We start from the raw sequence: 926,675 nt of genomic DNA, 5'->3' as shown, positions 1-926,675 counted from the left end.
TGGGTTGGAAACAGTTTATATTCAAGTCCAGCATTCCCCTGCAATGTGAAAATGCCAGCTCTGTGTTGCCAAATATTCAGATTTTAAAAGAGAAGCTAGAAATGAGAACTTCTGCATGAAATGTCCCATCATGTATAAACATTGGCATATTTTTAAAATATTTAAAAACTATGTTGGTCCAACAAAATGCATCTGTGGCTGATGTGTTTTTTTCAGACCCTACTTTTTAAAATTTATCTAGATATAAAGTTGCACAGAGCCCTGGAACCACCTCGAGGTTCAGTTTAGTTCAGTTCAGTCGCTCAGTCATGTTCAGCTCTTTGCAATCCCATGGACTGCTGCATGCCAGGCTTCCCTGTCCATCACCAGCTCCCAGAGCTTACTCAAACTCATGTCCATTGAGTTAGTGATGCATCCAACCATCTCATTCTCTGTCGTCCCCTTCTCCTCCTGCCTTCAATCTTTCCCAGCATCAGGTCTTTCCCAATGAGTAAGTTCTTCACATCAGGTGGCCAAAGTATTGGTGTTTCAGCTTCGGCATCAGTCCTTCCAATGAGTATGCAGGGCTGATTTCCTTTAGGATGGACTGGTTGGATCTCCTTGCAGTCCGAGGGACTCTCAAAAGTCTTCTCCAACACCACTCATGGGTACACTCTATCCTAGGAATGTAAAACTTGACATAACCTTGAACTTCAACTGGCCTACTCTCTCCTTTGACAGTGGAGGTCCTGAGGAAGGAACTCCTTAAAAGCCAAACTGAGTTGGTGGCAGAACTCTGTAGAAATTTACTTTATATTGCTAGCTCCTTATGAAAACTTGTTTGAGAGAGGAGCATATGATGTAGCTGAACATTTAAAGTGGAATTTTGGTCAATTTCCAAAACAGGACAATCCAATTTAGGAAAAAAAAATTTTTTTTAAGAATTTATTTTGGAGGAGGGCATGTTATTTTTAAGGCACAAATCAGACACCTGACTGAAAATACATTGTTTTTATATAACATCTGGTAGTTTCCAAAATACTTTTGTCTTCATGGCATTAGAGGGGCAGTACAAACTTATTGGACCTATATTATTATCAGCCTCTCTCCACTAGGAGATAACAATATCCATTTTATCACTGAGAAAACTGGCGTTGCAACAAAGTGGGCTGAGACTAGAACGGAAGTCTCTGGAAGCCGCTTTTAGGGTGACAGTTAGTATAATGAGCTTTGGAGTTTCCAGTTTTAGTAAAGGGCGTAAAGCTCATTTTTATCAGCTCTGATTGATGGAGGATTAAATGAAATAATATATATAAAGCAGCATAGTATTCTTGCCTGGGGACTCTCATGGACAGAGGAACCTGGCAGGCTACAGTCCATGGGTTGGAAAGAATTGGACATGACTGAGTGTCCAAGCACAAGGAACACAGTAAGCACTCAGAAACCGGCCACCTTACGGCTGTCGTTTTCATTAGCAGGCTGCCAGATTCGGCCCCAGTACGGTTTGGATATCTTTTGGCTTCCTGTGTGATGCAGTGGTAGGGAAGGTCCCTTGGAGCAGAAATGGCAGCCCACTCCAGGATTCGTGCCTGGAAAATTTCATGGAGAGAGGAGCCTAGGGTGCTACAATCCATGTGGTTGCAAAGAGTTGGACACGATGGAGCACACATGGTTTGTAAATATTTTTTTTGTCAGAACAGTAACTTTTTCTTAAAACTACTCATCGGTCCTAATGTATTTAGTCATGTAAAGGCTTGGCATACCCTGGGTTTTATAGAAAAAATATTGATCCTTATTCTTGTTTCAAATGCAGACCTGTTTCAAAGAGCTGATTGTGTTTTAACCTTTTCTTTACCCATTCACTCATATTCTCTTGTCCTTATTCCTATCTTAAAGCTGTTTAAGGAGACTGCCATTAAGCAGTTACTCGAGAGACTAACCTAGCCAGATACTTTTATGATCTTTGGAGCCCTCTCGTGGATAGGAGAATGAAGTGACCAGTAAACCAGTGAGGAAGTCTTGTCCAGACAGATTCCCAGAATTTTAAAAAAAATTTTTTTTTATTATTATTGTGGTAAAAGTCACATACTATAAAATATACTGTTTTAACCATATTTAAGTATTCATTTCATTGGCACTAAATACATGGACATTATTGTACAACTCTCACATCCTCCTCCTTAATTTTTCCTAAACTGAAGCTCTCTCCCCATTAAACATTAAGTCCCCATTCCCCCTCCCCACCATCCTCCCACGCCAGACCCCTGGCATCCTCCAGTATATTTCTGACTTTCTGAACTTGACTATTCTATTCTAGGTACATTGTATAAGTTAGATATCCAGAATTTTAAAAAAAAAATGCTTTTTTTGAGTCATGGCTTACAGCACAAATGCTAATACTGCACCAACCCAACCATGACATTTTTGGCTTGAAGCTGTCCACTGGGTTCCACCACATTGATAATAGAGTGACACTTTTTTTCACCAGTAGGTAAAACCTTATTACACTCATCTTACACGCTAGTAAAGTAATGCTCAAAATTCTCCAAGCCAGGCTTCAACAATACATGAACTGTGAACTTCCAGATGTTCAAGCTGGTTTTAGAAAAGGCAGAGGAACCAGAGATCAAATTGCCAACTACCTCTGGATCATCAAAAAAGCAAGAGAGTTCCAGAAAAACATCTATTTCTGCTTTATTGGCTATGCCAAAGCCTTTGACTACATGGATCACCACAAACTGTGGAAAATTCTTCAACAGATGGGAATGCCAGACTACATGACCTGCCTCTTGCTTCCTGTATGCAGGTCAGGAAGCAACAGTTAGAACTAGACATGGAACACCAAGACTGGTCCCAAATAGGAAAAGGAGTACGTCAAGGCTCTATATTGTCACCCTGCTTATTTAACTTATATGCAGAGTACATCATGAGAAATGCTGGACTGGATGAAGCACAAGCTGGAATCAAGATTGCCGGGAGAAATATCAATAACCTCAGATATGCAGATGACAACACTCTTATGGCAGAAAGTAAAGAAAAACTAAAGAGCCTCTTGATGAAAGTGAAAGAGGAGAGTGGAAATGTTGGCTTAAAGCTCAACATTCAGAAAACTGAGATCATGGCATCCGGTCCCATCACTTCATGGGAAATAGATGAGGTAACCATGGAAACAGTGTCAGACTTTATTTTTTGGGCTCCAAAATCACTGCAGATGGTGATTGCAGCCATGAAATTAAAAGACGCTTACTCCTTGGAAGAAAAGTTATGACCAACCTAGACAGCATATTAAAAAGCACAGACATTACTTTGCCAACAAAGGTCTATCTAGTCAAGGCTGTGGTTTTTCCAGTGGTCATGTATGGATGGGAGAGTTGGACTATAAAGAAAGCTGAGTGCCAAAGAATTGATGCTTTTGAACTGTGGTGTTGGAGAAGACTCTTGAGAGTCCCTTGGACTGCAAGGAGATCCAACCAGTCCATTCTAAAGGAGATCAGTCCTGAGTGTTCATTGGAAGGACTGATATTGAAGCTGAAACTCCAATACTTTGGCTATCTGATGTGAAGAGCTAACTCTTTGGAAAAGACCCTGATGCTGGGAAAGATTGAAGGCAGGAGGAGAAGGGGATGACAAAGAATGAGATGTTTGGATGGTGTCACTGACTCAATGGACATGAGTTTGGGTAAACTCCTGGAGTCGGTGACGGACAGGGAGGCCTGGTGTGCTGTGGTCCATGGGGTTGCAGAGTCGGACACGACTGAATGACTGAACTGAACTGAAAACCTTATACTTTCCTTTCCCTGTCAATTGGTTGAACTTCATCTAGGGCCAGTCACTCCAGTGATCATGGCTTTCTGTAACACATGCTGAGATTGTCCCCACCAGGACACTTGAACGGCCCTTGTTCGTGCATGGACATGGTTCTGAATTCCTTATCAGTCAGCTGTCATCTTAGTTCACCTTTCTCTAATTGAGAGAAACCTTCCCCCAACTTCTTACCTGAAGTTGTTTCCCTGCCACTTTCTCCATTCCCCACCACACTAATTTCTTCCATCTTGTCACTTATCATAACCTATAATTAATTTGCTCATGTAAATTCTTTGCTATGGTTTCCCCCATTGAACCCAGGCCCTGTAAGGGAAAGAATAATATCTGTCTTATTTACTTATTTACCATTATACATCAAATGCTGAACTAGTGTTTGATAAATAGATTATATTTAATTATATACTTGAATTTTTATCATTCTTTTTATTAATTTTTCTTAATAAATGCTCATTTAAACAATTTTTATGCTCTACAGTGTTGTGTTGGTTTCTGCCAAACAACAGTGTAAATCAGCCCTAAGTATACATATGTCCCCTTCCTCTACAGCCTCCTCCCTCCCCCACCCCATTCCACCCCTCTAGGTTGTCAGAGAGCATCAGGTTGAGCTCTGGGTGTTACAGAGCAACTTCTCAATAGCTATCTATTTTTGTAATAGTAATACACATGGTTCAATTCATCATTCTTTTTATTTCTTAGTCCAGGAGGAAAATATAAAAAAGATAGATTACACATCAAAGCAGTAACCATTCAGGATGTAAATGGACCTTTCAGTTCAGTTCAGTCACTCAGTTGTGTCCAACTCTTTGTGACCCCATGAACCGCAGCACACCAGGCCTCCCTGTCCATCACCATCTCCAGGAGTTCACGCAAACCCATGTCCATTGAGTCAGTGATGCCATCCAACCATCTCATACTCTCATCCCGTTCTCCTCCTGCCCTCAGTCTTTCCCAGCATCAGGGTCTTTTCCAATGAGTCAGCTCTTTGCATCAGGTGGTCAAAGTATTGGGAGTTTCAGCTTCAACATCAGTCCTTCCAATGAACACCCAGGACTGATCTCCTTTAGGATGGACTGGCTGGATCTCCTTGCAGTCCAAGGGACTCTCAATAGTCTTTTCCAACACCATACTTCAAAAGCATCAATTCTTTGGCACTCAGCTTTCTTCACAGTCCAACTCTCATATCCATACATGACTACTGGAAAAACCATAGCCTTGACTAGAGGGACTTTTGGAGCCATATTTAAAAACAACAAAGACAAGCAAGACATGACAGCTGGACATGAGGATTTTGTGGTTTGAATGGAAGTGTAGCCACAACTTGAGATTGATAGGTGTCCAGTGGGAGCCCCTGGAGAGCACTGGTTACCTCTGCCTGAAGGTGCCAGAAGGTTCTATAACATTTGATCAGTTTCTTGAAGGATGAATGGAGCATTGTTAGAGGGAGAGCAAGGCATTTCAGATCTGCAGACTGGAGGCATAAAAAGCATAGTTTTATGGGATACATGGAAAAGATTTAGTGTGACTGGTGAGTAAGGAGTAAATAAGTATAGTGGGAGTAAGAGGGGATGGAAGAAAGTTCTGAAGAACCAAATACACTGTGCAAAAGAGCTTGAGGTTTAAACATAATGAGTGTGGAAAGCCCTCAGATGTGTTAGGCAGGAAAATGGACCTCTTTAGAGTTGAATTTTAGTATGATTGCTCTACCCTCTCCACATAAGACAAAACTTGATTTTCTTTTGTCCTGATATGCAAATTATTCTGCTACTAAAAGGATAAGTTCTCTCTTGTAACAATAAGAAAATTTTCGTTAGGTTTCAAATAAATCATCAGATCTTAGCATATTGCCTCAAATTTCGGGAGTTCTCAAATATTTGTTGAATGCCATTTAATGTTCAGTTTTTCCTGGTTTGTCCACTGCTACCAATTTAATTACGTGTAGAAACTGCAGTAGCCTGAAGTTTTCTTTTAGCTACTATTTTTGCAAAGACCCTCCATTTTATTTCTCAGTTTCATGAAATGAGTGACATTTGTAGTTTCTAAATGGCCTTTACAAATTCTGTTACCTCAAGTTCACAATTTCTTTTCACAGCCCATTTCTGCAGGTTTTATCATTTGTGTGCAGTGGGACCAGCATCATGCCAGCAGCTGGAGACACAGAGCTAAGCAGGGCACCCCTGTTCTTGAGGAGCAAGCCCTCAGGTGAGTGAGTGCGCGATACGTATCACAGTCTTCACCACTCTGCCTGCGAGCATGGCATAGTTTAACTGAGGTAGAGGGAAATGATAGGATGTAATGGGAACATTTTATATGTATTGTCCTAAATAAAAAGATAGACATAGTATCAAATAGTTCCCTCATATGTGCTCACTTGAAACTAAATAACTGAAAAAGAGAAAGAGAGGGAAAATGGGTGAGTTCAAATACATAAGAAATAAATAGTTGTGGTGCCTACTCTGTATCCTCATTTGTGGGCTCATTTATTCCACAGCATTCACTGAGGCATGAATAATTTAACTGTCCTCCAGAGAACATGCACAGGAGAGTGCTGTTGATGAAAAACAAATTTTGTTAGTGTCTGGAAGATCTGGGTTTGTGTCTTGAGTTCACCATCTAAAGCTTCATCCCTGTGCAGTTGTTTAGACTCAGAGTCTTTGTTTCTTGATCTGTACAATATAGATGCTTGTAGAACATATTCCCAGTGAGGACGGCAATGAATAGGTGAGATAATGTATGAAAGCACTTTTTGCCATGCTTAGTGCAGAGAAATACCTAATAACTATATTACTATTATTATTACTACACCAAATGTCTCTCTTTGTACAAAAAGTGTGAAGAATGCCCATCTCACTCCACTCTCCTCAGCACTGTTGGTTTGGAAAGATCATTGCGGGGAGACCTGGTTACAAAACTGAACGTAATAGATACGTATTCTTAGGAGCTCATCATCTACTCAAACTTCGGGCAAATGAGTCGGCAACTTCAAGTCTAGGGTAATTGGGACATGGTAACAGAAGTTAGGGTGCTTTGTGAGAATAATAAATGAAGTACATGGTCTAATCTAGGTGTGGCGACAAAGCTGTCGCAAGAGTGTAGTAGTCAAGTTCAGTCCTGAAGGCAGAGTACACAGTGGTTGTGCAAAGGGAAGGGGAAAAGAGTGCTTCAGCCCAGGAGAACAGCATGTGCAAAGCTCTGTGGGCAAGAGAGGGTGGGCTGTGTTCAAGGAAACCAAGGAGCTTTGGTGTGGCCAGGTTGCGAAGGAAGGAAACAGAGAAAGTAACAAGTGCAGTCCCCTGCCTGTGGCAGAGGCAGCGTGCACTGTGTCAGTCACCTAGTCTGCACGACAGATGCGTAAATCTGTGCTGCTGCATTCTGTCTTCAGAAAACAGAAGCTCAAACTGTTTCAGTAAGTTTCCCAAACTCCCAGCTCTGGTTTACTACAAAGTCAGTGTCCTTCCCACTACACCATAGGCACTATAGGCGTCTTCTCTGTATGGCGTGGGTGTATGTGTGTCTGCGTAGATACCTCTGTGTGACACAATTGTGATCCCTTCTTCTGTATCATAAATACAATAATCAAAAATGTAACCTTAAAGAGAGTGCCTGCCCATAAAGTTGCTTTTAAGCCAGAAGATTTCAACCTGGCTTTTCTTTCTTTAAAAATAAGTTTATTTTTAATTGGAGGATAATTGCTTTACAAAATTGTGTTGGTTTCTGCCACACACCAACATGAATCAGCCATAGGTATCTTTGGAAGGAATGATGCTAAAGCTGAAACTCCAGTACTTTGGCCACCTGATGCAAAGAGTTGACTCATTGGAAAAGACTCTGATGTTGGGAGGGATTGGGGGCAGGAGGAGAAGGGGACGACAGAGGATGAGATGGCTGGATGGCATCACTGACTCGATGGATGTGAGTCTGAGTGAACTCCGGGAGTTGGTGATGGACAGGGAGGCCTGGCGTGCTGTGATTCATGGGGTCGCAAAGAGTCGGACATGACTGAGCGACTGAACTGAGCTGATACATATGTTCCTTCGTTTTGAACCTCACTTCCACCTCCCACACCATCCTGCCCCTCTAGGTTGTCACAGAACACCAGGTTTGAGCTCCCTGTGGCTTTTCTGATGTCAGGTAAATGATCAACCAAATGATCTATGACTGACAGCTCATAATATACAGAGTTTTTAATTTCTCAAACCATCTCTGTGTATTATAATAAAGAAATGAGACAGTCACAACTTGACTTTGTTCTCTACCTCATTAGTTTATACCTGACTCTTATGAAAGGTTAGATAAAATTGTGACCATGGGGCAAGGAATTTACCTTACTCACCTATAAACAGTTTGACTCCTTAAGTCACTGGTTCCTTCCTCAGTCCTCTCCTCTCACACGCTCTCTCAATAGTGTTTTGGAGCCTGGTGGGCTGCCGTCTACGGGGTCGCACAGAGTCGGACACGACTGACGTGACTTAGAAGAAGGATACCCAAGAGCATGCAGACTTGGTATTTACCTATCAATAGATAACATAGCAAACTAATAAGTGGTTGCCTACCATCTGCTCTTTCCCTTCTTTTTCTCGGTGTTTTTCTTGTTTTTCTCAGATGGCTTTGCAATGAACTGACCTCCCATATGACCCATATGAGCTGGCCCTCCGTATGACATGGAGTTGTGTTCGGACAATGGAAAATACATATGATGAAATCACATTTCTTTTTTTTTTAATTGCCTAGGGACTTATTTAAAAATCTACAAATTTATAAATACATATTTTTCATGCTGAGGATGAATGTTAGGTGTCATTGGATCGGTTGCTGTGTTTGTCTTGGACTCTTCTGTGTACCTTTGTGAATTTCTGAGGATAGTGTTTTTTCCCCCCTAAAAATTACCCTCTTTAGATACAAATGTTTCTCAGTTTCACCTATCCATGCTGGAATTAGAGATGTTTTCTCCTAGAGTTCTTTTGAATTTTTCTATTTTTGGAGGCTATTTCAATGAGAAGTTTGAAAAAGGCAAATATGAAACAATCCAGGATATAAATCAAACCAAGAAAGAGTGAAATATCTTCAGGTATCTCTGAAATTAAGGATAAAATGCTATCCTTTACTTCTCTCAAAGCTGATCTCCATTCAGTACATGGTTTCTGTAGGGAATAGTGTAGGACCTAGGGTTGGTGGTGCAGACTGGGTACTTTGAAAGGAAACTTTAGATGAACTACATGGAGTACTGTAGGTACTATATTGAAGGTAAATTACTAAATCAATTTCAATGTATTTGTCCTAGCCAAAGAAGTATCTTTTCCAAAAGTGTCTGTAAGTTGTTCAGGTCAGCATGACACAAGTTCACAATGATGTATTTCAGGTGAATTCCAAGTGTGAACTACATGAATACTTAAAGTTTGTATGGTTTCAGTGAAAATCCAAGAAAGGGCCTTATTATCCTTTGTTGCATATCCCTTGTTGTAAGGAACAAGAAATAAAGATAATGATGATGCTAATGAAAGAAAAGAAGAAAAATGGATTAAAACTACTACTGGGAATTGCCTGGAGGTCCAGTGGTTAAGATTTCACCTTCCAGTACAGGGTGTGTGGATTCAGTTCTTGATAGTGGAACTAAGATCCCACATGCCCCACCCCCCAAAAAACCAAAGCATAAAAGAGAAACAATATTGTAACAAATTCAATAAAGACTTAGAAAAGTGGTTCACAGTAAAAATATATCTTCGAAAAATAAACTAAAACTAATAATAAATATTTATTTATCATTTCTTATGTGCCAAGCACTGAGCTCAGTACTTTATTTGCATCCCCTCAGTGCTACCAAGGCCAATTTTCAGTCACAAACACTAGGGCTTTAAAAGGTCAGAGAGTTGGCCCAGAGTCACAGGACAGAAGCCAAGTAGTCTGACCTCAAGGTCTGTGCCTTTCACCACTGTAGATGTTTTTTTTCTGTGTGTGTGTGTGTGTGTGTGTGTGTGTGTGTGTGTTCAGCCACTAAGCTAAGTCATGTCCAGCTCTGTGACCCTGTGGAAGATAGCCCACCAGGCTCCTTTGTCCATGGAATTTTCTAGGCAAGAATACTGGAGTGGGTTGCTATTTCCTTCTCCAGGGAATCTTCCTGACGCAGGGATCGAACCCATGTCTCTTGCATCTCCTGCATTGCCAGTGGGGTTCTTTACCGCTGCGCAACCTGAGAATCCTTTCTTCTTCTGTATGACACTCTTAAATCTGGATTTAGCATACTGCAGCTCCCTTGTCTCCTGAAACACTAATTGGGTTTAGCTCTGTATCTGTGGAGACATCATCAGCCCCTACCTCAGATCAGACTTCCCATCTGTGAAATGAAGACGTTGGACTGAGTTGTTTCTGTGGTCCCTTCTAGTCCTGTTTGTTATTCTGTGATTGTGGAACATGTCCCATGACCCAACTGGAGCAACCAATGAACACTGCCCAGGACTGAACGTGTTATTGAGATGTGGAAATTTCAGTCTAGGGCAAACCTGGACTGTTGATCACATATTACAGTGCCTGCTGCTTTGACCTCGCTATTCTGGGCACAAACAGTTTTTGAAGAGTTCTCTGAAGTCCTTTGAACTGGGACTTCCTGTTTCTTAGATAAGGTCTTGAAGAACTGGAGAGGAGAGTAGATTATTCAAAAGGTCAGGGCCTGCTTTCTCCCAGGCATCCTATGCTTGAGTTGTTGGGATAGTTTCACCTTCTTTTCCTTTTACTTCAAAATAGTGCGTTAGTTTGTTTTGCAAATTTCCCTTTGCACTGGCATTTTAGGAGTGCACATTGACAAGATTCAGTTCAGGTCAGTCGCTCAGTCATGTCCGACTCTTTGCAACCCCATGAACCGCACCACGCCAGGCCTCCCTGTCCATCACCAACTCACGGAGTACACCCAAACCCATGTTCATTGAGTTGGTGATGCCATCCAACCATTTCATTCTCTGTTGTCCCCTTCTCCTCCTGCCCTCAATCTTCCCCAGCATTAGGGTCTTTTCAAATGAGTCAGTTCTTTGCATCAGGTGGCCAAAGTATTGGAGTTTTAGCTTCAACATCAGTCCTTCCAATGAACACCCAGAACTGATCTCCTTTAGGTTGGACTGGTTGAATCTCCTTGCAGTCCAAGGGACTCTCAAGAGTCTTCTCCAACACCACAGTTCAAAAGTATCAATTCTTTAGTGCTCAGCTTTCTTTATAACTCTCACCTCCATACATGACTACTGGAAAAACCATAGCCTTGACTAGACAGACCTTTGTTGGCAAAGTAATGTCTCTGCTTTTGAATATGTTGTCTAGGTTGGTCATAACTTTCCTTCCAAGGAGTAAGCGTCTTTTAATATCATGGCTGCAATCACCATCTGTAGTGATTTTGGAGCCCAGAAAAATAAAGTCAGCCACTGTTTCCATGGTTTCCCCATCTATTTCCCATGAAGTGATGGGACCGGATGCCATGATCTTTGTTTTCTGAATGTTGAGCTTTAAGCCAACTTTTTCACTCTCCTCTTTCACTTTCGTCAAGAGGCTTTTTAGTTCTTCTTCACTTTCTGCCATAAGGGTGGTGTCATCTGCATATCTGAGGTGATTGACATTTCTCCCAGCAATCTTGATTCTAGCTTGTGCTTCCTCCAGCCCAGTGTTTCTCATGATGTACTCTGCATAGAAGTTAAATAAGCAGGGTGACAGTATACAGTCTTGATGTACTCCTTTTCCTATTTGGAACCAGTCTGTTGTTCCATGTCCAGTTCTAACTGTTGCTTCCTGACCTGCATACAGGTTTCTCCAGAGGCAGGTCAGGTGGTCTGGTATTCCCATCTCTTTCAGAATTTTCCACAGTTTATTGTGATCCACACAGTCAAAGGCTTTGGCATAGTCAATAAAGTAGAAATAGATGTTTTTCTGGAACTCTCTTGCTTTTTCCATGATCCAGCGGATGTTGGCAATTTGATCTCTGGTTCCTGTGCCTTTTCTAAAACCAGCTTGAACATCTGGAAGTTCACAGTTCACGTATTGTTGAAGCCTGCCTTGGAGAATTTTGAGCATTACTTTACTAGCGTGTGAGATGAGTGCAATTGTGCGGTAGTTTGAGCATTCTTTGGCATTGCCTTTCTTTGGGATTGGAATGAAAACTGACCTTTTCCAGTCCTATGGCCATTGCTGAGTTTTCCAAATTTGCTGGCATATTGAGTGGAGCACTTTGACAGCATCATCTTTCAGGATTTGGAATAGCTCAACTGGAATTCTATCACCTCCACTAGCTTGTTCATAGTGATGCTTCCTAAGGCCCATTTGACTTCCCATTCCAGGATGGCTGGCTCTAGGTGAGTGATCACATCATTATGATTATTTGGGTCATGAAGCTCTTTTTTGTACAGTTCTTCTATGTATTCTTGCCACCTCTTCTTAATATCTTCTACTTCTGTTAGGTCCATACCGTCTCTGTCCTTTATTGAGCAACATCTTTGCATGAAATGTTCCCTTGGTATCTCTAATTTTTTTGATTACAGCACTGCTATTCCATTTGAAGAAAGAAATGGCAACCCACTCCAGTATTCTTGCCTGGAGAATCCCATGGACGGAGGAACCTGGCGGCCTACCATCTATGGGGTCACAAAGAGTTGGGCACGACTGAGTAACTAAACAACAACAAACGATTCCATTTAAAATGACCTCCACGGATGAAAGGAAATGGTTATGTGGAACACTAACTCCATTTTATTAAGCACCTGCTCTTCTAAAGGCACTTTGTGTACACTAAATGAATTGTGACAACAGTGATTCCATATAGCTATTATTATCCACACTTTAACAGCAAGGAACCTGAGACTCAGAGAAGCTGAGTAACTTACTGAAATAAACAACTGAATCTAAACTAGAATTTGAACACTGGTCAGAGTCCCTGTTTTTCCAAATTCAGAGTCCCTGTTTTTCCCGTGCAAGTGGTGACTTCTGCTGTGCAAAACAGCTACAGTTTCTAGTTTATTTGAAAATGGGTGCTACTTATGTTCTTGAAGATTCCAAGTGAACTACATTTAGACATCCGGCTTCTTGCTTTTAAACCCTGACTTTCCCATGCAGAATGACGGGATCATTTCTTCAACAGATAAGAAGCAAGTGTCTTAGAGATTGCTGTATTTTCCCCCTTCTTTGTAAATTCTGTTTCATTAGAACAGAGTTGCATTTCCACTTATTGTAAGAGTAAGTAAAGATGTATTTTAATCATTAGGATAAACAGACAGTATCAATAGAAAGTTAAAAAAAATACTATTTCCATGGAATTCAGGCAATAAGAAATAACATTTCAATGAATCCCAGCGTTTAAAAGAATTTACTTATTAAACTTCAGTTTTGAATAATATAAATCCCAAAATGTGTCTGTTTAAATCCAGTATATAATACTAGAATGCCTGGAGAATCCCAGTGACGGGGGAGCCTGTGGGCTGCCGTCTATGGGGTTGCACAGATTTGGACACGACTGAAGTGACTTAGCAGCAGCAGTAAGTATAAAAAAAAGATGAAAATATAGTTTTGAAATCTAATCATCAATCAGCATTAGCACTCTTTTTGCAGTATCTAAACAAACAAAATCACAAAATTATGGCAGTGTTGCAAACATTTATTGTATGCTTACTCTGTGAATTTAATCCTCACAAAAGCCTATAGATAAATAACTTTTCCTATTGTACTAACACAGACTCTGAAGTTCAGCCAGATTAATTTATGTGACTAAGAAATATGAGAGAAAATATTAGAAACCATATTGGAACCTTAGTCAACCTAATATCACTAGGATGAATTATTCCAGAAATTTCTTTATTTTTGAATTCTTTCTCTGGGATGTTCTATTGTATATTATAGTAAGCCTAAATAACTCAGGCAAGGTTACTTCTCATGACTATATTTAAATTATTCAATATATTTTAATGCATCCATTGTTAATCTGATCCTATAATGTATGTGTGTATATGATTGCAAACACCCTGGCTATTCTTATGCAGCTTAGAATTTGGAAAAAATGTTGAAATATTAATTCCATTTTTCTAACTTTTTCTGGACTATAGCCTCTTTTAAATATGGTCTCTTTTTCCACATTCTACCTTTACTGAAAAGCTGTCTTTTTCCCAACCAAGAAGAGTTAGATAAACTTTTCAGTGTGGCATTTTTCTTAATTGTAATTTTAACATTTCACTCTCATGAGACACTCAGTATGTTTCCTCTGCTGTCCAGTTATTTCCTCCTTATATGTTATTTGTTCTTTTCAGGAACAGGAAGTGAATGTTATCCAAATACTAATGAGAGTTAAACTGCAAATTGTATTTCAGCAAATGAGATGTTTCTTTTCTCATATATGGAGAAATTAACAGCTCCAAAATCCTTTAAAAGAAGAAAAATTTCATTAGTAAAGATTATAGAAAGCAATTAGGTTCTGAACTAATAAAATGTTGACTTCCATTTATTTGTTGTCATTCAGTTGCTAAGTCATCTCTGACTCTTTGCAGCCCCATGGACTGCAGTGTGCTAGGCTCCTCTGTCCTCTGCTCAAATTCATGTTCATTGAGTTGATGATGCTATCTAACCATCTTATCCTCTACCACCCTCTTCTCCTTTTGTCTTCAATCCTTCTCAGCATCAAGGAGTCGGCTAATATCCAGTGAGTCGGCTTTTTACATCAGGTGGCCAAAGTATTAGAGCTTCAGCATCAGTCCTTCCATTGAATATTCAAGATTGATTTCTTTTAGCATTGACTGGTTTGATCTCCTTGCTGTCCAAGAAACTCTCAAGAGTCTTTTCCAGCACCACAATTCTATTCCTCAGTGCTCAGATCTTCTTTATGGTCCAACTCTCACACCTGTTCATGACTACTGAAAAACCATCACTTTGACTGTATGGACCTTTGTTGGCAAAGTGATATCTCTGCTTTTGAATATGCTGTCTAAGTTTGTCATAGCTTTTCTTCCGAGGAGCAAGAGTCTTTTAATTTCATGGCTGCAGTCTTCATCCACAGTGATTTTGGAGCCCCCCAAAGTAAAATCTGTCACTGCTTCCACTTTTCCCCTTCTATTTGCCGTGAAGTGATGGGACCAGATTCCATGATATTAGTTTTTTGAATGTTGAGTTTAAGCCAGCTTTTTCACTGTCCTCCTTCACCCTCATCAAGAGGCTCTTTAGTTCTTTGCTTTCTGCCATTAGAGTTGTATAATCTGCATATCTGAGGTTGTTGATGTTTCTCCTGGAAATCTTGTGATTCATCCAGCCTGGCATTTCGCACTATGTAGTCTGCATTGAAGTTGAGTAAGCAGTATGACAACATACATCCTTGTCTTACTCCTTTCTCAATTTTGAACCAGTCAGTTGTTGCATGTCCAGTTCTGACTATTGCTTCTTGTCCCACATGCTTATATTGATAGTTAATATTAAATAGTTTTCAGTTTGCATAAACCAAAGTTTAATCAGAAGCAAAATTCTACTTAAGTTTGCATGATTTATTGCAGACTCAAACACTTGTAAGCATATCATTAATCAATTAAAAAGGATTATCGTATTAACGTGAAATATAAATATCACTGGGCATGCTTTTATTTAGAGTATTTTTCCCAATTCCTCTGCCATTCCTATGAGAGAAGAAGGAACTTATTTTGGCTTCTGAACAGAAGATTAAATAGGTTATTTGTTTTATACAACTTAAAAATGTGACTAGTAAATAGTGAACAATTTGAAAAATAGAATGCATTCTGCCAAGACCCCAATAGTGTTCACTGAACTTATTTCTTAGCTGGATTATAAAATATAAATCTCATGTTAAATTTACATTTCAGTGGCTTCTTTCAGAGCCCCTAATTTCATGTCAAATTCTCTGTAGTCCCCAATAAATTCCAGGTCTTTTTTATTTTTATGTTTGGTATTCTTTTCTTATGACAAAATTTTATTGCCAAATAATAAATGTAACAAAACTTTTATAATAAAATTCGCCCTTTTAAAGTATGTCATGAGACAAGTTTTTGACAAATACATGCAGTCATGTTATGTTGCTTGCTCTTATCACCTCTGCTGTTAATACCAATTCTTTGACTTGACATTCAACCCACAATTTTCTCACCATACTTTAGTTTACATATTTTTTTTTACAAAGGATCAATTAGTAATTATTTTAAATTTTGTGGGATGTATACTCTCTGATACAACTGCAACTCTGTAGTGTAAAACATAGATGAAAATGTAAACAAATAACAGTGACTATTTTCCAATGAAACTTTACTTATGAGTACAAATATTAATTCCATATAATTTTACATTTCACAAAATATTATTATTATTATTTGATTTTTTGGTGATTTAAATGTGTAAAATCCATTTTTATCTCTCAAGCTATACAAAAACAGGTGATGAGGTGGATTTGATCAATAGGCCTTAATTGTCCGATCCCTGCTGTAATCTGCTGTTGTTGTTCAGCCACTAAGTCATATCTGACTCTTTGTGACCCTATGGACTAGAATCCTCTGTCCTCTACTATCTCCTGGAGTTTACTCAAATTCATGTCCATTGAGTCGGTGATGCTATCTAACTATCTCATCCTTTACTACCCTCTTCTTTTCCTTCAGTCTTTCCCAGTATCAAGGTCTTTTCCAATGAGTTGGCTCTTTGAGTCAGAATTGGAGTTTCAGCATCAGTCCTTCCAATGAATATTCAGGGTTGATTTCCTTTAGGATTGACTGGTTTGATCTCCTTGCTGTCCAAGGGACTCTCAAGAGTCTTCTCCAACACGTAATCTAATGGGTCATAATATCAGAATTCAGTGTAAGGTCTAGTAAACATCTCATCTGGTGCTTTCTTTCTTAAAATCATATACAAAATGAAACTAAAAAACAGTAATGTAATCTAAGGTGTTTAAAAACATTCTATGGAATGTCAGAGAATTTGTGCTGGTTACCTGTAGTGGCTGTCTGGAGTGCTGTGTTGGGAAGAACTTTGAGGTCCGGTCTTGGTCAAATGAGAGAAAAATCATGTTGTGAATGATTGATTATGTCTGCCTTGAGTACTACGGTAGAATCACATCAGAGGGATATTTAATGTAAGCAAAAATTCTCCTGTTTGTGCTCTGCTAAAGAAGAGGGTCTCCCGCACTGCAGGCAGACGCTTTACCATCTGAGCCACCAGGGAAGCCCGATAAAGAAGAGGGAGGAGAAAAGGTGGGCCAAAAAGATAGAAGTCAAGGTTGTGTGAATGAATGGTAGCTTGAGGATGAAGGTGAGAACAAATAAATGAACAACAGAAATACCGCAAGCTCTTCTGATTAGCTTCCACTCAGGGAGTATGTTCCTCTTTGTTTGAGAAGATGGGTAGGAAAGTCTTGTTCTCTGTCAGGAATATTCACCATACAGAGACACGCTAGGGTTTAAAATACTTTATTTAAAAATTGCAATGTCCCAAATGTAAGCCACTTACATAATCTAGTGTTCAATCAGAAAAATAAAAGAAATATGTTTCAAGAGAGGAAAATTTGGCTGTGTTGGATGTTTTGAAACATCCAACATAGAACTTTGGGTCTATGTTTAAATCCAACATAGAACTTTCCCAAATGCAATTTTGACTTGCTGCGTTTTTACCTTATGTGATGTACTTAACAACCCAACCTTCTTGAAAGATGTGTTTCTGCTGTAGGTCACAAATTTGACATTCTATGTTAAGCCCAAGACAGCACTGAACATTAAAACTCAATTTTTAACTTTCTTGGTATCCTAACCCCCATTGGTATAAGTGTCTGAAGAACAGTCCAGTGCTTAAGGAAGGATGCTGCCTTGTCACACTTAGGAGAAACTGAGTCAATTCATCCTACTCTTTTGAAGTTAAGAACGACTTTCTAGAATGGTGTCTTTACTCATGTCTTTACTCATTCTTCTCAGGCTTTTTATATCTGGAGTAAATACATAGCAGGGCCAGAGACTATTCTTTACCTTTCTAATAACTTTATTGGGTGATCAATCCATGAGTTTACCTTAATCATTCAAGTATCTATACTAACTGTTCACCCTTGCAGCCTTCCTACAGAACAAATGGGATCGGACAAACAAGTGTTCAAGCAGTGATACTGAACTCCAGTAATATAAGCTCAGGCCCTGGCTCAGGGTCAACCTTGGCCTCTGCCTGATTGGCAGCCCAGGACCATACTGATAGCAATTTACATAATCATGAGTCACGGCTGCCATTTTCCCATGCTCAACACTGCTTCTATTATAGGGAAGTTGGTTACAGACAGAAAGGGCAAACACAAGCAAGAATTCTAAACATCATTCCTGCCTCCAGTGCAAGGGGTGTGGGTTTGATCTTGGTCAGGAAACTAAGATCCCACATACTGCACAGAGTGGCAAAAAAAAAACAAAAACATTCCTTTCTTTGTTCTCAATTTATAGATACTTCTGTAAATCCTTTGGAAAGTATAGAAGTGGCATATTCCAAGTACAGACTGAAGTGTTGATCAGAGATTAAAGATACTCGATTTCTATGCATCCTCTGCCTTGTTTGCTGGTTCTATTCAACATCTCTTATCTTTGGAATAAAGGAAGTACTGTATTTAGCTCTTTTGGCACAAGGGAGCTATTGAGGATGAATGGTATACTCTGCTTCAGTGTAATTCATCAGTTAATTATATTACCATGTAAAAATTATGATAATAAACATTATTGCTCTAAGCATTATTTGTGGTTTATGACAGATAGGCTTATTTTCCCCCAATTAGTTCTAATTTACCAGCAGATACCCTTTTTTTCTTACAGACTATAACTATCTGCTAAGTACACTCTTCCAAATGACTGGTTAGGCAAGAACAAAAAACCATTGCCTTTGCTGTATATTAACTAGATAATTGGCACAAATAATCCTTGTATTATAAATAGTTCTCTTTCATCCCAGATGCAACTAGAAAGTCAAAGAGAATAATGTGATAGATGAAGAGAAGGATTCTTTCCATTTTCTGGAGGGAACACAGTGCTGCCAGTGTTCACTTTTTTCCCCCTTTCATGATTTCTACTGACACAGCCCGATTGTGTGGCCCTGATAATTTTCCAAATATGTGAAAGATCATATTTTGTGTTGATAAAGTGACATGACAGCTCTCTTTTACAAACTTGAAAATTCAGTACTTCCTAATTTTTGGAGGAAAGTCAATGCTATACAGGTCAAATTAAATGTCTTTCTAAAATCTTAGTGTTAAGATAATGCTTTCTTATTGTGGTAAAAAAAAAAAACCACACACTATATGAGACCCCCTCTTAACAAAATTTTAAGTGGAAATACAGTATTGATCAGTGGAAGCACAATGTACAGTGGCTCTCTAGAACATTTACATCCCTCATGACTGAAACTTCATGCACACTGCGTAGCTACTCTGCACTTTTCCCACCCAGTACGTGGCAACAAGTATTTTATTTTCTGATTCTGAGTTTAGCTACTTGAGATACTTTATATTAGTGAAATCATGCAATATTTGTCCTCTGTGTCCTTATTTCACTTAACATAATGTCTTTAAAGTTCACTCATTTTGTAATATATGACAACATTTCTATGATTGAATAATATTCCAGGAAATGCACTTTTTAAAAATCCATTAATCTGTCAGTGGACATTAGGTTGCATTCATGTCCTGCCTATTTTGTATAATGCTGCAATGTACATGAGGGGGCAAATATCTCTTCAGGATCCTGATTTCAGTTCCTCTGGATAAATACCCATAAATTGGAATTGTTGAATCATATAATAATTCTGTTTTTAGTTTTTTTGAGGAAACACTGTACTGTTTTCCATAGTGGCTACTCTATTTTGTATTGCTATCAATAGTAAGGAATTCCAGTTTTTCCACATCCTTATCAACACAGTATTTTCTGGATTCTTTTAGTCAAGTAGGCCTTAGGAAGCATCACTATGAACAAAACTAGTGGAGGTGATGGAATTCCAGTTGAGATATTTCAAATCCAAAAAGATGAGGCTGTTAAACAATGGAAACAGTGAGGGACTTTATATTTTCCTGGGCTTCAAAATCACTGCAGATGGTGACTGCAACCATGAAATTAAAAGACGCTTGCTCCTTGGAAGAAAAGCTTTGACCAACCTAGACAGCATATTGAAAAGCAGAGATGTTACTTTGCCAACAAAGGTCCATTTAGTCGAAGCTATGGTTTTTCCAGTAGTCATGTATGGATGTGAGAGTTGGACTACAAAGAAGAGTTGGACGCTGAAGAACTGACGCTTTTGATCCTTGGTGTTGGAGAAGAGTCGAGAGTCCCTTGGGCCACAAGGAGATCCAACCAGTCCATCCTAAAGCAATTCAGTCCTGAATATTCATTGGAAGGACTGATTCTGAGGCTCCATTACTTTGATCACTTGATGTGAAGAACTGACTCATTGGAAAAGACCCTGATGCTGGGAAAGATTGAAGGCGGGAGGACAAGGGGATGACAGAGAATGAGATGGTTGGATGGCATCACCAACCCGATGGACATGAGTTTGAGCAAGTTCCGGGAGCTGGTGATGGACAGGGAAGCCTGGTGTGCTGCAGTCCATTGGGTCGCAAAGAGTCAGACTGGACTGAGTGACTGAACTGAACTGATCCCAGCAGGTATGAGGTGCTAACTCATTGTGTTTTGTGTGTGTGCTCCGTGGTTTCTGACTCGTTGTGACCCACCAGGCTGCTCTCTCCATGGGATTATCCATGCAAGAATAGGGGAGTGGGTTGCCATTCCCTTCTCTATTGCAGTTTGGATTTGCATTTTTCTGATGATTAGTGGTATTGGTCCTGGACTTCTCTTTGTTGAGAGATTTTGATTACTGACTCAATACCTGTTTTAGTTATAGGTGTGTTTACATGTTTTATTTCTTTGTGATTCAGTCTTGACAGATTGTGTGTTTCTAGAAATTTATCCATATCTTCCAGACTATCTAGTTTCTTGATATGTGATTGTTCACCACAGTCTTTTAGAATTCTTTTCATTTCTATGGCATCAGGTATCATGTCTCCACTTTTATTTCTGACATTTTTTGAGTCTTCTCTCTGTCTTAGTCTAGCTAAGGATTTGTCCATTTTGTTGTTATTTAAAAAATTAATACAAAGGCTTGCTTACAGCCAGTTTAGTGATCTCAGGTAACAAGAAAAGGGGAGAGGAAGACTTTGAAGACTGGAGAAGAGAAAAAAGGGAGGATAACAGAAGACGGGATTATTAAACTGGCCTTACTGTAGCCAACTGAGGCTAACCTTGTAGGAACCGTCTGAAGAGCCTATAGGATATTCCTTGGAATAGTCTACCTGAGGATGGATGAGAAGAGTATTCACTGCTACATGTCTCTTTAGGATATTGTAATTCCTAGTAACTTTATCCCACTCTTGACTGTTCCTTAAGAATACAGTCCACATTCTATATCCCCAGTGTCTACTACAATACTTTGTACATAGAAGGTATTTTATTCATAAATACTGAATTAATCAATGAATGTGCTTGCCTCAGTAGTTATTCTGAGCCAAGAAAGGGGCTACGGAAATGCACAGGGTAAATTTAAACTTTCCCTTAAGCAAAGATGATGAATATTAACCCAGAGTCCATTTGAACTGCTAAAATATTAATAAAATATCATGCTGGCCAGAGAGTTCTTTTGGATTTTTCTATAAGATGTTTCAGAAAAACTTGAATGAACTGTTTGGCTAACCCAATACCACAGACGAGGTGGCTTACAAACAACACACATTTACAGGTCACAGTGCTGAATGCTGGGAAGTCCACGATCAGGGTGTCCTGTGGAACCTTCTGGTGAGGCTCCTCTTGGTGGTTCTCAGCCTGTACCTCCTCACTGTGTCCTCATGGCAGGAGGGGCTGGAGATCTTTCTGGAACTGCTTTGTCAGATGCTAGAGATCCCTCTGGAGCCTCTTTGTCAGGTGCTAATTCCATTCATGAGGGTTATACCTACTAATAACATCACACCAGACATTAGATTTTCAATGTATCAACTTTGTGTGGGACACAAATATTCAGACCACGGCATTAACCTATGTCTCTGAATAAGTGCTCAACTTATTCTCTACCTCTTGACCAAGGGTGCTACTGGTGGGGTGGAAGTTTTAATATCCTTCATATTTTTAAAATTTAAGAATATATATCATTGTTCTATAGTTCCTTGTTTATTTTAAACACATCTACAGATGTAGGCAGACACATAGACAGACACACATAAAACTTGCTCCAGAGTTAGACTACCTGGGTTTGAGCCCTGATATATCTATTGTCTAGATATATCAGACAGCTTTGGGAAAGTTGCTTAACCTCTTTGTTCCTTTGATTCTACACTGAGAAAATAACAATGATTCTAATACCTACCTCATGGGAGAATTATAGGTGATAAACCATGTAACCTGCTTTATAAATAGGTACAAGTCCCCCCAAATGAGGAATTTTACTGATAGTGTGTAGTAATAAAATCAGTTTGGGCCAGGGAAGTATATTCTGGGTATCTCTGACATCATCAGAATACACATTATCAGGGGCAATGTTGAAAGTTTTTAACAGTTGTCTGGCATGAGCATCAACCAGAGTGGTCACTAGTCATTAACGATCATTATGGCCCTGCTGGTATATTGTTGTTCTTGTTCAGTTGCTAAGTCATGTCCAATTCTCTATGACCCCATGGACTGCAGCCTGCCAGTTGGCATCTGTCATTCACTTTCTCCCAGAGTTTGCTCAAACTCATATCCATTGAATCTGTGATGCTATCTAACCATCTTATTGTTTGCTGCCCCCTTCTTTTGCTTTCATTCCTTCCCAGCCTCAGGGTCTCTTCCAATGAGTCTGCTCTTGGCCAGAATATTGGAGCCTCAGTTTCAGCATCAGTCCTTCCAATGAATATTCAGGGTCAATTTCCTTCAGGATTGACCCGTTTGATCTTGCAATCCGAGAAACTGGTATGTACATGCCAAATACAAGTGTGCACTGCTCTTAGAACTTTTCCAATGCAGAGGGTTCCTCTGATACTTCCTGACTCCACTCACTCCCAATTTGCCAGTTTCCTGTATCCTGGAGTGGTCCAGGATTGTGCATGAGTCTGTGCAGGCAGAGTCAGATGGGAGATAGGCTGCTGAGAGGTGAGGAGCTGTTGCCTCTGGGCAAGGGTATTGATTGTGGTGAGGAAGAGCCCTCCCATGCAACTCTCAGACATTCTTGCTGCAGTTTTAGAAAATCAGGTGTGCTCTGCTGTGGGGGAGGACCCTACATGTCTTTGTCCACGCATAGCACCAGAGCCACCTGGGGTCCCCTTGCCCACTCCCCTCTCTCAGCATCTAAGGGCACCAGCAAGCCCAAACTTCCATCTACCTATGGTGTAAGAGCCGCGGTTGCAGGCAGCTCTCAGACAACTGCCGTTTGTCTGCCTCTGCGTGGTTGTGCACTAAAGAGGAAATGTTCACCTTTATTCATCAAAATAGTGACTAGAACAGAAAGCTTACAGCCACCTGATTTCTGAAGAGGGGTAAAGGTTTATCCACTGCCTCAGTTTATCAAGCCAAACAGCTAAAGTGTAATTACTTCCCACTCTGTCATTGTGGGATACATGGATGCTTTTGAAAAAGGAAAGAGGCAAACTGGTTTACATGCTCTTTTTGCATCACATAACCTTATAGATTGCCGTTCAACACGTAAAAGCTAGAGACATGAACTGATAGGCGTGAATCCCCAGAGACTCTTGGGATCTGTGTCGCTGGATTATTTTTTAACTTATTGCATCAAGAGAAGGAACGAAAAGCAGTGAAAAGAATAGGCGACTATAAGGGCTGGTTTGGTCTCTGACCTGCTATATTCTAACTCTGGGGAAATCAGAAAGTTATTGTCCCCATTCTGAGAGCATCTGGTTCTTCATCTGTATCAAGGTCTTCCTTGTGGACTGTATAGCCTCATCGCTGTGACGCTCTTGAACATAGTCATGAAGGGGTTGAATACATTGCAATGTGTTCCCATCCCCACTCCCACTCCTCAAGTCCTCTGGGTCAGGTCTCGGATGGACAAAACCTCAAGACTGATTACCTCTGGCTGCCAGCTGTCTTCTTCGGGTACAACCTTTCCTTGCGACAAAGGACAAATGGGGCTGCTACAGGAATCTGTATTCTAGTTGTCCGAAGAGCACATCACAATGCCCAAAATGTGGTTAGTAGAGTCAGACATCCTGGAATGTGAAGTCAAGTGGGCCTTAGAGCATCACTATGAACAAAGCTACTGGAGGTGATGATATTCCAGTTGAGCTGTTTCAAATCCTGAAAGATGATGCTGTCAAAGTGCTCCACTCAATATGCCAGCAAATTTGGAAAACTCAGTAGTGGCCACAGGACTGGAAAAGGTCAGTTTTCATTCCAATTCCAAAGAAAGGCAATGCCAAAGAATGATCAAACTACCGCACAACTGCACTCATCTCACACGCTAGTAAAGTAATGCTCAAAATTCTCCAAGCCAGGCTTCAGCAATACGTGAACCATGAACTTCCAGATGTTCAAGCTGGTTTTAGAAAAGGCACAGGAACCCGAGATCAAATTGCCAACATCCGCAGGATCATGGGAAAAGCAAGAGAGTTCCAGAAAAACATCTGTTTCTGCTTTACTGACTATGCCAAAGCCTTTGACTGTGTGGATCACAATAAACTGTGGGAAATTCTTCAAGGGATGTGAATACCAGACCACCTGACCTGCCTCTTGAGAAACCTATATGCAGGTCAGGAAGCAACATTTAGAAATGGACATGGAACAACAGACTGGTTCCAAATAGGAAAAGGAGTACATCAAGGCTGTATATTGTCACCCTGCTTATTTAACTTATATGCAGAGTAGATCATGAGACACGCTGGGCTGGAAGAAGCACAAGCTGGAATCAAGATTGCCAGGAGAAATGTCAATCACCTCAGATATGCAGATGACATTACCCTTATGGCAGAAAGTGAAGAGGAACTCAAAAGCCTCTTGATGAAAGTGAAAGAGGAGAGCGAAAAAGTTGGCTTAAAGCTCAACATTCAGAAAATGAAGATCATGGCATCTGGTCCCATCACTTCATGGGAAATAGGTGGGGAAACAGTGTCAGACTTTATTTTTCTGGGCTCCAAAATCACTGCAGATGGTGACTGCAGCCATGAAATTAAAAGACGCTTACTCCTTGGAAGAAAAGTTATGACCAACCTAGATAGTATATTCAAAAGCAGAGACATTACTTTGCCAACTAAGGTCCTTCTAGTCAAGGCTATGGTTTTTCCTTTGGTCATGTATGGATGTGAGAGTTGGACTGTGAAGAAGGCTGAGCACTGAAGAATTGATGCTTTTGAACTGTGGTGTTGGAGAAGACTCTTGAGAGTCCCTTGGACTGCAAGGAGATCCAACCAGTCCAACCTAAAGGAGATCAGCCCTGGGATTTCTTTGGAAGGAATGATGCTAAAGCTGAAACTCCAGTACTTTGGCCACCTCATGTGAAGAGTTGACTCATTGGAAAAGACTCTGACTCTGGGAGGGATTAGGGGCAGGAGGAGAAGGGGACGACAGAGGATGAGATGGCTGGATGGCATCCCTGACTCGACGGATGTGAGTCTGAGTGAACTCTGGGAGTTGGTGATGGACAGGGAGGCTTGGTGTGCTGCGATTCATGGGGTCGCAAAGAGTCGGACACGACTGAGTGACTGAACTGAACTGAAAGGAGAGTAAATTCAAATCTGGACAGGGGACCTGGGAGATGCAGTTGTGTTTAGATACCCAAATCTGTCTTCCCATGCACGCAGCATGTCTGTTCTTCAGCAGTATACATGCCCTTTTAGTGCTAGCCAGACTGGCTTCCCAGGTGGCGCCAGTGTTAAAGAAACTGCCTGCCAATGCAAGAGACATAAGAGACGCAGGTTCAATACCTGTGTCAGGAAGATCCCCTGGAGAAGAGCATGGCAACCCACTCTAGTATTCTTGCCTGGAGAAGTCCCATGGACAGAGGAGCCTGGCGGGCTACAGTCCATAGGGTTGCAAAGAGCTGGACATAACTGAAGCAATTTAGCGTGCACACACACACACACACACACACAAACTTGCTTTAGTTTCTCTGAACAAGTATGTGAATTCTATAAATTAAAGTTCCGTCACTGTTTTGAAGCAATAAGAAAAAGATGATGAGATTAAAAAGTTTATTTTTGTTATCAAGATGTTTGTCAACAAAAGATAGAGGAACTATTGGTGCTTTTAGACAAAATAAATTTTTTTGAATATGTGAATACTGAAAATTATCTTCATTGTTTCACCACATTCTTGAGCAAATAGTTATTTTGTGGATAATGTCTAAGTTGAATTTGAAGGGCTTATCATTCAAAAGTCTAGATCAAGCTATTATTTGAAAGTTATACAAATTGAATGTTTAGAATAAACTATAATGTTTTGTACTTTATTTTTATAGTGATATGGAAATTTCCAAGCACAAACACACTAATATCTCTCAGTTAACTCCTGCATTCTGTATCAATGTCTTGATTTTCTGTGTACTGACTTATGGGGTGAGCTTGGAGCTCTTCAGAGAAAATTTGTAAGAATATGCTCACACACACACAATTCTTATTCAAAATACCAGGGAAACTGGAATATTTCAGAATTGAATAAACAGAAAGCAACTTCTATCTACTGCTCCAAAAGACATGGTCTCCAATTTCCACATATCAAAGCCTGAACAAATACAACTGCTCCTTTAATTTATAATCCTTTTAAAACTTTTTGTGGCCAACATGTTTATTGAATTTTTTCTTTCTGTAAATGTGCTTTGTTTTAGCTCTTAAGGCCCTAGAGAGCAGAAGCATGTTTCAGAACTCTAGACAGATGCGTGTATTCTTTGGATGATGTAAATGTTAGCACTTTGTGCCATCAGAGCCAAATAATGTACTCTCGCTCTTCTGGGTCTCAATGAAGCAGGCAAGGAAACAGGGCAATGTAATCCTTATCTCCATTTTTAAACTGAGAGCATTAAGACACTGAAGGATAACACTTCACAATGGTTCTGGTCATCCTAGTTCTAGATCATGTACCGACTCCGTTCACTTCCCTCTAATTTCATTCTCTCCACCTTCTCTTGTGTAACCTCAGTCTAAGCTGCCATCATCTGTTACCGGGACCATGCTAATAGACTTCTAACTGGTTTCCCTCTCCTTATTTTCCCTCCCTCCTTACAATGTATTCCCCACACAGCAGTCCAATCCTATCACTTTCCCCAGGGTGGAATTCTTCAATGATTTCCAGTCGCACTTGAAATAGAATCCAAACTCCATTCAGTTATGACCTAAATCAAACCCCTTACAGTGGAAGTGACAAATAGATTCAAGGAATTAGATATGACAGAGTGCCTGAAGAACTATGGATGGAGGCTCGTGACATTGTACAGGAGGGAGTGATCAAGACCATCCCCATGAAAAAGAAATGCAAAAAGGCAAAATGGCTGTCTGGGGAGGCCTTCAAATAGTTGTGAAAAGAAGAGAAGTGAAAGGCAAAGGAGAAAAAAAGATATTCCCATCTGAATGCAGAGCTTCAAAGAATAGCAAGGAGAAATAAGAAAGCCTTCCTCAGCAATCAGTGCAAAGAAATAGAGGAAAACAATAGAATGGGAAAGACTAGAGATCAATTCAAGAAAATCAGAGATACCAAGGGAATATTTCATGCAAAGATGGGCACAATAAAGGATAGAAATGGTATGGATCTAACAGAAGCAGAAGATATTAAGAATAGGTGGCAAGAATACACAGAAGAACTATACAAAAAAGATCTGCATGACCCAGATAACCATGATGGTATGATCACTCACCTAGAGCCAGACATCCTGGAATGCGAAGTCAGGTGGGCCTTGGGAAGCATCACTACGAACAAAGCTAGTGGAGGTGAAGACATTCCAGCTGTGCTATTTCAAATCCTAAAAGATGATGCTGTGAAAGTGCTGAACTTAATATGCTAGCAAATTTGGAGAACTCAGCAGTGGCCACAGGACTGGAAAAGGTCAGTTTTCATTCCAATCCCAAAGAAAGGCAAGACCAAAGAATGCTCAGACTACCGCACAATTGCACTCATCTCACATGCAAGTAAAGTAATGCTCAAAGTCCTCTAAGCTAGCCTTCATTAGTACACGAACTGTGAACTTCCAGATGTTCAAGGTGGATTTAGAAAAGGCAGAGGAACCAGAGATCAAATTGCCAACATCCACTGGATCATCGCAAACGCAAGAGAGTTCCAGAAAAAAAAAATCTGCTTTATTGACTATGCCAAAGCCTTTGACTGTGTGGATCACAACAAAGCGTTAAAAATTTTTCAAGAGATGGGAATACCAGACCACCTGACCTGCCTCCTGAGAAATCTGTATGCAGTTCAAGAGGCAACAGTTAGAACTGGACATGGAACAACAGACTGGTTCCAAATCGGGAAAGGAGTATGTCAAGGCTGTATATTGTCACCCTGCTTATTTAACTTATATGCAGAGTACATCGTAAGAAACGCTGGGCTGGATGAAGCACAAGCTGGAATCAAGGTTGCCGGGAGAAATATCAATAATCTCAGATATGCAGATGATACCATCCTTATGGCAGAAAGTGAAGAGGAACTAAAGAGCCTCTTGATGAAAGTGAAAGAGGAGATTGAAAAAGTTGGCTTAAAACCCCACATTCAGAAAGCTAAGATCATGGCATCTAGTACCATTGCTTCATTGCAAATAGATGGGGAAACAATGACAGACTATTTTTTGGGGCTTCAAAATCACGGTAGATGGTGACTGCAACCATGAAATTATTATTTTTTTTATTTTCACATATTGTATATATTTATAATAAGAAGTTTTACCATCTTCGGATAAATGTCAGTTTTAGCATTATATGCATTTGTTTTTTGTAGAAACCACATTTCTTTTATTTATTTTTAAAATATAAATTTATTTATTTTAATTGGAGGCTAATTACTTTACAATATTGTATTGGTTTTGCCATACATCAACATGAATCCACCACAAGTGTGGACATGTTCCCCATCCTGAACCCCACTCCCACTTCCCTCTCGTACCACCCCTCTGGGCCATGCCAGTGCACCAGCCCTGAGCACCCTGTATCATGCATCGAACCTGGACTGGTGATTCGTTTCTCATATGATATTATACATGTTTCAATGCCATTCTCCCAAATCATCCCACCCTTGCCCTCTCCCTCAGAGTCCAAAAGACTGTTCTATACATCTGTGTCTCTTTTGCTGTCTCGCATACAGGGTTATCATTACCATCTTTCTAAATTCCATATATATATGCGTTAGTATACTGTATTGGTGTGTTTCTTTCTAGCTTACTTCAGTCTTTATAATAGGCTCCAGTTTCATTCACCTCATTAGAACTGATTCAAATGTATTCTTTTTAATGGCTGAGTAATACTCCATTGTGTATATATACCACAGCTTTCTTATCCATTCATCTGCTGATGGACATCTAGGTTGCTTCCATGTCCTGGCTATTATAAACATTGGGGTACACATGTCTCTTTCAATTCTGTGCAACCATGAAATTAAAAGGCGCTTGCTCCTCGGAAGAAGCTATGACCAACCCAGACAGCATATTAAAAAGCAGAGACATCAGTTTGCCAACAAAGGTCTATCTAGCCAAAGCTATGGTTTTTCCAGTAGTCATGTATGGATGTGAGAGTTGGACTATAAAGAAAGCAGAGCACTGAAGAATTGATGGTTTTGAACCGTGGTGTTGGAGAAGACTCTTGAGAGTCCCTTGGACTGCAAGGAGATACAACTAGTCCATTCTAAAGGAAATCAGTCCTGAATATTCATTGGAAGGACTGATGCTGAAGCTGAAACTCCAATACTTTGGCCACCTGATGGGAAGAACTGATTCATATGAAAAGACCCTGATGCTGGGAAAGATTGAAGGCAGGAGGAGAAGGGGATGACAGAGGATGAGATGGTTGGATGGCATCACTGACTCAATGGACAAGAGTCTGAGCAAGCTCTGGGAGTAGGTGATGGACAGGGAAGCCTGGCATGCTGCAGTCCATGGGTGGCAAAGAGTTGGATGTGACTGAACTGAACTGAACTGTAGCTTACTTGATCGGATGTGATCTGACTCACTCAGATCATCTCCTCCTGAGTTACCTGACTTAATGTGCCTCAGCCACCATATAGACTGATCCTTGATTTTGCCCAAGCTCCTTCATCACAGCTTCTACATTTGCAATTCCCTCTGTGTAGGATCTCTTTGCTCAGATCTTCACGGCCAGCAGCTTCTTATTCTTCAACTCTTGACTTCCCTAACTAGTGAGAACTTCTATGGCCATGATGATTAAAGTAGCCTTCCAGTGGAGACCCCAGTCTCTGTTTATGGACTAGGTTTGTTAGCATCATGCTCAGCACCCATTCAGATCTGAATTTATCTTGCTTAACTATTTGTTTCTATATTTATTTTCCACTTTCCAGTGAAAGACAGACTCCTTGAGAGCAGGCAACTTGTCTCCTTTTCCCACCAGTAAATTCCAGGCACTATTAGAGTACATGGCAAATAGCAATTGATCAGTTATTATTTGCCAAAGAAAAAATATATGAATGAGTGAAATGTACCATGTCAAGTACTCTGAAATAACTTCAGCAGGTTACTGGATCAGAAGTTCCTTCTGAGAAGGTAGAAGGAAAAGAAGTAGAAATTGCTAAAATTTATGCAATCAAAATGGTATTTCCTTGTCAGTTGGAAATTGAGCTATCAAATAAAAGCAAAAATAAACAAATGGGATCTAATTAAAATTAAAAGCTTCTGCACAACAAAGGAAACTATAAGCAAGGTGAATAGACAGTCTTCGGAATGGGAGAAAATAATAGCAAATGAAGCAACTGACAAGCAACTAACCTCAAAAATATACAAGCAACTTATGCAGCTCAATTCCAGAAAAATAAACGACCCAATCAAAAAATGGGCCAAAGAACTAAATAGACATTTCTCCAAAGAAGACATACAGATGGCTAACAAACACATGAAAAGATGCTCAACATCAATCGTTATCAGAGAAATGCAAATCAAGACCACAATGAGGTACCATTTCACATCAGTCAGAATGGCTGTGATCCAAAAGTCTGCAAGCAATAAATGCTGGAGAGGGTGTGGAGAAAAGGGAACCCTCTTACACTATTGGTGGGAATGCAAACTAGTGTAGTGACTATGGAGAACAGTGTGGAGATTCCTTTAAAAATTGCAAATAGAACTGCCTTATGACCCAGCAATCCCACTGCTGGGCATACACACCGAGGAAACCAGAACTGAAAGAGACACATGTACCCCAATGTTCATTGCAGCACTGTTTATAATAGCCAGGACATGGAAACAACCTAGATGTCTATCAGTAGATGAATGGATAAGAAAGTTGTGGTACATATACACAATGAAGTATTACTCAGCCATTAAAAAGAATACATTTGAATCAGTTCTAATGAGGTGAATGAAACTGGAGCCTATTATACAGAGTGAAGTACTCCAGAAAGAAAAACACCAGTACAGTATACTAACACGTATATGGAATTTAGAAAGATGGTAATGATGACCCTGTATGCGAGACAGCAAAAGAGACACAGATGTATAGAAAGGACTTTTGGACTCAGAGGGAGAGGGAGAGGGTGGTATGATTTGGGAGAAGGGCATTGAAACACGTGTACTGTCATGTAAGAAACGAATTGCCAGTCTATGTTCGATACAGGATACAGGATGCTTGGGGCTGGTGCACGGGGATGATCCAGAGAGAAGATATGGGGTGGGAGGTAGGAGGGGGGTTCACGATTGGGAACTCATGTACACCCGTGGTGGATTCACATCAATGTATGGCAAAACCAATACAGTATTGTAAAGTGAAATAAAGTAAAAAAATAAAATAAAATAAATTTTAAAAATTAAAAAAAGAAAAAGGAGGTAAAGAATTTTTTTTCAGGTTCACTCTACTAACAGTCAGGCTAGGATTCAAAACTAAAACTATCTAAGTCTAAAATGCATGGCCTTCTTACTGCACAGCACTGGCAATAAGTGGCTAGGTTTCTTTCACTTAAGACATTGTCCACTGGCATAGTGGTTAATATTATTACATAATTTTTGAAACTGTCATCATCTCAATCAAATATTTACGATGTTTTAGAATCACATTGTTTCTTATAAATATTATTTTTATTCCTCTGAAATTGTTGCAGGATGCTGATTCTCTAATGAAATAAAGTGATATTGGCAGTAAATTTCCTCTATTCTGGACCACAAAGACATGCAAAGAGAAGATGAGTTTTAAAAGAGTGCATTTAGTTGGAAATAAGAAACTAATTCTGGGAAACGGATCTAATTGCCTGACTGGAAGCAATCCCAGAGTTTTGAGAGTTACTCTTGAAAATAAAAGGGAAATGTTCTAAGAAATTAAATGGCTGCCTATAAACCACAGTGACTGCACCTCTCATCTCATGAGCGACAGGCTCTGCTGTACAAGAAGTGAATTCTCTCCTTCTAACGAGTGAATTCTCAACTCAGGATCACAGTCAGGCGAACCACGCAGCCAAGTCTACAAATGAAGCCATTTACTCTCTGGGCAATTATATCTGTGGGTTCTACTGTCCACATTATCAGTTATAGTCAGTTCTGTTGTGCTAAGTACAACTACTTACTGTATCATTTTGTTCTCACAGCAATCCGATTTCTCCTGTTTAATCAATTATGTAACTGAATCTTAGAGAGAAGTGACTTGTCCAAGGTTACACATCTCCTAGGTATTAGAGCTGAAACTCAGTCACATAGGGTAACTTTAGAACCCAAACCCTAAACCATTCCATTATGTTCCATGTTCTTACAATTGAGAAAGAAGCTGACTCTTTTTAAGTGGAAAAAAAAAAATCTTAGCTGGTTTACTTTTTTATTGCAATGTTGCTTACTATAAGTGAAAGCATAAAATCTGCATTTTTTTTAATGCTTGAGTGCATGCATGCTTAGTTATTCAGTCCTGTCGAACTCTTTGTGACCGCATGGACTGTAGCCTGCCAGGCTCCTCTGTCCATGGGATTATCCAGGCAAGAATACTAGAGAGGATTGCCATTTCCTCCTCCAGGGCATCTTCCCAACCCAGAAATGGAACCCATGTCTCCTGCATTGGCAAGTGAATTCTTTATCACTTAGCCACCAGGGAAGCCCCCTATTTTTATGCTTAGAGCGTAGATAAAACCATAAAGCCAAAATGCAGTTGGAAGTTAATTATAAAAAAGAATGGTATTCAAATTAACACAGTTTTATGGGGGAAATGGATCTTGCTTTACTGAAACAAAGGCAGGATATATGGTAGTGATTCTGGGGTGGGGATCCTTTTTGATTTTGCGTGCCTCCCATACTGTGGGCCATGATGTCTACCACCGCTTTTCTTTTCCATTGATAATACCAAGGCACCTTGGTTTTGTGATGTTGTTTGTCCTTCCCGTGGCTTGAGCTTGACATTAGCGTATTGGCTCCTCTTTTATTTTCTTGTTAGCCTGTGACAATTGAAATGGTGCAACCAGGTGCCAAGGTAAGCATAAGCACAGGTGTGAATGCAGGCACAAAAACCATGCAGTAATGAAAGTGAAAGTCGCTCAGTCATGTCCAACTGTTTGCAACCCCATGGACTACACAGTCCATGGAATTCTCCAGGCCAGAATACTGGAGTGGGTAGTCTTTCCCTTCTCCAGGGGATCTTCCTGATCCAGGAATAAAACTGGGGTCTCCTGCATTGCAGGTGGATTCTTTACCAACTGAGCTATCAAGGAAGACCTGAGCTATACTTTTAGAGTAATCAGTTTGTTCAGTTGCTCAGTCGTGTCTGCCTCTTTGTGACCCCATGGACTGCAGCACACCAGGCGTCCCTGTCCATCACCAACTCCCGGAGTTTACTCAAACTCATGTCCATTGAGTTGGTGATGTCATCCAACCATCTGATCCTCTGTCATCTCCTTCTCCTCCTGCTTTCAATCTTTCCCAGCATCAGGGTCTCTTCAAATGAGTCAGATTTTCCCATCAGGTGGCCAAAGTGTTGGAGTTTCAGCTTCAGCATCAGTCCTTCCAATGAATATTCAGGACTGATTTCCTTTAGGATGGATTGTTTGGATCTCCTTGTGGTCCAAGGGACTCTCAAGGGTCTTCTCCAACACCGCAGTTCAAAAGCATCAGTTCTTCAGCACTCAGCTTTCTTTATAGTCCAACTCTCACATCCATACATGACTACTGGAAAAACCATAGCTTTGACTAGACGGACCTTTGTTGGCAAAGTAATATCTTTGCTTTTTAATATGCTGTCTACGTTGATCATAACTTTTCTTCCAAAGAGCAAGCGTCTTTTAATTTCATGACTGCAGTCACCATCTACAGTGATTTTGGAACCCCCAAATATAAAGCCTGTCACTGTTTCCATTGTTTCTCCATCTATTTGCATTGAAGCGATGGAACCAGGTGCCATGATCTTATATATAGTAATACTTGTGTAGAAAGTATTATACTGTAATACTTGTGTAGGAGTATTATACAGTAATGTAAAAGTATTATACAATAAATATTACTTATACAGAACCATTACAGAAGTATTATACAGTAATATTTGCATAGAAAGGGGTCATCCAGGTAGTCAAGAAGAGCTGGAAGTCAGTGTTTTAGGATAACCAAACTGAACATGAAATTTAAAAAATTTAGAGATGACTGTGAAAACCTGAAGAGTATGTCCCTGAATACCCTCAAGGGTCTGCAGATCCCAGTTTGAGTAGCCATGCTTGCAGTTGATCAATTTGAGTTCAAATGATGATGTTACCAATTTGCCAACTGCGGAAACTGGGTACAAGTTACTCAATTGTTGAGCTCAGTTTCTCCAACTATAGAATAGAAATAGAAGGCTGTTTGATATAGTTGTCATGAGTGTTAATGGATACAGTGCACAAAAATTGCTCAACTTATATAATAAAGGATAAAAGCTTTGTAAATATTTTCTAGTATTGTTAATATTATAATCAGGGTATAATAAGGAAAGTAGATATGCATACAATGAATAAGACCCAGAGAAAAACTGCTTTGTGTCTTTATATGTAGAGCGCACAGTTAGCATAGATAAGTTTGCTATGCAAATTTGCATGGCTGGTAAGTGATAAGGCTGGGATTTCAACCTGAACAGTCTGGCTCTGAGTTGTGCTTTTGAGTTCTTGAAAGAGATTTAAAATTAATAAGTAAAACAGAAGAACGCTGGTAAGCAGCAGAGTCAGTCCATCTGATGCTCAGATCCATGCACAAATTACTGAGATCCAGGCCTCCTGTAGCAAATGCCACAAAAGATGGAATTTGATGAGCCCTATTCAGTCTTGAGGCACTTCCCCTCACCCTTCCTGGCAAGTATAGCTATTGCTCTGGGGTTCCTCCTACACTGTACATCATACATTTTAATTTTTTGTAAGTTGTTTTTTAATTGAATGAAAGATTCTTTAAATTTTATAGTTTACAATTTTCAAAAGTTTCTCACGTGATTTTGTAGTATCCCGTAATAATCCTTTTCTTTTCCCATATACTGCTCCCTCCCCAGCCCTTTCCCACTGGTAACCACTAATTTGTTCTCTGTATCTGTGAGTCTGCTTCTTTTTCATTTTATTCACTATTTTGTATTTTTTTAGATTCTGCATAGAAGTGACATCATACAGTATTTGTCCTCTGACTTATTTCACTTAGCATAAAGTGTTCGAAATCAATCCATCTGTTCTTGCAGATTATAAGATTTCATTCCTTTTTTATGACTGAGTATTATTCCATTGTGTGTGTGTGCATGTGTATATACACACCACATCATTATCCATTCTGTTGATGGACGTTTAGATTGCTTTCTTATCTTGGCAATTATAAATAATTCTGCTATGAACATTGGAGTGCATGTATCTTTTTGAATGAGTGTTTTTCAGATATATACTCAAGAGTGGAATTGCTGGGCCACATGGTAGCTCTATTTTTTGTTTGTTGAGAAACTTGCATACTGTTTTCCATAGTTTACATTGTTTATATAGTTTGCATTCCCATCAGTGATGTATAAGAATTTCCTTTTCTCCACAACCTTGTCAAAATATGTTATTTGTGGGATTTTTTTGGGGGGGGTGATAGTCATCCTTTCTGACTAGTGATTAAGTATTAGGTGATATCTGGTGGTTTTGATTTGCATTTCCCTGATTATTAGCAATGTTGAGCATCTTTTCATGTGCCTGTTGGACATCTGCATTTATTCTTTTGAAAAATGTCTGTTTAGTTCTGCCCATTTTTTAATCAGACTTTTTTTTTTGATGTTGAGTTGTGTCAGCAAATTATGTATGTTGCATCATACATTTTAAAAAGAAGAGAGTGCTCCCAAGTCCATACTGACATAAATCACTTAGTTCCAGCAGGAAAGAGTCAAGGACACCATCTGATCTTCCCCAACCCCTAGAGAATGTACTTGCTTCTGCACAGAGTTTAAGAAATTCAGTTAGTTTTCAGCACTTAAATGTCAGATTTTATATAAAAATCCAGGTTTCTTGCATCTGTGGAACAATAAGAATATCTAGAAACATTGAGCCCATGTTTCCAATGAAGGCAACTGAATGGTGTTTAGCTGCAAAATAGGGACTTGAGCCTTTTACTTTTTTTGTCTTAGTCTCCTCCCTAAAATAATCTTCTCATACCATTAGTGGTAGCCTGGTCCCATAGACACCGATGTGGGAGATGCCTGGAAAGCACTCAGAGTATGTCTGCTACTACCACTGAAGCTGTGTGGTTTTTGTCGGCTGGCTTAGATGCCCAGTACTCTCAGAGCCTGGGACTTGGGCACTGTGGCAGTTGGCAAAAAGTGTCCACAAATTTCTCCTAGCCTGTACACACACCCGTTTATAGTACAGTAATCACCTATGTCGGAGAAGACAATGGCGACCCACTCCAGTACTCTTGCCTGGAGAATCCCAGGGACGGAGGAGCCTGGTGGGCTGCCATCTATGGGGTCACACAGGGTTGGACACAACTGAGCGACTTCTCGTTCACTTTTCACTTTCATGCATTGGAGAAGGAAATGGCAACCCACTCCAGTGTTCTTGCCTGGAGAATCCCAGGGACAGGGGAGCCTGGTGGGCTGCCGTCTATGGGGTCGCACAGAGTCAGACACGACTGAAGCGACTTAGCAGCAGCAGCAGCAGCAAGCCCCTATGTACAAAACTTCAAGTTGTGAACTTTCAAAGATGCCAACGAGCATCTGGTTCCAGCAAGGAACCAGAACCTGTGCCACCAACACCAGATGTGAGTGACATTGCAGCTTGCCCTCCATCTGTTCTGACTATCCTTCAGTTCTGCCATCTCCCACCTCTCTCCCTCCTTCAGTCAGTACCTCTTCTTGCCTGTTCACTCCACGCCAGGCCCTATATGCCAGCTGTTGTACTACTGTACTTTTCACGGTACTGTACTGTAAGATTGTTTGCTTTATTTTTTGTTTTTTTTTAATGTATTATTTGTGCAAAAAGTATTATAAACTTATTGCAGTAGAGTGCTATATAGCTGATTGTGTTAGTTGGGGACCAAGGCTAAATTTGTTGGACTTATGAACAAATTGGACTTTCAAACATGCTTTCAGAACAGAACTCATTTGTATGTAGGGGACTTACTGAGTAACTTTGCCACTTTCCCTCTCTGCCCTGGAAACCTGGGCCTGGGCTTGGCTCTGTGACTTGCTTTGGCAGATGGGCATTGGCAGGCTGTGCTTATGTCTTGGGGTTTGCCCTCACTGGCTGTTAGGAAACCTTTGCCACCATGTGACAAGCCCAGCGCACCCACTGGAGGATGTGTGACCACGTGGAGAGATGGGCCTGGCCCTGGGAACAAGGTTACCTGAGGAGTGGGTCAGAACTGACCCCCAGATCAGGAGAAGTAAGAAATCACTGTTGTGTTAATGTGGGTTGACTTTTATTTATTTATTTATTTATTTTTTAAATTTTTAGTTTTTTATTTTTTAAATTTTAAAATCTTTAATTCTTACATGCATTCCCAAACATGAACCCCCCTCCCACCTCCCTCCCCAGAACATCTTTCTGGGTCATCCCCATGCACCAGCGTGGGTTGACTTTTAGACAGCTGACTCAGAAGAAGGCAAAGACTTAGAACATCTCCCACGTGACACATACTCCAGCATAAACTCTGATACTCTTGAGGGTCTTCTCAGGAAAGAGAATGAGGCATTCTCTCTACGTTTTAAAGCAAATGACTCATCTGCTTTAGTTTTTAGTGAAAAAGGAGAGCATTAAAATCACTGGTGAGAGGATATTTAAGGTGTGTTTATAATTGGGAAATGAATGTTAAGGTATACATACAGAAAACCAAGGTTAAGGTGATTTTTTTAATTTAAATTTTTATTTTTACTTTATTTTACATTACAATACTGTATTGGTTTAAGGTTAAGGTAATTTAATCAGCTTATAGATGTCAAAGAACACGCAAAGCAGTGTACATAAACCATTCTAAGACAATTCCTTGATAATTTTTCTAATTATCAAGATTCTATTCATGTGCATACAAATTTATTCTTTGAAAATATATCAAAGTGATAATAAAATCAACAATAAGAATAAATTCTATATTGAGCTCTTAGGTATCCAACACTTTTGTAAGGACTCATGTAGATTTTCTCCTTTAAATAGAACACCCTATATGGGAGGTCCTATTGTTACTATTATTGAAAGTATAACTTACTTAAAATATTGTGTTAGTTTCAGGGCAATAGCAAGCAGAGTGCTTTGGTTATATATATATATATGTATATATAAAGCTCACTTAATTTGCTAATAGAATAGCAGGATTGACTGGAGGCATTTTTGTTCCAGTCCACCAGAGGGCAGTATGAGGCAGCGTTTGCTTTGGAATAAAAGCAGCCTCCACTTTCATTTCTATCGCCGGCTTTTTGCGTTGTTGGCTTTTTTCATTTTAAAATATTTGGAGACGCCCTTAATTTTTAGAACACTGTTCTTTTCCAGCTAAGCACCCTGTGGCTGTGGAAACAGTGCTGGATGAAATGCCTGGGTGCTTCTTTGCTCGTGGTCCTGCATTTGTGATTTTTGAAATCACATAGCTTCCTGGATCAGATTCATTATCAGTCAGTCAGTACTCTGTCTTGTCTGACTCTTCTGTGACCCCATGGGCTGTAGTCCTCCAGGCTCCTCTGACCATGGGATTTTTCAGGCAAGAATACTGCAGCAGGTTGCCATTTCCTCCTCCAGGGGATCTTCCTGACACTGGGATCGAACCTGAGTCTCCTGAATTGGCAGGTGGATTTTTCACCACACCAGTTCTTACATTCTACAATTTCTAATGTAGAAGGTTCTATGAGTCTTTTTTTAGCACTGTGCAAACAAGGGTATGTAAAAAGTGTCCCATTTGTTTTCATTGTTATTAATAAATAAAATTCAATAGAACTGAGTTTCCACCCTACCAGGTTGATAAAAAATGCAATCTGTAATTATTGGGGCTCCCTACAATTCTCATCAACCCCACTTGCCTTGTGAGTGTTACAGTGTCCAAGGATCAGGGTGGAGGCTGCTTTTGTGTTTCCTGAGGTCAAGCAATGGCTTGGGAAACTTCAGCTCTGTCCATCTGTCTACCTGTTTAGAGCTCTTGGCCTACATCTGCTCCTGGCCCTCTGTAGAGCTCTGTGGATTCATGCTCTTCTGGACACTCTACACTGGACCCTCCCAGGTGGCGCTAGTGGTAAAGAGCCTGCCTGCCAAAGCAGGAGACATTAGAGATGCTGGTTTGATCCCTGGGTCAGGAAGATCCCCTGGCGGAGGAAATGGCAACCCACTCCAGTATCTTGGCTGGAGAATTCCCTGGACAGAGGAGCCTGGCGGGCTACAGCCATAGGGTTGCACAGGATTCGACACGACTGAAACGACTGAGCGCGCACTCTTTATTGCAGCGTTTTTCATCTCCTTTGTTGCTCATTCTGTAAACAGATCCTGCTCCAGGTTCAAGACCGTAAGCCAGATCCACAGCCCCACAACCCGACAACCCTAGGCCCCCCAGCAATGATCCATTAAGTGCAACAAAGCAAGGTCTATTGTACCAAAATAGCTCTACCGCATACCTTGTCATAGCAGAGCACAAGGGTTAACCACTGTCCCATCCTCACCAGCATTCCGTCTCCACAGACTTCCATTATTTGCCTCTTTTCTGCTGCTTTCCATTGTTTGTTGTTAATTTTAGTAAAAATATATGACATGAAATATACCCTCTTAAACTTCTGAGCATATAGAGCATTTTCTTGTGTTTTTATCCTGTATACCCTAATGACTAAGAAAATTAAGCATTTTTAAACAGGTTGCTGTGTTGACACTTTTGTGAGTGGTCTCTTAAAACTCTTGAAAAACTTTAGCCCATGTCTCTGTTATTGTTTTTGTTGTTGTTTTGCTCTTTTTAGAAATTAATTTGAGTTCTTTACATACCATTTATGTTAGACCTTTGTTAAATATATGTGTGATGAATGTATATTCTAAGTCTAAAGGTGATCTTTTCATTTTGTTCATAGTGCCTCCTGATGAAGTTTAATGTGCTAAATCTATCAATTGGGCTCTCTGTATTTTGTTTAAGAAATCTACACTGAAAAAATGGCTGGGGTCAAATTTTAATGAACTGTTGCTTGCCTAACCTCAAAAAACCTTTCTAAGATCTCTTTTAAAAATCCCCAAATTGAAAATGTCCACTTTAAGGATATTAGTTGGTTAAATACCGTTGATTCAACTAGTTTGCTCATATGAAAGACAATAATGACAGATTCCTACTTTACATGAAAATCAAGGCTAAGGACTTAAAAAACCTATGAAAAGAAAAACTTTTAGAAAAACATATAGGAAAAGAACTTATTTTATTAAAAAGCCTTTCTTTCAAAATTCAGCCCTGCTCTATTTTGTCAGAGACCCATCACAGTGACTGCAATGAGCAAGTTGTAGTGCAGCAGAGAGACATTCCTGGAGCGGCCAGCCACATGGCTGTTCATGCATTAGCACCAGATCCTCAAGGGTCTTGACACCAGGCCATAAAGTTGGAATTTTACCTGGATGATAAGACAGCTGTTGAGAGGTTTCACATAGGAATTTTACATCAGATTTGCCTTTTAGAAAGATATTTCCAGCAGGAATAAGGCATAGACACTGTAAGAGGGAGAAATAGGGTGGAGTAGAAAATGATGAGAAGGCTGTTGAGTAATCTAGGTGACAGCGTAGGGGCTTTAGATGGAATAGCAGGTGTTATGATGAATAAAAGAAGGGGTGGATTTAAGAGCATTTAAGGAGACAATTTGCTAGAAGCTAGTTATTGGAAATTAGCTTTTTCCTGGTTCCAAGTAAGGTTAATAGGCCACCTAGGAAATACAAAACTGGAAAGAGGCACAAAAGAGAAATCTGAGTACTATGTGAGGGCCAGTTCTGGAGTTGAGGAAACATACCTGTTTCATTTCCTTCATCTCAAAACTCCTCTTTTAAGGAGATGGAAAAAATATCTTTCCTTGGTGAGTTCAGTTCTTTTACAATAACATTTTCATACTAAAAAGCACGTTATTTGATTTTGATCACATTTTTTATTTTACAAGGAAAAAAATAGAGGCTTCCAGAGTGGTGCTTCCTGGTGAAAGAAAGGATTCTTGAAAATCACAGAGCAAGATGAAATTTAGAACAAATTGATGGGAGGAAATTATGCTTAATAAATGTTCAATTGTGAAATACATGTTATTCACCTGCAGTCCGTGCCTTTTCTGAGTGTAAACACAACGAGGAGCTCATTACTTATGCTAGGAAATGCCTCCCTACCCCACCACTGCCCACGAAAGCCATAAAATGTTAGTGCTTTAGAAAAATGAGACAGTAATGGGGGTTGAAAGAAGGGAGGGAGGAGATTGCTTTTTAAAACAAATTAGTTGGATGAAATAATACTTGTGACTTCTATAGCAAGGATGAATTGGAGACTATATATGCTAATTTGAATGAAGTTGTCCTGAAAATACTTACCTATGAGAAGGGTATAGAAAGTTTATTTGCTCCCAATGGCAGTTGGGTTTTTTTTGTCTTTGTATGCAGAATTTGCCCCCAACTGTTCACGCACACAGTTGTTTTTTTGTCTAATACAATTTCTTTGCACTTATTTTTATTTTTTTATTGAAGGGTAATTGCTTCACAGAATTTTGTTTTCTTCCAAATCTCAGCATGAATCAGCCATCAGTATACATATATCCCCTCCCTCTTGAACCTCCCTCCCATCTCCCTCCCCATCCCATCCCTCTAGGTTGATCCCCTGTTTGAGTTTCCTGAGCCATACAGCAAATTCCTATTGGCTATCTATTTTACGTATGGTAATATAAGTTTCCATGTTACTCTTTCCATATATCTCACCCTCTCCTCTCCTCTCCCCATGTCCATAGGTCTATTCTCTGTCTTTCTCCACTGCTGCCCTTCAGCAATAAATTCTTCAGTACCATTTTTCTAGATTCCATATATGTGCATTAGAATATGTTATTTTATCTTTCTCTGACTCACTTCACTCTGTATAATAGGTTCTGGGTTCATCCGCCTCATCAGAACTGACTCTAATGTGTTCCTTTTTATGGCTGAGTAATATTCCATGGTGTACATGTACCACAATTTCTTTAGCCATTCATCTGTCCATGGACAGCTAGGTTGCTTCCATGTTCTAGCTATTGTAAATAGTCCTGCAGTGAACAATGGGATATGTGTGTCTTTTTCAATTTTGGTTTCCTCAGGGTATATGCCAAGGAGGGGGATTGCTGGTCATATTATGGTTTTATCCCTAGTTTTTTAAGGAATCTTAATACCATCTTCCGTAGTGGCTGTGATAGTTTCTTTGTATTTTGTTGCTTGAGGAGAGGTGTGTCCAAGTGCAAGCTTTGCAGAGTTGCAGGTAAGAGTCCCAGGTCCCAGGTCTGTCTCATTTCCACTTGTGATGACATTAGCACTGTGGTGGACAATGGCAACCCTGGTTTCCCACTTCACATCTGGCTACCATGTCATCAGGACACATTCATCAGCCCATATTTATTTAATTCCCCTAGTCAGAGGAATGAATGTGCTGCTTGCCTTAAGCCAAAGTTAACAGAAGGAATCACTATGTCCAGGGGACTGAGATGATTTTGATTGACTTTGGGCTATCAGAGTCCACCCTGGAACCTGGAGATAAAGTCAGCTTAGCTTCAAAGTACTGGAGAAGGCGATGGCACCCCACTCCAGTACTCTTGCCTGGAAAATCCCATGGACAGAGGAGCCTGGTGGGCTGCAGTCCATGGGGTCACTAGGAGTCTGACATGACTGAGCAACTTCACTTTCACTTTTCACTTTCATGCATTGGAGAAGGAAATGGGAACCCACTCCAGTGTTCTTGCCTGGAGAATCCCAGGGACGGGGGAGCCTGGTGGGCTGCCGTCTATGGGGTCACACGGAGTCGGACACAACTGAAGCGACTTAGCAGCAGCAGCAGCAGCAGCTTCAAAGTACAGGACTATTTAGGAAAAGGCTGGATAATGGAATAATCTTATGAGTTCTGCTGTGAACAGAGAAGATGCATTGTGTTATTACTCATGGCATTCTAAATATCAATGGGAGAGATATGGTATTTTCTAATTGTTTATACTTGATAAAGAAACTTAGCTGAAGTATGGGTGCAAATTTGAGTCCTTATACTTTTCAAAGTCCTTTTACACTGAATCTCTTTTGATCTCTGTAAAAGCCATTAAGATTTTCAAGGTAGGCAATGGATTCTCTTTCTTCTGCAGATGGAGAAACCAAGGAAGGAAGGACTTGGAGGAGAGACTGAATCTTGGTTGTGAATCTGTGAGAGAGAGTGTGATCTAGTGTTCAATGCTTAGGTTTTGAAGTAGGAGACCTCTGGTTGTTTGGGCAGGTTCTTAGATCTCTCAGAGACTCAGTTATTTCAGCAGTAAACAGGGATTAAAATGTCCACCACTAATGACTATAGGAGGAGAATTAAAAGGGGTTATATAGGTGAGGCATGGACTCTCTGGATGGTTCTGAGGACAGGTGTTGAGAGGTTAAGGGTTCAGGTATGAGATAGGCTATCTGGTTCCAATCCCAACTCCATCATCTACTAGTTTCAGGACCTTGACAAGTCATTTCCTTCCCTCTGACCTTCAGCTTCTTGATCTACAACATGGGCTGATAAGATAAAATCTTACTAATAGAGTTTCTAGGAAAACAAATTGAAATGATGACTGTAAAACATTTAACACAGTATCGAGCACCAAGTGAGCATCAAATAAGATTTGGGTGTGATATTTTGATCATACGTTAGCTAGGACCCTCAATACAGGTGGTGTGGATTATCTGAGGGTCCTGGCCTTCATCTGTAATATGACCAACCAGACCAACAACTGATCCTATAACTCCAGAACCCTTTCCTTTACATGACCTGGGATATACCTTCGTTTCTTTGGTAGGAGTCAGTTGGTGCATGGATGCATACAGTATTTTTATTTATTTATTTTTTTGACTATTAGGAACTTTTATTATTTTTTAAATAAATTTATTTAATTGGAGTCTAATTACTTTACAATATTGTATTGGTTTTGCCATACATCAACATGAATCTGCCACGGGTGTACACATGTTACCCATCCTGAACCCCCCTCCCATCCTCCCCATACCATCCCTCTGGATCATCCCAGTGCACCAGCGCCAAGCATCCTGTATCACGCATCGAACCTGGACTGGTGATTCGTTTCACATATGATATCATACATGTTTCAATGCCATTCTCCCAAATCATCCCACCCTTGCCCTCTCCCACAGAGTCTAAAAGACTGTTCTATACATCTGTGTCTCTTTTGCTGTCTCGCATACAGGGTTATCATTACCATCTTTCTAAATTCCATATATATGCGTTAGTATACTGTATTGGTGTTTTTCTTTCTGGCTTACTTCACTCTGTATAATTGGCTCCAGTTTCATCCACCTCATTAGACTGATTCAAATGTATTCTTTTTAATGGCTGAGTAATACTCCATTGTGTATATGTACCACAGCTTTCTTACCCATTCATCTGCTGATGGACATCTAGGTTGCTTCCATGTCCTGGCTATTGTAAACAGTGCTGCAATGAACATTGGGGTACATGTGTCTCTTTCAATTCTGGTTTCCTCGGTGTGTATGCCCAGCAGTGAGATTGCTGTGTCATAAGGCAGTTCTGTTTCTAGTTTTTTAAGGAATCTCCACACTGTTCTCCATAGTGGCTGTACTAGTTTGCATTCCCACCAACAGTGTAAGAGGGTTCCCTTTTCTCCACACCCTCTCCAGCATTTATTGCGTGTAGACTTTTGGAGCACAGCCATTCTGACTGGTGTGAAATGGTACCTCATTGTGGTTTTGATTTGCATTTCTCTGATAATGAGTGACACTGAGCATCTCTTCATGTGTTTATTAGCCATCTGTATGTCTTCTTTGGAGAAATGTCTGTTTAGTTCTTTGGCCCATTTTTTGATTGAGTTGTTTATTTTTCTGGAATTGAGCTGCAGGAGTTGCTTGTATATTTTTGAGATGAGTTGTTTGTCAGTTGCTTCATTTGCTATTATTTTCTCCCATTCAGAAGGCTGTCTTTTCACCTTGCTTATAGTTTCCTTTGTTGTGCAGAAGCTTTTAATTTTAATTAGATCCCATTTGTTTATTTTTGCTTTTATTTCCAATATTCTGGGAGGTGGGTCATAGAGGATCCTGCTGTGTTTTATGTCGGAGAGTGTTTTGCCTATGTTCTCCTCTAGGAGTTTTATAGTTTCTGGTCTTATGTTTAGATCTTTAATCCATTTTGAGTTTATTTTTGTGTATGGTGTTAGAAAGTGTTCTAGTTTCACTCTTTTACAAGTAGTTGACCAGTTTTCCCAGCACCCCTTGTTAAAGAGATTTTCTTTTCTCCGTTGCATATTCTTGCCTCCTTTGTCAAAGATAAAGGTGTCCATAGGTGTGTGGATTTATCTCTGGGCTTTCTATTTTGTTCCATTGATCTATATTTCTGTCTTTGTGCCAGTACCATACCGTCTTGATCGTAGAGCCTGAAGTCAGGCAGGTTGATTCCGCCAGTTCTATTCTTCTTTCTCAAGATTGCTTTGGCTATTTGAGATTTTTTTGTATTTCCATACAAATCTTGAAATTATTTGTTCTAGCTCTGTGAAAAATACCGTTGGTAGCTTGATAGGGCTTGCATTGAATCTACAGATTGCTTTGGGTAGTATACTCATTTTCACTATATTGATTCTTCCAATCCATGAACACGGTATATTTCTCCATCTATTAGTGTCCTCTTTGATTTCTTTCACCAGTTTTTTATAGTTTTCTATATATAGGTCTTTAGTTTCTTTAGGTAGATATATTCCTAAGTATTTTATTCTTTTTGTTGCAATGGTGAATGAAATTATTTCCTTAATTTCTCTATTTTCTCATTATTAGTGTATAGGAATTCAAGGGATTTCTGTGTGTTGATTTTATATCCTTCAACTTTACTATATTCATTGATTAGCTCTAGTAATTTTCTGGTGGAGTCTTGGGGTTTTCTATGTAGAGGATCATGTCATCTGCAAACAGTGAGAGTTTTACTTCTTTTCCAATTTGGATTCCTTTTATTTCTTTTTCTGCTTTGACTGCTGTGGCCAAAACTTCCAAAACTATGTTGAATAGTAGTGGTGAAAGTGGGCACCGTTGTCTTGTTCCTGACTGTAATGGAAATGCTTTAAATTTTTCACCATTGAGGATAATCTTTGCTGTGGGTTTGTCATATATAGCTTGTATTATGTTGAGGTATGTTCCTTCTATTCATGCTTTCTGGAGAGGTTTTTTTTTTTTTTATCATAAATGGATGTTGAATTTCGTCAAAGGCTTTCTGTGCATCTATTGAGATAATCATATGGCTCTTATTTTTCAATTTGTTAATGTGGTGTATTACACTGATTGATTTGTGGATATTGAAGAATCCTTGCATCCCTGGGATAAAGCCCACTTGGTCATGGTGTATGATCTTTTTAGTGTGTTGTTGGATTCTGATTGCTAGAATTTTGTTAAGGATGTTTGCATCTATGTTCATCAGTGATATTGGCCTGTAGTTTTCTTTTTTTGTGACATCTTTGTCAGGTTTTGGTATTAGGGTGATGGTGGCCTCATAGAATGAGTTTGGAAGTTTACCTTCCTCTGCAATTTTCTAGAAGAGTTTGAGTAGGATAGGTGTTAGCTCTTCTCTGAATTTTTGGTAGAATTCAGCTGTGAAGCCGTCTGGACCTGGGCTTTTGTTTGCTGGAAGATTTCTGATTACAGTTTCAATTTCTGTGCTTGTGATGGGTCTGTTAAGATTTTCTATTTCTTCCTGGTTCACTTTTGGAAAGTTGTACTTTTCTAAGAATTTGTCCATTTCTTCCAAGTTGTCCATTTTATTGGCATATAATTGTCATATAGTATTTTTTATTATTTCTGCTTTATCACAGGCTAGGCTGGGTAGAAAAATATGGGAGCCCTGCACCCACACCCAGCTTCTGCTCTGAGGAGATGAGGCATCTTCACTGAGGAGGTGAGTTAAAAACTTAGCCCTAGTGCAAATCATGCTTCAGTTATATCCATTTCCCAGATTCAAGGGAAGACTGCAGTGCCAACTTATCTTTGTGTGAAAAAGAAGCAGAACATTTGATGTGAAAAAGGCATGCTTTGACAGTGATTTCACACTCCAATGAAAGGCATTAGCTCTTCCCCTAGAACTGAAAAGGCAGAGTGGAGACAGACCACGTGTGTAAAGTGTCAGAGAGCACGGCAAGTCAATTGCAGTATTTTAGTGCTTCATATATAGGCCTGTTTCACTTCCTGACATCTGTTTTTAATCCAGAAGCTTACGGAGAAATAGGGTATTGTCCTGGTGAAGAGTTATTTTCTCAACTAAGTCAAAATATTTTATGGAGAAGTGTTGTTGTGAAGCATTTTTCTGATTGTTTGACATTTCAGCACAAGTGTATTGATTATCATTTATTATAACTGTGACATTAAACATGTTTATTAATTAATTTTAATAGAGTTGTTAAGAGCCAGTTATGCTCACGAGAAAAAATGAAGTAGCAAACACAAATAAAAACAACCATAATCCAGCAAGTGCTATGGATTCTTGATATTACTTTGCATTTATGTTTTCATGCATTAAAAAAAAATCTATGGTGCATATTGTGGATGTTTATATATATTTCACTCTGTTTCCCTGTAATAGGACTTCCCTGGTGGCTCAGATGGTAAAGCGTCTGTCTACAGTGCAAGAGACCCGGGTTTGATCCCTGGGTTGGGAAGATACCATGGAGAAGGAAATGGCAATCCACTCCAGTACTATTGCCTGGAAAATCCCATGGACAGAGGAGCTTGGTAGGCTACAGTCCATGGGGTCGCAAAGAGTCAGACGACTGAGTGACTTCACTTCACTTCACTTCCCTGTAATATATTCAAAACATCTCTCATGATCATGATATTTTCCTCTCTTTTAAAATTTTTAATTCTTATGAAATATTTTGGACACACAAAAAGGTGTAGAGAATAGCAGAACAAATACTAAGTACCTCTAAACACACACAAAAAATCACAAGCAATTCAGTTGAATCTCTTATCACACTGGCAAAATTAACTGTGCATTGGACTTTGGTGTTTATCGTTTTCATAAATTGTATGTTCTTTTATGGTACATTTAGGTAGCTTTAATATTTTTAGTACTGTTTCATGTAGTTCAGATTTTCATCTAAGTGATGTCAGAGAGTAATTGTTCTGTAAATTGCCTTTTATATTTCCTCTGTGATGTTCTTTATTTTTCAGTTTCATCTATGTTGATACTTGTAGTCCTAGTCATTTTTATTTGAATCATATTCCATTTTATAAATATGACACAAGTTATTTGTCCACTCATCAGATGATGGGCATAGTTATGCATGTTCATAGGTATGAATGCAGCTCTATATGCCTAGAAAGGGAATTGAAGGGTATGAATATCCTCAAATTAGTTAGATGTTGTTAAATATTCCCAAAGGGGTTGTATCAGTTCATACACATTAACATGTTAAGCATCCCATTTCTTTATTTTTTTTATTTTTTTTAATTAGTTTTTTATTTTTTAAATTTTAATATCTTTAATTCTTACATGCGTTCCCAAATATGAACCCCCCTCCCACCTCCCTCCCCATAACATCTCTCTGGGTCATCCCCATGCACCAGCCCCAAGCATGCTGTATCCTGCGTCAGACATAGACTGGCGATTCAATTCTTACATGATAGTATACATGTTAGAATGTCATTCTCCCAAATCATCCCATCCTCTCCCTCTCCCTCTGAGTCCAAAGGTCCGTTATACACATCTGTGTCTCTTTCCCTGTCTTGCATACAGGGTCGTCATTGCCATCTTCCTAAATTCCATATATATGTGTTAGTATACTGTATTGGTGTTTTTCTTTCTGGCTTACTTCACTCTGTATAATCGGCTCCAGTTTCATGCATCTCATCAGAACTGATTCAAATGAATTCTTTTTTATGGCTGAGTAATACTCCATTGTGTATATGTACCACAGCTTTCTTATCCATTCATCTGCTGATGGACATCTAGGTTGTTTCCATGTCCTAGCTATTATAAACAGTGTTGCAATGAACATTGGGGTACATGTGTCTCTTTCCATTCTGGTTTCCTCAGTGTGTATGCCCAGCAGTGAGATTGCTGGGTCATAAGGTAGTTCTATTTGCAATTTTTTAAGGAATCTCCACACTGTTCTCCATAGTGGCTGTACTAGTTTGCATTCCCACCAACAGTGTAGGAGGGTTCCCTTTTCTCCACACCCTCTCCAGCATTTATTGCTTGCAGATTTTTGGATCGCAGCCATTCTGACTGGTGTGAAGTGGTACCTCATTATGTTGAGCATCTTTTCATGTGTTTGTTAGCCATCCGTATGTCTTCTTTGGAGAAATGTCTATTTAGTTCTTTGGCCCATTTTTTGATTGGGTAGTTTATTTTTCTGGAATTGAGCTGCATAAGTTGCTTGTATATTTTTGAGATTAGTTGTTTGTCAGTTGCTTCATCTGCTATTATTTTCTCCCATTCAGAAGGCTGTCTTTTCACCTTGCTTATATTTTCCTTTGTTGTGCAGAAGCTTTTAATTTTAATTAGATCCCATTTGTTTATTTTTGCTTTTATTTCCAGAATTCTGGGAGGTGGGTCATAGAGGATCCTGCTGTGATTTATGTCGGAGAGTGTTTTGCCTATGTTCTCCTCTAGGAGTTTTATAGTTTCTGATCTTACATTTAGGTCTTTAATCCATTTTGAGTTTATTTTTGTGTGCAGTGTTAGAAAGTGATCTAGTTTCATTCTTTTACAAGTGGTTGACCAGTTTTCCCAGCACCACTTGTTAAAGAGATTGTCTTTACTCCATTGTATATTCTTGCCTCCTTTGTCAAAGATAAGGTGTCCATATGTGTGTGGATTTATCTCTGGGCTTTCTATTTTGTTCCATTGATCTATATGTCTGTCTTTGTGCCAGTACCATACTGTCTTGATGACTGTGGCTTTGTAGTAGAGCCTGAAGTCAGGCAAGGTGATTCCTCCAGTTCCATTCTTCTTTCTCAAGATTGCTTTGGTTATTCGAGGTTTTTTGTATTTCCATACAAATCTTGAAATTATTTGTTCTAGTTCTGTGAAAAATGTGGCTGGTAGCTTGATAGGGATTGCATTGAATTTGTACATTGCTTTGGGTAGTATACTCATTTTCACTATATTGATTCTTCCGATCCATGAACATGGTATATTTCTCCATCTATTAGTGTCCTCTTTGATTTCTTTCATCAGTGTTTTATAGTTTTCTATATATAGGTCTTTAGTTTCTTTGGGTAGATATATTCCTAAGTATTTTATTCTTTTCGTTGCAATGGTGAATGGAATTGTTTCCTTAATTTCTTTTTCTACTTTCTCATTATTCGTGTATAGGAATGCAAGGGATTTCTGTGTGTTGATTTTATATCCTGCAACTTTACTATATTCATTGATTAGCTCTAGTAATTTTCTGGTGGAGTCTTTAGGGTTTTCCATGTAGAGGATCATGTCATCTGTAAACAGTGAGAGTTTTACTTCTTCTTTTCCAATTTGGATTCCTTTTATTTCTTTTTCTGCTCTGATTGCTGTGGCCAAAACTTCCAGAACTATGTTGAATAGTAGTGGTGAAAGTGGACACCCTTGTCTTGTTCCTGACTTTAGGGGAAATGCTTTCAATTTTTCACCATTGAGGATAATGTTTGCTGTGGGTTTGTCATAGATAGCTTTTATTATGTTGAGGTATGTTCCTTCTATTCCTGCTTTCTGGAGAGTTTTTATCATAAATGGATGTTGAATTTTGTCAAAGGCCTTCTCTGCATCTATTGAGATAATCATATGGTTTTTATTTTTCAATTTGTTAATGTGGTGAATTACATTGATTGATTTGCGGATACTGAAGAATCCTTGCATCCCTGGGATAAAGCCCACTTGGTCATGGTGTATGATCTTTTTAATGTGTTGTTGGATTCTGATTGCTAGAATTTTGTTGAGGATTTTTGCATCTATGTTCATCAGTGATATTGGCCTGTAGTTTTCTTTTTTTGTGACATCTTTGTCAGGTTTTGGTATTAGGGTGATGGTGGCCTCATAGAATGAGTTTGGAAATTTACCTTCCTCTGCCATTTTCTGGAAGAGTTTGAGGAGGATAGGTGTTAGCTCTTCTCTGAATTTTTGGTAGAATTCAGCTGTGAAGCCGTCTGGACCTGGGCTTTTGTTTGCTGGAAGATTTCTGATTACAGTTTCAATTTCTGTGCTTGTGATGGGTCTGTTAAGATTTTCTATTTCTTCCTGGTTCACTTTTGGAAAATTGTACTTTTCTAAGAATTTGTCCATTTCTTCCATGTTGTCCATTTTATTGGCATACAACTGCTGATAGTAGTCTCTTATGATCCTTTGTATTTCTGTGTTGTCTGTTGTGATCTCTCCATTTTCATTTCTAATTTTATTGATTTGATTTTTCTCTCTTTGCTTCTTGATGAGTCTGGCTAATGGTTTGTCAATTTTATTTATCCTTTCAAAGAACCAGCTTTTGGCTTTGTTGATCTTTGCTATGGTCTCTTTTGTTTCTTTTGCATTTATTTCTGCCCTAATTTTTAAGATTTCTTTCCTTCTACTAACTCTGGGGTTCTCCAACTCTTCCTTTTCTAGTTGCTTTAGTTGTAGAGTTAGGTTTTTATTTGACTTTTTTCTTGTTTCTTGAGGTATGCCTGTATTGCTATGAACTTTCCTCTTAGCACTGCTTTTATAGTGTCCCACAGGTTTTGGGTTGTTGTGTTTTCATTTTCATTAGTTTCTATGCATATTTTGATTTCTTTTTTGATTTCTTCTGTGATTTGTTGGTTATTCAGAAGTGTGTTGTTCATCCTCCATATGTTGGAATTTTTAATAGTTTTTCTCCTGTAATTGAGATCTAATCTTAATGCATTATGGTCAGAAAAGATGCTTGGAATGATTTCGATTTTTTTGAATTTATCAAGTTTAGATTTATGGCCCAGGATGTGATCTATCCTGGAGAAGGTTCCATGAGCACTTGAAGAAAAGGTGAAATTCATTGTTTTGGGGTGAAATGTCCTATAGATATCAATTAGGTCTAACTGATCTAATGTATCATTTAAAGTTTGCGTTTCTTTGTTAATTTTCTGTTTAGTTGATCTGTCCATAGGTGTGAGTGGGGTATTAAAGTCTCCCACTCTTATTGTGTTATTGTTGATTTCCCCTTTCATACTTGTTAGCATTTGTCTTACATATTGCGGTGCTCCTATATTGGGTGCATATATATTTATAATTGTTATATCTTCTTCTTGGATTGTTCCTTTGATCATTATGTAGTGGCCTTCTTTGTCTCTTTTTACAGCCTTTGTTTTAAAGTCTATTTTATCGGATATGAGTATTGCCACTCCTGCTTTCTTTTGGTCTCTATTTGAGTGGTATATCTTTTTCCAGCCCTTCACTTTCAGTCTGTATGTGTCCCTTGTTTTGAGGTGGGTCTCTTGTAAGCAGCATATAGAGGGGTCTTGTTTTTGTATCCATTCAGCCAGTCTTTGTCTTTTGGTTGGGGCGTTCAACCCATTTACGTTTAAGGTAATTATTGATAAGTATGATCCCATTACCATTTACTTTATTGTTTTGGGTTCGGGTTTATACACCCTTTTTGTGTTTCCTGTCTAGAGAATATCCTTTAGAATGTGTTGGAGAGCTGGTTTGGTGGTGCTGAATTCTCTCAGCTTTTGCTTGTCTGTAAAGCTTTTGATTTCTCCTTCGTATTTGAATGAGATCTGCCGGAAGCCAGTGTGAGGAATCCCGCCCGTGACAAGGTCATGAGGAAGGAAGCTGACATACGCAAGGCGTGCTCAGACTTCAGGGACCCCTCTGGAAATTCCTAAGCATGTACCCCAACAAAAATCTGCCGGCTTTTGTGCTCTGCTTTTCTACTCTTCTGACATTTTCTGGAAAAAGTCAATTCAGCGCTTTAGTCTTCTGCATTTAAAAGAGTGTTTCAATCCAAAAAACCCTCTGATGGCTTTCTAGCCTGCCTGCAGGACTCGTACAGCTGCGCGTGTGATTGTTTGAGGCCTCCTGACCGCAGGAGGCACAGGAAGCTTAAAACATCCTAGGAATGTAGGAGCTTCCGAGGAGTCAAAATCTTTAGAATAGGACTGATTAAAGGTTTCATTTGTTAAGTCAATATTTGCTGCCAAATCTTCACATCCTTTAGTTGTAGATATAGTTAGAAAAACAAGTAGTAGACCTTGTATTAGCAACATTAGATCTTTGAGTTAAGTACCTTCTTTGTTGTGTCCCACTGCACCTTTGTTCTATAGAGATGTAACTTTAATGTTAATGCTTTAAGGAGATGTAGATTAAAGAAAAACACTTCAGGGGAAACAAGATTAACATTCATTAAGGAAGAGAGCCAAAAAGTGTTAACAAGCCTCTTGGCCAGAAGATAATGTAAATCACCTGAGACCTTTTGTATACCAAATGATGTATAGAAAGAACCTGAGCTGTGAACACTACATAATCTTGTGTTACCCATTGATCTCTGTGTTTTATCAAAAGTATAAAAGGCCTTCTGAACAATAAAGGAGGGGGCCAGCTCCGGGGGCCAGCTCCGGGGGCCAGCTCCCGGGGCCAGCCCCAGGGGTCAGCTTCTTGGACCAGCTTCTCTAACTAGTCTCCCGGCCTGGTTTCTTGGCACTCTGGCTCCCCTCGTGTCTCTCTCTCTCTTTTTTCTCCTCTCTCTCTTTCCCTCTCTCTGCTCTTTACTTTAATTTCGGGTTGAATTTCCACCTGGAGCGCGGAGGCTCACCAGGTCTACTTACTTGCCCCGGCTGTTAAGACCCGTGAGAAAGGGAGCTTAAGGCGAGGCACCCTTAGATATTCAAGCGGGCGCCGGTGGCCCAACGTAGATTGGGTGCAAATTCCTTGTCTGGAATTTTATTGGCCTTCCGCATAAACCAAGCTATTCAGCCCTCTTCCTCCACTTAATCTTCTTACTACACTATAGTTTCTTAATCTAATCTTTCATTAATAAATAAACAAGTCTTTCCACGCCGACTCCGTCCACCCTTCGAATTCCCTGGATCCACCGGGGCTGGACCCCGGCAGAGATCCTTGCTGGGTACAGTAATCTGGGCTGTAGGTTATTGTCTTTCATCACTTTAAGTATGTTTTGCCATTCCCTCCTGGCCTGAAGAGTTTCTATTGAAAGATCAGCTGTTATCCTTATGGGAATCCCCTTGTGTGTTATTTGTTTTTCCCTTGCTGCTTTTAATATTTGTTCTTTGTGTTTGAACTTTGTTAATTTGATTAATATGTGTCTTGCGGTGTTTCGCCTTGGGTTTATCCTATTTGGAACTCTCTGTGTTTCTTGGACTTGGGTGATTATTTCCTTCCCCATTTTAGGGAAGTTTTCAACTATTATCTCCTCAAGGATTTTCTCATGATCTTTCTTTCTGTCTTCTTCTTCTGGGACTCCTATAATTCGAATGTTGGAGCGTTTCATATTATCCTGGAGGTCTCTGAGATTGTCCTCGTTTCTTTTAATTTGTTTTTCTTGTTTCCTCTCTGATTCATTTATTTCTACCATTCTATCTTCTATTTCACTAATCCTATCTTCTGCCTCCGTTATTCTACTATTTGTTGCCTCCAGAGTGTTTCTGATCTCATTTATTGTGTTATTCATTATATTTTGACTCTTTTTTATTTCTTCTAGGTCCTTGTTAAACCTTTCTTGCATCTTCTCAATCCTTGTCTCTAGGCTATTTATCTGTGTTTCCATTTTGATTTCAAGATTTTGGATCATTTTCACTATCAATATTCAGAATTCCTTCTCCGGTAGGTTCCCTACTTCTTCCTCTTTTGTTTGGTTTGGTGCGCAACTCTCCTGTTCCTTTGCCTGCTGAGTATTCCTCTGTCTCTTCATTTTGGTTATATTGCTGCGTTTGGGGTGGCCTTTTTATATTCTGGTAATTTGTGGAGTTCTCTTTATTATGGAGTTTCCTCACTTTGGGTGGGGTCCTATCAGTGGCTTGTCAAGGTTTCCTGGTTAGGGAGGCTTGTGTTGGAGTTTTGGTGGGTGGAGCTGGGTTTCTTCTCTCTGGAGTGCAGTGGAGTGACCCGTAATGGGTTATGAGACATCAAAGGTTTTGGGATAATTTTGAGCTGCCTGTATATTGAAGCTCAGGGGAGTGTTCCTGTGTTGCTGGAGAATTTGCGTGGTATGTCTTGTTTTGGAACTTGTTGGCCCTTGGGTGGAGCTTGGTTTCGGTGTAGGTATGAAGGCATTTGATGAGCTCCTATTGCTTAATGTTCCCTGAATTCAAGAGTTCTCTAATGTTTTCAGGCTTTGGATTTAAGCTTCCTGCTTCTGGTTTTCAGTTTTATTTTTACAGTAGCCTCTAGACTTCTCCATCTATACAGCACCGATGATAAAACATCTAGGTTAAAGATGAAAAGTTTCTCCACATTGAGGGACACTCAGAGAGGCTCACTGAGTTACAAGGAGAAGAGAAGATGGAGAGGGTAGTTAGAGGTAACTGGAATGAGATGCGGTGAGATCAAAAGAGGAGAGAGCAAGCTAGCCAGTAGTCACTTCCTTATGTGTGCTCTATAGTCTGGACCGCTCAGAGGTATTTACAGAGTTATACAGGGAAGAGGAGAGGGAGGAAGTAGACAGAGGTGACCAGGAGGATAAGAGAGAGGGATGAGTAGGAGAGAGACAAATCCTGCCAGTAACCAGTTCCTTAGGTGTTCTCTACCGTCTGGAACACACAGAGATTCACAGAGTTGGATAGAGAAGAGATGGGGGAGAAAAGAGACAGAGGCCACCTGGTGGAGAAAAAGGAGAGTCCAGAGGAGGAGAGAGTGGTCAAGCCAGTAATCTCACTCTCAGGTAAACTTGGGTAGTAAAGTTTGGGTTTTTAAATGTACAAAATTGACAACAAAAACCTAAGAGCAAAGATCAAAAATCTAGAGTAGCGGTTGGATTTTCAAAGGTACAATATTAAAGAAAAGCAGAAGGAAAAAGGAAGAAAGAAAAAAAAAGAATTATTAAAAAAAAAAACAAAAAACACCAACAACCATCCAAAGAGTATATATGGTGTTTGCCTTAAAAAAAAAAAAAAGTCTTTTTTTTTAAAAATAGTAATAATAGGTTTTAGAAATAAAAATTAGAGAAATAGAAGACTTAACAATTTAAAAAAAGCTAGAAAAAAAAACAAAAAAGCGAAAAGCAAAAAAAAAAAAAAGGAATGATTTTTAAAATATTAAAAATATATCTGGCCATTCTCTGATGTTATGGGCCGTGTGGGCTCACTTCCAAGGTGGTTCCCTCTGTTTAACTTCTTCTGTTTGCTGGTTTTTTAGGATCACTAGTTCAGTCGCGCTGTGGGGAGGGAGGATGCTGCAAACAAATAGCACTGTCGTGTGCACACAGTATCTCTGCTCTGCTTGACCTGTCCTTTCTCGCGGCGCACAAACCGCTCCGACTCTACGATGCTCAGCCGGGAACCGTCTGGGGCCGGCCCTAGGCTGCGTGCACTTCCCTGGTCCAAGCCACTCAGGTTCGGCGCTCAGGCAGCCCTCAGAGGCACAAATGCTGCTGGGACTCTGCTTTGTGCCCTTCCCAGGTCCGAGTAGCTCAGGAGTTTGGCGAGCGCGATCGCCGCGGCTTGTCACCTTTTCCGCTGCTGCCGTTCAGCTCTCTGGGTGGACCGCTGGCGCCCCCCGTGAGGCAGACTGTGACTGTCCAGCACCCCCAGAAGTCTTAGCAAAGGAGCCTGTTTGCAGTTAGGTACATAAAGTCTCTCCGGGTCTGCAATTGCCCCTTTCCAGTCCTTACGGCTCTGGCTGCCTGTCCCCGGTGGGGGATGGTCTGTAGCCGGCTTTTTCCGTTCCGTCCCTTGTTCTGTGCTCGGTCCTGGCGGTGTCTTATGTTTGAGCTTTTCGCGTGGTAGCTATCCCACAGTCTGGTTTGCTAGCCCAAGTTAGATCGTTCTGGTTGCGCGTGGGGCGTTCCTGCCCGATTCTTGCAAAGCACTACAGCCCGCGCCTCCCGCGCGTCCCTGCCCTGCCCCCACTTCCCAATGGCGGATGCAGGCGTCTGTGCTGCTTTTCTGCTGGGGGAGTTACTGTTGGGCTTGTAATCTGTTGGTTTTAATTATTTATCTATTTTTCCTTCCTGTTATGTTGCCCTCTGTGTTTCCAAGGCTCGCCACAGACTCGGCAGGGAGAGTGTTTCCTGGTGTTTGGAAACCTCTCTTCTTAAAATTCTCTTCCCGGGACGGGCTTCCCTTCACGGGACGGAGCTCCCTCCCCACCTCCTTTGTCTCCTTTTTCGTCTTTTATATTTTTTCCTACCTGTTTTTGAAGACAATGGTCTGCTTTTCTGGTTGCCTGATGTCCTCTGCCAGCCTACAGAAGTTGTTTTGTGGAGTTTGCTCGGCGTTGAAATGTTCTTTTGAGGAATTTGTGAGGGAGAAAGTGATCTTCCCATCCTATTCCTCCGCCATCTTTCCCTCCCCTCCCATTTCTTTATTTTTTTAAATTTTTTTATTTTCAAACTTTCTTCTTTATTCTTTTCCTTATTTGGACAGTGTTCTTTATAAACATGAGTGTGTACCATTTACAAAAATATATATATGGAAGCAAATTTCTTTGTTGTTTGTTTTCTTTTTTTTTAATTTTTATTTTTACTTTATTTTACTTTACAATACTGTATTGATTTTGCCATACATTGACATGAATCCACCATGGGTGTACATGCATTCCCAAACATGAACCTCCCTCCCACCTCCCTCCCCATAACATCTCTCTGGGTCATCCCCGTGCACCAGCCCCAAGCATCCTGTATCCTGCATCAGACATAGACTGGCAATTCATTTCTTACATGATAGTATACATGTTTCAATGCCCTTCTCCCAAATCATCCCACCCTCTCCCTCTCCCTCAGAGTCCAAAAGTCCACTCTACACATCTGTGTCTCTTTTGCTGTCTTGCATACAGGGTCATCATTACCATCTTTCTAAATTCCATATATATGTGTTAGTATACTGTATTGGTGTTTTTCTTTCTAGCTTACTTTACTCTTTATAATCGGCTCCAGTTTCATCCATCTCATTAGAACTGATTCAAATGTATTCCTTTTAATGACTGAGTAATACTCCATTGTGTATATGTACCACAGCTTTCTTATCCATTCATCTGCTGATGGACATCTAGGTTGCTTCCACATCCTGGCTATTATAAACAGTGCTGCGATGAACATTGGGGTACATGTGTCTCTTTCAATTCTGGTTTCCTCAGTGTGTATGCCCAACAGTGGGATTGCTGGGTCATTTCTTCAAATCTTCCTCAAGTCTTTAAATATTTTTGCCTATGACACAGGTGTGAAATAGTTTTCCATTGTGCTTTTAATGATTGCTTTTATGATTGTGCATGAGAGTGAACAGATTTCATCTGCTTTTTTAATCTGAGTTTCTTTTATAATATTGGCTTCATATGCTTTATTAATGTTTTAAATGTATTACTTATTTTATAGGTATGTGGAAAATATATGTCTATGGGAGTGAATACACACGCGCACACACACACACATATACACATATGCTAATCTTTTATCATAGTAACAAAATCTTTAGTTTCTGATATGTGTGGCATATGTTTTTGGTGTCTTTTGATGAACAGAAGCTTTTAATATAGTTGAATTTGTTAATTTTTATTTATGCTTTTTGTGTTTTATTAACACTTTTCGTGTCAGAAAGCTGATTTGAGTATTCTCCAGGTTTTAAGGATTTTGCTTTTCACTTTTAGATCTCTACCACACCAAAAGTTGATTTTTGGTTTCAGTATGTAGTAAGTTTTTATCCCCCATATATGTCCCAGCACCATTTGTAGACAGCTTGTCGTCTGTGCTCTAATCTTCAACATCTTCTCTGACTTAGATGGCTCCTGCATATGCATGGATCTGGTTTTGAGCTCTCTGTTTTGTTCCATTGGCTAATTTATCTAAGTATACCAATGTGTTGTTACCATATTACAATAGCTTTCTAATGTATTTTGATATCTGGTGGTAAAAATCTTCAACTTTAATTTTCTCTAAAGTTCTCTGAGCTATTACTGGACCTTTGCAATACACATTAATTTTAAAACTGACTTTTTACATTCCATGAAAAACATATTAGTATTTTGAGTGGCATGAATTTATAAATTTATTTTGGAAGAATTGACATCTTTGCTATGTTAATTCTCAATTATTTCTTCATTTATTTAAATTTATTTAATTTAAAAATGAAGTTTTCTGATTTTTCTGTAGAAACATTACATATCTTTTATTAAATCTATTTCTAACATAGTACAATGTACTGCTAAAAATTCATTTGCTAAATTTTATTTATAGTTAAATGAGAATAAAATAAAGAATAAAAATGCAATTGAACACTGAGTTAACAAAATGGGTTCATGTATTATCTTTTATTTTTAATGTAGATAATCATATCATATCTAAATGATGAGGATTTTATTTCTTGCCTTTAATATGAAGTACTATGAAAGTAGATTTAGAGGCATGTCCTTAAACAAATTAAGACAGTTCCCTTCTATTTTTTCTGTGCTAATTGCTTTATTGTTAGTGAGTGTTGATAAAATTTTCTTTAATGCCTGGTTTTGCTCCATCTATTGAGATGAACTGTGTTGTTCTCTTTCAATCTCTTAATATTATGAAATACATTAATTTTCTACTATTAAACTATTTCTGTATTACTGGAAAAAATGTAACTTGGTCATAATAAGACAATAATTTTACATAGTGCTGCGGTTATGTAGTGCTAATATATTCTTAGGATATTTGCATTTATAGTCATAAGTTCACCTAATTGTTAATTTTCCTTATTCTCATGGTCCTCAGGTTTATCCTAGTTTCATGAAATGAGTTTGGAAATGTTTTGTTTTTTCCTGTTTTCTGGAAGCCTGATGTTTCTCTGTGTGATTGGTATAATTTCTTTAATGAGTAAAGTCTATTCTCATTTTCTGTTGCCTTTAGTGTTACTTTGGTAAGCTATTCTTTCCTAAAAATATGTGTTTCTAAAATTTATTTTAAATTGACTTGTTATGAAATTTAAAGTTTATGCTTTAAATTTAGGCATAGGCTATGTGGGCTCATGGTAACATTATTGTCTGAATTCTTATATTTTGGTTGTTTTTTGCCTTTATGTTTGAAAGTTGACTGAATATAAAATCTTCAGCTCACATTTACTTTAGTGTCTTAAATATGTTACTCCATTGTCTTCTGATATAAAACATTAATATTGATACTTCTGATGATGATTTGATTTTTTTCTTACAGTCACTTTGTCTTTTTGCTTATATACCCCAATATTTTTTTCTTTTTCTTTGAAGTCAATAATTATGGCAAAAATATATCTTGTCCAATAAACAGAGAAAAACATTTACAAAAATCCAGTATCTTCCTCTAATAAATAAAAGAAGCTCAACAAACAAGGAATAAAATAGAACTTCCTCATTCTGATAAAAGACATCTACAAAAAACTCACAGCTAACATCATGCTTAATGGTGAAAGACTTATTTCTCTCCTCCTAAGATCAGGAACAATAAAAGAATGACGGTTCTCACACTTTCTACCCAACATTATACTGAGGATTCTACCCAAAATAAAAAGGCAAGAAAAATAAGTAGAGACATTGAAATTGGAAAGCAAGAAATAAAGCTATTTCCATCTCAGATGATACAAACTTGTATACAGTAGTCCCCCCTTATTCACAGGGGATACATTCTAAGATGCACAGTGGATGTGTGAAACTGTGAAAAGTACCAAACCCTATATACATTGTGTTTTTCCTATATATAGATACATAGGATAAAATTTAATTTATAAATTAGGTGCAATAAGAAATAAATAATAACAAATCATAAAATAGAACAATTACAACAATACACTGTAAAAAAAAAGTTATGGGCATGTGGTCTCTCTCTTGCTCTCTCAAAATATCTTACTGTATAAATTTAATATATTTTCCATCTTATTTAAATAAATTTATATTAAAAACAAAACAACAAAAAAGGAATGTTTAGAATCAAGTAGAAACAAAAAACATTCAAAACCAAAAAATAAATAAATAAATACTTACCATGCACAGGGACTGTAACTTCTGCAGGCTGAGTTGTAAAAGCAAAACCAGCATGGACTTCTTTTTCTTTCTTCACAGTTTTGTGGATAGAGTACGTTTTCTTACTATAGATGTTAGTAACTGTATCATATAATTTTTTTTTCTTAAGTCAAGAACTTTCACCTTTTCACTTAAAGGAAGTACTTTAGAGATTCTCTTTAGCATATCTGAATCACCAGCATCATTACTTTTCAGCTTTGGGATCATTATTAAGTAAAATAAGAATTATTTGAACATAAGCACTGGAACACCATAGCCGTCTGATAACCAAATGGCTACTAAATGACTGACAGGTGGGATATCCTGGACAAAGACATAATTCTCGTTCCAGGTGGGATATAGCAGGATGGTGTGAGATTTTATCATACTTCTTAGAATGGTGCACAATTTTAAATTTATGAATTTTTTGTTCCTAGAAGTTTCCATTTAATAGTTTTAGATCTTGGTTAATTGCAGGTAACTGAAACCATGAAAAGTGGACTCGTTATTGTCACAAGGTAAAGAAACAAAAGTAAAATTCACTTGAAAAGTTGAAATTATCAACTGCAAGATATATTTTTATTTTAAAGGCATTTGTAACCAGGTATTCTTATCATCAATTTTACCTGTCTCTTGTCTCTGCTGTTTTCCTCTACAGTCGTCTTTCGTAGGCATTTCTTTACTTGTTGTTGCCCTGTAGTGTTTTTTTTTTTTTCATTTGACCTATACTGACTTAACAGCTCCACTGGAAAGAAAGCTTCTCTTTCATGTTTCCTGTGACTCATAGGATTTATTTGATTGAACCAGGTGGTCATCTATGAACCTAAATGGGACATGTGCTTAGTCCTGCAGTGTGTAATATGGACATGGCTCAATAGTGTTCTGATTGGTCAGACCAAGATAATATGAAGTGAAGTAAGGAAGAAAAAAGAAGTGTTCTTTTAACAATGAGTCAGTCAGTCAGTTCAGTCTCTCAGTCATGTCCAACTCTTTGTGACCCCATAGACTGCAGCAATCAGGCCTCCCTGTCCATCACCAACTCCTGGAGCTTACTCAGACTCATGTCCATTGAGTTGATGATGCCATCAGACCATCTCATCCTCTGTTGTCCCCTTTTCCTGCCTTCAATCTTTCCCAGCATCAGGGTCTTTTCATAAGGGTCAGTTCTTCGCATCAGGTGGCCAAAGTATTGGAGTTTCAGCTTCAGCATCAGTATTTCCAATGAATAATCAGGACAGATTTCCCTTAGGATGGACTGGTTGGCTCTCTTTAATGTCCAAGGTATTCTCAAGAGTTTTCTCCAACACCACAATTCAAAAGTCTCAATTCTTCAGTGCTTAGCTTTTTTACAGTCCAACTCTCACATCCATACATGACTACTAGAAAAATCATAGCTTTGACTAGACGGACATTTGTTGGCAAAGCAATGTCTCTGCTTTTTAATATGCTGTCTAGGTTGGTCATAACTTTTCTTCCAAGGAGCAAGCATCTTTTAATTTCATGGCTGCAATCACCATCTGCAGTGATTTTGGAGTCCCCCAAAATAAACTTTCTCTCTGTTTCCACTATTTCCCCATCTATTTCCCATGAAGTGATGGGGCCAGATGCCATGATCTTCATTTTCTGAATGTTGAGTTTTAAGCCAGCTTTTTCACTCTCTTCTTTTAATCTCATCAAAAGGCTCTTTAATTCTTCTTCGCTTTCTGCCATAAGGGTGGTGTCATTTGCATATCTGAGGCTATTGATATTTCTCCCAGCAATCTTGATTCTAGCTTGTGCTTCATCCAGTCCAGCATTTCTCATGATGTACTCTGCATATAAGTTAAATAAGCAGGGTGACAATAAACAGCCTTGACATACTCCTTTCCTGAGTTGCAGCCAGTCTGTTGTTCCATGTCCAGTTCTAATGGTTGCTTCTTGACTTTCATACAGGTGTCTCAGGAGGCAGGTCAGGTGGTCTGGTATTCCCATCTCTTGAAGAATTTTCCACAGTTTGTGGTGATCCACACAGTCAAAGGGTTTGGCTTAGTCAATGAAGCAGAAGTAGATGTTTTTCTGGAACTCTCCTGCTTTTTTGATGATCCAACAGATGTTGGCAATTTGATTTCTGGTTCCTCTGCCTTTTTTAAATCCAGCTTGAACATCTGAAAGTTCACGGTTCACGTGTTTTGAAGCCTGGCTTGGAGAATTTTGAGCATTACTGTGCTAGCATGTGAGATAAATGCAATTGTGTGGTAGTCTGAACATTTTTTGGCATTGCCTTTCTTTGGGATTAACAGTGGCAAAGAAAGTTAGCTAATTAAAAGTAACCTCTGTCCACAAAAGGATCTCTGCTTATACCATCATTATGATTTTCCCAGCAGCTTTCTGAGATAGGCAGAAGTATCATGTAGTCTTGAGTGATTCCACGGTCTTGAGGATCAGTGAATAAATTGTTCTCAGTCTCCCAAGTGGTAAAATGTAGAGCTTGGGCTAGATTTTTTTTTTTTTAAGCGGTAAATTCCACTTGGCTTGGATAAAAGGCTCCATAATAATTTAAAAAATTCCCGAGTTTGATCTTCTACAGTTGTTTCCTGAACTCTTTGGGTAATTAGCTAGATTCCCAGTTAGCCCAAGATTTCCAGAGACTCTAGTGCTTGAAATTCAATACAGTTTTCACAACTGTGTTAGCTAGAAACTTCAGAAATCTGCCATTTTCTGTCTCATAATTTATAGCCAGAATGTGACACTGCTAGTTAGTCTTCTGCACATCTTTCCTATCTTTGTGCTTTGGCCCTGGGAGTTCTCTCTCACTGGGATGTTGCCTTCTTTATGAGTCTAACTATTACCCCTTTTTGTAGATGCATTGCTGTTTCCTCCTAGAGTCTTTCTTATCTACCCCAGACAGGATTAAATACCCACCCCCATATTCCTCTCTGTAGGCCTCTGGCTTAACATCCACCACTTTCTGTTGACATTTTCTTTCTCCACCAGGCACTGAGGTAGGTTCTTGGTGGAGGAATTGTAACTTGTTTTTCACTGAATCCCTGGAGTCCATCATAATGCCTCATACATAGTAGGCCCTTCAGTTCAGTTCAGTTCAGTTGCTCAGTTGTGTCCAACTCTTTGCAACCCCATGAATCGCAGCATGCCAGGCCTCCCTGTCCATCACCAACTCCTGGAGTTTACCCAAACTCATGTCCATCGAGTTGGTGATGCCATCCAGCCATCTCATCCTCTGTTGTCCCCTTCTCTTCTTGCCCCCAATCCCTCCCCGCATCAGAATTTTTTCAAATGAGTCAACTCTTCACATGAGATGGAAAAAGTATTGGAGTTTTAGCTTGAGCATCAGTCCTTCCAATGAACACCCAGGGCTGATCTCCTTTAGGATGGACTGGTTGGATCTCCTTGAAGTCCAAGGGACTCTCAAGAGTCTTCTCCAACACCGCAGTTGAACAGCATCAATTCTTTGGCGCTAAGCTTTCTTCACAGTCCAACTCTCACATCCATACATGACCACAGGAAAAGCCATAGCCTTGACTAGATGGACCTTTGTTGGCAAAGTAATATCTCTGCTTTTGAATATGCTATCTAGATTGGTCATAACTTTCCTTCCAAGGAGTAAGTGTCTTTTAATTTCATGGCTGCAGTCACCATCTGCAGTAATTTTGGAGCCCAGAAAAATAAAGTCTGACACTGTTTCCACTGTTTCCCCATCTATTTCCCGTGAAGTGATGGGACCAGATGCCATGATCTTAGTTTTCTGGATGTTGAGCTTTAAGCCAACTTTTCCACTCTCCTCTTTCACTTTCATCAAGAGGCTCTTTAGCTCCTCTTCACTTTCTGCCATAAGGGTGGTGTCATCTGCGTATCTGAGGTTATTCATATTTCTCCCGGCAATCTTGATTCCAGCTTGTGTTTCTTCCAGCCCAGCGTGTCTCATGATCTACTCTGCATATAAGTTAAATAAGCAGGGTGACAATTTACAGCCTTGATGTACTCCTTTTCCTATTTGGAACCAGTCTGTTGTTCCATGTTCAGTTCGAACTGTTGCTTCCTGACCTGCATATAGGCCCTTAGGTACTTAGAAAATATATACTGAATAAATAGAAGACTACTTTAAGAAAATAAGTACTGCGTCAGGAAAATTAGATGATATGAATGCGACATAGAGAAAAGTTGGCCTGATTAAACAGGTCCCTGGAAAGATGACTTGTTGGTAAAATCTGGAGAACAGTGATCCAAGTAATAAAGTACAAGCAAGTAGATGTCACTAGTACTTAAGCTGGAGAAAGAAAGAAAAAAAAATTTTTTAATAATTTTTTTAACAGTCAAATGGGTTACCCATTTAGAATTTGTCAGGCAGAAAACTATCACTAGAAGCTATTACATTTTCCTCAATAAAAGGCTTACTTATCTTGTAAATAATGACAAGCTTTGTTTGAATAGCACTTTAACATTTGAAAAGCTCTCTGGCTCTATAATCTAATTCTGTCATTTGGCAAATATGTCCTGAAGCTCTATGAAAGACAGTATGTGAAGCATAGAGGCAAATAAGAATTTTGTCCCTGCCTTCAAGGAGCAAAGGCTATTGATAGAGACAGAGGTAAAGAGTTATAACACATCAGGAAAAAAGCTTTATTATAGGGGTTGTGTCCCCAGCATATGGCCCTCTCTCGAAGCAGAGGGGAAAGTAGGAGCTTTGCAGTGAGGGTATGCCTTGGGAGAGGGGAGTTAGGTACAAAGACAAAGAAGATGTAAAGGTTATTCTGCTGCTGCTGCTAAGTCGCTTCAGTCATGTCCGACTCTGTGTGACCCCATAGACGGCAGCCCACCGGGCTCCCCCATCCCTGGGATTCTCCAGGCAAGAACACTGCAGTGGGTTGCCATTTCCTTCTCCAAAAGGATATTCTAGACAGACAGAAATGCATCCAGAAAGGCAAATATTGTTGACATGATAGGAATATGTTCATAAAACAATAGAAAATGATTGTGGCTACAAATTATTTCATATTCCTCTTTTTAAACTTGTTTTCTGTTCAGAATGTTCTCATTTTTTTCTTTTTTTAAATTTATGTTTTATTTATTTTTGGCCTACTGCACAGCATGTGGGATCTTAGTTCCCTAACCAGGGATCAAACCCACACCCCCTGCATTGGAAGCAGGGAGTCTTGATCACTGGACCATCAGTGAAGTCCTTGATACTCCTCTTATACCAAGATGTGGTCCATGGCCCTTCCTCTTGAATCTGGGAAGCCTTGTAATCAATAGAACCCAGAAAAGTGACATGGCCTGGCTTCTGAGGCTAGGTCAGAAAAGGTGATGTGGCTTTTTTTTGCTGTACTGCCAGGGTACCAAACCCTGGGTTACTGTGTAAGAAGCCCATCCCCTTGGAGGTGGATTTCCAAGCTGAGGGGCCATGTGTAGGCACTCAGTTGATGGTCCAGCTGAGCTCCCATCAGGCAGCACTGTAGTCATCTTGTGAAAGAGCTGTCTTGAACATTCAACCCAGGCGAGTCCTCAGATGTCTGTAGCTCCAGCTTACATCTCACTGCATCCACAAGGGAGACCCCAAGCAGGAACTAAGCCCTTTCTGAATTCCTGACCTCCAGAAAATCATGAATAAAACAAAATAATTTTAAGCCACTAAATTTTAGAGCCTAGAGTGGGAGAGACATTCTTATGGGTGAGGACAATAAAATAGCTATTGTTTCTGCCAGGCTAGCATTATTTCGGTGATAGCAGTCTGATTTCTGTGGATAACTCTACTGTTCAGTCATGGATTTCAGGCAGGATTGTGCCAGCCAGGCCTCTTGGATGACCCTGTCTTGTGACCATTTCCCTCCTAGTCACAGTGTCTAGTTAAGGGCTTGTGATCCATGACCCAAGGCAGACTATTGTGGCTTTGCCTTGTGACTTGTTAAAATTAGTGAGAAGATGATGTTCTCTTTCCAGAGAATTACTAAATAAGGACTAGGCAACCCTGATACTTCTGGGGGTAAACTTGTTATTGAGTGGGAAGAGCCTAAACCAGAAAAAAGTCACTATGAGAATAGCAAAGCAGAGGATGATGAAAAACAGCTTTTTAATGTGACTGTTTGAGCCTTTAGACCCTGTTGTACCTGATCTGCCCTATGCTTTTTTAGTTCCCTAAGTGAGTAAGTTCTCCTCTGTGGGTAAGCCTATTGGAGAGGTGATTCTGTCACTTGCATCTGAAGATACCTAACTCTTAAAGTATGTAAGATCAAGGTCATAGAGGGCTTTGTATCAAGCCCTCTGGCAAGTTTGCATTTTATTCTCAAGTGATGGAGAGTCATATAATACTTTTAGTCAGGATCAGCATGATGAGATGTGTACTTTAGCACAACAACCAGCTGCTGTACAAGAGAGGATTGATGATGGTGCTGAACTAGGAACAGAGGGATTGGTCAGAAGGACCTGGTATTAGTCTAGTGAGGATATCCAAATGCCTGAACTAATGTAGCTGGTGGGAATGAAGACAGGGAGATTTGGGAGGTACGTAAGATATGGAAACAACAGAATTCAGAAATAGATGGGGTCTTGGGGGGAAAAAAGAAACAAGGATGACTTGTAGATTTCTGACTTATATTCACATGGATTGTGTACCATTGAAGAAAGAATGTTAGCTCCATTTTATGTCTGAGGACACTGAGACTCAGGGAAGTTAACTGACCTACCCAAGGTTGTGCACCTCATAAAAAACGGAGCCAACCAGATCTTTAGGCTTTAGGATCGCTGCTCCTTCAGCCTGTGTTCAGGCTGCTACGGGCATTGCATTCCTAGGAAACACACAATGAATGTGGGGTTGCTTGTTTTCCAACCCATCACAAGGAAAATGATCTTATTAATGATTTATTTGGGGCCCCTTGCAGTGTCTGTCTCACCACCAAACAAACCCTGCAGGCATTTGTAGCACTCGGGCTTCCCTGGATGACTTAACAGTGTTCATGGGCGGTAAAGCAACTCTGGTCCCAGCCTCTCTGCATTCCAATTTCTGAAGCAGATTATAGACACAGAAGTCTCAAGGGAGAGGAAATCTATTCTCCAAAATGGACTATTGATTTGTACTAAAGACCAAAAGGGTGTGACTTTTCAATAGGTACTCTGGAGGAGGAGAAAGGCAAATAGTAAGGAAGTGATTGAGTGGGAGCAAAGGCCTTGTTAAGAAGAAAAATGTGGAAGAAAAACTAGATCAATTTGGTTTTAAGGCAGATATAAAGAGGTTTTGAACTTTCTGGAAAGAGCATCAGAGGAAGAGAGGAAGCAAGCTGAGTGGTGGGTACTGGTTCTCATACTTTTCTTTGCTGCTGGGTGAGAGGGATGGGGGTGCCTTCAGCTCAGTCCATCTCTCTTGAGCTGGGCTTCACACCTGAAGGGGAGGCTGGGTAGCATGATGGTTAAAGTTCAGGCTCTACACTTGAATTTGACATGAATTCACATTCCAGATCTGTAATTCATTAGAGGTATGAACTTAGGCAAGTTGTTGCACATCTCAAAGACTCATTTTCCTCATCTGTAATATGGAAATGGCAACCCACTCCAGTACTCTTCCCTGGAAAATTCCATGGACTGAGGAGCCTGGTAGACTACAGTCCATGGGGTCGCAAAGAGTTGGACATGAACGAGCAGCTTCACTAATATATAGGTAATAATAGCATAAACCTCAAGAGATCTGCCCTGTATAGTGCCCTTAACCAGACAATATTATCCCCTTAGAACCCAGAGTAGGGAGAAAAAGAAAAAATGTGCACAAAAAATACTTTTCATGATTCTTTGGCTAATAAATTTTAGCCATTAGTGTTGTGATCAGTTTCTTCATTCCTATGAATTATCTTAATAACTCATGGCTTCCAAGAATATAATTTTGTTTTTATTGTATGGATTCTGATATTAATAATAACATCAGTAATATTAACATCCTCCTCCTCAGAGGTCAGTCGCATGGATCCTCTGTGTTGGATCTTGTGTTTGCAATGTAGAGTGGCTGAAATGTTAATGACAGTGTTATCTTTCCCCGTGCCCAAGAAGATTCCATTTGATTCAGTTCATTTCTATTAGATTCAGTTCAGGCGCCACATCAGGCGCTGGGGGGAGAGCAAGGTGCAAACTATATTTTATGCTACAGGACCTCCCAGTGCAATGTGATTCCTAGATCTTTAAGTAGTAGGAGGTGATCAAATGCTGTCATTTTATACTGAAAGCTATTTATGCAATTCATGAGAGTAGCATGTGATTTTTGGTACATGTCTAGTGTAATGTATGGTTCTTAGCTTTTGGAAGGAATTTATGATCTGAAGGAGATCTGATAGTATACCACTTCAGAAACCCATTCATGCATTCACTTGAAATTTCTGGGTCTCATTCATCACAATTTTAAAGACATTTTTATCTATTTTGTTCATATTTAAGGAATAGCTGCTTCTTTAGTTATGTTATATTGTCCAAGTCCTTTACTATCTTGGGGCCACAATGATCTCATCAGTAATACTTTTTACCATCAAGTTTGTTGTGAGTGTCAAAAAAATAACAGTCTGAATGTGCATGGCTATGTATTTGTTAGGTGGAATCTACACACCTGATGCTTTTGCCTATAGAATTTCCTATTCTCCTCTGTAAGCTTTTATTGATAAATGCAATTAGGATAGGGAAACTTCTGCTAAAATGATCCATGTATATTTCATGGATGTTGAGTAGACAAAACAGCCAACATTCATTTGTAGAAAAAATACCTAAGGCTTACAGAGGTTTGACAGCTTGTTCAGCTGTCAAAGGACCTCAGGTGGGTTTTTCTCAGAGGTGCCGGGTAAGATGCACTGGTGTGACCTGGGGGCAGTGGCAGCAGCAGCCACAACAGCCTCCTTCTGGCCTTCACTTTACATGGTGGCTTTTATCAGAGGAGAAAGTTGACACCCTGGACTGGAGAGAATGCTGTAAAGGTCAGGGCATCTCAAGCAGGGAAGGAAGAAGTTCTGAATGAAGCTGGGAAGTTTCAAATATGATGGTGAGGTCGTGAGTCAGGGAAAGGTCGCAAGTGGGGAGGGTGCTTGTAGACTAGCACAAGGTCTTCAAGTTTTGGATCCAGTGAATTTGTGCTCAAATATTCACTCCTTTGCCTACATCCTGTTTGACTTCATGCAAGTGCCTTAACTTCTCTAAGCCTGTTTTCTCCAACTCTAAAATGGAAGAATAAGGCCTTAGTTAACCATCATTATTAGTATTAAATATGATATGTTTTGTAAAGCCCCCGCTCAGTCTACTTACTTAGGAGATGTTCAAAAAGTCTAGTGATGGTTAAGGCTAGCTATGGTTGCTGCTGCTGCTAAGTCGCTCCAGGCATGTCCGACTCTATGCGAACCCATTGACAGCAGCCCCCCAGGCTCCCCTGTCCCTGGGATTCTTCAGGCAAGAACACTGGAGTGGGTTGCCATTTCCTTCTCCAATGCATGAAAGTGAAAAGTGAAAGTTAAGTCGCTCAGTCGTGTCCGACTCTTAGCGACCCCGTGGACTGCAGCCTACCAGGTTCCTCTGTCCATGGGATTTTCCAGGCAAGAGTACTGGAGTGTGTTGCCATTGCCTTCTCCGAGTTATGGTTAGTTATGGTTAATTATGGTTAGTGACTTGTTAGATATTGGTAATGACTTTTCATTGTGGACTAAGCCTCAAGTAAATATATCACCTGTGGAGTAAGACTGACTGACTGTTACCCGATTCAGATGGGTTTATTACATGGCCAAAAATTAGGCAATGTAATAAAACTAGGGAGAGTTTGACAAAGTCTGAAAATCAATTCATTAAATTTTCAGCTTTTTAATTTTTAAACTGAAGTGTAGTTGATTTGCAATATTGTGTTATCTGGTGTTTTGAAAGCAGAAATTAATAGCAGCCCATCCCCAGTCCTGTTTCAGTTTGAAGTCAAGGCCAAGGCTTGAAGTGAGAGATGGAAATAGGCTAGTTGGTCACTAAGATTCAGAGATGGGAGAGAGGTCAGAAATATTTGTTGTAAATTAATGGATTAAAAAGATCAATCAGTGTAGACATGTTTTACTTTTTGAACAACTGCCTCCTAATTTGTCTGGAGGGTTCTAAGTTAAGATTCATCATTGGAGGTAAACAGGCAACTCATCATTTTATGCTCACTGAATTTTATGTCCAACTTTCTGTGTAGTGGGTGAGGGCCATTTGCTAAATTTCATTTTTACTTGGCCCTGGATACAACTAGCTGGTTACAGGTCAATGTGTGACCTTGCAGAAGTCACTGAAATTGTCTGTGGTCCCTTTTTCTCACCTATGAAGTGGGGATACTATTAGTACCTTGTTTGTAGCCTATGTGTGAAGATTATGTGGAATCGCTTTATAAAGTGTTTAGACTGATGTTTGGCTTTGAATATGTGCTTAGTAAATATTGGGTCACTTTTATAAGTTACTGTCTCAGAAAGAGAATCAAGCTTTAGAGTAAGCCTGTGTAAAAATCCCCCACTGATTGTGTTGATTATTCGCTTTCTGCTTCCCCAAACATTTTAAATGGAAAGATGTGACTTGTAGAGGTGAATATTGTTCACAGTAGCTAGGAGAGGAAAAGCTATTGACAGGGAAAGACTTTCAGGGGGCAGGACTTCACAGCAGGACAAGGAGGATGGAACCCACTGAGAAAATAGAATTAGGTCAGTGAAGTTGGGCCTGTGGGCTGCTCAGTGGGAAAATGATCCCACATTAGATCCGTGTTGGATCAGAGGTTGTAAAGTCCGCTTTCTGCCCCTTCTCCCTTCTGATGTGTGAAGAGCCATTTGAAACATCCTTTGTACACTTAATACCGGCCTCTTTTGTTTATTTATTAAATAAACTTTAAACCAGTTTTTTTTTTTTTTATTTTGCAACATTTGGTAACTTATTTTTAAATTCTATAGTGCTTTACAATTTTTAAAAGTTTCACACATATGATTTCATATAATCCCATAAGAACCCTTTTTTTCTCCTTACCCCTATATTGCCCATCCCTCTCCCTCTTCCTTCTGGTAACGACTAGTTTGTTCTCTGTATCTGTGAGCTGCTGCTTTTTTTATTCACTAGTTTACTGTATTTTTTAGATTCCACATATAAGTGGTATTATATAGTATTTGTCTTTCTCTGTCTGATTTCACTTAGCATAATGGCCTCCAAGTGCATCCATGTTGCTGCAAATAGGAAAAATATATCCTTTTTATGACTGAATAGTATTCCATTGTATGTATGGACTATACCTTCTTTATCCATTCACCTGGGTTGCTTGCATACCTTGGCAGTTGTAAATAATGCTACTATAAACATTGAGGTGCATGTGTCTTTTCAAGTTACTGGTTTTGATTTTTTTTTTTTCAGATATATATAGCCAGAAGTGAAATTGCTGAGTCACATGGTAGTTCTGTTTTCAGGCTTTTGAGAAACCCCTATACTCGTTTCCATAGTGGCTGCTTCAATTTATATTACCACCAACAGTGTACAAGGGTCTCCTTTTCTCCACATCCTCACCAGCATTTGTAATTGGTCTTTTTGATGATGGCCATTCTGACAGAAGTGAGGTGATATCTCACTGTGGTTCTGATTTGCATTCCCCTGACCATTAGCAATGCTGAGCATCATTTCATGTGCCTGTGGGTAAATAAACTTTTTTTTTAAAGAAGAGTTTACAGAATAGTTGCCAAGATCATACAGAGAGTTTCTGTACACCTTTCACTCAGTTTCCCCTACTGTTAACATCTTGCTTTAGCATTTAGCATTTTGCTTTAGTGTAGTACCTGGGCCAAAACTTATGAACCCATATTGATACACTGTTACTGACTAAACATCATACTTTATTTGGATTTCATCATTTTCCCGTCATGTCCCTGATTGTCTGCCCCAGGATCCCATTCAGGATACATATTATATTCAGTTGTCACATCTCCTTAGACTCCTCTGGGCTATTTCTTAGACTTTCCTAGTTTTTGGTGAGTTTGACAATTTTGAGGAGTACTGGTCTGGTATTTTACAGGATGGCCCTCTCTCTGAAGGGTTGTCTGATTGGTTAGACTGGAGTTATGGATATTTTGGAAGAATACCAGAGGTCACAGAATACTACAGAGCCGTTTCATGATATCACATCAAGGGTACATATGATGAACATGACTTATCACTGTGGATGTTGACCTTGATCGCTGGGCTGAGATAATGTTTATCAAGATCTACATTGAAAGATGATTCATTTCTCCCTTTTGCATACCAAACTCTCTAGAAGTCATTATGTGTAGCTCATGCTTAAGGAATGGGAAAATTTTTGAAATGAGATGGCAATAGTATCAGCGACAACAACAATAATATTTGTAAACAGGTTTTAAGGGCTTATCACATGCCAATAGCCTTGTTAAAGCTTTCTTCTGTATTAACTCATTTCATCCTCATAGCAGTTATTAGAAATCAAGGCTCCGAATATGATGTGTCTGATATGACCCGGCTACTCACTGCAAAGGCTTCATCTTCAAAGCCAGCCTCTTTGATCAGCTCCCTCCTGCCCACCAGTAGGATTTCTAAATGCTTTGCTGTGGTCTGTGCAGTCTGATATATCCTATCTGATGAGTGAAAGAGTCTCTTATATTCTCAATACCTAGGCGTTATTCTTTTCATGTCCCGCTGTAAGTTTGGTATACATCCTTGCCCACTCTCCAGGCCTGTGGTGCCCATGATATAGCCTCTCAGATATTCAAGGGTGAGCCTGAGCCCTGCCACTCCCTGGGCCCATCCTCATGACTCAACATGTTGCGTGACCTTGCCCTTCAGTCATGCTGTTCACAAAGGCTCATCCTTCCTAAGCTTCCAAATTACAATAGCCTCATCTTTCATCAGATTTTATCTTTCTTCTCTCTCTGGTATTCTTTTGCAGTAAGGAATATTTGGCAGCTTTACGTTTTGTAAAAAAAAAAAACCAGAACTGATTCAAATGAATTCTTTTTAATGGCTGAGTAATACTCCATTGTGTATATGTACCACAGCTTGCTTATCCATTCATCTGCTGATGGACATCTAGGTTGTTTCCATGTCCTAGCTATTATAAACAGTGCTGCAATGAACATTGGGGTACATGTGTCTCTTTCCATTCTGGTTTCCTCAGTGTGTATGCCCAGAAGTGGGATTGCTGGGTCATAAGGGAGTTCTATTTGCAATTTTTTAAGGAATCTCCACACTGTTCTCCATAGTGGCTGTACTAGTTTGCATTCCCACCAACAGTGTAGGAGGGTTCCCTTTTCTCCACACCCTCTCCAGCATTTATTGCTTGCAGATTTTTGGATCGCAGCCATTCTGACTGGTGTGAAGTGGTACCTCATTGTGGTTTTGATTTGCATTTCTCTAATAATGAGTGATGTTGAGCATCTTTTCATGTGTTTGTTAGCCATCCGTATGTCTTCTTTGGAGAAATGTCTATTTAGTTCTTTGGCCCATTTTTTGATTGGGTTGTTTATTTTTCTGGAATTGAGCTGCATAAGTTGCTTGTATATTTTTGAGATTAGTTGTTTGTCAGTTGCTTCATTTGCTATTATTTTCTCCCATTCAGAAGGCTGTCTTTTCACCTTGCTTATATTTTCCTTTGTTGTGCAGAAGCTTTTAATTTTAATTAGATCCCATTTGTTTATTTTTGCTTTTATTTCCAGAATTCTGAGAGGTGGATCATAGAGGATCCTGCTGTGATTTATGTCTGAGAGTGTTTTGCCTATGTTCTCCTCTAGGAGTTTTATAGTTTCTGATCTTACATTTAGATCTTTAATCCATTTTGAGTTTATTTTTGTGTGCGGTGTTAGGAAGTGATCTAGTTTCATTCTTTTACAAGTGGTTGACCAGTTTTCCCAGCACCACTTGTTGAATCAGTTCTGATGAGATGGATGAAACTGGAGCCGATTATACAGAGTAAAGTAAGCCAGAAAGAAAAACACCAATACAGTATACTAACACATATATATGGAATTTAGGAAGATGGCAATGACGACCCAGTATGCAAGACAGGGAAAGAGACACAGATGTGTATAACGGACTTTTGGACTCAGAGGGAGAGGGAGAGGGTGGGATGATTTGGGAGAATGACAGTCTAACATGTATACTATCATGTAAGAATTGAATCGCCAGTCTATGTCTGACGCAGGATGCAGCATGCTTGGGGCTGGTGCATGGGGATGACCCAGAGAGATGTTATGGGGAGGGAGGTGGGAGGGGGGTTCATGTTTGGGAACGCATGTAAGAATTAAAGATTTTAAAATTTAAAAAATAGCTTTTCCTCCCGCGCGGCGGCGGCGGTTGTTGTCTCCAGTCTTTCTTTCGGGGTGCTATGGTCGGGTAGGTTGCTGTCCGCAGCAGAGGTCCGTGCCGAGCCGGCGCAGGAAAGTACACCACATTTACCAGATTTTATATGGTCAGAAATCTATTGAAAGCAAAAGATAATTGAGAGGGACTTGGTTCAAGAATGGATTCTCTTAACTATACAACGGCATCTGATTTAGCTGTGGAAACTGAGAATCAAAGTGACAGCTCTTCCTCTGGTAGCAGCTTATTTAAAACTCAATGTGTTCCTGTCCCACCTAAACGGAGGCAAAGAAACACTATCAGAAAATTCGTTCACATACCCAAAAGTACACAGGCAACAGAGACATCTAGTGACTCATCTATAGAGCCAAGACCACTGACTTTAAAGGCTATTTTTGAAAGATTCAAAAATAAGAAACATAAACGTAAAAAGAGGAAATACAAGCCAACAGGAAGATCAGTGGGAAGACCAAAAGGAAGGAGAACCACTAGATACTCACAAATTACTGAGAAACAATTTAAAGACAAAAGACCTGGTTTCCCATTTTTAGAATCAAAAAATGGAAGAAAACCATTACCTTGGAGAAAAATTTTAACCTTTGAGCAAGCAGTGGCAAGAGGATTTTTTAACTACCTTGAAAAACTGAAGTATGAATACTACCTCAAGGAATCCTTGAAACAGATGAATGTTGCTGAAGATTTAGAAAAAGAAGACCTTGATAGTCGAAGATACAGATACTTGGATGATGATGGATCTCTCTCTCCTATTGAAGAGTCAGCAGCAGAGGAGGAGATTGCAGCAAACCTTGAACATGATGAATGTGATATTAAGTTAGTGGAGAATAGTTATTTCATAATAAGCTCTGAATTTCCAAAGAAGAAGAATGTATATCTGGATCAAGAGGAATATACTGAAGAAACTGCTTTGCTTAAAAAGAGAGTATCAAAATCTAAACACTGGACAGAGGACAAAATGGCCTGAAGAGAGATAGGATTATAAATACCAGACAAGGTAAACAGAATAAAAGCGAAGATAAAGTGTCTATATATTGCCAGCCTTGGAAAAAAACAACCCTGTAAGAAAATAAAGAATACTTAAACAGATTTGTGAAACTCTTGAAGTAATAAGAAAAATTATGTAGAAAAAATTGAAGCTGTTACTGCAGAGATTGACTTGACAAATAATAAAAGTCCCTACTGTGAAAAAAAAAAAAATTTAAAAAATAAAAAACTAAAAAAAAAATTAAAAAAAAAAAAAACCAACAACAACAAAAAAAATAAATAAAAACTGCCTGCCTTTCATCATGAATGTTTTATTCTATTTAGTTGGGAAATCTCGTGAGAGAAAAGAGCCATTTTCCTTGTGAAAATGTGACAGTGAACATCCTTGGAGACAAATCATTGTGCACAATTAATGACTTTGTGATTAACTTGTGCTTTTCTTCTCTGCTCCCCTCCATTTAATGTGGGTAATCAAGAATCAACCCAGCCTTAACTATTGCAAAGACAGTTGCTCACTGAAGAACAGTGATTCCATCTGTCCTGGGTTCAGAATCTTTCAGAGCCTCAAAGAACACATCATCTCAAAAGACCCACAACGTGTTTTTATCAGAAAATCAGAATGGCCGATGACCATGGAGGTTGCCAGGCACGGAGTGAGTAAGTCAAGTAGCCTGGGTCCTGGGATCATACCTCTGTTCTCAGAGCAGTGATGCACTCTGTGACTTCAGCGAAGCTGCTTCTCTGTTCCTGCACCTTCAGGTGTGACCCCGCATCCCTTCCTGGGAGAGGGGACCAGGATGAATGAAACCAGCTTTCCAAGACATCGTGTGGCCCTTTTGTGAGTTAAGTCCTCAGAGGTGAAAGTATCAATTGTTGCCACACTTTCAGTGACGATTCAGATGGTTCAGGAACAAAAACATGCTTTGAAGGTCCTAAGTTGCCTTACTTAGGGATAAAAGAGAGGGAGAATCAATAGCTGTAGCTTCCTCTCAAAAAGTGCAGTCTGTTTATTACTGTGATTCTGTTTTCAGGTCTGACCCAGGTTATTACATTAGGGCAGGATTTATCCTGTATTTCCCAGAAAACTAAGAAGTCTTGTAAAAACTGTGGAGCAAAGGCCACAGAGCTCACAGATTCATGCTGGGAAGTCAGAGCTGCCCAGCCAAAACTGCCCTTAATTGCTACAGCTCCAAGAAGTGAAAGCTGCAGTTTCTAGGGAAATTAATGTTTAATGAAAAGCCAAGTGCTTGAAAGAGTTCAAGATGCAGTAAATACTCCAGGGAGGCAAGTTTATCCCCCTGCCCACCTGCCCCCCCCCCCAATTTTTGCTTCCATTTCAGAGATATCCACTAAAGTCGGATGAACTGTTTATTTTTTTCCAGAGTCTTCTTTCATTCACAAACTTTGCAATCAGTGGTTGAGAGATAACTTTGATCCCTTCTGTTGGTTATTCTACTATGATTTCAGTCTTGGTGAGATGATGTCATTCATGTGTGTGAATGTGCTCCTATAGGTGGCTCATTTGTAACGACAGCTGTGTAACACACTAATGACTTCACACTTAGACCACTCATGTGCTTCACATGCCTTGACGGTTATTGCATAGTGTTCCAAAAGTCTTAAGAGAAAATGTATATATTCAAGAGAGCAGAGCAGTGGAAGTTAGGAGGGAAATGGGAAGAAAGAGAAAAAGCTCCTTTTCAATATAGGGATCAGATTTTGAGTCAACCCCCAAAGGGTTTTAAGACCCAGACTTTGATTTTGTTGTTCCAAAAAGCTGACTTCTTAACTGTTTAGTAGTCAATCTCAAATGCTTCTGCCAGGTTCACTTGTTATAAATGGAAAAGGTGGAGGAGAAATGACTGGCCCAAAGTCTGACAAGTCATCAGACTCCAGACCAGAAAGCCATGGTTTCCCTGGTGGCTGGTGCCGTGTGAACATCTCTGCTCTGGAGCACCAGGGCTACCTCACTAAATGAAACCATGTCCTTGCCCATCTGTGTGGGAGGCCACCTGGTGAGGCACTTCCAACACACAGAGGATGGGCCTGAGCGCAAGAAGGATGGACGTTCAGATCCCAGCTTTGCCACTTTGATAGCAACCTGAGATGCCATCAAAGTTCTCTGAATTTCTGGTGGATAATGAGGCCAGCCTTGCACAGGTACTGTGAGTGGGCCAGAGTCAAGTGTGACTTATAGAGACAATTATATAGATTACCTTTGGGGCTTTTTACTTTGGCGACTGGAGTATGACATCTGTTAACAAGAGGAAGATATGAATTGCTGGGGCAAAACAAAAGGGCCCTTTTAGAGGCTGCAGGGAGATGGACATGAGGAGAGAGAGAGCAGCAGGGAGGGTGTGTGGAGAAAATTTGAAGCGAAGACTGACATGCTTAGTGGTGGACTTAGTTTAAATTTTGTTGTGTGGAATAGGGTGTTATGCTGTCCTCTGTTCTGTGTGATACCTTTAGTTAAAAAAAAATCATTACTAAGCTTTTTAAATCAGATGTGTGTGTGTGTGTGTCTGTGCGCGTGTGCATGTATGTATTAGTAAGGAAAGCAGTGATGTTTTGGGATAGGCCAGGGCTCTAGGCAGGCAAGAGGCCAGTGTCAGAACACAGGAAGTTTGCTGCGGCATGTACAACGTATGCAGCGACCCTGACACAGTGTCATGTCCCATGCGTGGTCCTGAATCAAGACCTATTCTGTACCTGTAGAGATTCTCTGATTATCATTTAATAGACTCAGATAAAGAATAAATCAAATATTTATTACATTTACCAGGCGCCTGGTACTGTGTTAGGCCCAACAGTGGGTGTGACTCAGTATATGCTTGCTGCTGTTCTTCAGTCACTAAGTCACATCTGACTGCAACCTCACGGACTGCAGCATGTCGGGCTCCTCTGTCCTCGACTATCTCCTGGAGTTTGCTCAAATGCATGTTCATTGAGTCAGTGATGCCATCCAGTCATCTCATCCTCTGTCACCCCTTTTTCCTCCTGCCCTCAATCTTTCCCAGCATCAGGGTCTTTTCCAATGATTCAGCTCTCCGCATCGGGTGGCCAAAGGATTGGAGCTTCAGCTTCAGGATTAGTCCTTCCAATGAATATTCAAGGTTGATTTCCTTTAGGATTGACTGGTTTGATCTCCTTGCAGTCCAAGGAACTCTCAAGCATCTTCTGCAGCACCACAATTTGAAAGCATCCATTTTTCAGCACTCGGCCTTCTTTATAGTCCAGCTCTCACATCTGTACACGACTACTGGAAAAACCACAGCTTTGACTATATGGACTATACTATCTGTTTCTACACCAGTCTTTCTCTGTAGCCACACTCTTACACACAAACCTAAATTCCCTGATATAGAGAGGCTTATGCTATAGAGGGGAGGCAATGAAAATCACACGAGGATATTGAGATCCCAAGTGTCTCAGACAGACAAGAATTTCTAGTGGCTATTATTTTCGGTTCAGTTGGGCAACCTTCTGAAGGCTCCTCATCTCACACTTTAATTAAAGTTAAATTCCTTTCCACAGAATACAAGGCCTGTGACACCTGGCCCTTGATGACCTTTATGATTTCATCTCCAAGCCCTCTTCACTTCCTCAGCCACCCTGATCTCTTCCTTATTCTGTTTTCAGGAACAGAAACAGAGGAAGTCCCCTACAGTAAGTTCCCTACATACAAATGAGTTCTGTTTCAGGAGCACATTTGTTAAGTCCAGTGTGTTCGTAAGTCCAATGGTTAGCCTAGGTGCCTAATTAACACAATGGGTTATATAAATACTGTAATAGGCTTATAATACTTTCACACAAATAATACATAAAAAGAAAACAGTTTTACAGTATGGTCCCTTGAAAAGTACGGTAGTACCGTCCTGGCATCCTGGGGCTGGCATCCAGTGAACAGGCAAGAAGAGTTACTGACTGGAGAAGGGTGAGGAGGTGGGAGAGCTGAAGAATAGTCAGCAATAGGGGGTGGAGAGCAAACTTCAATTTCACTCACACCTGGTGCTGATGAAACGTATGTCTGCATCTTTAAACAATAACAACTTGAAGGTTCATATGTAAGGGATTTACTGTATTATCTCTGCCTCAGGACCTTTGCACTTGCTGATCCTTGCTTAGAACATCTTTCCCTCCCTATCCGAATAGCTTAGTCTCTCAGTTCTTTCAAGAGTCTACTCATGTGCTATCTTATCAGAGACTCCTTCCTTGACCACTAACTACATCAACAACCCTCGGCTCCATCGCTCGACACCTTATCCTGCAAGTTTTCTTCACAGCTCCTGGCATCACATTATTATCTAAAGCAAGGAAAGAGGAGGGAGGGGGGCAGTTATAAAATTGTTTGGAGGGCAGAGTTTATCCAGAATTCTCCAGCAGATTTCCACATTTACTTAAATGGCGAGAAATCTAACTATATCCCCTGGTAAATCTTAGCAGCAAGAGTTGCTACAAAAGTAACTGTTTAAGCTTCCCACCTCACAAAGGGCTTCCCAGGTGGTGCTCATGTAAAAACCCACTTGCCATTGCGGGAGACATAAGAGATGCGGGTTCGATCCCTGGGTCGGGAAGATTCCCTGGAGGAGGGCATGGCAATCCAACTCTAGTATTCTTGCCTGGAGAATCCCATGGATAGAGGAGCCTAGTGGGCTTCAGTTCATAGGGTTGCAAAGAGTCAGACATGACTGAAGGGACTTAGCGCACACACACCTCACATAGGTATGGGTGTTGATTTTAGAAATGTACAACATGAGAGTTAAGTTTTATTTGGGGCAAAATGAAGACAGCAGCCTGGGAGACAGCACCTTGGATAGCTTCGAGAAACTGCTCTAAGAAAGAGAGGGGAAGGTCAGTATATATAAGATTTTGGTGAAAGGGGAGTACATGCAATCAGGCATAAATTTTTCCAGAAGGTTTCTGATAGTCACAAGGAACAGTCATCACTATGAAAAATTTTAATGTTTATTTTAGATATAAGGAGATACAAGAATTGGGCTCATAAGCCAGCTCCTGATAATATACTAACTATCTGAAGATCTGTCCTGCCAGATTTCCCCACTGCCTGAGCACAGAGTGCCTCATTCCTGATCTCCACCCTGAACTCCTTTCAGGAGGTACTGAAAATCAGCAGCTGCAGCAGCACATGATTGAATTCTTGTAGAGCTAGATGGCAAGTGCCCGTGGCAAGTGCCAATTTGTAGTTGACATGAGCAAGGGACAAAGAGGTTTGAAAGAAAAGCTGTATTAGGTGACCAACTTGTCCATCATGGTCAATACTATTTTTTTAGACTACATTTTGCAGATGGAGAAATGGAAGCCTTAGGGTGTGTTGCTTTTCCACAGGCCCACATACAGTGGTGGCAGAGCCAACATTTGCTCGTGTGTTCTGCTCTCTGAGCCTAGAGTCTGAGGTGTTAACTGTTGTAGTGGTCTATGTCATTATACCGATGATAACCATTTATACAAGTTTGTTCAGTTGAGTTCAGTTCAGTCACTCAGTCTTGCCCAACTCTTTGCAACTCCATAGACTGCAGCATTCCAGTCCATCATCAACTCCCAGAGCTTACTCAAACTCATGTCTGTTGAGTCGGTGATGCCATCCAACCATCTCATCCTCTGTTGTCCCCTTCTCCTCCCACCTTCAGTCTTTCCCAGCATCAGGGTCTTTTTTCATGAATCAGGTCTTTGCATCAGGTGGCCAAAGCATTGGAGTTTCAGCTTCAACATCAGTCCTTTCAACAAATATTCAGGACTTATTTCCTTTAGGATGGACTCGTTGGATCTTCAGGAATCTCAAGAGTCTTCTCCAACACCACAGTTAAAAGTATCAGGTCTTCAGTGCTCAGCTTTATTTATAGTCCAGTTCTCACATCTATACAAGACTACTGGAAAAACCATACCTTTGACTAGCTGGACCTTCATTGTCAAAGTAATGGCTCTGCTTTTTAATATGCTGTCTAGGTTGGTCATAACTTTTCTACCAACTCATTTCTTCCAAGGAGCAAGCGTCTTTTAATTCTATGGCTGAAGTAACCATCTTCAGTGATTTTGGAGCCCACAAAAATAAAGTCTCTCCCTGTTTCCATTGTTTCCCCATCTATTTGCCATGAAGTGATGGGACCAGATGCCATGATCTTAGTTTTCTGAATGTGGAGTTTTAAGCCAACTTTTTCACTCTCCTCTTTTACTTTCACCAAGAGGCTCTTTACTTCTTCTTTGCTTTCTGCCATAAGGATGGTGTCATCTGCATATCTGAGGTTATTGCTATTTCTCCCAGCCATCTTGATTACAGCTTGTGCTTCATCCAGTCCAGCATTTCTCATGATGTACTCTGCATAGAAGTTACATAAGCAGGATGACAATATACAGCCTTTATGTACTCCTTTTCCTATTTGGAACTGGTCTGTTGTTCTATGTCCAGTTCTAATTGTTGCTTCTTGACCTGCATACAGATGTCTCAGGAGGATGGTCAGGTGGTCTGGTATTCCCATCTCTTTCAGAATTGTCCACAGTTTGTTGTGATCCACACAATCAAAGGCTTTGGCATAGTCAATAAAGCAGAAGTAGATTTTTTCTGGAACTCTCTCACTTTTTCAATTATCCAACAGATGTTGGCAATTTAATCTGGTTCCTTAGTCAGTTCAGTTCAGTCACTCAGTCATGTCTGACTCTTCGTGACCCCATGGACTGCAGCATGCCAGGCCTCCCTGTCCATCACCAACTCCTAGAGTTTTGCTCAAACTCATGTCCGTTGAGTCAGTGATGCCATCCAACCATCTCATCCTCTGTTGTCCCCTTCTCCTCCCACCTTCAATCTTTCCCAGCATCAGGGTCTTTTTCCAGTGAGTCAGGTCTTTGCATCAGGTAGCCAAGTATTGGAGTTTCAGCTTTAGCATTAGTCCTTCCAATGAACACCCAGGACTGATCTCCTTTAGGATGGACTGGTTGGATCTCCTTGCAGTCCAAGGGACTCTTAAGAGTCTTCTCCAACACCACAGTTCAAAAGCATAAATTCTTTGGCATTCAGCTATCTATACAGTCCAACTCTCACATCCATACATGACCACTGGAAAAACCATAGCCTCGACTAGATAGACCTTTGTTGACAAAGTAATGTGTCTACTTTTGAATATGCTCTCTAGGTTGATCATAACTTTCCTTCCAAGGAGTAAGCGTCTTTTAATTTCATGGCTGCAGTCACCATCTGCAGTGATTTTGGAGACGTCATCAAACCTTGATATAAGTTCACTATGGAGTCATTTCCATCTTAAAGGTAGATGCTTAAGAAAAGCATTACATACTGATTTGCTCAGTTTTTCCCTCTCCTGTCCATCCTTCAATAATTTGCTTAAAAGCTGTGAAATATTCAAAAGAGTATAGATGATGAGAGAAACAAATCATAATCTAGGAATTTGATATATGTACAACAAAGACATTATTATTTTAGGACAATATATGGTTCAAGCTTCATGATAAAAATGGAAGTGCCTTTGTATTCTTCCTAAACATATGGTAAAAGTAAACCTACTGGTCTTGTGGATAAATAAGTTGACTTGATAGTATGCATAGAATAGATAACTAATGAGAACCTACTGTAGACCTCAGGGAACCCTACTCGGTGCTCTATGGTGACCTAAATGGAAAGGAAATCCAAAAAAGAGGGGATATATGTATACTTATAGCTGATCCACTTTGCTGTACAGTAGAAAATAACTACCCATATATTATCTGAAAGATAGGACTCTAGCCAGGGTTAGGGATAACGGGAATAATAAATAATGAAAAAAACCCTGAAGCAAGGTCCATTGTAAAGCATTGTAAAGCACCTATACTCCAATAAAAGTTAATTCAAAATTAATAATAAAGTTAAAAAAATGATTATTGATGGAGGGAAGGAGGAGAGAGGGTGAGAAGAAGGAAAGAGGGAAGAAGGGAAAGAGAGAGAGGTGAGGCCTAAAGGTGGTGACTCATCTTTTAAAATTAATTTTTATTGGAGTATAATTGCTTTACAATGTGTTAGGTTTTACTGTACAGCAAGGAGAATCAGCTATATGTATATATATATATAGTTGTGTGTGTATATATATATATCCTCCCTTCTTTGAATTTCCTTCCCATTTAGGTCACCACAGGACATTGAGCAGAGTTTCTTGTGCTGTACAGCAGGTTTTCATTAGTTATCTATTTTGTATATCATATCAATAGCATATACATGTCAATCCCAATCTGCTGATTCTTCCCACCTCCCTACGTCCCACCTTTCCCCCTTGGTATCTGTAAATTTGTTTTCTGTGTCCTCACTGAATGAAAATTTCTGCTCATCCAGGGTAATTTGCAAGCCAAAAAGCCAAGAAATCTAAGTCCTCCATTTTGTTAAAAAAAAAAAATGTAGTGAGTCATATTTCTTTTGTCTCATGCTCTTTTTCCCCTAAAGCCTGGTATGAGGCATCAGCTAAGTTGTCAGGGCATCTCAACCCCTAGCCCAGTTATATCTGTGGCTAGAATAGGACCAAGCTGCTGGCATTTGATGCTAACTTAGGAGCTGTTTTGATAGAACATCTTTCACTACCCATATATTATCTGAAAGATAGGACTCTAGCCAGGGTTAGGGATAATGGGAATAATAAATAATGAAAAAAAACCACACTGAAGCAGGGTCCATTAAGGCTTGGGTGCCATCTCCATCACTGTGACCTAAAATAAAAAGAAGAACATAGAAAAGGACTCTTTCAATCTCTGGGCATGAGTTTCTTCATCTCTAAAATAGGGGAGTTAGGAAAAATGATATTGAAGATGCATTCCATCAGTTAGGGTTGTTTGTTTTCAGGCAACAGAAACCAATGGAAAACTCAAACAACTGAAGAGAAAGCTCAAGAACCTGTCTTGGAAGGGATGAAAGTGACAGATGCTTTGTAACATGGGAGTAGTAACTGATATGCTTTCTATTCCCAGGCTATTTTCAGGGCTATGCTTACTGTCTAGCCAGTAAGCATCAGATTGGCCTATGCTAGGTCTTTAAGGCCTCTGGTAAAGAATCCACCTGCAATGCAGGAGACCTAGGTTTGATCCCTGGGTTGGGAAGATCCCCTGGAGAAGGGAAAAGCTACCCACTCCAGTATTCTGGCCTGGAGAATTCCATATACTGTATGGTCCATGGGGGCGCAAAGTGTCGGACACGACTGAGCGACTTTCACTTTCACTGCAGTGGAAGAACAAGAACCTCCCTGATATTCTCCCAAAATAACATCATTGGGAAGGAATCATTATTCCAAAAGCTTGTGTTGGCATCTGTACATACTTTGATATGATGTGTGTATATATGAGCATACATGCATTGAATATCAATTGTTCTTTCAGTTCAGTCACTCAGTTGTGTCTGACTCTTTGTGACCCCATGAATTGCAGCACACCAGGCCTCCCTGTCCCTCATCAACTCCTAGAGTTCACCCTAACTCATGTCCACTGAGTCCGCGATGCCATCCAGCCATCTCATCCTCTGTTGTCCCCTTCTCCTCCTGTCCCCAATCCTCCCAGCATCAGAGTCTTTTCCAGTGAGTCAACTCTTTGCACGTGGTGGCCAAAGTACTGGAGTTTCAGCTTTAGCATCATTCCTTCCAAAGAACACCCAGGGCTGATCTCCTTTAGAATGGACTGGTTGGATCTCTTTGCAGCCCAAGGGACTCTCAAGAGTCTTCTCCAACACCACAGTTCAAAAGCATCAATTCTTTGGCACTCAGCTTTTTTATAGTCCAACTCTCACATCCATACATTACTACTGGAAAAACCATAGCCTTGACTAGATGGACCTTTGTTGGCAAAGTAATGTCTCTGCTTTTGAATATGCTGTCTAGGTTGCTCATAGCTTTCCTTCCAAGGAGTAAGCATCTTTTAATTTCATGGCTGCAATCACCATCTGCAGTGATTTTGGAGCCCCCCAAAATAAAGTCTGACACTGTTTGCACTGTTTTCCCATCTGTTTCCCATGAAGTGATGGGACCAGATGCCATGATCTTCGTTTTCTGAATGTTGAGCTTTAAGTCAACTTTTTCACTCTCCTCTTTCACTTTCATCAAGAGGCTTCTTAGTTCCTCTTCACTTTCTGCCATAAAGGTGGTGTCATCTGCATAGCTGAGGTTTCTGATATTTCTCTCAGCAGTCTTGATTCCAGCTTGTGCTTCTTCCAGCCCAGCGTTTTTCATGATGTACTCTGCATAGAAGTTAAATAAGCAGGGTGACAATATACAGCCTTGATGTACTCCTTTTCCTATTTGGATCCAGTCTGTTGTTCCATGTTCAGTTCTAACTGTTGCTTCCTGACCTGCATATAGATTTCTCAAGAGGCAGGTTAGGTGGTCTGGTATTCCATCTCTTTCAGAATTTTCCACAGTTTATTGTGATCTACACAGTCAAAGGCTTTGGCATAGTCAATAAAGCAGAAATAGATGTTTTTCTGGAACTCTCTTGCTTTTTCAATGATCCAGTGAATGCTGGAAATTTATCTCTGGTTCCTCTACCTTTTCTAAAACCAGCTTGAACATCTGGAAGTTCACAGTTCAAGTATTGCTGAAGCCTGGCTTGGAGAATTTTGAGCATGACTTTACTAACGTATGAGATGAGTGCAATTGTGCAGTAGTTTGAGCATTCTTTGGCATTGCCTTTCTTTGGGATTGGAATGAAAATTGACCTTTTCCAGTCCTGTACCCACTGCTGAGTTTTCCAAATTTGGTGGCATATTGAGTGCAGCACTTTCACAGCATCATCTTCCAGGATTTGAAACAGCTCCACTGGAATTCCATCACCTCCACTAGCTTTGTTCGTAGTGATGCTTTCTAAGGCCCACTTTTTTAGTACAGCTCTAATCCATGACTTGGAAATGGCGGTGGATTTGGATAGTGGGTAAGGGTCAGTTGCAGATCTGTTCATTTATACTGTGAAATTAGCAGCAGGAGGAGGATTAGGCATTGGGCAAACAAAAGCAAGACAGTCTTGATCTGAGTCTGGCTCCTGGTTTAGCAACTTTGGTTCATCAATAAGAATAAAAATTTCCATTTATTGTGTACCTATGATATGCTGGAAATTTTGTGGGATACTCTAAGCCCATTTGTCTTCAATCTTCACAAATTAGGTGTCTGTTGTCCACATTCTTCAGAGAAGCAAATGAGCTTAATTTACATGCACATATCTAGGGGGCATTAATCAGCAAGTCATTTCTTGGCAGCTCTGAAGTGGCTTCCCACGCCCCATTCTTCTTCCAGGAATCCTCTTTTGTTGAAATGTTTTTCTTTAATGTCATATGTTTAGAGTGTCAGGATAGCATTTCTTGGGGGAAATTGATGACATTATGTCTTCAAGGAATAAAGTCATTGACACAAACTCTAATGCCTCTTTGTCCTCCACCTATTTCTAAAAACCCTCAGTGGCAATATTTAACTGACATATTACCATTCCAATTTCCATACAATGTAATTCAATGAAGACAATGATAGCAACTCTGAAAGGCGGGGGATAACTAGAAATTTTATTGTTTAGTCCTGAAGTAAATCTCTATTAACAATGAATTCCAGTTAATTGATGTTCAAATGCAATAGTGCACAGTTTAAATGTACATTGTTTTAATAAATCACTGAAGTTCTCAGGTGCTTTGTCCATGAGAATAACTTAACATCTGCATCTATGCACCTGGCAATCCTTGCCCATTGCATTCTGACTGGAAATGTGAAAGTGCATTTCCTTGTGTTCCTTGCCAGTGCAGTTCTGTGAAACACGTCTGTAGGATTCCAGTCTTGGCTAACATCAGCCTCTGAGGATCTTCTTCACTCTTCTTGCAGGTTACAGTGGCAATGTTCTGTGTTGTTTCCAAGGGTCTCAGAAAACAATTTATTGTTTCACCTCTAAGGCTGTCCTGTCTCCATTACTTTCCACTTTCTTATAGAACAGGATGAGACTGAAAAAGAATGTAATTAAATGTTAAACTCATCAATGATTTTGGCTTGGTAGTGTAGCCCTGCCAAAGAGAAGCTCCTGCCAAACTGAATGACTTATTATTCCTATGTACCACCATCTCTTTCATCTTGATCTTTGCTTAAACTTGTTCTCTGCCTGTCATGACTTCCCTCATTTCACTGGAGACCTTGTTAAAACCCAAATTCCTGAACCTGATACAGTAGGTCTAGAATGGAACTGAAGCATTTGCATTTCTAACAAGCTGCTTGGTGATGCTGAGGATCCTGGTCCAAAATCATAAATTTGAGTAGCCTTGTTCTTGTATCCATTATGATAAGAATAATTAAAGTGCTTGTGGAAGTCAATTCTGTATTATGATTTTAAGAAGAGGATTTTAAAAATGAGATGTAGCCATTCTCAAGGTGCAGATGAACATGTATGCACACATGCAAATGTGCAATATATCACTTCCTCCTCTGGAGTAACTGCAAGTGAACTACAGACCATACATCAGGAGGAAACATGAAGTTAAAAATGAGTCTGCCTAGAAGGCCTCTCCAGATAAACAGTGACTCTGAGCTTCCATTATGAACGCTGCATGAGGGGGCAGGTGGTGGAGCGTACAACTCTTCCAAAGTGGGACCTTGATATGAGATCTCTACTCTCGGGATCCCTAAAGGGCCATAGCTTCAAACTAAGAGGAAACCAGAAATGAACCCAGTGCTCAGGAAGGAACAACACTGAATGATAGGAAAACTGGAATACACGAATATTTCCTTATGGCAACCCACTCCAGTAGTCTTGCCTGGAGAATCCCATGGACAGAGGAGCTTGGTAGGCTACAGTCCACGGGGTCACAAAGAGTTGGACACGACGGAGTGACTTCACTTTCATAACTGTAAGTTCATCCTTGTGTGGTTTTGCAACTGAATCACATTGTCTATAGGATATGAAATTCTTCCAGAGGAAAATTTGATTATGGGAAGTCCCAAACTGTTAGTATCCCCAGGTGGTTGCAAGAAGAACTGCAGTTTTTGTCTAAGGAATGAAGCCTTGAGTCAAGCTCTCCAAAATTGCTGGAAGTGAATTTGCAAGGAATCTGAATTCACAAGCAGGCACACGCACATAAATGTACCCGCAGGCAATACACATGGAAATAGGCAGCATGGAAAAGAATGAGAAACAGTAGTCAGCAAAACAGTAAAAAGACCTGTATGATTTTGGAATTACCAATAAGGTAAATAAAGGGGCATCCCTGGTGGTCCAGTGTTTAAGAATCCACCTGCCAATGCAGGGGACATAGGTTCAATCCCTGGTGTGAGAACTAAGATTCTACATGTCTCAGGGTGACTAAGCCTATGCGCGACAGCTCCTGAGCCCTTGTGCTGCAACTACGGAAGCCCGCGTGCCTGAAGCCTATGTTCCACAACAAGAGAAGCCACCGCAGTGAGAAGCCTCTGTAATGAGCTGGAGAGTAGCCCCTGCTTGCCGCAGCTAGACAAAGCCTTCACATAGCAGTGAAGATGCAGCGCAGCCAAAAATAAATAAATACTTAAAAAAATTGGAAGACATTTTTAAAAAATGAGGGAAATAAAAAAATAACTCTTTGTAGTATGTTTAAAGAAAAAGTGATTACATGAATCATCGTTGTATTTCCCTGTTACTTGCAAATAGTAATTTTTCAAACAATATTAGTTGACTGAATGAAGAAAACAGATAACTGCTTCTTTAATAGAGATGATCAAAATCCAGGGTTTAAACAGTGCTAGAAGACAGTAGTCAGTTATGTTCTCCCAGCAACAATCAGTTGACATCAAGGAGTCAGTTACCCCTAGAAGTTCCTAGGTTAGTAATCCTATACCTTCTCTGAGCCTGGTAGAGCATTTTGTCTCACTCAAAGTGTTAACCTTTCACAAACTTAAATATTTAAGGGAACTTCTGAAGTGTCTAGGCTCTTTGTTGGTCCTGGGTACACATCTTTTCATTCTACAGATATTTAGAATTCTGAAATAAGCTGCTAAGTCACTTGACAGTAGAACAGGAATGAGGGGCTGCTTTGGCATATAAGAAATCTAAAACTTCATGATTGTTGAAAATAACACAACATTTTTACCTGAAATTGAATTTAGAGATAAATTAGACTAAAGTCGTTGAACTTGGAATTCATAGACATTTGGGAGCCCATTACAGGGTGGTGGTTGTTCAGTTGCTCAGTTGTGTCTAACTCTTGGCGACCCCATGGACTGCAGCACACCAGGCTTATCTGTCCTTCACTATCTCCCGGAGCTTGCTCAGATTCACGTCCATTGAGTCTGTGATGCCATCCAACCATCTCATCCTCTGTCGTCCCTTCTCCTCTTGCCTTCAATCTTTCCCAGCATCAAGGTCTTTTCTAATGAGTCATCTTTTCGCATCAGGTGGCCAAAGTATTGGAGCCTTAGCTTCAGCATCAGTCCTTCCAATTTATATTCAGGGTTGATTTCCTTTAGGATTGACTGGTTTGATCTCCTTGTAGTCCAAGGGACTCTCAAGAGTCTTCTCCATCACCACAATTCAAAAACATCAGTTCTTCAGTGCTTAACCTTCTTTATGGTCCAACTCTCACTTCTGTACATGACCCCTGGAAAAACCATAGCTTTTACTGGGTTTCAAGGTGTCTTTGAACTTATGGATCATAAAATTTGCATTTTTCTGAAGAACAGATCCACAAACATCATTATATTCTCAAAAGGATCTGTGATCTCAACAAAGGATATAGAAAGATTTTTTTCTATGTTTTTCCAAGATGATGGATCCACTGTCACAATTTCACAGGTACGTCTTTATTTTGAGTGTCAAGCACAGCCCAGGAGAAAAGCTTATCCATTCAAAAATCCCTTCTTTAGTCAAGGCACCCAAAGAGTGAACAGGAGTTTGAGCAAACTCCGGGAGTTGGTGAAGGACAGGGAAGCCTGGCATGCTGCAGTCCATGGGGTTGCAAAGAGTCAGACAGGACTGAATGACTGAACTGAAGTTCTCAATTAGTACTATTTTTATTGTGACTGTCTACTAAAAAAAAAAGCACATCCTGAGAGTTGTGAATTAAACTTTATTTGGGGCAAAATGAGGACACAGTCTGAAAGACGGCACCTCAGATAACTCTGAGGAACTGCTTCAAAGAGGTAAGGGAAGGTCAATGTTATACATGATTTTAGTGATGGCATGTGCGGTCAAACATACATTTTGGCAGAAGCTTGCAGCTAGTCATGAGAAGCAGATGTCACTAATAATAATGTTAGTGCTTTTCTAGATATGAGGAGATGTAGGAATTGAGCTCATAAAATCGTCTCCTGAAAATATCTCATATCTAAAGACTTGTTCTGGTTTTTCCCTGAGCACAGAGTGCCTCATTCCTGATCTTCTCCCTAAAATCTGGGTGTGCGGAAATCAGTGGCCTCAGTGGCTAGTGACTTAATCCTTCTAGAGGCAGATGGCAAGTGCCCACATTTTTGTTGGCATGACCATTATGATTCATGCTCATCAGGCTTATTAGAGGTTTTGAGATTTACGGATGATCAGTGGTATTTTAAAAATTAATTTCTATTGAACAACCAGATTGGCACCCAGCACAGAACAGGTGCTCAGTTCTGATTGAGTGAATCCCCTGTTTCATACAAGGCAGGCTCTTGAAAGCTTTGAAGTGAAGTGAAAGTGTTAGTGGCTCAGTTGTGTCTGACTCTTTGCAACCTGATAGTCTGTCCATGAAATTTTGTAGGCAGAAATACCGAAGTGGGTTGTCATTCCCTTCTCCAGGGTATCTTCCCAACCCAGGGATCAAACTGGAGTCTCCTGCATTGCAGGTAGATTCTTTACTGTGTGAGCTACCGGCCTTAGGTGGCTTTGAATATCCTGGAGGTTCTGATGGCCCTGGCTCCTCCCCACCACCCTTTGTCATCTAATCATCTTGCAAAGGGAGAGGGGATATAAGAGTCTTGAAAACTACCACGGTGACTCTGCTGTCAGCCCTGCCTTCATCAGTGAGAAAGCTTTTGGCAGGATGAAAGAGCACAGCTGCGGGAAACAGAGAAGAGGAACCTGATGCATGCTCCCAAAGGGGAAAAGGGAAGCTATCCCTGAGGTGTCAGCAGCCACAGACCTGGAATGACAGATGCTGGCAGACGTGGGCTTGTTCAGGTTTGCTGACAGCAGAAGAGGGTTAGATACCACGTGCATGCTCAGTTGTGTCTGGCTGTTTTTGGATACAGGGAGCTGGTAATACGAGTGGCAATAAGTGCTGGTTGTCATTAATACCATCCTGCTCAGGACATAGGATCTTTGGGCATAGTTTGGGAACAGATGGCAATTGTACAGCCTCTCACTGCTGAATGGTTTTCATAGCTCACACCTTGGAGTGAAAAGTGCCAGGTTGTTCATTCTACTTACCAGCGAAATAACTTTGGTCAAGTGGATACCTTGTATGAATTCCAGTGTCCCCATTCTCCCTTGGCTAAGCCACCACCTCCCTTCCCAGCTTGGCCCTGTGAGAACTACATCAGACAGTGGCTGACAGGCACTTTCCACACTGTGGAGGGCTAGACTGATGGTACTGCTGTGACCCAAGGGTTGGGCCTTCTCCAGATACCTCTGCCTCTTCATTCAGGGGAAATGCTGGCTAGTGATTCAGTAAGGAAGACCTACATCAGTGGTCTCTCAGTCCACTTCAGTTCAGTCGCTCAGTCCTGTCCAACTCTTTGCGATCCCATGGACTGCAGCACGTCAGGCTTCCCTGTCCACCATCAGCTTCTGGAGTCCACCCAAATTCATGTCCATTGAGTCGGTGATGCCATCCAACCATCACATCCTCTGTCGTCCCCTTCTCCTCCTGCCTTCAATCTTTCCAGCATCAGGGTCTTTTCCAATGAGTCAGTTCTTTGTATTAGGTGGCCAAAGTATTGGAGTTTCAGCTTCGGCATCAGTCCTTCCAATGAATGTTCAGGACTGATTTCCTTTAAGATGGACTGGTTAGATCTCCTTGCAGCCCAAGGGACTTTCAAGAGTCTTCTCTAACATCACAGTTCAAAAGCTTCAATTCTTCGGCACTCAGCTTTCTTTACAGTTCAACTCTCACATCCATACATGACCACTGGAAAAACCATAGCCTTGACTAGATGGACCTTTGTTGACAAAGTAATGTCTCTACTTTTTAATATGCTGTCTGGATTGGTCATAACTTTTCTTCCAAGGAGCAAGCATCTTTTAATTTCATGGCTGCAGTGACCATCTGCAGTGATTTTGGAGCCCAGAAAAATAAAGTCTCTCACTGTTTCCACTGTTTCACCATCTATTTGCCACGAAGTGATGGGACCAGATGCCATGATCTTAGTTTTCTGGATTTTGAGCTTTAAGCCAACTTTTTCGCTCTCCTCTTTCACTTTCATCAAGAGGCTTTTCAGTTTTTCTTCGCATTCTGCCATAAGGGTGGTGTCATCTGCCTATCTGAGGTGATTGATATTTCTCCCAGCAATCTTGATCCCAGCTTGTGCCTCATCCAGCCCAGCATTTCTCATGATGTAATCTGTACTTAAGTTAAATAAGCAGGGTGACAATATATAGGCCTGACGTACTCCTTTTCCTATTTGGAACCAGTCTGTTGTTCCATGTCTAGTTCTAACTGTTGCTTCCTGACCTGCACACAGGTCTCTCAAAAGGCAGATCAGGTGGTATGGTATGCCCATCTCTTTCAGAATTTTCCACAGTTTATTGTGATCCATACAGTCAAAGGCTTTGGCATAGTCAATAAAGCAGAAATAGATGTTTCTCTGGAACTCTCTTGCTTTTCAATGATCCAGTGGATGTTGGCAATTTGATCTTTGGTTCCTCTGCCTTTTCTAAAACCAACTGGAACACCTGGAAGTTCATGGTTCAAGTATTGCTGAAGCCTGGCTTGGAGAATTTTGAGCATTACTTTACTAGCATGCGAGATGAGTACCCTTGTGCAGTAGTTTGAGCATTGTAGTTTGGCATTGCCTTTCTTAGGGACTGGAATGAAAACTGACCTTTTCCAGTCCTGTGGCCATTGCTGAGTTTTCCAAATATGCTGGCATATTGAGTACAGCACTTTCACAGCATCCTCTTTAAGGATTTGAAATAGCTCAACTGGCATTCCATCACCTCCACTAGCTTTGTTTGTAGTGATGCTTCCTAAGGCCCACTTGACTTCACATTCCAGAATGTCTGGCTCTAGGTAAGTGATCAGACCGTCGTGATTATCTGGGTCATGAAGATTTTTTGGTACAGTTCTTCTGTGTATTCTTGCCACCTCTTCTTAATATCTTCTGCTTCTGTTAGGTCCGTACCCTTTCCCTCCTTTATTAAGCACATCTTTGCATGAAATGTTCCCTCGGTATCTCTAATTTTCTTGAGATCTCTAATCTTTCCTGTTCTATTGTTTTCCTCTATTTCTTTGCACTGATCACTGAGGAACCCTTTCTTATCTCTCCTTGCTATTCTTTGGAACTCTGCACTCAAATGGGTATATCTTTCCTTTTCTCTTTGCCTTTCACTTCTTTCTCTTCATAGCTGTTTGTCAGTGGTCCCTCACAACCCTCTCATTCTGAGGATTAACTCAGCTCTGGGCTGGATGTCTTTACCAGAGTCTTAGCAAGCAGTAGTAGCCTGACTGGGTTCAGTTTAGTTCAGTTCAGTCGCTCAGTCATGTCTGACTCTCTGCAACCCCATGAATCGCAGCACGCCAGGCCTCCCTGTCCATCACCAACTCCCAGAGTTCACTCAGACTCACGTCCATCGAGTCAGGGATGCCATCCTGCCATCTCATCCTCTGTCGTCCCCTTCTCCTCCTGCCCTCAATCCCTCCCAGCATCAGAGTCTTTTCCAATGAGTCAACTTTTTGCATGAGGTGGCCAAAGTACTGGAGCTTCAGCTTTAGCATCATTCCTTCCAAAGAAATTCCAGGGCTGATCTCCTTCAGAATGGATTGGTTGGATCTCCTTGCAGTCCAAGGGACTCTCAAGAGTCTTCTCCAACACCACAGTTCAAAAGCATCAATTCTTCGGCGCTCTGCCTTCTTCACAGTCCAACTCTCACATCCATACATGACTACTGGAAAAACCATAGCCTTGACTAGATGGACCTTAGTCGGCAAAGTAATGTGTCTGCTTTTGAATATACTATCTAGGTTGGTCATAACTTTCCTTCCAAGGAGGAAGCGTCTTTTAATTTCATGGCTGCAGTCACCATCTGCAGTGATTTTGGAGCCCCCCAAAATAAAGTCTGACACTGTTTGCACTGTTTCCCCATCTATTTCCCATGAAGTGATGGGACCAGATGCCATGATCTTCGTTTTCTGAATGTTGAGCTTTAAGTCAACTTTTTCACTCTCCTCTTTCACTTTCATCAAGAGGCTTTTTAGCTCCTCTTCACTTTCTGCCATAAAGGTGGTGTCATCTGCATATCTAAGCTTATTGATATTGGTTAGGGGTCATTATTTTCTTTAAAGAATCACTTTACTGGTCTCAGAATCATATCCTCTTGGATTGGCTCATAACATGGATCACATTAAAGGATCCATTAACGGCAAAGGATCACATTAAATCTTGTGCTTTAACAGCAACAGAATCTGACTTATCCACACATTCTGTGTGTCAGGCACCACTTTGGGTACTAAAGATTCAGAGGTTCCTGATTTCATTGGACTCAGCTTCTCTTTGAAACTCCTTCATCTCAAAGGGGAAGAAACTGGGGCTAGCAGCTCAGAGGTGAAAGCACCTAGGGTGGCCTCTGCCTACAGCAGCTGGAAGCAGGATTTCAGTTCCTGGCCAGAGGTTTAGGTCAGTAAATGGAGTGACTCCTAGCCACCAGACCAATAGTCAGTGACAAGGCCTTGGCTCTTCAGCTTTGCAGAAAAAGAATTCCCACAGAGGTAGAGATTTGTGAATAAATAAAGTGTTTATTAGGAAAAATGAGTATAGTACGTGTGGATAGACACATGGACGGGCTCAGAGAGAGTCATGCCCGTGTGGTAATTTGAATCACTTTTATGGGGCATTTCTTCTGGGTTTCCTTTGGCCAATCATCTTGCCTTGCATGGTTCTTATCTGTATTAGGTATATCTTAGGGACCTCCCATGTGTGCACATGCATCTCTTAGGCAAGATGGATTCTAGTGAAGAGGCCTATGGGTAGTTGACATTACTTACCTGGGGTGATGCCCCCTCCCTTTCTGACCTCCAAGGAGCCTTTCTCCACATGTGTAGTCAGGGAGGTCTCCTTAACTTTGAGAATGAGGAATATTTGATCTTTTATCTCTTATCTTTGTCCATCATCCTGCTTTTATGGAGTTTCTGTCTATAGGGAAGATAGATGGCCTGAACCCATCTATCTTGGGCCTCAAAGGGACTTGGGAGCATCCTGTTTTGATATTATAGCTGAACTGTATCCTCAGCCCAAGGTCTCACTTGTACTCCAGGCTTATTCCCTAAGTATAATCTGACAGACTGAGCAAGTTCTTCTTTTTTTCCCTTCCCTCTGAAGTTACCTGTTAACTCCCAGCCTCAAAAGAATATGGTATGCTATGTCTGTAGAGGATCAGGCATCTTTAGGAGGAGAATGAAATCACTGTTTTACACTGGGCTTTCTTCCCTCTGCATTTTGCTGATGGCATTGTTTTTGCCATACAGCTTATTAACAAGAGAAAAGATGCCAGGGGCACAGCAAATAAAACTCCTGAAAACTTGCTGAGCCTTAGGGGTGACTCCACAGCCTCTTGGGCCTTCTTTCCCTTTGCTATTTTCAGTTGCATCCCTTGCTCTGGCTTGATGCCATATATTAGAAAATTGCTAGACAGCCAGGGGCTTTGTGAGGTTGCCGGTGCCAATTTCCATGGCAAGGGGTGATTCTGGGCCTGGGAAATGCTCCTGCCATTGAAATTACCGAGGTTCCCCAGTGCAGGCACCAAGTCCTCTGTGTCGCCCCTCCCTGGGCATCGTCAAAGTCCTTCAGCAAAACATGGAGCAAACAGAAAAAATAAATCCACATGGGCCATTTTACTCCTTCAATTTTAATTCTTAGCTCTTAATGTTTATTTAGTAGGTGTATGTGTTTAGATATCCCAGTTGAAACCATTCCTATGTGAAGGACATTTCTCTCAGTAACAGTTAACACCACTGGATGCTTTCCATGACCCAGACATAGTGGCCAGTGGCTCACTGCATTGACTCATTTAATCCTCTTAGACTCCTGTGAGATAAACACCATTACCCCCATTTTACAGATAAGAAAATAGAGGCCCAAGAGCTTAAGCACAGGCGGCTGCGAGCCGGCTCAATAAGCATGGCAGAGAGGAGCTACCCCACGTCCAAGGTCAGGGGCAGTGGCCTCGAGTGCCGGGCTGCGACAGCACAGGGACGGCCGAGAGGAGCTGCCCTGCATCCGAGGTCAGGGGCAGCGGCCGAGAGGAGCTACCCCGTGTCCGAGGCCAGTGGCGGCCGGGAGGAGACACCCTGCGTCCGAGATCAGGGGCGGCCAGGAGAAGCCACCTCGCGCCCGAGGCCAGGGGCAGCAGCTTGGAGGAGCAACCCACGACCGAGGCCAGGGCCGGCGGCCGGGAGGAGCAACCTGAGGAGTGGTGGCTGCAAAGGCACAGGAGGGCCTAGAGGAGCTATTCCACGTTGAAGGTCAGGAACACTGGCAGTCCAGAAAGAATGAAGGGATGGAGCCAAAGCAAAAACAATACCCAGCTGTGGATGTGACTGGTGATAGAAGCAAGATCCGATGCTGTAAAGAGCAATATTGCATAGGAACCTGGAATGTCAGGTCCATGAATCAAGGCAAATTGGAAGTGGTCAAACAAGAGATGGCAAGGGTGAACGTCGACATTCTAGGAATCAGCAAACTAAAATGGACTAGAATGGGTGAATTTAACTCAGATGACCATTATATCTACTACTGCGGGCAGGAATCCCTCAGAAGAAATGGAGTAGCCATCATGGTCAACAAGAGAGTCTGAAATGCAGTACTTGGGTGCAATCTCAAAAACGACAGAATGATCTCTGTTCGTCTCCAAGGCAAACCATTCAATATCACAGTAATCCAAGTCTATGCCCCAATCAGTAACGCCGAAGAAACTGAAGTTGAATGATTTAATGAAGACCTACAAGATCTTTTAAAACTAATACCCCAAAAACGTCTTTTCATTATAGGGGACTGGAATGCAAAAGTAGGAAGTCAAGAAACACCTGGAATAACAGGCAAATTTGGCCTTGGAATGCGGAATGAAGCAGGGCAAAGACTAATTGAGTTTTGCCAAGAAAATGCACTAGTCATAGCAAACACCCTCTTCCAACAACACAAGAGAAGACTCTACACATGGACATCACCAGATGGTCAACACCGAAAGCAGATTGATTATATTCTTTGCAGCCAAAGATGGAGAAGCTCTATACAGTCAACAGAAACAAGACCAGGAACTGACTGTGGCTCACTTAAATTGAAGAAAGTAGGGAAAACCACTAGACCATTCAGGTATGACATAAATCAAATCCCTTATGATTATACAGTGGAAGTTAGAAATAGATTTAAGGGACTAGATCTGATAGATAGAGTGCCTGATGAACTATGGACTGAGGTTTGTGACATTGTACAGGAGAGAGGGATCAAGACCATCCCCATGGAAAAGAAATGCAAAAAAGCAAAATGGCTGTCTGGGGAGGCCTTACAAATAGCTGTCAAAAGAAGAGAGGTGAAAAGCAAAGGAGAAAAGGAAAGATACAGCACCTGAATACAGAGTTCCAAAGAATAGCAAGAAGAGATAAGAAAGCCTTCTTCAGCGATCAATGTAAAGAAATAGAGGGAAACAACAGAATGGGAAAGACTAGAGATCTCTTCAAGAAAATTAGAGATACCAAGGGAACATTTCATGTAAAGATGGGCTCAATAAAGGACAGAAATGGTATGGACCTAACAGAAGCAGAAGATATTAAGAAGAGGTGGCAAGAATACACAGAAGAACTGTACAAAAAAGATCTTCACGACCCGGATAATCATGATGATGTGATCACTCATCTAGAGCCAGACATCTTGGAATGTGAAGTCAAGTGGGCCTTAGAAAGCATGGGGATGACCCAGAGAGATGTTATGGGGAGGGAGGTGGGAGGGGGATTCATGTTTGGGAACACAGGTAAGAATTAAAGATTTTAAAATTAAAAAAATAAAATTAAATTTAAAAAAAATCCCCCCCCCAAAAAAAGAAAGCATCACTACGAACAAAGCTAGTGGAGGCGATGGAATTCCAGTGGAGCTATTTCAAATCCTGAAAGATGATGCTGTGAAAGGGCTGCACTCAATATGCCAGCAAATTTGGAAAACTCAGCAGTGGCCACAGGACTAGAAAAGGTCAGTTTTCATTCCAATCCCAAAGAAAGGCAATGCCAAAGAATGCTCAAACTACCACACAATTGCACTCATCTCATATGCTAGCTAGTAAAGTAATGCTCAAAATTCTCCAAGCCAGACTTCAGCAATACGTGAACCGTGAACTTCCAGATGTTCAAGCTGGTTTTAGAAAAGGCAGAGGAACCAGAGATCAAATTGCCAACATCTGCTGGATCATGGAAAATGCAAGAGAGTTGCAGAAAAATATCTATTTCTGCTTTATTGACTATGCCAAAGCCTTTGACTGTGTGGATCACAATAAACTGTGGAAAATTCTGAAAGAGATGGGAATACCAGACCACCTAACCTGCCTCTTGAGAAATCTGTATGCAGGTCAGGAAGCAACATTTAGAACTGGACATGGAACAACAGACTGGTTCCAAGTAGGAAAAGGAGTACATCAAGGCTGTATATTGTCACCCTGCTTATTTAACTTCTATGCAGAGTACATCATGAGAAATGCTGGGCTGGAAGAAGCACAAGCTGGAATCAAGATTGCCGGGAGAAATATCAATCACCTCAGATACGCAGATGACACCACCCTTATGGCAGAAAGTGAAGAGGAGCTAAAAAGCCTCTTGATGAAAGTGAAAGAGGAGAGTGAAAAAGTTGACTTAAAGCTCCACATTCAGAAAACGAAGATCATGGCATCTGGTCCCATCACTTCATGGGAAATAGATGGGGAGACAGTAGAGACAGTGTCAGACTTTATTTTGGGGGGCTCCAAAATCACTGCAGATGGTGATTGCAGCCATGAAATTAAAAGACGCTTACTCCTTGGAAGAAAAGCTATGACCAACCTAGATAGTATATTCAAAAGCAGAGACATACTTTGCCAACTAAGGTCCATCTAGTCAAGGCTATGGTTTTTCTAGTGGTCATGTATGGATGTGAGAGTTGGACTGTGAAGAAGGCTGAGCACCGAAGAATTGATGCTTTTGAACTGTGGTGTTGGAGAAGACTCTTGAGGGTCCCTTGGACTGCAAGGAGATCCAACCAGTCCATTCTGAAGGAGATCAGTCCTGGGATTTCTTTGGAAGGAATGATGCTAAAGCTGAAGCTCCAGTACTTTGGCCACCTCATGCAAAGTGTTGACTCATTGGAAAAGACTCTGATGCTGGGAGGGATTGGGGGCAGGAGGAGAAGGGGACGACAGAGGATGAGATGGCTGGATGGCATCACTGACTCAATGGACGTGAGTCTGGGTGAACTCCGGGAGATGGTGATGGACAGAGAGGCCTGTCGTGCTGTGATTCATGGGGTCGCAAAGAGTCAGACACGACTGAGGGACTGAACTGAACTGAACTGAAGAGCTTAAACCTTTGTCCAAGACTGTATGCTCAGTATGTGTTGAGCCTGGGACTGGAACACAGATCTACCAAACTCCATAGCCCATGTTCTTTTTTCTTAAATTCTTATTGAAATGCATCATTGATTTACAGTGTTGTGTTTCAGGTATACAGCAAAGTTACTCAGATATTTTTTTTGCAGGTTCTTTTCCATAATAGGGTATTACAAGATATTGAGTTTAGTTCCCTGCATAATGCAATAGGTCCTTGTCATTTATCTATTTTGTATGTTGTAGTGTGTATCTGTTAATCCCAAACTCCTAATTTATCCCTCCCCCTCTCTTCCTCTTTGGTAACGATAAGTTTGTTTTCTGTGCTTCTGAGTTTATTTCTGTTTTGTATTTCAGTTCAGTTCAGTGCAGTCACTCAGTCGTGTCTGACTGTTTGCAATCCCATGAATTGCAGCCTCCCTGTTTATCACCAACTCTTGGAGTTCACTCAGACTCATGTCCATCGAGTCAGGGATGCCTCCAGCCATCTCATCCTCTGTCATCCCCTTCTCCTCCTGCCCCCAATCCCTCCCAGCAACAGGGTCTTTTCCAGTGAATCAACTCTTCGCATGAGGTGGCCAAAGTACTGGAGCTTCAGCTTTAGCATCATTCCTTCCAAAGAAATCCCAGGGCTAATCTCCTTCAGAATGGACTGGTTGGAACTCCTTGCAGTCCAAGGGACTCTCAAGAATCTTCTCCAACACCACAGTTCAAAAGCATCAATTCTTCAGTGCTCAGCCTTCTTCACAGTCCAACTCTCACATCCATACATGACCACAGGAAAAACCATACCCTTGATTTAAGCTCATATAAATTCATTTTTATCATTTTTTTAGACTCCACGTATAAGTGATATCATATGATATTTGTCTTTCTCTGTCTGGCTTACTTCACTTAGTAAGATGCTCTCTAGGTCCATCCACATTGCCTCAAATGGCAGTATTTTGTTCTTCTTTATGGCTGAGTAGTATTCCATTGTATATGTGTACATCATCATCTTTCTTAGTCATTAAATGGGACTGCCACTCCACAGATTTCTCCTTGGAGGCAGGCAACAAGAACACAGCAGCCTGACACCTTAAGGCAAGGCGTCTTCATGCTGCTTGAGCCTTGTGAGTCAGCTTATTCACTGGGTTTCTATTCCACTCTGTTTCTGGAGTTTAGTTTTTCTAATAGAATGAATATCTAGTACAAGGAAATTGCATTAATTCCTATTTCATGAGAAGCTCAAGTTATATTAGTGAAATATAGGCTAAATATGAGACTACTATAAGAAGAATAATGATATCTAAAAATTTTTTATTTCTCCTGGTTTATAGGAGGGTCACTACCTATATGTGTGTAATCTTACTAAGAATCCACGGAGGTTCTAAGGGTGGAGTCCAAGGTTGCTTCACTCTGAACCAGTAGCTTAGGGTTATGTTTTGCAGGCAGGACTTCCCTTGTAGCTCAGTTGGTAAAGAATCCTCCTATAGTGCAGGAGACCTGGGTTTGATTCCTAGGTTGGGAAGATCCCCTGGAGAAGGAAATGGTAACCCACTCCAGTGTTCTTGCCTGGAGAATCCCATGGACTGTAGCCTGCCAGGCTCCTCTGCCCATGGGATCGCAAGAGTTGGACACAACTTATTAACTCAACCACCACCACCAAAAATGAATCCAGTTTTCCTACATGTATGAACCCTGAGTGAGTTATTTAACTTACCTGAGCCTCAGTTTCTTTATCTGTAAGATGGGCACAATAGCCCCTTTTGCCTATATATCCTATGAATCCATTGTATTTGGTATAACCCTACCAAATAATAAAATTATTATAGTGGTAATAGTAACAATAATAATACAAAATCACTAGTTCAGTGTCTTCAAATAACAACAATGAAAATAATCAATGTCTGGTTGAACATTTGCTAAAATCCAGTCTCTGTACTAAATATATAATTCCAGCAAGGAATTGCTGACTCCAACATGTAAGATGATCATCATAACAGCTAACATTTACTAAGCCTCTACATATTTTGGAAGCTAAAAATAATAGGTCTACTTTTTATTTGTCTCTCTTTTGTAGATACTTTGAAGGAGCAAAGCACACGTATTCTATGCAATAGGATAAAATCCTACCGTACCTTGCCCCCATCACTCTTTACTCATTTGGTTTTGACACTGATCTAGCTAGTAAGCTTGCTGTGGAGACTCAAAGAGCTTGCATCATAGAACTACTCATTTTAACTGTTATTGTAATCATCATAATTTTTATTATAATCATGAAAAAATTATATGGAGCAGAAATTCAGATTATTGAATGTTCTCATTCCTTCTTTGTCTTTATAGATATAACCTAAGAAAAAAAGTAAAATGAAAACCATTAAAACTAGGCAAATGTCATTGTTGAGGTGGTTTTAAATGCCCCCAATACATCATGTTACTCCCCCTTTTCAGCAGTTAAATCCTTCTTGGCTGAAGCACTTCTGTATTAATGTTCAGGTTCACTCAGACTAAATTCATTTCCACTCTGAATAGAATTAAATGATGTGAAAATTCTCTCATCTCTATTTTCCTTATTAGTTATATAATTGGAAATTTTTAAAGAGTGAGGACTGGAATTTTTTTACATTTCATTTTGTGCATTTCAAAATTAAACAGAATGAGTATTTGTGCCTCGACTATGAAACTTTTAATGGCTCAGAATATTTGTGAAATATTGAAAGCATGTCAGCAGTAACAGGATTTTAAGTTCCATCAAGTCAGCCCTGGAAAAGCCTTTCTTCCCTTTGTCTAGAGGCTGGTATAGCTTTATGTATTCAAAAGAGGCTTGATAAATGTATAAATACAGAGTTTGTAGCTGAAAAACTGAAAAAATAAAAGAACTCATCTGGGTACTCAATAATGAGGTCTTAGCACTAACTGGGCAGAGCTCTAAAAATTCCAAGCTTACTATGATTATTTGTAGAAGCTGTGATTCTTTGTAGGATCCTACTACTGGTTTATTACTATTATTGTTAGCAACAAACAGAGGACAAGAGCTACCATGTTTGAGCCTCTACTACTGTGCCTGGGGCATGCTAGAAGAGTTACATACATAATCTCATTTATTCCTCATACACATTCTGTGAGGTTGTTATTAGTGCATCCATTTGACAGCTGAGAAAACTAAGGCTTAAAAAGTGTCTTCTGTGGTTACACAGCTGGTCAGGGATAGGGCTGGTATTTTTATACCAGGTCCCCCTGATTTTGAAACCATGTTCTTTTCAAGAACAGCACAGCTTTTTGCCTGTGTTGGCTGGACCTTTTCTGTGCTGAAGTTGCATTCAGAACTGAAAATCTCTAGGAATGTAGAAAGGCTAAAAATACCCAACTGTTCTACTCTGTGACCTGCCTGGGGACTGCCTTCAGGAATCTGAGCTAGCAATGAGTGCCAGAAAATATCATTACAACCCCATCAGTCCCCTGGAACACTCAAGTATGAAGACAGATTTGATGTTGGAAAAGCTCCTTATAGATCTGAATGGAAAGGCATTTAATTTGCAAGCCCAGGCCATGTTACATGAGATCAAAGAAAGAGGGGGTTCCCTGGTGGGTTTGAAGATGCATTAAACACACATGGAGCCAAATTTAGCTCCCTTCCCTTTGTCTTGGCTTATGGGTCAAGGATCAGTGTTACATAGTCACATTGTGGAAACTCTACTGAAGGCATAGTCCCTAAATGAGGTTTCTGAATTATATGTGTGACCTCTAGTGCCTTCTGCATTTTAATTAGGAAGTTTGGAAGTAAAGACCATTATTTCTTCCTCTGAGTTCCCCTTGCTTCAAGTTAATTAAGTTTGCTGCTCTCCAGATGCTCGGCTCGCAGTGCCCTGAGGAAAGGAGACTGTGTGTGAAGGCCCAGAGCTGACAGGAAGTGTCGCCAGATTGCTATGCAGCCAGAGGAGGGCCTGGCCTCCTAAGACCTTGCCGCTGTCCCCGCAGCTTGCCACTGAGAAGCGTCTAGCTGCCAAGGACACAGAGACAGTAAATCTCTACTCTGGCCTTCCGGAGAATGAGACAGATCACTGAAGGAGGTGTTCTCGCCACATTTCCCTCCAGGATCCATGCAGCTATGGCATGAATAATAAAGCTAATGTGTGCTGAGTGTTCATCGCGCATCAGGCAGTGTTTGTTCTGTGAAATGACTCAGGAAATTAACTCATTATATCCCTTCAACATTTCTATAAAGTAGACTTCACAATCAGCCTCATTGTGCCCTTGAGAAAATGAGGCACAGAGAGGTTAGTACCCTGCCCATGGTAACACAGCTAGTAGAACATCTTTCCGTTAACCCAACCAACTACCCATCAGTATCCCAAACTGCAGTACAAGCACACATGGAAATGCAAACCAGTTTATCTCTCTCATCTCTGTTAGAGGCCTGTCCAAAGTTAATAGAATCAGCAAAAGCATCCCAGTAAAGAGGCTTTTGTAGTACTCCTTCAAATCATTTAACTGATTTCAGAGGCTTACTTAGAACTTTGTGACAGAATCCTTGAGCACTACTATCCAAAAGAAATATATGTCATTAAAAAAAAAAAAGAAATATATGTCATTTTAAATTATCTAGTTTAGTTCAGTCCACTTCAGTCACTCAGTCGTGTCTGACTCTTTGCAACCCCATGAATCGCAGCATGCCAGGCCTCCCTGTCCATTACCAACTCCTGGAGTTCACTCAGACTCACGTCCATCGAGTCAGTGATGCCATCCAGCCATCTCATCCTCGGTCGTCCCCTTCTCCTCCTACCCCCAATCCCTCCCAGCATCAGGGTCTTTTCCAATGAGTCAACTCTTCGCATGAGGTGGCCAAAGTACTGGAGTTTCAGCTTCAGCATCATTCCTTCCAAAGAAATCCCAGGGTTGATCTCCTTCAGAATGGACTGGTTGGATCTCCTTGCAGTCCAAGGAACTCTCAAGAGTCTTCTCCAACACTGCAGTTCAAAAGCATCAATTCTTCGGCACTCAGCTTTCTTCACAGTCCAACTCTCACATCCATACATGACCACAGGAAAAACCATAGCCTTGACTAGATGGACCTTTATTGGCAAAGTAATGTCTCTGCTTTTGAATATGCTATCTAGGTTGGTCATAACTTTTCTTCCAAGGAGTAAGCATCTTTTAATTTCATGGTTGCAATCACCATCTGCAGTGATTTTGGAGTCCCAAAAAATAAAATCTGACACTGTTTCCCCATCTATTTCCCATGAAGTGATGGGACCAGATGCCATGATCTGTGTTTACAGAATGTTGAGCTTTAAGCCAACTTTTTCACTCTCCTCTTTCACTTTCATCAAGAGGCTTTTTAGTTCCTCTTTACTTTCTGCCATAAGGGTGGTGTCATCTGCATATCTGAGGTTATTGATATTTCTCCCAGAAATCTTGATTCCAGCTTGTGTTTCTTCCAGTCCAGCGTTTCTCATGATGTACTCTGCATGTAAGTTAAATAAGTACAATATACAGCCTTGACATACTCCTTATCCTATTTGGAACCAGTCTGTTGTTCCATGTCCAGTTCTAACTGTTGCTTCCTGACTTGCATATAGGTTTCTCAAGAGGCAGGTTAGGTGGTCTGGTATTTCCATCTCTCTCAGAATTTTCCACAGTTTAAATTATTTAAAAAGTAGGAAGAAGCAGACATGAATAGTTTTAATCATATATTTTAAACTAGTAGATCCAAAATCTTACCATTTCAAAGAACATTTTTTTATTTGGCTGCGTGGGGTGTGGCATGTGAGATCATGGATGTGCTGCGTTGAGCAGTCTTCTCTCGTGTTGTGGTGTATGGGTTCCAGAGCACGTGGATACAGTGGTGGCATGGCGCATGGACTTATTTGCCCTGTGGCATATGGAATTTTAGTTCCCTCACCAGGGATCCAACCTGCGTCCCCTGCACTAGAAGATGGATTCTTAACAATCGGACCTCCAAGGAATTCCCCCAAATCTTATCATCTTATCATTTTGATATGTATTTCATATTAAAAACTGTTAATGAAATATTTTGCATTCTTATTCATCTAAGGCTTTAAAATTCAATGTATTTTACAGCACATCTCAATTCTGACTAGCCACCTTTCAGATGATCAGTAGAAAAATGTGGTCAGTGGCTGTCATAGTAGACAGCTCGGCTCTGGAAAGTTGCAGGGTGGTGGTAGGGGTGATGAGGGGTGGGCAGGGAATAAATAAGGTGTCCATCCTCAAGGAAGCAATAGTACCAGAGGCCAGGAACACAGGGCAATGATTATAGTGCAATGTGGAAAGTAAAATCGTAATGAAGGCACATTGACAGGACATAAGAGGAGCCACAATCCAACCTGTAAAATGGGAAAAATAGAAAAGTCTTCTGGAGGACATGTCATTTGAGCTGACTCAAATGACGAGTAAGAGTAAACTAAGTAAAGTTAGAGAAAGTGTTTCAGGAAAGAGGGTATGTTTTTGTGCAAAAGTCTGAGAGGGCATGAGCTGCTCAAGGAAACAAAAATAGCTGAGTGGGATTGGAGGTCTGAGGGGAAGCACTGTGGCATGATGACAATGGATACATATTTGGATCATAACTCTATCACTTAGCTGGACAAGTGACTTTACGTCTGTAAACTTAATTTCCTCTTCTGCAAACTTAATTTCCTCTTCTGCAAAATGAGAATGATACCATCTACATAAATATTCTTTTAAAGATTGCATAAACTATATACTACAGAGCTACAGTAATCAAAACAGCATAGTATTGGCCCCAAAACAGACATATAGGTTAATAGAACAGAATAGAGAGCCCAGAAATAAACCCACACACCCACAGTCAATCTATGACAAAGGAGGCAGAAATATGCATGGAGAAGAGACAGTCCCTTCAGCAAGTGGTTTTGGGAAAACTGGACAACTGCACGTAAATCAAAGAAAGTAGAGCCCTCCCTCAGACTATATTAAAACTATAAATGCAAAATGGTTCAAAGACCTAAATACAAGACCTAAATACATGGCACCACAAAACTCCTAGAAAAGAACATAGGTAAACCATTCTCAAACATAAACCATAGCAACATTTTCTTAGATCATCTCCCAAAGCAAAAGAAATAAATGCAAAAATAAACAGATGGGGCCTAATCAAACTTAAAAGCTTTTGCACAGCAAAGAGAACCATCACCAAAACAGAAAAGACAACCTTCAGAATGAGAGGAAATATTTGCAAATGATTCAAGTGACAGGGGATTAATACCTGAAACAAACAAATAAGTCATACAACTCAATATTTAAAAAACCAAACAATCCAATCAATAAATGGGCGGAAAACCTAAATAGATATTTCTCCAAAGAAGACATACAGATGGCCCATGGTGCCCATGGGCACATGGAAAGATGCTTAACACTGCTAATCATTGAAGAAACGCAAATCAAAACTGCTAATCATTAAAGAAATGCAAATCAAAACCATGAGATTTTATCTCACACCCATGAGAATGGCCATCATCAAAAAGTCTACAAACAATAAATGCTGGAGAGGTTGTTAAAAAGAAGGCAGCCCTCCTACACTGTTGATGGGAATGTAAATTGCTACAGCCACTGTGGAAAACAGTATGGAGATCCCTTAAAAAACTAGACATAGAGCTTCCATATGATCCTGCAGTCCTACAATTCCACTCTTGGGTACATACCCAGAAAAAATGAAAACTCTAATTTGAAAAGATTTACATACCCTGATGTTCATAGTAGCATTATTTACGATAGCCAGGACATGGAAACAACCCAAATATTCATCAACAAGCAACTAATTTAAGATGTGGTGTGTATGTGTGTATAAATATATATGTACACACAATGGAACATTACTCTGCCATCAAGCAATGAAATACTGCCATTTGCAGCAGCATAGATGGACCTAGAGAACATTATACTTGGTAAAGTAAGATGGAGAAAGACAAATATTATATGGTATCACTTATATGTGGACTGTAAAAAACAATGCAAATGAATCTATACACAAAGCAGAAACAGACTTAGCAGAAGAACTTTTGGTAAAGGGGGGAGGGAATGGGGGAGGGATAAATTAGCAGCATGGGATATACAAAGTACTATATATAAAATAGATAAGCAACAAGGATTTACTATATAGCACAGGAACTATATTCAATAGCTTGTAATCTTGTAAAGGAAAAGAATCTGAAAAAAGTTATATATAACTGAATCACTTTGCTGTACACCTGAAACTAACACAATATTGTAAATCAACTCTATTTCAATTAAAAATAAAGAAGTCAAATGGCACAATGACTTTAGAAATGTTGCATGGCCTCTTATCCTCTAGGGAATGAAAACAAGTTCATAAAAGTCTTGTGCTATAATTTCTAACAGCCTTAAACTTAATTGCCTAAACTGGAAACACCCTGTGGTTAGTCAGTTGGGAAAAAAAAAAAAAAAAAAAAACCTTTTAAAACTCAAACAGTGGAATACCATATAGCGATTAAAAACCAATGATACATGCAACAGCACAGATGACTCTCAGATACAATATGTTACATAGAATAAGGCTTAGATAAGAGTACATACTATATAATTCGGTTTATAGAAAATTCTAGACTAGACAATGCTAGTCTAAGGTGGAAAAAATCAGAATAATGGTCACTTCTGTTTGGGAGGTGGGAGTGGCGGCTGATGGAAAAGGACAAGGGGAAGTATTTTGAGGTGACAGGTCATGTTATCTTGATAGGAATCTAGGTTATAAGGGTGTATGATTTTGTCAAAATTCAAGCAAATGCACAGTTAAGATCTTTGCATTTTATTGTATGCAAAATTTGCCTCAAAAGAAAAATCAGCAAACACATACTGAATTGTAGCTAAAGATATGCATACTAAGGTATTTCGGAAAAAGTGTTCTGATGTTGGCAATGTATTTTAAAATGTGTTTAAAATGAGATGGAGGGATGAATAGTTGGAGGTTAGATAAGTTGAAGCAAATGTAGTGCAGTGTTAATGTTGTTCGGGTAGATGTGGGTGTTTACTGTAAAATTCTTTCAACTCTTCTGTTTGAAAATTGTTATATTATTGGGAAACAAAGCTGTGTTTGAAATCTAGTGATAGTACTACCTGTTTTTGTCACTGTCATTGTTGACTTACTAGTCTATGCCTTAGTTTTTACAACATAAAACTGGAGATGTTAACTCTGAGCAAGGAGTATAGAGTACTGACTGTATGTGACCCTGCAAGCTCTGCTATAAACGGACAGTAAATGTCTTCTGTTTTAACTCCTAAAGCCACTCAGTGCATTTTTACTTCAGGAATTATAGGCTGTTCAGTTCACTTCAGTCACTCAGTCGCGTCTGACTCTTTGCGACCCCATGAATCGCAGCACGCCAGGCTTCCCTGTCCATCACCAACTCCCGGAGTTCACTCAGACTCACGTCCATCGAGTCAGGGATGCCATCCAGCCATCTCATCCTCTGTCGTCCCCTTCTCCTCCTACCCCCAATCCCTCCCTCTTTTCCAATGAGTCAACTCTCCCCATGAGGAGGCCAAAGTCCTGGAGTTTCAGCTTTAGCATCATTCCTTCCAAAGAAATCCCAGGGTTGATCTCCTTCAGAATGGACTGGTTGGATCTCCTTGCAGTCCAAGGGACTCTCAAGAGTCTTCTCCAACACCACAGTTCAAAAGCATCAATTCTTCGGCGCTCAGCCTTCTTCACAGTCCAACTCTCACATCCATACATGACCACAGGAAAAACCATAGCTTGACTAAACAGACCTTTGTTGGCAAAGTAATGTCTCTGCTTTTGAATATGCTATCTAGGTTGGTCATAATTTTTCTTTCAAGGAGTAAGCGTCTTTTAATTTCATGGCTCCTAAAGCCACTCAGTACATTTTTACTTCAGGAATTATAGGCTGTAGTAGAATAATTCATACTGAATAGCTCCTGCAAGTCACCTCACCTCCTGTCTGCCCTTCTTTCAGTCAGGGATAATAACATATACACTAACAGTATCTTAGGCTTGGTGAAAGTCAAATATGTCTGGGTAAAAAAAAAGTAAAATAGAGCCAATTATCAGAATTATGTAAATTCTGATAAATGAGGGATTTATTTCTTTATTTCAGATTTCCTTCATTCTCTGTCCTGGAGACCTTGGTGTATTCTTACACATCAAAAGGGCACTACCAATTCAATCCTACAAGGAATCTCTTCTCGAAGAGGAAAAGAGTTGGGCTGCCTCAACTCAGAATTGTGCTAAGTGTGTGAATAAGGATAGCAAAGTTCTACGTAAATCCTCTTTCCTGGATCACTGTAGAGTTGTTGAGAAAGGAATAAGGTTCCTCTCTGCATTTTCTGAGGTGAAACAGGCATTCTGATGAGCGGCCATCTCTAGCCATCCTTTGTTTGAGCTCTTGGCTATCTGCTGCTGAGGTAAGTTCAGTATGGCCATAGGCAGCCCTGATGGAGGGGAGTGAATGTAATCTCCTCACTTAGGATCTCCAAGGAAAGCATTTGCTTATGCAAATTAGCACCCAGTCCTTCAGGTACATCCATTATTGAACAATCATGTCTATGGAGATTTTTCCTGGTAAAAGATCTTTCAGGAGGAACACTTCTTTGCAAGCTGTTAATCAGTTCATCAGACTGGATGTAAAATATCATGGCAGCCAGTATCTCAGTCCCATGGATTTTTCAAGTGGAGAATTCCAAAGCTTTCTAAGGCTGTGAATTTTAAAATTCCCATTTCTTAGTACACTAAGCAGTCATTAAAATGTTTTCAAAATGAATAAATGGATGGATGAATGCAAGAATTTGGAAGCATCCCAATGATTGAGAGCATATATTAAAATGAGGTTTCATTTGAGGATGGCCAACTTGACCAGTGAAGAAGAAGTCATTACTGTATGAAGAAGCTGAATGATTCTTTTCCTTTAAATGATATTGCCTTAAGGTATCAATTGTACTGAATTAACTTTGCAAGTGCTTATTTAATCCATCCATCCATTTTAATTTCACTTTAGGCTTCATAAAGAAATAATATTACTTTTGATTTTAACATTTAAAAAAACAGTTAAAATTTTCTCTTATTTCTGCTTCAAAGTCTACAAATTATAATTTTTTATTATTCATAGCTTTTGGAAAAAGCAGTCATTTTTAGTTTAAAAATAAGGCCAACATTGGTACCTAATATATACTCTCAGAACAGAAGATAATTGGCAGCGAAATATTGGGTGGATCACCTGAGACACCAAGTCTTTTCATATCCTAGGGATTCTGAAATTCCTGGGGTAAATAATACTTCACTCACAAATATCTTTTCAAAATTTATTGATTGGCTTCTTGATAATAAACCTCATTTTAATATCTGTTCTTATTCATTGAGATTTTTACAAATTCTTGCATTCATCCATTCATTTAGATACTCATTTTGCAAACATTTATTGCTTGCTTGATATACTAAGCTCTGTGCTATGAAATGGGTTTTTAAAAATGCGTATGATATTGCTTCTATCCCCAAGGAGTTCCACTGGGTAGATGACTCACAAATAGTTAACAATAGTAAAATATGAGATTTATAAATTAAATGTAGCCATTTAAAAAAAAATGTTATACGGCAACCAAGGAAGCAATTTCTAGTCCCACTTTATAAATGGATAACACACAGAGACCCAGATGTGTGACTTCCCCATAGTCATACAGCTAGTTAAGCTAAAACCGGATGCAGAACTCAGACCTTTTCTTTGCTAACCCAGGCCTTTTTCTATGAAAGCCTACTTTCTATATTTAGTGATTATGCTTGTTGCTTTAGTTAACTTTGCATATCTACTTGGTGCTTAAAAAAGAAACAAAAATCACTTTTTCTTCAAGAAAAAAAAGCTGACTTCCCTAATTGCAAGCTTAACCAAGTACTAGGGTATGTATGCATGGTGCATAGATTATTACCGATTAAAATTTGTAGAAAGAAGCAGCTGATGTAGCTAAACTTACAAGAAGCAATATGGCAAAATTGAAGCTCTCCTGCCCTGGGTGTTCACACATATGCCTAGAAAAGTAGCCAGTGTGTCTTGATAGAGAAGGGCCCACAGAGTTTCTTGACACATCTGTGAGTTTGTCAACACTTTTTATGAGTACATTCCCAGGGTAGAAACATTTTGGTTTCATTCTCTAGGAAAGAGCTTGGCAAGAACCATCCTTCAGACCGAATCCAGCCCACCTCTGTTTTTATAAATAAAACTTTATTGCAAACAACCATGTCCCTTTTTCTATAAATTTTCTGTGGTTTCTTTCACTTTTAAACAGCAGAGTTCAGTAGTTATAACAGAATCACATAGCCCACAAAGCCTGAATAGTTACTGTCTGGCCCAGTACAGGAAGTTTGTCAAGCCTTGCTCTTGAATAAAAAGTTTTTTCAACTATTAATTTACCCTACAGATGAGTGTAAACTGGTGCATACTTTCTGGAAAGCACTTTAATCATCTTTATTAAGAAAGTAAAAATGTACATCCTCTTTAATGCAGTAATTCCTCTTCTGTGCCACAGAGCCTGGGTTGAAGTAAAAGGGTGAAGTAATTATTGCTTAGCACTTACTGCCTGCTAGGCATAGGACTAAGCACTACATGCATAATCTCATTTCAGTCTTCCAACTCAATAAAGTAAGTATACCAATAAGAAAACTCAGTTTTCAAGAGTTTAATTTCCCAAGGTCACATCATTAGTAACTTACAGAGAGTTTTGGTACCCCGATTCTAAAGCCAACTGATTTTAAATACCATACATCACTGTCCATAAGTTAAAAAAAGAAACAGATATAATGGTTAGCTATTGCTGTGTAACCAACAAGCCTATATTTAGTGATACCAACAACCATTTTATTGTGCTAATGATGTTATGATTTGGGAATTTGGGCAGAGTACAGAGGGAATGGCTTATTTTTGCTTTACAGTGGCTTTAGCTAGGTTTCTCAGATTTCTTGAATTGTCTCAGAAGGCTTCAGTGGTAGCATATATCCAGACTCTTGATTCTGACTGTTGGCTTGTTTCCTTGGTTTTACGCCACTTGCTTCTGTTGGGGTTAAAATTTCCAAGATTTCATTGTTCTTACATCTAATGCCTGAGTTGGGCTTACAGGAAGAGCTGGGGCTGGCTAAGCATCTCCCTCTTTTCACACAGTCTCTCCTTTGGCTAGCTCAGGCTCCAGGACAGTTACAGGGTATTCAGGCCTCTTACATGGCTGCTAGGTTCTCCTAAATGGAGTCTTCTGAGAGAAAGAAAGTGGAATGTGCTGATTTCTTAAAAGTTTGTGCTCAGAAACTGGTACAGCATTTCCACTGAATTCTACTAATCAAAACAGTCATAGCAGTCATAGAGCCCACCCAGTGAGGGATATAAAGTCAAAGAATTGGCAGTCATATATTTAATCTATTATGCATTTTTCAAGAGAAAATGCCTTTTGGGGAGAAACATTGATCATATTGATGCCCTTGGGTGATTCTCAATGTATTTTGTCTATTAAAAGACTACGAGAATACCCAGAATGAACAAAGCTGCTTCCCAAATATATTTAACCAAAGAACATTATTTTTGTATTACAACTGTTGATATACTACAGCACTCACTTTATGAAATATTTTTCTAAGGAAATACCCTGAAATGGGATAGTTTCATGTACAGTGATCTTTTTTGCATTCTTATTTGTAATAAGTTCATGTTTATACAGCTCTATGTTAAATATCTGATACTATTCAAGAACTGGTAAGACAAATAATGTTTCTATAACAGGATATTATAAAGGCATTAAAATTATGTTTACAGAGCGATTTCCTATCTAAAATTATATTTACATGGTAAAATGCTTATGCCAGATTTGCTTTGCTTTAACTGTTCATTTTAAGATAACTGTAGACTCATGTGCAGTTATAAGAAATAATACAGCAAGATCCTGTACATCCTTCACTCAGTTCCCCCAAGGGCCATATCTTGCACACCTGCAGTCCAATATCACAACCGAGAAACTGATATTGATGCAATCCACTGATCTTATTCAGGTTTTATATGCATGTGTGTGTGTGTATTTAGTTCTGTGCAGTTTTATGTTTACTTTCGTGTAACCACCACCCCAGTCAAGGTTCTGAGCAGTTTCATCACAAAAGCCCCTCATGCCAGGCTTTTGCGGGCACAGACACCTCTTTGCCCCACTTATCCTGGCAATCTCTGCTGTGTTTTCCATCTCTATATAATCTTATCACTTCGAGAATGTTCTGTATATATATACAATATGTAGTATTTTAAGATTGGTTTTTATTACTCAGCATAATTTTCTTGTGGTTCATCCAAGTTTTGCACATATAAATAGTTCTTCCTTTTGGTGCTAAGTAGTATTCCATGAAATCCTTCCTCAGAGACCAGTGCGAAGAAATAGAGGAAAACAACAGAATGGGAAAGACTAGAGATCTCTTCAAGAAAATTAGAGATGCCAAGGGAATATTTCATGCAAAGATGGGCTCAATAAAGGACAGAAATGGTATGGACCTAACAGAAGCAGATGATATTAAGAAGAGGTGGCAAGAATACACAGAAGAACTATACAAAAAAGTTCTTCATGACCCAGATAATCACAGTGATGTGATCACTCACCTAGAGCCAGACATCCTGGAATGTGAAGTCAAGTGGGCCTTAGGAAGCATCACTACGAACAAAGGTAGTGGAGGTGATGGAATTCCAGTTGAGCTATTTCAAATCCTAAAAGATGATGCTGTGAAAGTGCTGTACTCAATATGCCAGCAAGTTTGGAAAACTCAGCAATGGCCACAGGACTGGAAAAGGTCAGTTTTCATTCCAATCCCAAAGAAAGGCAATGCCAAAGAATGCTCAAACTACCGCACAATTGCACTCATCTCACACGCTAGTAAAGAAAATGCTCCAAATTCTCCAAGCCAGGCTTCAAGAACATGTGAACCATAAAATTCCAGATGTTCAAGCTGGTTTTAGCAAAGGCAGAAGAACCAGAGATCAAATTGCCAACATCTGCTGGATCATGGAAAAGCAAGAGTGTTCCAGAAAAGCATCTATTTCTGCTTTATTGACTATGCCAAAGCCTTTGACTATGTGGATCACAATAAACTATGGAAAATTCTGAAAGAGAAGGGAATACCAGACCACCTGACCTGCCTCTTGAGAAATCTGTATGCAGGTTAAGAACCAACAATTAGAACTGGACATGGAACAACAGACTGGTTCCAAATAGGAAAAGGAGTACATCCAGGCTGTATATTGTGACCCTGCTTATTTAACTTCTATGCAGAGTACATTATGAGACATGCTGGGCTGGATGAAGCACAAGCTGGAATCAAGATTGCCGGGAGAAATATCAATAACCTCAGATATGCAGATGATACCACCCTTATGGCAGAAAGTGAAGAAGAACTAAAAAGCCTCTTGATGAAAGTGAAAGAGGAGAGTGAAAAAGTTATCTTAAAACTCAGCATTCAGAAAACAAAGTTCATGACATCCGGTTCCATCACTTTATGGCAAATAGATAGAGAAACAGTGGAAACAGTGTCAGACTTTATTTTGGGGGGCTCCAAAATCACTGCAGATGGTGACTGCAGCCATGGAATAAAACGGCACTTACTCCTTGGAAGAAAAGTTATGACCAACCTAGAGAGCATATTAAAAAGCAGAGACATTACTTTGTCAACAAAGGTCCATCTAGTCAAGGCTATGGTTTTTCCAGTAATCATGTATGGATGTTAGAGTTGGACTATAAAGAAAACTGAGCACCAGAGAATTGATGCTTTTGAACTGTGGTGTTGGAGAAGACTCTTGAGAGTCCCTTGGACTGCAAGGAGATACAGTCAGTCCATCTCAAATGAAATCAGTCCTGGGTGTTCACTGGAAGGACTGATGCTGAAGCTGAAACTCAAATACTTTGGCCACCTAATGCAAAGAGCTGACTCATTGGAAAAGACCCTGATGCTGGGAAAGATTGAAGGCAGGAGGAGAAGGGGACAACAGAGGATGAGATGGTTGGATGGCATCAATGACTCAGTGGGCATGAATTTGGGTAAACCCCGGGAGTTAGTGATGGACAGTGAAGCCTGATGTGCTACAATCCATGAGGTCGCAGAATCCAACAAGACTGAGCGACTGCTGAAGTATTCCATGATGTGAATGTCCCACTGTTGGTTTGCCTATTGAGTCATTGGAAAACATGGCATTATGTCCAGCTTTGGGCTTTTACAAATGAAACTGCTATAAACATTTTTATACAGGTTTTTTAAAAATTGAAGTTTAATTGATTTACAATGTTTTGTTTCAAGTATACAACAAAGTAATTCACACACACACACATACATATATGTGTGTATATGTATTCTTTTTCCAATTATTTCCTCTTATAGGTTATTACAAAGTATTGAGTATATTTCCCTGTGCTATACACTAGGTCTTTGTTGAGTATCTTTTATATACAGTAGGGTGTATAGTATTGGAGAAGGAAATGGCAACCCACTCCAATGTTCTTGCCTGGAGAATCCCAGGGATGGCTGAGCCTGGTGGGCTGCCGTCTATGGGGTCGCACAGGGTCAAACACGACTGACGCAATTTAGCAGCAGCAGGGTGTATAGTATAATCGGGTATATATTAATCCGAAACTCCTCATTTATCCTTCCCCCACCTTACCACTTTGGTAACTAGAAGTTTGTTTTCTGTGTTTGTGAGTCTATTTCTGTTTTGTATACAAATTCATTTGTATCATTTTTTGTAAGGTTACACATATAAGTGATATCTCATGCTATTTATCTTTGTCTGGATTGCTTCACTTGGTATAATATCTCTAGGTCCATCCAGTGTTGCTGCAGATGGCATTCCCTTCTTCTTCATGGCTGAGTTGTATTCCATTGTATATATGTGCCTCATCTTCATTCATTCATTTGTCAATGGACGTTTGGGTTGCTTCCGTGTCACCACTGCAGTAAATAATGCTGCAACGAACATTGGAGTACAGGTATCTTTTCAAATTAGGTTTTTCTCCATATATATACCCAGGAGTGACATTGCAGAATCACATGGTAGCTCTACTTTTAGTTCTTTAAGGAACTTCCATACTGTTCTCTGTAGTGTCTGCCCAGTTTACATTTCCACCAACAGTGTAGGAGAGTTCCCTGTTCTCCACACCCTCTCCAACATTTATTGTTTGTAGACTTTTTGATGATGTCCATTCTGGTTTGAGGTGATCCCTCATTGTGGTTTTTATATGAATATAAGTTTTCATTTCTCTAGTATAAATGCCCAGGAGTGAAGTTGTTAAGCTGTACGGTTATAATTTTAAGTGCAAATATCCCCAGCAGAATTGTATTGAAAACTATGTAAAAATATATAGTAAAAAACTAGAAATGAATATCTCTAAAATATTAATGATGGTTACTGCTTGCTGACAGATTTATAAATTTTAAAAACCATTTTATATTTCTCTATCTAATTTTTCCTAACAAATAGAAATTATTTTAAATATAGAAAAAAATTTTTTTTGAAAAATAAGAAACATAAACATGGGAGGGAAAGGGCTAGACTACTTAAATAACTCTAAATAATGAGACTAGATAATTTTAATCTTCTTTAAAATGTTAAGAATTTTCTAAAATTTGAGCATTTATTACCCTTAAAATTGGGATAATATGGTACATTTTAAATGATGAAATTATTCTTGTTACTATCTTTAGATCTTAGTCTCTATTTTTCTATAGATCCATATTTTTAAAGCAATTTTCACAACCTGAGACTTTTTAAAATACTTATCTTATTTCCTACTGAATCTTGAAACTTCTCTTTTGATGGACGTCTCATGGTACACATTTACCTTTCCTAAATTCTCTACATCAAGTCAGAAATAAACTTCAGATCTCCTGAAAATTAGCTCCAGTTGTTTGGGCCAAGCTTCTGCCCCCTTAATATTTATTACAAAGTTTGAATCTTGCCAAAAACCATATTGGCATACAATATCTTAGCACAGAGTGAAGATGTACATCTAATGGAATTAAGCTAAAAAATGGATCAACAGCCAGTAACTTTCTCTGGGTCTTTTTCTGCCATATTTCATTCTCCCAGCTTCCCACCTGTTTCTCTTTTGTAACCAAATAAAATAGACAGGTCATTCTCTTTACTTGGGACCCTATCACCAATCCATTTAGTAACTGTTAATAATTTGATAGTTACCTTGAAATAAAAATGCCCAAATTTTGATGTTCCCATGGTTGAGTTTCTGTAATTGAGTTTTTATCGTACTTACGGAATATTTTACCTACCAGTATTATTTCATTCTGAAGCACATGTTTGTTGAATCTTCTGTAATATGCCTTCTCCTCACTTCCAACTTCCAATGAATTAGATAGAATTCATTCAAGATAATTTTCATTTACCTATATGCTGAAAAGTATACAGTACACTGAACACAGGCCATTAGTTTCTCTTTATTAAAGACTCCTAGACTCATCTTGCCTGTGAGTGTCCAGGAGTCTCCAGCAGAGGTGTGGGTTGGTGCTGGCCTGCTGCAGGGTTGGGGGCATTGAGTGAAGCATGGGACCTTTTGAAGGAGGTTGCCATTATCTTCATTACCTCCACCAGAGTTTGGCCTCAGGTCAAACAGCAGGGAGGGAACACAGCCCCGCCCATCAGTAGAAAATTGGATTAAAGATTTACTGAACATGGCCCTGCCCATCAGAACAAGACCCAGACTCCCCCTCAGTCTGTCTCTCCCATCAGGAAGCTTCCATAAGCCTCTTATCTTTATCCATCAGAGGGCAGACAGAATGAAAACCACAAACACAGAAAACTAATCAAACTGATCACAGGGACCACAGCCTTGTCTAATTCAATGAAACAATCAGCCATGCCATGTCGGGCCACTCAAGATAGTCATGGTGGAGAGTTCTGACAAAACATGGTCCACTGGAGAAGGGAATGCCAAACCACTTCAGTATTCTTGCCTCGAGAACCCCATAAACAGTATGAAAAGGCAAAAAGATAGAACACTGAAGATGAACTCCCCGGTCAGTAGGTGCCCAATATGCTACTGGAGAACAGTGGAGAAATAACTCCAGAAAAAATGAAGAGATGGAGCCAAAGCAAAAACAACCTCCAGGTGTGGATGTGACTGGTGATGGAGGTAACCTAATGCTGCAAATAACAATATTGCATAGGAACCTGGAATGTTAGATCCATGAATCAAGGTAAATAGAAAGTGGTGAAACAGGAGACGGCCAGACTGAACATCAACTTTTTAGGAATCAATGAACTAAAATGGACTAGAATAGGTGAATTTAGCTCAGATGACCATTATATTGACTACTGCAGGCAAGAATCCCTTAGAAGAAATGGAGTAGCCCTCATAGTCAACAAGAGACTCTGAAATGCGGCACTTGGGTGCAATCTCAAAAACGAGAGAATGATCTCTGTTCATTTCCAAGGCAACCCATTCAGTATCACAGTAATCGAAGTCTATGCCCCAACCAGTAATGCTGAAGAAGCTGAAGACCTACAAGACCTTCTAGAACTAATACCCCCAAAGAGATGTTCTTTTCATTATAGGGGACTGGAATGCAAAAGTAAGAGTCAAGAAAATACCTGGAGTAATAGGCAATTTGCCTTGGAGTACAGGATGAAGCAGGGCAAAGGCTAATAAGAGTTTTGCCAAGAGACTGCACGGGTCATAGCAAACACTCTTCCAACAAACAACAGAAGACTTTATACATGGACATCACCAGATGGTCTATATTCTTTGCAGCCAAAGATGGAGAAGCTCTATACAGTCAGCAAAAACAAGACTGGGAGCTGACAGTGGCTGGGATCATGAAGTCCTTATTGCCAAATTCAGACTTAAACTGAAGAAAATAGGGAAAACCACTAGGCCACTGAGGTATGACCTAAATCAAATCCCTTGCCATTATACAGTGGAAGTGGCAAATAGATTCAAGGGATTAGATCTGATAGACAGAGCGCCTGCAGAACTGTGGATGGAGGTTCCTGACATGTACAGGAGGCAGTGATCAAGACCATCCCCAAGAAAAAGAAATGCAAAAAGGCAGAATGGTTGTCTGAGGAGGCCTTACAAATAACTGAGAAAAGAAGAGAAGCTAAAGGCAAAGGAGAAAAGGAAAGATATACTCATTTGAGTGCAGAGTTCCAAAGAATAGCAAGGAGAGATAAGAAAGGCTTCCTCAGTGATAATGCAAAGAAATAGAGGAAAACAACAGAATGGGAAAGACTAGAGATCTTTTGAAGAAAATCAGAGATACCAAGGGAACATTTCATGCAAAGATGGGCTCGATAAAGGACAGAAATGGTATGGACCTAACAGAAGCAGAAGATATTAAGAAGAGGTGGCAGGAATACACAGAATTGTCCCAAAAAATCTTCACAACCAAGATAATCACGATGGTGTGATCACTCAACTAAAGCCAGACATCCTGGAATGTGAAGTCAAGTGGGCCTTGGAAAGCATCAGTATGAACAAAGCTAGTGGAGGTGATGGAATTCCAGTGGAGCTATTTCAAATCCTGAAAGATGATGCTGTGAAAGTGCTGCACTCAATATGCCAGCAAATTTGGAAAACTCAGCAGTGGCCACAGGACTGGAAAAGGTCAGTTTTCATTCCAATCCCAAAGAAAGGCAGTGCCAAAGAATGCTCAAACTACCGCACAATTGCACTCATCTCACATGCTAGTAAAGTAATGCTCAAAAGTCTCCAAGCCAGGCTTCAGCAATATGTGAACCGTGAACTTCCTGATGTTCAAGCTGGTTTTAGAAAAGGCAGAGGAACCAAAGTTCAAATTGCCAACATCTGCTGGATCATGGAAAAAGCAAGAGAATTCCAGAAAAACATCTATTTCTGCTTTATTGACTATGCCAAAGCCTTTGACTGTGTGGATCACAATAAACTGTGGGAAATTCTTCAAGAGATGGGAATACCATACCACCTGACCTGCCTCTTGAGAGATTTGTGTGCAGGTCAGGAAGCAACAGTTAGAACTGGACCTGGAACAACAGACTGGTTCCAATAAGGAAAAGGAGTACATCAAGGCTGTATATTGTCACCCTGCTTATTTAACTTCTATGCAGAGTACATCATGAGAAATGCTGGGCTGGAAGAAGCACAAGCTAGAATCAAGATTTCCGGGAGAAATATCAATAACCTCAGATATGCAGATGACACTACCCTTATGGCAGAAAGTGAAGAGGAATTCAAAAGCCTCTTGATGAAAGTGAAAGTGGAGGGTGAAAAAGTTGGCTTAAAGCTCAACATTCAGAAAACGAAGATCATGGCATCTGGTCCCATCACTTCATGGGAAATAGATGGGGAAACAGTGGAAACAGTCGCTGACTTTATTTTTCTGGGGTCCAAAATCACTGCAGATGGTGACTGCAGCCATGAAATTAAAAGACGCTTACTCGTTGGAAGAAAAGTTATGACCAACCTAGATAGCATATTAAAAAGCAGAGATATTACTTTGCCAACAAAGGTCCGTCTAGTCAAGGCTATGGTTTTTCCAGTAGTCATGTATGGATGTGAGAGTTGGACTGTGAAGAAAGTTGAGTGCCGAAGAATTGATGCTTTTGAACTGTGGTGTTGGAGAAGACTCTTGAGAATCCCTTGGACTGCAAGGAGATCCAACCTTTAGGATCCAGTCCATCCTAAAGGAAATCAGTGCTGAATATTCACTGGAAATACTAATGCTGGAGCTGAAACTCCAATACTTTAGCCACCTGATATGAAGGACTGACTCAGTTGAAAGGATTCTGATGCTGGGAAAGATTGAATTCAGGAGGAGAAGGGGATGACAGAGGATGAGATGGTTGGGTGGCATCACTGACTCAATAGATATGAATTTGAGTAAACTCTGGGAGTTGGTGATGGACAGGGAAGCCTGGCGTGTTGCAGTCCATGGTGTTGGATACGACTGAGTGACTGAACTGAACTGAAACTCATCTCCCATTTTAGCTAATGGAAGAGATGAGCAGTGTGGGGAAGGGCCAAGAGAATTAAGTGCCTTCAACAGGGGCACAAGAAAATCAGTGATTCTGAGTTTGTAATTTCCAATTTCCACATTCGTGCTCAGAGAGGCTGGTCATTGAGGGCAGGTGGAAAAAGGACATGGCCCCATCTTGTACCAGTGGAATCTACTTTGAGGAAGTAACACTGAATCTGCTTTAGTTTCTATTTTCATCCTATAATTGACCCCTTTGCAAAGAAATCATTATTATTGAACCCTCATTGGGCCAAATGTGAAGAGTTGCTCAAAAAGCGAGGTAAACTACTTCTTCAAGGCAGATTCTGCTAAGTCAGTTTTCCAACCAATTTTGTAAGTGGCAGTAGTTCCGTCATATGACTCCAGATCACAATAAGAAGTTTCAGGGTACGAAAGGTAAGAATTCAGCCTCATTAAGACATGAATTATTTTTTTCTCTAGTGTAATTACCAAGAAATAGGCTTCCCTTGTGGCTTAGCTGGCAAAGAATCCACCTGCAATGTGAGAGACCTTGGTTCGATCCCTGGGTTGGGAAGCTCCCCTGGAGAAGGGAAAGGCTACCCACTCAAGTATTCTGGCCTGGAGAATTCCATGGACTATACTGTCCATGGGGTTGCAAAGAGTTGGACACAACTGAGCAACTTTAACTTCATTACCAAGAAATATTTCAAATAAGGGAGTAAACAGCTAATGCTTATGGAAAGTTTTAGTTGGCACAAGCTGGAGCTAATCAAACTGATGAATAACTTTGTATTCCCACATTTCAAGTCCCATGTCAAACATACATTCCCAAGAAAGACAGTATTGTCCAAAACACTGTGAATATGTTAGAAATGTCTAATCAGTGGTTTATCCCATCTTTTCTTCCTCCCTCCCTCTAGTAAATATTTGTTAATCACCCTGTCATTCACTGTACTGGGCATTATGGCCAAGAGAATGAATGAATACCTAATCTAAAAGAAAATCCATGTGTCACCTGGCTTCTGTAAACAGTTTCCTTCTGATTCCAAACTGAATATTGCTTTGAGAATGATTCCTCCCCCATTGTTAGACTTGGTTACTACTTAGCACCGAGCCGAGGCATGGAGCATATGACCTAGATCTAAACCAGTTTGCTTCAGGCAGTGATTGATTCAGTAATAGGCATAGTGAAAGGGAAGTCACTCAGTCGTGTCCAACTCTTTGTGACCCCATAGACTGTAGCCTACCAGGCTCCTCTGTCCATGGGATTTTCCAGGCAATAGTACTGGAGTGGATTGCCCATGAGAAGCAATGGCATTATCATGGGAGTTTTAAGAAAGAACTTCTTTCTCTTTCCATTAGAAGTAAGCAAGAGACAAAGGCTGGAGCTGTGGCAGCCATATTGCAAGCAGTGGGCCTGAGAGTGAAGTAAATATTAAAGATGAGGTCAAGAAACAAAGTAAAATCCTGGTGACATTATATGAATCTTGAATCAAATGATTTCTATAAAAGATCTATCCCTAAACTGTTCAGTTTTGTGAGCCAATAATCAAATTGTTTTCCCTTTCTGAAGCTTTTTGTGGAGAGGATTTCTAGCCTTTAAACAGATTCTTGACTAATATACATAAGAACAAAGAAAACATATGGCAAGTGCCACAGCAGATGTGTGGGCTAAGTCAAACTGAAGTTCAGGGGACAGAAGGATTACTTCTGCCCGGGGCATGAGAGAAAGGGAGTTCTAAGGAGACACCTGCCACCTCTGAATTAATCTAAATGTTGTAAGGATGTTGATTTTGAGTGAAACATTTCCACATTTTTAGAATCTGGCCACAAAGTATCCACAGGCAGAAGGAAAGGCAGATTAGGATTTAGGTTGGAAGCCTAATGCATAAAAATCCATCAATCTTAAAACTTATTTTGAGTATCTACTATGGCTTTTTACTGTGTTTAGAGCTAAGGTAGTTGCAAAAGACGAGTGAGATCTTTATAAAGGCTTCTCCCCATCCAAAGCTCATTCCTCTTATTCTAAAATTTCTTTGGGGTAAACTTTTACTTCTATTCCATTGGGTTAGGTGCTTGGATGGGGCAAACTACATATCTGCAGCTCCAAGGCGTACATGTAACTGAAGCTGGTCCAATGCAGAGTCCCATCTCCTGGGATGTACATAGGAGTGGCTGGAGAGAGGCACTCTATATTCCTTTGGGCTGACTACTGTGAGGGTGTGAACATGGTACTCCCAGCATTGGGGGTGAGCCTCCAAGGAAACAGTACAGATGGAAGCAGATCTGAGAGGCCCAGAGAGACTGGACTGGTGGTATCCTTTGAGCCTCTGGATCCAGCTGTACTTGACCTGACTCTGGACTCTGGGCTACATGAACAATTAAATATCTTGGTTTATTCAATATCATTTTCATATATTAGTATTTTGGGAATGCCTACCATGCTAATGGTACTAAACACTGACTTCAGAGAGCTTATTAAGTGAGGAGATAAGTCTTACAATGATGAAAGAATTTGAGAACACAGTGACAACTGTTTCAGAGAAAGGAGACATTAGTGTGAGTGAAAGGCTTTTGGAAGGAGGTGAGATGTGAGCTGAAATATGAATTTATGTATAACTCATACTTCATTTTGTCATGAAGTATGTTAGCAGAACATACTGGGACCTTTTCTTCAGAGCAACATTGACACACATATGTTCAAATAAATTAATGTTCCAATTCTCAAGCTACTCATTTGGCAAGAAAAATAGTTTCATTCCCATTATAAATAGAAGGAGTTAAAGAACACAAGAAAGAGAAAGGGTGAACAGTAAAAACATTTTAAAAATTTTATTGAAATACTGTAGTTGTAGTAATAGAACAGTTTTGATAGCAGTAGTAGAAGTATGGTAGTTGGAAGAGGAGGAGGAAGAGTAATGGTAATTATTGTTCAGTCGCTCAGTTGTATCCAATTCTTTGTGACCCCATGGACTGCAGCACACCAGGCTTCCCTGTCCATCACCATTTCCTGGAGCTTGCTCAAACTCATGTCCATCAAGTCGATGATGCCATCCAACCGTCTCATCCTCTGTTATCCCCTTCTCCTCCCACCTTCTATCTTTCTCAGCATCAGGGTCTTTGCAAATGAGTCAGTTCATTTCAGGTGGCAAAAGTATTGGAGTTTCAGCTTCAGCATCCATTGTTCTAATGAATGTTCAGGACTGATTTCCTTTAGGATGAACTGGTTGGATCTCCTGGCAGTCCAAGGGACTCTCAAGAGTCTTCTCCAACACCACAGTTCAAAAGCATCATTTCTTTGGTGCTCAACCTTCTTTATGGTCCAACTCTCACATCCATACATGACTACTGGAAAAACCATAGCTTTAACTATATAGATTTTTGTTGGCAAAGTAATGGTAATAGTAGTACTAATAATGGTAGTAGTAATATGGTGATAGTGGTGACAGAAATAATAGTACTAGTTCTTATTCAGTTTTTCACTATCTCTTTGCACATGATATATATATGTGTGTGTGTGTGTGTTTCCTTACACAATCCTCACAACAAACCTGAGTGAGTGAAAGTCACTCAGTTGTGTCTGACTCTTTGCGACCCCATGGATTGTGGCCTGCCAGGCTTCTTGTCCATGGAATTCTCCAGGCCAGAATACTGGAGTGGGTTGCCATTCCCTTCTCCAGGGGATCTTCCCAACCCAGGGATCAAACCCAGGTCTTCTGCATCGCAGGCGGATTCTTTACCATCTGAGCCACTAGGGAAGCCCCACAACAAACCTAGGATGAGGCTATCATCATTATCTTTATTCTATATATGGAACCAAGACTTACAGTCAAGGTCACAGAGCCTAAATTTAAGTCCACATCTATCTAATCTCAGAACTTGTGTATTTAACCGCTAGTTATTCATTCCCTTTTCTAATCCAAAAGAGTGAGTGTTCGGCATTTGTATTGATACTGATAAAGATGCATAGAATATTTCAGGCCTCAACTTCAAACCAGCTGAAATGCCTTCTAAATGCACATCTGAAGCAGCTACTAGACCAGCCACCAGTCATGGTCCTGGGGCCACTGGCAGTAGGTCCTGCAGATGGAAATATGCTAATGACAAGCTGGGCCATCCTCTTGGGGAATGGGTTTATTTTTTCAGCCTTAATTCCTTCATCTTACTATATGCATTTAATACTACATGAGAATTTTATATGTAAGTGAAGTTCAGGTACAAATGCCAGAGAAACAGTTCATCTTTCCCCCTCTAAATCTGAAGGCTTACTTGAGGGCAGTTTATGCTTTTTACTTGGTAAATAAACATTGAGCAGGTGTTTTAGAAAAATCTCTTGCTAAACCATGTTTATGTAATATAATTAACTTCCATCTTTCGGACTTTATTTTAGATCTCCTGCTTATTGAGCTTTTCTAATTTTAATGTGTTTTTAAAGTTCTGAGTTCAGTCAATTCTAGCATGTGACAAGGAAAATCAGAGAGAGTATATTATTAATAAATTGAATCTGTGATTGCCCAGGCTTCTCAGTGGTTCTCTCTTGAAATAAGTCTTAATCCTGTCAGTCATGAGACCTTGTCTGGAGGAGAAAATGGCAGTATTCTTGCCTGGAGAATCCCATGGACAGAGAAGCCTGGACAGTCCCTGGGGTTGCAAAGAGTTGGACACAATTGGTGACTTAGCACACACAGCACTGAGACCTTGGTCTGGGGATCTGTTTCACTGTAGACTGAGGATGGTGAGGTTTTCATATCGACTGACATACCCTGTTTACCTCTTGTATATCTGCACCACCTCCAGGATGGGGAAAATTTAGCCAATGAGACACCCTATTTCACAGACAAGGTGTTAGAAGAATTCAACCTAAGAGAACATTTCAGGAGATCCAAATACTCTGAGCAGAAGCTGAGATAGGAAAGTGCATGACTAATTGGCTCCCAAATTTATGGGCCTGGGATGACCTTAGGCAACATACTCAGCTTTCCTAAGCCTCAGTTTCCATTTCTTCAGAATAGGGGATACCAGTACCTATCGCTTAGGGTTGCCATGAGGACTAAATGAAATCATGCTTAGCACATAGTAAGTCATTAATGAAAATTAGTTGCTATCATCATCATTATGTTTTTAATTGTAAGAACATGGAGATGTGAATCTTTCAGCTCATCACTTAAGACAAAAATGCTGCCTTTTTGCTTCTGCTTAAGTACATGAAGGCCAGAGCTGACTGATGACTCAGTCGTGTCCCCAGCAACAAAATCTGGGAGGGCTGGGAAGAGAGAGAGACTGAGGAATGAAAGCTAGAACCACGGGGGGCAGGTACCACAGTTGCACGAATGATTATGACAACTGGGGCAGCGTAAACAAGCATTGGGAAGATGGCCCTGTTTTCTGTAGCCTGTGGAGTGATGTGTCCTTGTCAGTGTTTCCTGTGATGGTCTTAACTTTCCAGAAGCCATCATATTTTTTTTTTTTTGAAAGCAGACCAAGTATAAATAATGAATAAATAAATAAATTGTCCTTTGGGTACCATGCCCAGGGAACAAGTGCTCAGCCAGTATCTTTTAATTCTTTTAAAAGACTATTGCTGATGAAGTAGAATAGAAAGGGCCAATATCTTAAACTAATCAGGAAGGTGCTGTAGACTGAATGATGGTTCCCTGCCCTCCCATCCAATCTCATCTGTTGAAGGCTAACCCCAGGTGTGATGTATTTGGAGATAGGGCCTTTGAAAGGTAATTAGGTTTTGAGAAGGTCATAAAGGTGAGGCCCCTGTGATTGGATTCGTGCCCTTTTAAGAAGAGATACCACAGAGCTTGCACATTCTCCCCATCACATGAAGACACAACCAGAACGTGGCTACATACAAGCCAGGAAAAGGGCTCTCACCAGAATCCAACCATGGTGGCTTCTTGATCTTGGACTTCAAGCCTCCAGAATTATGAAGTGTACATTCCTGGAGCTTAAGCTGCTCAGTCTATGGTATTTTGTTGTGGCAGCCCAGCTTACCTAAGATAGGAGGGTTCTCTGCAGTCACTGAGGACTGATGTGTTTCCTCCCACAGGAGGGTGGGGAGGGGACCTGGGGAATGAGGTGATGCATGGGCTGGAGCAGGGGCTGCCAGTCTGGCCCCGCAACAGCCCAGTTTGGGGATGCGGACAAAGACGCTAGAGTGTAAACAAGTTACCCAGCTGCTTCTGATATGTGACCAGTTATGACAGTCCCTGGTCAGGTGGAAAGCGTTGTCAGGCTTTGGAGGGAAGCTGACCCAGAGTACAGACTCTGCCAGGCTTATGGCCTCAGGCTGTTCACCCATTTCTCTGTAAGACTTAGTTTCTTCATCTTGTAGAAATGGAACAAAAGTACTGCTAATACATATTGGGGCCTGCCACCTTCTGAGTATTGTGTAAATGTTCACTGTACATTATTTTTCATAGAAAATTTTATTTTTAAAGTGATGAAAATTAGGGAGAGAGAGAGAGGCTAAATGCCTTATTGAAAATCCCACAGCTGGTAAATGCAAAGTTAGACACCAGATCTGTGGTTTCTATGAGAGATTGTTAGTTAATTTTCAAGAACTTCAAGAGACTCATAGCTGACATATAGTATTTGTCCACTAAATTATAGTGGCTGTTATTATCTCTGTTGAATCAGTATCATTTATCTTCGTCATTGTTATTTAGGACAGACCTGGGATTCAAGTCTGGGTTTCAATACAAGTTGTCATGTAGAGATGTCATCAAGACCAAAGTATTTTGCCGGAAAACAGGTACCTCTGCTTTTCTCAGATTGAAATGAACTCTTGCAAAAGATAACAGAGCAGTCTATTAAGGTTACTGGTTTTGGAATCAGAAGACTATCAGCTATTAGTTGTGTAATCTGGTCAGGTCACTTAACCTCTCTGTGCCTGCTTCCTCATCTGCAAAGTGGGCTTACATGACAATTTTATGAGTCAGCTTGGCTGGGCTAAGGGGTTGCCTGGATTGCTCATAAACATTATTTCCGAGTGTCCATGAGGGTGGCTCTGAAAGAGAGTCCATTTGAACCGGTGGACTGTGTGAAGAAGATCACCCTTCCCAATGTGGTGGGCTGTTGTGGTCCTTTAATGGACAGGAACCTGGTGGTCCAGAGTCAACAATAAGAAAGTGAAAGAGAGAAAGAAGCTAATATTCCCTGGTTTACGCAGAGAACCAACAAAACCCTAGAACAGGGCTTGCACCACTCACGAAGGCACAGGGCTTCCTCTCAAGGAGGTCTTGAAAGCCAGGGCAGGAGAGTGAGTTCGGTGGGTTTCCACACTCCAGAGAATTAGCCAGAGCTGGAGTGGGGGAGGGGGGGGCGGGTGGTGGGGGGAGAGAGAGAGAGAGACAGGGACCCTAGTCTCTGGTGGAGCAAGGGTGCTTTAATGATCTTTCTGTGAGTATATATAGGCTGTTATACAAGGAATTTCTTTTGACAATGATAAAGATCAGAAAACCAGCTGTACAGCAACCATTATCAAGGAAACAAGGAATTAGCAATGGTCATAAGGTCAGAAGGCAATCCATATCTCAAGAAAGAGGGTCGTGACTAAGCAGTTTTGTCATAAGGAGAATGTTTACTGAAGGAAGTGCATGCATGCGTTTTATCTCATGACCTCAGTCCTGGGAGCAGCATGCAGCTCTACTCATTACCAGGAACTGATAAGGAACAAAGGACTTATGAGAGACAAAAGCAGCACACAGGAATCCTCCTGTTAAACGTTCCCTGACAATTCCCCCTTATTTATTATATTTGTAAAAAGGGTCCTGATCATTTGAGTTTGTTCAGTTAGGCAGTGGTAAACAACAAATATAATTGTCAAGACAATCATCAAAGTCATAGTTCCAGACCCGACCTTATGAGTAATGTTCTGAAACCATCTGTGTGGGTCTAGCCCAGATAGTTGATCAGCTAGTTGTTTAGCTAAAGTTTCCAAATTAGTGGAAGAGGACAAACTTTTAGAAAAGGTTTCAAAGATTTCTTTTTGTAATAATTGTACATTCAGAGAGGCATTATCGTGTATGTTTTGTAAATGAAATTTGATTTGTTCCCAGTTGTAGGCACTATGATTGAATTGAACAGGAGTCATGCAAAATTGAGTAGAATTCAAATCACATTTTAGTATCACTTGTTTTTGTACATCTATTAATTGATCTCCAACCCATCTGATGGCTGTTTTTAGTCCCTGTATTTCATCTTGAATATCCTCATCTATCTAAGCCTGAGTGGCCCACATAGTATGAGCATCTTTAGTCCAATTTTGGATAAAATTATGTGTTTGAATTGAGGTTTGTAAAGCAACACCAGTGATAGCAGCAGTGGTGCAAATAGCTATTAATCCCAAAATGTCAAGAATCAGCCATCCAATGAATCGTTTAGATCACCAGAGCAGTTTAGTAAGTAACTTGGAAGCAAGTCCAGCCGTGGGACCTTCTTCCCAGGGCTGCTGGAGATTTATTGGTAACCACAGACTACGTCAAGATCGAAGAATCAAAAGGGATTCATTTCTTAAAGAAACAGAAGCATTAAGACAAGTATATAATTTACAATTTATACAAGTTACAGAACATAAAGTCTTATTGAATTGTAAACTCCCTATAGCTATAACAAAAGGAAGGGGAACACAAGCTTGTATGAAATATGATTGATTATAATGAAAAAAATAGTTATTATGACTACAATTGGTCCCTGTGAAATGTCCTGTCTAAGTTCCAAGTTCTTCGGTGCTTGCAGCTAGTTTTCAGATGTCCCTTTGTTCAGGCCCAATTCGTTTATTGAGGACAATTTGAGGGCGAGAAGGTGTCATTTCACTGTCAAGCCAGCCAAGAAGTTCTTTTCATGGAAGTGTTTCATTGAACTGTTGGTAATCTTCTTGAGTAACATAATCACATATAGTACTGTTAATATCACTTGAGCAGTTAGATAACCAGATACCACGGGGTCCCCAATCGACAAAGGTGTGATTAGCCATAAACATTAAATTTTCTGATTTAGCTTGACATCTATCTCAATAAATAGGAGTATATTTAAAGTCTTTATAAGTAAACCCCTTACATTTTAACTTTTGTTCTTTTCCTAGAGTTTTGGTAGTATCGATACGGTTTTCATAAAAGGACAAGGCAGTAAACAATTTAAGCAATGTGTGGAAGTTCTTTTTTGGAGGCAGGACGAAAGCCCATGTTTGTTGACTAACATTAATACATAATTTTGTTGGGTCCATGCATAAAGGAAGGATTTCATAGCCTAGAGAAATGTTAATTAGTTTTCTTTCTTCCTCAGGATGAGAGGGCCCCTCCAAGCTCCAAGGAGGGGGCATATGTGTTGAATCATTGGTGGATACTATTGGTCTTATATCTGTCCATTCTACAACCTACAATAAAAGGGGGGTTAGGTATATAGGCCCAATAAATGTGATCAATCAAGTCAGCCTGAACGGGGGAAGCAGAAGCAAGCAAAGCAAGCATAGTAACAATAATATTTTCAGGATTCCGAGGCAGTCCCTATTGAGAAATCAGATTTTCAGCTTGATTAGTAAGGGTTTTTATCTGTCTCCAAGTAGGTAGATCATAAGGTTGATGACATTGAGTGTGGCCTTTCTTGGAAATTTTTTAAGCCACCATGGCTTGCACTGGAAATTTCTCTTCCTGGGGAAGAATGAAAAGGCAGAGGAGGGGCCAGTTTGCTTTATCTGCTTGAACTGAGACATCCAACTTCATCTACCCTCAGACGTCAATGCCCCCGGTCCTTGGGCCTTCAGATGCATACTGTTACTTACCCAATGGGCCCCTTGATTCTCAAACCTTCTGATTGAATTACACCACCACCTTTCCTGAGTTTCACCCTTGCAAACAGCAGACTGTGGGACTTCTTGGCCTCCATAACCATGTGAATCAATTCCTACAATAAATCTTCTCTTATCTACATCTCTATACATCCTTTTGGTTCAATTTCTCTGAAGAGCCCTGACAGCTTAATAATGATTCCCCTCTGAGAGGATGAGTGTAGGAATTAAATAAGATAATTCCTGTAAAACATCCAGCATGGTGCCTGATATATTAAGTACTCAGTATGTGGACATTATTAATATTTTTTATTATCATTCAGGAAAGGTCTTTGACCTTTCTGGGTGACCCCATCACACAGATGAGAAAATCTTAGACTATGCACTTTCCAAATTTGCTTTGACTTCTGTTTTAGAAGAGCAGAAAATCTGAAGCACAATTGGCATGACCTTGGGTTGTACATTATGTCCCCCTGAACTCAGGCAGGATGACATCCAGGAAAGAAAGGGCAGAGTGGGCTCACTGCTCTCCCACCCAGACAGCTGTCTGTTTCCACTGTAGAGGTCTGATGGAGGTGTGTGGCCTCCCCAGCTACCTACACATCCTGTTGGGCAGGAATGGAACTAGATTCTTACTGCATTTTGTGTAACGGGTCCCAAACACCATGTGACAGTCTCCTGTATGTAGCTGTATTTAAAGGTGTAGAAGGGATGGAGCCAAAGCAAAAACAATACGCAGCTGTGGATGTGACTGGTGATAGAAGCAAGGTTCGATGCTGTAAAGAGCAATATTGCATAGGAACATGGAATGTCAGGTCCATGAAACAAGGCAAACTGGAAGTGGTCAAACAAGAGATGGCAAAAGTGAATGTCGACATTCTAGGAATCAGCGAACTAAAATGGACTGGAAGGGGTGAATTTAACTCAGATGACCATTATATCTACTACTGAGGGCAGGAATCCCTCAGAAGAAATGGAGTAGCCATCATGGTCAACAAAAGAGTATGAAATGCAGTGCTTGGATGCAATCTCAAAAATGACAGAATGATCTCCGTTCGTCTCCAAGGCAAACCATTCAATATCACGGTAATCCAAGTCTATGCCCCAACCAGTAATGCTGAAGAAGCTGAAGTTGAATAGTTTTATGAATACCTACAAGACCTTTTAGAACTAACACCTAAAAAAGATCTCCTTTTCATTATAGGAGACTGGAATGCAAAAGTAGGAAGTCAAGGAACACCTGAAGTAACCGGCAAATTTGGCCTTGGAATGCAGAATGAGGCAGGGCAAAGGCTAATAGAGTTTTGCCAAGAAAATGCACTTGTCATAGCAAACACACTCTTCTAACAACACAAGAGAAGACTCTACACATGGACATCACCAGATGGTCAACACCGAAATCAGATTGATTATATTCTTTGCAGCCAAAGATGGAGAAGGTCTATACAGTCAACAAAAACGAGACCAGGAGCTAACTGTGGCTCAGATCATGAACTCCTTATTACCAAATTCAGACTTAAATTGAAGAAAGTAGAGAAAACCGCTAGGCCATTCAGGTATGCCCTAAATCAAATCCCTTATGATTACACAGTGGAAGTGAGAAATAGATTTAAGGGCCTAGATCTGATAGATAGAGTGCCTGATGAGCTATGGAATGAGGTTCGTGACATTGTACAGGAGACAGGGATCAAGACCACCCCCATGGAAAAGAAATGCAAAAAAAAACCAAAGTGGCTGTCTGGGGAGGCCTTACAAATAGCTGTGAAAAGAAGAGAAGCAAAAAGCAAAGGAGAAAAAGAAAGATATAAGCATCTGAATGCAGAGTTCCAAAGAATAGCAAGAAGAGATAAGAAAGCCTTCTTCAGTGATCAATGCAAAGAAATAGAGGAAAAGAACAGAATAGGAAAGACTAGAGATCTCTTCAAGAAAGTTAGAGATACCAAGGGAACATTTCATGCAAAGATGGGCTCAATAAAGGACAGAAATGGTGTGGACCTAACAGAAGCAGAAGATGTTACGAAGAGGTGGCAAGAATACACAGAAGAACTGTACAAAAAAGATCTTCACAGCCCGGATAATGATGATGGTGTGATCACTCACCTAGAGCCAGACATCCTGGAATGTGAAGTCAAGTGGGCCTTAGAAAGCATCACTACAAACACAGCTAGTGGAGGTGATGGAATTCCAGTTGAGCTGTTTCAAATCCTGAAAGATGATGCTGTGAAAGTGCTGCACTCAATATGCCAGCAAATTTGGAAAACTCAGCAGTGGCCACAGGACTGGAAAAGGTCAGTTTTCATTCCAATTCCAAAGAAAGGCAATGCCGAAGAATGCTCAGACTACCACACAATTGCACTCATCTCACATGCTAGTAAAGTAATGCTCAAAATTCTCCAAGCCAGACTTCAGCAATACGTGAACCGTGAACTCCCTGATGTGCAGCTGGTTTTAGAAAAGGCAGAGGAACCAGAGATCAAATTGCCAACATCTGCTGGATCATGGAAAAAGCAAGAGAGTTCCAGAAAAACATCTATTTCTGCTTTATTGACTATGCCAAAGCCTTTGACTGTGTGGATCACAATAAACTGTGGGAAATTCTGAGAGAGATGGGAATACCAGACCACCTGACCTGCCTCTTGAGAAATCTGTATGCAGGTCAGGAAGCAACATTTAGAACTGGACATGGAACAACAGATTGGTTCCAAATAAGAAAAGGAGTACATCAAGGCTGTATATTGTGACCCTGCTTATTTAACTTCTATGCAGAGTACATCATGAGAAACACTGGAAGAAGCACAAGCTAGAATCAAGATTGCTGGGAGAAATATCAATCATCTCAGATACGCAGATGACACCACCCTTATGGCAGAAAGTGAAGAGGAACTAAAAAGCCTCTTGATGAAAGTGAAAGAGGAGAGTGAAAAAGTTGGCCTAAAGCTCAACATTCAGAAAACGAAGATCATGGCATCAGGTCCCATCACTTCATGGGAAATAGATGGGGAAACAGTGGAAACAGTGACAGACTTAATTTTTTCGGGCTCCAAAATCACTGCAAATGGTGATTGCAGCCATGAAATTAAAAGACACTTACTCCTTGGAAGAAAAGTTATGACCAACCTAGATAGCATATTGAAAAGCAGAGACATTACTTTGCCAACTAAAGTCCATCTAGTGAAGGCTATGGTTTTTCCAGTGGTCATGCATGGATGTGAGAGTTGGACTATAAAGAAAGCTGACCACTGAAGAATTGATGCTTTTGAACTGTGGTATTGGAGAAGACTCTTGAGAGTCCTTGGACTGCAAGGAGATCCAACTAGTCCATTCTGAAGGAGATCAGTCCTGGGATTTCTTTGGAAGGAATGATGCTAAAGCTGAAACTGCAGTACTTTGGCCACCTCATGTGAAGAGTTGACTCATTGGAAAAGACTCTGATGCTGGGAGGAATTGGGGGCAGGAGAAGAAGGGGACAACAGAGGATGAGATGGCTGGATGGCATCCCTGACTTGATGGACGTGAGTCTGAGGGAACTCCGGGAGCTGGTGATGGACAGGGAGGCCTGGCATGCTGCAATTCATGGGGTCGCAAAGAGTCAGACACAACTGAGTGACTGAACTGAACTGAACTGAGAGGTATACTTCTCAGTGAGCACAAATGTGCACCAGAGATTTTGAAATTAAAGAAATCTGTGGTTGATCCAGAAAAATAAAAGCTCAAAACCCAGTGAACAAGAGGCCCTGAGCTGCCATCATCTGGGGTTTGGGCCTTTCCATCTTTAGCTTTTATAACCAGAAACAGGTCAATTTGTTAATAATTCATTAATAACATCATTTATTATATACTTTTATGATAACATAATAAATGATCATTTATTGGGAATTTACTATGTGGCAGACACCAGGCTAAGTCCGAAATATACATCACTCCTTTTTTTTAAATTGAAGTGTAGTTGCCTTAAATATTTCAGGTGTAAAGCAAACTGATTCAGTTGTTTTATATATAGATATACATATATAAAATACATATGATGAGATGGTTGGATGGCATCACCAACTCGATGGACATGAGTTTGAACAAGCTCTGGGAATTGGTTATGGACAAGGAAGCCTGGCGTGCTGTAGTCCATGAGGTCGCAAAGAGACACGACTAAACTGAATTTATACATACATATACATGTATATATTTACATATATATTCTTTTTTATATTTTTATAGGTCATTATGCAATATTAAGTGTAGTTCTTTTTGCTATGTAGTAGGCCCTTGTTTCTTTTATATATAGCAGTGTGCATATGTTAATCACCAATTCCCAATGTACCCACCCTCACCCCTACCCTTTTCCTTTGGTAACCATAGATTTGTTTTCTATGCCTTTGAGTCTGTTTCTGTTTGTGTATAAAATCATCTGTATCAGTTTTTCAGACTCCATGTATAAGTGATCACATATCATATTTGTTTTTCTCTGTCTGACTTACTTCCCTTAGTATGATAATCTCTTTGCACATGACTCTTTGATCCTCATCACTCAATGAGTGAGCTGTCATTTTCAGCAGGGAGACCAGGAAACTGAGACTCAGAGACAAAGTAATTTATACTAAGTCACACATGTACGGCAGAGCCTGGAATTCAACAGAGGTAGTTTGGCTCAATATCTGTAAAACCTGAATTAGCGTTTTTTCAGAAAGTTTTCAAATACGTGATTTTAAAAGTATGCTTCATTTTAAAGTGTTATTTCTTATCACATCCAGAGACCCTTTTCCCCTCAACTCCTACAACACCTCTTGGTTATCATGGGAACCAATGAACTGATTGGAGTCAGCTAACTAAAATTTGCTGTATAGAGGCTCCTTGCCCAAACACATCTCTTCCTGCTGGGGAAGGCTACCTGTAGTGCCAATATCTAAGAAAGTATCATTTCTCTGCATGGGCAAACTAATGGGAGCACTGAGCAATTATCTGGAAAATGCAATCGCTGCCAGCAGGCAATAAGAATAATTTAAACCAATAAACTCTTTTCCCTCAACCGCAAGGCTCAGTGTAGGGTTTTCTTTGCTTGTCTTGTTTTGTTTTCCATTGGCTGAGCTTTCCAAATAATTGTTCCATCTGTCCACTTCACTTTGTCTGAGTAGTTGCAGCCCGAGGGGAGTTAGAAGTCAAACGTCAGACATGCAGGGAAAGCTAATGCGTGGGAGGCTGTGGGAAGAGAAATCATTGTCTGTTCTCCTTCCCTGCAGCTGGCCCAGGGATCTGAAAGTAAATTATAAGCACCAGTTGCCCCAGGGAGGAAGCTAGATTTTTGGGAAGGGGGGTGGGGGTACTATTTGGAAGATCCCATTGTCAGGAGTGTCAACTACCAGGAAGGAGCGCTCTTAGCAATAGGGTTAAGGAGGGAGGTCATAGCTGAGCCAGAGATGAAAAGTGCAGAGACAGGAAATAACAACCAGAACCCTTGTAACAGCTATTTACTGTGCCCTTTACTCTGAGCTGAGCCCTTGGCTGGACACTCTATGTAGAGTATAAACTAAACTGTATTATTTTGATCCTTCCAACAGCTCTGTTTCACAAATAAGCTGAGGCCCAGAGAGGTCAAGTAACTTGCACAAGAACACACAGCTAGTCAATCAGAGTCAGGATCTGAACTGAGTTTTAATTGAGAACCCTTGCTCTTACCCACTGCTCCTGGCTGCTGTAACCCAGAGGTGCCAACCAGAGATGGAAGTAGAGTTCTGTAGAGGACACAAATAAGATTATAAAAGCCTAGGTACTCTTTATTTTGCATCAATATATTTTACAGGCATTAGAAATAAAATGCCTAGATATTCTGTAATAACCAATATAGGAAAGGAATTCTGAAAAAAATGAATATATGTACATGTACAACTGCATCACTATGTCGTACACCTGAAACTAACATTGTAAATCAACTAGTCTCTAACAAAAATTTTTAAGATAAATTAAAAAAAAAAAAGAAAATGCTTAGAAGTAAAAACAGATTAGATTTTCAATTTACAAAGGCACAGAGAGGTTAAGTAACTCAACTGAGGCCACAAAGTCAATAAATAGGTTAGTGGAGGATTTAAATCAGAGTCTCTGAACCCAAAGACTGTGCTTTTCAGTATATTAGACAGCCTCCCTTCTTTCTTATGATCAACTTCCAGGTAAAGCAAATGAGCTCTTTCTCTTATAAATAGAATATGCTATTTCTCAAGACACTGAGCAACAAATTAACATATGTTTGCAAAAATGCTATGTTAAAGAAGGTTAAAAAGATTTATAAAATTTAACACTTCTCCCAACATCTGACTTGCTGATGTCCACTGTAAATATCTAAGACTGGGAAATGATAAGCAGAATATCTCTAATCTGTTTGAGGAACCATTTTTTTCATTGTTCAAGATAAAGCTTGGACAATGGTTGACCAATGTATCCACCATAGATATGGCTTTGCTCCTGTGCTTGTGCCTCTGTCTAGCAGAATGGAGGCTTTTTAAAACACCAGCACTCACACTCTTTGCTGCCTAATACCTGAATCTTATATTGGCTGAGTTGCCAATTGCAAATATGGTAAGGTCTCTCCAAATTTCTATCTTAAATGCTCTTATGTGACCCTTCCCCTGTGGGGTGCAGTGAACCACAAAGAGATCATTCTATGCTGATAAAATATTAATAAAAAATAATGACTTCATTTCTTGAAATATCTTATGGAAGGATCCCTGAAAGGAAATGTCAGTGCAAAGACATGCCTCTTAGTAGTGGAATTTTAAGCACAAAGATCTGCTTATGCCTTGAGGAATGGATTGTAGGGTCTTTCTGATACTAAAATGTAGGCTATGGCAATCTCTCTGAAGATAAAGGTAATATGAGGATAAGAGTTTCAGAGTGATGTTGGAGGTACAGATTGTATGAGTAGGATGTTCTGGTGGGTTGAGTAAGACCACAGAGGAATCCTAGAATAAAATTTCCAATTACCGTGGATGGAAAACTTAAAATTAGGCAGCCATATTGCCATTTATAATCAAGAAAATAGATCGTCAATATTTATTTTGTGAATACATATATATATAATGTCTTTTTAACCAATTTTTATTCTTAGAGGATAATTGTTTTACAGTGTTGTGGTGGTCTCTGCCATACATCAACACAAGTAATAATTATATATATATATCCTTTCCTTCTTGAGCCTTCCATCCTCACCCCACTCTACCCATCGAGGTTGTCACACAGCACCAGGCTGGGCTACCTGTGTTATATATCAGCTTTCCGCTGGTTATCTATTTAACACAAGATAGTATATATACGTCAGTCTACTTTCTCAATTTGTCCTACCCTTCCTTCCCCAACTGTGATGACCAGTCTATTCTCTACATCTGCATCTCCATTTCTTTTCTATAAATAGGTTCATCAGTACTATTTTTCTAGATTCCATATATATGCATTAATACACAGTATTTGTTTTTCTCTGACTTATTTCACTTTGTATAACAGGCAAGAGGTTCATCCATTTCACTACAACTGTTTCAAATTTGTTCCTTTTTATGGCTAAGTAATATTCTATTGTGGGCTTCCCTGTTGACTCAGTGGTAAAGAATCTGCCTTCCAATGCAGGGGATGTGGGTTCAATCCCTGGTTCAGGAAGATTGTCTGAAGGAGGAAATGGCAACCCACTCTAGTATTCTTGCTTGGGAAATTCCATGGACAGAGGAGCCTGACGGGCTATAGTCCATGGGGTTGCAAAGAGTCATATACAACTTAGCAACTAAACAACAACAATATTCCATTGTCTATATGTACCAGAACGTCTTTATCCGTTCTGCTGATGGACATCTAGGCTGTTTCCATGTCCTGGCTATTGTAAATAGTGCTGCAGTGAACATTGGGGTACATGTGTCTTTTTGAATTGTGGTTTTCTCAGGGTATATGCCCAGTGGTGGGATTGCTGGTGATGGTGATTGTTCAGTTGCTAAATCATGTTCTACTCTTTGCTGGGTCATATGGTAGTTTTATTTCTAGTTTGTTAAGGAATCTCCATACTGTTCTCTATAGTGGCTAAAACAAATTACATTCCTACCAGCAGCACAATAGGGTTCCCTTTCTCCACATCCCCTCCAGCAGTTATTCTTTGTAGTTTTTTTCATGATAGCCATTCTTTATTGAAAGATAGCTGACTTACAGTGTTGTTAGTTTTAGGCATATAGCAATTGTGATTCAGTCATATGTATGTATATGTGGTGGTGGTGGTTTAGTCACTAAGTCGTATCCGACTCTTGTGACTCCACAGACTGTAAACTGCCAGGCTCCTCCATCCATGGGAGTCTCCAATCAAGAATACTGGAGTGGGTTGCCATTTCCTTCTCCAGGGGATCTTCCCAACCCAGGGATCAAACACAGGTCTCCTGCATTGCAGGCAGATTCTTTACTGACTGAGCTACAAGGGAAGCCCCTTATATGTGTGTGTATGTGTGTGTGTAAAAATATGGGCTTCCCTGGTGGCTCAATGGTAAAGCATCCTCCTGCCAATACAGGAGAGGCAGGTTCAATCCCTGGGTTGGGGAGATACTCTGGAGAAAGAAAAGGCAACCCACTCTAGCATTCTTGCCTGGAGAATTCTTGCATGGAAATTCCATGGACAGAGGAGCCTGGTGGGCTATATACACTCCATGGGGGTTGCAAAGAGGCAGACATGACTTAGCAACCAAATAGTCCCCTGTGCTATACAGTAGGACCTTGTTCTTTATCTGTTTCATATATACTAGTTGCTATCTGTTAATCCTTAACTCATAATTTATCTCTTGCCCCTCTTTTCTCTTTGGTCACTATATGTTTGCTTTTGTATGTCTATGAATCTATTTCTGTTTTATAAATAAGTTCATTTGTATTCTTAGATTCCACATATAAGCAATAAATACATTTTCTTTGTCAGTTCAGTCGCTCAGTCATATCTGACTCTTTGTGACCCCATGGACTGCAGCATACAAGGCTTCTCCGTCCATCACCAACTCCTGAAGCTTGCTCAAACTCATGTCCATAGAGTCAGCGATGCCATCCAACTCTCTTATCCTCTGCTGTCCCCTTCTCTTCCCACCTTCAATCTTTCCCAGCATCAGGGTCTTTTCTAATGAGTCAGTTCTTCACATCAGGTGGACAAAGTATTGGAGTTTCAGCTTCAGCATCAGCCCTTCCAATGAATATTCAGGGCTGATTTCCTTTAGGATGGACTGGTTGGATCTCCTTGGAGTCCAAGGGACTCTCAACAGTCTTCTCCTACACCACAGTTCAAAAGCATCAATTCTTTGGAGCTCAGCTTTTTTTATAGTCCAACTCTCACATCCATACTTGACTGCTGGAAAAACCAAGCTTTGACTAGACAGAACTTTGTTGGCAAGGTAATGTCTCTTCTTTTTAATATGCTGTCTAGGCTGGTCATGGCTTTCCTTCCAAGGAGCAAGTGTCTTTTAATTTCATGGCTGCAGTCACCATCTGCACTGATTTCGAAGCCCCAAAATATAAAATTTCTCACTGTTTCCCCATCTATTTGCCATGAAATAATGGGACCAGATGTGATGATCCTAGTTTCCTGAATGTTGAGTTTTAAGCCAACTTTTTCACTCTCCTCTTTCACTTTCATCAAAAGGCTCTTTAGTTCCTCTTCTCTTTCTCCCATAAGGGTGGTGTCATCTGCATATCTGAGGTTATTGATATTTCTCCCAGCAATCTTGATTCCAGCTTGTGTTTCATCCAGCCTGGCATTTCGGATGATGTACTCTGCATATAAGTCAAATAAGCAGGGTGACAATATATAGCCCTGAAGTACTCCTTTCCCAATTTGGAACCAGTCGGTTGTTCCATGTCAGGTTCTAACTGTTGCTTCTTGACCAGCATACAGATTTCTTAGGAGGCAGGCAAATTTTGTAATTCTAAAATAGCATCAGCATTTAATACCCTTGAATTAAACTGGAGGTATGACCTGAATTAAAGGGAAAGAGAAGATGCCACTCCAGTGGCCTCTGTGCGGGTCATTCCACTGATGTGGCTCTGCTCTCTGACCTGGTCCAGGCAGGCTATGGAAGCAGATTTCAGTTGGCCCAGTTCCTTGCACAGGAGTCATTAGGAGTAATCACTCCTTTGCATTGTTTTCATTCACTCATTCACCAGTAACTGAGTGCCAGCTACAAGCCAGGAACTGTGGGAGGTGTACAACGGAGAGAGTTAGACCTAGTCACTGCCTTCAGGGGACTGCACTCCACGGAAGATGATGGATGTCAATCCACTTCATGTGTGTGTGCATGTTAAGTTGCTTCAGTTGTATCCGACTCTTTGTGACCCCATGGACTATACCCCATCAGGCTCCTCTTTCCATGGCATTCTCCAGGCAAGAATACTGGAGTGGGTTGCCATTCCTTTCTCCAGGGAATCTTCCCAACCCAGCAACTGAACCCAGGTCTCCTGCATGGTCGACAGACTCTTCACTGCCTGAGCTACCAGGGAAGCCTGGAGTGGGTAGCCATTCCCTTCTCCAGGGGATCTTCCTGACCCAGGGATTGAACCTACTTCACTTGTGTCTCCTGTATTGGCAGGCGGGTTTTTTACCACTAGCATCACCTGGGAAGTCCAGTCCAATTCACACATCATAGTAAATAAGGTAGCTTTGACACCGAGTAAGGAGACATAGTGAAGGAAGGTGATGGTATGTAATGCCTACTTAATATGTAATGGGCATCTGAGGATAACATAGACACAGCACCTCCTAGCCTGCTTCCCGCCCCAATCTCAGCTCACGATGACTCAATTTTCCCAGTCATTTGGGCCAAGTTCATCTTGGCATCACCCTTCACATCTGTCTTTCTTGCATATCCAACATTCGACACTCCTTAATACCTGCACTTCTACCATTCCAGTCTATTTCTTGCTTGGTTATTCCATTAGCCTCCTAACAGAATTCTTCTTTTTTAAAATTTGTTCTTGCTCTTGTTACTTTCTGTACCACAGCCAAGTGCTCCAGTAACTTTTTGTTTAGGGTCTAAGGTAAAAGTCCTTGTAGTGTCCTAAGTGTTCAGCCCTAATGATCTGCCTGCTGCCACACCCTCTTTGTCCCTGTTGCCTTCTGTTCCCCTCCTTCCCCTTCGGCAGCCACACTAGTTTCCATAGTGTTCCCAGGACACAAAGCACTTACTAACTCTGGGGATTTTGCAAAGGCTGTCCTCTCTCCCTGGAATGACTTCTCCTTGCTATCTGGTTCACTTACTCATTTTGGCCTGTTCAAATGTCACTTTGTTCAAGGGACCTATCTGACCTTCTTATGTAAACTAATGCCCTGTGTAGATTTTTATGCCCTTTAACCAGCTTCTTTGTGCTTCATAGAACTTGTTGTTGCTGTTCATTTGCTAGGTCACATTTGACTCTTTGTGACCCCATGGACTGCAGCAGGCCAGGCTTCCCTGTCCTTCACTATCTCCTGGAGTTTGCCCAAATTCTTGTCCATTGAACTGGTGATGCCATCCACACATCTCATCCTCTGCTGCCTTCTTCTCCTTTTGCCTTCAATCTTTCCCAGCATCAAGGTCTTTTCCAATGAGTTGGTTATTCGCATCAGGTGGCCAAAGTACTGAAGCTTCAGCTTCAGCATCAGTCCTTCCAATGAGTATTCAGGGTTGAGTCCCTTTAGGATTAACTGCTTTTTTTTTTTTTTAATTGTCTGTCTTCCCATCTCTTTCCATCTCTATAAGTTTCATGAGAACAGCAGCCTTATTTTCCATATCCCCACAACCCTGGACATAGATGACCTTCAATAAATATTTGCTGAACAGTTTATTGGATGAACAAATGATGTAATGAGAAACGTAACCCACTAGCCCTAAAGCTTGGGGAAGGGGCCCAATTCCAGTAACATTCAGCTCACGTCGTCTCTCCTGCCATTTTGTGTCCTTCCTACTGTTTATTAATCAGACATCATTTTTTCGCACACAGCTGCAAGAGGTTGGCTACTCACGCCCCTCAGAGCTGCGTTTCCCTCAGTAGTTCTCTCCCTATTGATGATAGTCCTGAGTATAGTCCAGTGGGGTTAGTTCAGCTGGTGAGCCATGTGTGTCTAGTCATCTGGGGACTCTAAGCGCCTGATTATTTCAGGAGACCCTCCGTCTCACATCCTGGGCTCCAGCCAATGAGTTCTTCCCCTGTGACAGAACTGTGTGACCTAAAAGAAGCATGAGAGGGAGAAAATTTAGATCATCCAAAAGCAAACCACAGCATTTCCTCTTTTATGCCCTTCTTGACTATCACCTTTGGTACTTAGCATGCATGTAGAGTTTTAAGAAAGGTCTGAATTTACTAATTGACCATTACTAATGGATGCTCCATTTACCAAAAGTACCTTGAGGTTCCTCTTTGAGGTTCCTTTTAACCAGCAAGCTTCCCTCATACCTGTAGGCAAGAATTTAGGTCACAGAAATTCCATCTGCCTTTTATAAAAGAGACATTTGATGGAGATGTGATGAGCAGGGAGGCCTGACTTCTGAATCCAGGTTTGTCTTGCTTAGCCACATGCTCTTGGGCAAACTCCTTCACCTCTCTGTGCTTTCATGTCTTTGCTTGTAATCATTTAATTTATGGGGCTGTTGTGAGGACTCTTTGAGTTCTGCTTGTCTTGGTACCCAGCATACAACAAAACCTCAACATATAATAGTTACAGAGAGCATCTAATCTGTAAGCGGTTTTCAGTATCTTATTCCTGTATTTCTGCATGCATGTTCTATTATGCTAGGTTGATGGCTGTTGTCATATACATCAGTGACGGTTTGTAGCTTCAGTTTACAAGAAGCCCATGTTGACGTGCTTACCTACTATGAGTGGCTGTCAGGGGCTCCTCCGTGATCCTGGAACAGATTTTATTATATATTTTTAAAATATTTCATGGTTGTGGTGGTGGTTTAGTCATTAAGTCGTGTCCAGCTCTTGTGACCCCATGGACTGCAGCCTGTCAGGCTCCTCTGTCCATGGGATTCTCCAGGCAAGAACACTGAAGTGGGTTGCCATTTCCTTCTCCAGGGGATCTTCCTGACTCAGGAATCGAACCCAGGTCTCCTGCATGGCAGGCAGATTCTTTACTGACTGAGCTGTGAGTCTTATAATAGGATAAGAGAATTCAGAATTTGAGTCCTGTGGAAACTCAGAAAATTAAACATTCATGTTGATGTATGGCAAAACCAATACAGTATTGTAAAGTAAATTAAAGCAAAATTAAAATAAACATTTAGATAATTTTTTTTTATATGATAGAAAGCAAAACCTCGTGGAGCAGGCATTAATGAACTTGACTTAGGGCAGTGTTCTCAGTCATGCCTCTCCAAATGGCTTGGAACACATTTTGAATGACCATCCCTTGCAGTATTTTTCATGCCTGCAGATTCTGAGATTTGTTTTCTGTTTCTGTTTGCTGTCAGTGAATTATTTTAGCTTCTAAATTTGCAGATCCTAATTGCTTATACTTTTTTTTTTTTTAATAAAGCAAAAAAAGCCTGTGGATAAAGGGAGTGAAGGACAAGGGTACCAAATCCGGCTGTACCTGCTTAGCTGGCTGGATTTCCTTCCTTCCTATTTTGATGCGGCATTGTTTGATTTCCCTGTTTGCAAATGTGCTCATTGCTTCCCATCTTGCCAACCTCTTGATCATTTTCTTCCTTCAGGAGGAAAAAAAACCCAGCTACCACCAAAACTTCATTTGCCATACAGTTTAATTGAATTTATGGCAGCTGTCACAAAATAAAACAAAAACCTCACAAATACGAATAGGGCAACTACTAGGATTAAGTAACCTCTGAAGTTTTAAAAGAATTCTTCAAGGCATTTATTTGCAAATTGGACTCTATTTGCATATTTCATAAGCACAATGCAAATGTATTATTTATCAGGTGGTCTAGGCATGCCTGTTCAAATGAATGGTAGCAAATCCAACCTTCATATAAAAAATCCTTGTTATAAATTTATTCCCCCAACTTGCAGGACAAAAGGGCTTTTCAACCCTGACTTTCCTATTTTTTTTTTTCAAAATACTCCAGACTCCACACTAAGAATGACCTTTCTCAGGATTATAGGCCTGTGGATTTGAAAGAATGGCCTCCAGTATATAAAATTACAAGGTAATTTACAATGTCAAAATTGCCCATTCGCATTGAGTTGCATCTATCACAATACCCATTCCAAAAATGATCTTGCAAGGCTTTAGGCAGAAGTACAACCTGCTCACACTTAAGCAACTTCAGTTGTGAATGACTCAGGAGTTGGGTGTTTCATGCATTAATAACTTATCTAACCTTCATGGGCAGGCTTGAGAAGAAACTGATTTTGAGCTAGTGCTGGTTCCTGCTCGTCTCAGACCCCATGGGCCAGAGAAAACCACACTTCTCAGTTCCAGGCAAACTAATGAGTGAATAATCTGCACAGGAGAAAATAAGATTCAATAAGCAGGTCGTTGTTTGGCTTTTTGCCACTTGTGCTTTATGAAGTCACCATCCATTTTAAGTGAAGCAAGTAGGAGAGCTTTTTTTTTTAAAATATGATTGCTGTCTTTGGTGAAAAATAATTACAGGCAGAAAATGCTGAACATAGAGGAGTATTTGCTAAAGCATCTATCAGGGCTTCATTTTTTGCACGTTTCCCTGCACCCGCTGCCCCCCACCGCCCCGGATGCTGAAGGCATTTTCATCCTTGTAGAGATGCACAGTGTTCTCTGTATGAAGAGACTGAGACACTGGTTTAGTGACAGAGAGCTGGCCCTATATCCTGACTCCTTTCTGCTTGCCTGTCATATCATGTTTCTGAGCACTGGTTTTTATCCTGTGGCAACAGCTTCCACCCTAGGATTAAAGAGCTTCTTCTCCTGCTAGTCTAAATAAATTAAACACTTATTTCCTGACCTTTTAATAAGTGCCAAGAGATGTTTTAGGTTCTAAAGGTGAAAGGATAAATAAGACATAGGTCCTGCCCTTAAATAATTTAGAGTCTATAAACAGATGTAAATAAAGAATTATAATGTAATACTATTTGTACTTTGATACTTGACATTTTGGCTAAAGGTTGAATGCAGAGAGCCAGAAGATGGGTAAAATGTATTGTTCTGAAATGATATACCTCTTAAAATCTAAAAATGGCTGGTTTTTCTTGTGGAAGAATTAAAAATGATTGTATAATTATGCAAAGATAATATCCGCTTTTTCCATTTGTGTATGGGGGACTAGATTCAGCTGTAACTGAATAAAGAGTGGCTTCAACATATTAAGTTGGGCATTTTTTCTGCCCTGAAAAGCCAGAGGTAGGCCATTGCTATGTTGGTTCAGTGGCTTAAATATATCAGGGTCAAGGTCTCTGTGGTTCTTTTTCTTTGGAATACCAGGAGACTGTGATAGCTCCTGTCACCACATATTATTCCAGAAAGCACAAAGGGGAACAATGGGATATGGAGGAAAAGTGGCATCTGTATCACAAGACAAAAGATGCTCCAGATACTCCTAGGAGGAGCAGATATGAGTCACATGACCATTCCTAGCTGCAAGAGAGTCTATGATTCCAAGATTTTTGTTTAAACAAGACAGTGGGTAGTAATGAACAAAATCAAGAATCTGTTAGTAAGAAATAAAGAAAGGATGGATAATGCATTAGGCAGCCAGGAGTTTCTGACTGCCCAAAAGTACAAAGTAAGAGGACAATATGGAAGACAGAATAACCATCTGAGGACACAGAGTCTGCTGCAGGAGCTGGGGTTTGATATGAAAACAATAACCTTATTAGAAACCAGAACTATATCATAAAATTGTTTTGATTATGTATAAAATTTCAAAGTTAATTTCACATGAGCAAAGATTCTGATCATCTATGTGATATGACAAAAAAAGTATTCATTGTGTCTAGAAATGGTCTTCTATGGTGACTTATATTTCTACTCTCAGGAATTTTGTAAGAACTTTTCAAAGAATCTCTTATAGTGCTATTAGTTATAGATAATAAAATAGTAACTCAAGGTTTAGAATAATTGGTTTCTCTGGTTAACCCTACCTTTTGCAGGAAACATGGTCTGAGGGAGTGTTATGGATAAACACACTGAGGCCACAGGGATGATGGGATGCCATGGTGGGAAGCTAGGAACTTCTTAAGGCAAATGAATGTTTTCATTGGATGGAAACATAAACAGGCAAAAATAACTGAAGATACTTGAGGGCAAAGAGTTATGGAACATAAACATAGCTTAGTAGATTTCTACCTTCCTTTTTTCCTTCCTTTCTTCCAGGCCAGATGACCTAGCTGGTGAAAGCTACCACACATTTAAGGAAGATATAGTACCAACTACATACAAACTCTTCCAGAAAATTGAAGAGAGGTGAGCAATTCCCAACTTATTCTGTGAGGTTAGCAGTCTTTGATCCCAATTTCTCTCATGTATAATTGCAAAAACTATAAACAAAATTTTAGTGATCAAAATCTAACAATATACAGAGATATAGTGCATCATGACCAAATGCAAGCTTACTTTAACATTAAAAATTGGTGCAATTCACCACATAATAAAATATTAAAAGAAAAATATCACCACAATAGATGAAGAAAAAATATTTCACAAAATCTAACATCCCTGATAAAATCTCTCAGCAAAGTAGAAATAGAATGGAACTTCCTTAACCTGGTAAAAAGGTAAATCAATCTGTGAAAAATCTACAATTAATATTATAGTTAATGGTGAAAAACTTAAAGGATTCCCTTTTCAGTTTAGAAATAAGACAAGCATACCTAATTTCACTTCTTCTGTTAAAATTTTTATAGGAGGTTTTAGCCAATGGAGCAAGGCAAGAAAAATAAGACATATACATAACAAATAAGCACCAGAAAAGATACGTATTTAGGAAAGTGCACATTTAATACACAATAAGCTACTAGATTCCCAGTAGAATGGCTAAAATATCTGCCTATACAGTGGGCTGGTGTGGATGTGGGTTAACTGAAATTCTCAGATCTGTTGGTGATAACAATCACTTCAGAAAAAAAATCAGTTTAGATTGGCATTTCTTATTATTAAAAACAATTGCACATACCATAATACTCAACTATTCCATTCCTAGGTATTTACCCAAGAGAAATAAAAGCATATGCAAATACCTATACATGAATGTTTCTAACAGCTTTACTTGTAATAACAAAAAGTTGGAAACAGCTCAAATTCAGATAATGGGTCAGCAAACTGTCCTCTATCCATATAATGCAATGCTAGTCAGCAATACAAAGGTATGAACTCTTAACACAAAGATGTGGATTAATCTTAATTTCCTGAGTGAAGGAAATCAAAAGGAGAAAAGTATATATAATAGACTTTCATTTATATAAATTATAGAGGATACAAGTGAGTGAATAGTAACAGTGAACTGATCAGAGGTGCCTGAGATGGGAGGTTGAGGAAGGTAGGGGGTGGTGAGCAAGAGCTGGAAAGAATGATTATAAAGGAGCAGGAGAAATATTCTGAGGGTGTTGGCTGTATGTATTATATTGATTTGAGTGATGTTTGGAAGTGGTTCAGTTCAGTTCAGTTGCTCAGTCATGTCTGACTCTTTGCGACCCCATGAATCGCAGCATGCCAGGCCTCCCTGTCCATCACCAACTCCCAGAGTTCACTCGGACTCATGTCTATCAAATCGGTGATGCCATCCAGCCATCTCATCCTCAGTCTTCCCCTTCTCCTCCTGCCCCCAATCCCTCCCAGCATCAGAATCTTTTCGAATGAGTCAACTCTTCGCACGAGGTGGCCAAAGTATTGGAGTTTCAGCTTCAGCAGCAGTCCTTCCAATGAACACCCAGGACTGATCTCCTTTAGGATGGACTGGTTGGATCTCCTTGCAGTCCAAGGGACTCTCAAGAGTCTTCTCCAATCACCACAGTTCAAGAGCATCAATTCGTCGGCACTCAGCTTTCTTTATAGTCCAACTCTCACATCCATACATGACCACTGGAAAAACCATAGCCTTGACTAGACGGACCTTTGTTGGCAAAGTAATGTCTCTGCTTTTCAATATGATATCTAGGTTGAAAGTGGTAGCATATCTCAATACATGTCAAAACTTATCAAATTTTATACTCTACATATGTCCAGTTGAATACATGTCAAGTTTACCTCCAGAAGCTTTTTTTAAAGAATATAAAGGACTACAATAACCATCTGTTAAGACCTTATGATAAATAATAGAAAATCATTACAAAATAATCATTGTGTATAGGGAAAACTTTCAGAAAAATAATGCTTTGATATATGCTACTTTTTAATCCTATTCCCAAGTGACATGCTAGGATGCATTGGGGGAAGAATAGCTGTCTTCTCATTTTCTCAATATCTAACACACAAAAATTTACATCTGTCTTTTTAAAGTTCTTAGGCACCTCCATTTTCTTTGATTAGTAAACTGGAGTGAGATTACCAGTCAGGCACATTGCTATGTTATTACTTCTTTGAGAGTATAAAAACTTTTTCTTTTGTTCAGCAAATAAATCCTTAGGATGTAGGAACAAAAGAAAAATTAAAATGAGTGGCTCCACTGTCTCACCCACAGCCCCAGATTTTGTCCCCTTGTCCCTTCCTCACTCATACATCCAGTCATCTTGAGTTCTTCTGGATTCTTCTCTCTTAACAATCAGTCAATATAGCCACTATCTCTCACCCTCTTGTCCTTCCTCCCATCAGATGGTTTGAAAGTCAGTTTAGCCAATTAACAATTTGCTTGTTGATTAACCTCTTACAGTGAATAGTTGATGTTCAGTCTCTCAGTCATGTCCAACTCTCTGAGACCCCACGGACTGCAGCAAACCAGACTTCCCTATCTTCACCATCTCCCAGAGCTTGTTCAAACTCATGTCCATTGAGTTGGTGATGCCATCTAACCATCTTGTTCTTGGCTTTCCCCTTCTCCTCCTGCCTTCATCTTTCCCGGCATCAGGGTCTTTTCTAATGAGTTGGCTGTTTGCATCAGGTGGCCAAAGTATTGGAGCCTCAGCCTCAGCATCAGTCCCACCAATGAATATTCAGGATTGATTTCCTTTAGGATTGACTGGTTTGATCTCCTTGAAGTCCAAGGGACTCTCAAGTCTTTTCTAACACTACAGTTCAAAAGCATCAATTCTGCAGCACTCAGCTTTCTTTATGGTCCAACTCTCAGATCCATACATGAAAAATTTAAAACTATAGCTTTGACTATACAGATCTTTATCAGCAAAGTATTATCTCTGCTTTAAAATATACTGTCTAGGTTTGCCATAGGTTTTCTTACCAAGGAGCAAGCATCTTTTAATTTCACGGCTGCAGTCACCATCCAGAGTGATTTTGGAGCCTAAGAAAATAAAGTCTCTCACTATTTCCATTGTTTCCCCATCTGTTTGCCATGATGTGATGGGACCAGATGCCATGACCTTCATTTTTTGAATGTTAAGTTTTAAGCCAGCTTTATCACTCTTGTCTTTCACTTTCATCAAGAGGCTCTTTAGTTTCTTCTTTGCTTTCTGCTATAGGGTAGTGTCATCTGAATATCTGAGGTTATTGATATTTTTTCTGGCAATCTTGATTCCATCTTGTGCTTCATCCAGCCTGGCACTTCACTTGATGTATTCTGCATAAAAGTTAAATAAACAGGGTGACAATATACAGCTTTGGTGTACTCCTTTCCCAGTTTTGAACCAGTTCATTGTTTCATGTCTGGTTCTAACTGTTGCTTCTTGTCCTGCATACAGGTTTCTCAGGAGGCAGGTAAGATGGTTTGGTATTCCCATCTCTTTAAGAATTTTCCACATTTTGTCGTGACCCACATCAGTTCAGTTCAGTCACTCAGTCATTTCTGGCTCTTTGTGACCCCCATGGACTGCAGCAGGTCAGGCTTTCCTGTCCATCACCAACTCTCAGAGCTTGCTCAAACTCATGTCCATCAAGTTGGTGATGCCATCCAACAATCTCATCCTCTGTCATCCCCTTCTCCTCCTACCTTCAATCTTTCCCAGCATCAGGATCTTTTCTACAGAGTCAGTTCTTCCCATCAGGTGGCAAAAGCACTGGAGCTTCAATTTCAGCATCAGTCCTTTAGAAGTTCTTTGTTCATGTACTGATGAAGCATGGCTTGGAGAATGTTGAGCATTGCTTTGCTAGCATGTGAGATGAGTGCAGTTATTTATTTATTTTAAATGTTTATTTTTACTTTATTTTGCTTTACAATACTGTATTGGTTTTGCCATACATTGACATGAATCAGCCACGGGTGTACATGAGTTCCCAATCCTGAACCCTCCTCCCACCTCCCACCCCATATAATCTCTCTGGATCATCCCCATGCACCAGCCCCAAGCATCCTGTATCCTGTATTGAACATAGACTGGCGATTCATTTCTTACCTGATAGTATACATGTTTCAATGCCATTCTCCCAAATCATCCCACCCTCTCCTTCTCCCTCAGAGTCCAAAAGTCCACTCTACACATCTGTGTCTCTTTTGCTGTCTCACATAGAGGGTTATCATTACCATCTTTCTAAATTCCATATATATGTGTTAGTATACTGTATTGGTGTTTTTCTTTCTGGCTTACTTCACTCTGTATAATAGGTTCCAGTTTCATCCATCTCATTAGAACTGATTCAAATGTATTCTTTTTAATGGCTGAGTAATACTCCATTGTGTATATGTACCACAGCTTTCTTATCCATTCATCTGCTGATGGACATCTAGGTTGTTTCCATGTCCTGGCTATTATAAACAGTGCTGCGATGAACATTGGGGTACATGTGTCTCTTCCAATTCTGGTTTCCTCAGTGTGTATGCCCATACACACCAAGTGCAGTTATTTAGTAGTTTGAACATTCTTTGGCATTGCCCTTCTTTGGGATTGGAATGAAAACTGACCTTTTCCAGTCCTGTGGCCACTGCTGAGTTTTCCAAATTTGCTGGCATATTGAGTGCAGCACCTTCACAGCATTATCTTTTAGGATTTGAAATAGCTCAGCTGGAATTCCATCACCTCCACTAGTTTTGTTTGTAGTAATGCTTCCTAAGGCCCACTTGACTTCACACTCCCAAGATGTCTGGCTCTAGGTGAGTGATCACACCATCATAGTTATCTGTATCATTAAGATCTTTTTCATACAGTTCTTCTGTGTCTTCTTGCTACCTCTTCTTAATATCTTCTGCTTCTGTTAGGTCTCTACTATTTCTGTCCTTTATCGAGCCCGTCTTTTCATGAAATGCTCCCTTGGTATCTCTAATTTTCTTGAAGAGATCTCTAGTCTTTCGAAATCTATTTTCTTCCTATATTTCTCTGCATTGTTCACTTAGGAAGGCTTTCTCATCTCTCCTGGCTGTTCTTTGGTACTCTGCATTCAGATGGGTATATCTTTCCTTTTCTGTTTTGCTTTTACTTCTCTGCTTTTCTCAGCTATTTGTAAGACCTCCTCAGACAACCATTTTGCCTTTTTGAATTTCTTTTTCTTGAGGATGATTTTGATCACTGCTTTCTGTACAGTGTTACAAACCTCCATCCATAATTCTTCAGACACTGTGTCAGATCTAACCCCCAGAATTTATTTGTCACTTGCACTGTATAATCATAAGGGATTTGATTTAGGTCATACCTCAATGAACTATTGATTTTCTCTACTTTCTTCAATTTAAGTCTGAATTTGGCATAAGGAGTTCATGATCTAAGCCACAGTCAGCTCCCAGTCTTGTTTTTGCTGACCCTATAGAGCCTCTCCATCTTCAGCTTCAGAGAATGTAATCAATCTGATTTCAGTATTGACCATCAGGTGGTGTCCATGTGTAGAGTCTTCTCTTGTGTTGTTGGAAGAGGGTGTTTGCTATGACCAGTGTGTTCACTTGGCAAAACTCTGTTAGTCTTTGCCCTGCTTCATTCTGTACTCCAAGGTCAAATTTGCCTGTTACTCCAGCTATCTCTTGTCTTCCTTCTTTTGCATGCCAGTCCCCTATGATAAAAAGGACATCTTCTTTTGGTGTTAGTTCTAGAAGGTCTTGTAAGTCTTCATAGAACTGTTCAACTTCAGCTTCTTTGGCATTAGTGATTGGGGCATAGACTTGGATTACTGTGATATTGAATGGTTTGCCTTAGAAACAAGCAGAGATCATTCTGTCATTTTTGAGGTTGCACCCAAGAACTGTATTTCAGACTCTTGTTGACTATGAGGGTTACTCCATTTCTTCTAATGGATTTTTGCCCATGACAGTAGATATAATGCTTATTTGAATTAAATTCACCATTGGTGGTGTTGTGGCTCAGATGGTAAAGCGTCTGTCTACAATGTGAGAGACACGGGTTCGAGCCTTGGGTTGGGAAGATCCCCTGGAGAAGGAAATGGCAATCCACTTCAGTACTATTGCCTGGAAAATCCCATGGACAGAGGACCCTGGTAGGCTACAGTCTATGTGGTCCCAAAGAGTCGGACATGACTGAGCAACTTCACTTTCACTTTCACCCATTCTGGTCCATTTTAGTTCAGTGATTCCTAAAATGTCGATGTTCACTCTTGCCATCTCCTATTTGACCACTTCCAATTTACCCTGATTCATGGATCTAACATTCCAGGTTCCTATGCAATATTGTTCTTTACAGCATCTGACTTTACTTTCACCACCAGACACATCCACAACTGGGTGTTGTTTCCACTTTGGCTCAGCCTCTTCATTCCTTCTGGAGCTATTTCTCTGCTCTTCTCCAATAGCATATTGGGCACCTATTGACCTGGGGAGTTCATCTTTCAGTGGCATATCTTTTTGCCTTTGCAGTGAATTGAACCCAACAAAATCAATCCAATAATGATTTCAGTGTAATATCAGTGTAATGGTTACTTCAATTCGATGCAAAGGAAAAGTTTGACTTAAAAAATCTAACATATTGAGACTTCCCTTGTGGTCCTGTGGCTGAGAATCTGCACTCCCAATGTAGGGGGCCTTGTTTGATCCCTGTTCCTGGAATTAAGGGCTTCCCAGGTGGTGTAGTGGTAAAGAATCCTCCTGCTAATGCAGGAGACTTGGGTTTGGTCCCTGAGTCAAGAAGAGCCCCTGGAGGAGGAAACAACAATCCAATCCAGTATTCTTGCCTGAAAAAACCCTATAGACGGAGGAGCCTGGAGGGCTGCAGTCCATGGGGTTGCAAAGAGTCAGTCATGACTGAGCAGGCACACATGCATGCAGGGAATTAGATCCCACATGCTGCAATTATGACTCAGTGCAGCCAAATAAATATAAATAAGTAAAATTTTTTAATTAAAAAATAAAAATATGATAATATTTGTTAATACCTTTGCTGTTTTTGTTCATATGTTCCTGTTCTTCATGAGCTCACTGGTAAGCTGGGTATGTAGAAATGACCTATTTTTCCTAAACACAGTGGCAATTGCTAAAATGGAGCAATATGTAAGATGTTAAGGTACCAAGTTTTAAATAAAAATAAAAGCCTGCCTTCTATTAGTCTAAGTCTAGAGTCCTCTTTTTAAAATTATAGTATAAATATAAAATTATAGTATAATACACTTTTTTAAAATTTAAAATATAGATGATTTACAATGTTATGTTAATTTCTGCTGTACAGCAAATGACTCAGTAATACACAAATATACATTCCTTTTTATTTTTAACTCTCTCTGATGTGGCAGTCTCTCCTCTTGGAGATCCAGCATCCTAGATAGAAAAGTTTTTATACTAAGTTGTGGCTGTTGTGTTAGCAAGACATACATTCACAGTGAGAGCCTTTTTTAAGTCATCTTGGTCTCCTCATGACAACACAGAATCGCACAATTGTAGGCTGTCTCTATGTAGTTGAATATACATCTACAGCTGTCTCATAGCCAACTGCAAAATAGATTCTTCTCAAAGAAAATTTTTCTGGGCAAGAATCAAGTCCTTCTCTTGCCTCTGTCTCTGTCTCTTTCTACAGAAAGAAGCATGCTGCTGATGCCAAGCCCCTGAAAGTAACTCTTTACAGCAGTCTCCCAATCAACAAGGAGCTTTATTGGCTGCATATCACACCCTCTGTTCATTGTATTCCCGCAGCCAAGTTGGCACAGAAGAGGCAGCACAAAGGCTGACCCCCAACTCCGAAAGGGCCCCGCCAGGGCAGCGCAAGAAGAGAGCCAGTGCTGGGCATAGGAACACTGGCATCTAGCTCCAACTCTGCTGTGAACTCACTGTGTGTCCCCTCTGGGCCCCAGGTTCCTCTGATTTTAATGAGGCAATTGGACCACATGCTCTCTAAAGGCTGATCAAATTCAGAAATCAGCTCTTGCATGAACCTAGAAAGAAGACAGGTGCATGCCTCTGTGGGCTCTCCTCCTGGCCTTCCAGTAAGTGACACTCAGACCTTCCTGAGCCATATTTGTGAGAAGAGAGGAATAAGCATCTTCTGGGATGTGTAGCTATGTGATCTGGTAGAGAATGGCTTATTGACCACATTACCATAGCAACTGGAGTGCCATTTGGTACCAAGGTTCAGGAAAAGGCTCAAGGTGGATAGTTTAAGAGAAACACAATTTCCTTTCTCACCTATGTCAACTTCTTTCTCCCAGCCCATCCACTTTAGAAATTAATATACTTCCCTAAAGAACCTAACAGAAGCAGTAGATATTAAGAAGAGGTGGCAAGAATACATGGAAGAACTGTACAAAAAAGATCTTCAGGACCCAGATAATCATGATTATGTGATCACTAATCTAGAGCCAGACATCTTGGAATGTGAAGTCAAGTGGGCCTTGGAAAGCATCACTACGAACAAAGCTAGTGGAGGTGATGGAATTCCAATTGAGCTATTTCAAATCCTGAAAGATGATGCTGTGAAAGTGCTGCACTCAATATGCCAGCAAATTTGGAAAACTCAGCAGTGGCCACAGGACTGGAAAAGGTCAGTTTTCATTCCAATTCCAAAGAAAGGCAATGCCGAAGAATGCTCAGACTACCACACAATTGCACTCATCTCACATGCTAGTAAAGTAATGCTCAAAATTCTCCAAGCCAGACTTCAGCAATACGTGAACCGTGAACTCCCTGATGTGCAGCTGGTTTTAGAAAAGGCAGAGGAACCAGAGATCAAATTGCCAACATCTGCTGGATCATGGAAAAAGCAAGAGAGTTCCAGAAAAACATCTATTTCTGCTTTATTGACTATGCCAAAGCCTTTGACTGTGTGGATCACAATAAACTGTGGGAAATTCTGAGAGAGATGGGAATACCAGACCACCTGACCTGCCTCTTGAGAAATCTGTATGCAGGTCAGGAAGCAACATTTAGAACTGGACATGGAACAACAGATTGGTTCCAAATAAGAAAAGGAGTACGTCAAGGCTGTATATTGTCACCCTGCTTATTTAACTTCTATGCAGAGTACATCATGAGAAATGCTGGGCTGGATGAGGCACAAGCTGAAATCAAATGGCCGGGAGAAATATCAATCACCTCAGATATGCAGATGACACCACCCTTATGGCAGAAAGTAAAGAGGAGCTGAAAAGCCTCTTGATGAAAGTGAAAGAGGAGAGTGAAAAAGTTGGCTTAAAGCTCAACATTCAGAAAATGAAGATCATGGCATCTGGTCCCATCACTTCATGGGAAATAGATGGGGAAACAGTTAAAACAGTGTCAGACTTTATTTTTTGGGGGGCTCCAAAATCACTGCAGATGGTGATTGCAGCCATGAAATTAAAAGACGCTTACTCCTTGGAAGAAAAGCTATGAGCAACCTAGATAGCATATTCAAAAGCAGAGACATTATTTGCTGACTAAGGTCTGTCTAGTCAAGGCTATGGTTTTTCCTGTGGTCATGTATGGATGTTAGAGTTGGACTGTGAAGAAGGCAGAGCGCCGAAGAATTGATGCTTTTGAACTGTTGTGTTGGAGAAGACTCTTGAGAGTCCCTTGGACTACAAGGAGATCCAACCAATCCATTCTGAAGATCAACCCTGGGATTTCTTTGGAAGGAATGATGCTAAAGCTGAAGCTCCAGTACTTTGGCCACCTCATGCGAAGAGTTGACTCATTGGAAAAGACTCTGATGCTGGGAGGGATTGGGGGCAGGAGGAGAAGGGGACAACCGAGGATGAGATGGCTGGATGGCATCACGGACTCGATAGACGTGAGTCTGAGTGAACTCCAGGAGATGGTGATGGACAGGGAGGCCTGGCGTGCTGCGATTCATGGGATCGCAAGGAGTCAGACATGACTGAGCGACTGAACTGAACTGAACTGAAAGAACATTCACTAAACCAGACAGGTATCTTACTAAATCATCACCATAAGAGGGAGCCTGGTGGTAAAAGAAAAATCTGGTATCAGAAATGAAGCTGTCGCTTATAGAGTACTAGGTCTACAACAGTACCCTTGCTGTATTGAGTCCTCTCCCCTGTTGGGGTCTTGCTTCCTAATCTGCCAAGTGGAAAGAATCAGTCTAGGTATTATCTAAGGTGTCATTCGGTTCAGATCTTCTAGCCTGAGGTTTGCAAATTGGTGACCTAGAGATCATACTCAATGTGCAGATGTGATGTGTTTGCCCTGTGTTAGCTCAGACACACAGTGTTCAAATTTGAATTGATTGACTACATTTAAAAATTTTGAGTTTATGCATAATAATCCAGATTTCCCGCTTCTTGTGAAAATTAAAATCCAGGCAATCTAGTAACACTGGACTGAAATCTTTCATGGCAGCGATTAGCTGGTACTGAGTAGCTGCTGCCCCCTTTGTACAGTTCCCACCGTCCCTGCCATTTCTGAGGTGATCACTGACTCAGGTCACATATCAACTCTTCTGAACATCTGACAGCTAGCCAGCCTTTCCCATCCTAATTGATCAAGGCATTTGTGTTTTTAGCTGCTGTCTAGCTCTTTTAGGATAGAGAGGTCATGATCCAAACTCTCTTTTCATCACTAATGCCATCACTAGGCAATGATTTTAGTGGAAGACAGAAACTGAGTCTGAAGACGTCCTTGGATGAGAAAACTGGCAGTAACATTGGCTGCTTTGACCTCTCATACTAATCAACAGAGCTCATGAGCCTAGGCAATCATATCTGTGGGTGATGGTTGGAAATGTCACTGACATCCCTTGCTCTGTAATTCTCAGCAATTTAGGAATTTTCTATGAGTTGGTCTTTTCACTTGTGAAACAAGTTGATTGACAATAAGCAAGCTTCTATCTAAAGCTAAAATTTCATGAAGGAAAATGAATACTCATACAAAGGCCCGTATTTTTTTTAATTGTTGAAGTATAGATTTATAATATGTAAATCAACATATACAGTCTGCTGTATAGCAAACTGATTCAGTTACATATATATGCATATATGTGTACATTCTTTTTCTTATTTTTCCCATTATGGTTTAACAGATTATTAAATGTAGTTCTCAGTGCTACCCAGTAGAACCTTGTTGTTTATCCATCCTATATATGGTGGTCTGTTTCTGTTAATCCCAAGCTCCCGATCCATCCCTCCCCCTACCGCCTCCCCCTTGGCAACTACGAGTCTGTTCTCTGAATAGATAGGTTCATTTGTGTCATATTTTAGGTTATACATAGAAGTGACATCATTTAATAGTCTTTCTGTTCTGACTTACTTCACTTAGAATGGTAATCTCTAGGTTCATCCATGTTGCTCAAATGGAAAGGCCCATATTTAAATCTGCCTCTGTATGTGTGTGTTTCAGAGTTATACATGTCTGCTTATTTTAAAGCGCTTTTTTGGTGAGATAACAGATGCAGAGTCTACACTTAGAGTCCAAGTTAGGAGTTAGACTCAACTGCTATAGGACTTGCACCAGGACAAACATCAGGAAGAGCTTTATCTGTAACTCGTGTTCCCTAAGAGATAGAAGCAGTCCAGACCCAACAGCAGAACTGGCAGTTTAGACAGGACTAGCATGACTCACAAAAGAAGAGTAGAAACTTATCAAAGAAAGCCTAACATTGAAATCCAAGGCCAGAGCTAGAAATACAAGCTAGAAATCCACATTGCAGGTGGATTCTTCACCAGCTGAGCTACCAGGGAAGCCCCAGAAATATAAAAAAGTATCAGCAATAGGCCTGTGGGTTGTGGCCTCTCTATACCCTAATAAATGCTGTGAAATGCCTTTTGTATTTTCTCCCAGAAGCTAATTTTATAGAGAAATTATAGCCCTGCGTAGTCTTAGAGGAGAGACAGGTATTTTCATTACTGACATCTGGAACTGTATTCTAGCTCAGCTTTCCAAATGAGACTTTAGTTCAAGCTGTGTGGTCTGTCTGGGCCTAAGGACTCTATTAGATGGGCAGACTGACCTGGACACACTGGGAATATTGGAATTTCATGGGTAGGATGACTTTGGCAAAGAGGGAATACTGGAATTCAGACAGCCAGAGTGGAAATCCCAGCTCAGCCACGTCCTAGGTATGGTCTCAGATGAGTTCTGAAAACTTCCTGGGTCTCAGGTTCTTCACCTGTAAAGTGGGGTTCTAGTAGTATCCTCCTTGTAGTAAGAGGAGATGTGAGAATGGGCTAATGCATTTAAAGTATTTAGCGCAGTGTGTACTTCATAGCTACTAACTGAAATTTGCTCAGCTTAAGTTCTTCTTCTTTTTATTAACTAGTGAACATTTTAGGTCCTTCACCAATTATAATATTCCTTATTAAATTGCTTGATTGTGCTAAGTGCCTTCAAAATGGACAACTCTAAGAGATGGGTACTGTATTATTACTGTCATTTTTAAAATGGAAAACACAGACTCATCATGTCTGGGGACTTGTGTCAGGTCAGAGCCAAACTACAAACCCCAGCTGACTGCAGAGTGTATCCTCTGCGTGATGACCCTGTGCAGCTTCCATCCAGGGTGCCATCAGCAACAGTGAGAAAAGCAGATGGGCAACAACTCCACTCTCAAGTGATAATGTGAGCGAGGGTTTCCATGTAGGAGTCCAGGAAAAGTCTGTCATGGGTGATGAGGGTGGCTGCTTAGCTCTCTGTGTGTTTTCAAAAGGTCAATTTGGTTTCAATGTTTGATTTTTTTTTTCTGCTAATGTAATCCTTCTTAAATGGATAGACTCTGCCAAAATTTGATGATGCAATATTCCCCTTAATTGTAAAACATAGTGGAATTGAAAGGAACATCCATGCTGTTGATAAGTATTCTGCCACTGCTGCCATCCAAAAATGTTCTGAAAAGGGCCATTTTGACTTGAATGTGTGTGTGTGTGTGTGTGTGTGTGTGTGTATAAATATATATATAAGTATATGCATTAGTATTGGATACATATATTTTGGGGAATTGGAAGTCATAGTAAGTCAGAAAATCTAACCCTACCAAAGGTCCAGTTCGAATTTGAAATAGAAATCCACACCGGCCAAAACAGGCACCACATTCGCCAGAACTGAATGCCCAGCCCTGTGTCAGCCACCCCCCCGCCGCATCACCAGCCCTGTCTCACTCGCCTCTACTCTTCAGTCAGCTTCGACTTTGGCAAGCAGTCAAGAAGGGAACAAGAGAGGTGGGAGTTGTCTGAGTATCTGACCCCTTACTGGCCATTCAGCCATGCACGCTGTGAGACCAGTTTAAAAAAAAAAAAGCAAAACGTCGCCTTTCTTTTCCTCTCTCCCCTCTGACAAACTGCCTCTTTCTCCCTCCACCATCGGCTGGGAAACAATGGCCAGCCTTAGCATTCCCATGAAAAGGGGCAGTCACCCAGGGTGTGGCCGCAGGCCGGCTGTAACTGCTCCAGGACACTGCCAGGGGCCGAGAAGGGACAGCTCGGGTTGCTCCAGCTCAGACTGGTCCTGGCACAGTCAGATGGAGGGGCCAGAGCTGTGATTTGCTGCAGGACGCCATACTTGCAGACCGGGCATCCTTCTAGGAACCACGAGGTTCTCCTCTCCCCAAGATGATACCTGGTGTGCAAGTCGTCTTCTAGAAGTGCATAGATTACACTCTGTGTTTCTTTCCTTGTTGGTCTCTTCAGGACAATTGGGGGCCCTCACCTAACCCCAAGTGTCTCCTTGTGTTGCTTTCAGGACTTGGGGCACTCACCCAGGACACACTATGGTGCTTCAGCCAGCTGAAAGGCACTGTGGAGATTGGAGCCACAGAAGGTAGGAGAAAGCTCCTGCTCCCCCTTTTCCTTGCCTCCTTGTGGTTTGAGTTGGTTCCAGATCTGAAATGTTCATCTCTGTGTCCATGAATGTAAGTCCCCACACATCCCAGAATAGCATTCTGAGCTAGAAATGGATTTAATCATCTCTTTCTACCCCACCTCCTTTTTTTTCTGTTGAAGCTTATTTTATTCCCACTAATGAGGCAGCGCTGAAAGAAACTTTCAGTGGAATTGGTTGGCAGAGAGAGGCTAAACCAGGCAAGTCTTGTTTCAGAATGAGCTGTTAGTTCTATAGGATTCTCAAAGCAAACATTTCAGGGTGGTCAGACGTTCATCTCATCCTTTCATTCCATGTTGAAGATGACTTGCCACTGTACCTAAAACACATGGGAAGAAAGAGGAATTCAAATCTGACTTGAATACAAACGGTGGGTACATTGATTCCCCATCTCAGTGTGTAGTTTCCTTTCTGGCTCTCAGGAGATGATCCTATTCCAGGTTCTTTACCTGGGATATTGCATTCCTTTTCCTCCTCCTGAAGAACTTGCATTTAATTCTCTTCACTTTCCTCCCTTATAAGCCTGAGCTTGGAGACCTTTAAGACTTTCCCATAAGATGTCTGTGTTTCAAAACAGCTTAAAGTGAAAGTGAAAGTGCAGTCACTCAGTCGTGTCTGACTCTTTGCAACCCCATGGACTGTAGCCTACCAGGCTTCTCAGTCCATGGGATTTTCCAGGCAACAGTACTGGAGTGGGTTGCCATTTCCTTCTCCAGGGGATCTTCCCCACCCAGGGATAGAACCCCGGTCTCCCACATTGTAGGCAGTCGCTTTACGCTCTGAGCCACCGGGGAAGCCCTAACAGCTTAGTGATAGGCAATTGGAAGGAACTAGAATGGCACTTCTGGGTGTTTTAAATCAAGGTTTACCTGTCATGGCAGAATGTAGTAAGGGTTTCCTGAAGCAGACTATGGAGAAGAAAATGGCAACCCACTCCAGTGTTCTTGCCTGGAGAATCCCAGGGACGGGGGAGCCTGGTGGGCTGCCGTCTATGGAGTCGCATAGAGTCGGACACGACTGAAGCGACTCAGCAGCAGCAGCAGCAGCAGCAGCAGCAGAAGCAGACTATACTGCATGGATGGGAAGTATAGATGCCAGGTGTGGTATAAGACAGATCTGAAACTAGTTATCAGTGAGTGAGGATGTGAATAGTTTGACAGAGTTGAACCAGAATATGGAAACTAACATGCATAAACACATGGAAACTTTGGGGTCATTCTATAGCATTTTAATTCTGAGTAAAAAATTGGTTAAGTAAAAATGCTTTTGAGTAATTTGGAGGAGGTGTTTTATCAGCAATCTTGCTTTAATTCATTTCTAGAAGCACAGCATAATTAACGGTGGATATCTTAAAACCAAGCAATTTATGAGTAAAGAGTGAGAGAAAGCACTCTAAGATAAATTAATGACTAAATCTATAGAATTATAGTTTTCTATAGCATTTGCTGTTTTTTCAATGTACAATTAAATGAAGCTTTACAAACAATTCTTACAAAGCCCCTATGACATATACAGAGCAGATTTTAGTAGGCTGATTTATGTTCATCTAATCAAAAATATTTGAGTCTTCTATATAGCAGCATTGACCTAAGCGCTAGGAAAAAAGGGAAGGGAAAAAATGCCTTACTCCCTAACCTTATGAATCTTAAGAATACTGAAGCTCAAGTTAATCAGTTGTTTTAATTCTTGGTTGTGATTCCAAATCACTTGTGCTTTTTAAATAAGAGAAACTTCCAGGTCTTGGAGATATTGACTTAGGGGTTAGATGACCAGGGTGACACAATGTATTTTAATGAGCTCATCAGATAATTCTGATGATGTGGACTGGCTTTCGGGATCACCAGGCTAGATGACTTGTTCCAGATTATCCATTACTCTCAGACTCTGGACTTAAATCTTGTCTGTGTGACTGTCTCCCCACCTATTATGAGGACTACGAGTGTCTACTCAAGGTACAATCAGTGGAGGACTTACTATGTAGTGTTACTCTAATAAGTGGATAAAACATTTTTCTTTTTTTTTTGAAAACCAAGGTTGTAGAATTCCAAAGTGTTTTTCAACCTTGGAACCTTAAGTAGGATGCCCTCAAGTGGACTGATTTTAGTCCTTAGAGAGTCAGTGTGTGTGTTGCTGCTTATTTAAATACAGTTCAGTTGGAGCCTCAAGAGTGCCAAGGTCCTCTCTACCCTTCCAGATGCCGCCTTCTTCCTAAAACCAGGAGAGGTGAACACCTGAGCAGGGGATCTCAGGTGATGTAATTTAGTCCACCAGTGCCTGCTCTGTTGAAGAGCTCGGTGTCCTTGAAGAAACAAACTTGTGGAAGGGCATGTTTTCTTATTATATACTAAAAACTTCTTATACTAATTTGTACCGACATCTCCTTGATTGTGACTTACGCCGAGTAATTATGAAGATTTTTTTTTTCTTCTGAGTATTGCACGAAGGCTACCAAGTTGGAACAGGCAAGTCCTGGATGTGAAAGCTTTAATTTATCTACCTCATTCATGTGTTGTTTTTGTAGCTATAGTCTCTATTTTCCTATTGGATGACCGCTGAAGTATTCCTAGACCCTATCGTAAACCTAAGAGTTGATGTGTTGGTGGGAGCAGCTGGAAGTTCAAGATGTTGTGATTCTTTTTTTCCTTCTTCTTAATCCCCCTTCTGTATATGTGCTATTAAGAAGACGATGAAGCGTTCCTCTTGAAGATTTAACAAGCAAGGAGAAAGATCCACATTTCTGGGTGAGAAGTCTTTGCCCCTCTGTCTGGAAGAGTAGATTGTGGCTTTTCTCAAGTCTGTTTCTTGGTAATTGCACCTGACTTTAGGACTCCCCACCATAAATTTTTTTGTTTTGTTTTGCCAAGTTGTGCCTTTCCTTCTGAAATTGTAAGTGAACACAATGATAGTACCTGTTTACACTGTGAAGCGGATATTGTTCAGAAGATAGACCAGAGGCTTTCTCACTTGTTAAGCTTAATAACGCCTTGTGAATGTATGATCTGCGGAGAAACCCCTGTAGTTTTTACCTGCTGATGCTGTCTGTCTGTTGGAGAACAAATTTTGAATGGTTCTTTTTTTTTAAAAAAAAAAAAAGAATGTAGGTATAGCATTTGCACAGTGCTTTACACTTTGTGAGTACTCAATATTTGTAAGCAATTATTACAAATATTATAATTAGATCTTCATTCTAATTTTAACCCTCACCAAAACCTTGTAGGTGGTAGATGTTTTTATTCCCACTTAACTTATAAAGATATTACAGCTAAACAAATAAATAATGAACAAGATCTTTGCCAAAGGCTCCCTAGCTAATCAACGGGTGAGCTGGGTTTCAGCGCCTTCTACAGGACCCCAACCCCTGCTCTTTAAACACTGTTGTGAACATAGAGACTGGCACATAGTAGGTTGGAATAAGGCACAGGAATTGGCATTTTTCACATATGCCCTTATAATCATCATGGCAGGTGAACAGAAGATGGGTTTAAATATCTGCTGCTCATAAGTGAGTACTGTAACTCACTTGAACTAACCGTTAATTGAGTCATAGAGTCAGAGTCAGAATGACGATCACTCTTAACTTTGATCTTAAAAAAAAATCACTCTAAAGTGGTGGAAAAATGGAGAATCGCTCTTTAAGAGGAGAACCAGATTGGACCCTAACATGTCCAACTAATACTACCTCAGTGGCAGTTGAATATTTGTTAAGTGAATTAATGAGTGACCTTCAATTAATAAAAATTAAGGTTCTTAAAAATTAGGGTTTTTACAGTTGGACTGCAATATCCAAGTTGGTTTTCTGCAATGTTCAAAGTCAATAAAAATTATTCAGCTTTTTTCTTTTTGCTTAATGAATTTCCTTTTTTAAAAATTGAGGTATCATTGACTTAGAATATTGTGTTAGTTTAAGGTGTACTTAAATTAATCACAGAAAGTGAGTCAGTGTTATACACTTTTCTTCAGATTATATTTCCATTATAAGTTGTTACAAGATATTGAATATAATAGGTTGTTATGAGATATTGAATATAATGTACTGTACAGTAAATCCTTGTTGTTTATCTATTTTATGAATGCTAGTTTGTATCTATTTTGTACATAGATTCATTTGAATTATTTTTAGATTCCACATATAAATAATATCATATAATATTTCCCTCCCACTTTACTTATTTCTATGAATGACTTTTCTGTTCTATTTTTACTGCTTTCTAGCAGGTAACCTTGGCCAAGTCACTTAATGTCCCTGTGCTTAAGTTCCCTTGTCTGCAAAATGAAGATAATAATATAGGTATCAATTATGATGGTGTGAGGGCTAGGTGATTATTGTTGTTATAAGATGCTCAGATCACATTACCTACTATTGCTGCTGCTAAGTCACTTCAGTCATGTCCGACTCTGTGCGACCCCATAGACGGCAGCCCATCAGGCTCCCCCGGCCCTGGGATTCTCCAGGCAAGAACACTGGAGTGGGTTGCCATTTCCTTCTCCAAGGCATGAAAGTGAAGAGTGAAAGTGAAGTCACTCAGTCGTGTCCGACTCTTAGTGACTCCATGGACTGCAGCCCACCAGGCTCCTCCATCCATGGGATTTTCCAGGCGAGAGTACTGGAGTGGGGTGCCATTGCCTTCTCTTTACCTGCTATTACTGTATTATAAAGGAAGGGCTGAGACTAGGTGAAGTGACAAAAATACAGATAAATATTTTAATTCAATATTTTTTAAAAAGCAAAATTACTGAGAAGAATCCATGATGAACAAAATATCAAAATGTTTAATAAAGAAAGGATCAGTATTACTAATTTATTTTTCCAAGATCAATATGGCTCAGTTTGGCACTGTTGCTGCTGATTTAATTAAATGTATATCATGAGTATGAACTAGTAGGATAGATTTTTTTCACATTCCAAATTATTTAGTAGGATATTAGATGATTGATACTTTGGCCACCTGATGTGAAGAACCAACTCATTGGAAGAGACCCTGATGCTGGGAAAGATTGAAGGTGGGAGGAGAAGGGGACGACAGAGGATGAGATGGTTGGATGGCATCACCAACTCGATGGACAGAAGTTTGAGTAGGCTCTGGGAGTTGGTGATGGACAGGGAAACCTGGCGTGCTGCAGTCTATGGGGTCACAAAGAGTTGGACGTGACTGAGTGACTGAACTGAACTACAAATCCAACAATGAATTTAGTGAGAACTCATTAGACCTAAAGCACTACCCCAGAAACTAAAAGTGTTATAAAGATAAATATAGTCCAAGCTTTCAATGACTGCACCATTTAAGGGGAAACAGGCATTGGTACAGGAGAATAAGGCATTACATCAACAAATATGATTCACTCAGTCGTGTCTGGACTCTTTGCGACCCCGTGGACTGTAGCCTACTAGGTTCTTCCATTCATGGGATTTTCCAGGCAGGAATACTGGAGTGGGTTGCCATTTCCTTCTCCAGGAGATCTTCCCGACCCAGGGATTGGACCCAGGTCTCCTGCATTGTAGGCAGACGCTTTACCATCTGAGCCACCAGGGAAGTCACCATGATAAGGGCAAGGTGAGCTAAAGACAAAGTACTTTGACTAAAGACTAAAGTGCTTTGAATACAAGAGACTGAAATCTCTTATATTTGAGGTTACTATTGAAATAGTTCTTATCAGAATTCTGATGAGAGGCAATGTGGCTTTATTAGCGAGGAAAAGTTGTAGATGATGAGAAAAGAAGAGACTCAGTATATATTCTGGGGGTAAGAAAGTGGGCTTTAAGGGAGAGATAATGTAGGGAATTAAGAGAGCTCCCGGGTTTTGGCCTTGAGCAATTGGATGGTTTGTGGCACAAGTTATTGAGACTGTGAGAAATGTGGAAATGAAGCATGTTTGGGGGTTCCCACCGCTCTCTAATGTTCATCATCTGTGAAATAAACTAGCAACAGGGAGATCAACAGAAGAAAACATACACAGATGCATGAACTTTGACTATGTGCATGAAGGCAACCCAGGTGAAAAAGTGAATACTAAACAGCCAGTGAGATTTGAGGTTACCTACCACCTTATTGCCTCATACTGTTCATGGGGTTCTTGTTGCAAGAATACAGGAGTGGTTTGCCATTCCCTCCTCCAGTGGACCACGTTTTGTCAAAACTCTCCACTATGACCAGTCATGGGTAGCCCTGCACGGCGTGGCTTATAGCTTCATTGAGTTATGCAAGCCCCTTCGCCATATCAGATCCATGAAGGATCATGGTTTATATACCATCTTAATAGTGAAGAACAGAGGAGCCTGGCATACTGCAGTCCATGGGGTTGCAAAGAGTCAGACACAACTTAGCGACAATAACAAATACCATCTTGACAGGGGAAGGGGAAATGATGTAGGCCTCTTAGAGGAGAATGAATAATTTTTAGGAAAGATGATTTCTTAGAAGAAAAGATGGAAGAGATGAGAGTTTGTGACAAAGTTTCTGTACAGTGGTGTCCCCTAATCTTCTCTCCTGTAGTTAGTCCATCTGTGATAAGTCAATCTTCCCTGGTTGACAAGATTCCCAGGGAGGGGACTTATAACATGACCATGAGTTCCTTTTGGAGAATCTGTCTTCAGGTAGATAAAGAGAATTCAGAGAACACCTCTTCCTACATGTGCTGTTTTTCAAATGACTTCAGCTCAAAATAATCAGTAATCAAAATATCAAAGTAGCATGCTTTTAGGTTGCATGTCCGAAATTCCTTTCTGGAGAGATATCAAGAGCTTCCCTTTGAGCATAAGTGTGAAATGGTTGTAAGACACTCAGGGGTAGATACTAAGAAGGAAATTGTATGTGAATGTGGCTCTTTGGAGAGAGAATGGAAGATGGAGCTGGGAGGCAGGGTGGCATCAGCAACTAGATGGTATTTGGAACCATTGAGCTGGAGCAGACCAGCTCCATACACATCATTTGACATGCAGTCACCCAACAACTTGTCTGTGGCCTGAAGCTTTCCCTCTTGCTGGTGGTTGCTGTCTACATGTTGTTCACTTACTTTAGTTTTTGGAAGATTCAGAGTTTCTGATTCCCCATGTGCAATTCTTGTGTTTGACTTGCCTAGGATGCACATTTCGTATGTTAATACCTCATTTCATCTCATGCAGTTTTATACTACATCATCCTAGGAACACTTTACATGCTGGAAATTGGCTACACTGGACATGAGACAATTTCTTGAGATTTTGTGTATGAGTCTGTGTGTGAGAAATCAGAAATATCTGGTGGGATTTCTTGGTTTTCTTCTTAGCTGTCATATATAATCATTTTCTTTCTGCCACTACAATTCTAGAATTCTTTTTATTTCTTCCTCATTCTACAGTTCTTTAACACCTGTCAGTATAGGTCATTTCATCTTATTCACGAGAAATAAACGTGGTGTTCTGATTTTCTGCATGACAATAACCTCCTTTCCTGCCCCTTCCAAAAAAGACAAGTCATAGAGGGAAGGATGAGGCAGTCTATTGATTCAGTTGCCTTCAGTTCAGTTCAGTTCAGTCCCTCGGTCATGTCTGACTTTTTGCAACCCCACAAACCACAGCACGCCAGGCTTGTCCATTACCAACTCCCAGAGTTTACTCAAACTCATGTCCTTTGAGTCAGTGATGCCATCCAACCATCTCATCTTCTGTCTTTCCCTTCTCCTCCTGCCCCCAATCCCTCCCAGCATTAGGGTCTTTTCCAATGAGTCAACTATTTGCACGAGGTGGCCAAAGTATTGGAGTTTCAGCTTCAGCATCAGTCCTTCCAATGAACACCCAGGACTGATCTCCTTTAGGATGAACTGGTTGGATCTCCTTGCAGTCCAAGGGACTCTCAAGAGTCTTCTCCAACACCACAGTTCAAAAGCATCAATTCTTCAGTGCTCAGCTTTCTTCACAGTCCAACTGTCACATCCATACATGACTACTGGAAAAACCATAGCCTTGACAAGACGGACCTTTGTTGACAAAGTAATGTCTCTGCTTCTTAATATGCTGTCTAGGCTTGTCATAACTTTTCTTCCAAGGAGTAAGCGTCTTTTAATTTCATGGCTGCAGTCACCATCTGCAGTGATTTTGGAACCCAGAAAAATAAAGTTAGCTACTATTTCCACTGTTTCTCCATCTATTTGCCATGAAGTGACAGGACCAGGTGCCATGATTTTCGTTTTCTGAATGTTGAGCTTTAAACCAACTTTTTCACTCTCCTCTTTCACTTTCGTCAAGAGGCTCTTTAGTTCTTCTTCACTTTCTGCCATAAGGGTGGTGTCATCTGCGTATCTGAGGTGATTGATATGTCTCCCGGCAATCTTGATTCCAGCTTGTGTTTCTTCCAGTCCAGCGTTTCTCATGATGCACTCTACATATAAGTTAAATAAGCAGAATGACAATATATAGCCTTGACGTATTCCTTTTCCTATTTGGAACCAGTCTGTTGTTCCAGGTCCAGTTCTAACTGCTGCTTCCTGACCTGCATACAGATTTCTCAAGAGGCACGTCAGGTGGTCTGGTATTCCCATCTCTTTCAGAATTTTCCACAGTTTATTGTGATCCACAAAGTCAAAAGCTTTGGCATAGTCAATGAAGCAGAAATAGTTGTTTTTCTGGAACTCTCTTGCTTTTTTGATGATCCAGAAGATGTTGGCAATTTGATCTCTGGTTCCTCTGCCTTTCCTAAAACCAGCTTTAACATCTCAAAGTTCACGGTTCATGTATTGCTAAAGCCTGGCTTGGAGAATTTTGAGCATTACTTTACTAGCATGTTAGTTGCCTAATGAGAGAAAAATATCAATTTGGCTACCAATGTATGCCATATAGCCTAAACTAAAAATTGATGATAGCGAGGACTTTTCTAGCAAACAGGACTCCTCTACCTAGAAGATTCGCAAGAATGTCAGATCTTTGCTTTGATGTTTGAGAAATGTGGGGATCATAGGAATGATTTTTCAGGTTCCCTTCAGACATCGTGACTCTCTGCTGTCACCCAGAAAGAAAAAGACTGATTGGGTTATCTCAAAGCAGTGTAAAGACTGGGACCCTCTTATTTTATGGAAAGAAGTCTGTGATTGACAGATAACCTTTCTTAAATATTTATGCCACATAAATGGCACAGGGTGATTGTTGTGTTACCTCACAAATCTTAGCCTAAATGATATAGAGCCTTTCTGGCCTCATTCCTCCCACTTCTGGATGTAGGGTGCAGTGGCAGCTGTGTGATTAAAACCCCTGCTTTGGGGAAGGAGAACTCTTGTTTTTGGACAGACACTTTCTGGCTCAACAACTTCAAGCCACCAATATAAGGTTATGAATCAAGTTGTAATTTGAAGTCAGTTATCTTTAACTTTATGCTGGGTGAAGCTACTCAGTTAGTGACCTTAGGTCACTGAATGATTTTCAAACATTATTGTGCATATGAATCACCTGATCTGCATGCATGCTTGCATGCTCAGTCATGTCTGACTCTGATAGCCCACCAGGCTCCTCTGTCCATTGGATTCTTCAGGCAAGAATTCTGGAGTGGATTTCCATTTCCTCCTCCCAAGGATCTTCTTGACCCAGGGATCGATCTTGCATCTCCTGCGTCAGCAGGCAGATTCTTTACCACTGAGCCACATGGAAAGCCCATGTAAATCACCTGAGGATGGTGTTAAAATGCATATTTCAAGGTCCCACCCTTACCGATTCTGGTTCAGAATGTCTGAGATGACAAACCTTGCAAATTTCACAGGCATCTCAAGTAACTTTACCATAGGTCATTTCTGGTGGCTCAGATGGTAAAGAATCTGCTTGCAATGCAGGAGACCCAGGTTCAATTCCTGCATCAAGGAAGATCCCCTGGAGAAGGGAATGGCTACCCACTCCAATATTCTTGACTGAGAAATCCCATGGACAGAGGAGCCTGGTGGGCTACAGTCCATGGGGTTGCATGGGGTCGCAGAGTCAGACACAACTGAGTGACTAACACTAAATTATACAAGAGACACACCAAGAAATTCTATTTGTTCTTTCCTGACATCAGGGGACTATTGTGAGAGCAAAGCAGATAGCATATGTGAGTGTATTTTGAATGCTTTTTAGAGGAAGGCAGAGTGCCAATAAATACAAGGTTACTGTGCAGCCAGTTTTCTCCCCCAGGCACTGAAGGAAGTAAGAACCTCTCCTCTGTGAGTCAAAAGGAAGCCCGGAATCTCCTCTCTGCATCCAGTCATCTACAAAGAGATTTCCTACACAACTGTACTTTGTACTGGGCTCCAATCCGCTGGAAGCAAAATTGGTCTGATTGTGAACAAGTTGACATGAGATGAAAGCATTTTTCTCCGCTCTGATGGAGGATGTCTTTTTGCAAGAGAGCTGCGGGTTTGCTATGCTCTGAGGGCGCCTTGGTGAGAAGTGGACTCGCAGGAAGTTTGCAAGGCTATGCGGGGGAAGGGAAGCAGATCCTGCACACAGCACTGAGATCAGACATCGTGTTGTCTCTGTAAGCATTAGGTAACGAAACCTTTCTGAGCCATGAAAGAGAAAAAGCTCCATCGCTGTCCATTTCACCCCTGCCCAGATGTCAGTCACTTTGAATGTGTTCCTCAGCAAATATTTATGGAGAACACACTATATGTCTTCTCCACACAACAGTTCAAAAGCATCAATTCTTCAGCACTCAGGTTTCTTTGTAGTCCAACTCTCACATCCATACATGACCACTGGAAAAACCATAGCCTTGACTAGATGGACCTTTGTTGGCCAAGTAATGTCTCTGCTTTTTAACATGTTGCCTAGGTTGATCATAACTTTTCTTCCAAGTAGCAAGCATCTTTTAATTTCATGGCTGCAGTCACCATCTGCAGTGATTTTGGAGCCCCCCCAAATAAAGTATCTCACTGTTTCCACTGTATCCCCATCTATTTGCCATGAAGTGATGTGACCAGATACCATGATCTCAGTTTTCTGAATGTTGAGTTTTAAACCAACTTTTTCACTCTCCTCTTTCACTTTCATCAAGAGGCTCTTTAGTTCTTCCTCTTTCTGCCATAGGGTGGTGTTAAAGAAGACTCTTGAAAGTCCCTTGGACTGCAGGGAGATCCAGTCAGTCCATCCTAAAGGAAATCAGTCCCGAATATTCATTGGAAGGACTGATGTTGAAGCTGAAACTCAAATACTTTGGCCACCTGATGCAAAGAACTGACTCATTTGAAAAGACCCTGATGCTGGGAAAGATTGAAGGCGGGAGGAGAAGGGGATGACAGGGGATGAGATGGTTGGATGGCATCACCCACTCAATGGACATGAGTTTGAGTAACCTCCAGGAGTTGGTGATAGACAGGGAGGCCTGGCGTGCTGTGGCCCATGGAATTTGCAAGAGCTGGACACGACTGAGCAACTGAGCTGAACTGAACACCATGTGTCAGCTACCAACTTAGGGAATAAGACACCATTGCTCCCCTACTGTGAGCCATTAACACTCTCCTGAGGGATAGCAACAAGTTGTTGTCAATTGCAATCCATGTGAGTGTGGAATAGATTAGAGAAATAGTAAGCCACCTAGTTCAACCTACGGTGGAGTGGCAGAGAGTGGCAGGGGAGGGTTGCTATGGTAACTGCCAGCCAATCTTAGATCAAAGAAAGGAATAGGAATTAGCCAGGCTTTTTAAACACACAGATGCAAGTTTTATTTAGGTTTAACTAAGGGGCTTTCCTAGTGGCTCAGACAATAAAGGATCTGCCTGCAATGCAGGAGACCCAGGTTCAATCCCTGAGTCAGGAAGATTGCCTGGAGAAGTGAATGGCTACCCATTCCAGTATTCTTTCCTGGAGAATTCCATTGTCAGAGGAGCCTGGAGGGCTACAGTCCATGGAGTCTCAGCCCATTCCTTACCCCCAACCCCTGAAGCTTTGTTAACAAGATCTTGAAAAGTATTGCACAATACTTGGCCACAGTAGAGTACTAATAATGATAGTTCTATTTAATCAGACTTCACTGGGCCAGGTTCTATAATAACTTTAAATATACTATTTAATTTTTGCCACAACAGTAAGATACAAGACAACTTAATCTCATCTTAGAGGGAAGGAAATTGAGACTCTGAAAATTTAAAGATCTGGAGCTTCCCTGGTGGCTAAATGGTAAAGAATCCACCTGTCAAGGCTGGAGACGCAGATTCGATCCCTGGGTCAGGAAGATCCCTTGGAGAAGGAAATGGCAACCCACTCCAGTATTCTTGCCTGGGAAATCACATGGACAGAGGAGCCTGGTGGGCTACAGTCCATAGGGTTGCAAAGAATTCAAGTTGGGCACAACTTAGCAACTAAACAACAACAACAAAAAGTTTAATAACCTACTCCAGTAGCACACCTTTCTGACCTCAGAGTTTGTGTTCTTAACCATGATGATAGTGCATCCCTGGAAAATAGCCTGGTACCAAGAAGGGGCTCAGTGACTACCTAATGAATAGGGCCTTCAGCAAATAATAAATATCAACAAAGCAAAAAAAAGAAAATTCATGGTTACCATTAATACAACACTAATGAATGTTTACAGGAGAATGAAATAGCTCATTTGAAACAACTCATCATTATATACATAGCACTTTTCTGCTTATAACATGTATGAGTTATTTATTTCTTAAAATCCCCATGGGAGATAACTAGAGTAGGTTTTATAATCTCACATTACATAGATAAAAAGAGATAGCATAGATATTACTTGTCCAAGGTAAGGAGCAGCGGCTGTGCTTTGCTGGAGCAGCCGTGAAGAGATACCCCACGCCCAAGGTAAGACAAACCCAAGTAAGATGGTAGGTGTTGCAAGAGGGCATCAGAGGGCAGACACACTGAAATCATACTCAGAGGAAACTAGTCAATCTAATCACACTAGGACCACAGCCTTGTCTAATACAATGAAACCAAGCCATGCCTGTGGGGTAACACAAGACGGGCGGGTCATGGTGGAGATGTCTGACAGAATGTGGTCCATTGGAGAAGGGAATGGCAAGCCACTTCAGTATTCTTGCCTTGAGAACCCCATGAACAGTAGGAAAAGGCAAAATGATAGGATACCAAAAGAGGAACTCCCCAGGTTATTAGGTGCCCAATATGCTACTGGAGATCAGTGGAGAAATCACTCCAGAAAGAATGAAGGGATGGAGCCAAAGCAAAAACAATACCCAGCTGTGGATGTGACTGGTGATAGAAGCAAGATCCGATGCTGTAAAGACCAATATTGCATAGGAACCTGGAATGTCAGGTCCATGAAACAAGGCAAATTGGAAGTGGTCAAACAAGAGATGGCAAAAGTGAATGTCGACATTCTAGGAATCAGCGAACTAAAATGGACTGGAATGGGTGAATTTAACTCAGATGACCATTATATCTACTACTGCGGGCAGGAATCCCTCAGAAGAAATGGAGTAGCCATCATGGTCAACAAAAGAGTCAGAAATGCAGTTCTTGGATGTAATCTCAAAAATGACAGAATGATCTCTGTTCGTCTCCAAGGCAAACCATTCAATATCACAGTTATCCAAGTCTATGCCCCAACCAGTAATGCTGAAGAAGCTGAAGTTGAATGGTTTTATGAAGACCTACAAGACCTTCTAGAACTAACACCCAAAAAAGATGTGCTTTCATTATAGGGGACTGGAATGCAAAAGTAGGAAGTCAAGAAACACCTGGAATAACAGGCAAATTTGGCCTTGGAATGTGGAATGAGGCAGGGCAAAGACTAATAGAGTTTTGCCAAGAAAATGCACTGGTCATAGCAAACACCCTCTTCCAACAACACAAGAGAAGACTCTACACATGGACATCACCAGATGGTCAACAACAAAATCAGATTGATTATATTCTTTGCAGCCAAAGATGGAGAAGCTCTATACAGTCAACAAAAACGAGACCAGGAGCTGACTGTGGCTCAGATCATGAACTCCTTATTACCAAATTCAGACTCAAATTGAGGAAAGTAGGGAAAACCGCTAGACCATTCAGGTATGACCTAAATCAAATCCCTTATGATTATACAGTGGAAGTAAGAAATAGATTTAAGGGCCTAGATCTGATAGATAGAGTGCCTGATGAACTATGGAATGAGGTTCATGACACTGTACAGGAGACAGGGATCAAGACCATCTCCATGGAAAAGAAATGCGAAAAAGCAAAATGGCTGTCTGGGGAGGCCTTACAAATAGCTGTGTAAAGAAGAGAAGTGAAAAGCAAAGGAGAAAAAGAAAGATATAAGCACCTGAATGCAGAGTTCCAAAGAATAGCAAGAAGAGATAAGAAAGCCTTCTTCAGCGATCAATGTAAAGAAATAGAGGAAAACAACAGAATGGGAAAGACTAGAGATCTCTTCAGGAAAATTAGAGATACCAAGGGAACATTTGATGCAAAGATGGGCTCGATAAAGGACAGAAATGGTATGGACCTAGCAGAAGCAGAAGATATTAAGAAGAGGTGGCAAGAATACATGGAAGAACTGTACAAAAAAGATCTTCATGACCCAGATAATCATGATGATGTGATCACTAATCTAGAGCCAGACATCTTGGAATGTGAAGTCAAGTGGGCCTTAGAAAGCATCACTACGAACAAAGCTAGTGGAGGTGATGGAATTCCAGTTGAGCTGTTTCAAATCCTGAAAGATGATGCTGTGAAAGTGCTGCACTCAATATGTCAGCAAATTTGGAAAACTCAGCAGTGGCCACAGGACTGGAAAAGGTCAGTTTTCATTCCAATCCCAAAGAAAGGCAATGCCAAAGAATGCTCAAACTACCACACAATTGCACTCATCTTATATGCTAGTAAGTAATGCTCAAAATTCTCCAAGCCAGACTTCAGCAATATGTGAACCGTGAACTTCCTGATGTTCAAGCTGGTTTTAGAAAAGGCAGAGGAACCAGAGATCAAATTGCCAACATCTGCTGGATCATGGAAAAAGCAAGAGAGTTCCAGAAAAACATCTATTTCTGCTTTATTGACTATGCCAAACCCTTTGACTGTGTGGATCACAATAAACTGTGGAAAATTCTGAAAGAGATGGGAATCCCGGACCACCTGACCTGCCTCTTGAGAAATGTGTATGCAGGTCAGGAAGCAACAGTTAGAACTGGACATGGAACAACAGACTGATTCCAAATAGGATAAGGAATACATCAAGGCTGTATATTGTCACCCTGCTTATTTAACTTATATGCAGAGTACATCATGAAAAACGCTGGGCTGGAAGAAGCACAAGCTGGAATCAAGATTGCTGGGAGAAATATCAATCATCTCAGATATGCAGATGACACCACCCTTATGGCAGAAAGTGAAGAGGAACTAAAAAGCCTCTTGATGAAAGTGAAAGAGGAGAGCGAAAAAGTTGACTTAAAGCTCAACATTCAGAAAATGAAGATTATGGCATATGGTCCCATCACTTCATGGGAAATAGATGGGGAAACAGTGGAAACAGTGACAGACTTAATTTTTTCGGGCTCCAAAATCACTGCAGATGGTGACTGCAGCCATGAAATTAAAAGACGCTTCCTCCTTGGAAGAAAAGTTATGACCAACCTAAATTGTATATTCAAAAGCAGAGACATTACTTTGCCGACTAAGGTCCGTCTATCAAGGCTATGGTTTTTCCAGTGGTCATGTATGGATGTGAGAGTTGGACTGTGAAGAAGGCTGAGTGCCGAAGAATTGATGCGTTTGAACTGTGGTGTTGGAGAAGACTCTTGAGAGTCCCTTGGACTGCAAGGAGATCCAACCAGTCCATTCTGAAGGAGATCAACCTTGGGATTTCTTTGGAAGGAATGATGTTAAAGCTGAAGCTCCAGTACTTTGGCCACCTCATGCGAAGAGTTGATTCATTGGAAGAGTCTGATGCTGGGAGGGATTGGGGGCTGGAGGGGAAGGGGACGACAGAGGATGAGATGGCTGGATGGCATCACGGACTCAATGGACGTGAGTCTGAGTGAATTCCGGGAGTTGGTGATGGACAGGGAGGCCTGGTATGCTGCGATTCACGGTGTTGCAAAGAGTCGGACACAACTGAGCGACTGAACTGAACTGAACTGATAGTAGATAGATTATTCCTCATAGAGATGAAAAGATTAAGACAGATACAAATAAATTTTAAATTGCCCATGGTCTCATAGAGACAAGAAAGCAAACTTTTGAATCCCATACCAGAGATTTTTCCTCTGCTCAATATATAGAGCAATCTAGATTCCCCAGTATACTCAGTATAGGTTGATAGTGGCTTTGGGGTTGAGAGCACTGTGTTCTAGAAGTGCTAACTTTGAATTTAAAACATGTTTGACAGCCTTGAGAATTCAGGGCACTGGTCACATGGCAGCTCAAAGGAAATTCTTCCCTTAAGATGCTTTTCCCTGCGACAGGAAAATTCATCTCAAAACTAATGGAACAGTGAAAGAGTTATTACCTCTTTAGTTCCAATATACCTACTCATTACCTTCTGCGTTGTAGGCATTCTAGGCCTTGGAGATTCAGTAGCAGAAGGGATAGACAATACATAAAGCAAGTGGAATATAAGCTATAAAGTTATAAGGGCAATTGTGGAAAGTGAAACAATTGAGGGTCTAGGGATGTGGGTGTTCACTTTTAAATAGGATGATCAAGAAGTCATGCGAAAGGTAACATTTTGGCAATGAGATGAAGAAGGTGAGAGAGTAAGTCATGAGGATGTCTGCAGAAGCATAAATGCCCTGGGGCAAAAACTCGTCTGGTATGTTCAAGGACTAGACATGAGGCTTTGTTGTTGTTCAGTCATTCAGTCGTGTCCAACTCTTTGCGACCCCATGGATAGTAGCACGCCAGGCTTCCCTGTCCTTCACTATCTCCCGGAGTTTGCTCAGACTAATGTCCCTTGAGTATCCATTGATGCCATCCAACCATCTCATCATCCGTCGCCCTCTTCTCATCCTGCTTTCACTCTTTCCCAGCATCAGGGTCTTTTCCAATGAATCAGTTCTTCGCATCAGGTGGCCAAAGTATTGGAGTTTCAGCTGCAGCATCTGTCCTTCCAATGAATATTCAGGGTTGATTTCCCTTAAGATGGACTGGTTGGATCTCCTTGCAGTCCAAGGGACTCTCAAGAGTCTTCTCCAGCCACCACAAGTTGAAAGCATCAGTTCTTCAGAGTTTAGACTTTATGGTCCAACTCTCACATTTGAATATGACTACTGAAAAAACCATAGCTTTGACCACATGGATCTTTGTCAGCAAAGTGATATCTCTGCTTTTTTAATATGCTGTCTAGGTTGGTCATAACTTTTCTTCCAAGGAGTAAGTGTCTTTTAATTTCATGGCTGCAGTCACCATCGGCAGTGATTTTGGAGTTCAAGAAAATAAAGCCTGACACTGTTTCCATTTTTTCCCCCATCTATTTGCATTAACTGATGGGACCAGATGCCATGGTCTTAGTTTTATGAATGTTGAGTGTTAAGCCAGCTTTTTCACTCTCCTCTTTCACTTTCATCAAGAGGCTCTTTAGCACCTCTTCACTTTCTGCCATGAGGGTGGTGTCATCTGCATATCTGAGGTTATTGATATTTCTCCCAGCAATCTTGTTTCCAGCTTGTGCTTCATCCAGCCTGGGATTTCACATGATGTGCTCTGCATATAAGTGAAATAAGCAGAGTCACAATATACAGCCTTGATGTACTGCTTTCTTGATTTGGAACCAGTTTGTTGTTCCATGTCCAGTTCTAACTGTTGCTTCCTGACCTGCGTACAGATTTCTTAAAAGGCGGGTCAGGTGGTCTGGTATTCCCATATCTTGAGGAATCTTCCACAGTTGTGATCCGCACAGTCAAAGGGTTTAGAGTAGTGGGGCTGGAGTTGAGTGACCAAAGGGAGAAGTTGTGGGAGGTGGAGACAGAGATAAGGAAAAGCAGGTGCAAGTAGGGGGCCTTAGAGACCATTTTAAAGACCTGAACTTCTGCTTGAATTAGATAGAGAACTACTAGTCACAAAATGCTCATTTAAATAGTAGGTCAATAATAAATGGTAAAGTGCCAAGGTCAGAAGCAAAGAGCACAGTTGAGCTTAGGTTAATGTCATAAGTCAGTTTTTCACAAAATAAGCCCTGAGTCAGGTGTCCTGCAGAGCTGATTAATTCCCTGGCTGGAGTACAGCATGCAGAACTCAGATTCTCTCCATCTCCCTGCTTTGCTGCCCTTGGAATGTCAGCTTTGTCCCAAGACAACTGTAGGCATTCAGGGCGTCAGATTCAGACACAACTAATTCTGGTGTAAAGACATTGTTGTGGGTTTTTGTTGTTGTTGTTTTTACAATTGTTTTGCAGTGTCCCTAACAATTTCTTATGATGGCCCTTTGGCCTTAGTCTGAGTCATATACTCACTTCTCAACCAACATTAACAAGGAAAATGGGATTAGCCTAGCTGCCCTATGCAGATCAGGCTTGCACAGGAACTTGAAACGGCATGATCATCTCCAAGTAGAAGATACTGTGATAAAATCTGGGCTTTCCAGCAGGAACCATGCCAACTACAGGAAGCAGAGGCAGACGATTTCTATTGCTGAATGCATGCTAAGTCACTTCAGTCATGTCTGACTCTGCAATGCCATGGACTATAGCCGGCAAGAATCCTCTGTCCATGGGATTCTCCAGGCAAGAATACTGGATTGGGTTGCCATGCCCTCCTCCAGGGGATCTTCCTGATCCAGAGATCAAGCCTGTGTCTCTTATGGTTCCTGCATTGACAGGCAGCTTCTTTACTACCAGTGTCACCACTGGGCAAGGGGTAGAAGTTCACTGGCTAGTTCTTTGTAGAACATTCAGTTCAGTTCAGTCGCTCAGTCGTGTCCCACTCTTTGTGACCCCATGGATTGCAGCACACCAGGCCTCCCTGTCCATCACCAACTCCCAGAGTTTAGACACTTTGGGCTCCAGTAAATCCAAAGGCCAAGCTTCCGTGGGCTGACTTCCTTAAAGCTGGTATCTGGATGTATGAGACAATAACTTGCCTTTTGTTTTCTTTTTGTGTTACTAATTAAGCAGGCTCAGCATCATGCAAGCTTATTCCCTGTGTTATTTGTCAATGGAATTTAAAAGCTGAGAATAAATAATTAAGCACATAGACACTGTGGAGTGGTACCTGGTTTTGTGCTCAAGGTTTCAAGGAAGAATTGTGGCTTTTTCTTCAGTGTTTATTTTTAATTTATTAGGTAGAGCTTCTTTTTTCAAAAAAAAAAAAGAGTGTAGGTACCTTTATAATAGTATGATTAGGGGTAAGAATATTGAATTTCACTCAGCTACTTGTTTGGTAAATATTGAGTACTAGCTGTTGAAAATACAGCAGTACTTGACATAATCAAGGTCTTTTGTGTTATGGGGCTTTCATTGTAGTGAGTGAGAAAGATGACGTATAAAGGAAGCTTTTGGAAGCACAGGTAATTTCAGATGCTGACAAGCTATAAAGAATATACAATGTGATACTGGGGTTGTGGTCGCATGAGGTGATGGGGAACACAACCTCGAATGGTTGTTCTGTGAGGCTTTTTTTAAAGAGGTGAGACCCAAATAATGAGCAGAGTTCAGTTCAGTCGCTCAGTTGTGTCTGACTCTTTGCGACCCCATGAATTGCAGCACGCCAGGCCTCCCTGTCCATCACCAACTCCCGGAGTTTACCCAGACTCATGTCCATCGAGTCAGTGATGCCATCCAGCCATCTCATCCTCTGTCATCCCCTTCTCCTCCTGCCCCCAATCCCTCCCAGCATCAGAGTCTTTTCCAATGAGTCAACTCTTCGCATGAGGTGGCCAAAGTACTGGAGTTTCAGCTTTAGCATCATTCCTTCCAAAGAAATCCCAGGACTAATCTCCTTCAGAATGGACTGGTTGGATCTCCTTGTGACTCTCAAGAGTCTTCTCCAACACCACAGTTCAAAAGCATCAATTCTTCAGCGCTCAGCCTTCTTCACAGTCCAACTCTCACATCCATACATGACCACTGGAAAAACCATAGCCTTGACTAGATGGACCTTTGTTGGCAAAGTAATGTCTCTGCTTTTGAATATGCTATCTAGGTTGGTCATAACTTTTCTTCCAAGGAGTAAGCATCTTTTAATTTCATGGCTGCAGTCACCATCTGCAGTGATTTTGGAGCCCCAAAAAGATAAAGTCTGACACTGTTTCCACTGTTTCCACTGTTTCCACTGTTTCCCCATCTATTTCCCATGAAGTGATGGAACCAGATGCCATGATCTTCATTTTCTGAATGTTGAGCTTTAAGCCAACTTTTTCACTCTCCTCTTTCACTTTCATCAAGAGGCTTTTTAGCTCCTCTTCACTTTCTGCCATAAAGGTGGTATCATCTGCATATCTGAGGTTATTGATATTTCTCCCGGCCATCTTGATTCCAGCTTGTGTTTCTTCCAGTCCAGCGTTTCTCATGATGTACTCTGCATAGAAGTTAAATAAGCAGGGTGACAATATACAGCCTTGATGTACTCCTTTTCCTATTTGGAACCAGTCTGTTGTTCCATGTCCAGTTCTAACTGTTGCTTCCTGACCTGCATACAGATTTCTCAAGAGGCAGGTCAGGTGGTCTGGTATTCCCATCTCTTTCAGAATTTTCCACAGTTTATTGTGATCTACACAGTCAAAGGCGGTTTAAAAGATGTGCTGGGCTACTGTTTTGACCCAGGGAACAGTAAGTGCAAAGGTCCTGTGGCAGAAGCAAACTTAGCATGACCAGAAGGAAGACCAGAATGGTGGGATGGTGGGTGGGGGGAGGATGAGGTCATGAAGGAGCAGCAGCAGGTTCAGGTGAGGCCTGGAAATCTGTGGCAACCACTTTGTGTCTTGTTCTGGATATTGCAGCCACTGGAGGTTTTTAAGTATGGGAGTACCCTGATGTTTTCAGAACTAGTAATAAAATGGAGAATTGGTCATTTGACCTCCCAACAAGGCCTAGGTCATTTCACCCCAATGGAGAACTATAGTAATGTAACTTTCCCTAAAGTTGTATTGAGGAAGTTAAATCTCGTCTCTAAACTCAGACTTTTTTGTCACATGCTTTTTTGTTTTGCATTCAACTCAGAGGTCTTCATACTCGCCTCTCAGAATTCAACCTGTGGTCTGGAGCTCACTGTGGCTTCCTTGCCGAAGACCACAGTAGGAACTAGTAAAATTTAATTTTAGTCAGTGCCTAGAATTTGACTTTCAAGGCATTGTTGAGATCACTTTAATTGGGGAGTCCACAGAACTGAGGCGTCCTTGGTTTATATATAGTTCAGGGAATGGAGGGATCTTTTTTTTTTTTAAATTTTACTCTTTACCATGCTGGGCATTTCCGAACTTTTGTCAGCTTTTTCTTTAAGAATCATGATAACTTGTTTTTCAGGAGTGATTCTTCTGATCACGGTTTAAAACAACCTTTCCCCACATTATGGCGGAAGTCAGTTCTTGATGTGAACCTACTCTACTCCATTCATCAAATATATCAGGCAATTTCAGTGCTGACAGTTCTATGCAAACAGTATTCAACCAGTAATGATTTCCAAATATTGATACCAAGTGCCTATTTTCTAAGGAAAATGGATGCTAATTTTCTACAACTTACCATTCACACATGGGTAAGAATTTACATTCTTCCTTTTTATTAGTCTATGATTGATGTAAAGTGCAGCTTCTCATGGGATGTATCTGAGAGAGAATGTATTTCAATAAGTAATTTACAACTTGCTAAAGATAAGCTGTCTTTACAAAATATTTTATTTAATAGCACCTTAAACCAATTCATGAAGCTAAAACTGAAAAAGTAATTCACAAACTCTACCTTCCCCATGCAAATAAAGAAAAACAAACAGCAACAGCAAAATACCAATCAGCTTTCACTTTTAAAATATTCGATTCAGTTCAGTTGCTCAGTCGTGTTTGACTCTTTGTGACCCCATGGACTGACTGCAGCTCACCAGCTCAGACTCATGTCCATCGAGTCGGTGATGCCATCCAACCATCTCATCCTCTGCCATCCCCTTTTTCTCGGGCCTTCAATCTTTCCCAGCATCAGGGTCTTTTGCAATGAGTTAGTTCTTTTCATCAGGTGGCCAAAGTATTGGAGTTTCAGCTTTAGCATCAGTCTTTCCAATGAATATCCAGGACTGATTTCCTGTAGGATTGACTGATTTAATCTTACAGTCCAAGGGACTCTCAAGAGTATTCTCCAATACCACAGTTCAAAAGCATCAATTCTTTGGTGCTCAGCTTTCTTTATAGTTCAACTCTCATATCCATACATGACTACTGGAAAAACCACAGCTTTGACTAGATGGACTTTTGTTGATAAAGTAATATCTCTGCTTTTTAATATGCTGCCTAGGTTGGTCATAACTTTTCTTCCAAGGAGCAAGCACCTTTTAAATTCATGGCTGCAGTCATCATCTTCAGTGATTTTGGAGCCCAAAAATATAAAGTCTCTCACTGTTTCCATTGTTTCCCCATCTATTTGCCATGAAGCAATGGGATGCCATGATCTTAGTTTTCTGAATGTTGAGCTTTAAGTCAAGTTTTTCACTCTTCTCTTTCACTTTCATCAAGAGGCTCTGTAGTTCTTCACCTTCTGCCATGAGGGTGATGTCATCCGCATATCTGAAGTCATTGATATTTGTCCCGGCAGTCTTGATTCTAGCTTGTGCTTCATCCAGCCTGGGATTTCATATTATGTACTATGCATATAAGTTAAATAAGCAGAGTGACAATATACAGCCTTGATGTACTGCTTTCCTGATTTGGAACCAGTTTGTTGTTCCATGTCCAGTTCTTACTGTTGCTTCTTGACCTGCATACAGATTTCTCAAGAGGCAGGTCAGGTGGTCTGGTATTCCCATCTCTTTCAGAATTTTCCACAGTTTGTGGTGATCTATACAGTCAAAGGCTTTGGCATAGCCAATAAAGCAGAAATAGATGTTTTTCTGGAACTCTCTTGCTTTTTTGATGATCCAATGGATGTTGGCAATTTGATCTCTGGTTCCTCTGCCTTTTCTAAATCCACTTTAAACAGCTGGAAGTTCACAATTCATGTACTGTTGGAATTTTAAATATTGGGTTGGTCAAAAAGTTCATTTGAGTTTTTCCATTATATCTCACAGAAAAAGTCAAACAAACTTTTTGGCCAACTCAATAGTTGCATTTCTTTTCAAATAAAATGATACTCAGTATCCCTAATACAGACTTGAGGAATGAGGAAGAATGGATTTATCAGAGTTAAAAGCATGAACTCTAAAGAGATAGCCTGGGATTGAATCCCAGTGGCACCCCATTCTATGTCCCTTTAAATAAGTTACATAAGCTTTTTTGACTGAACTTTACTTTTCTCCTCAGTAAAATGAGGATGGGGGGGTGGGGGCCGGGTAATAGTTTTCTCCTTTATAGACTTGTCATGAGCAGTAAATCAACCATGTATAGCACAGAACCTGACACCAAGTAATTACTAAGTGAATGTTAGCTATTATGCTAATGAGAGAGCACAGATTATACAAAAATAAAAATAACCTGTCATCCCACCATCCAGGTAATTATTTCTTTAATATTTAATATTTGGTAAATTTGATACATTTTTTTCAACATGAATTTAAAATGTTCATCAGTCTCATGTGTTTACTAAAAGGATTACTTACACATGGGTGCAAACACAAGCCTTATCTTTGGGAAGAGCAATAAAGGTCTATAGATGATTCTGGGCTCAGTTTCTACCTACATAATGCCATAACAGTGGGAAGGCGATTGTAGATAGCCAATAGCCTCTATATTATTAACAGACATGAGCAATCTGTTAATACTCATTGTGCTGTGCTGTGCTTAGTCACTCAGTGGTGGCCGACTCTTCACCACCCCCTGGATTGTAGCCTGCCAGGCTCCTCCGTCCATGAGGATTCTCTAGACAAGAATACTGGAGTGGATTGCTATGCTTTCCTCCAATGGATCTTTCCAACCCAGGGATCAAACCCAGGTCTCCCGCATTGCAGGTGGATTCTTTATCATCTGAGCCACCAGGGAAACTATAATACTCATTCAGTTCAGTTCAGTCACTCAGTCATGTCCAACTCTTTGCGACCCCATGAACTGCAGCACGCCAGGCCTCCTGTCCATCACCAGCTCCTGGAGTTCACCCAAACTCATGTCCATCAAGTTGGTGATGCCATCCAGACATCTCATCCTCTGTCGTCCCCTTCTCCTCCTGCCCCCAACCCCTCCCAGCATCAGAGTCTTTTCCAATGAGTCTACTCTTTGCATGAGGTGGCCAAAGTACTGGAGTTTCAGCCTCAGCATCAGTCCTTCCAATGAACACCCAGGACTGATCTCATTTAGGATGAACTGGTTGGATCTCCTTGCAGTCCAAGGGCCTTTCAAGAGTCTTTTCCAACACCACAGTTCAAAAGCATCAATTCCTCAGTGCTCAGATTTCTTCACAGTCCAACTCTCACATCTATACATGACCACTGGAAAAACCATAGCCTTGACTAGATGGACCTTAGTTGGCAAAGTAATGTCTCTGCTTTTGAATATGCTATCTAGGTTGGTCATAACTTTTCTTCCAAGGAGTAAGCGTCTTTTAATTTCATGGCTGTGGTCACCATCTGCAGTGATTTTGGAGCCCCCCAAAATAAAGTCTGACACTATTTTCACTGTTTCCCCATCTATTTCCCATGAAGTGATGGGACCGGATGCCATGATCTTCATTTTCTGAATGTTGAGCGTTAAGCCAACTTTTTCACTTTCCTCTTTCACTTTCATTAAGAGGCTTTTTAGCTCCTCTTCACTCTCTGCCATAAGGGTGGTGTCATCTGCATATCTGAGGTTATTGATATTTCTCCCGGCAATCTTGATTCCAGCTTGTGCTTCTTCCAGCCCAGCGTTTCTCATGATGTACTCCATTACTCATAATCGAAGTATTATTTGTCCATATTATGTTCGTGAGCAAATAGGTAACTGTGATTTGAACACTTCGATTCATACCATACTGTAGTATGAAGGGAGGTTGACAGTCACATCTTATTTCCACATTGTATAGATATGGGAGCCAGGGTGCAGAAAGAAAACAAAACATAAACAAAGCTACAAGTTTCCATCTCCAAGTTACCCCTGAATGTATCCACCACTCAGGTTCCCCTGTCACACTATGGGGTTAGATTAGCACTCTAATCTCCTTTCCAGTTTAAAAATTCCAGGAATCTGTGGTCCCTGACATCTGGCCACCAAACGTCTGTGAGGTTTCTGACTCCTCTCGGAGCCAGTTGTTTTCTTTCACCTAGACACTGAAATACTGGCTCCTTGCCTCACAAAGGTGCATAAAGATGGGGAGAAGCAGGTCAGCAGCCCCTCCAAGGGTCTCTGTGGGGTCTTTGGGGCGACAGTCAGATTAATCACATCAGAAGTTTGGCTCAGCACTCTGGATTTAGCTTCTGATGAAGCCCGGATCCCTCAGCCTCCTCTGAACCTTCCTCATAAAACACTGACATCTCCCAACTTCATCTGGACAGCAGTGGCCTGACAATGGAAAAACAGTTGACTAGAAATGACTTTCCAGAAACCTAACACAGGCATTAAGACAGGAGCCATGCCTATTTTGTCTACCTAAAACAGTACCTGGCACTTATCAGAAATGTGATAAACTTTAAGTTGATTAGAAATTGTATCCGGCACCAAGCAACATTTCCCAGATACTAGGCTCTTGGCCTGTCAAGTACTTTCTAAGATCTGACTTTTTAGTGGAGGCAGCTTGACACAGCAGTGAAGAACACAGGCTTCAGAAATGCATGAGAATGTTTGCATCCCAGTTACTTAGCTCAGAGTATGCATTTAATCTGTCTGGGCCTCTGTTTCCTCATCTACAATATAGAGACAAAGAAGCTACTTCAAGGGACCTTGTGAAGATGAAACTAGATAATACATTTAAAGTATTCATAATACAGCATGGAATATAGTCACTATCAATAAATGCTTGCTCTCTCATTATTAGGGCTAATTGAATCATTATACCTGGAGAAAGGCATGGCAACCCACTCCAGTATTCTTGCCTGGAGACTCCCATGGACAAAGGAGCCTGATGTGCTACAAGTCCATAGGGTTGCAAACAGTCAGAATGACTGAAGCAACTTAGCATACATGCACGAACGCAATCATTATACCAACTCTGTGAAGGAGGTATTTCTAATATCCAGATTATGGCTGAAGAAACTGAGATTCAAAGAGTTTAAGTGAGGCAGTGATTCTTCTAGAACTTTCTAGTGACCAGAAGACCTATGATTTAAACCTAGACGTGAACAACTCAAGTGAATTAGTAATGCTGATATGTGGTGGTTCAGACAGTGGGCACTGGAGTCAGGAAGCTGAGTCTGAATCTTGGCTTCATCATTTTCAGTTGTGTGTCCTTGAGCACTTACTAAGAATAATACATCCTGTATCCCAGGGATGTTGCCAGACCTAAATGAGATAATGCTTATTATTCGTTAGCTCAGGGACCTGTACTTAGCAGGAGCCCCATAAATGTTCTTTCATTTTTTTTTGTTATGATCAGCAATGGCCTTAGTCAAGTCCACTTCCTCCAAAAGCCCACCCACACTTTAGAGTCCCCTGTGACTCTGTCTTCCTGACTTCCCGGAAAACACACTTGCTTGTGTAGTCTTCGTCCTATGTCATCCTTCCTTCAGAATATCTCAGCTACAGTCTCTGAAATCTCTTGGTCTCTCCCACCCCATTGCCACGATCCCAATTTGGGTACCATCTTTCCTCCTCTGGATGCTGAAACACTCTCCTTGGTTTTCTCCATCCTCCTTGTCTTGACCACCTCCAACCTGTTCTTCCCCCTGTACCTGCAGTACTATTAATCATTTCTTGTGTGCACGCATGTCACTTGACTCCCTAAGTCCCTCAGTGGGCTCCACTGTTCTCAGAATACTTCCAGCCTCACTCGTCGTTTTTCCTTGTGCCCCACATGCTCCATATCCCTCCCCCTCCAGCATGCTGCACAGCTGTCCTCTTTGCCAAAAATGTTGTTCACCTTCTTTTCCCCTGGTGCACCCCTACTTATCATTCAGATCTCCCCTTGATTTTGCTTTTCCCAGTAAGCCTTTCCTAACCCTGAACTCTCAGCTTGATGGCCCTTCTAGGAGGTCCTGAATGTGTGTGTGCTCAGTCATTCAGTCGTGTCAGACTCTTTGAGACCCCATGGACTGTAGCCCACCAGGCTCCTCTGTCCATGGGATTCTCCAGGCAAGAATATTGGAGTGGGTTACCATTTCCTCCTCCAGGGATTCTTCCCGGCGCTGGGATGGAACTCACATCTCCTGCATCTCCTGCAGCGGCAGGCAGATTCTTTACCACTGAGCCAGCGGGGAAGCTGTTTTATTTCATAGCGCTTCCCAAATGCTTTATAATTTTCTTACTCCTTGCATGCTTGCTCTACTAGATCTTAACCCCTGTGGAGACACAGCCATGTATACTATGTCTACTACCTCTACAAGTCATATAAACAGCCCTAATGCCCAGCACAGGGCCTGGCACGTAGTGTACTGAACAAATATTACTGAATAAACGCATGCATGAAATTGGCAAAGTGCAACAAGACAGAAGAAGCTAAGAAAATTCATCCTACTGGCAAGAGTGAGGTTTCTTATTACTAGTTCAATGCCCTGTCAGGCAAATTGGTGGATGGGATTCCTTCAAACTTGAATAATTTATCACAGAATAGAGATTCCATTTTTCAATGTACCAGTATCAGTGGCTGCCTAAAGACCCAGATTAGACCAAATGGCATCAATGATATATTTTGAAACTGTGAAAAAAATTCATGAATATTGTTTAATAGGATTTATACACCAGATCTGTGTGAAAATGAGGTGAAGACTGAGACACGAATAAGTACAGTTAGAGCTCAGTTCTCCTTATTTCTAATCAATGTATTACTTACCCACATTATGCTGCCTGATGTACAATCTAGGAGACCATGACCCTAGACCTGTTCTCTGAAACCATGTTGCTATAAATCAGTGATTGTCATTGTGGGGGTGGTTACGGGAGGGGGGTTGCTCTTCATGTGGATATTCAGCAGTACCTGAAAACAATTTTTTTTATTGTTACAACAATCAAAAAGGTGGGGAAGGCTCGATACTGGCATCTAGTAGGTAGCAGATGCTACTAAACTTACAACGCACAGCATAGACCTCCTCCCCCATCCTTCAGGCCCTGCACCCCCAACCTCTCTGCCACCACCAACAGGGAATTATCCAGCCCCAAATGACAACAGTGCTGAAGCTGAGGAGCCCTGCTGGAAAGCAAAGCTTATAGACAGAAACAGAAAGGAATATAAAAGTGTAAATCTCCAAAGATGCAGAGAGACTTGTGGGTGAACGGCCCATTTAAAGGCATGAAGTTTGCATTAAAATATAAAATACTCCGCAGGCCAAACAGAGCTCCTCGCAGGCTGCATGTGCAGTGAGGACTCTCTGGGGAAGTCTTGGCTGAATGAACAAGTCTTGGTCTGTGCCTCAAGAGCAACAAGTGGAACATTTTCTCCCCTGTTACGTCCTGAAAGATTTACTATTATGGCCTCTCAGAATCAAGGGAAAACTTGAATTAAAAGTGTTTTCCAGAGAAGGCATTAAGCCTGATCACTCAAATGCCTTTTCTTGCAAAGGGTGGCCTAAAGGTCAGAAAACTGTCTCACCACCAGGCTCATGTGCCGGTTGCCTTAAAATCCTCTCACGTTCTCATCCCACCAAAGGGAAATCGGGCTGCTGAATACCGGGGCGTTCGGCCAGAATGGACATTGTCGTCAGAAAAATCCTTATGAGATATGTTGTTGTTATCTTAGCATATTATTGCTTTTCCTACTGTTCACGGTTTAATTAAAACCCAGAACTGCACAGGAGAAAAGCAGACAAGGCAATTCCTTTTGAGGAACTGGAAACACATCCTGGATTTACATTGGAATGCTTTCTTCTTACAAAGGCTTTAAGACATTACACAGACTGAATAACTGGGTTGTTCTTTACCCAGCTTGGATAAGGGAGATTGAAGTCCACTGTTTCTGAATGCAAGCCAGTGAGTGCACAGACCCAGCTTAGAAGTTGGAATCTTTATAAATTTAAAGCACATTTTATAATTCCATTGATTTACAGTAAATAGGGGAAAGAGTGAATTTGAGTTGTAAATATATATTAAAATTTTTACTGATATTATTATTTTCATGTTCATAAAGTAGCATTAAGAAATGTCTTACAATAGAATGACTGATAGAAGCACTTATTATTCCCCTATATAATTCCTGAGGTTCCTTGTCTTCAAACTTTTGCTCTCATTATTGCTGCCTATCAGAATGTTCTTACCACTCACATCTCTACAGATTCAGCTTCTCCCCTTCTTTTAAGGGCTATCTCAAATGCCACCACCTCCAGGAAGTCTTCTTGGAATCTGACTCCATGTCCCAATTAGGTATGAGTTTCCTGCTTTGCACTTTACCTGTTACTGTATTGTGGCCTTTCTGTAATTTTTAATATATTCATATTTTTCATATCTTTATACTCTGTTTTTTATTCATCCCCCCACTTTGCCTGCCAGTGCAGGAGACATAAGAGACTTGGGTTCAATCCCTGGATCAGGAAGATTCCCTGGAGAAGGAAATGGCTACCCACTCCAGTGTTCTTGCCTGGAGAATCCCACAGATAGCCCGGCGGGCACAGTCCATGGGGTCGCAGAGTCTAACATGGCTGATGCGGCTTAGCAGGCACACATTCCTACTGTCTTTGGCACTGTATCTTAGAAACAGTAAACCTTCAGTGCATATTGGCTCTCTGGGGTCAGTGATAGGTGGATGCATGGATTTGGTTAGATTCCCCAGCATGATCATGCTAGGCATTAGCGAACCCTTGCTTTAAATAGGTCAGAAGTAAACTTGACTGCTGCTGCTGCTGCTAAGTTGCTTCAGTCGTGTCCAACTCCGTGCGACCCCAAAGATGGCAGCCCACCAGGCTCCGCCATCCCTGGGATTCTCCAGGCAGGGACACTGGAGTGGGTTGCCATTTCCTTCTCCAATGCATGAAAGTGAAAAGTGAAAGTGAAGTCGCTCAGTTGTGTCCAACTCTTCATGACCCCATGGACTGCAGCCTACCAGGCTCCTCTGTCCATGGGATTTTCCAGGCAAGAGTACTGTAGTGGGGTGCCATTGCCTTCTCCGAGTAAACTTGACTAGCCCTGATCAAATGTTCACAAATTCCAAACAATTAGACAGAGGAGTTTAGTCTGATTCTAGGTGTTCTGTCCTACATCAGACCACACAGGAGAAAACGTCAAGACCATAGAGTCCAAGTAGCAGCATGGCACCTATACAGCAAGGGGGGAGGAGTGAAAAGTCCGGGCCGGAATCGAAACTCTTCTACCTGCTTGCACTTGGCAGGTTACTTAGCATCTCTGTGCAAATTTCCTCATGTGTAAACAGATGAAAACATTTACTTTATTATAATTTTTAAGATTAAATGAGATCTTCTAGGTGTAGTGGTTAACCTAGTGGCTAAACCTAGTAAGAACTCAGATTTGGTGGTTTTGTAATGACGATTCTTATCCTCATCTATTAAAATCAAGTCATGTTTCTATGGTTTAGATTTTATATATGGACTTCCCTGGTGGCTTAGTGGTAGAGAATCCTCCTGCAATGCAGGAGATGTGGGTTGGATCCCTGGGTCAGAAAGATCCCCTAGACGAGGAGATGACAGTCATGGCAATCCTCTCCAGTATTCTTGCCTGGGAAATTCCATGGACAGAGGAACCTGGTGGGCTACAGTCCATGAGATCACAAAAGAATTGGACACAACTGAGTGGCTGAACACACATGCATATTTGCATATATATATATATATATATATATAGAGAGAGAGAGAGAGAGAGAGAGAGAAAGAGAGAGAGAGAGCACATATCTTTATATATCTTTATTTCATGTACCTATCCATCAATGACCCCCAAACAATGCCAAGGACTATGGTGGTGGAGGTGAGGGAGAAGGATAAGGCACAGAGTGTAACGTTGAGTAGGGAGGTAAGAAATAAGCAAGTTGGCTATTTGCTCCAATGTCTCTTGATAAATTGGGAGAAGTTACTTGTCTATTTTTGTAGGTACTGTAAGAATTAAAATAAAAAATTTAGTGGGAAATGTGCTTGGTTTTATTATGCTTTTTATTCTACAGTCTTTTCAATGAGAGCCAAAATCTTCTGTTCTAAGTGACTACATTTTGTCTCTTTCTTTGCTGCATGCTAGCAGCTGCTCTAAATTGAGCCCGTCCTCCATCTCCAGAATCCTCTTTAGTCTTATCTGTGGTTGCCCACCTCTCACTCGCTTTAGTCATTTGCCAAGACAGCTGGCTCAGCAGACGATCCAGACTGCCAGTCAGAAAAGTGGATCAGGTCTCCACTGACTTCTCAGCTTGGTCTGGGGGGGATGCCACAATGATGGAGAGAGCACACCCTGTGTCCCCACCAAACTTATAGTAATGCAGTGAGTCAAACACTATATAATTTATTACTTTATTTTTTGGAACATATATTGTATTTTTATTTTTTTTAAATTGCCATATAGATGATTTTGCTTCTTTAATCAAATACTTCAGCCATTAAATTAGAAGAACAAATTGCTCTGAAGGTAAATTGGAGGCTTCAGAGGGAAAGAGAGGACCAAAACCCTTCTTGGCCAGCACCTTGTCTTTCAGTCTCAGCTGAAAATGTCATCTCCTCAGAGAAGCCTTCCATGACCATTTAAGCAAATTAGCCACTCTAACTGCATCCCTCAATTTATTTTACACAGTCTACATTTTAAAAAATGAAGTATAACTGACAAATAACGTTAGTTGTAGGCATATGTATTAATAGTTCTGTTCAGTTCAGTTCAGTCACTCAGTTGTGTCCAGCTCTTTGCAACTCCATGAACTGCTGCATGCCAGGCTTTCCTGTCCGTCACCAACCCCCAGAGTCTGCTCAAACTCATGTTCATTGAGTCAGTGATGCCATTCAACCATCTCATCCTCTATTGTCCCCTTCTCCTCCCGCCATCAATCTTTCCCAGCTTTAGGGACTTTTCAAATAAGTCAGCTCTTCACAACAGGTGGCCAAAGTATTGGAGTCTCAGTTTTAACATCAGTCCTTCCAATGAATATTCAGGACTGATTTCCTTTAGAATGGACTGGTTGGATCTCCGTGCAGTCCAAGGGACTCTCAAGAGTCTTCTCCAACACCACAGTTCAAAAGCATCAATTCTTCGGCACTCAGCTTTCTTCACAGTCCAACTCTCACAGCTGTACATGGAAAAACCATAGCTTTGACCAGACAGACATTCGTAGGCAAAGTAATGTCTTTTCTTTTTAATATGCTGTCTAGGTTGGTCATAACTTTTCTTCCAAGGAGTAAGCATCTTTTAATTTCATGGCTACAATCACCATCTGCAGTGATTTTGGAGCCCCCCAAAATAAAGTCAGCCACTGTTTCCACTGTTTCCCCATCTATTTGCCGTGAAGTGATGGAACCAGATGTCATAATCTTAGATTTATGAATATTGAGCTTTAAGCCAACTTCTTCACTCTTTTCTTTCACTTTCATCAAGAAGTGTTTTAGTTCTTTTTCTGGTGTCATCACTTTCTGGTGTCATCTGCATATCTGAGGTTATTGATATTTCTCCCAGCAATCTTGATTCCAGCTTGTGTTTCATTCAGCCCAGCATTTCTCATATAAGTTAAATAAGCAGGGTGACAATATACAGCCTTGATGTACTCCTTTTCCTATTTGGAACCAGTCTGTTGTTCCATGTCCAGTTCTAACCATTGCCTCCTGACCTGCATACAGATTTCTCAGGGGCAGATCAGGTGGTCTGGTATTCCCACCTCTTTCAGAATTTTCCACAGTTTGTGGTGATCCACACAGTCAAAGGCCTTGGCATAGTCAATAAAGCAGAAATAGATGTTATTCTGGAATTCTTGCTTGTTTGATGATCCAACGGATGTTGGCAATTTGATCTCTGGTTCCTCTGCCTTTTCTAAAACCAGCACAAACATCTGGAAGTCCATGGTTCACTTATTGTTGAAGCCTGGCTTGGAGAATTTTGAGCTTTACTATACTAGCGTGTGAGATGAGTACAATTGTGTGGTAGTCTGAGCATTCTTTGGCATTGCCTTTTTTGGGATTCGAATGAAAACTGATTTTTCCAGTCCTGTGGCCATTGCTGAGTTTTCCAAATTTGCTGGCATATTGAGTGCAGCACTTTCACAGCATCCTTTTTTAGGATTTAAAATAGCTCACTGGAATTCCATTGCCTCCACTAACTTTGTTCATAGTGATTCTTCCTAAGGCCCACTTGACTTCACATTCCAGGATGTCTGGCTCTAGGTGAGTGATCACACCACCATAATTATCTGCGTTATGAAGATCTTTTTCATATAGTTCTGTGTATTCTTGCCACCTTTTCTTAATATCTTTTTCTTCTGTTAGATACATACAATTTCTGTCCTTTATTGAGCCCATCTTTGCATGTAATGTTCCCTTACTATCTCTAATTTTCTTGAAGAGACCTCTAGTCTTTCCCATTCTATTGTTTTCCTCTATTTCTTTGCACTGATCACTGAGGAAAGCTTTCTTATCTCTCTTTGCTATTCTTTGGAACTCTGCTCCCTTAGTTACTTTCAAATATGCAATAGTTTTATTAACTATAGTCACCATACTTTGCTTCTTTATGACTTACTTATTTTTTAACTAGAATTTTGTTCTTTTGATCTCTTTCAACTCATTTTGCCTCCCCCTGCCTCTGGCAACCACCAATCTGTTCTCTGTATCTATGAGCTTGGGGTGAGGATTTTTTGCTGGTGATTTTTAGATTCCACATATAAGTGAGACCATGGTCCTTATTTTTTTCTGTCTGACTTAGTTCACCTAGCATAATGCTATCAAGTCCCATGCAAGTAGTCACAAATGGTACAATATCCTTCTTTTTAGGGATGAGTAATATTCCATTGAGTGTGTGTGTATGTGTGTGTGTGAGTGTGTGTGTTTACAAAACATATCTTCTTTATCCATTCATCTGCCAGTGGACACTTAGGTTGTCTCGACATCTCGGCTATTGTAAATCGTGCTGCAGTGAACATGGGGGTGTGTGTCTTTTGGAGTTAGCGGTTTCATTTTCCCTGGATAAATACCTAAAAGTGGAATTGCTGGATCACTATTCTTCTTTTCGCCGTCTGAAATAACCTTGTTGATCTAATGTTGACTTGTTTATTGTCTCTCTCCTTCTTCTAAAATATAAACTCAATGAGCTAAACCTTAATACATTATTCACTGCTGCACCTCCAACATTCAGAGGCGTGCCTAGAGTTTAATAGTTACTAAAAATATTACCTTGTATCAGTGCATGAATGAACTAACCAAAAAGAGGTTCCTCTTCCTTGCAGATCAGAAGGTACCAGGTTATAAAATTCAGGCACTGACTGGAGAGAGTGGAGAGGATGATGGCAGTTATGTCAGAATTCCCTGCGTTTGGTTCAACTCAATTCAGTCCTGCACATATTTATTGAATTCCTTTTATGGGCCAGGCAGTGAACTTCACACTCAGGATTCAGCAAAGAAAAGTCAAAGCCCTACCCTCACTTAGAGCCTGGCAAGGGAGATAGACACTTCATAGCAATTATAGAAGTAATTGAATAGCTTTTACTTTGGACCAGGTAGAATTCTAAGCACTTTCATGAGTTACCTCATTTAATCCTTACCATGGCTCTGTATGTTAGGAGCAATGATGATACCCAAAGAAGAGAGCAGGTATTTTTATCTGTCTACTGACTTCTTAGCACCATGTACAATGCCTGGCATATACAGATGCTGGACAAATAGGATCAGTAAAACATGTGTGTTTTTAAAGGGGAGCATGGTATTTGAGAGCCAGTAGCAGATGGATTTGACCCTGTCTGAGGCATTAAGAAACCTCTCTCTGATGTGATATTTAAGGACTTGATGAATGAGTAGGAATTTGCTCTGCTTTGACTTGAGAGTAAAAACCTGGGCAGACTTAGCCTGACTGACATTAAATAAGCTAATTTCCTCTCTTACCTACCTCCACCCAGAATTTAATTTTCTTAGCAAAATGAAAGACCATGATAATGCAACTTGCCCAAAGGAGGTTGTGGAAACATGCTGAAAGAGACTGATCAGGGTAGCTTTCCCTTAGGAGTTGGGCTTCAGTGAGAGAAGGCAGCAGAACTGGCACTGATGGGCATGGATTGCTTAGGGACCCCCAGCTCCACTGACTCCAAGGCAAAAGTTCCAGTTGAGACTTTGCAGGACAAAGTCGCTTGTTGAGCTCCCATGAGTTCAGTTTAAGAAAGTTTGGAACAGCCTGATCCATAGTGCAGCACTCAACAGTCTCCCAATTAATTACTTTTTTTGTTTTGGCCATTTGATGTCAGAACCTGGCATTTAGAAGTCATCTGGGGCATTTGTTGTCCCTGGGCCAGACTCCAGGCCCTTCTCGCATGGCACCTAAAATGGGTCACCTTTATCTTTCCTTCCTCCTAGGCTTCTCATTTCCCTTTCTCTCTGCGCATGGGCCTTCCCTTCAGGCATCTCTGCCACTGCCTTGGAGCCTCCCTTTGCCATAGAAAGATTCCATCCTCCGCTGGCAGCTATGCTCTGATCTGTGATGACATGAGGCACATCAGAGTCTAGTTGAACTTATGGAATAAATGACTGCTAACTCTTTATTTTCTGGGTTTCCAGTAAGACCATTTCCTTTTAATGGGAACCTTTCATAAATAATACCTAATGCAAATTATGGATCTCTTTATGGGCAAATACCATATTATCATCGTTCCTCATACTGGGTTGCTGACACTTGGACAGAATATCAGAGATGGAAGCCAGTCTGTCCTTTGCCAGTGGACTAGACACTCAAAATGTAAAGATGAACATGGTAGGTTGACCAAAACTGCCTAGCACTGGGTGGCCTTGGATGACCCTGTGTGGCTCTAGGTGACTCTGGGTGGCACTGGGTGATCTTGAGTGATGTGAGGTGACCCTGGGAGATTCTCGGTGAACTTGAGTGGCCTGGGTGATCCTGAATGACCTTGAAGAAAAGCATGGATCTTTAATGTTGACCTTTGGGGCTCCATAATCCCAAAGAAACTTTTCAGAACCTCTACTTGCTGTCACCTCTATCGTGCTGTATATGATAGTTTATTAGTTCTTTTTTCTGGAAAACATACTCCATTAGAGCAAGGATGGTATCTTATATCCTGTATCCCCATTGCTCAGTCTGATGGCTGATATAAAGTCAAGTAGAACTAATTGTTGGGCAAAAGTGATATGACAAACAATTTATGAGAACGATGTTTGAAAAACTTGCGCTGTTACCCTGACCCTTCAAGTCAAAGCATGAAATGAAATACCTTACTCCAGAGGTTCTCAAATTTTAAGAATCACATGGATGGCTAAATACTCAGATTCCTTGTCTATCCCCAGAGAGTCTGAATCAATAGGCTTGAGAGCTACTGTGATCTTCACAAGATCATCCAGTGATTGTGATGCAGAAACACTGGATCTCCTGGTTTGGCGGGGCATGGGATCAGGGTCTGTTTGTCTCTGGATAAACTATTATATCCTCTCATCCTGTTTTTACTTCCATAAAATGGAGTTGTTCAGAGAATCAAAGAGAGAAAGACACAAAAGCACATTGAGGAGTTTGAATAGTGCAGTGCAAACCACCCACCTGGGAATCACCTATCCGAGGATATTTCAAATCTGGTTTTCCTGTTCCTTGCCCGTTCTGCAGATGGGTAGGTAGGGTCCATAGGCCTGGCACTAAATCAGTCATTTTAAACTGGGACTGGAGAAGACATTTATTTTATGACTGAGGTTATGAGGTTCTGACTGGTTGCGAGCGCCCTGTGTCCCGTTAATGTTCATTTACTTATTTAGTTCTTTAAGGAACATTATGGGCAGCACCGTCAGTAAGTATTTTTTCAGCCAGGAAGTACTTACTGAAGGTCCACCAGTGACTCCGAAGGTATTTACTAAATGCCTACTGTGTATATCTAAGACTGAGATATGCAAAGTTGAAGCATGTCTCTCCATGCATTCCATAATCTCTTTGCTTAAATAATATATTCCAGCTTTATGATGGACTCAAATTCACTTCATTTGTGGAGGGCACTCCACAAAAATTATAAAATTATAAAATATCTTTCAGAAGCTTTCTCCCTTATATATGGATTCATTCACTCACTCATTAGCTTATTCATTCAACTAATACTGATTGAGTACCTACTTCATTCAGGCAATGGGTGAGGCACTAGGAGTACAGAGATGAATTAGACATTGATATCTCCCCTGAGAAGTTTACAGTTTCATTGTTTAGATAAGATAGGTAAGTAAATGCCATAAGATACTGTGACTAAGGGCTGATATTACTGTTATAGACAATAGCAATTAAACTTATGAAGCACTTACAAAATTCTAGGCGCTGTGTGTAACCCTTCTATAAGCCATCCTGTTTAGCCCTCATGCTATCCTGTAACATTCTATTATTATTCTATTACTATCCTTATTAGCTCTGTAATAAGACTTGCTCTTGTTGTTTAGTTGCTCAGTTGTGTCTGACTCCTTGTGACTCCACGGACTACAGCACACCAGGCTTCCCTGTCCCTCACTATCTCCCACAGTTTGCTCAGACTCATGTCCATTGAGTCAATGATGCTACCCGACCATCTCATCCTCTGTCACCCGCTTCTCCTCCTGCCCTTAATCTTTCCCAGCGTCAGGGTCCATTCCAATGAGTCAGCTCTTCACATCAGGTGGCCAAAGTACTGGAGCTTCAGCTTTAGCATCAGTCCTTCCAATGAATATTCAGGGTCAATTTCCATCAGGGTTGACTGGTTGGATCTCCTTGCTGTCTAAGAGACTCTCAAGAGTCTTAGAGATGTTAAGTATGTTGCCCAAGATCACACAGTAAGTCAATATAAAAGGTTGGCTTAAACCTAAGTGGTGTAATGGCAGCACCACTCTCTTAACCACACCCACTCTTTCATTACTCTGACGGTGTTTGTGGCCGCAGGAGCTCAGAGAAAGCTGATGAGAACAGCAAGAACAGTAAGAACAGCCTTGGCAGCGACAGTTTGGCAAGTGTCTATAATGAACAGGGTGCATCCCGTGCTTATTATCTCCTTTCACTCAAGAAAGTGGGAGGAAAACCTTGTTGTTCCCATTTTATAGATCTGGAAACTGAGGCTAACAAGTGTTAAAGCTGTGTTTATATCTTCCCAGCCAATAAGTGAATGCACTGGGATTCAAACTCAGGTCAGGTTGGTCCCAAAGCCTCCTTCCATTTGACTTATTACTGATCAGGGATTAGATTTCTGTATCTCGCAGGAAGATGCCTCCGGATTTGCTCATCTGTTGTGAATTTGACATTATCCACACAACTAATCCAGACCATTTAGGCATTATCTAAACAGCACCTTATTTGGGATGGCCCAACCATACCAGGTCTCAAGGTCTAAGGAAGTGATCGATAACATGATTATCAAAGGGTTAATGTTCCGTCCCCAGAAGTAGTTTGTCATCATGTTGCAGTGGTCAAGAAATCAGGGAGAGAGCATGTCGGTGGAAGAGTGAACTTACATCCTGGCCTGCGCTGACTCTATAATTACCTACAGCTCTAAGTCTTTGCTCTTGTGGGCAGACCAGCACATTTCTCCAATGCTAAATTAAGGATTTTTTCATAGAGAGGAGAGCCCATAAAGGCTCAAAAATTATCCTATCAGATTTCAAGGCAAACTTTACATTAAATCTTATTTTTAAAACTTTCACTCAGGGGAATACTGGTTTTCCTTTATGGGCCATTTAAATCATTTCCTGTGCCTCTGAATTCAGTACAGAAAATATTCACCTGTTTCTCTTTATCATACTCAATAGTGTATTTGACGGAACTTATAAATCCCAAACTGATGATGTCTTGTGCTTACCTTCCAGCAGTAAGATTTCCAAAATTATTACCATTTCCTGGGTCGTAACCAAACCAACTCCCAAATCTAAATCGTTTGTATTTGGCAATTGGTCCTTTCCTTTAATATTCTCTCTCTCTGTCTCTGCAATCTCAGTGAGAGTTTTGGTAAAGTTGTGTAATCCTTGCATCAAGTTCCTTGTTCCAGATTTTCGTATGCCATCAGGGCACACAGGTTGGTGAAAGGCCATTTCCCTTGGGTTTAGCCTCTATTCTTGTGTTGTGGCTTTAAATTTGTACAGCAAATAACTCAGAACCAAGTTATTGCCTCGGCGTGAGTGCTGGCAGGAAAAAACAGCCATAGTGGAGCCCAGAATCTGTCTGTGTTAGCCCTCTGTCACCGACTACTCAACCCAGCGTTTGGCTTCACCTAAATGATAAATGGTCCTATTGTCTGGGTTTCGTATTAAAAAACTAGAACTCAATCTAGATTAAGCAAGGACAGAGACCCATTTCATTGCTGTACTTTAATATTCCTGAGACCCATGGCTTTACGGCTGGCTCCTTTTAACAATCATCTCTCTCCAGGGCAGAACACTATGCTGTCTTTGTTTCATCTGATCTTTCAGCTAAATAAGAGATGGTCACTTATCCTCACGCCTCCCATATCCTGCTGGATTTCTCTTGCTAAAAGAGAAACTGACCACACGGGAAAAGAGAGAGGTTTCAGGCAGGGCATTTCAGCGTGTGTTTACAGGCAAGACTGACTTACTCAGCAAATCCTGCTCAGAGGAGCTGCAGCCAATGAAGAGGCTATATCGCGGCTTGCTTAGGGGCTTCTGAGTTTGAGCTGCATGCAGAAATGTAAGGCAGTGCTCCCTGGCGCTGATGGCAACATGGGATCCAGCTTCAGTTATTCCTCAGGCTCCCCAGCTCTGCAACACGGGGAGAGAGCCTCCGTAAACATGTGGGTGATGTAGCCAGCTTTAAAGGCCGAGAGAATCCTGATGGATTCAGGACACTGTTTTTTTATTTAGATTTTTTCTTTTGCCTTCTTTTTTGGAAGATGAAATGCTTCTCTCGTTACCTGCCTTACATCTTCAGACCTCCGAACACCATCCTCTCTTCCAGCTGCCACACGGAAGGTACAGACCAGAGAGGGAGAGTGTCTGGGTGGGTGGGAAAAAGTGGGCTGGTGTCTGACTTCCCACAGGCTCTACCGAGACTGCCTTCTGCAGCTCCTAGAAGACTCTCATGCCTGGCAAAAGCGTCTATCTCACAGACTCAGATCTGCTTCTAAAATCAGTCTGTTTTCTACGAGGAAAGTCTTTTCTGAAGAGCAGGATAACAATTGCAAAGGTGGTCTCAGCACTGATGCAGCTGAGTAGAAAATAATTTAGAAATGTTTTGCCAATCTCCTTGTTCTCTTTCACATGCAAACAAGTAACTGGAACTAACGTTAAGGCGAAAACAAATTGCTGTAGGTGCCGCCACATACATTTATCCAAGCTCTCTTGTTTTGTCACTGTCCTTTTAATAACTTGGTGCATGCCCAAGAAAGCAATTAGCAAAATAGAATGGGCTTATTACTGTATGATGATAGAGCCTCTGTTGGTTGTTGGGTTGATTTGCTCAGAGTCTGTACTTGGGGTGCAGGGCAGGAAGATCGCAGCTGAGTTTCAGTGCTTGCTGGCAATGTGGTCTGTGGGGTCCTATGTCGATGCCTTAAGGCAAGGCTGAGCCGAGTCTTGTACAAACAGTTCCTGGTCCTTTGGGGGACCTTCTCTGCACCCTCTAACCTAGCGTGCTATGCCTACGTGAGGGGGACTTTCTACATGCACGTGCGCAACGCCTTGTAAACATATTGGCAATTCCCCATCAACTAAGCACTGCAGCTTTCAACATTGCTGGAGTCAGTAGCTGGTCTTGCATCTTCTCTGTGTGATTTGCCTGTTTCTTTTGATCTGATACATCCTAGGAAAAGAGCAATTTCAAGAACAGTCAGTGACTGGCTGTTTTTCAGCTGTAGGGGTTGTCCTACAAGCAGTCCTTGATAGAGGGTTAAGGCTGGTGAGGAACAACAACTCTGCCTCAGGTCTAGACACACTCTTCTGGAAGTGAGCTGGTGAGCAGCCTGTTCTGAAAACCCATGCTCGTTTCTTATCCTCACAGGAAGAGCCTTGGACTAGGGGCTGTGTATTTAAAATAAGAGAAGTGTATATTGTACCATAAAGATGCTTTTTAATCAGTATTCTCAGGAAATGGGAGTAGAAGTTTGGAACTGAAATTGAGGGTGGTATTTTCCATAGGCATTGATAATTCATAGATTTTTGTTTTTAATTTGGATACTTTAAAATGTTACTGGTGGCTAAAGGAGATGGCCTACTGAGAAGTCTTTCTTCCCTCATAGAGACTTAGCAAGTCCCTATATATACTGGGGATAGACAAAGAGTAGCATGGATAGAAATCTCCATGAGGGGAACTTTCCAATTACAGAAGACTTAAACTCATATAGGAAGCTGCCTCAGTGATTTCTAATTGGTGCCCTGCCTCTCCTCCCAGCTTAAACTTTGAGAACTCAAACACTCTGTCTGTTCAGTTGCTGTTTTGTATATGAATCAGACTAAAGACCGTTCCTTGGGCAGACAGACCACCACCATGAGAACTTTCTTGAAGTGTTTTTTTACATCAAATTTAACTGATTAATTCCATCAAAATGGAAAACTCATTTTATTCATGTCAAAGCAAACGATCTCTGAATCACCACCTATCATCAGATTTTAGTGTGTGTGTGGCAGGGGTAGAAAGACTATAAATTTCTTGTAAACCTATTAAAGACGATGGTCAAGGGGAATAGCATCTGCCAAACATTAAGATCATGGATAAGGCTCTGGGGCAGAGTAGAAAAGGCAGGGGTTAAATATCAAGAGGTCAAGGCCAAGGCCCTTAATTGCTTTATGCCCAACTTCATCTCTAAAATGGAAATAAAGAGACCTACTTCCAAGATATTGGACTGGCTAGGTAGATCAGTGGTAAAGAATCTGCTTGCCAATTCAGGAGACACGGGTTCAATCCCTGGATTGGGAAGATCCCCTGGAGAAAAAAATGGCAACCCACTCCAATATTCTTATTTGAGCAATCCCATGGACAGAGGAGCCTGGCAGGCTGTAGTCCCCAGGGTTGCAAAAGAGTTGGACACAACTTAGCCACTAAACAACAGCTGCTGCTGCTGCTAAGTTGCTTCAGTAGTATGCGACTCTGTGCAACCCCAGAGACGGCAGCCCACCAGGCTCCCCCATCCCTGGGATTCTCCAGGCAAGAACACTGGAGTGGGTTGCCATTTCCTTCTCCAATGCATGAAAGTGAAAAGTGAAAGTGAAGTCGCTCGGTTGTGTCTGACTCTTAGCGACCCCATGGACTGCGGCCCACCAGGCTCCTCCATCCATGGGATTTTCCAGGTAAGCGTGCTGGAGTGGGCTGCCATTGCCACCAGGATGTTAAAAATTAAGTGTGATAATTAAAGTTCTTCATAAAACTTACTATATGATACATGCCCTCCATTTTTTAGTCCTATACCCTATGTGCTTTCTTAGATATTCAAGTCTCTGTTATCATACTCTCTTAAGCAATGAAGTGGTTTCCCCCGATGCAGCACAGTGTCACTAGAAACTTGTTACACTTATATAGAGTTTGAGGAGAAAAAGATGTCAGAAGGAATCTGAGTTTATGTTTCTACATTGTTAGCTATCATGTTACTCTATAGTCTATTCTGGAAAAGTTATGACTGGGAACATTTATTTAATTGAAAAAGACAGTAATGATTAACTTGTGTCTATCCCTGTGAAAGTCAAATAAATCCACACGGTCTAGACAATCCCCTTAAGAGTAACTCTAGAACAACTTTAAGAGTGTTAACAATTCCTGGGCTGCTTCAGGGATGGAACCATCCTACTGAGATGACTAGTATTATCCTCCCAGCTTTGCTTTGACTTTGTTCTCTCAACATAGGAAGATCCTGGGCACTGAATACTAGCTCTACCACTTGCCAACTGGGTGATGTTGGGTAGTTCCTTTACCTCTCTTAGCCTGTTGTTTAGTTGCTAAGACATGTCTGGCTCTTTTGCAACCCCATGGAACTGCAGCCTGCCAGGCTTCTCTGTCCATGGGATTTCCCAGGCAACAATACTGGAGTGGGTTGCCATGTCCTTCTCCAGGGGATCTTCCCAACCCAGGAATCAGGCCTGCATCCTGCATTGGCAGGCAGGTTCTTTACCACTGAGCCCCCGGGAAGCGATTTCTTTTATCCTAAGTTCCCTCGTTTGTAAAACATGCAAAGAAATACATTCAGAATGCCATACGCAGTGTGATGATAATGGTAACCAGCCTGTACTTCTATTTAGTGCATCCAAGGCGTTACCTAACACATTATATACAGCAACACATTGCACATAGGGTAAATCTATAATATGTAGTCAATAAATAGTTCCTTTTTCCTTCACTTTCTCATTCTCATCCCTCAAGCCTGTTTCTTCATCCATCATATAGAGAGTTGGTTCATATATTGCAGTCAAAATTCTTGTTTGAAACATGATTCCACCCCACCACCTCAAACACAGACACACTTGCACTTAACCTGTCAATGACCTCCCCAGGCCTGTGAGGTCCTGCATATTCTGACCCCTGCCTGACTTTCCTGAGTGACCCCAAACATGCCTTCTTGTTGGCTCTCCAGCCATAAGCTGTCTGTCTCCATATTCTCCCTCTGATCACAGATTTGGGGGATGGTTCTCTCTCCCCTCTGCCCCATTCTTTAATTCAAGCCATCAATTCTCAACTGAAGCTGAGAAGCCATCTTTGACCCTCAGCTGATCTTAGCTCTTTTTTAAAGAAATGTATTTACTTATTTGGCTCTGCTGGGTGTTAGTGGCAACATGTGGGATCTTCGATCATCACTGAAGCATGTGGGATCTTTGTTGTGGAATGCAAACTGTTAGTTGCAGCATGTGGGATCTAGTTCCCTGACCAGGGATTGTACCCAGGCCCCCTGCATTGAAGGTGTGGAGTCTTAGCCACTGAACCACCAGAGAAACCTCTGATCATAGCTCTTTAAGAACTGGGTTTCTTTCCTTCAGAGCACCTATCCTAGCTTGCCATTATGAATAGACTGATACAACTGATTTGTTAGTATTTGTTTCCTTACTGGATTGAAAGCTTTAGGAGCAAGACTCTTATATAATTCTGCTCTCTGTTTTAACCTCATCACTAGAACAATACCAAGTACACAATAGGTGCTCAATTTTTATTGAAGATTACAAATACCAATATTGTTGTATAGGTAAGTCTTAAAAACATGTGTACAATATTCTGCAAAGAATTACCTTTTATGGGAATGCTAGTTGTTTTAAGCATGGTGGATTGGGGAGTTTTTGGTGGCCATATTTGATTTTATTACCATATTCTAGTAATACTGTAACTTGAAATAAGACACATCCAGAAAAAAAGGACAGCTAAATAGTGCTGATGCAAGAATACAGGTAGGGTTTTGAGAAGACAACTGGATGGTATTCCCTTCTCTGTGAATCCATCAAGTGAGCACATAACTCCCTCCTCCTGATAGGGAAGGATTCATACAGCAAAATGGCTTCAGGAGCAGAGAAGCAAAATTCCAACTGCAATCAAAAGGAAATCATTCCAGACAGGACAGAGGGGCCTAGGAGACCCACAGAATGAGGGAACCAGGAAGGTATGAGGAAACTTGCCTAATATTCTCTGATGGGCCTGATTTGGTACCTGACATGAAGAGCTTTTATTTGGATTATCTTACAAATTGGTGCAGGTGCTTTCTTTAAGCAAAGGGTGATGTGCTGAGCCAGAGACGGTATCCTTTCCCTGAGTTGCCTGGTCATCATTTCATGCTGCAAACCCCATCCATCCTTTAAAACTCAGTCTGAGTCACATCTTTCTAGGAAGACTTCCTCAACAAGTCCGAAGACAGAAGTGTTTTCATGAGTCACATAAACCACAATAACAACAGAAGAGGAAATGAGAGAGAAGCAGCCATAGCACCGCAAAGCCTGTGGGCCTTTGGCTGTGTGCTGGGGGCCATGGCTGTATGATCGCATTGGCCCCTCACGCAACCTCTTGTGTCAGATGCCGTCATCTCCATTTTACAGATGAGGACACTGATGCTCACCACCTTGCCCAGAGCCTTAGTTAGGAAAGTGGCAGAGCCAAGACTCAGGTCCAAACAATCTGAATCAAAACTTGGTGCTCTTCAGGGAACTCTGCTCAATGTTACGTGGCAGCCTGAATGGGAGGGGAGTTTGTGGGGACCAGGGGAATGGATATAGGTATATCCATGGTTGAGTCACTCTGCTGAGTACCTGAAACTGTCACAACATTGTTAATCGGTAATGAAATTATTAGTTGCTCAGTTGTGTCCAATTCTTTGTGACCCCACAAACTGTAGCCCAGCAGGCTCCTCATTCCATGGAATTCTCCAGGCAAGAATACTGGAGTGGGTTGCCATTCCCTTCTCCAGAGGATCTTCCTGACCCAAGGATCGAACCCAGTTCTCCTGCATTGGCAGGCAAATTCTTTAGAGTCTGAGCCACCAGGCAAGCTAATTGGTTATACTTTGATACAAAATAAAAAGTTTAAATAATAGTAATAAAACCCTAGTAGCCATATATCACATGGGATTGTGTGGGTCTGGTGACTCTTTGGTCTCTTTCTCTAGGCTGTTTGATCCTTGAAGGCTGGTAGATAATAAATTACTGTTGAATAAGACAAAGCAAAAACTCAGCGCTCTTGCCCCTTACATTGCATATTTCCTCCTTAAGATCTGCATGAGAATAGCCTTCAGGCTATATGAAACAGTTTAAGTCTGCTGCTATCTCCTGGTGACCAGGAGCAGCTTGGGCACAGGAACCCTGCCCTAGTTGTCCTCGGTCTCTGCAACCTGGTCGGTACAGAGCCAGACTGGGTAGATGCTCAAGAAATCCTTCTAGAATGAAGGACTGAATGACAGAGTGAGTGAACAAACTTATCTGTCTTCTTTCAATCATGCTCCTTCAAGACGAGGAAGGTTCTTTTCTCTCTTTGACTTTTTAAAAATTGGAGTATAATTGCTTTACAACGTTATGTTAGTTTCTGCTGTACAATGAAGTGAATCAGCTATATGTATACATATATCCCCTCACTCTTGGACTTCCCACCCATCCCCCCATACCCTCACTCTAGGTCATCACGGAGCACCGAGCTGAGCTCCTTGTTCTGTAAAGTTCTTGCAGCAGAATATCTTCCAATGATACCCAAAAGCAGGACTGCTGGAAGTACACACACACACAGAGGAAAAATACACTTTTTTTTTTTCAAACTCTTTACTTGTAGAAGTAAACCAAGCAGTGTTCTCTGCTTTCTAGGCACAGTTCCACTCTGTGTGTATATGGATGTAGGTACAGTTACCTGTTTGTATTCCTCACAACAATCCTATGAAGTAGGTACAGTTACTATCCCTGTGAGTTAAACATGGGGAAACCAGAGCACAGAGAAGTCAGGTATCTTGTCCAAGGTCACACAACTATTCACGCAGTTCAGTTCCAAAGTACCTGCCAAGAAAGGATTTTGCTCTATTTTGTGCCTTTTTACATATTTATAGAATTCTTATATGTATTTGGAATTCTTGTCTCGGCCCCTTTCACGTATTTAGAACCAACCCACTCTTTGGGTCCAAATCAAACGCACTTCCACCTACAGCGTTCCCTGACTACTCATTTTCTCATTGTTACAAATACGCAACTACATTGAAAATCTTTCCCAAGTCACATTGTGATTCTCTGTAACACAGAAATAATATTCCACCACATGAAGGGGTTATTATAAGGATTAAGTGAGACAAAACCTTACATTGTTTGACTCTGCTTTGCATTTCCAGTCTGTTTTCCATTTTTATGTGCAGTAGATGAACAGCCCCTGCTTTCATCTGCAACCAGTCCTCCCCTGTGAGCTGAATCCTACCCCTGAGCCCCACTCAAGCCCCTCACACCTGCACTCAGCCCCTCTCCCTCTGCTCTGTCTGGCCTCTCTACAGGATCCTATGGGGCTGTATGGGGACTCACAGACACGCTGTAAATCAGCTCACTTAAAGTAATCATCTCCTGACCCTGTATCCCCCTCAGCTGCTGCCTCACTCTCCACTCCCCTTTCCAGAAAAAAAAAAAAAAGAGCCTTGAAAGGGTCCTCCACACTGTCACCGTGTCTTTTCCTCCAGTTTGCTCTTTCCATCCCTCCACCAAAACAGCTCTCGTGAGAGTCACCAGTAACCCTCTCATTCATGAATCCTGTCATCCTCTGCTGCAGCCCTCACTAGTTTTGGCCCGCGCAATCGCTGCTTCCTTCTTGAGAGAGCTTCTTGTCTTGGCCTCAAGGCCACACTTTCTGTTTCCCTCTCCCTCACTGGCAAGTCCTTCTCTGCCTCCCTAGCTGGTTCCTCATCATCTTCCCGACCTATAAATATTGGGGCCCCGGGCTCAGTCATCTTCTTAATCTATACTTGCTCCTAGGTGATCTCATGGTTTGAAATCTCTTCTATTCAGTTTATATTTCTAGCTCCAGCTTCTCCCTACAATACAGACTTGTATATCTATCTGCCTACCTAGTATTTCCACTTGGATGCACAACAGAGATCTCAAAACAGAACTCCTGATTTCCTCTCAAGAAAAACCTCCTTGTCCAGCATTTTTCTCCAGCTCACTAAGTGAGAATTTCATTCTCCTAGTTACTCAAGTCAAGCACTTTGAAATTGTCTTTTATTTCCTTCTGTCTCATATCCTTCTAATTCTACAATAAATCCTCGGGCTTAAACTCCTAAAACTTACCCAGAATCCGAACACATCTTATCATGTCCATCACTCAAATGTTTCTTTATCAGAAGCATTTCTTGGCCTTCCTGTCTAAAATAGGGACATCCTGGGTAGCTCAAAAGGTAAAGAATCTGGCTGTAATGTGAGAGAGCTGGTTTCAATCCTTGGGTTGGGAAGATCCCTGGGGGAAGGACATGGCAACCCGTTCCACTCTTCTTGCCTAGAGAATTCCATAGACAGAGGAGCCTGATTGGCTCCCGTCCGTGGAGTCCCAAAGAGTTGGACACGACTGAGTCTCACTCCAATGTTAATAGCAGCATTATTTACAATTGCCAAGATACGGAAGAAATCTAAGCATCTATCAACAGATCAGTGGATAAAGATGTGGTACGTATATACACAATTGAATAGTACTCAGCCATAAAAAGGAGTGAAATCTTGTTATTTGCAACAACATGAATGAACTTGGAGGGTATTATGCTAAGTGAAATAAGTCAGACAGAGAAAGATAAATATTGTATAATATCAGGACATATGTAGAATCCCCCCCCCCTAAAAAATACAACCAAGTAGTGAAAATATAAAAGAAACAGACTCACAGGTATAGAGAACAAACTAGTGATTAAGTGGGGAGAGGAAAGAGGGCAGGGGCAAGATAGGAGTATAAGATTAAGAGGTACAAGCTATTATGTATAAAATAAGCTACAAGGATATATTGTACAATACACAGTTGCTCAGTTGTGTCAACTCTTTGCAACCCCATGGATGTAGCCCACCATGCTCCTCTGTCCACGGGAATTTTCCAGGCAAGAATATGTGAGTGGGTTGCCATACCGTCCTTCAGGAGATCTTCCCAACCCAGGGATCAAACCCAGGTCTCCCACATTGCAGGCAGAGTCTTTACCGTCTGAACCACTAGGGAAGCCCAATATTTTATAATAGCTATAAATGGAGTATAATCTTTAAAAGTTGTGAATCACTATATTGTATACCTGTAACTTTTGTGCATCAACTGTACTTCAATAAAAAAAAAAAGAAAAATAAGATTGCATTATAGCCAAATGGAAAAAAAATTCTCACACACACGCATATACACAAATATATACCCCCTCAGTTACCTGTACCCTGCTTTATTTTTCCTCTGTAGCACTTACCTTGACCTGACACGTTATATATCCATTTACTTACTTGTCACCAGTCTTTTTGTGTTCTAGAATCTAAACTGCATGAAAGCAGAGACATTCTCTGTTTGGTTCGTTTCTGTGTGTCCAGTACTTAGAACAGTTTCTAGCACATAGCAAGCATGGCAAAGACGCTTATTGATTGAATATGAATCAACATTTATATGAAATTTTAGTGATAAAGTAGAAAGAGTAAGATCTGAAGCCAGATGAATCTGAGTTCCAATCTCAGACTGATAATTACTTGCTGGTGACCTTCAGTTACTTACCTGGTATATTTCTTTTTCTAATAATATGTCAAAGTATTATCATGAAGGTGAAAAAAATTATTGATAAAACTCCTAGCATAAGGCCTGTGAACATTCAGGGACTTGGACTTATTATTTTTTTGTATCCCCACTGCATTTACCACAGCTGTTACATAGAGGCATTAAGGTTGCATGTTGATTGAATTTTTTGCCTATCTGCATAGCTAGCATTGATTGTGGGTTTGTTATGTGTCAGACCTTGCATTAAATACTTTATAGTTACTTCCTCCCATAAATCTCACAAAAACATCACAAGTATTGATGAATGTTATCACTTTACAGATAAGGGAACGAGGCATTGAATTGTATAGCAGTACTTACTCAAAACCACACAGCTAATATGTGGTAGATGAGGGTTCACATCCAAACTGCCTGACTCCAGCATCCAGGCTCTTAGCTGCCCCCTGCTACTGCCTACAATATTCAGGCATTGTTCTCAGCACATGGAAACTGAAAAAATAGAAAAGATTCATTCCCTTTTTAAGAAACTATGGTCTACCAGGAGAGAGAGAGGCATGGGCACTCAGCTCTAACAGTATGTCTTCACCCTGGCTGTGTATGAGAATCAGCTGTGGAAGGGCACAGGGCTGTCTCCGCCCCATTCTCCATGGAAATTGGCCCCAGGAATCCTGGTTTTTAAGATCCCTCAGGTGCATTTTAGGAGTAATCAGAGGCTAGAAGCTGAGTCTGTGATAAGCAGCAGCCATGACTGACGAATATCTTCAGAGCTCCAGGGAAGAGCTCTGGGAGAAAGTGACTGATCGGTTGTGGATCCCTTTGAAATGACAGACTAAAATCCTGCTGCTGACAGAGGCTGCTTTTGGTCAAGATGTCTGGCAGAGAGGTGCCTGTCCTGAAAGGATTCAAGGTCAGTGCCGTCCTCTTAAACATTCAGTGAACCTCTATTGTGCATTTGTCTGCTTCCCAGTAGCTATGAATTTGCTTCCTGATGTTTTATTCAAGTACTGGCTAAACTATCTACCTAACATAGAGAAAATCACTCAAGTTTTGTTATCTATCAAAAGGGGGATAAAAATGATTCACATACCAAATGTGCATTTGTTCAGCAAATGTGATCATTCATACAAAGAGAGTAGTGTGGTTCCAGGTGCAAATAAAGAGTTCGCTGTTGTTTTTATTAATGTGATTCTTATTAGGGAAGCGCCTGGAAATCAACTCCTGCCCTGTGCATTTTGACATGATGTGGTGGTGGAAAATATTCCGGCCCAGCAGTCTGGACTGGGATCAAGTTCTCTTCTGACATTGGTGTCTCAGGAAAATGGCTAATCCTGCTGTGCCTCGTCAAACAATGATATAGCATCAGTAAAACTTGGTGGGATTGGTGTGAAATTGAGGGGTGCTTTGTGCAGTATTTGTCTTGAATATTTGACTATTAAATCATCTGTCTGGGAGTGGTAACCCTATTTTAGGAATTTCTAATAAAAATCCATAACGAATTCAACAGTGGGTAAGAAATAAGAAGGACAGAAAATAATGTTTAAGTAGAAGCCAATAAGGCTCCAGGTACTCTGCATGTATTACTATCACCTGGAGATAATCCTGCCTGGTCGTATCCACACTTTGCAGGTGAAGATACTGATGGAGGACTGATGAGATGAAATACTGGGTTGACCAAAAAGTTTGTGTTCAGGTTTTTCCATGACAGCTAACAGAAAAATTCAAACGGACTTTCTGGCCAACCCAATATTTAGTTGGAAACACTTTGGCTTTGGAATCTGATAAACCAGAGTTCCAAACATGACCTCAAGTTATGTATCCTCGGAGTGTCTGTTTTTTCTGCTGTGAAATGAAAGTAAATGATGCCTCCTTTTCATATTTATTATAAGGCTAAAGACATTGAACGGCATGTGCCTGGTCGCCACTTAATATACTGTCTCTGCTCTTGCTGTGATGGAATGTTTGTCCAGGTCTCACCAGTGAGTCTGGTCGCAGATCCTGAATTCCCTGTATTTCATCCCACTCCCATCAAAAAAGCTTCCTTTTTTTTTTTTTTACCTTTCTTTGATTCTTTCAACCTCCATCACCTTTCCTGGTGCTTGCCTGTAATATACATTGGTCAGTGTTGTTCTGAATTGTGTTTCTGAATTCATTACTTGTCTCTGGTAGTTGTGCCCCAAGGCAGTGCCTACATTTTGACTCAATTTTAGAAATCTAATAGAGAAATCAACAGTGGTGAAATCATCATTGTTATTAGAGAGTCTGGCCCATTAGTTTTCTGAGTCATTGTTTCTTCACTGGCAGACTGAGCTGGGAGGAGAGAGAGGCTGAGATGGCCAAGGGCTTTGCCTTTCCAAGTGTCTATAACAGCCCAGTCAGTAAGAAAAGCGAAGAGGAGGCAAATTAATTCAAAGATCTGCATGAAAGCCCTATCTGAATCATATACATGGGAATGTCACTTACCTGAATATGTTTGGAGCAAATTCATTAGGGAACCTCCTTGCAAGAGAAGTTATTAATGTATTTATTCACTTATTTTAAAAATACAAAGAACATCTCCATTCTTAATGTCAAATATTGGCTAGGCAGTGGGTTCCCTCGTGGTAAAAATAGATATGGTTCAAACCCTGTTGGAAGAAAAATGAATCAAATGAACATAAATTGTGGTAAACGCTGCAATGGAGAGGACATGGAGTTAGGACAGGGCCTCAGAGGGGTTTGCAATGCACAGGGCGATCAGTATACTTTCCTTGGAGAAGTGTCAGAGCTGAGATCTGGCGAATGAGTAAAACTTAAGGAGGCAGGATAAGAGAGAATCTTCCATCAAAGATCTTGTCACCAGAGGGTCATGGTGAACATGAGGTCCTGAAGGAAGGCCAGTGAGGCTGGTGCACAGAGGCCAAAAAGGAGTTTGGAGGAGATTGAGGCTATGAATGCTATGACCCTATGTGTCTCTGTGGTGTGGCTGATGGAACTGGTCTTGATCCAAAGACCAACTGGAAATTATGGAAGTATATGAACTTGGGGAAAGAAGCCTAAAGACCCTTCTGACTGCTGTGACAATAGAGTAGAGAGGCTAAGAGGGACTGGGCATATTTTAAAATGTTGGCTGCTCAGATGTGTGGTTGCTTTCCTAGAAGCAGTCCTTATTGTTGAGGTGCAGGAGACTTGTATTAATAGATAGTTCTTTGTACTCCCCAAATTCCTCAAGGTGCATTTGCGTATTATTAAAACAGTCTTACAAACACAGAAACCTGGCCACTGTCTTGACATTCAGACAAGGAAATTGTTATTCTAGATGAGCAGTGGCAGGAACACACCAGGTTGTGTTTTGAAGAGGCAATAAACACTGAGCAATGAAAAAAAGAGTGTGTTCACTCTTGCAGATAGAGCACTTGCAAAGCACAATATTTAGAAAGAAGAGAATGGCCGTCTTAGGGTAAAACCATTAAAAACGTCGTCATATCTTGTTTGTTCAACAAGAAATAGCTGCTACATCCAAGCCTCTGGAGAGAATGGTACATATGCTCAGCTGTGTATCTTTATTTATAAACAGCAAGGTGGCCCTCTGAGGGGACTGCTGGCCAAAGGTCACTCTTTTAGGAGCAAAGGTTAGGAAGCCATGTCCTACCTTAATTGTAAACTCATCCTCTCATAGACCTGTAACCCAGATAGCATATCTAAGCATGCAATGGGAGCCCCAAACATCCTGCAGGAGCCAAGCAGGTAGCAATTACCAGAAAGACATGATATTGGCATCATGTGTGTACAATCTGTTCCAGCCCTGACAAAAGGCAACACTAGTTAGATAGAGCCCCACCCCCAACCCCACCCAGCCAAAAAAAAAAAAAACACTACTGAGAAAGGAAAGCAAATCCAACCCATGTGCCCAGGCCTTTAGGCCACCTGTTTCCATCCCACAGAAAAATGTTATAGAATTTTCATTTGGGAGATGACCTCTGATTCAGGGACCTTTGCAGGGTCCGTGAACCACCTCACAAAATTCCTGGTAAGATAATGGTGAAGAGCTAGCTTTCTGCCCAAGTAGGCCATTCAACTTCAGGACAGTGCTGACCATGCCTCCATCTTTAAGTTGTGCTGAAATCTATTTCTTAGAACCATCAAGACAGTTCTGCATGTGCACAAAAATGCTTTGCGTTCCCCTCTACAAGTTAAAGATCGTTATTCCCTCTTACTGGAATGTTCTCCCAACCCTACAATCCTTTCTTTTACTTCTTTTAAGGCTTAGTACAGATGTCATCCTTCAAATAGGCCTTCTTGCCTACCTTCTCTGAAAGGACACACCTCCCTAGCACTTAACCTTGGTTTTACATCATATTTTCTCACTGCTTCACATGTTAGATGTTTGCATTTGTTTATCATTGCTTCCGCTCACTAGACCGTAAACTCTCTGAGAGAGCAGGTACTTTGAGCCTTTCTGCCCACTGTACCTGGTACACAGAACATGCTTGCATGCTCAGTCACAAAGTCAGGTCCAGCTCTTTGCGACCTCATGGACTGTAGCCCACCAAGCTCCTCTGTCCATGGAATTCTCCAGCCAAGGATACTGAACTGGGTTGCTGTTTCCTTCTCCGGGGGATCTTCCCAACCCAGTCTCCTGCACTGGCAGGTGGATTCTTTACCACTAAGTCATCTGAGAAGCCCATACTTGGCACATAGCAGGTGAAATATATGATGGTGGAAAAACAGATGATGAATCTTCATGTTGGCAGCAGAGTAGGCAAGTGGAGTGACCCGCGTTATGTTTGCCTTCCTTCTTCTAGGACAATGGTCCCCAAAGGCTAGCCTAAATAAGATTAACTAGAATGCTTAGTTTAAAATGCAGATTTGGGGGCTCCCAGACTCTGCTGAAATTCTGAATCAGTGAAGCCAGAGTGGAGTCCAAGAGCTTCCATTCTTAAGCTGCACTCCAGCATCTGTTGAGGAAGGAACCTCAAGTGCAATAATTCAAGAGGCACTGTCCTAGGTTAACAGGAAAGAAAAGAAAAGCAACACTACTAAATGTTGCCTGGTTTCCTTCCTCCCTCCCTCCATATCTAGCCCAAGATGTGGAAACTGCAGAGATAGAGTCAGAGAGCAATGTTGCTCAAGGGAAGGGGTTAGGGGAACCCATTTGTAAACACCCTGATTCTAAATCTCATTTGGGAGATGGCATGATTGCAGACCTCCAAAGATGGGTGAACTTAGAAGCAAAGGGTTAACATCATTTCCTTCCCTACCTGAACACAGAGTATTTTTCTGAATGGCTGCTGCAGCTGGTGAGTGGGGCAGGGCATCACCTTGGTCCTGACAATTTGCATCAAACCAGATGCATAGCCAGAGCTGGAAGAGACAAGGCAACCAACCATGTTCAAAGCCCCGCCCTCCACCATGCAGAGAGATGAAGTGAACCATCTAAAAGCACACAGCTAATTAGTGTCCGGGGCTTCCCGGGTGGCTCAGCAGTAAAGAATCTGCCTGCCAATGCAGGAGATGTGGGTTCAGTCCCTGGGTTGGGAAAATCCCTTGGAGGAGGAAACAGCAACCCATTCTAGTATCCTGGCATGGGAGATCCCATGGACAGAGGGGCCTGGAAGGCTATAGTCCATGGGGTTGCAAAGAGTTGGACATGATTTAGCAACTAAACAGCAACAACAATTAGTATCACAGAGAGAAGAGAGAAAGTCGCTCAGTCGTGTCCAACTCTTTGCGAACACTTGGACTATACGGTCCACGGAATTCTCCAGGCCAGAATACTGAGTGAGTAGCCTTTCCTTTCTCCAGGATATCTTCCAAACCCAGGGATCGAACCCACGTTTCCTGCATTGCAGGCAGATTCCCACAGCTGGGGCTGAAAGCCAGCCCGTGGTTTCACTGTAGTGTTTCGGCCTCAGTACTCCTTTGTTATTGGTTTGACAGTTCCTGACAATCTTGTGGATACATTAGGATGATAGGCTGGCCCGAGTAGAGACTCTATGTGGAAGAGAGGCAGGGAAAGCCCTCCAAGATACCCTGTAAAGACTTTCCTTCCTTTCCCATGGCAGGCTTGGGTCCTGATAAGCCCTCAAGAGAGAACCAGTTTTGAGGTAATTTTAAATAACCGAGTGAGGTATGTGTAATGATATTATTATTTTAAAGTTTTTTTTAATAAAAGGAAGCTTATTTTTCTTTGAAATTGGCCCTATATACACACAGAATCAGCTGAACAGACTATTATCTGGTATTAAACTTTCGGGAATTTTCTTGTAAGTGCTATCTTCCCCATTTTGTGTACCTAATAACGTGGCTTGGACCAGGGTATGGAACACGGGTTTCTCCATAATTGCACCTCTCCAGTGCCGCTAAGCGATGGGCTGAACTTGATGGTGTAGAGCTCAGGACTGGGGCTATGGGGCAGTCAGATATTACCCAAACAAATTCTCCTCCAACATCTCCTGCTCCAATCTCAGACATGCCACTGCGCCAACTTGCACTTTTCTCTTCCCTGTCTAACTGCCTGATGTGAAGCTTGCTGTGCATGCTGGGAACAGCCTCCTTCAAATTCACTTCATTTGCACTCATTTCCAGTGTTATTTTGGAAATTGTATTTTTGGCTCCAATTCAGATCAAGTCAAAGTGAGATGATAAATGGAAACGATCCTCTGGGTGAAGCACTGGCCAAGGCTTTAGTTATAATTTTCTATTGATCCTCAGACATGCTCTGGGCATCACACAAAATTATTATTATTTTTTTTAATACAGCACTATCAGATATAGGCTTCCCAAGTGGCACAGTTATAAAGAATCCACAGGTCAATGCAGAAGACACAAGAGCTCAGTTTCCATCCCTGAGTCAGAAATATTCCCTGGAGTAAGAAATGGCAACCTGCTCCAGTATTCTTGCCTGGAAAATTCCATGGACAAAGGAGCCTGGCAGACTGCAGTCCTTGGGATCACGGAGAGTCGGACATGATGGAGCACACGCACACAACAGATATTGGTGCAGACCTCAGTGAACTGGTTAAAGTCTGAAGATCCAGGGATACCCAACCTTCATTTTAAAGAACCACTTCCCTAGCCAGATGTGGTTTTGATATCTGAAAGAAGAAAGGCATCTTCCACTCTCTATATTTAACTCCTTAAAAGGTTGACTGTGCGGATCACAACAAACTGTGGAAAATTCTTCAAGAGATGGGAGTACCAGACCACCTGACCTGCCTCTTGAGAAATCCGTATGCAGGTCAGGAAGCAGCAGTTAACAACACGGAACAACAGACTGCTTCCAAATAGGAAAAGGGGTACGTCAAGGCTGAATATTGTCACCCTGCTTATTTAACTTATATGCAGAGTACATCATGAGAAATGCTGGGCTGGAAGAAGCACAAGCTGGAAACAAGATTGCTGGGAGAAATATCAATAACCTCAGATATGCAGATGACACCACCCTTATGGCAGAAAGTGAAGAGGAACTAAAAAGCCTCTTGATGAAAGTGAAGGAGGAGAGTGAAAAGTTGGCTTAAAGCTCAACATTCAGAAAACGAAGATCATGGCATCTGTTCCTATCACTTCATGGGAAATAGATGGGAAAATAATGGAAAGTGTCAAACTTTATTTTTTTGGGCTCCAAAATTACTGCAGATGGTGACTGCAGCCATGAAATTAACAGATGCTTACTCCTTGGAAGGACAGTTATGACCAACCTAGATAACATATTAAAAAGCAGAGACATTACTTTGCCAACCAATGTCTGTCTAGTCAAGGCTATGGTTTTTCCGGTGGCCATGAATGGATGTGAGAGTTGGACTGTAAAGAAAGCTGAGCGCCGAAGAATTGATGCTTTTGAACCGTGGTGTTGAAGACTATTGAGAGTCCCTTGGACTGCAAGGATATCCAACCAGTCCATCCTAAAGGAGATCAGTCCTAAGTGTTCATTGGAAAGACTGATGCTAAAGCTGAAACTCCAATACTTTGACCACCTCATGCAAAGAGCTGACTCATTTGAAAAGACCCTGATGCTGGGAAAGATTGAAGGTGGGAGGAGAAGGGGACGACAGAGGATGAGATGGTTGGATGGCATCCCCGACTCAATGGACATGAGTTTGAGTAAACTCCAGAAGTTGGTGATGGACAGGAAAGCCTGGTGTGCTGCAGTCCATGGGGTTGCAAAGAGCTGGACACGACTGAGTGATTGAACTGAACTGAAAAGGTGGACTCCCAAAGCTTCTAATTTAACAGGTAAATAACTGAAGTAAGATACGTTCCAGAACAGTGCCTGGGACTTAGTGGGGACTCAGTAAACATTGCCTTCATTGTGGTATTCCACCTGCCTTTCTCTACAGACACAACCAAGTGTTGGCTCATTTATTGGTCCTTTTATTAAATGTTTCTTGTGCACCTACAATGTTTGTCATGGTTCTAGACACTGAATGTGTTTTCAGTCACTCAGTCATGTCTGATTCTTTGTGATTCCATGGACATCAGGTTCCTGTGACAATGGGATTTCCCAGGCAAGAGGACTGGAGTGGGTTGTCTTTTCCTTCTCCAGGGGATCTTCCCAACCCAGGGACTGAACCCGAATCTCCTGTGGCTCCTGAATTGGCAGGCAGATCCTTGACCACCGAGCCACTCGAGACGCCCTAAGGCATTGAACATCTAGGAGTATAAAGATAGTTAGATCTCTGTTCTCATGGCCTAAAGTTCTGTAGAGGAGACAGGTGATAAACCATCACAGCCATTTGATCTCAAGTAAGAAGGGAACCAAGACAAAACAAGACCAAATTTAAAGTGATGACCTTGCATATCATCTAACTATAGAAATACCCTCCAAATTGGTCTTCTGGCAAATAAGTTTCATACCTGGTGGCCTTGGCAGCCTTCAGAGAACTCACAGCTCCTTTTGGGTGCTTATTGGACGGTATTTCTCAGGTCTCTGAAAACACTTCTCCTTTCCCACCTGGCACACCGAATGGTGGGCAGGTGTTGTCAGTAGCATGCTCTTCCATAAAAGTAATGCTCTCTGAGAGCTGAGGCTGCAGATCCCAGGGAGAGCGTAAATTCATCATATGTTTTTAAAGCCTCCGTGAGGGACCAGGCAAGGTTCCGTCTCTAAGGAAATTTAAGGAAGGAAGCAAAGCAGCTGCTACCCCTAACCTTGTGGTGCTTACATTCTGGTTGGGGAAAAAGATGACCACAAGTAGACATCAACATCCAGGAACTTTCAAACAGTCATCAGGGCTGGGAAGAAATTAAAAACAGGATAAATGGAATAGCGAGTGACTCAAGAATGGTGGCCAGCTAGGCATAGGGTGGACAGGAAGAAATATGTTTGAGCTGAGGCCTGTCTGATAAGAAGGAGCCAGCCATGCAAAGAGCCCGGGGAAGAGATTTGAGGTAGTTAGTGTTAGTCGCTCAGTTGTGCCCGACTCTGCGACCCCATGGACTGCTGTCCACCAGGCTCCTCTGTCTGTAAGATTTTCCAGGCAAGGATACTGGAGTGGGTTGCCATTTCCTTCTCCAGGGGATCTTTCCAACCCAGGGATCGAACCTGGGTCTCCTGCACTGCAGGCAGATTCTTTACCGACTGAGCTACAAGGGAAGCTTTGAGGTAGAGGTACCTGCAAATACAAAGACCGGAAGGCTGAAATAAATTGGCAGTCTTGCTGAAATACTGTACTGTCTTTTGTAGTAGACTTGATAGCTTTGTTTAAAAATATTCTTCTCATATATTCATTATACACTTCAAAGAAGCAGAGTATACTAGTAGTTTAAAAACCTTGGATTCTAGAGACACTGTGCTTAAATTCTACAATGGAGTAACTTAATAATTTACCCTTAGAGTCAGACTGCCTGGATCCACTGCTAGATTTTTCCATCCACTAGCTGAGAGACTTCTGTGCCTTGTTTGCCATCAAAAGGTGATAAGACTAGAGCCTGTTGCATGGGAATCTTTTGGTAATAAATTAAGGTAATAAACATACAGTGCTTACCAACACAGGGCAAGTACTCAAAGTGTGTCAGCTATGGTAAACCCTCCATTCTTTTCCCTAGGAGTGCATTTTCTTGATCACTGTTGCCATTCTTTTTATCTTACCGATCACTCATTGAATAGATTTCTGAACAATCAAGTGGAAAATAATTTCCCCTAATCTCCAAGACTTGGACACCATTACGGAACTGGATAAATGCAAAGCTCTATGTTTAATTTCTTCAAAATGTATATATTTAGCACTTTGTCTTATGGTTCTTTGAAATACCTCATTTGTGAAAATAATTAGCTATTAAATGATGAAAAAAATTGTTACAGGATAACAGCTATATTTCCCTGTGCTATACAACACAACCTTGTTGCTTATCCATTTTATACATGTTGTTGTTGTTAAGTTGCTAAGTCATGTCCAACTCTTCGCAACCCCACAGACTATAGGCTGCCAGGGTCCTCTGTCCATGGGATTGTTCAGGCAAGAGTACCGGGGTGGGTTGCCATGGGTTCTTCCTCCAGGGTATCTTCCTGATCCAGAGATTGAACATGCATCCCCTGCATTGGCAGGCAGATTCTTTATCACTGAGCTATCTGGGAAGCATTTTATACACAGTAGTTTGTGTTTCCTAATTCCATACCCCTAGTTTCACTCAGATGGTAAAGAATCTCCCTGCAATGCAGGAGACCGGGGTTCAGTCCCTGGGTTGGGCAGATCCCCTGGAGGAGGGCATGGCAACTCACTCCAGTATTCTTGCCTGGAGAATCCCCATGGAAGGAGGAGCCTGTTAGGATACCTACACCCCATGGATTGCAAAAAGTCAGACACACTGAGTGACTAGGCACAGCACAATTTATTTACCCCTTCTCCCATCTCTCTCCCCACCTTTGGTAAATTACCCCTTCTCCCATCTCTCTCCCCACCTTTGGCAATCGTTAGTTTGTTTTTTATATTTGTGAGTCTGCTTCTTCCAACTGTGTGTAAGTCTTCAACTATCTCAAAGTTAAAGCTTAATTTTAAACATTAGAGAAAAAAGACTTGGGCATCATCGATATTCTTGAATGGTTTTCAGTGCAGTTTCTTAGAGGTGGACCTCATGAACACCTCATTAAGTTGGTTCTAGGTCCTGGACCATGTTTTCCTCAGGAGAGACAGTTGGGAATACTATATATTAATAGTATTTGTCCATAATTCTTTTTCTCATTTCCTTGCTTTTTCATAGCATTTATTACCATCAATCAATTATCCTAGGTTTTATTATTATGCTTAACCTACAAGAAGAGAACCTCTAAGAGAACTAAGACTTGTTTGCCTTGATCAGTGTACCATCCCCAGTTCCTCTAACAGTTCCTCTACTGAGTAGAGCTTAGTAACAGCTTGTTGATTGAACTGATATCTACATACCCCTAGGAAAAATACTAGGGTTGCTAATAGGTTGAGGACCCTTGCTTCTAAAATCATTCAATGTATTTCATGCAGTCAGAGCTGCCAGCTTCTTAGTGACCCAGGAGAGCAATGATTCACAGGGAGGATCTGATCCAATAAATACAAAATATTGCATTCATTTATTATTCATTTATTCGTGCAACAAATACTTATTAGGTCCTGACTTCATGCCAGGATGTTGGTACACAATGGTGAACAGAAAAGACATGGTCCCTGCCCTCAGGAGATTAGAGTCTTGTAATTAATGAAACTAGTTATTATAAAAAGCATCTTATCACCAGATTTGGCAATATCATCTTTTCATATGAAACTGAAGATTAGAACCTACAGGGGAGGGAGGTGGGAGGGGGGTTCATGTTTGGGAATGCATGTAAGAATTAAAGATTTTAAAATTTAAAAAATAAAAAACTAAAATTTAAAAAAAAAAAAAAAAAGAACCTACAGAAGAAAATAAAACCTTCTGGCAATGTGCCAGTGAGTGGGCAGTCAGGAAATGCTATTCTTGGCCTGACTCATCCCTCTTCACATCGCTCCTGGGGGACTGGTTGTTTTCAGGGCTGTCTCCAGATGGCACACGTGTACATTTCCCCATGGCACACCACAGTTCCTCTCTCACCCTATACACACGTGCAAACACACGCCACCCAGTATGAAATGCTCATCAGCACCAAAAACCCATCCTGAGGAACTAGAAATAAAATTCAAAGTGGCACAAAAGCGTAAGCATTTGCCAGTCTGAATACCTCTTTACAGCATGTAATATCACACCCTCGATTTGCCAGCTGCCTGTTGGTAAGACAAACTGGATCATGCAGAGGAAAACTTTCTTTTAGCAAAGAAGCAAAGGCAAATATTGCACAGGAAATCTCAGAGAATTTGCTGTTTGTTGGCAGAGAATCCAAGTCCATATATATAATCTCCAAGTCAAGGGTGAGACCCCATCTTACTTTCTATCCCCAGGTTACTGACTTGGAGCTCAGTTTCCCTTAGATCATGATGTCAGGAGTCACTCTGTCTTGAGTCTTGTCTGCTTTTTTTTTTCTTTTTATTGAAGTATAGTTTGACTTACTACGTCATGTTAATTTCAGGTGTATAGCAGTGTTTCAGTTATATATCTCTCTATATATATATGTATATAAAAATGTATGTATATATTGTGTGTGTGTGTGTGTGTGTGTGTACTTAGTTGCTCAGTTGTGTCCAACTCTTTGTGACTTCATGGACTGTAGCCTGCCAGGCTCCTCTGTCCATGGGATTCTCCAAGCAAGAATACTGGAGTGGGTTGCTATGCCCTTCTCCAGGGGATCTCCCCAACCCAGGGATTGAATCCTCCCACAATGCAGGCATATTCTTTACCGTCTGAGTCACCATATGTATATGTATGTGTGTGTACATACATATATATGAATATATATATTCAGGTTCTTTTCCCTCTTAGGTTATCAGAAAGTATTGAGTAGAGTTCCTTGTGCTCTATAGTAAGTCCTTGTTGGTTATCTACCATATATACAGTAGTGTGTCTCTGTTATCCCAACCTCCCTCTCATCTGCTATTAACACTGTGGTGAGCTTGTGGTTTTGCCTCATCCGTAGACCATTTATCCCGTAACTCCTTTTGTTGTGATTTAACTGTTTCATTCATATGATTATATTTTACCCCCAAAAGCTGTAGATTCCTTGAAGAGTTGCATGTAGGTATGTTTGGATTCTCAGGTTAGATTGTCTGGATTCACATGACCCTACGGCACGCTAACCTCACTAACATATAGTTTGCTCATCTGTAAAGCTATGTTTATAACAATATCTTTCTCAAAGGCTTAATATAAAGTTAAATAGGCTAATTCACAGGAACTGCTTAACAAAATTCCTGACACATTTAATTTGCTTAATAATATTTGCTAAGTATCTCTTTAATATTTTGCACCCCCACCACTGACTGATCTAGACATAAAGGAAGCCACCACTGAAATGTGACTGATTTGAAAAACAACCTTCCTAACAATATGATTGTGTGACTATATTTAACGGATTTCACATCAAGGCTGATTATCCATATACAAAAAGATAATCACTTTTTATACCTCAAGATATTAATACAGAAAATTAAAATTCTAAGAAAGTTTGTTGAATAGAAGCAAAAATTTAAAAAAATACTTTTTTAAACAATTTTTAAAAACAATTAAAATCACGTTCCAAGTGCTTTAACACAATTCTACCTTCGTGATGCCAAATAACCAGATAGAAAAATAATTAAAAATTTAGCCAATTATCTAAACTCTCCTTTTCCATTAGTTTTCACCAAGACATTTGCAGTTGCAGACAGGCTCTGGGTCCATGAGGTCTCCTATCATCCTAAGATTTGCCTCAACTATTTTTCTCTCTTCATAGTCTTTTCTACTTCAAACTGTACACTTCTTGGTATTTAAATGCATTTCTATGTTGCATGTAATTTTGCTTCTGGCTAACAGAATGAATTGGCCGAGCTAATCCCTAAGATTAATTGACTGAGCAAAGTCAGCCTTTCTGATTTTCTTGAACTCAAAACCTTGAGAGTCCACTAATTAGACAGTTGTTCTAATAGAAGAAAAAATTCACAGTCAGTGATCTGACTTTGGTTTGTCTTTCCTTCTGGAGAAAACGCTAAGTTAGCTGAGTTCAGAGTTTGCTATCAAAGTTTTATTTGGTCACTATGATACAAATTTCTGTCTCTCTCTATCCTACTATCATTGATAACCAAAAGGATTCTTGGGTGGGGCGAGTCAAAGTGATGCAAATTCCTCCTTATCCTCCATGATTCCTCAGTTCCTGAGGTTCACTTGAGAAAGCAAAATGGAATATTGGTTAGCTTTGTGGCCTTGAGAGAGTAATTGAAATATCACAAACTTCAGAGTTATATAATAGGATCTAATGCGGAGGATTGGTGTAATAAATAAATGAGATAATTGAGCATATTGTCTGGCATAAATAAGAGACTGAAAAGTGAAAGTGAAGTCGCTTGGTTGTGTCTGACTCTTTGCAACCCCATGAGCTGTAGCCAGCCAGGTTCCTCCATCCATGGGGATTCTCCAGGCAAGAAAACTGGACTGGGTTGCCATTTCCTTCTCCAGGCGATTGAGACTAATAAATGTTAAATCATTTTAGTTCCATAAGGAAAGAATATAGGTGGGGGAAAAATATGGATTTTAAGCTTATTTGGGAGTTTGGTGATGGACAGGGAGGCCTGGCGTGCTGCAATTCATGGGGTCGCAAAGAGTCGGACACAACTGAGCAACTGAAGCTTATTCTATTTTTTTATTCTTAAGTAAAGGAAGAATAAATGAGCAAGAGTGGTGGGAATTACCTGGCAGGTCAGTGGTTAGGGTTTGGTGCTTTCACTGCCAGAGCCCAGCTTCAATTCCTGGTTGGGGAACTAACATCCCACAAGCCACACTGTCTGGGTGGTGGGGGGCGAGGGGGGGCCAAAAAACAACAAACAAACAACAAAAAACAACTATAGAGCAACAATGGTGTGAGAGACCGCTTCTCCCTTCATTTCACTCATCCATCTGTGTATTCCACAAAAAGTAGTATCTATTGTGTGTCATATTATTTTTAGATGCTGGGGAGATGGTAGGCAGTAAGATAATCAAAAGAAAACACATCAATAAATAAGACAACTTCAGCTGGTTAAAAGAGCTGTGAAGAAAATAATACATGACAATGTCATAATGAAAAATTATGTGTCCATAGATGGGATGGTCAGGGAAGCGCCAGGCTTGAAGGGTGTGAGGTCATCATTAACACAAAGACTAGGTAACAGGATCCTCCAGACAAAGGGTAAAAGGGACCTCAGGCATCAGTGAGCTTGCTTTGTTAACATAAAAGGAAGCAGGGCAATATGGCCAGAGCTCAGTTAGCAAGTTGGCTTTATTATTAATTGTAGTAGGAAGCTTGGGTGGTTTAAAACAGGATAGGGACATAGTATTTTATGTTTTTCTAAATGCCACTTTGACTTCTGTGTAGAGAATCAGTTCAGTTCAGTCTCTCAGTAGTGTCCAATTCTTTGTGACCCCATGGACTGCAGCATGTTAGGTTTCCCTGTCCATCACCAACTCCAGGAGCTTACTCAAACTCATGCCCATTGACTCAGTGATCACCTTCAATCTTTGCCAGCATCAGAGTCTTTTCCAAGGGGTCAGTTCTTTGCATCAGGTGGCCAAAGTATTATAGTTTGAGCTTCAGCATCAGTCCTTCCAATGAATATTCAGGGTTGATTTCCTTTAGGATTGACTGGTTGGATCTCCTTGCAGTCCAAGGGACTCTCAAGAGTCTTCTCCAACACCACAGTTCAAAAGCATCAGTTCTTTGGTTCTCAACTATTTTTGTAGTCCAACTCTCACATCCATACATAACTACTAGAAAAACCATAGCTTTGACTAGATGGACCTTTGTTGGCAACATAATGTCTCTGCTTTTTAGTAGGCTGTCTAGGTTGGTCATATCTTTTCTTCCAAGGAGCAAGTGTCTTTTAATTTAATGGCTGCAGTCACCATCTGCAGTGATTTTGGAGCACCTCAAAATAGTTTGTCACTGTTTCCATTGTTTCCTCATCTATTTCCCATGAAGTGATGGGACCAGATGCCATGATCTTAGTTTTCTGAATGTTGAGCTTTAAGCCAGCTTTTTCACTCTTCTCTTTCACTTTCATCAAGAGACTCTTCTTCAGCTTCTGCCACAAGGGTGGTGTCATCTGCATATCTGAGGTTATTGATATTTCTCCCGGCAATCTTGATTCCAGCTTGTGCTTCATCTAGTCCGGCATTGACTCAGAGGATAAAGCATCTGCCTGCAATGCAGGAGACCCAGGTTCGATCCCTGGGTTGAGAAGATCCCCTGGAGAAGGAAATGGCAACCCACTCCAGTATTCTTGCCTGGAGAATCCCATGGACAGAGGAGCCTGGTGGGCTACAGTCCACAGGGTCACAAAGAGTCGGACACGACTGACTGACTTCACTTTCTGTCGTTCTTTCTTTTACTCTGCTTATAAGTTAAATAAACAGGGTGACAATACACAGCCTTGACATACTCCTTTCCTGATTTGGAACCAGTCTGTTGTTCCATATCCAGTTCTAACATTGCTTCTTTACCTGCATACTGATTTCTCAGGAATCAGGTGGTGGTCTGGTATTCCCATCTCTTTCAGAATTTTCCACAGTTTGTGGTGATCCACACAGTCAAAGGCTTTGGCATGCTCGATAAAGCAGAAGTAGATGTTTTTCTGGAACTCTCTTGCTTTTTCGATGATCCACCAGATGTTGGCAATTTGATCTCTGATTCCTTTGCCTTTTCTAAATCCAGCTTGAATATCTGAAAGTTCATGATTCACATACTGTTGAAGCCTGGCTTGGAGAATTTTGAGCATTATTTTGCTAGCATGCAGAGAATAGAGGGAGTCTATCAGAGTTGATGGGAAAAAGAGGAGAGGCTTGGACAAGGAGGCAGCAGAGGTGATGGAGAATGGTTTTGGGTAACTTATTTTGGAGGCAGAATCAATAGGATTGCTAATGGATTGGATAAGGAAGTGTGGGGTTAATAGAGGGATGTGAGTGACATCCCCATAATGAAGGCTGACTTTGTATGTAGGATTACAGTTTACAAAGAATGAGGATGAGGCCTCAAACCATCCACATCCCTCCCAACTCTACTCCAGCCAAAAGTCATTTCAGAAGAGAAAGTTCAGTCTTCTCACATTTGTTCCACAAATAATCACTCAGTTTCCTTTACTGTGTTCTGGAATAAGTTATGAGTACTGGTCAAACAGTAGGAAGCAAAAAAAGACATACCTCTGTTCTAATGGAAGTTATATTCTAAGGGTATGAAATAGAGTATAAATTATAAATAATGAAAAATCAGACACCTTTGGTCCCTACTGATAAAAATAAGAGCAGAATGACATGTTAGTAGTTGGTGGGTTGCTATATTAGAATATTTGTTAAGGAGGGCCTGTGTAAACAGTTTTTTCAAGCAAAATGACTTTGAGTTATGTATTAAACGGCTTTCCTAACAGCTCCGTTGGTAAAGAATCCACCTGCAATGCAGGAGACCCAGGTTTGATCACTGGGTCGGGAAGATCCCCTGGAGAAGGAAATGGAAACACACTCCAGTACTCTTGCCTGGAGAATTCCATGGATGGAGGAGCCTGGGGGGCTACAGTCCATGGGATCACAAAGAGTCAGACATGACTGTGTGACTAACTTTCACTTTTCGTATTAAGCATCTATCAGGGACATCAAATAGATCATTATTAGATGTCTGTGTCTAGAATATCAGGACGAGAACAGTTAGAAGTAGAGGTGGTATTTAAAGCCATGGGCCTGGGTTATCATTAAAATAAAAAAGAGAATAGGAGGAGGCCCAAGACCAAGCTCTTGGAATTCTCCAGTATTTATAGGGTACATATGAACCAGCACAGATTGGAGCATCCAGACTTATAGCAGCAAAATCAAGGGACTGTGGCATTAGAACTATATATGCTGAACCTTGTCCCCCATCTTCCTCCACTAGCCTTTCATCCTCAGGGAATTTCAGATAATGATGACTTATTTAACACACATAATGGGATTTGGGTAGGGCCCAGCATTGACATCCTGCTTCTCATTAATGTAGGGTGGTACCCACTCAATCAGAATTCATCTGGCCCAAGTGTAGATGAGTAATTGTTTTGCTGTTGGAGGAAAGACAAGGCCTTGCATTGTGGAAACTGACATCAATCTGACCTTCCTCCTTTTAAGCTCATAGGCTTTTGAATCAGTGATGCTCTCCAAGGCTGGCAGAGAGGTATCTGATATACAAACAATATTTAATTACTTCAACCAGGCAACATAATGGGTTCTTTTCTAGGGGAACACAAACAACAAGAGAAATCTTAGAACACTACAGCTCTATAGAATCCAGCCACTGTTGCACTTCTTGAAACAGCAGGCAGATGCCACAGGATAACCAGGAAGATAGCTTGGTGGAGGTTGAGAGGTATCAGGGAGAAGAAAGGTAAATTCTGGGGCCATGTCATAACAATATATGAAAGTCTTAAGCTAAGAAAATAAAAAAGTTCAACAACTCAAATTAAGAACTCAATCAATGTATTTAAGAGCTGCAGTAGAGATTACTGACCAGGAAAGCAGGTTGATAAAATATATCCAGACTGAAACAATTGAGTGAAAAATAAGAGAAATAAGAAAAGAGCCTAAAAGTTACACAGAACAAAGTAAATAAGTCTAACTTTACATCAAAAGTCCAAGAAAAAGAGGAAGAGAGGTAACAGGCAAAATCAATACTTGAGAAGACTTGCTGAAATTTTTCTAAAAGTGATGAAAATCACTGGGCTACAATTAAAGAATTGCTGTAAATGCCACTTGAGATAAATAAAATCATCATTAGATCTATCATAGTATTACTACTAAAAATTAAAAACGAAGAAAATCTTAAGAACAGAGACAAAGTCATGTTACCATTAAGCAATTGCATAGCTGAGTTTTCAATAAAAATTATGGGATCCACAAGACAATGGCATGACAGTTTTAAAAATACTGAAAGAAAATGCCGCTACTCTAGAATTCTAAGGCTTCCTCGGTGGCTCTGCAATAAAGAATCCTCCTGCCAATGCAAGGGAGGCAAGTTCGATCGCTGGGTCAGGAAGATCCCCTGGTAGAGGAAATGGCAACCCTCTCCAGTATTCTTGCCTGGAAAATCCCATGGCCAGAGCAGCCTGGCACACTACAGTCCATAGGGTTACAAAAGAGTCAGACAAGACTTAGTGATTAAACAACAGCTGGGATTCTATATCCTCTGAAAATATCCTTCAAATATAAAGGCAGAATAAAGATGCTTTCAAGTAAATAAAATCTGGGATGAATTATTACAAGGAGACGTGTGTGTGTGTGTGTGTGTGTGTTTGTGTGTGTTTAATGAAAAATACATGGGCATCAACCCAAATCACACAGAAATCTGGGCAGAGCTAGGCATGACCACTAGTGGTACCAGTTGTCAAGCTGTGGTCCCTCCCACTGTGGTACAGGTGTAGCTACCTGGCACTGCTCTATTGACCATCTCTGCTAGTTCCAGATTGGCAAGGCCCAACCAGGAGTCACTGTCAAGCTGTTACAGAGATCATCTTTGGAAACTGGTGTAAAACTCAAATCTTTGAAGTGTTTAAAGTGGCAGCCCAAATGGGAGACCCTTTTCATCAAACCAGCTTCTCTTATGGCAGTGGGATCATATTCCACTCCTTTTCATTTCTGTTCTCATGAGAGTGGGGCTTCAATGATAGCTGCAGAGTAGACATTTTTCCTTAGGATGGAGTGCACTTGTGTCTGGAGGGGATATAAGTGGTTGCTCCTCAGGGACATGATGGACAGCATGGGACATAGACAAGTGAGAGCCAGGCAGACATGTGTTTTAAAATTCAGAAATGAATGAAAATCAGTGAGAAGCACTGACTATTGATGAAAAATTAAAAATGATAGCTTTATGTGTTGTTTAAAATACAGGTGAAAATAACATAAAAGGCTGAAGGGAGAGGTGAATAGAGTAAGGTATTCAAAATGTTTAAGGCTTTATGTTTTGGGAAAGAATAGTAAAATTGTTAGCATACATTACATATATCTAATAATTATTAGGTAAATATCATAATCTCTAGTGTAACCATTATTTTAAAAGAATAAAATAATCCAAAAGTAACCAACTGAGAGAAGAGAAAATTTTAAAGTTAAAAGAACAGTTATCCAAAAGAAGGCAAAAAAGGAGAGGAGAAAAATATAAAACAAGTGGGGCAAGTAAAATAAAAATAATCATGTGTTCAATTAATTACAGTAATTATAAATGGACTAAAATCTCCTAAGAAGCAAAGGTTCTCAGACTGAATTTTAAAAATCTGTACTGTATATATAACAAAATCTCTTAGCAACTTTATGTGGAAGAGAGCATTTTAACGTGATGAAGGGTACTACAGAAATCTTCTCTCAAATTCCATACTTACTGGGAAAATGGTGAAAGTGTGCTTACTGGCCATTTTTTAATGGCCAATCTTTTTAATTTTAGCCATTCTAATAGGTGTATAGTGGTAACTATCGTGAATTTAATTTGCATTTCTCTAATACCTAATGAAGGGCTTCCCAGTTGGCACAGGGGTAAAGAATCCACCCCCTGACACAGGAGATGCAAGTTTGATCCCTGGGTGGGGAAGATTCCCTGGAGGAGGAAATGGCAACCCACTCCAGTAATCTTGCTTGGAGAAACCCATGGACAGAGGAGCCTGGCAGGCTACAGTCCGTGGGGTCGCAAAGAGTCGGACACAACTGAGCATGCATGCAGTAACCAATGCAGCTGGGCAATTTTGCATGTTCATGTTCTTATTTTTTATCTGTATTTCTTCTTTGAAGTACCTGTTAACATCTTTTGCCTATTTTTCACTGGGTCGTTTGTTTTCCTACAATTGAATTTTGAGTTCTTTATCCTAGTTATAAGTCATTTATCAGATACATGAATTGCAAATATTTTCTCATAGCCTATGGGTTTTCTTTTTTCTCTCTTCATTTGTATTAATTACTTTTAGCATATTATCTCCTCTATTGATTTATTATCTACACCTTTTTTATTTTGTGTGTGTGTGTGTGTGGTTGCTATAGAATTTGTAGTATAAATTTAATTTATTATAGTCTGAGTATTATACCAGGCTATAATAAATGTATAATATATATAGCATTATTCCTTTGTGTTTGTGATCTTTATGCTACTATTTCCACATAGGAAATAGGTGTACATATATACAATATATGTACATATGATAAAACAATTCATTCTTACTCTATTTTGTTTAATAAGTTAGATATTTGCTCACGTCACTTTTTAAAAATATATATATATAATGAGAAAAGAAGTCTTTTACAGTTATGCAGCTCTGAAAAAGCATTGGCCAAATTAATCGAAGCCCTAAAGCAAAGATGGTCAGGAATGGACAGCTCTAACACCCATGCGTCATTTATTTCATTACTTTTGAGCATCCTATGGAGAATAGAGCCTTGACGTTGACGCTATGGTGAATCCTGAAAGGGTGGCAGCTGGAAGATTCAGTTAACAACACTCCTTATAGCACATAGTCCCTGAAGGAAGATCCAAACAGAGTGCTCCCATAGCTGTTATACAGGATAATTGAACTTAGCCTGGGAATTGGAGGAAGGATTATCTAGGACATATGTAAAACAATGACTAAGTGATTAACATCTTTTACATTGGACAGTGGAAAGGCTAGGTATTCAGGCCACATATGAGAACATTTATTTGACTAGTTGTTAAGGCAAGGGCCACTTTGTTGTATTTTGGTGATATACCCTATATTTAAAACACTCTGATTTCCAACTATAACCTTTCAGACTAATGGATATTAAAAAGCAAAGTAAAAATACTTAGCTTGCATTAGCTCTCACTTCTCTATATTTTCATAGTTACATCATTTTATTCATTTCGAAAGCTAAAAATCTTCCTTCTAACCCACCCCCATGTTAGTCAAAGATACCTTTATGCATATATCTCATTCTAAAAATATTTATTGAACACCTAATATACTACAAGCATTACCTTATGAACTTTCTCTTATTTTGACTACTAACAGTATCAAGAAATAATTTACACTGAATCTTTTTTACTTAACTTACTTTCCTTGACCTCAGTAGATCACATTTGTATTTTTAAACAGCTACTGTTGTGAATAGCTTTGATTGTTGAAGAGCAGTTATTTAAATATTTATGGTCAATCTGTTCCAAAATAATATTGAAAGCAGCAGTGCACAGTTTAAGAAATACATAAAAATCAATGGGGCAAATTTATGTATCAGAAGATCTACATTTCTAACTATGTGCCAGATTTTCCATTTATAATTCTTGCAAATGAAACACTTCGGGTAGTCATAAATACTAACCTCTCTGAACCTTTCTCTGTGAATTATGGTCTTGCAGTAATAAACAAAGAGTAGGATTTGATTTGTAGGCTGAACTATACAAAGCAAAAACTCAATGCTAATGCCTTTGATAATTCTTGTTCATTTTAACTGGCCAAGAGGGAGATGGCAAGAAGTCTTTGATAACATCATCACCTTCTGTTCTAAGTGTACCTAGTGTCTGTCTTGACACATTTTCTGCACAGTAGCTGTCCCTAACTTTGTGTTTGGCATGGAGAGGACATTGTTAAATATTGTTTATAAATTTGATAGTCTAAAGTCAACATTGCTGCTGCTGCTGCTGCTGCTAAGTCGCTTCAGTCGTGTCTGACTCTGTGACCCCATAGACGGCAGCCCACCAGGCTCCCCTGTCCCTGGGATTCTCCAGGCAAGAACACTGGAGGGGGTTGCCATTTCCTTCTCCAATGCATGAAAGTGAAAAGTGAAAGTGAAGTCGCTCAGTCGTGTCCGACTTCCAGCGACCTAATGGACTGCAGCCTACCAGGCTCCCCCCGTCCATGGGATTTTCCAGGCAAGAGTACTGGAGTGGGGTGCCATTGCCTTCTCCGTGTCAGCATTGAATGCTGCTTAATTCATCTTGGACCTTGGTTTCCCTGCAAAAGTTCCCATGAGAAGCACAGCCTTACGACACCAATCCCTGTACTGTTGGTCCCAAATAATTTAGTTAACTAGGCTTTCTTTTTTTTTATTATCTTTTCAACATTTACTCTAGGAACTATATTTACTGTAGTTTCTAGAATCTAGATAAATGAGATTTTCTATTTAGAAGGGTCTTTAGGGATAATATAATCCAGGAATAAAAAATGTAATTTATTTTAGTTTCTCATCTTAATAGGAAGTGATAAATGATGTCTTAAATGGGACTTAAGGCAGGAGCACCAGATAATGGGATTTGAAACTGAGTCCAACTATCCATCCTGACAGGTGACCATCAACCTCAGCCCAGATGCTTTTAAGGCAGTAATACAGTGCTTTTCAAGGTGGCTCATGTTGTTACTAAATGATAGAAGTCCTAGTTAATTAGCTGAAATCTTCATGTCTACAGCTTACACACTTTGAGTTCTGCTTTTTTGAGTCACATGAAAATCAATATACTTTTATTCTATGTGATAGTACTTTATATATTTGACACAATTTTTTTGAGCTCCTTTTTCTGTTTCTTAGTCTCCAGTTTTCAGCATCTTTGACATTGTATTTATGATGCTGAAACTTTTCCAAAAGAAGTTCTGAAATAACTGCAAGGTGTCTGTGTATGTGCATGTGTGTGTCCTAGATTATAATTCTTTCAGGCCTGGAAGACTTCCTCACATGAAAAGCAACACTGTTCTGTTTTGAGTATATTCTAATTCATCTTGGGCTTTAATTCCCTCTTAAAGACATTGGTGCTACCTTTCCATTTTGAAGATCGTTCCCCTTGATAGGATAGATAAGCAATGGAAATGCTAGATGCTTCTCTTCTCTCTGTCATCTGTTAACATTACATCATCTTTTCCAAGCAGCAGGCTTAACCTTTTCTTGTTTTTCTCCTTGCTCCAAATCTAATTTAAAATGTCTCTGCCAAATCTAAGAAACCTTTCAGTCCATATCTTATTTTGCATGGAAGCTGTGTTGGACACTGTTGATCCATCCCCTCTTCTTTAAAAGCTCTGCTCCTTTGACCTTAGCAATTTATTTTCATTTGATTCTCCTCTTCTTTTTCTCTGTGTGTTCCTAATTTACTTCCCCTGTGGCCTCCTCCTCCTCTGCTTTATCTACTGTGTTTACCAGGATTCTGGTCTCTACATAAACTCTACACTTGAGTGAGTTTCTACACTCTCATGTTTAACCACCCTGTATCCTGATATGGATGAGATGGTTGGATGGCATCACTGACTCAATGGACATGAGTCTGAGCAAGCTCCAAGAATTGGTGATGGACAGGGAAGCCTGGTGTGCTGCAGTCCATGGGGTCACAAAGAATCGGACACTACTGAACTGAACTGATCCTGATGACAGTGAAACCTTATCTTCCTTCCCTGTTGAGGACTCTGAGTACTGATGTTCCAGTTTGAATGGAAACTAACTTGTCATCATCTTCCCATGCGCCCAGCCCCTCCTCCGCTTCTTCTCATCAATATCCTTTCTTGGTGATTGGCATTCCTTTCTGCACAGTCATCCAAACAGAACCCTAAGTTCCTCTTTTCTCCCATCTAGTTCATTACCAAATCCTGTTGATTTTGTTGCCATTAGTTCTTTTTTAAAAATAATTATTATTGGAATATAGTTGTTTTACAAAGTTGTGTTAGTTTTTATTCCAGCAAAGTGAATCAGCCATACATATATACCCTCATTTCTGGATTTCCTTCCCATTTAGGTCACCACAGATCATGCCTACAGTTCTTGATTTCATCTCTCCACCTCTTACTGTATTTCCCTGGTTAGCATTTCATTTTTATAGCTTGGAGCTGTTCAGTAGTCTCCAGACCTGTTTTTGTATTGTTGCTATTTGTTTGTTGGTTGCTTTGATTCTAATGTTCCTCAGGTCTAGCTGCTGCACGTAGCCACAGGAATCTATAAAACAAAAATATGATCATATCCCTATTCCATTTAAAATTCTTCAGGTTTCCCCTTTCCCTGCAGAATTGCACTGAGTATGCTCTATGACTTGCCTACAACTCTCTCTTCAAATTCACATGCTCATGTTCTTTGCTCTGGAACAGAAGCTGCAGTCACACCACATGCCTGTAATACCCAGCGTGTATCATGCCGTTTCAAGCCTTCTTGCCTTTGCTTATGCCATGTCTTTTGCCTGGATGAAATGCCTATTCTACTCTTGTTCTTTTGACTGATTCTCACTCATCTCAAATAGTTGAGCTCAGATATCACCTCCTCTAGGAAATACTTCCCAAACAACCCATAATGGCGGAATATGCTCCGATGTTCCCATAACACCCTGGGCTTGCTTCCATTCAATCACTTACTGTGGATATTGACTCTCCAGGGAACCTGTATATAGTGCTCTCTCCTCAGTGACAGGGACCACGTCTTGTTGAATTTTATTTTTGTTCCTTGACTTTCTTTCCTGACCTTACATTTCCTTGGGACTCTTTTATAATGATTTAGGTTGATATTTTCTTATATAATGAATTCTTCTTGTACACTTGGAAACAGAATTTTAAAAACCCTAATGTTAGCAGTTTTCATATTCTATGCTAACAATATCTGAGAACTAAAAGTCAGATAAGAATGGATTTACTTGCTAGAGGATGATTGCCAAGAAAAAAAAAAGCTCTTATCTTTTTAGCAAGTAATCTTTTTAGCAAGTATCTTTAACTTAGAGGAAAAACTCTTGGTCTTAATTCTCCAATTTACTCAGTAAAAGTTTACTGAGTACCTAGGTATATAGAGAAGTAATTTATATACTTATCTACTTTCAAAAAGCTTACAACTAGCAGGAAAATAACATATCAAGGAAGAAATGATATTGGTGATAATAGTGTAATAGGTAATGTTTATTGAGATCAGACTTATGTCTATTATCTTGTTTAACTTCATAGTTATATTGTAAGTAACCTACTACCATCCTCATTATCAGAGAATGAAGACTTAGAGAATTACTAATACACTCAAGGTCACATGCTTAGATTCGTGGGTTCTTTACCACTAGAGCCACCTGGGAAATCAAAACCCTTAGCCCTGTGCTGTACTCTCTGCAATACTATGGTATGCTATGAAGGTGAGTCAGCTAACAGTAAGGCTCAGAGAGAAGCGAGCCAGACGGCTTCCTGCTGGAGGGCTCAGAGAAGGCTCCATGGAGGAGGTGGCATTTGATCTAGGCCACGCATGTTGAAAAGTGATAAAAATTTAGACCTTCAGAGAGGCAAGGAAAGGACATTGCAGACAGAGCATATAGCTTCAATATAGGCATGGAGGTGGGACACTGTGTAGCACGTGTGCTCAGTTGCTTCAGCTGTGGCCAGCTCTTTGCAGTCGTATGGACTGTAGCCCGCCAGGCTCTTCTGTCCATGGAATTTTCCAGGGAAAGATACTGGAGTGGATTGCTGTGCCCCCTTCCAAGGGAATCTTCCCGACCCAGGGATCGAACCCAGGCATCTCCTGCGTCGCAGGCAGATTCTCTACCACTGAGCAACCAGGAATATATAATGTAAAGCAAGGGAGACTGGTTTGGATGAAGCAGGGGAAAAAAGAAACACTAGAACACAAATTGAAATATTTGTAGGTCATTCTATCTTACTGAGTCATATGAATTTCCTTCTAGAGTCACAGAAAAGCAATGAGAATTTCAGAACAGGGCAATGATATATGAAGATTAATCCCACCAAAGCCTGTGAAATTGATGAGAGAAAAGAAACTGTGTTCTGTGCAGGGGCAACATTAGTGAACCAAACAAAAATCCCTGCTCTCACGGAAGTCTTCTCATTGTAGGAGACAGATAATTAACAAGTAAACAACACACACACACACACATTCATATGAACTCATGTATATACATGAATGCTGCGTTAATTATTTATATTATATGTGGGCTTCCCTGGTGGCAGTGGTAAAGAATCTGCCTTCCAGTGCAGGAGATGCAAGAGACATGGGTTCGATCCCTGGTCAGGAAGATCCCCTGGAGAAGGGAATGGCAACCCACTCTAGTATTTTTGCCTGGAAGATTCCATGGTTGGAGGAGCCTGGTGGACCACAGTCCATGGGGTCGCAAACAGTTGGACGCAACTGAGCACATGCGCACACACACACATATATAGTATTCTATATTATATACACACACTGTGTCTCTGTTATGATACATTTTATTTTATATATGTAATATATATTATGTGCATAATAATATATACATATATATTTACAAGGCATGTGTCTGTTAGAAGATGATAAATGTTATGGACGAAAACTAAACAAGGGAAGAAGATAGAAAGTTCCTGGATAGGAACAAGAGGGCATTTACAATTTCGTATAGGACGGTGGTTAAAGGGCTTACTGAGAAGGTGCCACATGGACAAAAGCATAAAGCAGGTGAGAAAATGAGCCATGTGGAAATCTGAGTAAGGGTATTGGAGGCTGTGAGCATGGCGATCACTCATATTTAAAGCACAGCAAAGGATGCTCTGGTTTCTCCTCAGATTATATAGATCTTCTACTTTCACTAAAGACAGTGAAGAAGCCATGGGGCTGGAGTGGGCTGGGGAGGGGACAGTGGAAGGAAAAGTGTGCTGAGAAGTTGCATGGATAAGGAGCACTGCGAGGACTTCAGCTTTTTCTGTGAGTGAAATGGAAGCCACTGAAGGGTGCTGAGTCATCGTGTGGTCTGGTCAGACTTGCGTTCGTAAAGGAGAATTCTGGTCCTTGGTGGAGAATCTGTACGGACGAGAGAAATAGGTGGGGACTGAGCCGGGAGGTTATTCCAGTGTGGAGGACGGTGCCAGCTGTGGACCTGGAGGGTGGTTGCGGATGTGCTGACCAGTTACATGTGGCGTGGGTTAGAAAGGTGCAGAGAATGACTCCAATAGTCCCTGTTCTCAGCAATGACGCCTGAATGTGTTTGTCTTGCTGGGTTTGTGTTGGATAGGTACACTTTTTATACATTATGTTTTTAGCCCTTTCATTTTAAGCCACAAAATTGGAATTTCCTTTTTGACAAATAAATGATATCCCTACAAAGTATGTGCTTATGAAGAAATACATAGCATACTGCTTTTGATTAAGACTTTATAAAGTGCTTTCTCATCTCATTTTCTACTGACAACATTTCTGTATTAGGATGCCCATAGTTGTACTAAAAATGCATTAAATTACCTCCAGATAAAATATCTTGAACCAAAAAAGGACATAAACAAGCTTCAGAAAGTTAAGGAATAATTGCTTTAATAATAATTTGGTACTTGGGATAGTTGGTAAATTGGTAGCTATGTCTATATATGCCAAATATCTGGATATAACCTATAAAAATGATCTGTATGATATTAAAATTGGTTGGAACCATGTAGAACAGTACCTTTAGAAGTTCAGATGTTCTAAAATATTTGGTGCATCTTGCATGTCCTAAAAATTTGAGTTTTTTCCACTCTTCAACTACATGTCTTAGTAGGATATAGAAACTTTTACCACCAACTTTAATTTTTCCTTCCCCCTTATTATTCTTCCTCTTTCCTTTTTCTTTTAAAAAAGAAATTTATGTGTATGTATAAATGATTCACTGTGCTATACAGTGGAAAGTAATATACCATTATAAACCAATTATATGCCAATAAAAATTAAAAATAAATAGAAAAGAAATTTGACTGCACTGGCCTTAGCTGTGGCATGTAGGCTCGAACTGCCTGACCACGGATCAAACCCAGACCCCTCTACACTGGCTGGGAGCATGAAGTCTTAGTAGATCACCAGAGAAGTCCCGTTCTTCTTTCCCGTTCAAAACACATATAAACTTTCTAAGGTCCAAGTTAAGTATTGGAAATTCAAAGAAAATAAGATATATCTACCTTCAATGAAATATTAATTAGGAATCTATCTCTTAACCTCTTTTATAAAGAATTCAAAGTGTTTTAAAGGAGTACATAAGCAAAAAAAAAATACATAAATGACTGAAAAGACTGATAAGCAAAAAGTTAAAAAGGTAAGACTAAAGAGCAAAGTTAGAAAAATAACGTGAAGCCAGAAATAGTAACAATATAACAAGAATGCACATCAAAACATTCTATAAAGTGTTCACTTGGAATTTTCTCCTAACTAGGGAAAAAGAGAAAACAGGACAGGATTCATTGCTATCAACAAGATTAAAGCTCACCAGTTCCTTAAAAGAAGTACATTTTTTTCCTGGTCCTCAACCAGGCAGACAATTTCCCCAGTGAGTAATAAGGCATACTGCGGGTTTTTTATAAAAATTTTCTGACATTAACATAGCAATGGGTTTTATAGGATCGTTCTTACAATATTACTTAATTCAGGGAGATTGTATGTGGAAGCATAGCACAATAACGAGGCCCAACAGCGGGAGGAAAGGACACATCCCCTTATGTTCTGATGCATGAATACTGCTTACCTTGAGAACTGAGTGGCAAAAACAAAAGTCAAGTTCAATTCCCTGAATAGAACTTAGGGTTCTGTTATTTTGGTTCTTGGTTAAAGCTTGACAGTCAACCAAAGCAACTTTGACAACCAGCTGAACTGAGACTAGAATTGATTGCCCCGCATAAGGATAAACTGCTTACGGAGGATAGTGGGACAGAATGGAAACCCCTGAGATTTCCGAGGTGTGCTTGGATGGCGTGACAGTAACAAATCACAGGGGTGCGCCATGGCTGACACTTGAGTCTGATCTCAAGGGCTGGACATGATTTTCTTTTTTTTAGTTTTTATTTTTGTACAATTTTTAAAGATTACTTTCCATTTATAGTTACTACAAAATACTGGCTACATTCTGCATGTTGTATAGTACGCCCTTGAGCCTATCTTACACTCAACAGGTTGTACCTTTTAATCCCTTACCTCTGCATTACCCCTCTTTGCTTCCCTGTCCCCAGTGGTAACCACTAGTTTGTTCTCCATAGCTGTGAGTTTGCTGCTGCTTTGTTATATTCACTGGTTTGTTATATTTTTCAGATTTCATAGATAAGTGAAATTATACAGTATTTGTCTTTCTCTGCCTGATGGATTTCACTTAGCATAATGCCCTCCAAGTTCATCCATATTGCCATATTGCTGCAAATGGCAAAATTTAGTCCTTTTATGGCTGAGTAGTATTCCATTGTATGAGTATGTGCTTTTATGCCACACTTTCTTAAAGGATGGATGTGATTTTGATATGAGAGGAGAGGCCATTCCAGGCAGATGAGTTTAGGAAAGGAGTTAGTTTACACAGGATGTTAACAAACAGTAGAAACTCCTACTTAGTGAGGACTAATGCCAGCAAATTTGGAAAACTCAGCAGTGGCCACAGGACTGGAAAAGGTCAGTTTTCATTCCAGTCCCAAAGAAAGGCAATGCCAAAGAATGCTCAAACTACTGCACAACTGCACTCATCTCACATGCTAGTAAAGTAATGCTCAAAATTCTCCAAGCCAGACTTCAGCAATATGTGAACCGTGAACTTCCTGATGTTCAAGCTGGTTTTAGAAAAGGCAGAGGAATCAGAGATCAAATTGCCAACATCCACTGGATCATGGAAAAAGCAAGAGAGTTCCAGAAAAACATCTATTTCTGCTTGATTGACTATGCCAAAGCCTTTGACTGTGTGGATCACAATAAACTGTGGAAAATTCTGAAAGAGATGGGAATACCAGACCACCTGACCTGCCTCTTGAGAAACCTGGATGCAGGTCAGGAAGCAACAGTTAGAACTGGACATGGAACAACAGACTGGTTCCAAATAGGAAAAGAAGTACATCAAGGCTGTATATTGTCACCCTGCTTATTTAACTTCTATGCAGAGGACATCATAAGAAATGCTGGGCTGGAAGAAGCACAAGCTAGAATCAAGATTGCTGGGAGAAATATCAATAACCTCAGATATGCAGATGATACCACCCTTACGGCTGAAAGTGAAGAGGAACTAAAAAGCCTCTTGATGAAAGTGAAAGAGAAGAGTGAAAAAGTTGGCTTAAGGCTCAACATTCAGAAAACGAAGATCATGACATCTGGTCCCATCACTTCATGGGAAATAGATGGGGAAACAGTGGAAACAGTGTCAGACTTTATTTGGGGGGGCTCCAAAATCACTGCAGATGGTGATTGCAGCCATGAAATTAAAAGATGCTTACTTCTTGGAAGGAAAGTTACGACCAACCTAGATAGCATGTTGGAAAGCAGAGACATTACTTTGCCAACAAAGGTCCATCTAGTCAAGGCTATGGTTTTTCCAGTGGTCATGTATGGATGTGAGAGTTGGACTGTGAAGAAAGCTGAGTGCTGAAGAATTGATGCTTTTGAACCGTGGTGTTGGAGAAGACTCTTCAGAGTCTCTTGGACTGCAAGGAGGTCCAACCAGTCTATCCTAAAGGAGATCAGTCCTAGGTGTTCATTGAAAGGACTGATGCTGAAGCTGAAACTCCAGTACTTTGGCCACCTCATGCGAAGAGTTGACTCATTGGAAAAGATTCTGATGCTGGGAGGGATTGGGGGCAGGAGGAGAAGGGGACGACATAGGATGAGATGGCTGGATGGCATTGCCGACTCGATGGACATGGGTTTGAGTGAACTCCGGGGGTTGGTGATGGACAGGGAGGCCTGGAGTGCTGTGATTCATGGGGTCGAAAAGAGTCGGACACAACTGAGTGCCTGAACTGAACTGAAATAATGATTATCAGTCCAAAAGGTTTGTCTTGATCTTTCTAAAGACTTTCATTTAAGATGCTGCATTTCATGTTTCTAACCTTACATACTGCATCTTTGGAATAAAGGTAGTGCAAATCCACAAGGGACAAACTGGAAAATTGTGAACAAGTTATATGACTTGATAAACTATAGGAAGCCTTGGTGAGGGGGGAGAACGGTTTATTCTCAGGTCTCAAAGAAGTCAGGGTATACGTAATCAGAAGGGAACCTTCAGAGATGACGGAAACAAGAGGTATTTGCTGATGACACTGACTGCTTACAATATTCAGCCCACACTCTGCTTTATGTGTGTTACTATAAACTATACTCAGTTACTATAAACGTATGTGATCAGTATTATTATCATGACTTCATGGCTAAGGAAAAACGAAGGCCCAGAGAGGTTTAGCAATTTCCCTAACGTTACACAGCTTGTAAATAGCAGAGCACTTGAACATAGCAGCTTGGCTCCAGAATGCCTTCTCTTTAGCACCACCCCTCCTGCCTCTCTGTTTTAAGGAAATGTTAGAGCTGGAAGGGTCTTTGAAGTCATAGAGCTCAGTGATTATTGCCAGTGGCCCTTGGCCTGGAGGGATTAGAGTCAGGTGAATTCACCTTTAGGTCCAAAATGTCATGGGGCTCTAAAAACACTCAGTGATCAAATGAATTGTATTTTAATAAAATAGTTCTTAAAAATCAAAATAATGTAAAACCATATGAATAAAATATCAAAATTTAAATAAAGATAGGATCTCTGTCCACAATAAACAATGGATCCTTCTGGAGTTCTTTCTCTGTTAATGGCACCTCAGCCCGGCTCCTGAAGCAGCATCAATATCACCTGGGAAGATGTTAGTAATTCAGATTCCCAGGTGCCACCCTAGGCCTATTCAGTCACACACTCTTGAGTGCAGGGGCAGCAATCCGTGTTTGAACCAGGCCCCCAGATGACACTGATGTGAGTTCAAGTTTGAGAACCACTGGTCTAGTCCAGTGCCTTCATTGGACAGAATGGCGAAAGTTGCCTGTTAGTGGCAGAGCTTGCAACTTCTCTTAAGTTTAGGGCCCTTTCTAGCCTACTGTGTTGCTTCCCCTTCCCTTGATTGGGTATAGCTGGTCACTTCTTAGTCTGTTCTATCTTATATGCCAGGATTTCTGTGTATTTCTTTTCAGTAGGCAAGTCAATTTGCAACTGACGCATTCTCTGTTGATGATGACACTCAATCAGATAGAGAAGGAGCCACGTAAGGTCCTCTGGGAGATGGTTTAGAATAGCGGTTGTTAACCATGGTGGCAAATTGGAAGCAGCCTAGGAGCTGGGGGAAAGTACCTCAGACCTCACTCAAGCAAGTCAGCCAGAATCTCCGGGGATAGGGCTTGAATACTAGTATGTTTTTTCTGTGTGATTGTAATGTACATCCAGGGTTGAGAACCACTGGGTTGGCAAATGAGAGAGGAGCCACGTCCGGTGTTTACTCTCTGTGCACTAGTCATACACTGGATGTCATCCTCACCGTCTTCCTTGTCGTCATCCCCTGCCCACCTCCACTCCAGAATCCTGTCCGCATTAATGCATTTCTTGCTCCTCAGTTCATCCACTTCTCCATCCCAGTCGCCATCATTCTGGAACAAGCCATCCTCGTCTCTGCCCTCCGAAGAGTGCTTTCTGCCTGGCCTCAGGCACTTCTTCAATCTCTGCTTCACCCTGGAAGCACAAAAATCATTTCAAAACAATAGTCTGACTGCAGAAGTTGCTCGTTCCCCAACTTTAAAATTTCTCACGGCCTTTCATTGCTCTCAGGATAAGAGAGCCTTCTGAACTCATCTGCCACAGTCCTGGGGGTGCTCAGCCAGCCCACCTCACTCATTCTTGCCTAGAAGTTTGCCATACTCTGGCTACATGCTGTTCCCTCTGCCAGGAATGCTCTTTCCTGTCTTATTTGCCTGGTGAACCACTAAACATTTAGATTTCAATTGTGGTTTTACATCTCAGGGAAACCATCTTGATTTCTCTGAGGAGGGAAAATCCTCCTGTCATAATTTTTGTAATTATGGTTTTCCCTAAAGAACAGGAGAGGGGGGCTGAAATTCACCTGGGACAAGCCCTGTCATCAGTTCTTAGAGCAGCCGCTGCTTCTTATTCGTAACATAAATAACGGTTGCAATTTTGTTTATTCATGTGGCCATTTGAATCACATATTTACTCTGCAATAGAATTTGTAAGGACAGGGACCTCGTCTTCTTCGGTGTACCACTGAGTCCACAGCAGCTAGGTAGTCCTAGGAACACATCAGGTGCTCAATAAATAATTGCTTGTAGAATGAATGGGTGAGCACCTAGCAACTATGGCAGCCCAGAGTGAGTCATTTCATGGGCTCAATGAATTGTATCGGCAAGATCTCAGAACCAGAGACTAATTTTTAATCTAGGTTCTGATCCTTTCAAGCCCTGTTACCTGTGAAAAGGCCTTTGACTTCTTGACATCAGTCTTTTTCTGCAAAGTGTCAGGGGGCTTCTAACTAGGCTTTGTTGTGTCTTTCAGGGTCAGTGGGTGATGGGGGTAGGGACTGGGAAAGACAGAAGGAGCAAATGGGATGAACTCTCTTTTTATCTACTTCTGGGTAGCATTTATTTTGAAGACAAAGTTGCTTGTCTAAAAGAAAAAATAGTTCCCAAACCACTGTGCTAGAAGGTGCCCACAAGCCTATCTGGCTGACATTTCTGTGACAAGAAGTCTTGACTCACACGTACTTATGAGGAGACTGAACAGCTGCTGCATTCAGGTTTCTGGTTTTCTAGAAGGCTGCAAATGGGCAGGCAAATCCAGGTGGGCTTTTATTTTCAGGGGAAAACAAAAAACAAAAAACTGGCATAGTTCAGTGCAGCTGCCTAAGCAAAGCACAGTGATAGGCATAAAGACTGAGTCACTCCCGCTTCCTCAGTTGGCAGTTTAACAGGCTGCCCAGATTGTTGGGTTCAATGCCTGGTGTTTACCGAGAACACATCCCTAGACAGGTGGCTCAGTGTCAGAGATGCAAAGTGCAAAGGCAATGTGAACACTCGCATTTTCGTGGCACTCACCTCGATCCTGTAAGGGCCTCTCTGCCTTGAAGATCCCCTCCCCTTTCTCTGTCCTGAGTCTTTAGGGAAAAACACAATCACAACAAAAACAAATTTTCTTTTTGTATTAATTAAAATGCCTGTCCTAGGAATATGATAGAATTTCCCTGAGGCCTTTGAATCGGGTATGCGATATGAAGGGGGAATTAAACCTATTTTCTGCAGTAATGGGCCTTGCCTGGAGCCCTGAGGGCTAAGGGAAGAGGGGAGGAACGGGGCGTGGCTGGGAGGCTGTGGCAAGAGACAGAGATCTGATTCCCTCCCCCCTTCCCTAGAGTGCAACCCAATTATCTTTTTACATTTGGGGTTTGTATTTAGATTGCGTTTAAATCAAAGGTTATAGAGCTTTTAAAAGAGAAAAAGAGTAGGTCCTGAAACCCACACATTTAGATGATGGAAATAAAAACTCAGCACTTACTTGCCTTAATTACCTGATTTTTTTAGACTTAAGGCTCCTGGGTAATTTCTTTCTTTGTCCATAGAGATGTTGCTAGGCTTTGCTAAAGCGTCTACTTAATTCACAAAAATTAAATTCCATCCATTCTAAAGTTTTACCACCTTATATTACTGGGTCTGCCTTTAGCTCACAATAATGCGGCAAGCCATAGTGATGCCTTTTTCTTCTTTCTCTCCATCTTTCAATTCATCTATTCTCCAACATTGGCAGGTAACAGAATCTCCTGCAGGCATGTCACATCAAGGCTAGCTGGGCCCACCCCACAGTTTCTGATTCCGTAGGTTGGGAAGAGCCCAAGAATTGGCATTTCTAATGAGCTTCTAGGTGAAGCTGGTGCTTATGGGCTTCCCAGGTGGCGCTAGTGGCAAAGGACCTGCCTGACAATGCAGGAGACTTAAGAGACCTGGGTTTGATCCTTGGTCAGAAAGATCCCCTGGAGGAGGGCATGGCAACCCACTCCAGTATTCTTGCCTGGAGAATCCCATGAACAGAGGAGCCTGTCACAGAGTTGGACAGGACCAAAGCAACTTAACATGCATGCATGCTGGCACTCCAGCTTCCAGGATCTACCCAAAGAGAGCCTTGTTTTAATTCAAAAGAGTCCTGGAAATGGAGAGATCAGGGTGTGTGAAGCCCAGGTGCAAGGCCACCTGTGTGCTGGTGTCCAGCTTGCTCAGTCTTATGCCCAGGGCACATCTGCTGAGCTGGATGCCTTGAGCAGATGGTGGTTGAAGCCCTCACTTTGCTGAGTCATCTGTGGTGCTGCTGGTCAACACAAGTGCTTTCACCAGGAACCAGAATAGGAATGGCTACAGGAAAGGATCTGAGAATCAGAAAAGTACCTCTGAAAACAAGTTCACCCCTTCCTTTCCAGATCTGCCTCTCTGGCTGCTGCTTGAAATTCTGCTGTTAGTACTAAGTTTCTTGGTGAGGCCCTGTGCCTTGTGTACCTAGCAATATCTAGCAGGACCATGACGATGCCCAGAAAGCTTAACCCCTGAGTATGTTTGGTCCTAGTGGAGGATGTAAATTGGAAAAATGTAGAGCTATGGAGGTGGATTCAATCCTGGGTTTCAGACTTCCAATTTCAAAAGGTGAAGTGGAAGTTCAAAGAGGTTATTTTTCCTAAAGTCCCAAAGCCAGGCAGTGGAAAGCCAGGCTGGGGAAAGCTAGGCTGGGGGGTGGGGGGCGGGGTGGGAGTTGTTTCTGCCAAAAGAGGGCAGGCTTGGATGGAGAGCAAGTTGGGGGACCTAGGAGGGTCTAGGAGCATGAAGGCTTCTGGGAAAGGAGAGTGAGGGGAGGAGGGAATGGGGTGGGGTGGAGACTGCAGCTTACCTGAGTTTCCTCTCTTAATGATACCATCAAACTGGACATGTAGGTCAACGTGGACTTGGTTTTCAACATCCTCATGAGTCACAGTGTCTTACCAGCAGTCTCCTCCTTTTCATTACCTCTCCTACTGCTGGAGTCCAGGCCCTCTGTGTCCCTAGAGCTTCCTTTGTCATTGCTGTTCAGTTGCTAAGTCACTTCTGACTCTTTGCGACCCCCTGGACTGCAGCATGCCAGGCTTCCCTGTCCTTCACTCTCTCCTAGAGTTTGCTCAAATTCTTCACATCCATTGCATCAGTGATGCCATCCAACCATCTCATCCTCTGTTGCCTTCTTCTCCTTTTGCCTTCAATCATTCCCAGCATCAGGATCTTTTCCAATAAGTCAATTCTTAGCATCAGGTGGCCAACGTATTGGAGCTTCATCTTCAGCATCAGTCTTTCCAGTGACTATTCACAGTTGATTTCCTTTAGGATTGACTTGTTTGACCTCCTTGCTGTCCAAGGGACTCTCCAGAGTCTTCTCCAGCACCACAATTTGAAAGCATCAATTCTTCAGTGCTCAGCTTTCTTTATGGTCTAACTCTCACATCTGTACATGACTACTGGAAAAACCATAGCTTTGACTAGACAGACCTTTGTCACTAAGTGATGTCTCTGCTTTTCCACTGTCTAGTTTTGTCACAGCTTTCCTTCCAAGAAGCAACTGTCTTTTAATTTCATGGCTGCAGCCACCATCTGCAGTGATTTTGGAGCCCAAGAAAAGAAAATCTGTCAGTGCTTCCACTTTTCCCCCATCTATTTGCCATGAAGTGATGGGACCAGATGCCATGATCTTAGTTTTTTGAATGTCAAGTTTTAAGCCAACATTGAGCCTCCTAATTCATCTTTATTCTAGTCCTGAAATCACCCTTCCATACAGTCACCAGAGCTCTCTTTGAGCAAACCTTGCTACCACTTGTGGGGTCTTCAGTAGCTGCCTGAAGCTGACAGGTATCAATCCATTTTCTTGGTATAGCAATCAAGTTGTTGGATTCTCTGAACTCAATCTCATTTTCACTCTGGTGTCCTTACATACTCTTTATGTAAACTCTGTCCCAGTCATATGACCTAGAGCTCCCTGAACATACTCTATACTTCCACATTCTGTTTGTACTTAAGTTAATTCCTGCAACTGTGTCTTCCTACAGCCCAAATGCTCCTCCTCATTTAAGGTCATGCTCAAACTTTCCTCTGAGAAGGTTTCCCCAGTCTACCAATTAGACCTGATTTCTCCCTCTACGATGATCTGGTAGCATTTTTATTGGCAAATCTCTCGTGGACCTAGCTGAACTCTATCCAGTGTGAGGATTTCCTTATGAAATTACTATCCTACTATCCTAGGTCCTGAAAATAGCTGAAAGTAGAAGGGTTTGTTTACCCTATTCCCAGGATTTTGATGACTCCTGCTCAACATTTAACCAAAATTGTCCCTGTGGGTTTTCATTTTTATCGTGATGACAGGGCTGAGATTTGAATTGGGTCTCCAGAGCACACTGAAACGTGACGTATATTTCACAGGCAATACCGCTGACTTTATGAGCATAGGATTGTTCTCTCCATCCAACAATAACAAACTATTCGTGCTGTGACTCAAAAGTCCCGAGGAGGGAATCTTGCCCTCTGGTGCCCCTCTCTATCTTGGGTTATGCTCATGATCCCAGCATCTCCCTGGTCTGACCTTATATCTATCATCTTGAGTGTGCTTTCTCTTCCAGTCTTGTGGAGCTCACAGTCTTGCTCACTAGAATGGACACTGCATTCGTATTTTTCTCTGAGACCCCAGAAGATGATCCCTGACATGTAGTAGCTATTCAGAAAGTGGGCAGTTGAACTTGTGGAAAGGCAGGTGGGTGGACACCATAGACATCCTTTATTTCCTTTCCACTTCTTGGCAGAGTGCCACCATTTGCCTCAGCAAACTGAGAAGTGCCTGCATTATCTCTGAATTCAACACATTCTGCCTTAAAAAATTCTTTTTCAGAATGCTGAACCTATCACTCATTATATCTGCACTTACAATGCCTGCTTCCTTGGGGTCCTAGCCTCAGCAGAGTATGTGGCTTTTTCTATGGCAGATCATCTATTCCTTCATTCCATGGATGATGATGACATTACTATGTGTTAAAAACAGGGCCAAGTACTGCGGATTCAGCAACATAACAGGCATGCATTCCTCCTACTTAGTGATAATAGAAATACTGATCACCATGGAAGCATACTGATGAGAAGTAGAACCTAGTGTGAAGATTCAGAAAGGCCTGACTGAAGAAGGGACATATAAGTGGGGATGGGAAGAGTGTGTAGGAGAAGCCAGCAGGAGACAGAGGATAATAGGTTCTGTGCAGAGGGAACAGGGTTGTGGAAACCTCAGTCATAAGAGAGTACAGTAACTTAAATCACTGAGGCGTCATTGCCTCTGGGAATTCTCCCCTGGTCCTCCTAATCTTGAAATGGAGGCTCCTCCTATATGTTCCCAAGCATCACCACGTCCATCAGCACAGCCCTTATCACTTTGTATTGTGTGGGTGTCTGTTTACTAAATTATATATTCGTTATTTATTAAATTATATATTTACTTGTTGATCTTTCCCACTAAGTAATGAAATCCACAAGAACAAGCAGTATGTCTGTCTTGACCATTACTGCATCTCTTGCCGTTGATACAGTGCTGGGTATGTAACGTCTTGAAGGAAATGCCCTACACATAGCCTTACCATTCAACATTGCTGTGTGTGCTTGCCCGCCTGCCAAGCATCCACGCCTGATGTATGGGCAGAGGAGGCCCTGCTAACAGAGAGCTACAGATGTCAGGGAATGAACGCCCCCAGGAGCAGCCGCCGCCAAGGGCTCTGAGGGGCAAGGGATAAATACTACAGCAGTTCTCTTCTCAGGTGGGAGAGCTCTGAGGGGTACGCCCTACAGCAGGATTGCACTCCAGTGAGCCCAGCACTAAACTGCTTGAAAAAGCATTCTTTATCGGCTGCCTTCCCTTCTCACTCCCTTCCTGATGTTTCCTGGCTCCCCTCCCAATTAGACCACTCACAATCAGGTCCTTGGCTCGGGGTCAGCTTCCAAAGGAACCCAAACTAAGATGATCCTTATTAACTAGGTGGCTCCTGTCTCAGCTGCTTGTTTGCTTTATTAAACAAGTTATTATTTCGCTGAGCCTTCACCCTTGTCCCCCCGCCTCCTCTGCAAATGCCCTCCCTCCCTCACCAGGTTGTTGCATGGCTCCAGGGATTCAAGGTGCATGAAGAGCCTGCTTGAATGTGTTGTGCCTTGTTACATGCCCATCTAAGGAGCTGGATCACAGCAGAGGAAGAGTTAAATGTCTGGAAAAAGATTTTCTGATTGCCTATCTTGACCTCAAGAACCCCAAATCTGCGCTAGTTATTGCTGAAGTGGGTCCATACCCAGAGGGAAAACACAGTGCTTTTAATGAGAGGTAATTTCCTGCAGGTCACACATAGCTCTGGGGCCTGTTCCTGCCTCCTGGCTTAGATTGCAACTCTCTCGAATCCATAGAAACTGGCTACTAACCATTCCAGCGTTCTCACAGAAGGAGCCAGAATTTGGTTTCTATGTGTTTCACATTCACCTAAAACTGTGTTGGATATTTTCAGTTAAAGTGACAATGAGAGTTGACAAAGACATTGATGGGAACAGTGATGACAGTATGGGTCATTTTTCAACCCTGCTAGGAGCTAGAAGCTGCGCATTTATCACCAACCTAAAGACTCCAAATAGCGCTATAATGTAATTGTTGTTATCGCCATTTTGCAAATCAGGACACTGAGGCTCAGAGAAGCTGAACTGCTGCTCAGGATGAGACAGCTGCAACTTGGAGAATTAAGCTCAGGTACTAAATCCCACTCTCCATGTAATCCTTATTAGATATTCCATCATAAGAGAAAATTGAAGATTTCACTATAGGTAGAGCTACCATAGGTTTTTGTGGCCTTAGCACGAAGTAACATCATCTATCAGAGAACACATGTCAGCAAAGGTTGAATGAGAGCCTAGACTCCCACCTTTAAGAGTCTGTAAGGAAGAAGTGCAACATCTCCATGCAGATGAGGTCAGAGAAGGCCAAGTGGGAATCCAGAACTTTCATCCCACCAGGTGGTAATGAGCCCCCTGGCACTACAGGGCCGGTGAGGCCCCCATGAGGCACCTGGGAGTCCACCCCTCCCTGGCAGTGATGAAACATCCCCCCTTCTCCCTGCCTAGAAGTGTCTCATAGGACGCCCAGCAAAGAGTCAGGACTCTCACCACCACCCACCAGAAACAAGGTGAGATTCTCCCTCCACCCCAAACTGACATCACTGAAGGAAAGCAGTAACAAGTTCCCACCCTTTTCATCCAGGGAGGTATTAGCGAGGGCTGCTAAGGAGTCAGAACCTCCCCTTCCTACCCCTACTTCTAGAGTCTTCCCTTTCAGCTATCGATGTAGGCAATGAGAAAGCTGGACTCTTACCCCCAGATGACAGTTGCAAAGCTACACCCCTCTCACTTCCCCTTCTGGCAGAACCTTAGGCTTAATATATCTAAATTGTATTAAATAGTCCACATAAACAGAAGATAGAAACTGTCAAAGTCCCTATCGCAATAAACACAGCAAAAACTATAAGAAATGGTGAAATGGGGGAAAATGTTTACTTTGCATTACAGAAAACATGCTCATTTCTCATATAAATTGATGTTCAAACTCCACAGAAAAATGGGCAAAATAGTAAAGTTTTAGAAAACACAGGTAGGTTCTTACACATGAACAGATGCTCACTCTCATAAGGTAAATGATAACTACAATTTCACTAAGGTTTCCCTCTTAAATTTGGACTTGACTTAGTGACTCAAATCTAGAGACTAGAGTATGGAAAATGGAAAAAATAAAGTAACATCATAGTGCAGAGATATAGTGCAGACACTTCCCTGGTGGCTCAGACGGTAAAGTGTCTGCCTAAAATGCGGGAGACCCAGGTTCGATCCCTGGGTTGGGAAGATCTCCTGGAGAAGGAAATGGCAACCCACTCCAATATTCTTGCCTGGAAAATTCCATGGATGGAGGAGCTTGGTAGGCTACGGTCCATGGGGTTGCAAAGAGTCAGACACGACTGAGCTACTTCAATGTCAATGTCAATATGGTACAGGAATTTGACAGACAATACCAAAACTAGATGTAAGATTATTATCCTATTAGTAAAAAAGGATTATTAACCTATAAGAAAAAAATCCTTTAAGAAAAAAATATCAGACAAATCTGAATTAAGGGATAGTCTACAAAATACCAACTAGTTCCTCAAAATTGTCAAAGTCATGGAAAAAGACAAGGGAAGATTGAGTAACTGTCAAAGATCAGAAGAGAGAGGCATGATGACTAATGCAATATATCCTCCTGGATGGAATTATGGGGAAAAGGGACATCAGTAGAAAAACTGGTGAAATCCCAAAAAACCTTGAGTTTTATTAACAGCAGTATGTGTGTGCACGGCCACAAGGCATGTCCACTCCTGCGACCCAGTTTTCTGAATGTTGAGCTTTAAGCCAACTTTTTCACCCTCCTCTTTCACTTTCATCAAGAGGCTTTTTAGTTCCTCTTCACTTTCTGCCATAAGGGTGGTGTCATCTGCATATCTGAGGTTATTGATATTTCTCCCGGCAGTCTTGATTCCAGCTTGTGCTTCCTCCAGCCCACTGTTTCTCATGATGTACTCTGCATATAAGTTAAATAAGCAGGGTGACAGTATACAGCCTTGACGTACTCCTTTTCCTATTTGGAACCAGTCCGTTGTTCCATGTCCAGTTCTAACTGTTGCTTCCTGACCTGCATACAGGTTTCTCGAGAGGCAGGTCAGGTGGTCTGGTATTCCCATCTCTTTCAAAATTTTCCACAGTTCATCATGATCCACACAGTCAAAGCTTCAGTATAGTCAATAAAGCAGAAATAGATGTTTTTCTGGAACTCTCTTGCTTTTTCCATGATCCTATGGATGTTGGCAATTTGATCTCTGGTTCCTCTGCCTTTTCTAAAACCAGCTTGAACATCAGAAAGTTCATGGTTCATGTATTGTTGAAGCCTGGCTTGGAGAATTTTGAGCATTACTTTACTAGCATGTGAGATGAGTGCAATTGTGCAGTAGTTTGAGTATTCTTTGGCATTGCCTTTCTTTGGGATTGGAATGAAAACTGACCTTTTCCAGTCCTGTGGCCACTGCTGAGTTTTCCAAATTTGCTGGCATATTGAGTGCAGCACTTTCACAGCATCATGTTTCAGAATTTGAAATAGCTCAACTGGAATTCCATCACCTCCACTAGCTTTGTTCGTAGTGATGCTTTCTAAGGCCCACTTGACTTCACATTCCAGGGTGTCTGGCTCTAGATGAGTGATCACACCATCATGATTATCTGGGTCATGAAGATCTTTTTTGTATAGTTCTTCTGTGTATTCTTGCCACCTCTTCTTAATATCTTCTGCTTCTGTTAGGTCCATACCATTTCTGTCCTTTATCGAGTCCATCTTTGCATGAAATGTTCCCTACATACATTAAAATAAATCTCAAAGAGTAGACAGGGAGCTAGAAAACCCCTGCTTCCAGAAAAGAACACTGGAGTAGCCAGAACTGAAAGAGATCTCTTCCTGGACACCTGGACACTTTTTGGTATATTTTGAATTTTGAAAGATGCGGGTATCTTACCTACCATATTTCCCCTATCTAAGATGCCATCAATTGCAAAATTCAGCATTCTCGCATGTACAGCTAAGAACAAAAAGCTGCCATTTACCTGTAAGACCTAAAACGCACTGATTATAAGAGACATCCTGACTTCAAGATGTACATCTTTAGAAGCAATAAATATGCAATTTTCAATGTGCATGTTAGAAACAATAAAACATGCCTTCAAAATAAAATGTTAAAAATGTTTTCAAGAAATATCCAGTTGTTTTTATATGTGTAGAACCTGTCTGAAGGGATGTGTGCTGAACAGTTCCAGCAATTATTGCTAGGTAGTAGAATAGGGGCGATTTTTATTTTCTATTCTGTATCCTCTGTATTTTCTAAACCTTCTACAAGGATAAAGCATTACTTTTATGATCAGACAAGTATGTTAATAAATGCAGTGCGAGCCTAAGTTTTAAAGGGGCAGCTTCAGTCACCTTGTTTGTGGTGAGAATGTTTTTAAAAGTTGACCTTGTTAGTGATAAGCCCCCCATCTCCACTCCCTACCTAACAGTCTCCTTTGAAATTTGCTCCTCCTGTCACTTAAATGGTGATTTCCCCAGCTTGACCTCCTCCTCTCCTCAGTCGGTCTGTTTTGACACAGAACCAGTTGTGTTACAGTTCAGGGTGTAGGCTGTGATGCCAGATGGGCCTGCTGTGAATCTGAACCCTGCTTCTTACTGGACAACCACTCCTGGCCTTGGTTTTTCCATCCACAAAATGGGGATGATACCTAAGAGAGTGGTTGTAATGATTAAGAGTGGGTGTATATACAGTGGGTGCTGGCAGAGTAAATGACCTGTCAACTCTAGTTATGTTGACTTGTCCCTGGATCATCTCCACACACAAGGTGTTGGTTCTAATCTGTTTGCTGATGACTCCCAAATTTACTTTTCAGCCCAGACCTGTGTCCTGAGCTTCAGGCCTCAGGCTTTCTGGATATCCCCTCTTGGCTATCACACACGTGTAACCTCTCTAAAACTGAACTCATTAGCACTCAAACCAACGATCTGGTTTTCCTTCATTTTCTTCTACTTCCAGTCATCTCCTGGTTTGCTCTGGTGAGACACCTCATTCTTGACTTCAGTTTGCTTGATACCACCCCTTACCACCATGTCACACACACACACACACACACACACACACACACACACACACACAGAATCAATCAATCAGTTTGTCCAACAGGTACAAACTTCTTCTCCATCCCCATTGCCGTGTAGGCAACCTTTATCTCTCTCTTAGATTGTGGCAGCATCTTCTGGGCTTCCCTCCATCCTATCTCTTTCCCACGCTGCAGGCAGAATGATGTTCCCAATGAGAAATCTTATCAAGGTGTCCTTGTCCAGGCTGTTGTCCTTCAATCACTAAGTTGTGTCCAACTCTTTGCGACACCATGAACTACAACATGCCAGGCTTCCCTGTCCTTCGCTATCTCCTGGAGTTTGCTCAAACTCGTGTCCATTGAGTTGGTGATGTTATCCAACTATCTCACCCCTCTGTCCCCTCCTCCTCCTGCCCTCCAGCATTAGGGTCTTATCCAGTGAGTCGGTTTTCACATCAGATGGCCAGGGTATTGGAGCTTCAGCATCAGTCCTTCCAATTTATATTCAGGGTTGATTTCCTTTAAGATTGACTGGTTTGGCCTCCTTGCTGTTCAAGGGACTCTCAAGAGTCTATGTAAGCTGTCAATGAGTTCCCGCTAATCTTAGAACAAGCTCTTTTTATATGGTTATACATCCTGTCTCTGTATTCATTCTTTCCCCCAATCTTATTTCATGTCACTGACACTTAATGCCAGCCATAATGGACTACTGTATATTTCTAAAGGGATCTGTTGTCTGGTTTCACTCAAGACCTTTGCACAGGTTGCTTCCTCTAACTGGAACCCAGTCTCCACTCTTTGCACAGTTACTGCTCATTTTCCATTAGGCCTCAGATTAGATGACTTTGTCTCAGAAAGCATCTCCCAAACCCAATTCTTGACTGGTTTTGCCTTCCAGATGCTCCCACCGTACCTGTGCTTCTCATAAAGGATTTTGCAATCTTTGCTTGTTTTTCCTCAACTCACCTTGACACTTGTTTTTTTTCCTAATTTTAATACAGTTTTTACAAGGCTACTTTCCATTTACAGCTCTTACAAAATATTGGCTATGTTTCCATATTGTATGATACATTCTGAATTCTTTAATACATCTAAAAATTTGTACCTTCCACTCCCTCACTCCTAAATTCCATTCCCCTCAACTGATAATCACTACTTTGTTCTGTGTGTGTCTGTTAGAACAGTATTTTTAAGCAATTTTACATTGGAGTATAGTTGATTTACAATATCGTGTTAGTTTCAGGTATTCAGCAAACTGATTTAGTTATATACATACATCTATTCTTGTTCAGGTTTTTCCCCTTCTAGGTTATTAGAGACTATTTAGCAGAATTCTCTGTGCTATACAGCACAAGTAATTCAAAGTGTACAGGGGTTCAGCAAAGTAATTCAGTTATACGTACATACATATATATCTATTCTTTTTCAAATTCTTTTTCCATTTAGGTTATTACAGAATATTGAGTATTCTCTGGGTTATACAGTACATCCTTGTTGGTTACCTATTTTAAATATAGCACTGTGTATTATGTCAATCCCAAACTCCCAATCTATCCTTGCTTGGCCCCATCCTTTCCCCCTGATAACCATCAGGTTCATTCTCTAATGAATGAGTTTGGTGAATCTGTTTCTATTTTGCAGATAAGTTCATTTGCATCATTTTTTTAGATTCTGCATGTAAGTGCTATCATATGATATTTATCCTTCTGTGCCTAATTTACTTCACTCAGTATGACAATCCACAGGTCATCCATGCTGCTGCAAATGGCATTATTTCATTTGTTTTAATGGCTGAGTAATATTCCATTGTATATATGCACCACATCTTTGTCCATTCTTCTGTCCGTGAACATCTAGGTTGCTTCCATGTGTTGATTATTGTAAATAATGCTGCAGTGAATGTTAGGGTATATGATTCTTTTCAAATCATGGTTTTCTCTGGATATACGCCCAGGAGTAGGATTATGGGATCATATGGAAGCTGTACTTTGTTTTTTAAGAAACCTCCACGCTCTTCTCCATAGTGGCCGTACTAATGGGCATGTATTCCCACCAAGAGTGAAAGAGGATTCCCTTTTCTCCACACCCTCTCCAGCATTTGTTCCTAGTCTGTTTGATGATGGCTGTTCTGATTGGTGTGAGGTAACCCACCTAGTATTCTTGCCTGGGAAATCCCATGGACAGAGGAGTCTGGTGGGCTACTGTCCATGGGGTCACAGAAGAGTCAGATACAACTTAGAGACTAAACAACAACATCACCTCATTGTAGTTTTGATTCACATTTCTCTAACAATTGGGGATGTCCATCATTTTTCTATGTGCTTTTTGGCTATCTATATGTCTTCTCTGGAGAAATGTCTATTTAAAATCTGCCCATTTCTTGATTGAGGTTTTTTAGTTTTGCTATAGAGCTGCATGAGCCATTTGTTTACTTTGGAGATTAATTTGCTGTCAGTCCCTTGGTTTGCAAATATTTCTCCCATTCTACAGGTTGTTTTTTTCCATTCTGTTTATGCTTTGCTTTGCTGTGCAAAAGCTTTAAAGTTTAATTAGGTCCCATTTGTTTTCATTTTTATTTTTATTACTCTAGAAGGTAGATTTATTTTTTTTTATTTTTTATTTTTTTAGTGTTTATTATTCCTTTTATTTTTTTTTAATTTTTTAAATTTTAAAATCTTTAATTCTTACATGCATTCCCAAACATGAACCCCCCTCCCACCTCCCTCCCCCAAACATCTCTCTGGGTCATCCCCATGCACCAGCCCCAAGCATGCTGCATCCTGCGTCAGACATAGACTGGCGATTCAATTCACATGATAGTATACATGTTAGAATGTCATTCTCCCAAATCATCCCACCCTCTCCCTCTCCCTCTGATTCCAAAAGTCCGTTATACACATCTGTGTCTCTTTCCCTGTCTTGCATACAGGGTCGTCATTGCCATCCTCCTAAATTCCATATATATGTGTTAGTATACTGTATTGGTGTTTTTCTTTCTGGCTTACTTCACTCTGTATAATTGGCTCCAGTTTCATCCATCTCATCAGAACTGATTCAAATGAATTCTTTTTAACAGCTGAGTAATACTCCATTGTGTATATGTACCACAGCTTTCTTATCCATTCATCTGCTGATGGACATCTAGGTTGTTTCCATGTCCTGGCTATTATAAACAGTGCTGCGATGAACATTGGGGTACATGTGTCTCTTTCAATTCTGGTTTCCTCGGTGTGTATGCCCAGAAGGGGGATTGCTGGGTCATAAGGTAGTTCTATTTGCAATTTTTTAAGGAATCTCCACACTGTTCTCCATAGTGGCTGTACTAGTTTGCATTCCCACCAACAGTGTAGGAGGGTTCCCTTTTCTCCACACCCTCTCCAGCATTTATTGCTTGCAGATTTTTGGATCGCAGCCATTCTGACTGGTGTGAAGTGGTACCTCATTGTAGTTTTGATTTGCATTTCTCTAATAATGAGTGATGTTGAGCATCTTTTCATGTGTTTGTTAGCCATCCGTATGTCTTCTTTGGAGAAATGTCTATTTAGTTCTTTGGCCCATTTTTTGATTGGGTCGTTTATTTTTCTGGAGTTGAGCTGTAGGAGTTGCTTGTATATTTTTGAGATTAGTTGTTTGTCAGTTGCTTCATTTGCTATTATTTTCTCCCATTCAGAAGGCTGTCTTTTCACCTTGCTTATATTTTCCTTTGTTGTGCAGAAGCTTTTAATTTTAATTAGATCCCATTTGTTTATTTTTGCTTTTATTTCCAGAATTCTGGGAGGTGGATCATAGAAGATCCTGCTGTGATCTATGTCTGAGAGTGTTTTGCCTATGTTCTCCTCTAGGAGTTTTATAGTTTCTGATCTTACATTTAGATCTTTAATCCATTTTGAGTTTATTTTTGTGTGCGGTGTTAGAAAATGATCTAGTTTCATTCTTTTACAAGTGGTTGACCAGTTTTCCCAGCACCACTTGTTAAAGAGATTGTCTTTACTCCATTGTATATTCTTGCCTCCTTTGTCAAAGATAAGGTGTCCATATGTGTGTGGATTTATCTCTGGGCTTTCTATTTTGTTCCATTGATCTATATGTCTGTCTTTGTGCCAGTACCATACTGTCTTGATGACTGTGGCTTTGTAGTAGAGCCTGAAGTCAGGCAAGGTGATTCCTCCAGTTCCATTCTTCTTTCTCAAGATTGCTTTGGCTATTCGAGGTTTTTTGTATTTCCATACAAATCTTGAAATTATTTGTTCTAGTTCTGTGAAAAATGTGGCTGGTAGCTTGATAGGGATTGCATTGAATTTGTAAATTGCTTTGGGTAGTATACTCATTTTCACTATATTGATTCTTCCAATCCATGAACATGGTATATTTCTCCATCTATTAGTGTCCTCTTTGATTTCTTTCATCAGTGTTTTATAGTTTTCTATATATAGGTCTTTAGTTTCTTTAGGTAGATATATTCCTAAGTATTTTATTCTTTTCGTTGCAATGGTGAATGGAATTGTTTCCTTAATTTCTTTTTCTACGTTCTCATTATTCGTGTATAGGAATGCAAGGGATTTCTGTGTGTTGATTTTATATCCTGCAACTTTACTATATTCATTGATGAGCTCTAGTAATTTTCTGGTGGAGTCTTTAGGGTTTTCCATGTAGAGGATCATGTCATCTGCAAACAGTGAGAGTTTTACTTCTTCTTTTCCAATTTGGATTCCTTTTATTTCTTTTTCTGCTCTGATTGCTGTGGCCAAAACTTCCAGAACTATGTTGAATAGTACTGGTGAAAGTGGACACCCTTGTCTTGTTCCTGACTTTAGGGGAAATGCTTTCAATTTTTCACCATTGAGGATAATGTTTGCTGTGGGTTTGTCATAGATAGCTTTTATTATGTTGAGGTATGTTCCTTCTATTCCTGCTTTCTGGAGAGTTTTTATCATAAATGGATGTTGAATTTTGTCAAAGGCCTTCTCTGCATCTATTGAGATAATCATATGGTTTTTATTTTTCAATTTGTTAATGTGGTGAATTACATTGATTGATTTGCGGATATTGAAGAATCCTTGCATCCCTGGGATAATTTAAAAAGATATCGCCCTGAATTATGTCAGAGTCTTCTGCCCGTGTTTTCCCCTGAGTTCTATAGTATCTGGTCTTACATTTAGGTCTTTAGTCCATTTTGAGTTTATTTTTGTGTAGGGTGTTAAAGAATATTCTAGTCTGGACTTATTTTCGCATGAAAGTGGCAAGGGCTACAAACCAGAACTTGAATTACTAGTTTTGTTGACTGTCTAGACTCACCACTATGTCCACCTCCCTTTGATGTTCCCAGCACTGTTACCAAACCACACTTGGTTCTGCTCTCCCCCACATGCAGTAAAGCCAATCTCTTGACACTGGGTTGTGGTAAAGGAAGGTGCAGTATTTATTGCTGGGTGCCAAGCATGGAGTCCAGACAGCTAGTGCTTGAAAGGCCCGAACTCCCCAAAGGCTTTCAGGAAAAGGTTTTCAAGGACAAGATGAGGAAGGGGGGTTGTGGGGTACGTGGTCAGCTCACGGACATTTTTCTGATCAGTTGGTGATGAGGTAATCAGGAGTAAACATCATCAATCTTCTGGGGTCTACATGTCCGTGAATAGCATATAGTTAGCGTCTTCCACCTGGTGGGGGTTTCAGTATCGGCAAAACAGCTCCCAGACATGGCTCAGAATATTATCTATAGCCCTTGAAGAGAAATTAAAGATCCTTGACTTTACTTAATGACTAAACTGTTATTATTTTGTCCTATTTGGCTGCTTTCCTTTGCTTCTGCATTGTCTCACTTCTCTAATTAAATTTATTGTTTGCCTACAGTTTGTCTATAGACAAAAGACAGGTGAAAGACATTAGTGGGTTGGGTGGGGGGCTGTTTCTGTTATGGGAAGGCCCTGTAGCATCCTGCTTAGTTACACAGACACTGACTTGATGCTTAATAAACATTTATTGAAAATGTATGAATATATTAAAAAGATGAATGAATGAACATCAGGAGGCCTACAGTTTCCCTGAGCCTTCTATCTGTTGCTTTGGAGGAAAGGTTCAAGGTGCCTGACTTGACACCCATGGACCATTTTGCCACTATCCTTGGGGTGTTGCCTGAATCTCTTTGCCTTGGTCTGGTGAACCAGGATCGACAGTTCAATAAGCTGAGGCTCAAGTTTCCCAAAGTGCCCATGGGTGCCCCCTACATACCTTTTCATTAGCGTGTAATTGGCAGACTTGTCCTAGATTCGGGCCTTGGTTGCATTCCTTAGTGGTGAAGGCCACTTACATAAGCTGAGTGGGCTGTCTTTGAGACATATCCAGGGCTTGCAGGGGAAATTTTCCTTCTCTCCATCGTTTGTTTGCTTGCTGCAGTGAAGATATTTTTGGATTTTGGCTGAGTCGGTCTCTCTTTTTGGCCTGTATACCCCTAGGGAATTGCTGCTCCTACAGATGGAAACTAATTGAAGAGTAACTGTAGGCCAGGTCTGGAAACAGGAAGAGGAAGAGAGCTGCAAGGTGCCCTGGCCTGGCCCCTCCCCCTACACCCCCCCACCACCACCGCACTACCCCAGGGCCCCACCCCCAGGTCTGTTAGGACTTGAGCATAATTTCTGAGCTGAAACATTCCGGGAAGTGCTCTACTGAGGGAGATGCCCTGAGGTTCTCCGCAGCAGAGTGAACGCAGCAGGATGGGCCCCCTAGAAAGACTGCTGGTGCAGAGGAGTGGATCCCAGGTTCCAGACAGGGCTCTGGCTTAGAACCTGGGTAACAATAGGGAGGTTATTTAACCTCTCTGCACCTCAACTTCCTCATTTGTAAAATGGGAATAATATCACTGTAACCCTATTTTGCAGGATTGTTTAAGAATTAGATCATTTGAATCCTGCCTGACCCATAATAAAATCTCAATAAATCTCATCTAGTCATTATATTGAAATGGAGATGCAAGAACTATCTTTGGATGAATAAAGATCTGGCTACAGGAAAAGCAAGCTTGAGATTTAGTTTGGCAGCAAGGCTTTTTTCCATCATTTAACCAAAACTCTGATCTGGCTTTCCAGGACAAAATTAAAAGCCCTGTTTATCCATATATTTAATAGAAGGCAGTGTGTTGCAGTGAAATGAGCAGAACATTGAGAATTAGACAAGATCTGGGTTTTAAATGTGACCTGAGTAACTTTGGGAAAATGACTTTGTTTCTATAAGACTCAGCTTTCAAATCTGTAAAATGGGTAAAATGATAGTACAGTTTACAAAGGAGAGAGGATTAAATAAGATACCATATTATAATGTTGGTCAAAGAGATGTTATGATTACTGAACTGAAGAAATCACTTGTAGGCCCTAGAAATTTCTGATTCCATGTGAGTGGTGACATGAACTCACCCCTCCCCCCACCCCCAGCAAGGTGATTGTATGGATTTAATGAGACCATCTATGTGCAGAGCTTTGATCTGTGCCTGGCAAATAAAGATGTATATCCATAAGCAGGAATGCTCTGACTATTAGCTTTATTATTGCTTTTTTTTTTTTCTAGAGACAACAAAATTTCTGAGCACTGTCTTTCTGCCAGTCTCTGTGTGTTTGGTATGAGGGATAAATGAAGGAATACAGCCTTATATCCAGGAGACTTCCTTCCACTCCAAAGCTGTGGGGGAGAAAATTGGGGGTGGGAAACAGAAATAAATATTTTTAGAAAATGATACGATTTACATAGAAAACAAAAGAGTGAGATGAGTGATGGGGGTGGGGTTACTTTAGTCCCTGGTGTCAGAGGAGGCTGCGCTTTGGCTCAGGTCACATGACCAACACCAGCCTCAGCAAATTTAGACAGTTTTCATGTCTTTGTGTCACTTTGACAACTGCGTGAAGATAAAGGGGAGTCTACAAAAGCATGGATCACTGCATCACTCCATATCCAGAGCTCTAAATTACGAAGCTGAAACCAGTGTGGATGAGATGGACAGAAGAGTGTCTTCCTTAGGTGACCAGGTGACCTGGCGTAACCTCTGCTGATTTCCTTGCCTGCACGTGGCCTGTCCATCCACCAGGTGGCAGTGTTCAATAATGAACGATGACAGCATTATTTAAAGAGGGCCTCTGGCCCACATGAATATTGCAGGCTGCCTAATGAACATTTGCTATGAGCACTAATTACAGTTATCCTTTCTATGGCTGTGCAGGATTCTTGGTCTTGGTACTGTGACAGTTTTCTTCTGGCCCTTCTTTTTTTCTTTTATGGGTGAAATAAGCAGATAATGTTTTTAAATGATATAACGGAGCTCACACATGCCCAGGTGCTGTTCTAAGAGCTTTACAAAAATTACAGTGTTGCATTGTTGCACCAGCTTTGTAGTGAGTCAAATTATTCCTACTGTATACATGAAGAATCTGAGGCTCAGAGACTAGCAGCCTGCCTTGGGATGCTCAGCTAATACATGACATCGGTGGGTTCAAACCCAGGTTTGTCTGATGTCAAAGTCTCACTATTACCCATCACACTATCTTGCTCTTTATTTTAAGAATAATGATTATTACTAAGATAAGTATCATTAAAACAAAGCAAATTGTCTCCCACGTTAAGGTGTCATATTCTCATCCATATCACGTTGTTTAGTTGCTCAGTCCTGTCCGACTCCTTACAACTCCATGGACTATAGCCTGCCAGGCTCCCCTATCCATGGAATTTTCCAGGCAAGAATACTGGAATGGGTTGCCATTTCCTTCTCCAGGGGATCTTCCCAATCCAGGAATCAAGCCCACGTCTGCTTCACTGGCAGGCAGATTCTTTACCACTGAGCTACCTAGGAAGCCCCATCCATACTATACTAGCATTAATACTATCAAATGGAGGATTTATGTAGCAGCCACCTAGGAATGGCTGGGAGCTGGATTGAAGGGAGTGGGATTAGAAACACTTTTGAACTTGGAGGAGTGGCAAACAAATATCCAGAGGACACAGGTTTGGTTTGGTTTGGTTTGGTTTTACCATGACTGATAGTCCTCACAAAATATCTTACAGTAAACGGCAATTTTACTTCTAAGATGAAGAATGTAAATCACAGAGAGGTAAAGCTGCTGCTCAAGGTCATACCGAGCTTCACTAGGACCTCTCTGGAGATTCTAGGGACTTTCTCATTGTCCTGGAAACTGGCTGATCACGAAAAGCCTCAGAGCTCTAGAAAAGTAAACGATAGTGTAATTCCATTACTTTCTGCAATCTACTAGCAGATAGAGGCAAATTAATATTTATATACTTAAGATTTCTATAGCTTGAAAAGGATCATTATCATTTTGTCTCTGGGTGACTGAATGAGATTAAGGAGATATAAATATATAGTTTTTCATGATAATTTGGTTTGTGGCCTCACAAATTCCATGGGTTTAGATGATGATATGTTGGAACTGGAAGGAAGTTAAAGACAATCTTGTACAAAACTTTTATTTTACAGATAGGGAAACTAAGGCCCAGAAAGGAGTGAGTCACAGTCATTCAACTAGCTTATAACAAAATCACGCCTAAGTTCTCCAAAGGGGTCCCTCCACTAACTCCCTTTAAAGCACAATTTCAAACTGAAATGCATACCAGAAGCCTGTCCAGAGTGGGTCTTTGTGAGCTAGAGCTGCATGATGAAGAAAGGCCCTAAGATCAAATATATCTGAGAAGCATCAAATAAAAAAACAGAATAAATTTTAACAGGACTTGTCAGAATCTTTCATGTATTAACATTTACCAGGAATCTCCAAGAGGGAATCAGAACATTCAGTTTGCTGAGCCAAAATTATTTGATCTCAACTTGTTTTCTCTCTACCACATCTAACCACATCTATTACAAGCTCACACAACAGTGTTTAATAGAACATAAATGGGAAACAATGACTTAATTTATCTCTGTTCCCTGAAGTATTTAGTCATGTAACCCCATGTTTAGGAGTGTCTCCTAGGATGCATGTTTTGGAAGCATACTTAGGAACTGCTTCACAGAGGTATGGACAAAACAAAACTGTCTTGGAGTTCCATGTACAACTAGTTTAGAATCAGCCTTTGGAAGGCTCACCTGCCTAGAGGAGATCAGATCTCATCAGAGGAGATGCAGCCTCAGTTCAGTTCAGTCGCTCAGTCATGCCCAACTCTTTGCAATCCCCTGGACTGCGGCACGCCAGGCCTCCATATCCATCACCAACTCCCAGAGTTTACTCAAATTCATGTCCATTGAGTCAGTGATGCCATCAAACTATCTCATTCTTTGTCTCAAAAAGGGCAATTATCCATCGTAGTGAAACCTCCATCTTTGTGAAACCTTCCAAATGAGATCCAAAAACTCAGGCAGTTTCTCAGTCATCTTTTTTTGGAGTATAAGTCTTTATTCACTATTTTGGAAGTTAGCAAAGATGGTAAACTTTGAGTACAAAGAGTTAGGGAGCTAGGGTCTCCAGAGCTGAAATTTGGGGACTCATATAAATGGATTTGAACTCAGGCTGTGTGATGTGTCAGTGGTGTGACTTTAGGCAAATTTCTCCATTGACCTTCAGACTCTTTACAAGGGCAATAACGGCATTATGGAAAAATTGGGATAGTAGTATTACCTATGGGAAAAGATGGAGAAAAAATGGAGGGTGCCAAATTTGTGCAAAACAATTTGTTTAAGCCACTTGGAGGAAAAAAACAAATGGAGCCCCGACTAACCGGATTTGCTCAGCTGACTGCATATTTAAAGAATAAGAAAATCCAAGTGTGAGTGGAGAACTAACCTGGCAGAGGAGGCAGTGAGCCTGTGAAAGGTGAGCAGGTAGGAGCAGGGGAGAGAAGGAACACCCCACTCCCTACTGCACAGAGCCCCGCTTCCTGTGGCACCAAGAGGAGGGACTCGAGCAGAGTCTGGGAGACATTTTCATATGTGATATCAGCCCAGATTTAACCCCACTGAACCACCATAAAGACAGCAACTCACACACAGCAATTGTTTATGCTGACTTTTATTTGAACATAACTGACACCAGGTTATAACTACCACAGAGGGTTTTAGAAAGACTCCCAGGAAATACCCCTTGGTAGGGAGCTCTGCAAAGAGCCTGGGGTTTAGCTCACTTTATCCAACATGTCCTGAAATAACAGAACAGCCCCAGTCCAATCTGTACACATTTAATGTTTTCTCATTAAATTGCATCATCTTCTCAAAGATGAGTCAGCACGGTGAAGGGAACCAGCTGTGGCCTGCTGGTCAGAGGCCTGTGTGCTCCATCAGCTTTGCCAAGAAAGTCTGAGGGCCACAGGCCAGTGGCATAGTCCCCTGAGCCTTGAATCACTTACTTATAAAAACCAGAGTAAGCAGACGTGGTGATTTACGAGGCATTGGACACACACGCGCGTGCACGCACACACACACACACACACACACACACACACACACACACACACACACACACACACACACACACACACACACACACACACACACACACACACACACACACACACACACACACACACACACACACACACACACACACACACACACACACACACACACACACACACACTCCCTCCCTCCCTCCCTCCCTCCCTCCCTCCCTCCCTCCCTCCCTCCCTCACTCACTCACCCTGAACTTGGATTCATAGAGGCCTGAGTTCCAATCCCAGCTCTGCCACTTTTTAGTTGTGTGGCGTCTGGCAGGTTCCTTTGCTACCTGTGTAATGAGCGTGATCATAGGACAGGCTGTGCTTGTAATTCTGAAACGGTATTTCTGATTGGGCCTTTGTCCCTCCCTCCCTCTCCCTCCCGCTGCCCAGCCCTCTCTGCCTCTCTGTGCTAGATCCTCCTTTTCCTCGCCTAAAAGACAAAGGGGAGCACCGGCAGCAGAGTGAGGATTTTGGAGAGGTGTTAGGCCCTGAACTGACCCAAAATATAAGCATAGTGTTCCTCACACTTCTAGTGCTCCTAAAATTCAGAACCCGGGAATGTAAAGAAAGGCCCCCACATGAACGGATGCACAGAACAAGCTCTAAAAGACCTGGAATGGGAGTGGGGGTTGGGAGTGAGGTGATCGACTCTTTCCTTTCTCCTTCAAGCACAGAGAGGGCTGTTTAAGCGCACGAATCCCAGACTAGCTGAATAAGCTTTGCCAGGCTTCTTTCTTTCTGAAATACCTTAGATGATGACTTCATAATACAGTCAGTGCTCTAGGGACACACCTAGAGGTATGTATGTGCCTAACAGAGGGTAGGGTGGAAAGTCTCTGTAGGTAACTGGACCCAATTATAATTTCCTATCTATAAAATAAATTTTTGGTGGGTTAATATTCTTTATTTCTAATTTGAGGATAGTTGCTTTACAGTGTTGATGGTTTCTGCCGTACAACATGAATCAGACGTGTGTATATATATCTCCTCCCTCTTGAGCCTCCCTAATACTCTTAATATAATAGAAAAAGCATCATCAAACAGGAATATGAGCAGAAGACATGAAAATGCAATTCATAAAAGAATGAATGCCTAGTAATCACAGGAAAAGGTGTTCAAGCTCACCACTAATCAAAAAATTGAAATCAGGTGATGCTGATTTCCACCTGTCAGGTAGGCAAAAGTTAGAACAAATGATAATACCTAAAGCAGGTAAAGATGGTATACAATGGACACTTTTGGTCAATTTTTTAAAAACAGGAATGTTTTGAAGACAATACCATGCTTTATTGTCTTTATTTTTTGACTGTGCCACATGGCATGCAGAATGTTAACCAGGGATCAGACCTGCCCCCTGTCGTGGAAGCACCAAGTCTTAATCACTGGACAACCAAAGGAAGATGCTACATGGATACCATCCTTTGAGAGGGCAATTCAGTGATATGTAGCATATGTAGCAAGTTTTAAACATGCATATCATTTGGTTTCACAGTTATACTTCTTGAATTTTAAATAATCACAGAAATGTTAAGAAAATTTAGCTACATGGGTGTTCATCACAGTCTGCCTTTTTCATAAACTTTCTGGTTGTTATGAATAATTCTAATGTCTATGAAGAGGAGATTGATAAAATTATGGTATATCCACATAATGGAATATTCTTCAGGCTTTAGAAATCGCAATGTAAAGCATAGCTACAGAATACTTAGTAGAAGAAAGCAAATTACCCAACTAATATTTGTTTAAAAGACAACAATAATAGCTAAACAATAATAACAATAACTTCATGTACGTGTGAGGACAAAAGTTGGGACAAGAGTTAAAAATGTTGTGCTTGGTTGACCTGGTTGGTGAAGTGAAGAATAATTTTTGCTTAAATCATTTTTTCTGTATTGTGTAAATTTTTAGCATAACTTGCTTTTACAGTCAGAAAATACCAAAATGCCAGAAAACAGAAAAAAGCATGGAGTATACTAGGGTATATTATAGGGGGAATCACACACAGCGAGGAAAGACTTGCAGCTTCGACATGCTAGAAATAAAACCTATTGTTTGTAGCTTAAGAAATTGAGAGCTTATCTTCCTCAAATGTGTGAAAACCTATCACCTGGGATTTAGGGCTGATGCTCTGCTTGAGAGATGTTGAACTGAGCTCTGACTCTAATTTGTTTAGGTTTGTCTGTACAACCTGGCCCTTTTACATTGAGGTCTGGTGGCTTTCACTCCAATTGCTAGTCCTCTCCTGCCCTGTTGAGATTCTGAGTGATTTTCATTCACCAGAGCATGTGTTTGTCTTTTTTCCCAGTGCTGCTACAGGTGTAGGGTGAGATAATAGATCAGATGGATGAAACTGCTTCTAAGGAGGAGCAGTAAAAGGGCCTTGGATCATCCTGGCTAGTCCCACTAGGGCCAAGGGAGGCAAAGGAGGAGCTTAGGAGAGGGACTTAAAGACAGTCGGTCTAGAGCTAGAAATAGGATGACCACAATTGATAAACCTTAACACAACTGTTTGCAATATTATCTAACAAATCCATGCCTATAACAGGTTAGGGAAGAGGGGTCACAACTTTTCCAATCAACTAAAATTGTTAATGATGTTTCCCTGCTTAAAACCTACTGATGACCTCTCTGTGGCTTTTGGAGTCAGGTTGACAGTCCTTAGCTTGAGAGCCGTGATCTGGCTCCTGAGGACCCCCTGAGCTCTGTCTCTCGCTGTGGCCACCCGTCTGCTTCTAGTCTTCCTTGCCTTCTGTATGTCAGCTGGTTCACATTTCCATGTGTCTCCAGACAAATCTAAACAGGCTTGCAGAGGCCTGTCATCAGCATCACAACTCATGGTGCTCTCGTGCACATCTCTGTTCCTGCATTTCCATTCTCCCCACCCTACTCCTTACCTGGCTCATGTCTGCAAATCCTTCGTTTTTTAATACCCACCTTCAGGGATCTTTCCATTGTCTTCTGTGCCCCAATCCCTGGCTGATTCCGACCCTGCCCCTGACTCCCTGCCTCACCTCCTCCGTTCCATCTGCTCACTCATAAGTTGTTGTGTTCTCTCCTTCCTTCGGGCACTGGCTTAGGGACTGGGTGGAGACAAAGCAGAATGAGGCAGAGATCCTGTCCTCGTGGAGTTCCCAAGTCTGTCAAAGCGTTTGATACACCATAGGACTTGAATAGATCATTACTGTAATCGCTGGTTTCCTTTCGTGTCTTGTCCATCAAACTGGAAGCTTCTCGAAGTCATGGATGACTCAGTCTACTTTGATGCTACAGGAACCCAGTGATCATATGTAAATCACTGAACAATGGAATGAATAAATTAATGCCAATAACACATGTTAGGTAGGCAAGTTTTGACCATGTATTGCAAAAGTTAATTTCTAGTGATTATATTTGGAAGCAAAGATCTGACACTTAACATTTCTAGATTCTTATGGTACTTTCCCTCTGAACTAAAACACAAACCTAGATAACTCAGTATATTTTTCTAACTGATAAAACATCTTACTAATGTTTGATATAGTTAGATTAAGACTACTGTATAAGAACAAAATACAAAATTGGGGCCATTTTAAATAGATATCATCTGCTGTTTTGAATAATTTGATCCCACCTCCAACCACTTATTAACTGGATGATCTTGGGTGTATGGTTTAATTTCTCCATGTTGTGGTTTTCTGATCTCTAAAATGAGGACAATAGAACCCACCACAGAAGGTTGTTGTGAGGTTTAAATAAGCTAGTATGTTGAAAGAACTAGCTCACAAAAGGTTAGGTATAAAGCTGATAGTGATACAGCGCCTTGTTTGAAACAGACAGGGTAGTATCCCATACTGATACTGTGGCCTTTGGAGGCAGACAATGCTATGTTTGTATCCTGGTTCTGCCTTTAATTAACTGTGATTCAGGAGAAGTTACTTAACCTCTCTGAACCATAGTGTTCTCTTTTAATGGGGTTTAATAATAGCTATATCACAGAATTCTTCTTAAAAGAAAATCATGAGTGTAAAGATTTAGGACAATGGAGGGGAGCACATGGCAAGTGATGAATAAATGTTATTTTAAATAGTCATGATAATGAAGTTGTAAGGATAGTTACAGAAGTAAGCTGGCTAACATTGCACCTGTAGATTCCTTATCGCTCCTTAGAGGGAAAATACGACCCCCCTGGAAAGTACCCATGTAGGAAGATCAACTAGGTGATGTTACTTTCAAAACTGAAATAAAAACGTCTCTCTGAGGCTAACGTCTTTGAAATGAACATGAAGGCTCAATTCAACAGAGTGAAGAACTGGCAAAGACCCAGATAAGGGTGAGAGACCGTGAAAAGTGAGGGTTCTCTTGGGAAATGAAAGCTGTGCTCTGGGTAGATGGTGTCTGGAGTCTGAAAGACTGAGGTCATCAGGAGATCTGTGGCTAATGGTTGCAGCTTGGTCTTATGTCTGAAGCACTCTTTAATATTGGTTATTTGATTAATATCTTGGCACCATTTGGAGAAAGACAGACAATGAATAAGATGTTTGATCATCCCCCAGGTCAACTTCAACTTCTCCAATTATTTGACCCTTTCTCCAAGCAGTCAACACAGTGGGGTGTAACTGCAATCTTTCTTTAGCGTTCCTTGTGTTCCTTATCAAAAGACGTGTACATCTACGAGAATGACAACTAGTGAACGTGGAGTACAGTCCTTGCATTTCTCTTCCTCTAGCCCAACCGCCAGCCCACTAGTCTTTGTCCAAATTAGAAACAGGCACTCTTTCTTCAACATACTTTGTCGACACATGTCAGAAAATCATTGTAATAAGTACACAAAATTCTGATGGCTATAATGTGATTGATGCCCCCAAGGATGATCAGCATGTAACCTACATGATGTCATGTGTCAACTGCCTCTGCCTTCTCTCATTGCCCCCAACTTTATCTTCAACAGTCATACTTCAGAAGATGTCTGTTTGCTTCCCATTAACCAGCCTCTGCTGAACTTTTACTTCTCTCTCAAGACTCAGCTTAAACACTGTGAGGAAGGCATCCCTAACATCCTTCCCTTCTCTGCAGTAAGTACAGTCCTTTCTCTCTCTCTCCTCACTCCTTGAATTTATCAGCTGTGTTGCAATGATTTGTTTACATGACTGATTCCCATTCTAAACTCTGGGCTTCTAGAGAAAGGACCCCTGAGATCCTTGTGGAAAGGCAGATTCCTGAGCCTGACTCCTCATCTCCTGAATCACAATTGCTGGGCATAGAATCTAGAAAACTGAGTTTCCAAATAAGACTTATCTGGGGCAGGTTTGTTGTTGTTGTTCATTCACCCAGTTGTGTCCAACTCTGTGTGACCCCATGGATTGCAGCGTGCCAGGATTCCCTTTCCTTCACTATCTCCCAGAGTTTGCGCAGACTCACGTTCATTGAGTTGATGATGGCGTCCAACTATCTCATCCTCTGTTGCCCTCTTCTCCTCCAGCCCTCAATTTTTCCCAGCATCGGGGTCTTTTCCAATGAGTGGCCTCTTCGCATCAAGTGGCCAAAGTGCATCAGTCCTTCCAGTGAATATTCAGGACTTATTTTCTTTAGGATTGACTGGTTTTATCTCCTTGCTGTCAAGGGACTCTCAAGAGTCTTCTCCAGCACCACAATTCAAAAGCATCAATTCTTTGGTGCTCAGCCTTCTTTATGGTCCAACTCTCATATCCATACATGACTACTGGAAAAATTGTAACTTTGACTATATGGACCTTTGTCAGCAATGTCTCTGCTTTTTAATATACTGTCTAGGTTTGTTGTAGCTTTTCTTCCATGAAGCAAGCAACTTTTAATTTCAGAGTTACAGTCACCATCCACAGGGCAGCTTCAGTCAGTCAGTCAGTTCAGTCGCTGTCGTGTCCAGTGCTTTGCGACCCCATGAGTCGCAGCATGCCAGGCCTCCCTGTCCATCACCAACTCCTGGAGTTCACTCAGACTCACGTCCATCGAGTCAGTGATGCCATCCAGCCATCTCATCCTCGGTCGTCCCCTTCTCCTCCTACCCCCAATCCCTCCCAGCATCAGGGTCTTTTCCAATGAGTCAACTCTTCGCATGAGGTGGCCAAAGTACTGGAGTTTCAGCTTCAGCATCATTCCTTCCAAAGAAATCCCAGGGTTGATCTCCTTCAGAATGGACTGGTTGGATCTCCTTGCAGTCCAAGGAACTCTCAAGAGTCTTCTCCAACACTGCAGTTCAAAAGCATCAATTCTTCGGCACTCAGCTTTCTTCACAGTCCAACTCTCACATCCATACATGACCACTGGAAAAACCATAGCCTTGACTAGATGGACCTTAGTCGGCAAAGTAATGTCTCTGCTTTTGAATATGCCATCTAGGTTGGTCATTACTTTTCTTCCAAGGAGTAAACGTCTTTTAATTTCATGGTTGCAGTACCATCTGCAGTGATTTTGGAGCCCAACAAATAAAGTCTGACACTGTTTCCACTGTTTACCCATCTATTTCCCATGAAGTGATGGGACCAGATGCCATGATCTTCGTTTTCTGAATGTTGAGCTTTAAGCCAACTTTTTCACTCTCCTCTTTCACTTTCATCAAGAGGCTTTTTAGTTCCTCTTCAGTTTCTGCCATAAGGGTGGTGTCATCTGCATATCTGAGCTTATTGATATTTCTCCCAGCAATCTTGATTCCAGCTTTTGTTTCTTCCAGCCCAGTGTTTCTCATGATGTACTCTGCATATAAGTTAAATAAGCAGGGTGACAATATACAGCCTTGATGTACTCCTTTTCCTATTTGGAACCAGTCTATTGTTCCATGTCCAGTTGTAACGATTGCTTCCTGACCTGCATATAGGTTTCTCAAGAGGCAGGTCAGGTGGTCTGGTATTCCCATCTCTTTCAGAATTTTCCCCAGTTTATTGTGATCCACACAGTCAAAGCCTTTGGCATAATCAATAAAACGGAAATATATGTTTTCAGGGCAGCTTAAGTCCTATCAATTTTTTTTTTGCAAACTTGATTTTTTTTAATCCAGTATTTTTATTTTTGGGAATCTCCTCAGGTTGATACATTTAGCACTACTTCTTTTTTATACTCACTTTCATTGCTCTACAGTATTCTATGACTTAATGAAGTCCTATCAATTTTGAAACTCACTTCTCTAGAGAGCATGGCATGTATTTGGACAATGAGATACCAGGTATTGTGTTTCACTTGAAGAAAATATTGATTATTCATGTTTTCCCATTAAGGAATGATTTTGAGTCCCAAAATGTGTTAGAAACCCTATGATATAAACATACATGTCTATATTGTCTTCTGGAAATAGATTAACTCTTGCATCTGTGAACTGGTGTGAGTGTGTGTGTGTGTGTGTTTGGCATGGATGGAGTTAATGAGAGGAATGGAGAGCTGAGTTTGAAGTAGCTATTTAAAAAAAAATAATCATGATGACTATATACTGGGTTATTTTAAAAACTTGCTGACTGAGTTGGACATATTTTTCTTTCCAAGATCAAAAGACTAATCTTTGGTCAAATAAAGGCTGATAAAATCATGAGCAAGCTCTTTGGGGAGTGACCAGGGCAATTAGTTTTCTGTGATGACAGCTCCACATAGCTGTAGATCAGATAGGAAAATGAAGACTGCAAGAATTCAGGCAGAAGTTTTTCCATGTGAATAGAGTGTATAGGAGATGAAATTTTAATACAAAAAAGTTTTGAACAGTAAATATATGGAACCTCAGTACCATATAATTGTGGGTTTTTAAGTTAATTAAATCTTTTTGCAAATCCCAAAGAGCGCATGTCATTTGCCTTTGTTCTGTAGTCTAACAACTTTCTTGATGGAGAACCCATTTTTCCACAACTCCCTGGAAAAGTGACTGTCGATTATCACCTAACAAGAAATCAGATTCAGGGACTGATTCCATAACTACTTATGTGTGGAAGTAAATCAGGGCCCCTGCACTGTGAAAGCAAACTCCTTTGTTCCAATTCATCTTGTCCTGAGATTTTTAAAAGAATATTTTTCTCAATAATTACTTAAGAATTTGTCGAATGGCTTTATTTCTACAGGTCTAGCACTGAAAGGGGATGGAGATACTCTATAAGATATTTAAGATGTTTACAATTTATCTGAGGGAAGAAGAACTCATGACATTATTAGAGAACAATTTAAAACTTTCTGCCCCTGAGTGCTGTGCTCTACTGACTTGCTACTCAAAAAGTGATCCAAGGCCTAGTGCCACAGGTATCACCTGGCTCTTGTTAGGAATGCAGACCCTCAGGCCCAAATCCAGACCTACTGAAACAGCCTCTGCCATGTAACAAGATTCCTAAACAATTTTTATGCACATTAAAGACACTTTACCAGTGGATTCTTAAACTAGCATTAAGCTGGATGCACAAGACTTACCTGGGGGTACTTTTTGTTATTCCCTTTCCTAGTCTCCAACCCTAAATATTTTAATATGATGAGTGAGAATGTGAACTCTTGGGGAAGACTGCTGAGATTTAGGTTATGCCTTTTCCTCTCACTAGATGCACCAACAGCTTTCCCGGGGGCTCCGTGTTAAAGAATCCACCTTCCAACGCAGGAATCATGGATTCAGTACCAGGTCGGGAAGACCCCCTGGAGAAGGAAAAGGCAACCTGCTCCAGTATTCTTGCCTGGGAAATCCCATGGACAGGCCTGGTGGGCTACGCCCTATGGGGTCGCAAAGGGTCAGATACGACTTTACAACAACAAGACGTATTAACAGGCAAAGAATCCACCCTGACTGGGTCTGTTATCTCAGCAAAACAGGGAAGTGATACCTATTTGGCAGGACTGTTGGAAGGATAAGGTATCTGTCATGGTTGCTGGAATATAGAAAGCAATTGAAGAAATGCTTGCTGTTTTTTATTCTGAGGGTCAGTAACTTTTGGGAACCACTGCGCTGTGGCAGTATGCTTGGTTTCTTCCACTGATCAGATCATAGGGCTTGTTGGGCCAGAGCTGAGTGAAGGAAATGCTCAGTAATTCCATCACCACCACACCCTCAACATGTAGACACATGTAGGCACTGGGCAAGTGTGCTTCTCTGCGAGTCTGGTCTGTTTTTCACTTCATAAGGTTTCCAGAGGTCCAGCAGATATACTGTCTTAAAATCTGGTTCAGGCATCTTATCAACCTTGATTATTTCACATTAGCAAGGCAATATTTTTACTGAAGTGTCCTTAAACACTTGGGGCTGCTGGAGAATTGAGACCCAGAAAAAATATGTTCCAGAAGGAGTGAGGTATTCAGAAGGGGGAGAGAAATTGTCCCTATTTAGTTACTCAAGTTGAAAAACAAAAATTTTTCTAGGTAAAAACCAAACCATGTTATCTTTTTTAAAAGACTTTTTATTGGAGTATAGTTTATTTACAATGTGGTGTTAGTTTCAGGTGACGATCCGAGTCTGTTATATACATATACATATATCCACTCTTTTTTAGATTCTTTTCCTATATAGGTGATTAAAGAGTATTAAGTAAAGTTCCTTACGCTATACCATACATCCTTATCAGTTACCTATTTTTATAACTAGTTTATATACACACTATTGTGTCAGTCCCAATCTCCCAATTTATTCTTCCCCACTCTTACCCCCTAGTAACCATGAGTTTGTTTTCTACATCTGTAACTCTGTTTTGTAGATAAGTTTGTTTGTAGGCTGTTTTTTAGATTCTACATATAAGTGATGTCATATGACACTGGACTTGCATCACTCAGTATGACAATCTTCAGGTACATTCATGTTGCTGTAAATGGTACTATTCCATTCTCTTTTGGGGCCAACTGATATTTCACTGTATACATGTACTACATCTTTATCATTTCCTCTGTTGATGGACATTTAGGTTGCTATGTAATCTTTTCATCTTCAGGACATGCTGATGTAACATGTACTTATAGGGAAAAGAAAGTCAACCTCAGCAATTCCAATTAACAGAGTATTCACACCCCAGCTAGAAATACCTGAGACCTCAGTTCTTCCTTAGTAGCTGACCAAACTAGACACTGTTTAGAAGATATTCTGCAGGTCTCTTTTAATACATCTCTATCTTTTCTCTGTCTTTCAAAGTCTTGTTAAAGTATCCACATTTATCTTTAGATGTATGCATTCTTCCCTAAGAGTTTGTCATTGGACACACCTTCAGAAACAGTTGCCATTTAAGCTTGTTTTTAAGAGTTAAATGGAAATTAAAATTATTGCATAGAAATATTGTAAAGTTAATAAAGATAGTGTTTATTGAAGGGCTCAGTGCAATGTTTAACACAGATTCAGCACTCCATAAAGGGTGACCATTGTACCAGAATTACTCTTGTGCTAGGTGGAATTCATTTCCTTCTGGCAATTCATCAAATTCAGTTTTGTATCATTTTATAACAATTTGTGATTTAAATGGTAAATATTTCTAAAGTGAAAGTCGCTCAGTCATATCTGACTCATTTTAATCCATGGACTATATATAGTCCATGGAATTCTCCAGGCCAGAATACTAGAGTGGGTAGCCTTTCCCTTCTCTAGGGAATCTTCCCTCCAGGGATGATTACCTCCAGGGATCGAACCCAGGTCTCCTGCATTGCAGGAGGGTTCTTTACCAGCTGAGCCACCCAGGAGTTCTCTATTAACACTTCTGAATTCATTTTTGCCTTTCCCTCATGTAAATGATGTCAAGTTCCCCTTCAGTTCAAAGGAAAATGCTTATTCCATGGGAATAGGTGGAAAGTCGGTTGAGCTCCATGCTTGCAGCCAGCTACTTCTGCTGTTCCCTGGATAGAGCCATGCCCAGAATGCCTTAGTAACAGTTTTGCAAGTGATTTGAAAAATCATATTTCATACCTATCATAAATTGCAAGTATAATTTTCACATCCATGTAAGTGTCCATATATATATTTTTAATGCAACGGCTATAAGTCATGCAAATGAAGGCTGTAAATACTTTATCAGAAGCCACATGGAAGATCTATTCCTTATCAGCAGTTTTCTTCAGATGTGGATCTATGAGCATTTATTATATTTTATAAATTATAACTCAGTGATCTGTTTTGATTAGTGGGAAAGTATGCAACTTGGTACCAGTTATTTGGCTTTTTCTTATAAAGCCAGGGCTTCCAAATAGTGTTTATTATTTTTGATAGATTTCATTTAAGCTCTAATGAGTTTTTTAATCCTTGTGACTGTCCCCCCAAACTGACTGTGATACTAGGCCTCTACCCTCTCACTTATTATCTTCCAGTTCCTATTCATTTGTTAACTTCATGGCAAGTGGATAACCAGCCAGGTTGGCCATTTTCAAAAGACTGTGACTCACACACGTAACAGCTAAATTTGTCACTTACTCTCACTCTTTCCCACTCTCCCCACACCTTGGTCGTAATCTACCACCAGTCTAGACATCACAGACTGCTTGTAACATTGTACCTTACAGAGCACTATACCTCCAAGCAATAGAAACCAACTCTGGCTAGCTTTTGCAAAATGGGAAATTGTTGGCAAAACATGAGTTGAGTAGCTCAGCCAATTGAAAGTCTAGCTGAGAAAGGGCAGGAACCGGGGCAGCTCGGGCTGTCTAGGTATCTAATTGAATGCCTCATCTGGAAGCTATTCAGAATGGATCAGTCACAACCTTGTTGTTTCCTGTCCTTGCATTGCTCAGTTCAAGGTCTGAAGTCTTAAGCGAGAAAACCTAATTAGCTTGGATCACAAGCAAGGCATCTTGACTGACAGTTTCACTGAGATCATTGGCAGTGGTAGAGAAGAGATGATGTTACCAGTCGAATGAATGGGCAAATGGCTGGAGAAAAATCACCACAATCACTTTATGGTATCATTTATCTGGTCTATTATAAATGATGATTATAGAAAACATAGCCATGCAAAAGAAAAATAAAAAATAAAAAGACAGTAAAAGAAGGGAGAGTTGTTCTCTTCCCTCCATGGAAAGATAATAAAAATCATGATAATATTTTCAGTTATTCAGATAGACAGGATTTTATCTGTAGAACTTTTGATTTAGAAAAGTGCTAAATATAGTAAATTTCAGTGATGCTCCAACACTGGGGTGAACCAGCTGTATTAAGTCACCAGGGGGCTTTTAAAACTAGACAGCTGAGTCCCAAAGTCTCAAAAACAAAGTGGTATTTAAATCTGAGGTTTATCTCCACAAGTAAATAAGTAATTTTGAAGGACTGTCATTCTGGTGAATGGAGACCTCAGATAGAACAGCCATTTACCTGGGCTTCACAGTCATGAAAAATCTCAAATGTAGATGATCAATGTTACCTCTACATGAAGTTGTATAGATTTACTGTGTAAGCAACTTGAGACCACTGGGCTCAAAGTAAAAAAATAAAATAAAATAATTATAACATATTTGGGACCAGTGGAAAGATGGTCAGGCTCTGTGGTCTGTCTTTGATAGTGACACCAGGAAAGCTATTCTTGACGCACAGTTGCCCTGCTTGTGTCAGAGGCTAACAGACTCCTAATCATCTGTAAGAACCTACCATATGCATCACCTCTGCCATGCAGCCTTCCTTGACCTACCCAGGCAAATGCTCCCTCTCTTTCTTCTGTTCCAGGAATCACTCATGGAGATGTGTGATGCAGGTGCAGATACACGACCCCAGACCTGGTGTCTCAAACGTTCTAGGAATAAAGCTCAAGATGTTGTGTTTTCAGTAGACTCTTTAGATGACCCTTATGCGCAGTCACGTCAGGAAGCGTCGCTCCTATTCCCATAGTTTGTATATATACTTCTCTTATCACACATTGACTCAATTAAAATTAGTTATTTACCTTTCAGAGTTCATCTACTAAGTCATGAGCTCCTTGAAGGCAAGGATGTTATTTTAATCAGTTTTTATTCCTAGAACCTAGCATAACTTTCTCGCAATAGATGTTTTTGTATCAAATGAGTGAACATGAGCAAATTTCAAAACTGCCAAATTTTCTTTAAAGTCTCATGATTTCTCATAGTGACATATGAATTTAAGAAGATAAAGGTTTAAGGATTAAGTTACTTCTTCTTGCCCTTTCTTTTCTACCAAGTATAAGCCTTCTTCTTATAGTTATATTTGTGTTTTTGAGTACCTATATTATGCCAGATATTATTAGACACCAGAAATATAATAATAATTATTAAATACTAGAAATACAACATAATACACTGTTTATTGAAAATTTATCATGTTCCAGATAGTTTTATTAAGTACTTCACACTGATTAACTCATGTAATCCTCACTGTAGCCTATGATATAGGTATTAATAGTACCCCTAATTTTACAGATGGGAAAACTGGCACAGAGACAGTAGGTAATGCACTTAAGTCACATACCCTAGGAAGTAACTGAGCCAATGTTTGAATTCAGGCAGTATGGATCCAAAGACAGCCTCTGAGCCTGACAATGCCTGCTCTGAATGATCAATAGAGCTCTGTCCCTAATCTTAAGAACTGAAAGCTTTATGGGAGAGACAAACAGTCTCCAAAATATTCTAATGAAGTGTTAAAGTTTTACAGAGTTAGAGAAAATGATTATGAGAATATCGTTCAGGAAGTTTTCAATGTTGCCTTTAAAGGTAGTGGGGGAAAACTATGCTTAAAGATCTCATTGAGAGAATAAATTTGGGTTGGACCATGAAAGACGATTAGTGGCATCTGGCCAAAGGTGTGGCCTCATGAGAACACATGGTGCGTGTGGAGAGGTTTAGTGCGCTCACAGTGTTTCTAAAGAAGGAAATGATAGGTGGTGATGTGCAAAGGCTCAGTGGTGGGAGAGAAGACCAGAGAGGTGTGTGTAGCCTTTAACCTCCTATAGAAAGTCTGATCCAAACTGAGTTAAGTGCCAAGAGACTGTATTGCCTCATTGAACAGAGTCAGGGTAGGGCTGACCTTGGGCATTCAGGACTAAGACTTGATACCCTATGCGAGGCATCCAGTGTCTCTCCTGGGCTTCTGGCTGTTGGCTCCATTCTCTGACCACAGCTCAAAGACTTAGTCATCTCATGCTCCAAGCGCCAAGCTCAGCAACTGAGAGAATGTTTCCACTCTCTTTTGTTGTTGTCCACTTCTCCAACAGTTGCAGAAAACCCACAGAAATCAATGTCATTGACCCTGATGGACCAGATTGGAGTCACATGCTGGCCCCTGCTGTCCTTGACCCAGTCACCAGAGGGTGGAAAGCACAGACTGGCTTAGTCTTAGTCACATGCTCTGCCTGTGGAAGTCGCGAAGAAGTTTCAGAGCACGCGGGAAGAGGGCAGAGAAGAGCCATACCCCAAAGCAGAACTGGGTATTCGTGGCCACAAGATGAGGGAATGAATGCCAGGTGAAAATATACTAAATGTCCACTAGAGTTGAAGCTCAGTTTCGCAGAGGCCTTAAATGTTGTCTGTATACTTACTGAGGCTTCTTTGCATCATATTATGGAGTATTATTCTCACTCTCAAGTGCTGAGGTTTGTCTAGTCACCGGCCATGCAGAGAGCTCTGTGTTGCTTTTCAACTCAGTCTGAGCTGCAAAGAACAAGTTTCCGCCTCTCCTTCAGTTGTGAGCATGTTCAACACAGAACAAGAGGCAGGCTCACTAACCATGCTTTGGATTTCAAGAGAAAGCCTCTCAGGCTCCCTTTGCTGAGTGTTTGCCAAAGTTGCCTAAATAGACCACCCTACCCCCCGCCACCCACCCAGTCCCCATCCTATTGGCAGCTGCTTCCAAGGGGAGGTGCCTGTGACAGGAATTGTTTAGATGCAAACAATCCTTCTATAATGGCCTGGCCTCCTCTGGCATGAATTGAGTGCTTACAGTAGTGAAGCCATGTTTTATTTATGCTATTTCCTCAAGACCTCTGGTTAACTTCCCTATTTGCAATGTAAATCAGACACAGGAAAGGTTTTACAAATTCTACATACAGTTCTTCATACATCCACATTCAGTGACAAATTGTAATCTCTTAGCCTAGCAGTTCAAGTGTGATTTCAGATAATAAAAATACTCAACACGTACAAGTCTAGCTCACACTAATAGACATACAGTCATCTGAGATGCTGGGACTGAGCATCAGACTTGGGGATCAGAAATATAATACCATTCATTACACTGTCTTTTGAAGGGACATCTTTCAGTGGGATATACTGATTTATACCCAGAAGGGAGGAATACAACCAGTATTCAGAAGGGAAGAACTGATTACTATAAATTCAAGCATCACTTAGCTTGTGAGTTCTTGCTGGTGTTCTAATAGACTCCAAGCAAAATAATTCAGAGCCACTTTAATTTTTTTTATTTTATATTAGAGTATAGTTGATGTATAATATTGTATTAGTTTGAGGTTTACCACAAAGTGTTATTATACATATATCTATTATATTTCAGATTCTTTTCATACAAAGGTTATTTCAGAATAGTGAGTAAAGTTCCCTGTGCTATACAGTAAGTCCTTGTTGGTTATCTATTTTATATATAGTAGAGCCACTTTTGACGGAGTGGAAAGACTTGTCTCTACATCTGGTACCACCTACAACTTGAATGCTTAAGTTTGCACTGGGGGTGTTGTGGTATACTAACTACTAGCTAATTCTCTACTCTTTTGTGTAAAGCTGTTGCTTAAGTGGCTACAGGAAATGGAACATGAGGTTAAAGAGGGTTTAGATGAATTACTTTATAGAATCCTCATGAATAATGACTGAATTGGTTCAAAAAAAAAAAAAACATGATGGATTAGAATCAACAGCCCAAATGTAAGAAATCCCACTCAGCCTTCTGGTCACCCTTCATTCACAACACTATCCCAGCGTTTGTCCTTTGGATGCTAAGTGTTGCTAACAGCTGATGGATCTACTGGCCATGAGACAGGGTCCCACAGTAATACCTTGTCATTCAGAAGATCTGACATAGGTATATGTTATTGCCCTGTCTAGCCCTCAACTCCTTATTGGAAACATTTCTTCCTCCTTACTATCAGCACTGTTGTTTTTCAAATTAGATTGCCTCACATGATAATTTTCTGCCTTCAAAAATTAGACTCATGTAGGCATCATATGAAACCATGTTATCCATGAAGACAAGGCTGAAAATGCCTGCCCTGCTGTCCTGTAAACTTTCAGGAAAAAATAAGTTGCTACTTTTGTTTCCCATCACTCTTCTAGTGGGTGCATCCTGGAAACAACACAGTCCTTAAAAACAGCAGCAGCAGCTGCTGCTCCAGCAGCACACTTCAGCTCCTTAGAACTGAAAGCCTCTGGGTTGCAGCGGAGAGCAAGGTAATCAATACATTGGGCTTAGATGTACCTAAACTGCTATTATAATTCAGGCCATGAATTCTGGCCTAATTCTGGGGAATTAGCTGCTTTCCAAGATAGAAATCTGTTTGGGAGAAAAGAAACATTTATTTTGAAATGAAATCCATTTGGTTAATAATTAACCACCCAGTTTTCGATTGCTTTCCCTAATTCTGTAAATAAGATTTCCTGCATGGCCTTTCCCAGTGATAAAAAGTAGATTGACCATCTGAGAAAAGGATCCTAAGAATATAGCATGTCCCCCTTTCCCTGTTGTGGTAGTTGCATCTGGGGTTTTCTGGCTGTTTTTCCTACTGAATTAATCAGACAATACAGCATACACACAACACAAGAGTGGGCATTCATCAGGAGATGGAGAGATTCAGCATGGGTCACTAAGGTGCCATATGCTGACCTAATTTGAAAAGAAACTCTACAAACTGTAGCCGACATACATTAGAAGTCAGGCTGTCTATCTGGGTAATTGGGTTTTTATAAATCCTAAGTTGCCTGTTAGAACATTTCTGTCAGAGACTTGAAGCAGCAAGTTACACAAAGGCACATGTGGTTAAATGACAGAAACTCATCTAATCACCAATTTGCAGAACCTTTTAAATGAAAGCAAAATAGTAGGCTCCTCTGAGAACCCATAGCAGACATTTGGTTTTTCTCCTTCTCATTCAGATGTCCCCTTTTCTTCACAGTATTTCTTTACCCTCTAAATAATTCTTTTTTAATGTTGACTACCAAAGGTGGGGGTGAGGGGTGGGGAGAAGGCAAGGGAAGTAAGGTTTGAAATAACTTTTACTGATAAAATCAGCTTATTCAGGCTATCAGCTTGGAATAAATAGAGCTCTTATACCGCCTACTCAGGCTTCTAGCTTATGTGAATGTTCTTCCTTTTTTTTTTTTGCCTTAAATCACAGGACACAATTCTGCTTTTTCAGGAGATGCATTGAGTTTCAATCAAACTATATAAAAACCCAACCAAATGAAATCTAGTGCAGGTCAATGGCTGTAATAATGTGGGAAGGCTAAGAATCCTGCTTTATTTAATGTTATGGTTTCTTTAAACCTTTCAGATAATTTGAGTTTCTCTGGGTTGTATAATTTAATAATGAAAAGAAAATAAGATTGTAACATCTATCTTCTCTCTCTCTCTCTCTCTCTCTCTTTGCTCTGATCTACAGCTTGAAAATCTCTTTTCAATTCCTTCCCTTCAATTAATGAAATAGTTTCCCACCCCACTCCCACTCCCATCCTGCCTGGAGACACCATTGCCATGGTTACCTGGATACCTCTTCTCAAAGAATATATGTAGCAGCAATTCGGCAATTTAAACGTCTGTGTGTTGCACTAAGGAACAGTAATAAGACCATTATGAAACTACTTGCGATGAGAGTACCACTGATGTTACAGTCTGAGATTAAAACTTCAATTTGTATTCATTTACTCACTTAAAGACATGGGGCTGATCTCAACAGCTAAGGAGCAAGACACTGACATGAAATGCCATCCACCCGAGATGAGGTGCTGCGACTGCCTCTTCTTGAACACATGTTGTAGATGCCAAGAGAATAGACAGAATCACCAGCTAACCCAATGGAAAGTTAACCGTAAAAGACCAGTGTGAAGAATCACGTGTTTTTTAAAATTCTTATTCCTTTCCTTTTGGCCGTGCTGGGTCTTCATGGCCACGCGGGCTCTTCTCTAGTTGCGGCGTGGGTGCCTACTCTCCTGTTGCGGAGCATAGGCTCCAGGTGGACAGGCTTCAGTAGACGCAGCGCTTGGGCTCAGCCATGGTGGCCTTCAGGCTCAGTAGTTGTGACATACCAGCTTAGTTGCTGTGAGGCATGTGGAATTTTCCACAACCAGGGATCAAACCTGTGTCTCTTGCATTGGCAGGCAGATTCTTTACCATGGAGCCACCAGGGAATCCCCAAGAATCCTGTATTTTGACAGCAAGTATTTTTTAATAGTGAATCCATGTGAGTGTCCAGAGGAAGAGAGGTCCAGGGAGGTTGTCTTCATTTTATTTAAAAACATTGTTTTGATAAGCTTGATTTGGGAGCTCTCTTATAGGTCCCTACAGATTTTCTTGGGGAAAAAAAAACATCCCCCTAGTTTCAGCTGTTTTGCCACCAAAAATTTACATTGCATCACTGAACCACGAGTCTGAAACTCTAGCTTGTTACAAAGAGTTTGGGAGATGATTTGCAAGTAATCGTCACTAGTTGTGATAATTAAAAAGACTTGATTTTGCCAATACTGTAATTTAGAGAGAACAAATTAGAATGAATTAAAGATTAACTCTAAAATTTTATATATTACAGTTTCATGGGCTATTTTGAGTAGGAGAGAAAGGGAGTAGTTATAACAAGAGTACTGAGAAATTTAATTATCCATGATATTAAAGCTAAAAATACTGCTTATTACTGTGTGGTCAATATCATGTTCATAATTGCTTCTTGAAAATGCCTTTTTTTTCTATGACTTAGTAGAGGTTCTTACTAAATAAAACTGATTCCTTCGGGAAGGGAAACAGGAAGCATACTGTATTTCCCCATTCACATTGCCCAAAATACACAGAACTATTAAAAAAAGAAAAAGATCTTCATGACCCAGATAACCATGATGGTATGATCACTCACTTAGAGTCAGATATCCTGGACTGCAAAGTCAAGTGGGCCTTAGGAAGCATCACTATGAACAAAGCTAGTGGAGGTGATGGAATTCCAGTTGAGCTATTTTAAATCCTAAAAGATGATGCACTCAATATGCCAGCAAATCTGGAAAACTCAGCAGTGGCCACAGGACAGGAAAAGGTCAGTTTTCATTCTAATCCCAAAGAAAGGCAATGCCAAAGAATGTTCAAACTACTGCACAATTTCACTCATCTCACATGCTAGCAAATTAGTAATGCTCAAAATTCTCCAAACCAGGCTTTAGCAATATGTGAACCGTGAACTTCCAGATGTTCAAGCTGGTTTCAGAAAAGGCAGAGGAACCAGAGATCAAGTTGCTAACATCCACTGGATCATCGAAAAAGCAAGAGACTTTCAGAAAAATATCTACTTCTGCTTTATTGACTATACCAATACCTTTGACTGTGTGGATCATAACACACTGTGGAAAATTCTTAAAGAGATGGGAATACCACCTGATCTGCCTCCTGAGAAATCTGTATGCAGGTTAAGAAGCAACAGTTAGAACTAAACATGGAACAACAGACTGGTTCCAAATCGGGAAAGGAGAACATCAAGGCTGTATATTGTCACCCTGCTTATTTAACTTACATGCCGAGTACATCATGAGAAATGCTGGGCTGGATGAAACACAAGCTGGAATCTACTGGGAGAAACATCAATAGCCTCAGATATGCAGATGACCTTATGACAGAAAGAGAAGAGGAACTAAAGAGCCTCTTGATGAAAGTGAAAGAGGAGAGGAAAATGGCTGGCTTAAAGCTCAACATTCAGAAAACTAAGATCATGGCATCTGGTCCCATCACTTCAGGGCAAGTAGATGGGGAAACAATGGAAACAGTGACAGACTTTATTTTGGGGGCTCCAAAATCACTGTAGATGGTGATTGCAGCCATGAAATTAAAAGACGCTGTCTCCTTAGAAGAAAAGCTATGACAAACCTAGACAGCATATTAAAAAGCAGAGACATTACTTACCCGACAAAGTCTGTCTAGTCAAGGCTATGGTTTTTCCAGTAGTCATGTATAGATGTGAGAGTTGGACCATAAGGAAAGCTGAGCGCCGAAGAACTGATGCTTTTGAACTGTGGTGTTGGAGGAGACTCTTGAGAGTCCTTTGAACTGCAAGGAGATCCAACCGGTCAATCCTCAAGGAAATGAATCAAGAATATTCATTAAAAGGACTGATGCTGAAGCTGAAACTCCAATACTTTGGCCACCTGATATGAAGAACTGACTCATTTGTAAAGACCCTGATGCTGGAACAATTGAAGGCCAGAGGAGAAGGGGACGACAGAGGATGAGATGGCTGGATGGTATCACCGACTCGATGGACATGAGTTTGAGCAAGCCCCGGGAGCTGGTGATGGACAGGGAGGCCTGGCGTGCTGCAGTCCATGGAGTTGCAAAGAATCAGACATAACTAAGCACCTGCACTGAAAATACAAATTTTTAGAGTAAATTAAATATCAAAGCAAAGAAATGAAACTCAACTCTGTTGGAATCTCTGCATGGCAGTGTTACCATAAACACTTACACACACACACACACACAACCTGAATGGTCAAAGTTTAAATATTAAAATATCAAATTATGAAAACAATAGAGAAAATATAGATTCATATTTGATACCTGAGAATAAAGAATTGTGGTTTAGAATTCTGGAAAAGAGAGCATATTTATAAATATTCATAAATTTAAAGTTTAAACTCATGTATCTCATTTATACTTATCAATAGGGCAGAGGAAATGGGAAAAATTAGAACTCATGTACTATTGGTGAAAGTGAAAGTTGGTATATCCTTTCAGGAGGATAATTTAGTAATATGAATAAATATATTTTTTCATTCTATGCATTTTATTTATAGGGATTGATCCTAAAGAGATAGTTGTACAAGTAGAATGAGAGTGATGGGTGGGATGGGGGGAGTGGGCGAGGAGAGAGGAAAGGTATATCATAGCATCGTTTATTGTAATTTGCATGAAACGGCTGACATCTTTAACTGCTGCTATCCTTCAGCATAACTCATTTCTGATGGTAAAGAAAGAAACCATTTAGGGTGGAATTGATCAAGATAGCAGGGTTAGGAGGTATGGAACTCACATCCCCCCATGAACACATCAAAAATACATCCACATGTGGAATTCTCATTGAAAACTAACTGGAAACCGGCAGAATTCTCCTGTGCAACCAAGGCTGTAAGAAAGGTCCACATCTTAAAGGAATCAGATAGGAACGGAAGAGAAGTAAGTGATCATGTCAAGACCTATGCCCTTGGGAGTGGACTCAGAGGAAAAGGGAGATTACACGGATAGACATCCATCCTGGGGGTTAAGCAGTTCAAGCCACATATACTGTGCTCAGTTGCGTCTGACTCTTTGCAACCCCACAGACTATAGCCCTGCTAGACTCCTCTGTCCATGGGGAATCTCCAGGAAAGAGTACTGGAGTGGGTTGCTATGCCCTCCTCCAGGCATCTTCCCAGCTCAGGGATCAATCCCGGGTCTCCTGCACTGCAGGCTGATTCATTTCCGTCTCAGCCACAGGGAGCCCACATATAGGGCACCCTGGTCCTGGGTTCAACACAAGTAGGGTGAGCCCCCTTGGCTGGTTGGAGGACCACTGTGACTAATAAGAAAGTTATGGAAAGCCTGGACTCATGAGGAGTCTGCAAGTGCTGGCTTACTCCAGAGACATGGCAGCCAGGGCAAACTGAGGACCACTCCAGTGGCCACCCAGTTTCCCACGACTACCCCAGTATATCCCCCAGCCTAAACTGAGCAAATTTTCCAGCCCACTCTTAACATTACCTTGCATTTCTGCACCAGAGCTCAAGCAGCCACAACCCAGGAGAGAGCTCAGCCATGGGCTGCAGAAATGACTCAGCTGGGGCAGTACCTGAATGCAGTAGGGTGACCATTACTGCCTACCATTAAGTAGGCAGTGTATCCGATGTGGTCCTGACAGCTCACAGCAGCAGGGCCATATAGCCTGCAGCACCAAACACACAGAGGGCCCACGTTGCGTGGCTCCACAGCAGGGTGGGGTTGGCAGAGGCTGTGGGAAGTGATTGGCCATGAGCGACAAAGGAGACACAGATGTAGTGGGGGCTACCATAGCTGGTCCTGGAATAGGCAGTGCCTCAGAGGCAGCCCAGACCTCTGTCCATGGCTGGCCCACCGCAGCCCATTCCCCATCATGAGCTGAGAGCCTGCACAGGTCCTTCTTGCTCCAGCACTCTTCCCCTCTGGGGCAAGGGTGCTGATGTTGGGAAAGCACACACTTAAATGGAACAGTCAGCTCAGACCCCACCCTTGGAGCTTCTGCTCCATCCATTTGGGACTGCCCACACACAACACTGCCCCCCTGCAACAGAAGGCACTGGAGCAGAGGGGGAAACCCTGCCTCATACCTGCCCTAGCCTAGCCTGGGGATCCAGCTCCAGCCCCTTCATCTCCATCCAGCCCCGTCTCCCACCAAGGTTACTTGTTTTCTGGTTTTTTTAATATAGTTCTTCTCTGTTCATTTCTTCTTTGAGTTTTGTCCCTTGTGGTTTGATGAGTTTCTATAGCAGCATGCTTATACTCCTTTCCTCTGCTTTAGGGGAAATTCCATTTCCTCTACAAATGTAGTAAGAAGATACGCTGGTTCATCATGTCACACATGGAAGAACAAACCCCACTATTAACAGTTCTGCATCCAGTATACTAATCTGGAATTGAATTCACAGTACTTAGAAAAAAGAAGTGAAAATGGCCCCTCCTTAGATGTTACACAGATGACACAAAAGCTGAAGTGGTTCTGAACACATCCCAGGTAACAGAAGCATGGTTTTCCAAAGCTGCTCAAAGGCTCCTTCTTCTGTGAGCCAGGATAAACATCATGAAGCATGTAAAGAGCTCTCTCACTGATGGAGAGAGATCTTCGAAGGATTACAGGCTTGTGTATCATAATTTTCATTTCTTTCCTCAGCCATATTAAACATGACAGTAACAATGAGCTGAAGGGAAAATGGGTCCCAAGTGTTTTGGCATCTTTTCAGTATCAAAGGTCAACCACATAGCAGTAAGCCAGAATGTGAACAGACATATGGCATTTGTTTGGGAGAGGAGAGGGTGGGAGGATGAGTGTCCTGTTTTCCAGTTGCCTTCTAAAGTCAGCCTGGATGTCTGTAAAATCTTACTGCGTCTTATGTAGCCTCCTAATCATTTTCTAAGTGCCCTTGGACAATCTTAAGAACCAAGAAGACACAATTCTAGGAAACATGTGCCTCCTGTCCGTGCTGGGTCTCTGGCAAAGTAAAGTGGAGGGTTTAATTGCATCAGGAGTGAATAAATGCTCCAATTCAGGACCAAAGTCTGAACACAAGGGCAAATGAACCAAGAGAAAGGGCATAGCTCTGTGGTAAGATTATAGCTTATGGAAAACATAACACTGAAGTCACTCTTAATATTTTTAGAGTTAACTGTGTTCTGATGCTATTTAAATAAAACTATACCTATCAGTGTGCTGTTATATTAAAGAAATCGGCTGAGTACAGCCAATTCTATGTACATAAAGACCACATATATGTACTTCAAAAGGTTTGGAAGGTAGGGGAAAGACCAAGTATCAGTCAAGAACTTGGGCCATTTTAAATGATATAAACCCAGCTCCAACAAGCATATCTTAAAACAGGAAAGGAGTTCTGTTGGAAAATTAAGGTGTAGAGGGGCCATTCTGTGTTTAAGCACTCATTATTAAACGCGCCTGTCCATCACTCTGCTCTCCTTAGCTCCAGTTCTCCTTGGGAGATGGCATTGTTTCCCTCCTCCTAGAGGGCTACACATGCCCAGAACAAGTAAGATTTAGCTCTGGACTTGGGTTCCCATGGCTTAAAATCCAAGATGAAAACAAAGAGAGAAATTCTCCTTCTTCAGTATCCATACATGATTCCAGAGAAGTTCTCTGGCGGTTGGGCTTGGGTACAGTACCCGTACCTGAGTCTGTTATCCTGGCCAGTTAGAAGAGGTATTCTGGTCAGCCAGGTCTAGGTCAGCAGCCAGGAGGAAAAGGTGCTTTGATTGCCTAGACATGAAGACAAGTTAGTGTGGAAACAGTAAGTTTCTCCAGAGAAGTGAGGGGAATATTATCCAGAAGAAGAATAAAGTGATGCAAGGAAGGTAAATGCCAATGCCTTCTGGAATACCCAAACATTACCCTAACACTGTCCCCTCTTCCCTTGACTTATGCTTCCATGTTACTTTAAATCTTTGTTGTATTTTTTTGTCCAACAGTATACGAAAGAAATATAGATGATTGATAGAGAGATGTATTACATATGAAGCAAAATTGCAGAGCTGACAAGTGAAATGACAAACCCAAGCCTATAAACAAATAAAAATTGATCACAAAATAAAACTTTTATATGAACTGAGCTTTAAATTAAGGAAGAGTTAGATATATAATGTTTTAAAGCACAAAGAACAGCTTATTTTTAAAGCAAGCTATAAATAAATATAAAGCTATATTGAAACCATATATCAAAAGGCAACTCCTGAGGTTTGGGAAAAAATATACAAGTAGAATGCATAGCTACAGGCTTGCCTTTTCAAGCAGAAATTCTATGATTGGCCATTAAAAACTGTCTCTTGTTTACTTGGAGATCAGGTCACTACAGAAAAAGATGGAGTCCAATATAGCACTTCATCCATAAAGTGGGGTATAAGCCACCAAGGCTTTATCCATCAAACAATGGCCTCATCTGTAAAAATTACAAGTGACTAGCAAAAACAAAAACAAAAAAACTGTGAGTTTGTAGCAGGTGTAGTACTTAAGAGACAGAACCAAAGGATTTTCCATTTTGCCCATGGTAAAAATTGAGGCCCCCTCTTGACTTCTGATCTTTACCCTCCCTTCACATTTGTAGGACCAAGAACTTGCCTTGCTCTAGCTCAGGCTCTCATACTTTGCCGATGACATGGCAAAGTTGGAGTTCCCAGACCCCTTGCAGAGTTGCGGTCTACAGTATTTATTTTCTCATCTTAGGTGTCAGCTTTTGAGGGGAAAACCCCAGGTGAGGAAGTATATTTCTGACTGGGAATCAAAGAGCCTCTTAACCAGGGCTTCAGTTGGAACCAGCACAGCCAGGCTTGTTTAGGAAACGAGACAGACTCAGGAGCCTACTCAGTAGAAAATGAAGTTTCTATGTCAAGGTGGTTAATGTTCCGTTATCCACATTCATATATCTACTTAAAAGTCTGCCCGAGTAATGTTTGGTTTTCCAGTTTTTGAGCAATTAGAAGATAGAGAAAAGAAAAAGATCAGCCAAACAACCCCTGTAAACATTTTGACATATGTCATCCAAGACTATTCTTATGTAAATATGAAATGTAAATGTACTTTTACAGCAATAATTTTGTTTTAAACAAGTAATACAAATTACCTGATTTTTTTTAAACTTAATGTATTAGGAAGATGTTTCACCATTTAAATATATTCTCTGTCACTTTATTATAGAATTCTAACATCAAATATATATTTTATATAGAGATATATAGTGAAGAGTTCATGTTTACCATTTAAATATTTCTTATATTTTAATGTTATGTAGCACTAATATCACATATACATGTAAAATCACATATCATCACATATAAATGAAGATTTTAGATTATTTCTTAATTTCTTGTGACTATAAGTAATTCTTTGATAACATCCTTATAAACTGCTATGTTTATTTCCTTCGATTGAATTCCTAGAGATACAATTGCTAAGTTAAAAGTGTTTCCAGAATCTTTAGGGTTTGCACTGTTAGACAAAGTGTCACCCAGAAAGGTAGAAAAGTTTCATCAATTTTTAAAATTTCTGACTTTTTGAAGTGAATGGGGGCAGTATGATCACCGTATTATCTTCTCTTTAAAGGCACACTTTTTTTTCATATTTAACCATATCTGAAATCAGATTGCATCTAGCAATAGTGACTCAACATGGTATTATAGTTTAAGTTGCAGTGTTTTTGTTTTTTTTTTTCTTTTTTAGTGGCACAAAAGTGACAGCATAGCCATGCATCAGTGGCATCTTAGATTCAGTGAAATACGGTATTCAGTCTAAGCAATTTTAAGTTTTGGGCCAGCTTTCTTGCCACCCACCAAGCTTCTGGGACCAGTTGCCCTTGCTAACTACTTAGAGTGTGCTCAAAGTATGTAAATTCAATTCAACTTTCATTCAAGTTGCTGTGCATATGGCTCAGGGAATACAAAGACGAACATGACAGTGTTGAGAAAAACTTAATTAGGAAGGTCACTGCATAAAAAATGTAGAATGAATTTTACCTCCAAACCTTTGTGGAATGAGACAGGATATAAATAAATAAAAACGTTAGCTACACAGAAGCCAAAGAGACATGAATTTTAGGGTATCTCTTCCATGTGCTGCCTTTATGGATGCAGATAACAAAAGAGCTCTTCTGAGCATTTCCTTGGAACCATCCTCTTCCTGAAGATGGAAATGCTGCTCAGCCTCACTCACAGGGTTTCTCCTTTCCTCACAATGTGGCCTGGCCAAACCTGCTCCGCAGTCAGAACTCGCAGAGACCACCTCCCTTGGGACGTTACTCTGGCTGCGTCTCTTTCTTCCTCTCTCCCTGCCTTCTGTCAGTGTTGCCTCCACAGTACTTACACACTCAGCACCACACATCATAGTAACCTACTTAGAGACTATAAGGAATGGGGGAGTGGTGTAACCTGGCATTCAAAAGCAAGAGTCTTGCGGTAAGATAACTTCAGCTCAATGCCGGCTCTGTCATGTGTAACCTAGCCATCTGGGGGTGAGTTACTAGGAACCACTCTTAGAAATCTCTATCTTCTGCCCTGCAAATTGAAGTCGATATTGCCTGTTTCAAAGGGTTGTTCAGAGGGTCAACCCTAACAAAACCTATGAAGCCTTTAGCACAGGCGCTGGCCATTGGAAGACATTGAAAAAAGCATTAACTTACTGGCTATCTATTTCCCTTGGCCAACCAAAGACCTTTACGAGAACAAGAAGTATATGTCCTTTATCTCCATGGTCCCAGTTACCTGGCATGGAGTAAATTCTCAATACTAGTGGTTTACAGTGCTTCTACAGAAACACCAAGCCCACAGCCATAGGGGCTAAAAGAAATGAGATAATAGCCTTTTCTTTTCGGCTCAAAAGAGCTTTTTTTTGTGTGCTTGGTCAGCGAGTGCCTTCCTACTATCTATCAGTCTATTGAGGGAGGTTTTGTTTGTTTGAGCCTAGTGATGTGAAAAGCAATGGATAGGGCTGTAAGAATCTCAATAGACCCATCTTTCTTTTAGAAACCATTCGTAATAATAACTGTCTGGCTTGTCTTATTTTTTTCTCTACCAGGAATCTTAAAGTGATAACAAAAAGAAGCCATTTCATGTATTAGGAATACTTGAAAGTGGTCATTAGGTTTATTTCACTTACTTCCTGTGTCCACTCAGCAGGGGGTGTGATGGTAGTCTGAGGATCTTATTAAACAGCATGAATGATCAGGACAATGAGTGTGATCGTGGGTGGACACAATACTTACAGTGATGTTCAATCAACGGACTTCATGCTTATTGTGGGAAAGCGTTGCTCTCTTGGAACTAAAGACTAACCTTTTATAAAGAATAAGTAACTGAGTTGTATCAGGAAGTTACCCCACCCCAAAATGTCAGCACATCTAGCATCGCTGATGCCTAAGATGATGATAATAGTGCTTACTTTCTCTGAGAGATTATTCCTTGAAGAAGTACCATTGTACTTGACCATCATAAAGCAAACAGCTGGAGCTCTCATTTATTGACTACTCTCATCTGCCAGATAGAGACATGTTCCATCACTTAATTTTCCAAGAAGTCCTATGAAGTAGGTATTATATCCCTATTAAATGGATAAGGAGGCTTAGAAGGGATGTAACTCATCCAAGGTGCTGGGAAAGATCAGCACTGTGGATCCAGCCCAGCTCTATCTGATCCTAAGCCTATGCAGACCTCAGGAGTCAGGACTCAGTCCTCATGACGCAATATTTGCTTAGTCTTCTAACCAGGGTTTATACCCTCCTCTTCCAGATTTTACATCTAATGCATACCAGACTTCTCTTAGTTCCTCCAACATACCATTTTGCCCCTCCTCTCCTTCCCCTCTCTTTTTTCAATCCTTCTTTACCTGGCTCACACTTTTGGGCCTCAGCTGAAATGCCACTTCCTCAGAGAATTAATTTCCTGACAGTTTAGCATCATCCTGAGAAATTGTTGGGTCAACCCCTAAGTGCTGCCAAAGCTGCCTGACCTTCACCCATATTAGCATGACTCATACGGTGCAGTTATGTCTGGTGGAATTGTTCACACCCTTCATTAGACTGCAAGAAGCACAAGAACTGGGCTTCCCTGGTGGCTCAGATGGGAAAGAATCTGCCTCAGTGTGGCAGACCACGGTTTGATCCCTGGGTCAGGAAGCTCCCCTGGAAAAGGGAAAGGCTACCCACTCTAGTATTCTTGCCAGGAGAACTCCATGGACAGAGTTCATGGGGTCACAGAGTTGGACACGACTGAGCAGCTTTGAGAGAGAGATGGGGCACAGGAGTGGGTGTAAGTCTGTCTGGTTTATGTTGCACCGTCACTGCCCAGCATCTAGTAGGAGTTCAACACATAATAGTAGAACAAAAGAGTAAAAGCATGAACAAATTGACGGCAGCTGGTAGAGTGGGAATGCATTGCGGTAGGGGAGTGATGACTTCCCATCTGTTTTTCTGCACCAAAGACGAGTCCTGCCTTTCCATCATTCCATATCCAGGCCAGCCCTGCCCGTTTACGAACATTACCAATTAGCGAGGTGGTTCACCTTAACAACACCTCTGATTTCTAAAAAAAAATAATAAAATTGTTCTCTTCTCCGATTTCTCTTTCAGCTTTGATGAAATAATATCCAAGTTTCAAATATTTGGTTTTAAAAGTTGAGCTACAGTGAAACCCAGACCTTGTTTGAGGCCCCAGATCACACCTGGTCACCCCCTCACCCACGTACACACTCTTTTCCCACTTCACTTGTGAAAGGTTACTTCTTCTAATTCCTCATGGGTTCTCTTTTTCACAATAAGCCACACGCTCCTAGTTTACATGTGTTTCATTTTGCTTGTATTTGGATGCTTGGAAATCTGCCTGAAGTAGAAATTTCAGAACAAAACCAAGCAACCACTAATACCATCACTAGTACAGTTGATAATAAGGATTTTTTCCTTTCATTTTCCCTCAAGAAAAAGGCACCATAGCCAAAGTGCTTATCTGATAGAAAATGAAAAAAAAATCCTCTCAAATAATCATAAAAAGCCTTTTGATTTAAGAGAAATAATTAAGGTGAGGTTTGACCTGCTCACTAATCAGAGGATTGGGTTCCCAGAACAGAGTCTTTGTGCTCGTCTACTTAACCAAAGAGCGACTCGGGCATTCATCCAGAGTACTCCTCAAGGATCTAATATGTTAATTGAAAAAAAAAAAAATCTTAGGAAGTAACTTTACAAGCAAACAATTCATCCAATTGGAAACACATGAGATTACCTTCCAATCCCTTTTACTTGAAATCTGAGCTATTGAAGGATATTTTTTGTTTAATCAGAATTTTTCAAAGAACAAACCGAATTTGTTATAATTCCAAGGTAGAATACAATTAGTTTTAATTAAAACAGCACACGATATAATTCACACATGGGCATTTTAACATGCTTAATGCTGTTACAGGTAAGGAAGCACCATTTCCTAAGCTGTCCTTCCAGATTCTCAAGGTCATTTTCATACCTTCACAGTGGTAATATCTCTGGCGGATTTAGCTTTCTCTGCCTGGCCCCCTCCTCCAGTGACTCTCCTCATGCATTTCAGCAGGAAGTGTCCCTTGGCATGTAGTGGGTGGTTAGTTTTCCTTTTCTCACTGCTCTGTGATTTTCTTTATCATAATCATGAATGTGATGCTCCTAAAGAAGATCTCAGATGGGAGGAAAGGATGTAACCAGCTAGACCTCTAGACTTTTTGAAAAATATTTATTTGTTTTTTTGGCCATGCTTGGTCCTAGTTGCAGCACACTGGATCTTTTTAGTTGTGACATGCAGGATCTTTAGTTACAGCATGCAAACTCTTAGTTGCAACATGTGGGATCTAGTTCCTTGACCAGGGACTGAATACGAGCCCCCTGCATTGGGAGCACAGATTCTGAGTCACTGGACCGCCAGCAAAACCCCCGGACTTCTAGACTTTTCAGTCTCTTCCTAGCATCTATTGTCCAAAGACTTGATATCTTAGATAATTGAACTGATGCCGTAAAACCAGGATGGAACACTGAGAGGCAGACTGATCAACTGATAAGCTCTAAAACACAAAAGGACTTGAATTTGAGAATCCTGATTTCCTAGAGATGATTGTGAAATAATATAAGGAAAACAGAAATGGAAGGACATGGTGTGACTAGTTCCTGAATGAATGGGTTGAGCTAGTCCAAACAACTGAGTACAGACACACAAAGGAAGGTCCAAAGAGTTTGGAACTCTGCTGCTGCCTTGTGAAGAATGGCAGAAAATATACTAGATTGCTGTTAATGACCTGCTCAGGTTGTAGAAAAGAACTGAGATGAATCCACTGACACCCTCGTGGAAAACAAAGAATGCACACACGTATGCACACCCACGAATAAATGCATACACACAGGCGTAAACACAAACACACAAGTTCTTTTCTAGATGATAGATTACATTAATGATTTAAAGAAGTAACTTCTTTACTAGTTAGTCATTAAGATAGTTCAGACCTGCTTCTCATTTATAGTCAAATTGCAGTTATTCATGATAAAACAAGCTAAGTTGGGAAGAATGAAAACCTGCAGAGAATTCTTAAACCTCACCTTGGACAGTTTCTTTCTACCATCCTTTCTACCATCCACCCAGGCTTTTCCCAAACCTGCTAATGAGGAGCTAAAAGTGGCCTCAACTTTCTCCCCTAAGCCTACCCCCTACTAGAGCTGCTAAGTAAGAATAATGAGATGCCTCAAAAGAACCTGAAAAAGGAGAAAGGTGCTGCTGCTGCTGCTGCTAAGTCACTGCAGTTGCGTCTGACTCTGTGCAACCCCATAGATGGCAGCCCACCAGGCTCCCCCGTCCCTGGGATTCTCCAGGCAAGAACACTGGAGTGGGTTGCCATTTCCTTCTCCAATGCGTGAAAGTGAAAGTGAAGTAGCTCATTCCTGTCCGACCCTTAGTGACCCCATGGACTGCAGCCTACCAGGCTCCTCTGCCCATGGGATTTTCCAGGCAAGGGTACTGGAACATCTGAGTAAATCCCTGTAAGGCCAACAACCCCTGAATCTTTGAATTGGTGCCATATGGTACCCCTGACTGGGCTGAGATCAGTCAAGAAAATGATGCTTTAGAAAGAATAAATGATAGAGAGTATTTCTTCTTTTTTTTTTTAACTTTTATTGGAGTATGGAGTATGGAGTATGTAAACCAACTTTACAATGTTGTGTTGGTTTCTGCTGCACAGCAAAGTGAGTCACCTATGCATATCCATATATGCCCTCTTTTTGTATTTCCTTCCCATTTAAGTCACCACAGAGCATTGAGTAGAGTTCCTGTGATATACAGCAGGTTCTCGCTAGTTATCTATTTTATACATAGTATCAGTAATGTTTTGTTTGAGCCCTCTGAGCTTCTCTGGCGGGTATGGGGTTTGATTCAAAATGCAATTTTGCCCCTCCTACCATCTTGTTGGGGCTTCACCTTTGCCCTCGGATATGGGGTATCTTTTTTTGGTGGGATCCAGCCTTCTTCTGTCAATGGTGGTTCGGTAGCAAGTTGCAACTTTGGAGTTCTTGCAGGAGAAGATGAGTGCGTGTCCTTCTACTCCAGCATCTTGTGATATCATACAAGAGTCTGCTGAAGCATCAGGTGTGCCTTCTCAGGGTCCAGATGGAACAAGCTGCCTACAAAGGGCAGGCCCGAGGGCCCTGCTGGGAAGTTCTTCAGATGCCATCTTTTGGGCAATAACGTATATGTGTCAATAATGTATACATGTCAATCCTAATCTCCTAGCTCATCCCACCCCCCCTTTCCTCCTTGGTTTCCATGTTTGTTCTCTACATCTGTGGCTCTATTTCTTCTTTGTAGATAACATCATCTCTACCAACTTTTTCAGATTTCACATATATGCATTGATATACGATATTTGTTTTTCTTCTTCTGACTTACTTCACTCTGTATGAGAGCATTTTTGAATATTTCCAAGGAGGCCTGCTGTGAGCAAGCATTCTTGTTAAGAAATTTTATCTGAAGCTACAAGGTCAGCCATCCTCTCACTTTGCTTTCCCATTGTGGAGCAGAAGAATAAAAAACAGGTCCGTTCTACATTCAGAAGCAGTAAGATGGGGAACAAAGGCATGCCCACACAAAACAATGGCATCACATTGTCACTCGCCCGTGTTGTTATTGCACAAGGCTCTGGTTTGAGTTACAGAGATATCACTTTCTCCTTTCAACTATTGTTACTGAGAAGAGCACTAAAAATAATTATCCTTGGCACAAAAGGAACAAAATTTTCAGGCTAGTTTGACAAGGTCAAATGAACACCAGTGAAAATTTATATTCACTGGCCATGTGCATAGGGTTTTATGTCTGGAAAAGAACTTAATTATGGTATTTTGAGTAACTGAGCTTCTCCAAGGTAAGTGTGTGGTGTTTGCTGAGCATTTTTCTTAATGTTTAGTTGGACCCAGGAGATGTGTCTCCATCCTCCAAGAGAGAGATGGAAAAATAATACACAAGAGAATTTTTGGACTCATGTCAACTGAGAGAAGTGAGTGTAGGCTTTGACAAGGATGAGAGCATTAGGGTCAGGGGAAAACACAGTATCATTAAGACCCAGGTATGGACTTTACTCCTGAATTTCTATTTCCTTTTCTTTTATCCTTTGAGTTGATTACATTCATATCCACCTTAACACCACTGCCCTTTCTAATGAGTAGTTGAGAAGAGCACTGGTCACCACCCTTACCTGGAAACCTATTCAAAACAGTCTGGTCAATTCCTCCTGAATCCCAGGAATGATAGTTGCAACTCCCTTCCTCTCCAGATCACTGGGTCATTGTTAGAATCCCTCTAGAACCACTCTCCTTCCCCTCCTCCCCTCAGAAAGGACTATAAGTTGAGAGGTCATCCCCCAAATAAAGGCCCAGAAGTGTGGGTGCTATTTAAAGCAATGGAGACACTGTCTCTCTGCTATATTCCCCATGATCAGCCACATGGATGTTTCATCTAGTCCTGACCAAGCCCAGCTCATGTCTGCCTTTACACCTCTGCCCTTGTTATTCCCTCTGCTGTGATGCTACCTCCAGAAAAATGGTGGCTTGGCACTGGGTCCTAAACTGTTCAACTCTCAGTGGAAGTTGCCCCTCTTCTGAAAAGGCTTCTGGACTACCCAACCTAAAGCAGCCCTCCATTCTTCTGCATCACATTACCCTGGCTTACTTCCTTCATAATCCTGTCATTATTAGAAAATGTTCACTCATTAGTTTTCCTGTCTCTTTCCTCTAGAACATCAGTGCCATAAGGAGAAGAGCCAATTTCTACTTTTGTATCTCCAGCATCTAAGATAATATCTGGCAGAATGCAGGCATTCAAATGGTTGTTTAGTTTAAAAACTTGTTCAGTCACTAAGCAGTGTCCAACTCTTAGTGACCCCGTGAACTGCAGCATGCCAGGCTTCCCTGTCCTTCACTACCTCTGTGAATTTGCTCAAACTCATGTCCATTGAGTCAGTGATTGCCATCCAACCATCTCATCCTCTGTCACCCTTCTCCTCTTACCCTCTATCTTACTTGTGGGAATGCTTATTATTCTAGACACTACCATATTATCTTATTTCATCTTATTTCACCCAAAAATGTGATATAGCTACCATCCCTATTTAAAGATAAAAGAACTATGGCTCAGAAATACAGAGAATTATTGTAAATGACAAAACCAAACTACAAACTCAGGTGTCTGTCTTCAGAGCCCACACTCATAACTGCTATTCATTTTACTTATGGTTATTCATTATACTTATTCATTATACTTACTTACATATTACTTATGGTAATATAGAAACCTTTTTTGGAAGTTTGAGATTATGTTCCCCCCAAAATTAAGTTTTTATTGAACAATTCTAAATATTCTAATGAAAATTAAGTTTTCATTGAAAATTCTATTTTCACATTAAGGCACTTGGAAGTTGCCACTCCACCATAACAATAAGAACAGAGCTGAGCAGACTGAAAAATCAACAACTCTTCTTAGATCTATAAGAGAAGGGAGGGCACAGGGAAAACTGCTGTCCCTAAGATTGGAGAGACAGACAAATACCAGGAATCTTGGCTTATGAGAAACTGCTTTGAGAACCAGTGCCAGGGTAGAAGGGCCTCCCAGGTAGGTCAGAGGTAAAGAATCCACCTGCCAATACAGAAGTCACAAGAGACATGGGTTCAATCCCTGGGTCAGGAAGATTCCTTGGGGAAGGAAATGGCAATCCACTCTGGTATTCTTGCCTGCCGAAATCCCATGGACAGAGAAACCTACTGTGTTACAGTCCAAGGGGTCAAAAAGAGTTGGATACAACTGAGCGGCTAAGCACACATGCCAGGGTAGAAAAATCTGAACTTTAATGGATGAATTGCTGGAGGTTCAGTGTGGATAGCTCTGAGAGTTAAAAACACCAAGGGAACCCTGTCACAGAAGGGCCCACAGTTTTGTGACATTTACCTCCAAGAGGTCAACTAAGTTCTCACAGTAAATTTCAGAGACAAATTCCCTGTACTTCTAGCAGGAGAATGGGAAAAGGAACCATTCTGAAATATGACAGAGCCTTCTATTCTTTTTAACAAGGCCTGCCCTCAGGAGGAACTATTAAACATACTGTAACATACTGGGGTTTTATCAGAGCCTACACGACTGAGCGACTGAACTGAACTGAATAGGCATGGAGGAAGGGAAATACCCAATTCCCCCAACTCTGACTTTTCACATGGAGGAGAAGTTTCTACCCAACCCCAGCCCACTCTAGCTATTCTGTCCCAGTGAAGGGGAGATAAAAAAGTGAGGAAAACATATGAAGTTCACAGTCCAGAGGCATAGCCTGATTAAAAGACAGAGACCTAATCACAGGACACGAAAATATGTCCCCATTCCTCCCATCTTTCCATTACACTAGTAAAGGTCCATTTATAGCCGTTCCTTTCACTCAGTACATTACGCCCAGCTACCAAGAAAAAATGGCAAGATGTAGTAAAAGGCAAAAAAAAAAAAAAAAATTGAAGAAGCAAAGCAAGCACCAGAACCAGATATGGCAGAGATGTTGAAATGATCAGACTGGGAATTTAGAACAACTATGATTAATATGCTAAGAGTGATAATGGATAAAGTAGACAGCACGCAAGAACAGATGGGCAATGTAAGCAGAGAGATGGAAATTCTAAGAAAGAATCAAAAAGAAATGATAAACATAAGCACTATAATAAGGTATTAAGAATGTTTTTGATGGGCTTCTTAGGAAACTGGATACAGCTATGGAAAGATCTCTGTGCTAAAGGACAAGTTAATAGAACCCTTGACAGTTAAAAGCAAAGACAATAGACTGAAAAAAAAAAAAAACACACCAGAATATTCAAGGATTTTGGAACAACTATGAAAGGTATAACATACATACGTGTGATGGAAATAATGAAAGAAGAGGAAAGAGAGAAAGGAGCAGAAGAACTATTTGAAACAATAATGACTAAGAACTTCCCCCAAATTAGTGTCAGACACCAAACCACAAATCCAGGAAGATTAGAGAATGACAAGGAAGATAAACGCCAAAATCCCTACACCTAGGCACATAATTTTTCACACTATGGAAAATTCAAGATAAAGTAATCCTGAAAGAAGCCAGAGATAAATAAAGTTAAGCCCATTTTTTGCCTGCAAGATTTCTCAGAAACTATAATATGATAATGTATCCCAGGACTTGCCAAGATGAGGATTATAATATCCTGTTTAATTTTTTTAATCACTGGCTCTTCTTTTCATGCAAGTTCTCTAGACATTTCTTTTAACTGTTTTACTCCTAGGGTTTTTTGGGGAACCGTTCTCACTTCCTGGCCTTATCTTCAAGAACACCTACCTATATCAGAACCGTGGATCCACCACTGATTCATTCATTCAATACATATTTTTTAGATACCTATTATGTACCAGGTACTTATCTTAAAAAAGTGTGAAATAATGTATCAATGAACAAAACAAAAATTCCTGCCCTTTTGCATTACATTCTAGAGAGGGGGAAAGACAGATTATAAACAATAAGGATAATAAGTAAATTCTGTCCCACAGTGGATGGAAAGAACTCTAGAGAAAGAAACGAGAATGTAGAAAGAGGTGAGACAGGTGTGGAAGAAAGACAAGAAGGAAGAGTGAGGGAGCAGCAGATAGGAAGGAAAGGTTTGCAGTGTGAAATAGGGTGATCAGGGTGGGCTTCATTGAGGAGGTAGCATTTGAGCGAAACATTGGAGGTGAGAGAATGTCACATGGACAGCCAAGGTATAAGCATTTTGGGAAGAGGAAACTGCAAAAGCAAAGTATTCAAAAAGCCAGTATAGTGTTTTCAAGAAGCATCAAGGAGGCCAGCAGGCCTCAAAAGGAGTAAGAGGCTATATAACAAGAGATGAGATCAGTGAATATAAGCTCATACTGTGTGGGCTTTACTGGTGGCTCAGGTGTTAAAGAATCTGCCTATAGTACAGGAGACCCAGGTTTGATCCCTGTGTTGGGAAGACCTTTGTAAGTCATTAAAAAGCCTTTTGTCCTAAGTGAAATGGGAGCCACTGGGATATTTTGGACAGCAGAGTGGCACAATCAGCCTTAATTTTGAAGAGCATCCTTCTGGCTACTATGTTGGATATAGAATACCTAGGGTCATGGGTCACTCTGGATCACTATGTTGGGTATAGAACATAAAAAAGTCAAATTTATAAGTAGTCAAGTCAGTTGTAACAATCCTGTGAAAGATGTATCTCAGACCAGGATGGTAGCAGTGCCAGAGGTAAGGTGGCAGAGTGTTCTGATTTATTTTTGAAGGCAGAGCCAATAGATTTCCTGATAGTGTGAGAAAGAATGAGAAGAACCAAGGATGGCTCTTAAGTTTTTTGTTTTGAGCATCTGTGGGAATAAATTGAATGTCAATCAAGATGGACAAATCCTAGCAGGATGAAGGAGATTCTAGGTGTGAAATCTGAAGTTGAGTTTTGGGCATGGTCACTTGGAGATGTCCTTAAGTCTTCTAAGTGGAGATGATGTATAGGTAGTTGGAGTTTGGGAGAGATCTAGTCTAAAAATACAAGTTTGAGACGGGCCAATAAGTGAATTGGATTTAAAATCATGATATCTTAACACATTGTTAATCAACTATACTCCAATATAAAATAAAAAGTTAAAAAAAATCTTGAGAATATAAGAAATCATCAAGGGAGTAAGTGCAGAAGCTAGAGGAAAAACTGAACCAATCGAGCTAAGCCTGAGATCCGAATAGAAAAGGATACCAAATCCAGTCTTGACTTGTGAGTAAAAGCAGAACAGGTAGCTGAAGAATTTCAAACTTCAGCTTTGGGGACTTAAAAGTCACAACTAAGCAACCTCATCTCCTGAACTATCTGAGTGCTTGAAGAGTTCTGCCTAGAGTTCTGCTTGAGGAGGAGTCTGGGGCCATGTCTGGGCTTAGGCGGAAAGAAAATTGCAGTTGATTAGTGATGTCTGCTCGGAGAAGGCAATGGTAGCCCATGCCAGTACTCTTTCCCGGGAAATCCATAGACAGGAGGAGCCTGGTGGGCTGCAGTCCATGGGGTCGCTAAGAGTCGGACACGACTGAGCGACTTCACTTTCACTTTTTACATTCATGCATTGGAGAAGGAAATGGCAACCCACTCCAGTGTTCTTGCTGGAGAATCCTGGGGACGGGGAAGCTTGGCGGGCTGCCGTCTCTGGGGTCGCACAGAGTTGGACACGACTGAAGCGACTTAGCAGCAGCAGCAGCAGCAGCGATGTCTGCTTCAGTTGTGGAGCGCTGAGAGACAGCAAATAAGGCAGTATCAGATAACTGCCAGTCTTTGCCTAAAGGAAAGACCATGGGACTAAGAATAGATCAACTGGTATTTGGAGAGTTTACTGAATGTTGCAAGTCAGTTTGTGGGGTTTACAGCAATAGCAGTATGTAACTTATTGCTGAAATTATCTTAAATATTTAAGAAAGATGTTATTGCTCTTGAGCCATTAGCATTTATTGGGCCTAAGTGTGTGAAACAGGATCCATAAAAGAAGAAGAGAGAAAAAGAAAATCTGTAATAAGCAGGATGATCTACATAATTTGTGGACTCAAGACACAAGTGTACAAAGTCAAAACCCAAGGAAGAGTTGAACATTTGGCTGTGGTTCTGTGAGGAAGCTGGGCAAATCCTCTCTCTAAAATGCAATCAAAATGCTGGAAATTTAACAAATACAACCACTTAATGCTTTGGAAATCAACCAAAGACATAAAACAATCTGAGAAGTGTCCATGCTTTAGAAACCACTGAACTTCACATGGAAAGAGTAGAAATCTATGAAGTTCTGACCCTAAGGCTTCTTTCATCAGCCTCACCCCAGCTTGTTGGTTCTGCCAAGGTAAAGAGTCCATGATGACCAGGAGCTTCTCTGCCAAAGTGGAGGAGACTCACCCAGTTTGGAAAGGTGGGCAATATACATACTCAGCAAAGCTGTCCGTAGAAATTGTAACCTCGGGTGGGTCAGTGGGGAAGATCACAAGCTCCCCCAGCCTGAGGGTATACTTGTGGGCAGGAACAGCATATTCCTGGCTGAGGCTGTGATGTGTGCTGTGGATGCTGAAGATGGCACAAGCCCTTACACACTTCTGGTTAATCCTGGGCCTGAATGTGCAAGCGTAGAAAACTTGAAAGAGTCCAGCAGAAATTAAAACCCACAGGAGCTTGAAAACAGCCTGCACTTTAAGTGTGCTTCCCTACCCACAGATACAACAGCAAAGGATGGAAACCTTTAGGGTTTGAGGTATTTGAGCACAGCTGACGTGCAATCATTAGCTGAACACTAAGCTCTATAGACACAGAAGCAACTTCTGCAAACCAGGTTTAAAAATAAAATGAAGCATCTATATTTAAACCAACAACAACAACAACAGCCTCAACCTAGCAGGGGCATTAGTGACCACAGAGGAAACATATTTCACAGATTTAGTTCAGGCAAGTTACTAGACAAAACCAGCAACAACAACCTCCAAGGGAAAAAATACCGGAATTCAAAATAGCTGTAATATCTTATCCAGAATGTTCTACTTTTAAGAGAAAATATGAGACATGCCAACAAATAGTGTGGTCTGTACTCAGGAAAAAAAAAAGTTAATAGAAATTTTCTCTCAATGTTACCAGATATTGGCAGACAAAATCTCCAAAGCAATTACTGCAAATATGTTTAAAGACAAAGGAAACCATGTTTAAAGAATTAAAGGAAAGTGTGGCAACAATAGATGAACAAATAGAGATTCTTAATAAGGATACAGAAAATACTTTTAAAGTACCAAGTGGAAATTCTGTAGCTGAAGAGTACAATAACTGTAAAAATTCACTAAAGGGGCTCAACTGCAGGTTTGAGAGAGCAGAAGAATCGGCGAACTGCAAATCAATAGAAATTACCCAACCTGAGGAATAGAGAAAAAAGACAGAAGTAAAATATACAGAGCTTCAGAAACCTGTACCTTGAAAGATCAAGTGCAGCAACATCTGCCAACAGGGAAACTAACAGGGAGAAAAGAGGAGACAGAAAGATTATTTGAACAAATAATGGCCATAAACTTCCAAATTTGATTTTTTTAAAGTGTTACTCTACACATCTGAGTTCAACAAAAGCCGAAAATGATAAATACAAATAGATCCACATCTCGCCATATCATAGTCAAGTTGTTGTAGACTAAACCAACGAAAAGTCAAGAAAGCTGCAAGAGAACAACCGCTCATCACATGTAGGTGAGCATCAGTACAATTGGAGGCCAGAAGGCAGTAGAATGACATATTCAGACTGCATCCAAAAAATGCCATCAGACAAATATACTATAGTTGACAAAATTCTTCAAAAATGAAGGCAAAATAAAGACATTCCCAGATCACAGTGACTGAATAAATTTGTTGCTAGCAGATCTGTCTTATGAGATATACTGAAGAAAGGAAGTCCTTCAGGAAAAGACATCAGAAAGTAACTTAAATCCACAGGAAAAACAAAGAGCATAATAAGTATGTGGTTTAGTATAAAAGATTCCATGATATAGTTTTATTCATCTTTCCCCAACTTCTTTAAAAGACATAAGATTGAATGAAACAACAATATCAACACTGTATTGTTGCCTTTATAACAGATTGATTTAATAAATATGATGTAACACAAAGAACATTAGAGGAAATGGAATTATACTGGAGAAAATTACTGTATTTTTCAGAATCAAATTAGTATTAATATAAAGAAGGCTGTGGTAAATTAGAATGCATATTTCAATCCCACTAAAAAAATGACCCCCCCCAAATGTAGTAAATTCAATGTAAGAATTACAACACCACACTGAAATATTTGTTCAACACCAAGGCAGTCAAAAAGGAGCAGATAATCAAAAAACATAGACGTATAGATAGTCACAGGCAGATCTTTGACAAAATTTCTATTCTTTTTGCCCTTGTGTGATTTTAATCTGTGTCTGCTCAGTTGTGTCCAACTCTTTGTGACCCCATGGACTGTAGCCCACCAGAAATTCTGTCCATGGAATTTTCCAGGCAAAAATACTGTAGTGGGTTGCCGTTTCCTTCTCAAGGAGATCTTCCCAACCTAGGGATTGAACCTGCATCTCTTGTGTCTCCTGCATCGGCAGGCAGCTTTTTAGTAGAGGAAATTAAGATACATTGACGAGTAAATCAATACAGTATCAGATCAATACAGCAAGCAGGATAGCCTACCTAATTTGTGAATTAAGGTTGAAATGAAAATTCAGGGGTCCCTTGTTCAAAAAGTATTAAAAATACCAAGATGGTGACAGCAGATTATTATATAGATTATCAAAGGGCCTTTGTGAGTAAAGGGCCCTGTATGAGTTTGCAAGTTACTCACCCATGAAGCTGACTCCAATAGTAAGAGGTTACCATATCCTATTTTCTCACTCTTTTGATAAACCTCCTTTGGAGATTCACTTCCTCCTGTTGTGGTCTTCTCTGTTGTCTTCCCCTTTCCCATCCTTATATCCAAATTCCCCTGCATTTGGGAGAGATTCATCCTTCACAACTAGATATCTAAGAGATGAGATGCAGGCTGTCACATTAAGCTGAGGCAGCTATGATTCCACCTTGCTACAGATTGCTTTGCATTAAAACCTGTAATTCCTTTATTTGCACTGATTTTATATTTTCAAGCACAATTGTGTGCAAAGGCAGCATGGGGGTCTCAGAAAGGAACATCATTCTCTAAGTAACTGATATTTACTAATCCACCTGAAAACATTTAATGTATGTGAAACACAAGCAGCATCTTTGCAGAATCATGCTGGAATGAACTGATCTGCTTGTTAGGATAGACATTACTTCTTGGTCCAGTTGTGCAGGGATCTCATCGTATCTTCATAATTAGGCTTTATGACTACCATTGAAAGCCTTGACTGGAATGCAGTTCACTAGTGCAGACACATTTGAGGGCACTCTATGAGATTATAGATCTCAATCATGCAAGCCAATTCTGCTCCGACTTTGACAGGTAAAATCAGCCTGTTTACCATTTGTGTTAAGCTGCAGTCTCCTATGGTCCTTCAGACCACCATCATACTTTCTGTCTTGAAAAAAAAGTAAGTGAATTTTATGATGAGCATAAAACAAAGTGGTACCCATATACAATGTGAATCTTTTTGTTTCAATTAAGAAAAAAACTAGCTCAAAACAGATTTAGTCATGAGAGAGGAAGAGAGAGTTCAGACTTCCATGTAGCTGAAAAATGTGGAAATAGTCCAAGCTTTGGAGCAAGACTTGATTAAATAGTTCAGCTATGTCATTAACAATTTCTTTCCATTTCTCTTCTTGATCCTCTGTGGTATTTTCCTTAGTCCCAAGGTTGAATTTCTAGCTCCAGGATGGTTTGCCTACCTTCTGAATCTCTTTTTACATAAATGTTGAGCAAAGAGAGAGAAAGAATTTCTTTCCTGGGAGCCCTCTGAGCCATGAAGCAGTTTCCAGTAGCTCCAGCAAACATCTCCTTGTTTCTCACTGGCTTAGACCGTCTTCTGTCTTGACCTAATCACCATGGCAAGACCAATGAGAGGTGCCAATTAGCTTAAACCCATCAGAGTTCCACACTAGGGTTGACTGGGGAGTGCCTCCTCCAAACACATGGGCCACATGGTAGAAATGCTGTTACTGGTTTGAGGAACAGCTTTGTGTGCTAAGAGGGTTAAACCACCAAAAGCCCACTGCCCCACCAATGGGAAACATTGACTATTGTGAAGTCAGTGGCCCCCAGGTCTTGAGCTGGTGACATGGTGCCATGTAACTACAGAGCCCAGGATGATGAAGAGAGCTGGGTGGAGGTGCCGAGAACACTGGGCTGCCTCCTACAATCTAGCTTGCAGTCCAACATGTGAGTAACACCAATATAAATGAAAAGCCATCGAAGGTACCCCATTGTGAATAGCATCCTGACAGACACTGAACTGAAAGGTAGAGTCCTGGAGAGGTGTTTATTTTCTGATGTAAAAAGGTAAGGGGAGCTTTTGTTGACATTTTTGGATATCCAGTACTAGCAATAACGCTTAATGCCATGCACACCTGGGAAAAATACACAAGGAAGATTACCAAGGGGAGGCAGGAATGAGTTGATGGTAAGATATTCATGTATTCCACTGACATAGATCCATGTCTACAGTGTACTTGACCCTGACCTAGGTGCTGTATATAGCACAAAGACAGTTTGGCACAGTGTTTCAGAACACAGGATTTGGAGTCTTTCAGACCTAGAAATGAATCCCAGCTCTGTCACTCAGCCTCTCTGAGCCTTAGTTGCCTCATGCATGTAAGCTGAAGAAGTACTTACTGCAGGCTGGTATTGTGAATATTAAAGGACAAAAATTTAAGTAGAAGTTAAAGCACTCACTCAAGTGACATATTAATCACAACTGTTATCAGTAGTAGAAGTAGTTGTCATTGTTGTACTTTGTGGTTGTTGGTGGTGGCTAAATCATGTCCAACTCTTTGCTACCCAATGGACTGCACAACACCAGGCTGCTCTGTCCCTCACTATCTCCTGGTGTTTGCTCAGATTCATGTCCATTGAGTCAGTGATGCTATCTAACCATCTCATCCTCTGCTGCCCCCTTCTCCTCTTGCCCTCAGTCTTTCCCAGCATCAGGGTCTTTTCCAATGAGTCAGCTCTCTGAATCAGTTGGCCAAAGTATTGGAGCTTCTGCTTCAGCCTCAATCTTCCAGTAAATATTGTTGTACTTAAAAGAATAGTAAGATATGGTTTCTGTTCTTTAGATGCCTGTCTAGGAGAGGAGATATGAAATGTGAACTGAATGAATGTCAGAAAAGACAGAGTGATCAAATGACATAGAAGTTTGCAGGAAGATGAAATTTCTCCTTTCTACTTGGAGCCAAGAAGCCTCTCTGATAGGCATTTTCCATGCAGAAGATAATGGGATCGCATTTAACATTAGGTAACATCTTTGGGATCTTTTCTCTTACGTCGCTTAAAGGAACCAAATCTAAAGTGTCAGTACAAAGGCTGTCAGAGAATGCTACGTGAGTAACGTTGACACTTGCCTGAGAGTTCATTCTCTCGAGAGAGGGTGAATTGCCAGATGTCTCTCCACTGCTCTGCCTTGCCTCACATGGAAACAGGAGGGTTGTGGCCCATCCTCATGGCTAAAGGAGTAGCTGCTTGATTCATGGCTTAGTTGGGGCTATTCGATTATACTCCCAAAGGCATTTGATAATCTGTTTAACTGAGCACAGTCGTTTGTCTTGTTTGCTGACTACTTAGCAGATGGATTTGTGATTTTGGTAATTACTGTATGAACGTTAATAAGACATGATATCTTTTATTAATTAGTACTACATGGGGTTTGTTTTTCAAAATAGCAAAAACTAGATGACTTACAAATATTAATGAGTCACAAGTATTCATTTGGCAAGATTAGCATTTAGAGGTTGTTCATTATAGAATGATTTTCCTCTCTTGAATTTTTCATTCAAGAACAAAGACCAGAGCCATTGTACTGTACTCTGCATCCTAGAAAAGGCTAATTTGGTCTGCTCAGCCAGAAACTGTCTAATTTAGAAGAGTGCTCATTGACACATTTTCCCTTTTAATTCTCTCCAAAGAGGTTTTTGGTGTTCAGAGTATGAACCATTTTCAGAGAATCTAAGTTATGCCTGAAGAATAGTTTTCTAATAGAATTAAATGGGATTTGGACTTGTTTTTCAAAAGTAGATGAGTATTGCTGATGTATTCACTCCCCCCCCCCCACACACACATACACTCTCACATACACACACATACGCACATACATACTCTCACATGCTCACATGCACAGCATTATCAGACACAATGGTGTGCCAGAGGGTGGGAGTAGATTGGTGGAACTTTCGTCCTGCTCTGCAGCACTCTCCCCTGTGGCCAGCCTCTTCCCTGCATATATACACATACATACACCAGCAAATGATTGTGAAAAGCCGTTTCCTAGTGGGGGCTAGCAGTCATGCAGTGATGTAGTGAAGAACAGCATCTCTTCTGGGGTAACCCAGTCAGAAAGTATTTCTGAACAAAGCAGTCAGGTGGTGGGTTGTTCCTGCCCTTCCTGAAGAAGTCTTTTAATGACTCATAGGAGGGTACCATTTCCTGTCAAGATGCAGACGCCTGTGGCGCTTTGAGCCCCCTGCACGTGCTGTTGCTGACAGCTTCCACAAACTCTTCATGAAGACCCACCATGTGCCTCACACTGCAGTGAGCCTGGCAGAGGCTTTCTAGGAGTAGGCTGCCTATGCAATGAGGGGCTTACAGCCCATGCTGCTGATTATTGCAAGAGCACACGAGAAGCCCACTAGCTTTTGCAGTAGACTTAAGTTAGCGAAGAGACTCAAAGGAAGAGCCACTCATCTTTTTGTCCAACTACCTTTTTAGGAAATCAAATCAATCCTAATAATTGCTGTAACTTTCCTTGATTAAGTGCCACACATTATGCTAAGAATCTTACACATGTTTTCTTATTTACTCCTACAAAAAAACCTAGTAATTATGTTTATAAACCCATTTCATAGATGAACAAATCCATGATGAAGATATCAAGGAGCTTCTCAGGTCACATAGGCAGGAAGTGGCAGAGCTGTGTCAGGACTGCTGCCATATACAAACTGGTCTACCAACTTTGAAACTCAATGTTCAATCCAATGGCTGTTTTTTTTCTTACTGCTAGCCATAAAATTGAAACCTCAGCTTTTTTCATCTTTTGAGTTGCTCGTCTGATAGAATATACATATTAAACACTGGGCTTTTTACCCGACTACGTAGTAAGAATCAGAGATATTGGTTGGCTGTGCATGGAGATGTCTTTATAAATTGTGTCCAGTTGGGGCAGGTGAATCTTTCAGCAACACCCCCTTAAAAGTGTGTATGAACATGATTGACTGCCGCCCCCCAGAAGTGAGCATCACTGTGGGAGAAGGTGTAGATGCTGCCGCGTGTCTCAGCTGGGTGGTCTGGTGCTCGGGTTCTGTCTGTGTTGCCTGGGCAACCTTTCTCAGAATGTGAGACACTCACTTTCTCTTCTTTCATGTCGATCTGTGAGAAGGACTAAAAGTTATAGGTTGCCTGTTATCTGCCACTACCTAGTTGCGAGACAAAAGCAGCATTTGAAGAATGCACACCTCATACCCAGGGTGCAAAAAGATGAAAAATTCATCTAGTCTCTCTCATGGAGCTCTGGAATTAGATGGAAGAAAGATCATCTCCCTGAATCCCAGCAGCTTTTTCTACTCCATTTCTTCTCTAAGAGAAGTACTTTATACTAATTGTCTTTATTTTTTCTGTTAAATTTCTGAGGAAATTTTGAAAAGACAATGCTATAGAATGATCATGACATGGGCTTTTGAGAATGACTCTTGGACTCAAGCCTCAGCTTTTCCAGTTGGCAGCTGTGTATCTTTTGGCAAGTTATTTTACCCCTCTTAACCTGTTTCCTCACCTATGAAATGGAAATGCTCATATATAGATTGTGTAGATACTAGTTGATTTCCCTTCATGTATCCAAGGTCTACTCATGTGGTAAGCATTCGACTGGATGGTAAAGGAGCTCGGGATTCCTTGGTGGTCTAGTGGTTAGGGTCTGTGCTTCCACTGCAGGCACATGGGTTCAATTCATGGTTGGGGAACTAAGATCCTGCAAGGCACATAGTGCAGCTAAAAAAAAAAAAAAAAAAAAAAAAAGAAATGGTGCCTGCCAGCCTTCACAAACATTAAATCTGGCAGGAAAGGTACATCTATAACCAGTCACTTCTTGTTTTATAACTCCAAACCTGTAGTCCTAGTGACTCCATAACTAGGACTGCAGGTATAGAGTTATGAAATAAAGAATAGAATGAATCATGGAACAAATGACCCAACCTAGGTTAGCTGGAATGAGAGACAGTCTCCTCCAAGAAAAGATATTTAAAATGTGAGAGTTGAAGTTAGCCAAGTGAAGAGTGAAAGATATGTGTTTGCAAGGAACATATTTAAAGAAAGTGAAAGTACCTCAGTCATGTCTGACTCTTTGTGACCCTATGGACTATACAGTCCATGGAATTCTCCAGGCCAGAATACTGGGGTGGGTAACCTTTCCCTTCTCCAGGGGATCTTCCCAACCCAGGAATTGAACCCAGGTCTCCAGCATTGCACACAGATTCTTTTCCAGCTGAGCCACCAGGGAAGCCCAAGAACACTGGAGTGGGTAGCCTTATCCTTTCTCCGGTGGATTTAAAATACTGGAGTGGGTAGCCTATCCCTTCTCCAGTGGATCTTCCCGACTCAGGAATTAAACAGGGGTCTTCTGCATTGCAGGTGGATTCGTTACCAGTTGAGCTACCAGGGAGGCCCTATATTTAAAGGCTCATAGGCAAAAGAGAGCACTAAACATAGGAAGAACCAAAAGTGTTTAAGTGCCAGTGAGACCAGACCATTCAAGTGAGGAGCAGAGTGGTACAAGCTGAGGCTGAGAGAGAGGCAAAAGTTGATGGAGTCTTAGGGTCTCATAAACTGTGTTAAGACATATGGACTTAATTTAAAGGTGATGGGAAGTCCTCCAGGGGTTTAAATGGAAGTGACATGTGAAGGAGTTTTAAGGACTGAATAAAACAATATACTCAATATAGCACAGGGAACTGTATTCAATATCCTGTGATAAACCAGAATGGAAAAGATTATGAAAAATATATATATATACACACACATACATATATAACTGAATCACTTTGCTGTACAGCAGAAGTTAACACAACATGGTAAGTCAATAATACTTCAATAAAATAAGAGTAAAAAGTAATCTACCCAAAGGCCTGCTACTATGAAGCCACCTCTTAATAAATGGTGGGTGGGGTCCTCGTTATCACCTTCTTTGCCTTCTCCCTTCTTCGTCATATTACCAACTCCCGTTAAAAGGAAAAAGTCCTGCCATGTACTACAGAAGGAGACTTAAGGGTGTCTGTTATGGACACACACGTGAATTCTGAAGGGCAGGTAAAAGCATTCTCAGCAACACCCAGAAGAGGTGGGAAGCCCAGAGGCAAAATTCTCTTCTCGTCTGCTCTTCCTGCTGTGTCTCTGCTCCTCTGCCTTGCTCCCTCCTCGGTGAATTCATACGCTTCTTAAGCAATGAAGTCATCATTCTTTTTGGCAGTTCTGTCCTTTTCATATGGTTTCTTTGCTGCAGTCCAAACAGAAAAATGCAGGTGGACCAGATTATATTTTTCCAAGAAAAGGCAAGGGGCTGTGGGTGGGTGGGCAGGGGGTACATTCTCACGCATGAAGTATGAGAGAGCACCTGTGGAAACCTCAGGTCAGTTGCAAAACAACACGGATCCATACGTGCTTGAGATGAATAAGTGTTGTTTTAGCTGAAGAGAGACGTCGCATTGATTGGCACTTTGCTGTTAAATGAAAGCTTTGCGTCTTCAGATAGCAAGCATAATGTCAGGACTAGGTGAAAGGTGAGGAAAGAACTTCACAGCTCTAAGTTCGTTAGACTGTTTATTTTCCTTGTCCTTCAGTGTGTCTTGCCACATTGAAGATGTGGAGGAAGATTGGGCTAAAGGATTGAGATGGCTGCAGTTGGCAGTCGCTGTGGTGTTAGAATATGGATGGGGAACCAGGAGATAAATTAGTCATCTACTTCTAATCCTCCTGCTCATAAAAGAATGTGAAGGGACCCCGTGGAGTAGGTTCTGAAAGTAACTCTGCCATGAATTGCGTGTCCTTGGGAATAATTTTGAGCCTCTTTATAAATAAGAATCCTTACCTGTAAAATGCATTTTTAACTGCATGCAGAATAGCTGATAGATACCAGTGTGCAGGACAGTTTGTTTGTTTTGTTTTGACTCTGAGGAATGTTGTACAAGGGCTGACCCTGCTCTGAGGCACCTACAGGCACTTGGTGAGAAAAACTACATATATCCTCTGGGAGAACACACAGCAAGGATCAAAGAGTGGCAACAGAAAACAGCAGCACTGATACTGAGGTAAGTGAAGGAGTCATTTTAGCTGTGGAACATGGGCTTGTAGTCAGACGAATCTGGCTTAGAATACTGTCTCCGTCACATGCTAACCACGTGCACTCGTTAGTTTATTCGTGTTTTAGGTGCCATTCACATGCCTGATACTGGTTTGGGCTGTGTGGGGATAACAGCAACCAGAACACAGAAAGAACACAGGGAAGCAACTTGCTTTATTTCTCTGTCATTCTCTGCCAAGTGTAAACATCTGATTAGCCACATATATGATGAGACCAGAGAGAGAGAACGTTCTCTGAGCGGTCCAAAAAAAAAAAAAATAGGGAACATCTGGTTAGAGTTTCCTTTTTAATTCTTCTGGGTTGGAAAGAATTTAAATAACTCAAACACCTTGTAAAAATATTAACCCTTTGCATCTTTTGGTTGTGGATATTGTGGTGTTTATAACAGATATTTGAGTGCCAACTATGGGCCAGATGTTGTATGAAACAGTTCAAAGTAAATAAACTTGTTTCAGTGGAAAACATAACTGACCCTAAAGTGAAAATCCTGTGTCTGCAAGTCCAGCTTTAAGAGCAGATTCCCTGATAGCTCAGTTGATACAGGATCCACCTGCAATGCAGGAGACCCCAGTTCAATTCCTGGGTTTGGAAGATCCACTGGAGAAGGGATAGGCTACCCACTCCAGTATTCTTGGGCTTCCCTGGTGGCTCAGCTGGAAAAGAATGTGCCTGCAATGCGGGAGACCTGGGTTTAATTCCTGGGTTGGGAAGATCTCCTGCAGAAGGAAATGGCTACCCACTCCAGTATTCTGGCCTGGAGAATTCCATGGACTGTATAGTCCGTGGGGTTGCAAAGGGTCGAACGTGACAGAGCGACTTTCACTTTCCTTTCACTTCCCCACCACCCCTCAAAGGGCGAGAGGTGTTCAAGGAAGGGAGGTGTCTGTTTTCTTAGGAGAGTTTCATTGCAAAAAGGGATGAAAAGAGAGAGATCAGTAACAGTGTTACGGTTACTGGAGGTTTTCTTTGTTTTGTTAATAGTTTGAAAATATTCGCAAGGAGAATGCAGCACTATAACTGGAACAGAGAGGGGAGGAAGTCAATAGCAGTGGATTTTTCTATGGTGGCTCAGAGTGCGGCATTATATGCAGACCAAATGAAATGGTATACTATCAGGGAACAAAGGGCGGTTCATCAGTGAGTAGTCATTAAGGCAGTGTAGTGGTTCCAGCGGATTCCTCCTCTAAGTGTGCACCTGGATGTGACAGCTCAACTCAGGGTAAAGGAACAGCAGACTCATGATATGATCTTAATGTCTAGGGTCCTGAAATTTCACACAGTGGAAATTATTATGAAGAAATAGTGATAGAGTAAGGGATAGGCAAAATGTGTGTGTGTGTGTGTGTGTGCGCGCGCACGCGCGCACGCTCAGGATACCTTCTTTGCACTGATGGAGTGAAATAGGGAGGAGATAAATGAATGGAAGAGGCAGGCATGCAAAGGGCTGTGGGAAGAATATCAATAGAATACCAGGGTCAGCAGTTTGGATTTTATTCTCAGCACAAGGGGAAGACATTGGAGGATTTTAAGCAGAATGGCATGGTCTGATTTATAGTTTTGTAAATGTGTTTCTCTAGCTTCTTGACAAGTAAACCAGAGGCAAAAGTGGGAGCAAGAAGACTAGTGAAAAGGCTGCTGTTTTCTCATGGAGGCTATGGTGATGGTGGCTTGGGCCAGAGGGGTGGCAGTGAATATCGATAAGGACATACGTGAGAGCTCTGTGGAAAGTAGAACCACAGGATTTGCTGATAAATTAAATACAGAGGATAGGAAGAGAGGGAAGAGAAAATGACATGTTGGATTCTAGCTCTGGAATGTGTCCATTTTAACTGGGACATCCAGGTGAAGATGGCTTTCATGGAACTCACTGTTGATTCTAATGCCTTGAGTAGTGGACTATTTAGAAAGATGCTTTCGAGCTAATGAGTGCCCTTTAAGTATTAGGTCCCAAATCCTACCACACAAGATGTGCCAACTCCTACTGGGTCCCTTTGGAGTTACTATTTGGCCTACCAGATCTGCTTTCAGCACCATCATGTAGCCAAAGAAAATGGCTTTGTTCATAAAATCCAATTCTATAATATTTACTCAACAGGAAGGACATGATCTTTATTCTTTGCCAGTGTCTTTATCCACTGGTGTTTCATCCTTGACTTAGGGCCAACCTGGCCAACAACATTTTTTGTTTGCAACAGCATCTTACCCCATTTGGATGTCTTACCCCAATTTTTCCCACATCTGAAGTGCTTCATTGAGTAGATTGTCACTTTGCCAATAAAGGTCTGTATAGTCAAAGCTATGGTTTTTCCAGTAGTCGCATATAGATGTGAGAGTTGGATCATAAAGGAGAGTGAGCACTGAAGAACTGGTGCTTTTGAACTGTGGTGCTAGAGAAGACTTTTGCGAGTCCCTTGGACAGCAAGGAGATCAAACTAGTCAATCCTAAAGGAAATCAACCCTGACTATTCACTGGAAGGGCTGAAGCTGAAGCGCCAGTCATTAGGCCACCTGATGCAAAGTGCCAACTCATTAGAAAAGACATGGATGCTGGGAGAGTTTGAGGGCAAGAAGGAAACAACAGAGAATGAGATTGGATGGCATCATTGACTCAAGGGACATGAGTCTGAGCACACTCTAGGTGAAGGACAGGGAAGCCTGGCATACTGCAGTCCATGGGGTCACAAAGAGTTGTACATGACTGAGTGAGTGAAGAACAATAACATCCTGAGCTCAAATTTAGAGATTATTGTGAACACATCCTAAAGATGGAGATTGCCAGATATGGGAAATGGTGCCAGGAAAAGATACAAATCATTAACTTTGGGATATGACCTGTATACAGGTAGTGAGGAGGTGCCAGGATGCAGCCCAGTGGGACTGCTGCATACACTGCCACCTCCCTCACCACTGCTTCCCAAAGGACCCTGTGGATAGTCTCCTCTGAGTCCCGGTTACACAAGCTGGGTAAATACAAACCACGAGGCTCCTTTAGCATTTCATCTTGCTCATGACTGAAGGCCCTCTTTAGAGGAAAGAGAAAATATACTGCAATCGATCTTTAAAAGTATTGTAACATTCCAAGTGTCAATATTGGTTTGAAATGATTGCACCATTTTCTGAAATAATGATTTGTGTGAGACATGTCATGAATTATAATTAATGTACATATGCATTGAAGTCCACTTGCAAAGAAACCCTCTTTTCTCTCTCAAACATTGGAAATTAAATATTTATACTTGTTGTGATTTCATATATACATAGTTAATATTGCCTCTCAAAGCCACCTGCTCTGCATCATATGTCATTTTCTCTGCTGATTCTTCATAACCCATGTATTTGGACTTGGGTGAGGCCAACTGAAAATCTTACCAGAGATCGTATATATACATAGAGAGTGGAAAGCTCTAGTTAGATCCATTTCAGTAAAACATAGGAAATAAATGGGTTGTCCGTAGTCTCACTGCTTTAAAGGATATCTTCTTACAGTCTAATTCATTAAAGGATTTAAAAGTTTACTTTTTAGTCCTTGAGTTTGAATTACTGAGTGGTGGTGGCGGTTGTTCAATTGCTAAGTCATATCCGACTCTTTGTGATCCCTTGGACTGCAACACACCAGGCTTCCCTGTCCTTCACTGTCCCCCAGAGTTTGCTCAGTTTCTGTCCATTGAGTCAGTGATGCCATCCAACCATTTCATCCTCTTGTCACCCCATTCTCTTCCTGCCTTCAATCTTTCCCAGCATCAGGGTCTTTTCCAGTGAGTTGTTTCTTCACATCAAGTGGCTGAAGTATTGAAGCTTCAGCATCAGTCCTTCCAATGAATATTCAGGGTTGATTTCCTTCAGGATTGACTGGTTTAATCTCCTTGCTGTTGAAGGGACTCTCAAGAGTCTTTTCCAGCTACCATAATTCAAGAGCATCAGTTTTTTGGTGCTCAGCCTTCTCTATGGTACAATCTCACATCTGTAGTCCTAGACTTCCAGGAAAATCATATCTTTGACCATACAGACCTTTACTGGCAAAGTGATGTTTCTGCTTTTTTTAAATTTATTTTTTAATTGAAGGATAATTACAGAATTTTGTTGTTTTCTGTCAAGCCTCACCGTGAGTCAGCCATCGGTATAAATATATCCCCTCCATCTAGAACCTCCCTCCCATCTCCCTCCCCATCCCACCCCTCTAGGTTGATACAGAGCCCCTGTTTGAGTTTCCTGAGACATACAGAAAATTCCCGTTGGCTATCTGTTTTACATATGGTAATTAAATTTCCATGTTACTTTCTCCATACATTTCACCCTCTCCTCCCCTTTCCCAGTGTCCATAAGTCTGTTCTCCATGTCTGTTTCTCCATTGCTGCCCTGCAAATAAATTCTTTGGTACCATCTTTCTAGATTCCATATATATGCAATAGTATACAATATTTATCTTTCTCACTTACTGACTTACTTCACTCTGTATAATAGGTTCTAGGTTCATCTGCCTCATCAGAACTGACTCAAATATGTTCCTTTTTGTGGCTGAGTAATATTCCATTGTGTATATGGACCACAGCTTCTTTATCCATTCTTCTGTCGATAGACAGCTATTTTGCTTCCATGGTCTAGCTATTATAAACAGTGCTACAATGAACATTGGGGTACATGTGTCTTTTTCAGTTTTGGTTTCCTCAGGGTATATGCCTCGTAGTGGGATTGCTGAGTCATATGGTGATTTTTTTCCTAGTTTTTAAAGGAATCGCCATACCATCTTCCATAGTAGCTCTATCAGTTTACATTCCTACCAACAGTGCAAGAGGGTTCCCTTTTCCCCCACACCCTCTCCAGCATTTATTGTTTGTAGACTTTTTGACGATGGCCATTCTGACTGGTGTGAGGTGATATCTCATTGTAGTTTTGATTTACATATCTCTAATAAGGAATGGTATTGATCATCTTTTCAAGTGTTTGTTAGCTATCTGTATGTCTTCTTTGGAGAACTGTCTGTTTAGGTCTTTTCTCCACTTTTTGATTGGGTTGTTTTTCTGGTATTGAGTTGTACATTTGCTGTCTAGGTTTGTCATAGCTTTCCTTCCAAGGAGGAAGCATCTTTGAATTTCATGGCTGTGGTCCCTGTCGGCAGTGATTTTGGGGCCCAAGAAAATAAAATCTGTCACTGTTTCTACTTTTTCCCCTTCTATTTGCCATGATGTACTGAGTGGTATTTGAAATATATCTATTGTATTTACTGGAGAGTATGAACAGGTTCCTCAGTTCTCCATGTCTCAATATAGTTCCATCTTTTCAAATAGAGATAATCATATAATTCATGGACCATGCCCTGTGGGGTCTTTGGATAAAGGTAAATTAGAGATTTGAAAGGTTGAAGGGATTGTTTTAAGGTGACAAATTTAGAAAAATCCTTGAAATCCTTGAAATTCAGAAAATAGAGAGGCCTTGAATTAGAAAGACTTTCAGTCTCCTTGGAAACACATACTGGCCTCTGTTTCTCTCCATTTAACTAAGCTAAGAACTTCCTTGAATGTTTCTGCTGTGGATGTAGGGCTGGCTTGAAATTTTGGGCTAAAATGACCAATCAGTCAAATTAGAGACAGTAAGCCCTAGGGATTTCCCCTCTCTTTCTCAAACACAGTATGTTCTTTTATTTTCTTACTGACTGTGCTGTCTTCACCGCTGTGCACCTACTCTCTCTAGCTGTGGCAAGCCAGGGCTGCTCTCTAGTTGTGCTGCGTGGACTTCTCATTGCAGCGGCTTCTCTCGTTGCTGAGTACAGGCTCTAGCGCACCTGGTCCTCAGTATTTGGCGGCCCATGGGCTCAGCTGCCCCACTGCATGTGGGATCTTCCCAGACCAGGAATTGAAGCCATGTGCCCTGCATTGGGCAGGCTCTCATTCACTGTACCACCAGGGAAGTCCAAATGCGATGTATTCTTTGTGAAGAATCTCTTTTCCAAAGCACCAGTCCTTCTTCCCTTCTGCCTTCTCTATCCTCCTGAGTAATAACAAGAACAAACTTTTAGGTAGCATTGTTTTTGTTTTAAGTACTTGGCTCTCTCTATGCTCTGAAATCACAGTAAATAGACACTTCCAGTCAAATATAAACTTAGTCTTGCTTTTAATTCTAAACGTCTTACCCTCAGAGCAGACAGTCGCCTCAGGACCGCTGCATTTCAATAATGGTCTGAAATGAAACACTAGGCAGATATCTACTATAATCCTGGGCACAGGGCAGTTTTAGCAACCTTCCCTGCATGGTGCCTGAAAGTTTCTTGGATATAGATAGGATTTAAACATACCAATATATAATCTCCCAAAGAGCACAGGATCTGTCTTTTTTCCTATTATATTTCCATACCAAGGTAGTACTTGGAGGTTTGTTATGAATTAATAAATGAATGAATGAATACAAGTTAATAGTTGAAAGAAGAAAAGAGATTGTAAACTGTTCCATCTCTTTGTGAATGTGCAGAATGTCTCAGCAACCTTTGTCTGTCCTGAAAATATTGGTTTTCTTCCCTCTGCTCTTTGGTATATAACTCCTGCTTATTCTTCAAGTGTTAGCTCAAAAAGTCACCTTCTTCAGGAAGTGGCCATTGATTCCTCAAATGAGAAGATCCCTCTCCTTAGGCTATCTTGTACCTCTCTTACAAAATTTAATATATGCTGTCTTAAATCCGAGGGCTTCCCACGTGGCTCAGGGGTAAAGAACCTCCCTGCCAATGTAGGAGACACAGGTTTGATCCTGGGTTAGGAAGATCCCCTGGAGGAGGAAATGGCAAGCCACTCCAGTATTCTTGCCTGGAGCATGCCATGGACAAAGGGTCCTGGTGGGCTACAGTCCACGGGTCCCAAAGTCAGGCACAAGCGAGCATGCACACAGGTCTTAAATCTGAGTGCTATGCCCGATTCATCTCCCCCTCTGTGGAGAGAACCTAAGTGCAGAAAGGGTACCTTTATTCACTGTTAACCCAGCCAAGCTTGATGTGCTACCCATTCTCAACAAGTACTTATGAACTAAGAAATATACAAAGGTGGCTGCATGTAGAAGAAAATAGGATGGAGGTGTGGCCATGTAGAGAAGAGAGTCATTTGCCCTTCTATGAGGAAAAATAAGTACTAAGAACTGTTGATACAAAAGGCAATAGTCTCCCACATGAGGTAGTGCCTGCCCTGTGCCTGGCTTAGGATAGCCCTGTCAAAGATGGAGCAGTTGCAATATACTGTTTTGCTTTTGCTTTTTAGGGTTAATCTGTTTATTTTTTTTTTCTTGGATTCGAATTGCTTTACAATGTTGTGTTAGTTTCTGCTGTATAATGAAGTGAGTCAGTTATATGTATACCTCTATCACCTCCCTCTTGGACCTCCTTCCCACCCCCCTCCTAGTCTCACCCCTCTAGATCATCACAGAGCATCGAGCTGAGCTCCCTCTGCTGCGCTGCAGCTTCCCACAGCTACCTGTTTGATACGTGTTAGTGTATATCAGTCAGTCCTGATCTCCCAATTCGTCTCACCCTCCATTTCTTCCCTGTGTCCACGTGCTCATTCTCTATGTCTGCATCTCTATTCCTGCCCTGGAAATAGGTTCATTTGTACTTCAGTATTCATCACAGCACACTTTCAATAGCCAGGACATGGAAACAACCAAAACATCCAACAACAGATAAGTTGATAAAAAAAGATGTGGTATGTAAATGCAATGGAATATTCAGTTCAGTTCAGTCGCTCAGTCGTGTCTGACTCTTTGTGACCCCAGGAATCGCAGCACGCCAGGCCTCCCTGTCCATCACCAGCTCCCGGAGTTCACCCAAAACCATGTCCATTGAGTCGGTGATGCCATCCAGCCATCTCATCCTCTGTTGTCCCCTTCTCCTGCCGCCCTCTATCTTTCCCAGCATGAGGGTCTTTTCAAATGAATCAGCTGTTTGCATCAGGTGGCCAAAGTATTGGAGTTTCAGCTTCAGCATCAGTCCTTCCAATGAACACCCAGGACTGATCTCCTTTAGGATGAACTGGTTGGATCTCCTTACAGTCCAAGGGACTCTCAAGAGTCTTCTCCAACACCACAGTTCAAAAGCATCAATTCTTTGGTGCTCAGCTTTCTTTATAGTCCAACTCTCACATCCATACATGACTGCTGGAAAAACCATAGCCTTGACTAGATGGACCTTTGTTGGCAAAGTAATATCTCTGCTTTTGAATATGCTGTCTAGGTTGGTCATAACTTTCCTTCCAAAGAATAAGCATCTTTTAATTTCATGGCTGCAATCACCATCTGCAGTGATTTTGGAGCCCAGAAAAACAAAGTCAGCTACTGTTTCCACTGCTTCCCCATCCATTTGTCATCAAGTGATGAGACCGGATGCCATGATCTTAGTTTTCTGAATGTTGAACTTTAAGCTAACTTTGTCACTCTCCTCTTTCACTTTCATCAAGAGGCTCTTTAGTTCTTCCTCACTTTCTGCCATAAGGGTGGTATCATCTGCATATCTGAGGTGATTCATATTTCTCCTGGCAATCTTGATTCCAGCTTGTGCTTCTTCCAGTCCAGCGTTTCTCATGATGTACTCTGCATATAAGTTAAATAAGCAGGGTGACAATATACAGCCTTGATGTACTCCTTTTCCTATTTGGAACCAGTCTGTTGTTCCATATCCAGTTCTAACTGTTGCTTCTTGACCTGCATACAGGTTTCTCAAAAGGCAGGTCAGGTGGTTTGGTATTCCCATCTCTTTCAAAATTTTCCAGAGTTTATATTATGTAGCCATAAAAAGGAATGAAGTTGAGTCATTTGAAGAGATGTGGATGGACCTAGAGTCTTTTTCATACAGAGTGAAGTAAGTCAGAAAGATAAAATCAAATATTAACACATGTATGTGGAATCTAGAAAAATGGTACAGATGAACCTATTTCCAAGGCAGGAATAGAGATTATTTTTATATCATTCATTAAGCAGTTACTTATGGTATACCCAGTGATTATGTTACTGTGATGAGGATAAATTGTTGAGCAAGGCATAAAGATCACTGCCTTCTTGCAGTTTAGCATCTAGTGGAAGAGAGAAAAATAAACCTGGAGGGGTAGGATGGGATAAGAGGTGGGAAGGCAGTTCAAGAGGGAGGGGACATATATATACCTATGGCTGATTCATGCCGATATATGGCAGAAATAAATACAATATTTTAAAGCAATAATCCTTCAATTAAAAATTAAAACATCAGAGATTATCCCCTATCCTAAGATAATTTTGGTATTTAAATGCCTTTAAATTTTTTTCAGTAATCAAATAAATAATCAAACAAATAAATACCAACTATGATTTATTTTAAGTGAAAGAAGTATCTGACAGAGCTGATCTAGACCCTAAGGAAGCAATGACTGAAGTGTGATATGAAGGATGAAGCAGAGTTAACTGTGTGAAAGGGGGGTGGAAAAGCATTTTTGACAGGGAACAGCCTATGCCAAGGTCCTATGGTAGGCAGAGGGATATTAAGCATGATACATTCAAGAGCCCAAAGGAAGACCCATGTGTTTAAACAGCAGTGATTTTCAGGAAGCGTGTTAGAAAATACTTTTAGAAAGAAATACAGGGACCAGAATATACTTCGCTGTGGGGACATGTTAATGATTTTATACTTTATTTTCAAAAGACCATAAGAAACCATTGAAAGGCAGGAGGTAACACAATCAGATTGCATGATATAATATAATTGTTTTAATCAGCTTGTGTTGCCATAATAAAATACAATAGGCTAGGTGGGTTCAACTGTTATTTCTCACAGTTCTGGAGGCTAAAATTCTAAGACCAGGATGCTGGCATGATGGGTTCTGGTGAGAGCCCTCTTTCTGGCTTGCAGACAGCCACTGTCTCACTGTATCCTCACACGGTGGGACAGAGTGAGCACCAATCTCTTCCTCCTCTTATGGCATTAATCCCATCATGGGAGCCCTACTCTCATGAACTCACCTAAGACCACCACACTGGGAGTTGGGGTTTCAATGTGTATGAATTGGGAAGGGGCACATATGACATTTAATTAATAACAACACGTTATGAATAGTAACACCATTGAACAATTAATAAGTGCTTGCTGTGTGCCAGGCAGTATGCTAAGGGCTTTATGTGAATTATTTCATTTCATCCTCTTAGCACAGAGGTCCCTCCCTCCAGGATCTAATGCTTGATGATCTGAGGTGGAGCTGATATAATAATAATAATATAAATAAAGTGCATAATAAATGTAATGTACCTGAATCATCCTGAAACTCTTCCCCCCAACCTGGTTCACAGAAAAATTATCTTCCATGATACTGGTCCCTGGTGCCAAAAGGATTGTGGACTGCTGCTAGCAAATACGGCACTTGATGTTTCAAGCTCAGGGCTAACGCTGGAGTGAAGCAAGCTACAAGCTTACAATGTAAAAGTTCAGAAGGAAGTACTTACTGACAGGGTCGTGTCACCACTCTGACAGTAAATACCTCCTTCAATTTGGCACCCTGGGAGCCTCATTTGTCCAACTCTTACCTAGAAACTAGGTAGAATCAACTTGTTCTAGGTTATTTCCCTGTTTGTAAATGATCAAACTAGGTTTTGAACCCAGGGCTAGAGAGTTCCTAAAATTCTTTTCTATCTCTAAAATTTTGTGGGGTTTTTCCCCGAGTTTTATTAAGATGTAATCGACATACATCACTGTATAAGTTTAAGGTGTACAGCATAATGGTTTGATTTACATGTGTTGGGATATCATTCCCATAATAGGTTCTGTTAACAATCATATTCTGATACAAATACAATTAAAAGATGAAAAGAAAAAATTTCATTTAAAAAAAGAACTTCAAATGAACACTCAGCTTCCCTCCTCATTGCTGGGTTCCCATAAAAATGAAATTATTTTCGATGAAAGATTAAATTTCATATTAGGCTTCAAATTGTAAATAGCCAGACTGAGCGGCAATGAATTCAGAGGAAGAAAACTGATAAAATAGAGGATTCAGGCCGTGAAATGGACTATCTTAACATTATATGAGAGATGAGAAAGAATGAGTCAAATATTTAAAAAGTAAACAGGTTTTTCCCATTAATTTTAAGCCAACAGACTGAAAATTAAATCTTCCTTCTGCAATTAGATAAATGGATGTCAATCAGATAGGAAACTGCTAAAGAAATTAGCCATGAGGTAGTCCTTAATCTGTTTTCTGTGTGTGTGTGTTGTGGGGTGGGGGGGGGGGAGGTGGTAGAAATGTAATCTGTTATCAGCACAGGTATGATTGAATTATTAATAATATTGTGCAAGGCCACCTAGAAACCAGAGCTTGGGGACTCTTAAATCTATTCTAATTGAAACAGAGAATCAGCAGACTGGAAAAGACCCTGACTCCTCTCAAGATATGTCACAGTATGTGACACGGAGGACACGTGGGGCTTGCCACACAGTGGCAGCTGCAGGCTGACCTTTTGGCAAATTTAATCTGCAAATGGGTCCCTGGTTAAGAGAGTTAATGCCTTCTATTATTAATGAGCCTTCCTTCTATATTTTGGAAAGCCTGGTTAAACTATTTCATGCCAAGGTATTATGCAGATTGTCTAACTAACAGGAAGATTATGGATGCAAATAAATTTTAAAATGAAAGGTTTTGCTGACCTCTTAAGAGGATAATAATACATGCATAATTGTGAGGAAAATGCTTGCTCACAGATCATCAGGATAAGAAAAGGGGCACATTGTCCTTCCTTGAAGTAGATTGAGGTTAGAATGGAAATCCAGGGACACCCAGAAACTAATGAACTAAATTCAAGAAGTGCTCAAGCTAATACTGTTACTTCCTCTTTCCTGTGGTTTTAATGGGGGAAGGGAATCATAGTCTAGGAGAATGGATGGATGGGGTCCCCATGGGACCTTGAGTAAGTCACTTAATCTCTCAGTGTAAATTTCTACTGTGGGAATAGTTGGTGGTTAGAAACAGCTGGGGCCACTGACCCTGCTTCTTTCTGTGCTGTCCCACTGCCCTCTCTTCGCCCCAAAGGAACTCTTCTACTCCTATCAATACTTCTCCATCTGCTTTTTCTTTGGTGACTGTCTCCAGGGACTGATCTCAAGGTCCTAAAGTAAACCTAGGAGGTTAGGAAAATCCCAGGTCTAGCATTTACTTGTGTGTGTCCCTGGACAAATTCCTCCATCCCCTAGGTTATCAGCCTCTTCTCTAGAACAATCATAGAAACCTTACAGAGCAAGAGTCCTGTAAACTCTCTCAGTTCACAGAGCTCTGACTGTGTCTCAGTAATGCCAAAAGAAATACCAACAATTCCTGTATTAAGTAATTAGGTTACAATAACTTAATATATATTTATGTACAAAGAATTTAGCAGCATTTTAAAAAACAGATGTATATATGAATAACGATTTTTATTTAACTTTTCAGTAATCACAGCTTCTTGCTAATGGGATGTGTGCATCTGTTAATTGCAGCACCGTTTCTTGAGCCTTTGGAATCACATTTGCCCTTAAACGTTCATTTCCCCACCATACTTGCATTTAATCACAGCAGCTGCTAAAATCCAAGCTTTGCAAAGATGTGACAGGTAGCACAATTTAATGTTGAAACTGTGATCTACCTCAAGCTAGTAATTTTCCTGGTGTCTGACATATGTGTTTCTCTCTCAAATCTGCCACGGCACCCCTGTGAATTTGCTGTGATGCCCTGAGATACCTTGTGTCACTTGATACTGTGGTTTTAGGAACCGTATTGATTGATTTTTGGATGAGAAATGTGGGAATGGTATATCAAGAACTTGACTTTGAACTTGTTTATAAAATAGTACCTGCTGTGCTGCTTTACATATTTCTAAGGTTATTGTTTATAAGGAAGGGGAAGCATGGTTTTCCTCCTAGGGGATTCTGTGCTGCCAAACACTGATCAGCCAGTTTGAATGCCTAACCAAGTGCTACCTACTGTGGGAGTGAAATATGCTCCCAGAAACCTCACAATTAGGTTGGAGAGGTAGGGTGAACACGTGTGAAACAACAGGAAACAATTCACCAGTTTTAAGTAATGAAGTAGTACAGGATTTCAAAGGCATAAATGATGAAAGTGACTTGGGAGATGGAAGGAGCTGAGAGGGGTCTTGACAAACCAGCATTCAGTTTGGGCTAGGGAGGAGGGGCCCTCCCAAAGAAGGGAACTGGGCAGTCACGGAGCCAGTGTTTAGCACTCTGCAGCCAGTGAGAGAATGCTCACACCCACCTTGCCCTCAGCACCTTCTCCAGCTTCATGAGGACCAGACAACACATGGATGCTGTTGTCAGTTGGCTCCTCTGTAATGACAAACTCCACAAGCATTTTTTATCTGCTATGTGAAAAGTTCTGTGATGAGAATGTAAGCCAACCTTTGGCAACACCAGTACAGGAAATACTCATTTTGACCTAGGTCCAGGAGATAGTCCTGCTTGAGCTGGGTCTTCAGGAAAGGGCACGAAGATGGCTTGCTGTATGTGCCACAACAGTCCACCAACTCACTGCTACCCCAAAATGCAGATTTATTTCTTGATTTTACCTTCTACTTCAGTGAATGGCAGCTGTTGTTTTGCCAGTGTATAATCCAATGACTTTCAGATTTGTGCTGATAATTTAGGATGTGAACATTCAGTTTCACACACACCCTACCTTCCTTCACCTTCCCCCTTCCCTATCAGAAAAGCATCCCTTGTCCATCCTCTGTCCTCAGGGAATCAGCTGAGGATTTCTGATCTTCTGTTCTGGCCTTTATCCCTGTAACATCCACTTCCAGGTAGAACTCATCTTGCTCTAGGTCCAGGGGTCACTTACTTCTCCCCCATCAGGTCTAATACATCTTGTCACCGTGATTTTTGCCTTTTCCACAATGTCACACTAATGAAATCAATACAACATATAAGATTTTGTTTCTGACTTACTTCACTTGCTGCACTGATTTTGAGACATCATCTATGTTGCATTTATCAGTACTGAGGTCCTTTTAATTGATATAAATGACAGCAGTATTCACCATTTGGTGGACATTTGGGTTGTTGCCAGTTTGGGACTTTGTATTTTAATGTTCGTAACAATTTTAAGGTGTTATGAACTTTAAAATACAATCTGTGCGGACAGACATTATGTTTCTACTTCTCCCAAATAAATATCTAGGAGTATATGGAATGATATGTTTAACTTTACAGGAACCTACTAAGTAGTTCCTAAAGTAATAGCATTTTACATTCCCACCAGCTAGTTACGTATGAGAGTTCCAATTGCTCCACACACTCACCAACACTTGATATGGTTAGTCTTAGCAACTCTAGTAGATGGGCAGTGCTTTTATTGTGGTTTTAATTTGCATTTCTCCAATGACTAGTAGTGTTGAATGTATTTTCTCATGCTTACTTGCTTTTTGTATATTTTCTTTGGTGAAGCAACTTCATCTATTTTGTCCCTATTTTTGTCAGATTGTCTTTATATTATTGAGTCATAAGATTTGTTTTAGATATGGTAGATACACATTCTTTATCAGTTATATTTATATTTTCTCACAGTCTTGCCATGGGAATGATTTTTTAAATCTGGTCCCTGGTGTTAATGTTAATATTTGCTGCTGCTGGACATGCCTTGCGGTGACCCCTGGTTCATTGTCCACATGTGCATTTTCACTCCTGGCACCTTGGGTCCACCAGTGTGTTCATAATATTTCTACTTATCTCTTAGGGACCTGTAGCAACTAACCGTCTCTTTTACCCTATGCTGAGGTTGCAAGATTCTGAGCAGATGCAGTCAGCTGGTTGACGTGAACAGTTGTTACATCTGTCACTGGGCACCACATTGATTAGATGTGAGGTTTCTCCACCTCACAGCAGCTCACAGTCCCTCTGGCCCATAGTTTAGAATTTGAGGCACAAGTTCCCACTGTTGTCTGAGATTTCCCACAACACATCTGTACTTTCTGTCACTCATCTGTCTGTCCTAGGACTGGGCTTAATGAGCCTTATCCAAGACACAGGGAACATCCAAGTACTTGCCCCTCTCATCTTTCTGCTTCCTGCCTCTTGGTCAGACTTTGGTCGCCTTTAGTAATGATGCCCTTATGCAATCAATTTGAATCCTTCCCTATTTTTCTTCCTCATAGAATTAATGCCAAGTTTTCAGTCTTCCAGGCATTGGTGCTAAGTATTTAAAGCCAAGCTTTTGATTTTCAAAAATCCTTTTTGTTCTCATCTCAGGCACCAGATTCTAAGGTTAATCCCTGCTGTAAGTTTTATAAAAATCCAATTAGAAACTAACAAAGGATATAACATTTTAGTCTTTCTGGTTTTATCTTCTCTCTAAATTGTGTGTACAAAGAAGGCTGCTTCTTCTGATCAAATGGTAAGTTTGAGAAAGAGTGAGAGTTACCTCTTAAATTCTACAAAATATTGCACTACTGCTGTTGGCTTTCGGTGGGGTTGGGGGTAGAAGTCTATAGGAGAACAGTCTATGTATAGACAAGAATATCACTAATAACTCAGAGACAGGAAGCCAGAGCATATTTTAAAAATAACAATAAAAGTAATTGTTACATTGATCATGATATTGGCGGAATCTACCACTTATTGTGGGTGTACAGTTTGCCAGCTCTGGCTCAAGCACTTTCTTACAAAGTTTGTAATTATTATCCCAATTTTCCTATTGAGACTGAGAATTCTGATGCAACTTAAACTTTCCTGAGGTCAGAAAATATATCTCCAGGATTTTAAACTCCAGGTCAATCTGACTTTAAAGCATATACTCTTAACCATTATTAGAACAGGGGTTCCCAGACTATTTGATGACTTCTATAAAGTGAAAGTGAAGTTGCTCAGTCATGTCCGACTCTGCGACCCCATAGACTGTAGCCTACCAGGCTCTTCCATCCATGGGATTTTCTGGGCAAAGGTACTGGAGTGGGTTGCCATACTTCTATACCACCTTAAACATTATTGAGGACCCCAAAGAACTTTGACTTATGTATGGAATATCTGTTTATATTTACTTTACTGTGTTCGTTGCTCAGTCATGTCCGAATGTTTGTGACTCCATGAACTGTAGCCTGCCAGGCTCCTCTACACATGGAATCACCAGATGGTCAATACTGAAATCAGATGGATTATATTCTTTGCAGCCAAAGATGGAAGCTCTATTCAGTCAGCCAAAACAAGACTGTGAGCTGACTGTGGCTCAGATCATGAACATTTATTGCCAAATTCAGACTTAAATTGAAGAAAGTAGAGAAAACCACCGGACCATTCAGGTATGACCTAAATCAAATCCCTTATGATTATACAGTGAAAGTGACACATAGATTCAAGGGATTAGATCTGATAGAGTGCCTGAAGAACTATGGACGGAGGTTTGTGACACTGTACAGGAGGCAGGGGTCAAGACCATCCCCAAGAAGAAGAAATGCAAAATGGTTGTCTGAGGAGGCCTTACAAATAGCTGAGAAAAGAAGAGAAATGAAAGGCAAAGGAAAAAAGGAAAGATATACTCATCTGAATGTAGAGTTTGAAAGAATAGCATGAGAGATAGGAAAGCCTTCCTGGGTGATCAGTAAAAGAAGTAGAGAAAACACTAGAATGGGAAAGACTACAGATCTCTTCAAGAAAATCAGAGATACCAGGGGAACATTTCATGCAAAGATGGGCTCAATAAAGAACAGAAAAGGTATGGCCCTAACAGAAGCAGAAGATATTAAGAAGAAGTAGCAAGAATACACAGAACTATACAAAAAAAAGAGCTTCATGACCCAGATAACCATGATGGTGTGATCACTTACCTAGAGCCAGACATCTTGGAATGCAAAGTCAAGTGAACCTTAGGAAGCATCACTATGAACAAAGCTAGTGGTGGTAATGGAATTCCAGTTGAGCTATATCAAATCCTAAATGATGATGCTGTGAAAGTGCTGCACTAAATATGCTAGCAAATTTGGAAAACTCAGCAGGGGCCACAGGACTAGAAAAAGTCAGTTTTCATTCCAATCTCAAAGAAAGGGAATGCCAAAGAATGTTCAAAATACCACACAATTGCATTCACCTCACATGTTAGCAAAATAATGCTCAAAATTCTCCAAGCCAGGCTTCAACAGTATGTGAACCATGAACTTCCAGATGTTCAAGATGGATTTAGAAAAGGCAGAAGAACCAGAGGTCAAATTGCAAACATCCATAAGATCATTGAAAAAGCCAGAGAGTTCCAGAAAAGCATCTCCTTCTGCTTTATTGACTACGCCAAAGCCTTTGACTGTGTGGATCACAACAAATTGTGGAAAATTCTTCAAGAGATAAGAATGCCAGACCACCTGACCTGCCTCCTGAGAAAATGTATGCAGGTCAAGAAGCAACAGTTAGTACTTGACATGGAACAACAGACTGGTTCCAAATCAGGAAAGGAGTACATCAAGGCTGTATATTGTCACCCTGCTTATTTAACTTCTATGCAGAGTACATCATGAGAAACCCTGGGCTGGATAAAGCACAAGCTGGAATCAAGATTGCCGGAAGAAATATCAATAACCTCAGATATGCAGATGATACCACCCTTATGGCAGAAAGTGAAGGGGAACTAAAGAGCCTCTTGATGAGAATAAAAGAGGAGAGAGGAAAAAGTTGGCTTAAAACTCAACATTCAGAAAACGAAGATCATGGCATCCGGTCCCATCACTTCATAGCAAATAGATGGGGAAACAATGGAAACAGTGACAGACTTTATTTTCTGGGCTCCAAATTCACTGCAGATGGTGACTGCAGCCATGAAATTGAAAAACGCTTGCCCCTTGAAAGAAAAGCTATCACTAACCTAGAGAGCATATTAAAAAGCAGAGACATTACTTTGCCAACCAATGTCCATCTAGTCAAAGATATGGTTTTTCAAGTAATCATGTATGGATGTGAGAGCTGGCCCATAAAGAAAGCTGAGTGATGAAGTATTGAACTGTGGTGTTGAGAGTCCCTTGGACTGCAAGGAGATCCAACCAGTCCATCCTAAAGGAAATTAGTCCTGAATATTCATTGGAAGGACTGATGCTGAAGCTGAAACTCCAATACTTTGGCCACCTGATGCAGAGACCTGACTCATTTGAAAAGACCCTGATGCTGGGAAAGATTGAAGGTAGGAGGAGAAAGGGACGACAGAAGATGAGATGGTTGGATGGCATCACCGACTTGACGGACATGAGTTTGAGTAAGCTCCAGGAGTTGATGATGGACAGAGAAGATTGGCGTGCTGCAGTCCTTGGGATTGCAAAGAGTCGGACACAACTGAGTGACCTGAACTGAAGGCTCCTCTATCCACGTAATTCTACAGGCAAGAACACTGGAGTTGGTTGCCATGCCTTTCTCTAGGGGATCGTTCCAACCCAGGTCTTCTGCACTGCAGGTAAGGTCTTTACTGTTTGAGCTACTCGGGATTAGAAGTTAAAACATAGACTTTATAAAGTGAAGTCACTCAGTTGTGTCCGACTTTTTGTGACCCCATGGACTGCAGCCCACCAGGCTCCTCTGTCCATGGGATTCTCCAGGCAAGAATACTGGAGTGGGTTGCTATTTCCTTCTCCAGAAGATCTTCCTGACCCAGGAATCGAACCCAGGTCTCCCACATTGCAGGCAGACGCTTTAACCTGTGTGGCACCAAGGAAGCCCTTAGACTTTATAAACAGTCATTAATTTCTTTTAAAATAACCTATTACATATTAACATCAATAATATATGTTGTGAAAAATGAATATTTTCATGAAAATTAGTAAGAATAGCATTGCTTTATATTTTTTGCAACTCTTTAATGTCTGTCTGACTCAGTAGAAGACAGCTAGATTCTCATATTTGCTTCTGTGTTTTCTGTTGTGAATTCACACATCCCATAGCCTCTGGAAAACCCCACTGTATACTCATGAGAGAATGAGCGTCAAAAGGCAAAAAACACCTAACTATTATGAAAGTAGTTTTGTTCTGTGTATCCCCTCAAGGGTCTTCAGAGATGCCTAGAGGTGGTCAGAACACAACTTGAGAATTACTACGTTAGGATCATTACAAATATATTGATTCATTGTAGCAAACATTTATTATGTGTAGAGAAGAAGTGGACTGTGAACTGGGATGTATAGAGTTGAACCAGTATAGAGTTGAATCATGTGGATAGTGTTAAGGAATGTGATTGTCCTGAAAGCATTTAGAAACCATAGATGGCTTTTAGTTGAGTTTCTTGTGAGTGAAATCAATCTGTCAATAAAATGGGTATGATGGATTGGAAAGAGGATAGAGAAATGGCAACTAGTTAAGAACACTCTAAAGAAACAGTGTACCATCGTATATCCAGAGCCAGATTTCTCAGAATTTTGTGAAAAATAAATGTGTTGATTTACAGAAAAAGCATAGAGCAAAGCCTACTCCATAGTAAGCACTGTCTGTATTATAAGTTTTTGTCGTAGTTGTTGTGCTGTTGCTGTAACTATTAATATTAAATCAGCAGTAATAAAAACTTGAACAAGGCAAAATTGGAGAAACAATTTGCAATAAAGTTCAAAAATTTAGCTGCTGATTGGCTTTGGGAGTGAGAAAACTGAAAATGTGAAAATAATGATATTTTGCCATTTGACTCGTGTAGGGACCGAGGAAGTATTTTGACAAAGAATTGATTCTCAGTAAATATTTGAAAGGATGTGAGGACGTGGGGAGGAAGGGGAAGAAGTGGGCAAGGAAGGTGATTTCTGAGCCTTTTGATTTTGAGATGCCTGTGAAAAATGCATGTGGTCCTTAAAGTAGATAAAATCAAGGACCGTATATCAATTCATGTCCCTTCTGTGCTTTAATGTCTTCAGAGGTTTTCTATTACACCTTAGGTTTTATTCTAATGTCTTATGATAGCCTAATACATAATGATTCTATTTGCGTTTCCAGTGTCATCTTGGGCCATCCTTATTTTCCATCATTTTGGCCCAATATTGCAGTTTCTTCAACCCTCCAAGCTGGTTCCTCACTTCGGGATATTTGAACTATATTCCCTTTCTTACAGTGCTCCAGCCATCACACCAACCTTTCACATAGCTGGATCCTTTGAATTAACTAAATGTTGAGAGCCCTTGTCTGAGGATTCTCCCCAAGTCTCCCACCCCTTGCTTCCTTTTCTTTCCCTGAATCCTGTTCATTATTTTCATAGACTGAATGTTTCATGAGGACAGAGACTTTCTATTTCATTCCTCATTGTTGACTCAGCACCTAGGGAAAGTCCTCAGATATAAGGTCTATCTGTTTCATGAATAAATAAATGGGATCCAGGAGACAGGCTGAAATCAAAAAAGAGCATTAAAATGTAGAGGAGTCTGTGCTTTAGCTTGAATTTATTTGTACTGATATATTAAGTTAGCACCAATAAGCTGGTGACATTTAATGGGAGCTGCTTGATGATGTTTGACTTCAAAATTAGATGTGCCTCAATTTATGAAATCTCCTTAATCATATTTACCCATGTTGTCAAGTGGAACACTGAGCTTTAAAAGTTGCCAAGGTAGAACAAGAACATAATGCTCCTTTACAAATGGCAAAAGCCTTCCCCCTTACCCCAAGTCCCAGCAGTGGATGACTCCACATTGTAACTCCTTCGGCTTGTAAGCTGCCGTTGTGTGTCCAGAGGCCCAGTGATTTGCTCCAAAAGAAGGATGGCGGATTGACTCAGGTACATTTTCTGACTCTGCCTCTTCTTCATTGGGTGGATCTATCAGTAATTCTCACCTTTGAATGGTAAAAATAAGCCTTCTGAACTGAACTGAAGAGAAATGTTGATATTTCCAGTAAAGCATCTAGCAAAAGAATAGCATAGCAAAATAAACATTAGGTTCTCTTGCTATTTATCCACTTCATTGAAAATATAGAATTTTTGTTTGAAAATCTTTCTGTCTTGGAATTTCAAAGTTGTTGTTTCACTGTTTTTTAGGGACTAGTGTTGCTGAAGAGTAAATTCCAATGACAGTCTTAAAAGTTACTGCCAAATAGATGGCCTGTGTTTTCTTCCAGGGAACTTTTAGGAACTTCTCTTTATCCTTGATACTCTGAAAATTCACAATGATTGCATAGCTGTGGGTCTTTCTAAGGCAATGTGGACACCCAGTTGTTCCTTTTGATCCTGAAGACATGGGTTCTTTGATTCTTTAGTGAAGATACATATTCTTCAAATATTTCCTTAATAATTTCTTTCTTTTTGATATCCTAATTATCTCTTTGTGGTACTTGTATTAGTTAGGTGTTGGGCTTCATAGGATAATTTCCTAATTCTATTATCTCTTAATAATTTCTGTCTTTATATTTTTTGTCCCTTTTTGCTTCAGCTTTATTGAGATAGAATTGACAAATAAAAACTATGTAGTTAATATGCGATGTGATTTTTTACATTGGAGGATAATTGCTTTACAATATTGTGCTAGTTTCTGCTGTACAACAATATGAATCAGCTATAAGTATGCATATATCCCTTCCCTCTTGAGACTCCCTCTCCCTCCTCCCATCTGACCCCTCTAAGTCATCACAGACAGCTGAGCTCCCTCTGTTATATAGCAGCTTCCTCCTAGCTATCTGTTTTTCATATGGTGGTATATATATGTCAATGCTACTCTCTGAGTTTGCTATTTTTATATATGTATATATTGTGAAATGATTAAGTAGGTAAGTAAAGTCACTCAGTCATGTCCGACTCTTTGTGACCCCGTGGACTGCAGCCCGCCAGGCTCCTCAGTCCATGGGAATCTCCAGGCAAGAATACTGGAGTGGGTTGCCATTTCCTTCTCCAGGGGATCTTCCCTACCCAGGGTTCAAACCCGGGTCTCCCGCATTGGAGGCAGACGCTTTAACCTCTGAGCCAATGATTACTACAGTCAAACTACTTAGCATATGTATCACCTCACATAGCTACTGTGTATGGTGAGAACACTTAATATGTATTCTCTTAGTAAATTTCAAATGTACAATATGTTGTTATTAACTATAGCCACTATGTTCTACATTGGGTCTCCAGGATGAATTCATCTTATAACTGAAAGTTCTTATCCTTTGATCAGTTTCTCTCCATTACTCCCTTTCTCCAGCTTCTGGTGACTACTATTCTACACTCTGTTATTATGAGTTCAATTTTATTTTTTTTAGATTCCACATACAAGTGAGATCATGCAGTATATATTTTTGGGTGTCTAACTTATTTCTTACAGAAAACTATCCCCTAGTTTCATCCATGTTGTTGCAAATGGCATGATTTCTATTCTAAGGCTGAATAATATTCCATTATATATCTTATTTTTTAAGAAACAGTATATATAGCTGTCACTCAGTATCCAAGGGAAATTGATTCCAGGACCATCCCCCAACACCCTCACCTCGTGGATATCTAAAATCCCTTATATAAAATAGCATAGTATTTGCATATAAGGATGGCATCACCGACTCGATGGACATGAGTTTGAGTGAACTCCGGGAGCTGGTGATGGACAGGGAGGCCTGACATGCTGTGATTCATGGGGTCGCAAAGAGTCAGACACAACTGAGCAACTGAACTGAACACTCAAATTCCTGTATACTTTAAACTATCTCTAGATTGCTTACAATGCTTAATAACATATGTGAATACCATATAAGTACAAGTGTTAGGTAAATAGTTGCTAGCACAATGCAAATTCAAGTTTTGCTTCTTATGTATGTATTATTTTGGCTCTGCTGGGTCTGCGTTGCTTTCGCATGGCCTTTCTCTAGTTGTGACGAGTAGTGGCTACTCTTTGTTGCTATGTGCAGGCTTTTCATTGCAGTGGCTTCTCTTGTTGCAGAGCGCGGGCCCTAGGCACATAGCCTTCAGTAGTTGAAGCTTGCAGGCTTGGTTGCTCCATGGCACATAGACTGTTTCAGGACCAGGGATCGATCCATGTCCCCTGTATTGACAGGCAGATTCTTATCCACTGCACCATCAGGAAAGTCCAGTGTTGCCTTTTTTAGAACTTTGAAAAACTCACTCTAATGCCTTTAAATCTTGGAATATTCAGTCTTATTTAATGTGTAGGTGTATAATGTTCTGAGTAATAGAAAAATGAATCACCAAAAAAAAAAATCCCACAGAAATGGATTTTTTAAAAATTTAAACAAAAAAGCCTGAAGATTTCTTTATAGTTTCATAAGTTTCACAAGACCCTTTAAACTGAACAGATTTTTTGAGAGAATTATTCCAGTGACTGTTAAGGTGTTCTTTTCAAAGAATGATGGGGATTATATTAATAGCTCTTCATGTTTTTTTACAAACAGTTTGTATATATCAATACTTACATGAATGGAAATTTCCAAAGGAAAATATAAGTGCAACTATGATGGAGTTGTTAACAGTCAGGTCAAGCTGGATTTGAACCCCAGGCCTGCCCCATTCTACTTGCTCTAAAATAATTAACATCTTTGAGCCCTAGTTGCCTCACCAATAAGTGATACTAATATTATCTCCTTCATGGGATGGTCATGAGTGAGAGAGATAACGTGTACATAAAGAAATGAGGACAATGCCTTGTTTTGGTAAAAACTCATCAAATGGCTTCAGGTTTGATTCTGAGGTAAACAGCTTTTACAGTTTCATTGTTTACCGACTTCTTTAAAGTAAGGGGGAAAAGGGTACTTATTCATAGACTCTATGAAGGTTGTGTAACCCTGCTCACCTTCAGATTAACTCTTTTTAATGTTTCTCTCTGTCCCTCTGGGTTTTTTTTGGGGGTGGAGGGGGTCTACATTTATTCTATTTACTCAGCCTTCAGAGGATTACAAAACTGAGTCAGGCCATCATCTAGTCAATATCATTTAGCCCCAGTGAATGGACAAGCAGTAATGACTCCTCCAGACTGTTTGTTTTGCCATTTTGATAATTACTTATTGAAGAATCACTGGCTAATTTCTGACATGACAGGTTTTGATGTCTCCCAATTATGGGCACATTATGTAATCTGTGAATTAGAGCTATTGTCCTATCCTGTGGTAGAGATAGACTTTGCCGCTCCTTATTTGCTTAACACAGTTACATCCAAGAGCCAAGAAGATAGGGATTCTTTTGATAATATTTATATTCATTTTGAGGAAAGCTATCAACATTTACAAGGTGGCATGGATATATGCAAATATTGCTAAATTTGTAGGAATGAGTTTATTTAATTCAAGCATACTAGCTAACAGCTATTTACAAGCTTGGGAATGAAAATCAGTTCTAAACTTTCATTTGATAAACAGCTCTTACTTATTGAGCCCTACTGTATACACAGTGCTGAAATGAGCCAACTAACTGCTGATGAGACAGAGTTTTTAATTCATGTATTTAACAAAATATATTTACTTTAGGCACTAGGGTTACAAATAGTGAATGAAAAACAGACATGATTTTGTCCTTTGGAGTTTACTGGCTACTGAAGGAAACCACCGGTAAATGAACAGTCATAGACATAAACATAGAGCTACATTTTGATAAGAATGATACAGGAAAGATGCCCAGTGCTAGAGGAGTAACATAGAGAGGGGCTGACTTTGCACTGACAGGCATCTTTCCCTGCTGAAAGGCTAGTTAATCTGAAATGTGAAGGGTAAGGAAGCAGACTCTGGGTGGAAGAGGAAGGGGCCTTCCAGGCAGATGCAAAGGCCCTACAGTTGGGTGTGTGCTTTCAGGGAGTTGAAAGGACAATGTATTTTGACCTAGAGGACAAAGAGGAGTGGATGTGTGTGATAAAGCTCTCAGTTCCTTCTCTTGTAATATCCCAAGCTGCCTTTCTAGTTTGGCTTTCATTCACCCCTTTATTCATTCAAGGAGTCAACAGATGAATTCCATTATCCTATGGCAGGCACAATGTTGGGTACGGATACAACAGTGAATATGTCCACAGACTCTGGTCCCAAAGATGTCACAGGAAAAGGGAAAAGGATGCCTGGGTGCTGTGGGGTCACAGAGGGAAAGCTTTCATCTTTGCCATGAATTACCAGGATGAGGATGAGAAGAAAGAGAATTTCAAGCCAAAGAAAACATATGTACACAGGTTCAGAGGCAAAGGAATGCTTGGCAAGGCAAGAAACCTTGAGAACTCAGGGAGGCTTCCAGAGTAGATTGTGAAGACTTGATTGGATGAAATGAAGGGAAAAGAAGCAGGCAGTAACCAGTCCTTAAAGGGTCCTTTAGGCTGTGTTGAGGATCTTAGATATTTTTCCCCCAATAGTCACAGGGAGCTACTCAAGAAATTTAAGCAGGGAATTGGTATGACCACATCTGTACTCTAAAATGATCATATTCATGCCAACATGGAGCATGGATGATTGGCTAAGAAGCTACTGCAGACATTGCTGAGGGAAAATAATGGCCCAAGTTAAACTAATGGCAGAGTGAATCAGTAAATGGGGACAGGCTTTGTGGCCATTAGGAAGGGGAAGTTTATAGGACCTGGCATCTGACTAGATGTACAGGAGAAGGGAAGGTGTTAAAATGTCTTTGGTTAAGGATGGTTTTCTGTTTTGGGCAGCTCTGTGGACAGTGGGCACCACTCAAAAGAAAACACAGAAAAAAGAGTTTCTTAATGTGTGTTTCTTGATCTGTAAAGTAGACATTATTTTAATCATCTTGTAGGGTTGCCTGTACTACACTAAGAACTAAATCCCTGGCACAGAAATGTTCAATAAACAGCAGCAATTATTACTATGGACAAAGGTGCATAGAAGCAGTTAGCCACTGGTAACAGGAGACAAAGTGGTTACCAAGTATGTCTGTGAAGACGTGGCAGGGCTACTGGGCCAAGCCTGAAATGATGAGTGGCACATTTCCACGGCATCAACGGAGGGATGGGTGACAGGAAACATTCTTGGGAGAGATCACAACAGGCACAGAGCTCAAAGTTCTTCAGGAAACTTAGAAATGGCCCACTGTTCCTGGAGCATAGGACTTGTGGAGGAGACAGCAGACGATGAGCTAGAAATCCAGGGCTTCTGAAAGTTCTATAAACCAAGCGGAATAGTCTGTCATCTTCCACCCCAGTGTTTGCCGAAGTTTTTCTGTAGAATATAAATTTCCTCTAGAATGTTAATAGGGTCAAATTACTATGGAAAATTCTGGTTTAAACAAAATTAACTTTATTGCCTTTTTAAAACTGTTCATGTATAGCGTCACGGGTTTAATGGACATGAACTTGGGCAAACTGGGGGAGATAATGAGGGACAGGGAGGCCTGGCATGCTACAGTCCATGGGGTCACAAAGAGTCAGACATGACTGAACAACAACAAAACTTTGTTGCAAGATTTCTCAGAGCTTTTTTTCCCCATGTTTCCAAAGACAATTAAATTCATTTCATAATTCAGGTATAGGCTTCATTTTAGAATTAATTTTCATATTAATTTTGTACTGCATTAGGTATTTATAAAATCATTTTTGTTTTCTCATCTATGTATTTTATATAAATTCACCTCTTATTGACAGTTTTATGTTTAATATTCTGCTGTGGTGGGTTTTAAAAAATTTCTTAATTGGAGGATGATTTCTTTACAATGTTGTATTGGTTTTCTGCTATATAAATGTGAGTCAGCCATAAGTTCACATATATCTGCTCCATGTTGAACCTCCCTCCCACCTCACATCTCTGAGTTTTTTGATGGGCATTGCAAATCCAACAAAAGGATCTATCATTTTATTTTTTCTCAAATTCCATATGTCTTTTCCTGGAACACTGACTGGTACCTCAGATAACTCTAACACCATTGAGTTTAGAAAACTGCCCCAGGCAATGGGAAACCACTCAAGGATTTAAAGCAGGCAAGAGAGGACCAGATCTATCAGTTATAGAGATCGTGCTTACTTAGTGAGGAGGATGGATTGGGAAGGTACTGAAAGCTTGATGGTCTCGAGAGTTCGAACGAAAGACTAAGACCTCAAATTCATGCATGTCAAAGATGGGGCAGCAGTGGAAGGGACTTGTACATACAGTAGCGTGCATGTGCCCATGTGTGTTTTAATAATATATTGGGACACTCAGTGCAAATGCTGCTTATAGCCTGTAGACACTAAGGAAAGTCTTCATCAAAAAGTATGAAGCACTTTATCGATATGAGGAATTACTATTTCAAGGATCTTGTCTATTTGTGATACCTTTTGATCCTTCTTCATCCTATCAGACACTTTCAAAATCAGTTTCCCCAACTAAATATCAGAGAAGTCAAGAGACTTGCCCAGACCTCCAGTTGAGTTCAGTCGCTCAGTCATGTCTGACTCTTTGCCACCCCGTGGACTGCAGCATGCCAGGCTTCCCTGTCCATCACCAAACCCCAGAGCTTGCTCAAACTCATGTCCGTTGAGTCAGTGATGCCATCCAACCATCTCATCCTCTGTTGTTCCCTTCTCCTCCTACTTTCAATCTTCCCCAACATCAGGGTCTTTTCTACTGAGTCAGCCCTTCTCATCAGGTGGCCAAAGTATTGGAGTTTCAGCATCAGTCCTTCCAATGAATATTCAGGACTGATTTCCTTTAGGATGGACTGGTTGGATCTCCTTGCAGTCCAAGGGACTCTCAAGAGTCTTCTCCAATACCACAGTTCAAAAGCATCAATTCTTCAGCACTCAGCTTTCTTTATGGGCCAGCTCTCACATCCATACATGACTACTGGAAAAACCATAGCTTTGACTAGATAGACCTTTGTTGGCAAAGTAATGTCTCTGCTTTTTAATATGCTGTCTAGGTTAGTCATAGCTTTTCTTCCAAGGAGCAAGCGTCTTTTAGTTTCATGACTGTCATCATCCATAGTAATTTTAGAGCCCACGAAAATAAAGTTTGTTTCCACTGTTTCCCCATCTATTTGCAATGAAGTGATGGGACCAGGTGCCATGATCTTCATTTTTTGAATGCTGAGTTCTAAGTTCCTCTTTACTTACTGCCATAAGGGTGGTATCATCTGCATATCTGAGGTTATTGATATTTCTCACGGCAATCTTGATGCCAGTTTGTGTTTCAACCTGCCCGGGATTTTGCATGACGTACTCTGCATGTAAGTTAAATAAACAGGGTGACAGTATACAGCCTTGATGTACTCCTTTCCCAATTTGGAACCAGTCCATTGTTCTGTGTTCATTTCTAACTGTAGCTTCTTGACCTGCACATAGATTTCTCAGGAGGCAGGTCAGGTGGTCTGGTATTCCCATCTCTTTCAGAATTTTCCACAGTTTATTGTGAGCCACACAGTCAAAGGCTTTGGCATAGTCAGTAAAGCAGAAATAGATGTTTGTCTGGAATTCTCTTGCTTTTTAACGATACAACAGATGTTGGCAATTTGATCTCTGATTCAAATCACACACTACCTGTCTGCTGTGGGATTAGCACTAGCCTTTTTAGGTTCTGGATGGGAATTCACGTTTCAGTTGCAGAGGTCAATGCTAAAAATTTATGTGCCCATAAGAGACTAATGAAGTATTGATTAACCACAATGTAAGGATTTAGAGGTATTCACCTGGGCGAGAATGGACTTAGCATGTAAGATGGACAAATGACATACTTGACTGAGCTCTGAAGCAGAACTAGTACATAATTTGTGAGGCTTGATCCAACATAAAATCGGGCCTTCTATTCAAAGAGTATAAGGAATTTCAAGACTAATAGCAGAGCTTTAATGCATATAAGTGACATATATAGAGCCAGGGAAAAGCAGGCTTGATCCTAGCTCTTCTAATTTCAAGTCCAGGACTCTTTTCATTATATCTTACATACTTAGTCATTCAGCTGTTTCGACTCTTTGCAACTGTAGCCTGCCAGGCTTCTCTGTCCATGGGATTTTTCAGGCAAGAACACTGGAGTGGGTTGCCTTTTCCTCCTCCAGGGAATCTTCCCAACCCAGGGATTGAATCCACAGGGATCGAGTCTCCTGTGTCTCTTGCATTGCAGGTGGATTCTTTACCCACTGAGCTATTGTGGAAGCCCTCTAAACTAAGACTTGAGCTGGAATTTAATGAATACTTAGAACATTCCTAAGTTGAAAAAAAAATAAGCAAAATATTTTTAGCTAGGAGGAAAAAGTAGAAGAGAGGACACAGAGGTAGATATATGCATAACATGGCCAATAGACTAGGAAAGTGTCCATCTGCTAAAGGCTGGCATCTCTCCATGAGTCCTCCCAACCTTCAAGGCAGGGCCAGCCCCATGGCGCAGTGACATATTCAGTGTATGTCATTTCTATGTATTAAAACTCTGCTGTTAGTCTTGAAATTCCTTATACTCTTTGAATAGAGTGCCCCATACTTTTATGTTGGATCAAGATTCACAAATTATATAGCTAGGCCTGCTTCAGAGCTCGATCAAGTATGTTGTTTGTCCATCGTACATGTTGAGACCATTCTCGCCCAGGTGAATACCTCTAAATTCTTACATTGTGGTTAATCCACACTTGATTAGTCTCTTATGGGCACATAAACTTTACCATTGACCTCTGCAACTTGGATGTGAGTCTCTTTCCAACACCTAAAAAGACTGGTGCTAATCACCCAGCAGACAGGTAGTGCATGATTGATGTTGAATGACTCTATGCCTCCACCGTGAGCCACTGACATGAACAGTTTCACATTTGCTTGTAATGAAACCATGTATTTGAGTCAACTTTTGAAAAAGCAGGTTCAGGGGACAAGCACATCTGGCAAAGCAATTCAAGAATGAGAACCAGAAAAGTGAATAAATCTGGTGTGAATATAGACATCAGAGCATGTAATAATGACAGTCTGCAGTGCCTCCTAACAACAGCTAACATTGTTTAGCTTTGTTTAACATCATTATGTGCCAGGGACTGTTTTAAAATATTTTGTATATGAGAACTCATTTAATATTTACAACAACCCTATGAAGTAGATACTATTATTGGTATTTTGCAAATGAAATTGAAGAACAGAGAAATTGAGTAAGTTGACCAACATTAGAATGTTAGGAAATAACAGAACCAAGATTTGAACTCAAGCTGTCTGGAACTCAAAAGCCCCACCTTCAACCCTTCTCATCTTACACTTGACTGACCCATCTGAGAAAGGAGTCTCCCATCTGGCCTTGCATCATTGCTGTTGAGTGCTATCTGTGTGATAGCTATTATTAGTCTCCCTGTAAAACTATATGTGATTCATGGGTCGGGAAGATACCCTGGAGAAGGAAATGGTAACCCACTCCAGTATTCTTGCCTGGAGAATCCCATGGACAGAGAAGCCTGGGAGGCTACAGTCCATGGGGCCAGAGAGTTGGACATGACTTAGCAACTAAACCACCACCACCGAACCATGAGTCACATATATGTGATTCATATATGTGGGGGATAGTATCTGTGTAATTCTGAACTTGCATTCAACTTGGGGCCTTTCTTTGTTCCTAGGTCTTTTTTTTTCTCCTTTTTCTGTCCATGAAATAGATGTAATGAATCAGCAGTTGGAAGCAGGAAATACTCTAAACTATTTCTTCTGAGGAGAGAATTCAAAATCTTCATTAAATTCTCGGAAAGGACCTGTGACCCCCAACATGTTAAAGTCACTGCTCAGGGCCTTATGCTACTTTTCAGATGTTAATTCATAAACTTTGATTATCACACTTTGTTTATCCTTGTAGTGCTACAGATGCCAAATGGAAATTACAGAGGTCTCTGTTTGAAGGATGTTTAATACAATTGTTGATATTTTCATTCTGTATGATACCCATAAATATTTATTGAGTTTTAAAATATATTCAAACTTGCTTCCAAGTTCAAGGTCCAAGTAGTGCTTGAATTCAGCTCTTATAATTTCTCTTTCTAGTATAGTGATGGCCAGGGTGTTATCCTTGTTTGCATAGCACTTTAAACTTATCAAAATGTTTTCCCATGTAATAAGTTAAGATTACTGTGATATGTCCTATAGCTTCCAAAGGTGCCTATAGTTAGAAACTTCATTCCAAAGGAGGAGAATGAGGCAGAATGTGGTGGTATAGGAAGAAGACGATTAGAGATGATACTCAGTGAGCTGAAAGGCTTTCTTCCCAGACATCTGCAGCCTTGGGTTGGGGTTGGGGGTGGGCAGATAAGGTCCATCTGTAGCTCTTCCCTGACCCATCTCATGGGAGAGAGAATGGGGCTGAAGAAGATAAAGAGGAGCAAGGAGCTTGCTTATTTCAATTATATCCAGGGTTGGACCCTGGGACTTTTTTCCCTTCCAGTTTTATTGTGATATAACTGGCATACAGCACTATGTAAGTTTAAGGTGTATACCACAGTGATTTAACTTACATACTGTGGAATGATTTTCTCAATGAGTTTAGTGATTACCTATCATCTCATATAGATGCCAAATTAAAGAAATAGAAAAAAATTGCATAATGAGAACTCTTGGGATTTAGTCTGTTAACTACTTTCATATGTGATGTACAGCAGGGTTAATTATATTGATCATGTTGTTCGTCGTATCTCTGCGTGCATGAGTGCTCAGTGGCTTCAGTCATGTCTGACTTTTTGCAACCCAATGGACTGTAGCCCACCAGGCTCCTCTGTCCCTGGAGTTTTCCCAACAAGAATACTGGAATAGGTTACCATGCCCCCTTCCAGGGGATCATCCCAACCCAGGGATTGAACCCACATCTCCTGCATCTCCGGCATTGCAGATGAATTCTTTACCTCTGAGCTGCTGGGGAAGGCATTATATCTCCAGTACTTATTTATATTGTAAATAGGAGTTTCTTTTGGACTACCCTCATCCACCTCCCTTACTCCTCACCTCTGGTAACCGCAAATCTGATCTTTTTCTGTAAGTTTATTTGTGTGGTTTTTTGTATTTGAAATATAATTGTTCCTATAACATTATGTTACTTCCTGAGGTTATGCAACAAAGTAATTTTTTCTATACGTTTCAAAATGATCACAAGTCTAGTTATGATCTGTCAACAACGTGACAGATTGCTTATCGAGTGTACGCTCCACTCTATATATTCCATACTTACAACTCATTTATTTTGCAACTAAAGCTTGTACCTCTTTAATCGCTTTCATTTATTTCTTCCCTCCCCCCATCTGCCTCCCCTGTTAACTACTTATTCTCTGAATCTGTAAGCCTCTTTCTATTTTGTCACATTTGTTCATTTGCTTGGGGTTTTGGTTGTTTTTAGATTCCATGTATGAGTGAAATCATGTGGTATTTGTCTTTCTCTGCCAGACTTATTTCACTAAAGGTGATACTCTCTGGGTTTATCTATATTGTTACAAATGGCAAGATGTCATTCTTTTTAAGGTTGAGTAATATTCTACTGTGTGTGTGTGTACCATGTCTTTATCTAGTCATCTGTTGATGGGCACTTGGGTTGTTTCTATATCTCGGCTGTTGTAAACAATGCTACAATGAAAATAGAGGTACATACCTGTTTTCTAACTAGTGTTTTAATTTTCTTTGGATAAATACCAAGGCGTGGAATTGCTGAATCATATGATAGTTCTCCTCTTAATTTTGTTGAGGAATTCCTACAGTTTTCCACAGTGGCTGCTTCAGTTTATGTTTTCACCAACATAAGAGGGTTCCCTCTTCTCTATATTCCTGTGACTTTTAAAAGAGAGTCATAATTTATCCCCTTAATACTGACCTTAAAGTCTTGAGGAGTTAAGGTCGACTTCGCTGTCCAATAACTTTCGATTTAGCTTCTTAAGAAACGGTTGTGTCTCCCGAAACAGCAGCTGGGGAGTCAGTGGAGGGTGTGTGTGGGATTCAGGAACCCGGTTCTGGGTGCCTTGTCTGCCAACCAGGTGAACCGGGCAAGTTTGTTCTTTTCTGTAGGCTTCAGTTTCTTCATTACCAAACGTACGGGCTGGAATTAATGATCTCTCATCCACCTTTTGTCTGTTTGTTTCTTGACCATGTGGCTTGTGGGGTTTTAGTTCCCTGACTTGGGCTGTGTAATTCTCAGACCAGGAGTTGAACTCAGACCCTCCACAGTGACAGCATGGAGTTCTAACTACTGGACCACTGGGGAATTCCCTAAGCTACTGTTTACCATGAACCTTGTTGAGTATGTATTTGGTATGACCTGGAGTTACCTAATTTTTTTGGCATATGCACAAATTTATTTCTATAAAGTTGGGGTCTTAATGCATATGCTGTATTATACTCTGAGTTCTGCAAATAAGGAGTTAGCTAATTTGCAAAGTTTAAGGGCAGAGTTACCAAGACTGTCTTCACTTCTGACATCAACTGCAAATTTGAGGGGTTTCCCAAAACTACCCTCAGTTTCAGTAATTCACTAGGTCTCAGAGAACTCACAGAAAGCTATTATATTTGTGGTTGTAGTTGATTACATGGAAAGGACACAGATTAAAATCAGCCAAAGAAAGAGATACATTAGGGCAGTTGGGGAGGGTTCCAAACTTGCAGTTTCCATTGTTCTCAGGACACATTACCATCCTGGCATTGATGTATAGCAATATGAATAAAGTATTGATACTCAAGAAAGCTTACATAAGCCTGGTGTTCAGAGTGTTTATTGGAGCTCCATTATATAATAGACATGATTCATTGATTGCCCACGTTGTTTGAACTTTGTCTGCAGCTTGACCCAAATTCCCCACAGTAAATCACATGGTCTTTCTGCCGTGGTTAGTCCCCACCGTAGAACTGTTGGAGGGAGCATCTCCCACTCAAGACAAAGACACTATTATCACGCCCAACACAGATTATCTCCCAGAAGCTTAGGGCAAAAGCCAGGCCTCTCTTTGGGCAAGGAAAAATTCTTTAGTATTCAAGAATCCCAGATTTACTGTTTATTGATATCCCCACACACAGTTTGATCCATTTTTAAACAAACATACATTGACTGTTTCATTATTTCTCGAGGTACATAAGAGTAACCAGCAAGTGCCAGGCACTGCTCTAGGGCTAGATAGAATGCAGGTCTTCCCAGAAGTTATGTTCTCATGTAATAACCAAAGCCAAATAAATACACTGTCAGGTAGCAATACGGGAATAAGGAGTGCTGGGAGAGATGACTTCTATTTTATTTAATACAGAGCAGTCAAGAAAGGCATCTTAGAAAAATCCATTCTGGCGTGACACCCAAGTGAGGTGAAGTTCTGAGCTAGGCTGCTGATGGAAGGAAGGCACTCAATCCAGTGAGAACAAGCAGATGCAGAGGACCTGGGGTGGCGCTGCTCTTCCTGGTGTGTGTGGCAAACAATTATGTCTATGTGTGGGGTAGAGGGAAGAAGTGGGGTTGAGACAAGAGCTGGTAGCTGCAGGTGAGAAGTGAAAAAAGAAAAAGGATAGAGCTCCAGCTCCAGCCAAACCTTTCCAGCATTTTAAGAAAGTTTTACCCTGAATGTGTAGGAAGCCAATAAAGAGCTTGGAGCAGAAAAGTGACAAAGTGATTTGCATTTAAAAGGCCCATTCTGCCTGCTGCACAGAAAGTGTTCTGTAGGAGGGGGAAGTAGGGATCACACACTCATTAGAGTCTATTGAGACCATCATGATGAGATGCGATGGTAGCTGGAGCGTGGTAGTAGCCGTGGAGGTGGTGAGGAGTGACTGGAGGCTGGATGCATTTTGAAGTTAGAGTTGGCAGGATTTGTTGATGGACTGGAAGGATGTGGGGAATGAAAGAGGAATCAAGGAACAGGCAGTGGAGCTGGTCTGGTGGGGGCAGATTTAGGGATTGGGCTGCCTGGTAGATATCAGGGAAATATCAGGTCAGCTGTTGGTGTTACTAGCCTGGGGGTCAGTGGAGAGGTCCATGCTCGATATTTATGAGATTTTACTGTCGAGTGAGTGGCAAGCTAAGAGACTGGATGAGGTCACCTTGGATGGGACTGTGGATAGAGAAATCTGAGAACTTTGAACTCGAGGGTGCCTGGAGAGGTCAAGGCAAGCAATGAGGAGGAGCCGCGGGTGACCCGGAGGAGTGTGCATTGAGGATGAATCAGGAAAGGCTAGTACCCGGGAATCAGTGAAGAAAGTGTGTTTAGGAAGGAAGAAGTGTTCAGCCATACACACAAAACTGTTTGCATGCAAGTGTTAAAGGCCATGGGGTTAGGTTAGTCTTCAGAAATCACACCACTCATCACGTGACCACACAGTTCCATTCTCTGATCCAATCCAAAAGACTCTAATTTAAATTCTCAGCTGGATTCCCATAACTACACCTTTACATTTCTCCACCTTTAATGGCCATAATAGAGGCCAGATACCTAGCTGTGAAAATTCCTTTTTTAGTAGTAACATCTGGTTATGCGGCTGCTTCTACTGGCTGCTGTTGAAGCCATAGGTGTTGAGCTAAACATTTGGCCTATTTGGATGGTAATTATATGCTGACTGAATTACATCTTTCTTGCTATTTGTTATGTATTGTTTTATAATGTCATTTTAGTGCTTTTAAAATCTTGGATCTTTTATCCTTCTGTTAATTCAGCTTACTAGGTTTAGGGGGAAATGCAGATTGGGTTCCAACTTACTATTACATATATATATATGTATTACATATATATATAGAGAGAGAGAGAGGTATATAGGGGGTTGCAAAGAGTCAGAGACAACTGAGCGACTAAGCACAGCACAGCATGTATATATGTGGGTGTGTTTATAATTTTTTCTTTTATTTTTTAAAAAAGTTTTGGCTGAGCCACTCAGCTTATGGGATTTCAGTTCCCTGACCAGGGATCAAACCTGGGCCCTTTGGCAGTGAGATCTCAGAGTCCTAATCACAGGATTACTAGGAAATTCCCTATATATTTTTTTTCTTTTTTTCTTTTAATTTTTATTTTTACTTTATTTTACTTTACAATACTGTATTGCTTTTGCCATACATTGACATGAATCCACCACGGGTATACATGCATTCCCAAACATGAACCCCCCTCCGACATCCCTCCCCATAACATCTCTCTGGGTCATCCCCATGCACCAGCCCCAAGCATCCTATATCCTGCATCAGACATAGACTGGCGATTCGATTCTTACATGATAGTATACATGTTTCAATGCCATTCTCCCAAATCATCCCACCCTCTCCCTCTCCCTCTGAGTCCAAAAGTCCGCTCTACACATCTGTATCTCTCTTGCTGTCTCGCATACAGGGTCATCATTGCCATCTTTCTAAATTCCATATATATGTGTTAGTATACTGTATTGGTGTTTTTCTTTCTGGCTTACTTCACTCTGTATAATCGGCTCCAGTTTCATCCACCTCATTAGAACTGATTCAAATGTATTCTTTTTAATGGCTGAGTAATACTCCATTGTGTATATATACCACAGCTTTCTTATCCATTCATCTGCTGATGGACATCTAGGTTGTTTCCATGTCCTGGCTATTGTACATAGTGCTGTGATGAACATTGGGGTACATGTGTCTCTTTCAATTCTGGTTTCCTCAGTGTGTATGCCCAGCAGTGGGATTGCTGGGTCATAAGGCAGTTCTATTTGCAATTTTTTAAGGAATCTCCACACTGTTCTCCATAGTGGCTGTACTAGTTTGCATTCCCACCAACAGCATAGGAGGCTTCCCTTTTCTCCACACCCTCTCCAGCATTTATTGCTTGCAGACTTGGATCACAGACATTCTGACTGGTGTGAAGTGGTACCTCATTGTGGTTTTGATTTGCATTTCTCTAATAATGAGTGATGTTGAGCATCTTTTCATGTGTTTGTTAGCCATCCGTATGTTTGTATTAGTTTAAATAGTTGTGAGGTTCATCAGTTTAAAGTTACTTAGTTTGGTTTTAGTTCCCCACAGTCTAGTTCAAGTCCTTTGTAGATGAAAATTTTTCCTTTGAAATAATGTGATAAAACTCATTTTGTGAGTCTACAAACAATAAATGCTGGAGAGGATGTGGAGAAAAGGGAACCCTGTTACACTGTTGGTGGGAATGCAAACTGGTACAGCCGCTATGGAGAATAGTGTGGAGATTCCTTAAAAAACTGGGAATAGAACTGCCATATGACCCAGCAATCCCACTGCTGGGCATACACACCAAGGAAACCAGAATTGAAAGAGACACATGTTCCCCAATGTTCATCGCAGCACTATGTACAACAGCCAGGACATGGAAGCAACTTAGATGCCCATCAGCAGATGAATGGAAAAGAAAGCTGCAGCACGTATACACAGTGGACTACTACTCAGCTATGAAAAGGAACGCATTTCAGTCAGTGCTAATGAGGTGGATGGACCTAGAGCCTGTTATACAAAGTGAACTAAGTCAGAGAGAGAAAGATATATACAGAACAAAATATATTGTATGTTAACACATACATGTGAAGTGGCAACCCACTCCAGTGTTCTTGCCTGGAGAATCCCAGGGACGGGGGAGCCTGGTGGGCTGCTGTCTATGGGGTCGCGCAGAGTCGGACACGACTGATGCGACTCAGCAGCAGCAGCAGCAGCAGGATGGTACCAATGGTCCTACATACAGGGCAGCGAAGGAGACACAGGCATAAAGAACAGACTTCTTGACTCCGTGGGAGGAGCGCGTGGAATGATTTGAGAGAACAGCATTGAAACATATACATGACCGTATGCTGAATGGATGACCAGTGCTAGTTCAGTGCGTGAAGCAGGGGACCCAAGGCCAGTGCTCTGTGACAGCCCAGAGGGATGGGGTGGGGAGACAGGTGGGAGAAGGGGTTCAGGCTGGAGGGACACATGTATACCTACGGCCGACTAATGTTGATGTGTGGCAAAAGCCATCACAATATTGTAAGATAATTGTAAGATAATTAAAATAAATAAATTTAAAATACACTCATTTTGTGAATGGAATAATACTTTTGGAATAGTTCCTCTATACCTGTGCTGTAACCACTAGGAATGTGTGGTTATTGAGCCCTAGAAATATGCGTATTTTGGAGAGGTGCTATCTGTTGTAAAATGCACACCAGGTTTCAAAGACTTATAAAAAGGGTGTAAATACATTGTTAATTTTTCTGTATTCTATATATGCTGAAATGAATGTTTTTGGTATATTGGATTAAATTATTTTCCCCAAATTTTAAACCTTATTAAAACTAATTTCGTCTGTTTCTTTTCACTTGTTAGTGTGGCAACCTGAAAATTTACAATTATTAATGTAGCTTGTATTGTATTTCTTTTGGGTAGAACTGTTCTGTGTGTTTGGTAGCATATATATTTACATCACTGTCTCTCATTTTTCTGGTGTGCACAAAATGATTTTTTATTTTTTTCACTACAAAGTTTCATCCTAAAAAGCATTTCATAGCTTTATAAATTTTTAAAATTTTCTTACTATAAAAATGATCATGTTCTAAAGTTTCTTTGACAAGAATATGAACCACAAAGAAAGCCACACTTAACCACTCTCAAGCATCTTCATGCATTCCTTTTGTGATACACACATTTTTTCCAAAAAAGGGGGATCAGTCAGTATACATTGTTTTTTGACTTTTTCAAACAATGTGACATGAACATCTATCCTTGTCATTACATACTTTTAAATTTTTCTGCACTAATAATAACCTGAGGGATATACCATACTCCTAGAGGTAATAACAGTTTATGACAGCAGTAGTTTTTTTAATCTTTAATAACAGTTTTGTTGAAACACTTCTTTTTCCTCTTCTAGTTTTATTGACATACAGCCTTGTATAAGTTTCAGGTGTACCACATGATTTGAGTGACATCATGAAATGATGATCACAGTAAATTTAGTGAACATTCATCTCATATAGATACAGAAAGAAATAGGAAAACATTTTTTCTTGTAATGGGATTTACTCTCTGAACTTTCATTTGTAACACGCGCATTGTTTGTGTGCTCAGTGGTGTCTGACTTTTTACGACCCCATAGACTATAGCCTGCCAGCCTCCTCTGTCCATGGAATTTTCCAGGTAAGAATACTGGAGCAGGTTGCCATTTCCTCCTCCTCCTCCTCTTCCCGACCCAGGGATCAAGCCCATGTCTCTTGCATCTCCTACGTCTCCTGCATTGGCAGGCAGATTGTTTAATAAAGCAGTGTTAATTATATTTATTATATTTTACCCTACATCTCTAGTTTACCTTATAACTGGAACTTTGTGCCTTTTGAAACATCTTTTAAAGTATTCAGTTCAGTAATTTTTAGTCTATTCAAAGTTGTGCAGCTATTGTCCTTAAGTAATTTTAGAATATTTTCATTATTCTAAAAAGAAATCCCAAACACACAAGTAGTCACTCTTATTCCCCCATCTCAGCCCCTGGCAACTAATCTACTCTGTCTCTATGGATTTGCCCATTGTGAACATCTCCCATAAATGGAATCATACAGTATGAGGTGTTTTGTGACTGGCTTCTTTTATTTAGCATAATGTCTTCAAGGCCCATCCATGTTGTAACATGTATTAGTACTTCATTACTTTTTATAGCTAAATAGTAATTATTTTTAAATATATCACATTTTATTCATCCATTTATCAGCTGATGAATATGTGGGTTGTTTCCACTTTGGGGAAATTATGAATAATGCTGTTATGAATACTCATCTACAAGTTTTGGTATAAATATGTGTTTTCAATTCTCTTGGGTGTATAACTAGAAGTGGAATTGCTGGGTCATATGGTAACTCTGTTTAACATTTTGAGGAACTGCCAAACTATTTGTGATTGCACCATTATACAATCCCACAAACAGTGTGTGAGGGTTCCAATTTTGCCACCTCCTCACCAACACAATAGTAGTGATTTTCAACTGAGAGGCTATTCATTCTTAAGAGGTACAGATCAGCCTCCAGTGGTGGGTGGTTTGGAAAAAGACCTCCAAGTTTCTGTGGTGACCTCAACCCACCCAACACACACGCATAGCCAGGCTCCTATTTGTTTGACTTTGGGTATGTTATTTATCTTGAGTAGCCACAGTTAAATGGAGATACCTTTCCTTATAGGGGCAGCTGTTAGAATTAAATAAGATAATGCTAGTGAAACCCTTTGCACAGTGCCTAGTACATAATACATGCTCAATAAACATTAGGTGTTAATATTATATCAATGGCTCAATAATTTCCCATTATACATACACACCATAATTTGCCGAGACAATTCTGTTGTTGGCACTTAGGCTTGTTTCCAGGTTTTCATGATTATAAACAGTGCTCTGAGAAATATCCTTATGGCTAAATTTTTGCCCTATATCCATGATTATCTTCTTAGGATAAATTCTGTAATGTGTTATTGCTTGGTGCATTTTAAAGAAATGTGAAGACATTTCCCAATGTATTTTTTTGTTTATTTAAATTATCCTGAACTATTTCTTTGAGACATGTCATCAGGTACTAAACAATATACCACTTTAGATTTGCTAAACTGGTTTCAGAAATCCTTACCTTGCACCTAACAAATATAAGGCAAATACAAACCTACAAGACAGTCCAAGTTTAACTCTCAAATGACTGAATGAGAAAAGGCTCTGAGATCTGGACTTTTGAATTTTTGTACCTTTTCTGTCATTGCTTCAATATCCTAACTAGACAAGTGCCGTCAGTGAAATTAGGCACAGCGGGTGTTTTTGTTTTGCACTGAGCTGAAACACGGGCAAAAATGAAGTGGCAATAGAGCATAAACAGAAAATAACTATTCATTGAGAGCGGACATGTACCTCACTTTCCTTACATCATCAGATCTAGGAACTTTGCAGGGGCCATCACTCACAAATTCGTCATGGCAATTTCATAACCAGCTTAGGGAGGCTCAGACAGAGGCATCGGGTTTCCTCTGGTGGATATGGAAGTGCTTTATGGTAAAGGTAGGATTTTTAAGAGTTATTTGATCGGATGGTAAAATGTTCTGAAATTTGACAGTTTGGGAGATTGAGTGTTGAGGAACTGAAAGGAACTTTGTATAGATTAACACATGTAAGTAGAAAGATATATCAACAATTCATGTGTTTCAACTGGCTAGCGTAGTAAATGTTTACAAATCAGTTCTCTGCCACCCCCGCCCCTAAGCCAAAGCACTGATTTATATAGGCTTTTTTAAAAAAAATTTCCATGATATAAATATCCCACCATGGCAGATTTCGGATTTTAAGCTACCGACATGATGTCACTCAAAGATAAAAAGATGTGTGTAATCGACACAATCAGCTCTCAACAGCCAGCACCTCCCAGCTCCTGCATATAACTGTTTATTTTAATAAGTTTCTCTACTTGGATAACTGAGGGAACATGGTACTCAGTGAAATCCATTAAGTATATCCAGAATCTAGAATTAATACATTTTGAGAACAAGATGTTTTGTTTTCTTTTCCTAGGTTAAATGCCAATGCCAAAGGCTCACTCATGTGGTATTTATTACATGCTCTAACACGCACAAAAAGGAATGGCAAACCTTGCTAGAAACTCAAGAGATCATCCTCTGGGTGGTCATGGCAAACCATCTCAGAGAGGCAGTTGTGCATTTGGGGCTCCGTGATTTAGAGAGGGATTCCATAGGATTCCCTGATAGACAGACTTGATTAGGCCTGCACTTACATATGTGAAAATCAAGAAAGCATAATTCTGATTCCTTCCCTTTGCACAAGACTTCCTGACTTATAAAGGGCTTTTTATAAGACAGTAAGGATCTCCTATTTCTAGTGACTAGGGCTCATTAAGACAGATTGCTAGGTGGTTAAACTCAGGTTTCTAGGTCACTTGTGTCCATACATCTGACTGACTGGTGGTGCATCTCTCCAATTCTCTGCAGACAGAGACCCCAGTGAGCCACTACCAGGGGGCCAAAGGGACATTTTAGTGAGGCCTGGCTATGGGCCAAGCTTGTATTAAGCGCTTTCCTTACACAGTCTCTGAAGCCACTCAACAACCCTATGAAGTGGTTCCTATTATTTTCTTTCAGTGTTGTAAATACAAAGGTCATGAAATTCATAAATGCCTGAGCTACGACAGAAAACCAGGACTGTCTGATATCGTTAGCCTATATTAAGAATCTCTAGACTGGCTTAAGTCAAAGATTTTAATAAAATTGTAGATATTTAATGTGCTAATTGGATAGCATGACCTACAAAGGGTTTCTAATGTAGGCAGTGCTAACCTAACTGGGCTGGGGGTATGTGAGAGTGTTAAGGGAGGGGGGAACATATGAAAGATGATGAAAAAAAGAATGTTTTCCTGTGCTGTCATGATGCATTGTGTAACTTAAGAGGGCTGTGTATTTGTAACTGGCCTTTTCTGTGTACAGCACAAGCCTGAATTTGGTCAGCCTTTCAGACTGTTCTCTGCTGCCACTTCTGCAGCCTGTGGGCCCCCTTTCCATAAACCATAAATTAGATACTAAGTTCCATGACAGCAGAGATGACAATACATTTTCAGCAGTGATATTGCTGAAACTCTAGACCTATCCCAGTGGCCGACATGGTAGGTGCTTAAATATTTGTTCAATATTGACAGTGATGATGATAGTAAATACTCAACAAGTCATAGCAGTATACTCTTTCCAAGTATTATCATTTAATCATCATTTAATCATCACAGAAACTCCATTAAGTAGTAGTATTTTTCTTTCTAATTTATAGATTAAAAAAACATAGGTTGGGAAATCTTGCAACTTTGCTCAAGGACATAATAATAAATGGCAGAAAATCAGTTTTGCTTGATAGCAGAGCCTTGGCATTTAATATTATACTCTAGTCTGTTAATTTATAATGCATGTTGTATTTGTAAGAAAGCTCATATTTCTAAAATCAGATGATTGAATTTCAGTTTTGTGAAAGAAAGGAACTCTGTCCTAACCGTATCGCAGTACCTACAAAAATTCTTGTCATGTATTAAGTGCTCAGTAAGTATTTTCATTGCATATGCATACAGGAATGGGTAGGACAATTGTTTCCAATATGAATAGGCATTACAATCTAGAAATTTACTCACAACACATTTTCTTGTTGGGCAAGAATTTTAATAAAAGTAGAGCTTTAAAACCTAAATATCACTGAACAAATTCAGTAATTTACTCATTCATTTATGAAATATTTATCTCCATTCAGTAAATATAACTGAGCATCTACTAAGTGCTAAAGAAAGCTGAGTGCCGAAGAATTGATGCTCTTGAACTGTGGTGTTGGAGAAGACTCTTGAGAGTCCCTTGGACTGCAAGGAGATCCAACCAGTCCATCCTAAAGGAGATCAGTCCTGGGTGTTCATTGGAAGGACTGATGCTGAAGCTGAAACTCCAATACTTTGGCCACCTGATGTGAAGAGTTGACTCATTTGAAAAGACCCTGATGCTGGGAACGATTGAGGGCAGGAGGAGAAGGGGATGACAGAGGGTGAGATGGCTGGATGGCATCACTGACTCCATGGACATGAGTTTGGGTGGACTCCAGGAGTCGGTGATGGACAGGGAGGCCTGGCGTGCTGTGGTTCATGGGGTCGCAAAGAGTTGGACATGGCTGAGTAACTGAACTGAAGTGCTAGACACTTAATAGCAGAGATATAGTGGAATGGTTGACAATTATAAGTAAAAAACTATTACAAAATGCAAATGTTCCATGAAGAGGAAAAAAAAAAGATGTACAGACAAAAAAATTCCAAAGGAAGGGAATATGGGGAGGACAAGGAATGCCTCAGTAAAGTAGGGACAGGTCAGCTGCAATGCTGAAGAATGCCAGGAACACAAGGAAGGGGAATAGGAAATGAATGGCAAGGGGAAATGCCGAAAGGTTTTAGAAAGAACTTGACATGTTGGAGGAACAGAAAGAAGGTCAGTGAGTCTTCTGAGAAATGATCTGTGTAGTCCTCTTACAACCACTGGCTTGCACAGGGCTTCCTTCACTTCCTGAGCTCCTTTATTGCACATTGTTGTGTTAAAGAACAAAGCCAACAGGTGTATTTTTCTTGGTTTTGGTTGGAGGGGCTAGTTCCCCACTGTCCATAGTTGAAAAGAATGGTTCACAAAATAGAAATCTTGGAGTCTTCTTATCTACTTAATGGATAGCCATCTAATTTGCCTCCCCACAACTTGTGTCTTAGGAAAAAACTTGTCTATACTGTTGAATAAAATAAATGCAAGAGGAATTTTGCAGAAAACAGGGAAGGAAAAATTTAGTAAACCCAGGGGTTTGATCTCTGGCAGGGACACTTCTGCCATTGGTTACAGTGGAAAATTTCTCAGGCACAGCCTGGCTAACAAACCTGGGCCTTCCTGGTTGATCTTGTAACTCTGTTCCAATATAGCCCACCTCCTGGGAAGATAAGGGAAAGAATAGCTTCCCTGGTGACTCAGATAATAAATAGTTTGCCTGCAATGTGGGAGACCTGGGATCAGTCCTTTGGGTCAGGAAGATCCCCTGGAGAAGTGAATGGCTACCCACTCCAGTATTCTTGCCTGAAGAATTCTATGAACTGAGGAGCCTGGCAGGCTACAGTCCATGCGGTCACAAAGAGTTGAACACAACTGAGCAACTAACACTTTCACTTTTCATCTCAAATACTACTCCAAGGTCTCCAGTGGCAACTAAAGGTCATTTCGATTCAAAGCAAGATATCTTCTCACCACTTTAAGATGAATTTAGCTTTTCCCCTCTTCCCCTTCCCCCTACCCCCTTATGCCAATCTGCAAGAGAAGCTGGACTGTATAACTACGGATGAGCTGACCACTGGAGTCTTGGTGATGGATACGACTCATAACATGGAAGAACCAGCCATGGCAACTGGCACTGAAGTGGATTACATCAATTTGTACATCAGTCTTCATCTCTTCCTGGAATTTCATATGTGAATTTGGCACACACAGACAAAGAAGTAGGGAAGACTTAATCACCAGATGAGAATTAAATGGAGTCTTTTGTAAGCTGAATATTATATATCGAAGAATATTTCTTCTATCTTCTCCCAGAGATAAGCAGTTGGTTTCTGGAGATGAGGACCTTGCCATTTTTCACCTGCCAGAATAATGTTTTCTTCATGGAAGTCTAATGGCAATTCCCAACCTCAGTTAAGGACTTGTTTTCCCATTTTTTTTTTTTTGAACTTCAAATACTTTCTAAATTGTGTTAGCTGAAGCATTGTATGTATATAATTAACTCACAGATCCCTCTGGGCTCATCCAGCTAAACTTGTGGAGCTTAACTGAGCAAAACATTCGCTGATGTGTCTCCCCTGCAGTGACGCTCACTGAAATGAATACCTTCTACAAGAGGAAATCAGGGACATTTCTTGTCCAAATTGACTTTCTAGTGCTTTGGGTTGCTTCAGAAATGATTGTTGTTTCATAACAGTAATGATCTCATTTTCTTTCAAATATGAAATCTGCGATTTGTCAATTCAGGAAAAATTGGGGGCGGGACGGATTTCTGTATTTTCTTCCTAGGTGAAGTAGGAAGACAGGCCACTTTTTGATATTCTTTGGATCTTTGAAATTCCTCCTGGGAAACAGTGGCGCTCTGGGGGCACAGGGCTCCGATGGACCTTTCACCGGGAGAGTAAATGTCAGCGGTTGCTGCAGTGCTGTGTCTTAGCAAGCAAAACCCACCGGAGGGGCTGGAGCAGTTTGACCAAAACTGAGTGCAAAGGGTTAGGGAATATGGACTTTTTCAGAGCATGTTGACTAGATTCATAATTCGACCCTCTTCCTCCTTCTGCTAGTATAGACTTAGATACCCCCAGTTAAAAGTTATTTTTGACTCTCTGCAAGGGAGAAGTCAGCACTTATCCGCAGAAAAGTTCTGGCCTCTGATTCCCCATTTATTTCTAACCCAGAGAAGGGCTTAAGCTAGGCTGTGAGCATTCTCTGCTCTCTGGGTGAGCCTTCGAACCCCAGGCTTCACCCTTGACCTTCATCCAGGGACCGTATGCTTGATAGAAGGGTGAGCAAAAGAAGCTGAGATGTAGACTTCCTGTTTGCTCATGGGAACCTTCTCTTTGCTATCCTGGAGCACAGGTGTCTGAAGAAAGGCGGTGAGCTAGGGGACTCTGGGTGCCGGAGTAAACGCTGCCCTGAGCTGCGTGGCGCTGGGCGGGGAGGGAGGTCAGAAGAGCGCGTCTACGCTTTTCACGTCAACCTGCGGAGCTGGATGCTCGCTGCCCAGGTGCGGGTTGGCGGCTGCTTGCGCCCCACTGCAGCAGAGAGCAGACGCAGCCTCTGCCTCAGCCACCACCGCTGCTGGGGAAAGAGTCCTGGGGCTGCTGACGCGGTTGGGAGGAGCCTCGCCTTTAATGCACCAGCCGCCTCCAGCCTCCTGCAGCAGCAGCGGCAGCAGCAGCAGCTGCGAGTGCGCGCGTGTGGGTGTGAGGGTGAGTGCGCTGGCGCCGGCCGCCCGAGCGCCCTGCCCAGCTCCCCACCGGCTGCCGAGCCCCCGCCAGCCGGAGCCGCCCTCCCGTGGGACCAGCACCCTCCTCCGGGCCGGGCCAGCCTGAACCCTGCCCTTGCCATCTCGCCACTGCAGCTCGGGTCCAGAAAGGCACCATTTTGTCGCGGCTGCCCGCTCTCCCAGGGGGGAGGAGGGATCTTTTTTGCATTTCGGAGCGGCTGCCAATGAGGGGAACCTGTTGGGCATCTCCCCAGCCCCGCTTGTGAGCGCCTCCCGGGGCGGCGGGCGGGACCAGACCCCTCGGGGCACGGCGCATCTTGGCACCCCAGAGGCGGAGGCGGCGGAGGCAGGCGCAGCATCCTCGCTGGGAATTGGAGCTGGAGTGAGCGCACCGCGGGAGGAGCCGCCGCAGCCTCGGAGATCCCGGGCGGAGGAGGTGACAGCTCCATTGCCGGGTTTTTATTTTTTTTCTCTCTCCGCCTCCCCCGTCTCCTCCTCAGGCTCGGACCATGGTGCAGTCCCACTGGCTCCCCTGCCCCCCTCTCCTGTGAGACTGGCTGCGGGGAGGGAACATGGATACTTGTCTGCCGGCTTCTGGTTCCCACGCAAGTAAGCCTGCTGTCAATGGAGGAGGACATTGATACCCGCAAAATCAACAACAGTTTCCTGCGCGACCACAGCTATGCGACCGAAGGTAACGCCAGCCCCACCGCATTCCGCCGCTGGGGCCGGGCGCAAGTTGCGGATCGCTGAGCTCCGCGGGCGGCAGGGCGCGTAGCGGCGCAGACTCCTCCGGGCCCCGGGGCTGGGGCGGGGGCTCGGCCCGCAGGGGCAGCTGCCCAGGCGCCCCACATCCATCCGGGCTCGGCAAGGCAAGCTGGGTGTTCAGCAGCAGGTGGACCCGGCGCCCACGGGAGTTATAATGGCCCTCGGGGATGAGGTTTTTCAGGGTGGGGCTCCAGGCTGGAAAAATGACTCCCGCTCCCAAAAGCAGATGACCCCTCCCCGAATATATGTGCAGGGGTCGGTGAAGTGGGGGATAGGTAAGAAAGAAGAGGGCCCAAGAGGACCATGGGTCCTCCTCTCCCTGATCGGAATGATGTGTCTCTCAGTGGCTGCAAGGGAGGGCATGGTTTCATTTCCTGCCCGTTAATCTCCCGGGCCGGGTTACCTGGTTAGACAATCAAAAGCCCAAAAGGCCCGTCCCTAAAGGGCGACCCTCTCTCCCTTTGGAAGTGCATTAGCAAGATATAAAAAGGTGGCTCGGGAAACAGCTTTGGGGCGGCGAGTGAATGAGTCTGACACGTGGGGCGAGCAATGCGATCAGTGGGGCCTTTAAAAATCACCATTATGAATTCTGCAGCAGTAGTTTCTGCTGAATCAACAGCCAGCAGAAAGCAAGAGGGTTCAGTAAGCTGAGCTTTGCCAAGAGGTGAAATTGTCGTGTCTCTCTCTCTCTCCCTCTCTCTCTCCCTTTCTCTCTCTCTCTCCCTTTCCCCCAGCTTGTTCTGACATTAGCCTGAGTGAGGTACAGGCAGGAAAGGAAAGTCAGCAGGTGGAATCTCATTTGCCTTTTGTGTGGGAATAGAGAGTGGGGGCATTTCCAAATACCAAAACTTTTGCATTTTTGCTTTCATTTTCTACCTGTCGGCCTTTATCCTTCAGCACTCCTGTACAATGTTGCATGGTCACATTGTAATACCCACGTGAGAAAATGTGTGTGAAAGGGTTTTAGGAACATGTAGCAAGGCATGTTCATTTCGGATGATTCCTGCTATTCCTGGATGCTAAAATTTCTGTCACATTTAATCGCATCAAGACTACTAGAGAAATGTGGATGGGGGTGGTAAAGAGTTCAAGTTCTGAAAAGAAAAAGACACACAATTTAGGGGTAAAGGTGGCATCTTCTATAAACATCCCTGAAAGTTTCAGGTAGAATGTTCAGCGCTTTTGAAAATAAATGCTTTATTCATCATCATCATTGGAGAGCATCACGCCTAATATGTCCGTGGTTCTAGACAAATCAAGCAGAGCTGTATGAGCTCTGGCCTTCAGGAGCTTAGAGGTGGTTTTTAAGATGTTCAGCTTTTCCCTGCCCCATACCAAGCACCATGCTTACTGAGTCTTTTTACTTGCCTGGTGACAACATGATTGTTAGATGTTCTTCCCTGGTCTTAGTGCTTTGTCACTGACTCACCAGGTAGCATATGATCAGCTTTGGGTCTGAGCATAGCATCCAAAAAGAAGTTGGTTTGGGGTCCATTGTCTTTGGGGGCACACTTTTTTTTGTTGTTGTTTGAGACAACAAAGACAGAGGGTTGCCTTCACATTTTCTTCTGTATTGCCTGATGCCTCCAAGTGCAGGCAAAGGAAACTTACTGAGCTAGGAAGATGGGAAAATTGAGGTCATGTGTGTAGGAGTATCATCTGTAAAATGAAGAAATGAGTTAAACATGGCATTCTTCATTGCTTTCAGGGCCTTAGATAGACCTAATCTTTGTTCCTCTTTGATGCCATTTTGGTAGACTCTGATTGCAGATAAAATATCTGGGTTCATATAGCCTAAAATGAGGTAGAGTTTATAGCAAAGAATTTTCTAAAATCTTTCCAAATCAGCCTCCTTGGATCACTCTCCCCACCCCAAACCCCGTGCCACTACATTCAAAACTAAACAAACCTTTATTTCACAGTACATTTTCAAGATTTGTTGGTTTTTTTTTTTTTAACCTGAGCTTAGTGAAAGTCTGGAAAGAAAAAAATGGTTCTTAGACAATGTAAGTTGTCTTTTTACGTGCAATTCCCAATTGCATTTTATTCATCAGAAGAGCATCCTTCCTCTTCTAATGAAAACCTCAAAAGTGCTAGCACACCTTGAAGGAACACCGCTAGATCAAAATATTCCTTGTTAAAATCCTCTGCATTTGGGACTTGCCCAAAGTTCTCTTCCCCTTTTTTAACTGAAACCCACCTTCTGGGGAATTAGTTTCTAGGTCCTCTACAGACTTTGCTTTTCCTTTTGTCTTCTTTGATATTTCTGCATTTTCCTATCTTGCCCAGATATGTCAGCTTTCTTTTTTCCTGCAAAATTTCCTTTGCATTTATGTCTGAATTTTTCTTCCCTTTGCTCGGATCATTCCACACTGCAGTATTCTATTTAAAGCTGAAAGGTTTTTGCTGTGTAGTTAGTGTGAAGGACTCCAAGCTCAATTTGCATTATAAGTGGTAGCTGCAGGCAAGTTCATCCAGCTAAGAGCAATGCAAATACTAAAGGACACTTTTCCCAAGCTTTTCTGTCTTCTCTCTCTCTTTCTCTCTCTCTGTGGGAAAAGAATGCATGATGTGCATTCATTTAAAACATTTCTTATAACTTTTGTTTTATTCTGAGTATGAAGTTACCACCTTCACCTCCCTTTTTTAAAAGTTGCTGTCTTTGAGCATCTCTCTTGTCCAAGCACTGTATGTACTGAGATTTTTGTAAGTAGCATTTCAATATGTCCACACCCAGTTAAGCGGATCTTGTGATTTCCATTTTTAATAAGAAAACTGAGCAACTGAGGCCCAGAGATGACACTAATTAGTCAAGGTCACACAGTCAGGGTAAAATTTGTCTTCCGACTCTAAACTGTCTGATGTGCTCTTCTATCAGAAAATTCTGCACAGCTTCATTTTTCTTTAACTATTAGCTCCTGTTATGAGGAAGATCACAGTGGTTTATCTGTGTGTGTAAATAATGTTCCCTTCTGAGGGAAAATTCTTTGCAGGGATCATTTGAGAATGTCCATATAGTGTTATCCAGGAGGAAAAGCATTGGTAGGCTTGGCTTTTATCTTTCTGATTTGTTAGAACCAACTAAAACTCCCTCTCCAATAGTGCAATCAGAGTTTTCTAGATTAATACTTCTATTCTCATGGGGCAGAATAAATATTCTACACAGAAGGAGTTCACAGGAATGGCAATCTGGTTAGAAGGCGAAGTCAGATAATTTGTTGTTTAACTATTCTTTTCTCAATTTCCTTAGCCATAAAATGGGAATAACAGCAGAACCTATGCCACAGGGGAAAAAAATTTATAGTCTATGGGGTTGCAAAGAGTTGGGCGTGACTGAGAGACTTTCACTTTCAATGTAGGAAAAGCACTCAAGACAGTGGCTAATACAAAGCCAGACCTTGACAGATGCCTTCAGTAATTATAGCTGTTGCTATTTGAACTTAAATTGCATTTGTATTGCAAGCACAATGTTTTTCCTTGCATTGTTGTTGATTTGGAGTGATCTTGAGGGAAGGGCTAGTGGAAATAGGAGAGACATCCCTAAAACCCAGCACAGTCTCTTCTTGGCTTATCCAGTAGCTGTGGATAGCCTCTTAGCAATTTGCCTTAATGTATTGGGTTGGCTGAAAAGTTCATTCGGGTTTTTCCATAATATCTTTCAAAAATAACTTGCTGGTTATATTCTGGCAGCAAGTTCTGTCTTTCCTTAGAGGCCTTTAAAAACCCATACTACTTGGTACATATTTTTAAAAGAAGAACAAATCTACTTAGTCTATGTATGAAAGAAAGTGAAAGTGAAGTCGCTCAGTCATGTCCAACTCTTTGTGACCCCGTGGACTGTAGCCCACCAGGCTCCTCCGTCCATGGGATTCTCCAGGCAAGAATACTGGAGTGGGTTGCCATTTCCTTCTCCAGGAGATCTTCCAGTCCAGGGATTGAACCAGGGTTTCCCACATTGCAGGCAGATGCTTTAACCTCTAGTCTATGTATAGTTATTATATTAATATGATATCATTATTACTGTGTAACTGTTGATGCTTTCTGACTTTAGTTCCTTCAACAACTATTAATTGACTTTCTGCAGAAGTGATCCTGCATACTCCAGTACATTGTGTCTGTTCTCATGGAGTTTGAAATCTGGTGGAAGAGGTAGACATTAAATGAACAATTTTCCAAAGAATTGTGTAGCTTCCAATTGTGATGAGTGATTTTCAGGAAAAGTACAAGAAAAGCACAGGAAAAGCCTTGAGATGATTTGTAAAGGAGAAAGGTATAATTTAGATTGAGGCTCATGGACTGCCTCAGACAAAGTTTAAGCTGAAAACCAAGGGATAAGTCAGGAATGAACAGGAAGGAGCTGAAGACATTTCAGGTAAAAGGGTCAGTAGGTCCAAAGTGCAGAGATATAAAATAGTCTGACAGATTCAAAGAATGAGAAGATGCCTAGGGCTGAGTGTAGGGAACAAGAGGAAGAGGGCTGAACATGAGACTGAAGCCTGTAGTTTACTTTGGAATGGACCAAACCAACAAAGATTAATATTAGGAGAGAGGAATGGATAAATAGACAAGCAGATGATAGAACAAATATAAAATGTTAATGGTAGAATCCAGGTGGTCAGTGGATATCCACTGAAATTTTTCTTTTCAACTTTGCTATCTGTTCAAAAATGTTCATAATGTTTCAGAAAAGAAACTGGAGAGGTATTTAGGGATTAGGTCACGTTGAACCTTGTTGACCATAAGGAGTTTGGACCTTAGCCAAAGATGGATCGAAGACCATTAAAGGATTTTGATCAGGGGGGAAATATGATCAGGTTAGTTTTTGCAAAGCTCAGGCTTGCTGCTGTGTAGGGTGGGGCCAGAGAGCTTGCTAGGAAGTGAACTGGAGTGAAAGCAGGGAGACAATTAGGAAGCCATAGCTGTTCTGTAGGATGGTAGCACGAGTAGCGATGGAGATAATTCCGTAGATTTGAGATACATTGTAGGAGAAGAATGGATCAGGCTGACTTGGTGTGATAGACTAAGTGGAGATGGAGAAATGATGGAGATGGTGTCAAGGAAGACTTGCCATGAGGACAGATGCATGATGGGGCTGTTCACTGAAACTGGAAAAATGACTTTGGAAACTGATGAGGTGTGTGAGTCATCTAGCCTCATATTGAGACTATCAAGTAAGCTTTGGATATTGGTTCTGAAGCTCAGAAGAAAGATCTGGACTAGATACATAATTTGGGGTGTCGTGGGTATATTAAAGGCACTTAATAGTATGTGAACAGTTGAGATGCCTAGAAGAGCCCTCCATGGCAGATTGAGCCCTGTGGGTGAAAAATTTCAAGGAAACTGATCTTGGCTTCATATAAAGCCAAAATTATAACAGAACAGAGTACCTTGGTATAAGCATAATTAACCACACACTTAAATTATTCAAATAACCCTGTATGGCCATTTCTCAGAAATGTGATAGAATAAGAAGAAACCAGTCTTGGGTGAGTTGAGTTCACAGGGCCCCCAAACGTGAGATCTGTGTGATCTGTGAAATGTTACAGCTCTTTAGGGGCACAAGAATCAAAGTAAGAAAGTAAAGGCCCCTGCTTCCTCCTCTCTCCCTATCCATCCCATGCACCGTCAAGAAAAGAGGGATGCTATAATGAATAAAACTAGGAAGAAACATGAAAATGACTTTTCATAAGAAGCTAATGAAAAGGCATCAGAAAAGTAAAAAGATGTGGTGTCATGATGGAGAGCTGCCTTGTATTAATAGTTCCTTAAGTTGCTTTGGTATTTTTATGCAAATGCAAGATCAGAATAGTATTTCCAATGCATATGGATGAATGTTTGAGTTCTCTGCTATTCTCAGAAAAATCTGAAATGGAAGGTGGGAAGAAGCTGCCTTACAGTATTATAAATGACCTTTCCAGGGATAGGAAATGTTCCGCTACTAAACGAAATAACCAGAGTGCATTGAAAATCACTAGCAAGTATTCATTATTAGCATTCAGGTCTCTAGGGGCTATCCCAGCCCTTTATGAGGGCTGGTCAGAAATGTACCAATAAACCTGGGGTGAATAATATTAGGCAAGTCCTGTCAAAATACTGGTAATGCTCAATGAAAAGAGCACAGCTGTAGACTGACACTCCTAAATTCTAGCATTTGCATTTATGAAGAAACTAAGGGTCCAGTTTAGATGCTTAGGCAAGGGAAGAGAACGAACGTTTCTTCAGTTCTGTCTGTATTCCAGTCATTTTCGTAGATGTTTCTCACGTGTTTACTCACTTCATCACCTTAAGCAACTCTGAGAGGATAGTTGCATTAGGTGCATTTTTCAGAATAAGAAATTGCAAGGTTTGGAGAAGCAAAGAAATTTATGTATAAGGTCGCATACTTGTAAGTGGCAGAACCAGATTGGAATCAGTGGCTGCCTGGATCTAGGCAAGAGTTCTTTGCCCATCCCTGCTGTCTCTTGTTTGGAATTTAGGGGGAAAATGCTGGCTGTGTTCAACACTCTGCATACATTCCCATGGTGGCCATTCAGTTCACCTGGTCCATCTCTTCCCAGTAAGGCAGTGCATGTGTCTGGGCCTTCCTCTTTTTTCCACAGGGAGGGAGCTGAATTCCCCTAGCTGATGATGCCAGAATCCTTAGCTAACTTACTCCTGTAGGTTTATTTTCCTCTATTTATAATAAGGGCTTCCCAGGTGACACAGTGATAAAGAATCACCCTGCCAATGCAGGCAGAAGATGTGGGTTCAACCCTGGGTCAAGAAGATCCCCTGGAGAAAGAAATGGCAACCCACTCCAGTACTCTTGCCTGGAAAATCCCATGGACGGAGGAGCCTGGTAGGCTGCAGTCCATGGGGTTGCAAAGAGTCGGACACGACTGAGCGACTTCATTTTCACTTTTCACTCTCATGCATTGGAGAAGGAAATGGCAACCCACTCTAGTGTTCTTACCTGGAGAATCCCAGGGACAGAGGAGCCTGGTAGGCTGCCATTTCTGGGGTCACACAAAGTTGGACACGACTGAAGTGACTTAGCAGCAGCAGCAGCCAGTATTCTTGCCTGGAAGATCCCATAGACTGAGGAGCCTGGCGGGCTATAGTCTTTGGCATCACAAGGAGTTGGACACAACTGAGCACACTCACACGTGTGTATAATAAGAAAAGAAAGAAAATATGAAATTGAGCAATCAAAATATGAAAGTTACCTGGCTTTTTATAGCCCTCTCCATGTCCCTCACAGTGAAGTTTCCACTGAACCATCCAGGCATCTCTTCTCCAGAGCTGATGGCAACTCATGTAATTGCCTGGAGTGAAAGGAGTGGACCAGAGCCAGCTGTATGATGGCTGATGTCCTTTTGCATTGAAGTGAAGGGTAGGGGTGTCAAAGGACTTTTGTTGGCCAGTGGTTCTCTACCTATCTCCCATTAAAAAGATAAATTTGCTTTCACCAGACTTCATTTCTACCATCCAGTTTTCTTCTGTTGCCTTTCCAATAGAACTCTGGAATAAAGCTAAAAATCAGCTCTGACCTGACAATCCAATCCTGACATAACCCTCCCACTGGAAGCACAGATTCTTTTTACAAGACCACTAGGAGTTTTGTCATAAATAATCCAGGAACCCTTGAATTCTTATGCTCCAAGTTCACTATCGAAATAGTGGGGAGTGGTGATGATAGGATGTGAATGTGTGAAATCCATGGACAACTAATTAGTATTAATGGTTTCTTTAGAGAAAGGATCATTGTGGGTAATGGAAAAGGATGGGCATGTAGAGGGGTAAGTCAGACTGTCATTTCTATGCTGTAGAGGAGAGAGGCCTGATTGATTCCAGCAACTGTGAAGAAATGAAGGGGCGAGAAGATGCATGGAGTCCCAGGGTCTGGAGGGCCCTCTGCAGGCAGGATTTTAACATGAGAAGGATGAGGTCTGCCAGAAGGAGTGTGCCGAAGAGTACCGTACCTATGAGGCCGTGTATTCAAGGTGTACTTGACACTGGGTTACTGACAGCCTTCTCCATCATGCATAGCTGATTTCACTGCTGAGAATCCATTAAGTAATGAACCTGAAGTAGTCACAGAATGGCAGGTCACCTCCTCTGCTTAATGCTGGGGGCTCAGCTCTGTGACCCTCAACAGATGCACAGGGTGCTGAGTATGGAAAAGCTGTAAACGGTTCTAATGAGGGATATTGCCGCAAAATGTTGAGTGCTCCCAGATGGTCTGAAAGGAAAAACCTCGACCCCTAACTACAAAATACCACCAGGAAGTATTTTACCAAAGAGGAGAAGAGCTGAACAAGAAACTTGAGGAGAACAGCATTTGCTCATGTAACTTTGCAGAAGTCAAGTTGGGGCCAAGGACACCCAAGTTAGGAGGACCATTGGTTCACGACAGCTGTACTGTTGTCGTTCATGTTCCTCTCTGCCTTGATGTCTTTATTTATAAAGCAAATAATGCAGAAATGCCTTCTTACTTGAAAAGATTCAAGCTTTATGGAAGTAGATAAAAACAAAGCATGGATCACCATCCATCCCTGCACCCACCCACTTCCTTGTCCAGAGTTGCCATTGTCAATAGTTGCTAAGCTTCCTCATAGCCAACTTCGTATGCATTTTCATACATTTACATATCCAGGTGCAGATACACATTGAGGGAAAGACTATTTTTTCATGTAACTGAATGCATATTGTTTGTTTTATTTATGCTTTGTTTTTTTCCCATTCAACGATGTATGTGAAAGACCTTTCTGTGTCAGGACACCTACATCTCCCTTGCTCTTTCTAATGGCTGCCTAGTGCACCATGGTATGGCTATACCATAGTTTATTTAGTGGTTCCTTTGTGGCCAGATGGAAAATTGCTTCCAGTTTTTTATATTATAGAAGATGCTGGAGTGATTATTCGTGTGTGTGTGTGTGTGTGTGTGTGTGTGTGTGTTCTTGTTGACGTTCTCCTTCCTAATTTTATCATCTTTCAAAGCCAAGATATTTGTTCTCATTTCTTAGCAAAATAGCAAGAAGGTATCTCTGGTCCTTCATTTATTCTCTAAGTGACCTTGGATAAGTCCTTTAACCTCATGAACTTGAACTTCTTAATATAAGAAATATCTGGCATTCCTATATATATGTGGATAGTATATATGTTCTGCAACCACTGTGGATTTGAGTGTTCATATAAGACAATGTTGATGACTAGCAGTCGTGGAGGACCTGCTTTGTGCCACAAATAAACTTGAGATTTAAAGTATCTTTCTCGTTGATACTGTCCTTATACCTCTTTAAGTGAAAATTTGAAACAGTGAGATTCCTTGTCCAAGGTCACCCAAGAGTGGGTGGCAGAACAGAAGTCACTTCCAGGTCTGTCAGTATAGTACCTGGACACTCCTGTTTTGAAAAAAAGGCATGATATTGATACAGGAAAAAATTATTCATTATTCTAAAGAAATTCTCCTTTGAATCACTACTGATACAAAGGGTCTAATTTTTATCAAGAATTTGAAAATGAACAGAGGAAAAATAAGGCAGTGCAGTCTTTATTGTTAGGCAGTAGTTTGGAATGCCCATGAGAAGACTTGCATGTTATTCTCAGTCTTGCTACCATAATTAGTTGCTTTTATTCTCTTGGCTTCCATTTCCTAATCTACTAAAATGAGGTTGAAGATGGGGGAGGGAAGGCGAGCTATCAGTGGATTTTTCTGGCTCTAAGTTTCCGTGGTGCCCTATGCCTGTATTTGTGATCACTTGGCTCTGTTTTGTGTGTTATGACATTGTGCTTGGGGGTGAGCCTGGGAGACACAGACGTAGGCTTAAAATGTATGCACTGATGGGTCAGACCATCCTCCTGGCAAGAAGGCTGTGGTGCAGCCAAGAGTGGAGACAGAATGAGAAGCATCTCTTTGCCAAAAGCTGCTGCAGATGGAGGAGCCAGCCTGCCTGGGCGGCCCATGACTTTGAGAGGAGCCATTTGGCAAAGTTATTGGCAGGAGCTGCCTTGCAGCACGAATGCTGGAGACCGTCCTGGGCTGGAGTGAATCAGGGATGCAGCAAAGGTGGCTGGTGGAACAAATAACCATCTGGTGAGCAGGGCACTGCTCATCTTGCCGCACCGACAGGCAAGAGCAAGTGCCAGTTGGTAAGGCTGAGCTCTTAGTGACATGATCTGACAGGCACAATAGACTGTCTCCCTCGCTATTGTCTGCTCCATGGAGGAGGTTGTAAATCCCAAGTAAACTTGGTTCTTTCAGAAACCAGGAAGCCCCAGTTTCTTCTACTGTTATAAAGTAAGAAAGAAAATTCCTCAAAATTATTTATCGCATTTCTTGCCAGCTGCTATGGTGGTGGTGATGGGAGTGTGGTGAAATAGAAATTCTTGCTCTCAAGCACCTCTCCATCCGTTTGAGCAGATGTTGCTCTGTCCTTCTCAAAAGGTACTTAATCATATAAGTACCCAGACTGGGCAAGTCTGTGCTACATTTGCCTCCCTTGAGACAGTGGAATTAGAGCCTGCCTGGCTCTAGACACCCCCTCCAGCAACACCGGTTCTGAGGCCTTAGAACAGACCCTCCATCTCTGATTCTTTTCTTACCTGTAAAATATGGCGCAGACTGAGGCAACATGCCCCCTGTTAGCATGATATATTTTTAAACATTATACTTATTTATCTGTTTTTGGTTGTGCTGGGCCTTAATCGCTGCTCAGGATTTCTCTTGTTGGGTGAGTGGAGGATACTCTCTAGTTAATGGTGTGTGGGCTCCTCTTGTTGCGGAGCACAGGCTTTAGGGCACACAGGCTGCGGTAGTTGTAACAGGCGGGCTCAGTAGTTACAGTTCCCAGGTTCTAGAGCACAGGCTCGGTAATTGTGGCACATGAGGGCTTAGTTGCTCTGTGGTATGTGGGTTCCTCTCAGATCAGGGATCGAACCTGTGTCTCCTGCATTGGCAGGTAGATTCTTTACCGCTGGAGCCACCAGGGAAGCCCCTGACATATTATTGTTTATATGTGAGCACAGAATACATACAAAAGAATCCCTCTCCACGCATTTGGAACCAGTAGTTGGTGGTAAATTGGAAAAGTTAAGGCAGAGAATCATAAAAATGATACACCTATTATATTTACTAATTTATTTGAAGTTTAGCTGATTTACAATGTTGTATTAGTTTCAGTTGTAAAGTGATTCTGATATATATTCTTTTTCAGATTATTTTCCTTATAGATATTACTAAATATCATGTATAGTTCCTGATACACCTGTTTTAAGCAGCATTGCCTAATTTTGATGAAAATCTTCTTGAAGAATCAACACTTAATCTTTGAGTATGGGTGGGACTGTTGACTGGGGCACATATTCTTCTGGCACAAACCACACCCAAAATGACAAAGACCACGTCTGAGTTTGGTTTCCTTGAGATTGAATGAGAGTATAGTCCCCTGAGAAGCAATCTGAAGTACAGATCCTTCTAGGTTTTCACGAATGTCCCCCATATTTTATCTTTCCCACATTTAATTAACAATTTTTGATCATCTTTTGAAAGCATTCAACTTAGTTTTCATGTGAGACAGTCATCACTGTCCATGATATTCAGTTAAATAACCAGTACAACTGACCTCAAGGGATCTGGGAACCAATACAACTGACTTTCAGTCGACATGCAGCTCAAACAAAAGAAGTGGAAGTGAGCCAGTGGACCAGAGATGAGCCTAATAAATTAGCTGTGAACGTAGAACATGCTGGAGACACATTTTACAGAGGGACTTGAAAGCATTTTGTCATCTGATGAGTCATCTTAGAGATCTATTAAAAGAGCTTCTGTTGTAATTATGATAAGGAGGAGGAGCCATCATATACTGAGTGCTCACAGTGTACTAGGAATTGAGTTAAGAACTCTGCTTATACTATATATGATGAATTATATATTATGTATATATATATTGTGTGCTACATTCGTGTGTATACATAGGATAATGGGTGTGGGGTGGGGGTGTACCATTTAATCCTCACAACAATCCTCAGCTGTGTTAACGTTAATTCAGTTAAGGCTGAATTAGGTGAGACTTTTAGGTCTTATTCACCACTGTCGATTATCCATCTCCTAGTCTAACATCTGGCAAATAGCACTCGTTACATGTTTATTAAGCAAATGAGGGAATATATGATGAAACTTAGAGACGTTGTATATGCTGTCTAGCATCAATCAGCAGCCTCAGGACTTTGAATGCACATATGTCTGACCCCAAAATGTATGTTCTTAAGAACAAATTTAGTTCTGTTATAATAATTTTTTTTTTCACAAAGCTCTTGGACATGTACTTTGGATCCCATATTTCCTTAAGAATAACCTGCTACTGCTAAGTTACTTCAGTCGTGTCCAACTCTGTGCGACCCCACAGACGGCAGCCCACCAGGCTCCGCCATCCCTGGGATCCTCCAGGCGAGAACACTGGAGTGGGTTGCCATTTCCTTTTCCAATGCATGAAAGTGAAAGTGAAAGTGAAGTCGCTCAGTCGTGTCCGACTCTTCGCGACCCCATGGATTGTAGTCTACCAGGCTCCTCTCTCCATGGGATTTTCCTAATAGGATACAAATCTGGGATTATCTCCACTTTACACAAGTATGTGGATACTTGAGAAGAGGGTCAGTAGCTTGTCCTGTAAAGGGCCAGATAGTAAGTATTTTAGTCTTTCCTGACCATATAGTCTACTCAGCTCTGTCACTTTAGCATGTGGGCATAGCTGCATTCTAGCGTTCTATTTATAAAATCAGGTAGTGGCCCATAGACTGTAGTTTGCTGACTCCTGTTCAAAAAACTGGAACACAATAAAGTTTTAAAAAATGTTGATCTTCCAAGTGAGTGACTGCAGTAAGTGCTACAAGATACTCACCTGAACAGGAATGGTTCTGTGGGGAAGGTGGGGTCTTGGTGGGATGCCGACAGGTGGAGAACAGTGGCGGAGGCATTCCTAATGGAGGGTGGACTGTGTTCTTAGGAGGCAAAAGCAAGCAAGGGAAATGCTGTATTCCTGAGCAAATGAGCGGGAGACTATAGAGACAGCAGACTGTCTGATGTCCATTAGAACCTGCATACGTCCCACAGGTCTTCCGGGTAGTGTCCCTGTGACTGCTCACTCAGTGGTCACTTTAAACATGCTTATTATATACAAGGCACCATGCTAAAAATAAAAGAAAAAATCCAGGTATGTAATTAGAAAACAAAAACCTGATGCAGACTCTGTTCTCATAGAACTTGTGTTCTTTTGGAAAGATACATGTTATACACAAACATAAGAGCATGAACATAAATCTTGTTAAATGCTATGTAGGAAAAGAACAGAGGCTGTGAGAGAACAAAATATGTGCTCACTGATGGAAACTAGGACTATAAAGAAAAGTGTAAGAAAAGAATTGATCTCTAGTCCCAAACATAATCATATAAACATTTTTTGATGTATTTTCTTCCAGGCTCTGTGTGTGTGTGTGTGTGTGTGTGTGTGTGAGAGAGAGAGAGAGAGAGAGAGAGAGGAGAGAGATGGATGGATGAATAAAGGAATTATATGAAAAAATGTATCATATCTGTTTTTGTTTTGTTTGTTTTGGTCCCACACACAATACTGTGAGCATTCTTCTGTAACATCCCATAGTTAAACTATAATTTTGCCAGTCACCCAATGCTGGACGTTTAGACGATTTCCAGTATTTTGATGTAATATTTGTGTGATAAATGATTGGATGTATCTAAATCATCTCTCTGGTTAGTGTCTTAGGACAAATGTCTACGTCAAGATTGCTGGGTTAAGTGGTACAAACAATTAAGTATCTAGATCATATTAATCAATTGCTTTCTTAAAGTACTGTACCAAGGAGCACTTTTGTAATTGCTTTGGCTCTTTCCCACTTTTTCTAGTCTGTGTTTTTCCTCTGCTTTACCTTGTCACACATTTTCAAAGTGTTCAAGTTCATCCTAGAGAACATATATGGGGTGAAAATCAGGAGAAAAGGAAGTCATAAAGACAGAATCGTGGAGCTTTAATTTGAACCTGTTGCCCTTATCCTTCCCGAAAGCCCTGGTGCTTTTTTCCGTCCTCGTGGGAAAGCAAGCTCAGTGCTCAGCGGAGCCATGTATTAAACACATGGGTGAGTAGCTTGTCCTCTGGGATTTAGTTGCCCACCTATATTAAATCAAATGACTTTCTTGGTTCCAGGGCATCGGTTGTAGATGAGTACGTGGAACCTGGTGACCCAGAAATGTTAATTTTCCTCAAATTGGTGAGAAGGTAGTTTCCAAGAGTGATTGACCCACCATGACAACCTGTATGGCTGTTTAATGAACTAGCCTCTTGTGAGGTTCAAATCTGATATTTCTGAAAGCTGTGTTAACTTTTTCTTGTTAATACTATATGTGGTAAATGTAATTTGAGCCCCAATAAATCTGAGAAACCTAGACTCTTTTATTTGCTCAAGATTTCCAGACATCCCCAAATTGGGAAAATGATTGTATGGCAATGAAAAGTAAAAATCGTATAAACTACCACTGGGATTGCATTTTTGGTGAGTGATTTTGGCCCCTCTAACAACCCTTGAACAATGCAGAGGTTAATTCGATATAATTTATAGTCATCCCTCCATACTCCCGGTTCATCTGCATCCAGATTCAGCCAGCCACACACTGTGTGGTACTCAAGTATTTCACTATTTTAAAAATATCCATGTTTAAGTGGACCTGGGTACTTCAAACTACATGTTGTTCTAGAGTCAGCCCTGTATTGGCTTTCTGTATTTCACCAGCCTTTGGGGATTATAGTTGGAGTCAGTCTGAAGTCTCAGTTCTTTTTGACTTGAATATTTGTGGCATTTTTCTCCCTTTGAACTATCTGGAGGTATTGTTGTAGAATACTGAGTTTTTTCACTTTTTATTTACAATTTTATGAAGTATTAAAAAATAAGACACAGTTTGTGACCTAAGTGCCTAATAAATAGACTTTAAAAGATATATGGCTGGCTGGCTGGCTGGCTGACTGGCTGGCTGGCTGGATAAATGAAGAGATGGACAGTTGAATGGATAAAGATTTGTTTGGTTAGTAGGTGAGTTGAATGGGTAAAGATCTGTGTGGTGAGGAGGCAATCCAGCTGCTTCCTCAGAAGACTAAAAATATTAAAACAGTTTCTAGAAGCATCACGTTTCAGTGATGATTTGAGATGGTAATATTAAAATCTACCTTTCATTTCTTTTCTCTGCTGGCTATGAAGCCAACATAGGTGGGGTGGAGTGAGAGTATTGATTAGGGGAGGGCAAATGCATGGGAACAAGCTTCTAGGAATTCATCAGTGGTGCTAGTTTAAAAGAAAAAGATGTGACACAAGGGAGAAGAACTGTCCTGGGAACGTGAGCGTAACAGGAGATACTGGGACAGTTTAGTGCCTCCAACTGATGTCTCTTGCAATGATTAATATCTGATCCCATTCCAGATCTGTCAGATTAGTCTGGGTGAAACTAACATACTATGCTTTGGAAGTTAGAACCCTCTAGTCACTTCATAGGATGTAAGAGGAAAGTTTTAGGCACAGTTCCATTTGGGTACAAAGTGTATTTCCTTATAGGTTCCCTGACCCGTTGCAGGGTCAGAGATCAAAAGCCTACTAAGGTCTCTCCAGGACCTGAAGAACTCTGTGCGCTGTAGCGAAAAATGCAAGAGGAATCTGATTATCATCCTGGGCTTCTGCTGCCAACATGCTTACTCAGTCCCTAAGCTTCCTCAGCACAATTTGAGATGGAAATTTTCCGATCAGAATTTTTCCTATAAGTCTAAGAAACTTGGATTTGAGCCCATTGCACAGGCCAGGTTCCCCCCCCTTCCCCCGCCCTTTTCCAGTTACTTGACAAGCAGGCCTTTGAGTTGCTCATATGGATGCCTTGATCTAGACATTGGCACGTGCTGAAAAGGCAAAACACACCTTCCTCCTTTGGTTTGGACTTTGAGAAGATTAGTCTGCTCACCATTTTCTCCTGTGCTTATAAGTCTTCCTGCCTGTCCCTTTGTCTACCTGAGTCTCTCCTAACGGATCTTCAAGCCACACAGGCTGGCTTGTGTGGGGTCCCCCACCACCTCAGCCATTCGTGCTTCCCTGTTCCTCTAAGTCACTTTCCCAGGACCTACATGACCTGCCTCCAACCCACATTTTCCAATGACATTTCCCCTGAACTATTTCAATGACTTAATCATCACAACAATCTTAGATGTATAGTCTTATCCCCATTTCATAAATGAGAAAACTGAGGTCCAAGTCCAGACAGCCTGTCAGGAAGAGGCAGACCTGAATTTTGTCTTCCCAATTGAAAAGAAATTCTGAGAACACAGTCATCACATCTTTACTCCTGTAGCTTATGTTACAGAGGACAGTGTAATGCTTGGTGTCCATGTGTTTAGTACCTGGCTGTTAACCTGGATCTGAGTTGGAGAATAAATTGATTATGCCTCCATAGTTAGGACAGCAGCCAGTAACATATTCTTCATGTGGGAGTTTGAACTTGGGGCTCCCTATTTAACATGTTGAAGCCAGTTTCTCATACTTCTTCTAGGGCTTAGATAATGGGGCTGACGTCAAAAGTTGTGCTGTATGTTTCTGCAGTCACTTGGAAATTGTACCAGCTCATTAAGAGCATGGCTTATTATTTATTCATTCATCCATTCATTTGTTAATGTGTTTGTTCATTTTACTCTTTAACCATTCAGCAAGTATTGATTGAGCAACTGAAATGTCATTCATACCATATGAGTTGGTATATGATAGCATCCCAATGAAAATGTATATAAAGAGTTATTAATATTGGTTATGAGGGGGAGGGGAGAAGTGAGCAAAAAAAAAAAGACAATTTAAAAAAATTCATCACATTGGTGATAAAACAAGTATATATAGTGTAATTTCTCCCATATACATTTCTCTGTGAACTGTGAGAGTTCAGTTAACAGACTCATCAAAATACCAATGATGGTTATCTTGGGCTAATGGAACTTTTATTTTTACTATTTATCTTTTCTAATGAATGACAGTTTTCAATACCTATATGCATTGTTTACACACTAAAAATTATAAAGCTGTCATTGTAGTGAAAAATAATTCATGGAGTATCTATTATGTGCGAGGAATAAGTCTCTGGCTATCAATGTACTAAATATTCACCCGAGCTCTTCCTATTTTCTTGGAAGTCCCATTAGTAACTCTTCAAATGAAAATCGGTTTGAAGAGTAGTGAAAAGTGGACACTGTCAAATTCTGTAGCAAGAATTCCATTGAAGTTCTCTTACCTGTAGGTTCAAGTGAAAGCGCTTTGGCAATGAGCCTGGCTCTTAGGTTTAGAGCTCCTTTGGTCTTGTGTCTTGGCTTAAACAGTAAGGGTAAGACGATACTTGTGAGCTCAACCTATCATCTCATAAGGTGGCTGGAGAAGGGTCTTGGAGGAGTCAGTGAAAATCAATTGCAATGATGGAAAAGTCATCGAAGAAAAAATGTCCTAAATCCTGTGGGTTGGAGCCAGCCGCTCTGTACGTAAAGAATCTCACCGTCTGTGTTTATTGACACAGAACGTAGTTTTAATTACCCTGAAGGAATTTCTGGCATGTTTTGCCTAAGCCAGTCTTAAAATGTTTAATCAGTAGTTTCATGACAACCAGGCCCACTGGCAATGGGGGCACCTGGGGGCAGCTGGTCAAGGGTAGTATATTGCAGAGTGGCTATTAGTATAGAGCAAAAGTATGCTTTATCAGAGAGACAGAAGCAGGAAAATGAGATGGCCTTGACTTTGAAAAGTTTGGCATGTCTCATGTCTGAGAAGCCTGGGTTTCCTTCCCAGTTATTGACCATGATCTAAGCAACCTCCATAACCTCTATTTTTTGTATATTGAGGGTAAACTTTGGTAAGATGATATAAGACAGAGTTTGAGCGACTGATCAAGGCATCAGCTTTATTGCTTAACGACTAGTGACTTGAAAAAAAAAAAAAACAACAGTGAATTTACCTTCCAAATACAGGCCTAGGGAAAATGTACACTTTTTTGTCTTAATCACAAAATATTTTAAGGAAAGTGCTATAATAGGAAAAGCAGGATGATGGTGTCACATCATAAAGCCATCTTAATCTATCAGATAACTTGAGAGGAAGCCATAGCCCAAGGTGAATGTGAAGGCACCAAAGACATTGTTTCCTTGATTTTAATCTCTTTGTTCTTGAATCCCTTAGTTGAATCCTCTCAATAAGATGTAAAAGCAATCAATAGTACTAAATACTGTCTTTTATTCACCTCTCCAGGTTAAATTCCAGATGAAATTTCTCTTTTTCTCCCTACATAAAAATGCCCTTTTCCCTGTCTCTTGTTACAGCTGTCCCAACCAATCCGCATATAGGCTAATTTTTACTTTTTGATGTAGACGGCAAAGGTGAATAACTTGGCACCTTGAAACCTGAATAGGAATCTAAAGGTGTCTTTGGCACAATATATTGAGCCCCCACTTGTGGAGCTACCAAGAGTAGCTCTGTCTTATTTAGTGACATAATGGTTTGCTGATAATCCTTTCTGCTTGCACAGAAAGGTTTCTCAGTCTACTTCGTAGGAACATTCACTGCACACTTCCCTGGTGGCTCAGAGGTTAAAGTGTCTGCCTGCAATGCGGGAGACCTGGGTTTGATCCCTGGGCTGGGAAGATCCCCTGGGGAAGGAAATGGCAACCCACTCCAGTATTGTTGTCTGGAGAATCCCATGGACGGAAGAGCCTGGTGGGCTACAGTCCCCGGGGTCACAAATAGTTGGACACAACTGAGCGACTTAACTTTGAACTTTCAACTTTCATAGAGAAGTGAGGCCATGGGAAATGAGTCCCTTTTAACCATCAAAACAACTGGGCAGATAGTTCCATGGATGTCCTTGGTGTACCAAGACTAATTATCAGTTTTAAATAGTCCCCTTTCCTCCTACCTTTCAAACTAGTCTTCCAGTAGACCAACTTGGCTAACCAGGTTGTTAAGTCAGTGGCCAAATTTTAGGCAAGGAAGGAGTTACTGAAATAATAACCCCCTCTTATATTTCTGATGGAATTTTATATTTCTGCAAAGTATTTTCTCAACTCTTACCTATGCGGCACAAATTTGGAGAGCAGGTTTTATTTTGTCTCATCTTCTCACTGAGAAAACAGACCCAGTGGAGCTCATCAACTTGTCCACGATCATGTGGCTGGTTTCTAGTGGAGATATGACTGAGGTCTAGATTCTGATTCCGAAAACAGAGCTCTTTCCCATGAGATTAGAATACTTAAATCAAGCTTCGTTGAACTCTTGAGTAGATGAAATCTTGCAATTTGGGGAAAGGGTGTTCATTTTGCAAGGCATTGGCCACCTTCATCCTTAGCACCAGGTTGTTTGGGTAGAGCAGTGTGGCATATTAACCTTTGATTGTTGGTCTTGGTTGTGGGATTTCTCATTCCCAAGGTTATTTATTGTTACCATTGCCACATAGGCAGGTTTGGGCCACACTCCTGGCCAGTGGTGCAAGCCTCAAAGAGGTAGAGTTTGGTGATGATAAAGATGTGGAACAGTGGACTTCGTTCTATTTCAAGACTGAATACAGAACTCAAATTTCTAACTCACAAACAGCTGCCATATGGGACAATAAGAAAATAGGCAAGAAAGACAGTGAATTCATCACTACCGACACCATCCTTATCCCCTGGAAACATAATCCAAGGAAGGGAAGTTAGATTTACTGAGTGGTCTTTACACGCTAAGTACCTATTTTGTTTCCTTTGCATTTAATTCTGTGAGCAGTGTATTCTTTATTAAGAAGCTGGGCTCAATAGTTAAATCCTCTAACTATAATTACCCATATGTAAAATCACGACATGAACGTGGGCAAACTCCGTGAGATGGTGAGGGACAGGGGAGCCTGGGGTGCTGCCGGTCCATGGGATTACAAAGAGTGGAACATGACTTGGCGACTGAACAACGACACCACTATCACGACAGTAAAAGTAACCACCTTCTAAGGCTGTTGTAAGGATCAGGTGAGATAGTATTTGTACAATGGTCAGTTCAGTGCCTAAAATAGATTGAACATTCATTAAATGGTTGCTTGGTTGTCTTTAGTATTTCTAGAAGCCTTAAATGATCCTAAGTGTTATTTGCTCTGGGCCAAACATTCTTTCTGCCCTCCAAGTGCCTAGAGTTCAGAAGTATACTAAAAGGTATACTCCAAGCATTAAGAGCTCTGACTCTGAAAACCACTGAGTTTGTCTCTGGACTCCATCCGTCACTAGTTCTATGAGCTTGGGCAAATTATTAAACCCTTCTCAGCCCAGGTGTCTCCTCCTTCAGTTCAGTTCAGTCTCTCAGTTGTGTCCAGCTCTTTGAGACCCCATGAATCGCAGTATGCCAGGCCTCCCTGTCCATCACCAACTCCTGGAGTTCACCCAAACTCATGCCCATCGAGTTGGTGATGCCATCCAGCCATCTCATCCTCTGTCATCTCCTTCTCCTCCTGCCCCCAATCCCTCCCAGTGTCAGGGTCTTTTCCAATGAGTCAACTCTTCGCATGAGGTGGCCAAAGTACTGGAGTTTCAGCTTCAGCATCAGTCCTTCCAATGAACACCCAGGACTGATCTCCTTTAGGATGGACTGGTTGGATCTCCTTGCAGTCCAAGGGACTCTCAAGAGTCTTCTCCAACACCACCATTCAAAAGCATCAATTCTTTGGCACTCAGCTTTCTTCACAGTCTGACTCTCACATCCGTACATGACCACAGGAAAAACCGTAGCCTTGACTAGACAGACTTTTGTTGGCAAAGTAATGTCTTTACTTTTTAATATACTATCTAGGTGGGCCATAACTTTCCTTCCAAGGAGTAAGAATGAGGCTAACAATGCTTAACTTCTTAAGGTTGCTGTGAGTATTAAATATGTATTACAGTGTATATAATGTGCTCAGGACAGTGCCAAATATGTAGCATGTAATAAAGACTAAATCATGTTAGGTTGTCTTTTCACGAATATTACTTCAGTTACTTAACTGTCCTAAAGCAAAATCATTGCTGTCAAATGACAGTTGTTTTGATTACAAAACAGAAACAGGTTAATAACCCAACCTTAACCTTTGATCTAGTATCAGTTCTGGCTAATGGTGACTGGTCTCTTTTAAATAATAAATATAAGCTCATAAAATAATAAATGGAATCTTATGAGAGACTTAGCCAACTGCTCATCTCTTCTAAATATGAGATAAAACATTGAGAAATGAAAATCCATTATCTACTTTAGATACCATCAATAGGATAGTCTTTAAAGGTAATAGCTTTGAGATACTAAAAAATGAATAATAGATTAATTATAAACCTCTTTCTATATTAGTGGCATCTTGAAGCTTTCTATTAAGACTTAATTTTGTTAGTTTTGAAAAAAACCTTGTTTCTTTATTTTTAATACTTCTTATTTTGCCTGATTCATAGATTCTGCTAGAGTATAATCTTATAACTCCGAACACTTCAAGAGAAAGGGAGCCTCCTCTCATCAGTGACGTGACTTCTGTTTCTGAGTGCATCTAACTGCTTATAAGTTGTTCTGTGTATCAGAGTGGTCTCTCTTTTTCACCATTGCTCCTAGCCCCACAGTATGAAACCTTACCTCAAAAGCTTAGTCCTGGGCACATGATCCCTCTTTAACTATATGAAGATAGCTCTCCTAACCACAAACTTTCTCAAAACTCCCTAGAAGCCATATGACTGTTGTTTCTACTCTTATGTTAGTAGATCACTTGACGTGTTCCTTAAACAGAAATTGCTGGGCTCCCCCCAGAGTTTCTAATGTAATAGGTCTGGGATGGGGCCTAAACATTTGCTTTTTAAGGATTTCCCAGGAGGTGCTGTTGCTGGTGGTTCACAGCAACGTTTTGATAAACACTCTTCCCCCAAACCCAAAGGCAGCGCGCTTTGTGTTAAGGAGGCTGAAGCCCAGAGAGGTTTTGTAGTGCTGGTGGTGGTCCTTCAATAGCCTGGATTTTGACAGGCCAAGAGCAACCTCGCAGAACGAGACTGGAAGGGGGGACCTGGGGAGTCTGTAATGCACCTGTGTATGTTAACAAACGTTGTCGCTTCACTGCCTCCTGGAGTCTGGATCTGAACCCCGTGTTTGTCACAGGACCCAAGGGAGAACCCAAGACAGAGAATAGTGGCACAATAATGAAGCATGAATTATCCCGATGAAATCACCTATGGAAACAAAGGTATTAGTATTATTATTTATACCTACTGTTCTTAATAAAATAGCCATATGGAAGTGTCAGACAGTTCCCATTCCTTAAAAGTTGTGCTGTGGGACTCAAATCTATTAATTCACATTCGGAAAGCAAAGTATAGATAGGAAGCATCGTTGAACTTACTATTTTATAATAGAACTAAGAATGTGTTTTGATGAGATGTGTTGGTATCTGGCAAAGACAAATAATAATTAGCCAAGAAATGACCAAAAAGGGATTGGATAAGATAAGAATAGACCCTGCTTTAGAGACGCTAGAGATGCATGTCGAGTAGGCTGGTGAACCAGGTGAAGAAAAGAGCTGAGGTCAGCAAAGAAAGACAATGTGGGCTTCTTAATCTGTGTATGATGAAGAATGAAGCATCTTACTCAATGAGTAATTTTGAATTAGAAAGCAGATCTAGAAATCACTATGTGGGAAAGACAGTATCTTCCAACCTGTACTAAATATTTGAAATCCCTTTTATTATAACCCCTAAATAGTCCCACCTGATTTGGAGGACATAGCATGAGGACTTTTGCTGGCTTGTTTTTATTTGTTTCTTGAAACTGTTCAGGGAGACCCTTTAGCTTTATAGCCTTGACATGTGGCTGCAATTTGGGGGCCCTGGAAAATACAATTTAGTACAAAAGAACTATTTTAAGAAAAGAGAATCATCAGAGATTTTTCCCTTGAAGTGGAGTTTGTAACAGATGTAGATAAGAACTCGAGACAGGGTGAAGAGGAAGACAGAAGAGTCCCTTTTGAGAAAAAGAATGGGGAAAGAAGAGTTTCCAAATAAATATTTTTTATAGGGAAATGAAACAGAAAAGGTGGTCAATGACTTAGCAGGAGAAGAAAGCAAATTGTATATTTATGTGTATGTATATGTGTTTATGCATATTCTCCATCAGTCTATAAATAAGGATGTGTCAGGCATTGGTGTCCCAAGGAAATTAAACAACCTTAGCTTTATACATTGATATAAACTCCATACAAGTTAAATTCCTTAATGTGTTTTCTTAAAATAAGATAATAAGAGAGCAGGGTTTGTTTTTAAATAATACCTTGTGGGTATTTGTGATGTGAGGTAGAGTTCAGCTCTTTCATTGCTCTGGAAAAATTTACACTTTTCCATCTGACTTATTTTAATAACAGGTATATTTCAGTATGGGGCTTCCCTGGTGGCTCAGAGGATAAAGCGTCTGCCTGCAATGCAGGAGACCCGGGTTTGATCCCTGGGTTGGGAAGATCCCCTGGAGAAGGAAATGGCAACCCACTCCAGTATTCACATATTTCATTGTAATTTCAGTGTACGTTTTTATCATTCCTACCAACCAAATCACGTTTTCAGTGCATTCTAATACAGTATTGATTGGAGGGAGGGCTGAGTTTTATTTGGTTTCTCCTCAGTGATAGTACTTTAATGAGATAAGATTACATGAACTTTGAATAGATTTCCCTGAAGCTTCCAACTTTTATGCCTTCTTTACCTCCTCTGAGAGGGAGGGGAGGGAAGGACTGAAGTATTTGGTTGGTTGGTCATGTTTTTGGGTCTGTATTATGTTAGACTCAAAATTTCCAAGAGCACTAAGGCTGCAAGTGAGAAAGCTCCCCCATGGTTCAGAGTGAAAAGATTAAGTGCTTGTTTGGAGGGAAAATTGCAAGGATGAATACTGGCTTTTCATCATATCTCATCAAGTCCACATGTTGCTGAAAAGCACTTTCAAAGTAAGAAGATTGTGCCCTTTCAAAATGCTAAGGGGTTAAGGTTCGTAAATAAGCATAAGGTATGAAATGAATGTGTATGTATGTGTTAACATAATGTAAGTTCCATCCAAGGCATTATTTTCACAAGTTAAGCTACTTTCTTCAGAAATGGACTCTGCTAGAATTTGGTTAAGATTGCCTTGAGGTTTCAATGACAGGTTAAAATTATGTAATAGCAGTATAGGGCCTGAAGTCATGTGTTGCAATCTTTGATTGCCTAAATTGTGCTCCAAAGAGAAACAAGACTTTGAGACGTAGCAGCAGATTGGCATGAAGGGAGTTCGCCATTCATCCCTTCCTTTCCTCAGCATTTACTGAGCATTTACTGTGTGTTGTGCTTTGTATTGAGGATGCAGAAGTATAGTAGACACACCCAGACTCTTCTGTTAGAGGAACTCAAATCCTCATGGGGGACCCAGACAGAAAACAGGCAGTCATTATGTAGTCTGAGAAGTTCTGTGATGAGGGGAAGACAAAGCACTGTGAGATGATGGAGGAGGGCTCATGAAGGAGGAGATGGCTAAACTGGGACCTGATGGATGAGGAGGAGGAAGGTGAAGGGAAGAGGGATGAAGTGCTCCAGGTAGGGATGATGGTATGGGTCAGAAGAAAAATGGGTTAGTCCTACCTGACTTAGTTTGTTGACTTCAGAAAAAAGTCCATCTTGGAGATTTAGTTTCCTTATCTTCCTGTGGGTACTGGTGGGGGTAGAGGGGGCGGGGAAGATGATAGTGATAATGGTTCTGGCAAAGATGGTGGCCCTGACTGGTAGGGAGAGGAAAAAGGAGGTAAACAATAGCCATTCACATTTCCTGAACACTTATTAGGCACCATGTTTAAACATACTAAAGAATTTCTAAACATTAGTTACCAACTTGAGTTTTATAATCTCTAGATAAGGTAGGCATCCTTATTATCTCTGTTTTACAGGTGAGAAAAGTGAAGTTTAGAACGGCTATGTGACTTGCTTAAGGTCATCCTGCTAGTAAGTGGAAAAGCCAGGATTTGAAAACAGAAGTTGACTCTAGAGTCTGCGTTTTCTACTGTTACTATGTTGTTCATAATCTAACTTTTTCACAGGGATGATATAGAAATGAGTGTGGCAGTTTATTTCAGATTTTTAAGCAGCATGGGACTCTTTGCTGTCATTGTACATGTTGAGCTGAGCGTGAGTCCTGAGCTTGGCAGCTAACCTAGAATAAAAAGTAAAAATGGTTTAAGCCATATGTGGGCTTCCATTACTTGTCTTGTTAGCAGTCCCTTTTAATTCCATGGATTCAGCGCATTAGTAGTCAAAAGTGGCATTCCCTAGGGGATATTTTTTGAAGCAACTGAACATTAGATGAACTGGACCATGGATTTGCTCCCAGATGACAATTGTTATGTTAGAAAGTCCTCAAACATTTCTGAGATCGTTAATTTCTGTTAATCACTCCATGTGCCTCTATGACTGCTTGGCACAAAGTGAAATGGAGGCTTGGCAGTTCTCCAGTTCTTTTCAAGGTCTTGGCTTCTCATAGGGATAATTCAGAGCCCCAAATGTATTCTTAAAAAAAAAAAAAAAAATCTCTGGGCCACCTGGTTGACATACACACACACACACACACGTGTGTGTGTGTGTGTGTAAAAAAAAAAAATATATATATATATTAAAGTCACTTGGTCGTGTCTGATTCTTTGAGACCCCATGGACTACACAATCCATGGAATTCTCCAGGCCAGAATACTAGAATACTGGGGTGGGTAGCCTTTCCCTTCTCCAGAGAATCTTCACAACCCAGGGATTGAACCCAGGTCTCCCACATTGTAGAGAGATTCTTTACCAGCTGAGTCACCAGGGAAACCCGTATATATATATGAGAATATGTGTGCATAAACATATACATACACACACGTATTCTCATATACATATAAGAATATATATATATTCTCAACCTTGCCTCTACTTTTTTGCCAGATAGACTCTCTTCCTGTCACTTCAATGTCTGACAGTCTTATCTGCACTCTAATCAGCCACTGTGTTGTTGTGAACTTAGGACTGTCTGCACTAGTGACACACAAGCAGGCCCACGTTGCTGGCCAATGGATTAGCCACCATTGAGAATAATTGAGAAAGTTCAGAGAGAGGCAGTTGTAAGCTCTTTGGGCACAGAGAGCATGCCTCCACTCTACAGGGAATGGCTGGTTATAATCTACACTAGGGAGATCTGCAGTGAACTAAAATAATAAATTCTTCTGCATCCTAGTTGAATTCCAGAGGCTAATTGTTAGTTTAAGTCCTGCTTGAGGCCCCAATAGTTGGGGGGTGGGGTTCCTTTTGGAAGCTTGATTGAGCTAATGTGAAAGATGAGGCTATAATTCAGATATACTAGTGAAATGCAAACAGTTTCATGCATTAATGGTCACTAATGACCTATAATCAAGCTATGATTTGTTAGGTTAAAGATGCAATTCGTTTATTTGTTCAGAGGTGTAAATGGAAGAATTTATCAATCTGCTGATTGTTCTTCTCTGTTGGAAATGGTGGACAGGAGCATAGTCTGGAGCTGTGGGACCTCAGGGTGCCACTCTCTGTCCCTGAGATTCTCCCAGCTCTAGCCCCTCTTAGATCTACCATCTTTGTCAAACGGGATGAAGAGAGTACTCTTCTGGCGCCCTCTCTTTGTGACTTTTCCTCTTGCTAAGCAAGCCCCTACAGTAGTAATTTTTCTCTTTTTTCTTCTGCTCTGGTCCCAAGCTTCTACTAGCTGATTTTCTCAAAGTAGTACTATTTGCTCAAACATGTAACGCATAAATATTGAGAGCCAGTTATGTTCCAAACACTGCCCTAAGCCTTAAGGTTTGATTTTCAAGAGAGTCTTGTCTCAACCTCTGCAAAATTTACAATCTCTCTGTAAGTATCTTTAAAATTTTCTGTGACAGTAACTACTCCTTGCAGTGCTTATCACCAAAACCACTCAATGAAAACTCTCTTGGTATGAAACAGATGCTCTGTTGAGATAGGCATCTTTGAGAACAAGGCACTTTGATCTTTCGGGGGTACATCAAAATTGGCACTAGAGATTTTAAGGGATTAGAATGACTCCTTAGAAAAGATAGACCTGGTATCTTCCCTAGTCTTTTATTTAACCCAAGGAAGTAAATACATATAAATCCTTATGGGAGACCATGACATTAAAATGTAAAATCCTTTCATCCTTAATCAAGTGAAAACACTGTGTTCCACTTGACATGCAACCACAGAGCAATAATGATGCAGGTTATCCTGGCGAGGCACTGGATCACTTGAGAGCATGCTGAGACAGTGGGAATGATCACACTCCCATAGCACATGACTTCTTTTTAAATTAATTTTTATTGCAGTATAGTTGCCTTACAATGTTGTGTTAGTTTCTACCGTACAGCAAAATCAATCAGTCATACATATGCATGTAGCCCCTCCCTTTTGTATTTTCTTCCTATTCAGGTCACCACAGTGCTTCAGTAGAGTTCCCTGTGCTACACAATATGTTCTCATTAGTTTTCAATTTTATGCATAGTATCAATAGTGTATATGTGTGAATTCCAATGTCCCAATTCATCCCACCTCCATTTTTCCCTCTGTATCCATACGTTTGTTCTCTATGTCTCTATTTCTGCTTTGCAAAAAGGATTATTGAAGGCAATGGCACCCTACTGCAGTACTCTTGCCTGGAAAATCCCATGGACAGAGGAACCTGGTGGGCTGCAGTCCATGGGATCGCTAAGATTCGGACATGACTGAGCGACTTCACTTTCACTTTCCACTTTCATGCATTGGAGAAGGAAATGGCAACCCACTCCAAGGGTTCTTGCCTGGAGAATCCCAGGGGGAGCCTGGTGTGCTGCCATCTATGGGGTCGCACAGAGTCACACACGACTGAAGCGACTTAGCAGCAGCAGCAGTATACCATTTTCTAGATTCCACATATATCCGTTAATATACGTTATTTGTTTTTCTGTTCGTGACTTACTTCACTGAGTATGACACTGTCTGGGTCCATCCACGTCTCTGCAAATGACCCAGTTTCACCCCTTTATGAGGCTGAGTAATAGTCCATTGTATATATGGCCACATCTTCTTTTATCCATTCCTCTGTTGATGGACATTTAGGTTGTTTCCATGTCCTGGCTGTTGTAAATAGTGCTGATGTGAGCACTGGGCCATAGCACATGACTTCTTTGCTCATCAAAACTAATCACACTCACTTGCAATTTACTCATTCGAAAGGACTATCAATCTGTGTTGGCTTCTCCTCCCCTCAAAGGTGAGAACTTGTGTCTTTCGCTCAGCATTTATCCCAGAATCTAAAACAGTGCCTGACATACAATGAGTGTGCTCAGTAAATATTTGTTGAATAAAATCCAGGCACAATGATGAGAGGTTGAAAGTTAGTAGTAGCATTTGTGATTTTGTGAAATAAAGCAAAATTACTTGATAACAGTGATCTTAACAATTAGTACTAGTAAAGCATTAGGACACCATAGCTGACCTCTTTGGCATAAGATCATTTTTCACATCCCCTTTATGTTCACTTCCACATAATACTTACTTCAGTGTACTAATGACATATTTGATAAAAGGAATTTCCTATATCTTTGGCCTAGCAGTGACATTTCTTACACTCATCACAAGGGTGACCAACCACATTTCTGATGTGAAATGACATATCCTTGAGAATCCAAAGAGGAGCTGTAATGTTCAGGAAAGTCTTGGCAATAGATAGGTGGATTGTGTGGTCATTTTCCCCTTATTCAGTAGATGTTTTGGGAGGCACTTACTGTATGCCTGGCATGGGGTTAGGTGCCAGGAATGTGGAGTAACAAGGCCATCTGATGAAATACATTAACAACAGACTAACAAAGATAAATCTACGACTGTGACAAGCACTGCAGAGGAAGAGTTTGCTATGAGAGTGACCTGGACAGGGTAGGCATCTCAGGTGAAGAGGTGAATGGGCTAGATCCCGAAGCCTTAGTAGGATTTAGCTATGTTGAAGAGCAGAGGCCAAGATGTATTAACATGTGCAGCAGTAGCAGCAAAAAGAACATGTGTTCAGAGAAGTAAAAGGGGACCCCTGTGGCAAGGTGGGCATTGGACGGAAGCCTGATCTTGCAGGACCTTGAGGGCATATGACGCCTTTATTGTTTTTTATCCCAGGAGACAAGCAGAATGTTAAAATGTAGGGAAGATGGGGAGCTGTGACCCAATTTGTTTTTCAAAAAGATCATTCCGCTGCATTGTAAGGGACGGAATGGAAATGATCTGGAAATAGACAAGTGATTTTGTCATATGAAGCTGACACAGAATGTACATCACGTATCCCATGTAAGGCAGCACCCAATAGAAAGCAAGTGCCCTTCCGAAAGATTGCAGATGGGCTCCTCCAAGGTATAATATAGACCTCTTCCAGTCTCCTCTGTGTCAGTGCACACGCTCACCCAGATAAATTAGCATCATGGATGCAGAGTGTCACATTAGCACCCCGTTTCCCATTCAGCTGATGTATCACTTGAGCATCTTTCCTTTGTACTTTCCCCTTCGCCTTCAAAGGCTGTTCTCAGGTCTTATTTTCCTTCCCAGAAATGTGAGATTGGTTTTATGCTATTGCTATTAGAGTCATCCCCCACTTAGGGTCTAATCCACTGGGGCTTTGTGCCTGTTTGTCAGGAACTTCGAGCATATATTAAGACATTATACAGGGTGGAAGCTCTATTTTGACAATGATTATGCCTATTATCTCTTTTAATATATGTAAATTGCTGTGGAGAAACAAACCATTTTATGCCACTTGAATCCTTTTCAGGGAAGTCTGAATCCTTTTTGTGTAGCTTAGATGTATTACTATCATTTTCCCTTCACGGAGTTGAATAAACACACTTAAATCAGACCTTTGTTAGTGTACCCTCTTGTACTGTTGCCCTAATAAATTGTTGTGAGTTTAGTCTTTGAAATCCATATTTGGTGACATTTGCAAATTCCCCTGTAGTCTCTTCCAGAACTGAAATTATTGGGTCAACTCAGCAGTCAGTCAGTACATGTGTTATAGGTGCCAACTGTATTTGGGATACAGCTGTGAATAAAGAATAATACTACCTTTAAGAGGCTTGTAGTCATTGCCCATTGTTGTCATGGAATTTATAGAAAAGCAAGAGCAGAAGGTTAGAATGATGCACGTGGTGATGAATTAGAGTTGGAGACATCCGAAAGAACTCCTATTAAACTTTATATAGGTACATGTTAGGGCTTCCCGGGTAACTCAGCTGGTAAAGAATCTGCCTGCAATGCAGGAGACCCTGGTTCGATTCCTGGGTTGGAAAATTCCCCTGGAGAAGGGATAGGCTACCCACTCTAGTATTCTTGGGCTTCCCTGGTGGCTTAGATGGTAAACAATCTGCCTGCAATGTGGGAGATGTGGATTTGATCCCTGGGTTGAGAAGATCCCCTGGAGGAGGGCATGGCAACCCACTCCAGTATTCTTGCCTGGAGAATCCAAAGGACAGAGGAGCCTAGTGGGCTATAGCCCAAGGGGTCACAAAGAGTCGGACACAACAGAGCACAGGAGAGCACAGATACACATGATTGCATAAAGAAATAGTTATAATTATGTGAGTGTATATGGATTTGCATATTTCTTTCTGTGTCAATGAGGAGAGCCTAAAAGAAATGACACCCCTGTGGCAAGAGGCACAGCTGGCACCCAGATCTTGATTTCTGAAACCATTCTTCAATAAAAGGAACAGGAATCCTTGGAGAAATATCTGACTTGGGGACTGGAAAAGGAAATAGACGAGATGTCAGAGTCTCTTAGTGCCAAAATGGAAGGAAGTGCTCAAAAAAGAAAAAAGAAAAAAAAAAACTACATTGATGAGACTATGTCAACAGGAGCCAACTGGAGGAGTTCCCAATGGCTCAAGTGGAATAAGTATAGAAAAAATAAAGTAGTGTTGGACTGTATTGCAAAGTATAAAATAATGTCCGTGAATCCATACTGATATAAAGAAAGAATTAAATACATGAGCAAATGGAAGAGAAGAGAAAAATCTCCTCTGCAGAATGCCAAATAAATTATATAGATGACTCAGACTCAAGGGCATAATTCCCCATTTCTTAAGTGTGGACCGCACATAGTCTTCTCTCTACAGAGTGAAGTCTAGGAAGGTGGAGAATGAGGACAGGAAGCTAACTTTACAAAGGAGAAATCGGACAGATTTTACTTCAGCTAGTGATCAAAGTCCACTGGAACAGCCATAAACTATGTTAATAGGATGTGATGAAAATGGCACTTAACCTCTGTGATCTTCTGTCAGGAGAAAAACATGAGACAAATTCCAGTAGAGGGGCAATATACAGTATCCCCGATCATATTCCTCAAAACTGAAGGTCACCAAAGGCAAGGAAAGTCTGAGAAGCTGTCACAAAAAGAGCCGAAGAAATCATGGCAACTAAATGTAACAGTATCCTAGAAGGGATCCTAGAGCAGAAAAAGGACATTAGGTAAAACCTGAGAAAATAGAAATTAAGCTATGGACTTAATAGTAATATATCCATACTGGTGTATTAATTATAACAAATGTCCTATACTAACATAAGATGTTCATAATAGGGAAAATTCTGCAAGAGGTATATGGGAATTCTCTGTGCTATTTGTTTAATTTTTCTCTCAATCTAAAACTTTTTAAAAATTAAAGAAAAAGAACCTTGTAGTTTAGTGAGGGAATCCAGTAAGCTGATGGGCAGTTGTAATGTGGTATGATGAAGGAGGACGTATAGCGTGATGAGGAGAAACAGTGGGGCATCTCACTGGTCCTTCAGATCCTGACTTGACCACTTTAGGCAGTTTGCTCGACCGTCTGATTTTGTTTCCTCATCTCTAAAATGGTGATGTGGGGACTTCCTGGTGGGCCAGTGGTTAAGACTCCACGCTTCCACAGCAGGGTGTGCAGGTTCAATCCCTGGTCAGGGAACTAAGATCCCACATTCTGTGTTGCTTAGCCTAAAAAAGAAAGAAAGAAAGAACTCCATGACAACATTTGTAGCATGTAACAAATTTTAAATAAATAAATAAAATGATGATAAAACCTTCCATGAGTCCATAATAGGCTTCAAAGTCAAACTACAGGAGCTCAAACTCCCAGCTGCAGAGCTAGCTGATTCCCTAAATCTATATGGACTTTAGTTCCTTATCAGCCTACCTACCTCAGAGAATTGTCCTGAGGTCTGGCATAATACCTGTGAAATACTTAGGACCAGTTTCAGCATGCTGTACTAGATAAATATAGGCTTCTATGCCTGCTGTCAGCTCAAGGATTTATGGTGGAGACTCAGTAGAGTAATCATGGAGAGCGCCTCGCACAGGCCTGCCACGTCATAAGCCCTCTAGTGGTGGTGGCGGTGATGGGGGGGTGAGGGTGAGGGTGGGCGTGGGAAGGAAAAGTTGCTGGGGGTCAGGAGAATGCCCTTGCCTTGAATCCTACACACCAGACACAGTGGTTTTCCTTGACTCTAAACTGAGAACAGGATAGGAGTTGAACTGACACAAGGAAGGTGATGGATATGGGCTACAACAGAAGGAACAAAAGTCAAAAGCCAAAGGAAACATGGCACCTTTAGAGGACTTTACAGGGTTGAAATGGCTGGAGTGTGGACTCCTGAGGAGGGAGAAAGAGGAGAAGTAAAGTGCACCTAGCGTTTTGTCAGGAACTGAAGGCTAGGTTAAGGATTTAGGACCCATTTATCCTTGGGCTTCCCTGGTGGCTCAGAGGTTAAAGCATCTGCCTGCAATGTGGGAGACTTGGGTTTAATCCCTGGGTTGGGAAGATCCCCTGGAGAAGAAAATGGCAACCCACTCCAGTACTCTTGCCTGGAGAATCCCATTGACGGAGGAGCCTGGTGGGCTACAGTCCACGGGGTCGCAAAGAGTCGGACACGACTGAGCGACTTCTCTCACTCACTCATCCTTGGATCAACATAAAATATGTACCCTTAGGCTCACTCTGGCTGTTGTTGGAAAAAAGATAGGTTGTAGGTAGATCATTTGGGAAGCTATTTCAGTTCTACAAGTGAGATATCATCATAGGGACTCTGGAAGTAGAGTTTAAAGAATGTGAAGTCCAACAAGAGAAGATCCTGCCAACAGTTTGTTAGTGTGTGGAAAGGAGCAACAAAGATCCAAGGAGACCAGAGAAAAAGACAGAGATTTATTTGCTGGACAGTTTGGAATATTTTAATATACTTTTGAAATTGTTGTCTCATGGTCATGGTAATTCTGTAAAATAGATGAAGTGAGCAGAACCACTTCCAAATCAGAGATGAATGCAGAGGCTTTGAGAAAGTAATCACGTGATTAGTTGTGGCCAAAAAGGACAATGAGATTATATCTTTTAATTTGTACCTTTTTTCTCTCTTGTGAGAGAACACCAATGACTTTTCTGGTCTTATAGTCCATTACAAAGCCCCCTCCCCTCCCCCCCACCCACCCCCTACCACTTTAAGGAATGGATAGAGTAGAATCGGACCACATTTCCCTTGGGACTATTTAAAACCTAATCTCCTGTACTCCAGTACTGCTGAGGGCAGGGGGACAGTTTCACAATCTCACTTATGATAAAGTAGTTTGATTGCAAGCCCCAAAATAACTAGATTTATGTACTTCGCCAAGAAGAATGTTCAGTACACTACCAAGTGTCATTGAATAGCTAATGAAAATAATGGAATCAAGACCCAACTTGGTCATTATTCATAGCTGACACCTGGATAGTTTTTAAGCATCAGGACAAAAAAGTCTGCATTTAAAATTTATTTTAACTGAATTTGCCAATTGAAAGTCTAGGAGCCAGACTTTCTAATAGTTAGTACTTGGTTGTAGGACAATTGGGAAATGCAAACAGTGCATTTAACCTGGGTTTTTCTTTTCCTTTTGGGAGGGAAAAGGAAGCAGAGTCAGTTGGAAAGAATAGCTCTTTTAAAAATGCTGCAATGATACTTTAACCATGTGTCTTTTACCCAGGCAGAGTTAATGCTGCCTTTTGGATGAGATGGACCCCAAGTAGAATTGGTACTAGTGAATAATTAAAGAACAGAGAGAGGACTACACACATTCTGATAGAGAAGGTGTTACTGCCTCTAACTTCTGCTTTGAGTTTTGATGCATTTGATTTTTATGTTATAGGGAGAATAGAAGACCTTGAAAAAATCCTCTCATCTTTAAAAATCCCAGCTCAAATTCTGTATTTCCCCCAAAGTCTCCTTGACTATGTCATCCCTTCTGAACCCCAGTATCAGGGATTCTAATTCGCAATGCTTATAAAATAGCATATTGGCCACTATTATTTAATGCATGTCTGCCTTGCTTCTTTTGCTGGTTGTAGCCCCCTTGAGGGTAGACTTTATATCTTTTCCTCTAGAGGGATAAATGCATCAGGTCAGGGACATATCTGGTTCTTTTATGACTTTAATTTCATCTCAGTGTCTCACATGTTATAGACAATCAATGAATAATTTTGAATGAGCAGTTCTAATATTTCAGCATCATTTATAGCTCTGATTTTTATGCTACATATGCCATACTGGTGATTGAAAAGGCCATTTGTTTTTTATTTTTAATTAGAGGATAATTACAGTATTGTGATGCTTTCTCCCATACATCAGCATGAGTCAGCCATAGGTATACGTTTGTCCTTTTCCCACCCCTCTAGGTTGTCACAGAACGCTGGCTTTGGGTTTCCTGTGTCCCACGGAAGATTCCCACTGGCTATCTATTTTACGTATGGTAATATATATGTTCCAGTGCTATTGCATAAAACCAAGTGGTAGTCAAAGTAGGACTATTGGAAGTGATGGAATCTGAGGCTGATCTTTGAACTCTGGCTGTCGAGGACCTGCCAAAAAACATGGGGTATTTGCGGACAGTCTAGGTTTTATGAAACTCTCTGTTGGTTTTATTTTTAGTTAAATCCTAGAACAGTACTTTTAAACCTCCAGTTGACTGAATGATTACTTTGGTCATTCTAAAGACAGAGAAAACAAACTAAGATTTGTCACTTTACCTAAGCTGTAATGTTACATATGTTATCTCATGTAATTGTCAAAAGAACCCTACAAAGAGGCATGTATTTTCTTCTATTAGTTGTAAAAAGAGTTTCAGAGAGGTAACTAATTGATTTGGATTTTAAGTTCTGTGAGACCCAAGTATCTGATACAGAGGAATCATTCAGCTAAATGTTTGTTGAATTAAATTTATTCAAAAGTCCTTGATGGGGCAGCAGTGGACCAAGCCTAAGCTATTGGTCCCTTAAAGCCCATCCTCTTTCCACTACTGTTTTTCCTCTAAGGAAAATTTCTTGTAGAGAAAACACAGAACCAACAATATTAGCTTTTCATTTTTGCTCTTAGCTTTTTCTGCTCAAGCTACATAAAACTTGAGTTTTCAACATTTGGCCCCAAATATCATTTTCCTCTGTGCTGTTTGCCCAGAGATGATGCTAAAGATAAACTTGACTTCCTGGCAACAACTCAGCCAGGAACTGAGAACTGTTAGAACAAACTCTTCCTGATACCCTAAGGGAACAAAAATAAACATTTGGAAAAAATAAACTTGCCATAATGGTAACACTCCTTGCATTTTAGTCTCTGTCTCCTCCTCCCTACCCCCAGGGTAGGGTGGGCTAGTCGCCATCCAGACACAGCCCAAAAAGCAGCAAGTTAGAACTTTATCTTGTTTTATTGTTCTGCTTTGTAATTTTATTTTTAACAGAATTCTGGCTCTCCAAGTCACTGATGACTACTCCATGTGGTCAGCAGATTTAAAAGTCTTTTCCTAAGCTATAGTTAAAAAAAAAAAAAAAGGAGATAGTAAGTTTTTTTAATTTTATTGGGGTATAATTGATTTACAGTGTGTTAGTTTCAGGTGTGCAGCAAAGGGAATGCTTTATGTATGTGTGTGAAACTGTTAGTTGCTCAGCTGTTTCCAACTCATTGTGACCCCATAGACTGTATGCCCACCAGGCTTCTCTGTTCATGGGATTTCCCAGGCAAGAATACTGGAGTGGGTTGCCATTTCTTCCTCCAGGGGATCTTCCCAACCCAGGGATCAAACCCACATGTCTTATGTCTCCTGCATTGGCAAGCGGATTCTCTATTGCTCATGCCACCTGGGAAGCCAGTATTAGTTATCTATTCCAATCCTCCCCTGCTTCTCCCATGATAACCATGCTTGTTTTCTACATCTGTAAGTCTATTTCTGTTTTGTAAATCAGTTCATTTGTTTAGATTCCACATATAAGCAATATCATATGGTATTTGCCTTTTTCTGTCTGACTAACTTCACCCACTCGGAGACGGCAGTGGCGACTGAGCGACTTCACTTACAATTTTCACTTTCATGCACTGGAGAAGGAAATGGCAACCCACTCCAGTGTTCTTGCCTGGAGAATCCCAGGGACAGGGGAGCCTGGTGGGCTGCCGTCCATGGGGTCGCACAGAGTCGGACACGACTGAAGCGACTTAGCAGCAGCAACAACTTCACCCAGTATGCCGGTCTCTGTATCCATCCATATTGCTGTAAATGGCATTCTTTCTTTCTTTTTTACGCCTGAGTAATATTCCATTGTGCATATGTACCACATATTTTCTATCTACGCCTCTGTTGATGGACATTTAGGTGGCTTCCAAGTCTTGGCTATTGTAAATAGTGTTACAGTGAACACTGGGATGCATGTATCTTTTCGAATTATGGTTTTCTGTATATATATGCCCAGGACTGAGATTGTTGGATCACTTGGTAGTTATATATTTAGTTTTGTAAGAAATCTCCATACTGTTTTTCATAATGGTTTTACATACATACATACATACATACATACATACATTCAGTTGCTCAGTCGTGTCCGACTCTTTGCAACCCCATGAATTGCAGCATGCCAGGCCTCCCTGTCCATCACCAACTCCCCGAGTTACTCCTACTTATACTTCAAGGCCCAAGTCAAATACCATCACTGCCTAAAGTCTCCTGACTCTCCCTGGGAATCACTATTTGCTCTGCAGTCTCACAGCACTTTGTTCAAATCTCTATTAAAGCACTTACCTTGTGGTCTGAGACTTAGTGGTTTACTTATAGGCTATGAGCAATTGTAGAGTGGAAGCATATCTAATTCACTCCTGTATCTCCTGTTTAGCCTATAGGACTGGCTCAGTGTGTGCTGTCTTTGTTTTTGCTGAATTAAGACATTCTTAATTCATTTGACATGTCCTAAATCTATTTCTCTCCATCTCTATCTAATTCTCTCTTAGCTGAGTGACAGCAAGAGCCTCTTAAATGATCTGACCACTCTCATTCTTACTCTTTTCAATCTTTTCAGGGCAGATACACCTTCACAAGAGTTAGAAAAACTCCCCACCCCCCCACCCCCACCCCCCCGCCCCCGCCCTTCTCCGCTCCCTGCTGCCTCAAGTGGTTAAGTTAGAAAAAAGTGCCCCTTCTAGGCTGATACTAGGAAATCTGAAGAAAGAGGCCTTCTCTTTTCAACAAAGTTACCAAATTGACAGGAATGAAAATGAAACTAGCAACTCTAGCAATGAAAGCCTGCTCTAGTGGTCTTTGCCACTGCACTGAGGGATGCATTCTTGAGACTGAAGTTGACTAGAAGGAAGAAAGATGGAAAAGGACAGATTCCTGATTATGTTGTTGAGCACCTGGGTTCAGCCACACCTGAAAGAGATGTCTTTGGGCTTTTCAGTCACCTGAGCCGGTTAAGTTACCTTTGTCCTCGAACTAGTTTTGGTTGTACTATAGACATTTACCACCTAAGCAGGTCAAAGCATATACCATTGCTACATGCTAAGAGTATAACCTCAGATATGCTGATGACACCACCCTTATGGCAGAAAGTGAAGAGAAACTAAAAAGCCTCTTGATGAAAGTGAAAGAGGAGAGTGAAAAAGTTGGCCTAAAGCTCAACATTCAGAAAGCGAAGATCATGGCATCTGGTCCCATCACTTCATGGGAAATAGATGGGGAAACAGTGGAAACAGTGTCAGACTTTATATTTTGGGGCCTCCAAAATCACTGCAGATGGTGATTGCAGCCATGAAATTAAAAGACATTTACTCCTTGGAAGAAAAGCTATGACCAACCTAGATAGCATATTCAAAAGCAGAGACATTACTTTGCCAACAAAGGTCCATCTAATCAAGGCTATGATTTTTTCAGTGGTCATGTATGGATGTGAGAGTAGGACTGTGAAGAAAGCTGAGCGCTGAAGAATTGATGCTTTTGAACTGTGGTGTTGGAGAAGACTCTTGAGAGTCCCTTGGACTGCAAGGAGATCCAACCAGTCCATTCTAAAGGAGATCAGCCCTGGGATTTCTTTGGAAGGAATGATGCTAAAGCTGAAGCTTCAGTACTTTGGCCACCTCCTGCGAAGAGTTGACTCATTGGAAAAGACTCTGATGCTGGGAGGGATTGGGGGCAGGAGAAGGGGACAACAGAAGATGAGATGGCTGGATGGCATCAGCGACTCGATGGACATGAGTTTGGGTAAACTCCAGGAGATGGTGATGGACAGGGAGGCCTGGTGTGCTGCGATTCATGGGGTCACAAAGAGTCGGACACGACTGAGCAACTGAACTGAAGAGTATAACATCACAATGTGACTCAGGCAAAGCATTTCTGCAAGACTAGAGACCAGATTGCACCAACTTACAATTCCTAACAGTATAGGAAGGTTCCCTTTTCTCCACACTCTCTCTAGCATTTATTGTTTGTAGATTTTTTTGAAGATGGCTATTCTAACTGATAGGAGGTGTGATACCTCACTGTAGTTTTGATTTGCTTGATATTAAGTTATTTTTCAATTTACTCTCATTTAAATATTTATTTGGTTGTGCTAGGTCTCACTTGTGTCACACAGCTGCAACTTCAGTTGCAACATATGGGGTCCAGTTCCCTGACCAGGGATTGCACCCAGGCCCTCTGCATTGGGAGCTCAGAGTCGTAGACACTGGACCACCTGGGAAGCCCTGATATTAAGTTTTATAGGGGCAAGTTCTAATTCTTATACTTACCTCCCAGCTGATGCAAATACATGGTTTTTAACTTTTAAGAAAGTGCATCTGCATTTTAGGACTGAATCTGATCTGTGCTTCTTTTAATTCAAATGCTACATAAATAATGCTTGCCACCCCTACCAGCATCAAAAATATGAGGCAAGTGATAATCTGACTGAAGAAGAGTTTTGTGTAGAGCACAATGAGAGCTAGCTCCTAACTAAGTAGAAGTTACGAAGGGAGACTGGAGGTCTCTGTGTGGAACAGTCTCTGGTACTCAGCCATCAAGGAGTGGAAGAGACAGGCTGGGGACATGGTCCTTTTACAGGGAGGATGTTGTTCAGTTGCTAAGTCATGTCTGACCATTTGCATCGCCATGGACTGCAGCATGCCAGGCTTCCCTGTCCTTCACCATTTCTCTGAGTTTGCTCAAACTCATGTCCATTGAGTCAGTGATGCCATCCAACCATTTCATCCTCTGTCACCCCTTTCTCCTCTTGGGAGGATAGAGATCCACTTTAAAGAGGTGATAAGGGGGCAGACTGAGAAGATTGAGCTAACCTCTTTTGCCTCTTCTGACCAGGATTTCTTTAATTCTCAATCCCCAAAGCGCCCTTTGCCCTTGGAAGTTAGGAATTTGTTTTGCTGATTATTTCAAGGAAATCTTATCAGGAGAGACAGTGGTGGCCCAAAGTATATAAAGATTTGTTAAATAAGCTAGTATATGTTAGCCAGAAACATGTTAATATAACACATGCACAAACACACACGCAAACTATAGGGATGGGGTAAAGGGCAGATGCTTGGCATATCTTGGGTCCTGTTCCCACCCTCACTTTAAGCTATAATCTACCCTCATCTTTCTGCCTGTATCTTCTCCCTCCTGTTCATCTGCCCATTCCTCTCTCCCTCCCTTCTTCCTAGCTCTGTGATCTTGAAAAATCATTTAACTACTCTGTGCTTTAGCTTCCTCTCCTATAAAATGGAGATATGTGTGGCTCCTTGCAAATTCATTGTGTTAGAGAGAATTAATGCAAAATACCAACACAGACTCTGGCAAGTGGGAGACAGCTGTTTTTATTTTTCTTTCATGCATTTTATTCAGCAGGTAAAGACTTTAGCACCAGAATGGATATATGCTAGGCTCACTTTTAGGGATACAAACATAGAACCACCAAAGGCTCATAAAATACTGAGAAAGACATTCTTTTACTGCAGGTTGGAACTAGGGAGCAAACTTAGCCCAGAACTCAGTTTAAATACCCAGATTCCTCAAGAGTCAACATCTGTGATTCCTCTATTCTGGAGGCAGTTGTTCCCTGTTTTTGAATTTCCTAGAGGTATGCTATCCAAAAAGGTCATCACCCATGTGGCTACTGTGTACTTGAAATGTAGTTATTTCATTTGAGATGTGCTCTAAGTGTCAAGGGCTTCCCTTGTGGCTCAGCTGGTAAAGAATCCCCCTGCAATGGGGTGACCGGGGTTTGATCCCTGGGTTGGGAAGATCCCCTGGAGAAGGGAAAGGCTACCCACTCCAATATGCTGACCTGGAGAATTCCATGGACTCGCAAAGAATCAGACACGATTGAGCGACTTTCACTTTCACTTTCTAAGTGTCAAGTACACATAAGACTTCAAAGACTTAGTTCAGTATATAACATTAATAACATTTTAACGTTCAGTTCAGTTCAGTCACTCAGTCGTGTCCGACTCTTTGCTACCCCATGAATTGCGGCATGCCAGGACTCCCTATCCTTCACCAACTCCCGGAGTTCACCCAAACTCATGTCCATCGAGTCAGTGGTGCCATCCAGCCATCTCATCCTCTGTCGTCCCCGTCTCCTCCTGCCCCTAATCCCTCCCAGCATCAGCATCTTTTCCAGTGAGTCGACTCTTCGCATGAGGTGGCCAAAGTATTAGAGTTTCAGCTTTAGCATCATTCCTTCCAAAGAAATCCCAGGGCTGATCTCCTTCAGAATGGACTGGTTGGATCTCCTTGCAGTCCAAGGGACTCTCAAGAGTCTTCTCCAACACCACAGTTCCAAAGCATCAATTCTTCAGCACTCAGCCTTCTTCACAGTCCAACTCTCACATCCATACATGACCACTTGGTTGCATGTAAAAATTATATTTTTAATACATTGGTTAAATAAAATATAAATTATAAAATTAAAGATAATCTCTTTTTTTTTAATGTACTTACTAGAAATTTGAAACCACATGTGTGGCTCATATTTTATTTCTTTCAAACATGCTGTCCTAGTGCTTCACTGTGGCACTTCATGGTCACACGATTTTCTTCTCCCATCTGCCATCTGACTATCTAACATATTTGTCATATGGATTATTTTTGCTTCTAAATTATAAACTCCTCCAGGACGCTACCATTATTATTGATACTGCCATTTGTCGTCACAGCACCTAACATCAAGACTTCAATACATATTTGTTGATGGATGAATGCATGCATGGATGGATACATGGGCAGGAGCTATATTCTGAAGCCTGTGAGTTTCAGAGGAACATAGACTCTTAATGTGTTTTATGTAGAAGACAAGTTCAGTGGCTGCAAATTGTCAAAAAGTCAGCTGATCTCACCAAGAGAGTATTGTACCAATTATTCAGTAAAGATCTGAGCACAAGGCTGATCAATATGTCCTCAGACTACCTCTGGGTTTACAGCTAGCTTTGTGACCTTGAGCAATGACTTGTTGCCAGAAGGAACAGTTCTCAGAACTGCGTAAATGTTTGTGCTTTGCATATGACAGATACGTAGCTGCCACTCATTCAGCAAACTGCAGAACCTGTAAGACACCCTCTACCCTGAGAGTTCTAGAAGTAGAGAGAACAGTAGTTACTAAGGATTCATCTCAGGAAAGTAAGCAAATAGCATTCCTGCAGGAGCTAAACAGAATCAGCTATGACTGGAGTCCAGTTAGCTGGAATTTGGAACAGAGTCGTCTCGTTCTGACTCAGTACCTTAAGCCAAGGAAATCAGAAAGTAAACACAATTCTTGCCATGGTTTCCAATACAATAATCTTGACAAAATACCCTTGTGTAGGAGACTGCCAGTGCACTGCTGTCACATGGCCATAGAGGGGACTTTCTTTTTTATGGTTTTAAAATTTTATTTTTTGAAATATAGTGGATTTACAATGCCATGTTAATTTCTGCTTCACAACAAAATGATGCAGTTATACATCTTTTTCATGTTCTTTTCCATTGTTCATCACAGGATATTGAATATGGTTCCCTGTGCTATACAGTAGGACCTTATTTTTTTAAATCTATTCTCTATATAATAGCTCACATCTGTTAATCCCAGACTCCCAGTCTATTCCTACCCGACCCCTTTCTCCTTGACAACCACAAAAATCTGTTCTCTCTGTCTGTGAGTCTGTTTTGTAAATAAGTTCCTTTGTGTCATATTTTAGCTTTCATGTAAAAGTGATATTGTATGGTGTTTGTCTTTCTCTTTCTGACCTCACTTAGTATGATAATCCCTGGGTCCATTCATATTGCTGCACATGACATTATTGTATTCTTTTTTAAGACTAAGTAATATTCCATTGCATATATGTACCTAGTCTTCTTTATCCATTCATCTGATGATGGGCATTTAAGTTGTTTCCATGTATTGCTGATGTGAATACTGCTGCTATGAACACAGGGGTGCATGTATCTTTTTGAATTAGAGTTTTCTCTGTTATATGCCCATGAGTGGGATTACTGGATCATATGGCAACTCTATTTTTAGTTTTTTGAGGAACTTCCATACTGTTTGGAATTTTTTTTTTATCACATTATCAGAGACATTCCCCAGTGAAGAGCCTTAAGAAGTTTTTGGTGAACCACAGCCAAAATACACACTGTAAGATATTTCACAGGAGTTCATACTCCAAGTGGGTGGGGGATATGTGTGTGATGCGGGTGGGGAATGAGTTAGAATTTTTTTCATGCATTTGAGAATTCATCAACTGGTATATCGACTACAGTATGTTTGTTGGCAGTTTAATGGGCAGAGAGTTTTGGGTAGAATTACTTGTAGACCTAACAGTGAATTTTCTGCCACAATTTGAAAACTAATAAGGATAATGAAAATAATAAATACTGTTTATTATGTATTTTAGACATATTGTTGAGTATTAAATATAAATCAGTTCAGTCGCTCAGTTGTGTCCGACTCTTTGTGACCCCATGAACGACAGCACGCCAGGCCTCCCTGTCCATCACCAACTCCCAGAGTTCACCCAAACCCATGTCCATTGAGTCACTGATGCCATCCAACCATCTTGTCCTGTGTCATACCCTTCTCCTCCTGCCCTCAGTCTTTCCCAGCACCAGGGTCTTTTCCAGTGAGTCAGCTCTTCCCATCAGGTGGCCAAAGTATTGGAGTTTCAGCTTCAACATCAGTCCTTCCAATGAATACCCAGGACTGATCTCCTTTAGAATGGACTGGTTGGATCTCCTTGCAGTCCAAGGGACTCTCAAGAGTCTTCTCCAACACCACCGCTCAAAAGCATCAATTCTTTGGCACTCAGCCTTCTTCACCGTCCAACTCTCACATCCATACATGACTACTGGAAAAACCATAGCCTTGACTAGATGGGCCTTTGTTGACAAAGTAATGTCTCCTTTTTAATATGCTATCTAGTTTGGTCATAACTTTCCTTCCAAGGAGTGAGCATCTTTTAATTTCATGGCTGCAAGCACCATCTGCAGTGATTTTGGAGCCCAGAAAAATAAATATGAATGATTGCATTTATATATCAATTAGATTGGTGGTGTGGTCATCACCTTATTACCAGTCTCAGGAAGGTTTGGTATCTTAACCACAAGTCACACAACTTACCACTGGTGGAGCTGGGACCCTAACCCAGATCATTAGGCTGTAATGATCATAACATACAGGGTATCTTTGAAGAATTAGCAGCATCTGTTTTCCTTACAATAAAACAGTTTCTGGTTAACCTTAAGAGGAGGAGATATTCTTGTCACCCTTCCACACAAATGATAAGTCTTCTGCTGGTTATCTGTACCATGCAGCCTCAGGTAGAGAGGAAGCAGGAAGCATAGAATGGCGGAAGATACCAGGAGGCTACTTCTGGGCCTGTTTAAAGGCTGTAGACTGTGAAGGCTGGGATTCACTGAGTTCCAAGGTTTTATACAGCGTTCTAGTTCTCTACGTCTTGGAAACTTGAGGAAAAGGAAGAATGTGAAACAGTGGTCATTCCACTCCGCATTCACAATGGAGAGCCGGCAAACCGAAGAGGAGCATCTTCTCTAGCACTGAACCTCCGTCGGAAGGTTGCTGAAGTGGGCTTGGTGCTGAAGTGGTGGACAAGAAGCTCTGAACAGTCTCTGCAATTTCTATGTGACTTGGCCACATTTCACAATCCACAGTTTATTTCTTGAAGGAATATTTTAGTATTATTTTCTTCTCAAATATAATATATGAAAAAAATCATATAATGCTAAATTGTGTTATTGTTAGCCATGAACATTTTTCCCCTAGACTGTAACTATAAATGGGTTAATAGGTCCTTAAAATATTTTGAGATCATCTTTTATTCTGACTTTTGAAATCCAGTTTTGGAACATAAAACAGAGCTTGACCTTTCTGAAAAATCATAAACCTTTATTATTTTTCATTTGGAGAAAGCAGTCAGCATGACTTACAGCTCTGAGCATTGAAAATGAAACCTGATAACAAGCATGTTAGGTGGGTTGACACAAGTGAAATATCTATAGCTAAACCAAAACAGAAACTGTTTGAAATCATCCCAATCATCAGGAAAGGCATGTAAAGCAGGGTGAAGATGTTCAGCTCTTGATTCAGGTAGAATAATCCTAATTCTAGTTCTGCCGCTAATTAGCTGTAACCTTAATCAAATCACTGTTCTGTCAAAATGTCAATGCCATCATCTGTATAAAGCATGAATAGTAACAGTGGGACTCACCTCCATAGAGTTATTATGCAAATAAAATGGATTATCTGTGTACAACACTGAAGACTTTGCCCCGTGCATTGCACAGCCTCAGTAAATGTTAGCTGCTACTCTTATTAGAAGACAAGTAATTTACCATGTTTAACAAGTATCCTTTTTTAAAATTCTAGATATCATAAGATTATATTTTACCAAGGAGATCATTAGACAATAGATTTACGTCACCAAAAAGTAGTAAGAGCGTTTCACCAGGTCTGTTTTAGAGCCACATTAGCTAAAACCCTAGGATATGGCTAGAAATGGCAGTCATTCCTTAAAGAGATACGCTGACTCACATAATGAGTCATCTCTAATTTCCCTACAGTATTATGTGAAAAATAAATACAGTTCTGCACCTTGAATGTTATTTGGTTCTTTGGATGTCGACTATTGATTGTTGAGAGACAGGGGATCGATAATAATAAATGTTTGAAGTTGTCAGCTGTGCTGCTGTGGGGAGGATGGGAAGAGAGAGAGGGTGAGGGAGAGACAGAAAGACAGAGACAGACCACTCAGTGGTCCATCTCATTACTTCCCAGTCACCAGAGCTTAATGTGAAAATGCCTTGGAGGATGAGAGAGCTGTTTCAACACATCATCCCCACAGTAAGTAAGATATCAAGGTTTCATAACCGTTGAATGCCCTGCCTTGTCACGTTGAAGGCAGAGCCTGGGTAGAAAACACTGTATTTCCATTGCCAGCATCCAAACAGCCAGAGGGAGTTTGGTGTGATGATACAGACAGGTTTTATTTCAAGGCAGCCTAAGATCGTGGCTTATTCAGATCCTTACATATGCTCTTGCTATGACTAGTGAAAGGCTTAAAGATGACAATGAAATTATTAGCTAGTTAGTATTTTCCTTGAGAAGGAAAGAAGCACAGCAAAAATCTCCTTGCCACCTAGGAATGCAAAAAATCCTTTTGTGGAATGTGCCAGTTGAAGCGCTGCGTGCTGAACTCACACATAATGTGTCCTTTTTGATGAGCTTGATACATTGGCATTGAAATCATTTGAAAGCAACAAGCTAATGTGGCAGATTCAGAAATGAGAATGCTAGAAACAAAGTAAGCAAAAGCAGCCTGTGAGTTATCTGCTGAAAGTATCTAGAAATGTTTTAAGTCATTGACCCTCTGGTATTAACAGAAGTATGACAACATGGCTGAATCTATCTCCCCTGCCAAGTTAGCAGAGAGTATATGATGCATTCACCTCAATTACTTTATGAAATGATAGTATGATAACAAGTCACCTAATGACCTTGGAGGTAATAAATATTTGAAGCTGGTATACAGATGAGCCCACTGGTTAATATGTGATACATGCAGCCTGGCTAACCAAGCTGGAAGACGAGTGAACTAATGTTTGTTAAGATTCAGACATCACACTTGTCCTTTATGTACATTATTGCTTTTAAGAGTCGCATCAGCCTTATTGAGTGGATATGCTTATGATGAAGGACTCATAATAGCTGATTTTCAGGCAGGAGATAGCCTGTGTCAGATAGTGTGTTAAGTGTGTGACATAAATGATCTAATTTAGTTGTGACATTGCTATGAAGTATGGGAGACTACTCACAGTCAGCTCTATATTTACATTTAGAGCTATATTTAGCTCTATACTTAAATTTACTCTACATTTAGCTATATATTTACAGATGAGTAAACTGAGGAACATTGATCAGATACTCCCAGTCAGCATTCACACTCAGATATTTCTACCTTTAAGAAGCACTGTGCATATTGTTACTCTTCTGTCACTAAGTTGTGTCCAACTCGTTGCGGCCCTGTGATCTGCAGCACACCAGGCTTCCCTGTCCTTCACTGTCTCCCCGAGTTTGCTCAAACTCATGTCTGTTGAATCAGTAATGGCATCCAAACAACTCATCCTCTATCATCCCCCTCTCCTCCTGCCTTCAATCTCTCCAGCATCAAGGTCTTTTCCAATGAGGTGGCTTTTCGCTTCACGTGGCTAAAGAATTGGAGCTTCAGCTTAAGCATCAGTCCTTCCAGTGAATATTCTGTGTTGATTTCCTTTAGGATTAACTGGCTTGATCTCCTTGCTGTCCAAGGGACTTCTCCTACACCACAGTTCAAAGGCATCAATTTTTTGGTGCTCAGCCTTTTTTATTGTCCAGCTCTCACATCCATAAATGACTACTGGAAAAACCATAGCTTTGACTATATGGACCTTTGTAGGCAAAGTGGTATCTCTCCTTTTAATACACTGTCAGTACTCTTGCCTGGAAAATCCCATGGATGGAGAAGCCTGGTGGGCTTTAGTCCGTGGGGTCGCTAAGAGTCGGGCACGACTGAGCGACTTCACTTTCACTTTTTACTTTCATGCATTGGAGAAGGAAATGGCAACCCACTCCAGTGTTCTTGCCTGGAAAATCCCAGGGACAGAGGAGCCTGGTAGGCTGCCATCTATGGGGTTGCACAGAGTCGGACACGACTGAAGTGACTTAGCAGCAGCAGCCGCAGTTTTATCATAGCTTTTCTTCCAAGGAGAAAGTGTCTTTTAATTTCATGGCTGCAGTCACCATTCAGACTGATTTTGGAGCCCAAGAAAATAAAGTCTGTCACCGTTTCCATTGTTTCCCCATCTATTTGCTGTGAAGTGATGAGACCATATACTGTGATCTTATTAGCTTTTTGAACATTGAGCTTTAAGCCAGCTTTTTCACTCTCTTCTTTTACCTTCATTAAGAGGCTCTTTAATTCCTCTTTGCTTTATGCCATAAGGGTGGTGTCATCCGTGTATCTGAGGTTATTGATATTTCTCCCAGAAATCTTGATTCCAACTTGTACTTCATCCAGCCTGGCATTTCACACGATGTACTCTGCATTTAAGTTAAATAAGCAGGGTGACAATATATAGCCTTGACATACTCCTTTCCCAGTTTTGAACTAGTCCATTGTGCCATATCTGGTTCTAACTGTTGCTTCTTGACCTGCATACAGGTTTCTCAGGAGGCAGGTCAGGTGGTCTGGTATTCCTATCTCTTTAAGAATTTTCCACAGTTTGTTGTGATCTACACAGTCAAAGGCTTTAGCATAGTCAGTGAAGCAGAGGTAGATATTTTGCTGATATTTTCTAGCTTTTTCTGTGGTCCAGTGGATGTTGTCAGTTTGATCTCTGGTTCCTCTGCCTTTTCTAAATCCAGCTTGTACATCTGGAAGTTCTCGGTTCACATACTGTTGAAGCCTAGTGTGAAGGATTTTGAGCATTAATTTGCTAGCATGTGAAATGAGTGCAATTGTGTGGTAGTTTGAACATTCTTTAGCATTGCCCTTCTTAGGGACTGGAATGAAAGCTGAGCTTTTCCAGTCCTGTGGCCCCTGCTGAGTTTTCCAAATTTGCTGGCATACTGAATGCAGCACTTTAAGAGCATCATCTTAAGAAAGAAAAAGAATTGGAAGTATCTATTGAGTATTGACTGTGTACCAGGCACTAGACTATATGTTTTGCACAGAAGATCTTGCATATCCTCGTGATCGTACTGTACCTATTTTGTTGCTGAGAAAATAGAAGCTTAAGTTAAGAACCTGCCCAGTTTTATACAACTAGTAAGATGTAGACAAAGACTGTGAACTCATTGAAAATGATTCTGGTCATTAATAGTTAGTAGTTTAGTGTGCCTAAAATAGTAAATAGTTTAGTGCCTAAACTATTAACCAAATTGCTGTAATAAAAATAGATGGTCATAATTTAGGACTACTGCTGCTGCTGCTGCTAAGTCACTTCAGTCATGTCCAATTCTGTGTGACCCCGTAGACAGCAGCCCACCAGGCTCCCCTGTCCCTGGGATTCTCCAGGCAAGAACACTGGAGTGGGTTGCCATTTCCTTCTCCAGTGCATGAAAGTGAAAAGTGAAAGTGAAGTCGCTCAGTCGTGTCCAACCCTCAGCGACCCTATGGACTGCAGCCTACCAGTCTTCCCTCTAATGTAAGGACAGTTACAGGAATAAATGTGAGTTCATCGGTTAGAACCTGGATTCTCTGAACAGTCTGAGACATCCTGGATTCCTTACCCACCTGTTTGAACCTGTCACCTTTCCCTCTTTTGTCTAGGTCAGTTTTATTTGCTTTATTTTCAGAACTCTATATGATATCTCTATGAAATAGGTTACACGTACTTAACACACAATCCACTAACTTCCCTTTCCTTAATGTGTGGGAGCAGAGAGTGTCCATCTCAGCCCCAGCATCTTAGCTGAGGCTGAACCTCTTGCATTTAGCTGTGCTTGGCTTCACACAATGTGATTCTACACACGTTGTAGACCAAATGAGAAGATATGCTAAATAATACCTGGCCTATTTTTTAATGATGATGTTTTGCGTTGCATACATGCATTCCCATTCATCCCCATTCATATTTCTATGCTTAAAAAAAATAGAACTCTTATTTTGTGGAACTTACAAAGGTACCCCCACCAAGATATTTTAGTCATTCAGTTTTGTTCTGAATCACATATTAAAAAGTACTTTTCCTTGTATCACATATTGAAAAATAGTTTTCTATTTATCACCTATAATATCAGAAGTTATTATATATTGCTAAAACAGACAAAAAATTAGTGTTATAAAACTTAGTCCCCAAAGAATCATAACCCGAAGTTAAACTTGGTAGCTGTGTCACTCTTGTTTTGCAGTATATTTTTCTTTCTCTCATTAGAATAAAAATGAACTGAGACCATAATCATGTTAAATCACATTAAACAGGCTTATTTTCCTTTAGTGTTTTCTTTCTATAAGGAAATGTCTAATGTGTTATTCAATCCATTTGTTTTCCCTTTTTCTCTATGTCAGAGAAAATATTTCTGATTAAGACTGTCCAGTATCAAGGTTTATTTTTTTCTTAATTAACTGCCAGATTGTTCCGTTCCTGATTTCCTGTATCAGGATTTCATTTTACTAAGTCCTCTGGATGTTTTTGACTTTGTAACCTACGTAAGGAGTTACGTGAACAACAGAAACAGTGATAAATCAAAAGTAATGTAGAACCAGAGTTGAGAATTCCAAAGGAAAATTTTTTTTCCATGGAGAGTTTGGCTTGCAATGAAACAGACGTGTCGTGTTTTTAGTGTTGTCTGTTTTGTGTTGGAAAAAAATAGATCATCTTTTTGTCCATACAGTCACCCTGTGGTATTATCTCCATCTGGCTGTCTCTACAGCCCTGGGCCTCTTAGCTCTGAGTAAGTGTGTACCAGCAGCTATTAATAGCTGAATTCTACAACAGTCTGCTGTCACAGATGGAATCTGAGCTTCTAAAGACTAAGACCATAAAAACTCATTACAAAGAAAGAGGTACATTCTTTGGCACTTAATGCAATTAAGCTATCTATAAATAATGAGCATTTTTTAAAGGCATATACCAAGCCCTGATTCTGGTTTGAGGATTTGATCATTGATTTGATCCTTGATACATAAGTTTCTCCCTTATGATGATAGTAGTAACTGAAACTCTATATGTAAAATCGCAAGAGAATGCCTTGTTTTAGAGAAAAGTAATATTTAACTTGGGCTTCCCTGGTGGCTTAGATGGTAAAGAATCCGCCCGCAGTGTGGGAGATCTGAGTTTGATTCCTAGGTTGGGAAGATCCCCTGGAGGAGGGCATAGCAACCTACTCTAATATTCTTGCCTGGAGAATTCCATGAACAGCAGAGCCTGGTGGGCTACAGTCCATAGGGTCACAAAGAGTCAGACACAACTGAAGTGACTTAGCACAAAGGCATCTTTATAAGACCAACCTCCATTAGAAAAGACCCTGATGCTAGAAAAGATTGAGGGCAGGAGGAGAAGGGGACGACAGAGGATGAGATAGTTGGATGGCATCACCGACTCAATGGATATGAGTTTGAGCAAGCTCCCAGAGTTGGTAATGGATAGGGAAGCCTAGTGTGCTGCAGTCCATGGGGTCGCAGAATGGACATGACTTAGTGACTGAACTGAATATTTAACTTGAGGGAAATATAGGATTACTATAATAAATATTGCATTAATACAATAGGAAATTCCATCATAGCAAATGAAAGGGTATGAGTAAAAACCTTTGAACTAAAGAATCATAGAATCCACGGAAGTATATTCATGTCCAAGTAGGAGAGGTTGCTTCTTTTTTTTATATATATTTCTATTGTTTTTATTTTATTTTTTAATATAAATTTATTTTAATTGGAGGTTAATTACTTTACAATGTTGTATTGGTTTTGCCATATATCAACGTGTATCCACCACAGGTATACATGTGTTCCCCATCCTGAACCCCCCTCCCTCTTCCCTCCCCGTACCATCCCTCTGGGTCATCTCAGTGCACCAGGCAGAAAGAAAAACACCAATACAGTATACTAACGCATATATATGAAATTTAGAAAGATGGTAATGATAACCCTGTATGCGAGACAGCAAAAGAGGCGCAGATGTATAGAACAGTCTTTTGGACTCTGTGGGAGAGGGAGAGGGTGAGAGGTTGCTTCTTGGACTCTGTCCATTGCTGGGGCCAGGATACCCACATGAAAAAAAGCATCTTTGACTGTTTCTCTCTCTCCATAATCACGTTCCCCCTCCCCGCAGTATATCTATGGATACTCCCAACTGTTTTCCCCCTAAGCAAGACAGAGTTTGCTCCCTCTAAAGGAACTGTCTTAGCGTTTCTGGTTAAGAGTATAGGAAGAAGATGGAAAAGGAGATTAAAATCTATTTCTGGACCCTCTTTCTCTGTGATCCCCTTGCTTCTCCAGTATTTACCAAGAGAATTAAAGGATTTATTAAATCAGATTAGCTGCTTTTGTCATCTGTTCTATACACAGTAATATCAGTGATGCAGTGAGACTAGGAAAATGAAAACCCAGTGCCTCTTTATCAATCTTTATCAATACTTACCACATAAATGAAAGGGAGAAATTTTCACATTAGGTTAGAATGTAGGTTTTATGAAGGTGGAACCATACTGGTTTTGTTCATTTCTCTGTCTCCAATATTTACTACAGTAAATATTATTTAATAAATACATAAATATATCAAGTTAGGGCAGCTTGTATGCTCTTGAAAATGGTCCATATAAATTCCTTCACAGTTCTGTGGTGAGATATAATTTCTCAATATTTTCTTGATGTGAAACATTTAGAAAATAATATATTCTAAGTGCCCTTTCCCTTTTATTTCCATGTAAGTTTTTATAACCCATGCTACATTTTTGGATATGTAAGAACAGAACTTCCAAATACAAATTTCCTATGATCCTTTGAAAGGGATTCTCCTGTCAAATTACATAAATTCATTTAGGACCACAGCTAATCCACAGTTAATTCAAATCCAAATTTGAAATTTTCTGCCAATAGCTGTTGGGGTAGGGGTGAGGGTGTGGGCTTTCAGTGTAGGGTAATAATCTCTGTCAATTCAGTTGGCTCATTTATTCTTTCCTTCATTTATTCCAACTATTACATAATCCCCTATGATGTGTGTAGCATAAGGGGTACAGTAGTGAGTATGAAAAAAAATAGCCATGACTTCAAGGATCTAATGAGGATCCATGAGAGGATGGGGAGAAAGCAGGATATTAACAATCAATTTCAATGGCAGAAATTCTCAAATTTTAGTTCAACTAGTTATTGAGCACCTACTATGAATCAGTCTCTAGTAATGTTAAAGAAATAAGGTATAAATGTATTAATAATCATATATCATTTGTTAATATATATTAAATATCTATGTAGGAAAATGGAGATACATCCTAGGATAATACAGGATTAGTTGAGAAATATATGGTATAGTTAGCGGTGATAGGAATGAAGAGAAAGTTTAAATTACCGTGATTAGAAACCATCTGTGAATATTCATAGAGAAAGAATATAATCTGGGTCTTTAAGAATGGAAAGGATTTAGATGGAGATGGAATTGCACAATAAATGCAATTTTAAAATAATGTAATTGTTAACATTGCTAAGTTTTGAGTTGTAATAGAAAAAATAAAAATTACACCAAATATGTCTTATTTGAATCCTTTGTATTGCAGTGAAATAGCTTCTAAGTGGTTTAGAGGTACTGAACTTGTCGTTTGTAATCAGTGCATGTGTAATTCCAGGAGTCTCTTCCCCTCTCACTAGTTGCATCATGTGATCTGGGAATTTACCTTGGATTAGAACTCATAAGGCAAAGATTGCAGTAAATTTCCTTTTATCTCTCTGCTCCCAGTAGGACTTGTTTTCATTATTACCTCTAATGTGCTAGATAATGTGATCTCAGAAGTTCTTCTCCAGCATAAGGGACCAAAAGAATTTTGTCCAGCTTCTAGGTTCACCAAGGTCCAAGAACCCATTCAGATATAGAGGGCTATGGACATGATGGTGAAGAGAAGGAAGCTTTTGATTCAAAATAATCTGGTTTCAAACTTTGGCTATACCACTCTATTGCTTTGGACAGGTTATTTAATCACTCCTAGATCAGTTATTTTATTAAAAAATGAGTGTTCAGATTAAATTCAGTTCAGTTCAGTTCAGTCACTCAGTTGTGTCCGACATTTTGCGACCCCATGAATCGCAGCATGCCAGGCCTCCCTGTTCATCACCAACTCCCGGAGTTCACTCAGACCCACGTCCATTGAGTCAGTGATGCCATCCAGCCATCTCATCCTCTGTCATCTCCTTTTCTTCCTGTCCTAAATCCTTCCCAGCATTAGGGTCTTTTCCACTGAGTCAACTCTTTGCATGAGGTGGCCAAAGTATTGGAGTTTCAGCTTCAGGCAGGCCTAACAATGAACACCCAGGACTGATCTCCTTTAGGATGGACTGGTTGGATCTCCTTGCAGTCCAAGGGACTCTCAAGAGTCTTCTCCAACACCACAGTTCAAAAGCATCAAGTTTTCGACACTCAGCTTTCTTCACCGTCCAACTCTCACATCCATACATGACTACTGGAAAAACCATAGCCTTGACTAGATGGACCTTTGTTGGCAAAGTAATGTCTCTGCTTTTAAATATGCTATCTAGGTTAGTCATAACTTTCCAAGGAGTAAGCGTCTTTTAATTTAATGGCTGCAATCACTATCTGCAGTGATTTTGGAGCCCCCCAAAATAAAGTCTGACACTGTTTCATTAGATAATGTATATATACATAGCATGCTGACTGGAGCATTGTTTAAATGAATGACAAGTACTGTAAGGTAGAGATAATGAACCTGGAGATGACTAAGCATTTGGATCCTAATTTTTAAATGCTTTACTCAAAACATTGAGTAATATTCAGTTCCATTTCCAGCGTTGTTTACCTTCTTCTGGTCAGTCTCTCCTTGCCTCTGTAGACTCCTCAGGCATGAAATCTAAAAATAATTATTTTAATTATTATGAATTCCACATGCCTGTTGGGAATTAGAAAGCCAACAAAAACTTTCACTGTGAATGACTATTTCACTGTCAAGAATATTTTAATATGTGATGCTAAAAAAGTTGGTATGATAAATGCTTATAATTTTATAGCTCATTAGTTTTCAAAGCACTTTATAATATTGTACTTGACCCTCCTAAAACCTTAGTAATTGGGTGATATTTGCTTCTTTTTACACATAAGGAAACTAAGGCACAGAGAATAACTTAACTCAGTCAAGCAAATTACCCAGCTAGTAAGTGGTAGAGCCCAAATTTGAATCCAGATATTTCAACAAGTCCATGACTATTTTCATGACTCTTGAGCTTACAGTCCATTTAGAGATATAGAACAGTTACAAAGAATAATGCAACCAAATGCAAATTAATATATCTCATTACAGTTAATATCTAAAAGTACAGAGAGTAAAAATGAAAGATTTTAGTGAGATAGCGTAATCAAAGCTTTCCAGGAAATTCAAGTATGAGAAGAGTCTTTTTCCCCCCAAGTAAACACAGAGATGTGGGTCGCAGTACTATTAAGATACCGTCTCATTTCTGAATGTGTGTCTCTTGAGGAACCGAAGGGGAAAGAGCTGTTTTTTCAGCACCACGGACAGCACAGCAACTCTCTAAAGGGTTGTTCCGTATACAACATGAACAAAGTCCTGTCTGTTTGATAGCATGAGCTCTCTGAAGCCCAGGGGAGCTGACCTGACCTTGTAATGTTCACTCAGTGAGGAACGTAAATTTAAAATAGCAGTGGAGTTGCATTAAATGCTTATTCAGGAGGTTTCATTAGTGTCAATAAGTATGACACATTTGAAATTATTGATTTTTGTATTTTTCTCAATTTAGAACTAGGAAAGGCTCAATTAATTACTGTGAAGTGCCTTTATACAACCTTCTTTCTATGTCTGTTAAAGCCCATTTAAATAATTGCCAGTCTATCACAGTTGAGTTTCATAAATCTACTTTTTTAGTATATGCACTTCCTCCCTCTTTTACCCAATGCTTTCTCCCTAACTCAGCTATTCAGTGTATGGCTAACCCTCCTCTGTGATGATAAAAGCCAAATGGAAATCTATAGATGCTAATCCTGTAGCTTTTGAAGAATTGGCCCTGGGGAGTCAAAGGGCTGACTCATACATTAAGAAGAGTAGAACAGGGCTGCTATGCAAGCAATATCTCCCCTTTGACCATAAGACCAGAGAGATAGTTGTGAGGAACATAAACTGAGGCAGCCTGAGCTGGGGGCACCAATTTGGACACCTTCCTGTGATTTTTTTCCATGTCATGAATCTATCTGAGTTTTAAGGCTGAGAGGAGGGCTGGGAGGAGGAGACTGACTCTGTGTTCCTTTTGTAATAGAAATAACCTCACATTCAGTAAGCTTCTCAATTTTCAGTTATCATATTTGACATGATTACATATATCCAATCAAAATCCTGCTTTCTGTAATTTTCTGTGGTATCTGATAAAGAGGAATTTGTGACTCAGCTATTTAAAAATGAAGAAGAGGAAAATCAAATTCATTGAGAGAGACCTTGCAGTTTGTACCTGAATTCACTTTGCATGTACATCAATCACTGAAGACCTAGAAAGAAATGGATTTCCAACCCTAACCTTTCAGATGGTACTTACTTACTTGTTTAGTCACTAACTTGTGTCTGACTCTTTTGTGACCCCATGAACTGTATGTAAGTTCCTCTGTCCATGGGATTTCCCAGGCAAGAGTACTGGAGTGGGTTGCCTTTTCCTTCTCCAGAGGATCTTCCTGACCCAGGGATCAAAGCCACATCTCCTGCACTGGTAGACAGATTCTTTACCACTGAGCCACCTGGGACGCCCCTGCTTACTTGTTAGCAAGTATCATTACAGTATAAATTTGGTTTGAGTCATTTTCCAACTTTGCTCTCTAAAGTCAACCTGAAACAAAATAATAGGGACTTCTGCTTTGCTAGGTTTTACAGAGTCACTCTGCTAGATTATAGGTCTTGTTACTGTTTCATGTTATTGGGAGAAAAATTCAGCAGGATAAAGAGAACTACTTCATCCTTCTGCTTAAGAAGAATGTGTATTTATCATGGATAATTGAGATTCCAGAATTTTTCATTTTAAAGGAAATTGATCATTATGACATTGCAAATGAAATTTCTAGATCATCTTAAAGTTAATCATAGAAATTAAATTATTATACTTTAAAGACCCCTTCTTCCCCTCTTGATGCACATTTTTTTCTTTGTGTGGTATATCTTCTAAGTTAACTCTCTGGCAGCAGAGCAAGTTCACCAAAAGCAGTGACATGCAGACTGTCAGATAAAATCTCCAGATTGAAACCAGAGCTCCAGGGGCTGAGCTCCAAGCTGGAGAAGAAACATGTGTGACCTTTTGGTTCAAATGGAAGGAGTGTCTCTAAATAGTTCTCTTTGCCAAAAAACTCAGCTTTCCTTGGTTATAAATAAAAACAAGAGTCCTTTGTTCTCAAAGATGTGAAAATGATGTTCTGTATTACCTCACTTCTTCCCATGAGTTCTAATTTTGAGGACTGTATTGCTTTTAGGTTCAAGGATATTCTATCAGTCTAGATTGCTAATGCATAGAACAATTTATCTTGGAGTTTTACTGATGCTCATTCATTCATCTATTTTGCAAATATTTTCTGAATACCTACTATGTCCCAGGAACTATTCTAGGTGCAAGAGGTAGAGCACTGAGCAAGATCAACAAGGCATGTCTCTGTTTTCATGGACATTATAGTCTCATGAAGGAAAAGATCCAAAGAGCAAATAAGAATTTATAAGATGATAAATGATAGGAAGAGACTAGAGCAAGTAAATGTTATAATAGAGAGTATGGGCAGTCCATTAAATGGAATAGAGAGGGAAGTTCTAGACACTTAAGACCTAAATAACAAAAAGGTACCAAAAAGGGGGAAATCTCGGGAATGAGGACTCTCAGAGAAAACAGCAAATGCAAAGGAGGCAGTAATGATGCTGGAGAGTGTAAAGAACGGAGACCAGTGGGGCTTGAACATAAAGAATAAGTGGAAAGATAGAGTGACAGGAATGGTAGGAGGTTACAGACCACATAGCCGGTTAGAGGTCATGACACGAAGGGTGGTTATATTCTGAGGGCACTGTAAAGTTTGAGGAGGGCTTAAAAGTAAGCAGGGAGGGAATGACGTGATTGGATTTATGCTTTCCAAAAGAGCTCTTTCAAATCTGCATTCTCATTTGCAAGGCTGTGCTCTAAATTGGGGAGCCAGTCCTTTTTCTGGCATCTTACTGACTTGTTATTTTACTAATTTCTTTTCTTGTAAAATAAGCATATTTTAACAAGGATCCAGCACAGTGCAAATGATTAGATAGCTATGCTATTTTTAGATGGATTCGTTTTCTTAAATATGAGTCATTGTTTTACATGTAATAGGACATTTGAAAGCTGAGTTCTTGTCTAAGCAGGGCCACTAATTTACTGTCTCCTGAGCCAAGTTACTAATGTTCTCAATCTGTATTTCCCCATTGGCATTTAAGGAGAAGGTTAATACCTTTTTGCTTACCTTGTATAACTCCTGGGGAGCACTGGTCTGAAAGTATACTTAGTTAGTTAGTTCAGTCACTTAGTCATGGCCGACTCTTTGCGACCCCATGAACTGCAGCACGCCGGGCCTCCCTGTCCATCGCCGACTCCCACAGTTCACCCAAACCCATGTCCATTGAGTCGGTGATGCCATCCAACCATCTTATCCTCTGTCGTCCCCATCTCCTCCCGCCCCCAATATGCTTATTATAAGATTGAAGGAACTGAAAACTAAATCCATTCATACAGTTGAACATTTGTTGAACACAGGGTACAGGGAATCTGAATAGTTTTGATAATAATGGTTGTCTTTGAATTGAGTCTTGCCTACATGCTAGGTAGTATGTACTTTTTCATTTACTTCTGATTCCAACCGTGATCTCTGTTTCTGAAGTGAGAAACTGGGATTTGGAGAGTTCACTTTCCCAAGCTAGTAAGAGATGGCCAAGATTTTATCCCAGCTCTGCTTTCTCTCATGTTGTAAATTCTGCTTATTTCAGGACTCCAGTGCCTGGTAGGGAATCAAGGCTAACAAAACTTGTTGGTACACTGGGATCTGTCAGCCTGGAATGGGGAGGGAACAAGTTCAGCTGATTTCATGGAGGAGAGGTGCTTTGAATTTGACGTGGAAGGACAAGTAAGAACTTCCAGGGACATTAATGAGTGGTATGATGGTGAAGCAAGGACATCTTAGGGGGAAAAATAGCCCGCACAGAGGTCTCGAAATGGGAGAGAAATATGGAGTAGGGAATGGGAGGCAGGTTGGTGTGACTTGGTCATGTGTTCTGTTGGATCTGTGGATGTGTGTGTGTGTTGTCTGTGGATATATATATATATATATATATATATATATTTTTTTTTTTTTGGTGTTGAGAGTGTGTATTTGTGTGTGGTTTTTCTCTGTGGAGTGTGTGTGTGTGTGCGCGCGTGCATGTGCTTAGAGCTGATGGGAGGGCAGGATGTGCCTGGAAATGCCACTGTCAAGGCAGGGGAATGACAAGTTGGGAGGCCTGTTTGGAGGCTAGTGCACACATCCAGGTGAGAGATGGCATGGACCAGAATTAAGACAGTACGGAGGAGTAGGCTTATTAGGGCAGTATTTTAAAGACAGAATCAGTAGTGCTTCTCTCTATGTCAAGATATTGCTGAGAAAGTGACCCAAGACTCTAGTTTGGCAGTGGTGTATGTAGATGGAGTCCCAGGAAATTAAATGAGGAAAGAGTAGGCAGAAGGAGTTTTGGAGAGAAGATGAGATGGGAGCAAATTTGGGAGTCTCTGGTTTGGAGCAGTCTGATATCCACACGGAGACACCAGTGAAGGGTTGGATTTGGAAATCAGGGCCAAAGCTTAGAGAGTATGGCCTAGAGGAAGAGCTATGGGAGGAAAGGTCCCCACACAGGATGGCCTTTCTCATATAATATTGGTGTACTCTTGTGATCGCATTTCTCTCTTAGATAGCATTTAAAGCTCCCACTGAACATCAGAGATTCTCTCGGGGAGCTTTTGTCCCCCTCAGAAAACAGTCACCCACAAATGAGCACCCATGGCAACTGTTTTTCTTCTTAGGCTGGCTGTTGCATTCTACTGAGCATATTTTTAAGGACGTGTTGTTGTGTGCTAAGTTGCTCAGTCATGTCCAACTCTTCGCAACCCTTTGGACTGTAGCCCACCAGGCCCCTCTGTCCATGGATTTTTCATACAAGAATACTGGAGTGGGTTGCCATTTCCTCCTCCAGTGGATCTTCCTGCCTGAAGGAATGTGTCTCCTACCTTGCAGCCGGATTCTTTACCATTGAACCATTGATATGTCCCTTATTTCCTCAAAGTAAACTCATTTTTACACTTTTTGAAAAGGGGATTTTTGCAGAAACTAATGCCTTTGGCTGACGATTTGTTATGTAAGTGAATATTGAAACACTCTGGTCAATAACATTCGAGTAACATAGACATGTTAATATATCTCTGGTCAATGAGTAGTTAATATACATTTATCTGAGAAAAGCATAGAAAGGTAAATCTTATGGGAGAGAGTTACAAGCATTCCAAAGTTAACTAGAGCTGGTTTTTGACTAGTACATTTTCTGGAAGTATCTTTTGTCTCCCTATTCTATTAGTTGAGACAATGGCCAGTTGACACCATTGGAATCTCCGTGTTCAAAGACAGGTGTTGTGTTACAATCCATTTAGTTTCTGCTTTCCTGCGATTGTGTCTCTGTCAGTATATGCCCATCCCAACCCAGTGTTTTCTTTACTTTAGATTTATTTCTTAAGACTCTGCCCTTCCTTATGTTTTTAATCTTTTGCAAAGAATCTTATTGTGACTAAAGGAGAACTCTCCACATAGCCCACTGAGAAACTGTTGGTGGAGATAAAATGTCTTTATCTGACAAAGCAGAAGAAACAGGAAAGCAAAAGCCTGATGGTGAAAGTGATGAATCAGCTCAGATTTACAGATTTCTTGGCCCCAAAATACTTCATTTTTTAAATATATTATTCAGAGCAAGGCCTGAGCAAAAGAAAGAATTAGAGCTGATTTCCAGCTGGAGATTTTGTGCAGGAGAAGAAAGCCTACATTGATTTGTACGCATAACTGACCTTGGTAGGAGTGTTTGATTTTCAAATGAAGAGAAGGCCATCTGTTGGTTCTTGGGGCTTGGGGGATGAGGAGGAATAATCACTCTTTACAGCATGCTGTGCTTTATTCCTATTCAGAAACTTGTGAAGGCCTGGTCTTAATTCATCTTCAGACATTATCCTTATTTACAAGGAAGTCAGAACTTGAAGATTACATGTTGGCTCAAGGTCACCCGAGTCTATTTCACATGAAATAGACTAAAACTCATATCTCACAATTTCCAGGCCAGCATCCTTTCCGTTGACTACCCGTTAAACAATGGAAAACTCTTGACATTTCTTGTTCTGTGATCTTGGCCAGGTCACTTAGTCTCTCTGAGTCTCAGATTTCTCTCATTTATAAAGTAGAAATAATAAAACTACTTCATTGGGTCATTGAGAAAATGAAATAAGCTAAGGTGCATGAGAGTCATATCCGCACATCATTGATGTTCAAAATACGTGTGTTCCCTTGAAACAATGGGGCTGATATTGATGCTTCTCTAAGGTATTGTCAGTAAAAATGTAATGGTTTATAATCATGGGTGTCTCCCTATATGAAATAAGGGTGAGGAGAAAATAATCCATCAACCAAATGGAAGGAACAGAGACTAAATTAGAAATAGTATGAATATCTCCATGATATTTTTTAGCAGAAATGGATATCCTTGGAATTCAATTCATTCATCCATTCAAAACAATCTATTGAATATCATATGCATATTGAAATTCCTAACTGACTCTGCCTGTCATCTTTATGAGTGGGGTTACTTTAGATGGTGTTTTTGGAGACCAAAGCCATGAACTGAATTAATCCTTTAAAACTGATACCAAAATAAGTAATTATTAGGGAATGGGTGACAGAGACATTTGACTGTTGGTCAAAGAGATAAAATCAAACTTCATAGAGAGGTGCATATAGAGCTTTCAGTATACACCAAATTGTTAATGATTGCCTGGTAGGAATGAACTTGGGGATGGAGGGAGATTTTTATTTACATGTTTTCATAAAGTGTTTAAAGGGCTTCCCAGGTGGTGCAGTGGTAGAGAATCTGCCTACTACCAATGAAAGAGACCCAGAAAACTCAGGTTCAATCCCTGGGTTGGGAAGATCCCCTGGAGTAGGAAATAGCAACCCACTCCAGTATTCTTGCCTGGAAGATTCTGTGGACAGAGGTGTCTGGTGGGCTACAGTCCATAGGTTCACAAAGACACATGACTGAGCGACTAAACAACATGCTTTTAATTAGCTGGTAGAATTTCCAAGTGATTACGAAAACATACAGCACATCTTTTGACATTACTGAGAACGCATGCCTATAGCATTTAAAAGATGTTTTACCATAAGCCAATATTACTTGAGTAATTAAAAACTCTAGTTGGAGACTTTCAGGCAACTAAAAAGGACCTTTTCGAATCATATTTCACTATCCAAATAAAAAGGGGGAAGGAAGATAGCCCTCTATCTTCAGTGGTGACCAGGCTACACAGATACACTTGTGTCAGAGGATGTCCAGGTTAGATGGTGAAGGAAAATGTGGGTTAGGCTTCCTGGTTAACGACACTGGGAATGATTATCTTGGGAAAGAGGACTTGTGCAGGATAAGTACCTCAAGTGTCATTCTGATTGAGATTTTAGGATGACTCCCAGCTGGGAGGAGGAGCCAGAACAGCAAGATCTTGACAGTCTAGATTGATGGGCCAAATCTAGTAATAACACAAATCATATGGGGATCAATGCCAATATCTTCCCTGAAGTCTATAAAGCCACCTGCATGCACACAGGGAGGGGAGTAGCCTTTAAGAGCAGCTCATCAGAACAAGCCTCCAGGGTCTTAGTTAGCTCTAAGAGTGAGCCGAAAGAATGCTGTGGCTGCCAGGAAAAGGGATATGGTGTTTGGCAGCATGAACAGAAATCTAGTGTCTAGTTTAATTCTTAGCCAGTGGTATGCATCAAAATCACCTGAGAGTCTTTTTCCAATTCTTTTTCCAAATCTGAGCAGTCCCCACCCTTCAATCTGACTATTTTCCAGTCTAGGGGAAGGAGAAGGAGGGACTAAACCATATAAATTTCAGAAATGCTGCTCCCATGTAGGCCTCTGATTTTTAAACATTGGCCTATATCAAGGCATGGGCCCCCTTGGCCTTCTCAATGTCAAAGGATTTGCAATCTGAAATGTTTAATTAATTTCTGAAAAATACTCTAAAAAAAATAGTAACCTGTGTTTTTATGGCTGTAATTTCAGGACAATAGTTTTCATACCAGTTTGCAATCTCACTCAAACGGGTTTTAAATGAAATAGGGGAGTAAAATTAGGATCAGTAGGGTATGCAATGTTTTGTCATGTGACGTCCTCATTTAATATTCTAATATGAACACTTTTCTCTCTTCATCAGCATGGCTTTTAATAGAGACATAAGGCATCCATTATAGAGGTACCAAGCTTTACCAATTTCCTCTCGTTGGACATTCAGATCTTTTTTGAACTTTTCCACTATTGTTATAACACTGTGCGTGCTTGTGTGAACCAACACTTTGAAGAGGAATATTGACACAGCGTAGTGAACAGGATGGCAGGAGTTTCATAATCTTGACACAAGGAACAGCCGAAAGAACTTTAATCTGGAGAAGATTTAGTAGGCTTGGAGGAGGTGGTAAATATATTCAAATATTTGCAGGGAAATCAAACAGAAAAAGAAGTTGGTATGTTTTGCCAGCCTCAAGGGGACAGTTAACAAAAATTGCCAGGAAACAGCTTTCAGGGGAAGGTAATAAATTTTCAAGTGATTAAGTTTTGAAGGTCCTGCTTGCCCCATCCTTAGGGATGCTGGAGGCAGGGTGAGTTAGCATTTGTAAAGGAAGTAACTGAGGAAACTCGAATTTCTGATGGCTAGGGGAAGGGAATTGCGGTCCCAAAGTCCTGTAGCAGGAGCTACAATCCAGCAGTAAATAGGTTTGAGCTGATGGACTCTTCTAAAACAATTTGAATTCAAATGTCTTTGGGCAGAACATTCACTCCCCAGTTTATTTCACATGCGTGGACTCCTGTTTTATTTCACCTGCTTGGGCTCCCGAAAGCTTTTAAATTGATGAGCTCTTAGTAGATGCTGTTCAAATCCTTTGATGCTGTGAATGTCATTCATTCGTTCAGATGCTTACTGAACATCTCTGTTGCCTGCTCAGTTGCTTGGTATGTCCGAGCCCATGAACTGTAGCCCACCAGGCTCCTCTATCCATGTAATTTTCCAGGCATGAATATTGGAGTGGGTTGCCATTTCCTTCTCTGGGGGATCTTCCCCACTCAGGGATTGAACTCCATGTCTCTTGCATCTCCTGCCCTGGCAGGCAGGTTCTTTACTGCTAAGCCACCTTGGAAGCCCTATGGAGCATCTACTGTGTGCTAATTAGTGTGTGAGACGCTAGATGAAGAAATAAACTTGACAACTTCTGTGCCTTCAAGAGCTCTGCAGGAAGAGGGTGGTGTCAAATGAATGGAGGCTGGAAAAAATAAATATGGAAATTCAACTCTGGAAGGTCTAATCTGGACCTGTGGTTGCTACTAACAGTAAGGTGTATTTGACTTGCCAAAAAGAGGAGCATTTATATCCGAGTTCTCAAGGAAGGTCGGGGAGCTTCTTGGAGGCACCACCCATCCCCTGCTCCCAGCAGTTTGGTGGAAGCAGAGGCAACTGGCACATCCCTCAGGGCTGCAATGAAGGAGATCCTGGTCCTGGGAGAGGAGTAGTACCACTGGCTTTGTATCCCCTTTCTCCCTTGGTGATGAATCATTCTTGGATTCCATGTAGAGGAGCTTTGAGAGGAAGCAGGCGAGATTTTTTAAAAACTGGTAAGTCAGAGAACTAACAGCGTTGAAAAAATGTAAAAAGGGACAGAAGAAGGTGGAGTTCTTAGCTCTGTCCTTTTCTTTGGTATTTACTTCATGAGGGTTTTTTTACCCCCATTTTGTTGCCCATAATCTATTTGAAAGCGTCTGTTGAATGCATATGGATTTCTCAGGCAGCTAAGTCTGTAAAGAACCCACCTGCAATGGAGGAGACTGTCTGCAGTACAGGAGATCCCTGGGTCAGGAAGGTCCTTTCGAGAAGGAAAGGGCAACCCATTCCAGTATTCTTGCCTGGGAAATCCCTTGGACAGAGCTACAGTCCACGGGGTCATAAGAGTTGGATATGACTTAGGGACTAAAACCATCACCATCACCACCACCACACTGAGTGTATACTTTGTACTGGACTCTGTGGTAAGTACTCTGTGCACAGTAGTCCATTCATCCTCATGATAATGAGCAGTCCCTTTTGTAGATGGAGGAATCCAAGGGTCAGAGTTCATACTCAGCAGGTGCTGGAGCCCTGCCTCTGTCACTGCTCTGGACCGCCTTCTCCTCCTGCCTCTAGTCGTGATTGGCTCCCTTCTCTGTCCTTTTCTCTCCTGTCCTGTCTGAACTCTTGCCATCTTGCCAGGACTCTTCCATCTCACTCTCTCCGCTCTGTCCCGCTTATTCCTGGATTGTACTCTTCTTGCCATTTGTCTAGGTGCCCTTTGTCCCACCATTGATCCTTCCTGCTGGTTAAGCAAGCCCCCTTATCTTTTGATTAGTTCACTGTTGGAGAGCCAAACACATTCAGGCCGCAGATTTTCTAATAACCAGAGTAGCAGCAGAGCAGAGCAGTGGAAAATGGGAGGTTTTGATTGTGTGTCAGAAGGTGGAGTTTCAGAAAGGCCATGCTGTATTGCTAAAAATCACCTTCCCCCCGACTCATTTCCACTCACTGAGGACTCTAGCACCTCCCAGTGCTTGGTTGGGTTTGTCCCCGCGGAACAGAGCTACCTGTGTGTTCTTGCCTTAAGTGTGACTGCCACTGACTGCAACAAAAAAGCACTTTATTCTTGGAGTGACAGCCTGCTTTGTACAAAGTTCTAGGAAGCTGTGCTTAAAGAAGCTGCTTCTGCGGTTGGCAGGGATGTCTTTCCCATTCGTGAATAATATAACCCTACTCCCCAGTTCTCAGTATGGAATATGAATGGGTATGTGTGTTCCATGTGTGTGCTACTGTGTACTGTACACACATACACATGTGCACGCAGTACTGCAATACACTAGAGTCTATTTAACCGCAGAAGAGCCCTGTGAAATTAATGCTGTTCTCATCAGTTCAGTTCAGAGAAGATAACTTACCCAACCATAAACAGCTAAGTGTTAGAACCAGGGCTCCTCAGTTCTGCTGGACTCTAGGATTTTCACCTCTGGGTCATCCCATCAGTCCTTTGTCCATGAGATTCTCCAAGCAAGAATAGTGGAGTAGGTTGCCATGCCCTCCTCCAGGGGATCTTCCCAACCCAGGTATCGAACCCAAGTCTCCTGCATCTCCTGCATGGGCAGGTAGATTCTTTACCACTGAGCCACCTGGGTAGTTTTATACCTTTTTAAGCCCTTTCACAACTGTTTGGATTTTATGCTCACTCAGTGAGGTCAGAGAGCCAGGTTTTAATTTCCTTTGTTTTGAGCTAAAAGGCAAAGCCTTCTGCAAAGTTAATCATCAGGTTTGGAAATAATGAATGCTAAAAGATAGGTAATGAGACTTGGCAAGCATCACAGAGCTAACTAGATAGTAATAAAAACCTCAAGTTCACCCAGATCTCCTAAATCCCAGTTTCTTGCAGCATGTGAAGGGAACATGAATCCAGGCTCCTGATCTCTTGGGTTAAATGGACAAGATGTCTCTCACCTTCACCAGTGACTGGGAATTCATTTAGCAAATATTCACTGAATTATTATTGCGTAGTTTCAGGAATTGTGCCAGGCCTTAGCAAGGCAGTGATGGTCATTGCAGGTATCTGCATTCATAGGGCTTAAAGTCTAACTGGGTAATCATTAGACAAGTCATTGCTATAAAGTTGAATGTACATAGAGGGAGCAAATTGCAGGAGAATGAAAGCCGTGTTTAAGATTCAAGAGAATGCTGAGGGGGGGCCACATGGAGATGGTGGTAGGGGAGAGGGTTTTCAAGGCAGAGGAAATGCTTAGAGCAGAGAGATGAACGCAAGAGAACATTTAATATGGACCAATAGAGAAGAGTCATAGAGATTTGAAGTTGGCAACTGAGAAATTGTGGCAGTGTGACAATCTAGTGGAAACCGAGAGCACCCAGAAGTTTGCTGAAGGTGCAAATCCTGGCTTCAGCATTCATAACCTGTGTGACTTTGGATGAGTTTCTTAATCTCTCTGAATTTCCTAATTTGTAAAGGGAAATGTTAATACAAGCTTTTGCAAGGTGAGTCATCAGGCTTGCAAATAATGAGTGCAAAGCACCCCACCCAGTGATGGCAAAAGGCACCACTACTCACCAGCTGCCCAAACCTGCACCTTGGGAGTCATCTCTGATTCCTCATTTTTTCCTTCTTCTCACCTCCCAACACAAAACAGGTCAGCTGGCAAGTACTTTTGCGGCAGGATGGGGAACCCCTTGTCTAACACTCACAAATGAGTTGGCCAAGGAGACACACATGCTGATACAGCAAGAGATTTTGTTGGGATGAAGTGCCTGGGTAGAGAGCAGGAGGGTAAGGGAACCCAGGAGAACTACTCTGCCACGTGAATTGCAGTCTTGGGTTTTTATGGTGATGGGATTAGTTTCTGGGTTGTCCCTTCCCGGTCATTCGGACTCAGGGTCCTTCCTGGTGGTTCATGCATTGCTCAGCCAAGATGGATGCCAATGAGGACGATTCCGGAAGGTGGTAGGACACGTGGCTCCTTTTGACCTTCCCCGAATTCTTCTGGTTGGTAGTGGCTTGTTAGTTCTGTGTTCCTTACCAGGACTTCCTGTCATAAAATAACTCACATGAATGGTTACTGGGGTGCCTAGCCAGGGTGGGTGGTTTTAGTCCGTGTGTTTCCCCTAACACTTTCTGTAATCCCCCCACATATCTTGGCAATTCCTCCCTTTATCCCCACACCACAGTGTGAGTCCAAGCTGCTTTCATTCCGCACCTGAACCAAGAACACAGCCCCACCCAGTCTCCCTGCTCCACTTTCCACCTCATCCTCCACATCCATCCATTCTTCACAGCTCAGCAGAATGATGGTTGAAAAACAAAAGTGCATGTCATTGGGCTGCTTCAAGCCAACCAGTCACTTCCCCGTGCTCTTAGTAGAAAACCTAAATTTCTTAAGTCCAGCCCCACAGTAGGGCTACCTCCTGCAGAATGGCCTCAGCTCCCAGCCTGTCTCACTGAGCTCAGCCCACACTGGCTGTCTGCTTCATCTCTCACCTTTCAGCCAACAGGGATAGGCCACCTCCTCAGAGAGGGTCTTCACTGACCACTATCTAAACACACCTCCCATATAAATTTCTACCTGACTACCATATTTCTTTCATTCCCAGCCATTGTTCAAATTCATCATTAAACATTTATTTGGGTGATTACTAGAGTACTTGTCTGGTTCACTTGATAGCTTGAGAACTTTGTGAGACTAGACTGTTCTGTTAGGGGCTCAGCAATTCATAGCACATGTCCAACACAAGATAGGCATTTGATCAACATTTCCTAAATTAGAAAAATGAAAGTGGAGCTCTCAATAAATAATAGCTATTTGTATTCATACATGCCTTTCAGGGAGACTGTTGTGCTGTGTCTGGTTAGGAGCATTTGGAAACGGTTGTCTTCTGTTCCCATTATTTGCCTCAATTTCCAAAGTAGAAAGGCTGGCAACCCAGGGGATGGTTTTACACCTCACAGAGAAGGGGAAGATCACTGGGATCACTGGAAAGCTCTGTCTCAGAGCCCCTCAACTTTGGATCCATACACAATTTGCAGGCAAATTTTTGACATATTTTTTTGCTGCAGCTCTGGGACATTTATCACTGGAGAAGTGGGTACTTATACACACTCCTGTGTTAGCAGCTGGCATTTCTGCCTGGAGGATTTTACATTTACAAGGTAATAATAAAAGTGGCATTAGAACCTACGGATGGTCTATCCCATAGAGATGAATGTTGATTGCAAACTCCAACACGGAAGTGGGATTGACTAGAAGTGTTATGGGGTAATTTAAGGCCCAGTAGCCAAAGTCCCTGGAGCTGCCTTGGCCAGTCAGTTCTATTTTATTTCAGGGAGGAAATAAAACTCTGCCTGATTGGACTTTTTGTTCCCCTGACAGAAATGAGTCGTTGTCACCATGAATCATAAAGGCCAAGGCTACAAGGCTGGCAGTGCACGCTGAAGCCTGGCTTCCCCTCTTGTGGATGTGGTCTTTGAACATGAAATCAGGGTTGTCTTAGGGCTCGCATCTTGTTGGATAAACAAGGTCTCTCAGTTCTTCCCCATGCAGCCTTTTACCCCATAGTGGAAGGATGCAGAGATGAGTTTTCTAAGAGTGTACATTTGAGAGTAGAGCATTCAGGACTCAGAAGTAATGAGTAAGGGGCAAGGTCAATGATGGAGTAGTAACATTCAGCAGTTTAATTCTCCAAACAACATTATCTAATAAAACTTGCTCTGATAATAGGAATACTCTAATTCTGTGCTGTCCAGTATGGCAGCCACTAGGCACGTGTGCGTACTCCCTGTTTGAAATGTTGCTAATGCAGTGAGGAGCTGAGATTTTAATTTAAATTTGAATAGTCATGCGTGGCTACTGATGACCACATCAGACAACACAGCTCTAAAATACTGTAGGATTAAAAGAAAGGCAGCAAGAATGATGTGCAGGACACAAAAGTTGAGTGGGGATACCTAGGGAAAGGTGCCACAGGAGTTATGACTATGTGGCTGGAGAGGGCGTGTCCTATGGTGATCAAACTCATGCACCCTGGTATGAGACATATCTGGGTTCAAATCCCAGTTCAACTAAATTTCCAGCTGTATAATCCTATGCTTGTCAACTTCTCCAAGATTGATGTTTCTCATCTGGAAAATAAGGATAAAAATAGAGCTGCTCCCCAGAGGTGCTGTCAGTTCAGTTCAGTTGCTCAGTCATGTCCGGCTCTTTGTGACCCCATGGACTGCAGCACACCAGACCTCCCTGTCCTTCATCAACTCCCAGAGTTTACCCAAACTAATGTCCTTCCAGTCGGTGATGCCATCCAGCCGTCTCATCCTCTGTCATCCCCTTCTCCTTCTGCCCCCTATCCCTCCCAGCATCAGGGTCTTTTCCAATGAGTCAACTCTTCGCATGAGGTGGCCAAAATATTGGAGTTTCAGCTTCAACATCAATCCTTCCAATGAACACCCAGGACGGATCTCCTTTAGGATGGACTGGTTAGACCTCTTTGCAGTCCAAGGGACTCTCAAGGGTCTTCTCCAACACCACAGTTCAAAAGCATCAATTCTTTGGTGCTCAGCTTTCTTCACAGTCCAACTCTCACATCCATACATGACTACCGGAAAAACCATAGCCTTGACTAGATGGACCTTTGTTGGCAAAGTAATGTCTTTGCTTTTGAATATGCTGACTAGGTTGGTCATAACTTTCCTTCCAAGGAGTAAGCTTCTTTTAATTTCATGGCTGTAGTCACCATCTGCAGTGATTTTGGAGCCCCCCAAAATAAAGTCTGACACTGTTTCCACTGTTTCCCTATCTCTTTCCCATGAAGTGATGGGACCAGATGCCATGATCTTCGTTTTCTGAATGTTGAACTTTAAGCCAACTTTTTCCACTAATACTGGTACATTTTGTATCTTAGCAAACTTGGTCTAGTATCTTTTCATGTGAAATATGATCTTTGTGTACCTAAACACAGATCTAGATAGCAGCGTTGGCAAACTTTGTGACCAAAGAGATAGGGGAGGAATTGGGAGAAATGACTGGACTCGTTTAACTGTGCAGAAGTATACATAGAAACAACAAAATATGCCATGTCCCCTTGGCCATCAATAGCAGGTGCTGCAGCATCTCATGAGATGGCTGTTCTGTAAAAGGCCAATGCACTGGACCATATATAGTAAGATTATAGAATAACCAAGCTCAACGGCGTCCTGAGGACCAGTGATTGTCAGGCTTTCATGCGCAGATTACCTGGGAGGCTTGTTAGATGCAGGTCTAATTCCATGGATCCGGGGGAGGCCTTTCTCACAGGCCCCCAGGTGTTACAGAGGCTGTTGGCCCTGGGTCCACACATAGAGTATTAAGATTATTGGAGCACTTAGAGTCCAGGACTTAAGACCAATACCCTATATTCCTGATGAGGAAATGGAGACCCAGTGGGAAGGTTTTAAGGTCATGGGACAGTGAGCACTGGAACCAAGACTAAACTCTCCTAACGTGTGGGCTGCTCTGGTATCAAGTGCCTTTTTGCCCTTCCCCAGTCGGCTAAAGTCTCTTGCATTACATGGTACTCAGCAGTTTGCAAATGTCCTTTAGTCTTATACTTCTTTTTCCACTTGTCAGCCAAGGATAATAAAGGATGCAGATTACTCCCACCCCTTATCCCCACTCTTCCAGTTAGTGACTACTAGTTAAGCTGGAGCTAACATTCAGATGTCCCCACTCTTACCCCAGGGCTCCTTCCGTTGTACCAGTGCCCCTCTGTTACCCCATTTCTTCATTTTAAGCGAGCTCCAGGCTGGATGTGATGAGGGCTGACCCCCTAAGTCTTTCCAGGGACTTAGTGGCTCATCTCTACGCCCTTTTGGGCTTTCCTCATAGCTCAGTTGGTAAAGAGTCTGCCTCTGGTGCAAGAGATCCAGGTTCAGTCTCTGGGTCTGGAAGATCCCCTGGAGGAAGAAATGGCAGCCACTCCAGTACCCTTGCCTGGAAATCCCGTGGTGGGCTGAAGCCCATGGGGTCGCAAAGAGCTGGGCACGACTGAGCAACTAACACTTCACTTCACTTCACTTCAGGGGCTCATCTGCATCTAGGATGTTTTTCTTGTTTAGTCGCTGAGTTGTACCTGACTCTTTGCAACCCCTTGGACTGCAGCACGCCAGGCTCCCCTGTCCTCCATTATCTCCCGGAGTTGGCTCAGATTCATGTCCACTGAGTCAGTGATACCATGTTACCATCTCATCCTCTGCCACCCTCTTCTGCTTTTTCCTTCAATCTTTCCCAGCATCAGGATCTTGGAGAAGGAAATGGCAACCCACTCTAGTAGTCTTGCCTGGAGAACCCCATGGATAGTATGAAAAGGCATTTAGGAAAGCACACAGCAAAAACGAAGGAGTAGAAAGGGTCAAGTCTCTTCTTTCTCTTTCTGCATCACCAAACACAGGATTCTAGAGCAGTTACCACCACGTGAGCAGGAGTGGTGTGTCTAAAGCCTGAACACAAGCCATTTCCAGGAGTCATAGATTTTATCCCAAGGGAGCCTAAAATGAATGGCAACTCTGAGTGGGAAAGGTGGAAATAAAGCACCCCAGTGTCGGCACCAAAGAGAAAATGTTTCCTTGGTGGCAGGAACTGCAGTTTCTTAACACACCTGGATGAGCGAGATTGCAACTTAGAACAGTTATTATCATTGTTGCTGACTCTGAGTGACCTTAGATAAAGGCGTGTGGGTGTGTGTGTTCCGCAGCCGAGGCATACACATGCCCACTTACCTCCCTGCTTTCCTGTATGTCCAATGGCATACACAGTTCACATTATCATCCACCTCATTTCACACTTGTGTTGTTAAGATGAGTGAAGTGGTACCTGCAGTTCCCCTAGAGAATTCTGTAAGATTTGGCCTTTATCTCCCTATTATCTCTCTCTGCTTCAGCGCCCATGGTAGGGTCAGTTTTCTAGGTCTTTGCCATCATATGATTTGGATTCTAAGAGATAAATGTCAAGAACTAGAAATTCGGATGTGTTGAGCTATTGATAATTGAATGGATTTGTGGCCTCTGCCTATCAGGTCTGGGTCACAGATGGAGCCATGTATTTTGGGCTCCCAACTTGGGTGAGCTGGCAAATATCCCTGAGACACATCCCCTCATGCATAATCTCAATTTGTTGGGATGCTTTGTGAAATAGTAAGGTATCCTTAAATAAAATAACACTTTCAAACCAATCCATTTTTTTGGCTGAGGCATCATTTAGACATATCTGATTTACCATGTTCCATTGCTATCAGTGAATTCTTTCTAAGGATTAATACTAATACAGATCTGATTGAATAGGAGGGCTTTAGCTCATGCAAAAACTAGTGTATTAGATAATGTCACCACTCCATCTTCTGCCCCAGTATCTTCATGGTTAAATGGGAAAGATCTGCTTTCCATTTTCAAAACCATTGATTTTTTACTGCAATTAGAGAATGAAGAACTAGACAAGGCAAGATTCTTTTCCCTCTTTAAAAATCAGCACTCAAGGATCCCAGCTATTCTGTTTGCTTTCTCCAGTTCCAGGGGTGGGGGTAATGTTCCTTGAGTCAGCATGCCATCTTTGCTGTGTAAAGCATACATCTGTAGTCTTATAGGAAAGTCTCCAGGTGACCTCGTGCTCAAATAACTCAGAGTCCCCAAATGGTTTCCCAGTCTTTAACCTTCCATATGATAAGAGCTGTGGATCTTTCTGAGCACAGTTTGACCTGCATTCTATTGATCTAATCATTTGGCTAATCACTCTCTGCAATTAAATCCCTCTCCTTGCAATAAAGTTAATCCCTTCCCAGCCCATAACATCCGACCCCCGCAGCTTAAGGGAAGAGAGTTGCTGTTGTTTATGTTACCGTCTTGGGACCCCACTAGCTTTATCCTGAAGGCCAAAGCAACTCTTGGAGCTGGAGAAGTTGCCCCCTCTTCGAATTAATGTTAGAACTCCTTTCACTTCTAGTTACAAAGCCCCCACTAGGGTGCCTCCCTCGTTCCTCCTCCAGAGCCCAGCATGGAGTGTGCACCACTGGACAGTATGCTTTTCCTCAAACAAGCAGCTTTTGTTTGTTGTCAAGGCCATAAGCCCACACTTTGCCATCACTCTGTTGGCCCCCTTTTCTTCCAGTTTGAAGAGTTTTACTATTCAGTATGTAATCAATTTCAGAAAGTCTCCCATCTCTGCCCTACCTGTATCCCAATCTTTCTAAGGGACTTCTTGCTGCTTCTAAACAGAACCTGATCTTATCTTTCCCAGCAACATTCATTCAGTCGTTCACTTGCCAAAAATATGTATTGAACCGAAAATCGCATAGTTTATAAGTAGCAGGCTTCAACACAGGGGTGCCAGACATAGGCATTCATATTCCTTACCATGACCCCAGGCTGACAAGGCTAAGCCTTCCTTTTATTTTCAGGAGCTATGTATATCCCAGGGTTTTGAGAAACTTAATTTGCTAGATCTGTTCATGATGACTCAAGTTGTATGACTTACCTAGAATATAACATTTTTCAAACATTTATTCTATTGTGGTTTTCTTTCCTTACTATTCAGTGAATATTTCTCTTCACATAGAGAATTTTTATTAAATGCCTAATTAAAACTGGTTGGATTCTCACTTATAAGTGTTCTCAGTTCTGAATTTAATTTTAATGATGTGTTGAAATATTAATGACCTTTATCTTTTAAAGTGTCTCAGTTGTGCTAAAGTTAACAAATGAGGCTGATAAAAAGCCAGCCCTGTATTGGAACATTCTTCTGCACAAGGCTTTTCCTTGGGCTTGCGTTGCTCTAATGGTGGGTTGTACACAGCACTGACAAATACACAGTGTAGGAAAATTTGGCATCACAAATTGCCTGGGGATTTGGCCTGCTAATAAATACTTTAAAAATGCTCTAACTCAGGCTAAGTAATAATAGCTGTAAAGCATTTAGAGGAATCGACAGTGTTGGGCATGTGTTCTATGGGGTAAACATTTGGATCATACAAAGCGAGCAATAAGCTAGGGTCATGTATTCTCCCTTTCATGGCATGAACATTCCTTATGGTTCTGATTTTAGCTCCCGGAGCATCTTATTAATGTTCATTGTGAGGACAGGAGTAAATTTATCTGAGGCTCAATTCTAATAGTAGTATTGGACTCCTTCCAGTTCCCTAGAAGTCCTTTGGGTTCCAATCTCTTGCATAACTCAAGTTATGGTGCTGAGCGTTGGGGCATAGCTTGAAGATTTGGTGTCTTTTTTTATGAGAATGTCCTTTGCAGAAACACCTTGATCCATCCCTGTCCCACCCCTGCCATTATTTGGAGCGTCCAAGCTGAGGGACAATTGTTTACCAAGCTGCCAACAAAACCCTACTTGTGGGAAATCCCATGTCTCATCTGGCAAAATAATTCGGACCATATGTTCAGGTCCCAAAGCTTGGGATTTTTCTGAGCAAGTTCATATGTGCCTATTTGCATCACCTGGGGATATTGAAATTCCAAATGCAAGTTCATTTTCACATAACTCATTATCCTCCCTTGAATTTGGTACTTAATGTGAACTTTGGCAGCAGATGGACCGAGAGAGAGATCATATTCCAGGAGCACTTACTAATTCTTTTGTGCTCACAAATACATACAGATAGTGATAATTTGCACTCAAATGAAACTTGGAGAGCCAGGCAGTGCCCTTAGGTATTCATTTGCCACCACCCCCTGTTGAGTTCTTGGGTAGAATTTAATTATCCAACAACTTTGGGAGTAGCTATGCCAGATGTTAGGTGCTGACCTAGACACTTCAAACAGAAGGATCTGGTACATTCCAGAGAAAGCAGTTTAGGAAAGCGGGACTCTCAATAGGACTGAAAAAGGAGCATGAGACTGGGGCTGAGAAATTTGGGGTGAGTTCCTGGAGCCAGATGTTACTCTATAAGCCCCAAGAAACACTAGGCATTTGTGAGTGTCATTTGGGAAGGTCTGGGAGCACCCAACCCCCAACCCCTGGCCTCTGTTAGACAAAGAATCTCATCATTTAGAATGAGTTGAGGACTAGCTTTTGTCTGTGTACAATAAAATCAAAAGTACCTAGTTAATTTGAATGATAGACACACTGAGCTGCTCCTCTCTCACACTCCAGTGTGGTTAAGTAGGTGCCCCTTGAAGCACTTAGTAATCTTCAAATTTAGGCTTACCATGGAGGAAGTTATTATTGTAATTATACTTTGCTGTTTGTAAAATATATTACTAGTATTATGAGAATAGCTACCATTGATAAAATGTGGACCAACCACTGTGCTAAGCCCCTGTACATCCCTTTCATTTTCATAACAACCTTATGAAATAGGTAATTATAAATTTCCCATTTTATGGATGAGTGACTGAACCTCAGGTTTGGAACATGACTGCCTGAGATCCTGAAGCTAGTAAGAGGCAGAGGCGGATAGCCTAACTCCAAGGCCCATGCCTTTCTCCAGCATCTGATGACCCTGTGCCAGTCTCTACTCCAAGAGTTAATAGAGGGGCTCTATTAGGTGCCCTGTGTCATCTACATCTTGTCCAACCACAGCTGATTGGACTAGAAGAGAAAGACTGACAACACAGCAACCAATCAGTAGGCTGGCTATGACTTTTGATGTGGCCTGACTATGCCAAAGCCTTTGACTGTGTGGATCACAATAAACTGTGGGAAATTCTGAAAGCAATGGGAATACCAGACCACCTGACCTGCCTCTTGAGAAATCTGTATGCAGGTCAGGAAGCAACAGTTAGAACTGGACATGGAACAACAGACTGGTTCCAAATAGGAAAAGGAGTAAGTCAAGGCTGTATATTGTCACCCTGCTTATTTAACTTCTATGCAGAGTACATCATGAGAAACGCTGGACTGGAAGAAACACAAGCTGGAATCAAGATTGCCGGGAGGAATATCAATCACCTCAGATATGCAGATGACACCACCCTTATGGCAGAAAGTGAAGAGGAACTAAAAAGCCTCTTGATGAAAGTGAAAGAGGAGAGTGAAAAAGTTGGCTTAAAGCTCAACATTCAGAACATGAAGATCATGGCATCCGGTCTCGTCACTTCATGGGAAATAGATGGGGAAACAGTGGAAACAGTGTCAGACTTTATATTTGGGGGCTCCAAAATCAGTGCAGATGGTGACTGCAGCCATGAAATTAAAAGACACTTACTCCTTGGAAGAAAAGTTATGACCAACCTAGATAGCATATTGAAAAGCAGAGACATTACTTTGCCAACAAAGGTCCGTCTAGTCAAGGCTATGGTTTTTACGGTAGTCATGTATGGATGTGAGAGTCGGACTGTGAAGAAAGCTGAGCGCCAAAGAATTGATGCTTTTGAATTGTGGTGTTGGAGAAGACTCTTGAGAGTCCCTTGGACTGCAAGGAGGTCCAACCAGTCCATTCTGAAGGAGATCAGCCCTGGGATTTCTTTAGAAGGAATGATGCTAAAGCTGAAACTCTAGTACTCTGGCCATCTCATGCAAAGAGTTGACTCATTAGAAAAGACTTTGATGCTGGGAGGGATTGGGGACAGGAGGAGAAGGGGACAACAGAGGATGAGATGGCTGGATGGCATCACTGACTCGATGGACATGAGTCTGAGTGAACTCCAGGAGTTGGTGATGGACAGGGAGGCCTGGTGTGCTGCGACTCATGGGGTCGCAAAGAGTCGGACACGAGTGAGCAACTGAACTGAACTGAATAGCAAAAATAAATAAATAAATAAATAAATAAATGTTGAGGTTATCAGATCCCTTCTCTTGGAAATTTAGACAGAAACATACCACCAATGTATTTAACTTTGAAAGTTTAAGAGGAAATGAAACCATGAGGTCAAGTTGGGGTTTGGAGGTAATAAGACAGCAGTGAATAGGAGTAAGTAAAGAAATTCATTTGGTGGAAAGAACACAGGGGAGAAACCTTGAGAAAGGGAAATGGTAGCTAGTAGCTAGGGATGCCCTCAAGCCTTGATGTTTTCCTCGTTTTGGTTTGTGGGGCTCCTTGTAATATATAGTTGTAAAGCGAGATGATTTATGTAAATCACCCAGTAGAATGTTGATGCATAGTTAAATAATCAAGTCAGCAATATTATTATGTTTATTGTTAGTGAAATTTTCATGTAATTTATCTCTTATTCAGAATATACAAAACTTCCTCTTATTCCCAGTTTACCAAGGTGTGTACAGCTATGGTTGTGAAAAGCGATATTTCATCCTTGAACTGAATTCCTTAATTGTTATAATTTATAATTCAAATTTCAGCTTATGATTATCTTAGTTTTCTTTCGGATCGATTCCACACCCACTAATGAACTAGCATGTTGAGCAATGGGGAGCTATTCCCATAATCTGTTTTCCTCCAATCCCTCTTCAACTGCTAATGAGAAGTACCATGGAGACATCAGCCATTAGTATACATAGGCTGGTATAAATCATGGCCCATGGATCATTGAGCATCTTTGTTGTAAAACAAATGGCCTGTGGTCAGTTAATCATACAAAGAAACATCTCCAGGGCCTCCTGGCTTTGTTCATAACCCCTAAATCCGTTTGCAGTTTTATAAACAGAACATCTGTTAAAATATGCAGAAATTACAGTGATAGTCATTAGCAGAGAGCTATAGAGCTTTGGCAGAGTTTGTTTTTTTTTAAGCTTTTGATGGTAATCTCCTCTGTGATTCATGCTTCATTCACATTCTTGCTGTATCTCTTTTGTTCCCCTCTGTTCTTTTGGGTTACAGCACTTTTAACCCAAGACTGAAAAGTAGACATGTGTTGTCCCAGGCTAGGTTGGCACCATGCCATTCTGTAGCATGACTGTAGCCCAGAAATACTCCCTTGCAAAATCATGTATTTCGGGTATGCAATATGCCTAGCCTTAAGCAGCCAGAAGGTGAGAAACCCTAATTGGTTTCACACTTCTTTTATTGACCTTGGACTATTGCAGTACTGGCATTTAACCAAAAGTAAATAGAGCTCCCCACTACCACCACCCCAATCTCATTCTCTCAAACTCTCTCTGGGTTGAAGTTTTCACTGTGTTCACATTTAAATTAGCCTGGTGCAAGTCACCTATAAGACGAAGATCAGGAAAAGTATGGTCATTGCCAAGTAACAAGATTTGATATGAGAATCTAGCTTGGCCCCCTCCTTGTTAAGTGAAGAAATTTTTATTCTACCTAAGAACTGGAGAGCTAGATAAACTGCCTTGAGCCTTGGCTTTTTTTCCATCTGCCATGGAATAGAAATCAGCAGACATTCCCTACAGATATTGAAAAGTCACCTCTGAGTGTTCAGTGTGTCCGTCACCTATCCTTTTCTATACGAGGTTTTATAAAGTCTCAGGCAGAATCACTTTGGTTTTCACCCTAATAGGTCTTTCTAAATGGGCCCACAAGGAAAAAGAAGACAACACAATAAAGTGGAAAAGAGAGCAAACTCTGGAGTCAAACAGACCTGAACGTGAATCCCAGATTGGCCAGTTGTTAGCTAGCTGTCTGCCCCAGAGAAAAGGAACTCTCAAAGCTGCATTTCCCCATCTATAATATTAATGCCTTCCTCATAAAGTTATGGGGAGGGTTCTAAGAGGAAACCCCGAGCAAAGCACCTAGCCACGTGCAGAGCACCTAGCCACGTGTCTGACACATTGGTAAGTGCTCAGTGAATCTTAGATCCTAATTGTTGTTACTTTTTGTATTTTTTCTTAGTACTTACACATGATTAGCTGTGCTAGGTGTTGATTTTAACATTAGTAGGACTTTGTTTTTCAATACTGATGCAATTTAAAAAGGGAAAGTTGTTCAGTCCTGTCAGACTCTTTGCGACCCCATGCATGGACTATATAGTCCATGGGATTTCCCAGGCAAGAATAACGGAGTGAATAGCCTTTCCCTTCTCCAGAGGATCTTCCCAACTCAGGGATCAAACTCAGGTCTCCCACATTGCAGGCAGATTCTTTTCCAGCTGAGCCACAAGGCATCCATTTGTCCCAGAATATTTCCTGAGCACCTGCTTGCTGCACTACTCTGCGGAGTGTTTATGGCATGTGAACACGGATCCTCTGGCGTATGTTTTATATATATATAATTTTTATTTGTTGATTTATTTCTGGTCGCACTGGGTCTTCTTTGCTGCACACAGGCTTTCCCTAGCTGCGGCGAGCTGGAGTGACCCTCCAGCTGTGGTCTGTGGGCTTCTCACTGCAGAGGCTTCTAGATGCATCCTTCAGTAGTTGTGACATGTGGGCTCTAGGCTGCGGGCTCAGTAGTTGTGGGGAATGGGCTCGGTTGCCCCTTGGCATGTGGGATCTTCCCAGATCAGGGATCAAACCCATGCCCCCTGCATTATCCTCTGTAACAGGGAAGTCTGTTCTCTGGCATATCTTTAGCAATAAGAAACTGATGGATATGAATCAGCATAGAACATGTTATAGGGAAGATCCAAACCAAGGATTGTGGAACTTGAGGATCAGAGGAATAAATTACCCCTGGGAAGCACTTCACTGGGGAAGGTCAGGGAAGCGAGGGTTTGAGAGACTTGACAAATCTCCCCCATGACATGTTGGGGAAAAGGGAGGTTAAGTCTCACTGGAAGATGAAAAACAAGCAAAATGAGATGACGGAGTGGAAAAAGTGGGGATAACATCGGCAAAGCATGGGCCAATTTTCGTTCTGGGGGAATCAAAAAGGATTGAAAGGGAAAAGCCAATTAGAGGATCAAAACCAGACTCGGCAAGCCCCCGAAGACACAGGGGGTTAAAACAGACAGCTCCTGAGAAGGACACTAAAAATAAGACAAATGCCTGTCAGGAAGGGAGTAGTTACTAAGGGTGACTCTGAGAGAAGATTAATGGCACGTGCGTTCCTTTCACGGCCGCCCTGAGACAGGCTCCGGTTTTCTCCCATACCCATGGCATTTCCGGGCACTTGTGGCCACACGGTTCCCTACCAATCTGTGAGCTCCAGTAGCTCAACCCAGGCATCTAAACAGGCAGCAGTGCTCTAAACTTTCAAAACGAAAATTGCAGTTGTGCGTTGGAGTCTGCAGTGCCAATTAAAGTGTCAGGCTTTGAAGCAAACAAATACAGATAACAAAGAGGAGGATAATGTGTTAAAATTAGGTTCTCAGGAGTCCCCTCATTAATTTAGAGCTCACGAGACAGTTGCTGCGTGTTTGATAAATACCATTTGACGACAGGAACAGGCTGGTAGTGGGAGATGCCCAGCAGACAGTTCTCTTTCAGCCCATGGTTACAAATATATCTTGTTATATCATACTCAGCACAGAGGCAGCTTCTTTCAGCTTTACAGCTCTTATGAACGTTAATCCCTCCAGGGGCCAGAAAGACACGGGTTATTGTCCTCCTGCTAAAAATAGAGAAAAGAAACAAAGCAAAGAGGGCTGGTTTTAAACATCAGGACAGTGAATTCAGCATGCGTGGATTCCCCCCCTATATAATGTTCAGTATACACAAAGCTACAGCATAATTAAATCAACTGTGTAAATACCCAGAGGTGGTTAGTGGGGTAGCTTGTGGAAATGAAAAAATTAGCAATAGTGGCATGGATATTTTAAACAGCAATTATTTGCTTTATGTGATGACAAGAATCCACAGATGGTGCATCAAGTTATAAGCATCCTGAAAGCCTTTAAAGCATCATTGTGTTCACATTACGAATGAGAGCCCATGCGGATGTACCTCATAGCCCTTTATTCTGTTGACTGCAATAGGACAGTGCTTGTTATTGCATGATCGTGGTGGATCATCCCTGTGCTGTTAGGACACAGCAAGGATGTCAAGAGCTAACAATGTATCAACTCCCAAAATGTTCAGAAGAGTTGAGCTGATTTCCTGTTCCGCCTTGAAAGGGGGATTTCCTCCAGTATGGGCCCATGGATTGGCGATGTCAGACTGATTCTTCCTGTTGCCAGTGGTTCCATTTCAAGTCACTGTCTTCTCCTCAGGCGACCAGGAGAAGACCTTGAATAATGGCAGTAAGCACAGGTATATAGACTTACCAAGATTCAATGGTCTGGGTAAAAGCTTGGGCTTTCTGGCCAGATTTAGGCAAAGAATGCCTTCTGGCAATGGTAGCCACCAACAGGCGCTTGCTAAACTTGGTCCGTTTTATTTTCTACCCTTGTTTGTATACGGGACTGCCCAAACAGCAAATCTTAATTAAGCATCGGCTATGGGCCAGGTTCTTTGCTGCTGTTTTGTTAGAGAAATAGTGTCTCCCATGGGTTATTGTCACTTTGATTTCAGGAATCTTGTCTTATTATCTTGATTCCCCCTGCTTGTGTTTGGCACATAGGGAGCCCTCCAGGAGTGTAAATGGAAAGAAAAAGAATTATCTGCCATTTGCAGCTACCAAGGCAGTCAGATGCCAGGGAAGTGGCTTTCTGTCTCTTCATCACCCATACCTGTTCCTTAATAAAAACTGCATTGCCCGTGGTGAAGGCAGGTGGGTGATTTCAAGTTCCACTCACTCCATGCTTTTATAATCAGTTGACTGTCAGGCAGTTATGTATATAGACTTGGAAGCATGGGAGCAGATCGCCTGAATGCCCTCCTTTAACTAGTACATGTGGACCTATCATGAAGATGCCCTTTTTTTTTCATTTCTGCATGAGATGATGCCACTGCATTTTGAAATCCTCTTCAGATGTCAGATCCCTGCAGTGCCACTCTCGTGTGGGTGTTCTCATCCCATGGTGTAGCACCATTTGAGTCAGCAGCAAAAATCACCGAGGGAATGGCTACAGGCGGAGAGGTGAAGCAGAAATGCTTATCAGGCAGGAACTGGGCAGCTGCGTGCAATACTGAAATGCAAAGTGGCCGAAAGTAGGGCTCACCTGTGCGCATGTTTATACCCAGAGCACGTGTGTTGATAAAAAAGGATAATCACCAATGATGGCAGAGCATTTATGGTATGCCAGACACTACTACACTAGGAATTTTATGTATACTGTCCCATCTAATCTTCCTAAGAATCCTGATACTTTCCCTAGCCACATCTATGGATGAAGAATATATCCGTTTCTTATCAATACTCAAGGCCACGAAACTGAGAGTCCCTGATCTTCATCATTATACTGTACTGCTACACAGTGTTAAATACGGCAGGGTTAAAAGATTGAATTGCTGATGGACAGTTGGATAGGAATGAGAAATTATTCCTTCTTGCCTCCATGTTTTCACTTATACAAAAATATGGAGGGGAGAGAGAGGCAGAAATTACTGTCCGTTGTCTTGATTTTCCTGCTTTAGAAATTTGTTCAAATCCATTTCATAGCCTCCCAATGAAACTAATAAATTGGATGAGTCAGTGGCTCTGAAAAAAAAAATCTGAAATTAAAATTAAACTCCACTATATTAATATGGTGATTATTCACATCCCTAAAATAGAGACAATTTGTAAGGACTGTTTTCCAAACCCTAAGTAGAAACAGAAAGCAATATGATGTGCAAACATTTGGCAATGGCATTTGGTATTGGAGGAAATCATTTGTGCAATTACCTCTAGAGTCTGACCAAATTGGGAACAAATATTAGCTATTTTCCTCATGTTTTTCTGGGCTTACTCAACTGCTGAGTTATTGGAATTATGTACATTTCTGAGAAGCTCTGTACTTGTCTATTTCATGAAAACTAAAAAAGGAAGTGGACGTTCACACTAACCCACTCTGCTTATAGCTCTGCTTTAGCATTTTTAAAATAAAGGATAGTCACTTATTAGCTTAACTTAAATGCCATTACACTTTGATTGCGACTGTCACTGGGTGAAGGTATCCAATTAAACTTGGGTCACTACTAAAAGTGTAGGACATAAATTTCTCACATATCTTGTCTTCTCAGTGAGCATTTAGTAAAAATCCACCATTTGCTGTGCAAAGTTCAAGCACCAATTTTATTTACTAATACAAATAAATAAAGACTAAGATTAATTTTAGTTCAAGTAAGGAGTTGCTTTGGGCTGCCCAGGGCTCAGTGGTAAATAAGCTGCCTGCCAGTACAGGAGAGTCAGGTTTGATCCCTGGGTTGTGAAGATCCCCTGGAGAAGGAAAATAGCAACCCACTCCAGTATTCTTGCCTGGGAAATGCCACGGACAGAGGAGCCTGGCAGGCTATAGTCATTGGGTTTGCAAAGAGTCATATACGACTGAATGACTAAACAACAACAACAGCTAGGAGTTGCTTGCTAGTCAGCAAAAGAAGACTAACAATTTTCATGAAGCATATCAAATTGTTTCTCTAAGCTAAGCTGTAGTCATTAGCTATATACAGATATCTTCCTTTCGCCCCAGTCCCATTTGTGGAGCCAAGTTGAATTAAAGTCCAATTCTAATGGTCCTTTTGGGGGGAAAGCTAAAGGACAGAGGTAAGCCAAAGTAGATTTCCTATGGTAGTGCTTTTTAAGTAGGTGTTGAGAATTTCCTGAGACACATATCAAAATGCTATTCCCAAGGTCTGTTCAGTATCTATTAAATCAGCATCTAGGATGGTCATCTAGAAACCTGCATCTTTTAGCAGGATCCAAGTGAAGCTGATATATACTAAGTATGGGACCCACTGAGCAAACAAATTTTCCTGTGTTTGGATACAATAACTTCAGTTCTTGTCTTTGGTCTTGGCACTGTGTTTGTAGCCCAGTCTAGCTCCAGGGGCAGAAAACCAAATTATTTTAGCTTAGTTGGCCGTTCTTAGGTCCTGTACACTGTTTTTATCACTAATCCTAAACATCTATCAGTCAATTAAACAATTCCATTTGAGAACAGGTGGCAATATTGAGTAATAGTTAGGAACACAGACTCTGGAGGTGGACTTCCTGGGTTTCAGTCCCAGCTGGACAGCATACGTGTTTATACACAGTGTGTTCTTGGCCAAGTGGCTATGTGATCTTAACTCCTTTAAGCTTTGATTTCTTCATTTCCTATAAAATGAGGAGAGTAATAATTACTGAATTTATAAGGTTATCATGGGTATTAAATGAGTGGGTTAATTTAATGAATTAAGACCTTAAATCCTCTCTTCTCATCTACAATTACTCTCTTCATTATTTCATTTCACTTTGTAACTTGAAACACTGTTTAAATGCTGACTACTCCCAAGTTCAGGTCTTTAGTTCATTCCTCTCTCCTGAACTCCAGACTTATATATCCAGCTTCTTCAGGTCTCCAAAGAAGACCTGCTTTCATGTTCAGTAAAACATCGCAGACTTGTGAGATGCTGATCATTTTTGAACAATCTTTTTCTACCTGCAGCTTTCTCTGTTGATAGCAACTGTATTCTTCTAAGTTTCTCAAGCCAGAAACCTTGGGGGTCATCATTGACTCACATCCCACATATAATGCATCAGGAAATCCTATTAGCTCTTTCAAATCTATTCGAAACCAAATCTCTTTTTCACCACTTCTACTGCTATCCTACTGATCCAAGCTGCTATCTCACAGGCATCATTGCAACAATACCTTGCTTCCACCTTTTCCTCTGAGCCCCAAATCTTTCCTCTACACAGTAGCCAGACTGATTCTTGTAAGAATTTAGGTTTGATCATGTCATTCCTCTGTTCAAAATCTTCAGTGACTCTCCATCTTGCTCAGTGAGAAAGGGTCCTTATGGCGTGACTTCAGTTTCCTCCCTGAGTTCACTCTTGTTGCTTTCTCCCTGCTCCACAGCCTTCTTGCTGCTGCTTGAAATCACCAGTCCCCAGGGCCCTAGCCCTTGCTGTTTTTTCTGCCTGGACTGCTCTTCTCCCTGATATCTGCACAGCCAATGTCTTCACTTCCTCAAGTCTTGATTCAAGTGTTGTCCTTTCAGTGAAGCCTATATTGACTTGTTGTTCAGTTACTCAGTCATGTCCTGCTCTTTGGGACCCCATGGACTGCAGCACATCAGCCTTCCCTGTCCTTTACTGTCTGTCTCCTGGAGTTTGCTCATATCCATTGAGTCAACAATGCCATCCTACCATCTCATCCTCTGTTGCCCCCATCTCCTCTTGCCCTCAATCTTTCCCAGCATCAGAGTCTTTTCTGCTGAGTCAGCTCTTTGCATCAGGTGGCCAGAGTATTGGAGCTTCAGCTTCAACATCAGTCCTTCCAATGAATATTCAAGATTGATTTCCTTTAGGATTGACTGGTTTGATCTCCTTGCTGTTCCGGAGACTGTCAAGAGTATTCTCCAGCACTGCAGTTCAAAAGAATCTATTCTTTGGTTCTCAGCCTTCTTTCTTATATATATTTTTTTCTTTCTATATTGACTAATTATTTGAAGTTGAAATCCCCTTCCACCTTTGGCTTTTCTGATCTGCCTTAAATGATCCTATTTTTTTTCTCATAATAATCTTCTAATATACAATATACTTTATCATATTATCATTGTTATTGTTTATTATATATCCCCCCACACTAAAATCTGTGCTTTTAAAAAAAATTGTTGTTTATTGCTATAACCTCCAATGTCCTTGAACAGTACCTGGCATATAATAAGTGTTCAGATATTTCTCGAGTGGAGGAATACATGAGCAATTTGAGGTTGACTTAGAATATAATTTAGCTTCTCGCAGATTTCTATATTGGCTCTCGAGCTGTTTGACATTTTTTGTCACTCTATTGGCCAGAAATCTTTTGGTTGAAGGGCTGAAAAAATCCTTCTGAAATTTTGCTTAATCAAGATTTTGGCACACATAAATTTAGAAGTTTTTTAAAAAATAGCTTCAGGTAAGGCTTGATCCAGAGCTCAGCTAATTTCTAATGCTAATTTCTCCGCTCTGCTTTTTGTGTAGACTCAGCAGCGGTTCCAGGCTCTCCATTTGTGGTAGAAAATTGGCTGTCAGAAGGCAAGGCTTCACATCACCTTAAATCCTTAGGAAACATCTCCTTACATATCATTAGGTCTGTTTGGATTCTGTACCACTATCCCTATGTCTATTCCCTGTACTCAGTGAGATGGAATACCTAATGGACATAAGCCCAGTAGGGTCTAACTCTCATGCCACACGAGCACGAGAAAGGAAAAAGAACTGATTGTTGACAGAAGAAGGAGAGAATAGTTGTTGTGGAAATGTTGCAGGGAGGGGGACCCCTTCCAGGGCCCAAAACTGGGCTCTTGTCTAACATTCGGAAATGAATTGTCCGAGGAGATGCATGTGCTGATAAAGCAGGAGATTTTATTGGGAAAGGGTGCCCAGGTGGAGAGCAGTAGGGTAAGGGAACCCAGGAGAACAGCTCTGCCACATGGCTTGCAGTCTCGGGTTTTATGGTGATGGGATTAGTTTCCGGGTTGTCTTTAGCCGATCATTCTGACTCAGAGTCCTTTGTGGTGGTGCACGCCTTGTTCAGCCAAGATGGATGCCAGAGAGAAGGATTCTGGGAGGTGGTTGGACATGTGGTATCTCCTTTTGACCTTGCCCAAATTCTTCCGGTTGGTGGTGGCTTATTAGTTCCGTGTTCCTTAGCAGGACCTCCTGTTGTAAAACAACTGATGTAAATGGTTACTATGGTGCCTGGCCAGGGTGGGTGGTTTAAGTCAGTGTGCTTCCCCTAACAGAAACAACCAATGGTATGGTATAGTGAGTGCACGCTTATTAAGTAAAATATGATAGCATAACGTTTGGGGGATTCAAGCCAAAATAACATATGGAAGAACTGATGGATTTCCTCATTCATTTAAGAAGTGGAATAGCATCTGCAAAAGCACAGAGGTATGAAAATGTTTGACATGTTTGGAGAGCTATGAGGGGTTGGCGTCAAGGAAGGGAAAGTAATACGTTAGAATCTTCTCAGTGTAGCAACAGAAGTCTGGACCTAACCCTCACTGGTTCAAGTTGGATTATATATATATTTTTAGGCCCGACCCACTCATTATCGAGAAGGGGATAGACTATGCCAATTAGCTCAGTTCCGGCCTTAAAGACACGCAAACACCACACACAACAGCTTAGACTGAGATAAAATTAATATTTTCTTAAGAGAGGAGAGGAGAATTGATGCTGAAAAGGCATAAGAAGCAGAAAAAGACCTGTAAATCATCTCAGAATAGACCAATGAACCAAGATATGTTGATATGGACATAATTTTAATGTTATATGACATCAAGTGCAGTGGTGATAATGTGAGATACGGCGTGAAAATTGTAGAATTCCCTGCCAATTCTTTTCAAAAAGGCCTATGCGATTTCACTCCAAAGGTATTTTTCCCTTTGCTGTTCTGCTTGTGGATCTAATCAGGAAATTGAGGATTAAAATTTGAAGTCCTGACCCTTCTCCTAGTGTCCATTTTATTTAGCCCTAAAGCAATATTCTACATCCTGCTTCTCTTCAGTGCCAAGTACAATATGCTGTGAACAGTCATAACCTAGTCCTTTTTTCTTTTGGGCATTGGCCACATCTTTGGAGAAGAAAATGTGGCTGTCTGATCCAGGGTGTTGTTGGGGGGAATATTCAGACATGGCTCAGTGCAGAGGTACACGCGGATGAAAACAGACTCCCCGTGCTTGTTGCACATCGTGTGCTCATCCCCCTTTGCACGCTGATCTCCGTTGCCTTGCTGGCATAATTAAGCCCTCCCAGTGCTGCTGCCCCAGATTCTAGTCCATGGGTATGGAGAACCACCCTCACCCGTGCCAGCCCCCAGCATGTTCCCTTGTTAAATTATGCATATGCTAATGAAGTGTGAAAATCAGCCAAATAACAACTCTTTCTAATCATTTAAGGTCCCAAGAGTAAAGGGGCTTTTTTTTTCTTTCCTGTTCTCTTTATTTTGGGGTGGTTGTTATGATTTGCAAGCCAATCCAAAGCACAATTCTCTGGGTGTTTCTCCTCTCCTGGTTTCTTTCCACAGAAATGAGAGTAATTGGCATTCTCACTTCTACCTCGAGTGAGGAGAGTCTTCTGGAAAACCAGTGACCCACTGTGCCCTTTTCATTTGCATCTAGGGCTGGATAATCCCTAGTTTTACATTCATACACAGAGCAGTCCCCAAGGGCAATTAACTAGACTACATTATTTCCTGCCTCCTGGAGGGCCAGTGTTTGGAGAACATCCCCCCAGAGATGGGGCATGCCAAGGCCCTTGTGTTGTGATTACATTTTACTTTCGCGTCTTTCAGTCAAGTCTCTGAGTCTGGGCAAGTCCATCCATTATCCTTGCAGACCTAGTAACATTGTCTGATAATCTGGGCCTTGCCTGCCTCTCTGACCATCTTCTATACTCTCCTCCCCATCACTTGCCTAGTACCTCAGTTGCTTTGGTCCATGTGTATGCAGCTCTTCCCTCTTCTTAGAAAGCTTTATCCACAGATCTCCTTACAGTGACTTCCCATCCTTCTGGTCTCAGCTCAGTTGTCACCCCTCATTCATCAAGGCCAATCCTGACCACATAGTTGATGTTGAATCCCATTTATCATTATATCATTTTCATATGATATAATGGGCTTTCATTTAAAGCCCTCCTTACTGATTTTGCCCCGTCCCTTAGGTTTATTGCCTCTTTCTTCTGTGGGCAGGAAAAGTTGACTGTCTCCTCTGCTGCCACATCACCAGGCCCCAGCACATGCCTGGCACACACAGTAAATGCACAGTCAGTGTCTCTGCATAAATCATTAGTGTTTTGTATCTTTGGACAGTTTCTCATGGCTGTTTTACCCTAGACTATTTGCTCCTCCAAGGAAGGGACTTTGTTGTATTTATATTTGTTTTCCACATTGACCGTGTGTGCTAGATATGCTTATAATACAGACAGTTACTTGACTCCAAAATCGCTAATGACACTGACTGTTATACTGAAAGTTTTATGGAGAGATTTGGGGGAGGGTTGCATCACACAGCCCACTGCCTCTTTCCTCTGTCCCGTGACTTACCCACTTGCCCCCAAGTTTTGGGTATTTCTTCCTTCCTCTTCACCCTCACATCCCCTCTGAAATTCTCTTTTCCCTTCCTTTGTCCTGAGAAAATCAGCTGTTGCCCTCAGCTTCCACCCTGCACAGCAAAACAGCAGTCTCCTATTGATCTAACAGTGGCCACCTTTCTTTCCTTAAGCCAGCTCCCCGGAGACCTGAACTCACGGCAACATATTTGAATGAATAAATCACGGCAGAGATGTTATCTTGGTCCTGAGTCGTCCTTTCATTTTATTCATTTATTCAGCAAACATTAATGTTTTAGCCAAGTGCCGGGGGTACAACAATAAGTGAGATGGATTTCCTGATGCTAAGGTCTCAGGGAGAAACTCAGGAGGATGAATGAATGCCATGGTTTGTGGGAGCTTAAACCCGAGAGCAGAGAGACTTGTTCCTGTTATTGCAGGGCATCTCGTCGTAAAGCAAAGGACTGTCTTTCAAGAAAATCCTTCACCACAGATTTTAAGGGGCTTGATGCTATGCATCAAATGGATAATTAATGAGAACTTACTGTATAGCACAGAGAACTCTACTCAGTGCTCTGCGGTGACCTGAATGGAAAGGTAATCTAAAAAAGAGTGGATATATGTATATGCATAGCCGATTCACTTTGCTTGCTGTCACCCGAACTAGCACAACATTGTACAGCAACTATACTCCAATAAACAAATCAGTGAACTAATTAAAGGGCTTAGCTACCCTGGTGGCTCAGATGGTAAAGAATCTGCTTGCAGTGCAGGAGACCCAGGTTTGATCCCTGAGTCAGGAAGCTCCCCTGGAGAAGGAAATGGCAACCGACTCCAGTACTCTTGCCTGGAGAATCCCATGGACAGAGGATCCTGGTGGGTTATAGTCTACAGGGCCACCAAGTGTCAGACATGACTGAGTGACTAACACTTCACTTTTCCAGATTACCTAATGCTAATTATCTGCCCAAACTCCACCTCCCTACTTTGGAGAACAATGATTTGTTTTAACCGGGGTGAGCTAAAGAGAAAAAATGGTTACTGTGTGTAATTTACCATCGCCTGTGAAAATTGAAGCTGAACTGTATTTTTTAAAGTTTCAGAAGCATTTTTTTTCTCTTTTTTCCTCCAAGACACAAAATCTAGCTAGACTCAGAGGAAGCCAGCATGTAGCCGAACTGCAGGAGAAAGCTGGAGGCAACTCCAGAGATGTTGACACAAGAGTCTGGAGGGGAGAGAGACAAATTCCCACCACCAGCTGGAAAAGCAGCTTTCCACCAAGTCTGCTCAGTTTTAATGCTGCCTTCCAGAGCAGAGATGGCAAAGAGAGTTAGCCCCTCTGCACCTGACGCAGTGGCTCGAGGAAGAAAGAGATGCGATGCTTGGGTCAGAGATAATTTGTGTTTTTGAAGCAGAATGTTATTACCACACCAGTCAAGGTTTGAACTTTAAGAAGGAAAAATACAAGGATTGGAAACTAGTGCCCCATAAGCTGCGCTCCACCTAAAGATGGCATTCATTGGCGAGTATAGGTTTGGCCCACTGTTTAAATGTTTTAAATAAGTTGCCAACACTTAAAACTCAGATGATTTTTTGAAGGCGTGTTTGTACACGCTAAGTTGCCTTAGTATTGTCCAACTGTTTGTGACCCTGTGGACTGTAGCCCACCAGGCTCCTCTGTCCTTGGGATTCTTCAGGCATGGATATTTATTTTATTTATTCATTTGGCTGCTCCAGGTCTTAGTTTTGTAGCATGTGGAATCTAGCTCCCTGACCAGGGATGAACCTGGGCCCCTGCGATGGGAGCTCAGAGTATTAGCCACTAGACCACCAGGAAAGTCCCCAAATCAGATGATTTCATAATATCCATATTTCCATCTTCCTTGAAAATTCTGATCCCCTGGCCACAGTGAGCACATAGATGCTTCATGGCCACAGCTAGCAGAGTGGGGCGGGCGACACTCCTGCACATCATGCTGAGACTCCAGGCTGCCACAGTGCCTCCCCAGCCTGCTCCATTCACGGAAATTAGCTGTCAGGCATCTGAGTCTACAACCAGCACAGGCCGTGGGAAGGGAAAGAACTGAGGCGTCATAAGCACTGGTTTTGTTTGTTTGATTTTTGACAGACCTGAAATTCAAACCTAGATCTGCTACTAAAGAGCCCACTGACCTTGGACAAATATGCTTCAGTGTCTTCATCTGAAAAAGGGGGGCTTTGTTAGAAGAAGTACTTCATAATGTTGCAAGGCATGAACAAGATATACCCTATAAAGCATTAGGCATTGGACTGGGATTAGAAGCAGCATAAAGTAAATAATGTGTCTTCATTAGCTTGGTCATAAAGAAAAGGTTGCTGAGATGGTTGAATTAAAGGGAATTGTAGAGGTCTCACGCTTTTACTGCTTTCAGGAGTCTTCACTTTCTCTGAAGACTGATCTGTAAGGAGAAGGAACTTGATAGGTTACATTATACTCAAATGTGTCTTCATTTTTTTTCTCTGCTGGTTTGAGGGGCTACGTGAAGAGATAGGGCATCAAATCAAATCATCCCTCTCTGAATAATACTGAGAATGAGTCAAGGAATAAAACAGATTGTAAAACAGTAAAGAGTTGTAAACTAACTCAGAGAACACAGAGGGCAATATAAATATCTTCAATTGCCTGTAAGTCACCTGGCCTCCAGAGCAGCTCGCTGGTGGATATGGTGGTTGTCAGTGGCCTGGCCCCCAGAGCAGCTCGCCGGTGGATATGGTGGTTGTCAGTGGCTCCCCGGGTGCCCTGAGTGATAGCAGCCAGGGGTTTCAGGAAGAGGGGGCTGTCTTTCTTATCAGATACGGGATACACAGGAAGGGACCAACTTCCTGACTGGTACCTGGCTGACTATCTCCAGAAGCACTTAGCTTGACAATCTAGGTGAACCACAGTGATGCGTTTGAAGCAGTGTTTGCTGACTCGTGTGCCTCAGAGGAGTGGAAAGAAAGGGACAGAGGGTGGGGCCTGTTCTGGAGTCATCCTGCAACTCAGAAATGGCCCTGCTGAGGAACTTCTTCTCGATAGTGTTGTATACACTCTGGGTTCTCTTTACTTCTCTGTTTGCAATCCAAACTTTCACAGTTGATTCTCCACCCCATTTTGTTTGTTTCTGAATCTGTTTCTAACTTCTGTGTCTGGTGCTGAAACTTCATCTTTCTGACTTGTTAGTATGTCTAAGACTGAACTCATCAAGTCACTGATGCTCTGTAAAATTAAGGTATGGGAACCTTCTTTTGTGAGGTGGCGATAATTACCGCAATAGAAAAATAAATGATGTTTTAGTATCTGTTTGGCCGTCATTCTTCTTAGGAACTAAAATCTGGGGGAAAATAAATTGTGTTGATGTATTTGTCAGTCTGATCTAGTACTTTTAGTAGTAAATTTAAGACCAACATATAGTCGCATTGTATGTATTTAGAATTCCAGTTCTGAACTGATGTTCTTTCTGATCTGCCTTTACCAGAAGTTATGATACTTATTAAGATGTGAATATGACAGATAAGACTGTGGTGGAGGAAATGGTCCATACTCCCAGAGTGTGGTCTTTTTTATATATTTTTTATTAGAGGATAGTTACTTTACAGTATTGTGATGGTTTTTGCCAGACATCAACATGTATCGGCATTAGGTATACATATGTCCCGTCCCTCTTGAACTCCCCAGCCTCAGAGTGGCATCTTGAATCAACTGTACAGCAGTGCTACTAGTGCCAATATGTTTCTTACTTGATTGAAATAGATCTGGAAGAATTTTTTATTCATAGCTGTTTTTCAGGGTGATATGGAAATATCCTTGATGTAACAGTAATGACTATATTTCTTATACAGATACATCAAAACTCATTCTGTTAGGAGATCAAGATTATACTTGTCCCACTCTTAGTTTTAGTTACTGAGATTCCATATGGAATTCCAGAGAGGTAGACAGGTAGTTTGATAAATAGATCAGCCTTCATGGAGAAAACCTTCTTTGCACATAGCTCCATAATACAGACAAAACTGGAAGTTGGATGCAACTTTAGGGAGAAATTAGATGGGAACATTCCATTTTCTTATTTTCATTTTAAAAAAAGAAAGTCTAAATTTTTAATCAGCCTATTGTTCTTCTCTTGGGAGGTTTTGAGGTATCTTCATCAACTTTCACCATTACTGAACATCATCCTCATTTGGAGGCCAAGTTCTGTAGGTCTAGGAATTATCTGTTGAATCAAACACACAAGGGCACACACAAAAAGACGCACATACACACTCCCATCTTATCTCTCCCTGATATCCTCCTGATGTGATAAGTCACCCATGTAGTTCACTAAGGCAGAAACTCAGCTTCTTGCTACTTCTACCACCAGCCCGATAATGACAAAATTACTGCAGAGCCCTTGGATGGAGTTGCCACTTGGTGACTAACGTCCTTGGTCCTGAGAGGCTTTGTCTCCTGTTCATAGAAAATCATTACAGGGACTTGCACGTTCATTTTTCTGCACTTGTGTGTCTGGTGACAGTTGCAAAGAAAGGCACCTACATTCAAGAAATTTCTTTTGTGTTAGATGAATGTTTTTAAAACTATTTATAGCCATTGACATTAATTATTTCAAGAATACTGTGGTTTTCACTAACTAGAAGAATTATGTAGACTGTAGAAAATAGGAAGAAATGCAGGAAAGCATAAATGGAAAAAATTTTAACTATTTATGCTATTTAACCAACAGTTGAAGAGAAAATGATAGGTTAGGGACACAGGATTCCTAAAGCAACGAGAAGTAGATTCTGTGGACATTTTGGTGGAGATGTTTTTCCCTTTATTCCACACATATATCTTTTTGTTTCCCCATCTATTTGCCATGAAGCGATGGGACCAGATGCCATGATCTTAGTTTTTTGAATGTTGAGCAGGGAGGCCAGGCATGCTGCAGTCCATGGGGTCGCAAAGAGTCAGAAACAACTGAGCAACTGAATTGAAATCTTTTTGAACTTTTTAATCTTATATTAGCCAATTAACAATGTTGTGATAGTTTCAGGCAGACAGCAGAGGGATTCAGCCATACATATACACATATCCATCTCCCCCAGCTCCCTTCCCTTGCAGGCTGCCGCATAACTTTGAGCAGAGTTCCCTGCACTGTGCAGTACGTCCTTGTTGGTTATCCATATCCAATATAGCAGTGTGCGTGTCCATCCCAAACTCCCCACTATTCCCTCCCCCACTCTCCCCCCACCCAGCAACTATAAGTTCCTTCTTTAAGTCTGTCCACACATGCATTTTTAACAAAATGAGGAGGGCTTATGCTGTAGTACACCCCTTATACAGAGCCCATGATACTTCCAGTAGTAGAAACTGAAAATCTTCAGCCTTGTTGGTTATTCAGTGCAACCTGAGTCATAAATTAAACCTGGGGATGGGACTGTGGCCATGACTGCATCTGTCATAAAAAATGATCACAAATATGTCATTGTCATCTTCTATCATATGGCTTTTTTATGCATAATAATCTGCTTTATACGTGTACCTTGGTTTATTTAGTCTGGCTTCTATTCATAGACACTTGGCTGTTTCCAGTTTCTCAATATCTTAATAATATTTACTATACCTTCATAAATGTGTATTTGGGGGAAACTTCCTAAAAGGTCACTTTGAGCCAGAATATATGACAGCAGTTTTGAGGAATATTTTCTGCATTGATAAATCATCCTGTATTCATGTTTCTATTCACACTTAATCCTCCTTTGTCTCTCTTGATCTCTTTCTTTCTTCTCCCCCTGCCTTTCCCCTCTCCCCCCCAACTCTTTCCCTCACCATCACACACACACACACACACACACACACACACACACACACACACCATCTCTCCTTGGTTAAATCAAGCACTTGATGTAGTGAAATAACCAAGGGGTGTTCAGAAACCAAGGTGGTCACCATATCTGAAGCACAGATTGGAAAACTATGAGCCAACTCTATAAAAAAATAAATGGGCAAGAAAGAAAACAACTATTCTCGAGTTAGAGGATCTCATGCCTTTTGTTATTGATACAGTGTGTTTTATACAATGAGTGAAAATCAAGAGAAAGCAGAAAATCTGTTAAGAATCAGGAGTAGGGCAGTCATTGATAAGTAGACTGTGAGCATCTTTTTTGTCTCTAACTTTGTAAGCTGGGGAGAGATCATGGGTATAACACAGAGGTGGGGAAACTTCTGTGTCCTGAGCATCCTAGATTAATACTGAAACTGAGACAATCTAAATGGAAAGGGGTTCAGAATGGCATCTTTCTTTCGATTTGAAGCATCAGTGTCAAGACTCTCAATATCCACAAGAGAGCTCTAGTTCTGTGGCAGTGGATGAGGAGAAATCTGGATTGGTCCAAAATCCACTTTATTCACAGCATCTTCCTTCTCACTTGGTTTGAATCTCAATTGGATTAGATCTGGTTCAAATGAACTCTTTTCATAAAGTATCACATTAGGGCAGCGCTGCCTCTAGGAAAAGTTATGATCGTTTAAAAGGGAAACTTATTTTTCCACTGGTAATAATTAAGCACTATATACTTCTTGTGTAAAACTTTTGCCTTGTTTTCCATTTCAGATCTCTTCTGTTCTGTTTTCAGGGAAAATGCCTTGCCTTGGGGTTATGTGGAGCCAGGTTCGCAGATAAAATCCGAAATGCTTGCTTGCGCATCTGTTTTCCAAATACCCAGATGTTTGTGTTCATGCAGACTAAATATCCAGGTCGTCCAATGACTGCACACATTTGAATAGCTGGCATTAGACAGGCAACTGTAATGCCCAAGTTTTCTTTAAGCGTGTAACTCAGAGACATATTTTCACGTCTGTTCATGGTAAGTTAAGAATGAAAAGAGAGAGAGAATACTATAGTGGCTAAGAGCAAAGTTTTAGACTTAGACCTGGGTTGGCATACTGACACTACCATTATTAGCTGTACAGCTTGAGGATGAGTTTGCTTAATGTGTCTGTTTTCATTTCCTCACTTGTAACATGGGGACAATAATATATAAACATGGTGATGCTGCTGTATGTTTGAGGAAGTAATTCTATATAAAGAGCTTAGCATAGTTCAGAGCCAATAGTAAGTGTTCCATCAGTAGTATTAACAGTTTTAATCAACAGCAACTGGGATGTGGATGAGAATTGGAAGGAAGGTGACTTGGCACCAAAGACTCTAGCCTTATGAAGCCATAGATATTCCTATTCTTCCATGCGATTCAATCAGCATACGTGTTGTCTTAACCATTTTAAATGAGATAAGATATACATGATTAAGTGAATGGATGAATGAATGAAATGGACAACAACAATGCACTACTGTGTTCTGGATAGTATTTGATGTAGACTCAGAGAACAAAGTTTTCATGCATCAGCACCTGGGTAAGAATGTCTAATAAGAGAGAATGCTAGCAGCAAAAGGCACAGTGATTAATTATCTTTTTATTTCATGCCTTCAACAGGCATTTGAGATTCTGTGTCTGGCCAGGCACTAGAGCAAAGCATGGGATGTTTGAAGGGAAAAGGAACAATCTCATTTGGCTGTAGCCTAGAGTGGAAAAAGGAGTATGCCAAAGATTAAGTTCAGTTCAGTCACTCAGTTGTGTCTGACTCTTTGCAACCCCTTGGACTACAGCACGCCAGGCTTCCCTGTCCATCACCAACTCCTGCAGCTTCCTGAAACTCGTGTCCAAGTCGGTGATGCCATCCAACCATCTCATCCTCTGTCGTCCCCTTCTTCTCCTGCCTTCAGTCTTTCCCAGTATCAGGGTCTTTTCCAGTGAGTCAGTTCTTCACATCAGGTGGCCAAAGTATTGGAGCTTCAACTTCAGCATCAGTCCTTCCAATGAATATTCAGAAAGATAAAGTTATAAAATGTTATGCTTAGCTTTTGGGTCTTTTTCTGGCAAGTTGGGGGAGTCGCTTTTGCTATAGGACAGTCTGAACCACTGCAGCATTGTATCCCGAGCACCCTAGGGTCTGGCAGTAGGCAGTCAGCACACATTGGTTCTCAATTTTAGAAACACAGTCTCATTTTTCATTTTTATTTTTCTGACTGTATAAATTGTGTGCATGTTTTCAATAATTTTTAATATCCCACAATCAAATCATCGATTTATTCATGCTTTAGATACTTTTTTAAACATGTCCTCTTTCCCAGATTTTATGCTAGGCACTGATCCCAGAGATAATTAAGACTTTTGTTTGTTTCCCCCACAGCTCTACCAAGTGTTCTGCACATAATAGGTTCAAAATAAATGGTAGTTCTGTATTAAAGAACAAGTGTTTTACAGTAGGAGAAAAAAAATCTACCTCCCTATCATATCATTCTTGACAATTATGTTTCCAGAACGACTGGATTGAGCCAGTCTATGGAATACAAGAAACCCACTTAATTTCATGTCCAGTCTTTCCAATTAAAATAGAAACTAAAATGTGTTCCCTGAAACTCAGCAGCATACTTCACCTTCATTCTCAGCTTTGTCCAGAATGTGTACTATTAATGTAGGAGATGATGCTGTCTGTTCAAGACTTTGGACTGAGCAGAGAGAGGGAGGCACACATCTGCCTTATGCAGAGCCTATGAGTTTCCAGCAGCGGCAACCAAAACTTCATTTCAGCCTAGCTAATTATGCAGGACAACCTGCACCGTTAATTGAAGCCGAGGATGAGGCTATGACCAAGCGTGTGCCTGTGATGTTTATGAGCTGTAAGGTCATTGCAGAAAACAGCAAGGAACATAGTTGTAATAGACTGTTGGCCTCTAAGGAAATTATTAATTAAATTTTATCTTCTCCCCGGCATGCTTCAGTACCACCACTATGGGTCTTTAGACCTGGGGAAACTACACCTCAGTAATAACTGGCCTTATCATCAGGCTGGCAGTCATTTAATATGCTCCTTTGTCTGACACGAGTCGTGAACTGCAGTGTGGGATGTCAAGGTTTTTGCAAATGCCAATCGCATGCCTCACTGTACCTCGGGCCCAGGGTTCAGATCTCACGATAGGAAATAAAGAATCCACAGCAGGCGGAGTAATCCATTTCTCCGGAAACGAGTTGTAGGCGCAGTCCTGTTTCCAGCAGCCAGCCCATTCAGTTTCCAGTGTTATCTCCAGCAGGGCTAGCATCTCTCTCAAAAGACCAAAGCAGAAGAAGTTCAGGTGTCACTGTGTGGACACCGTCTAGATGGAGTGCTAGTTTTTCAGTCTTTGGCTTATGGTGCTGACTTGACAAGAAAAATCAGAGCCGAAATGTCATTTCCAACTACTTTTCTTTGAGTGATTTCCCAGACGGCTTGGCTCAGCCCACGAATCAAATGGCATTTTCCTTGCTGTTGGTAAGCGCTTGCTGTGTCAACCAGCTGGGTTCCTCCTGCCCCACACTGGATCCCCTGCGTTAAATGTGTTCTGATCAGCTGGCAGCTATTCCAGGGACTCACACAGCAGATTGGAGTCCAGCTCTGGTTTTCCATAGATGGGCAGTCCTGCCCCACTAATGGGGATTTAAGCACCTTCTTTTCAAGCTAGACAGCAGGTCGAGAATATAAGGCACAGATGTGTATGATTAGATTTAGAGTTTTCCAAATTGTTGCTTAAGCAGGCCTTCTGTGGCCCAGCTCTCTGTGTTGATGACTGGGCCATTTGCCCCTGGTTTAGACATTTGAGACACTCACCCCACCTCCTCCCTCCACTCCTCTTTGTTATAGAAAACTCAGGATAGAAAAGATCTAGGAGGAGGGAAAATTTTGCTTGAGAGATTGTTAACTGAATGCCATCAGTAAGATCAAGAATGAATAAAACAGTCTCGAAAAGGAAGAAAACGAAGGGACAGGGCTGACAATAGCCTTGACAATTTCCACTCAAATGGTCTCCAAGTAGGCTGCGATATTTGAGGTTAGCATCATATGTGGATATCACATTTGTGTCTTGATCATGGCCTTCCTAATCATGTCATATCCCCCCACTGGGAAGACTCTGGTGCAGACAGTTGGGGTTAGGAGAACTTTTATTTTCTACGTTGCAATATGGTTGAGAAATCTGGCCCCCTAAAATCCGTTCTGGAATTTTAAAACTATTTTAAGATGATGTACTTTATGAAAACTTGATAAGCTCTTTGGACACGTTGGGAAGGAGATGGATAGAAAATAGTATTTTCAGTGAATTTATCACTAAACCAGGATAGAAATTGTTATTAGTAATGCTGAATGGAACGCAAAGAGTTGCTACAGCTTAAGGACGAAAGAAACGTGCCAATTGTATACAATTCTTATAGGAACTTACTCTTTTTAACTTCATTTTTGTTGGAGTTTCATTGCTTTACAATATTGTGTTAGTTTTAGCGCCAGCAGAATGAATCAGCCATACATATATCCCCTCTTTTGGACTTCCTTCCCATTCAAGTCAGCACAGTGCTTTAAGTAGAGGTCTCTGTGCTATTCGGTATGTCTTCATTAGTTATCTATTTTATATGGTATCAATAGTGTCTTTGTGGCAATCCCAAGCTCCCAATTCCTCCCACCCCACCCCTCACTTTCCCCCTTGGTATCCATATATTTATTGTCTATGTCTTGCAAATAAAATCATCTATACCATTTTTCTAGATTCCACATGCATACGTTAATACACAATGTTTATTTTTCCGTTTCTGACTTACTTCACTCTGTATGACAGTATTTAGGTCCAGCCACATCTCTGCAAATGACCCAGTTTCATTCCTTTTCATGGCCGAGCAATATTCCACTTCATATATGTAGCTTAGACTCTTAAAAGTGGCAGGCAATTTGGACCCTTATCTTGTCCAGCATTCTGCCATTTGTGTGATTCCTTCTAGCATCGCCTTGCTGAGTGATCCTCCAGTGTTTTGTGAATAGCCTCAGCCCTCAAAAGTTGGAGCCCTCATATTCCTTCTCCAGGGAATCTTCCTGACCCAGGGATCGACACGGTTGGGCACTGGCAGGCAGGTTCGCTACTACTGAGCCTCCAGGGAAGCTTGGGCTGTTTCTACCTCCTGGCTACTGTGATTAATCCTGTGTGAACATTGGTGTACAAGTAGCTGAGTTCCTGCTTTCAATTCCTTTGGATATACACACCTAGTGGTGGAATTGCCAAGTCACATATTTATGTGGATATACAGTTTCGCCATCACCACTGTTGAAGAGACTGTCTACTCCATTGTATATTCTCGGCGTCTTTGTGTGTGTGTGTGTGTGGGTTTGGCTCTGGGCTGTCTATCCTGTTCCATTTGGCTACGTGTCTGTCCCTGTGCCAGCATCACACTGTGTACTATAGCGTTGTATAGTATTTTGGAATTGTGATGCTTCCAACTTTGTTATTCTTTCTTAAGAGAGCTTTGGCTATGCTGGGTCTTTTGTGATTCCATATAAATATGGGGATTGTTTTTTCTGTTTATTTAAAAATGCCACTGGAATTTTGATGAGGACAGCATTGACTCTGTAGATCTCTTTGGGTTCTGTGGGGGTTTTAATAATACTGTCTGCCAGTCCATGAGCGTAAAATGTCTTTCTACTCGTTTGTGCCTTCTTTAATTTCTTTCATCTGTGTTGTATAATTTTTGAGTACTAGTGTTTCACCTCCTTGATTAAAGTATGTTTTTTAATACTATTATAAAAGGGATTGTTTCCTTAATTTCTCTTTTGAATTGTTCACTGCTGCTGTATAGAAATATGGTTGATTTTTGTGTGTTGATTTTACATCTTGCAACTTTGCTAAATTTGTTTTTTAGCTATAATAGATATTTTGTTAGGTTTCTTTAGGTAGAAGATCATATCATCTGTGGATAGTTTGCCTCCTTGTTTTCTGATCTGGATGCATTTTCCTTTTTTTCCCAATTCCTCTAGCTAGAACTATGTTGAATTGAAGTAGTGAATGGGCATTTTTGTCTTGTTCCTAGCCATAGAGGACAAGCTTTCAAACTTTCACCACTGAGTGTGATCTAAGCTGTGGGATTTTCATAAAACTTGAACAGTCCATATGAATCTTCGAATTAATTTTTAAATTTCTACCCCAAAATGCCACCAGTAGAGTTTTCATAGCAATTGCACTGAATTTGTATATGAATTTGGGTTATATATACCACATTTGGTAGTTTTATCATCTTAACAGTATTGACTATTGAACATTGACTATCTTCCCATTGATTTTTGGTCTTTTAATTTCTTTCAGCAATATTTAGTTCTAAGTGTGCAGTCTTATATCTCCTTGGTTAAATCTATTTCTAAATGTTTTATCCTTTTTATGCTATCAATAGAGTTATTTTCTGAATTTCCTTTTTGGATTGCTTATTGCTTATATAGAAGGGGGAAATCTGATTTTTGTGTATTGATTTTATATACTGCAACTTTGCTGAATTTATTTATTAGCTATAACAGGTTTTTTCCCTGAATTCCTTAGGGTTTTTTAAGATCAAGTCACCCACAGATGGAGATAGTTTTACTTCCAATTTATATTCCAAATTGAATAGTTTTTATTTTTTTTCTTACCTAATTGTTCTAGCTATAACTTTCAATGCCATGTCAAATAAAATGATGAAGCAGATATTGTTGTCTTATTTCTGATCTTAGGGGAGAAGCTTTTGGTCTTTCACCAGTGAGTATGATATTTGCTGTTGTTCAGTTGCTCAGTCATGTCCGACTGTTGTGACCCCATGGTCTGCAGCATGCCAGGCTTCCCTGTCCTTCACCATCTTCCAGAGCTTGCTCAAACTCATGTCCATTGAGTTGGTGATGCCATCCAACCATCTCATCCTCTGTCATCCCCTTCTCTTGCCTTCAGTCCTGCAGGAGTATGATATTAGTTAAGGGGTTTTCATAAATGACCTTTATTGAGTTCAGAAAGTTTTATAGCTTCTATTCCTAATTTTGGAGAAGGAAATGGCAACCCACTCCAGTGTTCTTGCCTAGAGAATCCCATGGACAGAGGAGCATGGTGGGCTGCTGTCCATGGGGTCACACAGAGTCGGACACAACTGAAGTGACTTAGCATGCATCCCTGCCTTGGAGGAGGAAATGTCAACCCATTCCAGTATTCTTGCTTGGAGAATCCCAGGGATAGAGGAGCCTGGTGGGCTGCTGTCTATGGGATTGCAGAGTTGGACATGACTGAAGCAACTTAGCGGCAGCAGCATTCCTAATTTATTGAGTCTTTTTTTTTTTTTAATCATGAAAAGGTGTTGGATTTTGTCAAATGCTGAGATGATCATGTGTTTTTTCCTTCATTCTATTAATTTGATGTGTAGTATATTGATTGATTTTCAGGCCCTGAACCACTCTTGAAATCCTAGAATAAATCCTGCTTGGTCAGGGTGTTTAATCTTGTAATAGACTGCTGAATTATTTCCCTAGTATATTGTTGAGGATTTTTGCATCAATATTCATAAGAACTATTGGTCTATAGTTTTCTTGTAATATCTTTGTCTGGCTTTGGTTACCATAGTAATGCTGGCCTCATAAAACAAGTAAGGAAGCGTACCCTCCTCTCCAGTGTTTTTGAAAGGCTTTGAGAGGATTGGTATTAATTCTGCTTTAAATGTTTGGTAGAATTGACGATGATTGCATCTAGCCCTGGGGTTTCTTCATTTCATTACTAGTTCAGTCTCTTTGTATGTGTCTATTCATATTTTCTTTCTTCGTGAGTCAGTTTTGGTAATTTGTGTGTTATCTAGGAATTTGTCCAGTTCATCTGGGTTATCCAGCTTTTGATGTACAGTTGTTCATAGCAGTCTCTTATAATTTTTTGTATTCCTGTAAGATTGGTAGTAATGTTAATGTACACATTTTTAAAATATATATTTTTGCCATCATTAGTGTGTTTTCTCTTGATTTTTACTAAAAACTGGATCCCAGAAGCTTTTGCTGCTTCATCCTGGATCTGACTCTGTATTTCTTTTACTCAGTTTAAGATAAATTTAAAATGTACTAGTGGTAGTGGTAATAATAGCACCAATAATAGCTGCTGTTGTTTGCTGTTGTTTAGTCCCTAAGTCATGTCCGACTCTTTGCCACCCCATGAACTGTAGCCCACCAGGCTCTTCTGTCCACGGGATTTCCCAGGCAAGAATACTAGAATGGGTTGCCATTTCCTTCTCCAGGGGATCTTCCCGACCCAGGAATCGAACCTTTGTCTCCTGTTTGGCAGATGGACTCTTTACCACTGAGTCACCTGGGAAGCCCCATGCGTTCCATGTGCCAGGAACCGTGCGTGAAACAGTTCACAGACATCGTCTTACTTAACTCTTATAAAAATCCATGGGAGCTATTACCATCCTATTCTCTATGTTTTTAGGAAAACTAAGACACAGTGTAGTTCAGTCATTCACCAAGTTAGAATATCAAAGATCTCAGAGAATGAAAAAAAGAGAAATTTCATCTTGCTTGGATTAGTTCAATACTTAGGAGTCCATAAAATTCACCAAGCCTACAAAAGGCACATTTTCTCTCACGTTTTGCCTGTAAGTACTAAGATATTTTTTCTTTTTGTGGCTGACATTACTCATTAGCACAGATGTCCTGGGTCAGGGGAAAGGGGAATGTGGGAGAATGGACTATTTGTAAGAAGAGATGAACTTTGAGGAGCGCCTGTCACTAAGTGCTAGAGAAACAGATAATCTGGATAACTCACAGTAAAACAAGAGCTCAACAGCAAATAAAAATGGCTTCTGTGGTTAAGATATTTCAGGCAAAGCTGGATCACTGGAGAGACAATTTTTACTAATATAGCTGTTTAGTTGTTTTATTTTTTATATACAGAACAAAACTTAGAGACCACCCAAATGTAGAGCAAGCTGAAAGGATATGAAAGAAGGAAGGGATAGGCTTTGATTACCTTTGGGTTCTGTGTGTCATTCAGTCCACTTACCCTGTATTCTTTCAGACAACATTTATTTCAGTAGGTAGGCCATAATTTGTGATTTTGGTGGGTGTGCTAATATAAAGGAGAATGTACTCTGTTTCCCTGGTCAACCAGACACTGAACAAGGAAATGCAGAAGTGGAGACCCTTTCCACTGATTTAATTCAATGCTGGATCATGTAAACCACAGTCTGAAAGAAGAGCATGAAGACTGGTTCTACTTTGTGCAGATTTTTTTGAAAAGATGAAATGAGAAGTTCAGGGAGAAAAGATACCACCTTCCCAGAACTATATCAGACATCTTAATCACGGAAAGTCCAGAAAGAGTTCCTGGAACACAAATGATAGGACCCATGAGGGTCACTTCTCATAACCCATTGCATTTTCCAAGTCACTCTCCATCAGCTGGATAACACTGTGTAATCCCTTATGCTGATTTAAAATTCCATCAGAGGGAACTAATGTGTTTCTGTTCTGGAGGTTTGCTGTGGTAAATGCATTACTAGGTTAACTTTATCTTCACTATTACAGGGGTCTTTTAGGTGCTAATGCAATTTTAAAATAAAACAAAAACTCTTCTATTTGAAATGTGCTTTTCACTTCTGAACTCATTTGTGATGTTTATTGAGTACTATTTGACATCTGAAAAGCTCATATCATGTACTTTACAGGCAGAGGAGCCTTCACAATAAAAGAATTAGACAGTCAAACCTTTAAATGATATGGGATCAGTCTAGTATTGGGCCCAAATGAGGGCCTTACTCCTTTGTGTATTTTAATTTTCTGATAAATGAGCAAGGTTGGCTATTCTTAAGCTTTGTTGCCACAGACATCTTTCATCAAAAGAAATCTCACATGTGGGTATGAATAAATAAAGTAAGTGAAGGCACCAGTTGAAGAAGGAAGAAGATTGTATCACTCTTCTTCTCTATAGAGGCCTTGAGGGGTTCCAAGGAGGACTTTGCAAGGTAGTTTTTTGGCTCCATTATTGAAAAGCATTCCACTGAAAGGAATTCAAATGTATAAATGCATTCCTATAATAATGAAAACAACAACATAGAAGGATATAGACCAAACAGTTACTATTCCTACCTTCAGCCTCCACTCCCCTGACCAGAGGTCACTGCCGTGAGCAATTTTGTGGGTATCATTATGGATATTTTTTTCTGTATTGAAAAATGATAAATATATATATTGCTAATTAATGTATAGTTTTAGGATTTCAAAATATACATTCTGTGTGCATTTAAGTTCCGTAAGAGTGTTTGTCTGTGTTGTTCATTAGTTTATCTAGTGTCTAGAACAGAGCTTGACCATATAGTGAAAGTGTTAGTCACTTAGTCGTGTCCGACTCTTTGTGACCCCATGGACTATAACCTACCAGTCTCCTAGGTCCGTGGGATTATCCAGGCAAGAACACTGGAGTGGGTTGCCCTTTCTTTCTCCAGGGGATCTTCCTGACCCAGGGATCGAACCTGGGTCTCCCATGTTGCAGGCAGACTCTATCTTCTGAGCCACCAGGGAAGCCCAAACATATAAACCATTAATAAATGTTTGCTGGATTAGGGACTGAATTATCCTGCAACTTGCGTTTTGTGTTCAGCAATAGGTCTTAGAGTTCTTTCCCTGTTAGTACATTTAGAGCCATCTTATCCTTTTTAAAGATTGCATCATATTTTATAGTATAAATATTCCAGACTTTAACACCTTTCCTACAGGTGTATTTCTAGTTGTTTCTAACTTTCTACTATAAGCACGGCTACAATGAATGACTCTCAATGACTCTTTGTCATTTGTCATGTACGGGTACAAGTGCATAGCATCGTTGACGAGGGGGTTCTGATTTCAAGGATGTACACATTCTGACTTCCTTTAGGTTGATCCCTAGATTTCTTTCTCTTCTACCAAATGACAACAGAGAAGAACTGATTTGATAGAAAACTGATCATTTGCCACTACTCTGTTGATATTTAAGTTTGTAACCTCTGCTATAAATCATCTACAGGGCAATCCCTTCTATTTAAACCACATGGACCTTTCTCCAGATTTAAATTTGACTTAATTTTAGCTAAATCCAAGTATGCTTCAGGTCAACAGGTTCTCATGTAATTGACCTGACAATTATTGACAGCACAAGATAAGTCTTTAAAAAAAAAATTAGTAGCACCTGTTCACAATGAATTTATTGGGTTTAGTGATCAGAAGCTGAGGCCTTATCATCTGTCTCCAGGTTGTCAAGCCACTTATCATGGCCTTTGAAATTTCTGTATTGGTGCTGAGTGATGAATGAACATCAAAGAGGTGTTTTCCTGCTTTTTCAGTCATCTTGGCTATTGACAATGGCCAGACCACGGGATTAGGCCTGTCTCTAGAATTCTGGCACTGGGAGCTTGAGGTCTAAGATAGGAGAATATTTTTGAATGTCCTCCTCCATCTGATGCTATCTCAGAATAATTCAGCTGGAGTGAAACCTCAGTACGATTTCTATTTATTTGTATTATCATTTCCACAAAGGGAAAGCTGTCTGTGGCTTTCACAATGCAGAGAGCCCTGTGGAGCTTGGCCGGCCCACCATGCGTAAGTAGACTCTGATTTTGATTAATAAAGAATGTCTCCGTCCATATGGGGCTTTGCTTTCTTGTGTGGAGGTAAACAAACACATCACTCCCTGTAGGCTGACCTTGGTGGAAAGCTGCAAGTCCCCTGTACGACTGCTCCTGCCTCAATGAGCTAGTTCCTGCCCCCCAAATACGTTCTGCTCTCCTGAGTCCCGCCTGTGCTGTCGCCGCTTCCTGACACCAGGCCCCCTGCATTCTCAGGTCACCGCTCAAATGACACCTCTGCTGTGTTTATACCCTCCGGTCCACGCAGCAGGTTTGCTTGCTCCTTCTACTCTGGCCCGTGGCCCTTGGCACTGTTCTCTGTAATGGTACACTGTAGGAAATTTGGCAATATAAAGAAACACAGAAGGAGGAAAATTAAATTACCTGTTACCACACCACCTAGGAACTTCTATTAATTTTTTGGTATGCACCTTTCCAGTATATTTGTTTCTGTGTTCAATATATTAAATATATTTCTGTACAAATATATATATTTCAATGTATTTGCATACAGATATAAATATATAGCGTACATACTATATTAGGGCTTTCTTTGGCTCAGTGGTAAAGAAATCCACTTGCCAATACAGGAGACATGGGTTCGATCCCTGGGTTGGGAAGACTTCCTGGAGAAGAAAATGGCAACCCTCTCCAGCATTCTTGCCTGGAGAATTGCATGGACAGAGGAGCCTGGCAGGCTCATGGGGTGGCAAAGAGTCAGACATGACTTAGTGACTAAACAACAACAACAACATACTGTATAAAACTTGTTTATATATCATTAACAGTGTAACACAACTACTTAACAATATTTTGTGAACAATTTCATATGTCATAAATTACAGTAAGTTTTTCCAGTATTTTATCTGATGCTTAGGATAATTAAAAAATTATTCCCCATACTTATACATCTAAGTTCTTCTGATTCTTTTTTTACTATAATTCATAATGCTATGGTAAATGTCCTTTTGATAAATCTGTGTATACATAGTTGATTATTTTCATAGAGTTAACTTTTACAACTGGTATAACTAAGTCGGAAGACAAGTGCATATATATTTCTAATGATTTTGATGAGTTTTACTAGGTTTTATTCTAACACCTGCCAGAATGAAAGTCATGTATGTACCTATTTTTCAATCTCACTTACCCGTAGTTTCTTTCAGAACAAGAACTTGCTCATGTTTGAGTTTATATTGTCTGAAATAGTACCTGACCTATAAGAGATGCCAAGGAATATTAAATAATTGAATGGCGAGAAAAGAGAAAAATTGGTGGCATGTGGCTCATGGCACTTGAAGTTTATCCATAAACTAATCCAGATCCTATTTAAAGCAATATTACCCAAGGTGTGTTCCATGTCAAGAAATAGTAATTAACCTCCGTTATGGTCCTGGACTACAACTCTCCTATGCACACAGTGAGTCTAGTGAGGGAGTTAGACAAAACAGGTTAAATAAACAAGAAATAATTAAAGTTTGTAATAAACACACAGGAAATAAACAGGATACTGTCATAGAATAGTGCACACTTTAGCCTGTATCAGCATCCCCTGGAGGCTTGTTAATACACAGATAGCTGCCTCTACTTTCCATCCGAATTTCTGATTCAGCAGGTCTGGGGCAGGGCACGGGATCTTGTGTTTTTGACGGGTTCCCAGGTGGCTACAAAAGCTTTGTGTAAAGAGAAGATAGCTAAAATGAGACCTGAAGGATGGGGCTGCTGCTGCTGCTAAGTCACTTCAGTCGTGTCCGATTCTGTGCGACCCCATAGATGGCAGCCCACCAGGCTCCCCTGTCCCTGGGATTCTCCAGGCAAGAACACTGGAGTGGGTTGCCATCACCTTCTCCAATGCATGAAAGCAAAAAGTGAAAGTGAAGTCACTCAGTCGTGTCTAACTCCCAGCGACCCCATGGACTGCGGCCCACCAGGCTCCTCCGTCCATGAGACTTCCCAAGCAAGAGTACTGGCGTGGGGTGCCATCTACTCACAAACATAACAGCTATGGAAAGTCACTAATTAAAAACTAGGTAAAGAGAAGGATGGGAGGGAGAGGCATGTAAAGTCTCAGAAACAGTATTTCAGGCTGAAGCAAGAGCAGATATCCAGAAACAGGAAAGGCTTCCCTCCTTTAGGAGCTGGGAGGAAGCCACTGGGGCTGGAAGGTACTGAGGAAGAGAATGATGAAAGCTGATGTCAGAGGGGCTGGTTTCATCATCAGATGATGTCGAGCTTAGAGACCATGGGGGAAGGTTGAATTTCACCTTAACACAGTGAAACACCAACAAGAATTCTAAGCGGAGAAGGAAGGAGCTGTCATTCATATTTTAAGGAGATCTCTATCTGTTGAGAGGAGAAAGGATGGGAAGTTAGCAGGAATAGCATGAAGATGTCAGTTTTGGAGACCATGACCGTGGACTTGGGTGACAGATGAGGCTGACCTGACCTAGGGAGTGACATTGGAGATGGTAAGAAGGAAGGAATGAAGGTCTGTTTCAGCCCCCCAAAATGTTTGTGGCTACCACCAGTTTGGAACCAATTTTTAACTGCTAGACTTTTCAGAGCCTCTGGAATGGAAATGTTCATTGTGACTCCTAGGGAGATATTTTTCCCTAGAGCTCCTCAAGCAGTTAAATGTCTGTCACTGGGCAACCTAGAGGGGTGGGATGGGTTGGGAGGTGAGAGGGAGGTTCAAGAGGAAGCAGGCATATGTAAACCTATGGCTGATTCATGTTGATGTATGGCAGAAACCAACACAACTATCCTCCTATTAAAAATTTTAAAAATGTCATTGGGAGTTGATAGTTGAAGCTCTGGCCCTCTGTTGGCCTCAGTAGCAGAGTCTTCCTGTCTAGTAGGAAGACTCACTCTTCATTCACATTCCATGTAAGCTACAGAGTAGGGCAGTGGGCAGTCATCAGTCTCCTAGCTAAGGGTGGAGATGGTCTTGGGAGCACAGTGCCATGGACTGCTGGCTTCAGGGAAAATGTGAAGTAAATGAAATGTGCCTATAGATTAGATGACTATAGAGTCTGTGCGTTCTTTGGATTCCTTGAACAGGTAAGAATAGGGATGCATGTGAATCCAGTTTTGAGGATATGAGACCCTTTCATACATATGGCTGCTTTGTGATTGCCTCCTCAATTTAATCTTTTAGTGGAATCTCGACATATGCAAGGAGGCATTCAGGAATGCTACCTGAGACATTTTGTGCTATTACTGTTTCTGCTAAGCTCTTCGTGCCACAGGGCAGGGGAGAGGGAGGGGAGGTTTCACCAGATGAGAGTTGCTTCACAGCTTACCGTGTGTGTGTGTGTGTGTGTGTGTGTGTGTGTGTGTGTGTGTGTCACTTTGAGCACTGAACCCCTCTGAGCCTCAACTTTGTCATTCAAAACTGGAAATAATAGTATTCACCTCATGAAGTGCTTCTGGGAATCCTCAAATTCATTCAGAGAAAGATTTTAACACAATATTGGCCATAATAGTAGTTGCTACTGTTATTAGAGGGAACTATGTGTTTTCCATCTCAGCTTTGATCAGATGTTAGCTTGTCTGTCTCCAGCTGCCTGAAACCTCAGACCACTGTTGCGCCTCTTCTCCACCTTTGTTCACAGTTCTTCCTACATGGGATGGTCTTTTATACCAAGTGATATCTCTGAAACACAGTCATTCCTCTAGCCACATATTAATTTAGAGAAATTTCCTCTTGTATTTTTTCCAAGGCATCTTATTTTAAAAATGGAATGAATTTTCTTCTTTGGGACTGGAACTTGATTATTTCTTTATCATCAGCAAAATATCTCACAGACAACTGAATATGTGTTAGAGCAACCTTTCAAGAGCTGGTAGAATTAGCAAAGACATCCTTCCGCATTTAAGCGAGGCACAAATTTCAGGATGTAAAACGGAGGTTTTACAGGAGACTCCAGTGGTTCACTCTTTTCTTCCTCATTATTAGTAACTTAACAACCATTTTCTTTTAAAAGAACATCTTAAAATAATTTTTTAATCACCAGACTGTGACAAGTGGAGAATCTGAAAAGATGTGTCCCAAACAGGTGGTCTAAACACTTTCCCAAGGTGACTCTCTGCTGGACTTGTAAGTTACAACACGAGAAATGGTGTGTGTCAGGGTGACTTAATTAGGTGACTTAATTAAAGTCTTTCTGATGTCTATTTGGGAGAACTAATGAGTTTCTTTTATCAAATTTATTCCAAGCACTTCCTGAGATGCAAAATCTGAATTAACTAACTTCTCTATAAATCTGATGAGGAAACCAAGTTCTAAAAATAACATGTGCAGTGCTGGAAGGATCTGGATGAAAGCATAGAAGCCAGCTGAGTGGATGTTAAGAAAGAATGTCTGATCTTGATGTTTTCAAGCTTGGCTCAATCAAAATACTTCTGCATCTTAGAGTAGTACAGGCGTCGTCAATAATAAGTCAGATGCCAATAGGAAGGGTTGGATTCACTTCACATTATGGAAGGTGTATGTTGTTCCCTCCATGTTCTGGGTACTGCTCTTTGAATACAGGAGTCACCTTGAAATTCAGAGGACTAAAGAATAGAGAGTAAACCTTATTTCTCTTATGCTGTTAAACCTCCTTATGAAGCTTTTTTTTTTTAACCAGAATAGTAGCAATTCTGAAAATTATCCAGTACTATGTGGGAACACACACAATGCCTAGACATGGGTTTCCTGTGCTCAGTCTCACTATAAATGTTTTTAAAGGCTTTCAGAAATCATATCAAAACTGTATTTTAACTTATAAATGGAGACATTAACAGGCCTACTGTGGTTATTATTTACAACTGTGAGTCTGAGTGACCTTTTTTGAAATTAATATTCAATTTTCTACAACATATAGAAAATCCTTACCTATTTGGAACTTTAAAAGAATATAAATTTGCTAAAGTAGTATATCCGACACTTTAGATAAAATCTGCTTATTCCTTCTGAAACCTCTGTTTCCAGCTATGCATTTTCTACCAAGAATTTAATCATTGGCCTTATTAGCTCTTCTTACTTCTGAGAAGAATAGAATTCTTAATTGTGTTTCAATGAAATATGTAGCTAGTTTTTTATTCATACTTTGCTAGTACTTGTTGATGGTTTACACACACACATATAAATCATTCTTTGTGGGGTTTTCTCACTTTCTTTAGAGATGGAAATCTAATCCGTTAAAAAGTAAAATCCAACTGGGTACATTTTAAAGACATTTAATGACTTTATTTAATGACTCAGAAATCAGGCAGCATCCTATCTAGCAGATAAAAAGAAACTCCAAAGAGCTATTCAGAATGGAAGGCTGTTATAGGCAGAAGAGGACAGGACGAGGAAATAGTAGATTATGTCTTCTCTGGGGGGCAGAAAGGGTCTATCAGGCAGATTGCCTCACTGGTGTTGACCATGAAATTCCAGACTGACCAGTTAAGATGATATTCCTGGGAGAGGAGGAAACCGCAGTTAGTTTAGGTATTGTCTTGGTTTGGTGACATGAGCTTAGCATTGAATGACTCCATAGGGGGCCTGTTGGCTATTTTGTAAAAATTTGCTCCTATTGATCAGACTGTCAGCTTAACTGAGAGATGTCATAAAAAATTAAGGCATTCGTGCCCTTCTAGCCTTTTACTGATCCTCTGTGTGATATTCACAGGTCATGGTGTTGTAGGAAGGGGGACCCGAAACTGGGCTCTTGTCTAACACTCAGAAATGAATTGTCCAAGGAGACACATGTGTGACAAAGCAAGAGATTTTATTGGGAAAGGGCACCCAAGTGGAGAGCAGTAGGGTAAGGGAATCCAGGAGTACTGCTCTGCCACGTGGCTTGCAGTCTCGGGTTTTATGGCGATGGGATTAGTTTCCAGGTTGTCTTTGGCCAATCATTCTAATTCAGAGTCTTTCCTAGTGGTGCACGCATCGCTCAGCCAAGATGGATGCTAGCAAGAGGGATTCTGGGAAGTGGACTGACACGCGGTGTCTCCTTTTGACCTTTCCCGAACTCTTCCAGTTGGTGGTGATGGCTTATTAGTTCCGTATTCCTTATCAGGATCTCCTGTCATAAAACAACGCGTGCAAATGGTTACTGTGGTGCCTGGCCTGAGTGGGCGGTTTCAATCAGTGTGCTTCCTCTAACAATGGTGTTTGGGTTTTCTTTCATTTGGCTGACAATCTCTCTGGAATTCATAGGTCATGACTTTTAGGGTCACACTTCTTTAGTAGATCGTTTTCTTCATGCCTTTTCCAGCAGTGAAGTCATAAAGAGATCATTTTCTTGGTGGTTAGCAGCTATGAAGATGCATTTAAACTTTTGAGAGAATACAGCCTGCCAGGGAGATGACTATTTGTTGTTGTTGTTCAGTTGCTCAGTCAGAACTCTTTGCAGGTTTGCGATTAATTATGACGTAACAGCCAATCGACAGGCCGGACGACAGGGCGCTCTAGCCCGCCTTGCTCTCGCTAGTCCGCAGCAGCGTGGAGCCGGCGTTCTAGCTCGCGGAGTTGGCTTCCTCTTCTCGCCTTTCCAAAAAAAAAAAAAAGAACTCTTTGCAATACCATGGACTGCAGCACACCAGGCTTCTCTGTCCTTCACCATCTCCCAGAGCCTGCTTAAGCTCATGTGCATTTAGTTGGTGATGCCATCCAACCATCACATCCTCTGGTGCCCTCTTCTCCTCCTGCCTCAGTCTTCCAGTCAGGGAGATAACTAGTCAAGGAGATGACTATGCCTATTATTAAGTAGGTTAATTCCCAGTGTTTGGAGTGTACTTCACAGATGTGGTTCCCAATCTAAATCAAATAAGTCAAAGAAAGCACTCACTGCAGGAGTCACCTTCTCAAGCCAAGTTGAGCTGAGTTTCAGCTTCCTCACAAGTGTTAGTCCAAGAGTATCAGGGAGTGTTCGTTGCAGCACAGGCACCGCCTAGCTCAGCTAAAACGTAATCAAGGGCTGTCCTGTTTTCAAGATCAAGTTTGACTGGAGTGCCTAGGGATTTTCACTGGACAGCTATTGCTTTAGCAGCACATTTTGCAGTATCTTTAAGAGTTAAGGAGAGGTTCCTGATCATAGTTTCATGGACATTTACTCCTGACTTAGCAAGTAGGAGGAGAAGGCAATGGCACCCCACTCCAGTACTCTTGCCTGGAAAATCCCATGGATGGAGGAGCCTGGTAGGCTGCAGTCCATGGGGTCGCTAAGAGTTGGACTGAGCGACTTCACTTTCACATTTCAGTTTCATGCATTGGAGAAGGAAATGGCAACCCACTCCAGAGTTCTTGCCTGGAGAGTCCCAGGGATGGGGTAGCCTGATGGGCTTTGGCGTTACACAGAGTCGGACACGACTGAAGTGACTTAGCAGCAGCAGCAGTAGCAAGTAGGAACCTGCCAAAAAAAAAGAGTAAATCCTGAATCGTGAAAGCTTCCTGGTAGGTTCTTTCTAATTCAGTGATGCAAATTCAGGAAAGTTGATCAGTAGGGTGTCTCAGTTTGCTTGTGAAAATTTATGGACACAGTTAGATAACCAAAGAGGCTTGCTTGGTTATGTACTAGCCATCTAGGCATTCATGAGCCCAAGGAGAATGAATGATAACCAGCACAGACAAAGGTAATTCCCATCAGGGCACAAACCACTCCCACTAAAGTGGCACTGTTAATGCACAGTTCAGACTTTTTGATGACAAATGTACCAGTCTGAAAGGTAGATTTCAGACTCCCCTTGTCAATGGCCTAGGAGATGTGTGTGATGACGTTATCTTTCTAGGTCAATACCACAGTACCAAAGAGAAAGGGAAGGAAAAAATTTTAGCCAAATTCTGACCCATCTTCTTGGGGGAAGCAGTCTACCTTGATGTTAGCTACTTGTCTCCCTAGTCAGTTACGTTTGGAGATCACCAACATGTCCATAGTTCCCAGGGCCAGGTGGAGCCTTCTTCAACTGTGAGATGTGCCCTCTGTGAGATGAAACGTCAGTTCAAGCCCCTGAAGTCTGCCATTTAGGCAGTGAGGAAGATGGGTTATAGTTCCTTCCAAGGAGATTCAAGAGCAGTCTTTGTTCTCAGTGATTCTAAATAAGAAAGATGGGAGAAAATTGGGAACATTAGTTTGGAGAGTCAAAGAAATATTTAAGAAAACTAGAAGAGTTTGGGATCTGGTTCGGTTTAGAAGCATATGTAGCAAAACCTTAAAGACAGTTAACAAGACTAGAATCTAATCTCTACAAAAGTACAGACGTAATTTTTCTGTGTACAGTCACCTCCATATTCTTTCAAAGATAATCACAATAAAACGAATTTGTTTGCATTAAACCTGCCCTGGTTATTTATGTAAGTTCAACAAGAATAATGATTGACCACCTAAGCTTTGGCCACATCTGAGTCTGTGCATGTCTCTCTCAAATATGACATAACAGTCAAATTGTTGGTAAAAAAAAAAAAAAAGTGCTGCTAGTTGTATTCTGTAACAAGGAGAACTGATTCTATTTGAACTTAAGTAAATAACTACATTGTTGTGTTAGACTACTCAAGCATTTTTGAATTATGGAGGAATCAGATAAGGAGAAAAACACAGATGTTTTATCTTTGTTTACAAAAATATGCTTTCCCAAATTGCTTCACAACATGGTTTAAGGAGAAAGATTTCCTTAAATCTGGAAAAACAAAACATTAAGGAATGTTTCAATGTTTCAAACAAAAAGACATTAAAAAATGTAATCATCCTCCTCAGCACATTTGGTCCCATGTAATTAATACTTGTTTTATTTGAATCCAGTTTTTCCATTAGCTATGGAAGTTCTTACGCATTTCAGTTTTATGATCATAAAGTTATCAGAAACTTGTATTTGTCAAAGTCTTTTCCATGACTCTCCTTGAAGACTGAAATACTTTTTCAGGAACTTTTGCAAAGGCAACAGAGTAAAACAATAACTCTGTAAATGACAAAAGGCATCAAAAATGGTTGAAGAGCTGATGAGCATTCATGACAATGTAATTGACGAGGAAATTGCGGTATTTCTGTGACATATTTTCAGAAAGTAACTAGAATTGTGATTGATAACATTAGATTTCCAGGAATTTCACACAATTTCTGGAACAGTCACATCATCTACCTATACAAATACATCACAATGAAGGTTTAATATTATTTGACAGCGCTTCCCAGACTCTTAATATATCCAGTAAACCTAATTGGTTTAACATCTCTCTTTTTCTAAGGAGAGGAAACAAATCTTTTGTCATTTTCAGGAGGCCCTTTGGAAAATCCCAAAATGAGTTCTAAGTCAAAAAGGCTATTTAGAATTTGATTTGGGAAAGTTTGTCAAAAATAGCAAAAGATTTTAAAACATTTGGTCAAATAGGATCATAAGTCACTGTGAAATAGTACTTATCCATTTGACTGTGATGACAACTGAAGACGTCACAGGCAATTACAGAAAGTTAAAAAGTTGTACAATTTCTTATTAAGAGGAAGCCAGTAATATAATAAAACTTGTCCTTTCAGCAGATGACAGAAAACCTACCTAAGTACATTATTGACATTAAAGCTTATTTTTGAAACTCATATAATGAATTCATTCAATCTCATCCAGCTTGACCTCATATAAAATTCTTTTCCCAAGGTTCCTTTTCCACAAACTTTTTGTCCTTTTATTTTCTATTTCCCATACTGAAATAAACAGTCTCATTTTAGAACAAAATTGCTTTTTTTTCCTCAATAAAAACACATCTCTATTCTTTGTACTCTCATTTACCAAAAAGACGCACTACTTTCTTTGCATATGGAGATGTTCCCCATATTATTTATATTAACTTTAATTATGTATTATATATACATATATGTATGTATCCACTATTTAAATAAAATATTTTATACATTATATATAAAGTGATTTTATAAGCTTTAATTAAATATATTAGAATTTTTGATCATAAAAAACCTTAATTTTTAGTGAAAATAAAGTAATCGGTTGCTAACTGTCTTTTATATTAGCATTCTATGGCTTGATATATTTGTAAACATTTTTATAATTTCTAGAAACATGCTTTCTCACAGTAAATTTTTTCATTGTGGCACAAATCATATTTACTAAGAGAATCAGGTATCTTTAGTTTCTCTGTAAAAGTAGGCAAAAAATAAACTTGTGTTCAGTAATTAGTGTTTCAACATATTATCTTATTTAGAGATAATCTAGATCTTTAGTGACTATCCATTATTTAATTTGAATGATGAAGCTCCAATATTTTGGCCACCTGGTGTGAAGAGCCAACTCATTGGATGCTGGGAAAGATTGAGGACAGGAGGAGAAGTGGGTGACAGAGAATGAGATGATTGGATGGCGTCATTGACTCAGTGGACATGAGTTTGAGCAGACTCTGGGAGATAGTGAAGGACAGGGAAGCCTGGAGTGCTGCAGTCCATGGGGTCACAAAGAGTCAGACATGACTGAGTGACTGAACAACAATAATTTAATTTAACTAACAAAACCTTAATGTTTCAAGTTACCAAAAAGATTTGAGGAAACCATTATGCAAGTTCACCTAAAAACTTCTATCCTGTTTACATCTATCGATTCACTTATTTTCAAGGATAATGTTTAGACTACCTAGAAAAACTTCTTGTGATGTTAGACAAAGTCAGCTGTCATCCCCATTTGCTCACAGATTTCAACAGATACATAGTTATTTGACCAATAACCCAAGTAGAAAAGTTGTACATCTGAATTATTTTTAATGCTCTTAATTCTGAAGACATACCTACTTTAATCAATAAACCTAAACGAGCTTTTATTTACCACAAATTATCTCATGTCACATAAATCTGAAAAGCATTGGAGTTAGTTTCTATTATATTTCTTAATTTTCAGTTCAGTCGCTCAGTCATGTCCGACTCTGTGACCCCATGAATTGTAGCACGCCAGGCCTCCTGTCCATCACCAACTCCCAGAGTTCACTCAGACTCATGTCTGTCGAGTCGGTGATGCCACCCAGCCATCTCATCCTCTGTCGTCCCCTTCTCCTCCTGCCCCCAATCCCTCCCAGCATCAGGGTCTTTTCCAATGAGTCAACTCTTCGCATGAGGTGCCCAAAGTATTGGAGTTTCAGCTTTAGCATCAGTCCTTCCAATGAACACTCAGGACAGATCTCCTTCAGAATGGACTGGTTGGATCTCCTTGCAGTCCAAGGGACTCTCAAGAGTCTTCTCCAACACCACAGTTCAAAAGCATCAATTCTTCAGTGCCCAGCTTTCTTCACAGTCCAACTCTCACATCCATACATCACCACTGGAGAAACCATAGGCTTGACTAGGCAGACCTTTATTGGCAAAGTAATGTCTCTGCTTTTGAATATGCTTTCTAGGTTGGTCATAACTTTCCTTCCAAGGAGTAAGCATCTTTTAATTTCAGGAATCCTTAATTCACATAGTGCTTAATTTTATTCAAACCAATTAAATGGAACTCTTTATACAATTATTTTGGTAATGTTATCCAGAGGTAGAAAATACCGTACATCTATAACATATATACTTCTTGTTTGTTGTTTAGTTGCTAAGTCATGTCTGACTCCTTTGCATCCCCATGGATTGTAGCCCACCAGGCTCCTCTGTCCGTGGGATTTCCCAGGCAAGAATAGTGGAGCAGGTTGCCATTTCCTTCCCCGGGAGATCTTCCTGACCCAGGGATCAAACCTGCATCTCCTACATTGGCAAGCAGATTCTTTACCACTGAGCCACTCGGGAATCCATATGTATAAACACACATAAATATATAGACAGATGCAAAAAAGACCTTATACCTCCTCTTTTAAAGTGACTGCCATGGATCAGGTACAGTAATACAAAATTCACTAGTTATAAAGAAGTCCTAATCTTAATTATTTTCTATAGATGAAATAAGATTACCTGCTCCAACGGGTAAAGTTTTTGGTTTTTTGTTTTTTACTAATATTAATAAAGAGACACTTCCAATATTTTTTATTCACCAAAGTTTTAAAAGACCTTTCTCCCCTTTTGTTTTTTTGTTTCTGATGTGAATTACCTCTCCAAAGTTGGCATTTTAAAGAAATGACCTATATAAGAAGTCCTGGAGCATTTCTGGTTTGGTGAAAGATTTGTAGGATAAGGACAGTTGCTTTTAATTCCCTGAGGAATTGGGTTGCAACTTAAATGACATCATAGGTTGATCTACCCATAAATTGTTTTACAAAGGCTTTATAAGGTTATTATTTTCTTTCCTTCTGGGTACATAGTTTTATTTTAGCTTAGGGGAGGGTGACTAAAAATAAATTTCTATCAGGCTCTGAATATCAGCTTCCAATCTGGCCAGTGTCTGACTACAGAGCTACTTAAAAATTCTTTTAAATATCTTCTCCGCCTTCAATGGGTACAAAACAGTAAATATTTCTGGCAGTTTGAACAACCTCATGGACTTGAGAGGCATCCCCAAAGAGTGCAAAAGGTTTTTGTTTAATCTCTGTCTTTATTGGATACTACACACAGAGATACAGGAGAACTGACTCTGGTGCGAATTTTCACCACTAGCTGGCTTTGGCCAGATTTTCCAGGATCCCATGTGCAGGCTCCAAGTGGGATTTAAAGTAGAGGGTATAACTCTGTATATACCAGACTTTGGCAATGTTTATGAGTATTATTATTACTTTTGTAATAATAAAGTTGGAAAAGACCCTGATGCTGGGAAAGTTTGAGGGCAGGAGGGGAAGGCCGCGACAGAGGATCAGATGGTTGGATGGCATCATCGACTCAATGGATATGAGTTTGAGTAAACTCTGGGAGATAGTGAAGGACAGGGAAGCCTGGCGTGCTGCGGTCCATGGGGTCTCAAAGGGTCGAACATGATTGAGTGACTGAACAACAACAGTTAATTTTAATTTCCCTCAGCTGTTTAATGAAATAATGTAGCATTTGACCAGGAAATTTCTTGGAGTCGCATCAGTTCTGAGAGGTGCCCTGAGCCCTCCTTTAGGGGCACGTATGAGGGGATCTGAGTTAACGCTGAAAAATTCACATAAAATTTTTGGGGACAACCTTTTTCCAGTGCTTCATTTGATTTTAAATGAGACATTGACCCCTAGGCCAGCTTTTTGATGCTGGACCCCTAGGAGAATGTAATGGGTGAGTTCTAGGTATTGTTTTAGGTGGTAAGCCTTGGATCTGTTGTACTGTGAGAGCAATAGCTTGGTGGGTTTTGTTTATAATTTTACTCCAAAGTCTCCACAGTGCTCACTATGGTCATAAGTTCAGTTGAACTGGTGATGTCCAATTTTTTCCATCAGTCCCCTAATCTCAGGAGAGAGTCCCTTTGCAAATAGGGCATCCAAGACAGGTTGAGTGACCTTATCTGTTATATGAAACCCCGAATGCCTTAGAAAGAGAGCTTCCAGATGAACCTGAAAATCAGATTCATCTCTCTCTTGAATAACAGACCAATTTGCATGGGCAGGGAAGACTAGGAATGACTCTTAAAAGATTAGTTGGTTTTTTTTTGTTTTTTTTTTTTTTTAGCTTTTTTGGTCCATGAGGGGACCATGTTGAAGACTGAATACTTCAAGTACGCCCTTGAGGTTTTGCCTTTCATCTTCCTTCATCCAGTTTGGAGCTTCACTAGGTCCACCAGCACGTACCAGGGCTGACAAAGATCAGCAGCCTCATCCTCTGGCCCACTGTAACAGCTCTAAATGATTCAGAATCTTTTGGGATTCCTCCTGGGTTTAGGAGATTCTTTAATTATGACTCTTAGTTCAGTCTTTGGCCCAGGAGTGAAGGGTGCTAAGGAGGATTGCCTGTAACCTGGGGTGGTTTGACTTGAAAAGGCAGCTGTTTAATAATCTCTTCAAAGTGGAGAGGCAGTTGAGAGAGAGAAGGAGTTGAAGATGAGCGCTCAGGTAAAGGAGGATGGAGAGGAGCGGTAGGAGCCACGTCAAGGTTGCTGACTTCTGGTACCTCTCATGTCTTCAATTTTTCATGAGCCTTTTGCAGTGAATCTTTCAGTGAAGTTATTTTGGAATCTTAAAGCTTTTTGGCAGCTTCTGCATTCTGCATACCAATTGAAACAGGTATCCCATTCTGTTTGGTTAGTTTGGGAACCTTTGCTTTCAAGTCACTTAAAAATGAATGATCTTGTCTAATTGGAATGTTCCCCATAATGGACATGCTAATGAGATTGCTTTTATTAACATTTTGCCATTTTTGTAGATAGCTAAAGTTCTTAGACATGAAATAAACACATGTGCTGGAATCTTTTGCTCTTCTTTAGATTGTAAGAATCCTATTATTATTATTTTAGATAAGACTTTGGGTCTCTCATAGGCAAGCAAATGTCTAAAGGGGATGTGCTACTGGGCTGGGGATTGTGGGGTGTTTAATGGTGTATCTCATTGCACAGACGTTTCCTTGATGTTGACAAGTGACCTGGTATCACTCTAACTCATTCCTTGAGCAACTTATCCTGACACAGGAGTCTTATAATTAGGTGGTGAGTGCTCTGGCAGCTTTAAATGCTCCATCCATACCTCCCAATTTTGCTGATGTTTATCTTTTGAGATCAGCAATACTTTCTATCCACAAAAAAAAAAAAAAAAAAGATAATGAACATGCACCTTAGCATCAGTTCAGTTCAGTTCATTTGCTCAATTGTGTCTGACTCTTTGCAACCCCATGAATTACAGCATGCCAAGCCTTCCTGTCCATCACCAACTCCTGGAATTCACTCAGACTCACGTCCATCGAGTCGCTGATGCCGTCCAGCCACCTCATCCTCTGTCATCCCCTTCTCCTCCTGCCCCCAATCCCTCCCAGCATCAGAGTCTTTTCCAGTGAGTCAACTCTTCGCACAAGATGGCCAAAGTATTGGAGTTTCAGCTTTAGCATCATTCCTTCCAGAGAACAACCAGGACTCATCTCCTTTAGAAGGGACTGGTTAGATCTCCTTGCAGTCCAAGGGACTCTCAAGAGTCTTCTCCAACACCACAGTTCAAAAGCATCAATTCTTCGGCACTCAGCTTTCTTCACAGTCCAACTCTCACATCCATACATGACTCCTGGAAAAACCATCACCTTGACTAGATGGACCTTTGTTGGCAAAGTAATGTCTCTGCTTTTCAATATGCTATCTAGGTTGGTCATAACTTTCCTTCCAAGGAGTAAGTGTCTTTTAATTTCATGGCTGCAATCACCATCTGCAGTGATTTTGGAGCCCCCAAAAATAAAGTCTGACATTGTTTCCACTGTTTGCCCATCTATTTGCCATGAAGTAATGGGACCAGATGCCATGATCTTCGTTTTCTGAATGTTGAGCTTTAAGCCAATTTTTTCACTCTCCTCTTTTACTTTCATCAAAAGGGCTTTTTAGTTCTTCTTCATTTTCTGCCATAAGGGTGGTGTCATCTGCATATCTGAGGTTATTGATATTTCTCCCAGCAATCTTGATTCCAGCTTGTGCTTCTTCCAGTCCAGCGTTTCTCTTGATGTACTCTGCGTATAAGTTAAATAAGCATGGTGACAATATACAGCCTTGATGCACTCCTTTTTCTATTTGGAACCAGTCTGTTGTTCCATGTCCAGTTCTGACTGTTGCTTCCTGACCTGCATATAGGTTTCTCAAGAGGCAGGTCAGGTGGTCTGGTATTCCCATCTCTTTCAGAATTTTCCACAGTTTATTGTGATCCACACAGTCAAAGGCTTTGGCGTAGTCAATAAAGCAGAAACAGATGTTTTTCTGGAACTCTCTTGCTTTTTCCATGATCCAGTGGATGTTGGCAATTTGATCTCTGGTTCCTCTGCCTTTTCTAAAACCAGCTTGAACATTAGGGAGTTCACGATTCACCTATTGCTGAAGCCTGGCTTGGAGAATTTTGAGCATTACTTTACTAGCATGTGAGATGAGTACAGTTGTGCGGTAGTTTGAGCACAGTAACAAAGAGATGTTACTGTGGACTGGTCAGTAGAGGGCCTTGTGTGCACCACCAACAGTTCCCAACATGGAACAATTTTGGGGAGACAATTGAACCAGTAAACCCCAAAGAATGGGGACTTTAGACTGATTCCAAACAAATGGGAAACTGCAGCAGTTTTCACCGTGGAATCTGGGGATAGAACCAAAGACTGGATTTACAGTCAAATGGCGAATTGTGAACTGAACCAAGGGCTAGGGGCTTGGCTTCCAGTTGGAGCTACCTGCTGACTCAAGCTAACCTCCCCTGGACTGAAAAGCCAATTAGACTGGGAGCTCAGTGCAGAGAACAGAGCTCAGAACCAATGACCTTTGGAAACACAGAGAAAGAGAACTCAAAGGGTTCAAAGGGCACCATGTTTTCCCTTGTTCCCAAAGTCAGCAGAAGTATACTTAAAAAGATCTCGTTGCTACCACCAAATCTGTTAAAAGGCAAAATTCAACTAAGTGAATTTTAAAGAGGTTATTGGCTTTACTTAGTGATTCATGAATTGGGCAGCATCTGCTCTAGTAGAGAGAGCGGAGCACCTGTACAAAATGGAAGGCTGTGGTGAGCAGAAGAGGGGTGAGAACAAGGAAGGCAGATCATCTCATCTTTCTTTGGGGGATGGAAGGGATGTATCAAACAGAGCACCTCTCTAGTGCTGTGAGCAGGAGATTCCAGGCTGACTGGTTGAGATCACATTCCTGGAGGAGGCTAAAACTACAATCGGTTAGATACTAAGTTTAGCATAAACTAGCATAAGTGACTCCATTGTTTAGCATAAGTGACTCCATTTTGGGCCTGTGGTCTGTTTAACAATATAGACATCTTTTGGCTGGCACAGTGACCAGCTCTTGAGATTAGAGGGACTTTAGTTGTCTTAAACCAAAGAGCTGGAACCTATGACTTCCATATTAAGGTGACTTCCAACAAAGTGAAGATGCCTAATAGAAGGTGATGAACTCACTCTTGCAGAAGCAGCTGAAGTGGACAAATACATGGTCAAGGAACAGGGACTCTGTGGGGACAGGAAATGTGAGAGCCAAGAAAGGCCTGTGTGAAACAGTTTATCCATTAGGAAATGATTAAGCGTGCAGAAGTCATCCTTGGTTGTATGACTGACCTCAGACATCCACAAGAGGTTATGGACTTGTTGGGCTGGAAAAGAATGAAGAAATACACCTTAAACACTCATGACATAGTAGCTCATCCTGTCCACCCTGAAGCCAGTAATGTGTCTCAATGCCAATCCATCCTTTCTTCAGCCAGTTCAGTTCAGTCAGTCAGTCATGTCTGACTCTTTGCAACCCCATGGACCGCAGCACGCCAGGCCTCTCTGTCCATCACCAATTCCCAGAGTTTATCCAAACTCATGTCCATTGAGTCGGTGATGCCGTCCAACCATCTCATTCTCTGTCATCTGCTTCTCCTCCCGCCTTCAATCTTTCCTAGCATAAGGGTCTTTTCAAATGAGTCAGCTGTTTGCATTAGGTGGCCAAAGTATTGGAGTTTCAGCTTCAGCATCAGTCCTTCCAATGAACACCCAGGACTGATCTCCTTTAGGATGGACTGGTTGGATCTTCTTGCAGTCCAAGGGACTCTCAAGAGTCTTCTGCAACACCACAGTTGAAAAGAATCAATCCCTCTGCGCTCAGCTTTCTTTATAGAAATAAATTTCATCCCTTCTTAAAGGCTCGTATCTTCTCAGGGAGCATTCCATCGAAAGGGGGCCCACAAGGCTTCCATGCCCTTCTCCTGCTCATGGCCCCAGCCTTAGGTCCCTTCAACCCACACACTCCATGGTATTCCAGGCCTGTCTGTCTTCAGTGCTGTTTCATTAATCTTGGAGGCCTGGTCCACCTTTCTTCATGAGGCTGACCTCCTTTATTTTATTTTATTTTTGTAAGCTTTGAAGTTTATTTATTTATTTTTGATGGTGATGGTCAAAAGACTGTTGCCATGCGGCCTTTTCTATAGTCTCCTTTTTCTTTGGCGGGAAGGAGCTGCTCTCTAGTTGTGGTGGACAGGCTTCTCATTGGAGTGGCTTCTCGTATTGCTGCGCACGGGTGGGCTTCAGTAGCTGCAGCTCCCAGGCTCTAGAGCACAGGCTCAATAGTTGTGGCTCATGGGCTTAATTGCTCCACGGCCTGTGGTATCTTCCCAGACCAGGGATCAAACCCATGTCTCTTGCACTGGCAGGTAGATTCTGTACCACTGAGCCACCAGGGAATCCCCAAGGCTGACTTCCTTGTAAGTTCTATTTTATGCATAGTGAGCTAGTTGCCCGTCTCAGTTCCTCCCGTCACCTTGTACATTCTCTCTTCTATGAAGTCTCTCCTAAGAGTTATATTAAAATGTTTCATGTTCTTATAGAGAAGGACTCTAGCCTTATTCACCTTTGGGTTCCTAGCTCTTAACAGAGTCTGTTGCACATGGTGGTAGTTGCTTAGTTAGTATTCTTTGCACAAAACTATGGAAACCTATGTTACAGCATTTACTTGGGTGGCTAATAAATCATGTTCACTGCCTTTGGCCTCTTTGGCCTTGCTCACTTTCTTACAAGCAACAGAAAAGCTGGTTAATAAGCTACCACTTATTGAACACTGTTCAAGAGCCAGGCTGTGTGCTGGTCGCTTTACAGGCATTGATGTCCACTGACTTGCCAAACAACCTTAACTGTTTTAGTGCTTATGCTTTCCAAATGAGATAACTAAGACTCAAAGAGGGTGAGAAAATTCTGAAGGATCCACAGTGGACATTCAAACAGGCTGTGTTCTTGCCACCCCTCCACCTGGGATGCTGTCACTGTGTGTGTCCCTGTTTATAACAGCACTTTTCTCTCCCATGCCCTGGAGCCATTTCCATTTCCTGCTTCGTGTTTACTTATAAGACTCTGAGCAGATCATGGAGCAAAAGCACTTGGATGTTAGTGACAAGGACATGATTGCACAGTTGAAGGCTGATGTTTTAAGTGTGCATTCAGTTCAGGCTGTATTGATTTCTCCCCTCTCCACTTTGTTATGGCCAAGTGCTCCGGGCAGAAATCTAACACGACAGGCTCAGAAAACTGTTCCTAGGGTCAGGAGGGTCACAGGTTTCTCTGCACTGATGTGTGGGAACATTAGCCAAATGACAGAGGCTCAGCCAGAAGACTTTAAGTGACTACAGTCGGATGCTTAGAAATTTATTTATTTTTGACTGTGCTGGTATGTTCTACACAGGTGACTTAATACCTGCCAGCCTGAGGCAGGGCAGACCTCAGCTTGGTCTGGTTTGCTCCAGGACAGTAATACTAGTCAGTCAGGCTTTCTGTGAACACAGAGCCTTTGTTTAAAAACATTTTTTTATTAATTTTTTTAGAATTGTTGGTTTACAGTGTTGTGTTAGTTTCTGCTGTACAGCAAAATGAATCTGTTATATGTATGGATATATTTACTCTTTTCAACATTTCCTTCCCGTTTAGATCACCATAAAGCACTGAGTAGAGTTCCATGCTCTATACAATAGATTCTCGTTAGTTATCAATCTTATCCATAGTAGTGAATATGTCAACCCCAATCTCCCAGTTCGCCCTACCACCCCCGCACCTTGGCATCCATATGTTTGTTCTCTACATCTGTGATTCTATTACTGTTTTGCAGATGAGTTCATCTTGACCACAACAGCTTTACTGCATTGTAACTTCTTGTCCACCTGTTTCTCGTCCCACCTCTGAGTTTCTTAAGCACAAGGATTAGATCGCATGCACCTGTTCATTCACTCAAGTCACAACGATTAAGAACATACTGTGCTTCACTTCTGTGCTTGACTCTGGATGGATAGGGATGGATAGAATAGATTAGACCAGAACTCTGTCCAGAAAGCGTTTGCAAACATCTGAGAAACAACTACTAGAAACTGTTATGAGAACTCTTAGGCATTTTATTCATCTTTGTAGCCCAGAATCTTCACCTAGCACCTGAAATAGCAAGCGTGCTGATTATTTCTTGAGTCCTATTTATATGCCTGGCACAAGGCTAAGTACTTTATATTCATGATCTTATTTAGTTCCCACAGCTCTTCATATAGAGCTGTCAGTACTATTACTGTCCTCATTTAATAGGTGGGAAGTGTGAAGCATCCAGGAAATGCTTGCGCGAATCCAGAGATAGTCGTACACTTGAGCCCGTATTGTTCAGTTGTATTGTCTCTTCTCAAAATTTCTCATCTGGAAGATTATCCAATATCCTTCAGTAAACCATTCTTATATTTTAGCCAACATCATTAACTTTTTTCTCTTTAACATTTTATTCATTCAAGAAAGTCTGCCAGTCCCAAGAGCATGTCATATAAAATCATAGCGTTCCATTATGTTTAAGTGGCCATTTGGAGTTGGAGCTGTTTAAGAAGAGCCATCAGTCTAAGGTGGGTTTAGACTAGAAGGTGTAAGCCCTAAAATACATGGAAAATGTAGTGCTTGTCACTTCCTCCTCAGCTTCTTTGCTGCTGCGTGGGTCCTACAGAGAACTCAGAGAAGTTTGCTATCTGACGGGTATCTTAGATCAGTGACTCCCACCGTTTTCTCCATCATCAAGCCAGAGAACTACTACTATTAGCCATCATACATTGACCATTCACTACCCACCAGGCATTGTTCAAGGGGCTTTCCATACATTTTCTCATTACTATAATTATTTTCCTCATTTTCTAGATAGGAAAACTGAGATTCAAAGAGAGACTGGACACAGTCCAAATTTGAAGTGCAGAGCCCAGACTCACAATGTGTGTGTGTGCATGCTCTCTCACCTAGTTGTGTCTGACTCTTTGAGGCTCTGTGGACTGTAGCCCATAGAGTTCTCTATGGGCTCTCCAGTCCATGAGATTTCCCAGGCAAGATCTAGATTGGATTGCCATTTCCTTGTCCAAGGGATCTTCCTGACCTAGGGATCCAACCCACATCTCCTGTGTCTCCTGCATTGGCAGATGGATTCTTTACCACTGAGCCCCCTGGGAAGCCCTCCAGACTCACAACACTACCCTCTAGTTATTTCTATCAAAACCCATGGCAGACGTCAATAGTAATTTTTCAAGTATGTGTCTTAAGGGTGAGGGGAGTAGAGTTTAGAAAGCCCCCTCCAAGTAGTCCTAATATATTTCCCACCCACAAAATCACAACCAAGCATATAGACCATATGGATAGATCCAGATGTATCTCAAGTTCTGAAGGGTCTCCTGACCCCACCAGCCCCTTGGTCTCTTCTTTCCTTAAACCCAGAGCCTATTTAGATTAAAATTTTAAATGGCAGTTCACCAAGTAATGTCTCTTTTTTTGAGACAAAGAATAATGACTTTATTTGGAAAGTCGGCAGATAGGAAGATGGCAGACTAATGTCTCAAAATGACCATCTTTCATGTACTGTTTTACAATAGCCTCTTAGCTTTCACTTGGGTATGTTGTCTGCCCTTTCCAGCTGAGCCAGAAGTTACTTGAGGGCAGTGTTCATGTCATCTGTAGGGCAGCTGCATAACATATGGTAGGGCACACAGGCACTTAATAGGTGCCACTTGTTTGCTGCAAAAGAGACAGGCTAGGTTATTAGGCTCTGGAGGCAACTAAACCCAGTTTCCCACTTACTATGAGTAGCTGAGATCCAGTGAAAAAAATATGTAAATTCCATTTACTTTATTTGTGAAATATGATTAGAACAACACCTCATAGGTTTGTTGGGAATATTCAGAGGGTTCATACATACCACTTGGTGTAGTTCCTGGCACTTAATAAGCACTCAATAAACAAGAATTAGTAATGTTGTTCTTACAGAATAGCTGAATTCCTTGGACGTTTGATATTTGTTCCATGCTGGGCTAAATGCTTTGCTTGCAATTATCTCATTTAATTTTTTTATTGTATATAGAAAAGGTTTGTCTGCTTCAATGAGACATACCTTTCCTGTTACCCCAAAGTTATTTAAGAACATTGGCTGCTCTCAGTGTTTACAGAGGCAAGTTGCAGGCTGCCAGGCACAAGTATGCTATCGCAACACACTCTTGGTAATCTTTAGCCTTCTCATAATCATTAACTGCTAACAACAGCTAAAGCAAATGTTTTGCTTTTTTATATAAATTACAGTGGATTCGGATAACTGTGATACTCTCCCTCCCTCTCAATTCTGTCCCTATGCCCTCTCTCTCAAGTTAAAGAAGAAAGGAAAAATGGGTGATTAATCAGAGCATCTCACATGGACACTTCTTCCTTGTATGTTGCTGTACAAAACAGAATGAGGGCCACTGGTCCAGGCTCTGTGTGGTATCAAATCTTTTAGAACCTAGGGACACTTACAGGGCAGACAGAGAGCAGCTGTTTCATTCACTGTGATCCAGACCAGGAGGAACGGTAAGTTCTTCAAGGCACCAGTCTGTGTACTTTACAGAGAAGTTACAACAGGCTGTGTTGCCCTGTTTTGTTTTGTCTTATCAATTTGGTGCTAAATAACAAGCTAAGAGATTTCTGGCCACACTACAGAAAGTATGCTTTGGTGATTGATAAAGGAATTCTGCACAGCACAGAGTTTTCAGGGCAGTGAAACTACTCTGTCTGATACTACCATGGGGAGACATGTCATTCTCCACTTTTCCAGACCCACCAAGTGGACCCTAATGTAAACCATGAACTCTGGTCGGCGGTGATGTGTCCATGCAGGTTCATCCACTGTAACACTGTACCACCACTCTAGTGAGGGATGTTGATGCTTGAGAAGCCCATGTGAGGGGGACATGGACGGGCAGGAGAGAGGAGGGAAATCTCTGTTCCTTCTGTTCAATTTTTCTGTGACCCTAAAACTGTTACAAAACTGCTCAAAAAGATAAAGTCTATTATAAACAAAAACAGGAATCCAGTCCTGTTAAACAAACATGAATGTCTGTTATGTGCCAGACTATGGGATAACCTTGGGGGTGGGGGGAACTAAAATAATTAATTTTGCATAAATTGCACATCTTTGGTGAGAAAAATGAGTACATATCCTTAGTAAACTGAAGCCTGGGAAGAGAGATAAGTGAGAATACAATCTCAAAAACGTTTAATGAGGGTTCTGTGAAGATGCTTACAGTAGAATAGAAAGGAGATGGGATGCACCTAATTGGACCTGGAAGTTAAAGTAAGAGAGGCTTCCCGAGGTAGGTGATAACCAAGCAGAGTTTTGTAGGATGAATAGGAACTTTCCAAGCCCACAGAGAGAAAGGTGGAGACAGTTCTTTGATAGCATAGAACAGATGTAATTCTCTTGCTTACTGCCTGACTCTAAATATGTTGTGGAGGTGACTTTAAACTCAGTTTTAGTTTTCTGCAGTGGATAATTCCTTTCTCCTGGAGTGTAATGAGATTGGCTTAATTAATGTTTGTAAAGTTTTCTGTAGTCTTTGGGTTAAAGGTGAAGTACAATGGGGACATCTATTACTTATTATAGCTTCGCCAGCATCTGATCACATAAGGAAAAAATCCCTGGAAGGTCATTTCTAAGAAGCAGTATTAATCTGGTGGCTATTAAGCCTTATGTAACTTACTGGAACAATGAAATAGCAAGGGAAAACAAAATGACATCAACATGAAGATAATAATGAACTTAAATCATAAGCCTTATTGCCTTACTGCAGCTGCTGAGGATGAGACAAGCTGGAAGTATCTAAACTTAACTCTGCCACTGCCTGGAAGCTTCTAATTAAAAGTTTTCAAATAAAATCAATAAGTTTTGACATAAAGGAGCAGATGGCTTAAGAGAGAGAACTGAAAGACTGCAATAGGAAAGCAGTGTGCTTTCACTTCACTGAAAAAACATTCCAAGTAGGAGAAAACAGAGACCAAAGTGGACCAATTTAGGATGCTAGAAAGGCAGGATTAGGCCCTGTTCTGTCATAAATGTAACTGTGAAATTTTAGTTCATGGTACTGCTAAACCCAGCTGTTGCCGGAATCCAGACAGGTGAAATAGGAGTGATATTCTGTGTCTCCCACAAAGGGATGTTTGTCCATTCCCTGGCGTGGTTTTGTTCATTCTTCCTTCTTTCATTCAGCACTGGTTTATCGAGCACCTATGAAGTGCTGGTACTTTGCTGGGGACCAAAATCAGACAAGATTTTGTGCCTCTCAAAGAACCAACTTAGTGAAGACCTCCTTTGTTGGCTAACTAAATACAGCAAACGAAAATAGTTAAACATTGTTCAGTACTGTGCAAACATTTGATGTTGTTTGACAGTATTGATGATAGTACCATACTTGTATTTTATGAATTTGATAAAATACCCTCATGTGCATTATAGTTGTGCTTTCCTGGTGTCTCAGATGATAAAAAAATTCTGCCTGCAATGCAGGAAACCTCGGTTGGATCCCCGGATTGGGAAGATCCCCTGGAGAAGGGAATGGCATTATAGTTAATCCTCCTGACAGATATCTGAGGTAGATGTTGGCAACTTGCAACCCAGAGGAAACTGAAATTCATAAGATGTGGGTTCTTGCCCAGAATCATGAAGCTGGTTAATGGCAGAGCTGAGACTTGAACCCAGCTCTTCTGAGACTAGTTGACACGTTCTTTTGCTGCTGTGGGTTAACCTTTGGGACAGTCATTTGGAATTTCAATCATGTGACCACTGTAAAGCTCTGATCCAAAGAGAATGCTTGTATGAGCAACTCTCAGCAGTGCTAACATCTCAGATGTGTGTACTGAGAGGTGCAGGTGGCCCACCAGGCAGAAATAGGGTGTAAACAGAACACTGATGCGGGCAAAATGAATCCAGGAATAGTATCACTACGTGAGGTCTTTGTCTGGACTTGCTGATGCAGCAGGCACGGGGAGCTCCGTGTCCTTCCTGGGTCATTTTCATTTGGATATCAGCCTGCCTGTGTTTACTCAGGTTCAGTTCAAGGCATGGAAAGGTTCCCTTTGACCTCAGTGCCTTGTGGAAAATGGAAGTCAGGCTCTATGGGTTTCCTTGGCCTTCAGAAGCCAAGGCGAAGTCAAGGCAATGAGTTGCACTTGAGTGCAGACAAGTCATGGTTATTTCTGGACCTTCCTTGCCGTTGGGTTCCACAGAGTAGTTTTTAAGTGCCCTGTAACTTGGAATACAGGAGATACACAAATGCTCCCTCTCCCAGATTTCACCTGTTTGCAGATTTCCAAGATCCATATATAAATTTGGGACACTGCAAGGGAAGATCTATTAATATATGGCCTCTTTGCAAGATATACATCAGTTAGCAATGCTCTCTGGGTTTTCCAGACACCTCTGCAGGTCTAAAAGCAATGCCCTCTTCAAGGTCACCTCAGATGGTGCCCCCTTCTCTGCTTCTCCACATCGTACCTCTGAACACCACTGGCACTTTGTAGTTTTCTGCTGGCAGGTGTCTCTTCAGTTATCATGTTCCTGCTCTAGTCACCCCATTCCCCAATCCTCAGCCCACGTGAAAGCCAGTACTCTCTTCATATATATGTGTATGGGCGTATAATAGATATTTATCCATGGTACAATTACATATGTTAAATTTGTATTGAATGCCATATATTTAAATAATCTCTATGAAACCATGTTACCCCTCTGCCTCACACCCTTCTGTGGCTTCCCTTTCCATGCAGAACAAAACCATAACACTTGCCCATGGCCAGAACACACCCAGCCCATCTCTCTGCCGTGGTCCATCAGCTCCTGAACCTGCCCAGCTCCTTCCTCCTTCACGGTTCTCATTTATCTATTCCCTCCACTGAGACTGTTTTTCCTCCCATGTTTTGAAACACTGGGTCTCACATTCAAAAATCAAATAATACCTGTTCTCACTCATCCTCTAACTCAATTCCCCATTCATAACCCTGCTACCACCTCATTCACTTTTGATTTTGTTTGGATCTGACTGACCCACCAGTAATGCACGTCTCCTAAGGGACCCTTCTGATACATCCTCAGAGCTGGGCACTGTGCCCAGCAGACAGCCTCTTAGTCACACCTGGAATGAGTGAAGGATGTGTCTCGTGACCCACCCACCCTAAAATGCAGCTCATTGTATGTAACAGTAGCAGCAGCAATGGTTGCCAAGTGTTGGTGATGCACCAGACACTCTTCTAGCATCCTGTGTGGATTCATCCATGTATTTCTCATGAAAATCTATGATGTTTGTGCCATTTTAACACCAGCCCCACTTTTCAGATGAGAAAACTGAGAAGTTTGGTGATTTGAAATATTTAACAAAGAAGCAGTTTGCTCAAGACTGAAAATGGCACAGCCAGAATTCAAGCCAAGGGTCTGAAGTTCCTGCATTTACCTTCTCACCTTCCTGTCTTCCTGTAGCAGAGTCACATACACATTTGAGTTCACTGAAAGAAACTAGATGCATGCTGTGGTGTGGGGAAGTTAACCAGCCTCACACCTGCTACAGTGTACTCTTAGAGCGTGGCATCATTATTTCTTTAGTGTGTCCCTTTGAAAGGAAAACCAGAGTAATCTCTGCAGATGCTGGGTTTGAAAGAATCATTGTCCCTCATCAGAAAGCATGATTAAGAGCCTCTCTGCCCGTTAAATGAGGCAGTGAATGCTAACACATTTTGTGAGAGTAAAAAATGCTCTATAACTGTTAGTTATTGTTATTCCCGAGCTCCATGGGACAGCAGCTTATGTTGCAGAATTGCGGGTTCAGAATCCTTCAGAAGTAGTAAATCTACCCAGTAGTCAAGGAAAGGAAATGCCTCTGGTTTATTTCCTTCCATCATCCCGAAAACTAAACAGAAATTCATACTTCTCCTGTGTTTCCAAAATCCAGGGTCAGAGATATGCAAATTTAAATACGCAGGCTGCTTTTAAATGATACATGAAAGGGATTTTTGAAATGAATGTGCTGTGATTGAATTTCTGGTCAGTCACCCAGAAGGCATTTTGCACTAGGCTCTGGACCCAATTCCACTGAAAATGCATGAAACTTTGGTGCCTGCAGCCAGTCTAGCCCCAGACGGAGATCAGGGTCCTGGCCACAGAACTTCCATTAAACGATGCAGACCCCCAGGCTCAAAGTTGAAAAACAGATTAGCACAAGCCTAAAAGAAATCCAGTACAAAGTCACTTTAAAAATACCTTTTCTATAACCTTAGCCTGACGACGTAAACTCTTTGATTTCAAGCTGCTTGATAAGAACAGTGTGCATTAATATATAACTTAGTTTTTTCAATGGAGGCACTTTTGTCAGTTTCAAAAGAATTTGGCTATTCTTTGGGAGTAAGAATATTGTGAATACCAATAGATAAGAAACATGGATAAAAAGAATCACTTATTGTGTGTGACTTAGACTGAGGTGATTTATAAGAGTAACTGACAGGAGTTGGCTTTCTTAAGTATGGTTGGAGAGCTCTGCTAATCACCTTGTTTATTATTAAACAAGTTTGCTAAGCAACCTTCTTTCTTGGAGATGATCAAAGGTAAGCTTCAGCCTTATATGACTTACCATGAAATTCTCAAGTAGTGGAATTTTAAAGTACATTTCCTTCCTTTAGCTGTTTTTGAAAAGTATGCCAGTAATACATGTACAGGGTCTTGTGCAGCAAAAATAGAGAATGTAAAGCTAATTTCACCTTAACTCTCCCAATCCCACTCTTCAGGGGATTAGTGCCACTTTGGTGCATCTCCTTCCAGGCTTTCCTCTATACATTTGTCTCTATGTATTAAATTTTTTAAATTAATGTTCATATAGATGGTATACTAGTTATTGATTATTGTCACAACACTCAGCAGTTTGAAATCACGTACCTTTCATAGCTAAAACCATTAGTATTCTAAGAGTGAGGAATGCATGGATGTCTGTACTGGGGGTGGGAGGAATTCTCTTATGATCTCTCATGAAGTTGTAGTCAGGACATAAGCCAGGAATGCAGTCATCTGAAGGCTGGACTGGAGCTGGAGGATCTGCTTCCCTGATGGCTCACTCATGGCTGTTGGCTGGAGGCCTCAGTCCATCATTGGCTGCTGGCCGAAGACTGCTGCCTGGGCATACTGCGGGGCTCCTTTAGTGTTCTTATAGGAGGGTAGCTGGCTTCCTCTAGAGCAAGTGATGAGAGACAGAGAGAGCGAGAGCAGAAGGTATCGAGGAGGAAGCCCCAGTGCCTTTTTCTGAACTAGTCTTAAAAGTGACACACTGTCATTTCTGCCATGCTCTGTTCATTAGAAATGAGTCACTACATCTGGCCCACACGCAAGGGGAGGTCAATCAGGTTCCACTTGCTACAAGGAGAGAATCAAATTTTAATAGTTTCTGGACATAGTTTAAAACCACCACATATGTCATACAGCACATAGGATTCAATAGTTGGCTTTTGTCCCTCAATAATCTGTTTTATGATGGACATATTATTTTATGTGCTATTTTGTTATACGTATTGACTTATTCTTTTAACCACTGCATACTATTCCCTTCTTTATTTAACATTCTCCTCTTGCTAGATACACCTTGAACTTAATCTCAGATTTTCTTAGAAAACACAGCAGAGGGGCTGCTTGCTGATGCCTCTTTAACACAGGTGCCAGGATTTCTCTAATAAAAATGCATTGAAGTGGAATTGCTGAGTTGAAGGATTTTACCATAACAATTAGTATCAAATTGCCCTCCAAAGTGGCTATTCTTATTTTCAACCGTTTGTTCATCCCCCCACCAGACGCTTGGGAGGACTTGTGGTAGAACTAAAGTTATCAGGTAAAATACCTTAGGGGACTTGGAGATAATTTGGACCCTTTTCAAGTATAGACTTGTGAGGGGCATGGGAATTATCCCTTTTGACACCCACTTTGCTCATGATTACAGCTTTCCTGCTTCAACTCTGCTTGATATAAGCAAAAATCCCAGAGCCCATACCTCAGGGGACAGGGAGACTTAACTGTTGTTTACAAAGTGCTCAGAGGTTTTCAGGTACAAGGTGCCCCTGGAGAGCCTGGTTGATTAATGTTCATTCAAAACCACTTCCTGTATTCTGGTAGCAGCTGAGAAATCACATGCACCAATCTAGCTTGTAGATTTGAATGCAAAGGAAATGCCATTTCAGTAGCAACTATTCCTGGACTCTGGCTGAGCTTTCCTATTGCAAGTTACTGATGCATAAAATCACTGAATCTTCTGGGCCCTCCCACCATATAACTTATGCTTACTTTAAAGTCAACAACCATACTGACTTCCTACCATTTAAACTGTCCAGTGTCCTTGGCTGGCAAGAATCATTAATAGCAGCTACCAACCATTTGACAGCTTAACTTCACAAAAGGGCTTGGCCTGATTGATTTCTGTTTATTTACTGTGCCGTCCCTCATTAGAATGGTTGGCCTGATCCAAAAGAGTGTGCCATTGAGACAACCATCATTCACTCATTCAACATATACTTATTAAACCCCTTCTGTGTGTAAGGTACTGTGTTGTTTGATGTTTATGTGTGAGAAGAGTAAGGGTAATCAATCACATATTGATCCCCTCAAGAGTTTGAAATCTAATGATAATTATTATTAGTTGTTTAGTGTTTCTTGTATATCGGGCACTGTGCTAAGCATTTTATAAACATCAATACCTTTCACCCTCAGCAGTCCTGTTGAAGTAGGTGGTGGTTGTTCAGTTGCTCAGTCACATCCGACTCTTTGCCACCCCATGGATTGCAGTGCGCAAGGCTTCCCTGTCCATCACCAACTCCGAGAACTTACTCAAACTCATGTCCATTGAGTTGGTGATGCCATCCAACTATCTCATCCTCAGTTGTCCCCCTTTCCTGAGTAGTCAGGGTTGATTTCCTTTAGGAGTGACTGTAGGTTTAAGTAGGTGTTGTTGCCATTTTGCAGACGTGTCATGATAAATGCAGAACCCTAGTTTTGTCATGAACCAGCTGCTCATCTTTATCTATGTTCCTAACCCAGCTGAGCCCCAGTGCTTGAGAAGACTGGAGAAGTTCAGCTTTTGCCAAAATGTTTACTCTCACCAGAAGCACCATGGAAACCGGCATCTACAGTCTGAGCATATACCCTACTCAGAGATCCCTGAGGCCCACGGGGATTTCTCCTGTGGATCTCAGCTCAGAGCTGCTTGCCCTGTGCTTACCTGACAAGGATGGATCCCCAGATCACATGCTGTCAGAGCTCTGGGAACCTTCCCTTCTGAATTCTTAGCACAGAGGAAGCCCATGTGTGTAAGAGTATTTACTGCACTCCACCAGGGTGCTGTAAGCTCCATGGGGGTGCACATTGTACTTTTTGTGCTCAATTCTGCTTTCTCAGACTCTGGCACAGAGTTTGGACCAAATAATCAATATTATTTCATTGATTAACTGATTGCCTTATTCAAGGTTCTGAAAAGAACCACGCTAAGGAAACTTCAGCCTTATTTAACTTGTCTCAAACCATCCAAGCCTCATTCAACGAATATTTATCAACCATGTCCCATCATCTAGGCTCTGAATTAGGTACTGAGGATGTAGCAATAAGCCAAGTAGACATGGTCCTTATTCTCTTGGGGTTGGCATTGCAGTCAGGAAATTCAGATGATCAATTGTTGAAATAAAAGGATAAAGAGAATTTCAGATATTTGGTTAGCCCTGAGAAAAAAATTAAACTGAGAACTCTCAACTGAATCAGGGGTGGTCAGGAAAGATGCTCCAAAAAGGGGACATTGGCATGAGGTGGAAATCATGATGAGGAGCCAGTCTTGTGAAGTTGTAGGTACAGAATGTTCCCTGTGTCAGTAAATGTGCTTGATCAGGACAAAACCCTAAGTGTCATCCTTGACTCCTTCCCCTTGCATACCTGTCTCTTCAATCTCCAGACCATTTCAGATTGGCCAGCTTCTCCCTGCCCTCATCGCTACTGCACTGGTCCAAGCCGCCTCCCTCTCGCACCTGGACTGTTGTGATGACCTACCAACAGGATTATCTGTCTCCATGTCTCTACCCACTGTCTGCTCTCTGTAAGTCAGATCATGTCACTGCCCTGCTCAAATCCTCCAATGCCTTCTCCTTACACTGAAGGCCTGTGTGAACCATGCCCTCAGAATCTCACAGATGGGGCCTCCTCTCCAACCTCAGTTCCTGCCGCCCTCACGCCCCACGCACTCTACCCTCCACGCTGCTCCCCGAGTGGGCCAGGTGCGTTCCCACTTGGGCTCTTTATACTTGTGGTTTCTTATTGCTGGGAAACTCTTCCCCCTATACTTCTACTGTCTGCTCCATTGATTCATTCAAGTTCTGTTCAAATAGTAACCAGAAGCCTTCCCAACTCCCTACTGAAAATGGTAACATTATTTCCTGTACCTTAACATTGTCTAATTTTTCTTTATAGAACTCCTCACATCAACCACATGTTATATGTCTGTCTCCCCTATTGGAATGTAAAGCCAACGAGGGTGGGAACTGAGCCAGCTTTATTCACTGTTGTGTTACCAGTACCTGGAATTGTGGTCCTAAATCAATATTTCTTGGATGGATGGATATAGACAGATGGATGAGTGAATGGACGAATGGGTAGGTGATTGAGTGGATGGATGACGAAACACAAGAACTTGAATCTTTATATATTGGAAAAGCAGAAAAAAGGCAGGAATAGGGAGACATAAGAGGAGGCTGTAGAGGCAAGCTGAGGTCAGATTCTACCCCTGTAAGTGATTTTAAGAAATTCAGAATTACTCTAAGAGGCTGGAGAAACTGTCACCTCTACAAAGCTTTTGCTTTGTAATTCCTCTAAGAAGGGACATGATATTTGGAGAATCCTTGAATTACATGACCTCTTCTGTATTACTTTCTTTGATACCCAGAAACAAAGCTTTGCCCTGTGCTTTGATCCTATCAATGTTTGCTAGAGATACTATGGATTAAACAGCACATATGAATTAGCTTCTCTGAGTTACTGTATAAATTTACTTCCCTGGGAAGTCATCTCTGACCTCCCAAAACAGAGTTAAGGGTCCTGCCACTTGCCGCCACAGCTCCAACTGGTACCAGAGCAGGCGGTACTGCTTTGTGGTGTCTGTTTCTGTTACTTCCACTGGCGTGTAAACTTCTTGAGGCTGGAGAGGCTCTCTTGTTGGCTCCTTCAGCCCAGAAACGACAGAGAGTTGGCTGGTATCTGGATCCAGTCCATCAAGGCGTGTGTTTACCTGTTTCATTTTATGTTATGATAGCTGCCAACATTTTAGATTTTTAAAAAATTGATTTCTGGCTTCCATTGAAATTTTACAAGATGTGAAAATGCTGTGTCCATGGTCTCAACAACTAGAGAAATTAAGTAGCTGCCTGTTCCTAGGCAGCATGCTTTCTCCTGCAAGCCACAGTCCCCACCACTCTCTATTACTTCCAATGTTGAGGGTGAGATTATCTTGTCATTTAGCAGATGACTGAGTTTTTGTTTTGTTGTAGTCAAGAAATATAATTCTGTATTCAGTTTGCCATCAAAGAAGGCTACATGTTGTTAAACATGGTACTTAAAGCCCCTTTTGGAAAGTTAAGTTTATGATACTAGTCCCAAAATAAACAAGTGTTATTATTTGGTATTTAAAATAATGGGCCTTCCCTGACCACTTGACACAGAAAAGGTATTAATTTTCTCCAAGTTGGTATACAGACTCTATAATTCCTAATAAAATCCCACCAAGATTTTTTTGTAGACATAGATAAGATTATTCCAAAATTTATATGAAAAGTCAGAGGAACCATAATAGCTAAAATAATTTTTAAAAGAATAATAAAATAGAAATCAATCTATTTAATAATAATGAAGACCATATAGTAGTAACAGAGGGATAGATTTACAGATCTGTGGAACATAATAAAGACTCCAGAAACAGCCATGCAAATATGCCCAACTGATTTTTGACTTGTAGTTTAATGAAGGAAAAAAAGTTTTCTTCACATAGTGCTGGAGCAACTGCATCCATAGACAAAACATGAACCTCAATCTAAATCTCACAGTGTACACAAAAATTAACTCTAAATGGATCAAAGTCTCAAGTGTTGTATACTTTATGAACTTAAAGTTATAAACTTTTTAGAGAAAGAAAAAAAAACAAAATCTTTAGGATCTAGGTTAGGTAAAAATGTCTTACACTTAACACAAAACATGATCCATTAAAGGAAAATTAGATAAGTTGAACTTCATCACAGTTAAAAAACCATTTGCTCTGCAGGGACAAAAAAAAAAAAAAACCTGTTAAGATGAAATGTCAGGCTAAAGACTGGGACAAAGTATTTACAAACTATCAATACACAGCAGACAAAAAATAGTTTTTAAAGTATATAAAGAGCCTCAAAATTCAGCATAAAAAAGATAATAATCCTAGAAAGCAGGCAAAAAAAGTGCAAAGACGTTTCACCAAAGAGGATATTTAGATGGCAAATAAACACTTCAAAAAACATTCAATACCGTTGAGGAAATGCTAATTAGTACTACACAATAAGGTATTACTATGTATCTATCACAGTGGCTAAAATAAAAAGTAGTGACAATACCAAATGCTGGTGAAGATGCAGAAAAACTTGATCTGTCATATATATTTTGGTGGGAAAGTAAAATAGTATACCCTCTCTGCTAAACCATTTTGCAGTTTTTTAAAAACTAAACATAATCCAGAAACTGCACTCCTTACATTTATCTTAGAAAAATAAAAATTTGCGTTCACACAAGAGGCTGTACAGCAACCTATACACAGTGTCTATAGCAGCACTCCTCATAGTTCGCCCGAAACTGAAAACAACCTGGATGTCCTCTAGTGGATGAGTGGTTGTAGAAACTGTGTTGTTGTTCAGTTGCCAAGTCGTGTGTGACTCTTTGCAACCACACATAAATTGAAAGAAATCATATATTTTATTTCATCTTAACTACAGTTGCTCGTAATGACAAATGTGCCCCCGTTGGACTGAACACAGCTTCTCAAACTCTGAAATCACCCTGGACACAGCCAGCTTCACTTTCTGTTTTACCTTGTTTTTGACACAGTACTTGTTTTGATTACATTAACCGCCAAAATCCAGCTTTGCAAAGATACTGTGTTATTAAAGGAAATAAACCGCACACTAATGCTAAAATGTGAGTTCTCTTGTGCTAGTTCTCACAGATCCAAGAGACGGTGGTTGTTGCTGTTTTTCTCTCAAAACTTAAAACATCCTCCAGCATACGTGTGAGTTTGCTGAAATACCATGGGGCACTTGACACAAACTGGGAGCTGCCGGTATAATGGTTTACTTTGGCCTCTTCCAAAGCAGAATGCAGTAGACCCAAACCGTTTGCTTCCTTCCTGGGACCTTCCCACTTGGAATGAGCCATCTGCTCCCAGACATACCTATGTCCCCAAGATGATCTCACAGTCAAACCACCCACCTTTAGGGAGCAAGAGTCATTTTCTGTGACTCAGCCAAGGCAGAGAAGATGTTTAGGAATGGATGCTGAGGCTCATTCCAAAGATGCAATTTGGGAAACTCCTCTTCTCCCAAAATTAAGTTCCACAATAAGCACCTAGAAGGTGACAAGCACAATCCTACTTACAAAAAGTCACAAAATCCTAGGTCACAAAAGTGAGTTAGGCCTTGCCTTGACCCCAAGCCCTTGAGTAATGGTTCTTCCACAGATGACAGACAGCAATGATGTTATGGAGAAGCTTTGAAGTCTGCAGACCCTAATTTAAGCCCAGACTCTACCAACTTGTTAGTTTGGCCTTCCTTAGTCTTAGTTTCCATGTCTGTAAATCAGGAGTTAAAATGTCTGCATAACACCTTTTATCTAACAGGATCTAATGAGATAAATATTTGGAAACTCAGAACCTGATGGCCAGCATACAGCAAACATCTATGAATATGTTTGCCATCTTTTTATTAATAATCACTAATTGCCAACCAAGGTGACTTTGTCCAAGGGTGAAAGGGAATCCAAAGAACAAGATGTATTTCTCATGCTTCTCAGAAGAGATGGGCATATCAGAAGATGGGGGAGAGGAAGGAAATGAAGGTTTTGTAATGTCAGAGAGAAGCTGAAGAGCAGAGTTACACTGGCCTGGAAGTTTCAATCTCCTCTCCCTTCTGTAGGCAGAGAATAAGTGCTTGAGAGCTAAATTGATCTGTTCATCCCCTGTTCCTTTTTTTTTTCCTGTTAAATACATCCCTTAAAAGTGATGAGCTTTCTTCCTCCTGATTCTGGCTGTCACTCAGGGACTGTTTTACCCAACGTGTGCCACATATGACATTTTTTCCCCCTCCTAGCCCAAAAATCATTTCAAAGTCAGACTTAATATTTCTTCGCAGATGTTATGTCACCTAGGCACCAGTGATCAGTGTTGCAGAGTTGAGGTGGATCTGGTGGGGATCTCTCTCTAAGAAAGTGAGATGATGTGGGAGGCCATAAAGCAGCTGTTAATTTCCCTCTCAAAGTGAGGAGGATTATGCTCAGTGGTGGAAAGCCGTTCTCTGGGTCCCCAGCCTAATTGTCTCAATTAGCACACTGCACGGTCATCACAGGTGTAGCACATAATAGCTCTAGAAGGTTTTCATAGCCAGGCCAATTAAAATCTGTCATGGCGCCAGGAACTACCAGTGTGTGCGCCGTAATGCCAAAAGTCAAAATGAGTTCTCTAAATAATAATTGCTTGCGTTTTGGGGACAGTTTACAGTTTTCAGCACATTTACACTTCCTTAATCTCATGTGCTCCTCTTGCAGAGGGCAAGCCGTTTAGGTGCGGAAACCAAAGTTGAGAGAGATTTAGTGATTATAGGTTTATTATTTATTGCTATTATAGATTTAGTGATATAGTGATAATATTAATATTATTTTAGGACCCCAGTCATTGTGCCAAATTGCTCTTGATATTAAGTCCTTCAAGAATTTCCTCTAGTCCATATGGCAGTAACTAACATCTATATATTACTTAACAGCTTACAAAATGCTATTGCATCTATGTTTTTGTTGGGTCTTCCAGAATATACTGGCAAGCCACTCAGTATTCCTGCCTGGAGAATCCCATGGACAGAGGAGGCTGGCGGGCTTCAGTCCTTAGGGTTGCAAAGAGATGGACATGACTGAGCATGTACCATAATATAGCACGGCAAATCAGTCTTCATTATCCCATTTTTATGTACAAAACTCAAAACCTTAGAATATTTGTTGAAATTCTGCCTCTCGTTTTTAAAAAATTTTTTTATTTTACTAAAGTATAATTGCTTCACAATATTGTGTTGGTTCCTGGTGTACAACAATGTGCATCAGCTCTAAGTATACATGTATCCCCTCCCTCTTGAACCTCCTTTCCACCCCCTACCCCATCCCACCCAGGTCATTACAGAGTACCAAGCTGAGCTCTCTGTGCTATATAGCAGCTTCCCACTAGATATCTGTTTTACGCATGGTAGTATATATATGTCAATGGTATATCTCATTTTAGGGTCAAGGAAGCTGGGGTTTCAGTGAAGTTATATCACTTAAGGGTAGACAGCTACCAAGTGGTGGGACTAGGATAAGAACCCAGGCCTGCTGATTCTGATCCAGCATTCTCTGCTGCCTTCCCTGCATGCCCCCCTCTCTTTTTCCTCTCTCTTGAGAGGTGCATTTTAGTCTTGGGATCCACTGAGAAAGTGCGCTGACACTGCTATGAAAACACAGGTGTCTCCTGTTGAAAGACGGAAGGGCTTTGGGGCCTTGATTTATTTTCTTAGTGATTTAGGAATGGGTAGTTTATATTTTAAACTGATCAGAAACTTGACCTCTGGGCTCTTAACCACCTGATCCCTGTGGTGCTGAGCATGTTTGGTGAAGGGACTTGTGTTGGTTTACTGGCCACCCACCCGAGGCTGGTGGTGCATTTCAAGGGCCCAAGGGGCTATGAATGTGCATGAAGGCAGGATAAATGTCTTCACAGCACAGCAGGCTAAGAAGTTGAAAGACGGCCTGCCTAAGGGAGAAATGAGCTCTAAGCTGTTCTCCATCAGAACCCTCCAAAATCTCTTGCAGTAAAATGTTTTGTTCTTTGTTTCTTAGAGATGAGAAATGAGGAGGAGCCCCTTCTGGGCACTCCTGATGATTTTTTATGTTAAGGCTGAGCCCCTGAGCACAAATGATTGCCTGGCTAGTGTCCTAGGAGTGATGAACCACAGGGTGGTTCCCTGGTGACACGTGTGAGGATAGGAATGGAATTTCACATTTCTCACTGCTAGAAGGGCAATGCTTTCCACCCATTGTTCAGTCTGAAAGCTCTCTTCAGTCCCAGCCTGTGAGTTCTCCCTGGGGGAAGGCAGAGAACAAATTCTGCATTCCCTATGGGGCATTGAAGTCTACGGGCCAGGTTCCTTTCTCCCGCAGAGCCAAAAATGATGATTTCCTCAAGAGCAAATGGTTTCCCTTGCCTCTTTGGCTGCAGTATATCTGCGTCTGCTCTGCCATTCCATCAAAATCTGGGGTGCAGCTCGAGGAGCCAAGTTGACAACATCTCAACACAAATGGCTTCTTTTATACTTGAAAGAAAGAACTGGAATTGAAGGTGGGAGAAAATGTAGAAACAGCCTACATTATTTTCATATTTTTAAATATGATTTTAAAAAGAACAGGTATCTATTTAGGTAAATGCATATTTATTTACAGATGAGTATGTATAACCATATATAGATTTAAATTTTTTTTGCCACTTTTATAAAGATGTTTCAGAGCATGGTACGAATAAATCTGCACTTGACTTAGCTTAATGCAGTGGCATTGATTTCTGCCTGCTAAACCATGATTCTCTCTCAGTGGGGGAGGATCAATAAGACCAGGGAGGCCCACTTCTGCATGTCATCAGTCTTGGCTTTAATCTTGGCAGTCCTGGTTACAGACCACTCAATCTGGAGGCATACTGATTGGCAGTGATATTTTCTCGATGATTTTGTGATCATATTTGGGGTGTGTTTTATATTCTGACTCGGCGTATGGTTCCTCTTCCTTTGGGCTTTATAGTTTGGTACGTGTTTTCTCCCTTATACTGCAGACGATCTATTGGAGGAAAGCTTGGGGAAAATTGATTTCACAGAGAGAAGAATTGAGATAATTTATAAACAGAATCAGAAAAGAAAAAAAATTGTAAATATAGTATCTTAATGCTTGCTGCTGCTGCTGCTGCTCCTAAGTCACTTCAGTCATGTCCAACTCTGTGTGACCCCATAGACAGCAGCCCACCAGGCTCCCCTGTCCCTGTGATTCTCCAGGCAAGAGCACTGGAGTGGGTTGCCATTTCCTTCTCCAGTGTATGAAAGTGAAAAGTGAAAGTGAAGTTGCTCAGTCGTGTCCGACTCTTAGCGACTCCATGGACTGCAGCCTGCCAGGCTCCTCTGTCCATGGGATTTTCCAGGCAAGAGTACTGGAGTGGGGTGCCATCGCCTTCTCCGATCTTAATGCTTAAGGGATTTAAATTGGAATAGATTTGAGGGAGGAGGCACTGCATCCAATAAAAATGCCATCAGAGTCACTGGGCTTAATACTAATTCCCTCTCAATAGGCATAAAGGAGCTACCTTATATTTTCTTTCTCTTGAAAAAGGCATGCCACATGTGTCACATTCAGGGAGAGTTCTAAATGTGATGCCTGCTAGTAACCTTATTTGATAGTTGACAGATTTTCAACAAAGTCACATATGTACCAAATGTGTAGATCCTATATCATTTCCCAAGTCTTTTCAGCCCAGCATTCACTGAAAACCCCATTAGGATGGACAGTTGGTCGTTTTAGAAAAGGCGGTGGGAAGAAGAAAAACAATTCTTTCCCCACCCATCCAGCCATTCATTTCCTACCAATTAATAATTCACACCCATCTTGCAAGCCTAAGACTGCTGTGGAAGTGTGTTAAGAGATAAACAGAATGCTAAGCATAGAACCTGGTTTGTGAATTACTGTTTTCGTTTCCTAGAGCAGCTTTAACAAAGTACCATGAATTGCGTGCCTTAAACAACAGAAATGTATTGTCTCCCAGTTCTGGAGGCTAGAAGTCTGAAATCAAGGATCAGTAAGGTTGGTTCCCTCAAAATCTGTGATGGAGAAACTGTTCCATGCCCTTTTCCTGGATTCTGGTGGTTACCGGCAATCTTTGGTGTCCTTTGACCTACAGATGGATCACCCTGATCTCTGCCATCCTGTTCATATGACTTTCTGTGTGTGTGTATGTCTGTGTACCCCAATTTTTCCTTCTTACAAGGACACCAGTCATCTTGGATTAAGGTCCCCCATGACTTCATCACAACTAATTACATCTTCAGTGACCCTATTTCCAAATAAAGTCACATTCTGAGATATTGGGGGTGGGTGGGTGGGGGCAGGGCTTCAGCGTAAATTTTGTTGTTGTTGTTGTTCAGTCACCCAGTCATCTCCAACTCTTTGTGACCCCATGGACTGCAGCACGCCAGGCCTTCCTGTCCTTCACCATCTCCCTGAGTTTGCCCAAGTTCATGTTCATTGCATTGGTGACACTGTCCAGCCATCTCATCATCTGGCGCCCTCTTCATCTTTCCTCAGTCTTTCCCAGCATCAGAGGCTTTGCCAGTGAGTCATGTGTTCACATCAGATGACCAAAATACTGGAGCTTCAGCATCATTCCTTCCAGTGCATATTCAGGGTTGATCTCCCTTAATATTGACTGGTTTGATCTTCTTGCTGTCCAAGGGACTTTCAGGAGTCTTCTCCAGCATCACAATTTGAAGGCATCAATTCTTTGTCATTTTGCCTTCTTTACAGTCCAGCTCTCACAACTGTATGTGACCACTGGGAATTTTAGGGTGACATGATTCAACCCATGGGCTTCCCTGGTGGCTCAGTGGTAAAGAACCTGCTTGCCAATGCAGGAGATGTAGTTTTGATCCCTGGGTTGGGAAGATCTCCTGGAGAATGAAGTGGCAACCCACTCCAATATCCTTGCGTGGGAAATCCCATGGACAGAGGAGCCTGGAGGGCTACAGCCCATGAGGTCACAGAGGAGTCGGACACAACTGAAAGACCAAACAACAAATTCAACCCATAACAATTACTGTAGATTTAGTTTAATGTTTCAATTATGTCTGTGCTCAGTCATTCACTTGTGTCCAACTCTTTGTGGCACAATGGATTATAGCCTGCCAGGCTTCTTGGTCCATGGGATTTTTCAGGCAACAGTACTGGAGTAGTTTGTCCCTGGGATTCTTCAGGCAACCCAGAGTAGGATTGCCATTTCCTCCTCCAGGGGATCTTCCCGACCCAGGGCTTGGACCTGTGTCTTGCATCTCTTGCATTGGCAGGTTGATTCTTAACCACTAGCACTACCTGGGATAGCTTTTCTTGATTTTTTCCTTCGTTATGATCTACCCTGTTTATACTATATATTCAAATTTGCAAAGAACAAAATGAAGAAATTAGAATATTGTTGTGTAGTGTGTGAGTATCTTCAAGCAGCACTGGCTGAAAAGTTAGAGAAGATATCCAGAACATCAGAGCATTCATGGTCATAGTAGAGGGATCAGGAGAGTCTGCAAGCCCAGTCCAGCAAGGCAGCAAAGCGAGCCATTCATTACTCCCAAAGCCATCCAGTGTTGGCAGTCTCTCCAGCCTTAAGATCCTGGTATCCTCTCGTAGTAAGCAGACAGGCAGCAGTCTGCCCAACCTCAACAGATGGTGTGGAGTCCCTTGTGCCACTGGCATCATGCGTCCCTTAGATTTATTAAAACGCTCTCAAAAAAAAAAAAAAAGGCATACCCTTTGGGGCCATAAAGTCCCAAATCTAGCAATTTCCTGCTGCATCACAGCAAAGTACCTTCCCCCCAGCCCTGTCCCTCTGGCTATTGATGGTTAACCAGTAATTCCTGAAAACAGTGCTCTTCTGACACAGGCACAGCATTTTCCTTTGTAAGAACGTGAAGGCTTGATGCCTCCAGAGCCCATTACGTAGACAGATTGGCCCCTGAGATAATTACAAGAAGATAGTCTAATGGGCTCGATTAAGGCAATCCCATTACCTCCGTGAAGAATCACTGGTGAGGTGCAAACCCAGAGGAAGTCTTCCCCACCACAAAAAATACCTAGAAACAGAAAGAGCATTCAGTCCACATGTTTATATTTGGAAACTAGGTTGCTATCGATCTGGCAAGCAGGATTGTGGAAGGAGAATATTTTTACTCCATTCTGTTTCAAAAGAATTTAGGATGACATACAAGGGTGGATCAAATATGACATGACTGAATAAATCAAAAATTAGGTGACCTAAAATTGTAGTCTCTCAGTATTGGAAGCCAACTCTCCAGGGAAGGCAGCCTTGCCAGCTCTAGAAATGGTTGATGGATGGCTACCCAGCCCTTCCTGACCTAACAGGACCCTCAGAGCCCTGAGAGGGCCTCACCTCCACCTGAGAGAGGCAGTCCCTGGCCTTGATGTGACCCCCAGCTACTGACTCCAAGCCAGCCTCGAGACAGGCGAGAGAGTGAAACATGTATGGGTATCTGAAAGAAAGCAGACCATCTTCTGGGATATCATGCCTGTTTCACCCCACGCTCCCCAGATGAGGGGATTTCTGTGGATATAATACAAGACTCTCAGCTTATAATTTACATGGGGTCCCTTCCCCTGCCACCACCATCTCCAACTTCAGATTATATTAATAAGTACATTTTTTTATTAAAAGTATATGGAAGATGTTTTGAAAGATGAAAAAAAACATTAAATCACTAAATGAACATTAAGAGGGAGTATCATGCTCTTCTCTGTCCAGACCCTCTTCGTGTCTGGGACATACATATTAATGTAGAAGAAAGGCCACCTGCTAGTTTGGAACCTTCCTTCCTGAGTGCCTCTTCTTCATCAACCAGGTGTTTTCAAAACCCCCGTGGTGAGCATAGGACTTACCTGAGGAGTTTGGTAAATTGCAGATTCCCAGGTCCTATCCCTAAAGAGTCTGATTCAGTAGAACTGGAGCCAGGCCAGGGAATCTGTATTTTAATGTATTCTTCTAGTGATTATGAGCTTCATGGCCAATGAAACATAATGTGAGATGTGCTACACTCTCCTATGGCCTTCCCTGGTAGCTCAGCTGGTAAAGAATCTGCCTATAATGAGGCAGACCTGGGTTTGATTCCTGGGTCAGGAAGATCCTCTGGAGAAGGGATAGGCTACCCATTCCAGTAATCTTGGGCTTCCCTGGTGGCTCAGCGGGTAAAGAATCTGCCTACAGTGTGGGAGACCTGGATTTGATCCCTGGTGTTGGGAAGATCCCCTGGAGAAGGGAAAGGCTACCCACTCCAGTATTCTGGTCTGGAGAATTCCATGGCCGGCATGACTGACTGACTTTCACTTACATGCTCTCCTATGGTTTTCTGTCTTTTAAAGCAGTAATTTTTGCATTCCTAGCCTATCATTCCTTCAAAATGGATTTTTTTCCCATATGTAACACTTGTAAAGCTAAACATGCTCATTTTTTAAATCAGATAATATGAATAAAAATCATCAGTTTTCCACTATCAAGACAGAATTATCATGACTAGTTTCATGAATATCAGAACTTTGTTCTGTTTATATATGTTTGTGTGTGTACGTAATTTCTATCATTTAAAAATATTAAGTTTGCTGATGCAGATTTGTGAAAGAAAAGGGGAAGGAAGTGGCTCCTGCACAATATTTTTCTTTCAGTAATAATAATAATAATAATAAAGTGATTACCTTTTTTCCCCTTGGGTTCTCTGACTCTAAGGACCCTATGTTTACAATGACTTCTTTCAGCAATGCTTTCACAGTTCCTTATAGTTCTACTCAAAACATTTTTCTTTGAGGACTAGGTAGCTATGAATTGCCAATTTAGAAGACATGAGGGAAGTTGGTACACTTTCTTCAAGGTTCCTTTTAAAAATATTCATTTATTTATTGGCTGCATCCGGTCTTAGTTGCAAGAATTGGCACCGTTCGTTGCAGCTCATGGTCTTAGTTGCCCTGCCACAGGTGAGATCTTAATTCTGCAACCAGGGATGGAATCCAGGTCTCCTGCATTGGAAGGTGAATTCTTAACCGCTGGACCACTGGAGAAGCCCCTCTTCAGGGTTCTTTTCCCTCTTCTTGCAAACATTGTCTTCCTACTATAGAACTGTCCTCTTTTACCACCTCTCCATCTTCACTTGGAAATGTATGTGTACCAGTTCATTTTTCTACCTTTTGTGCTCACTGTCCTTTGATGTTTCACCTCTGAGAGGTCTTTCCTACCTAGAGAGAGCTTTGAGTATCTGATGAAAATTATAATCCCTCACTCCTGAAAAATTATATGTATTTACACCCATATTTTTGCATATAATTTCAAGAGGTCCAAGAAATCTAAGAACCCTTCTGATAATACATCCTCAATAGGCTGAGTCCCTCAGGCCTACCAAGAAGTAGCAGAGATGTTACTCATGAAAATGTGTATTCAGCCTCAGCTACCCAGCATATACTGCATTTATTCCCTGGAGACACAGAGAGAAATAAGTAGGAACTCTGTCTTAAGCCTCTCTGGATACTGGTAGAGGCAGATGGAGAAACAGTGACCATAGCATATGAGAAGCACTGTGATAAAACACAGCGAGGGCTACAATCAAATGCTCTTAAAACACAACTCTCACTTCTCCCCTTAAAACCTTTGGTGTTGCCTCTTCCTATTTTCCATGAAGACCTTCGTCATAAATCTCAAGCTTACTTCACCAGGATCATGTGGACGTGGCTCTTTCTTTTGCCCAGCCCTGGCATGTCATGCTCCTACCATATTAAATTCTTGTCTGACCCTCGAACATGCCATGCTCTATGGATCTTCTTACACGATGTTCCTTCTGCCTGGCAGGAAGGGACATTTCCCTCCCCATCCTTGGCCCTTTGGTCAGACTGACCTTCATTTGTCCTCTACCTCTAGACCTAGGATGCTTTCTCCAGGGAGCTTCCCCTGTTCCACCAAGTTCAAGTTAGATGCTCCCCCTAAGTGCTACTAGGGCACTCTGTACTTACCTTCATGCTTATCACACTGTCTTACAATTACCTCCTCATATATCTGTGTCATTGACCAGACACTGACACAAGGACAGGGAGTATCTTGCTCATAGTTCTAGTGTTACAGCTAATGTATAATAGTTAATAAATATTGAATTAATTTACCAATTAATTTAATTCTCAAACCTCAACAGAATTAGTTTTAAGCTTTCTAGTGTAAGTCAAAATGGAGAGCCCTCCTACCTCTGTATTCTCTGAGAAATGTGATCCATAATTAGAACTTTAGCAGCATCTGATCAAGCTGCTCTTTGCCTGTAAGGAATCTGGCTCTCAGTTACTTGGCACACACAGAAGCAGGGACAGAGCTGCGGCCAGTTAATTAAGAGATGTTCACCTGTCACTTGCCTAGCACTCTGCAAAATACTTTGGGGAGTCACAGATGTATGAGCTGCCTCCTTCAAGAACTTGTTGTTGGAAACACAAGAGTTCCCCATATGGAATCTAGGTAGTACATAATTTACTGCTAAATTATATAATAGAGATTAATTTATGGCCACACTTATGGCAGAAAGTGAAGAACTAAAGACCCTCTTGATGAAAGTGAAAGAGGAGAGTGAAAAAGTTGACTTAAAACTCAACATTAAGAAAACTAAGATCATGGCATCTGGTCCTATCACTTCATGGGAAGTAGATGGGTAAACAATGGAAACAGTGATAGATTTTATTTGGGGGGGGGGGCTCCAAAATCACTGCAGATGGTGATTGCAGCCATTAAATTAAAAGATGCTTGCTCCTTGGAAGAAAAGTTATGACCAACCTAGACAGCATATTAAAAAGCAGAGACATTACTTTGCCAACAAAGGTCTGTCTAGTCAAATCTTTGGTTTTTCCAGTAGTCATGTATGGATGTGAGAGTTGGACTATAAAGAAAGCTGAACACTGAAGATTTGATGCTTTTGAGCTGTGGTGTTGGAGAAGACTCTTGAGAGTCCCTTGGACTGCAAGGAGATCCAACCAGTCCATCCTAAAGGAGATCAGTCCTGGGTGTTCATTGGAAGAACTGATATTGAAGCTGAAGCTCCAATACTTTGGCCACCTGGTGTGAAGAGTTGAGTCATTTGGAAAGACCCTGATGCTGGGAAAGATTGAGGGCAGGAGGAGAAGGGGACGACAGAGGATGAGATGGTTGGATGGCATCACCGACTCAATGGACATGAGTTTGAGAAACTCTGGGAGTTGGTGACGGACAAGGAAGCTTGGTGTGCTGCAGTGCATGGGGTCACAAAGAGTTGCACCCGACTGATTGACTGAACTGAACTGAACTGATAGCCACTTCTAGCTCATCTGTGAATCTAAGGTTTTTAATAGTGTTACTGAACCCAGATCTAGCTTCTTGCTGCTCAAAGCCAATAAAGAGACAAGGTTGATTTTGGATGCTGGCAACTAGGGGTAGTGGGAGATGCCTGTCTAGAGGTCGACTCCCCACCTCCCCTCAACTGACAATCAGTGGGCAAGAGCTTTTTTAGACAGAGGGAGGGGGCTACATGCAGAAACAGTACAGTCAGCTCTGACAGTCATCCTGAAATTGGTTATCTGCGGTCTGACCAGCATCTTGCTTGTTTTAAGTAGAGTAAATCTTCAGTTCCACAGTCACTTGGTCTCTATTACTTGAGGCTAGTTCTTGGAATTGTGGTAGCTTACGTCATGGCTACAGTCTAGTCATCATGTCGTTAACTTCTTCCACCTGGTGGGAGTTTCAACTGTATAAGACAGCTCACAGGATATGGCTCAGAATATTATCCATAGCCCATGAGAAGGAACTAAAGGTCCTTGGCTGTGCTTACTGACTAAACTACTATTATTTGGTCTCCTTTGATAGTTTTCCTTTGTTTCTGCATGTTCCCACTTCTCTGATTAAACTTGCTCTTTGGCTAAAGTTTTTCCACAGGCAGCAGGTGGGCAGAGGACATGGGAGGACAAGGACCACAGAGTTCTGCTCCACTTCAACAGCACTTCACTGAACTAAACTCTCTTGTAGCTTGAGAGTGGGGATCATGTGTTGATGATCTCAGGTTGAGCATAGTCCCATGGTCTGAGTTGGTACCTGACAACTATTTGTTGAACCAAATATAGTCAAAAGAGAGGAAGACATCAATAAATATGACATCTGGGTAAAGAGTTGCTATTAGCTGTTTGACTAGGATGAAAGATTTGTATATATAACAACACTGGGGAATCACTGAACATTGCACTGGGGGCTATGACAGACACACTAGAATTAAAATGGTGTTAATGAAAGAATACAGGCTTCAGAATCTGGCGTTCCTGATTCAAATCCCAGCTCTTCTGTAGGCTTGCTGAGTAACCTGCCATTCATTTCATAGATAATTGTTAAATCATGTTATAGGCAAGGCAATATGCTAGATGTTAAAGAGGTAAAATTAAATATTCCCCACAAATGTGGTCTCTTCAACCCCTTTCCTCAGTTTCATTACCTGTAGTGTGAGTCCAGCAATATTTTCTTGGCAAGCCACTGGAAGAGTTAGGTGTGATATATAGGAAAATGCTCAGTACACTCTTGACATGCCATAGATGCTTCGTTAAAAGCATCTACGACACTAGAAAGCACAGTTCTTGTAATCTAGTCAGGACATGTCAATGAAAATTCAAGATCCAGCTAGAGCTCACTGTCAGCATGGTGGCCCTACCAGCTGTGGAGCACATGAAATGTGGCTAGTCTAAATTGAGAGGTGCTGTAAGTGTAAAACCTGTAAGAAACAGGTTTTGAAGACGTAGGATGTAAAAAGGGAAATAACTCACTAATAACTTTTTTGCTTATTATGTGTTGAAAGTATAATATTTTTAATGAGTTGGGTGAAGTAAAATGCATTAATTTTCCCTGTTTCTGTTTTAAATTTCTTGTTGCTCTAAAAAATTTGAAATTACATATGGCTCACATTACTTCTTTTGGGAAGTACTGCACTAAAGAATAAAAGTTGCTGGTTTTGGAAAGAACTAATTAGAGATGCTATTGACCCAGAGACATGTCCCACAGAGTAGGGACGGAGCAGGGACGAAACCTGCGAGAGATCATGGAGCGTGATCCTGATTTCATACTCTTGTGATGGTATTGATAGTAGTTACCACATAGCACCAGAACGTTTCCATTCACTTTAATTCTTCTGCCACTTATGAAATGTATCTGTTTTTCTACCTGGGAAAGGAGATGATGCCAGGGGGTAGGGGAAAGCATGCAAAGAGGTCCTTTCTTCTCACAATGGCTATTGATGTTGAGCTCATTTGGAAGAAGTGTGAAAGCAGGTGGGCTTTAGATGGAGTCTGGATGTTAGCATCTTTCTTTCCTACATGATCTTGGGTAAGTTACTTAACTTCGCTGAGCTTCAGTTTACTTATTTAGAAAATGATGGTGCCAAAGGTAACTGCATCCGTCTGCTCAGGCTGCCTTAATGAATACCATGGACTGAGTGGCTCTAACAACAGGGCTGTGTTTCTCACAGCTCAGCAGACCAGAAGGCCAAGATCAAGGTGCCCGCTGATTCACTTCCCCTGCAAGGACACCCTCCCTGGCTTGTAGAGTCGACAGCCACCTTCTTGTGGTGTCCCCACACAGCAGAGAGGAAGAGAGAAAGCAAGCTCTCTGGTTTTTCTAGGTCACTAGCCCCATCATGCAGGCCTCGCCCTCAGACTTCATCAAGCCTCATTACTCCCAAAGGCCTCATCTCCACATGCCATCTCCTTGTGGCATGGGACTTCAGCATATGAAATTGGGCATCCAGTCCATAACAGTAACTGCATCATTAGATTTTTGAGTGAATTCAAGGAGCTTGTGCATACTAGGAAGGTGGTATGGTATAAATTTTGGTCAACTGTTAGATTGTCACCATAGCCTCTATTTTTTGTATTTACATGTCCTCAGCTCCAGAACATTGCCTGGCATATATATCATATTTGGTGTTCAATAAATATATGTCAGTTGAGTTATAAAATTTATCAACCAATCAAGCAACAACTGTTTCAATTCCTGAAACACCTGTGTTATCAGGTAGGCTCCAGCTTCTCGTGCCCTGTAGATCATATCCCTGAATGTGGATATGAGGACAGCCTCAGGTGCTGAGAACAGGTCATAGTGAAAGAAAAAAGTGAAGTCACTCAGTCGTGTCCAGCTCTTTGTGACCCCGTGGACTGTAACCTACCAGGCTCCTCCATCCATGAGATTCTCCAGGCAAGAATACTGGAGTGGGTTGTCATTTCCTTCTCCAGGGGATCTCCCCAACCCAGGGATTGAACCCAGGTCTCCCGCCTTGCAGTCAGACGCTTTAACCTCTGCGCCACCAGGGAAGCCATTCTGACAGTCAAACTCTCTTGCTTTGACATTTGTGTCTGTCAAAGTTGGCTCCACCCTCAGGCCACTCCTTAGCCGCCCAGCAATGCCCTTGGTTTTATTTCCCTAACCCTGTCTTCTTTTTTTTTTTTTTTCCAGTATACCCAACCATGAGATTCCTTTTCTACCATCCAATTTAATAATATAAAACCTGCCCTGATTTAGAATCTCTTTGGCAGCTAATCGAACCTTGAAGCATTCTATTAGCTCTCTGTATTTGCGCTAAGCCCAAACTGACGCATCTGGGATTATTATGTAATAACTTGGGCTCATTTCTGGTCAGTATATACCATCCCTTTTTATTCTGTAAATCCCCTCAGGGCTTTCTTTCTGTTTGCAAGGGGTGAGAGAAGGGGTTAGAAAGGCTGTGGTTAGGGGCTTTGGGATAGGGGCAATGTTTGCTATGAGTTATTATCCCGCACTTATCAGTATTAAACTGGATTTAACAACTCATAGCCTAGGATTTAAATGATCTAAATCTTTCTTCATTTGGCAGCCTGGTTTCCCCTGTTATTTATTGTGGGACCCAATTCATTATTATCAGCATACTCAGAGGCTTGCCCTGTGATGCCTTCACAGTCAAATGATTTATACAAATAATAAAAAAGATAGGGGTTCCTAGCAATGAGATCCAAAGCAATTTTTTTCTCCCTTTCCCCTCATCTGGTTCGGTTCATCTTTTACACATTAACCCTTAGCCCTCTTACTTCTTCTCCTAGGAAATTCATCCTCAGCCTCCTCCTGGGCCTGAGAAGGAAAGGCTTTTGACAGGGATGGGGAAGTGATGAGAGCTGTGGTCCAATTCCAGCGTAAGGAGTATCAGGTCTTTCTGTGGGAGGCACCATGCAAACCCTTCCCACACATTGCAGGATTTTGGTTGTCACAGCAGCCCTTTGAGCTAGGCATTGGTTTTATCCCAGCTTTTGCCTCTTGGTCTCCCCAGGATAGGTGGAGTGAGAGGAAGAAGGTGCGGGGGCAGGAATCAGGGCTGGGCATATGCCTGTAGTATCTCCAGAGGGAATACTGGTACCAGTGGTGTAGTGTGGTGGTTAAGAATGTGAGCTCTGACATCCAACAAACCAAACCGGCTCCTTTACCTATTAACTGGAATGGTGAGCAAGTAACCATTCAGCGCCTCAGTCGCCTCTTCTGTAAAGTGATAATGAAGTACCCACATAGGGGATCGTGAGGACTGAATGAGATGTCACAGAGAGGGCTCTGAATTCATTTGTCCATCTGTGAAAAGGGTGTCTAATTCATTTCACCTTCACAACAAGGCTATGAGGTAATATGTATAAAACACTTCAAGCAGTGCCTGGAAATACATGTTATAAAGGTTAGTTGTTACTATTCCTGCTACTGTGATGGTATGCTACAACTACCATCACCACCACTATTACTGCTGCTGTTGTGGTCATGATTCAGGGCAAAATTCAATAGAGAAGGTGGGTACTATCCAACCACTGGGTTGCAAAGACCTTGAGGTAGATTGCTGGTTGGCAGAATTTAACCATCCATGATAGTGACCATGCCTATACTACTGTAAGAAAAATGATGTGTGTGTGTGTGTGTTTTACTTTTCTTGCCCTGTATCTACCCATGCCCTTCTCAAGCTCAGTGCCAACTCGATGCCTTTCTCAGGCTTGCCTAGGTGAGGTTTGGTCTAAAGCTCCAGCCCAAGCTGGAAGGAACAGCCTTTACTCAGAAACTCAGTATCCTGTCCTCTTACTTCTCTGGTCTCAAGCTTTAGTAAGTATACATATTAGGTCATATGCTTTTGCTGAAAACCAAGTATTGATGGATACGCTATAGAAATCTTACTCACTTATTTAAAATGTGGGGCAAGGGTACCTCTTTTGGGAGCATCTGCTGCATTGAAACAAGATACAAGTCCCCCCTCCTCCAATTTCATATCTTATGAAAAAAAATTTATGCTGACATTGATCTTAGGATAACCCTTAGCAATCCCATAAATGCTTTTTTTTTTTTTTTAATAAACCAGCCCTGTGCTTTGGAAATCCAATAAGTTTTATGCTGGCCCTTACAACTTGCTTCAAATGTGCAACTTGAATGTTTTATAGCTGATTTGAGTCTCAGTTGCAAAACTGCACCCCCATGGATGTACATTTGTAAAGGAAGTGATGCCAAGAGTTCACAGTGGCCTGAAAGTCCAGATTTGGTCCAGATTTTCTCTTGTACCAACCTATACCTAGAGCCAAGAGTAATGTTGAGTGCTCCAAAATATTTTTGCAGTGTGTGTATGGCAAGAATTTATAGGCAGCGGATAGCACTGTTTTCAACGCAACTCTTCTTATGCTGAAAGCAGTGATAGCAGAAAATTGGCTTTAGAATCAGTCTTCTCAGCTAACTGTGTGGTCTTGAGCCCTAAATCTCAAGTTCCCCAGCTCTAAATGTGTGTAGAACCTCATAGAACCATTTGAGGATTAAATTTTTTAAAAAATAACATTTAGACTGTGCAGCCCCCTTCCTGACACTAAGTGCTCAAAGAAGTGTTAGCTATTAATATTTTCTGTTTCACTGGTTTGCATATTCCTGACTTTGTACATTCCATAAATGTTACTGATGTTGTCTTTGTTGATGATTTTGCTGTGAAAGTAATAGTCTTATTCATGCTGTTACTGTTCATGGTAGCAATCATAAATTTTACCTTTGCTGACTTATAAAGCCTTTTCCATTTCTCCTTATATTTCTGCAAGTTTGCCCTTTCTTCCTAATTTCGAGGCCACTGTCACTGTGGAAATTCCAAATTATTCCTCCTTTCTATTTGTGTCGGTCCCACCGTTTCCATCACCTGTCACTTAGTTTTCACTTGCTCTGCAGAGGAATGGGAGTTGCTGTGAGCTCGGAGCTGAAAGCCTGAGGCATGAGACAGAATATTACCATTTAGCAGTGCTGTAGCAATTGTATGAAGCAGGGCTCTGCAAACATTTTTCTGAGTGTATGTTTCTTAGAAATTCTCTTTTCTCTTACGGTCAAGAAGGTGCGATTGCGATTCTGATTCTCATACTCAGCCCAGTGTTGAGTGGCTTACCTCTGACCTTTCCCCATAACCGAGCAACAGAATAATGAATGATGATTCCAGCTGCCTTCTTCCCTCCCAGGGTAACGAATGAGTCAGCATCAGGGACTTTGCCAGGAGGCCTGAGTCATAAATATCCCTGCAGTCCATCAAAAAGCTCCACAAAAGGCTGTTTTTAAACAGTAAATGAGGAAAGAGTCCTTGGCCTTTGTCTTAAATCATCAAGTCAGTGGGAGATATTTATGATTCTAACTTTGGGGTCAAAGCAAAAAGCAAGAGCCAATCATAGAGATAAGAGAAATGAATTTGAACCCATTGTGAGACGATAAACTTCCCATAGAGGAGAGATGAAAAAAAATTCAATGAACATACCCTCTTTGCTCCCAAATTCCTGTCAGTCATGTCACGTTCTTTCCCTATCTTTCTCGACTTTATTAAAGACTTATCAGATGCCAGGCCTGGTGCTAGTTCCTTTATTTGCATTATCTCACTGCTTTCTCACAATCAGTCTATGAAAGAGAGACTTTTTTCACTGTTTTGTAGAAGAGGAAATTGGGAATGAGAGTGACCTTGGACCCCAGAGCCTTTGGACTGCAGAACCCTCCCTCTTAATTACTCAGTTAAATTGCATACAAGGCCAGGAAAAAATGAAGATGGATCGAAAAATATACAGAAATGCAGAGTCTTCTCTCTGCTACACAAAATACTAATTACCTAACAACAGATATAGTATGGTGTAGTTAAAGTCTTGGAAAAATAATTTTAATTTTTCATTTCAGTACTATAAACAGAGAGCCCTTAAACAGATACCCCAAGACCGTAAAAAGTGCAAGCCATAGACTGTATTCCTGAGGATGCACCAAACACCAGGGACCCCCAGTACTGCAGATTTGGCAGACATTTGAAATGCCAAGAATTGTGGTCATTGTATATATCTGAACTGCCCCATTTTTGTCTTCATCCATTCTAGCTTACTTGAAGTGCAGTCTGCCATCAGGGATGACTTTGTGATATGGATAATACTTGATTTATGAGAACATTAGCAAAATATGATTGTTGGGTTTGCTAATAAAGAGGATATTGGAAAAGGAGCCAGCTGGCATGCCACACATGTAGCTCCGGCAGGGAGACACATCTAAACTCACACCTTGGAGGTGCCTGGAACTCCCCACCCCCTTACCCACTCCCACCCCTGCCCTTCCCACTGAGCGCCTGGAAGGCCTCATCAGTAGCTCCTGAAAATGCAAAGAATATCTCTGTCTACATTTCCTGGCCAGACTCCCCATGGCTATTCAGACTGCTGTTTCTAATGATTAAAGGATAGTCTTACCCAAATGTGGGAGCATTACTGTGTCCAGATGACAAGGGCAGGAGAGCCAAGTCCACCGACAGGATTTGGAGTTGAGCAGACCCACAGAGAGAGGTTGGCTCTGTGATCTTGGGGGTGCAAGGAACACAGTTTCTGAGCACCATTCTCTCCTCCAGGAGAAAACACACGCACACACAAGTTAGTTTTCACTGCTTAATAAGTTTTAAGTTATTAATAAAATTTTAAGACATTTCATTTGTAGGCCTCATACTATGGGATGAGTAGTGCTGGCAATTAAGCCTTTTTTGTTCTCCTTTTCTAATTCTGAGCTCTACTAGGTAACACTGAGTTGGTGTTGTCTGTCTTCCTTGTTCTGTTCTATGTATCGAAGCTCACACACAGTCAGTCATTGGACTGTCAGTCCCTTATAGAAATCTCTTTATACAACCTGAGGCAGTCATGCCTTTTTTTTTTTTTTTTAGTTTTTTATTTTTTAAATTTTAAAATCTTTAATTCTTACATGCATTCCCAAACATGAACCCCCCTCCCACCTCCCTCCCCACAACATCTCTCTGGGTCATCCCCATGCACCAGCCCCAAGCATGCTGTATCCTGTGTCAGACATAGACTGGCGATTCAATTCTTACATGATAGTATACATGTTAGAATGCCATTCTCCCAAATCATCCCACCCTCTCCCTCTCCCTCTGAGTCCAAAAGTCCGTTTATGTGTCTCAGTCAAAGGGACTTGTAAGTGCCTCCGTCTGGATTTTTATACAGCTCTCTGTGTATCCTAAGGGTGGCCTATGGGCACTTATGAACACCATGGACTCGGGGCAATTTACACAGCAGAGGAGACTGTGGGACATCCTATGTAGGGCAATTCTTGCCAGTAAGACATTGTGAACCTGAAGTTTGAACCTCCATCATTGTTAAAATATTGACTCAAGGACCAGACAGCGCAGGTTTGAATCTTGGCCCCACTACTACCTGGCTTTAGAATGTTAGGCAAGTTACTTTACCTGTCAAAGCCTCAATTTCTATGTTAAATGGAAGTAATAGCACCAACGCATAGACTCGTGTGAGGATCGAGTGAGTTCATGCATGTATATTGCTTAAAAGAATGCCTAACACGTTGTTCAGTACCTGTTAGTTGCTGGTGGTATTGTCAGCAATGGGAGGTGTCAGGATAGTACCCTAATCCTAACCCTAACCATACTCAGCCACACCCTCTTCTGCAGAAGAAGCCCTTTTGACCTCTCAGCTTCCTGGAGGCAAAAATTCTCGTGCTCAACTCTTTGTCCCCAGCAGCCCCAGGACAGTACCTGATTTGGCATAGAGGCTTCATACTGACTCCTTGGCTGAAATTGACTAAAAGCCAGTTTTCTTCTGGTTATGTGGTGCCTAATGAGGATTGACTCTAGGCTTTGCAGGTGGGTATGTCATGGTGGAGAAGGAAACTCCACTGGATGGTCCCACTCTTTGCCCCTCTTCTCCCAAACAAATTCTTCCCTTTAATCCTTGACTGCTTCAAGACAGGAACAGAGCAAGACTCCAGACAGTAGAGACTGTGAAAACCAGAAGCTGTTTTTAATTTTTTACTTCCATACGCTTCCCTCTCCATCCATCGTATCAGCTCATGATGTTTCCCAAGGGACACGCCAGAACATCAAGGTTACTCTATCATAATTTTCTTGTTATAATCTTCAGTCCTCTATGTGCTATGCTGGGCTTAAAGGCAACTGTGAATGGGAAAGACACAGGCCCTGCGCTTGTAGGGTTCGGGGAAGAAGATGGACAAATGGGTGGTATTTGTGTGTTCAGTTCTGTGTCAGGAAATTCAGAGTGCCTTGGGAGTGTTAGGAGAGTACCTTGACTATTTAAAAGTAAGGAAGACTATTTAGGTTTAGTAGAAAGCAAGACCCTCCTTAATAAAACATGGCGTAGGGATAGTGTTGTGAGTTTCGAGATATCCTTGTTCTTTATGATATTTTCTGTGCTGAGAAGAGCATGGTACATGAACAATCAGGTTATTTCTTATAGCTCAGTGTTTTATGATCAGCTTATGCCACCTTCAACATATGGAGGAATTAAGATCATTTCTTCCCAAGGCCGGTTTCCTAACATTTAGATGCACGCATACATATCCTCGCTCCCAGACACCTGCATCCATTTCCCTGTGGCTGGCTATTTCTTCCTCTGAAATTTTTTTTTTTTTTTCATTTTCTTTCTGACAGTCTCGTGGGAGAAAGATAGTTTCTTCATGCTGTGTTTTTACTTTCCATTTTCCTGATAAAACTGTATCACTGCAGAGGAAATCAAATCTAATCTTCAATATATTTAGCATGAAAGCAATAAAAAGCATTAATTCACTCCAGAAAGAGAAAAATGCAGTCGGGTACTCAAAGGAAGAATCACCATGGAAACTGTTTTCTTGAGATTCTGTACTCTCCAGGCTCCAGGCATGACTAAGTGAAGAAAGGAAGGCAAAGAGAAGGGAGGAAACATCCTGCCCTTTCTGTTGTCACTAAAATGCTGCAAAGGAATTGCCATGAATTATTGATTGCATGAATAGAAGTGTATATGAATTAGAATTATTAAAATGTTGTCTTTTAAATGAGTATGTAAGAACACACTGAGACCTTGTTCCTCACTGTTCTCCTTTCTGTGCTGTCAAAATCCTGTTGAACAATCAAAGAGCCATCCTAAGGTCAAAAGTTTGCAGAGAAGCACCAGGAATTATGGTGATTAAAGAATCATGTGAACTAGCACTAAAGCAGAATGCTTTTGTATAGAACTCCCAGATACACTTGCTTTTGTATACCACTTCAAGATCGTTATAGTTTCAGAATTTTTTTCAAAGACATTAAATATGTAAAGATCAGAGACCAGCTTTTGCTTTGGGGACTGTGTTAATGGGATGTGATGGAATTTCCCTAAGGAGTTTCTCATGGATTAAATTCTTTCTGTGTTTATAGGTACATGTATATATCTCACAGTGAGCCAACTCTTCTTGCGTTCTTTTTACCAGCTTATAGGTTTTTTTCACTGAACCTGCTCATCTGTCTTTAATAGCTCTGATAATAATATCTACCAGGTGTTAAATGATTCCTGTGAGTTAGTCACTGTGCTGAATCCTTTTCATAATATTAAGAGCATTGACATTTATTTGGATAATGTATTTCATTTAGCAAAATGGCTAATTCAATAGATAGTCACTAATAAGTTCTAAAAGAGATCAGCCCTGGGTGTTCTTTGGAAGGAATGATGCTAAAGCTGAAACTCTAGTACTTTGGCCACCTCATACGAAGTTGACTCATTGGAAAAGACTCTGATGCTGGGAGGGATTGGGGGCAGGAGGAGAAGGGGACAACAGAGGATGAGATGGCTGGATGGCATCACCAATTTGATGGACGTGAGTTTGAGTGAACTCTAGGAGATGGTGATGGACAGGGAGGCCTGGCGTGCTGAAATTCATGGGATCGCAAAGAGTCAGACATGACTGAGCGACTGAACTGAATAAAATAAGTAATTATGTTTCTATATAATTCTCAGGACAACCCTATGAGAAAGTCCCCATTTTACAGATGAAAAAACCTGAGTTTTGGTGATGACAGTTGTTCACACTGCCTCACAGAACCAGTGAGTTACAAAATGTGGATCTGGAACCCCATTTGAACACTAAATCCATGATTTTGAGAGCAGTACTAGGTTTTCATCCTGAAGGACATAAACAGCCTGTCTTTTTCATCTCTGTACAAACCCATAGCTGCCAAGGGACTTACATAGGTAAGCCCTCACTGTGTTTATAACAAACATATATTTAGAATCTATCATTGTGCCAGGCACCATATTAAATATAAAACTTGAAAATAAGAAGTTTCTGCCTTCAGTGAGCTTACAATTTTCAGAAAGTGTTGGCATGAATGAACGAACCAGACAAAATAGTCAAGGGTTCAGGGAAGAGAGAGGTTAATGACATTGTAGAGGATGGATTCTTCCTGGTCTTTCCAGGATGGGAGGATCTTCCAGAAGGTAAAAGCGAAAGAAAGAGAAATGAACATGAGGTAAGATGGTGTGATAAGCATGGAGGTGGGAATGCGTGAGAAGAGTCTGAGGACCTGTGAGAAGACCAGGGCATGTGATTTGGAAAAGTGAGTTTGAACAAGTAAGTTGACAAGTGGGCCAATTAGTGAAGAACCTTGAACTCTGAGGTAAGTAGGTACAGATTTTATCCTGTCAATACATGTGAGATTCAAAGCACCTTTTTGTTTATACTGATGTATCAGTTTGAGTAAAGTGTATTATCTTCTCATGTTCATCTTGATGACTTTTTACATATGTATATATGCAAGTCATCATTCCCTAGATCAAAGTATAGGATATTTTTAGGACTACATGTCCCCTCCTACTTAAATCCTCTGCATCACCCAAGATTATCACTATTCTGACTTGTATGTGAGTGTTCAAAGAGAAGTGATAAAAAGGGAAATGATGAAAGTTTACATGGACATTTAATGACTTCTAGGATGGAGCATGAAGTATGGAGGTGAGACATTTCAAAGCAGGAGACCAGCTAAGAAAATGTCACAAGATTTGGATTCCCTCTGTCCATCCATAGAGTTATATTTGTGTTGAGCACCTGATATGTGACGGACCCTACCCTGAAGATACAGTAGTAACCAACATACACTCCCTCAAAGAAGAAACTGACAAATAGACAGGCAGTTACTTTACATTACGGTTAGGTGCTGAAATAGGAAACAGAGCTGCTCTTAAAATGGGCACCTAAGCCAGAACAGGAAAGTCAAGGAAGGCTTCCTGGAAGGAGAGATGTCCAACCTGAGGTCTGAGGACTGAAGAGGGGTTGGCCAGACCAAGGAAAAGACTGAGATGGAAACAGTTCCAAGCAGAAAGGGAGCAGGTACAAAGGCCCAAAGAAGACAGATGGTGTGGCCTTGTTGATGTAGAGGCCTGAGCAAGAGAAGAAGAGAGAGAAATGAGAACGTTTTCCAATTCAAAAAATAGCCAGACTTAGCAAACATTATAACAGAAGAACCATGTCAAGCTAGTTTTTTTTGTTTTGTTCTTTTTTTTTAACATCAGGATATGAGTGTGGCAACCTGGTTGTACAACAGTCTGTATCCATTGTTCAGAAAATAGCAGATGTTCAGTGTGGCTGGCATTTTCACTGTCATTTTTACTGTAAGCAGCCCACCTAGTTTCAGTCATTTCTGTTTGATCTTAAACCAGACAAACCAGTCAGGCACTGAGATTTCCATCTTTCACCTCCCTCCTTTAGATGAAGCTCTTTTCTTGTTGTCTGTACATTCTTTACCTCCTGTTTTCTGGGTTGGTTTGGGCTGTGCAAAGCAGCCCAGGCCACCCCTCTCTCCTAACTTGTCCAACATGCTTCCTGGTGCAGCTTTGAGAGAGCGATTGAGTTCATATGAGCCCTTCTCTCTCGTTCATCAGCAGGTAACTCAGTAAACAGAAGAGGCCTTGTTAGTCCTGCAGACCTGAGTGTAGTCCTAGCCCTGTTACAAATTGTCCTTGTGACCTTGATAAGCAAATGCCCCTGGGCTTCAGCTTCCTTGTATGAGCTGTGAGTGGTGAATATAGAATCTAAAGCAGCAGATCTCTGGGAGAGTGCCTGACGCAGAGAAGGTCTTTTATGATATTATCCAGAGGTAGCAAATCAAAGTGATTAAGAGTAAAGACTCTCCATGTAGACTGCCTGTGATAGGAGGCTCTGCCAAAGGCTAGCTGAATTCTTCTGGGTAAGTCACTTAAGATCTCAGTGCCTCAGTACTCTCATCTGTAAAATGGGGATGATCACAGTGACACCCCACCTCAAGGTGAGGGTTAAATGAGGCTTCACGTGGAGTCTGGTGTGCGTGTGTGTGTTTATATCCTTTATTAACAGTGATCATATTGATGTTAATAATTATAATTTTGGTGTAGTATTTGGCTATATATGTGAGAAGAGCAGTGCTTGCCTACCTCATAAGGGTGGCTGCCAAGAGCAGCTAATGAAGGGGCACACATGGCCCTGTGCCAGGTACACAGTGGGCCCCCGATAATGTTTGTTGAATGAATGAGAGCAAAGTGCTTCTCTATAAATGTTGTCTATAAATGTTTCATCGTAATGATCAGTGGGAGCTTCCACACAGAAGGAAGTGCCAAAGAGGTTCGTGGGGTGGCAGCCTGGGTTCAAGCCTGGTGGATTCTGATTACGCTGAACAAAAAACAGATTCGGATCAGTCTGTTTGGTGCCGTTGAATCTGTGCCAATGAACAGCAAAATGTGATTTCATGTTGGTGGAGTGCCAGGCGCAGACTTACAAAGCAGAGTGAACCCTGCCGATTTCCAGCACCCCCTCTCTCCCCACCACGGTGGGCCTTTCTTACCTCTGAAAGAGCTTCCGGATGTTTCACAAAATCAGGTCCCAGATGTTGGAGAGACTTTTGCAGACAAGGTAATCAATCCATTTGGTGGCCAGATGCTGTCTGAGAATTTTCCTACTACAACACTGTGAGGCTCTAAATTCATTAGAAACATAAATTAATTAAATCTAATCAACGCTGGGTGATGCAGAAGATTAAACAGTGAAAAACAAATACATTTCCAACTGGGTCATATTGGATGCAGAGAAAACATTCCACTTCAGTGCTGAAAGTCAGGTTAACCCTTTGAGTGATATTCTAAAAAAAAAAAAAAAAAAAAAGTTGGCCAAATCTGAGGTCCCAGGTGAGGCCGTGGTTCTTCCCGAATAAGACTCCCATAGTGAGGTCATTGACTTTTCAAGAGATAAATTGTCTTTTTCTATGACGTAGAAGGTTTCTGGAGTGGTTGTACGTATTAATAATGCTCTAATATGAATGAAAATCTCCACCATTCCCTAATCATGACAGGCTTCTGAAGATAGGTGCTACAAAGGACTTTGCATGATGCATAAAGCAGAACTTCGCAAAAGCATTATGTAATCAGATAAATTTGGAAACAGAGTAAAGCAACTTCCTTTATTCCACACAAGAATAAATTACCTGAGTTCAAGATTCTTGTTTATCAATGCTGAGTTCCGAACATCTAGAATGGTGCCTGGTATGTGGGAAATATCTATTGTTGTTGTTCAGTCACTCAGTTGTGTTTGGCTCTTTGGAATCCCCTGGACTGCAGCATGCCAGCCTTCACCATCTCCCGGAGCTTGCTCAAACTCATATCCATCGAGTTGGTGATGCCATCCAACCATCTCATCCTCTGTTGTCCCCTTCTCCTCTGGCCTTTAATCTTTCCCAGCATCAGGGTCTTTTCCAATGAGTCAGCTCTTTGCATCAGGTGGCCAAAGTATTGGAGCTTCAGCATCAGTCCTTCCAATGAATATTCAGGACTGATTTCCTTTAGGATTGACTGGTTTGATCTTTGAAGTCCAAGGGACTCTCAAGAGTCTTCTCTAGCACCACAGTTCAAAAGCATGAATTCTTCGGTGCTCAGCCTTCTTTATGGTCCAACTCTAACATCGTGGATGAACTTCTTTCTTACAGAATTTCTGAGTCTAATTTCCCCAGATGAGTCCCTGAGATAGCAGCTAATGTCTGAGCTGTTTCCCAAAAGGGTTTGATTTTTTTTCACACAAGGAGCAAAATCTTACTGCTAGCCCATAGGATATAACTTAAGAGAATTACGTTCTTAAGCATTGTTATATTGCACCCCAGTCTTTTGTGCCATGTCCTCCACCCTCAGTTGAAATGGAACTAGAAAAGATTCAGCTTGAGTATGTTGTGAATTTATGAGGTCAGCTTCTGGGTTGCAGACCTTCCTCCAAGGATGTGCTTATTGGCTCAGTGGAGAGGTCAGTCTTTAGTTGTGGAATTAACACACTTGTATCTGCCAGTGCAGACAAATGGCCTGAGGCTGTGTGGATAGAGAGGTTTCTGCCTTAGGGGCAGTCTTGTGGGGGTATTCAATTATAGAGGATGATAGTGAACAGTCAAGGCTAGTCAGTCGCCTGCAGAGGCCAAGTCACATCAGAAGTGAAAGGGGCTTCCCAAGTGGCACAGTGGTGAAGAATCCACCTGCCAGTGCAGGAGATGTGGGTTTGATCCCTAGGTTGGGAAGATTCCTGGAGAAGGAAATAGCAACCCACTCCAGTATTCCTGCCTGGAAAGTCCCAGGGACAGAGGAGCCTGGTGGACTACAGTCCATCCATGGGGGTCACAAAAAGAGATGTGACTTAGCGACTAAACAAAAACAACAACAGGGGAAAACCTCAGGAGCATAAGTGGGAGCTGACGTTTGCCCTCAAGGTTGGGGGTACACTAGGGAGGGGTGGGAGATAAGGCAAATTCAAAGCTTTGTGCCCTTCTATAGGGGGCAGGCACTTCCCAGTTCAAGCCAAGAGTGTAGGGATACCAGCCTAATGGTGCCAATCTTTTTATTCTCCTAAGGAAACTGAAAGTCTGCAGTTTTAGATATGAAACTCACAATTTTGAAATATTGATAACTCACTCAAAAAATTGGAAAACTGTGGGTTAACCTTGCAGTACCAAATAAAACAACTCTACTTGGGCAGCCAATGTAACTGGTATCATCTGTCCTTTGATATGGACTGTGGAGCCTTGCTCTGCCTTCCCTGGGATTCAAGGGAGGGACCCATTTGGATAAACTGCAACAAATGCTCCTATTTACTGAGCGTCTATTAATACATTGTACTAGGCGTCATCTACTAAGCTCCTTACCTTTCTTATCTCATTGAATCCTCATAACTCACCTCAAGAGTAGTGCCAATATTATTCTTAGTTTCAAGATAAGGAAAATGAGGTTCAGAGGATTCAAATAACTTGTCCAAACTTTGGCCTGGAAAGTCCCATGGACAGTGGAGGCTGGCAGACTGCTGTCTGCCCATGGAGTCACAAAGAGTCGGACACAACTGAGCAAATGAACAGACAAAGCTATAAGTGGAAACCTGAATGGTATCTCCCTGACATTTAAAGTGAGGCTGTTAAACATTCACTGTGTTAAATACTTTTAGGTAAAGTCTTATTCTAACACTTATTTTGTGTTTATATATGTCAGACACCCATTTTCAGTGCTTTGCATAAATTTATTTATTTAATCCTCAGTACAATATAATTTCCATTTTACAGCTGAAGTGATGGGGAGAAAGGTCAAGAAATATACTCAAAATTAACCAGCTAGCGAGTAATGAAGCTAGAATGTAAACTGGCATTGCAAGACTGCAACTGACCACACTCTAGAATTACCTCTCCAAACCACACCCTAGATAAGGCATATAGAAGGTGCCCAGCAAAGAGCTTTCGTTGATACTGAATCTCATTTTCAGTCATGTAGACTCTGGGGATGCTCAGCCTAAGGGTGTGGTTGTTGGTACCTCTAGAGAGCTACGACTTCAGCTGCTGTTCTAGGTGACTCAGTGGCACCTGTCACTCATGCTAACTGCAGGCATGCAGAGCGAAAGCTAGAAGCTGGCTCAGCCACTAATGGACTGTGTAATCCAGAAATTCCTTCTCAGCAGTGGAGCAGTCCAATTCATACTGCATGTTTGGCTGAAGTAGCTCGCTGGGTCAGACTCCTTGGCCTATAAGCATCTTCCCACCCAGTCTCTGGCTCTCTGTTTCTTCCTGAAACTGGAAAGGGTGGAGACTGATTTAGACAAGGGCCAGAATTTGAGAATCAGAAGGGTGTGTATACATTTTACAGTGCATGTGTTTTCATGTATGTGGTCTGCTAAGGGGAATGAGAAGGATGAGGTAAACATTGGTTTTAAGAAGAATGAGGCAGATGGAACTGGTTTTTAAAGTTTCATAATCATACAGGACTGCTACACCCAGTTCAACTAAAACCAAAAGTGTGTATGTGTGAGAGAGAGAGAGAAAGAAAATAGTATCAGAAAAAGGATATGAACCCAAGTGATCAGGCAATAACTATTAACAAATACTCCAGAAAATTATACTTTCAATGAACAGTTACTATGCGTCCACCACGTGTCAAACGTTGGACTGTGGTCAAGGAATACCAAAGTGAAAGAATTGGCTATGATCCCTGCCCTGGTGAGTTTTATAGTCTTATAGAGGAGAAGGACATCAACAATAAACACCCAGATATATAATGATGAATTCTGAAAGATGCTTGAAAGGGAAAGAATAGAGTCCTACAAAAGGCAGTGTGGAGTGACTTCAGGCTGCAGAATGAAGGCAGGCTGTCTGAAAAGGCCTCGCTCAGGAAGTGGTGTCTAAGCTGAAATTTTTAAAATGATTAGCTCTTATTCAAGGAAAAGTGGGAGGGACAGTAGTTTAGGGGAAAAAGAGAGCAGGTCTATGTTTATAGACCTCTGAAGTGGGGAAGAACATGCGTTTATGAGATTGTGAAAGCAAACTGGCTCGGCCAGAGTGTATTGAGGCTGGAAGGTCAGGGACGTGATTGAAGGTGAGGTGTGAGAGGTGGGGAGAGCATTTCCTTAGTGATAAATTAGCAAAAGGTATTTATCCCAAGACTTCCTCAAAGTGGCTGCTGGTACATTTTTGATTTAATTTCCATTGAAGACTCAGGCAGTAGGTATATTCAAGATTGTGGCCAGTGCTGAGTCTGCCCCTTTAGTGTTGAATGGTCTTATTCCTTCTATTGCCTGATAAAGTATTGACATTTAATGTCTTCCTATGGACTTTAGAGGAAATAATCAATGCTTCAAAATCAAGGCCAACAAACTTGCTAAGGTGTGTGCTAGAAAGGAATCTTGCTAGTGCAGCTAATAGTCATTGACTTTTCATGCCCTAGGCTTTCCCATACCTCCAAAGGCAATAACTTTGGTTGTTGGAATCAGTACTTGACATATTCCCAAAAGCAGAATCATTAGAGATGTGGCAATATGATCCTATTTCCATTCTTCTCCCATCTGCTATGCTTGGAGGGATTGCTCCTGACAATGGCCTTGGTACTTGACTTCTCAAGTACTGATTTTATTTTAGGGATGTCTCAGGCTGTGTGTCTATGGTAATAAAACATTAAAAAAATAATAATAAGCTGTAGACAAAAATGGAGCATGTGTAACTTTTAAATTTATATGCATTACATGGGCCAACAACCAACTGTCCCTACAAGAATCCTAAATCTCCAATCATGGACCACTTATGTCATGTTTGCTATGCACGGAATGAGATCTTAGATATTGATAATATTGATAAAAATGCTCCCTGTCTTCAGGGGACTTATAATCTAGTTAAGGAGACCATATATACACACACACAGGATAGAAAATAAGTCACAGGCCATAAGAAGGTGCAATCTAGGTTAGTCAAGTTTTAAATGGCAACTATCCTTCTTTAGAGAGACTCATTTCAACTGGATCTTGAAAGGGTGGGAAAAGAGGGTAATTTTCTAGGGGAAATTTACTGGTAGAGTCAAAGATGAGTGTAATAGGATATAATAGGAACCCTGCCTTAATTAACTCATTTCAGTAAGGAGAATGGAGCAAGGAGACATGTGAGAATATCACAGCTAGCATGTGAAAATATAAAGAGTTGCAGGGGGTGTGAGGAGGAAGGGGTGTTTTCCCAATCCAAGGAGATCATGAAAAGGTTTAGGAGGTAGGTGGCATTTGAACTGGCCTCGAAGGATTCATGTATTCAGTTTCCCTTCAGGCTCTCAATTAGAATTCTGTGCAAAACTTATAAGTGCCAGTCCCTAGGCAAGGGCTGCAGACTAAAATAGTAAGATCCTGCCCTCAAGGGGTGTACTGTCTAGGAGAGTAAGATGTCAGCAGGTACCCACGATGGAAAGGACATCTCAGGGAAATGAAATAGCATGACAGTTGGTCAACAAAGACCATTTTGCCTGGGGAGCCTGGAGAGTTAAACTTTGCTCAAGTGTCATCTTGTGACAAGGAATACGGAAGATATGATGGAAAGGTAGGTTGATGCCAGAAGAGCCACTCTCCATAATAAGAAATACAGCCTGTAATTATATATGAAAGATTTGGAAAAGATAAGAAAAAAAAAAGGAAAGATAGACAAAAGGGAATGGGGACAAAAAATACCTATGGTATAGGGGTGAAAGTGAAAGTTGCTCAGTCACGTCTGACTCTTTGGAACCCCATGGACTATACAGTTCATGGAATTCTCCAGGCCAGAATACTGGAGTAGGTAGCTGGTCTCTTCTCCAGGGGTTCTTTCCAACCCAGGGATCAAACTCAGGTCCTCTGCTTGGCAGGCAGATTCTTTCCTGCTGAGCCACCTGGGAAGCCCAGATGTATAGGGGAATTCTGCTCAATTTTATGTGGCAGCCTGGATGGGCAGGGGGTTTGTGGGAGAATGGGTTCCAATCTCTGCTCCTCTGACCATCAGCCTTCCAAACTTGAGAACGCTGTTTAACTTCTCTGGGCTGCCATTTCCCCATAGAAGAAGATACTGAAATCATGGAGTTGGAGTGACAATTAAATGACGTCATATAAAACATAAAACACAGATCCTAGCCAAAGGAAGTATTTAATAAGTGAGGATGATAATATCAATTTAGGAAGAGACATACATTAAGGGGCTTGTACCATGCCTGGCATGCAGTCAGCCAACTAATGGCAACCCACTCCAGTACTCTTGCCTGGAAAATCCCATGGACATCGAAGCCTGGTAGGCTACAGTCCATGGGGTCGCAAAGAGTCGAACATGACTGAGCGACTTCTCTTTCTTTCTTTCTTTCTTTCTTTTGTTAAAGGAAAACTGTGCTTTTCTAAACTCTGCAATACTGGTATTTTTCTGAGACTGAAATATCTTGAGGCCAGGTCAGTAGCCAGTTCATTTCAGTGAGTCTCCTGCATGACAGTTGCATTCCACTCCCTGTAGCCACTGTGATAAAGGAATGTGCAGTCTAAGAGTTTTCCATTAAAGACTGACTTCCTGGAAGGGAGATCTACAAATCACTCGGAAATTTTCTGGCACCATCACCTGGGCCTGGCCATTTACAAAGTGTCTGTAAATCTTCCATGGGGCAGGATGAGAGTGGGGGGTGTTTTTCATTCCCGCCTGACAGACTTGTTTCTTTCTATATGATATTAGGAGTAATGGATAAAGTTACCCAAGACAGGCCATGAGGAGGTCAGGCTACCCACCCACGCAGAAGTGATCTTGTAGTTGTCGCATCATTTTAAAGTGAATACAGGTGAGCAGTCTTCTGCCTGGTAGGCAAATAGGAGCTAATGGACCTTGAGCTGTGTAGCAGAGGAATAAAATCCTTTCTGCTCTCTGCTTGCTTTCTTTTTTTCTTTTTCAAAAGAAAAAAGGAGAGAAAAGAGGAAAAGGATGGAAAGGGCGTAGGGAAAACCAATGCAATATTGTAAAGTAATTAACCTCCAATTAAAATAAATTTATATTTTTTTTAAAAATACATGAAAAACAAAATGAAAAAAAAAGAAAAGAGGAAAAATTGGAAGGAGAAGAGGGAAGGGCAGAGGAACCAAAAAGAAAACCAAGAAATTGTTTTCCTTTCATGGTGATCACGTGATCTGAGATGTTTTATGCGAGAAGCTCATGCAATTCTAAATGTTTTGAGAATCCTGTGAAACCCTGTGTGAATATAGAGTTTCGATCACGTTTTTCTTCCTCTCCATGTTTTGGCTCTGGGTATGAGTTGAGCTTGTGCAGGTTTTATTTCAGCTGTTAGCGGTGGGCCAGTCCTAGTTTCTGGTTTGTTTCTTCATACATTCATTTGCTAACTCGTTCAGCAATTCTACCCTCTTCATCTCTTCACCATTCATTTCCTCCTGGCTGTTGAAATGTTCTCACTGGCATATACACATGCTGTTGTTTCGATGATCGGACAAGAACACTTTCTTGACCCAACTGCCCATCATCTTCCACATCGTTTTCTGTTATGTGTTGCAAAACCCCTTCAAAGAGTTGTCCACAATCACTGTCTCATTCCTCTCCTCCCGTTCACTCTGAAACCCACACCAGTTTCACCCCCACTGTACCCCAGAAACTATACTTGCCGAGGTCAAAAGTGACTCCTGTGATTCAGATCCGAAGGTCAGCTGAAGCCTTTTCCCTTGCCCATCAGCTGGGTTTGACATGATTAACAGCTCTTTCCTCACACTTCACTTGGCATCCAGAACACTAAGCTTTCTTGGTTTTCCTCCTCCCTCACCAGCTGCTCCTTCTTTGTCTTTTTACCTGATTCTCCTCTTCTCCCGTTTTTTTTTTTTTTTAGCTGTTGGAGTGCCCCTAGGTTCAGTTGTTGGTCCTCTTTGCTTCTTTTACTCCCCTCACTCCTGGAGATCTCATTCAGTCTCATGGCCTGAAAAACGTCATCTGAAAGGCTAATAACTCCCAAATTTCTGTCACCAACTCAGACCCCTTTCCTGAACTCTAAACCCTTATTTCCAATTATCTACTCAGTATCTTCAGTTATATGCTGCACATGCCTGAAACTAAATGTCTGCTCTTCCCCCAAGACGGCTGTTTCACCCACAAACTTCTAATCTCAGTGATGGCAATCTACCCTGCCAGTTGGTGAAAGTGGAAACCTTGGAATCAACCCTGATTCTGCTCCTTCATATGCCTATCCCATCCAGCAGCAATTCCTACTAGGTCGGCTCTCAATATACATCCGCAGCGGGACCACTTCTCCTCACCTTCACTACCAACCCCTTGGTCTGAGCCGCTGTCATCTCACCTGGATTATCACCAGGATATCACCTGGATTTTACTCCCTGACTCCACTTCCGCCCTCTACAGTCTGTTCTCAGCACTACAGCCAGATTGGTACTTGTGAAATGTCAGACGATATTGCTTCTCTATTCTGTGCCTCCCAACTGCCTTCCATTTCATTTTTTCCTCACTTTTTTTAAAATCAGAGTGAAATGTACACACCACAAAATTTACCATTTTAACTACAGTTGAGCCTTGAACAGCTGCAGGGATTAGAGGCACCAACCCTCTGTGTAGTCGAAAATCTGGGTATAATTTATAGTCAGCCCTCCGTATCCATGGTCCCTCTGTATCTGTGGATTCAACCAACTGTGGACCATGCCGTACTGTAGTATTTACTCCTGAAAAAAATTCATGTATAAGTGGATCTGTGCAGTTTAAACCCATGTGGTTCAAGGTTCAACCGTATTTTTAAGTGTAGGTTAGTGGTATTAAGTACATTCGCATTGTTATCTCACTTCCACCAAAGCCAAAGTGCTTGCTGTGGTCCACAAGACTCTACATTATCTGAACTTCCTGTGTCTATTTGCTTGTTTTTCCCTGTTGGCACTGTCCTAGCCACGCTAGTCCTCTGACACTAGTCCTTTCTTCTCACCATCTCTTGCCTCTGTCTAGAGTGCATATCCTAAGATACCTACCTGGTCATCTCCCTCTCCTCCTTCAAATCTGCTCAGGGAGACCTATCGAAACCACCCTATTTAAAATCTAAGCCTCCGTCTTATCTCAAGTAATCTTAATTCCCCTTACTCGGCTGTATTTGCTTCCCATAATACATAACATACAATGCAATTTGTTATGTTTCTTTATTGTTATCTTTTCTCCACAAGTGGAACGTAAGTTCTATAAGGACAGATATTTTCATCTATTTGATTAATTGATGTATATCCAACCTGGAATAGTATTTGACACATAGTAGGTGCGCTCAGTGAATATTTGCTGAGTGAATGAATAGAATGATGAATGAGTCTATCAGTGTTTAGTCTTTTCTGAGCTTTCTATGTTTTGTATTATTCATTGGTATCTAAACTGCTACATGAACATGAAATTGAATATAATGGATTTTCTACATATCCAGTTTTCAGTGGATAGAAAAAAGCAGTAAGGATGTACTATAATGCCTTTGCCTGATGAATATTTATTCAAGATCGGGTCATGCTGATGAGAAAAATCAGCACGTTTATTTATTCTGTCTTTTACTATTTGCCTACTAGGTGTAAAGTATCTATTCAGTCTTTTAAATAGGGACATTATCCAAAAGAGAGTAACATTTTATTCTAATTTTCAAAATACTGCAACTCCTGGCCAGAAAGAGAGGAAGGGTGGGGAAGAGGAATAGAGAGGAAAGAAATGGATATGGAAAGAGAAATACTGATTCACAAAATTGTAAATAGCACATTTGGTTCTGAGACTTTCCATTATCTTTGCTGAGACTATTGAAAAACCATCATAGCATACTACGTTAGGAACTGTTAGTAGAATCTTTATTTTGCTTGACATAGAAATGTCATATTTTAGAAGGAAAAATCTGAAAACATTTTTTATTCTTTTCTTTAAACTTACCTGCTGCTGCTAAGTTGCTTCAGTCGTGTCCGACTCTGTGCAACCCCATAGACGGCAGCCCACCAGGCTCCCCCGTCCCTGGGATTCTCCAGGCAAAAACACTGGAGTGGGTTGCCATTTCCTTCACCAATACATGAAAGCGAAAAGTGAAAATGACGTCACTCAGTCATGTCCAACTCTTCGCGATCCCATGGACTACAGCCAACCAGGCTCCTCCGTCCATGGGATTTTCCAGGCAAGAGTACTCGAGTGGGGTGCCATTGCCTTCTCCATTAAACTTACCTAGAATTTAACAAAGGGACATAGTGCATTTAGTGTTAATTTTGTCCTTTGGAGAAATACAAGAGATTTTTCTGAATGCAGAGCTATGGATGGGATGTGAGTTATCTTAAGTTCCTGTAGTGACTTTATATTGCCCTCCAGACCAAAGCCATCAATAGGATTCTTATTCTGTTGCTCAAAAACTTCATTATAGGGTCTTTGAACAACCTATTCTCCGACATTATTTTGATGTATCCCAATTTAGCACTACCTCCTAGTCTTCTAGGTAGAAAGCTCCTTGAAGGCAAAAACCATGTAGGTATTGTTAGCATATCCCTCGTACCCAACCCACTGATGTGCACATAATAGGTGTTCATTAGAGTCCTTGCATCTCAGACCTAATTGCTCAAAATTCACTTGCTACTACATGCCCTCTCCCAACTAACACCCTATCCCAGAACCCTCTGTTCACCAACCCATCCACTCTCTTCTCTCCTTACGATTTATAGAAACGTGCCAATGCTACCGACACTTTGTAGGACAAAACCTCTTCTTTACTGATCAACCATCTTGTTCTAAAGTTGTACAATACTCACTGTTCCAAATAAGAGCTTCCCCTTGCCTCACACGCCTTAAAAATGTTTCTTACATTCATCCAGCATAAATGCTTTGCTCACTGATACTTTGTTTGGGGTTATCCATCTTCTATGTGTTGGTCCACTTAGACATTGGCTTTTCTGGCTCTCATTCGATGGTCAATTAAAGGAAAAAATTAAGAAGCATCTACTATATACTAAGACACTAAGCTAGGCACTGGGCTTTCTAGTGATGAACAAGTTCCTTATGGAGTTTATATTTTAGAGACCGGGAAAGGCATTTAAAATGGCTCTGTTACCATTGTAATAAATGGTAAAGATACGCAGTGATACCTGATGGAGCAGAAGTACAGGGAGCCAGGAGGCTGCCTCCCAGAGGGACTTGTCTACGTCTGGGGAGAAGTCGTGCAAGGCTTCCCTTAAAAAGTGACATTAGAGCCAACTCACAAATTCCTTTAGCTCCCACAAGGCAGGTACCATGTCTTTCTGAGTTCACAGAATCTGGTACAACAAAATTTTTGATGCAAGACATGCCGAGAGACTCCAATGCCTGCCCAGGAGCTCCTGTTCCCCCACAGATGTGATGGGTTTTCTCATCTTGGACCTGGGGTCCCACTGACTTTGAGGTCAGTGCTAGATGATCCCATATTATGTACATAATAGATCTGAATGATTGACAGAATTTGTATCACCTGAGCACTTAATTACTCCTCTGCTTTCTGAAAGAGTAGGTGACAGATGGTAGACACCTTTCCAGCAGATTCCACTGTAAACCACACAGGCTTGAGGGCAAGTCTGGACTGCTACCGAGCTCCCACTGGCTTTCTCTGTACTTAGAGGACTTACAGTTTTTCAAATTCCTTTGCCCTTTAGGCAAGTTTTGTTCCACCAGCAGAAAAGTCTCTCTTCTCAGTTTCTGTGTTGCTGGAACTTGTTTTGAATGAAAGGCAATCTCCATGAACCCACATGTCCTGGGTTGTCTCAGACCTGGTTAGTGCTAGGGATTTGGTCAGTGTGGGGAAGCTGTGTGCATTTTAATGGGAACAGCATGACATTCATTACTCACCTGCTTCCTACCATCTGGATTTTCACAGCTCAGCAAGCATGGTGGGCTTACTACACATTAGCTGGGAGAAACTTGGCTCCAACAGAGGATATGGCTAAGTCCATTTGAAGTCATAATTTTATGATGGACACCATGATAAATTGTAGGGGGAGGCATTCTATCCCAGTAAACTGATTTCATATTTGAATGGTCAAAAAGTAATGCACCATTGCCACACAGGGGAAGAGGGAAAAAACAAACACTTCAATATTGGAAACTAAGTATGTAGGAAGGAAAATTGATTGTATGATAGAGGGAAGTGAAAATGTGAGTATGAGAGTTTGTGCCTGGAGGTGGCAGGACAAGAGATCATTTTTTCCAATTCAATGCACATTAATAATCTGGCCCTGTACACAATGCTGTCGGGAAAACAAAGATGGAAAGCCATGTCTATTAGTAAGCATTCAGATGCACATAGCAAAAAATCTATCTTGCAGTGGCTTAAACTGCTAGGTATCTTTTGTTTAACAAGTCCAGACTTAGGCTGTCCCTACGGTAGGCTTTTGCAGTTAAGTGATGTCACTGGGGACATTGTCCCTTTCTTCCATCTGTCAGACTCAGACTTTTGGCCTTAGACTTAGTGCCTCATGGTCACGTGATGGCTGCCACAGCTCCACATATGGCTACATAGAACCACATCCAAAGTAGTATTGTACAAGGAGTGTGTCAATGCAGCCAGAAGGCTTCCCGTCACTTGCTTGCTTCCTTTTATTCTGGGAAGAAAATTTTTTCCCAGATTTTTGCCTCCCTGCCCCCCAAGAGACTTTTCTATGTGCCCCATTGGCCAAATTTGGGTCACATGGCCATCCCTAGCCAGAGAGGCTGAGAAGCAGTTCGCATTTTCAGCCTCTACAGTGGGACAAGCAAGGAAGAAAGGCAGTGGAGAGGAGCAGCCAAACGAGTGTATTGGCCACAGCGCACTCTCTGCCCTTCATGAGCTTGGTCTTCACAGGTCTGACGTTTAAACTGTGCCCCTTTTCCAGCACTGTGCTTGTGGTTAAATAAGAAGCAACGGTTGTGATAAAGTCTGGGGAACTGGGGCTGTTGGACCCTTCTACCTGCATTCTTTCCTAGAAGAGGACTACTAGCGCCAGACTGAAGTTTATACCAGTATACACAGAATTAATCATATCCAAATGATTAGAATAGATTCAGTAGCTAAAATGCAGACACCAGTTAGGCGACAAAGGAATCAACTCTGGATCCAACAGAACGTGTATATTCTATGTACTAGGTCAGTATAGCAAGCATGTGGCACGTGTACAGCCTCTTCACTTGCCAGTGCTCATGGCAGACTTGACCAATGGATCGCAACACCCTCCCACCAAGCCCAGCTATGACCTCAGTCTTTCTCAACGGGCAGCTTCTGCCAATAGACCAAAATTGGTGAGCAAGAATAGATCCATTCGCTATCACTTCTCAGAACTTGCTATTTACTACTATTGTCACTAAAGCGAAGTTGCTCAGTCGTGTCTGACTCTTTGCAACCCCATGGACTGTAGCCCACCAGGCTCCTCCATCCATGGAATTTTCTAGGCAAGAGTACTGGAGTGGGTTGCCATTTCCTTCCCCAGGAGATCTTCACTAGGACCATGCTAAAGGAAAGTGACAAGTAATGTCAAGTTAAGAAGTTAATGCTACTGAACCAAGGACTCAGATGGCATTGCAATTAAAGGCAAAGGGACATTTGAGTCAGAGGGCAGAAAACCTCATGTATAAACCTAGTTTGTGATATAGGTTAATAAAGATATATTGATGAATTGACCTTCCCAATACTCTAAAAACAAAATTACAAATAGTGATAATATCTAAGCAATAAGATGAAAAAATAAAATCTGACTCCAGCTAGCTAGAAGATGATCATTGACTAGAAATTGAATTGAACCATGTGTGTAGAGAAACCTCTGTATTTACACACACTCCTTTGGAAGCTCTTATATATCTGTCAGCTCATTTCACTCCCATAATTTTATTCCTTTTTGAAAACTTGTTCACTGTAGAGAGGCAATATGAAGGAACTTTTTAGGAGGAGGGTGATTAAACTGTTTTGTCTCATGACAGTGATAGTAGATACACATCTAGATGCATTTATCTAAACTCATAAAACTATATGCTGCAAAAAGTGAATTTTATCATATGGGAATTAAAAAACAAATTTTTAAAAAGTCACTGAGGTAAATGCTAAAATCTTGTATTCAATTTGAAAGTCAATTAACATTGCTTAAAAGTTAAAAATTGTTCACGTATTTATGATCAAGGGGCTGGATGGCATCACGGACTCGATGGACGTGAGTCTGAGTGAACTCCGGGAGATGGTGATGGACAGGGAGGCCTGGCATGCTGCGGTTCATGGGGTTGCAAAGAGTCGGACATGACTGTGCAACTGAACTGAAAAAATTAGAAAATACTGAAAAATTAGAAGACTATAAAAGAGTAAATTTAAACATCTGTGTCCTACCCCAAAACAATATCATTTGGTACTCTCTCTGACAGACATTTTCCTATGATTATTTGTGTGTATATGAGTTAATTACTCTCTCTGGGGGGCTATGTCATGTCATATTCTAATCATCATTTTGGTATTAATGGAAGTATATACTGCTTTGTGTATGTGCACAGTTGCTCAGTCGTGTGCGACTCTTGTGACCCCACGGACTGTAGCCCACCAGGCTCCTGTGTACATGGGATTTCCCAGGCAAGAATACTGGAGTGGGTTGCCATTTCCTTCTCCAGGGGAGCTTCCCCACCCAGGGATCGAACACGAGTCTCTTGCGGCTTCTTCACTGGCAGGGGGATTCTTTACCACTGAGCCACGAGGGAAGCCCACATATTTTTAAACACATATTCCTAAACTTACCAGTTTAGGAAAAAATACCAAATTTGAGATCATTTTAGGCATATTATTTTATTACCTGACTTTTTAAAATTTTACAATATATTAACATGTTTTTGATGTAACCCTTTTGAACACGATCCCAGTAGTAGAGCAGTACTTGGGTATATCTTGTTTGACCAAAACCAGACTTCCTTTCCCCCTGCCATTTTGATGGGAAATATATTTCAGTGTACTATTTCAGTTATCCACAGAAAACCTTTTCCAAGAAATGGATGCTGACTTTGGACTGTGAACCAGAACCCAAGGAGGAGTCCACAATGTTGTAAAGATGGAAGGAGTTGTTTTAACTCCCACTGGGGAGTCTAAGAATCCCGTTTGTTTAATGATCCACAAAGTCAGGGCCAATCTAACTGGAAACCCCTGTGTGCGTGACAAAGACCCCGCAAGTCCCCTCACTGCAGAAGCCACTGCAATTAACCCCAGCATTTCAGCCTTGAAGAGCACCCCCCCTATCCTTTACACGGAGTTGCTGGCAGCTACTGCCATTTTGCCCCATTGTCATCAGCTGGGAAACCCATTTCCCATTCTTGCTGGTATCTTTGCCCTGGCAGAAGAAACAGCAGACTCTGCTAGAACCGACCTCCTTGTTAGGAAGAAAGCCAAATATTGCTCACCGAGAACTAATCCACTGATACAAGTACCGTATATGACCTTACCGTATTATCTCCAGATGTTTCCAAGATGAAAGATAAAACATGTAATGGGCTCTGAAGGCTAAATTGTATTACATTCTTATTTTAACCCCTGTGATGGATGCTGAGAGGTCAGTGCTTGTGATGTGGTCAGTATGCTGAGAGGTCAGTGCTAGTGATGTGGTCAGTAAGATCTTGTCCTATCAGAGGACTTGGGTTTAGGTCCTAAGTCTACACTGAGCATCGTTTCATCAAAATAGTCACCCTGCTACTGAACTACGCAGCGCCTAATAACTATAGTCAGCCCTGGCATTGCACAGACTCCAGCCTAGCGTGGCACCAGGGGAGTCTACAGCATGAGCAAGAGGATCGATCCTTCCTTCTCTTCAACTTCACAATCACGTGCATATAAATGCCAAGTCAGTTTCTATTATTCAGGTAACTGGAAACTTTATGTGTGAACTTGTTAGTCTGGAACCTTTGAAGGATGGTGAGATTGATTTTGAAAGTGAAAAACCCGATTCGAACAGTTCCTATTGCGCTAGAAATGGGGTTACCAGGCCACCATCTAGTGGAAATTAAATCAGCACGAACAGATGTGGAGCAGGGCAAACGTCATACCTCCCAGGGCTTCCTTAAAAAAATCATGTTAACTACACTTGACCTCTATAACTGCTTTTGGCTTCTGCTTTTTGTTTTTAGTAAAAAACATGCACTTCATTCACGTCTTTATAGAACAGAGAGAAAAATGCTCAAGTATATAACTTTTTGCATAATAACGTGACTCGGCTGCACCCTTAAGAAAATGAGATGTGGTGAATACTTATCATTTAAAGGCAAAATGTCCTCTAATCGAACTTGATGAATTGAACTTTAGTTGAACTTGATGATTGACTTCTGTTGACCAAGATATCACAAGACGTTATTGTCTCTGGGTTTGTTGGTTTATTGTTATTGCCATATCCTCTTTCTGTACTCAACAGAAGTCATGTTGTCTTGAGCAGTGAATGTTTTCTAATTTACACTGCTCTACCAAGAGCATGTTGCAAGCACAAGAGCATTGTATCCAAAGTTTCCCTCTCTTGAAATTGGAATGTGGGGTGATTCATGAGTTTTGCATCAATTATTAAACAGTCACAGATGAAGATATGCAAAAGATGGATAGGGCAGTAAAAATACTCTGGTTACACCTATTGGCTTAGCCATGATAAATGAGTCAGGAAACGCAAAAGTTCAAAACAGGTATTAACTTGAGTTGCCATGGCATACGTTTTGAAGGGAAGAAGACAATACCCAGATATAAACAGCCTAGTATACAGACCAGCTCCCTGGCAGAGTTAAAAGCAAGGTAAGAACTTGGCAAAAGACTAAGGGATTTCAGCATCCTGCCATGCCAGTCAGTCTTTCTCTGTCAAGTTCCTCGAGGGAGACATAGCACGATGATAACACTTGGAAAACAAAGCAGGCATTTATATACCTCCTTTATATACCTCCTTATATATATCAGGGGACAAACCTGATAGCCCATAGTGCAGAGTTCTAATAATACTGCCTTGGATCACGTGGCTTAGACTTGAGTTTGAATCCCACCTTGCCCTGTGCATCTTAGAGACATTTTCACAGAATCCAGGCAGAAAGATAATATGCATGTCATCCTTGGGAGACTGAGTTTTGTTTCACTTGGAGTGACATTTTCTTAGAAACTGAGCCAGAGCCCAATCTTAGAAAAAGTTACTTACCTCTCCCTTCCAATACTCAGTGTCACCAAAAGGGAAGACTCATTTCTTAGTTCAATACACTAGCCCTAGAACCCGTGTAGAACTCCAATGTCTGCGTTCATGTTGCTGCTGAGAGGAAGGGCTTCAGATACCCTTGGGCAGAATCTTGGGGCTTTCCTGGTGGTTCAGTGGGTAAAGAATCCACCTGCAATACAGGAGATGTGGGTTCGATTCCTGGGTTGGGAAACTCCCCTGAAGAAGGAATATGGCAACCCACTCCAGTATTGCCTAGAGAATCCCATGGACAGAGGAGCCTGGTGGGCTACAGTCCATGGGGTTGAAAAGCGTCAGACACAACTGAAGTGAGTTAGCACACACACACATACACACAAGCGGAAGCGGAATCTTAGCCCTAAATACATGAGCATGGCGCTGTTAACTCACGAGCCTGGGCTCCCATCACCCTCTCATTACTCCCTGCTTCTCTTTCCCTCCGGAAGGTGTCTGGCTCGTTTTTTAGTGCCTGAAAGAAGCCTGGAAGTGAAAAGAATCAGCAGTGTCTGCTTTAGCTTCTCCCCAAAGCCAGGAAGCTTGGTGAATAACCTCATTGCTAGCCACTCACTGAAAAGCCAGAGCAGCCGCTAATGTGAGAAGTGTCTCCTAACACTCGAGTGTTTCTCAGCGGGGCATTCTGAGGCAACTGGAAACAAACAGGCTTCTTGTCCCCTCTGTACATGAGAGTGCTTTGCTAAGACACACAAACTCTAACAAAGGAAAGTGGTCGATCATTCCCTCAAGGTGACTGGCTTCCCAGCATTGCTGGGCTCACCTGCTCCTCCTCGGGCTCTTGTTCTAAAAACAGGTTTTCTAAACTTGTATCAGGGAATAGCCATGCAGCTTATTTTGTGTTTCCTTAAGGTAGTGTTCATTTGGAGGGCTCTTCTTGAGTGAATGGATGGGATGTCCAGTTGAGACTGTCAATAAGGAATGGAGTGGCCTTTTCTGGAAGGAGCACTGTAGAGACTAGAAGTCAGAAGCGGGTGACTCACAAACCATTTTAATCTGATAGGATTACATATTTTTTTAATGTCATGGCACTCAAAAAAAAAATCATTGGTTGCCAATATATAAAACTGAAGAGGTTTTCATGTAAAGCTCTGGGTTTCCAGCTTCTTTAAAAAAAATATGACATCCTGTATTTGTGGAATCTAAAAGAGATTGTACAAATGGACTTGTTTACAAAACAGAAACAGATTCACTGACTTAGAGAACAAACTTATGGTTACCAAGGGGGAAAAATGAGGGGAAGGGGTGTTAGGGAGTTTGGGATGGACATGTACACACTGCTATATTTTAAATGGATAACCATCAAAGACCTACTGTATAGGACAAGGGACTCTGCTAAGTGTTATGTGGCAGCCTGGATGGCAAGGGAGTGTGGGGGAGAATGGATATATGTATATGTATGACTGATTTCCTTTGCTGTGCACCTGAAACTCTCACAACATTGTTAAACAGCTATACTCCAATATAAAATAAAAAGGTTTTTTAAAAAAAATCAGAATATCTGGCAACACAGTTGGCTTGAGCCAAGTAGCCACTTGTCTTTTAAGAGGAGATGCAAGCTTCCTACTTCACCTAATTTCCTTCACTCCCCATTCCCTCATGGCCCTGTAGGATTTGAACCTGCTACCACTGGGGTCAGTCATCTAAGACGCCAGAGCAGAAATCATGAATTATTCTTTTAAATGCGCCTGGCTTGAAAGTGATTATAGGTTATCTCTTATTCTTTTTTCTTCTGCACAAAGAATGACCATTCAAAACATTTTCATGTATGGAAAAGGACAGTTAGAAGCAAAGTAGAGAATTTCACACTACTTACCTAAATCAATCGGGCATATAAAGAAAATCCTGAAATGATGATATTAAAGTAAGATTTGAGATTTGAATTATTCAGGGATAACTGCCTTAGTTTTCCAGCTCACTGTCTCCCCTTTGCTTTCCTTACATGGACACAATCTTCAGAAAGTACTACTGTCAAAGGCCACAGTCATAATTCCCCCGCCTCCTTTTTTATTTTTTTTTAACTCATTTGCACTCTCGGTAGTGATTGTTAGAGCCCTGTGGGGGAATAATTGCAGAGGAATTAACCTCTGACATTTTTCTAAAAATAGCCCTAATAAATCCAATCATAGGTAATTTACCTGTCCATGTTCCTCCAGGGATAACCAGTATTGAAGAAAGGCTTGGCAGGCTGGCATTCCTTCAGCAATTATCTGTGATCTGAGTTCCTGGCGCCTGTGTATTTTCTCTGTTTAGAGATATACAGTACAAATTTCCCTCTTCCCTCTGACCTCGTGACCCTGTTTTCTCAGCACCTTTCTCCTCAAGTTGCAGTAAAGCCCTGCTCTTCCAGAAGGGTGTGGTGGGCTTACCAGAAAAGGCAGAGCATTTCCAGGGTTCCTCCTTGAATTTCCAACTCCTGGCGTTTCCCGGATAGTTCCTCTGAGTTGTGTCCCTTCATTTTTGATGTCTGAGCTTCAAGCATCTCAGCCCTGCTTATCAGCCTTCAGTCCTCATTTAGATTCCACAACTGAACCCCATTTGGGGAAGTTTCTTGTTGTAGAAGAAAGGAGGATGCAGAAGGCCATGGGTGGGAAAAGAGTCTGTGGTTGGTAGAAATTATCAAAGAAAATTGCCATTTCCTTGAGCCATAAGGAAATTCATTTTCTATTGCCCAAAACAAAAGAATCTGAACGTGCTTTTTCCTTTTGTTCTCTCCAGTTGTTCCTAGAGACCGCCGTGCAGTGCGGGCATCTAGGAAATTTACTTCCCCAAGTGCCACTTTAGTGGCACTTCAAATACAGGACATAAAATCCTTGTAAATTCCACGGCAGAGACAAAGCCCTAAGCCCTTAAATGCACAGAAAAGTACGTCTATTATCTATCGTTTGAAAGTAAGTGTGCAGTTACTTAAATTGCCTTTGTCTTCTTCTTTTCAGCTGACATTATCTCTACGGTAGAATTCAACCACACGGGAGAATTACTAGCGACAGGGGACAAGGGGGGTCGGGTTGTAATATTTCAACGAGAGCAGGAGGTAAGTGGCAGTGAATGCAAAATGCCCATTTTCTCTTCTTTTTAAAGGAGGCCTCCCACTGTTTCTTAATCCTTATGTGTCGCCCTTAACCTTGCTGCTTGGCTTGCAAACTAAAAACTGCCAAAAAGTCATTAACATCAACAGTTGCACAGGCTCACAAAAGCACCTGGAATTAGAGCCTTTTCTGGACAAGGTCTTCCTTTCCAGTCCTGGGTACTACACATTCAAAACGACCTCACTTCTCTGGATCTGCAAAATTCCACAGGCGCTTGTAGAGCGTAACACCTCCTTTCTCAGTAGAGTTAACTCTCTTGGATATAGAAATTCAGGGACTCCTAACAGAATACTTGGGACAAAAGATACAGCCCTTCCCCAACAGATTTGAAAGGATAACTTGGGTCAGAAAAGAAAATGTAGCTCCCTCTATCAAAGCAAGTGAAATCCCAGAAAATGACATCTGAGCAAAGAACATGGCTCACACTTTAATATGTGCGTGCATGCTAAGTCACTTCAGTTGTGTCCAACTCTTTGTGACCCCGTGGACTGTAGCCCACCATGCTTGTCTGTCCATGGGATTCTCCAGGCAAGAATACTGGAGTGGGTTACCATGCCCTCCTCCAGGGGATCTTCCTGACCCAGGGATCAAATCCACATCTTCTATATCTCCTGCATTGGCAGGTGGGTTCTTTACCACTAGCACCGCCTGGGAAGGCGACACTTTACTATGGATGACACGAAGTTCCCTGCAGCTGAATCCTCTATGCCTTACAAGCAGGAGTCGTTAACTCCCAGTGAATCTTGAAAAGCCCGTTTCTTCCTGAGACTTGGGTTCCACTAGGAATCGCTTCTCTTTTTCATATAAATTGAGGTTTTTTGGGGTGTCTGCTTCTGCTCCATCAAAACAGAATTATGGCCCAATTTTATTCCCTTGGCCTCCCCTGGCATGGTCCTGAAGCTTACAGCAGGCCAGTCTGTGTTCAAGTGACTCTCCCATCTGCTACTGCCTGCCTCAGAGGTTTCACCCTGTGCGGCATAGCGGGAGGCCCCCTGTGTGGGAGGGAGGCTTCACAAGAGACTTCCCTAGCAATTTAAAGCCTGCTTTGTGCCTCAAAGCCATTTGTGTTCCATCTCCCCTCCAAAAAGGGAAGTCTCATTTAGAGGTGATATATTTGGTAATTGCACATTATTTGCAATTAATTTCTATAAGGGCATGGTAATCCCTCGGGGTTCTATATGAATTCAAGTGTTCAGCATTAATTCAGGCACCCAGCCTATTCCATTGGCCCTGGAAACACGAAAATGTGGTTGGCAAGTAGAAACTAATAGCTCTTCGTGACCTGGAATTTTTCCTGCTTTTCTGGAGCTGCCTACTGCTAATTGGTCTGGCACATACTCCACACACTTGACAGTCTGATTTGGATGGTAGCAAATCAAGGCTCTTAAAAATTTATTGTTCAGGTGGACTAGCTCTTTCTGCAGTAAACAGGACAGGAGCAAGTATGTCAACCTCTAAAGTCCTTTTAAAATTGATTTTTAAACCTCCTTCTTCAATTTTTTTAATCCAATTAGGTTCATAGTAATGATAAAGAGAAACCAGAGGAGCTGTTTAGCATAAATTACCCAAGGCAGCATGTTGCCAGTAATATTCAGTTCCGTGTTTCCCATTAGCTATTTATAGGTTTTACCTATTTTAATTTACTGAAATATTTGGGAAGCCTGATTCATTAGTAGACTGAAGGGGGACACATTTTCCAAAGGCGAGGGTTTTGTTCAATAAGGAAAAAATGTTGAAGATAATAACGTGCCGTTCACTGTTGAGTTTTGTGGCAAGGCTTGGGGTTGAATGAACACTGAGCCTGAGAAACACAGACATGTGGCAACATCTAAGTCAGGTCTCCTCTCAGCTTCTGTGGGTGACTCCTGTATATGAATGCTTGAGTGACACCATCCTGGAGAATTTGCTTAAAGAACCTCAATGTCCTCACGAGTACCTTTAACACGTGGGCATCAGTACCATCACCTATCAGTAAACTGAGGCTTGGGTTTGAATGTCCAGTATCCACCCAGAAATAGTATTTTTTTTTAATTTAAGACTTTAATTAAGAGTCATGTATCTATGACAAATGCCTAATAAGACCTGGATATGAATTTGTGCACACAATTTTCCCAAGCCTGAATCTTGAGGCTCTTGGTCACAAGATCCTAAAATGCAAACCTCCCCTCCATCTTTCCCTTCTTCCCTTTCTGTCTCTCACACCCTCTTCTCCTCCTGTCCACTCTTCTTCTTTCTCTTGTCCCTTTCTCCACACCTCCCCCCTTCATGTTCTGTTCTCTCACCATTTATTTACTGTGTGCGCTTTGCATAATCGATGCTAAGGGAAAGCCCGTGTAAAGTCTCATAGTTCTCCCAATGATCTGCATGTCTTCTCTGCCCTCACGTCTGTTTTTTAACTCATGATGGGAAAAGGAGAGGGAGAGATCTGATCCTAATAAGCTGCGTGTCATTTTAATATCTCTGAGCCTGTTTGGTCCATTTCCCTGCCCTGGGCACCTCTCAGAGAATCTGTGAAGATCTGATGAGTTATAAAAGGCCAGTGAGGAGTGCAGATGCTACAGTTCTATGTTCTTCGTAAAGGACTGGTATGCATCTATCTGGACATCAGCACTGGATGACTCACTCCTGAGGGTGTCTGAGACATCCATCAGGACACAAAATATTATAACATCTATTGATTCTAACATCATGTTGTTGGGACTTGCCTGGTGGTCCACTGGTTAAGACTCCACGCTTCCACTGAGGGGGTGTGAGTTCGATTCCTGGCCTAGGAAGTTCTGCATGCTGTGTAACACAGTCACCTAAAAAAAACTGGTGTCCTGCTTCAACTTCCATTTCTACATATATTTTATGATGTACACCCTATGTCCATGCAGCAGTTTATGTATATACTTTATAAATAAAAATATATAAACATTGGAGGTGCCAGTATTTACCACCAGGGTTGCACAATCAAATGGCATGAGGCCACTGAGCTGAAGAGGAACCTGTGGTCAGCATAGTCCTGCCCTCAGCCCACTCGGACAGGGTCTGCCTGTCCCACCTCTCATGATCCTGCTCAAGAAAAGGAGGAACTGGTGAATTTTCAGTTGGCTTACATGATTTAATCTTTGGTGTGTGTGTTTTTTCCCTTCTTACAGAGTAAAAATCAGGTTCATCGTAGGGGTGAATACAATGTTTACAGCACATTCCAGAGCCATGAACCCGAGTTCGATTACCTGAAAAGTTTAGAAATAGAAGAAAAAATCAATAAAATAAGATGGCTCCCTCAGCAGAATGCAGCCTACTTCCTTCTGTCTACTAATGGTATGTGAAGGTGACTTACCTTGTTTGGTGTTTTCAGAGATATAGTCAGCAAACCATATATTTCAATCTCTCTTAGCCTCCATTTTCCTTTTTACCTTGCCGGCTGTTGAAAAACGTAGAAACCATACTTGCAAGATGCCTAGCAGAGTGCCTGACTGAGAATAGAAACTCAGTAAATTGTACTTACTCTTTTTTAAAAAATAACAAATTTATGACCGAATTCTGTGAGACTTGTTATCTGTAGTTTTTGACAAATACAGATTATTTCCAGGTGTTTTTGGAATGTGACTTCCTGTCTTAAGATTCACTGAATGTTATTCTGGGAACACGTTTCAGGAAACGAAACATGCCTTCCCTGTATGTTTGGCACACTCAATAGAAGTTATTAATCCCTGAATATATTTGGGGGTTTGGAAAGCAGATGTCTTTGACACAAGCAAGCTCCCTACTAGGAACATAGGTTAAGAAGAGAGGAAGGAAAGTATAGAAAGTGAAAGTCACTCAGTCGTGTCCAGCCCTTGACACTCCATGGACTATAGTCTTCGAGACTCCTCTGTCCATGGACTTCTCCAGGTAAGAATACTGGGGTTGGTAGCCATTCCCTTCTCCAAGGAATCTTCCCAACCCAGGGATGCCATCAAAAAATGGATCAAATAATGGGTTCTTCTCTTTTTCCCTCCGCACTTTTCTTACATCATTTATTGGTTTGGGGGGGAAATTGATATAAATGGAACAGAGAGAGAGGATGTTGAGGGTTGCATAGAGAGCTTAATTCTATACTAATCTTTAAGCTTTTATACAGTGGAATTACCAACTCTAAAGGTTTTTAATACCCTACTTGAAAGAAGCCATCTATGCTCAGAACAATTCAGAATAAAATCAAATACAAAAGGGTGCTAGTTGAATAGCATAACAATTAAGAGGATTAGTACACAAAAATTAAACACCCTCTGCCAAACAAATAAGCTGGAGAGAGGCTTATTTCATCATCCTCTGTTTGAGTCTTTGAGGAGTATACGTTTAAGTATAAATCAAGAAACATTGGGTTTGCTTTCTGCCTATCTCCAGCATTTATTAAGAAAGGGTGATGCTCATATGTCAAGATAAAACACAATGCAGACTGTGTATATACAATGATCAAGCCTATATTAACATTTTTAAAGACTGAAATGAAACACACTGAAAGATTTTTCGTGAGTAATCTTATGCATTATGAGTGACTTGTCAATTTGTTACTTTTATTGTTTTCATTTTCTAAGTTCTTACAATTTTTATTTTAAGATTATGGTAAAAGAAGGAAAGTTTTTAATGGATATGAACCCCCCAAATCCCTCAAATGTAAAAAGCCAGTGTATAAATCTATAAAGTATTGGTTCTGAAATAGCCAGCATAGGGTTATTCAAGCATAGCTTATCTCAACATGACCAGATCTCCACTCATCTGTTCCTCCAGATTCCAAGTAATTTAATTCTTCCTCATAAATGTATTTATTGTTTTGTTTACATTTTTGTGTTAGTTGTTCAGTTGTGTCCGACTCTTTGGGACCCCATGGACTGCAGTCCACCAGGCTCCTCTGTCCGTGGGATTCTCCACACAGAAGTACTGGAGTGGGTTGTCATTCCCTTATCCAGGAGATCTTCTGATCTTGATATCCCAAAAGTGAATTTGTTTCAAGTTCTTCTCTTTTAGTTTTGTGTAAGTGTTACTCAAAGGCTCAGCAGACTCAACACAACTTAGGATGGAAGAAACTTCTGATGATTTTGACTTAATTACTTCAGGCAGAGAAAAAGTATCTGATTATCTTCTCTAGGCTAGCTTTGTATTATGAAATTTAGCCTATTGATTATTATAATAAAAGTTAAAGACGTAAAAGGCATATTAAGTACTTTGTGGGGGGATGGGGAAGGAACCAGTGAAATGCAATGAAGATTAATTATGTAGCATCATGTTCTGTTAATTGAGTTTTTAAATAGTTTTTTGATTAACAAAGATATTATCTTCCCATTTGGGATGCTATTTCATATGCCACCAGCATCTCAAAATGATTCTTAGAAGACAAATCCCCATGCTCATATATGATTTTCTTTTTTATACTAATATTGAGGTTGAGAATTCCCCTTAAGCCAAATAGGTTAACATGCAAAAATTAATGGAAGACAATCGGAATTACTGCACAAAAGAGAAAATGAAGATAGATGATAAGATTGTGTTTAAAGGTGCCACAAGTAATGATAAACTATTCAGAGAGCCAGCCGAAAGGAAGAAAAAGCCATTACTCATGGTATCAGCCCCATGTTTCTCAGACTTTTTTATCCACAAGCTTCAAGATACTGAGTCAAGAAAAATTGTGATAATAAAGTCAAGAATGACTCCAGGCATCATGACCATGGGGAATTGAATTGAATTCACCATCAATTATCTTTAAAAAATTGTGCTTATCTCATTATAGCTGGGTACAGTTTTTAACCTTCTGTTAGAATACAGTCCCAGCTTTACAGTTTTTAATGAAAAATAAAACCAACATTCAGTTGTGAAGCTAGACCTTAAAATTATTCACCAGCTGAAGACACATTACGTTACTGAGATGTCTACTTCTATCATAATACCTATGGTCAGATGAAAAGGTATACTTAATTTGTTTTCCATGCTATGAAAGTAATAATTGTTTATTGTAAAAAATTTAGAAAATTCAGAGAAGCAGAGTGAAGATAAGGAAAGTATTCCTATCCAGAGAGAACCGCTATTAATGGCTTTTTAAAAGGAATAGCAAAGTGACATGGATAAATCTGTTTCTTACCAAAAGTGAGACATATTCTATAACTTTGCAACCAGATTTTTAATTTAATAATATAACATTTAGTAACAGGAATATCTTTGTAATTGTGAAATATTTCTCCTAAAATACTGTAACATTTTCAATAACTGCATAGTATTCCATTGTATGACTTTTCTATAGTTTATTAATGTCTTCCATTCCTAGACCTTTAACTAATTCTCAGTTATACATTATATGGAGATAGATGTTGGTATAAATAGATAAATGATTGGGGGAAATGCATAGTATAAGCTATGTATAGTATGTTACATTTATTAAAAGCAGTTATATAATTCGGCATCCAATGTAGTATAAGGATATACACAAAATTTTCATAATAGTTGTCTTTGTCTAGTGGAATTGAGAAAGTTTTATTTTTTTACTTTTATATTCATTTTCATTTTCTACAATTATATGCACCAGTTTTACAATAAAATGAGAAATATAAATATATGTATGTGATATTATTATAGGTTTGTACCCCTCTTCAAAAAATGCATAGAAAAAATACTGCAAACTGTAACTGTATTATTAACTGTACTGTAAACTGTTGATAATGGTGGTTAATAATGGTGGTCCTGGACTGGAGGGATTTTAAGAATTTTTATTCTTAATGTTTTACCTCTATTTTCTCTTTCTTAGTATAGTAATTTATCATTCATAATAAGAAAAATATGAGAATTGTCTTGCCATTAGGATAGAATACATTCCAAAGCCAAGCAATAAAAAATAATTGGTACTAAGATTCACTGATTTGGGTTCTTCTAAGCTCTAGTAGCTAATCTACTCTGATATCTGATTCGTAGTTAATCAAGTGACTATATAAATATGGCCCAAGTTTCATTTTCCCACCTTAAAAAGCAGGTCACTATGCAGTCTGTATTCGGGAAGGGGAGGACCAGAAGACCATTGATAGAAAGTTCTAAATTCAACCCAGCGTCTAGGAGAGGCTTCTTTGCCTTCTGTCCTAGTACAAGCTGGGCTGAAAGCACAGATCTTACCCTTAGCAGACTTGACAGGAATGCCAGCAGGCACAGCCAGCCTGTGTGATGCCCACATGTTAGGAAGCGGGGGCCCTTCTCTGTTAGATAGCCAGATTATGGCGGGAAGCCCACGTCACCATGTGGTTGGTGCTCTTCAGACTGAGAACAGGGCGCTTGCAGAGGGGAGATGGAGGAGGGAGGTGAGGAGCAGAGAAACTAGGGAATCCTAACACAGTCAGGGTAAAGGGGTGGCTTTCCTCCCCTGACAGCCTTGCAGAGAGGAAATAGGATGTGCTGATGTCGTCATGGGATGCAGCTCATGCTGTCAGAGCAACATCTTATTATGGCAGAATAGTTGCCCAGTTTCCTCATGCCAACAACAGCCGCCATCTGTGAACCATCATTAGAAACCCAACATTGGGTTAAACTCTCTACATGCAGTCTTCCATTTAATCCTCAAAGAGTCCCATGAGAAAGACATTTGCTTTCCCCAATTTACAAATGAAGAAACTGAGGCATAGAGAAGTTAAGTATCTCTGTCTGTAAGACTGGAATATTAGGGACATACTTATATTAAAAAATTACTCCTATTTCTGCAATTCAAACTGAGCTGGCTGTCCTGCACCCCTTTTCCTGGCCTATCTGCTACTCTCATTTGTGTGCCACTCCAAGACCAGTTAGGCACCTACTGCGTGGGGATCCCAGTCCCCGGCCACATGGTGGCTAGAGTTGGAGTGGGAATGTGGCCCAAGGTTGTCTGCTTTCAAAGCCACCCCATGCAAGCACAGAACAAGACACAGAGGAGGCAACGGAGTCCCTGCCATCCAGGAGAAAAATGAGAATAGATAGCGAACGCAGGATCTGACAAGAAAGGCCTACAAAGGCGTGCAGTCACAGGCATGATCTATTTGACCCAAATATGTTTCCTTAAAAACTGGATTAACATATGCACACTACTATATGTTAAATGGGCAACAAGGACCTACTTCCTGCACAGCACAGGAAACTATGCTCAACATTTTGTAATAACCTATGAGGGAAGAGAATCTGTAAAAGGATATATATATGACTAAATCACTGTGCTGTACACCTGAAGCTAACACAACATTGTAAGTCAACTCTACTTTAAAAAAAAACATAGAATGGAGGGCCTGCAAATGGGGCATGCCACCTCCAGCTCCCCTGAAACCCCAGCCCTTTCGCTCATTCCCCCTCATTCCCCTGGCACTGACCACCTCCCATGAGCATTCGAGTCCTCACCTCTGTTTTATTTGCTATAGAGAATGACAGGGGTCAGGAGGTGGGGTAAAGTCCTGGGACAGTATAAAGGTGAGAAAAGTCACTTCCAGCCAGAGACTCAGAAGAGAGACTGCAAGGGGAAAGCATTTGGATGAATCTCCTTCTCATGTTACTTCCCTGAGTACTGCTAGCAAGATGCACTGTGTAAATGAGATGCATTCATTTATCCACCCCACCCCATATTTATTGAACATCCAAGATGGTTGGATGGCATCACCAACTTAATGGACATGAGTTTGAGCAAACTCCAGGAGATAGTGAAGGACAGGGAAGCCTGGAGTGCTGCAGTCTATGGGGTTACAGAGTCAGACACAACTGAGCAACTGAACGACGACAACCATCATAGGTGCTTGAAGGTGTAGTTAGGAATAAAACAGACTGAATCCCTGTCTTCGATGATTTTATGTTCTAGGGAGGAAGGCAGGATAACTAAGATGCTAGGTAGTAAAATGTACTTGGAAGAAAAATGAAGCAGGAAGAGGGGGTGGAGAATGGTGAGGGAAACATCTTTCTGTAGGTTAATTAGGAAAGGCTCCTCTGAAGTTGGGACATAAACAGAGAGAGCAAAGTGAAGGAACAAATCTTGTGAAAAGAGGATAAAGGGCTTTCCTGGCAGAAGGTGCAGCTAGTGCAAAAGCTAGTGCAAAAGGCAGGAGTAGGGTTAGCCCATGCAGGGAGCTGTAAGGAAGCCAGGTGGCAGAAATATGGGAGGTGGCAGAGAGTACGGTGGACAGTGAGGCCATACAGCGTGAGGCCCTAGGGGTGCAGGTGATGGAGGGCCTTTTGGGTCATGCTAGGGACAGTGTTAGTGGGGGTGGGGGGGTGCAAGCATTGGACCTACGCCTCAGGGTTATTGTGAACACTGAATAAATTCTCCATGGCAATTGCGAACATGGTTATATCGTTAATTCTATACATGTTGCGGCTACTCTTATTCAAGGTTCAGGGCATATTTTTATTGAATGAATCCAATTAATGTGTAAGCTATTGCTTTAACAGTCCATTGTCAGAGAAGCCATTTCTCTCAGCACAATTAATGGTTTTCTTTGGAAGCATGAACTCTGCCCTCAAAGACCTTGAGATGTGCACACTGTAGTCCTTGGCGTGAGCCAGCTTCCATAGCAGTCCCGTCCACTGACCTCCACTTTTCCCTGCCCCACCACCCCACGCCCATCCTGCAAAAAGAAAAAATAGACTTCTTTACGAGCTTACTCTCACTGTCATCATGGTCTCCTCCACAGATAAAACTGTGAAGCTGTGGAAAGTCAGCGAGCGTGATAAGAGGCCAGAAGGCTACAATCTGAAAGATGAGGAGGGCCGGCTGCGAGATCCTGCCACCATCACCACCTTGCGGGTGAGCACAACTGTCTTTCAGTTTCCTTGGCAACCAGAGTCAGGGGAAGTCTGGCCACACACTGGCTGCTATTGAAGGTTACAACTCTCAAGTGTGAGGAAGGGAGATCAGGCAGAAACCCAGGCTACCTGAGTCTCTGGCGGCAGATGAAGGAGCAAGAAGGCACCAAGCTGTGATGACTGTAAGTCCACGCATTTCCTTTTGTCACCAAGGACTTGCCCACAGGACCACTACACAGTTCTATGTTCCTAGCCTCAGCCTCTTTCCTTCATCAAAAGCGTCTTGAGCATCTTCAAGGTACAGGGATGGGACTACTCATATGGGAAGTTGGTTGATGCAGGATATGAACTTTTAAATCCAACAGGCACAGGCCTGGATTTGAATTCTGCCACTTACATAGTCACATTCCTTTTTCCTTTTTTGTTTAATTTTTATTGGAGTATAATTGATTTACAATGTTGTGTTAGCTTCAAGCGTACAGCAAAGTGAATCTGTTATACATATATCCATCCTTTTTTTAGATTCTTTGCTCATATAGTCCATTAGAGTATTAAGTAACATTTCCTGTCACATTCTGTTTTTGAACTTCAGTCATGCAAGTTATTTTTAGTTTCTCTGTCTGTAAAACAGTGAACCTAGTACCTCACTAAGGCTAAAATGCAGTATGGATGGAAAGCTCTTACTCCCTGGCTGATACTCCAGAAATGATCTCTACTCTTAGTCTAGGTAGCTTCCTCCCTGCCATTGAGACGTGCACAGTCTGGTAAGAAAAGAGGATGTGTAGGACTAATATGTAAATGTTTATAACACTACACAGAAGGAGATAAATGCAGTGAGAGTCAGAGCTGCAATTTGATCAAAGGAGGAAGAAATTATGTTTGGTTCTGGGAGACCAGGATAGGTCTGGCAGGGAAATGGTGTTAGAAACGGATTTCTAAAAGCTGACTTTTAAAGGATGGCCCCTTAGATAAAGAGTAAAATGATTTAGGACTGGGTGATGACTTTAGTTTTGGAGTGCTTAGTGTGAATGGTAAAGCAAGCAGGTTTTGAGACCAGCCCTGGCTCCAGGCAACTTCCTGAATTGGGTAAAATATGTGCTTTCAGATGCCAGCAGCTGTACTAAAGACCAAAACCTAGGGAAAGAGATGTAGAAGTTGTTGTTTAGTAGCTAATTCATGTCCAGTGCTTTTTGCAACTCCATGCACTATAGACTGCCAGGCTCCTCTGTCCATGGAGTTTTCCAGAGAAGAATACTGGAGTGGGTTGCCATTCCCTTCTCCAGGGAATCTTCGCGACCCAAGGATCAAAGCCATGTCTCCTGCATTGACAGACAGATTCTTTACCAATGAGCCACATAGGAAGCCCAGACACAGAAGTACTTATGGGAAAAAGGTTGTTTCCCTACGTTTAGAGAGAGATGTGGGAACTGAATGATCACTGAGTTCCACGATTATCTGGCTTGTCGGTTTGTTCATTCATTCACTTGCTCATCTGTCATTCAGCAAATGCTTTTTGAGCACGCTCTTTGCTGGCTATAGACCTGGGCTGTTGCATGTGTATGCAGCAGTAATTGATACCTGCTCTTCTGCTGAGCTTCTTCTGGGCCAACAAACATTGGTGGCTGTTTCCTCCTGTCTGCCTGTGCCTTCAACATGGAGAATGGCCTTGGACATCCACCTTATCAGACTGGGTCAATGCTCTAACTGCTCAGAGGTTTTGGAGACCCAAAGGCAGAGTAGTGAAGAGTATGAACATTGAGTTGGTCTGTCCTGGGATAGAATTCTGGCTCCATTCCTCTCTGGCTGGGGCCTTGGACACATTACTTAAGTGCCTCATGCCTGCCATATCATATCTGCACCACAGGGATAAGGGATGGTCACTACTTCCTGGGATTGTTGTGAGGATTCAGTATTAATGGTTTAGTATTACTCTCATCAGCAGCATTTTCATGGGCTCCAAAATCACTGCAGATGGTCATTGCAGCCATGAAATTAAAAGATGCTTACTCCTTGGAAGAAAAGTAATGACCAATGACAGCATATTAAAAAGCAGAGATATTACTTTGCCAACAAAGGTGTGTCTAGTCAAGGCTGTGGTTTTTCCAGTAGTCGTGTATGGATGTGAGAGTTGGACTGTAAAGAAAGCTGAGTGCTGAAGAATTGATGCTTTTGAGCTGTGGTGTTGGAGAAGACTCTTGAGAGTCCCTTGGACTGCAAGGAGATCCAACCAGTCCATTCTAAAGGAGATCAGTCCTGGGTGTTCATTGGAGGGACTGATGCTGAAGCTGAAATCCAATACTTTGGCCACCTGATGCGGAGAGCTGACTCATTTGAAAAGACACTGATGCTGGGAGGGATTGGGGACAGGAGGAGAAGGGGACAACAGAAGATGAGATGGTTGGATGGCATCACCGACTTAATGAACATGGGTTTGGGTGGACTCTGTGAGTTAGTAATGGACAGGGAGGCCTGGTGTGCTTCGGTTCATGGCGTCACAAAGAGTCAGACACGACTGAGCGAATGAACTGAACTGAACTGATCTGAACTGATTACCACCTAGTGATAGTAGGTTGTCTACATGTTTGAGAAAATTCCTATTTTCCTTTTCATATAATTTTTATACTGTTGTCATCACTACTTAAGGTATTGACTGATGTCTACTAAGTGGCAAGCACAGTACTGGTGATACAGAAAGAGTGAGATAGCATTTCACCCCTCAGGACTTTGCAGTCCTATGCGGGAAATGAATCAGGGGGCCACTGGGGAGTTTATAACGTGAACTTCTGCCCAGATGTTACCTTTCTCTTGTTCACTTTGTGGATGGAATTTCTCAGGTGCCACCTCCAGGCTCCACTATGAATTCCAGTTGTCCGTGCCTCCAGTGAGATTTCGTACATCTGTTTAGCCTCTAGGAGAATTCCATTCCCATGATAAAGAGGAGAAAATGACTGTAAATTTCACTAGCACAGAGATTGTCCCCAGAATGACACAGTGATGTTATAAAGTGGACTTATACATATCACACATGGAAGGAGACCCTGACTGGGTCTGGTTGGCTGGGACTTAGAAAACCCCAGTTCTGGTTCTTGTGTCTTATTAACTCTCTGTGGGCCAGTGAACTACCCTGGGCCAATGCATCACATTTCTTCTCTCCACACTTAGTTTCTAAGCTACTGAACAGAGGATCACACAACGGCAATGGTCCTGCAACTGTTATAAATGAAGCCAGTTATAAATGGAGATCCCAGGACTCAGTCCCAGTGATCCTCTGCAGCAAGTTGAGGGGTCCAGAGGGATCAGTATTTTTATCATGAGCCCCTGGTGAGTGAGACAAAGGGATCTGTTATCCCTGGACTTTTAGCATGTCTAAGGCTCTTCCAGGCTGTAGCTTTTTATGAGCCTCTGTTACTTTTTGATCATTTCAACAGTTAATACACCAACTCATGAAATGCATTCGTTATCATATTGTAAAACTCTCGTCTACCTTCCTAGGCTTTCAAGTATCCTCATTTCAGTGTAAACATCCACACTCCGTTGTTCTTTCAGTGCAAACACTGAAAAGGCCAGCCTTCTTTCTCTCTGATTCCAGTGGTAGAAGAAGAAACACCAGGCAACCCTGAAAACCATCGTGTCAGAACAGGGACTCCAAACAGAATAAGCTGATGTGATATTAATCCAACCATAATTTACTAACATGCTCTGCTTTTGAAATTCGCATTGCCAGCAACTGTGGCTTTTTTCCCCCTTCCCTGTCCTGTGATTACCTCTCGTTCACTTTCATAGTTTCCAGTTCTACGTCGATTTTGAGAGTGAGAATATTTAATAATACCCGACAGCTAATTAATCCTCACTGAGTAATGAACTTGCTATGTTTCAGTGCTGGGAGGCTCAGCTTTTCAAAGTATGAGAGTGGTTATTTTTTTTTTCCTTTTTTCATGCAAGATAACCTTTCAAATCCACTCACTCATTACCCACAGAGACTATGAGAAGCATTTCTATGAACCCTGTATTTCCTACTAAGTATTATAACATTCAAAGTAATAATCATGATGAGAGTTTAATAATAACACCTTATAAGCTGTAAAATACCATTTTTATCACAAATTGTTTACTTACCTAATTCCCTGACTTGTCTTGAGACCAGTCAATGAGGAAGGCAGGACTGGCATTTGGCAGGTAGAGATGCTGGGAGCTGGTATTTCTTGCGTACTGACTGTATGCCATGTTGCATGCTGTACCTGCATTGGCTGTCCATGAGGTACAGGTCACTGCTAAATTCTGTTGGACCTGTGAGCTTCACAGAGTTTCAGTAAGATGTCTGAGACCAGACAAGGCTGAGCGTCAAACCCTGATCTACAGGGCCCTGAACCCTTCAACCTGATGCTGCCTCCGAGAGGGAAAATGACTTTACCCAGTGTCTGTCACCTGGGTACTTCCAAGCTGGGACTAAAGATCAGGAGCTATGGCTCTTCACCTTGGACACAGACTCTGGGCCTTGAAATGGTTTTCTTAATAATCAGTGCTCTTATTATGTGTGTGTGTCTCTCTCTCCCTTTCTCCTCTCTCATCCACACAAGCACACACATTTCCAGACCTCTGACCTCACCTTGAGGTCTTACATAGTTCTACTTAGCAAGATTCTCCATGCCCTTCCTTTCAACTTCCCAAAGCCTGCAGCTAGGAGGCCCTTTCTTGGCAACAGAAACTCACCGTTGAAGTAATTTAATTAGCCCAGGAGGGGAGCTGGGCGGTGAGAAATCACACTTAGCGCGTGTGTCCGTGCAGAATGAGCCTGGAGTTATTAGTTCCCTCATTAGGCTCAGCTGCTGAGGAAACTCAGGCCAGGTGGAAATGTGCTTTTGAACCAGTTATGATACAAATATTGAGTCTGGAAGGTTTGGGCTCCCAACCTGTGACTTGCCATAACCAGCCCTCTGTAAAATGAAGGGGATGTAATAAATTCAGGCTTTCTAATGGATATTCCTTATAGCTGATAATAATAATAATAGCCATGTTTCTCGAGTACTTACTACAGGCCAGATGCTGGATCATATATCCTTGTATCATCTTGTCCTGACAGTGACTCTCTCAGTAGGTTCTGTTATCCTTTCTGGATCATCCAAAGCCTCACTCCTTCATTTCTCTGCTCAAGTGCCACCTTCTCAGAGAAACTGTCCTAGAATTCTGTAGGGAAAACAGCACACTCACATCTTCCCATTTACTCTCACTATCCTTACCCTGCCCCTTTTTTTGTTTCTTCTTATAATCCTCTCTTATTGTGAATATTATAATATTATGTTAACTTCTGGAGGCTGGGTAGAGTTTGGATAAGCACAGTAGCACTGAAGCTCTTGTAGCCCTTGAGAATGTTTCAGTGTTGAGCCCTAGGAGGCAGACAGAAGATCCATGGGTGTGGGAATACTACTTCAAAAAGTAAGGGGTAAAACAACAAGGTCCTACTGTATAGCGCAGGTAGCTGTACTCGGTAGCTTCTGAAAAACCATGATGGAAAAGAATACAAAAAAAATGTAGACCTATATATAACTGAATCACCTTGCTGCACAGCAGAAACCAACACATTGTAAATTAGCTGTGCATCAGTAAAAAACAAGTGCCTTCAGAGAAGAAGCTTTTTAGAAAAGCAGTCCGCAGTACGTATTTCTTTTTGGATTACAGTTTTGTATGGATATATGCCCAGGACTGGGATTGCAGAATCATATAGCATTTCTATTTTTAGTTTTGTAAGGAACCTCCATTCTGTCTTCCATAGGTGGCTGTACCAATTTACATTCCCACCAAAACCACTGCCCCCTCTAGTCTTAGCTTTTTTCCTGGCCAGATGTATCATTTGTCCACTGTTGGCCTCCCCTCCCACTTCCCTAAAATGTAGGCTCCATGAAAGCAGGAACCACGCGTCTTCTCTCCTGTAGCTCAGGCACATGCTAGGTACTCAGTAAATGTTTGCTCAAAAATCTCAAGGATAGAAAGTGGCGGCGCTGGGATTTGAATCTAGTCCATCTGACCCCAAATCTGATGCTTTTCATTATGATTCCCTACAGCTGCATCCTAAGAAAATACTAATTCATGGTTTCAGAGCAGGGGGATTTCATTATTTGGGAGTCCTGAAATTCTTTGGCAAAGCTTTCTTAATGTATGAGCTACATTTTGGGGGAAGTGGAGGGCAAGGGTGTTGGCTGCAAAGGCTTTTCTGCCGAAAGCTGAGCACACAATCGATGCACTATTTTTAGAATGAAGGTTAATTATATCATGGTTTTACACACGTGCCTTCTGCTTGTGACTAGTTCTGTCAGTTCAGGATGCACACATTCTTTAATTTTTGATTGAATATAGCTGATTTACAATGTTGTGTTAATTACTGCTGAACAACAAAGTGATTCAGTTACATATAAGTTCTTTTTTCTATATTCTTTCCCATTATGATTTATCATAAGATATTGAGTATAGCTCTCTGTGCTATACAGTAGGACCTTGCTGTTTATCCATTCCATATATAAAAGCTTACATCTGCTAATCCACCTCCCACTGCAGCTGTCCCCCAAACCTCCACCCTTGGCAACTGCCAATCTGTTCTCTACGTCATTTCTTTTTCATAGATAGGTTCATATGCGTCATATTTTAGATTCTGTATGTAAGTGATATCATGTGGTATCCGTCTTTCTCTTTCTGATTTACTTCACATAGTCTTTAGATACATCCGTGTTGCTGCGAATGACATTATTTTGTTCTTTTTTATGACTAATATTCCATTCTATCCATACCTCATACAAGTGGAGTCAAACAATATTTGTTTTGTCTGCACTTAATGTATATTGAAATACATTTTTAAGGTTAACTTAATATTTGTCCTACAGATTATACTTCTTTCCCCCCTGTGCTAAACAGTAGGTTCTCATGAGTTATCTGTTTTACATCGAGTAGTGTCTGTGTGTCGATCCCAATCTTCTAATTTATCTCTCTCCTTTCCCCACCGAATGTCCATATGTTTGTTCTCTGTGTCTGTGTCTCTATTTCTTTTGCCAATAGGTTTATCTGTACTATTTTTTCTGGATTCCAATATGTGTTAACACGCAATATTTATTTTTCTCTTTCTGACTTACTTCACCCTATATAACCTTCTCTAGGTCCCTCTACGGCTCTGCAAATGACACAGTTTATTCCTTCTTATGGCTGAGTAATATTCCATTGTATGTATATGTGTGTGTATACCATTGTGTGTATATGTTATATTCCATTGTGTATATGCTGCCGCTGCTGCCAAGTCACTTCTGTAGTGTCCGACTCTATGTGACCCTATAGACGGCAGCCCACCAGGCTCCTCCGTCCCTGGGATTCTCCAGACAAGAATACTGGAGTGGGCTGCCATTTCCTCCTCCAGTGCATGCATGAATGCTAAGTCGCTTCAGTCAAATCCAACTCTCTGCGACCCTATGACCAGCAGCCCACCAGGCTCCTCCATCCACAGGATTCTCTAGACAAGAATACTGGAGTGGGTTGCCATTTCCTTCTCTGCGTTGTGTATACAAATATACATCTATATCTTCTTTATTCATTCCTCTGTTGATGGATATTTAGGTTGTTTCCATACCCTGGTTATTATAAACAGTGCTTCAATGAACACTGGGGTGCATGTGTCTTTTGAATTATGGTTTTCTCCAGGTATATGCCCCGGCATGGGCTTTCTGGGTCATATGATAGTTCTATTTTTACTTTTTTACTGGACCTCCATACTGTTTTCCAGAGTGTTATATCAATTTACATTCCTACCAACAGTGTAAGAGGGTTCTCTTTTCTCTACCCCCTCTTCAGCATTTATTGTTTGTAGATTTTTTAATGATGGCCATTCTGACCTATGAGGGATAGTACCTCATTATAGTTGTGATTTTCATTTCTCTAATAATTAGAGACATTGAGCATCTTTTTATGTGCCCATTGGCCATCTGTATTTCTTCTTGAGAGAAATGTCTATTTCGGTCTTCTGCCCGTTTTTGGATTGGGTTGTTTGGTTTTTTTGTTGTGGAGCTGTATGAGCTGTTTGTTCAGTTCAGAGGCTCAATTGTGTCTAACTCTTTGCGACCCCATGAATCGCAGCACACCAGGCCTCCCTGTCCATCACCAACTCCCAGAGTTCATCCAAACTCCTGTCCATCAAGTCGGTGATGCCATCCAGCCATCTCATCCTCTGTCGTCCGCTTCTCCTCCTGTCCCCAATCCCTCCCAGCATCAGGGTCTTTTCCAATGAGTCAGCTCTTCACATGAGGTGGCCAAAGTACTGGAGTTTCAGTTTTAGCATCAGTCCTTCCAAAGAACACCCAGGACTGATCTCCTTTAGAATGGACTAGTTGGATCTCCTTGCAGTCCAAGGGACTCTCAAGAGTCTTCTCCAACACCGCAGTTCAAAAACATCAATTCTTCAGCACTCAGCTTTCTTCACAGTCTAACTTTCACATCCATACATGACCGCTGGAAAAACTATAGCCTTGACTAGACAGACCTTTGTTGGCAAAGTAATGTCTTTGCTTTTGAATATGCTATCTAGGTTGGTCATAACTTTCCTTCCAAGGAGTAAGTGTCTTTTAATTTCATGGCTGCAGTCACCATCTGCAGTGATTTTGGAGCCCAGAAAATCACCGTTTCCACTGTTTCCCCATCTCTTTCCCATGAAGTGATGGGACCAGATGCCATGATCTTCGTTTTCTGAATGTTGAGCTGGAAGCCAACTTTTTCACTCTCCTCTTTCACTCTCATCAAGAGGCTTTTTAGTTCCTCTTTGCTTTCTGCCATAAGGGTGGTGTCATCTGCATATCTGAGCTTATTGATATTTCTCCTAGCAATCTCGATTCCAGCTTGTGCTTCTTCCAGCCCAGTGTTTTTCATGATGTACTCTTCATGGAAGTTAAATAAGCAGGGTGACAATATACAGCCTTGACATACTCCTTTTCCTATTTGGAACCAGTCTGTTGTTCCATGTCCAGGTCTAACTGTTGCTTCCTGACCTGCATATAGGTTTCTCCAGAGGCAGGTCAGGTGGTCTGGTATTCCCATCTCTTTCAGAATTTTCCACCGTATATTGTGATCCACACAGTCAAAGGCTTTGGCATAGTCAATAAAGCAGAAATAGATGTTTTTCTGGAACTCTCTTGCTTTTTCCATGATCCAGCAGATATTGGCAATGTGATCTCTGGTTCCTCTGCCTTTTCTAAAACCAGCTTGAACATCTGGAAGTTCACGGTATATTTTGGAAATTAAGCCCTGGTCAGTTCCATCATTTGCAAATATTTTGTCCCTTTCTGTAAGTTTGTCTTTTTGTTTTTTTTTTTAATTTTTATTTTTACTTTATTTTACTTTACAATACTGTATTGGTTTTGCCATACATTGACATGAATCCACCACGGGTGTACATGTGTTCCCATTTTGTTTTGTTTATGGTTTCCTTTGCTATGTAAAAGCTTGTATGCTGCTGCTGCTGCTAAGTCGCTTCAGTCATGTCTGACTCTGTGTGACCCCAGACGGCAGCTCACCAGGCTCCCCCGTCCCTGGGATTCTCCAGGCAAGAACACTGGAGTTGGGTGCCATTGCCTTCTCCGAAAAGCTTGTATATATAAGCTTAATTTGGTCGCATTTATTTTTGTTTTTGTTGCCTTGAGAGACTGACCTCAGAAAACATTGGTATGATTTATGCCAAAGGTGCCAAAGAATGTTTTGCCTGTGATCTGTTCTATGAGTTTTATGGTGTCATGTCTTTAAGCCATTTTGAGTTTATTTTTGTGTATGGCAAGAGGGTGTATTCTAACTTTATTGATTTACATGCAGCTGTCCAGCTTTCCCTATACCACTTGGTAAAGAAAGGACACACACATTTGTGTGACTTTACTGGATTAACATTTTCCACCTGAAATGACCTTGATGTTTGCACATCCCACCCATTGGTAGCAATTTAGACACCCTCCTAGCCATAGTCTAAGGCACCATGGCAAATAGGCATGGGCATTCACCAGCTCTGAATTCTGAATCTTCAGGATTATTGCTAATAGGTCATGGGATTCGACAGGTTGGCTAAACACACTTTTTTCCCAAAAGTGATCATTTTGGTGAAGCAACTAGTTAAACTGCCTGGTCTGCTTTTTAGCGAAATGATTAAACAAACCACTGGTTTTAGTTTACTAATAAAAGTGGCTGCATTGATTCAGCCCTTCCTAGTGATAGACTCTGCATTGAGCAGTTTTATGTACATATTACAGTTTGTTCATCATCATAGTCCTGTGGCTTATGCATCATCCCCATTTTATAGATGTGTAAATAGGAGATCAGGGAGATAAGCGTCGGCCTCATAGATGATAAGTGGCAAAGCCCAGAATAGCGCCCAGGTCTGTCTGATCCCATAGCTTCCAGTCACCATCATACAGAACTATTTATTGCATGGTTCTTGATCTAGACAACAGTGAGAATAATAACATCGACACGTAGAACTTTTCATTTTGTTACCCTGTTTATTGAGTGCCTACTATGCACCAGGCACTGTGTGAAGTACATACTACAAAGTGGGTCTTACAAAGATGAGTGACGCACACTGTCATCCAGGGGCAAGGAGGGGAGCCTTACAAATGGCTACAATCTGAAATCAATTCAAGCTGTGGATTTCAAAGCACAGTGCCCCTCGGTCACTTATATGTATATTTTAGAACACAGTTACTGGCCTCATCACTAGGAATTCTGGTTACAGAGGTCTGAGTCACACCCAATGTCGTCACTGACCAGCTCCCTCCTAGAAACTGCCCCCAGGGGATTCTGATACAGGTGATCCCTGGGTCAGACCTTGAGAGACACCAAATCAGGTAAGCATCCAGAGAAAAGCACAGAAGATCACCATGGTCGTTCAGAGGAAGAACAGAAAGAGAGAGGGATAAGACTAGGAAAGAGTTTGCAGAATGCATGTTTCATCCTGGGCGGTGGGCATGGGGTAGGGGGAAACGGTAATCATTTCATGCTCCAAGGCTCTTGGGAGTCAAGCAGGACATGCACTGTTAGTTCCCTGTTTCTGATAACCTGGATGTGAATATCTCCACAAGAAAAGAGGAAGATCTGGGAGGCAGAACTGAGGATCAGATGCGTTGTGTCTAGACACAACCTCTGTGCTCTCTTGCTGCCCCTGTGATAACTGTGGTGACGCTCACTCTGGGAGAATGGGTAATCCCAGGCCCATGGTGGGGCAAATTATTGGTTGAGGCAGGATCGCCATCAGTGCCTTAGGTTTTAATTTTGGGCTTACACTTTGACAACAGAGGCCTCTTAGGACACAGATACAGCCTTCCCCTACCCATTTTTAATTTTTCTAGACTTCACTCTGTGGTTCGTTGCTGCTCTGGGGGCTTCAGAGCCAACCCTTTTACAGTTTCAGCCTTCCTTTCCTTATATTTGTTGCAAGTAACAATGAAGTGTTTAGTTACTGCAGTGCACAATCAATCAAGGCTGTTCCATATTCACAGGCTCACAATGGCACCCGGACGGCCCCTGGATTAGATTAACTTTGTGAATGTGTCACTCTGGGGTGGGTAATTTCTCAACCTCCGCTCATTCCCCCTCCTGTCTCCACGGGGGGATATTGTGATCCCCCATTGATTGACTGCCCTGCAAGAGGATGCTGGCATGTGATGTGTGTAACTCAGTGGGATGCACATACTCTGTGTTTATGAAAATAAATAATCATTTCTGTTATCATTATTGATTGCCATCATTATCTGATTCTGTCGGTCTGTATCATGGGGTTTCAGTTATGGAATCAGAAGGCACTCCACAGGAATCTCAGGCACTACCCTCCCCACCAAGCCTTGGTATTTTGACACGTTCACCTTTTGGGGGTGATGGTTATAGACGTCCCTGTCCTGTTCTTTGGCTAATATTCAGTGAGACAAAGGAACTACTTCCATTGAAATAACAATAAGAGCAGCAGGCACTTGTTAGCATTTGCTCTCTTCCAGAGATGCTCCTTTGCTACTTTAATCTTCAAGGTAAACCTGTAATGTAAGTACTAAAATGGGCTTCCCAGGAGGCTCACATCTGCCTGCAATGCAGGAGACACAGGTTCAATCCCTGGGTCAGGAAGGTACCCTGGAAAAGGAAATGGCAACCTACTCTGATATTCTTGCTAGGAAAATCCCATGGACAGAGGAGCCTGGAGGGCTATAGTCCATGGGGTCGCAAAAGAGTTGGACACAACTGAGCATGTATACATGCGTGTAGGTACTAAAACAAACCTCATTTCAGAGATGTGGGACCCAAAGCCAGATTGGTTAAATATCCTGCCTCAGCTCAGACACTAGTAAGCAATAGTACTTGGACTTGAATTCATGTCTCCATGATCCTAAAATCCATTCTACTATTCTGCCTCTTGTGCAAAATAGAATGCCTGATATATTCATCTGAATAGCTAATATGAACCAAAATATGAGTAAACAGAGGCTAGAAAAAAGAAACAACGGTGAAGTAGATGGTAGAAGTTGCTGGAACCTTGGGCACAGGTGAGGTTTCTGTTTTGTTGGAGGGAGGGGAGGTTTGGAGCAGAAAGGATGCATGGGTTTAGACCATGGTTCATCCAATCTGGATGATCATCAGAGTCTAAGAATGTCTTAAGTCATCCCCAGCTGGCCAATTCAGAATCTCCAAGCACAGGGCCAAGAGATTTACCCATAGTTCTCGGCTATATTCCAGGCAGTTCTGAATATCTGCTAGGCTTGAGTACCATTGGCATAATGACTGATGAGGAGAACTCCAAAGTTCTGTGATTTGATTTTGTAAGTTCTTTCTTTGCCTGCTTCCCTCTTCCTACCTCAAGGTTCTATACAGAATAATCTGAGGGCAACATTGTTATCCAGTGTGATTGGTTGCCTTTACAAGCAGTGAGTGATTTAGTGTGGGTTTCTTCTACAAGCCAGGCTCACTTCAGCCTCCTGCTGGGCACAGGCAAGCCCCATCTCATTGCAGCCCAAGAGCAATCCTACGGGCTGAATACTGTTTTCATCCCCATTTTACAGACACGGACATTTGATTCAGGAAGCTGAAGGCACTTGCCCACGGGCTATAGCTACTAAGGGGCAGAGTCACATTTTTTCAACCAGGTTCAGTATGACTCCAGAGTGCATGATCTTTAACACCACGTTACAGAGCCTCCAAGAAAGGGCTCAAGCTCTGACCACATCTCAGCCAACATCTGTGAACCAGAACTCATCTTGCATTCTCTCACAGAGATCATGCTCTAAACTAGAGTAACGTGCCGACGGTACTGACAGGATGCCTCACCGTCACCAGATGCTCAGTGTATGTCGTTACCTTTCTCCTTTCCTTTCCCATCTTGTCTTTCATTTGGACACCAGGAGTTTCCAGAAAGTCTGATGAATATTTTGGAAAAATTCAAAGCAGCATTATGTTTTGATAAGAGCAAATCCAGCTATCCATTCTGCTTTATTTTGAACGTCTCTTTGCACTGAGCCTCTGAAACTGCCTCAGATTTAGAGTATTTTCACTGGCAATAAAATATTTTCTTTCATCTCAAAGTGACCTTTGTTATGCTGCATTTACCACGTAGTAATTAGATCCAAGATAAACGTAAATATAAGCAGAATCCTATACCTGGCTTAAGATCAACTTTTCTTTATCCCTTGCTCCCAACCCCTTTGGAAGGCATCTGTGGCTCCTCGGATGTGATAGAAACTATTAATAGTAAATGACAGATACACTCCATGACAGCGGGAAGCTGAAAAGTCCACTAGTATCGGAAGAAGAAAAAGATCATATTAGAGAAGGAAATCTCAATGTTTCTGTGGTCCCTGGTAGCTCAGTGCCACCAGGGAAGGTCTGAATTTTGGAGACACGGCCAGGACAGGGCAGGCTGCCAATCTTTTCCAGGCTTTGCAAGCCAGGATCTTATCATTATGTCAAACCTAATTCACACTGACCCAGATGGATTTTTCTCAAAAAAGAAGTCATTAGAATAATTTTCTTCATCTTTTCCTTTAAAGAGCTCTCTGTATACTTTTAAAGTCAATGGAAAATCCAAGACATAGTTGGATGATTGGAGGATGACAAGTATCTACATTTTCTGCATCTTTCAGATGGAATTATCTGAATTATCAGTGTCATGGGAACGACCTTATCCATAGACCAGGTCCTGGCTCTCCAATGTGAGCTCACTGTTGGCTGGAGTGACAGGTGTGAGGTCCAACCCCTGAAACAACACATGTGTGTATGTGTGTGAGTGTAGGCGTGCATGCAGCACAAGTATGAAGGAGCTCACTGTTCAGGAAACTTTAAAATGTTCACATGGCCTAGAGCTAATGTGTAGTGTTTTTCCATTAGACTTATTTAAATAGAGATCAGAATATGAACCTAGGTTCCTTTTGCTCCCAAGTTATGCAAAGAACTCATTTGCAATCACAAGAAGAATTTTAGGGCCTCTGGTCATTACATGTAAGAGTGTTCTAGAAAATGATTAACACAAATGGATTTGGAATCAAATTCAGTAGAAAATGCAAACACTTTGATCTTAGGACATTGCAAACCAGACTTCAACTGATGCACTGATTTTAAATGCCTGTCCTTACCAGAGAAAAAGCTTTTAAGTATTTTTCTAGAGATGAGAGTATGGAGGAAGATACTTTCTTTTCTTTGGTGCATAAAAGTAAGAAACTGCTGGAGAAAATATTTTATAAGTGTGGCTTTATGTTAAAGGAGATTGTTATCAATGGAAAAAAAGATTTAATTCTCTGGTTTCCTTAGAATGATTGAGCCAGAAGGGAAGAAGTTTCAACCAAAAAGATATTAGATTTGTGTGTATTTGAGTGGAAGAGAGTAGATCGCACTCTTGTAATTTTTTGTTTTCATCAGATGATCAGTTGAGTTCATGTTCTTTACCAGAAATAATGTTAAAAGCGGTGGGAAAAGCAAACATACAAGCATCCATGCTCACAAATGTTTATTGCTGAAGAATATCTGGGAAATCCTAGCTTAAATACATTTAAACAAATTTATTTGCTTTGCAGTTTCTCAAGACCTTTAATATATGAATATATCAAAGTCTAAGAAAGAGATCGTGTGTGCATTATTTACCACCAAACCTGTTTGAGCATGAAAAACCTTTTTCTCAGTTCATGGGATTACTGTTCTTTTTAACAGTCTACTCAAAATGTGGTTGTTGGCCCAGTGCCGGTCCACAACAGGATAAAGAGCTCGTACCCGCATATGAATCATTCGTGTCATTAATCCACTGTGTAGTTCAGCTGACACTTTTATTTCCCATAGCAAGACTTTCGCAATGGATGAAGCAGGGCACTGACTCTGGCTTGAGCTCCTTATCTTGTCATAGACTATTAGCAGCCAGTTCAGGGATCTGTTATTTTGAGTAATACAGGGATAGACCTCACTTTGGGAGATGCTGGCTAAAAGAATTGGGTCAGGGAACAGTGATCAGCTTGGCAGCGTTTCCACTCTCATTTTCCTACCATCCAGTCTCAGAATCCCGTGATGGAGAAAGAGCCTTAACAGAGTCTCCCTCTTGACATACAAGTTCATTAACATTATTTTTTTTTCAAACTTGAAATTTTTTATTTGGTCTTGGGGTATAGTTGAGGGCATCAGAGGATGAGACAGCTGGATGGCATCACTGATGCAATGAACATGAACTTGGGCAAACTCCAGGAGATGCTGAGGGAGGGGGAGGACTGGCATGCTGCAGTCCACGGTGTCACAAACAGTGGAACACGATCTGGCTACTGGATAACAACATAGCCGATTACCTACATTGTGGTGGTAGTTTCAGGTGAACAGCAAAGTGACTCAGCCATATGTTTACATGTATCCACTCTCCCCCCAGACCCCATTCCCATCGAGGCTGGCACATAACATTGAGTGTAAATGACCTTTCCAAAATGCCTAACTATCCCTTGCCCCCGGCAAGTGTAAGTTCATTTTCTAAGTCTGTGAGTCTCTCTCTGTTCTGTAACAAGTTCATTAACTGAGCACTTTCTAGTGCCTAACATAGTTCCAGGCACTCTGCATGCTTGCTCACTTAATCCTCCCCTTAGTCCTATCAGCTGAAAACTATTACGGTCATTTCACAGGTGAGGAAACTGTACTCTATACAGAGGAAGTGACTTGTGCAAGGTTGTTCGCTAGCAAGTGGCAGAACCAGAGTTCATCCCTGACTATCTGACTGCAGACCCTCCACTCTGAACCACCATGTTATCTGGCCTCCCAGTAGCAATGATTCTTAATGGTCACAGTCACTGTGGACTTTAGCCTATCATCAGGACTTCTTGATAGAGAAATGACTCTTCAGCCAATCTAAAAACCATCACTGTTCACAAATGTCTCCTTCTGTATAATCTATCATCTATCTAATATGCATTTGTTTTAAAAAGGCTCCATATACGTAGTCATGTGTTGTCCCTGCCCTCCCACAGGTTTTATAATCCAGTGAGGAATTAGCTGGCTATAAGCTTCTGTTTGAAAATAGTAACAGCATCAATCTTGTGTCCTCATGCCTGACGTCACAGTCTGTCCTGTGGTGTATTAAACACTGCCTGAACCTCTTCTCACCATTTTCTCTTCTGCCCTGTGATCCCACTTCCTCTGATTATTTTCAGGAGTTGAGAATTATGCAACTTTGACTAAAATAAGGACATTGTTTAATGCCAAAACATCCAGACACGACGTGAAAACTTCATCCAGTTATCCTGCTCTGTCCATTCCAAGCATGCAGATGTTTAGAAACATCTGAAAGCTCAATTAAAAAAAAAAAATTCTTTGTTTTTCAAATGCAAAGAGAATCTGAGAAAAGCATCCTGAGGGGGGATAATATAAATATCTATCAGTACAGACGAGAGTAGGAGTTGTCAGCTTAGATGCTGAGGCAGAAGTGATAGAATGAAGCCACACTCAGTTACCGTGATTCGTTTCCGTAGTAAAGTCATTTCTGTATGGGAACTTGCAGATGGCTGATGAGATGGGCCTTTCCCTACTTGATCGTGAAATCAGTTAAGAACGTGGGCGCCACCTCAGTCTCTTGCTTATTCATTTTTTCACTAATTCCACAGGTATTTATTGAGTGTCGTAGACCCTGGCATTACGGCAATGAACATGAATGGCAAGTCCCTACCCATGACCTCATGCCCCCTCAGTCTCCTTTGGTAGAAAGGGCATGGACCGGATGCCCTTAATATGAAACTGACCCTGGGTGGGTGGCTGCAGAGGAGAGGTGGCAGGTGCATGGGAGAGCAGAGGATGGCAGAATTGATCCATTCATGAGCACAGAGAATAATTTCCTAAGCAACTAACAACAGAGCCAAAGCAGGAGGTAGGTAAGGAGAGAAGTGGGAGGAGCCTTCCAGGCAGAGGCTGGAATGCCATGGGCAAAGGCTTTGAGGTGGGAAGTTGCACCAGAGAACGGGGGATGGGATGAAGGCCAGAGTGGCTGGAAGGCTGAACACAGGAGATATGTGGTCCCTGCCAGATGCAGGTGACCAGGCAGCCAGATTGTGGCCTGACCGTCATAGGCTTTGCTATATGCTCTTTCTCCCCAAAGCAATGCAAACCCTTTATTCTTGGCTCCAGTCATTTTTTGAAATACCTCTTCTGTGCTCAAATGCCTAAATATTCAGCACCCAAGTCAGGATGTACACCAAAGTACAAAAGTTGCCAGTACAGCCTAGAAGGTTCCTGGCGGATATGATGAGTCTAAATTCCAGAAGCCAGTGGCGTTCTGTCCGTGTCGTCCTGTTGCCCCCTAGCCCTTGGCTGTCACTGTTTTGATCTGTGTCAGCGCATGACCTCCATGGAGCTCCTCCAGTGTCAGAGCGTCCTCTCTCTAAGATGAGCCCTCCCCTGAATGACTGAATTGTTTGGCGGGTCACAGAAGCTGACAGCTCCCTGTTACACAAAGGAAGAGATAAGCTTCCGATTAGTCCTGGGGCTGGAGGAAGCCAAGATCGAGTGCACCTGTCAGAACTACTTACAACATATAAATCATTACCTCAATTTTCCATGCAAGAATTGGACCAGAGAGAAAGAAGGCAGGGACTGAGGTTGGGAAGCAGTGCAGAACCACATCAAAGAGTCTCACTTGGCTCCAAAGCAGGATTCGCTCTGCTGTCCATGCGGAGAGAACGGGGCCCCAGGCCCAGAGGGACCACAGAGATAAATGCCCACTGGCTCCAAGAAGGGACGGGTTGTTTCTCTGCCTTTTCTGAATGGCACTAATCTAGCTTTTCTATCACTAATCTAGCAATGCAGCCACCAAAGCTCCCACGGGCTCCAAAGGGGAGTGTGTTCTGTACTGCACTTGCTCTCTGCATGATCCTAGATTTTCCTATTGTGTGATCACCGTAGTCATCATTGCTACTGTTGCCATTTTTCTTTCTCTCATTCACTACACAGAAATCTCTGAGAGCAAAGGGCCAACAGCGGCTAACCTGCTTTTCCATCATCCAGGATATTGGGGTATTTCTAGGGACAAAAAAAAACATAAAACTGAGAAAAGATTGAATGAAGGAGAGGAAATCAGAAGATGTTCAGTAAAGATTTTCATGTTGAAACTGACGGGTCAGTGCCCAAATCTTCACTGCTTTTCACATCCATAAAATACCGAGTAGCTAGCAAAGCATGACGGAGAAGGCAATGGCACCCCACTCCAGAACTCTTGCCTGGAAAATCCCATGGATAGAGGAGTCTGGTAGGCTGCAGTCCATGGGGTCGCTGGGAGTCGGACACAACTGAGCGACTTCACTTTCACTTTTCACTTTCATGCATTGGAGAAGGAAATGGCAACCCACTCCAGTGTTCTTGCCTGGAGAATCCCAGGGACAGGGGAGCCTGGTGAGCTGCCATCTATGGGGTCGCACAGAGTCGGACACGACTGAAGCGACTTTGCAGCAGCAGCAGCAAAGCATGAGAGCCTGCAAGATTCCAGTTGGAGAAACCCCAGCAGGCAGTAGGCTACTAACTCAAGATTGCTGGGAGAAATATCAGTAACCTCAGATATGCAGATGACACCACCCTTATGGCAGAAAGTGAAGAGGAACTAAAAAGCCTCTTGATGAAAGTGAAAGTGGAGAGTGAAAAAATTGGCTTAAAGCTCAACATTCAGAACACGAAGATCATGGCATCTGGTCCCATCACTTCATGGGAAATAGATGGGGAAACAGTGGAAACAGTGTCAGACTTTATTTTGGGGGGCTCCAAAATCACTGCAGATGGTGACTACAGCCATGAAATTAAAAGACGCTTACTCCTTGGAAGAAAAGTTATGACTAAGCTAGATAGCATATTGAAAAGCAGAGACATTACTTTGCCAACTAAGGTCCATCTAGTCAAGGCTATGGTTTTTCCTGTGGTCATGTGTGAATGTGAGAGTTGGACTGTGAAAAGGCTGAGCACTGAAGAATTGATGCTTTTGAACTGTGGTGTTGGAGAAGACTTTTGAGAGTCCCTTGGACTGCAAGGAGATCCAACCAGTCCATTCTGAAGGAGATCAGCCCTGGGATTTCTTTGGAAGGAATGATGCTGAAGCTGAAGCTCCAGTACTTTGGCCACCTCATGCGAAGAGTTGACTCATTGGAAAAGACTCTGATGCTGGGAGGGATTGGGGACAGGAGGAGAAGGGGACGACAGAGGGTGTGATGGCTGGATGGCATCACTGACTTGATGGACGTGAGTCTGAGTGAACTCCGGGAGTTGGTGATGGACAGGGAAGCCTGGCGTGCTGCGATTCATGGGGTCGCAAAGAGTCGGACACGACTGAATGACTGAACTGAACTTGGCCATAGACCTCAAGAAATACTCTTGTGTTTCATCTGGTCTACTCTCGTCAGAGTGAACAGAACTTTGGGGAACCACTTCATTCATTCTTCAGGATAGACAGAGTTAAGTCTGATTCCCAGAGCTTTGGAAAGGGACTTCCGTCAGTGGCACTTGCATGCAAAGGGGATCAGATGTTTGTCCAGCCTAGATATTCCTGCCGCCAATGATGGAGGAGTCTGCCTTCTTTTCCACCCTTCCTATAGTTTAAAGAGAAGCATATCTTCAGAACTACAACAGCCTGAAATGGGTTTGCAACCAGTTAAAATTCCCTAGGACCTGGGAGAGAAATGCAGTATATTTTATGTTAACAAATCCAAAATATGAGTCAAGACATGGGGGCTGAAGAAACAAGTCACATGGGTACTTTAAAATAAAACAAAATCATTACCTGTTTGCTCAGAAGGTGTGAGCAAAATGTCCTCATTGCTGGGAGAAATGTAAGGCTGACTTATTTCTGTTTATCCTCTGGTAGGAGAGGGAAACCCACAGTGGAAACCATTCTGGGAGAGTCTTATGTAGGGATTAACAGACTTCAGAAGAACAGCTCTGGATTCAAATCCCACCTCTGTGTTTTTGTGACTTTAGTTAGGCTCTCAAAATATCAATTTTATCATCATTCAAGTACTTGCATCATAAGACATGTTATCAGAAACAAAAAATACTACCATAGTATCCAGCTTTTCATACTGACCATTCCATAATAGGTAACTAACTCCAAGACTGGGATCAGGAATTCTCAGAACAGAGAGACAACTGGTAGACCCCAGCTACTGCTTATGGATAGAAGTTCTGAGATAGGTGAGAGGGAAGAGACTTCTAGCTTGATCCTACAGCCAGAGTCAATTTGACTAAGACATAGCAACCCTAATGTTTAAGACTCTTTAGTGAATGACACATCCCTGGCCAAAAGGAAATTCCCATTAAAGATTCTTAATGAAACTCTGTAAGCAAAGATTAGGAGATAATGGAAAATAAATCATCAATTTGAATCTCTCTGGATAAATTGAAGTTAAGTGTGTTCCCACCCTGCCATACCTATTTTCTAAGGATCAGTGAGCTTTCAGGTTGTCAGTGGGCTAAGGAGTGTTACATGCCTTAGTAGTAACTCTCTGTAGCGAAGAAGCTGCCGCCATGTCTCAGGTGTGTGGCCTCAGGGATAGTGGCATCATGAGCTGATGGAAAAGTTGTTAAGAGTTGACCCAGGACTCTGGTTGTGAATCTGCCTTTAGATTCTCTGCCTCAGCCTCCAACCATCAGTCAATCAAAAATGAAGAATTTTCTGCCTAAGGTCAAAGGATCCATTATCAGATGTTAGACCTTCTGTCTTTATTTTCTGTTAAGCAATAAAGAGAAACATTCCAAGTAGGTCACTTTTCCTTAAATAAAAACAACCCAAAAAAGTTCTCTTGATATTTTCTCCTTTGTCCTGATCACTTGAAAAAGAAAAAAGAAAAATTATATTTTCCTCTTCCAGCACAAGCTCATTACCAACCTGTTTAGCATTTGCACATTCAAATACAACATTGAACACCAAAATTGACTTTCCAGAAATTTCTCCCTTAATTGGTCTGTTCTTTTATAGAAAGCATTCTGCCAGCATCTGTGGTGAGATAAATTCTGGAAAAAACAATGTGCCAGGCAAAATTATCAGGTAGAATTAGATTGCTCTCTATTTCTGTTTTATAACAGCACTGTGCCTTTGCATAATTTTTTCTGATTATCAAAAGGGAAAAAGCCATAACTCAGGCAGATGAGCTTTATTGGCATCAGTCCTTTCTGGGGAAGAAAAAAAAAATGTATGACGAGAAGCATTTGCAAGTGTCGTGTATGTTGAAAGATTGAAATTCCAAATAGTCTGTAAACTTAGCTTGCCTAAATCTGCAACCTTAAAAAATGAAAATGCCTCCCTATATTTGGTGTTATTGCTCAAGAGCTGGGTTTGTCTCACTTTTCTATAATTCAAGACAAAAGAAATTGCATGCCTAGAAATATATCTGGAGTAAAATATCATTTTAAATGAAAGAGTTCTCATAGAGGAAAATGAACAGTTGGGGAAAATCTTGAGTCAGACTCCTACAAAGACGTGGAAATTAACAAGTTAAATGAACTCCACAAACTGAACAGCTGCATACACTGCTTACACAGGAAGGGAGCTTTGTCCTCTACCTTTATTTGTTTACATGCTGAACCATAGTATATTCTATTTTCCCTAGCTGCCCTTTATCCTCTCAGATTCTACCAGTGGTTTCCGCTGTCAAGAAAGATGATGTAACTTTCATCTGTAATGTTTGGATGGAATCTGCTTACTTTCTGTGTCTTTCAAGGCGTCCCCCACTCCAGCGGTGTCCTGGTTGAGAAGCTGTTCCCTTGCGTTCGATTTTAGACTCTTCTCCTCTTTCTGGGAGAGTCTACAGAAATCCATTGAGCCCATTCCCTGAGCAAATCCAGGTCTTCTCTGACTCTATCTTTATTAGATTTAGAAATATTCAGTCCTAAGTTTCCTGTACTCCAAACAGCTTCAGATATCTGTCAGTATCAAGGGCCACTGGTATCATTTGATCCTTGTTCAGCGTCAAACCCAGCGCTTCAAAACAAACAAACAAACAAAAATCAATGCTTTGCCTTTTGAGGACTTGAAGACAAGAATCATACTCCGTAATCTTCTTCCCCTGGGAAATTTACATCTCTTGCCTCTTTGGACGTCTCCCATTGTGAAAACTGCAGCAAATAATTTTCCTCCTTTATGTCTTTCTTTCTGGCACATTCTTACTTGTCAATCAATAAATTACCCCCTGCCAAGCTCCAGCAGCCTGGCTTCCTTCTTTACCACTTACATTCTTCTTTTGTGTTTGGAAAAGAGCTCATTATTTTTCTCTTGACCTCCAGTGAGATCTTGTCTTTATTCTCTCTCTTTGTTTTGCTTATCATTTAACTTAATTCTCAGTCCAGCAGTGCCCATCTGCACCTGCCTCAGTTCTCTTCATTTTCCCCTTTAATAACCAGAAGTTAATGAGACTACTATTAGAGTCACGTGCTCCTTTTCTGATCACCCCAGGATAAGGAAATGGGATTTAAATAGCAGTAGCAGGTCATGCTATAAAGGAAAGGCCACAGTAAGGATCTCAGCTTGTCAGAGAGGTAGTTTTCTGCTCTCTGGGATGGATGGGGCTTCTGGTCAGAGCTGTGCCTCCATTTTCTCATCTGAGAAATGGAGTTAACCATCACTTACCATCCCTGCCTCGTATGGTGGCTGTGAGGATTAGAGAAGGTGGATCATGCCATGTGCTTGATGCGGCAGCATATGGCAAGCACTCTAGAAGCATCACATGCTGTTATGGTTATAGGAAGCCAGCGTAAAAGACACAGTCCCACACTTTTTTAGGTTTGGAAGCTGCAGCCATACATAGGTAAGAGAGATGGAGTCAATGACCAATCAAGGGTCCCAGCTGTCTACAGTGGGTTCCCCTTATTTGCAGGGGATACCTTCCAAGAACTCCTGGTGGATGGCTGAATCCGCAGAGAGTACAGAGCCCTAAATATACCTTGTGTTTTCCTATACTGTGTCTTTTACTATGCATAGTTAGTTCAGTTCAGTCGCTCAGTCGCAGAATCGCAGCACACCAGGCCTCCCTGTCCATCACCAACTCCCGGAGTTCACTCAGACTCACTTCCATTGAGTCAGTGATGCCATCCAGCCATCTCATCCTCGGTCGTCCCCTTCTCCTCCTGCCCCCAATCCCTTCCAGTATCAGAGTCTTTTCCAATGAGTCAACTCTTCACATGAGGTGGCCAAAGTACTGGAGTTTCAGCTTTAGCATCAGTCCTTCCAAAGAAATCCCAGGTCTGATCTCCTTCAGAATGGACTGGTTGGATCTCCTTGCAGTCCAAGGGACTCTCAAGAGTCTTCTCCAACACCACAGTTCAAAAGATCAATTCTTCGGTGCTCAGCCTTCTTCACAGTCCGACTCTCACATCCATATGTGACCACAGGAAAAACCACAGCCTTGACTAGATGGACCTTAGTCAGCAAAGTAATGTCTCTGCTTTTGAATATGCTATCTAGCTTAGTCATAACTTTTCTTCCAAGGAGTAAGTGTCTTTTAATTTCATGGCTGCAGTCACCATCTGCAGTGATTTTGGAGCCCAAAAAAATAAAGTCTGACACTGTTTCCACTGTTTCCCCATCTATTTCCCATGACGTGATGGGACCAGATGCCATGATCTTCATTTTCTGAATGTTGAGCTTTACTTTTTCACTCTCCTTTTTCACTTTCATCAAGTGCATACATACCTACAGTAAAGTTTAACTTATAAATTAGGCACAGTAAGAGGATATCTGAACTGCTGGCATTACTACTCTTGTGTGTTGGGGCTATTACTAAGAAAAGTAAGGCTTACTTGAATATAAGCACTGCAATACCCTGACAGTCAATGTGATAACCAGGAGGACTGCTAAGTGACTCACAAGCAGGGTGTGGACAAGGGGGTGATCCACGTCCGCTAGATTTCATCATGCTACTCAGAACAATGGGCAATTTAAAACTTATAAATTGTTTATTTCTGAAATTTTCCATTTAATATGTTTAGAGTGCAGTTGACTGTAAGTCATGGAAACCACGGAAAGCAAAACCATGGATAAGGGGGGGGTACTACTCTATTTGTTTATGCAAATAACTGTGTGAAAAGGCATGTGAAATAGCATTGAACAATCCAAGAACAGAGACTATCTTATCTGTTATCCTATTCCCAAGACCCAGAACTGTGTTTTACACAAAGTAGTGAAAGTATTATTCATGTCCTACTCTTTGTGACCCCATGGACTGCATGCTTCTCTGTCCATGGAATTCTCCAGGCAAGAATACTGGAGTGGATAGCCTTTCCCTTCTCCAGGGGACCTTACCAACCTAGGAACTGAACCTGGGTCTCCAGCATTGCAGGTGGATTCTTTACTGTTTGAGCCATCGGGGAAGCCCAGATGTTTGGTATCCTATTCCCAAGACTCAGAATTGTGCTTTACACAAAGTAGGTTACCTATAAGTACTTGAAGTCAGCATATATTAATCACCTAACATGTCCCAGGTACTATGATGGTCCCCTTCAAAGATTACAGTGTTCCCTAAAGTCTGGGCTATTTACTCTTGGTACAAGACCCAGCTTTAAGTAATATTAAATCACATAACTGAAGTTTTTCTCTTTTCATTTCTTTTTAAAAATTGCTCTGATTACATGAAGCCCAAAGTCTTACTTTGAGTTAATATTGTTTTAACCTGTCTAGTAACACTTACTTTTTTAAAGATTTTTTTAGTATGGAACATTTTTATAGTCTTTATTAAATTCGTTACAATATGGCTTCTGTTTCATGTTTTTGTTTTTTGGCAATGAGGCATGTGGGATCTTAGCTCCCAGAACAGGGATCAAACCCGCACCCCCTGCATTGGAAGACAAAAAGTCTCAACCATTGGACCACCAGGGAAGTCCCTAGTAATACTTATAAATCTAAATTTTTTAAAACCAATAGTTGGCCTTGAGCTCTAGGTCTTTCGAAGTGACCATATCTGGCTAGAATTTAAGAACATCTTTTTTCTCTTGTATTTATTTTTATAACATTCTTTTGGGCTTTTTTGGCAGTTCTTGGAAAACTAGTTTTTTGTGTGTTGCTGTGATGTGAAGTTCCCTATCAAAATTAATAGAGTTTGCTAAAAAGCAGATTCATTTAAAGAAAATATTAAGTTATTTACTTTTATTATTTATAGTCTGGGTAAATAGGTAACTTTAAAAAAAAAATTTGAAGAGGATGCTAAAGAAGAACTGAGGTTTGACAAGCCCTGGTCTGCAAGTATTTGGGAACTGTTTAAAAATCAAGATATTCAAACCCAACTGAGTTCAAATCTCAAAGTGTAGATCTGGGAAATCTGTATTTTCTTTTTCTCTTTAATAGCTCTCAGGTGGTTCTGATGAAAAAGCAGTTTAGGAATCTCTGAATGAGAAAGTATCCAATTTTCTTTATATAAAAAAGCTTTTAAAATCAGTTAACAAACGTTTGACTGCTGTGTATCAGGAAGTGTCTGCTGTGTGTCTGCTGTGTATCATGACCTTTGCGTTGGGTGCTGTCAGCAAAGTGGGAAACAACATGGAGGAAGGAGGCCTTGCCACTGTGAAGCTTACGTTCTAGTAGAAACTCATAAATGGTGCTCCCTGAGTTTCTGCCTGCTTAAGAATGGTGCTTCTGTGCTAAATCACAACCCAAAAGGATATAAACTCTTTATAACTTTGTGGACACTCTTTGGTTCTGTTTGTGACGTGGAGTTTACTGCGGTGAGAAGTCTGAAACCAGCCTTATTTTTACCTCTTATAAATATGACTCGTTTTTAAAGCTCTGCATAACCCATACATCTTCTTTATACCTGAAGTGAGATAACTTCATCAGAATATGCTTGATATTAGCTTTCTATCATTTTCTGTTGGTATACTGTACCCTTTCAATCTTTTCTGTCTTGGATTTAAGTTTTTGTCTCAGGCATTTTTTTAAAACATGTTTTAAGTATTCTTTCCTACTCACTACTTTTGATCTCTTCAATAATATATACATTGGATTCTCTTTCTTTTCTGTATGTATCATCTGCTTTTACGACTGATTTTTACCTCAGCGCTTTTTCACTTTGTTTTGTGTCATTTCCTCATGCTTATAAACCATGTTGATAACTATGTTTATCAGATTTTTCTGTTTTATTGTCCTTCAAAGCAGCTGCTGCTGCTGCTAAGTCACTTCAGTCGTGTCCGACTCTGTGTGACCCCGTAGACGGCAGCTGACATCTCTGTAATTGTTTTATTCTCTCTGTCATTTCCCTCCCAAGTTTGGCTAGATTGTTTCTTACCTGTATTCAGCACACCATGTAAAAAAGCGTTTCAGTTTTTTCTCCTACCTTCACTCACTCTCTTCCCCCTCACAGTTCACAGTCTGAAAATCACATTGCACTTAGTATACTTTTCAATTGTAGATTAGATCATTTGTTACTGTTAAGAGCCTAAGATATTTTCCCTTATCACCTAGGATGCACACCAAAGTCCTCGTTACTCACGAGTCCCTGTAATTGATCCCTGCCTACAAATTATTTGAGTTTCTTGCATTATTTGACCCTTTGTCTGTCTTCTTAGTTTGTGATATGCTTTTGGAAAAAGATGATTCCACAGGCATAGATGATTCCATAGGTGTAGGCTACCAGTAGTGCCTTGCATCTAGAAAGTGCTCAACATATATTGCTTCAAAATAGTCACATTAATTCTTTCAAGCATCAAAATATCTTACTATAAGGTTAGACCTTGACAAAGGAAAATAGAAGATCCCCAGGATAATCCAAGGAAGAGTCTGAAAACTATCAATATTTTTAGATTCCCTGATGGGGTAGAAAAAGTATGGGCTATGAATTCAGATTGTGTTTCAATCCTGCCTCTGCTGATCCTGAGTGACCTTGTGACTTGCTATGTCATTTAACTTCACTGAGCCTCAGTTCTTTAACTGTTTGTAAAATATTGAGCAGATGATGAGGAATTTTTTGTGACGTTTACTGGAGATAATGGTACACAGGAAATAGCAGAGATTTGAAAAAGGATCAATCAGTAAAGGGGACAGTTTTGCACAGGCTAGATTCCAAAGTCATCCCATAAAAATATCTTTTAAAAATCCCTTAAATTACCCATATGGTATAGTGTATATAGTTTTTTATAAACTCTGTAAAAACTAATATATATGCATATATATGCATAATATAAAGAATAATGCACAATCTAAAGTGAAAAGTGAAAGTGTTAGTCACTCAGTCATGTCCAACTCTTAGTGATCCCATGGACTATAGCCTACCAGGCCCCTCTGTCCATGGAATTTCCCAGGCAGGAACACTAGAGTGGGTAGCCATTCCCTTCTCCAGGGGAATCTTCCTGACCCAGGGATCAAACCCGGATCTCCCGCATTGCAGACAGATTCTTTACCATCTGAGCCACCAGGGAAGTACAAGCTAAAGCTATAACTAAAATGCGGAAGGCCATTTATGAAAATAGACTTCTTTAGAACTTCATAACTCATTCCACACATCAAGGCGCTGGAAGATGAGCTCCACAAAGACAATCTGTGCAGACCTACTGCCCACATCTCATACCCTCTCGGGTGCCATCGAACGGAATGCAGTTGCATAGTCAACATTATTTAAATGTGTTTCTGTCTCTCTTTCTTCTGACTTATGCTAAGCATATATGTTTGCATCTACCTATTAATGCATATATGGTACCATTCAGGATACAATTATTTCTAGATGAAGGGCAAAATAAGTTCTTAGCAGAATGTGAGATAGGTGGAAGTCAGGGAGAGTAATTTGATGTTCAATCACAGTGACTTTTCAATGAAATGCATATTTGTCCTCTTTTCCCTCTGTATGATTAGTTTCCCCTTCCTTTTCACTGCGAGCCTCAGAGCTTTATGGCTTTTAAAGAGGTCCTCTGCTTTGCCTATTTGAGAAAATAATTCATATTTCTCCCTTCAGGAAGGGAAAAAAAATTAATGGAGCTTATAATCCTATGAGTCAGCCTCACATGCTGTAAGCTCCACCCCGTCACCCTTCCTCCTCCACCCCGGTCATTCTATCGGCTCACATTTCACAAAACCAGGGGGCAAAGGAGAGGTCAAGAATGAGTACGGAAATGGAGGACACCCTTGAAAACTTGAGGGGAGCAGAAAGGGTGTAGAGTTCTAAAAGGACACAGCACCATGCTAGCGCACGTGGAGAGAAAATTCAAGCATTCGTGTGCAGGATATGGAAAGACAAAGTGAATGTGTGAAAAAGATCCCTGGGTCTTAGTGAATAATAACAGAAAAGCGTCAGTTAAAACTAGACCAGGCATACGTCATCCTAAATAGTACATTGTTCCAGAAGAAGTAATTACCAAATCTTATGCAGTTCAGGATATACTCTTATTCTAATACAGTTTAATGATCTAATCTAAAAAGCTAATCATGTGATTGCTGTGTAAGATTGACAGACACATGGGGGGAAATTATGAGAGAGAGTTGAAGCAATGTATTTATTGCTTGAAGCAGATTGAAAGGTAATTGTAGCAGCATTCCAAACAAAATAAAAGTTCTATCCAGGGAATAGTGACCAGTTGTGCTTTATTCTCTTTGAACAAGAGATTGCTAGAAGTCAGTCTGGATTATTAGCACTAGGAACTCAAGTTAGGAAATGATTCCAAGAAGCCTGTTAAAATTGTGCCAATTGGAAGAAGGAAGCTAGAATTTTGAACTCTTAAAAATATCAGAATTATTCTCCACTGGATTGTGTGCATACATAGCAGGGGGAGTGAGGAGAGTTCTGGAGCCATCTGGATCGAGGAAGACTTAGGTAAGGGGGAGTAGGTGGAAGTGGGATGAATAAGGGGAGCAGAGCATTGCAGGAAAAAGGTATGGAGGTGATTCTGAATGCGGGATGTTCAAAGGCAGGGGTGAAACCTCTTGGAAGGTTCTGACTATATGTTTCATTCTTCCTACTGCATTTTCTGCCCTGTTGGTTCCCTGCTCTCTTTTTTTCAGGAGTCATTGGCAACACTTATTTCCTCTTTTTTAATTGGAATATAGTTTCTTTACAATGTAATGTTAGCTTCTGCTGTGCAATGAGGTGAATCAGCCATATGCATACTTACATTCCCCCCATCATCAGACCCCTCTAGGTCATCACAGAGCGGGGAACTGAGCTTCAGTGCTTCCAGCAGCTGCCCACTAGCTAGCCATTTCACGCACGGTAGTGCACTGTGGTAGCACTGTATGTTTACAGTGTGGCGTAAGTCAGGGCTAGAGTGAAAGTGTGGTGGAGTCAGGGCTAGAGTGATTCACTGAAGGCCATGTTCAGACTGGCAAACAGACAGAGTTAGCTTTTATTGGCAAAGAGAGAGAGGCAGGGCTGACACAGAGAGAAGCAGTTGAAGAAACCAGGACACCCCTATGAGAGAGAGACACAGAGACAAAAAGACAAGGTCAAGTTCCCCAGACCCCTAACAGCAGGCTAAGCCCCTGTTCCGTTTCACACACTCCGTTTTCAGTCCTGATCAACTGCAAGATTTTTCTCTCCCACAATGCTCCTTTTTTGTTTTTTAGGTTTTTGTTTTTTTTTTAAGTAAATTTGAGAAGGTTTCTGTTTCTTGGCATCCAAACAGTCCAGACTAGAATAGAACTCCTCGCAACCCCCTCCGTGCTTTCTTCTCTCTTTCCTCATTCCCGTCTCTGGAGGCTCGCCATCCTTTTTTCTTTATAGTCCTGTGTGCAGCTGCTTTTCTCAGATACTCTTTTCTCATCCTTGTCCCATCTCCTCTGTTCTTGGCCGATTCCTACTCTGTCTCCTTGGAACTAGCAAACCTCCTTCTGAGTTCTCTCTTCCCCCACCCATTTCCTGTAACAATTTTATTTGCCAGAATCATTACCTTTCAAATTCAGCCCCACCTCTCTGAAACGGAGGATTTAACGCACCTCCCACCCTCCCTCCAGACTTCAGGACACTGGCATTGTCCTCTCCATATACCTAGTGTGTTCACCCGTCTTCTAACCCATCATCTTCATGGTGCAGAAAAATCCCATTTTCCAGAATCCACAATTCATTAGACTCCTCCCACCATCTCCCACATTCACATAGGTACTCTTTCATATCCCTGTATTTCCCTTTTAAGAAAAAGAGATAAATCCTAGGGACAGAATTGAGGTAATCACGTTCAAAATAGTAGAGAACATTTGACTTGACATTAGCTTATTTGAAAGACCTAGGAATTTTAGTTGACACTGCAATATGGCCTGTTACTGAGATAAATCAATGTGAAGTTGTTGAGGTAGAAAGCGCATGTCTTGTCTAGAAGAATGTAGGTCCCTCTGTGTTCTGAACTCTGGTAGACTGTGTTAAGCATGGCAAAGCATCAGTAGGGATGACCCAGGCATGACCACTGGTGGGGTAATAAAGATTGGAGGCTAAGTCTTGGTGTGATTGAATGGACAGTGGGGTGGACTGAGAACTGTGCTCAAGTATCTGGAGAGCTTTTGCATAGAGGAAGAGGTATACTGGCTGTCTGTCAACCCAAGGAACTAACAGGTGGACAGTTAAGGAAAGTGGATCTAAATTCAAAGCCATGCTCATTGGGAGCTGCTTACACTTTTTTAAGAGGAGTCCAGTGCAGGCTGAAGAATCCTGAGAATCCTCCCTAGCTGGACATTGGAGGCAAAGATCTCTCTTCTCTTCCTTTTATATTACAAAACTAATGTAGGATTATAGCATCAAATCAAACAATCCTGTACCATGGGCCCACATGTTAAGGTAACTCACATTACTAGTTTGGCGTGTATCCAGTCACACCATTTTCTGTATGTCCGCACAAACATATATTATCAACCTTAATAGATGGGTATGATTTTGTTTATTTTTACAAATTCGAGATGATACTTACACACTCTGCTCAGTAATATAAACATCCCTCCTGGTCATTCATCTTCTGTGAGGTAGCTGTCAATATTCTAAAGTGTGGGTATACTATAACTTATTAAACCAGTCCCCTATTCACTGACAGTCACCTGTTTCCAGATTTTGTTACAATGTAATTATAACTAACAGTGCTGCAGTGAATGGTCTCAAGCATTTGTCATCATAAACCAATGTCCAGTTTTCATAGGATAGTTTCCATTAAAGCAGGTTTTGCTAAGTTGAAAGATATGTGCATTACTGTATTTTAATAGCTGCTTTTTCCTGTTGCATTCATACTCCCACCAGCAAATGCCCATTTCCTCTTACTATCTCCAGATAGATGTTATCAGTCATTTTGCATATCCCAGTAGAGACTCTACTGAGAAGGGAGTGTAGGATAGTGGCTAAGGATAAGGATGCTCTTGGTCAGAATACCCAAGTACCCATCTGAGCTCCAACAAGCACTAATGTGTGACTTTAAGGTAAGACACAGTATTCCTTTGTGTCTTAGTTACCCTTACTTGCAGAAAGAGGTATAATATGAATTCCTACCTCATAACATTATCTTGAATATTAAATGAATTAATGGTTAGAAAAAATTTAGAAGAGTAGCTGGCATAGAATAACATTTTATAAGATTAAACGATTAATAAGATTGATCTTTCTGTAAAATTAAAGATTTAAAAATCTTAACTTGCATCTTCTTGACTACTAATAAGGTTGGACATATTTTATATATTTCTTGGTCATTTGCTTCTAGCTTTTTCTAAATTTTCTGTCCATATCCTTTGCCCATAATTTTTTACTGAGTTATCTTTTTATCAATTGAGGGAACATTTTCTGTATATTATGAATAGTAACTCTTTTCTATCCGTTTTCCCTTCCATAAACTATTTTTAACCATTTATTAAAATCAGGATGTTTTAAGTTAATATTAAAAACCTCATCTGGAACTATAAAAATAGTTCTAAACTCATATAATCTCATACTCCAAGCATTGTTAAGAGTTCTTTGTATGGACTCTTCCATTTACCCCTCCAATTCACTGGCTCTTAGCTTTGGCTCTACATATTGATCCCTTCTTGTTGTTTAGTAGCTCAGTCATGTCCAACTCTTTGCAACCCCATGGACTGCAGCACGCCAGGGTTCCCTGTCCTTCACCATCTCCTGGAGCTTGCTCAAACTTATGTCCATTGAGTCAGTGATACCATCCAGCCGTCTCATCCTCTGTCGTCCCCTTCACCTCCCGCCTTCAATCTTTCCCAGCATCGGGGTCTTTTCCAATGGGTCAGTTCTTTGCGTCAGGTGGCCAAAGTATTGGAGCTTCAGCCTCAGCATCAGTCCCTCCAATGAATATTCAGGATTGATTTCCTTTAGGATTGACTGGTTTGATCTCCTTGCAGTCCAAGGGACTCTCAAGAGTCTTCTCTAACACCAGAGTTCAGAAGCATCAATTTTTCGGCACTCAGCTTTCTTTAATGGTCCAAAACTCACATCCAAACACGACTATTGGAAAAAACCATAGCTTTGACTATATGGACCTTTGTCAGCAAGGTAATGTCTCTGCTTTTTACTATGCTGTCTAGGTTGGTCACAGCTTTTCTTCTAAGGAGCAAATGTCTTTTAATTTCATGTCTGCAGTCACCATCTGATTTTGGAGCCCAAGAAAATAGTCTGTCACTGTTTCCTTTGTTTCTCCATCTGTTTGTCTTGACCTGATGAGACCAGAATTGATGCTTTTGAACTGTGGTATTACAGAAGACTCTTGAGAGTCCCTTGGACTGCAAGGAGATCAAACCAGTCAATCCTAAAGGAAATAAATCCTGAATATACATGGGAGGGACTGATGCTGAGATGGAAGCTCTAATACTCTGGCCACCTGATGTGAAGAACTGACTCATTGGAAAATACCCTGATCCTGGGAAAAGCGGAAGGCAGGAGAAGGGGATGACAGAGGATGAGATAGCCGGATGGCATCACTGACTTGACGGACATGAGTTTGAGCAAGCTCCAGGAGTTGGTGATGGACAGGGAAGCCTGGCATGCTGCTGTCTGTGAGGTAGTAAAGAGCTGGACACAACTGAGCAACTGAACTAAACTGATGGGACCAGAGGCCATGATCATCATTTTTTAAATGTTGAGTTTTAAGCCAACTTTTTCACTCTCCTCTTTCATCTTCAAGAGGCTCTTTAGTTCATCTTTGCTTTCTGCCATAAGGGTGGTATCATCTGCATATCTGAGGTTATTGATTTTTCTCCCAGCAATCTTGATTCCAGCCTGTACTTCATCCAGCCCAGAATTTGCCATGATGTACTCTACATATAAGTTAAGTAAGCAGAGTGACAATATACAACCTTGACATACTCCCTTCCCAATTTTGAACCAGTCCATTGTTGTGTGTCCAGTTCTAACTGTTGCTTCTTGTTTCTCAGGAGGCATGTTAGGTGGTCTGGTATTCCCATCTCTTTAATGAATTTTCCACATGTTGTTGTGATCCACACAGTCAAAGGCTTTAGAGTAGTCAATGAAGCAGAAGTAGATGTTTTTCTGGAATTCTCTTGCTTTTTCTATGATTCAACGGATGTTGGCAATTTGATCTCTGGTTCCTCTGCCTTTCCTAAATCTAGCTTGAACATCTGGAAGTTCTCAGTTCATGTACTGTTGAAGACTAACTTGAAGAATTTTGAGCATTACTTTGCTAGAATGTGAAATGAGTGCCATTGTGTGGTAATTTGAACATTCTTTGGCGTTGCCCTTCTTTAGGATTAGAATGAAAACTGACCTTTTCCAATCCTGTGGCCACGGCTGAGTTTTCTAAATTTGCTGGCATATTGAGTGCAGCACTTTCACAGCATCATCTTTTAGGATTTGAAATAGCTCAACTGGAATTCCATCACCTCCACTATCTTTGTTTGTAGTGATGCTTACTAAGGCGCACTTGACTTCACACTCCAAGATGTCTGGCTCGAGGTGAGTGATCGATCACAGGGGCTTTCAAAACGCTAGTACTTGGATTCCACCCTCCAGGCATTCTGACTTAACAACACTCTCCCCACCACCACCACCCAGTGGAGGGCCCCAGGCATCAGTTTTTAATTAGAAGTCTCATTTGATTCTAATGTACACCCGGGGATGGGAACCAGACAATGCAATCCTGAAAAGTCACTTCGTTTCTGATTCAGAATATCACTGGTAACCACTACTGCCATCTGTTGGTAGGAGGCAGAACTGACACAGCTTTGTTGCATCGTCTAACAGCTTTGCTTATACTTATGAAAGGCTGTGTTTCAGAGCTCTTAGAGAGTCCTCTTTGTATACACACACACCTTTTCCATGTAATGACTTCTCAGGTAACTTCCAGCTCTAAGATTCTTAAAGTTTATATCAAATTTATACTTACCGTCTTCGATCTGTGGAAGCCACGGTAATAAATGACAGAATATAGTGTGACCCTCCTGAGGTCTTGTTGATACTTGGTTATCAAAGATTCAGTGATTCTTATCCCAGTTGTTAACAGGAGAAAGTATATGGGAAGAGTTCAGAAATAGTTCCATCAACAGCAGTTAAAAAAAAAAAAAAACAATTGTTGTGATTAATCCTAACCAAACTAACTAAAAATTAAACCACTGCCTCTTCCCATCCCATCCCCTTCCCCACCTATAAATGTTAACTGAAATTTTCCTCTACTGTGATATTTTAAGATGTCTCCTTTTTTCCTGTGGAATTGCACAATGTGAAACATCAAGGGAAATAACAGGAAAGGCAATGTACAGGGAAGCACACTTTGAGAAATAGCAATGTTGGCAGAAAATGGAAGTGTCTGGGAGAAAAAAAAAAAGATAAAACTGGCAGAATTACAGGCTGCTGCATGGGCTGGTAATTAGATACTGAGTTTATCTTCAGAGCGAAAGATATTTTCCCTCTCTTTTTTTGTAGAGAGGCCAAAAGAAGTCAAAGACACTGAGAGCATGAAATTGTTAGTCTGCTATAAAAATCATCTTCAATGCATTGAGTTTAAAAAATATGTATTAATTCCCCAGGCATGTTTTATGGGTTGTGTGTTATTCTTGTAGTTGGCAATAAGGGATAAGCCTTTGAGAGATAGATCCTTCGTGTGTGTGTGTGTGAGTGTGTGTGTGTGTGTGTGCATATATATATATATATATATATATATGTATGTATATATATATATGGACTTTTTAAACCAGAACATATTTATGAACTGAAACTTTTTTCTGCTGATTGTGGAAGTTAATATTGAGTTTCTTTTATCCACCCTTGATTTAGAGTCTTTCCAGAAATATTTTCTTAAGAACTGATTTCTCAGTCTCAGAACTTTAACCTTTTGATCCAGGTAATTCTTTGCTGCTAAAGGCTGACCTGTACATTGCAGGGCTTTTAGCATCATCCCTGGCCTCTACCCAATAGCATACACCCCATTCTGACAATCAAAACTATCTCCAGACAGTGTCAGATGGCAATTTGGCCTCCAGTGAAGAACCATTTATATAGAGAATGCTTATGGCTCTGTTTTTGGGGGGGTGAGCTGTCACTTCAAAAAACAATTTACCTGATTCCCCAATCTAAATTAGAGCCCCTATTTCTTTTAATGAAAGAATAATTTTGCCTCTCTTGAAGCAATACACATCTTTCTATAGCATCCTAGGCAGTTTGTAACAATGTGTCTACCTTGAGACACTAACTTCTTTCTTCCCTATTAGATTTTAAGTGCCACAACCAACCTGCTTTTGTTCACCGATACACGTACCACACAAAGCAGTGATTGGCACTTAATAAATGTTTGTCAAATGAAAGAATATAATTCTCAGATATTTAAGACCCTGAAGCACAAAGCCTGATTTGCTCCAAAGGGGTTTTTCCTCTCAGGCTTATTTCAATCCATATGACAAAGCCAGTAAAAGAAGAACTCAGGGACATATTGAGGCTGTTGAAGGGTGTGATCTGGGAAATCTAAAAATTATATTATTTGGATAGGATTCCCTGGGGGTTTGGCGGGGTGGTGTTGAGTGGCAGTTTCATTCTGGAAACAACAGCTCTAATATGTCGTTATAAACCAGAGCCAACCTCTCACTCCTGCTTTCTGAACTCCATCCACCACTGATCCTTGGAGGAAACAAGTTTTTTTATTATTTTTTTTAACCAGGGTGAGGCTTAATGCTCCATTAATTCTCTGAGAGAAAGTGTCGCAGGACCCAGAGAGATGTTCCTAGGGAGGGTGGACCTTGCTCCATACAGACTGCACAAGAGGCCTTTAAATGCTTCTTTTCATGTTCTTTAAAAAATGGAATTAAGATGCATATTTTTTAAGATGAAAAGTGACTGGCATTCTTCCCACTGAAAATGGGAAGTAATTTAATTTGTGAGTGGTTTATTTTATTTGACAGTCTTTGTACGTACTCGATTTGGTTTGTTACACCAAATTACCCTTTGATAATGGGTACACAGAATGCCAGACTCTGCCCCCCAGGTTGGTTTGATAATTGGATGAACAACCATATTGTTCAAGGTTTTCATGACAATGTGGACAGAAGCTATTAGGAAAACTCCTAACCAGAAAAGCCTTCCGCTTTTTTTTTCCACCAACAAAGTTAATTGCTACCCAGTGACCAGTTATCCCACTAGCCACTTCTCCTGAGCAATGCTAAGTTCTGTAATCATGACTGAATTCCCTGGGTGGATAAAAGGGATGTCTACACTCTGAAGCCAATAGAAGTCAGAAAATCTTCCCTAGGCAATCTCTCAGGATGGACTATTTTTTTCCTACAACTCGAAGTTCATGGGAAGGATTCTAGTAATAACGATCATAGGGGCTGTAGCCAGACTGCCAACAAGGGTAATGCCATCTCTTGGTATTTGTATGACCTTGAGCAAGTTTCACCACTTCCTTTGCTTCAAGATCCATACCTGTAAAGTGGGAAGAATATTAGTACTTACCTCTGAAGATCACAGTAAGGATTCAATAACATAGTGAGCATAAAGTGTTTAGCACAGTTTGGCAAAAAGTAAGCTCTCCAGAAATGTCTCTTTGGTAGACGGTATGTATCAGGCCCTGGGCTAAGTTTTCTTGGCAAAGCTATAGAGGAATGCTATCTGTAACATTATGGAAGAGAGTCTTGACGTGGAGAAAGGTGAAGTAAGAAGCCCAGGGCCATGTGGCTGGTAAATAGCCCAACCAGGATTCAAGGCCAGGTCTACCTGACTCTGAAAACTCTCTAACACCACATAACTTCAAATTTTGTGCTTGTGTGCCGCCTAGAAGAATTTTGAATAACCACGTACCTTCCTGAGCATCTTTCAGTAGGCAGCTAAGCGCTTCCATCATAGCATTAAATACGTAACAGAGGATGTGGCTTCAGAAGTATTTTGAACATAGGCAGTTTAAAATAAAACTGTTATATCACCTTTTTAATGTGTGAAATTTAAACACCATTGTAACTGGATACCCATCAATATCCATTAAAAGAATAAGGAATAAATTTCTTTAAAAGTCATAACTTTACATTGTTCCTTTTTCTTCTTTAATTTTGTGTTTTCACTGCAACTTCCTCCAAATAAATGTTGAAAACTCTTTTTGATCATTTCTATAACAAAAATAGGTTTTTCCCTCCCCGTGAATGTATAACTATAAAGCTTTAAAATTCTCTTCTGGGTTTAATTATCTCCAAAATTATTAATGGGACACAATTGACCAAAACAGCATAAAACACAATTCTGATTTTATTAGAATTTCAAGTTATAATTTTTGAGATTTTAATTTTATTAGAATTATTTTTTTAGAAATCTTGTTAGAAATTCATGTGATAATGAGCTGGGTGATGGGGTCATTTGTGGGGCTTTGATTAAAGATGTCATCTGTCCCTCCCTGAAGTGTTTTATACCATGGATAACACACCCCAGCAAGATTCAGGATGGGGAAGGTTTATCTTTCTTTTCCAAAGATGAGAATGAGAACCTCGACTGTGGGTATATCCTGACATAATTTGATTTTAGGAAGGAAAGTATATTGTTTGTTGTCGTTCAGTTGCTAAGTTGTACCTGATTCTTTGTGACCCCATGGCCTGTAGCCCACCAGGTTCCTGTCCATGGGGATTTCCAGGCAAGAATACTGGAGTGGGTTGCCATTTCCTTCTCCAGGGGATCTTCCTGGCCCAGGGATTGAACCCAGGTCTCCTGCATTGGTAGGCGGATTCTTCACCACTAAGTCATGGTTTCCTTTAAAACTATTTCACAAAGTTCTTAGGAAGTCATCACATTCTCCCGTTTGAAGACAGCTCCCCTGCACTGCTTAGCTGGGTCGCTTTGAAACAGGGATATTTATAGCAGGACCCAATGGCTCTCCCATCTTCAAGATGACTCACTCCCTCTTCCTTGACTATGAAGTCTGAGTGCTTTTTAACTGTTGGCTTTATCCCAAACTTACAGTAATTGTCTTTGGAGAATCACAGAAGATATTTCTTAAAGGAAGTCCAGGAAAGGCATGATGGTGAACATGAAGTGAGGCTGAAATCTGGAACTTTCTACCCTTTCCTCCAGCTTTACCATTTAGTGCTTCTAGATGGAATGGCATAGTCAGCCGAGACCCCACGAGTCCTTAAACCTGTGGTCCCAGAGCACTGGGGTCAGAGTTCCCTGCACCAAGGAAAAGGTGGACAGCTCCCATCTCTTGCTTGTCTAGATCAAACAAACATGGTTTTAGCTTCCCAAAAGAGCTGATTATGAACAAGAAGGAGTGGGTAGGGGGTTGCGTATTCTCTGCCCCCACTAAGCTTCATAAGAATACTCTGTGTTGACTGTCCAACATATAGTAAATGGTTAATAAATGTTTGGGGAAGGTTTTATCTGGGGCCAGCATGTGGTCATGACATTGCTATGTCAACTTCCTAACTGATGACACAGAACCCCCCTAACCCCCTCGTCTGAATATATGCTATCATTCTCAGTAGAGAGTAATCTTAGTTATTGGGGAGGGTGGGGAGCATCTGTTGAATATTGACAAGGAAATATAAGCAAACATGGATGTAAGTTGGTAGCAATTTTTTCAAAAGGCCCAGTCATGTCAATTCTGTTGATTGTACTTAGTATCCAAGGGTATTCACATTTGTGTGCTGAACTCGGTCAGGTTCAACCCAAAGTTACCGAACAGCTGGAATCCGTGCACATCCTTGTACCAGTGGCCTCCTCTCTCTCCCTTCTCCATAGCTGCAACTTTTCCTCTGTTCTTGAGCTCCTCTCCAGCCATCTCTTCTCTCTCAGGCTCTTGCCATGAATCTGTCAACTTATGGAGGCTCTGGAGGTTGCCATGGTGAGCACAGCTGTGGTTTTTTCTCTGTGAGGAGCCCTCACCTCCAGCCCCTCCCCGGCTGTGCATTTTCACAGATGTCATGTAAAGTAGGGGCCCTCAGGGGCTTCCAGGACTGTGTCCCCCTTTCTCCATGTGTCTCCAAAGGGGCCTCTGTGATCTGCTGACACCCACTTAGGTGCCACAGAAGACTGTGATGCATCACCACCAAGGTCACCGAATAAACCAAATGACAGTGACATTCATTTCGTTAGTAAATGGATTCTGGGAGGTGAAAGATGGTCTTGTGTTTCCCAAGACCAGAGGCAGGAAAGATAATGAGAAAGGTGTGAAGGAGGAAGACTGAAAGATGGGTAGAGAAAAACGGAAGGTGGGGAGAAAGAAGGGAGAGAGAGCAACGAGGAAGGGCTTTCTTAACAGGGAGGGGTCAGTATTGGGCAGCCAGTGATCTTCCTATCCCCACAATCACACCTGTGACCCAGCCCTGACTTCTGATCTTCCATCTCCTGCCACTGTCTTCCCTGCTCAATCCTCTCCAACCACAGAGGCCCTTCCCTGTTCCTTCTATCCTCTGAGCACTTTCCAACCTCAGGGCCTTTGCACTTGCTGTTTCCTCTGCCTGGAATGCTGTTCTCCAGAGCGCCACGTGGCTGCTGATCTCCCTACATTCGGCTCTCAGCTCAAATATCCCGTCCCCAAGGGAGGCCTCCCATCCCCGCTCCACTCTCATCAGTTCTCCATCCCCTCACCAAGCTCAGGTTTTTCTTCATGTCTGATGTGGAGGAAGAATTTATTTTGCATTTTGAGTGAAGACAAAATCACTGCCCACCCCCTCCATGCCCAGAAACCCACGGAATCACACTCTTCACCTTGTACTTTCCTCCCTCCCATCTGAGCTCTGCACATACTGGTCTCCCCAACTGAAGCACCGCTCCCTCTCCTCCTCGTCCCCCACTTTCACCTGGTGGATTCCCACAAACCCATCACCTCCCGCTCGCTCAGCAGTCCTCTCCTTTCTGAGGTCTCCTTTGTGCTCCCCAAGCAGATACAAACCCATTTAGCTGACACTGCCCTGGGCAGTGTCTGCTGATGTCCATTACAGCCAGACGCCCTACACTGAAACACCCGTGTACTCACTTGTCTCTCCCACACACCCAAGTGTGCCCCTTCAGGCCCAGAGGACAGAGTGGCCAAGGACTTAGACTTCAGAGTCAAGGAGTGACAGGCCTAAGCATGAGCTGTGTGACTTGATATGAATTACTTAACCTCTCTGGTCATTTCCTTATCTGTGCAGCAGAGATCATATTCACTGAGCTAAATCATAGGCTACTGATGAGGATTCGCTGATGAACTGTTTAAGAGTTGCTTAACTTTATTAGCAGTAAGCTGGGTCAGAGGATGGTGAGTGGAGGATGTGCCATGTGAGGTGGGGTAGGGGTAGGGGCACAGAAGACCTCTCTCAAGGGGTGATCATTGAACAGAGCCCTGAATCATGTGGAGAAGGAGCCCCAGGGCACCCTGGGGTTCCCCACATCCCACTAATATCCAGCTGACATAGATGTCTATAAGCCTCGTGGAAGGATAGACTCTGAGGCTGCTCTCTTGGTCTGTGAAACTTTATTTGGTGGCTACTCTAACAGAGTACCGGTTGTCTTGACAACCAGGCTGCGTTGCTTATGCTTTGCAATCATGCTCAGGGCTATGAGTTGAAACTGAATCAGGGTTGGGGAGGAGTGTGGGGTGCCTAGGGAGGGGCAAGGATTCCAGCAGCACAGTCCTTGGCCACCTGCGGCCTCCAAGGGCCAAGGCTGGCCCCGTTCTCATTCGCAAGCCTACTGGAGCACCAGCCTTGTCTCAGGGGGTCTCGCCCCACAGCCACTGCCGAGATAGTGCAAAAAAGAGGGTTTGAACCACCAGTTGAAGGTCCTGGCTTGATCCTGCAGTTTGTCAGGTCCTGTGGAGAACAGCTCAGGCACCTGGTATCGGGACAGAGGAAGCGATCGGATGAGTGGCAGAAAGTCGGGTTGTGCTGGCAACCCCCACCGGGTGACCATGGACATGGCACGTCACCTCTGGGGTTCCTGACTTCCTCATCTGCAGAATTCAGGAACTGTCTGTGGTGGTTGGTCTCAAACTTTCCTTATCCATAGTTACTTAAGCAAGATGTGAGAATCCAAACATATTACCAAGAATGGTGAAGGTCGTAAGGCCTAGACACCACGGCCTCCCACTGTGCCCCCCCCCGACACACACACATCATGTGACAGCCTCGAAGGAGCCTCCAGGGTCCTTCCACGACTCAGTGTTTCACGAGTCAGTGTCACATCCAGATGGCACAGAGTCCTTCCAGAGTGTTAGCCTGAACCACATCAAGTTATTGACATGTGACCATTTTTGACTTGCAAAAGTGGCCTTTTCGTATTTCGTCCTAAGCATTTCTTTTGCAGCAGCAGTTCTCTGGGCTCACCCTGAAACTACATTGTCCCAGTTCCGCTCCGCTCCTTCCTCTCTGTGTGACGTCAGACAGGATATTTCACCTCCCCCGTAAAATGGCAAACAAGGAGTCTTCCTCGTGAGGTCGGCTACTGATAGGGCTGAAGGGCAGGGTTGCTTTAACTAGTGACTGCTAGTACAAGAAGCCCTCCCTGATCTTACAGGGAAGACCCAAATGATTGTCCATGGGCTGAACTCAGGGAACCTTATCCCACTCTTCTCCCTGCCTGGCCCCAGAAAGAGCATGTATCCAGAGCAGATAGGAAACACAGTCCCAGCGAGGTTTCCTAACTGGTCATCCTGTCCAGTTGGTAAGCTTGAACCACCTTCCCTCCTCCTTCCTCCTTTGACACGGTGTCCCTGGACAGTGAACAGCCTTGACCTGGGCGTGGGGAGGGTGTTGGAACATCACGAGTGATGGTTGTCGCCTGGCTTATCTGGGCAGAGCATTAGCGCTCCCTCCCCAGATACCTACCCAGAGCCTCCCCATTAAGTGCTACATCATGGAGTATGTCAGCCTGAATTAGCAGGCAGGCCTGTCACATAAAGCTGAAGCTTTGAGCTGGCAGCCCCCACTTGGTAATGCCTCTTGATCCTAGCTGTCATGTTCCCTCCCTGCATTGCCACAGCCACAGGAAGCCTGTGCAGACAGTGAGGGTAATGAAGGAGGCCCAGGGAAGAGTTTAGGCAAAGCCCCAGGAAGTCCTCACAGATTCCATTGCTTCCCTAGCCCTGGGGAACCTGCTTTCAGCGCCACTACCTTGGGGAGGTGAGCGGAAGTAGGGGAGTACAGAGCTCAAAAGCTCCAGGTAGGGAATTCCTTTGTGACAAACCTCAAAGCAGGGCATGTATCTATGAAAGCGCATGGAATAGACACCCTATTCAAATGCCATGGACATCTCCAACCCCAAATTAAGATTTCTAGAAGCAGCTTAACCGCAGAATTCTACAACTACCACTACCTTTATTACTGCCCATAATTCTATCAACTCCATAAATTCTATGGGCCCTGTACTCATGTCCCTTACAGAGCATTTATCACTTCCTATCATGTATAATATCTGAGTGTGGTGTGATACAGTGGGAAAAGCACTAGCTTTGCAGTCAGATAGACTCTGCAATCATATTCAGACTATGTTTCCTACAGCTGGGCAATTCTGGGCCACTGACTTAGCTTCTCTGAGCCTGAGTTTTCTCTTTATCATAGTACTTTGTACTACTACTGTTTCACAGAGTTGTCAAAAGAATTTCCTGAAGTGGGGCTTGCAGGATGATTGACACAGTCAGTGCCCATTAAATATGTGTGGGAGAGTTTCTAAGGCACTCTTCTTACCCATTACAAAGCCTTAGCTCAGAATAGTATCAGCATAGCACCTTCCTTTTCAAAGTTCTACTTCATCCGTCCTCTATAATTTGTTCTCCCCACTACATCAGGAATGATCTCACTGAAACTTTGATCCTTATCATATCAAAATCATTGAAGAATCTTTTGATTTCTTCCCATATCTCTTGGGCTGGTGGGCTACAGTCCATGGGTTCACAAAGAGTTAGACACAACTGACTAACACTTTCACTTTTCACTTTCATTTATCTTAGGGTGGTGGCAAAAATCTCTTTGGGGGCCTGCCTCTTGCCTACCCTGTCACTTCATCTCCCACCGTGGTTCTCATCACTCTCTGTCTCAACTACACTGACCCACTGATATTTCATTCTTGCGTTACCCTCACCATAGGACCTTTGCACATGCTCTTTCCGCTGACTGGAGCATTCCTCCTGACCCTCCTGACCTAGTAAATCCCTTCTCATCCTTTAAGTCATCCAGTTCATACTTCCTCAGCAAAACCTCTCCAGACCTCCATGACTAGGTTAAATCCTTCTTTGTGCTATTTCCTCTCCTTTTGGGTGCTTACTACATTTTATTATGAGACGATTTCGTACCTGCCTCCACCATCTGGGCCAGCCAGATGAAGGCAGGTGTCTGGTCTGGCTCCCCAGTTGAATGTCCCCTCTGCCCCTCTACACTAGGACCTTGTACAGAGCTCAAGAAAATGTTGTTGAAAGGGTGAATAGAAGGTTGAACTGAAGGGCAAATCATCTCAACAGATCCCAACCACCCTTCATGATAAGTAGGGCACAGTGGATATTTCAGATAGTATAACCAGAGCCCAAAAGAGGCAAGATAATTGCTCAAGCTCACACAGCCTGTCAGTGAGGGGTGAATCTGTGGTCAGAACCAGCTCTCTTAGTTTTTGCCTTCCCTGGGCCTCTGCTATAGAACCATCATCCACAGCAAGGTAGAGGGCTTGTGAAGACTTTCCCTTCCATCCCACTCCGGGTTTTTAGAGGATCCCTGGTTCTTCCTACATCCACATCTCAAGCTTCTCTGATTTCCAGGATATCCAGTGCCACATTTGTATAGGATTCTATGTTTCTTCTGAATTCTTCAACTTTTTTTTTTTAAGATTTTTGTGATGTGGACCATTTTTAAAGTCTTTTTTTAATTTGTTACAATATCGCCTCTGTTTTATGTTTTGGTTTTTTTGGGTCACAAGGCATGTGAAATCTTCGCCCCCCAACCAGGGATCGAACCTGTACCCCCTGCATTAGAAGGTGAAGTCTTAATCACTGGACCACCAGGAAAGTCCCTCATGTGCAAAACTATGTAACTGTCTGATTCTTTGACCCAGAAGAAGATAACAATTGTTCACGTATTCTCTCTCATTCATTCAACAAATACTATGTATCCTTCATATATCAGTAAGATGACCATATAATTTATCGTCCAAATGAGGACAGTTTTGACATGACAGTGTACACTACCTTGTTGATATACAGGTTAAACCAAGATCTTCCTAGATAAAACAATGGGTTCCCTATATTTTAATGACTGATTTTGGGCTACTAGAATCGGGTGATTATATGCTTTCCCAAAATTATTTTTAAAAGATTAAAGATAGAACCAGGATGGGGCCTAAGCTCCCAAAGCCATGAAGACTAAATTTTAATCTCAGTTGAACTAGACATTTCTAAAAATTTCTACAACTTCCTTTTGAAAATTGATTTCATGTTTTAAAAAACAAACAATCTGGAACAACATCTCTGGCAGCTGTTCCCCTGAGAGGAGGCCACTTGAAAAAAATCTTAGAGTCTATAAAGGATGAAATTGCCCATCAGGGCTAAGGGATGGTGACATTTTTTTAAAAGAATGAAACTAAAAGGCACCAAAGGGAATCGGAACAGCATGTAATTTATCCGTCTCTTTCTCTACCTTAGATCTCCTTTGATGTGATGTGGTCGTGATTTTGTGTGTGATAATGAATGATATAAACACGCACACTCTTTCCTAATGAAGAGCTTTGGTTCTGAAGCAATTTCTTTCTCTTGCATCCCAGGTGCCTGTCCTGAGACCCATGGACCTGATGGTGGAGGCCACCCCGCGAAGAGTATTTGCCAACGCGCACACATATCATATCAACTCTATATCAGTCAACAGCGACTATGAAACCTACATGTCAGCTGATGACCTGAGAATTAACCTATGGAACTTTGAAATAACCAATCAGAGTTTTAGTATCCTTTCTTTGGGGCCAATAACTAGTTGGCTTGAATCAAGACTATTCAGGTATGAGCAAGCTTGGGAGGAAATGGAATAGAAAGGGTTAATCACTATCAAAGACTTAGCACTTGTGGAGATCTGTTCCCTTTTAAATTATATTGGCATCTGTGATACTCTTTCATCCAAAGTTAGGGAGGTATTGAATTGCAAGTAGTGAACCAGGACTACCTTTGGGTTAGAACACTGAATCACTTCCTTTATGCAGAAGCATTTGTGTGTCATGAATTAGAACTTTATCAGCTATAAGGCCAGACCCTAGAGTTCAGTGTAAGGTTCCTTCCTCTTGTTGATGGATTCACAAATGGCCTGTATCTACATTATGGACCACAGTTGCACAGGAGATGGTTTTCACTGTATCATAATAATGAAAGTAATAGTGAATTTGTTGAATTCCAGGCACTGCGCTGGGAGCTTAACATATAGAATCTCATTTTGAAAAGTGCACATAACTGTCCAGCTTGATGAATTTTCACAGGCAGAGGACTCCTGTATAAGTAACAGCTAAATCAGAAAATCAGACTTGAATAGCAATGCTCATGTCCCCATCATACTTCTTCAGTCTCTCCCTACCAAGACTATATTGGATATAACAACCCCATATTGAAATTATTATTATCTTCTGTTTAGCTCATATTTAAAGAAATCAAGACAACTGCTGAATGAGTAGATGACCCAGCATTCTCGTCCTACTATGTTGACCCTATATTTAATATTAAAATCAATCATTCATTCAATACCTATCATGTGGTCCATCCCACCACAGACCTGATTTTTCACTTGAATTCCCAGTGTTAATGATTTCACCACCCAGGCAGCTGAGTAACTGACGTAAGAGTCAATATTGATCCTTTCTCCCAGTCACCAGCCTGTCCACCCCGCAACCCAGTTTGTCCGTGAGCCCTGGCTTTGCTTCCTCTAAAATGTACCTCAAATCAACTCATCTCTCTCCATCTCCACTCCTGCCAACCCACACTAGTACCGGCCCTGGTTCTTTCACCTTTGTGACTGCAGTAATCTACTCTCTGGCTTCTGTTCTTTCTTGCTGTCCTACACGATACATGTCCCACATAACAGAGTGGGCCTTTCCACATGTAATTCGTATATCATTCCTCCCAGGACTAAACCACACTGGCAGTTTCCTTTTGAGCTTAGAATAAGGTCCAAGTTCTTAATTTTGGACTGTAAGCTTTCACATGATCGTGCCCCTGCCCCCCTCTTTGCTGTCTTGTCATACCACTCTCCCCTAGGTCACTCTTCTTCAGCCACCTAACCTCTTTTCTGTTCCGCGGTAATGCTTGTTCTTCCTTCCATTCTCTGCGCTTGTTGTTCCATCTTCCTGGAATACTTTGCCCCCAGAGTCCCCAGGGCTAACTTTTTACATGTCATCGTATAGACTTCAATCTCCTGTCACCTCCTCAGAGGCACTTCCTCCCACTAACTCCCAAGCAACCTCCAATAACCTTCTATCCCTATTAACTTCATAACACGTGTCACTATTTGTAACTGTTTCTTTTTTATTTAATTTGTATATTTTGGGTTTCCCTGTCTTTGAATGTGAATTTTATGAGAGAAGGAACTTTGTATGATCCACTCCTGTATCCCAGTACCTAGAATATTCTGACACACAGAAACTACCATTTGATTGGACATGTCAAGTTTGAACTACTAGTAGGTCACTAAAGTGGGGATAATCCATTAGATAATCGATAATGAAATAGAATCTGGCAATTTCACCATAAGAGTATATTAGTTATAGTAAAGCTCTGAATGTTCTGATATGAAATAGAGTCCATAATGGCTCAAGCATATGAAAGATTATTTCTCTTGTAAAGTCCAATATTGCTGATCTCCATCAGCAAGCAGCCTCCTCCAATCAGTGATTCAGAGATTCAGGTTCTTCCCATCTTGTGGTTCCCAGTGTCACCAAGCCTCATCTGCATCTGTACAGCAGAAGAGGAAGATGGTGTCGGACCACACAAGGAGACTCCTATGAGCCAGGTTCTAAATTGCATGCATTCCATTAGCTAGAACTCAATCGCGTGAGCACCTCTAACTGTGAGGCTGGCTGGGAAATGTGGTACAGCTGTTGCACATAAATAATAAGACCTGGTTTAGATGCTCAGTCACCAGGTCTCCACCACAGAAGGGTCTCCCAAGGCTTTTCAGGGAAGGCAGCTCTAAGCCAGTGGTGGGGATTATGGAGACTGAGAGCTGACCACTAAGACCATGACTGACATCTTTTGTTGATCACAGAGCAGATGGGACATATTGTCTGAGCCTAGGAGAATCTGCCCACAGATTTTGCCTGGAAGTGCAGCTGCTAACAGAACGAGTGTGGGTGGTGGTTCCCTGTCTGCCTTGACGTCTATTCCAAGAGCCAGAAATCTGTTCAGGCTCAGCTGCTGTCACTCTGAGCTTCTGCTGCCCCAGTCTAGGTGACATGTTTTCTGAATTTTGCCTCTAGGGCTTCAAGAGGGAGCGAAGTTTCTTTAGGCACTTTAGGAGACAGATGCCTTGGGGAGAATGCAAAGGGGAAGTATTAATAGCACAGTTGAGGTTATATTCTGCAGATGTGTGACAGCCTGCCAGATGCTGGCATACAAATGAGCCCATGCCATTCACCCTTAAAACAGCCATATGTAAAATAATCATTGTCATCATGAGAATGATGATAACTGATATCTATATAGTTATTTTCATCCAAACCGCCCTGAGCACTAAGCAGACTATACAAACTTGGACCCTTTAGCTTGCTGTCTCTGAAGTGCAGCCGCCTCTGGGGTAGGAAGCGGCCGTCTTTCAAAGCAGCCTTGGAAAAGCACCAACCACCAGACAGGTCTTCTTAAATCAGATGTTGTTTAGTGTCATTTCCATGGTGCTTCTTCTCCACTGAAAGAGGCAGAAGAGACATGGTTCTGGATAGAAACGTGTGGGATTCCCAAAGCGTGGTATGAGTAACCCTGACATGGGAGGCAAGCTACTTCTAAATTCTATGTGGATGTTGTTTGTCTTCATAATTACATATTTATAACAATGAATATTATAAAATACAACTGTCATATCCTATGATATCACAGATACTGAAAAATCCATTTAAATTACATAGTGCGTGTATGTAAAGAAAAGTACTAGTAGCCATTAAGGCAAGTGGGGTTGCAATATGGTTTTCTAAAGTCATAGCTTCCAGTGACTAGCATTTGGTGTGACATTGGCATTGTGCTTGAGAACACAGTCTTTGGAGTCCAATAAGCCTAAAGTTCTCACCCAGCTCTACTACTTGCTGGCTGTGTAAGCTTTAACATGGCTCTTAACTCAGCCAAGTCCCTACATTACGATCTGTAGAGAAAAGCTCTATCAAAGAGGATTGTTTAAATTTTGTAAAAGGTGTTTATAAACATGCACATATACTCATACATATGCGTATATATGTGTACATATATGCTTAGGGAAGTACCTTGCTAAGTAAATGATCAGTTAACAGGGACCACACAATCCTAATTATCGTAATGATTATTTAGTTGTATTTATCTCTTGCTGCACTGGGTCTTTGTTGCTGCCCTTGGGCATTCTCTGGTTGTGGCAAGTGGGGATTCTCCAGTTGTGCCGCATGGGTTTCCCATTGCGGCGGCTTCTCCTGTTGCACAGCATCGGCTCCAGGCACATGGGCTGCAGTAGTTGTGGCTCATGGGCTTTTAAATACTGACTCAGGAGTCATGGGGCAGGGGCTTAGTTGCCTTATGGCATGTGGAATCTTCCCGGACAAAGGATCGAACCCGTGTCCCCTGTTTTGGCAGGTGGAGTTCTTAACCACAGGACCACCAGGGAAGTCTACAGTCATAATTATTGTTGAAAGTAAAAGGAAACTAGAAAAGTTGAGTGTTAGAAGGGTAGATTCTATTCTGTTGAATTTATTATCTGGGTCTTCTCAGTTCTAGACACCCCCTTCAATTCTGCTGTTTGGTGTTCTTTGCAAGATGTTGCTCATTATATCCTAGTTACCAGATATCTGCAAGGTCTCTGAGGTCCAGGCCTTGTGTTTAGCACCATATCAGAGGGAAAGATTCCTAGCCTTATGGCACCTGGTCTTGTATCCTCTTCCTTCCAGCCATAGTCAGCCTGTCCCTGTTTTGTGTAACAGGTTCTAGCATAACATGGCCAGACTTTGGCCTTAATGGGTTAACTACATCAGGACAATAACAACTCATTTCTAGATTAGTGGTTTTCTAGGGCAAAAGGCAGCCCTGACTTTTCAATAAAGGAAGGATATTTCTTAATTATGAAAAGTATGATATACCTAGGATCCTTTGAACTCTGTTCTCAGTTCTAAGAAGGAGTTGACTCTGGGCTTCTACCTAGTCCATTTTGGAACCTATTAAATAAATCCATATCAAGTAAAAGTAATACAGCCCTCCACAACTATATACTGAGACCTAGTTTGTGCTAGGCACTGCATTAAGCCATGGGGATACAAGAATAAAAAGAAACAAATTTTCTGCCTTTAGAATGACATTAATCAAATAATCACACTAATGAATATATAATTAAAAACTGATGTAAACCCTGCAAAGAAAGGAAATATGGTTTGGTGAATGCATATTTTAAAACCTGATGTAGACTAGGGAATAAAAGAAGGCTTTGCTGAGGAACTGATTGTTGAGTTGAGATTTGTAAGAAGATGAGCATGAGCTAACTTGGTAAAGATCAATCCATCATGTACAAAGGTCCTGTGGTAGGAGGGAGCATGATGTGTTGGTGGAACTCAAGGAGGTCCAGAGAGTGAAGTAAATTTGTAAGCAAGGCTGGAAACATGAGCAAAGGACATACCTTATGTAACCCCAGTCTCCAAACATGAGACAGAGGATTTCTCTGGGAGAAACCAACTGGATTCCAGGGTGCTTCATCTCTGAATTGGTCTTTATCACCCCTCTTCATCAGCCTCCCTTGTCAACTGAGGAGAGGTCCTTTTGGATTTTGATTCCCTGATCATAACCATAACTTTTGGCTTCTAGTTTCTGTCACTTTAGTACCATGGACAGCAGCCTTCCTTTTAACCCAGTAGAATTTTTCTGGGCAGGCTTTGAAGGAAGCTATGGGGCTTCCCAAGTTTCTCTGCTGTTGCAGCTTTATCCCATGGCTTAATGCAGTGCCTAGCACCAACTAGGTGCTCAGTATATAGTTGCTAAGGACTGTATCTTTACGTTCACTTGATAAGGATTTATTTAACAAGTTGCATAATGGACTACGTAGGAGCCCAGGGTCAGCTCCTTCTTAGTCCTATCCACAACTGCACATGTCAATCTTAGTCTGACATTTAGTGTAAAAGCAGAGCATCCCTTCCTATGGCGCATCCAGCACATTGGCATGTGTGTACCAGAGCAACCCCTTCCTTGCCATATTAAATGCCACCTTGGTGGATTTTCCCAGGCCTGGTGCCTTGCTTGTGTGGTTGCTGTCCCTCTGCATCTGAAACCAGATCTAAGGCTTTGGGGTACTGGGGATTTCTCTGCCCTTTGAGCCTCATGTTATCAGGAGAAAGGATGAGAAGGCAACTCTGCAGACTTCTTCTGGGGCTCCTTGAACTTCCTTGGAGTTATGTCACTTAGTATTTGGGAAGGCAGACTCTGGAGTCAGAGTCACTGGATTTGAATCCAGCTTCCTCTCCTAAAAGCTGTGACCTTGACAAGTGTTTTAACATTTCTCTGGCCTTCAATTGCCTCATCAGTTAATGGGGATAATAGAAGGTTATTGTGAGGTTTAAATGAGGTAGTCATTAGAGTACTTAGCTGAGTGCCTGGCACAAAGTGAAGACTATAAACAGTAGCTTTTATTGTTGGGGGCATATTTCAAGTTCCCTATTCTTGTTACCCTGGATCCCATTCTTGTTCCTTGGATCCCATTCTCTCCTAAGGAAAGCACGGGTTAAATGACCTACACCCAGGTGGTGCAGTGGTAAAGAATCTGCCTGCCAGTGCAGGAGACATAAGAAATTGGGTTCGATCCCTGGGCTGGGAAAATCCCCTGGAGGAGGAAATAGAAACCCACTCCAGTATTCTTGCCTGAGAATCCCATAGGCGGAGGAGCCTGATGGCCTACAGTCCATGGAGTTGCAAAGAGTTGAACACAACTGAGCAACTGAGGATGCATACATCCAGGCCTGGTGTCTTGGCCTATTGACCTACTGTGAGTCTTCTGCATCATAAAAAAAAAAAAAAAAAAAAAACCTTCCCTAAAGATGACGGCTAAGTCACAAGAATAAATTAAAACCCAGAAAAATATAAAGATTTTTATTTTATTGGAATATAGTTGATTTACAATGTTGTGTTAGTTTCTGCTGTACACCAAAGTGAATCGGTTATACATATACATATATCTACTCTTTTTAGATTCCATTCACATATAGATAGTTACAGAGTATTGAGTAGAGTTCCCTGCAGATAGCTAATGAGAACTCATCAACGTTTCCTGAGCACCTTCGGTGTGCACTGGAGATGCCAAGATGAATAAAAAAATCCATCCCTGATATCATAGTCCTGTCATCTACAGGGAGGGTGAATTCAACCAGAGAAGCAAAACCAGTAGGAGAGGGTATATGCAGGTATGGAGAGAGAGAGACAGATTGGCATATTACAGTGAATTAGCCTGACAAACCCAGAGTCTTTAAGGCCAACAGTCAGGCGCAGAAAGACCACAAGAAGTTGGAACACAAAGGCAGGAACACCACAGGCCACATTCACATATGGCCGTCAAGATGGAAGAGTGAGAGGGAAGGGAGAGAAGCTGTGGTCTCAGCATCTGTTGGGGTCTCTTCCTCAAGGAAGACCTAAACCTTGCTTTAACTGCCTTCCAACAAACTAGTTCAGGCCCACCCAGGATAACCTCCCTTATGATTCTATTAAAGTCAACAGACTGGGGCCTTTAACCAGGTCTGCAGAGTCCATTATAACAGCATGTAGATCACTGTTGGGCTGAACACGCGAGAACCTGTACGTGTGTGCAGAGTGGCTGCTTTCTCTCTTTTGTCCCTCAATTCGCCTGAGAGAATGAACCTTGTTACCCCACCACAACCAGAAACATTTTAGAAATGTTGCGCTTTACCAAGTTAACATTTCACAGAGCTTCCAAAGTGAGCATGTGGACAGAGGGAGACAGACACGTAACCATACTAGGGAGGATGAGACTGACAGTTTTTTGGGGGGTGGGGGAGGGGTGCCTCTATGAAGTAGCAGGTGGATTACATCATCTCCCATAGTTTTCTTCCTTTCTTTGTTGATAAATTCACAAGTTCAAAGGCATTTAAAATGAAAGTTAGGTAGTAACTGGCCACAGGATTTGAGATTAAAATCTAGGCCTGTTGTTTGTTGTTTAGTTGCTAAGTCATGTCCAACTCTTTGCAGCCCCATGGGTGTAGCCTGCCAGGCCCCTCTGTCCATGGGATTTCCCCAGCAAGAACACTGGAGTGGGTTGCCACTTTCTTCTCCAGGGGATCTTCCCAACCCAGGGATTGAACATGCCTCTCCTGCATTGGCAGGTGGATTCTTTACCACTGAGTCACTGTCTCACTCTTACATTCCAGGAAAATGCCCTGTATCACAGTATCTTAAGTGTATTCCTAGAGGTACGGTCAAGGTGCTATGGATACATAGGTAGGAAGGATCATGAAAGAAGGGCTGGAACATTTCATACAGAAAGTAACACGTGGATTGGCCTTTGAAGGAAGTATTGAGTATTTTCTAATGGAGAAATTTCAAGCTCTGTGTCACATGAATAAGAAAGAGGCTGTGGTTATGGGACTTTCAAGTACCCCCCACCCACAGTTGTAAAGGACATCTTATCCCATGTCTTTTGCAGCTCAACACACATCCAAAAGCACCTCCTGGGGCACCATGTGTCTCTTTGTCAGCCCTCTCACAGTGAGCCTAGCAATTGGCAAAGCCCTCCATGAGTATTTGCACATTGGCTTTTTTTAAGCTTTTAAGAGAGGAAGATCCCTCGGAGACCTCTCTGGAGATTTTCAGTGTGTTGCCATCAGGCAGCAAGTCCTTTCTGCTGACAAGATCTGGATGGCTTGTAATCACTGCTTTCTATCCAAAGATTAAATTCAGACTTTGGAATAAAGATTTCAGATAAACTCTTGCTCCCTAAAACAGAATCCAGCTCTAATATGCCCAGTTTTCAAGGTCATGATAAGGCTATTCTCCACTTTCAGTATTGGCAGACTTGAAGTGCTATCTGAAAAGCCTCGACTGCTTTTGAACATGGGTGTCTTACCCAGGTAAATCTAGAGTCCAGTCTCTGACTGACAGGCAGACTGGCCGCCTGCTGGCTCTGCTATCAGTAGTTGGCTTAGAAAGGGGAGGGAAAAAATCTTCTCAGTATCAGCAAAATTAGCAGAGATAAAGACAGAAGCATATGAGAATATCTTCAAAAACTCACAAACCTAATACATATAAAAGTTATCTTTGGAAAAAAAGACATGTTTTCTTTGAAAGTCTGGATTATTCAATCCACTGCAAAAACATTTAATAAATAACTTTTTCTCCACTGTCTTATTCGATCATCAGAATTTCTCAGACTAACAGAGTTAACAGAATGATACCCATTCAAAGGCAAAGAAATTGAAATCCTGAGAGAGAGAAAATGACTTTCCCGTATCTTGGAGCAAAATAGAGTTGGAAACAAAATGAATTCTAATCTTTTGGCCCCACTTGTTACAATTGCAGTATTTATCACAATATTGTCTTCAGCTTTACCCAGAGATGCGGTTCCTGGTTTCTCAATTGTCTCATAGATGGTTCTAAGCCAGGGAAACTACTTTATTCACTGTCTGTTTTCTTGGTTTAATAATATGGATTCATTGTAGATATTATAAAATGACCTATAATCTCACCACCCAATTTTGTGTATATACAAGGAATTTTCATCACAATTTTAATGCTGGTTAATTCCACAGTAGGGCTCAGAAAAATAAGGAAAATTTTTTAAATTCTTAATTTATCTAGAAAGTCGTATTCTGTTCAATCTACGGTCATACACAAACAGAAACACACACACGTGTGCACACATACACACTGCCCATTCACACATATACTTTCTCCCTTCCCTGTTTTGTCTATTTAACAGTTATTACTACCTAATAAACTATATATTCTATTTCTTTATCTAGCTTGTTTAGTGACCATGTTCCCTTCTAGAAAATAGGATCCATGGTTCAGGGGATTTTTTGATCTGCTGTGGTCACAGCTCTAGCTCCTGTGCCTGGAATCTATCCCCGGCAGATTCTTTGTGAATATTTATGAAATACATGAAGGAACAAATGGGTGAACCCAAGCTAGCATTATTAAAGGACAATTTAATACTAGCCTTAAAGTCAAAGCCCCCTGTAATATGTATTTTCTTCCATCCTGTTCTGTCTCTCTCTTTCTTTTTACATGGCTATGATCAGACTGTATATATTTTGTATCTAACTTACCTCACCTAAAATTATACATATGTATGCTGCTAAGTCGCTTCAGTCGTGTCCGACTCTGTGCGACCCCATAGACGGCAGCCCACCAGGCTCCCCTGTCCCTGGGATTCTCCAGGCAAGAACACTGGAGTGGGTTGCCATTTCCTTCTCCAATGCATGAAAGTGAAAAGTGAAAGGGAAGTCGCTCAGTCGTGCCTGACTCTTAGCGACCCCATGGACTGCAGCCTACAAGGCTCCTCCGTCCATGGGATTTTCCAGGCAAGAGTACTGGAGTGGGGGTGCCATTGCCTTCTCTGATACATATGTATAATAAGCATTAAAAAAAAATCTTGTCTTTTTCAATCTTAAAATAGTACAACTTCACTGAAAGAAAATGTAGAAATGAAAAAACTGATAATTGAAAAGAAATTCATAGACCCACCCCAGTAGAAATATCAATGACATTTGGTAGTTTTGCCTTTTAGGCCATCAGTTTCAGAGTATACATTTTAAATGACATTATGGTCACACTATAGATAGAATTTTTCCTTCAAGTTGTTTAACAGACCTGGCATTTCATTGCATAAACAATTTAATGATATCAACCAGAATTTACTCAATCATTTCCCTGTTTCTGTGTATTAAGGTTGTTGTCAGTCTTTTTCCTTTACAATGTTTCTATATACATTTTTATAGAAAACTTTTCCAAATTTGGGATCAAGGAAATGATTCTTGAATGGTCCCCATCTCCCCTTGAGCATCCTACCATAACCCTCTTCATCTCCTTACCCCACCGCTGATGTAATTTATGGCCTTGGCTTTTTATTTGTTTGAAGCTGATCCCTTAAGAGGTGACCTCCTAGTGTCTTCAATTATTATTTTAAATGATGCCTTAGGCCATTGCCTGGCACAGCAGTGCCCTCACCTTCCCACCTCCTGCCTTCCAAGCGTAGAGCTCAGCTGCCAAACTGGCTGTGCCCCCTCCCGTCCCCAGCACTGCCCCCAGTCCCAGCAGAGAGGCATATTAACCCCTTTTGTTAGCAGAGGTAATTTGCCTGGGCTCAGCATTAATAAGGAATGCCATAAGCAGTTGGGGTCAGGATGAACAGATCTGTCAAGCCCCAGGGTTAATTTAATAGCAATCTGTTGGCTGTCTGCCTTGTATATTAGCCGTGAATCCATTGCTCTGTTTTGCCTTTGCTGTTTAGTTCTTTGGGACAACAGGGAAATAATTTGGATAGAGAGCTCGAAAAGATGAGGAAGAGAAAATTGACTGTCAACATGCATCATTCCATTTCCAAGATAATACAGGGAGCCAGGCATTACCCCTTTCCTTTCTGCTTCCCTCCCAGCATGAAGGGCACACCCACACATGCCGGAGGTATGTGTCTCCCTTGAGAGCTGTGTAGGAAAAAGACTGACTTTACAGAGAATGCATGTAAAATGCTCTCTTGTCATCCCCACACACTGTTGAATTTTTGGAAACTAGACTCCTCCTAAATGTTTTTAGAACTCAGAAAATCCTCCATCAGTTAACAATTCAAGAAATCCTTTATCATGTTTCTGTCTCAACTTACATTTCCTAAAAAAAAAAAAAAATCACATCAGAGAACACAAAAATCCTAGGTCAGATGCTGGGTCCAAATTCTGGTTCTGAAAAATATAGTGCCCAGAGTGGTGGGCGAATTGAACAAGCACCAGCTCCAAGCAGAATCCCTCTCAGATAAGCCAGGGGAGTTTCAAAAGAGCCAGAAATACATTGCTGGGAAAGGCCGGCTCTGTGGGGGCCATTCATCAGTGAAGAAGGATGGCATGTGGTCAGGAACCAGGCTCTAGAGTCGAACAAACCTGGGTTCAGACCCAGCTCCACCCGCTACCATCATATAACATTAAGTAACGTACCTCAGTCACTGTTTCCTCTGCTCGAGAACAGGTCTGTTAATAATATTAGCATCATAAGGATGAGGTGAAGATCAAATGAGACAGTGCATGGCACTTGATGAATATTGGCAACTACTTTTTATTTTCGTATTATCTTCCTTGTTGTCCTTATCATCACAATTACTAAAAAGAGGATTGGAGTCATGGCTTTCCTCCGGAACCCCATAAATTCAGACCCAAAGAAGTACTCTATTTAGTCACAAGGAAGATGCTTGGGTGTGAGGGATGGTGGGCAGGCTTGGAGGTCCAGGATGGATGGCGGGGAAGGAGAGAGGAAGGGTCCAGAGGCAGCAGCCCTAAGCACACTCAGTTCTCATGGTGTTCTTGAAGGTGGAGGATGCTCCTGGTTTCATATATATGTTTAAGCACTTCATTTTCACACGTTCTAACTTGCGAGCTTTATTTTTAGGTGAGAAAAAAAGTAACCAATGTAGATGTAGCACCTCCCCTCCCACACAGCCAAGATCCTTTCCAGTTGAGCTTGTTTTTAGAGCTTTACTGGTAGAGGTTGAGAAAGCTAACACCAGATTTTCTTGCCCTATTTTGGGAAAAGAGAAACATGCTCACTGGCACAGTGGAGTATGGAGGCTCTTTCTGGAGGGAAATGAGATCTGACAACAGCTGAACACTAACCTCTGCTCACCCTACCCTGTATTGTGGCCACAAAGCCCAGGGCATGCATGGGTCGGGGGCTGGGGAGAACCCCAGAGCTGCAGCTTGGGGCCTTCTTCTGGGGGAAAACAGGCTCCTGTTCCCCAGCACATGATGCTAACTGTGATAATACTTTAAACTCTGGGAGCAGTTGAGTTGAAAGGTAGTATTTCATGAGTCCAGGGGACCTACATTCTCCAGAGACACAAGTAATATCTGCATCTGGGTTGCTGAGGGAAATTGTAGCAAAAGGTAATGTTAGTTCAATCTCAAGCTAATTTTAGAAAGAACCCAACAGGATTTATAAGAGATAATTGAAGGAGAAAGAGGCACAACCAGATACGCAGCCATTATTGCATCAAACTACATGCCAGAGCATGGGTGATGTTTGCTAATAGATGACTACTTTGTTAGCGCTAATGTGACTAAAAATATCAGTGCATTTACTCACTACTTTCTTAAACTCTAAGGAGGAGATTAGGCCACCAACCTCACAAAAAAACATAGACTTTTATCCATCCCAGTCTAACAGCATTGTCTGTCTCAAGTTATTGCTTGTTGATTCAGTGCAGTGTTTTCCAAAATGTGATTCGTAAGTTCCTGGCAACACACATAAATGTGTTCATTTTAATTATTAAATGCCTTTATTTCAGGTGTGTTATTTAAAATGTAACTAGCTTATTAAGCTGATGATTTCATGAATATTGGATTGCTGATTATGAGGCTGAGTAAAGAAAAAAGTAAGTCGATTTAAGTTCACCCATAGAAACAAATGTTAAGTTGAAAAATGCTACCTGGTGATAAACAGGTGGGGCAAAATCACAAATATGGTTCAAAAGTGAGAATCATTTTGGTTCACAGCATCCACATCAAGAGACCTCTTCCTATGCAGGTTCTCAGACAGCAAGCCCTCAGGCACCTTCCTACCTGCACCCAGGTCCCCCACGCTCTCAGTAGGGATGTGAAATGGATCAGCACAAACTCACTCCCACTAAAGGTGTTTGTTTCTATTAGGTCACCATCGTATTGATAGATGAAAGGCCTAATGTTTCATTTCAGTACACAGGATATGTTCCTTAAAAATAGAGGTATGATGATTCTTCATCAAAAAGGAAAAATACTCAGGACAAAACAAGGAAAACAATGATAAAACTAAGGGTGTATTACATGGGAGGCCAAAACTATCCTGCTGTACAGTTGGATGGCTTCTTTTTAATACTTGAACTCCCACACAAGCTCTAAAGCAAATCACAGTTTATGGAGATTTGAGATCCTGTATATCTTCAGTAAGAGAAATTTTGCATAATTACTAAAAAGTGCAAATCTTGCACCTGGGATAAAATCCTACTACTGCCACTCTTTAGCCATGTGACTTGGGGCACGTTACTTACATACTCTGAGACTCTGTTTCCACCCTTTAAAAAACAGGGATAAGTAAAGTGTTGATTAGAGAGCTGTTATAAGGATTAAATGAAAGGAAGCACACAACATGCTTTGCACAGCGATTGACCTTTAGTCAGTGCTCAGTAAATGGTGGCAGCTGTTATTATTATAATTTCCTTGACATATTATTTTTTTATTTTATTGCAGTAAAATTATTTTATAATTTTGTGTTAGTCTCTGCTGTCCAATGAAGTAAATCAGCTATAAGTATGCCTATGTCCCCTCCCTCTTGAGCCTCCTTCCCACCCACCCCCATCCCACCCAGCCAGGTCATCACAGAGCACCAAGCTGAGCTCCCTGTGATATACGGCAGCTTCCCACTAGCTGTCTGTTTTACACATGGGGTGTATATATGTCAGTGCTTCTCCCCCAATTTGCACCCCCCCCCCGCCTTCCCTGTGTCCACAAGTCCGTTCTGTCCATTTGTGTCTCTATTCCTGCCCTGCTAATAGGCTCATCAGTACTATTTTTCTAGATTCCACATATATACATTAGTATATGATGTTTCCTTTTCTCTTTGTGACTTACTTAACTGTATGACAGCCCTAAGTTCACCCACATCTCTACAAATGATCTAATTTCTTTCCCTTTTATGACTGAATACTATTCCACTGTATATGTGTACCAAATCTTCTTTATCCACTCATCTGTCATTGAACATTTAGGTCGCTTCCATGTCCTGGCTATTGTAAATAGTACTACAGTGAATGTTGGGGTATACATGTCCTGTTAAATTATGATTTTCTCAGGGTATATGCCCAGTAGTGGGACTGCTGGGTCATACGGTAGTTCTGATTTGAGTTTTTTTAAGAACCTCCATAGTGGCTGTCTCAATTTACATTCCCACCTAACAGTTCAGGAAGGTTCCCTTCTCTCCACACCCTCTCTAAAGATCTAAGGGGTTTTGTGGGAGAAGATTCACAGTCTGCCCTAGATATAATTTATCAGCCCAGGAGTTTGGTTAAAATTTCAAATATATCAAATTATTTAGTTGTGATGGGACTGGTTTCTTAACCACTGTTGTAAAATGAGAAATGAAAGCCCTTGCAGCCTGGCACAGCTTAGCCTGACTGCATGAGCAGGTAACATTACTGTGGATGGAGCATCTACATGTTACGGGTGATGGAACCCTAATTAGGGCCTGGGAAGACCTGAGGTCTAGTTCTGCCTTTGGCCACTGAACACCCCTGGGCCTCATCTGCGTGGGTCCAGTGATAGCTGCCTGTCTGCTCAGAGTCCTGATGAGGATCCTCCGTGTGTGCTCAGTGCTGACCTGTTCCTCTAGATAAAGCGACGATGCTTAGTCACCGCTAAGGCACCCCTCCCCGTGGTCCCCTCCTTGACTCGTCTGTGCCAGATATCGTGGACATCAAGCCAGCCAACATGGAGGAGCTCACGGAGGTGATCACGGCGGCCGAGTTCCACCCCCACCACTGCAACACCTTCGTGTACAGCAGCAGCAAAGGGACGATCCGGCTGTGTGACATGCGGGCGTCGGCGCTGTGTGACCGGCACACCAAGTGTGAGTAGCCAGCCGCCCCGGGGCTGATGGAGTGGGTGCGCCGCCGGCCCCTGACATGCAGAAGAAGCAGCAGGAGGGCCTGGGGGGCGTTGCTGTCCTTCCCCACCTCAGACACACCAGGAGTAAGAAAACTACACATGTGTTGTCCTGACTCAGGAGTCAGCTCCAAGTCTGGTGTTTGAGTAAAGAGAAAACCTCATGTCGAATCCCACCAACACTGGCTTTGGGCCGTGGAATACAGAGGTGAATAAGACATGAGTCCTGTCATCATCACATTGTGATATGATCTGAATTACGTTTTAAGATCCCTCTTGCAGCTCTGGGGAAACGAGAACCTGAGGACGAGAAGCAGGGTTGGGAAGACCAGTTAAGAGAGGGTTGTGCTATCAGGCAGGAGACTTGGGTGGCCTGGACAAGGACAGGGTATAAAAGTGGAGAGGAGTGGGTGGGTTCTGGATGGATCTTGGCAGTAGAATGAGCTGGACTTGCTGGACAGTGGGGGAGCCTGCGAATATACAGGCATCGAGAATCGCACCTGGGTGACTAGGTTCATGCTATAGTGTGTATTTGGAAGTTGTTGAGAGTAGATCTTAAGAGTTCTCATTGTAAAGAAACTGCAGCTCTGCATGGTGATGGATGCTAACTGAACGTAAATATTTGCACTGTATACATATATCAAGCCCTTAGGTTGCATGAAACGAATATACTGTTATATGTCAATTATATCTCAATTTTTTTAAAAAAAAGGAGCAGCTGAGGGGCAGGGATTATTAGCTTCGTGGAGAGGGTGAGGCTTTGAGAAGCAGCACCCTAGAAGGCGCAGTGGTTCTAGTGGGCACTCGGGAGGGCTTCAGAGAGGGGGGTGGGGTCGAGTTCCCCAGGCTCACAGGCCTAGGGGTCATGCTGGAGTTTTCATGGTGTTGATGGCACACAGTGGCTCCAAACTCATGGGGGCTGAGTGGTTGCCGGCCAAAGGCTAAGACCAATGTAAGCAAGGGAAGCAAGAACCAGGTGTAGTGGACAGGATGGACCTGGGGCTAGTGGAGAGGTATTCTAGAAAAGAAAACACTTCCTGGAGTAAAGGTTACTGGAGGGCCGCCGTCATCCGTACCCAGGGTCAGGCTAAAGAAAGTGCAGCACCCAAGATGCTCAGGAGCCACAGGATCTGTGTATCTGGCCAGCACCGTCTTCCGGGGCCGCTCTGCCACTGCAGCTTGCCGTGAAGAACTGGGAAGGAAGCCCTCTCTCCCCCAAAGCCCCAGTTTTTTCATTTCAATTCCTAGTGACGTGAGTGAAATGACGATGTGGCTGGGAGTGGGGTATGAGGTGTGGCTGGGAGTGGGGTGACCATCTGGATCATTTTGATCATGTCCATGTACTCCTTTGCTGTGAGGAGTATTGCCCAGGGGAGCTGGTCTGACTGGTGTGGTGGGCTGTAGATCATGTGGATCCTGGAGTCATACAGACCCAGGTCAGAGCCAGGCTAATCTCTTATTAGCCATCTGACTTTGTCCAACTTTCCCTTACCTTTCTGAGCCTGTTTTCTCATATGAAAAATAGGTAAAATAATATCGCCCACCTCATGGGTTTGTTGCAGGGCTTAAATGAGATAATCATTAAGAACTGTTAATGAGATGTGTCATACTAAGTGTATTTGATGCTTCTGGAAGATTTTGATTCAGATGTTCCACATGTCTAGTACTCAGTAGTCGTGTGTAGCTACTATATTGGACGGTGCTGACTTAAGACTGACCTAAGACATTTCCTTCATTGCAGAAGGTTCTCTTGAAGACTACTGATCTGTACTATTGGCTCCTGAGGACGTGGACTTGTTCTGTTTTGTTCACTGTTGTTTCCCCAGCACCTAAATTAGTACCTGGCTCGTGATAGATGCTTTATCAATGTTTGTTAGTGTCTGTGCTGATATCGATCTTTGAGCCAACAAGGGAGGCTGATATGGCTGGTATCTAAAGAATGACTTGGAGAAGGAACACGTGAAGTTCAGGAGGAATGCGAGAGCCTGATCATAATGGCCATGATAATGGACTTAAATTTTGTTTCAAACTCAGTAAACAGCCACTAAAGTAACCAGAGGACTAATCTGACTACAATTATTGTTTTGGAGAAGTTGCTTAGACTGCAGAAGAAGGATGGATATTGGGTTCTGTCTGGGAGAACAAAGGGACACAAGGAAAGAGGTTAGGAAGATCCTGTAATGAACACAAGGATTTCTTAACAATGCATTGTTAAATTAAGGGCACAGGATTCTTTCTTTGGTGGAGGTGGCTGTCCTATGCATTGTAGAAGGCTTTTCACAACTAAAGATGACTCCAGACATTGTGAAATATCCTGGGGTGAAAATTACTTCTAGCTGAGAACCGCAGATCTAGACTAAAATTTATTGGCAGGTCTTCAACACAATCTTCTTGTATCTGTGATCTGTCCGTTACATATAAGCATTCTGAGGGGTACAATGGAAAGGTAAGACATCTCCCAACACTCAAGCAATGTCAAGTTTGGCTGATGGGGCAAGATGTACCCTGGACACCCAAATGAGTGGTGGAGACAATTAGGGGCGTGGACATTCACAGGGGCGTGGGACATTGGAGGGAGACCTCAAAGTGGGGAGGCAGAGGCTGAGGAGTCATTTGAAGCACAAGTAGGATTTGGTTAGGTGAGAAACAGACAGAAGGGTGTTTTTGGCCATGCACACAAGGGCACGGCCTTCAGAGCAAAAACCTGAAGTTAGGAAGTGATGTAGCACCTTTAAAGAGTCTTAGCAAGAAGTGTTAGGCTTGGGTTAAAGAGGAATATGGAGAAAATGAGGTCAAATAGGTATGAAGGTTTATATCAAGTCAGTAGTTGAATATATGTGTCAAAAGTTTATGCCTCCATTCATTCATTCACTGAGTACCTGCTCTATACCCAGAGTCTGGCTCCTCTGATAGCTAGTCCTTCTTAAACTTCTGCACCAGGTATAGCACTCCCAGAGCCAGACCATGAACCTCGCTGCTGTGAAGGAAGGGCAGTGAAAAGCAATTCAGCCTCTCTGATGTGCTCTGGGTGGCCTGGCCTCTCAGCAAAAGCAAAACGCCACACACCTGGCAGAGGCCCAACACCTGAGGGGACATGCTGACCACAGACGATTTTCTTTGAAGTCTTATTTTTCCATCTGAAAATTTCACATAGGTTTTACATTTTATTCCCATAAAATGACTACTTTCCACTTAATTTAATATTTACATTTCTGCTGCTGCTGCTGCTGCTGCTAAGTCAAATCAGTCGTGTCCGACTCTATGCGACCCCACAGACGGCAGCCCATTAGGCTCCCCCGTCCCTGGGATTCTACCCATCCCCAAATTTCAAACAAAATTAACATTTCCAAAAGATGCAACATTTATCTGTGGCTTCCTATACTACTTCGTGCACCCTCATATCCTCGTCCTCCTCCTCCCTGACCTCCAAGGATACATACGTGAGCCCCAGTTTGAGAAGCACAGTGCCTAGTATGTGAAGAGCAATTGGAGATCACTTGGTTGGAGAACAGAGTTATAGAATTTATATTTTACGGAAGATTAACACAGTGGTGGTAGGAAGAAACAGAATTAGAAGGTTGTGCTTTTGTCTCAATACAGTGGAAATTCATAACCTAGATAAGGATGGTAGCTATGGAAATAGAAGAGAAAGAAAAGGGAAAAATAAACATTTTCTTTTAAAATAACTGTGGGGATGTAAAGCAATATTAGAGGTTGGCATTCATCACACATGGATATTATTCACTATCCTTCCCCTCTAGAGGAAGACATGAACTGAATCTATTGGGTTGACCAAATAATGCATTCAGACTTTTTCATAAGATGTTACAGAAAACCCCAAGTGAACTTTTTAGCTAACCCAATATTTTGCTCACATTGTATCACAAAGGACTGACATACAAACAGGTGCTCAGTAAATATTGATTCCATAAATAAATTTATGCCTGAGGGTTGAAATAAATGACATGTGGATTGTGGACTCATAAGAAGACATGTGGAAAGAGAGTGAGGGGGTGAGGACCAGTCTGGGACATGGTCCCAGCTGTATGGGAGGTGACATGAGTCATCTAACTGGGCTTGAAGGGCCACCAACCCAAAGTGGATGGCAGAGATGGCACGAGAAACCAGGTGTGTTCACAGCCCAGTGTGGCAGATACCAGCCTGGGCTCTGGCATCAGACAGACTCACACAAGGGCTGGATAGTGAGGAGGAAGCTGCCTAGAAGGCTCGGTGAACTGTGAACTCAAGATGGAAAAAGGATAAGGCCTTAGAAAGTTCCAGAATTAGAATGGCTTAGAGCAGAAGCCTCAGAATCAGAACTCAGCTCTGACACTCAGCAGCTGCGTGACCCCCCAAATCAGGTTATTGAATCCCTCTGAATCTCAAGCTCCTCCTTTGAACATAGAGATAATAAATACTGTCTCATAGGGCTGGTTATTCATGAGGAGTAACTGTCATTGCGTATCGAAGAGCCAAGCCCTGAGTCAGGCACATGGAAGTCAGCAGACGTCAGCAGCTGTTACCACAAGTTACTCCTCCTGTGCGTGCATGCTAAGTCACTTCAGTTGTGTCCGACTCTTTGTGACCCCATGGACTGTAGCCCACCAGGCTCCTCTGTCCATGGGATCCTCCAGGCAAGAATACTGGAGTGGGTTGCCATGTCCTTCTCCAGATACTCCTCCTGAGTGCCCCCGATTTGAGGCTGGCGGCTTCAAGGAGGTCGAAACTCCAACCCTCCTTCCAGATACAGATATGTAAGCCCCGTTATTCATTTATTTAACTAGTACTTATTGACCACAAACTATATGTGAGGTCCAGTAGTACCTGACTCTGGGACACAGTGATGAGCAAAGCCAGGTCTGCTTTCTTCCTTCTAGGAGCTCAAGGTCAGTATTGGTGAGGGTCTGCAGAGAAATGGAGCCGATAGGAAATATATATATTTTACACATATATATGTATAATATATATACACACATACATATACACATACATATACACATACATATGCATACATGTGTGTATGCACGTATTATATATGTGTATATAAATATGAAATAATTGTTAGAAGTATTTGGGTCATGCAATTAGGGAGACCAACAGGTCCCAAGACCTGCAGTGTGCCTGCAGGAGACCCAGAAGAGCTGAGGAAGAACTTTTAACGCACAGACCGGCAGGCTTGTGGTCCAAGAAGAGCCAATGTTCCAGTTCAACAGCGAAGGCAGGGAAAAATTGATGTCCATGCCGGCAGGAGTCAGGCAGCAGAATTTTCTCTTACTGGAGCTTTTTGTTCTATTCGGATCGTCACCTGATGGAATAAGGCCCCACCCCCATTAGGAAGGACAATCTGCTTTACCTAGTCTGTTAATTTAAATGTTAAATTCACTTAAAAACAACCCTCCAAAAACTGCAGGATTATGTCTGACCAAATATCTGGCCACCCCATTGTCCAGTCAAGTCGATGCATAAGATGAACCATCACACTGTCTGAGGAAGGAAGATGCATTCATCAGAGAATCCCAGATAGATATGACATCACGACTGTAATAAGTGGTATGAAAACAGGCTTGTGGTGCTGGGAAGGGATATAACAAGGACCTTATAACAAGGACCTTATAACCCAAGGCAGTGACCTCTGGGCTTGTGCCTAAAGATGGAGAAGCTCCCTGAGGAAGATACTGGGGAGAATCACTGAGCCCACACATCCAGGTGTCCCTGGAGGCTGCTCCTCCCTACAGTCTGGGTCGCACGCAGCCCTGGAGAAGCAGAACCCAGTGGACAGTCCCTAGGGAGGCCAGGAGCTAGCCGGCCATTTGCAGACCCCTGCTGCATCCTTGCCTCCCCGCGCCCCATCCAAACACCGACAGCACTAGGAATTGCCAGCCGCCAGCCTCCTAATCTAATTAAGGAGCGAACGAAATTCATTTTCTTGACTCAGTCCAAAGCGCCGACCTTCCTCGGTGAGCATCTCCCTTTGTTTGGCTGCTGCAGTGGCGGCGCCAGCTCCCGCCAGCTGAGAAAACAAGTTCAATCTGACCTCGCGCCTGACATTTCATATTGATTTTCTCCATCCTCCTCCAACGCCAGCCTTCCGCAGACCATGGTTCAGCCTGGGTGTGCAAACGGAATTGAGACAGTTCATCAGAGTTCAAAATGAAAAGCAACATTGGCTTTCGGAGATGAGCTCTGAGAAGGAGGGTATTTAATAACCGTCGGTGTTTAATCAAAATGCCGAGGAGATTCGTGCTATCAGAGCTGCATATATTAATTTCCATATGTCCCTCACTCTGCATACTCAGCAGGGGTTGGAAAGGATGATTCTCTTCCTCATCTCTCGATTTTTTTTTTCTATCGCTCCTGGCAGTAGTGACAAGGGTTGTGTTTGCAGTTTGAGATTCTAATGCCTGAAACAATAGGGTGCTGATGGCAGCAGCAGGGGCTGAGCTGAATTTTGCTTTTCCCTTTTAATGTGTGAGTTTTGGGAGTTGGGGCTTCCCTGGTGGCTCAGTGGTAAAGAGTTCACCTTCTAATGAAGGAGACACAGGTTCGATTCCTGAGTCAGGAGGATCTCCTGAAGGAGGAAATGGCAACCCACTCCAGTATTGCTTAGAGAATCCCATGGACAGAGGAACCTGGCAGGCTACAGTCCATAGGGTTGCAAAGAGTCAGACGCTTAGCAACTAAACAACAGCAATTAGGAGTCGAGTGAAAAAACTGGCCAGATATGGTGAATGACAACCAAGGAAATGAGAGAGACATTAAATTTAAACTCCATTCCAAGCCCCACAGGAATCTGGTCCCTGTCCACCTTTCCATCCTCAATCCCTTGTAATCTGACCACAATGGCCTGCTTTCTGTACCTTCGGCACACTCAGCCCTTTCCTGTCTCAGGCCCTTTGCACAGCCTCTCCCCTGCCTGAAATGCCCTCCCACAGTTCCCTCCCTTGTCTGGACTACTCTCATTTTTTTAGGTCTCTGGGAAAATACCTCTCAAAGAGGACTTCTCTGTTTCCCTATCTTCACTCTATTTCTACTACATCACCCTACTTTATTTCCTTACATATTTCTTAGTTCTCAGCTATAGACATTTTTCTTTCTCTGTCTCCCTGACTAGAATGTAGACTTCATAAAGGGATCTGTGCATGCTGTGTCACTTCAGTCCTGTCCAACCCCATGGACTATAGCCCACAGGCTCCTCTGTCCACAGGATTCTCCAGGCAAGAATACTGGAGTGGGTTACCACGCCCTCCTCCAAGGGATCTTCCTGACCAAGGGATCGGACTTGCCTCTTATTACATCTCTTGCATTGGCAGGCAGATTCTTTTTACCACTAGCACCACCTGGGAAGCCCCCATAAAGGCAGGAACTTTATTTCTTTTACCCGCCACTGCATTACTAACACTTAGCATAATGCCCAGCTATAAGTGAGGCTTCACTGAGCAACTGTGGTGGAAAGGCAGGCAGGTGGGAAAAGGCAGTTGAAAGAAGGGGTTTTCAGTTGTGAGAGTTGTTATAACAGTACCATGGGCTGGGCAACTTAAAAATCAAAATGTAATTGTGTCCCTGTTCCGGAGGCTAGAAGTCGTGGACCAAGGCGTCACCAGGGCTGGCTTCCTCTGAAGACCGTGGAGAAAGGCTGTCTTCCAGGGCTCTCCCCTTGGCTTGCTACTGACCATCCTCTCCCTGTGTCTTCATGTCATCTTCTCTCTGCATGTGTCTGGGTCCCAAATATCCTTCTTATAAGGACACTAGTCATACTGGATTAGGGTCAACCCTCATGACCTCATTTTTAAAATTTAATTACAGCTTTAAAAATCCTACCTCCAAATGTGGTTATATTCTGAAGCCCTGAGGATTAGGACTTCAATGTAAGAATTTGGCAGAGGGGGTACACAATTTGGCCCCTCGTAGAAGACCTGAAAATCATCCAGAGCACAGTCCCTGGGGCTGACAGATCCAGGGGTGGGTTCTGGGTTTGTTCGCCACAGGCAGCCTGAGCAGGTTGCCAACGCTGATCCTTTCCTAAAGGTGGTGAGGGTGAAAAGTGGGCATGGACCCGGGGCGCTTGGTGCAACCCCAACCTGTCATGAGCACAGAGTGCTTGTGGCTCTTATTGAACGAGGTGGGGACCAGAGGACAGGGGCAATAAGACCTGTACGTGGAGCCTCTGCACCTCCCCAGGTGTTCTCTGGTGATGATGTCTGGGTACTTTCATGTGGTGTGGAAGCATAATTTCTCTCTGAATAAAGGGGACTTGAACTGATTTTCCTGGAGGAGGGCATGGCCATCCACTCCAGTATTCTGGCCTGGAGAATCCCATGGACAGAGCAGCCTGGTGGGCTACAGTCCATGGGTCTCAAAGAGTTGGACATGACTGAAGCGACTTAACATGCATACAGGCAGGAACTGATTTTAGAGGTGATGAGGTGCTAAGAGGTCTGTTTCCTACTCAAAAATCATGCATAAGCATCCTGAGTAAGCAGTGTTTAACAGCATATAAGAAAAGCAGAAGCTTAGGTGTATGGGATTGCCAGATACACACCACTGAATATAAAGTAGATTTAACAAAATAAGCAAGAACCTAAGGTATAGCACAGGGAACTGTATTTCATATCCTGTAATAATCTACAGCAGAAAAGAATATGAAATATATATATATATATAACTAAATCACTTTGCTCTACACCTGAAACTAACACAGTATTATAAATCAACTCTCCTTCAATTTAAACAAGTCATTTTAAGAAAACTAGCAAGTGGAATCCTCAAATGGGAGTGGGAATTGAGAAAGGGGTTCCATGAAGGGCCATAGAGATGTGACTTGCCAGCGACCTTTGGACGCAGTTAAAGATGGAACATGCTGGGAAAGGCTTTTGATAAATGTTAAAGCAGGATGCAGGGTTACAAACCCATCCTGAATTCAGCAGTGTGAAGATAAGGACAAGGGGTTGTTCATGAAAGGGATGATGTCAGGGCACTGAAATGCAGGCAGTTTTTCTATTTTCCAGATTCTCCCCAAGGTTGCAGTTTTACTTCTTTAATTGGAAGAAGCTTGGTGGCTAACCAGAGAGCCTGCTGGGTGCCGCAGCTTCAAGATGGACAAAAGGGATTCCCTCCACACACACCCTGGACAGCACCTGTTTTAGGTCCTTAGGATGGGCAAGGCAGTGTGGAGCCTAGGATGAAGTCTCCTGTCTTAGTCCATTCACGCTGCTGTGATTGAATACCACAGATTGGGTGGCTTAAACAACAGACCTTTGTCTCTTGGCTCTGGAGGCTAAGAAGTCCAGGATAAGGCACTAGCAGATTCAGTGTGTGGTACAGACCTGCTTCTTGGTCCATAGATGGCCATCTTCTTGCTGAGTCCTTGCACAGCAGAAGGATGTGAGGTACCTTGGAGTCTCTTTTTCATAAGGGCACTAATCACATTCATGAGAGCTCCACCCTCATGACCTAATCACCTCCCCAACCCCTCTTCAGATACCATCACACTGGGTGTTACATTTCAGTGTAAGAATTTCCTTTTTGTTTTTTTTTTTTTTGGCTACACCTGATCTTAGTTGTGGCATGAGAGATGTTCATTGCAGCATGTGGGCTCTTAGTTTTGGAATGTGGGATCTAGTTCCCCAACCAGGGATTGCACCTGGGCCCCCTGTATCAGGAGTGCGGGGTCTTAGCCAGTGGACCCTCAGCATACAAATGTAAAGGGCCACAGTCATTCATTCTATAGCATTGCCTAGAAGCACAGCCCAGATCATGTCACCTTTGTTTCTTCCCTTCTGTCAAACTAAACTGAGAGTAAACTCACAGATAGGGCCAAATCAGGGGAGGAAAATCAAAGTGGTATTCACTGTTAGTCGACATCCATGACCTAACTGGGTGATCTTAAACAGGTTACTTAACCTGTGTCTATATTTGCTCACCTATAACATATGACTAGTAGCAGCACTTACCTTATTATGGAGCTTATGAGGATTAAATGAGAAGACACCGTGAAGCCTTAGAACAATGCCTGGCCCGTGAAAGAGCTCCATGTTAGTTATGGTTGCAAAGGTGATGCTGTCTTATTTCCCTTCCACATGTGTCTACTAAGACCAGGAATGGGGTGGGAAGTAGCCGTGGTCATTATGTAATCATGGCAGCAGGCTTAATCACAGCTAACTTCAGAGGCATTTACAATATTAAGAGAGTAAGCCAAGGTCCTGACAACCCTATGGGGGCCAGATGATTATTAGTCACATTTGATAGATGAGGAAACTAGCTAAGAGAGGAAATGATACTCTTACGGCCACCAGAGAGCAAGTGACAACTGGGGTTTGATCCAGACACACACCTCTTAACCAGGACTCTAGAAATCACTTATTCAGCTAAGATTTATTCAACACCTACTCATTCCTGCCTTTAGGGAGCTTTCCTTCTAGCAGAAGATATATAAGTATACAAATGAGTGAAGTATTAATAATTTCTGACATTGAAAGAAGCTATAAGAAAATTAAAGGACCGAAGAGTTGCTGGTGCAATGCTATTTCCCTGGGGTGGTGAGGGAAAGTCTTGGAATTGAGGCCTGAATTATCAAAAGGAGCCAAACAGAGAACACCGGAATAGGAAGACCCTGACACAGGAACAACCGTGTGTGAGTACCCAGAAGTGAAAAGACCTGTGCTTGGAGACTGATGTGCTGGGGACCAGTGTGGAGGGTGAGGCTGAAAATGTACACTGGACCCAGAGCATGGGGAGCCTCATGGGGAGACCAGACTGCTGGGTTTCATTCTAAGTGTGACAGAAGCTAATAGACAGCTCTAAGCAGGGAAGTGAATACTCTGTTTATGGTCCTAAAAGAATTCTGAAAAAAGATTGGCAAGCCTAGAAGCACTGAGACCAGTTAGGAGGCTCACGCCATGATCCAGAATTAAATGATAGTTGCTGCGACAGGTGATAGGGGTAGTGATGGGGTGATGAGTGGATGCACATAGAATCTACTGAGGCGGTCAGGCTGAGAGGACTTGCTGAGAGGCTGAAAGTGGAGAGGTGACAGAAAGGGAGGTTTTGCTTGGAGCTGCCAAGGGTATAGTGGTAACATACCCTGATGAGACAGGAAGAAACAGGTTTGACGTGCAAAGACCAAGGGTTCTGTTTTGGATATGTTTAGATTGAGATGCCTGTGATACACCCAGTTAGAGAAGTCTGATAATAGTTGGATACCTGAGTCTGGAAGTCAGGGAAGAGGTCTGGGCTGGAGGATAGAAATGCAGGAGTCATGAGTATCTCATGGTCTTTAAAGCCTTGTAGGAAAGAGGTGCAGATGCAGAGTCCAGGATGGAGGCCAAGCATTTACCAGTGGGGTTGGGGGAGAAGCGGGCAGCCTCTTATAAGAGACTGAGGATGAGCTGCTAGGGAGGTAAGAGAAGGAGGAGCAGAGTTGGACGGAGGGAGTGGTAGGCATATAAGCCAAGAGAAGAGAATGATTCAGAAAGATGCTGGGATCAATTGTGTCAGATGCTTCTGAGAAGTCAAGAAAGGTGAGAGCAGAGAAGTGAGTATACGATTTGGTCTGTTGGAAATCTCTGGACATTAACTAGTTAATTAAAGTCAAAGCAGCTAGCAGACTGACTGCCTGGCACATAGAAGGTTCCCAGTGCACATCTGCTGGATGAAATCAATGGCTGTGTGAGCACCAGGCTCAGTGTTTGATGACACAGGACAGGTTCCTTGGTTACATCTTAATTCTTCATCATTTGGCCAGACCTGCCAGGGATGCGGGAGCTTGGTGGGCTGCCATCTATGGGGTCGCACAGAGTCAGACAGGACTGAAGTGACTTAGCAGCAGCAGCAGCCCCACTCATTACCTGCCCTAGAGGTCCCATCCTGTTGTCAGGGAGTGGCTTGTGCTGGGGACTTGCAGGAGGGGAGGCTGGCCTCACAGGGTCTTGAAGGCCAGAGTGAGGAGCCAGGGCTCCTCTAAGCAGTGGTGATGGGCAATCCTATGGCACCTGTCCTCTTGTATTGCTCTACTGGCCACTGTGCTTCCCAGCGCCATTCTATCCTTGCCCCAGGGCCCTTCCACACCGGCAAATAGGCAGCTCGAGACATGGCCGCAGAAATTCCCTCCATCAGATAAAATCAAGATGGGCTGGCTGTCCGGGGTAGTCAGCAGCAGCCCTGCCGTGCACTTAAATCTGCCTGTCACGGGCCTGGTGTGCACAGAGTCTGACTTTTCCATGCTGTGGGCAAAAGGTATAAGCACTTTTAGCCTGAAAGTCTGAGATGTGTTAGTGAATAGTGTCATCAGTGGGAAAACAATTTGGTTTTCCGTGTGAAAGGGGCAAAGTTGGATGCCTAACCTAACAATCTAAATCAGAAATTCCATCTTCCCCACCAAAGCTGCATCTAGTGAAAGGGTCTGAGTATTAGATTTGAGCCCTTCTGTAGTTCAATTAAGTCTCAGAGCAACCAAACCAGATTGATTTTTAGTAACTCCAGATTACAGATGAAGCACAGAGAGGTAAAGAAACTTACCCCACAGCCTGGATGGGAGGGGGGTTTGGGAGAGAATGGATACATGTGTATGTATGGCTGAATCCCTTCGCTATTCACCTGAAACTATCAAAACATTGTTCAAAAAAGAAAGAAAGAAACTTGCCCCAGATCACAGTGAAAGACCCAAGTTTTGAGCCCACGTCTGTCTGCTTCCCAAATCCTTTTCCTGGGTATATCTGATAGCAGGAGAAAGAGTGTGATCTTTTTCTAACATCCAGAAGGATAATCACAGAATTCCATTGCATACAGTTCCCATGGGTTGGATTCCTCAACACAGCAATTTCTGATGGCAGCATAACTCTGCCTTTACGCAGAACATGAAATCCACTGTCTCATTCATCACCTTCATCTATAAACTTAATTGCCGAGTCCTGGCTTTATAGGCCACTGGACCCCTTAATAAACCTATGGCTCATTCCCCTGATCTCTGATGGAATGTGTCCAAAGGCATCAGCCCTGGCTACAGCTGCAATGCATCATCAAACCTCCGAGGTTTGACACAGCTTCTGAAAGGGGTTCAGTATTGACTGGGGGTGTAATTAACAGTGTCTGTTTCAGGGGAGTTTGGTTAGGTTAAAACAACAAAACCTTTTATTAAAATGATTTTGCCTGATGACAGGATTACAAACACACACAGACACCCACCCGCCCCCCTCCTGGAGAAAAGCCAGAGCCTTGCTCCAAGCTGCAGAATTCACTGAACCCCGCCCCGCAATCCAGCATCTACCCCGTTCAAGCTTAGTGGCAATTAGCAGCAGAGCAGGCAAGGCCCAAGCCTCGCAGTAAAAATAGAATCCCTCCCCTCTTCCTCATTTCCATTTTTGATTAATTTAACCAGTTCTGTCAATTAGTCATCCTGGAGACTCCATTGAGTGGATTTTACTAAGAAAGGGAAAGCTTATTAATTTTGGAGGCAAGTGTCATTCATTAGCAGTTAACACTGTCCCAGGCCCTGCCCTCTCCCCCTCGAGGGGTCTTGGCTAGAAAGGCAGGGGAGGCTGGCACTGGCTCCGGTGCATGGCTGCAGCCCCAGAGACACACAGGACAGGAAAGCTTGGCCTCAAGGTTAGATGTGACTGTGGCTGCTCTGTGCTTGGCGTGTCTCAAGGGCACTTGCCTATCATCGTTGTTTGTGACAAGCCATCACTGACAAAGCAGTCATAGACACTGGGTGAGCATTTTCAACGTGAAGTTTGAGAGAACCCCTGTCAAGGGGATACCTGGAGAAATTTTCCCCAAGGAGGGCCGCTGGCCAGACAGAGCCTGGGGAGGGCTCTGAGCAGGGCAGGATGGGTCTTAAAATAGCCCATCTCTCCCTGCCGGTTGTTGCTGTTTAGTCGCTAAGTTGTATCCGACTCTTTTCAACCCCATGGAGTGCAGCACGCCAACTATCTCATCTTCTGTCACCCTCTTCTCCTCCTGCCTTCAGTCTTTCCCAGCATAAGGGTTTTTTCCCAGCATAAGGGTTTTTTCCCAGCATAAGGGTTTTTTCCCATGAGTTGGCCCTTCACATCGGGTGGCTAAAGTATTGGAGCTTCAGCTTCAGTATCAGTCCTTCCAATGAATATTCAGGGTTGATTTCCTTTAGGATGGACTAGTATGATCTCGTTGAAGTCCCAAGAGACTCTCAAGAGTCTTCTTGAGACTATCCCACCAGAGAGGATATCAAAGCTCACATTTCCTCCTTGTATTTAGTTTCCTGTAGCTGCTGTACTGTAGTTCTGTATGTCAGAAGTCTGACATGGATCTCATTGGCTAAAATCCAGGTGTTGGGAGGGCTGTGTTCCCTTCTGAAGACTCTAGGGGACAATGTTTCTTTGCCTTTTGCACCTTTGTGAGGGCATCTGCACTCCTTGGCTTATGGTCCCTCTCTCCGTCTGAAAGCCGGCAACAGGGGAACACAGCCTTCTCATGTCTGCCGCTCTGACTGTCCTCTTCCACCTCCCTCTTCCACTTTTAAGGACCATTGCCGTTACACTGGGCCCACACAGGTAATCCAGGCCAATCTCCTTATTTTAAGGTCAGCTGATGAGCAACTTTGATTCCATCTACAGTCTTAATGCCCCTTTACCAAGAAAGGGAACATATTCATGGGTTCTGGAGATTAGGACATGGACATATTTGAGAAGTCATTATTCTGCTACCATACTCTTCAAGGTCACCAAGTAGGCTAAGTGCCCTCCATCAGAGCATGTGATATGACAGGTTGAAATTACCTGTTTCCGTTTCTGTCTGTCCCTGCATATTATAGTTCCTCCATAATGGCTAAGGCTTTTTATTTTTCCCTTCGACACTTTACTTAGTGGAGCTACTAAGTAAATGCTTGCAGGACAGCTAGAGTAGGCACCCAGAGCTCCTCTTTACACAGATGAAGAGGTTCACACTGAAGAGTGGCTGACCCCATCCGGGTTCACTCATTACTAGTTTTGGGAATGCTTTGGAATTTGTAGACAATTGAAGAGGGGTCTATGAAATGATGGTAATCAACCTACTATTCATTTATTTAATATCTATTGTTGCTACTGTGTGCCAGGGGCTGTTTCAGGCACTAAGTAAATGGTCCCTCCTGCCCATATGGCACTCTATCCAGGTACAGTATGAGAGACAACAAGCACAGAGGTGAATAAGATAACACAAGATTTGGTGAAAGTGTTTCTGGTGAAAGTGTTTCTGCAGCCGCGGATGCAGAGGCTGTGAATCTGTGCTGTGCTTGGCAGGTCAGGGCAGAAGGAAAACCAATCTGGCTGCCAGTGGTATCAGGAGAAGGAGCACGATGAGGGGAAACGAGAGGAGGAGGAGGCTGGTGGCTCAGATCTCAGGAGAAGTCTACACTCAGGGTAATCACTCCCAACACCCCTGGATCCTCATCCCTGTTGGAGTCTATGAAAAAGGCTTGGGAGCTAGGCAACATAGCCCTGTAGGCAAAGGGAAAGAATTTAGCTTTTATTTTATTTAAGAAGGAAAATTTGGTAGGGTTTTAAGGAATAACATGTAATGTTATTCGGTTCAGTTCAGTAGCTCAGTCGTGTCCGACTCTTTGCAACCCCGTGGACTGCAGCACGCCAGGCCTCCCTGTCCATCACCAACTCCTGGAGTTTACTCAAACTCATGTCCATTGAGTTGGTGATGCCATCCAACCATCTCATCCTCTGTCAGCCCCTTCTTCTCCCACCTTCAATCTTTCCCAGCATCAGGGTCTTTTCAAATGAGTCAGTTCTTCGCATCAGGTGGCCTAAGTATTGGAGTTTCAGCTTCAACATCAGTCCTTCCAATGAACATCCAAGACTGATTTCCTTTAGGATGGACTGGTTAGATCTCCTTGCAGTCCAAGGGACTCTCAAGAGTCTTCTCCAACACCACAGTTCAAAAGCATCAATTCTTCAGCGCTCAGCTTTCTGTATAGTCCAACTCTCACATCCATATGTGACTACTGGAAAAACCATAGCCTTGACTCAATGGACCTTTGTTGGCAAAGTAATGTCTTGGCTTTTTAATATGCTGTCTAGGTTGGTCATAACTGTTCTTCCAAGGGGTGAGTGTATTTTAGTTTCACGGCTTCAGTCACCATCTGCAGTGATTTTGGAGCCCCCAAAAATAAAGTCTGTCACTGTTTCTGCTGTTTTCCCATCTATTTGCCATGAAGTGATGAGACTGGATGCCATGATCTTAGTTTTCTGAATGTTGAGCGTTAAGCCAACTTTTTCACTCTCCTTTTTCACTTTCATCAAGAGGCTCTTTAGTTCTTCTTCACTTTCTGCCATAAGGGTGGTGTCATCTGCATATCTGAGGTTATTGATATTTCTCCCGGCAATCTTGATTCCAGCTTGTGCTTCATCCAGCCCAGCGTTTCTCATGATGTACTCTGCATAGAAGTTAAATAAGCAAGGTGACAATATACAGCCATGACGTACTCCTTTCCCTATTTGGAACCAGTCTGTCCAGTTCTAACTGCTGCTTCCTGACCTGGATACAGATTTCTCAAGAGGCAGGTCAGGTGGTCTGGTATCCCCATCTCTTTAAGAATTTTCCACAGTTTGTAGTGATCCACACAGTTATACTTGTAAATATATCACTCTATGGCTATGAAGAAAATGAAGCATCAGAAGCAAGAGTGGGTGCTGGGAGAAGAGTTAGAAAGCCATCAAGATGGTCCAGGCAAGAGGTGATAGTGGCTTGGACTAGATTAGGCTCATTTGGGCTACATTTTGAATGTGAAGTTAACAGGAGGTTTGTTTGTGTGTTTTTTTTTTTTTCCTTTGGAGTATACTTGATTCCAGATGGTAAAGAATCTACCTGCAATGCGGGAGACCTGGGTTTGATCCCTGGGTTGGGAAGATCCCCTGGAGGAGGGCATGGCAGCCCACTCCAGTATTCTTGCCTAGAGCCTGGTGGGCTACAGTCCACAAGGTCACAGAGTTGGACATGACTGAGTGCCTAACACTTTGACTTTTCATAGTTGATTTACAGTGCTGTGTTAGTTTCAGGTATACAGGAGAGTGACTCAGTTATACAGATAGACATATCTATTCTTTTCAAAATTCTTTTACCATTTAGGTTGTTAGATAATATGAGCTGAGTTCCCTGTGCTGTACAGTAGGTCCTTGTTGAAAGTGAAAGTCACTCAGTCATGCCCAACTCTTTGCAACCCCATGGAATAGTCCATGGAATTCTCCAGACAAGAATACTGGAGTGGGTAGCCATTCCCTTCTCCAGGGGTTCTTCCCAACCCAGAGATCGAACCTAGGTCTCCTGCATTGCAGGTGGATTCTTTACCAGCTGAACCACCAGGAAAGCCCGAGAATACTGGAGTGGGTAGCCAATCCCTTCTCCCGGGGATCTTCGCACCCTAGGAGTTGAACGGGGGTCTCCTGCATTCAGGCAGATTCTTTATCAGCTGAGCTACCAGGGAAACCCAGGTCCTTGTTGGTTATCCATTTTAAATACAGTTGTGTGTATATGTCAGTCCCAAACTCCAGTGAATCCCTCCCCCTTTCCCTTCCCTCCTGGTAACCATAAATTCATCTCTAAGTTATGAGTCTGTTTCTATTTTGTAAGTAAGGTTTTTTGCATCATTCTTTTTGATTCTGCATATAAGTGCTATCATATGATATTTGCCTTCCTCTGACTCACTTCTCTTAGTGTGATAATCTCCAGGTTCAAAACCCAGAAAAAACCAGACATGGAAGGTGAGGTTGAGGGAAAAATCTAGAATGATGCCAGCACATGCCTTGATGAAGGGCAGTGAATGAGTGGGCAAAGACTAGGGGAGGGACAGTATGGCGTGGAAACACAAATTCCATGGACTGGAGACTCACGAAAAAGCAAAGCATAAAATGGTTAACTGTTTACCTTTTACTGTTTGGGCTTCCCTGTGGCTGAGACGATAAAGAATCTGCCTGCAACACAGGAGACCCAGGTTTGATCCCTGGGTTGGGAAGATCCCCTGGAGAAGGAAATGGCAACCCACTCCAGTATTCTTGCCTGGAGAATCCCATGGACAGAGGAGCCTGACTGGCTACAGTCCATGGGGTCGCAAAGAGTCAGACATGACTGACTAACATTTTTCATTTTTCACTCTTTTTTTTTTAAACTGTTTAGCACTTTACCATTTACAAAACCCCTTCTTATCTGTTATCTTTTATTTATTTACTGGCTGTACCATGCAGCACATAGAATCTTAGTTTCCCAACCAGGGATCAAACCCACACCCCCTGCAATTGAAGGGTACAGTCTTAACCACTGGCCCTCCAGGGGAGCCCCTCATCTGTTATCTTAATTGGTCTTCATAAAACCCTTTGAGTTCAGAGTCTTTCTTCCTTTCTACAGCTTGAGAAAATCAAGCCCCAGAAAAGATGAATCTAGTACACTGACAAAGATCATGGTTTACCATGGGTTTTCTTGCTTCATGTAATGAATTCAGCCACCTTCAGTGCTTGGCCAGCACTGGAGGATACAGAAGGGAAGGAGGGACTCTCTCGTGTGTAATTGACACATGTTTAAGTATATCAGCTAATTTAAGCCCCCTGTGCGGTTCACATAATTCTATTTTGACAGCTCTGTAGGTGGCATCGATAACTGAGTTGTGAGATCAGCTGTCCAGTCAAGCAGCTTTCCGCCCCATCCGTGCAGGTCCCTTTATCTGCTAAATTACTCAAGACACCTGCTGGCCTGCCGTCATCATCAAGCACAGCCCAGAGGCAGCGGAGGGCAGGGGAATGCTCATCCCTGGGGGGCTTGTAATGATATTTGCTTTTATCGTCTCTTATATCTTTAACCTGAACATTAGGATTTAAATAGGACTTATCTCTTGGATGGTCATCCTTAATCCTGGGGTCAACTAGCTCATCTTGAAATTTTGGTGTCATTCGAAAACCCCTATAATGTAGGGAAATTGAAGAGTTACATCTAAGATAAATGGGATCATCAAGCTTAGGGAAAAGATGGAGAGATCAAACAAAGCAAGGAATGGGTCAATAAGTGTGAGCAAGGTTTTGTGCTAAACACAATGGGATAGACAGCCTCATACGATGCAGTTACTGCTCCAGTGTAACATGGTGGGATAAGAGGATGTGAAATTATGGAAGGTTTCTAATAGAAAGTTCATTTAAAAATTGAATTTGAAATTTAGGTTCCCAAACATTAAAGACAGAATATAATATTTACTAATGCTGACCAAATAATGTTTACTCTGAACACGGTGTCAGATGTTAAAATGAATTGTGGTATCAAACATCATCCTCAAGGTATCCTAGATGTTCCCCCAAAGTCCTGACATGTAGCATTTTTCAGTCACTGTTTACTAAGAACCTTCTCTATTCAAAATTCAGAACCTTCTCTATTCTCTATTCAGGGCAAAAAACTACATATCTGTGTTGCTACAAAACATGGTCACTAGCCCCAAGAAAGGTTATTAAGAAGTAGAGGCATTTTGAGGATAGGGCCCAATGTATCATGGCTACTAAAGCATAGTAAATGGATGGATGGGTGAACAAATGAGTGAATTAGACACGTTTATAAAGGATCTAATATTAGGTAAAATGTGGTATGTGTTCTTTTCTTAAACCATATGTAAATAAAGGTATTGAATGTTAGCTTTTTTCATAAAAGTGAAAATCCTCTTTGTGTTTCTTTTAGTTAGGTTAGTGAAAACAGATGCTAGCATAGGTCTTTCGTAAAAGCAAAAGGGCATAAGGCGAACATTCAAAATGCAGGAGATCCCCTGCCTGCTGTCAACGGCCAACGGTGTTGGTTCTAGAGTCAGACAAACCCAGTGCGGGTATCTTGAAGTTCTTGGACTTGAACTTAACCTTCCTCTCTAAGCTTCAGAGTCTCCCTCTATAAAATGAGGACAATAACAGAGCCTGCATAATTGAGTTGTGAGGATTTAATGAGATAATGCCTGGCCCACAGTAAGCAGTCAGTGTTTATTTATAAATGTTTTATTCTTAACACAATAATCCAGGAGTGCAGAGATACAGATGAGAAAGTGGAGACTCAAAAAAGCAAGTAATTTATGTAAAGTCAAGAATGGAGCCTAGATTTAAACCCCAGTGTACAGCCCGGGGTTGAAGCTGTTGATAATGTCTAGAAAGCCTTCCCATTATTTCCCCTCTGGGCCAGAGTGGGAGGAAGCTGGGTAGGCCAGGTAGCTGGAGAGCAGAGAACAGCACAGGCATCTCACTAGTGGAGTCTGGCTTCCAGGAAATCAGCACACCATGGTGCCCTTGTTTTCTGAGCCATCTACTTAGGGTGACCCAGCAGGCCTGGCATGAGTCACAGTGGAGATGAAGAGATCTCTTACTCTTCAGCCAAATTAAAAATGAGAACTGGGCACAGACAGTCCCCCCTCCTCTTGTCCTAGTCATTAAGCATTAAAGTGCTTGCTAAGGGATAAAGCCTTTATTTGCTCCAGTGATTGCAAAATGTGTCTTCTCTCTGCATCCAAAACCAGAGGCTTCCAGGTCCCAGAGGTCTCAAAGTGGTGATGGTATGTCTGGAGCCAGGGGGAGGGCCTACCAGGTGATACAGTGCTCAACAAAGCTGATGACTCTTCTGTACATCACCACTGGTGCATGATATTAGGTCCATTAAGAGACATCTCTGCTCTGATTAATTCTCTGTGGTCAGTAAGAACACACAGCTAATGAAGTCCAAATCAGAGGTTTAAGCCTTAGACCAGTTCATTTTACTAGGGCCATGCCCTCGGAGGTGGGACAGGGGGGCTCCCTGTGTCTATGAGCGCCAGACAGGGGTACCCTCTCTAAACATTGAACTGGAGGAGAAATGATGCAGAATAGGGGGACAGTAGGGTCCAGTTACAGAACCAGAGCTGGGTTCACATCCTAGCTCTGCCTCCTCCTGGCCTGGGACCAAGATAGATGGCTCTCTGATGCATCATGACTACTAAAGCATACTAATGATACGTGTTTATAAAAGATCCCATATCCACTAAAGTGTAAAGCAAGCAGGTTGTGAGAGTGGAATGGACTATCACACGTAGTTAGCACAGTGTCTGGATGCGAGGCAATGACTCCATCTACTTGAAGACAGTAGCTCTGACCTCTCCATGTATGCAAGTTCCAGGCACATTCAGGCACAATGCTGTCTGTCAGTAAGTCAAGAGCAGTGTTTTCCTGTCGAAAGCCAGCGCTAAGAACACAGAGGCAGAGCATGGGGAAGACAGGGAGGCAGCGAGCGGCCCCCACCAGCATCCCTCCATGCTGTGTGCTTGGGCTATGCCCAGACCCTCCTTGTCCTGCTCTGCAAGGATATGACTGTCAGCAGGGAGCTGCTCCTCTCTCCCTTTCCGTGTTTACGCCTCTCATTGCAGTGATTATGTAGACAGCCTAGAAAATGGGGGCATCTTGGGAGTGCAGCCCTGGCCTCGCGGTGCCATGACAACCAGCTTTCCAGCGATCACCCCTAATAAGGGCCACACACTCTCGGTGTCTGCCACCTGGGCAGAGGTTCCCCGGGGAGTCTGAGCTTCTCTCGGAGCAGCTGCACAGAGTTTCCTGTTGGAAACAAATTATGAGAGGGAGAAAGAGAAAGCAGGGAGGTAAGTTTAACCTGTGATGTATTAAGTGTGCCTAGGGGCCTGTGTCATGTTGCTGAAGCCCACTGGCTATAGGAACACACAAATCCACAGCAGGAGACATACAGCCCCATGAACCCGCTTGTTGTCTCCCCCGCCCCCCAATAAACAGAGGGCTATCACAGTGAAAGACCAGATATGTGGGCTTGTACAGCTGGGCCTCGCTGCTACCACATTTCTTCATTCGGCTCCTGTCAAGACACCCACTGCCAGCTCATCGTCTTGTCTGGACTGGAGCCGCCCTTTCTTGCTGCCAGCTGGCGACAAGATGCTCCTTCAATAAGTATCTCTCCAGAATGGTGTTTCTCCAAAAGACACCCGCCCCGCCGGGCTAATAAATGATTAATCTTCACAAAGGGAGGACAGTCAGGCTCCACACGAATAAACTTGCCTGTGGATGGGAGGCCCAGTTCAGCCTTTAGATTGGCAGGTGAGCCCTCGGCCAGGCAGGTCCTCACTTCCCCTGTCTTTAGATCAGAGTCCAGCTGAGGCTCCTTCAGGAGAAAGATCTAAGCCCAGAGCGAATGAGCGGGGAGCACGTGGCCCTTAGTGTCCCAGTCTCTCCACGCCTCTGTTTTCCTGAGCGGTGAGATGAAGCTCGTTCAGGCGGGGAGCATGTGCTGTGCTTATCACTAGTGCTGCCTTTCTGACTTACCACTAGTCATTCCCTGAACTAGGATGACTTACCTGTGAATTCCAAATATATATATTATTTAAAGATTTTTTTTATTTTTTATTTTTTATTTATTTTTTTTTAAAAAATTTTAAAATCTTTAATTCTTACATGCATTCCCAAACATGAACCCCCCTCCCACCTCCCTCCCCATAACATCTTTCTGGGTCATGGGATGATGTGGGAGAATGACATTCTAACATGTATACTATCATGTGAATTGAATCGCCAGTCTATGTCTGACGCAGGATGCAGCATGCTTGGGGCTGGTGCATGGGGATGACCCATAAAGATTTATTTTAAATAATATATATATATTTTCAGAATTTACAAGTAATGACATGACTGACCGACTAAGCACAGTACAGGAAGTAATAGGGAAAAGTATGGAAAGTGGCCGCATTATCCAGTGAGAGGAAGAAAGGGGTGTGGTGGTGGTCAAGGAAGGCTTCGCGGAAGAGACAGTGAGCCCTGATGGCTGAACAGGAGTCAGAGAAACAGGGGAGCAGAGATAGAACGGTATTCTGGACTGGTTTTAGCCCCCGATATTTATGCTGATCTATTAATCCCCAGCGTCACAGTTATGAGGCAGTAGGACCTTTGGGAGACAATGAGCTCATGAAGGTAGAGCCCTCATGAATACAACATGTGTGTCCATGTGGACACAACAAGACAATGACCCTCTGCACCTGAGAGCAGAGCCCTCACCGAAATGCGGCCATCCTGGCGCTCTGCTCTCAGACTTCCAATGTACATGTATTTCTGTTGTCTGTAAGCTTCCCAGTCCGTGGCATTCTGTAATAGCAGACAGAACTAAGACAGGAAGGGAATGAGCATGGACCAAGCTCTAGCACATGCTAAGTGCTCCATAAACATCGGCCATCATTAGTAAAGCATGCAAACCAGAGGTCACAAACTGCAGCCCACAGGGCTTACAGGTGACTTCTTTTTAATTGCATCCTAAAAATTCTCAATTAGTTGTTAAAAATGAAGCATCAGGGTTCCATGGAAAATTTGGACTTCAAAATGAGATGATCAGGCTATGCCAGACCAACACTTCTGGGTGGTCACAGTCAGCTGGAACTGAGTGGAAACTCCAGTTTGCCACAGTCCCTAGCACTCCCTGATGTATACCCATGCATGCTTCGTCTCTTTCACCACCCGATTGGTACCTGGAGAAAGGAGTTCTCTGACCCCAGCAGAAATGACAAATAGGCCAGTGGAGGCCTATTGGAGGCCAGTGGAGGCCATGACAATAGCTGCCATGGAGAGTTTGAGCCAGTGAGAACTGGGCAGTAACACTGGAGTGCTGATCTGGGGCCTGATAGGAATGGCCCTGCATGCCAGGCCCAGTGGGCGGGACTGCTGGCTACTCGTGGGGCGCCACTGTAAGTGACATTGCTTTGGGAAGAGCTCTCGTGGGCACAGCAGGGTCACACGCAACCTCATGTTCTGCTGCTAAATCCTGATGGTCCGTGAGCTGCTTGACTTGCTCTGCTTTGCAGTCACCGTGTTCAAGTTTTTCTGGATGGTGTCAGCCCATGCGGGCAGCAACCAGGATGCTGGGAGGAGATGGTGGCTGAGCTGTGACGAACCCAGCCCAGCCCGCTCTGGTCTGCCTTCTGGGCCAGCTGGAGAGGAGCAGCTGCTGAAAGGGAGTAGTCTCTTCAGGGACCTGCAGGCAGAGCCAGCAGCCGCTGGGGCCCAGAAAAGTATGAGCAGCTGCCCAGAGTCAGTGGGGAGAGCTCATAAACCGTATCTCCCCCTTTATGGGGGCTTCCCTGGTGGCTCAGACGGTAAAGAATCTGCCTGCAATGCAAGAGACCTGGGTTTGATCCTTGGGTTGGGAAGATCCCCTAGAGAAGGAAATGGCAACCCACTCTAGTATGGACTGTCTGGGGAAAGAGGAGTATTAATTTCCTGTTATTACTACATTAAATGACCACACACTTAGTAAACGCAGTGACTTGAAACAGTAGAAAGTTACCATCTTACATTCCAGAGGTCAGAAGTCCACCGTGTTTATCTTGCTGGGTCTGCAGGGTGGGCTCCTGCTTGGAGCTTCTGTGCAGGGGTTGGGAGGTGGGGGAGGTGTCTGCTTCTTGCCTTTTCGAGATTCTGGAGGCAGCCCACTTTCCTAGGCTCCTGGCCCTTCCCTCCATCTTCCAAGCCAGCAGTGGCTGAGTCCCTCTCACACTGCATCCTCTGACACAGCCTCTCCTGCCTCCTCCTCCTTCATACAGAGAGATGCTTGTCATTACTCTGGGCACAGTCAGATGATGCAGTTCCAACATAATTGCCCCCACTTTAAAGTCAAGTACTCAACAACCTAATTCCCCTCTGGCATGTAACACAGTCAGAGGTTCTGGGGATTATGATATAGACATCATGGGCGGGGGTGAAACTTAGCAGCTTTTTTTCCTTCAGTGAAAAATAAAAGCACCCCCCCGCATCCCCAGCACAAGTAAATGGTCCCACTCCTTGTTGAAGGAAGTGCCAAAGAGCACAAGATCTTTTCCATCCAGCTCACTCTTGTAACCCTAACACCTATCAGAGCGCCTCACACCTACCAGTCAGTCAAAATATGTCGGTTGAAGAGTACGTGACACTAGTATCTGTCGCCTTCTGATCATGTGTCAGGCACTGAGCTAGGTGGATTCTGACAACCATGCAAAAACAGGAACAGATGTCTGCATACTGAAAGTATTGATTCTGAATCTTGGTACAAAAACTTGACAAAGACAATCCAGCCTGTAAATGGTGGAGCATGGGTTCCAACCAGCTGTCGGCTCCAAAGACCACTGACATCTCCTGTAGCAGCAGAGAGACATTCCTTACTAAATCTTAGCAAATCTTCCTAAGCAATGATCTCATCTTCCAGCCTTCCCACACGAGCAATCTGTGCTGCTAGTCCCAGGCTCGCACTGTCCCCTCAGCTATGTGTATCACCCAGGCACAAACTCATGCTGGTTTCCCTGTCTAGCACAGGCAGCACCCCTACAACCCCAAAACGTATTCATCGAGAGTCAGCAAGCTCTGGTCTGCAGGTCATGTCTGACCTACCTCCTGCTTTGACACAACACCAGCAAAGAATAAGTTTTTACATTTTTTAATGATTGAGCAAAAAATCAAAAAAGAAGACTGTTTCATGACATGTAAAAATTAGATGACATTGAGATTCCAGTGTCCATAAACAGAGCTTCATTGGAATAGACGCTCATCTGTTTACATATTCTCTCTGCTGCTTTCATGCCACAGAGGCATGACTGAGCAGCTGCAACAGGAACCAGAGGGCCCTCAAAGCCTAAAATATTTGCTACCTGGCCCTTGACAGAAAAAGTTTGCCAACCTCTGATCTATCTAGAGCTGACTAGTCATTCAAGGTTCAGCTCCCTGTTAAGTCTTACCCAGTCAGAGCAGCTGAGATCACATTACCCCAGATTGTCTCATCATTTCTGCTTGCCTGAGAATTTTAGGTCCATTTTTTTCTATCTAGAAAAAAATGTTTTGACTCATTATATCTTCACTTTGAATGATGATTTATTTTTCAATATTTATTTATTTATTTGGCTGCCTTGGGTCTTAGTGGCAGCACGTGGGATCTTTGCTGCGGCACGTGGGGTTTTTTCATTGCAGCGCAGGGACTCTCTAGCTCTGGTGAGTGGGCTCAGTAGTTGCAGCACGTGGACTGAGTTGGTCCACAGCATGTGGGACCTTAGTTCCCCGACCAGTTCAAACCTGTGTACCCTGCATTGCAAAGCAGATCTTTAACCACTGGACCACCAGAGAAGTCTCCAAATGATTATTTATTAAAAGAGATGATATTATGAATTATAATACATGCAGAAATATCATGGAAACAGTTATTCAGAGACCACAGTTCTCTCCTAGATGAACTGTTCCTGCTCCATCATGCTGTGCACTGTGTTGCTACAGTCTTCACTGTTAAACAATCACTTGTAGAATTAGTGAAGGTCTGTATGAAAAACAAATTGTAAAAATAGAGCCCACTGGGCTTGGTCGTTTCCCAGTTCAGAATCCGCTGAGTCTTCATCTGATCCAAGCTCCAGTCTCCAGCTCATGTCTGGAGACTATGTCGTTATGCCCACAGTAGTACAATAGCCACTAATTAAATCTTAAACTTCTTCTCTCGCTCTCCTTAGCTGGATAAAGGCAAGCATTATCGGTCTATGGGCATTCTTACTTACCGTGGGAAAACTGTTGGCCATTTTTCTTGCTGGAGAAAATTATTCAATGTGTCTTCTGTATAGTAAAGATTACTGGCTGCATCTCAATCAGTGAGCCTTTCCTCTCCAGGGGCAAAACTGTGGCCTGCACATACCTCTGAAGGAAAATTGCCATCTGCCTTACTCTGTAGGAAGATTGCCAGTTGTATCCCCATTGTGGGGAAACTGTCGGCCGTGTCTCCAAACGGAAAAGCCTGCCAGCTGTGCTTCTGCACAGAAGAAATGTCAGCAGAAGTGGGCGATTTAAAACCCTGTGTGTGATTCTGAGTCTGTTCCCTTTTTACCCCCATCCCCAGTTTCCTTTACTCTCTCTCTCACGTGCCTGAGTCATCAGAATGGGGGTGGGGCGGGGAGGGGCTGACAGTGTTCAGCACCAGATGAGAGGTGCATATACTGAGGAAGGTATATATCAACTGATGGTCCAGAGACAAGCTGTTGTGTGTCCATGTAACGGCCCAGGTAGAAGACCTAGAAATCGATTTAACAACCAGTAGCTCTTAAGATCTGGTTCCAGTGGAAAAGCACGTCAGGCTTCCAGACTCAATGCACAGCAGGCTTGCATTAAGCAGCACCACTTCTGCACTGTTGCTGCCTCCTGTGTTATTGTGGGTACAAGCCCTGTGCTAAGCACTTGACGTGAAAGATCTCATCTGTCCCTCAGCCACACTAGAGGGTATATATTCCTCTGACATCTATTTGACAGATAAGGAAAATGAAGCTTGGAAGGATCAAGCCACTTGTCCAAGGCTTCATAACATAAGCAACAGAGCTGACTTTCCACCCAGACTCGCTGAGCTTGGAACTACCTGCGTGCTCAGCCCCCACACCATATGCGACAGAGGCGTTGGGCCCCCTCCTGACCCTCTGTCATGGGCCTGAGTTCCTGTGCAGTGTCCAGTGTGAGGTCCAGAAGGAGCTGCCGGCCCAGGATCAGCCTTTACCTGTGGTCTCCCTCCGTTCTTTCTTCTGCTGTCGCCAGCCTCTTCTCCCAGCACACAGCATGCTGCCTTTCTCCTTTGCCCCACTTGTCATAAATGTAGGTTTAGGTTTCTCCAAAGTCAGCAGCTTCCTTCTTAACTCTTCCTCTCTCTGATCTGTGGTTTTGACGCTTTCCCATGATTCCAGTATCTTATTCAGGTGCCAGTCATCCAAACTGTCTGAGGTGCCCGCCCTGGGCCAGGCACCATGAAAGATAACATCATGGTACTTTTTGGCTCCATTGTCTATACATGTTAGAACACAAAACATTGTACCAGACACCTATTATAGCCTATAGGATTTGAAAGGAAGTGTCAGTGCTTTTTAAGAAAAATTTTGTTGGAGTATAATTGCTCTACAATGTTGTGTTAGCTCCTACTGCACAGCAAAGTGATTCATCTATGTTGTTCAGTCTCTGAGTCATATCCAACTCTGTGACCCCATGGACCACAGCACACCAGGCTTCCCTGTCTCACTCTCTCCTGGAGTTTGCTCAAACCCATGTCCGTTGAGTCAGTGATGCCATCCAACCATCTCATCCTCTGTCATCCCCTTCTCCTCCTGCCCTCAATCTTTCCCAGTATCAGGGTCTTTTCCAATGAGTCAGCTCCTCGTATCAGGGGGCCACAGTATTGGAACTTTAGCTTCAGCATCTGTTCTTCCAGTGAAAATTCAGGGTTGATTTCCTTTAGGATTTAATACATATATCCCCTCATTTTTTGATTTCTTTCCCATTTAGGTCACCACATAGCACTGAGTAGGGTTCCCTGAGCAATACAGTAGATTCTCATTAGCTACCAATTTTATACTTAGTATTAATAGTATGTGTGTGTGTGTGTGTGTGTGTGTGTGTATCAATCCCAATCTGCCAATTCATCCCACCCCTCCCTTTTCCCCCGTGCCATCCGTTTGTTCTCTACATCTGAGTTTCTATTTCTATTTTGTAAATAAGATCATCTATATACCATTTTTCTAGATTCCACCAATGCACATTAATGTATATCTGTGGTTCTCTTTCTGACTTGCTTCCGTCTGTATGACAGTCTCTAGATCCATCCACATCTCTACAAATGACCCAATTTCATTCCTTTTCATGGCTGAGTAATATTCCACTGTGTATATGTACCTCGTCTTCTTTATTCATTTCTCTGTTGACTGTAGCGTGATAACCCAAAGTAGATTCTGAGGAGGTCTGTTCTGGAGAGATATGGGGTTGCAAGTGATTTTCCAAGAAAAATAAAATGGAACGGAGGAAGGGAGGTGGTTTGATTCAATAAGATTTGAAAGCAGGATTAAAGCAGTGGTTCTCAACCAGGGGCAACCGTGGCCTTGGGATTTGGCAATCTCTGGAGCCATTTCTGGTTGTCTCAGCTGAAGGATGTGGTTTAGTGAGCAGAGGCCAGGGATATTGCTAAACATCCTACAATGTGCCAAGCAAAGAATTTTCTGGCCCAAAATTCAGTACTGTAAAGGTTGAGAAATCTGGATTCCTAGATAAAATTTAATAATTAAATTTATTTTTAATGGAAGGATAATTGCTTTACAGTGTTATGTTGGTTTCTGCCAAATAGCAACATGAATCAGCCATAGGTCTACCTACGTCCCCTCCCTCTTGAACCTCCCTCCCACCTCCCTCCTCTCTAGGTTGTTACAGAGCCCCAGTTTGAGTTCCCTGAGACATACAGCAAATTTCTATTAGCTATCTATTTTATATATGGTAATGTATGTTTCCATGTTACACTCTCCATACATCCCATCCTCTCCTTCCTCCCCTCTCCCCGTGTCCATAAGTCTGTTCTCTATGCCTGTGTCTCCATTGCTGCCCTGCAACTAATTTCATCAGTACCATCTGTCTAGTTCCATATAAATGTGTGAGTATGTAATATTCATTTTTCTCTTTCTGACTGACTTCACTCTGTATAATAGGCTCTAGGTTCATCTGCCGCATTAGAACTGACTCCAATGTGTTCCTTTTTATGGCTGAGTAATATTCCATTGTGTATGATGTACCACAGCTTCTTTATCCATTCATCTGTCCATGGGATCTAGGTTGTTTCCATATCCTAGCTATTGTAAATAGTGCTGCAGTGAATGCTGGGGTACATGTGTCTTTTTCAATTTTGCTTTCCTCAGGGTATATGCCTAGGAGTGGGATTGCTGGGTCCTATGGATGCTGAGAGGGATTGGGGGCAGGAGGAGAAGGGGGACAACAGATGATGAGATGGCTGGATGGCATCACCGACTCGATGGACGTGAGTCTGAGTGAACTCCAGGGGTTGGTGATGGACAGGGAGGCCTGGCATGCTGTGATTCATGGGGTTGCAAAGAGTCGGACATGGCTGAGCGACTGAACTGAACTAATGGTGGTTTTATTCCTAGTTTTTCAAGGAATCTCCACAGGGTCTTCCATAGTGGCTATATCAATATATCAACATACATTCCCACCAATAGTTCAAGAGGGTTCCCTTTTCTCCACACCCTCTCCAGCATTTATTGTTTGTAGATTTTTTTATGATGGCCATTCTGACCCGTGTGAGGTGATATCTCATTGTATTTTTGATTTGCATTTCTCTAATAATAAGCAGTGTTGAAGACCTTTTCATATGTTTGTTAGCCATCTGTATGTCTCTTTTGGAGAAATGTCTCTTTAGGTCTTTTTTTACCTGCAGGACTTCTCAGCACTTTTAATAGATTAATTGCATGATCGACCCCCCCCCCCACCCCGCCCCAGATTGAGTAGGACTTTCCAAAGCTCAATTGACTGCAGCATCTGGAATCCCTAACAAATTCCTGAGTGTTCTTCTGGAGTCATGATGAGAAGGCTAGCCTAGGATAATGGGCATTAGTAGAGGAAGCTGACCCTGCTTTTTAGCAGTTGTACTACAATGTACTGTGCATTTGTATGTGTTTCTGTTTGGAGATTGTAGTGCTTTTAAAATAGTGTCCTGATAACTCATTAGTTTTGAAATTTATTTTTTTGAAATATACTCTCTATTCTCTTCTTCAGCTCCAATTATATGTGTTAACTTTTATCAATGTATTCTCTGTTTCTGTGAAATCTTTTTATATTCTCTATTCTCTCTGTTCTTTTGGAGGAGATGTTCCAGTTTATTCATTCTCTTTAGTTGTATCTGCTCCACTGCTAAATGCCTTTATTGGGTTCTAATCACCCTTGTTTGGTTCTTTTTAATATATTTTCTAATTATCTGTGAAAATTCTTAAGCATTTTATTTGTTGAAATTATGAAACAGTTATTTTAAAGGGTATTATATCATCTGTCTTTACTTGCTCTGTTTTATTCTGTTTTAAAAAGTTATTTGCCTCTGGGTTCCCTGGTATATTATTTTTATCTTTTTAATTGAGACTTTAAAATAAAAAGTAGAGGAAAGATGAAAGACAAGACCAGTAGAATTCGTCAGTCTTATTGTCTGAGAGCTGGGAGGGACCTGGTTGGCAATCCTACCTCCATCATATTACAGACAAGGAAATCAGTCCAGAGAGTTGATGTTGTCCAGCCATTCAAATGAGAGACAATAGAGAGAGATTAAGAGCTTAGGCTGAAAGCAGACCGAGAGCATCTGTGCCTGCTGGGACTGATTTGTGGAAAAGCAACGTAAGATCTGTGAATAGCAAATGAATTAATGCATGTAAGGCACATGGCGTAAGTGGTAGCTTAGCAGGTAGTAAGTATTATTAAGAGCCAGCTAATTTGAATCCAGCATAGATTCCACCCAGCATTCTTGATTTCCAGTCTGACGTTTTTCCTGGTAGCCCATGGTGGGCAAGGGAAGAGATAAGAAGGAGCAGAGACATGGAAGTGGGCATGCACAGGCATGTCTAAAATACGAGGAAGTCTACTGTGACTTGATTGTTTAAACAGAAACGATACTGACAAAGCAAGGAGAGGCCAAATTGTGGAGGCAGGGTTAGTGAGGCAGACAGATGGTCAGTAGAAAGGCCATCTCTACTACTCATTACCTGCATGATCCTAGGCAAGTTACTCAACCTCTCCTGATCTACCTCATCTATTAAATTAGGACAGTGAGAGTGCCTTCCTCATAGGTCTGAACATTAAATGTGATGATGTATGCAAAGCATGAGGACCAAGAAAGGGTGGTAGATGTCACGATCGTTGTTGTTAATGTCATTACGGGGGGTCTCCAAGACACAAGCATCTGTCGGCCAGTCTGACACGTCCACAGTGAATAGTGCTGTGCTGTTAGGGTTCTCTTCATGGCTGCTTCCTCCTCTGTCATGGTTCTCTTCTTTTCTTCTCTTGATGTCTTCATTTTCTAAAAGCTAGTCACAAACCCTGCAAATCAGCAGGATTTCTAATGCCAAGTCAAGGGTCTTCAGGAGAAATACCAGTTCTGATTTGTCTTGAGATCTATCACTCAAGCACTGGACCCGCTTGGACCACCTATTCAGTAAACTACACAGAATGCAGTGATGCGTCACTTGCGTTCCACAAGCGCGCTTCTCAGCACCTTTATTCCCACACTGATAATGCAGTAAACTCACTCACTCACATCTGCAGCGCAATCTGTGGCTTGTTTAATGTTTATCTCCTCCCCTAGCCTGTGAGTTCCACAAGGATAGGACTGGGTCTCTTTGGCATATAGTTCAGGGCCTGGCACGCATCACCCAACAAATACTTTCTAATTTGCGTGTTCTCGGTAACGTACTAAGTGTAGGATGTGTGTGCATGCACACACGAGACACTTAAATACTGAAAAATGATGGCTCAGCCTGAATTAGTGAAAAACTTGAATTACAGGTGACTTGTATTTTTCGTACTTTTCAAGGACTTCAATCTGGATGAATAAAGCATTGGTTTGATAGATTCCTTTTAGGACCTGCTTAGTAGATAAATATTATTTTCATTTAAAAAATAAAATGGATCATCAATATTGATTCATTTAACATATTTACTGAGCACTTCCTATGTTCCAGGGAATACAGTAGAATGAAATAGACAAGAACCCCAACCCTTATAGAGTTTGTATTCTATAGAAAAGACAAATAAAATCTTTCAAATGTCAGTGCACATAAACTGGGGAGATGGACAGAGGGAGGAAAGGCTGCCTTGTTGATGACAGACCACAGGGATTAGAATCCAGGGGTAAGAGATGTCCTGAGGGCCTGGACTTCCTGTGGTGAGGGTCTTGACAGGGTCATACAAAGTCCTGGGGACCCAACCTTTGCTTGCCAATGATGGAGTAAAGCCTGAACTCTGGAGCTTTCGATAGAGGAGCTATGTACCTTAAGTGAAATCGATTCATTCTCTTGAGGACTTGTGTTGTCAACAGACTAGAGTAGGACTAGTCATCATTAAGAGCCCTTACACTGACTTTCATCTAGCTAATGCACAATAAAAAAATATTTAGTGTGAGACTTCCAGCTTTATAGTTCCATGATGTTATGTAGATACTACCCTGATATTTTCTTACAGCTCCTAAAATAAGGTCTTGTACATAGTTCAAGGCAGCACTGCACCATGATTAAGAACAGAGACTTTGAAGTCAGACAAACCCAAGTTCAGAATTCTACTTCAGGTAAGCTATGGGCTTCTGAGATGGTGCAGTGGTAAAGAATCCGCCTGCCAAGGCAAAAAATGCAGGAGATGTAGGTTCAGTCCTTGAGTCTGGAAGATCCCCTGGAGGAGGAAATGGCATCCCACTCCAACATTCTTGCCTGGAAAATCCCACGGACAGAGGAGCCTGGTGGGCTACAGTCCATGGGGTCGCAAAGAGTCAGACATAACTGAGTGACTAACACACCCACCCACACACACACTCAGGTCAGCTACTCCATCTAGCTGTGTTGTCCTTCTATGGGTTGCAAAACCTCTCTGTGCCTTAGTTTTCACATCGGTAAAATAAGAAATCATGGTTCCCACTTTGTAGGATTGTTATAAGGATTAAATAAGATAAAATATGAAAAGTTTAGGGCCTGAAACATAATAAGCTTCCCATAAACAGTAAATATTAATAGCACTGAATATCATTGCTGAATGAATGGAAGGAATTCGTGGAGCTAATATTAAGACTTGGATAAGCACAGACATGCAATGACCTGCAGTGCTGTGCAGGTAGGCATGTTATTTATATTCTGGTCTCTGCATTCTACATGAACTTGTGATGGGTTGATTAAACATTCTCTTTTTTCATTTCACCTCCATCTTCTGGGGCTGTCACTTTAAGCCTTTACAATGCTGCCACACTGGCCTTCCAATATGCCTACCATTTGGAGAACATATTCCTAGGTATAACCTTGTAATACTCATTTACATATTTACATCATTTAAATAGCCCCCAGGTTCTGTAGTCTTCAGCCCCAAATTCTCAAAAGAGTCTTTTTTATTGAAGTGTAGTTAACTTACAATGTGGTGTTTGTTTCAGGTGTACAACAAAGTGAATCAGTTATACATATATATTATTTTTCATATTCTTTTCCATTATAGTTTATTACAGGGTATTGAATATAGTTCCCTGTGCTTGTTGCTTATCTATTTTCTATTTAGTAGTTTGTATCTCTAATCCCAGACTCCTAATTTAATCCTCCCCCCAGGCTTCTCTCTCTCTCTGGTCAATCTTGTCCAATTCTTTGTGCCCCATGGACTGTAGCCTGCCAGGCTTCTCTGTCCATAGAATTCTCTAGGCAAGAATACTGAAATAGGTAGCCATTCCCTCTTCCAGGGGATCTTCCTGACCCAGGGACTGAACCCAGGTCTCCTGCATTGCAGGCAGATTCTTTTCTGCCTGAACCTCCAGGGAAGTCCCCCAAGAGGCTTAGTAAGTGAAATATGATTGGCTAATACAGAATCAGTGCATACTTTTCATGATAAAAACATCAGCAGCTGATATTTACTGAGGACCTGCTATGTGCCAAGCAGCATGCCTATTCTGCAGCTGGGAAAATGGAATCTCAGAGTAGAAAAGAAAATGTGAGCAGCTGATAAGTGACAGAGGCAGGAATTGACTGCCATCATTGTGCAGTTTTGCAAAGTCCTTCCCGTTTACTGACTCAAGCTCTCCAAATGCACTGGGTAGGGGCGACCAAACTTCAGGGCCATCGTTCCTCTCCCTATGGGGATGTTTGTATGGAGCATGCCTGGAGTTTCTAAGTCCCTGGTCCTAATGAGATTACCTTGCAGAGAAACTAAGGTAGAAATCTAGTATCCAACTATGAGGACACCAACCGGAGTCCAGGGGCCTTGTTAGTGCTTACCAGGAGGTAAGGGCACAGACTGAGACACTGGGTCAGAGATGGTATCGAGTTCATGTTCTTCTGTTTCAATGAGTTTTTTAACGCTCAAGTTCAATTCTGATTGATCAGGGTTTTTTTGTTGTTGCTGTGAAAATTAGTGTTTTGGTTTGGCTCATGGTATAATTCAGCAAGACAACTCATTTGATTGTACTAGATTTTCTACAAAGAATTTGGGTTAATTTTTTATTTTATATTGGGGATATAGTTGATGAACAAAGTTGTGTTAGTTTCAGGTATACAACAAAGTGATTCAGTTATACATATATGTATATCTTTCTTTTCACATTTAGATCATTACAGATATTGAGCAGAGTGTCCTGTGTCATTCACTAGGTCTTTGTTGATCATCTCTTTTAAATATAGTAGTCTGTATACGTCATCCCAAACTCTCAATTTATTCATCCCTCCCTGCCCCTTTGGTAACCCATAAGTTTGTTTTCAAAGTCTGTGAGTCTGTTCCGGTTTTGTAAATAAATGCACTTGTGTCATTGTTTTAGATTCTGAATATAAATAAGTGACATCACATATTTGTCTTTCTCTGACTTACTTCACTTAGTATGATAATCTTCAGGCCCATCCATGTTGCTACAAATGGCATTTCATTCTTTTTAATGGCTGAGTAATACGCCATCATGTATATGTACCATCATTATCCATTCATCTGTTGGTGGACATTTAGGTTACTTCTGTGTCTTGGCTCTTGTAAACAGTGCTTTTTTGTGGTATCTTTGCTTCTGGTATCACGGTGATGGTGGCCTCATAGAACGAGCTTGGGAGTGTTCCTCCCTATACAGTTTTTGGGAAGAATTTCAGAAGGATATGGTGTTAGCTCTTCTCTAAATGTTTGATGACATTCACCTGTGAAGCCATCTGATCCTAGACTTTTATTGGGAATTTTTAAATCAGAAGTTCAATTTCAGTACTTGTGATGGGTCTGTCCATATTTTCTATTTCTTCCTGGTTCAGTCTTGAGAGATTGGACCTTTCTAAGAATTTGTCCATTTTATTGGATTTGATTGCTTGTAGTAGTTTCTTATGATCCTTTGTATTTCTGGAGAAGGCAATGGCAACCCACTCCAGTGTTCTTGCCTGGAGATTCCCAGGGACGGGGAGCCTGGTGGGCTGCCATCTATGGGGTCGCACAGAGTTGGACACGACTGAAGCGACTTAGCAGCAGCAGCAGCAGCAACAGTGTCCATTGTAACTTTTCTTTATTAAGGAAAATTGCTTTACAATATTGTGTTGGTTTCTGCCATACATCAACATGAATCCCCCTCAGGTATACCTATGTCCCCTCCCCTTTGAACCTCCCTCCCATCCCATCTCACCCCATTGCAACTTTTTATTTCTAATTTTACTGATTTGAGCCCTGTTTTTCTTAATGAGTCTGGCTAAAGGTTTATCAAGTTTATTTATCTTTCCAAAGTATGAGTTTTTAGTTTCATTGATCTTTTCTATTTTTTTCATCTATTTCATTTATTTCTGCTCTAATCTTTATGGTTTCTTTCCTTCTACTAACTGGGTTTTGTTCCTCTTTCTCTAGTTGCCTTAGGTGTAAGGTTATGTTGTTTGAGGCTTTTATTTTGTTTCCTGAAGTAAGACAATATTGCTATAAACTTCTCTCTTAAACATTTTTTATTTTTTATTGGAGTATAGCCACTTGACAAACAATGTTGTGATGGTTTCAGATGAACAATGAAGAACCCTTAGCCATACATATCCATGTATCCATTCTCTCCCAGACCTCCTCCCGTCCAGGTTGCACATAACATTGAGCAGAGCTCCCTGTGCTATACAGCAGGTCCTTATTAGTTACCCATTTTAAATATAGCAGAATGTACATGCCCATCCCCAATTCCCTATCCTTTCCCTCCACCCTTAACGTGCCCCCTGCCCCAGCAGCCCCAAGTTCGCCTGTTAGAACAGCTGCCGTGTTTTCGGATCCTTGGGCTTTCATTTTCATCTGTCTCTAGGTATGTATTTCTTCGACATCTTCAGTGATCCACTGGTTGTTTAGTAGCATATTGCTTAGCCTCCATGTGTTTGTGGTGGTTTTACTGCAATTTTTTTTTTCTGATAGTTGGTTTCTAGGCATATAGCATTGTGGTTGATGCTTGATATGCTTGATATGATCTCAATTTTCTTAAATTTACCAAGGCTTCCCCTCTGGTTGCCAGACCCCAAGGCTGGGGAGCCTGACATGGGGCTCAGAGCTTTCACTCCTGTGGCAGAACTTCTGTAGCATAATGATTCTCCAGTGTGTGGGTCGCCCACCCCGCGGGCATGGGGTTTGATTTTATCGTGATTTCATTCCTCCTACCATCCCATAATGGCTGCTGCTTTGGATGTATAATATCTTTTTGGTAGGTTCCGGCATTCTTTTTGTTGATGGTTGTGATTTTGGTGTTTTCATAAGAAGAGGTGAGATCACGTCCCTCTACTCCACCATCCTGTCTCCACCTCTAGATTTTCTACATAGCATTTCATAGCGACTCTGTGAGTGCATTGAACAGGCAGGAAGAGAAACTCTTGGGGGAAGAGTTACTCAGTAACCTGCAGGCTGATGTTTTGTTTAGCCTAAAACTGTAATAGAAGCACTTACCAAGCAGAACCATACTCAACTACCATTATGGTAGGTCAAAAATAATTAAATGTAGGCAAATGTGTATAGCTCAATGTCATGCAAGCTAACCACTTATAAGGCCAAGATTTTGTTAAATTATCTGGCTTTGGTTCCAAACAAGCAACAAATATTTTTTAACTTATTATTTATTGAAGGATAATTGCTTCACAGAATTTTGCTGTTTTCTGTCAAAACTCAACATGAAGCAGCCATAGGTATTCATATATCCCCTCCCTTCTGAACCTCCCTCCCCATCCCACCCCTCCTGGTTGATACAGAGCCCCTGTTTGAGTTTCCTGAGCCATACAGCAAATTCCCATTGGCTATCTATTTTACATATGGTAATATAAGTTTCCATGTTTCTCTTTCCATAGATCTCACCCTCTCCTCCCCTCTCCCCATGTCCATAGGTCTATTCTCCACTGCTGCCCTGCAAATGTTCTTCAGGACCATTTTTCTTAATTCTATATATATGCATTAGAATATGAGATCTATCTTTCTCTTTCTGACTCACTTCACTCTGTATAATAGGTTCTAGGTTCATCCACCTCATTAGAACTGACTCAGATACGTTCCTTTTCATGGCTGAGTAATATACCATTGTGTGTGTGTGTATATATATATATGTATATACCACAACTTCTTTATCCATTCATCTGTCAATGGACATCTAGGTTGCTTCCATGTCTAGCTATTGTAAATAGTGCTGCAATGAACAATGGGGTACATGTGTCTTTTTCAATTTTGGTTTCCTCAGGGTATATGCCTAAGAGTGGGGTTGCTGGGTCATATGGTGGTTTTATTCCTAGTTTTTTAAGGAATCTCCATACCATCTTCCATAGTGGCTGTATCAATTTACATTCCCACCAACAGTGCAAGAGGATTCCCTTTTCTCCACACCCTGTTCAGCATTTATTGTTTGTAGATTTTTTTATGATGACCATTCTGACCCGTGTAAGGTGATATCTCACTGTAGTTTTGATTTGCATTTCTCTTAATAAAGAGTGAATTAAGCATCTTTTCATGTGTTTGTTAGCCATCTGTATGTCTTCTTTGGAGAAATGTCTGTTTAGGTCTTTTCACCTACTTCTTGATTGGGTTGTTTTTTTGGTATTGACTTGGTTGAGCTGCTTGTGTATTTTGGAAATTAATCCTTTGTCAGTTGTTTCATTTGCTATTGTTTTCTCCCATTCTGAAGGTTGTCTTTCTTACCTTGCTTATGCAAAAGCTTTTATGTTTAATCAGGTCCCACTTGTTTACTTTTGTTTTTATTTCCATTACTTTAGGAGGTGGGTCATAGAGGATCTTGCTTTGATTTATATCATCAAGTGTTCTGCCTGTGTTTTCCTCTAAGAGTTTTATAGTTTCTGGTGTTACATTTAGGTCTTTAATCCATTTTATCTTTGTGTATGGTGTTAGGAAGTGTTATAAATTCAGTCTTTACATGTAGCTCTCCAGTTTTCCTAGAACCATTTATTGAAGAAGCTGTCTTTGCCCCATTGTATATTCTTGCCCCCTTTGTCAAAAACAAGGTACCCATGTGGTGCATGGGTTTATTTCTGGGCTTTCTATCTTGTTCCATTGGTCTATATTTCTGTTTTTGTGCCAGTACCATACTATCTTGATGACTATAGCTTTGTAGTATAACCTGAAGTCAGGAAGGTTGATTCCTCCAGCTCCATTCTTCTTTCTCAAGACTGCTTTGCTATTCAGGGTCTTTTGCGTTTCATATGAATTGTGAAATTTTTTGTTCTAGTTCTGTGAAAAATGCCATTGGTAATTTGATAGGGATCACACTGAATCTTTAGATTGCATTTGGTAGTATAGTCATTTTCACAATATTGATTCTTCCTACCCAGGAAGATGGAATCTCTCTCCAACTGTTTATGTCATCTTTGATTTCTTTCATTAGTGTCTCATAATTTTCTATGTACAGTTCTTTTGTCTCCTTAGGAAAGTTTATTCCTAGATATTTAATACTTTTTGTTGCAGTGGTGAATGGGATTGATTCCTTAATTTCTCGTTCTGATTTTTCATTGTTAGTATATAGAAATGCAAGTGATTTCTGTGTATTGATTTTGTATCCTGCAACTTAAGCAACCAATGTTTATTGAACATTTATGTGCAAAACCCTTAGTACAAACATAAGAAAAAACAAAATTCTGCCTTCAAGAAGCTCACATCCTAGGTGAGATAAGCTGTGGATTGTTAAATACTAATGTGAAAAATGATGCTTTCTTTGGGACAGAACCCAGGCAAATGGTAAGTGAACGGGCCAGACCAAGTGTGATAGGACTTCAGAGAAAAGATCATTTGGTCTAAAATAAACAATATGTAAGTAAAAGATGAGGCATATGAATCAAGCAAAATATGACACAATTGAAGGAGGAACCATCAGGACATAAAAATGGGAAATATCCAGAGGTATGATGTATATTCAGTTTGAACTAGAGAAGTTCAAAAAAAGGTTAGAAAGATGAATTAAGGCAGCTTACAATAAGCTTCAGTGTCTTTTACTCCTGTAAGTGAAAGTCAGCTGACTCTATGGGAAAAGAAAAGCAGCAACTGGATACCAGAGCAAATAGAAAACACAGACAAAAGGCATTGTAGCCAGACTTTACCTATGAGACTGAGGCTCAGGAAAGTTACATAACTTGCCCAGGGTCACACAGCTAGACAACGGTAGTCTGACCTTAAGCCTAAGGCAGTCTGGCAGCAAAGTCCCGCTATTAAACATCATGATCCAAGAGAGATGAATACATATGTTCACACGAAAACTTGTACATGAATATTCATAGCAGCATTATATGGTATATAATATGTAGTATAAAATATATGTATAGTATGATTCCATTCATGTAAAATTTCTAGAATAGGCAATTTCATAAAACAAGAAAATAGATTAGTGTTTGCCTAGGGCTGCAGAAATTAGGGAACAGGAGTAAGTGCTAATAGGTATGAGGTAGTTCAGGTTTTTTTGTGGGGGGAGGCGATAATACAAATGTCCCAAATTTAGGCTTGGTTGATGATTGCATGGTTGGTGGTATTATCTTTAATATAATAACATAAAGTATAAAATTTAGATGAGTAAATCCTATGGTATATGAATTACATCTCAAAAAAGTAGAAAAAAAAATAAGCATCTAAGAAGACTGCATTTTGGTATGTAGCAATGTATACCATTGCTGGTATCACAATGATACCTAGCGACCATGGGGAAATGTGAAACAGAGCCTGTGCAAGCGGTCAGCTCTGTGAATGGGACAAGCCCTGTGAGAGTCCTTCCATGAGAAACATGATATAGAAACCAGTGGCAGCTTGTTCTACTGCCAGGGAGCTGACAGGTCTGCGAGCAACTTACATTCTGCCGATTCCAACCCTATGCCAAGTTAGACGGTTGGCTTTCTAGCTGGCCCAAACACGTTCACATCAGTTAATAAGGAGGTACTAAATTTGTTGTGTTTTGCTTTTTGTTCTGCAGTTTTTGAAGAGCCAGAAGATCCAAGCAACAGGTCATTTTTCTCTGAAATTATCTCTTCAATTTCGGACGTGAAGTTCAGCCACAGTGGGAGGTGTATCATGACCAGAGACTATCTGACCGTCAAAGTCTGGGATCTCAACATGGAAAACCGCCCCGTCGAGACTTACCAGGTACAGACCCCCGCCCGCGCACATGCACACCAGGCCCTGGAGGGCTCCGAGTCAGCCTCGGCCTGCAGGGGCTTACAATGTAGAGTAAAAGACACGGTGAGCCACTTCGATATCCAGAAACAGCTGGTAGGCAGGTCAGTGTACTAACCTGGAGGCCCTAGGGATTACAGGCTAGGAAGAGGGAATGGATTGGCAAGAGAAGTTGGAGAAAAGTGCTGGTGAAATGGGTAAGAAACTGAGAGGTGCCTGGAAGCCAACTGGAGAAACCGTCTCAAGGAGGAAGTCACCAACTGCTGAATCAAGAGTTGTTGTTGAATCAAGAGAGGACTGAGAAAGGGCCACTGGATTTAGCGACATGGAAATTATCAGGTGACAGAGGTGAAGTGGTAGGGATAAATGTCTGATTGGAGTGGGTTCAAGAGAGATCATAAATGGAGGATGTGAACGTAGTGAAATTTGGAAATAGTTTGTTTTGAAGAGGAACAGAGAAATCGGGTAGTAGCTGGAAGAGGATGCAGGATTGAGGAAGGCATCATAGCTTGTTTTAGGGTGACAGAAAGAAGCCAGTAAAGAGTGGGCTAACTGAAGCAGTCAGCTTCTCAAGGGAACATACTCCGTTGCAGAATTAGATATAGATGAGTTGGACCATTCATCCATCAAAGGAAAGCGAGAAGAGTAAAAACAGCTACAGATGCAGATTTGTGATGGGAACATACAGATGGTTTCTGCTTCTATGTTCCAGTCAAATAAGAAGCAAGATCATTAGCTGAGTGAGAAGGGAAAGTGTAAAATATTCCTCTAAAAGAGCAAATTGACTAGGGCACTATGGTAGGGTTGCAGTGGGATCCACTTATTTATATATTTTAAGTAAGACAAATCTGTGTGATTGTATGTTTCTTCCCAGCCACATGAGCCTGCCTGGTTCAGGTAAGGAAGGGCAGAAAGTTAGATTTAACCAGTGGTGGGCTTTTACCAACTGACTACAAGGGAAGTAGGGAAAAAGGCAAGGTTTTTGAAGGTATTGATTAAAGGAGTGATTGGAATGAGGGCCACTGAATCTAAGGTAGGTAAGGAGGGAAATGAAGAACTGATAGAATCAAAACACTAAAGGGCTTGAACTAAAATGATAGGAGGCAGCAATAGGGTGATATTTACTAGACAAACACAGTTACAGTGATGACAAGGCTCATAATATGACCATGAAAGCAAAGGACCTCATTGAAAAGAATGAGGCTAAGTAAGAGTCCAGAGTGTTTGAATTCCTAAGAATGATGGCAGGAATGGTGATGGAAGAGAGATGGAGGCACTAGAGAGGCTTCCAAGCCTGAGGCGGAGGGACTGTTGATGACTGTAAGAAGGATGGGCAGCAGGAAGTAGTGTTTGATGGCATGACTTTGAAGGAGCTGAGGCAGGAATGATGGTCCAGAGGACCGCAGAGCCCACTCACCTTGGCACACGAAAGCAGAAGTCCAGCGGCCACACGAGAGGCCTCGGGAGAAGCAGGAAATGTTCAGAGAGGAGGCTGAGGACACTGAGCACTTTGATGGCTGACTGTGATGCTGTAAAAGGTTTGGGGGCCAGAACTGCAGATGAGGTGGAGGTAGTCTGGTTAAGCCCTGTGGTTCACCTTGTGGTTCAAACAGCATCCCCTGTGTGCTTGCAGTCTTACTCCCCCCTAACCCTTGCCCTCAGGCTCCTGCTAACAGCCCAACCATTTGGTGTTAGGTGCGAGAACTAGAAGCTAGGAGGGTGTTGTTGACAGAGGTGTGGCCTGCTGGAGAGCCCCAGCTAAAGAGTGGATTAGGCTACATCTTGGGGGAGCAATTGGTACTTTATTTTTTAATTATACCATATTCATTACCAGGATCATAGTAAGTAAAGAAAAGAATACTTGTATAGAGATAGGTTTTAAGCATAACTAGTAAAATAAGAATTAAAAACTGAACTGTTAAAACTATGTTTTAATTATTCCTAAGTAAGCATTGGGGCTTCCCTATTAGCTCAGTTGGTAGAGAATCTGCCTGCAATGCAGGAGACCCTGGTTCGATTCCTGGGTTGGGAAGATTTGCTGGAGAGGGGAAAGGCTACCCACTCCAGTATTCTGGCCTGGAGAATTCCACGGACTATACAGTCCATGGAGTCGCAGAGAGTCCAACACGACTGAGCGACTTTCACTTCCAAGTAAGCATTACCCTGGAGAGGAGCTTGCCTTTCTCAATGGGTCTGAAACTGACTTTTCTTCCAAAATGAAAGCTTCATTTTTGTGGCTGCGTTTTCAACAGCAGATTTCTCAGCTAATCTATGGTACTTTTATTTTAGACAAAGACTTAACAACAAAGCTAGCTAGCTGTGCCATAAAGTAATTAGCATTTTAAACTCATGGTTCTCAAACTACATTTAGCAAGTGGTAAGTTTAGAAATCTTTGTAGAATACTAAGAAATAGAACCCATGTATGGAAATTAAACAATGCAAAAATTTATTTTAGATGGTGTATTTGAAAGCAATCTAGTTAAGTTTATATACCATACCAAAGATGGTAATACACTATATCAGAAATGGTAAACAGACTCATTGAGTGAGTGTCTGGAACACGGTTAAAAGAGATTATAAGGTCAGCAGGCTCCACAAGTACATGATGTGAGAATATCTGTGTTGGGAGACTCGGCCTAGTGTCAAGAAGGCCATACCCAAGCTCACTGGAACAGAGCAAAGAAACAGTATTTGGAACATGGAGAGAGAAGGATCAAATAGGATGAGCCTTAAGGTAAGGCATCCACGTGAGTGTACTGAGAGGGAGAAACAGTTGGATAAGCAGGTTTCTATGGTACAGGCTTCTCAGAGATGTTTCTTGTGTCTGGGTCTTACCTTTTTCTCTCCTCGGATGGTGAACAGTCGATGTTCTCTGCCTAACGTTTCTTTTTTACAACAGTATATATATGGAGTATACCTTCATAGTCCATAATCTTCTCCTGTAGATGTCCTCACCTGGAGGTAGTCAGGAGCTCCCAGAGAGTAGAGGCTGGAAGGAGAAAATAAGGGTTCAGACTAGGTTTTCCTTTTGAATCTTTCCTGACTTTTAAGGTCTGGAGAACCTCTGTGCTGGGAGACTCTGTTTGTGCATTCTTCTATTTCAGGGATTGACAAACTGTTCCTGTAAAAGGTTGTCTTTTAAGTCATAGAGTTCTTGGTGAGGTGATTCCTGCAATAAGGGGCCCACAATTTCAAAGTGCACATGCTGTGTTTGATACTTATCACTCACCTGGAGGGTTTCTGTAAAACAATGCCAAAGGGGAATGGTCAGGGGACAGGCTGAGCAGGACCTTAAATGGCACTGCCCAATTTATAACCCTTAATGCTCTGCCCCCTTTAATCCTAATTATTCAAGGCGCTATTTGGTACTTCCCCTACCAAAAACAAATTTGGGGTGCTGACGATAAAATAGTATTGTAGTCCCCTCTTATCATTTTATAATTCCTTGATCATTGCAGAACTCTGAGAAGCCTGCATTATAGAAACCTGCTTAACCAAGTGTTTCTCCCTGCTCAGAACACTCATGGGTATGCCTTACCTTAAAAGTGCTCTGTACAGCTGGTAGGAATGTAAACCATTACAGACACTGTAGAGAACAGTATGGAGGTTCATTGCAGAACTAAAAGGCGAGTTAACATACGACTGAACAATCCCACTCCTGGGCATACAGCTAGAGAAAATCATTACTTGATACATGCACCCACCCATAGAACTACTTACAATAGCTAAGACATAGAGGCAGCCTAACTATCCATCACCTGTTGCTGATGAATGGATAAGGAAGATGTGGGGTGTGTGTATATATTCACACATACATACCTTACATATATACACACAGGGATATTACTCAGCCATTTGCAGCAACACGCATGTTCCTAATATTATCATACTAAGTAAAGCAAGCCAGAGAAAGACAAATATCGTATGTTATCATTTATATGGGGATTTTTTTAAAAAATGATAGAAATAATTTATACTCAAAACAGAAATAGTCCCACAGAAGTAGAAAACAAATTTATGGTTACCAAATGGGGAAAGGGGAGATAAATTTGGAGTCTGGGATTAACATAAACACACTACTGTATATATAAAATAGAGAATCAAGAAGGTCCTACTGAATAGCACAGGAAACTATATTCAATATTATATAATAACCTGTATAGGAAAAGAATCTAAAAAACAATGCATAATGTATAACTGAATCACTGTGCTGAAACCAACACAACATTATAAATCAACTATAATGTAAAATCAAAATTAAATTTTTTAAAAAGTATAAGGACTGGTCTGGTGGGAAGGAACTCTGTCATCAATTACTAGCACCTCACCTGAGCAGGGAGATACACAGGTGATAGTTCTAGGTGTCTTCATACATCTATCAGTTGATCTCAAGCATGTTTCCAGGAATAAGAAGCTTAGCCTTAAGTATTAATATAATGAACTATTTTCACATTTTCCTATAGAATAGGGGTTGACAAACTGACCTGTGGGCTAAATCCAGCCCCGCATCTGTTTTTTGAAAAGCAGTTTTATTGAGATTGTCTACGGTTGCCTACAAGGACAGAGACGGGTCATTGTGACAGAGACCATATGGCTCACAAAGCCTAAAATATTTATTGTCTGACCCTTTACAGTAAAAGTTTGCCAACCCCTGAAATAGAAGAACAAACCAATAGAGTCTAACCTTGCCAGGCTAGAGTGGTCTATCCACCATACACAGCAGGCTCCACAAGTATGTCAAGTGAGAACCTCTGTGTTGGGAGACAGCGTAGTGTTAAGAGGGCCATACCCAAGCTCATAGGAGCAGAGCAAAGACGCAATATTTGGAACATGGAGAGAAGCATCTAATACGACAGGCTTTAAGCTCCCTCTTACTCTGCTCTCTACGTGCTTCTTGTGTCTGAGTCTTACCTTTTTCTCTCCTCTGATGGTGAATGATGGTGAATAGTCAGTGTTCTTTGCCGAAGATTTCTTCTTATGAGAGAATATATATATGCAGCATACCTTCGTACTTAATGATCTTCTCCTATAGATGTCCTCACTTGGAATTAGTCAGGAGCTCCCAGAATGTAGATGCTTGAAGGAGAAAACAAAGGCTCAGACTGTGCTGTTCCTTCCCATCTTTTGTCTTTTAACACTTAGTCATAGAGTTCTTGGTGATGTGGTTCCTGCAATAACAGGTCCATACTTCCACTCACCTGTAGTGTTTCTGTTAAAAAAAAAAAAAAAAAAGCCAAAGGGGAATGGTTAGGGGTCAAGAATGGTTCACAAAGAAGGGCACAGACTAAGCCAGATCTTAAAAGGCACACAACTGCCCAATTTATAACCTTACTGCCCTGCCTCCTTCAATCCTAATTATCTTTGGGGCAGCATTTGGTTCTCCCTCTACCAAAAACAGATATTTGGGGTGCTTATATTAAAATAATATTCTATTCCCCTCTTATAATTTTATAATTCCTTCATCATTGCAGAACTCTTGAGAAGCCTGCTTAACCAAGCATTTCTCCCTGCTCAGAACACTAGTTATGTATGCCTTTGCTATAGAAGTGCTCTGAACAGTTGGTGGGAGTGCAAACGAGTACAGCCACTGTGGTGAGCAGTATGGAAGTTCCTTAAAAATATGAAAAGATAGTTACCATAAAACCCTGCAGTCCCACTCCTGGGCATACATCTGGAGAAAATCATGATTTGAAAAAACACATGCACCCCACGGTTCCTAGCACTGTTTACAATAGACAAGACATGAAAGCAAACTAAATGTCCATCATCAGTCACTGATGAAGGATAAAGAGCATGTGGTGTATGTATGTGTGTGTGTATATACACACACAGTGGAATATTACTCCAGCCACTTGCAGTATGTTTAGACATAGAGAAAAGAAATAAGCCAGAGAAAGGCTAATATGATGACACTTTTAACAAGGATTCAAAAAAATGATATAAATGAACTTATATATAAAAGAGAAATAGATCCACAGACATAGAAAACAAATTTATGGTTACCAAATGAAAAAGAGAGGGGATAAATTTGGAGTTTGCATTTAACATATACACACTGCTGTATATATATATAAAATAACCAAGAAGTTCCTACTGAATAGCACAGGGGACTACATACAATATTATAACCTATATGGGAAAAGAATCTGAAAAAGATAGATATATGTATGTCTGTAACTGAATCACTCTGCTGTACACCTGAAACACACAACATTGTAAATCAACTATAAACATTTTATAAATTTTATACTCCAAAATAAAATTAAAATTAAAAAGATTATAAGGACTGCTCCAGCGTGTAGGAATTCTGTCATTAACTACTAGCACCTTCCCTGAGCAGGGAGACATACAGGTGATACTCCTAGGTCTCTTCATACATCCCCATTAACTGATCTCAAGCATGTTTCCAGGAATACAAAGCTGTAGCCTTAAGCATGATGACCTAGTTTCACCTTTTTCTATGAACAGGGGTTGACAAACTGTGACCTGTGGGCCAAATCCAGCCCCCTTTATTTTATAAAAGCAGTTTCATTGAATCAGCCACACCTGATCGTTTAACTGTTGTCTGTAGCTGCCTTCATCCTGTAATGACGGAGTTGGGTCACTGTGTCATTGTGGCTCACAGACCCTAACACATTTATTGTCTGACTTTTCACAGGAAAAGTTTGTCAACCCCTGAAGTAGAACAAACCAATAGAGTCTAATCTTGCCAGGCCTACAGTGGTCAATCAGTCATACGACAGCAGGCTCCACAAGTCCATGATGTGAGCACGTCTGAGTTGTGAGGCCTCAGCCTAGTGTCAAGGGGGCCACACCCAAGCTCATGGGAACAGAGCACAGAAGCAATATTTGAAACATGAAGAGAGAAGCAGCTAATAGGATGAGTCTTAAGTTCTTTCTTGCCCTGCTCTCTAGATCTTTCTTCAGTCTGTGTCTTACCTTTTTCTTTCCTCTGATGGCAAAAACCCGATCTTCTTTACTTAAGCTTTTTCCTACAATAGAATATATATATGCAGCATACCTTCATAGTCGATGACCTTTTCCTATAGATGTCCTCACCTGAAGGCAGTCAGGAGCTTCCAGAATGTAGGTGCTGGGAGGAGAAAATAAGGGCTCAGATTAGGTTTTCCCTTGGAGTCCTTCCTGACTGTTGTCTTTTAAGACTTAGTTATAGAGCTCCCTGGTAATGTGGTTCCTGCAATAAGGGGCCCACATTTTCAAAGTGCACATGCTTTGTCTGATACTTACCACTCCCCTGTGATGTTCCTGTAAGACAAATTTCATAGGGGAATGGTCAGTAATGGTTCCTAAAGAAGGGGACAGGCTGAGCCAGACCTTAAATGGAACACCACTGCCCCATTCTTAACCCTTAATGCTCTTCCCCTTCAATCCTAATTATCTTCAAGGCACTATTTGGTACTCCCCCTACTGAAAACAGAAATTTGGGGTGACTATACTAAAACAAAATAACATTCTATTCCCCTCTTATAATTCTATAATTCCTTGATCATTGCAGAACTCTGAGAAGCCTACCTCATAGAAGCCTGCTTAACCAGGTGTTTCCAAAACCTGTTCTCTCCCTGCTCAGAATACTCACAAGTATGCCTTCCCTTAAAAGTGCTCCCCTTCAGTCGATGGGAATGTAACTTGGTACAACAGTATGGAGTTTCCTTAAAAAACTAAAAAGAGCGTAGAATCAATATTTGGAACATGAAGAGAGAAGCATCAAATAGGACAAGTCTTAAGTTCTTTCTTACTCTGCTCTCTAGATGCTTCTTCTTATGTCTGTGTCTTACCTTTTTCTCCCCTCTGATGGTGAACAGTTGATCTTCTTTGCCTAAGTTTTTTTCTACAACAGAATATATATGCAGCATACCTTCATAGCCAATGATCTTGTCCTGTAGCTGTCCTCACTTGAACGCAGTCAGGAGCTCCCAGAATGTAGGTGCTGGGAGGAGAAAATAAGGGGTCAGACCAGGGTCTTCCTTTGAGGCCTTCCTGACTTTTGTCTTTTGAGACTTAGTTATAGTTTTTGGTAATGTGGTCCCTGCAATAAGGGGCCCACATTTTCAAACCACACATGGTTTGATATTTACCACTCACCTGTGGTGTTTCTGTTAAGACAAATGCCAAAGGGGAATGGTCAGCAATGGATCATAGAGAAGGGGACAGGCTGAGCTAGATCTTAAAAGAAACACCACTGCCCAAATGATAACCCTCATTGCTCTTCCCTCTTCAGTCCTACTTATCTTCATTGCACTATTTGGTACACCCACTACCAAAAATATAAATTTGGAGTGAATATACTGAATTAATATTCTATTTCCCTCTTATAATTTTATAATTCCTTGATTATTGCAGAACTTTAAGAAGCCTGCATTACAGAAACCTGCTTGACCAAGTGTTTCTCCCTGCTCAGCACACTCATATGTATGCCTTCCCTTAAAAGTGCTCCTTTCCGTTGGTAGGAATGTAAACTGGTACAGCCACTGTGGAAGTTCCTTAAAAAACTAAAAAGACTGTTACCACGTGATCCAGCTATCCCACTCCATGCATATATCCAGAGAAAACCATAATCTGAAAAGAAATATGCACTGCAGTATTCATAGCAGCACTATTTACAGCAGCCAGAACATGGAAGCAACCTATATGTCCATCATCTGTCACTGATAAATCAATAAGGAAGATATGGTGTATATGTGTGTGTGTGTGTGTGTGTACATACACACACAATGGAATTAATACTCAGCTGTAAAAACAGAATGAAATATTGCCATTTGCAGCGACATGGATGCATGCAGAGATTATCATACTAAATAAGCCAGAGTTAGACAAATACGATATTTATATGGAGGTTCTAAAAGAAAATTATACAAATGAAATTTCATATACAAAACAAATAATCCTACAGACATAGAAAACAATTTTGGTTACGGGAGAAAGGGTGGGAAGGATAAATTAAGAATTTGAGACTGATACATATATACTACTTTATATAAAAGAGATAACCAACATGAATCTACATGAACTATACTCAATATTATGTAGTAATCTCTAAGGAAAAAGAATCTGATAAAAAGTAGATATGTATGTATACAAAATGGGAAAGGGGGGAATATTAAATATATAAATTGGAGTTTGGGATTAACATATACACACTGCTATATATAAAACAGACAATGAAGAGGGTCCTACTGAATAGCACAGGGGATCAACTATACTCTAATGTAAATAAAAATAAAATTTAAACAAATTTTAAGGACTGGGCCAGTGTTTAGGAATTCTGTCATCAACTATTTGTGCCTCCCCTGAGCAGGGAGACATACAGGTGATACTCCTAGGTCTCTTAATATATCCATCAGCTGATCTCAAGCATGTTTCCAAGAATAAGAAGCTGCAGACTTAAGTATAATGAGCTGTTTTCACATTCTCCTATAGAACAGGAGTTGACAAACCTGCGGGCCAAATCTAGCCCCGCATCTGTTTTTGGAAAAACAGTTTCATTGAATCAGTCACACCTGGTCATTTACCTATTGTCTACAGTTGCCTACATGCTCCAAGGGCAGAGCTGGGTCATTGTGACAGAGACCTATGGTTCACAAAGCCTGAAATATTATTGTCTGACCCCTCACAGAAAAAATTCATCAACCCCTGAAATAGAAGAACAAAGCAACAGAGTTTAATCTTGCCAGGCTAGAGTGGTCTATCAGCTATACACAGCAGGCTCCACAAGTACACGATGTAAGAATCTCTGTGTTGGGAGACTCAGCCTAGTGTTAAGAGTGTCATGCCCAAGCTCATAGGAACAGAGCAAAGAAACTATTTGAAACATGAAGAGAGAAATAGCTAATAGAATGAGTCTTAAGTTCCCTCTTACTTTGCTTTTTGTGTCTATGTCTTACTTTTTCCTCTCTTCTGATAGTGAATGGTTGATGGTCTCTGCCTAAGATTTCTCTTTACGACAGAAGATACATACACACACATATAGAGAGAGAGCTTTCCCTCGGGCTCCGTTGGTAGAGAATCCGCCTGCAATGCAGGAGAACTGGGTTCGATCCCTGGGCTGGGAAGATCCCCTGGAGAAGGGAAAGGCTACGCACTCCAATATCCTCTCCTGGAGAATTCCTCGGATTATACAGTCCATGGGGTCGCAGAGAGTCGGACCTGAGTGACTTTCACTTTCATATATACATATGTATGTATGTATGTATGTATGTATGTATGTATTCTATGCAGCATACCTTCATAGTTACTGATCTTCTCCTGTAGATGTCCTCGCCTGGAGTTGCCAGAATTTCCCAGAAACATAGATACTGAGAGGAGAAAATAAGGGCGCAGACTAGGTTCTCTCCTTGAATCCTTCCTGACTTTTAGTTATAGAGTTCTTGGTAATGAGGTTCCTCCACTGAGGGGCCCACACTTCCAAAGCACACATGTTTTGATATTTATCACTCACCTGTGGTGTTTCTGTAAGACAAAATTCCAGATGAATGGAATTTTGAAAGAAATATTGGTATAAAGAAAAAGACTGGTGTGTATATATACATGTGGTGGTGGTTTAGTCACTTAAGTCATGTCCGACTCTTACAACACCATAGACTGTAGCCCACTAGGCTCCTCTGTCCGTGGGATTTCCCAGGAAAGAATACTAGAGTGAGCTGCCATTTCCTTCTCCAGAGTATCTTCCCTATTTAGGGATCGAACCCACAGACCTGCCTCCCCTGCATTGGCAGGCAGATTCATATACATATTCAGCCAAAAAAAGAATGAAATAATGCCATTTGCAATGACATGAATGGACCTAGAAATTATCATACTAAGCAAAATAAGTCAGAGAAAGATAGATATTGTATGATATCACTTATATGTGGACTCTACAAAAAAATAATACAAATGAACTTACATATGAATCAGAAATAGACACACAGACATAGAAAACAAATTTATAGTTACCAAAGGGGAAAAGGCAGGGGGGATAAATTAGGAGTTTGGGATTGACATATTTACACTACTCTATGTAGAAGATAGGGAGAAGGCAATGGCACCCCACTCCAGTCCTCTTGCCTGGAAAATCCCATGGATGGAGGAGCCGGGTAGGCTGCAGCCCATGGGGTCTCTAAGAGTCGGACACGACTGAGCGACTTCACTTTCACTTTTCACTTTCATGCACTGGAGAAGGAAATGGCAACCCACTCCAGGGTTCTTGCCTGGAGAATCCCAGGGACGGAGGAGCCTGATGGGCTCCCGGCTATGGAGTCGCACAGAGTCAGACACGACTGAAGCAACTTAGCAGCAGCAGCAGCAGCATATAGAAGATAAAAGATACAACCAACCAAGTCCTACTGTATAGCACAGGGAACTATACTCAATATTTTATGTAATGACCTATAAGGGAAAACAATCTGAATAAAAATATCCCTGAAAGTAACACAACACTGTAACTCAACTAAAACTTCAAATAAAAGATGGTACTCAAAAAAATAAATAAAATTTGAGGAAATATTGAAAAAAAAAAGTGCCCCATAACAGATAAAAGGAAAGAGTAGGGAGAGATAAGATTTAAAAGAGGATCTATTTTGCTCATCTTTTTCTTCCAAAAGGTAGGAGATCTGGAGTATGATGATAACAAACGTGGCTCCCTTTGCCTACCGGATTAATTCCAGCTTGCCTCTGTTCCCCTTCAGAAGCCCACTCCTCTTCCTCGTCTCCTTCTGTTACACAGATCTTGGAAGCAAGTCAATGATAAAGTCAAGAAAAGGCAAGAATTAGGCTTGCTTTCTAGAAAACAGATCAATTCTTGAGGTCAATATCTTCCAACCATCAGAAGAAAAGTACGACCCCAGTGGATGTCCTTACCTCCCCCATCCCTTTCTTTCAAGGAAACAGTCTGCTAACCGGGGAGAAAGGGAATTAGAGTCAAGACTTATAGTCAAGGGTTAGGCAAACTATGACCCAGAAGTTGCCACCTGTATTTGTAAACAAAGTCTTATTGGAACACAACTCTTAACTCATTCATTTATGTATTATGGTTACTTTTGCATTACAAAGGTACAGTTGGATAGTTGTAACTGAGGCTACATGACCCACAAAGTATAAATATTTACAATTTGGCCCTTTTTAGGAAAAGTTTGTGAAGATCTAGCATCAGCCCTCTCTTTGTCCTGGGACTCTTCTGCTTTACTTAAAGATTCTTCACAATAACTAGAGAACTTCAACAAGCAGAAATGGCCCTACAAACAAAATGGCCTTCCCTATCAGATCTGAGACACTCCTAATAGGCACGAGAGGTGGTAGGAGAGGAAGGGAGGACAGTGAGTTAATTTATGGCAGAATTCCGAAGCTTAGGACACAAGCCTTGCCCTCATTCTCTCCATCTAACAAAGCCATAAGCCCAGCTGCCAATGGATTCACTTGTCACCATAACCCTGAAGCAGATACCCTGAAAAGGACCACAGCTATTTGGGAACACGAGTGTAAGGGTGAAGGAAGTTAATTTGCAGAGTTAGAAATCTTTCCTCTGTCCAAATAAGAGTTTTTCAAATATCCCAAACATCTACTGCAACATGGAATGAATCTGACCTTATTCCTCTGCCCAGGGCTAAGCACACAGCTGAGCCTCTGAGCTCAGCATCTGACAGAACCCTGGCGCAAGGGAGGAGAGGGGCCCAGGCTGCAGAAAGAGAGATCATGAACCATCACTCTTCATCTAAACCAAGTCACACTGTGCTTTCCATGACATCTTTCTGCCTTCACCCAGTTCTGCCTGCCTCTTGGCCTCACTTCAGTTCATCATCCCAGCTGTCTAGGACTGAGACTGCATAAGGCGAGTCCAGTGAGGCAGAGCGAGTGGGAGGCAGCTGCTAGAGCTGGCAGGAGCAGGCGCGCCAGAACCCAGACCCCCGGCTCACTTCCCGTTCTGTCATTTCCTCTGCTGTGTGATCTTGGACACGTGATGTCATACGCTGCCGTGCATGCTCCATTGAAGTGAAGAGAATGATAGTACCCACAACCTAAGATGATATTAGAGACGAGACGAGATCTTATGGATAAAGAGCCCGGCTAATAATAACAAGCTGGCATATTACGTATGCCTAATGTCATTACCACTCCCCACAATGGATCTCAGGAAGAACTGAAAATGGCACCCAGATTACTGTGCTCCAAGCCTCAATCACTGGCCTACTCGCCATACTCACCTGAGTTGCTGAATGCAGCTGGAGAGAAACACCCAACCATGCTGACCAGACTTATTTGAAATTCACATCTGGGTGGCTAACAAACACGCGAAAAGATGCTCAACATCACTCATTATCAGAGAAATGCAAATCAAACCCACAATGAGGTACCATCTCACAGTGGTCAGAATGGCTGCTATCAAAACATCTACAAACAAACAATGCTGGAGAGGGTGCAGAGAAAAAGGAACTGTTGGTGGGAATGCAAACTAGTACAGCCACTATGGAGAACAGTGTGGAGACTCCTTAAAAAACTGGAAATAGAACTGCCATATGACCCAGCAATCCCACTGCTGGGCAAGGAAACCAGAACTGAAAGAGACACGTGTACCCCAATGTTCATCGCAACACTGTTTACAATAGCCAGCGCATGGAAGCAACCTAGATGTCCACCAGCAGATGAATGGATAAGAAAGCTGTGGTACATATACACAATGCAGTATTACTCAGCCATTAAAAAGAATACACTTGAATCTGTTCTAATGAGGTGGATGAAACTGGAGCCTATTATACAGAGTGAAGTAAGCCAGAAAGAAAAACACCAATACAGTATACTAACACATATATATGGAATTTAGAAAGATGGTAACGATGACCCTATATGCAAGACAGCAAAAGAGACACAGATGTAAAAGACTTTTGGACTCTGTGGGAGAAGGCGAGGGTGGGATGATTTGAGAGAATAGCACTGAAACATGTATATTATCATATGTGAAATAGATTGCCCATCCAGGTTCAATGCATGAGACAGGGTGCTCAGGGCTGGTGCACAGAGATGACCCTGAGGGATGGGATGCGGAGGGAGGTGGGAGGGAGGTTCAGGATGGGAAACACATGTACACCCATGGCTGATTCATTCAAATGTATGGCAAAAACCACCACAACATTGTAAAGTAATTAGCCTCAAATTAAAAATTGAAAATAAATAAGAAAAATAAAATTCATACCTGGGGACTTCCCTACTGGTCCAGCAGCTACGATTCTGCACTCCCAATGCAGGAGGCTGGGGTTCAATCCCTGGTCAGGGAACTAGATCATGCCACAACTGAGAGTCTGCATGCCCCAACTAAAGATCCCGAGTGCCACAACAAAGGTGGCATAGACAAAATGTTTTAAAAAATAAATTCACATTCAACAACTTCAAGCAGCCCTCAGTGCCTTCCAGGAGCCAAGCACTGTTGCCAACCACCTCCCCGCCCCTGGCCTTTTTCACGCTCAGCCGATAACCTTGCTTCTTATTTCACTGAAAAATGAACCAGGAGAGGATTGCCACATAGTCCAGGGCTGCACTGTGCACGCCAGCGTCTACTGGGCATTCCCCCCTTGCACAGACATTTCCAAATTATCCAACCCCAAAGTGAACATGGCCACTCCATCCTTCCGCTTGCTCAAAAGCATGATTCAGGAGCCATCTCTGACTCCCATTTCCCTCTCCACACTTGACAGTGGCTCCATCCGCAAGTCCTATCAGCTGTCCTTCCAAACTCGGCAAAACTCTGACCACCTCCCACCACTGCTCACCTTGGTCCAAACCATCATCTGTCGAGCAGGTTACACCCGGCCTCCCTGCCTTTGGCCCTGCAGGGGCTTACAGTCTGTCACAATACAGCAGGCGCAGCACCCTTCCCATGACTTCTGATCACATCACTCAGAGTAAGGGACCTGTGGGAACTGGTTGGCACACGCTGAGGCCCCCCACTCTGCTCCTTGCCACCCTCCACCCCACTGCCTCCAGGACTCCTGCCTCTGGGCCATTATATTAGCTGTTCTCAATGCTTAGTAGCTCAGTGGTAAAGAAACTGCCTGCAATGTGGGAGACCCAGGTTCCATCCTTGGGTTGGGAAGATCCCCTGGAGAAGGACATGGCAACCCACTCCAGTATTCTTGCCTGGAGAATTCCAGGGACAGGGAAGCCTGGCTACAGTCCATGGGGTCACAAAGAATTGGACATGACTGAGTGACTAACACTTTCATTTATGCTTGGAAAGCCTTTCCCTAGATACCACTGAGAGGCACTCATTTTCTCCAGGTTCCTGCTCCAGTGTTGCCTTCTCAGGTGAACTTGACTACTCGCCCTGTATAAATAATCCCCCAGAGCTCCCACTACCCTTTTTCCACTTTTTTTTTGTTCTCATTTTATCACCATCTAAAATATCTTATACTTGTTATTTCACAGCAGAAATACAACACTGTAAAGCAATTATACTCCAGTTAACAAATAAAATTTAAAAATCAAAAAAAAAGAAAATATCTTATGTATTTACTTGGCTACACAGTCTCTTCCCCAACACTGGGAGGAAAGCACCCCAAGGATATTCTGTTCATGGCTCTATCCCAAGCATAGAGCTGGCATTCAACAAATATTTATTGAATAAAAGGCTGAATGAATGGTGCTGTCTAAATGGGCTTAGACTTCCCTGGTGGTCCAGTGGTGACGACTGCACTTCCTCTGCAGGGAGCATGTGTTCAATCCCTAGCTGGGGAACTAAGATCTCGCACGCCCTGCTGCATGGCAAAAAATAAATTAAGTTTTTTAAAAGATACTGACCAAAAGTGAAAAATAAATAGGCGTAGAAAATGGGAATCCCCTACTTACTGTGCCCTGTTCTATGCCACCATCTATATAAGTGAGTTTATTTAATCCACATGTGCCATATAAACAACTCACCAAACCGTCTTAAAGCCCCAAGGCTGAGAAGGGCTAAGACACAAAACTATCTGATTCAAGCCACATTTACACTGGAAGAACGAACAGCTCCCATTCAAAGAGGAGCTCCTCACAGAGGAATCATTTTAAAAAATATTAATAATTAACACCCTCTTAATATGTTTTTCCTGCCCCTCCAGGTTCACGACTACCTCCGCAGCAAGCTGTGCTCCCTCTATGAAAATGACTGCATTTTTGACAAATTTGAGTGTGTGTGGAATGGGTCAGACAGGTAAGAAAGGTCTGGTGGCTGGGAACCTTCCACGGGGGGCCCTCTCCGTGCACTGGCCCTGAGCCATGTATACTAAGGGGGTGCAACCAAAGAGCCATCAGAATCGGCCCTGAGGCCTGGCAGGGCTGCACCATGTGGCCCAGCAGGTGACCTTGGGGTCAAGTCTGGAAAGGAACAGGTGATGGGTAAGATCCTGGACTCCTCTTTCAGAACTGGATCAGGTGACCCTTTAACCTCACAAAAATCCTACCTTATACAGGCAAGACCCTCCCAGAGCTGGGTCCATGCACCTAAAATGAAGCTCCCCTGGCAAATTTTGAGGATGAACCATTCCAATGACTGTAAAGTGTACTGTCTGGATGGGAAATTATCCCTCGAACTGCCAGCAGAGTCTGGCCTAAGGCCTGGTGGTCATGAACTGAATTCTCATCAGCCTCATTTATTCTGTGCCCTCAAAGGGATTTATGACTATTTGAGGCCTTTGGTTTCAACAGTACTTCCTATTACCTCCCTGCAGTTTCTTTTTGGCTTGACGAATAGATGCTGCTGTGATTTCCAGAAGCCAGCCCAGGCTACCAGGGGCTGTTCCTTAGTGAAGGCAGCACCAGCAGTCCTACTGAAAAGCAGGGAAATTCTATCACTGCAAAGCATTCAGAAGGGTGAGCTTCTAGTGAGCACAGGCTCTACCTCTCTGACCCCTGTTGGGTTTTTTGGGCCAGTGATCCAAAACCAGCCTTCCACTCAGCAGGCCTAGAAGGAGTCACCACATGGTAGACGACCCAGATCACACCACCCAGTTGGTGGAGGCCAGAGGGCCCAGAGCAAAGCAACTGTTACTTAGTTGAACAAAGACCCTCAGAGGAAAAGTAGCTATCCCTGCCCTGTTATTTTAATTTCCATCGGTAATTTATTCATTGTTCATTATGAATAGATTTTTTTTAATATTTGTGGTTCTTTTTGTTCAAGTTCCCCTTCTATCTGAACCAAGACTCAAAACCTATACCTACTAGGTACTTTCACACATCATGATTTTTTAATCCTGACCACCATCCATCAAAATTACTTTCACTGTCCCCATTTTACAGCTGAGGAAACTGAGACTCAGCCGGATACTAGTTCAGGAGCTTGGGCAGATCACAGTAAGTAGTAGAGACAAGAGGAAGAATTTAAATCCTAAAATGAACATTCTTTCCACCACATTACAGATTCTTTCCATAACCGAGAAAATGTTATTTTTGGTCCAGATAAGGTTGAGATTACTTTTTTTTTTTTTCCCCAAAAAAAGACTTTCTCCTACGGTTTAAAAACAAGTCGGGTGGTGGTAATGGAAGCAGAGGTCAGTGCGTGGGAAGCAATAAGGCCAAATGGCTTAATGCTTGTGCTCCAGCATCTGGCAGATGTGGGCTGGAGGCCCAACTTGGCTACTTACTGGCTGTGTGACACCATACATGCACTCACTTTTCCTCCTGTGTAAAACCCCTTAACATGGAATGATGGAAAAGGAAATGAGGCTAGGGGTAAAGCACCCAGCACCCCCACGTGATGAGATGATAATTGCTCACCCTATTTCATGGCATCGGTTTCCCAGGCCAGGGTAACAAAATCTAGCCCTTGATTAATTTCCGGGACAACTAACAAATACCCAAAAACTTAGCCCCCTGGCCAGGGCTCAGTCCTGTCAGTTTTCCTTCACCTTCCTCTAGCCCAAGACAACGAGATGCAAAGTTCTCCCATCCTAACCAGCCAGTTGGTGCCTTACCCACAAATAAGGCCAAGCCCACCTCTCTGGGGGTCAGCCATAAGAGGGTGCTGCTTGAGGGACATTATGTTTCCCTTGGCCTGTCACCATTAAGTAGAGTTGGTTCATGGCTTCTGAGAGGCTCTTGGCACCCCCTGCTCTCTTTATCAATGAGAGATACTCCTGAGAATGGATAGCTCTTGTAGGAAAGTAGGCAACCATCTGTAAGTCCACTACAAAGGCTTATTTCCTCATCCTACATCCTTTTAAAATTCTAATTTTTGTTTACTCCCTCCCAAGACCAAGATGAGGTCCATTTTTTAGATAAGTTTTCAGAAAAGGCAGAATTTCGATCTAGTTTATAGCGGGAAGAGGGCACGATGTCAGCATCCCTCAGTGCTGATGCCAGAAAGCCTTATCAGTCGAGCAGCACCGTCACTCCTACGACCGCCAGGCTCTAAACGAACACGATACAAGGACGGCTATTTTCAGCATTCCTATTCTCATGACTTGACTGCAGCCTCAGAATCCTGATGTGAAGGAGGTGGGCTGGGATCCTTAAAACCACTAGACTGACTTATGGAACAAAATAATCTAAAGGAATCTATTGATAAAGAGCAAGGAGGGCTATCATCACCCTTCACCCAGCCCAAGAGCTTGCTTTCCTTAGTGCTTCTAAAGTCAGTGGTCACACTACAAAGCCTGCTGTGGTGTTCGGTCTCTTAGCTGTAGAAAGTCTACGTCTACGGCACTCAGTCACTCCCTGTTTCCTCTCTGCCTTGCAGCGTCATCATGACAGGCTCCTACAACAACTTCTTCAGGATGTTTGACCGCAACACCAAACGCGATGTCACCCTTGAGGCCTCGAGGGAAAACAGCAAACCCCGAGCTATCCTAAAACCACGCAAAGTGTGCGTGGGGGGCAAGCGGAGAAAAGATGAGATCAGTGTCGACAGTCTGGACTTTAGCAAAAAGATCTTGCATACAGCTTGGCATCCTTCAGAAAATATTATAGCAGTGGCGGCTACAAATAACCTATATATATTCCAGGACAAGGTTAACTAGGAGGACAAGTTATTACTTAATAATCTCACATACTGAATACTAGTCAAACACGTTTTTAAATGTTTCTTTGGGTGTTCATTTGATGCATCGACTTTAATTTCCCTCTGCAGGAGACAATTGGAATAGAAGTCCATGGAGTCCAACCTTCCCACATCCCCAGTTCTAAGAAACTTTTGTCAAACCCAGTAGGTTCTGGGACACTTCTGTTTAGAATTGAGAGCTGCCAGCTAACAGTAACTCTTCCATAGTTGACTTGAATTTCTGATGCTTTTATTGCCCCGTTTGCTCTGGTGGGTCCAGTGTTTTGTTTCTAGGTGTCTGCTGAGATAAAATGAGGTTGTCTGTAGTATTTAAAGAGAAAAGAGATAAGTTTTTTTTAATTAAGCAATTCCATTTGATTGAAAAAAAACTCAATGAAAAATAAACACTGTTTACTCTTAGAGAAATTCTCCTTGTTTTTTGACAAATCAGAACCAGTCAGCACCCCCCTGCTCCTACAGCACTTTTTTTTTTTCCATTTTCTTTTTCATGATTTCGCTTGAGCCAGAGATTTATTTCACGAGGCTGCGAAGAGGATGCAGAATGGGAAGGGGAAAGGACCACATCAACAATGCTATATTCTTTTTTCGTAAGCGCCATAGAAACAGCCTGAGAATTTGGCCAGGAAACCCCATGAATGCTTCAGGGGACATCAAGAGAACACATCGCTTCTCAGAGTTAGCTTGGCAGGGCCCTGTGGGGCCACATTCCATCTGTCGCTTTATTGCTCTTGCTTTTTGTCATTTTAAATGGCTCCATATAATCCTCTACTTACACGTTCCTTGGCTTTTTCCCTTCACCCTTTTCCAGCTTATTTATTCCCTTGACTTCTAAAGGCCAAGTCCTTGTTGTTTATGATCTGGCTCCTAAATGCAGCAGTAAGCTGATGGGCTGGGGCACCTCCCTGAGAAAATGTGTCTCCCAAAGCAGCCCCCGCCCCCTTTCCTGGGTTTTGTAACCCAAAGTAACACTCCATCTATCTCCACTACAGCGAGAACAAAAACAGCCAATGGAAAACGCTGCTCTGTAAAGGCTATTCAAGTGCTTCTGACCCACCATAAGTTTACTAACCAAAAAAACAGACCAGAGAACTCTTCTACAGAAAGGGAATATGGGGGAATCAAGAAGCTTTGACATCAAAGTGAAGTCTGCTTGAAACTGTAGAGGCTGGTTCATCACCCCCCTCACCCACTTCCGCCCCCTGCCATTGAGGATCCAGACATGTAACTTCCAGAAGTTTCTCTGTGGTGCACCTCTGGGAAAGAGACTAAATTAATTCAAAAGATGGAGAAATTTGAAACAGAGGCTCAGGGAGGAAGTGGGAGGTCCTCCAAGCCGGGCCTGGGCCCCATGTCTCCATCCCTCTCACCATGACTCATCTCCCCTGACTTGCATTTAGTGACTAGGAAATGGCTTGAGATGAGGATTTTCCTTTTAAAGAGAAATTTTCTTTCGCTTTGTATATTTATTAGAAGTCCCAACTTTCAAGTGTAATTTGTTTTGAAAGAGAAAAATAGTGAAAGAACCATCTTTCTAGGCTAAGCTATTACCCACTTAATAACAGCTTTTTGGCAAGGAAATAACTATCTACTTAAGCGAACACTTTTGTAAGACGCGGCTCAATTTCAGAAACGTTAAAATATGAAAAAGCACATCTCAAAACTGAGGGAGCATATGGATGAAGACATGCCTTTTTTCTCCGTGTTTATCTTTCCTGCAATAAAAGTCCTGGTGGAAACTCTCTGGGCAGGATTCCTGGCCTGATGGGGACCAGGTTCTTGGAGGAGATCCAAGAAAGCCATAGAAACTTCTCCAACTCACACAGAATCATGGTATCAGGACAGACAGAAGGACCAGCAGGCTCCTGTCCTGAGCTGACCATCAACTCCCTCAAGGCCTTTTCTCTGCTTCCTTGAGACTCAGCCCCTCTATCTGTACCAGCTGACAGGATGAATCATTGTTCCTCTAAATTTAGCATCGACCTACCTTTATACTGTTACTCATTTCACACTTAAGTCACCTTTTCTAAAAGCAAGATATAGCCTCCTCCCAACAAATGTTCTTGAAATGTCAGCTTCAATGTTTTGTTCTAACACTAAAAGAGTCACATAACCATTAATGAAACAAACATGCACCCATTCACCACCTACAGGCAATTTGTGAACCCCAGGATGCATGCTTACCGAACTTGGGGAACACTGAGTTCTGATGCTGCAGAACACTGAAGCTTTTGGAGGCATTAGAGACTTGCAATGGTCAGTACAAATTAGGAGTCAAGCTTGCTTCTCAGAACACATGCATAAACAATTCTGGTCACGGCTTTAAGGGGTTCACAGGCCCACCTACAGCCTATCTGTGGCCTTTACCTCAAAGCTCGCACACTAACCCAGTGCCTTCAGCACACAGATGTACAGTTTGAGATCTGCAGAGTGGGAGGACTTTGCAGACGACATCAGTGCTAAGAACAGAGGGCCACATCTTCCCCATTACCCCCAACAAAGGAGGCACCAGAGGCAACATCCTCGACTCATATGCGGAAACAGGAGGGGAAGGCCCTAGAGACCAGCGCCCGCCACCATGCTTTAGCAACGACCTGCTCTGTGCTGGTTATGGAACCAGGTATTTACACTTGCCATCTTCTTCCACCCCAGTGCTGGTGATCTTCTTGGCTGATGGTGCCTAGAAGTCAGTCCCTTTTCCAGCTGACACTCAGAGTTATGTGGAAGCTGACTTACCACCTTTTCAACAGCTTATTGGGCTCTCAGATGCCTGCCCTGCAGCAATAGTCTGTTCCTGGGGCAACAGTCCATTCCTGATATTTTAACAAGCAGTTCAAAAGCTGAACTTTGGCAGACATCCACACTTTAACTTCCAGAGGAAAAAGATGAGTTTGAACAAAACAAAGAAGGAAGACACAAGGCAGCATGCAGCAATGGGGTGTCCATAGGTGAACAGGCAGTAGGAACCCCTGTGCTTCCAACTCCTTAATGTCTGGCTTCTGCCTTCAGTCTTCTGTCTGGTACTAGGGAGGCAGGGGAGTATTTCTCAGCCTCTCATTGGCCTCGTAATTAACTCAATATGCATTAGGCAACCAGCACATGTAAGGTGAAACAGTTGTCAATGAAAGGAACAAAGGTGAAACTACAATTCTTTTAGTTCAGTGACCCGATGAAGCAAGTCAACTGTCTCATTTGTATTTCTTTTGAACCTGCAGGGTCCATTATAATAAAAGTTAGACCCTCAAATGCTTCATCACCGACAATGTGGGAGACCATTTCCTTTCCTTCAAACCTACAGAGCAACTACCCAAAGCTTCCCTCTGAACCCCCAACCCTGGGCCCCATTCTTTCATCAGCCCCTCTGCTGACTGCCTGCAAGAGTCAGGAAGGCCCTAGTAGGCCTAATAATAAGGCTTTGTGAGGACACTGGAGTCCACAGCCTGAATAGAGGAGACCTTCCTAATTTGTCTTCTTCCATTATGGCCATGTGTGGATGAGGATGGTGTGTTTTAACACGACCCTCAAAGACACAGCAGCCCCTGGTTCACCCCTGGGAAACAGTCACACACTGTGCCTGTCACACCTTAACTGTCCTCTTGCCCCTGCATGTCTAAGTCAAGTCTCAGGAGCCACTTTCCATGGGAATGGCTCGCCTGGTCAATGGAGAGAACATGGATCGAGGGCACAGGAAATGCAGATCCTGCTCCTGGCTCTGTGGAGTAACTGGGCACCCTGGGCAAGTTATTCAGTGCCTGTATCAGTCACATCACCTTAAAACGGTCAGAAAGCCATCAGCCCTCACTCATGGAATGATGATAAGGGACACAAGAAACTCATTTGTTTATAACTGCTTTGATAAGCTTAAAACCCCACAGAATAGTAACAGCAACAATATTCACTGAGGACATATGACTGATTTCTCCTCATCTCCTTCTCTGAACCCCATGAGATCCATGCCAGGGTTATTTCCATTTTTGCCACTGAGGAAATAGACTCAAGTTTTCAATGTAGCCTAAGGCACATAGCCAGTAAGTGGTAAAACCAGGTCTCCAACTCAAAGTTTCATACTCTAAAGCTAGAGTTTTTAAAATACTGTTTTTTATATACGAGGGTAGCTAACACTTACTGAATGTTTACTATGGGCCAGGCTTTGTTCTACAAATTTCCCAAGTATTAATTCATTTACCTCCAAAACTCTAGACACAGATACATAATTGTTCCCATTTTGCAAATAAGGGAACAAAGAGATGATATAACTCGACTAAGTTTGTACAGTTCACAAGTGCCAAAGCCAGACATTTTGGTCAGAGTTCTTATCCTCTCTCCCCATCTCGTGTGTGTGTGTGTGTGTGTGTGTGTGTGTGTGTGCAAAAAGAGAGAGGAGAATATATACATAGAGAGAGAGAGAGATGAAAGTTACAAATTAGAAAACAAGTTCCGGTAACATCCTGTAAGTTCATCAAGGTTAAATATTTGTTGAGCTCCTGGTATGTATCAGCCCTAGGCACAGGGCTGGGGTTCCTGACATGCGTAAGCCACTGGTCACCACCCTCCCAGAGATGATAGCCATGTGTGTTGGGGACATATTTACAATGTATACAGTGCAGAAATGATACAGAGAAGGAAATGGTTAACTCATGAGGACTGGTAGTTAAGAAAAAGTTTCTTGGAATAAGTGACTCCTAAGAAGAGCTCCAACGCAGTTTTCTCAACAACAAATGAAACACATGGACGTCCCTGGTGGTCCTGGGGTTAAGACTCTGCATTTCTACTGCAGGGGGCCTAGGTTCAGTACCTGGTTGGGAAAGTTCCAGATGCCCATGGTGCAGCCAAACACACACACACACACACATTTCCGAGAGAGAACAACATATATGAGTTACTGAAGCAAGAATAGATTTGGCATGGGAGCATGAAATCAATTTTTCTCTACTTCTATTAAAACACATTTTCAATTTTCCAAAACTGACTTACCCCTTATTTCTTTCATTCATCCAATAATAAATATTTATTAAACTCCTATGTCTAAGGACTGTTTAAATGTAAAAATAGATGGAAGGAAGGAATAAAAGGAAACCAATAATTATGAGCACTTATTAGGTAGCATACAATCACTTGATGGGTAAATACACTATTCTATTTTTCTAGTTGATGAACAGACTCAAAAGTGACAGAGTCACTGTGAGTGACTGTGTCAGATGTTTTATCTAGACCTGCCCTGACCCTGATCCTGTACTTCTTTCAAGGGAATGTATAGCTATCTTGTCTTGTTTCTTTCCACTAGTGAGGATATTCACAAACCATCTCTCTGCAACCAAACATTGCCTGACAGCTAACCAGGAAAACAAATTTCCTCTGTCATCAAAGCAGAGAGTGAGGTCAAGTGGCTCCCAGAGGTCTCCAACCCCTGACCCTAACCTTATTATTACTGTTTAACCATCCCCCCAATTAAGACCTTCCACGCCCCATTGGTTAAACTGCTGGTGGCAGAACTAAGGTGATCTGTGTCTCAGCCAATTCCTGCCTCAGATGCTGTGAGGCAGGAATCACTCAGATCACTCAAAAGCAGTGATCACTGTGGGATCAGAAACAGGAGTTTGGTGATTGTTTCGATTCCCAGTCCACTCCCTACCCTGTCAAGCCTGATCTCTTGGACGGACAGACTATTCCCCACCAGAACCCCTTGTGCCATCTCAGAACTCCCAGTTGCAATCCCAATCATTTGGCTTACTGTAGTCGGTTTGAGTTGAAGAGAGCATTTCTCCTGAACTCATCCTTGTGTGGGAACCCTGAGACCACAATAAAGTGGGACCATCCACAAGTCCTTGGATTCCTGCTGTGGTTAGCTAGTGAGACACAGCCTCCCAATCAAAACATTAAGTTCTCGTGGAGGTCAAAGGGAATCCCAGGAAGGCTGGAGCAGAAGCAAGGGGAGAAGACTACCTCACTGGCAAAGGTAAAAAGCAGTATTGGGGCACTCTGTAAGCAGTCTCTCAGCTGGGTGATTTTCATGCATTCATTTGCTCAGTCCTCAATAAATAGTTAAAAGACTGGTCATGCCAAGCCCTGTGCTAGAGTGGTCTTAGGGACGGAGTCGTGACAGTCCCTGTCTTCACAGGGCTTATGGGGTCATGGAAGAAGCCAGCAAGCCCCCAGGCAATGAGAGCAGCAGAAGATCAAGAAGGTTAAGAGCCCAGGGTCCGGGACTTCCCTGGTGGTCCAGTGGTTAAAAATCCGCCTGCCAGTGCAGGGAATGTGGGTTCAATATCCATGGTCCAGGAGGATCCCACATGATGCAGGGCAACTAAGCCTGTGTGCCACAACTGCTAAGCCCACACATCACAACTTTACTGAAGCCCCCGAGCCTAGAGGCCATGCTCTACACAAGAGAAGCCACCGCAATAAGAAGCCCGCATACCACAACGAAGAACAGCCCCTGCTCGCTGCAACTAGAGAAAGCCTGTGCACAGCAATGAAGGCCCAGTACAACCGAAAACAAATAGATAAAATTTTGTAAAAAATTTTAAAAAGGGCCCAGGATGCTTGCCTGGGTTGAAACCTAAACTTCACCACTTATAAGCTGAGCGACCTTACTGATAAAATAAGGGTAAAAATGGCCCCTGTCTTATCAAATAGATGTGAAGATTCCTAGCCAACAAAGAGTCAACACACGTTTCTTGCTTGTGTTCTCTTAGTACTGTACAATGGCACATGTAGGCCCTCCTAGGCGAATACAAAGAACCCAGACCACAAGTTCCCCAGAGGAGATGATGGCTACAGTAAGCCTGAAAGATAAGTGGGGAATGAGTTATCCAGGGGATGAGAGAAGAAAAGAGTGCTCCGGGTATCAAGATGGTCTAGGTAAAGGCAGAGGAGCATGGTGTATTGCAGGAACTTACAATGTTCTGGTATGACTGACCAATAAAACACAAGAATGTAGACCAAGAGAAGTAAGACGACATGAGGTCAAGGGACAGCAATGCATGATATGAGAAACAGCGACGCATGGCCTTAGTGAGGTTTACATATCACTGGAGGGTACTCCTATAGCTAGACTATGATCTGCTCAACTAGCAATCATAGTTCCACAACACAGCAAATATGAATGGTCCGGGCACAGGGAGTATACAGAAAAACTCAGCTCAAGTGTCAGCTCCTTGGAGAAGACTTTCTTGACCACCCTAACTTCCAGGAGAACCAAGGTATTCTTTATTCTCCCCCTTCTTACAAAACATTGAGAAGGGCCAGGCTCATAATGCGTTTGTGCATGCTTAGTCAGTCAATTGTGTCCAACTTTTTGCGACCCCATGGACTGTAGCCCGCCAAGCTCCTCTGTCCATGGGATTCTCCAGGCAAGAATACTACAGTGGGTTGCCAGGCCCTCCTCCAGGGATTCCTCCCAACCCAGAGATCAAACCCAGGTCTCCTGCATTGGCAGGTGGGTTCTTTACCACTAGCACCACCCTCTGGTATTCTCCCCCTCTGGTATCCCCATAGCATTGAGAAGGGTCTGGCACAGGGTAAGTGCTCATAAAATAGTGGTTGAATGAGTGAATGAACAAACAAGTGAGAAAGACAGGCACAGCCTCTGCCCTCAGGAAGTTTACAAGCTGAGCACAGTCCCATGGGAGTTTAAGGGAAGTTTGGTGTAGGTCATCACAAGACTGCTCAGATGAGCCAAGGAATGAAAAAGAAAAAATGGAAAGCCAGTGAGCCAAGATGTGTTCAGAGCAAGTGACTGAGCTCCGATAGCAGCATTAGTTAATAAAGCACATGTGTGCCTGCCTGATGCATTACGCTTCCAGCCGCAGTGAGCCTTCGGGGGCCTCGCAAAGCATACAAAAAGGTTGACAGCTTACAATCAATACCGTGTTCACCGACGCAGGAAGCGACATTATCACATCCAGGATATCACTCCCACATCCCGGCTCAAGCACTAAATATTCCCTATAACAAGGCTACGGGAAGTGACAGGAGCTATTACTTTTAACCCTTCCACATGGAAGCAAGAGGTGAGGCAAACCTTTCCCTAGATGTGCTTAAAGGAAGGCAAGCCAGCTCCCCCAGAGAAACTGCTCAGAGCTGAGCCCACGCTTAATACAGCAAGACAGGGATGGGGAAGATTGGCATTTTCATTTGCCTGGGTGTCCACAATATAGAAGGGGAGGTTCTGTGGGCAACTGAGAGGCACAACAATAAATTAGAAGGGTTGGCAGGATGTGTGAGGTGTGAAAGCTACATTCACTCGCATGCCCAAGTCACTCTAATAAAAAAACAACTTAACTGCCACCCACCACCCCCGGCCCAGATGGCTTTCTTATTTCACCTTTTCTGACTGTGGCATAATTGAAAGTCATATTTCATCTAGGCCAGTGATTTCCAACGCCAAGTGCAGGTGGCTTATGAACAGTCAGCCCAAATTCATCAAAGAGAGCAGCAAACAATTGCATGTTAAACAGCACCCCTTTCTCAGCAGAGGAAGCGGGTCATGTCACATCCCAGCCACCACACAGTTCCGCTGACAGGTCCACTGCGGCCTGCTTCCTTAGCCTCTGGGGGGACTCGAACAGGAAGAAGGCTGGGGCTAGGACCACCAGGGCTGTTTTCTTAGTTCCGAGGTGCATTTATTTAACGGCAGCCTCCATCTTCCAGCCCTTCATTTCCTCTCTGACAAGATGAAGGATATGGCTGTTAGTTTTCATATTCTTTTTGAAAAGGCAGAAAAGCTAATTAGTTATATTTGAAATGGTTCTTAAAAAGAATCAGCTGAAACTCAAAGATGGTTATATTCATTGAAGATGCAACAAACATCATAGAAGATTATGAAGTGTCATCGTGGAACAAGAAAGCTCAATTCAAAAGCTAAAACTTTCCAAAGTACAGAAAGAATGCCACTTCAGGAAGGGAATGTGGTTCAAAGCAGCTCTTCCCTTTGACCAGCACAGGAACAGTTAAGGAACTCCGTCGGTGTCAGATGATGTCCCGAGAGGGGCATTGCGGACGCTCCTGCAGGAGCAGTGATTACGGCTTTTCCCTCTTCTCCAGCATTAAACACATGATGGATTTTTCTTAACATCACACACACACAAACATGTACACAGCCTCAACATCCCGCTAACAGACTCCCCCTCTCTCATAGAATCATCTCTGAATTTGTGATCCTTCCTTTAGGAATGGCGGATGCTTCCCGGCTGATTAAGGACACAGCCTGGAAACAAAGGCTGTAAATTTGCTTTACTGCATTTTATATCAGGACCGGAGATCCATTTACAAATGAAAACACCACTGGCCTGGTTGATAATAAACTTATATGACTCCACATGAGACTGTAACAACTCTTTTTTTCACCTGCTCATGATATTGCTTACTTTGGGTGGAATAAGTGTCCTGGTGATGAACAATAATTGAACATTATTGGTTGTGGAGACATTACAATTGACTGAGGCACTTTCACAACTAGAAGAGTGATGCCAACTGCCCAAGGTTATACACAGAGTCACTCCAAAACCACCACTGAAACCAGGTCTTTGGAATCTCTAAGATCTTATTTCATGATTATTTTTCATTTTTTCCACGTGTCTAAAACCAGTGGGTCAACTCAAACCTAGACTGAAGGTCTTGGTAAGATATTTAATTTCTACTCAAGGAGCACTTCAGCATTTCTGCCTGCAGTACCAAAGACCGTTTCCCCAGTGGTGCTCCGAGGACTGCCTCATACCCAAGTTCCCTGGTGTCCAGGTTGGCACAGATTCGTACAGATAGATCCACTGCATTTATTCACATGACACATTACTTATCTACAAGAGTAAATGCTATCATGCTGCACAGCAGAAACACATTTTAAATCAATTATTTCCAAAACTTTTTTGAAGATTAAATGCTATAAATTATTCACACCTGACCATGTGTTTCAGAATAAGCAATGTAGGTAATCAAGGCATGATTTCTGTCCTCAAGGATTATAGTCTTAACAGAAAATGAAATTCCAACAGGTGACTTCAATATAACATGGCTAAAGTAATGGCAGAGATGTGCGTAAGTGATCAGGGGTGAACAGAGTTAAAGAATATGATCTACTGGAGGTGAAATGAAGTTCAACCCTAGAGGAGGACAGGGCAACCAGGCGACCAGCAACGTGAGCAAAGGCACAAGGCTGAGAAGCCCCACCTGTCTCTGAGAACTACCATCAGGCTGATTTTGCTACAGACGCTTGCCCAGAACTGCCTGGAGTGCTTCTAAGAGACCGAGGCCCAGACTTCAGAAGGCCATTTAGAGAACTTAGATGTCCTTAGCAGCCAACGGAGTACTACTGGAAGATTGATTTTAAGAAGAGAATGAACATGGCTGGAATTTACATTTCCAAAGATCCCTCTGGCAGCTGAGTAAATGACATACCTGAAATAGACAAGATTGAAAATAGGAAGCTGTTGCAGTGATCCAGGAAAGCAATGATGAAGGGCCCAAATTAGGGATGGAGAAAAGATTGAAAAGGTGGGATCAACATAACGTAGAGACTGACTTGATGAGAGCAAAGAGAGAAGTTAAAGATGCCCAGGTGGATAGCTCAGGTGATCAGCAATGGCATGAGCAGAGTTGGAGACTAAAGGAACAAGAGAGAAGGGTTTAGGGGCAGGAAAAGAGAAAGATGAAGAGTGTGATTTGGGACACAGTGAGCTCAAGCAGCTTCTGGGACAGCCAAATGAAGGGAGAATCCCAGCAGACATCAAGATAAAAAGATCTGTGGCCAAAATGTCATTGATAAGACGGAGAGGTAGTCACTAGTGTGTCCCAGCCTTTATGGAGAGGATGACATAGGGAGAGAGTAGAGAGAGACCCCATAGGGAGAGAGTAGAGAGAGACTACACTGGCTGAGGAGAGGGCCCTGGGGAGCAGTATGTTGAGGAATAGACAGAGCGGGGCAGCCGCCCAAGCAATAGAGAAGGAAGCAGTGAAGTCAGGAGAAAATTGGGGACAAAGGATATCATGGAGATAAGGGAGTAGAGCTCCCCCACTGAAAAATGTACTTCCTATAAATCTATGTTAAAAAAGCCAAACAACCTAATGTCCATCGATGGATGAATGTGTAAAAAAGATGTGGTACTCTGTCACATGGAAATATCAAAAGGAATATTACTCAGTCATAAAAGGGAAAGAAACTGGGTCATTTGTAGAGATGTAGACGGACTTAGAGTCTGTCATACAGAGTGAAGTAAGTCAGAAAGAGGAAAATAAATATCATATATTAATACATAAATGTGGAATCTAGAAAAATGGTACAGATGACCCTATTTCAGGGCAGGAAAAGAGACGCAGACATAGGGAACAGCCTTACGGACACCGTGGGGAAAGGAGAGGGTGGGGCAGATGAGAGCAGTACTGACGTATGACACCATCACGCGTGGAATATGCAGCCAGCGGGAGCCTGCACCACAGCACAGGGGCCTCAGCTCCGTGCCCCGCGATGACCCAGAGGGGTGGCACGCGGGGGGCTCACCATGGAGGCGATGTGATGCACAAAGCTCACTCACACTGTCGCACAGCAGAAAACGAACACAGCATCTTAGAACAACTAAACCCCAACTAAAAAAATGTTTATAAATTCAGCAAAAAAGTGGGTAACGGACTTGAAGGCAATTCACATATAATATCCAGAAAAATTAATGAACCATAGGAAACGTGCTCCACTTAGTAATCAGGAAAATGTCAGTAGTATGAACAGCTGCAAATAGAAGGGCTGACACTAACAAGCATTGGCAAAGCTTTGGCACAACTGACATGCTCACACACTGCTGGTGAGATTATCGATCCACCACTTTGAAAAACAACTGTGGCAGTATCTACTAACGTTGGAGATATTCACACCCAGTGACCCAGCAGCACATTCTAAGTATACACCCAGGTAATTTATGCACATGTACAGCAAGAGGCAACTTCATAGCAACACTATGTGTAAATGTTAAAATTAGATAAGAACCCAAATGACAACCAATAGAACAAAACAGTATGTTCCTCTCGAAGTGTGCAATTCTATCGAAAATAAGTGAACGACAACTTTAGCCAACACGGATGAATTTTACAAATAGTAGGTTAAGGAAGAGAAATCAAACAAAAAATATTTGCTTCGTGAATACAGTTATATGCAATTCAAAAGCAATTTTATAGATTCACAGACAGGCAAGACTGAACTATAATGTCTATGACGCGTACTTAGGTAGTAAAACCATAAAGAAAAACAAGGAAGCGGTCATTATAGAATTAAGGACAATGGTTATCTTTGGACAAAAGGTGTGACTGGGAAGAAGCATTCAGAGGACTTTGAAAAGCTCTATGTGTGCGCTCATTCAGTTGCGTCCGACTCTGCAATGCCATGGACTGCAACCCACCAGGCTCCTCTGTCCATGGAATTTTCCAGGCAAAAAATACCAGAGAGGATTGCATTTCCTCCTTCAGGGGATCTTCCCAACCCAGGGAGTGAACCTGTGTCTCCTGCAGCTGCTGCATTGCAGGTGGATTCTTTACCACTGAGTCACCTGGGAGGCTCCTCTGAAAACTGACACAACACTGATTCACCATTCTAAAGGATTCCCTTGAGAATAATTCACTAAGGTTTCCATTTGTGCTTTTCAGTTTTCTGTATATTATATTTCACAAACATTTTTTTAAAGCTAAGAGAAGTACGCAAACCCTTTGACTATATGACAGTGTTACATGTTGGGGAAAACAGTCCTGACTACATGCCAAGAGCCCTACAGGGCATCATTGAATCACAAGAGAGGACAGCATGTTTACAATGATGACCATAAGTTATCAAGAAAATACCAAGTTCATTCTGTATGTGCTGCTGGACAAGGCAAGGAAGCATGAAATACGTAAAAAACAAAGGCAAGTTACAGAGGTTGCAGCAGAACACCAGTGTTCAACCTAGGAGTTGAGTGTAAATTCAAATTCTCTCCCTTCCTTCCAGGACTGTTCCTCATCCTTCTCTCTTCAATTATCTTTTTCTTAACTCTCCCGAGAAAGAACAGCACTGTTACTCTCCAGCTTCTAGTGGGGAATAAATATACCATCAAGAAACTGGGTGGAAACATCACCTTCTCAAGATATCTGGGTGCATTGCTGGACTATTTCCATCCAATATTTCCATTTGCCTTATTAAACAGCAAAATGAACTAAACAGAGCATTACTAATGCAGCCCACATTTGTTTTCACTACCCAGACTTCTGCCCTCTTACCAAAAAATTTCTAGATGTCTCTTAGGACAGGGCCTCCCAGGTGGCTCAGGGGTAAAGAATCTGCCTGCTGCAGGAAGCAAAGGAGATGTGGCTTCAATCCCTGGGTCAAGAAGAGTTCCAGGAGGAGGAAACGGCAGCCCACTCCAGTATTCTTGTCTGGAGAATCCCATGGACAGAGGAGCCTAGAGGGCTGCAGTCCATGGGGTTGGAGTCGGATACAACTGAGCACAATCTTAGAGCAGATGGCTCTCTCCCAGCACATACCCATTCACATACCTTGAATGAAGCTGACCTCACTCTTAGCTCCAAGGATGGAGCATGATATCTGGGCCAAGCCAATGAGCCTTGGCCACTGTTCATAACAGATGACCTAAGTCAGGCCAATCAGGGCCAGCAAGGGTGAATTCTTGGACTTAGTTTGAACAATGAGAGAACTGAACATGTTCTTTCTTGAAGAATATGAACAGAAAGGGGTTAGAATCAGGAACAGCTACAGCCATCTCGCCACCATATAAGCCCAAGAATGGTAAAATCCAATAGAGTAGGAGTCAGTCAACTCCCCCTATGAAGGGCCAGACAGAAACACTTTAGGCTTTGCAAGCTGTACTGTCTGTGCTGTAACTGCTCAAGTGTGCCTTTGCAGCATGCAAACATAAATAAATGAGGGTGGCTGTGTTCCAATAAAGCTTTATTTACAAGAATGAGTGGAGGTGGAATCTGGCCTGTAGGCCAGAGTTCTACAACCCCTGTTTTAATACATAGGTTCTAAAAACTAGAAATATCACATAGACGTGAATCCTGCCTCTCTTATGTGCACAGTCCTAAACAAGTGACTTCATCTCACCATACCTCACTTGCCTCATCTGTAAATGGAAATACCTACCTCCTAAGCAGTGACTGCAGCCATGAAATTAAAAGAGGCTTGCTTCTTGGAAGAAAAGCTACGACAAACCTACACAGTGTATTAAAAAGCAGATATCACTTTGCTAACAAAGGTCCGTATAGTCGAAGCTCTGGTTTTTCCAGTGGCCATGTACAGATGTGAGAGTTCGACTATAAAGAAGGCTGAGCACTGAAGAATTGATGCTTTCGAACTGCGGTGATGGAGAAGGACTCTTGAGAGCCCCTTAGACAGCAAGGAGATCAAACCAGTCAATCCTAAAGGGAATCAACCCTGAATATTCACGGGAAGGACTAACGTGGGAGCTGAAGCTCCAATACCTTGGTCACTGGATGCAATCAGCCACTGGAAAAGACCCTGATGCTGGGAAAGATCACAGCAGGAGCACAAGGGGGCAACAGAGGATGAGACTGTTGGATGGCATCATCGACTCAATGGACAAGAGTTTGAGCAAACTCTGGGAGATGGTAAAGGACAAGGAAGCCTGGCATGCTGAAGTCTATGGGGTCGCAAAGAATCGGATGTGACTAAGCAATGGAACAATAACAACAACCTCGTAGACTCAAGAGGATTAAATGAATTAGTGTCAAGTGCTTAAAACAGTGCCTGGCATACTGAAGTGCTGTGTGTACTCCCTGCTATCACTTTTGTCATCATCATCTCTATCACAGGTGCCAAGAAAAAGAAACCGGGCTTGTATCACTGGAGCCCAAGATCAAAATGGACCCATGTTCTTAGCCCAGGCTGTTTAGTTGCATGAGGTAATAAATTCCATTTTTGCTTAAAACAGTTTGAACTGGTTTTTCATCTTATAACTGAAATTACGCCAACTGAATAAATGAATGAAACCCAGATAGAAATGACAACAACCTGACAACTGTGATGCAACCTTGCATCACAGACATCACCAATCGAACACAGCATTTTCTCTTACTAAGCGCAGACAGGGCCTTAGACATGGCTGTGAGCTGAATTATATCCCACCCCCTTCATATGGTGAAGCCCCGTGTAATGGTATTTGCAGATGGGGCTTTGGGAGGCCATTAGGATTAGTTGAGGTCAGGAGTGTGGGGTCCTTAGGATGGAATTAGCATCTTTATAAGAAGAAATAGTACGGGGCTTTCTTCCTCTCTTCCTCTCCACCTGCTCACACTAAAGAAAGGACACATGGCAGCACAGTGAGATGACAGCCATCTACAAACCTAAGAGAGGGTTTGCACCAGTCACTGACCCCACTGGCACCTCAGACTGCCAGTCCCCAGAAGGAAGAGAGGCAAACTCCTATTGTTTAAGCCACCCAGTCTACGGTGTTTTGTTACAGCAGCCCTGGTTGATTAAGACAGACATGTTTTCCCCTCAAAACAAGACCTAAGCAGTCTCTCTCAATCAATCAAAGTCAGTACGTGAAATGAAACCTCTTTATCCCTGCTTTAAGTCATGAATTCTAGGGGCTGATCCCGAGTAATATTAATGAGCTTTGTAAATGGTCTCTTTAGCATATGCTTGTGAGAGCAAGAAATTTGCACAAAGTGCTATATACATTTTGAGATGTGTAATCTCCATCTCTAACTTCTCATTTATGAGTCTTTATTCCATTTCAAATCCATATACTTTAAACTGCCTGCAAAAAAAAAAAAAAACACTTGAAATCATCCTATATTTCTTTCTCTTTTCACCAGGCACCTTTTCTCTTAGAACATGCAATAAATGCTGTTTGCATGAATGAGGCCAGTAAAGGCTTGTAAAGAACAAGTTTCTCCTCTTACCTAGGAAGTGATAAAATTAATAGACTTGAAAATGTAGTGTGTCACTGATGAATGTAATGTCCTTAATCTACAGTAGAAAAAACAATCACATAATTGATTTGTTTTACAGTCATAGAAAGAGGGGATCTTGAATTTAAAATGCAAATGAGCCAAGAACCTGGATATTTTTCTTTTAATTAGCTATTGCTAGCAATATTCCATGGGAGAAGGCAATGGCAACACACTCCAGTACTCTTGCCTGGAAAATCCCATGGACGGATGAGCCTGGTAGGCTGCAGTCCATGGGGTCACTAAGAGTTGGACACGACTGAGCGGCTTCACTTTCACTTTTCACTTTCATGCACTGGAGAAGGAAATGGCAACCCACTCCAGTGTTCTTGCCTGGAGAATCCCAGAGACGGGGGAGCCTGGTGGGCTGCCGTCTATGGGGTCATACAGAATTGGACACGACTGACACGCTTTGCAGCAGCAGCAGCAGCAGCAACATTCCATACTTCCCAAATCCTTAGCTCACAAGGTGGGAATACCACTGCCACCTCCCTGAAAACCTATTCAGACACATTTTGTCTCCTCAAATCAATAGAGATAGCATATGTTCATTAAGAAAAGGATTCCTGGTAATGCTACAGCTATTTATGAACTGTGCAGAGCTGAGGTCCTCAAACATGAATCCGCATCAAAATCACCCTGAGCGCTCATTAAAACCCACACTGCAGACGTTCCAATTCAGTAGGTCTTGGGTGGTGCCTGGGAACCTGGATTTTTAACTAGTTCTCAAGTGATGCGATGCTTAGCTACAAGTGAAATATTTGTGTTAGTTTTCTACACCAAGCAATAAATTACCACAAACTTAGGACCTTTGCAAAACACAAGTATAGTCTCTCACTGTTTCTCTAGGTCAGGAGTCTGGCCATGAGTTAGCTAGGCTTTCTGCCCACAGCCTCCAAGGTGCCAGAGCTGGGGTATCTGTCCATTATTACAAGGGTGTTGGCAGAACTCATTTCCTTGCACCTGTGGAAGTCATGGAAGCTGTCTCATCAAGGCCAGCAGGGGGGTTTCTCTCATACTCTGAAACTCTTCCGCCCTCAGGATGACAGGGTCCCGTTTAAGGACTCACCTGATTAGGTCAGGCCCACCCAGGTTAATTTCTCTTTGGATGAACTCAAAGTCAACTGATGAGTAACCCCATCTCAGGAGGGCTATCCCATTTATTCACAGGTTCCACCCACACTTGAAATGAGAGGATTATACCAGGGGGAAGGGAAGCAGTATACACCAGGAACTCCAGAATCATGGAGGCCATCCCAGAATTCTGCCTACCCCTACCTCTATCACAGTACCTAAACTCACAATATTGAATTATAAATTTGCCTATCTGTTCCCTTATTGAAAAGTACCATTTTATATCAATGTCCTCAACACCAAACACTGAGTGCCAAAAGATATTCCATAAACACCAGATAGCCAAACTAACTGATGAATTCTATACTATTACCTCCTAGTGAAGACCTTTTCTTCCCTACTTGTTTCAACTTTAACTTGAAAGCTTCTGGAAAAAGTAAATGACACATGTGATTACGTGCAATATAACTGGACAAAATAACTGAGGAAGGAAGCAATAATAATCCTAAGCAAAATTCTAACGACGTGTGCACAATTCTGGCTTCAGAGGGTAACACACTTCACATAACAGATATTTAAACATTAACTAGGTTTCAGTTGAGATTGCTGAAAGATTTGACACGTATGCTTTGAAGCTTCATCTTGTGCTTGACCACAGTACTTCAGTTTATAACTGTTGTCATGCAAACAGCCTAAATGTCCTTCAACAGATGAATGGATAAAGAGGCTGTGGCATCACGTATACAGTTAATATATGTATTACGAATATACGTATTCAGCCATAAAAAAGAATGCATTTGCAGTGACATGGATGCAATTAGAGGTTGTCATACTAAGTGAAGTAACTCAGAAAGAGAAAGAAAAATACCACATGATATCACTTATATGCGGGATCTAAAATCTGACACAAATGACCCTATCTATGAAACAGAGAATCACAGATGCAGAGGAGAGACTGCTAGTTGCCAAGGGGAAGGGGAGGTGGGAAAGGGATGGATTGGGATTCGGGGATTACCAGATGGAAACTGGCATTTACAGAATGGATAAACAGCAAGGTTGTACTGTATAACATGGGAACTGGATTCAATATACTGTGATAAACCACAGTGGAAAGTATGAAAAGGAATTTATATGTGTGTGTGTATATATGTGTGTGTGTGTATAACCAAGTCACTTCGCTGTACAGCAATAATTAATACAACATTGTAAATCAACCATACTTCCATTAAAAAAATAAACTATAACTGTCATTACTATTTATACTGATCATTTGAGCACTGACTATACGCCAGGCGTCATGCTAGATGGTTTGAAAGCAAACATTCTCCTCTAGTATCCCATTAGGAGTACAGATTATCTCTCTTTTTCACTACTTTACCAGTGTCAACCCAGTGTCTGGCCACTTGTAGGCTCTCAGTAAAATGAGTGACTGAAAACCCTTGGAAGAAATTATTATGCCCATTTCAAAGATGAGGAAACGTGCTGAGAAATTAAGTATCTTGCCTAAAGACACACAGAGACAGGATTCAAATTCAACTGCTTCCCTCCAAAGTCCACACCCATTAATACTCTTCTGTAATACTTCACTTCTCAACTGTGGAATTCCCATATCACAGTAAATTTTGGCAGTTTAAAAACGGGACTTAAATTGGCCTAAGTCTCTTAAACCAGCTTCCCTGGTGGCTCAGACAGTAGAGAATCTGCCTGCAATGCAGGGGATCCAGGTTTGATGCCTGGGTCAGGAAGATCCCCTGGAGAAGGGTATGGCCCATTTCAATATTCTTGCCTGGAGAATTCCATGGACAAAGGAGACTGGTGGGCTGCAGTCCACAGGGTCACAAAGAGTCGGACACGACTGAGCAACTAACACTTTCACTTTTCACTTAAACCAAAGTCTTTTTTGTGTGTACCAGTCCCGGTTCTTACAGGGATCTGCCTGTCAAGCAAACCTATTTTAAGAGAGGAAGATGAGAAAGAGAACCACCTGTTATAACCAAGGCCTACACTCCTGTAAGTTCATACCGCACACTCTTTCTTAGGTAACGTAAGGAAGAGCACTGACAACATTTAGGATTTAATCTGCATGTCTTCCCTAGATGCTAATGGTTTCTGAAGTCCTCACCATCCTTGAAAGACCTTGACCTTTGCTTGACTAAACCCCAAGTGGACATTTCAAATCCTTCCCATGAAATAGAAAATTAACCCACAAAACATTGTGTGGGAAAGACACAAGGGCTCTAAGAGTTAGTGCCATCTGGGAAGTTGGATGCTCAAAAAATATTGGGAGAAAGAAACAGAAGTAGGCTGGCAGGAAGTGTAAACATGATGGTGTGTGCGTGCGTGTTAAGTTGCTTCAGTCACGTCCAACTCTGTGCAACCCTATGGACTGTCGGCCACCGGGTTCCTCTGTCCATAGGATTCTGCAGGCAACTGGAGGCGGTTGCCATGCCCTCCTCCAGACGATCTTCTTGACCCAGGGATTGAACCTGCATCTCTTATGTCTCCTAAATTATCAGGCAGGTAACTTCCCTAAAGGCCCTGGTGAGGATAATCATGAAACAGGCTTATGACTTTTCTTCTCTGAGCTCAGTCACACATTTAATTAGAGTCACCTCCCAGAGTCCCTGGCAACCAAGCAACCAAAACCTTCTGATGACATGTTTAGAAGAGAAATAGAAATCAATAGTGCTAGAGACCTCCCTTGTGGACACATTCTAGGGTATCCTTGGGCTCACACCTTGACTGTGTTCCCACCCACGTGGCCACGCTCCAGGCTGCCATGGTTTCACCCTGTGCTGCCACCTAGTGGCCACAGCTGCACAGACCAAAGTGTTGTGCAAGACCCTCAAAGCAAAGTCTGACACACAGACCCCAGTGGGGCTGGGGCCAGTAATTTTGTTCTAGTTTCCTGCAGAGGGGTGCAAACTTGACAGCTGAGGGGAGGTGCTCTACAGTTTCAGTGTGAAATACAGCCATGCCTGCCCACTAGTTCTTTGTTAACAGTCCATGAGAAATTGTGTACAGAAATTGAAAGCAAGCATTTAGAAACTCTTATAGTGGGGGAACTGAGGTCCCACATGCCGCAAGACAACTAAGCCTTGCACCAACAATGAGAGAAGCCCACAAGACACAAGAAGATCCTGTGTGCTGCAGCCAAGACCCAACACAACCAAGTAAATATTAAATTCTTATAGAACTTTGACAGAGTAATTTTAGGACTACGGAATCTAGCAATCAAAATCTCAGTATACTTTATTTTGGCATAATAAGCTTTATTGTGTTTTGGCAGAGTTTGGGGAACACTGGATTTCAGAGAAGCAACAATAGATCTGCAGACATTTAAAGAAGAGGCAAAGGCAGATGTTTGTGAAGGGGTCCTTGATATCAGTTCCGAACATTCCTGAGACCTGATTACCCCCATGTCATTAGGGGCTTCTTAAGTGGCGCCAGTGGTAAAGAATCACCTACACGAGACACAGATCCAATCCCTGGGTTGGGAGGATCCCCTGGAGAAGGAAGTGACAATCCACCCCCGTATTCTTGCCTGGAAAATTCCGTGGACAGAGGAGCCTGGCAGGCTGCAGTCCATGGGGTCACAAAGAGGTGGACACAACTGAGCGACTGAGCATGTGCACACATGTCATTAGATTCAAAAAACATTCCTGAGTCCTTGTGATGACATTCCTTTTCTGCTGAAACTTGCTCATGCAATTTTATGGGCCTTGAAACTGAAGTCCTAGTGAATACATTCTCATCAATCTCGGAGGAGGAAAAAAGCCCTACTGGTCTTTATCCTAGTTTCCTAAGAACGTCTCCTAACCTGAGGCTCCATCAAAGCAATTCAGAACAATCACTCTTTCATTCTCATAAAACAGTGGTTTATGGAGGAATCATGGAAAAGAGAAGGAAAACGGTTGAGACAGAGGAGCATTAGTCAATCAACATGTAGAGAGAGCCTACTAGGTGCTCTCATTTAGTGAACGGGTGTGAACAGGTATATGCAGGTTGCTATATGTAATTCAGGTCATAATGGGAGGAGAGTGCTGACAAGTCAATAAACAAGATTACTGCAGAGAATGATACATACAAAGAAGGAAATTATATATGACAGGAAAAACAGACCAGCCCCACAAAACCACCAGCTAAGACAAGGAGGAAGATGAAGTAGGGAAGAAAGGCCAATAATTATTTTAAAAAATCATTTATTAAAAACTCTATGCCAGGCCTGCTAAATACTTTAAGTACCCTCGCAACAACCCTAGGAAATGCTGTTGTCATCCCCATTTTACAGATGGGGGGAATGTTCAGAGAGATCCCCTAACATGCCCAAGATAACAAACAGTTGGGAAGACATGAAGGCAGGGTATGAAACTAAATATTTTATCCCAAAGCCCATACCATTAACCACTCGTGGAGAGCAACAGAACAAAAAGGTGAGCCTCAGCAACATGACTATTTTATTTATTTTTTGGTCACTCAGAACAGTCAGGCTCAAACACTCTTGCTTCTTAGAAAAAAAGGACCATGAAATCCCTTCACATATATATTCCCTTCTGAAAGCCAAAAGCAAAGGCCTCCTGTTTTGTGAGGCTGGTGGTTATCAGTTAGTAGAAACCAACAGTAGCCAAGTACTTTAGGCCACAAAAAAGCTTTTTTGTAATTAAATGAAGTATAGTTTGTTTACAACATGTTTGTTTCAGGTGTACAGCAGGGTGATTCATTTATATATACATATACATGTATATATATTTATACATACATATATTCATTTATACATATATATTTATATAAAATATACACCTAAAAAAAGCTTTTATGTGGCCCAAAGCACTTGGCTACTGTTGGTAACATAAAAGCTATCTTTGCAGAAAGCATCTCACAAAACAGAACAGGAAATAAAGTTGGATCTTATGATGCTATTTCTCCAAGCAGTGGCAAGAAATGGCCGTAAGATGTCTCTTCAAATCCATCAGATGTACAAATGCCACGAATTTAGGCTGAACCGCGATTCAGTGAATCACTGAACATCTGGACTGGATTTCCAACATCCAGAAGAGCCTGGGGCTCAGGTCTTTGCTTACAGACGCTACTCAATCGATCACAAACCCGTCCACCCTTTAAGCCATGTCCTCCCTCTCTCCAGGGAGTACCTCTCTCCCTCTCACTCTTTTTCTCTTGATAGGTTAATGCATGTGTTTTCTAATAACAGTTTCGGGTGACTGAAGTCGTCCATCTTCTGGAACTTATTGGTAGGCAGATTTTGAATTTAGGCCCCATAATCAGCTCCAGGCAGATCCCCTGACATCCAGGCAATGAGCAAGGATGAGCACAAGAAAGCTGGGTGCCTTCAGGTATGGAAAAGATTTATGGGACGATGGCTCTAGTGCAATAAAAAAAAATCCATTCCAACTTTAGAAGCCTAGAATTTTTGCTACAACCTAAGATAATTTTTATTGGATTTACCTGCATGATGCTTATTAAGTAAATGTATACTAAAGCAATTTTTAAAATATATTTTATTATTTTAAAATTAACTTGGTAATTAACTCGATCACTCAGTTGTGTCCAACTCTTTGCAACCCCATGGACTATATACAGTCCATGGAATTCTCCAGGCCAGAATATTGGAGTGGGTAGCCTTTCTCTTCTCCAGGGGATCTTCCCAACCCAGGGATCGAACCCAGGTCTCCCACATTGCAGGTGGATCCTTTATCAATTGAGCCACAAGGGAAGCCCTTAGTAAAATTAGCTCTCTGCAAACACACCATGTGCTATTCATTTAAGAGTTATAGTTGACCAGATATCACTAACAATAATATTAAGTGCTCAACAAACATTATTTTTCTGTCAGATCCCACCAGGCTAAGTGTTACTACAGCCCTATGGTATAGAGAGTATTATCCCCACTTTAAGGAAAAATTAAATTCAAGCTTAGAAAGTGTTTACCAAGGATACCTCAGGTGAAACTGAAAGTAGCTCAGTCATGTCCGACTCTTTGCGACCCCATGGACTGTATAGTCCATGGAATTATCCAGGCCAATATATTGGAGTGGTAGCCATTCCCTTCTGCAGGGATCTTCCCAGCCCAGGGATTGAACCCAGGTCTCCCACACTGCAGGCAGATTCTTTATCAGCTGAGCCACCAGGGAAGCCCACTTCAGGTATGATTCAAATCTAAACTCAGGAGACAGGATCAAGAGTAGGAACACGGTGGGAAGACCTGAGTTCCTCTTCCCCCATTGAAGACATCAAAACCACAACTACATATAGAGCAGTTCTTGCAGAGAATGACCTGAAGACTAGCAGAATAGCTCTTGACCACCACGGCTATAAAGAAAGAACCACATGGAGTCTGGTAGGAGTGGAGGAGAAGCAATCAAGCCCCTAGTGGGTGACCCAGAAGAGGAGAAGAGTATCAGAGGCTCAGGGATCTTCCTTGAGGAGCAAGGGTTTGACCCCCAGACTAGGCACCCCAGCCCTAGGGTCTAGCACTGGAAGGATAAGCCCCCTTGGCTGAATTGAAAATCAGTGAGGCTTACTGTAAGGCTATAAGAAACTAAGACTTTGCTCTTGAAGATCATGCACAGACTTGCTTGCTACCAGTCTTAGCACAGAGGCAGTAGATTAAAAATTGCCAGGTGCTCTCGTCAGCTTACCAAGACTGCCCCAGAACACTGCCCACTCTCCAACCCCCACTAGGCTCTTGCTTCAGAGAGCGGCTCCATGATATATTGAAAGTGTTGAAAGGAAAATACCTACAATCGAGGATACTCTACCAGGAAGATTATCATTTAGAATGAAAGAAGAAATAAAGAATTTCTCATGCAAGCAAAAACTAAAAGTTCACTAATACTATACCTATCCCAAAATGTTAAAGACTTCTCTTAAGGGGAAAAGAAAAGGCTACAACAAGAAGAATACATAAGAAAGAAAAAAAATCACACTAGGAAAGGCAAATATATAATAAAAGTAGTGGATCAACCACTTAAACAAGCTAGTATAAAGATTAAAGGATGAAAAAATTATAAAAATTAATTATACCCACAATAAACAAGTGACAGGATAGACATGAAGATGTAAAATATGACATCAAAAACCCAAAATGTGGGAGAAGGGAGTAAGAAATAATGTATATTTTTTCCAAATGTATTTGAACTTAAATGACTGCCAGTTTAAAACAAGTGGATATAGTTACAGGTCAGGAAGATATCCTGGAGAAAGAAACGGCAACCACTCCCCACTCCAGTATTCTTGCCTGGGAAATCCCATGAACATAGGAGCCTGGTGGGCTACAGTTCATGGGGGTGCAAAGGAGTCAGACATGACTTAGTGACTAAACAAACAGCATATATGAACCCCATGGTAATCACAAATTAAAAACATAATAAATACACAAAAACTAGGAGGAAAGGAATACAAGCATACTATTAGAGCAAATCACCAAATCACAAGGGGAGAAACCAAAAGAAGAATAAAAGAACAGGGAAGAGATACAAAACCAACTGTAAAACAAGTAACAAAATGCCAGTAAGTACATAACCATCAATAATCACTTTTCATCACTGGACTAAATGCTCCAAATAAAACATAAAGGGTAGCTGACTGGGTAAAAAAACAAGCAGACTCATTTATATACTGCCCACAGGAAACTCATTTCAAAGCAAAGATATACAGACTAAAAGTGAGAGGATAGAAAAAGATACTTCATGAAAACAGACACTACAAGAAAGCAGGGATAATATTTATAGTACTCATATTAGACAAAATAAACAAAGAAGGGCCCTCTATATATAAAGGGATCAATACAAGAAGAGGATTAACATATATGCGCCCAAAATAGGAGCACCTAAATACATAAAGCAAATACTGAGAGACATAAAGGGAGAAACTGAAAATGATGTAATAATAGTAGGGGACTATAACGCCCCACATATATCAATGGACAGATCATTCAGACAAAAAACCAATACAGAAGCAGAAGCGCAACAACAGATCAGATGCACTTTAGTAGACAGCTACAGGGCATTCCATCTAAGAACAGCAGAACACAGATTCTTTTTAAGTTCACATGAAATATTCTCCGTGCTAGACCACCTGCTAGGCTGCAAAACAAGGCCTCACAAAACACAGCAAAATATGCTTCAACAAATTTAAGAGGACAGAAATTATATCAAGCATTTTTTTTTTCCGACCACAGTGGTTTGAAACTAGAAACTAATTACAGGAAGAAAAACGGGAAAAACTCAAACATGTGAAGACTAAACAACAGGCTACTCAAAAAACAATGGGTAAATGAAGAAATCAAAGGAGAAAGCAAAATATTTCAAAACAAACGAAAGGAAAAACACAACTTTTCAAAATCTGTGGGATGGAGCAGAAGCAGTTCTAAGAGGGAAATTTATAGTGACAAAGGCCTACCTCAAAAAAATTAGAAAAATTTCAAATAACCTAACCTACCCTCTAAAGGAATTAGAAAAAGAAGAACAAACAAAGCCCAAAGTCAGCAGAAGGAAGGAAATAATAAAGAGCAGAGTGGAAACAGAGACTTTTTTAAAAAGAGAAAAGATCAATGAAACTAAGAGATGTTTTTTCAAAAAAATAAACAAAATTGAAAAAACTTTAGCCACACTCATTGAAAAAAAGAGAATTAAATAAAAGAAACTAGAAATGAAGTTTCTATATCACAGAAACACAATTATGAGAACAATATAAAGAGGAAAACAATAGAATGAGAAAGGTTACATACCTCTTTAAGAAAATTGGAAGTACCAAGGAAACATTTCATGCAAAAGCAAGCACAATAAAGGACAAAACCCAGCAAGGACCTAACAGAAGCAGAAGAGATTAAGAAAATGTGGCAAGAATACACAGAAGAACTGTACAAAAAAAGCTTTTAATGACCCAGATAACCATGATGCTGTGGTCACTCTCCTAGAACCAGACATTCTGGAATGCCAAGTCAAGTGGAACTTAGGAAGCATTACTACGAACAAAGCTAGTGGAGGTGATGGAATTCCAGCTGAGCTATTTCAAATCCTAAAAGATGACGCTGTTAAAGTGCTGCACTCACTATGCCAGCAAATTTGAAAAACTCAGCAGTGGCCACAGGACTGGAAAAGGTCAGTTTTCATTCCAATCCCAAAGAAAGGCAATGCCAAAGAATGTTCAAATTACCATACAACTGCGCTCATTTCACATGCCAACAAGATTATGCGCAAAATCCTTCAAGCTGGCTTCAGCTGTACATGAACTGAGAACTTCCAGATGTACGAACTGAATTTAGAAAAGGCAGAGAAGGGAGCGACAGAGGATGAAATGGTTGGATGGCATCACTGACTCAATGGACATTAGTTTGATCAAACTCTGGGAGACAGTGAAGGACAGGGAAGCCTGGCGTGCTGCAGTCCATGGGGTCACAAAGAGTTGGACAAAACATAGAGACTGAACAACAACAATAAGCAGTTACACATCAACAAACTGGACAACCTAGAAGAAATGGATAAATTCCTAAAAATACACAATCTTTCAAGACTGAATTAGGAAGAAACAGAAAATCTGAGGAGACCAATTACTAGTAATCGAAGAACTGCCAGCAAGAACAGAAAAAGTCCAGGACTGGACAACTTCATAGGAGAATTTTACTAAACATTTAAGGAAGAGTTAATACCTTTACAAACTACTTCAAAAAAATTAAATTTCCCAACTCATTCTACGAGCCCAGTATTATCTTGATTCCAAAACCAGACAGACATTAAAAAAAAAATTATAGGCCAATACCCCTGATAAACATAGATACAGAAATACTCCACAAAAGATTGGCAAATCACATTCAACAAAACATAAAAAGGATCATATACCAGGAACAAGTAGGATTTGTTCCTAAAATAAGTGGGATTTATTTCAGGGATGCAAAGGTGGGTCAATATTCATAAATCAAACAATGTGACATAACACTTTAACAAAACAAAACATTAAAATCACACAATCTTGTCAATGCAGAAAAAGCATTTAATAAAATCAGAGATTTTCCTGGTGGTACAGTGACTAAACTCTGCGCTCCTAGTGCAGGCAGCCCAGCTTCAGTCTCCGGTCAGGGAACTAGGTCCCACATGCCACAACTAAGATTCACAGGCCACAGCTAAAAATCCCACAGTTCAGTTCACTCACTCAGTCGTGTCCGACTCTTTGCGACCCCGTGAATCGCACCAGGCCTCCCTGTCCATCACCAACTCCCAGAGTTCACCCAAACTCATGTCCATTGAGTTGGTGATGCCATCCATCCATCTCATCCTCTGTCGTCCCCTTCTCCTCCTGCCCCCAATCCCTCCCAGCATCAGGGTCTTTTCCAATGAGTCAACTCTTTGCATGAAGTGGCCAAAGTATTGGAGTTTCAGCCTCAGCATCAGTCCTTCCAATGAACACCCAGGACTGATCTCCTTTAGGATGGACTGGTTGGATCTCCTTGCAGTCCAAGGGACTCTCAAGAGTCTTCTCCAACACCTCAGTTCAAAAGCATCAATTCTTCGGTGCTCAGCTTTCTTCATAGTCCAACTCTCACATCCATACATGACCACTGGAAAAACCATAGCCTTGACTAGATGGACCTTTGTTGGCAAAGTAATGTCTCTGCTTTTTAATATGCTGTCTAGGTTGGTCATAACTTTCCTTCCAATGAGTAAGCATTTTTTAATTTCATGGCTATAATCACCATCTGCAGTGATTTTGGAGCCCACAAGCCACAACTAAAGATTCCATATGCTGCAAATAAGACCTGGTGCAGCTAAATAAATAAAAACTTTTTAATTTAACATTTAATCATGATAAGAACTCATAGAAAGGGGGATATAAAGGGAACATACCTCAACAGAGTAAAGGCTATATATGATATACCCACAGCAAACATACTAAGATCAGAAACAAAACAAAAAACATCCATTCTCATCACTTTTATTCAACATGGTATTGGAAGTTTTGGGCACAGCAATTGGACAAGAAAAAGAAATAAAAAGAATCCAAATTGGAAAGGAAGAAAAACAACTCTCACTGTCTGCATGTAACATGATACCATATAGAGAAAATCCTACCCAGAAGTCACCAAAAACTACTAGAGCTTATCCATGAGTTACAGATTGTAAAGCTGCAGGATACAAAATTAATGCAAATAAATTTGTTGCATTTCTATACACTAATAATGAACCATTGGAAAGAGAAATCAAGAAAATAATGTACAATTATATCAAAAAGAGTAAAATACATAGGAATAATTTTAATCAAGGAGGTAAAAGATCTAAATTGTGAAAACTATGAGACACTGAGTAAAGAAATTGAAGATGATATAAATAAATGGAAATATATTGCACGCTCATGGATTAGAAGAATTAAAATTGTTAAAATGTCAAAGCAATCTAGATTTAACACAATCCATATCCAAATACCCATGACATTTCTCACAGACCTAGAATAACATTAAAATGTGTATGGAGCCACAAAAAAAACAAACAGCCAAAGCAATCATGACAGGAAAAGAATGCAAATCAAAACTACAATGGTGTACCACCTTACACCACTCAGAACAGCCATCATTTTAAAAATTTACAAATAACAAATGCTAGAGAGAGTGTGGAGAAAAAGGAACCCTCTTATATTGTTGGTAGGAATGTAAATTGGTACAGCCACTATGGAAAAGAGCATGGAGGTTCCTCAAAACACTAAAAATGGAGTTGCCATATGACCAGCAATCCCATTCCTGGGCATATATTCAGATCAAACTATAATTCAAAAATATACATGCATCTCTCTGTTAAACTATTCACAATAGTCTGTGGCACTATTCACAATAGTCAAGACATGAAAAAAACCTAAATGTCCATTGACAGATGAATGCATAAAGATGTAGTGTGTATATATATATATATATATATATATATACATACATATACACACACACACACACACACACTTATATATATATACATACACTTCCCTGGTGGCTCAGACGGTAAAGCATCTGTCTGCAATGCAGGAGACCCAGGTTTGATCCCTGGGTTGGGAAGATCCCCTGGAGAAGGAAATGACAGCCCACTCCAGTACTCTTGCCTGGAAAATCCCATGGACAGCAGAGCCTGCTAGGCTACCATCCATGGGGTTGTAAAGAGTCAGACACAACTGAGCGACTTCACTTTCACTTTTCATACACACACACACACACACACACACACACACACACACACTGGAATACTACTCAGCCATAAAAAAAGAATGAAATAATGCCATTTGCAGCAACAAGGATGGATCTAGAGATTATCCTACTAAGTGAAGAAAGAGAAGGAAAGGGAAGGAAAATCCTGTATGATATCACTTATACGTGAAATCTAAAATGTGACATAAATGAACTTATCTTCGAAATAGAAACAGACTCACAGACACAGAGTTGTGGTTGCCGAGGAAGAGGGGGTAAGGGAAGGATGCACTGGGAGTTTGTGACTAGCAGATGCAAACTATTAAAGAATGGATAAACAACACAGTCCTACTGTATAGCACAACGAACTATGTTCAATATCCCGTGATAAACCATAATGAAATGAATATGATATATGTGTACATGAATCACTTTGCCATACAGCAGAAATTAACATGACATTGTAAATCAACGATACTTCAATAAAATAAATTTAAGGAAAGAAAAAGAACTAAGCTGGAGGTATCACACTCCCTGACTTCTGACTATACTACAAAGCTACAGTAATCAAAACAGTATGTACTAGCACCCAAAACAGACAAACACAACAAAACAGAATAGAAAGCCCAGAAATTAACCCATGCACATATGGCCAATCAATCTATGACAAAGAAGGTAAGACTATATAATGAGAAAGGGCCGTCTCTTTAATAAGTGGTGCTGGCATATCTGGACAACTTGCAAATAAAAGAATGAAATTACAACATTTTCTCACATCATATACAAAAATAAATTCAAAATGAATTAAATCTAAATGTAAGACAAGAAGCCATAAAACTCCTATAAGAAAAAATAGGTGTGTGTTCTTTGACACTGGTCTTAGCCATATTTCTTTGGATCTCCTTGGGAAAGGGAAAAAGCAAAAATAAACAAAGGGGACCCAACTTAAAAAGGGGATCAACTTAAAGGCTTTTGCAAAGTGAAAGGAACTGTCAACAAAATGAAAAGACAACCTACTGAATGGGAGAAGATATTTGCAAATGATATGTCTTATAAGGGGTTCTTATCCAAAATATGTAAAGAAATCATATAATTTAACATCAAAAAAAAATAATAATAATCTGACTTTAAAATGGGCAGAGAACCTGAATAGGCATTTTTCCAAAGAAGATATATAGATGGCCAACAGGCACATGAAAACATGCTCAACATCACTAACCAGGGAACCACGAAATCCACAGTGAGATATCACCTCAGATATGTCAGAATGGCCATTATCAGAAAAGTCTACAAATAACAAGTGTTAGTGAGGATGTGGAGAAAAGAGAACCCTTGTGCACTGATGATGTGAATGTAAATCAGTGCAGTTACTAAGGAAAACAGCATGGAGTTTCCTTAAAACGTTAAAAATGGTATCCAAAGAAAACAAAAACACTAATTCAAAAAGAGGCAGGCACTAATTCAAAAAGATGCACAGCAGCATTATTTATGATTGCCAAGATATGGAAGCAACTTAAGTGTTGACAGATGAATGGATAATGTGATACACACACACAATGGAATATCACTCAGTCATAAAATTTTGCCATCTCCAACAATATGGACAGACCTAGAGTGTGTTATACTTAATGAAACAATTTTGACAGAGAAAGACAAATACCTTATGTTTTCACTTATGTGTGGCATCTAAAAAATAACTAACAAATCTAACAAAACAGAAACAGACTCACAGATACAGAGAACAAACTAGTGGTTACTGGTTGGGAAAAGGGTGATGGGAGGGGCAAGGAAGGGGATGGGAGGGGCAAGGAAGGGAATGAAGAGGTACAGACTACTGTTGCTATCGTTTAGTCACTAAGTTGTGTCCGACCCTTTGCAACCCCATGGACTGTGGTCCTCTGTCCAGGGGATTTCCTAGGCAAGAATACTGGAGTAGGTTGCCATCTCCTTCTCTAGGGGAGCTTCCCAATCTAAGAACTGAACCAGAATCTCCTGCTTGGCAGGCGAATTCTTTACCTCTGAGCCACCTGTGAATACTATTAGGTATAAGTTACAAGGATATAATGTAAAGCACAAGGAACATAACCAATATTTTATAATAACCTTATATGGGATACAGACTATAAAAATTTTTAAACGCTATCTTGTACATCTGAAACTAATATAGTAATTGAACTATACTTCAATTTTTTAAAAAAAGGAATGATAAGCAAATAGAATTGCTACATCAGATAAAAGAAAAGGAGCGGGTACAGTAGCTTCCTAAATCACCTGACATGGAGGTGGGCATCTAGGGTACTGAGTAAGAAAGTCCAAATCTAGTCCTTAGGCACTCAGGAGTGAGTAGCTCCTGAGCTTGACCTATCAGCTTGACCCTGTGTTTCTGGTTCTAGTTAAGGGTCGGATAAAATACCAAGGGATCATAGGGCCGGGGAGGAGGCTATACTACTAACACAAAGCTTTGCTCTGAAGCAGCCCTGTATGATTCTGTCCAGAAACACGGGGCAGGATCATGTTGTCATGGGCCATTGGTGCTCCCTTCTGGATAGCCCCTACTCCTTGACTTTTGGCCCAAGTTCTAATCTGGACAATCTGTCATCTGCTGCCTGCCTCTATATTAATAGTTTCCTCTCTGGCCTTCAGTATATTTATTGGTAGAATGGTAATCTCTGATTATCTTGTATTCATGGAGTGATATGGATATGAAAGGATTTGGGGAGATGCAGTAAGTTAAATAGAGTGGGGCTGGGAGGTGGAGCAATGACTTCTTCCCAATTTGGCCATTCCTGCTTCAGAGCCATTCTCCCAGGTCCCAGCCTCCAACTCTATCCTAACCTTTTGATAAATCTTTGCCTACCAAGGGGCAAAACTACATGTTATCCCAAGGAACAGGGACGACTATTAGACTCCACTTCCTCGCTTTACCAATTCCTCTGACCATTCTTCAGCCTAGAAACTGGGACCACTTTCATGATTGGTGGAGATTACTGACTGGTCACAAAGGGAGTGGCGTGGACACTTCATAGAGGGCATTTCCATTATGAATGGGTGATGCGCTCAGCAGTGTGACCTAACTGCTGGACCAGGTCTGAGTTTCCACCAGCTACCGATTTTCACAGGATGAGTATGCACAGAGTGCCAACTGAAAAAAAGACAAGAAAACTACCTGCAATTTCCTCCTCTCAGTTCCAGCCTCCACCCCCTCTTCCTGCTCCTTCTTGCTCTCACTGTCCAACTCACCTTCCTCCCCTGTCTCCTCCATCTTTTAGCCCTTGGCCTCCTCCCCAGCACTGTCCTCCTCTCTCAGTTTTGAGCCCCACCTGTTTCCCTCCTCTGACTAGCGTCATCCCTTCCTGCCACTCTACCTTAAGGATTTCCAGGGCCGGCTCTTCCGCTGTTCCCTGCAGACCATCCACTTGCCGCCCTGTTCGTCTTGGCCCATTGTCTCTTTACTCCTTTGTTCTTGCCCCTACTCCTCCTCCGACCCCTTCTAGTCCCTTGGACTCTGATTCTCACTAACACTCCAGCTACTAATTCACAAGTATCGTCCTGGAGAGATGGGTTCCCTACAGGGGGACTAATCTGATGAAGTTCAATCAGGAATTAGATTATGGATTCCCTGGTGGACATAGGGAATTCAAGATGACGGCCAAACAACATTCAGCATAAAAGGTAAGCTCAGTTCCTTGCAGGACCTTCTCCATCCTCGTTATCTTACTACTATCCCTAGTTTGTCTTCATCTTCATCTTGTCACATCTCTTCAGATGCCGGAGACATCTTCAACAAACTCCTTTCTTCTGTCCCTCTCCTCTCCTGCCTGATCACCAAGTCTGCACAATTCTCTACATTTCCGATTGACTTCTCCATGAAACTTGCTCTGTGGCCACAAAGCAAATAGTGAGACCAGTGACAGAGAAGGTAGAGAAGAGGGAGGAGCAGAAAGCATCTTATCTCAAGGTGGGTAAGTTCTATTGATCTACCCTGGGTTAAAGTGAGCCCAAGCATGGGTGACCCCTGAAAACTCACATATGGGGCACAAAGTCCCTACTCCAGATATATGGGAACTCAAGGGATTTTAGTCTGGTTCTTCCAAGACTCCCATTTATTTTCTGTATCCTGGAATTCTAGAACATTGCCAGGGACTTTCTGCCCCTGAGAAGAGGAGGGGACCCTCCACTGTGTTCTCATCAAAGAGGTAAAGCTTGAGCCTCTTTCTCAGTCAGCTGATCGTACCCTAGAATGTGGAAGGTAGCAGAGACTGGAAGGCAAAGACAGGTCCAGATCCTACCTAGAAGACAGCATCAGATGAACATGTATTATTTTTTAAGTGCTCTCTTCAAACTGATATATGATTCAATACAATCTCAATCAAAATCTTTACAGATATTTTGGGGGAACTTAGCAAGTAATTTATATGGAAAGGCAATAAACCGATAATGGCCAAGATTCTCTTAAGAACTAGTAGGAACAACTTCCCTACCAGATATCAGGACTCACTGTGAAAATTATAGTAGCTAAGACAGTGCTAAGTTATTAACATGGCTGGTTCTTTGCAGTTTCCCAACATAGCAAGTTATTCCCAAATCTAAAATTATAGTAGTTAAGCCAGTGTCTACTGGTGTAAGCAGAGACAAATAGACAGATGGTGTAGAACGGAGTCCAGAAACAGATTCACACATGTGTGGATATTTAAGACAGAAGTTTCATGGGGTTAGGGCTATCTTTTCAATAAACTGGTTCTGAGTCAGTTGGATATTCATATAAAAAATTTTAAGCTAGGTTACTACCTTGCACTACACACAAAAATTTCAGAAAGAACATAGATATAAATATGAAAAGGTAAAAATAGTAACTCTTTTAGAACTGCTCTGGTCATGCTTGGCTATTAAGCGCTTGAGATGTGCTATTACATGTAAAATTCACACTAAATAGTAAGAAAAAGACAATACAATCTCAACTTTTATACTGAAATGCTGAAATAGAAATAATCTAAATATACTGGTTAAACATTTTTAAATTGTTCAGTTGCTAAGTTGCATCTGGCTCTTACATATCCAGACCCTTCAATCTCCACAATTCCACTAGATTGTCCAGACTTCTATTTCACGAAACTGTCATCAACAGCTGCTGCTAAGTCGCTTCAGTCGTGTCCAACTCTGTGCGACCCCATAGACGGCAGCCCACCAGGCTGATCTGTCCCTGGGATTCTCCAGGCAAGAACACTGGAGTGGGTTGCCATTTCCTTCTCCAAGGCATGAAAGTGAAAAGTGAAAGTGAAGTCGCTCAGGCGTGTCCGACTCCTAGCGACCCCGTGGACTGCACCCTACCAGGCTCCTCCATCCATTGGATTTTCCAGGCAAGAGTACTAGAGTGGGGTGCCATTGCCTTCTCTACATCTGCAGTATCAACAGCTACTTGGCAGAAATAAAATATTTTTCAAAATCACTCTAAAATCCACAGCAGGCTTGTATTCTCCAAGACGGGAAAAGAAGTGAGTTTTCCCTGTGGCTAAAAGGCTCTACCAACCATGAAGTGTTCTAATCCATCTCACACAAGTCACACTTATAACGCCTTGAAGTTCTCAACAGCAGTCTCCTACTTTATCTCTTGTTCCCTCGTCCATACCACCTTACAAGTGAATTATTTCACCTCTCTGAGACACAAGGCCTCATCTGACATGGTAATAATAACGGAACCTAAATCTTGTAGCTGTTATAAGGATTAAGTGAGATCATATACATAAAAAACTTAGAAGTGATAAGTCAATAAACCGGGTTACTGGGGTCCAAGAAAGGAAAGGAATTTATTTTTTACTGAGTATTTATTTGTATGATTTAAATTTTCACCATGCAGATGTACTAATTTTTTTTAACTGTTGAAGGTCATTAAAATCAATGGTCCTGCTCGAGTCTCTCTGCCTGGATGAAGTGGAGAGACCAGGCCCTGGTGGTCTCACCTCCAAGCTTTCAGAGCCTTGGACGCTCCCTGTTCTCCTCTCCTGCTGCCTTGACCGACCAACCACCTATGGATCTCAGAGTTACCTCCTCAGGGTTACAACTCATAAAAGCACAGCCCCAAATTAGGATGTCATACGGAAAATACTATGACAGAGGTCCACAAATTTTGAAATGTGGTTCCTGGCAAGCTGAGTAGATTTGGATTTAAACTGTTGAGCCCTCAAGCTCAAATATTTGACAGATGCTCTAAGGCTTTACAAAGCACAAAATAAATGGTGTTTTTTGAGATATCCAATTCCTCTACTTCCTTATGGGCCACTAACCACAAGGGCACTGGGGCGACCCTCTCCCAACTCTAACTATTAGCTCAAAATACATCCCTGAAGTGACAAGAGAGCTGCTAGCTTTGTAACAGTAAGTAAGATGCACAAGAACTCAAGCTAGAAATCTGGAGGGGGCGGGGGTGGTGGGGAAACATTTCCCATTGACGAGGCATCTTTTGGTGGTAAGGTAATCAGAATGAACACAAATCCTTTTCCTGGATTATCACCCTCTGTCTTGCTGAAACCTAGGGGCTAGTGCTAGTGGTAAAGAATCCACCTGCAATGCAGGAGTTGCAAGAGACAAAGGTTTGATTCCTGAGTTGGGAAGATCTCCTGGAGGAGGAAATGGCAACCCACTCCAGTATTTTTGCATGGAGAATCCCATGGACAGAGGAGCTTGGTGGGCTCCATGGAGTCGCAAAGAGTCAGACATGACCGGGCCCTGCCCACCCACCCACTGGATGCAATCAAGTAGTGGTTGCTAACCAAGTTCTTTTTCATACTTGTCCTTCTGCTACCACGACAGACAACCTCCAGGGGAAGTCTTCCTAGACCGTAAGAAAGTGACATCCAATCTGCCAGATTTTCTCCTACCTAAAAAGCTTGTCTGTTTCTCTCTCAAACTATGCTGTGAGGTCATTTTTCTTTTTTCTTTTTTCCTGCTGCACCACATGACTTATCAGATCTTAGTTTCTCAACCATGGATTGAACCCGGCACCACACAGTGAAAGAACTGAGTTCTAATCACTGGGCAGTCAAGGAATTTCTTCTTTTATTTTTAAAGGTGAAAATGTCTTTTTCCCATTTTCATAGCTTTATATCTTAGTTTTCAACTCGGTCTAAACTCTCTCCCACCGCCCAATCACACTTTCTCCAGCTGATTGAGCTGACCAGCTTCTCCAGGCCCACATGTGGGAAGCACAGGAAAGCCACAAGACGAAGTCCACTTCATTTAGGTCTTCTTGGCTGACATTCAACAGTTAACCTACATGGGCAGATGATGCCATCTTGTCTGTAAAAACCCCTGGAGTCCCACAGGATTCTGTTTCCCCAAAAGCCCCTGCTGTTCGGAGTCGCTGAGAATCATGTCTTAGGTGAACTGAAGGACTCCAGGTGTTGCTGGGGCAGAGGGGATGCAGAGATTGGGGTGGGGTGAGCGGGCTGGGGAGGAAGGAGCCTCTTAATTGTCTCTCATCGTTGCTGTAGTCTCCGCTACTGGGAACTGAAACTGAGTCCCTTACAACTGAGTTCTCTGCTGAGTTTATGATTAAACTCTCTATCCAAAACTTTCTTCCCTTCCTTGTCCCACCTGATTCCCTCAGGACGGAGGAGTATCTAAGGAAAGGAAGAGGGACTGAAACCACGCAGGATCCTGTGAAGTATCCCCAGTGGCAAGATCTCTCTTGTTTGTAGAGGAAAGAGGCTTTAGTCTCCTAGGTCTTTCCTGAGTTTCAAAGAGCAGATTCAAGCTGGTGACTAGTTAGAGAAGCGATGGGACACAAACAAAGAAGCAGCTAAGCAAGATAGCTTGCACGATAGCACAGCCATAAAATAGAGCCCCAGTTCCTTCTCAAGGGATGTATATGTAACAACCTGACATACATTTTTGAGTTTTATTGCAGAACCAAAGACCCTCACCCAGGTGGAAGATGGTGACTATCTGCTGACCCTAAGCACATAGACCCCAGACTAGCTGAACTAGAAGACTGATGATTAAGATTCCCAAAACAGCACCCTGTTACCTCACCATGAACCAATCAGAACAAAGTCCAGGAGCTGCAACCCTCACCCCAAATGCTGCCTTTCAAAATCCTTCCCTGAAAGCCACTGGATAGCTGAGGTCTTTTGAGCACAAGCCTCCTGTTCATTATCCTTGCCTGAAGTGAAGCGTTAGTCGCTCAGTCATGTCTGACTCTGTGACCCCATAGACTGTAGCCCAACAGGTTCCTCTGTCCATGGAATTCTCCAGGCAACAATACTGGAATGGGTTGCCATGCCTCTCTCTAGGGTATCTTCCCACCCCAGGGACTGAACCGAGGCCCCCTACATGGCAGGCAGATTCTCTACCATCTGAGCTCCAAGGGAAGTCTTATCTTTGCTTCAGGTCGGTTCAGTTCAGTCGCTCAGTCGTGTCTGACTCTTTGCTCCCCCGTGGACTGCAGCATGCCAGGCCTCCCTGTCCATCACCAACTCCTGGAGTTTACTCAAACTCATGCCCATTGAGTCGTTGATACCATCCAACCATCTCATCTTCTGTCATCCCCTTCTCCTCCTGCCTTCAACCTTTGCCTGCATCAGGGTCTTTTCAAATGAGCCAGTTCTTCATATCAGGTGGCCAAAGTACTGGAGTTTCAGCTTCAGTATCAATCGTTCAAAGGAATATTCAGGGTTGATTTCCTTTAGGATGGACTGATTGAATCTCCTTGCAGTCCAAGGGACTCTCAAGAGTCTTCTCCAACACCACAGTTCAAAAGCATCAATTCTTCAGCACTCAGCTTTCTTTACAGTCCAACTCTCACATCCATACGTGACTATTGGAAAAACCATAGCCTTGACTAGAACGGACCTTTGTGGGCAAAGCTTTTTAACAGGCTGTCTAGGTTGGTCATAACTTTTCGTGCAAGGAGTAAGCATCTTTTAATTTCATGGCTGCAGTCACCATCTGCAGTGATTTTGGAGCCCCAAAAAATAAAGTCTGCCACTGTTTCCACTGTTTCCCCATCTATTTGCCATGAAGTGCCATGATCTTAGTTTTCTGAATGTTGAACTTTAAGCCAACTTTTTCACTCTCCTCTTTCACTTTCATCAAGAGGTTCTTTAATTCTTCTTCGCTTTCTGCCTTAAGGGTAGTGTCATCTGTGTATCTGGAGGTTATTGATATTTCTCTCAGCAATCTTGACTCCAGCTTGTGCTTCATCCAGCCCAGTGTTTCTCATGATGTACTCTGCATAGAGGTTAAATAAGCAGCTTGACAATATACAGCCATGATGTACTCCTTTTCCTATTTGGAACCAGTCTGTTGCTCCATGTCCAGTTCTAGCTGTTGCTTCCTGACCTGCATACAGATTTCTCAGGAGGCAGGTCAGGTGGTCAGGTATTCCCATCTCTTGAAGAATTTTCCACAGTTTGTTGTGATCCACATAGTCAAAGGCTTTGGCATAGTCAATAAAGCAGAAATAGATGCTTTTCTAGAACTCTCTTGCTTTTTCGATGATCCAGTGGATGTTGGCAATTTGATCTCTGGTTCCTCTGCCTTTTCTAAAACCAGCTTGAACATCTGGAAGTTCATGGTTCACGTATTGCTGAAGCCTGGCTTGGAGAATCTTGAGCATTACTTTACTAGTGTGTGAGATGAGTGCAACTGTGCAGTAGTTTGAGCATTCTTTGGCATTGCCTTTCTTTGGGAGTGGAATAAAATCTTTTCCAGTCCCGTGGCCACTGCTGAGTTTTCCAAATTTGCTAGCATATTGAGTGCAACACTTTCACAGCATCATCTTTTAGGATTTGAAATAGCTCAACTGGAATTCCATCACCTCCACTAGCTTTGTGTGTAGTGATGCTTCCTAAGGCCCCCTTGACTTCACATTCCAGGATGTCTGGCTCTAGGTGAGTGATCACACCATCGTGATTATCTGGGTCATGAAGATCTTTTTGTATCGTTCTTCCATGTCTCTGCAAGTAGATGCTATATACCCTCTTCCTCACCACAACCCAGTGTCGGTAGATGGACTTTGCTACATGGTGGGTAAGCCGACTCAAGTTTGGTCCAGTAACAGAACTGTCTCAAGAAACCAACCCTCAGTTTGAAATATGGGCTCCTTTGGCTAAAGTAGGATTTCCCAAGGACATTCTAAAGAACACACATTCTACAGGATGTTACTAAAGCTGACAGACAAAAGATTCTCCAGTTAAGGCCAGTGGAGAATGCTATAATAAAAAGGGACTGTCAGATCTCTTCATTACAGGACTCATCAGAGCCTTTATTGGGCAAATAGTCTGTACACCTACAAGAAGGAGATCTGACATGCAACATTTCTGGTTATTGGACCACAAAGTCTTTCTTTGAGCAAATCATTGCATGGTTACCATTCTGCAGAACACCCTCAGAAATGTGCCGCCACATGAAATCTCTGCAAGGGTCCTCTTCACAAGTATTCCTGTCTGGTTACACCAAGGGATTAGCAGAAATACTCTCTAAAGTCCTCACCACCCCTCTGATTCCATGACCAGTTGAAGATGACAAAATATCAGAACCCACTACTTCCTGTTTCATTTTAACTGGTTCAGGACTTCTTTGTTCAATTCAATACAAACAAGAGGGGAGAAAAAAAAAAAAAGCAATAACCACCAGCTAGGTTACCTTTGCTCTGAGCAGTATCTGCCAGGTCCCCTGTAGGGTTTCCGAAAATCTTCCTATGTGCTCTAGAAAGCAGGTTTCCCATTTCACAGAGACAGAAAATAGGCCTGGCATGTGTTACGTAGCTTGCTCAGAGCTGAGAGCTCCTGAACAGTGTGTGATGCAGAACTATCTCGTGATCAGCGGGAGACAAGTCCCTCAGGAAAGTTCTGGGGACCAAGGGGAGAGGATGCTCTTCATAGAAGAGGCACAAGAAATATTAGCATGAGCTTGGCTTCCAGAAGTCTGCCCATATGGCATACTGGGACTAGCACAGGTCTGGGCGCTCAGAAGGCTCACAATATAAAGCTCTGAATAATGTCACCCTCTGCCTAAGGATATGCAGTCCTCAGAACAGAGCACACATAGAAAAGGAGAAAGCCAAGGGAGAGAGACAGCGGGGACAGGAGACCAGGGCCCATGGAGTCACGGCCCTAGTGAGAACATTCCCAAGGCAGGGAAAAGCTGACACATTTCATGACCCATATCTGCCATTTTTCTCCCCTAGATTGCAGGGTAGCCAAAGCTTACAAAATACCTAGGAGCATCCTCTCTTTCCTCCCTCCACACTGGTCCACATTCAATCCCTTGGTAGAGTCTCTCAGGGCACAGGAGCTAGCCCTGAATCCCAAAGCTCTCAGATCTGCTCCTGAGCCCAGTCATCTGCTGACAGCTTTCCACCGGTGCAACCCCAGTCCAAGCCACCACCGTGTCTCAGCTTCTCAACCACAGAGCCTCTCCCTGCTCTTCCCACTCCTGTTCCTCCACCACAACCCATTCTACGCAAGCTAAAGCGACCTCCCTGCCTGAACCACGAACCAAAATATGTCACGCACCTGCCGGAAATCCCGTTGTACAAGAATACAAGCCAAATCGCTTATCCTGGCCTCCCAAGTTCTGCTTATCCCTCGGATCATCTCAGACCACACTTTCCTTTCTAAAACGACTTCATCTCCTTCCCACCTCAGACTCAAACTCGCAGCCCCCTTTGCCTGGAACACTCTTCCCGGAGATCTTCACATAACTGGCTCCCTCCTGCCTTCCAGGTGATGGCTTCATTATCGCCTCCTCAACAGCCCTCTCTCTGACCTCACACCACACTCCACGCTGCATCATGTCACCCTGTGTTATCACCTTCAAAGTGCCTGTTACACCTGAACTTGCTGGTGTATCTGCTGTAGACTGATTTTTGGTCAATCAGGCTTGAATATAAGCTTGAAGAGCGGAGGACCTTTCCTCTTGTTCAAAACTTGCTCCATGGCCCATAGTATGAGCTCAGGAAGCAGTCACTCTGTGAATGGATAGATAAATACTGCCTGTGTTGGTGTTTCTCTGAGGGAATGAATTAGGGGAGTCACGTCTACTGGTGAGAAGGAAGCTGGGGATGGAGACTGTGCCTGTAGGACCAGCTCTCCAGCAGAAGACGCTCCTGCACAGAAGACATCTAAGCTTCTCCTCAGAACCTTCAGACACTCTGAAGAACAACTCGGTGGCCCTCCCACATAGTGTGTCATGAAGCACCAGTAGCTCCATAAGGTTGATGTGGAATTATGTGATCTAGGTTACCTAATTTAGTCTTCACAACCACCCACTGGAACTGGCAGGATCCCTAAACTCACAAGATGAGGAAATGTAAGTTTGGAAAGGCTGAGTCATTGCCTGGTGGTCGAGTCCTTACACTCCTACACTCTTCGTCAACAACTCTGTATGCTGGGCTGAGTTATATTTGCTCTGTGGCATTCGCCATCTTCTGAGACACCCATTTTTGGTATCATCTAGTGCTGGGGAAAAAAAGCTTCCTAGAGTCAACTGAGAGAAAATGGCATTTTCGAGACAGCCAACTCGAGGTGATGGCAGAATTCAAAGGAAACTTAGGAGCATTGTGTCCACAGATGTATCAGCTCTTTTTCACCTCTGGAAGGTTGAGTCTCTGCCTGGTAGAGGGTAAGACAGGAGAAAAAATGTTCCTGAAAGAAAGTCTGAGACTCCAGCCTTCCAACAAGACCACCACAGAGGAGCTGGCACTGAATTCCAGCACAGTCATGGCTGGGGTTGGAATTTATAACCTCTAGTTTTCCTGGCTCCTCTTAATGTGATTTTTCCCTGCAATGATATCTGAGTGATGAATAATTGACATAATATTCAACACATATGAAGATCGATGTGATCCCAAGGCTATCAATCTACCCATTTTAATGCTTCCTTTGCTCACATCCCTGATGGGCCCAGAGATGAATGGGGGAGGGGAGGTTCTGCAAAGTCTGAGGGTGAAGGTGATAGTACAGCCTCAAAGTACGGAGCCCCCCGGATTGGGTGGGGGTGGGGAGAAGAATTTGGACTCTGCAGTGCTTTGTTAAGACTCCCTGGGGAGCTACTAGTCAGGCTGAGAGGCAGCCCCCAGTGATGAATAGTCTTCTCAGGCCTTTATTTCTTGGTGTCTTTTCTGTTCTCAGTCATAAGATGACTGGGAAGGAATATAGATGCAGGAACATGCACACACACAGATAAATACATCCAGAAAGAGATACGTAGGGAGACACAGACACAGATACATGCACACACAGTGGACACACACACACAGAGATACACACAATCTGCTGAGTTTTCAGACAGCCTGCTAGGGTGCTCCCTGTTTAGGTTTTAAAAAAGTCAGAAAATAAATGACTGCAGGGTGAGGTTTGTCTTAAAAATCAAAAAGATTGGGAGAATCTTCCAAATTTAGGAAACCGAGTATCTTGTTTGAATATGGATAAATTCTTTCAAACTAGATTTTGAGAAATATTCCGGAGGCTCCTTTGAATTCTCAAGAATCATGGGATCAATTCAAGGACAAACATATGCTGTAATCTTAAGTTTCTCAGCTTGCTTTTGTGAATGGGATCCTGTTTAACCTATCTGTTAACAGTGATAATAATAAAACTCTTCCTAGCAGTGAGACCAATATGTATGAACACAAGATGTTGAAGTTACTGGTAACAATAATTATTCTGTTCTATAAACTTTATTTAACATTTCTAGCATCTCTAGCATGGAGAAGGCAATGGCACCCCACTCCAGTACTCTTGCCTGGGAATCCCATGGATGGAGGAGCCTGGTGGGCTACGTCCATGGGGTCGCACAGAGTCGGACACGACTGAGCGACTTCCCTTTCACTTTTCACTTTCATGCCTTGGAGAAGGAAATGGCAACCCACTCCAGTGTTCTTGCCTGGAGAATCTCAGAGACAGAGAAGCCTGGTGGGCTGCCGTCTATGGGGTCGCACAGAGTCGGACACCACTGAAGTGACTTAGCAGCAGCAGCAGCAGCAGCATCTCTATAAAATCCATTTCCCCAAGTGGCCCAAAGCACTCTAACCATATGTTTTAACTACAATTTTGCCACTTGGCTATCCATGGTCTGAACTTTTCAATTAGTCTCAAGGTGATTTGATAATTTAAAATAACAGTGAATATGATCCAGAGTCATCTGATACAATTACAAAATATTAAGAATCTCTGACAGAGAAGAAATGACAGATATTATTAACTGAATTCTTATTCATGCCAGACATTCTACATATAGCTTTTCATTCATTAGCTCATGTAATCCTCACACCATGCCATAAAATGCACTGTTAACCCTATTTATAGATGAAAAAAGTAAGGTAAAGAAAGATTCAACTGTCCTGTACTAGGTGAGTGGCAGAATAAAGTTGGGATCTTGCTCCCCATCCTCAAATTCTGACATAAAGCCCATGCTCTTAACAACTATTAAGCCCAGGCTCATAACATTATTGTATGTTATTTCTCAGTGGCCAAAACTCAAACACATTGTTTTGGGGAAAATGGTGGAAGGAAATCAATTGGAAGCTTATGCATTCTAACATATGCCCCTCAAAAAGTTGTAATCATTTTTCAAATTTACTATGGTTTCTGAAGTCATAAAAATGATACCTTCCATGCTAATAATCCCAAGTGATAGTCAACCAACAGAATATAAACTACCCTTATTCCTTAGGAAAATTAGAACAATTCAGGGCATTTGCCACCAACAAGCTTCAGGTAATCTATGAAGCCCCTCCTAAAGTGAAAGTCAAATTTATCTGTATCCACGTGCATTTTTCTGGGATAAAAGCCCACAGTTTTGACTGGTTTTGCAAAGAGCTACAGGACCACTACATGAGAAATAATATTTAGATACTGCATGCTTTCCTTGGCAGGAAAGCTATGACAAACCTAGACAGTGTGTTAAAAAGCAAAGACATCACTTTGCCTTTGAAGGTCCGTATAGTCAAAGCTATCCATCTTTCCAATAATCATACCTGTATGGGAGATGGACCATAAAAAAGGCAGAGTGCCAAAGAATTGATGTTTTTGAATTGTGGTGCTGGAGAAGACTTCAGAGTCCCTTGGACAGCAAGGAGACCAAACTAATCAATCTTAAAGGAAATCAACCATGAACACTCATTGGAAGGATGGAGGCTAAAGCTACAATACTGTGGCCACCTGATGGGAACAGCCAACTCATTGAAAAAGACCCTAATACTGGGAAAGACTGAAGGCAGAAGAAGAACAGGGTGATGGAGGATGAGATGGTTGGATGGCATCACCGATTCAATGGACATGAACTTGGGCAAACTCTGGGTGATGGTGAGGAACAGGAAAGCTTGGCGTGCTACATTTCATGGGGTTGCAAAGAGATGGACATGACTTGGGGACTGAACAATCACTGTACCAAAAGAACAGCACCTAGAAATTTCATCTTCCTCAAAGGTGCCCACCAATAAAATACCAACGTTCCAAGGAATTAAAAAGGAAATTCTATTAAAGACATATGATTTGGAACTTTGCTAATAACGGTATACCCTTATTCATATAAAGCATAACTCTTCTTGACTCCTCTCAAGCAGTATCTGAGACAGCCTTAGGAAGGAAAAGATTCTTCTGAGTCACTTTTGGCCTTAGGCAGTCTTGTTGGCATTGTACCAACACTTAGCTTTCCCTAATTTAATTCAGATGACCATTATATCTACTACTGTGGGAAAGAATCCCTTAGAAGAAATGGAGTAGCCCACATAGTTAACAAAAGAATCTTGAAATGCAGTACTTGGGTGCAATCTCAAAGACAACAGAATGACCTCAATTCATTTCCAAGGTAAACCATTCAACATCACAGTAACCCAAGTCTATGCCCCAACTACTAAGGCTGAAGAAGATGAAGTTGAATGGTTCTATGAACAACTATAAGACCTTCTAGAACTAACACTGAAAAAATATGTCCTTTCCATCATATGGGATTGGAATGCAAAAGCAGGAAGTCAAGAGACACCTGTAGTAACAGGGAAGTTTGGCCTTGGAGTGCAAAATGAATCAAGGCAAAGGCTAACAGAGTTTTGTCAAGAGAACACACGGGTCATAGCAAACATCTTTTTCCAGCAGCATAAGAGATGACTCTACACTTGGACATAACCAAATGGTCAATACTAAAATCAGACTGATTACATTCTTTGCAGCTGAAGATGAAGAAGCTCTATACAGTTAGCAAAAATAAGACCTGGAGCTGACTGTGGTTCATATCATGAACTCCTTATTACAAAATTCAGGCTTAACTTGAAGAAAGCAGGGAAAACCACAAATCAAATCCCTTATGATTATACAGTGGAGGTGACAAATAGTTCAAAGGATTAGATACAATAAACAGAGTGCCTGAAGAACTATGGATGGAGGCTTGTAACATTGTACAAGAGGCAGTGATCAAAGCCATCCCAAAGAAAAAAGAAATGTAAGAAGGCAAACTGGTTGTCTGGGGAGGCTTTACAAATAGCTGAGGAAAGAGGAGAAGCAAAAAAAGCAAGAGAGAAAGGGAAAGATACCCATTTGAATGCAGAGTTCCAGAGAATAGCAAGAAGATAAAGAAGACCTTAAGTGTACAATGCAAAGAAGTAAACAGTAGAATGGGAAAGACTAGAGATCTCTTCAAGAAAACAAGCTATCAAGGGAACATTTCATACAAGGATGGGCATGATAAAGGACAGAAATGGTAAGGATTTAACAGAAGCTGAACAGATTAAAAAGAAGAGGCAAGATTACACAGAAGTACTATGCAAAAAAGTTCTTAATGACCCAGATAGCCACAATGCTGTGGACACTCACCTAAAGACAGATATTCTGGAGTGTGAAGTAAAGTGGGCCTTTTAGGAAGCATTACTGAAAACAAAGCTAGTAGAGGTGATAGAATTATAGATTACAGCTGGGCTTTTTAAATCCTAAAAGGTAATGCTGTTAAAGTGCTGTATGCAACAAGTTAGCAAATTTGGAAAACTCAGCAGCAGCCACAGAACTGGAAAAGGTCAGTTTTCATTCAATCCCAAAGAAGGTCAATGCCAAAGAATGTTAAATGGAAAAAGCTGAGTATTGAACAGTATGCTTTGTATGTTTTTCTTACTTTGGTTTGTTTTGCTTTGGGGGTTTTATATTTAGCTTGGTTTTCTTTAATTTAAAAAAAATTTCTAATTGGAGGATAACTGCTTTATAATGTGCTGGTTTCTGCCATACAACACTGTGAGTCAGCCATATGTGTACATATGTCCCTTCTCTTTTGAATCTACCTCCCACCCCAATCCAATTCCACCCCTCTTGGTTGTTAAAGAGCACCAGGTTGAGCTTCCTGTGTTATACAGCAGCTTACCACTGGCTATCTATTTTACATAAGGCAATGTATATGTTTCGATGCTACTCTCTCAATTCGCCCCACCATCTCCTCCCCCGCTATGTCCACAAGTCTGTTCTTTGCCTCTACTTCTATTCCTGCCCTGCAAATAGCTTCAGCAGCACCATTTTCTTAGACTCCACATATTTGCATTATTAGGTAATATTTGCTTTTCACTTTGACTTACTTCACTCTGTGTAACAGGCTCAAGGTTCATCTACCTTACTAGAACCAACTCAAATTAATTCCTTTTTATGACAGAGTAATATTCCTGTGTGTGTGTGTGTATGTGTGTGTATACCACAACTTCTTTATTCATTCATCTGTAGATGGACATAGATTGCTTCCATGTCCCAGCTATTACAAATAATGCTGCAATGAACACTAGGGTACATGAATCTTTTTCAATTATGGTTTTCACAGGGTATATGCCTAGTGGTTGGAAGAGGAAATGGCAACCCACTCCAGTACTCTTGCTCGGAAAATTCCATGGATGGAAGAACCTCATAGGCTACACTCCATGGGGTTGCAAAGAGTCAGACATGACTGAGTGACTTCACTCACTATGCCTAATAGTGGGATTGCTGTTAATATGGTATTTTTATTCCTAGTTTTTCAAGAAATCTCCATGCTGTTCTCCACAGTGATTATATCGATTTACATTCCCACCAGTTGTGCACCAGTTGTGAGGGCTCTCTTTTCTCCATATCCTCTCCAGCATTTATTGTTTGTAGTTTTTTGCTGATCTGACTGGTATGAAGTGATACCTCATCGTAGTTAGTTTGGTTTTAAAAAAGAAGAGAACAAGGTGTTAACAAGAGAAGATAAACATACTTGCTTGTTTTCACACTAATTTCACATAAGAAATGAACACGCTATTTCCAGGGAGGAGGAAAGGGCAAGAGAGAGGCATTCAACTGTTTAGCTTTGTAACTCTTGAATTTGAAATCACATAAAGGAAAGTATTTTTTAAAATTATACAAGACAACTTAAAGTATAATAAGCCTTCACCTTCATTTTCTATGAATTCTGCATTTCTAGTGTCCTTAACTGAAATATATGTATAAACAGCTTCTTTCTAAAGCCAATCATAGAAAGTTCAAGCACATGAATTGTCATACCAGCTTCTTACAACTTAGAGAACTCTATCAATCATTCCAAGACGTTTAGAAAATATTCCTGCTTTAGTTGCAACTTCAGCAATGTATATTTACAATTATTTTGTTTCTATGGTACATGACAGTATGATCCGTTTGAAGACAGTTTAAATTGCAATGAGCAATCCACATTTAATTTTAGATTTACTTTGAACGGTGCTACCAAAAAACTCTCTCAGGTTAAGGTGATACTTGGTGGACAGAGTCCTTCTGTGAATTCTAATTTTGAATTTGAACAATCAAAGACAATCTCTGACCTGTCACTACTTCCTCTGCTTGGTAAATTTCTTTGATATGAACTCAGAAAGCGTCTTAACTTCAGATGTGTTAAAATGAAGGGCAGGGAGGGAAAGGACACGAACACCCACAAGCATGGCTAAATTTTAAAAGACAATACTAAGTGTGGGCAAGAATGCAGAGCAGTTGGAACTATTGCATACTTCTTTTTTTTTTTAATTTAGAAATTTATTCTGTTTAATCCATAAGTTTTATATAGCTTTAGTTTAAAAAAAAAAAACAGAAACAAAAACAAAACAAAATCGCATACTTCTGATACAAATGTAAAATGGTACAATCACTTTTGAAAACACTTTGGTAGTTTCCTACAATATGACCCGTAAGTTTCACTCCTATATTCCTAAGAGAAGTAAGTGCATTTGTCCACAGCAATGCATCTATGTGTCCGGAGCATCCTGGTAGCTCAGTTGTAAATAATCTACCTACAATGCAAGAGATGTGGGCTCAGTCAGAAGAGCTCCTAGAGAAGGAAATTGCACCACATTTCAGCATACTTGCTTGGGAAATCCCACGGACAGAGGAACATGGCAGGCTATAGTCCATGGCGTTGCAAAAAGAGTCAGATGCAACTTAGTGACTAAACAACAAAATGAAGATGATCTAAATATTCCTTATCAGGAGAATGATGAACTGTGGTATATCCATACCATCAAATACTTCTCAGCACTTAGGGTGGACTACTACAAACAACAACTTAGACGAATGTCAAAAACATTATGCTGAGTGAAAGAAATCAGTCACCAAACAAAGAAATGATCTCATCTACAAGAAATTCAAAACCAGCCCAAATAATCTCCAGTGGTAGAAATTCTAATAGTGATTGCCTCTGGTGAGAAGGAAGGGTTGCCTGCAACAGGGAACAAGAGAGGATTCAAAGTGGTGGAAAACTACCATATCTTAACCTGGGTGATGGCTACACACATGTATGTATTGTCAAAACTCATCAAGTTACACATTTAAGAACTGTGCGTGACTCTAGATGAACTATTCGTTAAGTATTGTTAGCATTAAAAAGATAAAAAATCTACAATTGAGAAAATGTGTTACACAGTTTTGTTTGTGAATACATAATACCCAAAAATGAGATTGAAACAGAAACCTGCGAAATCCTAAAAGCAATAAGTAGGAACTCAGTAAAAGCAAATCCCATCTCAGGACTAAACTGACTGCCTTCACCCTGGCAATTTGCTCTCTTTTCCATCTTGCGGAGCAGCTGGAACAGATTACTGGATTTGTCTTTAGAACTTAATCTTTGAGAATCTGACTCAAGCAATGAACCAAAACTCTGGGGAAATGACTACAAATATACCACTTTTGCATAGCATCCCAGGGGGAGGAAAATGAGCTGAAGACCATCCATAGAAGCCAGGGTAGGTAGCCCTGAAGAGATGTTTTCTCAGACTCTTTGTTCTAACGTTGGAGGTTCTTTATTTTCTAAACCAAACCAATGGCCTCTAAAATGCAAATTGGTACACTGAAGTATGGAAATATTTATTGTTTTAATCAAAAAAATAAGTACTTATACTGTACTAATATTTAACCTATGTTTAATCAGTAATAGACATAGAATTTATAAATATAGATAAGATTTTCTACTCAAAAATTTGTATGCAAGCATGCCAAGTTGCTGCAGTTGTGTCCGACTCTCTGTGGTCCCATGGACTGTAGCCCTCCAGGCTCCTCTGTCCATGGGACTGTCTAGGCAAGAATACTCGAGTGGGTTGCCATGCCCTCCTCCAGAGGATCTTCCCGATCCAGGGATCGAACCTGCATCTCCTGCATCACAGGCCAATCCTTTACTGCTGAGCCACCAGAGAAGCCCACTCAAAATTTTGTAAAAAGAGATATATGACCTAAAAAGTGCAGAGCCCTCTCTTCTCTTTTAGACCTTCAAATTTCATAAAATTTGCCCACCTACCCCCAAAATGGAGACCCACATGTTTTGGGGGGTTGGGTTTTTTGCCTTTTTGCCTTAAGAAAAGGAAGAATGATTCCCCAACTTTACCATAATTTATAAAGGAAGACAAAAAGTGGTAGGAAGGACATAGACTCAGGAATTTTTTAATCCTTTAAGACAGAATAAATTCAGCTTTTTAAATAACTCAATACATTATCTTGATTTTTTTCAAACTTCACTGGAAAAGGAAAAACTCTGCAAGGCAGTTCTAGCGCATGGTCTTAAATGCTCATCTCCCTGAAATCTCAATTCTGTTTTAATTTGCCTCCACCAAGCTTGCATATGAGAAGAGAAAGAGTTCAGGCATTTTTTTTTTAATGTACAACACCGATGCCCTTGTAGAAGAAGAAGAGAAGGAGGAGGAAGAGATACAGTTCCATTCTCACTTGCATTTCTGGCGGCACCCAGCCTCTCAGCATTAACAGGGCTAGAGCCAGGAAAAGGAACCCTAGAGGGAAATAAATACAAAGAATACATAGCCTTCAGAGGCAAAATAAGTTTTTTTTTTTAAAAAAGAGCAATATCCACAAACATCTACTGTCAACATGTCCTACACCATGTCATATTGATGTGATCTTACTATATGTCTTTTGACAACTAAAACCTTGCATAACCAGTAGAGAAAGACACTCAAAGAGGTTATTTATCAGATGTCATCCAGGTAGTTAGAGAAAGAGACTTGAAATCAGGTCTGCCCAATATCAAAGTCCATCCTCAAACTCAGAAACAGGTCCTGTGAGATAAAGCAACTGCCAAGGCCATAGATAGAGCTCTGGCGTAAACCTTGGGTTCAAATTCTACTATTCCTCCCCAGTGACCTTCAGGATTGTCCCTCTGAATCCCCAATTTTTTCCCCTATTAAATGGGGTTATTACTGCCTATATCCAAGAGTTACCTTGAGGATTAAATGACATAAATAAATATGTAAATAAAGCTCCGAGTACAGTAATTGGCACATCCCAGGAGCTTGACAAGTGCTGGTCTGAGGTTCCCCTGCCTTGGCTGGATCAGCATGGTGCTATTTTCTCAGAAGTCTCCACTCAGTCCCAGCCCTTCACGCCCATACCTCTGCAGAACTCATTCCAAAGGGAAATGCACATGCCCCACTGCTCTAGTGGGACCCAAGGCAGGCACTCTCCACTGCAAGTCTATCCTTCACTGGCTCCCGGTAATGAATCCCGCTTTTAACCAGCCTGATGCAGCCAGGCCTCCTATTCCCAAGCTGAAGCCCATTAGCATACACAGCCCCATTTACTGATAAATGCATGTAATTTGTTTCTAGTGTGTCACTGTTTTATCACTGCTTCCTGTCTTGGGGCTCAAGTGATAAAGTTTTATGTAGTTGTGGGGGGTTTTTTTCCCCCTTTTAATTGGAGCTTTCGATTTCAAGAGATTAAAAAAACAGTGTTGAATTTAAAATCATCCATGGGTTTGCAATCCTTTGGTGCATTAAGAGAGGGGAAAGAGTGATGAACAAAAAGGGGAGAAGGAATCGAATAGATCAAGCGGGTAAAGAAAATCAAGGCTGCTCTGTGTTAAAGGGAGAAAACACCTAGTCATGTGTCTTTTCTAAGGAAAAGGCCCTTCCGTTCTTTTTCTCAGAAGCTGCAACACCATCTAACAGACCAGGCAAGCAGAGGTAAGGGTCCTTTTAATCGGCCAATGGAAAGAACGATTCTGGTATCCGATGTGTGTGGGATAGAGTTCCAGCCCTGCCACACACCCATGACCTTGGTCAAGTTATTTACCTTATGTGAGTTTCAGTCTCCTCTCCTGTAACATAGGAAGAATAACAGCACTGGATTCAGAGATGTGACAGGGTGTTTGGTTGAAAGCAAGAACAGTGTACTGGGGGACTTTCCTGGTGGTCCAGTAGTAAAGAATCCACCTTCCGATATAAGAGATGTGAAGTCGATCCCCAATCAGGGTACTAAGATCCCACATGCCGCAGGGCAACTAAACCCACGTGCTGCAACTACTAAGCCCACATGCTCTGGAGTTCACAATGAAAACCCAGAGCAGCCAATTTTTTTTAAAGTGTGTGTGTGGGAATTCACAGAAGTCAAGATGGACACCCTGCAGGAGCTGTAGGACCCCCAGGCTCTCTGACCACTGGGCAGTACCTCGTCGAGAACGCTGCCACGGCAGGGCAGGCTCCCATCCCGTCTCTGCCCTCATAACTCTCGGCTCAGACTCACATTCAAAGAATCCAGCAGGAGTGTCTGAGGGCTGGCCTGTCTGCTGGAGGCAGAGAGCGGGACATGAGGCATCCATGGAGCTGGGGCCCTGTCTGGACCCGCCTCCCGCAAGGGAGAGTCACATGAAGACATGCACAAGGGTGACTCCCCCGCCCCAGCCCCAGGGAGAAATGCCTACCACAACAGGATGATTGTGGAGAATAAATGAGAAAACACACACAGAGCCCTTAGCAACTTACTAGAACCTAGCAGATGGCCAATAAATGGCAGCTATTATTATTGCTGTAATTAGCATTATTTTCAGCGACTACCACCCTGGCTGCTGGGGGGATCCATGCAGATGATAGAAATAGACTCATTTTAGATGAATTCATGATGAGAGTCATGGGGAGAGGGTGGAACTATAGACAATTCAAAATAGAGGCCAGTGCCTCTGACACCTGAGAACACCAAGTCTACTCATGAACTACCCTTGATATCACTGTCAGCCTGGTCACCTCCTCACCCAGGGACCATCGTCTGCTCTGCAGCTAAACCAACCCTGGGATGCCAGGGCCTCCCTTGCATTTTCCAGGTTTTACTACACCACACGCAGGCTTCTTAGCTCCACACAGGAGGGTTTTTCCATTTTAATGACTTGCCTCAACTCGCATGTGTAAGGGAAGAGGGATCTGAGGTCCTCCTGGAGTTCACAAACAGGCTCCGACAACCTTGTCATTTAAAAAAGGGCAGGGGCATGTTTATGCACTGTTTGCCTCAAAAACATGGGTAAAGCCTAAAGATTAGCCCAGTGTAACTATGCAGAAAATGAAGCCTGACATGGCAACTAATTCTTTGCATTCCTCTGCTGTCTACAACAGGGATTTTTCTTTTTTTTTATGGTCCGAGTTCTCGGCACAGATTCAAGTCCTATTAGTCAGTGGCTTAGAGCTAAAATTAAAAGTGAAATACTACCTTGGAAGCTGTGGTCCTGAAGTCATTCTGATATTGCAGAGGAAGAGAACTGTTCTCTTAAATATGTGTGGTCTGAATCGCCTCTGACAGTCCTAAACTGACCCTATATTGCTTTGTCTTTTCTCACAGCCAGGGTATATGATGGTATGTACATGATAAAGCTGAGGCCTTGAAAGGCCAGAAGAGTTTTTTTAAATTAAAAAGAAAACAATTTGTATAACTGAATCACTTAGCTGTACACCTGAAACTAACACAACATTGTAACACTGAAAGTCAATCATATTTTTAAAAAATTTTTTAAAAAGAAAAGAAAGAAACCTATTTAGTATTGGGTCAATTTTAGTGAAGTTAAGAGAAAATCTAGCATTGAGTGTAAATTCACCCTCCACACCATGCCAGATCTTTCACTCATCCTAATAGAAAGTTGTGATCCAACTTTGTGAGAGTGATAAGGCTAAATGATGGTAATCAGTCAAAATTCAGTTAGAAGTTAATGTACTAGGTAGTCATTCCTTCATCTGAGCAATCTCAACACAAGGCCTACTGTCTGCCAGGAACCATGCTGTGTCTGGGGCTGCAGGGCAGAAATAGTGGCAGTCAGGGACCCTGGAGATTTCCCAGGCTACGCTAGTGATTGTACAAAGAAACACAAAGTAATAAAAGTTGCCAGGACTATCAGAGGGATACTCTCTCCAGGTAAAAACTGCAAGCTTCTCAGGGCTCCCCTGGTGGTCCAGTGGCTAAGACTCCCAGATCCCAGCGCAGGGGTCCCAGGTTCAAGCCCTGGTCAGGGAACTAGATTCCTCAACGAGGAGTCCATCTGCCGCAACAAAAACATCCTCCCATATACTGCAACTAAGGATCCCATACACGGCAACTAAAACCCAGCACAGCCAAATCAAATAAACAAATATATATTGAAGAAAAGAAAAAAAAAACCACCGAAGGCTTCTCTGAGGAAATGAGGCCAACAAGCTGAGACCCAAAGGATGTGAGTTGGTACCAAGGTGAAAAGTGGATGGCGGTAGGTGGAGAGGAGGGTATTTTGTCAGGCAGAAATTCAACTTGCCTTTATCCTCAGCCCTCCCCTGGAAATTCAAAGGTCCCTGAACATCATCATTAATAGGCTGGGAAGCATATTCCCTAGACCTGGCGTGCCAACAACCTGAAGGACAAAATTCTCAAATTGAAACTTTGTGAACAAGGCAATGAATATCACACAAGTGAGAGTAAGGTCTGGTTGATTCCTGCCCTCCACAGTGCCCGGTTTAGTTCTGAAGACAAGCTTGTAAGCAGTTAAGGAAAATATGTAGGCTGTTCAATGCAACAACCTACATAAAAGAAGGCAGAGTCTTCCATTCATTCAGCAAATATTTATTTAGCAGTCATTATGGACTCAACATTGTGTGGGAAACCAAAATGACTAAGACTCATTCTCTGGGTCAAGAAAATAGGATTCACCACACACCTATCAGGTTGGCCAAAATCCAGAACACTGACACCAGATGCTGAAGAGGACGTGGAGAGACAGGAGCACTGTTAGAGGGGATGCACAACGCTACAGCCACTTTGGAAGAGCTTCCCAGGAAGACAGTTCCTTACAAAACCATGATCCAGTAATCATGCGCCTTGGTATTTACCCAAAGGAGCTGAAAACTTGTATCCATACAAAATCCACAAGGATGTTTATAGCCGCTTCACTCGACTGCCAACACTCGAAAGCAACCAAGATATCCTTCAGTAGGTGAATGGATAAACTGCTGTTTATCCAATGAAATATTATTTGGCACTAAAAAGAATGAGTCACCGGGCCATAAAAAGATGTGGAGAAAACTTACATGCATATTAGTAAGTGAAAGAAGTCAACCTGAAAAGACCACCTCTTAGAAAATCAAACTCTAGGGACTTCTCTAGCGGTCCAGCGGTTAAGACTTGCAGTGCACTGAACCTGGGCTTGATTCCTGCTCAGGGAGCTGATCCCACTTGTCACACCACAACTAAATATCCAACGTTCCACAACCAAGACCCAGCACGGCCAAATAAATTAAAAAGAAAAGAAAATCATACTATATAATTCTAACTACGTTTAAAAAAGGCAGAACTCTGGGGAAAAAAGAGCAGAATTATTGAGACAATAAAAAACAATAGTGGTTGCAGAGGAGACAGGGTGTGTGAGAACACAGTGATTTTTTAGGGCAGTAAAACTACTCTGTATGATATAAAGGTGGATACACAGCATTATACATTTATCCAAACCCATAGAACATACCATCTCAAGAGTGAACCCGAAAGTAAACTGTGGACTTCAAGTGATTATTATGTCAACAAAGGTTCATCCTGGTGAAAATTATACCATGCTGGTAAGTGACATTAATAAGGGGGGAGGTTATGCACATGTGGGAACAGAAGGTATACAGGAAATCTCTGCACCTTTCTCTAAGGGTTGCTATCAACTTAAAACAGCTCTAAAACAAAATCTTTAGAAAAAGAAAGATAGAGCTGTTGTTGCATCTTTAGGAGGAGTAGAAATTGAATTGGTGGGAAAATAAAGACATGTAAACCCAAGGAGATGTAATGGAGGAATGAATAAAGTCAAAGAAAAGGGACTAAATGTCCAGTTTCATTGTAACTGAAGAGCTGATCAACTCTGTTCACTCTGTACCCAGGGCAGAAAATAGTAAGTGACCTCCATTCTACTCTTCTTAGATTGCAGGATCTTACCTTCCAGGAAACCACTCCTGATAAGCTAAAATATGAAACTTATCCACCAAAATTGTGGCACCATTTACAAATCCGGGGGAGAGAAGAGAGGGAGCTGAGCTTGGAGGGGAATGCTGTGTCCGACTGTGTGCGACCCCAGAGACAGCAGCCCACCAGGCTCCCCCGTCCCTGGGATTCTCCAGGCAAGAACACTGGAGTGGGTTGCCATTGCATTCTCCAATGCATGAAAGTGAAAAGTGAAAGGGAAGTCGCTCAGTCGTGTCCAACTCTTAGCGACTCCATGGACTACAGCCTACCAGGCTCCTCCGTCCACTCCATGGACTACAGCCTACCAGGCTCCTCCGTCCATGGGATTTTCCAGACAAGAGTACTGGAGTGGGGTGCCATTGCCTTCTCCTGGAGAGGCTAATATGTTGGTAAAAATGTGTCTAGGTGCAAACTAGGAAAATTCAGCAAGACCTGTTAACCTGGAAATCAGCCTCAGATAGGTGCTTCGAGATCAATATTCACTCTCTTGAGCCCTCTCTGCTAGAGAAAACCACAAATCCAGGCTATTTTGCATAGGTATGAATAAGAGATTACAGAATTGATTGTGGAGACCATGTAGCAAATTGTGCGACTGCAGCAGTGTGTTAATGGACTGGCCTGGAGTTTTTTTCAAGCTTTATCATACCATTTCTGTTAGTGAGTGTAGAAGAGGTGGTAATGGCCATACTAGAAACTAACAAAGACTTTGTCCTTGAAAGATGAGACGAGCACTGAAGGAAAGTACACCTGTGTGAGTCAAAGGCTACCTATATTAGGCTTCAGTGCTACCAAAACCCCATCTATTGGACCATGTAAGTTTCACAGTTTTGATATATTGGACAATGTATAAATTGGCTAAAGTTTATTGAGCCTGTACCAGTCATCATTTTTAAAGCATTATGCTCCAAAAACTCCACGTTATATATGAGAAAAAATGGGACATGAGGTTAAGAAATTTCCCTGAGTCATACTACCAGGAAATCATAGAGCTGGTATTCAAACCCAGTCAACCTAGCTCCAGAGGCCACCCCTAACTAGAACACTGTTCTGGCTGAAGCATCTCTGTAGAGTGATATTGTGGGAAAACTGACCTGACTAGTTACTGAAGATGTCAAGGGATGAGAGTCTCTGGAAATGCAGAGTTTTGATGGATAGTATATACCCACTGTTTTAAGAACATACAGAATAGCATTTAACTAGTGGAGAAAGATAAGCTGGGGCCTCCATGGGTGAGAACACGACACAATTACGCATTTTCAAAGAACATTAATTTAATATAGCATGTGTGTGCTCAGTTGCTAAGTCCTGTCCAATTCTGCGACCCCATGGACTGTAGCCCGCCAGGCTCCTCTGTCCATGGGATTTTCCAGGCAAGAATACTGGAGTGGGTTGCCACTCCATTCTCCAGGAGATCTTCCCCACCCAGAGATCAAACCCACATCTCTTGCATCTCCTGCATTGGCAGGCAGATTCTTTACCACTGTACCACCTGGTAACTAAACACAAACTCACGATTGACTTATATGTGATATATACAAAATCAATTACACAATTATATGTGTGTGTGTGTGTATGAGAGAAAGAGAAGGTCTAAGGTAATGTTTATTTACTGATTGGAGTTCAGTGCAGGAGGCAAAAACCACTCTAATATGTTAAGAACAATGAGATTTAAATCAGAGATAAGATGCAACATCAGTGGAAGAATTAACTGAATGGTATTTTTTTTTTAAACTGAATGGTATTAATATTAAAAGTCTGCCTCTAGGGTCCTGTGGGAGTCGTGAGGACTGTTCACCAAGACTTTTCAGCTCTCCACATTCTAGGCACACTTCCTAACCCCTTTGTGATTAGGTGGGACTTGACTAGTTATGACCATTAGTTTTTTGTGTGACACGTATTGCTTCTAGGTTAGAGCATTTAATTGCCAGCACGATTTCCCTATACCTTGCCACCCCTTCACATGTACCCAGCAAAGGAGGGGTTGATGCCTGCTGCATCAGTGTAAATCCTAGTTTGAGGCAACATGAGGCACAGTCCTTCAGCAATCCACACCTGGCACATCACAGAAACAAAAGAAATTGATTGTAAAAAGAAAACTCACTTCAGGTTTCAAGGTTGCTTGTTACCCCAGCAGAACCTCACCTATGCTGACTGAAATGGGTTCTGATTTCAAGATTATAACCTCCACAGCCACAATCCAGAGGGCAGGGACTATTGCTGCCAGGGAGATGTCAGGCTATTACTGTTTCCATAGCTACCGCCACTGCTGAAGCCATAGCTTCTCCAGATGGTGAAGCTAAATAAACTGTGACTGTGAAGTCCAGCTACTGCCAACATTCACATATATCAGCAGCACAAAAGTCTCAGGGGAAAAAAAAAAAAAAAGAATGGTCTTTGCCTCCCTTCTACCTTCAAAACCTCCAGGGCATCTCCTTATCAAAACTTAAACCTCATCTAGTATGCTAGTGGCCAGAGTCAGGAAAAGGTGGTTCTTAGCCTGCCAGCCTCTATGACAGAGGGGTATGGGGACACAGAAGGTTATGGAAACAGACGCTGAGTGCCAGAACTCAGTATCTAGCACAAATTCTCAGTGTGCTCAAGGGACCCTCTGCCTCAGAACCGTGGGGGTGCATACCAGCAAATGTCAAACATATCTGGTCAGAATCTCAGGAAGTCTGGGCATCTACATTTTGACAGAGCCCCAAGAATCCTTTGATACACACTAAAGGTTGAGATCCTCTGGACTATAGCAAAAGGAATTTACCTATAAAAGTGATGGTGAGGCTAGGGGGGTGGGGTGTGGAGAGAAAGATTCAAAACAAAATGACTCCTACACACAAAAAAATTGTTTTGCTATTTTAATGGTCCCCTATAAGGCTTATGTTTCTTGCATAGTTTTAAATCATATTACATTTGCAAATCACAAAGGTTATATTTAGACTTCAGAGAAAATAAAACCCAACTCCTTCATTTTAAAAACGAAGAAAATGAAGCACAGACAGATTAAGAATTTTCCTTAAGGTGAAATATTTTTAGTCAGAGAACTCTGTGGACCAAAGACATGACTGAAAACCAAATAAATCAGATTTGACCTCAGAAGACAAGTCTATTCACCAGCCACCTGAGCATTACCCACAGATCTCAGTAACGCTTAATGTAGAAGTTATAAATGGGCAGCACTCAAGCCACAACTGTACTCTTTTACTGTCCACTGTGTATCCTTTTAACACTTGAGCTAACATCTACAATTCAGGAGATTTCATGTAAAAATCTATGTATCTGGTTGCTGACAATTAGGTCCTCTGGGAAGCAGGTGCGAATCCCCTCTATCTTTGCTTCAATTCCCACCCCTCCTTACTGTCTCCAGGAATTTCATGCTGAGGGTCAATGGCCATTATTACCATGCTTGAAATAGATTTCTTTTCTCACTGCAAAGAAAGATTTCTGAAGCAGAAACAGACTGCCAGACGTCGACAACAGATTTGTGGCTGCCAAGGGAACAAGGGGTAGGGGATGGACAGGATAGGGAGGCTGGGACTAAAAGAGGCAAACTATTATATATAGGATGGATGGACAGCATGGTTCTACTGTATACCACAGGGATATTGATATATATATTCAATATTCTGTAACAAACCACAGTGGAAAAGAATATGAAAAAGAATATATCCATTAAAAAGAGGAAAAGATTTCTCAAAACTATATGTTGATTAAAACCGTGTTGAGTTCTTAGACCTTCCCATTTCATTCATTTTTGTTGCCAGCCTCACCACTGTCCCCTCCCCACCCCAACAGACCTTCATCCACGACAATTTGCTCCTCTGGCCTTAGAGCATCTGGTAGCATTCAGGTCCTGAGGACAGGATTGAGGCATAAGGTCTGAACTCCAATTGAAGGGAGCCCCCACCTGGCCACCTGCAAAACAGCACCCTAGGGAGCTCACTATTCTCACATTCTGGCACAGGCAGGGCAGTCAGAGCATTCTCCATACTGGATACCACTGCGCTGTGTGTTTGAGGTAATTAGCTTGGCTCTAAAATTAGCAGTTAAATAAATGTTAATGAACATCTGTTCCCAATAAACAGGATAAATTGAAATTAATAATGGTTGTATTCATTTAACAAATGAATTACCCACATTTTAAGTACACCGACATCACACGTGTGATCTCCCGCCAAGCCCAGCCAGTCTAAGAAAATGCATTTAGTGGTGAAACGGGGCAAACTGGGAGCTGAGCTGGGCAGACACCGTGCCACCCAGTCTGACAATACCAAGTAAAGATGTGACTTCTTTGCTTGTTTTTACTTTGAAAGGTAAGAATAGAAGATAGATTTAATTGCTTGTGGATCTTTAAAAGAACCCAGCTGTGTTATGTCCTGGGGTGGGGGTTAAAAAGAAAAATTCTAGAAACATGGAGTTCTTGGGCAGTGAGAAGGACGTGAGCTTTCGAGGGACAGATTTGGCTCAGTTGCCTCAGTTTCCCTACCTGCATAATGGAAACACCAGTTTTCTCATGGGATGGTGGTGAGCTTCTCATGAGATCATATGTAAGTCAAGTAACTAGCCCAATGTGTGCTGCATAGCATTGCTTATGTTAATTTATATACATATTCATTTCCCTCTATTTCATAAGGGAAAAAGCAGATTCCAAAAAGGACCAACTCACAAGTGGATCAAGCATAGATCTGGAGGACTTCTCCGGTGGTCCAGTGGCTAAGACTGTGCTCCCAGTGCAGGGGGTCCAGGTTTGATACCTGGGAGGAGAACTAGATCCCACGTACCCCAACAAAGATCTTGCATGCTACAACTGAGACCCAGCACAGCCAAATAAATATATAATGAATTTTTAAAATACAAACACTGATCCACCAGAGCCCTAGCTTTCATCATTCACAAAACAGCCATGTATTGTCCAGGGTGCTATTCCAGGCAGGGATGCAGCATGACAAGGGTTCTGCCTGGTGGAGCTCCCACCCTGGCTCCTCATGATGCTCGAGAACTTCCAGGGAGTGACCTGCGGGACCAGAGGTCAGAGGAGAGGGTTGGATGGCTCCCACCAGGACCACAGGAACAAGTGAGGGAGCTCCTCCCTGACAGGACACTAAAACCAACTCCTGGAGGAGAACCAAAGGCTGCCAGGAGAAGGGCTCCAGGAAGAGTATTCCAGAGAAAAGAGCAAGTGTCAAGACGTTGAAGTGAGAAAGTGTCCTGGTATATTCCAGCAAGAAGATCAGATTGGTTAGAGCACTGGTTACAGGGACGCTTTCACTTCTAAAAGATCACCCTGAGGCTTCCCTGGGGGCTCAGCGGTAAGAAATCCGCCTGCCAATACAGGAGCCACGGGTTCAACCCATGATCTGGGAAGGCTCCGCACGCCATGGAGCACAACATGCCTGCGCTCCAGAGCCCTGGAGCAGCCCTACTGCAGGCTGTGCTCGCCAGAGCCCATGCTCTGCAACAAGACAAGCCACAGCCCCGAGAAGCCTGCGCCACAACTAGAGAGCCCTCTCCCCACAGCTAGAGAAAGCCTGCACAGCACCAAAGACTTAGCACAGCCAGAAATAAATAATGAAATCACTTTTTAAAATATTAGGGGAAAAAAAAGAGAGAGCACGCTGTGTGCCACATGGGACCAAGGCAGAAGACGGGAGATGAGAAGGATCTGGAAGGCAGTGACTTCAACTAAGGTTTGCCATAAATTGCCCAGCCTACCTCTTCCCATGTAAAGTCATCCTCCCCATCCCAGAAACCCCTACAGCACATCATGGTCATGATGAAACACAAGTTTGTGACTGAAAGAAGCGTTACAGCAAAAACGAGCAGAGTCCTACACAATCTCCCTCCAGCTTGGAGCTGGGCCTTGAAGGTAACACCAAGGCTGCACAGAAGACCTTGCTAAGACTTCTCCATTCACTCCGTTGTCTGTTTCCCTACTCCCAACGTCCACACCGCTCATTATCAGAGTGGAAGGACTCAATAACCATTATGCGTTCAAAATATTAATCTACCATAGACATACGTAATATTTCAGAATGTTTAATAGATCTTAGCCTGATCTGAATCTCAACTCAACCAGTTTCTACGTGGTCAATTTACTGAACCTTCTTTATGTGTCAGGAGAAAGTCAATAATGGGAAGAACTTTGGACATAGCATGTCAAGCTTATACTCAGCGCTCAGTCAATGTCAGCTCTCAGTAATAGGCCCCCAATACACAAAGGTCTTCTCTCTTATTGACATAAATCCTGTGCCACTGATGGCCAACATGTACTGTAAAACGAGACACTTCCATTCAAAATGAGAAACAAAGTTGGTGGTAAAATTACAGAATAGACTGGAGGTTTTATGCTTTAAATAAAAACTAATTTAGGGATCAAATCAGTGGCAAACTCATTAGTCTCAGCAGACAACTCTATGGATCCAGTATTAAACTGCTCAAAACTTTACAGCAGAAGAACATGAACATAGGCAAAGTTATGTAAGACAGAACCCTCATCCACAGATGGAAAGGGTGTAAAACCAGAGAGCCAGTTCAGAGATGGATTTGGCCAAATCTTATCCATTTTTGAATGTGTACAAGCTTCAACTGACCAGTTTAATTCTCAAATATCTCTTCTAGAATATGACACTTACTTTGCTCTGAAGGTTTAAGTCCCCCTAAAATTCACTCTGACACTGGGAAAGATTAAAGGCAGGAGAAAGAGACAACAGAGGAAGAGATGGTTGGATGGCATCACTGACGCAAAGAATATGAGTTGGTGATGGACAGGGAAGCCCAGCATGATCCAGTTCATGGGGTTGCAAAGTCAGACACAACTGAGCAACTGAACTGAACTAAAAATTCACTTTGGAATCCCAACATTCAATGTGATGGTGTTAGGTGGTGGGGCCTTTGGGGGTGAGTAGGTCATGATGGTGGAGTCCCCCTGAATGGAATTAGTGCCCTTATATCAGAGACCCACACAGCTCCCTAGCCCTTTCTAGCTGGTGAGGACATAGCAAGAAGTCATCAGTCAGAGAAATCTGGAAGAAGGCCCTCACCTGGCCATGCTGGCACCCACATCTTGGACTTCTAGTCCCCAGAACTGCAAGAGATGCATTTCTGTGCTAATACCACCCAGTCTGTGGTATTTTGTTATAGCAACCTGAATAGACTAAGGTAACACCCAAGTGTGCCTAAAAAATACTGTATAAAGGTATTCATTACACTACTGCTTGTAACAGTGAACAGCTGGAATGATTATCATGGAGAAATAGCTTTAAAATCACAGTATTTTTAGAATACAGAATACTATGCATGAGTGAGTGAAATGCGGTAGAATTATACTGGGTTGGTCAAAAAATGTGTTTGGGTTTTCCCCATAAGAGCTTACAGAAAAACCTAAACAAACTTTTTGGCCAACCCAATATGTACTAACATGCTAAGATCTCTAAAACATACTGTATGGGGTGGGGGTGGGGGGGAGTTGGGGTACAATATGTAAAAATAATGCTATGCAACCGCCAATAAATTTGGAAAACTCAGCAATGGCCACGGGACTGGAAAAGGTCAGTTTTCAGTCCAATATCAAAGAAGGGCAATGCCAAACAATGTTCAAACTACCACACAATTGTGCTATTTCACAGGCTAGCAAGGCAATGCTTAAAATTCTTCAAGCTACACTTCAACAGTACATGAGCCGAGAACTTCCAGATGTACAAGCTCTATTTTAAAAGGCAGAGGAACCAGAGATCAAGTTACCAATATCTGCTGGATCATAGAAAAAGCAAGATAATTCCAGAAAAATATCTACTTCTGCTTCATTGACTACACTAAAGCCCTTGACTGTGTGGATCACAAGAAAACGTGGAAAATTTTTAAGAGATGGGAATACCAGACCACTTTACCAACCTCCTGAGAAAATGTACACAGGTCAAGAACCAACAGTTAGACTGAACCAACAAAGTTCAGTTCAGTTGTTCAGTCGTGTCCAACTCTTTGCGGCCCCATGAACTGCAGCACTCTAGGCTCCCTGTCCATCACCAACTCCTGGAGTTTACTCAAACTCACATCCATTGAGTCAGTGATGCCATCCAATCATCTCATTCTCTGTCGTCCCCTTCTCCTCCTGCCTTCAATCTTTCCCAACATCAGGGTCTTTTCAAATGAGTCAGCTCTTTGCATCAGATGGCCAAAGTACTAGAGTTTCAGCGTCAACATCAGTCCTTCCAATGAATACCCAGGACTAATCTCCTTTAGGATGGACTGGTTGGATCTCCTTGCAGTTCAAGGGACTCTCAAGAGTCTTCTCCAACAACACAGTTCAAAAGCATTAATTCCTCGGCACTCAGCTTTCTTTATAGTCCAACTGTCACATCCATACATGACTACTGGAAAAACAATAGCTTTGACTAGACAGTCCTTTGTTGACAAAGTAATGTCTCTGGTTTTTAATATGCTATCTAGGTTGATCATAACTTTCCTTACAAGGTGTGCTGCTGCTAAGTCCCTTCAGTAGTGTCCGACTCTGTGAGACCCCATAGACAGCAGCCACCAGGCTCCCCCATCCCTGGGGTTCTCCAGGCAAGAACACTGGAGTGGGTTGCCATTTCCTTCTCCAATGCATGAAAGTGAAAAGTGAAAGTGAAGTCGCTCAGTCGTGTCTGACTCTTAGCAACCCCATGGACTGCAGCCTACCAGGCTCCTCGGTCCATGGGAATTTCCAGGCAAGAGTACCAGAGTGGGGTGCCATTGCCTTCGCCATTCCAAGGAGTAAAAGTCTTTTAATTTCATGGCCGCAGTCATGATCTACAGTGATTTTGGAGCCCAAAAAATAAAGCCAGCCACTGTTTCTGCTGTTTGCCCATCTATTTGCATGAAATGATAAGACTGGATGCCATGATCTTAGTTTTCTGAATATTGAGCTTTCAGCCAACTTTTTCGCTCTCCTCTTTCACTTTCATCAAGAGGCTCTTTAGTTCTTCTTCACTTTCTGCCATAAGGGTGGTATCATCTTCATATCTGAGGTTATTGATATTTCTCCCAGCAATCTTGATTCCAGCTTGTGTTTCTTCCAGTCCAGCATTTCTCATGATGTACTCTGCAGAGAAGTTAAATAAGCAGGGTGACAATATACAGTCTTGACGTACTCCTTTTCCTATTTAGAACCAGTCTGTTGTTCCATGTACAGTTCTAACTATTCCTTCCTGACCTGCATACAGGTTCCTCAAGAGGCAGGTCAGGTGGTCTGGTATTCCCATCTCTTAAAGAATTTTCCACAGTTTGTTGTGATCCACAAATTCAAAGGATTCCGCATAGTCAATAAAGCAGAAATAGATCTTTTTCTGGAACTCTCTTGCTTTTTCAATGATCCAGCAGATGTTGGCAATTTGATCTCTGGCTCCTCTGCCTTTTCTAAATCCAGCTTGAACATCTGGAAGTTCACAGTTCCAATATTGCTGAAGCCTGGCTTGGAGAATTTTGAGCATTACTTTACTAGCATGTGAGATGAGTGCAATTGTGCGGTAGTTTGAGCATTCTTTGGCATTGCCTTTCTTTGGAATTGGAATGAAAACTGACCTTTTCCAGTCCTGTGGCCACTGCTGAGTTTTCCAAATTTGACGGAATATTGAGTGCAACATTTTCACAGTATCATCATTTAGTATTTGAAATAGCTCCACTGGAATTCCATCACCTCCACTAGCTTTGTTCGTAGTGATGCTTTCTAAGGCCCACTTGACTTCACAGTCCAGGATGTCTGGCTCTAGGTGAGTGATCACACCATCGTGATTATCTTGGTCGTGAAGATCTTTTTCGTACAGTTCTTCTGTGCTGTGTATTCTTGCCACCTCTTCTTAATATCTTCTGCTACTGTTAGGTCCAGACCATTTCTGTCCTTTATCGAGCCCATCTTTGCATGAAATGTTCTTCTGGTATCTCTGATTTTCTTGAAAAGATCTCTAGTCTTTACCATTCTGTTGTTTTCCTCTATTTTTTGCACTGATCGCTGAGAAAGGCTTTCTTATCTCTCCTTGCTATTCTTTGGAACTCTGCATTCAGATGCTTATATCTTTCCTTGTCTCCTTTGCTTGTTCATAGATCTCATGAAAAAACAGAGTTCACATGGCACTTTGAAATTCAACTGTTGGAATCACCAATTTTTTTAATTTGTTTATTTCTGGCTCTGTTGGACCTTCATTGCTGTGCATGAGCTTTCTCTAGCTGCTGAGAGCAGGTTCTACTCTTGAGCTGCAGAGCACATGCTCTAGGCCCACGGGCTTCAGTAGTTGCTGCACGTGGGCTTGGTTGCTCTGCGGCATGTGGGATCTTCCTAGACAAGGGACTGAACCTGTGTCCCCTGCATTGGCAGGCAGATTCTTAACCACTGGACTACCAGGGAAGCCCCACTTGCAAAAATAAATTCTGAAGGCAGATAGTCTTTCAGACACGTAACAACCAAGTAGTCTGTATCTGTTAGCTGTCTTGGTCCTTTCAGGCTGCTATAACAAAATCCCATATACTGGGCGGCTTATAGAAATATTTTTCTACCAGTTCTGGAGGCTGGAAGTCTAAGATCAGGTGCACATGGCCAAGTGAGGATTATAAACTCATTCTATCTTGACATGGCAGAAGGGGCTAGGGAGCTCTGTGGGTTTTCCTTGAGAAGGGCACTAATTCCATGCTTGAAGCCTCAGCCCTCATGACCTAATCACCTCCTAAAGGCTCCACTTCCTAATACCATCACCTTGGGGGTTAGGATTTCAACATATGAATTTTGGAGGGACATAAACATATAGACCATAGCACTAGCCAATATTCATATGTGGCAATTTTAACTAAAATTAAATAAAATGAACTGGATTTCCCTGGTGCTCCAGTGGTTAATAATCTGCCCGACAACATAAGGGAGACAGGTTCAATCCCTGGTCTAGGAAGATCCCATATGCCACAGGACAACCAAGCCCATGAGCTCTAACTACTGGAGCCCACGCTCCCTAAAGCCCATGCTCTGCAACAAGAGAAATCACTACAATAAGAAGCCCAGGAACCACAGCTAGAGAGAGCCCACGTGCAGTCACACAGATGCAGTACAGCCAAAAATAAATAAAGTTTTAAATATAAAAAATAAAATTAACTATCCAGTTCCTCAGTTGCACCAACCACATTTCATACTGGACAGTCCAGAGAGACCATTTCCATCATCTTACAAAAGGCTATTGGACTTTGCTGATCCAAACTACTGGAAGCAGGGAGGGAGATATGAGGTTGCGGTTCTGTTTGATTTTCTTTGTAAATATATCATTTGGATTTAATTAGAAAAGATCAATCAACTTATGGTCTGTGTACAAATTTGGTGAATGATATTCTTCAACAAACATGTTAACATGTTAATGCCATTTTACTTACATGTAAAAGCAGTTTCAAAGTTACAGGTCTACAATCCTAGGAAGGTAACTATTCAACCCAAACACTGACTATTACCAGAAAGTTCTTGGCACTCCACTTTTTTTTTTGCTTGTACCTCATGACATGTGGGATCTAGTTCCCTGACCAGGGATTGGACCCATGCCCACTGCATTGGAAACACAGTCTTAACTACTAGGCCACAAGGGAAAACCCCTAAGTGAACAATCAGAAGTGCAGCTTTATATTAATAAGATAATCAGAGAGATTTAACTCAAATGTGATGTTCCCCAGTTTGCCGATATTCTCTATCCATTTCCTCTAGGTCACTAAATAAAAAGAGAATAACCCTAACTCAAAACTTCTGTGTCTACACCGCCTTGACTTAGTGCTTCTCATCCCACTCCAAGGAACTTGTTGTGTACAGTTTTAACTAACTTTAAGCAAAGCTCTCTTGGGGGGTTTAAAATAGCTTTATTTCAAAGCTGTGAGGGGAAGGAAACATGGCAATTACAAGGCCAGGGTGGCAGGAATGCAAAGAGGAGGAGATGGTTGAGATAAAATGGGAGAAATAGCCCTGGAGAGGTCTATCTTTAATCTAAAGAGCAGTAGGAGGGCCCTGGAGGATTATAAGAGGACAAGGAAGAATGCGGAAGCAGGAAAAAGTTGATCAAATTTGAGTTTTCAAAAGATGACTCTGATTGCCTGCTGAGGAATATTACAAAGAGCAATGTGGGAGGAGGCAGGGGAAAATGCAGACAGAGATCTCAGCAGACTAACACGGTGGAGGGCAGGCTGGGAGGCACCAGCCAGAGGGTCACTCCATCTCCCAAGTTAAAAACAAGACACCATCCTGACAAATACAGAAGTAGTTACAGGGAAGCAAGGCAGAGTATTTAGAAGTTCAACAATCCCACAAAGTCTGGATCGTAATACTTAAAGTAATTTATTACTTGAAGGAGAATGCTTGCTTAACGAGCAAGCCAACTCCTATCAGAATTCCATAAAAATGTATCATTCACCTTGAAATTCTAATCCCGGTGGAAACGGCACAACTTTCCCCTAAAATATTAAGCCCAGTCTACTTTCATTGTCTCTACTCTACTCTTCCCTCTTTTAAAGAAATACTATGGCAATGTCCTTTAAGAAAAAGAGAAGAATAAGTCTGGGCCATGTATTGATATAATCCTGAGATTCTTGGCGGACCACAGACCAAGATCAGCCCACTAATGTGATTTTTTTTTTTTTGGCCTGAATGATGCTTTAAAAGAAATTAAACTATCTTTTTAAGTCAGAAAATTTTAGGGAGAAACCTGGAATGCTTTTTTCTCCTGAAAAATCAGAACTGGCAACATGAGGGCTTTCTTTCACAAAACAACCATCAGCTAGAACTAACTGCAAGCTTGTGCTTTCAGACCTGGGACCTCTCTCCAGCTCATTAACATCACCACCCTCACCATCTAGGTATCTGAGTTCACACAGGCTATACACCTCCTTGGCATTAGCATCAGCAACTGTCTCTCGCCCTCTTCTGACCATTCCGTGCAACTGCACTAAACTGCCAAGTTATTCCAGCTTGTTGATCGTCTGCAAATAGGTCAGCCACTCAAAAACCAAAATTCTTTATCAATACCAAAACAAAAATTCCTCATCTCCTCCCAGCATCAGATGATATGTATTTAAGAAATGCAAACTGGATTTTGTTTTCACAGACTATCATTTGAAAAGTGCACAAGAATGTCAAACACAAATCTCATTATAGTATAATTTGTGAATGGAATTCAGAATTACTTCACTTACATAACAAAGCTTTAATTTTTTCCCCCAAAACAGCATATTAAATCATTTTCCACCACATTCCTGAATATGATTAAGGCACGATTAATTTCATCCTGCAGTTTCTGTGAGCTACACTGAACTTAGCCATCCCAAAGGCTGTGAATTCTTGTCATGACATGGCGCTCACAGTAGCCATCACAGGGGTTCTTCGTCACTGAGCTACTGCCAAGGGCAACACTCCAAGCAGGGAAAGCCGCTGCCTTACAGGGTAGCCCCAATCTGCATGCAGATTTTATAACCAACTCCAACCAGATGTGGGCTTCCCTGGTGGCTCAGGTGAAGAATTAGCCTGCAATGCGGGAGACCTGGGTTGGAAACATCCCCTGGAGGAGAGCATGGCAACCCACTCTTCTTGCCTGGAGAATCCCCATGGACAGAGAAGCCTGGCGGGCTACAGTCCATGGGGTCACAAAGAGTCGGCCATGACTGAGCAGCTAAGCACATGCAGCATACCAACCTGATGTACTTAACAGCTCCATTTTGAAAGTCATATATTCAACTAAAGAGATTTCCGCTCTATTTTTACCACTATTCTCTTCTCTCTAAAGATAAAATGTGACAAGAGAGCAATGCTTTGATCACACCCTGTAAGTTAATCACCAATTTCCAACTTGCAGCAGCAACAGCCAAAGAATACAGAATATTAAAACAAATATTTTTCTGCAGCTGAACCGGAAGTCTGGGGGTAATTGCCAAGTGCCCTAATCAAAAACTCCTGTGGAAACATGACAAAACCCACAGGTGTGTAAGACCAATCCAAATTAGCAAAAATGGAGAATTGTAAATTTTGCTGAAATTCTGTTTATCATGGGGTCCCAGCAGAGCTCTGCTCTATAAAGCACTTAATTAATGTAGAAGAATAAATACTTCAACTACATATATTTGCTTGTAATGAGTGTACTTTCATCTCTTAAATTTCCAGTTTCCTGGGATTCCCTGAGACCCGATCAGGGGCTCTACAAGATCAAAACTAACTTTTAGTAATACTAAAATATGTGCCTTTTGCACTCTCATTCACTCCTGAGTATACAGTGGAGTCTCCTAGAGGCCACAAGACGAGTGATACTTCCACAGACCGAATGCAAAAGCAGACAGGAGAATCCAGTTTCATTCTATTAAGCCAGGCTTTAAGGAGATTTGCAAAAATGTGGAAAAACACCACTCTTCTCACTCACTTTTCCTTTTTTATTGTGGCCATGCCACGCCACTTACAGGATCTCAGTTCCCCAACCGGGGACTGAACCCAGGCCCCAGCAATGAAAGCCCAGAATCCTAACAGGCAGGCCATCAAGGAACTTTTGTTGTTGTTGTTTTAGAAAATATATTTATTTCTTATAAAACTATTGCTTAACATTAACATGTACCAGGCTGATTACAGTTTCTTTTAAATGAATTAATATTTTAAAATTTTCTTACATGGAATGCTATCAAAATCAAGAAGTTTAAGTAGGAATTTTCCTAACTATGCAGTTTACAAGAAACAGAAATGGATGAATGAGAGAGAGCACTGAAATGTACAATAATAATAAAACAGAAAAATAAATCATAAAAAAAGACAAAAGTTGTTTTTGCTCTACCCAGGTATCAAATCTGTGCCCCTGTGGAAGCACAGAGTCTTAACCACTGGACCATCAAAGAAGTCCCCTCAAAAAAATTTTTTTTAATTTTCTCAGCTTTAGTTTCTAATAAGATCAATATCAATAGATATAATCACATAAACAAAAAGCTCTATGGCGTTCTCAATAATTTTTAAAGGATAAAGAGGTCCTCTCAGACCAGAAAGTCTGAGAACCACTGTTTTAAACACAGTTCTCCTGCTGCTTCCTAGATTAAGCAAATGCTCAGAAAACTGACTCATTAAGAATGTGAGAGTTGAACCATAAAGAAGGCAGAGCACCAGTGAATTGATGCTTTTGAATTGTGGAGTTAGGGAAGACTCTTGAGAGTCCCTTGGACAGCAAGGAGATCGAACCAGTCAATCCTAAAGGAAATCAGTCCAGAATATTCATTGGAAGGACTGATGCTGGAGCTGAAACTCCAGTGCTTTGGCCACCTGATGCAAAGAGCCAACTCACTGGAAAAGACCCTAATGATGGGAAAGACTGAAGGCAGGAGAAGGGGACGACAGAGGATGAAGTGGTTGGATGGCATCACCGACTCGATGGACATAAGTTTGAGCAAGCTCTAAGAGATAGTGTATGAAGGGGAGCCTGGCATGCGGCAGCCCCTGGGTTGCAAAGAGTTGGACATGACTTAGTGAGTGAACAAAAACAGAAAACTGGTTTTACCCTAAATAATCCTTTTTACATCACTAATGAAAAGCTGGGGTCAGACGTTCACAGTTTGGTCCTGAACGCCCTAGCAGGCCCAGCACCCACCTCCACTCCCAAATCCACAACCTTCAGTTGTTCAGCTGGGGAATACCATTCTATCCCACTTGCTAAGACCATGCTTTAGAGTGATCATAACAATCACAACCCATCAGGTTTTGAGATTTGATGAGACTTACCCTTTGCCAGGCATGCAGCCTTCCCTCATCCCATTCACAAATTAGTAACAAGTGTTAGTAACAGCACCTGGGGTAGGGTGGGCCCTCATTAATCCTTAGTGATGATGGTGGTGATGTTGCTAGTGATGGTTGCCTGACAATATTCCTGTGAGGGATGTACTGGTTACATTCCCCATTTACAGATAAGGAAACTGAGGCACAGAAATGTCACCTGCTCAAGTTCACACAGGTAATAAGTGGCAGAGCTGGGAATCCAGCCCAATTCTACCTACATCTCAAGCCCACGGGCCAAACACCTGCCTCGCTGTACACAAGAGGTTCTCATGCTTCACCATGTGGATGAGTCATCTCAAGTCCCTGTTAAATGCAGACTCTGATACGAGAGTTTGGGGTGGGACCTGGGATTCTGCATTTCTAATGGGTTCAAAAGCAGTACCCAAGCAGCTGGACCTCAAGCCACAATTTAAAAGACTGTATACCTCCTCTCATGGGCATCTGGTACCATTTTTTATCTGTGTTCATTTTCCTTGTGTACACTCAAATATGCTTATTCTAAAGTAATTTTCATCCATGCCCCATTCAACAATAGTCCCTAAACTTCATTCAACATTTATTTTGTATGTTAGTCACTGATGCCTACAAACTACTTTTATTTTTTTATTGAAGTATAGTTGATTCACAGCGTTGTGTTAGTTTCATGTGTATAAAGTGATTGTTTTATGTATATATATATTTATAAATCTTTTTCAGATTCTTTCTCTTATAGGTTATTACAAAACATTGAGTATAGTTCCCTGTGCTATACAGTAGGTCCTTGTTGGTGTATCTGCTAATCCTAAACTCCTAGTTTATCCCCCCTCCCTTTCCGCTTTGGTAGCCATACGTTTGTTTTCTATGTCCTGAGTCTATTTCTGTTTTGTAAATAACTTCATTTATATCATTTTTTTTAATTCCACATATAAGTGACATCATATGGTATATGTCTTTGACTGACTTCACTGACTATGATAATCTCTAGGTCCATCCCTGTTGCTACAAACAGGGGCAAAAAAAAACAACTCCCTTTAGAACAAACAAATGCACTCCTTTCTTCATCAACCAACAGTGTTTTGAGCTGTCCACAGAGGGCAGTGTCTGTCCATCGTGGTTCAGGTTAGGTAGCAGGCTTGGTAGGGTTGTGGAATTGAGTGATTACATGAATGTATTAAAAACGAATGGGAAAATGAAAAATTAAATTGCAGAAGCATAAGTGGCCAGAAGCATAACTCCCAAATGTAACACCATTGATTCAGCAATAGCCATAATTAAGTATGCCCAAATGAAATAAAGAGGAAAACTATTTGGCCTTAGTAGAAGCTTTATAACAATCAACTGTGTTTGTTTATGAAAGACAAGGAAACTAAGAACTTGTCTGATGCCAAGAAATAGACCAAGTATTAATGCTAAAGCCAAGTTATTATTAGGTATTTTATAATATTTATTAATTGTACCTTGAACAGAATTCGGCCTCATCTTCCCTGTGGTCACCTCCACACACACACACTTCTGGCAAAAAAAGTCTTTTAAGCAATAGTATTGCACACAGCACACAGAAAGAAAGACTGGATTCATGTATGATGTAATCTAGCAGGATCCCCGGAGAAGGCAATGGCACCCCACTCCAGTGCTCTTGCCTGGAAAATCCCATGGACGGAGGAGCCTGGTAGGCTGCAGGCATGGGGTGGCTAAGAGTCGGACACAACTGAGCGACTTCATTTTCACTTCATTTCCTGTGTTGGAGAAGGAAATGACAACCCACTCCAGTGTTCTTGCCTGGAGAATCCCAAGGATGGGAGAGCCTCGTGGGCTGCTGTCTATGGGGTCGCACAGAGTCGGACATGACTGAAGCGACTTAGCAGCAGCAGCAGGATCCCATTTGAAATCACAAACACATATATCATTTATTTGTAAATCTGGATAAAGACATCTATGGAAAGGTGTTCACCAAACCACTGAGTTACTTTCACATGAAGCAGGCTGCTGTTGAGAGGGGAGCCCAATGAGGAAATATCTAGGTTCTGATCCATATGAAGGGAGAAATACCCACCTCATATGAGAAAGAGAGATGGTGCTTATTAACATTTGCTCCATTCACCAGGAACTCCTTTGACAAGTCATTACCTACTATTACAGTTATCAGAAAGCAAGCCTATTTCGGAGACAAGTTGATCCACTGGAGCACAAATGCTAAAGTCAGACTACCTGGGTTCGATTTCAGGCCTATCACTCACTAGCCATGTAATTTTTGAATCCATTACTTCTTGAAATGGAATGCTTACGCTGGTCAGAATGGCCACCATTAAAACATATACAAACAATAAATGCTGGAGAGGGTGTGGAGAAAAGGGAAGCCTCTTGTACTGTGGATGGGAATGCAAATTGATATGGAGAACCGTATGGAGATTCCTTTAAAAACTAGGAATAAAATTACCATATGACCCAACAATCCTACTATTGGGCATATACCCTGAGGAAACCATAAGTGAAAAAGACACATGGACCCCAAAGTTCACCACAGCACTATTTACCATAGCAAGGACATGGAAGCAACCTAGCTGTCCATTGACAGATGGATGGATAAAGAAACTGCGGTACATATATCCAGTGGAATAGTGCTCTGCCATAACAAGAGTGCATTTGACTCGGTTCTAATAAGGTGGATAAACCTAGAGCCTTTTATACAGAGTAAAGTAAGTCAGAAAGACAAATATGTATTAACACATACACATAGAATCTAGAAAGCTTGTACTGATGAGCCTGCGTGCAGGGTAGCATTGGAGACACAGACATAGAGTGTAGACTTGTGGACACAGTGGGGGAAGGACAGAGTGGGATGAACTGAGAGAGCAGTACTGAAACATACATATTACCATATGTAAACAGACAGTCAGCGGGCATTTGCTGTATGACTCAGGGAGTTCAAACCAGTGCTCTGTGACAATCTAGAGGGGTGAGATGGGGTGACAGGGAGGTTCAAGAGGGAGGGGACAGAAGTATACCTATGGCTAATTCATGTCGATATATGGCAGAAACCAACACGATTCTGTAAAGCAATTATCCTCCAATTAAAAATAATTTTTAAAAAGAAAAAACAAATTAAAAATAATAAAATACTGCAAGGGGAAAAAAAAAAAGATTGGGTGAGATGAGACCTTGAAACAGATGCTATAAAGAACTCAAAGATTTAAGCTGATTCAGTTATCCAGGAGATCCCTGTACCCATACAACACAGGAAATACACACTTTGGTAGCAAGATTTAAAGCCAATTCACTGATCTCTACAGTCCACAGAGTTGCAAAGAGTCAGACTCGACTGAAGCAACTGAGTACAGCACACACAGCATAGCACACTGATCTCCAGTGTCATTTGGAATTTATGCACAAGGATAGCTCTTTCTGGGGGGGAAAAAAAAAGGCTGGTTCTGGGTGAAGAATCTACCCAAGGATGTTGGGAAGAACTCGACTTGTATCAGTGACATGAGATCTAAGGAGCCCCCTTTTCCTCCACTTGTACTCTTTTTCCACACAAACACAACAGAGAATGTTCAACTACCATTTTAAAGCTGCAGATCATGTAATGACAGACAGTTGCGTATGAGATGATATAAAAAAAGGCAAATTAGCAATAGCATACAGCAGGATCCTTTCAAAATTATATATGCGTGTACCAGAGGCCATAAGCATATAATTATATCACATTTCTGTTTAAGAGTAATAAGGGCCATTCTTTCCCACCAAAATATGTGTGTGTGTAGAAAATGTATTTGAAAATATATAGAGAGAGATACCTGGAAAGTATCATAGTTCACCTTTCTATGCAGCATTTCCTCATAAACCCAGGAACATTCCTGCCTCTGAGTTTTTAAACTCTTTTCTAGACTCTGTCAGTGACTTACATCTCCTAGAACAGGATCCCCAACCTCCAGGCAGAGGACCTCCTATCAGATCAGCAGTAGCATTAAATAAGAAATAAAGTGAACAATAAATGTAATGGGCTTGAATCATCCCAAAACCATCCCCTACCCACTCTCGGTCCATGGAAAAACTGTCTTTCACAAAATCAGTCCCTGGTGCCAAAAAGGCTGGGGACCACTGCCCTGGAGTTTCAGGGGGCACCCCAAGGGCCACGGCAGGAAATGAGGGGAGGGCCTCAGGAACCAGGACCAGGATTCCACCCAACACTTGCTTCACATAGGACAGCGCTGTTTCGTTTTTTGGGTTTTTTCTGTCATGTGGCTTGGCTTGTGGGATCTTAGTTCCCTGACCAGGAATTGAACCCAGGACCTCAGCAGTGAGAGTACAGAGTGCTAACACTGGACCACCAAGGAAGTCCCAGGGCAGTTCTCCCTTTGTCTCAGCTATTGAGCTCCTGCCTGTGACTTCACCTGAAAAGGTGTCTTCCACAGCTGAAGTAGATGCAAACATCGCTGGCTGCAACATTAACTTGGTACTTTCTTTACAGCATTTCCGATGATACAGTCTTATGCAGCATTACAGGAAATGGCAACCCACTCCGGTATTCTTGCCTGGAAAATTCCATGGACAGAGGAGCCTGGTGGGCTGCAGTCCATGGGGTCTTGAGGAGTCAGACACAACTGAACGACTAAGCACTAAGCACACTAACATTGTAGATGGTCTTTTCACCAAAGTGCACCCTGTTCCCCCAGAGTTGTTTCAAAGGCTGGACAGGACCTTCTTATTTCCTTGATTCTCCCACAATTTCTAGACCATCTTTTCACAGCTTCTTGTTGAATGACTGAAGAGTTCTTCCACTAGGACATCCATCTTTAGGGGAAACTGTCAGCTAACCAGCTCCCCAGGTAGTTTTATCAAAGACAGTAACCATTTTTCTAGATTCCATATATATGCTTAGAATACAATATTTATCTTTCTCTTTCTGACTGATTTCACTCTGTATAATAGGTTCTAGGTTCATTCCCCTCATTAGAACTGACTCAAATGCTTTCCATTTTAAGGCTGAGTAATATTCCATTGTGCGTATATGGCTGAGTAATATTCCATTGTGCGTATATGGCTGAGTAATATTCCATTGTGTGTATATGGCTGAGTAATATTCCATTGTGTGTATATGGCTGAGTAATATTCCATTGTGTGTATATGGCTGAGTAATATTCCATTGTGTGTATATGGCTGAGTAATATTCCACTGCGTATATGGACCACAACTTCTTTACCCATTCATCTGTCCGTGGACATCTGGGTTGCTTCCATGTTCTAGCTTTTGTAAATAGTGCTGCAGTGAACAATGGGATGCATGTGTTTTTTCAGTTTTGGTTTCCTCAGGGTATATGCCTAGGAGTGGGATTGCTGGGTCATATGGTGGTTTTATTCCTAGTTTTTCAAGAAATCTCCATACTGTCTTGCAGAATTTATTTACAGGTCAGCAATGGAGAAACTGACATAGAGAATAGACTTACAGACATGGGGAGAGAATAGAGAGGGTGAGATGTACAGAAAGAGTAACATGGAAACTTACATTACCATATGTAAAATAGACAGCCAACGCGAATTTGCTGTATGACTCAGGAAACTCACAGGGGCTCTGTATCAACCTAGAGGGGTTGGATGAGGAGGAAGATGGGAGGGAGGTTCAAAAAGGAGGGGATATATATATACCTATGGCTGATTCATGTTGAAGTTTGACAGAAAACAACAAAATTCTGTAAGGCAATTATCCTTCAATTAAAAAATAAATAAAATTTTTTAAAAAGACAGGACTCAGTGGTCTACAAATTTCTACTGACTCTGCCCAAGACACCTGAAATCCTGTTTTACTATTATCTTCCACCACAAAGACACATTCTTTATAGGAGCACTTTCTGAAGAAGCTTTCAACAACCATTCTTCAAATGACATCTGATACCAAGAAACTGTCAAAGATAGTATTATGCTCAAAAGTAAGTAACTGCATGGGCCTGGGCTAAACCAAAACATCAGGTATTAGAAGAATAAAGACTGGGCTCTCCAATACAGAAACCATTAGTTGCACATGATTATTTCTATAATTTAAATCACATGAAATTTAAAATTCAGTCCCTCAGTTGCTCTGACCACGTTTCAAGTGCTCAACAGCCAGATGTGGCTGGCAGCTCCCACACTGGATAGCACAGATACAGAATATGCCCATCGTCACACAAAGTTCTATCAGGTAACACTGATATGAAGGCCACCAAGTTTATTGTTTCATGAAGTGCTCTGAAGAACACTAGCCTGGTAAGATGCTATGCATGCTAAGTCACTTCAGTCGTGTCCAATTCCTTGTGACCCTATGGACTGTGTAGCCGCCCAGAAGCCTCTGTCCATAGAATTCTCCAGGCAAAAGTACTGCAGTGGGTTGCCACGCCCTTCTCCAGGGAATCTTCCCTACCCAGGGATTGAATCTGTGTCTCTTACATCTCCCACATTGGCAGGCAGATCCTTCACCACTAGAGCCACCTGTAAAGCCAAGATGCTATGATTTGGGCTCAATTAATATGAAAATGTCTGTACCCTAAACCCCCTGCTTTCCAGATTAAAGCATTAATATAAGGACTCTCCAAGACTCATGCTCCAACATCACATAGATCTGAGTTTGAATCCCAGCTCTGCCACTTATTAGCAGTGTGAGTTTGAATAAGTCACTTAACTTTGAACTTCAGTTTATTTGATAAATGGGAACAGAACTCCTTTTTGTACTGTCACAAGAATGAAATGAGATAATCAACATAAAATTTAACAAAGTGCTTCACAGATACTAAAGTCTCAACAAATGGAAGCCTTGATTACCATTTTTAAAGTGCAGAGAAATTCTGTTTAATTCTGTTTAGTCCAGCAAGTCCCCAATGTACTACCACCAAACTTTTTAGAATACATGGAAGTGACAATAATAGATTTCCAGAAGATGCCTATGCCCTAACCCCAGAAACCTGTGACTATTCACCTTACATGACCAAAGGGACTTTGCAGATATGATTAAGGTAAGAATTTGGAGATGGAGAGACTTTCATGGATTATTCAGTGGGTATGATGTAATCACAAAAGGAGGCAGAAGGGACAGAAGCCAGAGAAGGAGATGTGACGATGAAAGCAGAAGTTACAGAGAGAGAGGGAAAGATGAAAAGGAGCAGGACCCTATGGTCCTTGTCCCCCATGTCCTCCATCTGCCTTTTGTCCGTGGAGAAACTGTAGCCAAAGAGCAAGTTTAATTAGAGAAGTGAGAAAATGCCTAAACAAAGATAAACAGTCCAACAAGACTAAACAATAACAGTTGAGTCATTAAGCACAGTTAAGGACATTTATTTCCTTCTCAAGGGCTATAGATAATATTCTGGGCCATATCCTGTGAACTGTCTTGCCGATATTGAAACCCCCATCAGGTGGAAGACGTTAACTACATAATGACCAACCTTGCCTCTTTACTGGCTTTTGAGTGGGGAGCAGCTGGACCCCAGTTTTGGTTACAAAGATGCTATGCTGCTGTCTTAGCAGATGAAGGGGCCAAGAGTCAAGAAATGTGAGCAGCCTCTAGATGCCGGAAAACACAAAGAAATGGATGCTCCCCTAAATCCTCCAGAAGAAATGCAGCCTGCTGACACCTTGATTTTAGGACTCTAGGTCTCCAGGACTGTAAGATGATTTGTGTTGCTTTCAGCTGCTATAAATTCATGATAATTTATTACAGAAGCAACAAGCAACTAATACAGAACACCTGAAAACATCTCTCAGTATACTGATTTATGTTCCACTGCGAGGTTGATCTGGGGGAAGAGTTGGAAGCAGAATCAGGAATCCAGGGTCTCTCTTAATCCAGCAACTAACAAGTTCTGAAACTACTGGCAAGTCAAAAACCTCTGGGATGCTTTAGTTTCTTCTATACAAAATAATGACAATATCACCTCTTCTACCTAATTTTTAAAATGTTTATGAAGGTAAAATTTATAGACATCACAGGAAGCACTCAAACTTGCAAAGTTCAATTTTTCAACTACTGAACAAGGAGGGAAATAATGCACAACCAAATAAATAAATAAATAGCAAGGTGGAAAAGTTTTAAACTTTTAGAAGAATTTCCTAAACTTTCAACAAGGAATGAGGGACTGAAAAATGTTAAACAAGTTTTTGTTTTAATGCACTCAGCAGAATAGCTGATTGACAAACATTTTGTACCCAGATTGAAACATTTGAAATCAAACTCTAATCCTCATTCCCCTTCATCCAAACACCTTTTCTTTCCAAGATATGGAGTATGATATTTCATTACTGAGGATTTTTTAAAGTTAAAAAATTTTTTTTCCTCCTCAAAGTAAACAGGAAGGCTAACACCTATAGACTGCCTCTTCCATTTTAAAGAGGAGGGCAAAGTCTGGGACTCAGGGATGGCAGCATATGCTCTTTTCTAATGGGCCCCCAGAGACAGCATGGGATCTCTGAAGGCTGCGTGTTCCATGCCCAGCCCATCTAGTCCTGGGATGTCTGAAATGTGCACAATGATGCCACTCTACCTGCTGGATTTGGGAGTCATGGAAACAGCTCTAGCTGGTGCTGAAGAGAGCATCACACCCACAGTAGCCACTTAGCATGGACAAGAACGTGAAAGAGTAAGATAACAAAAACCACTGAATTGAACGTTCACTGGGTGACGTGTGCGTGTATGTGTGCTAAGGGTATGTGAACTCTCTCTCTAGAAAGCTTTTTAAAAGGAATACGAAAAAATTCACTGTACAAGGTGGACGTGGCAATAAAATTTTGATTTTTTTAAACAACTAGACCTTCCTCTAAATAATGGAATGTGTCATTCAGTAAGAATCCACAGCAAACTATACCCTACAAAAACAAAATAGCTGTAATCAGGAATGCGTTCATTGCATTCAAAGCGTGATTTTAACCATTCTGTACCCATATGTGTGTGTTAGTCCTTTACTTGCTGTTCTAGGACTATGGCCTCTACAAAAAGCAACTTGTCATCTTCACTACTTGTGAAATCAATCCCTGAGACAGTTCTCCCTAGGGTCATTTTGGACAATCAGAGCCTCTCATTACAACCAAAATCAGAGCTTCAGGACTTCCCTGATGGTCCAGTGGCTAACACTCCACATGCCCAGTGCAGGGGGCCCAGGTTTGATTCCTGATCAGGAACTAGATCCCACGTACTACAACTAAGACCCAGCCAGCCAAACAAATAAAATATTTTTTAAAAAAAATCAGAGCTGCAATTATAATTCCCATTCTAACAATGTAAAAAAAGTCTTGCAAAGAAAAAAACAGATAAAAGGAAATACATCATCATATCAACCACTGCTGTGTTTTATAAGACTGGAAATTTGGTTTCTAGAAAGGAAAGTTTAAGTTCTCAGCTGATACATTGCAGCTACCTCCTATGTTCTCACCATCCTCTTGCTTTCCAAAGAGGCTTCCCATCTACATCTACAAATTTTACCCTTGTTAAAGTCAAAACACAAGTTATTAACAGAGGGGAAAAAGCACAGCAGGAAGAAGTCCGAAACAGTATGAAGAACAAAAAATAAGAGACTCCTAAATCCTGGTTGCTGCCCAGCTACCGAGAAACCAAGTGACCTAGAACAGGTCACTTACACTTTCTAAGCATCTCCCTCCCCATCTGGAAAATTGTGACACAGACAATCCAAAAGGGTCCCTGGCAGATGCAACAGTCTGCCGTTGTGGGGAAGGGTGCAGATCGCCTGACTCCCAGTCAGGAAGGTAAAATACAGCAGGATGGCCATCCAGTCTGGAAACATGTGCCAACACATAATAAACGGTTCCTACAACAGAATATTACTCGGCCATAAAAGGGATGAAATGTGAGTCAGCCGTAGTGAGGCAGACGTACCTAGAGTCTGTCATACAGAGTGAAGTCAGAAAGAGAAAACCAAATATCATATTAATGCATATACGTGGAATCTAGAAAAATGGTACTGATGAGCCTATTTGCAGGGCAGGAATAGAGACAGACGTAGAGGACAGACAAGTGGTCATGGGGAGGGCGATTGGGACTGACGTATATACACCAGCGTGTGTAAAACACACAGCCAATGGAAACCTGCTGTGTAGCGCAGGGAGCCCAGCTCAGAGCTCTGCGATGATCTAAACGGGTGGGATGCGGGTCCTGGGAGGGAGGTGATTCACGTGGCTGTACAGCAGAAATCAACACGACACTGTAAAGCAATTATACTCCAATAAAATAAACGGTTATTGATGTAAATAAGGTAAGTTGATGACCTATGTATCCATACCTGGTGCCCATTCTGTAACTAACAGCACAATCCATCTGCTCCCACCATCTTCCCCACGGTGGGCTTAAGAGCCGCTTAACCGACAGCAGAAACAAAAGGGACGGGGGAGGTGCCGGCTCGTCGGACCCAGCCAGACCTACCCCTACTCACGTTAGAGATGGAAGGTCACGCAGCTTTGCACCCGCAGCCTGGAACAACACTCCAAGATGCCAGACAAGAAGTAATGGGACACGCCACTCGGGAAGGCCCCACGGCAAAGGATGCCTCACAAAAACCAGGAACTGTGATCCAGAAAAGAGCACTGTGAGCGGACCGGAGAGAGGACGCTTCAGCAAGCAAGGCTGTCCTCAAAGGAACCACCAACCGGTTTACTGACCTTGGGAGTGGGAGCGCGGGTGGCAAAAACGCTGCAGACCCGAGGGCTGAGCTCCCTACTGCCGGAAGAGACGGAACCGAGCGCTGTCTAACAAGCCAACCAAAGGCAGCTGGCCGAACCGCCCCGCGCGCCCCCACTCTGCCCCTCCCAGAGCTTCCGTGCAACATTCAGGGCCTGACAGCCCACAGGTAGAAGCAGGTTATTCTCAGACCCCGCGAGCCAGCCACGCTCACCTCTCTGATGAGAAGCGGCTGTTCTCTGGCCTTGGCTCCTCAGCCAGTATCTCGCAGCACTCTCTCCACAGCTTCTCCTTTGTCCATCTCTCCGACTACCTGGTAGCTCCTGGAGAAAATGGGACTCTTCTACCACAGTGGGTTCCCGGAGGCTGGCGTTGGGTTTGGCCCAGGGAAAGTGGCTCAGCAAATATTCACTGAAAGAAAAATAGATGGAGTCTGGGGTAGCACCAGGTGGGCCAGGCACCTGCCTGCTTGAGGCCTTGCAGACAAGTGCTTCCAGGGGTGGGAGTGAAGGTGGGGGTGGGGGGAACCCAGAGAGCAAGAGGAAACCCAGCAATCCCCTCTGCCCTTTCTCTCTCCAGCTAGGGATCTAGAACCCCGACTTCTCTTCCAGGACTCATGGAACAGCTCCCCTCCAGAACTCAAGAGGCTGGGGCCTTCAGTTCCCTCCTAGGACCAACGGAACCACACTCCAGTTCCACACCTCACACCTGCTTCATATAAGGTCCAAGCTCTGATCCTAGGCCCTCAGCTTCTCTCCTGAACCCAAGCATCATGCAGGCTTCCAACTCCCACTCAAGACTATGGGGCCCAAGGTACCTATCCCCTCGCCAGGACTGAGGGATCCCAGACAGCCAGCTCCCTCTCTAGACTCAGGGATCCTCTATACCCAGCACCTCTCTTGGACTCAGGAATCGGAAGCACCCAACTTCCTGTTAGACCCAGGGTATTCCAGGTCCCCGACTTACCACTAGAGACCTAGGTACATCAGTCCCAGCTCCATCCTAAACTCATGATTCCAGGTCCCCAGAAAAGAAGAAAAGAATACATGGACTTTATATTCCCAGTGCACAGGGGCTCAAAACATGCTTGTTGAAGTGACCATTATTTGGGCCTTAGAATATTGGCCTTGGTTGGATCAGTTTCACAACTGTAGTGTTTAGAGAACAGTGAGTACCCAGAATGTTCTTAGTGGGGCAGAATAGCAGCATACCGCTTTACCAATACTTACTCTGGAACCCCGACTCTGGGGTCAGACCCATGGGGGTCTCTGTCCCAACTCTCATCTAGTAGCTGTACCACCTACATTCCCACGGGGGTGTTTGTTGTTGTTCAGTTGCTAAGTCACGTCTGACTCTTTGAGAACTCATGAACTATAGCTCACCAGGCTCCTCTGTCTATGGTATTCTCCAGGCAAGAAAACTGGATTGGGTTGCTATTTCCTTCTCTAGGGAACCTTCTGACCCAGAGATCAAACCCACATCTCTTGCATTGGCAGGCGGATTCTTTACCCCTGAGTCACGAGGAAAGCCTCATAGGCAAGTTATTCACCTCTTTATGCCCCAAGGTCATCACCTGTAAGAAGGAGAAAGTAATAGTATTTCTAGGACCTATTGTGAAGATTTGGGGCATAGAATGCTTAGCACAAAGATGGGCACTGAGGACTCACTCAAAAAAATGGACGTTTTTATTATTCCCCCTTCCCTGGATGGAACTGAGCTATAGGATAAACTTTACCTGCTCCTAGTAAGAGCTCACACCTAGTTCTGCTTTTATCAGGAGCCACTTAAAATCTTAGCCACCAATTTGCTTAGCCTTGGTTCTTTTGAACTGGCTGAGGTCCCTTGTAAATTAAAAATTTTTAAAGGAATGGGGCGTGTCTATGGCTCAGATTTATCTATTTTCTTACCGTTTCTCAATTTCCAAGAGTTATCTCTTGGCATCATCACTGCAGGTGGTGTCCCTGTCAGGGGAAGGATGCACAGACTGGAACCCAACTGAGGTACTTGTTGGGGATGGCTGCCCTGTTGCTGGTGTCTCAGCAGGCATGTGGAAACAGAGGGAGAGGGCTCCGCCAAAAGCCCATTTCCAAGCTGGGGAAGCCAAGCCTCAGGGCTCTGAATCCCAGCATCCTGGGATTCCCTTCTCCCCACGGCCCCTTTCCACCTAGTACTGGCCTTTGGTTTGGTCCTGCCAGATCACAGTCTCTCCCTGGCTCCGCATAGTATACTTTAATCACAGTCTCAGAATGGGATATTCCCTCTTACTGGAGGTCACTCAGCATTCTAAGAGCTATGACATCTGCTCTTTACCTTTCCTCCATCCCAAATAACTCTTTTTAAAAAAAGTTTCATTGAGGTATGATTCACATACCATAAAATTCACCCATTTTCAGTACACAATTCAAGGTTTTCAGTACATTGTTACAGAGTTGTATAACCACCCCCACAATCCCAACTGAGTACATTTTTCTCACCCCCAAAAGATGCTTTGTGCCCATTTGCAGTCACTCCCATTTCCCACCCGTAGCCCCAGGGAACCACTGTTCTACTTTCCATCTCTATAGATTTGCCTTTTCTGGATATTTCATATAAACAGAATCTCACAATACGTCATTGTCTCTGGCTTCAATTGACATAGTATTTGTGAGGTTCTTACATGTGGCAGCATGTATTCCTTTATATTGCTAAATACTAGTCTATTGTATGAATACAGCCATTTCTTTATCCATTCAGCAACTGGTGGAGAGCTGTTTCCAGTATTTTGGGGTGGGGGTGGTGGGTTGTTTTCAGTTTTCGTCCCAAATACTCTAAGTATTTTTACTGTACTTCTCCATCCATCTCATCCAAATCATTTCTCTTCAAGATCCCTTCTATCAAATAAGAAAGCGGGGCTTCCCTGGTGGCTCAGATGGTAAAGTATCTGCCTGCAATGCAGGAGACCTGGCTTTGACCCCTGGATCAGGAAGATCCCCTGGAGAAGGGAATGTCTACCCACTCCAGTATTCTTGCCTGGAGAATCCCACAGAGTAGCCTGCAGGCTACAGTCCAAGGAGTCGCAAAGAGCCAGACACAACTAACTGAGTGACTGACACTTACACTTTCACATACTAGGCAACTTCCAAAAATCAATGAAAATAAGGAAACTTGGCAAATGTCCACCAGGCATACAATTGAATACTGTATTAAAAAAAATTTTTTTAACTATGTGCTATGAAGAAAGATCGAAATAACTTGAATTCATGATATAAATAAGAAAAATGCATAGGACGTAATTCTTTTAGGTTGGCTAAGTTATACTTATCCTCTAAATGGAAATGATGTTAAAACAAAAAGTGGATATAAGGTACATACTGCTACATATTATATTTGTCTAATATCTAGATGCACAAGGCTGGTATATCAAAAGATAAACAGAAACTTGGATTGGGTGATGAATATTGCCAAAGGAAAGAATTCCTTTTTGCTATAAGCACATAGTCTCATTTTGATTTTTATATCTAATGATAATCCAGGAAGAAAACTCAAAAGTTTCTGAAAACCAACTCTCAATTGGTTTGGAAAACAATGTATATGTTTATGTGTCTATGCATATAAGCGTGTGTGTGTGTGCAGAGAGAGGGCACGAGCACAAATGTGAAAAATTGTTGACAGCTGGAAAATCAGAACGATAATTCTTTGTACTATTTTTGCATTTTTCCCTATAAGTTTGCAATTATTTTAAAATAAAAAGTTAGAATCAAATTTCCATGCTTTTAAAGCCTTTTCAAACTCATTTAGCTTTTTGCTTTCTGTATCTTCAGGAGCCTGAGCATCCCAAGTTTATAAGCCATAATGTAAAGTAGTATTTGCTTTCTGGTCCTGAGCTCATCTCTTCCACATACATCAAGTAGAACTCTCTCTGTTGTAGCCTGTAATTCACAAGACATTCATTTGCTCTAAGTAGTACTCAGGGTGTGTCTCTGCACACCCTGCCCCCCACCATTTGCCTTCCCATATGATGGTGTGGGCCTCTTCACCCCAAAAAATGGTGCTATTGAGACTTGATATTTCACTGTCCACAGCACTAACTAGAGGTTACTGTGAGTTGCTGGGACAAGACGTCATTACCCCCACTGTTTCATAGACACAACTACTTCCTACAGGGAAAGGAAAACAGAAAAGATAATCAAGAACCACTGACAGCTTTGCTGATATTCAGTATGTTTTTATTGAGTCAGTACTTACTTGTTGAGTTCTGGGATTTCAGGAGTTGTTTTTTTTTTTTTTTAGGGAGATTTTAAATGTCATCCTTAATTTCCAGAGAAAAACTAGTGAAAGCAGAGTTAGAACCAGAACCTAAAGGTCAGATTCTGAGCTCAGCACACTTTCCACTATACGACATTAAGCATTTCTGACTCAGCACAGAGTAGACCTCAAAATCCTTTCAATTCCACAAACTCTTCTCCATGAACAATTCCAGCTCCTCTGACCTCCTCCAGAGTATCTTTCCACTGCCTATTGTAAAATTTCAAGACTGGTTCTAGAATCTTTTTTTCTTTTCCCAACTTCAAAATGTCGTTTTCTTTAAAATCTCTTACATGCCTTCTGCAAATAAATTATTTTCTTTTATTTCATTTGTCTCCATAAATCCTTTAGGAATTCTCTCTAAAAGAAAATCTAATTCAACATTTGGTTGGTTTAATCACCATCACTTGTTTAAGAGTCTTCTTAGTATGTAAACTCATTCTAATGCACTGTTCTAAAATCACCACCTCTAAAAAATTCACAATAGACTAAACTTAGAGTAATCCATAATTAGACTTTTTAATAGGACTTCTTACCAGCAGCTTTTTTTTTTTTTCCATTATCCAGTTCTGCGCATTTGATCTCAGCCAGGTGTTGATAGGCTGAAGTGGTGGTGCTGTTTAGCCGCTAAGTCATGTCCCGCCATGGACGATAGCCTCCAGGCTCCTCTGTTCATTGAAATTCTCCAGGCAAGAATACTGGAGCAGGTTGCCATTTCTTTGTCCAGAGGATCTTCCTGACTCAGGGATTGAACCCATGTCTCCTGCATTTGCAGATGGATTCTTTACCCGAAGTGGTGGTGAGGTTTGGGTAAAAGAAGAGGAAGCTCATTCCTGCAGCTGAAAGGGGAAGCACCAGTTCCTTGAACAGGGTGGTCCCGACTCACATCATAACATCCCTGGGAAACCTGATAGAAATGCAAGTTTGGGGGCCCTACTCCAGACCTGATGGATCAAGCCGTGCAGGTGATTCTGAAGCGTGCTTACGTTTAAAGAAGTGGGTTACTCATATGTGGTGTTGACTGTGTTACAGATGCGGGTCTAGATTTAAAATCAGCTAGTTGAAAATAATTACCTTGACTGGCTCTAGCGACCCCCCAGGAACATAACCCACTTACATGCTATGTTCTCATTTATCATTGATGGGTCTATCGGGGGGTTTTTCACTCCGCTGGGCTGATAATGTCATTAGACTTGCTAATGAGCAGCAACCATGAGCTCCTGCTGCTTGTCACTCAATGCAGTCAAGGACTAGCACACACAGCAAAGAGCTTAGCAGTCAACCTTCTTCACAGTCTGCTCTCAGGGAATAAAGCAAGGGGAGGGCCCAGAGGTGTCATTGGACACTGACGATGACGTTATTTATTTCCTACACCAAAGAGCCAAGGCAGAAAGACAAAAAGAAGCTAACTTTTGCAAGTAGGCGCTAGATGGAAGGGGATGCACTGACAGCTGCCTTGGCAGACTCCAACACCATGAACGTGTCTTCTGCTCACCTCCACTTTGCCGGCGGGTACCTGCCCTCAGACTCCAAGGACTGGAGGACTCTAGTCCCAGCTCTCCTGGTGGCCATCTGCCTGGTGGGTTTCGTGGGGAATGTGTGTGTCATTGGCATCCTCCTCCACAGTGCTTGGAAAGGAAAGCCATCCATGATCCACTCCCTGATTCTCAACCTCAGCCTGGCTGATCTCTCTCTCCTGCTGTTTTCTGCACCTGTCCGAGCTACAGCATACTCCAGAGGTGTTTGGGATCTAGGCTGGTTTGTCTGCAAGTCCTCTGACTGGTTCATCCACACGTGCATGGCAGCCAAGAGCCTGACGATTGTTGCAGTGGCCAAGGTATGCTTCATGTATGCGTGTGACCCAGCCAAGCCAGTAAGTATCCACAACCATACCATCTGGTCAGTGCTGGTGGCTATTTGGGCTGTGGCAAGCCTGCTACCCCTGCCAGAATGGTTCTTCAGCACCACCAGGCATCACGCAGGTGTGGAAATGTGCCTTGTGGATGTGCCCGCTGTGGCGAGAGAGTTCACATCAACGTTTGGTAAGCTCTACCCGCTGCTGGCATTTTGCCTCCCGCTACTCTCTGCTAGCTTTTATTTCTGGAGAGCTTATGGCCAGTGTCAGAAACGAGGAACTAAAACTCAAAATCTTAGAAACCAGATGCGCTCAAAGCAACTCACAGTGATGCTGCTGAGCATTGCCATCACCTCTGCTATCCTGTGGCTTCCTGAGCGGATAGCCTGGCTGTGGATGTGGCATCTGAAGGCTGGAGGCCCGGCTCCCCCACAAGGTTTTATAGCCCTGTCTCAAGTCCTCATGTTTTCCATCTCTTCAGTAAATCCTCTCATTTTTCTAGTGATGTCAGAGGAGTTCAAGGAAGGCTTGAAAGGCATATGGAAATGGATGATAACCAAAAAACATCCACCTACTTCAGAGTCTCAGGAGACACCAGCTGATAATTCCCAGGTCCTTCGTGACAGTATTCCATCTCTGGAATCCCCACCATTCATGTCAGAGAAAGAGAAAACTGGCTCTCCTTCCTTCAGCAAAGAGAAAGCCGAGAAGGCAGAGATTCCCATCCTCCCTGATGTCGAGCAGTTTTGGCATGACAGAGACACAGTCCCTTGTGTACAGGACAATGATCCTATCCCCTGGGAACACGAAGATCAAGAGACAGGAGACTGTGATGAATAGTTTCAAATCAAAATAAATTGTGGTTACTGTATTTATTTATAATGCTGCTTATCAGTACCATTGACTTTGCCATATGAAACATAGTAGAATTAATACCATTAGGAATTACAAAAATGCTTTGCAGTCTGCATTTGCAAAATGTACAATTTGGTTAAGTAGGACATCATATTAGAGTAACTATGTTATCATCTGGCTGTCAAAGATTTAACTGCTGTATTTAAGATGCTTCTGTCAGAAGTGATTGATTAGAAAGGCCAGCTCTTTTTTCACTTGTCCACAGTGGCTGTTTCCCTGGGTAGTCTGTAGGGCCAGCTGTGTACTGGCTGGAGGAAAGCTTATGTCAGAGGCTCAGTCTCCTTCCTTTTAGTTTCTTCATTAGTTTCTTCCTGAACCTGCTAACTCTAACTTTACCTATCAAACCTTATTTCACATAACCAGAGCTCAATACTTCTAAGAGATTTAACATATAAATTTTAACGTTATCTTCATTTGCTTTAGAAATGTTAATTTACTTGATGAAAATCCATAATTTCCATGACTGTGTGTTGCAGAATAAGGAACATCCTTATTCTGATCCTGAGCTAATTTCAAACCATGGCTTATTTTACAGGCAAAGTCTAAGTGAATTCAGACTTTGCCTCATGCAAAAATCTGCTTCACTGATCTTTTTAAAGCACCTCAGTGAGTTTCCAGTTTCTAAGTCTGGGGATTTTAGCAGTTAACACTGAACTTAAGCAGTAAAACTAAATTTTGTGCTTCCAAATATATTACCAGTATAATTTGAGTAACAAGCAATAACTGTTAAATGTATAGCATAACACACACCCAACAAAACAATTATATGTCTTCCCCTATTAAATATAAAAAAGATATTTATCCATGATTTTTAGTTACTCTGTAATGGAATTCTAGGATATTGTCACTGAGTTCTCTCTGGAGAAAAACAAAACTACATTTAGGCTAAGCAATGGAGAAAATATAGAAACATGCTGTGGATGGAATTTTTTAATGTACAGTCTGTGGCTTTGTTTATTCCTTATAAATGGTCATGATTTACTTTTTTAACACAGAAGATAGGGCTTTTTGCCTTGGTTCGTAACATATTTCATTTTAAGGCTCACAAAAGCACATTAAACTACAATAAACACAAGTATCTAAAATACTGTCTTGTGAGGCAACAGTTATATAATAGGATTACCTTTAAAACTGTGATGAACTATCTCAATTAAAGACTTGTGATCATCATCTATTGTAAATGGAGGATATAAGCTTTCACTATTTCAACTTGTAAACAAATAAAAACATTATGTTTTGCTTCAGATAGTTTTGGAGACTTAAGCTTTGTCTTGAATGCTGCTTTCAAAATTATCATTTAGCACATGGGGGCTTTACAGGAAGGTGAGAACTTAACACTGGCACAGGTATCAGAGAGTAAGGAATCATGTATTCTTAAAAAGTTTGCTGATAAGCACCAAATCAAAATGAAGATACTGAAACACAATGTAACTACAATGACCCTGTCATTAATAAGAACCTAATGGGGGTGTGTGTGTGTGTGGTAAATTATGAGTTTAGGTATAACATACACACATTACTAATTAAGAGATTAACAAGGACTTGCTGTATAGCATAGGGAATTATCCTTGTTATCTTGTAATAACTTTTAGGGAAAAGAACCTGAAAAAGAATATATATGTATATACATATAAAAATGAATCACTGTGTTATAATCTGACACTAACCTGATATTCCAAATCAACTGTATTTCAATAAAAAAAAAAAACACCTAATATACAAAGTCTTGACCTGCCCCCTTAAAGAAATCTGCATAGAAAAGTTTGATTTATACCATATGTGGTTAATTCCAAGTACTTTACAGCAAAAGTAGGCAACTAAAATAGGTATCACCAAATCATTTTCTTCATAGTTTTCTACAGTGTGAAACAGCGTACTGAGCAGGCACACAACACTATGTGGATTTCAGAGTAACAAAATAAATATTCCAGAAACTTTACCTTTGTTAAGACAATCTTAATTCTATAATAGTTGTTTCTTTTGTCACGCATTTTCAGTTTCACTTCAGACTTCAATCAATGGATTTATGTAAAAATATCATCTATTACCAATTTTATAAGTTAAAATTGTAGATAATCCATTCTACAGAAAGAAAGAGAAGTCACTGAGTCATGTCCAACTCTTTGGGACCCCAGGGACTGTAGCCTACCATGCTTCTACATCCATGGGATCTTCCAGGCAAGAGTACTGGAGTGGGTTGCCATTTCCTTCTCCAGGGGATCTTCCTGACCCAGGGATTGAACCCAGATCTCCTGCATTGCAGACAGACGCTTTACCCTCTGAGCCACCAGGGAAGCCAACTCTACATATAGAGTCCACATAATTTCTGTGGCGCTTAATATATTTAAGCTAAGCACTATATCACAGAGATATGACTGTGTTTTTGTATGTGTGTGATGTGTGTCTGGGTCTGTATGCATATAAAACATATCTATTGCCGTCCCTTTTTAAGGTTTTGTCGCCATTGTAGAAGGTATGAGATAACAGGGAAAATAAATTATCCTATTAACATATATTTCTTCTTAAACATTTTATTTATGGTGGTGATTCAAACTAGAAATCTATGAAGGAATGAATAGAGATCTTTCTAAACTGGCGAGGTAAAGCTAGACAGAATAACCAGGAATCTAAGTTTCATGGTATGATGCACTCAACACACTGAAAGGAATCCAAAAAGGCATTCATCAATATGTTAATATAAAAGATGAGAACAAGAAAACAGACAAACATCAGCATCTTCTTGCTATGAAGCAATAAGATATTGCTACGAGACTGAGCACCAAAATGGTTCTTTACAAATTTCTTCCCTTTTATGTATGGTACAAGTAATTTATTATATTCAAGCCTTTTAAATGACGTTGATACTCAAGATTCAAACCTTCTTTGCAGCATTTGCTGCTGCTTTTAAGAACAGGTTTAAAAGAAGTATTTATACATTATATAACAATAATCATATACAATCCACATATATAAAAAGGGTTGGTTTATTGTAGTTCAAATACATAAACTGAACATTCAAACATCTTAAAATTAAACTTTAGAAACAAAAAATTAACATTCAAATAGGAGTATAGTTTACAAGGAACATCCAAGAAAGGTAATTTGTTGTCTAATCCAGAATATTGATAAAGATCACTTAATGGTGAATAAAATGTGTTTAACCAGCAGTCCTAGTCTGGCCAACATGTTAGTTATGACTGTGGCTCCATACCTGAGAAGAAATTCCTAAATAAATCTTCTCTTAGGCTAAACAACAAGACTTGGCCTATAATTCAAAGGGGATAATCAAAGCACATAAGTGAACAAATGAAACTATTCTTTAGAGACAAAGGTCAAAGTATGTCCATTATAATAATCTTAGCCTCTGGAAGATAATTCAATTTTCAGTGTTTTTTTCTTTTACCCGCTTTAAAAAACAAAATCAAAACAAACAAACCCTAACTTAGGTTTTTTTGGGGGGGAAATCTGTGGTATTTGCATCTTGCAAGTTCAAACCACAAATGCTCTTACATCTTGCATGTATTATAACACTGCTAGAAAGAACATCACCAAAAGTCACTGACTTCCACATCTCATAAAAGGATGATTTTTTAGCTTTAAGATTTTAGATTTACTAGAGACAGCCTATATTTGAGTATGTAAGTCAGTCATGCCATACAAAGAAAAGCATAAATATTTCCAAAGTGTTCTCTGTTCAGAAACTGTTCACGGATGCTTCTCCTTCTGCTCATCAGATGGTTCTGCAATAGTCTGACTAATGCACATACATGTAAAAACCTGAAAACTGGCTCATGCAAGCGTTTTGAATGAACAGACACCCTGTGGAAGAGTATTCCAAATTATTTTGTTGATCGTCTTGTGGGCTCTGACGCTGTGGGAGGTGGGGGTGGACCCCGGCGATCCAGGTCATCCACATACGCCACAATCAGTTTACGCCTCTCCTCTGGCACACAGTCTAGTACTAGATACCGTTTGTCGTTCTGCAAAATTTTTTCTACGTCTTTCAGGTGCTGGTCAGATTCCTGGATTAGCTTTTTGGATCTGAAATAAGAAAAGAAGTCCAAGAATTACTTACTGCTGTTCACAGGTCTTTCAGAAATGAACTGGAAATGTCCATCTAGTTCCTAATTGTGTTTCCATTTTTTTTTTTTTTTAAAGAAAAATTTCACTGCAGTGGTCACCTTTGTAAGTCGCCTCAGCAAAGACTCCAAGGAGTGAAAGGGCCTCAGAAGCTGAATTACCCTCCCACCCCTGCTGGTGGTCCCTCCAGATCAGGGCTGAGGGTGGGTGGGTAACCTTGCCCGTGCTGTACCTGTTCTGTGGATGAACAGAGGACTTCAGTCTGCGGGGCTGCCAATCCCAGCATCTTTCACAAGCTTTTTCACTTTCACATCTTTCACTAAATTAACTACAAAAATGTAGAAAGAAGTCTTACTTCACATCTAATTTAAAAGCCCAAGCTGATGCAAAACATTAAGGATCCTGACCAAAAAATCCAATGACAAAATCCTAAAAACCACACCCTCAGCACTATCTATCCTCCCGTGCATACCCTTCATTAAGATGTTTCAAATTTTTCTCTTAAAAGAAGAAAAGTTGGAGCATGAAACAAAAAATAGTTTCCTGCACACTGACTGCTAAGCGATATAAAACTGTTTTCCCGATGACACCTTGTTAGGGGGTGGGGAACTATTGGGTATGTTACAGCAAAATCTTGTTTTAAAGTGCTGATTTTATAATTTTGAAGTTTTAATTTAAATGTATCCAGCAAACTGCTTTCATCTGAGAAAAAAATGCATTTGCTGAGTTTAAATAGGATGATTTCAAGCTTTAGAATGAACACACTAAATATTTAGTCTTCAGAGGAGGAAAGATAATTGACAGTGAAGGATTTTTTTTTAAGTCTCTTCATGAAATACAATTTTTATGTATTTGAAAATACTTCTGAAAAAGCAGTGAAGTAAAAACAAAAGAGTGTTTAAAAAATAGATGGGTGGGTAACGCAAAATAAGAATTAACATCTGGGCCCTTTCTTAAAAAAAAAAAAAAAAAAAAGTAGATATGGGCTGTATTCAGCCTTTGAGAAAAGTTGGCTTCTTCTTATTCCTAAAAATTAACAATGTCAACATGTGTGTGAATGCAAAGTAGGCTTGGCCATCAGAGTAGGACTAGTAAAGACAATGATTGGCGATATGGAACATTTCATTGCACATACCTATATGTTATAAATTTGGTCTCTTTCAAAAGTGTCCTGAAGTCAGCTTTGGCTGTGATGTATTTGTCTCTGATGTATTCTTCAAACTCTCTTTGTTTTTTCTGCAAAAAGACAGTAAGATTAGGGAGAAAATTCCACTAATTCCAAAATTATTATCAATTATTTATTAAACTAATGAGCGATAAGTCACAACATAAAATAATTCAAAAGAAAAAAGCAGTAAGACACATTTCTGTTCATGCAACATTCATTAAAGGTAAAATCTGCAGTGTACATTTTAAAGGTAAAAAGCAAGAATAAGAAACCATATATTAGTAGCAGCTAATATATGTTTTATGCTATAACCATATATTGGGGGCTTGCTATGTGCTACACTGTGCTGAGGCTTTTATAAAATATCTCCTTAACCCTTCATCACAGCTTCACATGGTAGACACTCTTAAAAATACAGAAATTAAGGGTTAAATGTGCATTCCTAAAGACTGTATCTTCAAGCACAAAAATAATGTGGCATAATTTACAAAGTAATACTCAGAACTTCAGTAAGTTCAACTGAGCATTTAGCTCAGTAAGAGAGCTTAGTAAGGGACCAGCAAAGACATGCAGAAACTCCAAGCTTTAAAAAGGCATTATTAATTCTAAACAATCAGAAAAGTTCAGAGACTGCATGGATCTCTCAGCTATCCAGCTACCACACTTTTCTAATCATGTATATTTTGCGGTCCATACATCTAAAATTTAATGGAGTAGGAGGGGGAAGAATATTAGATCATGGGCTTTTTGAACTCTAGACCTAGAGAAACCAACCAGGATGAAGAACAATGGGAAGAAGGAAAATATGAAGGCCGAGGGACAAAATGGATGGGAATAAGCTACACTTTCCTTGATATCACTCACTAATTCAGACCCCTGGTGAGTTTTTTTCCTACAGAGGAGTCAGAGTGTACCAGAAGAGGGCTTCTACAAGGTTCACACAGCTGAGGCTCCCCTAAGTTTCTGGGACATGAAGAACTAGAGATCATGTTATGTTTTCCTGCTGGCATGGTTGTAAGGGTTAAGCACTTTTGGTAGCCTAGCACCAATTACCAGCCTGAATATATCTAGTGGGACCTGACTATACAATAAATAAAAACTACAGCTTCATTTAATCTCTTAGAAGATCCCAAAACACAGGTTTAAACCCAACGATTAAAATTTTAAAGCTCCTCTTGTGTTGTCTTGCTAAAGATATCATACAAGAAAGAAAACATAAACTTAAAATTTAACATTTATTTCTTTCAACATTATTCACTTAAAACCATCAACCTCGTTTTAGTCAAGATACTAGTGCTGCTGATTAAGCACCCAATTAATATTTATAAACTGAAAGTAAATCTCAAGACAAAATTTTCTTACCCTGTCACTGGAGGAGAATTTAATGCACCGAGGATCTTCCTTAATGATTTTTTTAACTTCTTTCCATGTGGATGTTAAGGTAATCTTTGAAAGACAAGTGAATAAAAAAACAGAACTGACTTTTCTTGAGGGGTGATACATCATAGCACACAATGATCTGCAATCACTCATTAGGCCTGAGTGTGATGGGACTAGTGAGGGAGAGGGAGGCAGCTTTAACGCAATTTCTTTTTGTTGGCTTGCCACAAGTTATTTTCATGGCCATACTGTCAAGTCAAGGTGACCTATGACAATCAACTGCAAACCCTGTATCTCCATGGGCAATATCATAACTTCTAAAGAAACCACCACCAAAAAAGAGATCAAATAGGAGCAAAACCAGCAGAGAGCACTAACTGCCAAACAAGGGGACGAAGGTACCAAATTGAAAATAGAGCAAAAGAAGGGATCTATTAAATCGATCATCAGGAAGCATCAATGTTCACACACAGATAAGAACATCTGGAATTACTAAGGGAATAGATATGAACTTGGCACTGGGAATACAAAATAAAAATGAAGTAAGTTCTAAATAGTAAGAGTACCATTTCACTTAAAAAACTCAGAGAAGAGCCATGAAACCCATGAACTTCAGTAATGGTCCTAGAGACAATGACATTAAAAATCACATCAATATTTTACTTATAGGAATTATTAACAAAGATTCATCTAGATTAAAGCAGAAAAGTAGAAGACTCTTACTGCAGAAGTTTCATCCAAAAGTTGCCTAAAGTGCTCCCTCTTCTTTTTGGTAAGTGCTTCAATGTGTTCATTAAAAAGCTTCTCTTTCTCCTCTCTTTCCAACAAGGATCCAGATTCCCAGCGGTGATCTTTCCGTAGAGTTCTCCGAGTATCAGACCAGGACACATCTGAAGAACGTACCTAAAAATAGAGAATGCTATCCATCACCTGAGACAGATTTATCTTTTTATATTTCGTCAATAAAAGACTCATTCATTTTGTTTAGGAACAATACACTTAATAAAAAAAAGCTTCTGATGACTCCATCTTAGCCAAGCAGTAACTGAAAATCTACTCCTTTAAAACCAGAAATCTCATCTACCAGAGCACATCTAAGCTATATAGTATGCGCTGAGAGGGAAGAAGGATGCAGAGAAGTTATCGCCCATAAACCATGGTCCTTAAGAACTTTAAGTTCCTAGGTACTTTACTGAAGACCTTACCAACTTCTAGTAGTAGAAATGGATATAAATAAGAGAGGAAATGGACTGTCTTACAGCATAAGCAGCTCACCAGATCAAAGAAAAAATTTCTTAAGGTCAACTTGGGACTTAACTATATCCTGGAAGTGACACTTGCACATATAAGCAGGAATGAACATCATTAAGAAGATAAGAGAACAGACAATGTGATAGCTCTGGCTGGGTCTGCAACCAGCAGAAAGGCATGCTACATGGATAGCAATGGCATTACAAGTTAAGTCACCCTGCTGCCAACACCATGAAATACAGGATGCTGAAAAGCCAAAAAAAAAAAGTAATGAAGAAAAATATAAAAATATTTATTTACCCAAAAAAAAGTACCTAAAAACATATCAAGCGAACACTGAGCTTGGCACTGGGAATACAAAATAAAAAAGAACTGCCAGGAGTAGCAAGGACCTTCATTCTCTTCAAGCAACAGGGAGAGTGACAAGAATCAGATGTGCCTTTTACAAAGATTTCTGTGATTGCCATAAAGAGGATGAATCGGGGGGAAGCAGAGGCAGGGAGAAAAAACAGGAAACAACTGTAACTGCGCAGGAAACAGAAAAAAAGTCACTGAGAACCGACCAGGAGAAGCAAGGGAAGAAATCAGAGGAAGCAACAGGAGTGATGACAGGAGCCTTGTTAAAAGAAATAGTAGGAGAGACAGTTAACAAGGAGGAAAAAGCAAGCAGAACAGTAGGGTGGCCTGAGGGCATTCACTGTAGGGACAAAAAACCCTACATATCTGAACAACCTGGGTAATACAGGAGGATTTTTTTTTAAGTCCCATTCAAGTATATGATGATTTAAGATGACTTCATCAAGGACAATTTTTTAAAAGCTCTGAGACTAAAAGATTATGAAATTTTACAAATACAAAACATCAAACTTCTGAAAATATTAAATAACTACGATTTCCTATTCTACTGGTGTTAATACCAAGTACTCAATTTTAAAATACTTTATAGGTAACTTATAAATTACAACTCTCAGAGTCAATTTAAAGAATATTAAAATGTCCACTAATGAGATAATATAACAGATTTCTAATACCCAATACTTTACAGAAAAAAGCAAAACAGTAATATATACCATATCAGACAGAAGAGCCTTGAAATTCTGGATAGCTTCTTCTCGTTTGTGCTGTTCTCTCTCTCGATCTATTTCTTTTGTTTGTTCTGAACGAGCTTTCTGAACCTCTCTCTCTCGTTCTCGAAGGCTTGCCTCAATGCGGGCTTGCCTTTCAAGTTCCTTTTCTTTTTCTGAGTCTAAATTCTGTAAAAGTGAAATTACCAACTCCATTAACATATGACCCCACAGAATAACTAGTTTGCCAAATACAAGGTTTCAAACCTAGTTTTTACCAAGAATATACCTAAACACTCATTCCAAAATTAATTACTAAAGGTTCTATTAGGAATACCAACAAGAAAAATTCTAAACCCTGAAGAAGTGGCAAATACCTTTATAACGCAATGAACAGTTTTACTATTCCATGGTTACCATGAAAGTAAACACAATGGTTACCTTGGCTATTTTTTCAATGTACTGTTTGAAAAGGTCTTCTCTCATGGATGAACTATCCACTGCTTTGTAACGTGGATCACTTTCTACTTTATCTTTTACTTTGCTCCATCGAGACTGACTGTCCAAGTGATGATTAGATAGTAGTTCAAAGAAATCCGATTTAATCTATATTTCAAAACAGGTGTAAGGTGGGAGGAAAACAATATGCCATGAGAAACTCTTCATAAAGATTTACAACTAGAACAAAGCTCACTGACCTTAAAGATGAGAATAATACATTTAAAGTGAAATTTTAGTCAAAAACAAAAAAGTATCAGAACTGCTCTTTTATGAGAAATTAAAATTCAGGCTTATGAACATATGGCAAAAATACTTCAACATCAATATGGTAAGAATATTTTTTTAAAGTAGATTAATACAACTGTTAAAATTAATAGAGGAATTTGGAAACAGCTGCACCCAAACAGCAAGTCTTATTACAAATCTGAAACTTACTGTCAAAAGTGTAAAAACAAAAAATAAACTTTTATATTTTGCTTTAAAAAAAGAGCAATGTTTTTACCTTTGTATGTATAAGAAAACTGTATAATTTCTATAATTAGTCATTTCTAAAACAAAAAACCTATATTCAGATTTCTTGCACTTTTTAGCCATTAAACATGTATGCCTTCACCAGAATATGTGTCAATGAAATTATGTTAACAAATTAAGTACCAAATTAGTAACATTATACTAAAGATATTATGTATCAATCCTTTAGTGTCAACATATGCAATACTTAGAAAGCCTCTTCCCAATTTTACTTTTTATTTTTTAATACGAGAAGAAGAGAATAAACAAGCATTTGTTTCTATGGACTTTGAGGATCCATTTTAAAATTCAGTCTCATTTAGGTTATTGTGTATTGTTACCAGTGAAGACATCTGAGGTAGCTAAACACATTTCAGCAGAAGATTCTAACCATGTCAAGATCCTCTCTTACCCACAGGGATTAAATATGCTGTCCCCCCATCTGACCAAGGGAATGAGAAACAGAATTTCTGTGGGGCCACAAAATAAAATGAATCATTCCTTAGTTCTATTTCAACCCTCTCCCTTCTCCCTGTAACTTCATTTCTCCTAAAAGAGGATTAAAAGGGAGGTGGATGTCCTTTTTGGAAAACACTTGTAAGGTTATAAGAAACAGAGCTTCTGTATTAGAGACTTTTCTAAAAGATAAGAACTATTCAGTATATTTCTCCATTCATGGAACTCTGCTCTTGACTTTGTTTGGATTAATAAGAAATAACTCATAAACCCAGTATTTCTAGATAGCAATAAAGAAACTACTTGATGTAATAGCAATGTAACACTTTTTCTGTTCATATCTACTTTGTATATGACACAATGAACACTAAATTCCCAGAAAGCAAAATTTATGTTAATAAAATAGCTAAGCTGCATCAAATAAGAATCTTTCTAAACTATAAAATGTCAATTATCATTAGCAACAATTCAAGACCCTATCGTCCCTATTTTCCTCTCTAAAAATAAAAGCATCTTACCAACTAAGCTGTTTAGTTAAGGGAGAAATAGTCTCCTCAGTCAAATGTACTGCAACAAAAAATGTTTAGCAGCTAATTTGAAAGAGAGGGAAGAGAGAAAAATGCCAACTTTATAAAAGGATTAACCCCATTATGTGCAGCTTCAAATCTGTTGTTCCAAAAAATAAATTATTTGAAACAATAATAAAAATTGGTTAGAATAATAATAATAAAATTATTATCAAACAAACAAAAACTCAAGGGTAGCTACTCTGGTAAACAAAACTGCCCAGTAAAAGTTTTAGGGGCATTTTTAAAATAAAACTACCCATGAAAGCTACATGAAAATGATGACTGCACTCTAGTTTGAAAATCCCAACTAAAGAGAAAAAAAAGTATTTCATCAAAAGTCAGTATCATTCATGAGTTTTGACTCAGCAAAACTTTCAATTACTACTATTCAGCTATTGATTCAATTATCTGTTACAAAGACCAGTTAGGAATCATAAGAACAAAGAAATTCCAATGTTATCAGTTTATTATTCAATCATACACAGTTAAAATGCAATTAAAAAATGTACTTCAGGACTTCGCTGGTGGTCCAGTAGTAAGGAATCCTCCTGCTAATCCAAGGAACATGGGTTCGATCTCTAGCCTGGGAAGATTCCACATGATGTGGGACAAGGAAGCCTGCGAGGAACAACTATCAATCCCATGTACCCTAGAGCCTTTGCTCTACAAGAGAAACCACTGCAACAAAAAGCCCACATGCCACAACTAGAGTAGCCCTCACTTGCTGAGTCTAGAGAAAGCCCGTGTGCAGCAACAAAGATCCAGCACAGCCAAATGTAAATAAATACTAAAAGAGAAATTTTTAACGTACTGCCAATATACTTCATAAGAATATACAGCAGCAGTCATGAAGAGATAAAACTTCATTAGCCAAATACTTCTCAAATTTGAATATAAAATATACATTTAAACCTCTACTTTCAATACCTAGTTAGTAATTGACTTTGCATTCTTTAAATTGGCTAAGAAAATTTTCACTTTAGTAATTTCCTATTTTTCCCCCAAAATGTAACAGTACAAGGCTAAACCTTTAGAGAATTCAAATTTTACAATCAAAAGAAAACAAAGCTGAATAATTAAGTTTATTTAGATGTAATGTTTATTTAATGTCTTATTTTAATTAACACATTCTGGACACAACTCTCATTACTTTATAAGAAAAAAGACTGCCCCTCCTCAAAAGCAATGTACCAGAACCACATGAGGCTGAAAGCACCACACAAGTGTAGTGAAGTGCTGCTTATTGTATGTCTGACTCTGTGCGATCCCGCAGACTGCAGCCTGCCTCTGTTAATGGAATTCTCCAGCCAAGAATACTGGAGTGGATAGTCATCCCCTTCTCCAGGAAATCTTCCCAACCCAGGGATTGAACTGTACTACAGGCAAATTCTTTACCATCTACGCCACCAAGGAGATGCCAATTCTTTCCTCATCAGAGAATTACATTATCAGTAACTGAACAGCTGTCAGACCAAACTGACTGACAGGCCACACAGCACAAAACTGAAAAGTCTATTCACTTGTTATAAAACAATACATAAAATAGCTACAAAAAACATGTTTAGAGAAAGAACATCAGTTACAAATGCAAAAACATTCAATTTGTTTAAAAGCAATCATATGATATCAGTAAGTTCTTACTAAAAGTCAATCGTAGCAAACAATTCATTGACATGATTCTAATTCAACAGACAAAATGCTTATGTAAAACTCAATCTTCCTCTGAGAAACACCATCATTTACTCCCAAAAAAGTTAATAGTGAAAGGATTCTGGAAAAATCTACCATGAAGCATAATAAATCACATAATCAGGAAATTTCAGTTATTTCTGACAAAAGTTATTTCACTTAATACTGCTGTTATTGTTCAATTAAAGACGCTTCTTTTCAACAAGAGTGGTGTTATTTCCACAACAACATTTCTCAATAGAATTTGAAATATTTTAACCCTCTGGAATTAGAGGCAATTTTAAATGTCAAGAATAATAAAGCTTCAGAGGTTCTTTTTCTCCATTCAAAAGCACACAGGGTCACTGAGAAGAGAGGCTGCATGTTTTGATGGTTCACGCACCACTGGTGCCACCTCCCTACCAGTGTGCCTCCCCAGTGGTGTGCTCCTCTTCATTTGTGACACCACTATCAAATGACATTTGGAATTCATTAATCTTTAATAGCTGACCTTTAATTCTGATAAGCAATAATTCATATGTAAGATATGTTTACTAAAAGATTAGAAAGTCACTAAAATGCTATCTTTTAGAAAGCAAAAAATATAAAGAAGCTTTTTGAAAAATTTAAATGTTACTGCCTATGAAGAACCTTGAAATGTTAGCAGACAAGCACCAGTGAACAGCCTAATAACCAGTTCTGGATTTAATGGGCACAGAATTAACAAAATATAAAGAAAATCTATGCAGTTTCGTGACATTACTAAATGTGCATTATGGAAGCAGTCAAACACACACACATAAACAATTGTAAAAGTTAACTTTAAAAGCTAGACAGTAAATATGGCTCTTGTTATTGGGTTGGCCGAAAAGTTTGTTTGGGTTTTTCCATACATACAATGTTATAGAAAAACCAGATGAACCTTTTAGCCAACTTAATATTTATGCCCATGAATGAGATTAGAAACAGCACCAGGTTAGTCCCTTCCCATTCATACTCCCATCAATCACACCACTCGAACCAAAAACCTTCTTACCTTCTCACCTCTTGTCTTCGAATCTTCTTTCTCTTTCTTCCTTGCAGCTGCCACAAATTCATTAAACAAGGCTTCTCGATCTTTCATCTTTTCAATTGCTTTAAATCTTGAATCTTTAGCATGCTTGGCTGCAAATTCACTAAATGTAACTCTGCAACAAAATGGCAAGTGCGCTAACTTTGGTAGAGCTATTTCTACTTAAAGAAAGGAACAGATGATATCATCTTCCCATTAAGAGTATGTGCCAACAAGACAATGAGTCCCAACATCTACCAACAGAAAAGAGTAAAAGGGCTGAAGAGTGAAAACATGGTTAGAGCTCTGTATTACTATCAGCATGATGTTAGGGGGACAGACATCAGAGAGCAAAAAATCTGTGTATTTCTAGAAACTTCAGAGTTCCTTTAGTTCCACTCTAAGATGAGACTGAGTAACTCTTCCTGAATTAGCTCTCTCTCCAAAAGCAACTATAAAATCAGACAAAATATATGAGGCAACTGATTTCAAGCACTGGACAACAAGTAGGGTAAAACTGTGTAAGAAGCCCCATGGCCCCTCTGCCTCAGGACAATTTCCCAAAATGCAAACAGCTAGAGTCCAAAAAGAGTACAGCAATCCCCATGAGCTAGAAGCAGCAAAGATCAGAGTTGGGGGTGCTAAAAAAAAATGGCAGAGGAAGAAGCTATAGAAAGAAGGTAACCCAGAAAAATACCATTTAGAAATCCCCCATGAGTAAGTAGACAGCCAAGACCAAGCTATAAAACAGCAGAAAAACTACTCCCTGTACCAAACTGCTACATGCTTAAGAGCAAAAAAGAGACAGTAGACACTAAGAAGTGTTGGAAAAAGAACAATATGAGGACAACAAAACCCACAAAAGATCCACAGGGAGACAAAGCTGGAAGTTTGACAAAAACAATTCCCACTTTCTGAGATTCACAGTAACAGCATAAAATCAAACCTAAAATTAAAGGCATCAGCCTGTAACTGAACTGCCTACTAAAACAAGAATCCATACTCTTGAGAGGAAAATACCTATTATTCCACAGTTTTCAATATTCAATTAAAAATCACACACATACAAAGAAACATGTGATTCACAGGAGAGGGGGAAACCTTAAGCAACAAAAAGTAACCCAAGATACCCAGATATTGCTTGAGGTATAGACAAATCTTTTAAACTACTATAATTATATTGGAAGAATTAAATAAAAATATGTTCAAAGAATTTAAAATAAGATCAAAATGGATGAACAATTAGGTAGCTTCGGTAGAAATATGGAAAATCAAGTCTATGAGGGACAATGAAACCAAGTATTAAAGAAGTTTTTCCATGAATAAAAGAAGCATTTCTAAAGCTTTCATATATTTGGATATATTTCAATATCTGAAGCTTTTTACCTTATTATATATAGTAAGAATTCAAATGCTCCCATGTTTAGCTTATTTTTAGAGGTGAAAAATAAAACTTACGTTTCCCTTAAAAACCATCTATCTCAATACAAAAATAAAATACTTTATCTCATGTATTAAAACAAAGATTAAGTCCAATAAATCTGTTTTCTTTTCATGTTAAATTAGGTACCCTACTTTATAATTAAGAAAAAGTATTACAATGATTAAAGAACAAACTTCTTAAAAATGTAAAATCAATGAACAAGTGAGAATTCAATCATTTAATACATATTTCTATTACTTAAAAAAGGTTTAAAAAAAAGTAGTAAATTTTTTTTATCAGAACAGACTAAAATGAAGTTTTAGCATTAGATTCCATAGAGATGTTTTCATATGACTCATGTTTTAACTCCAAAAATGCTATTGCAAAGGATTTATAATAGCATTTTGCTACATACTTTATAAGAGACACAACAGTTCTTTACAGAAAAGTGTGAGCGGGATAGTTTTTGGTGATAATGGATGAGAAAGAGTAATAATGACTTGAAGTTAACCATAGGAAGTACACCTGAAATTTCCAACAAAAAAGAAAAAAGACATAGAAAAAACAGGCACTAAAGTTAGGTAATTCTTCCCAGTCATTCTTTCCCTTGGGATATACTCTAGTGCTTTAGAGTTCTGTGCTTGTGGTCTTTTTCCAATTCAAAGAAAGTCTATGGATGGTATTTTCTCAACTTTAGTAAGTTTTTCCTCTTTGTTTCATACTTATTAAAATGGGTCCTAATCTCTACGCCAATTGTCAAATCCGTCAATTTAGCAATATGGCCCAATGCCCCAAGTGGTAAGACTTCCAGTTCTATGCCTGATGGCTTTACTTTCTGATATAACCTGTATACTAAAAATCACTCAAACAATTTTATCTGCCCCAAAAGAATATTAGTAGGGTACTGTGATACAGCAAGATTTAACTTTTCAAATCTACAAAAGAGAAATCTCATTGGAGTCTCAATTATTCCCAGATCCACAAAGGGTTTTTATGGATATATTTTCCGGAATCATTTGGAAGTAACCTGTAGACATCATGAGATTCCATCAATAAATATTTCAGCATGCATCTCCTAAGAGTAAATTCTTTTCCAAAAAATATTTTATAACAGAGTCACAACTACACGGACCCATGAATTTTTACTCTGTTGATTAAGAAAAAAGCCCAAGATCTCCTGGAGAGTCTCAAACTCTATTACCCTTAAACAGTACCATTTAACCCAGAGATTCCATGATTCTACCCCATAGTTTCAGAAATTCTCCATATTCTGGGATATTCATAGCAATTTAAAATACTGCAATCTAGTTGAAATTCTACACTTACTCAGTGAAGTGACCTAATGTGTATAAATCTTACTTTCCTTATTTCTAAAATAGGTAGGATATGAGCGCCTAAATCATATTGGCTGTTTTGAAGACTGAATGTGGTAATACACACATACATATGCATGTTACTTTAACTGCATATATGTATAAGTTCATATATCTAAGATATCCAATAATTGATGACATTATTATAATCCTAAGCATGTAAGTTTAAAATATCTCCTTTCCTTCAGCCATCTTAAATATTCAATATATACTAACAATCAATTAGAAGTGTCGAACAATCATCAACACATTTAGAAATTTTTAAAATGAAAGATCCTACATTATTTCAATTCAATCAAAATAATATCCCTGCTCTGCAATTTATTATGTGTAAACCTTTAAGAAGACAGTAGATTTTTAATCATTTACTAGTTTCAGAGAAAGAAACTTATTCTCAAAGAGAATCTTTTAAAACAAGCTACCTCCTTGAAAACCAGTGCCTCAGGAACCAGTACCAGGAATCCTCCAAAGAAAATGTATTAAGAAAAAGATTCTTGGAAAGCCAGAAATCAATAATCAAACAAGAAGCTTTTCATGTCTCCAAATCCAAAAGATATATATATATATTTTTTTAACTGATCTAGGAGAAAATACATACATGCTTTGATATTTGACAGTAATAAACCATATACCTCGGATTAAATTTTGCTTCCTCCATCATTTTTTTGAAATCTTCCTTGGCTTGCATTATTTTGTTTTTCTTTTCCCTGCGTTCTTCCTCTGCCCTGGTCTTTACATACTGATCAAATACCTATTAGAAAAAAAACACAAATCGATGTCAGTCTTTCATACTGGTACTCTAAATACCAAACTATAGAATCTATGAAAAAAAAATGCTATGTCAATATCTGTCCCAAAATAGGAAAAGTATATTAATTATAGGTAACTCAACTATATTACAATGATCTATAGCAAATCTCAACTTTAAAGCTTCAACTGACAGAATTACACAAGCATACAAGTCTTGTTTTTAGGCTTCCAGAATTAAAAAGTTAAAAGCCTGTGCCTGATGGCTTTACTTTCTGTACAGGTTTATTTTTAAAATTTTAAGCAATATAAAAAGTTAAAGAGAAATCTCAGTCTTCACAAATCCCTTTTAGAAAAAACATTAACAATATGGATGGAATCTATACTGGAATCTTATTTCTGTGCTTTTCTTTAAAATATAATTATTTTCACCAAAATGTAATCATGCATACATATATATGTATGTATATACATAGAATATGTATATTCTGTGTATTTTTCTCCATTTAATAATGTACAGTCAAGATTATGAACTGAACATACATATCTATTGCTTGCTTTCTTGAAACAACAATAAAATGACAATACAGGATCTCCATTTTTAAGTTACAAATCAGTAAGAACAGAAAAATGGGGGAACTCTGGGAACTTGAAAAGCACAGGCAATAAAGGATTTGGCAGACAAGAGAAAGCTGACCCTAAACCAGCAGTCAGGAAACCAAGAGCCAGTTTTTAAAATTAGAGACTCCTGCACTAGCTCGAGAATTGACAGCACCAGATACCCATGAAGTAAGGACACAATACAGCTATCACAAAGATTTTGAAAAAGCAGTTTAATCACTAGATCCTCCTTGCCAATTTTATGTATCTGGGGCACTTTTGAAACTCAGTAAAAGGCAAGGAGTGATTTTAGAAAGCAAGGGTTAGCAAATCACTATCTGTTGGCCAAATCTGGCCTGCTGCCCGTTCCTATACAGCCTAAGAATAGTTCTGATACTTTTAAAGGTGGGGGAAAAAATAGAAAACTTAATTACACATAAAATTAAATAAGATTCAAACTTCAGTGTCCACTCATTCCTTCACATAAATCTACAGGTGTTCTCATATCACAACAGCAGAGTTACACAATTATGACAGAGACCATACAGCCCACAAAACCTGAAGTATTTATTATCTAATCCTATATGTTAACATTTTGCTGACCCTTCCTCTAAAAGGCAAAACCGTCTCTGGACTGGGAGAACATAAATTAGGATTGAGGCGAACTAGACTGAGAAAATAGACCACGTTGAGGAAACATACCATGTTGAGAAAATATACCATGTTATCAAGACTCAGCCCTTATCCAGGATCTCACCAGCTTAAAAATGACCTGCTCTAGAGGATCTCAATAAACCAGCTGAAATCATCCTACAGCAGGGCAGTTTCTAACCTCAGTACTGACCAGACCATGTTCAGAAGCATCTCTGGCTGCCAGATGCCAGCAGCACTCCCTCACTGGGGCAAACTAAAATGTCCTCCAGTGTAAAAAAACCCTGGTTGAGAACCACTGTTCTACAGTAAAGCCAACAATTGTTAAGAGCCCACCCAGATGCTAAGAGAGCCCAAAGAGCATTTTAGTGCCTTGTTCTTAATCATTAGCAGTCAGGGTCTACAAAGACATCTAAGCAAACTCTCAAACATCAACGTCCCCAGGTTGTGGTAGGAAAAGACAGACGGTAAAATAATTTTAGATGAGAGTTCTGAGTGCTACTGACAGTAATGAAGGCAAAGAGGTTGATCAGAAGGCATCTGGACAAGTATCTGAATGTAAATGATTTAGTAAGCTATGGAAACACCTGGGGGAAGAACACTCCAGAAGAGGGACTAGTAAGTATCAGAATATTCCAGTACTGGCCAAGGCATATCAGTGTTAGTGAAAAAATGAACCTAAGAGCCTTGAGAACTATGCAGACATGAGTATATAGAGAATCTTACAGCCATGAAAACTTTATTCTAACTCAAACAGTAAGCAGTGCACATTTTTCAAGCAACAGAATACTGCCTTAATTTATCATTTAAATTTTAAGATTAGTCTGGCTGCTGTGTGGAAAAAGAACTTGACTACAGAGGACAGAAAGAATGGAGGAGGCAAGGAGTTCAATTAGGCACCACAATCACAGTATTTTGAATTAGGGTTTAGTGAGGGAAATGGTAAATAAGAGGTTGGATTTAGAAAAGGTTTTTGAGGTAGACTGTGCTGATAAGACTTGAAATGCATAGTGGGGAAAGTAAAAAATCAAGGCTAATTTACAGGTTCTGATAGGGCCATCAACTGAGTGAAAATGAGACCATCACACATGAAGAGTTTAAAATAAAAAAGACTACTGTGCATGAAATACAGGTGTAAATACATATGGAAAGTCATGTCTTCCTATTTCGAGTCTCAAATACATTTCTGACACAGTGTAAACTTCCTCTTTTCATAAAAAGTCTATGATTAGACCTAAATTATTCCAACCATTAAATTATAAATATGGAAGATGGACAACTACTTCTACCAAATGAAATTGTGTACCTCAATAGCACTATAGCAAGTGGTTCAACATACTCAACGTTTTACACAGATCAGTGTCAGGGTGGTCCAGGTAATTCAGGAAAGTTCGCAGTGTGCAATACTTTAGAGGAAGCATTCACTATGAGATATATATCACTGAATCACAATGGGAATAAACAGCAGCTCGGTAATAAGGCAACTCTAGTTCTTATAATTCTAGTTCAGTAGAGACCTGAAGAGTCCATTAAGTTTATTATGAAAAGACATCCTAACAGCTGCCACTTAACAGATGTATATGTAGAAGGTGTGAGATAAAACATGCTGCGTCTTGTCTGTCTACAACACAGATACATATATATGCATACACCGACACATAACAGTTGGGGAGGCTCAAACACTGCAACTATCAGTTCGGAAGAACTGTCCAGTAAAAATTAATAAATGTACATGAATTGATTTTGAAACCTTTGTATAACATCAGTATATATGAAACATAAGGACAAAATGTTCATGAGGCAAAAGCCATGTCCATAATGGCAAAAATATCAAAGTATTTCTGAGGCAGAAATGTCCACACAGAGGGTCACTAAGGTATGAAAAGGTTCAATTTAAAAGTTATGCTGGCAAGGGATATACATTTCTTACTGTTATTTTCATTTTACCTGTTTTCTCTCTTTAGGATTGAGCAGTAAGTACCGAGGATCAAAAACTATCTTGTGCAACTCCTTCTCCCATGTTGAAAAAGCAGACACCTTTAAAATAAAAAAAAATGTATTGCCTCATAAATTAAGTTGGCTCTAAAAACTGAAAGGTCATATAATTTTGCTTGAAATCTACGGGACGTCTGCTTAAAAAGGACACATAATAAAAACCATACTGCAGTTTCCATCACTAATAAATGACAAGCAGTGGGAGGCTAGGCAAAAGCAAATTTCCACACTAATTGGCTCTGAACATTTCTATATTATATAGAAATAACACACTTAATTACTCATTAAAATAACCACTACTGTGTGACATTTTAAAAATCAGTACATCAGAAAAAGCCTTGAAGATTTGCATTTTGATTTCCCAAGCTTGCTCTAATCTTGTGAACAATGTTGTGATGTAAAGTTGAACAATTTTACTTACTCAAATGAATCTGTGAATATAATCAAAAGGTTGAAATCCCTTCGCAATTAAGCTTCATTAATAGTAATATCATAAAGTACCAGTACTCCTTTAACCAAAAGCCATTCTATAGATATTAAAAGAATCACATTTACCTTACCTATCCCGAGTAGTCCGCCATTCTGTAATGTTAATACTCGTCATATTACTCACCAAAATTTAATGACCCAATAAATGTTAAATGTTATTTGTACTTAAAAGGATAATAAAATGGCATTTAGTTAAAACATAATATAATTAGCCAAGAAAACGGCTATCTGAAAAAGAGCACAGTGATTTGACAGGCTTCCCTTATCCCGCCCCCACGACATGAGCACTAACCTTAGATTTGACCTTTTAGCAAGACATATTTATATTACTTATACAAAACAGAAATATCTCCCCCAAAGATTGTTTTCTGACCCCTCTCTCTAGCAGCATGTCCTTGAACTGCTTCATTCGGGCCTCCAGAGGGACAATGGCCCTTTCTCGGGCAGCTTTAATTTCAGCTTCCATGGCAGCTTCTTTCTCTGAATCAATGTCTTTATTATCGTCTCTCCTATAAAAAAGAAAATACAGGCATCAACTGACAAAATATTAATATATAATCTTACTAAAATCTTAAAATCACTGGAATATTCAAGACTCACTACTGAGCAGAGTATTTTTGGCAAAAACAAATTATACTGAGCTTTTCAAATCAACTCTAAGGGATAAGCAACTTTCATTATAATAATAAAGTTACAATGAGCTTCTAATGATGTTACAGTGGCTACATTGTTAGGAAAGAAAAATACCTTTAATATGCTGTCTCTCCCTGATACTACTTGATACACAAAATAAACGACCTTACTTAAAAACAAAACTTATCCAATATTGCAATAAACTCTAAGTGTTAGAATCAAACAGCACAGAATATAATTTTTAGTTTTTGAAATGATATAGGAAAAACAGTATTTTCCAAAATGTTTCTACATTATAAATGCATACGATTTTTAATCTAAGAAAAACTGGTAAAAGTCTTACTAATCTCAAATATTTATTTTGAAAATAAAATATCTGCAAATTTGGCCAAGTGGATATGTGAGATATATACCTTACCTACCTGACATTTTTTTTACTCACTTTCTGGGTGATAAGTTGAGATTTAAGTTGAAGGACAGGTCCCAGAGAGCAACATAGGCCCCGGAGTAGTTAGGTGGAATTAGAACTGTTCATCAATGACTAAACTACTTCTTGTTTCTCCAAAAGTGCACCTCAGGGCTAAGGGCACCCCTGCTGTTGTACAGTACTCAGGTGACATTGTGAACATGAAATCAAGTCACCTCTCACACATCTGCCCTATGAAGAAGGCCCATTCATGTGAATAATCAAAGAAAGTAATTCAGTAATATTCAGGTGTGTTTAAGCAGATCTTCCATCTTAAATTCGATCTGCTTTGTATACAAATAAAATTGGTTCATATTTCCTGCATAAACTTAAGGGAATTAGGAAAACAGAACATTAGGAAATTCAAAATCATGCTATATAGGGAAATGAAGGTAGCCCAGGAGATTTAAATGGAACTAAGGCTAGCCCACAAATATGGTGAGAGGTATTTAGCAATTTAGGGAATGAATCAAAAATAGAAGATATAATCCGTGACCTGCAGGAACTTAGCGAGATAGTCTGTGACCTAAGATATGCACAAAACAAACAGGTAAAAGCAATTTGCCAAACAATATACCCTCTTATAATAATTTATTTAAGAACTATTTATATAAAGAGTTAAAAGACAAGAAATACAACTAATGAAAACAAATAACCTTTAAAGAATTATACTAAATGAAAATGTCACAATACAAACTATCACTATCTATCTCAATAAAAGAAATAAAAGAAAAACTAAGCCAGGAAAAACAGGCTTTTAGCTTTGTACCTAAATAGAGAAGCTCGGGCAATCCACATAAAGGACTTCTTTGACATTCTCCTGATAAAAGCAGTTAAAAACCTTACAGAGTTGTCTATAAGAACAAACAATTAAAAACAACCTAAAAGTTTAACATTGTAGGAACATCCAAAATCATGGTACATAAACAGAATGAATACAGTCATTTATAATAATTAAGAAAACAAATTCTTATTCTAGATTTTTAAAAGAACACAAATTCAGTTGATTACAACTAATAAAAAAATACATTTGGTCAAGAACTAAAAAGTCAACTGTAAAAATTCAAACAGCTGTTGTTACTGTAGTCAATTATGAGTCACACTTTAATATCTGAATTTCTTTAACACTGTTGCCAATAAAGAAACTTTTTTAAAAAAAGAAACACCCTTAACAGGGGTTGTCTTACTGATTTCTTGCCATAATTTGGCTGCATTCAATCTGTCCTCAGATAAGGACTATGATAAACCAATCCATAATAATGTCTTCAAACTTTCCTTCTTGCTGCTAAATAATGGTCCCATGCCTCCCCCACTCATATACAAACACCTTCTACCCCACCCATTCACCCCCCATAACTAGTAACATTCATATTTTACTGCACACTGGTCAAACTAAGGCTTCCATTTATACCACTCTCTTTCTCTCAGAGCACTTTCTAATAATAATAGCCTCAGGGGTTCCCTCTTCAACAAGTAATGACCACGGATACAAGGACTAAGTGAAGTGACAAGTATATAAAAAGAGAGAGAAGTCTGGGTCTACATTTATCAGATTTTTGGAACAGTATCTGTTGGGGTCTACATTAGGAAGGACTTTTTTTATAAAATTCAGGTGTAATGAATTTCTGAAAACAATTTATCATAATAATGTCATTTGGCTTCATAATACATATTTAAATAACCAAAACTCTCCCACATCTAGAAACAGAAGGGACACCATTTCTACATCTTAAACCAAGGCTTAGTAATAGGCCTAAAGAGAGCAATGATAACTTCTGCCTCCTAACACACACACATTACCTGTTCTAATCATGAACTGACTGTAGCCTAATCATCTTTTAAAGTTAAAAATCTACCTAAATTACATAAACTATAAGTATTACTTACTTCCGTTTTTTGGCTTTAACAGGTTCATCTTCATTCATTTCTTCCATTAATTCTTGTTCTTCTTTAACTATAAGAAAATTTAATTTAACTGTCAGAATAAAAATAAGCAAGCAACAATCTAAATACTTAGGTATGAATCCTTCTGCTAACCACTGCTAGAACACTTGTGTCAGCAGTATTTTTTAAAGCTGCAACTTATAGCTCACTCACTTGCACTCATAGAGAACTGCCACTTTTGGATGGACAGCATTGTCGGAGTTGGGTGCCCTGGCAAAAAAAATTTCAAAAATTATGAATAGTTATATGCATATATTATACAATTTTTCTTTAATAAAATTACTCAACTATTTATCTATCTATAACACTTCTTTAAAAAACAGTAAACAAATCGTGATAATTCTACAACTCCTCTATTACTCTTCCCTTTACATTAAACTTGACTCATGCTGAAATTTTTATTAACATAAAATTTATCAAATAAATGAATACTGTATTCATTTATCAAATAAGTGAATATTTATCAAATAAATGGATAAAACCCTTATACCTTTTGCACCAGGTAGACCAAGTTCCAATAATTTGGAAATCACTAGCAAGCAGAAAATGTTAGTACCATGTGTATACATATAATATATGAAGATTTCTCAATTATTATAAATGATATAATCAGGATGTTTCAACTAAAGTATTAAATGAGTCATTTATCATGCTTCTATACTACATAAAGGGTTTTTTAAAAAACACGATCTTATCAATACCATGGCAAATTTTCAATAAAAAATGCAATAAAAATTATATACAAATATTTATATTTACTAAATATCTTATATACTGAAAGGCTGTCTGAGGGTAAGGTGAATTAAAAGATTAACTCTTAATAAGGTGCAGGTGTCTCTCTAGTCCCAAGAATAAGGTTTACTTCCCTAAATTTCATCAAGTTTAAAAGACTGCAGTTTTAGTTAATGAAATTTTAATAAACAATATTTTAAAAATACTCTGCACAGCTTGATTATTTCAAAATATGTAATACTAATCACAAAAGGTGCTAAAAGGCTCACTGAGGAGCATTTTAGTACCATTAATAAGAATGAAGCAAGCATCAGCAGTACCAACGTATCCTGGACTAACTGACAACCTTGAAAAGAACAAGATGTTTTTAAAATACATATATAAATATTTTACAAACCATAATTTTATCCAAATTCTTTATTTTTTAATTATATGAACTCAATTTAGAAGAGCAGTTTACTTTCCATTTCTCAAATATTCCTTTCCTTATATTTCTTGAAAATAGACATTTCTAAACTGCCTCATATATTCCATAAAAATATTAAAAGAATATTAAAATTAGAGGATAAATCCTAATTTAAGACTTACTTAGTTTCTTCACTTCTTCCATTCCTTTTTTATGAGGGGGCTCTTGAATAATTTTGTCAACATCTGCCCTTCCAATCAGATCATCGGGTCGGTCCCACATAGAAAGACGGGTGGTAGGATTATAAAAGAAGACCCTCTCATCACCAGTCCAAACAACACACCTAGGAATAGATTTAAACATTTTCTTACGTTATGGAACATATTTTATAGTTAGGTCTTTTAATGCCATCCAATCAAAAGGGGAAGTGGTATTGGTGGTTAAGGACACGCTCATATTATTATTCCTTACAGAGAGCCAAATATGATTTTCAGAACAGGAGAGGTGACTGGCTATGGGTGAGGTAAAACAGCAACTCAACATACTAACAGAAAACTAGGAAAAGCAAAATATTCATGATCAGTTAGAGTGCTCAGGAACATGTCTGGCACATTTAGTGTTAACCTATCACAAAAGATGAGCCTAACAGCAAATAATCTGACCTATTACATAATACTTATTATTTCTTACCAAACCAGACAGACTACAAACTCAAATGCAATTATTTATGAAGCTTTTAATAACTGACTATATCAAGTATTTAAAAATAAAAGCACCTATTGTGCTATGACACTGTAGCCCAGTACAACCCACTGTTCCTATTAATTACAACTAGAAACTCAGCAACAATATAGAAAAAAACAAGTACATAAGAACTCTCTAAGGTTTAAAAAAAAAAAACAGATATGGAGTCAAAATTTAGAGAAGCAAGGGTATAAATTTCTTCTCCCTCAAACCTCTGCTGAGGCCCCCGGCTGCACAGTAATAGTAGCACAGGCAGCTAAAACTAAGAGAAATCAGGTCTTTATGACCAGATAATTAAAGTTAATCAACAGCTGCCAAGCTCAAGGTAACCTAGATGTTAAAATTAATCAGACAAAGCCTCTATTGTTGAAATAATCAAACACTTTACAGCAGCAATTATAATTACACTTAATGAGATAAAGAAAAACAAAATAAAGATAAACCAAAACTTGAAAGAAGAGAGGTTCTCAGCAGAGAAACTGTTAAAAAAGGGAAAAAAAAAAAAAAAAAGAATGGTGTTTCAGGACTATATCAAAATGCCTAACAGACATGTCACTGGGATCCCAGAAGAGAATATTGGGGCAGAAAAAATTTAAAGACAAAATGGCCCAAAGATATCTCCAAATTTGGTAGAAGACATAAATACTAAGGAAGTTCAGTGAACCCCAAACAGGATAGATTTCAAGAAAATCAATTTTAGACACAACATAGACAGATGGAAATCGAATATAAAGAAAAATCCTCGAGAGCAGCTAACAAAAAGTATGGCAGAAAACAAACAGGGAAACAAGTCCAGGGACTGTGGATTTCCTACCAGAAACCACAGAGGCGAAAATACATTAAAACAACATCATTAAAGTCAGGAGGAAAAAGGAAATGCCAACCTAGAATCCCATACAGAGCAAAAACATCCTTCAGGAACAAAGGAAAAGAAGATATTCTCAATGAAGGGAAACGAAGAGATTTCATTTCTATCAGAATCACCCTGTAAGAGTTTTTCAGGTTGAAAGGAAATGATACCTAAAAAACTACCAAACAGCACCTGGATCTTTAATAATGAAGGGAAAAAAAAACTGAAATGGAAAATATCAAAGATTTTTTTGCTCTTAAGTTCTTCAAAATATGTATGAAAAATCATGAACAATGCATTTTGGGGTTTTCAATGTATGTAATAGTAATACATATGACAACTGTAACATAAAGGTCAGTAGGTAAAAGGTTAAAAAAGAACCTATATGATAATAAGGCTCCCACATTTTACATGAAGTGCTACAATAAAAGCTCTAAGTAGGCTATGATGGTTAAGTGGGTATAGTATAATACAAGAAAAACTAAAAATTAATGCAAGGAGATATCACCTGAAAGCCAAGAGATAAATTATTAAATGGAATGCTAGAAAATGTTCAAATAATTCAAATGAAGAGAGTAAAGGGCGAATGGAGGAACAAAAATAGAGAAGACAGAAAATAATAGGTTTAAATCCAACTGAAAGTTACATTCATGTTAACAGCCTAAACACTCCCATTTAAAAAGCAAGAATTGACAAAGTGAGTAAAACCACAAGACACTACTATAAGCTGTTTTAAGAGACAAACTTTAAACATAAAATTATAGAAAGCTTGAAAGTAAATGTATGGAAAAAGCACAAGACAAAGGGTATGAGAGAGAAATAGGGTCTTTTCATAATTGTTAAAAAAAAAAAAGACAATCAGGAACATGTAACAACTGTAAAACATATAATAAGCCTGTTTAGAGAGCTTACAAGTAGATGAAATAGGCAATTCCACTCTTATAACAGATTAACAGAACTCTCTCAACAACTGCCAGACCAATGAAACCCTAAAACAACAGTACCAAGAAAGACCACCTGGTGAACAATTAAAAAAAAAAAAAAGTCTTAATGAACTTGAAAGTATCAAAACCAAAGGAAGCGCATTCTCTGACCACAGGACGATTAAATCAGTACAAGTGAAATACAAAAAATTCAAATTAAGGAACTGAAACAAAAGACTTCTAAATAATATGAGTGAGTCAAAGACAAAAATCAAAATTAAATTTTACAATAAAAACTGAATGGCAATGAAAATACAACACATCAAAATTTGTAGGCTGGTGCTAAAGCAGTGCTTAAAAGCGAACTACGTTAAGCTTTAAACGATAAGAAAAGAACACTAATGACTTAAGAGTAATTTCATAATTACTAGAAAAAGAAGCTAGAAAAAGTAAAAAGTAAACCCAAAGTAAAAGGAAGTAAGAATGGGCAAGAGTGGAGGGGCCCAACCACCCTAAAACTTTGTGGTCTTTATGCAAAGACCACAAAACAGGCAAACTTTTGGCTTGACTGGTCCAGAATAGAGAACAAATCACCACTATGTGGAAAGAAAAAGGGGTATCACCACAGATCACAGACATTTAAACAATATTAAGAGAAAAATAATAACAGAAACATTCAAAGGACACTAAGAAAATAATTACAACAAATTCAACTTACACAAAATAAGCAAATTTCCTGAAAAATACAACTTAACCAAAGACAACAGAAGAAACAAACAAAAAATGGTCCTATAGCTATTAAAGAAGTTTAAACTGTTACCAAAAATCTTCCCCCAAAAAACTCTGACCACAGACAATTTTGTTAATTCTATAAAACCTTAATGAGAAAGTATTATCTTACAAACTTTTTCAGTAAATAGAGGAACAGAAATTACCAGCCACCATCCAACTCCTTTCCTGAAACCAGCAAAACCCTAATACCAAAATCCAACAAAAACATTACAAAAGAAACTTATGGATTCACATGCCACAAGTATAGATGCAAAAATACTCAGTAAAATATTAGTAAATCAAATCCAACAATACATTAAAAAGATTAATCTACCATGATTAAGGTTTATTACAGAAATGCAAAGTTAAACAATCAAAATTCAGAGTAACTCTCCATATTCAAAGAATATAAGAGAAAAACTCATTTCAAAAGATGCAGATTTATGATAAAAACATTATCAAAATTTTTGAAAACCATATAAGCTAATATTATATCTGATATAAAAGACTGAATTTCTCCCCCTAAATGGAGAAGAAGGCAGGGAGGTTCATTTCTTCTACTTAGCATTGCACTGATATAATAGTCCTAGCAACAAGAATAATTACACTGGAATTTTTTCCTTGGGATTTCAGAGCATAGGTTTGACTTTATTTTACTTTTTTGTTCTTTAAGAATAAAGAGGGATCAAAAATTAGAAATTTGCTAGGTTCAGTAAACTTTAGTTTCTGGTTCTAAGAAAGTTTTTAATGTTTTGACAAAACAAAAGTCTTTAAGGTCGTGGAGACTTGTAACTTTTCCAATTGGTTACTAAGACTGCATCAGAAAGATTTAGCCTGCCATAAAGGCAGAGGAACCAGAGATCAAACTGCCAACATCTGCTGTATCAGAGAAAAAGCAAGAGAATTCCAGAAAAACATCTAATTCTGCTTCACTGGCTATGCTACAGCCTCTGACTGTGAATCACAACAAACTGGGATAGGAATACCAGACCACCTTACCTGCCTCCTGAGAAACCTGTGTGCAGGTCAAGAAGCAACAGTTACAACCGGACATGGAATAATGAACTGGTTCCAAACTGGGAAAGGAGAATGTCCAGGCTGTGTACAGTCACCCTGCTTATTTAATTTATATGCAAAGTACATCATGAGAAATGTTGGACCACATGAAGCACACAAGCTGGAATTAAAGACTGCTGGGAGAAATATCAATAATCTCAGATATGCAGATGATACCACCCTTATGGCAGAAAGTGATGAGGAACTAAAGAGCCTCTTGATGAAAGTGCAAGAGGAGAGTGAAAAAGTTGGCTTAAAACTCAACATCCAAAAAATGAAGATCATGGCATCCAGTCCCATTACTTCATGACAAACAGATGGGGAAATAATGGAATCAGTGAGAGACTTTATTTTGGGGGGCCCCAAAATCCCTGTAGATGGTGACAGCAGCCATGAAATTAAGACGCTTGATCCTTGGAAGAAAAGCTATGACAAACATAAGACAGCCTATTAAAAAGCAGAGACATTCCTTTGCCAACAAAGGTCCATTTAGTCAAAGCTATGGTTTTTCCAGTAGTCATGTATGAATATGAGAGCAGGACCATAAAGAAAGCTGAGCACTGAAGAATTGCTGCTTTTGAACTGTGGTGTTGGAGAAGATTCTTGAGAGCACCTTGGACTGCAAGGAGATCCAACCAATCTAAATCCAATCTAAAGGAAATCAACCCTGAATATTCACTGAAGAACTGATGCTGAAGCTGAAGCTCCAATACTTTGGCCACCTGATGAGAAGAGCCAACTCCCTGGAAAAGACCCTGATGCTGGGAAAGACTGAAGGCAGGAGGAGAAGGGGATGACAGAGGACGAGATGCTTGGATGGCATCACCAACTCAATGGACATGTGTTTGAGCAAGCCCCTTAAGATGGTGAAGGACAGGAAAGCTTGGCGTACTGCAGTCCATGGGGTCGCAAAGAGTCAGACATGACTGAGCGACTGAACAACGAAGTCTAAGTGAGGCTGCCTTTATTTGCCATTCACAATTTGTTTGTAACCTGTGTTGGATTTTAACTTATGAAAAATTTATCTTTGAACTTATAGTATTTGAAATTTCATATTTACCTAGACTGGCATGGTGACTATTTTTATTTACATATTTATATCAATTGATTAATTGCTGATGCATTTCTTTATTTCCATAGGTTTTTACTCGGTATTATGAAAAAACTGAAATATACAGAATATTCAAAGAATGTCTCTAGAACAGTGAACACAATATACTGACCATCTAGATTTATTTTTTTAGATTTAGACTTAATATTTTATCACTATCCTTCCTCTGAGTATCTTGCCAGTCTTATTTTTTTGATATATTACATGATGCAGATTATCAGTACACTTCACCCTAAGCACTTTATCATGCATATTATTAGCACAAGGTAGTTTTGTGACACAAGAATTCTTTGTCCATGTGTTGAGTGCTTAGTTCTTTCTGACTCTCTGCGACCCCGTGAATTGTAGCCCTCCAGGTTCCTCTGTCCATGCGGATTCTCCAGGCAAAGAATACTGGAGTGGGTTGCCATGCCCTCCTCTAAGGGATCGAACCCAGGTCTCCTGCACTGCAGGTGGATTCTTTACCATCTGAGCCACCAGGGAAGCCCTGGTGACACAAGAATTCTTTGTCCATAGTATTTCTATTAATTCTGAAATGTCCTGACAGCTTCTCACTCCACACTGACAGCTCATAACACTGGAGCTGTATTAGCACAACTAGGTAGGGAAATAACCAGAAAAAAATCTTAAACTGTCTTTAGTAATCATACTGTTGCTGACACTACTGGTCTTATCTGTGGGAAAAGTAAATGAGTAAATATGCCAAAAGGCCAGGTTTTTCGATCTCCGCATTACTGGCATTTGGGCCAAATAATTAATTCTTACAGGGAGCTGCCCTGTATATGGTAGGGTGTTTAGGAGCAGCCCAGGCCTGTAACTACATGCTTTTAATACCTTCCACTTACGACAACCAAAAATGCCTGCAGACTTTGCCCAACATCCACTTCAGGGAGGAGGGGGCTAAAGGGAGGAGGCCAAAATTACTTCTGGTTGAAAACCACTGACCTAGGCAAAAATCAGCAATGACCACTAAAATCACACACACAAAAGGAACAACTAGATGTATCCTGAGGGAAAGGTCATCATCAGTTGGTCTGCCAAAAAGATCAAACATAAATTTCATCACATCTCTGTAACTGCCTGCTAAATTTACAGGAAATTCAGAATGGAGGATTCTATTAAAAAGTACCACTAGGATACAGTAATAAAACCCAGACTGTGGGATTCTATAGAACAAATAATAAAACCAAGGAGAAAAAAGGAAACTAAGTTGAAAGGGAATCTACACATTACAAGACTCAAGAAACAAGCCAACTCATTGCCATGAGTAGACCGAATACAGATTAAACAGAATAGGTAACTAAAGTCCTGATGTGGGGAGAGGAAGAAAAGGGAGAACCAAACAAAAAAAGCAAAGAAAAACAGACTACTCAAAGCTAAGATAAAAAGATGTACTTTTACAAAGTTCTCATAAACATACTCATTTATGAGAATATATATAAAAGCAATTTTTAAACATTTCAAACAATAAAAAAGGAGATTCAGGATCTTACAGTGGTTCAAATCTGTAATTATAATCAGTAAATATTAACAGAGAGCTCTGTGAGAGCAAGACACTGCAGCAGTTGAGTTTTAGATTTGAGAATCCAAAATAAAACAACCAAAAAACATTCAGTATTTGACATACTTTTTTTCAAGTACCTTCTCTATCTATTGTGTAATAATGTAATAATCAAACATGGCAATAAATAAATAAAACAACTTACTAATTAAGTAACCTACATACCACGGAGTACCAGGAATAGGGGTAGTAGCTACTGGCTTTGCCTTCTGGGCAGCTTTTTCTTCCTCAGTCATCTCTTCTTCTTTGGGCTCCTATGGGAAATTGTATTACTCCCATTAAATTCATATCACAAATTTATACTTGAATATCCCACAAACACAAGACTGCAAATACCTTAAAGTAAAACTAACATAACGTCTGTTGCTACCATAGAGAGGGGAGACTGAGTCAGAATTTCTAAATCTTTGCCCCTTAGGCAGAGCTGAATTCCACGACAGTAGAACCCATTGGCTTCCCAGATGGCACAGTGATAAAGAATTTGCCTGCCAATGCAGGAGATCCAAGTTTAATCCCTGGGTCTGGCAGATCCCTGGAAGTAGGAAAATGGCAACCCACTCCAGTATTCTTGCCTAGAAAATCCCATGGACAGAGGAGCCTGGTGGGCTACTGTCCATGGGGTTGCAAAGAGTTAGACATGACTGAGAAGGCATGCACATAGAAATAAAGACCCCGTCAGAAGATGTTTCTAACTTAGAGAGTCACTAACTATCTGAGTAGAAACAAGGAAAGGGGTATAGAATATTCGATTTCTTCATTTAAGGTTGTTTCTTTTTCTGCTAAATTCCTTACTCAGCAGAACATCCAAAAAGCAGAGCTCTTTTAGTGCTGTTCAGAGATTATTCCATGCAAGAAAGGACAGGTAAAATACAATGAACAATCCCCAAATATGAAGCTGTACTTAAAATTATAACATGTACCAGTCTGTAAGTCAGGAGGAGACATCAGCTCTGGTCTAGGGCCCTTTCTTTCTAGGGGGTCTTTGGTTTCATGTAAGAAGTAATTTAATGAAATTTTCAAAGGGAAAATTAAATTACAAATTTCAAAGAACCCTAAAATTTCAGGGATCAGATTTACAGCAATTATCTAAAACTACAGCAAACAGATTTTCAGTTACCAGTAAACTGCACCCAACAATCAACGCTGGCTCTCACGTCAGTAGGAAATGGCCCTTTACCTCCTTTATCTCCTTTATTGGCTCTTCTTTAGGATCCTCCTCCTCCGTCTCCATTGGCAGAGGTTCTTCAGAAGGTTCTTTAATTGGCTCTTTAATCTTCTCCTCTAGTTTTTCTATTAAAAAATGGAGATAACATCATGCAGTGATTCTGATGTAACTTCTGATGAACTCTGAGACTAAGAAGTTAGGATATTCCATTTCTAGCTTTTTACCACAAAAATAAAACATTCTTCCTGTAATATCATACTCAACTTCAAATACCTTGCTATAGTAATTAGGAAACTGAGCAGAAAAGAACTACTGATTTCAGAAGGACATAAAAGTCTTATGTTCATGTATCATTTTTGCTACAAATGAAAGGGATAACATATTAAAAAAACAGAAACAGGGTATGAGTCCTCTTCCTCCAAGGTTCCAACAGCCTAAAGTTTTTCTTCAGCACACACACAATACACACATTCCTTCCTGGTCACTACTATCAATCTCAGTAAGCATGATGACAGTAATTCAACAGCTAATTAGGCAATTATGCAATTCCTGACAACAGTAAAAAATATATCTGTTACTGTGGACATATAATTTAACTTCTCTAGATGGTAAAATGACAGACAAACCTGTAAGCAGAACAACTGTGGCTTTTTAAATAAATACATTATCAATTCAGTGGAAATAAATAATCCAACACTATATAAACAGAAAATCCCTCAAATGTTTTAAAAAGGAATTAATTCAAAATTTCAAATACCATTCTATGTATACTATGTCCCACTAAGTCATTACAACTATACCTTTTTCCTTTAGCTCTTGGGGTTTTTCCCAGGTTGATTCTAATGTTCTATTATTATAATAATATGTCTTCCCATCTGCTGTTTTATATTCAGTCCACTCAGAAACTGCTGTTGCTCCAGCTAAGGTAGCAGGTGAAGCTGCAATAGCAACCTGGGGATGTATCATAGGTACGATAGGAGGGGCCATTCCTGGCAATACACCTAAAAGAAGAATAATAGAAAATATCAGATCCAAGTACCAAATTGTGATACAAAGTAAAACTTTAAAATATGAGCTAAATCTTTCTATTAAACATCAATAAATGAATGAGCCAACTGAAACAAAAAAAATCATATAAAATATTATTTAATTACTTAAATCTGGCTTACTTCTAATGCCTAAATTAGATTCAGAAATTCAACCCAAGAAGTACCTTAAAGTCAGAAATTTGCGTCACACCTATAATGAAATCTTGATAAATCATAATAATATAAAACTATAAAAATGATAAGTTCTCTAAATTTTATAAAGAATTTCTTAAGTTCTAATGACATCAAAGCAACAAGCACATTTACTAAGAATATTTCCTGAGGTAAAATTATTTTCTTATTCTAAGACACCTAAAAAGGATATGAATAAAACTCTATTTCAAAGTAAATTATTAAAAAAAATAAATAAGCAAAAATAAGTCCCTGACTTTGTTATCAAATCAATTTTAGCATACTAAGTGATGAAGTCACATAGCCCTGTAAACTCTGACAGTTTATTATTTTCCAAAAAGAGAGCAAAATTTCTTTTATTTTTAAAAGATAAGCCAAGATTTATATTTTTCACCAGACAGCTAAATAAGCTGGTGCTACATAATCAAGAATGTGAATTAAAATTGGAAAAAAATAATTTTCATATCCTATACTAGAATTTAAGTTTCAGGTAGTTAACTTCAGTAACTTTAAAATGCAATTTTATACTATACACACACAAATATTCACACACATAAACTCACTAGCATGCAAGCATAATCACATCACTTTACACATGGAAATGATTTTTTATATTTAACTTAAAAACACACATCAAAAATAAAATTAAATGTTATGAATATGAGAATGAAGTTGTTTACACTTATTACAGAAATCAAGATATAAAGTGATCTGACCTTATTTGCTTTTGTGAACCAACAAAGCTAATACTACAGGCAACTGGGAAAATTAAGTGTTGGCCAAATATGACAACTGTATTTATACTGCTCATTAAAAAGAAAAATATAAAAAAAAATCCACTCACTTGGGCAAAATAAATAAATAAAAGGATAAACAACAACATTCACTACCATGCCAACTTACAGACAAAACAAACTAAGATGGTTTTAAAAATTACCGGTCTTGGTGGTAGCGACTGTCTTTACATACGGGCAGCTGACTATTTGCATCATTGCTACACCTGTAAAATGGATAAGCAAGCATACGTTGGAAAGCTGCCATTGTATGTCGGCTACCACTGGGATTCAGGGAAATAATTTACCACTACAATTTAGAATGTTATTTCCAAATGAAAAAGACCAAGGATGGAGTAAAATTTCTGTTTGACATTTTGTGGGAAGTGGTGCCAAATTCAATGATAACTAATTCTAAGTTATAGCATCAATTACCTTTTCATCAAACCAGCTGGTAATTTTTGAAGGAGTCTCAAGAGTTTAAAGTCAACAAAGGAAGAGTCCCTTCATTACATATGCATAACAGGTTTCCATGTGGGACATTTTGCCACAGGACATCAAGTCTATGCTGCTTAAGAAACCAGTGAAAGGCAGACACAGCATGGCACTGACAAGACACCTTCTCTGTGCTGCTGCTAAGTGGGAACTACATGCAGAAGCAGAGGCATGGAGCACAACCATGCAGAAGGAGAACAGTAAGATAGGACAAAGAGTGAGGGAGCAAGGAAGAAAATTAAGTAGGAGACAGATCCAAATACTCTACTGCAAATACTAACAAGGGCAAGGATGAAGAGGAGGGTAGCATTCAACTGAAGACAGAATATCCACGTGTAGTGCCTGCTCTGTGGAATGCCGTGGGCTTGGGACACTGGAGGTAGGCTATCAAATTAAGAAAAATACAGCCCCACTGATGACTACATGGGTTGATTAATTTAGAAACCTCAATTTGTTTAAGCTAGCTAAAGGAATGGAAATTACGTACAGTTCTGAGAAGAATGAAGCCTCATCACGATGCAGTACAATGATGATAAAAAGGGATTGAAAGGAAAAGCTGGAAAACTAAGATTTTTTTAATTGAGGAAAGTTGAAATTAGAGTGAATTTTTAAAAATTTTTAAAGGAAAAGGCCTAAAGCAAAGGGTTTGGAAATTAAATTTTATCTCCTATTTGTTTTGGCTAAAAAAATACTAAACCTATTTTGGTACTGACAAAAATTAAAACGAATAAACTATTTTCCCCACAAAGTACATGAAAAGGAATTCTTCATGATTCAGAGAAAAAAATTAAAGCTAAACCCCTGGGTTTATAAATAATGTGCCTATGTTCACTCACACACACACAAAAATACTGCCAATTTTTGCAAACTGCCTTAACTTCTTAATTACATTTTAAATAAAAACATAAAGCTAAACCTTCTATTAACACTGAAACTAAAACAAATGCACTGGATCATAAAAGCATGCTGAGTAGCTATATTTACAGTTTTATTTTCCATGTTTAAAGAAAGCAATGGAAAAATTCATTTGGTTAAGGAAGTTACAACATGTATTAGGTTTAAATTAGTATAAATACTGCCATCTGCAGGACCACTGAGCCTAGTAAGCCAGCACTAGAAATTCAATTCTTAGAATATATTAACTTTATTCTCAAAGATTGTTCCTGGAGACATTCCCCAATAAATAATTTCAACTATACAACTAAAACAGAAGAAAATCCTACCTACTGATATTTAGGCCTAACTGCCATTGTCTAATATCAACTGGGCCAACAGAGAACTCTTATATTTGACTATCACAGGTCACGATAAAAGAACATGTCTCTTTCCTCTCACGTTGAAAAGACCAAATTAATGGTTTTCTGAGGGTGACTATATGCATACCATGAAGACTCACAAAATAACCAAAGAGCTAAATTTTTAGTCTTCTTTTTACTCTTTTTAAATTTTTTTTAAATTTTATTTATTTTTTTAGTCTTCTTTTTAAAAGGAGCATTTGTTCAATTTCCCTACAACTCCATCCATCCTCAAATTATGTTCTACCAGGAAATTAGAAAATTCCATTTAGTATTCTGGATAATCCTGATGTCACTGACTATAAACTTCTTAAAATTCCAAATAAGATTTTACAATAGAAATCCTATAATCCTAATCCAATTCACTATCCCAAAGCCCACCTCTGAAGGTTTTATTTTACACCTAACTCTTCCACTCCTTTCCTTCTTTTTGTTTGAGTATCCCCTCTTTAATCATCCTCAGAGCCATACTGCTGTCTCAAACAGCATTTAAGGCTCCAAGAATAATTACATCCAGATCCCCCATTTACCTTACTATAAATATTCAACAAATATTACTTCAAAAATATTAATATTACTTTCTATAAAAAATTAGTTCCCTCTCCAAAGAATCTTTGGTATCATGCACAAAATTTTATAGATTATCTAATTCAGGTCATCTTCCAACTGACCTACAAAATGTCATTAATGGCTGCCATTTATTAAACATCTTTTGCTGTCAAACTTCACAGATGCTACCTCATCTGGTAACCCAAATGTTTACCAACTGTAATGGTGGGAGAGGGCCAGAGAAGACCAAAATATTCAAAGACAGCTGTAACTGAAGGGATTTTATTGTGAGAAAATTCCACTTCCTATAAAAATAATTTTGGCTATTCTTTGGTACTAGCAAGAGTAGCTACTCTTTGCTAGTCATTGGTACTATTAAGAACCTCCATAGCAAAACCACTCTTTTAGATAACAGCCTTTCCAATGTTTCATACATGTTATTATGCTACCTCTCAATCTTCTCTCTACAGAATTAACAACCCCAGCTCCTTAAGATGACTCAGAATTCAGGATCTGGTCTTAACACTGTCCTGGCCCTGAAGCAGACCAAGAGTGCAAGAGGTTATATCATGCTTTTATCCATTTATCACTTCATTTTCTACAAAGAGTATTCCAAACAGGAAAGTATGTAGCTGTTTATCTTTAATTTTGACAAAGGGTAATACCTAGTATTTGAGAAAATTTATTTTCTTCTTACTTTCAAATGATTTCAGTTTCTTAAATATTATATACTATGCATTATCTAACACTACAAGAACATGAAAAAGATTTTACAAAAAAACCCACTAATTCTTAAATTTCTGGCTTCTTTCTTCCTCAGGTATAATAGCTGAAAGTATTCTTTTCAAAGTAGTTACAAGGAAATAGACAATTAGAGCAACAGTGATAATTCATGTGTACAACTCTTAACAGCTGTATCACAACCCTATTTTACACAAAAACTAATGCAATAAAGCAATAAAGCAGCAGTCACGTGGAAGAAATGTGAAATTAGACAGGAGGCCTAGGTTCTATTCATCTTTGCTACAAACTAGCCTTGTAAACTTGATCTCTTTAGTGAAAGTGTCAGTCGCTCAGTCATGTCCAACCATGGACTATAGCCCACCAGGCTCCTCTGTCCATGGGATTTCCCAGGCAAGAATCCTGAAACGGGTTGCCATTTCCTCCTCCAGGGTATCTTCCCAACCCAGGGATCCAAACTGGGTTTCCTGAACTGCAGGCAGATTCTTTACTGTCTGAGCCACCGGGGAAGCCCTGACCTCTTTAAAGGATCAATATTTTCAACTATAAATCTAGGAGAACAGACGGTGGATTAAGGAGTAAATGTGTCTGACAACAACAAACACTCTCCTATTTAGGATGCTGAACACTATCACTGTTTAATTCCTATGGGGGAAAATTTACTCCAAAATCTTTTAATTCCTTTTCTAGTTGAAATGATTTCCCCTAAGAAAATAAAACACATGAATTCACTGCAATTATGTAAACATTTAAGTGCTATGTTATACTTCACAACTGTTACACGGAAGCATGCGTTTTGTTTCACACGAATTTTTAAAATTATATGACTCACAATTTTTTCAGTATAACATCATTATTACGAGCACAGTATTTGGATCTGAAGTGCCCAGACTCAAACCCCAACACCTTATCAGCAGCTATGTGACCATGGGCAAATAACCTTAACCTGTCTGTGTATCTACCTCCTAAGATGGTGGTGAAAATTACACGACTTGTTACATGTAAAGTCCTTGGACCAATGGATGATATATAAATCACTTGTGGTAACTCTTATGACGTGATTTCTTAACTTCATACAGTCAATCCCTTAAAATATGGCATTTAGAACATATTTACACAGAAAGATGATCACTTTTAATTCATTGAGGCCATTATCCAAAATGAGTGTAGCTTTAAATGTGGCTCTAATTTTAAGACATGTAAACAACAATAACAAAAAAGGACATTTACCAAAACTGAAGAGAAAATATTGCAGTTAGCCATGAATCTTTCAAAAATGTTTCAAACAAGTGAGATTCAAGGCAAATTTCAAATGTAACAGACACATGAGAACAAACTAACTGACAATATGAAACATAGCTGGGAAACCGCTATCACCCGCCGGTTACCTGGAAGTGGAATTGGCATGCCGGGAAGGGGGACTCGGAACGGAGGCACCATGACAGGAGGGAAAGCAGGGATTGCTGCTGCTGGCTGAGGCACTGAATGCGGAACAGCAGGCGGCAACGTCTGCGGGTGCGGCTGAGGAACGGTTTGCACAGGCGTGGCTGTAGGAGCAGGAGTTGAAACACTAACTGTAGGCGTGGCAACTGAAACGGCAGAACTTGGGGTCTGATCTTGTGTTGTGGGTGCTGATAAGAAATAAAACAAAAATATGTATCACTCGTTCATAAACGATTTTACTATACTCATTCATCATTCACTCATTCAGTATTTAAGGGCCCATTCCATGCACTGCAAGCTATTTATAACAAGGTCTCTGTCTTCAAGAAGCTTGAAAATAGTCAAATGAAACACAAAAAATAACTAAAATACAAAGTGAGATGGGATAAATGTACAGGAGTGTGAATCAAGACCCAAAGACCACTTCTACTGTGAGACAGTACAGAAAATTTTATACTGTGATGATAGGCCTTGAAAGATTATGATTTTAACAAGGAAAATGACAAAGTGAAAAGAGAAAATAAGCAAGTGGTGAGAAAACTGAGTAAAAGCAAAGAGTAGAGGACAAAAAGGAATTGTTTAGAAAACAGAAGGCAAGCAGTTAACTAGTCAAACACTAGGCATACCAACAGAACCAGTAAATTACAACTGGAAAGGTAGGCAAGAAGCATAATCTGGGAAGCCTTGAACACACAACTAATGAGTTTGCACTCGACTGGGTAGGGAAAGGGAAGAACTCATGTAAATGCAGAGACATAATCTGAAAGAATCAACACCAAACTATATCTGTATACACTCTCTTGTTTTTACTACACATGCTTCAGATTTGATTTTTCTTTTTTAATAAGAATGCATTCACGTGTTATTGTTATTTATGTGACTTCATGAATGTAAAAGGGATGGGTGGAGGCAGAATGAAGGTTTCTGAATGACAGTAATAATCACTGTTCATTTGATGAATTAACCTGGCAGATGCATAGGAAGAAAAGGAAAAACAGAGATGTGAAAATCAATTTCAACACATCTGGAGTTGTCCAAGAAAGGAAGAACAGAGGGAAAAAGATATGCAATAACTCATGACTGACTGGATATGAACAAATGGAGTAAAAACAAAAAACAAAAAACACGGATTTCTTTATAATTATTTCAAAATAAAAAGGTTAAAAAAAGAGGGGAAAAAAGAAACCACTCAGGTTTCCAATGTGAGACCAGGAGACTGTGAAATTTAGGATAATCTGGTTCTGCTAAAACATTCTTTTTAGATATGAAAAATAAAAACATTTCACCCCCGGTAATCACACAGAAAATCAAACTGTGACTCGCGAAATATATAAAATTCATATTTCCCTTCCTTAAAGTTTCAGTTCTCAAATGTAATACAGTACAAAACTAAACCATCTAGTTCCAAAACAAAATTTGTTTTTATAATTCATTGGTAACAAATACGTCATCTTTATCTTGACAGAAGGAAAAATGTCAAACTTTACCTATATTGGACTAAGAATGAATTCATCAAATTTATAAATAAAACAGTGCTTTCCCAATCTTTATGCCAATTTTATTCTAAGGGAAAGCACACTGTTTAATGCAAACCACCCAATAATTCAATTGAAAAATTTGTCACTATCTTTCCTTCAGCTCCTAACAATGAAAAACTCACTTAGGCTGGGAAGATGTGTGCAATTTCATACTTGTTAATGAGGGACTCACCTTGGCTAAATAGACAGCAGGGCCAAACAAGTATCTTCAGGGGCCCAGGAATGAATTGGTGGTCTAGCATAGACCTAGCCTTAGGGTACAGTATCATATTAATATAATTTTATAACAGTGTGAAAAATACAAATTACATGCAACATTTGCCCAGTCCCATACATATACCATTTATCATTTGTAATCTACTGCAATGGCTGAAAATATATCTAGTTATTTCCCAACTTCCCTGAGAAGTAGGATTTCATCAGCATTTTTCACAAACTTGCACAAGATAAAACGAGTTTAGGCTCAACTGGGGTTAAAATATAAACTCCTTAATTTTTAGTTCCATTTACCCACAGATTTATACTGCAGTTAATAGAATTACACTTTTTCAAAGTATTATGGTAATAGTACTTAGTAATATTTGTTAAAATTATGATAGAAAGTACTGGAATCAGGAAAATGAGTTAGAAAGGGATCAAATTTCAAGGGGAAAGGTACACCAATGGAGGTGGCAGAAAGTATTCACTCATCCTCTTGCTGAAACAGGATTTTCTGAATTTGATTAGTACCCGCAAGTCATGACAGAAAAGGGACAAAGGAAATAAAAGAATTAAATGAGGAGCTGGGAGAATGGTAGCTAGGACTTTATAGTAAGTAAATTTCTATTAACTCCATTTGCTAAAATGACTAGTATAACACTAGAACTCAAAATATACTACTAATCCAGCCTCGGACCTTAACTAAAGACAAGTGACTACCTCTAAGAGATGGAAAAAATATATTAAGAATTATAGTACGGTAACACTTCATGACAGTAAATCAAGCGAAATAAAAATAGATGTCAGGAATACTCAAAGACAACATCAAAACTGATGTTTAAAGGCAGTAAAAAGAACAAGATTTCACTGTTTTGTTCTTAGAATAAAGATGTTCCTTTCTATCACTAAAGAGTAGTGCAAAAAAAAAAAAATGAAAACACAGGAATTCTGAATAAAATGGTTAATAACCACAAGACACTTATGGGCCTACTGACAGACCACTCCAATACAAAATGGAATATAAAGAGAACAGTTCAAAGTTTTTGGATATCCACTTTCCTTAACAAGTACTACGGACTTCTCTTTCCGAAGAAGGCAGGGAAAAAAACAGAATCAACACAGAGCCTCCCCCATAGACCCACACTGCTTTTAACGATCTCCATCTCCCATTTCAACCAAAAGTACCCCATAAAAACTGGCAGCTTTCTGCCTTGCCGCACAGATTTAAGAAACATTTGCCTATAAAAAGGCAAAAGATCCTCAACCAACTAGCTAGTATCACTGCTAAACTTCTATATTTTCAGAATTCAACATAGCTACAGAAGAAATCAGACTAATAAAGCATCATTTACATCTTTCTATTAAGCATATTTTCTCCAAAGTGATCTAAAAAATATCAGATAAGGCCTTTAAAAAAACTGTCTCCCTATCACAGGTACCCTACTACTTCGGTTACTCCTTGTATAAATAAAATCAAATTTTAATTTTTAAAATGACTAGATTTCTCTTATTTCTTATAAGATAATATACACTAATAATTCCCTAGTCCCCAAAGCTACTGGTGGAGGGAGAAGAGTTTCTTTTCTCCCCCTTATTCTCACCTATTATCCAGGTAGGAAAAGACTCTAAGGATTGTAATTGCCTTATAAGGATAACTATGTATCTTCATATCATATTAAATAATCAAATCAATAAAATTATTTAAATATTTGGGTGCTCAATCTGAACCTGCAGAATAAGTACAGCATTTATATATAAAAAAACAAACCCAGAAACAGTATCATAACTATTAATGACAGTCTTTTAAGCAAATTAACATTCTTCTCTCCTCACCCCTGAAATCTGTTCATCACTGCTAATCTTTAGAGAAAAGACGTACCTTTGGGCTTCTGTGATTTCATACCTGAAAGTTCTCTTACCTTTTGGACTGCTTCTAACTCAAGTCCTCATTACATCTGCCTGCACATCATTCCAAGGCCTATCTACCTTTAAACAAGATTACTGCAAGTTTTCCTAAGTTTCCCCAATTTCAACACTAACCAAAAAATGAGCACAAGAAAAAATCTTCCAGAATACTGAATTTATACAAACCACCTAGCGCCTGCCTGCCTCACTCATCTGCCTGGTTCTTAAAACTCTCTATAACCTGGTCTCTTATTCAATATATTAACTAATAAAAATCCTCCCACCTAACAATCTTACAAACTATATTTACCGTCATTTCCTGACCTATGTTTCCCCCATCTGAAACACCTCTCTGAAATTTTGAACCTATTCAAATCCTATTACACACCCTTTATGATCCATCTTAATACCCATGTAGTCCACTCACTTGTCTCTCCGTTTTCTTGAATTCTTATATCTTCTAGCTTCGCTGTATAACTCTGCACACTATTTTCTAATTGTTTCACATGCATTTTTCTTGCCTCCTCAATTAGAAAAACTGGAAACTCTGCAAGATAGGGGCCAAGACTCACACTTATTTTGCAAATCCACAGCACCCAACATTACTGTTGGCCAGGTTGAACAGCTAACTCTGCACTTTTCCAGTTTAGCTTCATGAATTTCAATTGAACAAATAATTTCTTCTACTGATACAAATTTTTGTTTTAGCCGAAAGTCTTAATGTCAAAAATGTATTTTAAATAATATCAAGGATAATACTTAAACTAGGACCATAAGGGAATGCATTCCTACTTGTCCATTTCTCTAGTCCCTAAATGAAAACACACGCTGACTAATACTCACTTGATACCGTCTGCGAAACTGAAGAGGCAGTTGTGGTGGTGGAAGTGGTAGAGGATGGGGTTGATGATGATGTTGAAGTAGATACTGCAGGTGCTGGGCTACTGGTCGTGGGGGTGGGAGCACCGACTGCTTGCGCCTGCACTTGCACTTGCGCCTGAGCCTGGGCCTGGGCCTGGGCCTGGGCCTGAGCTTGTGCTTGTGCCTGGGCCTGTGCTTGGGCCTGAACCTGCGCCTGGGCTGCAAGCATAGGCGTCAGTTCTGACTGTTGAATAACCTTAACTCCATCTGGCTTGGTCCATGCAGATTCACGTGTCCGAGCATTATAATAATAAACCTGCAGAAGAAGCAAAATCATCAGTTTCAAAGAACCTGTCAACTATTATGTATAAGTAATATAATTATATTTTGTCTTAAACAGCATTTTTTTAAAAACCTAGAAAAGAGAAAGTACATCAAAATTGGCTGTTCATATGAAATTATTGGTAATTTTTCACTTTTTCCTTCTTCCTCAATTTTCTATAAAGAGCACATTGTATTTTTAACACATCAAAAAAGGAGAACCAAGGCTATGTTTTGTGCACAGTTAACACAGCAGATCTAAGACCACTATCCCTAGAAAGCCACTGTCCACCATTCCCTAACTGATAGGAATGGCTCAACTATTTACGCAAACGATGCAGTTTATGCTCTATACCTGCCTTCCTTCTGGAAGTCTGAAATTTGCTAAGTGCAAGACAGATGGTACCAGATATAGGATCAGTCCCCAATGAAAACCTTGATTCCTCAGCTCAGGACAGCGTCCCTGGCAGACAACACTTTATCAGTGTTTTCACAATTCCATGGCACAGGAATTAAACACACTGTTATGAGACTCCAACTGAAAGGACTCCTGAAAGCTTGTGCTTGGTTTCCTTCAGACTACGCCCCATGCACCTTTCTTTTCTTTGCTGGTTTTGCTCTGTATCCTTTTTCTGTAATTAGTCATAGCTGCAAATACAACTACCTGCTGAGTCCTGTGAGTTCTCCCAGTAATCACTAAACCTGAGAACTGTTAGGGGACCTAAGGTGTGTATTTAAAAACACAGGTTTCAGAATCACAGGCAAACCTATGAAGGTGCTCCAGGCCACCTCATGTCTGTGCAAAAGTCCAATCAAGTGAACCTTTCCTGGAGTCCCGCCCTACCCTGGCTTACTTGAGTTTCATTCTTGATTGGCAAGGATACAGTCACTGATCTCAATCTGCCAAACTCCCAGGTTTTACTCTTCTGTCACCAAGAAGGTAACAACCTAACTACATTTCATAATTTACCTTCCCATCTGGAGTTTTATTTTCAACCCATATCTCCTCAGTAGGAGGCAGTGCTGGAGTTCCAGGAGCAGTCACAGGAGGCATTCCTGGTGGAAACATCATACCAGGAGGAGGAGGCATGGTTCCCATGGGTGGAGGCATGAAAGGTGGTCTCTGTTAATTCACAAGAAGTAATGTCACTTGTGTTTGTCTTTTTTCCTTCAAATTATTACTAAATTCTACCCAAAAGGTAAGGCACTGTAAGAGATATTAGCTTTATAGTAAATTCAAATACATTTACCTAAGTTGTTGTGTAAGCAAAATTTTTCTGTAATAAAAATGATTACCAAACAAACTAGAAGAAAGTATGTCAAGATACTAATAACAGTCATCTCTGGGTTGTAGAATTATAGGTGAGTTTTGCTTTATTATTTATACCTTAACTGCTAGTTCATATATTGGGCACTAGATTACTTTCAGAAGAAAAAAACTGATTCTCTTAACACCAGCCACCCAATGCCTTGACAGCTCACCTACAACAGGAACCAAAAAACTGTAAGAGAAATGTTATTTTACAAATAACAAGTAATAACTTAAAAAGAAAAATCAGATATACCTAACCTTTTATTCTCTTTTCCTATAAGAAAAAAATTATTAGCTAGGAAAACATTTATTTCCTAGTTTTCAAATAATAATAATGTAGCTCACCAAAGATGCTAACATTACTAAGTTTAAAAGATACAGTAAAATAATTATTCACTTTACTTTTGGGAGAATTTAAATGGTATATATTACAATTAGAAAAATAAATCTCCTGAAACCACCACTGATTCAACACTAGCCCTCATAATTCCTTCAATGATTGCTGACTCAACCCAAGATCCTGAATCAAAGAATTTAACTGTAACTGCTATATCTTACTCACTAAAGCAGAAAAAAGGTCTGCAATTCTGAAAACAGATTTTGAACAGGGATTAAAAGATTTCCTCTATAATCTACAAGTAACATTAGAACTTAATTATCCAAAGCATCTTAATCTGGATAATGGAATTGGCACTATGCCAATAATGTGAAAGTTATCTGAAAATTATTTGGATTTAATGTAAAATCACACAATGGTCCATCAAGACCAAAAAAAGCATCACATTAGGAAGCATCCCATTACAACATCTGATATATTTCCATTAGAGGGTTACATTAACCCATTACATTTTATAATATTCTACAAGGAGGTTTAACTCTTAAAGGCACAAAGTAAATTCACATATAACAAGTTATACCACAGTCAACAAGTCAAAAAGTTACTTTGTATTCTAATTCTAAAGAAAATATAAAACCATTTAACTGTTTAAGAGGGCTGGGGGGAAAGGAGGGACAGGCTGTTATTCTAGGAAGGTAACAAAATAAGCAAAGTACTAAAATCTGGTGTTTCTGCCATAAATACAATTCTATCAGAGCTAACATCACTTAAATAGTACCTCATTATCTCTATTTTTAGTAAACTCATTCTTGATTATCTAAACTAACAGGAGGCATGTGATACTACTGTATTTGGTTTCAGAACTGTACAGGTTAAATAAACAGAAAACTCAAATAGTCAAAAAGAATATAACCTCAAAAGTAGGTATTTGAGAGTTGATACCTTCATAACTTCACTAAAGAAGGATATATGCTTCCGGTTAAAACACTAGGAAAATTTCCATTTAAGGAAATTTCACAAAAATTCTATTTCTAAAACTGAGACACTCATATTTTTTCCTGGGAAAGGAAAAAAATTCAAATACTGTGCTTACAAAATGTGCTGATTGTCACATTCTAGATTCTATACTAGGGATCATTCGTGGAAAAAATTCTTCAGGAATAGATAGATATATATAGGTGTATTTAAACTCATTAGTAATATGTATCATTGAAAACAAACATCGCTCTCTTTACACATAAGCTTTCAAATATCATTTCCCATAAAGATTATTAAAGACAATGGTCAGAGATGAAAGCAAGTTAGAACTACCTTATCAATCCTAATATACATATTTTTTCATCACCATATAAATTTCCATTCTGAATTTCCATATGAATTATCATTATCAGTGCTTTTGAAGCAACACATTAATATAAAGATGTTCTCTTTAGTTCTCATTCTCCTATAAACCCAAGAATACAAGTTTTAAAACCAAAACTCATACATACTATTGACACTAACCTCAACAAAGAAATAGCTATCTCTACATTCTTTACCTGAAGGTGTGGAGGGCCCATAGGTGGAGGAATCCCTCCTGGAGGAGGCATTGGTGGCATATTAGGATCAAAAGGGGGACGTCCAAATGGGGGCCGAGGTGGTGGTGGAGGGCCTCGCATCATACCAAAAGGTGGAGGAGGTCGCATCAGAGGTGGTGGGCCTCGCATCACTGCGTTTGGTGGGGGAGCTGGGCCTCGGAATCTCAAGGCCTGCTGTTGAGCCATCCTGTATGGGAAACCAAAGAATAAAATTTTCTTTCTCAAAGTAAGAAAAATATAGCTACTAAACTCTGATTACATCAAATTTTTAAAGCCCTTAAGAGCAAGCAGAGTTGGAAACTCATCATTTTGTATCACTGTAGCAGAGTGCATCAGTAAGAATGATCAATGGACACCAAATCTAGGAGGAAATGAGGGGGTTATTTGCATGGTCTTAATGTATCTTCCCACATGTTTCTTACAATAGAAATAAGGATAAACAAAACACTATGGAATAGAGAAACTGACCTAATACAACTGAGAGGGACACAATACCACCTAGTCCAAGCAAAATGTTTAACCTCAACATAATAATGAGTTATTCGACAAACACAAAATAATGTTCTAACCAAGGGGGGAGCAGGAGTATATTCTTCAGAAATGCTGTTATAAAAAGAAGAAAAAAGGAAGGCTGTGGAAATGTTCTAGATTAAAGGAAGCCCAAGAGACATGACAATACAATTCCAACTCTAGACAGGATACTAAACTAGAGGGAAGAAATACAATAAAGAACATCCTGCATTAACAGACAACACCTGAATAAAGACAAAAGATTACTTTTTATCAGTGCAAATTTACAAAGTAGGTAACCGTGCTGTTCGTCAGAGAAGATCACTATTCTCAGAAAACAAGCACTCGAGTATTTAGAGGTAAAGGGCCATGCTGTGTGTGGCCCTTTACCACAAATGGTTCAGAGTAACAGAGAGCACGTATGTGACCAAGCAACAAAGGAGAATAGGTAAAATATTAACATTAAGCATACTATTTTTGTTTTTGCGACTTTTTGGAATCTTGAAACTACTTCTAAACACAATGTTTTTATAGCAGGGGAGTCTAACAGCTTAAGACATAATTAGCATTCTCATATAGAAGGAAATGCCCTTCTGTACACTGCACGCCACCCCAGTCCTCAATCTCTAGCTAAACACCTTTATTTTCTCCATGGCATTCAAGCAGATAAGCAATATCACATTAGATGGTTTTCTTTATCTCCTAAGTGCTTTTTTTTTTTAATAATGTTTTAACTCTTACAAGTGCTTACTGGGCTTCCCAGTTGGTTCTAGTGGTAAAGAACCGGCTTGCCAATGCAGGAGACATAAAAGATTTGGGTCAGGAAGATCTCCTGCTGGAGGATGTGGGAACCCACTCCAGTATCCTTGCCTGGAGAATCCCATGGACAGAGAAGCTTGACCTGCTACAGTCCACAGGGTCACAAAGAGTTGGACACAACTGAAGCAACTTAGCATTCACACAATCAACATAACTCTGAAATAGATTTTATCAACCTCACTTTACAGATTAAGGCACACGAAAGTAAAACAACTTGTCCAAGGCCACACAGCTGGTTCAGTGGTAAAGACAGTATTCAAACACCAGCGAAAGGCTCTTACAAACTACACCATGCTATGTAAGCCCCTTTAGAGCAAGAATTGTCTGTCCTGTTCACCTTTATATCCCCAGCACATAGTTATTTATGCCTGCCCATATGTCTGCCCATAGTAGGGCTCAAACAGAGCTTCCTTAGTGGCTCTGAGGGTAAAGCGTCTGCCTGCAACACAGGTAGACCTGCGTTCAATCCCTGGGTCAGGAAGATCCTCTGGAGAAGGAAATGGCAACCCACTCCAGTACCTTTGCCAAGAAAATCCCATGGACGGAGCAGCCCCGGTAGGCTACAGTCCATGGGGTCGCACAGAGTCGGACACAACTGAAGCAACTTAGCAGCAGCATAGTAGGGCTCAGTATTTGCTGAATGCACCAATGAGTATGTAGGTGATACTGTACCTTATAAATAGGGTATGTAGAATCTTATAAAAATCTTTACTATAATATACCATTGTGAATTTACTGAGCATCTGTCACAGTCTACCTAGTAGCTACAATAATTCTCTCCATTATAAACATGAAATTTACATTCCAGTGCTCAGGAGAAGATTAACCATTATATCCTCATGTGCATCTGATAATAATCATTCTGACACTCTGGCCTCACCAGATTCTTCCAACTTTCCTACATTTTTCAACCCTGTGCTTAAGACTACCCTTTCAACTTTCTCTAAATTTTCCACATTGTAGTTCAATTCTGACATTTAAAAAAATCCTAATAAAAGAACCAATTTGCCTTCTAGGAGAGCACTAGGATTGTAAACACATCCAGAACTACTATACCAAACACATTTCACCAAATCTGCAAATCATCCTACACTCAATGGTAGAAGTATGAGTTAAAAGCAATGACTGAAGAAACAATAATCAGCCTTTTTCAAATTATACGCACTCCCAATAGGCTGATGGTCACTGTTACCGAAGCAATGTCTTAACCTTTGGGACAGGAAAAATCTTCACTAAGGAAAGATATTCCATCTCAGCCTTCAGCTATACATTATTTCTTTCTTTTGAATGTCACACTTTCTAGCTATAACTTAAGTATTTTAGGCTCTAAAACCATGGGAAGTCAAATCAGGGCTCTGCCTTCTGTTTCAGGATTCTTACATAGTTTCTGAGCCTGAATATACTCAGATTTAAGTGAGGGGCACTGGGGACAGAAATGAAACCTCTCTCTCTGTTCAATAAGATAATCCCCGTGAAACATTTAGGATGGTACCTGTGACACAGTGAACTATTTTAACCACCATTACTTTCATTCTCCCACAAAACCTAGCATAGTACTCTAACTGAAAAGGTAGATGCTTTCAAATGTCTGCAGTGAAAATGGTAGCAAAATTCACATAATTTCCTCTATCGACAGCCTCAAGTTGCCATTTTCTAATGTCAGATATGTATAGCACATGTGCTGAGCTCTTTATATGCAGTTTATCACAACAACCTTACCCGAAGTGAAGGGTTAAAGAAGCTAATGAAGTACTTGGAACAGTGCTCAGCACATTTTTATCAGTATAGTAACAGTAGTAATCAAAACCCATAATTTAGTGACTACTAAAATTACCTTGTTAAAACAGTATTAATATTAGTAGCAGTGTTAATATTATTATAATCATTATTAGCAGGCTCTATATAACCTGGCCGTTGCTGATCTCTCTACAGACTCTAATCCTTTTGATCAACTACTTCATTACCCTAAAGCCTCTGCACTTGTTTCCTCTGCCTGGCATGCTCTTCCCCAGAGCTTTATGTAACAGACTCTCTCATTCTTCAGTTTAAGGTCCAAGTTCTTTCCCACCTTAGTCTCTCCCACCACCTTTCTATCTCATTACCCAATCTGAGTTTACAACTATGAGGTAAATGCTATGAAAAAAAATCTCACACTTATTTAGTTTTATATTACCTATACTCACTAGTATTTTCTCCTTAGTATACTGATGCCACCCAGAGCCCAGAAGCCAGGTGTTCAATTACTGTTTTAATAATGAGAGTGAACCCTAGGTATTTCTTCTATACCAAGCACATTTATAGGGACATTATGTACTAAGCACTAAGTACATGTACTTAGTACATGTACTAAGTCTTTCAATCATCACAAAAACTCAATGAGATAAGTTTGGCACCGGTTTTACAGAGGAAACTATAGCACAGAAAAAGAACTTGTTTCATGCTAGTTAGTGCTAACACCAGCGTATTCTTATTCCCAGTATACAGTTGAGGAAATTCAGACAAGCACCTTGTCATAAGTCATAAAGCATTAATAAGTAAATAAAGGCCCTGGGTAAAGTATCTGTACCAACATGACTCTAAAAGTTATCTTAATGATTCTTACTCATAAAGGAATAGAAAGGTATTTGGATCTCCAAATAAATCTTATTGTGGATTATTCGCATTCCTACCACTTTGGATCTTTATGAAAATAGAAGCATACACGCATGAACAGAAATGCAGAAATTTTTTTCCAAGAACAAATTATTTCCCTCAAAGTACTATATCTAGATATGTAATCTTCCCAATGGTGAGGACTGCAAATACTTTAGCACAACAGAGCAAAAAATTTTAAATGCTGATATATGGGAGGCAAATTATAAAGTAGACTAAGTGAGGAAACCTAGGTCTTAATCCAGACCCAGTGACCTTGTGTAAATCTCTTCACACTTGTAGGCTGATTTCCTCATTTGATGTGGTTAGTTTGAAATTTAGATCAATCTTAATTAGCATGGAAGCTCCTGGAGGACAAAGGATTTTAGTCTGGTTCAAGACTACTGCCAGCACCTAGGTCCGTGACTCTTATATAGCACACAATAAATGTGAGCCCAATAAATAGACCATCTCTAAATCTCCTATAACAATTTATTTACAATATATATACCTGAAAACCTGATTCGCGAGGCACTATGATAGTGACAACACCATGACATATATTCAGAATACAAAAACAAAAAATTAAGCCCCAATTTCTGTCATCAGAGGCCACAAAAAACTAATTTCTCTTAAAACATGAGAAATGCTAAAATAAAAGTCTGTACCACATGCTGTGGAAGGAATTTCCAACCCCAGAAGTTAAGGTATAAAACATTTGCAAGAGAACACCTAATTTAAAGCACTATTCAAATCAGTTTTGCAGCAGTGTCTACACTTACTATTAATAAAATCTAAAAGGCTACTCACTGTAAAACTGAGAAGTAAGATACTCTCTTAAATGCAAAGTAATGTTTCCAAATCAATCCATAAGGCTAGCTTAAGTACCTCTGGAGATCAGAATCAGGTATAACCCTTTCATCACTAATACTAAACGACCCTGGCAACCGCACTGTGATCACTTAGTATTGAAGTATACACGTGGGGTTTAAAAGATTTGAGATCCATCCCTGAAATAAGACTTTATTCCTGCCAAACTAAAAATTTTTGTGACAATTCATCCTCTCAAAGACATGCTTTTTCCCCTCCTGAAAACTTTATAACAATACCCAGTTTCCTTATACAATTTTATCTGGAGCTCTAGACAATGCTAGAGTCCTCGTAACTTATTCTACTCTTCCTCATTCTCAAAGGATGTCAACGGGCACTATTCAGAATGGGGGCTAAACATCTGAAATGCCATTTTTTTCCATCCAAGAAAAAGACAGTATCAAACAGACGTAAAGCTCTGTACCTCGTTTTCCTTAAAAACCACTGACTAAAGATTTTTCTCTCCACGACACTTAAAAATTCCAGAGGCAGCCCAGAAACCAGGGCGAGAAAGGTCACTGCTGCCGTCCTTAGGGAGACAGCGTGGGCAGACGACTAGAAGGGAGGAGGACAGAAAAGTGCAGGATCCCAAGCCTGGCTGCCGGCGTTCAAGCCACTTCCTGAAGCCAAGATTCTACCAAAGACACCTGGCTCTACGTCAGTTTCCTCACCTGAAGGATAGGCAAGTCACTTAACTGAAGGTGGCTCTTGCTCCGGGGCCTGCAAAACGAGAAGAGCAACTACTCCAAAAGGTGGGTGTGAGGATCACAAGAGAAAACACTAAGAAAAGGGCTCTCTGGCTCTCGGAAGCACGAAACAAATGACTGCCGCTATTGTTACTCCTCATAAACTCGGGATAAGGGATCAAACGATAAGAGAAACGGAGGCCGAGTGAAGTTAAAGGAAAGCAAGCGACGTGGGCAAAAAGGAACCAGGCGGAAGCGGGGACACCAAAAGGCGGCGGAGGACGTTAAGAAGGCCGAGCCAGGACGCCGAGGAGTTGCCCCGCGGCATGGAGGGCTTCAGGGAGGAAAACTGGGCCCGCGGCGGCGCCGAGCTGGGAGTCAGGCTGAGGGCCGCCCAAGCGGAGGCGGACTGCGTCTGAGGCGGGGCCCCAAAGCGGGAACCCCGGGCCCAGCCTGTGGGCCGCAAGCTGCTAGGGGCGCCTGGGCCCCACGAAAACGGAAATGAGCGCCCCGAGAACCCACAGGAGGCCGCGGCCGAGACCCGGCCCGGCTCCCTCATTCAACCCGCCTTCCCTTCCCCCTTCTCCAACCCCATGCGGTCCCGGCTCTTAGCCGCCGCGCCTCCTCAGCCCACCCTCCACCTCGGTTCTCCGCGCTGCAGGCTTAGCCCCTGGGACGCCAGAGCGCCAAGATGTAAGGTGGAGCAGTGCCCTTACCTGAGCTCCCCGGGGTTGAATCGCTCACCGTCTCCCCCGTCCCCACCACGCTCCGCCATTACAGAGGGCCGCTTTCATCCACCCGCCGACTGGGCGTCCCCTATTGGCCGGGTGAATCGTCAATCCCGCGAGAGAGAGGCGGAGATAGCAAAGATCTGTAAGGTGATTGGTCAAACCCTCCATCAATCCCCAAGGTGAGGGTGGTGTCTGCCTTATTATTGGTTAAAGGGCCCGCCGACTTTAAAAGCGGTATGGAGACAGTCAGTTGATTGGTTGCTCAGAGGCTTTATGGGAAAACGAGACTTAAGCAACGAGGAGCCGCCGGCGCCCTCTCGAGGTTAGCGTAACTAGGTCCTCCCACGTACGGCTAGGCCTGAGGTAGCCACGTGTCTGTCGGCTTCCAGGAAAGCCAAATGTGGGGCCATATTGTCCTCGGGCTGCCGTCTGTGGGGTCGCACAGAGTCTGACACGACTGAAGCGACTTAGCAGTAGCAGCGGCGTTGTCCTCGTACCGGTCATATTGGCTCGGGCCTTGACCATTTCTATTGAGTGAGCCAATCAAAAATCGACCTGGGTCTCCGGTAAACCAATCACAGGGTTGTTGTACAAACGAGCTGTTTCCCAGATTTTTAGAATCTAGAGTCCTAAGGGGCCACCACTCCAGTACTCTTGCCTGGAAAATCCCATGGACGGAGGACCCTGGTGGGCTGCAGTTCATGGGGTCGCGAAGAGTCGGACACGACTGACCGACTTGCCTTTCACTTTTCACTTTCATGCATTGGGGAAGGAAATGGCAATCCACTCCAGTGTTCTTGCCTGGAGAATCCCAGGGACAGGGAAGCCTGGTGGTCTATGGGGTCGCACATAGTCGGACACGACTGAAGCGACTTAGCAGCAGCAAGGGGCCACCAGTTTGCTGCTACTGCTAAGTCGCTTCAGTCGTGTCCGACTCTGCGCGACCCCATGGACTGCAGCCCACCAGGCTCCCCCGTGTTATTAAATGATATATTACTAACCACAAGAATACCTGTTAAATTGTATTCAATAATTAGTTGCAGGCTAATGAGTGTTACAAATTGCTCTATTAAGTTGGGGGAAGGAAACGTCTTGGCAATTTATAATTTAAACCCTATGTCCTTCAATTTTAAAGTATACTTGTGTAAAATTAGCATACCCTAATACTTCCCTGGTAGCCCAGACGGTAGAGCGTCTGTCTGCAATGCAGGAGACCCAGGTTCGATCCCTGGGTTGGGAAGATCCCCTGGAGAAGGAAATGGTAGCCCACTCCAGTATTCTTGCCTGGAAAACCCCATGGACGGCAGAGCCTGGTAGGCTACTATCCATGGGGTCGCAAGGAGTTGGACACGACTGAGCGACTTAACTTTTACTTTTAATACCCAGGAGGAATTCTGAATATTTATTAAACTTTTTATTAAAAACAAAAACCTTTTGGATGCTGGAGTTTCAAAAGCACGATAAAGAGGAATTCCACCATTAAGGAGCCCAAAATATTAAGCTAATGATAGAGATTTTTTTACTCAGACCTAGGGGCTTGCCTGGAAAATCCCATGGATGGAGGAGCCTGGTGGGCTACAGTCCATGGGGTCGCTAAGAGTCGGACAGGACTGAGCGACTTCACTTTAACTTTTCACTTTCATGCATTGGAGAAGGAAATGGCAACCCACTCCAGTGTTCTTGCCTGGAGAATCCCAGGGATGGGGGAGCCTTGGTGGGCTGCCGTCTATGGGGTTGCACAGAGTCAAACACGACTGAAGTGACTTAGAAGCAGCAGCAGCAGGGGCTTTCCAGGTGGCACAGTGGTAAAGAGTCTGTCTGCCAGTGCAGGAGATCAAGAGACATGGGTTCAATCCCTGAGTCAGGAGGATACCCTGGAGTAGGAAATGGAACCCACTCCAGTATTCTTGCCTGGAAAATTCCATGGACAGAGGAGCCTGGGAGGGCTACAGTCCATGGGGTGGCAAAAGAGTGAGACAGGACTTAGCGATTAAACAACAAACCGCCTATACCAATCACTGTCCTAATTACTTTCCAGGTATTATCTGTTTTAGGCCTCCTAAAAAGGCTTTTTAGGATTTGAGTACTATGAACAGCCACAGTTTATAGATGAGACTGAGACACAGAGAAGTTAAGTAACTTGTCGGGGTTTCAGTTCAGTTCAGTTCAGTCACTCAGTCGTGTCCGACTCTTTGCGACCCCATGAATCACAGCACACCAGGCCTCCCTGTCCATCACCAACTCCCGGGGTTCACTCAGATTCACGTCCATCGAGCCAGTGATGCCATCCAGCCATCACACCCTCTGTCGTCCCCTTCTCCTCCTGCCCCCAATCCCTCCCAGCATCAGAGTCTTTTCCAATGAGTCAACTCTTCGCATGAGGTGGCCAAAGTACTGGAGTTTCAGCTTCAGCAGCATTCCCTCCAAAGAAATCCCAGGTTTACACAGCTAATAAATGGCAGAACCTGGCCTTAAACCTGAGATAGTACAGCAGCAAAGCCTCACTGCTAAACACCATGATCCAAGAAAAACTGAAAACATATATGTACACAAAAACTTGTACACAAATATTCATAGCAGCATAATTCATAATATCCAATATGTCTGAACAACTGATGAATTGATTTAAAGACATGGTATATCTATACAATAGACAGACATGGTATATCTATACTTGGAGAAGGAAATGGCAACCCACTGCAGTACTGTTGCCTGGAAAATTTCATGGAGTGAGGAGCCTGGTAGGCTACAGTCCGTTGGATTGCAAAGAGTTGGACACGACCGAGTGACTTCACTTTCTTTCATATCTATACAAAGGAATATTATTAAGTCATGAAAAGAATTAAGTACCAATACATGCTACAACATGGATGAACCCTGAAAACTTTATGCTAGGTGAAAGAAGCCAGACACGAAAGGCTACATAGTATATGATTCCATTTAATGAAAATATCCGGAATAGGCAAATCCATAGAGACAGAAAGTAGGTTTTCAGGAGGCAGGAGCGACTGCTAATGGGTACAGGATTTCTTTTTGGATGATGAAAATGTTCTGAAATTACATAGTGGTGATGATTGCACAATTTGGTGAACATACTAAAACCTATTGAATTGTGTACTTTAAAGGATGAATTTTATTGTATGTGAATTATAGTATTTCAATAAATACCATGCTATACTGAATCTCAGTTAAATATTCAAAATTAACTAAGCATGAGAAAATGTGATAAGACCCAAACACAATTCTGATCATAAAATTTGGAGAAGGAAAGTATGGTTAAAGTTTCATTAAATATGTAACATTTAAACAAAATGGAGCTTGAATGAGAGTGAATGGTTAGATCCCCCTTTTCAACATCAGCAAACTCCAAATCCTGGCAAACTATTCGGAAAATAATACTTGTACAGATGACCCATGACAGACTAATCCCCACTGCTGGGGGGGACAGGGGGACAATCCTCAAAATAGATACCTCATAGAAAGATAGTCACTGGCATTAATAAACGGTGAAAACAAACTGTCAATTTGAATGAATGGAAGAAACCCCTTGGGGAGGGGGCAGATTGACAGCAACTGAATTATAGATCCTAAAACTTAGTATATCAAAGTGAAGTAACAGACAGTGTTGGCTTAAGACTAATTAATATTATCAGGGCTCTAAGTCCTGGCTATGACATCACTCTTCAGAATTGACTCTTGAGAAGTGGTTCCAATGCTAAATCAGGTTTTTCTTTTTAATAATTACCATTTTGAACACCTATTTTATACCCATGGTATCATAAACTGTTTTTAATCTCTTCAACAACCCTTTAAGGCAAATGTATTGTCCCGTTTTACACAGGGGGCCCTGAGGCTCAGGAGTGAAGACTCACCCTAGAGTGTAGAATCTGATTCCAAGTTCTCTCATCTGGATGGTGCCATGCGTCACTTTCTCATGGGTTGTTCAACTGAAGACATACAACATGAGTCTCTTCACGGGGCTGGTGACAACGTGGCAGTGTGCTTCTCCTAGCATGACCAATTCAATAAAGAGAGAGAGAGAGAAAGGGAGACAGAGACAGAGAGAGAATGCCCAAGATGGAAGCCACAGACTTTCCGTAACCTGGTATTGGCAGTGAAATTCCATCACTTCTGCCTATATTCTGTTCATTAGAAGCAAGCCAATAAGTCCAGTCCACACTCAAGGAGTAGCTTGCACAAGAGCTAAATACCAGAGGTGGTACCACTGGGGACCATCTTACCTACCACACTTTCTTTTAGGTCTCAACTTACACAATTACTTCCTCCAGGAAGCATTCTTCAAATAGAAAATCTGACCTCTAGCCACCCTCATCTAGGTAATTTCCTCTATCATAATTCTCCTATGACACCCAAGGTATCTCTGTAACATCCCAATCACTTTTTACTACCTACTATAATATTTAGCATTATGTCTACAATATGTCTTACATATTTTATCTTATTTCTTATCCTGTCAACTCACATTATTGTTTTTAATTCTGAAGTACTTCAAACTATAAACATCATAACATTCCATCCCTAAAAAACATTAAATCAGTATTTATATATCTCTTAAACAAAATTCCCACATATCAAAAATAACATTTTCACATCTACCAAAGTCACAGAAATATCAAATCCATATTCAAGTTTCCCCAACTGTCCCTAAGATGTCCTTTTGAACAGGTTTGGTCAAATCAGGATCCAATTCAGAATCATGCGATGTGTCTGGTTGCTATGTCACTTAAGACTGTTAGCCTAGAATAGTCCCTCTTTCTCGTGACACTGACTTGCTGAAGACCCCTGGCCAGTTTCACCTTTTGGATCTGATTACTTCCTCTAACACTGTAATTTTTATAAGCTGGAAGTTAGATCTGAAGACTTGATCAAGTACAAACTGAACATTTTTATCAAGAACTCTTTCTAAATAGTAGTGTGTATTCACATTAGGAGACACGTATCTGAATTTCCTACCCTTAATGACTGACATTGGGCTAAAGGAGATGACAGCTCAATCCTTACATTGTATTGTTATCTGCACTATTAATAATTATTTTTGGACAACAGTCATAAACCAGGCCCATCTCCAGCAAAATTGAACAAATATCACCCTACCTAATAACCATTAACCTAATGGTTTAATGATTGTATTTTTTTCTGAATCAGTACTTTCCTTTGGGGTAGCAAAATAGTGATCTTCTAACTATATGTTACCTTCTACATTTACTAACTAGAAATTATTCTGAAAGTTAAAGATTTCTTTCAACAACAGGGGCTATTGCCCCCAATTACAGTTTCTATGCTAAAAGTGGATAAGCGCTTAGTTCTTTCCCTTTCCTTATCAACTTTCAAAATAAAATGATGGTTTGATAGCTATCTCAACTGAGGACAAATTAGTCTTTCTGACATCTTGAAGTATTACTATGGACTCATGGGTTTTCCATTATTCAGTCCATTTCAAATAACTACAATGAATAATTTTTGAGGCTAGAATTTTCATATGTTATCCATCTTCTTTTCACAACAATCATCTAAGTAAGGTACATCACTATCTCTTTCACATAGCAAGAAACTAGGACAAAGAAATAGCTAATATAGTAACTTCAATGTCCAGTTGGATACAGAATCCAAGAGAATAGGAATGTATTCATGTTTTTCAATCAGTTTCTCCTGAATGTAGCTCAGTTCAGTTCACTGAGTTCAGTTCAGTTGCTCAGTTGTGTCCGACTCTTTGCGACCCCATGAATCGCAGCACACCAGGCCTCCCTGTCCATCACCAACTCCTGGAGTTCGCTCAAACTCATGTCCATCGAGTCGGTGATGCCATCCAGCCATCTCATCCTCCGTCGTCCCCTTCTCCTCCTGCCGCCAATCCCTCCCAGCACCAGAGTCTTTCCCAATGAGTCAACTCTTTGCATCAGGTGGCCAAAGAATTGGAGTTTCAGCTTTAGCATCAGTCCTTCCAATGAACACCCAGGACTGATCTCCTTTAGAATGGACTGGTTGGATCTCCTTGCAGTGCAAGGGACTCTCAAGAGTCTTCTCCAACACCACAGTTCAAAAGCACCAATTCTTCGGCGCTCAGCCTTCTTCACAGTCCAACTCTCACATCCATACATGACTACTGGAAAAACCATAGCCTTGACTAGACAGACCTTAGTCGGCAAAGTAATGTCTCTGCTTTGGAATATGCTGTCTAGGCTGCTCATAACTTTCCTTCCAAGGAGTAAGCGTCTTTTAATTTCAGGGCTGCAGTCACCATCTGCACTGACACCGTTTCCACGGTTTCCCCATCTGTTTCCCGTGAAGTGATGGGACCGGATGCCGTGATCTCCGTTTTCTGAATGTCGAGCTTTAAGCCAACTTTTTCACTCTCCCCTTTCACTTTCATCAAGAGGCTTTTTAGTTCCTCTTCACTTTCTGCCATAAGAGTGGTGTCGTCTGCACATCTGAGGTGATTGATATTTCTCCCGGCAATCTTGACTCCAGCTTGTGCTTCTTCCAGCCCAGCGTTTCTCATGATGTACTCTCCATATAAGTTAAATAAGCAGGGTGACAATGTACAGCCTTGATGTAATCCTTTTCCTATTTGGAACCAGTCTGTTGTTCCATGTCCAGTTCTAACTGTTGCTTCCTGACCTGCATACAGGTTTCTCAAGAGGCAAGTCAGGTGGTCTGGTATTCCCATCTCTTGAAGAATTTTCCACAGTTTATTGTGATCCACACAGTCAAAGGCTTTGGCATAGTCATTAAAGCAGAAATAGATGTTTTTCTGGAACTCTCTTCCTTTTTCCATGATCCAGCAGATGTTGGCAATTTGATCTCTGGTTCCTCTGCCTTTTCTAAAACCAGCTTGAACATCTGGAAGTTCACGGTTTATGTATTGCTGAAGCCTGGCTTGGAGAATTTTGAGCATTACTTTACTAGCGTGTGAGATGTGTAGCTCAGTACCAGTCAATAAATGTCAATGTGCAAATTAGTTAATGATTATCACTTCTAATTGACACCAAAAAACATTCTAATACCTACTGAAGACTTCTGGATAAAGTAACATCTGGGATTAACTTCAAAATAAACAAAGATGGGGAGCACCAAGGTCAGGGAGAGAATGTGAGGGGAGGGGAGCAGATTACAGATGAAACAAGATTGACTGTATCTTGATAACTGTTGAAGCTAGGTGATGGGGAGATGAAGGTTTGTGATACTACCTTCTCTGCTTTTTAACATTGAAGTTGCCCATTAACAGAGAAAATATTCTAAGCCCTTGAAATATTAAAACCTAAGAAACTTTCTAAAAGTATTTAGACTGATAACTAAAGTAATAATGTACTACTGCTGTTGCAATAACTCACCATCTTAGAAGTTACCTGAACTCTCCATTAAACAAATGTGTCAGACCAAGTGTTCTGATTTTGAATTCAGAAGATAATTCATTTGTCCATTTGGCAAACTCATTCATTTGCCAATCTGAAAAACATTTAATGAGCACCTATGTGTGCCAGGGATTATCATAGTTGCTGAAGACACTGTCCATGGAGTACGTAGTCTAGAAGGGAAAGCAGATAAACCAAATCTAAGACAGTAAAAATTGTTGTGACTGACCATGATGAGGCTTTTAGCTAAGACAACGACAGCAAGACTGAAGAGGGGACAAGTTCAGGAGCTATTTTTTTGTCCAATTAGAAGTTTATTTAATTCAAGTTGGTCAAAGATCAGAGATATGAAATGTTGCAAATATATCATCAAAGATAAGCTCTAAACAAATGGTCAAGTATAATTGTGAATTTGTAATCTTTTATAGATTCATCCTTATTACGTGTAGGTCTTAAAATATACAGAACTTTTCAGAAAACTATTTTTTAAACAGAATGGAATCACCACAATGAGGTCACAGATATGATAGCAAAAAAAAAAAAAAAAAGACTTTAGAAACTTTTAACTATTTGTTCATTTTTCCGCAACTGTGGGTAATCCATGCTTGAAATCCACTGTCCCTGGTGGCTCAGATGGTTAAAAAAAAAAAAAAAAAAGAATCTACCTACAATGCAGGAGATTCAGGTTCAACCCCTGGGTTGGCAAGATCCCCTGGAGGAAGAAATGGCAACCCTCTCCAGTATTCTTGCCTGCAGAATTCCGTGGACAAGGATCACTGCAACTTCTCTGTCATAAGCTGTCTAGGTTTGAATCCTGGGTCCATCTTTTACCAGCTGTGTAATTTGGGACAATTTATTTCCAGTCTTTGTGCCCACGTTCGCTCTTTCTTAAAATGGAAATAATAATTATATCTCCACAAAGAGTTTATGTGAGGGTTAGATGAATGTAAGCCCATTTAAAATGTTTAGAACAGGGCTTAGAGTAAGTGCTCAATAAACATTAGCCATTACCATTTTTATAAATATACTTTTTATTCTTATTATTTTATCTCTTCTTACTGTCTTTCTTAGGTCTCCATGTCTGAATCATTGTCTGTTTTACCTGGTTCTCTCTGTTGCATAAACTGCTCCAATTTTCTCATTGGTTATCTAAATATCACTTAGCTAAGTAATAAACAGGGCCTTCCCAGGTGACTCAGTGATAAAGAATCCGCCTGCAAAGCAGGAGACTCGAGTTTGGTCCCTGGGTCAGGAAGATCCCCTGGAGAAGGAAATGGCAACCCACACCAGTGTTGTTGCATGGGAAATCCCTGGACAGAGGAGCCTGGTGGGCTAGAATCTACAGAGTCACAAAGACTGAACGGCTAAACAGCAACAGCAAAGTAATAGATACAAACTGTTAGTCTGATGTCCAATTCATAATGCATATGTCTGATAAAAACAACCAATATAAACTGAAACTGAAAATCCCTACCATTGCATGTGGTAAAAGGTGGTATTGACCAAAACTTTACTGAAGATCAAATCTTAAAGTGCAAATCTGTAAAATTTGACCAAGAAATCTTAGACCTGGTAGAAATAATAGTCATTGAAGAAACCTCACACAAACAATATAAGTGGTAAAATCTGATGCAGACAGAACTGCTGGACGACTCAATTCTTCACTTTGAAAAATTTTGTAAATTTATTTTAAAATTTCACTTTGAAATTTAAATGGAGAATTAATTCTGAAATAACTTCAGTAAATTAAAAAAAAAAAAACTAACAGTGAAGCAAATGGGAAAATCTTATCTAATATAGAAAACTATTCCAGAAATGTATTGGTGTTTGGGGGTGATTATTTATTGGAGTTTATTATACACTGGATTTTTCTTCCTGAAAATGCTTTCTCAATGAACATATGACAGTGTTGGTATAATTTTGATTCAATGTCAAAATGCCATTAGGAGAACTTCCCTGGTGGCCCACAGCTAAGACTCCATGCTCCCAAAGCAGGGGGCTTGGGTTCCATCCCTGATCAGAGAACTAGAGCCCAAGTGCTAAAATGAAAAGATCCTGAAAGCCCCAACTAAGGATTCCACATGCCCCCACTAAAGACTGAAGATCCAGCATGCTGCAGCTATCAACGGCACCACTAAATAAATAAATAAAATGCCATTGGCATCCAAAGAATTACGGTCAGGATGAGAAGGATCAAGGGGCATGTGTGTGTGTATTCAGGTGCACACGTGTGTACAAGAGAAGTTTGGGGAAAGCAAAAGGTAGTGTGGCCTCCTAATGAGGGCACATGTTGAATATCCCCCATGCTATGAGTAATCTCCTGTTAACCTAACTGATGGGCCAGAGATACAGTAGTGCACAGGCATCAGGGTCAGGTAGACTTGGGTTGAAAGAGGGTTTCAGCACTCACAAGCTGTCACCCTGCAAAAGTCACCACCTCCCGAGCTTCAGGGTCCTCTTCTGAAAGCAAGAATGTCAACAGTACTAACCTCGTGTTATCAGGAGGACCCCCTGAGACAATGCCCCTGGCAGGTACCTGACTTGCAGTCTTGCTCTCAGAATGGATGCTAGCCACCATTATTTGTGAGTGTTCTACTTTTGCTCTTGAAGTTACTCATCCAGCTGGCAGTCAGTGAGATGAGTAACTCTGAACCAGGACTTTTTCATATCATATTTCTTTGCTCCCTGACATCCCCAGCCCAGTTTCCAGGACCCCAGCATAATGCCATGTTTTATCATATTATCCCAGTGATTTTTTGCTGTATGTTGAGTGCCTATTACAGAAAGAGACACAAAAGGGGAGAAATAAAGAGGGTAGGGGGTTGGGGCTGAGACATATGGGGTGCATCAAAGGGCCGCCAGACAGCTGGTGAGCAGGGAAACGCTCCTGGGTGCTAGGTCTTAATTAGCTGACAGGTGGGTCAAGGCTTGGAAGAGGTGGGAAACAGTATGTTTCATTCAGCCTCTCAACTGCCAGAATAAGAGGCTGCACCAGGCCAGGTTCCCTAACACTCCCACTCCTCCTGGCTGAGTTAGTACAAGTGAAGATGGTGCTCCACTTCACCTTGCAGAAGCCCTGGGCCAAGGGAAGAGGAGCTTTGCAGAACAGATTTGATAATTACAACTTCCAAGAAAGGCTCTGAGCCACTTTGCCTTCAGCTCGCACTCCACTTCCTCCGGTCACATTTTCCCTGACACTGAAATACAGCTGGGAAAGACAGCTCAGTGCCCTTACAGTCGCTGTGGCTTCCTCAAGCCACGGCCTGCTCTCTCTTTGATGAGCCTGCGGGGCTGTAATTCTCATCACCTGACATTTATGGGAGGCAGCGTATTAGCAAAAGGCTTTACAACCATTTTTATGAGGGCTGCCTCCCTGAGACCTGTCAGGTATAATCACCCAGGCCAAGCAGAAGGAAAGAGCAAACACACGCGAGGAATGGCTCTGGGCCCCTGGCCCACAGAGCACCCACAACGGAGCCCGCAGGTGCCACATTTCTTCTATCGCGTGTCACGCCTGATTGGTTTGCCCTCCTAGCCCTGGCAGCTGTCAATCATCCTCTGCCACCTACAACTCATCAGCGGGTCCTGAAGCTGCAAATCCCAAAGGCACCTCCTGTCCATCCGTTTCTGCCAATCGCCACCACCACTCTGGTCCAGCCTGCCTCCCACACAGCCCCCGCCTAGCTCTGCCTCCTAGTCTTTTTTTTTTTTCCAAGATTAAAAAAAATTTTTTAAGTCTTCTTTGAATTTGTTACAATATTGCTCCTGTTCTATGTTTTGGTTTTTTAGCCCTGAGGCATGTGGGATTTCAGCTCCCCTCCAGGGATAGAACCCACATCCCCTGCATTGGAAGACAAAGCCTTAACCACTGGACCACAAGGGAAGTCACATGCCTCCTAATCTTGTCCCCTGCCCTAATTTACTTGATCCACCCAGGAGACAGAGTGATCCTCTAGATGTTTACTTATTTCTTTACTGTACATACCTTGTAAACTTTCTGATATGAGTATTGCTACTCCAGCTTTCATTTGATTTCTATTTGCATGAAATAACCTCCCATCTCCTTACTTTCAGTCTGTAAGTATCCCTAGGTCTGAGGTGGGTCTCTTGTAGACAGCATGTATTCGGGTCTTGTTTTTGTATCCATCCACCCAGCCAGTCTATGTCTTTTGGTTGGTGCATTTAATCCATTTACATTTAAGGTAATTATCAGTATGTATGATCCTATTACCATTTTCTTAATTGGTTTGGTCTGTAAAGCTTTTGATTTCTCCATCAAATTTGAACAAAGTTTTGCTGGGTAGAATATTCTTGGCTGTAGGTTCTTCCCTTTCATTACTTTAAATACATCATCCCACTGCCTTCTGGCTTGCAGAGTTTCTGTTGAGAAATCAGCTGAGAACCTTATGGGAGTTCCCTTGTATGTTATTTGTCATTTTTCCTTTGTTGCTTTTAACATTTTATCTTTGTCTTTTTATCAGTTTGATTACTGTATGTCTTGGTGTGTTCCTCCTTTGGTTTATTCTTCCTGGAACTCTCTGCAGTTTTTGGATATGGGTTGACTATTTCCTTTCCTGTGTTAGGAAAGTTTTCAGCTATTATCTCTCCAAATATTTTCTTGGGTCCTTTCTCTCTCTCTCTCTCTCTGGCACCCCTACAATGTGGATAATGCTACATTCAGTGTTGTCCCAGAGGTCTCTTAGGCTGTCTTCATTTTTTATTTTTCATTCTTTTTTCTATATTGTTTTGCAGCAGTGATTTCTTCCATTATGTCTTCCAGGTCACTTCTCTGTTCTTCTGCATTAATTATTCTGTTAGTGATTCCTTCTAGTGTTTTGTTCACCTCTCGTTGTTGGCTCTTTAGTTCTCCGGTAAAATTTCTTGCATATTCTCCATTCTTTTTCCAAAATCTTATATCATCTTCACTATCATTATTCTGAATTCTTTTTCTGGAAGGTCGCCTATCTCCACTTCATTCAGTTGTTTTTCTGGGGTTTTATCTTGTTCCTTCATCTGGAACATAATCCTCTGCATTTTCACTTTAACTTTCTGATTATGTTTTTGTTCTGGAGACTCAGTTGTAGTTCTTCTTGCTTCTTGTCTGCCCTCTAGTGGAAGTGGCTATCTAAAAGGCTTGTTCAAGTTTCCTGATGGGACTGGGGGTGGGAAAAACTGGGTGTTGCTCTGGTGGGCAGGGCTGCAATTAGTAAAACTTTAATCCAATTGTCTGCTGATGGGTGGGGCTGTGCTCCCTCCCTGTTAGTTGCTTGGCCCTGGAGTCTACAGCCTCTAAGGTAGAGCTAATGATGTCCTCCAGTAGGGCCCACACCAATGGGCACTTCCCAGAACTGCTGCTGCCAGTTCCCCTGTCCCTGTGGTGAGCCCCTGCCACCCCATGCCTCTGCAGAAGACCCTTCAACACTAGCAGGGAGGTCTGCTTCAGTCTCTTGTGGTGTCACTGCTCCTTTCCCCTGGGTCCTAATGTGCACAAGATTTTGTGTGTACGCTCCAAGAATGAGGTCCTCATTCCCTCAGTCCTCTTAGAGTCCTGCAATCAAATCTCACTGGCCTTCAAAGTCCCATCCCCTGGGAATTTCTAGCCCCTTTCTGAGTTCCCAGGCTGAGAAACCTGATGGGGGCCCAGATCCTTTACAACAGCAGGAGAACTTCTTTGGTAGTCCTATTCTCCAGTCTGTGGGTTGTCCACCCAGTGGGTATGGGATTTGATTTCGACATGACTGTACCCCTCCTACCATCTCATTGCAGCTTCTCCTTTGCCTTTGGATGTGGGTTGTCATTTTTTGGTGGATTCCAGCATCCTGCTGTCTATAGTTGTTCAACAGCTAGTTGCAGTTTGGGTGCTCAAACAGAAGGAGATGAATGCACATCCTTCTGCTCCACCATCCTGAACCAATCCTAAGCCTCATGATACTTTTGGGAAAGTCTATTGTAAATTCTAAGACAAAAAGGTCCTACTGAGAGAATAATCTTTTAAAAACAAAAATAGCGATGCTTCAACAGCTTCCTCTATTGCTAATATTTACTCAGAAGAAAACCCAAGTTCCTTTGCAGACTGCAGGGTCCCTCCATGACCCAGGTCTCTCCCCTCCCCTCTGGCTTCCCTCCACGCTGACCCCTGCTCCCACATCAAGTTCAGGGACCCAGCAAGCGGGTTTATACTCACTACTCAATCTTCTCACAGAGCTCTTGGCTCTTCTCTCAGCTGGTTTTGTCTCAACCTTCCAGTCTCAGCTCACATGTCACCTTCCAGCTCCCCAAGTCTTAAATTGCCTGTTAAGTGCTTTCAGAGCCCACTGAACAAACTTTAAATGTCTCTCTCTCTCTCTTTTATTTTTTAACGTGTGCATACTGCTTTACTTACTTTTGGCTGTGCTGGTCTTTGTTGCTTCACACAGGCTTTCTCTAGTTGCGGTGTGTGGGCTTCTCACTGTGGTGGCTTTTGCTGTGGAACACAGGCTCTAGGCACACAGGCTTCAGTAGCTGCAGCATGCAGGCTCAGTAGTTGCGACTTGCTGGCTCCAGGGCACGCGGGCTTCAGTAGGCACAGGGGCTCATCAGCTGTGGCACTGGGGCCCTAGAGCGTGCGGGCTTCAGTAGCTGTGGCATGCTAAATGTTTCTTATTTGTTGACTTACACACAGTCTGTCTCCTTTGCTAGAATGTACATCCCAAAGCAGAACAGGGACGTGTATTTTTCACTGTTGCACTAATCCCTAGCACCATCGGCACAGGGTGTAGGCAAAGTATACTTACACACAGTAAATATGTATAGAACATTAAATGAAAGGATGAAGCGATCCACCGAAAAGCCGCCTCCTCTCAAACTCCCTGCTAGTCTTCATCATAATCGGTAGAGGGCAGCAAAGACCCTGTGTTATCTGACTTCTGAGGTTTCCACCAGAAACTCCAGAAAACGTACTCTCCTTTGCCAAATAGCAGCCTCAGATTTATCAGGAATCTTGGGGAAATGTCTTGCCTTAAACTCTCTTTCCTCTCCTTATTCCTGAAGCCCTCTTTTCTCTGAGCCATTTACAGATTTTTTTTTTTTAAGATTTCAGGGACAATGATCCTTAGAAATGAAAGCAGATGTTGTATTGATTAATGGCCTGGAGCCTTACCTTCCTGCCAGACGAGTTTGTGTGGAAAAAAAGACACTCCTGTCATAGCTGACAGCTGTGTGGGTTGTAAGGATTTAGGCTTTCCCTTATGGTGTTTGGGAAGGAGCAGGTACCAGCTAGGCAGCTGCTGTTTATGTTTTGAGCACTTGTAAAAGCAGGTTGTGTGTGTGCGTTTCTAGTTCTGTCTTCCGCCTGGATCCGTTTCTGCTTATTGCATCTTCGCTTCTTCTTTAACGATCTCCCACCCGGAGCAGGAACCTCAGCATCTGCTGCCTTTGTGGGTTCCTTTACCGAGAATGCACCCTGAATCCAGGTGAGTCAGCAGTAGAATTGGCATCCACACAATCCCAGGATGGTGTTTTCATTTGACCTCTGCTCCCCAAAATAGGTACTGAGACTTATGACTTACCAGGGCTTCCCTGACAGCCCAGGTGGTAAAGAATCTGCCTGCAATGCAGGAGACCCCGGTTCAATCTGTAGGTCAGGAAGATCCACTGGAGAAGGGATAGGCTACCCACTTCAGTATTTGGGGGCTTCCCTTATGGCTCAGCTGGTAAAGAATCTGCCCTGGTTCGATCCCTGAGTTGGGAAGATCCCTGGAGAAGGGAAAGGCTACCCACTCCAGCATTATGGCCTGGAGAATGATTTATGACTTACCAAGCCTGGGTGTGTGCTCTGTGGTACAGGTACAGTTTGACTGAAAGAATCAAAGAGAGGCAGAGTTCCTCAACCTCAGTGCCACTGACATTCTGGCCTGGATAATTCTTTGTTGTGAGAACACTCTAGGATTTTGGCAACCTCCCTGGCCTCTCCTCATCAGATGCAGGTAGCACCCACCACTAAACTGTGATGACCAAATATTTTTTCAAACAATGCAAAATGTCCCCTGGAGACAGGTTCCTACAGTTTCAATCTTGAAAGCCATTCTTTTGAGGATCATGGTGGAAATCTTTTGGGGTGTCTTTCCAGCCTGAGTCCATGACCCCTTTCTCCTACCTCTGCTCCTCACTATCCTGTGCATGTGTGCTGTGACCCCAAAGTCTATGGACCAGGCAGACTGGATGTCTGACCCAACTTAGGTCTCAGCTTCTTTCCTTTCCAAATTCCTTTGGGAATTTGAAACTAGGACCCAGGGACTGAGTACCACCCGGGTTCTTCAGGGGGATAAAACTCTAACTCAAATTTAGAAGATGTAGGCAGATGTATGATAATGTGGGGAACATGAAACAGGCATCCTACTGCAGAGATAATGAAATAAACCACAAGGGAGGGGGAGGGAGGACAAATTAGAAGGTAGGGATTAACATACACACACAACTGTATATGAGACTGATAGCCAAAAAGGACTACTGTATAGGTAGGAAACTCTATTCAATATTTTGTAATAATCTATAAAAATCTAAAAAGAATATATAGAGATATGTGTGTACTTTGTATGTGTAACTAAATCACTGTGCTATACACCTGAGACTAAAACATTGTAAATCAACTATATTCAATTTAAAAATAAAATCAAATAAACTACAGAGAAACCCACAGGGAAGAGGCAGACAGAAGGTGCCTCGTCCTGGCCCTTTCTGGTTCTAGTATTTCCTAAGGATAGGCTCAACTTCCTGCCTTGGGTAGGAAGTACGTTGGTAACTATTAATAATTCCTCTTTTGTGCTAGGACAGTTTTTGTTTATTTCTGAGTCCTAACTAGTACATTCTCTGTAATCTAGAAGTCAAGTCATAATCAGAAAACACCAGGGATCTGGGCAGTTGGGGGAATAGTAGCTGACCCACCTCTCCACTCCTCGTGTGCTCTGTCCTTCTTTCTCTAACAAATGGCTTCCTCACTCTCTCTGTGGAGTTTTTTTTGCCTTAACCTTGGCTTGTCGTGGCCTCAGGTGCCGCAGCCTCAAGTCAACTTCTGGTGGTGCATTCGCTAACAGGCCAGTTTCTTGGTTCAGATTCCTGGGCAAGAGAGTCTGACTGGCTCATGTGGCAAAATACTATCAGCTGCCGATCCCACAGTCATCCCTCCCAATTAGTTTTGCTCAAGTGAACAACCCCAGGTGATGAACCAGAATTGGTTTGTTAAGGGCGATGAGATGTAAAAGAAATCCTCCTGAGGGGCTTATGGAAAGAACTTTATTCCTGATACAAGTGGGCAAAGCCCAAGGAGGAGCCAGTCCATCCCCTTCCTGCACACTCTGGATATGTCTGTGAGGACACGACATGTGAAGCTGCTGTGACAGCCATTTTGCAACCATGAAGTAAAGCCTAGAGGCCGAGAGAGAAGAGGCCTCGGACCTCCTTGAGCTGACAAATTAACAACCCTGGAGCCATGTACCTTTGAACTTCTTGTTACATGAGATAATTAGGTATCCTTACAGTTTAAGCTACTTTGACTCTGGTGTCCTGTTACATGAAGCCAAAGGATCCTGACCAATACAATATAGCTCATCTTTTCAGACCAGGTCACTGAGGTCCCAGGTCACCAGCTGGCTATCCTGTAGATTCACTGTCTTGGAGTGACACACCTACCTCCTAATCCATGTGTTTATTCCCCTGCTCCAAATTTCTATGAAATATCCTTAACCTGCAGAAAAGTTGAAGAAATAATACAGTGAATATTGACATATCCCTTACTTAAGATTCACCGGCTGTTAATATATGCAGCTAAATGCTTCATGTGTTCATTGTATAATATATCCATATATTTGGAGGTGTTTTTTCACTGAACCATTTGAAAGGAAGTTAGAGAGCTTATGAAACTTCACCCCAAAGTATTTCAGCAATTATCTCCTAAGAAACAAGGACATTGTCCTATATAACTAAATTGTCATTACAGTAGATTCAATACATATCATGTTATTCTATGATATAAAAATCTTACTAAATTCTTCAATTTTCCCAGTAATGTCCTTTGAGCCTGTTTTGCTTTTTTCTAGTCCCATATTCTACAAAAGCTTTTTTTTTTTTTTTTTTGGTCTTTCCTGTCACTGACTTTCAGTTCAGTTCTTTTATAGAATGTTCCATAATTTGGATTATCCAGTTACTTCTTCAGAATTAGATTTATGTAAAAACTTTTAGCAGAAACTCTACAGAGGTGATGTTACGTCCCTCTCAGCACATCACAGGAGGCACAGAAAGCCACTGTGTTCTATTACTGGTCTTGCTAAAGTTTAAACAGTTAATTAAGGTGCTGTCTGCTAGAATGCTCCACTGTAAAGGCATCTTTTCAAACTTTATATAATTAATAAGTAATCTGTGGGATAACACTTTGAGGATATCTTGTTTCCCAACAGCTTTCACCCGATGTTTTAGCAGCCATTCATAAGTCTTGCCTGAATCAACTATTATATCAGTGATTACAAAAATCACTTTTTAAAAAATTTTATAATTTCCTCTACATTAACTGGCATTCTATTTAAGAGCTTTCTCTCCCCTCACACTCCATTTTCTTGAGTATTATTATGAACTTGGATTTTTCATTACCACTAAGTTTCAATTTTCAAGTTGGCCCCCTTAAAGCGGGGAGCCCCTTCTAGCTGGTCTCTGTCCTTCAGATGTGATCCCATCAATGTCTAAGCACTTCTTTGCTCTTTAGCAGAGGAAGCCCCAAGTTCGTTTGGTACTTTCCAGACCTGGAATCAGCCTTTCTCCAAGAAGGCCTGATTCCTTTTAATGAGAAGTAGTTCATAGAAAGCAAGAATTGGGTGCTTATAGAGTGCTCATTGCTATTGAAGTGTCATGGTGTCTAGGTTCTTTCAGTAGACATAGCCAAGAAGTATGTTTGATTTTAAATCATTAATTTATCTTGATCCCCAACTCCAATTGGGCTTCCCTAGCTCAGTTGGTAAAGAATCCACCTGCAATGCAGGAAATCCCGGTTCAATTCCTGGGTCAGATAGATCTGCTGGAGCAGGGACAGGCTACCCATTCCAGTATTCCTGGGCTTCCCTTGTGGGTCAGCTGGTAAAGAATCCTCCTGCAATAAGGGAGATCTGGGTTCAATCCCTGGGCTGATCATCTGGAAAAGGGAAAGGCTACCCACTCCAGTATTCTGGCCTGGAGAATTCCATGAACAGAGCCCATGGGGTCACAAAGAGTCAGACATGACTGAGCAACTTTCACTTTCCAACTCCAATTCAGCACCAGAAAAGTTTTCTTCTTTTCCCCCAGTCCATATTTTTATCTCCTTTCTCTCACAGTGAGAACCTAGTTTTCAATCCAACATCAATATATTCATTAATACTCACTTGCTCCTCCCTGCAGTACACCCAAGAGTCAGAATGCCTGTTCTCAGTACCTTTATCAACCATACTACTACTACTACTAAGTCACTTCAGTCGTGTCCGATTCTGCGACCCCAGAGATGGCAGCCCACCAGGCTCCCCCATCCCTGGGATTCTCCAGGCAAGAACACTGGAGTGGGTTGCCACTGCCTTCTCCAGTGCATGAAAGTGAAAAGTGAAAGAGAAGTCACTCAGTCGTGTCCGACTCTTAGCGACCCCGTGGACTGCAGCCTACCAGGCTCCTCTGTCCATGGGATTTGCCAGGCAAGAGTACTGGAGTGGGTTGCCATTGCCTTCTCCTTACCAACCATAGACCTACTCATAAATTCCAGGTTGTTTGTGGCACTTTTTTAATCCCTAGAATACAGCCCACTAAAGGTAACAAGGTCTGTTAAAAACCTTTAAACCTTGAAATAGATTCATTTGTTTCTCTTTATACTCAATGTTAGGGTTCTCCTAATATATTGATTTAATTTTTTGTGATAGTGGGCTTTTTAACTTTCTATAGTTTTATTAACATATAACTGATATATAATATTTGAAAGTTTAAGGTATACAGCATAATGATTTGGTATATGTATACACTGTGATATGATTACCACAGTAAACTTAATTAATATCTGTAACAAAACTACAGACTGCTTTACAAGTTTGCATGTGATCCTTGTGCAGGGGCCATGTTAATCATCTCTGCATTATTTCAATTTGATATGTGCCACTGAAGCGAGCACTAACTTAATTAATTTGCATATGTAAAACAGCAGCATGGTTCAAAAGTCAAAACTATATTAAAATGTAACTCAGAGAAGTTTTAACCCCGTACATAGCCAATTATTAGTTTCTTGTTTATCCTTTAATTGCAAAAATAATCAAATGTGTATGTACATACACACACATATATCCTCATTTTGCCTTCTATTCAAATGGTAGCACACTATATACACTCCTCTCTGCACCTCATTTTACTTCATATTGTTTTATGTTATATACATGCAAGTATTTTATAGCACTTGTATCTCACTTATTTGCTCTCTCAAATGTATTTGGTATTTCAGCTCAATTGCTCAGTCGTGTCCAGCTCTTTGTGACCCCATGGACTGCAGCACACCAGGCATCCCTGTCCATCACCAACTCGTGGAGCTTCCTCAAACTTATGTCCATCGACTAGGTGAAGCCATCCAACCATCTCATCCTCTGTCATCCCCTTCTCCTCTTGCCTTCAATCTTTCCCAGGATCAGGGTCTTTTCCAATGAGTTAGTTCTTCGCATCAGTGGCCAAAGTATTGGAGTTTCAGGACTCCAATATGAGTAATGAATATTCAGGACTGATTTCCTTTAGGATTGACTTTAGGATTTGGTATTTAGGAAGTTTTAATTTTTATGATTTGGTATTTAGGAAGGTTTTATTTTTATGGTTACTTTTGTAAAGCTAAAATAACCTCAGTCTCCAACCCTACCTTAATTTTGTTATTTTCTAATGGTTCCCCAACAATACTGAACAGTCAACAATTTCTTTTCCTCTCTCATCTCTATCCACCAGCATCTTATTGCAATAAATATCCTTTACCCCCATCAGCAACAAGTATATTCAATAAGTATATTCTATATTCTATCTCTAGTCAAGGCTATGGTTTTTCCAGTAGTCATGTATGGATGTGAGAGTTGGACTGTGAAGAAGGATGAGCGCCGAAGAATTGACGCTTTTGAACTGCGGTGTTGGAGAAGACTCTTGAGAGTCCCTTGGACTGCAAGGAGATCCAACCAGTCCATTCTGAAGGAGATCAACCCTGGGATTTCTTTGGAAGGAATGATGCTGAAGCTGAAACTCCAGTACTTTGGCCACCTCATGAGAAGAGTTGACTCATTGCAGAAGACTTTGATGATGGGAGAGATTGGGGGCAGGAGGAGAAGGGGACGACCGAGGATGAGATGGCTGGATGGCATCACTGACTCGAAGGATGCGACTCTGAGTGAACTCCGGGAGTTGGTGATGGACAGGGAGGCCTGGCGTGCTGCAATTCACGGGGTCGCAAGGAGTCAGACATGACTGAGCGACTGAACTGAACTGAACTGATATTCTCTCTCTCTTATCATTCTTCCCTTTAATTATTGTATAATATCTTCTTTGCCTGAGCATGTACTCTTCTTACAACCATCATAGTTTTCTGAGTAAATATATACTTAATGCTCGCCATCAGTCTTTATGCCGATGTCTTTTCATTTTCATTCTCTAAAAAGCCTTTCTTCAGTAAATTCATGGGAGCAGTATTCTCTGTTTCTTTCATGTTCATCATTTGTGACCTGTTAGCTGGATATAAAATCTTTGGCTGACATTTTCTTTCCTTGAATATCTTCAATATGTTACACTATCTCTTCTGGAATAAAGTCTGAAGACAATTATTTCTTTCCCATCAAGGTGACTTGATATTTTGACTAGATACCCAAATGATATTTTTCTTTCTTGTAATGACCAGAAGTTTGAGAATATACCTTGACATTAGTCATTCTGGATTGATTTTCCTAGGTAGTATCAAATCTCTTTTTCCTAAGGAAAAATTTTCTTAAAAGTTTGCTTTTTAAATTTAAATTACTTTTAAATTTCCATTGCTTTTTTCTTCCCTGTGTGTCTTCTACTATATATGGCTTGTTCATTTGTTTGTTTACCTTCTACATCCATCACTTTCTTTCAGATCTCTTTGATTTGTTGGAATTACCTCCTTTTCACCTATTGTTTATTTAAAGGTGTTATAATGTATTTATTCACTTCTATTTTTCCAATTTTAATCTCCATTTCTCAAATGATTAATATTAATTCTAATTGGGAGTTCTCCTACATTTCTGAGAGTCTCTAATTCTGATTTATATACTTCTTTCCTGTCTAATATTAGTTTATTAGTTTTTTTGAGCTCATTTTGAAATAGTTAAAATTTTCATGTCTTATAAGCATGTCTTCCTTGTATATTTTCATTGTTAGAATGTTATTAGACTCTTTTTCCTTTCTTTTTTTGCAATGACTTAGTGTTGGACTTTTTTCTAGTTTTATTGAGATACAATCAACATAGAACATTGTATAAGTTTAAGGTATACAATGATTTGATATACTTATATATTGCAAAATGATCATCACAATAAGGTTAGTTAACACATCTGACAATGTTTGATTTGAACACAATCTTATTCTATTATTTATTTTTATAGGAATTTAATTTTTCCTTTATGAAGAAAGGGTGAACCAGGGGTAACTTTTCTGGCTTCATTATTCTAGATTTCCTTCTTCTGGTATCCTTATCAAGAATTTTTTTAATGGCCTTTTATACGTTCTGAGATGTAGTTCCTCTGCTCTTTTATCTAGACTTTCTTTTTCCTTTACTTCTATTATCCCATACTTGCTCATTTGGATTCTATTCTCAGAAGTCTTCTTTTGTTGTAAGGTTTTCTTCTGAAAAGCAGCTTTGTAATTAAGTTGAAGTTCAAAGAGCCAAAACCATCACAGCTACTTTACACCTTGTCTGGGACCCCATACCCCCCATCTTTACTGAAGTGTAGAAACCCCCTCACAGTCCCAGTAGTTGTTCTCAGATTGGTCTACTCTGATTTTCAGTGAGCCAGAAATGGTATGGACCTAACAGAAGCAGAAGATATTAAGAAGAGGTGACAAGAATACATAGAACTATACAAAAAAGATCTTCATGACCCAGATAACACAATGGTGTGATCACTCACCTAGAGCCAGACATCCTAGAGTGCAAAGTCAAGTGGGCCTTAGGAAGCATCACCAAGAACAAAGCTAGTGGAGGTGATGGAATTACAGTTGAGCTATTTCAAATCCTAAAAGATGATGCTGTGGAAGTGCTGCACTCAGTTCAGTTTAGTTCAGTCGCTCAGTTGTGTCCGACTCTTTGCAACCCCATGAACCACAGCACACCAGGCCTCCCTGTCCATCACCAACTCCCAGAGTCCACCCAAACCCATGTCCGTTGTGTCAGTGATGCCATCCAACCATCTTATCTTCTGTCGTCCCCTTCTCCTCCTGCCCTCAATCTTTCCCAGCATCAGGGTCTTTTCAAAAGAGTCAGCTCTCTGCATCAGGTGGCCAAAGTATTGGAGTTTCAGCTTTAGCATCAGTCCCTCCAATGAACACCCAGGACTGATTTCCTTTAGGATGGACTGGTTGGATCTCCTTGCAGTCCAAGGGACTCTCAACAGTCTTCTCCAACACCACAGTTCAAAAGCATCAACTCTTCTGTGCTCAGCTTTCTTTATAGTCCAACTCTCACATTCACACATGACTACTGGAAAAACCATAGCCTTGACTAGACGGACCTTTGTTGGCAAAGTAATATATCTGCTTTTTAATATGCTGTCTAGGTTGGTCATAACTTTCCTTCCAAGGAGCAAGCGTCTTTTAATTTCATGGCTGGAATCACCATCTGCAGTGATTTTGGAGCCCAGAAAAATAAAGTCAGCCACTGTTTCCACTGTTTCCCCATCTATTTGCCATGAAGTGATGGCAAAAACAAGACCGGGAGGGGACTGTGGCTCAGATCATGAAATCCTTATTGCCAAATTCAGACTTAAATTGAAGAAAGTGGGGGAAACCAGTAGACCATTCAGGTATGACCTAAATCAAATCCCTTATGATTATACAGTGGAAGTGAGAAATAGATATAAGGGACTAGATCTGATAGACAGAGTGCCTGATGAACTATGGACAGAGGTTCGTGACATTGTACAGGAGACAGGGAGCAAGACCATCCCCAAGAAAAAGAAATGCAAAAAAGCAAAATGGCTATCTGAGGAGGCCTTACCAATAGCTGTGAAAAGAAGAGAAGCAAAAAGCAAAGGAGAAAAGGAAAAATATACCCATTTGAATGCAGAGTTTCAAAGAATAGCAAGGAGAGATAAGAAAGCCTTCCTCAGTGATCAATGCTGCACTCAATATGTCAGCAAATTTGGAAAATTCAGCAGTGGCCACAGGACTGGAAAAGGTCAGTTTTCATTCCAATCCCAGAGAAAGGCAATGTCAAAGAATGCTCAAACTACCACACAATTGCACTCATCTCACATGCTAACAAAGTAATGCTCAAAATTCTCCAAGCCAGGCTTCAACAGTACGTGAACCATGAACTTCCAGATGTTCAAGTTGGATTTAGAAAAGGCAGAGGAACCAGAGATCAATTGCCAACATCCATGGATCATAAAAAAAGCAAGAGAGTTACAGAAAAACATCTACTTCTGCTATATTGCCTACGCCAAAGCCTTTGATTGTGTGGATCACAACAAACTGTGGAAAATTCTTCAAGAGATGGGAATACCAGACCACTTTACCTGCCTTCTGAGAAATCTGTATGCAGGTCAAGGAGCAACAGTTAGAACTGGACATGAAACAACAGACTGGTTCCAAATAGGAAAAGGAGTATGTCAAGGCTGCATATGGTCACCCTGCTTATTTAACTTATATGCAGAGTACATCATGCAAAATGCTGGGCTGGATTAAGCACAAGCTGGAATCAAGGTTGCTGGAAAAAATGTCATTAACCTCAGATGACACCACCCTTATGGCAGAAAGTGAAGAAAAACTAAAGAGCCTCTTGGTGAACGTGAAAGAAGAGAGTGAAAAAGTTGGCTTAAAACTCAGCATTCAGAAAACTAAGATCATGGCATCTGGTCCCATCACTTCATGGCAAATAGATGGGGAAACATCAGAAACAGTGAGAGACTTTATTTTCTTGGGCTCCAAAATCACTGCAGATGCTGACTCCAGCCATGAAATTAAAGACACTTGCTCCTTATAAGAAAAGTTATGACCAACCTAGACAACATATTAAAAAGTAGATATATTAGTTTGCCAACAAAGGTTCGTGTAGTCAAAGCTATGATTTTTCCAGTAGTCATGTATGGATGTAAGAGTTGGACTATAAAGAAAGCTGAGCTCTGAAGAATTGATGCTTTTGAACTATGGTGTTGGAGAAGACTGTTGAGAGTCCCTTGGACTGCAAGGAGATCCAACCAGTCTATCCTAAAGGAAATCAGTCCTGAATATTCATTGGAAGGACTGGTGCTAAAGTTGAAACTCCAGTATTTTGGCCACCTGATGCAAAGAACTCACTCATTTGAAAAGACCCTGATGCTGGGAAAGATTGAAGGCACGAGGAGAAGGGAACAACAGAGGATGAGACGGTGGGATGGCTCACTGACTAGATGGACATGAGTTTGAGTAAGCTCTGGAAGTTGGTGATGGACAGAGAAGCCTGGCGTGCTGCAGTCCATGGGGTCGCAAAGGGTTGGACACGACTGAACGACTGAACTGAACTGAACTAGCGCCAGTCTTAAGAGTTCTCCTGTTCTCAGGTCTATCAGATACCACATGGCCTCCTCCTGCACAGACCCTGATACGATGTGGGTCTTGAACTACTGGTAATTTTCCTCCATCTGCTCATATTTTGAGGTTCATGAGAATATCCTTTTCATCCAGAACAAAAATTTGAAAAAGTAAATGTTAATCAAGGAGGAATTGGCTTAAAAATGTAGTATAATATCATTATGGTTATTAATAAGGTGAAATCAGTGGTCAATTTTATGTAACAATATGAAAAGCAATATATTGTTAAACAGGAGATACAAAGCTTTTATATTATGACATAATTAATATTTTTTAAGGTCTTAATACATATTTTTAGGGCTTCCCTGGTGGCTTAGTGGTAAAGAATCTGCCAGCCAACTCAGGAGACATAGGTTCAACCCCTGATCTGGGACGATCCCACTTGCGGAGCACCTAAGCCTGCACCACAACTACTGAGCCTGTGTTCTAGAGCCTGGGGGTGGAAACTACCGGGCCCACGCCCCACAGCTACTGAAGTCCGTGTGCTCCGGAGTCCATGCTCTGCAACGAGAGAAGCCGCCTGCAATGAGAAGCCTGCACACAGCAACTAGAGCACAAGTCCTGCTCACTGCAACTAGAGAGAAGCCCACATAGCAGCGAAGACCCAGCAGAGCCAAAAATAAGTAAATAAAAATTAAATATTATATATATACTTTAATGTTAAGAATACATGTATGTATATATTAGTGTAAAAGATGCCTAGAAAAAGGAGCACCCATTTATTCAGGTACTGGTGGGAGGAAGCTATGTCTACTTTATACATATGAGTTGTACAGATAAGTAATATTAGATTCTTTTATTGAGCTTAAGTTGGCCTGTAGATCTGGTCAAGAAGGGCTCCTACCTTGGACCTCATTTGTGAGAGAGTCTGATAGTCACGAACACACAGTGAAATGGTAAGCTTGTTAAAGACCCTATGAGATTGGGTACCCACTACTGACACAGAGTAGCCATCATCGTAAACATCCACACTGATGACTAACACCATTTAGGTTGAAGAAAATGCTTCTGCACATCTCTTGCTCTCTGTTCTGAAAGCAAAAGGTACCTTAACTCAATCAAATGTCAAGAAGAATCATGAGTTGTCCTGCTGCCAACAGCATAGGACACTGCTTAGCATAAGGAGAATTTGAGCTGTGGAAGCATTTAGGTAAGAGAAAAGACAAATTAATTCACTTGTCAAATCCTTCCTCTCAGATGTCATGAATGCTATAGATTCTTGCATGATAAAGTATCATTTCCCGGGAGTACTGAGCGTCTACTTTCTTGCTTTCTTCAAGTTCCAGCTTGTAGACCTGTAAGCACTCATGAATAAATGCAGTATTTTCAATAATTACATATGGCAGCCAGAGAACATTTTACAATATTAAACAATATTATCCTTATATCACGCTTCCCTGGTAGCTCAGTGATGAAGAATTCACCTGCCAATATAGGAGACACAGGTTCTCTCTCTGGGTCAGGAAGGTCCCCTGGAGTACGCAACCACTCCAGTATTCTTGTCTGGGAAATCTCATGGATGGAGGAGCCTGGTGGGCTACAGTCCATAGGCTCCCAAAGAGTCGGACACAAAGGAAGCAACTAAACAATAATCCTTTTATCATTTTTATATATACTCCAGATATAACACGTTTGAGCATATATAGCAATTTTTGGCATTGGAAACTGATGGATATTGAATATAAGAATTATAAATAATTTTATGCTTATGAGAATATAAGCTATAATGACATTTTAAAACTAAAGTAAGAACTAAGCTTTATTTGAATAATTTTTGTTTAAATTGTAATGACCAATCATTATTATTTTGATTTGTTTTTAACTTTAATAGTTTATTTTAGAAGAAAAATGACATTTTGAAAAAAGGAAGTCCCTATTCTGTGAGAGACAACAAATAGGAAAAATAATTTTGATTTTCAATATTTTAACATCTCTTTTAATTGTATTCTTTTTTTTTTTTTAGTTCTACCAGTTTATTGCTACCAACCTGTCACCCTCCACCCTCATGCACACATGCTTAGTCATGTGACCCCATGGACTGCAGCCCACCAGGCCCCTCTGTCCATGGACGTTTCCAGGCAAGAATACTGGAGTGGGTTGCCATTTCCTTCTCCCTTTAATTGTATTTTTGATGACATATATTCAAACTTGGAACCTTTTGAATATAATTACATTTTATCTTTTAATTCTATAGATCATTGAAAATGAGAACAAGTTGAGACTGGGATAGCAACACAAAACATGACAGTAAGGCTCAGAAAAGTAAGGACTGAAAAGATATTAGAGAATATTCAAAGAGATGGTCTGCTTCATTTTTTAAATTTCAGACATTGAAAGTAAACAGGCTTCTGCTGAGCATGACCCACACACAGTTCACAAGCAGGTATTACAAGTTCTTTATTTAATGTATTTTAGCTACTATGCAAAACCAGGAAATGCACAAGCAAAGTATATTTACCATCCATGACTCAAAAAGATTGAATGAAACACCTATTACTTTATGTTCTTCACTAATGAAGTTTTTTTTCCTGGTCAAAACAATGAAACATATGTTTTTTCTATAAAATTCACAACACATGCAATTCTGGCCTACCCATCAGAAGATAAATTGCAAAAAAAATTTGGCAACTTGATGAGAAATATGAAATCTTTGGATCTTTATTGTTTGTTGGAAAGTGATCCTGGGAAAAATCTGTCATATCCTTCTGAAACCATCTGATTGATTCAGGAAAAATGTTAAGTTGATTCAAATTATTGGCTATGAATTTTCCATTGAATAAATGGCAGAAAATTTAATATTTCAAACAAAAACAAAATGTTTTTCAAATAGAGAAAGTAACCACAGAAACTTTTTAATATCTTAAGATGGAAGACCAAAGTATTTTGTTACTATTATTACACATATCACAGTCAATTTTCACAATTAGTTTTGGCCAGGGGAACCATTTGTGACTAGAAATACTTAGGTTCTCAATTAAAAGAATACAAAATGTTACCTGTACCAAAAACAAACAAAACCACAACATATGCAAAAACTAGAAGTGAAAAAAAAAAAGCCCTAAAGAATAGCAAACAGGGAACTTCCTGGTGGTCACGTGGTTAAGAATCTGCTGTGTAATGTAGGGGACACAGATTGAATCCTGGTCGGGGAACTAAGCTCCCACATGCTACAGAGAAACTATCCCACATGCGGCAACTAGAGAGCCCTTGCACCACAAGCAGACTGGATGTGACTCAATGAAGATCCTGCAGGCTGCAATGAAGACCCGATGCAGCCAAAAAATAGATAAGTAAGTATTAAAAATAGCAAATAGTAATCAACCAAGAAACCAGTAAACACATAAATACTAATCTTGGAATGATATTCTTAAAGAATAGTCACAGGATTCAATATTTTGTAATAACCTGTAAGGGAAAAGAATCTGAAAAAAGAATATATAATACATATGTGTATGTGTGTGTGTGTGTGTGTGTATATATGTATATATGTATGTATACATGTGTGTGTGTAACTGAATCACTGTGCTATATACCTAAAACTAACACAACATGGTAAACCAACTACAAGTTAAAAAAAATAATAATCACAGGTGTTCCATATTTAACCAAGCTTTGCAAGACAGTAGCACAACATCTATAGAAAACAATGGACATTTTCTAGTTTGGTAGAAAAAATATGATGTCAGAAAACTTTCAAATTTGATGTTAGAATGTAAGATAGATTTTTTAAAAGCCATATAAAAATAGATAATTCAAAATAGTATTAAAAATGAGAAAAGAAATTACACATACACGTTTTAACATTAATGACAACTAATTTAACTAGAGTATGCTAGGACAAATCATACTGAACAACTAACATACATCATGTCCAGTCATGACACGACCATCACACAGTCATGTCCAGCTCTTTGCGACCCCATGGACTGTAGCCCACCAGGCTCCTCTGTCCATAGGGATTCTCCAGGTAAGAATACTGGAGTGGGTTGCCTCGCCCTCCTCCAGGGGATCTTCCCAACCCAGGGATTGAATCCAAGTCTCCGCATTGCAGGCAGATTCTTTATTGTCTGAGCCACCAGGGAAGCCCAAGAATACTGGAGTGGGTAGCCTATCCCTTCTCCAGGGGAACTTCCCAATCCAGGAATCGAACTGAGGTCTCTTGCATTGTAGGTGGATTCTTTACCAGCTGAGCTACCAGGAAAGCCCAACATTCAATGTACATATGGTCAAACTATCAAAAGATAAAAATTGAGGAAGTCAAAATGAACATTTTATTGGTTTCACACAGACTGTAAAAAGTGGAACTACAAAACCAACTTTGAATTTCGGGCATTGATGGAAAGGGCACGCTAATGATAATAGCCACTGGGAAGGAACAAGTGTTATTTTTGTGAGCCATGGACAATGCATTATTTGAGTTTCTTATTCAGAGACAAATTCTCAGCCATACTAAGTGATAGCATTTTTGGTGCAATTCAATGATTGCATAGGACATTTTCTATATTTGTCCAAATATGAAATGTCTTGATTTTTAAAAACATGTCATATTTACTACTAAAACTGCTTTCAGACACACAAACAAAAAGTTGACTAAATGCCATTAAAACAATAAAAGTTAATTTACACAAAGTAACAAGATGCACTAGAATTATACAAGAAATAAAAGATGATCATTATGTAAAGAAAATGGTGATCTTTAACAAAATAAATATTTTTGAATTTGCAGTGCCCACAGCTATCTTTGAACTGCTGCTTGCTGTTAATAATATTAGCCAAAGCTTGCAGAAACTTCAAAATTCAAACTGATACAAGTTTGGCTCTTCCCCTTTTTAAGATGAATTCTTTTTAACTTAGAGAAACTCTTTTCCTTAAATTGAAATAAACTGTATGTGAAGTGTGTAACAAATGTGACATTCCTATAAAATATAGGAAAACAAAAACAAGTAAATATTTTTATGCAAATAAAAATATTTGCATCACTATAAAGAATGTGTATGTACTCAGTCGTGTCTGACTCTGTGACCCCATGGACTGTAGCCCGCCAGGCTCCTCTGTCCATGGGATTTTCCAGGCAAGAATATGGGAGTGGATTGCCATTTTCTCCTCCAGGGGATCTTTCAGACCTAGAGATCGAACCTGCATCTCTTGTGTCTCCTGCATTGGCAGGCAGATTCTTTACTGCTGTTCCACCAGGCCTTCCCCATAAAAAGAATACTTGCATACAAATAATCTCCAAACTTCTTTTCATTTATTTACTTTGTGAGTGTGTGTGTGTGTGTGTGTGTGCTGCGCATGGGCTTTATCTAATTCTGGAAAGCAGGGAGCTACTCTCTAGTGGTGGTGCATGGGTTCTCATTGTGACGGCTTCACTTGTTGCAGAGCATAGGCTCTGGGCACACAGGCTTCAACAGCTGTAGCATATGGGCGCAGTAGCTGCGAGTTGCTGGCTCCAGGGGGCACAGGCTTCAGTAGTTGTGGCACATGGGCTCATTTGTTGCAGCTCGAGGGGTCTAGAGCACAGACTCAGTAAGAGACATGGGTTCAATCCCTGAGTTGGGATGATCCTCTGGAGGAGGGCATGGCAACCCACTCCAGTATTCTTGTCTGGAAAATTCCATGGACAGAGGAGCCTGGTGGGCTACAGTCCATGGGGTCCCAGAGAGTTGGACATGACTGAAGCAGCTGAGCATGCACACACATACACATGGACCAAAGTACAGTGTCAATTAAATAGAGATTTGAATAAATCCTAGAAAATTGCCAATTTTTGGTCTTCCTTATAATATTTCAATCTTGAAATTTCTTAAAAAAGGACATCAGGCTTCCAGTTGGGGCGGGCTTCCAATCTGCTGGGTGCTGAAGGGTAAGAAATTAATATTTTCTGGATCGAGATATTGCTTTGAGAGACTGTGAGAACTGCAATATAAGCGGTAATGATTTATATGATGGATTCGAATATTTAATAATATTTCTATAAATAATAATTAACATAAGACCCTATCATACTATTTGGACTTTAATGTATAAACTTCATTGTTAATTTCTGAATGTAAATGTTACTACAATAATGTTATTGACTATTTCAGTTGCTATTGGCTAAAGAAAAAGTTTTTTCCATATTAAAAATAACTTTTTTTCTTTTGAAGTTTTTATTTTGTATGGGGGTATAGCCAATGGTAGCTCAGCTGGTAAAGAATCCACCTGCAATGCAGGAGACCCTAGTTCAGTTCCTGGCTTGGGAAGTTCCCCTGGAGAAGGGATAAGCTACCCACTCCAGTATTCTTGGGCTTCCCTGATGACTCAGATGGTAAAGAATCCACCTGCAATGTGGGAGACTTGGATTCAATCCCTGGGTTGGGAAGATCCCCTGGAGGACAGCATGGCAACCCACTCCAGTATTCTTGACTGGAGAATCCCCACAGACAGAGGAACCTGGCGGGTTATAGTCCAACGGGTCACAAAGAGTCAGACACTACTGAGCAACTAAGCTCAAACATATAGCCAATTAACAGTGTTGTGACAGCTTTAGGAAAATAGTGAAGGGATTCAGCCATACACATACATGTATCCATTCTCCCCCAAACACCCCTTCTATCCAGGCTCATATTAAAGTTAATTTAAAAATAAAAATATAATGACTTAAGCAAGGTTGACTAATTTGGCATTACTACCATTAGAATGCAAATTATGTAAAAATCATGATTATAACAACATAATTAGCAATTTTGCTAAAATGAGGGAAAAATTTTATGTAATAAATATATCATAATGTATGAATTATGTATGTCTTTGTCAGCCAAAGAACAAAACTGCCACATCTGTGCAAAAAATTAAAGATCAGCAACTTTAAAGTTTGCTAATATTCAGTCATATAAAACTTGTTCTCCAGATCTCATATATGTGTTCTTACCACAGGAGAAAAGAAAAAGAATGTTTAAGGACAAAAAAGACCAATATTCAATTTTGTTTTAAGGTAGGAAGGATAGGAAATATTTCACTATATTTAACAGTTGTTAGCTTGTTTATTGGAGAAGGCAATGGCACCCCACTCCAGTACTCTTGCCTGGAAAACCCCATGGATGGAGGAGCCTGGTAGGCTGCAGTCCATGGGGTCGCTAAGAGTCGGGCACGACTTGAGCAACTTCATTTTCACTTTTCACTTTCATGCATTGGAGAAGGAAATGGCACCACACTCCAGTATTCTTGTCTGGAGAATCCCAGGGACGGAGGAGCCTGGTGGGCTGCCGTCTACGGGGTCACACACAGTCAGACACGACTGAAGCGACTTAGCAGCAGCAGCAGCAGCAGTAGCAGCTTGTTTATAACTTTTAAATATTTAGACATATACTTCTCCATTTATACTTTTGCCCAGGTCCGTAAATTCAGGGGTGGGTGTAATTTAGCATGTGCTCCTTTTATAAGTACTGCTGACCGTTAAGTGCTTCTCATGTTCTGGGCACTGAGCTGGGTACTTTTCATACAGTAGCTCACAACACCTCTCAGAAGCAAGGGAAATATTCTCATTTCATTTTACAGCTAGGGAAACTGAGGCTTTAGCGGGTAAATACTCTGCTCAAACACGGTCAAAACTGAATCAAAAGGACATTTACCGTACCCATCCTGAACTGGGACTAACTGTTAAGGCTGACAGAATACTGGGGAATGGCCTTTATAAGTGCAACACATCTTCCGTGAAAGGTCTCATGCTGCCTGAAATTCCACCATTATATACTGATTCCTTCTAGTTTTAAAGTCTTTCCAATCTCTGAAAGAAACCAATGGAATGCAAATACTCCCAGGTGGTAAAAGATGATAATGTGTAAAGCCAGGTGTATTTTTCATATTTTTTCCACCAAAGTAACCCTTCAGACCAAAATTGAATTTTTAACCCCTAGAAGTTTTAATGTTCAGCCCAAAAGATGCTGATCAATTTCTTTTAAGTCTTATGTTATCTCTTTAAAATCATGCATATATTTTTCTCCATACTATATATGATATATATATGTATTAAATATAAAATGTTTCCTCTCAGGCTTCCCTGGTGGCTCAGTGGTAACAAATCCATCTGTCAATGCAGGGGACACAGGTTCAATCCCTGATGCAGGAAGACCCCACATGCCACAAAGCAACTAAGGCTGTGTACCACAACTACTGAGCCGGTGCTCTAGAGCCCAGGAGCCACAGCTGCTGAGCCCACGTGCTGCAACTACTGAAGCCCACGCTCCCTAGAGCCTGTGCTTCACAAAAGAGAAGCCGCTGCAATGAGAAGCCCAAACAGCAACGAAGACCCAGCACAGCCAAAAATAAGTAAATAAACAAAAAGTTAGTTAAAAAATGTTTCTCCTCCAGCTCTCCAAGTAAAAATGATGCTTCAGAAAATACTCCATTTTCCTTTTAGAGTTCAAGAACTTCTTGGCATATTGTATAGCCCTCTGGCTTGGAAAGCAGAGCTTAAACTGCTATCGTGGGCACTTGGGTGGGGTTTACTTGACCCCAGGTGAGAGAAAGGTCCAGCAGAAAAATGAGAAGCTGAATTAACTACTTCTTGATTTAACTCAGGACCCATCAGGTTCATTTTTTATTTTACTCATTTTCCTAAGTCACTTAAAGTCTATCTCTGACTATTTTGAAGGAGGTGAACTGCCATCTGAATGCAGAGTTCCAGAGAATAGCAAGAAGAGATAAGAAAGCCTTCTTCAACGATCAATGCAAAGAAATAGAGGAAAACAACAGAATGGGAAAGACTAGAGATCTCGTCAAGAAAATTAGAGATACCAAGGGAACATTTCATGCAAAGATGGGCTCGATAAAGGACAGAAATGGTATGGACCTAACAGAAGCAGAAGATATTAAGACGAGGTGGCAAGAATACACAGAAGAACTGTACAAAACAGATCTTCATGACCCAGATAATCATGATGGTGTGATCACTCATCTAGAGCCAGACATCCTGGAATGTGAAGTCAAGTGGGCTTTAGCAAGCATCACTACAAACAAAGCTAGTGGAGGTGATGGAATTCTAATTGAGCTGTTTCAAATCCTGAAAGATGATGCTGTGAAAGTGCTGCACTCAATATGTCAGCAAATTTGGAAATCTCAGCAGTGAGATTTCCAGGCCACAGGACTGGAAAAGGTCAGTTTTCATTCCAATTCCAAAGAAAGGCAACGCCAAAGAATGCTCAAACTACCGCACAATTGTACTCATCTCACACGCTAGTAAAGTAATGCTCAAAATTCTCCAAGCCAGGCTTCAGCAATATGTGAACCGTGAACTTCCTGATGTTCAAGCTGGTTTTAGAAAAGGCAGAGGAACCAGAGATCAAATTGTGAACATCCGCTGGATCATGGAAAAAGCAAGAGAGTTACAGAAAAACATCTACTTCTGCTTTATTGACTATGCCAAAGCCTTTGACTGTGTGGATCACAATAAACTGTGGAAAATTCTGAAAGAGATGGGAATACCAGACCACCTGACCTGCCTCTTGAGAAATCTGTATGCAGGTCAGGAAGCAAGTTAGAACTGGACATGGAACAACAGACAGGTTCTAAATAGGAAAAGGAGTACGTCAAGGCTATATATTGTCACCCTGCTTATTTAACTTATATGCAGAGTACATCATGAGAAACGCTGGACTGGAAGAAACACAAGCTGGAATCAAGATTGCCAGGAGGAATATCAATAACCTCAGATATGCAGATGATACCACCCTTATAGCAGAAAGTGAAGAGGAACTAAAGAGCCTCTTGATGAAAGTGAAAGAGGAGAGTGAAAAAGTTGGCTTCAAGCTCAACATTCAGAAAACGAAGATCATGGCATCTGGTCCCATCACTTCATGGCAAATAGATGGGGAAACAGTGGAAACAGTGTCAGACTTTATTTTGGGGGGCTCCAAAATCACTGCAGATGGTGATTGCAGCCATGAAATTAAAAGACACTTACTCCTTGGAAGAAAAGTTATGACCAACCTAGATAGTATATTCAAAAGCAGAGACATTACTTTGCCGACTAAGGTCCGTCTAGTCAAGGCTATGGTTTTTCCTGTGGTCATGTATGGATGTGAGAGTTGGACTGTGAAGAAGGCTGAGCGCCGAAGAATTGATGCTTTTGAACTGTGGTGTTGGAGAAGAGTCTTGAGAGTCCCTTGGACTTCAAGAAGATCCAACCAGTCCATTCTGAAGGAGATCAACCCTGGGATTTCTTTGGAAGGAATGACGCTAAAGCTGAAACTCCAGTACTTTGGCCACCTCATGTGAAGAGTTGACTCATTGGAAAAGACTCTGGTGCTGGGAGGGATTGGGGGCAGGAGGAGAAGGGGATGACCAAGGATGAGATAGCTGGATGGCATCACGGACTCGATGGACGTGAGTCTGAATGAACTCCGGGAGTTGGTGATGGACAGGGAGGTCTGGCGTGCTGTGATTCATGGGGTCACAGAGTCGGACACGACTGAGCGACTGAACTGAACTGAACTGAACTGAACTCCTTGTCATTAGCGTGTGCAGGAAGACTAGACAAGTTTGCTTGGGAAGCTATGGCAGGCAGGGCATGGAGAAATTAATGAAGGAACCTTTCAAATGTGATACCATGTGATCCTGCAAGTTTCTAAGTCATCTGCAGCAGTGATTTCCAGAGAAATGTATTCAATTTAGTAACTATTTATTCAGTACTTTTTAAAGTGCCAGAGGTTATGCTAGGCAATGGTAGACAGGACAGTCTTCTTGAAACTAAGTTGGCTGCAGAGAGCTATAAACCAGCACGGTAGTTATGGAAGTTCAGGGGAGGGATCCAAGCCTGAAACTGTGGAGCTGGATCCTGGTAGGTTTCCAGGAAAGGGCAGTATCTAAACCGAGGTTTGAGGAATGAATAGAAGTTTGTCCAGGTCCTTCTGGAAGCCACTATGGTTGTGATTAATTTGAGCTAGTTTTTAGGTCCCTTCTCTGCCCTGCTACACTTTGTTCACTGATCCTACCAGTCAACACAAGCTATTTAGGAATGAAAGTGCTGACTTTTTAATTATCCATTGTAACCATGAAGGTGCAGAAAGAATAAGTGGTCCATCTCACGACATAAAACTATATCAGACAGAGGGACTAGATTTCAGGCTTTGGGAATCAAAGCTACTGGACAGATCCTAAAGTCATTTTACATATTCACAGCTGTTTAATCAAGGGGAAGGGAGGAGGCTGAGGCATACTGCATTTGCCTCCTGGGCTGTGAACACAAAGGAAAGAAAATATTGTGAAGGGAAGAAGCAGGCTCCTCCTTGCAGTAGTATGTTTTTCGGCTGTCACACAGTAGACGGCAGAGCCAATAAGCCAGTCTGCAAAACTGCCAGCTAAAAAAACCAAATCCTTTGAAGTAGCTAATGAATACACTCTTTTTAACTTACTCCGATCTCATCGCTGAGAGCTGTGCAGTTGCTCCTGGGCAGAAGTTTCACTAATGTAGGGATGTTGACTGGCCACTGCATCAAATATTTATCAAGTCACAGATGGGAATCTACAAAGAGTTTGCAGAGAGGTTTAGTGTCTCCCTTTGGTTCTAGGGGAAGCACATCAGCACTGCAAAATGCAAGCCCTCAAATACATACCTTTAAGCTTAGGTGTATGGTTGCTGACCCATTTAAACAGGTTAAGTGGAGCCCGATTTAAAGAAATCACTTTTTTTTCCCCTTTAAAGTAAAAGTAGTACATTTTTACTGTAGACATTTTTAGAAAATATCTTTACACACTAAAAGAAGAAAAGAGAACTTACCCATAATGTCACCATCCAGATATACTGTTCATGTCTTTTAAATCAAAACTAAATCATCCTTCATCCAGTGTTCCGTACCTGTTTCACTCTTCTGCTTTTCTCATTTAACAATATATTCTTAACATATTCATAAGACATTATGTATTCCTCTACAGCATATTTTGATATGTTTACACTATTTCAGTCTATCAATGTGCCATGATTTACACAACCAATCTCTTGGGATTGGATATTTAAGTTGTATCTAACTCTTTACTATTTACTGTAAGTGATGTCCTTGATAAGTAGCCTTATAATTAATTACTTGTGCACAGTTATATTTTCCCAGGCAAATAAGTGGAAAAGGAATTGCAAGGTGGAGTTAGGCTGACACACCAGTCTGCATCTCCATCATCAGTGTATGAGAGGGAGTGGGGCTGTCCTTTTTAATGGGCTATCAGCTCGCCCATCTCAAGTGAGATGGCCTTTGAGGCCACTGAGAGATACATATTGGTCTAGGAGTTTGGGGGTTGGTTTATTTGCATATTTGTTTGTTTTTGTAACAGTCTCCTTGAAACTTGAACTTTTTTCTTCTTTAATTTAACAGCTATCTTATTTCGCTAATCTTCCATCTTTATTTAGTTACACTGGAGAGAAAGAAGGATCTCTTCAATGATAAACATCAGTGCCTGGGTTCAATAAGGATTTATGGCTTGCTGTTTTGCATTGTTAGTAACCACAGCTATAATGCTGGGTCTATCAATACCTTTTTCCTCTAACTATAGAAGGCAGGCTGTTTCCTGCAATTGAAGTCTCCTAGAACAGAGATTCAGTGATATACAGAAAAAAAAATATTGTTAAGATAAGACTGCCAGCTTTTTATTTTGCCAAGTAAAGCTATTAGAATAATTACAAGAAACAGTGGTCATCTACTATCATCAAGCAACCACTAAAGCATGAACACTTAACACACAGGCACTTGTACCAAGACAAGAAGAACACAGTTCCAGAATAAAGTACTTTCTTACCTAAGAAAGAACAACTGGCATTCTTGCACTGACATATACATTGTCCTTATTTTTCTTCTCACAAAGGATTTGGAAACAGCATCTTGGATTGGCATCAGTCAGTGGACCCTGGCTTTAGAACCACAGTCTCCCAGGCTTCTACGGGCAGCAGGATCTGACCAAGTCCTCTTCCTCCCTGGAAGAGAAAGAAGTGAAAGAAACCCTCTAATTCCTTCCATGTGTCTCTTCCTACTTGCCTGGTCTATGGGGTGTTCCCAGGCTGCAGTAATTTGGATATTTTTCTCATGACTTGCCCATCTCCACAAACCACCAATATATTATTTATTTAGCATTTGTTTTAAAACAACATTTTCTTAACTTCAAATATAAATATATTTCAAAGAGAAAGTTAATGCCTTAAACATCAATGGAAAAACCAATACTGCTTGTAATAAATAAAGCAAAATAATGTTATTAGATTCTAGATCAAAAAAATTACCTGCCAAAGGTTCTAAGACAGAGTCCTACACCTCCTTGGTTTCAAAAGAGAGAGGTTAGTAAGTGAAAGGTGTTATAAAGATATATAGGAGACTCTGCCCTTGGCAGAACAAAAGGGATTAAAAGAGAACTGGAATAGAAATAAACTTCTTGCCAGGTGAGGTCATGTACTTTGATGCCCTGTCTGTGTGCTCCAGTAGGGGTCCAATTGCTTGGAAAGCACCAGTAAAATGGAAATAGAGTTGGATGTGGTTTTGAGCCATGGCCTGGCCACTTGTTGATTAAAAACCCTCAGGCCAATCACTTCACCTCTTCTTAAAACCTCAGCTTCCCCAGCTATAAATGAAGTGGTAATAATCTCTATCTAATAAGGATATAGTGAGGAATACAGGAGAATTGTTAGAGCATTTTGTAATTTCTGAAATACTATACATGCCATGAAGGATTAGCCTCACTTGTAGTGTTTTTATTTATGGGGATCAGATATTTTTCCCTGGCCCAGGATATACTTCCAGGCCAAACATCCCACTATAGCCTAAAATACATAAAAGGATTTAGTTCAGTTCAGTTCAGTCGCTCAGTTGTGTCCGACTCTTTGCGACCCCATGGACCGGAGCCAGGCCTCCCCATCCATCACCAACTCCTGGAGTTCACCCAAACTTATGCCCATTGAGTTGGTGATGCCATCCAACCATCTCATCCTCTGTTGTCCCCTTCTCAAGGATTAAAGCCTTTAAAAATGAATTACTGGATCCCAGATCATGTAGGATAAGTCCTAGTGAAACCGAACTAAGCATTCTTAAGAACTGTAATTGTGGGACTTCCCTGGTTATAGAGTGGATAAGAATCCACCTGCCAATGCAGGAGACATGGGTTCAATCCCTGGTCTGCGAAGACCCACATGCCGCAAATCAGCTAACCCCGAGCGTCACAACTACTGAGCCCACGCTCTAGTAGTTGTAAGCTGCAACTGCTGAGCCCGCATGCTGCAACTGTTGAAGCCTGTGCCCTAGAAGCCCATGCTCTGCAACAAGAGAAGCCACTGCAATGAAGAGCAGCCCCCACTCACCGCAACTAGAGAAGGCCCATTAGCAGCAGCAAAGACCCACCGAGACCAAAAATAATTAAATTAATTAAAAAGAATTTTAATTATATGATCAATGGCTCTAATTATCAGGAGAGAACTGTGCTTGGCTTGTTCACTTCTATGTCCTTTGCACCCACTTCAGGGTGTGGTACCTCAAAGATGGTCAGTAAATGCTGTGTGAATAACTGAATGAGTGAATGAATGAATGAGATGACATCCCTATGTTACACCCTCGTCTTTGTAGTAGCTATCTATCGGTGGCTTTTTATCATCCAGTACTGTATTCATCATGTCTTTAATGTTCTATATTTTATGATGCTTTGACATCTGAGGGCTTGTAGACCCAGGGAGGAACTGACCCTCCCAGGGGTAGCTAATTCCTAGAGACAGCAAACAATTTACCAGTGAGTGCATCTTTTATCATGCAAACCAATCAATCCTGAGTCTCTACCCACTGTTTTCCTCCTTTCACCAGGCTCCTGCCTTCCTGGACACCATCCCCTTATGCTAAATCACCCAGGACTATGTACCAGACAACTAAGGACCACCTCTGTGGTCTACAGTCCTCCAAATTACTCAAACTCTCCAATCCTAAACCTGCTCAGCTGTTTACCCTTCCTAGCCCATCCCTTCCTGTGCAAACCACAATACAGGCTCTTACCCAAGCTCTCCCTTCCTCCTTCTGACTCCTGGTGCTTCGCTGCTGTGGCCTGGCCTGCACGCCCCATCCTCTTGGGAACTCCAAGTAATAATCTGTCTTTCCAATGGCAGTCATCTCCCAATGTGTTGGCAGCCATCTTCTGATGTGTTGTCCAGATCTGAACAAAAACAAAATCCTAAGTACATTTAAAGACAAGTTTCAAGCCTGAGAACCCACACCAATTCCAATCTCAATTCACAATTTCAGGGAAGCTATTCTCACCTATGGCTTAGGTAGTAATACAAGCCAGTCAATTGGTCACATCCCGAGTGTCTCAGAGATGGATCCATGACCACAATAAAGTTGAAATGAGTCTCCTACTGGGACAAAAACTTCTTGCTGTTTTTTTCCTGCTGGATTAGAAACTGCAAGAGTTTAGGTCCAGAGCTATGCAGCCATTTTGCTGGCTAGAGGCAAACAACCTGTTTGAAATGGAGTCAATCAGAGAAAGTTGAGCCAAATGACAGAGGAAGCGAAGTCAGTTCCTGGTAGCATCACCAGAGGCAACCCCACTCCTGGACTTTGCAGTTACCTGTGTTTAAGCCCACTGGTATTGGGTTTTCTGGACTTACAAATAAAAGAGACCTAACCTACAAGGTTTTCTTTCCCCTTTTCTTAACACCCAAAGCCACCTGTGGAGATATTTAAAACTGCAAAGTGGATTAATCCAGTTGCACAGTTAGTGTGTGCCGAGCACTGTGCTGGGCCCTCATGATGCTACATCTAAGATGACCCTGCAAGAGCTTCAGTTTAGGTGGGAAGACAGACATGCAAACAATCCAGGGAAAATAGAGGAAGAGCTTTCCCAGAGGCCCCAGCAAAGGCTGTGGAGCAGGGAAGGAGTCACATCTGCCTGGAGGCCTGCCCTCCTCAACCCAGGATGAGTTACAGCCGTGACTTAGCCGGTTCCTGTGGGATTGGCTGATGCAGAAGGTCGCCGCTTCAAGAAGCATCAACTCTGATGAGAGCTGACATGGAGGGGGGATTTCCTGTGTCACTGTGCCATGCTTATTTCATTCACTCTGTTCCTTTATAGGGCAGATATTATTATTCCCAGTTTAGAGATGACGATTCTTCCATTCAGGGGCTTAGCTCAGGTAAACAAAATCCTACTCAACTCAGTGGTAGAACCCAAATGCAGGCCATGACTCCAAAGGCCAGGTGCTTCCTTGCCAATCCACTCCCTTGTATTTGCTGAGAGCTCCTGGTGCACCAGACTCCACCCCATAATTGCAGAAGAGAAAGCAGCTCTCCAAAAGCGTTCCTTACAACAGAATTTGCCATAGGATTCTTTTACTGTATTGTCATTGTTCTTACTCAGCCACTAAGTCACGTCCTACTCTTTGCAACCCCATGGACTACAGCCTGCCAGGCTCCCTTTGTCCATGGGATTTCCCAGGCAAGAATACTGGAGTGGGCTGCCATTTCCTTCTCCAGAGGATCTTCCTGACCCAGGGATCGAACCCGTGTCTCCTGCTCTGGCAGGTGGATTCTTTACCGCTGAGCCACCCTTTTACAATACAGTACATGGACAACAATAGTCAACTTAGAAAAATCTTTTTAACACACAAGTGATTCTAAGGGCCATATCTAGTGAATAAAATAAAGTCCACTATATGCATGCATTCTGGCTCAGGACTCCAGCCTCTCATCTGAGATGTCTCCACCTGGCCGTCCTCCGAGAGATGGAGCAGCCAGGTGCAGTGCTAAGTAGCAAAGACCCTCCTGGGCCCCAAGATCAGGATTGCCTGAGGTTGGAAGGGGTGGGCGAGATCTCCAACCGACATGGTCAGCGAACTGTGCCTTTGCTTCCAGCAGAGCATGTGGGGCTTCTGAGAATTTCATCATGCCTGATGGAGGCACCAGAGGCAGCCTGAGCCCCAGGCATATCGGCCACCTTGGCAGATTTCCCTTTTAAGCTTCATGTTGCCTTGTCAACCTCATCATCCAAACCAGTTCAACAAACAATTTATTAGGCTGGCAGCCCCTCTGGATGCTGCAACTTTTCTTCAAGAGACTGTTGGCTTTTCCATTCTACTTTCATGATTGCCTTTCCAGAGGAAAAAGGATGCATCATTCGGCTTGGGTAAGAAGTGTATTATATGAATATGGACATGCAGTTCATATACTAGCTATGAATATTCATAGGCTCTCTTGGACATATCACATCAAATTTGTGTGAGGGAATAAGTATTTGATTTTAAAATCAAAGTTAATAGGATGCTTTTAAATTGTCATTAGGTTCTTATTATAAATGAATGCATTTATATTAAATTTGGATTAGAATTAGATATAATTCACACAGTACATAATTAGATAACTAGCTTTCTTCCCTAAATGGTATTTCTCTAAGATCTTTTTATGATCATTTAATTTCCAGTCTTTTGAAACAGATCTGAATAGACAGATTGGATTTTGTAACACATTATTGCCTCCTTTATTTCAAAATTGCTATTTTAGGCTTCTTGACAACTAAGAATAGCCTTATTTTTTTATGGCACTTTTTGCAATGGTCGGCCAGGAAAAATTGGGAGGTGACTGCCTTGTTTTACTCTGCTTGTTCACAGATCTTCTCTGCAATCAGTTTTCAAGCCTGTAAAATTATTTTATTGTTCACTTGTCACATGAAATATACAAGTCTTGAGAATGACAGTCACTGCCATTTGCCAGTGCTTACCCTGCCATCCACTGTGCTGCGTACATCATAGCATGTTCAAATCTCTTCTGTAACCTAGAAGGCAGATATTATCTTTTCTTGCTCTATAGTCAAGGAAACCAAAGCTCAGAAAATTCAAGTTATCTTGCCAAAGAAACCTAGCTCATGAGAAAAGGAGATGGGTGGCCAATGAACGCCAAGTCAGTACACTTATCTTGCCCATTTATTATTTGATTTCCTAGAGTTCTGTTTCTAAACACTGGAGAAACTCTGGGGAACAAAACAAAGACCCCTGTTTTCAAGGAGCTTGCGATCCACCAAGCATGCCAATCCAGCCTGAATTCTAAGTCAGGACTCCCAGCCACAGATGTCATAGAGGATGCCTGTCTTCAGCATAACTGGATTCCCCAGCTGGTTTGAATCCACTGCTCAGCATGTCTCATTCTCGAGGGTTCAGGTTTATATCAATGTCTAACTCAGTGTCTGCATCCTTATAAATTCTTAATAAGTAGTTGTTGCTTGACATTTAGGCTTCCAAAAAGAGGTGAGAGCAGGTTGTTTCAGATGATATCCCTTTAAATATCCCTTTTAACATGTTCCCTCTTTAATTTTACTCTTGACCTGATTTCTCTCTCATTCTTCCTTGGCTGCAAGTGCCTGAGATGACTTGGAGGACGGTACCAAATGGACTGCCATCTTATGCCTCACACAGGCATTGCTATTGCACCACCACCCCACCACACTGTAACCTGAGGACCAGGGCGAAACTCCCCAGGCTGCGTCCCTCCCCTTCTGAGGCTGCCTGACAGTCAGGGCATGGCTGGCTTCCCATTCCTTAGTGCCTCCAAAAAACAAGAAGGGAGATGAAAAGAGGTTTGCTACTGTCTCAGCCCTTGCCATCAGATTTATAGTGCCTGCCTCTTGATCAGCCAAAGAAGGGGAGATGAAAAAGGCCCATCAGCCCTGCCTGCGCTCTCGTGTCTATGTCAGAACTGCTTCTTCAGCCTCCAAAGCATTTGGAGCTTTCTCACGGCAGGAAACTAAAATGCTTTTTTCCCAGACATGATCGCTTAGGTCCTCCCCAAGCAGTGGGACCTGCCTGTCTTCCATTGGCATCTTTCATCTTCGTTTACAGTCCCTCTTTTGGAGCTTCTTCAGTTATTGATGGTGTTCTGAGTGGAACGTCCGTGGCATCTGCAAGGTTGAATCAGGGTGTGAAGGATGGGGAAGAGGAAGGTAACACTGCTGTGGTCCCAGCCTCAGCGGTGGCCTGTGTCCTCTTCTCAGTACCCCTTCCTCCACTGCCCCTGCCCAGCACAGTGTCCGTGAAAGAAGCTTGCAGTAAATGAGTTTCTCTGGATGCAGAGGCCCAGATGGTGATTCTTGTGTAGTGATTGAGAGGGACTACCCTCAGAAGAAGACTCTAATAGGGTCACGGACAGGGGTTAGAAAGAGGGAGAGCAGAAGACAGGACAGGAGAAGGAGCCTGGCAAAGACGGGACTTAGGGAAAACCTAGCCGAGAAGCGATCTCCCTGGGATCTCTGTGGAATGAACTGCATCTCCGAGGTTATCCTGCCCAGGCAAAGGAGCTGAACTGTCACGCTCCCCCTTCAATCAGCCAGATGCCAAGCCATTGCCACCTCTGGAGGCATCTCCCACCATGTGGCTCTCTGCAGGCGCGGACAGCCCTTTTGAGCAGATTACAAATATGTGAGCCAGTAGCAGCCAACCTCTGCAGGGCTGGTGCAAGGATGTACTGGCCTAATAAAAGGATACAGGTTGGGTACCAACTGCATCTGCTACAATGCTCGAGAAACAGTTTTTGAGACTGTGAGAATGACTCAGCAGTTCTGATCGTGTTGAGAATATCTGTTAACAAGGCTCCCTCCCTCCTTTCCTCACTCTCTTCATCAGGTACTTTAGTTAACTAGTCTTCAGGGAACTTAGAGTCTAAAAGTCAGGCAGTGAACGAGGAAATGAATAAGCATACAAATAAAATAATTCCAAATTGTTACCACGGCCCCAAAGAGAGTTGCAGGATAGAGGAAAACAGACAACGGGGACAGGCAGCTATTTGAGGTGAGGGGGTCACCGAAAGCTTTTCTGAGTAGGTAGGTGACGTGTAAGCTGAAGCCTGAAGAGAGAGGAAGATGTAATTCAGAGAATGCTGGACAAGGCAGTTTCCACAGAGGGTAGCATCAATGTCATGTCCCGTTGCAGAAAGGTGCACATGCTCTCAAGACTGAGTGCTCAGGATTGACGGGAGAGAGGCGCACATGCGCTCTGGATTGATAGGTGAGAGGCGCACAAACTCTGAGGATTGACTAGAGAGACGTGCATATGCTCTCAGGATTGACGCAACATCAGACGTGAGTTATGGGGGAGTTTGACTTGGCCCAGATGATGCTGAGCCCTGTAGGCCATGGGAGGGAGTTTAGATTTAACTTAACTGCAAGTGGAAACGTACTCAACTCTGTTTAGATGTGCAAAGGAAATGTTTCTCTATTTCCTCACATAGATCCAATCTTAACTTTTCCCTAACTTCAGCAAAAACTTGACATTTCAATATTTATCTTATCTTGGTCTCAGAAAATGCCGGGAGGATTTGCCTGCCCTCCCCCACCAATGGCCCCTGAGGTATGGAAGAGGACAGACAAATCCTTGTGGGGGGCAGGGAAGGGCCTTGGACCAAACGTGGGTCTTAGTTAGGGTCTCAGAATCTTTTCTGGAGAAGGCAATGGCACCCCACTCCAGGTCTCTTGCCTGGAAAATCCCATGGACGGAGAAGCCTGGTAGGCTGCAGTCCATGGGGTCGCTAAGAGTAGGACATGACTGAGCGACTTCACTTTTCACTTTCATGCATTAGAGAAGGAAATGGCAACCCACTCCAGTGTTCTTGCCTGAAGAATCCCAGGGATGGGGGAGCCTGATGGGCTGCTGTCTATGGGGTCACATAGAGTCGGAGACAACTGAAGCAACTTAGCAGCAGCAGCAGCAGACTCCTTTCTAGACTCTGCAGCAGGAATGGGCCCTTGCCTTCCTCTCCTTTCCTACCTGCTGCAGAACTGAGTGAGCATGCCTGTCTTACTACCCCTGGTGGTAAAGCCCCAACACCCCAGCCCATCTATACCAACTTCCATATTCCTGGTACTACAGACCTTGCAGCCTGCCCTTGAGTCCCGTTCAACTCTGGGTTCAGGGGTCAGCTTGCAGTCCTTAGTTTTTCCATGGTCAATACACTTTCCAAACCATTCCATTGCAGCCCTCCACGGAGCACAAGGGAGCTTCTGGATACTTTCTGTGCTATAAAGGGCCAAGGTTAGATTTTTTTGTGATTTAACTCTATCATTCCATGCCATTGGTTTTACCCCGAAGTGACTCTTCCACATTTGGCACGGGCAAGGCAGTCTCCTCCCAGAGGCCAAATCAGAATGAGGAAGCCAAGTGAAAGTTTCCTTTCAATCCACCTAGCAGGAGGCAGGCACACATGTTTCACCATCTCTGTCCCCTAATCTTACCCCCAGGCCCCCTGGAATAGAGGGCCTCAGCCTCCCTCTCCCTCTCCTTTGGTGTGGACTTCCTGCATCCATTTTTGCTTCCTCCAGGACAGACATCCCCATTCACTCTCACCAGAAGTTGCATGCAATAGCAGATGGCTGTTTGGACTCTTCATGGGGAAAAGAATGGTATGTTAGTTTAAAATTTCCAAATTATTACTCCTGTTACAAATAGTATAAAAAAGATCACTGCAGTCACAGTGTGGAAATGGAAGAAACAGTCTGAAACCAGCTTATTGTTCTCCAGGGGAGAGTAGCTTGAACTTATTAGTAGCTTGAACTGGAGTTACAGTGGTGTTGGGGAGAAGTGAACAGATTGAATACATATTTTGGGAGTATATCTGATCAACAGTCTACTTAACAAGTCTTCACTGAGCACATGCTCTGAACAAGGCCCAGAAGAGACACAAAGATGGTGAAGACATGTTCTCTGAATTCAAAATGCTTATAAAACAATAGGCAAGACACATTCTTTTCTAGCCACTTTGCCTTATTTCCAAGGGGGATGCCAAATAACTTGATAAATATCAAAAGTAATGAAAGTGTGAATGTTAAAATACAGTAGATAAGAGAAGACATGTAATAACATTTTATGCTAGGTGAACACTAGAATTATATATAAGGAAGATCAGAAGTATGAATTACTAATGGTAGACTTCCTAGGTCCAGTAAATGGTTAATGGGTTTTCAATACCATCATCCCCACAGTGGTTATATGACCTTGGATAAATTACCTAACCTTTCTTAAGTCTTATTTCCCTAAAGCCAAAAAAAGAAAAAAAGATGCACTAATAGCCTCTCCTTCACAGCATTGTGTGAAGAGTCAGTGAGATTATATATAATAGGCACTTCGGATATGCACTGACTCACAACATATACTTTTTTACCTATCAACTTAATTGAGCATTAGTCACATACCTTTACTTCACTTCCCTGAAATGCACTTCCCCTGACTGGATACTTCTCCATGTTGATAGGATAGTTTCCAGACCATGCAGTCTTCCATGGCAAAAATGGCTGATATCAATCAGCCGCTGATATCCACCCAGCACTGTCTACCTAATACTTGCATAGAGGATGAGAACTGACCCATTATGAAACCTCTCATCTGATTGGAAATATTAGTCGTTAAATATGTGAATAAGGAACAACACAAAGCAGCGTTAGTGGCTTCCCTGGTGGCTCAGTGGTAAAGAATCTGCCTACCAATGTAGGAGACACAGGTTTAATCCCTGGGTTGGGAAGATCCCCTGGAGAAGGAAACGGCAACTCACTCCACTATTTTTGCCCGGGAAATGCCATGGACAGAGGAGCCTGGCAGGCTACAGTCCATGGGGTCACAAAAGGGTCAGACTCAACTCAGCCACTAAACACCAACAAGGCAGCATTACACTTACACTTAGTGACTCTTTCAACAAACAATTACTTAAGGCATGTAGAGTAATAGATAACTGGCTTATTCAATCCTCCCAGCTGCCCTCCCAGGAAGGCATTATCAACCCATTTCACGGATGATGAAACTGAGGATAAGTACTTTACCAAAGATCACACACCTAATAAATGTCAGATGTCAACCTGACTCCAAAGCTCACACTTGAATATGTGTTACCAGCCAGTCAATAGATACTTTTAAGTTCCACCCATGGACCAAGACACTGCTGAGCTCAGGGTACTCAGTTTGGGCAAACTTCCAGGCTGTGATATAGACTCTCAGAGGATAGAAAAGTTAAATGTGTGTCACCCTGATAGGAGGACACTGAAAAGGCCCAGGACAGCTTGTATGACTCTGAAGAAGGTTTATAGCATGGCTTAGAAGCAAGGTTTAGAGTCAGACAAACCTGGGGTGAATTCTAGCTCTGCCACTTAACAAGCTGTGTACCTATAGGCAAGTTGGCTTTACTTTTCTATGCCTCGGTTTCCTTATCAAAAAAATGGGAGGAAAATCTACTTCTTAGGGTAACTGAGAGCATTAACTGAGATGATGGATGTGAAGTGCTTTGTCAGTGCCTCACCCACAATCTGTACTTTTAAATGGTAGCTGCTTTTTGATAGGGCTTCCCTGGCGGCTAAGACTCTGCCTGCAATGCGGGAAAATTGGGTTCGATCCTTTGGGTTGGGAAGATCCCATGGACAAGGGAACGGCAACCTATTCCAGTATTCTTGCCTCGAGAATTTTCCATTGACAGAAGAGCCTGGCAGGGTACAGTTCATGGGGTCGCAAAGAGTCAGACATGACTGAGTGACTAACACTTTCACTTTTATATGATGTTGGATAAAACTAGATATAAATGATGGTGAAAATCCTGTTTACAGCATTGCAGTGTTTCTTGGTACGACACCTGACCCCAGGAAAGCTTATATAACTTATTTTGTTAAACAAGTTCAGGGGATGTGATCACAAAGTAATTTAATGTTGACCCCTCTGTTCATTTACACCTGCCCTGTGGAGTGAGTTCTTCTTCCACAGGATAAATATTTAGGCTGGTTCCCATGACTGTTCTGTTTACTCTTAGGCAACTTATATTTACTTTAATTCATAAAACATGGTCTCAGTTTGGTAATTAAGATACCCAGTCACCATGTAATAATAAATATATCTGATATAACTTAAAGTCAAATGTTCAGCTCCCCTGCCTTAGCACTGGAGTTGGGGAATGGGATCTGATAGACTTCTGTAAATACTTCTCATTCCTAACTCCACCTAACTCCTGCAGGAGAGGCAGGCTGAGGGAGCAGAGGTAACAGGATGTTGGGCTGGACCCCACAGGTCTGCAAGGCCTGCAGTTGCCCAGCTTGAAGACTGAGGAAAGAGCCCAGATTCAGCAACACAGACATCAGTGGTCTGATGGACAGGGAGCTTACATGTCTGAGGCAAGGTCCTGGAGCAACACCCCAGTGTGCAGTGGACAGCAGGCAGGACAAGGCATTAGTCTTCACTCCCTGGGGTGGGGAAAGAGATTGCCAGTTATAGGGAGAATTGACATCAGGTTGGCTCATTAGTTACCAGGGAAACCAGCAGAGGTGCACACCACTCACTGCGCTTTGATAAGAACAGTCACTAGTTGGGGCCCGGGACAAGTACATAAAGGTCAGTCAGTTGTAAGTAGGGTGTAGGAGAGGCAGGCTGGTCAGGCAGGGGATGTACAGAGAGCAAGAAAGAGCCATCGTGAGTGGCCTGACCATACACAGAAGCAGGAATGTTCTCCCTGGACAATGCCAATATTAGACTTGGCAGAAGTGTAAAGCTCACTCTCTTGAGAGGTTTCCTTGCATTCATTGAGACCCACATCAGTGCAGATTGCTTGCTTAATGCCTCCTATTCTGCTCATTGCTTATGGCTCCACCCATCACCCCTGGGCATCTTAGCTTTCACTTCCAGGTTTTTTTCTACCAAGGCCCCCTTGCCTCTGGTGGACTTTTTGGGCAGAATCTGCAATGGCCCCAAGCTGACTTTTTCTTGCATGTGGTCCATATCTGATGATGGGAAATACTCAGGTATCCTTTACTCCATTTAACTCTAGGAGAACAATGATTTCCCAAGGTTCAGACCTCCATCATCAGAGGCCACTAGGCCAACCTCATCTTCCTTAGATTTCTCGAACATGGCTCACAGCTGTCCACTGCCCACTAGAAACAGCAAGTGACTCATTTTAAGTTCTTTGATGGTCTTGAAGTCTTTTTCCTTGGGGTTGAGGTGAAGCACAGCCTCCATGCCTCCCCTTGGGGTGAAGAAATCATCTTCAAAACTCCTCTCATCTCCAATTAATGGCCCTTTTATACCCTTGAGGTGAGCGGGGGCGGGGGGGGGGGTTGTCAGCCACCCCCTTTGAAAATGTTCGTATCTTGTTCCAGCACCTCACTTTAGAATGTGCCTTGGCCAAAACTTCCCTTTTAATGTGCTATTACACTTACAACTCAGTGAATGAGCTAATGACTCCTCCCTCAAGGCGGGTGGGAAGACGCCCTTAAACAGCCATTACCAGACCCCAGTTCTTCTCCTAACCTCAGCCCAGTTTTTCCAGGTGACCTTGGAGCAGACCTTTCATCGCTCTGGGTCTCAGCCTCTTCTCTCAGTGAAATGGAAATCAACTCTCTGTTCTGGCCCTCTCTCAGGGGAGGTATTGTGAGGAATAATAAGGCAATGCCTATAAAGTGCTTTAAGTACTTCGGGGAAAGACGTTGGCTAAATACCAAATGATAATAATAACACCGTCATCATCATCCACATTATTATTCATGGGTTGAGAGGAGAAAGCGGTTGCTGATGGTGTCTTTGCTCTGTGGGAAGGAGGACTACAGGCCCCAGGATGTTCTATCGATAAGTCAAAGCCAATACATACAGAGCGCTGGAAGTGGAAGTCATCTAGCCGTAAAGGCTGAATGTGCATGCCCATTTGTATTTGAAATGACAACAACCTACTCCGTTTCTCATTTAGTATTTTTATAGTCAGTGCCCAGAGCAGCTAGAATTGAGGGGAAATTGCATTCCTTTTCTGGTAGATGAGGGAGCAAAGGGATTACATTCTTCTTTAATATCTTATATTTGACTACCCACCTCTGTTCTTTTTTTTGAAAAAAAGATTTTTATTGGAGTATAGCTGCTTTACAATGTTGTCTTAGTTTCTGCTGTACAACAAAGTGATTCAGCTATATGTCTACATATACCTCCTCCTTTTTGGATTTCCTTCCAATTTAGATCAACATAGAGCATTGAGTTCCGCGTGCTATCCAGTAGGTTCTCATTAGCTACCTATTTTATACACCATACCCACCCCTTTTCTTACCGTATTTTTTTTTTCTATACTTCCCATATTTCTCTCAGCTCTACCCTCCACGCCACCCACTCCCAAGTGGAAGTTCTGATCAGAGGCAGGGGAGGAGTCAGGTAGGGGAGAAGAAGCAGAGAGGATCAGAGGTGAGCCATATGGGGAAACAGACTCGAAGCGTGGGACAGAGAATGAAGGGTCCTCTAAAACTCTGATCCAAATTCATTCTTTTGTTCGTCAAGAAAAGAGTGTCACATTGTGTCACCCACATGTTAAGGGCCAGAGCCAAACCTAGAATAAGAGGCAGCCCCTGCCCAAATTTCAGCCCTTTAAAGTCCTGCAAAATGTTCACTGGAGGCCAGGTAGGACAGCACAATTCCCTGATCCGATGATCTTTATCCAATAATGCAACTATGTGGAATTGATAATGCATTGCCTTCAGAAGCCGTTGTCTCAAATGATTCCCAAGTTTACATTTCTGGTTCTCAAGGAAAATTTTCTCATCACCACTCCAAAGGAGCAGCATATAGTTTGAAATTCACAAGATGATTCCCAAGTGTGCGGACATCTTAAAATCAGTTCAGTTCAGTTCAGTTCAGTTCAGTCACTCAGTCGTGTCCGACTCTTTGCGACCCCATGAATTGCAGCACGCCAGGCCTCCCTGTTCATCACAATCTCCCGGAGTTCACCCAGACTCGCGCCCATCGAGTCAGTGATGCCATCCAGCCATCTCATCCTCTGTTGTCCCCTTCTCCTCCTGCCTCCAATCCCTCCCAGCATCAAAGTCTTTTCCAATGAGTCAACTCTTCACATGAGGTGGCCAAAGTACTGGAGTTTCAGCTTTAGCATCATTCTTTCCAAAGAAATCCCAGGGCTGATCTCCTTCAGAATGGACTGGTTGGATCTCCTTGAAGTCCAAGGGACTCTCAAGACTCTTCTCCAACACCACAGTTCAAAAGCATCAATTCTTCAGCGCTCAGCCTTCTTCACAGCCCAACTCTCACATCCATACATGACTACTGGAAAAACCATAGCCTTGACTAGACAGACCTTAGTCGGCAAAGTAATGTCTCTGCTTTTGAATATGCTATCTAGGCTGCTCATAACTTTTCTTCCAAGGAGTAAGCGTCTTTTAATTTCATGGCTGCAATCACCATCTGCAGTGATTTTGGAGCCCAAAAAAATAAAGTCTGACACTGTTTCCACTGTTTCCCCATCTATTTGCCATGAAGTGATGGGACCAGATGCCATGATCTTTGTTTTCTGAATGTTGAGCTTGAAGCCAACTTTTTCACTCTCCTCTTTCACTTTCATCAAGAGGCTTTTTAGCTCCTCTTCACTTTCTGCCATAAGGGTGGTGTCATCTGCATATCTGAGTTCAGTTCAGTTCAGTTCAGTCGCTCAGTCGTGTCCGACTCTCTGCGACCCATGAATCGCAGCACGCCAGGCCTCCCTGTTCATCACCATCTCCCTCTGAGGTTATTGATATTCCTCCCAGCAATCTTGATTCCAGCTTGTGTTTCTTCCAGGCCAGCGTTTCTTATGATGTACTCTGCATATAAGTTAAATAAGCAGGGTGACAATATACAGCCTTGACATACTCCTTTTCCTATTTGGAACCAGTCTGTTGTTCCATGTCCAGTTCTAACTGCTGCTTCCTGACCTGCATACAGATTTCTCAAGAGGCAGGTCAAGTGGTCTGGTATTCCCATCTCTTTCAGAATTTTCCACAGTTTATTGTGATCCACACAGTCAAAGGCTTTGGCATAATCAATAAAGCAGAAATAGATGTTTTTCTGGACTTCTCTGGTGGCTCAGACGGTAAAGCATCTGTCTACAATGCGGGAGACCTGGGTTCGATCCCTGGGTCGGGAAGATCCACTGGAGAAGGAAATGGCAATCCACTCCAGTGCTATTGCCTGGAAAATCCCATGGACAGAGGAGCCTGATAGGTTACAGTCCATGGGGTCGCAAAGAGTCGGACACGACTGAGCAACTTCACTTTTCTGGAACTCTCTTGCTTTTTCCACGATCCAGCGGATGTTCGCAATTTGATCTCTGGTTCCTCTGCTTTTTCTAAAACCAGCTTGAACATCAGGAAGTTCACAGTTCACGTATTGCTGAAGCCTGGCTTGGAGAATTTTGAGCATTACTTTACTGGCGTGTGAGATGAGTGCAATTGTGTGGTAGTTTGAGCATTCTTTGGCATTGCCTTTCTTTGGGATTGGAATGAAAACTGACCTTTTCCAGTCCTGTGGCCACTGCTGAGATTTCCAAATTTGCTGGCATATTGAGTGCAGCACTTTCACAGCATCATCTTTCAGGATTTGAAACAGCTCAACTGGAATTTCATCACCTCCACTAGCTTTGTTCGTAGTGAAGCTTTCTAAGGCCCAGTTGACTTCACATTCCAGGATGTCTGGCTCTAGATGAGTAATCACACCATCATGATTATCTGGGTCGTGAAGATCTTTTTTGTACAGTTCTTCTGTGTATTCTTGCCACTCCTCTTAATATCTTCTGCTTCTGTTAGGTCCATACCATTTCTGTCCTTTATCAAGCCCATCTTTGCATGAAATGTTCCCTTGGTATCTCTAATTTTCTTGACGAGATCTCTAGTCTTTCCCATTCTGTTGTTTTCCTCTATTTCTTTGCATTGATCGCTGAAGAAGGCTTTCTTATCTCTTCTTGCTATTCTTTGGAACTCTGCATTCAGATGCTTATATCTTTCTTTTTCTCCTTTGCTTTTCACCTCTCTTCTTTTCACAGCTATTTGTAAGGCCTCCCCAGACAGCCATTTTGCTTTTTTGCATTTCTTTTCCATGGGGATGGTCTTGATTCCTATCTCCTGTACAATATCATGAACCTCATTCCATAGTTCATCAGGCACTCTATCTATCAGATCTAGGCCCTTAAATTTATTTCTCACTTCCGCTGTATAATCATAAGGGTTTTGGTTTAGGTCACACCTGAATGGTCTAGCAGTTTTCCCTACTTTCTTCAATTTTGTGGTGGTAAATGCTTGAAGACAAGTTTCAGGCAAAGCTACTCCTTACCTCCTACATTTCTCTAGCTTCAGTTTCTCCATATGCAAATTGAGAATAAAGATGACTGCTCTGAATGTATACTTCCCAGAGAGGCTGTGTGATGCAATGGATGGTGAAAGTAGTGCTATGCTGTGATTCGCTATCCAGTTGGACGCTATTATTACTGAACTCTGGTTCCGCCACGCTAAGCACTGTGCTAAGTGAACTTGCCCCCTGAATTCTACACACCTGGAGATCTGAGCACTAAGCTGCCTGGGCAGTTGAGAACTTGCTGTTTTCTGCTCTAGGAGTCTGTAGGCACTGAGGGGCTAGACACCCAGCTTTTTTCTTCTGTATTTTCAAAGTTTATACAGATAGTATTTTTGTGGTTACAATGTAATACATCGTGTCTTTGCAAAAAAAAATCAGAAGATAGAGAAAGATATAAGGAAGCAATTTTAAATATTATATGATCTTAGAACTGTGAATTTTAACGAGTATAGCTTGCTAAAGTTTTTGCTATGTATTCGCACCCAATTTTTTTCCAAGGATGGGTCTTTTATATGCATTGTTTTGCAACCTGCTATTTGACCTCAAAAATATACTCTGGAAAGCTTTCCACCTGCCTTTGCTTCCAAGGCTCGCTGGCCAGATCTGGAGGTTTCTTACTGATACACAGCAGCCCCTTTGAGCTCTTCCAACATCCTTTAAGGTCCCTTTGATGGTGTATAGTCACTTTCAGCAGCCACAAAAAAACAAGGAACGTCCCCCCTGCTCAAAGCAATCCCGATTGGGTACATTTGCAAGCACCACTTGCTGGGTTCAGAGACTTTGACATCTTGTCATTTCCCCCCCTCTTTTTCAAATTTCAAGTTGAAGTTTGATGTTGAATTTAAAATGTTGCCAGGGGCTGCCTGCAGGGCCCTCAGGCTAAAACAGTGGCAGCATCTGCCAGGGGAGACACACAGGTCCTTCTTCGGACCATGGCAACATACAGCTGGCATCTAAGCCCAGCAGAGAACGGGAGAAACGTGCCTGTGTAGGGAAATTCAAGGATCACTGCCTTAAAAAAAATCAATCTTGGCAAGTGCTTACTCATTTTATTTGGGTTTTACAACTAAATACCTGTGGGACATTTGTGTTCAGATCTTTCTAAGAGTATGGAAAGGGAGCAGCAACTTGTGGCGGAGACACCAGAGCTCGTTAAATATCTCAGGATCCTGGATGAATGCTGTGAAGGGGACATACATGCAGGTAATCAGCAGGTTTCCTTCACGCAGTTGGGCAGTTTGCTGAGATTGAGAGAAGATGCTCTCAATGTGGATGTGCTCTGGAAGCAGGAAATGCTCTCCAGATGAAGTCCTGAATTCACCGACATGGCTGTTTGTGCAGAGAGACTGGAAGGACTCCCATGGGCCTGGAGAGAGGAGAGTGTCTCTTAAGAGAGAAACTCAGTGACTGGGAGAAAGGAGAGGGAGAGGGACTTACTTTTCACTATAGGTCTTTTTTTTTTTTTAAATTTTGTACCATAAGTATGATTTGCCTTTCAACTAAATAAATAAACAAGCTAAATGGAATCTTGACTCTGAGGACACATCCTTTAGGAGAAACACTCTGTTAAAGGCAACTCTTCCTCGTGCCTTAAAGCATGTTAAGTCCACGGAGTCTTTTCACTGAACAGAACTGCTGGCCTCATTCTTTCCTGAAGAGTACTCTTCCTTTGAAAATAAAAAAGAACACTCCAATAAGAGAATCAGCCCAAAGTCTTAAATTATTATTGTCTTTATGATTTGATGTGCTATGTATTTTCTGACTGTGAGAAAGAAATGAGGGGCTCAGGTGGCATTTATAGCTGTCAATTAATGAGACTGACTTGTGCATGGGTCTTGTAATTGCACAATGTTACTTAATAAAACCTTTTATAAGTAACACTGTATATAAGAGGGCTTCTTAGATGGCGCAGTGGTAAAGAATCTGCCTGCCATTGTAGGAGACACGAGAAATGCAGCTTTGATGCCTAGGTGGAAGATCCCCTGGAGAATGGAATGGAAACCCACTCCACTATTCTTGCCTGGAGAATCCCATGGACAGAGGAGCCTGGTGGGCTACAGTCCATGGGTTCACAAAGAATTAGATGCGACTGAGCATGAGCACGAGCACATATTATATACTTCTAATATATGAACATTAACATACTTAGTCTATCATTCCAGCCCATTCACACTTCCAGTTATGTGGCCTTGAACAAATTATTTAACCTTTCCGAGCCTATTTCTTCATATCTAGAATGGGGACTAATAGTAGGACCTACTTCCCAAGGCTGTTATGAATTAAATGACAATGCCTATATGGGCTCAACAAAATTCGCATTATTAGTTTTTCTTTTTCTTTTTTTAATCATTTACTGTCTTTGGACAGAATCAAATGTTGACACCTGAAACTGATTTATAGGTATACTGAGAAGCAAAGATGGCTGTTCAAGGGAATGAAAGCTGTATAGAAATAGACTCAATGTCCCAAGGTCTATTATAAATCCTCCTGAACAAATCCACATAACTCTCATAAGCATCCCTTCCGAGACAGTGTGCCTCTCTGTGTGTCTTTCTTTGGATGGCTAATTTTCTTTTACTATCCTTAACTTTACACCTTTCTCTCCCACAAGTTGTGTTGCACAGAACCAAGAACAGAACCAGCCATCGTGTCCTATGAGTGCCTGGGATTCAGCTTTCACTGCTCAAGGGTGAAAGCTGCTCCTGTGATGACTATGGTAAATTACAAATGCTGGGAGACACCACGAGGAATACATGTATCTAAAATTGCTCATCCTTTTTTCCTTCCTTTCAATGAATAATGATGGAATGTCAGCTAGGGGTAGGCACTCTTCTCTACCATAGTTCCCAAGTGGGGACTACTTCGCTCCCCAACAGACATCTGGCAATGTCTGAAGATGTTTTTTGTTGTCACATTTACAGGAGCTACTGGCAACTAGAGGTTAGAGGCCGTTGTTGTTGTTCAGTCCCCCAGTCGTGTTCGACTCTTTGCGACCCCATGGACTGCAGCATGCCAGGCCTCCCTGTCCCTCTCAATCTCCTGGAGTCTGCCCAAGTTCACATCCATTGTATTGGTGATGCCATCCAGCCATCTCATCCTCCGGTGCCTTCTTCTCTTTCTGCCCTCAATCTTTCCCAGCATCAAGGATTTTTCCAATGAGTCAGCCATTCGCATCAGATGACCAAAGTACTGGAGCTTCAGCGTCAGCACTTCCAATGAGTATTCAGGGTTGATTTCCCTTAAGATTGACTGGTTTGATCTCTTTGCTGTCCAATGGACTCTCAGGAGTCTTCTCCAGCACCACAGTTCAAAGGCATCAATTCTTTGGTGCTCAGCCTTCTTTATGGTCCAACTCTCGCAACCATACGTGACCACTGGGAATACCATAGCCTTGACTATATGGAACTTTGTTAACAGAGTGATGTCTCTGCTTTTTAATATACCATCTAGGTTTGTCATAGTTTTTCTGCCAAGAAGCAATCATCTTCTGATTTCATGGCTGCAGTCACTATCCGCAGTGATTTTAGAGCCCAAGAAGAGTAAGTTTGTCACTGCTTCCACCTTTTCCCCTTTTATCTGCCATGCAGTAACGGGGCTAGATGCAATGATCTTAGTATTTTTTTAACATTTAGTTTTAAGCTGGCTTTTTCACTCTTCTCCTTCACCCTCATAAAGAATTTCTTTAGTTCCTCTTCACTTTCTGTCATTAGAGTGGTATCATCTGCATATCTGAGGTTGTTGATGTTTCTCCCACCTGTCTTTATTCCAGCTTGTAACTCATCCAGCCTGGCGTTTCTTACGATATGCTCAGCGTATAAGTTAAATAAACAGAGTGACAATAGACAGCCCTGTTGTACTCCTTTCTCAATCCTGAACCAATCAGTTGTTTCATATAGGCTTCTAACTGGGTGCTGCTTAACATCCTGCAAAGCACAGAACAGCAGCCCATCACAAACCTAAAGATCAACAGTGTTGCAGATGAGAAACCCTGTTCTAGAGGCTTGGGAAAGTAATACCCCCAAACAGTCAAAGATAAATAAATCCTACAAGAAGTCAGAAAACAGATTGTTAAAATAATAAGTAAATTGGAAGGTGACAGGTACCGTAACACAAAAGACAAAGTTGAGCAAGGTAAAGAGAATCAAGAGAATGGGACGTGGCCCATGTTATGAAGGTGAGTGGATGAGATCTGATCAAACATTACAGGGAGGTGAGGAAAGCAGGCAAATAATGTGTGGGAAGAACATTCCAAGAAGAGGGAACAGTGACAGCACAGACAGAGTGTTCTGGCATATTCATGCAACAGCAAGGAGACCAGCGTTTAGAATGGAGTGAACCCAGTAGAGGATGAGGACCGGGAGGGAGCAGAAATCTAGAGCACACAGAGCTTTGTGGGCCACTGTACAGATGTCAACATCTACCCTAAGGAAATGTCTTGAGTATAGATATGACCTGACTTGACTTATGTTAGCTGCTTTGGTGAGAACAATGCAAAGAGGCGCAAGCATGCAAGCAGGGGAACCCAATTCTTAGGAGCTGCTGTATGAGAATGATGACAGCATGGGTTAGGGTGGTAGCCATGAAGGCAGTGAGAAATGGGCGGATATATTTCGAAAGAAGAGTTAACAGAATTTCCTGGTGACCAGATATGAAGAATGACTAAGTTTTTGACCTGAGCACCTGAAAGGATGGGATTACAATAAACAGAGACAGAGAAGGCTGGGGCTAGAGCAGGTTTATTGAGGAAGATCAGGAGTTCTGTCCTTGGACATATTAAGTTTCAGGTGTATATCTGAATAGAGATGTCAAATCAGCAGTAGGATATGCAAATTTTAAATTCAGAGGAGAGATGGATGCTGGAAATTTACATATGTGAGTCAACAGACTTGAGATGGGACTTGGTGAGATGGCCAGTAGAGAGCAAGTAAAGAGAGAAGTCCAAGGACTGAACCTGAGGCACTGCAATTAAGAGCTGGGAGAGAAGAGGAGGAAGCTCAAAGGAAATTGTGAAGGATTAACCTAAAGGTAAGGGAAAACCAAGAGAATGTGTCATTCCGAAAGCAAAGTAAAAAGTGAGTCAAAGAGGTGATCAACTGCTTAGATACTGTTGATGGGTTTAGGATGCTGAGGGCTGATTAATTAACCAATGAATTTGACCAAGGGCAGGTCATTGATTAAATTAATGGAGGAGTTCGGGTGGAGCTTGATTGAACCGGATGCAAGAGAGATGAAAAGTAGAGGAACTGAAGACAGGAAACACAGACAACTCTAGAGAAGTTCTGATGAAAAGGGGAGCAAAGAAGTGGGATAGCAGCAGCTGGTGAGGGGAATGGAGTCAAGGGAAGGCTTTTGTAAGATGGGATTAATATGCTCTAGAGAGCATAAACTGGTTATGTGGGGAGTACGGACAGATTTTTCAAAGTTATTAATATGTCTTAGGGTAAGTGAGAGGAGAGAGGATTTAGTACAGAAGCAAAGGCATTGGCTTTGGATAAGACTATGGAAAGCTCCTCTATAGTAACAAGAGGCAGAGTAGGAGAATGAAGATGTTGGGAAGTTTAGGTTTGGTTGTAGTTGCTTCTATTCTCAGTGAAGCATAAAGCTGACCTGCCAGTTGAAAATGAGGATTGTGGAGGAGGCATTAGAAACTGGGAGAGGACATGTGTAAATATTGTCCAGGATACAGGAGGATGGATGAACCAAGGGCAAGTGACACGATTGCCTGGTGGGGCCACTTTAGTTTCAAAGTCATCTTTTTAAAGTGAATCCAGTTGAGGGGGTGATGGGTTTTCATCCAGCACATTCAGTGGCGAGGACACAGGCTCAGAGTGTGAAGGTGTTAGACTGCACCAAATCTGGTGGTTTTCATCAACTATGAAGTGACAGAGAGCAAAGTGATTAAGGATATACAAAAAGGAAGCATCATAATAATTCCTCTCAGTACTTAAGCTATTTATCTTTTCAAAATGTGCATTTTCATAATGAAGGTGTGATCATGTAACATGAAAATGGGTAAAAAGCACTTTGTTGAGTCAGCCAGCATCCATATTTGCAGCTTTTCATGAAGCTTGAAGCTTCACCAACATGAAGATGTCACCTAGTCCCACCCTCTGTCTGTTTCCCTAAGCAAGTGAGACTCTCTTTTGTATTTTGTGTTTCCTAAGAAGATGCCACCATTCCCCAGAGAAAGCTAAGACTAATGTCTAATAACCCAAGCTTACAGAAATTTTCCCAAATAGCTTAATCAAACTTCCCTCGCTCTTTATTTCCTCATCTTGTGTTTATGGTAGTGATAAAAAGTGAATTGCCAACTTTTCTTACATTATTTTATGTTATTAATTAATTAACTAATTCATGAAATGTGTAATGAGTACCAATGATGAACGAGATATTAGTGTAGAATAGTGGGATGCCCTGGTCCTTTATCTCCCTAACTATACAGGCAAGTGGTTAAATACGGGTGATTTCAATATGCTGTGATAAGGCATGTGACTGGGTGGCATGGAGTCTCATGTGGCACATGATGGAGGCACTCTTCTAACTGACGGGGAGAAAGAGGAAAGGAGAGGCACACGGATGGCTTCCAGGAAGAACATGGAAGCTGAGCAAGACTAAGTGAAAAGCAAAAGGGATGTGTGTGAAAGGCTGAAGGAGAGAGAGAGAAAGCAGAGTGTGAGATGTTCAATGTGCCAGGAGTTCAAGGAGGCAGGAGAGAAGCAACAAAAAGATGAGGCTGGCATGGCTGGCAAGGGCAGTAAGGAAGGGCTAGCCAAGAATCCAGACTTGATCCTAAAAGCAGTGGAAGCATTGACGGGTTTTAAACAGAGAAATGACATCATCAATTGATTTATGCTCTGAAAGATTCACTCTGGCTGACACACTCTGGTGTGGATAAAGAGTTGAAGGAAATCTCCTCTGCGGATAGCTGAACTAGCCAGAAGGCCATGCAGTGAGAGTTGATGGTGACTTGGAGTAGGTGCATGGCAGCGGATTTAAGAGATTTTTTTAAGATTTAAGAGATGTTTTAGTTGGTTGAACTGATAGATCTTGGTGATTTATTGGCTGTGGAAAGTCAAGGAAAACGAAGAGTCCAAGAGGATGTTCCAGTGTCTGACCAGGAAAACTGGGTGGCTGGTAATGCCATTTGCTGAAATATGCTACACAAAAGAATAAATAAATCAGTTTTGAAAATTTGGGCTTGAGGTATCCATGGCATATTCAAAAGAATGTTCTCGAGGGCTGTTATACACAGGGTCTGGCACTCAGGGAGGTGAGAAAGAGAGATATGTACATTTAAGACTTATCTGCAAATAGATGCCAGTTGAGGCCATGGGAGTGAATAAAACAACCCATCATCTGTGTGCAGTGTGAAGAAAGGAAGACCTAAATCAAACCCCTGAAGAACACCAACATTTAAGAGATGGGTAAAAGAAGGAGCTTCCAAAAGTAGCTGAGAAGAATCAGCTGGAGAAGAAGGAGGGAAAAAAATCAGGAGAATGTAAACTCGTGGAAGCCAAAGAAAGAGGTGCTTTAAGATGGAAGGAGTGGTCCCCAGTACAATACCTTCAACAGGCCAAATGACATCGAGAAAAGGCCCATTTGACTTGACTATGGCAGCTGTGCAGGTAGATACCAGATTGTAGTGAATTAAAGAGTAACACGGACATGAAAAATTGCAGAAAACAAATGTAAACAGTCTCTGAGGAAGTGTGCTGTGTCTCCATGCAAAAATAAGAAAATAAAAGGGAAAACTGAGTGCAGATTTTCACACAATTTATCTCTTAAAAGACAACTTGGTCCTGGGGGAAACATCTTCACATGAGTTTCCAATATAATTTCCTCAATCTTCCATCTTGTTAGGGAGCACAGACTCAGTCAAAAATGGTTATTATGCTGCTGCTGCTGCTGCTGCTGCTGCTGCTGCTGCTGCTGCTGCTGCTGCTGCTGCTGCTGCTGCTGCTATGTTGCTTCAGTCGTGTCCAACTCTGTGCAACCCCAGAGACGGCAGCCCACCAGGCTCCCCCATCCCTGGGATTCTCCAGGCAAGAACACTGCAGTGGGTTGCCATTTCCTTCTCCAAGGAAGAAATTATAAGTCAGCACAAATTTCCCTTCTTGGGACAAAATGATATTTCTTGAAGTGGGCCCCACAAATCTATCATCTGCAAGTTGTTTTTTGTGACTGTCCTCAGAATGCTTTGCAGATTTTTCAACTTTCTCTTTAACCACTGAAGCATCATGTAATAAAAGCTTTACATGGTAGGGATTCATTAGCTAGGTGAAAAAAACAGACTGGTTAACTTGGGCCAAAAAGTGGGGAGCTTTTTTAACAAAAAAGCTATGGAGGAGCTCACACAAATACACAAAACTTTAGGAACTAGAAAGGGCAGAAACCATAGCAGTTTGGGGCATCTATGTGGCTGGAGCTGATAAGAACTCTCTCTTGAGGGTAGAACTCTCAGGGAACAGCATGGCCTACTTGGGTCACAAACCTAGCTTGTCCAAGAGAAGCAAGGACACCTTGATTGATAGCTTTATCAAGAGGGGCAGTGGTTGTTCCCCAAGGACAAATGAAGTGCTGGAATAGGAAACAGAAGTGGCACATTCACCGCAGCCCTGGAAGATTCAAGTCCTGGAGAACCTAGCTGCACACAAGACCTAATATGTGCATGCATGCTAAGTCACTTCAGTGGCGTCCGACTCCATGAGACCCTATGGACTGTAGCCCGCCAGGCTCCTTTGTCCATGGGATTTTCCAGGCAAGAATACTGGAGTGGGTTGCCATTTCCTCTTCCAGGGGATCTTCCTGACCCAGGGATCTATTAGACCCAAGTCTATTACGACTCCTGCACTGGCAGATAGGTTCTTTACTACTAGTGCCGCCTGTGAAGCCCAGGACCTAATATAGTTGACCCTTGAATAACAGTTATTCAGACAGTGTGACTTCTCACCAATACTCCTTTGGCTATGGTTTCCACCTGCCTCTTCTTTCTCTATCTCCTTCCTGGGCTTAAACATACAGACAAGTCTTCAACACTATAGCAGAACATACTGTTGTCATCTGTCTGGCCCATCTTCCTCATTCCTCCAAATTAGAGTTTCAAATCCCCAAAGTCAGCCTGGGACATTGATAGATGGAGAGTCTGAGCTCTGTACTTCTCTTACTTGGCTCATTTGATTATCAGAGACAGCTGAAATAGAAAATTCAGACCCCAAAGTATGTTCTGAGTCTGGATGATTCCATTTGGCTGAATCCCCAGACAGAAGAACTGGAGAGCTATCAAATACCCACTTTCCTTTGTGCTGGGCACATGCAGCCAGCTGAGAGTCCTAATGTCTTTGTAGTAAATAACCTCACACAATTCATTGTCATTCCAGACTACAATTGTCCTTTGTGCATCTCAGTCATCTCTTAATTGTATGCAAAAAGAAACATCAAGATCTTTCTCTTTTTAGCTCAATCATGGAGAAAGAGTTGCTGAGCCAAAGGGTTACAGGCAAATAAGACTCTCCTGAAACAAGGGTATTATTTTTCAAAAAGATGTATTTCTGCAAAGACACATGTAAATGATTTCAGGACTGTTTTGTTTTGTTGTTAAATTAACTAATACTCACTTTTCCCCTTGGCTGAGTTCAGGGGCTTCCCTGGTAGCTCAGCTGGTAAAGAATCTGCCTGCAATGCAGGAAACCTGGGTTCGATCCCTGGGTTGGGAGGATCCCCTGGAGGAAGGCATGACAACCCACTCCAGTATTCTTGCCTGAAGAATCCCCATGGACAGAGGAGCCTGGTGGGTACTGTCCATGGGGCCACAAAGAGTTGGACATGACTGAGCGACTAAGCACAGCACACCACCATGAGTTCAGACGGTTTCATTGCTGCCTAAGCTTCAGTCTTTCAAAGCATGATAATGTGACAGTAAAGTGTTCTGGCGCTTGAAGGAGCCAGCCCAAGAATTCAACTCCACTCTTTACTAGTTTCATTCCCTTGAGTTACATTAATAAATGTTTCTGAATCCCGTTTTCTTTGTGTATGAAACAGAGTTTGTCTTGGTCTTAGTGAACAGTGCGTAACAACACATAGTACCTGGCACAAAGTAAACATCCAATGAATTTTAGCAGTTATTGTTACTTTTAGCTCTTATTTAAATTTCTGTGCTCTCTTGCTATGCTAAACACTACTTGAAAACAATTCCTTGTTTTTTGGTTTTTGTTTTTTGAGTAGAGATAGCTCTTTGGACAATTACCCAAGGTAGAATGAAAGCAAGGATGGGGGAGAATGAGATAAAAGAAGCATGGTCATCATTAAGATACCTGCCACTGTAATTGCTTTGGACAATGAAGGCGTGTTTCCATCGGAGTCTCCTGAGAAACCTCTCTACCTTGTCCCCAGAAAGATCTGGAAGCTGGCACATTTATCAATAGTTTGTATACACTCTTCACTATCCTTTGAGGATAATAACTACTCTACACTTTGGGGCAGAGCTTATGTTCTGCCTGAGCAAACTCATGTGGGCTGTGCTGGAGAAATTCTAAGATGAAAGATAAAACAAGAGGTGCTGTCAGTTTTAAGCGTAATTTTCCATGGAACTGTCCACCCCAGGTGTGACTAAATTTAGACGTTTGGACATCAGAAGTACTTGTGATGGAATCAGAAAGCAATTCTTAAAAAAAAAAGTTTTTTACTGTAAAATTAGAAAATGCTTATTGTAGAAAACTTGGAAAATATAGAAAAATAAAGAAAAACACCAAAAAATGACCCTTAATCCCACCATGAGAGATAATCATTCCTAACACCCTAATGTTATCCATTCACATATTAACATATGCCCTTTTTTGTACTTGGTTCTTCCAAGTATTAAAAGAGCTGTTAGTTAAAGGAACCTTGTTCATATAGATGAATCCTTTTTTTAAGGATTAAAAAAATTTTTTTTTAATTTTTGTTGAGATTTAATTACTATACCATAAAATTCACCTTCTTAAACTATAATATTCAGTAGGTTTTAGTATGTTTTTCTAGGTTGTGAGACAATTACCACTAATTTCAGAAATTTTCATCATCTCCACCCAAATCCCATAACCTTTTCCTTACACTCCCAGCTCTTGGTAACCACTGGTCTACCGTAAGGTAGACTGAATCCTAAGGATTCATCTGTTCTAGACATGTCATATAAATGGAATCTCACCATATAAGCCTTTGTGTCTGGCTTCTTTCACTTAGTGTAATGTTTTCAAGGTTTATCCATGTTGTAATATGAACCAATACTATATTTTTCTGGCTGAATAATATTCCATTTAATGGCTATAACACAATTTTTTAATCTATTTATTGGGTGATAAACATTTAGATTGATTTCACTCATTGACTTTTATGAGCAATGCTGTTATGAACATTGATGTACAGTTCTTTTGTGGACATATATGGTGAATCCTTTTGGAAAGTATAAACTTTTCAAAAATAAAGTAGATCTCCAAAATGCTTTCCATAAATGGTGTTATGAATGATGTTTCCATGAATGGTGTCTACCAGAAAGAAGCTGAAGTCCTAACCACTAGTCCTGGCAAATGTGACCTTGGAAATGTGGTCTTGGCAGATGATCAAGTTAAGACTGTGTGCTTATTTAAAGGGGATATTTGGACAGCGAGATAAGCACCCAGTGGGGAGGCCAAGATGAAGGCAGAGGTTAGGGTGAAGCATCTTCAAACCAAGGGATGCCAAAGACCAACAGAAAAGCACTAGAAGCTCAGAGAGAGGCCTGGAACGGCTTCTCTGCCACAGCCTCCGGAAGGAACCAACCATGCTGACACCCTGACCTAGGACTTTGAGCCTCCAGAACTGGGAGATGGCAAGTTTCTGTTGTTTAAGCCACCCAGTCTGTAGCGCCTTGTTATAGCAACCCTTGGAAACTCATGCACACTGGAATGAGGAAAGATCAGTGATCTGAGGTTAATGGATGTCAGCTTTAGCATCAATTTCTCTTCCCTTTGTCGGCATGGATATTTTTTAGTGTTTTGTTTTTGGCGGGGGCTTAGATGTGTTTTGTCTTTCAGATGCCTTTTAGATGTGTTTTGTCATTCTTTTTTAGCTCTTTATCATTCTGTTTTTTGTTCTGAAGGCCTAATTCTATCCACTGAGCCCTTAAATTTCCTTTGAGCTTACAATATTTGCATAGCACTTTTGGAAATTAGCTACTATTCAAGGTCACTCTTACCTTGTCCCTACTTAGTACGTTAGATAATTATTCCAGTTTTGGTGGTCAGTGACTCAGGCTACTTATGGGTATATATTAGACATAAATGGCATCCTTGATTCTAAAGTATTCCTGGATTCAAGAGGAGACTCTTAGAGAAAACTTGTCTCCAGAAAGTCTGTGGGAAGAAAATATTAGTCAAGCGTATTTTTTTTCCCCCTAAATTTAATGCTTAAGAAATGTTGATCCATCGGGAAAATAATCCTGGGATCCTGGCATGTGCTCCTTAGTAGAAAATCAAGTAGAAAATCCATAAAAGAAAGAATGGAGGGAGATTCAGACAGTGTGGGGCCTATCAGTATAGCAATGGAATTGGAGTGGCCAAATTATTATATATTTTTATTTTGAATAGCAATAGAACAGAAATATCAATTATAGGATTCTGCTTAGCAGAATTCACAAATGAACCAGAGTTACATATAGTGACATGGACAAATCTCCAAAACAGGAAGTTTAAAGATACTAATATAGCAAAAAAAAAAAAGAAAAAAAAATTTTTTTCCCTTTTACTGTGCATGGGTAAAATACACCTAACTTTAGCAGAACAGTTACTTCTGGGAGAATATGAATAGCATAAAAAAAATAAAACCAAATGTGGAAGCACTTGGATAGTGTTAAGCTAACAAATACTAACTCTGTTAGGTAAGTTTATATTCATCATCACCAAATCACCCCAAGAGTCTGAAGAGGTAGCTAATTTTATCATCTCTGTTTTAAAACTGAAGAAGCTGAGGCAATAAGACATTTAGTAGGTTTCCGTGGTCTCAACTGCTGGTGAGTTTCACCAGTCTGTGCTCTTAAAATCTACTCTAGGGAAGGGGTTCCCAAACTCCACGATCTAATGCCTGATGATCTGAGGGGGTGCTGATGTAATAATAATAAAATGCACAATAAATATAATGCACTCAAATCATTCCCAAACCATCCTCCTGCCCTGCTCCCTCTTCTCCGTGGAAAAACTGTCTTCTGCAAAACCAGTCCCTGGTGCCAGAAAGGTTGAGGACTGCTGCTGTAGGACTTTCTACAAATGTTAGAAATACTAGATTGCTGGGGATATTATTATTACAGATGAACAGAGCAGTTTCAATTCTTCTGCTAGAAACTCCTCTGGAAAAGCAGGCAGTTTAGATGGATCAGATGCCCAGTCAAACCTCAAATATTACACTTGGCTTAGAGGACAGCTAAGCTCTTCCATGAAGCTGGGGGAGGAGGGGTAAATGGCAGCATTTAGCTTCTGCGACTGAACCGTGCAGGCGTTGGAACCCTTCCACCCACTTGAAAAGCGGTCACCCATCTGACATTAATAGAAAAAGACCATTAAAAAGCTTTATGCTATTCTGTTCTCCTGGTTCTGGTCCCTCTTTGCCTTTGTTGCTGCTGGCATTTTATAAATTATGGATGTGCCTAGGTGCTGCTGTTCCCCTGCTTCCTCGGTAGTGCCGCTCGCTCCCCGCGCCTGCATCGCATCCTTCCTCTGAGCAAAGGACCGAGCGGCCCAGACCCCACATCAGTGTAATTAGCGCGCCGCACGCAGCTCGGGTGTCAGGAATGCTTCCACTCACTGCCAGCCCTCCGCCAGCCCCTGTCACTCACGCGGAAGTCAGCCAGGCGGCGGCAAGGCCAGCGGCGCAGGCCCCGCAGTAGGGAGGGGTCGCTCAAGGCGGAAACTCGGGGTCTCCTGCTGCTAGCTTCGGTCTGGGGACAACTCCGGAGTTTGGCGGCTGCCTCTGACAATGTGGAAAGGAGGAACGTTGATATCTGCCCTTTGGCCCCAGAGGAAGCAGAGGAGGGAGTAGAAAGAAAGTGGAGGGAAAGTCTTGAGAAGCCCAGGGCTGGGATGGATTTGGGGGAGCCCCCAGACCCCATATTTCCAGAAGTATGCTGCTGGCCAGATACCCAGTATCCGGTGGTAAGGAATGTTTTGGGGTGATACACTAAGGAACAGCTTTTATTTGAATGGCTTTACATTTATTTTAAAGTTGATAAACAGAGATAGAGATAGAAACTGATGGACTCATCAGACCCACACTCATAGTTTCATGAATATTATTGTTAAAGCAGACATACTCCTGTGTTCAACTCTAAAGAAAAATTACACTACACAGTTGATATGCAAAGATGGCAAACTTGATAAAGACACAAATAACAGAACTGCAGGGATTCTTAATAGTTTGGAGGGTCATGAATTCAAATAAGAACTTGATGGGAAAAAAATTTTTTTTAACAACTTGATGAAAATAGAGGACTTGCCTGCACCACCACCTCCCCACACTCGAATACAAATACTCATAAATTTAGAGTGCAAAGGCAAGGGTTTTGCAGGTCCCCTGAAGGCCTTTCTCTGACCACAAGTATTACATGGACCCCACACTGAGACCCTCTGAGCTATACTAGGAATTCTCCAAGGCAAGAATTGGGCCTTTTTCCTCACTGTATCCCAACTACATCGGAAATGCTCCGAAATGTTTGCTCAAGAAATCCATGAGCTGTAGTTCAAATCCTTTTCCCCCACCCAGAGGACCCCAGGAAGATCAATGGGCTTGTCCAAGATCACAAAGCTTAGGCAAAAGGCCTGTCTCTGGATGCCCAGCTACTCCACTAAATGTTTCTGTCTCCTCCTTACTTTTGTCCCCTTTTTAACCACCCCCACTAATTCTGCCTATGTCGCCTCCCAAGAATCCGTTACATTAGGAGTCCAGAGATGGACCAGAAAAAAGTAGATGAGAAGGAAAGGCAGGATAGATGCAAAGAGGATGTCAGGTTTGGTCCCAAGCCCTCCCTCCTGACACTTCTGCCCCATCTTCCTCCCAAGCACCTGTGGTCAATAGAGGAGGTACAGTACAAAGAGGGTAGTGAGCTGAGGCTGAGAAGGCGATGGCACCCCACTCCAGTACTCTTGCCTGGAAAATCCCATGGACGGAGGAGCCTGGTGGGCTGCAGTCCATGGGGTTGCTAAGAGTTGGACACGACTGAGTGACTTCACTTTCACTTTTCACTTTCATGCATTGGAGAAAGAAATGGCAACCCACTCCAGTGTTCTTGCCTGGAGAATCCCAGGGACGGGGGAGTCTGCTGAGCTGCTGTCTATGGGGTCGCACAGAGTCGGAGATGACTGAAGCGACTTAGAAGCAGCAGGAGCAGCAGTGAGCTAAGGACCGCCCTCTGTGCCTTTTGTTAGTGACGGCATGGAAGAAAGATACAGGTATATAGGTTTATTTTCCTTGGAGTGTTCTACCTAAGTCCTTTCCCGGATAGTTATGAGTGAGATGTACAAAGTTTACATAAGAGACCCATTAATGCTCCATCTCTGGGGTTAATATTTAATTAGACGACTTTTTTAAATGAATGCTATTGTAGGGGAAGCTGCTTCAGTGCTTGTCTCTTTCCTCTGGGATTCAGTGCTCAGACACAGAATTCTGAGTCCCTCATGGTTCCCATAGAAACCCTGGTGACTCCATGCCAGTCACGGCAGGCAGCAAAGGCCTAGTGGCGACCCCAGGTGTAGGAGACTTAAATATACTCTTGAATCTCCTTTAAGGATGCAGTCAGGGACCATCTGGCTGACTACCTAGATCCAGTGTCAGGGACACCACTATTCCAAAGGCAGTCTATCCAATATTTGGACCATTCTGATGGTGCAAGAGGCTCTCTGTAGATTAAGATCAAATTACTAACTTCTAGTGGTCTTAATTCACCAAGTTGTGGCCAAAGAAACCAAGTCTAATTCCTCTCTTATGTAGGATTCTAACTATCATTATTATTTGACTACACATGTGGGTAAGGTACTATGCTAAGCAATTTCCATACACATCTCACTTAATCCACACACAAGCATGTGACATAGGTATCATTAGTGTTCTCATTTTTCAGATGACCTGCACAGGGCCATCAGTAAACATCAGAATGGGACTACAACAAATCCAGGTGTGCCTGATTCTATACTGCAAGCTTTCTGCCATCATGCTATACAGCCTCTTTCCATTTCCCATAATACAGTTCATAAGATACTTGAAGTAAGCACTCATGTTCCCCATCCTATCCCGACTTGCTGAGGCTTCTCTTCCTAGTCCCTTCATCCCAAGGTGAATGGTTTCTGCCTCCTTATCCCTGGGAACCAACCCTGGTGATTCTCCTGTACCTACTCGGTCTATGCCCTACTTCAAGGGGGATTGCCTACAATTCAGCTCAGCATTCCTGCTAGCTAGTTCATTCAGAATACCATGACCTTTATACTCCCCACATTCAATGCAGACATTGAAGTGTGAAATAGAATGAAATTTCTTTTTTTTCTTTAGATTTTTTGATGTAGACCATTTTAAAAGTCTATTGAATTTTGTTATAATATTACTTCTACTTTCTGTTTTGGTTTTTTGGCCCCAAGGCATGAGGGATCTTAGCTTCCCTATCATAACCACTGGGCCACCAGGGAAGTCCCAGAATGAAATTTCTGTTGGTTCATATTTTATACTGAGGCTTTACTCAACCCACATGTGTTTTGTTGCATGAAATTTTCTTTTGTTAAGCTGTGTTTTCCAGGCCTTTGTCTTTGCAGTTGTTTGTTTGGAAGTATACATTTTTAATTTGCACTTCTCACTCTTTCAATCCCATCCTAAAAGTTGGTCCATCATTCCAACTTCTTGAGATATTTCAGAACTTGCCATTCATTGAATTTGTTCTCATCTCCCAACTCTGTGCTGTTCCCACATGTGATCAGCTTCCCTTTCAGGTTCCTAAGTTGTTGACAAATATTAAATAGCAGAAAGAAGAGAGCCTAAAGTTGCACGTGTTTGGGTACTGCAGGGGCTTTGTGTGCCCTGCCCAGGCTTCTGTCCACCTGATTTCAGCACAGAGTGTGGATAGCTAAAGGCACATGGCCTGCATTTAGCGCCCCCTCTGGTGTCTCTGCTCTTCTGCCTCCAGGCTTTCTTCTAAGCCAAGGATGACCACTTATTCCTGGCAAAGCACAGCCTGGAAGTCAGGAGGGAGCTGAAGTTTCCAAGAACAGTCCTCTGTCAGTGGTACATAGGTGTGGATAAATGCCCAGCTTTCCATCGTTCAAAGGAGAGGGACCATTCAGCTGAAGCACAGATCACATGGTTCTCAGAGGTTTGCAAGGGAGGCTGAGCTCTGGTTGCTCCAGTGATAACCGGCTCACAAGTACACCCTGAATGTATTAGCTTTTCTTCATTGTGTCTCACTTTCCTCATTCTCTCAATCAGTCTTTTGAGAATCACCTCTCACAGAAAATATCTGCTCCCAAGTTTGTGTCTCGGCTTTCAAGTAACCTAAACGGAGGCAAGTATGAAGTTGGGCAAGCAAAGAGATGGAAGGTAGATCATCTTTGTTTGATTCAGGATTTTCATAAATAGTTTATGTTTGAATTTTTTGTTAAGAAAAAGTATATATTTAAAAATCAAGAAATTTTTGAACTAGAGAAATGAAGGAGGAAATCTAGCCACAATACCATACCACCTTAAGATTACTAGCCAGTGTTTTTATATGTTATATTTTTATGTAATTTTTTAAAGTACATTCATTTTATTAGTTAGGACTTCTTACATTGGTAGTACAAGAGCAATACAAGCATAATCTCTCTCTAAATTATGAATCATAGGAATCCTAATCCATTAATTTTCTTTTTTTTCCTAGTCCCACATATACACTTGTTTTTCTTCCAGTTTTGTTGAGAAACAATTGACATAAAGCACTATATAGGTGTCCAGGATAATGATCTGATATACTATATTTCTTTTCAGTCTTTCCAAAATGGTCCAAGGGCATGGGGTCTCCTCAGAACATAAGAGTAACCAAAGGAGAAACATGCTCCACAGAGTGTAGACCATCTTCAAAGGTGAGAGGCCCATATCTTACATTTTTAACGTAATGTTTCCTTATTTGTTCAATGTTATCAAGTAGTCCAAAAACCATTACTTTCAATCGCACTCACTGTTTAACATTTATCAGTTTCCCCAGGCGTCCTTGACCTATTGAAGGCTATGCCTTTGTTTTATTTTTCTTTTTCTTCTGAGCACTAGCTCAGTGCCTGACACATACCTAAGTGTTCATTAAAGCTCATTAAATTAATGAGCAAACACATCATACTTTATTTTGGCCCTTTTGTATGGCTACACATGAATTTTTTTCCAAATTTTCAAGACTTTCATTCATGCTATTGTATACATATGGTATTTAGAACATCTTGGGTTTTCTACCACCCATTCTCTCCCTGCATTTATATCAGCCTCATTCATACAATGAACTTTGGTAATCCACTTCATGTGAAAAGCGGTGGAGCGAACAGCTCGCAACATGTTACCTATTCCATTAATTCTGCAGCCCACAAGCAGGAGCAGTTCAACTTAGATAAACAAACCAAGAAGGTAACCCTAAACTTGCCATCCCTATTGGAAATTTCCATTAGGGTTATTCCATGTTAAGTAGTACTCCACAGGTTTTCTGAGAGGACACATTTCAATTTCTTCCACTGATCACAGACTTGAGAATGTCCAATTTATTTACCTGCTGATATCACTTAGCTTTATAAACACTATGCCAAAGAATAAATGGCAATTCAATAATAGTAATAGTAGATCAAATTCATTTTTCATCTCTAATATGCCAGATACTTTACATATGTCATCAATCACATATAATTGTCACAGTATTACTCTGAGGTAGCTATTATTACTATCTCTATTGAATAAATGAAGAAATGGGGGGGCAGAGATTAAACAAAATGTAATTGCCTGGGGTTACACAGAAGAATAATTTAAAATATAATTTAATGTTATAGAATAAAAATTTTTTACCAAGAATCAAATGTTAACTGCTAGAACTGGTTTTATGAATAGGGATAAAAGTCACATGATTAAATGGTATAACCTGAAGGATTATTAAAATATTGTCCTGACACCAGAACTTTACCTATCACTTTATCTTGCCAAAGAGATGGCAAGATCTCATCTTGATGGAGATCCCATCATGAACTTACTTTTTGAGTTATGGCATTGCCTGCAGACCAGTTCTGAAGAAGAACCAGAACTGCCCTGGTTGGGCCAGCACATGAAAACATTTGCACCCCTTGGCATGTGAATCTAAGTTAGATTGTCAGACTAGCTGGCCACATGGTTCTCAACTCTGGCTACACATTATAATTATTATCTTGAGAGAGCTTTAAAATACACTGCAGCCCAGACCTCACTTGTTCCCCTAGAGATTCTGATTCAACTGAGCTGAACTGAGGCACAGACAGGCATGAGAATCCCTGAGCCAACGGGATAAAACCATGAAAAAAATGCAGAACAAGTAAGATTTGCTGAGAATATCTATTCTATCATGATCTCAAGTAAAAAGGCAACTCTCCAGTTCAACATGTATGTGGAAAATACTTAAAAACAAAATGGGGATTGGAAGACACTGAAGATAAATTTTCTCTGTGTTTGCCTTAGGCCATCCTGTTTTGTTAGAGCTTTATCTTGGAATTCTCAGTACTTACATGGTTTCTTTGATGACAAATGGGGTCTTAAAATACAGGGTTCAAAGGACTGGGCTGGGTGTGAAATAGGAACAGTACTAACCAGAGATAAAACCAAGATGAAGCAGACAGTTCATTCAATTCATGTCTCACTATGACAGGGGCAAACAGAGAATTAGGAATTTGGCCTGAAGCAACAGGATGGGAACTGAAGAGTTCAGAACAGCGAAGTTGAACCAAAAACAGGTAGAATGGCCTGGAAAGGTTCCCTGGAAAGGTTCCCTAGATAAGCAGGGCTATTACAGGCACCTGTGCTATGACCTCAGGTAGAGAACGAGCCATTGGTGGCACTGAGGACACTGAGCTGGTAGAGAATTCTCCTGTCCTTGCAGGAAATTCAGTCCAGCACCTAAAGAAAGAGTCTTTTCCTTATCTTTAGAAGATGAAGCATTGTATCCCACTGAAGGAGTAGTGTTAGATATAATTAATTTATTGTTTGTCTGCTTTTTGCTGGTACTCAAATTATTTCATTATCTCATTTAATCCCCACAATAACTCTATGACATAGTTATTATTATTACTATTTTCTGGTCTAGATATGGCCAGTTACTCAGCATCAATTTCCATCTTCTGAAGGTAGCTTCCTGTTTTGGAGAGGCTAGAAAGCTAGTAATTCATTTCCAGACTCCCTTGCAGCTAGGGTTCTAGATGTGAGATAGATTCCATTATGTAGATGCACTCAGGCAAGATTTAGAAGGCAGAAATAGAGTGAAGTGTCATTTCCTGCTATTGTACTGTTTTCAGCTGGCAAGAAAAAGTATGGAGACACTAACATTTCATCTCAAGCTTCCAAAGGCAGCTGTGGTGGTAGTGGCAGCTGGTTTCAGTGATCCAGTGTCCAGATCAGACATTGCACTGGCAATGGAGGCTTTCCTGAATCCTGGACAGCAGCCAAGATGGTGTGCTCTGGGCCTCAGTTGTTCCAGTGGTGAGCTACCAATTACTGCCAAGATTGTGACAAAGATTATAGCTCCCCTAATATTCTGAGAGTCATCCCTACATGTCCAATCTATAGCCCAAGCATTCAGCCCTCCCACCAGTTCCATAAGTACTTCATTCCCAGGAATAAATCTCAGTGCTTCAAAATTCTTAGGGTGATTTCTGTTTCCTGCACTGAAGCTTTTTTATGGATGAGGAAACTAAGTCTTAAGAGAATGTAAACAGATGTTCAAAATTGCACAGCTAAGAATACATGGATCTAGAATTCTACACTTCATTCAACAGAAAGTATTTCACAATTTAGAAGTACAAGAGTGAGGCATTCACGGGCTATATTTCTTATAGATTTGACAAAACCGAGTAATGCAAAGCCAAGTTCACATATCCTCTCTTCCCACTTTTAAAGCTATGAGTTGCACTTGTGATTGCGGTAAGTGCTTAACTTAATTGGTTTGCATCCATGCCGGGACCTCTGGGATGCCACTTACATAACTCATCTACAGGAGTCTGTCTTGCCAATAAGTACTTGCAGAGGCTCTCACTCAATCATAGCCACATAAAACACAAAGCTCAGTCCTCTGCAACTAGCTACTTGCCTACTCTAATTCTTGGGGTTCAGAGAAACTAAGGGCCAAGGAATGACAGTAGCTGACATGTAGTAGGCACTTCCTGTGTGCCAGGTACTATTCTGCTATTTTCCATTATTTTCTGGTATCATCCTTACAACAGCCCTGGGAGGTCAGCATGGTGATGACCTGCAGTTTAAAGATCAGGATGCTGAGACGCCCAGAGCTCAAGTCACTCACCCAAGGTCAGGTAGCCAGGGGGTGGCAGAGCCTAAATACCAGTTCAAGCACCCTCTTATTTATCATGCCATGCTGCCTTCCAGTCATACTGAGAGTGCTTTAATTTTGTGTGTAAATGGCATGAGATCCTCTCTGTAGGAAGGTCAGGAACAAACAAACAAACGAATCATGAGTGATGGCTTCCCTTGGGATCAACCCTCACGCTTGTCCCACCCCAGCCCCCTCAGAATGCAGCCTCTCCCAGACGCCACTGGTCTGGAGTCTCTAACTGCTCTGAACAAGACAAACCGCACATGATCAACCTCACTGCAATAGATTGTGGGGCTACATTTGTTTTCTCCATCCTTCTCTGTGTCAATATGTTGCAGCCATCTCAGACACGATGGTTTCCCTTTCCATAAGCATACAGGGCACAGATCTGGATAGTCAGAGCACAAATGTGTTGGTACAGAGAAAGAAATCAAAGATATTACTAGAAAATGGTTAGACCCTCGGCAGGCTCATGAAAGTTTAAAAATCAGAGTAAACACGAGGCTCTCTAATTAGATAGCCCTCTTTCTCCTGCCCAGCATTTCTACCCGATTCCCATTTCTCCTAGAAATAGATCTTCAGGAAGGCAAGCATCTTTTTAAAATTCTGTGCTACAGAGAGCCAGACTACGATGGTTCTGTCGAAATTACAAAACACTATACTTTCAAATAGCTGCTGAATTATTTAGTGACTTTACACTGTCCAAATGCTGGGCTCTTTGGGTAGACAATGTCTTGGTTTCCCTCCTATTTCTTTTGTTATGACATTCAGTAAATGGAGAGATATTGCTCTTCTTAATAATTTATAAAATAATAATCCACACTAAGGATCAAGCTCCACTCTTAGGTTTGGGGTTTTGACTCGGGAAGCCAAGAGAATGAGCAGCTCAAAATTCTCTTCCAGTTCTGTAAAGTGATTGGTGCCAGCAGGCTCAGGCTTCACTTCTCAGGATTCTTTCTCATGTCAGTGTTTTCTCCTTCCTATAACTCTTCCTGTATCTTACTGTGACTTCTTGAAGTATAAGCTGTATTTGCTATCACTTCTTCCTGGGAGCTACCTGATTTGGTCTTAAAGTGAAATACATATATTAGAACCAGAAAGCAGGACAATGCATTTTGTCACGCACCTGACATTTCAAAGATTCCTATCTACTTTGGCAAAGTTGTTTTTTTCCTCATCTGTTCCAGAAAAAGAGAAAGATGGAGAGAGACAGAAAGGAAGGAAAGCTAAAAACGAAAGAGGGAGGGAGGGAGGAAAACAAAACTAAAAAGGAAAGGAGGAAAAAAAGAGAGAACAAGGGAGGGAGGGAAGGAGTGATGGAGGGAAGGAGGGGAAAAAGAAAAAAAAGAGAAAACCTATTTAAGATGAGGATGGGCTTGCTTATGCGCCTATTCTTTTATCTCTAGGGCGCACATACATCCCCTAACTTCTGTGTACAGTTCACTGCAAGGTTGACACGAATTCTGTGATGGTTATGGAAATGATTAAAATGAACAGCTATCCACTTATCTACGATGATGGAGTTCTGATAAGCTATGTAATTCCTCAAGAGCTGGGATCCTGCCTTTTTTCTCACTGTATCCCCAGTGGAGTTTAGTGCAGTACCTTGCATGTCCCTCCAGTAAATATTAACTCAGTGCTTACAGTTCTTACTGAGGACACACAGATGAGTAAGACATGGAGAGTAAGTACATAAACAAACATGATACCTGTGATGAGTGCTATACAAATGGCAAGTCGTGTGGGAGACCAGAGGAAGGAGCTCCCAGCTGACAAGGCTCAGGGAAGACAGGGAAGCACCACAGAGGAGATGGCCTTGAAGTGAAGACTTGAAGGGTGGATGGAATTATGCCAGGGAGAGGGAGCAGCATGCGACAGTTACAGCAGCAGCAAAGTATGACCCAATGAGGAAAAGGGATACTTCTGAATGTCTGAAGCAGAGAATCCATGCGGAGTCTGAGCACGTGGAGTGGAGGCAAACAGATGCATAGAGGGACCTGTGGGACATGCTAAAGATGTCCTGGGAATGCCAGCCAGAGTGGGAGACAGAGGCATTCTCTCACAAGGCTGCCGGGCGCATTCAAGGCACATGCTTTGTGGAGAACAAATTGACAATATCTATCAAAAGTACAAACGCATAGCCCCTCCAACCCAGCAATGACACATCTAGAAATCGTCCCATAGAGGTAAATGGTGACGTCATGTAGGTACAAGGTTACCAATCATAGCATTGCTCATAAAAGCAGAAGACTGGGAAAAAACCTTCAATTCCATCAGTGGGGATTGGCTGAATAAATCATGATAGATCCCTAGAATGGAGTACAATAGGAAGCTGTAAAAGAAAGAGAGAGAGAGAATGAACTCCTTATATACTAACAGGGAATAAGCTCCATGATGCAAGTATAATAAGAAAAGCATAAAACAGTATACATAGTTTGTTACTATCTTGGAAAAAAAAAACACAGGAAAACACCTATTCATAAATACGTATTTATACACATGCACATGTAAATAAGCCAATATATATGCTTAGAATTAGCCAACTTCCTCTAATAAGAGGAATAATAAGAGGAAATAATAATTTCTAATAAGAAATTGACAGTAGCTCTGGGTGGATAGGAAGAGGAGTAGAAGGGATTTTTAACTGTATGCCATTTTGCATCTCTTCAGTTTTGAACCATGTAAATGTACTGAATGTACCACCAAGTCCAACAAATTGAATATAATTAAAACTGGAAAAAAAAAAATGGAACTTTCTTGATGGTACAGTGGTTAAGATTCCATGCTTCTGCTGCAGGGGGTGCAGGTTTAATCCCTGGTCAGGAAAGTAATATCCCACATGCCACGTGGTGTGACCAACAAGAGAAAAAAAAATTACGAGGCTACTGACCCAGGCACACATGAAGCAGTGAAGTCGTGGAGGTGAGCTTGGAGGAAGGGCTCAGGTGAATGTGATTTTACCTGTCCTATTTTGTGCATTTACTATACGCCAGGCACTTTATACACAGTAAATCATTTCATCCTTCCTACCAGCATGGCACAGTGATAAAGAATCTGCCTGCCAATGCAGGAAACACAGGAGAAGTGGGTTTGATCCCTGGGTCAGGAAGATCCCCTGGAGGAGGGCATGGCAACCCACGCCAGTACTCTTGCCGGGAGAATCTCATGGACAGAGGAGCCTGGAGGGCTACAGTCCATGGGGTTGCAAAGAGTCAGACACAGCTTAGCGACTAAGCACACACACACCACCATAAAAGCTTTTACCAGCCCCATTTTACAGATGAAGAACCTAAAATTCAGAGAGGATGCATGACTTACCAAAAAGTCACACATGCAGAGGAAATGCTAGAACCAGGATTCAAACCCCTACCCCCATGCCACTCAGGAGGCTTCAGTAGCAGAAGAGCAGATGGTCAGATCTGGAGGCAACGCCGTGCTGTGAACAGAGAAAGGGAGAAACCTCAGACAGAGCATGAAAACATTTAGGCACCTCTGAAAGATGGTGCTCCAGAGGCTCAGGAGAAGAACCAGGGCAGGAACCCAGGTCTGTGGGCTGGAAACCTGAGTGATCCTTGAGGAACAGATGGTTCCTTTGTCCTGAGACTGACTTTGACCCACCAGGAGAAGCCCAGACAAACTCTCCCAGCTCACTGTCCCCTGGGGTCTGCTGGGAGAACATGTGCCCCTCCCTCTCCAACAGGAAGGGGTTCCCTGGGGTGCCGTTTAGCCGGACCGGGCTCCATACTTTCCTCTCCCATCTCCCTGCGGTATCAAGTGTGTGACTATTGATTTCCTCCCTGCATTTGTTTTTGTTATCCATTATTTATGGGATCATTTTTCCATCCTTCGTGCATGAAGGCAAATTTTGTGTAAAAATCAATTGAGTGAGCGCCGCCGATGGCTCGTTGCGTTTTCTTGGCTTTCATCTCTGAGGCACCAGTTCTCCAGAGAGGCAGAGCAGAATATGAGGGAGCATGCCAAGATAGGAAAGGGAGGTGGGGGACGGGGCAGAGTTCCGAAACCCGCTTTAAGAAACCTATTCCTTTGGTCAGTGGCTTTTGGTCCCTGGAACAACACACTCTGTTGAGCTCACCTGGAGTCTAAGTAAGGATTAGTGTCTTCTTGCCCTGATCAGATCCCCCCTTCCCTTGCCTATTTGCTGGACTGAAGTCTAGAAAAGGGTGGGGTCCCAGCTGCAGAACCTCTTCCATTTCATTTAGATTTATTTCAATGTAGACCTCCTCCAGGATCAAGGCCTGGGGGCCTGCTCCCTAGTGGCTTAACCTCAGGACCCCAGGAAAGTCATCCCAAAAGATTAACCATGGAGAAGCGGTATTAGGACAGGACTGATATTTAATAAGCAGGCCAAGCAGTTCACATATATTCTTTTTTGGGTTTCAGCACACCTTATGAGATAAGCAGAATGAAAAGAAGAGCAGAAAATCCAAGTTAAAGTCCCTACTTTGCCCTTTCCTAGGCTGTTTGCCCTTGGATAAGATATTTAACCCCTCTGTGCCAGAGTTTTCTCACTTATAAAATGATAAGGCCAGTGCTTACCTCCAGTGAGGGCCTGCATTTAAGTATAGGTATCTGTTACATGGTAAGGACATAAAAAAAATCATCCTCAGCTTAAATGTCAATTATACAAGGAGCCCATCCCTTTTTACGCCAACAGAAGTGGGCACTTTCAATCCTGGCAGTTATTTTCCACTGTATGCATATCACACTTTGCAAGTCTCTACATTATTTGTGCGCTGCCTGTCTCTTCCTATGCTCCAGTTAAAACATAGGCTCATTCAGGGTGAGCATCTTGTCTGTACTAGTTGAGTGACCACACAGCACATAGTGGAGACTCAATGAATGTTAGCTACTATTATCACCTTTCTCATTTTCCACATAAGTACAGAAAGGCTAAGCTATGAGTCCTGCCCAAGGACACATAACCAGTAAGTGGTACAGCTGGCATTCATACCCACATCTTTCAGACTGCAAAGCCTGTGATCTTTCCACTCTCTCAACTTTCAAGTTGTCCATGAGGTCAAATTCAGGTTAATGGTTAGGTAAACTAGAAACCGACAAGGTGTCTCCTAAGGCACTGTTCTCCCTGCCGCATCCTCTCCCCTCTTCCATCTTCCCTACAGTTTAGCAGTGGTCAAGATCTGGGGCTACATTTCTTAACAGGTGCTTCTGACTGAGTCATCAGTCCTCCAGAGAATGTCCTCCTCCACTCTCCAGCATCCTGAAGCTGGAAAACCAGCTGCATCAGAGTTAGCCCATCCACCCTGCACACTGGGCTCAGGACAGGTTTCGGTAGGGTACAGTGTTGTCAAAGCGACAGCTCTGCACATGACAATGAGGCACAGAAGTTTCAAGGGCTCTGCTCCAGGCTGAGTCTCTCAGAAATTAGGAATGGATTTTTGTAAAACTTGGCATTATCCTTCATTTCTCCAAAAGCCTGAGCTATATCACCTGCAAATTGGCACTTGCCATCTACCTTCATGAGGATCAAATTATGAACCACTATAGCTGACCAGCAACACCCCCTGAAAGGAGTTTAGGGTGGAGACCAGGAATGAGGCACTCTGCTCTGCGGGGGGAGCGGGGGGCAGGAACTGGCAGAACAGGTCTTTGGATACTTAGATATTTTCAGGAAAAGATTTTATGAGCCCAATTCTTGTGTCTCCTCATACCCAGAAAAGCAATAAAATCCTTCATGGTAACGTATGCTCCTGGTGACTAGTAATAACCTTCAAAAGACTAGCAGAAACCTACAAAAGATATGTGCTTAATTGCATGTACACCCCCTTCACCAAAATCACATATATACTGACCTTCTCCCTTTGGAGCAGTTTCTCAGAGCTATCTGAAATGCTGTCTCCCAAGCTATCATCCTCATTTTGCCCCAAATAAAACTTAACTCACACATTGTGCTTTTTTTTTTTTTTTAGGTTGACAGGGTCAACCACAAATTGGCACTTGCCATGGGTGCTTGCCATCTATCTCTACAAGGATTAAATCATGTGCTGCTGCAGCTGCTGACCTCCAACACCCCCTGAAGGAGTTCAGGGTGGAAAGCAGAAATGAGGCACTCTGTGTTCCAGCAAACTGGCAGGATAGGTCTTTAGATAGTTAGATATTCTCAGGAGCTGATTTTATGAGCCCAATTCTTATATTTCCTCATAGCCAGAAGAGCACTAAAATCCTTCATAGTGATGCCTGTTTCTTGTAACTAGCAGAAGCTTCATGAGACCAGCAGAAACTTTCTACAAAAAAATATATTCTTGAACTTTCTACAAAAAAATATATTCTTGATTGCATATACTCCCCCTTCACCAAAATCACACATATACTGTCTTCCCCCTCTGCCTCTTTGGAGCAGTCTTGCAGAGCTATCTAAGGTACTTTCTCCAGGGCTGCAGTCCTCATACTGCCCCAAATAAAACAACTCACAACTCTCCCATTGTGCATTTTTTTTTAAGTTGACAACAACAACACAGAATTTCTCATTCAACCCAAAGTTTTGTTTGATAAGACTCTGTCCCACTTCTCTTCTAGATGAACAAGCTATTCTCTTTTTGAAGGGACTTTTTAAAAGCAAAAGGCTCAAGATTTGCTGGGGGGATACTCTGTGAGTGGCAGAGCTTTTTTAAAGTGAAAACACTTTAGGATTTTCCAAGACCAAGATGTCTCCCAAAGATCACTCAAGGATGTGTGTATGATTCAAAGGGTAGCAAGCAAACCATTCTGGAAGCCTCTAGAAGATCTAAGAATTGCCAAATATTGGGAAAGATTTTTTAGAAAAGACCCCGAAGAAGTCCAGGGGACCCTGGAAGAAATCTTAGACCAAGGGTCAGAAAACAATGGCCTGCAGGCAACATCCAGCCCACTGCTTGCCTTTATAAGTGTTGCAGAAACACAGCCATTTGTTTCTATTTTACAATAGAAATGTGGCTGCCTCTGCATTATAATGGCAGGGTTAAGTAGTTGCAACAAGGGCTGCACAGAGGCTAAGATATATGCTATTACTATGTTGCCACGCTGTTTCCCAAACTGGGTTATAAAGAAAACTGCTGCTAAGTCCCTTCAGTCGTGTCCGACTCTGTGCGACCCCATGGATGGCAGCCCACGAGGCTCCCCCGTCTGTGGGATTCTCCAGGCAAGAACACTGGAGTAGGTTGCCATTTCCTTCTCCAATAAGCTTCCCTCAAAACAATGATGACGGTTTTAAGGGGGAATAAAAAGAAAGAAGGATCACTGCTTGACCATACTTTTGAGAAACGCTCTATTCTAGATTCCTGTCCTAGAGATTCATTCACATTCTCAACTTATAAAGGACTTCAAAAAGTTCTGCAGTTAAAACAGAAACAACAACAAACCTGCTTGAAAATTTCCCAAACTTATTTTACTTTCTGACATGATACTTTTTATATTGAAATAGTATTTTATGAATTATCAGTGGTATATAAGACCACAACTTGATAAAAATCCATATAGTTCCTTGTTATTCATATTTCAGTCATTTGCATGACCTTTATGAAATTTGTCCTTTGTATATACCAACCATATATTATTTATTAAACATATTTACTAAAAATTTTTACTAACATTTTTCTTTAACTAATTTCCTTTTTAAACTTGATCTCAGCCAGGCAACAGTATCCATGAAATCATGGGCTTGGGATGCATGTGGTGGAGAGAATAAGTGTTGCTACAAATGCAGACCTGTTTTTCAGTCTTAATTATCCACATGTCACCCACAAAGGAAGACAAAACACACTTTAGGATATATTGCTCTATCTCCCATTGCCTAATTCACTAGCCATAATTAACTTCTAACTTTAAATTTAGCCCTTCAGTCAAATTAGCCACATTCCAAGTACTCAGTAACCACATGTGGCTAATGGTGCATTGGACAGTACAGATAGAGAACATTTCCATAATCACAGAAAATTTTATTGGCCAGCACTGGACCTTTCAAGAATTTTTTAAAACTATTTAGTCATTGTTGCCTCCTTTGCCATCCCCACTCCCACCCAATTTTATATAACTCTCCCAGCAAACTCTGAAAAGCATACTTATGGGGGTCAAAGTCAACACTCTCTTCATCTTATTGCCTCACCAAAGTCCTTTCCTCCCTCCCCTCATACTCTACCTCTCTCTCACACATACACACACTAAAATGCCATCAGCTCCCACCCTTTGGTCTACATTCAAAAGACCCAGGGCTGTCCACAGAGATCCAAGGACCAGTCTAGAACATTCTCCTGGGTAATAGTGACATGGGTGCTTCATCATTCTGGGCAGCTGGATCCTAACATGCAAAAGAAGATTGTAGTAGATCAGAGATCACAAACTGGCGCTCTGTGAGCTAAATCTGGTTCTATGTGTGTTTGGTTTACTTGATTTTTTTTTGCCTTTACTTTAAAGAAGGAACGATAAGGAGATATCACATTTTAGAAATCTAGCATTCCAAGGACCTCCCTGGTGGTCCAGGGGTTAAGAATCCACCTGCCAATGCAGGGGACAGGGGTTCGATCCCTGGTCTGGGAAGATGGCGCCTGCTGCCAGACAACTAACCCTACATGCAGCAACTACTGAGCCCGTTTGCCTAGAGCCTGTGCTCTGCAGTAAGAGAAGCCACCATCATGAGAAGCCCTCCTACCACAACTAGAAAGCAGTCCCCACTCCCCAAAACCAGTCAAAGCCCGGGCAGCAACAAAGACCCAGCACAGACAAAAATAATTTCACAAAAAGTCTAGCATTCCAGCTTCTCTTGGAAAATCAGATTTGCTCACCTCACACGGGGCTCACTTCCCCACATGGCAGTCACTGGCTGACGCTGAATAACTTCTGCCGCCCTTTAGTGGTGAACCTGCCCTCCAGTTCACCACAGTTGCCACATTCTCTGCCACCCTGTGTGCGGTTAATTGTTCTCATCTCCATGGCCTTCTGGCATTTGAGTCTGTTGCTCTGCAAGGATCATTTCAAAGGTTGCATCGGTTACTTTCAACTGATGATTTCAAACATGTGGGTGTTCTCTCCTCACAGATAGTGCAGTGGTTCTTTAGAGACCTAGGACAAATGGTGTAATGAATGGGAATGAACTGGTTTTCAACAAATGCCCAGTCTGTGGAAACTTCATCTACTAGCAACATTGACAAGTCTGGGGCTAGTCTAGTATTCTCCTGAATATGAACATCTCCAAGCCTATGCCATTTTTTACCCAATGTAATATATTCTTGGCTTCTAGAGAAATAATACTTAGATTTTGAGGTCACAGACTCAGTGGTCTTCCCTGGTAGCTCAGTGGTAAGGAATCTGCCTGCCAACCCAGGAGACTCAGGTTTGATCCCTGGGTTGGGAGGATCCCTTGGAGCAGAAAATGGCAGCTCAATTCATTATTTTTGCCTGGAGAATCCCCGCGGGCAAAGGAGCCTGGCCGGCTACAGTCCGTGGGATGGCAAAGAGTCGGACACGATTTAGGGACGAAACAACAGCAGCAGCAGCAACAAGGGTGGAAATATACATATAAAAACACATAATTTTGCATACAGTGCAGTTTCAGGGTACAAGATTCTCTCCACCAAAACCTATCCCTGATTCTTTGAAGAGCCCGGAGACCTTAGTTCCGAATCCCGGAACTGGAGACTTCCAGTCAAAGCAGGAAATTGCGCACAGCACACAGCTCCATTCTCTCTCAGAACCGAACCTTAAAACGATGGGTAGGGACTTGCCTGGTGGTCCAGTGGTTAAGAACCTGCCTTGCAATGTAAGGGACATAGGTTCAATCCCTGACTCGGGAACTGAGAGCCGACACTCAAAGGAGCAGCTAATCCGGGGCGCCTCCGGCGCATGCGCACTGCGGCGCCCTTGCTCCACCACCGGAGAGTCGCTGCGCTCCCGCGAAAGAGTCCCAGTAGCACACGTCTCTGGAGTTAAGGCGAAGATGCAAGTGGATGGCTTGGTTGAGAGTTTATGAAGAAGCATTTAGACAGTTTACCTTACCCACTTGGCACAAGTAGGCAACTTTCTCACTGAACCTGGAAGAATACTGGATATTTATTCACTAGAGAAAAAAATGGTTTTTTTAAGTCATTGTATTTGAGATATCAGCCATAGTTAAGGGTCGGAAACCGTACTGAAAACAGAGAAATTAAGTACAATTTTACATTCTAAATATTAAAAATCCCATTCCTGTTCCCTCACTGAGCACCTTGAACATCAGCTGCCTGAGGTGTATCCTCCAAACAGGAAACTGAGAGATCAGCCATTCCAAAATAAAAGAAAAAAATCTGCCATTAGACAATCCCAAGATCCCAAGGAAACAGCCCAGCCATGTTACTATAGATAGAACCAAAATGAACAAGGCCATCTCAGATGTGCAGAGCTTCCAATCAACTTATTACCCAATTAACCAATTTCTAATACAAAGCACAGAAACCAGGGTAGTTCATAGTAAAAACAAAAGCACTTTGGAGGAAATAGATTTTGAGGGAAGAAGAAATTAAAGAGAAACTATTAGCCATATTAGAGATATAACTGAATAGAACTCAGAGCTCCAACTAAAAAGATAGCATTCATAAAATTAAAAAAAAAAGATTTTTTTTCCTTTATTTAAAGGAAAAGACCTGTTAGATTGGTTTTTAATGATAGGATAAATTTAAAACTCAATAGAAGGGTTGAAATAAAACATTTAAGAAAACATCACACGAAAGGACAAAGAGAAAAAATGTAGAGAAATGATAAATCAGGGAACCAATTCAGATGGTTCAATATCAAAACAATAGGCATTCAGAAATATGAAAAAAATGAAAAAAAAAACAGAAAATTTCAAAGAAATAATGCAAAAGAACCTCCCAGAATAAAAATTGTGAATATCAAGATTGAAAATTGCTCAGCAGAATACACAAAATGAATATGCTATGTGTAAGTTTCCAGAGAGATAAAATAGGTTTCTTACAAAAGTCAAGAATGTGAATGGTCTTGAACTTTTCTATTGTAACACCTAATGCTAGAAGGCAATGGAGTAATCTCTCTAAAATGGTTAGGGAAAGTTAATTCTAACCTAGAATTCTGTACCTGGTCAGATAACCATTCAAATGTAAGAACAGAATAAAGACAGTCTTTGATTTGATGGCTTTCAAAAATACTGTCTACATTGCACTTTTTCTCAGTGAACATGTGTAACACCTAAATAGAGCATAAACTGAAAGAGAAGATAGAGACTTCTGGGAAACAGAGGATTCTATACAGGTCCACCTAGTCAAAGCTATGGTTTTTCCAGTAGTCATGTATGGATGTGAGACCTGGACTATAAAGAAAGCTGCTGCTGCTGTTGCTAAGTTGCTTCAGTCGTGTCCGACTCTGTGAGACCCCATAGACGGCAGCCCACAAGGCTCCCTTGTCCCTGGTATTCTCCAGGCAAGAACACTGGAGTGGGTTGCCATTTCCTTCTCCAGTGCATGAAATTGAAAAGTGAAAGTGAAGTCGCTCAGTCATGTCTGACTCTGTGCGACCCCATGGACTGCAGCCTACCAGGCTCCTCCATCCATGGGATTTTCCAGGCAAGCGTACTGGAGTGGGCTGCCATTGCCTTCTCCAAAGAAAGCTGAGTGACAAAGAATTGATCCTTTTGAACTGTGGTGGTGGAGTAGACTCTTGAGAGTCCCTTGGACTGCAGGAAGATAATACCAGTCAATCCTAAAGGAAATCAGTCCTGAATATTCATTGGAAGGACAGATGCTAAAGCTGAAGCTCCAATACTTTGGCCACCTGATGCAAAGAACTGGCTCCTTAGAAAAGACCATGATGCTGGGAAAGATTGAAGGCAGGAGGAGAAGGGGACAACAGAGGATGAGACAGTTTGATGGTATCACTGATTTGATGGACACGAGTTTGAGCAAGCTCAGGAGTATGATGGAAAGGCAGGCCTGGAATGCTGCAGTCCACGGGGTAGCAAAGAGTCAGACATGACTATGTGACTGAACTGAAGATCATGGTGAAGGGGGATCCCAGGATGACAACTGCCAGCAGACCTGGAGAACAGCTAGCTCATCCTGAAGCAGGTCAGAAGACTCCAAGAGAAGTCTCTTTGAGGAGAATACACTGATGAAACACTTTAGGTGCTTGAAAGTTTTGAACAGGGGTTTGTATAAATGGGGAACATTTGGGGTGCTTTTCTGAAAGAGATGGGAATACAAGACCACCTGACCTGCCTCTTGAGAAATCTGTATACAGATCAGGAAGCAACAGTTAGAACTGGACATGGAACAACAGACTGGCTCCAAATAAGGAAAGGAGTACGTCAAGGCTCTATACTGTCACCCTGCTTATTTAATTTATATGCAGAGTACATCATGAGAAACGCTGGGCTGGATGAAGCACAAGCTGGAATCAAGATTACTGGGAGCAATATCAGTAACCTCAGATATGCAGATGACACCCCCCTTATGGCAGAAAGTGAAGAGGAACTAAAGAGCCTCTTGATGAAAGTGAAAGAGGAGAGTGAAAAAGTTGGCTTCAAGCTCAACATTCAGAAAACGAAGATCATGGCATCTGGTCCCATCACTTCATGGGAAATAGATGGAGAAACAGTGGAAATAGTGTCAGACTTTATTTTTTTGGGCTCCAAAATCACTGCAGATGGTGACTGCAGCCATGAAATTAAAAGACGCTTACTCCTTGGAAGCAAAGTTATGACCAACCTAGATAGCTTAGTCAAAAGCAGAGACATTACTTTGCTGATGAAGATCCATCTAGTCAAGACTATGTTTTCCCAGTAATCATGTATGGATGTGAGAGTTGGACTATAAAGAAAGCTGAGTGCCGAAGATTTGATACTTTTGAACTGTGGTGTTGGAGAAGACTCTTGAGAGTCCCTTGGACTGCAAGGAGATCTAACCAGTCCATCCTAAAGGAAATCAGACCTGAATGTTTATTGGAAGGACTGATGGTGACGCTGAAACTCCAATACTTTGGCCACCTGATTCAAAGAGCTGACTTGTTTGAAAAGACCCTGATGCTGGGAAAGATTGAAGGCAAGAGGAGAAGGGGACGACAGATGAGATGGTTGGATGGCAACACTGACTCAATGGACATGAGTTTGAGTAAACTCTGTGAGTTAGTGATGGACAGGGAGGCCTGGCGTGCTGCAGTCCATGGAGTCTCAAAGACACAACTGAGCGACTGAACTGAACTGACCTGAATAATAAACACAGAAAACAAAATTTTAAAATGCAATGATTATTAACATCCTCCCAAATTAAATATTATGCAGGAAAGGAAAAGTAACTATAGTATCTCACATGGCTCAGCAGCAAAGGATTTTGAGAGTAAAACAAACGAATTTTGATCTACTCAAATTTGAGATTTAACTATATTGGAATGGTGGCAGAATGGAAATTAGAGTAGGGAATGAGAGACAGCTTAATCTTCATCTCACTACAAGGAACTAAACAATAAAAAGAGAACAATATAGACATGATATTTAAAGATAATGAAGTAAGACCAAAAAACCAGTTTCAAGGGTTGAAAGTGATTGCTCTGGGGAATCAGGGCGTTGGGGAGGAGACTTTGGGGACAGCTCTTTATCAAACCAAGCCTTGCTAAACTATTTGAATCTTGGAACTATGGAACTTTTATTTCTTAAAAAAATTAAAAAGAAAGAATACTGAAGTGGCTAGCCATTCCCTTCTGCAAGGAATCTTCTCAACCCAGGGATCGAGCCTGGGTCTCCTGCATTGCACGCAGATTCTTTAACGTCTGAGCCACCCGGAAAGTATCACCTAGCTCCTAACTAATCTCAATCTAGAACACAACCTCTGTTCCCTGTTAGTATCAAACCTTTCATCCTTCATTTGAAAAGAAACAGCTCTTCTCACACTGTTCCCAATTTAGAAAACCATTTAAACTAGGTTTAAACTCTGAGGAGTCCAGCTACATTATATACAGGTCAGCAGTTGGTTTACTCTGGAGAAGAGGCATCCATCTCAGCACAGCATGTACAAAGAAAAGGGCCATCTAAAAGCTGGATTCATGCAACAGGGAGCCCACAGTGGGGCACCATCAGTGTCATGATCCCATGTGGCTGCCAGGAACACGCACCTTCCGCCCCACTTGATTGTTTCTTCCTCTTATCATTTTTTTCAAAATATCATAGTCAAGCTCCACAATTTGCAACCAACCAACGTGACGCACACTCACCAGGCTTCAGAGGTTATTTTCTGTCTCTTCCCATTTCTCCCTGCAGAGGAGGGCAAGGGTGGGGGGAACAGAGAACAGTATTAATGAGATTAAATAGTCTGCTAACAGAGATATTCAGAAACATTAGAACTAGTTCTCCCACACCACAGACAGGTAAAGGTCAGATGAACCTGGCCAACTGCTCACGAAGAAATTGGTCCTCAGTCCCAGAAATGAGATATCCTAGTCCCCCAGTCTGAGTGGAAGCTCTTTGAGGGAGGGGCCTGAGTCCTGAGTTCTTTGTTGAATCCCTAGTGTCTTGAGTAGGGCCTGTCACAGAGTAATAACATAACAAATAATTGTTCAACTAACGTATTTTTAGACCTCAGTTATTTCCTTTTTATTGAAGTATAGTTGATTTACAATGTTGTGTTAATTACTGCTGTATGGCAAAGTGATTCACTTATACATTTTAATATATATATGCATTCTCTGTTTTATAGTCTTTTCCATTAAGGTTTATCACAGGATACTGAATGCAGTCCTCTGTGCTACACAGTAGGACCTGTTGTTTATCTGTCCTACACATAAAAGCTTACATTTGCTAACCCCAGCATCCCACTCCATCCCTCCCCTAACCACCCCTCCTTGGCCACCACAGTCTATTCTCCACTAGACCTCAGCTATTCCTGATGAAATCAAACATCTGCATGGAAGCCAGAGGAGACCTCGTTCTTCTTCGTTCTTCGGTGTACTTGTGCTAGACACAGTACAGTATTCATAAACACTTTATAATTGTATTTATAAATGTTGGGTCAAATGATCTTTAGAGGCTTGAAACACTGAGTATTTTATGTTACCTGTCCTTCTGTATGAAATTTAAAACACTACCTCATAAAATACATGGGAGGAAGTTCAGCACCATTTTGAACTTGATGACTAGTATACTTTTTTAAATACCAAATACTGAAGTCTTCCAAAACACCCTTTGTTATGTTGGGGTTTCTTTCCTTTGCAAGTATGCAAAGCACATGTTTAGACTGCCTTCTGGTAACTGAGCCCTGGCTCAGAGCGTTCTCTTTAGCCTGTTGCTTCTGGAGCATTCAAGGATCCAAAAGAAAAACTCAAAACCACTAGCCAGTCCTCACAAGCACTGTGACACCATGATCAGGGAAAGGAAGACAGGGAGGGAAAGAACTGAAGGATCAAGAGAAAAGAAGCTTTCTCTTAAGGAAGAAAAGATGGGAAAGAACACAAAGCCTGTAGGCAAACGGCAGGCAGGGGCCCCAATCTAGTCCCTAGGCTAGAAATCCATTTTTAAATAACAGCTCCTCAGGGATGCTCCCATTCTCCCCTGAAGTCTCTAGTGACTCCCTCTGCTCACACTCAGTGAGTCATCTGTTGTTAGATTCTTCTAATATACTAAGTTGATAAAAGCGCAGAGCCCAACATTTTAATTTTGGTTAGTTTCAAGTACATTATCTTGGCATTCCAAAAGGCAAATGCAAAGGACAAATATTTTTAAACAATATTTGCTTCCCATGCTCCTTTAAGGGAATTGTGCGTTGTTTTTTTTTTAATGAGATAGTTCCGTTATATTTTTCAGTGGAGGCATCCAGGAATGAACAACCGTCTAGAGAGGAACTGGCTCTCAGGTCAGAAGGAGATGTCACCTCTTTGCAACCACATATCTGAACTGAAATCTACACTGTCATTCACTGAAATCTCTGTTCAGATCCTCCACTCAAGAACTCATAGTACAGAACCCTCCTTGGACCATGGTGACTGCCAGAGTTTTCGTTTTCGTATGAAAATGAAATTTTTCCTCTCTGTGACTTTCATTTTCTACTTATTGTACCCTTTGTGCCCTGCAGAACAAGAATAAGGCTTCTTTCACATAGGAGGCCTACAGATTTCACCTGGAAAACATAAGTCCATCATGTTCTGCAGGAGCAAGCATGGTATAGTGCAAAGAGTTCAATTGTAGAGGAAGACGATTCTGAGCCTCATGCTAAGTTCTATCACTTATTAGTTGTGTGCCCTTGGACACTCATAAATATGGGTTAAACTAGGTTTGTAGACCATTTTAGAAGGGGCAGTGTGTTGATTGTAGGAATATTCTATACCTTAAAATTTCACCCTTGGGATTTCCTTGGTGGTACAGTGGTTGAGACTCAGAGCCTCCACTGTAAGGGACTTGGGTTCAGTCCCTGATTGGGGAACTAAGATCCCACATGCCATGCAATGGAGCAGAAAAAAAAAAGAATTTAATCCTTGCCTTCAGTCACCTTTAAAGTGAAGGGATGTGGTCAGGAGAATAATAAGTAAGAATGGCTCATTCATGCACTCAGTGTCAAATGTTCGTTAAATACCTATTATTCTAAAGTGATTAGTAGAGATATTGCTTTTTAATGTTATATACTAAATACATTTTACACTATATATTTACTAAATTTCTTTTAGGTCTCATTTTTGCCCTACAATAAAGAGGTTGCATGAGATTTATTTTCAAATTAGGCTGCCTGTCAGTCTGCAGGGAGTGAGTGGTTGTAGCCAAAGGTTCTGGGTGTTGCAACAGTTTACTCTATGATAAGTAAACTCCCACGGCAATGGTCGGGAGGGCATAACAGTAGCAGCTGTATTGCGAATGGAACACAAAATTTATACCACCTTTAATGAAATAAGAATTGAATTTTGTGTTTAGGGCTATTTTCTCAAATTCCAGGGTGGGGGCATTTTGGTTAGGAAAAAAAAAAAAAAACCTGTAAGAAACATCTGTCCAAATCTGAGCAAATAATCAGAGACACATGGAGAGATGGTGAAGAATATAGATTCCTGGGCCCCTGGAATGACAACACCATATTCTTCAGCCAGTGAATCTCTAAGAACTCATCTTGGCTCATGTTCTAGGATTCCATGTTTCTGACAGTGACAATATAAAGCATTTGAGTAAATATTATTAACACTTTTTCTTTGTGATAGGAAAAAACCCTACTGTGACAGTCAAGAAATACAAACCTTCCCCTCAATGACCTACTAGAATTAGCAGAAGATTAGAGCCATGCTACACAATGCCGTAAGTTACAGTCAAGAACTGACAGTGAAAAACCCAAGAAGTAAAAGCTTGGAATTAGGGGGAGGTGGTCAAAAGATTCACACTTGCAGTTATAAGATAAACAAGTCCTGGGATATAATGTACAGCATGATGACTAAGCACTACTGTGTATTATTCTATATTTGAAAGTTGCCGAGACAGCAGATGCTAAAAGTTCTTACACAGGAAAAAATATTGGAACTATGTAAAGTAATAGATGTTAACTAACCTTAGTGTGGTAATCATTCTGCAATATATACAAATATCAAATTGTTAAGCTGCACACGCTAAACTTACACAATATAATATGCTAATTAAATCTCAGTGAAACTGGGAACGGGGGAGCACTATAAAATCAACTGGAGAAATTCTGGTTAAGTCGGAAATGGAAGAGTCGAAATTGAAATAATGTTTCTATCATTTCACTTGAGCAATGTGACCAGTAACACAGACCTTCAAAAGCTGAGTGAGCTCACAGCTGCAAACATTAATTCAAGTCAGAAGGTAGAAAAAAGTGAAGATCCACCAGCAGAGAACAGGAGCTGATCATCATTCTCTTATTTGCGGATTCCGGCCAGAGCCGTGATAGGATTCGGTGCCCTGCCCAGCCCACAACAACCGCCTTCTGCTCCCCACTGGGCTAAGTCTCCCCAGGCCTTCCAGAACTATTAGTCTAACAAAACGTTTTAATTTCATCCGGCCTCCTACTCCCACCCTGCCTGTAAATTTTAAACTTACAAACTGTTGTTGTCTTTATTTTTCCATTAAGAAGTAGAAGTTGTGTTTCTGCCACATGGTTTTAGAAGCCTCAGTGCTTGGAAACCCAGAAACTTGGAACTAACCTTTTGTCCAGCACCACTTTTTTACAACTGCCCTTTTGAAGACAAGATAGAAAGATAAAATAAGCTGAAACAAATACTGAATATAAGACATGCCAGTGTCTTTACACATAAACTCATATAAATTGAGCAGTGGCAGCTTCAGAAGTCATGTGGTCCAATCCTCTCATTTTACTGAGAAGGAAAGAGGGGGCCAGAGCAGGGACACCCCCAGCTCAAAATCTCAATTCTAAGTGTAAAAAGATTGGTTTTTTAAAAAAGGCCTAGATTTTGACCCCTAATGTAGTGCTTTTTTCACTCCATCACATTACCTCTTGGGAGACTGACTATTGATCTGAAAAATAATTTTGCTAAAGCCATTTGGAATCTTTATTGACAATTGGCTCATGGTCTAATTAACACTTTATTTTTGCCTTCACTAAAGTTCTTCCCAGTTTCCTAAACTGGTTTCAGTGTTTTCGGGTATTTAACTATAAATTCAGATAGTCACATAAGGAAAAATCTTCAGATCACCTAGTCCAAGAGGTCTTAACCTTGGACCCAAAGCCTCCTGGGTTGAACCCAGGGATTCCAGGGTTGAACTCTAAGTAAAGTTAGCAGAACTTTTGAGAGCAAAGATGTGCATTTTTCTGGGTTAGGAAAACTGTTTTCCTCAGATTCTCAAGGAAGACTATGAACCCTCACTAAAACTGAACTATTATCTAGGTCAATTTCTTCAAGTTAGAGTTGCAGAAACTGAGACATGAATAGAGTTACCAACCAACCTCACGTAGAACAGAATAAGGCCTGGAATTCAGGCCTCTTTGTGCACCCTCCAGGAATCATGTGACCTGTGCTCTGCCTGCTGACCAGAGGTGATTCCCATTCTCCCAGTTACCTCTCTTCCAGTACAAGCTTCTCACTACAAGAGGAATTCATTGAGACAATATGTTGGACTCGATACAAACCCACCCTGCCCTGGAACAACGGTTCCCTGTACTTCTTCCAGCAGCCAAGCAGGATCACCACCTAGAACTTCTGGCAGAGATTGAGTTCATATCCCAAGGCACTAGGCTCCCTCTCATGTGGGTGCTCAGCTGGAGTTTCTGCAGTCTGATGCTCAATCCCTAACCTTAGGTAGATTATTAAATGCTGTCATCCACATCATCCCCAGATAGACTGCTGTAAATTCTATTTGGAAGGCTAGAACTCAAATCCACCTATATGCATGCTTCATCCTCACAGGCAGGCAGTTCTTATATATTTGTGATGTCCACACCTCCAAATTAGTTTTTGCTCACAAAAAAAGAAAAAGAATAAGAATTTTCAACTGCATACACAGTTCATATTTTTAATTATTGATTTTATACAAAACTTCTTAGCATACTTGGTGTGGGGAGATTATTCAGGATTATTGTATCTCTAGTTCTCTGATATCATAGCAAGAAGTTAATGCAAAGTGACTAAGAATGACAAATCAAGAAACAGTGGCTAATAAAACATCTCTGGAGTATATACAAGAAATTGATGTTATTTCCCTTGAAGAAAGGGAACTGCGTAACTTGGGTCAAAGGTGAGAGAAAGATTTTCCACTGCAAATTTTCTAATTCTTTTGAATTTGAATCATGTATTATTTAATTAAAATCTTAACATTTCTTAACATTCTTAATAATCTTAATATTCAAATAAGCCTTGCATTGAGAAATAGTGCCAACAATATATATTTTGATATAATTTACTTCCAAAAAAACACAACTAAATGTGGTCATGTGGCCCTTCTGATTCAACTTTTTAAACTATGTGCATAAATTACTTTGACAAAATGTAAAACTAATTAAAAAAGAAAAATCATCCCAACCAACTTGTCTTATATGGGTGATGGAACTGGGATAACCACTCAGGTTGCTGTATCTCAGGCTGGACCTTTCCTTAACATGAACAGACTCTTGGAGTAGTTGGTGTCTAAATGCATTCTTTTAATTATTCTTAGATTAAGACATTTTTAGAATATTTGAATAAAATTGACCTCTCCTCATTCTGATCCTCTGTGCTAATAATTGTACCCTTTTTTATTCATTCAATTACAAGCAAATTGACAGGAGACATTTATATGAGGCAGCTTAAACCCCAGCTAATGGAGTGCCTAATGACTAATTGATCAGATCCCAACCCAGAGAGCAGCTCTGAGTGGCCTAAAGGAATTTATGCAATTAGTTTAGGTTTGGTAGAAATTGAGTGCATATGAAAGCAAGCTTTTTATGGTCTTGATTTATGAGGGCTGGGCATTAACTATATCTGCCAAGAGGTGATCTGCTTAGCAAAGCCTCAGGCATTGGGGGCCAATGAGGTGGGCGTGGATGTTGGGTCGGAGCTGGGCTGATGAGGGCAGGGGGGGTGTGAATATAGGAAAGAGATAGTGGCCTCAGGAGTGGGATTCGGGCAGAGGGCTCTTGAAATTACGGTGGTCCCCACTCCCGATGTAATTCAAAGTAGAATCAATATTAAATCCTAACTATGTATAAAGAAGTCCAATGAAATTCTGATTTTACCAAGATGAGCAGTAGGATTTGTGTGTGTGTGAAATTCTGAAACAAACTCAAAAAAGGAGTACTATTTCGGTACCAGTTTGCCTGGGTCGGATTGGGCCTAAGGATGGAGCGGAGAACTGATGTTTTTTTAGAGACAAGTCTCCACGCGTTGAGGACCGGAAGCAACAGTGGGGAGGACTCCCTGGAGGAGCCAGGGACCGGCGCGGAACCCTCTCTCGGAGATGATCCTCCCCAAAGTCCGAGGGGTGGGGCGGGCTCCCGGGCCGGAACGCAGCAGAAGGGAAGCCCCTCCGGAGGCGCCAGGCGGAGCCGGGCGAACCTTGACTCCGCGGGGGAACCCGGGGAGCCGGGCGGGTGCCGAAGCGCCGTCACAGGGCGGAGGGAAACCTGACCTGATCGGAAAAGAGCGATCGAAGGCGAGGCTAATTTGTCCGCTGGGGTCTTCACTGGCTCCGTCTGCCCGCCGGGCGGGTTACGCCGGGGCTCCCGCCGCTCCAGGAGAGAGAAGAAAGATGGGGAGAGGGCTCTGTGCGCGCCCTGGGGACGCGGCCCGCCCGCCCCTGCACTTTGGGGCCAGACTTTCGCGCCTGAGAGGTCAGAGGGAAGCTGAGAAAGGGTTGTGTGAGAGACGGGTAACAGAAAAAGGAACAGAGATGTGAGAGGCGCGGAACGGAGACGAGAAGACCTGCAACCCGGCGAGGACGGCGGGCATCCTCACCTTCCACCACCTCCCCAGATCGTGCGGCGACTCCAGCCTAATATGACACGGCTGCTCCTCCCCCATTCCTGGAGGCTCCCCTTCCCTGTCCCTCGCCAAGGGTGAGGCGAAGAAGCCAGTTTTTGCCAGCTCTCTCCACCAAACTGCTAAGTTCACGATCCGCTCTGGGAAAGTTACAGAAACACTCAATGCTTCCAAGTTCTCATCTGTAAAATGGGCTTAAAAGGATACCTGCTCATGGTGTTGTTGAAGGATTAATAAATTAACGCACGTTAAGTGCTTGGAAAAAAACCTCACATATGGGAAGACCTCAATACGTGTCAGATACCATTATTATTCATTTATCCAACGAACACTTGTAGAGCGCTCACTCTGTGTGTGGCCCTGCGCTTGATTCAGGGAGGCAGGAGGGAAATGGGTCTACGTGGTGCTGGCTCGCCCCAAGTGTTTTATTGCTGAATAAATAAACTGGGTGCTATCAAGGAGTAATAAGGACTAAGACAGAAATTCTACAAGGCAGTCTGATGGAGGGAAGAACGGTTTTAAGGTAGAAAGAGTCGGCTAAATCCCTCCGCCCTTCTCTGGGCCTGTCTTCGTGCTCTGCGCTCCGCATCCATGCTGAGGCAGCCTAACCCGGGCCCGACAGTGGCTGGAGAGCGGGGAGAACAAGCCGGGGACTCCATACCCGGCTCCTCTTCTGCCCGGTGGAGCCCCACCCCTTCGGGTGAAGCCTTCACCGAGTCACTGACAGTTGATGTTTGCCAGGAGTCTACAGAGGAGCAAGGCTTGGGTCCAAGGAGCTGTCAGAGGGTCAAACCTCTTAGTGGGAACTAGACATTGGCACCATGGACTCCTGAAAAGCGAATTCCTCCTTCCTTCCTAGCCAGGATGCACAGAGTGCAAAGAGGTTTCTTTTATGCTTTCTAGCTTGCCTCCGACAGACACAGCTCTCACTACTCCCATTTTGTACATGATCAGATGGTGGCTTACAGAGGGAAACAGTTGATCCCATCTGACTCCAAACCTGGCAATTTGCCCCTGCTACATAGCCTCTTATTTTTCTGAGTAAAAGTAATACTTTAAGAGTATCCATTCATGCCTCCTATGTGTCAGGCCCTGGGCTTATGTGATTTCATTTACTCATCAAAGCAATCCTGAAAGACAGTCTTTTTTTTTTTCCCCCAACTTGACAGATGAAGGCACTGAGGCTTAGAGTGGTCAAGTCACTTAGTCAAGTAAGAGATGGAGTTCTGTCCACTCCAGAACTAGAGCAGTTTATATCTTAGCAGAAAAGTAAAATAATCCAGGCACAAAGTAGGGCCAAGAGAAGGTCAGGCACACCCAACAGGGCAGGGGTCACCGCCCCCCATCCTGGAGATTCCTCTTCAAGGTTCCCAGGGCCCATGTCACAGAGGACCCCATCTCTACCCATGATCAACACAGAGGGAGGCAAAGCCTCTTCTAATTTAAAGAGGAAGGAAACTTTGTCTTCGAATGGAAGCTTGATATGCAGACCACCACCTTGGCCCTGGCCCTACTCCTGACTTGTCTGTTCCTGGTGGTCTCTGTTTTTCCTCATAGTCCCCAGAATCCAGAGAGGATTGCGCTAGAGGGGTCCTTTCATTTACAAAACATTCAGTTATTCTACAGATATCAATTGTTTGCCACTCTGGGCCAGATCCTGAGCTGGCACTGAGCTTGAAACAGACAAAACTCACACTACCTGAGGCCAGAGGAAGTTCCTGGCCAGAGATCACACAGCCTGGACCCCGGAGCCCAGAGTTCCTACCTCCACATTCTGGCTGCCAGGGCTTCAGCCATGCTGACTTGTGTATGTCTGGCTCATTGCAGGTCAGGCCCTGGTTCCAGCCAGGCAGGGGCCTAGAAGCCTTACTCTGGTCCACAGATCACTCTCAAAGTCCCACCAGGAGAGGCCAAATGCAGCTTTCCATACAAAAAGCCCTGAGAACTGGCCTCCCCTTCTCTTGGCACAGGCTAAAGAAACCCCTAGCTGGGCCTCTGGGCAGTGAAGGCCACCAAGTTGATAGGACTTGGGAAAAGCAAATTTGCTAAACAGTGCTTTTCAACTACTCTTCAAAAAAATGTTGTGCTGTTTTACAGCCATCAGCACAGCCTTAGAGAGGTGATGTGACTTGCGCAAGGTCACTCGATTAGGAAATGATCCACCAGGATGCAAATCAGGCCTGCCTGAAGCCCAAACCGGCTGGTACCCGGACCACCCCCCCACACACCACCGCCTCCTGCTCCCGGCCACATACACACTCCACCCCTCGAGAGGTTTGTGCCTCCACCGGACGAATAACAGAGGCGACTGAACAATTCCAGTGAAACCGCAGCTCCCAGTGCTTCCTGAACAAGCCCAAAGAGAGAGGCAGCGGCGCCGGCCGGGCGCACTCGGGGGGTGGGAGAGGGTGGGACGCGGCATGGACCGGGCCGCAGCTCCCGCCCGCAGGTAGAAAGTTGTCAAAGTACGGTGCGCACACGGTCCAGGACTTCTGAAGCGGCTGACGCACAGAGGCGCGGGTCGCATTCAACACCCCGCCGGGGCAAGAGTGACACAGACCTTGCATTCAGGCGACTCATCGCGCCCTCATCAAAAAAAGTCCCCCAAACTTTGGATGTTATTAATACAACAAACAAATAAATAAGCAAATAAAAAAACAGCAGGGAACTTTTCGAAAAAGGAGATGGAGGCGGATATCGAGTTCTTCCCCGGGCCAAGAAAGCCGAAGGCTCTTACCTGCAGGAAACCTCTCAGCCCGCAAAGGCGCGTCTGTCTGGAACGCTTCGCATCGGCGCGGGACTTTCACGGCCGCCTGCTCTGCAGCCCGGCTGGTCTCCGGCCGTGTGTTTTATACCACTATGGGCAATTAATATTGCATCAGCCGTATTTTAAATTTTCAAAACCCACAATATAATGTAATGGCATAAGGGCATTTATTATTAAAGGACACCCGATGGAGGGGAGGTGGAGGAATCGCTGGGGCTGTTGCGCAAGGCGGAGACGATGAGCTGAGGTGCAGGGGCTGGGGGCGATCCCCAGGTTTGCTTTGGCAGTAGGGGGGCGTGCTGCGCGGAGGGGAGACCTGCTCTGCTTCGAATTTCAGGCCGGACGTGATGACCCAGAGTTCTTTGAAGACACGGTGGGGAAATGTACAGAAGACTTCTGGGCTTGGAACATTCATTTTTAAATCATGAAGGTGTTTCTGCGGCTCACAAATAAGATTTCCTCCCTTTTAGAGTGTGTCGGAGAGAGAGTGAGAAGGAAACTGGCATCTGTTAAGCACCTATTGTGAACAAGCACTAAGATAGGATCTTTGCCGCAGGTATCTTTTTACCACCGCCACCCCCATACACCCCCTCCACACACACACACAGAAGCCAAGATAGACGGTGGAATAACCTGGACGATAATTTCAAATGAATTTCTGAAGTAATCCCAAAGAAGTCCTAACGACTCTGTCCCAGCAAAGAACTCCTTCCTCTCTCTTTGCATCTCTCTGTTCACCTCCCATCTAGCTGTTTGAATCTTTTAAAATAATGTTTCCTACTAAGAGCCAAGCACCACCAGATGGCTTAAATAAACAATCTTAGTCCTGACAATAACTTTGTGATAACTATTAGCAGTCTGTTGCTGCAGACAACCAACGGAAACTCAGAGAAGTTTAAGAAACTGGATTCAGGATCATTCAGCCAGTGAGTGAAGGTACTGGGGGCTCCTACTCCCATTAGTCAGGCCTTAAAGTTTTCAGTCTGAGTCAAGTTGAACAAATAGAAGCTGACAGATTTGCACTTGGGGAAGTGTGGAGGAAGGATCTGGAAACTCTGAGGTCTAGGGAGGGTCTGGGTGAGAAGATAAGGCACCCAGGGAAAAGGAGCAAGGAGAAATAATTGCAGGAGATTGGCCTGCTAGAAATGACAGTTCAGCCCTTCTAGGTTCTCACTTTTAAATCCTTACAGAGACTAGTACTCCTTAACCTCAGAGAAAGTAAAGCACCGCGATTCGGGTTGAAAAATAAAGCATTTATTTTAGAAGTTAATTCAAGGGGTAAAGAGAGAAGGAAACAATATTTTATTTGCATCTATTCGGACAACAAAACCAAAGGTCACACAGCAACACGCAAATTACACGAAGCAACGAAAGAGAAAATGTGATGGGGCCAGAGGGACTGGAGTGAAAAAGTCCCAGGCCAGTGGTTTGGCCCCACAATCAGCTCAAAACTGAGTGAACCTCCACCAAGAGGTTGGGGGATGGAAAAAAGTGGTGGTAAATAAATAACAGTAAACAACGATGCTAACAGTAATAAAAGCGCAACGAGGTGAGCCGTGTTAGAAGCACTTGCATATGCTCCGGAGAGTTACAGTTACTTTCGTTGGGGCAGCCGCCTCTACGCTGATCTGAGAGTCTGGCTGGAACAGTGAGCAACGGTCAGAGAGTTCTCAGTCCGACCGCAAAGCTACCAATCCTCCGCCTTCCTGCAGGCAGTCTTTACCTCTCAAACGGCCAGCAGATCGTGGAGGATGGGCCACAGCAGAGGCCGGCTACTGCTTGCAAGCCAGCTACAGGGTTCCAGCATTTTCAGTTACTGAAAAGGGCCCACTTTTTCCGGAGCCCACCCTATG

General features: G+C 41.3%; 4 protein-coding genes and 2 non-coding genes across 37 annotated transcripts; 4 read left to right on the top strand and 2 right to left on the bottom strand.

The window, feature by feature from the left end:
• The first annotated feature begins 75,889 nt into the window (after positions 1-75,889).
• LOC138440434 (TATA box-binding protein-associated factor RNA polymerase I subunit D) lies at positions 75,890-77,016 on the top strand. Its single transcript, XM_069589959.1, has one exon. The coding sequence runs from the start codon at positions 76,073-76,075 to the stop codon at positions 76,892-76,894; it is 822 nt and encodes a 273-aa protein (XP_069446060.1). The 5' UTR covers positions 75,890-76,072; the 3' UTR covers positions 76,895-77,016.
• A 126,160-nt stretch (positions 77,017-203,176) lies between these two features.
• PPP2R2B (protein phosphatase 2 regulatory subunit Bbeta) lies at positions 203,177-681,773 on the top strand. Of its 11 annotated transcripts, XM_069592341.1 has the most exons (12): positions 363,748-363,823; positions 364,341-364,534; positions 386,776-386,860; positions 502,159-502,299; positions 550,527-550,624; positions 553,820-553,985; positions 560,324-560,436; positions 605,990-606,167; positions 621,051-621,215; positions 662,150-662,319; positions 678,433-678,524; positions 681,048-681,773. In XM_069592341.1, the coding sequence occupies exons 3-12, from the start codon at positions 386,824-386,826 to the stop codon at positions 681,325-681,327; spliced, it is 1,440 nt and encodes a 479-aa protein (XP_069448442.1). In that variant the 5' UTR covers positions 363,748-363,823; positions 364,341-364,534; positions 386,776-386,823; the 3' UTR covers positions 681,328-681,773. The 11 variants fall into 11 exon arrangements, with proteins under 11 accessions (XP_069448441.1, XP_069448443.1, XP_069448448.1 ...); XM_069592346.1 differs by lacking the exons at positions 363,748-363,823; positions 502,159-502,299 and adding an exon at positions 203,339-203,656; XM_069592345.1 differs by lacking the exon at positions 502,159-502,299 and having other exon boundaries at positions 363,646-363,823.
• Positions 254,406-254,477, top strand: TRNAF-AAA (transfer RNA phenylalanine (anticodon AAA)). Its single transcript has one exon. It is a non-coding gene; the product is annotated as a tRNA-Phe (tRNA).
• Positions 681,774-768,486: 86,713 nt separating the features above from the next.
• Positions 768,487-770,632, top strand: GPR151 (G protein-coupled receptor 151). Its single transcript, XM_069589958.1, has one exon. It carries the CDS (start codon positions 769,367-769,369, stop codon positions 770,630-770,632), a length of 1,266 nt encoding a protein of 421 aa, XP_069446059.1. The 5' UTR covers positions 768,487-769,366.
• A 3,041-nt stretch (positions 770,633-773,673) lies between these two features.
• TCERG1 (transcription elongation regulator 1) lies at positions 773,674-825,121 on the bottom strand. 22 transcript variants are annotated; one of them, XR_011257026.1, is made up of 25 exons: positions 824,843-824,941; positions 818,572-818,797; positions 816,355-816,507; positions 815,046-815,379; positions 814,630-814,749; positions 810,507-810,749; positions 806,203-806,265; positions 804,846-805,046; positions 804,058-804,170; positions 803,046-803,134; positions 796,047-796,207; positions 794,880-794,936; positions 794,670-794,736; positions 793,552-793,602; positions 792,057-792,192; positions 791,147-791,236; positions 787,834-787,952; positions 784,391-784,541; positions 780,092-780,256; positions 779,657-779,839; positions 778,059-778,238; positions 777,318-777,401; positions 775,923-776,023; positions 775,020-775,115; positions 773,674-774,748 (listed from the first exon to the last, which is right to left on the bottom strand). XR_011257026.1 is itself a non-coding variant. In XM_069589940.1 (24 exons), exons 1-24 carry the CDS (start codon positions 824,899-824,901, stop codon positions 774,547-774,549), a joined length of 3,348 nt encoding a protein of 1,115 aa, XP_069446041.1. In that variant the 5' UTR covers positions 824,902-824,941; the 3' UTR covers positions 773,674-774,546. The 22 variants fall into 22 exon arrangements, 16 of the variants coding, with proteins under 16 accessions (XP_069446041.1, XP_069446044.1, XP_069446043.1 ...); XR_011257027.1 differs by lacking the exon at positions 793,552-793,602; XM_069589940.1 differs by lacking the exon at positions 775,020-775,115.
• A 19,156-nt stretch (positions 825,122-844,277) lies between these two features.
• LOC138441883 (U6 spliceosomal RNA) lies at positions 844,278-844,381 on the bottom strand. The gene has a single exon (XR_011257458.1). It is a non-coding gene; the product is annotated as a U6 spliceosomal RNA (small nuclear RNA).
• Positions 844,382-926,675: the final 82,294 nt, after the last annotated feature.

This window comes from Ovis canadensis, chromosome 5 (assembly GCF_042477335.2).
Source record: "Ovis canadensis isolate MfBH-ARS-UI-01 breed Bighorn chromosome 5, ARS-UI_OviCan_v2, whole genome shotgun sequence".
Lineage (NCBI taxonomy): Eukaryota > Metazoa > Chordata > Mammalia > Artiodactyla > Bovidae > Ovis > Ovis canadensis.
The sequence above is the reverse complement of the archived record's forward strand: the minus strand, read 5'-3'. Positions and strand labels throughout refer to the sequence as shown.

Coding starts and splice junctions, on each gene's coding strand:
- PPP2R2B (XM_069592340.1), top strand. CDS start 203,583: ATGCTTCTCTCGTTACCTGCCTTACATCTTCAGACCTCCGAACACCAT. Junction 560,437..605,989: donor CCACCATCACCACCTTGCGG/GTGAGCACAACT, acceptor CTTGCATCCCAG/GTGCCTGTCCTGAGACCCAT. Junction 606,168..621,050: donor AATAACCAATCAGAGTTTTA/GTATCCTTTCTT, acceptor CGTCTGTGCCAG/ATATCGTGGACATCAAGCCA.
- LOC138440434 (XM_069589959.1), top strand. CDS start 76,073: ATGGATTCTCTTAACTATACAACGGCATCTGATTTAGCTGTGGAAACT.
- TCERG1 (XM_069589940.1), bottom strand. CDS start 824,901: ATGGCGGAGCGTGGTGGGGACGGGGGAGACGGTGAGCGATTCAACCCC. Junction 805,047..806,202: donor AGTCGCTACCACCAAGACCG/GTAATTTTTAAA, acceptor TTCTTCTTTTAG/GTGTATTGCCAGGAATGGCC. Junction 794,737..794,879: donor GCAGTTCTCTATGAGTGCAA/GTGAGTGAGCTA, acceptor ATTTTCTTATAG/TTAAAGAAGAACAAGAATTA.
- GPR151 (XM_069589958.1), top strand. CDS start 769,367: ATGGAAGGGGATGCACTGACAGCTGCCTTGGCAGACTCCAACACCATG.